General features: G+C 45.6%; 1 protein-coding gene and 2 long non-coding RNA genes across 13 annotated transcripts; 1 reads left to right on the forward strand and 2 right to left on the reverse strand.

Moving 5' to 3' along the window:
• Positions 1 to 101261: 101261 nt before the first annotated feature.
• LOC134980832 (uncharacterized) lies at positions 101262 to 104547 on the reverse strand. Its single transcript, XR_010190475.1, has 2 exons — positions 104232 to 104547; positions 101262 to 101457 (listed from the first exon to the last, which is right to left on the reverse strand). It is a non-coding gene; the product is annotated as an uncharacterized LOC134980832 (long non-coding RNA).
• A 204679-nt stretch (positions 104548 to 309226) lies between these two features.
• LOC134980354 (uncharacterized) lies at positions 309227 to 312618 on the reverse strand. Its single transcript, XR_010190380.1, has 2 exons — positions 311697 to 312618; positions 309227 to 311438 (listed from the first exon to the last, which is right to left on the reverse strand). It is a non-coding gene; the product is annotated as an uncharacterized LOC134980354 (long non-coding RNA).
• A 7989-nt stretch (positions 312619 to 320607) lies between these two features.
• Positions 320608 to 855033, forward strand: BAHD1 (bromo adjacent homology domain containing 1). 11 transcript variants are annotated; one of them, XM_063947814.1, is made up of 9 exons: positions 320608 to 320753; positions 607093 to 607236; positions 615872 to 617479; positions 718496 to 718866; positions 774023 to 774182; positions 807871 to 807947; positions 808044 to 808076; positions 832326 to 832417; positions 853333 to 855033. In XM_063947814.1, exons 3-9 carry the CDS (start codon positions 615979 to 615981, stop codon positions 853520 to 853522), a joined length of 2424 nt encoding a protein of 807 aa, XP_063803884.1. In that variant the 5' UTR covers positions 320608 to 320753; positions 607093 to 607236; positions 615872 to 615978; the 3' UTR covers positions 853523 to 855033. The 11 variants fall into 11 exon arrangements, with proteins under 11 accessions (XP_063803884.1, XP_063803887.1, XP_063803885.1 ...); XM_063947815.1 differs by lacking the exon at positions 320608 to 320753 and adding an exon at positions 395380 to 395401; XM_063947810.1 differs by lacking the exon at positions 320608 to 320753 and adding an exon at positions 505723 to 506027.
• The last annotated feature ends 277467 nt before the right edge of the window (positions 855034 to 1132500 follow it).

A 1132500-nucleotide genomic window follows, 5' to 3' on the forward strand; every position in this document is an offset into this window, starting at 1 on the left:
GCAGTTACAGTTACACAGGATATACTGAGATGCGGAGCAGTTTACAGTTACACAGGAATATACTGATATGTGGAGCAGTTACAGTTACACGGGATATACTGAGATGTGGAGCAGTTACAGTTACACAGGATATACTGATATGTGGAGCAGTAACAGTTACACAGGATATACTGAGATGCGGAGCAGTTACAGTTACACAGGATATACTGAGATGTGGAGCAGTAACAGTTACACGGGATATACTGAGATGCGGAGCAGTTACAGTTACACAGGATATACTGAGATGCGGAGCAGTAACAGTTATACAGGATAAAATACTGAAGTGTCGGAGCAGTGGCAGTTACACAGGATATACTGAGATGTGAAGCAGTAACAGTTACACGGGATATACTGAGATGCGGAGCAGTTACAGTTACACAGGATATACTGAGATGTGGAGCAGTTACAGTTACACAGGATATACTGAGATGCGGAGCAGTTACAGTTTACACAGGATATACTGATATGTGGAGCAGTTACAGTTACACAGGATATACTGAGATGTGGAGCAGTTACAGTTACACAGGATATACTGAGATGCGGAGCAGTAACAGTTATACAGGAAAATACTGAGATGCGGAGCAGTTACAGTTACACAGGATATACTGAGATGTGGAGCAGTTACAGTTACACAGGATATACTGAGATGTCGGAGCAGGTTACAGTTACACAGGGATAATACTGAGATGTGGAGCAGTTACAGTTACACAGGATATACTGAGATGCGGAGCAGTTACAGTTACACAGGATATACTGAGATGCGGAGCAGTTACAGTTACACAGGATATACTGATATGTGGAGCAGTTACAGTTACACAGGGATATACTGAGATGTGGAGCAGTTACAGTTACACAGGATATACTGAGATGTGGAGCAGTTACAGTTACACAGGATATACTGAGATGTGGAGCAGTTACAGTTACACAGGATATACTGAGATGTGGAGCAGTTACAGTTACACAGGATATACTGAGATGTGGAGCAGTTACAGTTACACACGGATATACTGAGATGCGGAGCAGTTACAGTTACACAGGATATACTGAGATGTGGAGCAGTTACAGTTACACAGGATATACTGAGATGCGGAGCAGTTACAGTTACACAGGATTATACTGAGATGTGGAGCAGTTACAGTTACACAGGATATACTGAGATGTGGAGCAGTTACAGTTACACAGGATATACTGAGATGTGGAGCAGTTACAGTTACACAGGGATATACTGAGATGTGGAGCAGTTACAGTTACACAGGATATACTGAGATGTGGAGCAGTTACAGTTACACAGGGATATACTGAGATGTGGAGCAGTTACAGTTACACAGGATATACTGAGATGTGGAGCAGTTACAGTTACACAGGATATACTGAGATGTGGAGCAGTTACAGTTACACAGGATATACTGAGATGTGGAGCAGTTACAGTTACACAGGGATATACTGAGATGTGGAGCAGTTACAGTTACACAGGATATACTGAGATGTGGAGCAGTTACAGTTACACAGGGATATACTGAGATGTGGAGCAGTTACAGTTACACAGGATATACTGAGATGTGGAGCAGTTACAGTTACACAGGATATACTGAGATGTGGAGCAGTTACAGTTACACAGGATATACTGAGATGTGGAGCAGTTACAGTTACACAGGATATACTGAGATGTGGAGCAGTTACAGTTACACAGGATATACTGAGATGTGGAGCAGTTACAGTTACACAGGATATACTGATATGTGGAGCAGTTACAGTTACACAGGATATACTGAGATGTGGAGCAGTTACAGTTACACAGGATATACTGATATGTGGAGCAGTTACAGTTACACAGGATATACTGAGATGTGGAGCAGTTACAGTTACACAGGGATATACTGAGATGTGGAGCAGTTACAGTTACACAGGATATACTGATATGTGGAGCAGTTACAGTTACACAGGATATACTGAGATGTGGAGCAGTTACAGTTACACAGGATATACTGAGATGTGGAGCAGTTACAGTTACACAGGATATACTGAGATGTGGAGCAGTTACAGTTACACGGGATATACTGAGATGTGGAGCAGTTACAGTTACACAGGATATACTGATATGTGAGCAGTTACAGTTACACAGGATATACTGAGATGTGGAGCAGTTACAGTTACACAGGATATACTGAGATGTGGAGCAGTTACAGTTACACAGGATATACTGAGATGTGGAGCAGTTACAGTTACACAGGATATACTGAGATGTGGAGCAGTTACAGTTACACAGGGATATACTGAGATGTGGAGCAGTTACAGTTACACAGGATATACTGAGATGCTGGAGCAGTTACAGTTACACAGGATATACTGAGATGTGGAGCAGTTACAGTTACACAGGATATACTGAGATGTGGAGCAGTTACAGTTACACAGGATATACTGAGATGTGGAGCAGTTACAGTTACACAGGATATACTGAGATGTGGAGCAGTTACAGTTACACAGGATATACTGAGATGTGGAGCAGTTACAGTTACACAGGATATACTGAGATGTGGAGCAGTTACAGTTACACAGGATATACTGAGATGCGGAGCAGTTACAGTTACACAGGATATACTGAGATGTGGAGCAGTTACAGTTACACAGGATATACTGAGATGTGGAGCAGTTACAGTTACACAGGATATACTGAGATGTGGAGCAGTTACAGTTACACAGGATATACTGAGATGTGGAGCAGTTACAGTTACACAGGATATACTGAGATGCTGGAGCAGTTACAGTTACACAGGATATACTGAGATGCTGGAGCAGTTACAGTTACACAGGATATACTGAGATGTCGGAGCAGTTACAGTTACACAGGATATACTGAGATGCGGAGCAGTTACAGTTACACAGGATATACTGAGATGTGGAGCAGTTACAGTTACACAGGATATACTGAGATGTGGAGCAGTTACAGTTACACAGGATATACTGAGATGTGGAGCAGTTACAGTTACACAGGATATACTGAGATGTCGGAGCAGTTACAGTTACACGGGATATACTGAGATGTGGAGCAGTTACAGTTACACAGGATATACTGAGATGCGGAGCAGTTACAGTTACACGGGATATACTGAGATGTGGAGCAGTTACAGTTACACAGGATATACTGAGATGCGGAGCAGTTACAGTTACACAGGGATATACTGAGATGTGGAGCAGTTACAGTTACACAGGATATACTGAGATGTGGAGCAGTTACAGTTACACAGGATATACTGAGATGTGGAGCAGTTACAGTTACACGGGATATACTGAGATGCGGAGCAGTTACAGTTACACAGGGATATACTGAGATGTGGAGCAGTTACAGTTACACAGGGATATACTGAGATGCGGAGCAGTTACAGTTACACAGGATATACTGAGATGCGGAGCAGTTACAGTTACACAGGATATACTGAGATGTGGAGCAGTTACAGTTACACAGGGATATACTGAGATGCGGAGCAGTAACAGTTACACAGGATATACTGAGATGTGGAGCAGTAACAGTTACACAGGATATACTGAGATGTGGAGCAGTTACAGTTACACGGGATATACTGAGATGCGGAGCAGTTACAGTTACACGGGATATACTGAGATGTGGAGCAGTTACAGTTACACAGGATATACTGATATGTGGAGCAGTAACAGTTACACAGGATATACTGAGATGCGGAGCAGTTACAGTTACACAGGATATACTGAGATGTGGAGCAGTTACAGTTACACAGGATATACTGAGATGCGGAGCAGTTACAGTTACACAGGATATACTGAGATGCGGAGCAGTAACAGTTACACAGGATAATACTGAGATGTCGGAGCAGTAGCAGTTACACAGGATATACTGAGATGTGGAGCAGTACAGTTACACGGGATATACTGAGATGCGGAGCAGTTACAGTTACACAGGATATACTGAGATGTGGAGCAGTTACAGTTACACAGGATATACTGAGATGCGGAGCAGTTACAGTTACACAGGATATACTGAGATGTGGAGCAGTTACAGTTACACAGGATATACTGAGATGTGGAGCAGTTAACAGTTACACAGGATATACTGAGATGCGGAGCAGTTACAGTTACACAGGATATACTGAGATGCGGAGCAGTTACAGTTACACAGGATATACTGAGATGTGGAGCAGTACAGTTACACAGGATATACTGAGATGTGGAGCAGTTACAGTTACACGGGATATACTGAGATGTGGAGCAGTTACAGTTACACAGGATATACTGAGATGCGGAGCAGTTACAGTTACACAGGATATACTGAGATGTGGAGCAGTTACAGTTACACAGGATATACTGAGATGTGGAGCAGTTACAGTTACACAGGATATACTGAGATGTGGAGCAGTTACAGTTACACAGGATATACTGAGATGTGGAGCAGTTACAGTTACACAGGATATACTGAGATGTGGAGCAGTTACAGTTACACAGGATATACTGAGATGTGGAGCAGTTACAGTTACACAGGATATACTGAGATGTGGAGCAGTTACAGTTACACGAGGATATACTGAGATGTGGAGCAGTTACAGTTACACAGGATATACTGAGATGTGGAGCAGTTACAGTTACACGGGATATACTGAGATGTGGAGCAGTTACAGTTACACAGGATATACTGAGATGTGGAGCAGTTACAGTTACACAGGATATACTGAGATGTGGAGCAGTTACAGTTACACAGGATATACTGAGATGTGGAGCAGTTACAGTTACACAGGATATACTGAGATGTGGAGCAGTTACAGTTACACAGGATATACTGAGATGTGGAGCAGTTACAGTTACACAGGATATACTGAGATGTGGAGCAGTTACAGTTACACAGGATATACTGAGATGTGGAGCAGTTACAGTTACACAGGATATACTGAGATGTGGAGCAGTTACAGTTACACAGGATATACTGAGATGTGGAGCAGTTACAGTTACACAGGATATACTGAGATGCGGAGCAGTTACAGTTACACAGGATATACTGAGATGTGGAGCAGTTACAGTTACACAGGATATACTGAGATGCTGGAGCAGTTACAGTTACACAGGATATACTGAGATGTGGAGCAGTTACAGTTACACGGGATATACTGAGATGTGGAGCAGTTACAGTTACACAGGATATACTGATATGTGGAGCAGTTACAGTTACACAGGATATACTGAGATGTGGAGCAGTTACAGTTACACAGGATATACTGAGATGCGGAGCAGTTACAGTTACACAGGATATACTGAGATGCGGAGCAGTTACAGTTACACGGATATACTGATATGTGGAGCAGTTACAGTTACACAGGATATACTGAGATGTGGAGCAGTTACAGTTACACAGGATATACTGAGATGTGGAGCAGTTACAGTTACACAGGATATACTGAGATGCGGAGCAGTTACAGTTACACAGGATATACTGAGATGTGGAGCAGTTACCAGTTACACGGGATATACTGAGATGTGGAGCAGTTACAGTTACACAGGATATACTGAGATGTGGAGCAGTTACAGTTACACAGGATATACTGAGATGTGGAGCAGTTACAGTTACACAGGATATACTGAGATGTGGAGCAGTTACAGTTACACAGGATATACTGAGATGTGGAGCAGTTACAGTTACACAGGATATACTGAGATGTGGAGCAGTAACAGTTACACGGGATATACTGAGATGTGGAGCAGTTACAGTTACACAGGATATACTGAGATGTGGAGCAGTTACAGTTACACAGGATATACTGAGATGCGGAGCAGTTACAGTTACACAGGATATACTGAGATGCGGAGCAGTTACAGTTACACAGGGATATACTGAGATGTGGAGCAGTTACAGTTACACGGGATATACTGATATGTGGAGCAGTTACAGTTACACAGGATATACTGATATGTGGAGCAGTTACAGTTACACAGGATATACTGAGATGTGGAGCAGTTACAGTTACACAGGATATACTGAGATGTGGAGCAGTTACAGTTACACGGGATATACTGATATGTGGAGCAGTTCCAGTTACACAGGATATACTGATATGTGACGCAGTTACAGTTACACAGGATATACTGATATGTGACGCAGTTACAGTTACACAGGATATACTGAGATGTGGAGCAGTTACAGTTACATGCGGTATACTGATATGTGACGCAGTTACAGTTACACAGGATATACTGAGATGTGGAGCAGTTACAGTTACACAGGATATACTGAGATGTGGAGCAGTTACAGTTACACAGGATATACTGAGATGTGGAGCAGTTACAGTTACACAGGATATACTGAGATGCGGAGCAGTTACAGTTACACGGGATATACTGAGATGTGGAGCAGTTACAGTTACACAGGATATACTGAGATGTGGAGCAGTTACAGTTACACGGGATATACTGAGATGTGGAGCAGTTACAGTTACACGGGATATACTGATATGTGGAGCAGTTACAGTTACACAGGATATACTGAGATGTGGAGCAGTTACAGTTACACGGGATATACTGAGATGTGGAGCAGTTACAGTTACACAGGATATACTGATATGTGACGCAGTTACAGTTACACAGGATATACTGATATGTGGAGCAGTTACAGTTACACAGGATATACTGAGATGTGGAGCAGTTACAGTTACACAGGATATACTGAGATGTGGAGCAGTTACAGTTACACAGGATATACTGAGATGTGGAGCAGTTACAGTTACACGGGATATACTGAGATGTGGAGCAGTTACAGTTACACAGGATATACTGAGATGTGGAGCAGTTACAGTTACACAGGATATACTGAGATGTGGAGCAGTTACAGTTACACAGGATATACTGAGATGTGGAGCAGTAACAGTTACACGGGATATACTGAGATGTGGAGCAGTTACAGTTACACAGGATATACTGAGATGTGGAGCAGTTACAGTTACACAGGATATACTGAGATGCGGAGCAGTTACAGTTACACAGGATATACTGAGATGTGGAGCAGTTACAGTTACATGCGGTATACTGATATGTGACGCAGTTACAGTTACACAGGATATACTGAGATGCGGAGCAGTTACAGTTACACAGGATATACTGAGATGTGGAGCAGTTACAGTTACACAGGATATACTGAGATGTGGAGCAGTTACAGTTACACAGGATATACTGAGATGCGGAGCAGTTACAGTTACACAGGATATACTGATATGTGACGCAGTTACAGTTACACAGGATATACTGAGATGTGGAGCAGTTACAGTTACACAGGATATACTGAGATGTGGAGCAGTAACAGTTACACAGGATATACTGAGATGTGGAGCAGTTACAGTTACACAGGATATACTGAGATGCGGAGCAGTTACAGTTACACGGGATATACTGAGATGTGGAGCAGTTACAGTTACACAGGATATACTGAGATGTGGAGCAGTTACAGTTACACAGGATATACTGAGATGTGGAGCAGTTACAGTTACACGGGATATACTGAGATGTGGAGCAGTTACAGTTACACAGGATATACTGAGATGTGGAGCAGTTACAGTTACACGGGATATACTGAGATGTGGAGCAGTTACAGTTACACGGGATATACTGATATGTGGAGCAGTTACAGTTACACAGGATATACTGAGATGTGGAGCAGTTACAGTTACACGGGATATACTGAGATGTGGAGCAGTTACAGTTACACAGGATATACTGATATGTGACGCAGTTACAGTTACACAGGATATACTGATATGTGGAGCAGTTACAGTTACACAGGATATACTGAGATGTGGAGCAGTTACAGTTACACAGGATATACTGAGATGTGGAGCAGTTACAGTTACACAGGATATACTGAGATGTGGAGCAGTTACAGTTACACGGGATATACTGAGATGTGGAGCAGTTACAGTTACACAGGATATACTGAGATGTGGAGCAGTTACAGTTACACAGGATATACTGAGATGTGGAGCAGTTACAGTTACACAGGATATACTGAGATGTGGAGCAGTAACAGTTACACGGGATATACTGAGATGTGGAGCAGTTACAGTTACACAGGATATACTGAGATGTGGAGCAGTTACAGTTACACAGGATATACTGAGATGCGGAGCAGTTACAGTTACACAGGATATACTGAGATGTGGAGCAGTTACAGTTACATGCGGTATACTGATATGTGACGCAGTTACAGTTACACAGGATATACTGAGATGCGGAGCAGTTACAGTTACACAGGATATACTGAGATGTGGAGCAGTTACAGTTACACAGGATATACTGAGATGTGGAGCAGTTACAGTTACACAGGATATACTGAGATGTGGAGCAGTTACAGTTACACAGGATATACTGAGATGTGGAGCAGTTACAGTTACACAGGATATACTGAGATGCGGAGCAGTTACAGTTACACAGGATATACTGAGATGTGGAGCAGTTACAGTTACACAGGATATACTGAGATGTGGAGCAGTTACAGTTACACAGGATATACTGAGATGTGGAGCAGTAACAGTTACACAGGATATACTGAGATGTGGAGCAGTTACAGTTACACAGGATATACTGAGATGCGGAGCAGTTACAGTTACACGGGATATACTGAGATGTGGAGCAGTTACAGTTACACAGGATATACTGAGATGTGGAGCAGTTACAGTTACACAGGATATACTGAGATGTGGAGCAGTTACAGTTACACGGGATATACTGAGATGTGGAGCAGTTACAGTTACACAGGATATACTGAGATGTGGAGCAGTAACAGTTACACGGGATATACTGAGATGCGGAGCAGTAACAGTTATACAGGATAAAATACTGAAGTGTCGGAGCAGTGGCAGTTACACAGCATAAACTGAGAAGAGGGGCAGTAGCTGCTACACATGATATGATGAGGTGTAAGCAGCTCCAGCTATACAGGATGTCTCTTGACCAGATGTGGTCAGCAGGGAGAGCCACAAAGTCCAACAAAGCAGGTTAGGTGGACTGGAGCACAACCAAGTGCTCAGCAGAGCACAAAGCTATCAAGGGTTCCTTTTAGGCACCAAGACAGAACTGACAACTGCAGCAGGGAGCACAGTAATTAGCAGCTCCCAGAAGTAGTGACTTGTTTCACTGGCGATTCCCGTGTTGGTTTAGACTGGCTTTACAGGCATAACCGCACACTGATTGGCCCAGGAATACCCTCTGGCTGACCACTGTATACTGGCAGTCACCTGATGGTCTCCAACACAGTGGCACCCTGAAAGGATCCCTGCCTCTCTTTGTTCCCCTCGATGTGATGGTCTATCTGACGTCAGTGAGAGCAATCCTTAACATACAATGTAATGAGTCTGACACCCAGTAGTTAAGATTCACTCTGCTTTATTATATGGTTAACAAAGGTTTATAAAGACAACGTGCATGGGTGTATATAATATGTGCAAGCATATGATTGGATAAATAGAAGTAGCATACGACATTACATGCAGGATAATTAGTAACACACAGAAGTAACAGTTTTGATCTGGTATGTAATTGTCCTTGAAGATAAGACACACACAAGCCTTATATTATATGAACAGACAAGGGCATCTTGTAGAGAGTGCGTACGTGTCTATTCAAACACATAACAATTCATATAGCATGTTTAACCCTTCAATCCCCTCTTAGAATCATGATTGTTATATAACATGATTCTTGAGTGAGGCTCCTTTCTTGTTCCTCCAGTTTTTGAGATATTGGACATAATCGTCGGGTCCCTTACTATCAGAGGAGGTGACAGGACTGGTGGTTATATCATAGTACATCAGGGCCTTATCAATGCCTTTGGAGGTAAGTTTCTTTCCACAGGGAATTACACAATAAACTATAATGCCTACAAGAATTAAAGTTACAAGTATGAATATGCTTATTTGCACAAGAGCCTGTTTCCAATTTTCAACCCACCCAAAATATTGGCTCCATGGGTTATCAATACCTGAATTTTTCTTAAGTTCTATGGATAAGGTTTCTAACTTGTTTATGGCTAAAGTAACCTTACCATTGGGGCCAGTGTTGTCAGGAATATATGTACAACAGCCTCCCACCTTACTAATGTAAACACATGTACCGCCTTTTTCTGCTAGAATCATGTCAAGGGCCATTCTATTTTGGAATGTCATTTGGGAAGTGGCTTCTAGCTGTTCAGCTATACCTTTAAGAGCATCTTTGGTATCATTAACAAATCTTTGTTGATTATAATATATATAATTAATCCAGGCTACGTTTTTATTTACAGTTACTATAGGAAACAATGACTCAAAACCCGCAGCCACCTCATCTCTAGCTTTGAACTCATTTGGAACACCTCTTGGGACCCCTATAGCATCAATGTATACGTGGGGGTCAAAGCTACCTCCTGGGAGTGCTCTTTTCTTTCGATTAGCAGGAGTATTAGAGGGAGGAGTGGGGTCATCGGTGATCATTAGGAGTGGCATTATGACTTTGGCCAGGGCACACTCACCATACCATGGTGTGTCTAATTTAATTCTAAGCTTCATATCCCCACATATGTAATAAATGTCGCCTAATGATCTAGTTTGGTTGACTAAAACAGTTGTTCTTTTATTTGCACAATACCCTGGTGGGAAGGTTTTTAAATTTCTCCCTGTGGTGGTGTTAGATGTATAACAGGTATAGTTTCCAGGATATATGGTTATGGTGCTTCCTGGGTTGGGATTTTTTGACAATATGGGATATTCCCTTTTCCACATTTCGCACTGACTGTCATTTGTTTTGGTGTCATTAAAAAGGCTGAAAAAACAGTTTTCCTGTTCTAGGGGTATATTAAGGGGCACTGTACCTAGGTGTGGCCTAGATTTGCCACAGACATAACAGTTGCTTTTATTGTGTTTGTTAGCACTATACTTTATCCATTCCAACCAAAAATTAATGTCAGAGAAACCAGTTTCAATAGCTAGGGTGTCTTCAAAGGTAGGGTTAGTAATAGCCACCATATCTTTAGAAGTGGCAATATGGGGCTTTAAAGGTTTGTTTTGGGGAGCAATTTTAGGCTGGTATTTTGGGTTTTTGTACATGTCCCACAAATAAAACATTTGCCTTGCACTATAGTACCCTGCTTGCCACCATATACCAAGTACATAAGTCTCATTGTCGCTTCTGCTAGGGTTCACTATGTTTAGTCTAAACCTGTATGAATTTGGGCCTTCATCCATCTTATGAATGGATAGTCTAGAAAGTAGGGGTACTCCATATTTGCTCCATCTATTTTTTGCAAATGATGGGCCATATTTCCAATCTGCTCCTGTATTCCACCCCACAGATTCCCAGTAATCACAGTTGGATCCATGATAGGATATTTCCATCCACCATTCATCAGTGACACAAATGTACATTGTCTCAGACATCCCTGATTTCCTTTTCTGCTGTATGAAATGTTTGTTGTCAGCAAGTTTAGGGAACATGAAATAATCAAGGATGTATGTGGCTACGTGTGTATTGGAGGAATTGTACCACAAGGTGGGGACCCCATCTGTTTGTGTGATGCCGACTTCACATATTGTGAGGTGAATGAGGGCCAGTAGGGCTATCGAGATAGTCCCCAGGATAGAGATAGGGGGCAGGTTCTTCATCGTTTTCTGTTCTTCTGTCTTCGCTAGGTGGGAGGTCAGGGCTGTCTGCCCCGGTTCGTACCTCACTGGAATCACTTGCTTCCCTCTCTAGGTCTGGTCTAGGAACCTTTTTTACTCGGGATGCATGGATCCAGGTAGGACTTTCCTCTGTCAGGACTGCTGTTCGGGTAGCTGCTACGACCTCTGTCTCTGGACCATAGGTGAAGTCTCCTGGGCTCTTGTTCCTGGGGAGCAGCTTCACCACGACTCTGTCTCCGACTTTAAAGGGGTGTGTAGGTTCCTGTGGATTCAAAGGGTTTTTACAAACAACCTCATGTTCAATTTCATTCAGTTTTGTTATCAGGGACCTGACATACTCTTCTCTGATGAGTTCTAGATCTCCTTCCTGTATTACTAGTGGTTTCTTAGCCCAGGGTGTAGGAAAAGGCCTACCCATTAGTATTTCAAATGGGGAGTAACCCAGAGTCTTTTGTGGGGTCATTCTGATCTCTGCTAGGATAATAGGAAGGACCTTCTTCCATTTATGGAAGGTACCCCCTGTGGCCTTCCTAAGCTTGTCTTTGAGGGTCCTATTCATGCGTTCTACGACCCCTGAACTCTGCGGATGGTACGGGATGTGGAACTTCCATTCCACCTGTAGGGTCTTTACCAGAGCCTGTGTAATTTTTGCTGTAAAGGCGGAGCCTTTATCACTATTGATTTGCAATGGGCACCCCCATCTGGGGATGATTTCCTGAGTCAGGATCCTAGCAACTGTCTTTGCATCTTCAGATTTAGTGGGGAATACCTCTGGCCATCGAGAGAACATGTCTACAACGACCAGGGCATACTCCTGCTTACCAGTACCTGGGATATGGGTGAAGTCAATTTGCAAATGTGTAAAGGGTGTGGTGGGGTATTCAAGATGCTGATGTTTTGCCTTATCAGGGTTGTTGGGGTTGTTCCGCAGACAAGTAATGCATCTACTGACATACTGGTCTACTAATGACTTGATGTTAGTGACATAAAAGTCATTGCGTAGGAGCAAAGTGGTTGTTGCCTTGCTGTGGTGACCTATGCCATGGTAGTGGGCAATAAACAGGGGTGCACTGGACTGGGGTATACAGGGTTTCCCCTCTTTGCAGATCAATCCTGTTTTAGGATTTTTCTGCAAAACTGGGTAAATCCAGTCAGCTAGGTCAATGTTGGAAGCAGCTGCTTGCAACTGAGTGATTAGGTACAGGTTGTCAAGGGCTGGTGGAGTCATGATGGTCATAGGGGCATGAGTAATGGGCTGTAGAGCAGCATATTTAGCAGCAGAGTCAGCAAGGGCATTTCCTAGAGAGACTTCGTCCTTCCCCCCCGTGTGTGCCCTGCAGTGGAGAATTGCAATGTCAGAGGGTAGAGTTATGGCATGCAAAAGGTCAGAGATGAGTTGGGCGTGTGATATGCCCTTTCCATCAGCTCCAAGGAACCCACGGCGTTGCCAAATGACCCCATGGTCATGGACGACGCCGTAAGCGTATTTGGAGTCAGTGTAGATGGTGACTGGTTTATTCTGGTATAGGTGACAAGCCCTTGTGAGAGCAATGAGTTCTGCAGCTTGTGCCGACTGGTAAGGAATGGGCTGTGCTTCCAGAACAATGTCAGGGAGGGTGACGATAGCATAGCCTGCTTGGTAAGTGGTATCGTTGGGTCTGTTGCAGGAGCCATCTACAAAAACAACATCTGCCTTAGGGATAGGAACAGGAGACATGTCCAGTCTGGGAGATGTTTCTGACTCAATGGAGGCTGAGCAGTCATGGGGTTCTGGAGGGTGGTCCTCAGGACCTTTGAGCCCCAGTAGAGCGTTGAGAATGGGTGCAGGACCTGAAGAGTTGGTGGCATACTGAATGGTAAGTGAGGGGTTGTTTAAAAGGAGAACCTCATATCCACTGAGGCGCTGAGCTGACATGTGTTGTGTGTGTAACCCTTTTAAAATGGTTAGAACATCATGAGTGGTGTGAAGTACTGTTGTGTGGCCTAGGGTGAGTGTGGTGGCCATTTCAGTTACCATTGCACAGGCTGCAAGTGCCCTGAGGCAAGCAGGCATACCTTGCACTGTGACAGGCATTACTTTGGAAAAAAATGCCACTGGGCGCAACTTTCCTCCATGAAACTGTGTGAGCACCCCCGCCATGGTTTTACAATTGTCCCTTGCAAACAAGTGAAAAGATAGTACATAATTGGGGAGGCCAAGTGCCGGACTTTTCATTAACATACATTTTAAGCTTTCATAAGCGGTTAACATTTCTTGTGACCATTGTACAGTATTAGGTTTGTCTTTCAGTGTGGCTTGTCTCAAAATGTTATCATAGTAGGAACAATCAGATATCCACTGTCTGCAGTAATTTACCATACAAAAAAAAAAACACAGCAGTTCTTTCTGGGTAGTTGGGGTGACCAGGCCCAATACAGACTGAATGCGCTGTGGACTGATTTTCCTTTCCCCCTGAGTGAGCACTAAACCTAAGTAATCCACATGCTTCTTACACCATTGCATTTTTGTTTTGGACACCTTGTGTCCACATTCACAGAGCCAGTTTAACAGTGATATACCATCCTCTCGGCAGGCCTCCTCAGTTTGACTACAGAGCAGCAGATCATCTGCATACTGTAGCAGGACTGAACCATGGTGAGGTTGCCAGGGCCCCAATGTGGCCTGGAGTACAATGCTATACACAACGGGTGCGTCAATATAGCCCTGGGGTAAACGACACCAGGTGAGTTGCTTGCCCTCAAAAGAAAAGGCAAAAAGTAGCTGTGTCTGTGCATCCACAGGTATGCTAAAAAATGCATTCTTTAAATCAATTACAGAAAAGAATGCAGCATCTGCAGGGATAGCTGAAATGAGTGAGTTAATGTCAGGTACAATGGGTGCTATGGGCACAATGAGTTGGTTAATTGCCCTAAGGTCCTGTACAAACCTTACACTGCCATCTGACTTGGCAACTGGGTTGACTGGTGTGCAGTAAGGTGAGATTACATGTCTGAGAATGCCTTGTTGGAGAAACTGTTGTATCATTGGTCTAAGACCTTCAATCTTTTCTTGTGACAAGGGGTATTGTTTTTGATAGACAGGTTGTGTGTCAGGTTTCAGGGTTGCTCTATATGGTGTACAAGGAATGAGGCCAGTGTCATAGGGACCCTCTGACCATAGAGCAGGGTTTACTTTGTCAAAATCAGGTGTAATGTCTGTTGCTTCCCACACCGGTAGGTGTGGGGACTCAACCTCCAGGCCACTGCCAGTGGGTGAAGGGAGAATGGAGATTTCGAGCCTGCTAAGAAGATCCCTTCCCAGAAGATTAATTGGACATTCAGGTATTACAGTGAAATTGTGTTTACCCATATATGTGCCTCCCGTGGTTCTGACACTAAGGGCATCTGTCAGGTAAGCATCTGTGGGTATCCCATTGATTCCCATTGAAGGAGCAGTCTTTTCCAAGTGACCGTCGTACAGGTCAGCACACAAAACACTAGTAGTTGCCCCGCTATCCACCAGGAAAGGGATTGCTCTCTTTCCTATAATCAAGGTTAGTAGCGGTGGGTCCTTCCAGTGTCTGGTGAGTTGGGCAAAGGCTGGGATACCCTCCTCCGGGCCCCGTCAGTGGGAGGGGTCCTGCCAATCAACCCGGAATCGGACATGATCCCGAAAGGGGTTGTTGTGTGATTGTCGGGGATGATCCCGGGAAGGGGCCGGAGCTTGGGGCTGTTGTGAGGGATAAGGGCAATCCCTTGCCCAATGATCGTCCTTTCCACAGTTAAAGCAGGAGGTTTGTTTCCTGCCGGCAGAGTCAGGGGGATGGGGTGGCCTGGCTTGTGGGTTTTGATATCGGGCTGGATTACGGGGTGGGCCAGTGGAGTGCTGCTGGCGTCTATCTCCCCGACCTCTCTGATTTTGGAAACTATGGGTTGGGACATTTTGTGAGGGTTTCTTTACATCGAAGCATCCTGCAGCTTCTTTTTCATATAAATGTTTTTCAAACTCCTTAATGTCGTCAGAGGTCCAAGATGAGACACTCTGTTTGACAGGGACCATGATAGACTGCAACAAGTTATTTACAAAGGTGGAAATAAGTAAATGGTCTGTTTCTACAAGGGTGAGACCTGCATTTTCAGACCAGCATTTTTTAAACCTCTTCCAAAACTCAGTGACAGTTTCAGTAGGTTTTTGCTTGCATGCTACAGCAATGGGAAGGGAGGCACGGGTCTTAAAGATTTCATTCATGTGTTCTCCAATTTCCTTCCACATTTGCTTTACACCTTTCTCGGTATTGAGGGGGTACTCAGTGGCATTGTTTAGGACTGCAGGAGTGTTGATAGAGGGAATCTTTTTCCAATCCCACCCGTTGTAGTGGTCTATAACCCCGTCTACAATTAACCTCATATCCTCTTGAGTATAGCTGCGCCCCGTGCAAGCCTTTTTCAAGTAGGCTATGCAACCATCGGGTGCAACAGTGGGTTTGGGACAGTTCTTAACAATTCTGTCTAAATCCTCTATCTCAATGGGTTTCTTTAACAATTGATCCCCTACTGTCATGAAGGGCAGGTGGGTGGCGACACCGAGGAAACCAGTGCCGGATCGCGTTGTGGAGGGGGTGAGAGGGTTGTCAGTAGCAATAGTTGAGTCAGCGTTGCGGCGGGAGGCGGTTTGTCTGTTAGGAGTCGGGATTGTAGTTTTAAGCTGGGTTATACATAATTGATCATGGCCAGGGTGGTCACCACCCTCAAGAGGAATGTTAGAATCGCCATCTACAATAGCTACGTCAGGGGCACTAGGGGCGGGGGTGGTTACGTCTATGTGGAGGGTACTGTCAGGGGGGGCTATTCCTCCTGAGCCTCCTGAGCCTCCTTCTCCTTCCCCTCCTCCCCCTCCCCTTTGCATCGGCATTCGTGACAAAGCAACTGCAGCTAAAAGATCTGTGTCTTTTAAGGAGGGGTATAGGGGACTGTAGGGCGGAGGAGAAGAGTTTTTCAGAAACTTGTTGCTTCTAAATTCCTCAGCTTTGTGTAGTCGGGAAGTTACAGATTTTATTCTACGCTGTTCCTGCTTGATATTTTTGTCATACCAATGAGGTGCTATCGTGAGCCATTGCTCTCCTCCAGCGCGCATATATGTCATGTCCCATTGTGGGTCATGATCATACCACGGCCAGGCTTCCTTGTCTTCCAGACAAAGCCCTTTGATCATGTCCATATAAAATGGATAATTAATACCATCACGGGGGAATGGGCTGGGGCTGCCAACTTTCTCGGTCCACCCCGCTAAGTTATCTACCCAAGGGTTAACTAAATAATAATCTGTGGTGGAGTTACGGGCAACATACTCCTTACATGTTTCCCCTGGTAAAGGTGGGGGGTAAATGACTGTCTTACTCTGACCCCCTCCCATAGTAAAAAATGCAATTTGCACCAACTTTCTATGCGATTTTACAATAAAAAATGCAATTTACAACAACTTTCTATGCATGCATCAGCTAACCAGTTAATTAGTCATTGACAATATCACAATATTATCTGTATAGTGAGAACATGAAATCTTTTGACGTGTACGATACTTACCATTCGTACAAGATGTCAGAAAAATACAGCGTTTTAAACAGGAAGCAGGAAAAGTGTTTGAGTAAAGATATCTGGCAGACGAAAACTTACCAGCCGTCTGATCAAATATAAGAACTTATCTCACTACAAACATACAAGAATATATAGACGATCAAATCGAGGTATAATCTACGTTATGTATAGACCCCAGGTCTATTTTAAGTATCCCAGATACTCACGTCTCGTTATGTATAGACTCCCAGGTCTATTTTAAGTATCCCAGATACTAACGTCTTTGGAGAATTGCGCTTGGACCCCTGGTCCCTTCTCAGACGTATCTTTAAGTCCCAGACATTAAAGATGTTTGGTCACGTGTTCCCAGAACACTGACACGGATTCAGCTTCAGTGTATGACCGCAATCCCGTATAGCAAAGACAGACAATAAATTCTCTATCTTACCATTCGGGGACGATCACTGAATCGCGGACGGAGCCCCCACTTGAAAGGATCCCTGCCTCTCTTTGTTCCCCTCGATGTGATGGTCTATCTGACGTCAGTGAGAGCAATCCTTAACATACAATGTAATGAGTCTGACACCCAGTAGTTAAGATTCACTCTGCTTTATTATATGGTTAACAAAGGTTTATAAAGACAACGTGCATGGGTGTATATAATATGTGCAAGCATATGATTGGATAAATAGAAGTAGCATACGACATTACATGCAGGATAATTAGTAACACACAGAAGTAACAGTTTTGATCTGGTATGTAATTGTCCTTGAAGATAAGACACACACAAGCCTTATATTATATGAACAGACAAGGGCATCTTGTAGAGAGTGCGTACGTGTCTATTCAAACACATAACAATTCATATAGCATGTTTAACCCTTCACACCCATTATGCAGACACATCAGAATGCCGGTCACATGGAACACACACCAAACTACCCCAACCACAGACCACCATTACATCAGCTAGTGCTGCCCGCTGTTATGGCTGAAACCTCCGCTGTCTCACCCGCCATCCATGAGGACCACATATGCCACACCACCACACACCAGCACCCATATAAGTCCCATAATACTAAATCTAAACACCCGCACAGTCCTCACAAGAGACCCTTTTCTTACTCCATACAGTAATATGTGTGTGTGTGTGTGTGTGTGTGTGTGTGTGTGTGTGTGTGTGTGTGTGTGTGTGTGTACAGAGAAAGCTGTCAGCGCCAAAATGCGGTAACCACTATAAACACTAATAGTTAGACCATAAATAATAATAAGTAATGTCTTCTTATTGACAAAATAGGACATCTGCTGTACCCTAAATAGACTAAGCACTGGTATAGGTGCTTATAAAGAGTATAGGAAATAGTGGTTAAGATACTTCTAAGCGACCAATGGCATCGTACAGAATTCGGAAACTCAGTGTAATTTTATATAAAGGTATTACTTTATGTACGCAAGCAGTCTTAATAGGCAGTTTTTACTCTGAGTTTTTTAGTGAGAGTTTTTTTTTTATATTGCTGTATATTTGTGAATTAAACACTGTAATACCCAGGGATTAACGTGGGGGGGGACGGGGACGAGGTGGAACTGAGTTCCACCACCTCTAATGGTAGGGGGAATGAGTTCCACCTTCTCCATTGCCCTGCACAGTAATTCCAACAGAAAAGCCCACCCCATCATCTGCGTCAATCGATGATACAGGCGGCACTAGTGTTGCTGATGAGCTGCAGCCACATACTCCTTCCTTAGATCCTGGTGCCTCCATGGTCCTCCTCCATGAGTTCCACCACCACCTCACCAGGACCACTTTAAGCCCTGGTAATACCTTTATATAAAAATGCACTGAGTCTTCCGAATTCTGTACGACACCAATGGCACTCAGAGACTTGTAGCGTTTAGTGAAACACAGCAAATAAAGTGCATACAGTGCAAAGTGCACAAAAATATTCCTCTTACCTATGACCAGCATCACCAGCTATCTGCCAGGGACGCGGCACCGCAGACCTCTGCTCTGTGGTGCTGAGAGAGGGGGGGAGACGGTACAAATTATCTGGGCCCAGGTCTGATGGAGGGGCCCAGTGGGGCCACAGGTCCACTTCCCCAAACCTGGCAGCATCAGTTGCTGCTCTTCTCCTCAGCCCAGCACACGCTGCTGTGTGCTAGGCTGCAGTGTGGCCGTGGAAGTGCTTAAAATATAATTTTTTTCAGTATTTTTTTCTAAGGGTGCATGACCACGCCTTCTGTGATTATGGCATGCCCCCTTAAAAGTACCTGGGCCCAGTCAGGCTCTCTACTGCCCTGCCTCTGCTCACCCACTTCCAGTTGCGGCTGTCCGTCAAACTCCCGGTAGTGACATCACTCCGCACAGGCCGGCGGCTCTGTAGACACTGGAAGACATCAACACAAAATGTTTAAACAACTTAAGTGCACCTATTAAAACAGTATAAAAATACATTTTAAAAAAAAACACAATAAGATATACCGTATGTCAATAACACTACACAGTGAACCATCTGTATAAAAAAAAATATATATATATATATATATATATATATATAAAATTACATGTGAAAACATAACAAGTGTTATAAATACCAGCCACTAGGTGTCACCTTAAATTCTTTTAGATGGTAATACCTCATAGACTACATTAATAATAACAATAATAATAATAATTTTATTTACATAGCGCTCTTTCTCCAATAGGACTCAAGGCGCTTAACAGATACATAGCATAATATAGTACAGAAAATAATGAAGTACATTTTCATAAAATACAGAAGCATGAAGATACTAAAAGGGACATTATGGAAATGCTTGAGTAAACAGGAAAGTCTTGAGTCTACTTTTGAAGGATTCTATAGTTGGGGCCTAATGCACTGTGCGGGGAAGTGAGTTCGGAGCCGCATTAATAAAAGCTCGACCCCCAGATGAATTATGGGAGATTCTAGGTACTGCTAAAAGTCCTTCATCTAAAGATCTCAGTAATCGAGTGGGGCAGTATGGGGTCAGAAGCTGTTTCAGGTACCTTGGACCCTGCCCATCTGTAAAAGTCAGATTATTTTCTAATAAATATTTAAAATGCCAGCGTTAATATATGCAGCGGACACCAGGCGCATCTTATTACCATATACGATAAAAGTGCGCTGTACGTCACAAACACTACATCCCTTAAGAGAAAACAAGTACACATTGTATGAATTCCAAAGCTCATTGATGTATAAATTTGTTATTAAAAGGATATGTATACAATATATCACATGTACAGTATATATATGGTTACAAAGTACATTTTCAAGAAAGCAATTGTTACAAAATAATTCATACAGTCAGGGCCAGCATACAATGACCATCTCCCTGTCTCATTCTCACTACGCTCCATCTCCTCCATCTTTGGATCTGCGTCTATACCAGCTAACAGCAACTGAACAGAACAGCATCTCGAACAGCACCCAACAAACAGACACTCGTGTCCGGGATCAGCTATACACTGTATGTTGGGGGATAACATGTCTTCCGCTATTGGTCCAGGGAAGGGAAAATTAAGGTTTTAATTTGTATACAAATGTGACAACATGTCATTAATAGAGTAAAACCTTAATTAATGTCACTTGACTGCATGCTGTGTCAATACACAGACCACCATGCATAGGTTTTACCAAAATACTATTTACAATAAATGTCATGAATAAAATATAGAATATTCCACAAATAATAAAACAGACAGGCCTATAAAAATCTGCTAAGCCCTGCTGGATCATTAAGACCTCTCGGATGTAATGAATCCAATTTACAAATCCATTCAGCCTCTAGCTTCAACAATCTTTTTGTCCGATTTCCTCCCCCTCATAGACAAAGGCACATGGTCAACAATTTTGTACTTCAGGGAACTCATACTGTGTTTAAATTTGGAAAAATGCATGACAGCAGGTTGATCACTGTTGCCAGATTGTATCGCTGCCCTGATGGCTGAATGGTGCTGGGCCATTCGCTCTTTAGATTGACATTGCGTCTTACTGACGTTATGCAATCCGCACGGGCATACCAGCACGTATACTATAAATGAAGACCTGCAAGTGAGGGGCCATCTGATCATATATTTTTTTTTACAGTATAGGGATGAGATATCGTATCACCTGGTAACATATACCCGAGTGGTACACCCCAAACATTTATAGCAGCCATTTTTTCTAGTCAAAAATTGGTAGATGTTTGTTTTTGACAACAAGGTCCCTGATGTTCTTACTTCTTGCATAATTTAAGCGTTTTTTAACTCTAAAAATGGGAGGTGTTGTCTATGAATTTGTTTGTATACTATCGCTATATTATTGATGATCTGTAAATTCTGTGGACAGGAGAGGAAGAGATATTCAGAGCATTGATTGAACATAATGCTTCTTCCAGTCCAGTTAAATTCGCCATGTCCAATAGCAACAATAAAATCTGCTTTCTAGCAAAAGGGGACTTGAAATAAATATTTCACAGGTTTTTCACTAAACACTACAAGTCTATGAGTGCTGCCTGCATTGTTATATATATATATATATATATATATATATATATATATATATATAGATTAAACAAAAGGCTGCGGCACTCAGGGTCTTGAATTCAAAAAGAGTTTGTATTGAAATACAGTTACATAGCGCACCCGCGCCCCACCAACGTTTCGGGGAATTTAACCCCTTTGTCAAGGTGTAGGTGAAAAAAAAGAAGAAAAGAGAGAGAACAACCTTACTCACCTATAAGTAGACAGAAGCCCACCACACACCGTACAGAGCAGCTCCCGCACCTCCGTCGCCGCCGTCGAGTGGTGCAGGAAGATGACGTGCAGTGACGCCCTCGGCGCGTCACTGTTGTTCCGTTGCTCGGCAACCTGCGGTGCTGCCGGCCCGTTGCCTAGCAACACACTCACCACGCCGTCAGCACAGAGGCTCAGGAGCTGTAAGAAAAAGAAACAAACACACTGACCACCACGAAGCATGTGCAGCTGCATGAGATACAGGAATGAAAACATAATTAACCTGGGTGCTGATAAGCCCATATTACTGGGGGGAGAGAGAAGAAGGAAAGCGCCGACAACATATTAAAGGGGACCCAATCCACCATATTGGTCAGGGAACATAGATCACCCAGGGGTGGAGAGAGCCTAGGTATTCCCAAGACCAATCAGACTGGGGGGCCTGCATCAGAACTACACCCGTGTTTAGAGCCAAAAGATGGCTCAATCGAGATGACAATATCGCGTGTTGTACTAATAATAAACTGATGAACATTACAATATATTATCTTGGCCTAGGGCGTGCAGTAAGGACAGCACACCCCTGTGCAGGCTAGCCTCATCCCTTGATGGACTGGCTGCCCCAGTAGGCCATGAGTCGCAATTCCCTCGCCAGAGGGATACGGCCTTCAGATGTCAGACCTCCCCACCCAGGGGACTGGGAGATCTTCTTCCCGTTCAGCCAAAGATGCTCCAGGCAATCCTCTCGTTAAGTCCTGCTGGGGAGATGGTGTTAAGTTTGAAGATCCACGTTGCCTCCTTACGCAATAGCAGGCCGTCTCGGTCCCCTCCCCGTAAGGTCTTGGGAACTTGGTCAATAATGATGTGTTTAAGATCCTTTAGAGAGTGCTTTGCTTCTTGAAAATGTCTCCACGGATTCCAGTCTTCCTTTTAAACACACTACCCCAATGATGTGCTTCAGGCGGGGACGTAACATCAGGGACTGGGTGGTCCATGCAGACATCACAGGGTTGTCCAAAGCTACTGGTACCCAAGGGGGTGGGTCCTTTTTGACAAAGAAGCCGGGTTGCTATAGGTGCCTGGGCTGCACTACGTGTAGCCATATGATCACGGGGCCATTTTTCGTCTTACCATCAACTGGAAGGAAGATCTCCATTCACCATGTCCTGTCCTGTACGTCTGCCTACATCATCTATCTCATCACCTGCCCTTGTGGCCTGAGTTATATAGGGAAGACAATCAGGACTCTACGGGAACGTATGGCGCTACACCGGTCTGCCATCAAGGCAGCACTCCTTGGTACGCCATCTGACCAGCCAGTAGCTCGGCATTTTCAAGAAGCAAAGCACTCTCTAAAGGATCTTAAACACATCATTATTGACCACGTTCCCAAGACCTTACGGGGAGGGGACCGAGACGGCCTGCTATTGCGTAAGGAGGCAACGTGGATCTTCAAACTTAACACCATCTCCCCAGCAGGACTTAACGAGAGGATTGCCTGGAGCATCTTTGGCTGAACGGGAAGAAGATCTCCCAGTCCCCTGGGTGGGGAGGTCTGACATCTGAAGGCCGTATCCCTCTGGCGAGGGAATTGCGACTCATGGCCTACTGGGGCAGCCAGTCCATCAAGTGATGAGGCTAGCCTGCACAGGGGTGTGCTGTCCTTACTGCACGCCCTAGGCCAAGATAATATATTGTAATGTTCATCAGTTTATTATTAGTACAATACGCGATATTGTCATCTCGATTGAGCCATCTTTTGGCTCTAAACACGGGTGCAGTTCTGATGCAGGCCCCCCAGTCTGATTGGTCTTGGGAATACCTAGGCTCTCTCCACCCCTGGGTGATCTATGTTCCCTGACCAATATGGTGGATTGGGTCCCCTTTAATATGTTGTCGGCTCTTTCCTTCTTCTCTCTCCCCCCAGTAATATGGGCTTATCAGCACCCAGGTTAATTATGTTTTCATTCCTGTATCTCATGCAGCTGCACATGCTTGGTGGTGGTCAGTGTGTTTGTTTCTTTTTCTTACAGCTCCTGAGCCTCTGCGCTGACGGCATGGTGAGTGTGTTGCTAGGCAACGGGCCGGCAGCACCGCAGGTTGCCGAGCAACGGAACAACAGTGACGCGCCGAGGGCGTCACTGCACGTCATCTTCCTGCACCACTCGACGGCGGCGACGGAGGCGCGGGAGCTGCTCTGCACGGTGTGTGGCGGGCTTCTGTCTACTTATAGGTGAGTAAGGTTGTTCTCTCTCTTTTCTTCTTTTTTTCACCTACACCTTGACAAAGGGGTTAAATTCCACGAAACGTTGGTGGGGCGCGGGTGCGCTATGTAACTGTATTTCAATACAAACTCTTTTTGAATTCAAGACCCTGAGTGCCGCAGCCTTTTGTTTAATCTATTCAGTATCGACTCTGAGGGCACCGGGGCACACAATCAGCGGAGGGAGTGCCGGGCTTCAAGACACAGCATATATATATATATATATATATACACATACATATACACACATACATTATATATATATATATATATATATATAGCAATACCGGCTCTCTGGGATGGATTGCTGCTCCACTCCTCCATGCACCACCAGTGGTGGTGTCTCTATGCTGCTGTATAATTCCAGTGGTACTGCTGTATATTTCCAGTGGTACTGACATATAATTCCAGTGGTACTGGCGTAAAAATCCAGTCCAGTGATACTGCCATATATGTCCAGTAATAAAGCCGTATATGTCCAGTGATACTGCCGTTTATGTCCAGCGGTACTGCCGTATAAATCAAGTGATACTGCCGTATAATTCCAGTGGTACTGCCGTATAATTCCAGCGGTACAGGCGTATAAATCCAGTCCAGCGATACTGCTGTATATGTCCAGTGATACTGTCGTATGTGTCCAGCGAGGCCATGAGGGCATGTAAAATCCAAAAAGACAAAGTTCTGTAAAAAAGACCCCAAAAAATAAATTGAAATGGTCTGAGGAGAAACATAAACTTGCCAATATGCCATTTATGACACGGAACGGCAAGGAACGGCTAAGGCCCTGGCCTATGTTCATGACTAGTGGTTCAGCTTCACATGACGATGGAAGCCCTCATACTCCCGCTAGAAAAATGAAAAGAGTTGAGCTGGAAAAAGCACAGCAAAGAACTGTGCGTTCTAAGATGGTATCACAAATCCCCAAGGAGAGTTCAAGTGTGTCCCCAACACTGGACGGGAAAAGGTGTCTCCTTCCACCATTTGCATGCCCTTGCAAGTGCTGGAAGGAGCACCCACAGTCCAGTTTCTGATATTCAAATTGAAGATGTCACTGTTGAAGTACACCAGGATGAGAATATGGGTGTTGCTGGCGCTGAGGAGGAAGTTGAGGATGAGGATTCTGATGGTGATGTGGTTTGTTTAAATCAGGCACCGGGGGAGACACCTGTCAAAATACCAAAAAAGCCACCTCTTCGGTGTGGAATTATTTCTCCACAAATCCGGACAATAGGTTGCAAGCCATCTGTTGCCTCTGTCAATCTGTAATAAGTAGGGGTAAGGATGTTAACCACCTAGGGACATCCTCCCTTATACGTCACCTGCTGCGCATTCATCAGAAGTCAGTGTCAAGTTGTCAAACTTTGGGTAAAAGCGTAAGCAGTCCACTGACACCTAAATCCCTTTATCCTCTTGTACCCAAGCTACTGCAAGCCACACCACCAACTCTCTCAACGTCAAGTTCCTCTTCACTCGGGAACGTCAGTAGTCCTGCAGGCCATGTTACTGGCAAGACTGATGAGTCCTCTCCTAACCGGGATTCATCTGGAGGATCCTTGAGTGGTACGCCTACTGCTGCTGTTGCTGCCACTGCTGTTGTTGCTTCTGGGAGTCGATCCACATTCCAGAAGGGAAGTTGGAAGACCACTTGTACTACTTCAACTAAGCAATTCACTGTCCAACAGTCCTTTGTGAGGAAGATGAAATATGACAGCAGTCATCCTGTTGTAAAGCGGATAACTGAGGCCTTGACAGCTATGATGGTGTTAGACATGTGTCCGGTATCCACCATTAGTTCAGTGGGACATAGAGAATTGTTTGATTTACTGTGTCCCTGGTACCAAATCCCATCTAGGTTCCACTTCACTAGGCAGGCGATACCGAGAATGTACAGAGACATCAGAAAAAGTGTCCTCAGTGTCCTAAAAAATGCAGTTGTACACACTGTCCACTTAACCATGGACATGTGGACAAATGGAACAGGGCAGACTAAGGACTATATGACTGAGACATCCCACTGGGTAGATGTATTGCCTCCCGCAGCAACAACAACAGCGGCGGCACCAGTAGCAGCATCTCGCAAATGCCAACTCATTCCTAGGCAGGCTACACTATGTATCACCGCTTTCCGTAAGAGGCACACTGCTGACAACGTCTTAAGGAAACTTAGGGACATCATCGCACAATGGCTTTCCCCAGTTAGACTCACCTGGGGATTTGTGATATCGGACAATGCCACCAATATTGATTGTGCATTACATCTGGGCAAATTCCAGCACCTCCCATATTTTGCACATACAATTAATTTGGTGGTGCAGATTTTCTTGAAAAATGACAGGGGCATGCTGGATATGCTGTTGGTGGCCCGTAAAAATTGCGGGCCACTTTCGACATTCAGCCACCACGTGCCTATACTGTACATTCACCTACGATATAGGCAAAGGAGGGGTAATGCACCTGACTCAAGCACAGTTGAGAATGATTTCCATCTTATGCAAGTTTCTCCAACCCTTCGAACTTGCCACACGTGAAGTCAGTTCAGACCTGGGGTAGCCGACCTGTGCCGACGTGATGGGGTCCTGCATCCCGGACCCATACCTAGTATTAGGGACCCCTAGTGATGGAGACACCTTGTCGAATGGCCTGGGGGCTTAGCCCTATATCTGCAGATATAAACAACTAATATCTCCGTATTATCTGATTATTATGTAGTATTATTTCTCACTCAGTGTGCATTATGGAACACAAATAGTTTTTTCTGAAAGTGCCATCCTGCCTGACACTGCTGTACAACTACAGGGGTACTTCCGTATACAGTGGGGCAAAAAAGTATTTGGACAGCCACCGATTGTGCAAGTTGACCCACTTAAAAAGATGAGAGAGGTCTGTAATTTCCATCATAGGTACACTTCAACTGTGAGAGACAGAATCTGGAAAAAAAAACAGGAAATCACATTGTATGATTTTTAAACAATTTACTTGTATATTCTTGTGGAAAATAAATATTTGAACACCTACCAAGCAGCAAGATTTCTGGCTCTCATAGACCTGTTACTTCTTCTTTAAGAAGTTCTTCTATCCTCCACTCGTTACCTGTATTAATGGCACCTGTTTGAACTGGTTATCTCTATAGAGTGGGAGGTTCTGTTTAATAACAAGAACACTTCGGAAATGTGGAATGTTTTAAAAGGGTTGCTGGATAGCAATATTCATAACTTTATTCCCATGGCTAGTAAACGCAGGAGTATTAAACTCAAACCGATGTGGCTTAACAAGAAAGTTAAGGCAGAAATGGATTAAAAAAGCGGGTTTTCAAAGCATTTAAATCTAATGGAAAGGAGGAGTCTTTCAAGTATTACAAGGAGTGTAATAAGAAATGCAAAAAAGCAATAAGAGCAGCTAAAATGGAAAAGGAAAAGCAAATCGCTATAGAGAGTAAAACCAATCCTAAAAATGTTTAATACATAAACGGTAAAAGGTTAAAAAAGGAGAATATAGGTCCATTAAAAGTTGAATTAGGAGAATTGATAAATGATGACGAAATAAAAGCGGAAATACTGAACAAATTCTTTTCATCAGTATTCACCAGTGAAGAACTGATGGTGGGAGTAGAGCATAACAATTGTGACAGTAATGATTCATGGTTAGATACTTGTTTAAGCAAAGAAGTAGTCTGGGAGAGACTAAGCAAAATTAAGATTAATAAATCACCTGGTCCTGATGGACTTCACCCGAGGGTTCTTATGGAGCTTAGTTCACAACTAGCACGACCCCTATACTTGATTTTCAATAGTTCAATTAGATCAGGCATGGTACCGAGGGATTGGCGTATAGCTGAGGTAGTGCCATTATTTAAATAGGGATCCAAAAATCTTCCGGGAAACTACAGACCAGTTAGTTTAACATCTATAGTGGGGAAAATATTGGAAGGAATTCTAAGGGACGGCATACAGGAGTGTCTACAGTCCGCTAGGATTATTAGTAAGAACCAGCATGGGTTTGTGAGGGACAGGTCATGTCAGACTAACTTAATTAGCTTCTACGAGGAAGTGAGCAATAATCTTGATCAAGGAAAAGCAGTGGATGTGGTCTTCCTAGATTTTGCAAAAGCCTTTGATACAGTTCCTCACAGGAGACTGATGATCAAATTAAAGGAGCTTGGCCTAGGAAAAACTATTTGCACATGGACAAGCAGCTGGTTGGATAGCAGGGTACAGTGAGTAGTGGTCAATGGGAAGTCCTCAACCTGGTCCCCAGCAGTCAGTGGAATACCACAAGGGCCCGTACTCGGACCACTACTGTTCAACATATTTATCAATGACCTAGAAATAGGCCTGGAAAGCACAGTGTCAATCTTTGCAGATGATACTAAACTGTGTAAGGTAATTAATTCAGAATTGGATGTGGAGTCCTTGCAGAATGATCTATCTAAACTTGAACTCTGGGCATCTAAATGGAAAATGAGGTTCAACACAGACAAATGCAAGGTTATGCATTTTGGGACTAAAAACAAACTTGCATCCTACATATTAAATGGGGAACACCTAGGGGAAACAGAGATGGAAAAAGATTTGGGGGTATTCATTGATAATAGGCTTAATAACCGTACACAATGTCAAAACGCAGTTAAGAAGGCAAGTAAGGTGCTAGCGTGCATAAAAAGGGTAATTGAGACAAGGGACTCAGATGTAATCATGCCGCTGTATAAGGCATTAGTACGTCCGCACCTGGAATATTGTGTTCAGTTTTGGGTACCATTGTATAAAAAAGACATCAGTGAACTCGAAAGAGTCCAAAGGCAAGCTACAAAATTGATTAAAGGCCTAAAAGGACTCGACTATAAGGAAAGACTTACTAGGCTGAATATGTATACACTAGAAAAGAGGCACCTAAGAGGAGATATTATTAATATGTAAAGGGACATCACAAAGAGTTATCAGAGGAATTATTTATTAAAAGGACACAGTTTAGGACACGTGTGGCACTCGCTGCGACTGGAGGAAAGTTTCCGAATGCAAAAGAGAAAAGGGTTCTTCACTGTTAGGGCAATCAGGATGTGGAATTCCCTGCCAGGGAAGGTGGTAATGGCGGACTCTGTAGATGGATTTAAAAAAAGAATGGATAAATTTCTGAATGAAAAAGCAATCCAAGGTTATAATACTTAAAATATCAACGTGGTTAATCCGAGAGTAACATGAGTTATAGTAGCTAACTATTCATAAAACATTATTCAGCAAGTATGTAGAATAGCAATTTGCCTCTATTCAACCTCAAATACTATGTATAAAAGACACATGTCCATACCCTCAAACAATCAGACTGCTACCTCTCCACCATGGCTAAGACCAGAGAGCTGTCTAAGGACACCAGGGACAAAATTGTAGAGTTGCACAAGGCTGGGATGAGCTACTTGACAATAGGCAAGCAGCTTGGTGAGATCAACTGTTGGTGCAATTATTAAAAATGGAAGAAATACAAGATCCCTTACAATCTCCCTCGACCTGGGGATCCATGCAAGATCTCACCTCATGGGGTATCAATGATCTTGAGAATGGTGAGGAATCAGCCCAGAACTACATGGGGGGACCTGGTCAATGACCTCAAGAGAGCTGGGACCACAGTCACAAAGGTTACCATGTCGTCATGTATTGTCATGTCATGTCAATGTCGTCATGGATTGAAATCCTGCAGTGCCCGAAAGATCTCCCTGCTTAAGCCAACACATGTACAGGCCTGTCTAAAGTTTGCCAGTGACCATCTGGATGATCCAGTGGAGGATTGGGAGAATGTAATGTGGTCAGATGAGAGCAAAATTTAACTTTCTGGTATAAACCCCTCTCGCCATGTTTGGAGGGAGAAGAATGATGAATGGCATCCCAAGAACACCATACTCACTGTGAAGCATGGGGGTTGAAATATCATGCTTTGGGGCTGCCTTTCTGCAAAGGGGACAGGACGACTGATCCGTATTAAGGAGAGGATGAATGGGGCCATGTATCGTGAGATTTTGGGCAAAAACCTCCTTCCCTCAGTAAGAGCATTGAAGATGGAAGGTGGCTGGGTCTTCCAGCATGACTATGACCCCAAGCATACCACCCGGGCAACTAAGGAGTGGCTCCGTAAGAAGCATTTCAAGGTCCTGGAGTGGGCTAGCCAGTCTCCATACCTCAACCCAATAAAAAATCTGTGGAGGGAGTTGAAAATCCGTGTTGCTCAGCGACAGCCCCAAAACATAACAGATCTAGAGAAGATCTGCATGGAAGAGTGGGCCAAAATACCTACTACAGTGTGTGCAAACCTACAGGAAATGTTTGACCTCTGTAATTGCCAACCGAGGTTGTATTACAAAGTATTGAGTTAAACTTTTTGATTGTCCAAATATTTATTTTTCACAAGACTATACAAATAAATTGTTTAGAAATCATACAATGTGATTTCCTAGGTTTTTTTTTTTCAGATTCTGTCTTTCACAGTTGATGTGTACCTATGATGAAAATTACAGACCTCTCTCATCTTTTTAAATGGGTCAACTTGCACAATCAGTGGCTGTCCAAATACTTTTTTGCCCCACTGTAAGTCCAGGGGTACTGCCATATAAGTCCAGTTCAGTGGTGCTGTCTTTTGCTGCATCAGTCTAGTGGTGATGTCTTTTGCTGCCATAAGTCCAGTGGTGGTGTCCTGTGCTGTATATTACTTACTCCAAATAAAAGGGTTCTATACATTACTTATATTATCCAAATCATTTTTATAGGGTTTGCTCTGTGTGGTGTAGGGGTACGCTCGCCTGTGCTGCATATTATTATAATAGCTCCAAATAAAAGGGTTATTATTTTCCAAATTAATTTTACAGGATTTGCTGTGCGTGTATGTGGTTTAGGGGTACGCTCTCCTGTTCCACCAATATTGTGCGTGTATTACATCTGGGCAAATTCCAGCACGTCTCATGTTGTTTGTGCCGCACACTTGTGTCGCTTATCTTAGTCATACAGCTACCTCATTGCACCTCTTTTTTTTCTTTGCATGATGTGCTGTTTGGGGCCTAGTTTTTTTAATTGCCATCATGTCTGCAACTGCAGTGCCACTCCTAGATGGGCCAGGTGTTTGTGTCGCACACTTGTGTCGCTTAGCTTAGTCATCCAGCCACCTCGGTCCAATCTTTTGGCCTAAAAACAATATTGTGAGGTGTCCAGAATAGACTGGAAATGAGTGGAAATTAATGTTATTGAGGTTAATAATACCATAGGATCAAAATTACCCCCAAATTATGTGATTTTAGCTGTTTTTATGGCGTTTTTTTTTTCCAAACATCATCCAGATCCAAAATAAAAACCAAAACATGAAAGGGTGGTTTTGGTAAAAACAATCTAGATCCAAAACACGAGCTTGGAACCAGAACCAAAACCAAAACACAAAACACGAAAAGTACCCGCCGCACATCTCTATAAAAAATATACATAGTGTAAAACAGTTTAACAATTAAAAACACAGCAACATAAGTAAATGCCCGTACATTTAGAAAGAGAAAAACAGATAACTGAGCTACTGCATACGGCAAGTGTAAACCAATGCGTTTCGTTATGGAGGACTTCTGTCCTGTCCATCTGACTTCCTCAGGGGTAAAGTTGTTTCCACTTGGCACTAGAGATGAGCGCCTGAAATTTTTCGGGTTTTGTGTTTTGGTTTTGGGTTCGGTTCCGCGGCCGTGTTTTGGGTTCGAACGCGTTTTGGCAAAACCTCACCGAATTTTTTTTGTCGGATTCGGGTGTGTTTTGGATTCGGGTGTTTTTTTCAAAAAACACTAAAAAACAGCTTAAATCATAGAATTTGGGGGTCATTTTGATCCCAAAGTATTATTAACCTCAAAAACCATAATTTACACTCATTTTCAGTCTATTCTGAATACCTCACACCTCACAATATTATTTTTAGTCCTAAAATTTGCACCGAGGTCGCTGTGTGAGTAAGATAAGCGACCCTAGTGGCCGACACAAACACCGGGCCCATCTAGGAGTGGCACTGCAGTGTCACGCAGGATGTCCCTTCCAAAAAACCCTCCCCAAACAGCACATGACGCAAAGAAAAAAAGAGGCGCAATGAGGTAGCTGTGTGAGTAAGATTAGCGACCCTAGTGGCCGACACAAACACCGGGCCCATCTAGGAGTGGCACTGCAGTGTCACGCAGGATGGCCCTTCCAAAAAACCCTCCCCAAACAGCACATGACGCAAAGAAAAAAAGAGGCGCAATGAGGTAGCTGTGTGAGTAAGATTAGCGACCCTAGTGGCCGACACAAACACCGGGCCCATCTAGGAGTGGCACTGCAGTGTCACGCAGGATGTCCCTTCCAAAAAACCCTCCCCAAACAGCACATGACGCAAAGAAAAAAAGAGGCGCAATGAGGTAGCTGTGTGAGTAAGATTAGCGACCCTAGTGGCCGACACAAACACCGGGCCCATCTAGGAGTGGCACTGCAGTGTCACGCAGGATGTCCCTTCCAAAAAACCCTCCCCAAACAGCACATGTGTTATGAGCCACGGCTGTGGCTCATTCCTGTTTTGCAGTTTTGTTCTGTATTTCATGTTATACTTCTGTTTATGTTCCCCGTGGGTGTCATGGGGTGCTCGGAGCTCACCCTTAAGGAGGGGATACTGTTATGAACCACAGGTAGTGGTTCATTCCTATTTTATGTTTATTTAGTTGTCTTGCATGCCAGGATTTCCCATTGCTCTGTTTTGGATTACTCTTGTCTGCTGCCGCTGGTGAGTCTGTGCAATTGCAGCTTGTTCCCATGTGTTCAGCCTCATCTGGCTGCTGATTGCATCTTGTCAGCTTAGTCGTGCAGCAGGCCAGCTGCAAGAGATAATTAATTAGGCCTCTCTGATATATGCTGGCTCACTGCAGTTAGCAGATGCTGATGATATTCCTTGGTTTGCAGTCTGCTTTAAGTTTGAGCTGGTTCCTGTCAGCCCCTGTGTGGATTCCTGTGTCAGTCCCTGTGTGGATTCCTGTGTCAGTCCCTGTGTCTGATCCCGTGTCCTACCCTGAGTTCCAGTGGATTCTGCCTGTCCTCCAGTTCTGAAAGTCGGTGTCGGCAGCTTCCTGTTTGCCTATGTCAGTTGCAGAAAGTATCCAGTCCTGCTCAAGCCGGTTGTTCCTGTCCTCAGTGGTCCTGTACTCAGCGATTTGTCATCTTTTCCTGGAGTCTGACTGAGCACCTTTAACATCCTGTGGTGTTCGTGAGTCACGGCGCAGCCGTGTGTTGCGGCTTGTCCGCTTACTGTTTATTATTTAGTATATTTGTGTCCTGGAGCTTTTGCGGAGGATTCCGCTCTCCCTGATCCACTCTGGTATCCAGCGGTGCTGGATAGGAGTAACGGATCAGTGGATCTTTGGTTGTCCTTTTCCCTGGCGGCTAGTCCGCACATACCTTTTTGATTTAGTTAGTTAGCTTGTAACCCTTGGCCTGGTTGCTTAGTCAGAGGGCCCCTTGTTATCACCCTGTCTCGGATTTCCCTTTGTCTCCCATTAAGACCTGAGGGGGCATCGGGGTTGGGCAGACATAATCCGCCCTTCGAACGCGGCTGCCATGGGCTCAAGCAACCATAGTCTCGCAGGGGATTTCTGATAACACGGGCGAGACAACGGAGTTAGGGCGCCAGGGGTTACTAGGCTTTCCTGCTCCCACAACCAGCATATCTTCCCAGTACTCTGACCTCAGCCATACGATCTCCTCTGGTCTGGAGTACGGGAATCATAACATTATCATCAGCCATACCACAAAAAAGAAATAAAACTTTTTTTTTTCTTTTTTGGCCCAGTCCAGTGTCTAGTCTAGAATCCAGTCCTGTCTAGAATTCAGTGTGCAGAATCCAATCCGGTGTCAAGAATCCAGTCCTGTCTAGAATTTGGTGTTTAGAATCCAGTCCGGTGTTTAGAATCCAGTCCGGTGTTTGGAATCCAATCCAGTCCGGTGTTTAGAATCCAATCCAGTCCGGTGTTTAGAATCCAATCCAGTCCGGTGTTTAGAATCCAATCCAGTCCAGTGTTTAGAATCCAGTCCGGTGTTTAGAATCCAGTCCGGTGTTTAAAAAAAAAAAAAAAAAGGTCTTGTTTTGTTTAGCAAAATTTAGTCTTGCCTTGTCTTGCCTTGTCTTGCCTTGCCTTGTCTTGCCTTGCCTTGCCTTGTCTTGCCTTGTCTTGTCTTGTCTAGTTTTAAATCCTCCTATGTCTACTATGCAAGCCCTGCAGGCATCTCTCGCAGCCCTGAACTCTGTATTCAGTGCTTTGAGACCAGAGCGACTAGAAGTTTTGCAGCAATCCCTAAAGCAACTGCAAAACCTTCTGACTAAAATCTTGCTTATTTTGCCAGAAGTCGTTGAGAGTACATCTATCTCTAAAGAGACTCTTGTTCACAGTATGGTGACAAGAGAATCCTCTGGTTTAATTGAAGAGAAAAAGTTTAAAAGTTTTCTGCGGCCCAGGCTCTCAGAAGAGGAGCGTCTGCGTCGCAGAAACTTAAACTTATGCCTATATTGTGGGGGTTTAGGCCATTATCTGCAGACCTGTGAGTTGCGCAAGCCAAAGTGTGGTGACGAGTCTTGCCCTCTGGCCAAGTTGAGTCATGATACAAGACCTACTCCTGTCTCTACTGTGGCAGAGGTACTTGTCACACAACCCACACAAAAAAGCTCTCTGTCCTATAATTGGGGTCCTTGGGCAAGGGAGCCCCATTATAGATTCAGGAATCAAAAGAGAATGTCTCTCTCCTCTCTTGAGGTTCCTGTGGAAGCGGAGTTGCAAGTCCCTGGAGTGGTGCCCGTAGCCCAGGGTCCTGGAGTGGTGCCCGTAGCCCAGGGTCCTGGAGTGGTGCCCGTAGCCCAGGGTCCTGGAGTGGTGCCCGTAGCCCAGGGTCCTGGAGTGGTGCCCGTAGCCCAGGGTCCTGGAGTGGTGCCCGTAGCCCAGGGTCCTGGAGTGGTGCCCGTAGCCCAGGGTCCTGGAGTGGTGCCCGTAGCCCAGGGTCCTGGAGCGGTACCCGATGCCCAGAGTGCTGGAGCGGTACCCGATGCCCAGAGTGCTGGAGCGGTACCCGATGCCCAGAGTGCTGGAGCGGTACCCGATGCCCAGAGTGCTGGAGCGGTACCCGATGCCCAGAGTGCTGGAGCGGTACCCGATGCCCAGAGTGCTGGAGCGGTACCCGATGCCCAAGCTTATAGAGGGACATCAAATATTGTAGCTCAGGTTTCCATACCAGAAGGGGTCTCAGAAGCTGTTACCCCAGGTAGGGACTTGAGGAGCGCAACCTCAGAAAGGGTATCTAAAACCATAGTTCTTGAAGGGAACTCGAGAAGCAAAACCCCAGAAGGGATCTTTGAAGTAATATCCCCAAGTGGGGTCTCGAGAGATGCAGCCCCAAAGAAGGGTCTAGAAGTCGCTTCCCCAGGAAAGAACTTAAGAAGCATAGCATTAGTGGAGGATCTGAACGTTATTGCTTCAGCAAAAGTCCCGGAAGTCATAGTCCCGGGAGAACTTTCGATTATTATCGACTCAGAGAGGGAGGCCGATGGCCCGATCCCAGTCAGGGAGGCCAACGACCCGGTCCCAGTAAAAGAATCCGAGGTGCTGGCCCCAGCGGGGTTCCCGGAGGCCACTGCCCCAGCGGGGTTCCCGGAGGCCACTGCCCCAGCGGGGTTCCCGGAGGCCACTGCCCCAGCGGGGTTCCCGGAGGCCACTGCCCCAGCGGGGTTCCCGGAGGCCACTGCCCCAGCGGGGTTCCCGGAAGTCACTGCCCCGGGTGGGGTTCAGAAAGTCACTGCCCTGGGTGGGGTTCAGAAAGTCACTGCCCCGGGTGGGGTTCAGAAAGTCACTGCCTCGGGTGGGGTTCAGAAAGTCACTGCCCCGGGTGGGGTTCAGAAAGTCTCAGCCCCGGGTGGGGTTCAGAGAGTCTCAGTCTCGAGTAAGGTCAATAGTGACCAGGTCCTAGCAAAGCACTCCAGTCAGTCAGATGAGAAGGAAACAGATCCTGACTCTGATATCTCAACATCCATAATCTTTGATGGGGACTTAGCCCAATTTCTGGCGCTTTACAAACACTATTACATTATTATGTTGTCTAGACCATTTCTGGGCATCACTCCAGAGAACCTTGTGCTCTATCTTATTTATTCTTTTAGAGGAGAGCCTTTTGAGTGGGCGACCAGCCTAATGAAAGCTGAAGATCCCATTCTTCAGGATCCCCCAGCATTCAGTGATGCAATTATTAAAAGATATGGTTCCAAAGAAATTGGTTCAGGTTCCTCTAAGTCACCCGTCTTGTCTGCTGAGAGTCCACAAAATACTGTAAACTCGGCACAGGAGTCTCAGCCCGTTGTTGTGACTGCAGGATGTGCTTTTCTGACTACTTCTTCTAATAATAGTACTTTACCAGAAAGTTCAGCTCCCAAGGGTAAGAGACCTGTCTCTGATTTGAACGCAGCCTTGCTGGGTGGTACCATCAGTTCAGACAATGTTTGGGGAATTACCTTGGTCAGACCTAAAGAGCTTTGTAAAAAGAAGAAGAAGAAAAAGAAATAATTTTTTGACTCTTGCCTTGATAAAAAAAAAAAAAAAAAAAGATTTTTTTTCCCTTGTCTTGTGTCCAGTGGCCACCATCAAGGGGAGGGCACTGTTACAAGCTGTGGTTGCAGCTTGTTTCTGTTTTCGTGTCTGTTAGACCAATGTGTCAGGTTTTTTTTTGTATCCCTTGTTCTGGATAGTCTGAATTTTGGGGTCTTTTGACCCCTCCTCAAGGGGGGGGTACTGTTATGAGCCACGGCTGTGGCTCATTCCTGTTTTGCAGTTTTGTTCTGTATTTCATGTTATACTTCTGTTTATGTTCCCCGTGGGTGTCATGGGGTGCTCGGAGCTCACCCTTAAGGAGGGGATACTGTTATGAACCACAGGTAGTGGTTCATTCCTATTTTATGTTTATTTAGTTGTCTTGCATGCCAGGATTTCCCATTGCTCTGTTTTGGATTACTCTTGTCTGCTGCCGCTGGTGAGTCTGTGCAATTGCAGCTTGTTCCCATGTGTTCAGCCTCATCTGGCTGCTGATTGCATCTTGTCAGCTTAGTCGTGCAGCAGGCCAGCTGCAAGAGATAATTAATTAGGCCTCTCTGATATATGCTGGCTCACTGCAGTTAGCAGATGCTGATGATATTCCTTGGTTTGCAGTCTGCTTTAAGTTTGAGCTGGTTCCTGTCAGCCCCTGTGTGGATTCCTGTGTCAGTCCCTGTGTGGATTCCTGTGTCAGTCCCTGTGTCTGATCCCGTGTCCTACCCTGAGTTCCAGTGGATTCTGCCTGTCCTCCAGTTCTGAAAGTCGGTGTCGGCAGCTTCCTGTTTGCCTATGTCAGTTGCAGAAAGTATCCAGTCCTGCTCAAGCCGGTTGTTCCTGTCCTCAGTGGTCCTGTACTCAGCGATTTGTCATCTTTTCCTGGAGTCTGACTGAGCACCTTTAACATCCTGTGGTGTTCGTGAGTCACGGCGCAGCCGTGTGTTGCGGCTTGTCCGCTTACTGTTTATTATTTAGTATATTTGTGTCCTGGAGCTTTTGCGGAGGATTCCGCTCTCCCTGATCCACTCTGGTATCCAGCGGTGCTGGATAGGAGTAACGGATCAGTGGATCTTTGGTTGTCCTTTTCCCTGGCGGCTAGTCCGCACATACCTTTTTGATTTAGTTAGTTAGCTTGTAACCCTTGGCCTGGTTGCTTAGTCAGAGGGCCCCTTGTTATCACCCTGTCTCGGATTTCCCTTTGTCTCCCATTAAGACCTGAGGGGGCATCGGGGTTGGGCAGACATAATCCGCCCTTCGAACGCGGCTGCCATGGGCTCAAGCAACCATAGTCTCGCAGGGGATTTCTGATAACACGGGCGAGACAACGGAGTTAGGGCGCCAGGGGTTACTAGGCTTTCCTGCTCCCACAACCAGCATATCTTCCCAGTACTCTGACCTCAGCCATACGATCTCCTCTGGTCTGGAGTACGGGAATCATAACAACATGACGCAAAGAAAAAAAGAGGCGCAATGAGGTAGCTGACTGTGTGAGTAAGATTAGCGACCCTAGTGGCCGACACAAACACCGGGCACATCTAGGAGTGGCACTGCAGTGTCACGCAGGATGTCCCTTCCAAAAAACCCTCCCCAATCAGCACATGATGCAAAGAAAAAGAAAAGAAAAAAGAGGTGCAAGATGGAATTGTCCTTGGGCCCTCCCACCCACCCTTATGTTGTATAAACAAAACAGGACATGCACACTTTAACCAACCCATCATTTCAGTGACAGGGTCTGCCACACGACTGTGACTGATATGACGGGTTGGTTTGGACCCCCCCCAAAAAAGAAGCAATTAATCTCTCCTTGCACAAACTGGCTCTACAGAGGCAAGATGTCCACCTCATCATCACCCTCCGATATATCACCGTGTACATCCCCCTCCTCACAGATTATCAATTCGTCCCCACTGGAATCCACCATCTCAGCTCCCTGTGTACTTTGTGGAGGCAATTGCTGCTGGTCAATGTCTCCGCGGAGGAATTGATTATAATTCATTTTAATGAACATCATCTTCTCCACATTTCCTGGATGTAACCTCGTACGCCGATTGCTGACAAGGTGAGCGGCGGCACTAAACACTCTTTCGGAGTACACACTTGTGGGAGGGCAACTTAGGTAGAATAAAGCCAGTTTGTGCAAGGGCCTCCAAATTGCCTCTTTTTCCTGCCAGTATAAGTACGGACTGTGTGACGTGCCTACTTGGATGCGGTCACTCATATAATCCTCCACCATTCTATCAATGTTGAGAGAATCATATGCAGTGACAGTAGACGACATGTCCGTAATCGTTGTCAGGTCCTTCAGTCCGGACCAGATGTCCGCATCAGCAGTCGCTCCAGACTGCCCTGCATCACCGCCAGCGGGTGGGCTCGGAATTCTGAGCCTTTTCCTCGCACCCCCAGTTGCGGGAGAATGTGAAGGAGGAGATGTTGACAGGTCGCGTTCCGCTTGACTTGACAATTTTGTCACCAGCAGGTCTTTCAACCCCAGCAGACTTGTGTCTGCCGGAAAGAGAGATCCAAGGTAGGCTTTAAATCTAGGATCGAGCACGGTGGCCAAAATGTAGTGCTCTGATTTCAACAGATTGACCACCCGTGAATCCTTGTTAAGCGAATTAAGGGCTCCATCCACAAGTCCCACATGCCTAGCGGAATCGCTCCGTGTTAGCTCCTCCTTCAATGTCTCCAGCTTCTTCTGCAAAAGCCTGATGAGGGGAATGACCTGACTCAGGCTGGCAGTGTCTGAACTGACTTCACGTGTGGCAAGTTCAAAGGGCATCAGAACCTTGCACAACGTTGAAATCATTCTCCACTGCGCTTGAGACAGGTGCATTCCACCTACTATATCGTGCTCAATTGTATAGGCTTGAATGGCCTTTTGCTGCTCCTCCAACCTCTGAAGCATATAGAGGGTTGAATTCCACCTCGTTACCACTTCTTGCTTCAGATGATGGCAGGGCAGGTTCAGTAGTTTTTGGTGGTGCTCCAGTCTTCTGTACGTGGTGCCTGTACGCCGAAAGTGTCCCGCAATTCTTCTGGCCACCGACAGCATCTCTTGCACGCCCCTGTCGTTTTTTAAAAAATTCTGCACCACCAAATTCAAGGTATGTGCAAAACATGGGACGTGCTGGAATTTGCCCATATTTAATGCACACACAATATTGCTGGCGTTGTCCGATGCCACAAATCCACAGGAGAGTCCAATTGGGGTAAGCCATTCCGAGATGATCTTCCTCAGTTGCCGTAAGAGGTTTTCAGCTGTGTGCGTATTCTGGAAAGCGGTGATACAAAGCGTAGCCTGCCTAGGAAAGAGTTGGCGTTTGCGAGATGCTGCTACTGGTGCCGCCGCTGCTGTTCTTGCGGCGGGAGTCCATACATCTACCCAGTGGGCTGTCACAGTCATATAGTCCTGACCCTGCCCTGCTCCACTTGTCCACATGTCCGTGGTTAAGTGGACATTGGGTACAACTGCATTTTTTAGGACACTGGTGAGTCTTTTTCTGACGTCCGTGTACATTCTCGGTATCGCCTGCCTAGAGAAGTGGAACCTAGATGGTATTTGGTAACGGGGGCACACTGCCTCAATAAATTGTCTAGTTCCCTGTGAACTAACGGCGGATACCGGACGCACGTCTAACACCAACATAGTTGTCAAGGCCTCAGTTATCCGCTTTGCAGCAGGATGACTGCTGTGATATTTCATCTTCCTCGCAAAGGACTGTTGAACAGTCAATTGCTTACTGGAAGTAGTACAAGTGGGCTTACGACTTCCCCTCTGGGATGACTATCGACTCCCAGCAGCAACAACAGCAGCGCCAGCAGCAGTAGGCGTTACACGCAAGGATGCATCGGAGGAATCCCAGGCAGGAGAGGAATCGTCAGAATTGCCAGTGACATGGCCTGCAGGACTATTGGCATTCCTGGGGAAGGAGGAAATTGACACTGAGGGAGTTGGTGGGGTGGTTTGCGTGAGCTTGGTTACAAGAGGAAGGGATTTACTGGTCAGTGGACTGCTTCCGCTGTCACCCAAAGTTTTTGAACTTGTCACTGACTTATTATGAATGCGCTGCAGGTGACGTATAAGGGAGGATGTTCTGAGGTGGTTAACGTCCTTACCCCTACTTATTACAGCTTGACAAAGGGAACACACGGCTTGACACCTGTTGTCCGCATTTCTGGTGAAATACCTCCACACCGAAGAGCTGATTTTTTTGGTATTTTCACCTGGCATGTCAACGGCCATATTCCTCCCACGGACAACAGGTGTCTCCCCGGGTGCCTGACTTAAACAAACCACCTCACCATCAGAATCCTCCTGGTCAATTTCCTCCCCAGCGCCAGCAACACCCATATCCTCCTCATCCTGGTGTACTTCAACACTGACATCTTCAATCTGACTATCAGGAACTGGACTGCAGGTGCTCCTTCCAGCACTTGCAGGGGGTGTGCAAATGGTGGAAGGCGCATGCTCTTCACGTCCAGTGTTGGGAAGGTCAGGCATCGCAACCGACACAATTGGACTCTCCTATTGGATTTGGGATTTCGAAGAATGCACAGTTCTTTGCTGTGCTGCTTTTGCCAGCTTGAGTCTTTTCATTGTTCTAGCGAGAGGCTGAGTGCTTCCATCCTCATGTGAAGCTGAACCACTAGCCATGAACATAGGCCAGGGCCTCAGCCGTTCCTTGCCACTCCGTGTCGTAAATGGCATATTGGCAAGTTTACGCTTCTCCTCCGACAATTTTATTTTAGGTTTTGGAGTCCTTTTTTTTCTGATATTTGGTGTTTTGGATTTGACATGCTCTGTACTATGACATTGGGCATCGGCCTTGGCAGACGACGTTGCTGGCATTTCATCGTCTCGGCCATGACTAGTGGCAGCAGCTTCAGCACGAGGTGGAAGTGGATCTTGATCTTTCCCTAATTTTGGAACCTCAACATTTTTGTTCTCCATATTTTAATAGGCACAACTAAAAGGCACCTCAGGTAAACAATGGAGATGGATACTAGTATACAATTATGGACTGCCTGCCGAGTGCAGACACAGAGGTAGCCACAGCCGTGAACTACCGTACTGTACTGTGTCTGCTGCTAATATAGACTGGTTGATAAAGAGATGTCTATGTAACTATGTATGTATAAAGAAGAAAGAAAAAAAAACCACGGTTAGGTGGTATACAATTATGGACGGACTGCCTGCCGAGTGCAGACACAGAGGTAGCCACAGCCGTGAACTACCGTACTGTACTGTGTCTGCTGCTAATAATATAGACTGGTTGATAAAGAGATGTCGTAGTAGTATGTATAAAGAAGAAAGAAAAAAAAACCACGGTTAGGTGGTATACAATTATGGACGGACTGCCTGCCGAGTGCAGACACAGAGGTAGCCACAGCCATGAACTACCGTACTGTACTGTGTCTGCTGCTAATATAGACTGGTTGATAAAGACATGTCTATGTAACTATGTATGTATAAAGAAGAAAGAAAAAAAAACCACGGTTAGGTGGTATACAATTATGGACGGACTGCCTGCCGAGTGCAGACACAGAGGTAGCCACAGCCGTGAACTACCGTACTGTATTGTGTCTGCTGCTAATATAGACTGGTTGATAAAGAGATGTCTATGTAACTATGTATGTATAAAGAAGAAAGAAAAAAAAACCACGGTTAGGTGGTATACAATTATGGACGGACTGCCTGCCGAGTGCAGACACAGAGGTAGCCACAGCCGTGAACTACCGTACTGTACTGTGTCTGCTGCTAATATAGACTGGTTGATAAAGAGATGTCTATGTAACTATGTATGTATAAAGAAGAAAGAAAAAAAAACCACGGTTAGGTGGTATACAATTATGGACGGACTGCCTGCCGAGTGCAGACACAGAGGTAGCCACAGCCGTGAACTACCGTACTGTACTGTGTCTGCTGCTAATATAGACTGGTTGATAAAGAGATGTCGTAGTAGTATGTATAAAGAAGAAAAAAAAACCACGGTTAGGTGGTATACAATTATGGACGGACTGCCTGCCGAGTGCAGACACAGAGGTAGCCACAGCCGTGAACTACCGTACTGTGTCTGCTGCGACTGGATGATAAATGATATAAAAAATATATATATATCACTACTGCAGCCGGACAGGTATATATTATATAATATATAATGACGGACCTGCTGGACACTGTCTGTCAGCAGAATGAGTTTTATTTTTATAGAATAAAAAAAAAAACAACACACAAGTGAAGTCACACGACGAGTGTTTAACTTTTTCAGGCAATCACAATATAAGTATACTACTAACTATACTGGTGGTCAGTGTGGTCAGGTCACTGGTCAGTCACACTGGCAGTGACACTCCTGCAGCAAAAGTGTGCACTGTTTAATTTTAATATAATATTATGTACTCCTGGCTCCTGCTATAACCTATAACTGGCACTGCAGTGCTCCCCAGTCTCCCCCACAATTATAAGCTGTGTGAGCTGAGCAGTCAGACAGATATATAATATATATAGATGATGCAGCACACTGGGCTGAGCCTGAGCAGTGCACACAGATATGGTATGTGACTGAGTCACTGTGTGTATCGCTTTTTTCAGGCAGAGAACGGATATATTAAATAAACTGCACTGTCTGGTGGTCACTCACTATATAATATTATGTACTCCTGGCTCCTGCTATAACCTATAACTGGCACTGCAGTGCTCCCCAGTCTCCCCCACAATTATAAGCTGTGTGAGCTGAGCAGTCAGACAGATATATAATATATATAGATGATGCAGCACACTGGGCTGAGCCTGAGCAGTGCACACAGATATGGTATGTGACTGAGTCACTGTGTGTATCGCTTTTTTCAGGCAGAGAACGGATATATTAAATAAACTGCACTGTCTGGTGGTCACTCACTAGTAAACTCTCTGCACTCTCTACACTTCTACAGTACTCCTCCTAGTCCTAAGCTCCAGTAAATCTCTCTCTCTTATAATCTAAATGGAGAGGACGCCAGCCACGTCCTCTCCCTATCAATCTCAATGCACGTGTGAAAATGGCGGCGACGCGCGGCTCCTTATATAGAATCCGAGTCTCGCGATAGAATCCGAGCCTCGCGAGAATCCGACAGCGTCATGATGACGTTCGGGCGCGCTCGGGTTAACCGAGCAAGGCGGGAAGATCCGAGTCGCTCGGATCCGTGTAAAAAAAGCTGAAGTTCGGGCGGGTTCGGATTCCGAGGAACCGAACCCGCTCATCTCTACTTGGCACGGGTCCCTTTTTTTATCTTGCACACACGGGTGTTGTTTGAGTGATACTACACAAGGAGGCGCTTCTATATATATATATATATATATATAGGTTAAAACACAAAAAGCGGCACTCGGAGACTTAAATGGTCAAAAATTGTATTCACTACAACTCCAACGTTTCGGGGATCCTAAGTCCCCTTTGTCAAGGTGAAAAGCAAATGTACAAACAGTGAATATTACCTTATAAAGCAGAAGGATCCCGCCAAGTGTACGGCGCCCGCCCGGCCGAGCGTTTCCTGCTGTGTCTTTCGTCTCGTTGTTGATGACGTCATCCATGTGCGTCCGGTTGCCATGGTGTCCCTGGACGCTCATTGATTATAACGAATAATTCCAGTGATATTGCCTTATAATTTACATGATACTGGAGTCTAATTCTAGATGGGCCAGGTGTTTGTGTAGCTTAGCTTAGCATTCCAGCGACCTTGGTGCACCTCTTTTTTTCTTTGCATCATGTGCTGTTTGGGGACTATTTTTTTTAAGTGCCGTCCTGTCTGACACTGCAGTGCCACTCTTAGTTGGGATAGGTGTTTGTGCCGCCCACTTGGGTCGCTTAGCTTAGTCATCCAGCGACCTCGGTGCAAATTTTAGGACTAAAAATAATATTGTGAGGTGTTCAGAATAGACTGGAAATGAGTGGAAATTATTGTTATTGAGGTTAATAATACTATAGGATCAAAATTACCCCCAAATTCTATGATTTTAGCTGTTTTTGTGTTTTTAAAAAATCACCCGAATCCAAAACACATCCGAATCCAAAACCCGAAAGGGTGGTTTTGCCAAAATGCGTCCGAATCCAAAACACGACCGTGGACCCGAATCCAAAACCAAAACACAAAACATGAAAAACGCCCGCTGCACATCTCTAGTCTCTAGGCCCCTAGGAACCCTTAATTCAGGGGTTCAAAATTACAAATTTTGGTCACTGAAATCTGTAGTTTTCTGAAGGGTAGTGACAAACTGAATGCACCTCCTAGTATTCACTAGCCATATCTATACAAATGGAGCCACACTAATCGTGGCTCCGTCTCCACTGCAATACGCCCACCCAGTCACACCTATCGCAGCGTCAGGGATATGCATGCGTGCGAGACGTGCATGAGCCCCATTCACTGCAATGGGAGCGTCTCTGTGCACTCCGATAGCATAGCAAGGCACCGGACAGCCTAGGCGCGTCGGGAGTGCACGTTTGCGATGGAGCCGCATCAGATGAGCGCGGCTCCATCTGTATGTTAAGCCCCAAAAGAGCTCCATTCAAGCATACGGTGAGTAGATTCCAACTGTAAGGCTGTAACATTTCTGACTGGGCACTTGGCTCCATGTCAATTATTACAGCTCTCTGGGTTTCCAGCTTTAATTTGGCATGGTTAAACACCTGATGCATGAAATTTTACCATTTATTTTCCAAGATTTTTGTTGTATTTTTGAAGGTATTGTTATGTCTCTAGACCCCTAGTTACCTTAGAGTCAGGGGCTGAAAAGTGCACATTTTGTTCATTGGTGTATATGGATTTTTGATGGGTAGGGACAAACTAAATATACAAACTTGTAGTCACAAGCCCCTTTTTAAATTGTGAGCCCCAAATCAGCTCCATATAACCATACCGTGATTCGATCCCAACTTTAAAGCTTTAACATTATTGACTTGGCACTTGGCTCTGAGACAACGGTTAAAACCTTTTGGGTTTCCAGCTTTGATTTGGCATGGTGTCACACTCACTTCCCATCACCATAGAGACATGCACTGACAACACAAAGTAAAAAAAAAAAAACACAGTTCTTGTTATCACAATAATACAAACCACTAATTACAATGCTTACACGCAAAGTGTATAAATATATGGTTTGGAGTGTTAATTTGAATACACGTTTTCTAATTTAAAGCCTCCGAGTGCCGCAGTGTTTTTCCATACTGGTAATACTTCCTTTTGCTTAGGGCACCGGAGCTACCAATTCCAATGAAAGCGGAGTGCCGGTCCAAGCACCAGTATGTATATATATATATATATATATATATATATATATATATATATATATATATATATATATAGTACATTATTGCAAAAGAAAAACACACACAAAGATACCAAGTATCACCTGGCGCCAATTATTTGCTCAGTCTTAAAACTGTCTGCTGCTATTCTATATCGAAGGGACTACTCCCCCCTTCAAACACCAAACAACTCCAGAAAAGATTAAGAAAGCGCTGACAGAATTAGTTAAAAGTAAATCTTTTTTATTTATTGGTAAACTGTTTTTACTCACTAAAAAATATATATATATACTCATAAAATATCTCCCTGTGAACCAAGTACAACAAAAATTAAAAAAGCAATTTTACACAGTATATAATTATTCACTAACTCAATGTATCCTATACCTTCACATATAGCTTTGTTCGTCATATGTAACCAGCATGATATAAAACCACTTTTGATAAATCACAATATCTCCTAATCACACTAATTGCGGCATGAGTATTTCTAACTTAATTAGAACTAGTCCTTCAATATAGATATTCCGTGCTTGGAAACAGTCCTTTCCTGCCAAGTTAATACTTGGTCTATTGGTTAGTTTTATAATTTGCCAAGCAGAAAAGAGGGTTAATTGTTAGTTTGCCGACCAAAGAGGAAATATGCAGATTAGCTTGGAATAGTTCCTGTGCTGGTTTTTTATAGTAAGCAGATATTACTTATGCATGCATATATAGATATTTTATGCAGAGTTTAAAATGTGCAATTGCTTTTAAGCATGGCCATGCTAATTAAAAACAGGTGATTTACCACATCCTCATTGTGGGCACGGATTTTCGTTCTCTCCCGGCTCTGGTGCTATGAACCCTTATTGTAAGCCTTATCCGGAGGTATATCCAGTACCAAACTTTTGAGGTTGTGCGGCCGATCCTGGCAGTGTGGTCCCACCGAGCAATCACTGCCAGGATCGGCCGCACAACCTCAAAAGTTTGGTACTGGATATACCTCCGGATAAGGCTTACAATAAGGGTTCATAGCACCAGAGCCGGGAGAGAACGAAAATCCGTGCCCACAATGAGGATGTGGTAAATCACCTGTTTTTAATTAGCATGGCCATGCTTAAAAGCAATTGCACATTTTAAACTCTGCATAAAATATCTATATGTGCATGCATAAGTAATATCTGCTTACTATAAAAAACCAGCACAGGAACTGTTCCAAGCTAATCTGCATATTTCATCTTTGGTCGGCAAACTAACAATTATCCCTCTTTTCTGCTTGGCAAATTATAAAACTAACCAATAGACCAAGTATTAACTTGGCAGGAAAGGACTGTTTCCAAGCACGGAATATCTATATTGAAGGACTGGTTCTAATTAAGTTAGAAATACTCATGCCGCAATTAGTGTGATTAGGAGATATTGTGATTTATCAAAGGTGGTTTTATATCATGCTGGTTACATATGACGAACAAAGCTATATGTGAAGGTATAGGATACATTGAGTTAGTGAATAATTATATACTGTGTAAAATTGCTTTTTTAATTTTTGGTGTACTTGGTCCACAGGGAGATATTTTATGAGTATATACATATATTTTTTAGTGAGTAAAAATAGTTTACTAATAAATAAAAAAGATTTACTTTTAACTAATTCTGTCAGCGCTTTCTTAATCTTTTTTGTAGTACATTATTGCGCTGAAATGCTTTACTAATGTGACTATAGCAATTATTGTAGAAATACGACATCTGGTGGTGAAAATGAAGAATGCAGGTAATTAATCTTCCTGCAATTAAATGCCTATACTACTCTGGTGTAAATGTTATACCAAACTTCATATTGCTTTATATATTTCCTTTCAAAAATATCTATAAAGTAGCAACTATTTGCTTATTAGTAAATTAACAAAAAATATAACTGATAAAAAAAACATTTTGTCCACATGTATAAAATAAGATGCAACCCCAGTGTCTTGTTCAGACCCTTGAGTGCTAACATGTCTAACAGAAAGATCCAGTTTGATTCCCTTTGGAATAAGATTTTGCCTTGATCACCTCCTCTCATAAGAGGAGGGATGTGGTCAATAATCTTATAATGAATTGATGTTGGTGAGTTTCCAGCCATGGCAAAATGATTTGCCACTGGCTGGTCACTCGATCCTGACTGAATCGATGCAGCATGGATTGATGTTCTGTGCATAGTCATCCTCTCCTTGAACAGGAACTGTGTTTTTCCTACATAATATTTGCTGCAAGGACAAATTAGTACATATATAACATACATATGGAGCCGCACTCATCCATTGCGGCACCATCACAGACGTGCACTCCCGGCGTGACTAGGCGGTCCGTCTAGCCCCACCAGGAGTGCACATAGACACTCTCCCGTTCTAGTGAATGGGGCGCGTCTCCATCACAGGCACACGTGCACCCGGACAGAGACGCTCTCAGCATTAGGCGCGCCTGGGCGGGCGCGCCCAGGCACAGACGGAGCCCCATCTAGCATGGCTCCATCTGTACTTGGTGGTACAAGTGAGGTAGTGGTTTACTTTGCCCACTGTTGGGATGTTTAATGCTATCACCAGTCAACAACATGTACCCACATGTGATACATCATACACACTTAAAACATCCCATCTTAGACGTAACTAAAAAAGCATTTTTTTTCTTTTTGTCAAATGTAGTAATGTCCGTGTGGATGAAGGGGTTTAGTATGAAATACCTATACTCAAACTCCTGACATTTAAAATACTGACAAGGTCAAAATACTGACATTTAAAATGTCGACAGGTCAAAAAGTCAACACAAGATTTTAATATTTTTGGTGTGTACTGTATGTTGACATAGGTCGACATTGACATCGTATAAGTGTACCGAGTGCCATTGCATGGCTCGCGCTTCGGACACGGTGCTTCGCTATGCTCAGCACACTATTATATTCCCACTCCAGGTCGACTGGGATGGTTTAGTATAAACAAGTCAGTTTCAATGAAAAAATCATGAAAAACTCATGTCGACTTTTTGACCTGTTGACATTTCAAATATTGGTATTTTGTAGTGATGTGCACCGGAAATTTTTTGGGTTTTGTGTTTTGGTTTTGTATTCGGTTCCGCAGCAGTGTTTTGGATTCGGACGCGTTTTGGCAAAACCTCCCTAAAACTTTTGAGGTTGTGCGGCCGATCCTGGCAGTGTGGTCCCACCGAGCAATCACTGCCAGGATCGGCCGCACAACCTCAAAAGTTTGGTACTGGATATACCTCCGGATAAGGCTTACAATAAGGGCTCATAGCACCAGAGCCGGGAGAGAACGAAAATCCGTGCCCACAATGAGGATGTGGTAAATCACCTGTTTTTAATTAGCATGGCCATGCTTAAAAGCAATTGCACATTTTAAACTCTGCATAAAATATCTATATGTGCATGCATAACTAATATCTGCTTACTATAAAAAACCAGCACAGGAACTGTTCCAAGCTAATCTGCATATTTCCTCTTTGGTCGGCAAACTAACAATTAACCCTCTTTTCTGCTTGGCAAATTATAAAACTAACCAATAGACCAAGTATTAACTTGGCAGGAAAGGACTGTTTCCAAGCACGTAATATCTATATTGAAGGACTGGTTCTAATTAAGTTAGAAATACTCATGCCGCAATTAGTGTGATTAGGAGATATTGTGATTTATCAAAAGTGGTTTTATATCATGCTGGTTACATATGACGAACAAAGCTATATGTGAAGGTATAGGATACATTGAGTTAGTGAATAATTATATACTGTGTAAAATTGCTTTTTTAATTTTTGGTGTACTTGGTCCACAGGGAGATATTTTATGAGTATATACATATATTTTTTAGTGAGTAAAAATAGTTTACTAATAAATAAAAAAGATTTACTTTTAACTAATTCTGTCAGCGCTTTCTTAATCTTTTTTGTAGTACATTATTGCGCTGAAATGCTTTACTAATGTGACTATAGCAATTATTGTAGAAATACGACATCTGGTGGTGAAAATGAAGAATGCAGGTAATTAATCTTCCTGCAATTAAATGCCTATACTACTCTGGTGTAAATGTTATACCAAACTTCATATTGCTTTATATATTTCCTTTCAAAAATATCTATAAAGTAGCAACTATTTGCTTATTAGTAAATTAACAAAAAATATAACTGATAAAAAAAACATTTTGTCCACATGTATAAAATAAGATGCAACCCCAGTGTCTTGTTCAGACCCTTGAGTGCTAACATGTCTAACAGAAAGATCCAGTTTGATTCCCTTTGGAATAAGATTTTGCCTTGATCACCTCCTCTCATAAGAGGAGGGATGTGGTCAATAATCTTATAATGAATTGATGTTGGTGAGTTTCCAGCCTTGGCAAAATGATTTGCCACTGGCTGGTCACTCGATCCTGACTGAATCGATGCAGCATGGATTGATGTTCTGTGCATAGCCATCCTCTCCTTGAACTGGAACTGTGTTTTTCCTACATAATAAAAGCTGCAAGGACAAATTAGTACATATATAACATACATATGGAGCCGCACTCATCCATTGCGGCACCATCGCAGACGTGCACTCCCGGCGTGACTAGGCGGTCCGTCTAGCCCCACCAGGAGTGCACATAGACACTCTCCCGTTCTAGTGAATGGGGCGCGTCTCCATCACAGGCACACGTGCACCTGGACAGAGACGCTCTCAGCATTAGGCGCGCCTGGGCGGGCGCGCCCAGGCACAGACGGAGCCCCATCTAGCATGGCTCCATCTGTACTTGGTGGTACAAGTGAGGTAGTGGTTTACTTTGCCCACTGTTGGGATGTTTAATGCTATCACCAGTTAACAACATGTACCCACATGTGATACATCATACACACTTAAAACATCCCATCTTAGACGTAACTAAAAAAGCATTTTTTTTCTTTTTGTCAAATGTAGTAATGTCCGTGTGGATGAAGGGGTTTAGTATGAAATACCTATACTCAAACTCCAGACATTTAAAATACTGACAAGGTCAAAATACTGACATTTAAAATGTCGACAGGTCAAAAAGTCAACACAAGATTTTAATATTTTTGGTATGTACTGTATGTTGACATAGGTCGACATTGACATCGTATAAGTGTACCGAGTGCCATTGCATGGCTCGCGCTTCGGACACGGTGCTTCGCTATGCTCAGCACACTATTATATTCCCACTCCAGGTCGACTGGGATGGTTTAGTATAAACAAGTCAGTTTCAATGAAAAAATCATGAAAAACTCATGTCGACTTTTTGACCTGTTGACATTTCAAATATTGGTATTTTGTAGTGATGTGCACCGGAAATTTTTTGGGTTTTGTGTTTTGGTTTTGTATTCGGTTCTGCTGCAGTGTTTTGGATTCGGACGCGTTTTGGCAAAACCTCCCTGAAACTTTTGAGGTTGTGCGGCCGATCCTGGCAGTGTGGTCCCACCGAGCAATCACTGCAAGGATCGGCCGCACAACCTCAAAAGTTTGGTACTGGATATACCTCCGGATAAGGCTTACAATAAGGGCTCATAGCACCAGAGTCGGGAGAGAACGAAAATCCGTGCCCACAATGAGGATGTGGTAAATCACCTGTTTTTAATTAGCATGGCCATGCTTAAAAGCAATTGCACATTTTAAACTCTGCATAAAATATCTATATGTGCATGCATAAGTAATATCTGCTTACTATAAAAAACCAGCACAGGAACTGTTCCAAGCTAATCTGCATATTTCCTCTTTGGTCGGCAAACTAACAATTAACCCTCTTTTCTGCTTGGCAAATTATAAAACTAACCAATAGACCAAGTATTAACTTGGCAGGAAAGGACTGTTTCCAAGCACGTAATATCTATATTGAAGGACTGGTTCTAATTAAGTTAGAAATACTCATGCCGCAACTTGGCAGGAAAGGACTGTTTCCAAGCACGTAATATCTATATTGAAGGACTGGTTCTAATTAAGTTAGAAATACTCATGCCGCAATTAGTGTGATTAGGAGATATTGTGATTTATCAAAAGTGGTTTTATATCATGCTGGTTACATATGACGAACAAAGCTATATGTGAAGGTATAGGATACATTGAGTTAGTGAATAATTATATACTGTGTAAAATTGCTTTTTTAATTTTTGGTGTACTTGGTCCACAGGGAGATATTTTATGAGTATATACATATATTTTTTAGTGAGTAAAAATAGTTTACTAATAAATAAAAAAGATTTACTTTTAACTAATTCTGTCAGCGCTTTCTTAATCTTTTTTGTAGTACATTATTGCGCTGAAATGCTTTACTAATGTGACTATAGCAATTATTGTAGAAATACGACATCTGGTGGTGAAAATGAAGAATGCAGGTAATTAATCTTCCTGCAATTAAATGCCTATACTACTCTGGTGTAAATGTTATACCAAACTTCATATTGCTTTATATATTTCCTTTCAAAAATATCTATAAAGTAGCAACTATTTGCTTATTAGTAAATTAACAAAAAATATAACTGATAAAAAAAACATTTTGTCCACATGTATAAAATAAGATGCAACCCCAGTGTCTTGTTCAGACCCTTGAGTGCTAACATGTCTAACAGAAAGATCCAGTTTGATTCCCTTTGGAATAAGATTTTGCCTTGATCACCTCCTCTCATAAGAGGAGGGATGTGGTCAATAATCTTATAATGAATTGATGTTGGTGAGTTTCCAGCAATGGCAAAATGATTTGCCACTGGCTGGTCACTCGATCCTGACTGAATCGATGCAGCATGGATTGATGTTCTGTGCATAGCCATCCTCTCCTTGAACTGGAACTGTGTTTTTCCTACATAATATTTGCTGCAAGGACAAATTAGTACATATATAACATACATATGGAGCCGCACTCATCCATTGCGGCACCATCGCAGACGTGCACTCCCGGCGTGACTAGGCGGTCCGTCTAGCCCCACCAGGAGTGCACATAGACACACTCCCGTTCTAGTGTATGGGGCGCGTCTCCATCACAGGCACACGTGCACCCGGAGAGAGACGCTCTCAGCATTAGGCGCGCCTGGGCGGGCGCGCCCAGGCACAGACGGAGCCCCATCTAGCATGGCTCCATCTGTACTTGGTGGTACAAGTGAGGTAGTGGTTTACTTTGCCCACTGTTGGGATGTTTAATGCTATCACCAGTCAACAACATGTACCCACATGTGATACATCATACACACTTAAAACATCCCATCTTAGACGTAACTAAAAAAGCATTTTTTTTCTTTTTGTCAAATGTAGTAATGTCCGTGTGGATGAAGGGGTTTAGTATGAAATACCTATACTCAAACTCCTGACATTTAAAATACTGGCAAGGTCAAAATACTGACATTTAAAATGTCGACAGGTCAAAAAGTCAACACAAGATTTTAATATTTTTGGTGTGTACTGTATGTTGACATAGGTCGACATTGACATCGTATAAGTGTACCGAGTGCCATTGCATGGCTCGCGCTTCGGACACGGTGCTTCGCTTTGCTCAGCACTCTATTATATTCCCACTCCAGGTCGACTGGGATGGTTTAGTACAGGCTTGTCCAACCCGCGGCCCGCGGGCCGCATGCGGCCCAAGTCGGCTAGTAATGCGGCCCAGGAGCAGCGCTGCAGCAGAGGGTTTTTTTTTTCCCCCGAGTACGGACGCCACATGTGAGGCTGAGCCGGCCCCAGCAGGCTGTCAGCACATCCTGATTGGATTGCTGCTGCTGGGACCACCACCAGCTCACGCCCTCTCCGCTGTCAGTCACAGTGTAGCCCTCCTCCGCTGCATAGCGGCACACGTGACTGAGCAGCGCGAGAGTAGAGGACCCCAGCGGAGAAGTTGGTTGTACAAGAACACGTGGAGCGGCGGACGGAGACGGAGGCAGCGCTGCAGGAGCGGTAAGTATGTGTCTGTGCGTGTTTTTTTTTACAGCTACAAGGGGCACAGTACAAGGGCGCAGCTACAAGGGGCACAGTACAAGGGCGCAGCTACAAGGGGCACAGTACAAGGGGGCAGCTACAAGGGGCACAGTACAAGGGGGCAGCTACAAGGGGCACAGTACAAGGGGGCAGCTACAAGGGGCACAGTACAAGGGGGCAGCTACAGGGCCACAACTACAAGGGGCACAGTACAAGGGCGCAGCTACAAGGGGCACAGTACAAGGGGGCAGCTACAAGGGGCACAGTACAAGGGGGCAGCTACAAGGGGCACAGTACAAGGGGGCAGCTACAGGGCCACAACTACAAGGGGCACAGTACAAGGGCGCAGCTACAAGGGGCACAGTACAAGGGGGCAGCTACAAGGGGCACAGTACAAGGGGGCAGCTACAAGGTGCACAGTACAAGGGGGCAGCTACAGGGCCACAACTACAAGGGGCACAGTACAAGGGCGCAGCTACAAGGGGCACAGTACAAGGGGGCAGCTACAGGGCCACAACTACAAGGGGCACAGTACAAGGGGCCGCTACAAGGGGCACAGTACAAGGGGGCAGCTACAGGGCCACAACTACAAGGGGCACAGTACAAGGGGCCGCTACAAAGGGCACAGTACAAGGGGGCAGCTACAGGGCCACAACTACAAGGGGCACAGTACAAGGGCGCAGCTACAAGGGGCACAGTACAAGGGGGCAGCTACAGGGCCACAACTACAAGGGGCACAGTACAAGGGGCCGCTACAAGGGGCACAGTACAAGGGGGCAGCTACAGGGCCACAACTACAAGGGGCACAGTACAAGGGGCCGCTACAAGGGGCACAGTACAAGGGGGCAGCTACAGGGCCACAACTACAAGGGGCACAGTACAAGGGGGCAGCTACAAGGGGCACAGTACAAGGGGGCAGCTACAGGGCCACAACTACAAGGGGCACAGTACAAGGGGGCAGCTACAAGGGGCACAGTACAAGGGGGCAGCTACAGGGCCACAACTACAAGGGGCACAGTACAAGGGGGCAGCTACAGGGCCACAACTACAAGGGGCACAACTAGAAGGGGCACAGTACAAGGGGCACAGCTGCAGGGGCACAACTACAAGGGGCACAGTACAAGGGGGCAGCTACAAGGGGCACAGTACAAGGGGTGCAGCTACAGGGGCACAGCTACAAGGGGCACAGCTACAAGGGGCACAGCTACAGGGGCACAGTACAAGGGGCGCAGCTACAGGGGCACAGCTACAAGGGGCGCAGCTACAGGGGCACAGCTACAAGGGGCACAGTACAAGGGGCGCAGCTACAGGGGCACAACTACAAGGGGGCAGCTACAGGGGCACAACTACAAGGGGGCAGCTACAGAGGCACAACTACAAGGGGCACAGTACAAGGGGCGCAGCTACAGAGGCACAACTACAAGGGGCGCAACTACAGGGGCACAGCTACAAGGGGCGCAGCTACAAGGGGCGCAGCTACAGGGGAACAGCTACAAGGGGCGCAGCTACAGGGGAACAGCTACAAGGGGCACAGCTACAGGGGCACAACTACAGGGGCACAGCTAGAAGTAAGTTTAATATGTTAACTACGTTTTCTATGGTTTTTTTGGATGATCAGGTATCGTTACTGTTATTTTATTTTATGTGCGGCCCAAACCAAATTTTCATCTTCTAATGTGGCCCATGGAAGGTGAAAGGTTGGACACCCCTGGTTTAGTATAAACAAGTCAGTTTCAATGAAAAAATCATGAAAAACTCATGTCGACTTTTTGACCTGTTGACATTTCAAATATTGGTATTTTGTAGTGATGTGCACCGGAAATTTTTGGGGTTTTGTGTTTTGGTTTTGTATTCGGTTCCGCAGCAGTGTTTTGGATTCGGACGCGTTTTGGCAAAACCTCCCTGAAACTTTTGAGGTTGTGCGGCCGATCCTGGCAGTGTGGTCCCACCGAGCAATCACTGCCAGGATCGGCCGCACAACCTCAAAAGTTTGGTACTGGATATACCTCCGGATAAGGCTTACAATAAGGGCTCATAGCACCAGAGCCGGGAGAGAACGAAAATCCGTGCCCACAATGAGGATGTGGTAAATCACCTGTTTTTAATTAGCATGGCCATGCTTAAAAGCAATTGCACATTTTAAACTCTGCATAAAATATCTATATGTGCATGCATAAGTAATATCTGCTTACTATAAAAAACCAGCACAGGAACTGTTCCAAGCTAATCTGCATATTTCCTCTTTGGTCGGCAAACTAACAATTAACCCTCTTTTCTGCTTGGCAAATTATAAAACTAACCAATAGACCAAGTATTAACTTGGCAGGAAAGGACTGTTTCCAAGCACGGAATATCTATATTGAAGGACTGGTTCTAATTAAGTTAGAAATACTCATGCCGCAATTAGTGTGATTAGGAGATATTGTGATTTATCAAAAGTGGTTTTATATCATGCTGGTTACATATGACGAACAAAGCTATATGTGAAGGTATAGGATACATTGAGTTAGTGAATAATTATATACTGTGTAAAATTGCTTTTTTAATTTTTGGTGTACTTGGTCCACAGGGAGATATTTTATGAGTATATACATATATTTTTTAGTGAGTAAAAATAGTTTACTAATAAATAAAAAAGATTTACTTTTAACTAATTCTGTCAGCGCTTTCTTAATCTTTTTTGTAGTACATTATTGCGCTGAAATGCTTTACTAATGTGACTATAGCAATTATTGTAGAAATACGACATCTGGTGGTGAAAATGAAGAATGCAGGTAATTAATCTTCCTGCAATTAAATGCCTATACTACTCTGGTGTAAATGTTATACCAAACTTCATATTGCTTTATATATTTCCTTTCAAAAATATCTATAAAGTAGCAACTATTTGCTTATTAGTAAATTAACAAAAAATATAACTGATAAAAAAAACATTTTGTCCACATGTATAAAATAAGATGCAACCCCAGTGTCTTGTTCAGACCCTTGAGTGCTAACATGTCTAACAGAAAGATCCAGTTTGATTCCCTTTGGAATAAGATTTTGCCTTGATCACCTCCTCTCATAAGAGGAGGGATGTGGTCAATAATCTTATAATGAATTGATTAGAGATGAGCGGGTTCGGTTTCTCTGAATCCGAACCCGCCAGAACTTCATGTTTTTTTTCACGGGTCCGAGCGACTCGGATCTTCCCGCCTTGCTCGGTTAACCCGAGCGCGCCCGAACGTCATCATGACGCTGTCGGATTCTCGCGAGGCTCGGATTCTATCGCGAGACTCGGATTCTATATAAGGAGCCGCGCGTCGCCGCCATTTTCACACGTGCATTGAGATTGATAGGGAGAGGACGTGGCTGGCGTCCTCTCCGTTTAGAATAGATTAGAGAGACACTTGATTTACTAATTTTGGGGAGCATTAGGAGTACTCAGTACAGTGCAGAGTTTTGCTGATAGTGACCACCAGTTTTATTTATAATCCGTTCTCTGCCTGAAAAAAGCGATACACAGCACACAGTGACTCAGTCACATACCATATCTGTGTGCACTGCTCAGGCTCAGGCCAGTGTGCTGCATCATCTATTATCTATATATAATATTATATATATCTGTCTGACTGCTCAGCTCACACAGCTTATAATTGTGGGGGAGACTGGGGAGCACTACTGCAGTGCCAGTTATAGGTTATAGCAGGAGCCAGGAGTACATAATATATTATATAGTGAGTGACCACCAGACACACAGTGCAGTTTATTTAATATATCCGTTCTCTGCCTGAAAAAAGCGATACACACAGTGACTCAGTCAGTCACATACCATATCTGTGTGCACTGCTCAGGCTCAGGCCAGTGTGCTGCATCATCTATATATATTATATATCTGTCTGACTGCTCAGCTCACACAGCTTATAATTGTGGGGGAGACTGGGGAGCACTACTGCAGTGCCAGTTATAGGTTATAGCAGGAGCCAGGAGTACATAATATTATATTAAAATTAAACAGTGCACACTTTTGCTGCAGGAGTGCCACTGCCAGTGTGACTAGTGACCAGTGACCTGACCACCAGTATATATAATATTAGTAGTATACTATCTCTTTATCAACCAGTCTATATTAGCAGCAGACACAGTACAGTGCGGTAGTTCACGGCTGTGGCTACCTCTGTGTCGGCACTCGGCAGCCCGTCCATAATTGTATATACCACCTAACCGTGGTTTTTTTTTCTTTCTTTATACATACATACTAGTTACGAGTATACTATCTCTTTATCAACCAGTCTATATTAGCAGCAGACACAGTACAGTGCGGTAGTTCACGGCTGTGGCTACCTCTGTGTCGGCACTCGGCAGCCCGTCCATAATTGTATATACCACCTAACCGTGGTTTTTTTTTCTTTCTTTATACATACATACTAGTTACGAGTATACTATCTCTTTATCAACCAGTCTATATATTAGCAGCAGACACAGTACAGTGCGGTAGTTCACGGCTGTGGCTACCTCTGTGTCGGCACTCGGCAGCCCGTCCATAATTGTATATACCACCTAACCGTGGTTTTTTTTTCTTTCTTTATACATACATACTAGTTACGAGTATACTATCTCTTTATCAACCAGTCTATATATTAGCAGCAGACACAGTACAGTGCGGTAGTTCACGGCTGTGGCTACCTCTGTGTCGGCACTCGGCAGCCCGTCCATAATTGTATATACCACCTAACCGTGGTTTTTTTTTCTTTCTTTATACATACATACTAGTTACGAATATACTATCTCTTTATCAACCAGTCTATATATTAGCAGCAGACACAGTACAGTGCGGTAGTTCACGGCTGTGGCTACCTCTGTGTCGGCACTCGGCAGCCCGTCCATAATTGTATATACCACCTAACCGTGGTTTTTTTTTCTTTCTTTATACATACATACTAGTTACGAGTATACTATCTCTTTATCAACCAGTCTATATATTAGCAGCAGACACAGTACAGTGCGGTAGTTCACGGCTGTGGCTACCTCTGTGTCGGCACTCGGCAGCCCGTCCATAATTGTATATACCACCTAACCGTGGTTTTTTTTTCTTTCTTTATACATACATACTAGTTACGAGTATACTATCTCTTTATCAACCAGTCTATATATTAGCAGCAGACACAGTACAGTGCGGTAGTTCACGGCTGTGGCTACCTCTGTGTCGGCACTCGGCAGCCCGTCCATAATTGTATACTAGTATCCAATCCATCCATCTCCATTGTTTACCTGAGGTGCCTTTTAGTTGTGCCTATTAAAATATGGAGAACAAAAATGTTGAGGTTCCAAAATTAGGGAAAGATCAAGATCCACTTCCACCTCGTGCTGAAGCTGCTGCCACTAGTCATGGCCGAGACGATGAAATGCCAGCAACGTCGTCTGCCAAGGCCGATGCCCAATGTCATAGTACAGAGCATGTCAAATCCAAAACACCAAATATCAGTAAAAAAAGGACTCCAAAACCTAAAATAAAATTGTCGGAGGAGAAGCGTAAACTTGCCAATATGCCATTTACCACATGGAGTGGCAAGGAACGGCTGAGGCCCTGGCCTATGTTCATGGCTAGTGGTTCAGCTTCACATGAGGATGGAAGCACTCAGCCTCTCGCTAGAAAAATGAAAAGACTCAAGCTGGCAAAAGCAGCACAGCAAAGTACTGTGCATTCTTCGAAATCCCAAATCCACAAGGAGAGTCCAATTGTGTCGGTTGCGATGCCTGACCTTCCCAACACTGGACGTGAAGAGCATGCGCCTTCCACCATTTGCACGCCCCCTGCAAGTGCTGGAAGGAGCACCCGCAGTCCAGTTCCTGATAGTCAGATTGAAGATGTCAGTGTTGAAGTACACCAGGATGAGGAGGATATGGGTGTTGCTGGCGCTGGGGAGGAAATTGACCAGGAGGATTCTGATGGTGAGGTGGTTTGTTTAAGTCAGGCACCCGGGGAGACACCTGTTGTCCGTGGGAGGAATATGGCCGTTGACATGCCAGGTGAAAATACCAAAAAAATCAGCTCTTCGGTGTGGAGGTATTTCACCAGAAATGCGGACAACAGGTGTCAAGCCGTGTGTTCCCTTTGTCAAGCTGTAATAAGTAGGGGTAAGGACGTTAACCACCTCGGAACATCCTCCCTTATACGTCACCTGCAGCGCATTCATAATAAGTCAGTGACAAGTTCAAAAACTTTGGGTGACAGCGGAAGCAGTCCACTGACCAGTAAATCCCTTCCTCTTGTAACCAAGCTCACGCAAACCACCCCACCAACTCCCTCAGTGTCAATTTCCTCCTTCCCCAGGAATGCCAATAGTCCTGCAGGCCATGTCACTGGCAATTCTGACAAGTCCTCTCCTGCCTGGGATTCCTCCGATGCATCCTTGCGTGTAACGCCTACTGCTGCTGGCGCTGCTGTTGTTGCCGCTGGGAGTCGATGGTCATCCCAGAGGGGAAGTCGTAAGCCCACTTGTACTACTTCCAGTAAGCAATTGACTGTTCAACAGTCCTTTGCGAGGAAGATGAAATATCACAGCAGTCATCCTACTGCAAAGCGGATAACTGAGTCCTTGACAACTATGTTGGTGTTAGACGTGCGTCCGGTATCCGCCGTTAGTTCACAGGGAACTAGACAATTTATTGAGGCAGTGTGCCCCCGTTACCAAATACCATCTAGGTTCCACTTCTCTAGGCAGGCGATACCGAGAATGTACACGGACGTCAGAAAAAGACTCACCAGTGTCCTAAAAAATGCAGTTGTACCCAATGTCCACTTAACCACGGACATGTGGACAAGTGGAGCAGGGCAGGGTCAGGACTATATGACTGTGACAGCCCACTGGGTAGATGTATGGACTCCCGCCGCAAGAACAGCAGCGGCGGCACCAGTAGCAGCATCTCGCAAACGCCAACTCTTTCCTAGGCAGGCTACGCTTTGTATCACCGCTTTCCAGAATACGCACACAGCTGAAAACCTCTTACGGCAACTGAGGAAGATCATCGCGGAATGGCTTACCCCAATTGGACTCTCCTGTGGATTTGTGGCATCGGACAACGCCAGCAATATTGTGTGTGCATTAAATATGGGCAAATTCCAGCACGTCCCATGTTTTGCACATACCTTGAATTTGGTGGTGCAGAATTTTTTAAAAAACGACAGGGGCGTGCAAGAGATGCTGTCAGTGGCCAGAAGAATTGCGGGACACTTTCGGCGTACAGGCACCACGTACAGAAGACTGGAGCACCACCAAAAACTACTGAACCTGCCCTGCCATCATCTGAAGCAAGAAGTGGTAACGAGGTGGAATTCAACCCTCTATATGCTTCAGAGGTTGGAGGAGCAGCAAAAGGCCATTCAAGCCTATACAATTGAGCACGATATAGTAGGTGGAATGCACCTGTCTCAAGTGCAGTGGAGAATGATTTCAACGTTGTGCAAGGTTCTGATGCCCTTTGAACTTGCCACACGTGAAGTCAGTTCAGACACTGCCAGCCTGAGTCAGGTCATTCCCCTCATCAGGCTTTTGCAGAAGAAGCTGGAGGCATTGAAGAAGGAGCTAAAAGGGAGCGATTCCGCTAGGCATGTGGGACTTGTGGATGCAGCCCTTAATTCGCTTAACAAGGATTCACGGGTGGTCAATCTGTTGAAATCAGAGCACTACATTTTGGCCACCGTGCTCGATCCGAGATTTAAAGCCTACCTTGGATCTCTCTTTCCGGCAGACACAGGTCTGCTGGGGTTGAAAGACCTGCTGGTGACAAAATTGTCAAGTCAAGCGGAACGCGACCTGTCAACATCTCCTCCTTCACATTCTCCCGCAACTGGGGGTGCGAGGAAAAGGCTCAGAATTCCGAGCCCACCCGCTGGCGGTGATGCAGGGCAGTCTGGAGCGACTGCTGATGCTGACATCTGGTCCGGACTGAAGGACCTGACAACGATTACGGACATGTCGTCTACTGTCACTGCATATGATTCTCTCAAAATTGATAGAATGGTGGAGGATTATATGAGTGACCGCATCCAAGTAGGCACGTCACACAGTCCGTACTTATACTGGCAGGAAAAAGAGGCAATTTGGAGGCCCTTGCACAAACTGGCTTTATTCTACCTAAGTTGCCCTCCCACAAGTGTGTACTCCGAAAGAGTGTTTAGTGCCGCCGCTCACCTTGTCAGCAATCGGCGTACGAGGTTACATCCAGAAAATGTGGAGAAGATGATGTTCATTAAAATGAATTATAATCAATTCCTCCGCGGAGACATTGACCAGCAGCAATTGCCTCCACAAAGTACACAGGGAGCTGAGATGGTGGATTCCAGTGGGGACGAATTGATAATCTGTGAGGAGGGGGATGTACACGGTGATATATCGGAGGGTGAAGATGAGGTGGACATCTTGCCTCTGTAGAGCCAGTTTGTGCAAGGAGAGATTAATTGCTTCTTTTTTGGGGGGGGTCCAAACCAACCCGTCATATCAGTCACAGTCGTGTGGCAGACCCTGTCACTGAAATGATGGGTTGGTTAAAGTGTGCATGTCCTGTTTTGTTTATACAACATAAGGGTGGGTGGGAGGGCCCAAGGACAATTCCATCTTGCACCTCTTTTTTCTTTTCTTTTTCTTTGCATCATGTGCTGATTGGGGAGGGTTTTTTGGAAGGGACATCCTGCGTGACACTGCAGTGCCACTCCTAGATGGGCCCGGTGTTTGTGTCGGCCACTAGGGTCGCTAATCTTACTCACACAGTCAGCTACCTCATTGCGCCTCTTTTTTTCTTTGCGTCATGTGCTGTTTGGGGAGGGTTATTTGGAAGGGACATCCTGCGTGACACTGCAGTGCCACTCCTAGATGGGCCCGGTGTTTGTGTCGGCCACTAGGGTCGCTAATCTTACTCACACAGCTACCTCATTGCGCCTCTTTTTTTCTTTGCGTCATGTGCTGTTTGGGGAGGGTTTTTTGGAAGGGACATCCTGCGTGACACTGCAGTGCCACTCCTAGATGGGCCCGGTGTTTGTGTCGGCCACTAGGGTCGCTTATCTTACTCACACAGCGACCTCGGTGCAAATTTTAGGACTAAAAATAATATTGTGAGGTGTGAGGTATTCAGAATAGACTGAAAATGAGTGTAAATTATGGTTTTTGAGGTTAATAATACTTTGGGATCAAAATGACCCCCAAATTCTATGATTTAAGCTGTTTTTTAGTGTTTTTTGAAAAAAACACCCGAATCCAAAACACACCCGAATCCGACAAAAAAAATTCGGTGAGGTTTTGCCAAAACGCGTTCGAACCCAAAACACGGCCGCGGAACCGAACCCAAAACCAAAACACAAAACCCGAAAAATTTCAGGCGCTCATCTCTAGAATTGATGTTGGTGAGTTTCCAGCCATGGCAAAATGATTTGCCACTGGCTGGTCACTCGATCCTGACTGAATCGATGCAGCATGGATTGATGTTCTGTGCATAGCCATCCTCTCCTTGAACTGGAACTGTGTTTTTCCTACATAATATTTGCTGCAAGGACAAATTAGTACATATATAACATACATATGGAGCCGCACTCATCCATTGCGGCACCATCACAGACGTGCACTCCCGGCGTGACTAGGCGGTCCGTCTAGCCCCACCAGGAGTGCACATAGACACTCTCCCGTTCTAGTGAATGGGGCGCGTCTCCATCACAGGCACACGTGCACCCGGACAGAGACGCTCTCAGCATTAGGCGCGCCTGGGCGGGCGCGCCCAGGCACAGACGGAGCCCCATCTAGCATGGCTCCATCTGTACTTGGTGGTACAAGTGAGGTAGTGGTTTACTTTGCCCACTGTTGGGATGTTTAATGCTATCACCAGTTAACAACATGTACCCACATGTGATACATCATACACACTTAAAACATCCCATTTTAGACGTAACTAAAAAAGCATTTTTTTTCTTTTTGTCAAATGTAGTAATGTCCGTGTGGATGAAGGGGTTTAGTATGAAATACCTATACTCAAACTCCTGACATTTAAAATACTGACAAGGTCAAAATACTGACATTTAAAATGTCGACAGGTCAAAAAGTCAACACAAGATTTTAATATTTTTGGTGTGTACTGTATGTTGACATAGGTCGACATTGACATCGTATAAGTGTACCGAGTGCCATTGCATGGCTCGCGCTTCGGACACGGTGCTTCGCTATGCTCAGCACACTATTATATTCCCACTCCAGGTCGACTGGGATGGTTTAGTATAAACAAGTCAGTTTCAATGAAAAAATCATGAAAAACTCATGTCGACTTTTTGACCTGTTGACATTTCAAATATTGGTATTTTGTAGTGATGTGCACCGGAAATTTTTTGGGTTTTGTGTTTTGGTTTTGTATTCGGTTCCGCAGCAGTGTTTTGGATTCGGACGCGTTTTGGCAAAACCTCCCTGAAACTTTTGAGGTTGTGCGGCCGATCCTGGCAGTGTGGTCCCACCGAGCAATCACTGCCAGGATCGGCCGCACAACCTCAAAAGTTTGGTACTGGATATATTTCCGGATAAGGCTTACAATAAGGGCTCATAGCACCAGAGCCGGGAGAGAACGAAAATCCGTGCCCACAATGAGGATGTGGTAAATCACCTGTTTTTAATTAGCGTGGCCATGCTTAAAAGCAATTGCACATTTTAAACTCTGCATAAAATATCTATATGTGCATGCATAAGTAATATCTGCTTACTATAAAAAAACCAGCACAGTAACTGTTCCAAGCTAATCTGCATATTTCCTCTTTGGTCGGCAAACTAACAATTAACCCTCTTTTCTGCTTGGCAAATTATAAAACTAACCAATAGACCAAGTATTAACTTGGCAGGAAAGGACTGTTTCCAAGCACGGAATATCTATATTGAAGGACTGGTTCTAATTAAGTTAGAAATACTCATGCCGCAATTAGTGTGATTAGGAGATATTGTGATTTATCAAAAGTGGTTTTATATCATGCTGGTTACATATGACGAACAAAGCTATATGTGAAGGTATAGGATACATTGAGTTAGTGAATAATTATATACTGTGTAAAATTGCTTTTTTAATTTTTGGTGTACTTGGTCCACAGGGAGATATTTTATGAGTATATACATATATTTTTTAGTGAGTAAAAATAGTTTACTAATAAATAAAAAAGATTTACTTTTAACTAATTCTGTCAGCGCTTTCTTAATCTTTTTTGTAGTACATTATTGCGCTGAAATGCTTTACTAATGTGACTATAGCAATTATTGTAGAAATACGACATCTGGTGGTGAAAATGAAGAATGCAGGTAATTAATCTTCCTGCAAATAAATGCCTATACTACTCTGGTGTAAATGTTATACCAAACTTCATATTGCTTTATATATTTCCTTTCAAAAATATCTATAAAGTAGCAACTATTTGCTTATTAGTAAATTAACAAAAAATATAACTGATAAAAAAAACATTTTGTCCACATGTATAAAATAAGATGCAACCCCAGTATCTTGTTCAGACCCTTGAGTGCTAACATGTCTAACAGAAAGATCCAGTTTGATTCCCTTTGGAATAAGATTTTGCCTTGATCACCTCCTCTCATAAGAGGAGGGATGTGGTCAATAATCTTATAATGAATTGATGTTGGTGAGTTTCCAGCCATGGCAAAATGATTTGCCACTGGCTGGTCACTCGATCCTGACTGAATCGATGCAGCATGGATTGATGTTCTGTGCATAGCCATCCTCTCCTTGAACTGGAACTGTGTTTTTCCTACATAATATTTGCTGCAAGGACAAATTAGTACATATATAACATACATATGGAGCCGCACTCATCCATTGCGGCACCATCACAGACGTGCACTCCCGGCGTGACTAGGCGGTCCGTCTAGCCCCACCAGGAGTGCACATAGACACTCTCCCGTTCTAGTGAATGGGGCGCGTCTCCATCACAGGCACACGTGCACCCGGACAGAGACGCTCTCAGCATTAGGCGCGCCTGGGCGGGCGCGCCCAGGCACAGACTGAGCCCCATCTAGCATGGCTCCATCTGTACTTGGTGGTACAAGTGAGGTAGTGGTTTACTTTGCCCACTGTTGGGATGTTTAATGCTATCACCAGTTAACAACATGTACCCACATGTGATACATCATACACACTTAAAACATCCCATCTTAGACGTAACTAAAAAAGCATTTTTTTTCTTTTTGTCAAATGTAGTAATGTCCGTGTGGATGAAGGGGTTTAGTATGAAATACCTATACTCAAACTCCTGACATTTAAAATACTGACAAGGTCAAAATACTGACATTTAAAATGTCGACAGGTCAAAAAGTCAACACAAGATTTTAATATTTTTGGTGTGTACTGTATGTTGACATAGGTCGACATTGACATCGTATAAGTGTACCGAGTGCCATTGCATGGCTCGCGCTTCGGACACGGTGCTTCGCTATGCTCAGCACACTATTATATTCCCACTCCAGGTCGACTGGGATGGTTTAGTATAAACAAGTCAGTTTCAATGAAAAAATCATGAAAAACCCATGTCGACTTTTTGACCTGTTGACATTTCAAATATTGGTATTTTGTAGTGATGTGCACCGGAAATTTTTGGGGTTTTGTGTTTTGGTTTTGTATTCGGTTCCGCAGCAGTGTTTTGGATTCGTACGCGTTTTGGCAAAACCTCCCTGAAACTTTTGAGGTTGTGCGGCCGATCCTGGCAGTGTGGTCCCACCGAGCAATCACTGCCAGGATCGGCCGCACAACCTCAAAAGTTTGGTACTGGATATACCTCCGGATAAGGCTTACAATAAGGGCTCATAGCACCAGAGCCGGGAGAGAACGAAAATCCGTGCCCACAATGAGGATGTGGTAAATCACCTGTTTTTAATTAGCGTGGCCATGCTTAAAAGCAATTGCACATTTTAAACTCTGCATAAAATATCTATATGTGCATGCATAAGTAATATCTGCTTACTAAAAAAAAACCAGCACAGTAACTGTTCCAAGCTAATCTGCATATTTCCTCTTTGGTCGGCAAACTAACAATTAACCCTCTTTTCTGCTTGGCAAATTATAAAACTAACCAATAGACCAAGTATTAACTTGGCAGGAAAGGACTGTTTCCAAGCACGGAATATCTATATTGAAGGACTGGTTCTAATTAAGTTAGAAATACTCATGCCGCAATTAGTGTGATTAGGAGATATTGTGATTTATCAAAAGTGGTTTTATATCATGCTGGTTACATATGACGAACAAAGCTATATGTGAAGGTATAGGATACATTGAGTTAGTGAATAATTATATACTGTGTAAAATTGCTTTTTTAATTTTTGGTGTACTTGGTCCACAGGGAGATATTTTATGAGTATATACATATATTTTTTAGTGAGTAAAAATAGTTTACTAATAAATAAAAAAGATTTACTTTTAACTAATTCTGTCAGCGCTTTCTTAATCTTTTTTGTAGTACATTATTGCGCTGAAATGCTTTACTAATGTGACTATAGCAATTATTGTAGAAATACGACATCTGGTGGTGAAAATGAAGAATTCAGGTAATTAATCTTCCTGCAATTAAATGCCTATACTACTCTGGTGTAAATGTTATACCAAACTTCATATTGCTTTATATATTTCCTTTCAAAAATATCTATAAAGTAGCAACTATTTGCTTATTAGTAAATTAACAAAAAATATAACTGATAAAAAAAACATTTTGTCCACATGTATAAAATAAGATGCAACCCCAGTGTCTTGTTCAGACGCTTGAGTGCTAACATGTCTAACAGAAAGATCCAGTTTGATTCCCTTTGGAATAAGATTTTGCCTTGATCACCTCCTCTCATAAGAGGAGGGATGTGGTCAATAATCTTATAATGAATTGATGTTGGTGAGTTTCCAGCCATGGCAAAATGATTTGCCACTGGCTGGTCACTCGATCCTGACTGAATCGATGCAGCATGGATTGATGTTCTGTGCATAGCCATCCTCTCCTTGAACTGGAACTGTGTTTTTCCTACATAATATTTGCTGCAAGGACAAATTAGTACATATATAACATACATATGGAGCCGCACTCATCCATTGCGGCACCATCACAGACGTGCACTCCCGGCGTGACTAGGCGGTCCGTCTAGCCCCACCAGGAGTGCACATAGACACTCTCCCGTTCTAGTGAATGGGGCGCGTCTCCATCACAGGCACACGTGCACCCGGACAGAGACGCTCTCAGCATTAGGCGCGCCAGGGCGGGCGCGCCCAGGCACAGACGGAGCCCCATCTAGCATGGCTCCATCTGTACTTGGTGGTACAAGTGAGGTAGTGGTTTACTTTGCCCACTGTTGGGATGTTTAATGCTATCACCAGTTAACAACATGTACCCACATGTGATACATCATACACACTTAAAACATCCCATTTTAGACGTAACTAAAAAAGCATTTTTTTTCTTTTTGTCAAATGTAGTAATGTCCGTGTGGATGAAGGGGTTTAGTATGAAATACCTATACTCAAACTCCTGACATTTAAAATACTGACAAGGTCAAAATACTGTCATTTAAAATGTCGACAGGTCAAAAAGTCAACACAAGATTTTAATATTTTTGGTGTGTACTGTATGTTGACATAGGTCGACATTGACATCGTATAAGTGTACCGAGTGCCATTGCATGGCTCGCGCTTCGGACACGGTGCTTCGCTATGCTCAGCACACTATTATATTCCCACTCCAGGTCGACTGGGATGGTTTAGTATAAACAAGTCAGTTTCAATGAAAAAATCATGAAAAACTCATGTCGACTTTTTGACCTGTTGACATTTCAAATATTGGTATTTTGTAGTGATGTGCACCGGAAATTTTTGGGGTTTTGGTTTTGTATTCGGTTCCGCAGCAGTGTTTTGGATTCGGACGCGTTTTGGCAAAACCTCCCTGAAACTTTTGAGGTTGTGCGGCCGATCCTGGCAGTGTGGTCCCACCGAGCAATCACTGCCAGGATCGGCCGCACAACCTCAAAAGTTTGGTACTGGATATACCTCCGGATAAGGCTTACAATAAGGGCTCATAGCACCAGAGCCGGGAGAGAACGAAAATCCGTGCCCACAATGAGGATGTGGTAAATCACCTGTTTTTAATTAGCGTGGCCATGCTTAAAAGCAATTGCACATTTTAAACTCTGCATAAAATATCTATATGTGCATGCATAAGTAATATCTGCTTACTATAAAAAAAACCAGCACAGTAACTGTTCCAAGCTAATCTGCATATTTCCTCTTTGGTCGGCAAACTAACAATTAACCCTCTTTTCTGCTTGGCAAATTATAAGACTAACCAATAGACCAAGTATTAACTTGGCAGGAAAGGACTGTTTCCAAGCACGGAATATCTATATTGAAGGACTGGTTCTAATTAAGTTAGAAATACTCATGCCGCAATTAGTGTGATTAGGAGATATTGTGATTTATCAAAAGTGGTTTTATATCATGCTGGTTACATATGACGAACAAAGCTATATGTGAAGGTATAGGATACATTGAGTTAGTGAATAATTATATACTGTGTAAAATTGCTTTTTTAATTTTTGGTGTACTTGGTCCACAGGGAGATATTTTATGAGTATATACATATATTTTTTAGTGAGTAAAAATAGTTTACTAATAAATAAAAAAGATTTACTTTTAACTAATTCTGTCAGCGCTTTCTTAATCTTTTTTGTAGTACATTATTGCGCTGAAATGCTTTACTAATGTGACTATAGCAATTATTGTAGAAATACGACATCTGGTGGTGAAAATGAAGAATGCAGGTAATTAATCTTCCTGCAATTAAATGCCTATACTACTCTGGTGTAAATGTTATACCAAACTTCATATTGCTTTATATATTTCCTTTCAAAAATATCTATAAAGTAGCAACTATTTGCTTATTAGTAAATTAACAAAAAATATAACTGATAAAAAAAACATTTTGTCCACATGTATAAAATAAGATGCAACCCCAGTGTCTTGTTCAGACCCTTGAGTGCTAACATGTCTAACAGAAAGATCCAGTTTGATTCCCTTTGGAATAAGATTTTGCCTTGATCACCTCCTCTCATAAGAGGAGGGATGTGGTCAATAATCTTATAATGAATTGATGTTGGTGAGTTTCCAGCCATGGCAAAATGATTTGCCACTGGCTGGTCACTCGATCCTGACTGAATCGATGCAGCATGGATTGATGTTCTGTGCATAGCCATCCTCTCCTTGAACTGGAACTGTGTTTTTCCTACATAATATTTGCTGCAAGGACAAATTAGTACATATATAACATACATATGGAGCCGCACTCATCCATTGCGGCACCATCACAGACGTGCACTCCCGGCGTGACTAGGCGGTCCGTCTAGCCCCACCAGGAGTGCACATAGACACTCTCCCGTTCTAGTGAATGGGGCGCGTCTCCATCACAGGCACACGTGCACCCGGACAGAGACGCTCTCAGCATTAGGCGCGCCTGGGCGGGCGCGCCCAGGCACAGACGGAGCCCCATCTAGCATGGCTCCATCTGTACTTGGTGGTACAAGTGAGGTAGTGGTTTACTTTGCCCACTGTTGGGATGTTTAATGCTATCACCAGTTAACAACATGTACCCACATGTGATACATCATACACACTTAAAACATCCCATTTTAGACGTAACTAAAAAAGCATTTTTTTTCTTTTTGTCAAATGTAGTAATGTCCGTGTGGATGAAGGGGTTTAGTATGAAATACCTATACTCAAACTCCTGACATTTAAAATACTGACAAGGTCAAAATACTGACATTTAAAATGTCGACAGGTCAAAAAGTCAACACAAGATTTTAATATTTTTGGTGTGTACTGTATGTTGACATAGGTCGACATTGACATCGTATAAGTGTACCGAGTGCCATTGCATGGCTCGCGCTTCGGACACGGTGCTTCGCTATGCTCAGCACACTATTATATTCCCACTCCAGGTCGACTGGGATGGTTTAGTATAAACAAGTCAGTTTCAATGAAAAAATCATGAAAAACTCATGTCGACTTTTTGACCTGTTGACATTTCAAATATTGGTATTTTGTAGTGATGTGCACCGGAAATTTTTTGGGTTTTGTGTTTTGGTTTTGTATTCGGTTCCGCAGCAGTGTTTTGGATTTGTACGCGTTTTGGCAAAACCTCCCTGAAACTTTTGAGGTTGTGCGGCCGATCCTGGCAGTGTGGTCCCACCGAGCAATCACTGCCAGGATCGGCCGCACAACCTCAAAAGTTTGGTACTGGATATACCTCCGGATAAGGCTTACAATAAGGGCTCATAGCACCAGAGCCGGGAGAGAACGAAAATCCGTGCCCACAATGAGGATGTGGTAAATCACCTGTTTTTAATTAGCGTGGCCATGCTTAAAAGCAATTGCACATTTTAAACTCTGCATAAAATATCTATATGTGCATGCATAAGTAATATCTGCTTACTATAAAAAAACCAGCACAGTAACTGTTCCAAGCTAATCTGCATATTTCCTCTTTGGTCGGCAAACTAACAATTAACCCTCTTTTCTGCTTGGCAAATTATAAAACTAACCAATAGACCAAGTATTAACTTGGCAGGAAAGGACTGTTTCCAAGCACGGAATATCTATATTGAAGGACTGGTTCTAATTAAGTTAGAAATACTCATGCCGCAATTAGTGTGATTAGGAGATATTGTGATTTATCAAAAGTGGTTTTATATCATGCTGGTTACATATGACGAACAAAGCTATATGTGAAGGTATAGGATACATTGAGTTAGTGAATAATTATATACTGTGTAAAATTGCTTTTTTAATTTTTGGTGTACTTGGTCCACAGGGAGATATTTTATGAGTATATACATATATTTTTTAGTGAGTAAAAATAGTTTACTAATAAATAAAAAAGATTTACTTTTAACTAATTCTGTCAGCGCTTTCTTAATCTTTTTTGTAGTACATTATTGCGCTGAAATGCTTTACTAATGTGACTATAGCAATTATTGTAGAAATACGACATCTGGTGGTGAAAATGAAGAATGCAGGTAATTAATCTTCCTGCAATTAAATGCCTATACTACTCTGGTGTAAATGTTATACCAAACTTCATATTGCTTTATATATTTCCTTTCAAAAATATCTATAAAGTAGCAACTATTTGCTTATTAGTAAATTAACAAAAAATATAACTGATAAAAAAAACATTTTGTCCACATGTATAAAATAAGATGCAACCCCAGTGTCTTGTTCAGACGCTTGAGTGCTAACATGTCTAACAGAAAGATCCAGTTTGATTCCCTTTGGAATAAGATTTTGCCTTGATCACCTCCTCTCATAAGAGGAGGGATGTGGTCAATAATCTTATAATGAATTGATGTTGGTGAGTTTCCAGCCATGGCAAAATGATTTGCCACTGGCTGGTCACTCGATCCTGACTGAATCGATGCAGCATGGATTGATGTTCTGTGCATAGCCATCCTCTCCTTGAACTGGAACTGTGTTTTTCCTACATAATATTTGCTGCAAGGACAAATTAGTACATATATAACATACATATGGAGCCGCACTCATCCATTGCGGCACCATCACAGACGTGCACTCCCGGCGTGACTAGGCGGTCCGTCTAGCCCCACCAGGAGTGCACATAGACACTCTCCCGTTCTAGTGAATGGGGCGCGTCTCCATCACAGGCACACGTGCACCCGGACAGAGACGCTCTCAGCATTAGGCGCGCCAGGGCGGGCGCGCCCAGGCACAGACGGAGCCCCATCTAGCATGGCTCCATCTGTACTTGGTGGTACAAGTGAGGTAGTGGTTTACTTTGCCCACTGTTGGGATGTTTAATGCTATCACCAGTTAACAACATGTACCCACATGTGATACATCATACACACTTAAAACATCCCATTTTAGACGTAACTAAAAAAGCATTTTTTTTCTTTTTGTCAAATGTAGTAATGTCCGTGTGGATGAAGGGGTTTAGTATGAAATACCTATACTCAAACTCCTGACATTTAAAATACTGACAAGGTCAAAATACTGTCATTTAAAATGTCGACAGGTCAAAAAGTCAACACAAGATTTTAATATTTTTGGTGTGTACTGTATGTTGACATAGGTCGACATTGACATCGTATAAGTGTACCGAGTGCCATTGCATGGCTCGCGCTTCGGACACGGTGCTTCGCTATGCTCAGCACACTATTATATTCCCACTCCAGGTCGACTGGGATGGTTTAGTATAAACAAGTCAGTTTCAATGAAAAAAATCATGAAAAACTCATGTCGACTTTTTGACCTGTTGACATTTCAAATATTGGTATTTTGTAGTGATGTGCACCGGAAATTTTTGGGGTTTTGGTTTTGTATTCGGTTCCGCAGCAGTGTTTTGGATTCGGACGCGTTTTGGCAAAACCTCCCTGAAACTTTTGAGGTTGTGCGGCCGATCCTGGCAGTGTGGTCCCACCGAGCAATCACTGCCAGGATCGGCCGCACAACCTCAAAAGTTTGGTACTGGATATACCTCCGGATAAGGCTTACAATAAGGGCTCATAGCACCAGAGCCGGGAGAGAACGAAAATCCGTGCCCACAATGAGGATGTGGTAAATCACCTGTTTTTAATTAGCGTGGCCATGCTTAAAAGCAATTGCACATTTTAAACTCTGCATAAAATATCTATATGTGCATGCATAAGTAATATCTGCTTACTATAAAAAAACCAGCACAGTAACTGTTCCAAGCTAATCTGCATATTTCCTCTTTGGTCGGCAAACTAACAATTAACCCTCTTTTCTGCTTGGCAAATTATAAAACTAACCAATAGACCAAGTATTAACTTGGCAGGAAAGGACTGTTTCCAAGCACGGAATATCTATATTGAAGGACTGGTTCTAATTAAGTTAGAAATACTCATGCCGCAATTAGTGTGATTAGGATATATTGTGATTTATCAAAAGTGGTTTTATATCATGCTGGTTACATATGACGAACAAAGCTATATGTGAAGGTATAGGATACATTGAGTTAGTGAATAATTATATACTGTGTAAAATTGCTTTTTTAATTTTTGGTGTACTTGGTCCACAGGGAGATATTTTATGAGTATATACATATATTTTTTAGTGAGTAAAAATAGTTTACTAATAAATAAAAAAGATTTACTTTTAACTAATTCTGTCAGCGCTTTCTTAATCTTTTTTGTAGTACATTATTGCGCTGAAATGCTTTACTAATGTGACTATAGCAATTATTGTAGAAATACGACATCTGGTGGTGAAAATGAAGAATTCAGGTAATTAATCTTCCTGCAATTAAATGCCTATACTACTCTGGTGTAAATGTTATACCAAACTTCATATTGCTTTATATATTTCCTTTCAAAAATATCTATAAAGTAGCAACTATTTGCTTATTAGTAAATTAACAAAAAATATAACTGATAAAAAAAACATTTTGTCCACATGTATAAAATAAGATGCAACCCCAGTGTCTTGTACAGACCCTTGAGTGCTAACATGTCTAACAGAAAGATCCAGTTTGATTCCCTTTGGAATAAGATTTTGCCTTGATCACCTCCTCTCATAAGAGGAGGGATGTGGTCAATAATCTTATAATGAATTGATGTTGGTGAGTTTCCAGCCATGGCAAAATGATTTGCCACTGGCTGGTCACTCGATCCTGACTGAATCGATGCAGCATGGATTGATGTTCTGTGCATAGCCATCCTCTCCTTGAACTGGAACTGTGTTTTTCCTACATAATATTTGCTGCAAGGACAAATTAGTACATATATAACATACATATGGAGCCGCACTCATCCATTGCGGCACCATCACAGACGTGCACTCCCGGCGTGACTAGGCGGTCCGTCTAGCCCCACCAGGAGTGCACATAGACACTCTCCCGTTCTAGTGAATGGGGCGCGTCTCCATCACAGGCACACGTGCACCCGGACAGAGACGCTCTCAGCATTAGGCGCGCCAGGGCGGGCGCGCCCAGGCACAGACGGAGCCCCATCTAGCATGGCTCCATCTGTACTTGGTGGTACAAGTGAGGTAGTGGTTTACTTTGCCCACTGTTGGGATGTTTAATGCTATCACCAGTTAACAACATGTACCCACATGTGATACATCATACACACTTAAAACATCCCATTTTAGACGTAACTAAAAAAGCATTTTTTTTCTTTTTGTCAAATGTAGTAATGTCCGTGTGGATGAAGGGGTTTAGTATGAAATACCTATACTCAAACTCCTGACATTTAAAATACTGACAAGGTCAAAATACTGTCATTTAAAATGTCGACAGGTCAAAAAGTCAACACAAGATTTTAATATTTTTGGTGTGTACTGTATGTTGACATAGGTCGACATTGACATCGTATAAGTGTACCGAGTGCCATTGCATGGCTCGCGCTTCGGACACGGTGCTTCGCTATGCTCAGCACACTATTATATTCCCACTCCAGGTCGACTGGGATGGTTTAGTATAAACAAGTCAGTTTCAATGAAAAAATCATGAAAAACTCATGTCGACTTTTTGACCTGTTGACATTTCAAATATTGGTATTTTGTAGTGATGTGCACCGGAAATTTTTGGGGTTTTGGTTTTGTATTCGGTTCCGCAGCAGTGTTTTGGATTCGGACGCGTTTTGGCAAAACCTCCCTGAAACTTTTGAGGTTGTGCGGCCGATCCTGGCAGTGTGGTCCCACCGAGCAATCACTGCCAGGATCGGCCGCACAACCTCAAAAGTTTGGTACTGGATATACCTCCGGATAAGGCTTACAATAAGGGCTCATAGCACCAGAGCCGGGAGAGAACGAAAATCCGTGCCCACAATGAGGATGTGGTAAATCACCTGTTTTTAATTAGCGTGGCCATGCTTAAAAGCAATTGCACATTTTAAACTCTGCATAAAATATCTATATGTGCATGCATAAGTAATATCTGCTTACTATAAAAAAAACCAGCACAGTAACTGTTCCAAGCTAATCTGCATATTTCCTCTTTGGTCGGCAAACTAACAATTAACCCTCTTTTCTGCTTGGCAAATTATAAGACTAACCAATAGACCAAGTATTAACTTGGCAGGAAAGGACTGTTTCCAAGCACGGAATATCTATATTGAAGGACTGGTTCTAATTAAGTTAGAAATACTCATGCCGCAATTAGTGTGATTAGGAGATATTGTGATTTATCAAAAGTGGTTTTATATCATGCTGGTTACATATGACGAACAAAGCTATATGTGAAGGTATAGGATACATTGAGTTAGTGAATAATTATATACTGTGTAAAATTGCTTTTTTAATTTTTGGTGTACTTGGTCCACAGGGAGATATTTTATGAGTATATACATATATTTTTTAGTGAGTAAAAATAGTTTACTAATAAATAAAAAAGATTTACTTTTAACTAATTCTGTCAGCGCTTTCTTAATCTTTTTTGTAGTACATTATTGCGCTGAAATGCTTTACTAATGTGACTATAGCAATTATTGTAGAAATACGACATCTGGTGGTGAAAATTAAGAATGCAGGTAATTAATCTTCCTGCAATTAAATGCCTATACTACTCTGGTGTAAATGTTATACCAAACTTCATATTGCTTTATATATTTCCTTTCAAAAATATCTATAAAGTAGCAACTATTTGCTTATTAGTAAATTAACAAAAAATATAACTGATAAAAAAAACATTTTGTCCACATGTATAAAATAAGATGCAACCCCAGTGTCTTGTTCAGACCCTTGAGTGCTAACATGTCTAACAGAAAGATCCAGTTTGATTCCCTTTGGAATAAGATTTTGCCTTGATCACCTCCTCTCATAAGAGGAGGGATGTGGTCAATAATCTTATAATGAATTGATGTTGGTGAGTTTCCAGCCATGGCAAAATGATTTGCCACTGGCTGGTCACTCGATCCTGACTGAATCGATGCAGCATGGATTGATGTTCTGTGCATAGCCATCCTCTCCTTGAACTGGAACTGTGTTTTTCCTACATAATATTTGCTGCAAGGACAAATTAGTACATATATAACATACATATGGAGCCGCACTCATCCATTGCGGCACCATCACAGACGTGCACTCCCGGCGTGACTAGGCGGTCCGTCTAGCCCCACCAGGAGTGCACATAGACACTCTCCCGTTCTAGTGAATGGGGCGCGTCTCCATCACAGGCACACGTGCACCCGGACAGAGACGCTCTCAGCATTAGGCGCGCCTGGGCGGGCGCGCCCAGGCACAGACGGAGCCCCATCTAGCATGGCTCCATCTGTACTTGGTGGTACAAGTGAGGTAGTGGTTTACTTTGCCCACTGTTGGGATGTTTAATGCTATCACCAGTTAACAACATGTACCCACATGTGATACATCATACACACTTAAAACATCCCATTTTAGACGTAACTAAAAAAGCATTTTTTTTCTTTTTGTCAAATGTAGTAATGTCCGTGTGGATGAAGGGGTTTAGTATGAAATACCTATACTCAAACTCCTGACATTTAAAATACTGACAAGGTCAAAATACTGACATTTAAAATGTCGACAGGTCAAAAAGTCAACACAAGATTTTAATATTTTTGGTGTGTACTGTATGTTGACATAGGTCGACATTGACATCGTATAAGTGTACCGAGTGCCATTGCATGGCTCGCGCTTCGGACACGGTGCTTCGCTATGCTCAGCACACTATTATATTCCCACTCCAGGTCGACTGGGATGGTTTAGTATAAACAAGTCAGTTTCAATGAAAAAATCATGAAAAACTCATGTCGACTTTTTGACCTGTTGACATTTCAAATATTGGTATTTTGTAGTGATGTGCACCGGAAATTTTTTGGGTTTTGTGTTTTGGTTTTGTATTCGGTTCCGCAGCAGTGTTTTGGATTTGTACGCGTTTTGGCAAAACCTCCCTGAAACTTTTGAGGTTGTGCGGCCGATCCTGGCAGTGTGGTCCCACCGAGCAATCACTGCCAGGATCGGCCGCACAACCTCAAAAGTTTGGTACTGGATATACCTCCGGATAAGGCTTACAATAAGGGCTCATAGCACCAGAGCCGGGAGAGAACGAAAATCCGTGCCCACAATGAGGATGTGGTAAATCACCTGTTTTTAATTAGCGTGGCCATGCTTAAAAGCAATTGCACATTTTAAACTCTGCATAAAATATCTATATGTGCATGCATAAGTAATATCTGCTTACTATAAAAAAACCAGCACAGTAACTGTTCCAAGCTAATCTGCATATTTCCTCTTTGGTCGGCAAACTAACAATTAACCCTCTTTTCTGCTTGGCAAATTATAAAACTAACCAATAGACCAAGTATTAACTTGGCAGGAAAGGACTGTTTCCAAGCACGGAATATCTATATTGAAGGACTGGTTCTAATTAAGTTAGAAATACTCATGCCGCAATTAGTGTGATTAGGAGATATTGTGATTTATCAAAAGTGGTTTTATATCATGCTGGTTACATATGACGAACAAAGCTATATGTGAAGGTATAGGATACATTGAGTTAGTGAATAATTATATACTGTGTAAAATTGCTTTTTTAATTTTTGGTGTACTTGGTCCACAGGGAGATATTTTATGAGTATATACATATATTTTTTAGTGAGTAAAAATAGTTTACTAATAAATAAAAAAGATTTACTTTTAACTAATTCTGTCAGCGCTTTCTTAATCTTTTTTGTAGTACATTATTGCGCTGAAATGCTTTACTAATGTGACTATAGCAATTATTGTAGAAATACGACATCTGGTGGTGAAAATGAAGAATGCAGGTAATTAATCTTCCTGCAATTAAATGCCTATACTACTCTGGTGTAAATGTTATACCAAACTTCATATTGCTTTATATATTTCCTTTCAAAAATATCTATAAAGTAGCAACTATTTGCTTATTAGTAAATTAACAAAAAATATAACTGATAAAAAAAAACATTTTGTCCACATGTATAAAATAAGATGCAACCCCAGTGTCTTGTTCAGACCCTTGAGTGCTAACATGTCTAACAGAAAGATCCAGTTTGATTCCCTTTGGAATAAGATTTTGCCTTGATCACCTCCTCTCATAAGAGGAGGGATGTGGTCAATAATCTTATAATGAATTGATGTTGGTGAGTTTCCAGCCATGGCAAAATGATTTGCCACTGGCTGGTCACTCGATCCTGACTGAATCGATGCAGCATGGATTGATGTTCTGTGCATAGCCATCCTCTCCTTGAACTGGAACTGTGTTTTTCCTACATAATATTTGCTGCAAGGACAAATTAGTACATATATAACATACATATGGAGCCGCACTCATCCATTGCGGCACCATCACAGACGTGCACTCCCGGCGTGACTAGGCGGTCCGTCTAGCCCCACCAGGAGTGCACATAGACACTCTCCCGTTCTAGTGAATGGGGCGCGTCTCCATCACAGGCACACGTGCACCCGGACAGAGACGCTCTCAGCATTAGGCGCGCCTGGGCGGGCGCGCCCAGGCACAGACGGAGCCCCATCTAGCATGGCTCCATCTGTACTTGGTGGTACAAGTGAGGTAGTGGTTTACTTTGCCCACTGTTGGGATGTTTAATGCTATCACCAGTTAACAACATGTACCCACATGTGATACATCATACACACTTAAAACATCCCATCTTAGACGTAACTAAAAAAGCATTTTTTTTTCTTTTTGTCAAATGTAGTAATGTCCGTGTGGATGAAGGGGTTTAGTATGAAATACCTATACTCAAACTCCTGACATTTAAAATACTGACAAGGTCAAAATACTGACATTTAAAATGTCGACAGGTCAAAAAGTCAACACAAGATTTTAATATTTTTGGTGTGTACTGTATGTTGACATAGGTCGACATTGACATCGTATAAGTGTACCGAGTGCCATTGCATGGCTCGCGCTTCGGACACGGTGCTTCGCTATGCTCAGCACACTATTATATTCCCACTCCAGGTCGACTGGGATGGTTTAGTATAAACAAGTCAGTTTCAATGAAAAAATCATGAAAAACTCATGTCGACTTTTTGACCTGTTGACATTTCAAATATTGGTATTTTGTAGTGATGTGCACCGGAAATTTTTTGGGTTTTGTGTTTTGGTTTTGTATTCGGTTCCGCAGCAGTGTTTTGGATTCGTACGCGTTTTGGCAAAACCTCCCTGAAACTTTTGAGGTTGTGCGGCCGATCCTGGCAGTGTGGTCCCACCGAGCAATCACTGCCAGGATCGGCCGCACAACCTCAAAAGTTTGGTACTGGATATACCTCCGGATAAGGCTTACAATAAGGGCTCATAGCACCAGAGCCGGGAGAGAACGAAAATCCGTGCCCACAATGAGGATGTGGTAAATCACCTGTTTTTAATTAGCGTGGCCATGCTTAAAAGCAATTGCACATTTTAAACTCTGCATAAAATATCTATATGTGCATGCATAAGTAATATCTGCTTACTATAAAAAAACCAGCACAGTAACTGTTCCAAGCTAATCTGCATATTTCCTCTTTGGTCGGCAAACTAACAATTAACCCTCTTTTCTGCTTGGCAAATTATAAAACTAACCAATAGACCAAGTATTAACTTGGCAGGAAAGGACTGTTTCCAAGCACGGAATATCTATATTGAAGGACTGGTTCTAATTAAGTTAGAAATACTCATGCCGCAATTAGTGTGATTAGGAGATATTGTGATTTATCAAAAGTGGTTTTATATCATGCTGGTTACATATGACGAACAAAGCTATATGTGAAGGTATAGGATACATTGAGTTAGTGAATAATTATATACTGTGTAAAATTGCTTTTTTAATTTTTGGTGTACTTGGTCCACAGGGAGATATTTTATGAGTATATACATATATTTTTTAGTGAGTAAAAATAGTTTACTAATAAATAAAAAAGATTTACTTTTAACTAATTCTGTCAGCGCTTTCTTAATCTTTTTTGTAGTACATTATTGCGCTGAAATGCTTTACTAATGTGACTATAGCAATTATTGTAGAAATACGACATCTGGTGGTGAAAATGAAGAATGCAGGTAATTAATCTTCCTGCAATTAAATGCCTATACTACTCTGGTGTAAATGTTATACCAAACTTCATATTGCTTTATATATTTCCTTTCAAAAATATCTATAAAGTAGCAACTATTTGCTTATTAGTAAATTAACAAAAAATATAACTGATAAAAAAAACATTTTGTCCACATGTATAAAATAAGATGCAACCCCAGTGTCTTGTTCAGACCCTTGAGTGCTAACATGTCTAACAGAAAGATCCAGTTTGATTCCCTTTGGAATAAGATTTTGCCTTGATCACCTCCTCTCATAAGAGGAGGGATGTGGTCAATAATCTTATAATGAATTGATGTTGGTGAGTTTCCAGCCATGGCAAAATGATTTGCCACTGGCTGGTCACTCGATCCTGACTGAATCGATGCAGCATGGATTGATGTTCTGCGCATAGCCATCCTCTCCTTGAACTGGAACTGTGTTTTTCCTACATAATATTTGCTGCAAGGACAAATTAGTACATATATAACATACATATGGAGCCGCACTCATCCATTGCGGCACCATCACAGACGTGCACTCCCGGCGTGACTAGGCGGTCCGTCTAGCCCCACCAGGAGTGCACATAGACACTCTCCCGTTCTAGTGAATGGGGCGCGTCTCCATCACAGGCACACGTGCACCCGGACAGAGACGCTCTCAGCATTAAGCGCGCCTGGGCGGGCGCGCCCAGGCACAGACGGAGCCCCATCTAGCATGGCTCCATCTGTACTTGGTGGTACAAGTGAGGTAGTGGTTTACTTTGCCCACTGTTGGGATGTTTAATGCTATCACCAGTTAACAACATGTACCCACATGTGATACATCATACACACTTAAAACATCCCATTTTAGACGTAACTAAAAAAGCATTTTTTTTCTTTTTGTCAAATGTAGTAATGTCCGTGTGGATGAAGGGGTTTAGTATGAAATACCTATACTCAAACTCCTGACATTTAAAATACTGACAAGGTCAAAATACTGACATTTAAAATGTCGACAGGTCAAAAAGTCAACACAAGATTTTAATATTTTTGGTGTGTACTGTATGTTGACATAGGTCGACATTGACATCGTATAAGTGTACCGAGTGCCATTGCATGGCTCGCGCTTCGGACACGGTGCTTCGCTATGCTCAGCACACTATTATATTCCCACTCCAGGTCGACTGGGATGGTTTAGTATAAACAAGTCAGTTTCAATGAAAAAATCATGAAAAACTCATGTCGACTTTTTGACCTGTTGACATTTCAAATATTGGTATTTTGTAGTGATGTGCACCGGAAATTTTTGGGGTTTTGTGTTTTGGTTTTGTATTCGGTTCCGCAGCAGTGTTTTGGATTCGGACGCGTTTTGGCAAAACCTCCCTGAAACTTTTGAGGTTGTGCGGCCGATCCTGGCAGTGTGGTCCCACCGAGCAATCACTGCCAGGATCGGCCGCACAACCTCAAAAGTTTGGTACTGGATATACCTCCGGATAAGGCTTACAATAAGGGCTCATAGCACCAGAGCCGGGAGAGAACGAAAATCCGTGCCCACAGTGAGGATGTGGTAAATCACCTGTTTTTAATTAGCGTGGCCATGCTTAAAAGCAATTGCACATTTTAAACTCTGCATAAAATATCTATATGTGCATGCATAAGTAATATCTGCTTACTATAAAAAAACCAGCACAGTAACTGTTCCAAGCTAATCTGCATATTTCCTCTTTGGTCGGCAAACTAACAATTAACCCTCTTTTCTGCTTGGCAAATTATAAAACTAACCAATAGACCAAGTATTAACTTGGCAGGAAAGGACTGTTTCCAAGCACGGAATATCTATATTGAAGGACTGGTTCTAATTAAGTTAGAAATACTCATGCCGCAATTAGTGTGATTAGGAGATATTGTGATTTATCAAAAGTGGTTTTATATCATGCTGGTTACATATGACGAACAAAGCTATATGTGAAGGTATAGGATACATTGAGTTAGTGAATAATTATATACTGTGTAAAATTGCTTTTTTAATTTTTGGTGTACTTGGTCCACAGGGAGATATTTTATGAGTATATACATATATTTTTTAGTGAGTAAAAATAGTTTACTAATAAATAAAAAAGATTTACTTTTAACTAATTCTGTCAGCGCTTTCTTAATCTTTTTTGTAGTACATTATTGCGCTGAAATGCTTTACTAATGTGACTATAGCAATTATTGTAGAAATACGACATCTGGTGGTGAAAATGAAGAATTCAGGTAATTAATCTTCCTGCAATTAAATGCCTATACTACTCTGGTGTAAATGTTATACCAAACTTCATATTGCTTTATATATTTCCTTTCAAAAATATCTATAAAGTAGCAACTATTTGCTTATTAGTAAATTAACAAAAAATATAACTGATAAAAAAAACATTTTGTCCACATGTATAAAATAAGATGCAACCCCAGTGTCTTGTTCAGACCCTTGAGTGCTAACATGTCTAACAGAAAGATCCAGTTTGATTCCCTTTGGAATAAGATTTTGCCTTGATCACCTCCTCTCATAAGAGGAGGGATGTGGTCAATAATCTTATAATGAATTGATGTTGGTGAGTTTCCAGCCATGGCAAAATGATTTGCCACTGGCTGGTCACTCGATCCTGACTGAATCGATGCAGCATGGATTGATGTTCTGTGCATAGCCATCCTCTCCTTGAACTGGAACTGTGTTTTTCCTACATAATATTTGCTGCAAGGACAAATTAGTACATATATAACATACATATGGAGCCGCACTCATCCATTGCGGCACCATCACAGACGTGCACTCCCGGCGTGACTAGGCGGTCCGTCTAGCCCCACCAGGAGTGCACATAGACACTCTCCCGTTCTAGTGAATGGGGCGCGTCTCCATCACAGGCACACGTGCACCCGGACAGAGACGCTCTCAGCATTAGGCGCGCCTGGGCGGGCGCGCCCAGGCACAGACGGAGCCCCATCTAGCATGGCTCCATCTGTACTTGGTGGTACAAGTGAGGTAGTGGTTTACTTTGCCCACTGTTGGGATGTTTAATGCTATCACCAGTTAACAACATGTACCCACATGTGATACATCATACACACTTAAAACATCCCATTTTAGACGTAACTAAAAAAGCATTTTTTTTCTTTTTGTCAAATGTAGTAATGTCCGTGTGGATGAAGGGGTTTAGTATGAAATACCTATACTCAAACTCCTGACATTTAAAATACTGACAAGGTCAAAATACTGTCATTTAAAATGTCGACAGGTCAAAAAGTCAACACAAGATTTTAATATTTTTGGTGTGTACTGTTTGTTGACATAGGTCGACATTGACATCGTATAAGTGTACCGAGTGCCATTGCATGGCTCGCGCTTCGGACACGGTGCTTCGCTATGCTCAGCACACTATTATATTCCCACTCCAGGTCGACTGGGATGGTTTAGTATAAACAAGTCAGTTTCAATGAAAAAATCATGAAAAACCCATGTCGACTTTTTGACCTGTTGACATTTCAAATATTGGTATTTTGTAGTGATGTGCACCGGAAATTTTTGGGGTTTTGTGTTTTGGTTTTGTATTCGGTTCCGCAGCAGTGTTTTGGATTCGTACGCGTTTTGGCAAAACCTCCCTGAAACTTTTGAGGTTGTGCGGCCGATCCTGGCAGTGTGGTCCCACCGAGCAATCACTGCCAGGATCAGCCGCACAACCTCAAAAGTTTGGTACTGGATATACCTCCGGATAAGGCTTACAATAAGGGCTCATAGCACCAGAGCCGGGAGAGAACGAAAATCCGTGCCCACAATGAGGATGTGGTAAATCACCTGTTTTTAATTAGCGTGGCCATGCTTAAAAGCAATTGCACATTTTAAACTCTGCATAAAATATCTATATGTGCATGCATAAGTAATATCTGCTTACTATAAAAAAAACCAGCACAGTAACTGTTCCAAGCTAATCTGCATATTTCCTCTTTGGTCGGCAAACTAACAATTAACCCTCTTTTCTGCTTGGCAAATTATAAGACTAACCAATAGACCAAGTATTAACTTGGCAGGAAAGGACTGTTTCCAAGCACGGAATATCTATATTGAAGGACTGGTTCTAATTAAGTTAGAAATACTCATGCCGCAATTAGTGTGATTAGGAGATATTGTGATTTATCAAAAGTGGTTTTATATCATGCTGGTTACATATGACGAACAAAGCTATATGTGAAGGTATAGGATACATTGAGTTAGTGAATAATTATATACTGTGTAAAATTGCTTTTTTAATTTTTGGTGTACTTGGTCCACAGGGAGATATTTTATGAGTATATACATATATTTTTTAGTGAGTAAAAATAGTTTACTAATAAATAAAAAAGATTTACTTTTAACTAATTCTGTCAGCGCTTTCTTAATCTTTTTTGTAGTACATTATTGCGCTGAAATGCTTTACTAATGTGACTATAGCAATTATTGTAGAAATACGACATCTGGTGGTGAAAATGAAGAATGCAGGTAATTAATCTTCCTGCAATTAAATGCCTATACTACTCTGGTGTAAATGTTATACCAAACTTCATATTGCTTTATATATTTCCTTTCAAAAATATCTATAAAGTAGCAACTATTTGCTTATTAGTAAATTAACAAAAAATATAACTGATAAAAAAAAACATTTTGTCCACATGTATAAAATAAGATGCAACCCCAGTGTCTTGTTCAGACCCTTGAGTGCTAACATGTCTAACAGAAAGATCCAGTTTGATTCCCTTTGGAATAAGATTTTGCCTTGATCACCTCCTCTCATAAGAGGAGGGATGTGGTCAATAATCTTATAATGAATTGATGTTGGTGAGTTTCCAGCCATGGCAAAATGATTTGCCACTGGCTGGTCACTCGATCCTGACTGAATCGATGCAGCATGGATTGATGTTCTGTGCATAGCCATCCTCTCCTTGAACTGGAACTGTGTTTTTCCTACATAATATTTGCTGCAAGGACAAATTAGTACATATATAACATACATATGGAGCCGCACTCATCCATTGCGGCACCATCACAGACGTGCACTCCCGGCGTGACTAGGCGGTCCGTCTAGCCCCACCAGGAGTGCACATAGACACTCTCCCGTTCTAGTGAATGGGGCGCGTCTCCATCACAGGCACACGTGCACCCGGACAGAGACGCTCTCAGCATTAGGCGCGCCTGGGCGGGCGCGCCCAGGCACAGACGGAGCCCCATCTAGCATGGCTCCATCTGTACTTGGTGGTACAAGTGAGGTAGTGGTTTACTTTGCCCACTGTTGGGATGTTTAATGCTATCACCAGTTAACAACATGTACCCACATGTGATACATCATACACACTTAAAACATCCCATCTTAGACGTAACTAAAAAAGCATTTTTTTTCTTTTTGTCAAATGTAGTAATGTCCGTGTGGATGAAGGGGTTTAGTATGAAATACCTATACTCAAACTCCTGACATTTAAAATACTGACAAGGTCAAAATACTGACATTTAAAATGTCGACAGGTCAAAAAGTCAACACAAGATTTTAATATTTTTGGTGTGTACTGTATGTTGACATAGGTCGACATTGACATCGTATAAGTGTACCGAGTGCCATTGCATGGCTCGCGCTTCGGACACGGTGCTTCGCTATGCTCAGCACACTATTATATTCCCACTCCAGGTCGACTGGGATGGTTTAGTATAAACAAGTCAGTTTCAATGAAAAAATCATGAAAAACTCATGTCGACTTTTTGACCTGTTGACATTTCAAATATTGGTATTTTGTAGTGATGTGCACCGGAAATTTTTGGGGTTTTGTGTTTTGGTTTTGTATTCGGTTCCGCAGCAGTGTTTTGGATTCGGACGCGTTTTGGCAAAACCTCCCTGAAACTTTTGAGGTTGTGCGGCCGATCCTGGCAGTGTGGTCCCACCGAGCAATCACTGCCAGGATCGGCCGCACAACCTCAAAAGTTTGGTACTGGATATACCTCCGGATAAGGCTTACAATAAGGGCTCATAGCACCAGAGCCGGGAGAGAACGAAAATCCGTGCCCACAATGAGGATGTGGTAAATCACCTGTTTTTAATTAGCGTGGCCATGCTTAAAAGCAATTGCACATTTTAAACTCTGCATAAAATATCTATATGTGCATGCATAAGTAATATCTGCTTACTATAAAAAAACCAGCACAGTAACTGTTCCAAGCTAATCTGCATATTTCCTCTTTGGTCGGCAAACTAACAATTAACCCTCTTTTCTGCTTGGCAAATTATAAAACTAACCAATAGACCAAGTATTAACTTGGCAGGAAAGGACTGTTTCCAAGCACGGAATATCTATATTGAAGGACTGGTTCTAATTAAGTTAGAAATACTCATGCCGCAATTAGTGTGATTAGGAGATATTGTGATTTATCAAAAGTGGTTTTATATCATGCTGGTTACATATGACGAACAAAGCTATATGTGAAGGTATAGGATACATTGAGTTAGTGAATAATTATATACTGTGTAAAATTGCTTTTTTAATTTTTGGTGTACTTGGTCCACAGGGAGATATTTTATGAGTATATACATATATTTTTTAGTGAGTAAAAATAGTTTACTAATAAATAAAAAAGATTTACTTTTAACTAATTCTGTCAGCGCTTTCTTAATCTTTTTTGTAGTACATTATTGCGCTGAAATGCTTTACTAATGTGACTATAGCAATTATTGTAGAAATACGACATCTGGTGGTGAAAATGAAGAATGCAGGTAATTAATCTTCCTGCAATTAAATGCCTATACTACTCTGGTGTAAATGTTATACCAAACTTCATATTGCTTTATATATTTCCTTTCAAAAATATCTATAAAGTAGCAACTATTTGCTTATTAGTAAATTAACAAAAAATATAACTGATAAAAAAAACATTTTGTCCACATGTATAAAATAAGATGCAACCCCAGTGTCTTGTACAGACCCTTGAGTGCTAACATGTCTAACAGAAAGATCCAGTTTGATTCCCTTTGGAATAAGATTTTGCCTTGATCACCTCCTCTCATAAGAGGAGGGATGTGGTCAATAATCTTATAATGAATTGATGTTGGTGAGTTTCCAGCCATGGCAAAATGATTTGCCACTGGCTGGTCACTCGATCCTGACTGAATCGATGCAGCATGGATTGATGTTCTGTGCATAGCCATCCTCTCCTTGAACTGGAACTGTGTTTTTCCTACATAATATTTGCTGCAAGGACAAATTAGTACATATATAACATACATATGGAGCCGCACTCATCCATTGCGGCACCATCACAGACGTGCACTCCCGGCGTGACTAGGCGGTCCGTCTAGCCCCACCAGGAGTGCACATAGACACTCTCCCGTTCTAGTGAATGGGGCGCGTCTCCATCACAGGCACACGTGCACCCGGACAGAGACGCTCTCAGCATTAGGCGCGCCTGGGCGGGCGCGCCCAGGCACAGACGGAGCCCCATCTAGCATGGCTCCATCTGTACTTGGTGGTACAAGTGAGGTAGTGGTTTACTTTGCCCACTGTTGGGATGTTTAATGCTATCACCAGTTAACAACATGTACCCACATGTGATACATCATACACACTTAAAACATCCTATTTTAGACGTAACTAAAAAAGCATTTTTTTTCTTTTTGTCAAATGTAGTAATGTCCGTGTGGATGAAGGGGTTTAGTATGAAATACCTATACTCAAACTCCTGACATTTAAAATACTGACAAGGTCAAAATACTGACATTTAAAATGTCGACAGGTCAAAAAGTCAACACAAGATTTTAATATTTTTGGTGTGTACTGTATGTTGACATAGGTCGACATTGACATCGTATAAGTGTACCGAGTGCCATTGCATGGCTCGCGCTTCGGACACGGTGCTTCGCTATGCTCAGCACACTATTATATTCCCACTCCAGGTCGACTGGGATGGTTTAGTATAAACAAGTCAGTTTCAATGAAAAAATCATGAAAAACTCATGTCGACTTTTTGACCTGTTGACATTTCAAATATTGGTATTTTGTAGTGATGTGCACCGGAAATTTTTGGGGTTTTGTGTTTTGGTTTTGTATTCGGTTCCGCAGCAGTGTTTTGGATTCGGACGCGTTTTGGCAAAACCTCCCTGAAACTTTTGAGGTTGTGCGGCCGATCCTGGCAGTGTGGTCCCACCGAGCAATCACTGCCAGGATCGGCCGCACAACCTCAAAAGTTTGGTACTGGATATACCTCCGGATAAGGCTTACAATAAGGGCTCATAGCACCAGAGCCGGGAGAGAACGAAAATCCGTGCCCACAATGAGGATGTGGTAAATCACCTGTTTTTAATTAGCATGGCCATGCTTAAAAGCAATTGCACATTTTAAACTCTGCATAAAATATCTATATGTGCATGCATAAGTAATATCTGCTTACTATAAAAAAACCAGCACAGGAACTGTTCCAAGCTAATCTGCATATTTCCTCTTTGGTCGGCAAACTAACAATTAACCCTCTTTTCTGCTTGGCAAATTATAAAACTAACCAATAGACCAAGTATTAACTTGGCAGGAAAGGACTGTTTCCAAGCACGGAATATCTATATTGAAGGACTGGTTCTAATTAAGTTAGAAATACTCATGCCGCAATTAGTGTGATTAGGAGATATTGTGATTTATCAAAAGTGGTTTTATATCATGCTGGTTACATATGACGAACAAAGCTATATGTGAAGGTATAGGATACATTGAGTTAGTGAATAATTATATACTGTGTAAAATTGCTTTTTTAATTTTTGGTGTACTTGGTCCACAGGGAGATATTTTATGAGTATATACATATATTTTTTAGTGAGTAAAAATAGTTTACTAATAAATAAAAAATATTTACTTTTAACTAATTCTGTCAGCGCTTTCTTAATCTTTTTTGTAGTATATTATTGCGCTGAAATGCTTTACTAATGTGACTATAGCAATTATTGTAGAAATACGACATCTGGTGGTGAAAATGAAGAATGCAGGTAATTAATCTTCCTGCAATTAAATGCCTATACTACTCTGGTGTAAATGTTATACCAAACTTCATATTGCTTTATATATTTCCTTTCAAAAATATCTATAAAGTAGCAACTATTTGCTTATTAGTAAATTAACAAAAAATATAACTGATAAAAAAAACATTTTGTCCACATGTATAAAATAAGATGCAACCCCAGTGTCTTGTTCAGACCCTTGAGTGCTAACATGTCTAACAGAAAGATCCAGTTTGATTCCCTTTGGAATAAGATTTTGCCTTGATCACCTCCTCTCATAAGAGGAGGGATGTGGTCAATAATCTTATAATGAATTGATGTTGGTGAGTTTCCAGCCATGGCAAAATGATTTGCCACTGGCTGGTCACTCGATCCTGACTGAATCGATGCAGCATGGATTGATGTTCTGTGCATAGCCATCCTCTCCTTGAACTGGAACTGTGTTTTTCCTACATAATATTTGCTGCAAGGACAAATTAGTACATATATAACATACATATGGAGCCGCACTCATCCATTGCGGCACCATCACAGACGTGCACTCCCGGCGTGACTAGGCGGTCCGTCTAGCCCCACCAGGAGTGCACATAGACACTCTCCCATTCTAGTGAATGGGGCGCGTCTCCATCACAGGCACACGTGCACCCGGACAGAGACGCTCTCAGCATTAGGCGCGCCTGGGCGGGCGCGCCCAGGCACAGACGGAGCCCCATCTAGCATGGCTCCATCTGTACTTGGTGGTACAAGTGAGGTAGTGGTTTACTTTGCCCACTGTTGGGATGTTTAATGCTATCACCAGTTAACAACATGTACCCACATGTGATACATCATACACACTTAAAACATCCCATTTTAGACGTAACTAAAAAAGCATTTTTTTTCTTTTTGTCAAATGTAGTAATGTCCGTGTGGATGAAGGGGTTTAGTATGAAATACCTATACTCAAACTCCTGACATTTAAAATACTGACAAGGTCAAAATACTGTCATTTAAAATGTCGACAGGTCAAAAAGTCAACACAAGATTTTAATATTTTTGGTGTGTACTGTTTGTTGACATAGGTCGACATTGACATCGTATAAGTGTACCGAGTGCCATTGCATGGCTCGCGCTTCGGACACGGTGCTTCGCTATGCTCAGCACACTATTATATTCCCACTCCAGGTCGACTGGGATGGTTTAGTATAAACAAGTCAGTTTCAATGAAAAAATCATGAAAAACCCATGTCGACTTTTTGACCTGTTGACATTTCAAATATTGGTATTTTGTAGTGATGTGCACCGGAAATTTTTGGGGTTTTGTGTTTTGGTTTTGTATTCGGTTCCGCAGCAGTGTTTTGGATTCGTACGCGTTTTGGCAAAACCTCCCTGAAACTTTTGAGGTTGTGCGGCCGATCCTGGCAGTGTGGTCCCACCGAGCAATCACTGCCAGGATCGGCCGCACAACCTCAAAAGTTTGGTACTGGATATACCTCCGGATAAGGCTTACAATAAGGGCTCATAGCACCAGAGCCGGGAGAGAACGAAAATCCGTGCCCACAATGAGGATGTGGTAAATCACCTGTTTTTAATTAGCGTGGCCATGCTTAAAAGCAATTGCACATTTTAAACTCTGCATAAAATATCTATATGTGCATGCATAAGTAATATCTGCTTACTATAAAAAAAACCAGCACAGTAACTGTTCCAAGCTAATCTGCATATTTCCTCTTTGGTCGGCAAACTAACAATTAACCCTCTTTTCTGCTTGGCAAATTATAAGACTAACCAATAGACCAAGTATTAACTTGGCAGGAAAGGACTGTTTCCAAGCACGGAATATCTATATTGAAGGACTGGTTCTAATTAAGTTAGAAATACTCATGCCGCAATTAGTGTGATTAGGAGATATTGTGATTTATCAAAAGTGGTTTTATATCATGCTGGTTACATATGACGAACAAAGCTATATGTGAAGGTATAGGATACATTGAGTTAGTGAATAATTATATACTGTGTAAAATTGCTTTTTTAATTTTTGGTGTACTTGGTCCACAGGGAGATATTTTATGAGTATATACATATATTTTTTAGTGAGTAAAAATAGTTTACTAATAAATAAAAAAGATTTACTTTTAACTAATTCTGTCAGCGCTTTCTTAATCTTTTTTGTAGTACATTATTGCGCTGAAATGCTTTACTAATGTGACTATAGCAATTATTGTAGAAATACGACATCTGGTGGTGAAAATGAAGAATGCAGGTAATTAATCTTCCTGCAATTAAATGCCTATACTACTCTGGTGTAAATGTTATACCAAACTTCATATTGCTTTATATATTTCCTTTCAAAAATATCTATAAAGTAGCAACTATTTGCTTATTAGTAAATTAACAAAAAATATAACTGATAAAAAAAACATTTTGTCCACATGTATAAAATAAGATGCAACCCCAGTGTCTTGTTCAGACCCTTGAGTGCTAACATGTCTAACAGAAAGATCCAGTTTGATTCCCTTTGGAATAAGATTTTGCCTTGATCACCTCCTCTCATAAGAGGAGGGATGTGGTCAATAATCTTATAATGAATTGATGTTGGTGAGTTTCCAGCCATGGCAAAATGATTTGCCACTGGCTGGTCACTCGATCCTGACTGAATCGATGCAGCATGGATTGATGTTCTGTGCATAGCCATCCTCTCCTTGAACTGGAACTGTGTTTTTCCTACATAATATTTGCTGCAAGGACAAATTAGTACATATATAACATACATATGGAGCCGCACTCATCCATTGCGGCACCATCACAGACGTGCACTCCCGGCGTGACTAGGCGGTCCGTCTAGCCCCACCAGGAGTGCACATAGACACTCTCCCGTTCTAGTGAATGGGGCGCGTCTCCATCACAGGCACACGTGCACCCGGACAGAGACGCTCTCAGCATTAGGCGCGCCTGGGCGGGCGCGCCCAGGCACAGACGGAGCCCCATCTAGCATGGCTCCATCTGTACTTGGTGGTACAAGTGAGGTAGTGGTTTACTTTGCCCACTGTTGGGATGTTTAATGCTATCACCAGTTAACAACATGTACCCACATGTGATACATCATACACACTTAAAACATCCCATCTTAGACGTAACTAAAAAAGCATTTTTTTTCTTTTTGTCAAATGTAGTAATGTCCGTGTGGATGAAGGGGTTTAGTATGAAATACCTATACTCAAACTCCTGACATTTAAAATACTGACAAGGTCAAAATACTGACATTTAAAATGTCGACAGGTCAAAAAGTCAACACAAGATTTTAATATTTTTGGTGTGTACTGTATGTTGACATAGGTCGACATTGACATCGTATAAGTGTACCGAGTGCCATTGCATGGCTCGCGCTTCGGACACGGTGCTTCGCTATGCTCAGCACACTATTATATTCCCACTCCAGGTCGACTGGGATGGTTTAGTATAAACAAGTCAGTTTCAATGAAAAAATCATGAAAAACTCATGTCGACTTTTTGACCTGTTGACATTTCAAATATTGGTATTTTGTAGTGATGTGCACCGGAAATTTTTTGGGTTTTGGTTTTGTATTCGGTTCCGCAGCAGTGTTTTGGATTCGTACGCGTTTTGGCAAAACCTCCCTGAAACTTTTGAGGTTGTGCGGCCGATCCTGGCAGTGTGGTCCCACCGAGCAATCACTGCCAGGATCGGCCGCACAACCTCAAAAGTTTGGTACTGGATATACCTCCGGATAAGGCTTACAATAAGGGCTCATAGCACCAGAGCCGGGAGAGAACGAAAATCCGTGCCCACAATGAGGATGTGGTAAATCACCTGTTTTTAATTAGCGTGGCCATGCTTAAAAGCAATTGCACATTTTAAACTCTGCATAAAATATCTATATGTGCATGCATAAGTAATATCTGCTTACTATAAAAAAACCAGCACAGTAACTGTTCCAAGCTAATCTGCATATTTCCTCTTTGGTCGGCAAACTAACAATTAACCCTCTTTTCTGCTTGGCAAATTATAAAACTAACCAATAGACCAAGTATTAACTTGGCAGGAAAGGACTGTTTCCAAGCACGGAATATCTATATTGAAGGACTGGTTCTAATTAAGTTAGAAATACTCATGCCGCAATTAGTGTGATTAGGAGATATTGTGATTTATCAAAAGTGGTTTTATATCATGCTGGTTACATATGACGAACAAAGCTATATGTGAAGGTATAGGATACATTGAGTTAGTGAATAATTATATACTGTGTAAAATTGCTTTTTTAATTTTTGGTGTACTTGGTCCACAGGGAGATATTTTATGAGTATATACATATATTTTTTAGTGAGTAAAAATAGTTTACTAATAAATAAAAAAGATTTACTTTTAACTAATTCTGTCAGCGCTTTCTTAATCTTTTTTGTAGTACATTATTGCGCTGAAATGCTTTACTAATGTGACTATAGCAATTATTGTAGAAATACGACATCTGGTGGTGAAAATGAAGAATGCAGGTAATTAATCTTCCTGCAATTAAATGCCTATACTACTCTGGTGTAAATGTTATACCAAACTTCATATTGCTTTATATATTTCCTTTCAAAAATATCTATAAAGTAGCAACTATTTGCTTATTAGTAAATTAACAAAAAATATAACTGATAAAAAAAACATTTTGTCCACATGTATAAAATAAGATGCAACCCCAGTGTCTTGTACAGACCCTTGAGTGCTAACATGTCTAACAGAAAGATCCAGTTTGATTCCCTTTGGAATAAGATTTTGCCTTGATCACCTCCTCTCATAAGAGGAGGGATGTGGTCAATAATCTTATAATGAATTGATGTTGGTGAGTTTCCAGCCATGGCAAAATGATTTGCCACTGGCTGGTCACTCGATCCTGACTGAATCGATGCAGCATGGATTGATGTTCTGTGCATAGCCATCCTCTCCTTGAACTGGAACTGTGTTTTTCCTACATAATATTTGCTGCAAGGACAAATTAGTACATATATAACATACATATGGAGCCGCACTCATCCATTGCGGCACCATCACAGACGTGCACTCCCGGCGTGACTAGGCGGTCCGTCTAGCCCCACCAGGAGTGCACATAGACACTCTCCCGTTCTAGTGAATGGGGCGCGTCTCCATCACAGGCACACGTGCACCCGGACAGAGACGCTCTCAGCATTAGGCGCGCCTGGGCGGGCGCGCCCAGGCACAGACGGAGCCCCATCTAGCATGGCTCCATCTGTACTTGGTGGTACAAGTGAGGTAGTGGTTTACTTTGCCCACTGTTGGGATGTTTAATGCTATCACCAGTTAACAACATGTACCCACATGTGATACATCATACACACTTAAAACATCCTATTTTAGACGTAACTAAAAAAGCATTTTTTTTCTTTTTGTCAAATGTAGTAATGTCCGTGTGGATGAAGGGGTTTAGTATGAAATACCTATACTCAAACTCCTGACATTTAAAATACTGACAAGGTCAAAATACTGACATTTAAAATGTCGACAGGTCAAAAAGTCAACACAAGATTTTAATATTTTTGGTGTGTACTGTATGTTGACATAGGTCGACATTGACATCGTATAAGTGTACCGAGTGCCATTGCATGGCTCGCGCTTCGGACACGGTGCTTCGCTATGCTCAGCACACTATTATATTCCCACTCCAGGTCGACTGGGATGGTTTAGTATAAACAAGTCAGTTTCAATGAAAAAATCATGAAAAACTCATGTCGACTTTTTGACCTGTTGACATTTCAAATATTGGTATTTTGTAGTGATGTGCACCGGAAATTTTTGGGGTTTTGTGTTTTGGTTTTGTATTCGGTTCCGCAGCAGTGTTTTGGATTCGGACGCGTTTTGGCAAAACCTCCCTGAAACTTTTGAGGTTGTGCGGCCGATCCTGGCAGTGTGGTCCCACCGAGCAATCACTGCCAGGATCGGCCGCACAACCTCAAAAGTTTGGTACTGGATATACCTCCGGATAAGGCTTACAATAAGGGCTCATAGCACCAGAGCCGGGAGAGAACGAAAATCCGTGCCCACAATGAGGATGTGGTAAATCACCTGTTTTTAATTAGCATGGCCATGCTTAAAAGCAATTGCACATTTTAAACTCTGCATAAAATATCTATATGTGCATGCATAAGTAATATCTGCTTACTATAAAAAAACCAGCACAGGAACTGTTCCAAGCTAATCTGCATATTTCCTCTTTGGTCGGCAAACTAACAATTAACCCTCTTTTCTGCTTGGCAAATTATAAAACTAACCAATAGACCAAGTATTAACTTGGCAGGAAAGGACTGTTTCCAAGCACGGAATATCTATATTGAAGGACTGGTTCTAATTAAGTTAGAAATACTCATGCCGCAATTAGTGTGATTAGGAGATATTGTGATTTATCAAAAGTGGTTTTATATCATGCTGGTTACATATGACGAACAAAGCTATATGTGAAGGTATAGGATACATTGAGTTAGTGAATAATTATATACTGTGTAAAATTGCTTTTTTAATTTTTGGTGTACTTGGTCCACAGGGAGATATTTTATGAGTATATACATATATTTTTTAGTGAGTAAAAATAGTTTACTAATAAATAAAAAATATTTACTTTTAACTAATTCTGTCAGCGCTTTCTTAATCTTTTTTGTAGTATATTATTGCGCTGAAATGCTTTACTAATGTGACTATAGCAATTATTGTAGAAATACGACATCTGGTGGTGAAAATGAAGAATGCAGGTAATTAATCTTCCTGCAATTAAATGCCTATACTACTCTGGTGTAAATGTTATACCAAACTTCATATTGCTTTATATATTTCCTTTCAAAAATATCTATAAAGTAGCAACTATTTGCTTATTAGTAAATTAACAAAAAATATAACTGATAAAAAAAACATTTTGTCCACATGTATAAAATAAGATGCAACCCCAGTGTCTTGTTCAGACCCTTGAGTGCTAACATGTCTAACAGAAAGATCCAGTTTGATTCCCTTTGGAATAAGATTTTGCCTTGATCACCTCCTCTCATAAGAGGAGGGATGTGGTCAATAATCTTATAATGAATTGATGTTGGTGAGTTTCCAGCCATGGCAAAATGATTTGCCACTGGCTGGTCACTCGATCCTGACTGAATCGATGCAGCATGGATTGATGTTCTGTGCATAGCCATCCTCTCCTTGAACTGGAACTGTGTTTTTCCTACATAATATTTGCTGCAAGGACAAATTAGTACATATATAACATACATATGGAGCCGCACTCATCCATTGCGGCACCATCACAGACGTGCACTCCCGGCGTGACTAGGCGGTCCGTCTAGCCCCACCAGGAGTGCACATAGACACTCTCCCGTTCTAGTGAATGGGGCGCGTCTCCATCACAGGCACACGTGCACCCGGACAGAGACGCTCTCAGCATTAGGCGCGCCTGGGCGGGCGCGCCCAGGCACAGACGGAGCCCCATCTAGCATGGCTCCATCTGTACTTGGTGGTACAAGTGAGGTAGTGGTTTACTTTGCCCACTGTTGGGATGTTTAATGCTATCACCAGTTAACAACATGTACCCACATGTGATACATCATACACACTTAAAACATCCCATTTTAGACGTAACTAAAAAAGCATTTTTTTTCTTTTTGTCAAATGTAGTAATGTCCGTGTGGATGAAGGGGTTTAGTATGAAATACCTATACTCAAACTCCTGACATTTAAAATACTGACAAGGTCAAAATACTGACATTTAAAATGTCGACAGGTCAAAAAGTCAACACAAGATTTTAATATTTTTGGTGTGTACTGTATGTTGACATAGGTCGACATTGACATCGTATAAGTGTACCGAGTGCCATTGCATGGCTCGCGCTTCGGACACGGTGCTTCGCTATGCTCAGCACACTATTATATTCCCACTCCAGGTCGACTGGGATGGTTTAGTATAAACAAGTCAGTTTCAATGAAAAAATCATGAAAAACTCATGTCGACTTTTTGACCTGTTGACATTTCAAATATTGGTATTTTGTAGTGATGTGCACCGGAATTTTTTGGGGTTTTGTGTTTTGGTTTTGTATTCGGTTCCGCAGCAGTGTTTTGGTTTCGGACGCGTTTTGGCAAAACCTCCCTGAAACTTTTGAGGTTGTGCGGCCGATCCTGGCAGTGTGGTCCCACCGAGCAATCACTGCCAGGATCGGCCGCACAACCTCAAAAGTTTGGTACTGGATATACCTCCGGATAAGGCTTACAATAAGGGCTCATAGCACCAGAGCCGGGAGAGAACGAAAATCCGTGCCCACAATGAGGATGTGGTAAATCACCTGTTTTTAATTAGCATGGCCATGCTTAAAAGCAATTGCACATTTTAAACTCTGCATAAAATATCTATATGTTGTTGTGGAAAAAAAACATGAACAGTTGTAGCCAAATTCATTTTTATATTGATAATGGCAGAGCAAGATTACAATAAAGTGACAGTCAGCATGCACTTACAAGTAATTACAAGGGAGCTCCATCTGCCTCACGAACATGGCATAGATGGCCCCTAATATTGCATATTACAAAGAATTACTCCACCCAAGCTTGGACCAATCATAGCAGGCCTTGAGGCCCGTTCCTCCTTATCGAACACCATCTGGTCCTGGGTGGGCACATGACACAAATCAGCAAGACTAGGGTGACTTAGCAAGTTCTTGTCACGAACCTACATTCTTTGGCAGAAAAACATCTTACATAATAATGTCTGTTAAGTATTACATGATATTAAAAAGTCAGAATAGATTCTATACATTGCTTAAATTTCCTTAACAATTCTCACCCTTTTGATAATTTTATTATCACACATATATAAAAACATAAACTAAAAGGTAACAATGGCAGTACTACTAATGCTAAGAAGGTAGTGTGACTGTGACTGGGGATGATATAGCCACAGACGCACCTGGGCCTACCCTGACTCTGTTGCCACACCCCGCAGTCAATTGGTACCTGCAGGTCAAAGTCTTGTCCTTTAGCAGCCGCTTTTCCCGGGCGAATTAGGTCCACCCAGTACTCTGATGCCCCCAGGTTTTATTGCATGACAAAGTACCATTTGAGACAGGATGTTTAGCAAGAGGAAGAACTGACTAAGTACTGCCTCGCGGTTGCTATTCTGCTAAGCATTCACACACCTTTATTGAAGCATTCACACACCTATCTATCTAGCTGTAAGAATAATAACAGCAGCCGGAGGTGCACTAGGGCACAGAGACCACTCGGTGAATTCGCTGGAATCGGAATGACTGACTCGTCGAAATCACTTCTCGGGATAAACTCCCTCTGGGGTGGTGTCCAAACTGTCGAAGTACACCTGCGGGACCCTCTTTCAGAGATGATGTCTTCCACCCAACTCTTACAACAACTGAGGGGTCTCTCAGAAGAGATGGGCAGTTGGGCTGGGCCATCAGACGGTCATCTCTGTGGCTGTTATCATTCTTCCTATTAAGCGAGCGAATCCACATTTTTCCTGAAATGAGAAAAACAGCACATTAATCATTTCCAAGCGATCAAAAGAAATACAATCAATCCTATCACTACCACTATGGGTTTTATTAAATCCGATAATAGATTGTTAAACCATACACCAATTGTCCCCATCCAGGAGAAGGGATTCCATCCCTCCTTGGATATGTCTCTAGCTTGTTTCTGTAATTCCTTTACTTTATTCATGTGCTCTTCTATGGGGTCATGTGAGTCCTCAATCCAGGTACAACATTCCTTCCATATAACAGCACACGTTCCTCCCTCCATAGCTAACAAATAAATGAGAGCCATCCTATTTTGTAGGGTCACCTTCCTAATTTGAGCCATTTCTTCATTGATAGCATGGATGGCACTTGTGGTCTCATTAATTATCCCATCCATAATATTTGCATATTTATTTAACTTATTTGCTAATTCAATTCCTCAGCCTGTCCAGGCAGGGAACCACATCCAGGCTTTATCTGCTGCAGTAAATAATTCTCTCTTGTATCTAGTCTCTCTAGGGCTTGTTTCTATCATATTGGTAAAAGAGATGTTCTCACGCTGTCTTATGGCTGGCACAACTCTTCCTATAGTGCAGTTCCCCCATGCTCCCATAGGAAGCCATGAGTATGCCCTATTTCCACAAATATAGTATAGGCCTTGCTTCAGCACCCTAGGGATTATCTTACCATGGTTTCCCAACCAGCTCTGAAACCATACCATATTATTGTGCACTTGGGTCTTACAATCCCAATCATCCTCATCCGTCTGGTTAGGAGAGGCACACCTAGGGGCACAAAGAGCTTTCATATTTGCACACCAACATTGATTGTTACAGTTACCGTTCACCTTGTCACATAACTTTTCATTGTATTCCATGTTAAACACTAAGGCAGCATTTTTACAATTTGTTTCTCCAACATATACCTTAGGTAAGTTGACTAGGTGACCTTTTAGTTCAGCCACGTGGTTAATAAACATAGGCCCTATGCACATAGTGGGCGGAGAGATTATACCAGCAATTTCTAAATATATTCCTAGGTCTGAAAGAGCATTGTGAGCAGTGTGATTTATGTCTATTTCAACATTATAGCTATAATCTGTGAGGTAAAGATCGTTCATTGAGATAGGGATACCAATCAAAGGGATTCCTTTATGGTTAGCAGGAACATAAGAACAGATCCAACAGTCAGTGGCGTTCAGCTCCTTAGCGGTCTGCTGATGTAGAAGCCATATAGAGTTCTTTTGCTGTTCTCCTTTCACCTGCACACACTGATATAAAGCACAAACAAGCAGGCAGAAAAACAAGCGTATCTTAACAGTCCATTCAGTTCTCTTCTCCCCGGGGGCCCCATGCTTTTGGGACCAGTTTGCATCATTGACCTGAAAGTTAATTTTCTTACAGTGAAAAGCGTACTTTCCTCTCCACCTTGACGGAGGTCACTGTGGTCAATAGCACCTGGTATGGGCCATCAAATCGGGGTTCCAGATGTGTCTTGTGGATCTGGTAAAGAAGAAAACACTTTGCCATGCAAATTAGTCAGTGGCTTATGAAGCTGAACAACGTAGTCAGTAAGAGAAGCGTACTGTCCATGCAATTTGAGTGGCAGCCTGCCAAACAGTATCTCAAATGCTGAAAGTCCATGTAATCCCTTTGGGGTATACCTCATTGCAAAAGGATCTACTGGTAAAGCTTGTACCCATGTAAGTTTTGTTTGCTCACAGATCTTAGACATTTTTAATACGCTATTTGCTCTCTCAACCGTTTCATGTAGGCCATACCTGCACACAAATTCAGATATCAATTTCTTTGCTGTTACTGCAGCCGTTACCTTGGCAACAGGCCACGCCTCTATCTACAAGGAGAACATAACCATTCTGTTGTAAAGTATTTCAAACACTGTGCAAACCAAAATTTAGCAATCATATCAATCATTCCCCCTTTGGAAACATATGAAGGGAGATGTGCACTCAATCGACCATCCTCATGTTTCCAAACAATATTTATTTATTTGCAACCTGCCTTCCCCCATATACCAAGTGTTTGGGGACCTGCCTGAATTGACATACTTTCTCTCTTGAGAACACGGGCTGCTCCACTGTCCACCAGATACTCCACTGAGTAAAAAGGCATTTCAGAGAGGGTCAAGTGGACAAAAGCATAACCCCCCTACTCTCCGAGTGTTAGGAAACGAGTACAATGTTACAAATTGAGACCCTGGAACTCTGTGGAATGTGTGACAACTGGGGAGTTCCAGTACTCATGAGTGGAGCTAGAGTCAGTATGAATGGCCGCAGCAAGACCTTTTCTAACCCAAACTCCATTACTCCTCCCAGTGGTCGGATGGTGCCTGAGGTGCTAGTCTTCTGCCCAAGGCAGCCGCGTTTGAATGGACGAATTAGGTTCGCCCAAACTCCGATGTCCTCCCGTCTTACAAGGTTACAAGGCACCACCTGAGACTGCGAGTGAGGGGAAAACTAGCTACAGCTAAGGTGACTATAACATGAGAACTAAACAAACAAGTTATGTGCGGCGCTGCCGCCAGTACAAAAACACAAAACTAAGGCTAGTGGGGAGACCCACAAAATATGACACTGTAGTTACCAGGCTAGTAAACAAAAGTATAACACTCTAAATAAGTACATAAGAAATCCTGGCATGCAAACAGAAATATAACCTAAAATACATGAACCGAATGCAGCTAGTGGGAAGACCCACAAAATATGTCACTGTAGTTACCAGACTAGTAAACAAAAGTATAGCACTCTAAAGTACATAAGAAATCCTGACATGCAAACAGAAATATAACATAAAATATATGAACCGAATGCAAACAGGAATGAACCACTGCTGTGGCTCATAACATCAAGATGACTGGTAACACTGGAAGCCCTACCTGTCAGGCGCTATCCTGCCCCCCTTTTTGGAGCTGGACAATTTCTTGCAATGTGGCCCTGTTTCACACAATTGTAGCACTTCACATTTCTGGACTCCCAATTGTTCCTCCCCCTAAACTTACCCCTCTGGGGGTTGCTGGTGTGTCAACTACCATCACCCTCTGGACCATTTTCTCCTGTACCTCCTGTATATTTCTCTGTCTTGAGCTGGCTAAACTCACTTGTACCAGGCATGAACTGCTCTCTAACAAGTTAGGCTGAGGCTTGAGGCAAGCGATATTCCTCAGCCCTTTCATCTCTCTCACCTTGGGTTATTTTGGGAGTGATGACAAGCTCACCTTCCACTCCACACAAAACCCTTCCTCCCCCTCTTTCTCATCTGACTGTACCTCCCCTCCTTGCTGATTTGCCCCTCCTGTTCTTGTTTCTGATGTAAAAAAAATACTTTGGGCTTTTTGCTGTCTTTTATAAGATTCTACCATCCACCTACTCCAAGCTGCCTATTCATTTGGCTCAGTGAATTTTGTTTTATTTTTTGTAGAGGGTTGCCCAGCGGGATAATTCAAAGGTTCCCTCTTTTGGGATCCCACAATCCATCCCCCTAGTCAGTCTGCCCCACTTAGGTAAATGCCGGCTGACCCATTTGCCATATTTCTTACTCATCTCCTCCTGTGGGGTACGAGGAGTCTCAGGACGTCCATTACTCTGATTTGGTGATCAGCCAAATCCACGTTTGCTGTGACTGTTTCCCATAGCCCGGCTATGGTGGAGGGGACTCTTGCACCCCTCTCTCAGTATTTCACAGCACTATATTCTATGGCTTTTGGCTGTTAGGGGAAGTCCCACACAGCGAATCCCCGCTTTTTGGTCCCTCTAAATTTTCCAACAGAGCCAAATGAAAATCAGCAAGGCGAAGATGCCAAACAATATTTGCCCTCTAATGTCCTCTAGGTTAAACCATGCAAGTAAGGGATTATCTAAGTAAGAAGTATGATTTTTCATGAGACACAGAGAGACGCCAGTCTGCAGCTTCAGGACACGCCCTTCAGTGTAGCGAGAAGCAGACTCAAACCAGTGTACACAGAGCTGTCAGATAGCAGGCCAGGAGGTAATCAGAGATTATATCGCTCCTGTTCTGTGGGGAGAGCCACAATCGGTTGCCCACAGACCGGTATTGACAAGCAAGGGTAGACCAGCAGAGAAACTACTCTTCACCAACACTTATCCTTATATTTGTCCTTCCACTATGCAGACAATGTTAATGACAGTTTACGTGACAGACTGAGAAGATAGGAAACATTCGTGTCTGAGGACGATAGGGTCCTCTTACTTTTTATTCCACTGCCCCCAGCATGTTTGGGGCAGCACAATCATTCAGCCAATGTGCCAGCATCTGCATACACTCACACATGCATATCCAAACAGATATTACAACATAAAACAACTGTTCAGGTTCTTGGGATCTGTACTCACGATAGTGGGACGGAGGGTCTTAGGAGCGGAGGAGGGGAGAGCAGACAGAGACACAAATGTTCTCACCTTTTTTGAATGGCGCCAATCTGGTCTCCAGTCCTCCGTTCCTGTCCTGATTCCGTTCCAATCGTTTTCAGATCCCGGGTTTCGGCACCAAATTGTTGTGGAAAAAAAACATGAACAGTTGTAGCCAAATTCATTTTTATATTGATAATGGCAGAGCAAGATTACAATAAAGTGACAGTCAGCATGCACTTACAAGTAATTACAAGGGAGCTCCATCTGCCTCACGAACATGGCATAGATGGCCCCTAATATTGCATATTACAAAGAATTACTCCACCCAAGCTTGGACCAATCATAGCAGGCCTTGAGGCCCGTTCCTCCTTATCGAACACCATCTGGTCCTGGGTGGGCACATGACACAAATCAGCAAGACTAGGGTGACTTAGCAAGTTCTTGTCACGAACCTACATTCTTTGGCAGAAAAACATCTTACATAATAATGTCTGTTAAGTATTACATGATATTAAAAAGTCAGAATAGATTCTATACATTGCTTAAATTTCCTTAACAATTCGCATGCATAAGTAATATCTGCTTACTATAAAAAACCAGCACAGGAACTGTTCCAAGCTAATCTGCATATTTCCTCTTTGGTCGGCAAACTAACAATTAACCCTCTTTTCTGCTTGGCAAATTATAAAACTAACCAATAGACCAAGTATTAACTTGGCAGGAAAGGACTGTTTCCAAGCACGGAATATCTATATTGAAGGACTGGTTCTAATTAAGTTAGAAATACTCATGCCGCAATTAGTGTGATTAGGAGATATTGTGATTTATCAAAAGTGGTTTTATATCATGCTGGTTACATATGACGAACAAAGCTATATGTGAAGGTATAGGATACATTGAGTTAGTGAATAATTATATACTGTGTAAAATTGCTTTTTTAATTTTTGGTGTACTTGGTCCACAGGGAGATATTTTATGAGTATATACATATATTTTTTAGTGAGTAAAAATAGTTTACTAATAAATAAAAAAGATTTACTTTTAACTAATTCTGTCAGCGCTTTCTTAATCTTTTTTGTAGTACATTATTGCGCTGAAATGCTTTACTAATGTGACTATAGCAATTATTGTAGAAATACGACATCTGGTGGTGAAAATGAAGAATGCAGGTAATTAATCTTCCTGCAATTAAATGCCCATACTACTCTGGTGTAAATGTTATACCAAACTTCATATTGCTTTATATATTTCCTTTCAAAAATATCTATAAAGTAGCAACTATTTGCTTATTAGTAAATTAACAAAAAATATAACTGATAAAAAAAACATTTTGTCCACATGTATAAAATAAGATGCAACCCCAGTGTCTTGTTCAGACGCTTGAGTGCTAACATGTCTAACAGAAAGATCCAGTTTGATTCCCTTTGGAATAAGATTTTGCCTTGATCACCTCCTCTCATAAGAGGAGGGATGTGGTCAATAATCTTATAATGAATTGATGTTGGTGAGTTTCCAGCCATGGCAAAATGATTTGCCACTGGCTGGTCACTCGATCCTGACTGAATCGATGCAGCATGGATTGATGTTCTGTGCATAGCCATCCTCTCCTTGAACTGGAACTGTGTTTTTCCTACATAATATTTGCTGCAAGGACAAATTAGTACATATATAACATACATATGGAGCCGCACTCATCCATTGCGGCACCATCACAGACGTGCACTCCCGGCGTGACTAGGCGGTCCTTCTAGCCCCACCAGGAGTGCACATAGACACTCTCCCGTTCTAGTGAATGGGGCGCGTCTCCATCACAGGCACACGTGCACCCGGACAGAGACGCTCTCAGCATTAGGCGCGCCTGGGCGGGCGCGCCCAGGCACAGACGGAGCCCCATCTAGCATGGCTCCATCTGTACTTGGTGGTACAAGTGAGGTAGTGGTTTACTTTGCCCACTGTTGGGATGTTTAATGCTATCACCAGTTAACAACATGTACCCACATGTGATACATCATACACACTTAAAACATCCCATTTTAGACGTAACTAAAAAAGCATTTTTTTTCTTTTTGTCAAATGTAGTAATGTCCGTGTGGATGAAGGGGTTTAGTATGAAATACCTATACTCAAACTCCTGACATTTAAAATACTGACAAGGTCAAAATACTGACATTTAAAATGTCGACAGGTCAAAAAGTCAACACAAGATTTTAATATTTTTGGTGTGTACTGTATGTTGACATAGGTCGACATTGACATCGTATAAGTGTACCGAGTGCCATTGCATGGCTCGCGCTTCGGACACGGTGCTTCGCTATGCTCAGCACACTATTATATTCCCACTCCAGGTCGACTGGGATGGTTTAGTATAAACAAGTCAGTTTCAATGAAAAAATCATGAAAAACTCATGTCGACTTTTTGACCTGTTGACATTTCAAATATTGGTATTTTGTAGTGATGTGCACCGGAAATTTTTGGGGTTTTGTGTTTTGGTTTTGTATTCGGTTCCGCAGCAGTGTTTTGGTTTCGGACGCGTTTTGGCAAAACCTCCCTGAAACTTTTGAGGTTGTGCGGCCGATCCTGGCAGTGTGGTCCCACCGAGCAATCACTGCCAGGATCGGCCGCACAACCTCAAAAGTTTGGTACTGGATATACCTCCGGATAAGGCTTACAATAAGGGCTCATAGCACCAGAGCCGGGAGAGAACGAAAATCCGTGCCCACAATGAGGATGTGGTAAATCACCTGTTTTTAATTAGCATGGCCATGCTTAAAAGCAATTGCACATTTTAAACTCTGCATAAAATATCTATATGTGCATGCATAAGTAATATCTGCTTACTATAAAAAACCAGCACAGGAACTGTTCCAAGCTAATCTGCATATTTCCTCTTTGGTCGGCAAACTAACAATTAACCCTCTTTTCTGCTTGGCAAATTATAAAACTAACCAATAGACCAAGTATTAACTTGGCAGGAAAGGACTGTTTCCAAGCACGGAATATCTATATTGAAGGACTGGTTCTAATTAAGTTAGAAATACTCATGCCGCAATTAGTGTGATTAGGAGATATTGTGATTTATCAAAAGTGGTTTTATATCATGCTGGTTACATATGACGAACAAAGCTATATGTGAAGGTATAGGATACATTGAGTTAGTGAATAATTATATACTGTGTAAAATTGCTTTTTTAATTTTTGGTGTACTTGGTCCACAGGGAGATATTTTATGAGTATATACATATATTTTTTAGTGAGTAAAAATAGTTTACTAATAAATAAAAAAGATTTACTTTTAACTAATTCTGTCAGTGCTTTCTTAATCTTTTTTGTAGTACATTATTGCGCTGAAATGCTTTACTAATGTGACTATAGCAATTATTGTAGAAATACGACATCTGGTGGTGAAAATGAAGAATGCAGGTAATTAATCTTCCTGCAATTAAATGCCCATACTACTCTGGTGTAAATGTTATACCAAACTTCATATTGCTTTATATATTTCCTTTCAAAAATATCTATAAAGTAGCAACTATTTGCTTATTAGTAAATTAACAAAAAATATAACTGATAAAAAAAACATTTTGTCCACATGTATAAAATAAGATGCAACCCCAGTGTCTTGTTCAGACGCTTGAGTGCTAACATGTCTAACAGAAAGATCCAGTTTGATTCCCTTTGGAATAAGATTTTGCCTTGATCACCTCCTCTCATAAGAGGAGGGATGTGGTCAATAATCTTATAATGAATTGATGTTGGTGAGTTTCCAGCCATGGCAAAATGATTTGCCACTGGCTGGTCACTCGATCCTGACTGAATCGATGCAGCATGGATTGATGTTCTGTGCATAGCCATCCTCTCCTTGAACTGGAACTGTGTTTTTCCTACATAATATTTGCTGCAAGGACAAATTAGTACATATATAACATACATATGGAGCCGCACTCATCCATTGCGGCACCATCACAGACGTGCACTCCCGGCGTGACTAGGCGGTCCTTCTAGCCCCACCAGGAGTGCACATAGACACTCTCCCGTTCTAGTGAATGGGGCGCGTCTCCATCACAGGCACACGTGCACCCGGACAGAGACGCTCTCAGCATTAGGCGCGCCTGGGCGGGCGCGCCCAGGCACAGACGGAGCCCCATCTAGCATGGCTCCATCTGTACTTGGTGGTACAAGTGAGGTAGTGGTTTACTTTGCCCACTGTTGGGATGTTTAATGCTATCACCAGTTAACAACATGTACCCACATGTGATACATCATACACACTTAAAACATCCCATTTTAGACGTAACTAAAAAAGCATTTTTTTTCTTTTTGTCAAATGTAGTAATGTCCGTGTGGATGAAGGGGTTTAGTATGAAATACCTATACTCAAACTCCTGACATTTAAAATACTGACAAGGTCAAAATACTGACATTTAAAATGTCGACAGGTCAAAAAGTCAACACAAGATTTTAATATTTTTGGTGTGTACTGTATGTTGACATAGGTCGACATTGACATCGTATAAGTGTACCGAGTGCCATTGCATGGCTCGCGCTTCGGACACGGTGCTTCGCTATGCTCAGCACACTATTATATTCCCACTCCAGGTCGACTGGGATGGTTTAGTATAAACAAGTCAGTTTCAATGAAAAAATCATGAAAAACTCATGTCGACTTTTTGACCTGTTGACATTTCAAATATTGGTATTTTGTAGTGATGTGCACCGGAAATTTTTGGGGTTTTGTGTTTTGGTTTTGTATTCGGTTCCGCAGCAGTGTTTTGGATTCGGACGCCTTTTGGCAAAACCTCCCTGAAACTTTTGAGTTTGTGCGGCCGATCCTGGCAGTGTGGTCCCACCGAGCAATCACTGCCAGGATCGGCCGCACAACCTCAAAAGTTTGGTACTGGATATACCTCCGGATAAGGCTTACAATAAGGGCTCATAGCACCAGAGCCGGGAGAGAACGAAAATCCGTGCCCACAATGAGGATGTGGTAAATCACCTGTTTTTAATTAGCATGGCCATGCTTAAAAGCAATTGCACATTTTAAACTCTGCATAAAATATCTATATGTGCATGCATAAGTAATATCTGCTTACTATAAAAAACCAGCACAGGAACTGTTCCAAGCTAATCTGCATATTTCCTCTTTGGTCGGCAAACTAACAATTAACCCTCTTTTCTGCTTGGCAAATTATAAAACTAACCAATAGACCAAGTATTAACTTGGCAGGAAAGGACTGTTTCCAAGCACGGAATATCTATATTGAAGGACTGGTTCTAATTAAGTTAGAAATACTCATGCCGCAATTAGTGTGATTAGGAGATATTGTGATTTATCAAAAGTGGTTTTATATCATGCTGGTTACATATGACGAACAAAGCTATATGTGAAGGTATAGGATACATTGAGTTAGTGAATAATTATATACTGTGTAAAATTGCTTTTTTAATTTTTGGTGTACTTGGTCCACAGGGAGATATTTTATGAGTATATACATATATTTTTTAGTGAGTAAAAATAGTTTACTAATAAATAAAAAAGATTTACTTTTAACTAATTCTGTCAGCGCTTTCTTAATCTTTTTTGTAGTACATTATTGCGCTGAAATGCTTTACTAATGTGACTATAGCAATTATTGTAGAAATACGACATCTGGTGGTGAAAATGAAGAATGCAGGTAATTAATCTTCCTGCAATTAAATGCCTATACTACTCTGGTGTAAATGTTATACCAAACTTCATATTGCTTTATATATTTCCTTTCAAAAATATCTATAAAGTAGCAACTATTTGCTTATTAGTAAATTAACAAAAAATATAACTGATAAAAAAAACATTTTGTCCACATGTATAAAATAAGATGCAACCCCAGTGTCTTGTTCAGACCCTTGAGTGCTAACATGTCTAACAGAAAGATCCAGTTTGATTCCCTTTGGAATAAGATTTTGCCTTGATCACCTCCTCTCATAAGAGGAGGGATGTGGTCAATAATCTTATAATGAATTGATGTTGGTGAGTTTCCAGCCATGGCAAAATGATTTGCCACTGGCTGGTCACTCGATCCTGACTGAATCGATGCAGCATGGATTGATGTTCTGTGCATAGCCATCCTCTCCTTGAACTGGAACTGTGTTTTTCCTACATAATATTTGCTGCAAGGACAAATTAGTACATATATTACATACATATGGAGCCGCACTCATCCATTGCGGCACCATCGCAGACGTGCACTCCCGGCGTGACTAGGCGGTCCGTCTAGCCCCACCAGGAGTGCACATAGACACTCTCCCGTTCTAGTGAATGGGGCGCGTCTCCATCACAGGCACACGTGCACCTGGACAGAGACGCTCTCAACATTAGGCGCGCCTGGGCGGGCGCGCCCAGGCACAGACGGAGCCCCATCTAGCATGGCTTCATCTGTACTTGGTGGTACAAGTGAGGTAGTGGTTTACTTTGCCCACTGTTGGGATGTTTAATACTATCACCAGTTAACAACATGTACCCACATGTGATACATCATACACACTTAAAACATCCCATCTTAGACGTAACTAAAAAAGCTTTTTTTTTTCTTTTTGTCAAATGTAGTAATGTCCGTGTGGATGAAGGGGTTAGTATGAAATACCTATACTCAAACTCCTGACATTTAAAATACTGATAAGGTCAAAATACTGACATTTAAAATGTCGACAGGTCAAAAAGTCAACACAAGATTTTAATATTTTTGGTATGTACTGTATGTTGACATAGGTCGACATTGACATCGTATAAGTGTACCGAGTGCCATTGCATGGCTCGCGCTTCGGACACGGTGCTTCGCTATGCTCAGCACACTATTATATTCCCACTCCAGGTCGACTGGGATGGTTTAGTATAAACAAGTCAGTTTCTATGAAAAAATCATGAAAAACTCATGTCGACTTTTTGACCTGTTGACATTTCAAATATTGGTATTTTGTAGTGATGTGCACCGGAAATTTTTTGGGTTTTGTGTTTTGGTTCTGTATTCGGTTCCGCAGCAGTGTTTTGGATTCGGACGCGTTTTGGCAAAACCTCCCTGAAACTTTTGAGGTTGTGCGGCCGATCCTGGCAGTGTGGTCCCACCGAGCAATCACTGCCAGGATCGGCCGCACAACCTCAAAAGTTTGGTACTGGATATACCTCCGGATAAGGCTTACAATAAGGGCTCATAGCACCAGAGCCGGGAGAGAACGAAAATCCGTGCCCACAATGAGGATGTGGTAAATCACCTGTTTTTAATTAGCATGGCCATGCTTAAAAGCAATTGCACATTTTAAACTCTGCATAAAATATCTATATGTGCATGCATAAGTAATATCTGCTTACTATAAAAAAAACCAGCACAGGAACTGTTCCAAGCTAATCTGCATATTTCCTCTTTGGTCGGCAAACTAACAATTAACCCTCTTTTCTGCTTGGCAAATTATAAAACTAACCAATAGACCAAGTATTAACTTGGCAGGAAAGGACTGTTTCCAAGCACGGAATATCTATATTGAAGGACTGGTTCTAATTAAGTTAGAAATACTCATGCCGCAATTAGTGTGATTAGGAGATATTGTGATTTATCAAAAGTGGTTTTATATCATGCTGGTTACATATGACGAACAAAGCTATATGTGAAGGTATAGGATACATTGAGTTAGTGAATAATTATATACTGTGTAAAATTGCTTTTTTAATTTTTGGTGTACTTGGTCCACAGGGAGATATTTTATGAGTATATACATATATTTTTTAGTGAGTAAAAATAGTTTACTAATAAATAAAAAATATTTACTTTTAACTAATTCTGTCAGCGCTTTCTTAATCTTTTTTGTAGTATATTATTGCGCTGAAATGCTTTACTAATGTGACTATAGCAATTATTGTAGAAATACGACATCTGGTGGTGAAAATGAAGAATGCAGGTAATTAATCTTCCTGCAATTAAATGCCTATACTACTCTGGTGTAAATGTTATACCAAACTTCATATTGCTTTATATATTTCCTTTCAAAAATATCTATAAAGTAGCAACTATTTGCTTATTAGTAAATTAACAAAAAATCTAACTGATAAAAAAAACATTTTGTCCACATGTATAAAATAAGATGCAACCCCAGTGTCTTGTTCAGACCCTTGAGTGCTAACATGTCTAACAGAAAGATCCAGTTTGATTCCCTTTGGAATAAGATTTTGCCTTGATCACCTCCTCTCATAAGAGGAGGGATGTGGTCAATAATCTTATAATGAATTGATGTTGGTGAGTTTCCAGCCATGGCAAAATGATTTGCCACTGGCTGGTCACTCGATCCTGACTGAATCGATGCAGCATGGATTGATGTTCTGTGCATAGCCATCCTCTCCTTGAACTGGAACTGTGTTTTTCCTACATAATATTTGCTGCAAGGACAAATTAGTACATATATAACATACATATGGAGCCGCACTCATCCATTGCGGCACCATCACAGACGTGCACTCCCGGCGTGACTAGGCGGTCAGTCTAGCCCCACCAGGAGTGCACATAGACACTCTCCCGTTCTAGTGAATGGGGCGCGTCTCCATCACAGGCACACGTGCACCCGGACAGAGACGCTCTCAGCATTAGGCGCGCCTGGGCGGGCGCGCCCAGGCACAGACGGAGCCCCATCTAGCATGGCTCCATCTGTACTTGGTGGTACAAGTGAGGTAGTGGTTTACTTTGCCCACTGTTGGGATGTTTAATGCTATCACCAGTTAACAACATGTACCCACATGTGATACATCATACACACTTAAAACATCCCATTTTAGACGTAACTAAAAAAGCATTTTTTTTCTTTTTGTCAAATGTAGTAATGTCCGTGTGGATGAAGGGGTTTAGTATGAAATACCTATACTCAAACTCCTGACATTTAAAATACTGACAAGGTCAAAATACTGACATTTAAAATGTCGACAGGTCAAAAAGTCAACACAAGATTTTAATATTTTTGGTGTGTACTGTATGTTGACATAGGTCGACATTGACATCGTATAAGTGTACCGAGTGCCATTGCATGGCTCGCGCTTCGGACACGGTGCTTCGCTATGCTCAGCACACTATTATATTCCCACTCCAGGTCGACTGGGATGGTTTAGTATAAACAAGTCAGTTTCAATGAAAAAATCATGAAAAACTCATGTCGACTTTTTGACCTGTTGACATTTCAAATATTGGTATTTTGTAGTGATGTGCACCGGAATTTTTTGGGGTTTTGTGTTTTGGTTTTGTATTCGGTTCCGCAGCAGTGTTTTGGTTTCGGACGCGTTTTGGCAAAACCTCCCTGAAACTTTTGAGGTTGTGCGGCCGATCCTGGCAGTGTGGTCCCACCGAGCAATCACTGCCAGGATCGGCCGCACAACCTCAAAAGTTTGGTACTGGATATACCTCCGGATAAGGCTTACAATAAGGGCTCATAGCACCAGAGCCGGGAGAGAACGAAAATCCGTGCCCACAATGAGGATGTGGTAAATCACCTGTTTTTAATTAGCATGGCCATGCTTAAAAGCAATTGCACATTTTAAACTCTGCATAAAATATCTATATGTGCATGCATAAGTAATATCTGCTTACTATAAAAAACCAGCACAGGAACTGTTCCAAGCTAATCTGCATATTTCCTCTTTGGTCGGCAAACTAACAATTAACCCTCTTTTCTGCTTGGCAAATTATAAAACTAACCAATAGACCAAGTATTAACTTGGCAGGAAAGGACTGTTTCCAAGCACGGAATATCTATATTGAAGGACTGGTTCTAATTAAGTTAGAAATACTCATGCCGCAATTAGTGTGATTAGGAGATATTGTGATTTATCAAAAGTGGTTTTATATCATGCTGGTTACATATGACGAACAAAGCTATATGTGAAGGTATAGGATACATTGAGTTAGTGAATAATTATATACTGTGTAAAATTGCTTTTTTAATTTTTGGTGTACTTGGTCCACAGGGAGATATTTTATGAGTATATACATATATTTTTTAGTGAGTAAAAATAGTTTACTAATAAATAAAAAAGATTTACTTTTAACTAATTCTGTCAGCGCTTTCTTAATCTTTTTTGTAGTACATTATTGCGCTGAAATGCTTTACTAATGTGACTATAGCAATTATTGTAGAAATACGACATCTGGTGGTGAAAATGAAGAATGCAGGTAATTAATCTTCCTGCAATTAAATGCCCATACTACTCTGGTGTAAATGTTATACCAAACTTCATATTGCTTTATATATTTCCTTTCAAAAATATCTATAAAGTAGCAACTATTTGCTTATTAGTAAATTAACAAAAAATATAACTGATAAAAAAAACATTTTGTCCACATGTATAAAATAAGATGCAACCCCAGTGTCTTGTTCAGACGCTTGAGTGCTAACATGTCTAACAGAAAGATCCAGTTTGATTCCCTTTGGAATAAGATTTTGCCTTGATCACCTCCTCTCATAAGAGGAGGGATGTGGTCAATAATCTTATAATGAATTGATGTTGGTGAGTTTCCAGCCATGGCAAAATGATTTGCCACTGGCTGGTCACTCGATCCTGACTGAATCGATGCAGCATGGATTGATGTTCTGTGCATAGCCATCCTCTCCTTGAACTGGAACTGTGTTTTTCCTACATAATATTTGCTGCAAGGACAAATTAGTACATATATAACATACATATGGAGCCGCACTCATCCATTGCGGCACCATCACAGACGTGCACTCCCGGCGTGACTAGGCGGTCCTTCTAGCCCCACCAGGAGTGCACATAGACACTCTCCCGTTCTAGTGAATGGGGCGCGTCTCCATCACAGGCACACGTGCACCCGGACAGAGACGCTCTCAGCATTAGGCGCGCCTGGGCGGGCGCGCCCAGGCACAGACGGAGCCCCATCTAGCATGGCTCCATCTGTACTTGGTGGTACAAGTGAGGTAGTGGTTTACTTTGCCCACTGTTGGGATGTTTAATGCTATCACCAGTTAACAACATGTACCCACATGTGATACATCATACACACTTAAAACATCCCATTTTAGACGTAACTAAAAAAGCATTTTTTTTCTTTTTGTCAAATGTAGTAATGTCCGTGTGGATGAAGGGGTTTAGTATGAAATACCTATACTCAAACTCCTGACATTTAAAATACTGACAAGGTCAAAATACTGACATTTAAAATGTCGACAGGTCAAAAAGTCAACACAAGATTTTAATATTTTTGGTGTGTACTGTATGTTGACATAGGTCGACATTGACATCGTATAAGTGTACCGAGTGCCATTGCATGGCTCGCGCTTCGGACACGGTGCTTTGCTATGCTCAGCACACTATTATATTCCCACTCCAGGTCGACTGGGATGGTTTAGTATAAACAAGTCAGTTTCAATGAAAAAATCATGAAAAACTCATGTCGACTTTTTGACCTGTTGACATTTCAAATATTGGTATTTTGTAGTGATGTGCACCGGAAATTTTTGGGGTTTTGTGTTTTGGTTTTGTATTCGGTTCCGCAGCAGTGTTTTGGATTCGGACGCCTTTTGGCAAAACCTCCCTGAAACTTTTGAGGTTGTGCGGCCGATCCTGGCAGTGTGGTCCCACCGAGCAATCACTGCCAGGATCGGCCGCACAACCTCAAAAGTTTGGTACTGGATATACCTCCGGATAAGGCTTACAATAAGGGCTCATAGCACCAGAGCCGGGAGAGAACGAAAATCCGTGCCCACAATGAGGATGTGGTAAATCACCTGTTTTTACTTAGCATGGCCATGCTTAAAAGCAATTGCACATTTTAAACTCTGCATAAAATATCTATATGTGCATGCATAAGTAATATCTGCTTACTATAAAAAACCAGCACAGGAACTGTTCCAAGCTAATCTGCATATTTCCTCTTTGGTCGGCAAACTAACAATTAACCCTCTTTTCTGCTTGGCAAATTATAAAACTAACCAATAGACCAAGTATTAACTTGGCAGGAAAGGACTGTTTCCAAGCATGGAATATCTATATTGAAGGACTGGTTCTAATTAAGTTAGAAATACTCATGCCGCAATTAGTGTGATTAGGAGATATTGTGATTTATCAAAAGTGGTTTTATATCATGCTGGTTACATATGACGAACAAAGCTATATGTGAAGGTATAGGATACATTGAGTTAGTGAATAATTATATACTGTGTAAAATTGCTTTTTTAATTTTTGGTGTACTTGGTCCACAGGGAGATATTTTATGAGTATATACATATATTTTTTAGTGAGTAAAAATAGTTTACTAATAAATAAAAAAGATTTACTTTTAACTAATTCTGTCAGCGCTTTCTTAATCTTTTTTGTAGTACATTATTGGGCTGAAATGCTTTACTAATGTGACTATAGCAATTATTGTAGAAATACGACATCTGGTGGTGAAAATGAAGAATGCAGGTAATTAATCTTCCTGCTATTAAATGCCTATACTACTCTGGTGTAAATGTTATACCAAACTTCATATTGCTTAATATATTTCCTTTCAAAAATATCTATAAAGTAGCAACTATTTGCTTATTAGTAAATTAACAAAAAATATAACTGATAAAAAAAACATTTTGTCCACATGTATAAAATAAGATGCAACCCCAGTGTCTTGTTCAGACCCTTGAGTGCTAACATGTCTAACAGAAAGATCCAGTTTGATTCCCTTTGGAATAAGATTTTACCTTGATCACCTCCTCTCATAAGAGGAGGGATGTGGTCAATAATCTTATAATGAATTGATGTTGGTGAGTTTCCAGCCATGGCAAAATGATTTGCCACTGGCTGGTCACTCGATCCTGACTGAATCGATGCAGCATGGATTGATGTTCTGTGCATAGCCATCCTCTCCTTGAACTGGAACTGTGTTTTTCCTATATAATAAAAGCTGCAAGGACAAATTAGTACATATATAACATACATATGGAGCCGCACTCATTCATTGCGGCACCATCGCAGACGTGCACTCCCGGCGTGACTAGGCGGTCCGTCTAGCCCCACCAGGAGTGCACATAGACACTCTCCCGTTCTAGTGAATGGGGCGCGTCTCCATCACAGGCACACGTGCACCTGGACAGAGACGCTCTCAACATTAGGCGCGCCTGGGCGGGCGCGCCCAGGCACAGACGGAGCCCCATCTAGCATGGCTTCATCTGTACTTGGTGGTACAAGTGAGGTAGTGGTTTACTTTGCCCACTGTTGGGATGTTTAATGCTATCACCAGTTAACAACATGTACCCACATGTGATACATCATACACACTTAAAACATCCTATCTTAGACGTAACTAAAAAAAGTAGTTTTTTTCTTTTTGTCAAATGTAGTAATGTCCATGTGGATGAAGGGGTTTAGTATGAAATACCTATACTCAAACTCCTGACATTTAAAATACTGACAAGGTCAAAATACTGACATTTAAAATGTCGACAGGTCAAAAAGTCAACACAAGATTTTAATATTTTTGGTGTGTACTGTATGTTGACATAGGTCGACATTGACATCGTATAAGTGTACCGAGTGCCATTGCATGGCTCGCGCTTCGGACACGGTGCTTCGCTATGCTCAGCACACTATTATATTCCCACTCCAGGTCGACTGGGATGGTTTAGTATAAACAAGTCCGTTTCAATGAAAAAATCATGAAAAACTCATGTCGACTTTTTGACCTGTTGACATTTCAAATATTGGTATTTTGTAGTGATGTGCACCGGAAATTTTTTGTGTTTTGGTTTTGTATTTGGTTCCGCAGCAGTGTTTTGGATTCGGACGCGTTTTGGCAAAACCTCCCTGAAAATTTTTTGTTGGATTCGGGTGTGTTTTGGATTCGGTTGTTTTTTTACAAAAAACCCTCAAAAACAGCTTAAATCATAGAAGTTGGGGGTCATTTTGATCCCATAGTATTATTAACCTCAATAACCATAATTTACACTCATTTCCAGTCTATTCTGAACACCTCACACCTAACAATATTATTTTAGGTCCTAAAATTTGCATCGAGGTCGCTGGATGACTAAGCTAAGCGACCCAACTTGGCGACACAAACACCTGGCCCATCTAGGAGTGGCACTGCAGTGTCAGACAGGATGGCAGATTAAAAAAATAGTCCCCAAACAGCACATGATGCAAAGAAAAAAAGAGGCGCAATGAGGTAGCTGTGTGACTAAGCTAAGAGACCCAACTGGCCGACACAAACACCTGGCCCATCTAGGAGTGGCACTGCAGTGTCAGACAGGATGGCAGATTAAAAAATAGTCCCCATACAGGGGTAAGCTCGCCTGTGCTGCATATTATTATAATAGCTCCAAATAAAAGGGTTATTATTATCCAAATTAATTTTACAGGCTTGGCTGTGCCACCAATATTGTGCGTGTATTACATCTGGGCAAATTCCAGCACGTCCCATGTTGTTTGTGCCGCACACTTGTGTCGCTTATCTTAGTCATACAGCTACCTCATTGCACCTCTTTTTCTTCTTTGCATGATGTGCTGTTTGGGGCCTAGTTTTTTTAATTGCCATCCTGTCTGCAACTGCAGTGCCACTCCTAGATGGGCCAGGTGTTTGTGTCGCACACTTGTGTCGCTTAGCTTAGTCATCCAGTCACCTTGGTGCAATCTTTTGGCCTGAAAACAATATTGTGAGGAGTTCAGAATAGACTGGAAATGAGTGGAAATTAATGTTATTGAGGTTAATAATACCATAGGATCAAAATTACCCCCAAATTATGTGATTTTAGCTGTTTTTATGGGGGGGGTTTTCCAAACATCATCCAGATCCAAAATAAAAACCAAAACATGAAAGGGTGGTTTTGGCAAAAACAATCTAGATCCAAAACACAAGCTTGGAACCAGAACCAAAACAAAAACACAAATCACGAAAAGTACCCGCCGCACATCTCTATAAAAAATATACATAGTGTAAAACAGTTTAACAATTAAAAACACAGCAACATAAGTAAATGCCCGTTTAGAAAGAGAAAAACAGATAACTGAGCTACTGCATACGGCAAGTGTAAACCAATGCGTTTCATCATGGAGGACTTCTGTCCTGTCCATCTGACTTCCTCAGGGGTAAAGTTGTTTCCACTTGGCACGGGTCCCTTTTTTTATCTTGCACACATGGGTGTTGTTTGAGTGATTCTACACAAGGAGGCGCTTATATATATATGTATATATATATATATTTGTATATATATATATATATTTATATAACAATAGAGGGATAGGCGCCCTTGGGTCGTATTAATACCCAGTATTTTCACCGGACTCTATAAAGACTTCCCAACTTTGTCTGTAAGCATATTGATTTAAAAAATCATGGTACCATGTTCCATATAAAAATTTATTAAAACATATAAGCACAATTTATTAGTACAATGGTGATGAAGTATCCTTATTTGATGATTAACACCAATCAATTATACAGAAGTCATGCAGAATTATCTTTACAGACTCCTCTTCCTTATTGAACATGCGGAGAGTGGTATTACAGAAATAAAACAACCCAACGCGTTTCGTCTTATTCCAAGACTTCATCAGGGGTACATCTATGAGTATAAAACATTTCATCAGAACCAATCATTGGAATTACATTAATCACATAAAATTCAAAAAATAAAATAAATATAAAAGAACATGTCCATGATCGTAAACAAGACGGAGCTGAACAGAGCTAATATACATTAGGATCAAATATTACATCCAAAAAACTTATTTGAATTATAAATTCATACTGACAAATTACAGTAAAGAAAAAACACAACAAAGAGAGAAAAAGAAGAAGAAGAAGAAGAAAAGACCATCCGCGCATATCATCATTTATTGCATATGACATACCTCCAAAACTTGGTAAATACTGGTAGTGAGTCAGTGCATGTAAGCGTTCAGGATACTTAAAGCCACCCTATATACCACTAGGGTATATAGATGAATATTAAGTTGGGCCTAATTTGAAAGGATATCAATTTTAGTAACTTTCTTTCTTCAACAACATGATCTATAACATATGACAAAGCTAATAAAAATTTGTATATAGTGCCAATAAGTTAAGGACACATACCTTGTGGATCAAATGTTTGGACCAATAGCTCGAATACTCAGGTATGAAAGAAGTTCAAGTGTGTGCCAGACCGGATGAAATTATTTATATTGACCAATTAAAATAGACCACTTCAAAGAGTCACTTCTCTCATTAACCTCTATACCATTCTATATTAAAGTTCCCAGATGTGGCTGCCCTCAGTGGAGATATCCCTTAACACTGAAGGGCACTCCCGTAGGGCTTGTCCTCTAACATATAAATAACATTCTAAATAGCATTAATCTTTATAGTCCACCCCAAAATTTCTAGGGCTTCACAAATTTGACTTCATTGTGTTAGTGCAAAAACCAATCATAATAATACCTATTGATGTATTACACAATGATTTAATTAACACTTACTTATATGACTGTCTTCTAAATACCTCTGTAGGCTCAATAAGATTCTCCCGAACAGCAGGACCACTATTGATATAGTCAATAATGTCATATATAATTGATACAATATATATATATATATATATATATATATATATGTGAAAAAAGATACAATTGCGCATTGAAACAAGACAGTCTGTAAATTATATATAAGTCCCAATGTATTATTGCTGCAGTCCTCCTCCAGGAGTAAACCTGTACTCCTCAGCACATGTAAAAGAGAAAACAATGGAGGGCGCAATGGTGAGTGTAATAATCAAAAGTGCTTTACTAGTAAAGTATTCGCTCACATACATTGAAAGTAAGAGGTAACCAGCGCAATGTAGACAACTCGTGTAGCCTCCGGATGGCATACACCGATGAGTAACGTTGCTTCAGGAATACCGACAAGCCACTCTGGATATCCAGCCGCACGGACAATACACGGACCTCACACGCCGCTCGTCTAGGCAGTGGATCCACGTCACAGGTCCTGCTGGTCACGCCCAACGCGTTTCGTCACGGGACTTCGTCAGGGGGTGTGGCTAGCACCATTACGGCACACTATTTATAGCTAAGCCGCACAATTAATACAATATACATAATCAATTGCAAATACAATCACATCAGCATAAATAACATTACAAACACATTAACACACATTATAGATACATTATCATAATACAAATTAAAACCTAATACTTTTGATTATTGTAAACATAGTGCTGCTACACACACAATAAAAACTATCTCAATAAACCAGGATGCACTAATTAATAATTAACGCACCTCCTACAAACGGTCAGACACTTTCATTTAGACCGTGAATACTAGGCTGATAAAAGAAGGTTAGATCGCCAATTAGATACGTAGTACTTTTTAATACTTTTTAATAACAGGTTCCAACCTAATTATTTATTATATATTATCTAAATTGATTAAAAAACCATACTTATTAAATTGAGACGCAATAGACTAAAACCCTTATTACTAAAAAAAAATTTAAAATTATTTATTAGTTAAAATTACAAAATTGACCGCAAAAAATAATATATATAAAAAACACACATCATCTGCCATTATTGCTGAAATATCAGTGAACGTAAAACACAAAGGAGCCCATGGCCCGACTGCAGTGTGTTAAAATCACCAACACCAGCAAAAAAGCCCTAATGCAGAAAAGGAGTGATGTCATAATTCTCATTAAGCCCAAAAGGGCTAATAGTATTTAATGTATGTATCCAATACATTTCCCTTTTTCCCAAAAGTTTGGACACATCACCACCTCTGTCATCTAGTTTTACATGCTCTATCGCTTTGAAAGTAAAATTATTTAACGACCCTCCGTTACAATTTAAAAAATGTCTAGGCACACTATGATCTTTAAGTTTATTGACTATACTTCTTGTATGTTCAAGTATTCGAAGCTTTAATTGTCGCTTAGTTTTTCCTATATAGCGTGCTCCACATGAGCATTCTAAAAGGTAAATAACTGAGGTCGTTTGACAATTAATCATACTTTTAATGTCCCAAGATTTTAACTTTTTACTGTCCCAAATTATCTTTCTTTCTTTATCCATATATTGACAAACTTTACAATGGTTACATGGGTAACACCCTCTTATATTGGTTTTTCCCAACCATGTTTCATCTGTTAATTTAGTTAGATTACTAGGCGCCAGTGAGTTCTTAAGGGATTTTGCTCTCCTGAAAACCACCTGTGGACCTGCAGGTAAATGGTCCTTCAGAATTGGATCAAGGGACAATACACCCCAATGATTCTTTAAAATTTTCTTAATTTCATTACTCTTTGTGTTATACTTGGTAATAAAGGGCATAAAAGCTGAGTTTCGTTCCTTATTTTTCTCTTTGTATACTAACAATTGTTGTCTATCAAGACTATCTGCTTTTTCTTTACATTTAGTGACTAATTCTGCTGGGTACTTTTTCTCTAAAAATCTTTTTTCATAAAGTGCAGATTGCTCAATAAACTTATCTTGTTCTGCACAATTTCTCTTTACTCTAAGAAACTGCGAATAAGGGATATTCATAACCCAATTTTTTAGATGACAGCTCTTAAAATGTACATAGTTGTTGCTATCAACTTTCTTGACATATGTATAAGTGTTAATATTCTTACCAGGGCTCCAATCTGTCGAATCAATTACTAGATCTAAAAATTCAATTTTATACTTTTGATAATTAGAGGTGAATTTTAAATTATAACAGTTAATATTCAGGTAAAGCATGAATCTATTAAAATCATCCTCAGTCCCCTTCCATATAATCAAAATATCATCTATATATCTATAAAATCTGTGTATAAATTCTGAAAAAGGATTGTTACGAAAAATTACTTCAGATTCCCATTTGCCCAAATACAGGTTAGCAAAGCTCGGGGCATAAGGGGTCCCCATCGCACAGCCGCATAGCTGATTATAAAAAAGACCTTGGAATTTAAAATAATTATAATTCAAAACATACCGTATACATTCTATTAAAAATGCTCTCTGATCCTCACTTAGGGTTTCATCTTTAGACAGATAAAAATAAATTGCTTCAAGTCCCTCTTTGTGTGGAATGCACGTATACAGTGATTCAATATCTATGGTACACCAACTGTAATCAAAGTCCCACGTCATTGAATCTAAATTTCTTAAAACATGAGTAGAGTCTTTTATAAAAGATTGCAAACCTAACACATAATTCTTAATGTAAACATATTCGGATAATTTTGATGTAGCAGAATCAATCCCGGCAATTATTGGTCGACCAGGGGGTTTTGTCAACCGCTTATGGATCTTTGGCAAATAATAAAAGATAGCCAACCTAGGATAAGGATTGTGTATATAGTTTATTTCCTCTCTACTTAAACACCCCTTTCTAAAACCATCCTCCAATAATGATTTAATTTCATCAACAATTCTCGAAGTGGGATCAGTGGTTAATTTCATATACGTTTTTTTGTCATTTAATAACCTGAATGCTTCCTCTAGATAATCTGTTCTATTTAAGATGACCACACCTCCTCCCTTATCGGCCATTTTTATTATAATGTTGTTATTATCTTCTAATTCAGCAATGGCTTTTCGCTCATCTTTATCCAGGTTATCTCTACCTTTTTTATCGTTCTGACAAAGTGCATCTAAATCTTTCAAAATAAGTTTAGAGAAAGTTTCAATATAACTTCCACGGGATTCGAGCGGATAATAATTGGAACCTTTCTTTAGACCTGTAAAATTTTGGATGTCATCATTATATACCTTTTTCTTATCATTCTTATCATTTTTTTTAAGAAATGCCTTTTCAGTGTTAAGGTTCTAACAAATTTATTTGCATCTATAAATAACTCAAAATTATTGGGTTTCACATTAGGGGCAAATGATAAACCTTTTTGTAGTAGCTTAATTTCTCCCTGTTTTAAATCAATGCCCCTAATGTGAAACCCAATAATTTATAGATGCAAATAAATCTGCACTTTTATGAAAAAAGATTTTTAGAGAAAAAGTACCCAGCAGAATTAGTCACTAAATGTAAAGAAAAAGCAGATAGTCTTGATAGACAACAATTGTTAGTATACAAAGAGAAAAATAAGGAACGAAACTCAGCTTTTATGCCCTTTATTACCAAGTATAACACAAAGAGTAATGAAATTAAGAAAATTTTAAAGAATCATTGGGGTGTATTGTCCCTTGATCCAATTCTGAAGGACCATTTACCTGCAGGTCCACAGGTGGTTTTCAGGAGAGCAAAATCCCTTAAGAACTCACTGGCGCCTAGTAATCTAACTAAATTAACAGATGAAACATGGTTGGGAAAAACCAATATAAGAGGGTGTTACCCATGTAACCATTGTAAAGTTTGTCAATATATGGATAAAGAAAGAAAGATAATTTGGGACAGTAAAAAGTTAAAATCTTGGGACATTAAAAGTATGATTAATTGTCAAACGACCTCAGTTATTTACCTTTTAGAATGCTCATGTGGAGCACGCTATATAGGAAAAACTAAGCGACAATTAAAGCTTCGAATACTTGAACATACAAGAAGTATAGTCAATAAACTTAAAGATCATAGTGTGCCTAGACATTTTTTAAATTGTAACGGAGGGTCGTTAAATAATTTTACTTTCAAAGCGATAGAGCATGTAAAACTAGATGACAGAGGTGGTGATGTGTCCAAACTTTTGGGAAAAAGGGAAATGTATTGGATACATACATTAAATACTATTAGCCCTTTTGGGCTTAATGAGAATTATGACATCACTCCTTTTCTGCATTAGGGCTTTTTTGCTGGTGTTGGTGATTTTAACACACTGCAGTCGGGCCATGGGCTCCTTTGTGTTTTACGTTCACTGATATTTTTAGCAATAATGGCAGATGATGTGTGTTTTTTATATATATTATTTTTTGCGGTCAATTTTGTAATTTTAACTAATAAATAATTTAAAAATTTTTTTTACTAATAATAAGGGTTTTAGTCTATTGCGTCTCAATTTAATAAGTATGTTTTTTTAATCAATTTAGATAATATATAATAAATAATTAGGTTGGAACCTGTTATTAAAAAGTATTAAAAAGTACTACGTATCTAATTGGCGATCTAACCTTCTTTTATCAGCCTAGTATTCACGGTCTAAATGAAAGTGTCTGACCGTTTGTAGGAGGTGCGTTAATTATTAATTAGTGCATCCTGGTTTATTGAGATAGTTTTTATTGTGTGTGTAGCAGCACTATGTTTACAATAATCAAAAGTATTAGGTTTTAATTTGTATTATGATAATGTATCTATAATGTGTGTTAATGTGTTTGTAATGTTATTTATGCTGATGTGATTGTATTTGCAATTGATTATGTATATTGTATTAATTGTGCGGCTTAGCTATAAATAGTGTGCCGTAATGGTGCTAGCCACACCCCCTGACGAAGTCCCGTGACGAAACGCGTTGGGCGTGACCAGCAGGACCTGTGACGTGGATCCACTGCCTAGACGAGCGGCGTGTGAGGTCCGTGTATTGTCCGTGCGGCTGGATATCCAGAGTGGCTTGTCGGTATTCCTGAAGCAACGTTACTCATCGGTGTATGCCATCCGGAGGCTACACGAGTTGTCTACATTGCGCTGGTTACCTCTTACTTTCTGTCAGGAATCGACTCACCAAGCTGACATCTGTCCGCCGCTGCGGACTCCGTCCTGGCTCCCTGCGGTCACCTGTCATCCACGTCCCTGCCATCGGACGCCATTATGGGCCTGAGAGCGCCCCTGTGACGGCGGCGTGTAGCGCGCCGCGTTCCCGCTGGGCCGCGGCATGGGCGCCGCCATGACAGCTTCCAGTACTCAGCATACGGCGGCCAATCCGGTGCTTGGCCGCACCCACTTTTCCTCACTCCACCAATGACTGTTAACCAAGGGGTATATATGTAGCTGCAGGTCCAGTCTGCAGGCATCCTGGACTTTGTGTCACTCCTGAGACTCATGTGAAAGGATCTGGTTCCTGTCTCCTCCGTGTACCTGGCTATTCTCAAGAGACTTTGTACTCCTGGTTACTTCACTCAGCTCCGTGGAACTTCAAGTCCCAGCAATACCTGCATTCATCATTGGGCTTCACACCCATCATTACCTGGTGTGCTTCAGCCTAGCAGTAGAGACTGACTCCAGGTGTGTTCCATCTCTCACCTGTGATACAGCTTGCTCGCTGTCAGTGCTTCACCACCTGCACTGTGGACACAGTCAGACTCCTGCCTCTGCTATCAGGTTTGCCATACTTCAACATCACAGCTAAGTTCCATGATTTAACCTGCACTGGTTTCTATACCAGAATAATTCCTACAAGTTACCTTCTCATCTGTTTATCATCTTTACCGGTTATCATTTCTTCAAGTCATTATCCATTCTGTTCCAATAGACTTTCAGCTATCACGCTGCATAATTGACACTAGCATTTATTATTATTTCTGCTGCCGTATTATTTATCATCTGTATAATAAATACCATTGCGCTCATGCGCAGAAACATCATCCAGCCTCCTCGTTTTCTCCCATCTACCTCCACTGACCCACTAGCGCCCCCTCTGGGGACACAGACAAGACCTGACCTGACAGTAAGTCCAGGATCGATGGACTCGGATGGTGGACGGAGTGTGGGGTCAGAGGCCTTGCAAAACCTGGTCTCCCGTCTAGATGGTCAAGAGGCTGCGCAGCAGCAGATGTTCCAATTCCTGCAAGGGATGTCCTCCCGGATAGATACACTACAGCAATCCCTGCCTAGTGCACACACTTCTTCTGTTCCTGTTACTCCAGCACCTGCCAGTACTGTGAGTTCTCCTATGCCGGCTGCATCAGCTCCAGTGTCACGTCTGCACCTGCCCGTGCCAAGCAAGTATGATGGCAGTCCAAAGTTGTGTCGCGGGTTTCTTAACCAATGTGAAATCCAATTTGAATTGTTGTCACATAATTTCCCCACGTCTAGATCCAAGGTTGCTTACATCATCTCTCTACTTTCCGGATCTGCTTTGAGTTGGGTGTCTCCTCTGTGGGAACGTGCCGACCCTCTGATTAACAACTATGCAGAATTCGTGTCAACCTTCAGACGGATCTTTGACGAGCCTGGTCGTGCAACATCAGCTTCGGCAGACCTGATCCAACTTCGTCAAGGTACCCGAAGCATGGGACAATATGTCATCCAGTTCCAGACGTTGGCTGCAGAGATTCAGTGGAACAACCAAGCTCTGGTAGCAGCTTTCTGGCATGGACTCTCGGATCGGATCAAGGATGAACTGGCGACCCGTGATCTCCCTGAGCAGTTGTCTGATTTAATTTCTTTGTGTATCAAGTTGGACTCTCGCATCCGCGAACGCAATAATGAACGTGCCCGGAGTGAGCCCCGCAGATTAAGGATGATACCTTCCGTACAGCTCCAGTCTCCACCTTCTGATGAGCCTATGCAAATAAATAGGTCCCGCCTAACTCCTGAGGAGCGGTCAAGAAGAATGAGAGAGAGACTATGTCTATATTGTGCGGCTGCAGGCCACCAGATTAACTCCTGCACAGTGCGTTCGGGAAACGCCAGATCCTAACTTGCAAAGGAGGAGTCAAGTTGGGATCTTCTAGTCAAGCTCCTTCTAGTCAAGATCTTATCCTTCCTGTGACTTTAGAGACTTCAGTTGGGCTTCAATCTGTATCTGCTTTAGTGGACTGTGGAGCTGCAGGAAACTTCATCACCCAAGCTGCGGTAAATAAATTTTGTTTGCCTGTATGTGAACTTTCTTCCCCAGTCTATATTACCGCCGTGGATGGTAGCCGAATCCCCAAGGGGAATATCTCTCACCAGACTGTACCAGTGGTTTTGGGAGTTGGGATCTTACACTCTGAATTAATTAAGTTCCTAGTCATTCCTCAAGCCACCCAAGAGATCGTGTTGGGCATGCCCTGGCTCCAGCTACACAACCCACAGTTTGACTGGTCAACGTTACAACTCTCTTCTTGGGGTTCACATTGCCATCAGTCCTGTCTAGCCCAAATCTGTCCTGTAAAGTCTACTGAAGTCAAAACACAGTCAAGTCTTCCTGCGGTTTATCAAGATTTCTCAGATGTCTTCAGTGAAAAAGCCGCAGATGTCCTGCCGCCCCATAGAGAATGGGATTGTCCCATCGATCTCCTTCCCGGCAAGAAGCCACCTAGGGGGCGTACCTATCCACTATCTGTTCCCGAAACGGAAGCGATGAGCGATTACATCAGGGAAAATTTACAGAAGGGATTCATCCGTCCTTCATCATCACCAGCTGGTGCAGGCTTCTTCTTTGTCAAAAAGAAGGATGGAGGACTGCGTCCATGCATTGACTACCGGGGTCTTAATGACATTACCATTAAAAATAGTTACCCATTACCACTCATCACCGAATTATTTGACAGAGTTAAAGGAGCCCGCATCTTCACCAAGTTAGATCTTCGCGGTGCCTACAACCTCATCAGAATCCGGAGTGGTGATGAATGGAAGACAGCTTTTAACACTCGAGATGGTCATTACGAGTACCTGGTAATGCCATTCGGGTTGAGTAATGCCCCAGCAGTGTTCCAGCACTTTGTGAACGAAATCTTTCGTGATGTTCTGTATAAATACCTTGTAGTTTATCTGGATGATATCCTCATCTTCTCCCAAGATCTTCCCTCTCATCGTCTACAAGTCCGTGAAGTTCTCCGACGTCTTCGTGAGAACCGGCTCTACGGTAAACTATCCAAGTGTACCTTTGAAGTTTCCTCTATACCCTTCCTGGGATATATAATTTCCGGATCGGATCTTCAGATGGACCCGACAAAATTGGAAGCCATTGCCAATTGGTCCATTCCAAACTCTCTCAAGTCTATTCAGCGATTCCTGGGATTTGCCAACTACTATAGGAAATTTATTCGGGGATTCTCCACTCTCATCGCTCCTATTACCAACCTAACTCGGAAAGGGGCAAACCATTCCAACTGGCCTGAAGAGGCTTTAGCGGCCTTCCAGAAGATCAAGCTGGCCTTTATGTCTGCTCCAGTTCTGTCCCAGCCAGATGTAGACAGACCGTTCGAGTTAGAGGTGGATGCCTCTACAGTGGGAGTTGGAGCGGTTCTCTCCCAGAAGGGAACTGATGGGAAGATTCACCCCTGTGGATTTTATTCTCGTAAATTCCTCCCTGCAGAAGCTAACTATTCCATTGGAGATCAAGAACTACTGGCGATTAAGCTGGCCCTCGAGGAATGGAGGTATCTCCTGGAAGGGGCCAAACATCCGTTCAACATCTACACGGATCATAAAAATCTGCTGTATTTAAAGGCAGCCCAGTGCCTTAATCCTCGCCAGTCCAGGTGGTCTATGTTTTTCTCACGTTTTAACTTTAAGCTTCATTTCCGTCCAGGTTCGCAGAATGTTAAAGCTGACGCCTTATCCCGGTCTATGGAATCCGAAGAGGAAACGCCTGACTCAGTTCCACATTCCATTCTGAGTCCTGTGGTATTTGCTGCAACTCAAGTCTCCCCAACTCCTCCTCCTGGTAAGACTTTTGTTTCCCCAGAACTCCGTCCCAAGTTGCTGTCTTGGGCCCATCAATCCAAGTTCACTGGTCATCCCGGGGTTCTGAAAACCTTCAAGTTCCTCTCTGAGACATACTGGTGGCCAAAGATGAAAGCTGACATCAAGGATTTCGTGGCATCCTGTCCTAAGTGTGTGCAGCATAAGACTCCTCGTCAGTCTCCAGCAGGTCAGTTACAACCATTGTCTGTTCCTAGTCGCCCCTGGTCGCACCTGTCCATGGACTTTATCTCCGACCTTCCTCCTTCTCAAGGATACAATACCATCTGGGTTGTAGTGGACAGATTTACCAAGATGGCCCATTTTGTTCCTCTCCAGGGTCTCCCTTCTGCCCCAAAACTTGCCCAAATCTTCCTACGGGAGATTTTCCGCTTACATGGTCTACCCTCAGAAATAATATCCGATAGAGGTGTACAGTTTGTAGCGAGGTTTTGGAGGGCTCTCTGTTCTGCAATGCAAGTCAAACTGAAGTTTTCGTCATCTTACCACCCGCAGACGAATGGGCAGACAGAAAGGGTAAACCAAGAACTAGAGACATTTTTAAGGTTGTATGTTTCATCTTCCCAGGATGACTGGTTTGATCTGCTCCCATGGGCCGAGTTTGCCCACAACTTCCGCTACCACACTGCTACTGAGACGACTCCATTCTTTGCAGTGTATGGACAACATCCTCGTGTCCCAGACTTCCAAGAGCTTCCTAACATGGATGTTCCTGCCGCCACTTCTGCTCTGAGTCAGTTTTCTTCCATCTGGAGGAAGATCCACACTTCTCTCAAAAAGGCCTCCAGCCGGTATAAACACTTTGCTGATCGCAAAAGACGTGCAGTTCCTTGCTTAAAACCTGGGGACAAGGTTTGGCTGTCTACCCGGAACCTCCGTCTTAGGGTCCCGTCTATGAAATTTGCACCACGTTTCATTGGCCCCTTTCCTGTCGAAAGAGTCATCAACCCTGTGGCCTACAAACTGAAATTACCACCTTCTCTGCTAATACCTAATGCTTTTCATGTTTCTCTCCTCAGACCTTTAGTCCTAAATCGTTTCCAGAGAGCTCTTCCAGTTGGTCCCAAAATTCGAACTCAGCGGGGCGTGGAATTCGAGATTGGAAAGATTCTGGATTCCCGTTGCCGGTACGGACGACTTCAATATCTTGTCGATTGGTCCGGTTATGGCCCAGAGGAGAGAAGTTGGGTGAATTCGTTGGATGTCCATGCTCCAAGGTTGGTCCGTGTCTTCCACAACACTCATCCTTCCAAGCCACGTGGGTGTTCGGTGCCCACCCTTAAGGGGAGGGGTACTGTCAGGAATCGACTCACCAAGCTGACATCTGTCCGCCGCTGCGGACTCCATCCTGGCTCCCTGCGGTCACCTGTCATCCACGTCCCTGCCATCGGACGCCATTATGGGCCTGAGAGCGCCCCTGTGACGGCGGCGTGTAGCGCGCCGCGTTCCCGCTGGGCCGCGGCATGGGCGCCGCCATGACAGCTTCCAGTACTCAGCATACGGCGGCCAATCCGGTGCTTGGCCGCACCCACTTTTCCTCACTCCACCAATGACTGTTAACCAAGGGGTATATATGTAGCTGCAGGTCCAGTCTGCAGGCATCCTGGACTTTGTGTCACTCCTGAGACTCATGTGAAAGGATCTGGTTCCTGTCTCCTCCGTGTACCTGGCTATTCTCAAGAGACTTTGTACTCCTGGTTACTTCACTCAGCTCCGTGGAACTTCAAGTCCCAGCAATACCTGCATTCATCATTGGGCTTCACACCCATCATTACCTGGTGTGCTTCAGCCTAGCAGTAGAGACTGACTCCAGGTGTGTTCCATCTCTCACTTGTGATACAGCTTGCTCGCTGTCAGTGCTTCACCACCTGCACTGTGGACACAGTCAGACTCCTGCCTCTGCTATCAGGTTTGCCATACTTCAACATCACAGCTAAGTTCCATGATTTAACCTGCACTGGTTTCTATACCAGAATAATTCCTACAAGTTACCTTCTCATCTGTTTATCATCTTTACCGGTTATCATTTCTTCAAGTCATTATCCATTCTGTTCCAATAGACTTTCAGCTATCACGCTGCATAATTGACACTTGCATTTATTATTATTTCTGCTGCCGTATTATTTATCATCTGTATAATAAATACCATTGCGCTCATGCGCTGAAACATCATCCAGCCTCCTCGTTTTCTCCCATCTACCTCCACTGACCCACTAGCGCCCCCTCTGGGGACACAGACAAGACCTGACCTGACACTTTCAATGTATGTGAGCGAATACTTTACTAGTAAAGCACTTTTGATTATTACACTCACCATTGCGCCCTCCATTGTTTTCTCTTTTACATATATATATATATATATATATATATATATATATTAAAAAGCATCTGTCATCAAATATACATGTAAATACATTAAAGTGCAACTCAACAGATTGGTAACCGTATAATGTATTACAAAAAATACAAAAAACACATTACAAAAACCTGAATAGATTTAAGCAATTACTCATAGAAAAATAGTCATAGAATTATATTCATTAAGCCCTTTGGGTGGCACTGTATTTAAATGGGAAATCCAAAAGCTTTCTCGTTTCTTAAGAGCTAACAGTCGATCCCCTCCAGTGGGCAATGGTGGGACCCAGTCAATGAGCATGCACTTCAGATTGGAGACCTGGTGACCACTTGTAAGATAATGTCGGGCCACCCGTTTATCCGTGATACCAGTTTGTAGGGCCGCCCTAATGGTCGTGCAGTGATTTGCCATGCGGTCTCTAAAACACCCAGATGTTAAACTCACATAATATAGCCCACAAGGCCATGTGAGTAAATAAATAACAAAATCCAATTTACATACATTCCGGACACTGGAAACCCTCCAAAACGCCAGCACGCCACGGTTCCAGCCAGGGGGAATCAGAGCCACGGAGGGATTCCAGTGTCCGGACCTGTTAACCCCATCCTGCTGGTAACAACATCTTTGGATTCCAAAGGACCAAGCCGACTGCTGTCCAGCCTTTGTGGGACACTATTTCATGCTGTTTTTATCATTTATGTTGTAAGTGTAACTGTATTAAATGTATTTTCCTTTTAAGAAATCCTGCACTATTTGCTTTTTCTCTCCTCTCCAATCCATATGCTGATGAGGAAAAGCTCTACCATATCCAGTTTCAATTAGCTGGGTCCAGGGGCATAGCTAGAAATTTGTGGGCCCCATAGCAAGATTTTAAAAGGGCCCCCAAAAGCGACAGGGAGTGGGGTGGTGGTTTTGAGGTGATAGTAGTGCCCCTTATTCATGTTATGCCAAACAGTACAGCCCATTCACGTTATGCCACATAGTAGAGGCCCCTTACACCATGTAATGACACGCAGTAGTAGTGCAGATTACACCGTTATGCCACACACAGTAATGCACATTGGCCCACATTATGCCCCATACAGTAATGCCCAATGCGCCACATTATGCCCACACAGTAATTCCCAGACAACCCCAACCTATCCATGTCCAGGGAGTCTGAAGCCGGCGTCCATCCAGGGATTCCCCGTAACACCACTGTAGCTGGGATCCGTCCAGGGTCCCAACTCCTCGTGACAAGCCACTTCAGCATCCCGTTGCAAGCTAGCATTTCATAGAATGCGCAGCTGTGTCATGACATCACATCGCACATTTCTGAAACTTCCCCCACTGAACACAGTGGTGCTGTACGGGTAGTGGGGGGGCTTGTGAGTGGTCAGACAGGTCTTGATTGTGATGAAATGAGGACCTCATGCCATCACATACACCCCCCTGTGCCCACAATCACTGCCAAGCATTACACATGGTACAGGCTCATGCCCAGCACATACACCCCCCCTTCCCACAGTCACTGCCCAGCACATATATCCCCAATGTCCACAGTGAGTTCCTGCCCAGCACATACACCCCCCCATGCCCAGTCCCTATCCAACACATACATCGTCCCTCTTCCCCCCATGCCCAGTTACTGCCCAGCACATATATCGTCCACCTTCCCCCCATGCCCAGTCACTGCCCAGCACATACATCGTCCCCCTTCCCCCAGCACATACATTGTCCACCTTCCCCCCATGCCCAGTCACTGCCCAGCACATACATCGTCCCCATTCCCCAGCACATACATCGTCCCCCTTCCCCCCATGCCCAGTCACTGCCCAGCACATACATCGTCCCCATTCCCCAGCACATACATTGTCCACCTTCCCCCCTTGCCCACAGTCACTGCCCAGCACATACATCGTCCCCATTCCCCAGCACATACATCGTCCCCCTTCCCCCCATGCCCACAGTCACTGCCCAGCACATATATCATCCCCCTTCCCCCAGCACATACATTGTCCACCTTCCCCCCATGCCCAGTCACTGCCCAGCACATACATCGTCCCTATTCCCCAGCACATACATCGTCCCTCTTCCCCCCATGCCCAGTTACTGCCCAGCACATATATCGTCCACCTTCCCCCCATGCCCAGTCACTGCCCAGCACATACATCGTCCCTATTCCCCAGCACATACATCGTCCCTCTTCCCCCCATGCCCAGTTACTGCCCAGCACATATATCGTCCACCTTCCCCCCATGCCCAGTCACTGCCCAGCACATATATCATCCCCCTTCCCCCAGCACATACATTGTCCACCTTCCCCCCATGCCCAGTCACTGCCCAGCACATACATCGTCCCTATTCCCCAGCACATACATCGTCCCCCTTCCCCCCATGCCCACAGTCACTGCCCAGCACATACATTGTCCACCTTCCCCCCATGCCCACAGTCACTGCCCAGCACATACATCGTCCCCCTTCTCCCAGCACATACATCGTCCCTATTCCCCAGCACATACATCGTCCCCCTTCCCCAAGCACATACATCGTCCCTATTCCCCAGCACATACATCGTCCCCCTTCCCCCAGCACATACATTGTCCACCTTCCCCCCATGCCCAGTCACTGCCCAGCACATACATCGTCCCTATTCCCCAGCACATACATCGTCCCCCTTCCCCCAGCACATACATTGTCCACCTTCCCCCCATGCCCACAGTCACTGTACCGCATGTCGTCCTTACAGCAAGGTGCAGCCACCACACACAGCACAGCAGTACGCCGGCAAACAGTCTATACAGCTGCCGGCAGATGAGAAGAGAGCTCCCCGCAGCGCAGTGATGTGAGACAGGCAGGCGGCTGGGCTACCGCTGTGCGCTGTGTGCTCACCCGAAGACCCTCCCACTGGAAGCCTCCAGTCATTCAGTCTGATCGGGGCGGGGTGGGATTTGGGCGGGCCCAGTGGAGGATCTAAACTACACTCTACTCATAGCTCCTCCCACTTAGTTATTCCTCTCACATTTTCAAGATTTAAGAAGAAAAAAAAAAACCACAATATCAAGCAGTCCAGCATTTGATATAGTACCCTGACCATGGCCATGCTGGGATGTTATTAGATTAAGTTTACACAAATGCCAAACCTTGCTTGATGTCCCTTAAGATGGGTACACACCTATAGCTATATCTGCAGATCAATTGATCTGCAGATATATCTATTGGTTCCCATACACTTGTGCGATGCCCCGCAACGCGACATCGCGGGGCATCGCACCGGCATTTGAAATCGCACCTGAACTGCCAAAGTGATTACCATGCGATCATGTGATAGATCGCATGGTAATCACGTGATGGGCACGTCACCGCCGATTGGGAGCGGCCTCCCTCCGCTACCGGCAGGTGCCCATCACGCTTCGCAGTGCGATATATCGCATGTGTTTTTAAAACACATGCGATCGCACTGCGATTCGATACATATTAAGTGCAGCACATACTATCTTGAGATGCGAGATTCGACCGGCGTGCCTGCGCATCACGTCGCAAGGTACCTAAAATGTGCATACAATCCTTCGATTTCTCTCACAGATCCTGTCGAAATTGAAGGTTAGCACCAATTACCCATATCTCCCAACATGACCCTCTCCAGGAGGGAAACAATGCTCTGCTTCTGGACTTTTCCCTTTTGTCAAAGTCAGAAAAATATCTCTATGCACGTTGCCATATTTGCACCGCACACTGGTCCGCGCTGCGCATGCGTACGCTCTCCCGTGAAGGCGCATACCCGCAATAGCGTGCACCCGCGGGCGCACGGTATGCGTATTTACGGTAGAGTTTATGTAGTCGTAGCGTGCGACTCATTCGTTACACATTTTCATAATTAATGTAGTTTATAGATCATGATCCCTTTAATGATTTCTGAAAGTTTAGTTAACATAGAACGTCCCTGAGCGGAGGAATCCCTCTTTGTATGGTACGAAGGGTCTAACAGGAATCATATAGCAGTGTTTGGTACCCATCGGAAGAGTATTTAATCAGCAATATTCCGGTGTTGGTCTGGAGCGTATTAATCGCTCGTGCGAATAGTTATGGACATAAGAAGTTTATGTCCATTTCTAGTATTTACACATACTCAGGTATGCGGCGGGAAACCCAGTTTCCCACCCACCTGAGCTGTTGGAAATCGTCACAGCCCACCTGTATGAATCAACCTATGACCTTTTGTTATGATGCGAAGCCGGATTCCTGTGTCCAATGAACGACAAGATTGTAGGGACCATTGGATTGCATTGTGTGTGGGGCATAAATAGGCAGGCCGACCACATCCAGCTCTCACTCTTCAACGGTTCTCATTGCTGAAAATCGGGTGCTGGATGTCCAGGCGCATGCGATCGTTTCCCCTTGTGCGTAAGTTTTCTCTCCGTAATCATTGTCTTACTGTGAGCCAATTTCTCTCATCTCTCTCCACTTCTCTCTCTCTCCCTCTTTCTCGTTTCTCTCACATCTCCCCTAGACTAGTATTGAATTGTATTAGATAGTATTGTATTTTGGTTAGGAAGTCTCTGTTATATTGTAGTGTATCATTTGTACTGTTATCCCCTTTTACAAGTATATTAGATATAATACAGTTAATAGGCTTTGGACCCTAAACCAGTATCTGTGTATTTTCTATAGTGTTAAGTGTTCACTTGAGCGTCGGTGACGCTCAAGCAGCTTTGTAGTTAGTCAGGTTACACAAGGTTGCACTTACACCCTGTATTCACATTAAGTTATTCTGTGTATTTCATTGGTATAAGGTTTAAACATTAAGGTATAGCGTTGTGAGCGTCTGCGCCGCTGGTGACCTCCTCGTGGTCTCGAGCGTATGCTACGCCATAGCGAATCATTACTCTAGTCATAACCAATAACGTGTCCTGTGATCACTGGGCCGTGAGCGAACGTGACGCTTGAGCGTCTCGCCTACGGCGGAGCGATCGTTACGCAAATAGCGTACCCTTACGGTACTTCTTAAGCAAACAGCGTACAGTGTTCTTAGACTTCATAAAGGGTTGTTTATACGACAAAGGAATTTAGCATTGTCAATTGGGGACTTGTCCTATCCTTCTCATATCTGCACTAGGTAGATCAGCAGACATTATCCCCCCAGCAAAGGGTGGGAGGTTGTCTCGCAGTGCTGACGGGATAAGCGTCTGCTTCGCTTAGATAAAGAGTGCTGAAGGAATCCGGGAACCGGAAGTAAGAACAAAACGCTTGTGTCTTTTAAAACTGTTTTATTTCTCTTCTGTCTTGCGTATACACGCACGCATACATATATATCTGCATTTCTTTTTCAAATTTCGTATATCACTATTCCTGTTTGCCAATTTTTATAGTTGATAGAAAGTGCTAAAAGAGATTTGCTGTTATTTCATAGTAGAGGTAATAGTTAAAGTATAGACCAACACACGGCTTGTCTGGGAGATAAGGCAGTCAGTGTGGTGTGCGGTAGATGATCAGGGATCATCCACATTGATAAAAATAGAAATTGTGTTACGGTGGATCTTTGTTTTGCGTACACGTGTCCCTAACAAAAGACTTGCGTACGCAATCCAAAGGCAGACGCACGCAGCGTACATTACGCAACGTAGCGTCTGGTTACGCCCACGTAGCTCGTCACGAAAAGTTGAATTAGCGCAAAGCGATAATTAGCGCAAAGGCGATAGGTAACGCACAGCGGTAAATAACGCAAATCTATTTTTGGAAAAATCTGAAATTTAGTTTAACAGATCCTGCTCCTAATTGGTAACACAGTTGGACTGAAGACAATTTCTGCGCAGAAATAGATATAGAAACAAAAGTGTACATGTGTTGAGTGAGTGTGTTTTTATCACATAAGTTTATATAACTTAGAGGTTGAACCAAAAGGAAAGTCGGGTACTCGTCAAGGGACATACGTGTAAGTGACATATACGGTGGCTAGGGAGGCATCCCTGGTTAAATAATATTTGAGCATTAGAGTATAGCGGACCATAAGGTAACAAGACCAGGAGGTCATAAGGTAACAAGACCAGGAGGTCATAAGGTAACAAGACCAGGAGGTCATAAGGTAACAAGACCAGGAGGTCATAAGGTAACAAGACCAGGAGGTCATAAGGTAACAAGACCAGGAGGTCATAAGGTAACAAGACCAGGAGGTCACAAGGTACTAAAAGGTCCGCTATAAAGGTACAAGAGGCACAACGCCTGGGGTGTTGGTGCAGAACCCATATAGGCCATAAGCTCTTGCTGAAGGAATCGCGGCCGGAAACATCGATTCCATTAATCTCTCAGTACATAACAGGTAGTGCTTATGTACTGAACGATTGGACCGCACGTAATTGTGTGCAGTAGTTAGTAATCTGACCTAATACCATTAGAGTAAAGTGGTCACAAACGCTATTTGTACATTCTGACGTGATTTGTGTAATTTTTTATTTTTAAAGGGAAGTTCGCTGGTCACTCAGGAACTATCTAACAACCCCAACTTTACTGGAAAGAGTAAGTGTCCTTCGGGTAACCCTCACATGTTCCAGTAAAATAAAGGTTCACAGGGGCCCTGGGTTGGGTACAGCAGCTCTGGTTACAGTGATTGCAGTACTGGCCAACGTGGGCGAGAAGTAAGTGGGGTACTTGGTAAACCGCCACCGCCGGCCTGCCCAGGACATCTTGGTTTGTTTGGAAGGGTTCGCTGAAAACCTTGAGATAAAGATCCAAGGAGGAATAAGCAACACCTGCAGATTATGGGGGCCATTTGTTCAGGTAGGGGGCGATCAACCTCGGTTCGGGTTGATTCAGAGAACCGACCAGTCGGGTCGGCAAGATACATCATGTGTGAAAAATACGGAAGTCACACAGAGGTTTTATGTGATGAATGGGAGAGAATGACTGTACAAGACAGGGACAAATTCCCAAGAATAGGTAGCTTCAGTCCAGAAGTGTTACAAAATTTAAGGAGGAGGATATGTCTCATAAAATCAACAAAAAGACGAATTCAGCATCATGATTATTTACAGTTATGGCACCAGGAAGGTGAGATACAGAGAGGTTTGGCTCTGGCGGCGGGATCTGGGGCAGTAAGGAAACTGATAGCCACAGCTCCTCCTCCACCATATATATCAGGAGAGAAGTTGATTGCGGAGAGAAACGCACTGGGTTGTAAAACACAAACACTTAGTAACCCTGTAAATGTAAATGATGTTAACCAAGTAACTCATGCAATTATTAACCCGTGCAAGTTGTACCCTGTTTTGAACCCTCCTCAGGAGTGTGATCAAGAAGACGATTCGGCAACAATTTCAGCTCTCTCTCTTGCGGCCACCATAGCAGAGACCACAGTAGGCACAGCAACACCCACGAGATTAGCGAAAGCCCCTAGCGGAGGGATAGGTGAGGTCGTGTCAACGGGTAAGTACGGCACCATGCACTACACTGAAACAATTGTACCACAACAAGCAGTAGAATCTACACAGGAAGAGGCTGTTAGAATTGCTCCTGTAAGGGTAATAGCAGTTCCCAATGGAAAAACAGATGTGTCTGGAGCCACTCCCATAAGGAACATTGCCATGTACACTCCATTTTCTAGAATGGAATTAAGAACAATAGTGTCCGAATTTCCTGACCCCAGGAAGGACTTAGTTGCTAGCCAAAAATACATCAGGGATCTAGGTAACACTGTAGAACCCAACAACAAGGATTGGCAGATACTGCTAAGAGCTTGTTTACCTTCCAATGTTGACGCAACTCAATTTTTAGCTGACTGTGCATTGGATAAAGATGTACCGCTTACAGACGTGTACAACAAGGATAATGTAAAAAGGATAAATTTACAGCTAAAGGAGTATTTCCCAGCCGTTGTTAAATGGAACAAGATATTCTCCATTAAGCAAAAGGAGTCCGAAACGGCAACAGAATATTTTCACCGGGCACTAGTAGAAATGGCAAAGTACACTGGTATAGAAGACATTAAGACCAACCCAAACCACCGAGAAGTAGCAGTATCCGTACTGATGGATGGTTTAAAGGAAACATTAAAGACTAGGGTCCAGACCACGCAGCCATGTTGGCGAGGTCTGTCGGTGTCCACATTGAGAGAGGCTGCTATTGATCACGACAGAAACATCACTAGGCACAGGGAGTCGCAAAGTGATAAGTTGATGTCAGTAAGTATACAGGCGCTGACCACAAGGCAGCCTGCGTATGTACCACCGAATCCTGTGGGTAAGGCAAGTGTAATAACATGTTTTTCTTGTAACAGACAGGGACACTATGCACGAGACTGTAGAACAAAGAGTGTACAAAGATCTTTTCAACCCCCTAGACAACGACATGACACACGACATTGGGAGCAGGGTCCACAGAGGCGGAGTTTTGAGCCACATACAGGGGAAACAAAAAGATATCCCCCGAACAGAGACTGGCATGCCTCTGGTAGTTCCCAACTAACTCCCTCACAAGTAGTTGCTGCCAGCGGGATTCAGGGAGGTCAGCATACCCAATAGGGGTGTGGCCATACCTGTAATCTGCAGCCAGTTAAATTGATTGCCAGTCTTGGAAGTGAACCAGAGATTGCAATCAATGTAGCTGGTAAAACTTTAAACTTTCTTGTAGACACAGGGGCGGCCAAGTCAGTGATAAATTCGACAGTGGGCATGAGAACCACTGGTAGGACAGTTCCAGCCATGGGAGTAACAGGAGTAGTCCAGCACTACCCTGTTAGCAAACCAGCCGAGATTACAATAGGGCCTTTGCATACCAAGCATTCCTTTTTGCTGGCTGCATCTGCACCAACCAATCTCCTGGGTAGAGACCTACTATGTAAAATGGGGTGCGTCATTTATTGTACTCCTGAAGGTGTATTCTTGGACATTCCTGAGAATCACGCTCAGGAAGTGCGAGACATGTTAGACTCCCCATCAAAATTAATGTCACATACCATTATGACAAATAGGAATCCATCCCAAGTAGAAGAGATGACATCGCAGATACCAGAGTCACTTTGGACAAAAGATGGACAGGACACTGGATTAATGGCAAACGTAGCTCCAGTAGTTGTACAAGTAAAAGATGGTAGGATAGCTCCAAAAATCCCACAGTATCCTCTGAAGCCAGAGGTGGAGTTAGGAGTTTTCCCAGTAATAGAGCGCTTGCTACAACAGGGCATTCTAGTAAGAACGTCCAGCACAGCAAATAGTCCCATCTTCCTGTTAAAAAGAGTGGGGGGAGGGGTTACAGGCTAGTGCAGGATTTAAGGGGGATTAACAAAATAGTGGAGAGTCAGTTCCCCGTAGTGCCTAATCCAGCTGTCATCCTAATGCAAATTCCTCCCACTGCCAAATTTTTCACTGTTATTGACCTCTGCTCCGCATTCTTTTCGGTACCTCTGCACCCTGACAGCCAATATCTATTTGCATTCACATACAGAGGAGTCCAATACACGTGGACTCGGTTACCCCAAGGTTTCATAGATAGTCCAAGTATATTTTCTCAGGCTTTGCATGATTGTTTACAGTCTATCCAACCGGAGAGTGGATCAGTGTTGATACAGTACGTGGATGATCTACTACTGTGTTCTGATTCATTGGAGGCATCCCTGAAGGATACGAAACAGCTCCTGTTTCATCTTTCAGACACAGGACACAAGGTTTCCAAAGACAAGTTGCAATTATGCCAAACTAAGGTAAAATATTTGGGACACTGTCTAACACAAGGACTGAGACACCTGACCGCTGATAGAATCCAAGCCATTAGAGACATGACACTGCCACAAACCCAGCAACAGATCAGGACGTTTTTAGGAATGTGTGGGTATTGCCGTAATTGGATCCCAGGGTTTTCCATATTGGCGCTACCTCTGCAGGAAATGGTCTCTTCAAACAAACCTGATCGGATTTCGCATACAGACGAATCCGAAACAGCATTTGAGAGACTCAAACAGTGCCTAACGCAGGCACCAGCACTAGGTATGCCAGACTATGGGAAACCCTTTGAACTATACGGAACAGAAAGTGCTGGGTGCGCAGCAGGTGTACTAACCCAAAAACACGGTGACGCCAGCAGGCCAGTCGCATACTACAGCGCTCAGCTAGACACAGTAGCGCGATCCCTCCCCACATGCTTGCGTAGCGTTGCGGCGATAGCATTGCTAGTGACAAAAAGCGAAGATGTCGTGCTAGGCCACAACCTCACAATCCATACACCGCATGCGGTATCTGCCTTATTGAATTCTGCCCAAACCAGACACGTCTCATCTGCAAGGTTTACAAGATGGGAATTGGCATTAATGGCCCCAGTAAACATCACCATAAGGAGATGCAGTGCATTAAACCCTGCAACATTTCTCCCAGGTGTGCCTGGTCAGACACAAAGGGTGGAAGGTGAGAGTGATGGGGAAGGAGGATTTAATGCAAAGGAAGATACCCATGATTGTATGGAATATTTGACCCAAAATTTTACCGCAAGGCCTGACATCAGTGACAATCCACTGGAAGATGCAGAACTCACGTTCTACACTGACGGTAGTTGTCATAGACAGTCAGACTCGGGAGACCTGTGTACTGGATACGCAGTCGTAGATGACCAAGACACCATAGAAGCGGAACCGCTAGGCCCACCTCACTCAGCCCAGGTTGCTGAACTGGTCGCCCTAACCAGAGCATGTGAATTGGCTAAGGGTAAGTCAGCCAATATCTACACCGATTCTAGATACGCCTTCGGGGTAGTACATGATTTCGGAGCCCTATGGCGCCACAGAAATTTCATGACGGCAGCTGGTACACCGATAGCGCATGCAGCTTATATAAAAAGGCTTCTAACAGCGATACAGGAACCCGACAGAGTGGCTGTTATCAAATGTAAAGCACATACATATAGCCAAGACCCAGTATCCCTTGGTAACAGCCGAGCAGACGAAGCCGCAAAGCTTGCAGCTGCTACCCCCATACAGACAGACACCACACAACTGATGGTATTCAATACCATCAACACACAAAAGTTGTGTGAGATGCAGAATTTGTGTTCCATACAGGAAAGAGCAGTCTGGAAGGCAAAGGGATATGGCCAGGAGTCCTCAGGGCTCTGGACGGATGGACATGGTAAACCAGTGGCCCCCAGGGCATATCTTCCATGTCTGGCTGAAGCAGCTCACGGGCTGACTCATCTAGGCAGGGAGGGGATGTGCAAATTGGTAAGAGCATACTGGTGCGCCCCAGGATTCTCCTCTCATGCGAGTAAAAAAGCAATGTCATGCCTTACCTGTCTGAGAAAGAATATTGGAAAGGCAATACCTACAGAACCATCCCACATCCCACCTGCCGGCGGCCCTTTCCAGGTAATACAAATTGACTTCATTCAATTACCCCCATGTCAAAATTTGAAATATGTACTTGTCTGTATAGATGTTTTCTCGAATTGGGTCGAAGCTTTTCCAGCAGCTACAAATACCGCTATGTTTACAGCTAAGAAAATTGTGCAGGAATTTGTATGTAGATATGGTATCCCTAGAATCATTGAAAGTGATAGGGGTACCCATTTTACAGGTGATGTCTTTCAAGGAATGTGTAAGTTGATGGGAATTGATAGCAAGCTGCACACTCCGTACCGTCCACAGGCGAGTGCGAAGGTCGAAAGAGTGAACAGCACTATTAAAAATAAATTGAGTAAAGTAATGGCAGAGACAGGATTGACGTGGCCAGAAGCTTTACCCATTGTTTTGTATAGCATCAGAACCACTCCCAGGTCCCCTCTTAATCTGTCTCCTTTTGAAATCTTGTTTGGTCGACAACCGCATGTCATGATTAACCCTCAGGATGATTTGAAATGTAACAATGAAGTAACTGTAAAATACTTAATTAACATGAGTAAGCAGTTGAGGAGTCAAAATGATAATCTGAAGTTGGTGATTCCTGATTTACCAGATAGTAATTGTCATGACATTGAACCTGGGGATTATGTAATGATACGAAATTTTCTACGCTCAGGTTGTCTTATTGATAGATGGGAAGGACCATACCAGGTCTTATTGACTAGCACCACAGCATTGAAGGTTGCTGAGAGAGAGACTTGGGTCCATTCATCCCACTGCAAGAAGGTTGCTGACCCAGAGAAGTCCCGTGATAAGGAACAGACGGTAGAGGTTGTATCACTGGAGTGTCTGTTCCAGGAGGACTGAGGCGGCACCTGAGCCTTGAAGACCGAAAGCAGTTGTCGACTCCCTTCTCCCTTTTATTGTTTTTCTCCACTTCCCATCCCCTCTCCCTTGAAATTTCTTTTTCCCCCTCCTCATTCTTCTCCATTTCCTCCTCAAAGATGGACTTGCCCCAAGAGACTGTGATCCGGATTTTGATGTTAACCATGATGTTGACCAGAGCAGTCTGTTCCGGCGAGAGTACCATAGAGGTCGAGAGAGGATCTGGAATGGGTTCCGATTATGATGATGAAGGCGTAGTTTTCCAAGATCAACCAAACCAACAAGCAAAGGCGAGTATCAGAAAACGATCCGATAGAAGAAATTGTGATGGATTGTTAGCTGAAGAAAACTGTATCTGTAGGCTCTGTGATAATTTGGTTGAAGATGGATGCATAAAGAAATGCCAATCCAGTTTTAATATCCATATGGACCGGCATCCATTGAGTGACTATCACTCCTTAGTGGGTAACGTATTAAACCAAACAGATTGTTGGGTATGCTCTCAAGTACCTCAGGGTCACAGCAAATCAGGGCTAGTACCATTTCCTTTAACGTTAGGGGAGGTACTTGAGCTAAGTGGTGGGAGACCGGTGGACCGGAGGTTTAACATCTCCAGCCCTCCTAGTTTGAAGCTCCACCAATACCATGTGGATAGGTCCCTCTTATGTTTTAATATCTCCAATCCCCGTAAGCCGGGAAATTGGGAAGTGTCATGGAGCAACCTTACCATGACCTTTTCACACAGAGCAGATAGAATGCCTACAGATACAGAGCTTGTACGCCACATAGCCAGTAGAGGAAAATCTTTCCGGTATCGATATACCTTAGGAAATAGGATTACTAGAGTTGGAGAGGTATCACCAGGATACTGTGCACATATCGTACAAACTGATACGTGCATTAAGCAGATGGAAGAATTAGGGTCAGGAGATTTCACCTGGAAGGTTTGTAACATGATCATGTCCTTCTCCGTCCCTTATGTTCTCCCCGATGATGCATATTTCATATGCGGGAGAAAGGCGTACAAGTGGCTTGCCCCAAACTCTGAAGGATTGTGTTATATTGGAAAAGTATTGCCTGAAGTGATGACTGTTACACATGACAAAATGAAGGACATACACCGTGGTGCCCAAGCTCCTTATACTCACACTCATTATGAGCACCGAGTTAAAAGACAACTGTCAGAAAGGTTAGAGCATCCGGCCTCTGATCTTATCCATGAATCCACCGGGATTCAGGTTCTGGTAGCGTTAGATTTCACTCGCACCGCTCGAGGAGTGATGAATTATAGATACATTTCCGCACTCGCCAATTTGTTAGATAATATCACTGAAATGTATGATGACACGTTTAGATACACTGGAAGAGAACTTCAAGCCTACAAAACAGAACTAGTTCAGCATAGGATGGTTCTTAATTATCTTACAGCAGTAACAGGCGGATATTGTGTTACATTGGCAACACAGTACGGCATAAAGTGTTGCACGTATATCACAAATAGCACCGAGGATCCGGTAGAGGTCATAGACCAAAAGATGGACGATATTCTGCAATTAAAGTGGGAATTTCGTCGAAAACACAATCTCACCCTTGCTGCTGTAGGTAATGAGCTGACTGGTTGGGTGTCATGGTTGAACCCGCGAAATTGGTTCTCCGGTTTAGGAGACTGGGCTCAAGGAGTCATAATGGATGTTGGAAAGTTTCTACTATGTATCTTGGGTGTCGTTATATCGATTGGATTGATATTTAGATGCGGGCAGGCTTTGATGAGGTGCAAACAAAGTACAAAAGTGATGAGCTTGAGGAGTGAGGAAACCATAATTAACCTGGATCTGATTTATGACCCAATGATAGAAACCAGGATGTGATGAAAATGCGATTATACGGTCCGTTTCTTTCACCTGTTTTTCTGCTTTTCTCCAAGATACAACGACCCCCTTGGACGAGGAAGTTGACGAGACGCCATACAGACAACAGACAAGCACCAAAGATGAAGTTTTGACAACCTATGATATGGACACTTGATGAACTTTGCCATGGATCCCCAGTTTCCCTAGTATTTTTAAACTCACGCTAGCCCAACATTTTTTGTAAATCTGATGGCACTGACAAAGCTTGTTGCTCATGCCTAAGGAGCAAAACAGCGCAAAGAAGACGACTCTCAACAGATACCGAACACAACTTCAACAACAGATGTACATTTCCCTGACATAGAATATCACTGCATTTTTCGTAAGTGTTCTTTATCTTCATCTCTACAACCCTCAGGTAACGACACACATAGACGATAGGGAATACAGGCACAGATATCAGCAACCACATACCTCCCCCATTCATGTATCATCAACTAAAATGTGCATCCCCATTTTGTTACAACCACAGCCGAAATGAGCTCGGTAGAGTTTGACAGCCCATCCACAGACCTGTACCACAGGATAAGAAGGAATTCAAATGTATACTTCGCAATACCTCGAAGCTTGATTTACCACACGTACGGCACGATGATACATGACCCTCCAAACATGGACTCATACACACATGCTTCTGCTTTCTCACTAGGTCATACCCTCTTCACACCTACTCCACTCTTCTCCCCTACCCAACCATGGAAATGAATTAACCTCTGACATATATTTTTCTCCTTTTGAAATGTTTTAGAAGGTGGCAGTTATTATTGACTGCCAAAGGGTGGACTGTCAAAGTCAGAAAAATATCTCTATGCACGTTGCCATATTTGCACCGCACACTGGTCCGCGCTGCGCATGCGTACGCTCTCCCGTGAAGGCGCATACCCGCAATAGCGTGCACCCGCGGGCGCACGGTATGCGTATTTACGGTAGAGTTTATGTAGTCGTAGCGTGCGACTCATTCGTTACACATTTTCATAATTAATGTAGTTTATAGATCATGATCCCTTTAATGATTTCTGAAAGTTTAGTTAACATAGAACGTCCCTGAGCGGAGGAATCCCTCTTTGTATGGTACGAAGGGTCTAACAGGAATCATATAGCAGTGTTTGGTACCCATCGGAAGAGTATTTAATCAGCAATATTCCGGTGTTGGTCTGGAGCGTATTAATCGCTCGTGCGAATAGTTATGGACATAAGAAGTTTATGTCCATTTCTAGTATTTACACATACTCAGGTATGCGGCGGGAAACCCAGTTTCCCACCCACCTGAGCTGTTGGAAATCGTCACAGCCCACCTGTATGAATCAACCTATGACCTTTTGTTATGATGCGAAGCCGGATTCCTGTGTCCAATGAACGACAAGATTGTAGGGACCATTGGATTGCATTGTGTGTGGGGCATAAATAGGCAGGCCGACCACATCCAGCTCTCACTCTTCAACGGTTCTCATTGCTGAAAATCGGGTGCTGGATGTCCAGGCGCATGCGATCGTTTCCCCTTGTGCGTAAGTTTTCTCTCCGTAATCATTGTCTTACTGTGAGCCAATTTCTCTCATCTCTCTCCACTTCTCTCTCTCTCCCTCTTTCTCGTTTCTCTCACATCTCCCCTAGACTAGTATTGAATTGTATTAGATAGTATTGTATTTTGGTTAGGAAGTCTCTGTTATATTGTAGTGTATCATTTGTACTGTTATCCCCTTTTACAAGTATATTAGATATAATACAGTTAATAGGCTTTGGACCCTAAACCAGTATCTGTGTATTTTCTATAGTGTTAAGTGTTCACTTGAGCGTCGGTGACGCTCAAGCAGCTTTGTAGTTAGTCAGGTTACACAAGGTTGCACTTACACCCTGTATTCACATTAAGTTATTCTGTGTATTTCATTGGTATAAGGTTTAAACATTAAGGTATAGCGTTGTGAGCGTCTGCGCCGCTGGTGACCTCCTCGTGGTCTCGAGCGTATGCTACGCCATAGCGAATCATTACTCTAGTCATAACCAATAACGTGTCCTGTGATCACTGGGCCGTGAGCGAACGTGACGCTTGAGCGTCTCGCCTACGGCGGAGCGATCGTTACGCAAATAGCGTACCCTTACGGTACTTCTTAAGCAAACAGCGTACAGTGTTCTTAGACTTCATAAAGGGTTGTTTATACGACAAAGGAATTTAGCATTGTCACTTTCTCTATAATTGCCGGCACCTCTTTTGAACAGGTTAATGGATAAGAAAGGTGTTTCAGCACAGGTGATGGAAATCATAAATTAAAAGGGAAGTCCAGGAGCAGAGCCTTCTCTACCTCCTGGAGAGGGTGATGTTGGGAGGTATGGATTATCTCACAAGTGTATGGGCACCATAAAGCTGGATCGGGCAGTGTGCTGTGCATACAATACCATTTCTTTCAAAGATACTGAACAGAACTTTGGTAACATAAAATCTAATTTCATGATTTATACTCATGCTTGTTCCCAGACAGACTGTCTTGTAAGACATGTATACAGATGGGGGTTATGCATGCATACCTGGATATTTATGCAGAGTTGAAAACAAGGCAAACAAATGTCACACAGAGCTAAGACTTAAATCATTGTGAAAACCCTCTCTCCTTCCCAAAGCTAACACCTTTTTAAGGCAATTACAAAGCTCTTTGGGATCCGGGCGCACTCCGCTGCTGTGAAAATGGCGCCTGCCCCTGAATGAGTCTCTCATGTTGGTGTCCTCGAATACCTACAGCACATGACTGTGTTTGTGATCGTGCAGAGGCATGATGATAGAGAGGAGGAGCCTGGAGTGGAAAAGGCCAGGGAATGGGAGCTGTGCGCGGAGAAGACAGTGAGTTGCACACTGCCCCGGCCCGGCCCCCAACGCCTTGCAAGTTCAGACTGTCAGTGGGCTGCCTGTGGCTGCCGCAGATCATGATCACCGTGTTGACACACACTGCCCCGGTGTCAGGTCCGGGTGTTTTTGTGAATCCGTTAACCCGGGACCAACCACAGGTGTAGGTGCTGGGGTATGAAGAAAGCAGGGAGGACGAAGAAAGTTCAGTTTCATATATTTATTAAAAATAACAATTCAGTAAAGAGTTAAATGACAAGTTGTTAATCATCATATTATACTGAAGTATTGCAGGAATGGCAGAAATAATATGCAGAATGAATCTCAAAGACAAATAAAAGAAATGTTCATGGAACTGTATATGAAACAAGCTGATGAATAAATGTTGAATTGTCCAAATATAAACAAGCTTTGATGCTGAACGGCAGAATGTGTTTAACTGGGTAATGCAGACATGAAGAATAACTGTAAGGATTTGCAATGAAGTTTTGAGAGTTAACTGAGAGGCTGCGAAGAATTATCCTTGTTATGGTAACATAGAAAATAAAAGTACTTAATTGGGTTACTTGCGGGTTCCGGAGATCACTGTGAAAACTGTAGCAGATGACAAGGTGATGAACGGGTTAAATGCAGAGTAGAACAAACGAACAGCTGAGGGTAGTGGAATCCTCCAAACTTTGTATGGTTGAAGACAGGCAGACAAGGTAACCTCATGCAGGACTCTAGGAATCCAACTATTTCCAGTAGGTGTGCAATTAACTGATAGCACAGCGGAGAGCCGGTGGATCTTTAGCAGTGATTGCTTCTTCCCACATCCCCACTCTGGCAAGAGTATAAAAATGAAATACCATTTACATTGTAAATTGGATTTTGTCATTTATTTACTCACATGCCCTTGTGGGCTATATTATGTGGGTTTAACATCTAGGTGTTTTAGAGACCGCATGGCGAATCACTGCACGACCATTAGGGCGGCCCTACAAACTGGTATCACGGATAAACCGGTGGCCCGACATTATCTTACAAGTGGTCACCAGGGGATATATTTACTAAGCTCCCGATTTTGACCGAGTTGGTGTTTTTCTTCAAAGTGTCATCTCTTGAATTTACTAAACTCAAATCTCGGTAGTGATGAGGGCATTCGTATTTTTTTTGAAGGCAAAGAACAAAAATACGAATGAATACACCATCGGTCAAACTCGGCTGTTATTTCATACAACACGGTAATTTACCAATAATTCGTATTTGTATTTTTCACCGTGAAAGGTCCATTACGTTCGTGTTACAGATCGAATCGTAAAAAAATACGTGGAAAAAATAGACCTGCTTTTGAAAAGCGTGTTTACATGTGTTGCACACTCATCAAAAAGTACACATATAATTGTGATGCTTTAAAAGGTCAATAAAAACATAATTAACATCTCACCCTCAGAAATGGTAGAAATAACGAGTATTAACAAATTTAAATTTATTCAAAATAAAATTTGTTTATTAAAGTGTGAACTCAGTTGTGTACATTGCAAACTTAGACAGTTTTAACCCACTTACACATCTGCATTCTGCAGAGGCTGCCTTTATTTTTTACGTGTAGCCTTGGAGGCTTCAGAGGCAGAGCCAGGTGCATTAGCTCTTGCTCTGCTTGACCTCCTTATTGGTGAGGTCACTGTGGTATTTATTGGGGTAGTTGTTCCTGAGCTAGTGCTCGCTTGTTGGGAGTGTAAAATAGTTATGTTGTGGCTTAGGTTACTGAGTGTAGCATTTAATTGATTATTGGTGGCCGTGTTATTCTCTATAATTCTACCAAGGCTTTCAGTCAGGCTATTGCTCCTTTCAAGGAGATGCAGGTAGCTTTGGGGTTGCCTCATTTGTTGATCCAGAATTCGCTGTAAAGTGGTCATCATGGTGCTATTTTCTACCCGCATTTGCTCCAGACAAGTCGCACCACGACTGATTTCCAAATGTTCTCTGCTGAGATTTCGACTTATGCGTGGCATGTAATGTGGCAGACTTGCCAGCAGCTGATTTTGTCTTTGGAGAGACTCTGAATTGAGCCTCTGGTGGTTTGCCCAGCTTGCCCAAAATGTCTGCTCTTCAGTTTTAGCCAGTGGTGTACTTGCGCTCATTATTGGTTGTGGACTTGTTTGTTGTGGAGGCGAGTCCACAGGTACAGTGCTAGGTGGCGTTGTCTGTAATGGGCGGAGATCCAGAACAAACGTGGCATCAGTTTGCAGTGTCTGCTGGTCCGTGGGCATGCTGGCATCTGTGTGTGGTATAATGGAAAAACATTGCAGTAATATGCAACATGTATTTTATACTTGGATCATATAACATTGCATTTATTAAGGTGCTTGATAAATATTAACACACATATGCTTCTAACATAAGGCACAACAAATATATTTCTTCACGCAACACCGTATTTTTGTTTAGGTTCGTTGTTTAAACTAAAATAAAAACATTAGTCAATCAGGAATAGGAAATAATTCAATCATGTAAAAACCCTGTTGAAGTAAGATGAGGCAGAACACACAATATGTGGTAAAAATAGAGATATGTACAGCGCTAATAACAAACTGGATATGGGAAATTAATAATCACAATTTATTGTAAAAAATTGTTGCAACAACTAAATTCATTATAAAAAAGACATTACTTTGTCAGTAAAAGAATCAGAAAAAATCTATAGGGCAGGCACAGCAATTTTTGTTTTGATAATTTACCACACGAGGAAGCCGAATAAGTACACTGGTACGAGTCCTTGGAATAGTAGCCACAGTCCTAGGGTGCAGTTTTCAGTGCTTAGCAGATGAGGTCCAAATGCAAAGGCAGATCTTTATGATGTTTGATCCGGACTGAGTTGAGTCCTGTTAGATTGCTGGATCTTTCTGCGCCTTATGGACATCCGCTATTTCTCCCAATTTGCTGGTGGACTTCTAGGCTGGTTTCCAAGTATCGAAAATGATTCCAGTGGCATACGGCTCCTCAGAACCAACGCGTTTCGCTGTATTCACAGCTTTTTCAAGGTATATGTGCCTTCTGTGTGGATGCCCTTTTTAAAGGCTGTGCTAATTGCCCATTGATGACAGCTGAGATCGATTTTAGATATCTCAATAAATCACAAAACAAAACCATATCCAGTTTTTATTACTTCTACTTAATGGAGACAAATGTATATTCAGAAAGATATTGAGTATAATTGATATAAATGAAGATATATTATAAAATACAGGAACACTTCCTGTTTACATGTGTGCGGGTCACATGACCGCATATCTGCACATTGGTTAAAACACACCACATGACCCGGCCACGTGACCCGATCACATGGCTTATTCCGGTTATTGGTTTAGACACACCATGTGACCCGGTCACGTGACCCGATCACGTGACTTGCTCCGGTCACGTGATCGGCATTGCGTCCGAACATCCGGCGGCTCCTTGTAGTTTGTATGCCGCTCGTCAGTCATCTTCAGGTCACATGATCGATCCGACCATGTGACCGGCATTAGGGACCGGAAGTGCGTCATTCCCTTACTCTGATGCATAAAGAGGGTCATGTGATAGGGTACAGAAATAGCTAGGTTGCCCTTAGTTGGCGATTTGCATTTACAAGATGTAAGCCCTTTGTCATGCTTTATAATTACTCCTTATTACCAGTATAAATTCTTTAAATGAATAGTTGTGAATATGTACATGGAGAATAGAGACATTATGATCAAAATATTAAAAACAGTCCAGAGAAACTCAATAATTCAATTCAATGCCATATATATATATTAGTACCATTTAGGATGAATTCTTTTTTTTCCCCTTTTTTTCCTCAATTAATTTTGATTACAGACTACGGTCAAATAAAGATATTATTTCAAATGTATATCCAAAATTTACTAGATTGTTTATCTTGGAAAAATTAGCATTAAAAAAAAAAAAAAATTATAATAATAAACGTGCATATAGAGTGAAACTCTTTCCTTCTGCTACCTTTACTGACATCTTGTGGTGGATTTCCATAATGCTTTTTGTATAGGGAGGTATTTAGTCATTTTTACATAAACCGTCAGAGATGTGATCTAGGGGGATGGTTTATTCTAGGTATATAGAGAATATATATATACACTGTACAGACAGATCTCTTATGTATATATATATATTATTTTCTTATTATGTTATTTTAATGTCTTAATATATTTTTGCTAGTGGAATAATCCATCTACCTGTGTATATATACCAAATGGTTTGTTATGACACCATCGAAAAAAATATATATACATATGTATATATGTGGAAGGTTCTTTTTTCTCTTCATTGATTATTGGCATCTTATAATGAAATTATATGTTGATCTAATTACAGGACTGCCTAGTCAGTTCTATATTAGTCATCAGGGATATGGATGGGTGAATCATTTGGACCATATATGAGAGAGCAATCTATTTTGCTAAAATTATAATACTGCATTTAATTCTAATGCTTCATTAAGACCGCTAGGGTGTAATGAATTAAGCTGGAAGGTCCAAAAGATCTCTTGACGACACAGTTTGATAAATCTGTCTCCCCCTCTAGTCGTTTGCGGAATATGTTCTAGTCCAATTAGCCGCAGGGAACTCGGATCTTTATTGTGATGGTAAAAAAAAATGCCTTGATACACTGTGTTTTGTGAAGCCAATAATGATGTTTCTACGATGTTCCATAAATCTAGATTTTAGTGCCCTTGTTGTTCTGCCGACATATTTGAGACTACATCCACACTCAAGCAAGTAAACAACCCAAGTTGTATTACAGTTGATAAAGCTGGAAATATTTATATATTTCTCCTCTGATATTAAGTTTATAATTTTAGTTTTATTTCGTACATAAGAACAGGTAGTACATCTATTGGCCCCACATTTGTAGAAGCCTTTTGGTTTTGTGGTTAACCATGATGTTTCACCCTTTTTGTCAATTTCTCTTTTTTGGGTTCTTATTTGGCTTGGAGCCAATATTGTTTTTAAAGATTTATTCTTCTTAAAAATAAATTCTGGTTTTCTAGGAAGTATGTTACTTAGAATAGGGTCGTTTTGTAACATGTGATAATTTTGTTTCACTATATTCCTAATTTGGTTAGATTTATTATTGTATTTAGATATGAAAGCCAATTCTTTTTTCTCAGAGGGGATTTTATGTTTTGGCTGTAAAAGTGTGTCTCTATCAATTTTTTCTACTTCTGTAATTGTTCTATCTAGTAGATGTTGTGGGTAGTCTCTGTCGGAGAATGATTCTAACAGACCTTTAGCCTGTATGTTAAATGATTGGGTGGAGGAACAGTTCCTTTTTATACGCAAAAGTTGACCCTTTGGAATATTATTCTTCCACGATTGGTGATGTGCACTCCTGTAGTTTAAATATGAATTATGACCCACTTCTTTTATGTAATTAGAAGTGTGAATACAATTGTCAATTATTTCTAGTGTGATATCCAAAAAATTAATTTTAGAAGGACTAAAGTGAGATGTGAATTTTAAATTATATGTGTTATTGTTAAGAGATGTGACTAGTTCCGAAAAGGTGTCAAGATCCCCATCCCAAATAAAGAATAAATCATCAATGTATCTTCCGTATAGGACGAGACGCCCGCCGAGTCCGCCCCCCCAGATGAGGTTCTCCTCCAATTCCCCCATATATAGGTTGGCGTAACTCGGCGCGAATCTCGTCCCCATAGCGGTTCCCATAGTCTGGCGGTAAAACGTGTCCAAAAAAAGAAAATAATTGTGAGAGAGTATGAAATTAATAGAGTCGACAATAAACCTTCGGTGTCTCTCGGAAAGGTCGGCATCTTCTGCTAAGGTTCGATTTATCACCTGAATACCTTGTTTATGAGGAATATTTGTATACAAACTGGATACGTCCAGAGTGGCAAATGCATAGGACGATTTCCATGTGATATTTTGAATTAATCCTAAGAAGTGCATGGTATCTTTTATATGTGACCTTAACCGAGAGACACGTGGTTGAAGGTAACTGTCGACATATGCTGAAAGAGAGGATGTGAGGGAATTAACTCCTGAAATAATAGGGCGGCCAGGGGGTGATGTCGGAGTGCTTCTGTGACGTAATCCTCTCTGTTCTGTATGATACAGAACAGAGAGGATTACGTCACAGAAGCACTCCGACAGTTGGAGGACGTGAACTTCTATGAAGTTCTGACTGACGATCCCACCCACCGATACCATAAGGATTTATATGCACTTCTGTCAGCCGCACTTTCTGATAGTGTGATATCCAAAGAAGAACACAAATTTCTGTTTCCCCCTCATCCCACTATTCCCATCTATTATCATTTGCCCAAAATACACAAATCCATCACATCACCCCCTGGCCGCCCTATTATTTCAGGAGTTAATTCCCTCACATCCTCTTTCAGCATATGTCGACAGTTACCTTCAACCACGTGTCTCTCGGTTAAGGTCACATATAAAAGATACCATGCACTTCTTAGGATTAATTCAAAATATCACATGGAAATCGTCCTATGCATTTGCCACTCTGGACGTATCCAGTTTGTATACAAATATTCCTCATAAACAAGGTATTCAGGTGATAAATCGAACCTTAGCAGAAGATGCCGACCTTTCCGAGAGACACCGAAGGTTTATTGTCGACTCTATTAATTTCATACTCTCTCACAATTATTTTCTTTTTTTGGACACGTTTTACCGCCAGACTATGGGAACCGCTATGGGGACGAGATTCGCGCCGAGTTACGCCAACCTATATATGGGGGAATTGGAGGAGAACCTCATCTGGGGGGGCGGACTCGGCGGGCGTCTCGTCCTATACGGAAGATACATTGATGATTTATTCTTTATTTGGGATGGGGATCTTGACACCTTTTCGGAACTAGTCACATCTCTTAACAATAACACATATAATTTAAAATTCACATCTCACTTTAGTCCTTCTAAAATTAATTTTTTGGATATCACACTAGAAATAATTGACAATTGTATTCACACTTCTAATTACATAAAAGAAGTGGGTCATAATTCATATTTAAACTACAGGAGTGCACATCACCAATCGTGGAAGAATAATATTCCAAAGGGTCAACTTTTGCGTATAAAAAGGAACTGTTCCTCCACCCAATCATTTAACATACAGGCTAAAGGTCTGTTAGAATCATTCTCCGACAGAGACTACCCACAACATCTACTAGATAGAACAATTACAGAAGTAGAAAAAATTGATAGAGACACACTTTTACAGCCAAAACATAAAATCCCCTCTGAGAAAAAAGAATTGGCTTTCATATCTAAATACAATAATAAATCTAACCAAATTAGGAATATAGTGAAACAAAATTATCACATGTTACAAAACGACCCTATTCTAAGTAACATACTTCCTAGAAAACCAGAATTTATTTTTAAGAAGAATAAATCTTTAAAAACAATATTGGCTCCAAGCCAAATAAGAACCCAAAAAAGAGAAATTGACAAAAAGGGTGAAACATCATGGTTAACCACAAAACCAAAAGGCTTCTACAAATGTGGGGCCAATAGATGTACTACCTGTTCTTATGTACGAAATAAAACTAAAATTATAAACTTAATATCAGAGGAGAAATATATAAATATTTCCAGCTTTATCAACTGTAATACAACTTGGGTTGTTTACTTGCTTGAGTGTGGATGTAGTCTCAAATATGTCGGCAGAACAACAAGGGCACTAAAATCTAGATTTATGGAACATCGTAGAAACATCATTATTGGCTTCACAAAACACAGTGTATCAAGGCATTTTTTTTACCATCACAATAAAGATCCGAGTTCCCTGCGGCTAATTGGACTAGAACATATTCCGCAAACGACTAGAGGGGGAGACAGATTTATCAAACTGTGTCGTCAAGAGATCTTTTGGACCTTCCAGCTTAATTCATTACACCCTAGCGGTCTTAATGAAGCATTAGAATTAAATGCAGTATTATAATTTTAGCAAAATAGATTGCTCTCTCATATATGGTCCAAATGATTCACCCATCCATATCCCTGATGACTAATATAGAACTGACTAGGCAGTCCTGTAATTAGATCAACATATAATTTCATTATAAGATGCCAATAATCAATGAAGAGAAAAAAGAACCTTCCACATATATACATATGTATATATATTTTTTTCGATGGTGTCATAACAAACCATTTGGTATATATACACAGGTAGATGGATTATTCCACTAGCAAAATATATTAAGACATTAAAATAACATAATAAGAAAATAATATATATATACATAAGAGATCTGTCTGTACAGTGTATATATATATTCTCTATATACCTAGAATAAACCATCCCCCTAGATCACATCTCTGACGGTTTATGTAAAAATGACTAAATACCTCCCTATACAAAAAGCATTATGGAAATCCACCACAAGATGTCAGTAAAGGTAGCAGAAGGAAAGAGTTTCACTCTATATGCACGTTTATTATTATAATTTTTTTTTTTTTTATGCTAATTTTTCCAAGATAAACAATCTAGTAAATTTTGGATATACATTTGAAATAATATCTTTATTTGACCGTAGTCTGTAATCAAAATTAATTGAGGAAAAAAAGGGGAAAAAAAAAAAAAAAAAAAGAATTCATCCTAAATGGTACTAATATATATATATGGCATTGAATTGAATTATTGAGTTTCTCTGGACTGTTTTTAATATTTTGATCATAATGTCTCTATTCTCCATGTACATATTCACAACTATTCATTTAAAGAATTTATACTGGTAATAAGGAGTAATTATAAAGCATGACAAAGGGCTTACATCTTGTAAATGCAAATCGCCAACTAAGGGCAACCTAGCTATTTCTGTACCCTATCACATGACCCTCTTTATGCATCAGAGTAAGGGAATGACGCACTTCCGGTCCCTAATGCCGGTCACATGGTCGGATCGATCATGTGACCTGAAGATGACTGACGAGCGGCATACAAACTACAAGGAGCCGCCGGATGTTCGGACGCAATGCCGATCACGTGACCGGAGCAAGTCACGTGATCGGGTCACGTGACCGGGTCACATGGTGTGTCTAAACCAATAACCGGAATAAGCCATGTGATCGGGTCACGTGGCCGGGTCATGTGGTGTGTTTTAACCAATGTGCAGATATGCGGTCATGTGACCCGCACACATGTAAACAGGAAGTGTTCCTGTATTTTATAATATATCTTCATTTATATCAATTATACTCAATATCTTTCTGAATATACATTTGTCTCCATTAAGTAGAAGTAATAAAAACTGGATATGGTTTTGTTTTGTGATTTATTGAGATATCTAAAATCGATCTCAGCTGTCATCAATGGGCAATTAGCACAGCCTTTAAAAAGGGCATCCACACAGAAGGCACATATACCTTGAAAAAGCTGTGAATACAGCGAAACGCGTTGGTTCTGAGGAGCCGTATGCCACTGGAATCATTTTCGATACTTGGAAACCAGCCTAGAAGTCCACCAGCAAATTGGGAGAAATAGCGGATGTCCATAAGGCGCAGAAAGATCCAGCAATCTAACAGGACTCAACTCAGTCCGGATCAAACATCATAAAGATCTGCCTTTGCATTTGGACCTCATCTGCTAAGCACTGAAAACTGCACCCTAGGACTGTGGCTACTATTCCAAGGACTCGTACCAGTGTACTTATTCGGCTTCCTCGTGTGGTAAATTATCAAAACAAAAATTGCTGTGCCTGCCCTATAGATTTTTTCTGATTCTTTTACTGACAAAGTAATGTCTTTTTTATAATGAATTTAGTTGTTGCAACAATTTTTTACAATAAATTGTGATTATTAATTTCCCATATCCAGTTTGTTATTAGCGCTGTACATATCTCTATTTTTACCACTTATTCAGGGACTAACTATCCCTTTAAACAGCAGCTGTAAAGGACAAGCATATCCTCTTAACAGCGCCGGACAAATTACCTTGGTAATTTATTCTTTACATAGAACACACAATATGAAGGGAATATTAGTCCAACAGAGTTATGGTTGCTTTGTTTTTGTACAGGTCGCATGAGCAGGGACTTCTTTCCTCATGTTCCATTTTTTTAAATTATTTACACTATCTTATACTCCATACTCCCTTTGATGGGACCCAACACCGGCTTCTGTATACTTGTCCTATTTTTTCCAGTAGTATAACTGTGTTTTTATTTATTTCATATTTTATTATGTACTATGTAATGGATTTTGCAGAACCCTTGTGCCGCCATATAAATCAAGGATGATAATAATAATAATAATAATAATAAGATTAACCCCCAATAATCAAGGATTCTCATGTGATGAAGCTTGGCCAGCAGATTATGGTGTGTACAGTAAGCATTATATTACTGTATACCTCAAGTGTATACACATATAGTTTGTTTGCTTTAGTGAGGAGGTGTTTAGCCCTTTACATTAATGATTTTGTTTTTTGCTAAACTAATTATACTGACATTGCATTAGTGTGTGTGTGTGTGTGTGTGTGTGTGTGTGTGTGTGTGTGTGTGTTTACTTGTCATAATTGTCTGAAGTACACTGTGTTTGTAAGTGGCGAGATGTGTTTTTTTAAGTACTCATCAGCCAGATGAGGGGATCCCGCTTCCCGTGTTGGGGAAGGTGCTAGTAAATCTGATGGTGTCCTTGAGGACACAGTAGAGATGCGTCTGTGAGGGGGAGATGCAGATGTTGGCCTTGGGAGATCTGGGCGTGGTATTTTCTTCGCCACGTGTTTGTGGCTGGATGTTGGTTGTCCTGTGCGCTTTTGCGACCTATGGTGTGGGCTGGATGGGCCTATGGAAAAATGTCATACATTAGTGTATTTTCCTAAATAGATTTTTTAGAAAAAACCCAATAAAGGATAGTTTACCTGTAGCAGCAGCATCCTCCTGTGCAACGTTTGGCCTGCTACTACGGTCTGCTCTTCTTTGTGACACGGAATAAAAATTAGCATTATGGTGTTAATGTTAGGAAAAATACTGACAACATGATAATTAACATTAGCCATGTACCCATTTGTAAATGGCAAACAATAGCTGTGTTTTGACAATTGATAATAACAATAGCCCTGCATATATTGTTGGCAGCAAGGACTGATATAATATCAGAATCAGAATCAGAATCAGCTTTACTGGCCAGGTATACTTGCGTATACTAGGAATTTGTCTCCGGTTTGCTATACAACAGCCAAGTAGGTAACAGGTAAGCAGGTGTGTGTGTGTGTGGGGGGGGGGGGGGGGCAAGTAAAGTTACACAGATAGGTATACCGTAGGAACACAAGTTAGTTACATGTACGTCTAGTCAATCAATGTTCAGGAGTTCAGCAGGCGGACCGCTTGGGGAAATAAACTTTTGAGGCTTCTGGTGGATCTGGCGGGGACAGCCCTGTAATGCCTGCCTGAAGGAAGCAAGTTAAACATGCTGTGGCCGGGGTGTAGCTGGTCTGTTACTATCTTCATTGCCCGCTTTTTAGCTCTGGACAAGTACAGGTCCTGGACTGAGGGAAGGTCAGCCCCGATGATCTTCTCTGCGGTTCTGACCACCTTTTGGAGCCTGCATCTGTCCCTCGCGCTGGCGGAGCTGTACCATACGAGTATCGAGGAGCACAGTACCGACTCCACAATCGCGGAGTAGAAGAGGAGCAGAAGCTTCTGTGGGATGTTGAACTTCCTTAGTTGCCTGAGGAAGAACAACCTCTGCTGCGCTTTCCCAACAGTGGTGTCAGCGTTGGACCCCCATTTAGGGTCCCGGGAGATTGTGGTCCCTAGAAACTTGAAGGAGTCCACTAGCGATACCACACTGTCAGCAATCGTTAGCGGAGGTGCACTAGATGACTGCTTCCTGAAGTCCACTATCATCTCGACAGTTTTGAGGGGGTTGAGCTCAAGGTTGTTGTGGATGCACCACTGGGCCAGCCGGTCTACTTCCCGTCTATAGGCCGATTCGTCCCCATCCTTGATGAGGCCGATGACGGGGGTGTCATCGTCGAATTTGATGATTCTTACTGATTGCGCCACTGAGGTACAGTCATTTGTGTACAGGGAGAAGAGCAGGGGTGAGAGGACATAGCCCTGAGGGGCCCCTGTACTAATGGACCACGCTTGAGAGGTGAATTCCCCCGCTTTCACCACCTGTGTCCTATCTGTCAGGAAGTCTATTATCCAGGAACAGGTAGCTTCTGGGACCCCTAGGCGAAGTAATTTGGGGTGGAGGATGCTGGGGACGATTGTATTGAAGGCCGAGCTGAAATCGACAAACAGGACCCTCGCGTAGGTACCGGGAATGTCTAGGTGCTGTAGAATGTAGTGCAGGCCCAGGTTGACTGCATCCTCGACACACCGATTCGAGCGATAGGCGAACTGCACGGGGTCCAGTTGGGGGCCAGTTACAGTTTTCAGGTGATTCAAAACCATACGCTCAAACGTTTTCATGACCACAGACGTCAATGCTATCGGCCTGTAGTCGTTCAGGTTCGTGATAGTGGGTTTCTTGGGGACCGGGACTATAGTAGACCTTTTGAGGCAGGAAGTGACTTTCTGTAGCTCCAGCGATTTATTGAAGATCTTGGTGAATATGGGGCGAGCTGACCCGCACATGCTCTTAGGGCAGATGGTGACACTCAGTCAGGACCCGGAGCTTTCCTGGTTTTGGCCCTTTTGAACAATGCCTCCACCTCTTCTTGGGTGACTTGCAGTGCCTGGGGTTGGCCGTCGGTGTTCGGTGCGTCGTAGAGGTGAATGTTTGGGTTGCAGGGGACTTCTTTTGCGAACCTGCAATAAAAGTGGTTCAGTTCATCTGCAAGGTCTTGGTGCATGGCGGTGGACTTTGATGTTTTCCTATAGTTGGTTATGGATTGCATTCCTTTCCATACAGATACAGGGTCATTGGTGGAGAGATCGTTTGTCAGCTTGTCCGAGAACCGCTTTTTTGCTAGCCTGATTCCTTTAGTCAGAGAGTTCCTAGTACGGTTGTATAGTGCTCTGTCACCGCTGCTATAGGCCTCCTCTTTGGCTCGACGAAGTTGCCTGAGCTGGGCATTGAACCAGAGCTTGTTGTTGTTGTAAATGCGGTAAGTCTTGGTAGGTACACACATGTTCTCACAGTAGCTGATGTAGGATGTGACTGTGTCTGTCAAGTCATTCAGGTCGGTTGCCGAGGCTTCAAAGACCCCCCATTCCGTGCAGTCAAAGCAGGCCTGGAGCTTCATCTTGGCCTCATTGGTCCATTTCTTAACAGTCTTAACGACAGGCTTAACTGTTCTCAGCTTCTGTGTATATAAGTAGGGAGTAGGTGGACGAGGCAGTGGTCAGATAGGCCGAGTGCAGCACGCGGGATAGACCGGAAGGCAGACTTGAGGGCAGTGTAGCAGTGATCAAGGGTGCGCCCTTCTCTAGTGGGACACGTGACTTGTTGTTTGTACTTAGGTAGCTCCTTGCTCAGGTTAGTTCTGTTGAAGTCACCCAGTACTATAAGCAGAGAGTCTGGGTGTTTTTGTTCTATGTCGGATATACATATGGCCAGGTGGTGCAGGGCTTCGTTCGCGCAGGCGAGGGGGGGGATGTACACTCCCACAAGGACAATTGAGGCAAATTCCCGGGGGGAATAGAAGGGGTTGCAGTTGATACTCAGCATCTCCAGGTGAGGGCTGCATGATTTGCCTATGATCGTGACATTGGTGCACCATCCGTCGTTGATGTAGAAGCAGATGCCACCACCCTTCGTTTTTCCTGAGAGAACCTTGGAGCGTTCGGCCCTGAAGAGACTGAAGCCCGGCAGAGACATCGGGTTGTCCGCAATATGGTCGTCCAGCCACGTCTCCGTAAAGCAGAGGACGGATGACCCTGTAATGCCTGACCCTGCGCTGCCCAGAAGGAGGGACAATTCGTCGCACTTGTTTGCCAGTGAGCGCACATTCGAAAGCAGGATCGCGGGAAGTGCAGACCGGTGCCCTCGCCGCCGCTACCTCACTAGGGCGCCTGCGCGACAGCCTCTCCTCTGAGTCCAGGTCCTTCTACTAGGGCCGACATGAGGACCTCCGTCATTCTCTTTCCGGGGCCGGTGATCCATCCGCCAGTCGCCACCTGGGCTGCGGGGGGGCGCGGCCGCTCAGTCATCCACTTCGGTGTCCACAACGTCTGCATCCTTGCCACACAGGGCAGCAAGGGCAGCGAGGGCTGCAAGGGCCGCTGATCCGCCCGCCGACGGGCCCGAACGTGTGGTAAGCACCTCGGGAGCGCTCCAACTTAGGAGGGCTTCCCTGCTGTATTTGGTCACCGGTGGGGTAGACAAGGGCAAGGGAAAACAAGGGGAAACAGGTATTTTGGCTGAGCTGCGTAGCTCCGAGGCAGCCATCTGCGGCGCCATCTTAGACTGTAATCGCTATAATCGTTGTTGCTGTAACCTATTGCTGCTCCTTAATACAATGGGTATATCTGAAACAAGTGATACTGTAAATAAAATAACTGCTTTTTCTGTTGCTGATTTAGTCAAAACTAAAAGCAGCCTTGTGGTGAGGTGTTAGAATCCAATTCCTGTTGTGTAGGTGTGAAAGATCTCAGTGTGAGAGGCCTTTGAAGTAAATTTCTTGTGGGGGTAGTGATAACATGTGTCCTTTGGAATGGCTCTTGCAAATTGAAGTGAGCAGTGACCCTTCAGTGATTCAGAGCCTGAATATGCTGTATATTAGTTGATTAATGCAAGAAGTCCGTTATTTTTTGCTCAAAGAACAGAGGTGAATGATGTCTAAGTGAGGGGCTGGATGGAGCCAAATATAGGTTGTAGTTCACAGTACCTTGTCTGGGATGTCCAATGCAGAGCACAGTAGATTCCAAACTGAAGGACTTCTAAATGGAGAGTTGCAGAGGTTTCAATCTAGTGTGTATCTCAGCGCAGGAATGCAATCCGTTGGTTTTGATCAGATGTCCGCGTAGAGTAGAACAAGTTAAAGGTAAGTACTTGGATATTTACGATGATTTATAGGTCAGTTGTGGTGAATTTCAGATGTTTTATGGAGATGATCAGGAGCATGCAAAAGGTGATGCAGCCATCTTGGTGTTACATATACATCAAAACTACAACCACATGGCCACATCTGCTAACTTTTCTATAACAAACCTATGCTTACAACATAGATGTCTGCCACAAACAAGGAATGTGCAGTAAGACATTACATTACAAATTCTATAATCAAATACCACATATGCTTACAAATTATACAAACAGTAGAAAGTTCAAAAATAAGCTTCAAACAAAAAACCATCATGCTTTTAAAATACCAATACATGGGGCAATGGGAGAGGATGCACTTCCTATGAGCTCCTGCCAACTGGCCTCTATAAATTTTAAATAATACCTCTTTCGGTGCCCTGGTGTCCCCTGCACTCACCCCACTGCCTCTGCTCACATTGCTCGTTGCCTAGGTGTCACCCTTGACTCTGAACTGTCCTTTGTTCCACACATTCAATCTGTCTCTAAATCATGTTACATGCACCTTAAAAACATATCCAAAATACGCCCTTATCTTACACAAGACACTGCAAAAACTCTAATCCATGCACTCATCATCTCCCGCATTGATTATTGTAATAGTCTCCTTACTGGTCTTCCCAAACATAGGCTATCACCACTTCAATCCATTTTAAATGCAGCTGCGAGGCTAATCTTCCTCGCCAGACGTTCTTCATCTGCTGATCCGCTCTGTCAGTCCCTCCATTGGTTACCGGTATTCTACCGTGTCAAATATAAAATACTTTTACTTACATACAAGGCTATTAACCAAACTGCACCATCATACATCTCCTCACTCATCTCAAAATATCTCCCTACCAGACCTCTCCGCTCTGCACAAGATCTGCGTCTCTCATCCACATGCATTACCTGTTCCCACTCAAAATTACAGGACTTTACCCGGGCTTCACCCACTCTGTGGAATGCACTCCCACGCACAATAAGACTCTCCTCTAGTCTCCAAACCTTTAAACGTTCTCTGAAAACTCATCTCTTCAGACAAGCCTACCAAATTTCAGACCCACACACATAACCTTCACAGCTTCCCTATCAAGTTACATCCCCTCTGTACTAGTGATGAGCGGATTCGGTTTTACTCGGTTTTACTCGGTTTTACTCGGTTCTCAAAACGGCATCTTATTGGCTCACGGATGTCACGTGTTTTGGATAGCCAATAAGATGCCGTTTTGAGAACCGAGTAAAACCGAGTAAAACCGAACCTCGCTCATCACTACTCTGTACAGTCCACATAAACTCACATTTTGTCTTCCAACATTGCTGGGTGATCATATCATATAAGAACCTAGCAACCTGGGGAACCATTATGTGACAGGTAGCATCTATCCTTGTGTATCAATGCCTATTTCCCTATAGATTGTAAGCTTGCGAGCAGGGCCTTCCTACCTCTGTCTGTCTGTCTGTCTGTCTGTCTTTGCCCAGTTTTGTTCTATAATTGTTGTTCTAATTGTAAAGCGCAACGGAATATGCTGCGCTATATAAGAAACTGCTAATAAATAAATAAATAAATTGGCCCGGCCCGGGGAAGCGAGCTGCGGAGTCGGAGGGCGGCCTTGGCTGCCTTTGCGGATTGCGGCCTTCCCCCTCCTGTGAAGCCGGGGCCTCGATTTCGGCACGTCGCGGGGCTGGGCTCCGGAGCTGTCCGCGGGAGCCGGGATTCTCACCTCCCCCCTTCCGGACCGCTGGTAACAGCCTATGGTGGCCTCATCCCCTCTGCGGGTCCCCCCGGTGGAGCTGTGCGGCTGATGAAACGGGCCTGCGGCCCCCTGCTACCTCCGGCCGCCGCGGCCTACCACGCGCCCTGCAGCCGGGACCTCGAGTTTGGGGACACCCCGGCCGTGAGCTCTGGGATCGGAGCGCGGCCGCGACGGGGTCCCCAGGACCCCGGATCTTCCCCCTTTGTGTGGCTGGACGCCCCATAACACCTCCAAGGAGCCTTTGTGTCACAGGCAGCCCCACAGGGGATAAAAGAGGGGAGAGAAGCAGCTCTGTAGGTGCTGCGGCGGCCATCTTGGAATCCTGGGGCACAAGCTGGAGAAGGTATGCAGCCCTAGAAGTCTCTACAGCACAGCAAAAAAAAAAGGCTGCATTACCTTCAGTGCCCAGCCCTCCTGGAATACTGTGAGTACCTGCAGCTGCCACAGCAGCCATTCCCTATTTGCACCCCTGCTCCATAGAGGCCCACGACAAGAGCCCAGAGTCACCATTTTACTTTCTGGCACTCAGCCAGGGTAAAGATAAGCCGCACTATACCACACACTCCTCACCCCTGCAGGAGTACAGATTCTGTTTACACTACCGCCCGCACTGGCGACGGCTATGAAAGTGCTTTAATACCAACCATGTGTGCCCGGGCCACTGAATAAGGGGTTGGGCTGCGGTCTGCCCCAACGGCGGAGTTGGCGCCTGGAAGAGTCACGGCCTCAGCGTTATGACACTCGGATCCACACATCCCAGACTCATTCTCAAGATGTTTCTCAAGATGATTTAACGCAAAATAATAAAATACTACATGTGCCGTAGCTAAATGGTTGGACTCCATATATAACATTCTGGCACCTACCCCCGGGTCCGCGGTTGGAGTATCGGACCTGCCCGGACTTTCCGCTCATTATACGGACTCCGGCCTGTGTCCCCCCCCCCCCCCCCCCATCAATAATTTTTCTTTCTTTTTTCTTTTTCACCCCCACCCTTACCCTCCCTTTTTTTGATATATGCCACTATGTCCAAAAACAAAAAAGCAACGCAAGCCCCAACTAACTTCTTTGGCTCAAAGTCTAAGGGCCCGCAGAACCCCAACATGGCCGCAAGCTCCCCCCCCTCTCCGTGTTCGTCGGAAGCGGGTATCGACCCCCAGATACAGGCGGTCATGTCGAGCCTATTGGAGGGAGTGCAGTCTGCGTTCAAGCAGGAACTCTCGAACGCTATAGCTGAATTTAAATCGGATCTTACAGCTCTCGGTAACCGAACGGACGCATTGGAAACAAAGACGGACGATCTCTGCCGCTCCCAACACCGCCTTGACAGAGAGCTCGCTACATTGCACGAGGAAATGGAGACCCTCAAAGAGCGACAAGAGGACCAAGAAAATCGCTCGCGTAGAAATAATCTACGGATACGCGGCGTTCCAGAATCGGTCCTCGGCCCATCGCTACCATCATTCTTGAGAGAATTCTTCACAGATTTAGTACCAGACCTTACGGCCGAAGAGTGCCTTTGCGATAGGGCACATAGAGCACTCCGGGCAAAACCATCTCCCGCCCAACCGCCCAGGGATGTTATTGTCCGTTTCCATTATTTCCGTTCGAAGGAGAAAATTTTGTCCTCCGTTCGAGATTCATCGGAGATCCTGTTTAAAGGCATGCAGCTACAGATCTTTCAGGACCTGGCACCCTCCACAATCCAAAAACGGCGAGACCTCCAGCCTGTCACCCGGGTCCTGCGACATCACCAGATCAGATACAGATGGGGATTCCCCTTCCAATTACACGTCTCGGTCAATAACTCTATTCACTCGGTCAAGACCTTAACCCAAGGACAGGAATTGCTGGCAAAGCTAGATCTCCTCCCGACATCAGCTGTAGTTGACATGGCGGCCTCATCATCTAAACCGCCACACACCCAGTCCCCTCTTCCTGACTGGACACGGGTGACCCGACAGCGCAATGTGGACAAGGATCCTCCCTGACCTGGGGAAACCCCCCAATGTGGATAGTGCACGAAATGTTGGTGCAGCGCCTCCACGCCTCGAAACGAATGAGAGCAGCGGAAGATTCGACATCAGCTCATATACCAGTGTCGTAACTATCCTCTGCTAATGCTGTTATAACTAAGTTATAATTGTTTGCACCCCTGTGGTATTCCCCCTCTCCTTCCCCTCCCCCCCACCTTTTTTTTTTTTTTCCTTCTCTCTTGCCAAATCCCCCCCCCCCCCCCTCCTTTCCCCTCCCCCTTCCCATTCTTGTTTTTATGTTTGAATTTTTGTTGTCTGGACACAGTTCTCATTGTCCTATATTATATTATGTTTGCTATAGATGAAAAATGGTCATAGCCATTCTCAGCCCTTGTGGCCCGGGTGCCTCACACCCTCTCACATGGTAGCTCAGTTACCCCCCTATAATCCCTTACTGTTGTTTACAATGTTACTTATACAATGCTTTTTCCTAGCGGCCCCTGAATGGGACCCACAACCTCAGGGATGTTTCCCCGTTTGGGGTATTTCTTCTTCTTCTCTATGTTCTTCCTTTTCTCTCTTTTCTTGTGGCCTCTGCTTGACCTTCCCGCTCCTTCTCTTGCTTGGCCCAGTGGGGTGGCCTTCGCCTGGCACAAATTGTACTTTGCTGGACTATACTTGGCAACATGCCATACTCCCCTGCGTAAATAGCCATGTCCCTTAAAATATTCTCGGTCAATGTAAATGGCCTGAACTCCCCTAGGAAGCGTACCGTGTTCCTGAGTGCCTGCAGACGTGAGAAAGTTGACATAGCATTCCTGCAGGAAACACACCTCACCGGTCCCCACACCCGGCTTAAGGGCAAATGGTTCTCCCAGTCCTATTTCGCCTCGGCAGACTGTAAAAAATGGGGTGTGGCCATTTTAGTTCATCGTAACGTCCCGTTTATCCACTCTAGGACAGTGACAGACCCAGATGGACGGTTTCTTATGGTAATGGGTACCCTCCGCTCTATGGCTCTCACTCTGGTCTCCACCTACGCCCCCAACCAAGTCCAATCTTTGTTTTTTGATTTTCTCTCTAAACGCCTAACACGAGAAGCACAGGGAAGCATCATCATGGGTGGTGATTTTAATACCATAATCGACCCCTTGCTAGATAGATCCGGTCCTCCGCCTCACGTTTCCATGACGACCCTTCCTCGGGCCTCCCGCACACTTACCGCCATCATGAAACTCCACGGCCTCTGTGACACTTGGCGTTCCCAACAGCCCCACACCAAAGATTTTACGCACTTCTCAGCTCCACATCAACACTACTCCAGGATCGACATGATCCACATTTCCTCTGCCCTTGTGCCACTGATCTCGAATACGGGCATCACACCACTGACTTGGACGGACCACGCTGGGGTCTACCTCCTTATAGATATTTACCGCGCGCCTCATAGGAAATATAAATGGCGTCTTGACGACTCGCTTCTACAACACCCCTCTGCACTAGAGGAAACTAGACTAGCGATCACACACTACTTCACCGAAAATATGTCTCCCGACATCCCACTTAATATCCTTTGGGAAGCCCACAAAGCCACGATTCGCGGCGCCTTATTAGCAAAATCGTCGGCAATTAAGAAAAAAGCCGCGCAAGAGATAGCCTCCCTCGAATCAGAAATAGCCACCTTACTATCCAAACATAAAGCATCCCCCGAACCTTCTTTGTTCACTCAGATAGACTCCCTCCGGGGACAACTCAACACCCTTCTTTCCAACCGCGCGGCACTAATTCTTCGGAAACTGCAACAACGCTTTTATGACAAAATGGATAAAATAGATACCCTACTAGCCAACAAATTACGTCGCAAGCAGGCGCTGGGTGCAATAGATAAATTGTACTCGTCACAAAGGGGAACCTATACATATGACCCTGAATTGATGGCCGAAGATTTCCTCCTGTTTTATAGCTCCCTCTATAACCTACCTGACCCGCCCCTGCTGTCTCCTGACGGATCTGGGGGAGTACGCTCATATTTGTCTGATACCCCCCTCCCAACCCTAGCTGACACTCAGTTAGAAGCCCTTAATAGTCGAATCTCGGAGGAGGAGACAATAGCCGCCATACGATCCATGCGCTCGTCGGCCGCTCCAGGCCCGGACGGTTTCACAGCCCAATATTATAAACTTTTCGCAAAGGAACTGGCCCCACACCTAGCCTCCCTATTTAACGGTATCCTCGAGGGAACCTCCTTCCTGCCGGAGACGACCCGGGCCGACATAGTGGTAATCCCAAAGCCTGACAAAGACCCGACTAGTTGTTTAAACTACAGACCAATCTCACTACTGAATGTCGACCTGAAGATATATGCGAAAATACTAGCTAACCGTCTGGGTCCCTTGATGCCCGGCCTGGTCCACCCGGACCAGGTCGGCTTCATCCCTGGACGCCAGGCTTCTGACAACACTAGAAGATCCATAGATCTAATATACTCAATTCAAAAACGGAAACCTCCCTCTCTCATTTTGGCTCTCGATGCGGAGAAGGCCTTTGACCGCATATCGTGGTCTTTTGCCTTTGCAGTCCTTGACAAAATGGGATTCTCCGGAAACTTTCTAGAGGGGATCAAAGCACTCTACCGCTCCCCGTCGGCCCAGGTTATGGTTAACGGTGTCTCCTCCCCCAGTTTCGGGATCACCAATGGTACCAGGCAGGGATGCCCCCTCTCCCCTTTAATCTTTGCACTAGTCATGGAGCCCCTAGCAGCAAGGATCCGTAATAACAGTGCTATCCATGGAATATCCACAGGCTTATCTGAACACAAGATAGCGTTATATGCCGACGACGTCCTGATCTCCCTCACTGACCCAGCCCAATCTCTCCCCGCTCTTTTATCTGAGATCAGTTCATACTCACAGCTCTCTGGCTATAAAATAAATGTTGACAAAACAGAGGTCCTCAACTTTTATATCCCGGCAGCTCTCAAACAAGACCTTCAAACTATCCTCCCCTGTAACTGGCACACCAAGAAAATCAAATACCTCGGTGTGTACTTGACCCACCATCACCACCAACTTTTCCAAGCAAATTATCCCCGCTTATTACAGACAATTAAGGAGGATCTGGTGGAATGGTCCAGTTATTTTATATCATGGATAGGCAGAATTAACTCCGTCAAGATGAGCGTGCTCCCCCGACTTCTGTACTTATTTCAGACCCTCCCGATTTACGTCCCTACCTACGTCTTCAAGACCCTACAACGCCAATCCTCCCTTTTTATTTGGAATCATAAACGTCCCCGAGTCAGACTTAAACTGCTTCAACGCCCCTCCAGAGGCGGAGGCCTGGGTATCCCGGACTTTAAGAAATACTTCTATGCCGCGCAACTCGCTCAATGTGCACAATGGTGCAACGAGGGCGGGACACGGAAGGTCTGGGTGGGGATAGAGGCAGAGGAGACGGGCCTAGCTACACTATCCTCTCTACTGTGGCTTCACCGGAACCAGCGCCCGCGTGCGGCCCTATTGCACCCCGTAGTAAGTCGCTCCCTAGCGACATGGGACCTGACAAATAGACGGTTCAGTTTGGCCCCATACCCGTCCCCGCTAATTCCGTTATTTCACAACCCAGCCTTCCCGCCAGGTATGAGTAGAGCCTCGCATACATCTTGGCGCTCGAGTGGTATACTATATGTTAACGATATCACCTCCAAAGCTACTTTTCCACAATTCGCAGATATCCGTGAAGGAACAGTAATCCCCTCTTCGGACTTCTTTCGCTATCTGCAAATTAGACATTTCCACTCCACCATTACAACTACCCTTCTCCACAGACATTTATCCCCCTTCGAATACATTAGCTGGAAACGCACCAATACTAAAGGCCTCATATCAGATATTTACACCCTCCTGGACGACCTCCCCACAACATCCCGGGCCCCTCACGAGTCGGCATGGGAAAAGGAACTGGGATTTACTATAGACAATGAGGACTGGGTAGAATAATGGGACAACGCGGCTTCCAGCTCCATCTGTGTGAGAATTAAAGAAAATATCTATAAATTACTCTACCGATGGTACTATGTCCCTTCCCGTCTACACACTATGTTCCCCGACACTCCGGATGGATGCTGGAGGGGTTGTACGGACACTGGTTCGTTCTTACACATATGGTGGGCCTGCCCCAAAATTTTCAAAATCTGGGGTGAACTCATTACTCTGCTTTCGCGCTTATTTGACACCTCTATCCCCCCGGACCCCCAATACTTTTTGCTCCCTATGACTCTTCCTACTCTCAATAGACAACAAAACAAACTATTCCAACATGTAGTTTCGGCAATGACATGTCAAATAGCCACGGACTGGAGGAGCCCGACCCCCTCACCAATGCCGGTAATAATTCCCCGGATTTGGTATGTCCACAAAATGGAATATATGACCGCAGTCATTCGTAACACTTCGAAGCAATTTGATAAAGTGTGGTCCCCGTGGCTAAACCTACAACAGGCCCCCTCCCCATTTGTAACCTGACACGGTATGCCACGGTCCTATCCACCTCTTGCCCCCGAAGGCTACCCCACCACCCCCTCTCTACTCCCCCTCCTCCTTTCTCCGACCGGAGGTGCCCAGCCTCCTATGCTTTCCTGTCCCCTTCTACTCGCTCTCGGAGTATTCTCTTCCTCTCATTTCCTCTGCTGACTCTCTATGACGGAAAGTTACTCCGTTGCCGAGAGTTTCCCACCTCTTATGCCTTAACTTTAATCTCTAAACATGGGAAAACACAAAAAACAAAAAAAGGATCCATTCTGATGTTGTAACAATTTACTGTAACTACATTTGTTCTTTAAGCACCCAAAATGTCCGGGTGTTATGTTATGTTATCATTGTACTTATTTCGTGATCCATCCAATAAAATGTGTTTAAAAAAAAAAAAAATACCAATACATGATAAGCACATTCAACATCAATGCATAATGAAAATGCTTACAACTAGGAACACAACATTTTACACTTTTACACACATCAATACTTAAACAATTTGTACCAGACAACGTTAGCCAAAATTAATCGGTGTAATCCTAAAACTATGAAACTAGGAACATACAAATACACATAATGACACTATGGTCTGATCCCCATGTGTCACACATTTTTAACATAATGTAAATAATTAAAATCATGCAGACTAAAACAAATTCAAAAATAAACATTACACCACAAAATATCATATATAAGTAATTTTACATATACCTCACAGACAAAAACATTAAAACAACACATCATGAAAACAACACATATGCAAAACACTATAAACAGTTTTGTACACATTAGAACACATTTTTATAAAAAATTAAAATAAAAAATTAAACAAAACAATACTCACCATCCTGCCTGGGGCGATCAGAATCGGCCACATAAGTGGCCCCAACAACTTCTGTGGAATTATGCGCCACACGGGCTCCTCCCACTCAGCATATGTGGCAATGAAAGGATGGCCACCCCCAGTTTGTCGGGCTGACTTTGCCTCCTTGGCCATCTTTGCCTTTACATGCCTCTTTATGTCATAAAATCTCTTTCTACAAGTGTCCTCAGTCCGCCTCACCACACCTCGCAGTTCACTGCCGAAAGTACTTTACCCCACAACACAGACTTTCTGCGAGATGACAACTTTGAGGCCTGAGGGCCAAACAGGTGTTGATGATTCCGCATTAACTCATTCACCAATGCCACATTTTCTGCGTGACTAAATTTTACATTTCTGCCGGTCTTCGTAGTGGTGCGTGGCTGCGGAGCTGCATCATCCTCACTCTCACTGGAGGCCGCAGCAGCAACCTCACCCTCCTCCTCCACCTCACTAACCACCTCCCTCTCACTCACCTCCTCCCTCTCACTCACCTCCTCCACCTCACTCACCTGCTCCACCTCACTCACCTCCTCCCTCTCACTCACCTCCTCCCTCTCACTCACTTCCTCCAACTCACTCACCTCTGACTGGGACATAATATACATGAACAACAATTAACACAGATAAATAAAAAACACACAACACACTCCTCCTCTACCACTACACACCACACAACAAACACACACACACACACACACACACACACACACACACACACACACACACACACACACAATAACAAGAGACTTTAAATAAAAAAAAACACCAAAAATTAGACAGACTTTTTTTAAAATACAGTACAATACTCACAAGACTATTCACACACACAATACAGCACTCACCAATCAATTTCTCACTCCAAAAACGCAATCCAACTCTCCACAAAATAACACCACTTCCTCTCACCTCTCCTCTAGCTAAACCCATGGGGTCTGGCCGGTTTGGGGCGGTTTTATACTAATCAGCAGACACTCCTCCAACACAAACAGAACCAAGCACGTTTGAGTGTCAAAAACGGAAGCCGGGAGAAAACGCTGTCGTGAAATACATTAAAACACTGCCACGATGGACAAATACGAATCCGTGACCAAAACCTATATATTACGGCCGCAAACCTAAAACACGACCGTAAAATTAGGCAAATAATACTAAACACATCGACATCTGAAAATACAACATAAGCCAACTCGGCAGCTTAGTAAATTATATGTACTTTATTCAAAAAGTTGCAAAAAAAACACGAACGATGTAATTCGAGTTTAATCTCCCTTCAAATCGCTACAAATACAAACATTAGTAAATATACCCCCAGGTCTCCAATCTGAAGTGCAGCCTCATTGACTGGGTCCCCCCATTGCCCACTGGAGGGGATCGACTGTTAGCTCTTAAGAAACGAGAAAGCTTTTGGATTTCCCATTTAAATACAGTGTCACCCAAAGGGCTTAATGAATATAATAATATGACTATTTTTCTCTGAGTAATTGCTTAAATCTATTCAGGTTTTTGTAATGTGTTTTTGTGTACGTCTTTTTTGTATTTTTTGTAATACATTATATGGTTACCAATCCGTTGAGTTGCACTTTAATGTATTTACATATATATTTGATGACAGATGCTTTATATATATATCTTTTGCATCAATTATATATAAAGATGAGCGGGTTCAGTTCCTCGGGATCCGAACCCCCCCGAACTTCACCTATTTTACACGGTTCCGAGGCAGCCTCGGATCTTCCCACCTTGCTCGGTTAACCAGAACGCGCCCAAACATCATCATCCCACTGTCGGATTCTCACGAGATTCGTATTCTATATAAGGAGCCGCGTGTCGCCGCCATTTTCACTCGTGCTTTGGAGATTGAACGGAGAGGAAGTGGCTGCGTTCTCTCCCTGAAAAGCTCGGTAATCTGTGCTCAGTGTGCTGAAAATATCTGTGCTCAGTGTGCTGCAAATATCTACGTTCTCTGCCTGAAAATGCTCCATATCTGTGCTCAGTGTGCTGCAAATCTCTGTGCTCAGTGTGCTTCATTGTGGGGACTGGGGACCATCAGTATATAATAATATATACTTTTCTATAGCTTCTATACTGCTTGTCAGGACACATGGTCACAGTTACACTGCTCTGTACTGATAATATATATACAATAATATAAATACTTTTCTATAGCTTCTATACTGCTTGTCAGGACACATGGTCACAGTTACGCCGCTCTGTACTGATATATACAATAATATATACTTTTCTATAGCTTCTATACTGCTTGTCAGGACACATGGTCACACATACACCGCTCTGTACTGATATATACAATAATATATATACTTTTCTATAGCTTCAATACTGCTTGTCGGGACACATGTGTCACAGTTACACCGCTCTGTACTGATATATATATACAGTAATATATATACTTTTCTATAGCTTCTATACTGCTTGTCAGGACACATGGGTCACGCCTTGTTAAAGCAATTGCGAAACGTGCACGTCGGCGTTTCTGTACGGCGCTGACAAGCCCGTTCGTACTGACCACAATTGCAAAAAACATGCTCTAAAAATTTATAAGATAGTGTGGATAGATGAGAAATTGAAGAGATAGTAATGTTATGTAGGCAATGTTAAGTAGGGACCATGGAAATGTCAGATTAGCGTAGTCAATATATTAAGGACCTAGAGAACACTGAGTGTCCGATATGGGGACCAGCTGGTTAATTACCATAACAGATGACAATTAAGCCTATATGAGTACCAGTATTTTCAGGGACCAGAATTGATTAGGCAATAGCGAACCATTAGGAATCTTTAGAGCAGAGCACTGGTGTGAGGCATAAATTAATCTTATTTGGCCCATTGAATAATACCAAAAAGCACGGTTAAGATTCAATTATTGCTTGTGCAGGCTAGAATACCTTGCACAGCTGGCCGCTTTGCCTCAATTTAGGATCTCCGTGATATGTGCTAGACCCTTTCATTATAGCCTTTACCCATTAATACCAGCGGGGCACGGCTCCTTTGATACGGATAATATTATATCGATACTATCCACTAGCACACACATGGTGTGGGACACGTTGATTCCCAAATAATGGTACACACAGACCAGCAGTAATATTACAAGAATCGGTTGGGAGTGTGTAACCCGCTATAATAAAGATACGTTTATCTGGTAAAAATAACCATATAGGGCGTTTCTTTGGTATAAATTGAACGGGATCTTAGTTAAATCCTTTTATATCTATTGTAGTCCCAGTTACCAAGTTCCAGGCTGGCAGTACCGCTAGTTATAGAGCCTGCAGTCTGAATATATGGTGCCATCAAACAATTGGTACAAGTACAAGTGGCTACTAATAAATTTCAAGCATATGTGTTATGCATTGTTAGATATAGAGCCCGTAGTATGAATTCATACATTCAGGATCCCACCAATTAATTGATAGCACAAGTGTCCTCTAATAAACCTGAAGCATATATATTAAACGATAAGACAGGTCCACTGCTCATGATTTGAATGTTCTTTCATTTATACACGGTGTAGTAATCACTGTATATAGGACCAGAATTGGGGATATTCTTTCCAAATCCCATATTTCAATAATTGTTGTTGGGATATAGTCTCCCACCATATCTAGTGGCGGGCAATATCTAGCCTGTATGATTGTGGATCACATCCTGTATATAATAAATCCTACGATATTAACGGGGAATCAGGATGTGGCATAATTGTGGTAATTACCTATAATTAAATATCTACATTCACAATTATCCACTAGATTTGTGGAAAGGTGAAAAATGGACCATCCTGCATAATTGACGGGACCTATCTTTATACATAACAGTCGAAGTCCTAGATACTCAGGGATCGATAGTAATGCCGATTGTGACAATCAGTTGTGCTCCTATTATATATGTCTGATAACAGGAGGGTGTAACAGGGTCCACTGACAGCAGTAAGGGGTCCAGATAACCACATTGTAGGGAGCTTATAATATTTAATCCTACATACAGTTACCGTGTATTATTCACGATCCACAAAACTAAGATGCAATTAATTGAGCAGATAAATCAGGCATTGTGAATCAGTTTTTATTTATTTGCACCAGTGAATTCATTCACGGAATTTACACGAATTTGTACATATTTTTTCACATTTATGTTTCTCAATTGCAATATTTTAAAATGGTATTAATAAAAGTTATCTTTTAATAAAACTAGCTATTCACAGTAAATGTAAATTATTTTTTTTCTCTCTCCTTAAGTGCGCCAACAAAGAGACAATCTTTCTCTGTCCTGTGTTGCTCTGTAATCTATTGTCTATGGTAGCACCCCCTATGATGAATGGTGATACAATTTCCTTATAATCATAAAATTTGGGGAAACTTTCATACAAACTAAAAATTTTAAAAATTTTCTAGTGCAGAGGACATCCCTATCCCCCATTTCCCTTATGTACACTTCTATACTGCTTGTCAGGACACATGGGTCACAGTTACACCGCTCTGTACTGATATATACAATAATATATATACTTTTCTTATTTTCTTTAGCTTCTATACTGCTTTTCAGGACACATGTGTCACAGTTACACTGCTCTGTACTGATATATACAATAATATATATACTTTTCTGTAGCTTCTATACTGCTTGTCAGGACACATGGGTCACAGTTACACCGCTCTGTACTGATATATACAATAATATATATACTTTTCTTATTTTCTATAGCTTCTATACTGCTTGTCAGGACACATGTGTCACAGTTACACTGCTCTGTACTGATATATACAATAATATATATACTTTTCTATAGCTTCTATACTGCTTGTCAGGACACATGGGTCACAGTTACACCACTCTGTACTGATATATACAATAATATATATACTTTTCTTATTTTCTATAGCTTCTATACTGCTTGTCAGGACACATGGGTCACAGTTACACTGCTCTGTACTGATATATACAATAATATATATACTTTTTTATAGCTTCTATACTGCTTGTCAGGACACATGGGTCACAGTTACACCGCTCTGTACTGATATATACAATAATATATATACTTTTCTATAGCTTCTAGTATTACAGTGCAGCATTTTGGTGACCAACAGTATACATATATAGTACAGTACAGTAGGCCATTGCTATTGATATATTACTGGCATATAATTCCACACATTTCAAAATGGAGAACAGAAATGTGGAGGGTAAAATAGGCAAAGATCAAGATCCACTTCCACCTCATGCTGAAGCTGCTGCCACTAGTCATGGCCGAGACGATGAAATGCCATCAACGTCGTCTGCCAAGGCCGATGCCCAATGTCTTAGTAGAGAGCATGTAAAATCCAAAAAACAAAAGTTCAGTAAAATGACCCAAAAATCTAAATTAAAAGCGTCTGAGGAGAAGCGTAAACTTGGCAATATGCCATTTACAACACAGAGTGGCAAGGAACGGCTGAGGCCCTGGCCTGTGTTCATGGCTAGTGGTTCAGCTTCACATGAGGATGGAAGCACTCATCCTCCCGCTAGAAAAATGAACAGACTTAAGCTGGCAAAAGCACAGCAAAGAACTGTGCGTTCTTCTAAATCCCCAAGGAGAGTCCAATTGTGTCGGTTGCGATGCCTGACCTTCCCAACACTGGTCGGGAAGAGGTTGCGCCTTCCACCATTTGCACGCCCCCTGCTAGTGCTGGAAGGAGCACCCACAGTCCAGTTCCTGATAGTCAAATTGAAGATGTCACTGTTGAAGTACACCAGGATGAGGATATGGGTGTTGCTGGTGCTGAGGAGGAAATTGACAAGGAGGATTCTGATGGTGAGGTGGTTTGTTTAAGTCAGGCACCCGGGGAGACACCTGTTGTCCGTGGGACGAATATGGCCATTGACATGCCTGGTCAAATTACAAAAAAAAATCACCTCTTCGGTGTGGAATTATTTTAACAGAAATACGGACAACAGGTGTCAAGCCGTGTGTTGCCTTTGTCAAGCTGTAATAAGTAGGGGTAAGGACATTAACCACCTAGGAACATCCTCCCTTATACATCATCTGGAGCGCATTCATCAGAAGTCATTGATAAGTTCAAAAACTTTGGGTGACAGCGGAAGCAGTCCACTGACAACTAAATCCCTTCCTCTTGTAACCAAGCTCCTGCAAACCACACCACCAACTCCCTTAGTGTCAATTTCCTCCTTAGACAGGAAAGCCAATAGTCCTGCAGGCCATGTCACTGGCAAGTCTGAAGACTCCTCTCCTGCCTGGGATTCCTCCGATGCATCCTTGAGTGTAACGCCTACTGCTGCTGGCGCTGCTCTTGTTGCTGCTGGGAGTCGATCGTCATCCCAGAGGGGAAGTCGGAAGACCACTTGTACTACTTCCAGTAAGCAATTGACTGTCCAACAGTCCTTTGTGAGGAAGATGAAATATCACAGCAGTCATCCTGCTGCAAAGCGGATAACTCAGGTCTTGGCAGCTGCGGTGGTGTTAAACGTGTGTCCGGTATCCACCGTTAATTCGCAGGGAATTAGAGAATTGCTTGAGGTACTGTGTCCCTGGTACCAAATACCATCTAGGTTCCATTTCTCTAGGCAGGCGATACCGAGAATGTACACAGACGTCAGAAAAAGAGTCACCAGTGTCCTAAAAAATGCAGTTGTAGCAAATGTCCACTTAACAACGGACATGTGGACAGGTGGAGCAGAGCAGACTCAGGACTAATGACTGTGACAGCCCACTGGGTAGATGTATTGCCTCCCGCAGCAAGAACAGCAGCGGCGGCACCAGTAGCAGCATCTCGCAAACGCCAACTCGTTCCTAGGCAGGCTACGCTTTGTATCACCGCTTTTCAGAAGAGGCACACAGCTGACAACCTCTTACGGAAACTGAGGAACATCATCGCAGAATGGCTTACCCCAATTGGACTCTCCTGGGGATTTGTGACCTCGGACAATGCCACCAATATTGTGAGTGCATTACATGTGGGCAAATTCCAGCACGTCCCATGTTTTGCACATACATTGAATTTGGTGGTGCAGAATTTTTTTTTTTTTAAATGACAGGGGCGTGCAAGAGATGCTGTCGGTGGCCCGAAGAATTGCGGGCCACTTTTGGCATTCAGCCACCGCGTGCCGAAGACTGGAGCACCAGCAAACACTCCTGAACCTGCCCCGCCATCAGCTGAAGCAAGAGGTGGTAACAGGGTGGAATTCAACCCTCTATATGCTTCAGAGGATGGAGGAGCAGCAAAAGGCCATTCAAGCCTATACAGCTACCTACAATAAAGGCAAAGGAGGGGGAATGCACCTGACTCAAGCGCAGTGGAGAATGATTTCAACGTTGTGCAAGGTTCTGCAACCCATTGAACTTGCCACACGTGAAGTCAGTTCAGACACTGCCAGCCTGAGTTAGGTCATTCCCCTCATCAGGCTTTTGCAGAAGAAGCTGGAGAGATTGAAGGAGGAGCTAAAATGGAGCGATTCCGCTAGGCATGTGGGACTTGTGGATGGAGCCCTTGGTGAGACACTTGTCAAGTCAAGCGGAACGTGACCCGCCAACAGCTCCTCCTTCACATTCTCCCGCAACTGTGGCTGCGAGGAAAAGGCTAAGAATTCCGAGCCCACCCGCTGGTAGTGATGCAGGGCAGTCTGGAGCGAGTGCTGACATCTGGTCCGGACTGAAGGACCTGCCAACGATTACTGATATGTCGTCTACTATCACTGCATATGATTCTGTCACCATTGAAAAAATGGTGGAGGATTATATGAGTGACCGCATCCAAGTAGGCACGTCAGACAGTCCGTACGTATACTGGCAGGAAAAAGAGGCAATTTGGAGGCCCTTGCACAAACTGGCTTTATTTTACCTAAGTTGCCCCCCTCCAGTGTGTACTCTGAAAGAGTGTTTAGTGCAGCCGGTCACCTTGTCAGCAATCGGCGTACGAGATTACTTCCAGAAAATCTGGAGAAGATGATGTTCATCAAAATGAATTATAATCAATTCCTCCGTGGAGACATTCACCAGCAATTGCCTCCAGAAAGTACACAGGGACCTGAGATGGTGGATTCCAGTGGGGACGAATTAATAATCTGTGAGGAGGGGGATGTACACAGTGAAAGGGGTGAGGAATCGGACGATGAGGAGGAGGTGGACATCTTGCCTCTGTAGAGCCAGTTTGTGCAAGGATTGCTTCTTTTTTGGTGGGGGCCCAAACCAACCAGTCATTTCAGCCACAGTCATGTGGCAGACCCTGTCACTGAAATGATGGGTTTGTTAAAGTGTGCATGTCCTGTTTAATTGTTTATACAACATAAGGGTGGGTGGGAGGGCCCAAGGACAATTCCATCTTGCACCTCTTTTTTTTTTATTTATCTCTGCATCATGTGATGTTTGGGGCTAATTTTTTTGAAGTGCCATCCTGTCTAACACTGCAGTGCCACTCCTGGATGGGCCAGGTGTTTGTGCCGGCCACTTGGGTCGCTTAGCTTAGTCATCCAGCGACCTCGGTGTCAATTTTAGGGCTAAAAATAATATTGAGGTGTGAGTTGTTCAGAATATGCTGGAAATGAGTGGAAATTATGGTTATTGAGGTTAATAATACTATGGGATCAAAATTACCTCCAAATTCTATGATTTAAGCTGTTTTAGAGGGGTTTTTGAAAAAAAAAAAACACCCGAATCTGAAACACATCCGAATCCGACAAAAAAATTTCAGGGAGGTTTTGCCAAAACGCATCCGAATCCAAAACACGGCCGCCGAACCGAATCCAAAACCAAAACACAAAACCCGAAAAATGTCCGGTGCACATCTCTATTATATATGACATTATTGACTATGTCGACAGTGGTCCTGCTGTTCACACAGATAAGATGTACACCTATTATAATCAGTTGTGTTGTAAGATCTAAAAGTATATGTATCATTTGTTTTTAAATTCTGCTCTGTCATCATTTCTTAGACAGAGGTCATGTTCAGTTCTCTCAGGTCTCTAGCCCTATGACAGCATTGCCCGTTTCTACATTCACTCTTGTTTTCTTTTTGAGCGCTGAACCCATGCCCGCATTGGTTTTTTGTGTAGAGCCTCCAGGCAGCATCACAGGGATTTATTACCCCCATTGGAGATATGTCTAACCAGTTGTTACACTGATTAAGTATGTATTTCACCATATTGTAGCATTGTCTATGTTAAGCATCAGCGCTGGGTTGCCTGGTTACCCTTGTGAAAGAGGTGTGTTTGCATCACATGGCACGTCATGTGTCCGCATTTGCTGTCCAGTCGTCTTGTTTTGAGTGGCGCCTAGAACGCAAGCCACGTCTCACTTCCTGTTGTTGGAACGCATGCCGCTTCCGGTCGCAGAAGCAAGCTGCGTTTATTTGTATGAGTTCTACAGCTTTTACCCTTCTCCACCTATTGTGGAAACTCTTACGGTGTGAATACTTTTAGTCAGGCTAGTTCTGATAAGCACTATAAACGGGTAGGCTTCCTTGTGAGTGATGGTCAATTTTTCATGTAGCACCCTGCACTTCCTGTCTCAGGGTATATAAGGCTGAGTTGGGTGGCTGACTGTAGTGTGGCTCCATTATGATCTAGAGGTTGATATGCTCTAGTACTGTAAGTATATTTTTGTTTTGACAAGTGCCATTTTTTTTACTGTTATCATTATGTTTGACTTTATTCAAGCTATTCATATTGTGATTACAGCTTGATTTATTAACTCGTTGATCTGCTGTGGTACACTAGCCGATATACTGTTGCTAGGCATTGAGCCACGATGAGGTCACTTCCACCGAAAGAGGGTAAACCAGGAAGCCCTCTCCTTACTGTGAGGCGCACGGTGAACCGCGCCGCATCACTTCCGCCGGATGTAGTTGTGCGGGAAAGGCGGTAGTCACACCATACAGTGCTGAAACGCACTGTGAGCCGCAAATTACGTCATTTCCTCTTATGACGAACGGCAGCGGAACGTCACTTCTGGTCCGGGTTATAGAGAAACACCAGCCAGCAGCTAAACAGTCTTATGGTCATTTCCGGATTGATCCTGGAACGCACGGCCATCTTTTATATGCCACTATAAGCAGCATTATACTTTAAGAAATGAAAAACACAGCCAATTTGTAAAAATTGAAACAATGATAAATAAATAAATTAATAAAAATGGATAATTGTATCCTAGTGTGTATTAATGGTGATATAAATCACAAAGTAATTGACAAAATAAGTGGTGACATCTGATGTATAAATAGTGAATTACATATGCACGTATAAGCATAAAGTGATACATGCACATAAATATGAAAAACATAGGGTGCACATAGAGTGAATGTGAGATGACTAAAAAGAGTCCCAACAGAATAAGGGGATCATATATGGTTCATAAAAAAGGGGCAATTTCCAAGCCTTCATTAAAACCAAAAGGTGCAAGTGTCTGTAATTCGAATATCCAAAACATTTCTCTCTTAGACAGTTTATTCAGAATATCTCCACCTCTCTCTCCCAGTTGGACGATTTCAATTCCTTTAAAAAACAGTTCTTCAGGATTTGACATATGGACATCATGGAAATGCCTGTAAATTGCGTGTGTGGTGATTTTATTTCTGATGTTTCTCACATGTTCCTGAATACGTAATTTAAGTATTCTTTTTGTTTTTCCAATATACTTTAAACCGCATGGGCATTCCAGAAGATAGATCACCATTGTGGAGTTACAGTTTATAAAATGTTTAATTGTGTATTCCCGGGAGTTGTCGCTGTTAGTGAATTTTTTCCGATTCCGATGGACCAGTTTACAAACGTTACAGTTTCCACATTTATAACAACCCTGGCATTTTTTAGTCTGATTGGTCGTGATGGGTTTCAATAAACTTGGTGCCAGGATCTCTTTCAAATTTTGTGTTTTCCTAAAAACCATTTGTGGTCGAGGAGGCAGTATATCTTTTAAAACCGGGTCCATCATTAAAATGTTCCAATGCTAATTCAGAGACTGGCGAATGGTCTTTTCATGACAGCTGTAGGTTGTAATAAAAGAGGCCAAGAATTTTTTCTCCATTCGATTAATGTCCACCCGATTCTTAGGTTCTGGATTGATATGGATTTTTTCTAATGCTGTTTCTATAATGTCCTCTGGATACTCCCTTTCTTTAAATCTATCTGCATAGATTTTGAGTTGTTTGTCCTGGTCTTCTCTGGAACTGCAATTTCTCTGAATTTGGTGGAATTGGGAGTAAGGTATATTTGTTTTCCAATTTTGTTGATGACAACTTTTGAAATGAAGGTAACTGTTAGTGTCCACTTTTTTAATATGGTTACAGGTAGTACTCTTTAGATCCTTTGACGAAAGTGTTAAATCCAGAAATTCCATCGATACCTGATCATGCTTCTCGGTGAATTTAAGGTTGAACTGGTTAAGTAAGATGTTGTTGAAAAATTCTAGAAAAGAAGACTCTGTGCCATCCCAGATAATGAGGATGTCATCGATGTACCTTTTGTACATTATCAGTTGACTGGAGAATGGATTATTTGAGTGAATATGTTCCTCTTCCCAACTCCCCTTTTCTCTCTCTCTCTCTCTCTCTCTCTCTTTCTCTCTCTCTCTCTCTCTCTCTCTCTATATATATATATACACACACACATACTGTATATACTGTATACAGTATAAAGTGCACACTCTGTATAATGATTTACGTCATTGTTATATCACTTATCAAGGGATTATTAACAGTGAATAAGTGTGCATTTATGGTTTATACTGCTTTCAGTATTTTAACTTGTTGCGCCAAAGGTCCATCCCATTTTCCGTTGCATCCTTCTGACGCTGGTGACCGATATGTCCAGGTCATACTTGGAATGGAGAATTCGTTTTATTTGCAAAGCAGTACGCTCATCAGCCTCACGAGTTAGTTCCTCCACAATTTGTTGCACTCTCCTACAGTACAATACAGTATGAAACATATGAATTAATGAACAGCACAAACACAGTTAGATGAAGTGTTATTTTTTTATTTCCAAAAAATTGTCTATTGTATACAGTAAGTCATTTAAACATTACAGTACTGTACAGTATGTACCATGTGCATTTTGTAGGAAATACAAATCTGGGCATTGTTCTCTCGAAAGCATGATAGCGCACCATTTCTAAAGTGACTATAATGCCACTTTCCTTGAGCCATGCATTGATCTCTTTGATGGTTTTATTTTCTTTTTTCATGTTGGCGATTATCTTGCGCATAGTTTTGTTGATCGTTACTGGCATGTTGTCCAACTGTAATTCCTGTATGGAGAAAAAACATTTGTGAATACTGTAGTCTAAAATTTACACATCTGAAAATTTGCAAGAGTTTTATGATAAAAGTTAATACTGTACTGTACATGTTTACTATATAGTATCTGATGTTCAAATTTTAGTACTGTATACTGTACTGTACAGTACTGAAAATACAACATCAGTGTTATGGACTGCAATTATTTTCCTGTATAAAACAGATACAGTAAATAACCCTCCTTGGAAGTGCATGGGCCCTGTGAGACTTACAGTAGTGTACAGCATAAGGGTCGACTGACATGATGTACAAGCATTACATATAGTACATGTCACTACTGTATGTAAATTTTTCAATTATTGCCTACCAACAATGCTGCTTACTGTATATTAAATACTGTAGGCCTAGAAATGTGCATCTCAATATGGTAGTTAAAAAACACAGGGGCCTATGGGGATAAGCGAGTTCTATGCACATTAAAAATGGCCACCGACCGTGAACCCCCACCATGTGGCAACGCTCGGATATGGAGTGAGATGGCATAAGTTTTACAGGCCACAGGGCAATACTGAAGGAGCATCACAATCCCCTAGCCAAAATACACAGGGGCGATAGGGATAAGCGAGGTATATGCACATTACGTTACACCGGACTCGATCACATAGCAAACTGACAAAATGTCCGCCGACCGTGAATCCCCACCACGTGGCAGCGCTCGAATATGGAGCGCACAGTGGCATAGGTTTTACAGGCCACAGGGCAATGCTGAAGGAGCGTCACAATCCCCTAGCCACAGGGGCGATAGGGATAAGCGAGGTCTATGCACATTACGTTACACCAGACTCGATCGTATAGCAAACTGACAAAATGGCTGCCGACCATGAATCCCCACCATGTAGCAGCACTCGAATATGGAGCGCGCAACGGCATAGGTTTTACAGGCCATGGGACAATGCTAAAGGAGCGTCACAATCCCCTAGCCAAAATACACAGGGACATTACAGTAAGGATATTCATGTAAATATATAAATAATTTAAACAGTAAATGAAAGAATTACCGATCAAATACTGTATGAAGAAACTGTGTAAATGAGCTGGAACACGTGAGGCTAGCAGAAGTTTTCAACTGCAGAAGCAGAGAGCAAATTATCAGTAGATTTCTCAAAGGTCGGAGACGATCCACACAGCAAGTCTGATTACGAGGAAACAGCTTTGCAGAGTGGTTACCGGGCTGTCACTGAGACGCTCTTTTATTCAGATTCAAACAAAGGGAATTCTTCCTGCTCAAAGAATTCTTTGTGATTGGTGTAGGGATGAATGCACCTATACAGGAATCAGAGCATGAATGGAGGGTTAGGGGGTAGTGGAGGAGGGTTTGGATACTGTACCTCAACCTGATGGGATTTCTGCAATCAGGATGCCGCTGTCGGTCACTTAACTGCTGGAATCCTGACCACTGGTCACGCGAACCCAAGCCATTGGTACACAATTGGAAAACTCACCTCTTCAGACAAGCCTACTGTATCATATTCCAGACCCACCCACATAGCCTTCAATGCTTCCCTATCCAATTACATCCTCTCTGTACAGAACACATAACCTCACCTATTTCCCTATAGATTGTAAGCTTGCGAGCAGGGCCTTCCTACCTCTACTGTATGTCTGTCTGTTTTTACCAAGTTTTGTTCTATGACTGTTATTCTAATTGTAAAGCGCAACGGAATACTGTATGCTGCACTATATACAGTAAGAAACTGTTAATAAATCAATAAATAAGAAATGTACAATACAGTACAGTAGAGTACTGTACAGTAGATTACAATTCTTACCAGGCTGGCCTGAAGGCTCCCCCATCTCCTCCTCCTCCTCTGCCTCCGTATCAATAATGAGGCGATCTGTGTGTAAAAGATAACAAGTATTGTAAAATAAAAAAAATACAGTAATACTGTAGGAAACTAGTGTGTCTGTAACAAAAATAATGATTACCACTTCCGGAGCTCTGCTGGTCAGGTGGGGTAGGCTCCTGGGTGGGTGGGGCACGTGCTGCTGTGGAAAAATAACACTGTAACATAAGCTACTGTACAGTACAATGAAATACAGTACAGTAAATAATGGATAAAAATAAATAATAAAATATCATAAGATACAGTATGCCAGCGCTCAGTATGGCGTCCCGAATGCAAGAATACCAAATCAAAAAATCACCACAGGGGGTTGTTAAGTATATTCCCCCCCTAACCAAAAACCTACCCTCAAGCAGCCTAAACCTCCCACTTGGTGCTTAACCCTAAGTCCCCCCTGGTGTTGCCTAAACCTAACCACCCATGGCCGCAGCATAACCCTCACCCTACTCGCTCCCTCAGTATCGCTCAGTATCCGGATGATGGCACCCCGAATGCAAAAATTCCAAATGCGAAAATCCCAACAATGGTTCATTAAGTACTGTATAGTACTGTACCCAGTTGTGAAAGAACAGTAGGGTGGTATGGAGTACCATTAAGAAATGTGGTGGTAGTACACAGTACCATCAGCCCTCCACTGGTGCATAATTTATAAGGGGCATTTTTGAGTGTGGTACATAAAATGGTGTCAGTGGCATAACTGTGTGTGGCATAATATGTACTGTAATAGGCATTATGGCATGTGGTATAATACTGTGAGAATACTGATTATTTTACAGGACAAAAAGCAATACCTTATTTCACAAAAGTTCAAGCCGCTGCGGCCGTTCTATTTAATCTTTAACACCTGTACTGTTTACACACCTTACGTACACAAGATTGTACCGTGTGCGCACTCTGCGTACCTACGCCGAATGGGCGTAGTAAGTATACAATTTGCATACACAGGCCTACACGCTGTTAGCACAATGCAGCAGCCCGAGTAGCTGTAATTACACTTTAAACCTTAGCAGGAAAAGGGACACGACACCAATTGTATTTAAAAATATTTTGGGGTCCAACCCACCAACGGTTATTTACTAGCAGGGGGTTACAACAATAATACAATACAATACAATAAGAGAAAAGGGCTACAGTCAATGGTACATACATTTGTTCGCCTGCGCTACCCGGTCCGGTCCTCAGTTAATCAAGGTAGATGACCTTCAGAGAATGTGTCTGACCGGGCATGCAGCTGGCTTTTTATACATTTGTCCAAAACCTAATACAATGAAATCTGTAATCTCTTCACCTATAGGTCACTGGGATTGACATTTACAGTACAGGAGAGGTCATAGGTCGGTTTGAATAGGTGGGCGAAGTCTGGTCCAAGTGCATTTGCAGTTGGTCTCCACTAAGTTCCCGCTGAATATCAGGAGTACAGTAAATACAGTATGATATTAATATCCTGTCCTTGTGCATAGCTATGCGCAGGAGCGTGCTATCTTCTGCAAACTGCTACCGGAATGTTGACCTTAAAATACCTTACAGCTGGATACCAAACACCACCTCCTAACCTAATTCTGTCCCCTCATATCTTGTAAAGGTGAATCCCTTTGTTATTATACCCTTTAAGCAAGTGTAGTTTATGTTGAGGTGCGGTGCACTGCTGCCGGACACTGGCGCCGGCACTAACAGACAGTCACCAAGTCTGACAGTACCACTTGGTTCTACCCCCTGGCCATGGATGGCACTGCCAGATGGTGCCCCCTACTTGCCTGGCGCCCCTGGCGAGTGCCATCCTGGCCAATAGGTAGATACACCCCTGTCCACAGGTATCCACAGGGATCCCACCCTGACACACCTGATTTGAGTATCTTTATACTCACTAAACTCTTCCCTTTTGCATGGAAGAGTGTGCATGTGGGTTTTTCGTCTGAATAGGGTTCTACATAATGCTCCTGCCTATATGCTTTGGAAACAACTGATTTGACTGAGTCAGTGGGCGGGATTATATGGACGAGCCCAGTGCATTCTGGGAGGCCTGAAAGCTTGTGATCATTTGGTGCCAATCCACTGTCGCTCCATCATATCCCAATGTTACCCTGTGGATACCTGTGGACTTAGGAGAAATACCATTATCAACGGTAAGTTCTTACCATAACATATATATTTCACATTTTACAAAATCTCTGTCGATTAAGTTAGTCAGGGGCCACTGCTGCTAGAAAAAAAAAGAAAAGGCTTTAGCCTTATAGAGGCCCAATCGTATCTTCAGTAGGTTTTGTCAAAGGGTAATGTTGCACTTCTCTCATTCCTCCCATTTGCCGAATTAGTGTTTACCAGTGATCTTATCCAGGCGGAGAATGTTCTAGTACTGCAAAAGAAAAAAAATCAACAAGCTTTTAGGTCATGAGAAGTATTCATTCAATCCTTCTCATCCCGTATTAAGGGTCTGTACATGGTCCAACAAACATTTCCGAGCTCATCTTGACTAGAGGCATTACTAGAAATGAATACTTCTTATATGGTAATTAAAAAGAAATACCCGGGGGTTACCCTATCTCTGTCCGCTTTCCTACTGGCAAATGCTAATGTGTGGACAGGATTATTCTCCATTTATGACGTTACTTACTTGATTTTTTTATTTTATTTTTGGGTTTTACTATATATGTACTCAAATGACTCCATACTTACCAGTTCCACTGGTCTCAGTCACCTCCCCTGCAGGCTACTGCTCCTCTTTTACCGGTTGGCTACTCCTCTGAGTGCATGAGAAATGGCTGAAACCAGTCAGGTCGCCTTCTCCTCTTAAATAAAACTTTGACATTCATTAGTACATATATAGGTTACATTCATATTTTTCAGATTTTTATTATTTTCTATAGTTTGTATGCTGGCTGTAACTGCTTCCACATCTACATATGGCTGTGTACTTGCTTTCTCTTTTTTTTTCTACTTATTTATTGTTGCTACAAGTTCAAATAGTTCTTATATTTCCGTTCTTGTCTTATATGACTTTGGTTAGACATACTACCTGCAATACCTCAGGATCAAAACTCACCAACTCTAGGAAATGATGCCTTATCATCCACTGTCATTCGCACCCATTCGTCACCAAAAAGCCTTTCCGTGTGGACCACACTTTCCACACATTATCTCCTCCGCATGTTTTCACACCGTACTTGCCTCAATAAACTAAGCGGGCCCTCTTGGCCTCCGCTGTCCAGCCTGAACCCTGGCTGCCGAACGCCTCTCACTTGTGCACTTGGCTCCCATCGTGGGCCTTTTTAACACGATCCCCAAGTGAACAATATGAGCAGATGGGGAAAGTCCTAAGAGTTCTCTCACTAACTCCTTCTCCGCTGATCTACCACGACTCACTCCAATAGTGACCACTGCGTACCCAGTGAGGATCCCTAACAGGCCCCTCTTCACTGTAAGTATTGACGTATTAACAGCAATAAATCAACACGCCACCTTTCTCAGTGGAGGTTAAACAGCCTGATCTTTGTGGTTTCTTTCCACAGGAATTCCGCCTGGGAAACGTCACCAAACCATCCTATGGACTTCCACCCGGAATATTTCCTGAGAGAGAGTCAGCGAAAATTCTGTCTACTTTACACAAATCATGTCTGCGTATGCTCCACACAGCGCGTATGATGAGGCAATTTGTGCAAAAAAACGCAAATGGTATCACGTTGCACCGCGTATTGCACACACAGACGTGCGATCCAATCGCACAGCCTATAGATACTTGTTATCTATATGCCCTACGATCATGCACTCCACAGCCAGAGCATAATACCAAAAAAACCCTTAACTTCAAATACTTCACAATCTATACTCTATCACGCTCCTCCGCAAGTTTCCTCACTACTTGCGTATTTCTTTTATAATGTAAGGTTACTAGCCTTCACGCCACTGAGCCTCTGCTAACTCAATGTCTCCACGGGATTCCCGACTTCCGGGGTTCAATACATCCACACCTACTTTCAGCTCACACTAATACACAATGTTTTTCTGTACAGAAAAATATCACTCCCTTTGACTGATAACTTGTTCCAGAGGTAGTACAGTTTAAACAAAATATTATAATAAACTGCTTTTAAAATCGGATAGTTATTTGCTATTGTTATAACTACAAATGCTTTTCCCCACCTTTTAAAAAAATTTCTATTGTGTGGTTAAACTTGCGCTCACTACTTCATGCAACTTTGCGTAAGCATGCAACCGTGTGCATCCCTGTGCCACGTGCGTGTTCCTGTACGCTTACCTCATGTACCGTACCACGTGTACACCGTGCGTTCGCAGCTTAATATACCACACTTATCACGATCAAATGTGAGCAAAAATGCTATTGTCCACTTGCATAAAATACAATTGTTCCTCACACTCGGCGGAAGTTACCCTCAAAGGTAATCTTCCTTCAAGTGTTTACCTAAATGTTTAGGCCGGAACTGTGTTTCGTGTTTTTTTAATTACTCCCTTAACACACTATCTCAAATATATAGCAAATAAACGTATCCAACTTTATGCAAATCTATAACGACTATTGACTATAATTTAAATGCTATGATACAGATTGGATAGCTATCTTGCAGAACATACACTGATATAAATACCCATATTATATAATAATATAATATATAAACACCATTTACTGCACTCCTATGAGACTCTTCACCCCTTCATATGTATTCGTAAACACACTGAATGAATGTAGTTTCTCTCAGAGACTAAAGTGGTTAAACAAGTTAATTAACATTTCAATGGCTATCCTACCCTAGCAAACTGAGAGTTAACAAGTCCTGGAAAGAGAAAAAAAAACTTTTTTTTTAAATTTTATTTTTTATCTGTGTGTAATTTCTTACATCAAGTATTCATTTCACTATTAACTCTCACTAGGCCCAATTGAAACTATTTGTAATTGACTATGGCATGGGTTAAATAAATTCATTGGTAGCTTATAAATGGTGTTGGATTTGTACATATATGTTGTTTCTTTGTGACAAAGGAAACTGATTGTTTTAACCAGACTGAAAGTCAGCTATTTAGCTAAGTTGGATAAAGTGACCTTCCTAAAATGGCCACTGCTCCTCCCCCTCATTCCCATCCATGTGCTTGAACAAGATGGTGGACAGGCCATGTGGCTAGCCCAAAATGAAGGACACCATGTGGCCAGCTCCTTTGTCACAAAGAAATCACCAACTATACAAGCACCAGAAGTTACTTTAGGCCTGGGTTTAAAAGTTTGCGAATTGGCCTCAGCATGCTAACACAGCTATATTATACCTATGCACCAACTTTTTAAATGCTCTTTTAAATTTACTTAACAGATAGACAATCTAATCTGAATCAAACACAATATGACTTATTTGAACTTTGTTTTGCAACAATAAAAATACGCTGTAGCATTTTAAATATTGTGAGAAACACATTGTCCCTTGAATTTCATATCAGCGCCTTACTGATAACACAAAAAACAAAACAGCAAGTGATTCAGCAGCATCAAGATGCGTCCATCATTAGCTGGTAGACCACAGCCGCGCTTTCACAGTGCAATCATTAAGAACGTGATATCGCGGACGCGCCCCCATCTGAGAAAGTCAGATCTATTTCTAACAATTATCTAAAATGCCAGCATTAATATAAGTTGCAGACGCAAGGCACATCTTATTACCATATACGATAAAAGTGCACTGTACGTTGCAAATACTACATCCCTTAAGAAAAAACAAGTACACGCACACATTTCTGCGTTCCAAAGCTCATTGATGTATATATTTGATATTAAAAGGATATGTATACAATATATCACATGTACAGTATATATATATTTACATGGTTACAATTTACACAGGAAGCAGTTATTATAAACTAATTCATTACAGCCAGCAATACATCACCATATTTGCTCAATGCACCCTCCACTCCTTATCTCTCTCTCTCTCTCTCTCTCTCTCTCTCTCTCTCTCTCTCTCTCAGCAAAAACACAGCCACTGGACAGACAGCACCTCGATCAGCACCCATCAAAACAACAGGAAGTTCTTGTGTGTGGGATCAGCTATACACTGTGTATGTTGGGGGAGTATAGGTCTTCTGTTATTGGTCCAGGGGAGGGAACTTTCTCATTCATAATGAGTCATTGATCAGTTCATATGGCCACACATGCTATCTTTTGTTCTCAGTTGAATTGTGGCTTCATATTCATACATTCAATCATAACTACTCATTGCAATGTGCTACAACCTAATCACTGGCATCAAATGAATCCACTCATTAATCTGATTAATTTGACACCAAGCACGACATGTCCATCTTGCTCCGCTCCAACAATACACATACATGACGTTACACTCCATTAAATAATTTAAAACCGTATAATGTCTGGTGCTTGACATGCTTAATTTATGTGCTGTATGAAATATGTGTTGAATATATCTTTGTGGTATGTCTGTGTAAATGCATATGCTACCATATATTGCTGTGCACGCTGTGCGTATACGCAAGCATAGTGACTCAGCAGTGTGGAGTTTGGATGTTCTCTCTATGTAATATTTTTGACTTCGACAATATGAATGCAGATTTAAGACACGCACAGGTACTCTTCTGTGCACTACTTTTGCAACATCCTCACCACAGCGAATGGTTGCTGTCCATCCCAGTCGCAGGATTCTATCAGAGCCTCATAGTCTCGACTCATGAGACCAATTCTTGTTTTACACCACATCACATGTTCAGAATTTGGCTTCAACAGGACAGGTTGACAGTCAGTAATTTTAGCACTCCCAATCTCTCCCCGACTATTAGCAAATCTCCTCTGACCTCATCTCCTGTCAAAGAGCCTCTACTAGCTCGTCGGGACAATTTTTCAAGATATTCATGCCCAATATGACTGGAGGTAAGTGTGCGTTGGGAGCGCTAGTGACTATATATCCCTGTCTGGTTAATGCAGCTTTCCTGATCTTCACATCGGCTTCCCAGTAGCCCTGATAGGCGATGGGCTGTCCATTGCTGGCTAACAAGTGGAGCCAGGTATTTGGTGGGGACACGGTGGCAGTTTCATCCCAGTGCTGAAAAAACTCAGTGAGCCGGATGGCAGATACTTATGAGCCGGTATCTAAAGGAGCTGGTACCTCAACCCCATGGATCCATATTTTTAGATGGGGGCACTCATCAACATACTAGGGGCAACCAATCTCGCGACAGCGGACCTGTTAATAGGTTTCCTCCTGAGGGTCAGTCCCTTGCCTCGGGGTTTCTTCACTTGAATGGACGCCCGGACAATTCCTTTCGATGTGTCCACTCTGATGACATCCTCTACAGATTGGTCTGCCCTGTGAGTAGAATTGGTCAGTGGACTGTTAGCCCGATAGTCTGACTACGTCCCAGTTAGGATGACTTCTCTGTACTATTGTCACCATTTTCTGTGCGGTCTCTGCCTTGTTCCCTACCAAGCTCCTCCAACCTCTGGCTAATTCAGGAAAAGTTTAGTGTCACTTCCAAAAGCTTACAGTTGAGGACATCAATAGGATCCAGTCCGGAGGAGCTTGCACCTGCTGAAGAACTGCTCCTGTTTGTGCTAGATTGTCAGGTTGTTTTGGATGGAGTGGTTTCGTGGTAACTGTCATCTTCATACTTCCCGGAGGGTATGTTACCCTCTGCATCATCACTCTGATTTAGCCCTAGGATTTGGCTGACTGTTTCCTTAAACTCAGAGAAGGAACTATCCGGCTGCTGGCATTTCTACATCCACAATTGAGAATGGATTGCTTTCCCTTGTGCCCCTTCTTCTATGAACAGGTCAATTAATGTTTCATCGGCCTGTCCAATTTCACGCATGTCTAATGTTTGCACAGCTTTCATGGCCGCCTACAGACCCAGCATGAATTCCCATAGTGATTCGTTAGGTCACTGTTTTCTTGCATAAAGTTGTCTTTTTAACTTTTTAAGCCACTGTTTTGGAATCAAAAATGCTCACCATTTTCTTAAATATGCTTTTATGTTTTCTGTGGAGGTCATTCCGAGTTGTTCGCTCGTTGCCGATTTCCGCAACGGAGCGATTAAGGCAAAAATGCACATGCGTATGGTACGCAGCGCACATGCGCTAAGTAATTTAGCACAAAACTTAGTAGATTTACTCAAGACTGAACAAAGATTTTTCATCGTTGAAGTGATCGGAGTGTGATTGACAGGAAGTGGGTATTTCTGGGCGGAAACTGACCGTTTTCTGGGAGTGTGCGGAAAAACGCAGGCGTGCCAGGATAAAACGCAGGAGTGGCTGGAGAAACGGGGGAGTGGCTGGCCGAACGCAGGGCGTGTTTGTGACGTCAAACCAGGAACGAAACGGGCTGAGCTGATCGCAGTGTAGGAGTAAGTCTCGAGCTACTCAGAAACTGCTAAGAAATATGTATTCGCAATTCTGCTAATCTTTCGTTCGCTATTCTGCTATGCTAAGATACACTCCCAGAGGGCGGCGGCCTAGCGTGTGCAATGCTGCTAAAATCAGCTAGCGAGCGAACAACTCGGAATGAGGGCCTTTGTCTTTATCTTCCCATGCTTTGAATTCCCGCAGTGCAGGGCCCTTCAGCTGTCCCATAAAGATCTCCACTTTCTGTTCCTTGCTGAGTGGGTACAAGCAAAACATTGAGTTGAATTCTTTAAAAGTACTTGTGCTAGGGATGTCATGTTCCCAGGATATGTTGTCAGCCATGGGGCCCTGAAGTAGTATGGCATGGTGATAGGTGCCGTCGTCATGATCGGGTGTCTCTGTCTGTGTGATGCAGGCAGTAATCTCCTGCCTGATGTTCAAGCAATCTCCGGCCTGACAGGTGTCTGGGGATCCAACATCTTGTTCTAATCCTGTTCACGGACACCAAGTGTAATATGGTGGTATAATGGTTAAGATACACTCCCAGAGGTGCTATGCTAAGATACACTCCGAGAGGGCGGCGGCCTAGCGTGTGCAATGCTGCTAAAATCAGCTAGCGAGCGAATAACTCGGAATGAGGGCCTTTGTCTTTATCTTCCCATGCTTTGACTTCGCGCAGTGCAGGGCCCTTCAGCTGTATCATAAAGATCTCCACTTTCTGTTCCTTGCTGAGTGGGTACAAGCAAAACATTGAGTTGAATTCTTTAAAAGTACTTGTGCTAGGGATGTCATGTTCCCAGGATATGTCGTCAGCCATGGGGCCCTGAAGTAGTATGGCATGGTGATAGGTGCCATCGTCATGATCGGGTGTCTCTGTCTGTGTGATGCAGGCAGTAATCTCCTGCCTGATGTTCAAGCAATCTCTGGCCTGACAGGTGTCTGGGGATCCAACATCTTGTTCTAATCCTGTTCACGGACGCCAAGTGTAATATGGTGGTATAATGGTTAAGGTGCATTGCTACCTTAGATACAGGAAGTGGTCAAGGAGTCATTTACTGTCAGAGGTCACTCCGGGCATCACCTGTATAACTGATGGGCAGAAGGACAAAGGACACCTCAGGGAGGCAAAACTCCAAACACGAAATACACAATATTCACCACTCGTGTGAACGGTGATTAAGAATTTATTTAAAGAAAGTTCTCTTCAGTTATCGCGGCAGCGCTGGCATGGCAACATTATACAAAATATCCATTTGTTAAAAGTATGGCGTCTCCTGCCCTCCGCGGCCTCTGCCGCCATTACTACCGATTCTCACATATAAAGTACAAACAGACTTTCCCTCCAGTTTGAAACATGGGCGCAGCCATGTTTGTTTTTCATCACATATTGTTTTCAGCCTATCCGCTGCAGTCTGGACTCTGCCTTAATTATCCAGCCAATCCTTGCTCACCAGCTGGTACAAATATCCTTCTCCAGGGCTTGATAATCATCAGTGCTTTGGTTGTCAATCCTTGCATACATGTGTCTCCTGTTTGGTGAATTTACAGCTTTACTTTCCAGGTATTCCAGCTCCTGTGATTCAGCTTCACCAAGAGACCAGCACCTATTACCACCCTGCGGTGCAGCCTGACTCCTGCAGTGTTCCAGCTCTGCTTCTTGGCTATCTACTGCGATCCTGACATCGGCTTCCGGCTTTGGGCCTACTCTACTCCCAGCTTCCAGCGGTGTTCTGGTATCGTTGCCACTTCCAATATCTACTGCATTGCTCTCTATCTTTAATGGTACAGTTGTCACTGGCTTCCAGCTTTCAGCGTTAAATCACTTCCAGCAGTGTTTGGTGTTACCATCTGTCTTCAGCGGTGCTTCACGTCATCTCCAGCGGTATTCCTATATCGCTCTGCACTACTGCATCGCTCACTAGCTTCAATGGTACAGTTGTCACTGGCTTCCAGCATTCCATTGCTTACAACTTCCAGCAGTGCTTGGTGTTACCATCTTCCTTCAGCGGTGCTTCACGTCATCTTCAGCGGTATTCCTATATCGCCCTGCATATCCTCCCACGCAACATCGGATCACAGTATCTATCGATGCTCACCATCGAACTGTCACTCCAGCGGTGAGTTCAGCACATCGTTCTTCATACCGGTTCCGTCCGGTAATCTCTGGCAATTCTAATTACGTTTCTTCAACCTCAGTGTATCAGTGCCTATCCCAGTCTCCTGTCAACCACCTACTGGGCAGTACTTGCTTGTTCCTCATTACAGCAGTTAGCTGTGGCATGGACTTTTCAACTCCAGAATTTGGCAAGGACTTTTTGTCATCTTGTTCTGCATAGCCACAGTCTCAAATACCTTCTGCATTTTTCAGGAACTGTACTGCATTACTCTGCACTTCATTGTTGAAGATATCACATTGCCAAGTTACATACTGTGTATTCAATAAACTGACTTTTATATTTTACTACATTGTTGTGGTCACGCCTTTGGGTTGATGGTGTTCAACATCCTGTATGTCTAAGAACCTAAGCCTACCTCCTTGGTTCACCTTCACACCAGCCCCTACAACTGAGGCTTCCCTAGGTCAGTTTCAGTCCTCAGTTGTGACAGTAAGCACTGACCTAATGGATCCGACTGAAGACCAGGCCCAAGCGACTACTCCGATGCAACAACTTGCAGCCCGCCTTGAACAACCGGAGGCTGCACAGGGTCAAGTGATTCGCTGTCTCCAGGACCTCTCCTCCCGGCTGGATGGGATTCAAGTAACCCTCCTTGTTCAGGGGCATCCAGTGTTTCGACTACAGTACCTTCGGTGGTAACCCCACCCACCATTCCTGTTTCTGCTCCTCGTCTCCATTTGCCGACACCAGCCAAGTTCGATGGTTCCCCTAAAGCCTGTTGGGACTTTTTAAATCAGTGTGAAATACACTTTGGGTTACAGCCTGGTAACTTCCCAGCCGACCACACTAAGGTTGCCTATATCATCTCCCTCCTCAGTGGCCCTGCATTGGATTGAGCCTCACCTCTATGGGTGAGGTCTGATGCTCTGCTTTCATCATATGCAAATTTCGTGGCAACCTTCAGGCGCGTCTTCGACGAGCCAGGTCGTGCTTCCACTGATCTTCTCCGTCTACGTCAGGGGACATGGACAGTCGGGCAATATTTAGCACAATTCCAGATTGTAGCATCTGAACTCTCCTGGCATGACAATGCTCTCTATGCAGCATTCTGGCACGGGTTGTCTGACCGAATTATGGATGAGCTTGCTACTAGAGACTTACCTCCTAAAATTGATGAGCTCATATCCCTCTGCACCAAAGTTGATCTCGGATTCCGTGAAAGGGTGACTGAGCGAAGAAGGTCCACGCTTCCTAAAACCTCTAGTGTTTTACCTTCTCGTCAGTTATCTCCCCCCAAAGATGAGCCTATGCAGGTCAACCGCTCTCGTCTGTTCCTGCTGAGCGTAGAAGACACCTATCAGAACACCTTTGTTTATATTGTGCTGCTTCCTCCCATGTCATCAACGCTTGCCTGAAGCATCAGGGAAACTCCAAATCCTAGCCAGTCAAAGAGAGGGTTGGCTAGGAGTAATAAGTCACTCTCTATCATTGTGTGATTGTACACTTCCAGTTTCTCTTCAGGTATCTCAATGCTTCAGGAACCTCATCGCTTTGTTGGATTCTGGAGCAGCTGGAAACTTCGTGCCTGCGGAATTCGTTAAGCGGTGGTCCCTACCCACCGAGAGACTTTCGTCTTCCATATGCCTGACTGCGGTGGATGCTAGCAGGATTTCCGATGCAGTCATTAATCTCAGGACTCTGTCTATCCGTCTGAAGGTAGGAGCTCTTCACACTGAATTGATATCATTCCTGATCATTCCTAAAGCAACGCATCCTGTGGTTCTAGGCCTTCCATGGCTTCGTCTTCACAATCCACAAATTATTTGAACAACTATGGACATCCTGGCATGGAGTCCTTCCTGTTTAGAGACTTGTCTTCAAAAGGTACTTCCAGCCCGCATTTCTTCTTCCAAGTCTACAGACGTTCCACTTCCACAGTACCGAGACTTCACTGATGTATTTAGTAAGTCCTCTGCAGATATTCTTCCTCCTCATAGGGAGTGGGATTGTCCCATTGATCTTATTCTAGGGAAGCCTCCACCGCAAGGACGTACCTATCCATTGTCGCTTCCAGAGACCCACTCTATGGAGGAGTATATAAAAAAAAAACCTGGCCAAAGGTTTAATTCGACCTTCCTCCTCACCAGCTGGCGCAAGCTTCTTCTTTGTAAAAAAGAAAGATGGTCAGGGTCTGCAACCCTGTATCGACTATCGTGGGCTCAACGACATCACAGTGAAAAAACGGTATCCTCTGCCTCTTATCACCGAGCTATTTGATCGTGTCAGTGGAGCCACCATCTTTTCCAAGTTGGATCTGAGGGGTGCGTATAATCTCATCTGTATCCGGAAGGATGAAGAGTGGAAGACCACGTTTAACACCCGTGATGGACATTAAGAGTACCTTGTCATGCCTTTCGGACTTAGTAACGCGCCAGCAGTATTCCAGCATTTTGTGAACGAAATTTTTCATGATATCCTCTACCGACATGTTGTGGTCTACCTCGATGATATTCTCATCTTTGCTAATGACTTAAATGAACATCATCATTGGGTCAAGGAAGTTCTGTCCCGTCTCCGTGCCAACCGTCTCTATTGTAAATTGGAAAAATGCGTCTTTGAGGTCAAGTTGATTCTGTTTCTGGGGTACATCGTCTCCTTTTCTGGATTAGAGATGGATCCTGAGAAACTCCAGGGTATTCGTGATTGGCCCATACCCACAACACTCAAGGGTGTTCAGAGATTCCTGGGGTTCGCCAATTATTACAGGAGGTTCATTCGGGGCTTCTCTACCATTGTGGCACCTATCACTGCTCTTACAAGGAAAGGTGCTAATCCCTCCAAGTGGTCGGAAGAAGCCACTCAAGCTTTTTATTTACTTAAACAGAATTTTGTCTCTGCTCTAGTTCTAAAGCAGCCTGATACCAGCTCACCCTTCACCCTGGAGGTGGATGCCCTTTTCAGTTGGAGTCGGCGCAGTGCTGTCTCAAAGAGCCGAGGATGGCCACCTACATCCATGTGGCTTCTTCTCACAAAAGTTCTCTCCTGCTGAGTGCAATTATGCCATTGGCGATCAAGAACTTTTAGCTATTAAGCTCGCTCTTGAAGAATGGAGATATCTACTGGAGGGAGCTTCTCATACCATCACTATCCTGACAGATCACAAGAACCTTCTGTACTTAAAAGCCGCCCAATGCCTCAACCCTCGACAAGCCAGATGGGCACTCTTCTTCTCCAGGTTTGACTTTAAACTTTCATTTTGTCCAGGGCCACAGAATCATAAGGCTGATGCTCTTTCCCGCTCCTGGGAGCAAGAAAATGAGTCTGAATCTACTGGTAAATATCACATTCTCGATCCAGTGGCATTCTCCGCCATGAGAGTGGACTCTATGCCTCCGCCAGGGAAAAGCTTAGTGAAACCGGCCCTTAGGAGGAAGCTCCTGCAATAGGCACATTCTCTCACTTTGCCGGACATGCGGGTATTCAAAAAACCTTTGAATTTATTTCCAGATCATACTGGTGGCCGACCCTGAAGAAAGACACTACACAATTTATTTCATCCTGTCCCAGGTGTGCCCAGCACAAGGTACCTTGCCAGTCGCCCACTGGACAACTGGTACCCTTGTCTGTTCCTCATCGCCCATGGACCCATTTATCTATGGACTTTATTTCAGATCTTCCTGTGCGTAATAAATATAACACCATCTGGGTGGTAGTTGACCGGTTCACCAAGATGGCTCACTTCGCTCCTCTCACCGGTCTTCCATCAGCTTCCAAGCTGGCTCAAGTTTTCATTCAAGAAATCTTAAGATTACATGGTCTACCAGAAGAAATTATCTCTGATAGAGGGGTCCAGTTCGTAGCCACATTCTGGCGAAGTGTGTGTTCAGCACTCCAAGTCAAGCTAAAGTTTTCTACAGCTTATCACCCCCAAACAAATGGGCAAACCGAAAGGGTGAATCAGGACTTGGAGGCCTTCCTCCAAATTTATATATCCTCTTCTCAAGACGACTGGGTTCATCTTCTTTCATGGGCCGAATTTTGTCACAACAATCAGTACCATTCTTCATCCTCTTCTATGCCATTCTTTACCAACTACGGTTTCCATCCAAAGGTTCCAGAGTTTCAACCGCTTCCAGCAACAGCAGTACCTGCAGCTGATGTCACTCTTCGTCAGTTTTCTAAAAACTGAAAGAATATCCGGCAGCTCTCTTAAAAGCTTTCTCAAGGTACAAGAAGTTTGCAGACAAGAAGTGTAGGGCAATTTCAGCCCTCAAACTAGGTGACCGTATGTGGCTGTCTACTAAAAATCTGAGATTGAGAGTTCCAAGTATGAAGTTTGCTCCTCGGTATATCGGTCCTTTTCAGACTGAACAAGTCGTCAATCCAGTCACTTATAGACTCAAGTTGCCTCCATTTCTGAAGATCCCTAGGACATTTCACATTTCTCTGCTCAAGCCAGTGGTCCTGAATTGTTTCCATTCTGCACTCCCCATAGTACCCAAGGTTCAAACTCAATGAGGTGTTGAGTATGAGGTCACCAAGATTTTGGACTCACGCTTCCGGTACGGTCATCTTCAGCACCTGATTGATTGGAAGGGCTATGGCCCCGAGCAACGATCCTGGACAAATGCATCGGATGTCCATGCTCACAAGTTGGTCCAGGCTTTCCACGCCAGATTTCCTCATAAGCCTAAGAAGTGTCCTGGGGCCACTCCTAAAGATGGGCGGTGCTGTCACGATCCGGGTTATTAGCCCCCATTATTTACCTGCTAAGTGCCTTCTGAGACTGGCCCGGCGTTCCCGGCCTGGATTCTACCTGTGCTGTTTGCGGGCAGTGTGCTGCATGTCTGCGTCTCAGGGTCCTCTTCAGTTATCGCGGCAGCGCTGGCATGGCAACATTATACAAAATATCCATTTGTTCAAAGTACGGTGTCTCCTGCCCTCCGCGGCCTCCACCGCCATTACTACCGATTCCCACATATAAAGTACAAACAGACTTTCCCTCCAGTTTCAAACATGGGAGCAGCCATATTTGTTTTCCATCACATGTTTTCAGCCTATCCGCTGCAGTCTGGACTCTGCCTTAATTATCCAGCCAATCCTTGCTCACCAGCTGGTACAAATATCCTGCTCCAGGGCTGGATAATCGTCCGTGCTTTGGTTGTTAATACTTGCATACATGTCTCTCCTGTTTGGTGAATTTACCGCTTGACTTTCCAGGTATTCCAGCTCCTGTGATTCAGCTTCTCCAAGAGACCAGCACCTATTACCACCCTGCGGTGCAGCCTGACTCCTGCAGTGTTCCAGCTCTGCTTCTTGGCTATCTACTGCGATCCTGACATCGGCTTCCAGCTTTGGGCTTACTCTGCTCCCAGCTTCCAGCGGTGTTCTGGTATCATTGCCACTACCAATATCTACTGCATCACTCTCTAGCTTCAATGGTACAGTTGTCACTGGCTTTCAGCTTCCAGCGTTAAATCGCTTCCAGCAGTGTTTGGTGTTACCATCTGTTTTCAGCGGTGCTTCACGTCATCTCCAGCGGTATTCATATATCGCTCTGCACTACTGCATCGCTCACTAGCTTCAATGGTACAGTTGTCACCGGGTTCCAGCTTCCAGCGTTCCATTGCTTCCAGCTTCCAGCAGTGCTTGGTGTTACCATCTGCCTTCAGCGGTGCTTCACATCATCTTCAGCGGTATTCCTATATCGCTGTCACGATCCAGGTAATTCCTTATCAGTATTTACCTTCCAAATGCCTCCTGAGACTGTCCCAGTGTTCCAAGCCTGGATTCCATCTGCACTGTTTGCATGCAGCACGCTGCATCTCATTGTCTCAAAACTCTTCACTGTGATTCTGGCAGCTTCATGGTTAAAGCTCACATGCAAGTTACAAACAATCTTTCCCTCCAAAAGCAAACATGGGCGCAGCCATGTTTGCTTTCATCACATGTTGCTTTTCAGCCTATCAGCTGCACTCTGGTTTCTCCCTAATTACCCAGCAGCTGCACTCTAGACTCTGCTTAATCAGCCAGCCAATCCCTGTTTCCCAGCTGGTATAAATATTTTGTTCCTGAGCTGGAAAGATTGTCAGTGCTTCAATTGTCTTCAGTGATTCCAGTGTGCAGTTCTCCCATGGACTTTCTCTGCAGTACAGCCTGACTCTGCAGTGTCTCAACATTGCACCCTGTGACTGGCAGTTACCCGAGACCGGCTTCCAGCTTCTAGCTTCCAGCGGTGCTCTGCCCTGCCAGTAACCATCGGTGTTCCGCCATCGATCCCCAGTAACCATCGGTGTTCCGCCATCGATCCCAAGTCACCATTGGTATTCCGCCATCGATCCCAAGTCACCATCGGTGCTCTGTCATCGATCTCTAGCATCACCAGTGTTTCTGCATCTGATCTTCCATTACACTGGTATCTGACACCATTTCACAGCTCACCACCTGTGTCGGTTCTATCCGGCATTTCCCGGCAGTTCAGTCATCAGCTTCTGTTTCCCATCAGCTACCCAGTGCATCGGTGTTGGTAAGGAAATATCATCTCCAAGTCCTTCAAGACTGTGCTTAATTAAACCACACCTAGAGACTGTCTATATGCACTCCTGGGAACTGTGACTTATATGCTGTTCTTAATATTGCTATATGGTTATGAGATGAGTTTCAATAAAACCTTTGAACTTTCCTTTGTTGTCGTGGTCACGCCTTCGGGCATCTGTGGTAAAGGTTCCCTGCATGTCTAAGAACTCTGTACTGCTTCCCAGGTTCACATATACCTCTGCCCCTACAATTGAGGCTTCCCCTGGTCAGTACCAGCCCTCAGTTGTGACAATCGCCCTGCATATCCTTTCACACAACATCGGACCACAGTATCTATCAATGCTCACCATCGAACTATCGCTCCAGCGGTGAGTTCAGCACATCGTTCTTCATACCGGTTCCGTCCGGTAATCTCTGGCAATTCTAATTACGTTTCTTCAACCTCAGTGTATCAGTGCCTATCCCAGTCTCCTGTCAACCACCTAGTGGGCAGTACTTGCTTGTTCCTCGTTACAGCAGTTAGCTGTGACACTGACTTTTCAACTCCAGAATTTGGCAAGGACTTTTTGTCATCTTGTTCTGCATAGCCACAGTCTCAAATACCTTCTGCATTTTCAGGAACTGTACTGCATTACTCTGCACTTCATTGTTGAAGATATCACATTGCCAAGTTACATACTGTGTATTCAGTAAACTGACTTTTATATGTTATTCCGTTGTTGTGGTCACACCTTCGGGTTGATGGTGTTCAACATCCTGGATGTCTAAGAACCTAATCCTACCTCCTCGGTTCACCTTCACACCAGCCCCTACAACTGAGGCTTCCCTAGGTCAGCCTCAGTCCTCAGTTGTGACGGAAAGGACTTATCACTGGTGAAAAATAACTTTGGTTAAAGTCAACAAAATATATTATATACCAGTAAGGATCACAGATGGTACTACAGTTACTTGCAACAATCTCATAAAATATTTCATCACAATGAATAATTATCAAATAAAGGTACGGTAAGCAAAGAAACCTTCCTTTTCTATTAAATAGTGATAATTGGACTATCCACCAGGTGGCGCTATGTTTACAAAGTTCAGTCTCTGCTACCATATGAGCATAAAATAACACAGTCAGCACCCTAATAAGAGTTCCTGCACTGCAACCAAGGAGCAGGAGTAGCTGAGATAATTAGAACTTGCTGGTTTGCTGACTGAGTAAAAGGCAAAATGGTATTAAATGATTTGAGCAGACAGTAAACTATGATCTGTTCAGTGTAGCGTAGTAACATCCAACAGAGGGAGTTGTTGAGTAAGCTTGTACTGTGCACAGTGTTAACATCCAATAGAGGGCACTGTACAATAAACTGGTTTGTATTCAGTATGGTCATACAATAGAGGGCACTGTGGAGTATACAGTTCAACGCACAATATGAGGGTGCTGTTTGATGTACTCTCTTTTAACGTGCAGCAATAGCCTACAATCACACAACATCAGTAATAATAGGCTGACTCCATGGGGAAAGGCCACATGAAGAAAGGTACAAGGTTTCAGTATGCAACTGTAGCTGTCCTGATTTGGCACTGCTGGCAGGCTAACAGATTATGACCAAACAAATATAATAAAGCGCTGTCCAGATCAGTTATAATTAAAGACATATAACATTTAATCAATCACACAATCAGGGCCGTTTCTAGACAATTTGGCTCCCAGTGCGAGATTTCAAAATGCGCCCGACAAGGGTGTGTGGCCTGATTAAAATGGGTGTGGTCTCATTAAAGTGGGCGTGACCTTGTCTGATATCATCACGCCCACCACAGGGGGAAAAGAATAAAAATAAAAAAAGTTCCCATTTTACACATTACAGCAGGCAAGTGTCCCCATTTTACACAGCGCGGCAGGCAGGTGTCCCCATTTTACACAGCACGGCAGGCAGGTGTCCCCATTTTACAAAGTGCGGCAGGCAGGTATCCCCATTTGATTTTACACAGTGCGGCAGGCAGGTATCCCCATTTTACACAGTACGGTAGGCAGATATCCCCATTTTACACAGTACGCAGGCAGGTGCCCCCATTTTACAAAGTGCGGCAGGCAGGTATCCCCATTTTACACAGTGTGGCAGGCAGGTATCCCCATTTTACACAGTGTGGCAGGCAGGTGTCAAGTGGGGGGGGGAGGAAGGAGGAGAGAGAGAAAGATAGAGATAATACTTACATCTTCCCGCTCTTCGGGTCCCGCCGCCTCACGTCCCTCGTGCCGGCCTCCTCCTCCTTCCAGGCTAATTTCCTCTCCTCCCTCTCCCCGAGTGCTCCTGCTTGGGGGGCGGGGCTTCGCGGAATGACGCGTTTGCGTCGTGACGTCACGACGCAAACGCGTCATTCCGCGAAACTCCGCCCCCCGAGCAGGAGCGCTCGGGAAGAGGGAGGAGAGGAGATTGCGGACACACAAAGTGCCGTGGCAGGCGCCACGTGCGGTTGCACGGCTCGCCCGCCGCTAGAAACGGCACTGCACACAATACATAACCACATGGCCGGTGTATTAATAAATATGACAATGATAGTTTAAAACCACATTATTATCTTTATCTCTCAGTTGAACGCTATAAAATCCCAATCACTTGAGCTTAAAAAAGGCTTAGAATAATCAATACAATTTTTAATAGCCAAGCAGAAATGGTTAGTAACTGTAGTTTGCGCCTAGTTCCAATTAAATTCAAATGGCCAGATGAAATCGTTAATGGCGTGTTTAGCATCTGATTCCAGTTATGACAATGAACTACAAGCAAGAACTGGTTAGTAAAGCATTGATAACTGTTCCGTTAGCAGCTTCCTCAGAAAGATGAATGATGAATGCACGGTCACTAATTAATTTTATTTAAATAGTGATTAATTAGTGACTGTGCATTCATCATTCATCTTTCTGAGGAAGCTGCCGAGTTCACTAAAGATGGAGAAACTCGTAAGAGAGGAGTGTGACCCACGGCTGGGGATCTCCGTTTTACCATCACTCCCTGCTTGAGCGTGAGGACTGTGCGGCATTACCTTCTGCACTGAGGTTGAGACGTCTCCTCAGATGCGGGAATCAAAGGTCTGAAGACACGCTGGAGTGAGATTTTCAATGAACGTGGCCACGCGGGACTGATAAGTATACTTTGAAACATTCTCTATGAATGGGAATTAGTTATTAATTATACATCGAATAGCTCCGCTTGCTACATATTGATACAACTGGAAACAGTCACTGAGCTTGTGATTTATCTCTTCTGCTTGCTAACGGAACAGTTATCAATGCTTTACTAACCAGTTCTTGCTTGTAGTTCATTGTCATAACTGGAATCAGACGCTAAACACGCCATTAACGATTTCATCTGGCCATTTGATTTCAATTGGAAGTAGGCGCAAACTACAGTTACTAACCATTTCTGCTTGGCTATTAAAAATTATATTGATTATTCTAAGCCTTTTTTAAGCTCAAGTGATTGGGATTTTATAGCGTTCAACTGAGAGATAAAGATAATTATGTGGTTTTAAACTATCATTGTCATATTTATTAATACACCGGACTTGTGGTTATGTATTGTGTGATTGATTAAATGTTATATGTCTTTAATTATAACTGATCTGGACAGCGCTTTATTATATTTGTTTGGTTGTATTATCTCTTTGTGAAGTTGCAGTGACTTCTGGGTAGAGCTGCAGTGTATGATCAGTGTCAGGAATCTGCATTCTCCGTCGCATCACTACTGTGGAACTACAGGTTCCAGCAGTTCAGTTCTGTTCCAGTTTTCAGTTTACTGCAGCCTGGAGTACACAGTGCTTCAGCTAACCCACAGCTGATCTGAACACCTAATCCAGCAGGGTGTGTCCTCACAGATGCAACATTCAATCATCACAGACCAAGGGGTATAAACTCCAGTTCCTGGCTCAGTCTCATCGCCTTGGACAACACGTCACATCCTGTGAACAGGCGGCTCCTGTATGGATGGTGATATTATACAACTTTCCTGCCTGAACGACCGGCTTGCCTGGTCTGGGGCAGGGGCCTTTTGGGGTCTTCCCCTTGCGGGGAGCCCCTGGCTTTGAGTGGTGATCGCACACCGGTGCACACTTCTGCATTAGTACCTTGGGTACATCTTCCCTGATTGGAAATGTCTGGCGTAAAGAATACTATTCGTTTGGAGTTGGAAAAGGATTCATCGCAGAATGATCTGAAATTTGTCTTCCATGAGATACTGGAGAAGCTAGGGAAAGTGACTCTGAGTGACCTTTATTGTATTCAAGACTTCCCTAAACAAGGTATTTATGACGTGACATTTCATTCAAATGGCTTCTGCCTCAATGTGTATGAGGTTTTGAGGGGCAAGGAACATGAGCCTGCAATGAGGTTGGTGAGAATGAAACCTCTTTTTGCCCTTGAAGAAATTTCAATTACTGTTCATGTTTATAACCCATACACAGAGGTGAGCTTGTTAAAAGCCTTCCTACTGCAATCCTGTTCTAATGTGCGGGGTGGAGTAAAACAAAAAAATGCCCTGGGAATTTTCAATGGCAAAATACGGTTCTGGGTGAGACTAAAACCTGACCCAGATAATGTGGGTGGTACTAAGCATCCCCCTGCTAGTTTCTGCATTGGTGGTAATAGGGGATTCTTGTACTATTTTGGACAGCCAAGCTTCTGCAGACTGTGCTTTATGTATGGACACACTAAGGAGGAATGTTCCACAGGCAAAGTTTGTAGGAATTGCAAGCAAAAAGATCATGAGGCTGGCAATTGCCCAATGGCAAAAAGCTGTGATATCTGTGGAGAGGTAGGACACAGTGTCCGAAACTGTCCTGCTGCTAAAGTCAGTATGCGAAGGCAAATGTTTAAAGAGCTTGATGCTGAGATGAGAGCAAAAAACTTTGCAGATCGTGGGGTTAATATACAACAGTCTGTGCCTGGTGGGAATTCCACTAGTGAAGAGCAGGCTAAGTCTGGACCCAGTGCTGATAACGAGGAACAGCTTGTTCGGTCTGATGAGCCTGCATGTGTGGCTGCAGATGAGGGACAGCAAGAGGAGTTTGCTGATGTAATGGAGGATGTGGTGGAAGCATCAAGTGACTGTGTGGAGAGTCCAGCTCTTAGTCTGGTAATAGATGACTGTCAGAGTCCTGTACCATCGGTGGACTCTACTAGAGTGGAGGAGTTCAGCAGTGGGCCTGAGGGGTCTGGCTCAGTAGCTAGGAAAGCTGAACAACAGGTGCGCAGAGCTAAGAAGCCACGGATGGAGAATACAACAGGACATAATACTGAAGGTATAGAAGATGTGTCCTCTGCTGAGGAGGATGGCGATAGATCACAAGAGGCATCGGCTTATTTTTTAGATGGGGGAAATGTTATCCCAAATGTAAAGAAGTGTGCCTCTTACAAGGGGCCGCAAGGTATAGGGTGAGGAGGACTGCAAAGCTGTTGAGGAAGAACTGCTTTAGATCTCAGCTAAAGAGATGGTGGTCAAAAATAGCTATTTTTTGTGCTGTACCTTGGGCTGCTTAATTAGTTCCCTGATGTTTTTTAGGGTGAACTTCTGTTTACGTGCTGTGATGCTAACAGTGCATAGTGGATGTCTAATGTTTTTGTTTTACAAAGTTTATTATTATTTTTTTTGTTGTCTGTTTGTTTTATTTTGTTTCAAATGTTTAATTTAAAAATATTCTCGCTGAATGTGAGATTAATCACAAGTAAAGCCAGAAGATCGGCAGTATTAGAATATGTGGCAGCAAGAAATGCTGATATTATTTGTTTGCAGGAATGTGGATTGTCTCATATACCGGAAAAAGAGGAATGGGGCTATGGGGAGGCTATATGGTCTGGTTCTAGCTGTAACAGGAATGCAGGGGTGGGTATTTTGTTTAAAAATAAAGAAATTAATATAGAAAGTTATTTGGTGATAGAAGAGGGGAGAGCTATCTCTGTAAGTGCTAAATATAGAGGCTGGAGATTTAAGGTGTTTTGTGTTTATGCTCCAGCAGAGAAGAAAGAGAGGAAATGTTTTTTTGAAAAATTAAAGTTTTTTTTGTCTGGAAGAATTCCTACATTGCTTGTAGGTGATATGAATTGTATTCTAGAGAAGGAAGGTAGGAGTGGGAGAGGGGAGGTAGTTGTTGATATTACTGGGAAAATCCTGAAGGATATTATTCTGGATTTTGGTTTTGTTGATATTGCAGAGACAAGTATGGGTAAGCCTGTCCCAAATACCTTTTTTGCGGACAGAGGAGGGGTAATGTCTCGTATAGACTATTTACTATGTTCTAAAGATGTGATGATTGTACAGGAGAAAGTGCCTTTTACAGATCATGTTTCTTTATGTTGCAATGTTTGTTGTGTGTCTAGTACAATATATGGGAAAGGATTGTGGAGACTAAATGTTAAGCTTTTAGAAGATGAGGTGTTATTCAAAGATTTCTGTAAGAAATATAGTTTCTGGCAAAGTAGGAAAAATGAGTTTGTCAATATATTGGAATGGTGGGACTGGGTTAAGGAAAGGGTTAAGAAGTTCTATCAGAGAGCAGGATATAGAAAAGCTGTGAGAGAGAGGAATAAGTATCAGCTGTGGAATAGCAGGCTTAGTTTTCTTTATAAATTAAGAGAGGAAGGTGTGGATGTGAATGATGATATTATTAAAGCAAGATCTGAGGTTAGTAAATGTTTGAATAATAGAGGTAAAGAAATTATTTTTAGGTCTAGGGTGGAGGTATTAGAGGAAAATGAAAGATGTACAAGGTTTTTTTTCAAAAAAAGCTTGAAAAATAAGCATGTGATAAAGTATGTGTTAGATAAAGATGGAGAGGAAGTGAGTGGTGAAAGAATGATGGATGTGATTACAGAATTTTATGAAAAGTTGTATGATAGGAAGGAAGTAGATAGTGATATGGAAGAAGAAGTATTGTGTGGTTTGTCTGAGAGAGTGTATGAGGGAAATTTGCCGGTTTTGATGGATAAGGTAACAGGTGATGAAGTGAAAAGAGCTGTGGATAGTGCTAAAAGGAATAAAACTCCAGGTATGGATGGGTTGCCGATTGAGTTTTATAGTTGTTTTTGGGATGTCATAGGGAAGGATGTGTGTGATTTGTGTGCTTTTATGTTTGGAAATGCAAGATTATGTGATAGTATGAAAGAAGGTATTGTGGTGTTAGTGCATAAAAAAGGTGATAGGGGCTTGTTAGAAAATTGGAGACCTATTACGCTTTTAAATTCAGATTATAAAATTCTGGCAAAAATATTGGCAAATAGGATGCGGGATGTGGTGGATCAGGTGGTGGGTGATGATCAAGTGTGTGGTGTGCCTGGTAGAAGGATAACAGATAATTTGATTTTGCTGAGAGATGTGTTGGGTGACTGCAGAGAAAGGAAGAGAGTATGTATGTTATTAGCTTTAGATTTTGAAAAAGCGTATGACCGCGTGTCTCACAATTTTATGTTTAAAGTATTGGTACGTATGGGGTTCCCAGTGGAATTTGTAAGATGTGTGAGAGGGTTATATGATTCTGTTGTGAGTAAGTTTTTGGTGAATGGGAATATAAGTAAGAATGTAGTGATTAGGTCAGGAGTACGACAAGGATGTCCATTGTCAGCTATTTTGTTTATTTGTGTTATTGAACCATTATTGCAGATGATTAGGAGAGATAAAGTTGTAGGGGGGGTGTTGGTGCCAGGTAGTGGAGGTAGGATGGTGAAAGTATTGGGGTATATGGATGATGTTGCGGTTGTGAGTAAGAGTGTTGCAGAATTGAGAAGAGTTAAATTACTGGTTAGTTTCTTTTGCAGTGCTTCTGCATTTAAAGTTAATTGGTGTAAAACAAAATTGAAGTGCTTTGGGGATGAAAGTTGCAGTGTGGAAGGGATTATGAGCGTGAGTGAAGGGATTAAAATATTAGGTGTGGTGTTTGAGGATGATTTGAAAGGGAGAGTGAGTTGGGAAGAATGTAGTAAGAGGGTACAGAAGAAGGTGGATTTTTGGAAGATGAGACAGATGACAGTGTTTGGGAAAGTGTTGGTGATTAAAAGTGTGGTGTTACCTATTTTATTGTTTCTGGCATGTGTTTTTCCTCCGTCTGTGCTGGAGATCAAGAAAATAAACAGAGTTCTTTTCATGTTTGTTTGGGGTGGGAAGATGGAACGTTTGAAACGTGAAGTGTTGATAAAGGCAAGAGAGAAGGGTGGGTTGGATTTCCCTGATATTGAAATCTTTTTGTATGTTAATTATATTCGTGTTATAGTAGAGTTAATGGGGAAGGGGAGTAAAACTGCCTGTATGGTGAGATATATGGCTGGGTGGACTTGGTATGGTTTAGGGTGGATCAAAAGGGACCTGAAGGTACCTGTGGCGTTTAGCAGTCCGTGGTGGTACAATGTAATTGAAGTTTTCATTAAAAAGAAAGATCTTTTGAATATTTCTTTAAGTGGGTTTAAAGACAGAAAGAAGGTTATGAAAGTTATAAAAGACAGAGAGATAGTTTGTAATATCAATTATATGCGCTCAAGTGAAGCTGTGATTATATGGAAGAGGCTATGTTCGTATGGCATGTCAAATACACAAAAGGAGATTGTATGGTTGTGTATGCATGAGGGGTTGCCAGTGAGAGTGTTTATGAAAAAAAGAGACTTGGTAGCTTCAGATGTCTGTCCGAGAGACAATTGTTATAATACTGAAACAGTGATGCATGTAATGTGGAATTGTGGTTTTGCAAATGATGTATGGAAGTGTTTGGGTGGCTTGTGTAGAGAGATTACTGGTGTTAGGTACATTGGATGGAAGGTGGCATTATTTGGTATGGGAGCATGTGATAGAGGAAAAGAGAGACTTTTGTGGTTGATCATGAGCTGTGTGATGGAAGTTTTGTGGAATGCAAGGAATCTGTGTGTGTTTAGGAGTGAGTGCTGGTCTGTGAATGAGTGTGTTAGAATGGTATTGGGTAAGTTATATGTCTATTATCTGAGAGATAGGAAAGGAAGAAAAGAGCTTGATGCTGAGGGAGTTTGGAAAGTTAAGAAATGGAGGCATGTGGTTAGATATGTTAACGAAGATTGATAGCCTAATATTGTGGGTATGTTAAGTTGTATATTGTTTTTTGATTATGAACAGGTGTTTTTTTTAATAATAATAATAATAATAATTGTTGTTTTTTAAAAAAATTCATGCTGATGATTTGTTTACTGTCTAAATCTGTATTGTAGATGACTATGTTTACTAACCTAAATGGTTTAATAAAAAAAAAAAAAAAGTCTCCTGTTTGCAGTCATCTGTCTGCAGAGATACCCCTGTGTATTGGACCTGTGGAACTACAGGTCCCAGCATTTCCAGTTCCGTTCCAGTTTCCAGTTCCAGTCTTCAATCCTTTGTTTCCAGCAGTCTTCTATTTCTGGCATCTCCAAGTCATCTCCCTGTTCCAGTGTTCCTGTGGAACTACAAACTCCAGCCACAGCCAGCCACAATCCACCAGCAGTAAGAGACTCTCCTTAGGTGTTTTATCATTATCTACCTGTGCACTCATTATCAGTTACCATCTGTGCATCTCAGCAGTTAACATCTATTTGCTTAGAGACTGTCTCCTGCTTAAGCCCGTTAGGCTATCTGGACTTGTGCTTCATAGAGACTGTACATTTATCAGAGTTCTGTTTTTCCAAAGTTATTTCATCCTGAGTTATACTGAGACTGTGTGCTTTTTACAATTACCGGAGTTCTGTTTGTTTCAATCATAGTTACCAGTGACTTTTGAATATTTATTTCCTGTTATTTCTGGTTTTGCATTCCACTGCAATTGCATTCCACTGCACCTGTTATTCAATTGCTTTGTGATCCCTGTGACATAATAAATATCAGCGCCTATGCGCAGGACTATTCTTCGGTCTCCTCGTGTATTATGTCACACCAACACTGACCCACTAGCGCCCCCGCCGGGGACAGACAAAATCAGAATCCTGACAGTTTGTCCAAGGCCCATGGACACGGACGGTGGTCAGAGTGTGGGGTCAGGGTCACTCCAAAGTTTGGTGTCTACAGCCCAAGGAGGGGCGTCTGTGTCTACAGCCCAAGGAGGGGTATCCAATGTTCAAGCTCTAGTAGGGGCATATGAGTCTTCTCAAAAAGGAGTTTCTGATCTGTCAACCCCAGGAGGGGTGCTGGAGAAAACAACCCTGAGAGAGGTGTCTGATTCGTCAACCCCAGGAGGGGTCACCGAAATTTCAGCCCCAAGGGAAGTATCCAGAGCCAAGTTCCCAGATGGAAATTTTTGTGCTACAGATGCAGTTATGAACTTCTGTTTGCCGTCTTCAGAGAGCACCACCCTGTTGGCATCCAGCATGGACCAGATCCAGGATGGTCTAACTGAACACTCGGATACCACTCATTCCGGTTATAACCGGATTCTGACTCCATCAGTTCCAGCTGATTCAACTGTCTCCGGACCCAATCCGGTTCCATCCGTCAGTCCGGATCAGCCTCCTTCGGTTCCAGCCGATTCCGGTAAGGCTCCTCCGGTTCCAGCCGGTTCAAGCTCTTCCGGACCCAATCCGGTTCCATCCGTCTGTCCGGATCAGCCTCCTTCGGTTCCAGCCGATTCCAGCATCCTCGGATCAAATCCGGTCCTATCCGTCAATCCGAGGACTCCACCGGTTCAAGCTTTTCTGGACCCAATCCGGTTCCATCCGTCTGTCCAAAGTCGCCGTCGGTTCCTACCGATTCCAGTTCCTCCGAACCCGGTGTGGTTCTCTCCAGTGTGTCAAGTAAGGAACTCCTGTCAGTTTTGGAGATGATGTCCTCTCTCCACCCTAGAGTATTTCAAGTTGATTCTACTCCTGCTTCTGAAAGCTTATTCCAGTCCTCTACTCTCAAGTGTCCTACATTGTCTTCTGAGACTTCAATTGACATTCAGCCTTCCAAGTTCCAGCGTGGGTGTTCGGTGCCCACCCATAAAAGGGGGGGTACTGTCAGGAATCTGCATTCTCCGTCGCATCACTACTGTGGAACTACAGGTTCCAGCAGTTCAGTTCTGTTCCAGTTTTCAGTTTACTGCAGCCTGGAGTACACAGTGCTTCAGCTAACCCACAGCTGATCTGAACACCTAATCCAGCAGGGTGTGTCCTCACAGATGCAACATCCAATCATCACAGACCAAGGGGTATAAACTCCAGTTCCTGGCTCAGTCTCATCGCCTTGGACAACACGTCACATTCTGTGAACAGGCGTCTCCTGTTTGCAGAGATACCCCTGTGTATTGGACCTGTGGAACTACAGGTCCCAGCAGTTCCAGTTCCGTTCCAGTTTCCAGTTCCAGTCTTCAATCCTTTGTTTCCAGCAGTCTTCTATTTCTGGCATCTCCAAGTCATCTCCCTGTTCCAGTGTTCCTGTGGAACTACAAACTCCAGCCACAGCCAGCCACAATCCACCAGCAGTAAGAGACTCTCCTCAGGTGTTTTATCATTATCTACCTGTGCACTCATTATCAGTTACCATCTGTGCATCTCAGCAGTTAACATCTATTTGCTTAGAGACTGTCTCCTGCTTAAGCCCGTTAGGCTATCTGGACTTGTGCTTCATAGAGACTGTACATTTATCAGAGTTCTGTTTTTCCAAAGTTATTTCATCCTGAGTTATACTGAGACTGTGTGCTTTTAACAATTACCGGAGTTCTGTTTGTTTCAATCATAGTTACCAGTGACTTTTGAATATTTATTTCCTGTTATTTCTGGTTTTGCATTCCACTGCAATTGCATTCCACTGCACCTGTTATTCAATTGCTTTGTGATCCCTGTGACATAATAAATATCAGCGCCTATGCGCAGGACTATTCTTTGGTCTCCTTGTGTATTATGTCACACCAACACTGACCCACTAGCGCCCCCGCCGGGGACAGACAAAATCAGAATCCTGACAATCAGTAGTAATTGAATATTGCAGGACCTTAATTGTAAGCGCCCGAGTAATTTCCTTGGTTGTTGTTTTATAACAGATTATGAAGCTGGCAGAGCTCCTGGCCAACTGTTAATATATTATGAAGCCCAATGTCTGCTTCTTAGAGAGGGGATAAACAAATTCTGTCTGTACCTAGGGAAACTAGCTCGGGCAGTCTCCTAAGCTGGCACTGCCTTAGTTGGGCACTGTTTAATGGGGCTGGCTGAGGTAATCTAACAGGGATGTCTTTGCTGGGGAACCCTACTGGCCATGACCGGGCAGGGGTCAGTGTTGTCGGCTGACAGGGGTTTGAGTGGGTCTGTGTACCTGTTTCAGCTGCCAGCTCCTGCCAGTCACCTCTGCATTTGCAGCCCCTGATGCAGACTCCTCTCATGACTCCAATCTCTCTCTGCTTCTTTGTAGCTCTGCCGGCCATATCAGAATGCCACCAGGTTTTCCCGCTCTTCAAGGGAACTGCTGACTGCCTTGGGTCTTAGTGCTATATAAGTTTTGGTATCTTGGTGGGGCTTTTGCCTAGCGACCAAGTAAGGGGTTAACCCTTTCAGTGCCTGGCCAATAAAGGCTCCATAGGCAGCATTGGTTGAAGTTTGGAGGAAGCTGGGGGTGTGTACAAGAGTGTCTGCATATGTGTGGGGGTATCTGATGGTGTACTTGATTGTCTGCATATGTTTGGGGGTAGCCGGGGGAGGGTGTGCATGAGTGTCTGCATATGTGTAGGGGGAACTGAGGGTGTACATGAGTGTCTGCATATGTGTGGGGGTATCTGATGGTGTACTTGATTGTCTGCATATGTTTGGGGGTAGCCGGGGGAGGGTGTGCATGAGTCTGCATATGTGTAGGGGGAACTGAGGGTGTACATGAGTGTCTGCATATGTGTGGGGGTAGCTGGGAGTGTGTGCATGAGTTCTGCATATGTTTGGGGTTATCTGTGGTGTACATGACCGTCTGCGAATGTGTAGGGGTAGCTGGGGGGTTTACACGAGTGTCTGCATATGTGTGGGGGTATCTGAGGGTGTACATGATGCATTTCATCTTGGAAGAACACGTTGGGTGTTACAGTGTGGGTTGCTGATAATCAGATAAGCTGTCTTTACTCTGAATACATGTACGGCCTCTGCTTATGTGTTAGCGCTGAGAGGCATGTGACCCGGTCGCTGCTTACGAGCCGGGATGCCGCTCCTCCTGCTGATCCCCTGCGATGCCTACCAGCAGGCTAGTGAGCCGCCAGATCCCTAGCTGGGGTATCTGAGGGGGTACATGAGTTTCTGCATATGTGTGGGGGTAGCTGGGGTGTGTGCAAGAGTGTCTGCACATGTGTGGGAGTAGCTGGGGGGTGTACATGAGTGTCTGCACATGTGTGGGAGTAGCTGGGGGGTATACTTGAGTGTCTGCATATGTGTTGGGGAATCTGGGGGTGTACATGAGTGTCTGCATATGTGTGGTGGTAGCTGGGTGGTGTACATGAATGTCTGCGTATGTGTGGGGGTAGCTGGGGGATGTACATGAATGTCTATGCATGTGTGGGGGTATTTGGTGGAGTGCAAGAGTGTCTGTGTATGTCTGGGTAAATATGGGGGTACACATGATTGTCTGCATATCTGTAGGGGTATCTGGGGGTGTACAAGAGTGTCTGTGTATGTGTGGGGAAATCTAGGGGGTGTACATGAGTGTCTGCGCATGTGTGGGAGTATCTAGCAGGGACGTGCAGTGAGGTAAATTACTCAAGAGGCACTGGCTAGCACCAGAGCCAGATTTACACAAAATATATGAGCCAAAGGGTACATGTGGGCATTATACACAGGTGCAGTGTATAAACTCCTGGAAATTTGGTGAGTTTTGATCATAGATGTACAGAAAAGATAGGTGCCTACTCCTGCCATAGCCTTTTTAATCCAGAGTTTGTGCTATAAAAATGATTAGAATAATACAAAGAAGATATTTCTAACAAATTCTTTGTATTTTTCATATACTTTATATAGTCAAACCTCTAGCACAAACGTTAGTATGACAGGAAAGGATCTGCTTCACCTGCCTCACCCCACTGCACGTCACTTGTATCTGGGGCTGTCCATGACTGACTGCATATGTGTAGGGGTATCTGTGTCCAAGAAGCTTCTCATAAGTGCATTCTCCTCACAGTGGGAGTTAGACTGCAGGGACGTGCAGTCCTCCATCCCTTACCATTGGAGCCATACCCTGCTGTCATACCGCAACCACATATATCAAACCGATAAGTACCGCTAACATACTGTGTTACACTGTCTTCTATAAGGGGCCAAATGCCTACCATTACAAGATATCTAAGTTACTTCTGTGTATCTAAATAAACATGCATGCTGTTAACTCTTTAAGTGTTTGGACTAATGTAACTACATTAGGCACCGCAATACTCTGCCAACAGGTTATGGGCTCAGACCCACATGATTGAAGCTTAACCCCTACATGTTTGAGTACAGAATAAAAGAACACACAGATAAACTTAAAGTGACATTTTATAGATGCACTGAGATGTATAACACAGGGCACAGTATGAACTTTGCTCAGCTGAAAGGTTCAGAAAACTACACTACATGGAAGTTTGCCATGGAGATGCAGCTTAAGAGGGAAAAGTTGTGGAAGGCACAATAGACCCAGGCGCAGGTCCAAACCCAGATGATGTAGACAGAGCCATCAGGACAATAGGTTTAGCTGTGGAGCAGCAGGTCTACTCTATAATCAGTGGGAAAGTGTCAACTAAGGACATGTGGACAGCCCTGCAAAGTGCGTATGAAGAAAGAGGTCTGATGAGAAGGATAAGTTTGAGGCGCATTCTATATGGAATGAAATTGACTGCCTGCAAGGACATGAACGATTACACTGATAAAATATTGTCAATAGCTCAGCAGTTGGAATGTGTGGGGGCACAGGTGGATAAGGAGGAAGTGGCAACTGCGATGTTACAAAATCTGATGCCAGAATTAGATTTTTTGGTGGTTGTTTTAGAGTCAAATGAGATTATAAGGGCCAAGCTACTACAGTCCCAAGAAAGTATTCCTGTCAAGACCATAGCTGAGGGTTCTGCCTTGATCACAAAGAGCACAAAGTCTAACAAGCACAAGTTCAAGTGTTTTGTATGTCACAAGATAGGACATAAAGCTTCAGAATGTAGGATGAGAAATTCCAGTGGTGCGCAGAAACAGCATGACAAGCCAAACAAGTCAGCACTAAATGTAGCAGAAAGTCACAGAAAGGATTGCTGGTACATGGACTCGGGAGCCACTAGGCATTTCAGTTTCAACAAGCATTGGTTCAATTCTTTAACACCATGTGTACCCACTACAGTAACAGGGATTGGAAATAAAGTCCTTACTGCATCACAAGCTGGGACAATCACATTGTATTTAAGAATTGGAGGAGAAACAGTTGTTACAGATATCCAAGATGTACAGATGGGTCCATGTTTATCTTGACCTTTTAATAGGATTAACTGAGACTGGGCAGTCGGACCTAATCCCCTGCTGTAATGACTTAATCCCCTGCTGTATTGTTCTCTGTATTGTATTGTATTGTAGCTGAGAACAATAGATGAAGGGTTTATGTTAATAAACCATGTTGTGCCTATGTGCAGCAAACTAGCCAAGATAACCGTGGACCCATCTGTATTGTTCGTGCCAGATTTGGGAAGTAATCTCATTGCTATCAGTGTCTTAGAGAAGAAGGGTTACAAGGTACAATTTGAGAAGGGCAAGTGTATGGTGGAAAATAAAAGAGGGACTGTTTTTGCTTCAGCAACCCGGTGCAACCAACTATATGTCCTGGACACTGAGGAGTGTACTGCAATGATGGCTACTAATGTAAACCAATCAATGGAGCTGTGGCACAAATGCTTGGGTCATCTAGTATATGATAATGTCCAGAAACTGCTAGATGGAATGGTAACAGGGATCACCATGAGCATTTCTGAAAGACCCATGTGTGAGAGCTGCAAGCAAAAGGCAAGCAAAATTGCAACCCATTTCCAAAGTCAGTTGGTAGAGCAGAGACACCGCTAACTCTAGTGCACACCAATGTATGTGGTCCAATGGAGGTGGAATCAATCAGTGGCTACAGATATTTCATGACTCTCATTGATGACACCACAAGAATGACACATGTATACTTCATTATAGAAAAGAGTGAAGTCATTAGCAAAATTGTGATGGAGACTCAGACGGGTCTGAAACTAAAGATCCTGGGATCAGACAACGGTGGAGAGTATGATAACAAAGTCTTAGCTGCATTCCTTAGAAATTATGGCATAAAGCATCAGCTAACAATTGCCTACACACCGGGACAGAATGGTGTGAGTGAGCAGGCAAACAGCACAATTGTTGAAAAAGCACGGACTATGCTAAGTGACGCTGGCCTGGAAAATACATTTTGGGCAGAAGCAGTATCTACTGCAGTATACCCTAAAGAATCATTAACCTACCGTAGCTGTTACAGGTAAAATGCCACTGGAGGTGTGGCCCAGGAAAAAGCAAAGCTTTTGCACATATACCAAAGGAGAAAAGAAGAAAGTTAGATCCAAAATCCATAGAATGTATAATGCTTGGATACTACGAAGAAAGCAGAGGGTACAGACTTTGGGATGTTACAAACAAACATCTTCTTAAATCCAGTGATGTGATATTCTATGAGACAGCACCACTGACTGGGGCAGTGGAGCAAGAAGAGAATGTACTACTAGATATACAGGCAGCAAAAAGTGTGTCTGAAACAGAAAGTGCCAAAGTAGACAACCAATCAGGGTCCATGAGGAGCAACAAAGGTGTTCCAGCCAAGAAATACAGTGAGGAGTATGGAGATATAGCTTTCTATGAACCTCAAAACATACAAGAAGAAGCAAAGTCAAGCAGTGATTGGACAGAGTGGAAATCAGCAATTGATACAGACCTGGTAGCAATGAATGATAACAGTACATGGACTATAGTTGATAGGCCAGGAAACCGTAAAGCGATCAAGAACAAATGGGTCTTCTGCAAGAAGTTGAATGCCGACGGGACACTAGCTCGTTACAAAGTCTGCCTTGTTGCAAAGGGATATACCCAGAAGTCCGGAATCAATTACGGACAGATTTATTCACCTGTTGCAAGGTACAGCAACCTATCGCTACACTACATGATCTACTGTTATACCAGCTAGACTTTGATTCTGCATTCCTAAATGGAGAGCTAGTTGAGGAAATTTATATGGAACCACCTGAACACTATGATGTAAATATATTCCAAACATGAAAAGTTTGTCTCTTAAAGAAGTCACTATACGGCCTCAAGCAAAGTGGTCGTTGTTGGTATGTGAAGTGGAAAGCAGTGTTACTAGAAATTAACTTTGCTAGGTCAGAGACTGATCACTGCCTATACCATAAGACTATAGAAGAAAAATAGTTCATCATAGCTGTGTATGTGGATGATTTCCTTCTGGCAGGTCAAGAAAATCACATCACTGACGTGAATCACCAGCTAAAACAAAGAATAAAGTTAAAAGATCGAGGCCCTGCAAATCACTTATTAGGCATGAAAATTGTGCAAAACATAAAAGAAGGGACTGTCACAATTGACAAACAAACATACATTGAGGCAATACTTTCCAAATATGGAATGGCAGATGCAAAACCAGTAAGCACTCCCATTGACAAAACTGTAAAGATGGTCAAGGCCATGTCACCAAGCAGCCAGGGGGAGATAGAGGAGATGCAAGAAATCCCTTATCAAAATGCCATTCGTAGCTTTATGTATGCAAGTATTGGGACACGTCCTGACTTCACACATGCAGTGAGTCGGGCAAGCCAGTTTGCAAATAATCCTGGGAGACAACACTGGATTGCAGTAAAGAGAATCTTAAGGTACCTCAAAAGTTACAAGTTCACTAAAGTTGAGATTTACAAAATCAAAAGACACCAGCTTGAAAGTATTCCATGATGCCGACTGGGGGTCAGATGAGGATGACCGATGTTCCTACACTGAATACCTGTTTGCATTAGCAGACACAACCATCAGCTGGGCGAGTAGTAAACAACCCACAGTTGCTCTTTCCACTACAGAAGCGGAGTACATGGCACTCACAGAAACTTCAAAGGAAGCACGATGGCTAAGAGACTTTATGTGAGTTAGGTCTTCTTTATCACAGTGAGATCATCAACATATGTAGGGTGTGATAACAAGGGAGCAATAGATCTTTCTTGGAGCACAAAGCATCATGGACGGTCTAAGCACATTGCTATAAGACATCACTTCATCCGTGAATTAGTGGAAAATAAGTCCATCAGTGTGGAATATGTTGCAAGTGAAGTATATGTTGCCGACATGTTGACAAAAGGACTGGGTAACAGGGAGTTAGACCTTACAAAAATATGGGTAGGGCTGAGATTGGGAATTTCACTCAGTGCATGTCAAGCAAGATGTACGTGCACCTGGAGCAACCGTCCCAGTGTGAGTACATCTGCACGAGGTGTGTGCGAATGGTTGCCCTGGAAACCCAGGTAACTGATCTAGAGCAAACCATTACGTGACTAAGGGATATTCACAATCTCGAGCGAAGTTTAGATAGAACGGTGGAGGAGTTGAGGGAGGGGTCACTGGTAGATGAGGATGACCAGGCAGTTAGCTGGGTCACAGTTAGAAGGAAGAAAAAGAGGGGGAGGCTCGACATCTCTGAACTGTCAAACCCCGAATAAATTCACACGACTGGACGAGGAATCGGAGGATGATAGTGAGGAAATGACGGTGCCGGAGAAGACTGTTCCATCTAGCAACCAGAGGAGTGGTCCCCCTGGCGCAGTTAAGATAAAAGTTAGTAAGGTACCTAGTCAGATTGTGGTGGTAGGGGATTCCATTATTAGGAAGACAGATAGGGCAATCTGCTACCGGAACCGTGATTGCCATACGGTCTGTTGTCTCCCGGGTGCTCGGGTGCAGCACATCGCGGACCGGGTAGATAGATTGTTGGGAGGGGCTGGGAATGATCCAGCGGTCTTGGTGTACGTTGGCACCAATGACAAAGTTAGTGGAAGGTGGGATGTCCTTAAGAAAGACTATAGGGCAGGCCTGGCCAACCTGTGGCTCTCCAGCTGTTGTAAAACTACAAGTCCCATCATGCCTTGCCACAGTTTTGCTATTAGGGAATGCTAAAACTGTGGCAGGGCATGCTGGGATGTGTAGTTTCACTACATCTGGAGAGCCACAGGTTGGCCAGGCCTGCTATAGGGAATTAGGCAAGAAACTTAAGGCAAGGACATCTTAGGTAATATTCTTCGAATTATTACCCGTGCCACGCGCTAGCCCAGGGAGACAGAGGGAGATTAGGGAGGAAAATGTGTGGCTTAAGGATTGGTGCAGGAAAGAAGGGTTGGTGTTCCTAGAACACTGGGCGGACTTCTCAGTCAGGCACCATCTTTTTTGTCGTGATGGATTGCACCTGAACGAGGAGGGGACAGCGGTGCTGGGGGGAAGGATGGTTAGAAGGTTGGAGGAGATTTTAAACTAGGTACCTGGGGGGGAGGGTTTAGCAAGAAATTATGGGTCATTCAGTAAGAATACAAAAAAAGAGAAAGAGGATGCGCTTGGGGAAAGAGTACTCCTTAATACGGGTTCACTACGGGTGGCCGGCGGTCGGGCTCCCGGCGACCAGCATCCCGGCGCCGGGAGCCCGACCGCCGGCTTACCGACAGCTTGGCGAGCGCAAATGAGCCCCTTGCGGGCTCGCTGCGCTCGCCACGCTACGGGCACGGTGGTGCGCTACGCGCGCCACACTATTTTATTCTCCCTCTATGGGGGTCGTGGACCCCCATGAGGGAAAATAAGTGTCGGTAAGCCGGCGGTCGGGCTCCCGGCGCCGGTATACTGAGCGCCGGGAGCCCGACCGCCGGCAAACAGAAGACCACCCCTTAATACAAGTTTATAGTTTGTTTTAAAAAAAACAGCAATTTATTATAAAATCACAATGACAAACATAACATACAACATGAATTCATGAGGTTTAAAAGGAAAAAGGATAATATTACCCTGTGCACTGGGTCAGGACATATACATTTATATGCTTGAGAATCCATTCCAATTAATGCCCTTTGGTGTAGTAAAGTCCAATAGCAAGAGTCTCTTATATAGATGAGAGTCCAATACGCATTTTTCGTATACCGTTAGAGGAATGATTGATAAAACAAGTCACACATGGTTGGTGGGTACCTCATGCAGCACGGTGTTTCAAATGATGCCTCTCTGAGACTCCTCTGTTTGGCTGGCAGGTATCAAGGGCTGGTTCGGATCCAAAATGAAGCAAGTCCTGGTCCAGTGGGTAAAACCTGACGCCTTTCGCTGTGTATAGCTTGCAGCTTTTTCAAAACTATAAACTTGTTTTAAGGAGTACTCTTTCCTCAAGCGCAGCCTCTTTCTCTTTTTTGTATATGTGCTAGAAGTGGGAGTGACTTCCCTCCAACCTTGGCTGCTTAACAAGGCACCTCATCTCTAGCACCCGAATATTTCTGGATAAATTCCTTTTTGCATTCAGTAAGAATAGCAGAGGTGGCGTTAGTGAACAAAATGGGGGAGGAGTAGGGGGGAGGAATAGAGCAGACGGCAAGGGTAGTAATATGGGAAGTAAAAAGGGTTTTAGAATAGCAGTATCCAATGATGATAACGGGTCATCTGTACAGCATAAGAATTATGATAAGGGGAAATACATAGCTCAACTGTATGTATATAAATGCTAGAAACCTTACAGGTAAAAAGGGGGAACTAGAAATCCTCGCAGAAAGCAGGGAATATGATGTTATAGGCATTACTGAAACATGGTGGGACGAATCTCACGATTGGACAGTCAATCTAGAGGGTTACACGCTGTACAATAGAGATAGACTAAATAAACAGGGTGGAGGGGTATGTCTTTACGTAAAGCCATTTCTAAAACCTGATATACGGGATGTCGAAGTCGAAAATATTATAGGCACACTCATCACGTACAAACACCACACAGATGGCCTCCGTGCGGGTGCTTGTTCTGCCGTGCGTGCGCATACTCGCAAGCTACGTATAATCGCTCACGCGGTCTTGTGTGTTAGCGCGTGGTATGAGTAATTACGGCAGCATATGCATTCGCATGGAAAACCCACAAAGACATATCTCATATTTAATTCACGTAGCACATAATTTACACATAGTCTGCACGCACCACACCAGCGAGTTTCATTTGTTTAAAAGGTATAACAACAGAGGGATTCGACTTTACAGGATATGAGGGGACAGAATTAGGTTAGGAGGTGGTGTTTGGTATCCAGCTGTACAGTATTTTAAGAGCAATATTCCGGTAGCAGTTTGCAGAAGATAGCATGCTCCTGCACATATCTATGCGCAGGAACAAAATATTAATATTACACTGTATTTACTGTACTCTGATATTCGTCAGGAACCCAGTGGATAACATCTGCAAGTGCACATCGACCAGGCATCACCCACCTATTCAAACCGACCTATGACCCCTCCTGTACTGTAAATGGCCAGCCCTTTGACCTATGGGTGAAGAGATTACAGATTCCATTGTTTCATGATGTAGACTAATGTATAAAAGCCACGCTGCCTGGCCAGTCAAACACATTCTCTGAAGGTCATCTTTCCAGATAGACTGAGGACCGGAACTGGGTGGCGCTGGCGAACAAACGTATGTATCCATTGATTGTAGCCTCTTCTCTTATTGTGATTGTATTATTGTTGTTGTAACCCCCTTTTTAGTAAATAACTGTTGGTGGGTCAGATCCCAACATTTTTAATACAATTGGTGTTGTGTTCCTTTCCTGCTAGGGGTTATAAAGTGTATTCCGCCTCACGTGTAGCTACTCTAAGGTATTGCTTTTTCTTCCTGAAAGTTAACCAGCTTTAACAATTGGGGGCTCTGTCCGGTTCTTCTCACACTCTCAGACTTACAGGTCATACCAGACTTTGATCTATCAGCAAAGGGTGTGACGCATGTTAAATAACCTTGCATTGTACTAAAACCAGTCTATGCTGTTAGATCACGTCTGTTCTGTCTAGTCTAGAGAGGTGCTGATGTAACCCGAAGGACACAGGAAAAAAAGCGGTTTAAAATCTGTGTTTAAATGTTTGGCGCGAAAAGCGTACACAAAGCGTACAGATTTGCATACTCTCTCACATATTGTTGCCATAGGTTAACAGTCATTTTAGATCTGTGTGAAATTGGATACATTTGTTTGCTCTATATATATATATATATATATATATATATATATATATATATATATTTATTTGAAAGTGTATTAAGGGTGTAATTGTAAAACACAAACGCAGTTCTGGCCTAATCGTTCAGGTTTATACAGAACAAGTGTGGGTTGTGTTAGTGAGCGATAGTAGTTTTATTGCTCACATTTATCGAAAGTGTGGTTTATTAAATTGCAAACGCACGTTTGTACATGTGTTACGGAACGTGAGGACAGCATACAGAAGCATGCACGTGGCGCAGGGTCGAACACATGGCATAGAGGCACGCACGGTCACGTGTTTACGCAAGGTTGTGTAGAGTTGCGGGCGCAAGGTATAGCCACACGATAGTTCAATTTAAGGCGGGATAGTATACATTTAATACTGTAGCACATAACTATCCAATTTCAAAAGCAGATTACCATGATATTTTGTTTAACGTGTACTACCTCTTGGGTAAAGTAGCCAATCAAAGGGAGTGACATTTTTCTGTACAGAAAAACGCTGTGTATTTGTGCGAGTTGAAAGTAGGAGTGAACGGTTGTTGAACCCCGGTAGTCGGGATCCCGTGGTGACACTAAGTAAGCAGAGGCTTAGTGGCGTAAGGCGGCTGACTTACTTTAATAAATAGAGAAATACGCAAATCCTGAGGAAGATTTGCAGAGGAGCATGATATAGAATTGTGCATTGTGAAGTTTAGAATTGTGAATTGAAGTAAAGGTTTTGTGTTACGTTCCGGCTGAGGACCGCAGCTTGTGGATTCGACTCCAGTGGTCGTAGGGCGGATAGGTAACAAGTACCTATATGCTGTGCGATTGGACCGCGCGGTTGTGTGTGCGATACGTGGAGCAACTTGATACCCTTTTGCGAGCTTTTGCATAAACCGCTGTATCATTAGCACCGTGCAGAGCATATGATTTGTGTATAGCAAAAAGGGAAGTTTTCGCTGTTCTCTCTCAGGAAAATCTTCAACGTTAGATTTTCACTGGAAAAGGTGATTGGTCCTAAAACTTCCAGTGAATAGGAAATAGGAAACCAGGTAGGGTCCTCACTGGGTATGCGGTGTTCATTATTGGAGTGAGTCGTGGTACATCAGCGGAGAAGGAGTGAGTGGAAAGCGCTCGGAGGACTTTCACCGTTATCTCAATTGTGCAGTTGGGGATTGCGTTCAAAGGCAGGGGGTCAGCTCGGTTTATAATGTGTGAGAAGTATGGTCCACACACGGAGGCTTTTTGCAATGAATGGGTGCGTATGACTGCTGAAGATAGGGCATCATTCCCTAGGGTGGGTAGCTTTGAATCAGAGGTATTACAGAGCATTAGGATTAGAATATGTCTGATCAAATCTAGAAAACAGAGGATCAGATATACCGACTGTTTAAATCTGTGGCAGCAAGAGGGGGAGGTGCAAAGGGAACTGGCTCGCACAGCAAGTTCCAAACCTAGTGGGAAAGCTATTGCGAGCGCACCACCACCACCATATGTCGATGGGGAGAAATTGGCTACAGCCAATGGTACATTGGTAAAGGATAGCAAAATGATCAATCAATTTGTTAACCCTAGCCCTTGCCAGTTGTATCCCGTTTTGAATTTTTCCCAAGGTTGTGAGGAGGATGACGAGCCCAGCACGAAATCGGCACTCTCTTTAGCAGCTACCATACAGGATACCCAGATGGGCAAGGCCCAACCACCAAGAGTAGTAGCAATGCCCCCTAGCGGAGGGGTGAGTGAGGTTATGTCCACCGGTAAGTACGGTATTATACATTATGCAGAGACAATAGCTCCCCGTATTATAGAATCAAACAAAAATGATGTGGTTGAGTTAAATCCAGTCAGGGTGATAGCAGTGCCCAACGGGAGAACTGATAGTCAGGGAGTAACTCCCATCAGGAACATTGCAATGCATTGTCCTTGGTCCCGATCAGAACTGAGATCAATTATGTCAGAAAAGATCTAGTCGAATGCCAGAAATTCATTAAAGAATTGGGCAATGCCCATGAGCCCACAAATAAGGATTGGCGAAAAGTGCTACGAGCGAGTTTACCCTCAAACATTGACATCACAAAATTCATAACTGATTGTAAATTAGATGTAGAAGTGCCTCTCACTGATGAGCACAACCAGGAGAATGTAAAGCAAATCAGCCTGCAGTTAGGAGTGTATTTCCCTACTGTTGTTAAGTGGAACAAAATCTTCTCCATAAGTCAGAAGGACAGTGAAATGGCATCCGATTATTTCCATAGAGCACTGCAGGAAATGGCTAGATACACTGGGATAGAGGATATTAAGGAGAATGCCAACCACAGGGAGGTAGCTGTCTCTGTGTTAATGGATGGATTAAAGGAGGCACTGAGAACGAGGGTGCAAACCTCTCTGCCAAATTGGAGAGGTATCTCGGTGGCTGCGCTAAGAGAGTCCACTATCGAGCATGATCGTAACATCAGTAAACACAGGGAGTCGCAAGGGGATAAACTGATGACGGTAAGTATACAGGCTCTTACAGGAAAGCCTCATCAACCTAAACCCCAGACCCCTGATGGTAAGCCACGGTCAACAACATGTTTTCTTTGCAAGAGGGAAGGGCATTACGCAAGGGATTGTAGAAGTAGTGGGTCACATAACGTATTATAGACCCCCTAGACCTGAATACGAACCACACTACAATACACATAGTTGGGACCAGGGACCACATAGAAGGGATTATGAGCCGAATAGAGGGGAAACAAGGAGGTACCCACCCAGGAGGGACTGGCAGGCCCCGAAAACTCACAGTTATCCCCCACACATATGGTAGCTGCCAATGCTCGGCGGGAGGGTCCCACTACACAATAGAGGTTAGGCCACACCTGTAGTCTGCAGCCAGTGAAATTGATTGCTGGCCTTGGTAGTGAACCTGAGGTCATGGCTGATGTAGCTGGAGTATCATTACCTTTTCTTGTAGATACAGGGGCGGCCAGATCGGTGTTGAACTCCACCACAGGTGTAACGACCACAGGGAAAATGATTTCGGCAATGGGAGTAACAGGAAAGGTGCAACAATATCCTTTGAGAAGACCTGCAGAGATTACGATAGGGCCCTTGCAAACCAAACATTCTTTCCTGCTGGCTGCATCAGCTCCGACTAATCTACTTGGCAGAGACCTATTGTGTAAAATGCGGTGTGTCATATACTGTACCCCTGAGGGTATATTCTTAGATATACCTGAGAACCATGCACAGGAGGTGCAAGATATATTAGACACCCATCAAAGGCTAATGTTGCACTCTACTGTTATAGACACGTGTCCATCAAAGGTAGAGGAAATGATCTCGCAAATACCGGGTTCTCTTTGGACCAAAGATGGACAGGACACTGGATTGATGGTGAATGTAGCCCCAGTAGCAGTATAAGTAAAAGATGGCAGGATAGCTCCAAAAATTCCTCAGTATCCTCTGAAGCCAGAGGTAGAATTAGGAGTGTACCCCATCATAGAACGGCTGCTACAGCAGGGCATCCTGGTCAGGACGTCCAGCACAGCCAATAGTCCCATCTTCCCTGTGAAAAAGAGTGGGGGGAAGGGTAACAGGCTAGTGCAGGATCTAAGGGGGATAAACAAGATAGGAGAGTCAATTCCCCGTAGAGCTCAAATTTCTTCACTGTCATTGGTCTCTGCTCTGCTTTATTTTCTGTCCCTCTCCACCCTGACAGCCAATACCTCTTTGCCTTCACCTACAGGGGAGTACAGTACACCTGGACTCATCTCCCCCAAGGTTTCATTGACAGCCCAAGTATTTTCTCCCAGGTGTTACATGACTGTTTGCAATCTTTTCAACCTGAGAGTGGGTCAGTGCTAATACAGTATGTTAATGACCTGTTGTTGTGCTCTGACTCATTCGAGTCGTCCTTGGCAGACACTAAACAGCTTCTGTTTCATCTCTCCCAGACAGGACACAAGGTTTCAAAGGATAAGTTGCAGTTGTGTCAAACTAAGGTTAAATACTTGGGGCATTGCTTGACGCAGGAACTTCGGCACCTGACCACTGACCGAATACAGGCCATCCGCGACATGACTCTGCCACAAACTCAGCAACAGATCCGCACTTTTCTTGGAATGTGTGGGTACTGTCGGAACTGGATTCCAGGGTTCTCTATACTGGCACTAACGCTGCAAGAAATGGTCTCCACAAATAAACCAGAATGGGTCTCTCACACAGATGAGTCAAAACTGGCATTTGAGAGACTAAAACAGTGCTTGTCGCAAGCACCAGCATTGGGTATGCCAGATTATGAGAAGCCCTTTGAATTATACGGTACTGAAAGCGCTGGTTGTGTGGCAGGAGTCTTAACACAGAAACATGGTGATGCCAGCAGACCAATAGCCTATTACAGTGCACAGCTGGACACCGTAGCACGGTCTCTCCCCACTTGCTTGTGAAGTGTTGCAGCCATAGCTCTCCTGGTAAGTAAAAGCGAGGACGTAGTGTTAGGACACGACTTGACCATCCATACACCTCATGCAGTATCAGCCTTGCTAAACTCAGCCCAAACCAGACATGTCTCATCCGCTCGGTTTGCAAGGTGGGAACTATCACTGATGGCCCCTGTAAACATCACCATTAAGAGGTGCAGCTCACTAAATCCTGCAACTTACTTGCCAAGTGTGCCTTGTCATGCACAAAGGGTGGAGTATGAGAACGATGGTGAAGGAGGATTTAGTGCAGACACTGATACGCATGATTGTATGGAATACCTGAACCAAACTTTCACTGCGAGACCTGACATCAGTGACAACCCACTGGAAGGAGTAGACTTTACCTTCTACACTGACGGTAGTTGCCACAGACAGACGGAATCGGGAGACCTGTGCACCAGATACGCAGTTGTAGATGACAAAGGTATTATAGAAGCTGAACCCCTTGGCCCACCACACTCAGCACAAGTCACTGAGCTGGTAGCACTGACCAGAGCATGTGAGTTGGCAAAGGGTAAGTCAGCTAATATATATACACGGATTCTAGGTACGCCTTCGGAGTGGTGCATGATTTTGGGGCCCTGTAACGCCTCAGAAATTTCATGACGGCAGCTGGCACACCTGTAGCGCATGCGTCTTACATCAAAAGGCTTTTTACAGCAATACAGGAACTGGACAGAGTGGCTGTTATCAAGTGTAAAGCACACACTTACAACCAAGACCCAATTTCACTTGGTAACAGCTGGGCAGACGAAGCTGCAAAATCAGCAGCAAGTACCACCATACAAACTAATATCACATCACTGACGATATTTAACACAGTTAACATGCAACAGTTAATTAAAATGCTAAATTTGTGTTCCCTACAGGAAAAGGCAGTCTGGAAGGCGAAGGGATATGGTCAGCAGTCCTCAGGACTTTGGATAGATGGACACGGTAAGCCAGTGGCCCCAGGGCATATCTCCCAAGCCTAGCTGAGGTAGCACACGGTCTGACACATGTAGGTAGGGAAGGTATGTGCAAACTGGTAAGAGCCTACTGGAGTGCACCAGGATTCTCTTCTCATACAGGTAAGAAATCAATGACATATCTTACTTGCTTATGGAAGAATATTGGTGAGGCAATACCAACAGAGCCATCCCATATCCCTCCTACAGACAGACCTTTTCAGGTAATACAAATCGACTTCCTACAGTTACCTGTAAGAATTTAAAATATGTGTTAGTATGTACTGATGTGTTTTCAAACTGGGTATTCCCCGTTGCCACAAATACTGCTGTGTTCACTGCAAAGAAAATTGTGCAGGAATCTGTGTGCAGATATGGTATCCCTAGAATGATTGAAAGTGATAGGGGTACCCATTTTACAGGTGTAGTCTTTCAGGTCATGTGCAAACTGATGGGTATTAATAGCAAGCTGCATACTCCGTACCGGCCACAGGCAAGTGCGAAGGTGGAGAGATTGAACAGCACTATTAAGAATAAGCTGAGCAAAGTGATGGCTGAAACTGGATTGTTGTGGCCAGAGGCCTTACCATTAGTGTTGTACAGCATCAGAACCACTCCCAGGTCACCGCTCAACTTATCACCCTTCGAAGTTTTTTTTGGTCGACAACCTCAAGTAATGATAGACCCCCAGGATGATTTGAAGTGCAATAACAAAATAACTGTGCAATATTTGGTTAGGATGAGCCAGCAATTGAGAAATCAGCAAAGGAATCTAAAAATGGCGATTCCTGACCTACCAAGCAGCAATTGTCATGACATTGAGCCTGGGGATTATGTGATGATTCAAAATTTTTATGCTCAGGTTGCCTCGTAGACAGGTGGGAAGGACCGTATCAAGTTTTGTTGACCAGCACAACAGCACTAAAGGTTGCCGAGAGAGAGGCTTGGGTCCACTCGTCCCACTGCAAGAAGGTTGCTGACCCGGAGAAAACTCGTGACAAAGAGCAAGGTGAAGAGAACCTCGTATCACTAAAGAATTTGTCCCGGGAAAGCTGAGAGGCCGGACTGTTGAACGGCACCTGAGCACGTAGAACAACAAAATCAAAGACGGTTGTCGTACCATTTTTCTTTTTTCACCCCCTCCCCACTGCATTTTTCTTTTTATTTCCCTTCTTATTTTTCCTTTTTTGCTCCTTAACGAAATGAATCTACCTCAAGAGACTGTGTTTCGGGTTTTTCTGGTGACTCTGTTTTTGATCAGGACAATCTGTTTTTGTGAGGGTCCCAGAGACGTTGAGCAAGGATCTGGAATGGGTTCTGATGGCGAGTACGGATTTGTAGGATCTCAGGAGTAGCATATCACTCTAGTAAAGGCTGGTATCAGTAAGCGATCTGGCAGTCACGGAGCTCGGAGGCTCTGTGAAGGGCTATTGTCTGACGAATATTGTGTATGTAGAAATTGCGAAAAAATAGTAGAAGATGGGTGCATCCAGAGATGCCAGTCAAACAGTAATATTGACATTGGCCGACATCTTTTGAGTGATTACCACTCATTAGTGGGTACGGTCTTAAACCAAACGGAATGCTGGGTGTGCTCACAGGTACCTCAAGGACAGAGTAAGTCGGGATTAGTGCCATACCCTTTAACGATAGATGAGGTACTCGAATTACGGGGTGGGAGACCAGGGGACAAGAAATTCAATATATCTAGGCCCCCCAGCTTGAAGCTCCACCAGTACCACGTAGATAGGTTACTGTTATGTTTTAATGTGTCCAATTTCCGAAAACCAGGAAATTGGAAAGTGACATGGAATAACCAGACAATGACCTTTTCGCACAGAGCTGATAGAATACCTATTGACTCTAAACTTGTACGCAAGATAGCCACAAGTGGGAAGTACTTTCGGTATAGGTATACACGTGGGATTAAAACCATGTGGGCTCGAAAAGTGTTGCAGGGGTATTGTGCCCACATCATCCAGCCCGATACTTGTACTGAGCAAATGAGAGAACTAGGGATTGGTTTCTTTATAAGGATGATATGTTGTTGTTGTTGCATTTTGTCCCCTATGTTCTCCCAGATGATGCATATTTCATATGTGGGAAGAAAGCGTACAAGTGGCTTACTCCGAGCTCTGAAGGGTTATGTTATATCGGGAGAGTACTACCAGAGGTCATGACCATAACCCACGACAAAATGAAAGACATTCACCGCAACACTCAGACTCCTTATACTCATACCCACTATGAACACATCATCAAGAGACACCTCATAGATAGGGCAGAGCACGCAGCCTCTGATTTGATCCATGAATCCACCGGGATTCAAGTTCTTCTCACATTAGACATCACCCGTACTGCCAGAGGAACTATAAATTATAGGTATATCCACGCGCTAGCGAACTTGATAGACAATATCACTGAGATGTATGATGACACCTTCAGGTATACGGGCAGGGAGTTACAAGCCTACAAGAAGGAGCTGATCCAGCACAGTATGGTCCTTAATTATGTTACGGCTGTGACAGGTGGGTACTGTGTTACCCTGGCAACTCAATATGGTGTGAAGTGCTGTACGTATATTACGAATAGCACTGACGACACCACGGAGATCATCGATCAAAAGATGGACGAGATCTTGGAGTTAAAGTGGGAGTTCAGGAGGAAACACAACCTAACCTTGAAGGCTGTGGGTATTGAATTGACCGGCTGGGCCTCATGGTTGAACTCACTCAAATGGTTTCTGGATTAGGAGAGTGGGCACAGAATGTAATTGCGAGTAGGAATTTTTCTTCTTTGTATCCTGGGTGTCGTCATAATTATTGGTTTGATATTCAGGTGTGTTCGAATTCTGACGCGGCGCAAACACAGCACAATTTTGATGAGTCTAAGGAGCGAGGGCGTTGTTACAGCAGCGGATTAGATTTATGACCCATCTGTAGAAACAGTGTTATGATAAGGATTGCAAATGAATTTCATGGCCTGTTTCTTTCACCATTTCTCTCTGTTTCTCCCTCTACCCATAAACATCCAACCGGAAAAGACGTCAACCATACCCAAATTTATGTGAATGTATATTTTCATGTGTCTTACCTTCATCTCTGCAACCCTCAGTTATTGGCACACATAGTCGATAAACGTTATCTACATATCGTAGCACACACATACGTTTCCCCTCCATGTATCATCAGATAAATGTGCTCCCCATTTGTTGGTATAAGAAGCCGGAAAGGTGAGTGCTACTGGCCTTGCCTAGAAAGAGCTTGGTAGTGTTTGTTTGCCCATTTACAGACCCTTAATATGGGATGAGAAGGAGTTAATGTATACTTCTCAATACCTCGAAGCTTACTTAGAACATGTACGGCACGATGATACATGCCCCTCAGACAATAATTCATACATACATGCTTTTTTCCTATCCCACTAGGGTATACATTTCCCACCTACAACTCTCCCCCAGTCATCCGAACTTTGTACATAATGTATAGATAATATTTTCAGTTTATTAGTTATGTGTGGCAGTTATTATTGACTGCTAAAGGGTGGACTGTCGAAGTCGAAAATATTATAGGCACACTCATCACGTACAAACACCACACAGATGGCCTCCGTGCGGGTGCTTGTTCTGCCGTGCGTGCGCATACTCGCAAGCTTTGTATAATTGCTCACGCGGCCTTCCGTGTTAGCGCGTGGTATGAGTAATTACGGCAGCATATGCATTCGCATGGAAAAGCCACAAAGACATATCTCATATTTAATTCACGTAGCACATAATTTACACATAGTCTGCATGCACCACACCAGCGAGTTTCATTTGTTTAAAAGGTATAACAACAGAGGGATTCGACTTTACAGGATATGAGGGGACAGAATTAGGTTAGGAGGTGGTGTTTGGTATCCAGCTGTACAGTATTTTAATAGCAATATTCCGGTAGCAGTTTGCAGAAGACAGCATGCTTCTGCGCATATCTATGCGCAGGAACAGAATATTAATATTACACTGTATTTACTGTACTCTGATATTCATCGGGAACCCAGTGGATAACATCTGCAAGTGCACATGGACCAGGCATCGCCCACCTATTCAAACTGACCTATGACCACTCCTGTACTGTAAATGGCCAGCCCTTTGACCTATGGGTGAAGAGATTACAGATTCCATTGTTTCATGATTTGGACTAATGTATAAAAGCCACGCTGCCTGGCCGGTCAAACACATTCTCTGAAGGTCATCTTTCCAGATAGACTGAGGACCGGAACCGGGTGGCGCTGGCGAACAAACGTATGTATCCATTGATTGTAGCCTCTTCTCTTATTGTGATTGTATTATTGTTGTAACCCCCTTTTTAGTAAATAACTGTTGGTGGGTCGGATCACAACATTTTTAATACAATTGGTGTCGTGTTCCTTTCCTGCTAGGGGTTATAAAGTGTATTCCGCCTCACGTGTAGCTACTCTGTGCTTACAGCGTGAAGGCATGTGCACGCAATGTGTACGCATCTGTAAGGGGTTTTTACACACACACGCTTAGTGGTCGCAGCGGCCTGTACAGATATACGTTTAAGGTATTGCTTTTTCTTCCTGAAAGTTAACCAGCTTTAACAGAAAAGATATTCAAGAAAGGACTGTAAATACTATTGAGACGTTATGGGTAGAAATTGCATGCGGGGGTAAAGGAATAAAGAAGTTATTATTGGGTTTATGCTACAGGCCGCCTGGTATTAATGTGTCTGACGAGAAATTGTTACTGAACCAAATTGAAAGAGCAGCAGGAGTAGGAGACATAGTAGTGATGGGAGACTTTAACTATCCCGAGAAAAACTGGAAAATCAATTCATGTGATACTGCTATGGGCAATATGTTTTTAAACACGCTAAAGGATAATTACTTAGTTCAATTAATCGAGGAACCAACTACGTACAATGCAATCTTAGGCCTGGTATTAACTAACAATGGGGAATTGGTATCAAATATTGAAGTAGGAGAGCCCATAGGTAACAGCAACCACAATATGGTCACATTCAATATCAGTTTTCATAAGCAGTCCTAATAGGACTCTAAACTTTAGCAAAGCCAACTTTGACATGATGAAGGAAGCGTTAAGGGACATTGAATAGGAAATTCTGTTTCAATGAAAAAATACTACAGATAAATGGGATGTATTAAAATCACTGCTAATTAATAATACTCGTAAATTTATTCTCACCAGCAGCAAAAAAAGGAATAAAAATCCCAAACCAATGTGGTTTAACAAAAATATAAAGAAATTAATGGGCAAAAAAAGCTGAGCATTTAAAAAATACAAATCTGAGGGGGATGCGGAGTCATTTCAACAGTATAAGGACTGTAACAAAATATGCAAAAAAGGAATAAGAGCGGCTAAAGTAAAAAAGGAAAGGAAAGCAAAGCGAATCCCAAATTTTTTTTAAGTCAACAGCAAGAGACTAAAGAAGGAGAGTTTAGGCCCTTTAAAGGACAAGAGGGGAGTCTTAATCAAAAATGATAATGACATAGCAAACAAACTAAACAAGTTTTTTTCAACGGTATTTACCAGAGAGGACCAAATGCTGGGTCTAACACAAAATCTCAACAAAGATAATGTCCAACTGCTAAATGCTTATTTATGTGAGGAGGTAGTCTGTGACCGTATAAAAAAGTTAAAGATTAATAAGTCACCTGGTCCTGATGGAATTCACCCGAGGGTTCTTATGGAGCTGAACTAGCAAGACCTCCATTTTTGATCTTCATGGATTTGGTTAAATCGGGTACGGTTCCCTAAGACTGGCGTATAGCGGAGGTAGTGCCGATATTTAAAAAGGGGAGCAAAGCTGAACCAGGTAATTATAGACCAGTTAGTCTTACATCTATAGTGGGGAAAGTATTGGAAGGTATTCTAAGGGACAGTATTCAAAAGTTCCTTGAAGCAAATAAGGTCATTAAAAGGAACCAACATGGATTTGTGAAGGACAGATCATGTCAGACCAACTTACTTGGCTTTTATGAAACAGTAAGTGCGAACCTGGATCAGGGTAAGGAGGTGGATATAATTTTTTTAGACTTTGCCAAAGCTTTCGACACTGTACCACACATGCGTCTTATCTACAAGCTACAAGAAATAGGGCTAGGGAGCACAATATGCACTTTGGTCAGTAATTGGTTAGATAAAAGGGAGCAGTGCATTGTGGTCAATGGATAATTTTCAAATTGGACTAAAGTACTAAGTGGTGTGCCACAAGGGTCTGTACTTGGACCACTTTTGTTCAACATTTTCATCAACGACCTTACAGTAGGTCTAGAGAGCATGGTATAAATTTTCGCAGACGATACCACATTGTGTAAGGTTATAGATACGGAGGGGGATGCTGAGTCTCTTCAGAATGACTTAACTAAACTGGAAGCATGGGCAGCAAAATGGAGAATGAGATTCAACACAGACAAGTGTAAGGTAATGCACTGTGGAGGTAAGACCAAAAATAACACCTACATACTAAATGGGGTAATATTAGGGGATTCTGTACTTGAAAAAGACTTAGGGGTGCACATAGATAACAAGTTAAGCAGCAGTACCCAAAGAAGGAGTGCAGCAAAGAAGGCTAATAAGATATTAGCATGCATAAAACAGGGAATTGATGCAAGGGAGAGAGTATTATACTCCCAATATATAAATTACTAGTGAGGCCTCATCTTGAATACTGTTTGCAATTTTGGGCACCATATTACAAAAAGGATATTCTGTAGCTAGAAAAGGTGGTGTCCAAACTAATCAAGGGCATGGAGACGCTGGAATACGAGGAAAGGCTTGCAAGGTAGGCATGTTTACATTGGAAAAGAGGAGACTAAGGGGTAAATTTACTAAGATGGGAGTTCTATTTAAGATGGGATGTTGCCCATAGCAACCAATCAGAATCTACTTCTCATTTATCTAGCACCTTCTAGAAGATAATACATGGAATCTGATTGGTTGATATGGGCAACATCCCTTCTTAAATAGCACTCCCATCTTAGTAAATTTACCCCTAAGAGGGGCCATGATCAACATCTACAAATATATAAGGGGTCAATACACAGAGCTTGGGAGGGACCTGTTTTCTATAAGATCAGCACAGAGAACACGTGGTCACTCACTTAGGTTAGAGGAGAGGAGTTTCCGCACATTGAGGCGAAAAGGTTTTTTCACAGTAAGGACAATACGTGTTTGGAATTCCCTGCCTGAGAGAGTAGTAACTGTGGACTCAGTCAACACCTTTAAGAATGGGGACAAAGATATATTTAGCCAAGCGCTCATTCACTCCAAATCTACGTGCTGCCAGCAAATTAAGGCTACTCAACCTTAGAAATCAGAAAAAGAGAAAATAAAAATATTTTGCAGCGCACATAGATTCGGCAAAAATGTTTTTATTAAGACTTTATATATAATTATTTATCAATGCTTGCCAAATTCAAATATATTCTAAAAGTTCAAAACAACCACCGGCCGGTATAATTAAATCTCTATTGTTATATTTAAAAAGGACAAAAATAAAACAGAACACTTTGCACAGCCTATATCGATTTTTCCATTAATATACTGAATTCTATTCAGTGTGGACACTTTGTGTCACCCTTGACTAAAATAATGTCTAAAAATCGATACAGAGGTGCACAGAGACTCAAATATAAATTAATATCACTATGTTACAATAAATGTATCATTGTTGCATTCTGAAAGATAACAGAAAGAAAAAGAATGGCATTTCTTTTGAAGTCTCTAATAGCAGTTCAGCTGTATGGCTTCACACTCTGTTTAGGACACAAGAACTTTTTCAGTCCATTCATAACATTGGAAGTCCATTCAGTGTTTAAGATTTATTAAACCATACAAACACTTGGGAATCTTCAGCTGATTAGTGTTCCTGATATCCGTGAGTAATTAATTCGCACTCTTCCGTTTATTAGGTCCACAGGGCTCCTCCCGGCTGCTGGTAACCTTTAAAGCGCAGTCATCTCTGGAGGATGCAGTCCAAATGGAATAATAGCGGCTTAGTGGTGAGTGTATCCACTGGCGGTGGTAGAAATGAATATAGTGAGTGGTTTACGCGTTTCTCCGCCTCCCTCCGGGCTCAGCGGCTTCATCAGAAAGATGATGATGATGATGATGAAGCCGCTGAGCCCGGAGGGAGGCGGAGAAACGCGTAAACCACTCACTATATTCATTTCTACCACCGCCAGTGGATACACTCACCACTAAGCCGCTATTATTCCATTTGGACTGCATCCTCCAGAGATGACTGCGCTTTAAAGGTTACCAGCACCAGCAGCCGGGAGGAGCCCTGTGGACCTAATAAACGGAAGAGTGCGAATTAATTACTCACGGATATCAGGAACACTAATCAGCTGAAGATTCCCAAGTGTTTGTATGGTTTAATAAATCTTAAACACTGAATGGACTTCCAATGTTATGAATGGACTGAAAAAGTTCTTGTGTCCTAAACAGAGTGTGAAGCCATACAGCTGAACTGCTATTAGAGACTTCAAAAGAAATGCCATTCTTTTTCTTTCTGTTATCTTTCAGAATGCAACAATGATACATTTATTGTAACATAGTGATATCAATTTATATTTGAGTCTCTGTGCACCTCTGTATCGATTTTTAGACATTATTTTAGTCAAGGGTGACACAAAGTGTCCACACTGAATAGAATTCAGTATATTAATGGAAAAATCGATATAGGCTGTGCAAAGTGTTCTGTTTTATTTTTGTCCTTTTTAAATATAACAATAGAGATTTAATTATACCGGCCGGTGGTTGTTTTGAACTTTTAGAATATATTTGAATTTGGCAAGCATTGATAAATAATTATATATAAAGTCTTAATAAAAACATTTTTGCCGAATCTATGTGCGCTGCAAAATATTTTTATTTTCTCTTTTTAAGAATGGGTTAGATAAATTCCTATTGGATAAAGATATTCAGGGTTATGGTGCATAGACACTCATTATAGTTTATATAACTAGTCCTAACATAAAAATAACTAGTCCTATAATAAGACTGCATAGGAGACCACAAATAGGTTGAACTCGATGGACAATTATCTTTTTTCAACCTTAGTTACTATGTTACTATGTCATCACACCTTTTAAATGCATTCTTGAAGGAATATGGACTGGAATATGTTTAATGTTGATTTATTCTTACTGTTTTAGCTTCATAACTATGGTTTCAGTTACAGGTTTGACTTTATTGAAAAAGTTTTTGATAAAATGTCATGTTCTTTTATATGTGACCGGAGACTGTTTTGAGCGAGGGGGAGTGTTGGATAATAGTACGCTCTGTACCTGTCTCCTTGTGTATAGGGTTTAATACTCGCAGCCCCTAGTGTTCATCCCTCTAGTGCCAGTGTCTTAGGGAGGCGGAGCCTGACAAGGAGCTACTCCATCTTACCAGTTCAGTTCAGTGTGTGTGAAGAGACTGGAGACTGAACGCTCTGTTCCATGTGTGCTGTATGTACCGCTCTGTATGTACACTTGTGTGTAGCTAAATAAACCTGCATGCTGTTAACTCTTTAAGTGTGTGGACTCACATAACTACATCAGTCACCGCAGTGGCGTCACAAGGGGGGTGCGGGGGGTGCGGCCCGCTCCCGGGTGTCACCCGCCAAGGGGTGACACCAAAATGCCGGCTCCTGCAGAGTGACAGAAGCCGAGTGCTGCACTGTTATATTATGTGCAGCACTCGGCTCCTGTCACTGTGTAGGAGCCAGCACTGCAGGGACAGCACCTCCCGGGAGTCAGCCCTCACCTCCCACACCCCCCAGTGGAAAAAAAAAAACGGGTGTCGGGACGCAAAGCCCCGCCTCTCCACAAAGCCCCGCCCCCTTTGTGTGCCTGCAATGGTCTAAAAACGGGTTCCGCCCGCGAAGCTCCGCCCCTCTATGCAAGCCACGCCCATTCCCGTGAAACCCTACCCCCTTTATCCTCGCTGCCGCACCGGGTGTCACAGAGGTGAGTGACACCTCTGAGGCACCGCAATACTCTGCCAACAATAATGCCTATTGACACCTTCAATAAGTACATAATTCTCTGCAATATTAAATCAAATGGACCTCATAACCTGTACTTTAGACCTTTTGTACTGAACAGGATCCTTTTCCACAGAAGATTCTTGTTCAACATTACTTTCCTACAAATAAAAGTGTTTAGAAAAATACTGTAAACAGAATGAGTGCACCTGGATATGTGTGAGGGTATCTGGCGGGGGGGTGTACATGAGTGTCTGCGTATGTATTTCAATGGTGTGCTGCCCTGGGGTGGTCGGGCCTGAGCCGACTTTGTGGGGTCCAAGCCCTGGACCTATGCTTAGTTAGGGACCTCCAGTAATAGAGCAGCCGTGAAGTGGCCTGGAGGCTTATCATATCTTTTGCAAAACATATGTAACGAAGAGCTCTAAATTTCCTATTATTACATAGTATATAGTTCTTCTTACTAACAGCCAGCAGAGTGCGTGGGAAAAATCCCTTTTGTATTTCTTGTCTAGAGTAACCCCCTCCTGCAGCACCTGGGGATTGTTACCAGCTTGATTAGAGCAGTTTTCCACTATTTATTGCAGTTCAGAGAGGCATAGATGGAGCCAGCATTAGGAGGGCATGCTGGGTCCTGTGGTGCCATTTGGAGGATACAGGTGTGCCTCCAGGTAAACTAGCTCTCAATCTGTATATGTTCTGTATGTGCCATTATCATGTGGCCATACATTAAGCAATTGTATGACCCATAGTGGATGTTATAATTATTATGCTGTGTATGGGTTTGGGGAGTGGTACCCCCCAGGTCTGGTGGGGCTGGGCCACCTTGGGGTAGCATGCCATATTATTTATTTAGCACTTATGTAACACTCCTATTTTTTCACTAATATTACTCTTTTGAGTATTTTATTAACACCCTTATTTTTGTAGCACTTTCTAACCCATAGCCTCTGCTTCTTTCTTAACACATATTAACACTTTAGTATTTCAATGGTGTGCTGCCCTGGGGTGGTCGGGCCTGAGCCGACTTTGTGGGGTCCAAGCCCTGGACCTATGCTTAGTTAGGGACCTCCAGTAATAGAGCAGCCGTGAAGTGGCCTGGAGGCTTATCATATCTTTTGCAAAACATATGTAACGAAGAGCTCTAAATTTCCTATTATTACATAGTATATAGTTCTTCTTACTAACAGCCAGCAGAGTGCGTGGGAAAAATCCCTTTTGTATTTAGTGTCTGCGTATGTGCAAGGGTATATGAGTGTCTGCATATGTGTGGGGGTAGCTGGGGGTGTACATGAGTGTCTGCGTATGTACAGGGGTATCTGAGGGTGTACATGAGTGTCTGTGTATGAGTGGGGGTAGCTGTGGGGTGTACATGAATGTCTGCATATGTGTGGGGGTATTTGAGGGTGTACATGAGTGACTGCGTTAGAGATGTGCGGTGGGCACTTTTTGTGTTTTGGCTTTAGTTCTGGTTCCATGCTTGTGTTTTGGATCTGGATTGGTTTGGCAAAACCACCCTTTCGTGTTTTGGTTTTGGATCTGGATGATTTAAAAAAAAACACATAAAAACAGCTAAAATCACAGAATTTGGGGGTAATTTAGATCCTACGGTATTATTAACCTCAATAACATTTATTTCCACTCATTTCCAGTCTATTCTGAACACCTCACAATATTGATTTTAGGCCAAAAGTGTTAGGCGCCGGGGTCCGCTTGTCTGCGCGGCCCGGCGCCTAGCAACTAGAGACGCCGTGCGCGTACAGCCGCCGGCTCCCTAGCAATGCTAGACGCCGGGCGCGCTGAGCCGCACAGACCCTAGCAACGGGGACGCCACTGGCGGACCGCGTTCCCCGTTGCTAGGCTTTAGGAAATTAAGATATTCACCTGCTCTCTGGCCGTGCAGCAAGGCAGCTGCACGGCATTTATTCTAATCAGCCTTTAGCAGCTGATTGGAGGACTCCTTGTTAAATATACTCCAAGGGCTTCTCACAGACGCCGGTAATAGCTTCCTGCATGCTGCCTTTGTTTGCTGAGAGTCTGTTTCCAGTCCTGCTGTATCCGGTCATTCCAGTCCTCAGAAGTCCGGTATTCGGGAGTTGTCATCTCATTCCAAGAGGTCGTTTGGTTCCCTGGAGTCCTGACTGATCACCGTTTTATATCCAGTGGTGTTCGTGAGTTACGGCTCTGCCGTGTGTTGCGGCTCAGCCGCTTTACCTGTTATATTTTGTGTTTGGAGCATTTGCGGAGGGTTCCGCTTCCACAAGTCCTCTCTGGTACTCGGCGGTGCCGGGTAGGAGAATTGGTCAAGTGGATATTTTGGTTGTCCTTTTCCCTGGCGGTTTCTCCGCACATATTATAGTTTTGAGTTTGCTTAGCCCCTGGCCTGGTTGTTTAGTTAGAGGGCCTCTTGTTATCACCCTGTCTCGGGTTTCCCTTTGTCTCTCATTAAGACAGGGGGCATCGAAGTTGTGCAGACATAATCCGCCCTTCAAACGCGGCTGCCAAGAGCTCAAGAAACCATAGTCTCGCAGGGGATTTCTGACAACACGGGTGAGACAACAGAGTTAGGGCGCCAGGGGCTATTTTCCTGTCCTGCTCCCTTCCCCAGCATTCCGTTCCAGTGCTCCGGTCCTTGCCATAAGATCTCCTCTGACCAGAGTGCTGGAATCATAACATTATTACCGGCCATACCAAAACTTAAAATTAAACGGGGTTTAATTTTTTTCTCATTCAGTTTTGTGAGAGTTTATTGGCCTCATGAATCCAACAGGTTTAGGGCCAAATCCTGGTCAGCTCTTAGTCAGCCAGATTCAAGAACTTACTCAGATGGTTCAGGATCTTTCTCTTTGGGTGAAGTCGCAGGAAGATCTTTTGCGAGCTTCCCCAAGGGTAGTCCCTGAACCAAAGATGCATTTGCCTGACCGTTTTTCTGGTGATAGAAAAGAGTTTTTTAATTTTAAAGAATCCTGTAAGCTTTATTTTCGTTTAAGACCGGCTTCCTCGGGTACTGAATCTCAGCGGGTCGGGATTATTATTTCTTTGCTCCTGGGGGATCCTCAGACCTGGGCATTTGGTTTAAGAGCAGAGGATCCGGCATTGTTGTCAGTTGACGCTTTTTTTGAGTCTTTAGGGCTCTTGTATGATGACCCTGATAGAGAGGCGTCCGCTGAAAGTCAGTTGCGCGCTCTCAGACAGGGTAGAAATCCCGCGGAGGTTTATTGTACGGAGTTTCGCCGTTGGTCGAACGACTGTGGCTGGAATGACCCAGCCCTGCGCAGTCAGTTTCGCCTCGGCTTATCAGAGTCTATAAAAGACAGTCTCCTTCAGTACCCCGCTCCTGAGACTCTCGATAAACTCATGGAGCTTTCTGTTAAGATTGATCGTCGTCTCAGAGAGCGGAGGGCTGAAAAAGGAGCACCTGTAAGGTCAAGTCCGTGTGTATATTCCATTCCTGAAGACGTAGAGGAGCCCATGCAGATGGGTCTCTCCCGGCTGTCTCCTCAAGAAAGAGCCAGAAGGCAAAATTCTGGTCTTTGTCTGTACTGTGGGGGTAAGGGACATTTTGCTCGTAATTGTCCGAACAAGTCGGGAAATGCTTTGACCAGGTGAATTGTGAGGGGGTTCACCTAGGTCTGCAGCTTATCTCCTCGAATAACTCCCTTTTAGTCCCAGTTAAAGTTTCCTTTGGCAGCCTCAGTTCTTCGGTGTCGGCTTTTGTTGACAGTGGAGCTGCAGGAAACTTTATGGATTTAACTTGGGCTAAGGCCTTAGGCATTCCTCAGTTACCTTTGGGTAGGTGTGTCACCATGCATGGCTTAGATGGGAGTCCGCTGTCTAATGGGATTATTTCTCTCCATACACCCCCTGTACTACTTACAGTAGGAGCTCTACATTCCGAGAAAATCGAGTTCTTTCTTACACATTGCCCAGCAGTTCCAGTTGTTCTGGGTCACCCTTGGCTGGCCTTTCATAATCCCACCATTGATTGGCGGTCGGGGGAGATTTCACAATGGGGTACTTTTTGTGGTAAGGAATGTATCACGTTTCCAGTCAGAGTAGCAGCTATCATTCCAGAACTCATTCCGGTGGAATACCAGGAGTTTGCTGATGTTTTCTCCAAAGGCAATGCGGACATTCTGCCTCCCCATCGGCCTTATGATTGTGCTATTGAGTTAATTCCTGGTGCCGCATTGCCAAAGGGAAGATTATATGCATTATCCGGGCCAGAAACTGCGGCTATGAATGATTATGTAAAGGAGAGCCTTGAGAAAGGATTTATTAGACCATCAAAATCTCCTTTAAGTGCAGGCTTCTTCTTTGTGGAGAAAAAGGATGGCTCGCTTAGACCTCCTTGCATTGATTTTAGAGCCCTGAATAAGATTTCAGTTAAAAACACCTATCCTTTGCCGTTGATTTCTGTACTCTTTGATCAGTTACGTTCTGCTGTGATTTTTTCTAAAATTGACCTTAGAGGAGCGTACAACCTCATCCGAATTAAATCTGAAGATGAGTGGAAAACGGCCTTCAGTACTCAGTCGGGTCACTACGAATACCTGGTGATGCCGTTCGGCCTGTCCAATGCTCCGGCAGTTTTTCAAGACCTCATTAACGATGTGCTCCGTGGCTTCCTAGGGAAATTCGTGGTCGTTTACTTAGACGACATCCTGATTTTTTCTGAATCAATGGAACAACATGTTACCCAGGTGCGTCTGGTTCTTCAAAAGTTACGCGAGAATCATTTATATGCCAAGCTGGAGAAGTGTGAGTTTCATGTCACGGAAGTATCTTTTTTAGGGTACATAATTTCCCCTCAGGGATTTTCCATGGAACCAAAGAAACTCCAGGCCATCCTTAGTTGGGCGCAACCCACCAATTTAAAAGCAATTCAGCGCTTTTTAGGGTTTGCGAATTATTATAGGAGGTTCATTCATTCTTTTTCTGACCTGGTTGCTCCCATTGTAGCTCTGACAAAGAAAGGAGCGGATCCTACCAACTGGTCGCGTGAAGCTGAGTTGTCCTTCCGGGCCTTGAAACAAGCCTTTGTCGGCAAATTCAGTGAGCTCTCAGGGACCTGGGAGCTAAAAACCAAATAAAACCTCCCCAACCTCCCAAATCAGACCCTGGGACATTTGACTGTCGAGCTGAGGCAGGGAGAAAGAGGGGAAGTAGAGCTGCGGAATCGGGGAGCCGGTTTTCTGGCTCCCGCGGATTGCGGCCTACTCCCTGTCACGAAGCCGGGACCTCAAGTTCGGATTGCACCCATCGGCTGGGCGGCTGCATCGCCGAGGCGTCTGGAGGACCCGCTCGACCACTACCCCCTTGGTGAATCCCCGGCAACCTACCAGTGCCACTCGCCGGGGGACGAGGAGAGGGGAGTCCCGGATCGGAGCTGCCTGACGAGCTCCGCTACGCGAGCGGCGGCCATCTTGAGTGACGGGAGCAGGAGAAGCGACCCGGCGGCAGAGAGGAGGAGACGGCTGACGGCCCCCCGGGTGAGTGCGAACCCCAGACCCGGCTCGGACGAGCAGACGGCGGGCCTCTCCTCCCTCCCAGTGAGCTCTACCCGGCGTCCGCCTAGCGCCGCTGCGGGCGCCTTCTCCCCCTCCGACATCAGGCTGACTGGGGCTGACTGGGGCTGGCTGGGGCACAGTGAGAGGCAACAACTGCTGCAGGTGCGCTCCAAGCAGGCACCTGGCCTGCATACACCGCTTGCCCAGGCCCTGGAGTGAGTGCTGCCCTGGGTGGGCTCTCCCCACCCCCCCCCTGCGAACACCCTTGCACCTCACTTTCCAGGGTGACCTCCCACGGCCGTGGGTAGCTGGCCAGAGGAGCCTGAGGAGCGGCTTGACCTCCTATAATCATCAGCCCTCACGGGGGCTGCAATATAAAGGCCTAACACACCAAGGCGGAAAAGGGGTATATGAAAAGGGAGCGACTCCTGTCCCTACCGCGACCGCTTCATACATAGCTCGGTTTGATTCTTTCCTGACGAGGGGAGTACACCCCCTGACCCTGCTCCTGAGACAGCCAGGAATACATTGATCGAAGTGAGGGCAACTAGCGCAATGGCCCTGTCTGCACCGCTCTTACCGATGTAAACCAAGAGATTTCTCTCACCTCTGCCACTATCCACGTGATGTCTTATTAGCTTCTGGAGAAGTGGAGCCTCCCGGTTTCTCCATCCTCAGTGTTTGGATACATTAAGCTATCTTTATCTGGGCTTTACCATGCCCACTAGGCGCAGCAAAACGTCAAAACCGGCACAGCAGCTTTCTTTTTTCAAATCATCCCCGAAAATGCCGGGCCCTAAAGCCACCGGGCCCTCTACAGCAGGAGCAGTTCCCCAGACCCCTCCGTCATTGGAGGTGCGTCCGTCAGCCACGTCCTTAGATAAGGTTGGAGACGGGGAGGCCCTTACGGTGGGCACTATGAAGTTGCTTTTGACTCACTTTAAAGAGGAAGTTGCAGCTGAGTTCCGCACCACCTTAACGGCGTGCCAACAATCTATAGATGATCTGGGTGGTCGTACGGACCACTTGGAAACTAAAATGGAAGAGGTCGTGGGGTCCCACAACAACCTACTGGACTCTCATGATGCATTGGAGGCAGAGGTGAAGCTTCTACGGGACAAGGTCACAGATCTGGAAGATAGATCGCGTCGCAGCAATCTTAAGCTACGCGGAGTCCCCGAATCGGTGTCACACAGTAGTTTGCATGACTACACGATGACCATCTTTAAGGCCCTGAAGCCTCAGTTCACATCTACAGACCTCATTATAGACCGAATACACCGGTTACCGAAGGCCAGAGCGGCCCCAGGAGATGCACCGAGAGACGTCCTCATGAAGATGCACTACTTCCATGTTAAAGAGGCCTTATTGAAAGCATCTAGACCGACGTCTGACACATCTTCTGCCCTACAAGGACTTCAACTCTTTGGGGATCTATCTGCGGCCACTCTATCTAAGCGGCGATCATTTCACCAGATCACTACGGCCCTCAGAAAGGCTGACATCCCATACAGATGGGGTTTCCCCACCAAGCTGCTGATTCACCGGGATGGCTCCACTATCTCTGTCTCCACTGCAGATGAAGGAGAAAAGCTGCTTAAATCCTGGAACATCACGGAACCTGCGGAGGGCTCCTCCCCCCGACGTCTTCAGCAGGACTGGACGCCGGTGAAATGAGGATGCTGGCTCTGAGACAGATACTTTACCGTCATAGTAATAATGTTACGACCCCAGTGACTCTTCAGATAGAGACTTTATCCCATGCATAAGGGGCCACGGTCTGTCGAGATAGGGGGCGCTAGACATAACGAAAGTAATGTGCATGTTTTGAAGCATTTCAATGATTCCCTGCTAGGCCAAATTAGTTGCTCTTTTTTCTCTATGGAGAACTGTGCCTGGCGCGCCCCTGGATATGACTGTCTATATTATACTGTCCTGTGGGTTTTGTTCTTAAAGCGGGATAAACTACACGAGCCGCTGGCTCAGTTCTCATGTTGGTAGTAATAGTTCTGGGTTTTACTTGTTTCTTTTTATGTTGGAGCACTTGTGTTCCGCTGTATTTGCTCTTCAGGTTCCGTATGTACAGAAGTGCATACATCTGTTATTATGTTATTAAGATGTCCTTATATTCTTGGATTTAAAGTGAATAAATATGGCAGTGGGTGGGAGTTATGCCGCTAACCCCTCCCTTAGCCTACACAGTCGCCTTGGTATGGCGACTGGACGTGATCTCACGAGAGATCAATTTAGTTTAGTTTTGTCCTATATTTTATGTTTGTCTCCCCACATGTATTCCTATATGTTTCCCCCTCCCTATCAGATATACCGGTCTCAACACAGATATTGGACATCAGAGGTATCAGTTTCTCCTATAATTGAAAATGGTGAAGATAGTCTCCATTAATGCCAAGGGGCTTAACTCTCCTCAAAAACGTAGAGTAGCTTTGAACTATTTTTATAAGCTAAGAGCACAAGTAGTAGCTGTTCAGGAAACCCATTTTCAGAGTCAAAATCCTCCCCTCTTCACTAATTCACGCTACCCCCTTTGCTACACTGCAAATGGACCCACCAAGAAAGCCGGCGTTGCCCTTCTCATAGCACAACACTGCCCGTTTGTCCTGTCCTCTAAATATGAAGACCCTGACGGGAGATATTTAATTTTAGTAGGACAACTAGACAATGTGGAGACCACTCTGGTCTCTTGCTACGCCCCAAATACCAAACAAATAAAATTCCTTAGAACCTTCTGTAAAACTCTCCAAGAGCATACGAAAGGAGCCTTGTTGATCCTTGGGGATTTCAACATGGTGCTAGACCCCAATACAGATCGCTCTCGCCCAACCCGACCATTACGTAGCAGTCCAGCCCAAGACCCTTCAGGCAGATTTGGCCAATTGTTAGCTGAATATTCACTGTATGATGCATGGAGAGCCAAACACCCTGCAGAACGTGATTACACCTTTTTTTCCCACGTTCACAGTTCATACTCTAGAATAGACTTGGCGTTAGTTGATAAGTGGACACTAGCTGCCATAAATAAGGTGGATATATTACCCATGTCTTGGTCAGACCACTCACCACTAGTTGTGAACTGGGAAGCCGACAAGAGAGTGGTCCCCCATGGCCCCTGGAGATTGGGCCCGCACCTTCTATCCCGCCCTGAGGCCCGCCAGGCCATTCAGCAATCTTTAGACCTATATTTAGCTACTAACTGCCCCAAGGACACAAACGTTTTCAACCATTGGTGTGCTCTGAAAGCAGTGGTCAGAGGCTCTGCAATCCAAATAGCAGCTAGACTTAAACGGGAGTATAAAAGTAGACAGGCCTCGGCCGAGCGGGAGGCTGCGCGCCTGGAAACTGCACACAAAAGTGACCCCTTTAATAAAGCCCTCTTTAAGGAACTCCTTGCTGTCCGCGACAAAGTGAACGTATTTGCTCTAGCAGAGGTTCATCGCAACCTGCAGCAACTCAACCAACAATATTATAGGCTGGGCAACAGAGCGGGACGCTTGCTGGCGCGTAAACTAAGGGGACGTAGAGCTAAAGAACGCATACATGCCGTATATACCGCATCTGGTGTTAAAGTAACTGACCCAGGAGAGATAGCAAATGCGTTTGCCGAATACTATGCACAGTTGTACAACCTTAAAGAGGATCCCAATACCCCCCAGCCTTCCATGGTAGATATTGCTGGCTTCTTGGAGAGGTTGTCCCTCCCCACCATTGACCCTCAAACCCTTGAGTCCCTTAGTTTGCCCTGGTCACATGAGGAAGTTGTGGCAGCTATTGAATCTTGCCCAGTAAACAAGGCCCCGGGCCCAGACGGATACCCCGCCAACTTTTATAAAACTTTTAAATCTACTCTTGCCCCTCTTTTAGTGTCAGTTTTCAACGAAGCCTCAGACTCCACATGCTTCCCGAAAGAGATGCTGGAGGCCCGTATAATTACCATCCCTAAGGCGGGCAAATCTCCTGCTGTTGTCCAGAACTACCGCCCGATAGCACTCTTAAACACGGATCTTAAATTGTTCGCTAAGCTAGTTGCAAATAGGATATCCCCACTCCTACCCAATCTAATTAACCCTGACCAGGTAGGTTTTGTTCTTGGACGGCAAGCATCCGATAACACACGGAGGGTTATCAATTTGATTGAACGCTGCCAAGCCCGGGATGAGCCCCTTTTGCTTCTCTCTCTAGACGCAGAAAAGGCTTTTGATAGGCTGCACTGGGACTATCTACGGGCTACCCTGGACTGCTTTGGATTTGCAGGCAGGATACTCGACTCCATATTGGCCTTGTACTCCTCCCCATCGGCCTCGGTGTTCACCAATGGTTGCAAGTCATATACATTCAATATCACAAATGGGACACGTCAGGGTTGCCCCCTTTCACCCCTAATTTTTGTGCTGGCTATTGAGCCCCTGGCGGAGAGGATCAGGACACTAGACCCCATTGTTGGCCCTGTGGTGGAAGGGACGCACCATAAAATATGTCTTTTTGCTGACGATATCTTAGTATGCCTTAGCGACCCTGAATCGTCATTACCGCATTTGCACTCCCTCTTGGACTCCTATGCAGCGATCTCCTATTATAAGCTAAATACCACTAAGACTGAGGCCCTTCCTCTGAACATGTCGGATGTCGCTCTTAGGCGTCTAAGGTTGACCTACAGATACGCATGGCAACTCAGGTCACTTAAATATTTGGGTGTGCAAATCTCCAGAGGGCAAGATTTAATGGGATGTAACTATGACCCCCTTTTTAGAACATTCGAACTATTCATTAAAGACTGGATGATGCAGGAGGTTTCATGGGTCGGACGAATAGCGGCGGCAAAGATGGTGCTCTTACCCAAACTGATGTACCTTTTCCGTACCATCCCTAGGACCTTCCCTAAAGATATTTGCAATAGATTTAACCGTTTACTTTCAAACTATGTGTGGGGGGGCTCAAAACCGAGGATAGCAAAATCAACCCTAGTTGCGCGGAAGTGTGACGGGGGAGTGGCCTACCCAGATCTAGAGAGATACCATAATGCCTGTTTACTCGCTCAGGCCAGAGATTGGTTCACTCAAGACGCCCCAAAACCATGGGTGTTACTGGAACGAAGCGCTGTCTCCCCCCTCGCACTATCTGACTTGCTATGGCTGCCTACGGCTTCTATCCCTCTAGAAGGGCTGGGAAACTCGGCAGTTCAGGCAACATTGTTAGCATGGAAAATCGTAACTAAATCCCTCCCCTCTGGAGCCCTTCCCTCCCCCCAATTATCTCTCCACACCATAGCCACAATGATCCCAGACCTTCACCTACACCATTGGGGTGATAGAGGCCTAACCACCTTGAAGGATGTCCTGCAGGATGGTGTATTAGTCCCATTTTCCCTACTGCAGGAACAATTCCAGGTACCTAAGCAAGATTTCCACAGATATCTGCAATTGAGGCATTGGCTCCAAAGTTTTTCTCCCAACCGAGTCCCCCATACTGGCCCCTCTAAACTGCTGATGTCACTCCTAATGCCTGTCAGGAATAGAGGCGGTATCTCCAGATGGTACCAATATCTTGTGACCGAGGCCCGGCGTGGGCTATTCCCCTCACAGACCAAATGGGAAAAAGACCTCCCTGCGGTCTTCACCGAGGATATTTGGAAAACTATCTTTCAATCCTGCTTTAAAATCTCTAAATGTACTAACCACTGTGAAATGTATTACAAACTGGTTCATAGGGTGTACTTTACGCCGGAACGTTTGCACAAGATTTGGCCTGAGGTCTCTGCCAGTTGCTGGAGGAACTGTGGTATGGTAGGGGATATTCTACACATTTTCTGGCTATGCCCAACAATTCGGTCTCTGTGGAGAGATGTGTTTCTTTTCATGTCGCTTGTCCTGGGAGTTCCCCTTGCACCTGACCCCCTAATAGCACTATTCCATTACTACAGCGGTGAGATGTCTAACAACGACAGGTATCTTTTAGGTCACATACTCATAGCAACTAAGGCCGCCATTGCCTCCAAATGGAAGTCGGCAGTCGTTCCCACGCTATTAATGATAGAACAAAAAGTTCATCAACATTATGTGTTTGAAACGTCAGAGGGCGGATTTCCCCCCGGGACTCCCAGGACGAGTAGGAAATGGGATAAGTGGTTCCTATATAGAGAAAAATCGGGCCAAAGTAGTTTACCCGGTACCGTGACTGCCCCACCCGACCCTTCTGAGCTTAATTCCCCAAATCAAGATGGCTCCTAACTTAACTTAACTCAATTTATTACGGGTTTCAGACCTCCCCACTTTCATTAGGTTTACACTCTGATTTTATTGCTATTCACTGATGTCCCTGATACCTAACCTTCCTTTCCCTTGTCTTAATTAGTTATGTTATGTGATGTACTTGTCTTTTCCCCTATTTCTGTTTTATTTTGTCACTTACATGTTCAATTGTACGTAAAATTTGTACAAAATTTCAATAAAAATCTAATATTAAAAAAAAAGAAACAAGCCTTTGTCTCGGCTCCAGTCCTCAGACATCCTAATCCGGAATTGCCCTTTGTGGTGGAGGTTGATGCCTCGGAGGTTGGAGTGGGGGCTATCCTTTCTCAAAAGGATCCGGAGTCTCTGGAGTTACATCCTTGTGCCTTTATGTCCAGGAAATTCTCCTCCGCTGAATCCAACTATGACGTTGGTAATCGGGAGTTACTGGCGGTAAAGTGGGCTTTCGAGGAGTGGAGGCATTGGCTGGAGGGAGCAAAACATACTATTTCGGTATTGACTGACCATAAGAACCTGCAATACATTGAATCGGCTAAGCGGCTTAATGCCCGGCAGGCACGTTGGGCATTATTTTTTACGCGTTTCAAATTTATAATCACTTTCAGGCCTGGTTCCAAGAATACTAAGGCTGATGCCCTGTCACGTAGCTTTCTTCCGGTTCACAATAACAATCCTGTTACCCCCATACTTCCATCTTCGGTCATCTGGGCGGGCCTCACACAAGATTTATTTACCCAGTTAAAACAGCTTCAACACCAAGCTCCTAGAATTACTCCTGCTGGTCGTCTTTACGTCCCTGAGTTTTTGAGAGCTACTGGTTTAACGGAATTCCATGATAACAAAGTTTCAGGGCATCCAGGAGTCTCTAAGACATTGGAGTTAGTCTCTCGCTCAGTATGGTGGCCTGGTCTTTCTAAAGACGTCAAGGAATTTGTTTATTCATGTCAGGTTTGTGCACAGCATAAGGTTCCCCGTTCCTTGCCCATCGGGCAACTTATGCCCTTAAATGTTCCTCTCAGGCCGTGGTCTCATATTTCCATGGATTTTGTGGTTGACCTTCCCCTTTCAGCCGGATTCCGAGTCATATGGGTGGTAGTGGACCGTTTTAGTAAAATGGCTCATTTTATTGCTCTTCCCCGATTGCCTTCTGCCCAAGGGTTGGCAGTTTTGTTTCTCCGCCATGTATTCAGGCTTCATGGGTTGCCTACTGATATTGTTTCTGATCGGGGTCCACAATTCATCGCACAATTCTGGAAATGTTTTTGTGCCTCTTTGAAGATGAAATTGTCGTTAACATCCGGTTACCACCCACAATCCAACGGGCAAACCGAACGAGTTAACCAATCATTGAAACAATATTTGCGCTTGTATTCAGCCAAACTCCAGAATGATTGGTCCGAGTTTCTTCCGTTGGCTGAATTTGCTTACAATAATTCTTGTCATTCCTCCACTAAAGAGTCTCCATTCTTTTCAGTTTTTGGTTTTCACCCCAGAGCTAATTCTTTTTTTCATCATTCCTCAGTCTCCTCGCTAACCTTAACCTCCCATCTCAGAGCCATTTGGAAAAAGGTGCACCTTGCTCTCAGAAAAGCGGCCTTTCGAGAGAAGAAATTTTCTGACAGGCTCCGACGTCCTTGCACTTTTAAGGTGGGAGATAGGGTGTGGTTGTCGACTCGCAACATCAGGCTTCGACAATCCTCGGCTAGACTGGGACCCAAATTTATTGGGCCATTTCTTATTATTAAAAGAGTCAACCCAGTTGCCTTTCGGTTACGTTTACCAAGATCTCTCAGGATTGGAAATACGTTTCATTGTTCCCTGTTGAAACAATACGTTTCTTCCAGTAGATTTCCTCGGAAGATCTCTCAGGGTAGATCTCCAGTGGATGTACAGGGACAACAGGAGTTCTTGGTAGAGAAGGTTCTCGATTCCAAATTGTCCTGGGGTCGGCTGTATTTTCTAGTTCACTGGAAAGGCTATGGTCCGGAGGAAAGGTCTTGGGTCCTGGATAAGGATCTCCATGCCCCGAGGCTCAAGAGGGCATTTTTTCGGGAATTTCCTCAGAAACCTGGCTTTAGGGGTTCCTTGACCCCTCCTCAAGGGGGGGGGTACTGTTAGGCGCCGGGGTCCGCTTGTCTGCACGGCCCGGCGCCTAGCAACTAGAGACGCTGTGCGCGTACAGCCGCCGGCTCCGTAGCAACGCTAGACGCCGGGCGCGCTGAGCCGCACGGACCCTAGCAACGGGGACGCCACTTGCGGACCGCGTTCCCCGTTGCTAGGCTTTAGGAAATTAAGATATTCACCTGCTCTCTGGCCGTGCAGCAAGGCAGCTGCACGGCATTTATTCTAATCAGCCTTTAGCAGCTGATTGGAGGACTCCTTGTTAAATACACTCCCAGGGCTTCTCACAGACGCCGGCAATAGCTTCCTGCATGCTGCCTTTGTTTGCTGAGAGTCTGTTTCCAGTCCTGTTGTATCCGGTCATTCCAGTCCTCAGAAGTCCGGTATTCGGGAGTTGTCATCTCATCCCAAGAGGTCGTTTGGTTCCCTGGAGTCCTGACTGATCACCGTTTTATATCCAGTGGTGTTCGTGAGTTACGGCTCTGCCGTGTGTGTTGCGGCTCAGCCGCTTTACCTTTTATATTTTGTGTTTGGAGCATTTGCGGAGGGTTCCGCTTCCACAAGTCCTCTCTGGTACTCGGCGGTGCCGGGTAGGAGAATTGATCAAGTGGATATTTTGGTTGTCCTTTTCCCTGGCGGTTTCTCCGCACATATTATAGTTTTGAGTTTGCTTAGCCCCTGGCCTGGTTGTTTAGTTAGAGGGCCTCTTGTTATCACCCTGTCTCGGGTTTCCCTTTGTCTCTCATTAAGACCGGGGGGCATCGAAGTTGTGCAGACATAATCCGCCCTTCAAACGCGGCTGCAAGGGCTCAAGAAACCATAGTCTCGCAGGGGATTTCTGACAACACGGGTGAGACAACAGAGTTAGGGCGCCAGGGGCTATTTTCCTATCCTGCTCCCTTCCCCAGCATTCCGTTCCAGTGCTCCGGTCCTTGCCATAAGATCTCCTCTGACCAGAGTGCTGGAATCATAACAAAAAGGTTGCACCGAGGTGGCTGGATGATTAAGCTAAGCGACACAAGTATGCGGCACAAACAACTGGCCCATCTAGGAGTGGCATTGCAGTGGCAGACAGCATGGCAGATTTAAAAAATAGGCCCCAAACAGCACATGATGCAAAGAAGAAAAAGAGGTGCAATTAGGTAGCTGGATTGCTAAGCTAAGCGACACAAGTGTGCGGCACAAACACCTGGCCCATCTAGGAGTGGCACTGCAGTGTCAGACAGGAGGTCAGATATAATAAAAAAAAAGGCCCCAAACAGCACAACATGCACAGATGAAAAAGAGGTGCAATGAGGTAGCTGTATGACTACGCTAAGCGACACAAACAATTGGCCCATCTAGGAGTGGCATTGCAGTGTCAGACAGGATGGCACTTAAAAAAAATAGTAACCAAACAGCACACCATGCCAATAAGTAAAAGAGGGCAATGAGGTAGCTGTATGACTAAGCTAAGCGACACAAGTGTGCGGCACAAACACCTGGCCCATCTAGGGTTGGCACTGCAGTCCCACTGCACTAATGGTGGATACCGGACGCACGTTTAACACCAGCATAGTTGTTATGGCCTCAGTAATCCGCTTTACAACAGGGTGTATATATATATATATATATACACTGCTCAAAAAAATAAAAGGAACACTTAAACAACACAATGTAACTCCAAGTCAATCACACTTCTGTGAAATCAAACTGTCCACTTAGGAAGCAACACTGATTGACAATCAATTTCACATGCTGTTGTGCAAATGGAATAGACAACAGGTGGAAATTATAAGCAATTAGCAAGACACCCCCAATAAAGGGGTTGTTCTGCAGGTGGTGACCACAGACCACTTCTCAGCTCCTATGCTTTCTGGCTGATGTTTTGGTCACTTTTGAAAGCTGGCGGTGCTTTCACTCTAGTGGTAGCATGAGACGGAGTCTACAACCCACACAAGTGGCTCAGGTAATGCAGCTCATCCAGGATGGCACATCAATGCGAGCTGTGGCAAGAAGGTTTGCTGTGTCTGTCAGCGTAGTGTCCAGAGCATGGAGGCGCTACCAGGAGACAGGCCAGTACATCAGGTGACGTGGAGGAGGCCGTAGGAGGGCAACAACCCAGCAGCAGGACCACTACCTCCGCCTTTGTGCAAGGAGGAACAGGAGGAGCACACCAGAGCCCTGCAAAATGACCTCCACACACCAGAGCCCTGCAAAATGTGCATGTGTCTACTCAAACGATCAGCAACAGACTCCATGAGGGTGGTATGAGGGCCCAACGTCCACAGGTGGGGGTTGTGCTTACAGCCCAACACCGTGCAGGACGTTTGGCATTTGCCAGAGAATACCAAGATTGGCAAATTCGCCACTGGCACCCTGTGCTCTTTACAGATGAAAGCAGGTTCTCACTGAGCACATGTGACAGACGTGACAGAGTCTGGAGACGCCAAGGAGAACGTTCTGCTGCCTGCAACATCCTCCAGCATGACATATGAGATCATCAGACCCCTTATGAGACCATATGCTGGTGCGGTTGGCCCTGGGTTCCTCCTAATGCAAGACAATGCTAGACCTCATGTGGCTGGAGTGTGTCAGCAGTTCCTGCAAGATAAAGGCATTGATGCTATGGACTGGCCTGCCCGTTCCCCAGACCTGAATCCAATTGAGCACATCGGGGACATCATGTCTCGCTCCATCCACCAACGCCACATTGCACCACAGACTGTCCAGGAGCTTTAGTCCAGGTCTGGGAGGAGATCCCTCAGGAGACTATCTGCCACCTCATCAGGAGCATGACCAGGCGTTGTAGGGAGGTCATGCAGGCATGTGGAGGCCACACACACTACTGAGCCTCATTTTGACTTGTTTTAAGGACATTACATCAAAGTTGGATCAGCCTGTAGTGTGTTTTTCCACTTTAATTTTGAGTGTGACTCCAAATCCAGACCTCCATGGGTTAATAAATTTGATTTCCATTGATCATTTTTGTGTGATTTTGTTGTCTGCACATTCAACTATGTAAAGAACAAAGTATTTAATAAGAATATTTCATTCATTCAGATCTAGGATGTGTTATTTTAGTGTTCCCTTTATTTTTTTGAGCAGTGTATATACGGCAGTATCACTGGATTTATATGGCAGTACCACTGAACGTATACGGCAGGATCACTGGACTGGACTTATACGCCAGTACCACTGGAATTATACGGCAGTACCGCTGGACATATACGGCAGTATCGCTGGACATATACGGCAGTATCACTGGACATATACGGCAGTATCACTGGACTGGACTTATATGCCAGTACCACTGGAATTATATGGCAGGATCACTGGATTTATACAGCAGTACCGTTGGACATATACGGCAGTATCACTGAACATATATGGCAGTATCACTGGACTGGATTTATATGCCAGTACCACTGGAATTATATGGCAGGATCACTGGAATTATACAACAGGATCACTGGATTTATACGGCAGTACCGCTGGACATATACGGCAGTATCAATGTACATATATACGGCAGTATCACTGGACATATACGGCAGTCTCACTGGACTGGACTTATACGCCAGTATCACTGGAATTATATGGCAGGATCACTGGACTTATACGTCAGTACCACTGGAATTATACGGCATGATCACTGGAATTATACGGCAGGATCACTGGATTTATATGGTAGTACCGCTGGACATGTACGGCAGTATCAATGGACATATACGGCAGTATCACTGGACATATACGGCAATATTACTGGACATATACAGCAGCACAGGGACACCACCACTGGACTGATGCAGGACAAAACAGCACCACTGCAATGGACTGGACTTGTGCAGCAGCACCGGACATATGGCAGCAGAGGACACCATCAATTTGACTGGACTAATGCAGCACAACACACCACCACTGGACTGATGCAGCACAACACAGCACCACTGGACTGGACTTATACAGCAGCACTGGACATATGGCAGCAGAGGACATCTGTGACTGGACTGATGCAGCACAACACACCACCACTGGACTGATGCAGCACAACACAGCACCACTGGACTGAACTTATACAGCAGCACTGGACATATGGCAGCAGAGGACACCACCAATGTGACTGGACTGATGCAGCACAAGACACCACCACTGAACTGATGCAGCACAACACAGCGCCACTGAACTGGACTTATACAGCAGCACTGGACATATGGCAGCAGAGGACACAACCACTGTGACTGGACAGATGCAACACAAGACACTACCACTGAGAACAGAGACATGCCCTCTCTCTACACTCTCCAATGCCGGAGTGAAAATGGCGGTAACACGCGGCTCCTTATATGGGATCCAAACCCCGCGAGAATCTGACAGCGGGATGATGTCGTTTTGCCTTGTTCTGGTTTCCGAGTCAGGCGGGAAAACCCAAGCCTGACTCGGATCCAGGCTCATGACGTGAAGTCCGGGGGGTTCGGTTCTCTGAGAACCGAACCCGCTCATCTCTAGTAAAAACCCCAATTACACTGCACAGTTCACACCATCAAGAGTAAAGGGATATTAATTACATAAAGTTAACCCATTGCTTCCCAGCAGCTTCACCTGCACGCTAATCTCTAAAAGTTTTTTACAGTGGTGGAAGCCTCACTGAAGCGCTCCCGTTAAATAAAATAATTCCTTTATGAAAAATTGCATAATCAATGAGTGTGCATAATATAACAAAAGCTGCCCTGTATTGTAAGCTGCAGTGAACACTTAGTTTATAAAATTTTGTGATACCTACCCCGGTGGGTGCCTTTTTGATCTAAACCTCAGTCACTGAAGTTAAGCTATTTTTCTCCTCTTTTGCATCCTTTTAGTCCTGCATATTTTATTTCCTATGTACTTTTTATGATTTTCATTTTTATGTACGTTATATATATATATATATATATATATATATATATATATATATATATATAATGTTGCTTTTGTGTATGTCATTTTATTACATTTGGTTTTACTCTACCACTCCGTTTTTTTAGTGCTATGTTTTGTAATAAATTTATATGTATTTTTATCTACAACTGCCTAATCCTGTAGTTGGTTGACACCAGTGGTCGCTTTTTAGTACCTCATTCTCTGTTTCCAAACCCTAATCCTAGGCATTCACACCAGTGCTTAAATATACCTGAGGTAATAAGCTGACGCCCTGATAGACTGTCCACTAGGCTGTTTTTTAGTTATTATATTACATGGTTCCGGTACTAGTGTTGCTTTGTAGATACTGTATCTGTGGCGCTGATAGATTCTCTGGTACACACATATATATATATATATATATATATATATATATATATATATATATATATATATATATATATAATGAGGAGACCCCCCAAAGAACCCTGATCTCAACAACATCAAGTCTGTCTGGGATAACATGAAGATACAGAAGGATTTGAGCAAGGCTACATCCACAGAAGAATGGTGGTTAGTTCTCCAAGATGTTTGGAACACCCTCTCTGCCAAGTTCCTTCAAAAACTATACCAGTGTACCTAGAAGAATTGATGCTTTTATGAAGGCTAATAGTGGTCACACCAAATATTGATTTGATTTGGAGTTCTCTTCTGTTCACTATCTTTGCATTTTGTTAACTGATAAAAATAAACTATTAACACTTCTATTTTTTAAAGCTTTCTTACTCTGTAACATTTTTCCACACCTGCCTGAAACTTGTGCACAGTACTATCTATCTATCTATCTATCTATCTATCTATCTATCTATCTATCTATCTATCTATCTATCTATCTATCTACTGTATATACACTACTCAAAAAAATAAAGGGAACACTCAAATAACACATCCTAGATCTGAATGAATGAAATATTCTTATTAAATACTTTGTTCTTTACATAGTTGAATGTGCTAACAACAAAATCACACAAAAATTATCAATGGAAATCAAATTTATTAACCCATGGAGGTCTGGATTTGGAGTCACACTCAAAATTAAAGTGGAAAAACACACTACAGGCTGATCCAACTTTGATGTAATGTCCTTCAAAACAAGTCAAAATGAGGCTCAGTAGTGTGTGTGGCCTCCACGTGCTTGTATGACCTCCCTACAACACCTGGACATGCTCCTGATGAGGTGGCGGATTCAGGTCTTCATTCAACTCAATTCAGTTCAGTGGATTCAGGTCTGGGGAACGGGCGGGCCAGTCCATAGCATCAATGCCTTCGTCTTGCAGGAACTGCTGACACACTCCAATCACTGGGTTGTTGCCCTCCTACGGCCTCCTCAACGTCTCCTGATGTACTGGCCTGTCTCCTGGTAGCGCCTCCATGCTCTGGACACTACGCTGACAGACACAGCATACCTTCTTGCCACAGCTCGCATTGATGTGCCATCCTGGATGAGCTGCACTACCTGAGCCACTTGTGTGGGTTGTAGACTCCGTCTCATGCTACCACTAGAGTGAAAGCACCGCCAGCTTCCAAAAGTGACCAAAACATCAGCCAGAAAGCATAGGAGCTGAGAAGTGGTCTGTGGTCACCACCTGCAGAACAACTCCTTTATTGGGGGTGTCTTGCTAATTGCCTATAATTTCCACCTGTTGTCTATTCCATTTGCACAACAGCATGTGAAATTGATTGTCAATCAGTGTTGCTTCCTAAGTGGACAGTTTGATTTCACAGAAGTGTGATTGACTTGGAGTTACATTGTGTTGTTTAAGTGTTCCCTTTATTTTTTTGAGCAGTGTAGATAGATACAGATATATAGACACAAGTGTGGTTCATTTAGAAAGGTAACAAAACCTCTCGCGTGTGTAATGTTCTCTATTTCAAACTCATTTCCTGCCAGGCTAGAGCAGGTAGACCATTTCTTCCCCTCATGACTCTTAAACTGCAGATCATACCAGTCACATTCTCCCAAAATCAGTTGTATGATGGTGTGGCTGGCGGAAACATGGTCAAACACTGACTGTATCTGCATACGAAAAGCTATGTTACATTGTTTTCTAAGAAAACTCTGTAGCGTACCATTTCATATGCAGATACATCCACAGTCACACATAGAATAAAGGCATGCTGGATATCATTTTAATCAGCATAAGCTGCTTGTGGGTCCTGTTCGCAAAGCACTGTAAAAAAGATGCATTTCGCATTTTAATGGAAAAAGTTGCACGAAAAGACACTCGGCGGTACCAAGTTACATCACTGTATGGTGTGACTAGGAGGGCTGTTTACCATACCACGAGGCTAGATATATGTGGACACATCTATATATAAATATAAATATATATATATATATATATAAATATATATAGTTGATGCTGAACGGGGATACCTTATCAGGGAACTTGAGAAAGCCAAGTCCAAGGCCCTAAAAATCCCCAGAGAATGTGCTTTATGCCCCAAACCTAGATCACAGGGGTTGGATAAAAAACTTCCATGGGTTAACAAGTACACTGTGGCAACCGACAGAAGAGTACAAAGGGCCAAAGCTTTATGGCCACTGATACAAACAGATACGGCCTTGTCTTCTTTAGCCCAGACTTCCCTCCTGCCCAGTTACACCAGAGGCAGTAACATTGGGGACTATGTAGTCAAACGGGATGTCACACAATTGACTAACATCAATGAGACACATTTTCTAAGAGCCAAGAAAGGTTGTTTCAGATGCTTAGGAGGCGCCACGTGTAATAAGCTCATTACCGGTGCCACGTTTAATCACCCACTGAGAGGTAAAAAACAAAGCATTAAATATCGACTGACATGCACCACTACACATGTGGTGCATTTACTCACATGTCCATGTGGGGTGGTCTTCTGTTTGCCGGCGGTCGGGCTCCCGGCGCTCAGTATACCGGCGCCGGGAGCCCGACAGCCGGCATACCGACAATTATTTTCCCTCGTGGGGGTCCACGACCCCCATAGAGGGAGAATAAAATAGTGTGGCGCGCGTAGCGCGCCACCGTGCCCGTAGCGTGGCGAGCGCAGCGAGCCCGCAAGGGGCTCATTTGCGCTCGCCAAGCTGTCGGTAAGCCGGCGGTCGGGCTCCCGGCGCCGGGATGCTGGTCGCCGGGAGCCCGACCGCCGGCCAGCCGTAGTGAACCCGTCCATGTGGTCTGGCCTATGTAGGCAAGACCATACGCCAATTTCGAGAATGTATGGCACTACACTGTAGTGCCATAAAAAAAGACTTCGAAAAGGGCTCGAGCGATCAACCGTTTCGCTCGACATTGCCTTTCAGCGAAACACGGGGTGGCCAGCATCAGGGCCATACTCATTGACCACGTACCTAGCACATTAAGGGGTGGCAACAGGGAAAAAGCCCTATTACAACATGAATCCCGGTGGATTTATAAACTGGGGACTCTATCGCCTAGGGGCTTAAATGAAAATCTAGGCCTCCAGTGCTTCTTATAGTGCTTTTGTTTGGATCCTTCAGGCCTTGGTTAGTCAGACATATTTATACATTTATATATTGACTTGATTATGTCAACTGCTTTCTAGGGCTTTATAATATTAAAAGCCTTATTAACAGAATTTTTATCATCAGTCAGATATGAGCAGGAATGTTGCTGATACAGGTTGAGTCTCCCTTATCCAAAATGCTTGGGACCAGAGGTATTTTGGATATGGGATTTTTCCGTATTTTGGAATAATTGCATACCATAATGAGATATCATGGTGATGGGACCTAAATCTAAGCACAGAATGCATTTATGATACATATACACCTTATACACAAAGCCTGAAGGTAATTTTAGCCAATATTTTTTATAACTTTGTGCATTACACAAAGTGTGTCTACATTCACACAATTCATTTATGTTTCATATACACCTTATACACACAGCCTGAGGGTCATTTAATACAATATTTTTAATAACTTTGTGTATTAAACAAAGTTTGTGTACATTGAGCCATCAAAAAACAAAGGTTTGACTATCTCGCTCTCACTCAAAAAAGTCCGTATTTCGGAATATTCCGTATTTCGGAATATTTGGATATGGGATACTCAACCTGTATATCATTCTCTAGCATCATTTAGTTTTACATGTATGTTGATTTGTCACATAATGTCTTATTTTTATGTGTTTTCACTTTATTTGTTGTAGTGTTAGGTGGTTGCCAGGGCGACTGCACTGTGACGCGGCGCCGGATGACGTCAGGGGCCTGGGGCACGTGAACGCAGCTGAGTTCCCGGATCTCCAATGGGACTGTGTAGCGGGCGTCACCAGAGGTAACCATGGTGACGGACCCGCGACGTAGAATCCTGTAAGGTCACAGGCGTGCGACGTGGAAGTGCTGCAGGACGCCAGGACGGACATTTGGCGCCGTGGAGCAGGTGAGTAGCCTGGAGCAATTATGTCTCGTCTGTGTCAGTGTACAAATGTTGTTTCAGTGGATCAGTTTGGGTTGTTAGGCCCTGAGGACGGGGTTGTATCCCCGAAACATGTCAGTAATAAACTGACCAGTCTTTTCTTCTGCTAATGAGTCTGCATGAGTGCCGCCTTATTTCTTCACACCATATAGAGGAATCCTGTTATTTCTAAGGGAGGGCACCGCAGCACATAACTGCCTATTGACAGTGAGTGCCGGGACTTTTGCATTAACTATTTTCTGGGAGTCACAGACGGATGGATCATCCAATCCCGTAAAGTCTCTCTATGCCAAGGCACCCTCATACCATCTACAAGTGACCCAGGACCGGGACATTATTCTTGCAGTAATCACAACTGCCTGATTTTAGTACGGGTGCTTGAGCATACTTCAACGGCACGCCGCACATTTGACTGGCTGAGTGGTTATTCATAGACTCTGATGATGTCTGACACCAATGTGCTTATGGAGGCAGCACTGGACCTCATACAGAAAGATTCCAGTGAACGACTGAGCTTCTCTGTGTCAGCGTCCGGGGGTCTTACCGGAACACTGGGGCCGCGGGGCTGGCTTCATGGGCGACTGTGCAGCGGCGCTGGAGGGCTGCGGTGCTGGGTCCGGGGTAGAGGCAGCGGTAATGGCGTAAGGGGGTCCGCTGCAGCGGCTTCCTCTCGCTAAACCGTTGCCTATGAGACCAGGGGCAGTGAGCAGCATGTTCTTAGAAAAGGTCTGAATTACAGGGCGCCGCCATGTTGGAGACCAAGTTTCTGGCATAATTCTTGTTCCTGGTTTTTCCAGCCAATCCAGGGAGACTTCTTCCTATAAAAGGGGGCTGGTTTAGGACAGGGACGCCAGTGCTTCAAGTTACAACTCTGTTGTAGGTGCTTTAGCCTCTGCTCCTAGGATTCCTGCTGCATTCTGGTACTTCTAACCCTGCTTAGCCAGTTCTCAGTTGCTGCTGCAGTCCTGCCGTCCCTAGCCTGCTGCTGCCCGTGGAGACGCTCCTGGAAAACCCGGTCCAGTAAGACCCTTTGTGCACGGACGACCCCGGGTCTTCTGCCTTGTCCTCCAAGCCACAGTCCACAGATTCTTGCTTCCAGTCAAGTCCTTGAACCACCGTTCACAGTCCTCAGCTCGTTATCTCCAGCTTCATCTTTCAAGCCACAGTCTACAGTTCTCAGTCTCCAGCCACGTCCTAAAACCACCGTCCACAGTTCTCAGCTCCTTATCCACAGTCTCATCTTATAAATCACAGTCCACGGTTCTTGTCTTCAGCCACGTTTTTACCATCACTCACAGTTCCGCAGTTCTTTGTCTACAACTACGTTCTTAAGTCACCGTTCATCAACTACAGTTCTCTACCTCAGCCCCGTCTTCAAGAACTACAACTCACAGACTCTGAGCCCTGCCTACGTCCCTCTTACCCTTTGCTCCATAAGAAGGAACTATATCCAACCCCCTCGTCTTGTTCATCCCCTGTCTAATCCCTCCTTGGGCGATTCTCAACTGCCGGATCCTCAAACCTTGCTAGACGTGACAGTAAGCACTGGCCAAATGGATTCGACGGGTGATCAGGCCTCAGGAGGTGATTCAACCGCAGATATCTGGTCTCGCTTGAGCAAGCAGGAGGCCACCCAGTCTCAAAATGTGCAGTTCATGCAGAGTATGTCCGAACGTCTTGATTCTCTCTGTGTTGCAATGATGGCTCCTCAAGTATCTAGGGCTGCTCCCACATAAGCACACCCGGCTCCGCTTCCCCCTGTACCAGTACCACTTCAACGGGTTGCATTTGCCATCTCCCAGTAAGTTTGATGGAAATCCTAAGCAATGCCGCGGTTTTCTCAACCAGTGCGAAATCCAGTTCGAATTACAGTCGGCTAACTTCCCATCAGCACGAACCAAGGTAGCCTATATCATTTCTTTACTTACTGGGTAAGCGTTGGAATGGGCATCACCGTTGTGGGAGAGGTCGGATCCCATCCTGTTTAACTACTCGGAGTTTGTAGCCGCCTTTCGAAGAATCTTCGACGAACCGGGCAGGACTTCTGCCGCCTCATTGGAGATTTTGTGCCTGCGTCAGGGCACACGTACGGTTAGTCAGTACGTGATCCAGTTTCGTACTCTCTCCTCAGAACTGAACTGGAATGAGGAGGCTCTCATCGCAGCTTTCTGGAGCGGTCTCTCCGAAAAGATCAAAGATGACCTCGCGACTCAGGACGTACCTGATAAGTTGGATAGGTTAATTTCCCTATGCAATAAATTAGACCTGAGATACAGAGAATGCTGTATGGAGAGATCACGGTCAGATCGTCCCAGGCCTCGAGTCGTTCTTCCACCAACACCATCAACACCAACTACCAAAGAACCCCTGCAGATCAATCATTCCTGTCTCTCCAACGAAGAACGTCAGAGACGGCGACAAGGGAACTTATGCCTGTACTGTGGTGCATCTGATCATTTTGTTAAATCTTGTAGCCAACGTCCGGGAAACGCCCGCTCCTAGCTTGTGCCGGAGAGGTCAAGCTAGGAGAATTCTCAGAATTACTTGCCAAGAAAGAGTCCGTCTTGTTAACTCACCTGGAGCTCCCTTCTTCCTCCCTTCTCATCCCTGCACTACTCGACTCCGGAGCCGCCAAAAGTTTTATTACATCAGCTCTGGTCAAACGATCTGGGATACAAACGGTCCGCTTGGAGCGTACCATCTCAATTACTGCTGTGGATGGAAGTCATATCCCTGAGGGAATTATCACTCTTCGTACAATTCCTCTTAAGATGAAGGTTGGAGCTCTTCATTCGGAAAACATCTCTTTCATAGTAATTCCTAAAGCCTCTCACGAACTGATCCTAGGATTTCCATGGTTAATAAAACACAATCCCCACATAGATTGGCAAACCATGGATGTTCTTTCCTGGGGACGGAACTGCTTCCAAAACTGTTTGCCCGCTGTAAGACCTCTCTGTTCTTCTAGTCCTTCCAGCCTTCCTGCAGAATACCAGGCCTTCCAAGATGTTTTTAGTAAGCATGGGGCGGACACCTTGCCTCCGCATCGCTCTTGATCTGGTACCCGGCAAGACTCCTCCCCGAGGTCGAATCTACCCGCTCTCACTCCCTGAGACTCAGGCCATGTCGGAGTATATCCGGGAGAACTTGGATAAAGGGTTCATCAGGTCTTCCACCTCTCCGGCTGGGGCGGGGTTTTTCTTTGTCAAAAAGAAGGATGTGGGGTCTGCGGCCGTGTATTGACTATAGAGGTCTCAATGACTTTACAGTTAAGAACAGATATCCGTTACCTCTAATTCCAGAACTGTTCAACCGTGTTAAAGGAGCTACTTTATTTACTAAGCTGGACTTACGGGAGGCCTACAATCTTATACGTATTCGCCCAGGTGACGAATGGAAGACGGCATTTAATACCCGCGACGGCCATTACGAATACCTGTTAATGCCTTTTGGCCTATGTAACGCCCCAGCCGTCTTTCAAGAATTTGTTAATGAAATCTTCAGAGACCTCCTCTATGACTGCTTGGTGGTTTATTTGGATGACATCCTCATTTTTCTAGGGATCTGAAGACCCATCGAGAACAAGTCAAAGAAGTTCTAACTCATTTACGGAGGAATCAATTATTCTGTAAGCTTGAGAAGTGCACCTTCGAAGTACCCACGATTCAATTCCTCGGTTACATCCTCTCAGGGCAGAAGTTGCAGATGGACCCCGCTAAAGTCCAGGCGATTCAGGATTGGTCGCTTCCAGCTTCCCTTAAGGGAGTTCAACGTTTCCTGGGGTTCGCTAACTTCTACCGAAGATTCATTCAGAATTATTCCTCTGTCATAGTCCCCATAACAGCATTAACTAGGAAAGGAGCCGATCCAGCCAAATGGTCTCCAGAGGCTTTAGAAGCCTTTTCGTCCTTAAAGAAGGCCGTCATGACCGCTCCTGTTCTTCGACAACCTGATCTCAGCCGCCCGTTCTTGGTGGAAGTCGATGCCTCCACGGTAGGAGAAGGAGCAGTTTTATCCCAGCTCTTTGAGGACAAGAAAGTCCATCCTTGTGCGTTCTTCTCGCAAAGACTCTCCCCCGCTGAGCAGAATTACGCTATTGGGGAGCAAGAATTACTAGCAATTAAGTTAGCCTTTGAGGAGTGGAGTTATTTGTTGGAGGGAGCTCAGCATCCAATCTTGGTAACCACGGACCACAAGAACCTCCTAAATCTACAGTCAGCTCGATGTCTGAACCCACGCCAAGCAAGATGGGCACTATTCTTTACCGGTTTCAACTTTAAACTTAGTTACCGTCCAGGTTCCCTCAACAAAAAGGCAGATGCATTACTCGTTCCTTAAGTTCTGAAGAACCCTCTGACCGTTCAAAAGAACAATTCATCTTGGACTCCACCTCTTTCTCAGCAACCAATACCTCTACAATTCCTCCTCAAGGAAAAATCTTTGTTGCTCCAAATCTTCGCAAGAGACTGCTCACTCCTCCTCCTTCATGGGCCATGCGGGTGGTCATAAAACGCTCAAATTCATTCAGCGCTCCTACCGGTGGCCTCATCTCAGGACTGACGTTCAGGAATTCGTGGCTGCCTGTCCAAAGTGTGCTCAGCCTAAAAGTCCCAAAGGTCCTCCAGCCGGGTTACTTCATCCGTTACCTGTGCCACAAAGACCATGGACACATATTTCTGTGGACTTTATTACTGATTTGCCTGCGTCTGGCAGACGGAACACCGTATGGGTCATAGTTGACCGATTTTCTAAAATGGCACACTTTGTTCCACTGGCCAGTCTTCCATCAGCATCCCAGCTGGCAAAATTATTCATAGCAGAGATTTTCTGACTCCATGGTCTACCGCAGGAAATCGTGTCTGATAGAGGTACCCAGTTTGTGGCCAAGTTTTCGAGATCCCTATGTTCTGCTCTTGGCATGAAATTGAATTTCTCCTCAGGATATCATCCCCAAATGGATGGTCAAACAGAGAGAGTGAACCAGGACCTGGAGACATTTCTGCGTTTATTCATGTCCTCCTCTCAGGACGACTGGCTGGACTTCCTCCCATTCGCAGAATTTGCCCATAACAATCTTTATCACTCTGCCACAAAATCGTCTCCATTCTTCATTAACTATGGTTATCATCCGAAAGTTCCTGACTTCCAACTTCTGCCTACACTCGAGGTTCCTGCCGCAGAGTCAACACTTTGACAATTTACTGAAACCTGGAGACAAATTCACAAGGCCTTGCTCAAGACATCCAAGAAGTACAAGACCTACGCAGATCAGAAGCGAAAAGCTGTACCAAGTCTTAAAGTGGGAGATCGGGTTTGGGTTTCCACACGTAACCTAAGATTGAAGGTTCCTACTAAGAAGTTTGCTCCCAGGTTTATTGGGCCCTACCCAATCGAAAAAGTTTTGAATCCTGTGGCTTACAAGGTGAAGTTGCCTCCTCATTTAAGAAACCCTAATGCTTTTCATATTTCTCTCTTAAAACAGTTGGTACTCAATCGATTCACAGCTGCTCTGCCTAAATCACCCAAGATCCAATCAACACAAGGAGACGAATTTGAGATTCACAAGATCCTCGACTCCCGCAGACGATATGGTCGCCTCCAGTACCTTGTTGATTGAAAGGGATATGGACCTGAGGAAAGGTCCTGGGTAGAGGCAGAAGACGTCCATGCCCCAAGACTTCTTCGGACATTTCATGCCAAATTTCCAGCTAAACCATATAGGTGTCCAGAGTCCACCCGCAAAGGGGGGCAGGTACTGTCAGCATCCGGGGTCTTACCAGAACACTGTGGCTGCGGGGCTGGCTTCACGGACGGCTGGGCAGCGGCGGTGGAGGGGTGCAGCGCTGGGTCCGGGGTAGAGGCAGCAGTAATGGCGGTGAGGGGGTCCGCTTGTGGTGGTGGGACGCCGCTGCAGCGTCTCCCTCTCGCTAAACTGTTGCCTATGAGACATGGGGCAGTGAGTAGCATGTTCTTAGAAAAGGTCTGCATTACTGGGTGCCGCCATGTTGGAGACCAAGTTTCTGGCATAATTCTTGTTCCTGGTTTTTCCAGCCAATCCAGGGAGACTTCTTCCTATAAAAGGGGGCTGGTTTAGGACAGGGACGCCAGTGCTTCAAGTTACAACCCTTTTGTAGGTGCTTTAGCCTGTGCTCCCAGGATTCCTGCTGTATTCTGGTACTTCTAACCCTGCTTAGCCAGTTCTCAGTTGCTGCTGCAGTCCTGCCGTCCCTAGCCTGCTGCTGCCCGTGGAGACGCTCCTGGAAAACCCGGTCCAGTAAGACCCTTTGTGCACGGATGACCCCGGGTCTCCTGCCTCGTCCTCCAAGCCATAGTCCGCAGATTCGTGCTTCCAGTCAAGTCCTCGAACCACCATTCACAGTCCTCAGCTCGTTATCTCCAGCTTCATCTTTCAAGCCACAGTCTACTGTTCTCAGTCTCCAGCCACGTCCTAAAACCACTGTCCACAGTTCTCAGCTCCTTATCCACAGTCTCATCTTATAAATCACAGTCCACGGTTCTTGTCTTCAGCCACGTTTTTACCATCACTCACAGTTCTGCAGTTCTTTGTCTACAACTACGTTCTTCAGTCACCATTCACCAACTACAGTTCTCTACCTCAGCCCCGTCTTCAAGAACTAAGACTCACAGACTCTGAGCCCTGCCTACGTCCCTCTTACCCTTTGATCCATGAGAGGGAACTATATCCAACCCCCTCGTCTTGTTCATCCCCTGTCTAATCCCTCCTTGGGCGATTCTCGACTGCCGGATCCTCAAACCTTGCTAGACGTGACACTCTGATGTGGCGGCTAATGCAATTTTAGTGTAGAGGCACTTGGATGATGAACCTATTAAAAACACTAATGAGGAGCTATACAAGAGATGGCTGAGGATGAAACAGAGGGAGTGTGATTTTCTATACCACGGTATTTCCCTATCTGACTATTATCGAAACAACTTGATCCCACGTGGTTTCAGGATTCGCAACTCACCGACTGTAGGCCGTTTCAACACAGCGTTTTGTTGTCAGTGGGTTGCGATTCTTAATAAGTGTTCCATGGACCTTATTCTGTTGGTAGTCGAGGAGTCTACTAGAGAGCTTAACTTAATTAGGGAACTACTTCAGGCCTTTGAAGGAGAATACAAACCAGCTCTCTTACTGGATACGTAAACAGATTGGGTTGCCAAGTTGCGCACCCAGGTTGAACAGTATCGCCAAGACCTAGTACGCTTCAAAAAAGACAAATTCACAACAGGGCAAAGAGATTACCAACAGAGACAGGTATATCCCTGGTTGGGGGGAACTTGGACACCCCAGGAACATAAGTACCCCAACCGACGGCAACAAACACGGAGATGGAGGGAACAAGAAGCTGGCACCAGTACATCTGCCAGTGACACAGAGGGGGCATCTGGAATGACGTCACAGTCTGAGGGCTCATTCCCTTTAGGCCCAGGCTTGCAGGGGGTTCAAACCCGCTCCAACCGCACCCTCCAGCCAGGAAGAGGGAGAGGATGCGGAGGGCGGGGCAGAACCAAAGGATCATCCATACAAAAACCACTGCAAGTTTAAAGGAATTAGTATTCAATTTATCTTCCACCCCCCTCACCGATCAGGAATACAGTATACTGGCCAAAGGACTGTCCTTTGTTCCCACCGTCCTACTGGATCCATTAGAATGGAAGGTGGAAGTACACAGACTGGGACGGGCTTTGAGACGACAGGAACATTTTAACAACATGGTGGTAGAACCCTCAACATCAGAAATCCAGGCCCAGTTAAAGAGTACCGCCGCCCCCCCCCCCATTCTGTTTTCAACCCTCCCAGCCTAAATCCGTCAATTGGAACTTTCTTACAGATGCTGGAATCTGAGGACACAAATTCGTCCAATGACTTTGTTCATTTGAATTTGTCTAGGTCTGAACTATCTGTGTTACAGGACCTGTCATGGAGAACGGACATTATTATCCACCAGGCAGATAAGGGTGGGTCCATTGTGATTCAGGATCTGACTGATTATCTTAGAGAGTGTGAGCGCCAACTAAGCAACACTAAAGTCTATAAACGACTCACGATGGACCCAACCAGAGAATATAAAAGAGAGCTGGATGAGTTACTGAATACGGCCAAACTGCAGGGCTTTATTTCTTCAGAAGTAGTCAAAGCTCCACCCTAAGGCCCCCCTTTTTTACACCGTGCCAAAGGTTCACAAGACACTAGTGGACCCCCTGGCAGGCCCATAGTGTCTGCCAGGGGTTCCTTGTATCATCCTGTTTCAGTATACTTAGATGCTTTCCTTAAGCCTGTTATACAGTCTCTCCCTTCCTATCTCAAGGACACTAATTCCCTGTTACTGCAGCTGCAGGCCCTTGACAGTTTACCTGAGGGGCTGCAGCTTTGCAGTTCAGACGTTACTAGCCTGTATACATGTATACCACATGTAGTGGGTCTAGAATCAGTCAGAACACTAATTCAGGACAATGAGTTTTACACAGGCCCTGAAATGTCACTCCTGGATAGGGTGTTTAGAAGAAACTATTTTGTCTTCAATGGCAAATTCCTGCTGCAACTGGCGGGGTGTGCGATGGGGTCAGCAGTGCGCCAACGCCAACGCCTTTATGCAACAGGTTGAACGAAATATGTTCTACCTTGACTCTACTGTTATGTCTCAGGTGGTGTATTTTAGAAGATATATTGATGACTTGATTGTGTTATGGAGTGGTCCCAGGGAGAATTTAATAGCCCCGTGGAAAACCAACAATAGTACTAAGCATCCAGTTCAATTTACGTATGACATCAATGATTCTGTGATATATTACCTAGATGTAGCCATCACAATTAAGGACGGCAAACTAACCACCTCATTGTTTACTGAGATGACAGATAGAAACACTCTTCTGGACCATCGCAGCTTTCACCCTATCTCATTACGCAGGGGCCTACCCTACTCACAATTTATGAGGGTACAACGTATTACTTCTGACCCCGGCGAGACCAGGGTGGCAATGGACAACATGTTAGTCAAGTTCGCTGAACGGGGATACCCTATCAGGGAACTTGAGAAAGCCAAGTCCAAGGCCCTAAAAATCCCCAGAGAACGTGCTTTATGCCCCAAACCTGGATCACAGGGGTTGGATAAAAAACTTCCATGGGTTAACAAGTACACTGTGGCAACCGACAGAAGAGTACAAAGGGCCAAAGCTTTATGGCCACTGATACAAACAGATACGGCCTTGTCTTCTTTAGCCCAGACTTCCCTCCTGCCCAGTTACACCAGAGGCAGGAACATTGGGGACTATGTAATCAAACAGGATGTCACACAATTGACTAACATCAATGAGACACATTTTCTAAGAGCCAAGAAAGGTTGCTTCACGTGTAATAAGCTCATTACCGGTGCCACGTTTAATCACCCACTGAGAGGTAAAAAACAAAGCATTAAATATCGACTGACATGCACCACTACACATGTGGTGTATTTACTCACATGTCCATGTGGTCTGGCCTATGTAGGCAAGACCATACGCCAATTTCGAGAATGTATGGCACTACACCGTAGTGCCATAAAAAAAGACTTCGAAAAGGGCTCGAGCGATCAACCGTTCGCTCGACATTGCCTGTCAGCGAAACACGGGGTGGCCAGCATCAGGGCAATACTCATTGACCACGTACCTAGCACATTAAGGGGTGGCAACAGGGAAAAAGCCCTATTACAACATGAATCCCGGTGGATTTATAAACTGGGGACTCTATCGCCTAGGGGCTTAAATGAAAATCTAGGCCTCCAGTGCTTCTTATTGTTAGGGTCTCCTGCCCTGTGCTGCCACGTCGTCATGGCAACCGGGAGACAAGTGCTAGCGGAGTACCCTGAGCGCAGCTGATACTCCGGTTCGGGTCTTTTGCTGTGCAGTGGTTATAGGCTCTGTGCACGGCAGGGGATCCGGTGCTGGTTTTTGTGCTCACAGTCTGTGAGGTCTGAGTGGGGCGTGGACAGCACCTGCTTTATAAGGCCTCTTCTCAGGGTAAGCAGATGCTGCTGAATCTTTGTTGGTTAGTCCGTTCCTGAAAGTTAACCAGTACTGTGTAGCTTTGTATTTGTTTGTTGCTTACTGCAAATAGGCCTGGGGATTTGGTATTACACTCTGCCAATCCAGACCTAGCAGTAAGACTGGAGTCAGTCGTTTAGCTTGCTGGGGTTCTGTTACTACTCTGTGAACTTAGCAAGTTTGCGGCTGTATTCTAAGACTTGCCTGTCTAATCCTGTCTCACTGTGCTAGGTGTCAGGGGTCAGTTTAGTGGCAGTAAGCTGAACCTGTGCACTGCAAGTGAGAATTAGGATTGTGGAGACTCTCCTTGTGTCTATCATTCCACCTCTGACCAAGGAGTTTACTGCCACACCCGTTGGTAACCCTTTAGGGTTTTGCTGTTGCCCTTAGCAACAGCATTTCGGGTTCTCTACGTATTAAAACACAACATCTTGCTTTTCCCATCTGAGCAGTTCTAATACAAGGGAGATACCCAGTTCCTTAGCCTCTGGGCTTCTCTGTTCACCTTGTGTGTATTTTGTTACCCTATCACCTTCTGTGTACGTTATGTCATATTCCCCAGTCTGTCTGTGAGTCCATTTGTTTTGCATAACAGTTCTGACACCAGTACTTTCCTGCAGGCACTGGTGTGCATAACATATTCAGCAGCCTAATACTCCTGTTGAAATTTTGTGGGAATATGGAGCATACCCCTCAAAATACGTTGCAACAGGTGGTCGATCAGGTGCAGGTCCTGACTCGACAATTTAATGATTTGTCCATTAAAATGCACACCTCCCAGGCTGCTGGCGGAGCTCCCGCAGCAGCAGCACCTGCAGGGGTTAAGGAGCCGAAAGTAAATCTCCCGGATCGTTTTTCAGGAGATCGCTCGCAGTTCTTTTGTTTCAAGGAGAGCTGCAAGCTATACTTCCGGCTTAGGCCTCAGTCTTCTGGGTCGGAGATTCAGCGGGTGGGCATAGTGATTTCCTTGCTACAAGGAGACCCACAGGTCTGGGCATATGGGTTGCAGCCTGACTGTCCGTCGCTTAAAAGTGTTGATGCTTTTTTTACGGCACTGGGCATGTTGTATGATGACCCTGACAAGACGGCCTCAGCCGAGGCTCAGATTTCGATCCTTAAGCAAGGGCGAAGGCCAGTTGAGGTTTACTGTACGGAGTTTCGGAGGTTGGCCCATGATACCCAGTGGAATGACCCAGCCCTGAGACACCAGTACCGAAGAGGTCTTTCTAACCAGATAAAGGACCAACTGGTACAATATCCCTTGCCTGATAGCTTGGATCAGCTCATGCAGTTATCCATCCGGGTGGATAGACGGCTGAGAGAGCGTAGGCTTTTAAGGGAGACTGAGATTTCCTTCCTTCCCAAGGGAACCTCAGACTCTGAGGAATTTTCCGAGGAGCCTATGCAGATTGGGGCTACCCGCCTCTCCTCGCGTGAGAAGACGCGGAGGAGACAGCAGGGGTTGTGTTTGTACTGTGGGAATAAAGGTCATGTGGTAGTATCATGCCCAGAAAAGCCGGAAAACTTCAGGGCCTGAGGGTGATGGGAAATATCCTGTCAGGCCAGAAGTCAGAATTTCCCAAGAAGACTTTTATCATTCCGGTGACCTTGAAGATCCTCGGTCAAACTGTCAAGACTGAGGCCTTTGTGGACAGTGGGGCCGACGGGGTTTTAATGGACCGCCAATTCGCCCTGAAACACTCTGTTCCCTTAGTACCCTTGGCATCGGAAATTGAGATTTGTGGGTTAAACGGAGAACCATTATCCCAAGGTAAAATTACCTCTTGCACTAGCCAGATTTCTTTGTTTATTGGAGCCACACACTCTGAAAAATTGTCCTTTTATGTGACTGTCTGTACTTTTGCCCCATTGGTGTTGGGGTTACCCTGGTTAAGGGCCCACAATCCTCAATTTGACTGGGTCTCTGGGGAGATTCTTAGTTGGGGTACTGATTGTTTCAGGAGTTGCTTGAGCCTTCCAGTCAGGCTCTCGCAGCTAAGTTTGCCAGGATTGCCAGGGTGTTATGCAGATTTTGCGGACGTGTTCTCCAAAAAAGTTGCAGAGGTACTACCTCCCCATCGCCCCTATGACTGTGCCATTGATTTGTTGCCAAATGCTAAGCTTCCCAAGAGCAGGTTGTACTCCCTGTCACGTCCTGAGACTCAGGCTATGGCAGAGTACATTCAGGAGAACTTGGCTAAGGGATTTATCAGACCTTCACAGTCTCCAGTTGGGTCGGGGTTCTTCTTCGTGGGTAAAAAGGACGGTTCGTTGCGACCCTGCATCGACTTCAGGGAATTGAACCGTATCACGATTAAAAACTCATACCCACTGCCTCTCATTTCGGTCTTGTTTGACCAGCTTCGTACTGCCACCATTTTTTCTAAGATTGACCTACGCGGTGCGTACAATCTAATCCGAATAAGAGAGGGGGATGAATGGAAGACTGCCTTTAATACCCACTCAGGGCATTATGAATATTTGGTGATGCCTTTTGGGCTCTGTAATGCCCCGGCAGTCTTCCAGGATTTCATGAATGATGTGCTCAGGGAATATTTGGATAGATTCTTAGTTGTATACTTAGATGACATCCTAATCTTCTCCCATTCCCTGGAGGAACATCGGAAGCATGTACGCTTAGTCCTCCAGAAACTCAGAGACCACCGGCTTGGGGCGAAGCTGGAGAAGTGCGAATTTGAAGTTCAGCAAATCGCATTTCTAGGATATATTATCTCCCCAGAAGGTTTCCAAATGGAGGGTTCCAAGGTACAGGCAGTCCTGGATTGGGTGCAGCCCACTAGTTTGAAGGCGCTTCAGCGTTTCCTGGGCTTTGCGAATTTTTATAGACGATTTATCGCTGGATTTTCGTCTATAGTGGCGCCCTTGGTGGCACTCACTAAGAAAGGGGCGGATGTTGCTCACTGGTCTTGTGAGGCTAAAGCGGCTTTTGCCCGTCTCAAAAGGGCATTTGTTTCGGCCAAGGTGCTGCGACACCCAGATCCAGAGCGTCCTTTTGTGGTGGAGGTGGATGCCTCTGAGATGGGTATTGGGGCAGTGCTTTCTCAGATGGGAGTGTCTGATAATCGCCTTCATCCCTGTGCTTACTTTTCCCGTAAATTTTCGCCTGCCGAGATGAATTATGACGTGGGTAACCGGGAATTGTTGGCTATTAAGGATGCACTCGAGGAGTGGAGACACTGGCTTGAGGGGGCTAAGTTTGTGGTCTCAATTCTCACTGACCATAAGAATCTGGCATATTTAGAGTCAGCAAAGCGTCTCAATGCCAGGCAGGCACGATGGGCTTTGTTTTTTGCTCGCTTTAATTTTTTGATAACATATCGCCCTGGGTCAAAAAACATCAAGGCTGATGCGCTCTCGCGGAGTTTTGCTCCAATCCAGGAGACCACCGAGGAGCCGTTGCCCATTGTTTCCCCATCATGTATTAAAGTGGGCATTACCCAGGACCTCTTATCATTAGTCCTTAGAGCACAGGAGCAGGCTCCTCCAGACCTTCCGGTAGGTCTTTTGTTTGTGCCTCCTAGGTTAAGACAGCGAGTGTTCCTGGAATTCCATGCCAAGAAGTCGGCAGGTCACCCGGGTATTGCCAGAACTCGGGAGTTGCTATCTAGGGCGGTGTGGTGGCCCTCGGTGGCTAAGGATGTGGATCAGTGGGTTCGTGCATGTGACATCTGTGCCCGAAATAAGACTCCTAGAGGGGTTCCTGTTGGCCCATTACATCCACTCTCTATCCCATCTAAGCCATGGACCCACATTTCAATGGATTTTGTGGTGGACTTGCCCAAATCCTCGGGGATGACAGCCATCTGGGTTGTCGTTGACAGGTTTTCGAAGATGGCGCACTTCGTTCCACTGGTTGGGCTGCCATCGGCCAGACGCCTGTCTGAATTATTTATGCTGCATGTTGTGCGTCTCCACGGGTTGCCACTTGATGTGGTCTCTGACCGCGGATCCCAGTTTGTGGCCAAATTCTGGAGGGCATTTTGTTCCGATCTCCAGATTTCTGTCAGCTTGTCGTCAGGCTACCATCCGCAGTCTAATGGGCAGACTGAAAGGGTGAACCAGTCCTTGGAGCAGTTCCTCAGGTGTTATGTCTCCAAGTGTCAGACTGACTGGGTTGCTCATCTGTCCATGGCGGAGTTTGCCTATAACAACGCGGCTCACTCTGCTACAGGGATCTCTCCCTTCCTTTGTGTGTATGGGCATCATCCTAAGGCCAATTCTTTTGACCCCCTGGACTCCACGCCTGGTGGTTCCTCTGTGGTTTCGGTCCTTAGAGGTATTTGGCGGAAAGTGAAGAAAGCCCTTGTGTCTGTGTCATTAGTGACCAAAAGGGTTTTTGATAAGCGGAAAAGACCCTGCAGCTTCAAATTAGGAGACTTCGTCTGGTTGTCTACCAAGAATTTGAAGTTGAGACAGCCATCTCATAAGTTAGGCCCCCGGTTCATCGGCCCTTATAAGATCACCAGGGTTATCAATCCGGTGGCATTTCAGTTAGATCTGCCCCGTTCTTTGGGTATCAATAAAACATTTCATTGTTCCCTTTTAAAACGGGCGATTAGTAATCCTTCTTCCAGTGGAAGACCTTCCCCTCTTCTGATACGTGGCCAGAGGGAGTTTGTTGTTGAAAGGATTCTTGACTCCAAGGTGGTTCGGGGTCGGCTGTCATTTTTGGTGCACTGGAAGGGGTATGGCCCGGAGGAGCGGTCGTGGGTGCGCAGTTCTGATCTTCATGCCCCCAGACTGATACGCTCTTTCTTCTCGCAGTTCCCCGATAAACCCGGTGGTAGGGGTTCTTTGACCCCTCGTCAGAGGGGGGGTACTGTTAGGGTCTCCTGCCCTGTGCTGCCACGTCGTCATGGCAACCGGGAGACAAGTGCTAGCGGAGTAACCTGAGCGCAGCTGATACTCCGGTTCGGGTCTTTTGCTGTGCAGTGGTTATAGGCTCTGTGCACGGCAGGGGATCCGGTGCTGGTTTTTGTGCTCACAGTCTGTGAGGTCTGAGTGGGGCGTGGACAGCACCTGCTTTATAAGGCCTCTTCTCAGGGTAAGCAGATGCTGCTGAATCTTTGTTGGTTAGTCAGTTCCTGAAAGTTAACCAGTACTGTGTAGCTTTGTATTTGTTTGTTGCTTACTGCAAATAGGCCTGGGGATTTGGTATTACACTCTGCCAATCCAGACCTAGCAGTAAGACTGGAGTCAGTCGTTTAGCTTGCTGGGGTTCTGTTACTGCTCTGTGAACTTAGCAAGTTTGCGGCTGTATTCTAAGACTTGCCTGTCTAATCCTGTCTCACTGTGCTAGGTGTCAGGGGTCAGTTTAGTGGCAGTAAGCTGAACCTGTGCACTGCAAGTGAGAATTAGGATTGTGGAGACTCTCCTTGTGTCTATCATTCCATCTCTGACCAAGGAGTTTACTGCCACACCCGTTGGTAACCCTTTAGGGTTTTGCTGTTGCCCTTAGCAACAGCATTTCGGGTTCTCTACGTATTAAAACACAACATCTTGCTTTTCCCATCTGAGCAGTTCTAATACAAGGGAGATACCCAGTTCCTTAGCCTCTGGGCTTCTCTGTTCACCTTGTGTGTATTTTGTTACCCTATCACCTTCTGTGTACGTTATGTCATATTCCCCAGTCTGTCTGTGAGTCCATTTGTTTTGCATAACAGTTCTGACACCAGTACTTTCCTGCAGGCACTGGTGTGCATAACACTTATAGTGCTTTTGTTTGGATCCTTCAGGCCTTGGTTAGTCAGACATATTTATACATTTATATATTGACTTGATTATGTCAACTGCTTTCTAGGGCTTTATAATATTAATAGCCTTATTAACAGAATTTTTATCATCAGTCAGATATGAGCAGGAATGTTGCTGATATATCATTCTCTAGCATCATTTAGTTTTACAAGTATGTTGATTTGTCACATGTCTTATTTTTATGTGTTTTCACTTTATTTGTTGTAGTGTTAGGTGGTTGCCAGGGCGACTGCACTGTGACGCGGCGCCGGATGACGTCAGGGGCCTGGGGCACGTGAATGCAGCCGAGTTCCCGGATCTCCAATGGCACTGTGGAGCGGGCGTAACCATGGTGACGGACCCGCGACGTAGAATCCTGTGAGGTCACGGGTGTGCGACGCGGAAGTGCTGCAGGACGCCAGGACAGACATTTGGCGCCGTGGAGCAGGTGAGTAGCCTGGAGCAATTTTGTCTCGTCTGTGTCAGTGTATAAATGTTGTTCCAGTGGATCAGTTTGGGTTGTTAGGCCCTGAGGACGGGGTTGTATCCCCGAAACATGTCGGTAATAAACTGACTAGTCTTTTCTTATGCTAATGAGCCTGCATGAGTGCCGCTTTATTTCTTCACACTACATATATAGTAACAGTGGCAAATGCAGGAGTTCTAGACAAGGGTTTCCAACTGCTTGATTTAAGAGTGCATGTGTCCAGTCCATGAAGAGGGCATAATTAGCACTGAAGCAGCTTTAACATGCATCAAAGTGCAATGTACTGTATGTCATAATTCCCACATATACAGGGCCAGCGATCACAGTAAGCCATTAGATGTAGCAGTATGTACACCCTGCCTGAGCTGAATGCTGTATATCAGATGTAGTCACCAATCCAGAGCATTAGAGCAAGGCTGGAGGAGCGGCAGAAAAACCTAGAAACTGCTCTGGACACATAACTACACATTACAGTATTAATAATTAACCCTATAGATGGTCTATAGCAGAGCATCCCTAACACTGCATGTTTAACACCCCCTCCCCTCCGCATTTTCCTATGTTATGTATATATAATCTGTGAGGGCATTGAATGGAAGTGCCGGTTCTGCTGATATACAGTATATATATATTACAGGTAGAGGGATCCCAAAAATGCCCAATGTATACGTTAAACCCGCAGGTTGCTACAGCTGCCATAGTTGTACTACATGTAGATTTATGGTAGCCTGTAAATCCTTTCAGCATCCGCATGTCCAAAAGAAGTATGACATCCGACATGTGCTCACGTGTACCTCATCATTTGTGGTATACGTGATCACATGCCCCTGTGGGCTGTACTATGTCGGTCAGACCTCTTGTAAATTTCGGGAGCGTATGGCCTTGCACAGGTCGGCCATCCATCTGTCGGCTGAGGGCAAAGCTTTGGATCAGCCAGTGGCCCGTCATTTTAGGATGATGGGTCACACTTTATCCGATTTAAAATATTTTATGATCGATCATGTGTCAGAGTCTCCCCGAGGTGGAGATCGGATCAAAGCTTTATACCTGATGGAATCCACATGGATCATCCGTCTGGGGACGATGGTCCCTGATGGATTAAATGACAAGATCAACTGGAATAGTTTAAGATGATATGACATCAGATTCTCTTGGGTAGGCGTAGCAGAAGTTGCTGAGTATGTATTAATGGTCATGAATCAAGTGCCTAGCCAGTCAGTCTGGGGGTGTTGTGGCTGTGGTTTATACATTGTTGCCCTAGGGAAAGTATCTGTAGGGAATGTTAAGTGATGATTGCCCTATCTCTATGTGCTGGCTAGCATATGTTTTAATTTTAATTTTAAGTATTCATGCACTGTTTGTTTTCCGCCAGTTCTGCCCACAGATGGCGCCGTTTGATGACACTGAGGCCGAGCTTGCTGTACTGGAACGCAAGCTGGCGGTCGCTTAGCACCGCTTCCTGCGCTACCCGGAAGTGAGGCTCCGGTGGTGAATCAACGGCTGCAGCTGTGGACGCGGACGCCGGCGGGAGGTGATGTCCGGTAACAGGTATATAAATGTTATGTGTGTGTTTGTCTTGTGAGTATTGGTGTATCCTGACGAAGGGGCTGAGGCCTTGAAACATGTAGATGTAAGCACCGTGATTAAAGGTTTTTCTGAACGAGTCCCTGGAGTGCCGTGCCTGTTGTGGGGATATGTGGATGTTTCTTGCACTGGACACCGGGACCAGCTATCTGTAAGCAAGGAGTGCCGGCTGAATTGGAATGCTATATATATATATATATATATATATATATATATATATATTTGTAAAAGATTAACCCGGCACTCCTATAAGGGGTCTGCGTGCCCCGGTGCCATCAGTGAAAACTGGATACTGGAAAAAATGCTGCGGCACTCAGGGTCTTGTAAAGTAATCAAATATGTATTGGCATCACAAAATAAAACACCAACGTTTCGGGGTGTCTAGCCCCGTTGTCAAGATGTGAGAGTGAAAATGAAAAAGAAACTACTTACCCTTGTAGAGACAGAACCCGCCAAACCGGAGAGGAAGCCGCCTACGGTCCCGTCGTGCGCGCTGCGTGTCGCTAAATGATGACGCGTACACGCGTCATGGGGCGCATCTGTGTTGTCACGTTGCCAAGCAACGGACTAGGCACGGAAGTCCTGGAGCAGTGCGGCTGTAAGACCCGAGAAGCAGAGTGTAAACACCACATAGTGAACTGTGCGCATGCATACTATACTAACGGGACAAACTGCTGTGACCACTGCAGGGCAGATAGGGACTGTATGAGCCAGAGAATGCCCCGTGGAAATTACTGTACACATTATAGGGAATAAGGGGCCATTCAGCACATAATGGAACAGCCTGCTGTACAATAAAGCCACTGTATCACCATAGAGGAAGAGAGCGAGGAAGTAAAGCAAGGGTGAGTAGAGGTGAAAAGTACAGGCACCTAATAAAGTACAAATACAGTAATTACATTAATGCAATGATTTGGTCTGGGACACCAGGTGGGTGTTCCAAATGCCACGGCCGCCAAAGGGACCTGCACTCAATCTGTTACAAATACTGCATAGAAGCCTGTTGGCCACATATGCTGCAATGTGCCAGAGAGCGGGGTCCCGATTGCATATCGGAAATGGTATTATTTGAAATAGGTGAACACGATAGATTCCTCCATTAGGAACTACCCGAAGATGCTCCATGTTATCCTCTCGTTAAGACCAGTCGGGTGTATGCTGTTGAGTTTGAATATCCAGGACGCCTCCTTGCGTAGGAGCAGGCCCTCCCGGTCTCCTCCACGTAGGGATCTAGGTACATGGTCTATGATGATATGTTTGAGGTCAGAGAGCCGATGTCGGAATTCCTGGAAATGCCTGGCTACTGGCTGGTCGGAGGGGTTACCAGAGATGGCCGCTTTGATTGCCGAGCGGTGCAGGGCCATACGCTCCCGTAGCGTTCGAATAGTTTTTCCCACGTAGCATAAGCCACAGGGACAAACGATGACGTAGATGATGTATGAGGACGTGCAGGTTAGTGTGTAGCGGATATTAATCTTCTTGCTGGTTAAAGGTACATTAAATGCGGCTCCCGTGATCATATGGCTGCACGTAGTGCAACCAAGACAACGGTAGCAACCAGGTTTTTTTCTTAAGAAAGAATCAGACTGCGTTTGAAGAGGTGTCCTAGCAATATTGGTTATATCTGCATGGACAACCATATCCTTGATGTTACGTCCCCTCCTGTAGCACATCATCGGGGTCTTTTGCTTAAAGGGGAGGTGGACATCCGAAGACACAATGGGCCAAAGGGCCCTGTTAGCCCTGCTGAGTACCGGGCTGGAGGTATCGAAGGTCGTGTTCCAAATAATTCTGTTATCGGTGGATCTTGCTTTTGTCTGCATTAGATCACTGCGTGACATCTGGAGCACCTCGTGCTTGATGGTTTTTAAAGTGGTGCAGTCGTATCCTCTAGCTGTGAACTTGGACACCATCTTGTCTAATTCGCTCTCTAGGCATTCCGACTGACTATTGATCCTGGCAACCCTAATCATCTGGGACTTGGGAAGTCCGAGTTTCAATGAGCGTGGATGATGACTATTAGCCCGTAAAAGGGTATTTCTGTCAGTGGGTTTACTGTACACTCCTGTTTGCAGTTTTCCATTGCAGATGGTAACTTGAACATCCAGATAGTGGATAGTTGTAGAGGACCATTGGAAGGTGATCTTAATTGGAGAGGGCCTGGAATTGATGGACTCCAATAGTGCTTGTAGAGTTGACACTTCTCCGGTCCAGATTATGAACAGATCGTCAATATATCTTGTGAAAAGGGCTATATGCCTAGCCGTATTGCGATCTTGGAAGAACATCTGTGTCTCCTCTTGAAGCATATAAATATTGGCGTAGGAAGGAGCTACATTACTTCCCATCGCACATCCGGTTCTCTGCTGATAGAACCGGCCGTCGAATAGGAAGTAATTTCTTGTTAAAGTTAGCTCCAGTAGAGTTAAGAAGAGGTCCAGATCCACATCCGACATCTTTTCTTTGGTCAGGAAAGCCTTCATTGCCTCCAGACCACCCATATGCGGGATGCTGGTGTAGAGACTACATATATCAACCGTGCATAAGATCGCTCCTTCCGGTACCGTGCCAAATCCATCCAACAGCTTCAAAAAGGAGGTAGTGTCTTTCAAGCAAGTGCGCTGTTTTAACACTAAGGGTTGTAATATACAGTCCAAAAACTGGGAAACTGGTTGGTATAGTGACTGGCAAGCTGAAATAATCGGGCGTCCGGGAGGTGTTTGTGGATTCTTGTGTATTTTAGGCACGGTGAACAGTATGGGAACCAGTGGGAATTTCTGCGTGAGTGCCTTGTGTAGTTTATCAGAAATTAGATCTTGTGACAGAGCTGTGGTCAGAATAGCATCAAGTTCCTGTTTGTATGCTGAAGTGGGGTCATTATCCAGAAGACTGTACGTGTTGGTATCTGCCAGTTGGGATAGAGTCTCCGATCGGTAGTATTCCATGTCCAAAACCACTACCCCGCCCCCTTTATCGGCGGGGCGGATAACGATGTCAGTGTAAGTTCCTAAATTCTTGAGAGCTGTCCACTCTTTTTTGGAAAGGTTACGGTGGATTTGTGGTTTGGCTTTGGTATATTTGCTTGCAGCTTCGTCGACCAGACGGATATAGGATTTGATGGATGGGTTGGTGGACGGAGGATCGAAGGAGGACTGACTGCGTTTGTTCAGAAAAGGTTGAAAAACAGGGTTGGGTATAGAAGCTTGTGTCGGATGGAGAGCAAAATATTCCTGTCTCCGTAATCTCCTTGTAAATTGGTAGAGATCAATTTTCCAGTCAAGTTCTTTATGCTGGTTAGTGGGGACAAACGAGAGACCGTAATTCAGCACATCGACTTCAACAGGGGTAAGGGTACGTTTAGAAAGGTTGAAAATTAAGTTTTGTTTTTTGCAGCTCGTTCTATTGAGTCTCGTGTTCTGCCCACCCCGACGGGTGGGCGCCCTTTGGTTTTGGAACCTGTTGTGACTGCTTGACCTAAAGGGGCAGCCTGTGCTCCCTGCGACCCGTCGGAGTCTGCTACAGCGAACTCGCTGTCGCTGTTTGACGATGCTGTTGGTTTGGATACATTCTCCCTACGGCGACGCCATCCCTGTCTAGGTCTAGGACGAGATATTTGGGAATTGTCGGTGCCATTCCCCATCAGCCACCTGTAGACTCTGTTGTTTTCATAGTCATCTTGGACCGCGCTCAACTTATTCTTCTTGAATTTGACAAGGTCTCTACGATAGTTGTCACATTGAGAACGTAATTTCAGGAGCCAGTCATGTGATTCGTCTTGCTGCAGGGTAGATAAGTGGTCCACTTCAAAGGCGGTGATTTTTTCTTTGACCACCCTGAGTTCCCTACCGGCCTCCTCTATCACCAACAGCATAAGGTCCAGGCTGCATTTGTTGGTGATACCGATCCACTTTTTACAGAAGTCAGGGTTATATCTCCCAATAGTGGGTGAGTTTCTAACCCTAAAACCCCTGGGGATCATACATTCTCTGTGGTAATCGGACAGAGAGATGCCGTGCAGCAGGAAGTCTATCTCTCTCCGTTTTAATTTAAATAGTTGTTGGTACAGTTCATCAGGACCCTGCTGTTGGTCAGTAGGAGAGAGTTGTTCCTTGAAACGTAGCCGGTCGGCGTCCTCGTCCGTGAAGCTATAGACGTCTCCTTTCTTAATATCCAGGTGTTTAAATCCGCGAACATACTCCATGGTGTGTTTTAAGGTGCTGTTAGTTTATGCAGGGCTGCATATACAAAGCCTGCAGCAAGCAGTGTCCAGTAAAGTGCAAAAAAGCGTGTTGTAAAGTGCCTATTGCAATATAAAAGTGCCTTGTGCCATAAAATAAAGTGCTTCCAGTGCACCAGCCCGTGAAGATACTGGTAGGGAAGGGCTCCTCCGCAACTGCGTGAGGCAGCTACTCTGTCATCCTGCTGCAGGGAAGATGATGATGATTGAAAAAAAGCTGGGGTGCCTTGGTTCCGGCAGTGAGCCAAACTAATGGCTCCTGCTTCTCGGGTCTTACAGCCGCACTGCTCCAGGACTTCCGTGCCTAGTCCGTTGCTTGGCAACGTGACAACACAGATGCGCCCCATGACGCGTGTACGCGTCATCATTCAGCGACACGCAGCGCGCACGACGGGACCGTAGGCGGCTTCCTCTCCGGTTTGGCGGGTTCTGTCTCTACAAGGGTAAGTAGTTTCTTTTTCATTTTCACTCTCACATCTTGACAACGGGGCTAGACACCCCGAAACGTTGGTGTTTTATTTTGTGATGCCAATACATATTTGATTACTTTACAAGACCCTGAGTGCCGCAGCATTTTTTCCAGTATATATATATATATATATATATCAGCAGAACCAGCACTCACAGATTCATCAGTATATTCAGCGTGGTGCGGCTCTTGGGACTCCATAAAAAACTTACAACACCAATGTGCATGAACATTGATGCACATTGGTGTCATAAGTTTCTTTATGGAGTCCCGAGTGCAGCGCCCATGCTGAATATAATACCTATTGACTTGTCTTCAATAGAGAATTTTATAATAACTTATCATCAAGCAATAACTTAAGTATTAGACCCATTAGGGTATTAGCACTAAGCATTATGGACGGTGAATTACTGTAGTCAGGGCCATTTCTTGGGGCGGGCGAGCTGTGCAATCGCACGGGGCGCCCGCCGCGGCACTGACTGTGGCTCCCTGGCTTCCCCCTCTTCCCTCTCCCCGAGTACCCAGCTAGGGGGGGCGGAGTTTCACGGAATGGCGCGGTTGCGTCATGATGTCACAACGTAATCGCGTCATCCCGCGAAACTCTGCCCCCCCCAGAGCGGAGTACTGAGGAGGAGGGGGAGCCAAGCTAAGAAGAAGGAGAGGCGGCCGGCGCGAGGAGCGACTGGTGAGGCGGGCCGAAGAGCGGGAATCACCTCTGTAAGTATTCTCTTTCTTTCTCTCTCTCTCTCAAATGGGGACACTTGTCTGCCATAATGTGTAAAAAGGGGGACACTTTCCTGCCATAATGTGTAAAAAGGGGACACTTGCCTGCCATAATGTGTAAAAAGGGGGACACTTGCCTGCCGTAATGTGTAAAAAGGGGACACTTGCCTGCTGTAATGTGTAAAAAGGGGACTATTGCCTGCCATAATGTGTAAAAAGGGGGACACTTGCCTGCCATAATGTGTAAAAAGAGGGACACTTGCCTGCCGTAATGTGTAAAAAGCGGTCACTTGCCTGCCGTAATGTATAAAATGGGGACTCTTGCTGCCGTAATGTGTAAAATGGGAACTCTTGCCTGCCGTAATGTATAAAATGGGGACTCTTGCCTGCCGTGATGTATAAAATGGGGACTCTTGCCTGCCGTGATGTGTAAAATGGGGACTCTTGCCTGCCTTGATGTGTAAAATGGGGACTCTTGCCTGCCGTGATGTGTAAAATAGGGACTCTTGCCTGCCGTGATGTGTAAAATGGGGACTCTTGCCTGCCGTGATGTGTAAAATGGGGACTCTTGCCTGCCGTAATGTATAAAATGGTGACTCTGCCTGCCGTAATGTGGGGATTTAATGTATCAAGGGCATTGCGGTGTGTGGCATAATATGGTGCAGGGGGCATTACTGTGTGTGGCTTAATATGGTAGAATTTTTTTTTTCCTATGGTGGGCGTGATCTGTTGGTGCAAGGTCAAATACTGGGGTGTGAGGTAGTCTTTTCAGACGAGGCCACAACCATTACAATGAGGCCACGCCCCCTTGTCGGGAGCGCGCACAAGTTTTTTCTTTTTATCCGAGGAAGGGGGCATTTTTTTTTGTATGTCATGAGGGGGGGGCCACATTTTTAAATCTTGCACAGGGAGCCATATTGGCTAGAAACAGCCCTAACTGTAGTGCACAATAAGTGCATTAATGTGGAATATGTGGCAAGTGAGGACAATGCTGCCGACATGTTAACAAAGGGACTGTCATCACACCTACTAAATGTGTTCTTGAAAGAATGTGGACTAGAATACATTTGATGTTGATTTGTTCTTACTGTTTTTTGCCTCATAACCATGTTTTCGGTTACAGGTATAACTTTATTGAATAGTTTTGATAAAATGTCATGTTCTTTTACAGGTATATGCGACCGGAGACAGTCCTTAGCGAGGGGGGAAGGGGGGGGGGGGGTTGTTGGAGTATAGTGCACTCGGTACCTTGTCTCCTGTGTATACATTACACTGGGTGCGCATCATGAAGTGTCAAGTGTTTACCCTCTAGTGCTGGAGCATCAGCGAGGCGGAGACAGATGACACAGTTCCTCCTGCAGTGGAGTGAGAGAGACAGGTCCTCCTGCAGTGGAGAGAGACAGTTCCTCCTGTAGCGTGTGTCGCACTGCCTGAGCGGGACGGAAAGTAGTGGGTGGTGTGTGTGTTCCTTTCAACGGGAGACAGTCTGCACGGATGTGCAGCCTTCCATCTCATGCTGTCAGAGTCACTACCTTACCACAGCCGCATGCGTAAAGCGATAAGTACCGTGCTTTCACTGTATCAGCCTGTCATACAGTATATATACAGTATATGTGAGGATAATGCTGCTCCTCACCTCTGTAGTGCCGCCGGCCGCCATTGGGGGGCACCAGATGGAGCTCCATTCTTGACACAAACACACCCTATTTACACTGCACCCCCCACCATGTACTGGTTCTATATACACTGCACCCCCATCTTCTTCCATATTCTGCACCCCCACTATATTCTGCCCCTGTATAAACACTTCACCCCCATACCCCTCCATATAGTTCCCCCTATATACAGGGCATCTCCCTCCTCCATACTCTGCACCCCCTCTTCCATATACTATGCCGCATCCCCAGATTACTTGCCATCCTGGGACTCGGCAACAAGTAGCAGCAGTTACCGGGAAAATTATGCAGAAACCACCAGCAGTCCTGCAGTGCTCAGAGCGGAGGCATGGTGACACGTGTGGACACTTACTGGTGGGGGGAGAAGGCGAATCGGTCCAGCAGGAAGGGGTGAGACCCTGTGTGGGGTGAGCAATGTAGTGACCGGGAGGAGAAAGGGTCAGTGCTGGGGCTGCAGACGATGCAGATGAGGATGCAGATAGAATCGGGTGCTTTATACAGTATGTACTGCGCCCATGCTCATCCCTCCCATGCCCCGCACAAGCCATGTCCAGACCCCTCAGGCCAGCTTCTGGTGGCTACTGGTGTCCTCTACCCCCAGACTGGCTGGAGCTGTGCGGGGACTTGTAAGCTTACATGTGCCAGTACTGGTGTATATTGGGGGTCATTCTGACCCAATCGCACGCTGCAGTTTATCGCAGCGGTGAGATCAGGTCAGAACTGCGCATGTGCCGGCGCCACAGTGCGCTGGCGCATGCCAGACGGCGGAAGGCCGTCGCTGCAGTACGATCTCCTCTGCCTGATTGACAGGCAGAGGCGGTCGCTGGCGGGGGTCGAAACGGCGGCGTATGGCCGCCGTTTCAGGGGCGTGGTCCGGCCACCGCAGGCGTGGCCGGACCGTGCGGGAGGGGGGCATGCCGCAGTGGCTGCGTGACGTCACACTCAGCCGCTGCAGGCCGGGGAGCGACGAGTAGCTCCCGGCCAGCACGCTAAAGCTGCGCTGGCCGGGAGCTACTCCTAAAGTGCAAAAGCATCGCCGCTGTGCGATGCTTTTGCACTTCTGCGGGGCGGGATAGCCCTGTGCTGGGTGTCCCCCCGCATGTCTATTGTCATGATCGTAGCCCTGCAAAATTTTGCAGGGCTATGATCAACTCGGAATGACCCCCATTGTGCAGCATCACAATGGCCTGCCAATTAGAGATATACAGTGTGACGTGCGGTGAGGTTAATTGCTGAGGAGGCACTGGCTAGTACCAGATCCAGATTTACAACCAATCTATGAGTTCTAGGTTAGTGTCATTATACAAAGGTGCAGCAGTATATACTGCTGGAAATATGGTGAGTTTTGATCAGAGATGTGTGTAAAAGATAGGAAGGAGAGGTACTGGCTCACCTGTCATAGACTTTTTACTCCAGGGGGGTCATTCCGAGTTGTTCGCTCGCAAGCTGCTTTTAGCAGCATTGCACACGCTAAGCCGCCGCCTACTGGGAGTGAATCTTAGCTTCTCAAAATTGCAAACGAAAGATTAGCAGAATTGCGAATAGACACTTCTTAGCAGTTTCTGAGTAGCTCCAAACTTACTCGGCATCTGCGATCAGTTCAGTGCTTGTCGTTCCTGGTTTGATGTCACAAACACATCCAGCGTTCGCCCAGACACTCCTCCGTTTCTCCAGCCACTCCCGCGTTTTTCCCAGAAACGGTAGCGTTTTTTCGCACACACCCATAAAACGGCCAGTTTCCGCCCAGAAACACCCACTTCCTGTCAATCACATTACGATCACCAGAACGAAGAAAAAACCTCGTAATGCCGTAAGTAAAATTCCTAACTGCATAGCAAATTTACTTGGCGCAGTCGCACTGCCGACATTGCACATGCGCATTAGCGACTATTCGCTCCGTTGCGACAAAAAAAATACGAGCGAACAACTCGGAATGACCCCCCAGAGTTTTTACTGAAAAAAATAATTAGAATAATACAAAGAATATATTTGTATTTTTTATATCATTTATATAGTCAGAACTCTGGCGCATACTGGAGTATGGCAGGAAAGGCTCTGCCTCACCTCACCGCACATCACTGATCTATATTTATATATATATATATATATATATATAAAGCTAATGAAACACACACACACGCTCAGCATGACAGAGTCCCGACTCCCAGCAGCAGAACTTCCAGAAGCCTAGCAGCTTCTGTGTGAGTTGCAACCCCCAATATCCCATCCTGGTGTCCATCTAGTTGTCATATAATTAATTTTACCAAGCAATAACTTCTTAACAAATAATCTCCCAAATATTTGAATAGTACTTCTTTGAATCACCTATTATAACTCTACAAATCGTGTTTATCAGTAGCAATACTGTATGGTGTTCATTTTCCCATTATAATCTAAATCACCCTGGACAAGGTAAGATGTGTTAAATTAATACATTACAAAAGTCTCATGAGAGTTGTTGTCACTAGCATGTCACTAACATGTCACCAACATGTCATAGCATGTCATCAGCATGTCACTGGCATGCATGGTTTTCTCACATTGAACATTTTTGCCCACGTTGAACACTCAGTCATGATTTCTAGTTTAACCTTGTGTTGTCCATGCCCCGTGTGCAGTGTAGTGCACAAACTAACATGGGTGGGAAGTGGCTTTGTGTCGGGTGCTCCTGCCTGCTGTAAAAATAACACAACATTCCGAAATGAAACTCCCTCCTTGGTATGTAGACCCAATGACCAAATACACTCATGTGTAACCAGGGCCGGTGCCAGGGTGTTCGGCGCCCTCCTGCAAACTATAAATTTGCGCCCTCCCTCCCCTACTTTACAAAGGGACAGCGTCGCAAATAGGAGTGTGGTCTCAGGAAAGATTATATATATATATATATATATATATATATACAGATAGATAGATGAAGAACGCACTCAGAGGCTGCTAAACAGTGTAAAAGTGGATTTAATTAAGTCAACATTTCAGAGATGTACTCCCCTTCCTAGGGACAGCAATCCACATCCCCGAAACGTTGACTTAATTAAATCCACTTTTACACCATTCACCAGCCTCCGAGTGCTGCCTTCTGTATTCTATTATAGAGACACAGGCCTACTAAGGAGGGCACAGGAGCAAGTAAGCCCTAAGGGGACATCATAGAGTGCCGGATTCATTGTAAAATGAATAAATACTGGTGCCTTCACATGAAAGTTAGGGAGATACAGTATTAGTGGTGCGGCACTCATGGCTAAAATACTGTAAGTTGCACAATACTGCGGAAAGTTGTCAGTATTACATTGGATTTAAATGAAATAAATATACGCTTACCGCACACTAGGTAGGGAGGGTTTCTGCAAGTGCGGAGAAGACACACAACGCTCCTGCAGCTTGCTTCTTGTGCTTGGACAGGTTGCATCCTTCCACTGTAGGCTGGCCTTGGCAATGGGGACAGGAGATTTTCAGCGCGGGCGCAGCATACTATCTTGCTGTGAGGATCTTGCTGTGTGTAGCGCAATGACGCCGCCATTGCGGTGTCATGAAAAGCTATCCTGGATAGCATTCCATGACACCGCAATGGCAGGGTCATTGCGCTACACACAGCAAGTGACGGGAGTTGCTGGGGAGGGGGGTCGGCGAGCAGGGGGTGTCGTGTGGCGGCAGATGGATGGCTGGTGCGGTATGCATTATAAATAAGTTAGCCGTAGCTGGCTCATTTTGTGCCCCTCCATACCTGGGGGCCCCTCTGTACCTCTAGCCTGGGAGGGGTGTACCCTTTGTAAACCCCTGTCGCTGGTCCTGGACAGAACACCGGGGTGGTGACAATGACTGGGACAGGACACAGTAGGGGTACCAATGGTTGGGACAGAACGTGGGGGGGGGGGGCATAGTGACAGAATACAGGGGTGGTGACAAGGATTGGGACAGAACACGGGGGAGGTGACAATGGTTGGGACAGAACACGGGTGGGATGACAATGGCTGACACAGAACACAGGGGTGGTGACAATGGTTGGGACAGAAAACGGGTGGGTGACAATGGCTGACAGAATACAGAGAGGAGGGGGGGTGACATCAAGACTAGAACAGAATACAGAGGTTAGGGGGGATTACAAAGTACAAAGTCACTGTTGTGTCCCTGACAGCCGGCGATCTGCTCCCCCATCCCCCCCCCCCCTTATTACCTATGAGACCTGGTGACTGTCAACTAATGAGAGACTTCCAGGTATCTGCAATAATGCAAGATCCCGGAGTCTCTGTGTATATGATGTTAACCCGGCCACTGCGGCGCTGCCTCCACATTCTCTCCCCCTGCTCAGTGACAACTGTCAAAGTCAGAAAAATATCCCCATACACGTTGCCATATTTGCACCGCACACTGGTCCGTGCTGCGCATGCGTACGCTCTCCCGTGAAGGCGCATACCCGCAATAGCGTGCACTCGCAGGCGCGGTATGCGTATTTACGGTAGAGTTTATGTAGCCGTAGCGTGCGACTCATTCGTTACATATTTTCACAATTAATGTAGTTTATAGATCATGATCCCTTTAATGATTTCTGAAAGTTTAGTTAACATAGAATGTCCCTGAGCTGAGGAATCCCTCTTTGCATCGTACGAAGGGTCTAACAGGAATCATACAGCAGTGTTTGGTACCCATCGGAAGAGTATTTAATTAGCAATATTCCGGTGTTGGTTTGGAGCGTATTAATCGCTCGTGCGAATAGTTATGGACATAAGAAGTTTATGTCCATTTCTACTATTTACTCATACTCAGGTATGCGGCGGGAAACTTAGTTCCCCACCCACCTGAGCTGTTGGAAATCGTCACAGCCCACCTGTATGAATCACCCTATGACCTTTTGTTATGATGCAGGGCCGAATTCCTTCGGCCAATGGACAATGGGATTGTAGGACCATGAGATTGCATTGTGTGTGGGGCATAAATAGGCAGGCCGACCATATCCAACTCTCACTCTCTCATCAACGGTTATCTGCTGATAGCCGGGAGCTGGATATCGAGGCGCAGGCGATCATACCCTTTGTGCGTAAGTTTCTCTCCGTAATCATTGTCTTTCTGTGAGCCAATTTCTCTCATCTCTCCCCGTCTCTCTCTCTCTCCTCTTTTCTCTTATATCTCTCATAGTATTATAGTATTGTATTGTATTGCATTTAGGTCAGTGTAGTATTGTCTTTTTGTATTTATTGTTTAGTTCTGTGGTTAGGAAGTCTCTGTTATATTGTAGTGTATCATTTGTACCGTTATCCCCTTTTACAAGTATATTAGATATAATACAGTTAATAGGCTTTGGAACCTAAACCAGTATCTGTGTATTTTCTATAGTGTTAAGTGTTCACTTGAGCGTCGGTGACGCTCAAGCAGCTTTGTAGTTAGTCAGGTTACACAAGGTTGCACTTACACCCTGTATTCACATTAAGGTATTCCGTGTATTTCATTGGTATAAGGTTTAGACATAAAGGTATAGCATTGTGAGCGTCTGCGCCGCTGGTGATCTCCTCGTGGTCTCGAGCGTCCGCTACGCCATAGCGAATCATTACTCTAGTCATAGCCAATAACGTGTCCTGTGATCACTGGGCCGTGAGCGAACGTGACGCTTGAGCGTCTCGCCTACGGCTGAGCGATCGTTACGCAACTAGCGTACCATTACGGTACTTCTTAAGTAAACAGCGTACAGTGTTCTTAGACTTCATAAAGGGTTGTCTTTACGACAAGGAAATTTAGCATTGTCAATTGGGGACTCGTCCTATCCTTCTCATATCTGCACTAGGTAGATCAGCAGACATTATCCCTCCAGCAAAGGGTGGGAGGTTGTCTCGCTGTGCTGACGGGATAAGCGTCTGCTTCGCTTAGATAAAGAGTGCTGAGGGAATCCGGGAACCGGAAGTAAGAACAAAACGCTTGTGTCTTTTAAAACTGTTTTATTTCTCTTCTGTCTTGCGTATACACGCACGCATACATTTATCTGCATTTCTTTTTCAATTTCGTATATCACTATTCCTGTTTGCCAATTTTTATAGTTGATAGAAAGTGCTAAAAAGAGATTTGCTGTTATTTCATAGTAAAGGTAATAGTTAAAGTATAGAACAACACACGATTTGTCTAGGAGACAAGGCAGTCAGTGTGGATTGCGGTAGATGATCAGGGATCATTTACATTGATAAAAGTATATATTGTGTTACGGTGGATCTTTGCATTGCGTACACGTGTCGCTAACAAAGACTAGCGTACGCAATCCAAAAGGCAGACGCACGCAGCGTTCATTACGCAACGTAGCGTCCAGTTACGCCCACGTAGCTCAAGTCACGAAAAGTTGAATTAGCGCAAAGCGATAATTAGCGCAAAGCGATAAGTAACGCACAGCGGTAGATAACGCGAAGCGGTAAATAACGCAAATCTATTTTTGGAAAAATCTGAAATTTAGTTTAACAGATCCTGCTCCTAATTGGTAACACTGTTGGACTGAAGACAATTTCTGCGCAGAAATAGATATAGAAACAAAGTGTACATGTGTTGAGTGAGTGTGTTTTTTTTTTTTATACATAAGTTTATACAACTTTAAGGTGGAACCAAAAGGAAAGTCGGGTACTCGTCAAGGGACATACGTGTAAGTGACATATACGGTGGCTAGGGAGGCATCCCTGGTTAAATAATATTTGAGCATTAGAGTATAGCGGACCATAAGGTCAAGACCAGGAGGTCACAAGGTACTAAAAGGTCCGCTATAAAAAAGTCCAGTGGCACAACGCCTGGGGTGTTGGTGCAGAACCCATATAGGCCATAAGCTCTTGCTGAAGGAATCGCGGCCGGAAACATCGATTCCATTGATCTTTCAGTACATGACAAGTAGTGCTTATGTACTGAACGATTGGACCGCACGTAATTGTGTGCAGTAGTTAGTAATCTGACCTAATACCATTAGAGTAAAGTGGTCACAAACGCTATTTGTACATTCTGACGTGATTTGTGTAATTTTTTTATTTTTAAAGGGAAGTTCGCTGGTCACTCAGGAACTATCTAACAACCCCACCTTTACTGGAAAGAGTAAGTGTCCTGCGGGTAACCCTCATATGTTCCAGTAAACTGAAGGTTCCATAGGGGCCCTGTATCGAGTACGCCAGCACCACGTCGGTGTGATCAGGTCGTATTGGTCGAGGTGGGCGAGTGAGTGGGGTACTCGGTAAACCGCCACCGCCGGCCTACTGTGGAGTAATTTGGTTGTCTGAAAAGGCTTGCTGAAAACCTTGATACAGAGATCCAAGGAGGACTAAGCAACACCTGCAGACTATGGGGGCCAGTTGCTCAGGTAGGGGGCGATCAACCCTGGTTCAGGTTGATTCTGTGAACCGACCAGTTGGGTCGGCACGATATGTAATGTGTGAAAAATATGGAAGTCACACCGAATCTTTATGTGATGAATGGGAGAGAATGACTGTACAAGACAGGGACAAATTCCCAAGAATAGGTAGCTTTAGTCCAGACGTGTTACAAAATTTAAGGAGGAGGATATGTCTCGTAAAATCAGCAAAGAGACGAATTCAGCATCATGATTATTTACAGTTATGGCACCAGGAAGGTGAGATACAGAGAGGTTTGGCTCTGGCGGCAGGATCTGGGGCAGTCAGGAAGCTGATAGCCACAGCTCCTCCTCCACCATACATTGCAGGAGAGAAGTTGATTGCGGAGAGAAACGCACTGGGTTGTAAAACACAAACTCTTAGTAACCCTGTAAATGTTAATGATGTTAACCAAATAACTCATGCAAGTATTAACCCGTGCAAGATGTACCCTGTTTTGAACCTTCCTCAGGAGTGTGATCAAGAAGACGATTCAGCAACAATTTCAGCTCTCTCTCTTGCAGCCACCATAGCAGAGACCACAGTAGGCACCGCGACACCCACGAGATTAGTGAAAGCCCCTAGCGGAGGGATAGGTGAGGTCGTGTCAACGGGTAAGTACGGCACCATGCACTACACTGAAACAATTGTACCACAACAAGCAGTAGAATCTACACAGGAAGAGGCTGTTAGAATTGCTCCTGTAAGGGTAATAGCAGTTCCCAATGGAAAAACAGATGTGTCTGGAGCCACTCCCATAAGGAACATTGCCATGTACACTCCATTTTCCAGAATGGAATTAAGAACAATAGTGTCCGAATTTCCTGACCCCAGGAAAGACTTAGTTGCTAGCCAAAAATACATCAGGGATCTAGGTAACACTGTAGAACCCAACAACAAGGATTGGCAGATACTGCTAAGAGCTTGTTTACCTTCCAATGTCGATGCAACTCAATTTTTAGTTGACTGCGCCTTGGATAAAGATGTACCGCTTACAGACGTGTACAACAAGGATAATGTAAAAAGGATAAATTTACAGCTAAAGGAGTATTTCCCAGCCGTTGTTAAATGGAATAAAATATTTTCCATTAAGCAAAAGGAGTCCGAAACGGCAACAGAATATTTTCACCGGGCACTATTAGAAATGGCAAAGTACACTGGTATAGAAGACATTAAGACCAACCCAAACCATCGAGAAGTAGCAGTATCTGTACTGATGGATGGTTTGAAAGAAACATTAAAAGCTAGGGTACAGACCACGCAGCCATGTTGGCGAGGTCTGTCAGTGTCCACATTGAGAGAGGCTGCTATTGATCACGACAGAAACATCACTAGGCACAGGGAATCGCAAAGTGATAAGTTGATGTCCGTAAGTATACAGGCGCTGACCACAAGGCAGCCTGCGTATGTACCACCGAATCCTGTGGGTAAGGCAAGTGTAATAACATGTTTTTCTTGTAACAGACCGGGACACTATGCACGAGAATGTAGAACAAAGAGTGTACAAAGATCTTTTCAACCCCCTAGACAACGACACGACACACGACATTGGGAGCAGGGTCCACAGAGGCGGAGTTTTGAGCCACATACAGGGGAAACAAAAAGATATCCCCCGAACAGAGATTGGCATGCCTCTGGTAGTTCCCAGCTAACCCCCGCACAAGTAGTCGCTGCCAGCAGGATTCAGGGAGGTCAGCATACCCAATAGGGGTGTGGCCATACCTGTAATCTGCACCCAGTTAAGTTGATTGCTAGTCTTGGAAGCGAACCAGAGATTGCAATCAATGTAGCTGGTAAAACTTTAAACTTTCTTGTAGACACAGGGGCGGCCAAGTCAGTGATAAATTCGACAGTGGGCATGAGAACCACTGGTAGGACAGTTCCAGCCATGGGAGTAACAGGAGTAGTCCAGCACTACCCTGTTAGCAAACCAGCCGAGATTACAATAGGGCCTTTGCATACCAAGCATTCCTTTTTGCTGGCTGCATCGGCACCAACTAATCTCCTGGGAAGAGACTTACTATGTAAAATGGGTTGCGTCATTTATTGTACTCCTGAAGGTGTATTCTTGGACATCCCTGAGAATCACGCTCAGGAAGTACGAGACATGTTAGACTCCCCATCAAAATTAATGTCACATTCCATTATGACAAATAGGAACCCATCCCAAGTAGAAGAGATGACATCTCAGATACCAGAGTCACTTTGGACAAAAGATGGACAGGACACTGGATTAATGGCAAACGTAGCTCCAGTAGTTGTACAAGTAAAAGATGGTAGGATAGCTCCAAAAATCCCACAGTATCCTCTGAAGCCAGAGGTGGAGTTAGGAGTTTTCCCAGTAATAGAGCGCTTGCTACAACAGGGCATTCTAGTAAGAACGTCCAGCACAGCAAATAGTCCCATCTTCCCTGTTAAAAAGAGTGGGGGGAGGGGTTACAGGCTAGTGCAGGATCTAAGGGGGATTAACAAAATAGTTGAGAGTCAGTTCCCCGTAGTGCCTAATCCAGCTGTCATCCTAATGCAAATTCCTCCCACTGCCAAATTTTTCACTGTTATTGACCTCTGCTCCGCATTCTTTTCGGTACCTCTGCACCCTGACAGCCAATATTTGTTTGCATTCACATACAGAGGAGTCCAATACACGTGGACTCGGTTACCCCAAGGTTTCATAGATAGTCCAAGTATATTTTCTCAAGCTTTGCATGATTGTTTACAGTCTTTCCAACCGGAGAGTGGATCAGTGTTGATACAGTACGTGGATGATCTACTACTGTGTTCTGATTCATTGGAGGCATCCCTGAAGGATACGAAACAGCTCCTGTTTCATCTTTCAGACACCGGACACAAGGTGTCCAAAGACAAGTTACAATTATGCCAAACTAAGGTAAAATATTTGGGACACTGTCTAACACAAGGACTGAGACACCTGACCGCTGATAGAATCCAAGCCATTAGAGACATGACACTGCCACAAACCCAGCAACAGATCAGGACGTTTCTAGGAATGTGTGGGTATTGCCGTAATTGGATCCCAGGGTTTTCCATATTGGCGCTACCTTTGCAGGAAATGGTCTCCTCAAACAAACCTGATCGGATTTCGCATACAGACGAATCCGAAACAGCATTTGAGAGACTCAAACAGTGTCTAACGCAGGCACCAGCACTAGGTATGCCAGACTATGGGAAACCCTTTGAACTATACGGAACAGAAAGTGCTGGGTGCGCAGCAGGTGTACTAACACAAAAACACGGTGACGCCAGCAGACCAATTGCATACTACAGCGCCCAGCTAGACACGGTAGCGCGATCCCTCCCCACATGCTTGCGTAGCGTTGCGGCGATAGCATTGCTAGTGACAAAAAGCGAAGATGTCGTGCTAGGCCACAACCTCACAATCCATACACCGCATGCGGTATCTGCCATATTGAATTCTGCCCAAACCAGACACGTCTCATCAGCAAGGTTTACGAGATGGGAATTGGCATTAATGGCCCCAGTAAACATCACCATAAGGAGATGCAGCGCATTAAACCCTGCAACATTTCTCCCAGGTGTGCCTGGTCAGGCACAAAGGGTGGGAGGTGAGAGTGATGGGGAAGGAGGATTTAATGCAAAGGAAGATACACATGATTGTATGGAATATTTGACCCAAAATTTTACCGCAAGGCCTGACATCAGTGACAATCCACTGGAAGATGCAGAACTCACGTTCTACACGGACGGTAGTTGTCATAGACAGTCAGACTCGGGAGACTTGTGTACTGGATACGCAGTCGTAGATGACCAAGACACCATAGAAGCGGAACCGCTAGGCCCACCTCACTCAGCCCAGGTTGCTGAACTGGTCGCCCTAACCAGAGCATGTGAATTGGCTAAGGGTAAGTCTGCCAATATCTACACCGATTCCAGATACGCGTTCGGGGTAGTACATGATTTCGGAGCCCTATGGCGGCTCAGAAATTTCATGACGGCAGCTGGCACACCGATAGCGCATGCAGCTCATATAAAAAGGCTTCTAACAGCGATACAGGAACCCGACAGAGTGGCTGTTATCAAATGTAAAGCACATACATATAGCCAAGACCCAGTATCCCTTGGTAACAGCCGAGCAGACGAGGCCGCAAAGCTTGCAGCTGCTACCCCCATACGGACAGACACCACACAACTGATGGTATTTAATACCATCAACACACAGAAGTTGTGTGAGATGCAGAATTTGTGTTCCACACAGGAAAGAGCAGTCTGGAAGGCAAAGGGATATGGCCAGGAGTCCTCAGGGCTCTGGACGGATGGACATGGTAAACCAGTGGCCCCCAGGGCATACCTTCCATGTCTGGCTGAAGCAGCTCACGGGCTGACTCATCTAGGCAAGGAGGGGATGTGCAAATTGGTAAGAGCATACTGGTGCGCCCCAGGATTCTCCTCTCATGCGAGTAAAAGAGCAATGTCATGCCTTACCTGTCTGAGAAAGAATATTGGAAAAGCAATACCTACAGAACCATCCCATATCCCACCTGCCGGCGGCCCTTTCCAGGTAATACAAATTGACTTCATTCAATTACCCCCATGTCGAAATTTGAAATATGTACTTGTCTGTATAGATGTTTTCTCAAATTGGGTCGAAGCTTTTCCAGCAGCTACAAATACCGCTATGTTTACAGCTAAGAAAATTGTGCAGGAATTTGTATGTAGATATGGTATCCCTAGAATCATTGAAAGTGATAGGGGTACCCATTTTACAGGTGATGTCTTTCAAGGAATGTGTAAGTTGATGGGAATTGATAGTAAGCTGCACACTCCGTACCGTCCACAGGCGAGTGCGAAGGTCGAAAGAGTGAACAGCACTATTAAAAATAAATTGAGTAAAGTAATGACAGAGACAGGATTGACGTGGCCAGAAGCTTTACCCATTGTTTTGTATAGCATCAGAACCACTCCCAGGTCCCCTCTTAATCTGTCTCCTTTTGAAATCTTGTTTGGTCGACAACCGCATGTCATGATTAACCCTCAGGAGGATTTGAAATGTAACAATGAAGTAACTGTAAAGTACTTGATTAACATGAGTAAGCAGTTGAGGAGTCAAAATGATAATCTGAAGTTGGTGATTCCTGATTTACCAGGTAGTAATTGTCATGACATTGAACCTGGGGATTATGTAATGATACGAAATTTTCTACGCTCAGGTTGTCTTATTGATAGATGGGAAGGACCATACCAGGTCTTATTGACTAGCACCACAGCATTGAAGGTTGCTGAGAGAGAGACTTGGGTCCATTCATCCCACTGCAAAAAGGTTGCTGATCCAGAGAAGTCCCGTGATAAGGAACAGACGGTAGAGGTTGTATCACTGGAGTGTCTGTTCCAGGAGGACTGAGGCGGCACCTGAGCCTTGAAGACCGAAAGCAGTTGTCGACTCCCTTCTCCCTTTTATTGTTTTTCTCCACTTCCCAGCCCCTCTCCCTTAAAATTTCTTTTTCCCCCTTCTCATTCTTCTCTATTTCCTCCTCAAAGATGGACTTGCCCCAAGAGACTGTGATCCGGATTTTGATGTTAACCATGATGTTGACCAGAGCAGTCTGTTCCGGCGAGAGTACCATAGAGGTCGAGAGAGGATCTGGAATGGGTTCCGATTATGATGATGGAGGCGTAGTTTTCCAAGATCCACCAAACCAACAAGCAAAGGCGAGTATCAGAAAACGATCCGATAGAAGAAATTGTGATGGATTGTTAGCTGAAGAAAATTGTATCTGTAGGCTCTGTGATAATCTGGTTGAAGATGGATGCATAAAGAAATGCCAATCTAGTTTTAATATCCATATGGACCGGCATCCATTGAGTGACTATCACTCCTTAGTGGGTAACGTGTTAAACCAAACAGATTGTTGGGTATGCTCCCAAGTACCTCAGGGTCACAGCAAATCAGGGCTAGTACCATTTCCTTTAACGTTAGGGGAGGTACTTGAGCTAAGTGGTGGGAGACCGGTGGACCGGAGGTTTAACATCTCCAGCCCTCCTAGTTTGAAGCTCCACCAATACCATGTGGATAGGTCCCTCATATGTTTTAACATCTCCAATCCCAGAAAACCGGGAAATTGGGAAGTGTCATGGAGCAACCTTACCATGACCTTTTCACACAGAGCAGATAGAATGCCTACAGATACAGAGCTCGTACGCCATATAGCCAGTAGAGGAAAATCTTTTCGGTATCGATATACCTTAGGAAATAGGATTACTAAAGTTGGAGAGGTATCACCAGGATACTGTGCACATATCGTACAAACTGATACGTGCATTAAGCAGATGGAAGAATTAGGGTCAGGAGATTTCACCTGGAAGGTTTGTAACATGGTAATGTCCTTCTCCGTCCCTTATGTTCTCCCCGATGATGCATATTTCATATGCGGGAGAAAGGCGTACAAGTGGCTTGCCCCAAACTCTGAAGGATTGTGTTATATTGGAAAAGTATTGCCTGAAGTGATGACTGTTACACATGACAAAATGAAGGACATACACCGTGGTGCCCAAGCTCCTTATACTCACACTCATTACGAGCACCGAGTTAAACGACAACTGTCAGAAAGGTTAGAGCATCCGGCCTCTGATCTTATCCATGAATCCACCGGGATTCAGGTTCTGGTAGCGTTAGATTTCACTCGCACCGCTCGAGGTGTGATGAATTATAGATACATTTCCGCACTCGCCAATTTGTTAGATAATATCACTGAAATGTATGATGACACGTTTAGATACACTGGAAGAGAACTTCAAGCTTACAAAACAGAACTAGTTCAGCATAGGATGGTTCTTAATTATCTTACAGCAGTAACAGGCGGATATTGTGTTACATTGGCAACACAGTACGGCATAAAGTGTTGCACGTATATCACAAATAGCACCGAGGATCCGGTAGAGGTCATAGACCAAAAGATGGACGATATTCTCCAATTGAAGTGGGAATTTCGTCGAAAACACAATCTCACCCTTGCTGCTGTAGGTAATGAGCTGACTAGTTGGGTGTCATGGTTGAACCCGCGAAATTGGTTCTCCGGTTTAGGAGACTGGGCTCAAGGAGTCATAATGGATGTTGGAAAGTTTCTACTATGTATCTTGGGTGTCGTTATATCGTTTGGATTGATATTTAGATGCGGGCAGGCTTTAATGAGGTGCAAACAAAGTACAAAAGTGATGAGCTTGAGGAGTGAGGAAACCGTAATTAACCTGGATTTGATTTATGACCCAATGATAGAAACCAGGATGTGATGAAAATGCGATTATACGGTCCGTTTCTTTCACCTGGTTTTCTGCTTTTCTCCAAGATACAAAGACCCCCTTGGACGAGGAAGCTGACGAGACGAGATGTATACAGACAACGGATTGACCAAAGAAGAAGATTTGACAACTTTAAATATGGACACTTGATGAACTTTGCCATGGATCCCCAGTTTCCCTAGTACTTTTAAACTCACGCTAGCCCAACATTTTTTGTAAATCTGATGGCTCAGACAAAGCTATTTGCTCATGCCCAAGGAGCAATACAGCGCAAAGAAGACGACTCTCAACAGATACCGAACACAACTTCAACAACAGATGTACATTTCCCTGACATAGAATATCATTGCATTTTTCGTAAGTGTTCTTTATCTTCATCTCTACAACCCTCAGGTAATGACACACATAGACGATAGGGAATACAGGCACAGATATCAGCAACCACATACCTCCCCCATTCATGTATCATCAACTAAAATGTGCTCCCCATTTTGTTCAAAATCCGAAAAGAGCTCGGTAAAGTTTGACAGCCCATCCACAGACCTGTACCACAGGATAAGAAGGAATTCAAATGTATACTTCGCAATACCTCGAAGCTTGATTTACAACACGTACGGCACGATGATACATGACCCTCCAAACATGGACTCATACACACATGCTTCTGCTATCACACTAGGTCATACCCTCTTCACACCTACTCCTCTCTCCTCCCTCACCCAACCATGGAAATGAATTAACCCCTGACATATATTTGTCTCCTTTTGAAATGTTTTAGAAGGTGGCAGTTATTATTGACTGCCAAAGGGTGGACTGTCAAAGTCAGAAAAATATCCCCATACACGTTGCCATATTTGCACCGCACACTGGTCCGTGCTGCGCATGCGTACGCTCTCCCGTGAAGGCGCATACCCGCAATAGCGTGCACTCGCAGGCGCGGTATGCGTATTTACGGTAGAGTTTATGTAGTCGTAGCGTGCGACTCATTCGTTACATATTTTCACAATTAATGTAGTTTATAGATCATGATCCCTTTAATGATTTCTGAAAGTTTAGTTAACATAGAATGTCCCTGAGCTGAGGAATCCCTCTTTGCATCGTACGAAGGGTCTAACAGGAATCATACAGCAGTGTTTGGTACCCATCGGAAGAGTATTTAATTAGCAATATTCCGGTGTTGGTTTGGAGCGTATTAATCGCTCGTGCGAATAGTTATGGACATAAGAAGTTTATGTCCATTTCTACTATTTACTCATACTCAGGTATGCGGCGGGAAACTTAGTTCCCCACCCACCTGAGCTGTTGGAAATCGTCACAGCCCACCTGTATGAATCACCCTATGACCTTTTGTTATGATGCAGGGCCGAATTCCTTCGGCCAATGGACAATGGGATTGTAGGACCATGAGATTGCATTGTGTGTGGGGCATAAATAGGCAGGCCGACCATATCCAACTCTCACTCTCTCATCAACGGTTATCTGCTGATAGCCGGGAGCTGGATATCGAGGCGCAGGCGATCATACCCTTTGTGCGTAAGTTTCTCTCCGTAATCATTGTCTTTCTGTGAGCCAATTTCTCTCATCTCTCCCCGTCTCTCTCTCTCTCCTCTTTTCTCTTATATCTCTCATAGTATTATAGTATTGTATTGTATTGCATTTAGGTCAGTGTAGTATTGTCTTTTTGTATTTATTGTTTAGTTCTGTGGTTAGGAAGTCTCTGTTATATTGTAGTGTATCATTTGTACCGTTATCCCCTTTTACAAGTATATTCGATATAATACAGTTAATAGGCTTTGGAACCTAAACCAGTATCTGTGTATTTTCTATAGTGTTAAGTGTTCACTTGAGCGTCGGTGACGCTCAAGCAGCTTTGTAGTTAGTCAGGTTACACAAGGTTGCACTTACACCCTGTATTCACATTAAGGTATTCCGTGTATTTCATTGGTATAAGGTTTAGACATAAAGGTATAGCATTGTGAGCGTCTGCGCCGCTGGTGATCTCCTCGTGGTCTCGAGCGTCCGCTACGCCATAGCGAATCATTACTCTAGTCATAGCCAATAACGTGTCCTGTGATCACTGGGCCGTGAGCGAACGTGACGCTTGAGCGTCTCGCCTACGGCTGAGCGATCGTTACGCAACTAGCGTACCATTACGGTACTTCTTAAGTAAACAGCGTACAGTGTTCTTAGACTTCATAAAGGGTTGTCTTTACGACAAGGAAATTTAGCATTGTCACAACTTACAGCCGCGGCCCGCGACCACCAGCTGGTGATGCCGAGTTTCTGGCTCCAGCGCTGCCCGCCGTCTCAGCCCACGTCTGTGCGGTGACACCCGCCGCTGTGAGGAGTCTGGGGTCATTCTGTTTCTGGTGGCCGCACGGGAGAAGTGAGCGGCCGCAGCAGCAGCAGCAATGTAACGCGCTGCAGAGCGCGACGGCCCGGGGCAGAGCTTTAACTGCTTTTAAGTAGAGGTGGTTGCTATAGTCCGGTGGTCCTCTATCTGTACAGCTGCCGGCACCGCTGCCTGACATACGGTGTTGCAGACGCAGCTGTCGGCAGCAGAAGGGGGGACTGGGATGCAGAGCAGGCAGAGCGCCTCTCCAGCCAGGCGCCTACCTGCTTTGCATCCCTTTGCTGAGCGGGATGCGCCGGGCCTGTGTGTAACCCTCACAGAGGCAGAACTCTGGGAGGCAACGGAGTCATCTGCCGCCGGGCTCCTGCTCTGAAGGGGGGCACCTCTCCTCCCATTCTGTGACACCATTGAATTAAGTTAATTGATAGCTGCCAATATCTCTTCAGTGGCCGACTTCCTCACTGGTCCCTGCACTTTACAAATCACACCCTCTTTATTATACTGAATATACAAATTTTACAAGGGTCACACCCAGGATTAGAAACCACAACCTATTACACTGGAAGCAGACACCTTACTGATGAAGCTGTTTGCTCCTGTATAGGAAATATGAAAATTTTAACTATATGAAGATACTTCTCTGACAAGTACACGTAATTTCATATAGTTAGAATTCTCAAGCTTCCTCTACAGGAGCAAATAACTCCATCAGTAAGGTGTCTGCTGTTAGTGTAACAGGTCATGGATTCTAATCCTGGGTATGACTACTAAGAAATGTTTTATTTAAAATAAAAGACAATTAAATGTATAAATACAGTATATGATTTTTTTTTCAGAACATTCCACACACACACACACACACACACACACACACACACACACACACACACACACACACGCACGCGCACACGCACACGCACACATACATACATATATTTATCTTAATATAGGAAATAGGGGGGGGGGGCACCAATATTTATCTTGCCTCCGGGCGACTGTGACGAACTTACGCCACTGAACCCTCATGATTACAAGCTGACATTAGCAAATATTGACTAAGTGGCTCAGACCTGCCTACACACCATACATACATTGTGTACAGTGTGGGTTGAGATTACTTACTGCACTGATGATGATGCTTTACAAAGTGGTTTGCATATAGTGGTTACTCTGAATGTATTATAATTATAAATTGTACCAAATTTCCTAAACTCTATCGTAATGCTGAGTATACTGTATGTTTATTGGCTAACCCTCAGTGAGGCCAATGACATGGAAGCCTCACATGATGGAGGTGACCAACATATTTTTATACTACAGAATGTTCTCTACAGCAGTGTTCCACTTTCGGTCACCGGTGATTTTGTTGGCAAGATACTTGGTTTATGTGTAAAGAGAGAACAATGTCAATGTATAATCTACCTACCTCACTAATTACACGTTCTTTGAATTCATTATATCTCCTACTTACCTAGAATGGGGTGCGGTCAATTTACCTACAATCAAAATCCCGACGGTCAAAATCCCGACAACCATTGACTGACTGTCAAAATCCCGACATACATTTAAAATACAGACAGGGTCAAAATACCGCCATTTAAAATGTTGACAGGTCAAAAAGTCGACATCGGTTTTTCATGATTATTTCATTGAAACCGACTTGTTCATACTTTACCATCCCAGTGGACCTGGATATATAATAGTGTGCAGAGCACAGTGTGGAACCGTGCCCGAAGCATGGCGAGTGCAGCGAGTCATGCATGGGGACGCAGAACACTCAAACAGTATTCATGTCGATCTATGTCGACATACACACATTTTTAAACTTGTGTCGACTTTTTGACCTCTTGACATTTGAAATGTCGGTATTTTGACCTTGTCGTTATTTTAAATGTTGGTATTTTGACCTTGTCGGTATTTTAAATGTTGGTATTTTGACCTTGTCGGTATTTTAAATGTCGGTATTTTGACCTTGTCGGTATTTTAAATGTTGGTATTTTGACCTTGTCGGGATTTTTACCGTCGGTCAATTGTTTTCGGGATTTTGATAGTCGGATTTTGATTGTAGGTATTTCATACTAAACCCCCTAGAATATTTTTTTCCGAAATTAAAACTTCTCAGTAACTAATACCCCTTTCACATCGCAAAAATAACCCGGTATATTGCCGAGTTTGAGCCGTGTCAACCCGGTTTGAGGTGCAGTGTGAAAGCGCCATTATGAATTTACCGTGTCAAACAACCCGGTATTTCAACCCGTGTAAAAAGAAGGATCCTACACGGTTCAGAAACGGTTCATTTGGCAGTGTGAAGCCTCAGACCCGCTATATTCAACCCGGTAATCTTAAAAAGGAGATGATAGGTTGTCTCCCTGCATGATGTCACCTGTCTGAACCCGGAAATAAACAGGCATCACGCTTTAAACAGTGTGTTTTTATTTATACTTCTACATTCAGTGCTACATTGCTACAGTGCTTGGAAAATATGGCAAACTGGAGTGAGGATGAGGTTAGGGAGCTGTTACGGATAAGAGGGGAGTCGGAAATCACCCACCAAATGACAGGGACTGTTAAGGATGCAATCACATACAAAAACATAACGAAGATGCTTGCAGCCTCTGGATTCCACCGTACCTCCCAGCAGGTAATCAATAAGCTAAAGGCCCTTAAAAGGAATTTCCATAAGGTCCACGATCACAACAGAAACAGAAGTGGTGCTGCCCGTATGGAGTGGCAATATTATGAGCAGTGTGCCACCATATTTGGCCACACAGCACTTGCAACACCGGTTAGCTTATCCTCCAGCATAGCAGCAGCAGAAACAAGACAGGCCTGTGCTGCTTCCACCAGCGTACAGGACCCAGACACCCGAGCACAGGACCCAGACACCCGATCACCACCACCACCATCTCCACTACTAGTACTGGATGATACGCAACCGATGGCAACCACTATGCCTGACCCAGTTGTACAGGAGCCCAGCAGAACTGAAACCACTGATGCGCCAGAAGACACAGCGGCTGGGCCAAGTCAAATGGCCCTAATTGCACAAACGCAGCCTTTGCGTGGAAACAGTAAGTACAACAATCCTAAAAGCATAATAACTAACATTAACAATTAACGTAAACTAAACACAAACTAACAACTCTAAACATTAACGTCAATAAATCTGTGAAAAAAATGCATACAATTTAAAATGATAAATGTTGCAGAGTATATGCAGTGTGTAGGTGGAAGGAGGCCACAAAACACGTTTGCAAACACTGCTATTTTATATAAGCTCTTTGCAAATTCCAATAACATATTATTTGATTTGTGTCTGCAGTATATACTGTTCCGCCAAGGAGGCGCCGGCCAAATAAAACGGAGCAAGCTGCAAGAATTATGACCACTGTCCTGGTGGAAAAATTACAGCAGATGGACGCTGCTATGGCTGATCGAGAAGATGCACGTCTCGAGCGATTTCTGCAGGCAGAGCAAGACATGAACAATACATTTATGACGCAGCTGATCTCTATGCAGGAAACCTATAATAGGGATGCAAGAGAACGTCAGAGAGAAATGCAGGAATTTCAAATGTCCATATTTGACCGAATGTTCCAATGCATTGAAGGGCTGCACACAGTGCCACCAAACTACCCTCAACCATATACCCAATATTACCCTGCACCCCCCTACTATAATCATACCACACCTCAACCAACGCCACACCATACCCATCCTCGCCATAACCAACCCCAACAAACCCCACCTCCACTAACTCCAACTCACTATACCCATCCTCGACATACACAACCTCAACACACCCAATCACCTTCTGATGAAACGGAGACAACTACAGAGTCTCCTGTTTATCGTAATTTAACTTAAATAGTTATTGTTTTTAAAAAAAGGTTTGTTTTAAAATCATAGGAGTGTTTTTACTGCACTATTACTGGTTTGACTTGTTACTGTAACGATTGCACTACTTTATTTTCCAAAGTTTTATACAAATTAAAATTCTACGGTCTCTGACCTTTTGTTAATCTTTGGACTTGTCCTATTTTTACTTACAAACAAACAAAATGCTTGATACATCCATTTCAAATTGGATATTGATGTTGTACATTTGTATCGACACAGTAGCAGAATGTCAACTAAACAGGTTTTTTTTTTGTATCAACAACAATTAACAGAATATACAAACTGAAAAAAATTAACGGAGTAATGAGGGAAGGTTGGCCATTATAGCAGACCTCATCTGTTCTGCACTTCCAGAATGGTCGCCCAAATAGGCCTCACAATCAAGTGCAGGGTACGCAGCAGAGGCCTGCACTGTCCACTCTGGTAGGAATTCCTCCCTCTGAAACTCACATAGGTTATGCAGAATACAACATGCTGCAACAATGTTAGGCATGATATTAATGTCTACATCATTGCGCTTCATAAGACAGCGCCAACGTCCTTTTAATCGTCCAAAGGCATTTTCGACCACCATTCTTGCCGAGCTCAGGGTGTGCGTATATGTAATTTGATTGGGGCTCAGCTGGACATGTTGGGTGAACCCCTTCATGAGCCATCGTCGTAACGGGTAGGCTGCATCACCAATTATGTGTACCGGGATCTCCACTCCGTCCACAAATTTGGATTTCTAGTAGGAATATAGATGTAAAAAAATGTACGTTAGCAATAAGAAATTGGAATACAAATATGAGCAGACTCCTCCATGATGGGCAGTCTGGCGGGCACATAGGAAGCATGTTTGAAGGTAACGCCAATTGGTCCCAATGTAAATTAAATTGCAGTCATCTATTACCTGCTTGATTCATGAACATTTTGTCATTTTAACACATCTTTTCTTGGTCATGTTTTCAAAAGTATTAAAATTTTTAAACAAATAATTAATCACCTCTCTTGGAAAAAGGTAGCCCCCTTGCTTGTCCTCTGCTACCCGGTACAGATCAGAGTTTGCAAGAACTCGAGCGTCATGTGACCGCCCCGGCCAACCGATGAATACGTCAGTGAAACTATATAAAAATATATAAAAATATATATTAAGTTGTAAATTAATTATAAACAATTAGCATTAAGAAAACACAATGATAAGAACATTACCAATACTTATGATCCACCACAGCTTGCAAAACAATGGAATGCCATCCCTTTCTGTTGTAGTAGTCGGCATGATTATCATGAGGTGCGATTATAGGGATGTGGGTACCATCAATTGCACCTGCACACTGCGGATATCCAGACTCCACAAATCCCACAATTGTTTCATCCAAACGCTGGCCTTGCGGAAGAGATATAAATCTGTGGTATAGGTTGTCCACCAATGCTTTGGTCACTTCATGTACAATGGTGCAAACGGTAGATATACCCACACCAAACAGGCAAGCAATTGTGCGATATTCACCTGGAGTGGCATACCACCACAATGCTATAGCTAGCCTCCTGCTTGGCTCTATTGGTGACCTGAAGTTTGTGGTCTGTCTAGAGAGTGCTGGGGACATTAAATCCAAAAGATAGTGGAATGTGTGACGTGACATCCTGAAGTGACACTTCCACTGAACATCCTGAAAGTTCAGTACACTTTGCATAAAAACTTGCCCATGCTGCCGTTCTCTAGACCACAATTTTCGTTGAGTACTGAGGTTAAGGTTGAGTATGGTGGTCACAGAAGCAGATATAAACGATCTCCTCCTGCGCAGGTATTGCCGACGACGAATGGTGGTGTCTCTCAAATACTGCAGCCTCCTCCTCCTCATAACATAGCTGCTGAACAAGCTACAGAATGTGAGAAGCTCAAATATCCTCTCACAGGCTGAATCCAAGAGTAGTACAGCTGAGACTATCACAAAGTCTATAGAGACATGTGCTGTGTCGGCCATGATTGCTGCACTACTGAGCACTCCCCAGCCCCTCCTTGTAATACCTTTGCAACCTCATCAATAGGAGACAGAAAAGTCCATTTATAATGACATCACAAATGTTTTCAAAGGGCGAACCGGGTTCAGTGTGAAAGGCACCAACCCGGGAATAACCCGGTAATAACACGGCTCCAAACTGCGATGTGAAAGGGGTATAGCGTGTTCAGACCCGGGTCGCAAGCGTGTTCAAAAGCCGGTTCTTTACCGGGTTAGCGATGTGAAAGCGGTTTTACTTTGGTGTTTGTAAAACTTCATTGCACTAATGTTATCAAAGCATATCTCATGAGAACACATCATTCCAAAAATGGACCATTATTAGGGATTGTGTGAAAGCCAAAACGGTCCGGACTCCTGTGACGCTGTGAGGTCTCTGTGCCTGTCCCCATGTATGTGACAGCTGGCACTCAGCAAATGGTGCAGGGACCAGTGCACAGAAAGATCCACAGTGGCCGAGGTTGCTGCAGGTAGCAGGGGCGTAGCCAGAACTTTGTGGGCCCCATAGCAACATTTTGAAGGGGTCCTATCCCAATGCTTCTAGAGAGAAACTTCTCTGCAGCAGTTATTAATTTTATGCCCTATAATAGTGCCCTAGTTTATTTTCTGAACCATAGCAGAGCCTTATTTAATGTTATGCCCCATAGTAGTGCCCTAGTTTCTTTAATGAATCGCAGTAGCGCTTAAGTTCACCCTATGTCACAATTCAAAGCTGCCAGTACACATTATGCTGCACAGTACCCCCAATTCACATTATGCTATATAGTGCTCCCCATTCATATTGTGCCCCGGTTCATATTAAATAACATTAAAATGCCCTCCAGTTCATTTTATACCACACTACAATGAGCAGGTCCATGGGCATACCTAGATATATTGCAGGCCCCAAGGCAACAGTTTGCAATGACTGCAAACCACCCAATGGTGAAAAATGTATATAACACATGTAACTTTGACAAGGAAGGTGGGACCCTCTCAGCTCTGGGCCCCATAGCAGCTGCACTGCCTGCACCTATGGTAGCTACGCCCCTGGCAGGTAGCTAATTTGATCCACTGTTCCGGAGTCCGGACCGTTCCGCTTTCACCTAATCCCCTTTACAACTGGTTCCAGTTATCTCCAGTTTACTCTGAGTGGCTTCTGGTTACAGTGTTACTGTATCTCCAGAAATACTGTTCTACTGTTCAGCCGTCTTGTCTTCTTATAGCCTCAATTGCATTCCATCTTTCGTAGTATGTACATACTGGCTTTCGTTGCATACCTTATTGACGTCACATCTCCCAGATAATTTCTTAGGGATATTATTATACTGTAACACTAATCACTTTTGGTTTATTTACAATAATATAATTTAAAAAAAATATACATTTATTTTTCTGTGACTCCCTCATGGTACTGTCATACTACTTATAGATTTCACTTGGGTGTTGTTACCTTTTCTATACCCCTCTATAGTATAGCCCAGTGGTTCCCAAACGTGGTCCTCATGGAACCCAACAGTCCAGGTTTAAGGGATATCGCTGCTTGTGCACAGATGGTATAATCAAATAAGTTAAAGAGGTACTAAAATACTGTATGTCACCTGTATCTAAAATCTGAACTGCCTTTATGACAGCATTTGTGAACCACTTGCATAGCCCCTGAGTTACTGTATATAGGGGCCATTTATCAAACAATGGGGCAGATGTATTAACCTGGAGAAGGCATACGGAAGTGATAAACCAGTGATATGTGCAAGGTTATAAAGGCACCAGCCAATCAGCTCCATTATGTAAATGAACAGTTAGGATCTGATTGGCTGGTGCCTTTTTCACCTTGCACATATCACTGGTTTATCACTTCCTTATGCCTTCTCCAGGTTAATACATCTGCTCCAATATTTGCTGCTATATACCTGTAAAAAACAGTTTTCAGGAGTTAGCTGCAAATATTAAGTATATCCCAAATGTATAAAGGAGGGACCACAGCATATCTCTGATACCTGCTGCGTTACGTCCATTGCCACCTGCAGCCGCATTCTTAATAGGGTTTTATAAGGGATGCGATGCTGCCGGATTAATCAATATCCGGAATGTGAAGCATTCCTGATATTGGTCCCTGCAGCCGGTAGCCCGTTGTAGCCTATGTGCTACAGATCAGGGCTGCAGTTCTGCCAGGGTTCTCCAGGAACCCTCCACCGGAAAAGGTCACTGTGCATGGCGGTCACACCGGAACCACGCTCAGCACATTGCAGGGACAGGCTGTCCCTACCTGTGCCAGGTGATACATTCACCCGATATGATCACATTCTGTAATGCGATCCTGGGTGCCAATAAGGACCCCATGGTCTCACCTTCTTATCTAGGCACTCTTATACCCCTTTTCCACTGTAGCACGGGTCGTAGCCTGATATGGCTGCGACCCATGCTACAGCCCACTTTCCCACAGCGCTCACCAACCCGGCATATTGCAGGGTTGGTGACGCTGCTAGTGACGCGGCAGGGGCGGCGCTGGGAGATCACATGATCTTTCAGCGCCGCCCTCCCATACACTGTGAACGGGAGCCGTGTCGCCTCGACACGGCTCCCGTTCACACTACACAGCTTACCGGGTTGAACACGTGTTCAACCCGGCAAGCTACCCTGGTAGGATTCACGGATCACTTGATCCGGGAATTTGCAGGGGGACCCTTTTCCACTAGGGAAAAACACGGGTAAATGCGCGCCCCCGCGCATTTTCCCGTGTTTTAAAAGCTAGTGGAAAAATAGGATTTTAATACCTACCAGTAAATACTTTTCTCTTAGTCCGTAGAGGATGCTGGGGATACTTCAAGAACCATGGGGTATAGATGGGATCCGCAGGAGACATGGGCACTTTAAAGGCCCCCATCCACTAGTCAGATTTGGGCAGTTTTCTTCAGATTTCAATGCATCTGACCGTCATATCTGAAGAAAAGTGTCACATCGGATGGCTCTTCAGATCCAATGCTCACTCCCGTGTCAGATATGTCTGAACTACAGATCTCTGAGGCTGCCCCAACTATTTATCTGAATCTGAAGAAAACAGGTGCACATCGGATTGTTTCTTTTACTTCAGATGTATCTGATCAGATTCATCTGAAGCGTCACTTGACTGGCATCTCCCTGACCACTCCCACCCACCAAGAGGGGGAACAGCGGCAGCAGCAGCATCAGATCAATCGCATGTAGCATGTGTGCATCAGATCTATCTGATGCGATCTGGCACATGATATATTGCATCAGATATATCTGAAGTGAATGTAATGAAAATTAAAGCCAGGGTCTGATCCGATTCCCGGGACGCTCCCGGTAGAGTTCAAGAGAAATCTGATGCGATCTGCAGTTCAGACAAGTCTGAGTAGTGGATGGCCACCTTAAGACTTTGAATGGGTGTGAACTGGCTCCTCCCTCTACGCCCCTCCTCCAGACTCCAGTTTAAGGAACTGTGCCCAGGGAGACGGACATTTCGAGGAAAGAATTTATTGTTAAATCACTGTGAGCATCTTACCAGCTCACACCTCAAGCATGCCACAGAACGTGGCATTCCATAGAACACCAGCCAACGGCATGAAGAATATGCAGCAATATGCTGACAGAAACCGTAACACAACCTGTGTGTAATCACAACCAATAACTGCAGATACAGTACGCACTAGGACGGGCGCCCAGCATCCTCTACGGACTAAGAGAAAAGGATTTACTGGTAGGTATTAAAATCCTATTTTCTCATACGTCCTAGAGGATGCTGGGGACGCTTCAAGAACCATGGGGTTTATACCAAAGCTCTAGAATGGGCGGAAGAGTGCGGATGACTCTGCAGTACTGATTGACCCAACAAGAGGTCCTCATCAGCCAGGGTATCAAACTTGAAAAACTTCGCAAAAGTGTTTGAACCTGACCAAGCAGCTGCTCGGCAAAGCTGTAAAGCCAAGAACCCTCGGCAGCCGCCCAGGATGCGCCCACCTTTCTGGTAGAATGGGCCTTCACCGATTTCGGTAATGGCAATCCAGCTGTAGAATGAGCATGCTTAATCGCATTACAGATCCAGCGTGCAATAGTCTGCTTGGAAGCAGGAGCCCCAATCTTGTTGGGAGCATACAGGATAAACAGATCCTCCGTTTTCCTAATCTGAGCCGTTCTGGCGACATAAATTATCAAAGCTCTGACCACATCAAGAGATTTCTATTTCACCAAGGCGTCAGTAGCCACAGGTACCACAATAGGTTGGTTCATGTGAAACAATGAAACCACTTTTGGCAGAAATTGCTGACGGATTCACAACTCCGCTCTATCTTCATGGAAGATTAAATAGGGGCTCTTGTGAGACAAAGCCGCTAAATCAGACACCCGCCTTGCGGATGCCAAGGCCAACAGCATGACCACTTTCCAAGTGAGGAATTTCAACTCAACCTTATGTAAATGTTCAAACCAATGAGATTGCAGGAAGTGCAACACCACGTTAAGATCCCATGGTGCCACAAGGGGCACAAAGGGAGGTTGGATGTGTAACATCCTTTTACGAAAGTTTGAACTTCTGGAAAGGAGGCCAATTGTTTTTGGAAGAAAACCGATAAGGCTGAAATCTGAACCTTAACCGAGCCCAACTTAAGACCCGCATCCACACCATCTTGTTAGAAAAAATGGAGAAAACGACCCAACTGGAATTCTTCCGTAGGAGCCTTCTTGGCTTCACACCAAGACACATACTTTCTCCAAATACGGTGGTAATGTTTCGACGTTACTCCTTTTCTGGCCTGAAGAAGAGTAGGGATGACTTCACTGGGAATACCCCTTCGGGCTAGGATCCGGCGTTCAACCTCCAAGCCGTCAAACGAAGCCGCGGTAAGTCTTGGTACACGCACGGCCCCAGCTATAACAGATCCCCTCGTAGAGGAAGAGGCCAGGGATCTCTTATGAGTGATTCCTGAAGATCCGGATACCAGGCCCTCCTTGACCAGTCTGGAACAATGAGGATCACCTGAACCTTTGTTCTTCTCATGATCTTTAGCATTTTTGGAAGGAGTGGAAGCGAAGGGAACACATAGACCGACCGAAAAACCCCCACGGTGTCACTAGGGCGTCCACCGGTTTTTGTTTGTAGAAAACCGTTATAAACGGCCCTTAACTCTAGACCGTTAATGTGGTGACAAGTATCCTAACTTGACCCTCTTCCTTGGAAGTTTTCCTCCTGTGTGACAGCTCCCCTGCCTCGGAGGCATGCATCCGTGGTCACTTCATTACACTGGCTATAAGGGATAGACCCCAGTACATTCTGTCAGGGAAACACAGAAGGAGTTTACCAGCTCATTTCCACAGCGCTCATTATATATTGTGCTTTTTATTTTTAACTTATATTGCACCAATCAACTGTGCCCCCCCCCCCTCGTTTTTCACTGTGATCTGTACAGCAGTGCAGGGGAAGGACCAGCGTCTCTGCGAGGAGAAAATGGCGCTGAAATGAGCTGTGAGGGGTAAGCCCCGCCCCCTTAATGGCGCGCTTCAGCCCCGCTATTACTTTAATATATTTATACTGGCGGGGGTTAGATATAGTACCTAGGCACTTACATAAGCGTTTGCCAGTCTCTATTGAGGATTTATATGCTGCCCAGGGGCGCCCCCCCCCCTGCACCCTACAGTGCCTGTGTGTGTGGGAGCATGGCGCACAGCGCGGCCGCTGTGCGGTACCTCAAAGCCGTCACTGAAGTCTTCTGATCTTCTTCTACTCACCTGTCTTCTGACTTCTGGCTCTGCAAGGGGGGTGACGGCGGGCTCTGGGAACGAGCATCTAGGCGTAACTAGCGATCAGACCCTATGGAGCTAATGGTGTCCAGTAGCCAAAGAAGCAGAGCCTTGAAACTCACAGAAGTAGGTCCTGCTTCTCTCCCCCAAGTCCCACGATGCAGGGAGACTGTTGCCAGCAGTTCTCCCTGAAAATAATAAACCTAACAAAAAGTTTTTTCAGAGAAACTCAGTAGAGCTTCTCAGAGTGCATCCAGTCTCACTGGACACAGAATCTAACTGGAGTCTGGAGGAGGAGCATAGACGGAGGAGCCAGTTCCCACCCATTCAAAGTCTTAAAGTGCCCATGTCTCCTGCGAATCCCGTCTATACCCCATGGTTCTTGAAGCGTCCCCAGCATCCTCTAGGACGTATGAGAAAGGGGTATTACAAACCGTCACCATGCGACCCTTATACAATCTCCGTGCAACCTTCTTATATACATTCACTTTGTGACCCTCTTACACACTATCTCTTTGTGAGCCTCTTACACACTGTGTGAATCTCTTATTCAGTTACTGTGTGAGTCTATTGTACACTGTCTCTGTGTGAGCCTCTTATACACAGTACTGTGTGATCCTCTTTCTGACTCTCTTATTCACAGCCTCTTACAAACTGTGTGTCCCTCTTATGCACAGCCACTGTGTGACCCTCTTATGCACAGTCACTGTGTGACCCTCTTAAGCACAGTCACTGTGTGATCCTCTTATGCACAGCATAGTTGCCTACCCTCCCTCATTCTGCAGGAGACTCCCTGAAATAGCAGCAATCTCCCTCACTCCCTCAATCTCCCTGATTGCACCTTACCCAAAATTACAGTATGTAGCTATTACATTCTTAGGGAAAAGAAGAAATCATAGATACATACATAAAAATGGGATCATCAGTGCCATTTCCCTGCATTGGTTATACGGCACAATGATCCCCACTTACAGTATATGGAACCTCTTGTAAAACACAATACACAAACAAATCCTTCAAAATATCAGTGTCTTTTCTTCAACAAGTAGATATATTACTAACTTTGGGCCTCATTTACATTTGGATGTAAGTCATTTTTATGACACTCCTCTCAGACGTAGCAGTACACGACCGTGCTTATAGGTGTTACTTTCACAATCTCCCTGAAATGCTTTATCAAAGGTAGACAAGTATGATGCACAGTCACTGTGTGACTAGGGAAGCCAATCCCGGGCCATTTTTTCAATCCCGGGTATCGGGATTGAAAAATGGTCAATCCCGGGATTCCCGGGATTGGCTTTAAACTGTGTCCGGCCGTCGCCCCGCCCCTCCCCACCCGCCCTGCAGACATAAAAAACCCTACAAACCTGCACAGCGAGTTAGCGGGTGAGGAGGATCCGGCGGTTGAGTGCTTGGGAGCCGGCGGGTGAGTGCTGGGGAGCCGGGAGGAGGTGGCGGGTGAATGCAGGGGGAGCTGGGACGAGGCGGCAGGTGAAGTCCGCCGTACTTTCCGGCTCTGCGGCTGCTGACAGCGCAGCGTGACCTCACAGGCACAGGTCACGCTGCGCAGGAGGAGACAGGAGGAGGGAGCCGGGCAGCGTCTGAGAGTCCTGAGGATGCTCAACGCTGATCCCTCAATCCCCGGGTTTGGAGCTTCCAATCCCGGAATTGAATCCCGGCCATTTTTGGGCCTAAATCCCGGGATCCCGCCGATCCCGGGATTGGCCTCCCTATGTGTGACCCTCTTACACACTGTGTGACCCTCTTATGCACAGTCACTGTGTGACCTTCTAACACACTGTGTGATCCTCTTATGCACAGTCACTGTGTTACCCTCTAATGCACAATCACTGCGTGACCCTCTTATGCACAGTCACTGTGTGACCCTCTAACACACTGTGTGATCCTTATGCACAGTCACTGTGTGACCCTCTAACACACTGTGTGATCCTCTTATGCACAGTCACTGTGTTACCCTCTAATGCACAATCACTATGTGACCCTCTCAAATACAGTCTTTGTGCTATGCTATACAAATTGTGTCACTTGTAGCTGTGCATACTCAGTTCCCATCTTTGAGCAGGCTGTCTCTTACACTCCTCTCTGTCTCTCCTCTCCCCCTCCCATCTGGATGCTGACTTTCACTCCTCCCCCCTACAGATGGCTGCTGCTCTCCTCCTACCCTCCTCTCTCCGTGTGTTTTCTTTTAATGCAAATTGATACTTGGGAAAATCCAGGATCCCCGGAAAGATGGCGCTGCCAGGCTGCCCCCGGGATGTGCCCCACTGTCTCAGCCTATATGCCAGGTAAGAGCCGGAGACCCAATATTTGCTGTATTAATGTGTGTAGACTTCCACCTCTATACCCCCCTCCCCATTCCATGCATGCATGCAACAACCTTGGCACCACCATGGCAGATATGTGATGGTGGTAATAACGAGTGGTCACCCCGTGGCGCATGTGCCCTGTAGTGGTATGCGATGCTGCCAGGGCTTGCAGTGCGCTAATTAGCCATGTTCCTGGGGACTAGTGTGTGCTGAAGGGTGCTTTGCTGTCTCTGCATGGCCAGAGAACCTCCCACATGATGGATGGGACACCCTTGGGTGCCACACACCTGTTACCACGCGATGTGTGCATGTGATCTGCATGGTGGCACAGTGCTGTGGAATTGCGTCCTTGCAGGATGTCACCTGCACGCTGCTGCAGTCGAGGGTATAGGAAGGATGTGTGGCGCACGGGAGAGGGCACAGGAGATCCGCCTGGCACTGTGTGCAGGCTCTGGGTTGCCAGGTAGAAGATATTGTTGGTCAGCCCAGCTATATGATGTGGTGTCACTACTTTGTCGATGCAAACAAATGGAGCTTGTGACTACATTGCTTTTAGGGAAGTCAGTCTCTGAGTTGCTCCAGTTCTGCTGCTTTTATAGGGAGGTTGTCTGCTGCACACAGTATGTCAGAACAGGTCAAGCATAGTCTTGTTGTATATAAAGGATTGGGCCTGAGGCTGCTGATAAGAGACCTATAGAATGTCCCATAATTCGGATATGCACTCTTTGGCCTGTGTTTCTGTATTAGAGCAGGCCACAGAAACCTTATCTAGGGCACGTGAACTAAATTCACACCCCACACACCTCCCCATGTCACCTGCCCTCCTCTGTTTACCATCACTGCATTGCAACGAAAGGGTTAACACGACTCCTCCACTTATCTGTTTATAAACCAGCAGCTGGTGTGACATCACATGTAATGAAGGTGTGACGGGCTGCTTTGACGTCACGTTTTGGAGTAACCTCTAAAGTGCTGGATGGCTCAGAACACCTTGTGGGGATTTTCAGCACTGATAAAGACTGACATACAGTATGTTCTGTAGTAGTGAGCAAACAACTTCCATGTCAAACCCACAGGACATTTGTGGACATGACAGGGATAATTAGTTATTAGCTGTGATGTTCCAGATACTGATGTAGGTAAACACACTGGCTGACTGAGGTGGTTGGAATGTATGGATTTATGAGACAATTACAAAACTTTTGAGACCACACAAAATAAGCTCCAACCTTTCATTTTGCTAGACGCAACTGTGGCTTTGTAACAATACCGTTTGGAAGATGAATTGACACCAGATTATTCTGAAAACGTCTTTGCTTTGTTATGATTTGGATATAGAGTATTGATATTAGCCTAATATTGTATGCTTTGAAAGTTGCATTGCTGGACTAAAGTTGTCCAGAAACGTTTACTTATACAAAGCCTATGGATCAAAATGCAAAATAGCAGCTGCCATTAAAGTTGGTTGCTAAAGTATGACCCTATGGGGTAAATTCAATTACCTTCGAAGGGTGCAAAGTGCTGTTGCAATGGGGTTTAAACGGTGGCAACGGCACCCGATCTCACACCCTTTGCGGCCGCGAATCGGACCCAATATGCACAAAACTGCTTGGATCTCTATGGGGTGGCAAGCAGTTTTGTGTGAATTTGGCCCACAGTAAAGTGCAGCCGCTGCCGTGCTGATTCGCATCTGCGATATCGCAGCCAATTGGATTGACCCCTATTTGTGTGATTGACTAATTATTATTCAGAGATTAAAGGCATGATTTAGCCTTGTATAAGATTGCCCTTTTAAATAAAAATCAGAGTTCAGCTGGCATCCCGCACGGCCGACAAAGTCGGACTTCATTACATCCTGGCCTAATTGTGTTTTGTATAAGCTCCTATTTGTTAACAATAACATTCTTAAGAAGACCATAGAAATGAAAATAAAGTACATTATTAGTAGAGTGAATCATTAGTTCAAAAGCTGATTCATAATTTGTGACCTGGCAGATAAATGATATTTGAGTGATAAAATATATTTTTATTTAAAAAGTCTCTTTGTAGTTTCATGTAACCTTAGAAATTGTGTGTATTTTGAGTTTAATCCTGTGTTTAAACATAAACGGCCAAATGTAATTGAGTGAGAGTTTCAAAAAGTGAGAGATTTGGTAAGGTTTTGCAGTTTTTTTTTAAAGTTTCAATCATTTACACAGCAAGATCAACCTAATTTTGCAGTGTAAATGATTGCCACTTTAAGAAAAACTGCAAAACTTTACCAAACCTTTCACTTTCTGAAACTCTCACTCTATTACATTTGGCCCCTAGTCTGTTTATAAATGTATTTTATATCATGTGTTTTTAATCTGCATTTTATATCATGTGTTATTTAATCTGCATATTTAAAGAACTTTGAGTATTGTCAGAAAATTGCTATAAAGATTATTATTATTATTATTATTATTATTATTATTATTATTATTATAATACAGGTTGAGTATCCCATATCCAAATATTCCGAAATACGGAATATTCCGAAATACGGAATCTTTTGAGTGAGAGTGAGATAGTGAAACCTTTGTTTTCTGATGGCTCAATGTACACAAACTTTGTTTTATACACAAAGTTATTAAAAATATTGTATTAAATGACCTTCAGGCTGTGTGTATAAGGTATATATGAAACATAACTGAATTTTGTGAATATACACACACTTTGTTTAACGCACAAAGTTATTAAAAATATTGGCTAAAATGACCTTCAGGCTGTGTGTATTAGGTGTATATGAAACATAAAGGCATTCTGTGCTTAGACTTAGGTCCAATCACCATGATATATCATTATGGTATGCAATTATTCCAAAATACGGAAAAATCCGATATCCAAAATACTTCTGGTCCCAAGCATTTTGGATAAGGGAGACTCAACCTGTAATATTAAATAGTGATGAATTTATGGAAAAGTGTATCTTAACAACACAAACACATTTGTGAATTCCATCACAAAATGCCTAAATCTGCAATAAAAAATTAACTGATCAATTCCCTGATTAAAGCGCCAAATCTTATAGGAAGTCCCGTTCAACTGGTTTCCTGAAACCCTAGAGCTGTGATGAGCAGCAGGCTGTCCTAGCCTTCTTGCTGCCCCCTTTTGTTGTATTTATTATATCTTGTATTGTGTGTTTAAATAGACTGTTGATGTGTTATGATACATAAATGTCACTTTCACTGATTAAATGTATGTATTTAAGTTTCTGCTGTGATCAAATGTAATGTGCGGCTCTTTTTATAGATTAGCTAGTTGCCCAGTGCATCAGGTTGTGACTATTACTGGTCTAGAGTTATCTCTCTCTATTGTTGGTGTGACTAATGGCAATGGTAGCTAGATAGTTGTTTGTTTTTTTTAATCTTTTTTTGTTATGTGTTTTACAGGAAAGATGCCTATGGTGCATATAGAGGTGACATCTATGTTTATAAAATAAGCTGGTTGGGATGAAATGAAAGGGAAAATAATTTATGATTTCTTCTTCCATAATGTTCTATTTTGCTATTTATTTGTATATTTTATACACCTAACTGACACCTATATACACAATAGACATCGTACCTATACTATATGCTAGCGGTTGGAATTTCCATTGTGCCTATAATGCTTTAATTAGATTTGCATATTGTGTAGGAAAGCACAGAGAGTAAGCATTTTTAAGTCATTTTTGCAGATTGTATTTTGTGGTTATAGATACCTATTTCTTTAGGCAACATCAATTTGAGAGCAACAAATGTGTAGAGACCGACAATTTAGGAGCCTTTTTATTAACACTATTTTGTGGGAAATCTCTCAAAAACAATGCCTGATCTCCACAAAATCTAAGTATCCCTTAAATTGGGTACACACTGGAGCGACAGGCATTTGTTCCGACATTGGAGCAATTGCCCTTGAGCCCAGTTTCTGTGTACACACTGGAACGAAAATTATGAAGGACAGAGTGATCATGTTCTGTTCTTAATAGGCATAAACAAGGTTGCTAACGATATCAGTAGGTTTGATGTGCAGGATATTTTTTGTTACGAAAACGGCAAATTGGCCTTACATTGCTCAAGTGTGTACCCAGCTTTAGTTGTATCTGAGATAAAGTACAAATATGAGTAACAGTCATATAGTAACTATAGCAAAATAAAGTTTAATGGGTATGACAGAGCAAGTAACATTTATTATTATTACCAGTTATTTATATAGCGCACACATATTCCGCAGCGCTTTAAAGAGAATATTTGTCCATTCACATCAGTCCCTGCCCCAGTGGAGCTTACAATCTATATTCCCTATCACATGTACACACAGACACATTCACACTAGGGTTAATTTTTGTTGGAAGCCAATTAACCTACCAGTATATTTTTGGATTGTGGGAGGAAATCGGAGTACCCGGAGGAAACCCACGCAAATATGGGGAGAATATACAAACTCCACACAGTTAGGGCCATGGTGGGAATCGAACCAATGACCTCAGTGCTGTGAGGCAGTAATGCTAACTATTACACCATCCGTACTGCGCCCAGTAACATAGAACCGTTCAGGAAAATAAGCATAAGTTGTAAAGAGTTTGCTGCCTTTGCGCCTAATTATGTGAAAATGGAGTTTCATAACCAAACTTAGAAACAGTCACATGTATGCAGTACATTAATTCCAAAGATAAGCATGTTAAAAAGGGGGACTGCCCGCATACAATACTTCAAGATTACACCAAGCCGTTTAGTGAGCTGTGGACCGTAGTGTTTCTTTGACTTGGGGAGGTAAAGAATGGACATATGGGTCGATAATCAATTGTTATATCTCGCCCGACCTCCCATCTAAAGTGACAGGAATTGCGGGGTGATATTCAATTGATCTTTTTTATCACGCCTATAGAGAGCTGCTTTATACGGCTAAACCAGATAAACCCGACCAAAGTGCTGGGCGCGATTGCGAAAAGTGCTGATTGGGCACCCCAATGGGTAACTGTGCGCATGAAATGAATGCGCCGTCAGCCATTGCGCCCGAACTGAGCTATAATTGAATAGCTCCGTTTGGGTGCCATCTAGTGGCTGCCAGCAGAAAAAGAATTGAATTCTGCCAATGGAAGCCAAGTGAATAAAAAATTATCTGCCCCCTTATCCTTATTGATAGATATTTCTAGCCAGTACATATGGAATAGGCGTGACACTCTGGGTTGTAAAAGAGCCAAGGTTAATGCGTCGGATGAAACCTACTGAGATAAAATTGTCTTTTTTGCTGCTGCAATTTTTGCCAATAATTGGCGAGTACCATCAGGAAGTTGGGGCAAAGTTGATGAAAAATGAGGTCCCACATGGCTCACTCAGGAGTCAGATCAAAAACTATTCCCAGGGAAGAGCGTATATAATTATGAATTAGCAACCCAGAGCGTATATAATTATGAATTAGCAACCAACAATTTTGCACCTGACCACACATACAGAGCATCAAATCTGCCTCTGGCTGGTTACATTTAAAATAATTTGAGTCTAGAGGATAAATGTACTAAGGTGGGAGGGTTCAGTATGTATTCCCGATGGCTTGGATACCGATGGTCTGAAAACTGACATCGGCATCCCGGCCATTAAAATCCAGACAACCCTGAAGTTAACTCCCTAAACTTCCCCTGTCCTTTACCCTAAGCCTAACCCTCCCTTGTAGGTACCTAACCTTAACCCACCCTGGGGGGTTCCTAACCCTCCCCGATGGTGCCTAACCCTAACCCTCCGTTCCCCGCTGCCTAAACCTAACCCTCTTCCCATGGTGCCTATCCCTAACCTCCCCTTTTTAGTGCCTAAACCTAACCCTCCCTCCCCGGTACCTAACCCTCCCTCCCCGGTACCTAACCCTAACCTTCCCATTCCTACACCCTAACCCCCCTGCTAATGCCTAAACCTAACCCATCCCCCCGCATGTGCCCCCCCGTATGTCAGGATGCGAGCGCTTCCCACTGAGAGGATGATGGGGACTCTACGCGTCCGTATTTTGACACCGGGAATCCCACCTCTTTCCGTATTTTGATGTCGGTAATATGGCCACCAGGCAGGATTCCAGCGTCGGTTTTGTGGCCGCCAGGATCCCGCCCGGCGGCATTTTAGCTTCGTCCCAGGTGGAATTTTTTTTTAGAACTGGTGATGTTGTCCTTAGCAACCAATCAGATTCTATATATTATCTTCTAGAAGCAGGCAGACAAATGTTAAGTAGAATCTGATTGGTTGCTATGAGCAACATTACCAGTTCTAAAAACTCCCACCTTATTAATTTAACCATAGAAGTAAAATAAGCATAGAGTAATAAGATGTTGATATTAATTGTTTAGTTTAATTTAACAAATGATTCTGAGAATGACAGGCATAGATATAGCAGGAATTGTGGAGTGAAATTTAGCAAGTCCAATCGTCTCCATATCGAGACATAATACACGTCTTATGCGAGTGTATATGATAGATGTGGAAAACGTCATAGAAGAGCAGTGACACAGCACATCATCCAACCTACAACCCTTCCCTGGTTTAGGAAGTTGTGGCAACAAGGCGGTAATAGCTACGGATTTGAAAATAAATTAAGGAATCTGACACTGTGGGTATTTTTCCTTTTAACAATCATAAGAATATGGTGGAGGAGTCCAGTAGTTGATAAATGTATTTGAGCCCATGTAAATACGACTTTGTAAAGACACAAGATAGAAAACCAACAGTAAATCCAGGATTGTAACCAAATCTACAGGTGATCGGAACATTGTCTTTTTCTTCCCTTATTTTTATTTCTTGAAATTGTGATTACTGATGTGACTACTTACACTATTATATATTTGTAACCATTGTTTTTCTGTAACTATAAGCTTTGAAGTTTTTACTTGAATTAAAAATATTAATTTTAGTTCTGGATTCTGTGTTTTCACACCAAAGCCCCAAGAGGCTCATGTTACTATACCTAATTTTTTACGCATTAATAATTGTGTGTGCGGGTGAGAGCAGGAGTTCACCCTGGGCTTGACTCAAAAGGTGATTCTGCTGGTGGCAATTACCTTTGTTGATTTACCACACGTGCTGAGGTAATCAGTAAGGTGTCATGAGCAGCGGTTCTCAGCTTGGCGTATCGGGAATCGTGACAGATGCGTAGGTGCTGCATGTCAAATTTCAGGGCAACAAAATAAAAAAATATTAATTGGGAACAACTAAAGTTAAATAAGACAGCGTTTTTTCTGCTGCGGGGTACACTGTGATTCCACAGGGAATACATCGGGGTATAGAGTTGGATCTTGATCCGAGGCACCAACAGGCAAAAGCTTTGACTGTTCCCAGGATGCACTGCACCACCTCCTCTATAACCCCGCCTCTGGACACTGGAGCTCAGTTTGTAAGTTGGTGCCTGCAGAGCAGGTCACTAACAGATGGGGCTGCTCTAGGCAGCCCTGAAAAGAGCTTTTTAAGTAGACTTCAAGAGCCGCAGCACTGTTTCTCATACGTCCTAGAGGATGCTGGGGATGCTTCAAGAACCATGGGGTATAGACGGGATCTGCAGGAGACATGGGCACTTTAAGACTTTAAAAGGGGTGTGAACTGGCTCCTCCCTCTATGCCCCTCCTCCAGACTCCAGTTAGATTCTGTGCCCAGTGAGACTGGATGCACACTGAGGAGCTCTCCAGAGTTTCTCAGAAAAAATACTTTTTGTTAGGGTTATTATTTTCAGGGAGACCTGCTGGCAACAGGCTCCCTGCATCGTGGGACTGAGGGGAGAGAAGCAGACCTACTTCTGTGAGTTTCAGGGCTCTGCTTCTTAGGCTACTGGACACCATTAGCTCCAGAGGGTCTGATCGCTAGGTACGTCTAGAGGCTCGTTCCCGGAGCCGCGCTGTCAACCCCCTTGCAGAGCCAGAAGTCAGAAGCCGGGTGAGTAGAAGAAGATCAGAAGACTTCAGTGACGGCTTTTGAGGTACCGCGCAGCGGCCGCGCTGCACGCCATGCTCCCACATACAAAACGGCACTGCAGGGGGGGCGCCCTGGGCAGCATAAAAACCTCAATAGCAACTGGCACAAGAGTATACAGTGCCTGGGCACTAAATACAGACACCCGCCAGTATAAATATATAAAAATAAGCGGGACTGAAGCGCGCCATTAAGGGGGCAAGGCTTAACCCTCACAGCTCTGACCAGCGCCATTTTCTCTTCACAGCTGCAGAGACGCTGAGCCTGGCCTCCCCCACTACTGTACAAGTAACAGGGTGCAAAATGAAGGGGGCACAAGTGATTTGGTGCTATTTTTTGAATTTAAAAGCGCTAACAGGTCTGGGCAGTATATTACACGCTTCAGAACCGGGATAGGCGCTGGGTTATGAGCTGGCAGAACTCCCTCTGTGTTTCTCTAACAGGCTTTGCTGTGGGTCTATCCCCTATAGCCCCAGTGTGGTTGTGGGTGTCGGTATGCGTGTGTCGACATGTCTGAGGCTGAGTGCTCTTCCCAGGAGGAGACTGGAGTGGGGACAGAAAAGGCTGTGGGAGTGACCGTGTCGGCATAGCCGACGGCTGATTGGGTAAATATGTTGAGTGTTTTGAATGAAAATGTGGCTCGGTTGACTAAGAGATTAGATAAATCTGAGTCTAAGAACCAGACATGGAGAAAATCCATGGAGGATGCATTGTCGCAAGCTCAGACCCCTTCGGGGTCACGTAAACGTGCATTTACCCAGATAGCAGATACAGATACCGACACGGACTCTGATTCCAGTGTCGACTATAGTGATGCCAGATTGAATCCTAAACTGGCTAAAAGCATTCAGTACATTATTGTGGCGATAAAATACGTATTACATATCACGGAGGACCCTGCTGTTCCTGATACAAGGGTCTGTATTTTTAAAGGAAAGAAACCTGAGGTAACGTTTCCTCCCTCTCATGAACTGAACGCTCTTTTTGAAAAGGCTTGGGAAAATCCTGACAAGAAGGTACAGGTTCCCAAAAGAATTCCGGTGGCATATCCGTTCCCCTCTGGGGACAGGGAAAAGTGGGAGTCAACCCCCACGGTGGACAAAGCTCTATCGCGTCTGTCCAAAAAGATAGCGCTTCCGTCTCCTGACACGGCAGCCCTGCGGATCGTAAGCAGGAAAATACACTAAAATCCATTTATGTCACTACAGGTTCGCTGCTCAGGCCTGCCGTTGCTTCAGCATGGGTGAGTAGCGCTATTGAAAAGTGGGCAGATAACTTGTCATCTGAGATAGATACCCTGGACAGGGATAGCGTGCTTTTGACTCTGGGTCAGTTCAGAGACGCTGCAGCATATTTAAAAGAAGCTGCAAGGGATATTGGCCTTTTGGGATCAAGGGCCAATGCCATGGCAGTCTCGGCTAGGAGGGCATTGTGGATTCATCAATGGAATGCTGATGCTGACTCTAAGAAGACTATGGAGTCTCTACCGTTTAACGGTAGTGTCTTGTTTGGTGACGGCCTCACTGACCTGGTATCTACAGCTACCGCGGGTAAGTCATCATTTCTCTATCGTCCTAGTGGATGCTGGGGTTCCTGAAAGGACCATGGGGAATAGCGGCTCCGCAGGAGACAGGGCACAAAAAGTAAAGCTTTTCCAGATCAGGTGGTGTGCACTGGCTCCTCCCCCTATGACCCTCCTCCAGACTCCAGTTAGATTTTTGTGCCCGGCCGAGAAGGGTGCAATCTAGGTGGCTCTCCTAAAGAGCTGCTTAGAAAAAGTTTAGCTAGGTTTTTTATTTTACAGTGATTCCTGCTGGCAACAGGATCACTGCAGCGAGGGACTGAGGGGAGAAGGAGTCAACTCACCTGCGTGCAGGATGGATTGGCTTCTTGGCTACTGGACATCAAGCTCCAGAGGGACGATCACAGGTACAGCCTGGATGGTCACCGGAGCCGCGCCGCCGGCCCCCTTGCAGATGCTGAAAACAGAAGAGGTCCAGAATCGGCGGCTGAAGACTCCTGCAGTCTTCTAAAGGTAGCGCACAGCACTGCAGCTGTGCGCCATTTTCCTCTCAGCACACTTCACACGCAGTCACTGAGGGTGCAGGGCGCTGGGGGGGGGCGCCCTGGGAGGCAAATGTAACCTATATAAAGGCTAAAAATACCTCACATATAGCCCCCAGAGGCTATATGGAGATATTTAACCCCTGCCTGATTTCTCTAAATAGCGGGAGACGAGCCCGCCAGAAAAGGGGCGGGGCCTATCTCCTCAGCACACGGCGCCATTTCCTCTCACAGCTCCGCTGGTCAGGACGGCTCCCAAGTCTCTCCCCTGCACTGCACTACAGAAACAGGGTAAAACAGAGAGGGGGGGCAAATTTATGGCGATATTTTGATATAACAAAGCAGCTATAAGGGAGCACTTATTATAAGGCTATCCCTGATATATATATATAGCGCTTTTGGTGTGTGCTGGCAAACTCTCCCTCTGTCTCCCCAAAGGGCTAGTGGGTCCTGTCTTCGTTAGGAGCATTCCCTGTGTGTCGGTACGTGTGTGTCGACATGTATGAGGACGATATTGGCGTGGAGGCGGAGCAATTGCCAAATATGAGGATGTCACCCCCTAGGGAGTCGACACCAGAATGGATGCCTTTATTTATGGAACTACGGGATAGTGTCAACACGCTAAAGCAGTCGTTTGACGACATGAGACGGCCGGACAATCAATTAGTGCCTGTCCAGGCGACTCAAACACCGTCAGGGGCTGTGAAACGCCCTTTGCCTCAGTCGGTCGACACAGACCCAGACACAGGCACTGACTCCAGTGGTGACGGTGACGAATCAACCGTATTTTCCAGTAGGGCCACACGTTATATGATTTTGGCAATGAAGGAGGCGTTACATTTAGCTGATACTACAGGTACCACTAAACAGGGTATTATGTGGGGTGTGAAAAAACTACCTATAGTTTTTCCTGAATCAGAAGAATTAAATGACGTGTGTAATGAAGCGTGGGTTGCCCCTGATAAAAAGCTGATAATTTCAAAGAAATTATTGGCATTATACCCTTTCCCGCCAGAGGTTAGGGAGCGCTGGGAAACACCTCCTAGGGTGGACAAGGCGCTAACACGCTTATCTAAACAAGTGGCGTTACCCTCTCCTGAGACGGCCGCACTTAAAGATCCATCAGATAGGAGGATGGAAAATATCCAAAAAAGTATATACACACATGCAGGTGTTATACTACGACCAGCTATAGCGACTGCCTGGATGTGCAGTGCTGGGGTAGTTTGGTCAGAGTCCCTGATTGAAAATATTGATACCCTGGACAGGGACAATATTTTACTGTCGTTAGAACAAATAAAGGATGCATTTCTTTATATGCGTGATGCACAGAGGGATATCTGCACACTGGCATCACGGGTAAGTGCTATGTCCATTTCGGCCAGAAGAGCTTTATGGACGCGACAGTGGACAGGCGATGCGGATTCAAAACGGCATATGGAAGTTTTGCAGTATAAAGGGGAGGAGTTATTTGGAGTCGGTCTATCAGATTTGGTGGCCACGGCTACAGCCGGGAAATCCACCTTTCTACCTCAAGTCACTCCCCAACAGAAAAAGGCACCGACCTTTCAACCGCAGCCCTTTCGTTCCTTTAAAAATAAGAGAGCAAAGGGCTATTCATATCTGCCACGAGGCAGAGGTCGAGGGAAGAGACAGCAACAGGCAGCTCCTTCCCAGGAACAGAAGCCCTCCCCGGCTTCTACAAAAGCCTCAGCATGACGCTGGGGCTTCTCAAGCGGACTCGGGGACGGTGGGGGGTCGTCTCAAAAATTACAGCGCGCAGTGGGCTCACTCGCAGGTAGATCCCTGGATCCTGCAGATAATATCTCAAGGGTACAGGTTGGAATTAGAGACAGATCCACCTCGCCGTTTCCTGAAGTCTGCTTTACCAACGTCCCCCTCCGAAAGGGAGACGGTTTTGGAAGCCATTCACAAGCTGTACTCTCAGCAGGTGATAGTCAAGGTACCTCTTCTACAACAAGGGAAGGGGTATTATTCCACTCTTTTTGTGGTACCGAAGCCGGATGGCTCGGTAAGGCCTATTCTAAATCTGAAGTCCTTGAACCTGTACATAAAGAAGTTCAAGTTCAAGATGGAGTCACTCAGAGCAGTGATAGCGAACCTGGAAGAGGGGGACTTTATGGTATCCTTGGACATCAAGGATGCGTATCTCCACGTTCCAATTTACCCCTCACACCAGGGGTACCTCAGGTTCGTTGTACAAAACTGTCACTATCAGTTTCAGACGCTGCCGTTCGGATTGTCCACGGCACCTCGGGTCTTTACAAAGGTAATGGCCGAGATGATGATTCTTCTTCGAAGAAAAGGCATATTAATTATCCCATACTTGGACGATCTCCTAATAAGGGCAAGGTCCAGAGAACAGCTAGAGATGGGATTAGCACTGTCTCAAGAAGTGCTAAAACAGCACGGGTGGATTCTGAATATTCCAAAATCCCAGTTAATGCCGACAACTCGTCTGCTGTTCCTAGGGATGATTCTGGACACGGTTCAGAAAAAGGTTTTTCTCCCGGAGGAAAAAGCCAAGGAGTTATCCGAGCTTGTCAGGAACCTCCTAAAACCAGGAAAGGTGTCTGTACATCAATGCACAAGAGTCCTGGGAAAAATGGTGGCTTCTTACGAAGCAATTCCATTCGGCAGATTCCACGCAAGAATTTTCCAAAGGGATCTGTTGGACAAATGGTCAGGGTCGCATCTTCAGATGCACCTACGGATAACCCTGTCTCCAAGGACAAGGGTGTCTCTTCTGTGGTGGTTGCAGAGTCCTCATCTATTGGAGGGCCGCAGATTCGGCATACAGGATTGGATCCTGGTGACCACGGACGCCAGCCTGAGAGGCTGGGGAGCAGTCACACAAGGAAGAAACTTCCAGGGAGTATGGACGAGCCTGGAAACGTCTCTTCACATAAACATTCTGGAACTAAGAGCAATATACAATGCTCTAAGCCAGGCAGAACCTCTGCTTCAAGGAAAACCGGTGTTGATCCAGTCGGACAACATCACGGCAGTCGCCCATGTGAACAGACAGGGCGGCACAAGAAGCAGGAGTGCAATGGCAGAAGCTGCAAGGATTCTTCGCTGCGCAGAGAATCATGTGATAGCACTGTCAGCAGTGTTCATCCCGGGAGTGGACAACTGGGAAGCAGACTTCCTCAGCAGACACGATCTTCACCCGGGAGAGTGGGGACTTCATCCAGAAGTCTTCCACATGCTGGTAACCGTTGGGAAAGACCAATGGTGGACATGATGGCGTCTCGCCTCAACAAAAAACTGGACAGGTATTGCGCCAGGTCAAGAGATCCGCAGGCAATAGCTGTGGACGCGCTGGTAACGCCTTGGGTGTACCAGTCGGTGTATGTGTTTCCTCCTCTGCCTCTCATACCAAAAGTATTGAGAATTATACGGCAAAGAGGCGTAAGAACGATACTAGTGGTTCCGGATTGGCCAAGAAGGACTTGGTACCCGGAACTTCAAGAGATGATCACGGAAGATCCGTGGCCTCTACCTCTAAGGAGGGACTTGCTTCAGCAGGGTCCCTGTCTGTTTCAAGACTTACCGCGGCTGCGTTTGACGGCATGGCGGTTGAACGCCGGATCCTAAAGGAAAAAGGCATGCCGGAAGAAGTCATTCCTACTTTGATTAAAGCAAGGAAGGAAGTAACCGTGCAACATTATCACCGAATTTGGCGAAAATATGTTGCGTGGTGCGAAGATCGGAGTGCTCCGACGGAGGAATTTCAACTGGGTCGATTCCTACATTTCCTGCAATCAGGATTGTCTATGGGTCTCAAATTGGGATCTATTAAGGTTCAAATTTCGGCCCTGTCGATTTTCTTTCAAAAAGAATTGGCTTCAGTCCCTGAAGTCCAGACCTTTGTTAAGGGAGTGCTGCATATACAGCCTCCTGTGGTGCCTCCAGTGGCACCGTGGGATCTCAATGTGGTTTTGGACTTTCTAAAATCTCATTGGTTTGAACCACTAAAAAAGGTGGATTTGAAATATCTCACATGGAAAGTGACCATGCTTCTAGCCCTGGCTTCGGCCAGGAGAGTGTCAGAACTGGCAGCTTTATCTTACAAAAGCCCATATCTGATTTTCCATTCGGACAGGGCAGAACTGCGGACTCGTCCGCATTTTCTCCCTAAGGTGGTGTCAGCATTTCATCTGAACCAGCCTATTGTAGTGCCTGCGCCTACAAGTGACTTGGAGGACTCCAAGTTACTGGACGTTGTCAGAGCATTAAAAATATATATTGCAAGGACAGCTGGAGTCAGAAAATCTGACTCGTTGTTTATATTGTATGCACCCAACAAGATGGGTGCTCCTGCGTCTAAGCAGACGATTGCTCGTTGGATCTGTAGCACAATCCAACTTGCACATTCTGTGGCAGGCCTGCCACAGCCTAAATCTGTAAAGGCCCACTCCACAAGGAAGGTGGGCTCATCTTGGGCGGCTGCCCGAGGGGTCTCGGCATTACAACTCTGCCGAGCAGCTACGTGGTCAGGGGAGAACACGTTTGTAAAATTTTACAAATTTGATACTCTGGCTAAGGAGGACCTGGAGTTCTCTCATTCGGTGCTGCAGAGTCATCCGCACTCTCCCGCCCGTTTGGGAGCTTTGGTATAATCCCCATGGTCCTTTCAGGAACCCCAGCATCCACTAGGACGATAGAGAAAATAAGATTTTACTTACCGATAAATCTATTTCTCGGAGTCCGTAGTGGATGCTGGGCGCCCATCCCAAGTGCGGATTATCTGCAATAATTGTACATAGTTATTGTTAACTAATTCGGGTTATTGTTGAAGGAAGCCATCTTTCAGAGGCTCCGCTGTTATCATACTGTTAACTGGGTTTAGATCACAAGTTGTACGGTGTGGCTGGTATGAGTCTTACCCGGGATTCAAAATCCTCCCTTATTGTGTACGCTCGTCCGGGCACAGTACCTAACTGGAGTCTGGAGGAGGGTCATAGGGGGAGGAGCCAGTGCACACCACCTGATCTGGAAAAGCTTTACTTTTTGTGCCCTGTCTCCTGCGGAGCCGCTATTCCCCATGGTCCTTTCAGGAACCCCAGCATCCACTACGGACTCCGAGAAATAGATTTATCGGTAAGTAAAATCTTATTTTTTACCTTATGTTCCTGTACAACAAAAGAAAACGCCCCACTATCAGATGCAGTTCTGTCGGCCCAATAAATTAAAAAAAGGACGAGGGTCCTCCTTCCTTGCTGCGAGAGGAAGGGGAAAAAGGTCACAGGCTGTGGCAAGTTCCCAAGAACAGAAGTCCTCTCCGGCTTCTACCAAATCCACCGCATGACGCTGGGGCTCCTCTGCGGAAGTGCGCACCGGTGGGGGCACGTCTCAAATTCTTCAGTCAGGTCTGGGTTCACTCGGCCCTGGATCCTTGGCTATTAGAAATAGTAACCCAAGGGTACAAATTAGAGTTTCAAGACGTGCCCCCTCACCGATTTTTCAAATCGGCCTTGCCAGCTTCTCTTCCAGAAAAGGAGGTAGTATGCGCTGCAATACTAAAGCTGTGTCAAAATCAAGTCATTGTCACGGTACCCCCGTCACAACAGGGGGAAGGCTTTTATTCGAGCCTGTTCATGGTCCCGAAGCCGGATGGCTCAGTCAGACCGATTCTGAACCTAAAATCCCTCAATTTCTATCTAAAAAAATTCAATTTCAAGATGGAATCTCTCTGAGCAGTGATCTCCAGTCTGGAGGAGGGGGATTTTATGGTGTCGGTCGACATAAAGGATGCCTACTTACACGTCCCCGTATATCCTCCACATCAGGCTTACCTGAGGTTTGCTGTTCAGGATTGTCATTACCAATTTCAGACGTTGCCATTTGGTCTGTCCACGGCTCCGAGGATTTTCACCAAGGTTATGGCGGAAATTATGGTTCTCAGGCGCAAGCAGGGTATCACAATTATCCCGTACTTGGACGATCTCCTCATAAAGGCGAGATCCAAGGAGCACTTGCTGAAAAACGTTGCGCTCTCACTGACGATTCTGCAACAACATGGTTGGCTCCTAAACTTGCCAAAATCACAGTTGGTTCCGACAACACGGCTGTCGTTCCTGGGTATGATTCTGGATACAGAATTACAGAGAGTTTCTCTTACGTCCTAGAGGATGCTGGGGACTCCGTAAGGACCATGGGGAATAGACGGGCTCCACAGGAGACATGGGCACTAAAAAGAACTTTAGGTATGGGTGTGTACTGGCTCCTCCCTCTATGCCCCTCCTCCAGACCTCAGTTTAATACTGTGCCCAGAGGAGACTGGGTGCACTACAGGGAGCTCTCCTGAGCTTCCTGAAAAGAAAGTATTTTGTTAGGTTTTTTATTTTCAGGGAGACCTGCTGGCAACAGGCTCCCTGCATCATGGGACTGAGGAAAGAGAAGCAGACCTACTTAAATGCTAGGTTCTGCTTCTTAGGCTACTGGACACCATTAGCTCCAGAGGGAGTCAGAACGCAGGTCTTCCCTAGCGGTTCGTCCCGGAGCCGCGCCGCCGTCCTCCTCGCAGAGCCGGAAGATATAAGCCGGGTGAGTATAGGAAGGCAGAAGACTTCACAGGCGGCAGAAGACTTCAGAGCTTCGGAGAGGTAACGCTGCGCGCCATTGCTCCCACAACACACACACACAGCGCACACTGTGGGGTGCAGCGTGCGGGGTGGGCGCCCTGGGCTGCAATGTAGACCTCAGCACTGGCTTTTAGGAATATAATTACTCAGTTTGATATTATTTCAGAGACCCCGCCAGTTTAAAGAAAGAGCGGGATCGAAGCCCGCCACTGAGGGGGCGGGGTTTCTCCCTCAGCACTCACCAGTGCCATTTTCTCCTCAAGCACACGCTGAGAAGCTGGCTCCCCGGACTCTCCCCTGCTGATCACCGGTGACAGAGGGTTTTAAAGAAGGGGGGGGGGGGGGGACGACATAATTGGGCGCAGTGAATAGCGCTGTATCTGGGTAATATTTTTCTTTTTCCCAAGATAATTGGCGCTGGGTGTGTGCTGGCATACTCTCTCTCTGTCGCTCCAAAGGGCCTTGTGGGGGAACTGTCTCCAGATAGAGCTTTCCCTGAGTGTGTGGTGTGTCAGTACGTGCGTGTCAGCATGTCTGAAGCGGAAGGCTCTCTTAGGGAGGAGGTGGAGCGCATGAGTGTGGGGTCGCTGTCGGCAACGCCGACACATGACTGGATGGATATGTGGAATATTTTAAACGCAAATGTGAATTTATTGCACAAACGTTTGGACAAAGCAGAGTCCAGGGACAACACAGAGGGTCATACCCTGCCTTTCCCTATGTCACAGGGACCGTCTGGGTCTCAAAAGCGTCCGCTTTCTCAGTTAGTTGACACAGATACCGACACGGAGTCTGACTCTAGTGTAGATTATGATGATTAAGTCGAGAAGGTTATTTGAAGGATTGCCGCGCCCTCGAGAGTCGCAGTGGTGATATCTACAGGGAGTCACTCAACTCCCTAGAACATGAATGCACAAAAAAATTGAGAGATCACGTCTGCGCTCGTCAGGATAAACTACTAAGGGGGATGAAGTTAGGTATGTACAGTGTCTAAGAGAAAATTTAAGAAAATTAATAAAGTATGGGTTACGTGGTGTTGTTACAATATGTAGAACCGTTTTCTTCCTGTCTGTGTCTTAATTTCTAGTTCTCGGAGAACTAGAAATTAAGACACAGACAGGAAGAAAACGGTTCTACATATTGTAACAACACCACGTAACCCATACTTTATTAATTTTCTCTTAGACACTGTACATACCTAACTTCATCCCCCTTAGTAGTTTATCCTGACGAGCGCAGACGTGATCTCTCAATTTTTTTGTAGATTATGATGATGCGAGGTTGCAGCCAAAATTGGATAGGAGTATTCATTATATGATTATTGCTATAAAGGATGTGCTGCATATTCTAGATGACCCCGCGGTGCCTAATCCTAAAATCCACATGTTTAAAGAAAAGAAGTCTGAGGTTACTTTTCCACCTTCTTTTGAATTAAATGAGTTATTTGAAAGTGCTTGGGAAACTCCAGATAAGAAGGTGCAGATTCCCAAAAGGATTCTTATGGCGTATCCTTTCCCTATCAAGGACAGGATACGGTGGGAATCCTCCCCAAGGGTGGACAAGGCGTTGACGCGCCTTTCCAAAAAGGTGGCGCTGCCGTCTCAGGACACAGCGGCCCTCAGGGATCCTGCTGACCGCAAGCAGGAAACTACCTTGAAGTCAATTTACATACTGGGGTCCAGAGCAAACGCTATGGCGATATCTGCCAGGCGGGCGATGTGGACCCGACAGTGGCCGGGTGATGCCGACTCAAAGCGGCATATGGAGGTTTTGCCGTACAAGGGTGAGGAGTTGTTTGGGGAAGGTCTCGCGGACCTAGTTTCCACAGCTACTGCTGGTAAATCAAATTTTTACCTTGTGTTTCCTCACAGTCTAAGAAAGCGCCACATTATCAGATGCAGTCCTTTCGGCCGCATAAATCCAAGAGAGCTCGGGGATCTTCCTTTCTTGCCAGAGGTAAGGGCAAGGGGAAAAAGCTGCCGGCTACAGCCAGTTCCCAGGAACAGAAGTCCTCCCCGGCTTCTACTAAATCCACCGCATGACGCTGGGGCTCCGCTGGGGGAGTCCACTCCAGTGGGGGCACGTCTTTGTCTTTTCAGCCAAGTCTGGGTTCACTCTCAGGTGGATCCCTGGGCAATAGACATTGTTTCCCAGGGGTACAAGCTAGAATTCGAAGAGGTGCCTCCTCGCCGGTTTCTCAAATTGGCACTGCCGACTTCTTCCCCAGAGAGTGAGGTAGTTTTAGCAGCAATTCAAAAATTGTGTCTCCAACAAGTGGTGGTCAAGGTTCCCCTGCTGCAGCAACCCTGTTTGTGGTCCCGAAACTGGACGGTTCGGTCAGACCCATTCTAAATTTAAAATCCTTAAACCTATACTTAAGGAGGTTCAAGTTCAAGATGGAGTCGCTCAGGACGGTCATTGCAAGTCTGGAAGGGGGAGATTATATGGTGTCTCTAGACATAAAGGATGCATACCTTCATGTACCCATTTATCAACCTCATCAGGCGTTCCTGAGATTTGTGGTGGAGGATTGTCAATACCAATTTCAGACGTTGCCGTTTGGGCTGTCCACGGCTCCGAGAATTTTTACCAAATTAATGGCGGAGATGATGGTGCTCCTGCGCAAGCAGGGGGTCACAATTATCCCATACTTGGACGATCTCCTGATAAAAGCGAGATCGAGAGAACAGTTGCTGGTCAAAGTATCACTCTCCTTGAGGGTGTTACGACAACACGGTTGGATTCTAAACCTGCCAAAGTCACAGTTAGTTCCAACAGCCAGATTGCCTTTCTTAGGCATGATTCTGGACACGGAACAAAAGAGGGTCTTTCTCCCGACGGAAAAGGCCCAGGAACTGCGGGACTTGGTCAGGGATCTATTGAAGCCAGACAGGGTGTCGGTACATCACTGCACGCGAGTGCTGGGGGAAATGGTGGCATCCTACGAGGCCATTCCATTCGGCAGATTCCATGCCAGAACCTTTCAGTGGGACCTTCTGGACAAGTGGTCCGGGTCACATCTACAGATTCATCAGATGATCCGCCTGTGCCCCAGGGCCAGGGTATCTCTCCTGTGGTGGCTGCAGAGTGCTCACCTTCTAGAGGGTCGCAGGTACGGAATCCAGTACTGGGTTCTGGTGACCACGGACGCGAGTCTCCGAGGATGGGGAGCAGTCACACAGGGAAGAAACTTCCAAGGTCTGTAGTCAAGCCAGGAGGCTTGTCTGCACATCAACATTCTGGAATTAAGGGCCATATACAACGGCCTTCGTCAGGCGCAGACCTTACTTCAGGGTCTACCGGTTCTGATTCAGTCAGACAACATCACAGCAGTGGCTCATGTAAACCGCCAAGGCGGCACAAGGAGCAGAGTGGCGAAGGCAGAAGCCTCAAAGATTCTTCGATGGGCGGAGAGTCATGTAAGCGCTCTGACAGCAGTCTTCATTCCGGTAGTAAACAACTGGGAAGCAGACTTCCTCAGCAGACACGATCTGCATCCAGGAGAGTGGGGACTTCATCAGGAAGTCTTCGTAGAGATTGCAAGTCAGTGGGGTCTGCCTCAAATAGACATGATGGCTTCACGCCTCAACAAGAAACTTCTGAGATATTGCGCCAGGTCAAGAGACCCTCAGGCGATTGCAGTGGACGCACTGGTGACACCGTGGGTGTTTCAGTCGGTCTATGTGTTCCCTCCTCTTCCTCTCATTTCAAAGATACTGAGAATCATAAGACGAAGACGGGTTCAGGCGATACTCATCGTTCCAGATTGGCCTTGAAGGGCCTGGTATCCGGATCTACAGGAAATGCTCTCAGAAGATCCGTGGCCTCTTCCTCTCAGGGAAGACCTGTTACAACAAGGGCCCTGTCTGTTCCAGGACTTACCGCGACTGCGTTTGACGGCATGGCGGTTGAACGCAGGAGCCTAGCGGAGAAGGGCATTCCGGAGGAGGTTATTCCTACTCTGATAAAGGCTAGGAAGGAGGTGACATCGAAACATTATCACCGTATCTGGAGGAAGTATGTGTCTTGGTGCGAAGCTAAGACTGCTCCTCCGGAAGAGTTCCATCTGGGCCGTTTTCTTCACTTCCTGCAAACAGGAGTGAATTTGGGCCTAAAGTTAGGCTCCATTAAGGTTCAGATTTCGGCCTTATCCATTTTCTTTCAAAAGGAATTGGCTTCTCTTCCAGAAGTCCAGACTTTCGTGAAAGGGGTGCTGCATATCCAGCCTCCTTTTGTGCCTCCAGTGGCACCATGGGACCTTAACGTGGTGTTACGGTTCCTTAAGTCTCACTGGTTTGAGTGTCAGAGTTGGCGGCTTTGTCTCACAAAAGCCCTTATCTGATTTTCCATGTGGATAGAGCCGAGTTGCGGACTCGTCCCCAATTTTTGCCTAAGGTGGTTTCTTCTTTTCATATGAACCCACCTATTGTGGTGCCTGTGGCTACAAGGGACGTGGAGGATTCCAAGTCCCTTGATGTGGTCAGGGCATTGAAAATGTATGTGGCCAGAACGGCTCTGTCACGCCGCCGCCCCGTCCGCCTTACTTACCTCTACCCGCCATGAAGCTCGCCCCAAGGTTCATCGGTCCATACCCTGTGCTACAAATCCTGAATCCTGTGGTCTGCAAGTTGGGATTACCTTCTCATCTACGCATACCAAATGCCTTTCATGTTACTCTCCTTCGTCCTCTCATCCTTAATCGTTTTCATTCTAAGCCCTCAAGCCCCACTTCGGTAGAAACTGAAACTGAGACAGATTTCGAGATCAAAACTATTCTGAACTCTCATTATCTTCATAAGAACCTGCAATATCTGGTAGAATGGAAAGGTTATGGTCCTGAGGAGAAAAGTTGGATAGGAGCTTCTGAGGTCTCAGCTCCTCGACTAATCCGGATCTTCCATGCCAATCACCCTACGAAACCTGGGAAGTGTCCAGGGGCCACCCCTAGAGGAGGGGGTACTGTCATGCCGCCGCCCCGTCCACCTTACTTACCTCTCCGGGCGCGCTGGTCCTCTCTGCGACCGTCCTCGCTGGCGGCTCCCAGCTTCCGTCGCTCGGCCCGGCGTCTGGGCGGGTGACGTCATCAGGCACTTCCCACTAACCAGATGGTGGTGGGAAGTATAAATTCAGGCGTCAGGCACTGCATCAGTGCCTGAGTATCATCTATTCTGCCTACAGAAGTTGTGATCTCCAGTGCTCCCGCATTCCTGTGGTTTCCATCCCTCCTAGAAGGACTCCAAGCACCTCAGTGCCTCCAAGCACCTCTGCGCCTCCAAGCGCCTCCGCGCCTCCAAGCACCTCAGTGCCTCCAAGCGTCTCAGCGCCTCCAAGCACCTCAGTGTCTCCAAGCGCCTCAGCGCCTCAGTGCCTCCAAGCGCCTCAGTGCCTCCAAGCACCTCAGTGCCTCCAAGCGTCTCAGCGCCTCCAAGCACCTCAGTGTCTCCAAGCGCCTCAGCGCCTCCAAGCACCTCAGTGCCTCCAAGCGCCTCAGCGCCTCCAAGCACCTCAGTGTCTCCAAGCGCCTCAGCGCCTCCAAGCGCCTCAGCGCCTCCAAGCGCCTCAGTGCCTCCAAGCGCCTCAGTGCCTCCAAGCACTTCAGCGCCTCCCTGCTCCTCAGTGCCTCCAAGCACTTCAGCGCCTACAAGCACTTCAGTGTCTCCAAGCCCCCAGTGCACTTTAGCACAGTTTGTGCCTCCAGCACCTGGTATTCTTCACTGATTCATCAGCACCTTTCAAGTTCTGTCTTTCAGGAGACCTTCAGCGTCCACGCACCTCAGTGTCTCCAAGCGCCTCAGCGCCTCCAAGCGCCTCAGCGCCTCCAAGCGCCTCAGTGCCTCCAAGCGCCTCAGTGCCTCCAAGCACTTCAGCGCCTCCCTGCTCCTCAGTGCCTCCAAGCACTTCAGCGCCTACAAGCACTTCAGTGTCTCCAAGCCCCCAGTGCACTTTAGCACAGTTTGTGCCTCCAGCACCTGGTATTCTTCACTGATTCATCAGCACCTTTCAAGTTCTGTCTTTCAGGAGACCTTCAGCGTCCACGCGTGCCTCCTGACTGCCGACCTGATCCTGCATGAGGAAAACTTACATTTGGCCATCTCTGCTGCGGTCCAGTTGCGGTTCCTCTTCCCGGTCACCAGAAGAAACCCCGTGTCCACAACACTCCCAAACCAGGTCAGTGATAGGCTCTGGTTAGGAAAACAGAGGCTCTGTTTATCCTGTATGCAGCCAACAAGGTTGGTGCTCCTGCGTCTAAACATTATTGCTCGCTGGATCTGTAACACGATTCAGCAGGCTCATTCTACGGCTGGATTGGCGTTACCGAATTCGGTGAAGGCCCATTCCACTAGGAAGGTGGGCTCTTCTTGGGCGGCTGCCCGGGGCGTATCGGCATTACAACTTTGCCGAGCCGCGACTTGGTCGGGTTCAAACACTTTTGCAGAATTCTACAAGTTTGATACCCTGGCCGATGAGGACCTAATGTTTGCTCATTCGTTGCTGCAGAGTCATCCGCACTCTCCCGCCCATTTTGGAGCTTTGGTATAATCCCCATGGTCCTTACGGAGTCCCCAGCATCCTCTAGGACGTAAGAGAAAATAAGATTTTAAACCTACCGGTAAATCTTTTTCTGGTAGTCCATAGAGGATGCTGGGCGCCTGTCCCTGTGCGGACAACATCCTGCAGGACTTGTATATAGTTGTTGCTTACATAAGGGTTATGGCCCTCATTCCGAGTTGTTCGCTCGTTGCCGATTTTCTCTATGTTGCGATTAGTCGCTTACTGCGCATGCGCAATGTTCGCAGAGCGCATGCGCTTAGTTATTTTACTCAACAATTAGGTATTTTACTCACGGCATTACGAGGATTTTTCTTTGTTCTGGTGATCGGAGTGTGATTGACAGGAAGTGGGTGTTTCTGGGCGGAAACTGGACGTTTTATGGGTGTGTGTGAAAAAACGCTGCCATTTCTGGGAAAAACGCGGGAGTGGCTGGAGAAACGGGGGAGTGTCTGGGCGAACGCTGGGTGTGTTTGTGACGTCAAACCAGGAACGAAACTGACTGAACTGATCGCAGTGGCAGAGTAAGTGTCGAGCTACTCAGAAACTGCTAAGAAATTTCTATTCGCAATTTTGAGAATCTTTCGTTCGCAATTCTGCTAAGCTAAGATTCACTCCCAGTAGGCGGCGGCTTAGCGTGTGCAATGCTGCTAAAAGCAGCTAGTGAGCGAACAACTCGGAATGAGGGCCCATGTTTCAGTTGGATCAGTTTTGGACTGATACTGGTTTTGTTTCATACTGTTGACTGGTTCGTATATCCTATGTTATACGGTGTGAATGGTGTGGCCGTTATGAATCTTAATGCAAATCTGTACACCTGGCGCTGTCACCTACAAAGTGAGGGCAGCTAATCTTAGGGGACTTGATCCCGAGTTTCCCCAAAGGATAAAATAGCTAACCAAACAATAAGACAGCGCTTCTCACTTTGTAAAAACAATTTTTACTTCATATATATATATTTTTATATTTTTATCACAATAAAGCACCGGCCAGTGCTAAAATACTAAAACATACAAAATAATGTTAAAAATTGTGTTTTGTCACATACAAATACTATATTTTTTTCCACATGAATAAAGTGCACTGTGTAGATGTTATAATCCCTATATGGCTTTAGTTAAAAAAGACACATAGGGATATAGTATACAAATAAACTTTGAATTAATAGCACATAGCAAGCTTATATAAGCCGATCTTCATTAGCTAGTAAGTCCCACATGTGAAGTGTAAGATGTTAATTCAGCAAGCAGCATGAAATTTTTTTAAACCAGTCCACATGCAGGTAAATTACGATGTTAATCAAGCAGATGTCACTGATTAGAGTCCATCCATATTAGTACTTTATAACGTTGTTAGTATAATCAATAAATAGCAGATAAAGCTGAATTCTGCTGATATAAAAGCATATATGTGGGAGGCAGTAATTAAACACTGCAGTCCAAAGTCCACCTAAGGTACATTAGCTGTGTACCTCGGATTGATACCTCTCCTTAATTGATGAAGGGCTTTGCAGCCTGATTCATGGAGACCGGTGGACAGATGAAGACCAGCGCAGTGTTCCCTTTTCGGAAAAAGCCTCTCTCCAATGTAGCAATAACGGCCAAAGGAGCTGTGATAGCAGAATGCAGTGATTCAGACGGCCAAAGAGTCATCAAACGCGTTTCTCCGCCTACCCTCCGGCTGCAGCGGCTTCCTCAGTGTGTAAATTGAGAATAAAAATATCTATATAACTCACACACAGTAGTGTAAAGATCAAAGCACACTATGTGTGATGTGGATGATTTCCTCTAAATTTATCTTAGCTCTTAATTTATCTTAGCTCCAAATTTATTCTGGTTCTAAAAGTGTCATATATAGATTTACTAATTAGAAGGTGGATTTTAGTATATTAAGTTTAATGGTATAAAGGTACATATTGCATGAAATGTTCAAATATATGTTCAAATATATGGTGTCTAGAGCAGCTATAATACTGATCTAAAGATGGATATTATGTAACCAAGAGTTGTGCACAAAGTAGAAAACAATGTGTCCGTTTAAACGAAAAGCCGTGAAAACGAGGCTTGGAACGCGAGCGCACTGCGCATGCGTGAACCGGCAATTCGGTATATAAGGTTCTATCAATGGAGGAAAATTATCTTCCTAAAAAATTGAGAATAAAAATATCTATATAACTCACACACAGTAGTGTAAAGATCAAAGCACACTATGTGTGATGTGGAAGATTTCCTCTAAATTTATCTTATCTCTTAATCTATCTTAGCTCCAAATTTATTCTGGTTCCAGACATGCAGGTCAGTTGTGTCATATATAGATTTACTGATTAGAAGGTGGTTTTTAGTATATTAAGTATAATGGTATAAAGGTACATATTGCACGAAATGTTCAAATATATGGTGTCTAGAGCAGCTGTAATACTGATTTAAAGATGGATATTATGTAACCAAGAGTTGTGCACAAAGTGGAAAACAATGTGTCCGTTTAAACGAAAAGCCGTGAAAACGAGGCTTGGAACGCGAGCGCACTGCGCATGCGTGAACCGGCAATCCGGTATATAAGGTTCTATCAATGGAGGAAAGTTATCTTACACACTGAGGAAGCCGCTGAAGCCGGAGGGTAGGCGGAGAAACGCGTTTGATGACTCTTTGGCCGTCTGAATCACTGCATTCTGCTATCACAGCTCCTTTGGCCGTTATTGCTACATTGGAGAGAGGCTTTTTCCGAAAAGGGAACACTGCGCTGGTCTTCATCTGTCCACCGGTCTCCATGAATCAGGCTGCAAAGCCCTTCATCAATTAAGGAGAGGTATCAATCCGAGGTACACAGCTAATGTACCTTAGGTGGACTTTGGACTGCAGTGTTTAATTACTGCCTCCCACATATATGCTTTTATATCAGCAGAATTCAGCTTTATCTGCTATTTATTGATTATACTAACAACGTTATAAAGTACTAATATGGATGGACTCTAATCAGTGACATCTGCTTGATTAACATCGTAATTTACCTGCATGTGGACTGGTTTAAAAAAATTTCATGCTGCTTGCTGAATTAACATCTTACACTTCACATGTGGGACTTACTAGCTAATGAAGATCGGCTTATATAAGCTTGCTATGTGCTATTAATTCAAAGTTTATTTGTATACTATATCCCTATGTGTCTTTTTTAACTAAAGCCATATAGGGATTATAACATCTACACAGTGCACTTTATTCATGTGGAAAAAAATATAGTATTTGTATGTGACAAAACACAATTTTTAACATTATTTTGTATGTTTTAGTATTTTAGCACTGGCCGGTGCTTTATTGTGATAAAAATATAAAAATATATATATATGAAGTAAAAATTGTTTTTACAAAGTGAGAAGCGCTGTCTTATTGTTTGGTTCGTTATGAATCTTGCCCTTGGATTTACAAAATCTTTTCCTCGTACTGTCCGTCTCCCCTGGGCACTGTTTCTCTAACTGAGGTCTGGAGGAGGGGCATAGAGGGAGGAGCCAGTGCACACCCATACCTAAAGTTCTTTTTAGTGCCCATGTCTCCTGTGGAGCCCGTCTATTCCCCATGGTCCTTACGGAGTCCCCAGCATCCTCTACGGACTACGAGAAAAAGATTTACCGCTAGGTTTAAAATCTTATTTCTCTAACGTCCTAGTGGATGCTGGGGACTCCGTAAGGACCATGGGGATAGACGGGCTCCGCAGGAGACATGGGCACTTTAAGAAAGAATTTAGGTTTTGGTGTGCACTGGCTCCTTCCTCTTTGCCCCTCCTCCAGACCTCAGTTTGATACCGTGCCCAGACGAGCTGGGTGCTTTTCAGTGAGCTCTCCTGAGTTTGCTGAAAGTATTTTGTTAGGTTTTTTATTTTCAGGGAGCTCTGCTGGCAACAGACTCCCTGCATCGTGGGACTGAGGGGAGAGAAGCAGCCCTACTCTCTGAAGCTAGGTCCTGCTTCTTAGGCTACTGGACACCATTAGCTCCAGAGGGATCGTACGCATGATCTCACCCTCGCCGTCCGATCCCAGAGCCGCGCCGCCGTCCCGCTCGCAGAGCCGGAAGACAGAAGCCGGGTGAGTATGAGAAGCAAAGAAGACTTCACAGGGGGCAGAAGACTCCGTTCTTCACTGAGGTATCGCACAGCACTGCAGCTGTGCGCCATTGCTCCCACACACCTCACATACTCCGGTCACTGTAAGGGTGCAGGGCGCAGGTGGGCGCCCTGGGCAGCATTTGGGACCTCTTTTGGCAAAAGTTAAACATATATACAGTTGGGCACTGTATATATGTATGAGCCCACGCCAAAAATTGCATTTTTAAGCGGGACAGAAGCCCGCCGCCGAGGGGGCGGAGCTACTTCCTCAGCACTCACCAGCGCCATTTTTTCTCCACAGCTCCGCTGAGAGGAAGCTCCCCAGGCTCTCCCCTGCAGATACACGGTAGAAGAGGGTAAAAAGAGAAGGGGGGCACATAATTAGGCGCAAAAAACAATATATAAACAGCAGCTACTGGGTTAACATTAAGTTACTGTGTTATTCCTGGGTTGATAGCGCTGGGGTGTGTGCTGGCATACTCTCTCTCTGTCTCTCCTAAGGGCCTTGTGGAGGAACTGTCTTCAAAAAGGGCATTCCCTGTGTGTGTGGTGTGTCTGTACGCTTGTGTCGACATGTCTGATGAGGAAGGCTATGTGGAAGCAGAGCAGGAGCAAGTGAATGTGGTGTCTCCGCCGACGGCGCCGACACCTGATTGGATGGATATGTGGAAGGTTTTAAATGATAATGTTAATTCCTTGCATAAAAGGTTAGAAAAAGCTGAAGCCTCAGGACAGTCAGGGTCCCAACCCGTGCCAGATCCTATGTCGCAGAGGCCGTCAGGGTCTCAGAAGCGCCCACTATCCCAAATTGTTGACACAGATACCGACATGGATTCTGACTCCAGTGTCGATTACGATGATGCAAAGTTACAGCCAAAATTGGCTAAATCCATCCGTTATATAATTATAGCAATTAAGGATGTGTTGCACATCACAGAGGAAATCCCAGTCCCTGACAAGAGGGTACATATGTATGGGGAAAAGAAGCCGGAGGTAACCTTTCCCCCCTCACACGAGCTAAATGAGTTATGTGAAAAGGCTTGGGAATCTCCAGATGAAAAACTGCAGATTTCCAAATGGATTCTTATGGCGTATCCTTTCCCGCCAACGGACAGGTTATGCTGGGAATCCTCCCCTAAGGTGGACAAAGCTTTAACACGCTTATCCAAGAAGGTAGCCCTGCCGTCACAGGATACTGCTACCCTCAAAGATGATGCGATCGCAAACAGGAGGTTACCCTGAAGTCCATTTATACACATTCAGGTACCTTACTGAGGCCGGCGATCGCGTCGGCCTGGGTGTGTAGTGCTGTAGCAGCATGGACGGATACCGTGTCTGAGGAAATTGATACCTTAGACAAGGATACTATATTGTTGACCTTGGGGCATATTAAAGACGCTGTCCTATATATGAGAGATGCTCAAAGAGACATTAGTCTATTGGGTTCTAGAATAAATGCTATGTCAATTTCTGCCAGAAGGGTCCTGTGGACTCGGCAATGGACAGGTGATGCCGACTCAAAAAGGCATATGGAGGTTTTACCTTACAAGGGTGAGGAATTGTTTGGGGAGGGTCTCTCGGACCTGGTCTCCACAGCTACTGCTGGAAAGTCAAATTTTTTGCCATATGTTTCCTCACAGCCTAAGAGAGCACCGTATTATCAAATGCAGTCCTTTCGATCACAGAAAAACAAGAAAGTCCGAGGTGCGTCCTTTCTTGCCAGGGGCAGGGGCAGAGGAAAGAAGCTGCACAACACAGCTAGTTCCCCGGAACAGAAGTCCTCCCCGGCCTCTACAAAATCCACCGCATGACGCTGGGGCTCCACAAGCGGAGCTAGGCCCGGTGGGGGCACGTCTTCGAAATTTCAGCCACAAGTGGGTTCACTCCCAGTTGGATCCCTGGGCAATAGAGATTGTGTCTCAGGGATACAAGCTGGAATTCGAGGAGATGCCCCTCACCGATACTTCAAATCGGCCCTGCCAGCTTCCCCCCACGAGAGGGCAATAGTGTTAACTGCAATTAACAAATTTTATCTTCAACAGGTGGTGGTCAAGGTTCCCCTCCTTCAACAAGGAAGGGGTTATTATTCGACCATTTTTGTAGTCCCGAAACCGGACGGTTCGGTCAGACCCATATTGAATTTAAAATCCCTGAACATATACCTGAAAAGGTTCAAGTTCAAGATGGAATCGCTGAGAGCGGTCATCGCAAGCCTGGAAGGGGGGGATTTTATGGTGTCTCTGGACATAAAGGATGCATACCTTCATGTCCCCATTTATCCACCTCATCAGGCGTACCTCAGATTTGTGGTACAGGATTGTCATTACCAATTTCAGACGTTGCCGTTTGGTCTCTCCACGGCACCGAGAATATTTACCAAGGTAATGGCGGAAATGATGGTACTTCTGCGGAAGCAAGGATTCACAATTATCCCATACTTGGACGATCTCCTCATAAAAGCGAGATCAAGAGAGCAGTTGCTGATCAGCGTAGCACTTTCTCTGGAAGTGTTACGGCAACACGGCTGGATTCTAAATATTTGCAAAGTCGCAGTTGGTTCCTACGACTCGTCTGCCTTTCCTGGGCATGATTCTAGACACAGACCAGAAAAGGGTTTATCTCCCGATGGAGAAAGCTCAGGAACTCATGACACTGGTCAGGAACCTACTAAAACCAAAACGGGTGTCAGTGCATCACTGCACTCGTGTCCTGGGAAAGATGGTGGTATCATACGAGGCCATTCCCTTCGGCAGGCTCCATGCGAGGACTTTTCAATGGGACTTAGTGGACAAGTGGTCCGGATCACATCTTCATATGCATCGGTTAATCACCCTATCCCCCAGGGCCAGGGTGTCACTCCTGTGGTGGCTACAGAGCGCTCACCTTCTCGAGGGCCGCAGATTCGGCATTCAGGACTGGGTCCTGGTGACCACGGACGCAAGCCTCCGAGGTTGGGGGGCAGTCACACAGGGAAGAAATTTCCAAGGTCTGTGGTCAAGTGAAGATACTTGCCTTCACATCAACATCCTGGAACTAAGGGCCATATACAACGCCCTACGTCAAGCGGAGACCCTGCTTTGCGACCAACCGGTTCTGATTCAGTCAGACAACATCACCGCAGTGGCTCATGTAAACCGCCAAGGCGGCACAAGGAGCAGAGTGGCAATGGCGGAAGCCACCAGAATTCTTCGCTGGGCGGAGAATCACGTAAGCGCACTGTCAGCAGTGTTCATCCCGGGAGTGGACAACTGGGAAGCAGACTTCCTCAGCAGACACGGCCTCCACTCGGGAGAGTGGGGACTTCATCAGGAAGTCTTCGCACAGATTACAAGTCGGTGGGAACTGCCACAGATGGACATGATGGCATCCCGCCTCAACAAAAAGCTACAGAGGTATTGCGCCAGGTCAAGAGACCCTCAGGCAATAGCTGTAGACGCCCTGGTGACACCGTGGGTGTTCCAGTCGGTCTATGTATTTCCTCCTCTTCCTCTCATACCCAAGGTGCTGAGGATAATAAGAAAAAGAGGAGTGAGAACAATACTCATTGTTCCAGATTGGCCACGAAGGACTTGGTATCCAGATCTGCAAGAAATGCTCACAGAAGACCCGTGGCCTCTTCCTCTAAGACAGGACTTGTTGCAACAGGGGCCCTGTCTGTTCCAAGACTTACAGCGGCTGCGTTTTACGGCATGGCGGTTGAACGCCGGATCCTAGCAGAGAAAGGCATTGCGGATGAGGTCATTCCTACGCTGATAAAGGCTAGGAAGGGCGTGACAGCTCAACATTATCACCGTATATGGCGAAAATATGTTGCTTGGTGTGAGGCCAGGAATGCTCCTACGGAGGAATTCCAGCTGGGCCGTTTCCTTCACTTCCTACAGTCCGGAGTGAGTTTGGGCCTAAAATTGGGTTCCATTAAGGTCCAGATTTCGGCCCTATCCATTTTCTTTCAAAAAGAGTTGGCTTCTCTACCTGAAGTTCAGACGTTTGTAAAGGGAGTGCTGCATATTCAGCCTCCTTTTGTGCCTCCAGTGGCACCTTGGGATCTTAACGTGGTGTTGAGTTTCCTGAAATCCCACTGGTTTGAATCACTCAAAACGGTGGAGTTGAAATATCTCACGTGGAAGGTGGTCATGTTATTAGCTTTGGCTTCGGCTAGGCGTGTGTCAGAGTTGGCGGCTTTGTCACATAAAAGCCCCTATCTGGTTTTCCATGCGGATAGAGCAGAATTGCGGACCCGTCCACAATTTCTGCCGAAAGTGGTTTCATCCTTTCATATAAACCAACCTATTGTGGTGCCTGTGGCTACTACTGACTTGGAGGATTCCGAGTTACTTGATGTGGTCAGGGCTTTGAAGGTTTATGTAGCCAGAACGGCTAGGGTCAGGAAAACAGAGTCTTTGTTTATCCTGTATGCTTCCAACAAGCTTGGTGCTCCTGCTTCAAAGCAAACTATTGCTCGCTGGATCTGTAACACGATTCAGCAGGCTCATTCTGCGGCTGGATTGCCGCTGCCAAAATCAGTTAAGGCCCATTCCACTAAGAAGGTGGGCTCTTCTTGGGCGGTTGCCCGAGGGGTCTCGGCATTACAGCTTTGCCGAACGGCTACTTGGTCAGGTTCAAACACTTTTGCAAAGTTCTACAAGTTTGATACCCTGGCTGAGGAGGACCTTGTGTTTTCTCAATCGGTGCTGCAGAGTCATCCGCACTCTCCCGCCCGTTTGGGAGCTTTGGAATAATCCCCATGGTCCTTACGGAGTCCCCAGCATCCACTAGGACGTTAGAGAAAATAAGATTTTACTTACCGGTAAATCTATTTCTCGTAGTCCGTAGTGGATGCTGGGCACCCGTCCCAAGTGCGGACTTCTTCTGCAATACTTGTATATAGTTATTGCTTCAATAAGGGTTAAGTTATGGTTGCATCAGGGTTTGACCTGATGCTCTGTTATTTGTCATACTGTTAACTGGTTGTTATCACATGTTATACGGTGTGATTGGTGTGGCTGGTATGCATTACCAAAATCTTTTCCTTGTACTGTCAGCTCTTCTGGGCACAGTTTCTCTAACTGAGGTCTAGAGGAGGGCCATAGAGGGAGGAGCCAGTGCACACCAGAACCTAAATTCTTTCTTAAAGTGCCCATATCTCCTGCGGAGCCCGTCTATCCCCATGGTCCTTACGGAGTCCCCAGCATTCACTACGGACTACGAGAAATAGATTTACCGGTAAGTAAAATCTTATTTTTTTCTTCCAGAGGAAAAAGCTCTGGAAATACAGAACATGGTGAAACAGATTCTGAAACCGGCAAGAGTGTCGATTCTTCAATGCACTCGGTTGCTGGGGAAGATGGTGGCGGCCTACGAGACCATTCAGTTTGGCAGGTTCCATGCCAGAGTGTTTCATTGGGACCTGTTGGACAAGTGGTCCGGGTCTCACCTGCACATGCACCGGAAAATAATCCTATCTTCCAGGATCAGAATCTCCCTTCTGTGGTGGCTGCACGGTTCTCACCTCCTGGAGGGACGCAGGTTCGGGATTCAGGATTGGATCCTGGTGAATACAGATGCAAGTCTCCGAGGCTGGGGAGCAGTCACACAGGGGAGAAATTTTCAGGGAAAATGGTCAAGCCAGGAAGCTTGTCTGCACATAAACATTCTAGAATTAAGGGCCATTTACAACGGCATTCTGCAAGCGGAACATCTTCTTCGCGGTCTGCCTGTCTTGATGCAGTCAGACAACATAACAGCAGTGGCGTACATAAACCGCCAGGGCGGAACAAAGAGCAGAGCGGCGATGGTGGAGGCTACGAAAGTTCTTCGCTGGGCAGAGAGACATGCAAACGCTCTGTCAGCAGTCTTTATTCCAGGAGTGGACAACTGGGAAGCAGACTTCCTCAGCAGACACGATCTCCATCCAGGAGAGTGGGGTCTTCATCAAGAGGTCTTTGCAGAAGTGACAAGTCGTTGGGGAATTCCTCAAATAGACATGATGGCGTCTCACCTCAACAAGAAACTTCCGAGATATTGTTCCAGGTCGAGGGACCCTCAAGCAATAGCGGTGGACGCCCTAGTGACACCATGGGTGTTTCCGTCGGTCTATGTGTTCCCTCCACTTCCACTCATTCCAAAGGTGATAAAGATTATAAGAACAATGGTTCAGGCAATACTCATTGTTCCAGACTGGCCAAAGAGGGCCTGGTATCCAGATCTTCAGGAGTTGCTCATAGAAGATCCCTGGCCTCTTCAACTGCGGGAAGACCTGTTACAACAAGGACCGTGCGTGTATCAAGACTTACCGCGGCTGCGTTTTGACGGCATGGCGGTTGAACGCCAAATCCTAGTCAGAAAGGGTATTCCCAGTGATGTCATTCCCACGCTTCTGCAGGCTAGAAAAGAAGTAACGGCAAAGCATTACCACCGTATTTGGAGGAAATATGTGTCTTGGTTTGAATCCAAGAAGGCTCCTATGGAGGATTTTCACCTGGGGCGTATATGCTCCATTTCCTACAAGCAGGTGTGGATGCGGGCCTAAAGTCAGGCTCTATAAAAGTACAGATTTTGGCCTTATCGATCTTTTTTCAAAAAGAATTGGCCTCCCTTCCGGAAGTGCAGACCTTCGTAAAAGGCGTGTGTGACAGGACGGTACCGTACGAAAGCACTCGCCGCTTTCGCGTCCCGTTGGCTGCGCACAGAATGGAAGGTCAAGCCGCACGAGGCCTGACCACATAGGGGATTCCCGCTTACCGTCAGTAACCGCCTGTTACTGACTCCACCCACTGCGCTGTGGGCGGGTTCTCGCTGCCACCACCAAACTCCTAACCTGCCGTGGCGTTTGGAACCACGGTTCTGCTCTGTATGTGCCGACGCACTGCCTTACCACAGTTGTGTGGTGCTGACGAATCCCCACTAGCCACTTGCTAGGCCTCTACCGGTAGCTGGTGGAAGGCGGAGCTTGGATACGCTAGGTACTTCCCTGGACAGCCGGAGGACGGGGCTAGGTTTGGCCTAACCCTGTTGGTCACAAGATGAATCAGTCTTCTTGAGGCAAAGATGTTTATTGCTCAATAACCTTTAAAAAGGCTCCTCCCTATTGCTAGGGGTAACAGCATACAATCAGATGTTTTCAGCAGAATAAGATGGAATAATACCATTCCTATGGGCCAACTGCCCTCCTTTTATCCCTCTCCAAGACCCCTTACCACAGGGGGTAAGCCCGCCCTGTGGTGCACAACCAATCAATGTTTACCCATGAGCTGTGCATGCCCTGGTCTCATGCACAGCTAACATTGTCCCCTATGGACAGGGGGAGTGGTCGGTCTCCTTTGACTCTCCCACCTTGGAGAATCAGGATACTCCCCGGTGCCGTTCAGTCTGGCTGGGGGAAAGTTTTCCCTCCTAAACTGACTTCCAGAAACCTGCCCGGGACCCAGCCCACTGGCTGCAGCCTGGATTTGGGCTCCAGAGCTGGGCAGCCTGGCTCCCCGGTCCAGGTCTCTTGGCCACTACGGGTGATCTCCATGGAGCTCCAAGAAACCACTCAGCTTGTTTCATAGCTTCTCTCTCTCCCTGTGCCCCTTGGAAGTGTGAGGCTGGATGGGAAAGCATTCCGTTTTTGGGGAAAAGGTCTGGGAGAATCCATCAGCCTGCACAGCCATGGATTCCCCCCTCCTGTGACACACAACCAAGTAAGTGCAATTTACCTTTAAATACATTACATTTAAATCACACTGTACATGTTATACATTTAAATACACTCTGAGCCTGCACAGGCTCCACATACCTAGGCACTGCAGTGCCTTACAACACACTGTACTTTCTATTATTTCACACAATGTCGGGTTTGTGGAATACTGTGTCCTAGTCCTGCAGCCTGGCTGCTAGGACCCTGTCTGTGCTGGCTCCCCTAGCCCTGCAGCCTGGCTGCTAGGGCTCTCCCAGTGCTGGAGGTATGGGGCTGGCTTCCCCCACCCTCCAGCCTGCCTGCCACTGGGGTCCAGGGAGCTGGCTCTCCCTGTCCCCCCAGTGTGGCACTACCTTTGTGGCCTCGCCGCATGCAGCGGCGCACCCCCCTGTACTGAAGCCCGGCGGCCCGGGACACTTGTCCCGGCCGCCGTGACTCTGGCTCTGTTGTAGCGCTGAGGCGCTGGGAGCGTAGCTCCCGGACCCCAGCGCTCATCAGCCTAATTCACCCACGCCGCTAGGGAGCCGGCTAGCCCGGTCCCCCATGAGCGGCGCTGACTTGTAGCCTCACCGCAGCGTCCGGCGGGGAACCGGGGCTGTGGCGCACCCCCCTCGCTGCCCAGCAGCCCGGGACGTCCGTCCCGGCTGCTGCGGCTGGCCACCCGTGCTGGGCTGAGGCGCCGGGAGCAGAGCTCCCGGCCCCCAGCGGCGGCTCTCCCTTCTCCCCGGCGCACACACTCCAGTGCGCCCGGGGTTGCACTGACCGCTGCCAAAAGCGGAGCTCCCGGACTCCGGCGGTCAGCGGCTGTCCTCTCCCCCGGCGCGCACACTCTGCTGAGCGCGCCGGGGGCTGTCCTCACTGCCGTGGTCTCCGGAGGGGTCCGGGACCACGGCACATTTGAAAATAATTTTTTTTAACATTAATAAAACACGGCGCCTAGCGCCCACAATATGTTTTTAAATCTGGCGCCAAGCGCCCATTGTCTTTTGAAATGGCGTCGGGCACTAGGGGTTAACTCCTTCAGTGCTGCGGCGGCCATTTCCCTCGTGGCTGGGGCTCTCCGGCCACAGCGTGCTACACATCCAGCCTCCCTTTGTGCCCCCAGTGCCACCTTGGGACCTTAATGTGGTGTTGCAGTTCTTGCACTCGCATTGGTTTGAACCTTTGCGCAAGGTTGAGTTAAAATTCCTTACTTGGAAAGTGGTCATGTTGTTGGCCTTGGCGTCTGCAAGGCGGGTATCTGAATTGGTGGTTTTGTCTCACAAAAGCCCCTATTTAATCTTCCATGCTGATAGAGCGGAGTTGAGAACTCGTCAGCAATTTCTGCCAAAAGTGGTTTCATCATTTCACGTAAACCAGCCTATTGTGGTGCCAGTGGCTACTGACGCCTTGGCGGAATTGAAGTCTCTCGATGTGGTCAGAGCTTTGAAAATCTATGTCGCCAGAACGGCTCAGATTAGTAAAACAGAGGCTCTGTTTGTCCTGTGGGCTCCCAACAAGATTGGGGCTCCTGCTTCCAAGCAGACTATTGCGCACTGGATTTGTAATACGATTCAGCAGGCTCATTCTACGGCAGGATTGCCGTTACCGAAATCGGTGAAAGCCCATTCTACCAGAAAGGTGGGCTCATCCTGGGCGGCTGCCCGAGGGGTCTCGGCATTACAGCTTTGCCGAGCTGCGACTTGGTCGGGGTCAAACACCTTTGTGAAGTTTTACAAGTTTGATACCCTGGCTGAGGAGGACCTCTTGTTTTGTCATTCGGTGCTGCAGAGTCATCCGCACTCTCCCGCCCGTTCTAGAGCTTTGGTATAAACCCCATGGTTTTTGAAGCATCCTCTAGGACGTATGAGAAAATAGGATTTTAATACCTACCGGTAAATCCTTTTCTCTTAGTCCGTAGAGGATGCTGGGCGCCCGTCCCAGTGCGGGCTATATTTGCAGTTTGGTTATGGTTACACTCATGTTGAGTTAAGTTCAGTCAGTCTGTGGCTGATGTTGGTCATGCCATTGCATGCGTTGTTGTTGAATGCCATGTTGTACGGCGTGTTTGAGGTGTGAGCTGGTATGTATCTCACCTTAGTTTTAAAAATTCAATAAATCCTTTTCCTTGAAATGTCCGTCTCCCTGGGCACAGTTCCTATAACTGGAGTCTGGAGGAGGGGCATAGAGGGAGGAGCCAGTTCACACCCCTTTTAAAGTCTTAAAGTGCCCATGTCTCCTGCGGATCCAGTCTATACCCCATGGTTCTTGAAGCATCCCCAGCATCCTCTACGGACTAAGAGATAAGGATTTACCGGTAGGTATTAAAATCCCATTTTATGTAATTCTGACATTCTGTGCTGTGGCTCCATCACCTCCCCACCAGCACTGCATACTCCTGCGGCCGGGTTCCTGGGTACTTGCAGCGGAGGCGCACTGGTCTTCAGTCACACCACCGCTGACGCTCTCCTGGATCGCGTGGCTGCATATCAGGGAGGAGGTAAGATGGTCTCCCAGGTGGGACCCGCCGGTTAATCGCGGTCCCAGGAGACGGACTGCACTGCTGGCGTGAACACTGTACTGCACAGGGACCCCACTACATCCACCAGGTCAGGGCGCACAGGTCGGATTTACTAAAATCCATTTCACATAGGCTCCACAGTACCCGGTGGTGAGGACCAGCATAGGGGATAAGGTGCTGACCTGTAGCCCCTCCCCCAGCTCCGGGCGCCATCTACTGCTGGTGTCCCTGCCCTGGAGCTGCATTTCACTCTCCCTCACTCCCTGACAGAGATTTTGGCGCCATCTTTAGACAAGTAGCTGGGTTGATCTCCCGGACTGCAGGGCACTGTCTCCTCTGTAAAGCCGCCTGCCTCATCAACGCTGTGCATTTACAGACACTTAAGTATTCTACATGTCATTTTAGATAGTGTTAGTTAAGAACAAGTGTACTGCTACCTGAATATTTAGTACAAGTATTCTGTGATATACATCCAGTATCTACTGTGCATTGTTATATCTATATACATACATATCTATATGTAGTTTTACTAGTCCAGTGCAGTTTTATTGTTTATCTGTAATAACTTCTGCATTGTACCTGTGACTGAGCGTGCCTGTAGCTGCTGTGTGGATTTATTTCTCGTTTATCACACTTCTTGCTATCACTATATTTTGTACCCTGGGGGTGGGGGAGGGGTGGGGGCTAGGTGCATCAGGGTCTCATATATATATATATATATATATATATATAGTGCTACACAGTATATACAGTTTTGTATTTTTTACCGTGTATTTCAGTCACCTCATACCACTTTAATCCTCTGTTTGTGCCCTGTATTTACTGTCACATAAATCAGGGGGTTATTTGCAGGTATTGTGTTTGTCTCGCTATATTGTACTGTTACGCTCTAAGGCTACATTCCCTATAATGTCTGCCGCACAGGGCGGGAAATCCGCGGACGCTTCTGCATCTTGCAGTGCTGACACCAAGGATTTACCTGAGGGTGAAGTTTTAGCTGATGGTTCAGGCACTGGGTGTCATACATCTCCCAGTCAGCCTGCAGCACCTGTGGCCAATCAGGAACCACCTTGGGCAGCGTTCTCAAGTATGCTGAATACGCTGGTGATACGTCTTAAGCCCCCTGTGGGACCTCCTGTGCCATTGCAGCCACATATTGTCCCTGTTGTTAATCCGTCCTGGGCGGACACTCTGTCTACTCAGTTACAACAATTAAATCAATCTTTGGTTAGACAAAAGTCTACCCCACGCCACTCTGGGGTCAAGGGGTCATCTAAGCGGGCCATTTCTTCCTCACAATCCACTAATATTTTAGATAATTCTTCTGATGAGGATGGGGAATTTACTGATTCATCAGACACTGATACAGTCGCTTCTGATGAGGAATCTACAACCCAGGTTGATGTTCCTGACCTAGTGGAGGCTATTAAGCTGATTCTCCAAATTGATGAGGAGATCGATCCCACTACTGCGTCCAAGAAACCTGATAAGTTCAAACGTCAGAAGGTTACTAAAGTAGTCTTACCACATTCTGACCATTTAATTGACATACGTCAGGAATCCTGGTCATCTCCAGGAAAGACATTTTCCCTGTCTAAAAAGATGCTAGCTCGTTATCCTAACCCTGCGGAGTTGAGTAACAGGTGGGAAATTCCACCTCCGATGGACTCTTATGTCGCCCGTCTTGTTGTGTCATCTACTCTGCCTGTCACCACTGTCTGTCACCTCACTGATGGAACCGACGGATAAGCATGTGGAGGGATGCCTGAAGTCTATTTACTCTCTTACCGGTGCTGTACATAGACCCACTATAGCAGCCTCTTGGGCCGGGAAAGGAATTAAAGCTTGGCTTCAGGCAATTGAGGATGAGCTGCCTCAGGATATTTCTGACACTGCCAGACAATATCTGTCTCATATTACCACAGCCTCCCACTATATTCAGGAGGCGGCCTCTGATGCAGGTGTAATGGCAGCCAAGGCGTCTACTATGTCTATACTGGCTCACCGAATTCTGTGGTTGAGATCCGGGAAGGTGGCCCTAGACTCCAAAGAGACCTCGGAGGTGCTCCCTTTTAAGGGAGACGTCCTTTTTGGGGAGGATCTGAATAAGATTGTGACTGACTTGGCAACTGCTAAGACTGCGTTTCTCCCAAATACTAATCCTTCTGCACAGAAGGCAAAGAGTACCACTTTTCATTCCTTTCGACCTCCAGGGAAGGATAAGGTTCAGGCGTACTCGAGACAGGCTCGTACTTCCAAATCCACTAAGCCCAAACCTAAACAATCCTGGGCCACCTGTCAGCCTGCTTCCAAACAAGACAAGCCTGCTACATGATGGGGCGGGCCTCCCCCTGGGGGAACCCAGAGTGTGAGGCCGACTACTGCAGTTCGCCCAGGCCTGGTTAAAGACCACTTCGGATGCCTGGGTGTGGGAAGTTGGCATTCACGGGTACGCAATCCCTTTCAAGAGACGTCTCCCTCACCAGTTCTGCTCGATGGTTATCCCTTTGGATCTGTTGAAAGTGCAAGTTCTACACTTGGTTGTGCAATCCCTCCTTGACACAGAAGTGTCGGTACCTCTGTCCCAGAGAGGCAGGGGATACTATTCAACCCTGTCTCTAGTTCCGAAGCCAAATGGGTCCTTCCTGCCTATACTCAACCTCAAAGCATTGAACAAATTTATGAGAGTGTCCAAATTCCGTATGGAAACTCTGCACTCTATTGTACTGGCCATGGAACCCGACGACTATATGGTATCCCTGGACATACAGGATGCTTACCTACATATATCTATTGCCGTCTCGCATCAACAATATCTGCAGTTTACTATTGGAAACCTCCATTATCTGTTCCAGGCTCTGGCATTTGGACTGGCTATGGCCCCTCAGATCTTCACCAAGCTTATGGCCATGATGACGGACCTTCTCCGCCATCAGGGAATCAAGATCCTGCCGTATCTGTAGGACTTGTTGATCCTGGCGAACTCCCAAGATGTTCTCCTCAGTCATCTGGGACTGACGGTCCAATTGCTACAGGCCCACGGGTGGCTCATCAACTGAAAAAGTACTCGCTGGTCCCTGCTCGGAGCATGGCGCACCTGGGGGCACCGCTGGACACACACAGCCAGAGATTGTTCCTGTCTCCAGAGAAAGTCCTGAAGCTTCAGTACAGGGTCAGATACTTCCTCTCTCACCCAAGAGTGTCGATATACTCGGCGATGCAAGTACTAGGCCTCATGGTGTCGGCTTTTCGACATGGTAGAGTACGCTCAATTTCATTCCCGCCCTTTGCAGAGGTTAATCCTTTCCAAGTGGGACGGCCTGCCCCATCGGATCAGGTCTCAAATGATCTCCTTAACTCCGGAGGTTCGTCTGTCATTGAGCTGGTGGCTACAGGACCAACAGTTGAGCAGGGGCCGTCCCTTCTGGATCTCCAACTGGGTCCTCCTGACAACGGACGCCAGTCTGCGGGGTTGGGGCGCGGGGTTGGAGCAACACTCTCTCCAGGGTAGGTGGACCAAAGAGGAATCTCTCCTCCCAATAAACATTCTGGAATTGCGGGCAGTGTTCAATTCATTGACGCTTGCCCTGCCTCAGGTACAGAACAGGCCTGTTCAAGTACAATCAGACAACGCCACCATGGCGTACATAAATCATCAAGGCGGCACTCAAAGCCGCATGGCAATGCTGGAAGTATCAAAAATCCTTTGTTGGGCGGAGCGCCATCTGCCAGCAATATCGGCAGTGTTTATTCCCGGAGTCCTCAACTGGGAAGCGGATATTCTAAGTCATCAGGACGTTCACGCTGGAGAGTGGAGTCTTCATCCGGAAGTCTTTCAACTCCTAGTTGACAAGTGGGGCCTACCAGATGTAGACCTGATGGCATCTCGACACACTCAGGAGGTTCCGGTCTTCGGATCAAGGACAAGGGATCTTCAAGCAACATTCGTGGTTGCACTGGCAATTCCATGGAACTTTCGGCTGCCATACGTGTTCCCTCCAGTGTCACTCCTGCTCAGGGTTCTAAGGAAGTTCAAGCAAGAAAGTGGAATACTACTTCTAGTCGCTCCAGCGTGGCCCAGACAGCATTAGTTCACAGACCTGCAAGGTCTATCGATAAGAGCGTCCTCTTGCACTTACTCAATGCCCAGACCTCCTCTTTCAGGGCCCTTGTGTTTATCCGGACCTGGCCAGACTGGCTTTGTCGGCGTAGCTCTTGAAGCTTCACTCCTGAGGGACAATGGATACTCCGAGGCAGTTATTCAAACTATGTTGAAGGCCTTCAAACCGGCTTCTGCACTGATTTATTACAGGGTCTGGAACTCTTACTTCACATGGTGTGCTGCTAAGAATTATGATGCCTATTCGTTCAGAACTTCCAGGCTTTTGGCTTTTCTGCAACAAGGCCTAGATTTAGGTTCATATATCTGCCTTGTCGGTGTGGTTTCAGTAAAAAATTGCATCTATTCTTGATGTTCATACTTCCGTGGTGGGTGCATGGGATCTGTCTGTTGTCTTAAATGCCCTACAAGAGTTTCCATTTGAACCTCTTGCGTCTGTGGACTTTAAATGCCTAACGCTTAAGGTCGTGTTTCTGCTGGCTATTGCCTCTGCTAGAAGGGTGTCGGACTTAGGCGCTTTGTCCTGTCGTCCACTCTTTGATTTTTCACCGTGAACGGGCAGTTCTCCGAACTCGTCCTGGTTATTTGCCTAAGGTGGTGTCATCTTTTCACCTTAACCCGGAGACCGTGGTTACAGCTTTTATCTCTTCTGGTTTGTCCTCCAAAGAGCGGTCTTTGGATGTGGTACGGGCTCTCTGTTTTTACGTGGAGAGGACTGCCTCTCTCAGAAGGTCCGATGCCCTTTTTGTACTTTTTGGTTTTTACAAACGTGGCTGGCCTGGGAACAAGCAAACCTTGGCCAGATGGATTAGAACGGTTATTGCACAAGCGTATGCACAGGCTGGTCTTACAGGTCCTACTGCTATCAAAGCCCATTCTACTCGGTCTGTTGGACCTTCTTGGGCGGCCCACCGAGGTACGTCCGCTGAACAATTGTGCAAGGTGGCTATGTGGTCCTCAGTGAACACGTTCATTAGGTTTTATGCCTTTGATACTTCCGCCTCCCAGAATGCTTCCTTTGGACGCCGGGTTCTTGTGCCTGCTACGGTGCATCCCCTCCCATGAGGAACTGCTTTAGGACATCCCTGATATTTTCCCTGTGGAACACAGTGTACTCCGCTGCAGTACATGTGTACCTCTTCCTGCGAGGTACACTGGGTTCCACAGGGCGTCCACCCTGACGCACTTAGCTTCTATGGGTTTTTTATGGCATTAGCCGCTGGTCCTTTCTCCTGTCATGAGAATGTGGTTCTATGTGACTAACATCTGCCTTCTCTTTACCTGCTACTGCATTGAACTGGTTAACAAAACTGAGCTCCAGTGTCCGGAGGCGGTGTTATAGAGGAGGCCATGCAATGCATCCTGGGACCAGTCATAACCTTAGCCTGTTGGTGCCTCTGGATAAAAATCCAATTCTACACCCTGATGTACTCCCTGTGGAATCCAGTGTACCTCGCAGAAAGAGAGTTAACTATGGTAAGTCTACCATAAATCTCCTTTTAAATCACAGTAATACCATGTCAGCATGCTGTATTCAACATTCCGATGTCCACGTTGTCAGTGTCGATATTGACTTGATACCAATCCTGGTGGACCTATTTCAAAGACACAGGTGTGGTGTTGATGCTACTGCACTCTGAACCTTACATTTACGATCTTCCCACCAGGGGTCGGGTGACCGGCAGTCGGGATCCCAGCAGTCAGCATACCGACGTCGGGATCTCGGCTGCCAGGATGCCGGCAGGAGGGTAAGTGCAACGAAGCCCCTTGCGGGCTCGCTGTGCTTGCCACGCTGCGCTCGCCACGCTGCACTCGCCACACTGCGCTCACCACAGGTTTTATTCCCACTCTATGGGTGTCGTGGACACCCACGAGTGATAATAGCCCTTGTCCCCCTGCCAGCATCCTGGTTTCCGGGATCCCGGTGTTGGTATGCTGATCGCCGGGATCCCAACCGCCGGTCACCTGACTACATCCCCTCCACCAGCTATGGCCGTGTTATTATCAGTGTCAGAAACTTACTCATGACTTTAACCCTCCTTATAATCTCCCTATATTGTTAAGGAGCGAAGAAGCAGCAGTGATGGAGTTTTGATCTTTGGGAGTGCTCCTGATATGAGAACCCCTTGGGGGCTGACAATGGTTTAAGTTTGTGAGAATTTAAGTAGTATCATAGTATCTAACCAGAAATAGCATGTTGACCTTAATCCTAGAACTTCCTTACAAATTTTGACTTTACTTTAAAATAGTTTTTTTTTAAACAACCAACAACATTACTAATGTGTCTACAATGCTCTTTACATCCTATGGTAATGTTTAACTAACAAATCTGGGCGAATTAGTCTTGGAGAAGTATTTATATCAATATTAATGAAAGTCACTTACTACCCTTTAATTATACTTACAATGTTCATTCACAAGGAAGCTACAGTTGTAATAAGAATATGTCAGTTGTGGTATTGTAAGGACGACTATTTGACAGTTGAGTCTCATCTTGACATGGCTCAAAGGATGGCAGATTGGGAAGGAAACCAGCTGGAGAAGTTTTTGGAAGCAGCCCTAATGGAGTCAGGGTCTGTTGAGGGGGTGTTGCCTCTCAAGGGGGGACATAGTAACATAGTTAATGAGGTTGAAATGAGGCAAATGCCCATCTGGTTCAAACTGTATTCTGTATTATGCCAAGTTCATTGTAATGTTCCTGCTGAAGTAAAGTTTTATGTCTAGTTATCAACTATAACCCATGTTCCTCCCAGATTATCAATGTCAATATTTTAAATGCTATAACCTTGGATATCCTTTTCAGTCAGAAATGTATCCAATCCGTTTTTAATTGCATTTACAGAGTCCGCCATTACCACCTTCTCTGGCAGGGAATTCCAAATCCTTATTGCCCTAACAGTGAAGAACCCCTTCCTACGTTGCATACAGAATTTTCTCTCCTCTAGCCTCAGCGAGTGCCCTCATGTCCTATACAGCGTTCTTTTAATAAACAATTCCTCTGATAACTCTTTGTAGTGTCCCTTTACATATTTGAAGATATTAATAATGTCTCCTCTAAGACGCCTCTTTTCCAGTGTATACATATTCAATCTAGTAAGCCTTTTCTCGTAATCCAATCCCTCTAGCCCTTTAATCAATTTAGTAGCTCGCCTTTGAAACCTTTCTAATTCACAGATATCTTTTTTATAATGTGGTACCCAAAATTGAACACAATATTCCAGGTTCGGACGTACCATTGATTTGTACAGCGGCAGGATTACACTCTCATCCCTTGTCTCAATTCCCCGTTTTATGCACGATAGCACCTTACTTGCCTTTTTTGCTGCATTTTGACTTTGCATACTGTTATTAAGCCTATTATCTATGAGCACCCCCAAATCTTTTTTTACAATACTGTTACCCCTAGAGTTTCCCCATTTAATTGTTATGTTCTTTGTGCTCTGAATGAATGATATGGAGTGGTAAGTCCCGAGCACAAGAACGTGACGCTGAAATGATGACTTGGTATAAACAATAACCCCTAGCAACCTAACTCCGTTGTTTCACCCGCGTGGTCCGTCTATGCCTGCGAGACTATGTGTTCTTGGGCCCATGGCAGCCGCGTTTGAAGGGCGGATTAGGTCTGCCCAACTCCGATGCCCCCCGGTCTTAGTATGGGACAAGGCGTAAACGGAGATGGGATGATAACAAGGGGACCTCTAACTAAACACAAAAACTGAGCTAGGGGCAACTTCAGAACAACAAACTAATAGTATGTGCGGCACGGCCACCAAAGGGAAAGAAAACCAAGGTATGCTATCCAAACCCTACACGGCACCGCCGTATACCAGGAAGGACAGCTATGGCGGAACACCTCCACAAAAACACCAAAAGGAACGAGAATAAATGGAATTCCACGGCCCAGGCCGCAAGGCGCGGCTGAAGAGTGCTACTCACAACACTGGGGACAACCGTAAGCGAACCGGAATCTTCGGATCTCTAATGCAGGAGATGACCGGCAGGAAGGCACGGAGAAGTACAACGATCGGCTTTCGACAACAGGAGTCAGGACCACCGGAACAAGATGACTGGACTACAGAACACAGGACAAGGAATCTTCTCCAGAGCAGGAACAGCTCACAGGAAGCTATCACCGGCGTCTGAGTAGTGCACTGAGACAGAATATAACAAGGAGCCCTCCAATAGCTGCAGAGAACCTAATTAGTGATGTCATGCAGCTGCCTTGCTGCACGACTCAGAGCTGTACTTGATTCACAAGGCAACGGGGAACGCGGTCCGCCTGTGGCGTCCCCGTTGCCTTGGACTCGGCGGCTCGGCGCGCACGGCATCCCAGCGTTGCCGGGACCCGGCGGCTGAGCGCACTCTGCGTCCTGGCGTTGCTAGGCGCCAGGCGGCTCAGCGCGCACGGCGCCGTGCGAGAGAACAGGGAGGCGCGGCAGCCGTGACTGTTACTCAGAGAGTCGCCGCGCCTAACATTAATATGTAGGATGAAAGTTTGTTTTTAGTCCCGAAATGCATAACTTTGCATTTTTCTATATTGAACCTCATTCTCCATTTAGACGCCCAGATTTCAAGTTCAGATAAGTCATTCTGTAGAGCCTCCACATCTATTTCCGAATTAATTACCCTACACAGTTTAGTATCATCTGAAAATATTGACACTGTGCTTTCCAGGCCTATTTCTAGGTCATTGATAAATATGTTGAACAGTAGTGGCCCGAGTATGGACCCTTGAGGTATACCGCGGACTACTGGTGCCCAGCTGGAGAACATACCATTGACCACTACTCGCTGTACACTGTTATCCAGCCAGTTACTTATCCATGTGCAAATAGTTTCTCCTAGGCCAAGCTCCTTTAATTTGATGATCAGTCTCCTGTGAGGCACTGTATCGAAGGCTTTTGCAAAATCTAAATAGACCACATCCACCGCTTTTCCCTGGTTAAGATTGTCGCTCACTTCCTCATAGAAGCTAATTAAGTTAGATTGACATGATCTGTCCCTCACAAACCCATGCTGGTTCTTGCTAATAATCTTAGCGGTCTGCAGATACTCATGTATGCCATTCCTTAAAATTCCTTCCAATATTTTCCCCACTATAGATGTCAAACTAACCGGTCTGTAGTTACCTGGATGATTTTTAGATCCCTTTTTAAATAATGGCACTACCTCAGCTATACGCCATTCCTTCGTTACCATGCCTGATCTAATTGAACTATTGAAAATCAAGTATAGGGGTCTTGCTAGTTGTGACCTAAAATGTTGTGGAAAAAAGAAATGGGAGCGCTGAATGAGTCTAATATATAAATTTATTAATAAAATGGTGTTTTAATAAACACATTATTAAAAATAAAATACATGAAATAGCCTAATAAAACATTGAAGCAGTATAATGGTGAAATAATCACATAAGTGTATATAAATGAATAAGTAAATAAGACTGCAATATATCTCCTGAACCAATGTATGTAAAGAAAGTCTTATAGACCTTGATTAAAAGCTGCACTGATGCTTCATAGAATTCAGCCGTGCGTCCACGAACTGAAATAAGTGTAGGTGGGAGACTGATAAGAGGTACTTCTGTTGGAAATCACTGTTGAAATGTACGGTCTCTCCTCTCCTTATGCACATACAAGCCTCATTGGCGGACAGTGTCCCAATGTTGGAAATGCGGACACCGGCGCTGTATTAATGTGTAATGAGTAGATGGTAATGGTATAAAGGAATCAAATTCTCTTGTAGTGTATCACCTGATGGAGGAGCCTCTCCGTTGAGATCGCTGTACTGAGCCGGGTATGCAATGGGAGTACAGCTGGTCACGCCGCTGGTGAACTATCCGTTTGATTGCGGCTATATTTCTCCCCTGTAAGCGCTGTGCCAATCTGGATGTGCAACGGCACAGTGTAGAGGGAGGGCAGGTTATCTAGCCGCTGGAAAAATATCCGTTTGATTGCGGCTAAGCTCCACTCAGTGTATACAACTCAAAAGGTGTCAGGAGAATATGGCAGTCAGGTGGAATCCTTCAATGGAGTACCTTAACGCGTTTCTCGGCCTGCAGCACTGTCCGTTTCATCAGAAGGAAATGAATAAACAAATGGTGGCTAGCCCGGGTATATCTACCCCATTAATTAAAAAATCATGATCAGCTGTGCAATTAAATTAGTTCCAAACACAGGTCTCCTGTTAAAACTAAACAGGTATATTGTATAACTAAAATGTATATGCAAAAGAAGAATTATATAAATATAAACATGTATGTCTAAATATAAATCTACTGCAAAATACACAAATTATGGTATTCTAAAACATATCGATAATTAGTCATCTATTGGTTCCAATTTTTTTTAGATATTTTCAATGAGCTCAATGAAATCCTTATCTTTTATTATTATTTATTTTAGAAAGACAAAAAATTTTGAAGAGATCAGAAACTCTCCTCTAACATCTCAAAATAATTATATTATAGATTGCATTATGAATTTCGTTATAAGCTATTTAGAGGATAGTCGATTTTGCATACATATTAGAAGGAATAATAATAATAAAAATATATATGATGTTCTTAAAGTGACATGGTAATTCAAATGTACAAAAACATTCTTTGAAGAAATACTTCTTTAAATAGAAGAGAGCAGGAAAATTTATGCCGTGTGCCAGTGTGTCACCCAAGACCTCCAGAAATAAATGAACTGGAGGTAGTCGGGTGAGACAGTAGCACACGGCACAAATCAATAAAGTACCGAGAATGGATAATACTTGAATCTTCTTATTGATAAGCCTATCATATGTAAAAAAAAACACATCTGATAGCATACCCCATCTGTCAAAATAGTCATACATTATTTAATTCTACTGTATCATTAAGACCTTCGGGGCATAATGTACTAAGTTTGAAAATCCAAAAAGCCTCACGTTTACATAGGAGGATGTACATATATCCTCCTCTTTTGGTAGAATTGATTTTCTCAATCGCCATAATGGTCACATCTTCTATTGCTCCCTGTGTACATCTATAAATGTGTTGGGACAAACTATGAGACAGTACACCTTTGAGAATATTTCTCCTATGTTCTAAAAAGTGGGTATTGACAGTTCTAATAGTCCTACCCACATACTGTAATCCGCACCTACATTGGACCACATAGATTACATATTGTGATTGGCAGTTTAAAAAATCTAGTATTTCTAATGTTTCTTGAGTATTATGGGAAACTAACTTACTACTATTTTTTACCACATGTTTCCAAGTCATACATTTGTCTCTACCACATTTAAAAAAACCTTTAGGCTTAGGGGGCAGCCAATTTAGCTTATTTTGAACAGGTTCAACCGTATTTGGTATAGCATATGGAGTAAACATGCTAGGAGCAAGTTTCTGTTTGAGTGACATTGCTTTTCTAAAAGTGACATTACCATGTTCAGGGAGTACTGAGTTCAAATATTTATCACTACGCAAAAGGGACCAATTCTTAGATATTATGTTTTTAATCTCCTTGGAAGAAGAATTATATTGAGTAATGAAAGCAGGGGGACGTTCAACTTTGGTCTTTGGATAAGAATTATTTTTCTTAAATAAGATGGAACTTCTTGAAACAGTAGAAATTTCTCTCAAGGCTCCATCTAACAATGAGGGAGGATAGCCTTGTTTGACAAAGGACGTATATAAAGCTTTACTTTGTGACTGAAAATCGGATTCAGTGGAGCAGTTCCTCCTAAGTCGGAGGAACTGTCCTTTCGGAATGTTATCCTTCCAGGGTCGAAAGTGACTGCTGTCATAATGCAGATAATTGTGACAATCAACGGTTTTAGTGTATGTGGTGGAATTTATTTTACCATTATTGATAGTGAGTAAAATATCTAAAAAATTTATCTGACTGGTGCTAAAAGAATGTGTAAATTTCAAACCAAAAGTGTTTCCAGTACCAATTGACTGTCCCCATCCCAAATAATAAAAATATCATCAATATAATGGCCATAGAGGACCAGGTACCCCCCGCAAGCGCCACCCCAAATGTGCCTCTCTTCAAAGAGGCCCATATAGAGGTTCGCGTAGCTGGGGGCAAACCTGGTCCCCATGGCCGTCCCACACACCTGAAGAAAAAATTGTGAATTGAAAGTGAAATAGTTGTGTTCCAGAATGAATCTGATTGAGAGGAGTAAAAAATCTCTTAGATCAGAATCAATTTCGTGATCTCTATGAAGAAAGTGATTGATGGCCATTAAGCCAAATTCATGTGGAATATTACTGTAAAGTGACTCTACATCGCAAGTGAGAAAAATGTAAGAATCTTTCCAAGTAATAGATTCTATAAGTCTAAGGAAATGTGCAGAGTCCTGTATATATGAAGGGAGGGCTGTCACATATTTTTGTAAGTGTGCATCAACATAGGCAGAAAGATTGGTGGTTAGTGAACCTATGCCCGATATAATGGGCCTCCCTGGTGGAGACTTCAGACACTTGTGCACTTTAGGCAGGTGGTAATAAATTGGAATGATGGGATAATCGACTTTCAAAAATCTATAAACATCATCTGATAATGTGCCTTGATTCAAGGCCAAATTTAATAATGAAATAAATGTATCTTTAAAAGAAAAAGTAGGATTGGATACCAATTTATTATAAAAGAGAGGATTGTTCAATTGGCGAGAGGCTTCAGCTAAATAATCCGCAGTGTTTTGTAAAACCAGGCCTCCGCCTTTATCAGCCTGCTTGATAGTAATACTCTTATCTTTAAGGAGTTCTTTCAAGGCTTTTCTTTCAGCCTTGGTCAAATTATCTCTAAATCCCACCTTTTCTGCTTTAGTGCACAAGTCTCTGAAGTCATTGAGAATGGTCGTGTAAAAACTTTCCAAAAAAGGTCCTCTATGTTGAAGAGGATAAAAATCTGAGGGTTTTTTGAAAATCTTTTTGGGAGGACCTGTAATGTCAAATAATCTCACTGTAGTATCTTCATTTTCATTTTCCTCATAGAGGCTCTCTAACATATCTAATGCTAGTGTATCATTCTTGTCAAGTACTATTGGTAAAGCATTAATGTCTTGCTTGTGTAAGGATTTAATGCAAAAATAATAATCTTAGCGGTCTGCAGATACTCATGTATGCCATTCCTTAAAATTCCTTCCAATATTTTCCCCACTATAGATGTCAAACTAACCGGTCTGTAGTTACCTGGATGATTTTTAGATCCCTTTTTAAATAATGGCACTACCTCAGCTATACGCCATTCCTTCGTTACCATGCCTGATCTAATTGAACTATTGAAAATCAAGTATAGGGGTCTTGCTAGTTGTGACCTAAGCTCCATAAGAACCCTCGGGTAAGTCCATCTGGGCCAGGTGATTTATTAATCTTAATTTTGCTTAGTCTCTCCCGGACTACTTCTTCACTTAAACAAGTATCTAGCCACGAATCATTGCGGTCACTATTGTTATGCACTACTCCCACCGTCAGTTCTTCTCTGGTGAACACTGATGAAAAAAATTTGTTCAGTATTTCCGCTTTTATTTCATCGTCATTTATCAATACTCCAAATTCATCTTTTATTGGACCTACGTTCACCTTTTTTAACCTTTTACTGTTTATGTATTTAAAAAACTTTCTAGGATTGGTTTTGCTCTCCGTAGCGATTTGCTTTTCGTTTTCAATATTAGCTGCTCTTATTGCTTTTTTGCATCTTTTATTGCATTCCTTGTAGTACTGGAATGACCCCTCCTTTCCATTACATTTAAATGCTTTGAAAGCATGCTTCTTTTTATCCATTTCTTCCTTGACCTTCTTATTAAGCCACATCGGTTTGAGTTAGGTACTCCTGCGTTTACTGCCCATGGGAATGAATTTGTGAATATTGCTATCTAGTAACTCTTTTAAAGCATCCCACATTTCCTAGTGTTCTTGCCATGAAACAAAACTTCCCAGTTAATGCTGTTTAGTGCATTTCTCAGCATACTGAAGTTAGCCTTCCTAAAGTTAAATGTTTTGGTTGATCCCTTGTAGTGATGTTTCTTGAAACTGATGTCGAATGTGATCATATAGTGATCACTATTACCCAAGGTCTCCCCAACTTTAGTGCTTGATATAATGTCCACATTATTAGTAATTACTAAAACCAGAGTAGTTTTACCTCTAGTTGGGTCCTCGACTAATTGAGACAAGTAGTGATCCTTTAACGTATTTAAAAACCTGTTGCCCCTAGCTGTAGCACATTAATCGTTAAATCCTTTTCTTCTAGTCCGTAGAGGATGCTGGGGTCCACTTCATGACCATGGGGTATAGACGGTTCCGCAGGAGCCATGGGCACTCTTAAGACTTTTCAATGGGTGTGAACTGGCTCCTCCCGCTATGCCCTTCCTCCAGACCTCAGTTATAGGAACTGTGCCCAGGGAGACGGACATTTAGAGGAAAGGATTTACTTTAATACTAGTGGTGAGATACATACCAGCTCACACCTCAACCATGCCGCACAACATGGCATTCAACATCACACACGCCAACAGGCATGAACCAATTACAGCAACATGCTGAAACTAATATAACACAACATGTGTAATGCAAATGAACAAAACTGCAGGTAAAGTACGCACTGGGACGGGCGCCCAGCATCCTCTACGGACTAGGAGAAAAGGATTTACCGGTAGGTATCAAAATCCTATTTTCTCATACGTCATAGAGGATGCTGGGGTCCACTTCATGACCATGGGGTTTATACCAAAGCTCCAGTACGGGCGGGAGAATGCGGATGACCCTGCAGCACCGATTGACCGAACTTCAGGTCTTCATCGGCCAAGGTGTCAAACTTGTAGAATTTAGCAAATGTGTTTGACCCCGACCAAGTAGTCGCTCAGCAAAGTTGTAATGCCGAGACGCCCCGGGCAGCCGCCCAGGATGATCCCACCTTCCTAGTAGAATGGGCCTTCACCAACGTAGGTAACGGCAATCCAGCCGTAGAATGTGCATGCTGAATCGTACCTCTGATCCAGCGCGCAATAGTCTGATTGGAAGCAGGACCCCCAATCCTGTTGGGAGCATACAGGACAAACAGAGCCTCTGTTTTCCGTATCCTAGCTGTTCTAGTGACATAAATCTTCAAAGCTCTAACCACATCTAGAGACTTTGACTCAGTGAACGTGTCAGTAACTACTGGCACCACAATAGGTTGGTTAATGTGGAAAGATGAAACCACCTTTGGAAGAAAATGTTGGCGAGTTCTCAACTCTGCCCTATTTTCATGGAAGATCAGGTAAGGGCTCTTGTGAGACAAGGCCCCCAATTCAGACACCGCCTTGTGGATGCCAATGCCAAAAGCATCACCACTTTCCAAATGAGAAACTTCAACTCTATCTCTTGTAGAGGCTCAAACCAATTCGATTGAAGGAACTGTAACACCACATTAAGGTCCCATGGTGCCACTGGAGGCACAAATGGAGGCTGGATGTGCAGAACCCCTTTCACGAAGGTCTGAACCTCTGGAAGAGCGGCCAATTGTTTTTGGAAGAAAATTGACACGGCGAAATCTGGACCTTGATTGATCCCAATCGAAGGCTCGCCTCCACACCAGCCTGCAGAAAATGGAGAAAACGTCCCAACTGAAACTCTTCCGTAGGAGCCTTTTTGGATTCAGACCAAGACACAAATTTTCTCCAAATACGGTGGTAATGTTTCGACGTTACTCCTTTCCTGGCCTGAATAAGTGTGGGAATTACTTCCTTTGGAATACCCTTTCGGGCTAGGATCCGGCGCTCAACAGCCATGCCGTCAAACGTAGCCGCGGTAAGTCTTGATACACGCACGGCCCCTGCTGCAGCAGGTCCTCGCGAAGAGGAAGAGGCAGAGGAACTTTTATGAGCAACTCCTGAAGATCTGGGTACCAAGCCCTTCTTGTCCAGTCTGGGGCAATGAAGATTGCTTGACTCCTTGTTCTTCTTATGACCCCGAGAACTTTTGGGATCAGCGGAAGTGGAGGGAAGACATACACTGACCGTAATACCCACTGGGTCACTAGCGCATCCACTGCTATTGCTTGAGGGTCTCTCGACCTGGAACAATATTTCTGAAGCTTCTTGTTGAGACAAGATGCCATCATGTCTACTTGAGGAACTCCCCAAAGACTTGTCACCTCTGCGAAGACTTCTTGGTGGAGGCCCCACTCTCCTGAATGGAGATCGTGTCTGCTGAGGAAGTCTGCTTCCCAGTTATCTACTCCCGGAATGAAAATTGCCGACAGAGCCTTTACATTTCTTTCTGCCCAGAGGAGGATCTTCGTCACCTCTGCCATTGCTGCTCTGCTTTTCGTTCCACCCTGCCTGTTTATGTACGCGACTGCTGTTACATTGTCCGACTGGATCTGTACGGGATGATCTTGAAGAAGATGTACCGCTTGTTGAAGGCCGTTGTAAATGGCTCTCAATTCCAGCACTTTTATGTGAAGGCAGGCTTCCTGACTTGACCATTTTCCTTGGAAGCTTCCCCCCTGAGTGACAGCTCCCCAGCCTCGGAGATTTGCATCCGTGGTTACCAGGACCTGAATCCCGAACCTGCGTCCCTCTAGCAGGTGAGAACTGCGTAGCCACCACAGGAGCGAAATCCTGGCTTTTGACGACAGGACTATCATCCGGTGCATGTGTAGGTGGGATCCCGACCACTTGTCCAACAGGTCCCACTGGAATACTCTGGCATGGAACCTGCCAAACTGTATGGCCTCGTAGGCCGCCACCATTTTCCCCAACAACCGAATGCACCGATGGATCGACACACTTGATGGTTTCAATATCTGTTTTACCATTTTCTGGATTTCCAGAGCCTTTTCCACCGGAAGAAATACTCTCTGAACTTCTGTGTCCAGAATCATCCCAAGAAAAGACAATCTTGTCGTCGGTTCCAACTGTGACTTTGGAAAATTTATGATCCAACCGTGTTGTTGGAGTATGGACAGGGAGAGTGTGATGTTCTGTAGCAACTGCTCCCTGGATCTCGCCTTTATCAGGAGATCGTCCAGATAAGGAATTATATTGACTCCTTTTTGACGAAGGAGGACCGTCATCTCCGCCATCACCTTGGTGAATACCCTCGGCGCCGTGGAGAGACCAAAAGGTAACGTCTGGAATTGGTAATGGCAATCCTGAACCGCGAATCTCAAATAAGCCTGGTGAGGAGGATAAATGGGAACATGCAGGTAAGCATCCTTTATGTCTACAGACACCATGTAGTCCCCCTCCTCCAGACTGGAAATCACTGCCCTCAGTGATTCTATTTTGAACTTGAATCGTTTCAAGTAAAGATTCAGATTTTTTAGATTTAGGATCGGTCTGACCGAGCGGTCCGGCTTCGGAACTACAAAAAGGCTTGAATAAAACCCCTCCCATTGTTGTGACAAAAGGTACCAGGACTATGACCTGATTCTGACATAATTTTTGAATTGCCGCTGTTACTGCCTCTCGTTCTGGAAGAGAAACTGGCAAGGTCGATTTGAAAAATCGGCATGGGGGAACATCTTGAAACTCCAGCTTGTACCCCTGGGATACTATCTGCAAAACCCAGGGGTCCAGGCCAGACTGAAGCCAACCTTGGCTGAACAGTTTCAGACGTGCCCCCACCCGAGCGGCCTCCCGCAAGGGAGCCCCAGCGTCATGCTGTAGATTTGCCAGAAGTAGAGGTTGACTTCTGCTCCTGGGATCCTGAAGCCGCTGTGGGCTTCTTTCCCCTTCCGCTTTCCCTACCTGCAAAGAAGGGGGAACCTTTTGCCTTCTTGTATTTATTGGGCCGAAAGGACTGCATTTGAGAGTGATATGTCTTTTTTGCCGGTGCAGGAGCATAAGGCAAAAAAGTTGACTTACCTGCTGTAGCCGCCGAGACTAACGCATCCAGTCCATCACCAAATAAGGCCTCACCTTTATATGGGAGAGCTTCCATATTCCGTTTGGAATCTGCATCCGCGTTCTACTGGCGAATCCACAACGCCCGCCGAGCCGAAACTACCATGGTAGCGGCTTGTGAGCTCAAGAGTCCAATATTTTTCATCGCCTCTAGCATGTATGTGGCAGCATCTTTGATATTCCCTAATTTAAGGAGTATCTCATCTTTATCAATAGTGTCAATTTCCGATGACAGGCTTTCTGACCATTTTTCAATAGCGCGACTCACCCACTTGCAAGCAATTGTGGGCCTGAGCAGCGTACCATTGGCAACATAAATGGATTTCAATGTAGTCTCTATTTAGCGGTCTGCTGGCTCCTTTAGTGAAGCCGTGCCAGGTGCAGGGAGAATTACCTTCTTTGTCAACCTGAACAGAGCACTGTCTAACACAGGGGGTGACTCCCATTTTTTTCTGTCCTCTACGGGGAAAGGATAAGGTATCTGAATCCTCTTGGGAGTACAAAATTTATTTTCGGGATTTACCCACACCCCTTCAAAGAGAGCATTCAGCTCGTGGGAAGGAGGGAAAGTGACCTTAGATTTCTTTTCTTTATAGAAATAGGCCTTCTCCCGAGGTACAGGAGTGGCTTCATGACTTCCAGAACTTCCCTTATAGCCACAATCATATATTGTATACTTTTTGCCAATGTATGATCTATTTCCCTGGAGTCACTATCGTCGACACAGGAATCAGTGTCCGTGTCGGTATCTTATGTGACCCAGAGGGGTCGCCTGCGGATGGAAGAATAGAACCCTGAAAAATCACATCTTCCACAGATTTTCTCCAGCATTCTGCATGAGAGTCAGACTTACGGTATCTAATCTCCTATTGATATGATGCATACTATCACGTATTTCTTTCACCCATGCAGGCTCTTGGTGTGTCGGCAGCGCCACCACATTACAACTCTGTGTCCCTAAAATGGTTTCCTCCGGGGAAGAACTCCCTGCCTCAGACATGTCACACTCGTGTACAACACCCACACAGACACACTGGGACTTATAGGGGACAGACCCACAGTAAAATCTGTCAGAGGGACACAGTTTAGGAGCAGCCAGTTCACAGCCCCAGCGCCAGTATCTAATGCCTGTGAACACAAAATGCCCACTGACATGCAGCGCTGTTTTACACAGTAAACACACTTGTAAAGCACCAAATTCGCTTGTGCCCCCCCATGTTTTGCACCCCGATACTTGTAGTCAGAAGTGGAGGAGGACCAACGGTGTCTCTGCAGCCTGAGGAGAGAGAGAAAATGGCGCTGAGCAGTGTGCTGGCTGCCTGAGGAAGAAGCTCCGCCCCCTCAATGGCGCATTTTTACCTCAGAGAGATAACATAATATTTATTCTGGCGGGTTTATATAGGTATTTTGGTGCCCAGGGCGCCCGCGCCATGCAACCTGCAGTGCCTGTGTGGGCAGCAATGGTGTGCTGCGCTCCCGCCAGCCGAGCGGTACCTCAGCCGTCACTTTACTTGATTGAAGATCTATATTCTTACACTCACCTGTCTTCTGACTTCTGGCTCTGTGAGGGGGGTGACGGTGCGCTGTGGAAGTGAGCATCTAGACACGGCTAGCGTTCAGTACCCTTCAAGAGCTAATGGTGTCCTGTCAGCCACAAGCAGAACCATGAAACTCTTCAGGAAGTTGGTTCCTACTTCTGCCCCCTCAGTCCCACGAAGCAGGGAGACTATTGCCAGCAGTTCTCCCTGAAAATAAAAAATCTAACATAAGTCTTTTCAGAGAAACTCAGTAGAGCTCCCCTGGAGTGCATCCAGTCTGCCTGGGCACAATTCTAAAACTGAGGTCTGGAGGAGGGGCATACAGGGAGGAGCCAGTTCACACCCATTGAAAAGTCTTAAGAGTGCCCATGGCTCCTGCAGAACCGTCTATACCCCATGGTCATGAAGTGGACCCCAGCATCCTCTAGGACGTATGAGAAATCAGGATAATTAAAATCCCCAATCACTAGGATGTCTCCCAATCCCGCAGCCTTTTCAATTTGCTGCAAGAGTTGTTCCTCATGTATGCTAATATCCGGCTGTTTGTAGCACTTACCTATGACTAGTTTTTTTGCATCAATATCCCCACTTGAGATTTCAACCTATAGTGACTCCACATTATCTCCAGTCCCCTCGTAAATAACCTCCTTTAAGTATGGTTTAAGAGATGGTTTAACATAAAGACATACATCTCCTCCTCTTTTGTTAGCCCTGTCCTTCCTGAAAAGAGAATACCCCTCCAAGTTTGCAACCCAATCGTGAGAGTCGTCCCACCATGTTTCCGTAATACCTATAATATCATACTGAACCTTTGATGCTAACAATTCCAATTCCCTCATTTTACCTGCTAGGCTTCTTGCGTTCACAAGCATACATTTTAGTTTAGTGTTTCCCATGTCCGTTTGTTTTTTAAGGGTATCCTATCATTGTTTACAAGTGCCTCCCTAGAGTTACTTTTACTGCCAGTTCTTTTCCTTACTCCCTCTCCTCTCCCACCATACTTACTATTCCTTTTGATCCACTCATTTAGTCCTTTTAAACTCTCTGCCCCGACATAAGTATTTTCCCTTATGTTACTTACATCATTTTCCCTTATGCTACTTACATCAATTTCAATATGCTGTAATGATGAACCACAATTGTTGTTAGTTAATGTTTTGGCAATACCTTTGTTAATACCCTTTTTAGTACCCATGTAAGTACCCTTACCGGCTGCTCTTTCCCTCCCCCCTTCTCCACCCCCATTTAGTTCTCTACCACCATCCTTACTATTCTCACTGCATGACCCATAGTTTCTAGGTAAACCCTCCCCCCAGGCACCTAGTTGAAAAGCTCCTCCAACCTTCCAACCATCCTTCCCTCCCAGCACCGCAGCCCCCTCCTCATTCAGGTGCAATCCATCGCGACAAATAAGATGGCGCCTGACTGAGAAGTCTGCCCAGTGTTCCAGGAACATAAAGGCCTCCTTCCTACACCGGTCTCTAAGCCACACTTTTACCTCCCTCATCTCCCTCTGCCTCCCTGGGCTAGCGCGTGGCACAGGTAGTATTTCTGAGAATATTACTTTAGATGTCATTGCCTTTAGTTTCTGGCCTAAATCCCTATAATCTTTCTTAAGGACATCCCACTTACCACTAACTTTGTCGTTGGTGCCAACGCGCACCAAGTCCGCCGGGTCCTTCCCAGCCCCTACTAACAATCTTTCTATCCGGTCCGCAATGTGCCGCACCCGGGAGACAACAGACCATATGGCGATCATGATCCCAGTAGCAGATTACCCTATTTGTCTTCCTGATGATAGAATCCCCTACCACCACAATCTGTCTGGGTACCTCTCTCTCTTTCATCCCAGCTGTGCCAGAGGGACCACTCCTCTGGTTGCTAGAGGGAACAGTCTCCTCCGGCTCAGTCATTTCCTCGCCATCATCCACTGAATCTTCGTCCAATCGGGCGAATTTGTTCGGGTTTGATAGTTCAGAGATGTCGTGCCTCCCCCTCTTTTTCTTCCTTCTAACAGTGACCCAGCTAGCTAACTGATTATCCTCGTCTACCGGTGTGTTCCCCCTGCAACTCTTCCACCGGTCTATCTAAACTTCGCTCGAGATTGTGAATATCTCTCAGTCGCGTAACGGTTTGCTCTAGATCAGTTACCTGGGCTTCCAGGGCAACCGTTCGCACACATCTCGCGCAGATGTATTCACAATGGGACGGCTGCTCCAGGTGTGCATACATCTTGCACGACATGCACTGAGTGAGACTCTCAAACTCGGCCCCTCCCATTTGCTTGACAACTCAACTCCCTATTACCTTTCGAAGAACAATGCAGAATAATACCAAAAATGCAAGCAATGCAATGCAAACAATGCAATATGATATTGACTATGACCTAGCTGTGGAGAGAATCAATATTAATAACACAGCAGAAATAGCCAATTAAATCACATACACGATGAAGTAGGTAATCAATACTTATCTGAGTGGGCCCTCCCCTGCGACACCGCTACTCCTCCTTGCAGTAGTTCCGCACCTTCTTCTCACTTGCTGCCGTGCTTCGTTCTCAGTTCACAGTCCCTTCACACGCAGGCGGTGTCTGCAAAAGCAGCAGCACACTCTCACTCAGCAGGAGCAGCCTCACACACTTATACCCCTTTCACACTCCCATCGCCGGATCCCACCCGCGAATTGGAAACGGGTCCTTCCCGGGTGGGATCCGGCATTGGCAGCTGCTGCAGGCTTCCCCGACCCGGCAATATGACGGGCGGATTGCCATAGCACCTGGGGGGCGGAGCCGGGGCCGGGGGCGAAGGTGAAGGCGCCGCTGGGAGATGAGATCATCTCCTCGCCGCCTCTCCCTGCTGTAGTAAACGGGTCCCGGGACGCATCGACCCGGGAGCCCGTTTACGCAGCCACTGACTCGGTATTCAACCCGGGTATAACACTGCTTTATTCCCAGATTGAATTGCCGGGTCAGGCGACCCGCGATTTCGGCTATGCCCCTTTCACACCGCATGCCGAGCCGGCAATATGCCGGGTCGATACCGGGTTATTTGTGCGGTGTGAAAGGGGTATAACTCTCCCCCAGCAGCCCTCACACACTGGGTGGAATTCAAATGTTTGAAAAGTCGGTTGGGTGTCTGTCCCAACTGACTTTTCAAACATTTGAATCTCACCCACTGAGTCTGCAGCAGCACAGTCTCCTCACACACCTACTCTGCAGCAGCATACTCTCCAACTGTACCTTTTTAATAGGTACAGTACCTTTTTTTCATGGTCTGTACCTATTTTTGGCTCTCCAAACTTCCATTGAAAGTATAGGAAAAGGGGCGTGACCACGCCCCCTTTACACGTGACCACGCCCCTTTTTCTAATTTGTACCGATTTTTGTGTGTAAAATGTTGGAGGGTATGCAGCAGCACCGTCTCCTCACACACTTTATTCCACACATGCGTTCTTAATCACACTTACTCACTCCACTAGCTGCGGCAGCAGCAGCAGCCCGACACTCACCCACACTCACTCCTACACACACATTATAATCCAAAACCTTATGACCACTTCCATATGATGTAAATGTTGTTGATTATCTAGTTGATGTGTTGAATGTAGAAGATATGAACAGGAGTAAAGACTTGAGTCAATTTGATAAGGACCAAATTGTTATGGTTAGACAATTGGGACAGAGTATTTCTGAAATGGTAATGCTAGTGGGGTGCTCAAGGTCAGCAATGTTGAGTACTTACAGACAGTGGTCTGAGGAGGAAAAAATAATGAACCACTGACATTGATGTGAGAGGTAATCCCATCTGGCATGCAGCAACAGAGCTACTGTGGCAAAAATCACACAAAATGTTAATGATGTTGATTGAAGCAATATGTCCCAACACACAAAGCACCAAAACCTTCTGCTGTACAATACTTCTCTCCACACGTCTACGAAGGCAGGCAGGATGTAGTCAGTGGTGCCAAGAGAGGGGGGGGGGGGGGGGGGGGGGGAGAGGGTACAAATTACCCGGGCCCAGTGAGGGTCCAGTAGGGGCCCAGGTCCCCTCCCCCTTACCTGGCAGCAGCAGCTGCAGCTTTTCTCCTCAGCCCAGTACACGCTGCTGAGTACTGGGCTGCAGTGTGGCCATGGAGGTGCTTAAAATACTATTTTCTCATACGTCCTAGAGGATGCTGGGGTCCACTTCATGACCATGGGGTATAGACTGTTCCGCAGGAGCCATGGGCACTCTTAAGACTTTTCAATGGGTGTGAACTGGCTCCTCCCTCTATGCCCCTCCTCCAGACCTCAGTTTTAGAAATGTGCCCAGGCAGACTGGATGCACTCTGAGGAGCTCTACTGAGTTTCTCTGAAAAGACTTATGTTAGGTTTTTTATTTTCAGGGAGAACTGCTGGCAACAGTCTCCCTGCTTCGTGGGACTGAGGGGGCAGAAGAAGGAACCAACTTCCTGAAGAGTTTCATGGCTCTGCTTCTGGCTGACAGGACACCATTAGCTCCTCAAGGGAACTGAACGCTAGCCGTGTCTAGATGCTCACTCCCACAGCACGCCGTCACCCCCCTCACAGAGCCAGAAGTCAGAAGACAGGTGAGTGTATGAAGACAGATCTTCAATCAAGCAAAGTGACGGCTGGGGCACCGCACGGCTGGCGGGAGCGCAGCGCGCCATTGCTGCCCACACATACACAGGCACTGTAGGGTGCGGGGGTGGGGGGCGCCCTGGCTAGCAAATAACCTTGTAAACTGGATAAAAGGGTGTATAAGATGCCAAGGCACAGCCCTACCCCCCGCCAGTATAAATATTATGTGAAAAATCTCTGAGGAGAAATGCGTTATTGTGGGGGCGGAGCCTCCTCTTCAGGCAGCCAGCACACTGTTCAGCGCCATTTTCTCTCATTCACAGACTGCAGAGAAGAAGCTGATCCTCCTCCACTTCTGAACAAGTATCAGGGTGAAAAAAGGGGGGGCCTGGGTGCTAATACATATTGTGCACAATATAATAGCGCTTAAAAGTTTCTGTGTACGGAGTACGCGACACAGGGATTTTGTCTCTGTGTACAAAGTACGCGGCACAGGGATTTTTTCTTTGGCGGTGGGTTGTGAACTGGCTGCTCCTAAACGGTGTTCCTCTGACAGATTTTACTGTGGGTCTGTCCCTTATAAGTCCCAGTGTGTCTGTGAGTGTGTGTTGTACACGTGTGTAAGACGTGTCTGAGGCAGGGAGTTCCTCCCCGGAGGAAGGCATTTTAGGGACACAGAGTTGTAATGTGGTGGCGCTGCCGGCACACCAAGAGCCTGCATGGGTGAAAGAAATACGTGATAGTATGCATCATATCAATAGGAGATTAGATAAGTCTGAATCTCATGCTGAGTGCTGGAGAAAATCTGTGGAGGATGTGATTTTTCAGGGCTCTGTTCTTTCATCCGCAGGCGACCCCTCTGGGTCACATAAGAGACTATTTGCGAATATTGTGAATACTGATACCGACACGGACACTGATTCTTGTGTCGATGATAGTGACGCCAGAGAAATAGATCATGAATTGGCAAAAAATATACAATATATGATTGTAGCTATAAGGGAAGTTCTGGAAGTCACGGAAGCCACTCCTGTACCTCAGAAGAAGGTTTATTTCTATAAAGAAAAGAAATCCAAGGTCACTTTCCCTCCTTCCCACGAGCTTAATACTCTCTTTGAAGGGATGTGGGTGAATCCCGAAAATAAATTTCGTATTCCCAAGAGAATTCAAATAGCTTATCCTTTCCCGGTGGAGGACAGGAAAAAAATGGGAGTCACCCCCTGTGTTAGACATTGCTCTGTCCAGGTTGACAAAGAAGGTAATTCTCCCTGCACCTGGCACGGCTTCACTAAAGGAGCCAGCAGACCGCAAAATGGAGACTACATTAAAATCCATTTATGTTGCCAATGGTACGCTGCTCAGGCCCTCAATTGCTTGCGCGTGGGTGAGTCGCGCTATTAAAAAATTGTCAGAAAGCGTGTCATCAGAAATTGACACGATTGATAAAGATGAGATACTCCGTAAGTTAGGGAATATCAAAGACGCTGCCGCATACATGCTAGAAGCGATGAAAGATATTGGACTCTTGAGTTCACAAGCCGCTACCATGGCAGTATCGGCTCGGCAGGCGTTGTGGATTCGCCAGTGGAACGCGGATGCAGATTCCAAAAGAAATATGGAAACTCTGCCATATAAAGGTGAGGCCTTATTTGGCGATGGACTGGATGCGTTAGTCTCGGCGGCTACCGCAGGTAAGTCGACATTTTTGCCCTCTGCGCCTGCACCGACAAAAAAGACATATCACCCGCACATGCAGTCCGTTTGGCCCAATAAATACAAAAAAGCGAGAGGTTCCCCCTTCTTAGCAGGTAGGGGAAAGGGAAGGGGAAAGAAATCCACAGCGGCTTCAGGTTCCCAGGAGCAGAAGTCTACCCCTACTTCTGCCAAATCTTCAGCATGACGCTGGGGCTCCTTTGCGGGAGGCCACTCGGGTGGGGGCACGTCTCAAACTGTTCAGCCAAGTTTGGAGTCCTGGTACCTTTGTCACAACAAGGGGAGGGGTTTTATTCAAGCCTTTTTGTGGTTCCGAAGCCGGACTGCTCGGTCAGACCGATCCTAAACCTAAAAAATCTGAATCTCTACTTGAAACGATTCAAGTTCAAAATAGAATCACTGAGGGCAGTGATTTCCAGTCTGGAGGAGGGGGACTACATGGTGTCTGTAGACATAAAGGATGCTTACCTGCATGTTCCCATTTATCCTCCTCACCAGGCTTATTTGAGATTCGCAGTTCAGGATTGCCATTACCAATTCCAGACGTTACCTTTCGGTCTCTCCACGGCGCCGAGGGTATTCACCAAGGTGATGGCGGAGATGATGGTTCTCCTGCGTCAAAAAGGAGTCAATATAATTCCTTATCTAGACGATCTCCTGATAAAGGCGAGATCCAGGGAGCAGTTGTTACAAAACATCACACTCTCCCTGTCAATACTCCAGCAACACGGTTGGATCAGAAATTATCCAAAGTCACAGTTGGAACAGACGACAAGATGGTCTTTTCTCGGGATGATTCTGGACACAGTAGTTCAGAGAGTATTTCTTCCGGTGGAAAAGGCTCTGGAAATCCAGAAAATGGTAAAACAGATATTGAAACCATCAAGTGTGTCGATCCATCAGTGCATTCGATTGTTGGGGAGGATGGTGGCGGCCTACGAGGCCATTCCGTTTGGCAGGTTTCATGCCCGGGTTTTTCAGTGGGATTTGCTGAACAAATGGTCCGGGTCTCACCTGTACATTCACCGGAAAATAAGTCTATCTTCCAGGACCAGAATTTCTTTCCTGTGGTGGCTGCAAGGTTCTCACCTTCTAGTGCAGTGATGGGGAACCTTCGGCCCTCCAGCTGTTGCTGAACTACGCATACCAGCATGCCTTGCTACAGTTTTGCTATTTGGCCATGCTAAAACTGTTGCAGGGCATGCTGGGATGTGTAGTTCAACAACAGCTGGAGGGCCGAAGGTTCCCCATCTCTGTTCTAGAGGGACGCCGCTTCGGAATCCAGGATTGGGTCCTACTGACAACAGATGCAAGTCTCCGAGGCTGAGGTGCAGTCACACAAGGAAGAAGTTTCCAGGGAAAATGGTCAAGCCAGGAATCTTGTCTCCACATAAATGTTCTCGAGTTAAGAGCCATTTACAACGGCCTCCTGCAAGCAACAACCTTCTGCAAGGCCTACCTGTCCTGACCCAGTCGGACAACATAACAGCGGTGGCGTACGTAAACCGCCAGGGCGGAACAAAGAGCAGGGCGTCAATGGCGAAGGCCACAAGAGTTCTCCGCTGGGTGGAACAGCACGTGAGCGCTCTGTCAGCAGTCTTCCTTCCGGGTGTCGACAACTGGGAAGCAGATTTCCTCAGCAGACACGATCTCCATCCAGGAGAGTGGGCCCTTCATCAAGAGGTATTTGCAGAAGTGACAAGGCGTTGGGGAATTCCTCAAATAGACATGATGGCGTCTCGCCTCAACAAGAAGTTTCCGAGGTATTGTTCCAGGTCAAGGGACCCCCAAGCCAGTGCAGTGGATGCCCTGGGTTTTTCAGTCGGTGTACGTGTTCCCTCCGCTTCCTCTCATTCCAAGAGTGTTGAGGATTATAAGACGAGCAAGGGTTCAGGTAATACTCGTCGTTCCAGATTGGCCACGGAGGGCCTGGTATCTGGATCTTCAGGAATTACTTGTAGAAGATCCTTGGGCGCTTCCTCTAAGAGAGGACCTGTTACTGCAGGGGCCATGCGTGTTTCCGGACTTACCGCGACTGCGTTTGACGGGGTGGAGGTTGTACGCCAAATCCTAGCTCGGAAAGGTATTCCCGGGGAGGTCATCTCCACTCTCCTTAAGGCTAGAAAGGATGTCACGGCAAAACATTATCACCGTATTTGGAGAAAATATGTGTCGTGGTGTGAAACCAAAGCAGCTCCTGCGGAGGAGTTTCACTTGGGTCGTTTCCTCCATTTTTTGCAGGCAGGCGTGGATGCAGGCCTGAAATTGGGCTCCATCAAAGTGCAGATTTCGGTTTTATCTATTTTCTTTCAAAGAGAATTGGCCGCCCTTCCTGAGGTTCAGACGTTCGTGAAGGGAGTGCTGCATATCCATCCTACGTTTGTGCCACCCGTGGCCCCGTGGGATCTTGAAGTATTGTTACAGTTTCTTATGTCTCACTGGTTTGAACCTTTGCGAAAGGTTGAGTTAAAGTTTCTCACTTGGAAAGTGGTCATGCTTTTGGCCTTGGCGTCTGCCAGACGAGTGTCAGAATTGGCGGCTTTGTCTCACAAGAGCCCATATTTGATTTTTCATGTGGATAGAGCGGAATTGATGACTCGTCAACAATTTCTGCCGAAGGTGGTTTCATCGTTTCACATAAATCAGCCTATTGTTACCTGTAGCTACGGAGGCTGTCGCAGTTCCAAAGTCTCTTGATGTTGTAAGAGCTTTAAAAATTTATGTCGCCAGAACGGCTCTTGTTAGGAAAACGGAAACACTGTTTGTCCTGTATGCTTCCAACAAGATTGGAAATCCTGCTTCCAAGCAGACTATTGCACGCTGGATTTGTAATACGATTCAGCATGCTCACTCTTCAGCTGGGTTGCCATTGACGAAATCAGTAAAAGGCCCATTCTACCAGGAAGGTGGGCTCGTCCTGGGCGGCTGCCCGAGGGGTCTCAGCACTTCAACTTTGCCGAGCAGCTACGTGGTCGGGTTCAAACACTTTTGCTAAGTTCTATAAGTTTGATATCCTGGCTGAGGAGGACCTCATGTTTGCTCAATCGGTGCTGCAGAGTCGTCCGCACTCTCCCGCCCGGTCTGGAGCTTTGGTATAGACCCCATGGTCCTTTTGGAGTCCCCGGCATCCTCTAGGATGTAAGAGAAAATAGGATTTTAATACCTACCCGTAAATCCTTTTCTCCTAGTCCGTAGAGTATGCTGGGCGCCCATCCCAGTGCGTACTGTTACTTGCAGTTGTATTGTTGTTGTCAGTTACACGATGGTTGTGTATCGGTTATGTTTAGCTTGTTGCTGTTTTTCGTTCATACTGTTATCCGGTATTCCTGCTAATCCAGTTGTACGGTGTGTTTGTGGTGTGAGCTGGTATGTGTCTCACCCTTAGTTTAACAAAAATCCTTTTCCTCGAAATGTCCGTCTACCCTGGGCACAGTTCCTATAACTGAGGTCTGGATGAGGGGCATAGAGGGAGGAGCCAGTTCACACCCAGTCAAAGACTTTTAGTGTGCCAATGTCTCCTGCGGATCCCGTCTATACCCTATGGTCCTTTTGGAGTCCCCAGCATCCTCTACGGACTAGGAGAAAAGGATTTACCGGTAGGTATTAAAATACTATTTTTCTCATACGTCCTAGAGGATGCTGGGGTCACTTCAAGAACCATGGGGTTTATACCAAAGCTCTAGAACGGGCGGGAGAGTGCGGATGACTCTGCAGCACCGATTGACCAACTTAAGGTCTTCATCGGCCAAGGTGTCAAACTTGTAGAACTTTGCAAAATGTGTTTGACCCCAATCAAATAACTGCACGGCAAGTTGCTATGCCGAGACCCCCCCAGGACAGCCGTTATCGGTAACGGCAAACCAGCCGTGGAATGAGCGTGCTGAATGGTGTTCCGGAACCAGCATGCCGTGATCTGCTTGGAAGCAGGACACCCAACCTTTGTTGGGAGCATACAGGACAAACAGAGCCTCTGTTTTCCAAATATGGGCCGTTCTGGCGACATAAATCTTCAACGCTCTAACCACATCCAGAGATTTTGACTGAGTGAAGGCGTCAGCCACAGGCACCACAATAGGTTGGTCGATGTGGACAGAGGAAACCACCTTTGGTAGAACTTGCTGACGTGTCCACAATTCATCTCTATCTTCCAGGAAGATCAACTAAGGGCTCTTGAGAGGCAAGACCGCTAACTCAGACATCTGCTGTGCAGATACCAAGGCCAATAGGCTGACCACTTTCCAAGTGAGGAATTTCAACTCCACCTTCTGTAAAGGTTCAAACCAATGTGATTGAAGGAACTGCAACACCACATGACGATCCCAGGGTGCCACCGAAGGCACAAATGAAAGTTGGACGTGCAACACGTCTTTCACGCAAACTGAACTTCTAGAAGGGAAGCTAATAGTTTCCGAAAGAAAATTTCCAATACTGAAAACTGGACCATAATGGAGTCCAACTGCAGTCTGCATTTCCCCCAGCCTGTAGGAAACGGAGAAAACGCCTTACTGAAACACTTCCGTTGAAACTGTCTTGGATTTACACTAAGACATATATTTTCTCCAAAAACGGTGGTAATGTCTAGACGTTACAAGAGAGGGGATGACTTCCTTGGGAATACCCTTTTGGGGTAGTATTCGGCGCTGAACAGTCATGCCGTCAAATGTAGCCACGGCAAGTCTAGGTACACGCCCGGTACCTACTGTAAACGCTGGTTTACGTACAGGACTAAAGCAACACTTTAAAAAGACATTTCATACACTTTAAATGAAGCCGCTGCGGCCGCTATACTTAATCCACAACCTACGTACAGTGTACGGACTTTGCGTACAAACGCCGCGCTGACAGTACACTCCCCAAGATACACCGTGAACCCTTAACAGCGATAGTAATACACTTTAAACCTTAGCAGGGAAAGGAAAACACGACACCAGATTGTATTTAAACTGCTGGGTTCCGACACCACAACATATTACTGAAAGGGGGTTACAATCACAAAGCAATACAATACAAAAGAATAATGGCTACAGTCAATTGTACATACTTTTGGTTTCGCCTGCGCTTCCCGGTCCGGTCCTTAGTCATCAAGGGTGATGACCTTCAGAGTCTGTGATAGTGACCTGGCATGCAGCTGGCTCTTTATACAGTAGATCAAAACATAATACAATAGACACTGTGTGCTCTTCTTCCATTGGTTCGGGGGTGGGACATATCCTGTGCTCCGGGGATCATTGGTCAGCTCAAGAAGTGGGCGATGGCTAAGACTTGAGATGTGATTTCTGTTGTTTGCATCTGAGTTCCCGCCCCATGACCAGTTAAACCCATCACATTAATCATACATAAATCTGGTATTAATAACTTAATGTGATAATATATAATAATATTCTTATTCCCACCAGATTAATGTTTACGTGACTCTGAACAATATGATCCCACACATGATATGATTATCTATTTCCATCCTCAAGAGATATATATATATATATATATATATATATACACACATATACACACACACACACACACACACACACACACACACACACACACATACATACATACACACATACATACATACACACATACATACATACATACACCAGATCCGGCACTCATATCCTCCCACAAAGAAACTTGCCAGGTGCCCTCCGTGACGACCGTGTTGCAGCGGCCCACAATAGAATCTCACCACTCGGCGGCACTCCGCACGAATGAATAAAGACTACAAAGTCATCTTGGATTATATCGACGTTTCAGTGCTCGGCGGCACTTTTATCAAGATTATCAGACAGCATACGTACACGTACACACACACACACACACACACACACACACACACACACACACACACACACACTCCTGCTATTTCAATTTGTTAGGAATATTACAATTTGTTAGGAATATATATATATATATATATATATATATATATACATACACACACACACACACACACACACACTCCTGCTATTTCAATTTGTTAGGAATATTACAATTTGTTAGGAATATATATATATATATATATATATATATACACACACACACACACACACACACACACCACACATCTCCAAGAGTTTAGACTATGAATGTTAATATCTCAGATTTCTAAATGTCTGGTTTGTATTTTTGTTAGCTGTTGCTAATTGAGTTTCTCTCAGCCTAGGTTCCTGGGTATTGTCTCTTTGTTTTGTCTTCAGGTGAGACAATGACAATCCAGTACTTATTGCTTTCAATAGAAACTCGGCTACCCTAGTAAACAAAGGTGTTTGCCTTCTTCATAGAATTTCAAAGCTTAGTGTAAATAAGGCCATTGTATTTTAGTCTCTGGGAGTTTAATTTATGTGTGACCGATCTTCATGCTATTTAGAAGAGGAAGCAGACAGTGTGGGAATATATAGATTAGATTTATGATATGTCTTTGTGGCTTTTCCATGCGAGTACAAATTCCACTGTAATTACTCATACCATGCTCTAATGCGCAGGACCGCGGGAGCGACCATACGCAATTTGCGAATATGTGCACGCACAGCCGAATACGTACGCACACGGAGGCCATCTATGTGGTGTTTGTACGGAATGTGTGTGTTATAATATTTTCTGACTTCGACACTACCTTAGTAGGTCCTTGCGAAGAGGAAAAAAGGCCCAGGATCGTTTAATAAGTAACTCCTGAATATCTGAGCACCAAGCCCTCCTTGGCCAGTCTGGGGCAGTGAAAATTGCCCAAAACCTTGTTCTTCCTATTATCCCGAGAACCTTTGGGATCAGTGGAAGTGGAAGGAATACACTGACCGGAATAGTCACTGGGTTACCAGAGCATCTACTGCTACTGCCCGAGGGTCTCTTGACCTGGAACAATTTTTTCTAAAGTTTCTCGTCGAGACGAGAAGTCATCCTGTCCACTGGAGGAACTCCCCAAAGACTTGTCACCTCTGCGAAGACCTCTTGGTGGAGGTCCCACTCTCCCGAACGGAGATCGTGTCTGCTGAGAAACCATGCTTCCCAGTTGTCCACCGGAATGAAAATTGCCGACAGAGCCTTTACAGATTTTTCTGCCCAGAGGAGGATCTTCATCACCTCTGCCATTTCCGCTCTGCTTTTTTCTGTTACCTTATCCAACTGGATGTGCACGGGGTGATCTTGAAGAAGATGTGCCGCCTGCTGAAGGCCGTCGTAAATGGCTCTCAATTTCAGCATATTCATGTGAAGGCAGGCTTCCCGACTTTAGCATTTTTCTTGGAAGCATTTCCCTTGAATGACAGCTCCCCAGCCTCGGAGACTTGCATCCGTGGATACCAGAACCCAGTCCTGACCCCGAACCTACGTCCCTCTAGTAAGTGCGAGGTGTGGAGCCACCACAGGAGCAAAACCCTGGCTTTTGACAACATGGATTATCTTCCCGTGTATGTGTAGGTGGGAACCAGACCCCTCGTCCCACAGGACCCACTAGAACACCTTGGCAAGGAACCTGCCAACTGAACGGCCTTGTAGGCCGCAACCATCTTTTCTAATGTATTGATGGATTGACACTCCAGCTGGTCTTGGAATTCGTATGACCAGACTCTGGATCTCCAGATCTTGTTCCACTGGAAGAAAAAAACTCTGTAGTATTATTCCCATAACCGACAACCGCGTCGGTGGGCCATTAGTGATTCTGGTAAGTTCAGGAGCCAACCTTGTTGTTGAAGAACTGTCAGGGAGAGTGCAACCTTTTGCACCAACTGGTTTCTTGATCTCGCCGTTATCAGGAGATCGTCCCCGTACGGGATAAATGTGGCTCCGTACTAGAGAAGGAGAACCATCATTACTGCCATCACCCTGGTGAAACTGGTAATGCCCATCCTGAAATAGCAAACCTCAGGTAAACTAATGCTGAGGAAAATGTAATTAGATCTCCTTTATTCTTCTTTAGATTGGATTTGAATTTCTTTAAATAGAAATTAAAGTATGTCAGATTTTGGATTGGTCTGACCTAGCCGTCTGGCTACGGGAGCACGAAGAGGCTTGAATAACAGTCTTCTCCCTATTGTGACAGGGGACACCAGGACCATGACCTGATCCTGACAGAACTCTTGTGTTGCATCGCATACTCCCTCCCCGTCCGGAGGAGAATCGGTAATAATGAAGAATTGGTGAGGGAAAACGCCTGAAAACTCCAGTATGCACCCTTGGGACACTATTCGTAAACCCCACAGGACCAAGTCCGTTCCAGAACCGACTGAAAAGTTTTGGACGTGACCTCATCGGTGTGGGATCCCGCAAGAGAGTCCCAGCGTCATGCGGTGGATCTGGCAGAAACAGAGGACGATTTCTGCCCCTGTGACCTTGAAGAGGCTGCTGACCTCTTCCCTTTTCTCCTTCCTCTACCTGCAAAGAAAGAAGGGGGAATCCATATCTATCGGGCTGACATGACTGCATCTGACAATTATGCGTCATCATCCGTTGTGAGGGAACATAGGCCCCGAAGGTAGACCTACCCACGGCATCTGCCGAGATCAAATTAACTAGATCGTCGCCGAACCGGGCTTCACCTTCATCTGGAAGAGACTCCATATCTTCTCGGAGTCAACCTCAGCATTCCATTGGTGAATACTCAACTCCCTCCTAGCTGAAACCATGTAATCGGCCTGCGAACCCAAGAGTCCTCTATCCCTTGCAGTCACATGAAAGCATGCTGCAGCGCCCTTGATAGGACGCAACGCAAGGAGTATACCATCTCTCCCCAGGGTATCTATAAAGGATGACCAGGCAACCGACCATTTTTGAATACTACTACTTCCCATGCGCATGTAATGGCCAGGTCTAGCTGACGTACGCGTGGACATATAACTAGAACATAACGAAAGCTTCCTATATATGATCCGCTGGCTTCGTGACAGGCCCCCATGAAGAACAGGGGGTGACACCCACTTTATTCTATCCGCGGCGGGAAAAGAATAAACAATCTGAATCCTCTTGAGGATTTGAAATTATCTTGTCAGGGCTGACCCAGACCTTCTCGAACAGAGCGTTCAGCACATGAGAATGAAGAATGTTACTTCAGCAGTATTATAAATATATATATATATATATATATATACACATACACACATATAAATACATATACACACATAGACCCCTTTGTTCGGAACAGGGTCCACAGTGACGTTAATACGTCCTTATTATGTACTAATCATGTACTAAATGCTCTTTTTTGGGGGGGGGATCTCATCAGGAAGCATTATGGTCAACACAGGAATTAGCATCCGTGTCGGTATAAGGGAGTAGTAACTGGGCAAAATATCCTGTTTTCAACTCCGAGGGGTCTAAGGGAAACATAGGTATGACCAAGACATCCATAGATATTCCTGCGTCTCTTACACCGAATTATTCAAATATATATATATATATACACACATACATACATACACACACATATATATATATATATATATATATATATATATATACATAGTTCTTTTTGATACTCGCGTCTGTGTCCCCAATATAGTTTTCACTTGTCCATCCACTTACATGTTGACTCACATGTATCAGAAGTCGGCCGTGCCGACCGGGTCATTCTCACGGCCGTTTGTGAAAAGCACACCGCCTCAGACATGCCGACACAGGTGTACCCAACATTTCAGAGAGACACAGACAGAGTTTGTCAGCTCATAACACAGCGCTTAATTAACAGTTCTGAACATTAAAGAATGCCCCCAAACCTTTATATGCCCCCAAACCCCCCTGTTTAAACCCTGATACATTCAGCAGTGTGAGGAAGGACCAGTGTACAGCAAAAGAAAATGGCGCTGGCTGTGTGAGCTGTTAGGGCTAAGCCCTGCCTCCGCAATGCCGCACTTCAGTCCTGCTATTTTAGGTAAAATTTTTATACTGGCGGGGGTTAGGACAGTGCCCCAGCACCTATGTCCCCTCTTGCCAGTGTTATAATTGAGGTGTATATGCTTCCCAGGGCGGCTTCCCCCCCCCCCCTGCACCCTGGAGTGCCTCTGTGTGTGGGAGCATGACGCGCAGCGTGCGATCGTAGTGCGGTACCTCAGAAGCAATCACTGAAATCTTCTTTTCTTCTTCTACTCACCTGTCTTCTGACTTCTGGCTCTGCAAGGGGGGTGACGGCGGGCTCTGGGAGTGAGACCCTAGGCGTACCTAGTGTTCCAAACCCTCAGGAGCTAATGGTGTCCTATAGCCAAGAAGCAGAGCCTTTAAACTCCCTAGAAGTAGGTCTGACTTCTCTCCCCTAAGTCCCACGATGCAGGGAGACCGTTGCCAGCAGCCTCTCTGAAAATAAAAAACCTAACAAAGTCTTTTCCGAGAAACTCAGTAGAGCTCCTCAGTTGTGCATCCAGTCTGCCTGGGCACAGATTCTAAACTGGAGTCTGGAGGAGGGGCATAGAGGGAGGAGCCAGGTCACACCATTTAAAAGTCTTAAAGTGCCAATGTCTCATGCGGATCCTGTCTATACCCCATGGTTCTTGAAGTGACCCCAGCATCCTCTAGGACGTATGAGAAAACATTAAAAAAATTTAATGTCGACCTTTTGACCTGTCGACCTAGACTATGTCAACCTAAAGACCCTGTCCACCTAGAGACCATGTCGACCAATAGTGGTCGACTTAGACACTGTCGACCTAGTTACTATCTACCTTCAATACCACACCCAGGGTTTGGGTAGAGAGCAGGGGAGGGTTAGGGTAGTGATGGGATTCTAATGGTCGGGATGAGCAAGCGGTATTCTGACCACTGGCATCCCGTCTATCGGGAAATTATACTGAACCCGTACAGGTAGCTAGAGGATGGGTCAGATGCAACACACACTTGTGAATACTGGAAACTGAATCGGCAGCTGATTGCACTAATGCACTTGTGAATGCAGAACAGAGTCAATAGCTGAGTGCACTTTGTAATGCAAATTACAGACGCAGGATGCATTTGCTAACCACAGGTATCAAGAGCTTAATATACTTGGAACCACAGATAACAAGAATTGAATACACAGGTAACAGGTGCAGAATCAACTTTGTAACCCAAGGTAACAAAAGCATAAACCACTTGGTAACCACAGGCAACAGAAGCAAAATCCACTTTGTAACCACAAGTAACAGGAACAGAATCAGGAGCAATGCAATGCAAGTGACTGAAACAGGTGCAGCTGATTAGAGCACTGCTTGGAGATCTGTAGCTAGAACAAACACAGAGTGCTGCTTAACAATGAAGGAAACTTGTAACAGAACAAGAGCAGGATCTTGTGGCCATGCTGAAGACTTAAGTTGATACAGATGCAGGCTTCTGGAAGCAGGGAAAGGATTGGAGAATGGAACAATGCAGGGATGCAAGGACACCAGCAGCAAAGATCTGATCATGAATCCAGGTTTGAGCATGTGACTATAATTACTTGTACCAGGTTGCAGGAGCCAGTCATGTGATTGTATCCAAGATTGCAGCACCCATGTTCCAGAAGTGAGGAGAATGAACAGGAGAGAATACCAAGCACACATGCTGCATACATCCCAACATGACCCTTTCCAGGAGGGACAAAATGCTTTGTTCCTGGACTACCTTCTTAATTTAGGATTGCCCTCACCTGTGTTAAAACACCTCTGGTATCAATTAACCTGTTCAACACAGGTGACAGCAATCTTAACTTAATATGGAAGTCCATGAGCAGAGTACAGTATTTTGTCCCTCCTGGAATGGGTTATGTTTGGAGGTATGATGCTGGTTGTCAAGAATAATCCTCAGAGACACCTTCTGTGGCCAGGAAGGGCATAAATGACCATAATGTGACACTACTGGTTCAGGTAATGAGGACTTAAACCCTCATGTGTGACACTGAATAGTTCAAAATAGATCATTTTAATATATGGTTTTGGTCTTGGTTCCTGTTTGAAGTATGAATACATCTTTTGATGAAATGGCTTTTTTTGTTTACCCCCTATTGTGTTAGGAGCCAGAGAGGCATCACCTCTTCTATATACATATTTATACCCCTTTTACATCCAGCTTTTGACCCAGGTTATTGCTGGGTTTACCCAGCTTGGTGTAAAACGGTTAACCCAGGTCCAGTGACCGAGTAGCTTGAAGGGTTGGTCCTGGTAAGGACCTGGATTAGGTGGCAGTGTGATGAGGTAACTCGGGTCATCCAGCCCAAATCCCGCTCACTGCCACATTCCCAGCGCTCAAAGATTATGTCATCTCCAAGCGCCGGCAGAGGAAAGCCCTGGCAATATCCTGGCTCCAGCCAGCACTGTGAAAGGGATTCAAGCCACAGTGACACAGCTTCAAACCCTTGTTTAATGACCTGGGCTGGACGCAGGATTTCGGTAGAAAAGGGATATAAGACATAGGGCTGTAACACACACTCCGGTTTTTCCCGGATGGCAAAAAGCCGGACAAACTTTGTCCGGCTTTTTGCCATCCGGGAGAAACCGGCAGTGTCTGTCACACAGGATGGCTTTGAGCCGTGTGTGTTGCTGTGCGCATGCGCAGCATCAGACACGGCTTCAGAAAAAACCGTTGTGTGTGAAAGCTCCCCTTCACACACATGGTTTATTGGCTCCAAAGACGGCCCGGCGGCCGCCCGGCCGCCGGACCTTCCAGTGGTGAAACCCGGCAGCCGGGCCGGGGCCGTGCAGTGTGAAGGGACCCTAGCCCTCACACTGTTAACTACAATGCCGGCACGGGAAAAAGCCGTCCGGCTTTTTCCCGGCCGGCAAAAGCCGGGTAGTGTGTTTCAGCACATAGGCTGTTTGTCTCCTCTACCTGGAGCACCTGTTCTGTACACATTGCTTTATCCTGCTCACAGAATATGATAATGAATTAAACTACACCAGAACTCCCTATAGGCTACCTGAGTTTTTTTTTCAAACTCTTATTGGTCCATGTAGGCCAAATTTTAACAGTACATGAAAAGAACATAACACTTAACAAAAGGGAATTAAGATTACCTGTCCTTAATGACCTTACATGTACGAAAAACAGTTTATGTATACAGTTATCATAAACCTCCTAATGCTAATGTGTGGACCTTCATTCTAAAAGTAAACATTCTATACCCTTAATACCAAGAAATAATGACACGGAGACTTGAATTTGGCAGAAAAATTGTTAGCTATTTATTGTACCCTAACCACTAGGAAAAACCTGTAAAGTAAATATTAAGTTAACATGTCGTATCAACCGAAATATGGTGGCAGAAAAAAGAACGGCTACAACCCATTGAAGATAACCTCAGAAACATTAAAACTCAAACAATCCTAATCTACCACAAAAACCATACATAGGTAATAGGTGCCCGACTCAGACCTCCACGCTGACTACCCACCCTGATGGGTGATGACGCTGCCCCCTGTTGGGTGATCTAGCGGCCTTAAAAGTCAATGGAGGTGAGTGCACCTAAACCACACCAATACTGTAAAAACTGTGACTAACAAATCAAACTAGAACCTGTCGTTCTTTTCCACCAACACATAGCCAACGAGAAACCACAACTAACAACCCAAAGCCAAGACACTCCGCGCCAAACAATCTACAAATTGGGGTCGGAGGGCGGGAAGGCAAACTAAAAGAGACCCCTAGATGACCTATACATCCCTATATATGCTGATCCCTCCCCTATCTACCATTGGCTGTAACTTTTCATAACAATTTGTTCCACACCCATCACAGGAGGTTTAACTCTCTCCATTCCTATGCCTGTCATTTCGTTCTCCTTTGAGCAATAGTTCAATAATTATTAATGGAAGATATTTTACTCTCTACAACAGTGATGGCTAACCTTGACACTCCAGCTGTTGTTGAACTACACATCCCAGCATGCCCTGCATCAGTTTTAGCATGGCCAAATAGCAAAACGGTAGCAGGGCATGCTGGGATGTGTAGTTCAACAACAGCTGGAGTGTCAAGGTTAGCCATCACTGCTCTACAATGACCCTGACATTCACAGTGCACAAAATGAGCATTATTATATACAGTATGTTTATATCAGTCTGTATATTGTTAGCTGGGTGTAGTGTGTTCTTATTATCGAACCATTATCTACTCTGCTATTGAGTGAGGAAGAGGTGTTATATGTCATATTGCATTGTATGTCTTGTAGTGTTTTATGCAAATTCATATCAAGGTCACTGTTCACTGTATTTTTATGTAGGTACTAGTACATACCTCCCAACTATCCAGATTTTCGCGGGACAGTCCCGGTTTGTGGGGACTGTCCCACCCGCGGGCCGCAGTGTCCAGCGGTGGGGGGGGGGGGAGGGGGCAGTTGGGAGTCTCTGTCTCTTGCTGCCCTGCTTAGCAGAGAAGCGGTGAATAGATGCTGTGCACATGCGCACAGCGTCTATTCACTGGAGTCAGAGGGAGATAAACACTCTCTGTTAAACACTCTCTGTTAGAGAAACACAAGGGATTTGCCAGTCCACACCCAGCGCCCTTATATAATGTGCAGCACACACCAATTGATATAACTATAGTGTGTGTGTGTGTATGTATGTATGTGTGTGTGTGTGTGTATATATATATATATATATATATATATATATATATATATATATATATAATATCTTTAAATGCTCCTTCCCTTGTATAACCGCTGGTACTTGTAGTAGCCGTGGCAGAGAAGAGCAGCGTGGATCCTCACAGCGGCGTCTGCAGGAGAAAATGGTGCGCTGGTGAGTGAACTGGATGCCTGAGGAGAAGCTCCGCTCCCTAGCAATGGCGCGTTTCCCTCAGAACAGGGGAATCTTTATACTGGCCCCCGGGGTCCCCACAGGTGGGGAATACACTTATTTAGCCAGGGAGAGAAAAGGTTTCATGCCGCTCAGAGCACCCCCCCCCCCCCTGCGCGCTCTGCACCCGCTGAGAGACATGGCGCGCAGCGTCCCGCTGCGCTGTTACCTTACAAGCCGCCACGATGACCGGAGGACCTTCTCTGCTGGACTCCGGCAAAATAATCACCCGTCTTCTTTCTTCTGGCTCTGTTAGGGGGTGGATGCAGTGCTGCGGGAGTGAACGCGAGCCATGTTTGAGCTGTGTTCAGTATCCTCAGGAGCTAATGGTGTCCTGTCAGCGGAAATAGAACCATTAAACTAATTGAGAAGTTGGTTCTATCTCCCCCCCCCCCCCCCCTAAGTCCCACGAAGCAGGGAAGCTGTTGCCAGCAGCTTCTCTGTAAAACAAAAAACCTAACAAAGTCTTTACTAGCAAAGCTCTGTAGAGCCCCACTACAGTGCGTCCAGTCTCCTGGGCACATTTTCTAAACTGAGGTCTGGAGGAGGGGCATAGAGGGAGGAGCCAGTTCACACTGGTTAAAAAGTCTTAAAGTGCCGAAGGCTCCTGCGGAACCGTCTATACCCCATGGTACTAAAATGGACCCCAGCATCCTCTAGGACGTAAGAGAAACTTGATTTATGTTTTTGGACCAAAGTTTGCAGCAGCTCATCTTCCAAGGACAAAATCCTTTGCTCCGCTTCATCGAGACAAGTGGAAAGTTATATTACTTGTGTAAGCTGCATCCACTGAGGTTTTATGTTCGGTGAGGCCCGATAGCGTCTAGCATCTAGGAGTGGTGAGATGAGATCTGAAATTTCACGTCTCATTAGTATTTCACTGTAGAGCTATAAATAATTGGGATATTTATTAGACGCTATAAGACTCCCCTCTAGGGGTCACTATAGTTTCTAAAAATGAAAAGTGGTGATGTTGCCCATAGCAACCAATCAGATTCTGCCTGTCATTTCTCTATTGCATCCTAGAAATTGATACACAGAATCTGATTGGTTTCTATAAGCACATCACCACTTTTAATTTTTAGAAGCTTTAGTAAATTTACCCCCTAGTCTCCAAACCTTCAAGCGTTCTCTGAAAACTCACCTCTTAAGACAAGCTTATCAAATTCTGGACCTACCCACATAACCTTCATTGCCTCCCTATCTAGTAATTACATCCCCTCTGTACAGTCCACACATAACCTCACATATTTTGTCTTCACTTTCACATCCTCCTGACCCCTGGCCAACATTGCTGAGTGACCATATCCTAAAACCTATTTACAATCTGGCAGGACCATCATGCAATAGGTAGCACCTATCCTTCTGTATCAATGCCTATTTCCCTATAGAGTGTAAGCTTGCGAGCAGGGCCTTTCTACCTCTATGTCTATCTGTTATTACCCAGTTTTGTTCTATTACTGTTGTTCCAATTGTAAAGCGCAACAAAATATGCCTCCCTATATAATAAATAAATAATGTTAATACATAATAATAAATAAGCTCTGTTAATACTGATTCGCCGTGCATATCATAGGACCTTGCATTTGGTATTTGTAGTAGATGGTGATCTCCCTTTTATAATATTCTCTATTTTGCTAAATAGAACATTGCGATTAGGACATGTTCAACAACCAAACACAGAAGATCCACATCTCTTACATTCTTTTTCAATATGCTGTGACTGTATTAAAAGATTGGTCCTAAGCCAGCAATACAACTCCTCATTGGACAAATGGGAATTCCTTGATTGGCAGTGAGTTGATAACACAATTTGGAGCCATCAACCCCTGAAGAAGACATTTCAGGCATCCAATCTATGTAACCATAAAGGTGGAGAAATAACGACACTTTGAACGCACTTAAGAGAGTTAATGAACTGTGCAAGAAAAATCAACAGTTAGTAACAAGCTTCATTAGCACTCTGTGTTCTGGGACTGCATGCCTCTTTACTATACCTAATGTGCTCCTGTTTATGAGTGCAGTCCCTTTAATATGTCCTTGAGGAGTACATGTATCCAGTTTGGAGAATTTTAGATGTCATTGCCTTAGGGCCATCCATGAAAGCTGGACCATTATCCCACAGTTTTCTTAACTGAAACTTATTGGTGACTAATGTAAGTGACTAGTGTAATTGCTGCTCTCTATACAATGAATAGGTTTGCCTAATTCAACATATGATTCAAATGGTAACAATAATTCAACATACATTGCTATAATCCTCTATTGCATACTGTATGTATATTGTTTACTCTATCGGAAAGTAGATTTTCAGGAAACGCAATGAAAACTTTCAGGGGCTGCTTAATTTTCTCATATGGGACACATCTATGATTACAGGGCTGCTAAATGAAAAAAAAATCGGGTTTAAAATCCAAATTCAAAATAAAATATTTTAAACATTTATGAGCTTGTGTAAAAGTATACGTATGATAATATGGCATTAACAAGATCCCCAGTTTTGTAATAAAAAGGGGCTGGCCACAAGATTTTGAGGCATGGTCTGGGAAGAGCAGGGCTGGATTAAGGGAGGGGCGACAGGGGCGTCCGTTCCGGGGCCCCCACACTTTAGGGGCCCTCACACACTGGTGTGTGAAGCAAAATAGTCCCCTCCGTCAGTCAGCTGTTTATTCACAGCAGTGGCTGAGGAGCTACTCTGTGTTGTGTCAGTTTCACACAAGAGTGTTGTAAAATCCCATGAGACACTGACTTTGACCCAGATGCACCTGTTGCTGGTTGGTGCTGTCCTTCACATGCTGCAAAGTCCAGGGAAGATGCTGCATCCAGTGTGTGTGTATGTGTGTGTCCAGTGCGTGTGCATTTCCAGTGTGTGATTGTGCGCGCGCGTACAATGTGTGTATTTGTGGTATATGGGGGGGGCAGGGGTGTGCTCAGGATTTTCAATCACTCTTACTAGTTGCCCCCCCCTACTTCATTGCCCCTGGGTCCACACCAGCCTTAATCCAGCCCTGGGGAAGAGCAAAGCATAGCCTAAATGTCCCAGCGTGAAATTGATACAGTTCGGTTTATGGAATTTCCCCCACTACCTTTTTGGAGAGACTTTTCTAAAATGTGCTTTCCTGTGCCAACACATTATTGCCTAGTTTATTTTGATATTGTATTCAAGTATGACCACGTTTTAAATTGTTTGATTTAAGTCTCCTACAGCCAGTAAGTGCATGATGAAAAACTAACTAACTAAAGAGTTACTGGTGTATTCTCTTAAATCCTACTGATACTGTAAAGGTGCATACACACGATGCGATGTGTGCTTACGATTTTGACTGGGATCGGTATGAAATACCTACAATCAAAATCCCGACGGTCGAAATCCCGACAGCAAATGACCGATGGTTAAAATCCCGACAAGGTCAAAATCCCGACATGGATAAAATACCGACATTTAAAATACTGACAAGGTCAAAATACCGACATGTAAATTGTCGTCAGGTCAAAATGCCGACATGAGTTTTTCATTGGGTTTTTGTGTGTGTATGTCAACATAGGTCGACATGGACACCATATAAGTGTACCGCGTCCCCTCGCATGGCTCGGGCACGGTGTCTCGCTGCGCACGGCACACTATTATATTCCCCCTCCAGGTCCACTGGGATGGTAAAGTATGAACAAGACAGTTTCAATGAAAAAATCATGAAAACCTCCTGCTGGCATTTTGACCTGTCGACATTTCCCATATCGGTATTTTGACCTTGTCGGTATTTTAAATATCGGTATTTTGTCCATGTCGGGATTTTGACCATCGGTCAATTGCTGTCGGTATTTTGACCGTTGGGATTTTGATTGTCGGTAAATTGACTGCATCCCTTTTGACTATATAGTCAAAATCGTAAGAAAAGTTAGGACATATCGCACCATGGGCCTAATTCAGACTTGATCGTAGCCGTGCAAAATTTAACACGGCTACGATTAGTTACTCTGACATGCGGCGGGATGCCCAGCACAGGGCTAGTCCGCCCCGCATGTCTGGCTCTGCATTGCACAACGGCGATTCTTTTGTACTTGACGAGTAGCTGAGTAGCTCCCTACCAGTGCACCTCTTGCGCGCTGCAGGGTACTGATCACTGTCCGGGTCGCAGCGGCTGCATGTGATGTCACACAGCCGCCACTGCACGCACCCCGCACGGTCCGGGCACGCCTGCCAGACCGCGCCCCTAAAATGGCGCCCAGCGACCACCTCTGCCTATCAATCAGGCAGAGGCGATCGCAGTACTGAGATGGCCGTCGGCTGTCTGGCATGCGCTGGCACACTGCGGCACCGACACATGCGCAGTTCAGACCTGATCGGCTGCTGTGCGAGAATGCACAGCAGCGATCAGGTCTGAGTTAGGCCCCGTGTGTACACAGCTTGCGATACCGATGCATGCTCCCACGGGGTCGGTATCGCAAGAAAAAAAAGACTCTGCAGGCTTGGCAATTTTGACTATTTTGATTATATTGTGTACAATGCAGTTTCTAGTATAGGCAAAATTGTATATAGCTAAAATTGTACATAGCCAAAATTGCACCATGTGTATAGTTAATATCGGTGGCTCTGGGCTTCGGGGATTTCAAGGGATATTGCAAAGTCAAAATCAGCCTTTAGCCAGAAAAACACCGTGTCAGTTGGTGACATTAAAAACAAATTGTACCTTTCTCTTACGTCCTAGAGGATGCTGGGGTCCACATTAGTACCATGGGGTATAGACGGGTCCACTAGGAGCCATTGGCACTTTAAGAGTTTGAGAGTGTGGGCTGGCTCCTCCCTCTATGCTCCTCCTACCAGACTCAGTTTAGAAAATGTGTTCGGAGGAGCCGGTCACAGCTAAGGGAGCTCCATAGGAGTTTCTTTAGTTTTAGTTTTTTGAATAGAGTTTAGGCACAGGGAGGCTGCTGGCAACAGCCGGCTGTTGCCTGCAGCCTCCCTGTGCCTAAACTCTGCTTGCAACAGCCTCCCTGCTGGCAACAGCCTCCCTGCTTCGTGGGACTAAGGGGGTGAGTAGTGTCCGCCCTAAGGGGTCTGAGCCACTATCTCCACTGACAGTACACTGAGCTCCTGAAGGGATCGATCATTCCCCGCCCGCAGCATGCCTCCAACCCCCTTACAGAGCCAGAAGACGTCGGTGGCGAGTTAGTCACCGGCCCCCTGACAAGCGGAGAGCCGGTGTGAAGATGGTGGCAACAGGGTAGGGAGTGCAGTACTAACTGCGCTCCAGGGCTCAGCGGTACATGGTGCGGTGCTGTGAGGGGCACCCTGAGCCAGCGCCTACACCCTAAACTGGTCACACAGCCTGTCGGGGACCCCAGATCACCGCCAGCAATATACCTCAGGCCAGTATAAATTCAAATAAGAGCGGGAGCCAGCACTGGAAAAGGGGGCAGAGCTTCTCCTCAGAGCGGACCCAGCAGCATTCAGCGCCATCTTTCCTGCATGCAGAGCCGATGACAGGGGAGAGCTGTCCCTTCACTTCAACTCCAGCTATCTGTACGGTACCATGGGGTTGTAGAAGGGGGGGAGGCGGTGTAATAGACTGTGTAACCTATTAAGGTACACAGTTGGCACTGGTAAAGGGTGTCCTTTATCTCTGGAAGCGCTGTGTGTGGATTGGCTCCAAACTCTGTGTCTCTCTTGGCATGCTTAGGGGGGAAAACTCTGTCTGCATTTCCCTGTGTGTGTGTGTGTGTGTGTGGGTGCTTGTTAGCTCACAAAAAGAACCATGTCTATGGACTCTGTCATATGCTGCAGAGGATATGTCCTCTCAGGATGATCACATTCCATGTAATGAGGATTGCACTGTTTTAGCACAGATTCCTATAAGAGAACCGGAGTGGTTATCCTCTATTAAAAGTATGATTTCGCAGATTTCTACTAGGGTAGCCCAAAATGAAACTGCAACTTAGGTTTTGCAGAACTCTATGGCTGTTTGGTACGGGTCGGCACCTTCAGGGCTCCCTGGCACTCACTCTCAAAAACGTGCTCTTGCCCAGATTATGCAAGACTACACGGATACCGACTTTGACACGGTAGACGGTGATGGGGACGTGCTGCGGGGGGCGGCATCTCTTGCAAAAGAGGTGCAGTTGATGATTGAAGTCATTAGAGATGTGTTGAATATTGCTGACACAATACCTGAACATGTTGAGGAGGCTTACTTCACGGATAATAAGAAAGCCACGCTAACCTTTCATGCATCAAAAGAGTTAAATACTTTATTTGAAAAATCCTGGGAAAACCCAGAGAAAAAATTCCATATCCCAAGAAAGGTTCTGGTTGCATTCCCTTTCCCTGAGGAGGATAGAAAGAAATTGGAAAACCCACCCATAGTTGACGCATCTGTGTCCAGACTGTCAAAAAATGTGGTTTTACCTGTTCCGGGATCTGCCGCGTTGAAAGAACCGGCTGATGCAAAATTGACATTACGCTCAAATCCATATACACGGCTTCGGGGGCGATATTACGGCCTACTATTGCCTGTGCATGGATTTCTAAGGCTATAGTAAAGTGGTCTGGCACGTTACTTGAGTAATTGGATACAATGGATAAAAGTGACGTTGAATTGTTCTTACGTAACATACAGGATTCTGCGGGATTTACGGTGGAATCCATGAAAAACCTGGGTTCGATGGCTGCAGGGATATCTTCCATGTCGGTCTCGGCTCGTAGAGGACTCTGGCTGTGCCAATGGTCTGCTGACACGGAATCCAGTAGAGGTGTGGAGAACCTACCCTACACAGGTCAGGCTCTATTTGGGGAAGCACTAGATGCGTGGATTTCCACAGCAACTGCAGGTAAGTCACCTTTTCTTCCTTCTACTGCGCCTGCTACGAAGAAACCCTTTTCTTCACCTACGTCACAGTCCTTTCGGACTCCTAAATCAAGAAAGAGCAAATCGCATAACACCTTCTTTAGAGGAGGGCGGGCAAAATCCATAAAACCTGCTACTGCAGGCTCCTAGGACCAGAAGCCTGCTTCTGGTGCATCAAAATCCTCAGCATGACGGTGGACCCCAGAGGAGGGACTGTTGGGGGGCGAGGCTTAGAAGGTTCAGTCACGTTTGGGTGGCGTCGGGCCTTGACCCCTGGGTGCAAGATATTGTGTATCAGGGGTACAGGCTGGAATTTCAAGAGCTTCCGCCTCACCGTTTCTTCAAATCAGGCTTACCAGCTTTGCTGGCAGACAGGGCTATCCTACTGGAAGCCATCCAAAAATTGGAAAGGTCACAGGTCATTGTCCCAGTTCCACCTCATATGCACAACAAGGGTTACTATTCGAACCTTTTCGTGGTTCGAAGCCGGATGGTTCGGTCGTGCCAATTTGAAATTTGAAATCATTAAACCCCTATCTGAGGGTGTCCAGATTCAAAATGGAATCTCTGAAAGTGCTGATCTCAGGTCTGGAGGAGGGGGAGTTTCTGGTATCCCTGGATATCAATGATGCGTACCTCCACATTCCGATTTGGCCGCAACATCAGGATTATCTCCAATTCGCACTGTTGGACTGTCATTATCAGTTCCAGGCACTGCCATTCGGCCTCTCCACGGCACCGAGGGTGTTCACCAAGGTGATGGCAGAGATGATGGTTCTTCGCAAGCAGGGAGTGAACATAATTCCATACCTGGATGATCTGCTCATAAAGGCAGTGTCCAGAGAGAAGTTGTTGCAGTCCATTGCTCTCACGACTCGACTGCTCAGGGATCACGGTTGGATCCTGATCCTTCCAAAGTCACATTTGGAACCAACAAGGAGATTGTCCTTCCTGGGGATGATCCTAGACACTGAAGTGCAGAGGGTATTCCTCCCAGTGGAGAAAGCGTTGGTGATACAATCAATGGTCCGGGATGTCTTGAAGCCTGACCGGGTATCAGTTCATCAGTGCATTTGCCTTCTGGGAAAGATGGTTGCCTCCTTCGAGGCTCTACCGTACGGAAGATTCCATGCGCGACCTTTCCAGCTGGATCTCCTAGACAAATGGTCAGGATCTCATCTGCACATGCACCTGAGGATACGTCTCTCACAAAGGGCAAGGATTTTGCTCCTCTGGTGGCAGCAAATGCCTCACCTTCTAGAGAGCCGCAGGTTCGGAGTTCAGGTCTGGATCCTTCTAACCACGGATGCAAGTCTCAGAGGTTGGGGAGCGGTCACCCAAGAGGAATCCTTCCAAGGAAGCCGTTCTTCCAATAAACATTCTGGAACTTAGAGCCGTGTACAACGGTCTTCTCAAGGTGGCACATCTTCTACAAGATCGGGCCATTCATGTTCAGTCGGACAATGTAACGATAGTGGCATACATAAACCAACAGGGAGGAACAAAGAGCAGAGCTGCAATGTCAGAGGTGACAAGAATCCTCCTCTGGGCAGAAAGGCACGCATTGGCGCTGTCGGCGATCTTCCATGAGTCGACAACTGGAAAGAGGACTTCCTCAGCAGACATGATCTCCATCCAGGAAAATGGGGCCTCCATCCGGAGGTGTTCACAGACGTGACCAGTCGTTGGGGCGTGCCTCAAATAGACATGATGGCCTCACGTCTCAACAAAAAACTTCGGAGGTACTGTTCCAGGTCGAAAGACCCACAAGCAGTGGCGGTGGATGCCCTGGTAACTCCGTGGGTGTTCAAGTCAGTGTATGTGTTCCCTCCAATTCCACTCATTCCAAGAATTCTAAAGATCATAAAGAGAACAAAGGTTCAGGCAATTCTCATTGCTCCGGACTTGCCAAGGCGAGCTTGGTATGCGGATCTTCTGGACTTACTACTGGAAGATCCGAGGCCTCTTCCTCTTCGCGAGGACCTTCTGCAACGGGGGCCGTTCGCTTATCAAGACTTACCACGGCTACATTTGACGTCTTGGAGGTTGAACGCCAGATATTAGCTCGGAAGGGCATTCCGAACAAAGTCATTCCTACCCTCATACAGGCTAGTAAAGGAGTAATGTCTAAACATTACCATCGCATTTGGAAAAAGTATGTATCTTGGTGTGAATCCAAGAAGTTTCCTATGGTGGAGTTTCAGTTGGGACGGTTCCTCCTCTTCCTGCAAGCAGGTGTGGATATGGGCCTGAGGTTGGGATCCGTAAAGGTCCAAATTTCGGCCCTATCCATTTTCGTCCAGAAACAATTGTCTGCCTTCCCTGAGGTTCAGACTTTCTTGAAAGGGGTTCTGAACATACATCCTTCCTTTGTGCCGCCTACGGCACCCTGGGATCTTAACGTGGTGTTACAGTTCCTCCAATCGGATTGGTTTGAGTCTCTACAGGAGGTTGAGGTCAAGTTTCTCTCATGGAAGGCTGTCACTTTGTTGGCCTTAGCTTCTGCTAGACGTGTCTCGGAGTTGGGGGATTTGTCTTGCAAAAGTCCCTACATGATCTTCCATGAAGATAGAGCTGAGCTCCGGACACGTCAGCAGTTCCTTCCAAAGGTTGTGTCGGCTTTTCATATCAACCAACCTATTGTGGTGCCAGTTGCTACTGACTCCTCAATTACTTCAAAGTCCTTGGATGTTGTAAGGGCTCTGAAAATCTATGTGAAGAGGACAGCTCGTCACAGAAAATCTGACTTTCTCTTTGTCCCGTATGATCCCAAGAAAATTGGGTGTCCTGCTTCTCGCTGGATCAGGTTCACTATCCAACATGCGTATTCTACAGCAGGATTTCCGTGTCCAACGTCTGTTAAGGCCCACTCTACTCGTAAGGTGGGTTCTTCCTGGGCAGCTGCCCGGGTTGTCTTGGCTTTACAGCTTTGTCAAGCGGCTACTTGGTTTAGGGTCGAACACGTTTTCTATGTTCTACAAGTTCGATACTTTGACCAATCTTTAGGTCCTCAGAGGCCAATCAGTTCCGCACTCTCCCTCCCGTTCTGGGAGCTTTGGTACATCCCCATGGCACTAATATGGACCCCAGCATCCTCTAGGATGTAAGAGAAAATAGGATTTTAATTACCTACCGGTAAATCCTTTTCTCGTAGTCCGTAGAGGATGCTGGGTGCCCGCCCAGCGCTTCGTTACCCTTCAGTGGTTATCTGGTTCAGTACGACTTTGTTCTTAGTTAAGTACTGCCTTGTTACTTGGTTAAGTACTGTTTTTCAGCCTTTGCTGAGTTCAAGCTAGTTAGCTTGGTTTGCCTTGTATGTGTGAGCTGGTGTGAATCTCGCCACTATCTGTGTTATATCCTTCTCTCGAAGTATGTCTGTCTCCTCGGGCACAGTTTCTAAACAGTGTCTTGTAGGAGGGACATAGAGGGAGGAGCCAGCGCACACTCTTAAAGTGCCAATGGCTCCTAGTGGACCCATCTATACCCCATGGTACTAATGTGGACCCCAGCATCCTCTACGGACTACGAGAAAGGGATTTACCGGTATGTAATTAAAATCCTATTTTTATAGTTACCCTACCAACGAGAAGAATGTTAAGTGGGAAATTTAATTAGTTGCCAGGAGGAACACTACAGCACTCTACGACAGCGGTGATCTCATTTAAAAGTGCTTGCTGCTCCATAGGCTTACTGAGTTCCACATTTGGCCAGCCATGCAAAGGGGCCGGATCGGGCTTAGTGTTACTGCTAGGATGCGTGAAAAGCAGGGTGCTAGGGTCCAGGCATATTATTGCGCCCCAAAAGAGGGAGAGATCAAGGAAGAGGCATGGCCTATTGGGGGCGGTGTGCCCCCCTCTGCATCGCTATTGGAGGTAGTGCGGCCCCATCGACGTAGCTACTGGGGGCGTGCAAAGCCATCGGCGACGGAGGCCGGCTAGCAACTTTTAGATTGGGGAACAAATGCACAGTGTTAGTGACACTGTGTCAGCTGCTGTGGCTGTATCAGAACACGCCGGCTCCCGGCCATTGCTAGGCAGCGGGGCCGGTCTGCAGTTCAGTCACGGCAGTTACTAAGCAGCCGGGACGCCTGGCAATCAGGCTCCGGGGGGCTGGGCTGCCTGGGTTCTCCCATGATTGGACGGCAGGGCCTTTTTATGGGAGCTAGGTCAGTACAGCCCTGCCGGTGATAGCTTCTTATGAGCCAGTTTGCCTGCCTCTGATTAGTCTCTAGCTCCAGCCTGTGACTCCTTGTGTCCTGTTCCCTGCATCCAGCCAGAGGGATTATTTACAGCTTGCCTCCTGGTTTGCTTTCAGTGGAATTAACCTGGTTCCAGAGCTCCTCAAAACTTTGGTTGCATCTGCATACCCCTCTCGTGGCACCGTGAGTTCAGTGGCTCTGCTGCATTTAGCGACAGAAGTCGTTTTTCCTGTTTCTTTTTCAGTTGTGCCATTTTCGCTGTGTTTTTCGCACAGCCTTTGTTCTTTGTGACGGTGTTGCATTTTGCGGCTAGGCCGCGATTCTTTAGTTGTATACCTTGAGTTGCGACAGTGTCGCATTCTGTGGTTCAGCTGCGTGCCTTGGTTCTTGTGTTTGGGTTTGGGCGGCAGCGCCGCACATAATCTGTTTATTGTTTTCTCAGTATTTTTCCCGCTAGTAGTCTCGCTAGTCTTATTTACTTTCCTCTTTTTCACCCTCAGTCTCGGTTGGTGCCTTATCTTGTAAGACCTGGGGGCATCGGAGTCTGGGCGGACCTAATTCGCCCATTCAAACGCGTCTGCTAAAGGAGAAGACTAGCCTTGCAGGCAACAACCGACCACTGGGGGGAATAACAGAGTCAGTGGCTAGAGTAGATATAGATGTGATCACTCTTTTCCAGCCACAGCTCCACACGGTAGAACTGGAACTCCCCATTTGCCACCCAGTCCCCAGAGTTCCAGATACTCAGTTAATATCACACTGGCTTTTCTACCTGTGCACAGCAGCAGAAAAATATGCATGAACCAAGAGTACACAAGTACAAGAGATGAATCTCTGCTTATGGCTGAAGGGGCATAACTTGTCTGTAAAGGGCAGTATCACATAGTTAAAATGTAGTGAGGGTGTGTTGATATAACTGTGGGCCATAGAGTTGGTCTTTAGCATAAATATGCCTATTTCCAGGTGTATCTTCTGCTACAAGTGTAAGTTAATGGGCATTGGTCATGAACATATGGCTAAGTGGTGCGCACACCATAAAATGTGTAAAACTCTGCATATGAGCAAATATACACAATTTTTTCATACAAATTATGGCCAGAGGGAGGAACTTTCCCCCTATTACAAACACAACTATCTAAAATCAACATACAAATGTGAGCACTGATATTGGTCACAATCCAAGATATATCACAAGTATAGTTAATGCAAGTAGCACAGCAAGTAAAGACTATACTATACTATACGGTATACGTAAAAGCAAATTAGAATATTACATTTAATTAAAACATATATTTATTTAAACCTTAAAACAAACTTGAGGCCATTGCGGCCAGTGAAAAGCGCCTCTCAGACAAAAATAGAAAAAGTACAGTGTGATCTCTCCCTGTTGCGGCAAGATGTGCAACGTATCCGTGAGCGTGTTCGGGAGGTTGAAACCCGTGTCTCTTCATTGGAGGACGCCAGCAGTCCCCTGTCTCAGCAGGTTTCCTCTATCCAAACTAAGCTACTTGACATGGAGGGACGTCTGCGTAGGAACAATGTCAGGTTTGTTGGCCTACCTGAAAAGGAGGAGGGTGCACACCCTGAAGATTTTCTGGAAACCTGGCTCAAAGAACTGTACAGCGCAGCCTCCTTCACTCCTCAATTTGCGGTGGAACGTGCTCCCCCTCCAACCATTACCCCCGCGCACGTTTATCGACAAATTCTTGCGCTACAGAGATAGAGATGCAGTCCTTCGGTTGGGGCGCACCCAGGGCCCACTCACCAGGAATGGTGTGAAGATACCTGTTTTTCCTGACTTTGCCGCTGATGTCCAAAAGAATCGGGTTCAGTTCATGCCCATAAAGAGACGCCTTTGAGAACTTAACCTTTCGTACTTCATGTTGTTTCCCTCTAAACTTAGGGTTGTGGCCGACTTGGAATCTTAAGTTCTTCAACTCTCTTCGAGAGGCAGTTGCCTGGCTTGATCGCTATGCAACGGGTGGCTGACAACTGTCCCCGGACTGAATGTTTTATATTGCTTTATTGATATTCTGTTCTGGATTTCTACGACTTGTTCTGGGGAGCCCCCATGCTTTGCTGGTATCTGTGTCCTTGTTTTATTGTTATTTTTTGCTGTACGCTGAATTTGCTGCTTATAGTGGTAACTTAGCGTATATTTTGGGAACTTGGTTAGTTTAGGGAATAAAGAATGCCACTGTTCGGGAAGGTATACGGGGTGGGAGGTAGTTGGGGTTTGGGTTTTTTTTTTTGTATTTTTTGTTGCTGCTGTTTTTTATGCTGACTTTCTGACCACTCGATGTATGATTATGTGTTCTGAACTGTACTGAAATATCTGTGCATGTCTTTCGATGTTTCTCTCTCTATCTTTCAGCTACGGTTATCTTTTGTATGTATTTTGCCCTCTGTGATTTATGTCTGAGTTGAAACTTCTTGCGTGGAATGTCCGTGGTCTTAATGACCAGAGTGAAGCGCTCCTTGGTTCTTAAAATGCTTAGGAAATATGACCCGGACATTGCATACCTTAGTGAGACTCATTTGGTAGGTAACAGACTATTGTCGCTTTGTAGACCGTGGGTTGGGTGGGCATATCATGCATCGCTATCTTCCTTTTCTAGGGGAGTGTCTGTTTTGGTTAAAAAATCGGTACAATTTGAGTTGGTATCTTTGCAGACGGATCCCCATGGTAGATTTGTATTTATTAACTGCAAACTGTACTCGCAACCAACTCTTCTCTTGGCTGTCTATGTCCCTCCCCCTTTTTCCGAAGACGTGTTACAGAAGGCTGCCACTTTTGTGACCTCTTTTCCCTGTACTCCTGTCCTCTGCTTGGGCGATTTTAATAACATTCTAGACTTTTTCCCTAGATAAATGGAGGCCGTCCCCCACCCCTGTGGTTAACAATGGCCCTCAGAATTCGCTGGATATATTGACAGTTTAGGCTGGGTAGACACATGAAGAAACCGTAACCCGCTATTGCAACAGTTCTCCTGCTTCTATAAAGCGAATGGCTCTTTTTCCAGGATCGACCTGGCCTTAGTTTCCCCTTCCCTTCTTCCTAGGATTACTGATGTCCATTATGAGGCTAGGGGAGTCTCTGATCATTCACCTTTATTGTTATCCCTCAGTGTTGAATGCCAAAGGGGTCACTCCTACTGGAAACTACATCCATCCTGGTTGGCTCAGATGGGGATGGATACTGATTTAGTGGAGATGTGGGAGGGCTATTTTGCCAATAATGTTGATTCTGCCCATGTAGCTTTTGTATGGGACTCATTTAAGGCCTTCATGCGAGGTACGTTTATTAGAAGTAGTGCAGCCATTAAATCTTCCAGGCGGCGTACTGAGAAAGATTTGGAGTCTAATTTTCGAGACCTAGAGAAAAAGTATGTAGAGATAAGTCACCCACTACCAAGACCCGCTGGCTATTGGCTCAGTCGGCTTGGTTAGCCCACTTGGCAGATAGAAACTCCCGTACTCTTATGTCCAGATCTAATTCTATCTACATGCAGGCCGACAGGTCTGATAGTTTGATATCCCGTCTAGTTCATTATGAGCCTGCTGGTGCCACTGTTACTACAACACCTGACATTGCACAAGTTTTTTTTATCTTTCTATAAAGAGGTGAATCGATCTAGGCTGTTGTGTTCTGACATTGAATTGAGTCATTATCTGGCAACAATTCCTCTTCCTAAGTTTTCCGCTGAAGCGCGTGCCCTTCTAGACACCTCTATTGCTGTTGAGGAGGTTTCTGCAGCCATTGGAGCCTTTCCTAATGGTAAGGCCCAGGCAGTGACGATCTTACCATTGACCTCTACAAACAATATATAGATGTCTTTGCCCCAAGACTTCATGCTGTATATTTAAAGTTGTTTGCTACTAATAGGCTTCCTGCTTCTATGGCTGAGGCCATTATTATTGTGCTCCCGAAACCTGGGAGGGACCCCAATTACCCAGACTCCTACAGGCCTACTTCCCTCATTCCCACTGACGCCAAGATCCTGGCAAAGGTTTTAGCCGTCAAGTTTAACACTGTTATATCTACTATAGTACATCCAGACCAATCTGGCTTTATGCCCGGCATGCCTACTTCCATTAATTTAAGACGAATGTATACCCTACTTCAGTCCCCACATGTATACCCCTCTGATTCGGTCCTGGTATCCTTAGACGTGGCCAAGGCCTTTGATAGTGTGGAGTAGCCGTATGTTTGGGAGGTCATGTGGGTCATGGGTTTTGGCCCCAATTACGTTCAATGGACCCAACTGTTATATCAGCAGCCTAGTGCCAGGATCTCGGTGAATGGTTTTGTATCACTTCTTTTTACACTTCACTTTCCCCTACATTATTTGCGCTGGCTATTGAGCCACTTGTCTGTATTCTTCGGTCTCATCCGGATATACAGGGCTTAAGCATTGGTGCCAGATCTGACAAGGTTGGCCTTTGTGCTGACAACCTCCTTTTTGTTTTTGCATGACTACGCGCTGTCTATGCTTCTGGTCTTGAAAATTATTGATGGTTTTGGTAAGTACTCGGGTCTCTGCATAAACTGGTCCAAGTCTTAAATTATGCCTGTGGTGGATCCTCCTCCCACTGTTCCAAAAGTTTTGTTACCTTTGTGCGGGACTAGTCAATTTAAGTACTTAGGTATTCAGGTTACGAATGACCCCTCCGAGTTTGTTTCCTTGAATTTAGAACCACTGATGTGACACGTTATTCATAAGTCCAAAATTTGGTGTAAACTCACTTTGACAGTAACCAGCAGGGTCAATCTGGTTAAAATGATACTATTACCTAAAATTCTGTACATCCTTTTACAGTCTCCAGTGTATATATTTCCCTCTTTTTTCAGGAAGCTGAATAGTGTACTCTCCTCTTTAGTCTGGGCTAATTCGAGACCTAGGATTCAATTAAATACCCTTACTAGAACCAGACTGGACGGGGGATTGGCACTCCCCAATTTTCAGTTGTATTACTACGCTGCTCAAATCTCGCATATGAGGTCATGGTTTCAGGAGGTTGATAGCTCCTCTGTACATTGTGCGTTTATTCACTGCTATTACCCTAACTTCACTCCTCCGCAGGTTCTATTAAGTGGGAAGGTGTCTACCTACTCTCCCCCTATTGTCTTCCAATCTGTAAAAATTTGGCGGGCACTTAGAAAATTGGCTGGGTTTGAGGACTTGGATCCGGATACCCCCCTTTCGCATTCACATTGGCTACCGGAATTAGGTTCTTTTTTTTTTTTTTTTAAACATTAAATTTTTATTAAAGGGTTTACACACAAAAATGGGGAACAGAAAAAAGAGAGGTAGGGGGAACACGGGAAGTCCAGAATGTTTACCATATACAGATTATAAACAGTTCACAGTCGGATGAATATACAATTGGCTACATTAGGCTTTCAAATACATGAGGAGGAGAAAGCATTGAGAAAAAACAAGGACTAGAATATATTAAACTTACAAAATACCTGCTAGTACAACCTTCTTGTAGAGGTCAATCTAGGATGGGTGGAGCACAGACACATCAATTAGAGAGATATAAACTGTCAGTCTACCCTCTCTACTCCTATAGTCGGACCATCCTATCCATTTCAGGTGGATAGAGTTAGCCGAGGAAGAGTATTTAGCCTCTGCTGTTTCGAAAATGAAATGTTTGTGGATTTTATTTTGAATAAACGCTAGGGTAGGAATATTCTCAGACTTCCACAATTGTGCTATAGCGGCTTTAGTGGCTATCAAGATATGTCCCAAGACGTAGCGATCACCTACAGAGAGGTGGTCAACGTATAAATGGAATAGCGCCAGAGCTGGGTCCATGGGGATGTTGAGCCCTAACACTATGCTAGCCATGTGTAAAACTTCTCTCCAAAGTGGTTGTATATGAGTGCATGCCCAGAAGATGTGATAAATATCCCCCGTAGATCCGCATTTTCTCCAACATAATTTGGATTGTGAAGGCCAGATCCTGTGTTTTGCAGGGGTAAAGTAGGCCCTCTGTATAAGCTTGTAGAACATTTCAGAGTGGTTAACACATTTGGAGACTTTAAAACAAGATCTAAAAGTACTGTCCCAATCTGCATCAACTAAGGACCTATTCAAATCTCTTTCCCATAAAGTCTGAGCTTTTAATTTTGTCTGTGGGCCATTAGTCAATTGAAATTGGTACCACCACGTAATCCCATATTTATGTGAAGGCGATTCCAATCGGCTTATAATATAAGCCGGAAGAGAAGGTTTGTGGAGATGTGAGGGAGTAAATGCGTGTAACCAACTTCTCACCTGCAGGTATTTGAAGAAGTCTTGAGTCTGAATCCCAAATCTCTCTTGCAGTTGAGAAAAGGACATCAAGACGTCACCTACAAATAAATCGCCCACAGTGGAGAGCCCCCTACGAATCCACTCCTCTAGGGAGACATTAGGAATCGTTGACATAAGAGCAGATAACGACAGGCAGGGGGCAGGTAAATTAATCTCTTCTGAAGAGAGCACTAGTTTATGCCATGAATCTAGAGTCGTTTTAATAGACTTGCAGGATCCGGCCCTACTCCGAGCAGCAGGCGGTGGTAACCAAAACAGGTCAGGAAGAGAAACAGCGTCTAAGCGTGAAGCTTCCAGGATAACCCAAGGTTTCGGATTCGAGGTGACTGCACTAGATTGACTCATCAGGCATGCAGCATGGTTTTTTCTATATCTGGGAAAGCTACCCCTCCAGATAATTTGGGCAAAATGAGAGTTTTTTTTGCAATTTTTGGTCTAGAGCCTCCCCACACATATCTGATCAGGACCTGGTTAAATTTATTATAAAAGAGTTTGGGAAGGGGCCTAGGTATGGCGCGGAACAGGTACATTAATTTCGGCAATAGGACCATTTTGGCAGCAGCAATCCTACCCAACCAAGACACCTCTTGTAGCATCCACTCCCCAGTCAGCTCTGTAAACGCTTTTAATAACGGGGCGTAATTACACTCAATCAAATTATCTTCTCTGGTTAAATTAATTCCTAGATATCTCAAAGAGTAGGACTTCCAGACATATTTGTACGAATCCTTCAACCTAGAGACCACGGTCGGAGTTATATTGAGTGGGAGGGCTTCAGTCTTATTTGTATTTAATTTATAAAAGGAAACATTCGAATAACTTTGTAGGACGTCATGAAGAACTGGCAAGGAAGCCTCGGGGTCAGAAAGACATAGCAGAATATCATCCGCAAACAAGCTAAGTTTGTGGGAAATGCCTCCTATGACCGGGCCTCTAATCGAGTCTCGGGATCTAATGCAGGTAGCCAAGGGTTCTATCGCCAATGCAAAAATAAGAGGAGATAGCGGACAACCCTGCCGCGTGTTATTAGAAATATTGAAGGGTGAAGAAAGGCATCCGTTAACAAAGACCCGCGCACTGGGTGTGGAGTAGAGAGCCAGGATAGAGTCTAAGATCCTTCCCGAGAAGCCAAATTTGTCCAGTGTTAATCTCATAAAGTCCCAGTTCAATCTATCGAACGCCTTTTCGGCGTCCAGAGACAAAACTAGGAGGGGCTCTCCTCTACAAGCAGAGTGCTCAATAACATTAATCACCCTACGCGTATTATCCGGGGCTTGTCTGTTTAAAACGAAGCCCACTTGATCAGGGTTGATAAGGGATGGGAGAAGGGGACTGATACGGTTAGCAATTAATTTGGCATAGATTTTTAGATCCGTGTTTAATAAAGCAATTGGTCTAAAATTTTGGACTGAGGTAGGGCTTTTTCCCGGTTTGGGAATGGTGATGATTTGAGCTTCCAGCATCTCTTTGGGGAAGTGGCCAGACTCTGAGGCTTCATTAAACACTGTCAAGAGGACCGGGGCCAAGTTCTCCTTAAAGGATTTATAAAAACCAGAAGGGTAACCATCTGGTCCCGGGGCCTTATCTGCTGGAAGGGAGTCAATAGCCTTTTCGACTTCGGCTAAAGTCCAAGGCTCACTGAGTGAGCTACATGACTCCAACGACAGCGAGGGGAGAGGAAAGCCACTCAGAAAATTCTGAACATCTATGCCTGTAGGTTGGAAAGTAGAAGAATCCCCCCTTAAGTTGTATAATTTAGAGTAATAAGATGCAAAGACATTTGCAATTTCGTCGGGATCGTAGACTCTCTTACCCCTATCTGAATGGACAATATGGATTTTTTCTTTCGCTCTCTTCCCGCTCAGCCTCCTCGCCAGTAATCTACCAGCTCTGTTGCCATAAACATAAAATTTTTGGTTCAGTCTATGTTGGACCTCCGCTAGATAGAAGACATTAACCGCCTCCCTTGCTTCTTTCAATGACTTGAGGAGGGCTTTATCGTGCGGATGCGCCTTGTGGGCGCTCTCCAGGGAAGCGACTGTGAGCTCAGCTTGTTCAAATTTCTTACGATATGCCCTTTTAAGCTTGGCCGCAGTTTGAATCGCCGTCTCTCGTGTTACTGCTTTGAGGGCGCACCAGAATGTGAAGATAGATGTCTCCTGGGGAGAGTTCTCAGAGAGGTAATGATCCAAGGTGGATTGGATCGCCTGCGTGGTCTCAGGCTGAAGAAGACTGAGTTTACCTAAGCGCCAGGGGGCCGGGGTAACCCTTCTACTATTTATGTCCCATTCGATGTATAGTGGGGAGTGATCCGACCAGGACATGGGAAGAATGGAGATTTTACGGATGGACTGTAGAGTCCACTTGTCTGCTAATGCTAAATCTATTCTAGAATAGGATTCGTGCACCAAGGAGAAAAATGTGTAATCTCTGTCCATTGGATGTTTAACGCGCCAGAGGTCTAGGAGATCATATTCCGCCAGAAGCTGGCTAAAGCCCTTTGCATTCCTATGGAGCTGACTGGAGAGCGAGGGCCGCTTGCTAGAGTTATCAACTAAGGGGTCCAGAGTCAAGTTAAAGTCCCCCATTAGGAGTAAAGCGCCTTTAGCCAATTGTTGCACCTTAGCGCAAAGTTTCCTGCAAAAAGCTAGTTGCTTGTTGTTGGGAGCGTAGCAAGAGACTAATGTCACCTCTTTATTTTCAAGAGTGCCAACCAATATTAGAATTCTCCCCTCAGGGTCGCAGTATTGCGAAGTGAGGGAAAAATTGCAGTGTTGAGATATCAAGATTGCCACCCCCGCCTTCTTTGCTGGCCCGTTGGCTAGATAGCAATGGGGAAATCTCCCGTTAGTAAACCTTGGGGGGGCTGATTTAATAAAGTGAGTCTCTTGGACGGCTATGATTTGAGCTTTAAGTTTATGGAAATAATTAAGTGCTAATCTCCTCTTGTGTGGGGAATTAAGACCCTTTGCATTTATAGAAACAATGTTAACCATATTGTAAATCTGTCGGGGATTGCATAATTATCGACAACCAACTGGCGAGTGAAAAGTGTATGTAACGTTTCCGGACAAATAGAGAGGGAAAGGGAAAGAATGGACAATAGAAATGAAGGTTAACAGAAAGAAGAAACAGAACAATAACCCCTCTCGGGGGCACATGTGGACGCCTAACCATGGCGACTCAGAGTTAAACTGTGGGGGGTAGTGGTCAATCTGCCCGCACCTGAACCAAAATTATACAAAGTGTAGTTCCTCGGCCCTCCATCTCCGCTCCCCCAACAGCCCCCGGGACCCAAGGAAACTCGGATAGAGTTCCCAGCCGACAGATAAATGCGGGAGGCAGTCGGGGCAGCAGAGACAGGCAGCAAACAGTAAGGCGGCAGAGGGAAGGCATCACCGAAAATCATGCTAATAACACACAGCTATCACATAAACACCCTCATTAAGCAATTGCCAAGGAACTAGTGCAGAGTAGAAAATATGACATTACAAACTAATCAGAAGACATGGAATCTATACAAGTGTAGTAAATCAAACAATACTCATAGTTCTGCAACCGAAGAGGCCCAGTCCCGCTGAAGGCCCCGCTCGGGTGAGGTGTGTGTAGAAGAACTTGCAGAGTTCCATGATGCTAGGATCTTTTTACCCTCCTCGACATTCGTTATAACAACAATAGAACCTTCTCGAGAAATAAGCAACTTGGTGGGATATCCCCATCTGTACAGAATGTTCTCTTTTACGTAGCACTGATGTGATGGGGTAAAGAGAGCGCCGTTTCGCCAAAGTAGCAGGGGACAGGTCACCGAATATCTGAAGTGAGCCCAAAGCCTCCGATGCAGTATCCGAGGGTCTAGCAGCTTTCAAGATTGCCTCCTTCACGTGGAAATAGTGTAGCCTCATGAGGACATCGCGGGGGACACCGTCAGGAGCGTTCCTGGCTTTAGGAAGCCTATGGATACGGTCAAGTAGAAAGTCCACTGAGCGGAACGAAGGAAGGAGTTTGCTGAAGAGGGCAACTACAAAGTCTTTTAAGGCGCTATTAGCGACAGCTTCCGGCACACCGCGTAGCTTAATGTTGTTGCGTCTCGCTCTGTCCTCCAATATCCGAGAGATTGTCCCTGAGCGCCGTAACCTCATTTTGGAGCAGATCATGAGAAGATATCAGGTCGTTGTGTGACGTCACCATCTCATCCATTTTCGTTTCTAGGTGATCGGTACGGCCACCTATCTCGTCAATAGAACTCTGACATTCCTTCATAGTAGCTCTGAATTCTGCCGCGACTTCATCCTTAAATTGTGTTAGGAGATGTTTCATAGCACCTACCGTAAGCGAGTCACCATCATTGATGGGGCTGGGGTGTGCTGTGGCAGGGGCGGGCATATCTCTAGATGGCGAGGGCACCAGGACAGCAGGTTTAAGGGCACCACTTCGTGCTTCCTTTGCTTTAGCGGCCTGACGAGTAGGTTTAAAGAACGCAACCTGGGAGACAGTTTTAGCGGCCTTATATTTCTTGGAAGGCATGGCTGCGTTGAATGATAAAAGTAGAGGAACGGGAGGCACAGGGCTTCTGAGGTATCAATCGAGGAGGGATCCACGCAAAAATCAAGTTGTCATATCATGCCATCGGAGCCTTCGGGTGTAGGCAGAGTTATCTCAGAGTGATCACTTCATGATATCTTAGTTATTCAACCATGATGGCATCACGGCCGAACGGCTCAGAGGGTGCCGGGATATCTGCAGTCCTATGTTTCTGCAGTGAAATATGTATTTTATATCCAGCACACTGTATGAGAGATGCATGCTATTACATCCAGAGGCCACTAGATGGGGTAATTGCTGTAGAAAATATTAGTGCCAGGTATAAAGCTATTTCTCCCCACACAGGAGTGTACACAGATCCCTCAACAGGGGCCCCAGGGCAAGAGCAGGAGGAGAACTGTGCTAGAGGGCCACCAATCCTGGTGTAGCCCTAATCCAGAGACCACAGCATGTACACAGGCACACTGATACCTCGTTTTCTGCTCCTCCAGTGTAATCAAAGATGGCGAGGGCTATTATAATTTGAGGAGTGATAATTCCCGGTGTCTTCAAGTATAGATATAGGGGTGCATCCCATCTCTACGGGAGGGTTCCAATCAGAGGAGGAATGTGTCGGTAAGGCCGGGGTTCAGGTCTGTCAGATTGGCCCCTACGGCTGTGCGATTATGGGCTTCCTCCCTCAACCCTCGTGTCAAGTGTAACTTAGCTGCAGGCCGCAGGAGGTTGCGCTGACCTCTTTAGTTGCCCAGCGAGATACCCACAGCCGTGGGTGGACTCGCAATGGGGCAGGAGTATTATTGATCCTCCGAGTGCAAGGGTAAGCTGGGAGGGGGGAGGAGGGGGATCTTCGTCCTCCGCCCGTGCAGCTCTTACCTCAGTGCGCAGGAAAACACTGCTGATCAGTCCCAGGCATACGGGGGGCACCCGCAGCGAGAGCCGTTAATCCTCCGGCAGGCAGGGGGAGAGCCGCAGACTGGACGGAGGTCCGCCCGCTGAAGCGCAAGATGGGCGCCCAGGAAGAACACCCTGGTAGGAGATGGTGGGGTCGTCTCGTTGGTGCCGGGTCAGCCAGCTGCGCCCACCCGGGGCCGCCGGACGTCTCCTCCGCACTGCCGCTGATTCTCCCCTCGTCCTCTGCACCTAAAATGGCCGCCGCCCAGGCTCCTGAGCTCGCCGCCCGGTCACACTCCGATCCCGGAGGACTCCCACCGAACAGTAAGGAGCCCTGGGCAGATTATAATGGTGTCTCAGCTGGGGTAGAGTCCAGACGGGCACTGCAGGCGTCTCGGGAGGGAAGGCCACACGGCCGGGGGTATGCGCAGCAATTGAGGCCCCGGCTTCTGGGCAGGGAATAGGCCGCAATCCGCGGGAGCCAGGAAACCGGCTCCCCGACTCCGCAGCACTAGTTCCCCACCTGCACTCCTAGGTTAGAAAGATGGCTAGAGCCCCTAGAGCAAATAGTAAACGTGAGTGGGCTATTTTAATGCTCCTAAATTCCCAGATCCCTGGGAGCTCCTGTGCAGTGCAGCTTATCCAGTCAGCCACCAGGCCACGCCCCCCGGAATTAGGTTCTTTTGAAGGGAGGGTGACGTGGGCCCCTGAGGGTGTGGTGTCCCTGTCCCAGGTGTACTGTAATGGGGTATTGAAATCATTCCAACAGCTTAAAGAGGAATTTGCCTTGCCCAATTCCTATTTTTATGGATACCTCCAGCTTAGGCATGCACTGCACTCACAGTTTGGAGACTCCCTGCCCTTGATAAGTGTGTTTCCTACTAAAACCTTTATTCCCGGTCTTGGATGTACTAAGACTGTCTCCCTGGCTTATTCCTACCTCCTTGCTCAGCTTCACATTGATCCTCTCTCCCATCTCCGCGCGAGCTTAGAGACTGATCTTGGTTGGTTGGACGAGGAAGAGTGGGATCTCGCAAGGGAATACCCACGTACGGCTACGAGATCTCTTAGATTTCAGCAGATCCAGTTTTACATACTTCACCGTACCTATATGACCCCTGTGAGACTAAGCAGGATTGGGGATGGTCATTCCGCAATGTGCCCTAAATGCGGTATTCCTCTAATATTAATAACTCCGAAACTATGTGTTCTTGGAGTGGATGCTTCTAGTTCTCTCTCCAAATGGGAGGGTCTGTATGTTCGTAATATGTGTGCATTAGCGAAAGGGTGTATTGCTAGGGGGTGATTGGCGCAAAATGGTCCCACATTATCCGCTTTTAGAGCACTTGTCAAAGACACCGTTTTTAAGGAATGCAATGTTTATATGCAAAATAATACCAGCTCTTGGTTTGAGAGAATTTGGTCTTTTTGGCTTCAATCTACTTACTCAGCTAGCACTTGGGGATACCACACAGGTCAAGTAAATTGTTGAGATAAACTAAGATATAATACCAAAATTGAATAATTGGAAGGAAGTATAATTCCTATTCAATGATATCTATGTGGTGCACACTGAGTCAGTATTGTATTATGCAAAACAAAAAAAAGAAAAGAAGACTCTTTTGTGGGTGCACTCTTGAAGGCTTGTCATAAAAGACCCAAATATTAAAGAATAAGTTACAAGGTTTGTATTAAAATTAATTACATTTCTCGAACGTCCTAGAGGATGCTGGGACTCAGTAAGTACCATGGGGAATAGACGGGCTCCGCAGGAGACATGGGCACTTTAAGAAAGACTTTAGACTCTGGGTGTGCACTGGCTCCTCCCTCTATGCCCCTCCTCCAGACCTCAGTTTTGGGTGCACTGCATGGAGCTCTCCTGAGTTTACTGCTAAGAAAGCATTTTGTTAGGTTTTTTTCTTATTTTCAGGGAGCTCTGCTGGCAACAGACTCCCTGCATCGAGGGACTGAGGAGAGAGGAGCAGACCTACTTAAATGATAGGCTCTGCTTCTCGGCTACTGGACACCATTAGCTCCAGAAGGAGTGGAACACAGGTTCGTCCTGGGCGTTCATCCCAGAGCCGCGCCGCCGTTCTCCTCACAGAGCCGGAAGAAATGAAGAAAGAAGACTACTGAGGCGGCAGAAGCCCTCGGGTGCTTCACTGAAGTAACGCACAGCAGTGCAGCTGTGCGTCATTGCTCCCATACACCTCACACACTCCGGTCACTGTAAGGGTGCAGGGCGCAGGGGGGGCGCCCTGGGCAGCAATAGAATACCTCTCCTATGGCAAATGACTATATACATGTACAGGTGGGCACTGTACATGTATATAAAAGAGTCCCCGCCATATTTTATGAAGTTTGAGCGGGACAGAAGCCCGCCGCCGAGGGGGCGGGGCTTCTCCCTGCGCACTCACCAGCGCCATTTTCTCTCCACAGCACCGCTGAGCGGAAGCTCCCCGGACTCTCCCCTGCTTGACACGGTGAAAGAGGGTTTTAAAGTAGAGGGGGGGCACATAATTGGCGATTATACATCACAGCAGCGCTACTGGGTAAACATTCTGTGTTTTGCTCCGGGGTCATATAGCGCTGGGGTGTGTGCTGGCATACTCTCTCTCGGTCTCTCCAAAGTGCCTAAAGGGGAACCTGTCTTCAGAAAAGAGTTTCCCTGTGTGTGTGGAGTGTGTCGGTACGCGTGTGTCGACATGTTTGACGATGAAGGCTCGCCTAAGGAGGAGGGGGAGTGCATGATTGTCAGGTCGCCGTCGGCAACTCCGACACCGGACTGGATGGTTATGTGGAATGTCTTGAATGCTAATGTAAATTTATTGCATAAGAGATTAGACAAGACTGAGGCTAGGGATCAGTCAGGTAGTCAGACTATGCCTGTCCCAGTGGCACCGGGACCTTCTGGGTCTCAGAAACGCACATTATCCCAGATCACTGACACAGATACCGACACGGATTCAGATTCCAGTGTCGACTATGAGGATGCAAAATTACAGCCAAAAGTGGCAAAAGGTATTTGTTACATGATCATTGCTATTAAAGAGGTTTTGCATATTACTGAGGAACCCCCTGTCCCTGACACGAGGGTACACATGTATAAAGAGAAAAAGCCTGAGATCTCCTTTCCGTCCTCATTTGAGCTAAGCGAATTGTGCGAAAAGGCTTGGGAATCTCCAGACAGGAGACTACAAGTTCCCAAAAGGATACTTATGGCGTATCCCTTCCCACAAAAGGACAGGATGCGATGGGAATCTTCGCCTAAAGTAGACAAGGCGTTGACACGCTTATCCAAGAAGGTGGCACTGCCTTCCTAGGATACTGCTACCCTCAAGGATCCTGCGGATCGTAAGCAGGAAGTTAACATGAAGTACATTTACACACATTCTGAAACTATTGTTAGGCCGGCTATGGCATCGGCCTGGGTTTGTAGTGCTGTCGCAGCATGGACAGATTCCTTGTCTACGGAGATTGAGACCCTAGATAAGGATACCATTCTAATGACCCTAGAGCATATCAAGGATGCTGCGTTATATATGAGGGATGCTCAAAGAGACATTTGTTTACTAAGCTCCAGAATAAATGCTATGTCTATTTCTGCTAGGCGACTCTTGTGGACCCGACAGTGGACGGGGGATGCCGACTCAAAGCGGCATATGGAGTTGTTGCCTTATAAGGGGGAGGAGTTGTTTGGAGAAGGCCTCTTGGACCTTGTCTCTACTGCTACGGCTGGTAAATCGAATTTTTTACCTTATGTTCCCCCACAACATACTAAGAAGGCACCTCATTACCAAATGCAGTCCTTTCGTTCAAATAAAAGCAAAAAGGTCGGGGATCGTCCTTTCTTGCCAGAGGTAAAGGCAAGGGAAAAAAGCTGCACACAGCTAGTTCCCAGGAGCAGAAGTCCCCCCCCACGTCTGCAAAATCCACCGCATGACGCTGGGACTTCCCTGGGGGGGCCAGATCAAGTGGGGGCACGTCTTCGATTTTTCAGCCACGTCTGGGTTCGCTCACAGGTGGATCCCTGGGCAATAGAGATTGTTTCTCAGGGATACAGGCTGGAATTCGAAGAGATGCCTCCTCGCCGGTTTTTCAAATCGGCTCTGCCAGCTTCTCCGTCAGAAAGGGAGTTAGTGTTAACTGCAATTCAAAAATTGTACCTGCAACAGGTGATAGTCAAGGTTCCTCTTCTCCAGCAAGGAAAGGGGTATTACTCAATCCTGTTTGTGGTTCCGAAACCGGACGGTTCGGTCAGACACATTTTGAATCTGAAATCCCTGAACCTGTACTTGAAAAAGTTCAAGTTCAAGATGGAATCGCTCAGAGCGGTCATCGCTAGCCTGGAGGGGGGGGGGATTGGATGGTTTCCCTGGACATAAAGGATGCTTACTTTCATGTTCCGATTTTTCTTCCTCACCAGGCGTTCCTGAGATTTGCGGTACAGGACTGTCATTGCTATTTTCAGACGTTGCCGTTTGGGCTTTCCACGGCCCCGAGAATTTTCACCAAGGTAATGGCGGAAATGATGGTGCTCCTGCGCAAGCAGGGTGTCACAATTATCCCATACTTGGATGATCTCCTCATAAAGGCGAGATCTCGAGAGAAAATCACCATTTGAGTCCATGAGCGCTCATGAAAGAAAAGGAAAAAAGAACATACATAGTGTATACCATTTTCTCATTTAGCTTTTCACTATTAGGAAAATATCAAATCTCCCGTACCAGAATGATTGGTCTACCTTAAATTGGTAGACAGACACACTTTTTGTAAAGCTGAGGTTTGGCCCATCAGAATTTCTCCTTATCAGGTCTCCTCATCAGCATGGTGCACCCGGAAAGAGAAATCAAACTCCAATAGTGCAACACCATTTTATTAAAACATTAATACACATAAACTTTGACGATATAGATGGTCTCTCACCAATAGAAATGGTCCACCATACGGCAGACAAAACAGCAAGGTTAAAGATGATGTACACAGGCGTCCCTGGAACCCGCAGTTCAGATCCAATGGTGAAGTCACAAATATTCTCCAAGGACAATCCTCCTGCCAACGCGTTTTGACACGTCCTGTGTCTTTCTCAAGGCCTTGAGAAAGACACAGGACGTGTCGAAACGCGTTGGCAGGAGGATTGTCCTTGGAGAATATTTGTGACTTCACCATTGGATCTGAACTGCGGGTTCCAGGGACGCCTGTGTACATCATCTTTAACCTTGCTGTTTTGTCTGCCGTATGGTGGACCATTTCTATTGGTGAGAGACCATCTATATCGTCAAAGTTTATGTGTATTAATGTTTTAATAAAATGGTGTTGCACTATTGGAGTTTGATTTCTCTTTCCGGGTGCACCATGCTGATGAGACCTGATAAGGAGAAATTCTGATGGGCCAAACCTCAGCTTTACAAAAAGTGTGTCTGTCTACCAATTTAAGGTAGACCAATCATTCTGGTACGGGAGATTTGATATTTTCCTAATAGTGAAAAGCTAAATGAGAAAATGGTATACACTATGTATGTTCTTTTTTCCTTTTCTTTCATGAGCGCTCATGGACTCAAATGGTGATTTTCTTGTGACTGTATCTAATTTGAAGTGACAGGCGACACTTCCTTTCCATTTTTGAGACCAGAGGGCAGCCTTTTTGGCGCACGGTATTTTATTCAATATTCTTGTTCTGAGATCTCGAGAGAAGTTACTGGACAGCGTGTCACTGTCAGTGAGGACGTTGCAACAGCACGGCTGGATTCTCAATATTCCGAAGTCCCAGCTGGTTCCTTTAACGCGTCTGACCTTTTTGGGCCTGATTCTGGACACAGAACAGAAAAAGGTTTTTCTTCCGATGGAAAAGGCTCAGGAGCTCATAGCTCTGGTCAGGAACCTATTAAAGCCAAAAAATGTTTCAGTGCTTCACTGCACCCGTGTCCTGGGGAAGATGGTGGCATCGTACGAGGCCATCCCCTTCGGCAGGTTCCATGCGAGGACTTTTCAATGGGACCTACTGGACAAATGGTCCGGGTCTCATTTACAAATGCATCAAAGGATCACCCTGTCTCCCAGAGCCAGGATATCTCTCCTGTGGTGGCTGCACAGTGCTCACCTCCTGGAAGGCCGCAGGTTCGGCATTCAGTACTGGATCCTGGTGACCAGGGACGCGAGCCTCCGAGGTTGGGGAGCAGTCACACAGGGAAGAAATTTCCAAGGACTTTGGTCAAGTCAAGAGACTTGTCTTCACATCAACATCCTGGAACTAAGGGCCATCTTACTTCGCAATCGACCAGTTCTGATCCAGTCAGACAACATCACCGCAGTAGCTCATGTAAACCGCCAAGGCGGCACAAGGAGCAGAGTGGCAATGGCGGAAGCCACCAGAATTCTTCGCTGGGCGGAGAATCATGTAAGCGCTCTGTCAGCAGTGTTCATTCCGGGAGTGGACAACTGGGAAGCAGACTTCCTCAGCAGACACGATCTGCATCCGGGAGAGTGGGGACTTCATCAGGAAGTCTTCGCGCACATTGCAAGTCGGTGGGGACTACCCCAAATAGACATGATGGCATCCTGTCTCAACTAAAAGCTACAAAGGTATTGCCCCAGGTCAAGAGACCCTCAGGCGGTAGCTGTGGATGCCCTAGTGACACTGTGGGTGTTCCAGTCGGTATATGTGTTTCCTCCTCTTCCTCTCATACCCAAGGTGTTGAGGATAATAAGAAAAAGAGGCGTGAGAACAATTCTCATTGTTCCAGATTGGCCACGAAGGACCTGGTATCCGGATCTGCAAGAAATGCTCACAGAAGATCTGTGGCCTCTTCCTCTAAGGCAGAACCTGTTACAACAAGGTCCCTGTCTGTTCCAAGACTTACCGCGGCTGCGTTTGACGGCATGGCGGTTGAACGCTGGATCCTAGCGGAAAAAGGTATTCCGGATGAGGTCATTCCTACGCTAATAAAGGCTAGGAAGGACGTGTCGTCTTAACATTATCACCGAATATGGCGAAAATATATTTCTTGGTGTGAGGCCAGGAATGCTCCTACGGAAGAATTCCATCTAGGCCGTTTTCTTCACTTCCTACAAACTGGAGTGAATTTGGGCCTAAAATTAGGCTCCATTAAAGTTCAGATTTCGGCCTTATCCATTTTCTTTCAAAAGGAATTGGCCTCGTTACCTGAAGTACAGACTTTTGTGAAGGGAGTACTGCATATTCAGCCTCCTTTTGTACCTCCGGTGGCGCCTTGGGACCTTAACGTGGTGTTAAGTTTCCTTAAGTCACATTGGTTTGAACCACTTAAAACAGTGGAGTTGAAATTTCTTTCTTGGAAGGTGGTCATGTTGTTAGCCTTGACTTCGGCTAGGCGAGTTTCGGAATTGGCGGCTTTATCGCATAAAAGCCCCTATCTGGTTTTCCATATGGATAGAGCGGAGTTGCGGACCCGTCCTCAATTCCTACCTAAGGTGGTCTCATTCTCTCATATGAACCTACCTATTGTCGTGCCAGTGGCTACACGTGACTTGGAGGATTCCGAGTTTCTTGATGTGGTCAGGGCTTTGAAAATTTACGTGGCCAGAACGGCTAGGATCAGAAAAACAGAAGCACTGTTTGCCCTGTATGCAGCCAACAAGGTTGGCGGACCTGCTTCAAAGCAGACTATTGCTCGCTGGATCTGTAACACGATTCAGCAGGCGCATTCTACGGCAGGATTGCCGTTACCGAAATCGGTTAAGGCACATTCCACTAGGAAGGTGGGCTCGTCTTGGGCGGCTACCCGAGGGGTCTCGGCACTACAGCTGTACCGAGCTGCTACTTGGTCGGGGTCAAACACTTTTGCAAAATTCTATAAATTTGATACTCTGGCTGAGGAGGACCTCCTGTTTGCTCAATCGGTGCTGCAGAGTCATCCGCACTCTCCCGCCCGTTTGGAAGCTTTGGTATAATCCCCATGGTCCTTACGGAGTCCCAGCATCCTCTAGGACGTTAGAAAAAATAAGATTTTACACTTACCGGTAAATCTATTTCTCGTAGTCCGTAGAGGATGCTGGGCGCCCGTCCCAAGTGCGGACTTTTTCTGCAAGACTTGTATATAGTTATTGCTTACATAAGGGTTATATTATAGTTCATCGGTTTGGACCGAGACTATGTTGTTTGTTCATACTGTTAACTGGGTAGTTTATCACAAGTTATACGGTGTGATTTGTGTGGCTGGTATGAATCTTGCCCTTGGATTAACAAAAATCTTTTCCTCGTACTGTCCATCTCCTCTGGGCACAGTTTCTCTAACTGAGGTCTGGAGAAGGGGCATAGAGGGAGGAGCCAGTGCACACCCAGAGTCTAAAGTCTTTCTTAAACTGCCCATGTCTCCTGAGGAGCCCGTCTATTCCCCATGGTCCTTACCAGCATCCTCTACGAACTACGAGAAATAGATTTACCGGTAAGTGTAAAATCTTATTTTTATTCTTTTGCTAAAAGATGATAAATAGTTAGGTGTATTCACAACAATTACATACATAACGTAAACAAAAAATATACAATGTCCAAACAAGATCTTGACACGAGTAATCTCCTTACTTTCAAGAATAATTCCAAATCAGGGGAACCATACATCAGGATATTTAATAATAAACGCCCAACTGCGAATGGACTCACGGGTATGCTTCCACAAAAGAAGGGGTATATCCGATAATGTACGTATAAATTGACACTGATATTCTAGGCTGCCTGCATGCGACAAAGCACCTAATCAAAATATGGTTTACAAAAATATGACAGAGCTTGCCACCACAAATACAAGTGTAGATAAATAGAATAGAACAAAGCAGAAAAAGTGTGAATCTGCTGTCAGTGTTAGGCACTGAGCATGGCAAATTCTACTACACTGGGTCTTCCTAAGGGGTCTCCCACCGAAGTACTGACATAGCCCAACACTGAATAGCTACCAAGATCAAACGGAAAAAGATAAGTGAGCATTTAGTGGCAAAGAACATAAAAGATAGGAATTTAGATGGATCTGCTGCCAGTGTTAGACATGGGTAATCTACCCATGAATCACTGGTGAGAGTCCAGAAATAGAAAAAAGTGAATGATACAGTGAATAAGAAGGTGAGCCTTTTGAGAAATCTAGAGGAAAAAATAGCTGCCTCAATATATCTCTATATAGTCTATATACAAAAGAATCCCGCTGGTAATAATCCCAAGGTGCTTGTTGTAAAATACACTGCTCAAAAAAATAAAGGGAACACATAAACAACACAATGTAACTCCAAGTCAATCACACTTCTGTGAAATCAAACTGTCCACTTAGGAAGCAACACTGATTGACAATCAATTTCACATGCTGTTGTGCAAATGGAATAGACAACAGGTGGAAATTATAGGGAATTAGCAAGACACCCCCAATAAAGGAGTTGTTCTGCAGGTGGTGACCACAGACCACTTCTCAGCTCCTATGCTTTCTGGCTGATTTTTTGGTCACTTTTAAAAGCTGGCGGTGCTTTCACTCTAGTGGTAACATGAGACGGAGTCTACAACCCACACAAGTGGCTCAGGTAGTGCAGCTCATCCAGGGTGGCACATCAATGCGAGCTGTGGCAAGAAGGTTTGCTGTGTCTGTCAGTGTAGTGTCCAGAGCATGGAGGCGCTACCAGGAGACAGGCTAGTACATCAGGAGACGTGGAGGAGGCCGTAGGAGGGCAACAACCCAGCATCAGGACCGCTACCTCCGCCTTTGTGCAAAGAGGAACAGGAGGAGCACTGCCAGAGCCCTGTAAAATGACCTCCAGCAAGCCACAAATGTGCATGTGTCTACTCAAACAATCAGAAACAGACTCCATGAGGGTGGTATGAGGGCCCGACGTCCACAGGTGGGGGTTGTGCTTACAGCCCAACACCATGCAGGACGTTTGGCATTTGCCAGAGAACACCAAGATTTGCAAATTCGCCACTGGCGCCCTGTGCTCTTCACAGATGAAAGGTTCTCACTGAGCACTTTTGACAGATGTGACAGAGTCTGGAGACGCCAAGGAGAACGTTCTGATGCCTGCAACATCCTCCAGCATGACCGGTTTGGCAGTGGGTCAGTAATGGTATGGGGTGGCAATTCTTTGGGGGGCCGCACAGCCCTCCATGTGCTCGCCAGAGGTAGCCTGACTGCCATTAGGTACCGAGATGAGATCCTCTGACCCCTTGTGAGACCATATGCTGGTGTGGTTGGCCCTGGGTTCCTCCTAATGCAAGACAATGCTAGACCTCATGTGGCTGGAGTGTGTCAGCAGTTCCTGCAAGACGAAGGCATTGATGCTATGGACTGGCCCACCCCTTCCCCAGACCTGAATCCAATTGAGCACATCTGGGACATCATGTCTTTCTCCATCCACCAACGTTGCACCACAGACTGTCCAGGAGTTGGCGGATGCTTTAGTCCAGGTCTGGAAGGAGATCCCTCAGGAGACCATCCGCCACCGCATCAGGAGCATGCCCAGGCGTTGTAGGGAGGTCATACAGGCACGTGGAGGCCACACACACTACTGAGCCTCATTTTGACTTGTTTTAAGGACATTGCATCAAAGTTGGATCAGCCTGTAGTGTGTTTTTCTACTTTAATTTTGAGTGTGACTCCAAATCCAGACCTCCGTGGGTTAATAAATTTGATTTCCATTAATAATTTTGGTGTGATTTTGTTGTCAGCACATTCAACTATGTAAAGAACAAAGTATTTAATAATACATTCAGATCTAGGATGTATTATTTTAGTGTTCCCTTTATTTTTTTGAGCAGTGTATATCGATACAGAATACAAAAACAAGAAGAAAAACTGGTAAGTTTGCCTAGGTTCAGAAGATGTTGTAAACTGCAGTATGACACAATGTAATGAATCCATTATAATTTGTAACCAAACAGAAAACGTGCAAATAGTAACATTGTACCTTCCGGTATACAATATCTCATGCAACTCTATAAAGTAGAAATAATAAAGTGATAGGTGCAACCTATTGCAAAATTGAAAATTAAAAATAATCACTGGTAAGTAGGGAGGCCAATCCCGGGATTGGCAGGATCCCGGGATTTGGGCCCAAAAATGCCGGGATTTGAATCCCGGGATTGGAGCCTCCAATCCCGGGATTCACGGGATTAGAGTGCACATGCGCAGTTTTGCCGGACAGCGCTGGGCACTATAGCACAGCACTGCCCGGCTGTCAGTGAGGTAGTTCCACACACACACACACTGACCGCGCTGGCGGCATTTCAAATGTAGTGCCTGCCGCCAGCCAATCAGAGCTGGCAGACCGGTAGCCAATCAGGGAAGCGGCAGCGGAGATGGTGAGGCAGACAGGGGTGTAGCGGTGGTCCGGAGGTGCAGAGGTAAGAGCAGGCGGAGAAGCTGATTACCCGTGGTCCCAGCGTGGACAGCGGAGCTACCAGAAGACGCGTTTCTCCCGTATACCGGGCTTGATCACTTCCTGTCCTCATAACTCACTTCCTGAAACTTTTAAGGCCTGTCTGTGTCTGCTTTAAGCCAATCATTGTGTAGGTGTGTCCCATTAGATGTTGCTGCCGAGCGGTTGGAATCATTGAAGTTGTGATTAAGGATCTCAACAATTATTGGTCTTGTAGTTCTCCAGATAGAACAGCAATCTTTGCGCTGGATATTATTAGTAGTAAATCGTAGGTACTCGGCGTGTAATGGGACCATATACGAAAATATACAAAAGAAACAGAACATTGCAGATAAGTACATTGGTTTAAAAACATTAAAGCAAAAGAAAAAGAAAATAATAATTAGACAGCACAAATAACAATCTAATCAATCCAAAAATTACTAATGAATTGCCAATATGTCAGAAATAAATAATATAAATAATATCATAAACTTGTACTTTTGTACTCAATCATTGTTATGCATCTATTTTGTTAGTTTGTATATAAAGCTAGATTTTATATATTTAATAATCTAGTAAACAGTACCGAGGACATGTATACATAATGTGGTAGCAATCTATTAAGGAGATACACCAGGATCAGATGAAAAAGCATATATGGTTTATTCGCATCCAGGCCCAGATGGGTGTCAGCAGAGCATACAGGCACAGTGAGACAATTTGAGTTACAGAGATCACAGTTTATATAGTATACAATACACATTACACCATAAATGGCTTACATGACAGAGAACACAATCCGTCTTTATTACTGTCATCCAAATGCGATACTTATTCATAAAAAGAGCCCCGGGCAGTTACTTAGGGGCCACGAGTTAGTAATAGAGCACTATCCACCACTCTCAGCCCCAAAATGTCGGTACGAGGTCCTTTTAGCAAGTCATGCTTAGAAAGCATAATTAGTAAGAAGCAGGTGCAGACAAAACATGAACACTTTTATACATGGTTCAGAATATATGATTCCTGCACCCAGAATTACATATTTGTTGAGGTTGAAAAAAGACAATTGTCCATCGAGTTCAACCTATATTATAAATTTATTTTTTATTTTTGTTAAACGTTGTGTCCCTGGATAATTTTTTCCGTTAAGAATGCATCTATTCCATTTTTAAACTTATTGATTGAGTCCACCATTACTACCTTCTCTGGCAGAGAATTCCAAATCCTTACTGCTGTTACTGTGAAGAATCCTTTTCTCTGTTGAGTATGGAATTTTTTTTCTTCCAACCTTAGGGGATGTCCTCGTGTCCTATGGGGTGTAGTATGGTATGCCGGCGGCCGTGCTCCCGGTGACCAGCATACCGGCGCCGGGAGCCCGACCGCCGGCATACCGACAGTGGTGAGCACAAATGAGCCCCTCGCGGGCACGGTGGAGCGTTACGCACGCCGCGCTATTTTATTCTCCCTCGAGGGAGAAAAAGTGTCGGTATGTCGGCTGTCGGGATTCCGGCGCCGGTATACTGTGCGCCGGGATCCCGACAGTCGGCATACTGAAGACCACCCGTCCTATGTAGTGTTTTTTTTGGTAAACAAATCGTTTGATAAATCCTTGTATTGTCCCTTAATGTATTTATAAATATTAATAATGTCCCCTCTTAGTCGCCTCTTTTACAGTGTGAACATATCTAACCTTTTAAGTCTTTCCTCATAATCTAGTGCCTCTAACCCCTTAACCAGTTTGGTGGCTCGCCTCTGAACCCTTTCGAGTTCCAAGATATCTTTTTTTATAGTGCGGTGCCCAAAATTGTACACAATATTCCAGGTGTGGCCGCACCAATTATTTATACAGAGGCAGGATTACTCTCATCCCTTGTCTCCATACCCGGTTTTATGCATGCTAACACCTTATTAGCCTTTGTTGCTGCATTTTGACATTGCGTACTGCTACCAAGTTTATTATCGATGAGCACTCACAAATTTTTTTTTCAACTACCGTTATCCCTACATTTTCCCCATTTAGTTTATAGGCTGCCTGATTGTTCTTAGTCCCAAAGTGCATAACTTTACATTTGTCTATATTGAACCTCATTCTCCACTTATCCGCCCAGACCTCCAGTCTAGATAAGTCATTCTGTAGAGACTCAGCATCTTTGTCTGAATTAATTATTCTACATAGTTTAGTATCATCTGCGAAAATTGACACTGTGCTTTCCAGTCTCTCTCCTAGGTCATTGATGAATATGTTAAACAGCAATGGCCCGAGTACTGAACCCTGCGGTATTCCACTGAGTACTGAAGCCCATTTAGAGTACATCCCATTAATCCCCACTCGCTGTTCCCTATTAAATAGCCAATTATTCACCCAAGTACAAATAGTGTTTTCTACCCCAATCTCTTAGTTTGAGAATTAGTCTCCTGTATGGAACTTTGTCAAAGGCCTTAGCGAACTCCAAAAAGATCACATCCACTGCTTGACCCTGATCAATATTATCGCTCACTTTCTCGTAGAAGCTTATTAGTTAGTTTGACATGACCTGTCCTTCACAAATCCATGCTGATTCCTAGTAACAACCTTGGAGGTATCCAAATACTCTAGTATGATATCCCTTAATATACCTTCTAGTATTTTCCCCACTATAGATGTCAAACTTACTGGTCTGTCGTTCCCGGGGAGCATTTTACTACCCTTTTTAAATATTAGGACTACCTCTGCTATACACCAGTCCTTTGGTATCATTCCTGATCTAATTGACTCGCTCAAAATCAGATATAGAGGTTTCGATATCTCTACGTTGAGTAGAAATATGGACTCCCTGTGGTGGAGTCCATCCGGCTCAGGAGATTTATTTATCTTACTTTTACTTAGTCTCTCCCGGACTACTCCCTCGTTTAACCAAGTACCAAGCAACGGGTTGTTATTATAGTTTGTTATGCTCTACTCTCGTCAACCTGTCCTCTTTCGTGAATACTGATGAAAAGAAATGATTAAATATATCCGCTTTTTCCTTATCATTAATCAAGACATCCAACTCGCCCTTTAAAGGCCCAATATTCTCCCTTTTAACCTTTTACCGTTTATAGACGCAAATAACTTTTTGGGGTTTGTTTTACTCTCCTTTGCAATTTGTTTTTCATTTTCTCTTTTAGCTGCTCTGATTGCTTTTTTGCATTTTTTGTTACATTCCTTGTAGAACTGGAATGATTCCACCGTTCCGTCATACCTAGATGCTTTGAAAGCATGCCTTTTTTTATCCATTTGTTTCTTGACCTTCTTATTAAGCCACATCGGTTTGAATTTCCTACTTCTGTTTTTGTTGACTTTGGGAATATATAAATTAGTGTACGTATTGAGCGCAGTTGTAAAAACTTCCCACATTTCAGCAGTATTCTTACCATGAAATACAATTTCCCAATTGATGTCTTTCATTGCTTGTTTCAGCATTATGAAATTAGCTTTCCTAAAGTTAAAAGTCTTAGTTAAACCCTTATATTGTTGTTTTTGGAAGCTGTTATTATTTCCACTTTATTAGTTAGTACTAGGTCCAGTATAGCCCTTTACCTAGTTGGTTACTCAATTACCTGGACAAGTAATGATCTTTTAGCATGTTTAAGAACCTGTTTCCCCTAGCTGTCGGTGATCGCGCTGAGCCGAAAAAAAAGTGGGTCCCAGGTACCCCTCACTTTTAAACACTGGGGTCCTAACTGTCCTTTTCTGGGTCCCATCGAATGAAGGTTATTCTTAATTTTATTAATGATTCAAATATAAAAACACAGACTTGATTTGGACACTACAAAAGTGTTGCAAGGGGGAGAGGGGGGTGACGACGCTGCTGGGCTGTGTAGCATACAGGACACTCTGCACCAGAGCTGTAACTAGACATTTTGGTGCCCTTGTGGCAGAAAGTGAATTGGTTCTCCCCCTCCCACATTCCAAAGCATGGATAGTGCGCGCCTACGGCGCGCACCAAAAATTTAGGGGTCTGGCTTTGTGGGGAAGGGGTTTGGCCACATAATAGTGCCAATTCACATTACACCACACAGTAGTGCCCATTGCACCAGGTAGAACCTCCTATACACACTGCGCCAGGCAGAGCACATTATACACATTGCACCAGGTAGAGCACATTATTCACATTGCACCAAGCAGAACCACCTATACACATTGTGCCAGGCAGAGCACGTTATGCACATTGTGCCAGGCAGAGCACATTATACACTTTGCGCCATTCAGAGCACATTATACACATTGCACAAGGTAGAACCAGCTATACACACTGAGCCAGGCAGAGCACATTATACACATTGCGCCAGGCAGAGCACGTTATACACAATGCGCCAGGTAGAGCATGTTATACACATTGCGCCAAGCAGAGCACGTTATACACATTGCGCCAAGCAGAGCATGTTATACACATTGTGCCAAGCAGAGCACGTTATACACATTGCGCCAGGCAGAGCACGTTATACACATTGCGCCAGGCAGAGCACGCTATATACATTGCGCCAGGCAGAGCAAGATATACACACTGAGCCAGGCAGAGCACGTTATACACTTTGGATGTGGAGAAGCTGCGGGCAGCGCGATTGGACGGCGAGAAGCTACCGGTGGTGATTTGATGGCGAGAGAGGCACTGAAATAGTATTATTAGCAGAGACGCACTGGTCACTTAGAGACCTCTCTGCTTGTAGTGCGTAAAAACGCGCTATAGCGCATATTTTGCTATCACTGGGTGTAGTGGGAAGAGAGTGAGGTGGTTGTATTGGGAAGAGAGATAAGGGGTATAAGGGGAAGAGAGATAGGGGGTGTGTAGGGGGAAGAGAGACTGAGTGAGAGGGGGGAGACGGACAGAGAGCAGGGTGACAGAGAGGAAGAGACAGACGGACAGAGAGAGGGGACAGACAGACAGGGAATGAGATGGACAGAGAGAGAGGTAACGAGACGGACAGAGAGGGAGAGAGGGAACGAGACGGACAGAGAGAGAAAGGGAACAAGACGGACAGAGAGAGAGAGGGAACGAGATGGAGAGAGAGAGGGAACGAGATGGACAGAGAGAGAGAGGGAACGAGATGGACAGAGAGAGAGAGAGGGAACGAGATGGACAGAGAGAGAGAGAGGGAACGAGATGGACAGAGAGAGAGGGAACGAGATGGACAGAGAGAGAGAGAGAGGGAACGAGATGGACAGAGAGAGAGAGAGGGAACGAGACGGACAGAGAGAGAGGGAACGAGACGGACAGAGAGAGGGGGGGAACGAGACGGACAGAGAGAGAGAGGGAATGAGACGGACAGAGAGAGAGAGAGGGGGGGACAAGACGGACAGAGAGAGAGGGAACGAGATGGAGAGAGAGAGAGAGAGGGAACGAGACGGACAGAGAGAGAGAGGGAACGAGACGGACAGAGAGAGAGAGGGAACGAGACGGACAGAGAGAGAGAGAGAGAGAGAGGGAACGAGACGGACAGAGAGAGAGAGAGGGAACGAGACGGACAGAGAGAGAGAGGGAACGAGACGGACAGAGAGAGAGAGAGGGAACGAGACGGGCAGAGAGAGAGAGAGGGAACGAGACGGGCAGAGAGAGAGAGAACGAGACGGACAGAGAGAGAGGGAACGAGACGGACAGAGAGAGAGAGGGGGGGGAATGAGACGGACAGAGAGAGAAGGGGAGTAACGAGATAGAGAGAGAGAGAGAGCGGGAACGAGACGGACAGAGAGAGAGAGGGAACGAGACGGACAGAGAGAGAGAGGGAACGAGACGGACAGAGAGAGAGAGGGAACGAGACGGACAGAGAGAGAGAGGGAACGAGACGGACAGAGAGAGAGAATGAGATGGACAGAGAGAGAGAGAGTGACGGAGAACGAGACGGACAGAGAGAGAGAGAGGGGGGGGGAACGAGACAGAGAGAGAGAGGGAACGAGACAGAGAGAGAGGGAACGAGAAGGAATGAGGCGGACAGAGAGAGGGAACGAGACAGAGAGAGGGGGAACGAGGTGGACAGAGAGAGAGATAGAGAGAGGGGGAACGAGGCGGACAGAGAGAGAGAGAGAGAGGGGGAATGAAGCGGACAGAGAGAGAGAGAGAGAGAGGGGGAACGAGGACAGAGACAGAGAGAGAGAGGAGAGACAGAGAGAGAGGGGGAACGAGACTGACAGAGAGAGAGGGGGAACGAGACGGACAGAGAGAGAGGGGGAACGAGACGGACAGAGAGAGGGAGGGGGGACGAGACGGACAGAGAGAGGGAGGGGGGACGAGACGGACAGAGAGAGAGGGAACGAGACGGACAGAGAGAGAGAGGGAACGAGACGGACAGAGAGAGAGAGGGAGAAAGAGGGAACGAGACGGACAGAGAGAGAGAGGGAACGAGACGGACAGAGAGAGAGAGAGAGAGGGGGAACGAGACGGACAGAGAGAGAGAGAGAGAGGGGGAACGAGACGGACAGAGAGAGAGAGAGAGAGAGGGAACGAGACGGACAGAGAGAGAGAGGGAACGAGACAGACAGAGAGAGGGAACGAGACGGACAGAGAGAGAGAGAGGGAACGAGACGGACAGAGAGAGAGAGAGGGAACGAGACGGACAGAGAGAGAGAGAGGGAATGAGACGGACAGAGAGAGAGAGAGGGAACGAGATGAACAGAGAGAGGGAACGAGACAGACAGAGAGAGGGAACGAGATGGACAGAGAGAGCGGGAACGAGATGGACAGAGAGAGAGAGAACGAGATGGAGAGAGAGAGAAAGAGACAGAGAGAGAGAGGGAATGAGACGGACAGAGAGAGGGAGAGGGAACAAGATGGACAGAGAGAGAGGGAACGAGACGGAGAGAGAGAGAGGAGACGGAGAAAGAGGGGTTGATGGATAGAGGTGGAGACGAGGAAAGAGAGGGGGGGAGACAGAGAGAGGGGATAGATGGAGGCAGAGAAAAGGGAGTCAACGAGAGAGGGGCTTGTAGTACTGTAGCATTGCTTGGCTGCTACTGTGCATGGACATGGCTGCCAGTGCCTTTGCACATTCCTCTGAAGGACTTTTGGCGCCGGGGACGATCAGTACAGGAGTGTAATAGAAGTAGGCAAGGGCTGAGAGAGCGGCCCCAGTCCTCTCCTTCCAGCCCGGTGTCTGTGTCAGCAGCAATAGAGGGGGAGTTTAGAATAGTAAAATAGGTAAGGTACAGCAGCATTTGAGTCTGGGGGGGAGGAGAAGGAGAGCGGTCCCTTTACTGCCCGGGAGACAGGACCCGAGTGACTGGCTGTGCAGTGGCCGTCTTAATACACGGGCTCTGGGGGCACTGGCGGTGGGTGGGTGAACAGGCACATCGCTGGTGGCGGCATTTAATGAGTCCCTGAGACTCATTGTAATGCCGTCCCTGAACCAGCCCCCACCGCGGGAACAGACAGCCCCCCTCTCCCCATGCCACTTGTAACAGCTCAAATCAAAAGCTCTACCGTGAGATCACGGAGCACCCGACCCCCCTCTCCCCAGCCACGGACCACTGGCAGCACTCAGCAGCCAAACCCCCTCCCCAGCCGCGGGTTACCCACTGTCACAGAGGATCGCTGCCACGGAGCTGCGCTGTCATGTCCGGACTGGCAAAGCTCCACCTCCTGTTTTTAAAGCCTGCTGCCACGCCAATCAATCTGCCAGGGTAGGGATTGGCTGCAGCGGAGCGCGTCCCAGAGGACTCACGCATGTTGGAAAAGTGAGTCCCTGAACATCAATATCGGGTAAAAAACGCACTATAGCGCGTTTTTGCGAACACTGGCTGTATTTACTGTTTCTGTGTTCCAGTTTATGTCCCGGTAATTAAAGTCCCCAACAATAATGACGTCCCCCATGCCTGCAGCTTTTTCGATTTGCTGTAAGAGTTGTAATTCGTCAGCCACACTAATATCTAGCGGTTTATAGCATGTCCCTATTAAAAGTTTTTTTGTATCTTTACCCCCACTCGAAATCTCAACCCATAATGCCTCTATGTTATCTCCAGTCCCCTTGTAAATGACCTCCTTTAAATATGGTTTTAAGATTGGTTTAACATAGAGATAAACACCACCTCCCTTTTTATTAGTCCTATCTCTCCTGAAGAGTGTGTACCCCTCAATGTTTGCCGCCCAGTTGTGAGAATCGTCCCACCATGTCTCTGTAATGCCTATTATGTCATATTGGTCATTAAGTGCAATTGTCTCTAATTCCCCCATTTTACTTGTTTGGCTTCTCGCATTTGCAATCATACACTTGAGTTTAGTAATTCCCTGATCCGCAAGTTTTGTTGTACATAACGTTTCCTTAGGAACCTGGGTTTACCTTAAATTACCATTGCTGACTATTTCTCTTACGCCCTAGAGGATGCTGGGGACTCCAAAAGGACCATGGGGTATAGACGGATCCGCAGGAACCTGGGCACACTATAAAGACTTAAACTGGGTGTGAACTGGCTCCTCCCTCTATGCCCCTCCTCCAGACCTCAGTTAGACTTTGTGCCCAGGAGTGATGGGACACACACTAGGGGAGCTCTCCTGAGTTTCTCTAAAAAGACTTTGTTAGGTTTTTTTATTTTCAGGAAGACCTGCTGGCAACAGGCTCCCTGCATCGTGGGACTGAGGGGAGAGAAGCAGGACCTACTTCTTCTTAGTTCAAAGGCTCTGCGTCTCGGCTACTGGACACCATTAGCTCCAGAGGGTTCGATCACTTGGTGCGCCTAGCTGCTCGTTCCCGGAGCCACGCCGTCAACCCCCTCACAGAAGCCAGAAGAAAGAAGCCGGGTGAGTATTGGAAGAAAAGAAGACTTCAGTGACGGCAGAAGACTTCAGTAACGGAGGTAACATGCAGTGGTCAGGCTGCCCTCCATGCTCCCACACACCAACGCACTCAGAGGGTGCAGGGCGCTGGGGGGGAGCGCCCTGGGCGGCATGTTGCTGAGGTTGATATCACTGGGGGGGGCCATATTTAGGTGCCTGGGCACCGGGTATGGTCACCCCGCCAGTGTGCTGCAGAACGGGGGGAGTAGCAGCGGTAGCGCTGCCCTCCCTGCTCCTATTTACTGGCGCCTGTTGCAGGGCGCTGGGGGGGGAGCGCCCTGGGCGGCATATTTCTAAGTGCTTCGCTGGTGGGGGGACATACTTAGGGGCTCGACCGCCGGGTATGTTCGCCCCGCCAGTGTCCCGCAAGACGGAGGGAGTAGTAGCGGTAGCGCTGCCCTCCCTGCTCCCGTTTACCGGCGCCTATTGCAGGGTGCAGGGCGCTGGGGGGAGCGCCCTGGGGGCATATTTGGGAGTGCTTAGCTGGCGGGGGGCATACTTAGAGGCTCGGACGCCGGGTATGTTCCCCCGCCAGTGTACCGCAGCGCGCGCGGCGCGCCCCTGCTCCCACACACCAACTGCTTCTGAGGGCGCAGGGGGGGCGCCCTGGGCAGCGTTTGCTATATGGCTCACTTGAGGCAATATATACATCACCCCAAGCTTAATATAGACATATTAGTTTGAGCGGGCTTTAGCGCGCCGATTAGGGGCGGAGCTTAGCCCTCACAACAGAGTCAGTGCCATTTTCTGCAGCTCCCCGCCAAAGCCTTGCTTTATAGTATGGAGGAGGGGGGGCACAGTGGTTTTTAGTGCTATATGGCAGATATATAGCACTCTGTTTATAATGGACGCATAATCCTTGTTGTGTTATGATTTTCAGTGTTTTCCTATATATTACCCACTATCGGTTAGTCGACCTGTATGTCGACATGTGTGAGGGCTTGGTTACAAGCTGCTGTGGGGACAGTAAGTATTAGCAGGTTGGTGTTTGTGTGCTTATAAAAGTAGACACGCCATGGGAGACACAGTTGTTGGTGGGTGCCCTGTCGGCATCAACGGTATTACTGGGTAAAAAGACTGACAGGCTGTTATGGCCGGGTACCTGTATATGTAATTATAGATATAGATAGTGGGAGTGTTATTGAATTTATATACGCTTCCTTCAGACCCCTCGGGGTTCCAAGGTTGTTATTTTTTACCCGCTTACTATTCCCTGCTGTCGACATCTACTAAGTTTCTGTCGGCCATAACGTTCCTGGTAGATCCACATCTGGGGCATGTCAGCACATTCGGAACACATTACTGTCACTGGGGACCTAACGGGTCTGGACAATCCAATTCTGTATATGTATATATATATATGTATTATATATGCATCGTTAGGATATGTGTGTCATATGGTGTATTACATTATGTATATCCATGAATGCTGATATAATAGTATTTCTTCTCATGTGCTGGTCGCTCTGTTGATTAGGCTCCAGTTCGGCTGTGACGAGTTTGTATTTGAGTCTCTCAAGGAGTCCGAAGGATTATTCTCTTCCTGACGCGGAGAGATCATTGGGGCAGTCAACTCCTGGTCGACGCGGAGCCTGGTCGTTAAGGATCATACACGGGAAGCTAAGTGATATTTTATTTCTATACCTAGTTCCACTGCATGTACAGGGGGGAGTGTTATGTTCGGAAAGACATCCGATAAAATTAATTTACAGAGAGTGGGTAAGGTTGCCTCTGTTGTTTATACTCTCTAACATTGCAGCTGGTTGCCGAGTGAAGGCGGGATGTGTAACCGGGAAGGTGCTGAGGTTACCTCAGAGAGATACTAGAGGGTCGGTATAAAGCGGTTTGAGATACCTCAGTTCAGTCAAGCTCGTGGAATACCACCGGTGAGTCTAACTTCGTGAGTTAGTCTCGTTCGCCACGGTTGGGGACGCATTCCTTTTGTAGGATGCAGTCGTTTAATCGTTCGATACCGTTACTTTTTTCTTTTTCTGTGCAGACCGTTGAAGCTGAAAAGGTAAGAATTCTGCAGCCTTGTTTGGTTCGCAGAAGCGGGTCTTGTTTGCTGTTTCTAGCGCATCCGCCACAGGTCACTGAGTCTATCTGGCTAGATCCCACTCCGGTGGGGCCTCGTCGACTAAGTTTCGGTTAGTCCAGGAATTGTTTAAGACCTGTGAGTTGATTATAGAATCCATGTCAGCGTCCGGAGTCTTACCGGTACGCTGAGGCCGCAGGGCTGGCTTCCTTGGCGTTGTGCGGGCAACGGCGGAGGTGGGCTGCTGCGCTGGATCCGTGGGCAGCAGTAGCGGAGGTGAGGGGGTCCGCTCGTGGTGGCGGGACGCCGCTACAGCGGGTCGCTCTTGAAGAACCGTTGCTTGGAGACCAGGGGCAGTGAGCAATGTGGCTTTGCAAAAGGTCTGCATTACTGGGCGCCGCCATGTTGGAGACCAAGTTTTAAGCATAGTTCCTGTTTCCTGTTTCTTCCAGCCAATCCAGGGGAAGCTCTCCCTATAAAAGGGGGCTGGTTTAGGACAGGGATGCCAGTGCTTCAAGTTACAACCCTGTTGTAGGTGCTTTAGCCTGTTCTCCCAGGATTCCTGCTGTATCTTGGTTCCTCCTGATCCTGCTTAGTCGGTTCTCTGTTGCTGCTGCAGCCCTGCCGTTTCTTGCCTGCTACTGCCTGTGGAAGCACTCCTGGAAAACCCGGTCCACTAAGACTCTTTGGGCACAGTCGGACCCGGGTCTTCTGCCTCGTCTTTCAAGCCACACTCCACAGATCTCATTCACCAGCCACGCCTTTGTACCACTGACCACAGCCTGCAGATTATTATCTTCAAGCCTCGTTTACCACAGTCCACAGTCCTTGTCTCCAGCCACGTTTTCAACTACCATCCACAGTTCCACAGTTCATCATCTACAGTCTCGTTTTTCAAATCACAGTCCGCAGTTCTTCACCTCCAGCCACGTCTTTAACCATTGTGCTTCAGCCTCAGTTCCCTACCTCAGCCCTGTACATAATAAATACTTTCCATTGACTCTCAAACCCCGCCTACGTTCTTCATTGCTCCGTGTCCCATGCGAAGGAACTATATCCAGCCCCCTCATCTGGTTCATTCATAGCCTGCTACCTCCTCGGGCAAATCTCAGCTGCCGGATCCTCAAACCCTGCCAGACGTGACAATCAATAGGGGGACATTCTGAGTTACAAATGTTCCCGTCAATATTATTCTAATAGATCTTACCGATTTCCCTCTGGTCGGGGAGGTAGTAAGCGACGCCTTATCAGAGTTGCGTCCGGTTCAGGACTTTATCCTGCCATCCCCGTTAAAAAAAAAAAAGTTCTGCTTACGAAGGGGAACTATAGGATGGAATCTTTCACGCCAAGGAGTTCCAGCTTGTAAAGGCAGGAAAAAGGGGTTAAATCCGTTTTTTCTCAAAGTTCAGACTACCTGGGTTGATATCCAGGATTATCTTTACCATTTCACCAGAGTGTTGGCGGTATGATGGTTTTCCTTCTATAGTAAGAGCCATTGTCATTCTGCTCTGAGACATTCGCCTGATTGAGGCGAGGTCAAGTAACAAAGGGTGCAAACAGTTGTTTCTCCCTGACTGTTCTTCAACACAGGGAATGACTGTTGTTCACGGCGACGCAGTGTCTACAAGTGGGTGAGTAGATACTGACTGGTTAAGGTTCTGCGGGTTTTCCTGTGGAAGGAGGTCTGAGGATCTGGAGTTGGATCAGTTTGATTGTGACAATGAAAAAGAATGTGTCTGGCGATTGTGACAATCCATCATTAGATTCTGTTTATGAAGCAGGTGGGTGCGGCCTACGGGGCCTTGTGGTTAACCAGGTCGTATGCCAGAGTGCTTTTCGAGGGTCCAGTTGGTATTGGGGTCCGGGTCTCACCGACACTTGCACCGGAATTTAGTCCTACTGCCCGGGGCTTCGCTCATGTGGTGTCTACTCGGTTCTCACCTTCTAGAGGGAGCTGTCCTGACATGGGACGTATTTCCAGATGAAACGGTCAGGCTGGGAAGTTTGTCTGCGATAAACTTTTTTGATTTCAGTAAACGCTTTATTAGCAGGCGTCGTTCTGGAGTTAAACGACGGAGAAATAACTTTCCCCTGCAGGCGCAAGCTCCATCCGGGAAAAGTACACCCGTCATCGAGAAGTTTCACGGATGTGACAAGTCTTGGAGGACTGCCTCAATTGGATATGTTCATGCCTTCATCGACGGGAGGCCTCCTCGGGGATGTTGTTCCTGGTCATGGGACACGCATGCTATGGCAGGCGATGCCCTCGTGATGCCTTGGGTGTTTTCAGTCAGTCTTGGCATCCTCTACGTTTTCGCTCTGTCGGAGGGTGCTGCACGTAAGAAGAACAAAGGTTCGGGCGATCCTCTTTGCTTCGGTCTAGCCAAGGAGGGCTTGGTTTCCAGTTTCGGGGTTTGCTCATAGTAGTTCTGTGGCCTCCTCCTCTACCGGTGGAACTGTTACAGCAAATTTCGGCCGTGCATCAAGACTTGCCGAGGCTACGTTTGATGGGGTGGTGGTTTATTGCCATGTTCTAACCGACGGGGTTTACCCAGTGAGGTCATTTCCGCCCTTCTTCGGGCTAGAAAGGAAGTAAAGGCAACGGTTTACCATTGTAGTTGGCTTATATATGTGTCTTGGTATGCATCCTAGAAAACTCCTATGGAAGTTTTTCAGCTGGGTTGTTTTGCTCCACTCTTTGCAAGCAGGGGTGGATACGGGCCTAGGGTTAGGCTCTTTTTCAGGGCAGTTTGGCCTTATAGATATTCTTTAGCCACCTCTCTGCAAGTTCAGGCTTTCGGGACAGGTGTACTGCACATCCACCTTTCATTTGTGCACCATTGACACAGTGTACTCTGGACTTGGTGTTGCGTTTCTAGGGTATCACACTGATTGGAACCTTTATAAAAGGTTGCGTTAAAGTTTCTCTCTTGGAGAGTGGCCATGTTTTTGTTTTTGTTTGGACGACCGCAAGGCGGTTGTCGGAAGTAGCGACTTTGTCTTACACAAGCCCTTTTTGATCTTCCAAGTGGATAGAATTGAGAACTCGGATAGTAATTCTGTCGAAAAGGGTTTTTCGGGATTTATCAAAAGCCTGCCTGGGTTGATGCCTGTGGTAACTTCGGTATTGGCTGATTCAATGTCTCTCGATGTAGTCAGGGCTTTGAAGATTTATATCGCCAATTGAGCTCAGATTGGGGAAACGGAGGCTCTGTTTGTCCGGTATGCTCCCAGCGTGTTTGGGGCGCCTGAGTCTCTACAGGCTGTTACACGCTGAATCTGTGATACGTTTCGCTGTGCTAGTTCTATGGCGGGATTACAGTTGCCGAAGTCGGGGGAGACGCATTTTAATAGGAAGATGGGCTCTTCTTGGGCGGTTGCCTGCGGTGTCTCGGCGGGTTAACTTTGCCGAGCAGTTGCTGGGTTGGGTTTCAAACGCCTTGGATAAGCTCTACAAGTTTGATACCCTGGATGATGGGGACCTCATGTTTGCTCAATCGGTGCTGCAGAGTCGTACGCACTCTCCTGCCCGTTCTGGAGCTTTGGTATTGACCCCATGGTCCTTTTGGAGTCCCCAGCATCCTCTAGGACGTAAGAGAAAATAGGATTTTGGTACCTACCGGTAAATCCTTTTCTCCTAGTCCGTAGAGGATGCTGGGCGCCCGTCCCAGTGCGTACTGTGTCTGCAGTTATTGATTTGGTGGCACTTTGTGGTGTTTCTTCTCTGTCAGGTTATTGCTGACGGTGTTCATGCCATGGCATGTGGTTTCGTATTATTGGTTGGGTTGACACACGTTGTGTTACCTGTTCTTTCAGCATAGTGCTGTCAGTTTTTCATACCGTGGGCTGGTATTCTGTTGAAGGCCATGTCTGGCGGTATGTTTGTGGTGTGAGCTGGTAGAACACTCACTGTGGATAAATTATACATTCTTTCCTCGAAATGTCCATCTCTAACTGAGGTCTGGAGGAGGGGCATAGAGGGAGGAGCCAGTTCACACCCAGTTTAAGTCTTTATAGTGTGCCCAGGTTCCTGCGGATCCATCTATACCCCACGGTCCTTTTGGAGTCCCCAGCATCCTCTACGGACTAGGAGAAAAGGATTTACCGGTAGGTACCAAAATCCTATTTTTTTTTTTCTCCTTTTCCCCTCTCCACCCCCATAATACGTTATCCATCCCACTATTCTTCGCTCTCTAGTTGACATGGCTAATAACTATGGGGGTAATTCCAAGTTGATCGCAGCAGGAAATTTTTTAGCAGTTGGGCAAAACCATGTGCACTGCAGGGGGGGGGGGCAGATATAACATGTGCAGAGAGAGATAGATTTGGGTGTGGTGAGTTCAATCTGCAATCTAAATTGCAGTGTAAAAATAAAGCAGCCAGTATTTACCCTGCACAGAAACAAAATAACCCACCCAAATCTAACTCTCTCTGCAAATGTTATATCTGCCCCCCCTGCAGTGCACATGGTTTTCCCAACTGCTAAAAAAATTTCCTGCTGCGATCAATTTGGAATTACCCCCTATATACATGTGAAAACAATTCTTTTGAAGTAAGGTAATATGATCACAGCGAGAGATCTATCTTCATGATATATAATATATGCAGCACAAATAGGTATGTAAGTATATGGTACTTCTTAACTGGGGGAAGGATAAAAAAATAAAAATGTTTGTGCATCACTATATAGTGACCGTAAAGATAGGAAAAAGAGAGAAAGAGAAAGAAGAAAAGAGAAAAAAAGAAAACTTTTTAATTATACAGGTTGAGTTGAGTCTCCCTTATCCAAAATGCTTGGGACCAGAAGTATTTTGGATATCGGATTTTTCCGTATTTTGGAATAATTGCATACCATAATGAGATATCATAGTGATGGGACCTAAATCTAAGCACAGAATGCATTTATGTTTCATATACACCTTTTACACACAGCCTGAAGGTAATTTTAGCCATTATTTTTAATAAATTTGTGTAATAAACAAAGTGTGTGTACATTCACACAATTCATTTATGTTTCATATACACCTTATACACACAGCCTGAAGGTCATTTAATAAAATATTTTTAATAACTCTGTGTATTAAACAAAGTTTGTGTACATTGAGCCGTCAGAAAACAAAGTTTCACTATCTCACTCTCATTCAAAAAATTCCGTATTTCGGAATATTCCGTATTTCGGAATATATGGATATGGGATACTCAACCTGTATATGGAAAGAGATAAAGGGGATCAATATTGCATCAATAATGTCAGCGTCCGGGGTCTTACCGCTACGCTGGGGCCGCGGGGCTGGCTTTGCAGGCGGCTTGTGGGCAGTGGCGGAGGAGGACTGCCGCGCCGGGTCCGTGTGCAGCGGTAGCGGCGGTGAGGGGTCCACTCGTGGCGGCGGGACACCGCTGCAGTGGGTTTCTCCTTGCCAGGGCGGTTGCTAGGAGACCAGGGGCAGTGCACTGTGTGGCCTTACAGGGAGGTCTTCATTACTGAGCGCCGCCATGTTGGAGACCAAAGTTTGAGGCATAGTTTCGGCTTCCTGTCCCTTCCAGCCAATCCAGGGAGAGTTCTCCTTATAAAAGGGGGCTGGTTTATAACAGGGAGGCCAGTGCTTCAAGTTACAGCCCTGTTGTAGTTGCTTTAGCCCTGTGCTCCCAGGATTCTTGCCGTATACTGGTTACTCCTAACCCTGCTTAGCCGGTTCTCAGTTGCTGCTGCAGCCCTGCCGTTCCTAACCCACTGCTGCCTGTGGAAGCGCTCCTGGAAACCCTGGTCCAGTAAGACCCTTTGGGCACGGACGGCCCCGGGCTGTCTGCCTTGTCTTTCAAGCCACAGTCCGCAGATCTTTGTCTCCAGCCACGTCTTTAATCACCATTCACAGTTCCGCAGTTCATTATCTACAGCCTCGTCTTTCAAGTCACAGTCCACAGTTCCTTGTCTCCAGCCACGTCTTTAACCACCATTCACAGCTCCGCAGTTCATTATCTACAGCCTTGTCTTTCAAGCCACAACCCACAGTTCTTTGTCTACAACTACGTCTTTAAGTCATCGTTCATAAGCCACAGTTCTCTACCTCAGCCTCATTCTCAAGAACTACAACTCACTGACTCTTAGCTCCACCTGCCTTCTTCATTGTCCCTTGTCCCATGAGAAGGAACTATATCCAACCCCCTCGCCTTATTCATCTGCAGACAACAACTTCCTTGGGCAAGTCTCAGCTGCCGGATCCTTAAACCTTGCTAGGCGTGACAGTAAGCACTGGCCATATGGTTTCGACAGATGATCAGGCCTCAGGAGGTGATTCAACTGCAGATTTCTGGTCTCGCTTGAGTAAGCAGGAGGCCACACAATCTCAAATTGTGCAGTTCAAGCAGAATATGTCCGAACGTCTCGATTCTCTCTGTGTTGCCATGACGGCCCTGCAAGTATCTATGGCTGCTCCCACATTAGCACCCCTGGTCCCGCTTCCTCCTGTACCAGTACCACTTCCACGGTTACATTTGCCATCACCCAGTAAATTCGATGGGAACCCAAAACATTGCCGCGGGTTTCCGCGAAATCCAGTTCGAACTACAGTCGGCCAACTTCCCATCAGCACGCACCAAGGTAGCCTATATAATTTCTTTGCTTACAGGGCAAGCGTTGGAATGGGCTTCACCTTTGTGGGAGAAGACGGATCCCATCCTGTCCAACTATTCAGAGTTCGTGGCCAACTTTCAAAGAATCTTTTACGAACCGGGCAGAACTTCTACCGCCTCATTGGAGATCCTGCGCCTGCGTCAGGGCACAGGATCAGTACGTGATCCAGTTTCGTACACTCTCCTCAAAACTGAACTGGAATGAGGAGACTCTCATTGCAGCTTTCTGGAGTGGTCTCTCCGAAAAGATCAAAGATGACCTCGCAACTCAGGACGTACCTGATAAGTTGGATAAGTTAATTTCCCTATGTAATAAGTTAGACCTGAGGTACAGAGAATGCTGTATGGAGAGATCGCGGTCCGATCGTCATAAGCCTCGAGTCGTTCTCCCGCCAAGACCATCATCACCAACTGCCGAAGAACCCATGCAGATCAATCGTTCCCGTCTCTCCAACGAAGAACATCAGAGACTGCGACAAGGGAACCTATGCCTGTATTGTGGCGCATCTGTTCATTTTGTCAAATCCCGCAGTCAACGTCTGGGAAACGCCCGCTCCTAGCCTGTGCCGGAGAGGTCAAGCTAGGAGAATTCTCAGAATTACTTGCCAAGAAAGAGTCTGTCTTGTTAACTCACCTGGAGCTCCCTTCTTTCTCTCTTCTCATCCCTGCACTACTCGACTCCGGAGCCGCCGAAAGCTTCATTACATCTGCTCTGGTTAAACGATCTGGAATACAAACGGTCCGTTTGGATCGTGCCATTTCAATTACTGCGGTGGATGGAAGTCATATTCCTGAGGGAATCATTACTGTTCCTCTCAAGATGAAGGTCGGAGCTCTTCATTCGGAAAATATCTCTTTCCTTGTAATTCCTAAAGCCTCTCACGAACTGATCCTAGGATTTCCATGGTTAATAAAACACAATCACCAAATAGACTGGCAAACCATGGATGTTCTTTCTTGGGGACGAGACTGCTTCCTGAACTGTTTGCCCTCAGTAAGACCCCTCTGTTCTTCCAGCCCTTCCAGCCTTCCTGTGGAATGCCAGGCCTTTCAAGATGTTTTACAGTAAGTATGGGGCAGACACCTTGCCTCCGCATCGCACCTGGGATTGTCCCATTGATCTGGTACCAGGCAAGACTCCTCCCTGAGGTCGAACCTACCCTCTCTCACTCCTTGAGACACAGGCCATGTCAGAGTATATCCGGGAGAACATTAGGTCTTCCACCTCTCCAGCCGGGGCGGGGTTTTTCTTTGCCATAAAGAAGGATGGGGGTCTGCGGCCCTGTATTGACTATAGAGGTCTCAATGACATAACAATTAAGAACAGATATCCGTTGCCTCTAATTCCAGAACTGTTCGACCGTGTTAAAGGAGCTACTGTTTTTTCCAAATTGGACTTACAGGGGGCCTACAATCTTATACGTATTTGCCCAGGGGACGAATGGAAGATGGCATTTAATACCCGCGACAGGCATTACGAATACCTGGTAATGCCTTTCGGCCAGTGTAACGCCCCAGCTGTCTTTCAAGAATTCGTTAACAAACTTTTCAGAGACCTCCTCTATGACTGCTTGGTAGTGTATTTGGATGACATCCTCATCTTTTCTAGGGATCTGAGGACCCATCGAGAACAAGTCAAGGAGGTCCTAACTCGTTTACAGAGGAATCAATTATTCTGTAAATTAGAGAAGTGCATCTTCGAAGTACCTACGATTCCATTCCTCGGTTACATCCTCTCGGGACAGAAGTTACAGATGGACCCCGCTAAAGTCCAGGATTGGTCGCTTCCAGCTACCCTTAAAAGGGTCCAACGTTTTCTAGGATTCGCTAACTTCTACCGAAGATTCATTCAGAATTATTCTTCTGTCATAACCCCCATTACCGCACTAACTAGGAAAGGAGCAGATCCTGCCAAGTGGTGTCCGGAGGCTTTAGAAGCCTTTTCATCCTTAAAGGAAGCCTTCATGACCACTCCTGTCCTTCGACAACCCGATCTCAGCCGTCCGTTCCTGGTGGAGGTTGATGCCTCCACTGTAGGAGTAGGAGCAGTACTGGTTCAGCTCTTCGAGGACAAAAAGGTCCATCCCTGTGCGTTCTTCTCGCCAAGATTTTCTCCCGCTGAAAAGAATTATGCTATAGGGGAACAAGAATTACTAGCAATTAAGTTAGCCTTTGTGGAGTGGAGGTATTTGTTGGAGGGAGCTCAGCATCCAATCCCGGTAACCACGGATCACAAGAACCTCCTATATCTACAGTCAGCTCGATGTCTGAACCCACGCCAAGCAAGATGGGCACTCTTCTTTACCCGTTTTAACTGTAAACTTAGTTATCGACCAGGTTCCCTCAACAAAAAGGCAGATGCATTATCCCGTTCCCTAAGTTCTGAAGAACCCTCTGATCATTCAAAAGAACAATTTATCTTGGAGTCCACCTCCTTCTCAGCAACTAATACTTCACTTCCTCCTCCTGGAAAAATATTCGTTGCACCAAATCTACGCAAGAAACTTCTTACATGGGCTCACTCCTCCTTCATGGGCCATGCGGGTGGTCATAAAATATTCAAATTCATTCAGCGCTCCTACTGGTAGCCTCATCTCAGGACTGACATTCAGGAATTTGTGGCTGCTTGTCCAAAGTGTGCTCAACATAAAAGTCCCAAAGGTCCTCCAGCCGAGTTACTCCATCCTTTACCTGTGCCGCAAAGACCATGGACGCATATTTCTGTGGACTTTATTACTGATTTACCTGCGTCTGGCGGACGAAATACCGTGTGGGTCATTGTTGACCGGTTCTCTAAAATGGCACACTTTGTTCCCCTGGCTGGTCTTCCATCAGCATCCCAGTTGGCAAAATTGTTCATAGTAGAGATCTTCCGACTCCATGGTCTACCGCAGGAAATCGTATCTGATAGAGGTCCTCAGTTTGTGGCCAAGTTTTGGAGATCCCTATGTTCTGCTCTCGGCGTGAAATTGAATTTCTCCTCTGGATATCATCCCCAAACTGATGGACAAACAGAGAAAGTGAACCAGGACCTGGAGACATTTCTACGTTTATTCATGTCCTCCTCCCAGGACGACTGGCTGGACTTTCTCCCATTTGCAGAATTTGCGCATAACAATCTCTATCATTCTGCTACAAAGTCTTCTCCATTTTTCATAATTATGGTTATCATCCGAAGGTTCCAGACTTCCAACGTCTACCTACGCTCGAGGTTCCTGCCGCAGAATCAGCACTTTGACAATTTACCAAAATTTGGAGACCAGTTCACAAGGCCTTGCTTAAGACATCTAAACGGTATAAGACCTATGCGGATCTGAAGCGAAAAGCTGTACCAAGCCTTAAGGTGGGAGATCGGGTTTGGGTTTCCACACGTAACCTAAGGTTGAAGGTACCTACTAAGAAGTTTGCTCCCAGATTTATTGGGCCCTACCCAATCGAGAAAGTATTAAATCCTGTGGCTCACAAGGTGAAGTTGCCCCCGCATTTGAGAATCCCTAATGCATTTCATATTTCTCTTTTGAAACCGCTGGTACTTAACCAATTCAGAGCTGCTCTGCCTAAACCTCCCAAGATCCAATCAGCACAAGGAGATGAATTTGAGATTCGCAAGATCCTCGACTCTCGCAGACGCTATGGTCGCCTACAGTACCTTGTTGATTGGAAAGGATATGGACCTGAGGAAAGGTCTTGGATAGGAGCAGAAGATGTCCATGCTCCAAGACTTCTTCGGGCATTTCATGCCAAGTTTCCAGCTAAGCCATATAGGTGTCCGGAGTCCACCCGCAAAGGGGGGGGGGGGTACTGTCAGCGTCTGGGGTCTTACCGGTACGCTGGGGCCGCGGGCTGGCTTTGCAGGCGGCTTGTGGGCAGCGGCGGACGAGGGCTGCAGCGCCGGGTCCGTGGGCAGCGGTAGCGGCGGTGAGGGGGTCCGCTCGTGGCGGCGGGACGCCACTGCAGCGGGTCTCTCCTTGCCAGGGCGGTTGCTAGGAGACCAGGGGCAGTTTACTGTGTGGCCTTACAGGGAGGTCTGCATTACTGAGCGCCGCCATGTTGGAGACCAAAGTTTGATGCATAGTTCTGGCTTCCTGTCCCTTCCAGCCAATCCAGGGAGAGTTCTCCTTATAAAAGGGGGCTGGTTTATGACAGGGAGCCAAGTGCTTCAAGTTACAGCCCTGTTGTAGGTGCTTTAGCCCTGTGCTCCCAGGATTCTTGCCGTATTCTGGTTACTCCTAACCCTGCTTAGCCGGTTCTCAGTTGCTGCTGCAGCCCTGCCGTTCCTAACCCACTGCTGCCTGTGGAAGCGCTCCTGGAAACCCCGGTCCAGTAAGACCCTTTGGGCACGGACGGCCCCAGGCTGTCTGCCTCGTCTTTCAAGCCACAGTCCATAGATCTTTGTCTCCAGCCACGTCTCTGAACCACCGTCCACAGTCCGCAGTTCATTATCTACAGCCTCGTCTTTCAAGTCACAGTCCACAGTTCTTTGTCTTCAGCCACGTCTTTAACCACCATTCACAGCTCCGCAGTTCATTATCTACAGCCTTGTCTTTCAAGCCACAACCCACAGTTCTTTGTCTACAACTACGTCTTTAAGTCATCGTTCACAAGCCACAGTTCTCTACCTCAGGCTCATTCTCAAGAACTACAACTCACTGACTCTTAGCTCCACCTGCCTTCTTCATTGCCCCTTGTCCCATGAGAAGGAACTATATCCAACCCCCTCGCCTTATTCATCTGCAGACAACAACTTCCTTGGGCAAATCTCAGCTGCCGGATCCTCAAGCCTTGCTAGGCGTGACAAATAATAGATAAGTAACAGCTGATGCTAGTTTTAAAGGACTATACAGCACAAGTGACAACTAGAGTACCACCTGTGGAATATCTATCATTTCTAACCAAATTAACAAACAGTACACCTCCATCTACTTTTTTTTCCCTTCTTTTTCTTTGAGAGTAACAGGGAGTTAGACCTTACAAACAATATGGAAGGGGCTGTGATTGGGGACCTCACTCAGTGCATGTCGTGCAAGATGTATGCACACCTGGAGCTACCGGCCCAGTGTGATTACATCTGCACGAGGTATGTTCGAATGGTTGCCCTGGAAGCCCAGGTAACTGATCTAGAGCAAACCGTTACGCGACTGAGGGAGATTCACAATCTCGAGCGAAGTTTAGACAGAACGGTGGAGGAGTTGCGGGAGGGGTCACTGGTAGAAGAGGATGATGATCAGGTAGCCAGCTGGGTCACAGTTAGAAGAAAGAAAAAGAGGGGGAGGCTCGACATCTCCTAACTATCAAACCCGAACAAATTTGCCCGACTGGACGAGGAATCGGAGGGATGATAGTGAAGAAATGACTGTGCTGGAGGAGACTGCTCCCTCTAGCATCCAGAGGAGCGGTCCCTCTGGCGCAGTTGGGATAAAAGATAGTGAGGTACCAAGTAAAAAAAAAAAAAAAAAGAAGAAGAGAGAGCGCAAGCAGACTACATGTACATTTGAACAAATTTATTCATAAAATAAGTTAAATCACAATCAGTTAAAAAGTGACATTAGTTAGAACTAATAATATATTCAATTCAACAAAGAATCCACACTCGGCATATGATATATAATAGTCCCACAGTACTAGTGCACTAGTAAATGATGCAATATTCGGTATACGTTCTTTGTTAGAACCAATGATCCATCAGTCTGGTGTGATTAATGGTGGCTGATAATTTGATATGCAAATTTTTAAAAAAATATGTAGCACTTTAGAAACAGTTCCAAAATGAATGTTTTCCTTTATTCTATATAGTAGTGATATTCTTGCTATTGGATAAACCGGTTTGGTAAAGATATCATACTGGAATTAGGTGAAGTAAAGTGCATGAGCTTCGTCTGTCACTCTCTCACTGTGACTAGTATCCGGAGCTGAATTGCTTACCGCTTCCACAGATGTCCCAGCGGTACTGACCATGAACCGGGCGCCGCTCTTTCTAGCGGCTCGACCTCCCGTTCTCCTGCCGGACCAGTATGGCAGGATATCTCTTTCACTGCCGCCTCCAAAACGGATCGCTGGTGCTCCAGATGATTTGAGCACTGTAGAATGAATCAAATGAAAGCCACGGTCCCCGTATAGCAAGCGGGACCAATGCAGGTGGCTACGGAGCTGGTCAATCAATTCTGGCAGAGATTGAGGGTATAGAATAAATAAACTCGTAGGACTGACGAGTGCCTGGATCCTTTGAGCCCTGACGCGTTTCTCGACCGACAACACTGGTCGTTTCCTCAGAGGGTTGAAGTAGGTACCAAGTCAGATGGTGGTGGTAGGGGATTCTATCATCAGGAAGGCAGATAAGGCAATCTGCTACCGGGACCGTGATTGCCGTACAGTCTGTTGTCTCCCGGGTGCTTGGGTATGGCACATCGCGGACCGGGTAGATAGATTGTTGGGAGGGGCTGGGAAAACCCGGCGTTCTTGGTGCACGTTGGCACCAATGACAAAGTTAGCGGAAGGTGGGATGTCCTTAAGAAAGACTATAGGGACTTAGGAAAGAAACTTAAGGCAAGGACATCTAAGGTAATATTCTCCGAAATATTACCCGTGCCACGCGCTAGTCCAGGGAGGCAGAGGGAGATTAGGGAGGTAAATGTGTGGCTTAGGGATTGGTGCAGGAAAGAGGGGTTTGTGTTCCTGGAAAACTGGGCGGACTTCTCAGTCAGGCGCCATCTCTTTTGTCGTGACGCATTGCACCTGACTGAGGAGGGGGCAGCGGTGCTGGGGGGAAGGATGGTTAGAGGGTTGGAGAAGATTTTAAACTAGGAGCCTGGCGGGAGGGTTTAGCTAGAAATTACGGGTCATGCAGTGAGAAAAGTGGGGATGGCGGTAGTAAACGAAATGGGGGAGAAGTTGGGGGGAGGGTAAGAGCAGGCGGTAAGGTTACTAAAATGGGTACTTAAAGAGATTTTACCAAAGCATTAACCAATGACCATTACAGGTTATCATTGCTACATAAGGTGAAAGATGTCCCTAACGCAAGGGAAAATACTTATCTTAGTTGTATGTATGTAAACGCTAGAAGCATTACTGGTAATAAGGGCGAACTAGAAATACTTGCAGCAAGCAAACAGTATGATATTATAGGCATTACTGAAATTTGGTGGGACGAATCTCCTGATTGGACAGTCAATCTAGAGGGCTATACACTGTTTAGGAGAGACAGACTAAATAAAAAGGGTGGAGGGGTGTGTCTTTACGTAAAGCCGTTTTTAAAACCTGATATACGGGAAGCTATTCAGGAGGGGACTGTAGACACTGTCAAGACATTATGGGTAGAAATTGCATGCGGGGAAAAAGGAATAAAAAAGTTAGTATTGGGTGTATACTATAGGCCGCCTGGTATCAGCGTATCTGATGAGGAATTGTTACTAAAGCAAATTGAAAGAGCAGCAGGAGTAGGAGACATAGTAGTGATGGGAGATTTTAACTATCCAGAGATAAACTGGAAAAATGATTCAGGTGATACTGCTAGGTGCAATATGTTTTTAAACACACTTAATGATAACTACTTAGTTCAACTAACTGAGGAACCAACTAGGTACAATGCAATCTTAGACCTGGTATTAACAAACAATGGGGATTTGGTATCAGGTATTATAGTAGGGGAACCCATAGGAAACAGCAACCACAATATGGTCACATTCAATATCAGTTTTCATAAACAGCCCTATACTTTCTCAACTAGGACTCTAAACTATAGCAAAGCGAATTTTGAAAAGATGAGGGTATTTTTCAGGGATATTGAATGGGAAGGTTTGTTTTTAGGAAAAAATACTACGGAGAAATGGGAGGTACTAAAATTCCTGCTAGCTAAAAATACTCTCAAATTTATTCCTACGAGCAGCAAAAAAATGAATAAAAATCATAAACCGATGTGGCTTAATAAAAAGATAAAGGAATTTATGGGCAAGAAAAGGCGAGCATTTAAAAAATACAAATCTGACGGGGAAGCAGAGTCATTTCAGCACTATAAGGAATGTAACAAAATATGCAAAAAGGAAATAAGAGCGACTAAAGTAGAAACTGAAAAACTAGTAGCAAAGGAAAGCAAAGCGAATCCCAAAAAATTATTTAAATACATTAATAGCAAGAGATTAAAGTAGGAGAGTATAGGCCCTTTAAAAGACAAGTTGGGAGTCTTAAGCAAAAATGATAATGACATAGCGGACACACTAAATACGTTTTTTTCAACAGTATTTACTAGAGAGGACCCAATTCAGGGACTAACACAATCTCAATAATGAGAATATCCCACTGATAGGTACTTATTTAAGCGAGGAAGTAGTCTGTGACCGATTAAAACATTTAAAGATTAATAAGTCACCAGGTCCCGATGGTATTCACCCAAGGGTTCTAATGGAGCTTCACTCTGAAATTGCAAAACAGCTATTTTTGATCTTTAAGGATTCAGTAATATCAGGTATGGTTCCCAAAGACTGGCGTATAGCGGAAGTAGTGTCTATATTCAAAAAGGGAAGTAAAGCTGAACCAGGTAATTATAGACCAGTTAGTCTTACATCTATAGTGGGGAAAGTATTGGAAGGTATTCTAAGAGATAGTATTCAGAAGTTCCTTGAAGTCAATAAGGTAATTAAAAGGAATCAACATGGGTTTATGAAGGACAGATCCTGTCAAACCAACTTACTTGGCTTTTAAGAAACAGTAAGCGCAAACCTAGATCAGGGTAAAGTGGTGGATGTAATCTTTTTAGATTTTGCCAAAGCATTCGACACTGTACCACACATGAGACTTATCTACAAGCTACAAGAAACAGGGCTAGGAAGCACAATATGCACTTGGGTCAAAAACTGGTTAGATAATAGGGAGCAGCGCGTTGTGGTTAATGGATCTTTTTCAAATTGGACTGAAGTGCTAAGTGGTGTGCCACAAGGCTCAGTATTAGGACCGCTATTGTTCAATATTTTCATTAATGACCTAACAGAAGGTCTAGAGAGCATGGTGTCAATTTTTGCAGATGATACCAAATTGTGTAAAGTTATAAATGCGGAGGGGGATGCTGAGTCGCTTCAGAACGACTTAGTTACATTAGAAGCTTGGGCAGCGAAATGGAGAATGTGCTTCAATACAGACAAGTGTAAGGTAATGCACTGTGGTAACAAAAACAAAAATAACACCTACCTACTAAATGGGGTAAAATTAGGGGATTCTGTACTGGAAAAGGACTTAGGTGTCCTCATAGATAGCAAACTAAGCAGTAGTACCCAAAGTAGGACTGCAGCAAAGAAGGCTAATAAGATATTAGCATGCATAAAATGGGGAATTGATGCTAGGGACGAGAGTTCTATACTCCTGTTATATAAATCACTTGTGAGGCCACACCTTGAATACTGTGTAGAATTCTGGGCACCTTACTACAAAAATGATATCCTGGAGCTAGAAAAGGTTCAGAAGCGGGCGACCAAACTAATTAAGGGTATGGAGACGCTGGAATACGAGGAAATGCTTGCAAGACTAGGCATGTTTACACTGGAAAAGAGGAGATTAAGAGGCGACATGATCAACATTTACAAATATATAAGGGAACAATATACAGATCTTGCGCAGGACCTGTTTTTGGTTAGATCAACACAGAGAACTCATGGACACTCGCTCAGGTTAGAGGAGAGGAGATTCCGCACAATACGGCGTAAAGTCTTTTTTACGGTAAGAACGATACGTGTTTGAAATTCCCTGCCTGAGGGAGTTGTAATGGCTGACTTAGTCAACACCTTTAAGAATAGGTTAGATAAATTCCTAATGGATAATGATATCCAGGGTTACGGGGCATAGTCACGCACTATGGTTATTCTAAAAAAGAGGGGTAAAATGTAACGGCAGTCATCAACTTCAGTCAAAATTTTATACAAAATAATCATGCATAGGAGACCACAAATAAATTGAACCCGATGGACAATTGTCTTTTTTCAACCTTAGATACTATGTTACTATGTAATATACATATCTACCTCTATTCGTGTACACTTCCTCATATACATGATCATCGGGGGTGAAATGTGAAAAATAGGGGGAAGATAGGCCAGATGACATTGGCCGTGCAGCTATTATACTGCAAAAGTTGTGGGAAGTGCAGTGGACGATAGAAATAAGTGTGATCGTTGAACGTGTGAGTGAAGAATGTGAAACCCAAGTAATAATAGAATAAGTGATCAATATACAGAAAAATATAAGCTGAAAGTGTCCATAATTGTAATCACGTCTGGTGATAGATATATATATATATAGATATATATATATATTTATTTATGTGGTGCAAGATCAAAAAGTGCAGTGCGGCAGAGAGGTAATGGGATAATGTGCAAAAAAGTGAGGTGATAAAATATGAAAAGCCAAAAAACAAACACAAAATAACGTGTAAAAAAAGGTGGCAAATTGGAAGGGAGTGGGAAAGGTGACTAAGACATAAAAAGATAAAACAGTGAGGGCGGTCGATTAGAAAACATGTAAGGATGATATAATGGTACACCTAGTGTGCTTAATCAAAAGTCATGATCAGGATTACTTCATTGAAAGTCAAGAGCGTGAAATATATATATCTGTGTATTTGAGAAGATTATGTGCTTAAAGTATATATATTATACTGAATGCCCACTCCTATGCCCTTGCGCATGTCTGTGTATATCCTGACATGTGGACTATTGGTAGGGGGGACTAAAGAAAGGGGAAATCTCATGGACAATCAAGGAATAAATTAGTCTAGAAACACACAATAATTGATATATTGATTGAGGCCGGATGGCTTCAAAGCCCCTAACCTAAATGTCCACTCACTTTCTTTCTTGATGAGTTCTCTACTGAGGTCACCCCCCTGATACCTAAATGGACTCTCTCTAGTCTAAAGGCTCACATCTCACTTGGTGAGTCTGATGTTTGGTATGATAGTGTCTAGCAACTGATATTATATTTTTTGCTTTGGATAGATCCGATGTAGCATTTCTGATTGATCACATATGCTTGAGGATTCTGGTTTTAAATTTTCTTGTGGTCATTCCCAAATATCGCAGGTTACAACTGCAAGTTAGGCAGCAGACCAGTCCTTGGGTGTCACAATTGAAGAAATGTTTAATAGCAATCTCTCATCCCAGCCTATCCTCCACTTTATTGGTTTTTAGGATCTGGAGACAGGCCTTACACTGGCCACAGGGAAACAATCCCATTATGCTCTTGGGTATATTTGGTTCACGTGTGAAATGACTTCTTACCAGCAAGTCCTTCATATTCCTAGATCTCTGCCAACTCATCTGGAGTTTAGAATCTAATAATGATGATGAATCTGCATCCAAGCAGAGAATTTGTATATGTTTTTGAATTCGGTCCCTTAATGTTCGCCATTCAGGGCAAAAGATGCCTACAAAGCGAATCTTGGTATCATCATCCTAAAATATTAGGGATTCCCTTTTAGTTTGTAGGACTGAATGCTGTGCCCATTTTAAGGAACGTTTGCTGTAACCACGCGCTAATAATCGTGCTGTTAACTCTCGACTCTCTTGTTTAAAGGTTTTGTCCTCCGTACAATTCCGCCTAAGTCTCAAAAATTCCCCTCTGGGGATGTTCTCAATAGTGGGTGGAAAATGGGAACTTGTCTGCTAGAGAATACTATTAGTGGCTGTGTCTTTGCGGAAGAGTTCTGTAGCTAGTATTCCATTTTCTGTCCTATAGATACTTAGGTCCAAAAAGGATACTCTCTCTTTGCTGATAGTGTGTGTCAGATAGATGTTGAGGTTATTGCTATTCAATATATTGATGAAGTCAAGCAGAAGTTTTTCTCCGCCATCCCAAATTATGAAGATATCGTCAATATATCTTAACCAGCTCATGACAAGTTGTGTATAATCTTGATTTTTTTCATTAAACACCGTTACTTGTTCCCACCAGCCACAAAATATATATGGGTGTAAGTGGGGGCACAGGCTGCCCCCATAGCAGTTCCCCTGGCTTGTAGGAAGAACTGGTCGCCGAAGGTAATGGAGTTTTTGTTTAATACAAATCTTAGGACTTCACATAGGAAGTTGTTGAACTCACTACTCTCTTCCATATCCAAAAAAATCTGGTGTCTTCTACTCCTTTTTGATGGTCTATACTGGTGTAGAGAGCCTCTACATCCAGTGTTGCTAATAACTAATCCTCCTCTAGACTGATGTAATTTTGAGCAGAAGGTCCGATGTATCTTTCAAATATGAGGGTAACGCGAGTACATGGTCTCTAAGATGTAAGTCAAGAAATTTGCTCAGTAATTCCAGCAGTCCCCCATTTCCAGAGACAATAGGTCTACCAGGTGGCTTTCTAATGTCCTTGTGAGTTTTTGGTAACCGATAGAAAGTGGGGACTCTTGGATTAGAGACTGTAGGGTATCTGGATTCTTTTTGGGTGATGACGCCCGTTGCTAAAGCCTCCTCTACCATCCACGTATACTCTTTGTGAAATCTTGTTGTAGGGTTAAGTGGAAGTTTCCGATAGCATGTAGTATTCAAGACCTGTCTCTGGGCTTCTTCCACATACATTTCAGTAGGCCATAGTACGATATTACCCCCTTTATCAGAAGGTTTGATGACAGCGTGGTTCCATGATCTGATCTCTTTTAATGCTTGTCTTTCTCTAAATTTGAGGTTCTTGGTGTTAGGTTCCTGGTGCTCAGAACAAGGGAGATGTTATGAAGAGAGTCCAGAGCACCAGGACGTAATGCTGGGAAAGGGAAACGGAATGGGAATAGCCCCTGGCACCCTACCTCCGTTGTTTTACCCGTGCTGTCAATTCACTCTTGCGAGACTATGGTTTCTTGGGCCCATGGCAGCCGCGTTTGAAGGGCGGATTAAGTCTGCCCAACTCCGATGCCCCTTCAGGTCTTAAGGAGAGACAAAGAGTGAACTGAGACAGGGTAATAACAAGGGGCCCTCTAACTGAAACAACCAAAGCCAGGGGCTACTAACTAGGCTAAAACTAAATGTATGTGCGGCCCGCCGCCAAAGGAAAAGAACAACAAAGGAAATGCTGACCACACGCCGACACAATACTTTTGTGTACCGGCGGTGACAGCATAAGCAGAACCCTCTGCAAAACACCAGTGACAGATACAACCAAGGAATACAGCAGCCTAGGCCGACGGACGCGGCAAAGCCGCTACTCACGGAACCGGTACAAATACTGGCAAACGGACAGGAACCCCCAATGCTGCCGACACAGACTCTCAGAACTGGAGGACAGGCAGAATCCCAAACGACAGGCCGGTGGACACCAAGAAGCCAGAAACTCGACCAGGCATAGGCAAAGCCACAGGACTTTCGGACAGGAACGCTTCACGGCAGGACACGGGATCAGACACAGGAATCGACACAGGGACTGACACAGGAATCGACACAGGAAGCAGCTAGACTGACACTGCTAGACAGGAGCTCAGGAACTGGCAGGAACAAGCTCAGAACTCAAGCACTCTGGAAGACTGGATACCTAGAAATATCACCAGCGTCTGTGAATTGCACTCAGCCAGCATATAACAGAGAGGCCTAATTAATTATGTCATGCAGCTGCCCTGTTGCGTGACTCCAAACTGACAAGATGCAATTAGCAGCCAGGTGAGGCTGAACACATGGGAACAAGCTGCAATTACACAGACTCACCACCGGCAGCAAACAAGAGTATTCTTAAACAGAGCAACGGGAAATCCTGGCCTGCAAGACAACTTATAAACATAAAATAGGAATGAACCACTACCTGTGGTTCATAACAGTAGCCTCTCCTTAAGGGTGAGATCCGAGCACCCCATGACACCCACGGGGAACATAAACAGAAGTATAACATAAAATACATAACCAAAATGCAAAATGGAAATGAGCCACAGCCGTGGCTCATAACATTACCCCCCCCCCCCCCCCCCTTGAGGAGGGGCAAAGGACCCCAAAATTCAGACTATCCAAGACAAGGGATACAAAAAAAAAACCTGACACACTGGTCTAACAGACAAGAAAACAGAAACAAGCTGTAACAACAGCTTGTAACAGTGCCCTCCCCTTGACGGTGGCCACTGGACACAATACAAGGAAAAAAAAAATCTTTTTTTTTTTTTTTTTAACAAGGCAAGAGTCAAAAATTATTTCTTTTTCTTCTTCTTTTTACAAAGCTCTTTAGGTCTGACCAAGGTAATTCCCCAAACATTGTCTGAACTGATGGTACCACCCAGCAAGGCTGCGTTCAAATCAGAGATAGGTCTCTTACCCTTGGGAGCTGAACTTTCAGGCAAAGTACTACTATTAGAAGAAGACAGAAAAGCACATCCTGCAGTCAAAACAACAGGCTGAGACTCTTGTACCGAGTCTACAGTGTACGGTGAACTCTCAGCAGATAAGATGAGTGACCTAGAGGAACCTGAACCAATTTCTTTGGAACCATATATTTTAATAACTGCATCACTGAATGCTGGGGGATCCTGAAGAATGGGATCTTCAGCTTTCATTAGGCTGGTCCCCCACTCAAAAGGCTCTCCTCTAAAAGAATAAATCAGATAGAGCACAAGATTCTCTGACGTGATGCCCAGAAATGGTCTAGACAACATAATGAGGTAATAGTGTTTGTAAAGCGCCAGAAATTGGACTAAGTCCCCATCAAAGATTATAGATGTTGAGATATCAACAGAGTCCGGATCTGCTTCATTCCCATCTGACTGACTAGAGTGCTTTGCTAGGACCTGGTCACTATTGACCTTACTCGAGGCTGAGACTTTCTGCACCCCACCCGGGGCCGTGACTTTCTGAACCCCACCCGGGGCCGTGACTTTCTGAACCCCACCCGGGGCAGTGACTTTCTGAACCCCACCCGGGGCAGTGGCCTCCGGGAACCCCGCTGGGGCAGTGGCCTCCGGGAACCCCGCTGGGGCAGTGGCCTCCGGGAACCCCGCTGGGGCAGTGGCCTCCGGGAACCCCGCTGGGACAGTGGCCTCCGGGAACCCCGCTGGGGTCAGCACCTCGGATTCTTTTACTGGGACCGAGCCGTCGGCCTCCCCCACTGGGACCGAGCCATCGGCCTCCCTCACTGGGGACGAGCCATCGGCTTCCCTCACTGGGGACGAGCCATCGGCCTCCCTCTCTGAGTCGATAATTATCGAAACTTCTCCCGGGACTATGACTTCCGGGACTTTTGCTGAAGCTATAACCTTCAGAACCTCCACAAATGCTATGCCTCTTAAGTTCTTTCCTGGGGAAGCGACCTCTAGACCCTTCTTTGAGGCTGCGTCTCTCGAGACACCACTTGGGGATATTACTTCAAAGATCCCTTCTGGGGTTTTGCTTCTCGAGTTCCCTTCTAGAACTATGGTTTTAGATACCCTTTCTGGGGTTGCGCTTTTCAAGTCCCTACCTGGGGTAACAGCTTCTGAGACCCCTTCTGGTATGGAAACCTAAGCTATAATATTTGATGTCCCGCTATAAGCTAGAGCATCTGGTACCGCTCCAGCACTCTGGGCATTGGGTACCGCTCCAGCACTCTGGGCATCGGGTACCGATCCAGCACTCTGGGCATGGGGTACCGATCCAGCACTCTGGGCATGGGGTACCGCTCCAGCACTCTGGGCATGGGGTACCGCTCCAGGACCCTGGGCAACGGGCACCGCTCCAGGACCCTGGGCAACTGGCACCGCTCCAGGACCCTGGGCAACGGGCACCGCTCCAGGACCCTGCGCAACGGGCACCGCTCCAGGACCCTGGGCAACGGGCACCGCTCCAGGACCCTGGGCATCGGGCACCACTCCAGGGGTGTGCAACTCTGCTTGGACAGGAAAATCAAGAGAGGAGAGAAACATTCTCTTTTGATTCCTGAATCTATAATGGGGCTCCCTTGCCCAAGGACCCCAATTATAGGACAGAGAGCTTTTTAGTGTGGGTTGTGTGACAAGTACCTCTGCCACAGTAGAGACAGGAGTAGGTCTTGTATCCTGACTCAACTTGGCCAGAGGGCAAGACTTGTCACCACACTTTGGCTTGCGCAACTCACAGGTCTGCAGATAGTGACCTAAACCCCCACAATATAAGCATAAGTTTAAGTTTCTGCGACGCAGACGCTCCTCTTCTGAGAGCCTGGGCCGCAGAAAACTTTTAAACCTTTTCTCTTCAATTAAACCAGAGGATTCTCTTGTCACCATACTGTGAACAAGAGTCTCTTTAGAGATAGATGTACTCTCAACGACTTCTGGCAAGATGAGCAAGATTTTAGTCAGAAGGTTTTGCAGTTGCTTTAAGGATTGCTGCAAAACTTCTAGTCGCTCAGGTTTCAAAGCACTGAAAGCAGAGTTCAGGGCTGAGAGAGATGCCTGCAGGGCTTGCATAGTAGACATAGGAGGATTTAAAACTAGACAAGACAAGACAAGGCAAGACTGAATTTTTAAACTAGACAAAACAAGACTGGATTTTTTTTTTTTTTTTACCAGACTGGATTTTTAAACACCGGACTGGATTTTTAAACACCGGACTAGATTCTAAACACCAGACTGGATTCTAAACACCGGACTGGATTCTAAACACTGGACTGGATTCTAAACACCGGACTGGATTCTGCACACTGAATTCTAGACAGGACTGGATTCTAGACTAGACACTGGACTGGGCCAAAAAAGAAAAAAGTTTTATTTCTTTTTTGTGGTATGGCTGGTGATAATGTTAGGTTCCTGGTGCTCAGAACAAGGGAGATGTTATGAAGAGAGTCCAGAGCACCAGGACGTAATGCTGGAAATGGGAAACGGAATGGGAATAGCCCCTGGCACCCTACCTCCGTTGTTTTACCCGTGCTGTCAATTCACTCTTGCGAGACTATGGTTTCTTGGGCCCATGGCAGCCGCGTTTGAAGGGCGGATTAAGTCTGCCCAACTCCGATGCCCCCTCAGGTCTTAAGGAGAGACAAAGAGTGAACTGAGACAGGGTAATAACAAGGGGCCCTCTAACTGAAACAACCAAAGCCAGGGGCTACTAACTAGGCTAAAACTAAATGTATGTGTGGCCCGCCGCCAAAGGAAAAGAACAACAAAGGAAATGCTGACCACACGCCGACACAATACTTTTGTGTACCGGCGGTGACAGCATAAGCAGAACCCTCTGCAAAACACCAGTGACAGATACAACCAAGGAATACAGCGGCCTAGGCCGACGGACGCGGCAAAGACGCTACTCACGGAACCGGTACAAATACTGGCAAACAGACAGGAACCCCCAATGCTGCCGACACAGACTCTCAGAACTGGAGGACAGGCAGAATCCCAAACGACAAGCCGGTGGACACCAAGAAGCCAGAAACTCGACCAGGCATAGGCAAAGCCACAGGACTTCTGGACAGGAACGCTTCACGGCAGGACACGGGATCAGACACAGGAATCGACACAGGGACTGACACAGGAATCGACACAGGAAGCAGCTAGACTGACACTGCTAGACAGGAGCTCAGGAACTGGCAGGAACAAGCTCAGAACTCAAGCACTCTGGAAGACTGGATACCTAGAAATATCACCAGCGTCTGTGAATTGCACTCAGCCAGCATATAACAGAGAGGCCTAATTAATTATGTCATGCAGCTGCCCTGTTGCGTGACTCCAAACTGACAAGATGCAATTAGCAGCCAGGTGAGGCTGAACACATGGGAACAAGCTGCAATTACACAGACTCACCACCGGCAGCAAACAAGAGTATTCTTAAACAGAGCAACGGGAAATCCTGGCCTGCAAGACAACTTATAAACATAAAATAGGAATGAACCACTACCTGTGGTTCATAACAGTATCCTCTCCTTAAGGGTGAGATCCGAGCACCCCATGACACCCACGGGGAACATAAACAGAAGTATAACATAAAATACATAACCAAAATGCAAAATGGAAATGAGCCACAGCCGTGGCTCATAACACTTGGATAGACATCTCTTATTGAGTTTGGCCTGGATCTCCTCAAACTCCCTTGATACCATGTCCAAGAAAATCTTGATGTCAGGACTGTTAGTCTCTGAAGGGAAGAAGGTTGATTTGCTATTGCAAGATGTTCTTTTCTTGATTTGTGGAGTCATGTTTGAGGGTGACTGCATGTGAAGCTCTTCTAATATCTGTATTGCTGATAATTCTTCAGACCAAGAAGGGGACGGTGAGGCAAATACAGGGAACTCTTCAGCAGATGTTGTTGCCAATATTGGGTCAGCATTCTGAGTTAATGATGTATCTGCCATATGGCTAGTAGGCAATTTGGCAAATATTTTTTTCAACAACAGCTTTCCGCCGAAGAAACCAGATATTTCTCTGTTACCTATGTGATGATATGATCAGTTCAGAATGTGTATTTTTGGTCCTACTGTTCCTACTTTATATAATAATGTTATTTGGGTTTAAGTCAGCGAGTCGGGATCTTCGGATCACTTTAGGTTAATTACACGTTTAAAATTTAAATAATTATATTGATGGCAGTATAATAATACACGTACTCTTTACTTTTCTTGAATTGATTCTTTTATTACATCACAGATCGATTGTTTCTTTGACTTGTTTTATATTTACCGATTATTCTGATATCCGACTGTATGTATACTGTTCTTCCTTTTATGTGATATTTCTTATATTATGAGTGTATGTGCTACTCTTTCTTCAATAAAAAAAAATGACTATTAAAAAAAAAACTTAAAACAATCTGTTATATGTACACCAACATTTTTAGAAAAATAATGACCACTTTATATTGGTAGAAGAAATTATAAATCATTACCAATGGTTTTCTTACATTCCCTCCAAATCCTTGACAACTTTGCTTCCTGACTCCCTTTCTTCTGACATTCCCTCCATTATCTTAAGGGATTTCAACATCCCAGTCGATGTCGCTACTAAATCCCCAGCCTCTAACTTCCTTAACCTCACATTTTCGCTTGGTCTCTCCCATGTGAATGGGAGCTCACTGGATCAGGTCTACGATGTGTGAATGATCGTGTGTTTCTAGTGCGCAATGAGAATACTGCCGTGGGATATCTAATGTATATGGTAGTGTTTCCCACACTCTCTAGTAGTGATAAAAAAGAAAGATGTATAAAATGTCCCAATAGGCGCTGATGCTTAATAAAACATTCTTATACAAATGGACTTTTCTACTGTTAATTTCAAACACTGTCTATTAAGAACACATTAAAATCATTAACATGAAATTAGTGGTAAAGATACGTCCCTTCACGCAAGATGTGTCTTAGCATGCAGTGGTGGTCTTTAGTGGGTCCCTCAGCATCATCTTCCTTGTTTTACAAAGCTCCAGGATAGGGACGTCCTATATGCAAAGTTCTCCTTGTGTGTATCGTTTTTAACACATTTATTATAGGCCTCTTATTGTAAGCCACAACAAGAATCACCATAAACATAAAATCACAATGCTCAAAAAATTGACAATAAAACAAAAATAAAAGCACACTAGCAGAGTGGGAATATCCAGATTAATAGTAGATGTGAAATTACCAGAAATTCTGAGAGCTGTGTCCAACTCTCAGATAGATGTATCAAAGACTCCAGAATTGACTTCCCGGGATTGGTGATCTTTCTGGATACCAGCAATTTCAGATTTCCTGTCAATCTGGACGCTCCCCATGCTCCTTCCAACGTGTTTTAACCTTTCCTTAGGTTTTTATCAAGGTAAGTGTGCCTGGGTGCAGTGCCTTCCCCTTATTTAAACTTCCCTTAGCCAATGATATTAGATATTTCACTAATAGGATGGGCAGCAGCTGATAAAACATTGCTCCTTCCTATGTTGTTACTACGGTTGCCTTGGCAAACATTTTCCTATTGGCCCCGTAATCATGTGACCTCATTGTCACGTGATATATATTCAGATTCTGAACTGCTGATCATAATAACAGTTGTATATATATATATATATATAGGTACAGTATTCAGAGAGCGCACAACAGTACTGTTATATCAAAATCAAACCAGCGTGACCCGAAGGACAGTAGTTTTAATAAAACAATGAATTAAAATTCTAATATGAGCGTCTCTCATATATAAGACTGCGTCTTTAATGTGACCTAAGGTCAATAAAATGGTATCCTTATCCAGGGTATCAATGTCAGCTGACAAAGTATCCGTCCAAGCCGCAACAGCGCTACAAACCCAAGCCGACGCTATTGCCGGTCTGAGCAAGGCCCCCGTATGTGTATAAATAGATTTTAAGGTCGTTTCCTGTCTGCGATCAGCAGGATCCTTGAGGCTGCCGTGTCTTGCAATAATCATATAATGAATACTTTTGGCCACCCTTGGGTGTAACCTCGCTTCATCGTAGTCGACACTGGATTCAGAATCCGTGTCGGTATCATTGTCTGCTACTTGGGACAGGGGACGTTTCTGAGACCCTGAAGGGCCCTGTGACACAGCCAAAGCCATGGATTGACTCCCTGTTCTATCCCTGGACTCTGCTTTGTCCAACCTCTGATGTAATAAAGACACATTTGCATTTAAAACATTCAGCATATCCAACCAATCAGGTGTCGGCATTGCCGACGGAGACACCACAATCATCTGCTCCACCTCCTCCTTAGATGAGCCTTCCGCTTCAGACATGCCGACATACGCGTACCGACACCCCCACACACTCAGGGATATATCTATATGGAGACAGTTCCCCAATAAGGCCCTTTGGAGAGACAGAGAGAGAGTATGCCAGCACACACCCAGCGCCAACTGACACTGGAAACAAAATTCCCAGACAAAACAGCGCTTTTATATAAATATACACTCACTGCGCCAATAAAAAGTGCCCCCCCCCCTCTTTTTTGCCCTCTGTCACCATGTTTAGCAGGGGAGAGTCCAGGGAGCCAGCTTCTCTGCAGTGTGCTGTGGAGAAAATGGCGCTGGTTAGTGCTGGAGGATCAAGCCCCGCCCACTCAGCGGCGGGCTTCGGTCCCGCTCAAATTTTCTATACTGGCGGGGGATTATATAATATACTGTCTCCGCAGCCTATATATATATATATATATATATATATATATATATATATATATATATATATATATAATATATTAGCCAGTCCCTAGAGGTTCATTATTGCTGCCCAGGGCGCCCCCCCCTGTGCCCTGCACCCTTCAGTGCCCGCTGTTTGTGTTGTGTGTGGGAGCAATGGCGCGCAGCGGTAACGCTGCGCGTTACCTCAGAGAAGATCTGAAGTCTTCTGCCGCCTTTGAAGTCTTCTTTCTTCTTATACTCACCCGGCTTTTATCTTCCGGCTCTGTGAGGAGGACGGCAGCACGGCTCCGGGACGAACGGCGAGGGTGAGACCTGCGTTCCGACCCTCTGGAGCTAATGGTGTCCAGTAGCCTAAGAAGCAGAGCCTATCATTTAAGTAGGTCTGCTTCTCTCTCCTAAGTCCCACGATGCAGGGAGCCTGTTGCCAGCAGTGCCCTCTGAAAATAAAAAACCTAACAAAATTATTTTTCAGAGAAACTCAGGAGAGCTCCCATGTAGTGCACCCAGTTTCCTCTGGGCACAGGATCTAACTGAGGTCTGGAGGAGGAGCATAGAGGGAGGAGCCAGTGCACACCCATCTAAAGTTCTGTATAGTTTCCTGCGGAGCCCATCTATACCCCATGGTCCTTACGGAGTCCCCGGCATCCTCTAGGACGTAAGAGAAATATATATATATATATATATATATATATATATATTTATTATAAAAGAAAGGGATGGGGGTAGCGACCAAAACTCAGTAGAGCTCCTCAGTTGTGCATCCAGTCTCCCTGGGCACAATTCTAAACTGGAGTCTGGAGGAGGGGCATAGAGGGAGGAGCCAGTTCACACCCATTCAAAGTCTTAAAGTGCCCATGTCTCCTGCGGATCCCGTCTATACCCCATGGTCCATGATGTGACCCCAGCATCCTCTAGGACGTATGAGAAAATAGATTTTTTTTTTTTTATCCTACCTGTGCTCCCTGCCCTGGTGGATATAGTAGGGTCCCTGTGCAGTATAGTGTCCACGCCAGCGGCGCAAGCCATCTCCTGGGACCGCGATTTACCGGTGGGTCTCACCTGGGGGACCCTCTTACCTCGTCCCTAATTTGCAGCCACGCGATCCTGGAGAGCGTCAGCGGTGGTGTCTGTGGACCGGTGCGCCTCAGCTGCAAGTACCCGGGAACAGGCCGTGGGAGTATGCAGCGCTGCTGGGGAGGTGATGGAGCCGCAGCACAGCATGTCATAATGACATAGAAAGTGCTGCGGCCCAAGAAGTCTTCTAAAAAGCTCTTGTCAGGGCTGCCTAGCGCAGTACCCATTAGGTGACCTCCTATGCAGGCACCAACTTACAAACTGAGCTCCAGTGTCCGGAAGCGGGGTTATAGAGGAGGCCATGCAATGCATCCTGGGAACAGTCAAAGCTTCAGCCTGTTGGTGCCTCTGGATCAAGATCCAACGCTACACCCCGATGTATTCCCTGTGGAACAGTGTACCCCGCTGCAGAAAGGAAGATTCTCAACATCTTTTTTGGATTCAGCATCTGCTGACCATTGTCGCAGTCGCAGAGTTCTGCGAGCCAAGACCGCCATAGCTGTGGTACAGCCATTGATGAGACATAATTCTGTAACGGCCTTACTCATATAATTTGCAGCATCTTGGATATGCTGCAGTAGTGTAATGATTTCCTCCTGAGGCAGGGAGTCAAACCCCCTTATTATATTATCAGACCATTTTACCATGGCCCTTGAAATCCAGCCACAAGCTATAGTGGGTCGTTGAGCTACGCCCACTGCAGTATAAATTGATTTGAGTGTAGTCTCAATTTTGCGGTTAGCTGGATCTTTGAGAGAGAGAGCCCCAGGCATAGGCAGCACAATTTTACGTGACAGCCTGGACACTGAAGTATCCATGGACGGTGGATTTTCCCACACTTTTCTATCCTCAGCAGGAAAATAATTCAGTAACTGTTTAGGAGTAATACATTTTTTTGAATCGTGATACAGATCCAGTGAGCAATAGTCTGTTTAGAAGCAGGCGCGCCAATCTTGTTGGCTGCATACAGGACAAACAGAGCCTCTGTTTTCCTAACCCTAACCGTCCTGGCTACATAAATTTTTAAGGCCCTGACCACATCTAGGGACTTTGAGTCCTCCAAGTCACCCGTAGCCACAGGCACCACAATAGGTTGGTTCATATGAAAAGAAGAGACCACCTTAGGCAGAAATTGAGGAAGAGTCCTCAACTCTGCTCTATCCACATGAAAAATCAAGTAGGGGCTCTTGTGAGACAAGGCCGCCAACTCTGACACCCGCCGTGCAGATGCCAAGGCTAATAACATAACCACCTTCCAGGTGAGAAATTTTAATTCCACTGTTTGAAGAGGTTCAAACCAGTGTGATTTAAGGAACTGTAACACCACGTTAAGGTCCCATGGTGCCACTGGTGGCACAAAAGGAGGCTGGATGTGCAGCACTCCCTTTATGAAAGTTTGGACTTCTGGGAGAGAAGCCAATTCCTTTTGAAAAAATATAGATAGGGCCGAAATTTGTACCTTAATGGAGCCTAATTTTAGGCCCATATCCACTCCCGTCTGTAGGAAGTGGAGAAAACGGCCCAGATGGAAATCTTCCGTAGGAGCATTCTTGGTTTCACACCAAGATACATACTTCCTCCAGATACGGTGATAATGCTTCACCGTTACTTCCTTCCTAGCCTTTATCAGAGTAGGGATAACTTCCTCCGGAATACCCCTCTCTGCTAGTATTCGGTGTTCAACCGCCATGCCGTCAAACGCAACCACGGTAAGTCTTGGAACATGCAAGGCACCCGCTGTAACAGGTCTTCCCTGAGAGGAAGAGGCCACGGATCTTCTGTGAGCATTTCCTGAAAATCCGAATACCAGGCCCTTCGAGGCCAATCTGGAACCACGAGTATTGCTTGTACTCTGTTTCGTCTTATGATTCTCAACACTTTTGAGATGAGAGGTAGAGGAGGGAACACATAGACCGACTTAAACACCCATGGTGTCACTAGGGCGTCCACCGCTACTGCCTGAGGGTCCCTTGACCTGGCACAATACCTCCGAAGCTTTTTGTTGAGGCGTGACGCCATCATGTCTATTTGAGGAAGTCCCCAAAGACTTGTTATCTCTGCAAAGACCTCTTGATGAAATCCCCACTCTCCTGGATGGATATCGTGTCTGGTGAGGAAGTCCGCTTCCCAGTTGTCCACTCCCGGTATGAAGACTGCTGACAGAACACTTACGTGATTTTCTGCCCAGCGCAGAATTCTGGTGGCTTCCGCCATTGCCACTCTGCTCCTTGTCCCGCCTTGGCGGTTTACATGAGCCACTGCTGTGACGTCTGATTGAATCAGAACCGGTAGGTCGCGAAGAAGATACTCCGCTTGTCGTAGGCCGTTGTATATGGCCCTCAATTCCAGTATGTTGATGTGTAGACAAGCCTCCTGGCTTGACCATATCCCCTGAAAATTTCTTCCTTTTGTGACTGCTTCCCATCCTCGGAGGCTCGTGTCCGTGGTCACCAGAACCCAGTCTTGATGCCGAACCTGCGACCATCTAGAAGGTGAGCACTCTGCAGCCATCACAGGAGAGACACCCTGGCGCTGGGGGACAGGCTTATCTTTTGATGAAGGTGCAGATGGGACCCCGACCATTTGTCGAGAAGGTCCCACTGAAACGTCCTCACATGGAACCTGCCGAAGGGGATGGCCTCGTAGGCTGCCACCACTTTTCCCAGAACTCGAGTGCAATGATGAACAGACACACTTTTTGGTTTTAGCAGGTCCCTGACCATGTTCTGGATGTCCTGGGCTTTTTCTATTGGTAGAAAAACACTCTTCTGTTCCGTGTCCAGAATCATGCCTAGGAATGATAGTCGAGTCGTTGGAAGCAACTGAGACTTTGGCAGATTGAGAATCCAACCGTGTTGATGTAACACTCTCGGGGAGAGTGACACGCTTTTCAGCAATTGATCCCTTGATCTCGCCTTTATCAAGAGATCGTCCAAGTATGGGATAATTGTGACACCCTGCTTGCGCAGGAGCACCATCATTTCCGCCATTACCTTGGTGAAAATGCTCGGGCCGTGGAAAGCCCAAACGGCAACGTCTGAAACTGGTAATGACAGTCCTGTACCGCGAAACGCAGGTATTCTTGATGAAGAGCAAATATGGGGACATGAAGGTAGGCATCCTTCACGTCCAGCGACACCATAAAATCCCCTGCTTCCAGACTGGATATCACAGTCCGGAGTGATTCCATCTTGAATTTGTACTTTTTCAAGTATAGGTTGAGGGATTTTAGATTCAAAATTGGTCTGACCGAACCATCCGGCTTCGGGACCACAAACAGTGTTGAATAGTACCCTTTTCCCTGTTGGCCTAGGAGAACTTTGACAATCACTTGCTGTTGACACAGCTTTTGAATTGCATCTAATACCACTCCCCTCTCCGGGGAAGAGGTTGGCAAGGCCGACTTGAGAAATCGGCGAGGGGGCACCTCTTCGAACTCCAGTTTGTAACCTTGGGATACAATTTCCAAAGCCCAAGGATCCACGCTGATAGGACCCAGACCTGGCTGAAGAGTCGAAGACGTTCCCCCACCGGTGCGGACTCCCTCCGTGGAGCCCCAGCGTCATGCGGTGGATTTAGCAGAAGCCGGGGAGGACTTCTGCTCCTGGGAACTAGCTGAAGCAGGTGTTCTCTTACCTCTACCCTTACCTCTGGCGAGGAAAGAGGAGCCCCGACCTCTTCTGGACTTATGCGACCGAAAGGACTGCATCTGATATTGTGGGGTTTTCTTTTGCTGTGGGGGAACAAAAGGCAAAAATTTAGATTTAGCCGCGGTAGCTGTGGAAACCAGGTCCGCGAGACCATCCCCAAACAAAACTTCACCCTTGTAAGGTAAAACCTCCATATGCTTTTTTGAGTCTGCATCACCCGACCATTGGCGGGTCCACAGAGCTTGTTTTGCCGAAACTGCAATGGCATTGGCTCTGGAACCAAGCAGCCCCACGTCTCTTTGAGCGTCTCTCATATACAAGACTGCGTCCTTAATGTGACCTAAAGTCAAGACAATGGTATCCTTGTCCAGGGTATCCATGTCAGCCAACAAGATATCTGTCCATGCTGCAAAAGCGCTACAGACCCATGCCGATGCTATTGCCGGTCTGAGTAAAGCCCCCGTATGTGCATAAATAGACTTTAAGGTAGTCTCGTGTCTACGATCCGCAGGATCCTTAAGGGCCGCGGTGTCTGGAGACAGTAGCGCCACCTTCTTGGACAGACGCGTTAATGCCTTTTCCACCCTGGGCGAGGATTCCCAACGTACCCTGTCCTTTGCTGGGATAGGATACGCCATAAGGATCCTCTTGGGAATCTGCAGTTTTTTGTCTGGAGTTTCCCAAGCTTTTTCAAATAATTTGTTCAGTTCATGAGATGGAGGAAACGTTACTTCAGGTTTCTTCCCCTTAAACATGTGTACCCTCGTGTCAGGAACAGAGGGGTCATCTGTGATATGCAAAACATCTTTTATTGCCATAATCATATAATGAATACTTTTGGTCACCTTAGGGTGCAACCTTGCCTCATCATAGTCGACACTGGAGTCAGAATCCGTGTCGGAATCAGTGTCTACTATTTGTGATAAGGGACGCTTTTGAGACCCTGACGGGCCCTGTGACCCAGTCAAATCCGCAGATTGACTCCCTGCTGTTTCCTTGGACTCGGCTTTGTCCATTCTCTTATGTAATAAGGTCACATTAGCATTTAAAAAATTCCACATATCATACCAATCATGAGTCGGCGTTGCCGACGGAGACACCACAATCATCTGCTCCACCTCCTCCTTGGATGAGCCTTCCGCTTCAGACATGTCGACACACGCGTACCGACACCTGTACACACACACAAGGATATATCTATAAGGGGACAGTTCCCCAACAAGGCCCTTTGGAGAGACAGAGAGAGAGAGTGCCAGCACACACCCAGCGCCAACTGACACTGGAAACAATTCCCAGATATAGCGCTTTTATATATATATGTCAATCGTGTAATACACTCACTGCGCCAAAATGTGCCCCCCCCCCCCGCCCCCCCTCTTTTTCAGCCCTGTATCACCGTTCTGCAGGGGAGAGTCCGGGGAGCAGCTTCTCTTCAGTACACTGTGGAGAAAATGGCGCTGGTTAGTGCTGTGCGACCAAGCTCCGCTCCCTCTAGTGGCGGGCTTCGGTCCTGCTCAAATTCACAATTAATGGCGGGGGATGAACATATCCACTGACTCTGCAGCCCATATGTGTAATAACATGCCAAAACAGAAGTATAAATTGCTGCCCAGGGCGCCCCCCCCTGCGCCCTGCACCCATCAGTGCCTGTCCGTGTGTGTAACGTGTGGGAGCAATGGCGCGCAGCGGTACCTCAGGGAAGATCTGAAGTCTTCTGCCGCCTTAGAAGTCTTCTTTCTTCTTATACTCACCCGTCTTCTATCTTCTGGCTCTGCGAGGAGGACGGCGGCGCGGCTCTGAGACGAACGGCAGGGGGAGACCTGCGTTCCGATCCCTCTGGAGCTAATGGTGTCCAGTAGCCTAAGAAGCAGAGCATATCATTTAAGTAGGTCTGCTTCTCTCCCCTCAGTCCCACGATGCAAGGAGCCTGTTGCCAGCAGTGCTCCCTGAAAATAAAAAACCTAACAAAATTCTTTTATCAGAGAAACTCAGTAGAGCTCCCCTGTAGTGCACCCATTCTCCTCTGGGCACAGAATCTAACGGAGGTCTGGAGGAGGGGCATAGAGGGAGGAGCCAGTGCACACCCATACTAAAAGTTCTTTAGAGTGCCCATATCTCCTGCGGAGCCCGTCTATACCCCATGGTCCTTATGGAGTCCCCAGCATCCTCTAGGACGTAAGAGAAAATAAGAATTTACTTACCGATAATTCTATTTCTCGTAGTCCGTAGTGGATGCTGGGACTTCCGTAAGGACCATGGGGAATGGCGGCTCCGCGGGAGACTGGGCACAAAAGTAAAAGCTTTAGACTAGCTGGTGTGCACTGGCTCCTCCCCCTATGACCCTCCTCCAAGCCTCAGTTAGGATACTGTGCCCGGACGAGCGTACATAATAAGGAAGGATTTTGAATCCCGGGTAAGACTCATACCAGCCACACCAATCACACCGTACAACCTGTGATCTGAACCCAGTTAACAGTATGATAAACGTAGGAGCCTCTGAAAAGATGGCTCACAACAATAAACAACCCGATTTTTTTGTAACAATAACTATATACAAGTATTGCAGACAATCCGCACTTGGGATGGGCGCCCAGCATCCACTACGGACTACGAGAAATAGAATTATCGGTAAGTAAATTCTTATTTTCTCTGACGTCCTAGTGGATGCTGGGACTTCCGTAAGGACCATGGGGATTATACCAAAGCTCCCAAACGGGCGGGAGAGTGCGGATGACTCTGCAGCACCGAATGAGAGAACTCCAGGTCCTCCTCAGCCAGGGTATCGAATTTGTAAAATTTAGCAAACGTGTTTGCCCCTGACCAAGTAGCTGCTCGGCAAAGTTGTAAAGCCGAGACCCCTCGGGCAGCCGCCCAAGATATATTTTCAGGGCCCTGACTACGTCCAGCAACTTGGAGTCCTCCAAGTCCCTAGTCGCCGCAGGTACCACAATAGGCTGGTTCATGTGAAACGCTGAAACCACCTTAGGGAGAAATTGAGGGCGAGTCCTCAGTTCTGCCCTGTCTGAATGAAAAATTAGGTAAGGGCTTTTATATGATAAAGCCGCCAATTCAGAGACACGCCTGGCTGAAGCCAGGGCTAACAGCATGACCACTTTCCATGTGAGATATTTCAATTCCACAGTGGTGAGTGGTTCAAACCAATGTGATTTTAGGAGACTCAACACTACATTGAGATCCCAAGGTGCCACTGGAGGCACAAAAGGAGGCTGTATATGCAGTACCCCTTTGACAAACGTCTGAAATTCAGGCACTGAAGCCAGTTCTTTTTGGAAAAAGATTGACAGGGCCGAAATTTGAACCTTAATGGACCCTAATTTTAGGCCCATAGATAGTCCTGTTTGCAGGAAATGCAGGAAACGACCCAGTTGAAATTCCTCTGTAGGGGCCTTCTTGGCCTCACACCACGCAACATATTTCCGCCAAATGCGGTGATAATGTTCTGCGGTTACATCCTTTCTGGCCTTGACCAGGGTAGGGATGACTTCATCTAGAATGCCTTTTTCCTTCAGGATCCGGCGTTCAACCTCCATGCCGTCAAACGCAGCCGCGGTAAGTCTTGAAACAGACAAGGTCCCTGCTGGAGCAGGTCCTTTCTGAGAGGTAGAGGCCACGGGTCCTCCGTGAGCATCTCTTGCAGTTCCGGGTACCAAGTTCTTCTTGGCCAATCCGGAGCCACGAGTATAGTTCTTACTCCTCTCCTTCTTATGATTCTCAGTACTTTGGGTATGAGAGGCAGAGGAGGGAACACATACACCGACTGGTACACCCACGGTGTTACCAGAGCGTCCACCACTATTGCCTGAGGGTCCCTTGACCTGGCGCAATATCTGTCCAGTTTTTTGTTGAGACGGGACGCCATCATGTCCACCTTTGGTTTTTCCCAACGGTTTACAATCACTTGGAAGACTTCTGGGTGAAGTCCCCACTCCCCCGGGTGGAGGTCGTGTCTGCTGAGGAAGTCTGCTTCCCAGTTGTCCACTCCCGGAATGAACACTGCTGACAGTGCTACCACATGATTTTCCGCCCAGCGGAGAATCCTTGCAGCTTCTGCCATTGCCCTCCTGCTTCTTGTGCCGCCCTGTCTGTTGACGTGGGCGACTGCCGTGATGTTGTCCGATTGGATCAATACCGACTGACCCTGAAGCAGAGGCCTTGCTTGACTTAGGGCATTGTAAATGGCCCTTAGTTCCAGGATATTTATGTGAAGAGACGTTTCCATGCTTGACCACAAGCCCTGGAAATTTCTTCCCTGTGTGACTGCTCCCCAGCCTCTCAGACTGGCATCCGTGGTCACCAGCATCCAATCCTGAATGCCGACTCTGCGGCCCTCTAGAAGATGAGCACTCTGTAACCACCACAGGAGAGACACCCTTGTCCTCGGAGATAGGGTTATCCGCTGATGCATCTGAAGATGCGATCCGGACCATTTGTCCAGCAGATCCCACTGAAAAGTTCTTGCATGGAATCTTCCGAATGGAATTGCTTCGTAAGAAGCCACCATTTTTCCCAGGACTCTCGTGCATTGATGCACTGACACTTGGCCTGGTTTTAGGAGGTACCTGACTAGCTCGGATAACTCCCTGGCCTTCTCCTCCGGGAGAAACACCTTTTTCTGGACTGTGTCCAGAATCATCCCCAGGAACAGTAGACGTGTTGTTGGAATCAGCTGTGATTTTTGGATATTTAGAATCCACCCGTGCTGACGTAGCACTACCTGAGACAGTGCTACTCCGAACTCTAACTGTTCCCTGGATCTTGCCCTTATCAGGAGATTGTCCAAGTAAGGGATAATTAAGACGCCTTCTCTTCGAAGAAGAATCATCATTTCGGCCATTACCTTGGTAAAGACCCGGGGTGCCGTGGACAATCCAAACGGCAGCGTCTGAAACTGATAATGACAGTTTTGAACCACAAACCTGAGGTACCCCTGGTGAGAAGGGAAGATTGGGACATGGAGATAAGCATCTTTGATGTCCAGAGATACCATATAGTCCCCTTCTTCCAGGTTCGCTATCACTGCTCTGAGTGATTCCATCTTGAATTTGAACCTTTTTATGTAAGTGTTCAAGGATTTCAGATTTAAAATTGGTCTCACCGAGCCGTCCGGCTTCGGTACCACAACAGCGTGGAATAATACCCCTTTCCCTGTTGTAGGAGGGGTACCTTGATTATCACCTGCTGGGAATACAGCTTGTGAATAGCTTCCAATACTGCCTCCCTGTCGGAGGGAGACGTTGGAAGAGCAGACTTCAGGAATCGGCGAGGGGGAGACGTCTCGAATTCCAATTTGTACCCCTGTGATACTACCTGCAGGATCCAGGGGTCCACTTGCGAGTGAGCCCACTGCGCGTTGAAATTTTTGAGACGGGCCCCCACCGTGCCTGAGTCTGCTTGTAAAGCCCCAGCGTCATGCTGAAGACTTGGCAGAAGCGGGGGAGGGCTTCTGCTCCTGGGAAGAGGCTGCCTGGTGCAGTCTTTTTCCTCTTCCTCTGCCCCGGGGCAGAAATGAGTGGCCTTTTGCTCGCTTGTTCTTATAGGAACGAAAGGACAGTTTGAAAAGACGGTGTCTTTTTCTGCTGAGAGGTGACCTGGGGTAAAAAGGTGGACTTTCCAGCCGTTGCCGTGGCCACCAGGTCTGATAGACCGACCCCAAATAACTCCTCCCCTTTATACGGCAATACTTCCATATGTCGTTTGGAATCTGCATCACCTGACCACTGTCGCGTCCATAACGCCCTTCTGGCAGAAATGGACATCGCACTCACTCTTGATGCCAGGGTGCAAATATCCCTCTGTGCATCACGCATATATAGTAATGCATCCTTTAAATGCTCTATAGTTAATAAAATACTGTCCCTATCCAGGGTATCAATATTTTCAGTCAGGGAATCCGACCAAGCCACTCCAGCGCTGCACATCCAGGCTGAGGCGATTGCTGGTCGCAGTATAACACCAGTATGTGTGTATATACCTTTTAGGATATTTTCCAGCCTTCTATCAGCTGGTTCCTTAAGGGCGGCCGTATCAGGAGACGGTAACGCCACTTGTTTTGATAAGCGTGTGAGCGCCTTATCTACCCTAGGGGGTGTTTCCCAACGTGCCCTAACCTCTGGCGGGAAAGGGTATAGTGCCAATAATTTGTTAGAAATCAGCAGTTTTTTATCGGGGGAAACCCACGCTTTATCACACACCTCATTTAATTCCTCTGATTCAGGAAAAACTACTGGTAGTTTTTTCACACCCCACATAATACCCTTTTTTGTGGTACTTGTAGTGTCAGAAATGTTTAATGCCTCCTTCATTGCCGTGATCATGTAACGTGTGGCCCTACTGGACATTACGTTTGTCTCCTCACCGTCGACACTGGATTCAGTATCCGTGTCTGGGTCTGTGTCGACCATCTGAGGTAACGGGCGTTTTAGCGCCCCTGACGGTGTCTGAGACGCCTGAACAGGCACTAACTGATTTGCCGGCTGTCTCATGTCGTCAACAGTTTTTTGCAAAGTGCTGACATTGTCACGTAATTCTTTAAATACGACCATCCAGTCAGGTGTCGACTCCCTAGGGGGTGACATCACTAACACAGGCAATTGCTCTGCTTCAACATCATTTTCCTCCTCATACATGTCGACACAATCGTACCGACACCCAGCACACACACAGGGAATGCTCTGATAGAGGACAGGACCCCACTAGCCCTTTGGGGAGACAGAGGAGAGTTTGCCAGCACACACCAGAGCGCTATATATATATGCAGGGATAACCTTATATAAGTGTTACTCCCTGTTATAGCTGCTGTATTATATATTAGCTGCCAATAGTGCCCCCCCTCTCTTGTTTTACCCTGATTCTTGTAGCAGGACTGCAGGGGAGAGTCAGGGAGCCGTCCTTCCAGCGGAGCTGTGAGGGAAAATGGCGCTTGTGTGCTGAGGAGATAGGCTCCGCCCCCTTCTCGGCTGCCTTTTCTCCCGCTTTTTTCAGGAAAACTGGCAGGGGTTAAATGCATCCATATAGCCTAGGAGCTATATGTGATGCATTTCTTTAGCCATATAAGGTTTTTATAGTGTTTTATTGCGTCTCAGGGCGCTCCCCCCCAGCGCCCTGCACCCTCAGTGACCGGAGTGTGAAGTGTGCTGAGAGCAATGGCGCACAGCTGCAGTGCTGTGCACTACCTTATTTGAAGACAGGAACGTCTTCTGCCGCCGCTTTCTCCGGACCTCTTCGCTCTTCTGGCTCTGTAAGGGGGCCGGCGGCGCGGCTCCGGGACCCATCCAGGCTGAACCTGTGATCGTCCCTCTGGAGCTAATGTCCAGTAGCCAAGAAGCCCAATCCACTCTGCACGCAGGTGAGTTCGCTTCTTCTCCCCTTAGTCCCACGATGCAGTGAGCCTGTTGCCAGCAGTACTCACTGAAAATAAAAAACCTATTTAAACTTTTACTTCTAAGCAGCTCAGGAGAGCCACCTAGCATGCACCCTTCTCGTTCGGGCACAAAAATCTAACTGAGGCTTGGAGGAGGGTCATAGGGGGAGGAGCTAGTGCACACCAGCTAGTCTAAAGCTTTTACTTTTGTGCCCAGTCTCCTGCGGAGCCGCTATTCCCCATGGTCCTTACGGAAGTCCCAGCATCCACTAGGACGTCAGAGAAAACACAGTGCAGTGACAATACAGTTAGTGAAACAGCACAATAACCTCAGACTGCCCTGAATGGTGTGACACAGATAGGATTGGGACCAGCACACAATACCTGAGTCAGAGCAGCGCTCCACTGGGTATGTGTGTATATATATATATATATATATATATAAAATAAGATTTTACTTACCGGTAAATCTATTTCTCGTAGTCCGTAGTGGATGCTGGGGACTCCGTAAGGACCATGGGGAATAGACGGGCTCCGCAGGAGATAGGGCACTTTAAGAAAGCTTTGGATTCTGGGTGTGCACTGGCTCCTCCCTCTATGTCCCTCCTCTAGACCTCAGTTAGAGAAACTGTGCCCAGAGGATTTGAACAGTACGAGGAAAGGATTTTTGTAATCAAAGGGCGAGATTCATACCAGCCACACCAATCACACCGTATAACTTGTGATAAACTACCCAGTTAACAGTATGAACAATTAACATAGCCTCGGTTCAAGACCGACCAACTATAATATAACCCTTTTTGAAGCAATAACTATATACAAGTCTTGCAGAAGAAGTCCGCACTTGGGACGGGCGCCCAGCATCCACTACGGACTACGAGAAATAGATTTACCGGTAAGTAAAATCTTATTTTCTCTAACGTCCTAGTGGATGCTGGGGACTCCGTAAGGACCATGGGGATTATACCAAAGCTCCCAAACGGGCGGGAGAGTGCGGATGACTCTGCAGCACCGATTGAGCAAACACAAGGTCCTCCTCAGCCAGGGTATCAAACTTATAGAACTTCGCAAAAGTGTTGGATCCTGACCAAGTAGCCGCTCGGCAAAGCTGTAATGCCGAGACCCCTCGGGCAGCCGCCCAAGAAGAGCCCACCTTCCTAGTGGAATGGGCCTTAACCTATTTAGGTAATGGCAATCCTGCCATAGAATGCGCCTGCTGAATCGTGTTACAGATCCAGCGAGCAATAGTCTGCTTTGAAGCAGGAGCGCCAACCTTGTTGGCCGCATACAGAACAAACAGAGCTTCCGTCTTCCGGATCCTAGCTGTACTGGTCACATAAATCTTCAAAGCCCTGACCACATCCAGGGACTCAGAATCCTCCAAGTCCCGTGTAGCCACAGGCACGACAATAGGTTGGTTCATATGAAAAGATGAGACCACCTTGGGCAGAAATTGAGGCCGAGTCCTCAACTCTGCCCTATCCACGTGAAAAATCAGGTATGGGCTTTTATATGATAAAGCCGCTAATTCTGAAACACGCCTTGCAGAAGCTAAGGCCAACAACATGACCACTTTCCAAGTGAGGTATTTCAACTCCACTGTTTTGAGTGGTTCAAACCAAGGTGACTTGAGGAAACTTAATACCACATTAAGATCCCAAGGCGCCACCGGAGGCACAAAGGGAGGCTGAATATGCAGCACGCCCTTCACAAAAGTCTGTACTTCAGGAAGAGAAGCCAATTCTCTTTGAAAGAAAATGGATAAGGCCGAAATTTGGACCTTTATGGACCCTAATTTTAGGCCCAAATTCACTCCCGTTTGAAGGAAGTGAAGCAAACGGCCCAAATGGAACTCCTCCGTAGGAGCAGCTCTGGCCTCACACCAAGAAACATATTTCCGCCATATACGGTGATAATGTTTCGATGTCACATCCTTCCTAGCCTTGATCAGGGTAGGAATGACCTCCTCCGGAATCCCTTTTTCCGCTAGGATCCGGCGTTCAACCGCCATGCCGTCAAACGTAGCCGCGGTAAGTCTTGGAACAGACAGGGCCCCTGCTGCAGCAGGTCCTGCCTTAGAGGAAGAGGCCACGGATCTTCTGTGGGCAACTCTTGCAGATCCGGATACCAAGTCCTCCTTGGCCAATCTGGAACAATGAGAATTGCTCTGACCCTTCTTAGTCTTATTAATCTCAACACCTTGGGTATGAGAGGCAGAGGAGGAAACACATAGACCGATCTGAACACCCATGGTGTCACCAGAGCGTCTACCGCTACCGCCTGAGGGTCTCTTGACCTGGCGCAATACCTCTTTAGCTTATTGTTGAGACGGGACGCCATCATGTCTATTTGAGGCAGTTCCCACCGATCCACGATCTGTGTGAAGACTTCTTGATGAAGTCCCCACTCTCCCGGATGCAGGTCGTGCCTGCTGAGGAAGTCCGCCTCCCAGTTGTCCACCCCTGGGATGAACACTGCTGATAGCGCGCTTATATGGCATTCCGCCCAGCGCAGAATCCTGGACGCCTCTGCCATGGCCACTCTGCTCCTTGTGCCGCCCTGGCGGTTTACATGAGCCACTGCCGTGACATTGTCCGACTGAATCAGAACCGGTTTGTTCTGAAGCCATTCCTCCGCCTGGCGTAGGGCATGGTAAATGGCCCTTAACTCCAGGACATTGATATGGAGACAAGTCTCTAGGCTTGACCAGAGACCTTGGAAATTTCTTCCCAGTGCGACAGCTCCCCAACATCGGAGGCTCGCGTCCGTGGTCACCAGGATCCAGTCCTGAATGCCGAACCTGCGACCCTCTAGGAGGTTAGCACTGTGCAGCCACCACAGGAGAGATACCCTGGCCCTGGGAGACAGGGTGATCCGTTTCTGCAAATGTAGATGGGACCCGGACCATTTGTCCAATAGGTCCCATTGGAAGGTCCTCGCATGGAACATGCCGAAGGGGATGGCCTCGTATGAAGCCACCATCTTCCCCAGAACTTTTGTACAATGATGCACAGAAACCTTTTTTGGCTTTAAAAGGTTCCTGACCAGGGCTATGAGCTCCTGAGCCTTCTCCACCGGAAGAAAAACTCTTTTTTGGTCTGTGTCTAGAATCAGGCCCAAAAAGGTCAGACGCGTTGCAGTCACCAGCTGGGATTTCGGTAAATTGAGAATCCAACCGTGCCTCTGCAACGTCTTCACGGACAGAGACACGCTGTCCAGCAACTTCTCCCGAGATCTCGCCTTTATAAGGAGATCGTCCAAGTACGGGATAATTGTGACCCCCCTGCTTGCGCAAAAGCACCATCATTTCCGCCATTACCTTGGTGAAAATTCTCGGGGCCGTGGAAAGACCAAACGGCAACGTCTGAAATTGGTAGTGACAATCCTGTACTGCAAATCTCAGAAACGCCTGGTGAGGGGGGAAAATCGGAACATGAAGGTACGCATCCTTTATGTCCAGGGACACCATCCAATCCCCTCCCTCCAGGCTGGCGATGACCATTCTGAGCGATTCCATCTTGAACTTGAACCTCTTCAAGTACAGGTTTAGGGATTTTAGATTTAGAATGGGTCTGACCGAACCGTCCGGTTTCGGTACCACAAACAGGGATGAATAATAACCCTCTCCTTGCTGGAGATGAGGAACCTTGATTATCACCTGTTGAATGTACAATTTGTGAATTGCCGCTAACACTAGCTCCCTCTCTGACGGGGAAGCAGGCAGAGCCGATTTGAAAAACCGGTGAGGGGGCATGTCTTCGAATTCCAGTCTGTATCCCTGGGAAACAATCTCTATTGCCCAGGGATCCACCTGTGATTGAACCCAGACGTGGCTGAAAAGACGAAGACGTGCCCCCACTTGATCTGACTCCCCCCGGAAAGCCCCAGCGTCATGCTGTGGACTTTGCGGAAGCAGGGGAGGACTTCTGCTCCTGGGAACTAGCTGAGTGCAGCCATTTTCCCTTACCTTTACCTCTGGCAACGAAGGACGATCCTCGTACCTTCTTGTTTTTATTGGAACGAAAGGACTGCATTTGATAATGCGGTACCTTCCTAGAATGCTGCGGGGGAACATAAGGTAAAAAATTAGATTTACCGGCCGTAGCAGTAGAGATTAGATCCGAGAGGCCTTCTCCAAACAATTCCTCCCCCTTGTACGGCAATGACTCCATATGCTGCTTCGAGTCGGCGTCTCCCGTCCACTGTCGGGTCCACAAGAGCCGCCTAGCAGAAATAGACATAGCGTTTATTCTAGAGCTTAGTAAACAAATGTCTCTCTGAGCATCCCTCATATACAAGGCAGCATCTCTAATATGCTCCATGGTCATTTGGATGGTATCCCTATCTAAGGTGTCAATCTCCGTAGATAAGGAGTCTGCCCATGCCACGAGAGCACTACAAACCCAGGCCGACGCCATGGCCGGCCTAACTATAGTTCCTGAATGTGTGTAAATGTGCTTCAGGGTGATTTCCTGCTTGCGATCAGCAGGATCCTTGAGGGAAGCTGTATCCGGAGAAGGCAGTGCCACCTTCTTGGATAAGCGTGTCAGCGCCTTGTCTACTTTAGGCGCAGATTCCCATCGTATCCGATCCTCCTGTGGAAAGGGATACGCTATGAGAATCCTTTTGGGAACCTGTAGTCTCCGATCTGGAGAATCCCAAGCCTTTTCGCATAATTCGCTTAGCTCAAATGAGGACAGAAACGTGACCTCAGGCCTTTTCCCTTTATACATGTGAACCCTCGTGTCAGGGACAGGGGGTTCTTCCGTGATATGCAAAACCTCCTTTATGGCAATAATCATGTACCTAATACCTTTTGCCACCTTCGGCTGTAATTTTGCATACTCATAGTCGACACTAGAGTCAGTATCTGTGTCGGTATCTGTGTCAGCGACCTGGGATATGGGGCCCCTAGCTTCAGCCTTGTCTAATCTTTTATGCAGAAGATTTACATTTGCATTCAAGACATTTAGCATATCCACCCAGTCCGGTGTCGGCGTTGCCGACGGTGACCTAACATTCAAGCACTCCCCCTCCACATTTAGCGAGCCTTCCTCCTCAAACATGTCGACACACCCGTACCGACACACTGCCCACACCCAGGGAAACTTTTTCTGAAGACAGTATCCCCTGAAAGGCCCTTTGGAGAGACAGAGAGAGAGTATGCCAGCACACACCCCAGCGCAACAACCTGGAGACCAACACAGAATGTTTTTCCCCAGCAGCGCTGTATTATATTGTATCCGCCAATTATGTGCCCCCCCCCCCCTCTCTTTTTAAACCCCCTTCACCGTGTGTAAGCAGGGGAGAGTCCGGGGAGCTTCCTCTCAGCGTTCTATGGAGAGAGAAATGGCGTTGGCGAGTGCTGAGGGAGAAGCCCCGCCCCCTCGGCGGCGGGCTTCTATCCCGCTCAAAATTGTGAACAAATGGCGCGGGCTCAATTATATACATGTACAGTGCCCAGCTGTACATGTATATACCTATTTGCCATCCAAGAGGTGTTACTATTGCTGCCCAGGGCGCCCCCCCCTGCGCCCTGCACCCATACAGTGACCGGAGTGTGTGAGGTGATGTGGAGCAATGACGCACAGCTGCAGTGCTGTGCGTTACCTCTGTGAAGCTGAAGGCTTCTGCCGCCTGAGACGTCTTCTTGCTCCTGCTCTTCTGGCTCTGTGAGGAGAACGGCGGCGCGGCTCCGGGGGTGGACGCCCAGGACGAACCTGTGTTCACCCCCTCTGAAGCTAATGGTGTTCAGTAGCCGAGGCAGCAGATCCTATCAGTTAAGTAGGTCTGCCCCTCTCTCCTCAGTCCCTCGATGCAGGGAGCCTGTTGTCAGCAGTGCTCCCTGTAAAAAAGTAAAAATCCAAAACAAAAATGCTTTCTGTAGCAAAGAACTCAAGAGAGCTCCCTGCAGTGCGCCCTTCATCCTCTGGGCACAGGATTTAACTGAGGTCTAGAGGAGGGACATAGAGGGAGGAGCCAGTGCACACCCAGAATCCAAAGCTTTCTTAAAGTGCCCTATCTCCTGCGGAGCCAGTCTATTCCCCATGGTCCTTACGGAGTCCCCAGCATCCACTAGGACGTTAGAGAAATATATATATATATATATATATATATATAAAAATAATGTTAACACTACAGCAGTGTCACCGCTGTGTATATGCTCCCCCCTCACTATAAAACCCCTTGGTACCAGTACAATTGGTGATTCAGTGGGTTCTCTGGAGGAGCAGTCTCAGCATGCAGCCTGGCAGTCAGCAGCAGCAGGAGATGGCGCCTTTCAGCGTCTGGTCCCGCTCTCCAGGAAGCCCCGCCCCCTCAATGGCAAGCAGCCCCTTACTGATTATACTGGCTATAATTAGGATTTTTACATGTAAAAGGGAGATTAATATCCCTTTTACTTCAGCGCCAGTCTGGGCGCAGCTCGCCGTGCCCTAATGCCGCCATTGTCACAGGGGACCCGCTAACCGGGACCCCGGTGTAATAACTCACCACACCGCGTCTACTTCGGCATCTGTAAAGGGTGGCGGCATGCTGCCGGCGTGTTCTCACACCCTGGGGGTATTTGAAACAGCACCTCAGGAGCTTAGTGTCCAGTCAGCGGGAATACGAACCATTAACTCTATAGGAAGTTGGTTCAGTCTCTCCCCTAACTCCCATGACGCAGGCAGACTGGTTGCCAACAGTGCTGTCTGAAAATAACAAACTAAATAAAACATTGAAGAAACTTTCTGGAGCTCCAATGGAATACACCCGACTCCTTGGGCACATTTTTCTAAACTGAGTCTACAAGAGGGGCATAGAGGGGAGGAGCCAACATACACTATTGATTTCTTTAAAAGCCAGGCTACAATGGGGCCAATCTATACCCCATGTTACTAATGTCATCCCAGTATCCACTAGGATGTTAGGGAAAATAAATTAAATGCTAGTTGTGAGTAGCTTGCATGTTATCGGTGAGTAGCCCGCATGTTAGTGGTATTACTTGCTAGTGGTATGATATTCTAGGAGTGAGTAGCCCACATGCTGGTGGCTTTACATGCTAGTGGTGAGTAGTCCGCATGTTAGTGGCATTACATGCTAGTGGTGAGTAGTCCACATTTTAGTGGCATTACATGCTGATGGTGAGTAGTCCGCATGTTAGTGGCATTACATGCTGGTGGTGAGTAGTCCGCATGTTAGTGGTATTACATGCTAGTGGTGAATAGCCCACGTTAGTAGTATTACATGCTAGTGGTGAGTAGCCTGCATGAAATACCGCTTTCAGATCGCAAATGACGGATCCCACCCGGTAAGAGAAACGTGTCCTTACCGGGTGGGATCCGGCATTTGCGCTACTTTGGTTGCCTTCCAACCCGGCAATATACCGGGCCGGTTGCCATAGCAGCGGCAGGGCGCAGCAGCAGCTGGGGCGGGGTGGAGGCGGCGCTGGGAGATAAGCTCATCTCCTGCGTTGCCTCTCCCTATGCTGTGAATGGGAGCCGTGTCGCATCAAAACGGCTCCCATTCACACTGCGCCTGACCAGGTATTCAACCCGGTAATAACCCTTCTTTTTTACCGGGTTGAATTACCGGGTCAGGCGACCCGCTAATTAAGCGAAAGTGCTTTCACATCGCACACTGACCCGTTTCGACACAGCAATATGCCGTGTCGATACCGGGTTATTTGTGCAATGTGAAAGGGGTATTAGTGATATCACATGCTAATAGTGAATAGCCCATATTAGTGGTATTAGTGTACATGCTAGTGATGAGTAGCCTGCACATGCTGCATGTTAGTGGTATTACAGGCTAGTGGTGTGTAACCCATGTTAGTGGTATTACAGGCTAGTGTTGAGTAGCTGGCATGTTACCGCTTTCACACTGCTGGCAATATCCCGGGTTATTTAAATGTGCAGCATCCCGGGATATTGTGCAGTGTGAAAGCACCCAGTTGAAAATAGGATTTTAAATACCTACCAGTAGATCCTTTTCTCGAAGTCCATAGGGGATATTGGGGACAGAATTAGTATGATGGGGTATAGACAGGTCCAAAGGATCCAGTGCACTTTAAATTTCTTCAACTGGGTGTGCTGGCTCCTCCCCTCTATGCCCCCCTCCCGCAGGCAGTTATAGGTAAAACAGTGCCCGAAGGAGAAACAACATACTTGAGAGAAGGAAATATGATAACAAGAAGTGTGGTGAGATTTACACACCAGCACACCATAACGTAACCTGGCCAGCAATAGAAAAACAGCAACAGCTGAACAGGAAACACATAACAGATAACCTATAGAAGTCACCGCACAGTGTCGTGCGCCCAATGGGGGTAATTCCAAGTTGATCGCAGCAGGAAATTTGTTAGCAGTTGGGCAAAACCATGTGCACTGCAGGGGAGGCAGATATAACATGTGCAGAGAGAGTTAGATTTGGGTGGGTTATTTTGTTTCTGTGCAGGGTAAATACTGGCTGCTTTATTTTTACACTGCAATTTAGATAACTCTCTCTGCAAATGTTATATCTGCCACACCTGCAGTGCAAATGGTTTTGCCCAACTGCTAACAAACTTGATGCTGCGGATCAACTCGGAATTACCCCAATATCCCTTATGGACTACGAGAAAAGGATTTACCGGTAGGTATTTAAAATCCTATTTTCTATAGCATCCATAAGGGATATTGGGGACAGAATAAGTACGATGGGGATGTCCTAAAGCTTCCAGTATGGGCGGGAACGTGCAGAGACTGCTGTAGCACCACCTGCCCAAACTGGGTATACTCTTTGGCCAGGGTATCAAATATGTAAAATTTCACAAAGGTGTTCTTCCCCGACCAAGTAGCCGCTCGGCATAGTTGCAAAGCAGCCGCCCAGGAAGAGCCCACTGACCTTGTAGAGTGGGCCTTCAGAGATTGAGGAACAGGTAAGGCTGCCGACACATAGACCTGTTGGATAGTAAGCCTAATCCAATGATAGTAATTTGATGGTCTTCCGATGGTGGCTTGTTTTTTCTAAATACCAATAGCTATGCATCCCCTTGCTGCTGTGTCTGTATCAGGGAAACTTCCTAAGTTCATTGGAGGCTGTCTGACACTCTCTCTGCTTCAGACATGAGCCTGCTCAGTCAGTCCCCGAACCCCCTCCCCTCTCTAGGCTGCTGCTTGGCAACAGGGCCCACTGCTAGCTCTGATTGGCTCTCACTGACTCAGAGAGCCAATCAGAGCACAGACCTCACCCTGCAGCAGCAGCAGTCACTCACACAGCAAAAGCCACAGACACACGGAGCTCAGGAGGATTCAGAGGAGGAGACAGAGTGACGTCACTGAACTTTATATCACTCCAGCTATACACCACCACTGATCAGGGGGCATCATTTAGGAGGGCTATGGACAAAGTCCTTGCTTGAGTATGTTTTGGACTGTGGGAAGAACCAAAAGAAAACACACAAAAAATGGAAAGAACATACAAACTCCACACCATAGTCGCAGAATTGGTCCCATGTGAGACAGCAAAGCAAACCGTGCACTGAGCCAGTTGCCATCTACATTATTGTGAAAGGGTACTGAGTCTGAACCTTATGTACCAAGCTCCAAAAAGGGAAGCTTTTTGGAGCTTGGTCCCAAATGTTACCAACATCTGTCTCTGATGGTGTTAGTCGCTTTATGCCTATAGAGGAATTTTCAGAGGTGAAGGCTATTATGATTTCTCTCCTGTAGTCTTTGTCCAGCACTGAGGAGATGCACATGGCGCAGTGTCAGTCACTGCACAGGAGTCTTGCTCAGTGCTGCAAGTATGGCGGTACGGCGTACTGGTAAGAAATTCCCAGCCGGTACGCCGTACCGCTGGGCCGTCCACCATAGTGCATCCCGCTGGCTTCGTTCTGTGTGAGGGGAGGAGAGCGCAGCGCCTCTCCTGCCCCTCAATTCTCTTTGATGCCCAGTCTCACTCTCCATCGGCGGCGGGGTCAATCTGAATAAGGCACCGGTTTGCTAGTCAATCAGAGCTCGCGGACAGGCAGCCAGATTGGCTAACGAACCGGCGCCTCATTTCAGATTGATGCCGCCGCTGGAGAGTGAGACTGGGCATCAAAGAGAATTGAGGGACAGGAGAGGTGGTGCGTTCTGCTTTCCTCACCTAGAAGAAACAGAGCCAGCGGTAAGGGGGGGGGGGGGGGGGCAATGAGTGCACAGTGGGGCAATGTATATCTGGCACTGTGGGGGCATTGTATATCTGGCACAGGGGGGCATTGTAATTTGTATATTTGGCACTGTGGGGGCAATGTATATCTGGCACAGGGGGGCAATGTATATCTGGCACTGTGGGGGCATTGTATATCTGGCACTGTGGGGGCAATGTATATCTGGCACTGTGGGGGCATTGTATATCTGGCACTGTGGGGGCATTGTAGTGAAGATCTGACACAGTGGGGGCATTGTATATCTGGCACAGTGGGGGCAATGTATATCTGGCACAGGGGGGCATTGTATATCTGGCACTGTGGGGGCATTGTATATCGGGCACTGTGGGGGCAATGTTACTTCATCATTGGGCATTGTGTATATTATACAGGTTGAGTATCCCATATCCATATATTCCGAAATACGGAATATTCCGAAATACGGACTTTTTTGAGTGAGATAGTGAAACCTTTGTTTTTCTCTATCGTCCTAGTGGATGCTGGGGTTCCTGAAAGGACCATGGGGAATAGCGGCTCCGCAGGAGACAGGGCACAAAAAGTAAAGCTTTTCCAGATCAGGTGGTGTGCACTGGCTCCTCCCCCTATGACCCTCCTCCAGACTCCAGTTAGATTTTTGTGCCCGGCCGAGAAGGGTGCAATCTAGGTGGCTCTCCTAAAGAGCTGCTTAGAAAAAGTTTAGCTTAGGTTTTTTATTTTACAGTGAGTCCTGCTGGCAACAGGATCACTGCAACGAGGGACTGAGGGGAGAAGAAGTGAACTCACCTGCGTGCAGGATGGATTGGCTTCTTGGCTACTGGACATCAGCTCCAGAGGGACGATCACAGGTACAGCCTGGATGGTCACCGGAGCCGCGCCGCCGGCCCCCTTGCAGATGCTGAAGTCAGAAGAGGTCCAGAATCGGCGGCTGAAGACTCCTGCAGTCTTCTAAAGGTAGCGCACAGCACTGCAGCTGTGCGCCATTTTCCTCTCAGCACACTTCACACGCAGTCACTGAGGGTGCAGGGCGCTGGGGGGGGGGCGCCCTGGGAGGCAAATGTAACCTATATAAAGGCTAAAAATACCTCACATATAGCCCCCAGAGGCTATATGGAGATATTTAACCCCTGCCTGGATTCACTAAATAGCGGGAGACGAGCCCGCCGGAAAAGGGGCGGGGCCTATCTCCTCAGCACACGGCGCCATTTCCTCTCACAGCTCCGCTGGTCAGGACGGCTCCCAGGTCTCTCCCCTGCACTGCACTACAGAAACAGGGTAAAACAGAGAGGGGGGGCAAATTTATGGCGATATTTTGATATATATAAAGCAGCTATAAGGGAGCACTTATTATAAGGCTATCCCTGTTATATATAGCGCTTTTGGTGTGTGCTGGCAAACTCTCCCTCTGTCTCCCCAAAGGGCTAGTGGGTCCTGTCTTCGTTAGGAGCATTCCCTGTGTGTCTGCTGTGTGTCGGTACGTGTGTGTCGACATGTATGAGGACGATATTGGTGTGGAGGCGGAGCAATTGCCAAATATGAGGATGTCACCCCCTAGGGAGTCGACACCAGAATGGATGCCTTTATTTATGGAACTACGGGATAGTGTCAACACGCTAAAGCAGTCGTTTGACGACATGAGACGGCCGGACAATCAATTAGTGCCTGTCCAGGCGACTCAAACACCGTCAGGGGCTGTGAAACGCCCTTTGCCTCAGTCGGTCGACACAGACCCAGACACAGGCACTGACTCCAGTGGTGACGGTGACGAATCAACCGTATTTTCCAGTAGGGCCACACGTTATATGATTTTGGCAATGAAGGAGGCGTTACATTTAGCTGATACTACAGGTACCACTAAACAGGGTATTATGTGGGGTGTGAAAAAACTACCTATAGTTTTTCCTGAATCAGAAGAATTAAATGACGTGTGTAATGAAGCGTGGGTTGCCCCTGATAAAAAGCTGATAATTTCAAAGAAATTATTGGCATTATACCCTTTCCCGCCAGAGGTTAGGGAGCGCTGGGAAACACCTCCTAGGGTGGACAAGGCGCTAACACGCTTATCTAAACAAGTGGCGTTACCCTCTCCTGAGACGGCCGCACTTAAAGATCCATCAGATAGGAGGATGGAAAATATCCAAAAAAGTATATACACACATGCAGGTGTTATACTACGACCAGCTATAGCGACTGCCTGGATGTGCAGTGCTGGGGTAGTTTGGTCAGAGTCCCTGATTGAAAATATTGATACCCTGGACAGGGACAATATTTTACTGTCGTTAGAACAAATAAAGGATGCATTTCTTTATATGCGTGATGCACAGAGGGATATCTGCACACTGGCATCACGGGTAAGTGCTATGTCCATTTCGGCCAGAAGAGCTTTATGGACGCGACAGTGGTCAGGCGATGCGGATTCAAAACGACATATGGAAGTTTTGCCGTATAAAGGGGAGGAGTTATTTGGAGTCGGTCTATCAGATTTGGTGGCCACGGCTACAGCCGGGAAATCCACCTTTCTACCTCAAGTCACTCCCCAACAGAAAAAGGCACCGACTTTTCAACCGCAGCCCTTTCGTTCCTTTAAAAATAAGAGAGCAAAGGGCTATTCATATCTGCCACGAGGCAGAGGTCGAGGGAAGAGACAGCAACAGGCAGCTCCTTCCCAGGAACAGAAGCCTTCCCCGGCTTCTACAAAAGCCTCAGCATGACGCTGGGGCTTCTCAAGCGGACTCGGGGACGGTGGGTGGTCGTCTCAAAAATTACAGCGCGCAGTGGGCTCACTCGCAGGTAGATCCCTGGATCCTGCAGATAATATCTCAGGGGTACAGGTTGGAATTAGAGACAGATCCACCTCGCCGTTTCCTGAAGTCTGCTTTACCAACGTCCCCCTCCGAAAGGGAGACGGTTTTGGAAGCCATTCACAAGCTGTACTCTCAGCAGGTGATAGTCAAGGTACCTCTTCTACAACAAGGGAAGGGGTATTATTCCACTCTTTTTGTGGTACCGAAGCCGGATGGTTCGGTAAGGCCTATTCTAAATCTGAAGTCCTTGAACCTGTACATAAAGAAGTTCAAGTTCAAGATGGAGTCACTCAGAGCAGTGATAGCGAACCTGGAAGAGGGGGACTTTATGGTATCCTTGGACATCAAGGATGCGTATCTCCACGTTCCAATTTACCCCTCACACCAGGGGTACCTCAGGTTCGTTGTACAAAACTGTCACTATCAGTTTCAGACGCTGACGTTCGGATTGTCCACGGCACCTCGGGTCTTTACAAAGGTAATGGCCGAGATGATGATTCTTCTTCGAAGAAAAGGCATATTAATTATCCCATACTTGGACGATCTCCTAATAAGGGCAAGGTCCAGAGAACAGCTAGAGATGGGATTAGCACTGTCGCAAGAAGTGCTAAAACAGCACGGGTGGATTCTGAATATTCCAAAATCCCAGTTAATGCCGACAACTCGTCTGCTGTTCCTAGGGATGATTCTGGACACGGTTCAGAAAAAGGTTTTTCTCCCGGAGGAAAAAGCCAAGGAGTTATCCGAGCTTGTCAGGAACCTCCTAAAACCAGGAAAGGTGTCTGTACATCAATGCACAAGAGTCCTGGGAAAAATGGTGGCTTCTTACGAAGCAATTCCATTCGGCAGATTCCACGCAAGAATTTTCCAAAGGGATCTGTTGGACAAATGGTCAGGGTCGCATCTTCAGATGCACCTGCGGATAACCCTGTCTCCAAGGACAAGGGTGTCTCTTCTGTGGTGGTTGCAGAGTGCTCATCTATTGGAGGGCCGCAGATTCGGCATACAGGATTGGATCCTGGTGACCACGGACGCCAGCCTGAGAGGCTGGGGAGCAGTCACACAAGGAAGAAACTTCCAGGGAGTATGGACGAGCCTGGAAACGTCTCTTCACATAAACATTCTGGAACTAAGAGCAATATACAATGCTCTAAGCCAGGCAGAACCTCTGCTTCAGGGAAAACCGGTGTTGATCCAGTCGGACAACATCACGGCAGTCGCCCATGTGAACAGACAGGGCGGCACAAGAAGCAGGAGTGCAATGGCAGAAGCTGCAAGGATTCTTCGCTGGGCAGAGAATCATGTGATAGCACTGTCAGCAGTGTTCATCCCGGGAGTGGACAACTGGGAAGCAGACTTCCTCAGCAGACACGATCTTCACCCGGGAGAGTGGGGACTTCATCCAGAAGTCTTCCACTTGCTGGTAACCCGTTGGGAAAGACCAATGGTGGACATGATGGCGTCTCGCCTCAACAAAAAACTGGACAGGTATTGCGCCAGGTCAAGAGATCCGCAGGCAATAGCTGTGGACGCGCTGGTAACGCCTTGGGTGTACCAGTCGGTGTATGTGTTTCCTCCTCTGCCTCTCATACCAAAAGTATTGAGAATTATACGGCAAAGAGGCGTAAGGACGATACTAGTGGTTCCGGATTGGCCAAGAAGGACTTGGTACCCGGAACTTCAAGAGATGATCACGGAAGATCCGTGGCCTCTACCTCTAAGGAGGGACTTGCTTCAGCAGGGTCCCTGTCTGTTTCAAGACTTACCGCGGCTGCGTTTGACGGCATGGCGGTTGAACGCCGGATCCTACAGGAAAAAGGCATGCCGGAAGAAGTCATTCCTACTTTGATTAAAGCAAGGAAGGAAGTAACCGTGCAACATTATCACCGAATTTGGCGAAAATATGTTGCGTGGTGCGAAGATCGGAGTGCTCCGACGGAGGAATTTCAACTGGGTCGATTCCTACATTTCCTGCAATCAGGATTGTCTATGGGTCTCAAATTGGGATCTATTAAGGTTCAAATTTCGGCCCTGTCGATTTTCTTTCAAAAAGAATTGGCTTCAGTCCCTGAAGTCCAGACCTTTGTTAAGGGAGTGCTACATATACAGCCTCCTGTGGTGCCTCCAGTGGCACCGTGGGATCTCAATGTGGTTTTGGACTTTCTAAAATCTCATTGGTTTGAACCACTAAAGAAGGTGGATTTGAAATATCTCACATGGAAAGTGACCATGCTTCTAGCCCTGGCTTCGGCCAGGAGAGTGTCAGAACTGGCAGCTTTATCTTACAAAAGCCCATATCTGATTTTCCATTCGGACAGGGCAGAACTGCGGACTCGTCCGCATTTTCTCCCTAAGGTGGTGTCAGCATTTCATCTGAACCAGCCTATTGTAGTGCCTGCGGCTACAAGTGACTTGGAGGACTCCAAGTTACTGGACGTTGTCAGAGCATTAAAAATATATATTGCAAGGACAGCTGGAGTCAGAAAATCTGACTCGTTGTTTATATTGTATGCACCCAACAAGATGGGTGCTCCTGCGTCTAAGCAGACGATTGCTCGTTGGATCTGTAGCACAATCCAACTTGCACATTCTGTGGCAGGCCTGCCACAGCCTAAATCTGTAAAGGCCCACTCCACAAGGAAGGTGGGCTCATCTTGGGCGGCTGCCCGAGGGGTCTCGGCATTACAACTTTGCCGAGCAGCTACGTGGTCAGGGGAGAACACGTTTGTAAAATTTTACAAATTTGATACTCTGGCTAAGGAGGACCTGGAGTTCTCTCATTCGGTGCTGCAGAGTCATCCGCACTCTCCCGCCCGTTTGGGAGCTTTGGTATAATCCCCATGGTCCTTTCAGGAACCCCAGCATCCACTAGGACGATAGAGAAAATAAGATTTTACTTACCGATAAATCTATTTCTCGGAGTCCGTAGTGGATGCTGGGCGCCCATCCCAAGTGCGGATTATCTGCAATAATTGTACATAGTTATTGTTAACTAATTCGGGTTATTGTTGAAGGAAGCCATCTTTCAGAGGCTCCGCTGTTATCATACTGTTAACTGGGTTTAGATCACAAGTTGTACGGTGTGATTGGTGTGGCTGGTATGAGTCTTACCCGGGATTCAAAATCCTCCCTTATTGTGTACGCTCGTCCGGGCACAGTACCTAACTGGAGTCTGGAGGAGGGTCATAGGGGGAGGAGCCAGTGCACACCACCTGATCTGGAAAAGCTTTACTTTTTGTGCCCTGTCTCCTGCGGAGCCGCTATTCCCCATGGTCCTTTCAGGAACCCCAGCATCCACTACGGACTCCGAGAAATAGATTTATCGGTAAGTAAAATCTTATTTTTGATGGCTCAATGTACACAAACTTTGTTTAATACACAAAGTTATTAAAAATACTGTATTAAATGACCTTCAGGCTGTGTATATAAGGTGTATATGAAACATAAATGAATTGTGTGAATGTAGACACACTTTGTTTAATGCACAAAGTTATAAAAAATATTGGCTAAAATTACCTTCAGGCTGTGTGTATAAGGTATATATGTAACATAAATGCATTCTGTGCTTAGATTTAGGTCCCATCACCATGATATCTCATTATGGTATGCAATTATTCCAAAATACGGAAAAGTCCGATATCCAAAATACCTCTGGTCCCAAGCATTTTGGATAAGGGATACTCAACCTGTATATGTATATTATACACACATTGTCCAGTGATAAAGTAATAGAGTCTGGCCCTGCCCCCGATCCCAGTTCCCACCTTGCCAACAGAAATGCAGGCTTTTGCGCATGCGCTAGTCATATAAATAGTTTCACCATCGAATACCTTTGATGCGATGGTTAGTAACCATTGCATCTAAAGTTTCAGTGGCGGAAGCATTGCCATCATATGATGGTTTGCTTTCGATGTCCATCCCTACGATAGGGCCCCCAATTCTGAGACGCATCTAGCAGAAACCAGGGCCAATAACATCACTGTCTTCCATGTGAGGTACTTGTCTTCTACCGTCATCAGAGACTCAAACAAGGAGGACTGTAGAAATTTCAACACTACATCCAAATTCCAGGGTGCCATAGGCGGCACAAAGGGAGGTTGTATGTGGAGTACCCCATGTAAGAAGGTCTGAACTTCTGGCAACACAGCCAATTTCTTCTGAAAGAAAATTGAGAGAGCTGAAATCTGGACCTTAAAGGAACCCAGACGTAAGCCTTTATCCACACCAGCCTGCAGGAAATGTCCCAAGTGAAACTCCGCAGGCGGATATGTGCGCTCCGCTCACCAGGAGACATATCTCCTCCAGATTAGACGATAGTGTTTTGACATCAAAGGTTTTCTGGCTTGCACCATAGTGGCAATGACCTTTTTGGAAAGCCCTTTGTGAGCTAGGATGTTCCGCTCAACTTCCACGCCGTCAAACGAAGCTGCCGTAAGTCCGGATAGATGAACGGTCCTTGCTGAAGAAGATCCTTTCTTAGCAGCAGAGGCCAAGGGTCTTCTACGTACATGTCCAGAAGATTTACGTACCACTCCCTTTGGGGCCAGTCCGGCGCAATCGGGACTGCTTGTACTCGGAGACGTCTGATCCGCCGGAGCACCCTTGGGATCAACGGAATCAGAGGAAATAGGTAGACCAGCCGGTAAGACCAAGGCGACGTCAGTGCGTTCACCACACTCGCCTGAGGGTCTCTGGTACGCGAACAGTAGCAGCGAAGCTTCTTCTTGAGACAAGATGCCACCATGTCGATCTGCGGGTATCCCCACCTGTCGACAATCTGTTGAAACACCTGAGGATGCACTCCTGGAATGAAAATTGCGGACAGCGCTCTTGCATTTCTTTCCACCCAAAGAAGTATTTTTGACCCTTCTCGCTTGCAGGCCCTGCTTTTTGTCCCACCCTGTCGGTTGATGTATGCTACAGCCGTGGCGTTGTCCAACTGAACCTGGATCGTCTGATCCCTGAGTAGAGGGGAGGCCTGAAGCAGAGCATTGTAGATAGCCCAAAGTTCCAGAATGTTGATCGGAAGAAGGGCCTTTTGGGCAGACCACCTGCCCTAGAACTGCACCCCCTGGGTGACAGCTCCCCATCCTCTCAGGCTCGTATCCATCGTGAGGATCCAATCCTGAATCCCGAAACGTCGACCTTCCAGCAGGTTGGAAGACTGTAACAACCACAGGAGTGAAATCCTGGCCTGAGGTGACAGCTGAATTATTCGGTACATCTGAAGATGTGAACCGGACCACTTGTTCAGGATGTCCAATTGGAAGGGTCTGGCATGGAACCTGCCGAAATGTATCGCCTCGTACGAGGCCACAATTTTTCCCAACAATTTTATGCAAAGATGAATTGAAACTCGAGAAGGTCGGAGAACCATGCCAACCATCTCTTGAAGTGTTCTCACCTTGTCCTCCGGGAGGAACACTCTCTGAGCTACAGTATCCAGGATCATACCCAGAAATAGGAGCCTTTGAGATGGTTCCAGTTGAGACTTCTGTAAATTGAAGATCCACCCATGGTGAGACAGAAGTTGGATAGTGCGATTTATGTGCAGTAGAAGCACCCTGGAACTTGCTTTTATCAGGAGATCGTCCAAGTAATGGACAATGTTGACCCCCTGGACTCTGAGCTGGAACATAATTTCCGCCATCACCTTCTGGAACACCTTCGGAGCTGTAGACAGGCTGAAGGGCAACGCCTGAAACTGGTAGTGATCATTCAGTAGGGCAAACCGTAGATAGGCCTGATAAGGAGGCCAAATCGGGATATGTAGGTAGGCATCCTTGATATCCAGGGACACGAGGAATTCCTGTTGTTCCAGGCTCGCGATCACTGCTCTCAAAGATTCCAAATTTGAAAACCTTCAGGTAAGGATTCAAGGAAATCAGATTCAAAATGGGTCTCACAGACTCGTCTGGTTTTGGCTCCACAAACAGACTGGAGTAGTAACCTTGTCCTTGCTGTAGCAGGGGCACTGGAACTATGACCTGGGACTGGACCAACTTTTCGATGGCCAGTAGTAGTGTAACACGCATATTTTCCAAAACTGCCAAGCCTGATTTGAAAAATCATTGGGGAGGAGCACCGTCGAACTCCAGCTTGTAACCCTGAGCGCTAAGGTCCCTTTCCCAGGCATCTTGACAGGAACCGTCCCAGATGTGGCTATAGTGACGTAACCAAGCTCTCACCACGAGATCCCCTCGGGGTGGGTGGGCACCGTCATGCTGAAGTCTTTGTGGAAGCTGAACTGGTGCTCTGTTCCTGAGAGCCGGCAACGGTTGATTTCTTAGGCTTACCTCTGGAGCCTCTAGCTGCATTGGAGGCACCCCTGGCCCTAGATCGAAATCTGGAGGACCGAAAGGACTGAGTAGATGGTCCCAGGTAGGTATGCCTAGCTGGCGGAGCCCCTGAAGGAAGAAACATGGATTTCCCAGCAGTAGCCTTTGAGATCCATGCGTCCAATTCCCCTCTGAACAGCTATTCACCTGAGAAGGGAAGAGATTCCACATTACGTTTGGAATCAGCATCTGCAATCCATTGACGCAACCATATGGCTCTGCATGCAGACACAGCCATAGCAGTGGTTCTAGCATTTATATTGCCAATCTCCTCAAGGGAGTCAGACGACTCTTGCTGTGTCCTGAATGTGTTTTAGGAAAGTTACAGTAGTAACTAAGGTCATATCACCCAAAAGACCCTCCTGAATCTGAGTAGCCGATGTATGAATAGCATGTGTCATCCAGCAACCAGCAATGACCGGCCTTTGAGCTACACCTGCAGCAGTGTAGATAGATTTCAGTGTGGTCTCTAATTTCCTATCCCCCGGGTCCTTTACAGTAAAAGAGCCGGGGCATGGAGCACCACCTTTTTAGAAAGGCGAGAGACTGAGACGTCTACAGCTGGAGATTCTTCACAGAATTTCCTGCCTTCAGGGGCAAATGGGAAGGTATTTAAAAACAGTTTGGATACCTGATATTTTTTATTTGGATTTTTCCAGACTAATTTAAATAAATCATCCAATTCTTTGGAATCAGGAAAAGTGACTGCCAGTTTGTCTTGTGGGCGGAAATACGACTGCTGATTAGTAGTGTCCTCCAGGGGGAGCTATAACACATCTCGTATAGCCAATATGAGGGGTTCTGTACCCTGTGTAGGGGTGGAATCCCCACTAATAGGGTCCCCATCATCCCCATCCACCTGTACATCATCAGGATTTGATAAGATTGCAGGTAAAGCACATTTTTGTGCACCTGTAGTAGACAGCGGGGGATGGGAAGCACCAACCTTGGCAGTTAGGCTAGATCCTGCTTGTTGCAGTTGTGTTTTATTGGCATTGGCGGTGAGCTGAGATGACATATCCAACATCATAGTTTTTGTAGCCCCCAGCCAGGAAGGCTCTGGACTCTCCCCCGTGTTATTATCAGAATTCTGTGATGACTGACTATACTGCTCACAGGATATGGAGTCCAATAAAATAGGGAAGAATCTGGCATTACACACATTGCATGACTTCTATTTCACCATAATGAAATACAGAAACAATACACATACAACACAGACTGAATACAAAACAAGCCTGCCCTATTGCATGTGAGAGAAGACACAGAAGAGGACACCAGCGCACTCAACGCTGTACAGCCCCTGTGAGACTGTCAGCGTTTTATGTAGTACTATAAAACAGTGATACTGCAGTAGAGACAATTCCCCAGGAATGTAAACTGTGCACTAACAGCGGCTCTCCCCCTCTGTCTACACCCGGTACCAGATTTCCTGTGACCGTTTTGAGGAGCTGTATGAGGCTGCTGCTTAGGCAGAGGAAGGCACCAAAATGCCGCTGAGGTGTAGCTCCGCCCCCCCTTCCCCCTAATGCGCCGGAGCTACTAACAAGATTTTTATACTGGCTATGTCTCTACAGGCTGTGTGGCCTCACATAAATGTTTGGTACAACACACCTCCCGCCATTCTCACGCAGGGGCACCCGCACGCCTCACCCTAGCGGGGCCCCCCGGTGTTTACTCACCACGACGATCACCTTCGGGCTCTGGTAGGGGTGTGCAGCAAGCTTCGGCAGCTAGGGCGCAGTGCCCCGCTGAACAAACAGCCCCTCAGGACTGTGGTCCTGCAGCAGAGAAGCAGCTCTGCACCTCATGAGGCCGGTGACCGCCTCCCCCTCTAACTCCCATGGCGCAGGTATGCTGTTGCCCAAACAGCATACCGAAACAAGCAAAAGTTTAAAGGAAACTGAAGAAAAACTCTGGAGTTGCAGAGTGTGCATCCTCTCCTGAGGGCACTTTTTTCTAAACTGCCTGTGGGAGGAGGCATAGAGGGGAGGAGCCAGCACACCCAGTTGAAGAAATTTAAAGTGCACTGGCTCCTTTGGACCCGTCTATACCCCATCGTACTAATTCTGTCCCCAATATCCCTTATGGATGCTAGAGAAATATCCTTGGGTGTAGCGACCGGCACGGGTAGCAGTCCATCGTGAACGAGTAAGCCGGGTTCATGCGATCCAGGAAACCGTTCACAGAAGTGGAACAGATGGCGCTTGGAGATGATCTCATCCAGGTAGCACCCAGGTAGGACCCGTGTTCAAATCCCTGGGTGCGACCCAGCAATGCGGTGTGAAAGGGGTATTAGTGGTATTACATGCTAGTGGGGAGTAGCCCACATGCTAGTGATGACGAGTAGCCTGCACGATTGCATGTTAGTGGCATTATATGATAGTGATAGTATTATATGATATAATATTATATGATATATGATAGTATCTTGCATGTAACATCGGATTATACGTCCCACAGAGCACACGTAGCCGGTTGTAAAGTGGTCACTAGCCACGCGCAGGAGAGTGGAGTACATGATGCGACCACGACGTGATGGTAGATAAGAAGGGACTTTCGCGAGTGTGACGGGAGGGACCGGCAGCGTGCGGGACACTGTGATCACAGCCCGCTGGTGGCTGACGCGGGTAACTGACAGCTCTGTAGGCGCACGGAGGATAGGACACTATGTGACAGGGGTGGGGGTTAACGGGATGATGATACAGCAGGCAGCACATATCCATCTCCTGGGTGTGTGTGTGTGAGTGAGCCTGTGAGGAAGAGCCCCGGCCTCTCATTGGAATGCCGTCACACTCCGTTCCTCTGCCCAATTGGTCCCTTCGCGGTGGTCACTCAGCCATTGGCTATCAGCTCCGTCCCTTATTTTCTCATTGGTCATCGTCCCTACTCCCCTCCCGGCCGCTTCCCATTGGTCGATGTGGTTGGGAGAGCGCCCGCAAACGATTGGTCTGACCATTTTCCGAGCGTAGCCATTGGTCGCGGGGGGCGTAGCAGGAAGACACCACAGTCATTGCGAGCTGCGGCGTAGCGGATCCCGGAGACCTATAAACCCTCCTTCCCCCCGCTGTCACCCGCAGGAGCCTCCCACTAGCACCTCGCTTCATCGCCTCGACAACCGCCCCCTTAGAGCGGCGCCGCCGTGCGGTGGGGTTCCTGCGTGACAGGTGAGCGCGTGACAGTGGCGTGGGCGGGAGTGTGGTGACAGCACGAGGGACCTGCGACACCCGGGGACAGGAGGAGGTGAGGAGGCATGAAGGTGGGGTCACGGGTTAAACGTTGGGGTAGGGGATAGCCGAAGCTGAGCGGTGGTGTGTGCATCAGAGGGAGAGATGGGTGACTGTGACAGGTGTCACCATAGGAGGGACTGCTAGCAGCTGGCTGGGCAACACGCACCTTCACCTACAGCTGTGCTATATACATCATACGGAGGGATGGGGCAATGGCATCCTTATGCTGAATAGTTCCCCAAACACTGATTTCTTTGAAAAATATACACATATATGCTACCATGCATATCACTAGGAACCAATTTTTTAAATGATTGTGGTTGCTTACATTACTCTCTCATATAGGCCATGCATATACATGATTAGTGCCAGCACGAGTATTGGTTTTGCTCCTGTGCCCACAGGACTGGCTACTGTGCACCCATACAGATTGCAAACATCCTCCGACTGCACTATGCTAATAGGTAGCTGGAGTAATGTACATGGAGGCAGATGTATTAAGCTTTGAGCAGGGATAAAGCAGTGATAAGTGTAAGGTGATAATGCACCAGCCAGTCAGCTTATAACTGTCATTTTTCAAACCCGTAATCATTGTCTGGTGCGTTATCACATTACACTTATCACTGGTTTATCACTTCTCCAGGCTTAATAAATCTGCCCCATGGTGCTGAATTTCAGTTGTATCTTTATTGTGATAACTTCTTTAAATCTAGTTGCTCAAAGAACTACTGTATATGACACGCTCACCTGGCATATATTTGACATGTAAATACTCTTTAATAATGTAGTTTATCATTAAGATATAAAGTGGAAACATAAGGCTAAATAAAGGTAGATAAGGGATGATTTATGGCTGGGCTCGGCTTCTTAATGGGTCAGCATCATCACTGCACACAGGTGCAGCCCCAGCGCTTGCAGATGAGATCATCTCCAAGCGCCGGCTCTTCCTATGCTGTAAACGGGTCCTGGGTCGGATCGACCCATGTTACCTGTTTACACTGAGCCATATGGGTCCTACACACTGATAGATCCGCCGCCGAGCTGCCCGACGGCGGATACGGGTGACCGGGGGGGGGTCATTTACAGGTTTTGCAGATGGTCTTTTATTTATAGTTGTGTCCTGGTGGATTGCTGGTGCCTTCTGACATTTTTGTTGTACAGTATGTAGCATTTATTGGGGTCGATTCTATCCGGCAACTTAAGAATAGCGCCGGGAATTAGCTCCCGACGCTATTCAATTCAGCTCCAGTTAAGTCGGCGATGTCCCGTTCTCGCCGACTTAACAGGTAGTTTTTGTCGGGAGAACGGGCATTCTCCGACTTAACTACCCGCGGCGATACTGATTCCCGACAGAATCAGCCTCGCGCCGGCCGCGAGGCAGCACTTTTGTCGGGTTTCTTTTCTCATCCCCCGGGGATGAGAGAAGAATTCCCGACAATTGCGGGTCACTAGCAGCTGAATTGAATAGCGTCGGGAGCTAATTCCCGGCGCTATTCTTAAGTTGCCGAATAGAATCGACCCCATTGTGTTAGACCTTTTGGGCTTGATCTACTACAATCTAAGCTGTTGATCAGTGTCTTTGACGGATGGATTGAAAGCGGCAACAAATAAATGCGAAACCATGATTTAAAATAGAAATGCTAAACATGGCTGGTTTATCATTTACTTCTGTTGTCACTTTAAATTAGTGGTTCTTATCTTCCGTCAAATTTTATGTTTCTATGTCAAATTCTAAATCCGTCCTTTGAAAAACGGATGTATAGTAAACCTAACCCTTTATCTTATAGTTTTCATAATAGTTGATCGCTCTACAACCGTGTTTTATGTTGTGTAGCATTTTGGATACGTTAGCGTGCATAACTTGTTTGCTGCATATACTGTGTATTCATATACACGTGTAGTGCATGATTATATTACCCCTAACTATTCTGTAACTTTGAAAGTTGGTTTGCCCCTGTTGTGATATCGGTGACCATTATGATTGGTGGTATCCTTCCTATGGGGGCTACACACTCGGCGATCCGCCGACGAGCTGCCCGACTGCATATACGGGCGACGGCCTGCATGTATAAGCGACCCCGCACCAACGATTAACAAGCGCGGGGCCGCGCATCGTTAATCGTTGGTGCCTACAGTGCGCACGATATGAATGAGTTCTCGTTTAATAATGAACAAGAACGTTTATATCGTGCAGTGAGATCTGTAAGTGTGTAGGGCCCATTATACCTCTCATAATAGAATACATATCTTTTCTGGGTCTTGCTTTGTGTTCATAAAATGTTTTTTGTTTTACTGATTTGACTTTTTATTTACATGACTTCTAAAGTTTAACTACATTTTGTGGTGTACAGTATGTGAAAAATACGTATAATAGGATTATTCGGAATAATGGCAGTAATACTGTAATATTGCCATATATTTGGCCAAGTATGTATGCTGTAATGGTTAGCATTACTGCCTCACAGCACTGAGGTCATGGGTTCAGTTCCCACCATGGCCCTTACTGTGTGGAGTTTGTATATTCTCCCGTACTTGCGTGGGTTCCTCCAGGTACTCCGGTTTCCTCCCACAATCCAAAAATACACTGGTAGGTTAATTGGATCCCAACAAAATTAACTCTAGTGTGTGTGCACATGTGATAAAGAATATATATTGTAAGCTCTGATGTGAATGGCCAAATTTTCTCTGTAATGCGCTGCTGAATATGTGTGTGCTATAAAAATTACTGGTAATAATAAATAATGCTGTAAGTTGTGTCTCCTGTTGGCAATTACAGGCTCCCCCTTTTTCAGCTATGTGTGCTTTTTGCCCTCACGTTTTTCTGCATTTGATATTGTCATGTTTGAAACCGAACATACGTTTTTATGGTACTACATAAACGTATACATTATTCAGTAGTTTTACATTCTAACAATTCCCTGGGTAGGGTGTGACATATGCAGAGCCATGTATAAAGAAAAGGTTTATTGGTCAGGTCAGTTTTCACCTACTTTGTTCTTCCCAAGTTTGAAAGAAATATAGGTCATGTTAATGATCAAAACAAAGATTTAGTTGATGCTTATATTTTCTAGGCATGCATGTAATTTGCTGCATACTGTCCCAGCACTTACCACTTTGATCGATTTCTATAGTTAAATCTATTTTCTCTGACGTCCTAGTGGATGCTGGGAACTCCGTAAGGACCATGGGGAATAGCGGGCTCCGAAGGAGGCTGGGCACTCTAGAAAGATTTATGACTACCTGGTGTGCACTGGCTCCTCCCACTATGACCCTCCTCCAAGCCTCAGTTAGATTTTGTGCCCGGCCGAGGTTGGATGCACACTAGGGGCTCTCCTGAGCCCTTAGAAAGAAAGTATAGATTTAGGTTTTTTATTTTCAGTGAGACCTGCTGGCAACAGGCTCACTGCAGCGAGGGACTAAGGGGAGAAGAAGCGAACTCGCCTGCTTGCAGCCGGATTGGGCTTCTTAGGCTACTGGACACCATTAGCTCCAGAGGGATCGACCGCAGGCCCAGTCCTTGGTGTTCGGTCCCGGAGCCGCGCCGCCGTCCCCCTTACAGAACCAGAAGCAAGAAGAGGTCCGGAAAAACGGCGGCAGAAGACATCAGTCTTCACCAAGGTAGCGCACAGCACTGCAGCTGTGCGCCATTGCTCCTCATACACACTTCATACTCCGGTCACTGAGGGTGCAGGGCGCTGGGGGGGGGCGCCCTGAGAAGCAATAATAACATCTTGGCTGGCAAAAATTCCACAATATATAGTCCCAGAGGCTATATATGTGGAAAATACCCCTGCCAGAATATGGAAAAAAGCGGGAGAATTGTCAGCGGAAAAGGGGCGGAGCTATCTCACAGCACACTGGCGCCATTTCTCCTTCACAGATCCGCTGGAAGGAAGCTCCCTGGCTCTCCCCTGCAGTCTACACTACAGAACAGGGTAAAAACAGAGAGGGGGGGCACTAAATTTAGGCGCAGTATATAATATATAGAAAAAGCAGCTATAGGGGACATAACTCAGTTAGTCCCTGCATTATATAGCGCTCTGGTGTGTGCTGGCATACTCTCACTCTGTCCCCCCAAAGGGCTTTTGTGGGTCCTGTCCTCATTCGGAGCATTCCTTGTGTGTGTGCGGTGTGTCGGTACGGCTGTGTCGACATGTTTGATGAGGATAATGATGTGGAGGCGGAGCAGATGCCTTTAGAAGGGATGTCACCCCCTGCGGGGCAGACACCTGAGTGGATGAGCTTATGGAAAGTAATGAGTGCACGTATAGACTCCTTACACAAGAAAATTGACGACATGCCAAATGTGGGACAGCCGACTTCTCAGCTCGTGCCTGCCCAGGTGTCGCATGGGTCGTCAGGGGCTCTAAAACGCCCGCTACCGCAAGCAGACCCAGATGTCGACACTGATACTGACACCAGTGTCGACGACGATGAGTCTAACCTGATGCCCACTAAGGCCATTCACTGCATGATTGAGGCAATGAAAGAGGTGTTACACATTTCTGATATAACTACAGGTACCACTAAAAAGGGTATTATGTTTGGAGAGAAAAAACTACCCGTAGTTTCTCTATCGTCCTAGTGGATGCTGGGGTTCCTGAAAGGACCATGGGGAATAGCGGCTCCGCAGGAGACAGGGCACAAAAAGTAAAGCTTTAGGATCAGGTGGTGTGCACTGGCTCCTCCCCCTATGACCCTCCTCCAAGCCTCAGTTAGATTTTTGTGCCCGGCCGAGAAGGGTGCAATCTAGGTGGCTCTCCTAAAGAGCTGCTTAGAAAAGTTTAGCTTAGGTTTTTTATTTTACAGTGAGTCCTGCTGGCAACAGGATCACTGCAACGAGGGACTTAGGGGAGAAGAAGTGAACTCACCTGCGTGCAGGATGGATTGGCTTCTTGGCTACTGGACATTAGCTCCAGAGGGACGATCACAGGTACAGCCTGGATGGTCACCGGAGCCTCGCCGCCGGCCCCCTTGCAGATGCTGAAACGAGAAGAGGTCCAGAATCGGCGGCAGAAGACTCCTCAGTCTTCTTAAGGTAGCGCACAGCACTGCAGCTGTGCGCCATTTTCCTCTCAGCACACTTCACACGGCAGTCACTGAGGGTGCAGGGCGCTGGGAGGGGGGCGCCCTGGGAGGCAAATGAAAACCTTTTTTGGCTAAAAATACCTCACATATAGCCTCCGGGGGCTATATGGAGATATTTAACCCCTGCCAGAATCCGTTAAGAGCGGGAGACGAGGCCGCCGAAAAAGGGGCGGGGCCTATCTCCTCAGCACACAGCGCCATTTTCCCTCACAGAAAGGATGGAGGGAAGGCTCCCAGGCTCTCCCCTGCACTGCACTACAGAAACAGGGTTAAAACAGAGAGGGGGGGCACTAATTTGGCGTTAGAAATATATAATAAAGATGCTATAAGGGAAAACACTTATATAAGGTTGTCCCTATATAATTATAGCGTTTTTGGTGTGTGCTGGCAAACTCTCCCTCTGTCTCTCCAAAGGGCTAGTAGGTCCTGTCCTCTATCAGAGCATTCCCTGTGTGTGTGCTGTGTGTCGGTACGTGTGTGTCGACATGTATGAGGACGATGTTGGTGAGGAGGCGGAGCAATTGCCTGTAATGGTGATGTCACTCTCTAGGGAGTCGACACCGGAATGGATGGCTTATTTAGGGAATTACGTGATAATGTCAACACGCGCCAAGGTCGGTTGACGACATGAGACGGCCGACAAACAATTAGTACCGGTCCAGACGTCTCAAAAACACCGTCAGGGGTTTTAAAACGCCCGTTTACTTTAGTCGGTCGACACAGACACAGACAGGGACACTGAATCCAGTGTCGACGGTGAATAAACAAACGTATTCCTTATTAGGGCCACACGTTAAGGGCAAAGAAGGAGGTGTTACATATTTCTGATACTACAAGTACCACAAAAGAGGGTATTATGTGGGATGTGAAAAAACTACCGTAGTTTTTCCTGAATCAGATAAATTAAATGAAGTGTGTGATGATGCGTGGGTTCCCCCCGATAGAAAATATGGGCGGTATACCCTTTCCCGCCAGAAGTTAGGGCGCGTTGGGAAACACCCCTTAGGGTGGATAAGGCGCTCACACGCTTATCAGAACAAGTGGCGGTACCGTCTATAGATAGGGCCGTCCTCAAGGAGCCAGCTGACAGGAGGCTGGAAAAATATCATAAAAAGTATATACACACATACTGGTGTTATACTGCGACCAGCGATCGCCTCAGCCTGGATGTGCAGAGCTGGGGTGGCTTGGTCGGATTCCCTGACTAAAAATATTGATACCCTTGACAGGGACAGTATTTTATTGACTATAGAGCATTTAAAGGATGTATTTCTATATATGCGAGATGCACAGAGGGATATTTGCACTCTGGCATCAAGAGTAAGTGCGATGTCCATATCTGCCAGAAGATGTTTATGGACACGACAGTCGTCAGGTGATGCAGATTCCAAACGGCACAAAGGTGTATTGCCGTATAAAGGAAGAGGAGTTATTTGGGGTCGGTCCATCGGACCTGGTGGCCACGGCAACTGCTGGAAAATCCACCGTTTTTACCCTAAGTCACATCTCTGCAGAAAAAGACACCGTCTTTTCAGCTTCAGTCCTTTCGTCCCTATAAGAGTCATATCTGCCCAGGGATAGAGGAAAGGGAAGAAGACTGCAGCAGGCAGCCCATTCCCAGGAACAGAAGCGTTCCACCGCTTCTGACAAGCTCTCAGCATGACGCTGAGACCGTACAGGACCCCTGGATCCTACAAGTAGTATCCCAGGGGTACAGTTTGGAATGTCGAGACGTTTCCCCTGCGCAGGCTCCTGAAGTCTGCTTTACCAAGGTCTCCCTCCGACAAGGAGGCAGTATGGGAAAAAATTCACGAGCTGTATTCCCAGCAGGTGATAATTAAATTACCCCTCCTACAACAAGAAAAGGGGGTATTATTCCACACTATATTGTGGTACTGAAGCCAGAAGGCTAGGTGAGACCTATTCTAAATCTTAAAAAATTTGAACACTTACAAAGGTTCAAATCAAGATGGAGTCACTCAGAGCAGTGATAACGAGCCGGGAAGAAGGGGACTATCTGGTGTCCCGAGACATCAGGGATGCTTACCTCCATGTCCCAAATTTGCCCTTATCACTAAGGGTACCTCAGGTTCGTGGTACAGAACTGTCACTATCAGTTTCAGACGCTGCCGTTTGGATTGTCTACGGCACCCCGGGTCTTTACCAAGGTAATAGCCGAAATGATGGTTCTTCTTCGAAGAAAAGGCGTCTTAATTATCCCTTACTTGGACGATCTCCTGATAAGGGCAAAGTCCAGGGAACAGTTGGAGGTCGGAGTAGCACTATCTCGGATACTGTTACAACAGCTGGGGTGGATTCTAAATATTCCAAAATCGCAGCTGATCCCGACAACAAGTCTCCTGTGCTTAGGGATGATTCTGGACACAGTCCAGAAAAAGGTGTTTCTCCCGGAAGAGAAAGCCAGGGAGTTATCCGAGCTAGTCAGGAACCTCCTAAAATCAGTGCATCATTGCACAAGGGCCATGGTAAAAAAATGGTGACTTCCTTCGAAGCAATTCCAGTCGGCAGATTTCATGCAAGAACTTTTCAGTGGGATCTGCTGGACAAATGGTCCGGATCGCATCTTCAGATGCATCAGCGGATAACCCTATATCCAAGGACAAGGGTGTCTCTCCTGTGGTGGTTACAGAGTGCTCATCTTCTAGAGGGCCGCAGATTCGGCATTCAGTTTTGGATGTTGGTGACCACGGAGGCCAGCCCGAGAGGCTGGGGAGCAGTCACACAAGGAAAAAATTTCCAGGGAGTGTGATCAAGTCTGGAGATTTTTCTCCACATAAATATAGCTAAGGGTAAATTTATAATGCTCTAAGCTTAGCAAGACCTCTGCTTCAAGGTCAGCCGGTATTGATCCAGTGGGATAAAACATCACGGCAGTCGCCCACGTAAATAGACAGGGCGGCACAAGAAGCAGGAGGGCAGTGGCAAAAACTGCAAGGACTTTTCGCTGGGCGGAAAATCATGTGATAGCACTGTCAGCAGTGTTTCATTCCGGGAATGGAAACTGGGAAGCAGACTTCCTCAGTAGGCACGACCTCCACCCGGCAGAGTGGGAACTTCATGGGGAAGTTTTCCACATAATTGTAAACCGTTGGGAATTACCAAAGGTGGACATGAGGGCGTCCCGTCTGAACAAAAAAACGGGACAGGTATTGCGCCAGGTTAAGAGACCCTCAGGCAATAGCTGTGGACGTTCTGGTAACACCGTGGGTGTACCAGTCGGTGTATGTGTTCCATCCTCTGCTTTTCATACCTAAGGTACTGAGAATTATAAGACGTAGAGGAGTAAGAACTATACTCATGGCTCCGGATTGGCCAAGAAGGACTTGGTACCCGGAACTTCAAGAGATGCTCACAGAGGACTTATGGCCTCTGCCGCTAAGAAGGGACTTGTTTCAGCAAGTACCATGTCTGTTCCAAGACTTAACGCAGCTGCGTTTGACGGCATGGCGGTGGAACGCCGGATCCTAAGGGAAAAGGCATTCAGGAAGAGGTCATTCCTACCCTGGTCAAAGCCAGAAAGGAGGTGACCGCACAACATTATCACCACATGTGGCGAAAATATGTTGCGTGGTGTGAGGCCAGGAAGGCCCCACGAAGAAATTTCAACTCTGTCGATTCCTGCATTTCTTGCAAACAGGAGTGTCTATGGGCCTCAAATTGGGGTCCATTAAGGTTCAAATTTCGGCCCTGTCGATTTTTCTTCCAGAAAGAATTGGCTTCAGTTCCTGAAGTCCAGAAGTTTGTCAAGGGAGTATTGCATATACAACCCCCTTTTGTGCCTCCAGTGGCACTGTGGGATCTCAACGTAGTTCTGGGATTCCTCAAAACACATTGGTTTAAAACCAGTCAAATCTGTGGATTTGAAGCATCTCACATGAAAAGTGAACATGCTCTTGGCCCTGGCCTGGACCAGGCGAGTGTCAAATTGGTGGTTTTTTTCTCAAAAAAGCCCATATCTGTTTGTCCATTCGGACAGGGCAGAGCTGCGGACTCGTCCCCAGTTCTCTCCCTAAGGTGGTGTCAGTGTTTCACCTGAACCAGCTTATTGTGGTGTCTTGCGCCTACTAGGGACTTGGAGGACTCCAAGTTGCTAGATGTGGTCAGGGCCCTGAAAATATAGGTTCCAGGACGGCTGGAGTCAGGAAAACTGACTTGCTGTTATCCTGTATGCACCCAACAAACTGGGTGCTGTTGCTTTTAAGCAGACTTTTGCTAGTTGGATGTGTAATACAATTCAGCTTGCACATTCTGTGGCAGGCCTGCCACAGCCAAAATATGTAAATGCCATTCCACAAGGAAGGTGGGCTCATCTTGGGCGGCTGCCCGAGGGGTCTCGGCTTTACAACTTTGCCGAGCGGCTATTTAGTCAGGGGCAAACACGTTTGTAAAATCCTACAAATTTGATACCCTGGCTAAGGAGGACCTGGAGTTCTCTCATTCGGTGCTGCAGAGTCATCCGCACTCTCCCGCCCGTTTGGGAGCTTTGGTATAATCCCCATGGTCCTTTCAGGAACCCCAGCATCCACTAGGACGATAGAGAAAATAAGAATTTACTTACCGATAATTCTATTTCTCGGAGTCCGTAGTGGATGCTGGGCGCCCATCCCAAGTGCGGATTATCTGCATTACTTGTACATAGTTACAAAAATCGGGTTATTATTGTTGTGAGCCATCTTTTCAGAGGCTCCGCTGTTATCATACTGTTAACTGGGTTCAGATCACAGGTTGTACAGTGTGATTGGTGTGGCTGGTATGAGTCTTACCCGGGATTCATAAATCCTTCCTTATTGTGTACGCTCGTCCGGGCACAGTACCTAACTGAGGCTTGGAGGAGGGTCATAGGGGGAGGAGCCAGTGCACACCACCTGATCCTAAAGCTTTACTTTTTGTGCCCTGTCTCCTGCGGAGCCGCTATTCCCCATGGTCCTTTCAGGAACCCCAGCATCCACTACGGACTCTGAGAAATAGAATTATCGGTAAGTAAATTCTTATTTTTTCCCCCATCAGATGAATAAAATGAAGTGTGTGAAGAAGCGTGGGCTTTCCCTGATAAAAAATTGGTAATTCCTAAGAAGGTACTAATGGCGTTCCCTTTCCCGCCAGAGGATAGGTCACGTTGGGAAACACCCCCCAGGGTGGATAAAGCGCTCACACGTTTGTCTAAAAAGGTGGCACTACCGTCTCCGGATACGGCCGCCCTCAAGGAACCTGCTGATAGAAAGCAGGAGGCGATCCTGAAGTCTGTATATACACACTCAGGCATTATACTTAGGCCAGCTATTGCGTCTGCTTGGATGTGCAGTGCTGCCGCTGCGTGGTCATATAAACTGTCAGAAAATATTGACACATTAGACAGAGACACGATCCTGTTAACCATAGACCATATAAAAGACTCAGTCTTATATATGAGAGATGCACAGAGGGAAATCTGCCGACTGGCATCTAAAGTAAGTGCATTGTCCATTTCTGCTAGGAGAGGCTTATGGACTCGCCAGTGGACAGGAGATGCAGATTCTAAAAAGCACATGGAAGTGTTGCCATATAAGGGTGAGGAGTTATTCGGGGATGGTCTCTCGGACCTAGTTTCCACAGCAACGTCTGGGAAGTCAGCATTTTTACCCCATGTCCCCTCACAGCCTAAGAAGGCGCCGTTTTATCAGGTTCAGTCCTTTCGGACCCAGAAAAACAGGCGTGGAAAAGGCGGGTCCTTTCTGTCCAGAGGCAGAGGTAGGGGAAAAAGGCTGCAACAAACAGCAGGTTCCCAGGAGCAAAAGTCCTCCCCCGCTTCTTCTTCCAAGTCCGCCGCATGACGGTGGGGCTCCACAGGCGGAGCCAGGTACGGTGGGGGGTCGCCTCAAGAATTTCAGCGATCAGTGGGCTCGCTCACAGGTGGATCCCTGGATCCTGCAAATAGTATCTCAGGGGTACAAACTGGAATTCGAGGCGTCCCCACCCCACCGGTTCCTAAAATCTGCCTTGCCGATTGCTCCCTCAGACAGGGAGGCGGTGCTAGCGGCAATTCACAAGCTGTATTCCCAGCAGGTGATAATCAAGGTACCCCTACTTCAACAAGGCCGGGGTTATTATTCCACACTATTTGTGGTACCGAAACCGGACGGTTCGGTGAGACCCATTTTAAATTTAAAATCCTTGAACACGTACATAAAAAAATTCAAGTTCAAGATGGAATCGCTCAGGGCGGTTATTGCAAGCCTGGACGAGGGGGATTACATGGTATCCCTGGACATCAAGGATGCTTACTTGCATGTCCCCATTTACCATCCTCACCAGGAGTACCTCAGATTTGTGGTACAGGATTGCCATTACCAATTCCAGACGCTGCCGTTTGGCCTGTCCACGGCACCGAGGGGATTTACCAAGGTTATGGCGGAAATGATGATACTCCTTCGAAAAAAGGGAGTTTTAATTATCCCGTACTTGGACGATCTCCTAATAAAAGCGAGGTCCAAGGAACAGTTGTTGGTGGGAGTAGCACTATCTCAGGAGGTGCTGCACCAGCACGGCTGGATTCTGAATATCCCAAAGTCACAGCTGGTTCCGACGACACGGCTACTGTTCCTGGGTATGATTCTGGATACAGTCCAGAAGAAAGTGTTTCTCCCGGAGGAGAAAGCCAGGGAGTTGTCATCTCTAGTCAGAGACCTCCTGAAACCAAAACAGGTATCAGTGCATCGCTGCACACGGGTCCTGGGAAAGATGGTGGCTTCTTACGAAGCAATTCCCTTCGGCAGGTTCCATGCCAGAATCTTTCAGTGGGACCTGTTGGACCAGTGGTCCGGATCGCATCTTCAGATGCATCGCTTAATAACCCTGTCTCCAAGAACCAGGGTGTCTCTACTGTGGTGGCTGCAGAGTGCCCATCTTCAAGAGGGCCGCAGGTTCGGCATACAGGACTGGGTCCTGGTGACCACGGATGCCAGCCTTCGAGGCTGGGGGGCAGTCATACAGGGAAGAAACTTTCAAGGACTATGGTCGAGTCAGGAGACTTCCCTTCACATAAATATTCTGGAACTGAGGGCCATCTACAATGCCCTAAGTCAAGCAAGATCCCTGCTCCTACACCAGCCGGTGCTGATCCAGTCAGACAACATCACGGCAGTCGCTCATGTAAATTGACAGGGCGGCACAAGAAGCAGGATGGCGATGGCAGAAGCCACAAGAATTCTCCGATGGGCGGAGAATCATGTACTAGCACTGTCAGCAGTGTTCATTCCGGGAGTGGACAACTGGGAAGCAGACTTCCTCAGCAGACACGACCTCCACCCGGGAGAGTGGGGACTTCACCCAGAAGTCTTCCAGATGCTGGTAAACCGTTGGGAAAAACCACAGGTGGACATGATGGCGTCCCGTCTCAACAAAAAGTTAAAAAGATATTGCGCCAGGTCAAGGGACCCTCAGGCGATAGCTGTGGACGCTCTAGTGACACCGTGGGTGTACCAGTCGGTTTATGTGTTCCCTCCTCTGCCTCTCATTCCAAAGGTATTGAGAATAATAAGAAAGCGAGGAGTAAACACGATTCTCGTGGTTCCGGATTGGCCAAGACGAGCGTGGTACCCGGAACTTCAAGAGATGCTCTCAGAGGACCCGTGGCCTCTACCGCTCAGACAGGACCTGTTACAGCAGGGGCCCTGTCTGTTCCAAGACTTACCGCGGCTGCGTTTGACGGCATGGCGGTTGAACACCGGATCCTAAAGGAAAAGGGTATTCCGGAAGAAGTAATTCCTACGCTTATTAAGGCCAGGAAAGATGTTACGGCAACGCATTATCACCGCATATGGCGGAAATATGTTGCATGGTGCGAGGCCAATAAGGCCCCAACAGAGGAATTTCAACTAGGTCGATTTCTGCATTTCCTGCAAGCAGGAGTGGATATGGGCCTAAAACTAGGCTCCATTAAAGTACAGATCTCGGCTCTGTCGATTTTCTTTCAAAAAGAACTAGCTTCAGTACCTGAAGTTCAGACATTTGTGAAAGGAGTGCTGCATATTCAGCCCCCATTTGTGCCTCCTGTGGCACCTTGGGATCTCAGCGTGATGTTGAGTTTCTTAAAATCATATTAGTTTGAGCCACTAAAAACCGTGGATCTGAAATATCTCACGTGGAAAGTGGTCATGTTATTAGCCTTGGCTTCAGCCAGGCGAGTGTCAGAATTGGCGGCTTTATCATGTAAAAGCCCTTATCTGATTTTCCATATGGATAGGGCAGAGTTGAGGACTCGTCCCCAATTTCTCCCTAAGGTGGTGTCAGCGTTTCACCTGAACCAGCCTATTGTGGTGCCGGCGGCTACTAGTGAATTGGAGGACTCCAAGTTGCTAGACGTTGTCAGGGCCCTGAAAATATATGTTTCCAGGACGGCTGGAGTCAGAAAATCTGACTCGCTGTTTATCCTGTATGCACCCAACAAGCTGGGTGCTCCTGCTTCTAAGCAGTCTATTGCTCGCTGGATTTGTAGTACAATTCAGCTTGCACATTCTGTGGCAGGCATACCACAGCCAAAATCTGTAAATGCCCATTCCACAAGGAAGGTGGGCTCATCTTGGGCGGCTGCCTGAGGGGTCTCGGCTTTACAACTTTGCCGAGCAGCTACTTGGTCAGGGGCAAACACGTTTGCAAAATTCTACAAATTTGATACCCTGGCTGAGGAGGACCTGGAGTTCTCTCATTCGGTGCTACAGAGTCATCCGCACTCTCCCGCCCGTTTGGGAGCTTTGGTATAATCCCTATGGTCCTTACGAAGTTCCCAGCATCCACTAGGACGTCAGAGAAAATAAGAATTTACTCACCGGTAATTCTATTTCTCGTAGTCCGTAGTGGATGCTGGGCGCCCATCCCAAGTGCGGATTGTCTGCAATACTTGTAAATAGTTATTGTTAACTAAAGGGTTATTGTTGAGCCATCTGTTGAGAGGCTAAGTTGTTTTTCATACTGTCAAACTGGATATAGTATCTCGAGTTGTACGGTGTGATTGGTGTGGCTGGTAAGAGTCTTACCCGGGATTCTAAATCCTTCCTTATTATGTCAGCTCGTCCGGGCACAGTGTCCTAACTGAGGCTTGGAGGAGGGTCATAGTGGGAGGAGCCAGTGCACACCAGGTAGTCATAAATCTTTCTAGAGTGCCCAGCCTCCTTCGGAGCCCGCTATTCCCCATGGTCCTTACGGAGTTCCCAGCATCCACTACGGACTACGAGAAATAGAATTACCGGTGAGTAAATTCTTATTATCAGTTTGCAAACCATTTTAATATAGTGTAATGCTGGGTTAAAATATACAAATTAAAGCTGGGCATACACTACACAATTATCTGGCAGATAATCTGTGGTTGGAATGAAAACCTGGTAATGGATGAGAGCAACTGACAATCAACCATTTGCTACCAAGCACTGGAAAATGGATAAAACCTGTCCATGATTTATCCAATTTGTATAAACGACAGGTTTTTTTTGTCCATTTTCCAGTGCTTGGTAGCACTGTTGTTAAAAGACATATGCATTACATGGTGTAGAGCCACAAACCACAATGCAGACTAGTAAAATAAAAACAAACTTACATGGGATTCAAACCTATGTGAGGTTTACATTGATAGTGCATGATCAACACTCTACCAACTGTGCTAACTAGACTGCACATAAATGCCATAACATTTATCAGAGATTTTAGTAAATAAACTACAATATCCAAGGTACTAAACATAATATATTCTATGGGGTGTCATAAGCAAGTCATTAGAATACTTTACTGCTAAAGTTATAAGACATATGCATTCAATATATGGTACTGAACCCGTACTTACGGGTGTTCAAACTCAAGATGGAGTCTCTGAGAGCAGTGATCTTAGGTCTGGAGGAAGGGGAGTTCCTGGTGTTTCTGGGCGTAAAGGATGCATACCTTCATGTTCCAATCTGTCCGCCTTACCAGGCTTATCTACGGTTAGTGTTACAGTACTGTTACTGCCAGTTCCAGGCCCTGCCATTTGGCCTCTCCACGACACCCAGGGTGTTCACCAAGGTAATGGCAGAAATTATGTTTCTGCTGCGGGGTACACAGGGCTCCACAAGGATGGACAATGGGGTGTAGAGTAGGATCTTGATCCGAGGCACCAACAGGCTCAAAGCTTTGACTGTTCCCAGAAAGCACAGCGCCGTCTCCTCTATAACCCCGCCTCCCTGCACAGGAGCTCAGTTTTGTAGTTGGTGCTGCAGTAAGCAGGCACTTAACAGAGGGGCTGCTCCAGGCAGCCCTAAGAAGAGCTTTTTTATGAAGAAAAAGTGAAGACTTCAAGGGCAGCAGCGGTGGTAAATGTCAGAAGACATTCACTGCTGCAGCTCCAGCTCTCCCCAGTGGCGCTGTACACTTCCGAGCCCTGGTTGCCGGGTAACTACAGCAGGAGGCTGCGGTTTTCTTCACGTCAGGCATACACGACGGGGGCTCTCCGGGATCGCGTGGCCGCGATTCGGGAGGTGGTGAGTGGGTCCTTGGTCTTTACCGCGATCCGGCGCTGTCAGTGGGAGGCGGGTCGCGCGCGCTGGCGGTGGACACTGGCTGTACAGGCGATCCCACTAGATCACCAGGGCATGGGCACAGGTCAGGTTTTCTCTCTAAACCAGTTTAATAAAGCCCACAGTACCCGGTGGTTTTGCCAGCAGGGGGATAAGGCTTAGACCTGAAGCCCCTCCCCTAGCCCCAGGGCGCCATTTCCCGCTAATGTTCCCGCCCTGGAGCTGCATATCTGTCTCTCCCTCACTCCCTGTCGGTGTCTGGGCGCCATTATCCCTCAGCTTCACTGTTCCTGGGACTGCTTGGGCAAATCCTCCTGTGTAAAGCCGCCTGGTTGTCAGCGCTGTGCCTTTACATGACACTTAAGTATTCTACCTGCCTTTTTAGACAGTGATAGTTAAGGAAGAGTGCATTTAGTTAGGGTTTTCTAGTACAGTTACCCTGTGATATACATCCTGTTCTTACTGTGTAGTGTTATATCTAGTTACTATATAGATATATATATATATATATATATATATATATATATATATATATATATATATATAATATAAGCTAGTCCAGTGCAGTATTATTGTTAGTAATAACCTCTGCATTGTACAAACTGTGACAATCTGTGTGTGCATTTGATAGCTGAGTGGTGTCCATTTCGTGTCTTTCACTCAACTTGCTATCCCTATATTCTAATAACCTGAGGGGGCTTGGTCCGTCAGGTTTTATATTTATATAGGATTTTCACAAAGATATACTTTATTATGTATTTTTCTCTGTGATTTAGTCACCATATCTCTCCTTTATCTCTGCTAGTGCTGACTACACTGTGCAGGGGTTTGGGTAAGAGGTATTGTGCTGCTGCCAATTGTACTGTGTTACCTGATACTGCAAGTTATATCATGTCTGCTTCTGAGGGTATCGGTTCTGGGGCTGAACACACTGCCGGTGTTGCTGAAGCCACAGATCCCTATGAGGGGAATATAGCAGCTGTGGGCTCTGGTTCTGGCCCCCCCCAGTGGGACTGTGGCAACGGAGGCACATAATGACCCACCGTGGGCCGCTTTTTCCACGCTTCTACATACGCTAGTTCATAAACTAACACCCCCTATGGGACCCCCAATGCCGGTACAACCGTATGTGGTCCCTCGAGCTAACCCGCCGTAGGCGGACGATTTATCTGCTCAATTAAAGAAGTTGAACCAGTCCCTGACTACTAAAAAGTCTGACCATCGCTCGCCTAAGTCCAAGGGGTTCTCTAAGCGAGCGCTTGTCTCCTCACAATCCACTGCTGTCACTGACATCTCGTCTGATGAAGATGGCACTTACACTGACCCCACAGGTTCTGACTCAGATACGGCTGATGGGGAGGGTAGTTCACATGTGGATGTTCCTGATCTTTTGGAGGCTATTAAATTAATTCTACAGATTACGGATGATCCCGAGCCATCCGTCCCTCCTATGAAACCTGATAGGTTCAAGCGTCAGAAGGTGGTTAAACAAGTTTTGCCTCACTCTGACCACTTAGTGGATATACGTCAGGAACCCTGGGAAAACCCGGGTATGAAGTTTGTGCCTCAAAAGAAGATACTGGCTCGCTATCCCCTCGCTCCAGAGCTGTCTAAGAATTGGGAAACGCCTCCTCCAGTGGACTCACATGTGGCTAGGATGGTGGTTTCCTCAGCTCTGCCGGTCACTACTGTTGCGTCTCTAAAAGAGCCTACAGATAAACGTGTGGAGGGTTTTCTGAAAGCAATTTACACCATCACGGGTGCTGCACAAAGGCCCACTATTGCAGCTACATGGGCTGCAGAGGCTATTGAAGCATTGTTCTTGGAGTTAGAAGCTGAAATCTCCTCTGACCATGCTAGACAATGCTTGTCATATATTGTCACAGCTTCTCGCTATATTAAAGAGGCGGCTTCTGATGCCGGTATCCTAGCAGCCAAGGCCTCTACTATGTCAGTCCTGGCTTGCCAGATATTGTGGCTGAGATCCTGGTCTGTGGATCTGAATTCTAGAAAAACCCTGGAGGTACTCCCTTTCAAGGGAGATATTCTGTTTGGGGAGGACTTAAATAAGATACTGGCTGATTTGGCTACTGCCAAAACTGCCTGTCTGCCAAGTACCGCTCCTTCTGTGTCGAAGGCTAAAAGTACTTCCCTTCGTCCCTTTCGTCCTTCAGGTAAAGCAAAAGGTCAGGTGTACCACAAACAGGCCCGCACTTCCAAACCTGGTAAGCCGAAGCCCAAAAGAGCCTGGGTGGCCCGTCAGCCAGCTTCCAAGGCCGATAAGCCTGCCGCATGACGGGGCAGGCATCCCCCTGGGGGATCCCAGGGTGGGGGGCCGGCTTCTAGGGTATACCCAGGAATGGTTGAAGACCACTTCAGATGCCTGGGTATGGGAAGTCGTCACTCGAGGTTACGCCATAGCCTTAAAAAACCGACCCCCTCATCGATTTTGCCAGACAGACGTCCCGTCGGACCAGACAAAGGCAAACACTCTGCATTCGGTTGTACAGGCCCTCCTGGATACAGGAGTGGTAGTACAGGTGCCTCTTGCGCAGAGGGGCCGGGGGTACTATTCTCCGCTGTTTCTAGTCCCGAAACCGAATGGGTCCTCCCGGCCCATTCTCAACCTCAAGGCATTGAACAGGTTTGTGAAGGTTTCCAAGTTCCGTATGGAAACCCTTCGCTCTATAGTTCTGGCCTTGGAACCTGGGGACTACATGGTCTCCCTGGACATACAGGATGCTTACCTGCATATTCCTATAGCTGCGTCACATCAGCAATACCTGAGGTTTGCTATTGGCAACCTCCTTTACCAGTTTCGGGCGTTATCTTTTGGTTTAACAACTGCTCCGCGAGTCTTTACCAAAGTAATGGCGGTGCTGACGGTGGTACTCCGCCGTCAAGGGGTCAGGATACTGCCGTATCTGGACGACTTGTTAATCCTGGCAAATTCCCCAGAACTTCTCCTTCGTCATCTGGATATGACGGTCCGGTTTCTACAAGCCCATGGGTGGCTCATCAACTGGAAGAAATCCTCCCTGATCCCTGCTCAGAGCATGGTGCATCTGGGAGCGCTATTGGACACTCACAACCAGAGGTTGTTCTTGTGCCAGGAGAAGCTCCTGAAGCTTCAGGACAGGATTTGTTGCTTCCTTTCTAGTCCGCAAGTGTCGATACATTCGGCGATGCAGGTGCTGGGCCTCATGGTATCAGCATTCGACATGGGAGTATGCTCAATTCCATTCTCGCCCCCTCCAGAGGCTGATTCTAGCCAAGTGGGACGGCCTGCCTCACCGGATCAGGTCTCAAATGATCTCATTGACTCCGGAGGTCCATCTGTCGCTGCTCTGGTGGCTCTAGGACCAACAATTGTGCAGGGGCCGTCCCTTCTTGATATCCAACTGGGTCCTGTTGATGACAGATGCCAGTCTAAGAGGTTGGGGCGCGGTGCTGGAGCAACACTCCCTTCAGGGTCGGTGGACCAAGGAGGAATCTCTCCTCTCAATCAACATTCTGGAATTGCGGGCGGTCTTCAATGCATTGAACCTGGCCCAGCATTTAATTCAGAACCGTCCTGTTCAAGTACAGTCGGACAACGCCACCACAGTGGCTTACATAAATCATCAAGATGGCACTCAAAGCCGTTTGGCAATGAAGAAAGTCTCACGGATTCTACGTTGGGCGGAACGCCATCTACCGGCCATATCGGCAATATTCATTCCGGGAGTCCTGAATTGGGAAGCGGACTTTCTCAGTCGGCAGGACGTGCATGCTGGCGAGTGGTGCCTCCATCCAGAAGTGTTTCAACTCCTAGTGGAAAAGTGGGGTCTTCCAGACGTAGATCTGATGGCGTCTCGACACAATCACAAGGTTCCGGTCTTCGGAGCAAGGACATGGGATCCTCAAGCAGCAATCATGGATGCACTGGCGGTGCCATGGAGGTTTCAGCTGCCGTACGTGTTCCCTCCGGTGTCACTCCTGCCCAGGGTAATTCGGAAGTTCAAGCAAGAAAAAGGAATTCTGCTTCTCATAGCTCCAGCGTGGCCCAGACGGCACTGGTTCTCAGACCTGCAGGGCCTATCGTCAGAGCGTCCAATTCTACTTCCACAATGCCCAGACCTTTTCGTTCAGGGCCCCTGTGTCTACCAGGACCTAGCCCTGCTGTCTTTGACGGCATGGCTCTTGAAGCTTCCGTCTTGAGGGCTAAGGGTTTTTCTGAAGAGGTCATTAAAACTATGTTACGGGCCCGGAAACCGGCTTCTGCTCGGATTTACCATAGGGTCTGGCATTCCTACTTTGTTTGGTGCGCCTCTAACAATTATGACGCTTCCGAGCTTAGTACAGCCAAACTTTTGGCTTTTCTGCAGCAGGGCCTAGATTTAGGCCTGCGTCTGGCCTCCCTAAAGGTTCATATTTCTGCCTTGTCGGTGTGGTTTCAGAGAAAAATTGCGACCTTACCTGATGTTCTTACTTTCACTCAGGGTGTGTTGCGTATACAGCCTCCCTATGTCCCCCCTGTGGCTCCTTGGGACTTGTCGGTGGTTTTGGAGGCGTTGCAGGAGCCTCCGTTTGAACCCCTTGGTTCAGCTGACCTTAAGTGGCTTTCCCTTAAGGTGGTGTTCTTGCTGGCTACTGCCTCTGCTAGAAGAGTGTCGGATTTGGGTGCCTTGTCTTGTAGTTCCCCATATCTGATATTTCTCTATCGTCCTAAGTGGATGCTGGGGTTCCTGAAAGGACCATGGGGGGATAGCGGCTCCGCAGGAGACAGGGCACAAAAAAGTAAAGCTTTTACCAGATCAGGTGGTGTGCACTGGCTCCTCCCCCTATGACCCTCCTCCAGACTCCAGTTAGATTTTTGTGCCCGGCCGAGAAGGGTGCAATCTAGGTGGCTCTCCTAAAGAGCTGCTTAGAGAAAGTTTAGCTAGGTTTTTTATGTTACAGTGATTCCTGCTGGCAACAGGATCACTGCAGCGAGGGACTGAGGGGAGAAGGAGTCAACTCACCTGCGTGCAGGATGGATTGGCTTCTTGGCTACTGGACATCAAGCTCCAGAGGGACGATCACAGGTACAGCCTGGATGGTCACCGGAGCCGCGCCGCCGGCCCCCTTGCAGATGCTGAAGACAGAAGAGGTCCAGAATCGGCGGCTGAAGACTCCTGCAGTCTTCTAAAGGTAGCGCACAGCACTGCAGCTGTGCGCCATTTTCCTCTCAGCACACTTCACACAACAGTCACTGAGGGTGCAGAGCGCTGGGGGGGGCGCTCTGAGAGGCAAATAAAAACCTTATTAGAGGCAAAAAATACCTCACATATAGCCCACAGAGGCTATATGGAGATATTTAACCCCTGCCTAACTTCAAAAATAGCGGGAGACGAGCCCGCCGAAAAAGGGGCGGGGCCTATCTCCTCAGCACACAGCGCCATTTTCTCTCACAGAAAAGCTGGAGAGAAGGCTCCCAGGCTCTCCCCTGCACTGCACTACAGAAACAGGGTTAAAACAGAGAGGGGGGGCACTGATTTTGGCGATATTATATATATATAAAAGATGCTATAAGGGAGAAACACTTATATAAGGTTGTCCCTATATAATTATAGCGTTTTTGGTGTGTGCTGGCAGACTCTCCCTCTGTCTCCCCAAAGGGCTAGTGGGTCCTGTCCTCTGTCAGAGCATTCCCGGTGTGTGTGCTGTGTGTCGGTACGTGTGTGTCGACATGTATGAGGACGATGTTGGTGAGGAGGCGGAGAAATTGCCTGTAATGGTGATGTCACTCTCTAGGGAGTCGACACCGGAATGGATGGCTTATTTAGAGAATTACGTGAGAATGTCAACACGCTGCAAGGTCGGTTGACGACATGAGACGGCCGACAATCTATTAGGACCGGTCCAGGCGTCTCAGAAACACCGTCAGGGGTTTTAAAAAACGCCCATTTACCTCAGTCGGTCGACACAGACACAGACACGGACACTGAATACAGTGTCGACGGTGAATAAACAAACGTATTTCTCATTAGGGCCACACGTTAAGGGCAATGAAGGAGGTGTTACGTGTTTCTGATACTACAAGTACCACAAGAAAGGGTATTATGTGGGAGTGAAAAAACTACCTGTAGTTTTTCCTGAATCAGATAAAATAAAATGAAGTGTGTGATGATGCGTAGGGTTACCCCGATAGCAAATATTGGCGTTATACCCTTTCCCGCCAGAAATTAGGGTACGTTGGGAAACACCCCTTAGGGTGATAAGGCGCTCACACGCTTATCAAGTGGCGTTACCGTCTCCAGATACGGCCGCCCTCAAGGAGCCAGCTGATAGGAAGCTGGAAAAATATCCTAAAAAGTATATACACACATACGGTGGTTATACTGCGACCAGCGATCGCCATCAGCCTGGAGATGCAGTGCTGGGTTGGCTTGGTCGGATTCCCTGACTGAAAATATTTTATTCATGTAGAGCATTTAATAGGATGCATTCTATATATATGTATGTGAGATGCACAGAGGGATATTTGCTCTCTGGCATCAAGATAAGTGCGTTGTCCATATCTCCCAGAAGATGTCAGGGACACGACAGTGGTCAGGTGATACAGATCCCATACGGCAGATGGAAGTATTGCTGTATAAAGGGAAGGAGTTATTTGGGGGTCGGTCCATCGGACCTGGGGACCACAGCAACAGCTGGGAAATCCAACCTTTTTTACCCCAAGTTACATCTCAGCTAAAAAAGACACCGTCTTTTCAGCCTCAATCTTTCCTTTCCCATGAGGGCATGCAGGCAAAAGGCCAGTCATATCTGCCCAGACATAGAGGTAAGGGAAGTAGACTGCAGCAGGCAGCCCTTTCCCAGGAAAAGAAGCCCTCCACCGCGTCTGCCAAGTCCTCAGCATGACGCTGGGGCCGTGCAAGCGGACTCAAGGTGGGGGGGTAGTCTCAAGAGTCTCAGGGCGCAGTGGGATCACTCGCAAGTTGACCCCTAGATCGTACGAGTATTATCCCAGGGGTAAAGATTGGAGAGTCGAGACATCTTCTCCTCGCAGGTTCCTGAAGTCTGCTTTACCAACGGCTCCCTCCGACAGGGAGGCAGCATTGGAAACAATTCACAAGCTGTATATCCAGCAGGTGATAATCACAGTACCCCTCCTACGACAAGGAAAAGGGTATTATTTTTCCACACTATATTGTGGTACTGAAGCCAGACGGCTTGGTGACACATAGTCTAAATCTAAAATGTTTTGAACACTTACATAAAAGGTTCAAATCGAGATAAAGTCACTCAGAGCAGTGATAGCGAACCGGAAAAAAGGGGACTATATGGTGTCCCTGGACATCAAGGATTACCTCCATGTCCAAATTTTGTCCTTCTCATCAAGGGTACCTCTGGTTCGTGGTACAGAACTGTCAATATCAGTTTCAGACGATGCCGTTTGAATTATCCACGGCACCCCGGGCCTTTTTACCAAGGTAATGGCCGAAAAGATGTTTCTTCAAAGAAAAAAGGCATCTAAATTATCCCTTACTTGCACGACCTAAAAAGGGCAAGTTCCAGAGAACAGTTGGAGGTCGGAAGAGCACTATCTAAAGTAGTTCTTCGACGGCACGACTGGATTCTAAATATTCCAAGAATCGCAGCTGTTTTCCGACGATACGTCTGCTGTTCCTAGGGATGATTCTGGACACGGTTCAGAAAAAGGTTTTTCTTCCCGAGGAAAAAGCCAAGGAGTTATCCGACCTGTCAGGAACCTCCTAAAACCAGGAAAGGTGTCTGTACATCAATGCACAAGAGTCCTGGGAAAAATGGTGGCTTTTTACGAAGCAATTCCATTCGGCAGATTCCATGCAAGAATTTTCCAAAGGGATCTGTTGGACAAATGGTCAGGGTCGCATCCTCAGATGCACCTGCGAATAACCCTGTCGCCAAGGACAAGGGTATATCTTCTGTGGTGGTTGCAAAAGGCTCATCTATTGGAGGGCCGCAGATTCGGCATACAGGATTTGATCCTGGTGACCACGGACGCCAGCCTGAGAGGTTGGGGAGCAGTCACACAAGGAAGAAACTTCCAGGGGGTATGGACGAACCTGGAAAAGTCTCTTCACATAAACATTCTGGTACTAAGAGCAATCTAAAATGCTCTAAGCCAGGCGGAACCACTCCTGCAAGGAAAACCGGTGTTGATTCAGTCGGACAACATCACGGCGGTCGCCCATGTAAACAGACAGGGCGGCACAAGAAGCAGGAGTGCAATGGCAGAAGCTGCCAAGATTCTTCGCTGGGCGGAGAATCACGTAATAGCACTGTCAGCAGTGTTCTTCCCGGGCGTGGACAACTGGGAAGCAGACTTCCTCAGCAGACACGATATTCACCCGGGAGAGGGGGGTCTTCATCCAGAAGTCTTCCACATGCTAATAAACTGTTGGGAAAGACCAATGGTAGACATGATGGCGTCTCGCCTCAACAAGAAACTGGACAAGTATTGCGCCAGGTCAAGAGATCCACAGGCAATAGCTGTGGACGCACTGGTAACACCTTGGGTGTACAAATCAGTATATGTGTTTCCTCCTCTGCCTCTCATACCAACGGTATTGAAGATTATACGGTGAAGAGGAGTAAGAACAATACTAGTGGCTCCGGATTGGCCAAGAAGGACTTGGTACCCGGAACTTCAAGAGTTGGTCACGGACGACCCGTGCCCTCTACTTCTGAGAAGGGACCTGCTACAACAGGGTCCCTGTCTCTTTCAAGACTTACCGCGGCTGCGTTTGACGGCATGGCGGTTGAACGCCAGATCCTAAAAGGGAAAGGCATTCCAGAAGAAGTCATTCCTACCTTGATTAAGGCAAGGAAGGAAGTCACCGCGAAACATTATCACCGCATTTGGCGAAAATATGTCGCGTGGTGCGAGGATCGGAGTGTTCAGACGGAGGAATTTCAACTGGGTCGTTTCCTACATTTCCTACAATCAGGATTGTCTATGGGTCTCAAATTGAGATCTATTAAGGTTCAAATTTCGGCCCTGTCAATATTCTTCCAAAAAGAATTGGCCTCAGTTCCTGAGGTACAGATTTTTGTTAAAGGAGTACTGCATATACAGCCTCCTGTGGTGCCTCCGGTGGCACCGTGGGATCTAAATGTAGTTTTAGATTTCCTCAAATCCCATTGGTTTGAACCATTGAATAAGGTGGATTTTAAATATCTCACATGGAAAGTGAATATGTTACTGGCCCTGGCTTCCGCCAGGAAAGTATCTGAATTGGCGGCTTTATCTTATAAAAGCCCTTATCTAATCTTCCATTCGGATAGGGCAGAACTGAGGACTCGTCCGCATTTTCTCCCTAAGGTGGTATCAGCGTTTCACCTGAACCAACCTATTGTGGTGCCTGCGGCCACTGGCGACTTGGAGGACTCCAAGTTGTTGGACGTTGTCAGAGCCTTAAAAATATACATTTCAAGGACGGCTGAAGTCAGAAAATCTGACTCGCTGTTGATACTATATGCACCCAACAAGTTGGGTGCCCCTGCTTCTAAGCAGACGATTGCTCGTTGGATTTGTAACACAATTCAACTTGCTCATTCTGTGGCAGGCCTGCCACAGCCTAAATCTGTTAAGGCCCATTCCACAAGGAAGGTGGGCTCATCTTGGGCGGCTGCCCGAGGGGTCTCGGCATTACAATTCTGCCGAGCAGCTACGTGGTCGGGGGAAAACACGTTTGTAAAATTCTACAAATTTGATACCCTGGCAAAAGAGGACTTGGAATTCTCTCATTCGGTGCTGCAGAGTCATCCGCACTCTCCCGCCCGTTTGGGAGCTTTGGTATAATCCCCATGGTCCTTTCAGGAACCCCAGCATCCACTTAGGACGATAGAGAAAATAAGAATTTACTTACCGATAATTCTATTTCTCGGAGTCCGTAGTGGATGCTGGGCGCCCATCCCAAGTGCGGATTATCTGCAATACTGTACATAGTTATTGTTAACAAATTCGGGTTATATTGTTAAGGAGCCATCTTTAAGAGGCTCTTTCTGTTATCATACTGTTAACTGGGTTTAGATCACAAGTTGTACGGTGTGATTGGTGTGGCTGGTATGAGTCTTACCCGGGATTCAAATTGCCTCCCTTATTGTGTACGCTCGTCCGGGCACAGTACCTAACTGGAGTCTGGAGGAGGGTCATAGGGGGAGGAGCCAGTGCACACCACCTGATCTGGTAAAAGCTTTACTTTTTTGTGCCCTGTCTCCTGCGGAGCCGCTATCCCCCCATGGTCCTTTCAGGAACCCCAGCATCCACTACGGACTCCGAGAAATAGAATTATCGGTAAGTAAATTCTTATTTTCTCTAACGTCCTAGTGGATGCTGGGGACTCCGTCAGGACCATGGGGAATAGCGGGCTCCGCAGGAGACAGGGCACATCTAAAAAAGCTTTTAGGTCACATGGTGCGTACTGGCTCCTCCCCCTATGACCCTCCTCCAAGCCTCAGTTAGGTTTTTGTGCCCGTCCGAGAGGGTGCAATCTAGGTGGCTCTCTTAAAGAGCTAGTTAGAAAAGTTTTTTTTAGGTTTCTAATCAGTGTCTCCTGCTGGCGACAGGAGCACTGCAACGAGGGACTTAGGGGAGAGACTTGCAACTCACCTGCCTGCAGGAGGATTGAAGTCTTAGGCTACTGGACACTGAGCTCCAGAGGGAGTCGGAACACAGGTCAGCCTGGGGTTCGTCCCGGAGCCGCGCCGCCGATCCCCCTTACAGACGCTGAAGAACGGCAGAACGGAGGTCCGGAAACAGGCGGCAGAAGACTTCAGTCTTCATAGAGGTAGCGCACAGCACTGCAGCTGTGCGCCATTGTTGCTACACGGCTCACGGATCTCGGTCACGGAGGGTGCAGGGCGCTGCTGGGGGCGCCCTGGGCAGCAATATAGAGTACCTTAGAGGCAAATAAATACATCACATATAGCCATTAAGGCTATATGTATGTATTTAACCCAGGCCAGTTTATTAGAAAAACCGGGAGAAAAGCCCGCCGGAAAAGGGGCGGAGCTTATTCTCCTCAGCACTCGGCGCCATTTTCCTGCACGGCTCCGCTGGTGAGGAAGGCTCCCACGACTCTCCCCTGCACTGCACTACAGAAACAGAGTAACAAAGAGAGGGGGGGCATAAATTGGCGATATAAATATATATTGAGAGCGCATATATAAAAACAACACCTTCTAGGGTTGTTATATACTGTATAGCGCTTTTGGTGTGTGCTGGCAAACTCTCCCTCTGTCTCCCCAAAGGGCTAGGAGGGTCCTGTCTTCAATAGAGCATTCACTGTGTGGCTGCTGTGTGTGTCGGTACGTGTGTGTCGACATGTATGAGGACGAAGTTGGTGTGGAGGCAGAGCAATTGCCGATGATGGTAATGTCACCCCCTAGGGAGTCGACACCGGAATGGATGGCTTTGGTTATGGAATTACGTGATAATGTCAGCACATTACAAAAGTCAGTTGACGAAATGAGACGCCCGGCAAACCAGTTAGTACCGGTTCAGGCATCTCAGACACCGTCAGGGGCTGTAAAACGTCCCTTACCTCAGTCAGTCGACACGGGTACCGACACAGATGAATCTAGTGTCGACGGTGAGGAAGTAAACGTATTTTCCAATAGGGCCACACGTTATATGATCACGGCAATGAAGGAGGCTTTGCAGCTGTAAGGATCCTTGAAAAAGCCCCATTTGCGGGGAGAAACGCGTTGGATGAGTGCTTACAGGTGGTTCCTGCACGACTTGGTTTATTGAGGTTGGATTTGTGGTCATATCATCTTGCTGATTAGCGCTGTTTTCGGCCGGCGGCCTTATCGGCATTTTCACTGTCTGCCTTGAACCATTTCTGTGTAAAGGTCCACTGTTTGTATTTTATGTTATTAAAGTGTTTTTAAAGTATTTCACTCCTGGTGATATTCTTGGAGCCTGATATAAAGAAACCGCTACGTGAGGATTCGCACTCCATTTTGAGTGAGTAATGGTACGCACTGCACTATATGCCTTACTTATAATCATTGGGTGGATTTAAAGATACCTTTATGTGTGAAGAACAGTCTTAATAACTGTGAGTGGGGTACGCCATCCATCTTCTTTGAAAGTTGATTTCTGGGTTGCATTGTGTGCATTCAGCATTTAAAGACGTACTACACCATGATGCATATTTTTATTTTTGTTCACATATGTTGTTGATACATCGCATGGAGCGGAAGATCTGATCGCCCCTAGATAACTACAGGAGGAATTACCTTGGGATTGGACTCCTAATATATATATGGACTATAAGTATTTTTTCAGTTATTTTTTATGAAACCACACTGAGCGTTATTATTTGAGTTTTTTTTTCGTTTACTGTTGTTACATACGAGGGTTAGGTGGCCCTCATTTGCTCAATAAGCTGCACAAGTGTATTTGCGCCTTGGGTGTTGATTAATTTTGCTTTCTAGGTATGGATGTGGGCCTACGTTTGGGCTCCATAAAAGTCCAGATTTCGGCCTTATTCATTTTCTTCCAGAAACAATTGGCTTCCCTTCCTGAGGTTCAGATGTTCTTGAAGGGTGTTCTACACATCCAGCTGCCCTTTGTGCCTCCCACGGCACCTGGGGATCTTAACGTAGTGTTGCGTATTCTGCAATCGGACTGGTTTGAACTTTTACAGGAGGTTGACGTTAAGTTTCTTACGTGGAAGACTATTAAACTCTTGGCCTTGGCCCCTGCAAGGCGTGTGTCAGAACTGGGGGCGTTGTCTCACAAAAGCCCCTATTTGATTTTTCATGAAGATAGAGCTGATCTCAGAACGCGTCAGCAATTTCTTCCAAAGGTGGTGTCTGCGTTTCATATCAACCAACATATTGTGGTTCCGGTGTTTGACACCTCTGCTACCTCTAAATCTCTGGATGTGGTGAGGGCTTTGGGGATCTACGTGAAGAGGACGTCTCGTCACAGAAAATCTGACTCGCTGCTTGTTCTCTATGATCCCAAGAAAATTGGGTGTCCTGCTTCAAAGCAGTCTGTTGCTCGTTCAGGCTTACTACCCAGGCTTATTCATCGGCAGGATTGCCGGTTCCTAAAAATCAGGCCCACTCTACTAGGTCGGTGTGTTCTTCCTGGGCGGCTGCCCGTGGTGTCTCTGCTTTACAGCTCTGCCGGGCAGCTACTTTGTCAGGTTCGAACACGTTTGCTAAGTTTTACAAGTTCGATGCTTTGGCCTCTGAGGAGCTTCAGTTTGGTCAATCTGTTCTACAGGAACCTCAGCACTCTCCCACCCGGTTTGGGAGCTTTGGTACATCCCCATGGTACTAAATGGACCCCAGTGTCCTCTAGGACGTAAGAGAAAATAGGATTTTAATTACCTACTGGTAAATAATTTTCTCGTAGCCTGTAGAGGATACTGGGCACCCACCCGGTGCTTCGTTTCTGCACTGGTACTTTGTTAAGTTTTGTTGGTTCAGCCGTTGCTGTTCCTCTTCAAGTTGGGTTAGCTTAGCTTTCCTCTTCTTTGTGTGTGCTGATTCGAACCTCACCACTGTTCAGTTAAATCCTTCTCTCGAAGTATGTCCGTCTCCTCGGGCACAGTTTCTAGACTGAGTCTGGTAGGAGGGGCACAGAGGGAGGAGCCAGACTATTAATGTCTTAAAGTGCCAATGGCTCCTGGTGGACCTGTCTATACCCCATGGTACTAATGTGGACCCCAGTTTCCTCTACGGACTACGAGAAAAGTATTTATTGGTAGGTAATTAAAATCCTATTTTCTCATACGTCCTGAAGGATGCTGGGAATGACATCAAGACCATGGGGTATAGACGGGATCTGCAGGAGACATGGGCACTCTAAAGACTTTTTTCATTGGGTGTGAATTGGCTCCTCCCTCTATGCCCCTCCTCCAGACCTCAGTTTTAGAAATGTGGAGAGGTCGACTGGATGCACTCTGAGGAGATCTACTAAGTTTCTCTGAAAAGAGTTGTGTTAGGTTTTTATTTTCAGGGAGATCTGCTGGCATCAGACTCCCTGCTTCGTGGGACTGAGGGGGCAGAAGCAGAACCAACTTCCCCAGAGTTTCATGGCTCTGTTTCTGGCTGACAGGACACCATTAGCTCCTGAAGGGAACTGAACGCTAGCAGTGTCTAGATGCTCACTCCCACAGCACGCAGTCACCCCCCTCAGAGCCAGGAGTCAGAAGACAGGCGAGTATGAGAAGAATGATCTTCAATCAAGTAAGTGACGGCTGAGGTGCGGTGCGGCTGGCGGGAGCGCAGCGCGTCATTGCTGCCCACACACACAGGCGGTGGGGGGCGGGTGCCCTGGGCAGCAAGAAAAATACCTCAAACTGGCTAAAAGGGGGCATAAGATGCCGCTGGCACAGCCCTACCCCCGCCAGTATAAATATTGTCATGGATACTGAGGGGCGGAGCTTCTTCCTCAGGCAGCCAGCACACTATTCAGCACCATTTTCTCTCTTTACTCAGGCTGCAGAGAACACGCTGGTCCTCTTCTCCACTTCTGACAAGTACAGGGTGCTATAAAGGGGGGGCACAAAGCGATTGTGGTGCATTTGATAGTGTATATTACTATTTAAAAGCGCTTTTGGCTGTGGACATACTGTGTTCACAGGCAATACTGGCGCTGGGTTTGTGAACTGGCTGCTCCTATCCTGTGTCCCTCTGACAGATTTTACTGTGGGTCTGTCCCCAAAATAAGTCCCAGTGTGTCTGTGAGTGTGGTGTACATGAGTGAGGCATGTCTGAGGCAGGGAGTTCCTCCCCGGAGAAAGCCATTTTAGGGACACAGAGTTGTAATGTGGTGGCGCTACCGGCACACCAAGAGCCTGCATGGGTGAAAGAGCTACGTGACAGTATGCATCTGATTAACCGTAGATTAGATAAGTCTGAATCTAAAGGGGGGTACTCACGGAGCGATATTCTAAGCAATCTGACTAGACCCCTTATAGCGATAGCGATGCGCAGCCCCGCGCATCGTTATCGCTGCTGCTAGATTGGCCTGCCGTGCAGGCCAATCTAGCGGGTCGCTCACTTTACCCGCTGGGTGAAGTGAGCGCCCCCCCCCCCCCCCCCTGTCTCCCCCCGCACGCTCAGCACAGATCGCGCTGTGCTGAGCGGCGGGAGAGAAGTGTGCTGAGCAGTTCGCTTAGCACACATCTCTCCTCGCTTCGGCCCGTCTATATGGGCCTTAAGGCTGCATGCTGGAGAAAATCTGTGAAAGATGTGAATTTTCAGGATGCTGTTATTCCTTATGCAGGCAGCCCCTCTGGGTCACATAAGAGACCATTTGCAAATGTTATAAACAGTTATACCGACACGGATTCTGTAGTGAATCCAGAGAGATAGATCATAAATTGGCAAAAAGTATACAATATATGATTGTGGCTACTGTGGCTAAGGGATGTGTTGGAGGTTACAGAAAGCACTCCTGTACCTCAGGAGAAAGCTTATTTATGTAAGGAAAAGAAATCCAAAGTCACGTTCCCTCCTTCACACGAAGTAAATGCTCTGTTTTGAAGGGATGTGGGTGAATACTGATAGAACATTTCGTATTCCCAAAAGGATTCACATAGCTTATCCTTTCCCGGTTGAAGACAAGAAAAAATGGGAGTCACCCCCTGTGTTAGACAGTGCACTTTCCAGGTTGACAAAGAAGGTAATTCTCCCTGCTCCTGGCACGGCTTCTCTTAAAGAGCCGGCAGACCGAAAAATGGAAACGACATTGAAATCCATTTATGTTACCAATGGTACACTGCTCAGGCCCACTATTGCCTGCGCATGGTTGAGTCGCGCTATTGAAAAATGGTCAGAAAGCGTGTCATCAGAAATTGACACGATTGATAAAGATGTCATACTTCTTAAGTTAGGGAATATCAAGGACGCTGCCGCCTACATGCTGGAAGCAATGAAGGATATTGGACTCTTGAGTTCACAAGCCGCTACCATAGCAGTTGCGGCTAGGCGGGTGTTATGGATTCGACAGTGGAACGCGGATGCAGATTCCAAAAGAAACATGGAGGCTCTCCCATATAAAGGTGAGGCCTTTTTTGGCGATGGCCTGGATGCGTTAGTCTCGACGGCTACCGCAGGTAAATACACATTTTTGCCCTCTGCGCCTGCATCGGCAAAAAAGACCTATCACCCGCAAATGCAGTCCTTTCGGCCCAATAAATAGAAAAAGGCTAGAGGTTCCCCTTTCTTTTCAGGTAGGGGAAGCGGAAAGAAGCCCACACTGGCTCCAGGTTCCCAAGAGCAGAAGTCTACCCCTAATTCTGCCAAATCCCCAGCATGAGGCTGGAACTCCCTTGCGGGAGGCCGCTCGGGTGGGGGCACGTCTCAAGCTCTTCAGCCAGGATTGGATTCTGTCTGGCCTGGTTTCCTGGGTGTTGCAAATAGTATCCCAGGGATACAAACTAGAGTTTCAAGACGTTCCCCCATGCTGATTTTTCAAATCGACCTTGCCAGCTTCTCCGCCAGAGAGAAAAGCAGAAACAGCGGCAATCCAAAAATTATGTTAAGACCAGGTTATAGTCCTGGTACCGTTGTCACAAAAAGGGCGGGGTTTTTATTCAAGCCTCTTTGTTGTTCCGAAGCCGGACAGCTCGGTCAGACCGATCCTAAATCTAAAAGATCTGAATTTCTTCCTGAAAAGGTTCAAGTTCAAGATGGAATCACTTCAGGCAGTGATTGCCAGTCTGGAGGAGGGGGACTACTTAGTGTCGGTGGACATAAAGGATGCTTACCTGCATGTTCCCATTTATCCTCCTCACCAGGCTCATCAGAGATTCGCGATTCAGGATTGCCATTACCAATTCCAGACGTTACCTTTTGGTCTCTCCACGGCGCCGAGGGTGTTCACCAAGGTGATGGCGGAGATGATGGTCCTCCTTCGTCAGAAAGGAGTCAATATAATCCCTTATCTGGACGACCTCCTGATAAAGTCGAGATCCAGGGAGCGGTTATTACAAAACATATCCCTCTCCCTGTCAATACTCCAACAACATGGGTGGATCATAAATTACCTAAAGTCACAGTTGGAACCGACGACAAGGTTGTCTTTCCTCGGGATAATTCTGGACACAGAAGTTCAGAGAATATTTCTTCCACGGAAAAAGGCTTTGGAAATCCAGAAAATGGTAAAACAGATATTGAAACCATCAAGTGTGTCGATCCATCAGTGCATTCGGTTGTTGGGGAAGATTGTGGCGACCTACGAGGCCATACTGTTTGCTAGGTTCCATGCCAGAGTATTCCAGTGGGACCTGTTGGACAAGTGGTCGGGGTCACACCTACACATGCACAGAAAGATAATCCTGTCGTCAGAAACCAGGATTTCGCACCTGTGGTGGTTGCACAGCTCTCACCTGCTAGAGGGACGCAGGTTCGGGATTCAGGACTGGGTCCTAGTAATCACGGATGCAAGTCTCCGAGGCTGGGGAGCAGTCTCTCTTGGAGAAAACTTCCAGGGACGTTGGTCACAACAGGAAGCCTGCCGTCACATTAACGTTCTGGAGTTAAGAGCCATTTACAACGGCCTTCAACAAGCGGTACACCTTCTTCAAGACCGTCCCGTGCAGATCCAGGTGGACAATATAACAGCAGTCGCATACATAAAAAGGCAGGGCGGAACGAAATGCAGAATGGCAATGGCAGAGGCGACAAAAATCCTCCGCAGGGCAGAAAAACATCTACAAGCTCTGTCGGCAATATTCATTCCGGGAGTAGACAACTGGGAAGCAGACTTCCTCAGCAGACACGATCTCCATCCAGGAGAGTGGGGCCTCCACCAAGAAGTCTTCGCAGAGGTGACAAGTCTTTGGGGAGTTCCTCAAATAGACATGATGGCATCTCGTCTCAACAAGAAGCTTCAGCGATACTGTTCCAGGTCGAGAGACCCACTGCTACTGCTTGAGGATGCACTGGTGACCCAGTGGGTGTTTCCGTCAGTGTATGTTTCTCTGACGTCCTAGTGGATGCTGGGGACTCCGTAAGGACCATGGGGAATAGACGGCTCCGCAGGAGACTGGGCACATCTAAAAGATTTAGGACTATCTGGTGTGCACTGGCTCCTCCCCCTATGACCCTCCTCCAAGCCTCAGTTAGATTTCTGTGCCCGGCTGAGCTGGATGCACACTGGGGGCTCTCCTGAGCTCCTAGAAGAAAGTATAGTTTAGGTTTTTTATTTTCAGTGAGACCTGCTGGCAACAGGCTCACTGCAACGAGGGACTAAGGGGAGAAGAAGCGAACCTACCTAAGTGGTGGTAGCTTGGGCTTCTTAGGCTACTGGACACCATTAGCTCCAGAGGGATCGAACACAGGACCCGACCTCGTCGTCCGTTCCCGGAGCCGCGCCGCCGTCCCCCTTACAGAGCCAGAAACAAGAAGGTGGTCCGGAAAATCGGCGGCTGAAGACTTCTATCTTCTCCAAGGTAGCGCACAGCACTGCAGCTGTGCGCCATTGCTCCTCATGCACACCACACACTGCGGTCACTGATGGGTGCAGGGCGCTGGGGGGGGGCGCCCTGAGCAGCAATAGTAACACCTTGGCTGGCAAAACTAACACCATATATAGCCCCAGAGGCTATATAGGTGTATATTAACCCCTGCCAGAAACGATAAAATAGCGTGAGAAAGCCCGCCGAAAAAGGGGTGGAGCCAACTCCCTCAGCACACTGGCTCCATTATTCCCTCACAGCTTCGCTGGAAGGAAGCTCCCTGGCTCTCCCCTGCAGTCCTGCACTACAGAAAGGGGTAAAAAAGAGAGGGGGGGCACAATTTAGGCGCAGTATATATATATATATATATATATATATATATATATATATATATATATATATATATTATTATAGGCAGCTATAGGGGAAAACACTCTGTATAGTGATATCCCTGTGTTATATAGCGCCCTGGTGTGTGCTGGCATACTCTCCCTCTGTCTCCCCAAAGGGCTTTGTGGGGTCCTGTCCTCTGTAAGAGCATTCCCTGTGTGTCTGCTGTGTGTCGGTACTGCTGTGTCGACATGTATGATGAGGATAATGATGTGGAGGCGGAGCAAATGCCTGTGAATGTGATGTCACCCCCTGCGGGGTCGACACCAGTGTGGATGGACTTATGGAAGGAATTACGTGACAGTGTCCGCTCCTTACATAAAAGGTTTGACGACATAGGACAGCCGGCTACTCAGCTTGTGCCTGTCCAAGCGTCTCAAATGTCATCAGGGGCTATAAAACGCCCGCTACCTCAGATGACAGATACAGATGTCGACACGGATACCGACTCCAGTGTCGACGATGATGAGACGAGTGTACCCTCCAATAGATCCACCCGTTATATGATTGAGGCTATGAAAAATGTATTACACATTTCTGATGATACCCCAGGTACCACAAAAAAGGGTATTATGTTTGGTGAGAAAAAACTACCAGTAGTTTTTCCTGCATCTGACGAATTAAATGAGGTGTGTGAGGAAGCGTGGACTTCCCCAGATAAGAAATTGATAATTTCTAAACGGTTAATGGCTGCGTACCCTTTCCCGCCAGAGGATAGGTCACGCTGGGAAACACCCCCTAGGGTAGATAAAGCGCTGACACGCTTATCAAAGAAGGTGGCACTACCGTCTCCGGATACGGCCGCCCTAAAAGAACCTGCTGATAGAAAGCAGGAAAGTACCCTAAAAGCTATATACACACACACTGGCATTATATTGAGACCCGCTATTGCATCAGCTTGGATGTGCAGTGCTGCTGCTGCGTGGTCAGACTCCCTGTCGGAAAACATTGATACCATGGATAGGGACAATATTTTGCTAACGATTGACCATATAAAAGACGCGGTCTTATACATGCGTGATGCACAGAGGGATATTTGCCGGCTGGCATCAAAAATAAGCGTTATGTCCATTGCCGCCAGACGGGGGTTATGGACTAGGCAATGGTCAGGTGATGCCGACTCCAAGCGGCACATGGAAGTTTTACCCTATAAAGGGGTGGAACTTTTTGGGGAAGGTCTTTCAGACCTCGTTTCCACAGCTACTGCTGGGAAATCGACTTTTTTGCCACAGGCTACCCCACAGCAAAAGAAAGCACCGTATTATCAGGTACAGTCCTTTCGGCCCCAGAAAAATAAGCGGGCTAGAGGCTCATCCTTTCTGCCGAGGGGCAGAGGAAGCGGGAAAAAGCTGCAGCACACAGCTAGTTCCCAGGAGCAGAAGTCCTCCCCTGCGTCCGGTAAGTCCACAGCATGACGCTGGGGCTGTTCAGGCGGAATCGGGAACGGTGGGGGCACGTCTCAGGTTTTTCAGTACACAGTGGGCTCTCTCACAGGTGGATCCCTGGGTCCTTCAAGTGGTATCTCAGGGGTACAGGCTGGAATTCGAGACGTGTCCCCCCCCCCCCCCCCCCCCCTGCCGTTTCCTAAAAAATCTGCCTTGCCGGCAACTCCCCCTGCCAGGGAGGCAGTGTTGGTGGCTATTCAAAAACTGTATTCACAGAAAGTGATTGTCAAGGTACCCCTCCTTCAGCAAGGAAAGGGTTACTACTCCACAATGTTTGTGGTACCGAAACCGGACGGTTCGGTGAGACCCATCTTAAATTTAAAAGCTTTGAACACTTATATCAAAAGGTTCAAGTTCAAGATGGAATCGCTCAGGGCGGTTATTGCGAGCCTGGAGGAGGGGGATTACATGGTATTCCTGGACATCAAGGATGCGTACCTGCATGTCCCCATTTACCCTCCTCACCAGGAGTACCTCAGATTTGTGGTACAGGACTGTCACTATCAGTTCCAGACGCTGCCGTTTGGGTTATCCACGGCACCGAGGGTCTTTACCAAGGTAATGGCCGAAATGATGATACTCCTTCGCAAGAAGGGAGTTTTAATTATCCCGTACTTGGACGATCTCCTGATTAAAGGCGAGGTCCAAAGAACAGTTGATAGTGGGGTTGGCACTTTCTCAGGAAGTGCTACAACAGCACGGCTGGATTCTAAACATTCCAAAGTCACAGCTGGTCCCGACGACAAGTCTTCTGTTCCTGGGACTGATTCTGGACACAGACCAGAAAAAAGTGTTTCTTCCACTGGAAAAAGCCGAGGAATTGTCATCTCTGGTCAGAAACATCCTAAAACCAGGAAAAGTGTCGGTACATCAATGCACACGAGTCCTGGGAAAAATGGTAGCTTCGTACAAAGCAATTCCATTCGAAAGGTTCCACGCAAGGACGTTCCAGTGGGACCTGTTGGACAAATGGTCCGGGTCCCATCTCCAGATGCAACAGCGGATAACCCTATCGGCCAGAACCAGGGTGTCGCTGCTGTGGTGGCTGCAGAGGGCTCATCTACTAGAGGGCCGCAGATTCGGAATACAGGACTGGGTCCTGGTGACCACGGATGCCAGCCTTCGGGGCTGGGGGGCAGTCACAAAGGGAAGAAATTTCCAAGGACTGTGGTCAGATCAGGAGATTTCTCTTCACATAAATATCCTGGAGCTAAGGGCCATTTACAATGCCCTAAGCCAGGCAAGACCCCTGCTTCAAAACCAGCCGGTACTGATCCAGTCAGACAACATCACGGCGGTCGCCCATGTAAACAGACAGGGCGCCACGAGAAGCAGGACGGCAATGGCAGAAGCCACAAGGATTCTCAGATGGGCAGAGAATCATGTGTTAGCACTGACGGCAGTGTTCATTCCGGGAGTGGACAACTGGGAAGCAGACTTCCTCAGCAGGCACGACCTCCACCCGGGAGAATGGGGACTTCATCCAGAAGTCTTCCAAATGCTGGTCAACCGGTGGGAAACACCACAGGTAGACATGATGGCGTCCCACCTCAACAAGAAGTTGACAAGATATTGCGCCCGGTCAAGAGACCCTCAGGCGATAGCGGTGGACGCTCTAGTGACACCATGGGTGTATCAGTTGGTTTATGTGTTTCCTCCTCTACCTCTCATACCCAAGGTACTGAGAATAATAAGAAGGCGAGGAGTGAAAACCATACTCGTGGTTCCGGATTGGCCAAGAAGAGCTTGGTACCCGGAACTTCAAGAGATGCTTACAGAGGACCCTTGGCCTCTGCCGCTCAGACAAGACCTGCTGCAGCAGGGACCCTGTCTGTTCCAAGACTTACCGCGGCTGCGTTTGACGGCATGGCGGTTGAACACCGGATCCTGAAGGAAAAGGGTATTCCGGAGGAAGTCATCCCTACCCTGATCAAAGCCACTGTTGGCCCTGGCGTCGGCCAGGAGGGTTTCAGAATTGGCGGCTTTGTCTTGTAAAAGCCCTTATCTGATTTTCCATATGGATAGGGCAGAATTGAGGACTCGTCCTCAGTTTCTCCCAAAGGTGGTCTCAGCTTTTCACTTGAACCAACCTATTGTGGTGCCTGCGGCTACTGGGGACTTGGAGGATTCCAAGTTGCTGGACGTAGTCAGGGCCCTTAAAATTTATATTTCCAGGACGGCTGGAGTCAGGAAGACTGACTCGCTGTTTATCCTGTATGCACCCACCAAGCTGGGTGCTCCTGCTTCTAAGCAGTCTATTGCGCGCTGGATTTGTAGCACTATTCAGCTGGCGCATTCTGCGGTGGGCTTACCGCAGCCTAAATCTGTAAAAGCCCATTCCACACGGAAGGTGGGATCATCTTGGGCGGCTGCCCGAGGGGTCTCGGCTTTACAACTTTGCCGAGCAGCTACTTGGTCAGGGGCAAACACGTTTGCAAAATTCTACAAATTTGATACCCTGGCTGAGGAGGACCTGGAATTCTCTCATTCGGTGCTGCAGAGTCATCCGCACTCTCCCGCCCGTTTGGGAGCTTTGGTATAATCCCCATGGTCCTTACGGAGTCCCCAGCATCCACTAGGACGTCAGAGAAAATAAGAATTTACTCACCGGTAATTCTATTTCTCGTAGTCCGTAGTGGATGCTGGGCGCCCATCCCAAGGGCGGATTGTCTGCGATACCTGTACATAGTTATTGTTACAAAAATCGGGTTTTGTTGTGAGCCATCTCTTCAGAGGCTCCATTTGTTATCATACTGTTAACCGGGGTTCCTATCACGTGTTATACGGTGTGATTGGTGTGGCTGGTATGAGTCTTACCCGAGATTCAAAAATCCTTCCTTATTGTGTCAGCTCTTCCGGGCACAGTTTCCTAACTGAGGCTTGGAGGAGGGTCATAGGGGGAGGAGCCAGTGCACACCAGATAGTCCTAAATCTTTCTTTAGATGTGCCCAGTCTCCTGCGGAGCCGTCTATTCCCCATGGTCCTTACGGAGTCCCCAGCATCCACTACGGACTACGAGAAATAGAATTACCGGTGAGTAAATTCTTATTTTTCCCTCCACTTCCGCTGATCTCAAAAGTACTCAGGATCATAAGAAAGTCAAGGGTTCGAGCAATCTTCATTGCCCCAGACTGGCAAAGAAGGGCTTGGTACCCATCTCTTCAGCAGTTACTCATAGGAGATCCTCTGCCTCTTCCTCCTTTGGAGGACTTGCTGCAGCAGGGGCCCTGTGTGTACCAAGACTTACCGTGGCTACGTTTGATGGCACGGCTGTTGAGCGCCGTATCCTAGCCAGGAAGGGTATTCCTAATGAGGTCATACCCCACCCTTATTCAGGCCAGAAAGGGACTAACGTCAAAACATTACCGTATTTGGAGAAAATGTGTCTTGGTGTGAATCCAAGAAAGCTCCTACGGAAGAGTTTCACTTAGGACGTTTTCTCCATTTTTTTTTTTTTTTTTTTTTTTGCAGGATGGTGTGGAGACGGGCCTACTATTGGGATCAATCAAGGTCCAGATTTCGGCCTTGTTAGTGTTCTTCCAAAAACAATTGGCCTCTCTTCCAGAGGTTCAGACCTTCGTGAAAGGGGTTCTGCACATCCAGCCACCATTCGTGCCTCCAGTGGCACCATGGGACCTTAACGTGGTATTGCAGTTCCTTCAATCGGATTGGTTTGAGCCTCTACAAAAGATAGAGTTGAAGTTTCTCACTTGGAAAGTGGTGATGCTTTTGGCATTGGCATCCGCAAGGTGTGTGTCGGAATTGGGGGCCTTGTCTCACAAGAGCCCTAACCTGATTTTCCATGAAGATAGGGCAGAGTTGCGAACTCGCCAACATTTTCTTCCAAAGGTGGTTTCTGCTTTTCACATAAACCAACCTATTGTGGTGCCAGTAGTTACTGACACATTCACTAATTCAAAGTCTCTAGATGTGGTTAGAGCTTTGAAAAGCTATGTTGCTAGAACAGCTCGTATACGGAAAACAGAGTCTCTGTTTGTCCTGTATGATCACAACAAGATTGGCTGTCCTGCTTCCAAGCAGACTATTGCACGTTGGATTAGAAATACGATTCCGCAAGCTCATACTACGGCTGGATTGCTGTACCGACGTCAGTAAAGGCCCACTCCACTAGGAAGGTGGACTTACCCTGGGCGGCTGCCTGGGGAGTCTCTGCATTAAAACTTTGCCGAGAAGCTACTTGGTCAGGGTCAAACACATTTGCCAAGTTCTACAAGTTTGACACCTTGACCGATGAGGACCTAAAGTTTGGTCAATCGGTGCTGCAGGGTCATCCGCACTCTCCCGCCCGTACTGGAGCTTTGGTATAGACCCCATGGTCTTGATGTCGTCCCCAGCATCCTCTAGGACTTATAAGAAAATAGGATTTTGATAACCTACCGGTAAATCCTTTTCTCCTAGTCCGTAGAGCAGTGATTTTCAACCTTTTTCAAGTTGCGGCACACCAGCCAAGATCTTAAAATTGCCAAGGCACACCACCAGTAACATTCCCCCCCACAAAAAAACCCCACACATTGGCCCACACGGGGATAAAACACACACATTGGTCCCCGCAGTAATTTAACACATTGCCCCCCCCCAGTAGTGCCACACATTTGCCCCCACAGTAATACCACACATTAGCTCCCACTGTAATAATACAGATTTAAAGTAATTCCACACACCTACCCCCATATTAATTATGCACACCTGCCCCCATAGTAATTATACACGCCTGCCCCATAGTAATTATACACACCCGCCCCATAGTACTTATACACACCTGCCCCCATAATAATGACACACACCTGCCCCCCAGTAATGCCACACACCTGCCCTCCATAGTAATTATACATGCCTGCCCCATAGTAATTATACACACCCGCCCCATAGTACTTATACACACCTGCCCCCATAATAATGACACACACCTGCCCCCCCCAGTAATGCCACACACCACACACCTGCCCTCCATAGTAATGCTACACACCTGCCCCCCCCATAATTCCACACATTGCCTGCCTGCCTCCACCCACTGTAATTACACAGATTAATAATATATATATTTTGATATACAGATACACAGTACCTGTACAAAGGGAACCTTAAATATTTCCCTCTCAGTGGGGAGAAGTGAAAGCAGGCAGCACGGAGCGAGGAGCAGCAGTGGGCGGGCAGACATGAATGTGACGGCCTGGGTAGCATAGCGCTGCACCTCCGTGAAAACAGGCCTGCTCTCACGGAAGTGTAGCGCTGTGCTACCCGTGCACTGGGTTAGTAAGGGCGGCAGAAGTCATCTGGCGGCAGCGGCGGGTCTCTAGCGGCGCGGAGGGCACCTCTGGCGGCAGCGGCGGGTCTCTAGCGGGGCGGAGGGTCCCTGGTGGGTCGGGCGATGGCGGCACACCTGGCAATCCCTCGCGGCACACTAGTGTGCCGCGGCACACCTGTTGAAAAACACTGCCGTAGAGGATGCTGGGCGCCCGTCCCAGTGCGTACTTTACCTGCAGTTTAGTTATTACAGTTACACAAGTTGTGTTATCTTGGTTTCCGCATGTTGCTGCAATTAGTTCATGCCTGTGGCGTGTGTTATGTTGAATGCCATGTGTGCAGCATGGTTGAGGGTGTGGGTTAGTAGATATCTCACCACTAGTTAAGTAATTCCTTTCCTCAAAATGTCGGTCTCCCTGGGCACAGTTCCTACAACTGAGGTCTGGAGGAGGGGCATAGAGGGAGGAGCCAGTTCACACCCAATGAAAAGTCTTTAGAGTGCCCATGTCTCCTGTGGATCCCGTCTATACCCCATGGTCTTGATGTCGTCCCCAGCATCCTCTACGGACTAGGAGAAAAGGATTTACCGGTAGGTTATCAAAATCCTATTTTAAGAAGCAAAACCAGTGCTGGTGGCTTCCAATCATAAACTATGTGGACAAACAGAATTGAATTGTCTCTCAACACATAATTGAACATAGTGATGACCTATAAGCATAATATACTTGGATTCCCCCCCCCCCCTAAATATATCAATAAGAATCTTTTGGCCTATGGGATGTGTGAAAAATATTTAAATACTCTAGGACGCCGTGATTAAAAAAAAAGTTTGGGACCTTGCTCTTGGATAATAATTATCTGCTCTGCCCCCTATACAGACATTTAATGTAATGTTTATGCATGTACTGCGATTTATTTATTTTTTTAACATGCATTTGAGCACATGCAACCTACTCTGAATCGGGTAATGTGACTTTTTTTCCGAATGCATTTTGTGAATGTTTGTGCCAACTTTGAATAAGGCCTTGAAATTATAATCTGCCATTTGTGAGTTTTTCAGAGTCCGAGCTCCAGCAAGCCACTTAAATCCTGTCCTAATTTTCTGCACTTAGAAGCCTAAGGAGTTTGACAGTTATTATGAAATTGCTTGCATCCAGAAAGATGTCGGGCTACTGCACTAGGAAATGAGGCGCAACAACCAATACCCTAGTTGTCTGTCCTAGTACACCTCATAGTCTCTGACTATTTTCAGCAGAAATATATTTGCCAATGGTTGTGTCTTTGCTGTGTTCTGTGTTTATCCATATTACCTAAACCTTAACCACTTGCTTGGCATGGTCGAATCGGATGCCACCACACCAGGCTGGGCTTTCCCTGACATGGTCGCATCTAATCCTGCGGTCCCTCTGCTTCCTGGTTCCCTAACCTCCAGTGCATGCTGTACTGCCAATCACTGCTGATCGGTCAGCCCGGCAGCGCATCCCCAGCCTGCAGCTGCATATACTAGCAACCGCTGAGGAAATGTAAAAATAAGCATACCTCGCCCTCCCTAAGGAGCTCTGGAGGCTGCAGAATGGATCACGTGTTGGGAAAACAAAGTTGCAATGGTTGCTATGTTCTGACAATCAGTATTTGTAGCAATGTGTAATTTTTTTTTTTTTTTTTCATTTTGCTGTTGAAAAAAATCATAAAAAAATAATAATAGGATTTTAATACCTACCGGTAAATCCTTTTCTCTTAGTCCGTAGAGGATGCTGGTGTCGCATCAAGAACCATGGGGTATAGATGGGATCCGCAGGAGGCATGGGCATACTATAAGACTTTGGGTGTGAACTGTCTCCTCCCTCTATGCCCCTCCTCCAGACTCCAGTTATAGGAACTGTGCCCAGGGAGACGGACATTTCGAGGAAAAGGATTTATTGTTAAACCACGGTGAGCATCTTACCAGCTCACACCTCAAACATGCCGCAGAACATGGCATTCAATAGAACACAAGCCAACGGCATGAAGAATTTTCAGCGCTATGCTGACAAAAACTGAAACACAACCTGTGTGTAACCACAACCAATAACTGCAGACACAGTACGTACTGGGACGGGCACCCAGCATCCTTTACGGACTAAGCGAAAAGGATTTACCGGTAGGTATTAAAATCCTAATTTCTCATACGTCCTAGAGGATGCTGGGGTCACATCAAGAACCATGGGGTTATACCAAAGCTCTAGAACGGGTGGGAGAGTGCAGGCGACTCTGCAGCACCGAATGACCCAACAGGAGGTCCTCATCAGCCAAGGTATCAGACTTGTAAAACTTGGCAAAAGTGTTTGCAACTTTGCCGAGCAGCTAGTTAGCAATGCCGAGACTCCCCGGGCAGCCTCCCAGGACGAGCCCACCTTTCTAGTAGAATGGGCCTTTCCCTAACTCTGTAACTGCAATCCTGCCGTATAAAGAGCATGCTGAATCTTAACCACAGAACCACCGCGCAATGGTCTGCATGGAAGCCGCACAACCAATCTTGTTGGGAGCATACAGGACCAACAGAGCCTCTGTTTTCCTAATCTGAGCCGTTCTGGCGACATAAATTTTCAAAGTTCTGACCACAGCCAGAGACTTTGACTCAACGAAGGTGTCAGTGGCCACAGGCACCACAATAGATTGGTTCATGTGGAAAGATGAACCACCTCGGCAGAAATTGTTAACGTGTCCTCAATTCTGCTCTATCTTCATGAAAGATCAAATAAGGGCTCTTGTGAGACCAGGCCACCAACTCAGACACCCGCCTTGCGGATGCCAAGTTCAACAGGAAAACCACTTTCCAAGTGAGGAACTTAAACTCCACCTGTAAAGGTACAAACCAATGTGATTTGAAGGAACTGCAACACCACATTAAGATCCCATGGTGCCACTGGAGGCACAAAGGAGGTTGGATGTGCAAGACGCCTTTCACGCAAGTCTTAACTCCTGGAAGGGAGGAAAGAAAACCTATAAGGCTGAAATCTGAACCTTAATTGAGCCCAATTTTAGGCCCACATCCACACCTGCTTGTAGAAAATGGAGAAAACGTCCTAGCAGAAACTCTTCCGTAGGAGTCTACTTGGATTCACACCAAGAAATATACTTTCTCCAAATACGGTGGTAAAGTTTTAGATGTTACCCCCTTTTTTATTTTACAAGTGTGGGAATGACTACACTGGGAATACCCTTACGGCTAGGATTTGGCGTTCAACCGCCATGCCGTTAAGCGTAGCCGCGGTCAGTCTTGATACACGCACGGCCCCTGCCGCAACAGGTCCTCGCGCAAATGAAGAGGCCAGGGATCTCCTATGAACAATTCCTGAAGATCCGGATACCAAGCCCTCCTTGGCCAGTCTGGACAATGGGGATTGCCCGAACCTTTGTTCTTATTATCTTTAGAACTTTTGGAATGAAAGGAAGCGGAGGAAATACATACACCGACTGAAACGCCCACGGTGTCACCAGTGCACCCACTGTTATTTTTCAGGTCGAGGGACCCTCAAGCAATATCTCTGAAGCTTCTTGTTGAGACGAGATGCCATCATTTCAACTTGAGGAACTCCTCACTGATTTGTGAAGACATCTTGGCAGAGGCCCCACTCTCCCAGATGGAGATTGTGTCTGCTGAGGAAGTATGCTTCCCAGCTGTCCACTCCTTGCTGACAGAGCGCTTGTATGTTTTTTCGCCCAGCGGAAAATCTTTGTGGCGTCTGCCAATTGCCATTCTGCTTTACGTTCCGTCCTGATGGTTTATATATGCTACTGCTGTTACAGTGTCCGACTGGATCAGTACGGGTAGACCTTGAAGAAGATGTTCCGCTTGTAGAAAACCGTTGTAAATGACCCTTAACTCCAGAACGTTTATGTGGAGACAAGTGTTCTGACTTGACCATCTTTATTGGAAGTATTCCCCCTGTATGTCTGCTCCCCAACCTCGGAGGGTTGCATCAGTGGTCTCTAGGATCCAGTCCTGGATCCCGAGCCTTCGCCCCTCTAGGAGGCGCGAACTGTGCAGCCACCACAGGAGTGAGAATCTGGTCTTGGAAGACAGGATTATCCTCTGGTGTATGTGGGACCCAGACCACTTGTCCAACAGGTCCCATTGGAACACTCTGGCATAAAACCTGTCAAACTGAATGGCTTTGCAGGCCGCAACCATCTTTTCCAGCAACCGAATGCATTGATGAATTGACACTCTTGCTGGTTTCAGAATTTGTTTGACCAGACTCTGGATCTTCCAGAGCTTTTTCCACTGGAAGAAAAAACTCCCTGTAGTATCTTGTATTATTCCCAAAACAGACAACCGCGTCATTGGGACCATCAGTGATTCTGGCAAATTCAGGAGCCAACTCTGTTGTTGAAGAACTGTCAGGGAGAGTGCAACGTTTTGCACCAACTGGTTTCTTGATCTTGCCGTTATCAGGAGACCGTCCCAGTACGGGATAAATGTGACTCCGTAACCATCATTACTGCCATCACCCTGGTGAAATTGGTAATGACCATCCTGAACAGCAAACCTCGGGTAAATCTAATGCTGAGGAAAATGTAATTAGACCTCCTTTATCCTTTTTCCAGATTGGATATCACCGCCCTGAGAGATTCGATCTTGGATTTGAATTTCTTTAAGTAGATATTGAGGGATGTTAGCTTTAGAATTGGTCTGACCGAGCCGTCTGGCTTCGGGAGCACGAAGAGGCTTGAATAACCGCCTTCTCCCTATTGTGAAAGTGTATACCAGGACAATAGCCTGATCCTGACACAACTCTTGTGTTGCATCGCATACTACCTCCCCGTCCGGAGGAGAATCTGTAATATGACACCCAGGGGGGCGCCCTGGGTGGCATAAAAAATCCTCATACAAGCTTGCAAAGTGGATAAGATGTGCCAAGGCACAAAATCCTGACCCCCGCCAGCGTTTTTATATTCTAAAATAGCGGGCTGAAGCGTGCCATTGAGGGGGCGGGGCTTAGCCCTCACAGCTCTGCACCATTTTCTCTTCACAAGAAAGCTGTAGAGACGCTGGTCCTTGCCTCCACACTGCTGTACCAAGTATCAGGGTGCAAAACAGGGCGGGGGGGGGGCACAGTAAATTTGGCTTATATAAGTTATAAAAGCACCAGAAACACTTCTGGGCTTTATATTAAGGTTTCATTACTGGGTTTGAGCGCTGGTTTGGGAGCTGGCAAACTCCCTCTGTGTTTTCTCTGACAGGCTTTACTGTGGGTCTGTCCCCTATCTGCCCAGTGTGTCAGTGGCTCTTATTAATAAGAGAGTGCATAAATCTGAATCTCAGAACCAGGCATGGAAGAAATCTGTGGAGGATGTGTTATCACAGGTTCAGACCCCTTCGGGGTCACATAAACGTTCATTTGATCAGTTGGCAGACACAGATACCGACACGGACACTGACTCCAGTGTCGACTATAGTGATGCCAGATTAGACCCAAAATTGGCAAAGAACATTCAGTACATGATTGTGGCAATAAAATATGTGTTACATATCACTGAGGACCCTGCTGTTCCTGATACTAGGGTCTGTATGTTTAAGGGAAAGAAACCTGAGGTAACATTTCCGCCCTCTCATGAACTGAATACCTTTTTTTTTTATTTATTTTTTTAAATGTGGGAAAATCCTGACAAAGTTTCTGATTCCCAAAAGGATTCAGGTGGCGTATCTGTTCCCCTCTGGGGATAGAGATAAGTGGGAATCATCCCCCATTGTGGACAAGGCCCTATCACGGTTATCTAAAAAGGTGGCTTTACCGTCTCCTGACACGGCAGCCCTTAAGGATCCTGTGGATCGTAGACAGGAGACTACGTTAAAATCCATTTACGTAGCCACAGATACCCTGCTCAGGCCAACTATTGCATCGGCATGGGTGAGTACTGCTATTGAAAGATGGGCAGATAACTTGTCATCTGATCTAGATACCCTAGATAGGGATAGCATCCTGTTAATTCTGGGTTACATCAGGGATGCTGCGGCCTGCCTAAAGGAGGCGGCAAGGGATATTGGCATTTTGGGACATTGTGGATTCATCAATGGAATGCTGATGCTGACTCTAAGAAAGCTATGGACTTACTCCCGTATAAAGGTGGTGTCTTGTTTGGGGACGGTCTCACTGAATTGGTATCTACGGCTACCGCGGGTAAGTCGTCTTTTTTGCCTTATGTTCCTCCACAACAAAAGAGGCCATTTTCAGATGCAGTCCTTTCGGCCAAATAAATACAAAAAAGGCAGAGGTTATTCCTTCCTCGCTAATAGGGGAAGAGGAAAAGGTAAAAGATCTCCAGCCGTCGCAGCTTCCCAGGAGCAGAAGTCCTCCCCGGCTTCTGCCAAATGCACCGCATGACGCTGGGGCTCCACTGAAGGAGTCCGCACCGGTGGGGGCACGTCTAAAGCTCTTCAGTCAATTCTGGGCTCGTTCGGCCCTGGACCCATGGGTTTTAGAAAGTGTCCCAGGGGTACAAACTGGAGTTTCAAGACGTTCCCCCTCACCGATTTTTCAAATCGGCCTTACCAGCTTCTCTTCCAGACAGGCAGGTTGTATGCGATGCAATCGGGTCATTATCAGGGTTCCCCCGTCTAATCAGGGAGAAGGCTTTTATTCCAGCCTGTTTGTGGTGCCGAAGCCGGACGGTTCGGTCAGACCAATTCTGAACCTAAAGTCCCTCAATCTTTACCTAAGAAAATTCAAAATGGAATCTCTCCGAGCAGTGATCTCCAGTCTGGAGGAAGGGGATTTCATGGTGTCGGTCGACATGGATGCCTACTTACACATCCCCATATATCCTCCGCATCAGGCTTACCTAAGGTTTGCTATTCAGGATTGTCATTACCAATTTCAGACGTTGCCGTTTGGGTCTGTCCACGGCTCGGATGATTTTCACCAAGGTAATGGCGGAAATGATGATTCACCTTCGCAGGCAAGGAGTCACAATTATCCCTTACTTGGACAATCTCCTGATAAAGGCGAGATCCAAGGACAAACTGGTCCAGGACATTACGCTATCCCTGACCGTTTTACAACAACATGGTTGGATCCTAAACTTGCCAAAGTCACAGTTGAATCCGACAAGACGGCTGTCGTTCTTGGGAATGCTTCTGGACACAGAATTACAGAGTGTTTTTTCCAGAAGGCAAAAGCTCTGGAAATCCAGAGTTTGGTCAAACAGATTCTGAAGCCGGCGAGAGTGTCGATCCATCAATGCACTCGTTTGCTGGGAAAGATGGTGGCGGCCTACGAGGCCATTCAGTTTGGCAGGTTACATGCCAGAGTGTTTCAGTGGGACCTGTTGGACAAGTGGTACGGATTCCATCTACACATGCACCGGAAAATAATCCTGTCCTCCAGGACCAGAATCTCACTCCTGTTGTGGCTGCACAGCTCTCGCCTCCTAGAGGGACGCAGGTTCTGGATCCAGGACTGGATCCTAGTAACCACGAATGCGAGTCTCCGAGGCTGGGGAGCAGTCACACAGGGAGAAAACTTCCAGGGAAGATGGACAAGCTAGGAAGTTTGTCTACACATAAACGTGCTAGAGTTAAGAGCCATTTACAACGGTCTTCTTCAAGCGGAACGTCTCCTTCAAAGCCTGCCCGTACTAATCCAGTCGGACAATATAACAGCAGTAGCGCACATAAACCGCCAGGGTGGAACAAAGAGCATAGCGGCAATGGCAGAGCCACAAAAGTTCTCCGCTGGGCGGAAAGACATACAAGCGCTCTGTCAGCAATCTTCATTCCAGGTGTGGACAACTGGGAAGCATACTTCCTCAGCAGACACGCTCTCCATCCAGGAGAGTGGGGTCTTCATCAAGAGGTCTTCGCAGAAGTGACAAGTCTTTGGGGAATTCCTCAAATAGAAATGATGGTGTCTCACCTCAAAAAGAAACTTCAGAGATATTGTTCTAGGTTGAGGGACCCTCAAGCATTAGCTGTGGACGCGCTGGTGACTCCATGGGTGTTTCAGTCGGTGTATGTGTTCCCTCCGCTTCCACTCATACCAAGGGTACTAAAGATCATAAGAAGAACAAGGTTTCAGGCGATCCTCATTGTTCCGGACTGGCCGAGGAGGGCTTGGTATCCAGATCTTCTGGAATTACTCATAGGAGATCCCTGGCCGCTTCCTCTACGAGAGGATCTGTTACAGCAGGGGCCGTGCGTATATCACGACTTACCGCGGCTACGTTTGACGGCTTGGCGGTTGAGCGCTGGATCTTAGCCCGAAAGGGTATTCCCAGTGAAGTCATTCCCACACTTCTTCAGGCTAGGAAAGATGTAACGTCAAAACATTATCACCGTATTTGGAGAAAATATGTGTGTCTGTGTGAATCCAAGAGGGCTCCTACGGAAGAATTTCAGCTGGGGTGTTTTCTCCATTTTCTGCAAGCAGGTGTGGATGCAGGCCTAAAGTTAGGCTCCATAAAAGTACAAATTTCGGCCTTATCAATTTTCTTTCAAAAATAATTTGCCTCCCTTCCAGAAGTTCAGACTTTCGTGAAGGGCGTTTTGCACATGCAACCTCCCTTTGTGCCCCCAGTGGCACCATGGGATCTTAACGTGGTGTTGCAGTTCCTTCAATCTCATTGGTTTGAACCTTTACAGAAGGTAGAGTTAAAATTTCTCACTTGGAAAGTGGTCATGTTATTGGCCTTAGCATCCGCAAGGCGGGTGTCTGAGTTGGCGGCTTTGTCTCACAAGAGTCCGTATTTAATCTTCCATGAAGATAGAGCAGAGTTGAGAACTCGTCAACAATTTCTGCCGAAGGTGGTTTCATCGTTCCACATGAACCAGCCTATTGTGGTGCCAGTGGCTACTGACGTTTTTACTGAATCAAAATCTCTCAATGTGGTCAGGGCTTTAAAGATATTTATGTCACCAGAACGGCTACACTTAGGAAAACTGAAGCTTTGTTTGTCCTGTATGCTTCCACAAGATTGGAAATCCTGCTTCTAAACAGACTATTGTGCGCTGGATGTGTTTTACGATTCAGCATGCTCATTCTACGGCTGGATTGCTGTCACCGAAATCAGTGAAGGCCCATTCTACCAGAAAGGTGTGCTCGTCCTGGACGGCTGCCCGAGGGGTATCGGCTTTACAACTCTGCCGAGCAGCTACGTGGTCTGGTTCAAACACCTTTTGCGAAATTTTATAAGTTTGATACCCTGGCTGAGGAGGACCTCATGTTTGGTCAATCAGTGCTGCAGAGTCATCCGCACTCTCACGCCTTTTCTAGAGCTTTGGTATAAACGCCATGGTTCTTGAAGTGTCCCCAGCATCCTCTAGGACGTATGTGAAAATGGGATTTTAATACCTACCGGTAAATCCTTTTCTCTTAGTCCGTAGAGGATGCTGGGCGCCCGTCCCAGTGCGGACTCTCTGCAGTTCTTACTTACTAAGTTTTGGTTCTATTACACACAGGTTGTGCTTCTGTTGAAGTCAGCCTGTTGCTGACATTGTTCATGCCGTTGACTTGATTTCTGTTAAATGCCATGTTGTACAGTGTGTTTGTGGTGTGAGCTGGTATGTATCCCACCTTAGTTTAACAATAAATCCTTTCCTCGAAATGTCCGTCTCCCTGGGCACAGTTCCTATAACTGGAGTCTGGGGGAGGGACATAGAGGGAGGAGCCAGTTCACACCCATTCAAAGTCTTAAAGTTCCCATGTCTCCTGCGGATCCAGTCTATACCCCATGGTTCTTGAAGTGTCCCCAGCATCCTTTACGAACTAAGAGAAAAGGATTTACCGGTAGGTATTAAAATCCTTTTTATTTAATAATTTTATTACAATTAATTGTCCTAGAGTTGGCCTAGAGTTGTTTTACACAATTTTTAAGGAACGCTAAGGAAACTGTTTTTATGGTGCTTTTATTGGAGTACCACCATTGGAAGAGCCAGTAATTATCTACTAGATAGATTTGGCTGTTCATTAGAGACTTGTAAATAAGGGAATAGCAACAGTGCCACCTTAACACTATTATATTGTACTAAAGCTGATATGTTGACAAGGACAGTTACCTATTTTTGCCGTAAATTACAATGATGTTAGATGCCACTGAGGAGCTCCATGTGGCCTTATGCTGTTATATAAATCAGGGGTAGACAACCTGTAGCAATCAAGCTGGAACTACACATCACAGCATGCCCTAACTGCAAAACTGACAAGCATGCTAGGAGGTTGGTTCCACAGCAGCTCAACTGCCACAGTCGTACGACAGGTCATGATACAGATACAGATCATGGAGCTCCTCTGTGACTTCATACCTATAAGAATGAACAGAAAGGGGTGCATTATTCCTTAATTAGGAATTCCATTTCTCCATTTTAACAGTTAAAACTCGAAAAGCCTGAAATCTGATTCCTCTGTGACGATTCTGTGTGGCATAACTGCGTTCAGTTTTTGCTGATCACATAGTGGGGAAAATGTATTAACCTGAGAAGGCATAAGTAAGTGATTAAACCAGTGATAAGTGCAAGGTGATTGGCTGGTGTGTTAATCGGCTCCAATATGTAAATTAACAGTTAGGAGCTGATTTGCTGGTGTGTGTATCACCTTGCACTTATCACTGGTTTATCACTTCCTATGCTATTTCCAGGCTTAATACATCTGCCCCACTGTGCAGAAAGCAGCATGGTGAGTTTCCAAAGCTAAAATAACATCTAGCATTGTGAAGAAATTGGATGTTTAGGAAAAAATAAAGGAAAAAAAATTGCACAGAAAGTAGAAATGTAGAATGAATGATTTGACCACCTTGCACCTACTGTAAAGCCCCCCCAACCACCATACATTTACAATAAATTGTGGCATTTCTCAGTTCTGGAAACCGTATTGTCCTAAATCAATGTGTGGGCTTCCCCTATTGGCAATCCTGATCTAAAAGTGATCGGGATCGCCAAATCAGATTTTTAAATGTTTTTTAAATATCATGATTTATCTGTTTGTTTTGAAGGTGTATGCCAAAGTTCCGCCGACACTGTGGGCAAGTGTTGCTGATCATGTAGGGTAGGGGAAGGATGTAGCAGCGCTAGTAGGGGCGTCGACTGCGAGCGGGTGCCTGTGTGCTTGCCTTATAGCAGCAGTAATAGTGCAGGCGTCACTTCCGGCGCCATAGTGTGGATCGCAGTGGTGGTCCCGGAATTCAGGAGTGAAATGTTCCTGATTGGCTGAGTTACCCATTTAAAAAATGTTGCCACAAGCCACCATTGGCTTGCTCACCACAACATCGCCCCCCCCCCTTGGGCTGGCTAATATTAGCCAGCGTGAGGCAGGGGGCACGCAGTCCGACAGAGAGAACTCCTGAAGAGTGAAGATGCCGGAGGAATCCCTGGGAGGGCTGCAGCCATGCAAGAGATTAAAGGCAATCTGCCCCCCATGTGAAGGTGCAGTGAAATAAATTTATTATAACATCAGTTCTGTCTTTAATTTAATATTTTCTTTTACATGAGGACTACAGGTACCAGCGGTCGCTTAATGCCACACATGCTGGTACTTGTTCTTAAAGTACTAGACTTTGGGGCAGACTTGCTGGGATCTGTAGTCCCACTTCAAAGGACAATATCATTGTTTACACATTCACAAGCTATCAACCCTGCACCCAGCGGTATGGGGGGGGATAGCACCAGACCTCAGCCCAAAAAGCCACAGCCACTGCTTCATAGCAGTTTGTATGCAGATTCAGAGCTTCACTCGCACACAGATATTCAAATGTTGCATATCGACACAGTCTCTTGTTGCATCCTAGCTGCATCGGGTTGCATCCAAGACGCATTGTAAGCTTGCGAGCAGGGCCTTCCTACCTCTGTCTGTCTGTTTTTGCCCAGTTTTGTTCTATAACTGTTATTCTAATTGTAAAGCACAACAGAATATGCTGCGCTATATAAGAAACTGCTAATAAATAATGAACAAATAATAATTTGCAAAAAAAAAGGCACCCAATGCTAGAGTCACAGGACCTGTGTGCCAGCGGGGCTGTTTGTCCTCCTTCATCTTTGCTGCAGTTGCACCAATCTGTACATTTTGAGCTTTCAAACTCGTTTAACCACATAACTGACAATCCCCCCCCCCCCCCCCCCCAAAAAAAAAAAAAAAAAACCCACTCAGAAATTGTCGGGTTATTTTATGAGTTAAAAACATGAATTTAACCCTATGCAAAAATCCTTTTCTCGTAGTCTGTAGAGGATGCTGGTGTCCACATTAGTACCATGGGGTATAGACTGGTCCCTTGGGAGCCATGGGCACCTTAAGAGTTTAATAGTGTGGACTAGCTCCTCCCTTTATGCCCCTCCTACCAGACTCGGTATAGAAATTGTGCCCGAGGAGACGGACAACTTTGAGAGAAGTAATTTACACAGATAATGGTGAGATTCACACCAGCTCACACATACAAGGCAAACCAAGCTAACCAGCTTGAATACTCTGCAACGGCTGAACAACATTACTTAACCAAGTAACACAGTACTAAACCAAGAACAAAGCAGTACTGAAGTGCCCACAGCAGGATAACGAAGCTCTAGGCGGGCGCACAGCATCCTCTACGAACTACGAAAAAAGGATTTACCGTTCAGGTAATTAAAATCCTATTTTCTGCTACGGGGTACACTGAGCTCCACAGGGAATGACATTGGGGGGTGTAGAGTAGGATCTTGATCCGAGGCACCAACAGGCTCAAAGCTTTGACTGTTCCCAGAATGCCTAGCGCCGCCTCCTCTATAACCCCGTGCACAGGAGCTCAGTTTTGCAGTGCCATGCAGTAAGCAGGTGCTTAATAGCAGCCCCGAGAGAAGCTTTTAAAGAATATTGAAGACTTCAAGGGCTGCAGCAGAGACACGGACTGTGTTAGATGTCAGTCAGACATCTGCTGCTGCTCCATCACCTCCCCCAGCGGCGCTGTACACTCCCGCGCCCTGGTAGCCAGATACCAACAACGGAGGCTCCGGTTTTCTTCCAAGTTAGTCACACACACAACCGCTGCTCTCCCGGATCGCGTGGCCGCACTCGGGGAGGAGGTAAGGGGTCCCCTCGACGGGACCCGCTGTAAATCGTGATCCCGGGAGGTGGGCTGCACGCGCTGGTGTTTACACTGTGGTAGTACAGGGACCCCACTAGACCACCAGGACAAGGGCACATGTTATATCTGCCTCCCCTGCAGTGCACATGGTTTTGCCCAACTGTTAACAAAGTTCCTGCTGCGATCAACTCAGAATTACCCCCATTGTACTGTGTTGCCTTGCATTGAGCTTTTGATTACAGTATGTCCGCTACAAAGGGCAACGGAGCTGGGTATGATCCCACATTGCGTGGTGTTGACGCTGCAGACACATATGAGGATAACCTAGCAGCTGAGGCTTCATGGTTCCTTGCCCCACAGTGGGACTCTAGCAACGGGGGTGCAAAATGAACCAACTTGGGCTACCTTCTCCACGCTATTGAATACGCTGGTAACTAGACTAACGCCCCCTATGGGACCTCCTGTGCCGGTACAACCGCTTATGGTCCCCGCGGTTAACCCGCCATGGGCAGATCAACTGTCCAATCAGTTGCAGCAATTGAACCAATCACTGACTGACTGCTCAAAAGTATAACCCTCGCCCGCCTAAGACCAAGGGGCCGTCTAAGCGAGCAATTCCTCACAATCCACCAACGTCCCAGACACCTCGTCTGATGAGAATGGCATTTATATGGACCCCACAGATTCTGATCCTGATGCTTCTGATGGGGAAGTTGTTTCGCAGGTGGATGTTCCTGACTTGTTAGAGGCTATCAGGCTCATTCTTCAGGTTGATGATGAACTGGTGCCTGACACTGCCCCTAAGAAACCGGACAGGTTTAAACGTCAGAAGGTGGTTAAACAAGTTTTACCTCACTCTAAACATTTAGTTGACATACGTCAGGAGTCCTGGGAAAATCCAGGAAAGAAGTTCACGCCTCACAAGAAGATGCTGGCTCGCTACACCCTTGCTGCGCAGCTTCGTAAAAATTGGGAAACACCCCCGCATTTGGATTCGCAAGTGGCGCAGCTGGTAGTATCCTCAGCTTTGCCTGTAACTACCGTCACGTCCTTGAGAGAGTCGACGGACAAGCGTGTGGAGGGTTGTTTGTAGGCAATCTACACCCTATATGGTGTGGTGCATAGGCCCACTATTGCATCGACATGGGCTGCAGAAGCTGTGGAAGCGTGGGCTCAGGAGCTGGAGGCGGAGTTGCCTTCCAGTGCACGTGATCATGCTAGACAATGCCTGTCGTATATTGTTACAGCGTCTCATTACATTAAAGAGGGGGCTTCTGATGCCGGTATTCTGGCAGCCAAGACTTCTACTACGTCCATTTTGGGTTGCCGAATTCTCTGGTTACGGTCCTGGTCTGTGGGCATGGACTCTAAGAAAACCCTGGAGGTACTCCCCTTCAAAGGAGACAATCTTTTTGGAGAAGCCCTCAACAAGATAGTGGCTGACTTAGCGTCTGCTAAAACAGCATGTCTTCCTAGTACTGCTCCTTCGGTGCTGAAAGCTAAGAGTACTTCCTTTCACTCCTTTCGTCCTTCAGGGGAAGCAAAAGATCAGGCGTGCCCAAAACAGGTTCGCACTTCCAAACCCAATAAGCCCAAACCCAAACAGGCCTGGGCTACCCGTCAGCCTGCTTCCAAAACTGACAAGCCTGCTGCATGACGGGGCGGGCCTCCCTCTGGGGGATCTCAGAGTGGGGGGATGACTTCTAGGGTTTACCCAGGAATGATTGAAAACCACTTCCGATGCCTGGGTATGGGAAGTCGTCACTCGAGGTTACGCCGTATCCTTCAAGACTGGTCCCCCCTCATCGATTTTGCCTGACAGACGTCCCTTCGGATCAGGTGAAGGCAAAGACTCTTCATTCGGTGGTACAGTCCCTCCTAGACACAGGAGTGGTAGTACAGGTGCTTCTGGCTCAGAGAGGCAAGGGGTACTATTCACCGCTGTTCTTAGTCCCGTAACCAAATGGGTCTTCCCGGACCATTCTCAACCTCAGGTTCTTGAACAAATTTGTGAAGATCTCCAAGTTTCGTATGGAAACTCTTTGCTGTATTGTTCTGGGCTTGGAGCCTGGGGACTATATGGTCTCACTGGACATACAGGATGCTTACCTGCATATTCCTATTGCAGTGTCGCTTTAGCAGTACCCGTGGTTTGCGGTTGGCAACCTCCGTTACCAATTTCGGGCGTTACCTTTTGGTTTGAACACGGCTCCGCGAGTCTTAACCAAGGTCATGGCGGTAATTACAGCTGTACTCCGCCGTCAAGGGGTCTGGATCCTACCGTACTTGGACGACTTGTTGATCTTGGCAAATTCCCCAGAGATTCTCCTACGCCATCTGGATCTGACTATCCAGTTTCTGCAAGCCCATAGGTGGCTCATCAACTGGAAGAAATCCTCCCTGGTCCCTGCTCAGAGCATGGTGCACCTGGGGGCGTTGTTGGACACTCACAACCAGTGGTTGTTCTTGTCTCAGGAGAAAGTCCTGAAACTTCAGGACAGGATTCGATGCTTCCTATCTCGTCCGCAAGTGTCGATACATTCGGCAATGCAAGTGCTAGGTCTCATGGTGTCGGCTTTCGACATGGAGTATGCTCCATTCCATTCCTGCCCTCTCCAGTGGCTGATTCTTGCCAAGTGGGACGGCCTGCCTCACCGGATCAGGTCTCAAATGATCTCCTTGACTCCGGAGGTCCGTCTGTCACTGAGCTGGTGGCTTCAGTACCAAGGATTGAGCAGGGGTCGTCCCTTCTGGATCTCCAACTGGGTCCTTCTGATGACGGATGCCAGTCTGAGGGGTTGGGGCACGGTGTTGGAGCAACACTCCCTTCTGGGTCTGTGGACCAAGGATTAGTCTCTCCTCCCGATAAACATTCTGGAATTGCGGGCGGTGTTCAACTCATTGAACTTGGCCCAGCATTTAATACAGAACAGACCTGTTCAAGTACAGTCGGACAACGCCACCACGGTGGCTTACATCAATCATCAAGGCGGCACTTGAAGCTGCATGGCAATGAGGGAAGTATCACGGATTCTTCAGTGGACGGAACGCCATCTGCCAGGCATATTGGCAGTGTTCATTCCGGGAGTCCTAAACTGGGAAGTGGACTTTCTCAGTCGTCGGAACGTGCACGCCGGAGGGTTGAACCTCCATCCAGAAGCGTTTCAGCTCCTCGTGGACAAGTGGGGCCTTCCAGATGTGGACCTGATGGCATCTCGACACAATCACAAGGTTCCGGTCTTCGGAGCAAGGACAAGGGATCCTCAAGCAGCAGCATTCGTGGATGCACTGGCAATTCCATGGAACTTTTTGGCTGCCGTACGTGTTCCCCTCCCGATGTCGTTCCTGCCCAGAGTAATAAGGAAGTTCAAGCAAGAAGGAGGAATCCTACTTCTGATCGCTCCAGCGTGGCCCAGACGGCATTGGTTCTCAGACCTTCAGGGTCTCTCGATAGAGCGTCCCCTTCTACTTCCGCAGCGCCCAGATCTCCTCGTTCAGGGCCCCTGTGAGTATCAGGATTTAGCCACATTGGCTTTGACGGCGTGGCTCTTGAAGCTTCCGTCTTAAGGGCCAAAGGATTTTCTGAGGCGGTCATTCAAACCATGTTGAAGGGCCGGAAACCGGCTTCTGCTCGGATTTATCATAGGGTCTGGAATTCTTACTTTGCTTGGTGTGCATCTAACAATCATGACGCTTACAAGTTTAGTACGGCCAAACTTTTGGCCTTTCTACAAAAAGGCCTGGACTTGGGACTTCGTCTGGCCTCCATCAAGGTTCATATTTCTGCCTTGTCGGTTTGGTTTCAGAGAAAAATTGCGACCTTACCCGATGTGCATACATTCACTCGGGGTGTGTTGTGGATTCAACCTCCTTATGTACCGCCGGTGGCTCCTTGGGACTTGTCTGTGGTTCTGGAGGCGTTGCAAGGCCTCTTGAATCTGCAGGCCTTAAATGGCTTTCTCTTAAGGTATCGTTTCTGCTGGCTATTGCCTCTGCTAGACTGTTGTCAGATTTGGGTGCCTTGTCTTGTAGGTCACCATATCTGGTTTTTCACCATGATCGGGCGGTTCTTAGAACACGTCCCGGGTATTTACCTAAGGTGGTGTCTTCTTTTCACCTTAATCAGGAGATTGTGGTTCCGGCCTTTGCCTCTCCTGATTTTGTCTTCCAAAGAACGGTCTTTGGATGTGGTATCGGCTCTCTGTATCTACGTGAAGAGAACTGCCTCCATCAGGAAGTCAGATTCTCTTTGTTCTGTTTGGTTTTCACAAATGTGGCTGGCCTGCTCACAAGCAGACCCTGTCCAGATGGATTAGAATGGTGATTGCACATGCTTTTGTACAGCTCCTGCTACCATCAAGGCCCATTCTACTCGGTCGTTTGGACCTTCTTCGGCGGCCCGCCGTGGTGCGACCCCTGAACAATTGTGCAAGGCGGCTACGTGGTCCTCAGTGAACACGTTCATGAGGTTCTATGCCTTTGATACTTCTGCCTCCCAGGATGCTTCCTTTGGACGCCGGGTTCTTGTGCCCGCTACAGTGTGTCCCCTCCCATAAGGAACTGCTTTAGGACATCCCTAATGTCATTCCCTGTGGAGCCCAGTGTACCCCGCAGCAGAAAATTAGATTTATGGTAAGAACTTAAAATTTTTAAATCTCTTTCTGCGATATACACTGGGCTCCACGGGGTGCCCACCCTGACGCACTTAGCTTCTTTGGGTTGGTATGGCATTAGCCGCTGACACTTTCTCCTGTCGCGAGAGTGTGGTGTTTGTGGCTACTAACAGTTGTCGTCTTTTTTACCTGCTTCTGCATTGAACTGGTTAACAAAAACTGAGCTCCTGCGCACGGAGAGGGGCTATAGAGGAGACGACGCTAGGCATTCTGGGAACAGTCCAAAGCTTTGAGCCTGTTGGTGCCTCGGATCAAGATCCTACACCCCAATGTCATTCCCTGGGGAGCCTAGTGTACCTCGCAGAAAGATTTAACAACGGTAAGTTCTTATCATAAATCTGTTTTCTCTTACGTCCTAGAGGATGCTGGGGTCCACATTAGTACCATGGGTATGTACCAAAGCTCCCAGAACGGGAGGGAGAGCGAAGGCTCTTGCAGAACTGATTGGCCTCTGAAGAAATAAAGTTTGGTCAAAGTATCGAACGTTATAGAACTTGGCAAATGTGTTCGACCCTGACTAAAGCCGAGACACCCCGGGCACCCGCCCATGAAGAACCCACCGTACGAGTAGAGTGGGCCTTAATCGATTTTCGACACCGCAGTCCTACTGTAGAATACGCATGCTGGATAGTGAACCTGATCCAGCGAGAAATCGTCTGCTTAGAAGCAGGAGACCCAAGTTTCTTGGTATTATATAAGACAGAGTCCGACTTTCTGTGACGAGCAGTTCTACCCACATAGATCTTCAGAGCCCTTGCAACATCCAAGGACTTTGATGGGATTGAGGAGTCAGTAGCCACTTGCATCACAATAGGTTGGTTGAAATAAAAAGCCGACAACCTTTGGAAGGAACTTTGGGCGCGCCCGGAGCTCAGCTCTATCCGCAAGGAACATCAGGTAGGGGCTTTTACAAGACAAAGCCCCCAATTCCGACACGCCTAGCAGAAGCTAAGGTCAACAACGTGACAGCCTTCCACGTGAGAAACTTGACCTCAACCTCCTGTAAAGGCTCGAACCAATCCGATTACAGGGACTGTAACACCACGTTAAGATCCCAGGGTGCCGTAGGCGGCACAAAGGGAGGCTGGATGTGCAGGACCTCTTTCAAGATTTCAAGAAAATCTGAACCTCAGGGAGGGCAGCCAATTGTTTCTGGAAGAAAATGGATAAGGCCGAAATCTGGACCTTCAGGGATCCCAAACACAGGTCCATATACCCACCTGCTTGCAGGAAGAGGAGAAACTGTCCAAGTTGAAACTCCATCATAGGAATCTTCTTAGATTAACACCAAGACACATACTTTTTCTAAATGCAGTGGTAATATTTAGACGTTACCCCTTTCCGAGCCTGTATCAGGGTAGGAATAACAGAGTTCGGAATGCCTTTCCGAGCTCAGATCTGGCGTTCAACCTCCATGCCTCCACGGCCCCTGTTGCAGAAGGTCCTCTCGAAGAGGAAGAGGCCTTGGATCTTCCAGTATTAATCTTCCAGAAGATCCGCTTACCAAGTCCTTCTTGGCCATTCTGGAGCAATGAGGATTGCCTGAACTCTTGTTCTCTTTATGAGCTTTCGAACCTTTGGAATGAGCGTAAGTGGAGGAAACACGTACACTGACTTTAACACGGAGTTACCAAAGCATCCACTGCCACTGCTTGTGGGTCTCTCGACCTGGAACAGTACCTCCGAAGCTTCATGTTGAGACGGGAGGCCATCATGTCTATGTGAGGTACGCCCCAAAGACTTGTCACCTCGGTGAACACCTCCGGATGGAAGCCCCATTCTTCTGGATAGAGATCGTGCCTGCTGAGGAAGTCCGCTTCCCAGTTGTCCACTCCCAGAATGAAGATTGCTGACAGCGCCACCGCGTGCTTTTGTACCCAGAGGAGGATTCTTGTCACCTCTGCCATTGCAGCTCTGTCTGTTTATGTAGGCTACCGTCGTTACATTGTCCGACTGAACCTGAATAACCTGATCTGTCAGAAGATGTGCCGCTTGTAGTAGACCGTTGTACACGGCTCTTGGTTCCAGAATGTTTATTGGAAGAATGGATTCCAGACTTGACCACCTTCCCTGGAAGTTTTCCCCTTGAGCGACTGCTCCCCAACCTCTGAGACTTGCATCTGTGGTTAGGAGGATCCAATTCTGATTCCCGAACCTGCGGCCCTCTAGAAGGTGAGGCAGTTGCAGCCACCAAAGGAGTGAGATCCTTGCTTTCGGCGACAGACGAATCCGTTGGTGCATGTGTAGGTGAGAATCTGACCACTAGTCTAGGAGATCGAGTTGGAATGACCGGGCATGAACTCTTCAGTACTGTAGAGCCTCGTAGGAAGGCCAGAAGGCAAATGCACTGATGGACCGATACCCGAGCAGGCTTCAAGACACCCCGGACCATCGATTTTGTATCACCAACACTTGGTCTACAGGTTATCCACAGGATAACTTTGGGATATGCCAGAGCGACGGCGGAAATGGCACCAAGCGGTCACGAGCTTTCTGGCCTCCCAGGATGCATCGGGGCTTCACCACATAATCCCACCCACTGACTCAGTCAAATCAGTTTTTTGTTTGGTGCGGCAGGAGCCGGACCATGGTCACAGAGCTGCTGTTAATAAAGTAGCCTGAAGCTTTTATGTTATTTTTCATAGTCTTACTATGTTTTTGAGTGACTTTTCTTTAAAAGCGTCTTAAACGCATATTAGAAAGAGTCGCTCCAACAACTCCCAACCGGGTCGCAACAACGCTTACCTTCGCCGTACAGTGCTGTCTCGACGGGGGCGTCTGTGTCGGATGTTCTAGCAGGTCCAGCAGACGTAACCAGGCTGTGGTCGGAGCATGGGGGGAAGGTAAGTCTATGGATTTCCTCTTACTAGGGAGGTCCGGACACGGCTACACTGCTTTTGGTGGATACTACAGTGTGTTGATGCGCCAAACACTCTCTGGTGCGACAGCGCTACGCTCTAGGGATCATAGGCGCCAGGACTAGATTGAGGCCGCGATCCTTAAAGTTTAAGTCAACGGGGGGAATTGGACGCTCTCCTGGCCGCCCCTCCCCCAAGTTCATGACCAGTTTCCGCGCGTCTCCCGTCCATGAACTGGATGACCTCACTTCCGTCTCAGACGCTACCACGAGGGTACTGTCGCACCTTAGATGCCGCGGTTGTGTACACTAGAGATTGCCGGACCGAGTCGCAGACCTTAGCGTCTGCATACACATGGCATTTCACTGAGCGTCCGTGTCTTGCATCAGTTATCAGAACGGCAGTGTACACCAGTAGCGTCTGAATCCACTCAGCGTCTTGCGAGCGTATTTGTTTGGATATGGAAGTGTGGGGAGTCTCCCTGTATCCCGCTCTATGGAGGAAGGGTATACAGTACTAAAAATTCTCTCTACTTGTTAGTATGAATTGTTAATTTTAGTACATATTGCATATGAGACCTGTATATTACTGTTTCTGCATGTTATGTTGAAAAAGAACCAGTTGAAACAGAAGTACAATTTTCCTACTTGCTTGTAAGTTGTTATGGGGGTTGTATTCTCATATGACAATGTTTAATGCCTTTAACATGTGACTGACTGCTAGTATGTGTGCTGACTTTTTTTTATGTCGTCGGTCCTGTTCTGAACCTCAATTCAGGTGCACGGTTGTGGTCAGATTGATCTCACTTCTATATATCCATATAGGTGATTTTCAGTCACAAATTGTGTAGTCATTAACAGAATTTCTCTGACGTCCTAAGTGGATGCTGGGACTCCGTAAGGACCATGGGGAATAGCGGCTCCGCAGGAGACTGGGCACAACTAAAAGAAAGCTTTAGACTACTGGTGTGCACTGGCTCCTCCCACTATGACCCTCCTCCAGACTTCAGTTAGAATCTTGTGCCCGGCTGAGCTGGATGCACACTAGGGGCTCTCCTGAGCTCCTAGAAAAAAAGTATATTTTAGGTTTTTTATTTTACAGTGAGATCTGCTGGCAACAGACTCACTGCAACGAGGGACTAAGGGGAGAAGAAGCGAACCTACCTAACTGGTGGTAGCTTGGGCTTCTTAGGCTACTGGACACCATTAGCTCCAGAGGGATCGACCACAGGACCCAACCTCGCTGTTCGGTCCCGGAGCCGCACCCCCTTACAGAGCCAGAAGCAAGAAGTGTTCCTGAAAATCGGCGGCAGAAGACTTCTGTCTTCAACAAGGTAGCGCACAGCACTGCAGCTGTGCGCCATTGCTCCTCATGCACACCTCACACTCCGGTCACTGATGGGTGCAGGGCGCTGGGGGTGGGGGCGCCCTAAGGGCAATATAATACACCTTGGCTGGCAATCTACACCATATATAGTCAGGAAGGCTATATAGGTGTAAAAATACCCCTGCCAGAATTCCAGAAAAAGCGGGAGAAGTCCGCCGGAAAAGGGGCGGGGCCATCTCCCTCAGCACACTGGCGCCATTTTTCCCTCACAGCTCCGCTGGAAGGATGCTCCCTGGCTCTCCCCTGCAGTGTCAAGCTACATAAGGGTAAAAAAGAGAGGGGGGGCACTAAATTTAGGCGCAGTATATAGATTATAAGCAGCTATAAGGGAAAAACATTCATTTATAGTGGGATTCCTGTGTTATATAGCGCTCTGGTGTGTGCTGGCATACTCCTCTCTCTGTCTCCCCAAAGGGCTTTGTGGGGTCCTGTCCTCTGTCAGAGCATTCCCTGTGTGTATGCGGTGTGTCGGTACGGCTGTGTCGACATGTTTGATGAGGAGGCTTATGTGGAGGTGGAGCAGATGCTGATAAATGTGATGTCACCCCCTGCGGGGTCGACGCCTGAGTGGATGGTGCTGTGGAAGGAATTACGCGACAGTGTCGACTCCTTGCATAAAAGGTTTGACGGCATACCAAATGTGGGACAGCCGGCTTCTCAGCCTGTGCCTGCCCAGGCGTCTCAAAAGCCATCAGGGGCTCTAAAACGCCCGCTACCTCAGATGGCAGACACAGATGTCGACACGGATACTGACTCCAGTGTCGACGACGATGAGACTAATGTAACTTCCAATAGGGCCACACGTTACATGATTGAGGCAATGAAAAATGTGTTACACATTTCTGATGTTACCCCGGGTACCACAAAAAAGGGTATTCTGTTTGGAGAGAAAAAACTACCAGTGGTTTTTCCTCCATCTGAGGAATTAAATGAAGTGTGTGAAGAAGCGTGGGCTTCCCCTGATAAGAAACTGGTAATTTCTAAGAGGTTACTGATGGCGTACCCTTTCCCGCCAGAGGATAGGTCACGTTGGGAAACATCCCCTAGGGTGGATAAAGCGCTCACACGCTTGTCAAAGAAGGTGGCACTACCGTCTCCGGATACGGCCGCCCTGAAGGAATCTGCTGATAGAAAGCAGGAGGCTATCCTGAAGTCTATATATACACACACAGGTGTTATACTGAGACCTGCTATTGCTTCAGCATGGATGTGCAGTGCTGCAGCTGCGTGGTCAGATTCCCTGTCGGAAAATATTGATACCCTAGACAGGGACACTATATTGCTAACTGTAGAGCATATTAAATACGCACTCTTCTACATGAGGGATGCACAGAGGGATATTTGCCGGCTGGCATCTAAAATAAGTGCAATGTCCATTTCTGCCAGGAGAGGGTTATGGACTCGGCAGTGGACAGGAGATGCAGATTCTAAAAGGCACATGGAAGTTTTGCCTTATAAGGGTGAGGAGTTGTTCGGGGATGGTCTCTCGGAACTCGTTTCCACAGCAACGGCTGGGAAGTCTACATTTTTACCCCATGTTCCCTCACAGCCAAAGAAAGCACCGTATTATCAGGTACAGTCCTTTCGGCCCAATAAGGGCAAGCGGGTTAGGGGCGCGTCCTTTCTGCCCAGAGGCAGAGGGAAAAAGCTGCAGCATACAGCCAGTTCCCAGGAGCAAACGTCCTCCCCCGCTTCCTCTAAGTCCACAGCATGACGCTGGGGCTCCACAGGCGGAGCCAGGTACGGTGGGGGCCCGTCTCAAAAATTTCAGCAATCAGTGGGCTCGCTCACGGGTGGATCCCTGGATCTTTCAAGTAGTATCTCAGGGGTACAAGCTGGAATTTGAGACGTCCCCCCCCCCCCCCCCCCCCGCCGTTTCCTAAAATCTGCCTTACCAACAACTCCCTCAGACAGGAAGGCTGTGTTACGGGCAATTCACAAGCTGTATTCACAACAGGTGATAGTAAAGGTGCCCCTACTTCAACAAGGACGGGGTTACTATTCCACAATGTTTGTGGTACCGAAACCGGACGGTTCGGTGAGACCCATTTTAAATTTGAAATCCTTGAACACATATATAAAGAAATTCAAGTTCAAGATGGAATCGCTCATGGCGGTTATTGCAAGCCTGGACGAGGGGGATTACATGGTATCACTGGACATCTAGGATGCTTACCTGCATGTCCCCATTTACCATCCTCACCAGGAGTACCTCAGATTTGTATTACAGGATTGTCATTACCAATTCCAGACGTTGCCGTTCGGTCTATCCACGGCTCCGAGGGTCTTTACCAAGGTAATGGCCGAAATGATGATACTCCTTCGAAAGAAGGGAGTTTTAATTATCCCGTACTTGGACGATCTCCTGATAAAGGCGAGGTCCAGGGAGCAGTTGTTGGTCGGGTAGCACTATCTCGAGAGGTGCTACAACAGCACGGCTGGATTCTAAATATTCCAAAGTCACAGCTGATCCCTACGACACGTCTACTGTTCCAGGGGATGGTTCTGGACACAGAACAGAAAAAAGTGTTTCTCCCGGAGGAGAAGGCCAAGGAGCTGTCATCTCTAGTCAGAGGCCTCCTAAAACCAAAACAGGTGTCTGTGCATCACTGCACGCGGATCCTGGGAAAGATGGTAGCTTCCTACGAAGCAATTCCATTCGGCAGGTTCCATGCAGGAACCTTTCATTGGGACCTGTTGGTCAAGTGGTCCGGATCGCATCTTCAGATGCATCGGCTGATAACCCTGTCTCCAAGGACCAGGGTGTCTCTGCTGTGGTGGCTGCAGAGTGCTCATCTTCAAGAGGGCCGCAGATTCGGCATACAGGACTGGGTCCTGGTGACCACGGATGCCAGCCTTCGAGGCTGGGGGGCAGTCACACAGGGAAGAAACTTCCAAGGACTATGGTCAAGTCAGGAGACTTCCCTGAACATAAATATTCTGGAACTGAGGGCCATTTACAATGCCCTAAGTCAGGCAAAACCCCTGCTTCAAAACCAGCCGGTACTGATCCAGTCAGACAACATCACGGCGGTCGCCCATGTAAACCGACAGGGCGGCACGAGAAGCAGGACGGCGATGGCAGAAGCCACAAGGATTCTCCGATGGGCGGAAAATCACGTGTTAGCACTGTCAGCAGTGTTCATACCGGGAGTGGACAACTGGGAAGCAGACTTCCTCAGCAGGCACGACCTCCACCCGGGAGAGTGGGGACTTCATCCAGAAGTCTTCCAACTGATTGTAAACCGTTGGGAAAAGCCACAGGTGGACATGTTGGCGTCCCGCCTAAACAAAAAGCTAGAAAAGTATTGCGCCAGGTCAAGAGACCCGCAGGCGATAGCTGTGGACGCTCTAGTGACACCGTGGGTGTACCGGTCGGTTTATGTGTTCCCTCCTCTTCCTCTCATACCAAAGGTACTGAGGATAATAAGGAGAAGAGGAGTAAGAACTATACTCATTGTTCCGGATTGGCCAAGAAGAGCTTGGTACCCGGAACTTCAAGAAATGATCTCAGAGGAACCATGGCCTCTGCCGCTCAGACAGGACCTGCTGCAGCAGGGGCCCTGTCTGTTCCAAGACTTACCGCGGCTGCGTTTGACGGCATGGCGGTTGAACACCGGATCCTGAAGGAAAAGGGCATTCCGGAGGAAGTCATTCCTACGCTGATTAAAGCTAGGAAAGAAGTAACTGCAAACCATTATCACCGCATATGGCGAAAATATGTTGCGTGGTGTGAGGCCAGGAAGGCCCCAACGGAAGAATTTCAGCTGGGCCGTTCCCTGCACTTTCTACAGTCAGGGGTGACTATGGGCCTAAAATTGGGTTCCATTAAGGTCTAGATTTCGGCTCTTTCGATTTTCTTCCAGAGAGAACTGGCTTCACTACCTGAAGTTCAAACTTTTGTTAAGGGAGTGCTGCTTATTCAGCCCCCTTTTGTGCCTCCAGTGGCACCTTGGGATCTCAACGTGGTGTTGGATTTCCTAAAGTCACATTGGTTTGAGCCACTTAAAACCGTGGAATTGAAATATCTCACGTGGAAAGTGGTCATGTTGTTGGCCTTGGCTTCGGCCAGGCGTGTATCAGAATTGGCGGCTTTGTCATGTAAAAGCCCTTATCTGATTTTCCATATGGATAGGGCAGAATTGAGGACTCGTCCCCAATTTCTCCCTAAGGTGGTGTCAGCCTTTCATCTGAACCAACCTATCGTGGTGCCTGCGGCTACTAAAGACTTGGAGGCTTCCAAGTCGTTGGATGTAGTCAGGGCCCTGAAAATTTATGTTTCCAGGACCGCTGGAGTCAGAAAGACTGACTCGCTATTTATCCTGTATGCGCCCAACAAGTTGGGTGCACCTGCTTCAAAGCAGACTATTGCTTGCTGGATCTGTAGTACGATTCAGCTTGCACATTCTGCGGCTGGACTGCCGCATCCTAAATCAGTGAAAGCCCATTCCACGAGGAAGGTGGGCTCTTCTTGGGCGGCTGCCCGAGGGGTCTCGGCTTTACAACTTTGCAGAGCAGCTACTTGGTCGGGGTCAAACACATTTGCTAAATTCTACAAGTTTGACACCCTGGCTGAGGAGGACCTAGAGTTTGCCCATTCGGTGCTGCAGAGTCATCCGCGCTCTCCCGCCCGTTTGGGAGCTTTGGTATAATCCCCATGGTCCTTACGGAGTCCCAGCATCCACTTAGGACGTCAGAGAAAATTTACTCACCGGTAATTCTATTTCTCGTAGTCCGTAGTGGATGCTGGGCGCCCATCCCAAGTGCGGATTGTCTGCAATACTTGTATATAGTTATTGTTTAACTAAAGGGTTATTGTTGAGCCATCTGTTGAGAGGCTCAGTTGTTATCATACTGTTAACTGGGTATTGTATCACGAGTTATACGGTGTGATTGGTGTGGCTGGTATGAGTCTTACCCGGGATTCAAAATCCTTCCTTATTGTGTCAGCTCTTCCGGGCACAGTATACTAACTGAAGTCTGGAGGAGGGTCATAGTGGGAGGAGCCAGTGCACACCAGTAGTCTAAAGCTTTCTTTTAGTTGTGCCCAGTCTCCTGCGGAGCCGCTATTCCCCATGGTCCTTACGGAGTCCCAGCATCCACTACGGACTAAGAGAAATAGAATTACCGGTGAGTAAATTCTTATTATTACCATGTCGGTGAGCGGCAAAAGTGACGAGAATTTATCAGGCACTCCTACATCGCTAACGTGTTTATCTTGTAAAACAGGGTTAATTGGTATAGGCCAGTTGGTCACTTATGAGGGGTTGTGTGCGAACTGTTTTGTTTTTCAGCAAAGTAAAAAACAGGATTTGGCTCAACAACCAGCAGAGCCACCATGGAGTATGTTCGCAAAGATTTTGTCTTCAATAGTGGACAGGTTAACTCCGGCAACACCACCCCAGGGGATAGGTTACACTATTAACCCATACATGCAGCCCCCTTCCTACGGCTTGGTTCCAGCAGCCTCTACAAGTAACCAAGGGACAGGTAAGACTAAGACAGATGCGTCTATGTGGCAGACTACACAAGATGATGCAACAGATGATGATACAGTATATTCAAATACTCAGTATGATGATCAGTCGCAGAGTTTTAGTTCAGAGGATGTAGATGAACTTATTGATCCTATGAAGGCTGTTCTCTCTTTGGAAGATTCAGCCAAAACGGTGTCGAGATCTAAAGCACCTGTGTTTAAACGAACAAAGACAGTTAAAACTGAATTCCCAGCGTCAGATGAGCTAACTGAAATGATGGATGAATCCTGGGCGACGCCCAGTAAAAAGTATAAGATTCCGAAAAAATGGGATTCTTATTATCCATTTCCAGCTGCGGATTGTTCGAAAAGAGAAGTTCCTCCGAAAGTAGATGCACATGTACTGCGACTTGTGCATAAATCTGCTTTACCACTGTCATCTACCTCATTAAATGATGTCACAGACAGAAGGGTAGATGGCTTCTTGAAAAATATATTTTCTCTAGTAGGAGCAGTGGTAAGACCAGCTATGGCTTCGGCCTGGATAGCAAAGGCAATGGGCGAATGGATAGAGGAACTAGAGAATGGCCTCTCTCCTCCTAATAGGGAGCAAGAGTATCATTTGAGCCGTTTGAGACAATCTGCCCAATATTTGGAAGAAGCAGCAATTGATATGGGTACAATTGCTCCTAAAGCTTCAGCCTTGACAGTAGCCGCTCGTATAGCAGTTTGGCTACGTACCTGGAAAGCAGATGCGGAATCCAAGAAAGAATTGGAAGCATTGCCTTTCATTGGTAATATATTGTTTGGAAAACAATTGTCTGATATTCTAGAATCGGAAGCTGAATCAAAGAAGGTCAGATTTCCGGCTAGTTCTAACCCTAAGAAGTTTCGGCCATTTCGATGGCAAGGCAAAGCGAAAGCTAAAGAGGAGTCCAATAGATCGGCCAGGGGTAGGAAGCAATGGGCTAGTAGAAAGCCAGCTTCTAAGCCTGAACCGAAACCATCAGCCTGAAGAGACGTACCTCCGCCTGGAGGATTCCAGGGTTGGGGGCTGACTCCTTCATTTTGCACACATTTGGCAACAGTCGACAACAGATGCTTGGGTGCAGAAGGTGGTATCTCAGGGGTATGGGTTCCTATTCAGGAGGCAGCCTCCTCAAAGAAATTGTTTTCACCAGCCTGTCTCGTATAGAGTCGAAGACCAATGCCCTGCAAGAAGCAGTCCAAAAATTGCTGCAGTCCCAGTACCTCCATCACAAAGGGGACAGGGGTTTTACGCCAATCTATTTCTGATCCAGAAGCCAAATGGGTAATTCCGACCAATTCTCAATCTGAAAATGTTAAACAAATACATTTGGATTCCAAGGTTCCACATGGAGACATTACGCTCCATATTGTTGGCTATGGAACCGGGAGATTACATGGTATCTCTGAATTTACAGGATGCTTACCTACATGTGCCTATAGCACGGTCTCAGTGTTGCCTCAGGTTTGCCATCCTCCAGTAACATTTTCAGTTCCAAGCTTTGCCCTTCGGGCTAGCAACAGCACCCAGGGTGTGTACCAAAATGATGGTGGTTATGGCAGCTTATCTCCGCAAACAGGGGATAAGGATATGCCCATAACTCGATGACCTGTTAATCCTAGCACATTCGCAGGAGTTACTTTTGAGCCATCTTCAACAGACAGTAGTTTGTTTACAGAGACACGGGTGGCTCATAAACTGGGAAAAGTCGTCTCTGAATCCATCACAGCGGATGGTTCATTTGGGGGCCATATTGGATTCAGGTCTACAGAAAGTTTTCTTACCAGAGAAAAAGATAGTCAAGGTGCAGGTCATGACTCAGGAAGCGTTGCACACTCAGACAATGTCAGTCTATGCAGCAATGCGACTGTTGGGTCTGATGGTATCAACCTTCGACATGGTGGAATATGCGCAATTCCACTCCAGACCTATACAGCACCTTATTTTGACCAAATAGAATGGAAATCATCAGACGATAAAAAAGCAGATGATAAAGTTTCCAGTAAACGTAAAAAGGTCTCTAGCGTGGTGGCTACAGACAGACCATTTAAACAAGGGGAGACCCTTTTGGATAAAAGAATGGCAAGTCCTGACAACAGATGCCAGTCTGCAAGGCTGGGGTGCGGTGTTCGAAAACCTTTGGTTCCAGGGAAATTGGACCGTAAGGGAAAGTTGCCTTCCAATAAACCTGTTGGAAATAAGGGCCATTTATATGGCTCTAGTTCAGGCAAAGGACAGTCTGCAAGGAAGACCGGTCCAGAATCGCTCAGACAATGCGACAGAAGTAGTGTACCTCAATCATCAGGGAGGAACTCGCAGCAAGAGACTGATGGAGGAAGTAACTCCCATTCTAAGATAGGCAGAACTCCATCTCCCAGCATTGTCAGCAGTGTTTGTCCCAGGTGTACTGAACTGGGAAGCGGATTTTCTCAGTCGACACACCATTCAGGAAACCGAATGGGCATTACACCCAGAAGTGTTTCAGACAATAGTGAACAGAAGGGGTCTACCGGAGATAGATCTCATGGCGTCTCGTCTAAACAACAAAGTTCCGAGGTATGGATGGATCAAGAACAAAGCATCCCGGGAGGGTCCTTGTAGACGCACTGTCAGTGATTTGGAAATTTCATCTAGCATATCTGTTCCCTCCAATATCTCTGTTACCCATAGTAGTGAGAAAAATAAAGCAAGCAAAGGGAGCCATAATTCTAATAGCTCCAGCTTGGCCAAGAAGGCATTGGTACACAGATCTACTGAAAATGTCCGTGGAAGCACCAATACTGCTCCCTCAACGTCCAGATCTACTAATGGAGGGTCTTTGTTGTCACAGCCATCTGGATCGTCTGTCTTTGACGGCGTGGCTGTTGAAACCTCTATCTTAGAAGCTAGAGGATTTTCAAAACAAGTAATCCAAACTATGCTTAGAGCAAGAAAGCCTTCTTCAGCTCGGGTTTATCATCGAATATGGCAAGCCTATATTCATTGGTGTACTGAAAAAAGTTTGAATCCAAGATCTTTTTAAAGTATCCAGGATTTTGGATTTCCTTCAAGCAGGATTGGATAAGGGTTTGAAAGTAGCTTCGTTGAGAGTTCAAGTATCGGCGTTAACTGTATGGTTTCAGCTTAAGATTGCTGATTTACAGGATGTACGTACTTTCTTTCAGGGAGTTGTACACATACAACCTCCATTTGTTCCTCCTGCAGCTCCCTGGGATTTGAATCTAGTTCTTAAATTCCTTCAGGGACCTCCGTTCGAACCACCTAAGAGAGCAGATCTTAAATGGTTAATGGTTAAAGTACTCTTTCTATTGGCAATGGCCTCAGCTAGAAGAGTATCGGATTTAGGAGCGCTGTCGTGTAAGTCTCCTTTCCTAAGTTTTTTTTTCTCCAGATAACCAGATCTAGTTCTGAGAACTGCCTTATCTTCCGAAGGTGGTTTCAAAGTTTCACCTTTAATGAAGAGATTTTAGTCCCAGCTTTTCAGGTATCGGGACTTTCTGCGGGAAAGCATCGCTGGACGTAGTCCGAGCATTAAGAATCTACATAGATCGTACTAGTGCCATCAGAAAAACAGATTCTCTGTTCATCCTCTACGGATTTCATAGAAGAGGAAGGCCTGCTAGTAAACAGACACTGGCAAGATGGCTCCGAATGGTAATATCGGAAGCTTATTCTCGGCTAATGTCTCTGCTCACTCTACACGTAAGGTAGGTCCTTCTTGGGCAGCACAACAGAGTGCTTCAGCAGAACAGATTTGTAAGGCAGCCACATGGTCTTCCATAAACACCTTCATCAGACATTATGCCTTGGATACTTTTGCCTCTCATGACGCAGAGTTCGGGCGAAAGATCCTCCTGTGTAATCAGGAGCGTCCCCACCACTAAAACTGGCTTTGGGAATCCCAATGTTATCCTGTGGATAACCTGTGGACCCAGCCAGAGAAATAGACGTTATGATAAGAACTTACCGTTGATAACGTAATTTCTCTTATGTCCACAGGTATCCACGGGGGTCCCACCCTGACGCACCTGATTTGAGGATCTTGAAAATCACTAAACCTCTTCCCTCTTGTATGGAAGGGTGTGCATGTGTGTTCTTATCCCCTAAATAGGTTTCTACCTGATGCTCCTGCCTAATCGCTGTGGAAAGAACTGATTTGACTGAGTCAGTGGGCGGGATTATATGGTGAAGCCCTGATGCATCCTGGGAGGCCAGAAAGCTCGTGACCGTTTGGTGCCATTTCCGCTGTCGCTCCGGCATATCCCAATGTTATCCTGTGGATACCTGTGGACATAAGAGAAATTACTTTATCAACGGTAAGTTCTTACCATAACGTCTATTTCTCCACCGGTAAAAATACCCTCTGCACCTGTGTTTCGAGGATCATCCCTAGGAAACACAATCTCCTTGTCGCCTCCAAATGTGACTTTGGAAGATTCAGGATCCATCCGTGATCCCTGAGCAGTCATGTCATGAGAGCAATGCTCTGTAACAACTTTTTCCTGGATGACGCTTTTATCAGCAGATCGTCCAGATATTGAATTATATTCACTCCCTGCCTGCTGAGGAGAACCATCATCTCTGCCATTACCTTGGTGAAAACACTGTGCCGTGGAGAGACCGAATGGCAGTGCCTGGAACTGATAGTGACAGTCCAACAGCGCAAATCTGAGATAAGCCTGGCGTGGCAGCCAAATTGGAATGTGAAGGTACGCATCCTCGATATCCAGAGATTACAGAAACTCCCTCCTCCAGACCTGAGATTGCCGCTCCTACAGATTCCATTTTGAATTTGAATTCCTTCAGATAAGGGTTTAACGAATTCAGGTTCAAAATCGGTCTGACCGAACCATCCGGTTTCGGAACCACAAATAGGTTTAAATAGTAACCCTTGTTTTCCAGATGAGGTGGAACTGAAACAATGACATCCGACCTTTACAATTTTTGAATGGCTTCCTGTAGGATAGCCCTTTCCGCCAGTAAAGCCAGCAAGCCTGTCTTGAAGAATCTGAGGTGGGAGCTCTTGAAACACCAGCCTGTACCCCCGGTACACAATATCCTGTACCCAGGGATCCAGGGTGGATGACACCCAGACGTGACTGAAACGTCTGAGTCTCGATCCCACCTGCTCGTTCTCCACCGTTATGCTGAGGATTTGGAGGAAACGGATGCAGGCTTCTGTTCCTGGGAACCTGCGGGTGCAGGTTTTTTGGATTTTGCCTGACCACCTCTGAAGAAAGTGGTAGGCGGCTTGGATTTCTTAGCTTTTGCGGCCCGAAAGGACTGCATTGAGGATGTAGAAAAGTGTTTGTTTCTCCGGCGTCTGAACGGCTGAGGATAGAAAGGTTGACTTACCAGCGGTTGCTGTGGAGATCCATGAATCCAATGCTTCCCCAAAGAGAGCCTGACCTGTGAAGGGTAGGTTCTCCACATTTCTCCTGCATTCTGCGTCTGCAGACCATTGGCGCAGCCAGAGTCCCCTGCGTGCTGCGACAGCCATGGAAGATGTCCTTGCATTCAGATGACCCAGGTCCTTCATGGCCTCCACCGTGAAACCCGCAAAATCCTGAATGTTACGTAAAAACAATTCAATGTCTCTTCGATCCATAGAATCTAAGTCCTCTAGTAATGTGCCTGACCACTTTACTATGGCTTTAGAAAGCCATGCACAGGCAATAGTGGGCCTTAACGCCACACCTGAAGCAGTGTATATAGATTTGAGCATAGTTTCAATCTTGCGGTCAGCCGGTTCTTTCAATGCGGTAGACCCAGGGACAGTTAAAGCCACCTTTTTAGACTGTCTAGATACAGAAGCGTCTACTATAGGTGGGTTTTCACACTATTTCCTACCATCCTCAGGGAAAGGGAAAGCAACAACAACCCTCTTTGGGATCTAGAATTTTTTTCTCTGGGTTTTCCCAGGATTTTTCAAATAATTAATTTAATTCTTTAGACGCAGGGAAGGTCAGGAAGGCTTACTTATTGTCTGTAAAGTAAGCCTCCTCTACCTGCTCTGGTGTCTTGTCAGTAATGTGTAATAAATACATCCCTAATGGCCTCTATCATGAGCAGCACCCTTCTTGCCAGGGATGCCTCACCCCCCCTGCATATCCGCATCACCGTCTGCCGTGTCGGAGTCGGTGTCCGTGTCGACCTGGATTTCTTTGGAATTTCAAGGGGAATTTGAAGTAATGGGAATAGAACCAGGCAAAACCTCCACAGATTGTTTTAAAACCTGTGATTCAGGCTCATAATGTGCAATTTTAGTAGAAATCTGGGAAATCATTCCCTTAATAGAAGCCACCCACTGGGGTTCGGATTCCGAAGGCTGAGACATAATATTACATTCCTGAGTACATGGAATGTATTCCTCTGGTGAAGATATTTACTCAGCAGCACAAGATACAGAGTCCCTGGACATAGTAATGTGAGATTGTGTGTATGTATGTATGTGTATGTATGTGTGTGTATATACACACACACACACACACACACACACACACACACACACACACACACTACCGCAAGTACCTTCAGAGAGAGACAGAGTTAATTGAGCCAGCACACACAGCGCCCCAGAAGACAGTTATAAAATAATTGTCTGGTGCTGACTGCACCCTTAATAGACTACACAGTTGTAATGCACTCCCCCCCCCTTCTATAATACCCTGGTACTGCACAGGATGACTGCAGTTATGTGGAGGGTCAGCGTTTCTGTGTGATTTCTGCAGGAAGAAAATGGAGTTGGAGAGCTGCTGTTTCCGCTCTGAGGAGAAGCTCCGCCCCCCAAAATGGCACATCTTCCCACACTTTACATTTTTTTTTTTTATACTGACCTGAGGAGTTATAACTAACAGTTGTTAGGAGACCCTGATAGGATTAGTGACCAGTGTAAGAGTTTGCGCTGCCTCAGGGCGCCCCTCACAGTGCCGTACCGTAGTACCGCTGAGCCTCCGGAGCGCAGTTTCAGTACTACGCTCTCACCCTGTTGCCGCCATTCACACTGGCTCCCCGCTTGTCGGGTCACCGGTGACCTACTCACCACTGCGATCTTCTGGCTCAGTTAGGGGGCGGCGGCATGCTGCGGGAGTGAGCGGTCACCTCGGGGGTTAATGATCATCACCCTCAGGAGCTTAATGTCCTGTCAATGGAGATAGTGGCCATTAACCTCAGAGGGTTGGACACTATTGCCAGCAGCCTCCCTGTGCCTAATATCTCTAAAAAAAAATACAAAAACTAGAATAAGTCCCATGGAGCTCCCCTAGCTGTGACCGGCTCCACTGGGCACAGTTTCTAGACTGAGTCTGGTAGGAGGGGCATAGAGGGAGGAGGTTGGGTAAGAGAGATAAGGCTACAGATGTACAGTAAATGGGAGAGGGTTTTGTAAGTGAGGGGCAGATGTATTTAGCCTGGAGATGTGATAAGTGGAAGATAACGCACCAGCCAATCGGCTCTTAACTTTCATTTTTTAAACCCGTAATGATTGACTGGTGTGTTTTCACCTTCAACTTATTCTTTATAACTACTTTAGCACTTCTCCACGCTAAAAACATCTGCCCCCGTGTGAGAAACTTTAATTGGGTTCTGAATTAGAAGGGGAGCCAGTGTAGGCCTTTTAGGGGAGGGGAGGTAGATGTAATGCTGGACAGCAGCATTGAGGGGGCGTGGTCGGACCGCGCCCCGAAAACTGCAACCAAATGCCACCGTGCCGCCCCCTCCCACCCAGCGACCACCTCTGCCTGTCATTTAGGCAGAGGCGATCGTTGGGTAACGACGGCCTTGGGCCGTCTGGCATGCATCGGTGCAATCCAGCGCCGGCGCAGTTCCGACCTGAACCCTGAGCTGCGAACAACTGCAGCGTGCGAAGGCCGTCGTTACCGAACTATCGCCTCTGCCTAATTGACAGGCAGAGGTGGTCGCTGGGTGGGAGGGAGCGGCACGGTGGCATTTGGTTGCCGTTTTCGGGGCGCGGTCCGACCACGCCTGCGACCCGGGGCAGTGGCGAGTAACTCCCGGCTAGCCACAGGAGCTGCGCTGGCCGGGAGTTACTCTTTAAGTACAAAAGCATTGCCGCTGTGCAATGCTTTTGTACTTGTGCTGGGGCTTACAGACATGCGGGGCGGACTAGCACTGTGCTAGGCGTCCCCCCGCATGTCTGGGAAGATGATCGTAGCTGTGCTAAATTTAGCACAGCTACGATCAACTCGGAATGACCACCTGAGGACAGATTGAAGTGCATGAAGGTGGTAGTCAGAGAGGTTGGATATAAGGAGATTAGTTGTCCACTGTATTAAAATGAGTTTTAATATACATTACAGTAGGTAAAAAAAATGCTTTATAACAAAATAGCTGTATAGGACAGGAATTTCTGATGTGGGTTTCTTAAATGATGTTGAGACAGCAGATGTTAAATGGGATGGCTTAGAAAATCAAATAATTATGGGCTTGGTTTCGGTTAATGGAGAATAATAGGTCACAGAACTTGTCTAACTGGGTTTAGACTCAGAGACTGACTCAGGGTCAGCTCTGTAAGTTTTATTATTAATTTGTTTATTGTACTTCTAAGGTGATCTGTTCACCCTTTAAACTTTGGATGCATGCATCCACCCACCCCAGGTTCTTAGGGTGTGTACACACGGTGAGATCCTTGCTATGTCCTATTTTTACTTGCGATCTCCCTTGAACTCCCCGGAGGCCAGATAGAACAGATTTTGACTAATTTTTCTTGAGATCTGTACTATGTGTGCTTACGATTTTGGCTTATGTGAGATTTTGGCTTATGTGAGATGTCATTGACATGTGAGAAGAACTAGATAGTACACCGATCTAGCAAGGATTGACTTGCCTGCACAGTCTATCTTTTCTTGCGATGCCGACCTGGCGGGACCGCGCATCGGGATCGCAAGGTGACTTTCACCTTGCGATCTGCACTAACTTTTCTTACGATTTTGACTATATAGTCAAAATCTTAAGAAAAAATCTCACCGTGTGTACACACCTTTAGACTTTATTTGTATTTGTATTAGCTGCCTCCAGTATGGACTTAATGGGCAGTTGCTCAAGGGCCCCATGTGGAGCTGTGTCCAGGCAGCTGTTTTAGGACTATAAGCTAGCCGTCTGGGTGATATGCTGCTTTACTCTATATCAGTCCTGATAGTCTCAGCCCGCAGGTAAGGCGGCATTAGCCTGCACTTTATTCGGTAAAGTTGCCTGCACTGTCATCTTGAGATTCAGGTATCAAACAGAATCAGCAGCCATGCACACAATCAGAGAGGGGAGCATCAGCCATGCAACAGTCTGGAGGGGAGTTGACATGCATAAAATCGACATAGGAAAAAGGTCAGCACAAGCAAAAGGTTAACATGGAAAAGACAAACAACTTTTTTATAGACTCTCTTTTTTTTTGGGGGGGGGGTTGTCAATTTGTAGGTTTCAGCACATGAAAACCTTTGCTCGCCTTGCTACAGGCAAGGCTACCATTCCCACTCGTGGATGGTAAAGTATGACAAAATACATTTTCTGCTGTGGGGTACACTGATTAATGACTATTTACTAATTAATGTTAATCCACAAGGATTAACATCGGGGTGTAGAGTAGGATCTTGATCCGAGGCACCAACAGGCTCAAAGCTTTGACCGTCTTCCCAAGATGCATAGCGCCGCCTTCTATATCACCCTGCCTCCGTGCACAGGAGCTCAGTTTTGTAGTTGGTGCCATGCAGTAAGCAGGCACTTAACAAGGGGGCTGGTCCAGCATCCCTGAGAGAAGTTTTTAAAGAATATTGAAGACTTCAAGGGCTGGAGCAGAGACACTGACTGTTAGATGTCAGTCAGACATCTGCTGCAGCTCTATCACCTGCCCCAGCGGCGCTGTACACTCCTGCGCCCTGGTTACCAGGTACCTACAGCGGAGGCTCCGGTTTTCTTCCATGTTATTAAGACACACGACTGCTGCTCTCCCGGATCGCGTGGCCGCACTCGGGAAAGTGGTAAAGGGTCCACTCGACGGAACCTGATGTAAATCGTGATCCCGCGTGCCCGGTGGGAGGCGGGCCCAGCATGCTGGCATGGACACTGGTAGTACAGGGACCCCACTAGACCACCAGGGTATGGGCACAGGTCGGTTTTCTCTCATAAAACCGTTTTATTAAGCCCACAGTACCCGGTGGTGAAGTCCAGCAGGGGGATAAGGCTTTGACCTGAAGCCCCTCCCCCATCCCCAGGGCGCCATTTAGAGTAAATGTTCCTGCCCTGGAGCTGCATATCTCTCTCTCCCTCACTCCCTGTCAGCATTTGGGTGCCATTATAGCAAGCAGAGCTGATCCTGGGACTGTGGGCAAATCCTCCTCTGTAAAGCCACCTGTCTGTCAGCACTGCATTTTACAGGACACTTAAGTATTCTACATGTCTGCTGACAGTGTTAGTTAAGAAAAGTGCATTTAGTCAGGGTTATTTAGTACAAGTACCCTGTGATATACATCCAGTCTTTACTGTGCATTGTTATATCTATTGAGTGACTAGCAATACATAGTACTACTCTGTATTGCTAGTCCAGTGCAGTTTTATTGCATGTCATAATTTCTGCATTGTACAAACTGTGACTCTCTGTCTGTACATACAACTGCTGTGTGACCTCCATTTCATGTATCTCACTCAGATTGCTATCCCTATATTCTATAACCTGAGGGGGCTAAGTGTGTCAGGTTTATCATAATATAGGCAGTTCACAGGATATACTCAGTGTGTATTTTTCTCTGTGATTTGTAGTCGCCATATACCTCTTAAATTCCCTGTTTGTGCTGACACACTACACAGGTGGTTCTTGTCAGGTATTGTGCTGCTGATATTGTACTGTGTTGCCTTGCATTGAGCTTTTGATTATGTCAGCTACAAAGGGCAACGGAGCTGGGGCTCATCCCACATTGCGTGGTGTTGACGCTGCAGACACATATGAGGATAACATAGCAGCTGAGGCTTCAGGTTTTGGGGGCTCCTTACCCCCCAGTGGGACGTAAGCAACGGGGGTGCAAAATGACCCACCTTGGGTTACCTTCTCCACGCTATTGAATACGCTGGTAACTAGACTAACGCCCCCTATGGGACCTCCTGTGCCGATACAACCGCTTATGGTCTCCGCGGTTAACCCGCCATGGGCAGATCAACTGTCCAATCAGTTGCAGCAATTGAACCAATCCCGGACTGCTCAAAAGTCTAACCCTCGCCCGCCTAAGACCAAGGGCTCGTCTAAGCGGGCAATTACTTCCATTACTTCCTCACAATCCACCAACATCCCAGACACCTCATCTGATGAGGATGGCGTTTATACGGACCCTACAGATTCTGATCCTGATGCTTCTGATGGGGAAGTTGTTTCGCAGGTGGATGTTCCTGACTTGTTAGAGGCTATCAGGCTCATTCTTCAGGTTGATGATGAACCGGTGCCTGACACTGCCCCTAAGAAACCGAACAGGTTTAAACGTCAGAAGGTGGTTAAACAAGTTTTCTCTATCGTCCTAGTGGATGCTGGGGTTCCTGAAAGGACCATGGGGAATAGCGGCTCCGCAGGAGACAGGGCACAAAAGTAAAGCTTTCCGATCAGGTGGTGTGCACTGGCTCCTCCCCCTATGACCCTCCTCCAAGCCAGTTAGATTTTTGTGCCCGGCCGAGAAGGGTGCAATCTAGGTGGCTCTCCTAAAGAGCTGCTTAGAGAAAGTTTAGCTTAGGTTTTTTATTTTACAGTGAGTCCTGCTGGCAACAGGATCACTGCAACGAGGGACTTAGGGGAGAAGAAGTGAACTCACCTGCGTGCAGGATGGATTGGCTTCTTGGCTACTGGACATCAGCTCCAGAGGGACGATCACAGGTACAGCCTGGATGGTCACCGGAGCCTCGCCGCCGGCCCCCTTGCAGATGCTGAAACATGAAGAGGTCCAGAATCGGCGGCAGAAGACTCCTCAGTCTTCTAAAGGTAGCGCACAGCACTGCAGCTGTGCGCCATTTTCCTCTCAGCACACTTCACACGGCAGTCACTGAGGGTGCAGGGCGCTGGGAGGGGAGCGCCCTGGGAGGCAAATGAAAACCTATTTGGCTAAAAAATACCTCACATATAGCCTCCGGGGCTATATGGAGATATTTAACCCCTGCCAGAATACACTAAAGAGCGGGAGACGAGCCCGCCGGAAAAGGGGCGGGGCCTATCTCCTCAGCACACAGCGCCATTTTCCTTACACAGCTCCGCTGGTCAGGACGGCTCCCAGGTCTCTCCCCTGCACTGCACTACAGAAACAGGGTAAAACAAGAGAGGGGGGGCAAAATAGTGGCAAAAATTATATTATAAAAGCAGCTATACAGGGAGCACTTATTATAAGGCTATCCCTGTCATATATAGCGCTTTTGGTGTGTGCTGGCAAACTCTCCCTCTGTCTCCCCAAAGGGCTAGTGGGGTCCTGTCTTCGTTAAGAGCATTCCCTGTGTGTCTGCTGTGTGTCGGTACGTGTGTGTCGACATGTATGAGGACGATATTGGTGTGGAGGCGGAGCAATTGCCAAATATGGGGATGTCACCTCCTAGGGGGTCGACACCAGAATGGATGCCTTTATTTATGGAATTACGGGATAGTGTCAACACGCTAAAGCAGTCGTTTGTCGACATGAGACGGCCGGACAATCAGTTAGTGCCTGTCCAGGCGCCTCAAACACCGTCAGGGGCTGTAAAACGCCCTTTGCCTCAGTCGGTCGACACAGACCCAGACACAGGCACTGATTCCAGTGGCGACGGTGACGAATCAACCGTATTTTCCAGTAGGGCCACACGTTATATGATTTTGGCAATGAAGGAGGCGTTACATTTAGCTGATACTACTGGTACCACTAAACGGTATTATGTGGGGTGTGAAAAAACTACCTATAGTTTTTCCTGAATCAGAAGAACTAAATGATGTATGTGATGAAGCGTGGGTTGCCCCCGATAAAAAGATGCTAATTTCAAAGAAGTTATTAGCTTTATACCCTTTCCCGTCAGAGGTTAGGGCGCGCTGGGAAACACCTCCTAGGGTGGATAAGGCGCTCACACGCTTATCTAAACAAGTGGCGTTACCCTCTCCTGAGACGGCCGCACTTAAAGATCCAACAGATAGGAGGATGGAAAATATCCAAAAAAGTATATACACACATACAGGTGTTATACTACGACCAGCTATAGCGTCAGCCTGGATGTGCAGTGCTGGAGTAGTTTGGTCAGAGTCCCTGATTGAAAATATTGATACCCTGGATAGGGACAATGTTTTACTGTCTTTAGAGCAAATAAAGGATGCATTTCTTTATATGCGTGATGCACAGAGGGATATCTGCACACTGGCATCACGGGTAAGTGCTATGTCCATTTCGGCCAGAAGAAGTTTATGGACGCGACAGTGGTCAGGCGATGCGGACTCAAAACGGCATATGGAAGTTTTGCCGTATAAAGGGGAGGAGTTATTTGGAGTCGGTCTGTCAGATTTGGTGGCCACGGCTACAGCCGGGAAATCCACCTTTTTACCTCGAGCTACTCCCCAACAGAAAAAGACACCGACTTTTCAACCGCAGTCCTTTCGTTCCTTTAAAAACAAGAGAGCAAAGGGATATTCATATCTGCCACGAGGCAGAGGAAGGGGGAAGAGACACCAACAGGCAGCTCCTTCCCAGGAACAGAAGCCCTCCCCCGCTTCTACAAAAGCCTCAGCATGACGCTGGGGCTTCTCAAGCGGACTCGGGGGCGGTGGGCGGTCGTCTCAAGCATTTCAGCGCGCAGTGGGCTCACTCGCAGGTAGATCCCTGGATCCTGCAGATAATATCTCAGGGGTACAGGTTGGAACTAGAGACAGATCCGCCTCGCCGTTTCCTGAAGTCTGCTTTACCAACGTCCCCCTCCGAAAGGGAGACGGTTTTGGAAGCCATTCACAAGCTGTACTCTCAGCAGGTGATAGTCAAGGTACCTCTTCTACAACAGGGAAAGGGGTATTATTCCACTCTATTTGTGGTACCGAAGCCGGACGGCTCGGTAAGACCTATTCTAAATCTGAAGTCCTTGAACCTGTACATAAAGAAGTTCAAGTTCAAAATGGAGTCACTCAGAGCAGTGATAGCGAACCTGGAAGAAGGGGACTTTATGGTGTCCTTGGACATCAAGGATGCGTACCTCCACGTTCCAATTTACCCCTCACACCAGGGGTACCTCAGGTTCGTTGTACAAAACTGTCACTATCAGTTTCAGACGCTGCCGTTCGGATTGTCCACGGCACCTCGGGTCTTTACAAAGGTAATGGCCGAGATGATGATTCTTCTTCGAAGAAAAGGCGTATTAATTATCCCATACTTGGACGATCTCCTAATAAGGGCAAGGTCCAGAGAACAGCTAGAGAGGGGATTAGCACTGTCTCAAGAAGTGCTAAAACAACACGGCTGGATTCTGAATATTCCAAAATCCCAGTTAATGCCGACAACTCGTCTGCTGTTCCTAGGGATGATTCTGGACACGGTTCAGAAAAAGGTTTTTCTCCCGGAGGAAAAAGCCAAGGAGTTGTCCGAGCTTGTCAGGAACCTCCTAAAACCAGGAAAGGTGTCTGTACATCAATGCACAAGAGTCCTGGGAAAAATGGTGGCTTCTTACGAAGCAATTCCATTCGGCAGATTCCATGCACGAATTTTCCAGAGGGATCTGTTAGACAAATGGTCAGGGTCGCATCTTCAGATGCACCAGCGGATAACCCTGTCTCCAAGGACAAGGGTATCTCTTCTGTGGTGGTTGCAGAGTGCTCATCTATTGGAGGGCCGCAGATTCGGCATACAGGATTGGATCCTGGTGACCACGGACGCCAGCCTGAGAGGTTGGGGAGCAGTCACACAAGGAAGAAACTTCCAGGGAGTGTGGACGAGCCTGGAAACGTCTCTTCACATAAACATTCTGGAACTAAGAGCAATCTACAATGCTCTAAGCCAGGCAGAACCTCTGCTTCAAGGAAAACCGGTGTTGATCCAGTCGGACAACATCACGGCAGTCGCCCATGTGAACAGACAGGGCGGCACAAGAAGCAGGAGTGCAATGGCAGAAGCTGCAAGGATTCTTCGCTGGGCAGAGAATCATGTGATAGCACTGTCAGCAGTGCTCATCCCGGGAGTGGACAACTGGGAAGCAGACTTCCTCAGCAGACACGACCTTCACCCGGGAGAGTGGGGACTTCATCCGGAAGTCTTCCACATGCTGGTAACCCGTTGGGAAAGACCAATGGTGGACATGATGGCGTCTCGCCTCAACAAAAAACTGGACAGGTATTGCGCCAGGTCAAGAGATCCGCAGGCAATAGCTGTGGACGCGCTGGTAACGCCTTGGGTGTACCAGTCGGTGTATGTGTTTCCTCCTCTGCCTCTCATACCAAAAGTATTGAGAATTATACGGCAAAGAGGCGTAAGAACGATACTAGTGGTTCCGGATTGGCCAAGAAGGACTTGGTACCCGGAACTTCAAGAGATGATCACGGAAGATCCGTGGCCTCTACCTCTAAGGAGGGACTTGCTTCAGCAGGGTCCCTGTCTGTTTCAAGACTTACCGCGGCTGCGTTTGACGGCATGGCGGTTGAACGCCGGATCCTAAAGGAAAAAGGCATGCCGGAAGAAGTAATTCCTACTTTGATTAAAGCAAGGAAGGAAGTAACCGTGCAACACTATCACCGCATTTGGCGAAGATATGTTGCGTGGTGCGAGGATCGGAGTGCTCCGACGGAGGAATTTCAACTGGGTCGATTCCTACATTTCCTGCAATCAGGATTGTCTATGGGTCTCAAATTGGGATCTATTAAGGTTCAAACTTCGGCCCTGTCGATTTTCTTTCAAAAAGAATTGGCTTCAGTTCCTGAAGTCCAGACTTTTGTTAAGGGAGTGCTGCATATACAGCCTCCTGTGGTGCCTCCAGTGGCACCGTGGGATCTCAATGTGGTTTTGGAATTTCTAAAATCTCATTGGTTTGAACCACTAAAAAAGGTGGATTTAAACTATCTCACATGGAAAGTGACCATGTTACTAGCCCTGGCTTCGGCCAGGAGAGTGTCAGAACTGGCAGCTTTATCTTACAAAAGCCCATATCTGATTTTCCATTCGGACAGGGCAGAACTGCGGACTCGTCCGCATTTTCTCCCTAAGGTGGTGTCAGCATTTCATCTGAACCAGCCTATTGTAGTGCCTGCGGCTACAAGTGACTTGGAGGACTCCAAGTTACTGGACGTTGTCAGAGCATTAAAAATATATATTGCAAGGACAGCTGGAGTCAGAAAATCTGACTCGTTGTTTATATTGTATGCACCCAACAAGATGGGTGCTCCTGCGTCTAAGCAGACGATTGCTCGTTGGATCTGTAGCACAATCCAACTTGCACATTCTGTGGCAGGCCTGCCACAGCCTAAATCTGTAAAGGCCCACTCCACAAGGAAGGTGGGCTCATCTTGGGCGGCTGCCCGAGGGGTCTCGGCATTACAACTTTGCCGAGCAGCTACCTGGTCAGGGGAGAACACGTTTGTAAAATTTTACAAATTTGATACTCTGGCTAAGGAGGACCTGGAGTTCTCTCATTCGGTGCTGCAGAGTCATCCGCACTCTCCCGCCCGTTTGGGAGCTTTGGTATAATCCCCATGGTCCTTTCAGGAACCCCAGCATCCACTAGGACGATAGAGAAAATAAGAATTTACTTACCGATAATTCTATTTCTCGGAGTCCGTAGTGGATGCTGGGCGCCCATCCCAAGTGCGGATTATCTGCAATAATTGTACATAGTTATTGTTAACTAATTCGGGTTATTGTTAAGAAGCCATCTTTCAGAGGCTCCTCTGTTATCATACTGTTAACTGGTTTTGATCACAAGTTGTACGGTGTGATTGGTGTGGCTGGTATGAGTCTTACCCGGGATTCAAAATTCCTCCCTTATTGTGTACGCTCGTCCGGGCACAGTACCTAACTGGCTTGGAGGAGGGTCATAGGGGGAGGAGCCAGTGCACACCACCTGATCGGAAAGCTTTACTTTTGTGCCCTGTCTCCTGCGGAGCCGCTATTCCCCATGGTCCTTTCAGGAACCCCAGCATCCACTACGGACTCCGAGAAATAGAATTATCGGTAAGTAAATTCTTATTTTACCTCACTCTAAACATTTAGTTGATATACGTCAGGAGTCCTGGGAAAATCCAGTAAAGTTCACGCCTCACAAGAAGATGCTGGCTCGCTACCCCCTTGCTGCGGAGCTTAGTAAAAATTGGGAAACACCCCCGCCAGTGGATTCGCAAGCGGCGCGGCTGGTAGTATCCTCAGCTCTGCCTGTAACTACCGTCACGTCCTTGAGAGAGCTGACGGATAAGCGTGTGGAGGGTTGTTTGTAGGCAATCTACACCCTATACGGTGTGGTGCATAGGCCCACTATTGCAGCGACATGGGCTGCAGAAGCTGTGGAAGCGTGTGCTCAGGAGCTGGAGGCGGAGTTGCCTTCCAATGCTCTTGATCATGCTAGACAATGCCTGTCGTATATTGTTAGTGTATCATTACATTAAAGAGGCGGCTTCTGATGCTGGTATTCTGGCGGAAAAGACTTCTACGTCCATTTTGGGTTGCCAAATTCTCTGGTTACGGTCCTGGTCTGTGGACATGGACTCTTAAGAAAACCCTGGAGGTACCTTCAAAGGAAACATTATTTTCAGAGAAGACCTCAACAAGATACAAAACAGGTTCGCACTATCAAACCCAATAAGCCCAATCCCAAACAGGCCTGGGCTGCCCGTCAGCCTACTTCCCAAACTGACAAGCCTGCTGCATGACGGGGCGGGCCTCCCTCTGGGGATCGACTTGTAGGGTTTACCCAGGAATGGTTGAAGACCACTTCCGATGCCTGGGTATGGGATGTCGTCACTCGAGGTTACGCCGTATCCTTCAAGACTCGTCCCCCTCATCGATTTTGCCTGACAGACGTCCCTTCGGATCAGGTGAAGGCAAAGACTCTTCATTCGGTGGTACAGTCCCTCCTAGACACAGGAGTGGTAGTACAGGTGCCTCTGGCTCAGAGAGGCAAGGGGTACTATTCACCGCTGTTCTTAGTCCTGTAACCAAATGGGTCTTCCCGGCCCATTCTCATCCTCAGGTCCTTTGAACAAATTTGTGAAGGTCTCCAAGTTTCGTATGGAAACTCTTTGCTCTATTGTTTTGGCCTTGAGCCTGGGGACTATATGGTCTCACTGGACATACAGGATGCTTACCTGCATATTCCTTTTGCAGTGTCGCATCAGCAGTACCCGAGGTTTGCGGTTGGCAACCTCCATTACCAATTTCGGGCGTTACCTTTTGGTTTGACCACGGCTCCGCGAGTCTTAACCAAGGTCATGGCGGTAATGACAGCTGTACTCCGCCGTCAAGGTGTCAGGATCCTACCGTACTTGGATGACTTATTGATCCTGGCAAATTCCCCAGAGATTCTCCTACGCCATCTGGATCTGACTATCCAGTTTCTGCAAGCCCATAGGTGGCTCATCAACTGGAAGAAATCCTCCCTGGTCCCTGCTCAGAGCATGGTGCACCTGGGGGCGTTGTTGGACACTCACAACCAGTGGTTGTTCTTGTCTCAGGAGAAAGTCCTGAAACTTCAGGACAGGATTCGATGCTTCCTATCTCGTCCGCAAGTGTCGATACATTCGGCAATGCAAGTGCTAGGTCTCATGGTGTCGGCTTTCGACATGGAGTATGCTCCATTCCATTCCTGCCCTCTCCAGTGGCTGATTCTTGCAAAGTGGGACGGCCTGCCTCACCGGATCAGGTCTCAAATGATCTCCTTGACCCTGGAGGTCCGTTTGTCACTGAGCTGGTGGCTTCAGTACCAAGGATTGAGCAGGGGTCGTCCCTTCTGGATCTCCAACTGGGTCCTTCTGATGACGGATGCCAGTCTGAGGGGTTGGGGCGCGGTGTTGGAGCAACACTCCCTTCTGGGTCTGTGGACCAAGGATTAGTCTCTCCTCCCGATAAACATTCTGGAATTGCGGGCGGTGTTCAACTCATTGAACTTGGCCCAGCATTTAATACAGAACAGACCTGTTCAAGTACAGTCTGACAACGCCACTACGGTGGCTTACATCAATCATCAAGGCGGCACTTGAAGCTGCATGGCAATGAGGGAAGTATCACGGATTCTTCAGTGGACGGAACGCTATCTGCCAGCCATATTGGCAGTGTTCATTCCGGGAGTCCTAAACTGGGAAGTGGACTTTCTCAGTCGTCGGAACGTGCACGCCGGAGAGTGGAGCCTCCATCCAGAAGTGTTTCAACTCCTCGTGGACAAGTGGTGCCTTCCAGATGTGGACCTGATGGCATCGCGACACAATCACAAGGTTCCGGTCTTCGGAGCAAAGACGAGGGATCCTCAAGCAGCAGCATTCGTGGACGCACTGGCAATTCCATGGCACTTTCGGCTGCCATACATGTTCCCTCCAGTGTCACTCCTGCCCAGAGTAATAAGGAAGTTCAAGCAAGAAGGAGAAATCCTACTTCTGATCGCTCCAGCGTGGCCCAGACAGCATTGGTTCTCAGACCTTCAGGGTCTCTCGGTAGTGTTTAGCCAGATTGGCTTTGAAGGCGTGGCTCTTGAAGTTTCCGTCTTAAGGGCCAAAGGATTTTCAGAGGCGGTCATTCATACCATGTTGAAGGCCCGGAAACCGGCTTCTGCTCGGATTTATCATAGGGTCTGGAATTCTTACTTTGCTTGGTGTGCATCTAACAATCATGATGCTTACAAGTTTAGTACGGCCAAACTTTTGGCCTTTCTACAACAAGGCCTGGACTTGGGACTTCGTCTGGCCTCCATCAAGGTTCATATTTTTGCCTTGTCGGTTTGGTTTCAGAGAAAAATTGCGACCTTACCTGATGTGCATACGTTCACTCAGGGTGTGTTGCGGATTCAACCTCCTTATGTCCCGCCGGTGGCTCATTGGGACTTGTCGGTGGTTCTGGAGGCGTTGCAAGGTTCTCCGTTTGAGCCTCTTGCATCTGCAGGCCTTAAGTGGCTTTCTCTTAAGGTATTGTTCATGCTGGCTATTGCCTCTGCTAGACTGGTGTTGGATATGGGTGCCTTGACTTGTAGGTCACCATATCTGTTTTTTCACCGTGATCGGGCGGTTCTTAGAACATGTTTTGGGTATTTACCTAAGGTGGTGTCTTCTTTCCACCTTAATCAGGAGATTTGTGGTTCTGGCATTTTGCGCCTCCTGATTTTGTCTTCCAAAGAACGGTCTTTGGATGTGGTACGGGCTCTCTGTATCTACGTGAAGAGAACTGCCTCCATCAGGAAGTCTGATTCTCTTTGTTCTGTTTGGTTTTCACAAATGTGGCTGGCATGCTCACAAGCAGACTCTGGCCGGATGGATTAGAATGGTGAATGCACATGCTTATGTCCAGGCTGGTCGCCCAGCTCCTGCTACTGTTGAGGCCCATTCTACTCGATCTGTTGGACCTTCTTGGGTGACCCGCCGTGGTGCGACCCTTGAACAATTGTGCAAGGCAGCTACGTGGTCCTCGGTGAACACGTTCATGAGGTTCTATGCCTTCGATACTTCCGCCTCCCAGGATGCTTCCTTTGGACGTCTGGATCTTGTGCCCGCTACAGTGCGTCCCCTCCCATAAGGAACTACTTTAGGACATTCCCGATGTTAATCCTTGTGGAGCCCAGTGTATCTTGTAGCAGAAAACGAAATTTACGGTAAGAACTTACCGTTGTTAAATCTTTCTGCGAGGTACACTGGGCTCCACAATGCGCCCACCCTGACGCACTTGGCTTCTTTGTGTTGGTATGGCATTAGCCGCTGACACACTCTCCTGTGGTGAGTGTGTAATGTATGTGGCTACTAACGATTGTCGTCTTTTACCTGCTACTGCATTGAGCTGCTTAACAAAACTGAGCTCCTGTGCACGGAGACAGGGTGATATAGAAGGCGGCGCTATGCATCTTGGGAAGAAGGTCAAAGCTTTGAGCCTGTTGGTGCCTCGGATCAAGATCCTACTCTACACCCCGATGTTAATCCTTGTGGAGCCCAGTGTACCTCGCAGAGATTTAACAATGGTAAATTCTTACCATAAATCTCGTTTTCTTTAAAAAAAAATACAAAAATCAACAACTTTGTGTCGACCATATGTTGTGTTGACCATTTCAACCTGTCAACCTATGGACCCGACCTGGCAGTAGCCTGTTTTGGGACCACAGGAGAGGTAAGTTGTTGTTGTTATTATTATTCCAGTGAATGAGAGGGTAGGGGCCTGGCATGTTGTCGGGATGCCGTCAGTCAGATTTTGACACGCTGCTACAATGCCAACGCTGGAACCCTGGCAGTGGACAAAATCCTGACATCCCGACCGAAAGTATGCAGGGTTTTCACTGTTAGCAAGCGGGGGGGGGGGGGTTAGGTTTAGTCACCCCTGGATTGAGGTAATGATTAGGCTGGTGGGAAGGGAGGGTTAGGGTTAGGCTGCATGAAAGGTATGGTTAGATCTAGGCACCCCCGGATAGGACAAGACTGCGGGGGGGGCTGCTGAAACTGAGGGTTAGGTGGGTATTTGGGGAGGGTAAGTATACTTTTCTACCCCCTGTCGGGATTCTGTCCATCGGGATCCTGCGGTCAGTCTTCTGACCACTGGCATCCCGACTGCCGGTAAATCCTATCGCAAACAGGGGCCCCAGTGCATTGCTTTGCCCCGGGCCTTCAATACTGTTAAGACTGTCCTGTATTGGACAGCCCAAAAAAAGAAAATAGAAACTATAAAAAAAACAATGGCACAGACGGTCATTGTTGCTTTCATTTAACCCCTTGGGCGCCATGGATTCCTGTGTCAAAAGTATTTAACTTTAAATGTCAAGATTGGCACCTCCAACCCCCCTGCACATTTGGTCAGGCGACAATTGGAAGAGGTTTACATGTCAGAGAAATATATTTGTTACCTTTTACCTTTAATATGATGTATTAACAAGGAGACACCATGAGATACATTACACACATAGGGTATGGAAACACCCTTGAGTTGGAAATATTTAATCCAGGGTCTACACATATGCTATTGGATTGGGGGAGAATTTTTTAGGGTACAGTATGTCACCCGTATGGTGGCCATCTTGGATGCCACTCTATCTTTTTAATTGGGAAGATAGTTATGTGTCATATCAAATAGATGCAGACTTTCATCTATAGCTTGCGAGCAGGGCCTTCCTACTTCTTCGACTGTTTGTTATTATCCAGTTTTGCTTTATCGTTCTTTCCAACTGTAAAGTTAAACAGAATTTGCTACGCTACATGTGAAGATGATGATGATGATAATAATAAGAGAACAATTGTATTCTTTGTTAACATATCTTTATTCATTCTCGAATATTAACTGAGTTTTCTTTTGTTGGTAATGACGATAAGAACAATGGGGGTAATTCAGAGTTGATCGCACCAGCAAATTTGTTAGCAGTTGGGCAAAACCATGTGCACTGCAGGTGTGGCAGATATAACATTTGCAGAGAGAGTCTTAGTGTGTATACAGGGTGAGATATTTTCTTACGACTTTGACTATATAGTCAAAATCGTAAGAAAAGTTAGTGCAGATCTCAAGGTGAAAGTGACCTTGCGATTCCCGATTTGATGCCGATGCGTAATCTGCATCGCAAGCCTAGATAGACTGTGCAGACAAGTCAATTTTGACTATCTCTATAGAAGAGATAGTCAAATTGACACTTAGCCAAAATCGCACAGTCAGTATCGCAAGCACACTCATTATGTGCTTGCGATGCCGACCTAGCCCCTGTCGCATAGTGAGAATCGGGCATAGCCCGAATCTCCCCATGAGTATGGCCCTATAGATTTGGGTGGTTTTTTTTGTTGTTGTTTCTGTGCAGGGTGAATACTGGCTGCTTTTATTTCTCTATCGTCCTAGTGGATGCTGGGGTTCCTGAAAGGACCATGGGGAATAGCGGCTCCGCAGGAGACAGGGCACAAAAATAAAGCTTTCCGATCAGGTGGTGTGCACTGGCTCCTCCCCCTATGACCCTCCTCCAAGCCAGTTAGATTTTTGTGCCCGGCCGAGAAGGGTGCAATCTAGGTGGCTCTCCTAAAGAGCTGCTTAGAGAAAGTTTAGCTTAGGTTTTTTATTTTACAGTGAGTCCTGCTGGCAACAGGATCACTGCAACGAGGGACTTAGGGGAGAAGAAGTGAACTCACCTGCGTGCAGGATGGATTGGCTTCTTGGCTACTGGACATCAGCTCCAGAGGGACGATCACAGGTACAGCCTGGATGGTCACCGGAGCCTCGCCGCCGGCCCCCTTGCAGATGCTGAAACATGAAGAGGTCCAGAATCGGCGGCAGAAGACTCCTCAGTCTTCTAAAGGTAGCGCACAGCACTGCAGCTGTGCGCCATTTTCCTCTCAGCACACTTCACACGGCAGTCACTGAGGGTGCAGGGCGCTGGGAGGGGAGCGCCCTGGGAGGCAAATGAAAACCTATTTGGCTAAAAAATACCTCACATATAGCCTCCGGGGCTATATGGAGATATTTAACCCCTGCCAGAATACACTAAAGAGCGGGAGACGAGCCCGTCGGAAAAGGGGCGGGGCCTATCTCCTCAGCACACAGCGCCATTTTCCTTACACAGCTCCGCTGGTCAGGACGGCTCCCAGGTCTCTCCCCTGCACTGCACTACAGAAACAGGGTAAAACAAGAGAGGGGGGGCAAAATAGTGGCAAAAATTATATTATAAAAGCAGCTATACAGGGAGCACTTATTATAAGGCTATCCCTGTCATATATAGCGCTTTTGGTGTGTGCTGGCAAACTCTCCCTCTGTCTCCCCAAAGGGCTAGTGGGGTCCTGTCTTCGTTAAGAGCATTCCCTGTGTGTCTGCTGTGTGTCGGTACGTGTGTGTCGACATGTATGAGGACGATATTGGTGTGGAGGCGGAGCAATTGCCAAATATGGGGATGTCACCTCCTAGGGGGTCGACACCAGAATGGATGCCTTTATTTATGGAATTACGGGATAGTGTCAACACGCTAAAGCAGTCGTTTGTCGACATGAGACGGCCGGACAATCAGTTAGTGCCTGTCCAGGCGCCTCAAACACCGTCAGGGGCTGTAAAACGCCCTTTGCCTCAGTCGGTCGACACAGACCCAGACACAGGCACTGATTCCAGTGGCGACGGTGACGAATCAACCGTATTTTCCAGTAGGGCCACACGTTATATGATTTTGGCAATGAAGGAGGCGTTACATTTAGCTGATACTACTGGTACCACTAAACAGGGTATTATGTGGGGTGTGAAAAAACTACCTATAGTTTTTCCTGAATCAGAAGAACTAAATGATGTATGTGATGAAGCGTGGGTTGCCCCCGATAAAAAGATGCTAATTTCAAAGAAGTTATTAGCTTTATACCCTTTCCCGTCAGAGGTTAGGGCGCGCTGGGAAACACCTCCTAGGGTGGATAAGGCGCTCACACGCTTATCTAAACAAGTGGCGTTACCCTCTCCTGAGACGGCCGCACTTAAAGATCCAACAGATAGGAGGATGGAAAATATCCAAAAAAGTATATACACACATACAGGTGTTATACTACGACCAGCTATAGCGTCAGCCTGGATGTGCAGTGCTGGAGTAGTTTGGTCAGAGTCCCTGATTGAAAATATTGATACCCTGGATAGGGACAATGTTTTACTGTCTTTAGAGCAAATAAAGGATGCATTTCTTTATATGCGTGATGCACAGAGGGATATCTGCACACTGGCATCACGGGTAAGTGCTATGTCCATTTCGGCCAGAAGAAGTTTATGGACGCGACAGTGGTCAGGCGATGCGGACTCAAAACGGCATATGGAAGTTTTGCCGTATAAAGGGGAGGAGTTATTTGGAGTCGGTCTATCAGATTTGGTGGCCACGGCTACAGCCGGGAAATCCACCTTTTTACCTCAAGCTACTCCCCAACAGAAAAAGACACCGACTTTTCAACCGCAGTCCTTTCGTTCCTTTAAAAACAAGAGAGCAAAGGGATATTCATATCTGCCACGAGGCAGAGGAAGGGGGAAGAGACACCAACAGGCAGCTCCTTCCCAGGAACAGAAGCCCTCCCCCGCTTCTACAAAAGCCTCAGCATGACGCTGGGGCTTCTCAAGCGGACTCGGGGGCGGTGGGCGGTCGTCTCAAGCATTTCAGCGCGCAGTGGGCTCACTCGCAGGTAGATCCCTGGATCCTGCAGATAATATCTCAGGGGTACAGGTTGGAACTAGAGACAGATCCGCCTCGCCGTTTCCTGAAGTCTGCTTTACCAACGTCCCCCTCCGAAAGGGAGACGGTTTTGGAAGCCATTCACAAGCTGTACTCTCAGCAGGTGATAGTCAAGGTACCTCTTCTACAACAGGGAAAGGGGTATTATTCCACTCTAATTGTGGTACCGAAGCCGGACGGCTCGGTAAGACCTATTCTAAATCTGAAGTCCTTGAACCTGTACATAAAGAAGTTCAAGTTCAAAATGGAGTCACTCAGAGCAGTGATAGCGAACCTGGAAGAAGGGGACTTTATGGTGTCCTTGGACATCAAGGATGCGTACCTCCACGTTCCAATTTACCCCTCACACCAGGGGTACCTCAGGTTCGTTGTACAAAACTGTCACTATCAGTTTCAGACGCTGCCGTTCGGATTGTCCACGGCACCTCGGGTCTTTACAAAGGTAATGGCCGAGATGATGATTCTTCTTCGAAGAAAAGGCGTATTAATTATCCCATACTTGGACGATCTCCTAATAAGGGCAAGGTCCAGAGAACAGCTAGAGAGGGGATTAGCACTGTCTCAAGAAGTGCTAAAACAGCACGGCTGGATTCTGAATATTCCAAAATCCCAGTTAATGCCGACAACTCGTCTGCTGTTCCTAGGGATGATTCTGGACACTGTTCAGAAAAAGGTTTTTCTCCCGGAGGAAAAAGCCAAGGAGTTGTCCGAGCTTGTCAGGAACCTCCTAAAACCAGGAAAGGTGTCTGTACATCAATGCACAAGAGTCCTGGGAAAAATGGTGGCTTCTTACGAAGCAATTCCATTCGGCAGATTCCATGCACGAATTTTCCAGAGGGATCTGTTAGACAAATGGTCAGGGTCGCATCTTCAGATGCACCAGCGGATAACCCTGTCTCCAAGGACAAGGGTATCTCTTCTGTGGTGGTTGCAGAGTGCTCATCTATTGGAGGGCCGCAGATTCGGCATACAGGATTGGATCCTGGTGACCACGGACGCCAGCCTGAGAGGCTGGGGAGCAGTCACACAAGGAAGAAACTTCCAGGGAGTGTGGACGAGCCTGGAAACGTCTCTTCACATAAACATTCTGGAACTAAGAGCAATCTACAATGCTCTAAGCCAGGCAGAACCTCTGCTTCAAGGAAAACCGGTGTTGATCCAGTCGGACAACATCACGGCAGTCGCCCATGTGAACAGACAGGGCGGCACAAGAAGCAGGAGTGCAATGGCAGAAGCTGCAAGGATTCTTCGCTGGGCAGAGAATCATGTGATAGCACTGTCAGCAGTGTTCATCCCGGGAGTGGACAACTGGGAAGCAGACTTCCTCAGCAGACACGACCTTCACCCGGGAGAGTGGGGACTTCATCCGGAAGTCTTCCACATGCTGGTAACCCGTTGGGAAAGACCAATGGTGGACATGATGGCGTCTCGCCTCAACAAAAAACTGGACAGGTATTGCGCCAGGTCAAGAGATCCGCAGGCAATAGCTGTGGACGCGCTGGTAACGCCTTGGGTGTACCAGTCGGTGTATGTGTTTCCTCCTCTGCCTCTCATACCAAAAGTATTGAGAATTATACGGCAAAGAGGCGTAAGAACGATACTAGTGGTTCCGGATTGGCCAAGAAGGACTTGGTACCCGGAACTTCAAGAGATGATCACGGAAGATCCGTGGCCTCTACCTCTAAGGAGGGACTTGCTTCAGCAGGGTCCCTGTCTGTTTCATGACTTACCGCGGCTGCGTTTGACGGCATGGCGGTTGAACGCCGGATCCTAAAGGAAAAAGGCATGCCGGAAGAAGTCATTCCTACTTTGATTAAAGCAAGGAAGGAAGTAACCGTGCAACACTATCACCGCATTTGGCGAAGATATGTTGCGTGGTGCGAGGATCGGAGTGCTCCGACGGAGGAATTTCAACTGGGTCGATTCCTACATTTCCTGCAATCAGGATTGTCTATGGGTCTCAAATTGGGATCTATTAAGGTTCAAATTTCGGCCCTGTCGATTTTCTTTCAAAAAGAATTGGCTTCAGTTCCTGAAGTCCAGACTTTTGTTAAGGGAGTGCTGCATATACAGCCTCCTGTGGTGCCTCCAGTGGCACCGTGGGATCTCAATGTGGTTTTGGAATTTCTAAAATCTCATTGGTTTGAACCACTAAAAAAGGTGGATTTAAAATATCTCACATGGAAAGTGACCATGTTACTAGCCCTGGCTTCGGCCAGGAGAGTGTCAGAACTGGCAGCTTTATCTTACAAAAGCCCATATCTGATTTTCCATTCGGACAGGGCAGAACTGCGGACTCGTCCGCATTTTCTCCCTAAGGTGGTGTCAGCATTTCATCTGAACCAGCCTATTGTAGTGCCTGCGGCTACAAGTGACTTGGAGGACTCCAAGTTACTGGACGTTGTCAGAGCATTAAAAATATATATTGCAAGGACAGCTGGAGTCAGAAAATCTGACTCGTTGTTTATATTGTATGCACCCAACAAGATGGGTGCTCCTGCGTCTAAGCAGACGATTGCTCGTTGGATCTGTAGCACAATCCAACTTGCACATTCTGTGGCAGGCCTGCCACAGCCTAAATCTGTAAAGGCCCACTCCACAAGGAAGGTGGGCTCATCTTGGGCGGCTGCCCGAGGGGTCTCGGCATTACAACTTTGCCGAGCAGCTACGTGGTCAGGGGAGAACACGTTTGTAAAATTTTACAAATTTGATACTCTGGCTAAGGAGGACCTGGAGTTCTCTCATTCGGTGCTGCAGAGTCATCCGCACTCTCCCGCCCGTTTGGGAGCTTTGGTATAATCCCCATGGTCCTTTCAGGAACCCCAGCATCCACTAGGACGATAGAGAAAATAAGAATTTACTTACCGATAATTCTATTTCTCGGAGTCCGTAGTGGATGCTGGGCGCCCATCCCAAGTGCGGATTATCTGCAATAATTGTACATAGTTATTGTTAACTAATTCGGGTTATTGTTAAGAAGCCATCTTTCAGAGGCTCCTCTGTTATCATACTGTTAACTGGTTTTGATCACAAGTTGTACGGTGTGATTGGTGTGGCTGGTATGAGTCTTACCCGGGATTCAAAATTCCTCCCTTATTGTGTACGCTCGTCCGGGCACAGTACCTAACTGGCTTGGAGGAGGGTCATAGGGGGAGGAGCCAGTGCACACCACCTGATCGGAAAGCTTTACTTTTGTGCCCTGTCTCCTGCGGAGCCGCTATTCCCCATGGTCCTTTCAGGAACCCCAGCATCCACTACGGACTCCGAGAAATAGAATTATCGGTAAGTAAATTATTATTTTTTACACTGCAATTTAGATAACAGTTTGAACACACCCCACCCAAATCTAACTCTCTCTGCACATGTTCTATCTGCTCCCACTGCAGTGCACATGGGCCCTCATTCCGAGTTGTTCGCTCGCAAGGCGAATGTAGCAGAGTTACACACGCTAAGCCGCCGCCTACTGGGAGTGAATCTTAGCTTCTTAAAATTGCGACCGACGTACGCGCAATATTGCGATTACAAACGAGTTAGCAGTTTCAGAGTAGCTCCAGACTTACTCTGCCTGTGCGATCATTTCAGTGCTTGTCGTTCCTGGTTGACGTCACAAACACACCCAGCGTTCGCCCAGGCACTCCCACCGTTTCCCCGGCCACTCCTGCGTTTTTTCCGGAAACGGTAGCGTTTTCAGCCACACGCCCCTGAAACGCCGTGTATCCGCCCAGTAACACCCATTTCCTGTCAATCACATTACGATCGCCGGAGCGAAGAAAAAGCCGTGAGTAAAATTACTTTCTTCATAGTAAAGTTACTTGGCGCAGTCGCAGTGCGAACATTGCGCATGCGTACTAGGCGGATTTTCACTGCGATGCGATGAAAAATACCGAGCGAACAACTCGGAATGAGGGCCATGGTTTTGCCCAACTGCTAACAAATTTGCTGCTGTGATTAACTCTGAATTAGGCCCAGTGTCACTAACCCAAACAGAACATGTCGAGATTGTCTTGATATCTGGAGAATGAAGCACATGTTCTATTGCAAATTACTTAAACCGTTTCCACACTTATGGACCACCCTGCACATCAACATTCTCTAATTATTTACCTGATTACTAGACCTAAACCCATATTGGTGTGTGAAAAATTCCAAATATGATGTTGTACATTACTGTTAATTCTAAGTCTAAATAGATGTCAATACTGCACCAATTTATTTTACTTTTTCCCTCCAACCTTTTGAATGGTTTCTCGTGTTTTATTTTTTTTTTATTTTTTTTAATGTTTGTTCAGGGGCTGTAGGCTACAGGTACTTACTCTAATAAACCAGCAAGTTAAAACCTCTGCTGTGGTTTGTTACTAGTCTATCCCTATCAGAGGTGGCCAAACTCTGTAGTCGGGGACCGCTAACATGTCATGGTTTTTCAAATCATCTGACTGGTACACAGGTCACTCATTACTAACTGGCACATTTTAGTAGCTATACTGGTAAGCTTGAAAACATGAACTATTTGGAATCCACCCCCACCCACCTTAGAATGTAAGTTCTTGCGAGCTGGGCTCTATTCCCTCATTTGCCTTTACTTCTCTTACTTAAACCATCTTCTACTCTATACACCCTTCAACGGCACCAAATCCCTTGGTTTTCTGCCACTCTAATACCTATTTTAGTATCGTCTGCTGATGCTGCTATGTTTATATACCCTGTCCTATATTGTCTTGAACGATAAGTCACTGTTTTTTCTTATTTTTCTTATTTGTTTATGTACTCTGTAACTGGGTGCTGCAGATTCGTTGTGGTGCCCTATAAATAAAGGATAATAATAATCTTTAAGGACCGAGTTTTGGGGTGTGGTATTGAAAGTCGACAGTAACTAGGTCGACCACTATTGGTCGACAGTAACTAGGTCGACAGGGTGTCTAGGTCGACATGTTCTAGGTCGACAGGTCAAAAGGTCGACATGAGTTTTTAATGTTATTTTGGTGTCGTTTTCTTCGTAGAGTGACCGGGAACCCCAATTAGTGCACCGCGTCCCCTCGCATGGCTCGCTTCGCTCGCCATGCTTCGGGCATGGTGCCTTCGCTTCGCTCGGCACAGATTACAGTTCCAATCGTAGTCCACGTGGATCGTTGAGTATGAAAAGGTTCAAAAAAAGAAAAAAATTGTGAAAAACTCATGTCGACCTTTTGACCTGTCGACCTAGAACATGTCGACCTAAAGGCCCTGTCGACCTAGTTACTGTCGACCAATAGTGGTCGACCTAGACATTGTCGACCTAGTTACTGTCGACTTTCAGTCCGGATCCCCGAGTTTTGCCACCGTTGCATTACTAGGTATCTGTTGGCTTAGAACTAATCAGCGCTGTGAGCAGTTAGGATAAGTTACTAGCACAACTCTGCTATCATACAGTAGATTAATTCTCTTAGTTTCTATAAGCAGCCTGATACCCTGATAGCAGACTTGCTTGTGTGACGCAGCGAGAGTCTGGTTGCCCTACTGGATGTAACGGCAGCAATAGTCAGGAACACCATTCATAGATGATATTTCGATCTTCTGGAGGGGACCGCAATATGTATTACAAGAAATTCTGGATACACATAATGTGTGGTCCTGTCAAATTGGTGTACAAAATGGATCTTAATACCATAGATTTCCTTGATGTCAGGATCTCTATTACAAATTCATGTATCAACACTGCAGTCTTTTCAAAACCGACGGACAGGAATACATTTCTTCATAATTCAAGCTGTCACCCTAGAGCAGGGGTTCTCAAACTCGGTCCTCAGGACCCCACACAGTGCATGTTTTGCAGGTAACCCAGCAAGTGCACAGGTGTATTAATTACTCACTGACACATTTTAAAAGGTCCACAGGTGGAGCTAAGTATTTCACTTGTGATTCTGTGAGGAGACCTGCAAAACATGCACTGTGTGGGGTCCTGAGGACCGAGTTTGAGAACCTGTGCCCTAGAGGGTTAAAACAAGGTATACCATATTCACAAATGATCAGAATACGGAGGATCAACTCAGATACAGCAGTGGCAGCAACCCAAATGGATGATCTTATCAGTCGGTTCATACTGCGAGGATATGATCCAAAATCACTCCTTATTACCAAGCCTAAAGTACTATCAATGGACAGAGGCTCATTACTACAGAAGAAAATTAAAAATGAATCGAGACCTAAACTACCATGGAAAAGTGTCTTCAATATTGCCTCACAGGAAATTAACAAAACCACCAAAAAACATTGGCATCTTATCCAAACAGACCATAAACTTAACCTACAGGAAACTGACATTATGCCCTGCTACCAGCGATCCAGAAATCTCAGGGACATGCTGGCCAAAACAGATATCTACACCAAAACAAAATCTGTGACTATAAACCTCTTATCAACACGTAAATTAGGGTGCTTCCGGTGCACGTGTACGACATGTCAACATCTAATTCCAGGAGACACCTTCTGTCACCCACATTTGGGTTACAAAATACGCATTCAACATCATCTAACATGTGAATCAACCCATGTGATTTATCAGATTATATGTCCATGTAGTCTCAGCTACATCGGTAAAACCATAAGAAAATTCAAGTAAAGAATGACAGCACACAGATAGGCCATCAGGATGGCCCTGAATAAAGCCACCAGCGGACAACCAGTGGCACGCCACTTTGCAACCCTCAAGCACTCCTTGGCGTGCTTACGATATCGCATATACCAGCTAGGATCAGAGGTGGAGATAGACATAAGGCCCTTTTTGAGGTGTGAATCACGATGGATAAAGAAACTGGATGTAATCACACCGCGTGGACTTAATGATGCATTACCATTAGCATGTTTTTATTAACAACATCCATCATGTCCCTAATTATCCCCCAGTTATGCATTGTGGGTCAGGTTCCAATGTCCTATAGGTGTACAGCAATCATTTCAGGAGCCTAGACACCGTATGACTTTATAGCTGAGGTGCCACTGCAATTTGTTTATTTCTCTATTTATAGTCCATATAATACTGTGCATATTGTTGAAACATCTCTAATAGTGGACACTGCTTCACCCATCCCTGAGCATGGGTGAGATCTTATCTATTTTATGTTATTGCGATCTCCGTTCTACCTATAAGCTAATATATTATTGCATCGCCTAGGTCCTCCTATATATGTCAACACACTGTTTATCTACATTCAGGAACGCTACACCGGGTTACTATGGTGACGGGCTTTCACTGACGTGCACCGCGCAATACGCGATGGCGTCATCATTTTGCGCCGCATCAGCCGGACGGGTCCCGCCGAACGGGCACCACACAATCACATTGGTGGGGGATATAAGGTAAGCACCTTTTTACTTTTTGTATACTTCCTGATGACAATTTTCTGAGTAAAATTGAAACGTTGAAGGAGCCCTGCTAGTGGTGGTTTTCTTCCTGCAAACCTGAGTGCCGCACATCATTTTCATTGTGTATGTGTGTGTGTGTATATATATATATATATATATATATATATATATATATATATATATATATATATATATATATATATATATATATATATATATATATATATATATATATATATATATATATATATAATTATAGTATGCATCTCAGCACGTTCGGGGGCACTCACAGGTAATAAAATACGGAAGTCAATGTTGCTTCTACGTTTTGATTTTGCTTGAAAATCATCCTCAGGAATGCAGATATATAAAAAAAATTTACCTTATATACATCATCTAACTTCACCAGTGCACCGCGTGTCAAGCCACGCTGTCTTCTGGTTTCCGCTGACGTCATTCGCAGCAGCCGCTGCTATGACTACCAGCCCGGTAAGCAGGAAGTGACCCCCATCACCAAGACAACCACTACAAACCGTTACAAGATCACATGACCTGTCAGAAAAAAACATATTTTAGAGAAAATCTATCAAGCATCATGTCCAATAACAAATCATCCCAACAATGGAATACATTTTCAATATTTGTATAACAACAACATTCACAAAAAAATCTGTTAAAGGATAAATATTAATTCACACCATGCGGCTGAACTGTATTTAGTCAAAAAATCCATATAAACTCTCTTTGTAATAGGAGTTTATCACGGTCTCGTATGTATGTATATGTATATATAAAATATAGTGTGTGTGTATATAATTAAGCTTTTAGCATCCGAAAAGCTTTTATATGTGGGGTAATGTTCTTTCAGCCATTGTTCTAATGCGTGTAATCCTCTTCAGTGGAGAGAGATTCACTGGACTCTGAAATAAGTTCACAACTCACCGTTCGTATAGATGATGTTTACAGTGATACAGTATGTGTGTATAGTATGTGTAAGATATTATTTTCTTTATATATTTTTTCCCCTCCTTTTCCACTTTTTACATTTAGATATATTTACTTGTTAAACATGTTACTATTGTATATTAGCTGATCCTGATCATTAGCAGCACAGTCCATTTGTTTTGTTCGCATATTAGCCATTTAAAAGTATTGTCCTGTGGGAATACAGTAGTTGGGCACAATGTGATAGACATAGTGACATAGGGCCATGGTTTTGTGACTGGAGACAGGTTGGGATAACAGGCTCAGCAGGGTGTGTTCAGAATACCCTGTTATTCTCTGATAATACCTCGTTCACACTGCCATGAAAAATCCGGGTTATTGCACGTGAATGCGCAGTAATCCGAGTTTATGGGCAGTGTGAACGGGGGTCCTGACAAATTCCCGGGTCGCCTGACCCGGTATTTCAACCCGGGAATAAAGAAGGGTTATTTCCGGGTGAATACCGGGTCAGGCGCAGTTTGATGGCAATGTGAACGGGGTTAAGTGTTCCCAGGTCGATGCGATCCGGGACCCTTCCAAACTATTGGAGCAGGCGGTGCTTGTAGATCATCTGATCTCCAAGCGCCGCTCCCGCATGTGACCCGGTGACGTCATTGACACGGCAATATGCCGCGTCGGGGCCGCCAGTCTGAACGGGGTCTCAAGCGGGTTGCACCTGGGAAGGTCTCGTGCACGAGTCCCGGGTGCAACCCGCCAATTGTCAGTGTGAACACTGTATGAATCATGCTAACTTTCAAGGGAATTCACACTACAGAAAAGAGTAGGAGATAGGACTGGTGGAATCACAGAACTGCAACATTGCTAGCTGCTAATTTCAGCACCAAAGCTAGCAGCTATGTCAGCCCACGTACGGCATCACACAGCATTGTCAGATTAGTCCCTTCTGCCACTACCAGACGTGCCATGCAGACAGGAGACCAACCTCAGTGTAGCAAAGCTTTGCTAGTGTTTAGCATTATTACTTAAATTCCTAATGTGCAATGTGCAACACTTAATTAAAATGCCATTATTGTCTTGCATTTTTCCTACAGTAGTAATTTATACTGGTTATGTGTTGCTTTAAAAAGGTGATTCCCCCCCCTTTCTGGTTATCACTGCATTGGAATCATCAGAGAAACATCTTACACCACTCTATATCTAGTGTTTCTTTTGTGCCATATAAATGTTGAACCATAAGTATTTTTGTCTTTTAGTGGCATAGAGGTTGCCTTTAACATGTAGATCATGTTAAGTTGTATTATTTTGCCTTGCAGTACATTTTGGTTTTATATCCTCGACTTTGTTCTTTATGGAACACAAAATGCTCTAACTTTAATGCAAAAATGTATACAAACAAACTGGGTGGTCTTCACTTTGCCGGCGGCCGTGCTCCCGACGACCAGCATACCGGTGCCAGAATCCCGACCGCCGGCATACCGACAGTTCTTCTCCCTCTTGGGGGTCCACGACCCACCTGGAGGGAGAACAGATATCGTAGCGCGCCACCGTGCCCGCAGCGAGTCCACAAGGGGCTCATTTGCACTCGCCCAGCTGTCTTTATGCCGGTGGTTGGGATTCTGGCGCCGGTTTGCTGGTCGTCGGGAGTCCGCCCACCGGCATAGCATACTTATACCCAAACTGGATGGTTTTCTACACCCAGCAAACTAATATACTTAATTGACATGTTGTGTATGTAAAGTTCACCATTCTGAACTGCAAAATAAACAATATGAACTTAAGGTGCATACACACGGTATGATGTAACCTTACGATTTTGACTAAAAAGTTATTGCAAATCTGTGTGTAAACAGCTTGCGATACCGATGCGAGGTTCCGCGGGATCGGTATTGCAAGAAAAATAGAGGCAATTTTTACTATCAAGTACAAAGTATAGTATAGTCAAAATCTCACAGCCAATATCTCTCCGTGTGTATACTATAGACAATATCGGTGCTTCTGGGCTCTGGGGTAGTTCAATGGAAATCACATAGTCAAAATCTAGCATAGACAATATCTCACCTTGTGTGTGCACCTGTATACACAATGGGTTACCAATATTTCTCTATCGTCCTAGTGGATGCTGGGGTTCCTGAAAGGACCATGGGGAATAGCGGCTCCGCAGGAGACAGGGCACAAAAAGTAAAGCTTTAGGATCAGGTGGTGTGCACTGGCTCCTCCCCCTATGACCCTCCTCCAAGCCAGTTAGATTTTGTGCCCGGCCGAGAAGGGTGCAATCTAGGTGGCTCTCCTAAAGAGCTGCTTAGGAAAGTTTAGCTTAGGTTTTTTATTTTACAGTGAGTCCTGCTGGCAACAGGATCACTGCAACGAGGGACTTAGGGGAGAAGAAGTGAACTCACCTGCGTGCAGGATGGATTGGCTTCTTGGCTACTGGACATCAGCTCCAGAGGGACGATCACAGGTACAGCCTGGATGGTCACCGGAGCCTTGCCGCCGGCCCCCTTGCAGATGCTGAAGTAAGAAGAGGTCCAGAATCGGCGGCAGAAGACTCCTCAGTCTTCTAAAGGTAGCGCACAGCACTGCAGCTGTGCGCCATTTTCCTCTCAGCACACTTCACACGGCAGTCACTGAGGGTGCAGGGCGCTGGGAGGGGGGCGCCCTGGGAGGCAAAATGAATACCTATTTGGCTAAAAATACCTCACATATAGCCTCCGGAGGCTATATGGAGATATTTAACCCCTGCCAGAATCCGTTAAGAGCGGGAGACGAGGCCGCCGAAAAAGGGGCGGGGCCTATCTCCTCAGCACACAGCGCCATTTTCCCTCACAGAAAGGCTGGAGGGAAGGCTCCCAGGCTCTCCCCTGCACTGCACTACAGAAACAGGGTTAAAGCAGAGAGGGGGGGCACTAATTTGGCGATATGCTTATATATATATATTAAGATGCTATAAGGGAAAACACTTATATAAGGTTGTCCCTATATAATTATAGCGTTTTTGGTGTGTGCTGGCAAACTCTCCCTCTGTCTCTCCAAAGGGCTAGTGGGTCCTGTCCTCTATCAGAGCATTCCCTGTGTGTGTGCTGTGTGTCGGTACGTGTGTGTCGACAGGTAGGAGGACGATGTTGGTGAGGAGGCGGAGCAATTGCCTGTAATGGTGATGTCACTCTCTAGGGAGTCGACACCGGAATGGATGGCTTATTTAGGAAATTACGTGATAATGTCAACACGCTGCAAGGTCGGTTGACGACATGAGACGGCCGACAAACAATTAGTACGGTCCAGACGTCTCAAAAACACCGTCAAGGGTTTTAAAACGCCCGTTTACTTTAGTCGGTCGACACAGACAGGGACACTGAATCCAGTGTCGACGGTGAATAAACAAACGTATTCCTTATTAGGGCCACACGTTAAAGGCAATGAAGGAGGTGTTACGTATTTCTGATACTACAAGTACCACAAAAGAGGGTATTATGTGGGATGTGAAAAAACTACCATAGTTTTTCCTGAATCAGATAAATTAAATAAAGTGTGTGATGATGCGTGGGTTCCCCCCGATAGAAAATTATGGGCGGTATACCCTTTCCCGCCAGAAGTTAGGGCGCGTTGGGAAACACCCCTTAAGGTGGATAAGGCGCTCACACGCTTATCAAAACAAGTGGCGGTACCGTCTATAGATAGGGCCGTCCTCAAGGACCAGCTGACAAGGCTGGAAAATATAATAAAAAGTATATACACACATACTGGTGTTATACTGCGGCCAGCGATCGCCTCAGCCTGGATGTGCAGAGCTAGGGTGGCTTGGTCGGATTCCCTGACTAAAAATATTGATACCCTTGACAGGGACAGTATTTTATTGACTATAGAGCATTTCTATATATGCGAGATGCACAGAGGGATATTTGCACTCTGGCATCATGAATAAACGCGATGTCCATAACTGCCAGAAGATGTTATGGACACGACAGTGGTCAGGTGATGCAGATTCCAAACGGCACAGTATGGCCGTATAAAGGAAGAGGACTTGTTTGGGGTCGGTCCATCGGACCTGGTGGTCACGGCAACTGCTGGAAAATCCACCGTTTTTTACCCTAAGTCACATCTCTGCAGAAAAAGACACCGTCTTTTCAGCCTCAGTCCTCTCGTCCCTATAAGATCATATCTGCCCAGGGATAGAGGAAAGGGAAGAAGACTGCAACAGGCAGCCTATTCCCAGGAACAGAAGCGTTCCACCGCGTCTGACAAGTTCTCAGCAGGGCGCTGAGACCGTACAGGACCCCTGGATCCTACAAGTAGTATCCCGGGGGTACAGATGGGAATGTCGAGACGTTTCCCCTTCACAGGCTCCTGAAGTCTGCTTTACCAAGTCTCCCTCCGACAAGGAGGTAGTATGGGAAAAAATTCACAAGCTGTGTTCCCAGCAGGTGACAATTAAATTACCCCTCCTACTACAGAAAAGGGGTATTATTCCACACTATATTGTGGTACTGAAGCCAGAAGGCTAGGTGAGACTTATTCTAAAAAATTTTTTTTTGAACACTTACAAAGGTTCAAATTAAGATGAAGTCACTCAGAGCAGTGATAACGAACCAGGAAGAAGGGGACTATATAGTGTCCCGGGACATCAGGGATGCTTACCTCTATGTCCCAAATTTGCCCTTCTCACTAAGGGTACCTCAGGTTCGTGGTGCAGAACTGTCACTATCAGTTTCAGACGCTGCCGTTTGGATTGTCCACGGCACCCCGGGGTCTTTACCAAGGTAATGGCCGAATTGATGATTCTTCTTCGAAGAAAAGGCGTCTTAATTATCCCTTACTTGGACGATCTCCTGATAGGGGCATAGTCCAGGGAACAGTTGGAGGTCGGAGTAGCACTATCTCGGATACTGCTACAATCAGCACGGGTGGATTCTAAATATTCCAAAATCGCAGCTGATCCCGACGACACGTCTGCTGTGCCTAGGGATGATTCTGGACACAGTCCAGAAAAAGGTGTTTCTCCCGGAAGAGAAAGCCAGGGAGTTATCCGAGCAAGTCAGGAACCTCCTAAAAACAGTGCATCATTGCACAAGGGTCCTGGTAAAAATGGTGGCTTCCTACGAAGCAATTCCATTCGGCAGATTTCACGTAAGAACTTTTCAGTGGGATCTGCTGGACAAATGGTCCGGATCGCATCTTCAGATGCATCAGCGGATAACCCAATATCCAAGGACAAGGGTGTCTCTCCTGTGGTGGTTATAGAGTGCTCATCTTCTAGAGGGCCGCAGATTCGGCATTCAGGATTGGATGCTGGTAACCTCGGAGCCCAGCCTGAGAGGCTGGGGAGCAGTCACACAAGGGAAAAATTTCCAGGGAGTGTGATCAAGTATGGAGACTTTTCTCCACATAAATATACTGGAGCTAAGGGTAAATTTATAATGCTCTAAGCTTAGCAAGACCTCTGCTTCAAGGTCAGCCGGTATTGATCCAGTGGGAAAAACATCACGGCAGTCGCCCACGTAAACAGACAGGGCGACACAAGAAGCAGGAGGGCAATGGCAGAAACTGCAAGGACTTTTCGCTGGGCGGAAAATCATGTGATAACACTGTCAGCAGTTTTTCATCCCGGTAATGGAAACTGGGAAGCAGACTTCCTCAGCACGACCTCCACCCGGGAGAGTGGAAACTTCATTGAGAAGTTTTTTCCACATGATTGTAAACCGTTGGGAAATACCAAAGGTGGACATGATGGCGTCCCGTCTGAACAAAAAACGGGACAGGTATTGCGCCAGGTCAAGGGACCCTCAGGCAATAGATGTGGACGTTCTGGTAACACCGTGGGTGTACCAGTCGGTGTATGTGTTCCCTCCTCTGCTTCTCATACCTAAGGTGCTGAGAATTATAAGACGTAGAGGAGTAAGAACTATACTCATGGCTCCGGATTGGCCAAGAAGGACTTGGTACCCGGAACTTCAAGAGATGCTTACAGAGGTCTTATGGCCTCTGCCGCTAAGAAGGGACTTGCTTCAGCAAGTACCATGTCTGTTCCAAGACTTACCGCAGCTGCGTTTGTCGGCATGGCGATGGAAAGCCGGATCCTAAGGGAAAAAAGGCATTCCGGAAGAGGTCATTCCTACCCTGGTCAAAGCCAGAAAGGAGGTGACCGCACAACATTATCACCACGTGTGGCGAAAATTTGTTGCGTGGTGTGAGGCCAGGAAGGCCCCACAAAGAAATTTCAACTCGGTCGTTTCCTGCATTTCCTGCAAACAGGAGTGTCTATGGGCCTCAAATTGGGGTCCATTAAGGTTCAAATTCGGCCCTGTAAATTTTCTTCCAGAAAGAATTGGCTTCAGTTCCTGAAGTCCAGAAGTTTGTCAAGGGAGTATTGCATATACAAACCCCTTTTTTGTGCCTCCAGTGGCACTGTGGGATCTCAACGTAGTTCTGGGATTTCTCAAATCACATTGGTTTAAAACCAGTCAAATATGTGGATTTGCAGCATCTCACATAAAAAGTGACCATGCTCTTGGCCCTGGCCTGGACCAGGCGAGTGTCAAATTGGTGGTTTTTTCTCAAAAAAGCCCATATCTGTTTGTCCATTCGGACAGGGCAGAGCTGCGGACTCGTCCCCAGTTCTCTCCCTAAGGTGGTGTCAGTGTTTCACCTGAACCAGCTTATTGTGGTGCCTTGCACCTACTAGGGACTTGGAGGACTCCAAGTTGCTAGAAGTTGTCAGGGCCCTGAAAATATATTCCAGGACAGCTGGAGTCAGAAAATCTGACTCGCTGTTTATACTGTATGCACCCAACAAGTTGGGTGCGCCTGCTTCTAAGCAGTCGATTGCTCGTTGGATTTGTAACACAATTCAACTTGCACATTCTGAGGCAGGCCTGCCACAGTCTAAATCGGTTAAGGCCCATTCCGCAAGGACGGTGGGCTCATCTTGGGCGGCTGCCCGAGAGGTCTCGGCATTACAACTCTGCCGAGCAGCTACGTGGTCAGGGGAGAACACGTTTGTAAAATTCTACAAATTTGATATCCTGGCAAAAGAGGACCTGGAGTTCTCTCATTCGGTGCTGCAGAGTCATCCGCACTCTCCCGCCCGTTTGGGAGCTTTGGTATAATCCCCATGGTCCTTTCAGGAACCCCAGCATCCACTAGGACGATAGAGAAAATAAGAATTTACTTACCGATAATTCTATTTCTCGGAGTCCGTAGTGGATGCTGGGCGCCCATCCCAAGTGCGGATTATCTGCAATACTTGTACATAGTTACAAAAATCGGGTTATTATTGTTGTGAGCCATCTTTTCAGAGGCTCCGCTGTTATCATACTGTTAACTGGGTTTAGATCACAAGTTGTACGGTGTGATTGGTGTGGCTGGTATGAGTCTTACCCGGGATTCAAAATTCCTCCCTTATTGTGTACGCTCGTCCGGGCACAGTACCTAACTGGCTTGGAGGAGGGTCATAGGGGGAGGAGCCAGTGCACACCACCTGATCCTAAAGCTTTACTTTTTGTGCCCTGTCTCCTGCGGAGCCGCTATTCCCCATGGTCCTTTCAGGAACCCCAGCATCCACTACGGACTCCGAGAAATAGAATTATCGGTAAGTAAATTCTTATTTTTTGAGACTTTTTTTTTTTTTTTTTGTGTGTGTATTCGCTGTTTACAGCTCACTTTACTTATCTATATTTACTTATCTCCATAGGTACACAACATAATCACCATGTCTGAAGAGGAGCATTTCCTTTACTGCTGAAGAAAAAAATTGCTGTGTTCCTGTAGACCAAAGTGTGACACACGACAAGCTTTAAGATGGAAAGTACCCAGGCAGGTTACATAGGGCAGAGTCTTTTCAAGAAATTAACTTTCCATGGACGGGTTAAAAATGGAGGAAAAATAAATCAGGATATACGAAAATCATACCATTTGCATGGAAAACGGTCACCAAAAATGAACGAGAAGACCTGTGCTGTTGTTCTCACTAGGCTGGAAGATGTGACTGGGTCCTGTATTGTAGAGAGTCAGGGTGGGACATCACCCAGCATTTCTTGCTGGGTGGATGAATTTGGAACTCTAAAAGTTCATACTGGGCTTCCCTCAAAACCACGAAGTTTGAGTTCAAAAGGAAAGCTTTTCCCAGGGGTTTCTACTGGGGCAGGTTGTATAATGGATTTTCCAGAACCCCGAAAACGTAGGCTAGCTTCTCTCAATGCTGAAGCAGTGAATAACTTACTTTTTGAGAGGGCTGATGGTTTTTCTTCCAGGAAAGTTAATAAGGATCTAAACAAAGCTGATGAAAACTGCAAATCTATTGTCGATTGGACTTCATTAAAAAAGCCAGGTCATCAACCTGTCGGCAAGAAGAATAAGCAGAGTCGCATATCCCACATTAGGTCAACTTCTGATAATGGGTTTGATGATGACCTAAAGAGAGAGATTAGTGAAGGGTCTTATTCTCCGGCTCCAAAGAGATTGGCAAGTTTGAATGCTGTAGCTTTTTTAAAGCTTACTAATGAAAAAGGCCATCCTTTGAAACAAAGGAGCAAGTCAAGTGGAGACGGTGGTCGTTCTTTAAACACTTGCTTAAAGTCTAAACTGAAGTCAACAAGATCTCCTAAAAAGAACTGTATTAAGTCTAAAAAAGATTTATTGCATCATAAGTCTGAGGACTACCATGGTTGGCAAGGGGGATCTGAAGTTGGATTACTAAAACAGGAGCGTCAAGAGTCCACAAAGTCCTTGGATAAAATGGATTGCGTTCGCGTGGAACAGTCTTCCAAGCACTGTAGTGGCTCAGAACCTTTGTACCACAGACTGCCTTTGTTATTGGGAGGACAGGCTTCTATGAAGCCAGAGTATGGAAGACCAGGGGAAAAGTCTCCCACTCCTAAACAAGACTTCCAGCAGCCTTCATTTCCAGTGCAGCAGCTTCATCGTTTGCCAGTTCCGGGCAGCCACAAGGATTGCATCTGTCTCTATGGCTCCTCAGACATAGCTTCTTTGGACGGAACCTACATTTCTTATGGCCAAAGCAGATTACCATATAATGGGTATTCAAATTTCTCCATGTATCCAAAAGATGAAGTGTTTTCACAGCCAGTGCACTGCGAAGAACTCTTGGTATCACAGAGCTCTTTACACCACAGTGCAATGTTTGAGCATCTTCCCTGGTGCAATTCTCGTTATTCCCATGGAGAAGACACTAGGACCAACACAGATGGTCTTTATGGTGTAATAAGGCTGCCACTTAGCAGAGTTGGCAACACTCACACGGGATCTAGTAACTATCCATATAAAAAGCCTTTAACAGCAGGTATGTAGAACTCATCATATTATTACTCCGTTTTTTCTTATTTAATATTTCATATTCTACTAAATTCTATACTAATTCAATGTTCATAGAGCCTGTTATTTAACAGGTAATTAAATGCTAAAGTGGTATCATTGGTTGAACAAGAGACTGAACCAGATGTTCTCGGTAAACAGACAGGGAATATGTTTTCTAGCACATTTTTACCACCTCTAAAGAATTATTATTATTATTATTATTATTTTTTTGTTAAAATCAAAACCATACTTTTCAATGGAGTCCTTCCTTTACAAGCATTCTCCGTACATATGCACAGGTCAAAAGTTGACATTGCTGACCTGTAAACCATTAAATTAATGGTATACAGGTCGAGACCCGTTATCCGGAATATTCAGAAAAACTGAATATCCCGGAGCGTCACTACTACTGTGACCAATGTCTGGCGGTGGGGGAGTGGCTTTGCAGCTAGTCCCTCGCCACATAGTGCATGCCAACCCCCGCTGACCTCACCGCTGACCGCCGGACCCGCGTTGCCCCTCCCAGACCCCCGCATTGACAGCCGGACCACCCGTGACGACTGCTGTACCCCTCTCAGGACCGGGTATTCCATTATCTGGAAAAATCCCATATCCGGAATGCTCCTGGTCCCGAGCATTCCGGATATGGGATACTCGACCTGTAGTAGGTGCCAACTGCCCAGTGTAACTTGTCTAAATAAAATATATAATATTTTATTTATTTTTTTTATAGAAAAAAACAACAAAAAATAGTTACATTTTTTAGGAATAGACACTTGCAAACTACAGACACCTATATTAAGTGACAATAGGGCTATTTTACAATTCAACATTGTCTTAGGTGCAAAATTTGCATTAAATCACACTAAATAATTAGCAGCTTTGATCTATCTTGTGCAAGTTAGACAATGTAACCAGGTGTCAAATATGTTTGTGGTGTCCAGTGCAATGTTAATAAATGGCCTTATTTTGTTTACAAAGCATGCCCTTTGAGGACAGTTGCTCTAATAGTTCCCTTTACAATGGGCTATAATGGTCTAAGCAGATTCAATGAGAGTGCATTTTCCGGTTTTTAGATTTTGTTTTGTTTATTCAAAGCACTTTTCTTAATTCCTATTTATGTTAAACTACAAAAAAACTATATAGTAGCTTATTTTGCTTATAACTTTTTATACTCATTCCAGCTTTGACATTGATTGTCTCGTAGGTTTTTTTTCAAAGATAATGTTTTGAACAGAAAGATCGTTTTAATAAATGTCTTTGAATAACAAAGTTGGCTGGCTTCGACCAATTTGGTGGCCTAGGCAAGATTTTATTTTAAATTGCAGCCAATACCACTACTGTACCAAGAATTATATTCATGCAATCATACAGAAACTGCTATATAGCTTTATCGTTTACAGAGAATAGCTATTCCTGCACCCAGTTTGCAAGATTATGCCACAAATTGATAACCCCTGTTGACATCATTAAAGGTCAAACTAGGGAAAGTGGCCCAACACAGCTTGCTTGACCATTTACATTTTTTCCCCAGTTATAACCTCTATATGCCCTTAGTTCAAAACCACAAATATTTTTATTGTATTCGCTTCCTTATAGAAATGGTGACAATCTTTAAGTCATGGTGGGCAGTGATTTTCATGTTTGTAGGCATTTACTCAAATGCAAATGTCTCAGAGGTGGGAACCATTGTACTGACGAAGTTTCGGAGGAGGCTCAATCAGAACAACATTTTTGTGAAATTATGACTTTTTAGTGTGCTGCTATTTAGCTTCTAAAGAAACTTGCAAGTTTCAGTTTTGGATGCCCAAAGCAGAAAGTTTAGATGGTTAAACCCGGTCTGTTTGGATGCGACATGCACGATGTGTATGGGCGACCAAGCACAATTGTATAGTGACAATTGTTTGGGCGTCTAAACAGTCCCATTTAGACAGGATTTTTAGATGCCCAAAACAATTGTGTATAGTAGAGCTTCGTAGCTGATTGCTAGTGCCTTGCACACTATCACTGCAGTATGCCTGTCCCCTATCATAGGGAAAACGGTTTGACATGTTTAACCCTGTGCAGTAGGGTGCAAGGAATTAAGGGGGCAATTCAGTTGTTTGTGCAAAACAATTGAGTAGCTCCTGGGCTCTTTAAATCGAAGCTACAATACACACAAACAATTAAATCGTCCCCTTTTCTCTTACGTCCTAGAGGATGCTGGGGACTCCGTAAGGACCATGGGGTATAGACGGGCTCCAGGAGACATGGGCACTCTAAAGACTTTAGATGGGGGTGCACTGGTTCCTCCCTCTATGCCCCTCCTCCAGACCTCAGTTAGATCCTGTGCCCAGAGGTGACTGGGTGCATTACAGGGGAGCTCTACTGAGTTTCTCTGAAAATACTTTTGTTAGGTTTTTTATTTTCAGGGAGCACTGCTGGCAACAGGCTCTCTGCATCGTGGGACTGAGGGGAGAGAAGCAGACCTACTTAACTGATAGGCTCTGCTTCTTAGGCTACTGGACACCATTGGCTCCAGAGGGTCGGAACACAGGTGTCGTCCTCGCTGTTCGTCCCGGAGCCGCGCCGCCGTCCTCCACACAGAGCCGGAAGATAGAAGCCGGGTGAGTATAAGAAGAAAGAAGACTTCACAGGCGGCAGAAGACTTCAGATCTTCTCTGAGGTACCGCGCAGCAGTAATGCTGTGCGCCATTGCTCCCGCACTCACACACACACATAAGGCACTGTAAGGGTGCAGAGCGCAGGGGGGGCGCCCTGGGCAGCAATAATAACCTCAAGGGACACTGGCTAGCATGTTAGATACTGCGGAGGCAGTATATTAGAAAACCCCCGCCAGTATAAAGAATTTGAGCGGGACCGAAGCCCTGCGTTGAGGGGGCGGAGCTTGATCCTCCAGCACTAATCAGCGCCATTTTCTCCACAGCACACTGCAGAGAAGCTGCTCCCCGGACTCTCCCCTGCTGAGCAAGTACAGAGGGCAAAAACGAGGGGGGGGGGGGGGGGGCACATTTAATTGGCGCAGTAAGTGTATTATTTATCCATAAAAGCGCTGTACAGACTGGGATTTTGTTCCAGTGTCCAGTGGTGCTGGGTGTGTGCTGGCATACTGTCTCTCCAAAGGGCCTTATTGGGGGGCTGTCCCCATATTTGTATATCCCAGTGTGTGTGGGGGTGTCAGTACGTGTGTCGGTATGTCTGAAGCGGAAGGCTCGTCTAGGGAGGAGGCAGAGCAGATGATTGTGGTGTCTCCGTCGGCACTGCCGACACCTGATTGGTTGGATATGTGGAATGTTTTAAATGCAAATATGACTTTATTACATAAAAGATTGGACAAAACAGAGTCCAGGGAAATAGCAGGGAGTCAATCCATGGCTTTGACTGTGGCACAAGGCCCTTCGGGGTCTCATAAACGTCCCCTTTCCCAGGTAGCAGACACTGATACCGACACGGATTCTGACTCCAGTGTCGACTATGATGATGCGAGGTTACACCCACGGGTGGCCAAGAGTATCCATTATATGAATTTTGCAATAAAGGATGTTTTACATATCACAGAAGACCCCTCTGTCCCTGACACGAGGGTCTGCATGTTTAAGGAAAACCATGAGATGGGGGAAAACCCCCATCTCATTAGCTGAACGCCTTATTTGAAAAAGCTTGGGAAACTCAAGACAAGAAACTGCAGATTCCCAAGAGAATTATTATGGCGTATCCTTTCCCCTCACAGGACAGGTTACGGTGGGAATCCTCGCCCACGGTGGACAAGGCTTTGACGCGCTTGTCCAAAAAGGTGGCGCTACCTTCTCCGGACACGGCAGCCCTCAAGGATCCTGCGGATCGCAGACAGGAAACTACCTTAAAATCGATCTATACACATACGGGTGCCTTGCTCAGACCGGCAGTAGCGTCGGCATGGGTGGGTAGCGCAATTGCAGCATGTGCAGATAACTTGTCATCTGACATTGACACCCTAGATAAGGATAGCATTTTATTGACCTTGGGTCACTTTAAAGACGCAGCGTTGTATATGAGAGAGGCTGCGATAGACATTGGGCTGTTGGGTTCAAGAGCCAATGCCATGGCAATTTCTGCTAGACGGTCCCTGTGGACCCGCCAATGGACGGGTGATGCAGATTCAAAGAGACATATGGAAACTTTACCTTACAAGGGTGAGGTTTTATTTGGGGAGGGCCTCGCGGACCTGGTTTCCACAGCTACCGCGGGTAAGTTTTTTCTTTTTTTCCTTATGTTTCCCCACAGCAAAAGAAAACACCTCAATATCAGATGCAGTCCTTTCGGTCGCATAAGTCCAGAAGGGGTCGGGGCTCTTCCTTCCTCGCCAGAGGTAAGGGTAGAGGGAAAAGAACGCCTGCTACGGCTAGTTCCCAGGAACAAAAGTCCTTCCCGGCTTCTACAAAATCCACCGCATGACGCTGGGGCCCCACTGAGGGAGTCCGCGCCGGTGGGGGCACGTCTTCGACTCTTCAACCAGGTCTGGATTCAGTCGGATTTGGATCCTTGGGCGATCGAAATTGTATCCCAAGGATACAAACTGGAATTCGAAGAAGTGCCTCCTCGCCGATTTTTCAAATCTGCTTTGCCAGCTTCTCCCCCAGAGAGGGAAATAGTTTCAGCTGCCATACAAAAGCTGTGTCAACAGCAAGTAATTATCAATGTTCTCCTAATGCAACAGGGGAAAGGGTACTATTCAACCCTATTTGTGTTCCCGACGCCGGATGGCTCGGTCAGACCCATTCTGAACCTGTATTTGAAAAAGTTCAAATTCAAGATGGAATCTCTCCAGGCAGTGATCTCCAGCCTGGAAGGGGGGGATTTTATGGTATCACTAGACATAAAGGATGCATACCTTCATGTCCCCATTTATCCCCCTCATCAGGCGTACCTGAGATTCGCTGTACAGGACTGTCATTACCAGTTTCAGACGTTGCCGTTTGGGCTTTCCACGGCCCCGAGGATTTTCACCAAGGTAATGGCGGAAATGATGGTGCTCTTGCGCAGGCAAGGAGTCAATTATCCCATACTTGGACGATCTCCTGATAAAAGCGAGATCGAGAGATCAGTTGCTGAAAAGCGTGTCGCTCTCCCTGAGAGTGCTGCAGCAACACGGCTGGATCCTAAATCTACCAAAGTCGCAGTTAATTCCAACGACTCTGCTATCATTTTTAGGCATGATTCTGGACACGGAAAAAGAGGGTTTTTCTCCCAACGGAAAAAGCCCAGGAACTCCAGAACATGGTCAGAGACCTTCTAAAACCAAAAAGAGTGTCAGTTCATCAATGCACTCGAGTACTGGGAAAAATGGTGGCGGCCTACGAGGCCATCCCCTTCGGCAGGTTCCATGCGAGGACGTTTCAGTGGGACCTTCTGGACAAGTGGTCGGGATCCCATCTACAAATACATCAGAAAATAAGCCTGTCCCCCAGGGCCAGGGTGTCTCTCCTGTGGTGGCTTCAGAGTGCTCACCTTCTAGAGGGTCGCAGGTTCAGCATTCAAGACTGGGTTCTAGTGACCACGGACGCGAGCCTCCGAGGATGGGGAGCAGTCACACAAGGAAGAAATTTTCAGGGACTATGGTCAAGACAGGAGGCTTGTCTACACGACAACGTGCTGGAATTAAGGGCCATATTCAACGGCCTACGACAAGCGGAGAATCCTCTTCGCGACCTACCGGTTCTGATTCAATCAGACAACGTCACAGCCGTGGCTCATGTAAACCGCCAGGGCGGGACAAGGAGCAGAGTGGCAATGGCGGAAGCCACCAGGATTCTTCGCTGGGCGGAAAATCACGTAAGCGCTCTGTCAGCAGTCTTCATTCCAGGAGTGGACAACTGGGAAGCAGACTTCCTCAGCAGACACAATCTCTATCTGGGAGAGTGGGGTCTTCATCAAGAAGTTTTTGCAGAGATAACAAGTCGTTGGGGACTTCCTCAAATAGACATGATGGCATCACGCCTCAACAAGAAGCTTCGGATGTATTGTTCCAGGTCAAGGGACCCTCAGGCAGTAGCGGTGGACGCCCTGGTGACACCATGGGTGTTTCAGACGGTCTATGTGTTCCCTCCTTTGCCGCTCATCTCAAAAATATTGAGAATCATAAGACGAAAAAGAGTACAGACAATACTCATTGTTCCGGATTGGCCTCGAAGGGCCTGGTATTCAGATCTTCAGGAAATGCTCACAGAAGATCCGTGGCCTCTTCCTCCCAGGGAGGACCTGTTGCAGCAGGGGCCCTGCGTGTTCCAAGACTTACCGCGGTTACGTTTGACGGCATGGCGGTTGAACACCAAATCCTAGCTAGGAAAGGTATTCCGGGGGAAGTCATCCCTACTCTGATAAAAGCTAGGAAGGAGGTGATGGCAAAACATTATCACCGTATCTGGAGGAAATATGTATCTTGGTGTGAAGCCAAGAATGCTCCTACGGAAGTTTTTCACCTGGGCCGTTTTCTCCACTTTCTACAGACAGGAGTGGATATGGGCCTAAAGTTAGGCTCCATTAAGGTGCAGATTTCGGCCCTATCAATATTCTTTCAGAAGGAATTGGCTTCTCTCCCAGAAGTCCAGACTTTTGTAAAGGGAGTGCTGCACATCCAGCCTCCTTTTGTGCCCCCAGTGGCATCATGGGACCTTAACGTGGTTTTACAGTTTCTTAAATCACACTGGTTTGAACCTCTTCAAATGGTTGAATTAAAATTTCTCACTTGGAAAGTGGTCATGTTGCTGGCCTTGGCATCTGCAAGGCGGGTGTCCGAATTGGCGGCTTTGTCTCACAAGAGCCCCTATCTGATTTTCCATGTGGATCGAGCAGAGTTGAGAACTCGTCCTCAATTTCTACCTAAGGTGGTTTCGTCGTTTCATATGAACCAACCTATTGTGGTGCCTGTGGCTACGAGTGACTTGGAGGATTCCAAGTCCCTTGATGTAGTCAGGGCTTTAAAAAATGTATGTAGCCCGGACGGTTCGAGTTCGGAAAACAGAGGCACTGTTTGTCCTGTATGCGGCCAACAAAGTTGGCGCTCCTGCTTCTAAGCAGACTATTGCTCGCTGGATCTGTAACACGAATCAGCAGCCTCATTCTACAGCTGGATTGCCGTTGCCTAATTCGGTAAAGGCCCATTCCACTAGGAAGGTGGGCTCTTCTTGGGCGGCTGCCCGAGGCGTCTCGGCTTTACAGCTTTGCCGAGCAGCTACTTGGTCGGGTTCAAAAACTTTTGCAAAATTCTATAAGTTTGATACCCTGGCTGAGGAGGACCTTATGTTTGCTCAATTGGTGCTGCAGAGTCATCTGCACTCTCCCGCCCGGTCTGGAGCTTTGGTATAATCCCCATGGTCCTTACGGAGTCCCCAGCATCCTCTAGGACGTAAGAGAAAATAAGATTTTAAACCTACCGGTAAATCTTTTTCTCCTAGTCCGTAGAAAATGCTGGGCGCCCGTCCCAGTGCGGACTAATTTCTGCAAGGCTTGTATATAGTTGTTGCTTACATAAGGGTTATGTTACAGTTTAGATCAGTCTTTGACTGATGCTGTTTTGTTCATACTGTTAACTGGTTTCGTATATTCCATGTTGTACGGTGTGGATGGTGTGGGCTGGTATGTATCTTGCCCTTAGATTAACAAAAATCCTTTTGTCGTACTGTCCGTCTCCTCTGGGCACAGTTCTTTAACTGAGGTCTGGAGGAGGGGCATAGAGGGAGGAGCCAGTGCACACCCATCTAAAGGCTTTAGAGTGCCCATGTCTCCTGCAGAGCCCATCTATACCCCATGGTCCTTACGGAGTCCCCAGCATCCTCTACGGACTAGGAGAAAAAGATTTACCGGTAGGTTTAAAATCTTATTTTTCAGAATGCTGCTCTTCTTTTTTTTTTTTTGTAATTTTTCTCTTACGTCCTAGAGGATGCTGGGGTCCACATTAGTACAATGGGGTATAGACAGGTCCACTAGGAGCCATTTTCACTTCATGAGTTTGAGAGTGTGGGCTGGCTCATCCCTCTATGCCCCTCCTACCAGACTCAGTTTAGAAAATGTGCCCGGAGGAGCTGGTCACAGCTAGGGGAGCTCTACAGAGCTTCTCTGGAAAAAGTTTATTTTTAGAGTTTTTTTTATTTTACAGGGAGGCTGCTGACAACAGCCTTCCTGCTTCGTGGGACTAAAAGGGGGAGTAGTGTCCGCCCTGCGGGGTCTGAGCCACTATCTCCGGTGACAGGACACTGAGCTCTTGAGGGGATTGAACGTTCCCTGCCACAGGGGATTGCTCACCCCAGCAGCATGCAGCCACCCCCTTGAGCTCCTGAGGGGATCGAACGTTCCCCCCCACAGGGTATCGCTCACCCCAGCAGCATGTCACCACCCCCTTACAGAGCCAGAAGATCAGTGGCGAGTCAGTCACTGGCTGCCGGTGTGAAGATGGCGGCAACAGGGTATGGAGCGTAGTACTGACTGCGCTCCAGGGCTCAGCGGTACATAGTGCAGCGCTGTGAGGGGCGCCCTGAGCCAGCTCCTACACTGACCTCTAAGCCTGTCGGGGTCCCAGGATCGCTGCCAGCCTGATCTCTCAGGCCAGTATAATCTCCAGAAGAGCGGGGAGACCGCTCAATTAAGGGGGATGATCTTCTCCTCGGAGCGGACCTAGCAGCGTTAAGCACTATTCTCCTGCCTGCAGAAACGCTGTCAGTGAAGAGCAGTCCCTCCATATCAACTCCAGCTATCTCTTACGCTACAAGGGGGTTGTAGAAGGGGGGGAGCTGTGTTCAGGCTGTGTAACCTATTAAGGTAAACAGTCGGCGCTGGCTGGGATCTCCCTATACCTTGAAAGCGCTGTGTGTGTTGGCTCCAATCTCTGTGTCTCACTTGCCATTCTTGGGGGTGAAACTCTGTCTAGCCTCCCCTGTGTGTGTGTGTGTGTGTGTGTGGAGTGTTTGGGGTCTCCATTTAGCTATGTCCAGGGACTCTGTGTCATATGCAGCAGAGTGTATGTCCTCTGAGGATGATATCATTCCATGCAATCAGGATTGCACTGTTTTAGCGCAGATATCGGCAAGGGAGCCTGAATGGTTATCCTCTATTAAATCTATGATTTCTCAGATTTCTACTAGAGTTGCACAGAATGAATCTGCAACTCAGGTTTTACAGAACTCTTTTGAAGTTTGGTCTGGTTCTGTTACCTCAGGACCCCCTTCTGTAGGTTCCCACAAACGTGCTCTTGCTCAGATTATGCAAGATGACACGGATACCGATTCTGATACGGCAGACGGTGATAGAGATGTGCTCAGGGAGGGCGCATCTCTTGCTAAAGGGGTGCAGTTGATGATAGAGGCTATTAGGGATGTGTTGAATATTGCTGATACGACACCTGAGCAGGTTGAGGAGGCTTACTTCGCTGACAATAAGAAAGCCTCGCTAACCTTCCCTGCATCCAAAGAATTAAATGCTATTTTTGAAAAAGCATGGGAAAACCTGGAGAAAAAATTCCAGATCCCTAGAAGGGTTCTGGTTGCTTTCCCCTTCCCTGAGGAGGATCGGAAAGGAAAACCCACCCATAGTGGACGCGTCTGTATCCAGACTCTCTCAAAAGGTGGTTTTACCTGTTCCATGATTAAAGGAGCCATCTGATCCCAAAATTGATACTACGCTCAAATCCATATACACTGCTTCAGGGGCGATACTATGTCCTACTATTGCCTGTGCAAGGATTTCCAAAGCTATAGTAAAGTGGTCGGGCACATTACTTGAGGGTTTGGATACAATGGATAAAAGTGACATTGAATTGTTTTTACGTAAAATTCAGGATTCTGCAGGATTTATAGTAGAATCCTTGAAAGACCTGGGTTCAATGGCTGCAGGAATATCTTCCATGTCTGTCTCAGCTCGTCGAGGACTGTGGCTGCGCCAGTGGTCTGCTGATGTGGAGACCCTACCCTACCAGGTCAGGCTCTCTTTGGGGAAGCGTTGGATGCGTGGATCTCCACGGCTACAGCGGGCAAGTCACCTTTTCTTCCCTCAGCTGCACCTGCTACGATGAAACCTTTTTCTTCAGCTGCATCACGGTCCTTTCGTGTTGCTAAAACAAGAAAGGCCAAACCGTCCAACACCTTCTTTAGAGGAGGTTGACCAAAATCCAAGAAACCTGCTGCCGCGGGTTCCCAGGAACAGAAACCTGCTTCAGGTACGCCAAAGTCCTCAGCATGACGGTGGACCGCTCAGCCTGGAGGTAGTGCCGGAGGGGACGAGACTTCGACATTTCAGTCACGTCTGGGTGTCGTTCGGCCTGGATCCCTGGGTACAAGATATCGTGTCCCAGGAGTACCGGTTGGAATTTCAAGATCTCCCTCCTCACTGGTTCTTCAAATCAGGCTTGCCAGCTTTGCCGGCAGACAGGGCTCTCCTACAGGGAGCCATGCAGAAGTTGGTGGAGGCACAGATTATTGTATCAGTTCCTCCCCAGATGCAAAACAAGGGTTACTATTCGATCCTTTTCGTGGTACCGAAACCGGATGGTTCGGTCAGGCCCATTCTGAACTCAAAATCACTAAACCCCTTTCTGAGGGAGTTCAAGTACAAAATGGAGTCTCTAAGGGCGGTGATATCAGGTCTGGAGGAGGGGGAATTCCTGGTATCCCTGTATATCAAGGATGCTTACCTCCACATTCCGATTTGGCTGCTGCATCAAGCTTATCTCCGATTCACAATGTTGGACTGTCATTTTCAATTTCAGGCCCTGCCATTCGGCCTCTCCACAGCACCGAGGGTATTCACCAAGGTGATGGCGAAAATGATGTGTCTCCTCCGCAGACAGGGGGTGAACATCATTCCATATCTGAACGATCTGCTGATAAAGGCATCGTCCAAAGAGAAGCCCTTACAGTCCATTGTTCTCATGACCCATCTACTCGGGGAACACGGTTGGATCCTGAATCTTCCAAATTCGCATTTGGAATTAACCAGGAGGTTGCACTTTCTGGGAATGATCCTCAACACGGAAGTTCAGAGGGTGTTTCTTTCAGAGGGAAACGCTTTGGTGATACAAACAATGGTCTGTGATGTCCTGAAGCCAGCCCGGGTGTCGGTTCATCAGTGCATTTGCCTTCTGGGGAAGATGGTGGCCTCTTACGAGGCTCAGCAGTACGAGAGGTTTCATGCTCGGTCCTTCCAACTGGATCTCCTGGACAGGTGGTCGTGATCCCATCTACACATGCACCAGAGTATACGTCTATCGCCAAAGGCTAGGATTTCACTCATCTGGTGGCTGCAATTACCTCACCTTCTGGAGGGCCGCAGGTTCGGGATTCAGGACTGGATCCTTCTAACCACGGATGCAAGTCTCCGGGGCTGGGGCGCAGTCACTCAAGGAAAAACCTTCCAAGGAAGGTGGTCAAGTCTGGAAGCCGGCCTACCGATTTTAAACATTCTGGAACTAAGATCCGTCTACAACGGTCTTCTCCAAGCGGCCCATCTTCTGAGATATCAGGCCATTCAAGTGCAGTCGGACAATGTAACGACAGTGGCTTACATAAACCGACAGGGCGGAACGAAGAGCAGAGCTGCAATGTCAGAGGAAACAAACATCCTCTGGGCAGAAAAACACGCGTTGGCGCTGTCTGCAATCTTCATTCCGGGAGTAGACAACTGGGAAGCGGACTTCTTCAGCAGACACAATCTCCATCCGGGGGGTGTGTGGTCTCCATCTGGATGTGTTCAAGGAGGTAACAGATCTTTGGGGCATACCCCCAAATCGACGTGATGGCCTCTCGGCTCAACAAGAAGCTTCGGCGGTATTGTTCCAGGTCGATGAACCCGCAAGCAATGGCGGTGGACACCCTAGTGACTCCGTGGGTGTTCCTGTCTGTGTACGTGTTTCCTCCACTTCCACTCATTCCAAGAGTTCTCAAACTCATAAGGGGAACAAGAGTTAAGGCAATCCTCCTTCTGGATCTACTGCTAGAAGAGCCGAGGCCTCTTCCTTTTCGGGAAGACCTGCTGCAGCAGGGGTCGTTCGCCTATCAAGACTTACCATGGCTACGTTTGACTGCATGGAGGTTGAACGCCAGATACTAGCTCGGAAGGACATTCTGAATAAGGTTATTCCTACCCTGATACAAGCTAGGAAAGGAGTAACGTTTTAACATTACCATCGTTTTTGGAAAAAAATATGTATCTTGGTGTGAGTCCAAGGCGTTTCCTATGGTGGAGTTTCAACTTGGACGGTTTCTCCTCTTCCTGCAAGCAGGTGTGGATATGGGCCTGAGGTTAGGATCCGTTAAAGTCCAGATTTCGTCCCTATATATTTTCTTCCAGTAACAGTTGGCTACGGCGCCCTGGGATATTAATGTTGTGTTGCAGTTCCTCCAGTCAGACATGTTTGAGCCTCTACAGGAGGTTGAGGTCAAGTTTCTCACGTGGAAGGCTGTCACTTTGTTGGCCTTAGCTTCTGCTAGACGTGTGTCGGAGTTGGGGGCTTTGTCATGTAAAGCCCATACCTGATCTTCCATGAAGATAGAGCGGAGCTCCGGACACGTTAGCAGTTTCTTCTGAAGGTTGTGTCTTCATTTCGTATCAACCAACCTATTGTGGTGCCGGTTGCGACTGGCTCCTCCATTTCATCAAAATCCTTAGATGTGGTAAGGGCTCTTTAAATCTATGTGAGGAGGACTGCTCGTCACAGTATATCGGACTCTGTTTGTCCTGTATGATCCCAAGAAACTTGGGTGTCCTGCTTCTAAGCAGACAATTTCTCTCTGGATCAGTTTCACTATCCAGCATGCATATTCTACAGCAGGCTTGCCGTGTCCTACGTCTGTTAAGGCCCACTCTACTCGTAAGGTGGGTTCTTCCTGGGCGGCTGCCCGGGGTGTCTCGGCTTTACAACTCTGCCGAGCGGCTACTTGGTCGGGGTCGATCACGTTTGCAAAATTCTACAAGTACCATACTTTGGCCTCTGAACACCTTAAGTTTGGTCAATCAGTTCTGCAGGAGCCTCCGCGCTCTCCCTCCCGTTCTGGGAGCTTTGGTAAATCCCCATGGTACTAATGTGGACCCCAGCATCCTCTAGGACGTAAGAAAAAAATAGGATTTTAATTACCTATTGGTAAATCGTTTTCTCGTAGTCCGTAGTGGATGCTGGGCGCCCGCCCAGCGCTTCATGATCCTGCAGTGGTTTTTAGTTCAGTACTGCTTAGTTCTAGGTTGAGTACTGTTTTGTTACTTGGTAAGTAATTTTGTTCAGCCGTTGCTGATGTTTCAAGCTAGTTGGCTTGGTTTGACGTGTGTGTGTGTGTGTGTGTGTGTGTGTGTGTGTGTGTGTGTGTGTGTGTGTGTGTGTGTGAGAGAGAGCTGGTGTGAATCTCGCCACTATCTGTGTAAAATCCTTCTCTCAAAGATGTCCGTCTCCTCGGGCACAATTTCTATACTGAGTCTGGTAGGAGGGGCATAGAGGGAGGAGCCAACCCACACTCTCAAACTCTTAAAGTGCCAATGGCTCCTAGTGGACCCGTCTATACCCCATGGTACTGATGTGGACCTCTACGGACTACGAGAAAAGGATTTACCGGTAGGTAATTAAAATCCTATTTCTCTGACGTCCTAAGTGGATGCTGGGACTCCGTAAGGACCATGGGGAATAGCGGCTCCGCAGGAGACTGGGCACAACTAAAGAAAGCTTTAGGACTACCTGGTGTGCACTGGCTCCTCCCACTATGACCCTCCTCCAGACCTCAGTTAGAATCTTGTGCCCGGCTGAGCTGGATGCACACTAGGGGCTCTCCTGAGCTCCTAGAAAGAAAGTATATTTAGGTTTTTTATTTTACAGTGAGATCTGCTGGCAACAGACTCACTGCAGCGAGGGACTAAGGGGAGAAGAAGCGAACCTACCTAACAGGTGGTAGTTTGGGCTTCTTAGGCTACTGGACACCATTAGCTCCAGAGGGATCGACCGCAGGACCCGACCTTGGTGTTCGTTCCCGGAGCCCCGCCGCCGGCCCCCTTACAGAGCCAGAAGCAAGAAGTGTTCCGGAAAATCGGCAGAAGACTTCTGTCTTCAACAAGGTAGCGCATAGCACTGCAGCTGTGCGCCATTGCTCCTCATGCACACCTCACACTTCGGTCACTGATGGGTGCAGGGCGCTGGGGGGGGGCGCCCTGAGGGCAATATAAGACACCTTGGCTGGCAAATAATCACAATATATAGTCCCAGGGCTATATATGTGATAAATTACCCCTGCCAGAATCCATAAAAAAGCGGGAGAAAAGTCAGCCGAAAAAGGGGCGGGGCTATCTCCCTCAGCACACTGGCGCCATTTTTTCTTCACAGTGCAGCTGGAAGGCAGCTCCCCAGGCTCTCCCCTGTAGTTTTCAGGCTCAAAGAGTTAAAAAGAGAGGGGGGGGCCACTAAATTTAGGCGCAATATATGTATACAAGCAGCTATTGGGGGAAAAATCACTCGGTTATAGTGTTAATCCCTGCATTATATAGCGCTCTGGTGTGTGCTGGCATACTCTCTCTCTCTGTCTCCCCAAAGGACTTTGTGGGGTCCTGTCCTTAGTCAGAGCATTCCCTGTGTGTGTGCGGTGTGTCTGTACGGCTGTGTCGACATGTTGGATGAGGAAGGTTACGTGGAGGCGGAGCAGAGGCCGATAAATGGGATGTCGCCCCCTGTGGGGCCGACACCAGAGTGGATGGATAGGTGGAAGGTATTAACCGACAATGTCAACTCCTTACATAAAAGGCTGGATGACGTAACAGCTGTGGGACAGCCGGCTTCTCAGCCCGCGCCTGCCCAGGCGTCTCAAAGGCCATCAGGGGCTCAAAAAACGCCCGTTACCTCAGATGGCAGACACAGATGTCGACACGGAGTCTGACTCCAGTGTCGACGAGGTTGAGATATATACACAATCCACTAGGAACATCCGTTACATGATCTCTGCAATGAAAAATGTGTTACACATTTCTGACATGAACCCAAGTACCACATAAAAGGGGTTTTATTTTTGGGGAGAAAAAGCAGCCAATGTTTTGTTCCCCCAGCAGATGAATGAATGAAGTGTGTAAAGAAGCGTGGGTTCCCCCGATAAGAAACTGGTAATTTCTAAAAAGTTACTGATGGCGTACCCTTTCCCGCCAGAGGATAGGTCACGTTGGGAGATATCCCCTAGGGTGGATAAGGCGCTCACACGTTTGTCAAAAAAGGTGGCACTGCCGTCTTAGGATACGGCCACCTTGAAGGAGCCTGCTGATAAAAAGCAGGAGGCTATCCTGAAGTCTGTATATACACACTCAGGTTATATACCGAGACCTGCAATTGCCTCAGCATAAATAGTGCTGCTGCAGCGTGGTCTGATACCCTGTCAGTTAATATTAATACCCTAGACAGGGATAATATTTTGCTAACATAGAGCATATTAAAGACGTCGTCTTATATATGAAGGATGCACAGAGGGATATTTGCCGGCTGGCATCCAGAATTAATGCAATGTCCATTCTGCCAGGAGGGTATTAGAAACCCGGCAGTGGACAGGTGATGCTGCCTTTAAAAGGCACATGGAGATTCTGCCTTATAAGGGTGAGGAATTGTTTGGGGAGGGTCTCTGGGACCTCGTATCCACAGCAACAGCTGGGAAGAAAATTTTTTACCTCATGTTTCCTCACAGCCTAAGAAAGCACCGTATTTTCAGGTACAGTCCTTTCGGCTTCAGAAAAGCAAGCGGCTCAAAGGCGCTTCCTTTCTGCACAGAGGCAAGGGAAGAAGGAAAAAGCTGTACCAGACAGCCAGTTCCCAGGATCAAAAATCTTCCCCCGCTTCCTCTGAGTCCACCGCATGACGCTGGGGCTCCACAGGCGGAGACAGGTGCGGTGGGAGCGCGTCTCGGGAACTTCAGGGACCAGTGGGCTTGCCCACAGGTGGATCCCTAGGTTCTGCAAGTAGTATCACAGGGATACAGGCTGGAGTTCGAGGCGACTCCCCCTCGCCGTTACCTCACATCAGCCTTGCCTGCTGCCCTCGGAGAAAGGGAGGTAGTACTGGCGGCAATTCACAAGCTGTACTTCCAGCAGGTGAAATCAAGGTACCCCTCCTTCAACAAGGCCGGGGTTACTATTCCAAAATGTTGTGGTACCGAAACCAGACGGTTCGGTGAGACCCATTCTAAAATTGAAATCCTTGAACACTTATATACGAAGGTTCAAGTTCAAAATGGAATCGCTCAGGGCGATTATTGCAAGCCTGGAGAATATCATGGTATCACTGGACATCAAGGATGCTTACCTGCATGTCCCTATTTACCCTCTTCACCAGGAGTACCTCAAAATTGTGGTACAGGATTGTCATTACCAATTCCAGACGTTGCCGTTGGTCTGTCCCCGGCACCGAGGGTATTTACCAAGGTAATGGCCGAAATAATTATCCCGTACTTGGACGATCTCCTTATAAAGGCGAGGTCCAGGGAGCAGTTGTCGTCAGAGTAGCACTATCTCGGGAAGTGCTACAACAGCACGGCTGGATTCTGAATATTCCAAAGTCGCAGCTGGTTCCTACGACGCGTCTACTGTTTCTGGGTATGGTTCTGGACACAGAACAGGATAAAAAGGGTTTCTCCCGGAGGAGAAGTCCAAGGAGTTGTCGTCTCTAGACAGAGACCTCCTAATACAAATACAGGTGTCGGTGCATCAATGCACGCGAGCCCTGGGAAAGATGGTAGCTTCTTACGAAGAAATTCCATTCGCCAGGTCCCATGCAAGTTTCTTCCAGTGGGATCTGTGGGACAAGTGGTCTGGGTCGCATCTTCAGATGCATCGGCGGATAATCCTGTCTCCAAGGGCCAGGGTGTCGCTGTTGTGGTGGTTGCAGAGTGCTCATCTTCTAGAGGGCCGCAGATTTGGCATACAGGACTGGGTCCTGGTGACCACGGATGCCAGCCTTCGAGGCTGGGGGGCAGTCACACAGGGAAGAAACTTCCAAGGCTATGGAAAAGTCAGGAGACTTCCCTACACATAAATATTCTGGAACTAAGGGCCATTTACAATGCCCTAAGTCAGGCTAGACCCCTGCTTCAACACCGGCCGGTGCTGATCCAGTCAGACAACATCACGGCGGTCGCTCATGTAAACTGACAGGGCGGCACAAGAAGCAGGATGGCGATGGCAGAAGCCACAAGGATTCTCCGATGGGCGGAAAATCATGTGTTAGCACTGTCAGCAGTGTTCATTCCCGGAGTGGACAACTGAGAAGCAGACTTTCTCAGAAGACACGACCTCCACCCGGGAGAGTGGGGACTTCATCCAGAAGTCTTCCAAATGATTGTACACCGTTGGGAAAGGCCACAGGTGGACATAATGGCGTCCCGCCTCAACAAACAGCTACAAAGATATTGCGCCAGGTCAAGGGACCCTCAGGCGATAGCTGTGGACGCTCTGGTAACACTGTGGGTGTACCAGTCTGTGTATGTGTTCCCTTCTCTGCCTCTCATACCCAGGGTAATGAGAATAATAAGAAGGAGAGGAGTAAAAACTATACTCATTGTTCCGGGTTGGCCAAGAAGAGCTTGGTACCCAGAACTCCAAGAAATGATCTCAGAGGACCCATGGCCTCTGCCGCTCAGACAGGACCTGCTGCAGCAGGGGGCCTGTCTGTTCAAAGACGTACCGCTGCTGCGTTTGACGGCCTGGCGGTTGAACACCGGATCCTGAAGGAAAAGGGCATTCCGGAGGAAGTTATCCCTACGCTATTTAAAGCTAGGACAGAAGTGAACGCAAACCATTATCACCGCATATGGCGGAAATATGTTGCGTGCTGTGAGGCCAGGAAGGCCCCAAAGGAGAAATTTCAGCTAGGTCGATTTCTGCACTTCCTACAGTCAGAGGTGACTATGGGCCTAAAATTGGGTTCCATTAAGGTCCAGATTTCGGCTCTATCGATTTTCTTCCAAAATAGAACTGGCTTCACTGCCTGAAGTTCAGACTTTTGTTAAGGGAGTGCTGCATAGTCAGCCCCCGTTTGTGCCTCAAGTGGCACCGTGGGATCTCAACGTGGTGTTGGATTTCCTGAAGTCGCATTGGGTTGGGCCACTTAAATCCGTGGAGCTACAATGCCTCACGTGGAAAGTGGTCATGCTGTGGGCCTTGGCGTCGGCCAGGCGTGTATCAGAATTGGCGGCTTTGTCAAACAAAAGCCCTTATCTGTGTTTTATATGGATAAGGCGGAATTGAGGACTCGTTCCCAATTCCTTCCTAAGGTGGTATCAGTTTTTCATGTGAACCAACCAGTTGTGCCTGCGGCTACTTGGGACTTGGAGGATTCCATGTTACTGGACGTAGTCAGGGCCCTGAAAAGTATATGTTTCCAGGACGGCTGGAGTCAGGAAAACTGACTCGCTATTTAACCTGTATGCACCCTACAAGCTGGGTGCTCCTGCTTCTAAGCAGACTATTGCTCGCTGGATCTGTAGCACGATTCAACTTGCACATGCTGCGGCTGGACTGCCGCACCCTAAATCTGTAAAAGCCCATTCCACGAGGAAAGTGGGCTCTTCTTGGGCGGCTGCCCGAGGGGTCTCGGCTTTACAACTTGGCCGAGCTGTTACTTGGTTGGGTTCAAACATTTTTGCAAGAGTCTACAAGTTTGATACCCTGGCTGAGGAGGTCCTAGAGGTTGCTCATTCGGTGCTGCAGAGTCATCCGCACTCTCCCGCCCGTTTGGGAGCTTTGGTATAATCCCCATGGTTCTTACGGAGTCCCAGCATCCACTTAGGACGTCAGAGAAAATAAGATTTTACTCACCGGTAAATCTATTTCTCGTAGTCCGTAGTGGATGCTGGGCGCCCTTCCCAAGTGCGGATTGTCTGCAATACTTGTTTATAGTTATTGCTTAACTAAAGGGTTATTGTTGAGCCATCTGTTGAGAGGCTCAGTTATATTTCATTCTGTTAACTGGGTATAGTATCACGAGTTATACGGTGTGATTGGTGTGGCTGGTATGAGTCTTACCCGGGATTCAAAATCCTTCCTTATTGTGTCAGCTCTTCCGGGCACAGTATCCTAACTGAGGTCTGGAGGAGGGTCATAGTGGGAGGAGCCAGTGCACACCAGGTAGTCCTAAAGCTTTCTTTAGTTGTGCCCAGTCTCCTGCGGAGCCGCTATTCCCCATGGTCCTTACGGAGTCCCAGCATCCACTACGGACTACGAGAAATAGATTTACCGGTGAGTAAAATCTTATTTTTTTCTTTTTACTTATTTTAAACCAAAATATATCTATCTAGTTGGCAACAAAAGAAAATATTTTGACTTTAGCCAAAAAATAAATGTCACATATCTTTTGTTCAGGTTGAGACCCCTTTTAAGTAATTATAAAGTAAAATAAGGTAATCCATTTGTGAACCAAAAAAATGTACCGTATAAACTCGAGTATAAGTTGACCCGAATATATGCCGAGGCACCTAATTTTACCACAAAAACCTGGGAAAACGTATTGACTCGAGTATAAGCCTAGGGTGGGAAATGCAGCTCTAGCCGTACACAGCCCTCACACTGCCAGATATGCCCTCATAGTGCCAGATATGCCCCCACAGTGCCAGATATGCCCTCATGCTGCCAGATATGCCCCACAGTGCCAGATATGCCCCACAGTGCCAGATATGCCCTCATACTGCCAGATACCAGATATGCCCCACAGTGCCTGATGTGCCAGATATGCCCCACAGTGCCAGATATGCCCTCATGCTGCCAGATATGCCCCACAGTGCCAGATATGCCCTCATGCTGCCAAATATGCCCCACAGTGCCAGATATGCCCCCTCATAGTTCCAGATATGCCCCCTCATAGTACCACATGTCGTTCCCCCCCCCAAGTGCCAATTATGCTCCCCCAGTGGCTGTAACTTACCCTCCGTCGCTCCCGCGCTGTATTCTGAAGGAGGGACACGGAGCGCACAGCGCGCGCCTCTCCTGTGTCCCTCCTGCATCTCTGGCGGCCGCGGCGGGTCTATTAAAGGAAGTGCCGGTTCGTGAGCCAATCAGAGCTCACGAATGGGTACTTCCTTTAATAGACCCGCCAGAGATGCAGGAGGGACACAGGAGAGGCGCGCGCTGTGCGCTCCGTGTCCCTCCTTCACACTGCTCTCCCTGTCACACTGCTCTCCCTGCACTGACTTGAGTATAAGCCGAGGGTGCATTTTCAGCACAAAAAAAAGTGCTGAAAAAGTCGGCTTATACTCTAGTATATATGGTAGTTCTAACTTTCCTGAGAACAATGATTTATCCAACAGCTGTATAACCTTTTTAGTCGTAAGATAATTTCATTTGCATGCACTTCTACAAACAAGAAAAATAGCTGTCAAAAATGGCTATCATTTTTAAAAGGAAGGAAGTAAAGAAAAGTGAGTTCTTGAAATATATATCATATAGAAGTAATAACTGTAAAAAAATAAATAAATGGTCATATAACCAGAAATTTCAAAATTGTACTACTTGAGATGGATTGATCCTTATGCCACACAGTGATGCTGCCAAATTGACATGATTTTGCCACACATGAATGTGCCACAAGTTCATGCACCTTCTCTCCTCACTGAGGTGGCCATGCTGATGGATGATGTCACGTTGTCTACTGATGGCTCCTCCATCTGTCATCTCCCTGGTGCTGGTGTAGTATTGAGATGCACCGAGAAGCTGCCAGCAGGTGTGATGTCTCTCAGCTGCAGTAATAATTCTGGAAAAAAACACTGAGGTCTAGCACCACTGCAGAGTGGTCACATCTACTGGTGGATTCTCCTGTCCATGTGAGCTAGACAACACAAGGGCGGACTGCTGTGCCTGCTGGCCACTCCCCAGGAGCAGTGATGCCATAGGCATTTGCCTATATGGCCTATGCCCAGGGCCAACGCTATTAAATATACTTGGTCAAAAAGAAATGGGTAAATGTTTCTCTAACGTCCTAGTGGATACTGGGGTCCACATTTGTACCATGGGGGTATAGACTGGTCCACTAGGAGCCATGGGCACTTTAAGAAATTGATAGTGTATGCCTGCTCCTCCCTCTATGCTCCTCCTACCAGACTCAGTTTAGAAAATGTGCCCGGAGGAGCCGGTCACGAAGAGTTTTATGCATTCATTTTCCTTTTTATTGTTTTCAGGCAGGTCTGGCTAGCAGCAGACTGTCTGCTTCGTGGGTAATAACAAGGGAAGGGGGGGGGGGGGAGCAATATTTGGTATACTAAACCCTATTTCTCTTACGTCCTAGAGGAAGCTGGGGTCCATATTAGTACCATGGGGTATAGACTGGTCTACCAGGAGCCATTGGCAGTTTAATAGTGTGGACTGGCTCCTCCCTCTATGCCCCTCCTACCAGACTCGGTTTAGAAAATGTGCCTGGAGGAGCCGATCACAGCTAGGGGAGCTCTACTGAGTGCTCTTGGTAAAGGTTTTATTTCTTTCTTTCAGGATTTTTTGTTTCACAGGGAGGCTGTTGGCGACAGCCTCCCTGCAGCGTGGGACTGGGGGGGGGGGGGGGGGGGGAGTAGTGTCCGCCCCGCGGGGTCCTGAGCCACTGCTCCTGCTGACTGGACGATAACTCCGGGGAGTCCGATCGCGCCCTGCCACAGGGGAACGCTCACCCAGCAGCCAGCCGCCACCCCCCCCCCCCCAGATGCTGAACATGGCGAGTTAGTCACTATCCCCCCTTGCAAGCGAGAAGACCGTGTGAAGAGGGCGAAAATTAGGGCGGGAGCGCGGCCTTGACCGCGACGCTGGGGGGAGCGTCCTGGGCCTGCTCCAGACTCCACACTGGTCATCTCCTGACGGGGTCTGCGGATCCGGGTCAGCCACTGTTCCTCCAGGCCAGTATAATCTCTACAGAGTGGGAAGCTGGCGCCATTGAAGGGGGCGGAACTTCTCCTCAGAGCGGACCCAGCAGCGTTCGGCGCCATTTTTCCTGCCTGCTCCCACTGCCAAGTGGATCCAGGTCCCTCCAGAGCAATCTCCAGCTATCTGTACGGTACCAAGGGGGTTGTAGAAGGGGCGTGGAAGCTGTATACAGACCTGTGTCACCTATTAAGGGACACAGGCCCTCATTCCGAGTTGTTAGCTCGCTAGCTGCTTTTCTCTGACGTCCTAGTGGATGCTGGGACTTCCGTAAGGACCATGGGGAATAGCGGCTCCGCAGGAGACTGGGCACAAAAGTAAAAGCTTTAGACTAGCTGGTGTGCACTGGCTCCTCCCCCTATGACCCTCCTCCAAGCCTCAGTTAGATTTTTGTGCCCGAACGATAAGGGTGCAGGCTAGGTGGCTCTCCTGAGCTGCTTAGAAGTAAAAGTTTAAATAGGTTTTTTTATTTTCAGTGAGACCTGCTGGCAACAGGCTCACTGCATCGTGGGACTAAGGGGAGAAGAAGCGAACTCACCTGCGTGCAGAGTGGATTGGGCTTCTTGGCTACTGGACATTAGCTCCAGAGGGACGATCACAGGTTCAGCCTGGATGGGTTCCGGAGCCGCGCCGCCGGCCCCCTTACAGAGCCAGAAGAGTGAAGAGGTCCGGAGAAAGCGGCGGCAGAAGACGTTCCTGTCTTCAAATAAGGTAGCGCACAGCACTGCAGCTGTGCGCCATTGCTCTCAGCACACTTCACACTCCGGTCACTGAGGGTGCAGGGCGCTGGGGGGGGAGCGCCCTGAGACGCAATAAAACACTATAAAAACCTTATATGGCTAAAGAAATGCATCACATATAGCTCCTGGGCTATATGGATGCATTTAACCCCTGCCAGTTTTCCTGAAAAAAGCGGGAGAAAAGGCCGCCGTGAAGGGGGCGGAGCCTTTCTCCTCAGCACACAAGCGCCATTTTCTTTCACAGCTTCGCTGGAAGGACGGCTCCCTGACTCTCCCCTGCAGTCCTGCTACAAGAATCAGGGTAAAACGAGAGGGGGGGGCACTATTGGCAGCAAATATAAAACAGCAGCTATAAAGGGAGAAACACTTATATAAGGTTATCCCTGTATATATATAGCGCTCTGGTGTGTGCTGGCAAACTCTCCCTCTGTCTCCCCAAAGGGCTCGTGGGGTCCTGTCCTCTATCAGAGCATTCCCTGTGTGTGTGCTGTGTGTCGGTACGTTTGTGTCGACATGTATGAGGAGAAAAATGATGTGGAGACGGAGCAGAGTGTCTGTAACAGTGATGTCACCCCCTAGGGGGTCGACACCTGAGTGGATGTACTGTTGAAAATTACGTGACAGTGTCAGCTCTGTATAACAAAAACAGTGGTTGACATGAGACAGCCGGCTACTCAGCTTGTGCCTGTCCAGACGTCTCATAGGCCGTCAGGGGCTCTAAAGCGCCCGTTACCTCAGATGGCAGATACAGACGCCGACACGGATACTGACTCCTGTGTCGACGGTGAAGAGACAACCGTGATTTCCAGTAGGGCCACACGTTTCATGATTGAGACAATGGAAAATGTTTTATACATTTCTGATAATACGAGTACCACCAAAAAGGGGTATTATGTTCGGTGAGGGAAAAACTACCTGTAGTTTTCCTGAATCTGAGAAATAAAATGAGGTGTGTGATGATGCGTGGGTTTCCCCCCGATAACAATTGATAATTTCTTAAAAAGTATTGGCTGTATACCCTTTCCCGCCAGAGGTTAGGGTGCGTTGGGAAACACCCCCTAGGGGGGATAAGGCGCTCACACGCTTGTAAGAACAAGGGCTCTACCCTCTCATGAGATGGCCGCCCTTAAGGATCCTGCTGATAGAAAGCAGGAGGGTATCCAAAAATGTATTCACACACATACTGGTGTTATACTGCGACCAGCAATCGCCTCAGCCTGGAGGTGCAGTGCTGGGTTGGCATGGTCGGATTCCCTGACTGGAAATATTGATATCCTAGATAAGGATAGTATATTATTGCTATAGAGCAGGCATGTCCAAACTGCGGCCCTCCAGCTGTTGTGAAACTACATATCCCAGCATGCCCTGACACAGTTTTGCTGTCAGAGAATGCTAAAGCTGTGTCAGGGCATGCTGGGATGTGTAGTTTCACAACAGCTGGAGGGCCGCAGTTTGGACATGCCTGCTATAGAGCATTTAAAAGATGCATTTCTATATATGCATGATGCACAGCGGAATATTTGCCGACTGGCATCAAGTATAAGTGCGTTGTCCAATTCTACCAGTAAAATGGTCAGGTGATGCGGATTCCAAACGGCATTTGGAAGTATTGCCTTTGAAAGGGGACATTTGGGGTCGGTCTTTTAGACCTGGTGGCCACGGCAACAACTGGGAAATCCACGTTTGTACCCCGGGTCGCCTCTCAAAATAAGACGCCGTATTATCAGGCGCAGTCCTTTGTTGGCAAGCGGACAAAAGGTTCCTCTTTTCCGCTCGTGACAGAGGGAGAGGAAAAAGGCTGAAGAGATTAGCCAGTTCCCAGGAACAGAAACCCTTTCCCGCCTCTGCCAAGCCCTCAGTATGACGCTAGGGCCTTACAAGCTCAGGCACGGTGGGGGCCCGTTCTCAATGAATTTCAGTGCGCAGTGGGCTCACTCGCAAGTAGACCCCTGGATCCTTCAGGTAATATCTCAGGGGTACATATTGGAATTCGAGACGTCTCCCCCTCGCCGTTTTCAAAAGTCGGCATTACCGACGTCTCCCTCTGACAGGGAGGCAGTTTTGGAAGCCATTCACAAGCTGTATTCCCAGCAGGTGATAATCAAGGTACCCCTCCTGCAACAGGGAACGGGGTATTATTCCACACTATTGTGGTACCGAAGCCAGACGGCTAGGTGAGACCGATTCTAAATCTAAAATCAAAAATCTTTGAACACTTACATACAGAGGTTCAAAATCAAGATTGAGTCACTCAGAGCAGTGATTGCGAACCTGGAAGAAGGGGACTACATGATGTCTCGGGACATCAAGGATGCTTACCTTCATGTCAAAATTTACCCTTCTCACCAAGGGTACCTCAGGTTATGGTACAGAACTGTCACTATCAGTTCAGACGCTGCCGTAGGGATGGTCCACGGCACCCCGGGTCTTTACCAAGGTAATGGCCGAAATGATATCCCTTCGAAGGAAGGGAATTTTAGTTATCCCTTACTTGGACGATTCCCTGATAAGGGTAAGATCCAGGGAACAGTTGGAAGTCGGTGTAGCACTATCTCAGGTAGTGTTGCGGCAGCACGATTGGATTCTCAATATTCCAAAATCGCAGCTGGTTCCGACGACTTGTCTTCTGTTTCCTAGGGATGATCCTGGACACAGTCCAGAAAAAAAGGTGTTTCTCCCGGAAGAGAAAGCCAGGGAGTTATCCGAGCTAGTCAGGAACCTCCTAAAACCGAACCAAGTCTCAGTGCATCAATGCACAAGGGTTCTGGGTAAAAATGGTGGCTTCCTACGAAGCAATCCCATTCGTTGGATTCCACGCAAGAACTTTCCAGTGGAACCTACTGGACAAATGGTCCGGGTCGCATTTTCAGATGCATCAGCGGATAACCCTGTCACCAAGGACAAGGGTATCCATCCTGTGGTGGTTGCAGAGTGCTCATCTTCTAGAGGGCCGCAGATTCGGCATTCAGGACTGGGTCCTGGTGACCACGGATGCCAGCCTGCGAGGCTGGGGAGCAGTCACACAGGGAAGGAATATCCAGGGCTTAGGGTCAAGCCTGGATACATCACTTCACATAAATATCCTGAAGCTAAGGGCCATTTACAATGCTCTAAGCTTAGCAAGACCTCTGCTTCAAGGTCAGCCGGTGTTGATCCAGTCGGACAACATCATGGCAGTCACCCACGTAAACAGACAGGGTGGCACAAGAAGCAGGAGGGCAATGGCAGAAGCTGCAGGGATTCTTCGCTGGGCGGAAAATCATGTGATAGCACTGTCAACAGTATTCATTCCGGGAGTGGACAACTGGGAAGCAGACTTCCTCAGCACGACCTCCACCCGGGAGAGTGGGGACTTCACCCAGAAGTCGTCCACATGATTAAAAAACTTGACAGGTATTGCGCCAGGTCAAGAGACCCTCAGGCAATAGTTGTAGACGCTCTGGTAACACCGTGGGTGTACCAGTCAGTGTATGTGTTCCCTCCTCTGCCTCTCATACCCAAGGTACTGAGATTGATAAGATGGAGAGGAGAAAGCACTATATTCGTGGCTCCGGATTGGCCAAGAAGGACTTGGTAACCGGAACTTCAAGAGATGCTCACGGAGGATCCGTGGCCTCTACCTCTAAGAAGGGACCTGCTCCAGCAAGGACCCTGTCTGTTCCAAGATTTACCGTGGCTGCGTTTGACGGCATGCCGGTTGAACACCGGATCCTGAAGAAAAAAAAGGCATTCCGGATGAAGTCATCCATATCCTGATCTAAAGCCAGGAAGGATGTAACCGCAAAAACATTATCACCGCAATTGGCGAAAATATGTTGCGTGGTGCGAGGCCAGTAAGGCCTGACGGAGGAAATTCAACTGGGTCGATTCCTACATTTCCTGCAAGCAGGATTGTCTATGAGCCTAAAATTAGGATCCATTAAGGTTCAAATTTCGGCCCTGTCGATCTTCTTCCAGAAGGAACTGGCTTCAGTTCCTGAAGTCCAGACTTTTGTAAAGGGGGTACTGCATATACAGCCTCCCTTTGTGCCTCCAGTAACACCCTAGGATCTCAATGTGGTTTTGGGATTCCTAAAATCACATTGGTTCGAACCACTTGCCACAGTGGATTTAAAATATCTCACATGGAAAGTGGAAATGCTGTTAGCCCTGGCTTCAGCCAGGCGCGTATCAGAATTGGCGGCTTTATCCTATAAAAGCCCTTACCTGATATTTCATTCGGATAGGGCGGAATTGAGGACTCGTCCTCAATTTCTCCCTAAGGTGGTTTCAGCGTTTCACATGAACCAACCTATTGTGGTACCTGCAGCTACTAGGGACTTGGAGGACTCCAAGTTGCTGGGCGTAGTCAGGGCCCTGAAAATATATGTTTCCAGGACGGCTGAAGTCAGAAAATCTGACTCGCTGTTTATACTGTATGCACCCAACAAGCTGGGTGCTCCTGCTTCTAAGCAGACGATTGCTCGTTGGATTTGTAATACAATTCAGCTTGCACATTCTGTGGCAGGCCTGCCACAGCCAAAATCTGTTAAAGCCCATTCCACAAGGAAGGTGGGCTCATCTTGGGCGGCTGCCCGAGGGGTCTCGGCTTTACAACTTTGCCGAGCAGCTACTTGGTCAGGGGCAAACACGTTTGCTAAATTCTACAAATTTGATACCCTGGCTGAGGAGGACCTGGAGTTCTCTCATTCGGTGCTGCAGAGTCATCCGCACTCTCCCGCCGTTTGGGAGCTTTGGTATAATCCCCATGGTCCTTACGGAAGTCCCAGCATCCACTAGGACGTCAGAGAAAATAAGAATTTACTTACCGATAATTCTATTTCTCGTAGTCCGTAGTGGATGCTGGGCGCCCATCCCAAGTGCGGATTGTCTGCAATACTTGTATATAGTTATTGTTACAAAAAAATCGGGTTGTTTATTGTTGTGAGCCATCTTTTCAGAGGCTCCTACGTTTATCATACTGTTAACTGGGTTCAGATCACAGGTTGTACGGTGTGATTGGTGTGGCTGGTATGAGTCTTACCCGGGATTCAAAATCCTTCCTTATTATGTACGCTCGTCCGGGCACAGTATCCTAACTGAGGCTTGGAGGAGGGTCATAGGGGGAGGAGCCAGTGCACACCAGCTAGTCTAAAGCTTTTACTTTTGTGCCCAGTCTCCTGCGGAGCCGCTATTCCCCATGGTCCTTACGGAAGCCCCAGCATCCACTACGGACTACGAGAAATAGAATTATCGGTAAGTAAATTCTTATTTTAGCAGCAGTGCAAACGCTAGGTCGCTGCCCTCTGGGAGTGTATCTTAGCTTAGCAGAATTGCTAACGAAAGGTTAGCAGTTCTGCTATTAAATATTTCCCTGCAGTTTCTGAGTAGCTCCAGACCTACTCCTAGATTGCGATCACTGCAGACTGTTTGGTTCCTGGTTTGACGTCACAAACACGCCCTGCGTTCGGCCAGCCACTCCTGCGTTTTTCGGCTGGCACACCTGCCTTTTTTTAGCACACTCCCGGAAAACGCTAATTTCTCTGACGTCCTAGTGGATGCTGGGAACTCCGTAAGGACCATGGGGAATAGCGGCTCCGCAGGAGACTGGGCACAAAAGTAAAAGCTTTATGACTAGCTGGTGTGCACTGGCTCCTCCCCCTATGACCCTCCTCCAAGCCTCAGTTAGATTTTTGTGCCCGGCCGAGAAGGGTGCATGCTAGGTAGCTCTCCAGAGCTGCTTAGAGTAAAAGTTTTAAATAGGTTTTTTTATTTTCAGTGAGACCTGCTGGCAACAGGCTCACTGCATCGTGGGACTAAGGGGAGAAGAAGCGAACTCATCTGAATGCAGAGTGGATTGGGCTTCTTGGCTACTGGACATTAGCTCCAGAGGGACGATCACAGGTTCAGCCTGGATGGGTCCTGGAGCCGCGCCGCCGGCCCCCTTACAGAGCCAGAAGAGCGAAGAGGTCCGGAAAAATCGGCGGCAGAAGACGTTCCTGTCTTCAATAAGGTAGCGCACAGCACTGCAGCTGTGCGCCATTGCTCTCGGCACACTTCACACTCCTGTCACTGAGGGTGCAGGGCGCTGGGGGGGAGCGCCCTGAGACGCAATAAAACATGTTTTAAACCTTATATGGCTAAAGAAATGCCTCACATATAGCTCCTGGGCTATATGGATGCATTTAACCCCTGCCAGTTTTCCTAAAAAAAGCGGGAGAAAAGGCAGCCGAGAAGGGGGCGGAGCCTATCTCCTCAGCACACAAGCGCCATTTTCCCTCACAGCTCCGCTGGAAGGACGGCTCCCTGACTCTCCCCTGCAGTCCTGCTACAGAATCAGGGTAAAACAAGAGAGGGGGGGCACTAATTGGCAGAAAATACATATACAGCAGCTATAGAAGGGAGAAACACTTATATAAGGTTATCCCTGCATATATATAGCGCTCTGGTGTGTGCTGGCAAACTCTCCCTCTGTCTCCCCAAAGGGCTCGTGGGGTCCTGTCCTCTATCAGAGCATTCCCTGTGTGTGTGCTGTGTGTCGGTACGATTGTGTCGACATGTATGAGGAGGAAAATGATGTGGAGGCGGAGCAATTGCCTGTAATAGTGATGTCACCCCCTAGGGAGTCGACACCTGACTGGATGGTCGTATGGAAGGAATTACGTGACAGTGTCAGCACTTTGCAAAAAACTGTTGACGACATGAGACAGCCGGCAAATCAGTTAGTGCCTGTCCAGGCGTCTCAAACACCGTCAGGGGCTCTAAAGCGCCCGTTACCTCAGATGGTCGACACAGACCCAGACACGGATACTGACTCCAGTGTCGACGGTGACGAGACAAACGTAATGTCCAGTAGGGCCACACGTTACATGATCACGGCAATGAAGGAGGCTTTGAACATTTCTGATACTACAAGTACCACAAAAAAGGGTATTATGTGGGGTGTGAAAAAACTACCCATAGATTTTCCTGAATCAGATGAATTAAATGAGGTGTGTGACAAAGCGTGGGTTTCCCCCGATAAAAAACTGCTGATTTCTAATAAATTATTGGCATTATACCCTTTCCCGCCAGAGGTTAGGGCGCATTGGGAAACACCCCCTAGGGTAGATAAGGCGCTCACACGCTTATTAAAACAAGTGGCGTTACCGTCTCCTGATACGGCCGCCCTCAAGGAACCAGCTGATAGAAAGCTGGAAAATATCCTAAAAGGTATATACACACATACTGGTGTTATACTACGACCAGCAATCGCCTCAGCCTGGATGTGCAGCGCTGGAGTGGCTTGGTCGGATTCCCTGACTGAAAATATTGATACCCTGGATAGGGACAGTATATTATTGACTATAGAGCATTTAAAGGATGCATTACTATATATGCGAGATGCACAGAGGGATATTTGCACCCTGGCATCAAGAGTAAGTGCGTTGTCCATTTCTGCCAGAAGAAGTTTATGGACACGACAGTGGTCAGGTGATGCGGATTCAAAACGGCATATGGAAGTTTTGCCGTATAAAGGGGAGGAGTTTTTTTGGGTCGGTCTATCGGACCTGGTGGCCACGGCGACGGCTGGGAAATCCACCTTTTTACCCCAGGTCACCTCTCAGCAGAAAAAGACACCGTCTTTTCAAACTCAGTCCTTTCGTCCCCATAAGGGCAAGCGGGCAAAAGGCCACTCATTTCTGCCCCGGGGCAGAGGAAGGGGAAAAAGACTGCAGCAAGCAGCCTCTTCCCAGGATCAGAAGCCCTCCCCCGCTTCTGCCAAGTCTTCAGCATGATGCTGGGGCTTTACAAGCGGACTCAGGCACGGTGGGGGCCCGTCTCAAAAATTTCAACGCGCAGTGGGCTCACTCGCACGTGGACCCCTGGATCCTGCAGGTAGTATCACAGGGGTACAAATTGGAATTCGAGACGTCTCCCCCTCGCCGGTTCCTGAAGTCTGCTCTACCAACGTCTCCCTCCGACAGGGAGGCAGTATTGGAAGCTATTCACAAGCTGTATTCCCAGCAGGTGATAATCAAGGTACCCCTCCTACAGCAGGGAAAGGGGTATTATTCCACGCTGTTTGTGGTACCGAAGCCGGACGGCTCGGTGAGACCGATTTTAAATCTGAAATCATTGAACACTTACATAAAAAGGTTTAAATTCAAGATGGAATCACTCAGAGCAGTGATAGCGAACCTGGAAGAAGGGGACTATATGGTGTCTCTGGACATCAAAGATGCTTATCTCCATGTCCCAATCTACCCTTCTCACCAAGGGTACCTCAGGTTTGTGGTACAGAACTGTCATTATCAGTTTCAGACGCTGACGTTTGGATTGTCCACGGCACCACGGGTCTTTACCAAGGTAATGGCCGAAATGATTATTCTTCTTCGAAGAAAAGGCGTCTTAATTATCCCTTACTTGGACGATCTCCTGATAAGGGCAAGGTCCAGGGAACAGTTAGAGGTCGGAGTAGCACTATCTCAGGTAGTGCTACGTCAGCACGGGTGGATTCTAAATATTCCAAAATCGCAGCTGATTCCAACAACACGTCTACTGTTCCTAGGGATGATTCTGGACACAGTCCAGAAAAAGGTGTTTCTCCCGGAGGAGAAGGCCAGGGAGTTATCCGAGCTATTCAGGAACCTCCTGAAACCAGGACAAGTGTCAGTGCATCAATGCACAAGGGTCCTGGGAAAGATGGTGGCTTCTTACGAAGCGATTCCATTCGGAAGATTCCATGCAAAAACGTTTCAGTGGGATCTGCTGGACAAATGGTCCGGATCGCATCTTCAGATGCATCAGCGGATAACCCTATCTCCAAGGACAAGGGTGTCTCTCCTGTGGTGGTTGCAGAGTGCTCATCTTCTAGAGGGCCGCTGATTCGGCATTCAGGACTGGATTCTGGTGACCACGGATGCCAGCCTGAGAGGCTGGGGAGCAGTCACACAGGGAAGAAATTTCCAGGGCTTGTGGTCAAGCATGGAAACGTCTCTTCACATAAATATCCTGGAACTAAGGGCAATTTACAATGCCCTAAGTCAAGCAAGGCCTCTGCTTCAGGGTCAGTCGGTTTTGATCCAATCGGACAACATCACGGCAGTCGCCCACGTAAACAGACAGGGCGGCACAAGAAGCAGGAGGGCAATGGCAGAAGCTGCAAGAATTCTTCGCTGGGCGGAAAATCATGTGACAGCACTGTCAGCGGTGTTCATTCCGGGAGTGGACAACTGGGAAGCAGACTTCCTCAGCAGACACGACCTCCACCCGGGGGAGTGGGGACTTCACCCAGAAGTCTTCCACGTGATTGTAAACCGTTGGGAAAAACCAAAGGTGGACATGATGGCGTCTCGTCTCAACAAGAAACTAGACAGATATTGCGCCAGGTCAAGGGACCCTCAGGCAATAGCGGTGGACGCTCTGGTAACACCGTAGGTGTACCAGTCAGTGTATGTGTTCCCTCCTCTGCCTCTCATACCCAAAGTACTGAGAATCATAAGAAGGAGAGGAGTAAGAACTATACTCGTGGCTCCGGATTGGCCAAGAAGGACTTGGTACCCGGAACTTCAAGAGATGCTCACGGAGGACCCGTGGCCTCTACCTCTCAGAAAGGACCTGCTCCAGCAGGGACCTTGTCTGTTCCAAGACTTACCGCGGCTGCGTTTGACGGCATGGAGGTTGAACGCCGGATCCTGAAGGAAAAAGGCATTCCAGATGAAGTCATCCCTACCCTGGTCAAGGCCAGAAAGGATGTAACCGCAAAACATTATCACCGCATTTGGCGGAAATATGTTGCGTGGTGTGAGGCCAAGAAGGCCCCTACAGAGGAATTTCAACTGGGTCGTTTCCTGCATTTCCTGCAAACAGGACTATCTATGGGCCTAAAATTAGGGTCCATTAAGGTTCAAATTTCGGCCCTGTCAATCTTCTTCCAAAAAGAACTGGCTTCAGTGCCTGAAGTTCAGACGTTTGTCAAAGGGGTACTGCATATACAGCCTCCTTTTGTGCCTCCAGTGGCACCTTGGGATCTCAATGTAGTGTTGAGTCTCCTAAAATCACATTGGTTTGAACCACTCACCACTGTGGAATTGAAATATCTCACATGGAAAGTGGTCATGCTGTTAGCCCTGGCTTCAGCCAGGCGTGTCTCAGAATTGGCGGCTTTATCATATAAAAGCCCTTACCTAATTTTTCATTCAGACAGGGCAGAACTGAGGACTCGCCCTCAATTTCTCCCTAAGGTGGTTTCAGCGTTTCACATGAACCAGCCTATTGTGGTACCTGCGGCTACTAGGGACTTGGAGGACTCCAAGTTGCTGGACGTAGTCAGGGCCCTGAAAATATATGTTTCCAGGACGGCTGGAGTCAGAAAATCTGACTCGCTGTTTATCCTGTATGCACCCAACAAGCTGGGAGCTCCTGCTTCTAAGCAAACGATTGCTCGTTGGATTTGTAGTACAATTCAGCTTGCACATTCTGTGGCAGGCCTGCCACAGCCAAAATCTGTAAAAGCCCATTCCACAAGGAAAGTGGGCTCATCTTGGGCGGCTGCCCGAGGGGTCTCGGCTTTACAACTTTGCCGAGCAGCTACTTGGTTAGGGGCAAACACGTTTGCTAAATTTTACAAATTCGATACCCTGGCTGAGGAGGACCTGGAGTTCTCTCATTCGGTGCTGCAGAGTCATCCGCACTCTCCCGCCCGTTTGGGAGCTTTGGTATAATCCCCATGGTCCTTACGGAGTTCCCAGCATCCTCTAGGACGTCAGAGAAAATAAGAATTTACTTACCGATAATTCTATTTCTCATAGTCCGTAGTGGATGCTGGGCGCCCATCCCAAGTGCGGATTGTCTGCAATACTTGTATATAGTTATTGTTACAAAAAAATCGGGTTGTTTATTGTTGTGAGCCATCTTTTCAGAGGCTCCTACGTTTGTCATACTGTTAACTGGGTTCAGATCACAAGTTGTACGGTCTGATTGGTGTGGCTGGTATGAGTCTTACCCGGGATTCAAGATCCTTCCTTATTATGTACGCTCGTCCGGGCACAGTATCCTAACTGAGGCTTGGAGGAGGGTCATAGGGGGAGGAGCCAGTGCACACCAGCTAGTCATAAAGCTTTTACTTTTGTGCCCAGTCTCCTGCGAAGCCGCTATTCCCCATGGTCCTTACGGAGTTCCCAGCATCCACTACGGACTATGAGAAATAGAATTATCGGTAAGTAAATTCTTATTTTTCCGCCCAGAAACACCCACTTCCTGTCAATCACTCACCGATCAGCACAGCGACTGAAAAGCGTCGCTCGGCCCTGTGTAAAATTTCATAGTTTTGTGTGAAAGTACTTAGCGCGTGCACCCTGCAGCCCATACGCATGCACAGAACTGGCGGATTTTAGCCTGATCGCAATTCTGCTAAAAACGGCAGCGAGCGAACAACTCTGAATGACCCCCACAGTCGGCGCTGGTTAGGGACTCCCTATACCTTTTAATAGCGCTGTGTGTGGTTGGCTCCAATCTCTGTGTCTCTCTGCCATTCTTTGGGGGGAAACTCTGTGTTTGTGGGGTGGGGGGGGGTGTAACATGTCTAGGGACAATGTATCATATGCTGCAGAGGATATATCCTCACAAGAGGACTCCATTCCATGTAATCAGGATTGCACAGTTTTAGCGCAGATCCCTGCTAGAGAGCTAGAATGGTTAGTTTCTCTGAGGGGGACTATTTCCCAGATTTCTTATAGAGTTGCTAGGACTGAGCACGCCACTCAGGTTCTCCAGTCCTCTATGGTTGTTTGGTCTGATACTGCCTCCTCTGGGTCCCCTGCGATTCATTCTCAGAAACATGCACTTGCAATGTTGCAGGATGACACGGACACCGACTCTGACACTGCAGATGGTGACGGGGATGTGTGGAGGGGAACGGCATCACTTGCCAAGGGGGTACAGGTGATGATTGCGGCTGTTAGAAATGTTTTGCACATTTCGGACACCGCTCCGGAACAGGTGGAGGGGGCCTTCTTTACAGAAAACAAGAAGCCACCCTCACCTTCCCGGCATCCAAAGAATTAAATGCTATCTTTGAAAAGGCCTGGGAAACTCCAGAAAAGAAATTTCAGATCCCTAAGAGGGTTTTGGTTGCTTTTCCCTTCTCAGTGGAAGATAGGAAAAAATAAGAGTCCCCGCCGTTGGTCGATGCCTCTATATCTAGGCTGTCCAAACAGGTGGTGCTGCCGGTACCAGGATCTACCGCGTTGAAAGACCCGGTGGATCTCAAGGTGGATGCTACGTTAAAATCCATGTACACGGCTTCTGGGGCTATATTAAGGCCTACTATAGCCTGTGCTTGGATTGCAAAAGCTGTTGCCAGGTGGTCTATCACTATGCAGGAAGAATCTGCTACGCTGGATAAAGATGACGTTGATATGTTTTTACGCCATATTCAGGATTCTGCAGGGTTCCTAGTGGATTCCATGAAGGACCTGGGCTCCATGGCTGCGGGGATCTCCTCCATGTCCGTCTCGGCTCGCAGGGGTTGCTGGCTGCGCCAATGGTCTGCGGAATCCAAGAAGAGCGTGGAGGGCCTACCCTGCACGGGTCATGCTCTCTTTGGGGAGGCGCTGGATGCGTGGATTGCCACGGCTACCGCGGATAAGTCTACTTTCTCTAACGTCCTAGTGGATGCTGGGGACTCCATAAGGACCATGGGGATAGACGGGCTCCGCAGGAGACATGGGCACTTTAAGAAAGAATGTAGGTTCTGGTGTGCACTGGCTCCTCCCTCTATGCCCCTCCTCCAGACCTCAGTTTGATACTGTGCCCAGACGAGCTGGGTGCTTTTCAGTGAGCTCTCCTGAGTTCGCTGAGAGAGAGTATTTGTTTTTTTATTTTCAGGGAGCTCTGCTGGCAACAGACTCCCTGCATCGTGGGACAAAGGGGAGAGAAGCAGCCCTACTCTCTGAAGCTAGGTCCTGCTTCTTAGGCTACTGGACACCATTAGCTCCAGATGGATCGTACGCAGGATCTTGCCGTCCGATCCCAGAGCCGCGCCGTCGTCCCCCTCGCAGAGCCGGAAGACAGAAGCCGGGTGAGTATGAGAAGCAAGAAGACTTCAAATCGGCGGCAGAAGACTCCGTTCTTCACTGAGGTAACGCACAGCACTGCAGCTGTGCGCCATTGCTCCCACACACCTCACATACTCCGGTTACTGTAAGGGTGCTGGGCGCAGGGGGGGGCGCCCTGGGCAGCATTTGAATCCTCTTTTTGGCAAAAGTAAACATATATACAGTTGGGCACTGTATATATATGTATGAGCCCCCGCCAAGAAAATGCATATTTAAGCAGGACAGAAGCCTGCCGTCGAGGGGGCGGGGCTTCTTCCTCAGCACTCACCAGAGCCATTTTTTCTCCACCGCTCCGCTGAGAGGAAGCTCCCCAGGCTCTTCCCTGCAGATTCACGGTAGAAGAGGGTAAAAAGAGAGGGGGGGCACATAAATTAGGCGCAAAAACACAATTTCTCTAACGTCCTAAGTGGATGCTGGGGACTCCGTCAGGACCATGGGGAATAGCGGCTCCGCAGGAGACAGGGCACAAAAATAAAGCTTTAGGATTAGGTGGTGTGTACTGGCTCCTCCCCCTATGACCCTCCTCCAAGCCTCAGTTAGGTTTTTGTGCCCGTCCGAGCAGGGTGCAATCTAGGTGGCTCTCCTAAAGAGCTGCTTAGAAAAAGTTTTTAAGGTTTTTTTATTTTCAGTGAGTCCTGCTGGCAACAGGCTCACTGCATCGAGGGACTTAGGGGAGAGAATTTCAACTCACCTGCGTGCAGGATGGATTGGATTCTTAGGCTACTGGACACCATTAGCTCCAGAGGGAGTCGGAACACAGGTCTCACCCTGGGGTTCGTCCCGGAGCCGCGCCGCCGACCCCCCTTACAGATGCTGAAGATTGAAGGTCCGGAAACAGGCGGCAGAAGGCTCTTCAGTCTTCATGAAGGTAGCGCACAGCACTGCAGCTGTGCGCCATTGTTGTCACACACTTCACACCAAGCGGTCACGGAGGGTGCAGGGCGCTGCTGGGGGCGCCCTGGGCAGCAATATTTAATACCTTTATGGCAAAAGAATACATCACATATAGCCATTGAGGCTATATGTATGTATTTAACCCATGCCAGATATCTAAAACTCCGGGAGAAAAGCCCGCCGAAATAGGGGGCGGGGCTTATTCTCCTCAGCACACAGCGCCATTTTCCTGCTCAGCTCCGCTGTGAGGAAGGCTCCCAGGACTCTCCCCTGCACTGCACTACAGAAACAGGGTAAAACAGAGAGGGGGGGCATTTTTTGGCGATATTTTGATATATTTAAGCTGCTATAAGGAACAACACTTATATAAGGTTGTTCCCATATATATTATAGCGCTTGGGTGTGTGCTGGCAAACTCTCCCTCTGTCTCCCCAAAGGGCTAGTGGGGTCCTGTCTTCGATTAGAGCATTCCCTGTGTGTCTGCTGTGTGTCGGTACGTGTGTGTCGACATGTATGAGGACGATGTTGGTGTGGAGGCAGAGCAATTGCCGATAATGGTGATGTCACCCCCCAGGGAGTCGACACCGGAATGGATGGCTTTGTTTATGGAATTACGTGATAATGTCAGCACATTACAAAAATCAGTTGACGACATGAGATGGCCGGCAAACCAGTTAGTACCTGCCCAGGCGTCTCAGACACCGTCAGGGGCTGTAAAGCGCCCTTTACCTCAGTCGGTCGACACAGACCCAGACACAGACACTGAATCTAGTGTCGACGGTGATGAAACAAACGTATTTTCAAGTAGGGCCACACGTTATATGATCATGGCAATGAAGGAGGCTTTGCATATCTCTGATACTGCAAGTACCACAAAAAGGGGTATTATGTGGGGGGTGAAAAAACTACCTGTAGTTTTTCCTGAATCAGAGGAATTAAATGATGTATGTGATGAAGCGTGGGTTAACCCAGATAGAAAAGTGCTAATTTCAAAAAAGTTATTAGCATTATACCCTTTCCCGCCAGAGGTTAGGGCGCGCTGGGAAACACCCCCTAGGGTGGATAAGGCGCTCACACGCTTATCAAAACAAGTGGCGTTACCGTCTCCTGATACGGCCGCCCTCAGGGATCCAGCTGATAGGAGACTGGAAACTACCCTAAAAAGTATATACACACATACTGGTGTTATACTGCGACCAGCCATCGCCTCAGCCTGGATGTGCAGTGCTGGGGTCGTCTGGTTGGATTCCCTGACTGAAAATATTGATACCCTGGATAGGGACAGTATTTTATTGACTATAGAGCAATTAAAGGATGCTTTCCTTTATATGCGAGATGCTCAGAGAGATATTTGCACTCTGGCATCGAGAGTAAATGCGATGTCCATATCTGCCAGAAGGAGTTTATGGACGCGACAGTGGTCAGGTGATGCGGTTTCCAAACGACATATGGAAGTATTGCCGTATAAAGGGGAGGAATTATTTGGCGTCGGTCTATCGGATCTGGTGGCCACGGCAACTGCCGGAAAATCCACCTTTTTACCTCAGACCCCCTCCCAACAGAAAAAGACACCGTCTTTTCAGCCGCAGTCCTTTCGGTCCTATAAGAACAAGCGGACAAAAGGACAGTCATATCTGCCTCGGGGCAGAGGAAGGGGTAAGAGAGGGCAGCAAGCAGCCCCTGCCCAGGAACAGAAGCCCTCCCAGGGTTCTGCAAAGCCCTCAGCATGACGCTGGGGCCTTACAAGCGGACTCGGGAGCGGTGGGGGGTCGACTCAAGAATTTCAGCGCACAGTGGGCTTGCTCACAGGTGGACCCCTGGATTCTGCAGGTAGTATCTCAGGGTTACAGGTTGGAATTCGAGAAGTCTCCCCCTCGCCGGTTCCTAAAGTCTGCTTTGCCAACGTCTCCCTCAGACAGGGCGACGGTATTGGAAGCCATTCACAAGCTGTTTTCTCAGCAGGTGATAGTCAAGGTACCCCTCCTACAACAGGAAAAGGGGTATTACTCCACGCTATTTGTGGTACCGAAGCCGGACGGCTCGGTAAGACCTATTCTAAATCTGAAATCTTTGAACCTGTACATACAAAAATTCAAGTTCAAGATGGAGTCACTCAGAGCAGTGATAGCGAATCTGGAAGAAGGGGACTTTATGGTGTCCCTGGACATAAAGGATGCTTACCTGCATGTCCCAATTTGCCCTTCACATCAAGGGTACCTCAGGTTCGTGGTGCAAAACTGTCATTATCAGTTTCAGACGCTGCCGTTTGGATTGTCCACGGCACCTCGGGTCTTTACCAAGGTAATGGCCGAAATGATGATTCTTCTGCGAAGAAGAGGCGTATTAATTATCCCTTACTTGGACGATCTCCTGATAAGGGCAAGGTCCAGAGAACAGCTGGAGGACGGAGTAGCACTAACCCAACTAGTGCTGCAACAACACGGGTGGATTCTGAATTTTCCAAAATCTCAGTAGACCCCGACGACACGTCTGCTGTTCCTGGGAATGATTCTGGACACGGTTCAGAAAAAGGTGTTTCTTCCGGAGGAGAAAGCCAGGGAGTTATCCGAACTTGTCAGGAACCTCCTAAAACCAGGGAAAGTGTCTGTGCATCAATGCACAAGAGTCCTGGGAAAGATGGTGGCTTCTTACGAAGCGATTCCATTCGGCAGATTCCACGCACGAACTTTTCAGTGGGATCTGCTGGACAAATGGTCCGGATCACATCTGCAGACGCATCAGCGGATAACCTTATCGCCACGGACAAGGGTGTCTCTTCTGTGGTGGTTGCAGAGTGCTCATCTGTTAGAGGGCCGCAGATTCGGCATACAGGACTGGGTCCTGGTGACCACGGATGCCAGTCTGAGAGGCTGGGGAGCGGTCACACAGGGAAGAAACTTCCAGGGAGTATGGTCAAGCCTGGAGATGTCTCTTCACATAAATATACTGGAGCTAAGAGCGATTTACAATGCTCTAAGTCTGGCAAAACCCCTGCTTCAGGGTCAGCCGGTGTTGATCCAGTCGGACAACATCACGGCAGTCGCCCACGTAAACAGACAGGGCGGCACAAGAAGCAGGACAGCAATGGCAGAAGCTGCAAGGATTCTTCGCTGGGCGGAAGATCATGTGATAGCACTGTCAGCAGTATTCATTCCGGGAGTGGACAACTGGGAAGCAGACTTCCTCAGCAGACACGATCTACACCCGGGACAGTGGGGACTTCATCCAGAAGTCTTCCACATGATTGTGAACCGTTGGGAAAAACCAATGGTGGATATGATGGCGTCCCGCCTCAACAAAAAACTGGACAGGTATTGCGCCAGGTCAAGAGACCCTCAGGCAATAGCTGTGGGCGCTCTGGTAACACCGTGGGTGTTCCAGTCAGTGTATGTGTTCCCTCCTCTGCCTCTCATACCAAAAGTACTGAGAATTATACGGCAAAAGGGAGTAAGAACGATACTAGTGGCTCCGGATTGGCCAAGAAGAACTTGGTACCCGGAACTTCAAGAGATGCTCACGGAGGATCCGTGGCCTCTACCTCTAAGACGGGACCTGCTTCAGCAGGGACCGTGTCTATTCCAAGACTTACCGCGGCTGCGTTTGACGGCATGGCGGTTGAACGCCGAATTCTAAGGGAAAAAGGCATTCCGGAAGAGGTCATTCCTACACTGGTAAAAGCCAGGAAGGAGGTGACTGCACAACATTATCACCGCATTTGGAGAAAATATGTTGCGTGGTGTGAGGCCAGGAAGGCCCGCACGGAGGAATTTCAACTGGGTCGATTCCTACATTTCCTGCAAACAGGATTGTCTATGGGCCTCAAATTGGGGTCCATTAAGGTTCAAATTTCGGCCCTGTCGATTTTCTTCCAGAAAGAATTGGCTTCAGTTTCTGAAGTCCAGACTTTTGTAAAAGGAGTACTACATATACAGCCCCCGGTTGTGCCCCCAGTGGCACCGTGGGATCTTAATGTAGTCTTGGATTTTCTCAAATTCCATTGGTTTGAGCCGCTCAAATCGGTGGAGTTGAAGTATCTTACATGGAAAGTAACCATGCTACTGGCCCTGGCTTCAGCCAGGAGAGTATCAGAATTGGCGGCTTTATCATATAAGAGCCCATATCTGATTTTCCATACGGACAGGGCAGAACTGCGGACGCGTCCTCATTTTCTGCCTAAGGTGGTGTCAGCGTTTCACCTGAACCAGCCTATTGTGGTGCCTGCGGCTACTAACGATTTGGAGGATTCCAAGTTGTTGGACGTGGTCCGGGCATTGAAAATATATATTTCAAGAACGGCGGGAGTCAGAAAGTCTGACTCACTGTTTATATTGTATGCACCCAACAAGATGGGTGCTCCTGCTTCTAAGCAGACGATTGCTCGTTGGATTTGTAGCACAATTCAACTTGCACATTCTGTGGCAGGCTTGCCACAACCTAAATCTGTCAAAGCCCATTCCACAAGGAAAGTGGGCTCATCCTGGGCGGCTGCCCGGGGGGTCTCGGCATTACAACTCTGCCGAGCTGCTACTTGGTCAGGGGCAAACACGTTTGCAAAATTCTACAAATTTGATACCCTGGCTGAGGAGGACCTTGAGTTCTCTCATTCGGTGCTGCAGAGTCATCCGCACTCTCCCGCCCGTTTGGGAGCTTTGGTATAATCCCCATGGTCCTGACGGAGTCCCCAGCATCCACTTAGGATGTTAGAGAAAATAAGAATTTACTTACCGATAATTCTATTTCTCGTAGTCCGTAGTGGATGCTGGGCGCCCATCCCAAGTGCGGATTGTCTGCAATACTTGTACATAGTTATTGTTACAAACAAATTCGGGTTGTTATTGTTGTGAGCCGTCTATTCAGAGGCTCCTACGTTTGTCATACTGTTAACTGGGTTCAGATCACAAGTTATACGGTGTGATTGGTGTGGCTGGTATGAGTCTTACCCGGGATTCAATATCCTTCCTTATTGTGTACGCTCGTCCGGGCACAGTATCCTAACTGAGGCTTGGAGGAGGGTCATAGGGGGAGGAGCCAGTACACACCACCTAATCCTAAAGCTTTATTTTTGTGCCCTGTCTCCTGCGGAGCCGCTATTCCCCATGGTCCTGACGGAGTCCCCAGCATCCACTACGGACTACGAGAAATAGAATTATCGGTAAGTAAATTCTTATTATAAACAGCAGCTACTGGGTTAACATTAAGTTACTGTGTTATTACTGGGTTATAGCGCTGGGGTGTGTGCTGGCATACTCTGTCTCTCCAAAGGGCCTTGTGGGGGAACTGTCTTCAAAAAGGGCATTCCCTGTGTGTGTGGTGTGTCGGTACGCTTGTGTCGACATGTCTGATGAGGAAGGCTATGTGGAAGCAGAGCAGGAGCAAATGAATTTGGTGTCTCAGCCGACGGCGCCGACACCTGATTGGATGGATATGTGGAAGGTTTTAAATGATAATGTTAATTCCTTGCATAAGAGGTTAGATAAAGCTGAAGCCTTAGGACAGTCAGGGTCCCAACCCGTCGCAGAGGCCGTCAGGGTCTCAGAAGCGCCCACTATCCCAAATTGTTGACACAGATACCGACATGGATTCTGACTCCAGTGTCGATGATGATGATGCAAAGTTACAGCCAAAGTTGGCTAAATCACTCCGATATATGATTATAGCAATTAAGGATGTTTTGCACATCACAGAGGAAACCCTGTCCCTGACACAAGGGTTTATATGTATAAGGGAAAGAAACCTGAGGTAACTTTTCCCCCTTCACACGAACTGAATGAGTTATGTGAAAAAGCTTGGGAATCTCCAGATAAAAAAATGCAGATTTCCAAACGGATTCTTATGGCGTATCCTTTCCCGCCAACGGACAGGTTACGATGGGAATCCTCCCCTAGGGTGGACAAAGCTTTAACACGCTTATCCAAACAGGTAGCCCTGCCGTCTCAGGATACGGCTACCCTCAAGGATGCTGCTGATCGCAAACAGAAGGGTACCCTGAAGTCCATTTATACACATTCAGGTACCTTGCTCAGACCGGCAATCGCTTCGGCCTGGGTCTGTAGTGCAGTAGCGGCATGGACTGATACCTTATCAGAGGAGTTGGATACCCTAGATAGGGATACTGTATTATTGACCCTGGGGCATATTAAAGACGCTGTCCTTTATATGAGAGATGCTCAAAGAGACATTAGTCTACTGGGTTCTAGAATAAATGCTATGTCAATTTCTGCCAGAAGGGTGCTGTGGACTCGGCAATGGACAGGTGATGCCGACTCAAAAAGGCATATGGAGGTTTCACCTTACAAGGGTGAGGAATTGTTTGGGGAGGGTCTCTCGGACCTGGTCTCCACAGCTACTGCTGGAAAGTCAAATTTTTTGCCATAAGTTTCCTCACAGCCTAAGAGAGCACCGTATTCTCAAATGCAGTCCTTTCGTTCACAAAGAAACAAGAAAGTCCGAGGTGCGTCCTTTCTTGGCAGGGGCAGAGGAAAGAAGCTGCACAACACAGCTAGTTCCCAGGAACAGAAGTCCTCCCCGGCCTCTACAAAATCCACCGCATGACGCTGGGGCTCCACATGCGGAGCTAGGCCCGGTGGGTGCACGTCTTCGAAATTTCAGCCACAAGTGGGTTCACTCCCAGTTGGATCCCTGGGCAATAGATATTGTGTCTCAGGGATACAAGCTGGAATTCGAGGAGATGCCCCCTCACCAATACCTCAAATCGGCCCTGCCAGCTTCCCCCCACGAGAGGGAAATAGTGTTAACTGCAATTCACAATTTGTATCTTCAACAGGTGGTGGTCAAGGTTCCCCTCCTTCAGCAGGGAAGGGGTTATTATTCGACCATGTTTGTAGTCCCGAAACCGGACGGTTCGGTCAGACCCATATTGAATTTAAAATCCCTGAACATATACCTGAAAAGGTTCAAGTTCAAGATGGAATCGCTGAGAGCGGTCATCGCAAGCCTGGAAGGGGGGGATTTTATGGTGTCTCTGGACATAAAGGATGCATACCTTCATGTCCCCATTTATCCACCTCATCAGGCGTACCTCAGATTTGTGGTACAGGATTGTCATTACCAATTTCAGACGTTGACGTTTGGTCTCTCCACGGCACCGAGAATATTTACCAAGGTAATGGCGGAAATGATGGTACTCCTGCGGAAGCAAGGAGTCAAAATTATCCCATACTTGGACGATCTCCTCATAAAAGCGAGATCAAGAGAGCAGTTGCTGATCAGCGTAGCACTTTCTCTGGAAGTGTTACGGCAACACGGCTGGATTCTAAATATTCCAAAGTCGCAGTTGGTTCCTACGACTCATCTGCCTTTCCTTGGGATGATTCTAGACACAGACCAGAAAAGGGTTTATCTCCCGATGGAGAAAGCTCAGGAACTCATGACACTGGTCATGAACCTATTAAAACCAAAACAGGTGTCAGTGCATCACTGCACTCGTGTCCTGGGAAAGATGGTGGCATCATACGAGGCCATACCCTTCGGCAGGTTCCGTGCGAGGACCTTTCAATGGGACTTACTGGACAAGTGGTCCGGGTCACATCTTCAGATGCATCGGTTAATCACCCTATCCCCCAGGGCTAGGGTGTCACTCCTGTGGTGGCTGCAGAGCACTCACCTTCTCGAGGGCCACAGATTCGGCATTCAGGACTGGGTCCTGGTGACCACGGACGCAAGCCTCTGAGGTTGGGGTGCAGTCACACAGGGAAGAAATTTCCAAGGTCTGTGGTCAAGTGAAGAGACTTGCCTTCACATCAACATCCTGGAACTAGGGGCCATATACAACGCCCTACGTCAAGCGGAGACCCTGCTTCGCGATCACCCGGTTCTGATTCAGTCAGACAACATCACCGCAGTGGCTCATGTAAACCGCCAAGGCGGCACAAGGAGCAGAGTGGCGATGGCGGAAGCCACCAGAATTCTTCGCTGGGCGGAGAATCACGTAAGCGCACTGTCAGCAGTGTTCATCCCGGGAGTGGACAACTGGGAAGCAGACTTCCTCAGCAGACACGACCTCCACCCGGGAGAGTGGGGACTTCATCAGGAAGTCTTCGCGCAGATTACAAGTCGGTGGGAACTGCCACAGGTGGACATGATGGCATCCCGCCTCAACAAAAAGCTACAGAGGTATTGCGACCCTCAGGCGATAGCTGTAGACGCCCTGGTGACACCGTGGGTGTTCCAGTCTATCTATGTATTTCCTCCTCTTCCTCTCATACCCAAGGTGCTGAGGATAATAAGAAAAAGAGGAGTGAGAACAATACTCATTGTTCCAGATTGGCCACGAAGGACTTGGTATGCAGATCTGCAGGAAATGCTCACAGAGGACCCGTGGCCTTTTCCTCTAAGACAGGACTTGTTGCAACAGGGGCCCTGTCTGTTCCAAGACTTATTGCGGCTGCTTTTGATGGCATGGCGGTTGAACGCTGGATCCTAGCAGAGAAAGGCATTCCGGATGAGGTCATTCCTACGCTGATAAAGGCTGGGAAGGACGTGACCGCTCAACATTATCACCGTATATGGCGAAAATATGTTGCTTGGTGTGAGGCCAGGAATGCTCCTACGGAGGAGTTCCAGCTGGGCCGTTTCTTTCACTTCCTACAGTCCGGAGTGAATTTGGGCCTAAAATTGGGTTCCATTAAGGTCCAGATTTCGGCCCTATCCATTTTCTTTCAAAAGGAGTTGGCTTCTCTACCTGAAGTTCAGACGTTTGTAAAGGGAGTGCTGCATATTCAGCCCCCTTTTGTGCCTCCAGTGGCACCTTGGGATCTTAACGTGGTGTTGAGTTTCCTGATATCCCACTGGTTTGAACCACTCAAAATGGTGGAGTTTAAATATCTCACGTGGAAGGTGGTCATGCTATTAGCCTGGGCTTCGGCTAGGCGTGTGTCAGAGTTGGCGGCTTTGTCACATAAAAGCCCCTATCTGGTTTTCCATGCGGATAGAGCAGAATTGCGGACCCGTACACAATTTCTGCCGAAAGTGGTTTCATCTTTTCATATAAACCAACCTATTGTGGTGCCTGTGGCTACTACTGACATGGAGGATTCCGAGTTACTTGATGTGGTCAGGGCTTTGAAGGTTTATGTAGCCAGAACGGCTAGGGTCAGGAAAACAGAGTCTTTGTTTATCCTGTATGCTTCCAACAAGCTTGGTGCTCCTGCTTCAAAGCAAACTATTGCTCGCTGGATCTGTAACACGATTCAGCAGGCTCATTCTGCGGCTGGATTGCCGCTCCCGAAATCAGTTAAGGCCCATTCCACTAGGAAGGTGGGTTCTTCTTGGGCGGCTGCCCGTGGGGTTTCGGCATTACAGCTTTGCCGAGCGGCTACTTGGTCAGGTTCAAACACTTTTGCAAAGTTCTACAAGTTTAATACCCTGGCTGAGGAGGACCTTGTGTTTGCTCAATCGGTGCTGCAGAGTCATCCGCACTATCCCGCCCGTTTGGGAGCTTTGGTATAATCCCTATGGTCCTTACGGAGTCCCCAGCATCCACTAGGACATTAGAGAAAATAAGATTTTACTTACCAGTAAATCTATTTCTCGTAGTCCGTAGTGGATGCTGGTCGCCCGTCCCAAGTGCGGACTTCTTCTGCAATACTTGTATATAGTTATTGCCTCAATAAGGGTTAAGTTATGGTTGCATCAGGGTTTGACCGGATGCTCTGTTATTTGTCATACTGTTAACTGGTTGTTATCACTTGTTATACGGTGTGATTGGTGTGGCTGGTATGAATCTTGCCCTGGATTACCAAAATCCTTTCCTTGTACGGTCAGCTCTTCTGGGCACAGTTTCTCTAACTGAGGTCTGGAGGAGGGGCATAGAGGGAGGAGCCAGTGCACACCAGAACCTAAATTCTTTCTTAAAGTGCCCATGTCTCCTGCAGAGCCCGTCTATCCCCATGGTCCTTACGGAGTCCCCAGCATCCACTACGGACTACGAGAAATAGATTTACCGGTAAGTAAAATCTTATTTTTCTTCCCTCAGCTGCACCGGCTACGAAGAAGCCTTTTACACCAGCCGCGTCACAGTACTTTCGGCCCACGAGGCAAAGAAAAAACAAGCCTTTGAACACCTTCTTCAGCGGTGGTCGTGCAAAAGGAAAGAAACCTGCACCCGCAGGTTCCCAGAAGCCCGCTTCTGATGCCACTAAGGCCTCCGCATGACGGTGGACGGCTGGGCCTGGAGGACGGTCATGTGGGGGCGAGACTCCGACAGTCCAGCCACGTCTGGGTGTCGTCTGGTCTGGACCCCTGGGTCCTGGATATAGTGTCCAGGGGGTACAGACTGGAGTTTCAAGATCCCCCGCCTCACCGTTTCTTCAAGTCAGGCTTACCAGTTCTGCTGGCGGACAAAGCCATTCTTCTGGAGGCCATCAGAAAATTGGTGTCGGAAGTCGTCGTTCCGGTTCCGCCTTAGCAGTGGAACAAGGGTAATTATTCAAACCTTTTCGTGGTACCGAAAAACGGATGGTTCGGAACGGCCTATTATGAACTTAGGGGTATATGCAATTGCGGTCGAATTCCCGAAATTGTCGAATTTCGGGAATTTTTCTCCAAAAAAAAAAAAAAATCGACAATGCCATTCAGTACTTTCCGACAAAAAAACGGACTTTCAAAATTCGACTTTTTGAAATTCGACTTTTGACAAATTCGACTTTTTTGCAATGATACACATGCTGCAATTCGACCAAAGTCTATTCAATTCAAGTTTGGAAATTCGACAACAGTGCTTTTAGACAGTAAATTCGTCATTTTCAATCCGCCACACTTTGGAGGGTCAAACCAATAAAAAAAATTTAAAACGTGTTTTTTGGTGGTTTTTTTTTTTGGTAATAGCATATCTATTTATATTAGAAGGGATTAGGTACTTGGTTTGTCTTTTTTGGAGGCACAAGTATTATATATATATTTAAAAAAAAAATTATTTTTTTTTATAGCTGGAACGGTAAAATCAAGGAAAAAAATGGCGTGGGGTCCCCCCTCCAAAGCATAACCAGCCTCGGGCTCTTCGAGCTGGTCCTGGTTCTAAAAATGCGGGGAAAAATTTGACAGGGGATCCCCCGTATTTTTAAAACCAGCACCGGGCTCTGCGCCTGATGCTGGTGCAAAAAATATGAGGGACAAAAAGAGTAGGGGTCCCCCGTATTTTATACACCAGCATCGGGCTCCACTAGCTGGACAGATAATGCCACAGCCGGGGGTCACTTTTATGCAGCGCCCTGCGGCCGTGGCATTAAATATCCAACTAGTCACCCCTGGCCGGGGTACCCTGGGGGAGTGGGGACCCCTTCAATCAAGGGGTCCCCCCCCCAGCCACCCAAGGGCCAGGGATGAAGCCCGAGGCTGTCCCCCCCCCCCCCCCCCCCCATCCAAGGGCTGCGGATGGGAGGCTGATAGCCTTGAGAAAAATGTCTGAATATTGTTTTTTACAGTAGTACTACAAGTCCCAGCAAGCCTCCCCCCGCAAGCTGGTACTTGGAGAACCACAAGTACCAGCATGCGGGAGAAAAACGGGCCCGCTGGTACCTGTAGTACTACTGAAAAAAAAATACCCAAATAAAAACAGGACACACACATCTTGACAAGTACAACTTTATTACATACTGCCGACACACACATACTTACCTATGTTGACACGCCGACTGCCACAGTCTCCGACGATCCGAGGGTACCTGTTAAAAAATTATACTCACCTTCCAGCGTCCAGAGATAAATCCACGTCCAGAGTATAATCCAGGTACTTGGCAAAATAACAAAACGCAAAAACCCGTGCCAGCGGACTGAAAGGGGTCCCATGTTGACACATGAGACCCCTTTCCCCGAATGCAGAGACCTCTACGTGACAGCTGTCACTGAAAGGTCTCTTCAGCCAATCAGCGAGTGCAACGTCCTTGCACTCTGCTGATTGGCTCTGAGCTCAGACAGCGCATCGCAAAGCCTCTCCATTATATTCAATGGTGGGAACCTTGCGGTTAGCGGTGGGGTCACCCGCCGGTCAGCGGCTGACCGCGAGTAACCCCCCCGCTGACGGCAAAGTTCCCACCATTGAATATAATGAAGAGGCTTTGCGATGCGCTGTCACAGCACAGACAGCGCACAGCCAATCAGGTGAGCGCCACGTAGTAGCGCTTCCTGATTGGCTGAAGGGACCTCAGTGACAGGAGTCACGTGGGGTCCCGGCACATTCGGGGAAAGGGGTCTCGTGTCAATATGGGACCCCTTTCAGTCCGCAGGATCGGATCATTGCGTTTTTTTTTTGGGCCAAGTACCTGGATTATTTTCTGGACGTGGATGTATCTCTGGACGCTGGAAGGTGAGTATAATTATCTTTTATTTTCAGGTATCCGTGGATTCTACTTGGAGAAGAGGACCGACTGCTTCGTGTCAACATAGGTAAGTATGTGTGTGTCGGCAGTATGTAATAAAGTTGTACTTGTCACGGTGTGTGTGTCCTGTTTTTAGTTGGGTATTTTTTTTCCAGTAGTACTACAGGTACCAGCGGGCCCGTTTTTCTCCCGCATGCTGGTACTTGTGGTTCTCCAAGTACCAGCTTGCGGGGGAGGCTTGCTGGGTCTTGTAGTACTACTGGAAAAAAACAATAGTCAGACATTTTTCTCAAGGCTATCAGCCTCCCATCCGCAGCCCTTGGATGGGGGGGACAGCCTCGGGCTTCACCCCTGGCCCTTGGGTGGCTGGGGGGGGGACCCTTTGATTGAAGGGGTCCCCACTCCCCCAGGGTACCCCGGCCAGGGGTGACTAGTTGGATATTTAATGCCACGGCCGCAGGGCACTGTATAAAAGTGACCCCCGGCTGTGGCATTATCTGTCCAGCTAGTGGAGCCCGATGCTGGTGTATAAAATACGGGGGACCCCTACTCGTTTTGTCCCCCGTATTTTTTGACTCCAGCATCAGGCGCAGAGCCCGGTGCTGGTTTTAAAAATACGGGGGATCCGCTGTCAATTTTGACCCCGGATTTTTAAAACCAGGACCAGCTCGAAGAGCCCGAGGCTGGTTATGCTTTGGAGGGGGGACCCTACGCCATTTTTTTCCGGGTTTTTCCCGTTTTTTTAATTCGCGGCAAAATCCGGCAAATCGTCCGTTTTTCGCCCACGGGACTGTCGAATCCGTTTTTCATTGAATATGGTGAATTCCGGCAGCCACCTGCCGGAATTCACCTGTCGAATTAAAAAACGGCGATAATTTGCTGCGATTCGCCGTGAATTGCATATACCCCTAAGTCTTTGAACCCTTATCTCAGGGAGTTCAAATTCAAGATGGAATCTCTGAGAGCTGTCATCTCAGGGCTAACGGAGGGGGAGTTCCTGGTGTCTCTGGACATCAATGATGCTTACTTCCACATCCCCATTTGGTCACCGCATCAGGCATACCTCAGGTTTGCGCTGTTGGATGACCACTATCGGTTCCAGGCGCTGTCGTTTGGCCTCTCCACAGCACCAAGGATTTTCACCAAGGTAATGGCGGAGATGATGGTACTTCTCCGCAAGCAGGGGGTGAACATAATTCCTTATCTGGACGATCTCCTGATCAAGGCATCGCCCAGGGAGAGGTTACTGCGATCGCGCTCACGACACAGCTGCTCAGGAAGCACGGTTGGATCCTGAACCTTCCAAAGTCTCATCTGGAGCCGACACGGAGGCTGTCTTTCCTGGGAATGATCCTCGACACGGAGGTGCAGAGGGTGTTTCTCCCGGTAGAGAAGGCATTGGTGATTCAAACAATGGTCCGGGAGGTCTTAAGGCTTACCCGGGTGTCGGTTCATCAATGCATCCGCCTTCTGAGGAAGATGGTTGACGCCTACGAGGCTCTGCAGTACAGCAGGTTTCACGCTCGTCCATTTCAACTGGACCTCTTGGACCAGTGGTCGGGCTCTCACCTACACATGCACAAGAGGATACGCCTGTCTCCGAAAGCAAGGATTTCACTCTTCTGGTGGCTACAACTTCCACACCTTCTGGAAGGCCGAAGGTTCGGAATTCAGAACTGGATCCTCTTAACCACAGATGAAAGTCTAAGAGGTTGAGGAGCTGTCGCTCTGGGGGAAACCTTTCAAGGAAAGTGGTCGTTTCAAGAATCCCTTCTCCCGATAAACATCCTGGAGCTAAGGGCCGTTTACAACGCCCTCCTGCAAGCAGCACATCTGCTACAAGATCGGCTGTTCAGGTACAGTCTGACAACGTGACCACTGTGGCCTACATAAACCGACAGGGCGGAACGAAGAGCAGGGCTGCAACGTCAGAGGTGTCAAAAATCTTTCTCTGGGCAGAAAGGCATGCTGTAGCGATGTCGGCTATCTTCATTCCGGGAGTAGACAACTGGGAAGCAGACTTCCTCAGCAGACACGATCTCCATCCAGGGGAGTGGGGCCTCCATCCGGAGGTGTTCGAGGAAGTAACCGCTTGGTGGAGGGTTCCTTACATAGACATGATGGCCTCCCGCCTCAACAAGAAGCTGGGGAGGTAGTGTTCCAGGTCGAGAGACCCTCAGGCAGTGGCGGTGGACGCACTGGTAGCACCGTGGGTGTTCCCGTCAGTGTATGTGTTCCCTCCACTTCCTCTGATCCCAAGGGTTCTTCAGCTGGTAAGAAGAACAAGGGTTCTGGCAATCCTCATTGCTCCGGACTGGCCACGAAGGGCTTGGTATGCGGATCTGCTGGATCTTCTTCTGGAAGATTCAAGGCCCTTGCCTCTTCGGGAGGATCTGCTGCTGTAGGGGCCGTTCGCCTATCAAGACTTACCACGGCTACATTTGACAGCTTGGCTGTTGAATGCCAGATCTTAGCTCGGAAAGGTATCCCGAGCAAGGTTATTCCTACCCTGATTCAGGCTGGGAAGGGGGTAATGTCTAAACATTACCACCGTATTTGGAAAAAATATGTTTCCTGGTGTGAATCCAGAAAATTTCCTGTGGTGGATTTTCAACTGGGACGTTTTCTCCTTCTCCTGCAAGCAGGAGTAGATATGGGCTTGAGATTGGGCTCCATCAAGGTCCAAATCTCTGCCTTGTCCATCTTCTTTCAAAAGCAATTGGCTGTCCTTCCTGAGGTTCAGACCTTTTTGAAAGGGATTCTACACATCCAACCTCCCTTTTGTGGGATCTAGATGTGATGTTGCAGTTCCTACAATCAGCTTGGTTTGAGCCTCTAATGGAGGCTGACATCAAGTTTCTCACGTGGAAGGCGGTCACTTTGTTGGCTTTGGCTGCTGGTCGACACTTGTCGGAATTGGTTGCTTTATCTTGTAAAAGCCCTTATCTGATCTTTCATGAAGACAGGGCGGAACTTACAACCTTAGGCAGGAACTGCGGACGAGTCCTATTGGCTTTTCATATCAACCAGCCTATTGTGGTGCCACTGGCTACTGACTCCTCAATTGCTTCAAAGGCTTTGGATGTTGTCAGGGCTTTGAAGATCTATGTGCAGAGGACAGCTCGTCGTAGGAAAACTGGCTCTCTCTGTTTGTCCTCTATGATCCCAAGAAAATTGGGTGTCCTGCTTCGAAGCAGTCGATTTCACGCTGGTTCAGGTTCACTATCCAGCATGTCTATTCTACGGCAGGATTGCCGTGTCCGAAATCGGTTAAGGCCCACTCTACTCGTAAAGTGGGTTCTTGCTGGGCGGCTGCCCGGGGTGTCTCGGCACTACAGCTTTGCCAAACTGCTACTTGGTCTGGTTCCAACACGTTTGCCCGGTTTTACAAGTTCGACACTTTGTCCTCTGATGACCTCAAGTTTGGTCAAGCGGTCTTGCAGGAGCCTCCACGCTCTCCCTCCCATTCTGGGAGCTTTGGTACATCCCCATGGTACTAATATGGATCCCAGCATCCTCTATGACGTAAGAGAAAATAGGATTTTAATTACCTGAAACGGCAAATCCTTTTCTCGTAGTCCGTAGAGGATGCTGGGCGCCCGCCCAGCGCTTCGTTTTCCTGCTTTGGTTTTATAGTTAAGTTCTACCTGGTTCCTAGGTAAGTTCTGCATTGTTTACTGTTTCAGTACTGTTTCAGCTGTTGCTGAGTTTTTCCGGCTTGTTAGCCGGGTTTGTCTGTTGTGTGAGCTGGTATGAATCTCGCCACTATCTGTGTAATTCCTTCCCTCGAAGTATGTCGTCTCCTCGGGCACAGTTTCTAAACTGAGTCTGGTAGGAGGGGCATAGAGGGAGGAGCCAGCCCACACTATTAAACTCTTAAAGTGCCAATGGCTCCTGGTGGACCCGTCTATAACCCATGGTACTAATATGGACCCCAGCATCCTCTAGGGCAGGGCTGGCCAAACCGGTCCTCGATATCTACCAACAGTTCATGTTTTCCAGGCCTCCTGGAGATCTGTAGAATTGTCAGTTAGGAATGAATGCAGCACATCTTAATTAGTAATGACTACACCTGTGCACCAGCTAGGTGGTCTGGAAAATGTGTACTGTTGGTAGATCTCGAGGACTGGTTTGGCCAGCCCTGCTCTAGGGACTACGGGAAAAGGATTTACCGTTTCAGGTAATTAAAATCCTATTTTAGGTATTTAGTTTGCGACCCAGCAAAACTTGTACTTTAGGTATAGGGGCGCTGTGTGGCTGGTTCCATTACACTCTGCGTCTCCCTAGAGGGCTCTGTGTGGGTTAACTGTGTTTTACCCTATTTTCCTGTGTGTGTGTGTGTGTGTATTCTTTCACATTTACTATGTCAAAGGAGTGTGTATCATGCACAGCAGAGGTTTTTTTTTTTTCAATCTAGGGGATCACTGCCGTGTACTCAGGATAGTACACATTCTTAGGCTACTGGATCTGAACAAGTATGGTTAGATTCATTAAAAGGGATGATTTCAAATATTTTGAATTAATTATCCCAAAATGAGAAGGAGACGCAATACTTAAGGCAATCTGTTGATGACCTGATGAATAGAGATTCAGTGGTCATTCCAACGTCTCAGACCCCTACCATTTGTCCACAGAAGTATACTCTGGCCCAAATCCTGCAGGCTGATACTGATAATGATGTATCAGACCCGGAGGAGGGTGAGGTGGACTCAAGAGGGGGGGGATGCAGCTTTGTCACAAGGTATACAGGCCCTGATAGAAGCTATTAGAGATGTCCTGCACATCCCTGATAAGGTATCAGAGGACGAGGAGGAATCTTTTTTTAATGTGAAAAGGAAATCCTTAGCATCTAAAGAATTACATTTCCTATTTGAAGCAACTTGGGTAAATTCTGACAAGAACTTTCAGTTCCCAAAACAGTAACTCACATCCTTCTCGTTTCCTCATGATGACAGGAAAAAATGGGAAAACCCACTGATAGTTGACGCATTGGTTTCTAGGCTGTCACGTAATATAGTTTTACCTGTCCCTGGGGCAGCTTCCTTGAAGGATGCTGCAGACTGCAAGATTGAGACCACTCTCAAATCTCTGTACACAGCTGCGGGGTTGGCCCAGAGACCCACTATAGCTTGTGCATAGTGGGTCATCTATAGTGGGTCTCTGGGCCAACCCCGCAGGTCAGGTAATCTAATTGACGGGTTAGAGTCCTTATCCAGGGGGGAGATAATTTTACTCCTACAGCATTTACAGGATTCTGCTAACTTTATGGTGGAGGCCATAAAGGAAATTTGTTTACTCAATGCACGCACCAATGCCATGGCAGTGTCAGCATGCAGGGGATTGTGGCTACGCCAGTGGACTGCGGATTCCAGGAAGGGCGTGGAAAGCCTACCTTTGACAGGTGAAGCCCTTTTTGGAGATGACCTGGATACATGGATAACCAAGGCTACGGCGGGTAAGTCTACATACCTTCCTTCCGCAGCTCCCCCGGCTAGAAAATCCTACACTGCTTCAACTCTGCAGTCCTTTTGGACAGCAAAGTTTAAAAACAAAACCAAAGGTTCTTCTACGGCCTTCAAAGGCAATCAAGGTAAACTCAGAAAAACAGCAGTAAGCCTTCAGGCATGACGGTGGACCGCACTGCCTGGAAGACAGGTGGGAGCCCATTTGAGAGTCTTCAGTCACATATGGGCAACATCATGCCAGGATCCCTGGGTCAAAGATCTTATAGCCCAGGGCTACAGACTGGAGTTTCAGGAACTCCCACCTCACAGATTCTTCAAATCATACTTACCAGCTTCTCAAGAAGCAAGTATGACTTTACAGGAAACAATTCATAAACTTCAGCTGCACAACCATTCCAACCTGTTTGCAGTTCCGAAACTGGACGGTTCGGTAAGGGCCATTTTAAATTTTAAATCGTTGAACCCATACTTACGGGTGTTCAAGTTCAAGATGAAGTCTCTGAGAGTGGTGATCTCCGGTCTGGAGGAGGGGGAATTCTTGGTGTCTCTGGATATCAAGGATGCGTATCTTCATCATCCGATTTGGCAGCCTCATCAGGCTTATCTAAGGTTTGCATTACAGGACTGTCGCTACCAGTTCCAGAGAGATGATTTTTCTCCTCCGCAAACAGGGAGTGAACATTATAACGTACCTGGACGATCTTCTGCTAAAAGCACCATCCTGTGAGAGGTTGTTAGTCAACATTGCCCTCTCAACCCGACTACGCCAGGATCACAGGTGGATTTTGAACCTACCAAAATCTCATCTGGTACCAACACGGAGGCTTCCGTTCCTGGGGATGATATTAGATACGGAGGCGCAGAAGGTATTCCTTCTGTTGGAAAAAGCATTGGAGATCCAGTCGATGGTGCGGGATGTTCTAAGACAAACACGGACATCTGTGCATCTATGCATTCGCCTTCTGGGAAAGATTGTAGCCGCTTACGAGGTGCTGCAGTTCCGAAGGTTTCACACAAGGCCCTTCCAGCTGGATCTGTTGGATAAATGGTCGCATCTTCACATACACCAGAGGATATGTCTGTTGCCAAAAGCCAGGATTTCCCTTCTGTGGTGGCTTCAGACTTCTCACCTGACCGAGGGTCGAAGGTTCGGGATTCAAAATTGGATTCTGCTAACCACAGACGCAAGCCTCAGAGGTTGGGGAGCAGTCACCCAGGGGGAACAGTTCCAAGGAAAATGTTTAAGTCAGGTAGCCATTCTTCCAATCAACATTCTGAAACTAAGGGCCATATAAAATGCCCTTCTACAGGCATTGCATCTTCTTCAAGATCAAACCATTCAGGTTCAGTCAGACAATGTGACGGTAGTAACGTACATAAACCGACAAGGCGGAACGAAGAGCAGGGCAGCAATGTCAGAGGTAACAAGGATTCTCCTCTGGGCAGAAAGACACGCTGTGGCTGTGGCGATCTTCATTCCGGGAGTAGACAACTGGGAAGCAGACTTCCTCAGCAGACACGACCTCCACCCAGTAGAGTGGGGCCTTCACCCGGAGGTGTTTGGGCGCTTGACATGTCGGTGGGGAATGCCACAAATAGACATGAAAGCCTCTCGTCTCAACAAGAAGCTCACACGGTATTATTCCAGGTCAAGGGACTTGCAAGCAGTGGCGGTGGACGCTCTGGTGACTCCATGGGTCTACCAGATGGTGTACGTGTTTCCACCGCTCCTATTGATCCCAAAGATTCTCAAAAGACTAAAAAGGGAAAAAGGTTCAAGCAATTCGCACTGCTCCTGGCTGGCCAAGAAGGGCCTGGTATGCGGATCTACTCGAGATGCTCCTAGAGGACCCGTGGCCTCTACCTTTTCGTGAGGACCTTCTCCAACAAGGGCCGTTCGTCTATCAAGACTTGCTACGTTTGATGACATAGAGGTTGAGGGTCATATTCTAGCCTGGAAAGGGATTCCAGATAAGGTTATTCCAACCCTGATCCAAGCCAGAAAGGGGGTAATGTCTAAACATTACCACCATATTTGGAAAAAATACGTCTCTAGGTGTGAGTACACGAAATTTCCTGCGGTGGAGTTTTCAACTGGGACGTTTTCTCCTTTTTTTTTTAAGTCAGGTGTGGATGTGTGCCTACGTTTGGGCTCCATAAAAGTCCAGATTTCGGCCTCATCCATTTTCTTCCAGAAACAATTGGCTTCTCTCCCTGAGGTTCAGACATTTTTGAAGGGGGTTCTGCACATCCAACCGCCCTTTGTGCCTCCTACGGCACCTTGGGATCTCAACGTGGTGTTGTAGTTCCTGCAATCGGAATGGTTTGAGCCTTTACAGGACGTTGACGTCAAGTTTCTTATGTGGAAGGCCGTCACGCTGTTGGCCTTGGCTTCTGCGAGGCGTGTGTTGGAGCTGGGGGCGTTGTCTCACAAAAGCCGCTATTTGATATTTCATGAAGATAGGGCTGAACTCAAAAGTCGTCAGCAATTTCTTCCAAAGGTGGTGTCTGCGTTTCATATCAACCAACCTATTGTGGTTCTGGTGGTTACCGACACCTCTGCTTTGAAGATTTATGTGAAGCGGACAGCTCTTCACAGAAAATCTGACTCTCTGTTTGTTCTGTATGATCCCAATCATATTGGGTGTCCTGCTTCAAAGCAGACATTTGCACGCTGGATCAGGCTTACTATCCAGCATGCTTATTCCACGGCAGGTTTGCCGTGTCCAGAATCTGTACAGGCCCACTCTACTAGATCGGTGGGTTCTTCTTGGGCGGCTGCCCGGGGTGTCTCGGCTTTACAGCTCTGCTGAGCAGCTACTTGGTCAGGTTCGAACACGTTTGCTAAGTTCTACAAGTTCGATACTTTGGCATCTGAGGACCTAAAGTTTGGTCAATCAGTTCTGCAGGAACCTCAGCACTCTCCCACCCGGTTTGGGAGCTTTGGTACATCCCCATAGTACTAATGTGGACCCCAGTATCCTGTAGGACGTAAGAGAAAATAGGATTTTAATTACCTAACAGTAAATCCTTTTCTCGTAGTCCGTAGAGCAGACTTTTTCAACCTTTTACAACTCGCGGCACACTGAACAAGATTTAAATATTGTCAAGGCACACTCAAATATAATGGTGATACATGGTGCAGTTGTGTGTCCTAGGATGTCATGTCGCAGCTTCTCCATAGGTAACGCCTGAGCCACATCTGAGAAAGCCAGAAGAGCCCAACACTGCCCGAGCCCGAAATTAGAACTGGCTCTGCAACCACTAAACCCACCAGTATTGATCGTTCCAAAGCCTTAGTAGTGGCAAAACACTGACGGGCCTGGCTCTGTTACTATGGCGGCACACCTGGAGACTGCTCAGGGCACACTAGTGTTCCACGGCACAGTGGTTGAAAAACACTGCCGTAGAGGATACTGGGCGCCCGCCCAGTGCTTAGTTTCTTCCTGCACTGTTACTTGGTTAAGTATTGTTGGTTCAGCGGTTGCTGTTCCTGGTTTAAAGTTTGGTTAGCTTGGCTTTCTGCAGCGGGGTGCACTGGTATTTCACAGGGAATAAGATCGGGGTGTAGAGTTGGATCTTGATCCGAGGCACCAACAGGCTAAAAGCTTTGACTGCTCCCAGGATGCACTGCACCGCCTCTATATAACCCCTCCTCCGTGCACAGGAGCACAGTTTTAAAGTTGGTGTCTGCAGTGCAGGTCACTAACAGGTGGGGGCTGCCTTAGGCAGCCCTGAAGAAATTTGAAGAAATGCTTTTACTATTTTGCTAAGCGACAGCACTTCTATGTCTGGGAGACATGCCGTGCTGCTGCTCCATCACCTCCCCCTTCACGGCGCTGTATACTCCTGCGGCCTGGTTCCCGGGTTCTTACAGCGGAGACGCATCGGTAATTTGGCACACCGCCGCTGCTCATCTCCTGGATCGGGTTGCTGCTGGACTTGGGGAGGAGGTAAGAGGGTCCCCTGGGGGGACCCGCTGGATAAAATCGTGATTCGCGCGCGGCCCATGGGAATCGTACCGCGCGGCTGGCGTGGACACTGTACTGCTCATGGACCCCACTATATCCACCAGGGAGATTTGGGAGCACAGGCATTTATTTTAGGCCCCTTACAGTACTGATGGTGAAGTCCAGCATTGTGGGGATTGAGCGCTGTCTGTTGCCCTTCCCCCCAGCTTCGGGCGCCATCTCCTGCAGATGCTACCGCCCTGGAGCTGCTTTCACTTTCCCCTCGCTCCCCGCTGAGACCTGGCGCCATTTTAGCTGAAGGGCTTCTCTCTCTATGGGATTGCTGGGTGGTGTTGTCTCCTCTGTATAGTCGCCTGTTCCAGCGCCCGTGCTTATACAGGACACTTGAGTATTCTACCTGTCAACTGACTGTGTTAGTTAAGAAATAAGTGTACGTCTGACAGAATAGGTGGTACAATTATTCTGTGATATACATCCAGTACTGCTGTGCATTGTTATCTCTCTGCATATACATATCTGCTATTATATGTAAATTGCCACAGTATTATTGTTGTGTACATTACTCCTGCATTGTGTTTGCGACTGAGTGTGCCATATAGCTGCTGTGTGTGCTCTCCTTGTTAAGTGTATCACACCCTTGCTATCACTATATTCTGAACCCTGTGAGGATAAATGTGTCAGGGTCCACATTTATTTGTCTATCTAAATAAATATATATATATATATATATATAATAACATTTCTCATACGTCCTACAGCATGCTGGGGTCACAAAAAGAACCATGGGGTTTAGACGGGATCCACAGAAGACATGGGCACTTTAAGACTTTCAAAGGGGTGTGAACTGGCTCCTCCCTCTATGCCCCTCCTCCAGACTCCAGTTTAGAATCTGTGCCCAGGCAGACTGAATGCACACTGAGGAGCTCTACTGAGTTTCTCTGAAAAGACTTTGTTAGGTTTTTTATTTTCAGGGAGCACTGCTGACAACAGTCTCCCTGCTTCGTGGGACTTAGGGGAGAGAAGTCAGACCTACTTCTGTGAGTTTAAAGGCTCTGCTTCTCTGGCTACAGGACACCATTAGCTCCTGAGGGTCTGATCGCTAGGTACGCCTAGATGCTCGTTCCCAGAGCCCGCCGTCACCCCCCTTGCAAAGCCAGAAGTCAGAAGACAGGTGAGTAGAAGATCAGAAGACTTCAGTGACTGCTTTGAGGTACCGCACAGCGGCCGCCCTGCGCGCCATGCTCCCACACTCAGAGGCACTACAGGGTGCAGGGCGTGGCGCCCTGGGCAGCATTTTAACCTCAAAATAACTGACTGGCAAGAGCGGACATAGTGCCAGGGCACTGTCCGGATCCCCGCCAGTATAAAAAAAGTATTTAAAAAAGCGGGTCTGAAGCGCGCCATTACGGGGGTGGGGCTTAGCCCTCACAGCACACATCCCGGCGCCATTTTCTCTACACAGGCTTCAGAGACGCTGGTCCTTCCTCACACTGCTGTACAAGTAACAGGGTGCAAAACGGGGGTGGGGGTGGCGACAGTGATTTTGGTGCATTGTATGTAAATTATAAAAGCGCTGCAGGTCTGGGACATTTTCTGTAGTGTTCAGACCGGGTTTGGGCGCTGGGGTGTGAGCTGGCAATATCTCCCTCTGTGTCTCTGACAGGCTTTACTGTGGATCTGTCCCCTATAGGCTCAGTGTATCTGCGTGTGGTGGGTGCACGTGTGTCTGCATGTCTGTGGCGGAGTGCTCTTCCCAGGTGGAGACTGTTAGGGACACAAACGGCTGTGGAAGTGACCCTGTCGGCACCGCCGGCACCTGATTGGGTGAATGTTTTGAGTGCTTTGAATGCAAATGTGGCTCTGATAAATAAAAGATTTGGATAAATCTGAGTCTCAGAACCAGGCTTGGAAGAAATCCGTAGAGGATGTGTTGTTTCAAGTACAGACCCCCTCGGGGTCACAAAAACGTTCATTTGCCCATCTGACAGACACGGATACCGACACGGACACTGACTCAAGTGTTGACTGTAGTGATGCCAGATTAGATCCAAAACTGGCAAAGAGCGTTCAGTACATGATTGTGGCTATAAAAGATGTATTACATATCACTGAGGACCCTACTGTTCCTGATACTAGGGTCTGTATGTTTAAAGGAGAGAAACCTGTGGTAACATTTCCTCCCTCTCATTAACTGAACACGCTTTGTGAAAGGATTTGGGAAAGTCCTGACAAAAAGTTTCAGATTCCCAAAAGGATTGTAATGGCGTATCCGTTTCCCTCTGGGGATAGGGAAAAATGGGAGTCACCCCCCATTGTGGACAAAGCTCTGTCACGGCTGTCCAAAAAGGTAGCTCTCCCGTCCCCTGACACGGCAGCCCTAAAGGATCCTGCGGATCGTAGGCAGGAAAATACATTGAAATCCATTTATGTCACCACGGGTACGCTACTCAGACTAGCCATTGCATCTGCGTGGGGGAGTAGTGCTATCGAAAAATGGGCAGATAACTTGTCATCTGACATGGATACCCTAGATAGGGATAGCATTCTTTTGACACTAGGTCATATCAGGGACGCTGCAGTCTACCTAAAGGAAGCTGCGAGAGATATTGGCCTCTTGGGATCACGAGCCAATGCCATGGCAGTCTCCACTAGGAGAGCATTGTGGATTCATCAATGGAATGCTGATGCTGACTCTAAGAAAGCTATGGAGTCTCTACCGTATAAGGGTGGTGTGTTTGATGACGGCCTCGCTGATTTGGTATCTACGGCTACCGCAGGTAAGTCATCATTTTTACCTTATGTGCCTGCACCACAAAAGAAAGCACACCCTCTATCGGATGCAGTCCTTTCGGCCCAATAAATACAGAAGGGGCCGAGGGTCTTCCTTCCTGGCTACGAGAGGAAAGGGAAAAGGGAAACTTATCACCGGCCGTGGCCGGTTCCCAGGAGCAGGATTCCTCCCCGGCTTCTGCCAAGTCCACCGCATGACGCTGGGACTCCTCTGCGGGAGTCCGCACTGGTGGGGGCACGTCTCGGGCTCTTCAGTCAGTTCTGGGCTCGTTCGGCCCTGGACCCATGGGTTTTAGAAATAGTGTCCCAAGGGTACAAACTGGAGTTTCAAGACGTCCCCCCTCACCGATTTTTCAAATCAGCCTTACCAGCTTCTCTTCCAGACAGGGAGGTGGTATGCGCCATAATACAAAAATTGTGTCACAATCAAGTCATTGTCAGGGTTCCCCCCGTCGCAACAGGGAGAATGCTTTTATTCGAGCCTGTTCGTGGTCCCGAAGCCAAACGGCTCAGTCAGACCAAGCCTGAACCTCAAATTCCTCAATTTCTACCTAAAAAATTCAAATTCAAGATGGAATCTCTCCGGGCAGTGATCTCCAGTCTGGAGGAGGAGGATTTTATGGTGTTGGTAGACATAAAGGATGCCTACTTACATGTTCCCATTTATCCCCCACATCAGGCTTCAGACGTTGCCGTTTGGTCTGTCCACGGCTCCGAGGGTTTTCACCAAAGTAATGGCCGAAATGATGGTTCTCCTACGCAAACAAGGAGTCACGATTATCCCGTACTTGGACGATCTCCTGATAAAGGCGAGATCCAGGGACCAATTTATGCAGAACATTACGCTCTCCCTGACAATTCTGCAGCAACATGGCTGGCTCCTAAATTTGCCAAAATCACAGTTGGTTCCGACGAGACGGCTGTCGTTTTTGGGAATGATTCTGGACACAGAATTACAGAGTCTTTCTTCCAGAGGAAAAGGCTCTGGAAATTCAGAACCTGGTCAAACAATTGCTGAGACCAGCAAGAGTATCGATTCATCAATGCACTAAGTTGCCGGGAAAGATGGTGGCGGCCTACGAGGCCATTCAGTTTGGCAGATTCCATGCCAGAGTGTTTTAGTGGGACCTGTTGGACAAGTGGCCCGGGTCCCATCTGCACATGCACCGAAGCATAACACTGTCTTCCAAGACCAGAATCTCACTCCTGTGGTGGCTGCACAGCTCTCACCTCCTAGAGGGACGCAGGTTCGGGATCCAGGACTGGATCTTAGTGACCACGGATGTGAGTCTCCGAGGCTGGGGAGCAGTCACCCAGGGGGAAAGCTTCCAGGGAAGATGGTCAAGCCAGGAAATGTGTCTACACATATGTTCTGGAGTTAAGGGCCATTCACAACGGCCTTCTGCAAGAGGAACATTTTCGTTGCAATCGACCCGTCTTAGGGGGTAATTCCAAGTTGATCGCAGCAGGATTTTTGATAGCAATTGGGCAAAACCATGTGCACTACAGGGGAGGCAGATATGTGCAGAAAGAGTGGGTGGGTTATTTTATTTCTGTGCAGGGTAAATACTGGCTGCTTTATTTTTACACTGCAATTTAGATTGCAGATTGAACACATCCCACCCAAATCTAACTCTCTCTGCACGTTATATCTGCCTCCCCTGCAGTGCACATGGTTTTGCCCAATTGCTATCAAAAATCCTGCTGCGATCAACTTGGAATTACCCCCTTGATTCAGTCGGAGAACATAACCGCAGTAGCCTACATAAACTGCCAGGGCAGAACGAAGAGCAGAGCAGCAATGGCAGAGGCCACAAAGGTGCTCCGTTGGGCGGAAAAGCATACAAGCTCTCTGTCAGCGATCTTCATTCCAGGAGGGGACAACTGGGAAGCAGACTTCCTCAGCAGACACGATCTCCATCCAGGAGAGTGGGGTCTTCATCAAGAGGTCTTTGTAGAAGTGACAAGTCTTTGGGGGAATTCCTCAACTAGACATGATGGCGTCTCGCCTCAACAAGAAACTTCAGAGATATTGTTCCAGGTCAAAAGACCCTCAAGCAATAGCAGTGGATGCCCTAGTGACACCGTGGGTGTTTCAATCGGTGTACGTGTTTCCTCCGCTTCCACTCATTCCAAAAGTGATAAAGATCATAAGAAAAACAAAGGTTTGAGCAATCCTCATTGTTCCAGACTGGCCAAGAAGGGCTTGGTATCCGGATCCTCTGGAATTACTCGTAGGAGATCCCTGGCCTCTTCCTCTGAGGGAGGATCTGTTACAGCAGGGGCCGTGTGTGTTCCAAGACTTACCGCGACTTCGTTTGACGGCTTGGAGGTTGAACGCCGGATCCTAGCCCGGAAGGGTATTCCCGAGGAAGTTATCCCCACTCTTATTCAGGCTAGGAAGGGAATAACGTCTAAACATTACCACCGTATTTGGAGAAAATACATGTCTTGGTGTGAATCCAGGAAGGCTCCTATGGAAGAATTTCAGTTAGGACGTTTTCTCCATTTTCTACAAGCCGGTGTGGATGCGGGCCTAAAGTTGGGCTCAATTAAAGTTCAAATTTCAGCCTTATCGGTTTTCTTCCAAAAACAATTGGCCTCCCTTCCAGCAGTTCAGACCTTCGTGAAAGGCGTGTTGCACATCCAACCTCCCTTTGTGCCCCCTGTGGCACCATGGGATCTTAACAGGGTGTTGCAATTCCTTCAATCTCATTGGTTTGAACCTTTGCAGAAGGTAGAGTTAAAATTTCTTACTTGGAAAGTGGTCGTGCTGTTGGCCTTGGCATCCGCAAGGCGGGTGTCTGAATTGGCGGCCTTGTCTCACAAGACTCCTTATTTGATCTTCCATTAAGATAGAGCAGAATTGAGGACTCGTCAGCAGTTTCTGCCGAAAGTGGTTTCGTCGTTCCACTTGAACCAACCTATTGTGGTGCCAGTGGCTACTGACGCCTTGCAGGAATCGAAGTTTCTCGATGTAGTAAGAGCTTTGAAAATTTATGTCGCCAGAACGGCTCGGTTTAGGAAAACAGAGGCTCTGTGTGTCCTGTATGCTCACAAAAAAATTGGGGCTCCTGCTTCCAAGCAGACTATTGCGCGCTTGATCTGTCATACGATTCAGCAGGCTTATTCTTCGGCTGGATTGCCGTTACCGAAATCGGTGAAGGCCCATTCTACCAGAAAGGTGGGCTCGTCCTGGGCGACTGCCCATTACAACTTTGCCGAGCAGCTACTTGGTCGGGTTCAAACACCTTTTTTCTTTATCTAGCATATTTTTGTTTTTTGTAATTTATTCTGGAAATAGTGTCCATTGGTCCTTTAATCTAATTTACTCAGATAAAATGTATGTTCCATCTATTTTCTTCTGTTTACAGGTGAATGTGCCAAGATGTTCAATGCTCTTCAAATGCTGTGGGGTAAATGTAGTAACCTGCAAGCAGCAGGCATCATCGTGTTCCATGCGAGTCTGCCCAATGTTTTAATGTAGCAACCAACCTGGTTTTGTCTATCGGGCAGACTCGGACGGAACCTGTGGATGCCTTCAGTTTGCAGGCTATTACTGTAAATTTACCCCTCCATGTACTGTGGGCTAATGAAAATCTGTGTTAAAACTCTTTGGGCGGTATCCTGTTAGCAGTGGTACTTTTCCGCTGCTAATAGGATCTCCGGGGGTTATCCTATTAGCCCCATTGCCAGCACTTATTGGGGATTATGCTTTGGGTACCATATCTCGGATCCCATATGTTCTAACACGATCCCGGTCTGTTTTCGGATGACGAAAACAGGGTCTAATTGGATACCGTGATAATGACCATTGATCAAAAATCTTCATATCCTGCCATTTTGAAAATGGATCGCCTCTAATTGGATACAGTCCTTCATATGTTTGTTTAATTCCCCCTCCCCCAACACCAGGGTGATCAAACAAGGTCTTTTAAACTGGGTTGCTTTTGCTTGGAATTTGCCTAGTGTTGGTAGAAGGGTGTTTTGAATGTGGATATTTTTCTTTGGCAAATTTAAGAGCTTTTAATGTTACTGCTGCAGTTAAACAACTACCACAGTAACGTGGGTCCATTAAGTAAGAGAGAAAATGTACAGGTCCCAATGCTTGATTTATAGCTGTCAAAAATTTTTAATTTAATGCATGGTTTGTAGAAATCTAATTCCTTCAAATTATCCTCTTATTCTTTCCACTCATGTACAGCATTAGAAATGGTGCAGCTGTCTTTTTGAACCGTGAGAAGGGCTATTGAGAAGGGCTCTAGGCGGCTAAATAGTTGTTCTGCTTTTCTCTTCAGCCCAATATTGATAACTTTGTTAACTTTGTCTGTTGAAACATAGAATTTGACGGCAGATAAGAACCACTTGGCCCATCTAGTCTGCCCCTTTTTTATCCTTTAGGTAATCTCAGCCCTTTTTGAACCTTAATTCTTTGTAAGGATATTCATATGCCTATCCCAAGCATTTTTAAATAGCTCTACAGTCTTAGCCTCTACCACCTCTGATGGGAGGCTATTCCACTTGTCCACTACCCTTTCTGTGAAGTAAGTTTTCCTTAAATTTCCCCTGAACCTGCCTCCCTCCAGTTTCAGTGTATATCCTCGAGTTCTAATACACCTCTTCCTTTGAAAAATGTTTCCCTCCTGAACTTTGTTAAAACCCTTGGTATATTTGAAAGTTTCTATCATGTACCCCCTTTCCCTTCTCTCCTCCAAACTATACATGTTAAGATATTTTGCCTTTCCGGATAAGTTTTGTGATGTAGGCCATTCACCATTTTAGTTGCCCTTCTTTGTACACTCTCTAATGTATTTATATCCTTCTGGAGATATGGTCTCCAGAACTGGACACAGTATTCCAGATGGGGCCGTACCAATGACCTATAGAGTGGCATTATTACTTCTTTTTTCCTGCTACTGATTCCTCTGGCTATGCAACCAAGCATCTGACTTGCCTTTCTCATTGCTTTGTTGCATTGCTTTCCTGCCTTTAAGTCACTTGAAATAGCGACTCCTAAATCCCTTTCCTCCTCTGTAGTTTCCATTATAGTACCCTTGATACTATATTTAGCCTTTGGGTTTTTGAGACCCAAGTGCATGATTTTGCATTTTTTAGCATTAAACTGTAGTTTCCACGTTCTTGACCATTTCTCAAGCCTAGCTAGGTCATCAATCATTTGTTTTACCCCTCCCGTTGTGTCTACCCTGTTGCAAATTTTTGTATCATCTGCAAAAAGGCATACTTTCCCTTTAATACCATTTGCAATGTCAGCAACAAAGATATTAAAGAGAACTGGTCCAAGTACAGATCCCTGGGGTACTCCACTGGTAACATTTCCTTCCAAAGATTGCACACTATTTACTACAACTGTCTATTTCCTATCCTGCAACCAGGTTCTTATCTATTTTACTGTTTTGTAATTCACCCCCACGCTTTCAAGTTTATTTTAGCAGTCTGCGATGTGGGACAGTGTCAAATGCCTTGCTAAAGTCTAGATATGATACATCTACAGCTCCCCCTTGATGTATTATTTTCATCACAGAGTCAAAAAAGTCAATAAGATTTGTTTGGCATGATCTCCCACCAGTAAATCCATGCCGTTTTGGATCCTGTAAGTTGTTTGATTTAAGATATTCCACTGCTCTTTCTTTTCATAGTTTTTGCATTACTTTCCCTACTAGTGGTGTAAGGCTTACTAGTCTGTAGTTACTTGCTTCTTCCTTGCTTCCACTTTTGTACAGTGGAACTACATTTGCTCTTTTCCAGTCCTCTGGAATGGCACCTGTATTTAGTGACTGGTTAAATAATTCTGTTAATGGTGCCACCAGCACATCTTTTAGCTCTTTGAGTATCCTTGGGTGTATCCCATCTGGCCCCATTGATTTTTCCACTTTCAGTTTTGAAAGTTCTGTTAGGACCTTCTCTTCTGTAAATGTAGTTTCATCTATCTTATTTTTATGAATGTCCTTGCAGCTTAACTGTGGACCCTTCCCTTCTCCTTCTGTAGTAAATACGGAGCAAAAATAATGATTTAGGTGATCTGCTATTGCCTTGTCTCCCTCCACCAAATTCTCATTCTTAAGTCTTATTATTCCTCCATTTGATTTTTTCCTTTCATTTATATACTTAAAAAAGTTTTGCCCCTTTTATCTACTGACTGCCATTTTCTCCTCCGCTTCTGCCTTTGCACGTCTGATCACTTTCTTAGCATCCTGCCATCTGCAGTGATCGCGCTGATCCCAAAAAATAGTGGGTCCCACGGACCCCTTACGTTTAAAAACTGGGGTCCTACCGGTCTTTTTCTGGGTCCCATCGGAATGAAGGTTCTTAATCTTGTTTGGACACTACAAAAGCGTTGCAAGGTGGGGGGATGGGGTGACAGTGCTGCTGGGCTGTGTAGCATGCAGGACACTCTGCACCAGAGCTATAACTAGACATTTTGGTGCCCTAGGCATAAAGTGAATTGGTGTTCCTCCTGCTAGATCGCAAAGCACAGGCAGTGCGTGCCGAAGGCGCGTCGCTAAATTTAAGGGGTGTGGCATCATGGGGAAGGGGCGTGAACACATAATAGTGCCAATTCACATTACACCACATAGTAGTGCCGCTTATACACATTGCACCAGGTAGAACCGCCTATGCACACTGCGCCAGGTAGAGCACGTTATACATATTGCACTAGGTAGAGCACGTAATACACTTTGCTCCAGGTACAGCTCGCTATACACTTTGCTCCAGGTAGAGCACGTTATACACATTGCGCCAGGTAGAACACGTTATACACATTGCGCCAGGTAGAACACGTTCTATACATTGCACCAGGTAGAGCACATTATATACATTGCACCAGGTAGAGCACATTATATACATTGCACCAGGTAGAGCACATATAAACATTGCACCAGGTAAAGCACATATAAACATTGCACAAGGTAGAGCACGTTATACACAATGCGCCCGGTAGAGCACGTTATATACATTGTGCCAGGTAGAGCACGTTATATACATTGCACCAGGTAGAACACTTAGACACATTGTACCAGGTAAAGCACATACATACATACATACATACATACATACACACACACACACACACACACACACACACACACACACACACACACACACACACACACACACACACCCATGCATGTTGCATATACATAGACACACATATATAGATACACACTTTGAGCACAACTGTTAAACAGTTTATTAAGAAGTCACAGAAATGCAAGAACACCTTGAAAGTGTGCACAGGGTGACAGTGAATTACCGCAACACTGACACATGCACAAGGAGCGTCAGGGGTCCTGCATGCAGAGGGTTAATTATACACAGTTATGCAGAAAAGGAAAAGTAAGACATTGGGATAGAGGATATTTACGGAGCAATGCAAATAGGGATGATGCCCTTGTTTGTTTTATATACTGTTTAAAATGCAAATGATCAACTATAAAAACCTTCTGCGGTGTATTCTCTTATCTCACAAGAAAATAACAAACCTACTTCTGTCACAGGGTGACGGTGTAAAACATACCGGAGACCCACTCAGCAAAGTCAGCCTAGCACCCAGCTGCCAGGAATCGCAGTATTGGGGGGCAGGATAGAATCAGTATGGGCAGTATTGAGGGCAGGATAGAATCACAGGGAACACACCACACGTGCAGAAATCGGCGACATCCGTGATCTAGTGGGTAAAGCTGGGCTTAGTGACTGAACACCTCAAAGCAAGAGCGGCAGCGCGGCCACCACCTCAGACTGCACCGCGGGAAGCCCAAGTCACTAAGCCCAGCTTTACCCACTAGATCACGGAGGACGCCGATTTCTGCACATCACCAGTACCCCCCAGAGTCGCTGTGGTTACCCCCCGTCTTAACCCATCCACTACCCACACTAGCCTTCACTCACCGACACCGAGTCACCTGCCGCAAGCAGCCAGGTGCCAAAGAGGTGGGAAAACTGGCTCCACCTCCTCTTTATATCATTCAACCCGGGGCCAGCGTCAGTCAATTATACAAATCCCCCTTAGGGATTAGTTAATGAGGAGCGCGTCCCCGGAGACCCTCCCACTTTATAAACTGGAGTCCTATGTCGTAAAAAACACGCCATAGCTCGTTTTTGTGATCACTGCGTCTGTCAAGATACACCTCTTTGTCGTTATTATTTTGAGTCTGTTTGTATTTTCTAAAAGCTATCTTTTTTACTTTCACACTAGTTGATACTACTTTTGTGAGCCACACTGGGTTCTTTTTTTCCTGGTGCTTTTCCTAACCCTTTTGATACAAAGGTCTGTTGCTTAGTACTGCCCTTTTCAGGTTTTCCCACCTCTCCTGCACTCCTTCCAAGCCCCTCCAGCCTGCCAATGAATCACTTAAACATCTCCCCATTTTGCAAAGTCAGCATTCCTAAAATCCAACACCTTTTGTTTTTGTGTGACAGGAGTTGAATCCTGTCTTTATACTAAACCATACTGCTTGATGATCACTGGATCCCAGGTGCTCACCCACATATGTGTCTGATATCCTGTCACCATCTGTGAGAATTAAATCTAATATTGAGTCTTTGCGAGTGGGCTCCCTCACCAATTGCTTGAGAGATGCTCCCTGTAAGGAATTTAGAACTTTGCCACTTGTAGCTGAACTAGCAAAATACCCCTCCCAATTAACATAAGGTAAATTAAAGTCTACAATATTTATGACTTCTCCCTTTAAAGCCATTTTAGTGATGTCCAACAATAGGTTCCTGTCCAAATCCTGCCCCGGGCCTGGTGGTCTATAGATCACCCCAATGCGAATAATATCCTTCTCCCCGGTTTCTATGGTGACCCAAAGGGCCTCAGTTTTGTCTTCAATATTTTGTATTAAAGTAGCATTTATGCTTTTTTTCCACATACATTGCTACCCCTCCTCTGATTCTTCCCATTCTATCCTTCCTAAATAAATTGTATCCTGGTATAGCAATGTCCCAGTCATGATTCTCATTGCACCATGACTCTGTAATTGCCACAATATCCAGGTTATCCCTGGTCATTATTGCAATTAGCTCTGGAATTTTGTCTCCTAAGCTCCCAGCATTTGCACACATAGCTTTAAGAATTTGGCCTGTGAATCTGTTACTAGTAGCCATGTCATGAAAGTACAAAATAAATGACGACAAGTTTTAAAGTTGAAATTACTTGTTTGGTGATGTTGCTCAGTGTTTGTTATTTGTTTTCTTTTACTAATTAGTAATCATACTCTGTCCTTTACACCACGACTACACCTCACTAAATATAAAGATATAATTCACCTGACCACAATGGCCAAATGTTCAAAGGAGGTAAACACCAGTCAGCATGCAATAATAAACTGTTTCACAGAGCAACTTCCCCACACATGCAATGACTGAGGCCGGAGAGACTAACCAGCCACACGTGTAATGGCGGCCGCAGCACTGAAGGGGTTAACCCCTAGTGCCCGGCGCCATTAGGAAGAAAATGGGCGCTTGGCGCCACTTTTAAACTGCACTGGCGCTAGTCGCCATCTTTAAATGTATTGTGGGTGCTAGGCACCAGGTCTTTAAAATATGTTTAATAATGTGTCATATGTTATATCGCTGCGCAGTTGGAGAATGATGGAGTGTATGGACAGGGCACTTATGAGGAAAGTACAAGGTATTTTGTTTCTAAAAAGGCCTTGAAAATAGTTTGAGAGACACTTTTTGCATAGGAAGTCGTATGGTAATTGTCCTAGCTCCAGACTTGCTATGTACAAGTAAGTGTCAATTAGCCGTCCTCTTGGTGGCCAAACATCTTTGACATGCAAACGAAGGTGGAAGGAAGACTGTTTGTTGTGTTGCAGCCTTTCCTGTTGTAATCCCAAACACTGGGATTGCATGGAGATGTGAATGAGACAGAAACATTTGTATTTTGAATCTATGTGATAAATTTATCAATGGTGAAGTGTAAACTCCCAGGTGGTAGGAATTGGAGTTTAAATTATACAAAAACTTTGTGTGTGCCAGGAAGGAGGAAATTGTTTTATTTATTTGTATTTTGTAAGATTTCCTGATTGTATTGAAATAACTCAGGGGGGACACGACGCCCTGTGGTACTGTGTGGAAAATTGACATAAAAAGGAGGCCTGCGTGCCTCCAGAGTTTATTATACCAACTACTTTCTGCTGTGAACATCTTGCTGTATGCTGTTTCCCCTAGCAATAGGGAAGAGTTCTCTTTAGAACTATTTGTTGGCATTAATACATCATCTACCTCAAGAAGATTGCGTCATCTTGTGACCTGCAGGCCTATGCAAAACAGCCCCATTCTCCGGCTGACCCGGGAGTACCCCAACGTCTCCAAGTTCCACCTTCCGCCAGCTACCGGTAGAGGACTAGTGGAGATTCGTCAATACCACACAGGTGTGGTAAGGCAGTGTGTCGGCACATACAGAGCAGAACCATGGTTCCAAACGCCACGGCAGGTTAGGAGTTTGGTGGTGGCAGCATAAACCTGCCCACAGCGCAGTGGGTGGAGTCAGTAACAGGCGGTTACTGACGGTAAGCGGGAATCCCCTATGTGGTCAGGTCCCGTGTGACCTAACCTTCCATTCTGTGTACTGGGGACGAGACTGTCCGGTCACAGAAATTGGTGGCAACAGTGGGATAATCACAGGCGGCTTTTTGGTCACCCGATTGGAGAAGCCTAGTTTCTCAGGAGAGGAGTAACTGCAGCGGCGGAGAACGCATAAGATGGTGGACTTCAGCGGAATGTCCACGGATGATCTAGAGATCGTGTGTTGGCAGAAGGGTGTGCAGAACCCTTTCAACGCGTCATGAGGGCGGCACTCATGAGCTTGGAGGAGTCCCGCCGGGCGGAGGTGGAAAGCACTGACGGCGTCCGCATCGGAGAGTACGGCCCAACAGTGGACCTTCGTAAGGAACCGGTGAGACCCCCAAGCCCCGCCCGCAGCACGGATACCCTAGCAGATCGGCTAGCGGAATTGGGGGAAAGGGCAACGGAGTAAGAATGCATGCTTGTCATTCGGATGTGGCATGCGGAGCGGGCATCACAAGCCGTGATACCCCAGGAGCCGTTGACCACTGCTGTACACAGATCGGGACGTATTCAGTTTGCCAAGTTTGCAGATCGTAATGGGGATATTGATGGCTATTTACAAGTTTTTGAGAGGACTTGCAGACTACATGAATTACCCAAGTCGGAGTGGGTGAGATACCTTGTGCCCACTCTGCATGGAGAGGCCTTGAAGGCCTATCGAGGAGTGGCCACGGAGGACTGTGGGGATTACGACGAAGTCGCGAAGGCCCCCCTCCAGCGTTACTTCATCACTCCAGAGTCTTACAGGAAGAAGTTCAGAGACTTGCTCAAGAATCCTAGCAGCACCCATGAGCAGTTCGCCATCCAGCTGCGGCAGTACGTGGTGAAGTGGGTGAAGGATTCGGAAGCCACTACATGGGACGCACTGATCGACCTGGTCTGCAGGGAGCAGTTCTACCGCAGGTGCGCCCCAGAAGTGAAGGAGTGGGTGCTAGACGGGGAGCCACCCAGCTTAAAGATGGCTGCCCAGTTAGCCGACAAGTATGTGGCAATTCGGCCACACGGGCAGAAGCGCCCAGCCAGCAGCCAGCTCCAAAAGACTGTACCAAAAGGGGGACACCCCTCTTCAGCTCATCACCCCCAAAGACAAGCATCTTCCAACCCGGGTGCTCTTGGCCAGCAACCGCACCGCAGCGTCCCTGCAACTGATCAGAGATCATCGGTGCCACGACTGGAGAAGAAGTGCTACGGCTGTGGGAAAATCAGACATCTGAGGATGAACTGTCCTTCATCCCAAGCAGACTTGTGTCCCAAATCCGAGTGCTGGAGCCCGGCTCGCTTGTTTGACGAGTGGAGATGAGCCTACAGATACTGTTCCCCCTCCCGTCAGTCAGATGGAGTGTGGTGAGAGACAGGTGCACTCTGCGGAGAGAGTCACCTGCATGGCCAAACAGCCCCTACACAATATGTGGAGGCACCTGCAGCCGGTCCACGTGGGACCCCTGCAGGGGGATGTCCTGAGAGACTCTGGGGCCTCAATCACTGTGGTGAGCCCCCACCTTATAGATCCTGCTGCAGTATTGCAGGGTCGCACTGCCAAGGTCACCCAGCCAGATGGAACGGAGAAAGAGGTTCCCATGGCAAGAGTCTACCTGGACTGGGGAGCTGGACCAGAGTTGCGGGAAGTTGCCGTCATGGATGGTCTCCCAACTGATGTGGTCCTAGGAAATTATCTGGGTGGTGGGTTCGTCACCACGTTTGCTGGCGCCATTCCCCGGAGTCAAGTTCCACAACCACTGTTGACATCAGCTACTCCAGCCCAGCCCAGAGGAAAAAAATACAGTTGCTAGACAACTGCCAACACCGCCAACCACAGCATCAACCAGCCCAGAGGAAAAGATTACAGCGGCTAGAGCGGCACATCGCCCCGGCATGCCTTTTGCCTTTGGTATGCCTATGTCCCCTAGCAACGCAGATGATGTTGGTTCCAGCTCGTTTGATCCTGTGGGGGTGCCCAATGATGCTCCTGACCCAAGTGGTTTGCCAACTCCGGCGATGAGTATGAGAAACAACACTGACTTTTCCATGACTGACCCCTACCAGACTGACCCTAGTAGTCCCCACCTAGATGCCCCTGTAGAGTGTCCCAATTTAGGAGAGATTGATGGCCACAGGCAGGAGTTTAGGGAGGCTCAACTCTCTGACCCATCCCCGAAAGGCATGAGGCGCCACTCTGGCAGCGGCCTTGACATGGTTGGGGCAGGAAGTTTGAACTGGCGGGAAGGGCTAAGGTACAGGGTAGACAGGAAAGTGGGAGGGGGAAGGACCAGATAGGGAACGTGTCCAACTGGTCTCCCCAGGGAACTTTCCTGCGCAACCGGTGTCTATTGCCAGCGAAACCCCTTTGGACAGTAACCCTGAGATAGACCGTACCCTGAAGTGCCTGACACAGAGCTTACACTGGTCTGGATTGTCTGATGACGCCCAGACCAACTGTAAGGCTGGTGCCATGCGTTGGCAGATGGGGCACTCCAGCGGTTGTGTTGTCTCTGGGCCTCTGCCCATAGGAGAACCTTTACAGCAAGTTGCTGTGGACATAGCAGGTCCCCTGCCTGTGCGCAGTAGATCGGGGAAGACGCGCAGCCTCCCTGTAGTGGATGCCACACAGGATACAGAGGCTGGTGGTCTGGCCGCCATCACTGTGGCACAGGTAGCGGATTAGTAGGAAAGAGTGGGCCTAGGTGACAGGGTAGGTTTCCCGAGTCATAGGTCGACAGAGGAGGATTGGAGGACAGGTCTGACAGTTAGGGCAGACAGTTGCCAGATAGGAATGACGGAGGTGCAGTGCCTGGGGCACCATGCGGTAGGAGACAGGGGTAGACCCAAACCAGAGGGGGTGGAGGCAACCAGAGGCTGTCCCCGACCCACATCACCCAGACCGGTATTGACCTTAGAACCTGTAAGGCCCTACGGACACGTCATTGGCTTTAGTCCTGTAGTGAACCCCCTTACAGAGATGGCTAGGAAGGGCATTCCCAAGTCAGTGGACTTTGCACCCGCTTGCGAGTTGGCATTCCAGTCATTGAAGGAGGCTCTGGTACCCGCTCCAGTGCTGATGGAGCACATTCTTGACCAGGACTGTGTTTTACGAACTACTGCGCCACTGCACAGACTGGGAGCAGCACTGAGCCAGAAAGAGCCATATGGGCAGGAGCACCCTGTGGCCTGTTTGAGCAGAATACTGCTACGGTGGGAGGTGGGGTATGCCGCAATTGGGTCACCTTGGGTGGCACTTGTGTGTACACTGGACCAGTTTTTACTCTGCTTGTGTAACTGGACCCCTACAGTGATTACTTTCCACCCACCTGTTAGGTGGCTGCAACCTACCTTGGGGAAATTTGACAGACTTTTGTGGTGGAGCTTTGAACTTGGACTTCAGGTGGACTATTTGAACATTGTGCACCCACGAAGAGAGGCCCACTACACTATGGATGAACTGTCTAGGCCGGAGCCTACACCCCCTAGGTAGCGTCCCCTTCAACACAAGGGACTGCGGGACCAAGAGCCATATCGTTGGGACATTACTCGCTGGTTTTCCCGCTTGAAATGGGGGGGGGGGGGGAAGGAGTGTGGCCGGAGAGACTAACCAGCCACACGTGTAATGGCGGCCGCAGCACTGAAGGGGTTAACCCCTAGTGCCTGGCGCCATTAGGAAGACAATGGGCGCTTGGCGCCACTTTTAAACTGTGCACTGGCACTAGTCGCCATCTTTAAATGTATTGTGGGTGCTATGCACCAGGTATTTAAAATATGTTTAATAATGTGTCATATGTTATATCGCTGCGCAGTTGGAGAATGATGGACTGCATGGACAGGGCACTAATGAGGAAAGTACAAGGTATTTTGGGGGTAATTCCAAGTTGATCGCAGCAGGATATTTGTTAGCAGTTGGGCAAAACCATGTGCACTGCAGGGGGGCAGATATTACATGTGCAGAGAGAGTTAGATTTGGGTGGGTTATTTTGTTTCTATGCAGAGTAAATACTGGCTGCTTTATTTTTACACTGCAATTTAGATTGCAGATTGAACTCACCCCACCCAAATCTTAACTCTCTCTGCACATGTTATATCTTCCTCCCCTGCAGTGCACATGGTTTTGGCCAACTGCTAAAAAATTTCCTGCTGCGATCAACTTGGAATTACCCCCTTTGTTTCTAAAAAGGCCTTGAAAATAGTTTGTGAGACACTTTTTGCATAGGAAGTCGTATGGTAATTGTCCTAGCTCCAGACTTGCTATGTACAAGTAAGTGTCAATTAGCCGGCCTCTTGGTGGCCAAACATCTTTGACATGCAAACGAAGGTGGAAGGAAGACTGTTTGTTGTGTTGCAGCCTTTCCTGTTGTAATCCCAAACACTGGGATTGCATGGAGATGTGAATGAGACAGAAACATTTGTATTTTGAATCTATGTGATAAATTTATCAATGGTGAAGTGTAAACTCCCAGGTGGTAGGAATTGGAGTTTAAATTATACAAAAACGTTGTGTGTACCAGGAAGGAGGAAATTGTTTTATTTATTTGTATTTTGTAAGATTTCCTGATTGGATGGAAATAACTCAGGGGGGACATGACCCCCTGTGGTACTGTGTGGAAAATTGACATAAAAAGGAGGCCTGCGTGCCTCCAGAGTGTGATATACCAACTACTTTCTGCTGTGAACATCTTGCTGTATGCGGTTTCCCCTAGCAATAGGGAATAGTTCTCTTTAGAACTGTTTGTTGGCATTAAAACATCATCTGCCTCAAGAAGATTGCGTCATCTTGTGACCTGCAGGCCTATGCAAAACATAGCCCCGTTCTCCGGCTGTCCCGGGAGTACCCCAACGTCTCCAAGTTCCGCCTTCTGCCAGCTACCGTTAGAGGACAAGTGGGGATTCGTCAATACCACACAGGTGTGGTAAGGCAGTGTGTCTGCACATACAGAGCAGAACCGTGGTTCCAAACGCCACAGCAGGTTAGGCGTTTGGTAGCATAAACCCGCCCACAGCGCAGTGGGTGGAGTCAGTAACAGGCGGTTACTGACGGTAAGCGGGAATCCCCTAATGTGGTCAGGTCCCGTGTGACCTAATCTTCCATTCTGTGTACTGGGGACGAGACCGTCCGATCACAATGACAATTACAAGAAAATCATTACATCAAAAAACATACATGAGTTTGTATAAGAGAGAACTGTAGTGAGCAGATTGGGGATGCCTTTTCATAGGTTATAAAAACAAATAATATGCATAAGATGAATTACATACTATTGAGACATTAAGGCAGTCCATTTGTGGTAGTGTTGGTTGGTGTGTTGCTGTTTCCCTTCTGTTTTCCTTCAGTTTAACGCAGGTATAACGCTAATTTTATAATAACACTTTTATGTCAGCACTTCTATGGAAGCACTCCCAGCCGACGGCTACCAGCCTAAGACTAGACATTAAATAGGAACAATTGCCATGTGACTGCAATGATTGCAAACTTCTCCCAATACAATCTCACTTCAATAAATTAGCTTAGACAAACAGGCATTACGGGGGTAATTCCAAGTTGATCGCAGCAGGACATTTTTTAGCAGTTGGGCAAAACCATGTGCACTGCAGGGGAGGCAGATTTAACATGTGCAGAGAGAGTTTGATTTGGGTGTGGTGTTCAATCTGCAAACTATTTTGCAGTGTAAAAATAAAGCAGCCAGTATTTACCCTGCACAGAAACAAAATAACCCACCCAAATCTAACTCTCTCTGCACATGTTATATCTGCCCCCCCTGCAGTGCACATGGTTTTGCCCATCTGCTAAAAAATTTCCTGCTACGATCAATTTTAGAATTACCCCCTACATACCAATAAGGCAGCCAACTAAGGGGGTAATTCCAAGTTGATCGCAGCAGGAAATTTTTTAGCAGTTGGGCAATACCATGGGGGTAATTCCAAGTTGATCGCAGCAGGAATTTTTTTTAGCAGTTGGGCAAAACCATGTGCACTGCAGGGGAGGCAGATATAACATGTGCAGAAAGAGTTATGGGCCCTACACACTGGCCGATCCGCCGCCGAGCTGCCCGACGGCGGATACGGCCGACGAGCGACCCGGCGGTGGGGGGGCAGTGACGTGGGAGTGAAGTTTCTTCACTCCCCCCGTCACGCGGCTACATTGAAGTGCAGGCAAATATGGACGAGAACGGCCATATTGGCCTGCATGCACAGCCGACGGGGGACCCCCGATGAACGAGCGCGGGGCCGCGCGTCGTTCATCGCTGGAGTCTCCACACTGAAAGATATGAACGAGCTCTCGTTCCAGTGTGTAGGGCCTTTTAGATTTGGGTTTGGTGTGTTCAATCTGCAATCTAATTTGCAGTGTAAAAACAAAGCAGCCAGTATTTACCCTGCACAGAAACAAAATAACCCACCCAAATCTAACTCTCTGCAAATGTTATATCCCCCCCCCCCCCCCTGCAGTGCACATGGTTTTGCCCAATTGCTAACAAACTTGCTGCTGCGATCAATTCAGAATTACCCCCCATGTGCACTGCAGGGAGGGCAGATATAACATTTGCAGAGAGAGTTAGATTTGGGTGTGGTGAGTTCAATCTGCAATCTAAATTGCAGTGTAGAAATAAAGCAGCCAGTATTTACCCTGCACAGAAACAAATTGACCCACCCAAATCTAACTCTCTCTGCAAATGTTATATCTGCCCCCCCCCCCCCTGCAGTGCACATGGTTTTGCCCAACTGCTAAAAAATTTCCTGCTGCGTTGAATTTGGAATTACCCCCAAAATCTTTACAAAGGGGAAAAAAAACTCTTTCAGTGTACCTAAACTATGCAATCATGGTATTCATTTGAGATAATCAGCAGATGCAATACAACTTGCTGGTATGTGTAGTTCCACGAATCTAGTTCTGCCTCTTCGTATCACAGGAGTCATAATTAAATTAGGTCAGCAAGCAATAGCCAAATATACAGACCTTTTATTAGTAGTGCAGCTAATCAAAGGTCAAAGGACTATGGTCCATATTGCACAGTATGCCTATGCCAATTACCAGTAAAAGATTGGTAAAAACCTGGATGTAGACTCTAAAGGGCCCTACTCACTGGCCGACCCGTCGCCGAGCTGCCCGACGGCGAATACGGCCGACGAGCGACCCGGCGGCGGGGGGGCAGTGACGGGGGGAGTGAAGTTTCTTCACTCCCCCCGTCACGCGGCTGCATTGAAGTGCAGGCAAATATGGACGAGATCGTCCATATTGGCCTGCATGCACAGCCGACGGGAGACCAGCGATGAACGAGCGCGGGGACGCGCATCGTTCATCGCTGGAGCCTCCACACTGAAAGATATGAACGAGTTCTCGTTCATTTATGAACGAGATCGTTCATATCTTTCCAAAAATCGGCCAGTGTGTAGGGCCTATAACTCTACATCAATGGTAATAAAATTGAATTCTTGAAATACGACTGTCAAAAATTACAATAAACACCGTAATTTCACACCCAGTCCAACACACACACACACACACACACACACACACACACACACACACACAAAATCTCCACTAAGTTGTAAACATTTTAATGTGTTTGAGTAGGGGACAATATCTTAAACTCTGTTGCGATTAGTGTCAACTTATTCAATCAGTTGTGTGCTGGCATCTTCAAACCAGATTACCTGCACCCATTGTCGTCTTTCAATCTTCCTCAGACTGATCAAAGTCAAACGGCAGGATGTAATAGAGTCCGAGATTTCCGGAGGTGCGATGCCGGACGATCTGACTTTTTATTAAAGGGGTAATCGTTTACAAGGCATGGTTTTGCCTTATAATTTTTTGCCCCTTTAAAAAAAAAAAACTGGTGTTACAGCTTGAGGCTGCCCCACTTTTTCACCCCATTAAAATAACGGGTCTTATTGAATTCCCCCTAAATAATTATATAAATTATATAGACTACCATTTTAGACCAATGAAACGTAATAACAGAGAAAAGGGCAAGAATTACTGTATGTGCTTGTGACCTAGAATCCGAGACTGGCAGCTTAGCTTTATTTATCTGTCAATCAAACTGATTCTTGTCTTCTTGTGATGTGATTACAGCAGCCAGTTATAGTAGAATTTATGCTTGTGTGACTTTCTCTTTCATCCACTAGGGGACACTGGAGATCTTACGCTGGGGTATAGAGGCCTAGTTGCTTGGAGTTTCACAATACTAATTTCTCTTTCATTCCACTAGGGAACACTAGAGCTTACGCTGGGTATTGAGCGGTTAGCTAGTGGGAACTGGCATATCTGAAATTGTGTAAGGCTCCTCCCCCTCTACTAACCACCTTTCCCCAGTTTTGAAAATGTGCCAGAGAGAGCTGGCCACAATGGAGCTTCCTCCAGTAGTTTCTTAGGTATTTTTTATTTTATTTTACATGAGATTGAAGAATCACCAGGAGGTGTTACTGGGGTTACCAGGGCTCTCTAAAGCCACTGCGATAACCACATTGCGGCTTGCGGCACCTGCTTCACAAAGGCGTAAAAGGCGGCTAACAAGTGAATCCACCTAAACAGTGAGTTCCCCTTCACCTCTCAGCGATAGTGTGTACCGCTGAGCAGCGACGGGTCCCGGCGAACTATGATGGCGGTTACCGCCAGGGGGGCAGGCGCTATATGCGTCGGGTCCCGTCGGTCATTACTGTTATCCCTGTCACAGGAATGGGCTATGGTTGGCTCTGCGCGGCGGGGAGTGGAGGCGCAGAGCAGCATGAGATGCACTGCAGTGAGTACATGAACACTGCTCTGTTTACAGGTGCCTCCATTCCCCTGCTTTGATAATATCTTCAGCTACATACACAGTAACTGTCTGCGCTGCAGGGGCCTTTATATGGTGAAGGTGAATCCATTTCCATTGCTGCAGAGGGGAAGCATGAAAAAGGGTGCGGAGCCTCACTGTGGCGCTCTTCTTTTTTTTTTTTTTTCCCCACCTGTCTCAGCAGAGACAGGGGAATTAACTGTATGTTAACAATAGCAGTTCGTTTATATCTGTAGCTCTCCTCCACACAGTTCCACAATATTACAGCTTACACTGCACGGCTGTGCAACACATACAGCGAAGAACTATAAGAGACTCGTACTGCTTCTGCAGCTTCGGTTACTTTCATGTCTCCTACCAATAGAGTTACCCCATCAAGGTCATGAGTACGCGGGTGTGTTTGGTTTGTTGGTGGAGACAGGAGAATTAAGGGTGGGATTGTGTTACTCCTTCTCTACTCCCTTATTATCTGGTCTTTCTCCGCTATTTTAAATATATATTACTTTACTGAAGTGACTGCTTTTACCTGTGTGGGTGCATTTAAACATGACTGGCAGGTCAGACACAGAAGCTTATCAGAAGCTATTTTCATGTTTACAGTGCAAAGCAAAGTTTATTTTGACTGATTCTCCCAGTTCCACGTTTTGTGAACAATGTAACACAGAGGTGGCGCAGATAAGGCTGACGCTACTGATACTCCAGGCTGGGCATCTGCACTGGCTGGATCTGTTGCAGCTTTCTCAACAGAGTTGGCTAAATCCTGTAAAATGGAGCTAACCTGGGCCAAGAATTTAACAAACATGATGGAGGGTCTTGTGACGGCTATAGGCTCGTCTAACAGACCCACCCAGGAACCTTCTCCGTCTTCTTCCCAAAGACCGAAACGACCTCTCCCGGCTGTTCTTCAGTCTGATGAATCTGACAATGAACAATTACAGGAAGAAGTGGAGGAGGGTGAATGGGAAGAACTTCCGGTAGAGCCGATCCAGGATACTGATGACAGTGGTCAGGGAGTAGAAGGTCTGATCCTGGCGGTTAAACGGGTTCTTAATTTTCCTGAGGAACCTGTACCTGAAGCCAAGTAAGTGAAAACTCCTCCACCTGTAGATGCTTCGGTGTCTCGTTTATCAAAGAAGCCTACGTTTCCGGTACCAGGGGCCATGTCTCTCAAGGATGCTTCGGACCGTAGAATTAAGTCCACTTTAAAGTCCATATACACAGCGGCAGTAGCCCAGCTTAGTCCTACCCTGGTAAGCGCATGGGTCAACTCTGCCATTGTCAAATGGGCAGAAGAAATGAGTAGTGGCTTGGAGTCCGTGGTATCTAGAACGTAGCTTAAGATCACCACGGAGCACATACGTGAATTGGCCAATTACTTGGCGTCTGCCGCTAAGAACACAAGTCTTATTTGTTCCAGAATTTCTGCGTTGACCGTTTCAGCTCACAGAGCTATCTGGCTAAGATCTTAGCATTCGGATACTGAATCCAAGAAGGCGGCTGAAGCCATTCCTTTTACAGGTGAGACTTTATTTGGACCGGAATAAGACAAATGGATTGCTCAAGGCACGGGAGGGAAATCCACGTGTTTGCTGTCTGCACCTCCACCGGCCAGATGACCCTATACAGGTCCTTCCTTTCAATCCTTTCATTCTCAACAGTCCTTTCGTGGCAGAGGTAGAGTAGCTTTCTCTCAGACAAGAGGAAGCAGAGGTCGCGCTCAGAGAGCAGTGCGTCGTCCAGAAGCCAAGACAACTGAGAAACAGGTGGCATGACGGTCTTCCAACCCACCTGAGAGCTCTACAGGTGTGTGCTTGACTCATGGCATTTCATCAGGTTTGGGAACAAACCTCTTCAGATCCTTGTATTCACCGTTTGATCGTCCGGTTACAAAATAGATTTTGAAACTTCTCCCCCACATCGGTTCTTCACAACCAGTCTTCCTCAGTCATTCTTTTGCAAGAACCTATTCGAAATCTGCTGGTATCACAGGTGTTGGTGCCAGTCCCATTGAATCAAAGGAGTCTGGGTTTCTACTCAAATCTTTTTTGAGTTCAATCCGACCATGAAACAGCGGTGGCATATATCAACAGGCAGGGCGGAACTCGCAGTCGCTTGGCAATGCGAGAGGTCTCTCCGATACTACAGTGGTCAGAGAGCAATCAGGTGATCCTGTCTGCGGTATTTATCCTAGGAGTGGAAAATTGGGAGGCAGACTACCTCAATCGCCAAGATATTCACCCGGGGGAGTGGGCACTTCACCAAGAGGTGTTCCAGGCCCTAATTCACAAATGGGGTTGTCCGCAGATCGATCTCATGGCGTCAAGATTAAATCACAAGTTTCCAAAATGCATGTCAAGAACAAGGGATCCAGCAGCAGAGGCGGTGGATGCTCTCACAACTCCCTGGAATTACGTTCTGGTATATCTATTTCTGCCCATTCCACTTCTGCCTCGGGTCTTAAAGAGAATAAAATGAGAGTCGGCCGCGGTGAGTCTCATAGCACCAAACTGGCCTTGATGAAGTTGGTTCTCGGATCTTAAGCTTCTTCTAGCAGACGAACCTTTGACTCTACCTGTTCGACCAGATCTTCTACAACAAGGGGGGGTCATTCCAAGTTGATTGCTCGCTAGCAACTTTTTGCAGCGCTGCGATCCGATAGTCGCCGCCTATGGGAGAGTGTATTTTAGCTTTGCAAGTGTGCGAACGTTTGTGCAGCCGAGCGGTACAAAAAAGTTTTGTGTAGTTTCTGAGTAGGTCTGAACTTACTGAGCCACTGCGATCACTTCAGCCTGTCCGGTCCCGGAATTGACGTCAGACACCCGTCCTGCAAACGCTTGGACATGCCTGCGTTTTTTTCCAAACACTACATGAAAACGGTCAGTTGAAACCCACAAACACCCTCTTCCTGTCAATCTCCTTGCGATCGGCTGTGCAAATGGATTCTTCGTTAAATCTATTGGCCAGCACCGATCCGCTTTGTACCCGTATGACGTGCCTGCGCATTGCGGTGCATGCGCAGTTTTGCAGAGATTTGACCTGATCGCAGCGCTTCAAAAAGTTGCGAGCGATCAACTCAGAGTGCCCCCATGATCCGTTTCTACACCCCAATTTGACATAACTGCGTTTGATGGGTGGCTGTTGAGACTGCTATCCTAAAAGATGAAGGGATTCCTGATTCAGTCATCCCTACTATGTTGAGAGCTAGGAAACCAGTGACATCGGCCCACTTTTGCCATATCTGGCGTTCCTATGTGGCTTGGTGTCAGGGTCGTCAATTTCCTTCCAAGTCTTTTCGTCTCTCCAGATTACTACTGTTTCTGCAAGAGGGTTTGAACGCAGGTTTGCGGGTAGGGCCTCTAAAAGTTAAAATTTCTGCGCTATCTATCTTTTTCCAAAGACGGTTGGTCATGCTACCGGTAATACAGACTTTTCTTCAGGGTGCGCTTCGACTTCAGCCTCCCTTTATTCCAGCTACGGCTCCATGGGACTTAAATTTGATGTTGTCTTTTTTTCAATCTCCTACATTTGAACCGTTGGAGGATTCCAAGTTTAGACTTCTTACGTGGAAAACAGTCCTTTTGTTGGCTCTAGCCTTAGCTCGTCGTTTCTGATTTAGGGGCTCTTTCGTGTAAACCGCCATATCTGATCATCCATGACGACGGAGCGAAACTTCGCATTCAACCGTCTTTCCTTCCAAAGGTGGTATCTGCGGTTCATATAAATCAACCGATTGTTGTTCCAGCCTTTCGGGATCCCTCCGGAAGTTAATCTACTCTGGATGTAGTAAGTGCTTTACATATCTATGTCGACAGGATGGCTTCGGTGAGAAAATCGGACACGTTTGTCTTGTATGATGCTGCCTGACGAGGATATCCGGCCTCCAAGCTGACTCTGGCTCATTGGATTCGTCTAACCATTCGACAAGCTTATGTCAGTAAGCAGCTGCAACCTCCAGCTTCTCTTGGAGCGCTTTCCACTAGGTCGTTTAGTACATCCTGGGCAGCACGCCGAGGTGCTTCCACATCACAACTTTGCCGGGCAGACACTTGGTCGTTGGCAAGCACTTTTATTAAGTTCTATCTGTCAGGAATCTGCACTTGCTTCATGTCTCTGGAGGTCACATCTTCAGCCTGCCAGCACGTTCCATGATTGCCTGCAATGTGCAGACAATCTCTCCAGTGTGTACCTCACTTGCCATACAGCATGTACCCCGATGTATTCCCACCATCTCCAGGGTATGGGCGCCGCCATGACACCTGCAGTCAGCTGACTTGGTGCTATCCACTCCTGAGCACTGGATCGCTCACATGACTTGTTTCTCCAATCCCTGCTGACCATGGGGTATATAGCCAGAGTTCCTGCTCCGTATCATTGCCTTGAACAATGCGTCACATCCTGTGAACAAGCGTCTCCTGGCTCCAGTCTCCTGTCTCCAGTGATTCCCCTGTGTCAGTGCTCCGTGGAACTACAGGCACCAGCCATCCAGTGCAGTTGCAGGGAACTACAGGCACCAGCCATCCAGTTCAGTTGCAGCTCCATCTGCATTCTGCTCCAGTATTCACTAGCAGTCTCCTGAGACTCTCCTGTGTCAGTGCTCCGTGGAACTACAGACCCCAGCCATCCAGTTCAGTTGCAGCCCCATCTGCATTCTGTTCCAGCTTTCATTTGCAGTCTACTGTGTCAGTGCTCCGTGGAACTACAGGTACCAGCCTTCCAGTTTGTCTAAAGCTTCAGTTACACTCTGCTCCTACAATCACTTGCAGTAAGAGACTCTCTCCAGGTGCTCCATATCATACTCACCTGTTTGTTATTACTCTGCATCAGCACTGTGCTATTCAACCTGCACTAAAGCATCCAGGTTAAAGTTCAGCTGTGTCCCGCAATAACCTAACCTGGTTCTGTTGTTGTATGCAAGCATTGCCTATTGACTGTGTACCTCTGTCTTAAGTTCCTATTGGTTTCCAGGCTGATCAGCTGTGTTACCAATTGCCTGTACAAATCCTGTTTCAAGTTACCATCGGTTTCCAGTCCAATCATCGATATTGTCAAGTATCTGTGTAAGCTCCGTTTCAAGTCATCACTGGCTTCCAGGCCGACCATCGTTTATTCCAAGGCTGATAGTCATCTGTTCCTGTTCACCATCGGCTCCTAGGCCGACCATCGATAGTTCCTGTTCACCATCGGTTCCCAAGCCGATAGTCATCTGTTCCTGTTCGTCGTTTCCCAGGCTGATACTCATCTGTTCCTGTTCATCATCAGTTCCCAGGCCGATCGTCATTTGTTCCAAGTCTCTCTTGGTTCCAAGACCAATCATCGGTACCCAGACTGAAATATCTCTATCAGCTTCCGTGCTGAATCATACGTTTACATTTACATTGCTCCAGTTACTTATATTTCCTGTGTGTACTCAATAAATACCATTTACACACATGCGCTGGAACTTACTTCAGCCTCCTCGTTTCCTCCATCGCACAGCCACTGACCCACTAGTGACCCCTCCGGGAACAGATACTGACACAGACCTGACACTATTGTTTTGATACATTCGCGGCTTTGGCCTCCAGTTTCTGTAAGTTGGTCCTGCAGGTACCTCCAGAGCTCTCCTGCCCAGGGAGGAAACTTTGGGACGAACCCAGCGTAAGCTCCAGTGTCCCCTAGTAGAATGAAAGAGAAAATAGTATTTTGGTACCTACCGGTAAATCTGTTTTTCTGATTCTACAGGGGACACTGGACGCCCACCTCCACTCCGGTTACCTGGAGGCGTCTCTGGGCTGCGGCTTGGATTGCTCCGCTTCTTTTCTCTTATTACCGGCGGCGGTTCCCGGCAGATGTAGCCACGGGTGGGCACTACAGCGGAGACCGGGAACCTCAAGCAGGGTCTCCATGGCTAGATGAATGGCGGTCATTAGCCCTCCATTACAGATTCGGTAGGCGGGGGCGGAGCCTCACAGTGGTGCCATAATTCCTCTCACTCCTCTAGCTGCTGTGTAAATCAGATGCAGCCTTATATAATGCAATACAAATTGCTGTTCACAGTTTATTTCTCTGACGTCCTAGTGGATGCTGGGAACTCCGTAAGGACCATGGGGAATAGCGGGCTCCGAAGGAGACTGGGCACTCTAAGAGAATTAGGACTACCTGGTGTGCACTGGCTCCTCCCTCTATGCCCCTCCTCCAGACCTCAGTTAGAATCTGTGCCCGGCTCGAGCTGGTTGCACACTAGGGGCTCTCCTGAGCTTCTAGTAAAGAAAGTATTTATTAGGTTTTTTATTTTCAGTGAGATCTGCTGGCAACAGACTCACTGCAACGAGGGACTTAGGGGAGAGAAGCGAACCTACCTGCTTGCAGCTAGCTTGGGCTTCTAGGCTACCTGACACCATTAGCTCCAGAGGGATCGAACACAGGCCCAGCCTCGGTCGTCCGGTCCCGGAGCCGCGCCGCCGTCCCCCTTGCAGAGCCAGAAGCATGAAGATCTTCACGGAAATCGGCGGCTGAAGACTCCGGTCTTCATTAAGGTAGCGCACAGCACTGCAGCTGTGCGTCATTGCTCCCTGTGCACACCACATACTCCGGTCACTGATGGGTGCAGGGCGCTGGGGGGGGGGCGCCCTGGGCAGCAATTAGAGTACCTTAAAGTGGCTAATAACAACATAATATAGCCTAAGAAGCTGTATATGTGTAAAATACCCCTGCCACATTATTATTATTATTATTATAAAAGCGGGAGAAGTCAGCCGAAAAAGGGGAGGGGCTATCTCCCTCAGCACACTGGCGCCATTTCCTCTCACAGCTCCGCTGGAAGGACGCTCCCCAGGCTCTCCCCTGCAGTTTCCAGGCTCAATAGGGTAAAAAAAGAGAGGGGGGGCACTAAATTTAGGCACAAATACTATATATATATATATATATATATATATATATATATAGCAGGCTATAGGGTAAATCACTTGTGTAGTGTAACTCCCTGCATTATATAGCGCTGTGGTGTGTGCTGGCATACTCTCTCTCTGTCTCCCCAAAGGACTTTGTGGGGTCCTGTCCTCAGTCAGAGCATTCCCTGTCTATGTGCGGTGTGTCGGTACGGCTGTGTCGACATGTTTGATGAGGAGGCTTATGTGGAGGCGGAGCAGGTGCCGATAAATGTGATGTCACCCCCTGCGGGGTCGACACCTGAGTGGATGGATATGTGGAAGGAATTACGCGACAGTGTCAACTCCTTACATAAAAGGTTTGACGACATAGCAGATGTGGGACAGCCGGCTTCTCAGCCCGTGCCTGCCCAGGCGTCTCAAAAGCCATCAGGGGCTCAAAAACGCCCGCTACCTCAGATGGCTGACACAGATGTCGACACGGATACTGACTCCAGTGTCGACGACGATGAGACTAGTGTACATTCCAACAGAGCCACCCGTTACATGATTACGGCAATGAAAAATGTGTTGCACATTTCTGACATTAACCCAGGTACCACAAAAAAGGGTATTATGTTTGGGGAGAAAAAGCAACCAATGGTTTTTCCCCCATCTGATGAGTTGAATGAAGTGTGTGAAGAAGCGTGGGCTTCCCCCGATAAGAAATTAGTGATTTCTAAAAAGTTGCTAATGGCGTACCCTTTCCCGCCAGAGGACAGGATACGTTGGGAGACATCCCCTAGGGTGGATAAAGCGCTCACACGCTTGTCAAAGAAGGTGGCACTACCGTCTCAGGATACGGCCGCCTTAAAGGAGCCTGCGGATAGAAAGCAGGAGGCTATCCTGAAGTCTGTATATACACACTCTGGTATTATACTGAGACCGGCTATTGCTTCAGCATGGATGTGCAGTGCTGCTGCTGCGTGGTCAGATTCCCTGTCTGATAACATTGATACCCTCGACAGGGACACTATATTGCTAACCATAGAGCATATTAAAGACGCAGTCTTATACATGAGAGATGCACAGAGGGATATTTGCCGGCTGGCATCTAGAATTAATGCAATGTCCATTTCTGCCAGGAGAGGATTGTGGACTCTGCAGTGGACAGGTGATGCAGATTCTAAAAGGCACATGGAGGTTTTGCCTTACAAAGGTGAGGAATTGTTTGGGGACGGTCTCTCGGACCTAGTTTCCACAGCAACAGCTGGGAAGTCGACATTTTTACCCCATGTTCCCTCACAGCCAAAGAAAGCACCGTATTATCAGGTACAGTCCTTTCGGCCCCAGAAAGGCAAGCGGGTTAAAGGCGCGTCCTTTCTGCCCAGAGGCAGAGGTAGAGGGAAAAAGCTGCACCATACAGCCACTTCCCAAGAACAAAAGTCCTCTCCCGCTTCCTCTAAGTCCACCGCATGATGCTGGGGCTCCACAGGCGGAGCCAGTTGCGGTGGGGGCCCGTCTCCAGAACTACAGCGACCAGTGGGCTCGCTCACGGGTGGATCCCTGGATTCTACAAGTGGTATCTCAGCGGTACAAGCTGGAATTCGAGACGTCTCCCCCTCGCCGTTTCCTCAAATCAGCCTTGCCAACAGCTCCCCCAGACAGGGAGGCAGTGCTGGAGGCGATTCACAAGCTGTATTCTCAGCAAGTGATAATCAAGGTACCCCTCCTTCAACAAGGACGGGATTACTATTCCACAATGTTTGTGGTACCGAAACCGGACGGTTCGGTGAGACCCATTTTAAATTTGAAATCCTTGAACACTTATATAAGAAGGTTCAAGTTCAAAATGGAATCGCTCAGGGCGATTATTGCAAGCCTGGACGAAGGGGATTACATGGTATCACTGGACATCAAGGATGCTTACCTGCATGTCCCTGTCACAACTGAGGGCCTGAGCTGACGGGAGGCAGCCTCAGTTGTAGGGGCTGAGATGTAACGGAACCTGGGAGGTTGTATCAGACCCCTAGACATGTAAGTAACATGTAGAATAACTGCCCGAAGGCGTGACCACGACAACCAGGATAAAAGTCAATGATGTTTATTATGACATACTCCGTAACACAGCAGCAAATAAGAAAACCTAAAACTCAGCAGGGAAATAACACAGTTCCTGGGTACTACAGGGTGGCAAGGACCACAGGGCTCTGGTAGTATGAGATATAGTTCTTATAATCTTCTAGGTGGAAAGTCCTTACCAGGCCCGACTGTAGCAATGGAAATAGCCCAGGATCGTACCAGCTGGTGTTCCAGGAAAAGCTGGGCTGCTGTGGGTAAAACGGCTGCTGTGGATACTGGCTGAAACCAGACTGATGTTGGCACGGAGTGGATACTGGCTGGAACCAGTTAAATAATAAATGTAGCTTGAGAGCGATGAAATATGAAGTGATGTTTGGAGCTTGAGAGCGGTGAAATAATAATGCCGGTGATAAATGATAATCTGCAGAAAAGGGTACCGGCACTTTAAGAAGAGCTGACCTCTGTTGGAAGCTGGATGCTGAAAGCAGGTGGATCTGTAGCTGGAAGCAGATGAATCCAAATGGATAGGAGAGTCAGGCTACACCGCAGGTGGAAATGCTGGTGCGGGTCTCTTTAGTGGAAGTGTGGAGATAGGAGCTGGAACCTGGAAAACAACCACAGGAGAGAGACAAACTGGAACTAGGTTTGACAACCAAAGCACTGACGCCTTCCTTGCTCAGGCACAGAATACTTATACCTGCAGCAAGGAAGGGATTGGCTAGGCAATTATGCAGATTAACATTGCAAACAACAGATTGGTGGAAATGAACAGATGACAGAATCCAAGATGGCTGCGCCCATGCAGACACTTGGAGGGAAGTTTGGTTTGTAATCCATGTGGAAATTAAAACAGTAATGGCGGCGCCGGCCACAGGAGACGCCAGACTGATAAGTGCACATTTAACCACGCGGGCACAGCGGAGGCCGCGGCTGACGTAATCACCACTCTGACATTCTGCATGTAGAAACTCAGGAACAGCGGCGGAGGCCGCGGGAGACGCCATTCCGGATGTAACAGGCGTTGCGGTGACCGCGTCTCAGAGTGACAGGAGAGGAGGCAGGAATTTGGACATCAGTATAACAGATGGGATCCGGTCCTGGAACGCTGAGCCAGCCTTAGGAGGCATCTGAAGGGTAAGTAATGGCGTCCAGATACCCGGATCGTGACAGCACACCCCCCCCCCCCCCCCCCTTTAGGAGTGGCCCCAGGACACTTCTTTGGCTTTTGAGGAAACTTGGAATGGAATCTCCGGACCAAGGCAGGAGCATGGACATCAGAAGCATTGGTCCATGAGCGTTCCTCAGGGCCGTAACCCTTCCAGTCAATAAGATACTGTAGTTGACCGTAACGGTGACGTGAGTCCAGGATCTTGGCCACTTCATACTCAACGCCTCGTTGAGTTTGGACTTTCGGAGTTGGAGGAAGTGAGGAATGAAACCGATTCAGGATCAGCGGTTTCAACAGGGAAACATGGAATGTCCTGGGTATTTTTAAGAAGGGAGGTAACTGAAGTCTGTAAGCAACAGGATTGATGACTTGCTCAATTTTGAAAGGACCAATGTAGCGAGGTGCAAACTTCATACTGGGAACTCTTAACCTCAAATTCTTCGTGGATAACCACACCCGATCACCCAACTTGAGAGCAGGAACCGCTCTACGCTTCTTGTCCGCAAACTTCTTATACCTGAACGATGCCTTGAGCAGAGCTGCTCGTACACTCTTCCAGTTGTTTGCAAACTGATGCAAGGTGATATCCACTGCTGGAACAGAAGTTGCTGGGAGCGGTTGGAATTCAGGGACTTTAGGGTGGAATCCAAAGTTGGTGAAGAATGGTGTTGAAGAAGATGAGGAATGATACTGATTGTTATGACAGAACTCGGCCCAGGGAAGTAATTGAACCCAGTCATCTTGAGAGGAAGACACATAGATGCGGAGGAAGGCCTCCAAGTCCTGATTCACCCTCTCAGTTTGACCATTGGTCTGAGGATGGTAGGCTGTGGAAAACTTTAGTTTGACTTGGAGGACTTGACATAAACTTCGCCAGAATTTGGCTGTGAATTGAACTCCTCGATCTGAGATAATTTCTTCAGGCAGACCGTGAAGTCGGAAGATCTCTTGTATGAACACTTGAGCCAACTTGGAAACTGACGGAAGACCGGTGAGAGGAATGAAGTGTGCCATCTTGGTGAACCGGTCAACTACCACCCAGATGGTATTGAACTTGTTGCACATGGGTAAGTCTGAAATGAAATCCATCGACAGATGGGTCCATGGTCGACGGGGAACGGATAGTGGAACCAGTTGCCCCGCAGGCGACTGGCGGGATACTTTATGTTGGGCACACTTTTGGCAAGATGCAATAAACTCAGTGACGTCCTTTTTCAGAGTTGGCCACCAATAGGACCTAGAGATAAACTCCAGGGTTTTTTGGATACCTGTATGTCCGGCAAAACGGGAAGCATGGGCCCAATGCATGAGCTTCTTCCTTAGCACCGGCTTCACAAAACTTTTCCCTAGTGGGGGCGTAGAGTCCATCCCTACCGTGGAGAATGCCAACGGATTAATAATAGGATGCTTGTCTGAAGACTCCGACTCATTTTCTTGCTCCCATGAGCAGGTGGATCTGTAGCTGGAAGCAGATGAATCCAAATGGATAGGAGAGTCAGGCTACACCGCAGGTGGAAATGCTGGTGCGGGTCTCTTTAGTGGAAGTGTGGAGATAGGAGCTGGAACCTGGAAAACAACCACAGGAGAGAGACAAACTGGAACTAGGTTTGACAACCAAAGCACTGACGCCTTCCTTGCTCAGGCACAGAATACTTATACCTGCAGCAAGGAAGGGATTGGCTAGGCAATTATGCAGATTAACATTGCAAACAACAGATTGGTGGAAATGAACAGATGACAGAATCCAAGATGGCTGCGCCCATGCAGACACTTGGAGGGAAGTTTGGTTTGTAATCCATGTGGAAATTAAAACAGTAATGGTGGCGCCGGCCACAGGAGACAGGAGACGCCTGACTGATAAGTGCACATTTAACCACGCGGGCACAGCGGAGGCCGCGGCTGACGTAATCACCACTCTGACATTCTGCATGTAGAAACTCAGGAACAGCGGCGGAGGCCGCGGGAGACGCCATTCCGGATGTAACAGGCGTTGCGGTGACCGCGTCTCAGAGTGACAGGAGAGGAGGCAGGAATGTGGACATCCGTATAACAGATGGGATCCGGTCCTGGAACGCTGAGCCAGCCTTAGGAGGCATCTGAAGGGTAAGTAATGGCGTCCAGATACCCGGATCGTGACAGTCCCTGTTTACCCTCCTCACCAGGAGTACCTCAGATTTGTGGTACAGGACTGTCATTACCAATTCCAGACGTTGCCGTTTGGTCTGTCCACGGCACTGAGGGTATTTACCAAGGTAATGGCCGAAATGATAATACTCCTTCGGAAAAAGGGAGTTTTAATTATCCCGTACTTGGACGATCTCCTTATAAAGGCGAGGTCCAGGGAGCAGTTGTTGGTCGGCGTAGCACTATCTCGGGAAGTGCTACAACAGCACGGCTGGATTCTGAATATTCCAAAGTCGCAGCTGGTTCCTACAACGCGTCTACTGTTCCTGGGGATGGTTCTGGACACAGACCAGAAAAAAGTTTCTCCCGGAGGAGAAAGCCAAGGAGTTGTCATCTCTAGTCAGAGACCTCCTGAAACCAAAACAGGTGTCGGTGCATCACTGCACGCGAGTCCTGGGAAAGATGGTAGCTTCCTACGAAGCAATTCCATTTGGCAGGTTCCATGCAAGGATCTTTCAGTGGGATCTGTTGGACAAGTGGTCCGGATCGCATCTTCAGATGCATCGGCTGATGACCCTGTCTCCAAGGACCAGGGTGTCTCTGCTGTGGTGGCTGCAGAGTGCTCATCTTCTAAAGGGCCGCAGATTTGGCATACAGGACTGGGTCCTGGTGACCACGGATGCCAGCCTTCGAGGCTGGGGGGCAGTCACACAGGGAAGAAACTTCCAAGGACTATGGTCAAGCCAGGAGACTTCCCTACACATAAATATTCTGGAACTAAGGGCCATTTACAATGCCCTAAGTCAGGCAAGACCCCTGCTTCAACACCAGCCGGTGCTGATCCAGTCAGACAACATCACGGCGGTAGCCCATGTAAACTGACAGGGCGGCACAAGAAGCAGGTTGGCGATGGCAGAAGCCACAAGGATTCTCCGATGGGCGGAAAATCACGTGATAGCACTGTCAGCAGTGTTCATTCCGGGAGTGGACAACTGGGAAGCAGACTTCCTCAGCAGACACGACCTCCACCCGGGAGAGTGGGGACTTCATCCAGAAGTCTTCAAAATGATTGTAAACCGTTGGGAAAGGCCACAGGTGGACATGATGGCGTCCCGCCTCATCAAAAAACTATAAAGATATTGCGCCAGGTCAAGGGACCCTCAGGCGATAGCTGTGGACGCTCTAGTGACACCGTGGGTGTACCAGTCGGTTTATGTGTTCCCTCCTCTGCCTCTCATACCCAAGGTACTGAGAATAATAAGAAGGAGAGGAGTAAGAACTATACTCGTGGTTCCGGATTGGCCAAGAAGAGCTTGGTACCCAGAACTTCAAGAAATGATCTCAGAGGACCCATGGCCTCTGCCGCTCAGACAGGACCTGCTGCAGCAGGGGCCCTGTCTGTTCCAAGACTTACCGCGGCTGCGTTTGACGGCATGGCGGTTGAACACCGGATCCTAAAAGAAAAGGGCATTCCGGAGGAAGTCATTCCTACACTGATTAAAGCTAGGAAGGATGTGACCGCAAAACATTATCACCGCATATGGCGGAAATATGTTGCTTGGTGTGAGGCCAGGAAGGCCCCAACGGAGGAATTTCAGCTAGGTCGATTTCTGCACTTCCTACAGTCAGGGGTGACTATGGGCCTAAAATTGGTTTCCATTAAGGTCCAGATTTCGGCTCTGTCGATTTTCTTCCAAAAAGAACTGGCTTCACTGCCTGAAGTTCAGACTTTTGTAAAGGGAGTGCTGCATATTCAGCCCCCTATTGTGCCCCCAGTGGCACCTTGGGATCTCAACGTGTTGTTGGATTTCCTAAAGTCGCATTGGTTTGAGCCACTTAAAACCGTGGAGATAAAGTACCTCACGTGGAAGGTGGTCATGCTGTTGGCCTTGGCGTCGGCCAGGTGTGTATCAGAATTGGCGGCTTTGTCATGTAAAAGCCCTTGTCTGATTTTTCGTATGGATAGGGCGGAATTGAGGACTCGTTCCCAATTCCTTCCTAAGGTGGTATCAGCTTTTCATGTGAACCAACCTATTGTGGTACCTGCGGCTACTCGGGACTTGGAGGATTCCAAGTTGCTGGACGTAGTCGGGGCCCTGAAAATATGTTTCCAGGACGGCTAGAGTCAGAAAAACTGACTCGCTATTTATCCTGTATGCACCCAACAAGCTGGGTGCTCCTGCTTCAAAGCAGACTATTGCTCGCTGGATCTGTAGCATGATTCAACTTGCACATTCGGCGGCTGGACTGCCTCATCCTAAATCTGTAAAAGCCCATTCCACGAGGAAGGTGGGCTCTTCTTGGGCGGCTGCCCGAGGGGTCTCGGCTTTACAACTTTGCCGAGCTGCTACTTGGTCGGGTTCAAACACGTTTGCAAAATTCTACAAGTTTGATACCCTGGCTGCGGAGGACCTTGAGTTTGCTCATTCGGTGCTGCAGAGTCATCCGCACTCTCCCGCCCGTTTGGGAGCTTTGGTATAATCCCCATGGTCCTTACGGAGTTCCCAGCATCCACTAGGACGTCAGAGAAAATAAGAATTTACTCACCGGTAATTCTATTTCTCGTAGTCCGTAGTGGATGCTGGGCGCCCATCCCAAGTGCGGATTGTCTGCAATACTTGTATATAGTTATTGCCTAACTAAAGGGTTATTGTTTGGAGCCATCTATTCGAGAGGCTCAGTTGTTGTTCATACTGTTAACTGGGTATAGTATCACGAGTTGTACGGTGTGATTGGTGTGGCTGGTATGAGTCTTACCCGGGATTCCAAATCCTTTCCTTATTGTGTCAGCTCTTCCGGGCACAGTTTCCCTAACTGAGGTCTGGAGGAGGGGCATAGAGGGAGGAGCCAGTGCACACCAGGTAGTCCTAATTCTTTCTTAGAGTTCCCAGTCTCCTTCGGAGCCCGCTATTCCCCATGGTCCTTACGGAGTTCCCAGCATCCACTACGGACTACGAGAAATAGAATTACCGGTGAGTAAATTCTTATTTATTCCCTGTACCTCTCCTTCCTACAGGCTGAGCACAGGTGAACAAGTTTCTACAGAGACCTACACTTCTGCCATGCTGAGGCAGTGAAAATGTAATTCTTCTACCAAACCAGCAAATAAAACTCCACATCCCAGCCTCTCGAAACAAGGTCGTGAGTACGCTGGGGTATTAAGCTGGTTGGTGGAGACAGGGAATTAAGGGGTGAGTGGTGTGATCCCCGACTCTGCTTCCATATCATTTTCTGGTCTCTTTTGTGAACACCTTTATCTGTGTATGTGTGTACTGTTTTTACGTGTGTGTGTCCTAGAGCATGACAGCAGGTCAAACACAAAAGCTTCTCAGAAGCTCTTTTCTTGTACTCTGTGCAACACTGAGTTTACGCTCTCAAATCCACAGGGTAATTTTACTTTGTGTGATTCATGTTCCATTGCAATCTCAGAGGACGCTTCTAACACTCCTGCCTGGGCATCAATCCTGGCTGGATCTGTGGCTGCGTTATCGGCAAACTGGCTGAGTCCCGTAAGACATCACCGGCCTGGGCAAAGGGCTTAATTAAGTCCATGGAGGGTCTTGTAACTGCTGTGAGGTCTTCTAGCAGGGTTTCTCCTACTTCTTCCCTTAGGCAGAATCGTCCGCTTCCACCAATCCTTCAGTCGGATGAATCAGATGATGAGCAACTTCATCTCGAGGACGTGGAGTAAGGTGAATGGGAGGAACCTGTCCAGGAATCTGATTCCGGTGCGCAAGGAGTGAACCATTGTCTGGCAGTGAAGAAGTTCCTTAACTTTCCTGAGGATCCTGCTCTCGCACCAGAAACCAAGAAAACTGACAAACCATGGCATGACAGTCTTCCAACCCACCTAGGGGATCCACAGTTGGGTGCTCGTCTTCTGACTTTCCATCAGGTTTGGCAACACGTCATCAGACCCTTGGATTCGCCATTTGATATAGTCAGGGTACAAAATAGGTTCTTCAGTTTTCCCACCAGAACGGTTCTTTTCAAGAGGTCTACTTCAGTCTTCAGAAAGGTCTGCAGTTCTGCAAGAAGCCATACAAGCCCTTCTCGCATCACATGTGTAGGTACCAGTCCCAGTAAACCAGAGGGGTCGGGGGTTCTATTCCAACATTTTTGTGGTTCCCAAACCAGACTGCTCCGTCAGTCTGATTCTCAACCTAAAATCCTTGAATGAGTATCAGACAATTTATTGTTTCAAGATGGAGTCCATTCAGTCGGTGATCACGAACTGAGAACCGGCCGAGTACCTGACTTCCATGGATATAAAGGATGCATATCTATACATCCCAATTTGGGAACCGCATCAGACTTACCTGCGGTTTACCATTTTACAGGAACACTATCCGTTTCGGGCTCTGCCGTTCGGATTGTCCTCTGCTCCCTGAGTCTTCACCAACGTTATGGTCAGTGATAATCGCCCATCTACGTCATTGGAGGTCACCATTGTTCCTTACCTGGACAACTTGTTAATCAAGGCACCAACGAAAACTACTCTCCTAGAACATGTATTTTTAACTTACCAGACTGAAATTCGTCATGGGTGGATCGTCAATTTCGACAAGTCTCACCTAATACCAACTCAGCGTCTTCGGTTTCTAGGATTGATTCTCGACAGAAGACAGCAGAGAGTGTTTCTACCCCTGGACAAGGCGAAGGACATCTGTCAAATGGTCCAAAGGGTTCTAAACCCAAAATGGGTGTCGTTACACCTCTGTAATCGTCTCTTTGGAAAGATGGTGGTAGCCTTCGAGGCACTACAATTGGGCCGTTTCCACTCCAGGCCCTTTCAACTGGACCTTCTGTCTCACTCGTTGGGCTCTCACCTATAACTACATCGCAGGGTCCACTTATCTCGGACAAGGATGTCGCTTCTCTGGTGGCTCCAACTACCCAACCTGGTAGCAGGACGTCTGTTTGAAATTTGGAATTGGACTATTCTAACGACAAATGCGAGTCTCCGGGGGTTGGGGTGCCATTGTCCTGGATTATCACTTTCAAGAAAGGTGGTCGACCCAGGAAAGTCGGTTACCAATAAATGTTCTAGAACTCAGGGCAATTAACAACGTTCTTCGGTCAAGACCTGTTTGGGTACAATTGGACAATGCTACAGCTGTTGCGTACATCAACAGACAGGGCGGAACCCGCAACCACCTGTCGATGAGGGAGGCCTCTCTGATTATGCAATGGTCAGAGGCAAATCGGGTGACTATGTCCACCGTCTTCATTCCAGGGGTGGACACCTGGGAGGCGGACTACCTCAGTTGCCAGGACATTCACCCGGGAGAGTGGGCTCTACACCCGGAGGTGTTGTGGATGTCCTCAAATTGATCTTATGGCATCATGGTTGAATCATCAACTACCAAGGTACAGTACGTGTCCAGAACAAGAGATCCAGCGGCAGAAGCAGTGGATGCGCTCACGGCTCCCTGAAATTTCGATCTGTTGTACATTTTTCCACCCATTACGCTTCTCTCTCTCTCTCGAATTCTCGAGTGCATAAAACGCGAGTCGCTCAGAGTCATTCTGATATCGCCAGACTGGCCTTGAAGGAGCTGGTTCTCTGATCTTCAACTGCTTCTGGCAGACGAACCATGGACTCTGCCGCTTCAGCAAGATCTCCTGCAGCAAGGTCCGTTTCTACACCAAAATCTAGCACAGCTACATTTGACGGGTGGCTATTGAGACCGCTATCCTAAGAAGTAGGGGTATTCCAGACTCTGTAATCCCTACCATGCTTCGGGCAAGAAAACCAGTTACAGCGGCATATTATCACCGCATTTGTTGTCGTTTGTTCCTGGTGTTGGGGTCGAGACCTTCCTCCTTCAGATTGGATTAGACTCGGGCCTCCAATTGGGGTCCTTTTAAAGGTACGGATTTCTGCCCCTCAAATTTTTTTCCAACGATGTCTGGCTCTCTTACCTGAAGTGCAATCATTCCTTCAGGGAGCGCTCAGACTTCAACCTCCTTTTGTTCCGCCTACGGCACCATGGGGTTTAAACTTGCTGCTATCCTTCCTTCAATCCTCTACATTTGAACCATTGGAGGAGGTCGAAATTAGGTTTTTATCCTGGAAGACTGTTCTTTTGCTAGCTCTGGCATCTGCTCGCCAAGCGTCTGAATTGGGTGCGCTGTTCTGCAAGCCACCATATCTTGTATTCCACGATGACATGACTGAACTGTGGACGCAGGCTACTTTCCTTCCGAAGGTGGCGTCCCCCTTTCATATTAATCAACCGATTGTAGTTCCGGCTTTTCGGGAGGATTCTCAGCAACCCACTACACTGCATTTGGTCCAGGCCTTGCGCATTTATGTCGCTAGGACTGCCCCCTTATGGATATCGGACTCATTTGTTTTGTATGACACTGCTCGAAGGGGATGGCCAACTGCCAAGCAGACTCTGACTCAATGGATTAGTGTGACTATCCGTCAGGCATATGTCAGCAAGGCTTTGCAGCCTCCGTCCTCCATTGGGGCGCATTCCACCAGGTCGATGGGGAAGTCCTGGGCGGTGCGTCGCGGGGCTTCAACTATGCAACTCTGCCGTCTGGCAACTTGGTCCTCGTCAAATACGTTTATTCTATCGATTTGACATGTTTGCATCTTCGGCCTCTCGTTTTGGCCACTTAGTTTTGCAGGTTCCTCAGAGCCCTCCCGCCTAGGGGGGAAACTTTGGGACGTCCCCAGCGTACGCTCTCCATTGTCCCCTAGTGGATGAAAGAGAAAACAGGATTTTGGTACCTACCGGTAAATCCTTTTCTCGGATTCCAAAGGGAACATTTGAAGCCCTCCACGGCTCTTTTTCACCTGCTTCTTGTGGATAGTTTTTGGGGTTTGACCTATTTATTTATTTATTTATTTTTTTCTGTTCTGTTCGTGTGTTCTCCTCCTATTTCAACTCTCCTCTGCTCCATCTCCTCTTGGACTACAATTTTCTAACTGGGGGATGTTGGGTAGTTGACGGGGGAGGAGCATCACACTTTTCTAAATTAGTATTTTTCAGCGCCCAGCAACTAAGCCTCTATACCCCAGCGTAAGCTCTCCAGTATCCCCTGTGTAATCAGAGAAAATAATTTACCGGTATGTACCAAAATCCTGTTTTGCATTAGGACCACACATGTTTGTTATGTTTTCTGGTAACCTTTTATAAATAGCAGCTATGTAGCACGTGTGTTTTCTGGGTTTTTTTTCCCCAACTTTGTTCTATCATATGAAAGATACAGTACCACAGGATGATGATGACGTTGTTGTTGTTGTTGTTGTTGTTGTTAACAAATCATTTAGTTCATTTATTTATGTGCTGCATTTTTTTTTTTTGGGGGGGGGGGGCGGTTAGATCCATCTAAACATAATCAAGTGAATTTTGAGACATCTCGTATTACTTTTTTTATAGCTCTCAACTGTGACATGCCAGATACGGTAGCTTTAACTTTCGAAACAATAGACCTTTGTAAGGAGACTTTCTTTATAACTCTGATTATCTGACTACTGTTTAGAAACTACGGAAACATTTAACCCTTAGTGGCATATTCAAGTAGGCGTTGGGTTTACTGCGTAGGGCGAAGCTCTGGGTTTCATGGCCAGAGCTATTCAGTTATCCTGCATTTTTCCTGTGTGGTAAACCAGAGTGTAATGCGCACTAACCCATAGATTCTGCCGCGGCTTATTGGATATACCCCTTATTATTCATGAAGCTACTATATTAATCATGGTTTCTACCATTAGGCAGTAGTATCATACACTATATTATAACACTGTGTAAGAGCAGAATTCTTTCTCTTGAAGCCTCTCAACTGCATAATACCTAAATAACTTATGATAACGCATTCTTCTAATATTATTTTATTTAAAGAAGCACAAGACAGATACAGAGAAATTTGTTCCGTCATAACTTACATTACTTTTGATCAGTGTAGTTAGTTTGAGGACAAAATATTCAATTACTAAAGGTTGCAGGACATGGAGTGTCATGTGTTCGGTTACATGTATTACAGCACACACTTTTATATCTATATTTTGGTGAATTAGAGGCGCTTGTCTTTTCTTTATTGTGAATTAATCCTCTCTGTTCAGTGTATATAAATGTTGATACTAACTCGGCAGAGCATGTTACAGTACATAATACATTCATTGCTGAACTTGCTGATTTATTGTTATTTGTCTGCTACTTTTACGTTACCTACATCAAGTATAAGTGGCATAATTAGGTGTGCCAACAAAATTATTTTTTTCAACAGTTTTGTCACTGCATAATTAAATTGTATTTTTATTTTTTCGTTTCCTGCTCTTTAGAAGGATACAAATCACTAGACCAGCTCAGCATAACAATCCCCTCAGCAGGTCACCCCGTGTCTCCTGCTCACCCGCTCTCAGGATGCCCAGTTCCCAGTGTTCCACCTGCTGCCGAGCCTGTCCCCTACCTACAGACACCCAACTCGGAACCTCGGACAATGGCCATGCTGAAAACTGCACGCGAATGCCCACAGAGCTCCAAACCCCCAAGTGGCTCCAAATCGGGTGTTCGGAACACGTTGGGGTGTGTCCATGCAGCTGACAGCAAAACAAGCAAAAGCCACCCCAAGCAGCAGAGGATCAGCAGAAGAAGAGCTACAAATGGCTGGATGCCTTTGGGAACAGCTTGTGAGAAAGCAGTTTATGTGGTGGTATGTGTTTTCATCCCTCTCTTACCCCTTATCCCGTATATACAGTACATTGTGAATAGAGTTAACCAATTATGGGGTATATTCAATTAAAGTCGGATCCATTCTGACATGTATTTGTCGGAATGGATCCGACAACCCATATTCAAATCTCATCTTTATTCTACTGTTTCAAGTCGAATTGAGATGGGACGCAGAGGAGGAGAAGGGGGGCGTGCCGCGGGGAACAGCCGGCGGGCATACAGGGGAGATCAGCGCTACAGTAGCGCTGCAGCAGGATGTCACCCAGCCACCCAACCTCACTGCAGTGTCCACCCGGCTCCAGCAAGCGTGCTGGAGCCGGGTGGAAGCAGCCGTGAGGTCGGGCGGCAGGGTGACATCCTGCTGCAGCGCTACTGTAGCGCTGATCTCCCCTGTGTGCCTGCCGGCTGTCTCCCTGCGGCTCTCCCCCCTCTCCTCCTCTGGGTCCGCATCTCAAAGGGGGCCAAAACCTGTCGGTTTTGGCCCCGTTTTCGACACAAGCATGTGGATCGGTAGCTATTCCGCCGATCCACGTGCTTTTCGACAAGTTGAATTTATCGACTTGTCGAAAAATGTAGGGATATATTGAATAGGTCGAATCAGGATTCGACCATAAAAAGTCGAAAACTGCCGTCTTTTCGACAGATGGCAGTTTTCAACTTCAATTGAATATACCCCTATAAATCTAAATTTCAAACTTCTGTATTTGAGGGGGAAAAAGTTTCACACAAACATAGATAAACATGCAACAGTATTTGGAACGTAAGAGAATTAGGGGCAGATGTATTAACCTGGAGAAGACATAAGTAAGTGATAAACCAGTGATATGAGCAAGGTGATAAAGGCACCAGCCAATCGGATCCTAACTGCTAATTTACATATAGGAGCTGATTGGCTGATGCCTTTATCACCTTGCACATATCACTGGTTTATCACTTCCTTATGCCTTCTCCAGGTTAATACATCTGCCCCTTAGTGTGGGATAGGGATTTTAAAGGTTAAGATAAAATCTCTGGGGAGATGAATGAAGCAGTGAAAAGAGGTTGGAAAAGTGTGCCAGTGGAGAAGTTGTCCAACCAGTCATCTTTGAAGTAACAATTATCAAGTGCATTCTATAAAATTATAAGTAGCAACTTCTACACTGGCACAATTCTCCACTGTTTTCACTGCTTCATACATTTACCCAGCTGTTGTATGTAATCTGTTCTAGATATCCTCAGCGATAACTAAGAACAATAGCTTGCAGTTGGCAAGTGCACATACAGTCATATGTAGTCAGATCCTGTTAATCAGGGTCTGATTCAGTGGTGGACTCACTGCTGATGTCAGATGCAGGGGAGAGTGTATTTGGAACTGGGCATGCATCCTGATTGTGTCTGGACAGAATTGTAGTTGTGATTTCAGATGCACAGAGAAGTGTATGGAATGTAGTAGGGCGCTGACGGGGAGGTGTCTTTTCACACGCACGGAGGTGGTCCGTCTTATGGACATGTTATAAGAGTATTGCGGGCGTGTCTGTAAAAGTTGGTAGAAAAGGGGGTAAGAACTGGCGCTAATGATAATATCACACAGTGGTATAAAAAAATACAATCATTACTTATAATAAGAATAACTGAAAAAGAAGATATAAAATATAGCATTCCAATTCAGCCGGCACCCCTTGCTTAGAAACAGCTGGTCCCGGTGCCCAGTGCAAACAATCCATATACCTCCACAACAGGCACGGCACTCCAGGGACTCGTTTTAAACAGCTTTTCTCTAACGTCCTAGTGGATGCTGGGGACTCCGTCAGGACCATGGGGATTAGCGGCTCCGCAGGAGACAGGGCACAAAAATAAAGCTTTAGGATCAGGTGGTGTGCACTGGCTCCTCCCCCTATGACCCTCCTCCAAGCCTCAGTTAGGTTTTTGTGCCCGTCCAAGCAGGGTGCAATCTAGGTGGCTCTCCTAAAGAGCTGCTTAGAAAAAGTTTTTTAGGTTTTTTATTTTCAGTGAGTCCTGCTGGCAACAGGCTCACTGCATCGAGGGACTTAGGGGAGAGAAGTGAACTCACCTGCGTGCAGGATGGATTGGCTTCTTAGGCTACTGGACACCATTAGCTCCAGAGGGAGTCGGAACACAGGTCTCACCCTGGGGTTCGTCCCGGAGCCGCGCCGCCGACCCCCCTTACAGATGCCGAAGATGGAAGAGGTCCAGAAGCAGGCAGCAGAAGACTTTTCAGTCTTCCTGAGGTAGCGCACAGCACTGCAGCTGTGCGCCATTGTTGTCAGCACACTTCACACAGCGGTCACGGAGGGTGCAGGGCGTTGGGGGGGCGCCCTGGGCAGCAATGTATTATACCTTTTTATGGCTAAAAATACATCACATATAGCCCTTTGAGGCTATATGGATGTATTTAACCCCTGCCAGATCTCACAGATTCCGGAGAAGAGCCCGCCGAAATAGGGGGCGGGGCTTATTCTCCTCAGCACACAGCGCCATTTTCCTGCTCAGCTCCGCTGTGAGGAAGGCTCCCAGGACTCTCCCCTGCACTGCACTACAGAAACAGGGTAAAACAGAGAGGGGGGGCACTTTTTTGGCGATATAAATATATTTAAGTTGCTATAAGGATACAACACTTATATAGGGTTGTTCCCATATATATTATAGCGCTTGGGTGTGTGCTGGCAAACTCTCCCTCTGTCTCCCCAAAGGGCTAGTGGGGTCCTGTCTTCAATAGAGCATTCCCGGTGTGTCTGCTGTGTGTCGGTACGTGTGTGTCGACATGTATGAGGACGATATTGGTGTGGAGGCGGAGCAATTGCCGGTAATGGTGATGTCACCCCCTAGGGAGTCGACACCGGAATGGATGGCTTTGTTTATGGAATTACGTGATAATGTCAGCACATTACAAAAATCAGTTGACGACATGAGACGGCCGTCAAACCAGTTGGTACCTGCCCAGGCGTCTCAGACACCGTCAGGGGCTGTAAAACGCCCTTTACCTCAGTCGGTCGATACAGACCCAGACACGGACACTGAATCTAGTGTCGACGGTGAAGAAACAAACGTATTTTCCAGTAGGGCCACACGTTATATGATCACGGCAATGAAGGAGACTTTGCATATCTCTGATACTACAAGTACCACAAAAAGGGGTATTATGTGGGGGGTGAAAAAACTACCTGTAGTTTTTCCTGAATCAGAGGAATTGAATGATGTATGTGATGAAGCGTGGGTTAACCCAGATAGAAAAGGGCTAATTTCAAAAAAGTTATTAGCATTATACCCTTTCCCGCCAGAGGTTAGGGCGCGCTGGGAAACACCCCCTAGGGTGGATAAGGCGCTCACACGCTTATCAAAACAAGTGGCGTTACCGTCCCCTGATACGGCCGCCCTCAAGGATCCAGCTGATAGGAGGCTGGAAACTACCCTAAAAAGTATATACACACATACTGGTGTTATACTGCGACCAGCCATCGCCTCAGCCTGGATGTGCAGTGCTGGGGTGGTCTGGTCGGATTCCCTGACTGAAAATATTGATACCCTGGATAGGGACAGTATTTTACAGACTTTAGAGCAATTAAAGGATGCTTTTCTTTATATGCGAGATGCTCAGAGGGATATTTGCACTCTGGCATCGAGAGTAAGTGCGATGTCCATATCTGCCAGAAGAAGTTTATGGACACGACAGTGGTCAGGTGATGCGGATTCCAAACGGCATATGGAAGTATTGCCGTATAAAGGGGAGGAATTATTTGGCGTCGGTCTATCGGATCTGGTGGCCACGGCAACGGCCGGGAAATCCACCTTTTTACCTCAGACCCCCTCCCAACAGAAAAAGACACCGTCTTTTCAGCCGCAGTCCTTTCGGTCCTATAAGAACAAGCGGGCAAAAGGACAGTCATATCTGCCCCGAGGCAGAGGAAAGGGTAAGAGAGGGCAGCAAGCAGCTCCTTCCCAGGAACAGGAGCCCTCCGCGGGTTCTGCAAAGCCCTCAGCATGACGCTGGGGCTTTACAAGCGGACTCAGAAACGGTGGGGGGTCGACTCAAGAATTTCAGCGCGCAGTGGGCTTGCTCACAGGTGGACCCCTGGATCCTGCAGATAATATCTCAGGGTTACAGGTTGGAATTCGAGAAGTCTCCCCCTCGCCGGTTCCTAAAGTCTGCTCTGCCAACGTCTCCCTCAGACAGGGCGACGGTATTGGAAGCCATTCACAAGCTGTATTCTCAGCAGGTGATAGTCAAGGTACCCCTCCTACAACAGGGAAAGGGGTATTATTCCACACTATTTGTGGTACCGAAGCCGGACGGCTCGGTAAGACCTATTCTAAATCTGAAATCTTTGAACCTGTACATACAAAAATTCAAGTTCAAGATGGAGTCACTCAGAGCAGTGATAGCGAATCTGGAAGAAGGGGACTTTATGGTGTCCCTGGACATCAAGGATGCTTACCTGCATGTCCCAATTTGCCCTTCACATCAAGGGTACCTCAGGTTCGTGGTGCAAAACTGTCATTATCAGTTTCAGACACTGCCGTTTGGATTGTCCACGGCACCTCGGGTCTTTACCAAGGTAATGGCCGAAATGATGTTTCTTCTACGAAGAAAAGGCGTATTAATTATCCCTTACTTGGACGATCTCCTGATAAGGGCAAGGTCCAGAGAACAGCTGGAGGACGGAGTAGCACTAACCCAAGTAGTGCTGCAACAACACGGGTGGATTCTGAATTTCCCAAAATCTCAGTTGACCCCGACAACACGTCTCCTGTTCCTGGGAATGATTCTGGACACGGTTCAGAAAAAGGTGTTTCTTCCGGAGGAGAAAGCCAGGGAGTTATCCGAACTTGTCAGGAACCTCCTAAAACCAGGAAAAGTGTCTGTGCATCAATGCACAAGAGTCCTGGGAAAGATGGTGGCTTCTTACGAAGCAATCCCATTCGGCAGATTCCACGCACGAACTTCAGTGGGATCTGCTGGACAAATGGTCCGGATCGCATCTGCAGATGCATCAGCGGATAACCTTATCGCCACGGACAAGGGTGTCTCTTCTGTGGTGGTTACAGAGTGCTCATCTGTTAGAAGGACGCAGATTCGGCATACAGGACTGGGTCCTGGTGACCACGGATGCCAGTCTGAGAGGCTGGGGAGCGGTCACACAGGGAAGAAACTTCCAGGGAGTATGGTCAAGCCTGGAGATGTCTCTTCACATAAATATACTGGAGCTAAGAGCGATTTACAATGCTCTAAGCCTGGCAAAACCCCTGCTTCAGGGTCGGCCGGTGTTGATCCAGTCGGACAACATCACGGCAGTCGCCCACGTAAACAGACAGGGCGGCACAAGAAGCAGGAGAGCAATGGCAGAAGCTGCAAGGATTCTTCGCTGTGCGGAAGATCATGTGATAGCACTGTCAGCAGTGTTCATTCCGGGAGTGGACAACTGGGAAGCAGACTTCCTCAGCAGACACGATCTACACCCGGGAGAGTGGGGACTTCATCCAGAAGTCTTCCACATGATTGTGAACCGTTGGGAAAAACCAAAGGTGGATATGATGGCGTCTCGCCTCAACAAAAAACTGGACAGGTATTGCGCCAGGTCAAGAGACCCTCAGGCAATAGCTGTGGACGCTCTGGTAACACCGTGGGTGTTCCAGTCAGTGTATGTGTTTCCTCCTCTGCCTCTCATACCCAAAGTACTGAGAATTATACGGCGAAGGGGAGTAAGAACGATACTCGTGGCTCCGGATTGGCCAAGAAGAACTTGGTACCCGGAACTTCAGGAGATGCTCACGGAGGATCCGTGGCCTCTACCTCTAAGACGGGACCTGATTCAGCAGGGACCGTGTCTATTCCAAGACTTACCGCGGCTGCGTTTGACGGCGTGGCGGTTGAACGCCGAATTCTAAGGGGAAAAGGCATTCCGGAAGAGGTCATCCCTACACTGGTTAAAGCCAGGAAGGAGGTGACTGCACAACATTATCACCGCATTTGGAGAAAATATGTTGCGTGGTGCGAGGCCAGGAAGGCCCCCACGGAGGAATTTCAATTGGGTCGATTCCTACATTTCCTGCAAACAGGATTGTCTATGGGCCTCAAGTTGGGGTCCATTAAGGTTCAAATTTCGGCCTTGTCGATTTTCTTCCAGAAAGAATTGGCTTCAGTTCCTGAAGTCCAGACTTTTGTAAAAGGAGTACTACATATACAGCCCCCGATTGTGCCCCCAGTGGCTCCGTGGGACCTTAATGTAGTTTTGGATTTTCTCAAATCCCATTGGTTTGAGCCACTCAACTCGGCGGATTTGAAATATCTTACATGGAAAGTAACCATGCTACTGGCCCTGGCTTCAGCCAGGAGAGTGTCAGAATTGGCGGCTTTATCGTATAAAAGCCCATATCTGATTTTCCATTCGGACAGGGCAGAACTGAGGACGCGTCCTCATTTTCTGCCTAAGGTGGTGTCAGCGTTTCACCTGAACCAGCCTATTGTGGTGCCTGCGGCTACTAGCGATTTGGAGGATTCCAAGTTGCTGGACGTTGTCAGGGCATTGAAAATATATATTTCAAGGACGGCTGGAGTCAGAAAATCTGACTCGCTGTTTATACTGTATGCACCCAACAAGCTGGGTGCTCCTGCTTCTAAGCAGACGATTGCTCGTTGGATTTGTAGCACAATTCAACTTGCACATTCTGTGGCAGGCCTGCCACAGCCTAAATCTGTCAAGGCCCATTCCACAAGGAAGGTGGGCTCATCCTGGGCGGCTGCCCGAGGGGTCTCGGCATTACAACTCTGCCGAGCAGCTACGTGGTCGGGGGAGAACACGTTTGTAAAATTTTACAAATTTGATACCCTGGCTAAAGAGGACCTGGAGTTCTCTCATTCGGTGCTGCAGAGTCATCCGCACTCTCCCGCCCGTTTGGGAGCTTTGGTATAATCCCCATGGTCCTGACGGAGTCCCCAGCATCCACTAGGACGTTAGAGAAAATAAGATTTTACTTACCGATAAATCTATTTCTCGTAGTCCGTAGTGGATGCTGGGCGCCCATCCCAAGTGCGGATTGTCTGCAAATACTTGTACATAGTTATTGTTACAAAAAAATCGGGTTGTTCTTGTTGTGAGCCGTCTGTTCAGAGGCTCCTACGTTGTCATACTGTTAACTGGGTTCAGATCACAAGTTGTACGGTGTGATTGGTGTGGCTGGTATGAGTCTTACCCGGGATTCAAAATCCTTCCTTATTGTGTACGCTCGTCCGGGCACAGTATCCTAACTGAGGCTTGGAGGAGGGTCATAGTGGGAGGAGCCAGTGCACACCACCTGATCCTAAAGCTTTATTTTTGTGCCCTGTCTCCTGCGGAGCCGCTAATCCCCATGGTCCTGACGGAGTCCCCAGCATCCACTACGGACTACGAGAAATAGATTTATCGGTAAGTAAAATCTTATTTTAATAGCGGTGTTCACATCAACATGTTCCAAGGCCTCAGCCCCTTCGTCAGTACACACCAATACTCACAAGACAAACAGACATAAAACATTTATATACCTGTTACCGAGAATCTCCTCCCGCCAACGTCCGCGTCCACAGCTGCAGCCATTGATTCACCGCCGGTACCTCACTTCCGGGTGGCGCAGGTGGAAGTTGCTAAGCAACCTCCAGCGCATCAGGACCGGCGCCTGTATCATCAGACTGCACCGTCAGTGGTCGGGACTGGGGGGAGAAAACGCAACAAACAATACATATATAAATCCTACATAAACAGCACATTAGAATTTGTTCTATAGCAGCTTCATTCTTACTAAATACATACTTAATAAGCAAGCAGTGTGTTAGCCACATCACCATATCCCCAGATTAACCCGACATCGCGGACCCCTTATTATTCAATAATCACTAGTGACCACGATCTAAAGCGCCCTGAATACAATGTGTCCTGTTACATTAAACTATTCCAATTGATTTTATCATTTAATCTGGGGCCATAGTGCCCAAACGGATAATCCATCTAGACTCCATCAGACATAAAGCTTTGATCCGATCACCCCCACGGGGGGAATCCACCACATGATCGATCATAAAATACTTTAGATCAGATAAAGTGTGACCCATTGTTCTAAAATGGCGGGCCACCGGCTGATCTAAAGCTTAACCCTCAGATGACAGATGGATTGCCGACCTATGCAAGGCCATTCGCTCCCGGAATTTCCGAGAGGTCTGATCGACATAATACAAACCACAAGGACATGTGATCACATATACCACAAATGATGAGGTACACGTGAGCACATGTCGAATTTCATATTTCTTTTGGACATGAGGATGCTGAAAGGTTTTACAAGCTACCATAAATCTACACGTGGTACAACTATAGCAGCTATAGCAACCTGCGGGTTTAACCTATACATTGGGCATCTACCAGTAATATCCGTAATCATAAGTCTATCTTTCAGGTTACGACCTCTCTTGAACGCTGCTAAAGGATGTATATTCTTAAAGCATAATAAATCTTTATCAGAAGCCACAATTGGCCATAATGCCTTTGTTGCACGTTTAATCACGGGACTAGCCGTAGTGAAACTACTAGCCCATGGTAAAACCCTCTCTGGCATTCTGATACGTGATTGCAGTAATTGAGATCGTGCCATACTTAACACTTGATGTTTATTCTCATATAGCATCTTGGGGTCATATCCCCGAGCTATGAATTTAACTATCAACGTGTCGATGGTCGCGGCAGCTTTCAGTGGATCACTGGTGATTCTAGCCACCCTCATCTGCGAGCGAGGCAAACCCTGCTTCAGTGATATTGGGTGATGGCTAGAAGCTAACAGGAAAGTATTCCTATCTACATCTTTCTGAAACACCTCTGTCGCAATCCTACCATCATGAATATTAACTTGTACGTCCAAAAAATGTGCTTGGACCTCACTGCACACAAAAGTAAACTTAATAGCGGACATACTTCCATTAATCTCCTCAATCACTGTCGTGAACAATTCTAAACTTCCTGTCCACAGTAGGAAAATATCATCAATATATATCAGGTGTATAATTTAATACACCCAGATACCAATGGATGATTGAGAAACCATTTATCCTCCTGTTCGAACATATATACGTTGGCGTACGATGGGGCCACAGGGGACCCCATTGCACACCCCCGTCGTTGCAAGTAATATTGACCGTCATACAGGAAGTAATTCCTATAGATGGTCAATTCCAGCAACTTCAAAAAGAGATCATGGTTAAACAGCGTTGGATCCAGAAATTGTTGTAAAAAGTTCCTCATTGCCACTAATCCACCCTCATGGGGGATTGATGTATATAAAATACATACATACAGGCAGAACATCAATGTTCCTTTAGGAACTTCAACAATATCATTCAACAACTTCAGGAATTCAGTCGTATCCTTTAAAAAAGTATCCTTCTTGCCCAGTAGAGGTTGCAGGAGATGATCTAGTAGCTGGGCAGCAGGGTGGTATAAGGAACCTCGGGCCGATATAATAGGACGGCCCGGTGGAAATTTGCTGTCCTTGTGGAGCTTAGGCAAAGTGTATAGCACTGGGACCTTCGGATGATCCACTACTAGCGCCTTGAAGATTTTTGAAGTAATATGTTGTTGTTGAGTAGCTGATCTCAAAAGATCACACAACTATTTTTGAAATTTGCTAGTTGGGTTCCCCGGTAACTGGCTATACACTCCCTCCTCCTGCAATTGACGTTTAATTTCCTGGCGATAATCATTGATGTCTTGCTCCACGATGGCCCCGCCCTTATCCGCGGGCCTAATGATTATGTCCTCATAGGAACCGAGCTGTTTCAGAGCCAGAGATTCCTCTCTAGATAAATTCTTTAAGATTTTACCAGGTGCCATCATGAATTTCGTGACAGATTCGTGCAATAGACGATCAAAGGTTTTTAAAGATGGATTGACAGGAACTGGGTCAAATTTCGATTTTGTTTTACCTATCAGAAAGGTTTCTAAGGATGACCTTTCGGTCACCCTATTTTGTGATTGAAAATGTTCTATTAGATGTAGATTTCTTGAAAATTTGTGATGGTCCAACCTCCATGTAAACTCGTCATGCATGTTTGTAGGTACAAACGAGAGACCTTTCTGAAGTACCTGTATTTCCACTGGCTTCAGATCCCTTTTAGAAAGATTGAAGATTAAGCTATCTTTTTGCGGGAGGGATTTCTTCTGATTTCTCGTGTTTCTTTGATTTTGCCCGCCCCTGCAGGTGATCTTTCTCCACCTCTTTGGGTGGCTCCTCCTTTGTCTAAAGGGACCATCTCCGACGTGGAAGCATCATCAGACTCAGACACTGCAAATTCACTGTCACTGTTATTCTGAGGCACCGAATTACGGTTCTAATTTTGTGGGCGTCGTGGTTGCCATGGTCTACGACGTCTATCTATAGCGCTATTGCGTATTCCAGATGCACCCCCTGATAGCCATCTATAGACCCTATTCTCTTAGTCCGCATCTACAGTATTTTTTTTTTTAAATTTAATCAAATTTCTCTTGGACATAATCATTAGGCCCGCGGATAAGGGCGGGGCCATCGTGGTGCAAGACATCAATGATTATCGCCAGGAAATTAAACGTCAATTGCAGGAGGAGGGAGTGTATAGCCAGTTACCGGGGAGCCCAACTAGCAAATTTCAAAAAGAGCTGTGTGATCTTTTGAGATCAGCTACTCAACAACAACATATTACTTCAAAAATCTTCAAGGCGCTAGTAGTGGATCATCCGAAGGTCCCGGTGCTATACACTTTGCCTAAGCTCCACAAGGACAGCAAATTTCCACCGGGCCATCCTATTATATTGGCCCGAGGTTCCTTATACCACCCTGCTGCCCAGCTACTTGATCATCTCCTGCAATCTCTACTGGGCAAGAAGGATACTTTTTAAAAGGATACGACCGAATTCCTGAAGTTGTTAAATGATATTGTTGAAGTTCCTAAGGGAACATTGATGTGCCGTCTGGATGTATGTAGTTTATATACATCAATCCCCCATGAGGGTGGATTAGTGGCAATGATGAACTTTTTACAACAATTTCTGGATCCAACGCTGTTTAACCATGATCTCTTTTTGAAGTTGCTGGAATTTACTCTCTATAGGAATTATTTCCTGTATGACGGTCAATATTACTTGCAACGACGGGGGTGTGCGATGGGGTCCCCTGTGGCCCCATCGTACGCCAACGTATATATGTTCGAACAGGAGGATAAATGGTTTCTCAATCATCCATTGGTATCTGGGTGTATTAAATTATACACCTGATATATATTGATGATATTTTCCTACTATGGACAGGAGGTTTAGAATTGTTCACGACAGTGATTGAGGAGATTAATGGAAGTATGTCCGCTATTAAGTTTACTTTTGTTTGCAGTGAGGTCCAAGCACATTTTTTGGACGTACAAGTTAAAATTCATGATGGTAGGATTGCGACAGAGGTGTTTCAGAAAGATGTAGATAGGAATACTTTCCTGTTAGCTTCTAGCCATCACCCAATATCACTGAAGCAGGGTTTGCCTTACTCGTAGATGATGAGGGTGGCTAGAATCACCAGTGATCCACTGAAAGCTGCCGCGACCATCGACACGTTGATAGTTAAATTCATAGCTCGGGGATATGACCTCAAGATGCTATATGAGAATAAACATCAAGTGTTAAGTATGCCACGATCTCAATTACTGCAATCACGTATCAGAATGCCAGAGAGGGTTTTACCATGGGCTAGTAGTTTCACTACGGCTAGTCCCGTGATTAAACGTGCAACAAAGGCATTATGGCCAATTGTGGCTTCTGATAAATATTTATTATGCTTAAAGGATATACATCCTTTAGCAGTGTTCAAGAGAGGTCGTAACCTGAAAGATAGACTTATGATTACGGATATTACTGGTAGAGGTATCCCAAAAATGCCCAATGTATATGTTAAACCCGCAGGTTGCTATAGCTGCTATAGTTGTACCACGTGTAGATTTATGGTAGCTTGTAAAACCTTTCAGCATCCTCATGTCCAAAAGAAATATGAAATTCGACATGTGCTCACGTGTACCTCATCATTTGTGGTATATGTGATCACATGTCCTTGTGGTTTGTATTATGTCGATCAGACCTCTCGGAAATTCCGGGAGCGAATGGCCTTGCATAGGTCGGCAGTCCATCTGAGGGTAAAGCTTTAGATCAGCCGGTGGCCCGCCATTTTAGAACGATGGGTCACACTTTATCTGATCTAAAGTATTTTATGATCGATCATGTGGTGGATTCCCCCCGTGGGGGTGATCGGATCAAAGCTTTATGTCTGATGGAGTCTAGATGGATTATCCGTTTGGGCACTATGGCCCCAGATTAAATGATCAAATCAATTGGAATAGTTTAATGTAACAGGACATATTGTATTCAGGGCGCTTTAGATCGTGGTCACTAGTGATTAGATTATTGGATAATAAGGGGTCCGCGATGTCGGGTTAATCTGGGGATATGGTGATGTGGCTAACACGCTGCTTGCTTATTAATTATGTATTTAGTAAGAATGAAGCTGCTATAGAACAAATTCTAATGTGCTGTTTATGTATGATTTATATATGTATTGTTTGTTGTGTTTTCTCCCCCAGTCCCGACCACTGACGGCGCTGTCTGATGATACAGGCGCCGGTCCTGCTGCGCTGCAACGCAAACTGGAGGTTGCTTAGCAACTTCCGCCTGCGCCACCCGGAAGTGAGGTACTGGCGGTGAATCAACGGCTGCAGCTGTGGACGCGGACGTTGGCGGGAGGAGATTCTCGGTAACAGGTATATAAATGTTTTATGTCTGTTTGTCTTGTGAGTATTGGTGTGTCCTGACGAAGGGGCTGAGGCCTTGGAACATGGTGATGTGAACACTGCTACTAAAAGCTGTTTAAAACGAGTCCCTGGAGTGCCGTGCCTGTTGTGGAGATAAATGTACGTGATATATGTGTGTGTGTATATATATATATATATATGTGTGTGTATGTATGTATGTATGTATATATATATACCCCCACACACACACATCTATCTCCACAACAGGCACGGCACTCCAGGGACTCGTTTTAAACAGCTTTTAATAGCGGTGTTCACATCAACATGTTTCAAGGCCTCAGCCCCTTCGTCAGGATATATATATATATATATTGTAACACTGTAGGGGTGCAAGGCGCCTTTTCCTGGGGAATATGGCAGCACGCAGCAGCTGAGGAACAACACAAGTCCAGTTTCTGGTACAACTGACCCCGGCCAGTTTTATTGAAACAGAAAATAAAACAAACCCCAAAATAAAAATACCTTGCCTGTCCGGCACTAACTAAACATAAGATATTTCTAACTGTCACTAAACAAAACACAGAGTTCTTTAGTACATACTGTATAGCTTACTTGCATCAGAAAGCGTGTCTCTCACACACAGATCCTGCAGCCTTCCCAGGCAGTCTGCCCTACTAATCAGGCTAGCAGCCCTATAACACACTTACACAGCTGAAACCCTGATTAGCCCTCTGTGAGGCCAAAGACCCGAACTGGGCCCAATGTCTAGAACTCTCCTTATCTCTCTCTTAGAGCCTATACCCAGCTTTTACAGCAAACTGAAAAGGTTCTGACAAAACCAAAAGCATTTTTCCTAGAAGTTAACACTTTTTAAAACATGTAAGACAAGAACCTGGGACAAACATACCTGCCCTCAAACACTATCCCAGTGTTCTTGTCACATATCCCCCTCCCCTGTTTCGACCTAGGGGCCGGAACACTTGTAGCCCCCAAACAGAAGATGCGAGACAATGCATCTGCGTTGGCCAATTGTGTTCCCGGTCTATGTTCAACAGTAAACTTAAAATCCTGCAACGCTAGAAACCATCTAGTTACCCGAGCATTCTTGCCTCTATTTACATACATCCATTTTAAAGGGGCATGATCCGTCACTAATCTGAATTGTCTACCCAAGAGGTAATATCTCAAGGTATCTAGTGCCCACTTAATGGCCAAAGCCTCCTTTTCCACAATGGCATACCTTTTTTCATGCTCATTGAGTTTCCTACTCAAATAAATGATAGGGTGTTCGTCCCCATCTCTGGTTTGGGACAGCACAGCACCTATCCCTACCTCTGAGGCATCTGTCTGTACCACAAATTCTTTTGAAAAATCTGGTGTTATCAACACCGGTTGTGAACACAAAGCCACTTTTAACGCTTGGAACGCCTTTTCTGCATCAGGGTTCCATTTCACCACATTTGACTGCTTCCCTTTGGTAAGGTCTGACAACGGCACCGCTGTGGTCGCAAAATTGGGAATAAACCGTCTATAGTACCCAGTAATTCCCAAAAAAGCCCTTACCTGTTTTTTATTCACTGGACGAGGCCAGTTTTGAATAGCATCAACTTTATTCAATTGGGGCCTAATCAGGCCTCTGCCTATGGTGAAGCCCAAGTATTTGACCTCCTCCATTGCGAGGCAGCACTTCTTTGGGTTAGCAGTTAACCCTGCCTCTCTGATTGAGTCCAGTACTGCTTGTACTTTAACCAAATGGGACCCCCAGTCTTTACTGTGAATTACCACATCATCCAAATAGGCAGCTGCATATTTTCTATGGGGCCTCAAAATTTTATCCATCGCCCGTTGAAAGGTTGCTGGAGCCCCATGCAACCCAAAGGGTAACATCTTATACTGGTACAGCCCCTCCGGAACCGAAAAGGCTGTTTTTTCTTTGGCGCTATCAGATAAAGGTATTTGCCAGTAACCTTTGGTCAGGTCCAATGTGGTGAGAAACCTGGCTGTTCCCAGCCTTTCTACAAGCTCATCCACACAGGGCATGGGGTATGCGTCAAACTTGGACACCTCATTTAACTTACGAAAGTCATTACAGAAGCGTATGCTACCGTCGGGCTTCGGGATGAGCACTATGGGACTGGACCACTCACTGTTAGACTCCTCTATGACTCCAAGTTCTAACATGGTTTTAACTTCTTTAGAAATAGCTTCTCGCTGAGCTTCAGGAATCCTATATGGCTTTAAATGAACCCTGACCCCTGGTTCTGTGACAATGTCATGTTTTATTATGGTCGTTCGGCCAGGCAGCTCTGAAAATACCTCCCTATTTTGGATGAGAAATTCTTTAACCTGATTGTTCTGATCAGCTGATAATGTCTCTGACACCTTCACTGCGGGAAGCAACCGGGGTGAAGACACCGAAGGGCAAGGCTCCGCTGACAGAGACAACCTATCTTTCCAGGGTTTGATTAAGTTAACATGGTAGATTTGTTCGGGTTTTCTCTTTCCCGGCTGGTATACTTTGTAATTAACCTCATTCACTTTTTCCCTAATCTCAAATGGACCCTGCCATTTAGCTAGGAATTTGCTTTCCACAGTGGGTACCAAAACAAGAACTCTATCTCCAGGAGCAAATTCCCGTATCTTGGCACTCCGGTTATAGACCCTCTGTTGAGCACTTTGGGCCTGTTCCATGTGCTCTCTGACAACAGGTACCACGGCTGCAATCCTATCCTGCATTTGTGTTACATGCTCAATAACGCTTCTATAAGGAGTGGGCTGTCCTTCCCACGTCTCTTTGGCAATATCCAACAGCCCTCTGGGGTGTCTACCATACAACAAATCAAATGGAGAAAACCCCGTAGAGGACTGAGGAACTTCTCTGATGGCCATTAACAAGTAGGGCAACAAACAATCCCAGTTTTTCCCATCTCTCTCAACAACCTTTTTTAACATACTTTTTAATGTTTTATTAAACCTTTCCACCAACCCGTCAGTTTGGGGATGGTAGATGGACGTCCTGAGGTGAGTGACCTTAAATAACTTGCACAATTCTTTCATGATCCTTGACATAAATGGAGTACCTTGGTCAGTCAAAATTTCTTTTGGTATTCCCACTCTACTAAATACCTGCACCAGCTCCCTAGCTATCGCCTTGGTTGTGATAGTGCGTAAAGGGACAGCCTCAGGATATCGAGTGGCATAGTCCATAATTACCAGGATATACTGATGGCCCCGAGCAGACTTTAACAAGGGCCCCACGAGATCCATGGCTATTCTGTCAAACGGGACCTCTATAATAGGCATGGGAACTAGTGGGCTCCTGAAATGGGGTCTAGGGGCATGATACTGGCATTCAGGACAGGAAGAACAATATTCAGACACTTCTTTATAAACCCCTGGCCAAAAGAACCTTTGTAAAACTCTTTCAGTGGTTTTTTCTGCCCCTAAATGTCCTGCGGTAACGTGACTATGAGCTAAATCTAGTACCGTTCTCCGATAAGGCTGGGGAACTACCAACTGTTCCACCACATCCTCACCCCTTTTGACAATGTGGTACAAGAGCTCATTACAGATGGCCATGTGGGGATACGTAACCCTGTCACCTGGTACCACAGGTTCCCCATTAACAATCTTAACATTCTCTCTAGCCTTTATTAAGGTAGGATCCTTTAACTGTTCAGACGCAAACAGATCCTTCTTTACCTTCAGGTCAGGCACGCTTTCAGTTCTAACTACTATGTCTCTGTTCCCAGCAAGAGGGTCCTCACTGGACTCCCCATCTGTCACTTCCCCAGCCAAACTAGCAAAAGGCAAAGGGCCAGAAAGTTCCGAAGACCCACGTACATCCATAAAATCACCGGTATTATCAACTGGCTTTTTACTTCTCACATCTGTAGATAACCGTGATTCCCACAGTTTCCAAAAATGAGGAAAATCCCTCCCTATTATGGCCTCATGCACCAAGGTAGGGACCAGTCCCACTTTAACTATTGCTGACCCACAACAAGTTTCTATATTCACCTCAGCAGTGGCATAATGTTGGGTATCCCCATGTATGCAAGTTACCCCAATAGGTATTTGCTGGACCTTTAAGGGGTTCACTAACCCAGCTTTCACGAGGGTAACTAAACTTCCTGAATCTAGCAAGGCCTCTACCCGGTTACCCTCTAAGAACACATCACACATTTGTTTTTCCAGCTCAGGTGAAGGTACCACAGTACAGGCTAACCTAGCAAAGAAAGACATTCTGCGACATTCAAAGGCAGCATCACATTGCATGGGTTCTTGCGTGACTGGGCAATTGGCAATAACATGACCTGGCATACCACACCTAAAACATTTAATCACACGATTATCAACCCGTTTGGGCAGCATAGACCGTTCTAGCCCCATTGGCCTGTTTCCAGGGCCAGTGTTTACAGTCTCTCCAGCCTTGCGTTCTCTTAACCGCCCAGCAACGTTTTCCCACGGAACAGTCTTACCAGTCTTTACTGAAGGGCGCTGTCGAGGATCTATGGGTTGCGGGGTGGTCATCAGTAGTTCCTCTGCTGCCAAATACCTCTCTACCATGTCCACTAATTGGTCAGCAGTACCCGGGTTTCCATGGCTCACCCACTTGCGCAGGACCATGGGCAAAGATCTCAAGTAGCGGTCCAGGACGACTCTTTCCACCATCTGGGGACCAGTTAATGTCTCTGGCTGTAGCCATTTTTTTGTTAGCTGAATAAGGTCGTGCATCTGGGAGCGCGGAGGCTTCTCCATGGCGTACAGCCAACGGTGCACCCGTTGTGCTCGTACTGACAGCGTGACTCCCAGGCGGGTCAGGATCTCAGTCTTTAGTTTATCATAGTCCCGAGCCTCAGCAGGGCTTAAATCAAAGTAAGCTTTTTGGGGCTCACCTGACAGGAAAGGTGCCAGCAGACTGGCCCACTGTGCTTTCGGCCAGTTCTCACGCTCGGCAGTCCTTTCAAACGTGGTCAGATAGGCCTCCACATCATCAGCCTCTGTCATTTTCTGCAGGAAGTGACTGGCCCGTATAGAACTAGAGCTGGTTGGAGCACTGACGGCCACATCTCCAACCCGAGCTGCAAGTCTCTGCACCACTTCTGCTAAGGCCTCTCTATCCTGACGCTGTTGCCTGTAAAGTTCATCAACAACTGCCTGCTGTTGTCTCTTATTTTCCTCCATTGCCACCTGCTGCTGTCTGTTGGCCTCCTGCTGTAGTCTCCAATTTTCCTCCATTGCCACCTGCTGTTGTCTCCTATTTTCCTCCATTGCCACCTGCTGCTGTCGGTTGGCCTCCTGCTGAGCCGCTGTAGCTTGCAGCAAGGCTTTAAGCAGATCCTCCATGTCGACAGATTTTTCAGGCGGCTTTGTAGCTGCTTTCACCCAGGACATATATCAAACCCTCAGGGGTGAGTCTCAGTAACTTCACACTGGGCTGTATCTGCATAAACCACCGTTTTCTGCAGGCCTCACAAAGCTGCTGCTTTCACTTATGCGCAGAACGGTGTGCTCGCATTCTCCACCAAGTTGTAACACTGTAGGGGTGCAAGGCGCCTTTTCCTGGGGAATATGGCAGCACGCAGCAGCTGAGGAACAACACAAGTCCAGTTTCTGGTACAACTGACCCCGGCCAGTTTTATTGAAACAGAAAATAAAACAAACCCCAAAATAAAAATACCTTGCCTGTCCGGCACTAACTAAACATAAGATATTCCTAACTGTCACTAAACAAAACACAGAGTTCTTTAGTACATACTGTATAGCTTACTTGCATCAGAAAGCGTGTCTCTCACACACAGATCCTGCAGCCTTCCCAGGCAGTCTGCCCTACTAATCAGGCTAGCAGCCCTATAACACACTTGCACAGCTGAAACCCTGATTAGCCCTCTGTGAGGCCAAAGACCCGAACTGGGCCCAATGTCTAGAACTCTCCTTATCTCTCTCTTAGAGCCTATACCCAGCTTTTACAGCAAACTGAAAAGGTTCTGACAAAACCAAAAGCATTTTTCCTAGAAGTTAACACTTTTTAAAACATGTAAGACAAGAACCTGGGACAAACATACCTGCCCTCAAACACTATCCCAGTGTTCTTGTCACAATATATATATATTTGTTTTAGTATGGGACCCTAAAACGTGCGATTTTTGGGTAATGGATACTCGACCTGTATAACAATAAAACACAGAGACTGCTAGAGATATTTGACTGAAACAGAGATTAAGCAGTGGTATGGGATAGAAGCATAAAAATCAACTAGGTAATTATTGTAGCTTGGTGTGAAGAGCTTAACATTATCTCTGAAGTATAGAATAAAGCACATTCTCATGTAATGTAGAAATGCTGGATATTCCGTTTGGTTTAATAAGCTCAGAAGCAAGTCGAGTGTAATTAGCTGAGAAGCAAAAGCTGTCTAGTACCTATACCCTTATTTCATAAAACATAACGTCGGTTTAATGTAATTGCTGCTAAATGGGGGGATTTGGAAATTCCACCGTAATGACCCAAAATCTGTGTCCTTGTAGGTGGGGATAGTGCATGCAGAAGTTTCTGTCACGCTTCGAGCTGTAATGTGATCTTTATCAAGGCTTGGGCATGCAGCCATGGGTCCTTCCTATTTATGAGGTCTGGGTGGGGTGGTTTGAAATTATTCATCTAAATATGGTACTTCTGGACTGCAGGTCCGCTGAGTTCCGGTCCTTAGGGAACCTAGTGAGAGTAGTTAATTGTGGGTATGGCACTTCTGGTCCATGGGCATCACCACCTATGAGCCAACACTAGAGACCAAAGTGCGATGAAGGTAATTGTTCTTTTTGGCATCTAGCACTAGAGGCTTAATAGTAGAAGGCAAAAAAGGGTCTCCGTTTCCCATGTTTCTTAGCAGTGAATAATGCAGACTTCTCCAGTGATAGTTTCAGTGGACAGAAAAACAAATAAAAACAATAAATTAATTGGGGGGCATATAAATAACAGGCAATCTTATATCAACAATAAAAAAGGAATTCCTTTTTGCTTGATTTGAACACTTGTATGCAAAAAGATGGTGGATGAGAAAAAATAAATAAATGGAAAAGTTTCTATAAAAAAACATGTAAGTTCAAAGTCTTTTTTATTTAATATTTTAATGTTGAATATCCATTTCATCTCGCATTTGGCGAGTGATATTTCAGTTTCTCTATATTTCCAGGTAGATTTAATGTTCGGAATGCCATAGAATTTTTTTTTCTAAGTGCCATAGTGGTCAGACAAAGAGTTGGTATCAAGGCTTTTTTTAATGTTTCTTAAATATTCTGACATTCTCGCTTTGACTGACCTTGTAGTCTGACCCACATAAAAGAGTTTAAGAAACATTGGGCTACTGACCACCTTATGAATTATTATTATTATTATTATTATTATTATTATTATTTTTTTTTTTTCATCAATAATTTTTATTAAGGTTTAATTCTTGGTTCATCACACAGGGTTTATGTATGACATTGAGCAGACGAAAGGTTGGTACCTCCACTGTGTGAAGTGCCAGCAAATGATCCCAAGACCATACTTCACGTTTGACTGTTGTCATCATATGGGTTTATTTTCTAAGTGGCAGCTTCCTGGCATGTTTTACTACTTGCCTGGTGTGGATGCAATCAGATGCAGCTATGCCAGGCTGGGCTTTCCCTGATATGGTTACATCTGATGCGACCAGTCAGACAGCACACTGGGCAGCTGCTGGAGGATAAGCTACTAGCAGCTGTGAAAGGGACCGCCCTTCCATGCAGCTGATCACTGCTCATTGTGCAGGCTGGCAGCACAACCTACCCTGCAGAGATTAGCCGCTGTTGGGGGAATGTATAATAACATCCCTCACCTTCCCTGTATACAGACACCAGCTGCCAAAAGGAGCAGACCCTGACAAAATTTAAAGTTTTGATGTTCCTATCATCAGTGGACCGATATATTGCCCGGCAATGTTTATAGAAAATTCTGGGTTTTTTTGGTCAGGGTCCACAGGTTATCCACAGGATAACAATGGGGATATGATAAAGCGACAGCGGATTTTCACCAATCGGTCAAAGCTTTTCTGGCCTCCCAGCATGCAACGGGTCCGTCCATATATCCCCGCCTCCTTGCTCAGGCAAATCAGTTTTTTGTTTAATTCTGCAGGAGCCGGACCATGGTCAGAGGGCTGCTGGTTCTTAGCAGCCCTAAGCTTTCTTATTTTATTTTTATAGTCTTACTATTTTTTTGACTGATCTTTCTAAACAGCGTCTTATATGTACCTTAGAAAGAGTCGCGGCGACAACGCTTACCCACGAGTACAGTGCTGTTTCAGCAGGCGTCTGTCGGATATACTAGCAGGTCCAGCAGACGTTACCAGGCTGTGGCCGGGTCACTGGGAAGAAGGTAAGGCATCGATTCCGCTTAGAAGGGGAATACGGACACATCCGCAATGTTTTGGGAAGGAGACCACCGAACAGTCGCTGACGCGGCTGCCACCTCGGGTGCACCAGTGCTAGGCCTTAGGGCTCAGAGGCTCCAGGATTAGTATGAAGACGTGGATCCTAGTGTTGATGTCGGCAGTGGGGAGTCAGACGCTCTCCTGGTTCATGACCAGTTTCTTCCGAGTCTCCCGCCATGAACGGTTTCCCGCTTCCGTCTCAGACGCTGTATACTTAGGGGACCCAGTCGCAGCATAGGCGGCTGTGTGACTGGTGTGTCCGTGTTCACTGAGCATCTGTGTTCCCTATACGTTCATGGAGTGGCAGTGTACGTTAGTAACATCTGTATCCACTCAGCGTTTGCTAACGTATTGATCGGTCCTGGAAGCGAGGTGAGTCTCCCTGTATCCCACTCTACTGAGTACGGGTTATACAGCACTAAAGTCTATCTACCTTTTGAGTACGAATAGTTAGATAAGTGCCTATTGCATATGAGTCTGTTTACATTTACTGTTTCTTTTGCATTTGCGTCTGAATACGTTAGATCTGTTTAAACATGATGCTGTAATATGTTCTCCTACATACTTAAAATGTAGTTGTAGTTGATGATGTGCTCATATTGCTTAATATACTAATGTATAACATGTGACCGACTGCTAGTGTGATTGCTGACTTTACTATATTTCTGTCAGTTTGTTTATTCCGATCCTCAATGCCGGTGCATGGGTAGGGTCGGATTGTATATCACTTTAAGAAATTTAAAGTGATTACACTGTGGAAGTGTTGATTATTTATCATGTCTAAGAGTGGCAAAGGTGAGGTAGGTACACTCACAGCAACATCAACACTCATCATGTTAGTCTTGCAAAAATGTGTTGCGTACGTGAAAAGCTGATTCAGAATCTAAGAAGGTTTTGGAATCGTTACCTTTTTCTGGAGATATTGTTTTTGGTAAAGAATTATATTCTGGAGTCAGAAGTAAACTCCAAGATTGTCAAGTTTCCTTCCACTCACAATTTCAATCCTAAAGTTCCGGCTTTTCGGCCCTTTCGCTCTCAAGATAAAGCTAAAGGAAAAAGTGATGGCAAACAGGCCCAATACAACATGTCTGGTAAGACTAAAAAGCATTGGGCTACCAGAGGACCGGTTGGGAAGACAGATAATAAACCATCAGCCTGATGGTGCGGGCCTCCAGGGTGGGGTCCGACTTCTTCAGTTTGCACAGATCTGACATCAGTCTACAACAGATGCCTGGGTGCAGGAAGTGGTATCTCTAGGTTATGCTTTTGCCTTCAAAAAGCACCCTCCTCAAAGGTTTTTTTGTACCAGCTCGTCTTGAGTAGAGATGAAGGCCAGGGCTTTGTTAGAGGCAGTTCAGAAATTACTTCACTCAGGAGTAGTCATTCCAGTTCCTCCTGCACAACGGGGACAGGGTTTTTACTCCAACCTGTTTTTAGTTCAGAAGCCAAATGGGTCTTTTCGGCCCATTCTCAATCTCAAAGTACTGAACAAATACATTTGAGTACCTCGGTTTCACATGGAGACGTTACATTCCATCATTTTGGCCATGGAACCAGGGGATTATATGGTATCCCTGGATATACAGGATGCTTACCTACATGTTCCTTTAGCACTGTCCCATCAGTGCTATCTCAGGTTCGCTATCCTCCCAACAGCATTTTCAGTTCCAGGCCCTACCTTTTGGGTTAGCCACAGCTCCCAGAGTATTTACCAAGATTATGGTGGTAATGGCCGCTTATCTCCGCCAGCAGGGGATAAGAATTTTTCCATACCTCGACGATCTTTTAATCCTGGCACAAACGCAGGATTTGCTCTTATGTCATCTGCAACAGACAATAACATGTCTGCAGAGCCACGGGTTGCTCATAAACTGGACAAAATCGTCCCTGGTTCCGTCACAACGGATGGCTCACTTGGGGGCTTTACTGGATTCAGGTCTTCAGAGAGTAAGTTTACCTCTGAACAAGATATCCAAGCTCCAGTCAAGGATTCCGGACTTGTTACACAGTCAAAAGGTATCCATTCACGCAGCAATGCGCGGGATGGGTTTGATTGTGTCAACATTCAACATGGTGGAGTATGTACAATTTCACTCGAGGCCTTTGCAGCGTCTGATTCTTGCCAAATGGAATGGTTTGCATCAGACGATAAAAACACAGACCATGTCTCTTACGATAGAAGTAAGAAGGTCATTAGCCTGGTGGCTACAGACATCCCATCTGGACAAGGGGAGACCCCTTTGGATATCAGATTGGGAAATTCTGACGATAGACTCCAATCTCCAGGGATGGGGAGTAGTGTCAGGAAGGTTGTGTTTTCAGGGGCAATGGACCAGGGAAGAAAGTTGCCTGCCAATAAACATATTGGAACTTCGGGCCATATACACTGATTTAGGTAAAGGACATTCTTCGGGGAAATCCAGTCCAAAACCTCTCGGACAATGCGACGGCAGTAGCGTACCTCAACCATCAGGGAGGAAGTCGCAACCGAAAAGTGGTGAAGGAGGTAAGTCACATACTAAAGTGGGCAGAGCTTCATCATCCAGCCTTGTCCGTAGTGTGCGGACTTTCTTAGTCGACACGCCATTCAAGCAAGCGAATGTTATCTACACCCGGAGGTCTTCCAGACTCTAGTAGACAAGTGGGGATTGCCAGAGATAGATCTCATGGCGTCCCGTCTGAACAACAATGTTCTTGCATACGGGTCAAGAACAAAGGATCCCAGAGCTAACTTTGTCGATGCACTGTCGGTGAGATGGGACTTTCATCTGGCTTATGTGTTTCCTCCAATCACCCAGGATGGTGAGAAAGATAAAGCAAGGGAAATGTGTCGTGATACTAATAGCTCCGGCTTGGCCCAGAAGACATTAATACACAGATCTGCAGAGGATGTCGATGGATGTTCCACTTCTGCTCCTTCAACGTCCAGATCTACTGATGCAGAGTCCTTGTTATCACAGACATCTGGATTGACTGTCTTTGACGGCGTGGCTCTTGAAACCTCTATCCTGAAGTTAAAAGGATTCTCACAGGTAATTCAAACTATGTTCAGAGCAAGGAAACCTTCCTCAGCTCGCATTTATCACCGAATATGGCAAACTTTATTCATTGGTGCAGTGAACGTAAAATGGACCCTAAGGCTTTCAGAGTTTTCCAGGGTCTCCGCATTCCTTCAGGCAGGAATGGATAAAGGTTTGAAGTTGGCTTCCTTGAGAGTGCAAGTGTCGGCATTGACTGTATGGTCCAAAAGAAAATTGCCAATTTACAGGATGTGCGTACTTTTTTTCCAGGGAATGCTGTGCGTTCAACCTCCTTTTGTTCCTCCTTGGGACAGTGCCTTGGGACTTAAGTCTAGTCCTGAAAGCCTTTCAAGGTGCCCCATTTGAACCACTTAATAAAGTGGATCTTAAATGGTTGACAGCTAAAGTTCTCTTTCTACTGGCTATGGCGTCAGCTAGAAGAGTATCCGATTTAAGGGCATTATCATGTCATTCCGCATTTCTGTTTGTTTGTTTTATCCAGATAAAGCAGTTCTCAGAACTAGATCTGGGTATCTTCCAAAGGTGGTGTCTAAATTCCACCTTAATGAAGAAATTGTAGTCCCGACTTTCCAGGTACCGGGCCTTTCTGCGGGAGATGCATCGCTGGACTGGTCTGAGCATTAAGGATCTACGTGGCTCGTTCCAGTGCCATCAGAAAGACAGATTCTCTCTCTCTCTCTCTCTCTCTCTCTCTCTCTCTACGGATTTCACAAGAGAGGATCGCCTGCTGATAAGCAGACACTGGCAAAATGTCTTCGGATGATGATTTCAGAAGCATATTCTCAGGCTGATTTCCCTTTTCCGGCTAATGTCTCTGCTCACTCTATTCGTAAGGTAGGTCCATCATGGGCAGCACAACGTGGTGCTTCAGCAGAACTGATATGTAAGGCAGCCACATGGTCTTCCATTAACACATTCATTAGACATTATGCCTCTCATGACGCTGAATTCGGGCAAATTATTCTCCTGTCCAATCAGGAGCGTCCCCACCACTAAATTGCTTTGGGAAATCCCATTGTTATCCTGTGGATATCCTGTGGACCCTGCCAGAGAAATATACGTTATGGTAAGAATTTACCGTTGATAATGGTATTTCTCCTAGATCCACAGGGATCCCAACCTGACGCACCTGAGGATCCTTTTACTCACTAACCTCTTCCTTCTTGCACGGAAGGGTGTGCATGTGTGTTTTTATCGCCTTGAGCTTTGGAAGGCGGGGCTATATGGACGGGCCCATTGTATCCTGGGAGGCCGGAAAAGCTTTGACCAATTGGTGCAAATCCGCTGTCTCTTCATTATATCCCCATTGTTATCCTGTGGACTTAGGAGAAATACTGTTATCAACGGTAAGTTCACAACTTAACGTATATTTTGATGTTCCTATCATAAGTGGACCGATAAATTGCCCGGCAATGTTTATAGAAAATTCTGGGGGGGGGGGGTTAATTTTATTTAATAAAAACATCATGTTGGATGTGTTTTACATAAATGATCTTAACCTAATTTAATGATTAAAAAAATGACCATTTCTGAGCGGTTTTTGGAAGAAAACATTGCTCCATTAAGTTAAGCCCTAAATCTAAAGGGGCAGCTCATTTATCACCAAAACACTGCATGCTTTGCTCTTAAAATCATTACGCTTTTGAATTTCAAGCTAAAACACCCGGCAGCAGTCGATTGTGAAAGCCGCCACATAAAAATAAGGAGATTTATGGTAAGAACGTACCTTTGTTAAATCTTTCTGTGAGGTACACTGGATTCCACAAGGAATAACATAAGGGTGTAGAGCAGGATCTTGATCCGAGGCACCAACAGGCTAAAAGCTTTGACTGTTCCCAAGATGCTCAGCTCCGCCTCCTCTATAACCCCGCCTCCATGCACAGGAGCTCAGTTTTGTTAACCAGTCCAATACAGTAGCAGGTAAAAGAGACGACAACATTTAGTAACCACAGACACCACATTCTCACGACAGGAGAAGATATCAGCGGCTAATGCCATACCAACCCAAAGAAGCTAGGTGCGTAAGGGTGGGCGCCCTGTGGAATCCAGTGTATCTCGCAGAAAGAGATTTAACAAAGGTAAGTTCTTACCATAAATCTCCTTTTCTGCAGCGGGGTACACTGGTATTCCACAGGGAATAACATCGGGGATGTCCTAAAGCAGTTCCTTATGAGAGGGGACGCACTGTAGCGGGCACAAGAACCCGGCGTCCAAAGGAAGCATCCTGGGAGGTGGATGTATCGAAGGCATAGAACCTTATGAACGTGTTCACTGAAGACCACATAGCCACCTTGCACAATTGTTCAAGGGTAGCACCACGGTGGGCCACCCAAGAAGGTCCAATGATCCGAGTAGAATGGGCTTTGATGGTAGCAGGAGCTGGAAGGCCAGCCCGTACATAAGCATGTGCAATCACCATTCTAAGGCCAAGGTCTGCTTGTTAGCAGGCCAGCCACGTTTGTGAAAACTAAACCGTACAAAGAGAGACTCAGACTTCCTAACAGAGGCTGTCCTCTTCACATAGTTACGGAGAGCCCATACCACATCAAAAGACCGCTCTTTGGAGGATAAATCCGGAGAGACAAAGGCTGGAACCACAATCTCCTGGTTAAGGTGGAAATAAGACACCACCTTATGTAGATAACCAGAGCGCGTCCGAAGAACCGCCCGGTCACGGTGAAAAATCAGATAGGGGACCTACAAAACAAGGCACCCAAATCTGATACCCGTCTAGCAGAGGCAATAGCCAGCAGAAACAAGATCTTGAGGGAAAGCCACTTAAGGTCCGCAGATTCAAGAGGTTCAAACGGAGACTCTTGCAAAGCCTCCAGAACCACCGACAAATCCCAAGTAGCCACAGGTGGGACATAGGGAGGTTGAATCTGTAAAACACCCTGAGTGAATGTATGAACATCAGGCAGAGTCGCAATTTTTCTCTGAAACCATACAGACAAGGCAAAAATATGAACCTTGAGGGAGGCCAGCCGAAGGCCCAAGTCCAAGCCCTGTTGTAGGAAGGCCAAATGTTTGGCCGTACTAAACTTGTAAACGTCATGATTGTTAGATGCGCAGCAAGCAAAGTAAGAATTCCAGACCCTATGGTAAATTAGAGCAGAAGCCGACTTACGGGCCTTCAACATGATTCGAATGACCGCCTCAGAAAATCCTTTGGCACTCAGTACGAAAGCTTCAAGAGCCACGCCAACAAAGCCAGTCGGGCCAAATCCTGGTAAACACAAGGGCCCTGAACGAGGAGTTCTGGTCGTTGCGGAAGCAGAAGAGGACGCTCTAGCGAGAGACCCTGCAGGTCGGAGAACCAATGCCGTCTGGGCTACGCTGGAGCTATTAGAAGAAGGATTCCTCCTCCTTCTTGCTTGAACTTCCTCACTACTCTGGGCAGGAGTGACACCGGAGGGAACACGTACGGCAGCCGAAAATTCAATGGAATTGCCAGTGCGTCCATGAATGCCGCTTGAGGATGCCTTGTTCTTGCTCCGAAGACCGGAACCTTGTGGTTGTGTCGAGACGCCATCAGGTCTACATCTGGTAGGCCCCACTTGTCCACTAGGAGTTGAAATACTTCTGGATGAAGGCTCCACTCTCTGGGGTGTACGTCCTGACGACTGAGGAAGTTCGGCTCCCAGTTGAAGACCCCCGGAATGAACACTGCTGATATGTCCGACAGATGGTGTTCCGCCCATTGAAGAATCTTTGACACTTCCATCATTGCTATGCGGTTTTGAGTGCCGCCTAGATTTATATATGCCTCCGTGGTGGCGTCTGACTGTACTTGAACAGGCCTGTTCAGTACCAGATGCTGGGCCAGTTTCAGAGCATTGAACACTGCCCGCAATTCTAGAATGTTTATCGGGAGGAGAGACTCCTCCCTGGTCCACCGACCCTGAAGAGAGTGTTCCTCTAACACCGCACCCCAACCCCTCAGACTGGCATCCGTCGTCAGAAGCACCCAGTTGGAGATCCAGAAGGGACGACCCCTGCTCAATCGGTGGTCCTGCAGCCACCAGGTCAGTGACAGACGGACCTCCGGAGACGAGGAGATCATTTGAGACTTGATCTGGTGAGGCAGGCCGTCCCACTTTGCAAGAATCAGTTTCTGCAGAGGGCGGGAATGAAATTGAGCGTACTCCACCATGTCGAAAGCCGATACCATGAGCTCTAGTACTTGCATCGCCGAGTGTATCGACACACGCGGACGAGAGGAAGCAACGTATCTTGTCCTGAAGCTTCAGGACTTTCTCCTGTGACAAAAACAACCTCTGGTTGTGTGTGTCCAACAACGCTTCCAGGTGCACCATGCTCTGGGCAGGGACCATTGATGATTTCTTCCAGTTGATGAGACACCCGTGGGCTTAAGAAACTGGACCGTCAGATCCAAATGACGGATGAGAACTTCTGGGGAATTGGCCAGGATCAACAGGTCGTCCAGATACGGCAGAATTCTGATGCCTCGATGGCGGAGTGAAGCCGTCATAACTGCCATGACCTTGGTGAAAATTTACAGACCTGTAGTCAGACCAGACGGTAAGGCCCGGAATTGGTAATGGAGATTGCCTATAGCAAACCGCAGGTATTGCTGATGTGACATGGCAATAGGGATATGCAGGTAAGCATCCTGTATATCCAGGGATACCATATAGTCTCCTGGTTCCAAAGCCAGGACAATAGAGCGAAGGGTCTCCATACGAAACTTGGAGACCCTCACAAACTTGTTCAAAGATTTGAGGTTGAGAATGGGCCGGGGAGGAACCATTCGGTTTGGGGACTAGGAACAGTGTTGCATAGTACCCCCTGCCCTTCTGAGCCAGAGGCACTGGCACTACCACTCCGGTGTCCGGGAGGGATTGTACCACTAAACGGAGAGTTGTTACCCTCACCTGATCCGAAGTGATGTCCGTCAAGCAACAGTGAGTCTGTGGGGTCAGTATCCGGAACATGTGTGGATTGAGAGGAAGTAACAGCCCGCTTAGAGGACTTCTTAAGTTTAGTCTTAGGCGGGACATGGTCAGGAATATGTTTATCCAAAGAGTTATTCAAGTGCTGTAACTGAGTGGACAGAGTATCTATCCATGGCGGATTAACCGCAGGGACCATATAAGGCTGATAAGGCACAGAAGGTTCCATAGGGGGTGCAAGTCTAGTTACCAGTGTAGTCAGTAAATTAGAAAAGGCAGGCCCTGATGTGCCCCCGTTGTTACAAACTGACTGGGGGGTATAGAACCCCAAAACCTGTACCCTCCGCAGCCATGTTATCCTCAAATGCATCTGGGACATCATAACTGCGCACGGTGGAATCAGTCCCAGACCCATCGCCCCCTGTAGTTGACATAATATGTAAGCGTAAACCACGGACGACACAGTACAATGTCAGGAGATAGAATACCGAACACAAACCCCCTGTGCAGTGACTGCACAAACAGAGGATTTCTGAGGTAAAATGTGACTGAAAAATACAAAATACGTATATCCTGTGAAATACCTATATTATCTAATAACCCTGACGCACGGAGCCCCCTCAGGTTACAGAATATAGGGATAGCAGTAGGAGTGAGATATATGGAGTAGAAATTACCCAGCAGCTATATGCAGACACACGCGGTCACATGTACAGTGCAGGAATTATGACAAACAATAAAACTGCACTGGACTAGCAATACTATTACGGAGTAAAGCTATGTATATAAACAGATACTGTATATCAATGCACAGTAAAAACTGGATGAATATCACAGGGTACTTGTACTAAATAACCCTGAAGTATGCACTTGTTCTTAACTAACACTGTCTAAACAACACGCAGAATACCTAAGTGTCCTGTAAATGCACAGCACTGATGATGCAGGCGGCTTTACAGAGGAGGCATCACCCAGCAGTCCCAGAATCAGCCCAAACGCCGACAGGGAGTGAGAGAGATGCAGCTCCAGGGCGGGAACATTTACTCTAAATGGGGGCTGGGGGAAGGGCTACAGGCCAGAGCCTTATCCCCTTGCTGGACTTCACCACCGGGTGCTGCTGGCCTTAATAAAATGGATTATAGCCTAATCCGACCTGTGCCCTTGCCCTGGTGGTCTAGTGGGGTCCCTATATGGCCACAGTGTCCACGCCAGTGCGCGCGGCCCACCTCCTAATGGCCGCGGCGGATCGTGATTTCCAGCGGGTCCCGCCTGGGAGACCCTCTTTCCTCCTCCCTGAGTGCGGCCACGCGATCACGGAGAACTTTTTTAGTGTGTGTGCCCCGGGCTAAGAACCGGAGCCTCCGCTGTAAGTACCCGGCAACCAGGGACGCGGGAGTATACAGCACCGCTGGGGGAGATGATGGCGCTCAGCAGGAGATATCAGAATGATATCTAGCACTAGAGTGCCTCTGCTGCAGCCCTTGAAGTTTTCTATCTTCTTTAAAATAGCTCTTCTTAGGGCTGCTGGAGCAGCCCTGCCTGTTAGCTGCCTGCACTGCAGGCACCAACTTACAAACTGAGCTCCTGTGCACAGATGCAGGGTTATAGAGGAGGCGGAGCTGAGCATCTTGGGAACAGTCAAAGCTTTTAGCCTGTTGGTTCCTCGGATGAAGATCCTACTCTACACCAAAATGTTATTCCCTGTGGAATACCACTGTACCCCGCTGCAGAAATACTCCTGTGATGCCAACTGTCAAACATGGTGGAGAAAGCTTGAAATCGGGGGTTCTTTGCTTTCCAAGTCAGTGACTTTAACAGAGTGACTGGCAACCTGATCCAAAAAAGGCTACAACAGCTTTTTGCAGTGCCATGCAATACCTTCTGGTCTGTACCTAGATGGTCAAGGGTTCATCTACCAGCAAGATAATGACCCAAAAATTATCTCCAAGCTATGCAAGAACTACTTGTGAGGAAAACAACAAGACTGTAGCATTCAAATCAACTGAACAGAAGGGTGAAAGTATAGCAACTTACAATAAAAGTGCGACACATTTGTGGAATCTTCTGCTTCAGTGTGGGGAGGAACGATGCAGGTTGAGGTTCCAATGTCCAAAATGCTTGGGTATTTTGGATATTGTATTTTTCTGTATCTTGGAATTTTGGCATACCATAATGAGATTTCCTGAGGATGAATCCCTGTCTAAAGGTACTGAAGGTACATTTATACAGGTTGAGTATCCCATATCCATATATTCCGAAATACAGAATATTCCGAAATACAGACTTTTTTGAGTGAGATAGTGAAATCTTTGTTTTCTGATGGCTCACTGTACACAAACTTTGTTTAATACACAAAGTTATTAATAATATGGTATTAAATGACCTTCAGGCTGTGTATACAAGGTGTATATGAAACATAAATGAATTGTGTGTATGTACACACACTTTGTTTAATGCACAAAGTTATAAAAAATATTGGCAAAAATTACCTTCAGGCTGTGTGTATAAGGTGTATATGTAACATAAATGCATTCTGTGCTTAGATTTAGGTCCCATCACCATGAAATCTCATTATGGTATGCAATTATTCCAAAATACGGAAAAATCCGATATCCAAAATACCTCTGGTCCCAAGCATTTTGGATAAGGGATACTCAACCTGTACAATATTTTTAATAATTTTGTGCATTAAACCTTATATTGTTTCCAAAAAACGCTCTGAAAGTGTCCGTTTTTTATTTTTTTTATTTAATTAGGTTAAGGGGTATATTCAATTAAAGTCTGATCCATTCCGACATGTATTTGTCGGAATGGATCCGACAACCCCTATTCAATCTCATCTTAATTCGACTTTTTCAAGTCGAATTGAGATGGGACGCAGCGGAGGAAAAGGGGGGCGAGCCGCGGGGAGACTAGCGGGGGACAGCCAGCGGACATGCAGGGGAGATCAGCACTACAGTAGCACTGCAGCAGGATGTCACCCAGCCGCCCGACCTCACGGCAGTGTCCACCATGCTCCAGTAAGCGTGCTGGAGCCGGGTGGAAGCTGCAGTGAGGTCGGGCGGCTGAGTGACATCCTGCTGCAGCGCTACTGTAGCGCTGATCTCCCCTGTATGCCCGCCGGCTGTCCCCCCGTCTCCCTGCGGCTCTCTTCCTCTGGGTCCACATCTCAGTCCGACATCTTTTGATGTCGGACTGACATGGTCGAAAAGGTCGTTTTCGACACAAGCACATGGATAGGCAGCTATTTCGCCGATCCACGTGCTTTTCGACAAGTCAAATTCATCGAATTGTCGTAAAATTTAAGGATATATTGAATAGGTCGAATCATGATTCGACCTTAAAAAGTCGAAAGCTGCCGTCTTTTCGACAGACTGCAGTTTTCGACTTCAATTGAATATACCCCAAAGAATATCCATTTATATCTTAACAATTATTATTTTTTTTACTTTTCTTTTCTTTTACATTGGTTAAACATTGCTGTCCAAAATATTGGCGCATCGAATAGAACATCACAACCCTGCATCTTCCCAACAGCTGCTTCTCTCCTCAGCCAAGGGGTGTGTGCATTGTAGGGGGACTGCTATTATACTGTAGTTCCCCAGCAGCTGCTAATGTCTGCAGCTGCGGGTTGGGGGCTTACAACCGAGTTGCCCAATCAGCAGTGATCAGCAGCGCAGCAGACAATTGGTGAGAAAACCAGGAAGAATAGGGCCAGGGAGGTCTCTATGAGAGCAGCAGCTGCTGTATGAAATCTCTTCCAGCAGCCGCACAATGGGCTTTCTGACTGGTCGCATCAGAAGCGACCATATCAGGGAAAGCAAAGCCTGGGGTGGTGGCAGCTGATGCCACCACACCAGGTAAGTGGTTAAACAAAGTTGCATCATAAATCAAAGGTGTCACGATCTCCGTCTCACTGAAATATTCTGTATTTCAGAATTTTGGATATGGAAGACTCAACCTGTATTTGATCTCCATTGCAGAAAGAATGTCACAAGTGTGTTTAGTGCTTAAACCTGCAAGATGTGGCTACTTTTAATGAGTAACTTTTTTTTATAATGTTGTTTAAAAAAATTCTAGGATTTCTGTTTTTTTCATCTCCAATCTTTATTAGTTGTATGCTTTATTTTCGGAGTAAACTGCCTAAATTTCAATTAACTTTAAAAATGGGGGTGTTTTAAAACTTTTGCTACTGTAGACCGATCTGGCCAGTATGCTTGAAGGAGGTGACGACATACAGTACACACAAACATAGTTTATAGTCATAACTGCCCAACTGAAAACTGCTCCTGAATTTAATTGGGGATACTGGTTATTAATAATATAATTAATATTGTTGTTAATTTCTATGGCACCACAAGGTTTCTGCAGCATCTAACAAAATACATATTAATGAGCCAAACAGGAAAACAGTTACTTACGGTACAAGCTATAGTAGGACAAGTACATGATATATAAACATTGCTGCATCAGGGGACAAGGCACTGAAATAATTCTTATGGTAGCAGAAACTAAAGGTTAGGTGCCGGTGTATGAATATTTGTGCCATCAATAGATAATGAAATTGTGAGAATTGAGTTTGTGCCTGAGGGTGGGAAGATGATCAATTCAGTCTTAGACATGTTAAGTTTAAGATACAGCTAGGACATCCAAGATGATATAGCAGAGAGACAGGGATACTAGTGAGGAGAGCAGGGGAGAGGTCTGCATGGAGATGGTGTTGTAAGTCAATCTGTAGAGAGAGAAAAGGACAGAACCTTGGGGACAACTACTGTTTGTGGAAGTGGGGAGGGGAGATGGAGTCATGAGAGGAGACAGAGAAGGAGGGCTAGGATGTCAACCAGGAGAGGGCAGTATCAGAGGGGTAAGATGTCAGCCAGGAGAGTGCAGTATCGCACAGACCAATGAAGTGAAGGATTTGCAGAAGTAGAGGGTGTCGCACAGTGTCAAAAGCAACAGAGAGGTCAAGGAGAATAGGCAGAGAGTAGTGTCCCTTGGAATTATCAGCATGGAGGTCATTGCAGACTTTTGTGCTGGCATTTTCAATGGAGTGAAGAGGTCGAAAGCCTGACTGAAATAGGTCAAGCAGGGAGTGGGAGTAAAGAAAGGCAGTTTGGTGGTGTAGACAATACGCTCAAGGAGTTTGGAGGCAAAAGGGAGGAGAGAGATGGGTTGATAGTTGGAGTGAGTGTTAGGATCAAGGGTAGGTTTTTTTAAGAATAAGATAGACATGGGCATGATTGAAGGCAGAGGGAATGGTGCCTGATGAGAGGGATAGCTTGAGAAGGTGGTCAAGATGAGAGGCAGGAGGAGAGAGGTGGGAAGGGAGGGATAGGGTCTAGTGGAGGGGGGTGGACCGGATGAGGGCCATTACTTCATCTCCAGATACAGAGGGAAAACAAGTCAGAATTTGTAAGATGGATTGGGAGGGGTGGTCAGGGAAAAGAAGGTGCGAGTTGTTGAGGGTTTGTTGGGATGTGATGTCTTGATGTATGGAGTCAATTTTGGATGTGAAGTAGGTGGCAAAGTTAATGGCAGAGCGTGAAGAAGGAAGTCGAGGTGGCGGGGGCAGAGGAGGGAGTTGACAGTGGCAGAGAGACATGGGGGTTTGAAGACTGGAAGGAGATTAAATTCTTGAAGTATGACTGTTAAGAAATGGAAACGGCAGCACTGTAGGTTGAGAACATAAATATGAAATGTATGGTATCTGCTAGAGTGCGCGATTTCATCCACTGCTGCTCGGCAATACCTGAACATTTTTTCTCCTTCATCCACTAGGGGACACTGGAGGCTTAAGACCGTGGGGTATAGATGGTGGTAGATGGGCACTTTTAAGAATTTAAAGATGGGAGTGGCTCCTCCCCCTCTGCCCCCCTTCCTCCTCCCCCCCCCCCCCCTCCAGACCAGTTTTTGAAATGTGCCCGAGGGAGCCAGACATCTCTCTTGGCTGCTCCAGAGTTTTTAATGAGAGTCTCTTCTGAGGACAGACAGGCAGCTTACTGTCCCTGCCTGTCTGCACCGAGGGAGCTACCGGTGGGACCCTGTCACTGCTTTATAAGCTGTAGCCAGGGTCCCAGGCTACAGGGATCTCTGTCCTTGGGGGAATTGCTACTGCAGTTATACAAGGCTGTCTTTAGAGTTCCTGAGCCATGTGCCGAACACCGGTCAGCATGGCAGTGTATGTGAGTATAACCCCAGCGCTCTGACTAGCAGAGCGCTGGGTAAGTTAGGCACAATGTGTAGATGTTTTGCATTTAGCCTCCTGCAGTGTACTGCGAAAGGTACATGAGGATCTCCGGCACATCGGACATCCAGGCGCTAAAGCGCGATGGGGTGGGTCAGATACCGCTGTCCCCGGGCAAGTTTAAATTTGGGCGTGATGGGGCAGGAGCTTAGCTCGGTGCGGGGGGCTGCCGGTTTTCACAGCGCGGCCAGGCAGACTTTCTGTCAGCGGGTCTCTCTCTCACTCTGGTGGCGTCTCTCCACGTGCAACGGGCAGACACAGAGGCCAGATACAGCGCGGTCTGGAGGCGTGCGTGCGGGTGGCAGAGATTAGAGGAGTTTTGGGGCACAGACACCTTAACCTAATCTAAAGGAGGTGTATATTGTGTGCCTGCACAGTTCTCACACACACACACACACACACACACACACACACACACACACACACATATATATTTATATTACAGGGCTAATTAGGTGAATGTGACCTTATCATCATCATCATCATCATCATCCTCCTCCTCCTGCCTTCTTTCTAGACAATTCCTTTCTCTTTCATTATCTTTTCTCATGTCCTAGAGGATGCTGGGGTCCACATTAGTACCATGGGGTATAAACGGGTCCCTTGGAAGCCATGGGCGCTTTAAGAGTTTGATAGTGTGGGCTGGCTCCTCCCTCTATGCCCCTCCTATAAGACTCAGTTTAGAAAATGTGCCCGGTGGAGCCGGTCACAGCTAGGGAAGCTCCATAGGAGTTTTTCTAGTTTTCTTATTTTTGTTAGAGTTCGGCACAGGGAGGCTGCTGGCAACAGCCTCCCTGGTTCGTTGGACTTAGGGGGGGAAATAGTGTCCAACCCTCTGAGGTTGATGGCCACTATCTCCGCTGACAGGACACTAAGCTTCTGAGGGTGATGATCGTTAGCCCCCGCGGCGACCACTAACTCCCGCAGCATGCCTCCACCCCCTAACAGAGCCAAAAGATCGTGGTGGTGAATAGGACACCGGCGACCTGACATGCGGGGAGCTGGTGTGAATGGCGGCAACAGGGTGGGAACGCAGTACTGAAGCTGCGCTCCGGAGGCTCAGCGGTGCGGCGCTGTGAGGGGCGCCCTGGGCCAGCGCAATACCCTTACACTGGTCACTGCATCTATCAGGGTCACTGCACTGATGCTAGAAATGATACCTCAGGCCAGTATAAAAAATGTAAAGTGCGAGAAGACGCACCATTTTTGGGGGGCAGAGCTTCTTCTCAGAGCGGATCCAGCAGCTCACCAGCGCCATTTTCTCCCTGCAGATCAGCACACAGAGATGCTGACCGGGAGCGCTGACCCTCCACATAACTCCAGTCATCCAATGCGGTACCAGGGGTTTATAGAAAGGAGGGGGGAGAGTGTATTTATAATTGTGTAGTCTATTAAGGGTGCACAGTCAGCGCCAGGCAGTTATTTCATAACTGCCTACTGGGGCGCTGTGTGTGCTGGCTCCATTAACTCTGTGTTTCTCTGAAGGTACTTGGGGGAAACTGTCTGACATTTTCCCGTGCGTGCGTGTATGCAAATTTCTCACATAACAATGTCCACGGACTCTGTGTCTTGTGCGACAGAATATGTATCTTAGGTTAATGGCCACTATATCTCCAGCTATCCTGTGTGGTATTTGGAGGTTATAGCAGGGGAGAGGGGGAAATTGTTATTCACAATTTTAACTGTATAGTCTATTAAGGTTGCACAGTCAGCGCCAGGCTTTTATGATATAATTGCCTACTGGAGAGCTGTATGGGTGCTGGCTCCATTCTCCATTCCTGTCTCTCTCTGAAGGTACTTGGGGGAACCGTTGTCTGGCTTTTTCCTGTGTTTGTGTGTGTGTATGCAAATCTCACATTACTATGTCCACGTGCTCTGTATCTTGTGCTGCAGAGTATGTATCTTCACCAGAGGAATCCATTCCATGTACTCAGGAATGTAATATTACGTCTCAGCCTTCCGAATCCGAACCCCAGTGGGTGGCTTCTATTAAGGGCATGATATCCCAGAATTCTACTAGGATAGCACATAATGAGACTGGAATACCGCTTTTAAAGAAATCTGTGGAGGTTTTGTCTGGTTCTGTCCCCACTACCTCAAAATCCCCTAGTATATACCCAAAGAAACGTGCACTTGCCCAGATTATGCTGGTCGACACGGATACCGACTCTGACACGGCAGACGGTGATGTGGATATGCGGGGGGGGGGGGGGGTGAGGCTTCCCTTGCAAAGGGTGTGCAGCTCATGATTGAGGCCATTAGGGATGTGTTACACATTACGATCACACCACCATGAGCAGGTTGAGGAGGCTTCACAGACAATAAGAAAACCTTGCTTACCTTCCCTGCGTCTAAAGAATTAAATGTATTATTTATTAAAACCCAGAGAAATAATTTCGGATCCAAAAAAGGGTTCTGGTTCCTTTTCCCTTCCCTGAAGAGGATAGGAAAAAATGGGAAAACCAACTTATGGTTTCGTGAAGCTTAGTTTTCCAAAACTGTTTCATGTCTCCTGCGGATCCCGTCTGTGAATGCTGATTATTTGACAGGACAGAAAGCTATACCTTAATACACTTATTTTCGAGCCGCTGCGGCCCCTGTATGTAATCCTTACCCTATGTACTTTTTACACAGCGTACGCAGGCCCGTACCGTGTATGCACTTTGCGTACACACGCCGCGATGGACGTACAAAGTACACGCAGTGCATACACACACACACCGACACGTTGAGAGCACAATGCAGCTACACGTGTGATAGAAATACACCTTAAACCTTAGCAGGAAATGGGAGACAACACCAAATTGTATTTCAAAATTATGTTGGGGTCCAACCCACCAATGGTTATTTACTAGCAGGGGATTACAACAATAATACAATAAGAGAAAAAGGCTACAGTCAATGGTACATACGTTTGTTCGCCTGCGCTTCCCAGTCCGGTCCTCAGTCATCAAGGTAGATGACCTTCAGAGATTGTGTGTGACCGGGCCTGCAGCTGGCTTTTTATACATTTGTCCAAAATTTAACACAATGGAAACTGTAATCTCTTTGTCTATTGGTCACTGGGATGGTCATTTACAGTACAGGAGAGGTCATAGGTCGGTTTGAATAGGTGGGCGATGTCTGGTCCAGGTGCACTTGCAGTTGGTCTCCACTGGGTTCCCGCCGAATATCAGGAGTAGAGTAAATACAGTTGATATTGATATTCTGCTCCTGCGCATAACTATTTGCAGGAGCATGCGATCTTCCGCAAACCAACACCGGAATATTGCTCTTAAAATACCGTACAGCTGGATACCAAGCACCACCTCCTAACCTAATTCTGTCCCCTCATATCCTGTGAAGGTAAATCCCTTTGTTATTATACCCTTTAAGAAAGTGTAACTCGCTGGTCTGGTGCATACTGACTGTGTAAATCGTGCACTATATGTATTAAATATGTAATGTGTTTTTATGGCTTTTCCATGCGATCACAAATACTACCATAATTACACATACCACGCGCTAATACGCAGGACCACGTGAGCGGTCATACGCAAATTGCGAATATGTGCACGCACGGCAGAACAAGTACACGCGCGGAGGCCATCTGTGTGTAGTTTGTACGTCATGTGTGTACTGAAATATTTTCGACTTCGACAGTCCACCCTTTGGCAGTCATCAATAACTGCCACACTTTACTACTAAACAGAAAATATTATCTACACAATATATACAAGTTTGGATGATCGGGGGAGAGTTGTAGGTGGGAAATGTATAGCCTAGTCGGATAGTAAAAAGCATGTATGTATGAATCAATGTCTGAGGGGCATGTATCATCGTGCCTTGTATGTTCTAAATAAGCTTCGAGGTATTGCGAAGTATACATTAAATCCTTCTCATCCCGTATTTAGGGTCTGTAAATGGGCAAACAAACACTACCGAGCTCTTTTCGGCTCCTTATTCCAACAAATGGGGAGCACATTTAGTTGATGATACATGGAGGGGGAACATATGTGAGTGCTAGTATATGTGGATAACACCTGTCGACTATGTGTGCCATTAACTGGAGGTTGCAGAGATGAAGATAAGACACATATATAAAAATACATTCACATAAACATTGGGTAGGGCTGACGTCTTTTCCGGTTGGATGTTTCTGGGTAAAGGGGGAAACAGAGAAAAATGGTGAAAGAAACAGGCCATGAAATTAATTTGCAATCCTTATCATAACACTGTCTCTATGGATGGATCATAAATCAAATCTGCTGCTGTAACAACGCCCTCGCTCCTTAGACTCCTCAAATTTGTGCTGTGCTTGCGCCGCGTCAGAATTCGAACACACCTAAATATCAAACCAATAATTATGACGACACCTAGGATACACAGGAGAAACTTTCCTACACTTGCAATTACATTCTGCACCCACTCTCCTAATCCAGAAAACCATTGGAGTGGGTTTAACCATGAGACCCAGCTGGTCAATTCATTACCCACAGCCGTCAAGGTAAGATTGTGTCTCCTCTGGAACTCCCACTTCAACTTCAAGATCTCGTCCATCCTTTCATCGATGATCTCTGTGGGGTCGTCATTGCTGTTCGTAATGTACGTACAGCACTTCACACCATATCGAGTTGCCAAAGTGACACAGTACCCACCTGTCACAGCCGTGACATAATTCAGGACCATCCTGTGCTGGACAACTCTGTCTTGTAGGCTTGTAACTCCCTGCCCGTATACCTAAAGATGTTATCATACATCTCAGTGATATTATCTATCAAGTTCGCAAGCGCATGGATGTACTTAAAATGTATAGTTCCTCTGGCAGTACGGGTGATATCTAATGCGAGAAGGAACTGAGTCCCGGTGGATTCATGGATCAAATCAGAGGCTGCGTGGTCTGCCCTATCTATGAGGTGTCTTTTGATGATGTGTTCATAGTGGGTATGAGTATAGGGAGTCTGAGCGTTGCGGTGAATGTCTTTCATTTTATCGTGCTCTAAGGTCATGACCTCTGGTAGTACCCTTCCAATGTAACACAATCCCTCGGAGTGAGCCATTTGTACGCTTTCCTCCCACAAATTAAATAGGCATCATCTGGGAGAACATAGGGGACAAAATGTAACAACACCATATTGCACATTTTCCAGGTAAAGAAACCAATCCCTAGTTCTCTCATCTGCTCAGTACAAGTATCAGGCTGGATGATGTGGGCACAATGCCCTTGTGATACCTTTACAACCCACATGGTCTTGCTCCCACGTGTATACCTATACCGAAAATACCTCCCACTATTGGCTATCTTGCGTACATGTTCAGAGTCAATAGGAATCCTATCAGCTCTGTGTGAAAAGGTCATTGTCTTGTTATTCCAGGTTACTTCCCAATTTCTGGGTTTTCGGAAATTGGAGACATTAAAGCATATTAGTGATCTATCTCTACATGATACTGGTGGAGCTTCAAGCTAGGGGGCCTAGATATATTGAATTTCTTGTCCACCGGTCTCCCACCCCGTAATTTGAGTACCTCATCTAACGTTAAAGGATATGGCACTAATCCCGACTTACTCTGTCCTTGAGGTACTTGGGAGCACACCCAACATTCTGTTTGGTTTAAGACCTTACCCACTATTGAGTGGTAATCACTCAATGGTTGTCGGTCCATATCGATATTACTGTTGGACTGACATCTCTGGATGCACCCATCTTCGACTATGTTCTCACAGTTTCTACAAATACAATATTCGTCAGACAATAACACCTCACATTGTCTCCGAGCTCCGTGACTACCAGAGCGCTTACTGATACCAGCCTTTACTCGAGTGATGTGCTGCACCTGAGATCCCACAAATTCGTACTCGCCATCAGAACCCATTCCAGATCCTTGCTCGACCTCTCTGGGACCCTCACCAAAACAGATTGTCCTAATCAAAAACAAAATTACCAGCAGAACCCGAAACGCAGTCTCTTGTGATAGATCCATTTCGTTAGGGGAAAGAAGGAAAATAAGGAGGAGAAAAGAAAGGAAAATGCAGTGGGGGGTGAAAAAAGAAAATGGTGTGACAACCGTCCTTGATCTTGTTGCTCTCCGTGCTCAGGTGCCGTTCAACAGTCCTACCTCTCAGCTTTCCCGGAATAGACTCTCTAGTGATATGAGGTTCTCTTCACCTTGCTCTTTGTCACGAGTTTTCTCCGGGTCAGCGACCTTCTTGCAGTGGGACGAGTGGACCCAAGTCTCTTTCGGCGACCTTTGATGCCGTTGTGCTGGTTAACAAGACTTGGTACGGTCCTTCCCACCTGTCTATGAGGCAACCTGAGCGGAGAAAATATTGTATCATCGCATAATCCCCAGGCTCAATGTCATGACAATTACTGTTCGGTAGGTCAGGAATCACCAGCTTTAGATTTCTTTGTTGATTTCTCAGCTGCTGGCTCATCCTAACCAAATATTTCACAGTTTTTCATTGTTGCATTTTAAATCATCCTGGGGGTCTTTCATTACATGCGGTTGTCGACCAAAAATAATTTCAAAAGGTGATAAGTTAAACCATGACCTGTGAGTGGTTCTGATGCTGTACAACACTAGTGGCAAAGCTTCTGGCCACAACAATCCAGTTTCAGCCATCACTTTGCTCAGCTTGTTCTTAATACGGCTGTTACCAAGTTAGATTGGGTCTTGGTTGTAAGTGTGTGCTTTACACTTGATAGCAGCCACTCTGGTTCTTGTATTGCTGTCAGGAGCCTTTTGATGTGGGACGCATGCGCTACAGGTGTGCCAGCTGCCGTCATGACATTTCTGAGGCGCCACAGGGCCCCAAAATCATGCACCACTCCAAAGGCGTACCTAGAGTCTGTGTGTATATATTAGCTGACTTACCTTTGGCCAACTCACATGCTCTGGTCAGAGCTACCAACTCAGCGACTTGTGCCGAGTGTGGTGGGCCAAGGGCTTCAGTTTCTATGATACCTTCGTCATCTACAACTGCATATTCGGTGCACAAGTTTCCCGATTCCGTCTGTCTGTGGCAACTACCGTTAGTGTAGAAGGTAAAGTCTACTCCTTCCAGTGGGTTGTCACTGATGTCAGGTCTCGCAGTGAAAGTTTGGTTCAGGTATTCCATACACTCATGAGTATCAGTATCTGCACTAAATCCTCCTTCACCATTGTTCTCATCCTCCACCCTTTGTGCATGACCAGGTGCACTTGGCAAGTAAGTTGCAGGATTTAGTGAGCTGCGTCTCTTAATGGTGATGTTTGTGACAACACAGCCGGCGCGTTGTGTCACACACTGGTAAAAGACACGCAACTACTTCCCTAGCCCTGGTCTGACCCATGGACTAACACTGATTGTTGATTTGTATTTGGCTATGTACTAGGCAATATTGTATTATACTGTATGATGTTATTGTTACAAGGGTACAGTTATGTTTTCGATGTGTATATATATCTGTCAGTCTCACTGACCAATTGTGTAGGACAGCTACTTGGTCAGGCCGGCATACCTTCCTGAAGTTTTACCGGTTTGATACTTTTGCTAATTCGGCCTCTCAATTTGGCCGTGTGGTGTTGCAGGGTTCTCAGTGCTCTGCCGTCCAACAAGGGAGCTCTGGGATGTCCCCACAGTCTTAAGCCTCCAGTGTCCCCTAGAGAATGAAGGAGAAACTGGATTTTGGTACGTACCTGTAAATCCCTTTCTCTGATTCCACAGGGGACACTGAATGCCCACCCAGCGCTTGTTTTCCTGCCAAGCTGTATTCTTTTTCATGTTTACGTGTGACTGTATATATGTGTGTGTGTGTGTGTGTGTGTGTGTGTGTATATATATATATATATGTGTGTGTGTGTGTATGTATATGTGTATATATATATATATATATATATTTATTGTGACAAGAACACTGGGATAGTGTTTGAGGGCAGGTATGTTTGTCCCAGGTTCTTATCTTACATGTATTAGGAAAATGAAAACTTCTAGGAATATGTTTTGTTTTGTTAGAACCTTTTCAGTTTGTTGGAAAAGCTAGGTAAGGGCCCTGAAAGAGAGATGGGGCAAGTTCCAGACTTTGGGCCCAGTTCGGGTCTTTGGCCTCACAGAAGGCTAATCAGGCTTTCAGCTGTGTAAGAGTGATATAGAGCTGCTGGCTTGATTAGGGTGTGCAGACTGCCTGGGAAGGCTGCAGGATCTCTGTGAGAGAAACACGCTTCCTGATACAAGTGAGCTATACAGTGTTTACTGGAGAACTCTGTGTTTTTTTGTTTAGTGATAGTTAGGAACATCTTGTGTTTAGTTAGTGCCGGACAGGCAAGGTATTTTCTTTTGCTGTTTGTTTTATTTTCTGTATAATAAAACTGGCTGGGGCCAGTTGTACCGGAAACTGGACTTGTGTGGTTCCTCAGCTGCTGCAGGCTGCCATTTATCCCAGGAAGCGGCACCTTGTACCCTTACAGTGTTACAACTTGGTGGAGAAAGCGAGCACCCCGTTCTGCGCATAAGTGAAAGCAGCAGCTTTGTGAGGCCGGCAGAAAACGGTGGTTTATGCAGATACAGCCCAGTGTGAAGTTACTGAGACTCGCCCTGAGGATTTGATATATGTCCTGGGTGAAAGCAGCTACAAAGCCGCCTGAAAAGTCTGTCGACATGGAGGAACTGCTCAAAGCCTTGCTGCAAGCTACAGCGGCTCAGCAGGAGGCCAACAGACAGCAGCAGGTGGCAATGGAGGAAAATTGGAGACTACAGCGAGAGGCCTTAACAGAAGTGATGCAGAGCCTTGCAGCCCGGATTGGAGATATGGCCGTCAGTGCTCTGACCAGCTCTAGTTCTTTACGGGCCAGTCACTTCCTGCAGAAAACGACAGAGGCTGATGATGTGGAGGCCTACCTGACCACGTTTGAAAGGACTGCCGAGCGTGAGAACTGTCCGAAAGCACAGTGGGCCAGTCTGCTGGCACCTTTTCTGTCAGGTGAGCCCCAAAAAGCGTACTTTGATTTAAGCCCTGCTGAGGCTCGGGACTATGATAAACTAAAGACTGAGATCCTGACCCGCCTGGGAGTCACGCTGTCAGTACGAGCACAACGGGTGCACCGTTGGGTGTACGCCATGGAAAAGCCTCCTCGCTCCCAGATGCACGACCTTATTCAGCTAACAAAGAAAATGGTTATAGCCAGAGACATTAACTGGTCCCCAGATGGTTGAAAGAGTCGTCATGGACCGCTACCTTGAGATCTTTGCCCATGGTCCTGCGCAAGTGGGTGAGCCATGGGAACCCGGGTACTGCTGACCAATTAGTGGACATGGTAGAGAGGTATTTGGCAGCAGAGGAACTACTGATGACCACCCAGCAACCCATAGATCCTCGACAGCACCCTTCAGTAAAGACTGGTAAGACTGTTCCGTGGGAAAACGTTGCTGGGCGGTTAAAAGAACGCAAGGCTGGAGAGACTGTAAATACTGGCCCTGGAGACAGGCCAATGGGGCTAGAACGGTCTATACTGCCCAAACGGGTTGATAATCGTGTGAATAAATGTTTTAGGTGTGGTATGCCAGGTCATGTTATTGCCAGTTGCCCAGTCACGCAAGGACCCATGCAATGTGATGCTGCCTTTGAATGTCGCAGAATGTCTTTCTTTGCTAGGTTAGCCTGTACTGTGGTACCTTCACCTGAGCTGGAAAAACAAATGTGTGATGTGTTCTTAGAGGGTAACCGGGTAGAGGCCTTGCTAGATTCAGGAAGTTTAGTTACCCTCGTGAAAGCTGGGTTAGTGAACCCCTTAAAGGTCCAGCAAATACCTATTGGGGTAACTTGCATACATGGGGATACCCAACATTATGTCACTGCTGAAGTGAATATAGAAACTTGTTGTGGGTCAGCAATTGTTAAAGTAGGACTGGTCCCCACCTTGGTGCATGAGGCCATAATAGGGAGGGATTTTCCTCATTTTTGGAAACTGTGGGAATCACGGTTATCAACAGATGTGAGAAGTAAAGAGCCAGTTGATAATACTGGTGATTTTATGGATGTACGTGTGTCTTCGGAACTTTCTGACCCTTTGCCTTTTGCTAGTTTGGCTGGGGAAGTGACAGATGGGGAGTCCAGTGAGGACCCTCTTGCTGGGAACAGAGACATAGTAGTTAGAACTGAAAGCGTGCCTGACCTGGAGGTAAAGAAGGATCTGTTTGCGTCTGAACAGTTAAAGGATCCTACCTTAATAAAGGCTAGAGAGAATGTTAAGGTTGTTAATGGGGAACCTGTGGTACCAGGTGACAGGGTTACGTATCCCCACATGGCCATCTGTAATGAGCTCTTGTACCACATTGTCAAAAGGGGTGAGGATGTGGTGGAACAGCTGGTAGTTCCCCAGCCTTATCGGAGAACGGTACTAGATTTAGCTCATAGTCACGTTACCGCAGGACATTTAGGGGCAGAAAAAACCACTGAAAAAGTTTTACAAAGGTTCTTTTGGCCAGGGATTTATAAAGAAGTGTCTGAATATTGTTCTTCCTGTCCTGAATGCCAGTATCATGCCCCTAGACCCCATTTCAGGAGCCCACTAGTTTCCATGCCTATTATAGAGGTCCCGTTTGACAGAATAGCCATGGATCTCGTGGGGCCCTTGTTAAAGTCTGCTCGGGGCCATCAGTATATCCTGGTAATTATGGACTATGCCACTCGATATCCTGAGGCTGTCCCTTTACACACTATCACAACCAAGGCGATAGCTAGGGAGCTGGTGCAGGTTTTTAGTAGAGTGGGAATACCAAAAGAAATTTTGACTGACCAAGGTACTCCATTTATGTCAAGGATCATGAAAGAATTGTGCAAATTATTTAAGGTCACTCACCTCAGGACGTCCATCTACCATCCCCAAACTGACGGGTTGGTGGAAAGGTTTAATAAAACATTAAAAAGTATGTTTAAAAAGGTTGTTGAGAGAGATGGGAAAAACTGGGATTGTTTGTTGCCCTACTTGTTAATGGCCATCAGAGAAGTTCCTCAGTTCTCTACGGGGTTTTCTCCGTTTGATTTGTTGTATGGTAGACACCCCAGAGGGCTGTTGGACATTGCCAAAGAGACGTGGGAAGGACAGCCCACTCCTTATAGAAGCGTTATTGAACATGTAACACAAATGCAGGATAGGATTGCAGCCGTGGTACCTGTTGTCAGAGAGCACATGGAACAGACCCAAAGTGCTCAACAGGGGGTCTATAACCGGAGTGCCAAGATACGGGAAATTGCTCCTGGAGATAGAGTTCTTGTTTTGGTACCCACTGTGGAAAGCAAATTCCTAGCTAAATGGCAGGGTCCATTTGAGATTAGGGGAAAAGTGAATAAGGTTAATTACAAAGTATACCAGCCGGGAAAGAGAAAACCCGAACAAATCTACCATGTTAACTTAATCAAACCCTGGAAAGATAGGTTGTCTCTGTCAGCGGAGCCTTGCCCTTCGGTGTCTTCACCTCGGTTGTTTCCCGCAGTGAAGTGTCAGAGACATTATCAGCTGATCAGAACAATCAGGTTAAAGAATTTCTCATCCAAAATAGGGAGATATTTTCAGAGCTGCCTGGCCGAACGACCATAATAAAACATGACATTGTCACAGAACCAGGGGTCAGGGTTCATTTAAATCCATATAGGATTCCTGAAGCTCAGCGAGAAGCTGTTTCTAAAGAAGTTAAAACCATGTTAGAACTTGGAGTCCTAGAGGAGTCTAACAGTGAGTGGTCCAGTCCCATAGTGCTCATTCCGAAGCCCGACGGTAGCATACGCTTCTGTAATGACTTTCGTAAGTTAAATGAGGTGTCCAAGTTTGACGCATACCCCATGCCCCGTGTTGATGAGCTTATAGAAAGGCTGGGAACAGCCAGGTTTCTCACCACGTTGGACCTGACCAAAGGTTACTGGCAAATACCTTTATCTGATAGCGCAAAAGAAAAAACAGCTTTTCGGTTCCGGAGGGGCTGTACCAGTATAAGATGTTACCCTTTGGGTTGCATGGGGCTCCAGCAACCTTTCAACGGGCGATGGATAAAATTTTGAGGCCCCATAGAAAATATGCAGCTGCCTATTTGGATGATGTGGTAACTCACAGTACAGACTGGGGGTCCGATTTGGTTAATGTACAAGCAGTACTGGACTCAATCAGAGAGGCAGGGTTAACTGCTAAACCAAAGAAGTGCTGCCTCGCAATGGAGGAGGTCAAATACTTGGGCTTCACCATAGGCAGAGGTCTGATTAGGCCCCAATTTAATAAAATTGATGCTATTCAAAACTGGCCTCGTCCAGTGAATAAAAAACAGGTAAGGGCTTTTTTGAGAATAACTGGGTACTATAGACGGTTTATTCCCAATTTTGCGACCAGAGCGGTGCCGTTGTCAGACCTTACCAAAGGGAAGCAGTCAAATATGGTGAAATGGAACCCTGATGCAGAAAAAGCGTTCCAAGCGTTAAGTGGCTTTGTGTTCACAACCGGTGTTGATAACACCAGATTTTTCAAAACAATTTGTGGTACAGACAGATGCTTCAGAGGTAGGGATAGGCGCTGTGCTGTCCCAAACCAGAGATGGTGACGAACACCCTATCATTTATTTGAGTAGGAAACTCAATGAGCATGAAAAAAGGTATGCCATTGTGGAAAAGGAGGCTTTGGCCATTAAGTGGGCACTAGATACCTTGAGATATTACCTCTTGGGTAGACAATTCAGACTAGTGACGGATCATGCCCCTTTAAAATGGATGTATGTAAATAGAGGCAAGAATGCTCGTGTAACTAGATGGTTTCTAGCGTTGCAGGATTTTAAGACTACTGTCGAACATAGACCGGGTACACTATTGGCCAACGCAGATGCATTGTCCCGCATCTTCTGTTTGGGGGCTACAAGTGTTCCGGCCCCTAGGTTGAAACAGGGGAGGGGGATATGTGACAAGAACACTGGGATAGTGTTTGAGGGCAGGTATGTTTGTCCCAGGTTCTTGTCTTACATGTATTAGGAAAATGAAAACTGCTAGGAATATGTTTTGTTTTGTTAGGACCTTTTCAGTTTGTTGGAAAAGCTGGGTAAGGGCCCTGAGAGAGAGATGGGGCAAGTTCCAGACATTGGGCCCAGTTCGGGTCTTTGGCCTCACAGAAGGCTAATCAGGCTTTCAGCTGTGTAAGAGTGATATAGAGCTGCTGGCCTGATTAGGGTGTGCAGACTGCCTGGGAAGGCTGCAGGATCTCTGTGAGAGAAACACTCTTCCTGATACAAGTGAGCTATACAGTGTTTACTGGAGAACTCTGTGTTTTTTTGTTTAGTGATAGTTAGGAACATCTTGTGTTTAGTTAGTGCCGGACAGGCAAGGTATTTTCTTTTGCTGTTTGTTTTATTTTCTGTATAATAAAACTGTCTGGGGCCAGTTGTACCGGAAACTGGACTTGTGTGGTTCCTCAGCTGCTGCAGGCTGCCATTTATCCCAGGAAACGGCACCTTGTACCCTTACAGTGTTACAACTTTTTTTTATATATCATATATTTATATATATATCTATATATACACATATATATATATATATATATATATATATATATATACACACATATATATGTTATGTATTCTTGGATTTTGTGTTTAATATCTTTCACGTTTCTGTTGCTTTTATTTCACCTCCTCCTCTGTAGTTGGGTCTTTCTTCGCTCTTCGGGCTCAGTTTCTCTTAACTGATCTGTAGGGGGGGGCATATAGGTGGAAAAGCCAGTCACATCTTTAAATTCTTAAAGTGCTTCCTCTATCTATACCCCACGGTCTTAAGCCTCTAGTGTCCCCTGTGGAATCGGAGAAAGGGATTTACCGGTAAGTACCAAAAACCAGTTTTCAGATATCTGATGAATTTGGAATGTCAGGGCTGAGGTGTTGATCTGCGAGGGTGAATAGTGGTTGCTGGAGCCAGCCGTAAAGGAGGCATTATATAGGGAAGTAGCTTGTTCAGATTAGAAGAGAGAAGCAAGTCAAGCAGGGAGGATAAGGAAACTGTATTGATGGCGTCAATCTTACGCTTCGTTATGGTAGCCTTAGGAGGTAGAGAAGCAGAGAGGGATAAGTTTAGAGAGCAGTTGATAGAGAGGTGGAATAGTGAGTTGGAAAAATCAAAAATATCACTTTGGTGAGTGAAGATTCGATCAAGTGAGTTCCCACTCACATGGTAGGGTGAGGATGTCCGCTGGGAGAGATCAAGCAATTATATGAGGTTAAGGAGTTTAGAAACAAAGGATTCTAAAAGTCATCATTTGGGATGTTGAAATCACCTAAGATAATGGAGGGAATGTCTGAAGAGAGGAAGTGTGTGAGCTAGAAGCAAAATGGTCAAGTAATTTTTTGGGAATGCCAGGTGGACAATAAATGGCAGCTACTTGAAGGTGAACTGGTAGGAAGAGGCAAATAGCATGGACCTCAAATGTAGAGCATGTAAGGGAAGATTCTGATGGTATGAGTTGGTAGGAGTAACTGGAAGATAGAAGGTCCCCAACACCACCACCACCACCACCACGTTGGCTTCCAGGTGTGTGTGTGTGTGTGTGTGTGTGTGTGTGTGTGTGTGTGTGTGTGTGTGTGTGTGTGTGTGTGTAAGAATGTGAGGCCCTCAGTGGAGAGAACAGTGTGAGAACTGGTGTCAGAGGGGGAAATCCAGGTTTCTGTAATAACTAGGAGATTCATGGAATTGGAGATGAAAAGGTCATGGGTAGGGACCAGTTTGTTGCCTACATAAATGGCATTCCAGAGGGCACAGGAGAGAGTTTGTGGGATAGGTATGAATGAGATTTTCAGGGTTGCTGTAGCGAGAGAGGAGAGAGTTTGTGGGAAAGGTCTGAATAAAATTATCAGGGTTGCTATAGCATTGAGCTGAGATTACCTTCAAGGACAAGGATGATGGGAGAGTAGTCGGGGTGTGGGTGCCTGAGATAGGAACGGAAATTCCAGTAAGTGGGTAGGGAGGGAGATCAGTATGATGTGGATAGAGGTAAAGTGAGAGGTCTGAGGAAGCAGGGCTGTGGTGGGTTAGTAGGACCATGGTGGGGCAGAGGCGAATGAAAGTGAGGTAAAAGGAAGGGGAAGAGGAGGAGGTGTATATGACTAGAGAGGAAGGATAGAGGTGGGAAAAGGGGGCAACATACAGGATTAGGTAGACACTGAGTGATGGGAGGAGTTGAAGAAAACTAGGACATGGGACCTCATTTGGAGATGGACGCAGATCGTTGCATCCGGTGCAAGACCTGAGTCCATCTTCTCACATGCTGAAGGTCGCTCAGCATGTGTGACGCAACCTCGCGATACGTCTGCAATTTAATTGTTGATGCATCGATTTGTGGTTGACCCCTGGCTGCGGTGCAGGCGGTCCAGCTGCAATTTTTTTTCAAAGTGGCTGCATGTGACGTCACGCTGCTGTCACGCCCCCGTTTGGCCCACCATGCCCGCAAAATGCCACCCCAACGCCCGCCAATGTCGATCACCTTTCGGCCGCATCTCTCCGGGATGTGGCCACAAGGAGAAGGGTCGCGCACGCACAATGAGGCTGGTGCACATGCACAGACCAGATGGACTTGGCCGGTGCATACAGATGTCTGGCTGCGTCCATCTCTGAACCGCCCCCCATAGTGTTGATGAGGTGAATGGGGGGGGGGGGGGGGAGAAAATTGGAAACATGAGTGTAGGTTGTATGAGAGAAACAGCAGTAGATTTGCAGAAATACAGGTGAAAGTACAGTGTTGGTAACAGTGTATGCTTAGTGGCAGTATATGTAGTTTGTAATGAAATTATAGTGTAGATATGGTTGCAGAAAATATGCAGAAATATGGGTGCAGAAATTAATTTTTTAAGGTTAACTGTGTGGGTCATTCCAGCCCGTTCGCATGTAGCAGTTTTTCGCTGCGGTGCGAATGGGTCGGTACTGCGGCTGCGCGGCACCCGAATTGCGCACGCGCGTCGTTGCCCAGTGATGACAGTCACCGGGCAACAACGCCAGGACCGAAGAAAGCGATTGCAGGCCCGATCGCAAGAAGATTGACAGCGGGAAGGAGGATCGGGCGTCTACTCACCGTTTACTGGGTGTGGTAAGACGAAAGCAGGCGTTTGGAGGGTGGATGTCTGACGTCACAGTCGAGACCTTCATCGCTGGATCCGTCGCACTGGGTAAGCAGATGCAGGGCTGGTCTTGTCCTGCACAAAACTTTTTTAGCAAAGCAGGGCTGCACAAGCGATATTTATCAGATTTTTTTTCGGTTTATCCTATTAGGATCTCCTGAAAACACACAGGTTCGGTGAAACCTGTGTGTTTTTGCCGGCCGCATACCCGTTTTCACATGAAAACAGGACTCCTTTTGGGGATTTGGCTTCGCCTTCCAAAGGCAGGTAAAATAAAATCCCTGATAAGCCATGGACCCCTCCAGCTTATTAGGGCTAATTGGATAGCCCCTGGCGAGACAATTACCCTCTGTAATTTACCGCTGGTATTTTGATAATAAGCAGTCCGGTGCTGTGCTCGGCTGCCGTAGTTTGCCAGATTCACAAGCTGTGTATTCGCACTTGGCGACCCTAGCCGCGTATTTGGACATCAGCTTCCCGTAGTTCATCGGCATATCGGTGGGCAGTTTCCCTTGTTCCCAAAACACTTTTTACAGGGAGCAGATGTAAAATAGTCACAGAAAGTCAGATTAGTGGGTCCTTATGCGTCTCTCCATCCCAATATACACTGATTGTTTCCTCAGAGTGCTTTGGGAACAAGTGGAAGTGCTCACCGACGTGCCGATGAACTACATGCTGATGTCCAAATACGCAGCTGGAGACTCTGGTAAGAACCGCCAAGTGCGAATCCACCGCTTATGAAGCTGGCAAACTATGGAGGTCGAGCATAGTGCTGGACTGCTTACCATCAAAATACCAGCACTCTCCTTCCGCCATCCATCCCCAAAAGCCGCCTTACAGCTCCAATAATAATCAAGAGACCGGGTTGAGCATGGCGCACGCAGTTCAGACAGTTAGAGCTCTACCCTGTCTGCAGCACAGACTAGCAATTCCCATTTAAAAATTAAATGGACATGCACCTATTAAATGGAGTCTTAAAATCAATCGTTTGGAGGCAATCTTGCCCGGCACTATACAAGCACTTTGAGTCAAAGCTTGTGATTAACAGGGAACTGATAACAATTATTATTGATTGATACTTAATCAGAAAGATCAAAAAGTGAATGAATTTTAGGGTTTGTGTTTAATAAAATGGTCATTTTTTAATGAAGTGTAAATTTGTAGCATTGACTATTTACTTACGCACTCCCTATAGTGAGTTTTCTCTCTAGAGAAAATATACATTAAACAATATAGCTGGTCATAAGGGGAATAGTTCAGATTGATGACATTTTCTTTCATTATTAAATCAATAAAAGCATGAAAGAAATGTGAACAATCACCGTAACCTGAATTCTAGCACCACTTATATCGGTCACTAGACTGCGTAAATATAAGCGCCAAGTAATTGATTTAGTTAGGTTATTTAATAATGTCCTTTTCATGCTGATAAAAAGAAAAGGAAGATTAATACCACTGTTAGATTTTTAGAGCAGTCCCATCCAGGATTGTATTGAGAAAACATGCAACTTCCAATATCAAATGTCCATGACGACTATTACACTGCTCTGCAGAAATCATCTTGGGGATTCCTGTAGTAAAGTTTTAATAATATCTTGCCTTTCTGCAGCTAAATGCCTCTCTGCCATTTTATCTTGGATGTCATCTTGCCACCTCCAAACGTAATATTTCCAAAACCGAATTAATTATATTTCCAGCAATCAGTAGTAGTTACCAACCTGTTATCTCTATTACTGTTGAGAACTCGATAAATCAATCCTACCCTCCAAGCTTGCTGCTTAGGTGTGATCCTTGACTCCAAATTGTCCTTTGTTCCCCACAATCAATCTGTCTCAAAATCATGTAATATGCATCTAAAAAACATATCCACAATACGACCATATCTTACACAGGTTCACTATAATATACCGGTGGCTGGAATGCTGGCCGTCAGTATACCGACAATGGCATCCCAGCCGTCAGTATGCCGGCAGCATGGCGAGCGTAAGGAGTCCCCTTGTGCCGGCATCCTAACTGCATCCTTCTTACAGAAGAACCAGCAAAAACTCTAATCTACGCTCTCATTATCTCACGCATTGATTATTGCAATTGTCTCCTTATTGGTCTTACCAAAGACAGACTCTCACCACTACAACCCATTCTGAATGCAGCTGAAAGGCTAATCTTCCTCAATAGTTATTTATTGTCTGCAGATCCACTCAGTCCCTCCATTGGTTACGTTAATTCTACCCTATTCAGAATAAATACTTTTACTCACACACAAGGTTACGAATCAAACTACACCAAAATACATCTCTTCACTTATCTCAAAATATCTCCCAACCCGACCTCCTTCGTTTTTCTTAAGATCTACATCTCTCATTCACATTAATTGTTCACTCTCATTCATGATTACAGGTCTTTCTTTGGCTGCACCCACTCTGGAATTCCCTCCCACCCACAATAAGACTCTACTTTAGTCTCCAAACCTTCAAGCGTTCCCTGAAAACTCACCTCATCAGGCAAGCTTGACAAATTCAAGAACCACCCAGATAACCTTCATAAACTTTCCTATACAGTTACATCCCCAGTCCACACATATCCTAACATATTTTCTCTTCACTTTGACATCCTCCTGACCACAGGCCAACATTGGTGTGTGACCATATCATACAGCCCACCAGTAACCTTTGCAATCTGTTGGGACTATTATGCAATAAATAAGACCTATACTTGTGTATCAATGCCTATTTCCCTATAGATTGTAAGTTTGCGAGCAAGACCTTCCTGCCTCCGACTGTCTGTTATTACCCAGTTTTGTTCTATCACTATTGTTTCCAATTGTAAAGCGCAATGGTATTTGCTGCACTATATAATGTTAATAATAATAAATATTGTGATAATACACAGTCGAGTCACATTATTATGACCACCAGCTTATAGCCAGAGTAACCGCTTCGGAGCCTCATACGAAGAAGGGTTCGCTGAACTATCGTTTTAGACACGTCTGGTAGCCCCCAGGTTAATTTTAATGATGAGCTGCTCCACTGTAGCATGTCGGTTAGCCCTCACTCACCTTCGTAGCTGACGTTTACATCTCACATTAATGGCACATGGTGCTCCGCAGTATTCACGTCTGTTATTCGCAATTGTATGATTTGTACAGTCAAGATGCACCTTCCACCACAGTAACCCCCGAACAGTTCACAAACCAACACTGTTTCAGAAATATTGCCACCCTTGGCCCGAAAGCCGATAATCATCTCTTTTTAGCAACACTGATTAATCGCCTCTTTTACGCATGACCACAATGAGTGATATGTGTGCAGATGGCCTATCGCACACCTTATATACCCACCAAGCCAGTGCACGACACGTGAAAGCTAATGTACTAGATTTAATGCAGTCTCCAAACTTTGATTCTGCTGGCACAATCAAGCATCTGACTATATAGACACACAATTCTGAGCCCATGCTATGGCTTAAATGTTCCTAGCCCCATGTATGTACAGGTTTGTTTTATGTCTGGGAACTTTCTCATAGAAGTCTGTTTTATCACATACCATTTGATATTTTTAGAGGTGTAACTTACATAAATGGGACTTCTATACACGTTTTACTTTATACCTGCTTCTGCCTTCTTCCCAGAATGAGCCTGAGCCTGCTCTCAGAAGGAGTTATCAAGCTGTGGAGAGGAATGGAGAGATTATCAGAGTCAGAGACACTGTCCTTTTAAAATCCGGTCCCAGGAAAAAATCCATGCCATATGTGGCCAAGATATCTGCCCTCTGGGAAGAACCCAAAACCGGTACCAGAAAACTTTTAATTGTGTTTTATTATTGGCTGATTTTATTGGGTTTCATCACTTGCAGTCCATGTTAATAAAGCATGCTTTAGTTCCTGGTTTTCTGATCATTCATGTTGTTTCTCGCTGCATACTTGCCACTAGAGATGAGCAGGTTTGAAGAGCCATTCCATGAAATATTAGCCCCATTCCACAGTTATTGCAAAATTTTGAACTTGTCGCCAACCGAATTTTGCTTTAAGTGTTTCCAGTCATTCTCCAACAACACGACGTAGCTTAATGCCTTCATTGTTGTCATCTCCGCTCTATTCATAGACTAAATTGTGCAACATTTGTATTTACAAATACATTGCAGAAAAGCATTACATGGAATGGTTGAAGCAAATGATTCTGTCACTGGATAGTTTCACCTCTGCAAAACAGCCTGTTCTTTTACAGAGCTTGTATTGCACGAAATGTGCCTGCAGTTTCACTTATTTTTATTAGCTATGTTTTACTGAATGTGTAAGGCTATAAATGTGTATTTTTTGCGTGAGACACAAACATTCACTACTTGATATAGGGTGAATCGTCAAGTGAATGACACTCCTGTTTAAGAGGATGGTGATTGAAGCAGATGCAACTTAAATTACATTTTGTGATACGTAGCATCATCATTAATATATCTACTTTTAGAAGAAATTGTGGTTTTAAAGACTGTAGTAATAGTTAGAATTTTACAACCAATGAAAAAAAAGAGAAGAGGTGCAGAAATTACCAGTGATTGATCCCACAAAGCCAGTAAATGAACACACAAGACCAGTGAATTAATACTGTACTGTAGCTTACGTTAATAAAATAAAGGCAACACAGCAGCTTACATAGATGGTATGTTATATCAAAGCATGAGTTACTACAAGTAGAATAATAATAATAATTGAAGAAAGTGATCATTTGATGTTTAAATGCTATTAAGCATCTTATTGCCTATTTCTAACCATTTCTGGAATACTGTATAATTCAATTACTTTTTCCTTCACCATGTTATTGTTGTACCATATCCTGTCCTTTTTCTAGGGCCATTATCAGGAAGTCCCGTTTGATATGGTCATGGTGCTTACTATAGTTACTTCAACATGGTTGTGGATTTTATCTTTCACTATTCCTGGATAAAACTTTCCTTCATATTCTACAATAACGTAGCCATAAATATATTACGTTTTTACAAAGTGTTTGCCTCAATTTATATTATCTTCATTAGAGTTCTCGCTTAAATTTTCAATTGGAAATTCAATTGTTTTGAGAGCAGCAATAAGTAATGGGAGCCTGACATCAATTCAGTTGTTTTGGGTACCCATTCATTATCGCACTTGTCACCCCAAAAGCACCGGGTATGGCTGCATATAGTGGATAAACCCATCTGAAGTCCTGTTAGAGCACCCAAACCTTGGACATTAGCCCATTGCTGCTTATCCTGGCTTGTGAAGCTACAAGCAGATATGTGGGTACCCAGGGTATTAGCGTCCAATCCGATCATCAATTTCATTACTCCGTCGGACACCAATTGCGAACTGCTTACCCCCTCAGTGTCACCTTTTGACTCGGGTAGTGAAATTTCACCAGTCCATTGATGATTGAAGTTCAGTTGTGTTATGTTTCTTAGAGGTCTTCACTTGGATTTTTGAGCTTGCCTTTGACACAGTTTTGCCCTCTTTCTCTAACGTCCTAGAGGATGCTGGGGACTCCGTAAGGACCATGGGGATAGACGGGCTCCGCAGGAGACATGGGCACTTTAAGAAAGAATTTAGTTCCTGGTGTGCACTGGCTCCTCCCTCTATGCCCCTCCTCCAGTTTGATACTGTGCCCAGACGAGCTGGGTGCTTTTCAGTGAGCTCTCCTGAGTTTACTGATAGAAAGTATTTTGTTAGGTTTTTTATTTTCAAGGAGCTCTGCTGGCAACAGACTCCCTGCTTCGAGGGACTGAGGGGAGAGAAGCAGCCCTACTCTCTGAAGCTAGGTCCTGCTTCTTAGGCTACTGGACACCATTAGCTCCAGAGAGATTGGTACGCAGGATCTCACCCTCGCGTCCGTCCCAGAGCCTCGCCGCCGTCCCCCTCGCAGAGCCGGAAGAAAGAAGCCGGGTGAGTATGAGAAGAAAAGAAGACTTCACAGGCGGCAGAAGACTTCATGATCTTCACTAGAGGTAACGCACAGCACTGCAGCTGTGCGCCATTGCTCCACACACCTCACATACTCCGGTCACTGTAAGGGTGCAGGGCGCAGGGGGGGGGGGGGGGCGCCGCGCCCTGGGCAGCATTTGGGACCTCATATTGGCAAAAAGATAACATATATACAGCTGGGCACTGTATATATGTATGAGCCCCCGCCAAAATTACAGTTTAAGCGGGACAGAAGCCTGCCGCCGAGGGGGCGGGGCTTCTCCCTCAGCACTCACCAGCGCCATTTTTTCTCCACAGCACCGCTGAGAGGAAGCTCTCCGGGCTCTCCCCTGCTGATACACGGTAGAAGAGGGTTGAAAAGAGGGGGGGCACATAATTAGGCGCAAAAACTAGAACATACAGCAGCTACCTGGTTATCATTAAGTTACTGTGTTATTCCTGGGATATTATAGCGCTGGGGTGTGTGCTGGCATACTCTCTCTCTGTCTCTCCAAAGGGCCTGGTGGGGGAACTGTCTTCAGAAAAGACATTCCCTGTGTGTGTGTGGTGTGTCGGTACGCTTGTGTCGACATGTCTGATGAGGAAGGCTATGTGGGAGAGGAGCGGGAGCAAATGAATGTGGTGTCTCCGCCGACGGCGCCGACACCTGATTGGATGATATGTGGAAGGTTTTAAATGATGATGTTAATTCCTTACATAAAAGATTGGACAAGGCTGATGCATTGGGCAGTCAGGGTCTCAACCCATGCCTGACCCTATGTCGCAGGGACCGTCAGGGTCTCCTAAGCGCCCACTATCCCATATTGTTGACACAGATACCGACACGGATTCTGACTCCAGTGTCGATTACGAGGATGCAAAGTTATAGCCAAAATTGGCTAAATCCCTTCGATATATGATTATAGCAATAAAGGATGTTTTGCACATCACAGAGGAAACCCCTGTCCCTGACACAAGGGTTTATATGTATAAGGGAAAGAAGCCTGAGGTAACTTTTCCCCCCTTACACGAACTGAATAAGTTATGTGAAAAAGCTTGGGAATCTCCAGATAAAAAACTGCAGATTTCCAAGCGGATTCTTATGGCGTATCCTTTCCCGCCAACGGATAGGTTACAATGGGAATCCTCCCCTAGGGTGGACAAAGCTTTAACACGCTTATCCAAAAAGGTAGCCCTGCCGTCCCAGGATACGGCTACCCTCAAAGATGCTGCTGATCGCAAACAGGAGGTTACCCTGAAGTCCATTTATACACATTCGGGTACCTTACTAAGACCGGCAATTGTGTCGGCCTGGGTGTGTAGTGCTGTAACGGCATGGACGGATACCTTATCTGAGGAATTGGATACCCTAGATAAGGATACTGTATTATTGACCCTGGGGCATATAAAAGACTCTGTCCTATATATGAGAGATGCTCAAAGAGACATTAGTTTACTGGGTTCTAGAATAAACGCTATGTCGATTTATGCCAGAAGGGTCCTGTGGACTCGGCAATGGACAGGTGATGCCGACTCAAAAAGGCATATGGAGGTTTTACCTTACAGGGGTGAGGAATTGTTCGGGGAAGGTCTCTCGGACCTGGTCTCCACAGCTACAGCTGGAAAGTCAAATTTCTCTAACGTCCTAAGTGGATGCTGGGGACTCCGTCAGGACCATGGGGTTTAGCGGCTCCGCAGGAGACAGGGCACAATAATAAAAGTTTTAGGATCAGGTGGTGTGCACTGGCTCCTCCCCCTATGACCCTCCTCCAAGCCTCAGTTAGATTTTTGTGCCCGGCCGAGAAGGGTGCAATCTAGGTGGCTCTCCTGAGCTGCTTAGAATAAAAGTTTAAGTTAGGTTTTTTATTTTCAGTGAGTCCTGCTGGCAACAGGCTCACTGCTACGAGGGACTTAGGGGAGAGAAGAAAACTCACCTGCGTGCAGGATGGATTTGCTTCTTAGGCTACTGGACACCATTAGCTCCAGAGGGAGTCGGAACACAGGTCTCACCCTGGGGTTCGTCCCGGAGCCGTGCCGCCGACCCCCCTTGCAGATGCCGAAGTTGAAGAGGTCCAGAAACAGGCGGCAGAAGACTTTCAGTCTTCATAAGGTAGCGCACAGCACTGCAGCTGTGCGCCATTGTTGTCAGCACACTTCATACCAGCGGTCACTGAGGGTGCAGGGCGCTGGGGGGGGCGCCCTGGGCAGCAATGTATTATACCTTTTTTATGGCTAAAATACATCACATATAGCCCTTGAGGCTATATGGATGTATTTAACCCCTGCCAGATCTCACAAACTCCGGGAGAAGAGCCCGCCGTTTTAGGGGGCGGGGCCTATTCTCCTCAGCACACGGCGCCATTTTCCTGCTCAGCTCTGCTGTGAGGAAGGCTCCCAGGCTCTCCCCTGCACTGCACTACAGAAACAGGGTTAAAACAGAAAGGGGGGGCACTTATTTGGCGATATGATTACATATGTGAAAATGCTATAAGGGAAAACACTTGTATAAGGGGTTGTCCCTGTATAATTATAGCGTTTTTGGTGTGTGCTGGCAAACTCTCCCTCTGTCTCCCCAAAGGGCTAGTGGGGTCCTGTCCTCTATCAGAGCATTCCCTGTGTGTGTGCTGTGTGTCGGTACGTGTGTGTCGACATGTAGGAGGACGATGTTGGTGAGGAGGCGGAGCAAATTGCCTGTATTGGTGATGTCACTCTCTAGGGAGTCGACACCAGAATGGATGGCTTATTTAGGAATTACGTGATAATGTCAACACGATGCAAGGTCGGTTGACGACATGAGACGGCCGGCAAATAAATTAGTACCTGTCCAGGCGTCTCAGACACCGTCAGGGGCTTGTAAAAACGCCCATTTACCTCAGTTGGTCGACACAGACACGGACACTGACTTCAGTGTCGACGGTGAAGAAACAAACGTATTTTCCTTTAGGGCCACACGTTACATGTTAAGGGCAATGAAGGAGGTGTTATATATTTCTGATACTACAAGTACCACAAATAAGGGTATTATGTAGGGTGGGAATAATCTACTTGTAGTTTTTCCTGAATCAGATAAATTAAAGTGTGTGATGATACGTGGGTTTCCTCCGATAGAAAATTATTGGAGGTATACCCTTTCCCGCCAGAAGTGAGGGCGAGTTGGGAAACACACCTTAGGGTGGATAAGGCGCTCACACGCTTATAAAAACAAGTGGCGTTACCGTCTCCAGATACGGCCGCCCTCAAGGAGCCAGCTGATAGGAAGCTGAAAAATATCCTAAAAAGTATATACACACATACTGGTGTTATACTACGACCAGCAATCGCCTCAGCCTGGATGTGCAGCGCTGGGGGGGCTTGGTCGGATTTCCTGACTGAAAATATTGATACCCTTGATAGGATATTTTATTGACTATAGAGCATTTTAAGGATGCATTTCTATATATGCGAGATGCGCAGAGGGATATTTGCATTCTGGCATCAAGAGTAGATGTGATGTCCATATCTGCCAGACGATGTTTATAGACACGACAGTGGTCAGGTGATGCAGATTCCAGACGGCACATGGAAGTATTGCCGTATAAAGGGGCGGTCCATCGGACCTGGTGGCCATGGCAACAGCTGGAAAATCCACTTTTGTTACCCCAAGTCACATCTCAGCAGAAAAGGACACAGTCTTTTCAGTCTCAGTCCTTTCGTACCCATAAAGGCAGGCGGGCAAAAGGCCAGTCATATCTGCCCAGGGTTAGAGGAAAGGGAAGAAGACTGCAGCAGGCAGCCCATTCCCAGGAACAGAAGTCCTCCACAGCTTCTGCCAAGTCCGCAGCATGACGCTGGGGCCATACAAGCGTACTCAGGTGCGGTGGGGGGTCATCTCAAGAGTTTCAGCACGCAGTGGGCTCACTCGCAAGTGGACTCCTGGATCCTACACGTAGTATCCCAGGTGTACATTGGAAATTCGAGACGTCTTCCCCTCACAAGTTCCTGAAGTCTGCTTTACCAACGTCTCCCTCCGACAGGGAGGCAGTATTGGGAAAAAATTCACAGGCTGTATTCCCAGCAGGTGATAATCAAAGTACCCCTCCTACAACAAGGGAAGGGGTATTATTCCACACTATATTGTTGTACTGAAGCCAAACGGCTCGGTGAGATCTAAAAGATTTGAACAATTACATACAAGGGTTCAAATCAAGATGGAGTCACTCAGAGCAGTGATAGCGAACCAGGACGATATGGTGTCACTGGATATCAGGGACGCTTACCTACATGTCCAAATTTTGCCCTTCTCACCAAGGGTATCTCAGGTTCGTGGTACAGAACTGTCACTATCAGTTCAGACGCTGCCGTTTGGATTGTCCACGGCACCCCGGGTCTTTACCATGGTAATGGCCGAAATGATGATTCTTCCTAAAAGAAATATGGACGCTTTCCTGATAAGGGCAAGGTCCAGAGAACAGTTGGCGGTCGGAGTAGCACTATCTCAAGTAGTTCTACGACAGCACGAGTGGATTCTAAATATTCCAAAATCGCAGCTTTTTCCGACGACACGTCTAATGTTCCTAGGAATGATTCTGGACACAGTCCAGAAAAGGATGTTTTCTACCGGAGAAGAAGGCCAGGGAGTTATCCGAGCTAGTCAGGAACCTCCTAAAACCAGGAAAAGTATCAGTGCATCATTGCACAAGGGTCCTGTGAAAAATGGTGGTTTCTTACAAAGCGATCCCATTCGGTAGATTTCACGCAAGAACCTTTCAGTGGAATCTGCTGGGAAAATGGTCCGGATCGCATCTTCAGATGCATCAGCGGATAACCCTGTCTCCAAGGACAAGGGTGTTTTCTTCTGCGGTGGCTGCAGAGTGCTCATCTATGAAAGGGCCGCAGATTCGACATTCAGGACTGGGTCCTGGTGACCACGGATGCCAGCCTGAGTGGCTGGGGAGCAGTCACACAAGGAAAAAAAAATTCCAGGGAGTGTGATCAAGTCTGGAGACTTCTCTCCACATAAATATACTGGAGCTAAGGGCAATTTACAAGGCTCTAAGCTTAGCAAGACCTCTGCTTCAAGGTCAGCCGGTATTGATCCACTGGGACAACATCACTGCAGTCGCCCACGTAAACAGACAGGGCGGCACATGAAGCAGGAGGGAAATGGCAGAAACTGCAAGGATTCTTCGCTGGGCGAAAAATCATGTGATAACACTCTCAGCAGTGTTAATTCCGGGAGTGGAAAACTGTGAAGCAGACTTCCTCAGCAGGCATAACCTCCACCCGGGAGAGTGGGGACTTCAGCGGGAAGTCTTCCACATGATTGTAAACCGTTGGGAAAAACCAAAGGTGGACATGATGGCGTCCCGCCTGAACAAAAAACTAGACAGATATTGCGCCAGGTCAAGGGACCCTCAGGCAATAGCGGTGGACGCTCTGGTAACACTGTGGGTGTACCAGTCAGGGTATGTGTTCCCTCCTATGCATCTCATACCAAAAGTACTGAGAATCATAAGAAGGAGATGAGTAAGAACGATACTCGTGGTTCCGGATGGGTCAAGAAGGACTTGGTACCCGGAACTTCAAGAGATGCTCACGGAAGAACCGTGGCCTCTACCTTTAAGAGAGGACCTGCTCCAGCAGGGGCCTTGTCTGTTCCAAGACTTACCGCGGCTGCGTTTGACGGCATGGCAGTTGAACGCCGGATCCTGAAAAGGCATTCCAGATGAAGTCATCCCTACCCTGGTCGAAGCCAGGAAGGATGTAACCGCAAAACATTTTCACCGCATTTGGCGAAAATATGTTGCGTGGTGTGAGGCCAAGAAGGTCCCTACAGAGGAATTCCAACTGGGTCGTTTCCTACATTTCCTGAAAACAGGACTGTCTATGGGCCTAAAATTAGGGTCCATTAAGGTTCAAATTTCGACCCTGTCGAATTTCTTCCAGAAAGAACTGGCTTCAGTGCCCGAAGTTCAGACGTTTGTAAAAGGGGTACTGCATATACAGCCTCCTTTTGTGCCCCCAGTGGCACCTTGGGATCTCAATGTTGTTTTGAGTTTCCTAAAGTCACATTGGTTTGATCCACTCACCACTGTGGAATTAAAATATTTCACATGGAAGGTGAAGATTCTATTAGCCCTGGCTTCAGCCAGGCGTGTGTCAGAATGGGCGGCTTTATCATATAAAAGCCCTTACTTAATTTTTCATTCTGACAGGGCAGAATTGAGGACTCGTCCTCAATTTCTCCTTAAGGTGTTTTCTGTTTTTCACATGAACCAACCTATTGTGGTACCTGCGGCTACTAGGGACTTGGAGGACTCCAAGTTACTTGACGTTGTCAGGGCCCTGAAAATATATGTTTCCAGGACGACTGGAGTCAGAAAATCTGACTCGCTGTTTAGCCTGTATGCACCCAACAAGATGGGTGTTCCTGCTTCTAAGCAGACGATTGCTCGCTGGATTTGTAGTACAATTCAGCTTGCACATTCTGTGGCAGGCTTGCCACAGCCAAAATCAGTAAAAGACCATTCCACAAGGAAGTGGGCTCATCTTGGGCGGCTGCCCGAGGGGTCTCGGCTTTACAACTTTGCCGAGCTGCTACTTGGTCAGGGGCACACCCTGACTGAGGAGGACCTGGAGTTCTCTCATTCGGTGCTGCAGAGTCATCCGCACTCTCCCGCCCGTTTGGGAGCTTTGGTATAATCCCCATGGTCCTGACGGAGTCCCCAGCATCCACTTAGGACGTTAGAGAAAATAAGAATTTACTTACCGATAATTCTATTTCTCGTAGTCCGTAGTGGATGCTGGGCGCCCATCCCAAGTGCGGATTGTCTGCAATACTTGTACATAGTTATTGTTACAATAATCGGGTTATTCTTGTTGTGAGCCATCTTTTCAGAGGCTCCTTCGTTGTTATCATACTGTTAACTGGGTTCAGATCACAGGTTGTACGGTGTGATTGGTGTGGCTGGTATGAGTCTTACCCGGGATTCAATATTCTTCCTTATTATGCACGCTCGTCCGGGCACAGTATCCTAACTGAGGCTTGGAGGAGGGTCATAGGGGGAGGAGCCAGTGCACACCACCTGATCCTAAAGCTTTTATTATTGTGCCCTGTCTCCTGCGGAGCCGCTAAACCCCATGGTCCTGACGGAGTCCCCAGCATCCACTACGGACTACGAGAAATAGAATTATCGGTAAGTAAATTCTTATTTTTTTTGCCTTATGTTTCCTCACAGCCTTAGAGAGCACCGCATTATCAAATGCAGTCCTTTCGTTCACAAAGAAACAAGAAAGTCCGAGGTGCGTCCTTTCTTGCCAGAGGTAGGGGCAGAGGAAAGAAGCTGCACAACGCAGCTAGTTCCCAGGAACAGAAGTCCTCACCGGCCTCTACAAAATCCACCGCATGACGCTGGGGCTCCACTGGCGGAGCCGGGCCCTGTGGGGGCACGTCTTCGGAATTTCAGCCACATATGGGTTCACTCCCAGGTGGATCCTTGGGCAATAGAAATTGTGTCTCAGGGTTACAAGCTGGAATTCAAAGAGGTGCCTCCTCGCCGGTATTTCAAATCGGCCCTACCATTTTCCCCCCAAGAGAGGGAAATAGTGTTAAACACAATACAAAAATTGTATCTTCAGCAGGTGGTGGTCAAGGTTCCCCTCCTTCAACAGGGAAAGGGTTATTATTCGACCAGGTTTGTAGTTCCGAAACCAGACGGTTCGGTCAGACCCATATTGAATTTAAAATCTCTGAACCTATACTTGAAAAGGTTCAAGTTCAAGATGGAATCGCTAAGAGAGGTCATCGCAAGCCTGGATGGGGGGGATTTTATGGGGTCACTGGACATTAAGGATGCGTACCTTCATGTCCCCATTTATCCACCTCATCTGGCGTACCTAAGATTTGTGGTACAGGATTGTCATTACCAATTTCAGACGTTGCCGTTTGGTCTCTCAACGGCCCGAGGATTTTCACCAAGGTAATGGCAGAAATGATGGTGCTCCTTCGGAAGCAAGGTGTCACAATTATCCCGTACTTGGACGATCTCCTCATAAAAGCGAGATCAAGAGAGCAGTTGCTGAACAGCATATCTCTGTCACTGAAAGTGTTACAGCAACACGGCTGGATTCTCAATATTCCAAAGTCACTGTCACGATCCGGGTATCTGGACGCCATTTCTTACCCATCAGATGCCTCCTAAGGCTGGCTCAGCGCTCCAGGACCGGATCCCATCTGTTATCCTGATGTGTACATTCCTGTATCCTCTCCTGTCACTCTGGGACGCTGTCACAGTAAACGCCATATTACACCTGGCATGGCGTCTCCCGCGGCCTCCGCCGCCGTCCCTGAACTTCTGCATGCAGAGTGTCTGAGTGGCGATTACGTCAGCCGCGGCCTCCGCTGTGTCCGCGTGGTTGGATGTGCATCTGTCAGCCTGGCGCCTCCTGTCTCCGGTGGCCGGCGCCGCCATTACTGTTTTCATTACCACATGGATTACAAACCAAACTTCCCTCCAAGTGTCTGCATGGGCGCAGCCATCTTGGATTCTGTCAGCTGATCATTTCCACCAATCTGTTCTCAGTATTGATAATCTGCATAATTGCCTAGCCAATCCCTTCCTTGCTGCAGGTATAAATACACTGTGCCTGAGCAAGGAAGGCGTCAGTGCTTTGGTTGTCAAACCTAGTTCCTGTTTGTCTCTCTCCTGTGATTGTCTTCCAGGTTCCAGCTCCTGTCTCAAGACTTCCACCATAGAGACCCGCACCAGCATTCCACCTGCGGTGTAGCCTGACTCTCCAATCCATTGTGGATTCATCTGTTTCCAGCTACAACATTACCTGCTTCCAGCTCCGCTTCCAGCAGAGTACAGCTTCCCTTAAAGGGCCGGTGTCCTTTCTACACTTTACCACTCTCCACCGGTATTATTATTTCTCCGCTCTCAAGTTCTAAATTTCAGTTCATATTTCATCGCTCCCAAGTTCATTTATTATTTAACTGGTTCCAGCCAGTATCCACTCCGTGCTAACAACAGTCTGGTTCCAGCCAGTATCCACAGCAGCTGTTTTATCTTCAGCAACCCAGCTTTTCCTGGAACACCAGCTGGCACAATCCTGGGTTATCTCCATTGCTACAGTCGGGCCTGGTAAGGACTTTCCATCTAGAAGATCATAAGAACTATCTCACACTACCAGTGCCCTGTGGCTCCTGCCATCCTGTAGTACCCAGGAACTGTATTTATTCTTTGCTGACTTTTACGTTTTCTTTTACTGCTGCTGTGTTGCGGAGTTGTCATAATAAACATCATTGACTTTTATCCAAGTTGTCGTGGTCACGCCTTCGGGCAGTTATTATTCATGTTACTTACATGTCCAGGGGTCTGATACAACCTCCCAGGTTCCGGTACATCTCAGCCCCTACAACTGAGGCTGCCTCCCGTCAGCTCAGGCCCTCAGTTGTGACAGTAAGCACTGACCTAATGAATCCAGCCGGAGACCAGGATCAAGCGGCCAGGCCGATGCAAGAACTGGCAGCCCGACTAGAACATCAGGAGGCTGCACAGGGCCACATCATCCGCTGTCTCCAGGATCTCTCTACTCGGCTGGATGGGATTCAGACAACTCTCCGTGGATCAGGCGCGTCTGGTGCGTCAACCACAGTGACTCCAGCTATAACCCCACCCACCTTACCCATTTCTGCTCCACGTCTTCATCTTCCAACGCCAGCAAAATTTGACGGATCTCCAAGATTCTGCAGGGGATTTCTCAACCAGTGTGAGATTCAGTTTGAGCTACAACCTGGCAATTTTCCCAGTGACCGTACAAAAATTGCCTACATTATTTCTCTTCTCAGTGGCTCAGCCCTTGATTGGGCATCACCGTTATGGGAGAGGTCCGACACCCTGCTATCTTCCTACACTGCCTTCGTGTCAACATTCAGGCGCATCTTCGACGAGCCAGGCCGGGTAACCTCAGCTTCATCCGAGATTCTCCGTTTACGCCAGGGGTCACGTACTGTAGGACAATATCTGATACAGTTCCAGATCCTGGCATCCGAACTGGCATGGAACGACGAGGCCCTGTATGCTGCATTCTGGCATGGCTTATCTGAGCGTATTAAAGATGAGTTAGCTACCAGAGACTTACCTTCTAAGTTAGATGAGCTAATCTCACTCTGCACGAAAGTTGATTTACGTTTCAGAGAGAGAGCAACTGAGCGTGGAAGATCATCTGCTCCAAAATCTTCTGCTCCTCCTCCTCGTCAACTGTCACCATCTAAAGATGAGCCCATGCAACTTGGCCGTTCCCGTTTAACTCCTGCTGAGCGCCGAAGACGTCTCTCCGAGTTTCTCTGTCTCTATTGTGCAGCTCCGTCTCACACCATTAATGCCTGTCCCAAACGTCCGGGAAACTCCAAAGCCTAGCTCGCCAAGGAGAGGGCCGGCTAGGAGTAATGATCTCCTCTCCATCTCCTCAAGATTGTAATCTCCCAGTCTCGCTTCAAGTTGCTCAACGTTATCGGAACGTCATTGCCCTCCTTGATTCCGGAGCAGCTGGGAACTTTATTACCGAAGCCTATGTTAAACGGTGGTCCCTACCCACCGAGAGACTTCCTTCGTCCATTTCTTTAACTGCCGTGGATGGCAGCAAAATTTTTGATGCAGTTATTTCTTTAAGGACTCTACCAGTTCGTCTGAGAGTGGGAGTTCTTCATTCCGAACTTATTTCTTTTTTAGTGATTCCAAGAGCCACACATCCTGTGGTCCTGGGCCTTCCATGGCTCCGTCTTCACAATCCTACAATTGATTGGACGACTACGCAAATCCTGGCATGGGGTTCCTCCTGTGCTGAGACATGTTTGTTTAAAGTATTGCCTGTCTGTTCTTCCTCCCCCAGGTCGTCTGATGTTCCACCTCCTCCATATCAAGATTTCACGGATGTGTTCAGTAAAGCTTCTGCTGATATCCTTCCTCCTCATAGAGAATGGGACTGTCCGATTGATCTCGTTCCAGGGAAGGTTCCACCTCGAGGCCGAACTTATCCGTTGTCTCTGCCTGAGACGCATTCTATGGAGGAATATATTAAAGAGAACCTAGCAAAGGGGTTCATTCGACCTTCTTCTTCTCCAGCCGGCGCAGGCTTCTTTTTTGTAAAAAAGAAAGATGGTGGTCTGCGGCCGTGCATCGACTACAGAGGTTTGAACGACATTACCATCAAGAACCGTTATCCTTTACCCCTGATTACTGAGCTCTTTGACAGAGTTAGCGGAGCTACCATCTTTACAAAGCTGGACTTGCGAGGTGCATACAATCTCATCCGGATCCGTGAGGGTGACGAGTGGAAGACCGCCTTTAACACCCGTGACGGACATAATGAGTACCTCGTCATGCCCTTCGGATTGAGCAATGCTCCAGCTGTCTTCCAGCATTTTGTCAATGAGATCTTCAGAGACATTCTATACCGTCATGTCGTGGTCTATCTAGACGATATCCTCATTTTTGCCAACGATTTAGAGGAACATCGTTTTTGGGTTAAAGAGGTTCTGTCCCGTCTCCGTGTCAATCATCTCTATTGCAAATTAGAGAAATGCGTCTTTGAAGTCAAGTCCATTCCGTTTCTAGGGTACATTGTGTCCGGTTCCGGACTAGAGATGGATCCTGAGAAACTACAAGCAATCCAAAATTGGCCGGTACCCTTAACCCTCAAAGGGGTCCAGAGGTTTTTAGGGTTCGCCAACTATTACCGAAAGTTTATACGAGACTTTTCCACCATTGTGGCGCCTATTACTGCTTTCACTAAGAAGGGTGCTAACCCGTCCAAGTGGTCTGAAGAAGCCATGCAAGCATTTCATCTTTTAAAACAAAGGTTCATCTCTGCGCCTGTTCTGAAACAGCCTGACATCGACTCTCCTTTCATCTTAGAGGTGGATGCCTCCTCCGTTGGAGTAGGAGCGGTGTTATCTCAGAGGGCTAAAGATGGCCATTTACACCCTTGCAGTTTCTTCTCCCGGAAGTTCTCCCCAGCTGAGCGCAACTATGCCATTGGCGACCAGGAGTTGCTAGCCATCAAGCTCGCTCTAGAAGAGTGGAGGTATCTCTTGGAGGGAGCTTCTCATTCAATCTCCATACTTACAGACCACAAGAACCTTTTATACCTGAAGGGCGCACAATGTCTCAACCCTCGTCAGGCCAGATGGGCACTTTTCTTTTCCAGGTTCGACTTTAAACTCCAGTTCTGTCCGGGCTCTCAGAATCGCAAGGCCGATGCCCTTTCCCGCTCATGGGAGCAAGAAAATGAGTCAGAGTCTTCAGACAAGCATCCTATTATAAATCCGTTGGCATTCTCCTCGGTAGGGATGGACTCTACGCCCCCATCAGGGAAAAGTTTTGTGAAGCCGATGCTAAGGAAGAAGCTCATGCATTGGGCCCATGCTTCCCGTTTTGCCGGACATACAGGTATCCAAAAAACCCTGGAGTTTATCTCTAGGTCCTATTGGTGGCCAACTCTGAAAAAGGACGTCTTGGAGTTTATTGCATCTTGCCCAAAGTGTGCCCAACATAAAGTATCCCGCCAGTTGCCTGCGGGGCAACTGGTTCCACTATCCGTTCCCCGTCGACCATGGACCCACTTGTCGATGGATTTCATTACAGACTTACCCATGTGCAACAAGTTCAATACCATCTGGGTGGTAGTTGACCGGTTCACCAAGATGGCACACTTCATTCCTCTCACCGGTCTTCCGTCAGCTTCCAAGTTGGCTCAAGTATTCATACAAGAGATCTTCCGACTCCACGGTCTTCCTGAAGAAATTATCTCAGATCGAGGAGTTCAATTCACAGCCAAATTCTGGCGAAGTTTATGTCAAGTCCTCCAAGTCAAGCTAAAGTTTTCCACGGCTTACCATCCTCAGACCAATGGTCAAACCGAGAGGGTGAATCAGGACTTGGAGGCCTTCCTCCGCATCTATGTGTCCTCCTCTCAAGATGACTGGGTTCAATTACTTCCCTGGGCCGAGTTCTGTCATAACAACCAGTATCATTCTTCATCTGCTTCAACACCATTCTTCACTAACTTTGGATTCCACCCTAAAGTCCCTGAGTTCCAACCGCTTCCAGCAACTTCTGTTCCCGCAGTGGATATCACCTTGCATCAGTTTGCCAATATCTGGAAGAGAGTACGATCAGCTCTGCTCAAGGCATCGTTTAGGTACAAGAAGTTTGCGGATAAGAAGCGTCGAGCAGTTCCTGCTCTCAAGGTGGGTGATCGGGTATGGTTATCCACGAAGAATTTGAGGTTAAGAGTTCCCAGTATGAAGTTTGCACCTCGCTATATCGGTCCTTTCAAGATTGAACAAGTCATCAATCCTGTTGCTTACAGACTCCAGTTGCCTCCCTTCTTAAAAATACCCAGGACATTCCATGTTTCCCTGTTGAAACCGCTGATCTTGAATCGGTTTCATTCCTCACTTCCTCCAACTCCGAAAGTCCAAACTCAACGAGGCGTTGAGTATGAAGTGGCCAAGATCCTGGACTCACGTCACCGTTACGGTCAACTACAATATCTTATTGACTGGAAGGGTTATGGTCCTGAGGAACGTTCGTGGACCAATGCTTCTGATGTCCATGCTCCTGCCTTTGTCCGGAGATTCCATTCCAAGTTTCCTCAAAAGCCAAAGAAGTGTCCTGGGGCCACTCCTAAAGGGGGGGGGGGTGCTGTCACGATCCGGGTATCTGGACGCCATTTCTTACCCATCAGATGCCTCCTAAGGCTGGCTCAGCGCTCCAGGACCGGATCCCATCTGTTATCCTGATGTGTACATTCCTGTATCCTCTCCTGTCACTCTGGGACGCTGTCACAGTAAACGCCATATTACACCTGGCATGGCGTCTCCCGCGGCCTCCGCCGCCGTCCCTGAACTTCTGCATGCAGAGTGTCTGAGTGGCGATTACGTCAGCCGCGGCCTCCGCTGTGTCCGCGTGGTTGGATGTGCATCTGTCAGCCTGGCGCCTCCTGTCTCCGGTGGCCGGCGCCGCCATTACTGTTTTCATTACCACATGGATTACAAACCAAACTTCCCTCCAAGTGTCTGCATGGGCGCAGCCATCTTGGATTCTGTCAGCTGATCATTTCCACCAATCTGTTCTCAGTATTGATAATCTGCATAATTGCCTAGCCAATCCCTTCCTTGCTGCAGGTATAAATACACTGTGCCTGAGCAAGGAAGGCGTCAGTGCTTTGGTTGTCAAACCTAGTTCCTGTTTGTCTCTCTCCTGTGATTGTCTTCCAGGTTCCAGCTCCTGTCTCAAGACTTCCACCATAGAGACCCGCACCAGCATTCCACCTGCGGTGTAGCCTGACTCTCCAATCCATTGTGGATTCATCTGTTTCCAGCTACAACATTACCTGCTTCCAGCTCAGCTTCCAGCAGAGTACAGCTTCCCTTAAAGGGCCGGTGTCCTTTCTACACTTTACCACTCTCCACCGGTATTATTATTTCTCCGCTCTCAAGTTCTACATTTCAGTTCATATTTCATCGCTCCCAAGTTCATTTATTATTTAACTGGTTCCAGCCAGTATCCACTCCGTGCTAACAACAGTCTGGTTCCAGCCAGTATCCACAGCAGCTGTTTTATCTTCAGCAACCCAGCTTTTCCTGGAACACCAGCTGGCACAATCCTGGGTTATCTCCATTGCTACAGTCGGGCCTGGTAAGGACTTTCCATCTAGAAGATCATAAGAACTATCTCACACTACCAGTGCCCTGTGGCTCCTGCCATCCTGTAGTACCCAGGAACTGTATTTATTCTTTGCTGACTTTTACGTTTTCTTTTACTGCTGCTGTGTTGCGGAGTTGTCATAATAAACATCATTGACTTTTATCCAAGTTGTCGTGGTCACGCCTTCGGGCAGTTATTATTCATGTTACTTACATGTCCAGGGGTCTGATACAACCTCCCAGGTTCCGGTACATCTCAGCCCCTACAACTGAGGCTGCCTCCCGTCAGCTCAGGCCCTCAGTTGTGACAGTCACAGTTGGTTCCTACGACTCGTCTGCCCTTCTTGGGCATGATTCTGGACACGGACCAGAAGAGGGTTTATCTCCCACTAGAGAAGGCCCAGGAACTCATGACTCTGGTCAAGAACCTATTGTAACCGAAACATGTGTCAGTGCATCATTGCACTCGAGTCCTGGGAAAGATGGTGGCGTCATACGAGGCCATTCCCTTCGGCAGGTTCCATGCCAGGACTTTCCAATGGGACCTACTGGACAAGTTGTCCGGGTCACATCTTCAGATGCATCGGTTGATCACCCTATCCCCCAGGGCCAGGGTGTCACTACTGTGGTGGCTGCAGAGTGCTCACCTTCTCGAGGGCCGCAGATTCGGCATTCAGGACTGGATCCTGGTGACCACGGACGCAAGCCTCCGAGGTTGGGGAGCAGTCACACAGGGAAGAAATTTCCAGAGTCTTTGGTCAAGTCAAGAGACTTGTCTTCACATCAACATCCTGGAGCTAAGGGCCATATACAACGCCCTACGTCACTCCTACTTCTGCCACTAGTTACCTGCTATTGTGTTTTTGTTTTGTTTTTTTTGTTTTTTTCTTTCCTCTTCATTGCTCGCTTCCACCCCACCATGTATTTTCCTGTAATGTTTACCTCCACTGATTGCACACCTTTCCATTGTGCCCTACATGCAGGGTACATCATACTACTACATAAGCATCAGTTTTCCCATATATGAACTTGGCCCTTGTATGGCTCACCTTCCACAGTGTAACCTCCAAAGTGCGCCCAACATGGCTGCCCCATATGGTACACTTGTGGATGGGATGAAAAATACATGGACCTTGTGGTTTTGTTGGAACCCTACTCTAAACTGTAGGACTCTGAAATCACCCCCATTTTGTGTCATCTCTTCTAGGGGTAGACTATTCCACCCTGGGTAATCCTACGCGGAGCGCCTAAGATGGCTGCTGCACTTGGTACCTGTGAGGGTGGAATACACAACCCTTGGAAGTTATTACCCAAAATACCTGCACCAATCCTGCGTTATGCTTTCTGTGGGCTTAAGGTTTTTCTTTTATGTCTGTGTTGCTTATCTATTGTTGTATTACTCAAATCACCTGTATCATGTGTATTGTTTTTGATGTCTGTAAAGCGCCTTGAGTCCTGTTGGAGAAAGAGCGCTATATAAATAAAATTATTATTATTATTATTATTATTATTATTACTTCGCGACCGACCAGTTCTGATCCAGTCAGACAACATCACCGCAGTGGCTCATGTAAACCGCCAAGGCGGCACAAGGAGCAGAGTGGCAATGGCGGAAGCCACCAGAATTCTTCGCTGAGCGGAGAACCATGTAAGCGCACTGTCAGCAGTGTTCATTCCGGGAGTGGACAACTGGGAAGCAGACTTCCTCAGCAGATACGACCTACACCCAGGAGAGTGGGGACTTCATCCAGAAGTCTTCGCACAGATTGCGAGTCGGTGGGAACTGCCACAGATAGACATGATGGCGTCCCGCCTCAACAAAAAGCTACAGAGGTATTGCGCCAGGTCAAGAGACCCTCAGGCAGTAGCGGTAGACGCCCTAGTGACACCGTGGGTGTTCCGGTCAGTCTATGTATTTCCTCCTCTTCCTCTCATACCAAAGGTGTTGAGGATAGTAAGAAGAAGAAAAGGAGTGAGAACTATCCTCATTGTTCCAGATTTGCCAAGACGGACCTGGTATCCAGATCTGCAGAACTGATCACAGAAGATCCGTGGCCTCTTCCTCTAAGACAGGACCTGTTGCAACAGGGACCCTGTCTGTTCCACGACTTACCGCGGCTGCGTTTGACGGCATGGCGGTTGAACGCCAGATCCTAGCCGAAAAAGTCATTCCGGTTGAGGTTATCCCTACGCTGATAAAGGCTAGGAAGGAAGTAACAGCAAAACATTATCACCGTATATGGCGAAAATATGTTTCTTGGTGTGAGACCAAGAATGCTCCTACGGAAGAATTCCATCTGGGTCGTTTCCTTCACTTCCTACAAACTGGAGTGAATTTGGGCCTTAAATTAGGTACCATTAAGGTCCAGATTTCGGCCCTATCCATTTTCTTTCAAAAAGAATTGGCTTCTCTCCCAGAAGTTCAGACTTTTGTAAAGGGAGTGCTGCATATTCAGCCTCCTTTTGTGCCTCCGGTGGCACCTTGGGATCTTAACGTGGTGTTAAGTTTCTTAAAGTCACACTGGTTTGAACCACTTAAAACGGTGGAGTTGAAATATCTCACGTGGAAGGTGGTCATGTTATTAGCCTTGGCTTCGGCTAGGCGAGTGTCTGAATTAGCGGCTTTGTCACATAAAAGCCCCTATTTGGTTTTCCATATGGATAGAGCAGAATTGCGGACCCGTTCGCAATTTCTGCCAAAAGTGGTTTCATCTTTTCATATGAACCAACCTATTGTGGTGCCTGTGGCTACACGTGACTTGGAGGATTCCGAGTTACTTGATGTGGTCAGGGCTTTGAAAATTTACGTAGCCAGAACGGCTAGAGTCAGGATAACTGAAGCGCTGTTTGTCCTGTATGCATCCAACAAGATTGGTGCCCCTGCTTCAAAGCAAACTATTGCTCGCTGGATTTGTAACACGATTCAGCAAGCGCATTCTACGGCTGGTTTGCCATTACCAAAATCGGTCAAGGCCCATTCCACTAGGAAGGTGGGCTCTTCTTGGGCGGCTGCCCGGGGGGTCTCGGCACTACAGCTGTGTCGAGCTGCTACTTGGTCTGGTTCAAACACTTTTGCAAAATTCTACAAGTTTGATACCCTGGCTGAGGAGGACCTCATGTTTGCTCAATTGGTGTTGCAGAGTCATCCGCACTCTCCCGCCCATTTGGGAGCTTTGGTATAATCCCCATGGTCCTTACGGAGTCCCCAACATCCTCTAGGACGTTAGAGAAAATAAGATTTTACTTACCGGTAAATCTATTTCTCGTAGTCCGTAGAGGATGCTGGGCGCCCGTCCCAAGTGCGGACTTCTTCTGCAATACTTGTATATAGTTATTGCTTCAATAAGGGTTATGTTATAGTTGCATCGGTCTTGAACTGATGATATTTTGTTTTCATACTGTTAACTGGGTAGTTATCACAAGTTATACGGTGTGATTGGTGTGGCTGGTATGAATCTTGCCCTTGGATTAACAAAATCCTTTCCTCGTACTGTCCATCTCCTCTGGGCACAGTTTCTCTAACTGAGGTTTGGAGGAGGGGCCTAGAGGGAGGAGCCAGTGCACACCAGGAACTAAATTCCTTCTTAAAGTGCCCATGTCTCCTGCGGAGCCCGTCTATCCCCATGGTCCTTACGGAGTCCCCAGCATCCTCTACGGACTACGAGAAATAGATTTACCGGTAAGTAAAATCTTTTTTTATTTCTCTAACGTCCTAGTGGATGCTGGGAACTCCGTAAGGACCATGGGGAATAGCGGGCTCCGAAGGAGGCTGGGCACTCTAGAAAGATCTTAGACTACCTGGTGTGCACTGGCTCCTCCCACTATGACCCTCCTCCAAGCCTCAGTTAGATTTCGTGCCCGGCCGAGGTTGGATGCACACTAGGGGCTCTCCTGAGCTCTTAGAAAGTTATAGTCTTAGAATTTGTTATTTTCAGTGAGACCTGCTGGCAACAGGCTCACTGCAGCGAGGGACTAAGGGGAGAAGAAGCGAACTCGCCTGCTTGCAGCCGGATTGGGCTTCTTAGGCTACTGGACACCATTAGCTCCAGAGGGATCGACCGCAGGCCCAGCCTTGATGTTCGGTCCCGGAGCCGCGCCGCCGTCCCCCTTACAGAGCCAGAAGCAAAAAGATGGTCCGGAAAATCGGCGGCATGAAGACATCCTGTCTTCACCAAGGTAGCGCACAGCACTGCAGCTGTGCGCCATTGCTCCTCATACACACTTCACACTCCGGTCACTGAGGGTGCAGGGCGCTGGGGGGGGGCACCCTGAGGCAGCAATAAAAACACCTTGGCTGGCTAAAATACCTCAATATATAGCCCCTGGGGCTATATATGAGGTAAATACCCCTGCCAGAATCCCATAAAAAGCGGGAGAATAGGCCGCGAAAAAGGGGCGGAGCCTATCTCCTCAGCACACTGGCGCCATTTTTCCCCTCACAGCTCGGCTGGAAGGAAGCTCCCTGGCTCTTCCCTGCAATTCTACAGTACAGTAAGAGGGAAAAGAGAGGGGGGGCATTAAAATTGGCACTGTATACAGTATATTATATAAAAAGCAGCTATTAGGGACATAACTCAGTTAGTCCCTGTATATATATATATAGCGCTCTGGTGTGTGCTGGCATACTCTTACTCTGTCCCCCCAAAGGGCTTTTGTGGGTCCTGTCCTCTATTTGAGCATTCCCTGTGTGTGTGGAGTGTGTCGGTACGGCTGTGTCGACATGTTTGAGGAGGATAATGATGTGGAGGGGGAGCAGATGCCTTTAGCAGGGATGTCACCCCCTGGGGGTCAGACACCTGAGTGGATGGTATTATGGCAGGAAATGAGTGCACGTATAGACTCCTTACATTAAAAAATTTGACGACATGCCGACTGTGGGACAGCTGAGTCTTCAGCTCGTGCCTGTCCAGGTGTTTCAAAAGTCATCAGGGGCTCTGAAACGCCCGTTATCTCAGGTGGCACAAGTAGATGTCGACACGGATACTGACACCAGTGTCGACGACGATGAGTCAAATTTAATGCCCGTTAAGGCCATTCACTGCATGATTGAGGCAATGAAAGAGGTGTTAAATATTTCTGATTTACATCCAGGTACCACAAAAAAGGGTATTATGTTTGGGGAGAATAAACTACCTGTAGTTTTTCCCCCGTCAGATGAATTAAATGAAGTGTGTGAAGAAGCGTGGGCTTCCCCTGATAAGAAATTGGTAATTCCTAAGAAGCTACTAATGGCGTTCCCTTTCCCGCCAGAGGATAGGTTACGTTGGGAAACACCCCCGAGGGTGGATAAAGCGCTCACACGTTTGTCTAAAAAGGTGGCACTACCGTCCCAGGATACGGCCGCCCTTAAGGAACCTGCTGATAGAAAGCAGGAGGCGATCCTGAAGTCTGTATATACACACTCAGGCATTATACTCAGACCAGCTATTGCGTCAGCATGGATGTGCAGTGCTGCCGCTGCGTGGTCAGATAAACTGTCAGAAAATATTGACACGTTAGACAGAGACACGATCCTGCTAACAATTGACCATATAAAAGACTCAGTCTTATACATGAGAGATGCACAGAGGGAAATCTGCCGGCTGGCATCTAAAATAAGTGCATTATCTATCTCTGCTAGGAGATGCTTATGGACTCGCCAGTGGACTGGAGATGCAGATTCCAAAAGGCACATGGAAGTCTTGCCTTATAAGGGGGAGGAATTATTTGGGGATGGTCTCTCCGACCTAGTTTCCACAGCAACGTCTGGGAAGTCAGCATTTTTACCCCATGTCCCCTCACAGCCTAAGAAGGCGCCATTTTATCAGGTTCAGTCCTTTCGGTCCCAGAAAAACAAGCGGGGAAAAGGAGGGTCTTTTCTGTCAAGAGGCAGAGGCAGGGGAAAAAGGCTGCAGCAAACAGCAGGTTCCCAGGAACAAAAGTCCTCCCCCGCTTCCTCTTCCAAGTCCGCCGCATGACGGTGGGGCTTCACAGGCGGAGCCAGGTACGGTGGGGGCCCGCCTCAGGAATTTCAGCGATCAGTGGGCCCGCTCACAGGTGGATCCCTGGATCCTTCAAATAGTATCTCAGGGATACAAGCTGGAATTCGAGGCGACTCCACCCCGCCGTTTCCTAAAATCCGCCTTGCCGATTGCTCCCTCAGACAGGGAGGCGGTGCTAGCAGCGATTCACAAGCTGTATTCCCAGCAGGTGATAATCAAGGTACCCCTACTTCAACAAGGCCGGGGTTACTATTCCACACTATTTGTGGTGCCGAAACCGGACGGTTCGGTGAGACCCATTTTAAATTTGAAATCCTTGAACACATACATAAAAAAATTCAAGTTCAAGATGGAATCGCTCAGGGCGGTTATTGCAAGCCTGGACGAGGGGGATTACATGGTATCCCTGGACATCAAGGATGCTTACCTGCATGTCCCCATTTACAATTCTCACCAGGAGTACCTCAGATTTGTGGTACAGGACTGCCAATACCAATTCCAGACGCTGCCGTTTGGACTCTCCACGGCACCGAGGGTATTTACCAAGGTTATGGCGGAAATGATGATACTCCTTCGAAAAAAGGGAGTTTTAATTATCCCATACTTGGACGATCTCCTAATAAAGGCACGATCCAAGGAACAGTTGTTAGTGGGAGTAGCACTATCTCAGGAAGTGCTGAGCCAGCACGGCTGGATTCTGAATATCCCAAAGTCACAGCTGGTCCCCACGACACGTCTAATGTTCCTGGGAATGATTCTGGACACGGCCCAGAAAAAAGTTTCTCCCGGAGGAGAAAGCCAGGGAGTTGTCTTCTCTAGTCAGAGACCTCCTAAAACCAAAACAGGTATCGGTGCATCACTGCACGCGGGTCCTGGGAAAGATGGTAGCTTCTTACGAAGCAATTCCATTCGGCAGGTTCCATGCCAGGATTTTTCAGTGGGACCTGTTGGACAAGTGGTCCGGATCGCATCTTCAGATGCATCGTTTAATAACCCTGTCTCCACGAACCAGGGTGTCTCTTCTGTGGTGGCTGCACAGTGCTCATCTTCTGGAGGGCCGCAGATTCGGCATACAGGACTGGGTCCTGGTGACCACGGATGCCAGCCTACGAGGCTGGGGGGCAGTCACAAAGGGAAGAAATTTCCAAGGACTATGGTCAAGTCAGGAGACTGCCCTTCACATAAATATTCTGGAACTAAGGGCCATTTACAATGCCCTAAGTCAAGCAAAATCCCTGCTCCTACACCAGCCGGTGCTGATCCAGTCAGACAACATCACGGCAGTCACCCATGTGAATCGACAGGGCGGCACAAGAAGCAGGACGGCGATGGCAGAAGCCACAAAAATTCTCCGATGGGCGGAGAATCATGTACTAGCACTGTCAGCAGTGTTCATCCCGGGAGTGGACAACTGGGAAGCAGACTTTCTCAGCAGGCACGACCTCCACCCGGGAGAGTGGGGACTTCATCCAGAAGTCTTCCAAATGATTGTAAATCAATGGGGTCGTCCACAGGTGGACATGATGGCGTCCCGCCTAAACAAAAAACTAGAGAAGTATTGCGCCAGGTCAAGAGACCCTCAGGCGATAGCTGTGGACGCTCTAGTGACACCGTGGGTGTACCGGTCAGTTTGTGTTCCCTCCTCTACCTCTCATACCAAAGGTATTGAGAATAATAAGAAAGCGAGGAGTAAACACAATTCTCGTGGTTCCGGATTGGCCGAGAAGAGCGTGGTACCCGGAACTTCAAGAGATGATCTCAGAGGACCCGTGGTCTCTGCCGCTCAGACAGGACCTGCTGCAGCAGGGCCCCTGTCTGTTCCAAGACTTACCGCGGCTGCGTTTGACGGCATGGCGGTTGAACGCCGGATCCTGAAGGAAAAGGGCATTCCGGAGGAAGTCATTCCTACGCTTATTAAAGCCAGGAAAGATGTTACGGCAAAGCATTATCACCGCATATGGCGGAAATATGTTGCATGGTGCGAGGCCAAAAAGGCCCCAACAGAGGAATTTCAACTAGGTCGATTTCTGCATTTCCTGCAAGCAGGAGTGAATATGGGCCTAAAACTGGGCTCCATTAAGGTACAGATCTCGGCTCTGTCGATTTTCTTTCAAAAAGAACTAGCTTCAGTACTGTTATGCACACCAGTGCCAGCAGGAAAGTACTGGTGTCAGAACTGTTATGCACTCCAGTGTCTGCAGGAATGTACTGGTGTTTGAACTGTTATGCAAAACAGATGGACTCACAGACAAACTGGGGGATATGACATAACGTACACAGAAGGTGATAGGGTAACAAAATACACACAAAGTGAACAGAGAAGCCCAGAGGCTAAGGAACTGGGTATCTCCCTTGTATTAGAACTGCTAAGATGGAAAAAGCAAGATGTTGTGTTTTAATACGTAGAGTACCCGAAATGCTGTTGCTAAGGGCAACAGCAAAACCCTAAAGGGTTACCAACGGGTGTGGCAGTAAACTCCTTGGTCAGAGATGGAATGATAGACACAAGGAGAATCTCCACAATCCTAATTCTCACTTGCAGTGCACAGGTTTTAGCTTACTGCCACTAAACTGACCCCTGACACCTAGCACAGTGAGACAGGATTAGACAGGCAAGTCTTAGAATACAGCCGCCAACTTGCTAAGTTCACAGAGTAGTAACAGAACCCCAGCAAGCTAAACGACTGACTCCAGTCTTACTGCTAGGTCTGGATTGGCAGAGTGTAATACCAAATTCCCAGGCCTATTTGCAGTAAGCAACAAACAAATACAAAGCTACACAGTACTGGCTAATGTTCATGAACTGACTAACCAACAAAGATTCAGCAGCATCTGCTTACCCTGAAAAGAGGCCTTATAAAGCAGGTGCTGTCCACGCCCCACTCAGACCTCACAGACTGTGAGCACAAAAACCAGCACCGGATCCCCTGCCGTGCACAGAGCCTATAACCACTGCACAGCAAAAGACCCGAACCGGAGTATCGGCTGCGCTCAGGTTACTCCACTAGCACTTGTCTCCCGGTTGCCATGACGACGTGGCAGCACAGGGCAGGAGACCCTAACAGTACCCCCCCTCTGACGAGGGGTCAAAGAACCCCTACCACCGGGTTTATCGGGGAACTGCGAGAAGAAAGAGCGTATCAGTCTGGGGGCATGAAGATCACAACTGCGCACCCACGACCGCTCCTCCGGGCCATACCCCTTCCAGTGCACCAAAAATGACAGCCGACCCCGAACCACCTTGGAGTCAAGAATCCTTTCAACAACAAACTCCCTCTGGCCACGTATCAGAAGAGGGGAAGGTCTTCCACTGGTAGAAGGATTACTAATCGCCCGTTTTAAAAGGGAACAATGAAATGTTTTATTGATACCCAAAGAACGGGGCAGATCTAACTGAAATGCCACCGGATTGATAACCCTGGTGATCTTATAAGGGCCGATGAACCGGGGCCCTAACTTATGAGATGGCTGTCTCAACTTCAAATTCTTGGTAGACAACCAGACGAAGTCTCCTAATTTGAAGCTGCAGGGTCTTTTCCGCTTATCAAAAACCCTTTTGGTCACTAATGACACAGACACAAGGGCTTTCTTCACTTTCCGCCAAATACCTCTAAGGACCGAAACCACAGAGGAACCACCAGGCGTGGAGTCCAGGGGGTCAAAAGAATTGGCCTTAGGATGATGCCCATACACACAAAGGAAGGGAGAGATCCCTGTAGCAGAGTGAGCCGCGTTGTTATAGGCAAACTCCGCCATGGACAGATGAGCAACCCAGTCAGTCTGACACTTGGAGACATAACACCTGAGGAACTGCTCCAAGGACTGGTTCACCCTTTCAGTCTGCCCATTAGACTGCGGATGGTAGCCTGACGACAAGCTGACAGAAATCTGGAGATCGGAACAAAATGCCCTCCAGAATTTGGCCACAAACTGGGATCCGCGGTCAGAGACCACATCAAGTGGCAACCCGTGGAGACGCACAACATGCAGCATAAATAATTCAGACAGGCGTCTGGCTGATGGCAGCCCAACCAGTGGAACGAAGTGCGCCATCTTCGAAAACCTGTCAACGACAACCCAGATGGCTGTCATCCCCGAGGATTTGGGCAAGTCCACCACAAAATCCATTGAAATGTGGGTCCATGGCTTAGATGGGATAGAGAGTGGATGTAATGGGCCAACAGGAACCCCTCTAGGAGTCTTATTTCGGGCACAGATGTCACATGCCCGAACCCACTGATCCACATCCTTAGCCACCGAGGGCCACCACACCGCCCTAGATAGCAACTCCCGAGTTCTGGCAATACCCGGGTGACCTGCCGACTTCTTGGCATGGAATTCCAGGAACACTCGCTGTCTTAACCTAGGAGGCACAAACAAAAGACCTACCGGAAGGTCTGGAGGAGCCTGCTCCTGTGCTCTAAGGACTAATGATAAGAGGTCCTGGGTAATGCCCACTTTAATACATGGTGGGGAAACAATGGGCAACGGCTCCTCGGTGGTCTCCTGGATTGGAGCAAAACTCTGCGAGAGCGCATCAGCCTTGATGTTTTTTGACCCAGGGCGATATGTTATCAAAAAATTAAAGCGAGCAAAAAACAAAGCCCATCGTGCCTGCCTTACATTGAGACGCTTCGCTGACTCTAAATATGCCAGATTCTTATGGTCAGTGAGAATTGAGACCACAAACTTAGCCCCCTCAAGCCAGTGTCTCCACTCCTCGAGTGCATCCTTAATAGCCAACAATTCCCGGTTACCCACGTCATAATTCATCTCGGCAGGCGAAAATTTACGGGAAAAGTAAGCACAGGGATGAAGGCGATTATCAGACACTCCCATCTGAGAAAGCACTGCCCCAATACCCATCTCAGAGGCATCCACCTCCACCACAAAAGGACGCTCTGGATCTGGGTGTCGCAGCACCTTGGCCGAAACAAATGCCCTTTTGAGACGGGCAAAAGCCGCTTTAGCCTCACAAGACCAGTGAGCAACATCCGCCCCTTTCTTAGTGAGTGCCACCAAGGGCGCCACTATAGACGAAAATCCAGCGATAAATCGTCTATAAAAATTCGCAAAGCCCAGGAAACGCTGAAGCGCCTTCAAACTAGTGGGCTGCACCCAATCCAGGACTGCCTGTACCTTGGAACCCTCCATTTGGAAACCTTCTGGGGAGATAATATATCCTTGAAATGCGATTTGCTGAACTTCAAATTCGCACTTCTCCAGCTTCGCCCCAAGCCGGTGGTCTCTGAGTTTCTGGAGGACTAAGCGTACATGCTTCCGATGTTCCTCCAGGGAATGGGAGAAGATTAGGATGTCATCTAAGTATACAACTAAGAATCTATCCAAATATTCCCTGAGCACATCATTCATGAAATCCTGGAAGACTGCCGGGGCATTACAGAGCCCAAAAGGCATCACCAAATATTCATAATGCCCTGAGTGGGTATTAAAGGCAGTCTTCCATTCATCCCCCTCTCTTATTCGGATTAGATTGTACGCACCGCGTAGGTCAATCTTAGAAAAAATGGTGGCAGTACGAAGCTGGTCAAACAAGACCGAAATGAGAGGCAGTGGGTATGAGTTTTTAATCGTGATACGGTTCAATTCCCTGAAGTCGATGCAGGGTCGCAACGAACCGTCCTTTTTACCCACGAAGAAGAACCCCGACCCAACTGGAGACTGTGAAGGTCTGATAAATCCCTTAGCCAAGTTCTCCTGAATGTACTCTGCCATAGCCTGAGTCTCAGGACGTGACAGGGAGTACAACCTGCTCTTGGGAAGCTTAGCATTCGGCAACAAATCAATGGCACAGTCATAGGGGCGATGGGGAGGTAGTACCTCTGCAACTTTTTTGGAGAACACGTCCGCAAAATCTGCATAACACCCTGGCAATCCTGGCAAACTTAGCTGCGAGAGCCTGACTGGAAGGCTCAAGCAACTCCTGAAACAATCCGTACCCCAACTAAGAATCTCCCCAGAGACCCAGTCAAATTGACGATTGTGGGCCCTTAACCAGGGTAACACCAATGGGGCAAAAGTACAGACAGTCACATAAAAGGACAATTTTTCAGAGTGTGTGGCTCCAATAAACAAAGAAATCTGGCTAGTGCAAGAGGTAATTTTACCTTGGGATAATGGTTCCCCGTTTAACCCACAAATCTCAATTTCCGATGCCAAGGGTACTAAGGGAACAGAGTGTTTCAGGGCGAATTGGCGGTCCATAAAAACCCCGTCGGCCCCACTGTCCACAAAGGCCTCAGTCTTGACAGTTTGACCGAGGATCTTCAAGGTCACCGGAATGATAAAAGTCTTCTTGGGAAATTCTGACTTCTGGCCTGACAGGATATTTCCCATCACCCTCAGGCCCTGAAGTTTTCCGGCTTTTCTGGGCATGATACTACCACATGACCTTTATTCCCACAGTACAAACACAACCCCTGCTGTCTCCTCCGCGTCTTCTCACGCGAGGAGAGGCGGGTAGCCCCAATCTGCATAGGCTCCTCAGAAAATTCCTCAGAGTCTGAGGTTCCCTTGGGAAGGAAGGAAATCTCAGTCTCCCTTTCAAGCCTACGCTCTCTCAGCCGTCTATCCACCCGGATGGATAACTGCATGAGCTGATCCAAGCTATCAGGCAAGGGATATTGTACCAGTTGGTCCTTTATCTGGTTAGAAAGACCTCTTCGGTACTGGTGTCTCAGGGCTGGGTCATTCCACTGGGTATCATGGGCCAACCTCCGAAACTCCGTACAGTAAACCTCAACTGGCCTTCGCCCTTGCTTAAGGATCGAAATCTGAGCCTCGGCTGAGGCCGTCTTGTCAGGGTCATCATACAACATGCCCAGTGCCGTAAAAAAAAGCATCAACACTTTTAAGCGACGGACAGTCAGGCTGCAACCCATATGCCCAGACCTGTGGGTCTCCTTGTAGCAAGGAAATCACTATGCCCACCCGCTGAATCTCCGACCCAGAAGACTGAGGCCTAAGCCGGAAGTATAGCTTGCAGCTCTCCTTGAAACAAAAGAACTGCGAGCGATCTCCAGAAAAACGATCCGGGAGATTTACTTTCGGCTCCTTAACCCCTGCAGGTGCTGCTGCTGCGGGAGCTCCGCCAGCAGCCTGGGAGGTGTGCATTTTAATGGACAAATCATTAAATTGTCGAGTCAGGACCTGCACCTGATCGACCACCTGTTGCAACATATTTTGAGGGGTATGCTCCATATTCCCACAAAATTTCAACAGGAGTATTAGGCTGCTGAATATGTTATGCACACCAGTGCCAGCAGGAAAGTACTGGTGTCAGAACTGTTATGCACTCCAGTGTCTGCAGGAATGTACTGGTGTTTGAACTGTTATGCAAAACAGATGGACTCACAGACAAACTGGGGGATATGACATAACGTACACAGAAGGTGATAGGGTAACAAAATACACACAAAGTGAACAGAGAAGCCCAGAGGCTAAGGAACTGGGTATCTCCCTTGTATTAGAACTGCTAAGATGGAAAAAGCAAGATGTTGTGTTTTAATACGTAGAGTACCCGAAATGCTGTTGCTAAGGGCAACAGCAAAACCCTAAAGGGTTACCAACGGGTGTGGCAGTAAACTCCTTGGTCAGAGATGGAATGATAGACACAAGGAGAATCTCCACAATCCTAATTCTCACTTGCAGTGCACAGGTTTTAGCTTACTGCCACTAAACTGACCCCTGACACCTAGCACAGTGAGACAGGATTAGACAGGCAAGTCTTAGAATACAGCCGCCAACTTGCTAAGTTCACAGAGTAGTAACAGAACCCCAGCAAGCTAAACGACTGACTCCAGTCTTACTGCTAGGTCTGGATTGGCAGAGTGTAATACCAAATTCCCAGGCCTATTTGCAGTAAGCAACAAACAAATACAAAGCTACACAGTACTGGCTAATGTTCATGAACTGACTAACCAACAAAGATTCAGCAGCATCTGCTTACCCTGAAAAGAGGCCTTATAAAGCAGGTGCTGTCCACGCCCCACTCAGACCTCACAGACTGTGAGCACAAAAACCAGCACCGGATCCCCTGCCGTGCACAGAGCCTGTAACCACTGCACAGCAAAAGACCCGAACCAGAGTATCAGCTGCGCTCAGGTTACTCCACTAGCACTTGTCTCCCGGTTGCCATGACGACGTGGCAGCACAGGGCAGGAGACCCTAACAAGTACCTGAAGTTCAGACATTTGTGAAAGGAGTGCTGCATATTCAGCCCCCATTTGTGCCTCCTGTGGCACCTTGGGATCTCAACGTGATGTTGAGTTTCTTAAAATCACATTGGTTTGAGCCACTAAAAACCGTGGATCTGAAATATCTCACGTGGAAAGTGGTCATGTTATTGGCCTTGGCTTCAGCCAGGCGAGTGTCAGAGTTGGCGGCTTTATCATGTAAAAGCCCTTATCTGATTTTCCATATGGATAGGGCAGAATTGAGGACTCGTCCCCAGTTTCTCCCTAAGGTGGTGTCAGCGTTTCACCTGAACCAGCCTATTGTGGTGCCTGCGGCTACTAAGGATTTGGAGGACTCCAAGTTGCTAGACGTTGTCAGGGCCCTGAAAATATATGTTTCCAGGACGGCTGGAGTCAGAAAATCTGACTCGCTGTTTATCCTGTATGCACCCAACAAGCTGGGTGCTCCTGCTTCTAAGCAGACTATTGCTCGTTGGATTTGTAGTACAATTCAGCTTGCACATACTGTGGCAGGCCTGCCACAGCCAAAATCTGTCAATGCCCATTCCACAAGGAAGGTGGGCTCATCTTGGGCGGCTGCCCGAGGGGTCTCGGCTTTACAACTTTGCCGAGCAGCTACTTGGTCAGGGGCAAACACGTTTGCAAAATTCTACAAATTTGATACCCTGGCTGAGGAGGACCTGGAGTTCTCTCATTCGGTGCTGCAGAGTCATCCGCACTCTCCCGCCCGTTTGGGAGCTTTGGTATAATCCCCATGGTCCTTACGGAGTTCCCAGCATCCACTAGGACGTTAGAGAAAATAAGAATTTACTCACCGGTAATTCTATTTCTCGTAGTCCGTAGTGGATGCTGGGCGCCCATCCCAAGTGCGGTTTATCTGCAATACTTGTACATAGTTATTGTTAACTAAATCGGGTTATTGTTGAGCCATCTGTTGAGAGGCTCTATTGTTTCATACTGTTAACTGTGTTTCATATCACGAGTTGTACGGTGTGATTGGTGTGGCTGGTATGAGTCTTACCCGGGATTCAAAATCCTTCCTTATTGTGTACGCTCGTCCGGGCACAGTACCTAACTGAGGCTTGGAGGAGGGTCATAGTGGGAGGAGCCAGTGCACACCAGGTAGTCTAAGATCTTTCTAGAGTGCCCAGCCTCCTTCGGAGCCCGCTATTCCCCATGGTCCTTACGGAGTTCCCAGCATCCACTACGGACTACGAGAAATAGAATTACCGGTGAGTAAATTCTTATTTTTTTGCCCTAGTTCCCGCTTTTTAGCTGCCCCAATATGGCTGCTTCTTTGCTTGTTCTTGGTTTGTTTGTTTGTTTGTTTTTGGAGGGGGGGTGTTGTATTTGTTTTTTATGTTTTTTTGTTTTTTTGTGCTTTAAAATCAAAATAAGATTTCCATTTTGGTGATGTAATAGTAATGATGTGTACCCCTAATCTATCATTTTCAGCCATCGTTCATCAAATAATTGTATCTGATATGCTGCACATCAGATAGTAGAATGTGATCTAGGATGTGGTGCACATTGTGTAGTATGTACGTATATGATGATTGCACGACTCCTTGGGTCAGGCAGCCGGCCGATAGTGTCACAGGTGATCAGATGCTGCAGCCTAGGACGCAGCTTGGACCACTTATGCAAGCAGGAGACGTCTACTTATATCAGATGCCTGGTGTTGCATTAACATATTAGTGCTATTCTTCATGCTCCATTTGAGCAGCAGCGATAGCACCTCCGTCCACATCTGAATCAGGTCCATTATTTACAGGAGCAAAGATTAATGGGAAACACTCCTCTGACACGATATAGCAGGCCATCGATTGCCTAGTGTGTCCGCTCTATATCATGCGTTGTGGGATTTAGTGACATTGGAATGATTACCATATCATTTGTTACATCGTACAGCTTTAGAGTGCCACTTATTATAGCAGAGACTGCTTCTTCACTGTATCAAAACTGCTTGTAGACTTTGGCCAACTATAAGCCCCCGAAATCCATCTGTTTATAAAAAAGGAATAGGTCTATTACATTTTAAAACATCTGGGAAAATACAACAGTAAATGAACAGATATCAACCAGTCATTGAACACAATTTAAAAATGGTGTTCAATTACTGGCTACATTCAATATTATATAGATTTATTTATTTTTATATTCCAATTAGTATAAATTAACCATGATATTTCGGAACAACCAGCAATTATCTGTAAAAAAACAAAAATGAATATCCCACTCTTACTTTATCTAAGACAGTCCATAGTTTTTCACCTCAGAGTATCAAATTATAACCCTTTTAAAGCCTTTACCTGAATGTATTGAGGTATAAACACTGTTAATTGTTATTTTATAAAGTTTTAGTACAAATTAGGCAGTACATTAACTTATTATTTTGCGGGAAAAGCAGTTCAGACTTATTCAAACCTGAAACAGAAATCCATTTGCAACCAAATCATGGGAGTTCAGGATCAAATCAGAATTAAACATAAGAAGACTTCAAATCATAAAATTAGACGCTTTTTAAGATAATCTGAGAAAATAATAAAATCTTGCTTTAATATTTTAAACCTGAAAGACTTCATTCACTCCTAGTGTTCATTCACTGGCTGATTCACCCTACACTGTTTTTGATATTGAAGCATTACTTTCTTTTTCTGCCAGGTGAGCTGATGATGAGTCTCTTCTGGTACTACCGGCCAGAGCACACTCAGGGAGGACGTAATCCCAGTATGCACCAGGTAAGTGACACATCTTCCGTTAGCTAATTTTTTACACTATAGCTACACCTAGCTGCTAATATATGTATTGCTACCATTTCTTTCTCGTTTAAACAGGTTTTTCAGTTTATATGGTCAGTTCAATTGCAGGTAATGCCCACGATGTACTGTTGTGATAGTGTTGGAAACCCAGCAGTGGCAATCCAAATGACTCCAGTTTCCCCTGAAATGACAAATGTTTATTTGCAGGCCCATATTGGTCTCTACAGTAATATGCAGTAAGTGCGCACTAGATCAGCCAGCATCACCAGCAGTTAAAATTATATTTAATATTGCATTAACCCTTTACAGTCCTATACTTTTTTGTGGAACTGTCCCTAGGCAGACTCTTCTCCAACCAGCGTTTAGATTTTATGAACCACTCTTGTGTTTTGAAATACCGCCATCCTTCATTCATGCTAAGCAGAGCACATGGTGAAGGCTACAGGGAAGTAATCTCCACCAGAGTACTTTAATAGAACAGAAAAGGGTTAAAGAGGAAAATCTTTATTAAAGACATTTTTTAAGGCAACACTGGTCTAACAGGTTGTACATCAAATATCTATATTTTATGAAAAAATGTAACCTATAAACCAAGTTTAGAAAATTTTAAAGCAGCGTGATCTGAAATACCAGTTGTGTTTTGATGGAAGATTGTTTGACTAATTACCTTATGTTTAAAATGTTTTCTCTTACGTCCTAGGGGATAATGGGAATCCATTTAGTACCATGGGTATAGACGCATCCACTAGGAGCCATGGGCACTTTAAGAAATTTATAGTGTGTGCTGGCTGCTCCCTCTATGCCCCTCCTACCATACTCCGTTTAGAAAATGTGCCCGGAGGAGCCGGTCACGTCTCTGGAAGCCCCTGAAGAGTTTTCTGCATTTATTTTCTGAATTTGTTATTTTCAGGCAGGACTGGATGTCACTAACCTGCCTGCTTCGTGGGACCTAGGGGGGGACGACAGGGTTAATGGTCCCGTTCCCCACTGACAGGACACTAGCTCCTGAGGGAACTATTCGCAAGCCCCACAACGGCAACCGTACATTCCCGCAGCACGCCGCCACCCCTAACATCCAGAAGAAAGAGTGGTGAGTACTAAGCCGGCGTCCCGGTTAGCAGGTCGCCGGCCATTATGGCGGCATGATGGTACGGAGACGCACAGCTTCTACATGGGTCTCCAGACACAGTACACAGTGCAGACGCACAGCTTCTGAGGGCGCGAGCTGAATCTCGGTACACTATATGTGTACACAGTACCCACATTGGCATTACAGACTTAAAAGGGGGCTGACTCCATTTTAGGCATAAAATTACCTCACCTAGTATAAAAAAGAGCTGGAAGACCGCGCGCCATTGAAGGGGCGGGGCTTCACTATGAGCGGATCCAGCAGCTCACCAGCACCATTTTCCCTCTGCAGCGGACACAGACGCTGACTGACAGGGACACACAGCTCCTCCGGAGAGACTCCAGATTACGTCAGCGGTACCAGGGGGTCATAGCAGGGGGAATGCGATTATTAGTGTACGGAGTCCCTAATCTAGGTACTTAGTCTGCGACCCGGCTAAGCTTGACATTAGCGGTAAGGGTGCCGTGTGCTGGTTCCATACTATCTCTATGTCTCCCTGGAAGGGCTCTTTGTGGGTTAATTGTGCATTTAACCTTTTCCTGTGTGTGTGCTGTCGCAGGGAATAGAGTCTCTTATAGAAGTTATCAGAGAAGTTCTTCATATCCCTGATAAGGTGACAGAGGAGAGTGAGGAATCTTATTTTAATATAAAAAACAAATCCTCAGCCACTTTTACCGTGTCAAAGGAACTAAATACCCTGTTTGAAGAACCGTGGGTTAATCCAGATAAGAAATGTAAAATCCCTAAATGGTTGTTATCATCTTTTCCTTTTCCTCCTGAGGTTAGGAAAAAATGTGAAAATCCACCGATAGTGGATGCATCAGTATCCAGGCTGTCACAAAAAAATTGTATTGCCTGACCCAGGTGCAGCCTCCCTGAAAGACACAGCTGATCGTAGAATGGAAACCACACTCAAATCCTTGTATACAGCTGCTGGGGTGGCCCAGAGACCCACTATAGCATGTGGGTGGATTACTAAAGCCATTGCCAAATGGTCGGGTAACCTAATTGAGGGGTTAGATACCTTGCCTCAAGGGGAGATTATTTTACTCCTGCAACATATACAGGATTCTGCAAATTTTATGGTGGAAGCTATAAAAGAAATAGGCTTGCTTAATGCACGCACCACTGCTACGGCAGTGTCAGCACACAGGGGCTTATGGCTACGCCAGTGGACTGCTGACGCGGACTCCTGGAAGGGCGTGGAAGGCCTACCCTTCACAGGAGAGGCCTTATTTGGAGATGAACTAGACAAATGGATCTCCAAAGCTACTGTGGGTAAGTCCACATATCTTCCTTCTGCAGCTTCCCCAGCCAGAAATGCTTACTCAGGTTCCAATTTACAGTCCTTTCAGACTGCCAAGTTTAGGGGCAAAACCAGAGGTTCTTCTAAAGCCACCAGAGGCGCTAGAGGTAAACCACACAAACTAGCAACTGCTGGTTCTCAGGAACAGAGCTCAATTCTGCTTCCTCAAAGCCTTCAGCATGATGGTGGACGACTGGCGGGTGGGAGCCCGACTAAAATTCCTAGTTCATGCCAGGATCCCTGGGTCATAGATCTGATTTCCCAGGGCTACAGACTGGAGTTCCAGGATCTCCCACCTCATTCAAAATGGAGTCTCTGAGAGCGGTGATCTCAGGTCTGGAGGAGGGGGAATTCCTACTGTCTCTGGATATTAAGAATGTGTACCTTCACATTCCATTCTGGTTGCCTCATCAGGCTTATCTACTGTTTGCATTGCAGGACTGTCAGTTCCAGGCCCTGCCATTTGGTCTCTCCACGACACCGAGAGTGTACACCAAATTGATGGCAGAGATGTTTCTACTCCGCAAACAGGGAGTGAACATAATTCCGTACCTGGATGATCTTCTGATAAAGGCACCGTCCAGGGAGCGGTTGTTGGACAGCATTGGCCTCTCTACAAGATTGCTCCTGGATCAGGGGTGTATTCTGAACGTACCAAAATCTCACCTGGAACCTAAGCAGAGGCTTCCTTTCCTGGGAATGATACTGGACACAGAGTCTCAGAAAGTGTTCCTTCCCTTGGAGAAGGCTATGGTAATACAGTCGATTTGGTTTGGGCTGTCCTGAAGCCATCTCGGATCTGTGCAGTCGCCTTCTGGGGAAAATTATGGCCTCTTACCGAGGCACTTCAGTATGGAAGGTTTCATGCGAGGCCCTTCCAGTTAGATCTATTGGACAAATGGTCCGGCTCGCATCTTGACATGCACCAGACGATCCGTCTGTCGCCAAGAGCCAGGAATCTCCCTTCTGTGGTGGCTACAGACTTCTCACCTCATCGAGGGTCAGAGGTTCGGGATTCAGAATTGGATTCTGCTAACCACAGACGCAAGCCTCAGAGGTTGGGGAGCAGTCACCCAGGGGGTGCAGTTTCAAGGAAGATGGTTTAAGTCGGGAAGTCTTTCTTCCAATAAACATCCTGGAACTCTGCTGTCTACAACGACCTTCTGCAGGCCTCATCCCTACTTCGGAATCCGGCCATTCCGGTAGTAGACAACTGGGAAGCAGACTCGGCAGACACAACCTACACCCGGGGGAGTGGGGCCTTCACCCGGAGGTGTTCCAGTGGTTGACACGTCAGTGGGGATATCCACAGATCGACATGATGGCCTCTCGACTCAACAAGAAGCTCAAGCTGTATTGGGCCAGGTCGAGAGACCCACAAGCAGTGGCGGTAGACGCTCTGACAACTCCGTGGGTCTTCCAGCTGGTGTACGTGTTTCCTCCACTTCCTCTGATCCAAAGACTTCTAAAGAGAATAAAAAGGGAAAAGGTTCAAGCAATACTCATTGCTCCGGACTGGCCGCGAAGGGCCTGGTACGCAGATCTTCTCGAGATGCTGATCAAAGATCCGTGGCCTCTACCTCTTCGCAAGGATCTTATGCAACAGGGCCCATACGTCTGTCAAGACTTACGGCGGCTACGTTTAACAGCATGGCAGTTAAACATACACAATAATGTGGGCGCTCCAAAAAGATATATTTGCAACCGCTGCTGGTTTTGTAAATACAAATTTTATTTATGTTATTCCCGGGTAATTACTATATAACCTAGATCTTATATATATCACAGTATAAAAACAATCATCAAATTAATAAAACATTTAAAAGACTAATGTCCAAGCGCTCAGAACTTGCTAACAATCCTGAAGATAACTGGTGGTTAGTGTGGTTAATATGCATATGCCGGCTGTTAGTGATCGTTAGTACTTATAACACAGTTTTGAGCTCAATAACGAATTAGTAGAAGCAGTTCATTGCTTTATAAAGCCTGTTATACTTCACCAAGTCCGGACTGGTCATATATGGATCCAGTGATATGTAGCATATACTGCAAACAGTTGCTGTCCACGTCTGTATTATATCCGTGGATGGATCTGGCTCACTCTTGTTGGCTAACGGACAGGCCACTCAGCGGTGGTTCCCCAAGGCTGGGGGCTTCTGCTTAGTTGGTAGTGGCCTGCACCTTCCTGTGCCACTTATTTGCCGAGAGGAGCGGTAAGGGCAGCAAGCCCTGAGCTGCAGGAGACGCTGTTTGGCCGCGATCAGCGGCTTCCGGGTTCGGAGCTTCCTGCTTCCGGTAGCGTTCCACCTGCGTTCCACAGTCAAAATTCAGTCACCTGACGCGTTTCTCCGCCTCTCAAAGGGGCAGTTTCATCAGAGGTATAAACAGCAGTTAAACAGCTGATTCTAGCTAAGAGAGGAATTCCTGACAAGGTCATCCCGACTTTGATCCAAGGTAGGAAGGGGGCAACGTCTAAACATTACCACCGTATATGGAAGTAGTATGTCTTTTGGTGTGAAAGCAGACAATATTCTGCGGTGGAATTTCATCTGGGACGTTTCATTTTTTTCTGCAGTCGGGAGTGGATGTGGGCCTACGTCTAGGCTCCATTAAAGTCTAGATATCGACCTTGTCTATTTTCTTTCATAAACAATTGGCTTCTTTCCCTGAGGTCCAGACGTTCCTGAAAGGTGTTTTGCACATCCAACCTCCCTTTGTGCCTCCCACTGCACCTTGGCAACCCAATTTGGTTCTGCACTGCCTCCAATCGAACTAGTATGAGCCGATACAGGAGGTGGACGTAAAGTACCTTACGTGGAAGACCGTCACACTGCTGGCCTTGGCTTCAACAAGACGTGTGTCGGAGCTGGGGGCATTGTCTTACAAGTACCCCTACTTAATTTTCCATGAGGACAGAGCTGAACTCCGGACTCATCAGCAATTTCTTCCTAAGGTGGTCTCCGCATTTCACATCAACCAACCTATTGCGGTTCCGGTTGTTACGGACACCTCTGCTACTTCAAAGCCTTTGGATGTTGTGAGGGCTTTGAAGGTGTATGTAAAGAGGACAGCTCGTCACAGGAAATCAGGCTTGCTGTTCGTTCTTTATGATCCCAATAAAATTTGGGTGTCCTGCTTCAAAGCAGTCAATTGCACGCTGGATCAGGCTCACTATCCAGCTTGCCGGTTCCAAAATCTGTACAGGCCCACTCTACTAGGTCGGTGGGTTCTTCTTGGGCCCGGGGGGCGGGGTCTCGGCTTTACAGCTCTGCCGAGCAGCTACTTGGTCAGGTTTGAACACGTTTGCAAAGTTTTACAAGTTCGATGCTTTGGCCTCTAAGGACCTTCAGTTTGATCAATCAGTTCTGCAAGAACCGTCGCACTCTCCCACACGGTTTGGGAGCTTTGGTACTTCCCCATGATACTAAATGGATTCCCAGTATCCCCTGGGACGTAAGAGAAAATAGGATTTTAATTACCTACCAGTTAATTCTTTTGTCGTAGTCCGTAGGGGATACTGGGCGCCCGCCTGTGCTTCGTTCTTCCTGCTCTGTTACTTGGTTCAGTAATGTTGTTTGGTTCAGCTGTTGCTGTTCCTGGTTTCAAGTTTGGTTAGCATGGCTTTCCTATTGTTTTGTGTGTGCTGGTTCGTAATCTCACAACTTTCCTTATCTATCCTCCTCTCAATGTATGTCCGTCTCCTCGGGCACAGTTACCTAGACTGAATCTGGTAGGAGGGGCATAGAGGGAGGAACTAGTGCACACTATCAACGTGCCCAAGGCTCCTAGTGGACCCGTCTATACCCCATGGCACTAAATGGATTCCCAGTATCCCCTACGGACTACGAGGAAAGGATTTACTGGTAGGTAATAACAATCCTATTTTCTGTTTTAACCCTGAAAATTGCACCCTATTGCACTTGTGATTTTTAGCTAAAAATCACTAGTTTCACATGTGCAATTTGATGCGATTTTTAGAACGCCTGAAAAATTGCATCCTACTACATCTAGCCCCAGGTGTCTGTTCATTCCGCTAGGGCGGTTGCGACCTCCTGGGCAGCACAACAAGGTGCTTTGGCAGAATAGGTCTGTTGTGCAGCCTCCCGGTGATCCGTCCACAAGCTTGCTTGTTTTCATGTCTTCGCCTCCACTTTGGGTGTACAGTTCTCTAGTTAGACAGTCTGAGGGTTCCCTTCCCTGGGGGCGGCTGTTGAATGTCCCATGGTCCAGTGTCCCACCAGCCTTGCTGCAGAGAAAATACATTTTTAATCACTTACCGTTTTAATCCTTTTTTTCAGGCTGTGGGACACTGTTCCTTCCCTTATGCTCAGCCGTGCAAGGATTTGGTTCTTGACAGTCTTTTCCCTACTGGCTCGTTTATAGGGGGTCATTCCGAGTTGATCGCTTGCAGCCGTTGTTCGCAGTGCAGCGATCAGGCTAAAAAGCGGCACTTCTGCGTATGGGACGCAATGCGCACGCGTGACGTACTTTCACAACAAACGATGCAGTTTCACACAAGGTCTAGCAACGCTTTTCAGTCGCACTGCTGGCTGCTGAGTGATTGACAGGAAAGGTGCTTTTCTGGGAGGTAACTGACCGTTTTCAGGGAGTGTGCTGAAAAACGCAGACGTGTCAGATACAAACGCAGGCGTGCCTGGGAATACGCGGGCGTGGCTGGCCGAACGCAGGGCGTGTTTGTGACGGCAACAGGAACTAAATAGTCTGAAGTGATCGCAAGCTAGGAGTAGGTCTGGAGCTACTCAGGAACTGCTCGAAAATATTTTGGTGCCGTTCTGCGATCCTCTGGTTCGCACTTCTGCTAAACTGAGATACACTCCCAAAGGGTGGCGGCTTAGCGTTTGCACGGCTGCTAAAAGCAGCTAGCGAGCGAACAACTTGGAATGAGGGCCATTGTTCTGACCGTTTCACTGCTATTTGTTTCTGGCCTTTTTTTTTTGTTATATAAGAAGTACTGGAATTCTGGGTTTGTGGAACGGGGGGGCTTACTTTTAAAGCTACAGTTTAAGTGCCAGTCCCAGCCGGAACCTGCAATCCCAATTCAATGGTAAGTGACCAAAAATCCTGTTATTGTATGAAAGCCCATTAAAATTGCCTGACTCTATAGCTCAGTTACAGCTGCAAATGCAATTGTAAAAAATGTTAATAGGAAAGTTATTGTTAAAAAATTGTAGCTATAAAGGCATATAAAACCAGTGTACATATTAGCCTACAAGTCTGAAGTTATCTTCGCACCAAAAGCATCAATTAATATACCAACTTTCATTAAAATCTGAAATGGTCCATTTGAACCCCTGTGTTGATTTGGTGTGGAATAACCCACCAAGCAAGGTCTCTTCAAATTCTTGAAAACAACAATACTTTCATACCTAGCTGGATGTATTATAGCATTTTTAAATTAAGTAGAATGGTTAAATATTGTACGGATGTGTCCTCGTACATCTTTACTGCTATGCACCAAACAGCTCCTCTTGGCACATTAGTTCCCTTAGACTCTGCTAGCGGTGGGCAACTTTTTTGCCGAAAAAATGCATTAGACGCAACGTGATGCGACTAGGATGCACCAGCAGACTGTGCTGATTAATTTGCTAAGCAACAATTGTATATCTGTTCCTGACCGAGTCTCTGAATCTGCATACAAACTGCTGCAATGCAGCGGCCATGGCTTTGTTCCATACCAAGTTTTGTAGTGCTTCATATGTATACACAGTCAGATATACACACAGATATAAAAGTGTTGCATATCAAATTAATCAGTACAGCATCCTAGGCACATCGCTTTACGCCCAAGATGCATTTTTGTCAAACCAGTGTTCATCTCACTCGCAACAGGCATCTACTGCTGCTTGGTGTATTGAGGCTAGATGTATGAGGACATATATGTATCTAGGGGAAAAAAAATCCAAACTATTTAATATAGTTGTCCTAAAGTTTTAAATGGGTTGTACCACTTTCTTTTCCAAAATTTATTTATTTTTTTAAAAGCTATTGATATGGGATGTGGTTAATTTACCTACAATCAAAATACAGATGGTAAAAATTCCGACAACTATTGACTGACAGTCAAAATACGGACATTTAAAATACAGACAAGGTCAAAATACTGACATTTAAAATGTCGACTGGTCAAAAAGTCGACATGGTTTTTTCATGGAAGCAGACTTGTTCATACTTTACCATTCCAATGGACCTGGAGGGGGAATATAATAGTATGCCGAGCGCAGCGAGGCACCGTGTCCGAAGCATGGCAAGTGCAGCGGTACACTTATACGGTGTCGCTGTCGATATACAAACCACAAATAAATGAAGAATGTGTGTCGACTTTTTGACTTGTCGGGATTTTGACCATCTGTCAATTGTTGTAGGGATTTTGATTGTAGGTATTTCATACTAAACGCGTTTATATACTGTTGCTCAAACGTTTCTCAGTGCTATTACAGACAATATTTAGCCATTCACATCTGTTCCTGCCAGTAGAGCTAACAATTTATATTCCCTACCACATGTACACACGCACATATACTATGATATTTTTTTTTTTGTCAGAATCCAGTTACCCTACCAGAGCAAATCCAGGCAAGCATGGGGAAAGCATAAAATCTCCACACAGTAGGGGTCTTGGTGGGAAGTGAATGCAAGACCTCAGTGCTGTGTGGAAGTAAAACGATTCATTGCACCAACCATGCTGCCCACTATTATGTTTACTATAAATCAAATATTTTGTAATAAAATCAGTATTGTAACTTGTTGTCCAGGGATTTACTGTTTAACTTGTGGAATCTACTCTGAAGCCCCTTTAGAAATGTTGCCATAGTTAATTTTACGTGTTTTTTCCCCTCTATATGTGAAATAGACAAAGCTGTCAGTCATCTACTTTGAAGAAGTTAACCACTTAACCGACGATTTTTCCCCACAAAACCGCTCAGATATTGTCAGGATTACTCGGATTTACTTCAATCTCCTTATTGGATCTCGCATGTCACAAGTTTTGATTAGCCAATAAGAAAAATCCGGAAAATCAGATTTTGCGATAATTCTGGCGTTAAGAACCGAGTAAAACCGAACCCACTCATCTCTATTTTATAAACGTTTTTAGAATTTATTCTTATTAAAATATATTTTCTGCTGCGGGGTACACTGGGCTTCACAAGGATTCACATTGGGGTGTAGAGTAGGATCTTGATACGAGGCACCAACAGGCTCAAAGCTTTCGTCTGTTCACAAGAGGCACAGCGCCGCCTCCTCTATAACCCCGCCTCCATGCACAGGGAGCTCAGTTTGTAAGTTGGTGCCATGCAGTATGCAGGCACTTAACAGGGGGCTGCCTTAGGCAGCGCTTCAGAGCTTCATTTTAGAAGAAACAGAAGAATTCTTGTACAGAAACTACAGGGCTGCTGCATGAAAAGTCTCATAGACTTCCCTGTGTGCAGCTCAGTCACCCCCAGCGGCGCTGTATACTCCCGCGCCCTGGTTGCCGGGTCACTGCAGCGGAGGCGCCGACTTCTTCTAAACGTGAATCACACACATGCTGCCGTCTCCTGGATCGCGGGGCCGCAGACAAGGGGGAGGTAAGGGGCTCCTGTGCCCGCTATTTACCGCAATCCAGCGCGCGCTGGTGTGGACACTGAATACTGGGCAGCCGCTCCACTAGCCACCAGGGTCGACTCATGGGCACATGTCAGGGGGAAATTTTATATAAACCTCCACTTTTACACTGCCCGCAAGCACCCGTTGGGGATGCCAGCATGGGGAGCAGGTCAGATCTGAGGCCCCAGCCCCAGGGCGCCATTTCAGCAATGTTCCCGCCCTGGAGCTGCTTCTCTCTCCCTCACTCCCGGTCAGCAGCCATTACAGACGGAGCCTTGCTGTTCCTGGGACTGCTAGGGCAAATCCTCCTCTGTGGAACCGCCTGATTGCCAGTGCTGTGCTTCCTACAAGACACTTAAGTATTCTACCTGTCACTGGGACAGTGTTAGTTAAGAAATAGTGCATACATTCTGGGTTGTGTGGTACAAACACCCTGTGATATACATCCATTGATTACTGTGCATTGTTATATCTATTGTTATCACATATAGCCATACTGAGTATTACTTTGTATTGCTAGTCCAGTGCAGTTTATGGTACATAATTTCTGCATGGTACGCTTGTGACTATATACGTGTGCGTGCATGTAGCTGCTGCGTGGTTGCCTTATTGCTGGGTATTTCACTCAGTGGGCTATTCCTATATTGCTATACCTGAGGGGTCCAAGTGTTTCAGGTTTTTCTTTATGTTTAATATAGGATCGTATCACAAGATATACTGACAGAGTATTTTTACTTGTGATTTACAGTCAGCTACATTTTCCACATTATTAAACACGCTTGTGACTAAATTGACGCCCCCTGTGGGACCACCTGTGCCACTGCAGCAGTTTATGGTCCCTGCTGTAAACTCGCCATGGGCGGATCAGCTTTCCACTCGGTTACAGCATTTGAACCGATAAGTGTCACTCTCACCCGCCTAAGACTAAGTCGTCTTCTAAGCGGGCCATTACCTCCTCCCAATCCACTGGTATTCCAGACACGTCCTCTGACGAGTACGGTGCATAGACTGACCCCACAGACACTGATACAGATGTTTCTGATGGGGAAGGGAAGTCATTGGTGGATGTCCCAGATATGATTGAGGCAATCAGACTCATTCTTCAGGTGGCTGATGAGCCTGAGACTGTCTCCAAGAAACCGGATAGGTTTAAACGTAAGAAGGTGGTTAAACAAGTTTTACCCCATTCTGATCACCTGGTTGATATACGTCAGGAATCCTGGCAAAATCCTGGGACAAAATTTACATAGAATAAGAGACTGTTGGATCGCTATCCTCTCTCTGCGGAGGTATGTAAAAATTGGGAAACCCCTCCGCCTGTAGATTCTCATGTGGCGCGTATGGTTGTTTCCTCTGCTCTGCCTGTAACTACCGTCACCTCTCTGAAGGAATGGACGGATCGACGTGTGGAGGGCTGTTTAAAAGCGATTTATACCCTAACGGGGGCTGTGCATAGGCCAACAATTGCAGCAACTTGGGCTGCTGAAGCTGTTGAGGCGTGGGCTCAGGAACTTAAGGCGGAACTTCCTTCTAATGCATCTGAGCATGCTCGACAATGTCTCTCATATATTGCCATGGCTTCTCTGTACCTTGAGGAGGCGGCCTCCGATGCCGGGGTGCTTGCGGCCAAGGCTCCTACTACGTCCGTCTTGGCCAGACGTATCCTCTGGTTGAGATCCTGGTCGGATACGGATTCCAAGAAAACCCTGGAGGTGCTTCCTTTCAAGGGAGACATTCTCTATGGAGAAGACCTCAATAAGATTGTGGCTGATCTGGCTACTGCTAAAACAGCTTGCCTACCTAGTACGGCTCCTTCAACACAGATGGCTAAAAGTACTTTCCTTCAGCTCTTTCGTCTTCCAGGAAAAGCTAGAGGTCAGACGTACTCAAAACAAGCTCATGCTTCCAGACCTGCCAACCGAAGCGTGCCTGGGCCGCTTGTCAGCCATCTTCCAAAACGGAAAGCCTGCCGCATGACTGGGCGGGCCTCCCTCTGGGGGATCCCAAGGTGGGGGACCGACTTCTGGGTTTTGCCCAGGAATGGTTGAAGACCACTTCAGATTCCTGGGCGAGGGAAGTCGTCGCTCGAGGTTACGCCATACCCTTCAAGACTCGTCCCCCGCAGCGGTTTTGCCTGACGGATGTGCCTCTGGATCCGGCAAAAGCAAACACGTTGCAGTAAGTGGTGCATTACCTCCTGACCACAGGAGTGGTAGTACAGGTGCCTCTGGCTCAGAGAGGCAAGAGGCACGCTGTTTCTAGTCCCGAAACCGAACGGGTCCTCACGGCACATTCTCAATCTGAAGTCCTTGAACAGTCTCCAAGTTTCGTATGGAAACTCTGCGCTCTATTGTTCTGGCCATGGAGCCTGGGGACTATAAGGTCTACCTGGACATACAGGATGCCTATTCCTATTGCGGTATCTCATCAACATTAACTGCGGTTTGCAGTGGGCAACCTTCATTACCAATTTCGGGCGTTACCCTTTGGTTTGACAACGGCTCCCCGAGTTTTCACCAAAGTAATGGCGGTTATGACGGCTACACTCCACCGTCAAGGGCCAGGATCCTACCGTACTTGGACGATTTGTTGATCCTGGCAAATTCCCCAGAACTTCTCCTGTGTCGTCTCAATCTGACGGTCCAGTCCATGACAGCCCACGGGTGGCTGATCAACTGGAAGAAATCCTCCCTGGTTCCTGCTAGGAACATGTTACACCTGGGAGCGTTATTGGACACTCACAACCAACGGTTGTCCCTGTCTCAGGAGAAGGTTCTGAAGCTTCAGGACAGGATTCGTTGTTTCCTATCTCGTCCGCAAGTGTCGATACATTCGGCAATGCAAGTGCTGGGTCTCATGGTTTCGGCTTTCGACATTGTGGAGTATGCTCAGTTCCACTCTCGCCCTCTGCAGAAGTTGATTCTGACCAAGTGGGACGGCCTGCCTCACTGGATAAGATCTCACATGATCTCATTGTCTCCGGAGGTCCGCCTGTCACTGAGCTGGTGGCTGCAGGACCAACAACTGAGCAGGGGCCATCCCTTCTGGATATCAGACTGGGTCCTTCTGACAACAGATGCCAGTCTGAGAGGTTGGGGCGCGGTGTTAGAACAACACTCTCTTCAGGGTCAGTGGACCAAGGAGGAGTCTCTACTCCCGATAAACATTCTGGAACTGCGGGCACTGTTCAATGCGTTGACAATGGCCCAGCATCTCATACAGAACAGACCTGTTCAAGTACAATCGGACAACGCCACCATGGTGACATACTTCAATCATCAAGGCGGCACTTGAAGCCGCATGGCAATGAGGGAAGTATCATGGATCCTTCAGTGGGCAGAACGCCATCTGCCGGCCATATCCGCAGTGTTCATTCCGGGCGTCCTGAACTGGGAAGCGGACTATCTCAGTCATCAGGATGTACACGCAGGAGAGTGGAGCCTCCATCTGGAGGTGTTTCAACTTCTCGTGGACACGTGGGGCCTTCCAGATGTGGATCTGATGGCGTCTCGAAACAATCACAAGGTTCCGGTCTTCGGAGCAAGGACAAGGGATCCTCAAGCTGCGTTCGTGGACGCTCTGGCAAGTCCATGGAACTTTCAGCTACCGTATTTGTTCCCTCCAGTGTCACTCCTGCCCAGAGTAATACGGAAGTTCAAGCAAGAAGGAGGAAACCTGCTTCTGGTCGCTCCAGCGTGGCCCAGACGGCACTGGCTCTCCGATCTACTGGGTCTCTCGTGGGATTGTCCCCTTCTACTTCCACAACGACCAGACCTCCTCATTCAGGGCTCTTGTGTTTACCAGGATCTGGCTTTGACGGCATAGCCCTTGAGGCTTCCGTCCTGAGGGCCAAGGATTTTTCTGAGGCGGTCGTTCAAACCATGTTGAAGGCCCGTAAGCCGGCTTCTTCTCGGATCTACCATAGGGTCTGGAATGCTTACTTTACTTGGTGTGCGTCTCACATTCATGACGTTTTCAAGTTTAGTACGGCCAAATTATTGGCCTTTCTGCAACAGGGCCTAGACTTAGGCTTGCGTCTAGCCTCCCTCAAGGTTCACATCTCTGCCTTGTCGGTTTGGTTTCAGAGAAAGATTGCCACCCTACCTGATGTCCATACATTCTGTCTGGGTGTGTTGAGGATTCAGCCTCCTTATGTGCCACCTGTGGCCCCTTGGGACTTGTCGTGGTTTTGGAGGCCTTGCAAGTGTCTCCGTTTGAGCCTCTTGCCTTTGCTGACCTTAAGTGGCTTTCCCTTAAGGTCCTATTCTTGCTGGCGATTGCTTCAGCTAGAAGTGTCTCAGACTTGGGTGCCTTAATACTTTAAGTCTCCCTATTTGATTTTTCACCGTGACCGGGCGGTTCTTAGAACTCGGACACAGGTTATTTACCTCAGGTGGTGTCTTCTTTCCACCTTAACCAGGAGATTGTGGTTCCGGCCTTTAATTCTCCAGAGTTGTCTCCCAAAGAACGGTCTTTGGATGTGGTACGGGCTCTCCGTATCTATAGTATGTGAAGAGAACTTCCTCCATTAGGAAATCTGATTCTCTTTTTATGTTTGGTTTTCACAAACGTGGCTGGCCTGCTTCCAAGCAGACTCTGTCAGATGGATTAGAATGGTCTTTGCACATGCTTATGTACAGGCTGGTCGTCCAGCTCCTGTTACCATTAAGGCCCATTCTACTCGGTCGGTTGGACCTTCTTGGGCGGACCACGTTTATAAGGTTCTATGCCTTCGATACCGCTGCTTCCTTTGGATGCTGGGTTCTTGTGCCTGCTACAGTGTGTCCCCTCCCGTAAGGAACTGCTTTGGGACATCCCCGATGTGGAGCCCAGTGTACCCCGCAGCAGAAAACGACATTTATAGTAAGAACTTACCATTGTTAAATCTTTCTGCGAGGTACACTTGGCTCCACAAGGCGCCTACCCTGTTGCACTTAGCTTCTTTGGGTTGGTATTGGTATGGCCACTTACACCCTCTCCTGTGGTGAGTGTGTGGTGCACTTGGCTACGAGTGGTTGTCGTCTCTGGTACCTGCTACTGCATTGGACTGGTTAACGAAACTGAGCTCCCTGTGCATGGAGGCGGGGTTATAGAGGAGGCGGCGCTGTGCATCTTGGGAACAGTCAAACGCTTTGAGCCTGTTGGTGCCTCGGATCAAGATCCTACTCTACACCCCGATGTGAATCCTTTTGGAGTCCAGTGTACCTCGAAGAAAGAGATTTAACAACGGTAAGTTCTTACCATAAATCTAATTTTCTGCTGTGGTGTACACTGGGCTCCACAGGGATTGACATTGGGTGTAGAGTAGGATCTTGATCAGAGGCACAAACAGGCTCAAAGCTTTGACCTTCTTCTCAGAATGCATAGCACAGCCTCCTCTATAACCCCGCCTCCGTGCACAGGAGCTCAGTACAACAGGGTGGCTGCTCCAGGAGCCCTGAGAAGAAGCTTTTAGATGAAAAATGAAGACTTCAAGGGCTGCAGCAGAGGCACTGTCTGTGTTGGATGTCAGTCAGACATCACCTGCCCCAGTGGCGCTGTATACTCCCGCGCCCTGGTTGCCGGGTACTTACAGCGGAGGCTCCGGTTTTCTTCCAGTTAATCACACACGACCGCTGTTCTCCTGGATCGCGTGGCCGCACTCAGGGAGGAGGTAAGTGGGTCCCCCCGGCGGGACCCGCTGTATATCACAATCCCGCTTGGCTGTTGGGAGGCGGGCCGCGCGCTGGCATGGCCACTGTGGCAGTACAGGGACCCCACTAGACCACCAGGGCAAGGGCACAGGTCGGTTTTCTCTCATAAAACGTTTATATAAGCCCACAGTATCCGGTGGTGAAGTCCAGCAGAGGGATAAGACTTTGACCTGTAGCCCCTCCCCCCGCCCCAGGGTGCCATTTACAGTAAATGTTCCCACCCTGGAGCTGCATATCTCTTTCTCCCTCACTCCCTGTCAGCGTTTGGGCGCCATTAGGACAAGCTGAGCTGATCCTGGGTCTGTTTCCTCCTCTGTAAAGCCGCCTGCATGTCAGCGCTGTGCATTTTACAGGACACTTAAGTATTCTACATGTCTGCTGACAATGTTAGTTAAGAGAGTGCATTTAGTCAGGGTTATATAGTACAAGTACCCTGTGATATACATTCAGTCTTTACTGTGCATTGTTATTTTGATTGAGTGTATAGCTATACTTAGTATTACTCTGTACTGCTAGTCCAGTGCAGTTTTAGTCTTAATTTCTGCATTGTACAATGTGACTATGTGTGTGTGCATATAGCTGCTGTGTGACCTCCATTTCGTGTATCTCACTCAGATTGCTATCCCAATATTCTATAACCTGAGGGGGCTAAGCGTGTCAGGTTTATCATTTAATATAGGTATTTCACAGGATATACTCAGTGTGTATTTTTCTCTGTGATTTTTCGTCACCATATACCTCTTGAATTCCCTGTTTGTGCTGATACACTGCACAGGGGGTTCTTGTCAGGTATTGTGCTGCTGATATTGTACTATGTTGCCTTGCATTGAGCTTTCGGATACCTCAGCTACAAAGGGCAATAATGCTGGGGCTGATCCCACATTGCGTGGTGGTGACGCTGCAGACACATTTGAGGAAAACATAGCAGCTGAGGGTTCATGTTCTGGGGGATCTTTACCCCCCAGTGGGATTGTAGCAACGGGGGTTCAAAATGACCCACCTTTGGCTACCTTCTCCACGTTATTGAATACGCTAGTAACTAGACGAACGCCCCCTATAGGACCTCCTATGCCGGTACAACCGCTTATGGGCCCTCATTCCGAGTTGTTCGCTCGCAAGCTGCTTTTAGCAGCATTGCACACGCTAAGTCGCCGCCTACTGGGAGTGAATCTTAGCTTATCAAAATTGCGAACGAAAGGTTCTCAAAATTGCGAATAGAAATTTCTTTGCAGTTTCTGAGTAGCTCGAGACTTACTCTTCCAGTGCGATCAGTTCAGTGCTTGTCGTTCCTGGTTTGACGTCACAAACACTCCCAGCGTTCGGCCAGACACTCCCCCGTTTCTTCAGACACTCCCGCGTTTTTCCCAGAAACGGCAGCGTTTTTTCACACACACCCATAAAACGGCCAGTTTCCGCCCAGAAACACCCACTTCCTGTCAATCACATTGCGAACACCAGAACGAAGAAAAAACCTTGTAATGCCGTGAGTAAAATACCTAACTGCATAGCAAATTTACTTGGCGCAGTCGCACTGCGGACGTTGCGCATGCGCATTAGCGACTAATCGCTCCGTTGCGAAAAAAAATAACGAGCTAACAACTCGGAATGACCCCCACGGTCCCCGCGGTTAACTCTCCTTGGGCAGATCAACTGTCCGCTCAGTTCTAGTCCCGAAACCGAATGGGTCCTCCCGGCCCATTCTCAACCTCAAGTCCTTGAACAAATTTGTGAGGGTCTCCAAATTTCGTATGGAAACTCTTCAGTCTATTGTTCTGGCATAGGTACCTGGGGATTATATGGTCTCCCTGGACATACAGGATGCTTACCTGCATATTCCCATTCAGTGTCACATCAGCAATACCTGAGGTTTGCGGTTGGCAACCTCCATTACCAATTTCGGGCTTTACCTTATGGTTTAACCACGGCTCTGCAAGTTATCACCAAGGTCATGGCGATATTGATGGCTGTACTCCGCCGTCAAGGGGTCAGGATCCTACCGTAGCTTGACGACTTGTTGATCCTGGCAAATTCCCCAGTAATTCTCCTACGCCATCTGGATCTGACTATCCAGTTTCTGCAAGCCCACGGGTGGCTCATCAACTGGAAGAAATCTTCCCTGGTCCCTGCTCAGAGCATGGCGCACCTGGGGGCGTTGTTGGACACTCACAAACAGCGGTTCTTGTCTCAGGAGAAAGTCCTGAAGCTTTAGGACAGGATTCGATGCTCCCTATCTCGTCCGCAAGTGTCGATACATTCGGCAATGCAAGTGCTAGGTCTCATGGTGTCGGCTTTCGACATGGTGGAGTATGCTCAATTCCATTCCTGTCCTCTGCAGAAGCTAATTCTTGCCAAGTTGGACGGCCTGCCTCACCGGATCAGGTCTCAAATGATCTCCTTGTCTCCAAAGGTCCGTCTGTCACTGAGCTGGTGGCTTCAGGACCAATGATTGAGCAGGGGTCGTCCCTTCTGGATCTCCAACTGGGTCCTTCTGACGACAGATGCCAGTCTGAGAGGTTGGGGCGCAGTGTTGGAGCAACACTCCCTTCAGGGTTGGCAGACAACGCCACCACGGCATACATCAATCATCAAGGCGGCATTCAAAGCCGCATGGCAATGAAGGAGGTATCACAGATTTTTCAGTGGGCGGAACGCTATCTGCCAGCCATATCAGCAGTGTTCATTCCGGGGGTCCTAAACTGGGAAGCAGACTTTCTCAGTCGTCAGGACGTACACGCCAGAGAGTGGAGCCTACATCCAGAAGTGTTTCAACTCCTCGTGGACAGGTGGGGCCTTCCAGATGTGGACCTGATGGCGTCTCGACACAATCACTATGTTCCGGTCTTCGGCGCAAGGACATGGGATCCTCAAGCAGCGTTCGTGGACGCATTGGCAATTCCATGGAACTTTCACCTGCCATACGTACTTCCTCCGGTGTCACTTCTGCCCAGAGTAATAAGGAAGTTCAAGCAAGAAGGAGGACTCCTACATCTGATCGTTTTCCCGTGGCCCAGACGGCATTGGTTCTCAAACCATCAGGGTCTCTCGATAGAGCATCCTCTTCTACTTCCACAGCGCCTAGATCTCCTCGTTCAGGGCCCCTGTGTATATCGGGATTTAGCCCAGTTGGCTTTGACGGCATGGCTCTTGAAGCTTCCGTCTTGAGAGCCAGAGGATTTTATGAGGCGGTCATTCAAACCATGTTGAGGGCCCGGAAACCGGCTTCTGCTCGGATTTACCATAGGGTCTGGAATTCTTACTTTGCTTGGTGCTCATCTAACAATCATGACGCTTACAAGTTTAGTACGGCCAAACTTTTGACCTTTCTACAACAGGGCCTGGACTTGGGCCTTCGTCTGACCTCCATCAAGGTTCATATTTCTGCCTTGTCGGTTTGGTTCCAGAGAAAAATTGCGACTTTACCTGATGTATATACGTTCACTCGGGGTGTGTTGCGGATTCAACCTCCCTATATCCCGCCTGTGGCCCCTTGGGACTTGTCGGTTGTTTTGGAGGCGTTGCAAGGGTTTCCGTTTGAGCTTCTTGAATCTGCAGACCTTAAGTGGCTTTCTCTTAAGGTATGGTTTCTGCTGGCTCTTGCCTCTGCTAGAAGGGTGTCAGATTTGGGTGCCTTGTCTTGTAGGTCACCATTATGGTGGCCGATCCTGGGTTTTAGGGCCAAAAATGGCCGGGATTGAGGGATCAGCGCTGAGCGTCCACAGGACGCTCAGATGCGGCTCGGCTTCCTTGTTCCGGCTCCCCAGCGCAGCGTGAGAGGTCACGCTGCGCCGTCAGTCGCTGCAGGGAGCCGCCAGCAGCGATCAGATGATGTTTCCCACCCGCCCGCCTAGTCACCATGGGGGTCATTCCGAGTTGATTGTAGCTGTGCTAAACTTAGCACAGCTACAATCATGTTCCCTGACATGCGGGGGGTCGCCCAGCACAGGGCTAGTCCACCCCGCATGTCAGTGCCAGCCCCCCCACACAAATACAAACGCACAGCAGCGATGCCTTTGTATTTGAGGAGGTACTCCCGGCCAGCGCAGCTCCTGCGGCTGGCCGGGAGTTAATTGTCGCTGGCAGCAGCGGCTGCGTGAGGTGTCATGTAGCCGCTGCGGCCCACCCCCCCAACAGTCCGGCCACGCCTGCGTTGGCCAGACCGCTCCCCCTAAATGGCAGCCCCCTCCCGCCCAGCGACGAAAGCTGCCATGCGCCGGCGCACTGCGGCACCGGCGCATGCGCAGTTCCGACCTGATCGCTGCGCTGCGACAAACTGCATCGAGCGATCGGGTCGGAATGACCCCCTTTGTTCTGTTTGGTTTTCACAAACGTGGCTGGTCCGCTCACAAGCAGACTCTGGCCAGATGGATTAGAATGGTGATTGCACATGCTTATGTACAGGCTAGCTTTCCAGCTCCTGCTACCATCAAGGCCCATTCTACTCGGTCTGTTGGACCTTCTTGGGCGGCCCGCCGTGGTGCAACCCTTGAACAATTGTACAAGCGGCTACATGGTCCTCAGTGAACACGTTCATAAGGTTCTATGCCTTCGATACTTCCGCCTCCCAGGATGCTTCCTTTGGACGCCGGGTTCTTGTGCCCGCTATAGTGCGTCCCCTCCCATAAGGAACTGCTTTAGGACATCCCCAGTGTCATTCCCTGTGGAGCCCAGTGTATCCCGCAGCAGAAAACAAGATTTATGGTAAGAACTTACCGTTGTTAACTCTCTTTCTGCGAGGTACACTAGGCTCCTCAGGGCGCCCACCCTGACGCACTTAGCTTCTTTGGGTTGGTAAGGCATAAGCCGCTGACACCTTCTCCTGTTGTGAGTAGTGTATGTGGCTACTAACAGTTGTCTCTCTTGCCTGCTACTGCATTGGACTGGTTAACAAACACTGAGCTCCTGTGCACGGAGGCAGGGTTATAGAGGAGGCGGCAGCGCTATGCATTCTGGGAAGAAGGTCAAAGCTTTGAGCCTGTTGGTGCCTCGGATCAAGATCCTACTCTACACCCAATGTCATTCCCTGTGGAACCCAGTGTACCTCGCAGAAAGAGATTTAACAACGGTAAATTCTTACCATAAATCTCATTATAAAAAATATCCAGGGGGTGCACCCCCCACCCCCGCTTCCGTAGTCCCTAATTATAAGATAAACTCCTAATCCCCATTGGCAATAGATCCGCTCCACTGGTCTCACATTCGAATAATAGTACCCCTGTAGTATTAAAAAGAGAAACATGCTTTAGACCCCCCCCCCCCCCCCCCAGTATCCTGCATGGTATTTTTTCATTACAACTTTACCCCACCCGCCCCCATGTGCGTATACACCCTCCCCCTCTTCCCCATATAGAGCAGAGTGTGAGCAGGAGGACTAATGATTAGTCCCCCCCAGCTGCGGCTGATCTCAGTACACACTAAAATGTGAAGGAAGAGAAACGCCTCCCCGCACTGTCTCTGTGGAGCATACGCTCCAGAATGCTGGCCGCACTGCATTCTGGGGTGCGATGTCTGCATCATGACTGCATCACTGCCGGGTCCGGGGAAAACTGAAGGACAGAGCATAATGGTGGTTGCAGTCGCCGGGGGACAGATGGGCGCATATGATGCAAACAAGCCAGGTAACGGACTCCTGGCTTTGGTCACATAACATGCGACCATGCCATGCAAGTGGTTTAAACTTTCAGGACAGTAGACTACATGCATCAGTTAAACTAGCAGTAGTGGTGCCAGCTCCTGATTTCTTATACTTCACAGCATGTGCAGAGCTGCTAATGTAGGTAAGACGTATATCTGGCATAAATGGGGGGAATTGAAATGTTTGAAAAGTCAGTTGGGTGTCTGCTTTTTCCCATCTGATAGACAGGAAAAAACAGACACCCAACCGACTTTTCAAACATTTCAGTTCCTCCCAATGAACGCTAATCAGGGCTTGACAGAATTTTCTAAAATCTAGGAGCCAGAACGAAAGTGTAGGAGACAGACCTTTGGTACTGAAAGGTTGTTTGGTTGTGAATGACATTTCAGCCATGGTCAGTAGAGACGCATGCTATTGTAGTATGGATGTCTAAGATTAAATATTTGATGACCTTGTGATAGCTTGTCAGTGCCTGCCTTGACAACATGATTAAGGAACAATGGGGCAGATGTATTAAGCCTGGAGAAGGGATAAAAAAGTGATAAGTGCAAGGTGATAAAGCACCAGCCAGTCGGCTCCTACCTGTCATTTTTCAAATCCTTAATGATTGGCTGATGCATTATCACCTTGCGCTTATCACTGGTTTATCACTTCTTTATCCCTTCTCCAGGTTAATACATCTGCCCCAATCTTACACAAACCTCAAATTATGCATACAAACGTTTAAACTGATTTTTCCACAGAACAATGTATTGCAAAAAGACCATAATAGATCCATCCCATCTATCCTGATTAACTAGGAACAGTCCCAATTTGAGGTCCCCGTTCCACCAACCCATCTGCAAACATGTCTGTCCCGCAGTGGAGCAGTCATAAGGTATAGCCCACTCACTACTGCTCTTATAGCAGTCTGGCACACGGATCATTGAATAGATGTTTTTAGGAGATGAGGCTAAAGTCAGGTACACACTAAAATGATATCTGCCCGATATGTCATTTCAGCTGAAACGTAACGACATATTGGGCATATCGTTCTGCCCGATATGCAGCTGCCCACACCCAACCAGGCGATGTTGCGTGCGACGCGGTGTCTTCTAATGAAGAATGGAACAGTGATCCTTCTGTCCTATATTAGACCATACTGATGTGTACCCAGGATCACGGAGTGTGTACCCTGCTTAATGGGCAGCAGCGCTGTGGGCTCATGACCGCATTCCCATTTTGATAATCACTCTCCCTGTCACAATTTATGGATCTACTAGGCCTATAACTAAATAATGAGTAGGTAAACCACTCCTGCTCAGTATACTGTACGCGAACAATGCATATGGGTAAAGGTACATTAATAAGTGTGATCCCAACTGTAAGTTGGCAAATTACTTATAAATAAATTACAATTCAGTTGTGTTTAGTTTGATAGCACTTCACACTTACAATTGTAAGTTCTTACAGAAAAAGCTCTCTAGCTTGGATAGTAGCACGTTAAGCAGTCTAGATAGTGGTTAACTGGCCAAAATCCTAATAATTATTGCTGCACATATGTACGGCCCTCAATGCTCTTCTTCCATGCTATACACCATTGAAAAGGCTAGCGTGGACTATTGAGTTGCTGGGGAGGAACAGAGGGCTGTTAGCATATTCATCACACTTGTAATTATTATTATTATTATCATTATCATTATTACTCTTTATTTATATGGAGCCACAAGGGTTCTGCAGCGCCTAACAAAGTACATAAACATATGAGCACAACAAGAAAACAGCGACTTACATTACAACCTTTAGGCTGAACCAAGCGCTGTTTGTAATGTGCCTTGATGCTGGATTGTGTGAATGCCAGCCGCACTGCATTCTGCGTTTTGTTTTGTTTTTGTGATTTTTTTTTTCTATACTATTAATTTTTTATTAGTTTTCTTTGCTCTCTTTGTATGCTTTTATTGAGTTCTTATTATTGAATTCAATTATATTTGTAATTTTATTTAATATTTTCATGTTTATTTTTATTTGCATTTTCATTTATTTATTTTAACTTTTATTCTCGTTATTATTTAACACACAATCCAGCATCAAGGCACATTACACTCAGCGTTTGGTTTAGCCTAAAGGCTGCAACTTGCTTATGACCACTTAACTTCACTACCAAGCTGCTCTCACACCTAACTAGCGCAGCAAACAATGGGGCAGATGTATTAAGCCTGGAGAAGTGATAAAGCAGTCAAAAGTAAAAGGTGATAACGCACCAGCCAATCAGCTCCAATATGTAAATTGACAGTTAGGAGATGATTGGCTGGTGCGTTATCACCTTGCACTTTATCACTGCTTTATCACTTCTCCAGGCTTAATACATCTGCCCCTATATCTTTTTTTGACTTACAGTTAGGAAAATGCAAGACAAGTACATAGTATATAAACATTTTTGCATCAGTGGACATGACACTGAAATAAGCATCAAGATATCAGAAACCGAGGGTTAGGTGCCATTGTATGGAGTAGAAGATAATCTAAGTAAGAGAAGGAAAAGCACAAGCAGAGAGCGCCCTGCTTACATTCTAAATGGGAGGTAATCTATCCCTCCTTTGTATAACCTGGGGCAGGATGATGCAGCAAGGGAATTCCTACAAGAGGCTGTGCTTCACAAAAGAGGACTTGAACGTGACACAGATGACCGGTCATTTGTAAAGTTCTCTTCCAAGGAAAATGGCAAAATCATTGCTGTATGTTACACATCCTCCACAATGAAACACAAAGCTTTCTAGATGTTATAATAACTTATTTTTTCTCACATTTTATGTCTGTATTCTTTCCTCTGTAAATCTCTGTATTATGCCTGTAGAGATAATAGAAGCTGCATACATATATACGATAGTTGCGGTATACATGCTTGCATTATATACATTGCTTTAGGCACAGATTCCCTTTATATATCCCAGTGCAGTTCTATATTCTTTTTTTTTTCTTCCTTTTAACCAAAACAGAATCTTTGTTTTCCCAGAATGAGATCTTTGCCTCCCGTCATCAAGATGAGAACAGTATTGCCTGCATTGAGGAAAAGTGCTATGTCCTGACATTTGCAGAGTACTGCAGGTAGGTGGCACTCTATAAACAGTAATATCTTCCATTTAAACCCACTGCTGGTAACTGCTATTTTTATCTGTATTAAACTAATTCTTCAAATAAGAGGTTATAAAAAAAAAAATGGGTCTTCATCCACCGTTTGTTGTTGACCTACTTGCATGCCCCTTAAATGTTTCTCAGACCCCTTACATGTCTCTTAAATGATCCTTATACAAAACATGATCTCAGAGTGGTCCTTATGCATTTTATGTAGCAGCAGAACCCCTATTTCTCATACGTCCTAGAGGATGCTGGGGTCCACTTCAGTATCATGAGGTATAGACGGTTCCGCAGGAGCCATGGGCACTTTAAGACTTTTTCAGAGTGTGAACTGGCTCCTCCCTCTATGCCCCTCCTCCAGACCTCAGTTTAGAAAATGTGCCCAGGCAGACTGGTCGCACTCTAGTGGAGCTCTACTGAGTTTCACTAAAAAAGACTTTGTTAGGTTTTTTTATTTTCAGGGAGGCTGCTGGCAACAGTCTCCCTGCTTCGTGGGACTTAGGGGGAAGAAGTAGGAACCAACTTCCTGAATAGTTTCATGGCTCTGCTTCTTGCTGACAGGACACCATTAGCTCCTGAAGGGTACTGAACACTAGCTGCGGCTATACGCTCACTCCCACAGCACGCCGTCACCCCCCTAACAGAGACAGAAGTCAGAAGACAGGTGAGTGTGCAGAAGAGAGGATCTTCAGCCATCGTGACGGCTAAAAGGTACCGTGCAGCGGGCGGGAACGCTGCGCGACCATGCTACCCATTACACAGGCACAGCAGGGCGTGGGTGGGGGGGTGCGGGGGCGGGGTGCCCTGGGCAGCATGAAACCTACTCAAAACTGGCTAAAAGGGGACATAAGATGCTGAGGCACAGTCCTAGCCCCCGCCAGTATAAACAATAGTGTGGAAAATTCTGAGGAGAAATGCGCCATTACGGGGGCGGGGCTTCCTCCTCAGTCAGCCAGCACACTGCTCAGCGCCAATTTCTCCAAGGCAGGCTGCAGGGGAAGAAACGCTGGTCCTCCTCCACTTCTGAAACAAGTATCAGGGTGACAAAAAGGGGGGGGGGGGGGGGGCAGAGTGTATTGGTGCTCAATTCATAACAATTTGGCAGTGTAATAAGCGCTAAATGTCTCTGTAGACATTTTACATGCACAGGGATTTTAGTCACTGGCTCTGAGTTGTGAACTGGCAAGCCCTTCTGTGTCCTTCTGACAGATTTTACTGTGGGTCTGTCCCCTATAAGCCCCGGAGTGTCTGTGGTGTGTTTGTAAACGTGTGTGGCATGTCTGAGGCAGGGAGCTCTTCCCCTGAGGGAGCCATTTTAGGGACACAGAGTTGTAATGTGGTGGCGCTGCCGGCACACCATGATCCTGAATGGGTGAAAGAATTATGTGATAGTGTGAATCATATAAGTAAGAGATTGGATAAGTCTGAGTCTCATGCAGAAACCTGGAGAAAATCCGTGGAAGATGTGATTTTTAGTGGTTCTGTTTTTTCATCCACAGGGGATCCCTCTTGGTCACATAAAAGGTAATTTGCACAAATAGTACATACTGATACCGACACGGACTCTGATTCCTATGTCGACACTAGTGATTCCAGGGAAATAGATCCAAAATTGGCAAAAAAACATTCAATACATGATTGTAGCTATAAAGGAGGTATTAGAAGTTACGGAGCCCCCTCCTTTACCTCAGGAGAAGGCTTACTTTTGTAAAGAAAAGAAACTTAAGGCAACTTTTCCTCCGTCTCATGAACTGAACAGTTTATTTGAGGGAATCTTAGCAAACCCTGAAAAGAAATTTCAGATTCCTAAAAGAATTCAGGTAGTGTACCCTTTCCCTGCAGAGGACAGGAAAAGGTGGGAGTCACCCGCTGTTTTAGACAGTGCCCTGTCACGGTTAACAAAAAAGGTGATTCTCCCTTCGCCTGGGACGGCTTCACTAAAAGAGGCGGCTGACCGCAAGTTAGAGAATACGTTGAAATCTATTCATGTGGCCAATGGGACATTACGAAGACCTACCATTGCCTGTGCGTGGGTGAGTAATGCTATTGAAAAGTGGTCAGAGAACTTGTCATCGGAAATTGACACATTAGATAGAGACGAGATACTCCTAACTTTAGGTCATATCAAAGACGCTGCTGCGTATATGCTAGAAGCCATGAAGGATATTGGTCTTTTGGGATCAGAAGCCGCTACAATGGCAATCTCAGCACGGAGGGCGTTGTGGATTCGCCAATGGAATGCTGACGCATATTCCAAAAGGAATATGGAGGCTCTCCCGTACAAAGGTGAGGCCTTGTTTGGAGATGGGCTGGATGCTTAGTTTCTGCGGCTACCGAAGGTAAGTCAACATTCTTGCCTTATGCTCCTGCACCGGCGAAAAAGACACATCACTCTCAGATGCAGTCCTTTCGGCCCAATAGATACAAAAAGGGTAAAGGTTCCCCTTTCTTTACGGGTAGAGGAAGGGGAAAAGGAGAAAAGCCCACAGTGTCTCCGGGATCACAGGAGCACAAATCAACCTCTGCTTCTGCCAAACCTGCAGCATGACGCTGGGGCTCCTTTGCGAGAGTCCGCTCAGGTGGGGGCACGTCTGAAACTTTTCATTCACTTCTGGGTTCAATCTGGCCTAGACCCGTGGTTCGTACAAATAGTGTTCCAAGGGTACAAACTGGAGTTTCAAGACATTCCTTCATGCCGATTTTTCAAATCGGCCTTACTAGCTTCTGTCCCGGACAGGGAAGTGGTAGCAGCAGCAATACAAAAATTGTGTCAGGATCAAGTCATTGTCCTGGTTCCCTTGTTACAACAAGGAGAAGGGTTTGATTCAAGCATATTTGTAGTTCCGAAGCTGGGCGGCTCGGTCAGACCAATTCTAAACCTGAAAAATCTGAATCTCTACCTACAAAGGTTCAAGTTCAAGATGGAATCTCTGAGGGCAGTGATTTCCAGTCTGGAGGAGGGGGAATTCATGGTGTCAGTGGACATAAAAGATGCCTACTTACATGTTCCCATTTATCCTCCGCATCAAGCTTATCTGAGATTTGCAATACAGGATTGCCATTACCAGTTTCAGGCGTTGCCGTTCGGACTCTCCCCGGCACCAAGAGTATTCACCAAGGTGATGGCGGAGATGATGGTCCTCCTTCGACAGCAAGGAGTCAATATAATTGATCTCCTGATAAAAGCGAGGTCCAGGGAAAAGTTGGTGCAGAACGTTGCACTCACCCTGACAACACTCCAACATCACGGTTGGATCATAAATTTTCCAAAGTCACAATTGAAACCGACAACAAGATTGTCCTTCCTCGGGATGATACTGAACACAGAACTACAGAGGGTATTTCTTCCAGTAGAGAAGGCTCTGTAAATCCAGAGAATGGTCAAACAAATTCTGAAACCAACAAATGTCAATTCATCAGTGTATTCGGTTGTTGGGAAAGCTGGTAGCGGCCTACGAGGCCATACAGTTTGGCCGATTCCATGCCAGAGTATTCTATTGGACAAGTGGTCCGGATCCCATCTACACATGCATCAAAGGATAATCCTGTCATCCAAAGCCAGAATTTCGCTCCTGTGGTGTCTACACAGTTCTCACCTCCTAGAGGGACGCAGGTTTGGGATTCAAGACTGGATCCTGTGACCCCGGATGCAAGTCTCCGAGGCTGGGGAGCAGTCACACAGGGGGAGAGCTTCCAAGGAAGATAGTCAAGTCAAGAAACTTGTCTTCACATAAACGTTCTGGAGTTGAGAGCCATTTATAACGGCCTTCTACAAGCGGTACATCTTCTTCAAGATCAACCCGTACAGATCCAGTCGGACAGTGTAACAGCAGTCACGTACATAAATCGTCAGGGCGGAACGAAAAGCAGAGCAGCAATGGCAGAGGTGATAAAGATCCTCCGCTGGGCAGAAAGACATGCAAGAGCTCTGTCGGCAATTTTCATTCCAGGAGTGGACAACTGGGAAGCAGACTTCCTCAGCAGACACGATCTCCATCCAGGAGAATGAGGCCTCCACTAAGAAGTCTTCGTAGAGGTGACAGGTCTTTGGGGAGTTCCTCAAGTAGACATGATGGCATCTCGTCTCAACAAGAAGCTTCAGAGATATTGTTCTAGGTTGAGAGACCCTCAAGCAATAGCAGTGGATGCACTAGTGACCCAGTGGGTGTTCAGGTCTGTATATGTCTTCCCTCCACTTCCACTGATACCAAAAGTTCTCAAAATCATAAGGAGAACAGGAGTTCGAGCGATCCTCATTGCCCCAGACTGGCCAAGGAGTTCTTGGTATCCATATCTTCAAGAGTTGATAATAGAAGATCCTCGGCCTCTTCCTCTTTGCGAGGACCTGCTACAGCAGGGGCCGTGCGTGTATCAAGACTTACCGCGGCTACGTTTGACGGCATGCCTTTTGAGCGCCGGATACTAGCCCGAAAGGGTATTCCCAGAGAAGCCATTCCCACTCTTATTCAGGCCAGGAAAGGAGTAACGTCTGAACATTACCACCGTATTTGGAGAAAATATGTGTCTTGGTGTGAAACCAAGAAGGCTTCAACGGAGGAATTTCAGTTAGGACGTTTTCTCCATTTTCTCCAGGCGGGTGTGGATGCGGACCTACGATTGGGTTCAATCAATGTCCAGATTTCGGCTTTGTCCATTTTCTTTCAGAAACAATTGGCCTCCCTTCCAGAAGTTCAGACATTCGTGAAAGGGGTGCTACACATCCAACCTCCATTTGTGCCTCCTGTGGCACCATGGGATCTTAACGTGGTGTTGCGATTCCTTCAATCGGATTGGTTTGAAGATAGAGTTGAAATTTTTCTCTTGGAAAGTGGTCATGCTGTTGGCCTTGGCATCTGCAAGAAGGGGGTCTGAGTTAGGGGCCTTGTCTCACAAGAGCCCTTACTTGGTTTTCCATGAAGATAGGGCTGAGTTACGAACTCGTCAACAATTTCTTCCAAAGGTGGTTTCTTCTTTCCATATAAACCAACCTATTGTAGTGCCAGTGGCTACTGACCCTTTTGCTGCTTCAAAGTTTCTGGATGTGGTCAGGGCTTTGAGAATCTATGTCGCAAGAATGGCTCGGATAAGGAAAACAGGCGCTGTTTGTTCTGTATGCTCCCACCTCTACGGACTAGGAGAAAAGGATTTACCGGTAGGTATTAAAATCCTGTTTTCTCTTACGTCCTAGAGGATGCTGGGGTTCACATTAGTACCATGGGGTATAAACTGGTCCTTTGGGAGCCATGGGCACTTTAAGAGTTTAATAGTGTGGGCTGACTCCTCCCTCTATGCCCTGTTAGGGTATGTTAACCTATTCAGGTCTGGTCTATAAACTCTCTTCAGTAATCAGTCAGAATTCTGTTCCTTTAGCAACCGGTTGGAGGTCAATGAATGATAAGATGACACAAGTTCATGTGTAACCTATGCAAATCATAAATGACCTGCTAGGGGCCGTCATAGCTTTATTATTTATAGCTTAAAGACAAAGGATTCATGTTTGCCAATACATTTAGCCAATCAGAATACACCATGTATGTCTTGAAATACATCGATTGTCATACAATGTTCCAAGTGGCAACTAGAACAGCCTTGAAAATTGTTATTGTTTCGTTTATCAGTCTTTCGGACATAAACTCAAAAGATTTCTTTCAACATTCTTCTCAATTAGCCTTGGATATATCTGGTGTTGCTTTGTCCGCCTTGGATACATTTAATGTTGCATTTGTCTTTGTACAAGTCATGCTTTAGGACAAGATATTCAGCAAATATAGTATTCTGACCAACTCTGCAATATTTTTCTTAAGGACACATGAACCCATTTTGTGATTAACAGTAAATATCTTAATAAATGCTAAAAAGCGTGAATCAATATATATTTGCTATACTGCGGAAGCTCCTACACTATCAGCCCCTCCTACCAGACTCAGTTTAGAAAATGTGCCCTGGAGGAGCCAGTCACAGCTAGGGGAGCTCCATAGGAGTTTTTCTAGTTTTATTATGTTAAATAGAGTTAGGCACAGGGAGGCTGTTGGCAACAGCCTCCCTGCTTCGTGGGACTTAGGGGGGGGAGTAGTATCCAACCCTCTGAGGTAATGGCCATTATCTCCACTGACAGGACACTGAGCTCCTGAGGGTGATGATCGCTAGTCCCCGAGGCGACCGCTCACTCTCACAGCATGCCACCACCCCCTAACAGAGCCAGAAGACGTCAGTGGTGAGTAGATTACCGCTGACCCGGCAAGCGGGGAGCGGGTGTGAGTGCAGCGTTAAGGCTGCTCTCCAGAGGGCTCAGCTGTACTACGGTGCAGCGCTGTGAGGGGCGCCCTGGGCCAGCGCAACACCCTTAAAACTGGTCACTGGGCTATCAGGAAATGTGTTCTACTGCCAGCTGTGTAACTTACCTCAATCCAGTATAATCATAAAGTTTGGGAAGACGTGCCATGACAGGGGGCAGAGCTACTCCTCAGAGCGGATCCAGCAGCACACCAGCGCCATTTTCTCCCTGCAGATCAGCACACAGAGACGCTGACAGGGAGCGCTGACCCTCCACATATCTCCAGCTATCCTGTGTGGTAGCGGGGGGGGGGAGGGGAGTTGTTATTCACAATTTAAACTGTATAGTCTATTAAGGTTGCACAGTTAGCGCCAGGCTTTTATGATATAATTGCCTACTGGGGCGCTGTTTGGGTGCTGGCTCCATTAACTCTGTGTCTCTCTGCAGGTACTTGGGGTGAAACTGTGTCTGACATTTTCCTGTGTGTGTGTGTGTGTGTGTGTGTGTGTGTACACATTTTCTCACATTACCATGTCCAGGGACTCTGGGGGTCATTCCGAGTTGTTCGCTCGCTAGCTGATTTTAGCAGCATTGCACACGCTAGGCCGCCGCCCTCTGGGAGTGTATCTTAGCTTAGCAGAATTGCGAACGAAAGATTAGCAGAATTGCGAATAGAAAATTCTTAGCAGTTTCTGAGTAGCTCAAGACTTAACAGGTCATTCCGAGTTGCTCGCTCGTTGCCGATTTTCGTTATACTGCGAATAGTGGCTAACTGCGCATGGTACGCAGAGCGCATGCACTTAGTTATTTTACTATAAACTTAGCTGTTTTGCTGTAGCGTCTGCGGCGCTTTTCAGTTGCACTGGTGTTCCGTAAATGATTGACAGGAAAGGGGCGTTTCTGGGCAGCAACTCAGCGATTTCCCGTCGTTTGCTAAAAAACGCAGGCGTGTCAGGGAAAAACGCGGGAGTGTCTGGAGAAACGGGGGAGTGGCTGGCCGAACGTAGGGCGTGTGTGTGATGTCAAACCAGGAACGAAATGGGCTGAGCTGATCGCAGTGTAGGAGTAAGTCTCGAGCTACTCAGAAACTGCTAAGAATTTTCTATTCGCAATTCTGCTAATCGTTCGTTCGCAATTCTGCTATGCTAAGATTCACTCCCAGAGGGTGGCGGCCTAGCGTGTGCAATGCTGATAAAATCAGCTAGCGAGCGAACAACTCGGAATGACCCCCTTACTCCTACACTGCGATCAGCTCAGCCCATTTCGTTCCTGGTTTGACATCACACACACGCCCTACGTTCGGCGCCAATGGTCTGCAGACGCGGAATCCAAGAGAAGTGTGGAGAACATCCCCTTCACAGGTCAGGCTCTCTTTGTGGAAGCTTTGGATGCATGGATCTACACGGCAACAGCGAGTAAGTCAACCTTTCTTCCCTCAGCCACTCAGACACTGAAGAAATCTTTTTCTGCATCTACAATGCAGTCCTTTCGGACCGCAAAGGTTAAGAAGTCCAAAGTCCCTACCACTTTCTTCAGAGGTGGTCTGGGAAAATCCAGAAAACCTGCACCTGCAGGTTCCCAGGAACAGAAGCCTGGCACTGTTTCCTCAAAATCCTCAGCATGACAGGGGGACCTCTCAGCCTGGAGAGCGGTCAGGTGGGAGCAAGACTGACTTTTCAGCCACGTCTGGGTATCATCCAGCCTGGATCCCTGGGTACAGAATATTGTGTCCCAGGGCTACAGACTGGAATTTCAAGAGCTCCCACCTCACAGATTCTTAAAATCAGGCTTACCAGCTTTGCTGACAGAAAGGGCTATCCTACTGGAAGCCATTCAAAAATTTGAAAGGGCAAATGTAATTGTTCCGGTTCCACCTCATCTGGAAAGCAAGAGTTACTATTCAAACCTATTTGTGGTACTGAACCGGATGGTTCGGTCAGACCAATTTTGAACCTGAAGTCGTTAAACCCTTTTTTTAAGGGAATTCAAGTTCAAAATGGAGTCTCTCAGAGCAGTGATCTCAAGTCTGGAGGATGGGGGAATTCCTGGTATACCTGGATATCAAGGTTGCGTACCTTCACATTCCAATCCGGCCGCCACACCAGGCTTATCTACGATTTGCACTGCTGGACTGTCATTATCAGTTACAGGCACTGCCATTCAACCTCTTCACAGCACCGAGGGTGTTCACCACGGTGATGGCAGAGATGATGGTGCTACTCCGCAGATGGGGAGTGAACATAATTCCATATCTGGACAATCTACTGATAAAGGCGTCGTCCAGGGAGAGGTTGTTTCAGTCCATTGCTCTCATGACTCGGCTGCTCAGGGATCATGGATGGATCCTGAATCTTCCAAAGTCACATTTGGAGCCGACAAAGAGATTGTCTTTCCTGGGGATGATCCTCAACACGGAAGTGCTGAGGGTGTTTCTACCGGGGGAGAAGGCGTTGGTGATACAAACAATGGTCCGGGATTTCTTGAAGCCTGCCCGGGTATTGATTCATCCGTGCATTCGCCTTCTGGGAAAGATGGTTGCCTCCTACGAGGCTCTGCAGTACGGAAGATTTAATGCGCGGTCCTTCCAACTGGATCTCCTGGACAAGTGGTCGGGATCTCGCATTCACCAGAGAATACGGCTGTCACCGAAAGCCAGGATTTCGCTATGGTGGCTACAAAGTGGCACATCTTCTACAAGATCAAGCCATTCAGATTCAGTCGGACAGTGTAATGACGGTGGTATACATAAACTGACATGGCGGAACGAAGAGCAGGGCTGCAATGTCGGAGGTAACAAGGATCCTCTTTTGGGCAAAAAAGCATGCAGTGGCGCTGTCAGCAATCTTTATTTCGGGAGTGGACAACTGGGAAGCGGACTTCCTCAGCAGACACGATCTCCATCCGGGAGAGTGGGGCCTCCATCCGGAGGTGTTCAAGGAAGTAACAAATCTTTGGAGTGTACCCCAAATAGACATGATGGCCTCCCGCCTCGACAAGAAGCTTCTGACGTACTGTTCCAGGTCGCGGGACCTACAGGCAGTGGCGGTGGACGCTCTGGTAACTCCATGGGTATTCCAAGTCAGTGTACGTGTTCCCTCCGCTTCCACTCGTCCCAAGAATTCTAAAACTCATAAAGAAAGCAAGAGTTCAGGCAATCCTCATTACTCTGGACTGGCCAAGAAGAGCGTGGTACGTGGACCTTCTGGAGTTACTGCTGGAAGACCCAAGGCCTCTTTCTCTTCGAGAGGACCTTCTTCAACAGGGGCCGTTCGCTTATCAAGATTTACCACAGCTACGTTTGACGGCATGGAGTTGGAACACCAGATCTTAGCTCGGAAGGGCATTCCGAACAAAGTTATTCCTACCCTGATACAGGCTAGGAAAGGAGTAACGTCAAAACATTACCATCAGATTTGGAAAAAGTACGTGTCTTGGTGTGAATCCAAGAAGTTTCCTACGTTGGAGTTTCAGCTGGGACGGTTTCTCCTCTTCCTGCAAGCAGGGGTGGATGTGGGCCTGCGCCTGGGCTCCATAAAAGTCCAGATTTCGGCCTTGTCCATCTTATTCCAGAAACAATTGGCTGCCCTCCCTGAGGTTCAGACTTTCTTGAAAGGGGTTCTGCACATCCAACCTCCCTTTCTGCCTCCTATGGCACCTTGGGATCTTAACATGGTGCTGCAGTTCCTGCAATCGGATTGGTTCGAGCCTTTGCAGGAGGTGGAAGTCAAGTTTCTCACTCGGAAGGCTGTCACACTGTTGGCATTGACATCTGCTAGACTTGTTTCAGAATTGGGGGCTTTGTCCAGTAAAAGCCCTTACTTAAATTTCCATGAGGATAGAGCTGAGCTCAGGACGCGTCAGCAGTTTCTTCCAAAGGTTGTTTCGGGTTTTTTATATTAACCAACCTATTGTGGTGCCAGTGGCTACTGACTCAATTCCTTCAAAGTCCTTGTAGGTTGTGAGGGCTTTGAATATATATGTGAAGAGGACTGCGCGTCACAGGAAGTCGGACGCTCTGTTTGTCCTTTATGATCCCCACAAGGTTGGATGTCCTGCTTCTAAGCAGACGATTTCTCGCTGGATCAGGTTTACTATTCAGCATGCTTATTCTACGGCAGGCTTGCCGTGTCCAAAATCTGTTAAGGCCCACTCTACTCGTACGGTGGGTTCTTCCTGGGCGGCTTCCTGGGGTGTCTCGGCTTTACATCTTTGCAGAGCGGCTACTTGGTCAGGGTCGAACATGTTTGCTAAGTTCTACATGTTCGATACTTTGGCCTCTGAGGACCTAAAGTTTGGTCAATCAGTTCCGCAGGAGCCTCCGCGCTCTCCCTCCTGTACTGGGAGCTTTAGTACATCCCCATGGTACTAATGTGGACCGCAGCATCCTCTAGGACGTAAGAGGAAATAGGATTTTAATTACCTATAGGTAAATCCTTTACTTGTAGGCCGTAGAGGATGCTGGGCGCTTCGTTTTCCTGCAGTAGGTACTTAGTTCAGTACTGCTTTGTTACTTGGTTAAGTACTGTTGTTCAGCTGTTGCCGAACTTGTTCAGACAGGTTAGTCTGGTTTGCCTTTTTATGTGTGAGCAGGTGTGAATCTCACCACTACCTGTGTATTTCCTTCTTTCGAAGTTTGTCCGTCTCCTCGGGCACAGTTTCTAGACTAAGTCTGGTATGAGGGGCATAGAGGGAGGAGCCAGCCCACACTATTAAACTCTTAAAGTGCCCATGGCTCCCAAGGGACCCGTCAAAACCCCATGGTACTAATGTACCCAGCATCCTCTACGGACTACGAGAAAAGGATTTACCGGTAGTTAATTAAAATCCTGTTATCAGGTGTGGGGAACCTTTGGCCCTCGAACTGGTATGTTGGTATGTGTAGTTGTTGAACTGCACATACCAGCATGCTTTGCTACAGTTTTACTATTTGGCCATGCTAAAACTGTTGCAGGGCATGCTGGGATGTGTAGTTCAACAGCTGGAGGGCCGAAGGTTCCCCATCGCTGCCCTATACTGTCTCAGACCTCCAAACAGATGCAGGGCTTAGATCATTCAAGAACCAAGGACTTTTAAAATATCTAAGAGCAAGATATGTTAAAGCAATTGAATTATTGCCTGCTGACTAACTATATAGCACTTACAGTATGTGCCACAGTGTAAAGCACTGTGAGCAGCAATGCGTCCCCAGACTGCAAAAGAACTATATAATTTACTTAGATTATAGGTGCGGAGCTGACATTTCCCAAGTCACTTATAGCAGAAGCTTCCTTGATTCCGATGAGCAGGAGGTAGGAAGCATCTAAATGGGAACCCCAATAGGCAGTGACTGGCAGTTAGCATGACCTGATTGTTTTAAATCACTCATAGTTATATTAGACTAGAAGATATACTATAAAGCGAACACTGATAGTTATTTAACTTTGAAATAAATATATAAAAAGAAAAAAGCAATGAAATACACTTGCAAAATGAAAGCAGTGATGCTTACAAGTGACATAAAAAATTAATAGTTCGAAACAGTGTTGCTGACGTACAGTGGCACAATGGCGCAATCTCAAGACCAAGTTAAGTAATATAACATAATAGTACAGATATGAAACGTGTACTAAACAAAAATAGAATAAAAAAGAGCAAATATGCATGTGTGGGACATCCAAATAAAAAAACAGGGTTTGTAAATCAAGAAACGGAAATTGGGTCATCTTGAAGAAGTAGCCTAGTTTCAAACCACATTGTAAATGGGAAGCATTTGCAAATTTGAACTTTGATAGATGGTGAAATGATATCAATAAAACGTTCTGCAGCGGGCTACACTGTATTCCACAGGGAATAACATCGGGGTGTAGAGTAGGATCTTGATCCGAGGCACCAACAGGCTAAAGCTTTGACTGTCCCAGGATGCCTTGCACCGCCTCATCTATAACCCCGCCTCCGTGCACAGGAGCTCAGTTTCTAAGTTGGTGCCCTGCAGGCAGGTCACTAACAGGGAGGGCTGCTCCAGCAGCCCTGAAAAGAGCTTTTATGAAGAAAAATAGAAGACTTCAAGGGACATCTTATACTGCAGCTCCATCACCTCCCCCAGCGGTGCTGTATACTCCAGCGCACTGGTTGCGGGTACTTACAGCGGAGAGCTCTGGTCTACTTTAGGGCACACACACTCGCCGCTGCTCTCCAGGATCGCGTTGCTGCACCAAGGGACGAGTTAAGAGGGTCCCCCAGATGGGACCCGCTGCAAATCGCGATCCGCAGGAGATGGACCGCGCGCACTAGCATGGACACTTTGTTCGTACAGGGACCCACTAGACCACCATGGCAGGGGCACTGGTCGGTTTATATAAAAAACGTTTTTATTATGGCCCACAGTACCTGGTGGTGAAGTCCAGCAAGGGGATAAGGCTCTGGCCTGTAGCCCCTCCCCCAGCCCCAGGAGCCATTTACTGCAAATGTTCCCGCCCTGGAGCTGCTCCTCTCTGCCTCCCTCACTACCTGTCAGCGTTTGGGCGCCATTTCTCTCATGCTGCGCTGATCTTGGGACTGCTGGGCTCTGTCTCCTTTATAAAGCCGCCTGCATCCAGCACTGTGCAGTTACAGGACACTTAACTAACGCTAATATAACTAGAGAGATGTAACTTGCGCCACGTAGCCGCTATGTACTAAACTCTTTAGGACCACCACTCCTAAATACACACATATCACAAACAAATAGAGTAGTCCACAAGCGCTACTGTCTGTAAATTCGTAAAGATTTCACACGAACTCCCTCCGTGTTCAATAGGTAATTTCCTTCCTAGGGTTCGCACCTCTAGACTAACCTCCTCTCAGTAGGGAATACTCATATAAAGGTTTCTTTTCACACCATCCTCAATTTGTTCATTGCCAGAGGACACTCTCTCCCTTAGTGGGGGTGCTCATCTTAACACAGATCCCTATATGCCTTGAAAGGTTTCTTTTCTTTGTTCTTAATCTCCACATAGCATATTATATTATCATCATTGGTACCAGTTTCTTTTAAAGCCCCGGGCAAGATTCACACCAGCTCACACAAACGAGGCAAAGCAAGCTACCTAGCTTGAAAACTCTGCAAAAGCTGAATAACAACGCAGTACTTACAGTAACTAAGAACAAAGCAGTAGTGAACCAAGTAACCACTGCAGGATAACTAAGCGCTCGGCAGGCGCCCAGCATCCTCTACGGACTACGAGAAAAGGATTTACCGGTAGGTAATTCAAATCCTATTTTCTCTTACATCCTAGAGGATGCTGGGGTCCACATTAGTACCATGGGGATGTACAAAAGCACCCAGAATGGGAGGGAGAGCGCGGAGGCTCCTGCAGAACTGATTGACGAAACTTTAGGTCCTCAGAGGCCAAAGTATCGAACTTGTAGAACTTAGCATTGTGTTCGACCCTGACCAAGTAGCGGCTTGGCAAAGTTGTAAAGCCAACACCCACCCCCCCTGGGCAGCCGCCGAGTAAGTACCCACCGTACGAGTAGAGTGGGCCTTAACAGATTTTGGACACTCTAGTTTTGCCGCAGAATATGCATGCTGAATAGTGAACCTGATCCAGCGAGAAATCGTCTGCTTAGAAGCAAAACACCCAAATTTCTTGGGATCATAAAGGACAAACAGAGAGTCCGATTTCCGGTGACGAGCAGTCCTCTTCACATAGATCTTCAAAGCCCTCACAACATCCAATGACTTTGTTGTAATCGAAGAGTCTGTAGCTACTGGCACCACAATAGGATGGTTGATATAAAAAGCCGACACAACCTTTGGAAGGAACTGCTGACGCGTCCTGAGCTCAGCTCTATCTTCATGGAAGATTAAGTATGGGCTTTTACAGGACAAAGCCCCCAATTCCGACACACGTCGAGCAGAAGCTAAGGCCAACAATGTGACAGCCTTCCACGTGAGAAACTTGACCTCAGCCTCCTATAAAGGCTCAAACCAATCTGATTGCAAGAAATGCAACACCTGGTTAAGATCCCAGGGTGCCATCGGTGCCACAAAGGGAGGCTGGATGTGCAGAACCCCTTTCAAAAAGGTCTGAACCTCAGGGAGGGCAGCCAATTGTTTCTGTAAGAAAATGGATAAAGCTGAAATCTGGATCTTTATGGATCCCAAACGCAGGCCCATATCCACACCTGCTTGTAGGAAGAGGAGAAACCGTCCCAGTTGAAACTCCACCGTAGGAAACTTCTTGGACTCACACCAAGACACATACTTTTTCCAAATGCGATGATAATGTTGAGACGTTACTCCTTTCCTAGCCTGTGTCAGGCTCTTTGAGTTTTAGAATTCTTGGAATGAGAGAAAGTGGAGAGAACACATACACTGACTGGAACACCCACGGTGTTACCAGGGCATCCGCCGCCACTGCTTTTGGATCTCTTGACCTGGAACAGTACCTCCGAAGTTTCTTGTTGAGTCGTGAAGCCATCATGTCTATTTGAGTTACGCCCCAAAGACTTGTCACCTCTGTGAACACCTCTGGATGGAGGCCTTATTCTCCTGGATGGAGATCGTGCCTGCTGAGGAAGTCTGCTTCCCAGTTGTCCACTCCTGGAAGGAAGATTGCTGACAGTGCCACTGCGTGCTTTTCTGCCCAGAGGAGGATTCTTGTTACCGCTGACATAGCAGCTCTGCTCTTCGTGCCTCCCTGTCGGTTTATGTAGGCCACCATTGTAACATTGTTCGACTGTACTTGAATGGCCTGATTTTGCAGAAGATGTGCCGCTTGGAGAAGACCGTTTTATACGGCTCTCAGTTCCAGAATGTTTATTGGAAGAATGGATTCCAGACTTGACCACCTTCCTTGGAAGGTTTCCCCTTGAGTGACTGCGCCCAAACCCCTGAGACATGCATCCATGGTTAGAAGGATCCAGTTCTGAACCCTGAACCTGCGGCCTCCAGAAGGTGAGGCATTTGCAGCCACCAGAGGAGTGAAATCTGCTAACCATTGGCGTAGCCAGAGTCCTCTGCGTGCCGAGACAGCCATATAAGATATCCTTGCATTCAGAGTACCCGGAGTCCTTCATGGACTCTACCATGAAACCCGCAGAATCCCTGTATGTTACATAAAAACAGTTCAATGTCACTTCTATCTATCGTATCTAAGTCCTCTAGTAATGTGCCTGACCACTTTACTATGGCTTTAGAAATCCATGCACAGGCAATAGTGGGCCTTTAACGCCACTCCTGAAGCAGTGTATATGGTTTTGAGAGTAGTGTCAATCTTACAATCAGCCAGTTCTTTTGACGCGGTAGATCCAGGGACAGGTAAAACCACCTTTTTAGACAGTCTGGAGACAGATGCGTCAACTATGGGTGGGTTTTCCCATTTTTTCCTATCCTCCTCAGGGAAGGGAAAAGCAACCAGAACCCTTTTTGGTATCTGAAATTTTTTCTCCGGGGTTTCCCAGGACTTTTCAAATAATGCATTTAATTCTTTAGACGCAGGGAAGGTTAGCGAGGTTTTCTTATTGTCTGAGAAGTAAGCCTCCTCAACCTGCTCATGGTGGTGTGACAGTAATGTGTAACACATCCCTAATGGCCTCAATCCTGAGCTGCACACCCTTTGCAAGGGATGCCACCCCCCTCAGCACATCCCCATCACCGTCTGCCGTGTCAGAGTCTGTATCCGTGTCGGCTTACATAATCTGGGTAAGTGCACGTTTCTTTGGGTATATGCTAGGGGATTTAGAAGTAAAGGGAACAGAACCTGACCAAACTTCCATAGACTTCCTTAAAACCTGAGTTTCCGTATGGGCTACCCAAGTAGAAATCTGAGATAACATTCCCTTAATGGAAGCCAGCCATTGTGGTTCAGATTCAGAAGTCTGAGACATGATATTATATTCCTGGGTACATGGAACGGATTCCTGGAGAAGATACCTCCTCTGCAGCATAAGACACAGAGTCCCTGGACATGGTTATATGAGAATTTGCATATTCACACACACACGCACACAGGAAAATGTCAGACACAGTTTCCCCCAAGTACCTTCAGAGAGAGACAGAGTTTGGAGTTTGGAGCCAGCACATACAGCGCCCCAGAGACAGTTATATAAGAACTGCCTGGCGCAGACTGTGTACCCTTAATAGACTACACAGCGAATTTACAAATGTCGCTGGTGAGCTGCTGGGTCCGATCTGAGGAGAAGCTCCGCCCCCATACATGGCGCGTCTTCCCGCACTATTTGAAATTTTATACTGGCCTGAGGTATTATGCTAGGAGCGTTTACCGGAGTCCCTGATAGCCTGAGTGACCAGTGTAAGGGTATTTGCACTGACCCAGGGCGCCCTTCATAGCGCCGCACCTGCTGTACCGCTGAGCCTTCCGGAGCGCAGTATCAGTACTGCGCTCCCACCCTGTTGCCGCCATTCACTCTGACTCTGTTAGGGGGTGGCGGCATGCTGTGGGAGTGAGCGGTCGCCTCGGGCGGCTAACGATCATCACCCTCAGGGGCTCAGTGTCCTGTCAGCGGAGATAGTGGCCATTAACCTCTCAGGGTTGGATACTACTCCCCCCTAAGTTCCACGAAGCAGGGAGGCTGTTGCCAGCAGTCTCCCTGTGCCTAAATTACTCTTAGAAAAAAAATAAAACCAAAGAAGCTCTAGGAGCTCCCTTAGCTGTGACCGGCTTCTCCGGGCACATTTTCTAAACTGGGTCTGGTAGGAGGGGCATAGAGGGAGGAGCCAGCCCACACTATTAAACTTTTAAAGTGCCAGTGGCTCCTTGTGGACCCGTCTATACCCCATGGTACTAATGTGGACCCCAGCATCCTCTAGGATCTAAGAGAAATATATTTTGAAGGCATATTCCTTTCAGTAACAAAACAAAGGCTACTGGGGCAGATGTATGAAGCCTGGACAAGATATAAAGCAGAGATAAGTGCAAGGTGATAACGCACCAGCCAGTCAGCTCCTACTGTAACTGTCATTTTTCATATCCGTAATGATCGGCTGGTGCGTTATCACCTTGCGCTTATCACTGCTTTATCACTTCTTTATCTCCTCTCCAGGTTAATACATCTGTCCTATTGTTTTTTGGCCTGATTTAAGTTCACCACTTGGGAAGCACAGCTGAACCAGCACTGTAAATAGAATCTAAATGACCCTACAAAGAAAGTGCAAACCATACACAACAGCATTTAAGTAAAATAGTGAATGTAGGAAAAAAGGGGGGTTTGCTTCAGTACAGGACTGTTAATACTCAGTGGAGCAGGTATGCAAGATAAGACTCTGAGGCATATTCAGTTAAGTGCAGGATATTGCCCACCAAAAAAAATCCACAGACCTTGCGTCTGTTTTTGAATTACCGTGGGTATGCTTGCTTCTCATACCGGTAGTATTTAATTAAAAAGATGTGGTTGCAATTTTTTGGGAGGAGAAAATCCCGCTGGAGGGCACATATATATATTTTTTTAAATTCAGCATACAGCTGTCCGCAAGCTACAGATGCTGTGGTGGGAAGGGGGGTGGAGGGTTAGTGATAGCGTAGTGCAGTGTGCACTGGGACGGAGCTCTGCCTAAAACATCACTGTATGGCAAAAATCAAACCCACTCCAGAACGTCTCAATTGCTTGCATACGTAGGGACAAATAAACGCAATTGGTACAATAACATTAGCATGTAGAATTGAATAATATAAAGAATAAACTAAAAATAAAATGTACAATGTGTCCACTTACGTCTAGCCTCCCTGCACGTTAAACAGCCCTTCTAGTCACACCATGCTGTGGCGTGACTTTGTAGCGCCAATCGTCTTTTCATGCAACTTTTTCCATGAAAGTGCATCATATTTGCAAAGCGACACAAATAGGACACACAAGCAGCTTTTGCTGATCAAAATGATATGTGGCTTCCTATATTCTGTGTGTGACTGGGCTGTAGCTGCATACAAAATGCTACATTACAGTCTTTTCCTAGAGAAAAACTGTAGCGTAGCATTTCGTATGTGGATAAAGAAAAATGGATTTCAGCTGTCTGTAAAGCCTAAACTGCTAAATCCTGGTGCTGGGCAACCAGTGGCTGTAGATTTATATTTAGTATAATGTAGCTGTGTATAATGATCGGTCAGTAGATCATCACCATATGCTGCTGCTAATATCAATTTCACTAGCCACCTGGCAGTACATAGTAATTATTAAAAAGCGTGAAAGAAAAAACTACGCTGCAATGGTGAAAAAGATATACTGTATTAAGTAATGGTGCTTGATGGCCCAATTAGATACGGGCGTTTTCTGACTCTCTCTCTCTCTCTCTCTCTCTCTCTCTCTCTCTCTCTATATATATATATATATATATATATATATATATACATATAAACATTTATTGTAGAAACACACACAATATAAAATCTCTAATATCAATAACAAATTCCCGATAATGCTGCCAGTAATGGATAAAAAGTTAGTAACAAATTTACAAATGCACAGACCTATATAACTACAAAGTATTGTAATGGATGTATGGTTTATACACTCCTACTAAACACTGCTCATCAGAAGATAACCAGTCAGAGCTCCATAGATATTCTCCATAGAACTACAGTATGACTATGCTGGATCAATTGTAATAAGAACTCATTTGAGTAGTATAAAATCACAGCAATTCATAAGATTAGTTTGTATGGTTCTCCACTAGAATATTCTCCAGTGTGCAGACTCTGATGCCGATCTGTGCTCAAATTAAAGGTATAGTACCTGCATACACGGCTGCTTCGGGCCGGGTCTCACTGTGCCCGATCTTACAGCATTTCAACCACGGAAGTGGAAGAGCTGCCGTGAACAGCCGATAACAGCTGGTGTGAATGGCAAGCCCGCTTGTAAGTTCTGTGTGTAGCGAGGACCTCCTCTAACAGCCACACACCCTCCACTGATGCTTGTCCACAGGGAGGGGGGAGGAGCCAGTCCGATGTAAGTTTGAGTGAAAAACTTCCTGAATAGGAGCTAAACAAGTCAATAGAGGCCTTTTTGTACTACTGCTGCCTCCATCTCACTGCTCACCAGCCTTGATCTCCTGTTTGCTCAGTTGCAGCATCACTCAAAACTTATAGCGGCAGAGCGGCCACACACAGGACTTACAAGCGGACTTGGTATTCACACCAGTTGATACAGCCATGGTAGCACACAGAATATAGACATGCTGCATATAATTTTAATTAGCATAGTCTGCTTGTGCGTCTTATTCGCATAGCGATGCGAATACAACACATTTTCTGCAAAAAAGATAACCGTCGCTAACATTCATATAAAGGTTTCTTTGGTAAATCACCTCAAATTATGTATAATAAACTAGTCCTGTTCTCAGCTCTCTATAGGTAATACACTCTCCTAGTATTTATCTGCTTGTTCACAAAAAGGTATCTTTTATCCAGAACCATTAATGTAGGTTGTAATTACTGGATCTATGGCGAGCATTCTTTTTCTTTAATAACCTGCACACTAGTGAAAAATAGTTCCAAAAAATCAGTTTATATCCCCCAAAAAAACCTATTAAAAACAGTCCACAAGAATAAAAACAAATCCACAAAAAAATAATCAAAAATCCCCCCAGACATTCAGTTATGTTCCATAAGTACATCTGGGGCTGTGAGCTGGGTGGAGACCATTTGTGTATTAGGACACCCCAGGTTTGGACCCACTGTTACTAATTATTTTTTTTTACATCTGCCAAATTACTTAGTTCAGCCCTGGATTGTGAATGGTGGGTATGAATTTTTTTTTTTTTTTGTAGCTAAAGGTGGAACAAACACAATGTCCGGGGAATGTTTGATTTTATTTGTGTGGATTTGTTTTTATTGTTGTGGACTGTTTTTAATATTTTTGGGGCTGATATAAGATGATTTTTGTGTGGGCACTTCACAGTTTTTGTTTTTTTTAATCCAATTATTAAAAGTCATTATCAAAAAATGATTTAAGTAATTCCTGCTCAGTATGAAAATGAATATTTAGAAATAGTGCATGATTCAGGAAAATCTTGTCCACTATGATTTCATATTGAGCTGAATCCTAACCAGGAAATTGGTGTATTTGTAATTGATATAATTCATTCAGCAACATATGATTATGTTATAGGTTATTTTTTCATATATTTTTGTCAGTATAGTTTTCTTATTTTCTGTAATTGTTCAGGGATGCATATTGTATGGGTATGTTATTGTTGTTTTTGTTTTTTACATATTTTCATTTATTAACTTGGGTGTACAGAACAGGGGAATACATCTATGTAATAATTCTCTAAGGTCTGTTCTATCTCCAACATGACTGTGCAGTGGGAGCCGGAGGATGTGATGGGACAGGGTTATGGGGTGGGACAGAGCAGCAGAATACTAATGAGGTGGCACTGCCGTGCTATATATATATCTATATATCTATCTATATATATCCATATATATATATATATATATATTAATTAAATGGAAGTTTAGTATATCATTCAGCAAAATGATAGACCAGATGCATGTGTTTTCCTTACATCAACTTTTCAATAAAGTGTAGTCTTTGTTGTTTTTCTTTTTAAATGAGTTTTCAATGCATACAGTTTAAGTAAATTATGTATCTTTAAAGAGAAACTATATTGCTCTGACTGTGCAATTCCTTTTAGATTTTGTGCCTTGGTAAAGCGTCGAAAGGAGGGCTGTTCAAACAGGAAGGCCTTGATTGTCCCTCCCTCTGAAGAGTATTGCACCCCAGTACATCGCAGGGTTGCAGACAGCACCGACCCAGCGCTAGTATTCCTGTGCCGACATGTGTATGATTTCAGACATGGTCGTATCCTGAAGAACCCTCAGTAGTTGCAGCTTCCGAAGGACACATTGACATGCATAAGCGGCATCAGAGTACAAGGCCTCTATGGCCCAAGACTGTTTCAGATATCGTCCCAACAGCATCCCCAAGCACAGAGGGGAGTTGGGAACTTCTTGTAGTAGCCTCTTGGCTCTGGATTCAGGAAAAGACACTGGTAACAGTACTCAGCAGATAAAAGCACAGCACTTCGTTAGAGATGAGCAGTAATTTAAAATAAAAATGCGAAAAAATTTATATAACATAAATATATATATATATATATATCAAAGTATGTGTGTGTATATATATATATATATATATATATATATGTATATATATATATATGTATATATATGTGTGTGTGTGTGTGTGTATATGTATATGTATATATATATATATATATATATATATATATATATATATATATATATATATATATCTCTATCTAAATTGGGGAAACATAAGCCAGTACATCAGGTCAGGAGTCATGTTTGCAAGGAAGTGTAGGAATGTGCGATGTGTGTTAGTGCATGATTGGCCCAAGCTTGGTCCAAATGCCTTAATGTGTCACACAGGTCCCTGTTACACCCCAGGCAGAAGTGTCATTACTTCTGATAGGTTAGACAGGTTTTGTATTCATTTTCTGTTTTTGCCTTTCTCATTTGTGTTGAGAATGACCTGTTGCAGTCTGAGCATTCCCTCTTTTATTAACTTAATTTATGTAATTCCCCAACAATTAAATTATCAATTTGTTAGCAATTTATCTCATCCCATTTATGTCAACCCCTGAGTAGATATCAACTCTTGTCAATTTTCATCTTAAATCTTTTTGCATTCAACCAAATAATTTTTCAGTATTCTCTATGATTAAAAAACAAAAAAAGTTATCTTAGCTGTCAGACTGGCTTGTTTTTCAGGCCTTTCTCTTAGTGGAAAGAAAAGTTAATTGGTTACTGAATAGTGTGTAGAGACGAGCCGCTTTTTTATTACGCAGCAGTTGTCCCCATTTCTCTGTGTAAGGTGGAAAGTAGTAGAACAAGGTAAATGTAATACATGTAACCAGTACTGGCTTGCTGTGTGATGATACTAAATTTTTTCCAGATACTGTCTTATTCAAGTTCACTAACTGACCAATCACATTACTCTTGTTCCAAGAAACTGCTACCTGATTGTTCGATATATTTGCCATTTGCCTTATGTGTATACAATCTAGATATACTTTTGTTTATCAGAAGAACCAGCTATTCAATTTTAATATTAAAACAAATTAACAAAAAAAAACCCACAAAAAACCAAAGGACATTTATACCTGAACACATTAAATTAAATCTGAATAACTGGTAGATAAACTCTGTAGCTTGCACTAATTCAAAGATTGAATTATCACACTGTTTTCGTACTCTTGCTGTAATCACAGATTTTAAATTTGAATTCTGCATTTTCAGTTTTAATTCCCAATTTTAAACATGAGAACTAGGGTTGCAGGGACACAAATATTTGAATAAAATGTTGAATAATATTTAATGTTATAAGAATTCTATGTAGTCAGAGAGAATTTGGATATTATTTTTTTTAATGATACCAAAGAAGTGATTGATCCAGATGCTAGAGGTTCTATGTACAGAGCATTGCTCTCTTTTCCTGTGATTATTAGATTAAATGATATTGTCAAAATTGGAAAAATTATGCGATAAATCTAAACTGACCAACTACAATACTAGAATATCAGTGTTTTCTAGATAAAGGCACTCTTGCAAGTCTGGCACCATGAGGCATACTGTAGTATTTTGTTTTTGTAGCTGTAACAATTCTTAACCTTGGCAAGATATTTAGGGGTATATGGAAGATTAGAGTAATTGAATTAAAAAATCCTGACACTGTTGTGACCCTAGATTACTCTTAGAAAAATCTACTATAGATAACTTGGAATCCAGTGTAAAAGTTATTAGGCAAGTGAGATTATGCCTTTTTTTATTTAATTACTGAAGCCCATGGTGATAATTACCCTTCAAATTTATTTTAGGAGATTAATGATCATATAGGTAGGACATATTGGCAAAGTGACCTTTGTAGGATAATACCATTTAGATGGCTAATTCCACTATGTTCTAATAAAATATTAGTTTTTGGTGGAACTAAATGATATGAATAAAGTTCAAAGTTTTACTTGCATTTAATTTTCAGACCAGGATATCCTTCCTCATACTCGTTCAGTCCCTGTTCAATTTTAATGTTTATATAGTGTTTATTTAATAACAAGTTAAATAAGGCACAATCAAACAAGAGAGCCGATCTGTTGGTATTGCTAACTAGTACCAGATTGCCAGCTTTGCTACCTGATCCGCTATGTGGTGATAAGTAAAACTATATTTTTATCAGGTCACCTAATTTCAGTCCATTTTTTTTTTTTTTTATGTTAAGATTAGCCTCTAAATGAAACATGGATTGAACACTTTATTGAATGTCAAGCAAACAATACTAATGTACACCCGGACCTATGTCTACTTTTTTAAAGTGTAAAACATGGCAAGTCCATACAGCTTTGAAAGGTTAAGATGAGTTGTGTGTTCTGTGCCAAAATGTATACTCTGCTCTTGATCTTCTTCTTCGGTAAATATATGCCAGGATCTTTCAATCACTCATTTATGAGTAGCAAGAATTACCACAATCTACTCAGAATCTGCAAGTTATTTCAAAATAAGCCTATGTTGTTGTCAAAGATAATAATGGCAAAAAAATATATATTTATTTAAAAATACTAGTAGCAGTTGTGTCTCAACAGTACTTTTAACATTGTGTGTGATTTCATTCTTGTTTGTTCCAAATATTTTTCATGAACTTTCTAAAATCAGTTTAAATTTTGGTTGTATTTTTGTTACCAAAATAACTTAAAGTGCATTCACTTATAATTTTCAAGGGGTTTTAGGGAAAGGTGAAGTTTTTTAAAAGGTAATTTATTCTTTATTTAGAGCAGGAACACCTGACTCCCTAACTGACATTTTGTTGTTTTGCTCTTAACCATTCAAGAAAGAACATTATGATATATTTTCACATGTAATGTACCAGAGTTTAAAACGCAGCTTTAAGTGATGTAATATGTTGACGGTTTTTACATTTATTTTATGTTACAATGACTAGTTTGAACAATTTAGCACCTAAGCAATTTGTGAGGTTTGTCTAAATGATTACTCAGTTTGTTTCTCCTCTAGTGTTTAAAATTTTATACTAGCAATTGCCTAGATTCCTTAATTATAGAAAGTTTTTTTAATATATATATTCCATTAAAAATATTGACTATTTTGAATTTGCAAACATGCACACTTCTGCACATTTTTGTATTTTAAGTTATAATTTTTTCCTTTTTTTTTTTTTTTTTTTTTTTCAAAGCCTTCAAGAAATTATAATGACATGTGTGTAGTACTGAGACGTTTGAAGTTACAATGAAAGTATTTCTAAAAATTGTAGACATTTGTTCTTTTAATTCTTATATTATGGTACATGAAATTGCAGCACACACCTTACATATTAAATTAAATGTCCACAGGGGTGTAGTACGTTATGCCAACACTTGGGATCCCAGCATCCAGCATACCAGCGCCGGGATCCCGACCGCTGGCATGCAGGCAGCAGGGTGAGCGCAAAAGAGCCCCTTGCGGGCACGGTGGTTGCGCTATGCGCGCCACGCTATTTATTGTCCCTCCAGGGGTTGCGTGGACACCCAAAGAGGGAGAATAGTTGGCGGCATTCCGGCGCCGGTATACTGAGCGCCGGGATCCGAACAGCCGGCATATTGAATGCCTCCCGTCCACAAAAGTCCATTTCATTATGGTAATCCACCTTCCAGAGTTTCATAAGATAAGTAAACTCTCCAATAGGTACTTCTTCAGCTACAGATGGCAGGAGGATGTTTGTTTAAATTTATGTCTTCCAGTATGAAGGAGCGTCTTGCGTTTTGAATCATTATCAAATAGAGAAAACAGGGTCAAATACAGTTCTGCCACTTGGTACATGATATATTAACACTACATGAGGATGTCAAATGAGGTACAGGACGGTATTCAGTTAACTGCTGTAATTTACCACAGCTAATAGATCGACCCTGAGCTATCCAGTTAACACTGATAAGTGACACTTATCGGGGATTATGTTTTGAGTTCTTCTGGCACTCAAAGCATAATCCGCGATAACCAGCAGGTGGAGACCCATTTTTGTGCGGTAATGCATGGGTCCGGGAACTTATCCTGGAACCAATGTGTTATCACCCAAAAATGGGTCATTTACTGCACAATAAAAATGGGCTATAATTGGACAGCCTAATATGCTATCTCACTATTTTAGCCCGTTTTTGCCGTGCTGTTAATTACCACGTGCATTTGGATACTGCTACAGTCTCTTATTAAAATAGTCATGCAGTCAAAAAGAATCTACTAGGAAATCTCAGTCCCTTTTTTTTTGGGGGGGGGGGGGGGGTTAATTGTGGTCATTTAAAAATAGCAGTAAAATAAACAATTATACATTTTTCAAGCAACAAAGAAAAATAGAGCTGCATTTGAAAAAAAAACCTGAATATGTATGCTGGAAGAAGTAAATTAAGGCAGATTATGTGAAGTGATACACATTGGATGGAGATTCGTGAAGAGATGTATCAAACATAAAGTGAAGCTATCCATAGACACCAATCAGTTTTTATCTATCATTTTATAGAATGTACTAGTTGCAAGATACTATAGGTAGAAGCTGGGGTAGCAGTTGATTTACCGACTGATACAATACCGACTAATAATCCCGGCAGCCATTGACCAACAGTCAAAATGCCAACATGTCAAAATGCTGACATACATTTTTATGGAATTTTTGCCCAAAAACAGACTTTACCATCCCAGTGGACCTGGAGGGGTAATATAATAGTGTGTCGAGCACAGTGAGTCGTTGTGCCCAAAGCATGGTGAGCGCAGTGAGCCATGCGAGGGGACGCAGAACACTTAGACCGTATCTATGTCGATATGGACACAAAACCCCCCAGAAAAACATGTCGGTGTTTTGACATGATGGCATTTCAAATGTCTGTATTCTGTCTGCATTTGGAACATGTCGGCATAATGAATGTCTGTATTTTGACCGTCAGTCAATGGCTGTCGGGATTATGACCTTTGGTATTGTGTCTTTCGGTAAATCATACTGATCCCAGAAGCTGATTGCAATGTACAACTTCTCCACTTGTCCTCTTTAGAAGGTTTGATAAATTCCCAATTAGCCTGCAGACTAGAACTATACACCTGACACAGGATTTCCATGTATCATTAAAGTCAGATGCTTTAAACTCTGATTGCTGTGTATACATAAGTTTTTGTTCTGAGCAGATTATAGATGAATTCCTTATATTTTGGTGTATTAATATAACAAACGCAATTGCATTACATAGAAGTCTTTCAATTGGAACTTTCTCTGGCTGGGTCCACAGGATTATCCACCGGATAACATTGGGATATGGTTGAGCGACAGCGGAAATGGCACCAACACGGTCACAAGCTTTCTGGCCTCCCAGGATGCATCGGGGCTTTACCATATAGTCCCGCTCACTGACTCAGTCAAATCTGTTTTTTGCTTGGTGCGGCAGGAAGCCGCATGGTCACAGGGCTGCTGTGAATAAAGCAGCCTGAAGCTTTTATTATGTTATTTTTATAGACTTACTATGTTTTTTTGAGCAACTTTTCTTAAAAGCGTCTTCAACGCATACTGGAAAGAGTCGCTCCAACAACTCCCCACCGGGTCGCAACAACGCTTACCTTCGCGGTACAGTGCTGTCTCGACGGGCGTCTGTGTCGGATGTTCTAGCAGGTCCAGCAGACGTAACCAGGCTGTGGCCGGAGCATGGGGGGAAGGTAAGTCTATGGATTTCCTCTTACTAGAGGGGTCCGGAAACAGCTACACTGTATTGATGGAGACTACAAACAGTGTGTTGATGCGCCGAACATCTCTGGTGCGACAGCGTTACGCTCTAGGGATCATAGGCGCCAGGACTAGGTAGAGGCCGCGATCCTTAGAGTTTAAGTCAACAGGGGGATTCAGACGCTCTCCTGGCCGCCCCTTCGAGTTCATGACCAGTTTCCGCGTGTCTCCCGTCCATGAACTGAATGACCTCACTTCCGTCTCAGGGTACTCGGTCGCAGCTTAGACGCTGCGGTTGTGTACACTAGAGATCCCGCCTAGATGGAGTCGCAGGCCTTAGCGTCTGCATACACGTGGAAGTCGCTGAAGCATCCGTGTCCGTCAGTGATCAACTGTGTCCATTATCAGGAGCGGTAGTGTACATCAGTAGCGTCTGAATCCACTCAGCGTCTTACGAGCACATTTGCTTGGATATTGAAATGCGGTGAGTCTCCCTATATCCCGCTCTACGGAGGAAGGGTATACAGTACTAAAAATTCTCTCTACTTGTTAGTATGAATTGTTAATTTTTAGTACATATTGCATATGAGATCTGTATATTACTGTGTTTTCTGCATGTTATGTTGAAAAAGAACCAGTTGAAACAGAAGTACAATTTTCCTACTTGTAAGTTGTTATGGGGGTTGTATTCTCATATGACAATGTCTAATGCCTTAACATGTGACTGACTGCTAGTATGTGTGCTGACTTTTCTATGTTGTCAGTCCTGTTCTGACCCTCAATTCAGGTGCACGGCTGTGGTCAGATTGATCTCACTTCTATATACTCCTATATAGGTGATTTTCAGGCACAATTTGTTTAGTCATTAACTGACTATTACCATGTCTGTGAGCGGCAAAAGTGACGAGAATTTATCAAGCACTCCTACATCCCTAACATGCTTATCTTGTAAGACAGGGTTAATTGGTATGGACCAATTGGTCACTTATGAGGGGTTGTGTGCAAACTGTTTTGCTTTTCGGCAAAGTAGAAAACAGGAGTTGGTTCAACCACCAACACAGCCACCATGGAATATGTTCGCAAAGACTTTATCTTCAATAGCGGACAGGTTTAACTCCGGTAGCACCACCTCAAGGGTTAGGTTACACTATTAACCCATACATGCAGCTCCCTTCCTACGGCTTTGTTCCAGTAGCCTCTACAAGTAACCAAGGGACAGGTAAGACTAAGACAGATGCGTCTATGTGGCAGACTACACAAGATGATATAACAGATGATGATACAGTATATTCAAATACTCCGTATGATGATCAGTCGCAGAGTTTTAGTTCAGAGAATGTAGCTGAACTTATTGACGCTGTGAAGGCTGTTCTCTCCTTGGAAGAGCCAGCCAAGACAGTGTTAAAATCTAAAGCACCTGTGTTTAAACGAACAAAATCAGTTAAAACTGAATTCCCAGCGTCAGATGAGCTGACGGAAATGATGGATGAGTCTTGGGCGACGCCCAGTAAGAAATATAAGATTCCGAAAAGATGGAATTCTTATCCATTTCCAGCTGCGGATTGTTCGAAAAGAGAAGTTCCTCCAAAAGTAGATGCACATGTACTGCGACTTGTGCATAAATCTGCTTTACGACTGTCATCTACCTCACTAAATGATGTCACAGACAGAAGGGTAGATAGCTTTTTGAAAAATTTATTTTCTCTAGTAGGAGCAGTGTTAAGACCTGCTATGGCTTCGGCCTGGGTAGCAAAGGCAATGGGCGAATGGATAGAGGAACTAGAGAATGACATCTCTTCTAATAGGGAGCAAGAGTATCATTTAAGCCGTTTAAGACAATCTGCCCAATACTTGGAGGAAGCAGCAATTGATATGGGTACAGTTGCTTCTAAAGCTTCAGCCTTGACAGTAGCCGCTCGCAGAGCAGTTTGGCTACGTACCTGGAAAGCAGATGCGGAATCCAAGAAAGAATTGGAAGCATTGCCTTTCATTGGTAATATATTGTTTGGGAAACCATTATCTGATATCCTAGAATCAGAGGCTGAATCAAAGGTGGTCAGATTTCCGGCTACTTATAACCCTAAGTCTAAGGGTTCAAAGTTTTGCTCATTCGTTGGCAAAGCGAAAGCTAAAGAGAAGTCTAAGCAACCCCAGTTCAAAACCAGGGATAGGAAGCAGTGGGCTAGCAAAAAGCCAGCTTCCAGGCCTGAACAGAAACCATCGGCCTGAAGAGACGGGCCTCCGCCTGGAGGATTCCAGGGTTGGGGGCCAACTCCTTCATTTTGCACACATATGGCAACAGTCAACAACAGATGCTTGGGTGCAGAAGGTGGTATCTCAGGGGTATGGGTTCCCATTCAGGAGGCAGCATCCTCAAAGATTTTTTTGCACCAGCCCATCTCGTATAGAGTCGAAGACCAATGCCCTGCAAGAAGCAGTCCAAAAATTACTGCAGTCAGGTGTGATTGTCCCAGTACCGCCATCAAAGAGGGGACAGGGGTTTTACTCCAATTTATTTCTGATCCAGAAGCCAAATAGGTCATTTCGACCAATTCTCAATCTGAAAATGTTGAACAAATACATTTGGATCCCAAGGTTCCACATGGAGACGTTACGCTCCATAATGTTGGCTATGGAACCGGGAGATTACATGGTATCTCTGGATGTACGGGATGCTTACCTACATGTGCCTATAGCACTGTCTCATCAGTGTTACCTCAGGTTTGCCATCCTCCAGGAACATTTTCAGTTCCAAGCTTTGCCCTTCGGGCTAGCAACAGCACCCAGGGTGTTTACCAAAATTATGGTGGTTATGGCAGCTTGTCTGCGCAAACAGGGGATAAGAATATTCCCATACCTCAATAACCTGTTAATCCTAGCACATGCGCAGGATTTACTTTTGAGCCATCTTCAACAGACAATAGTTTGTTTACAGAGACACAGGTGGCTCATAAATTTGGGAAAAAGTCGTCTCTGAATCCATCACAGCGGATGGTTCATTTGGTGGGCATATTGGATTCAACTGCAGAAAGTTCTCTTACCAGAGAAATAGATAGTCAAGGTGCAGGTCATGGCTCAGGAAGCGTTGCACGCCCAGACAATGTCAGTCTATGCAGCAATGCGACTGTTGGGTCTGATGGTATCAACCTTCGACATGGTGGAATCTGCGCAGTTCCACTCCAGACCATTGCAGCACCTTATTCTGACCAAATAGAACGGAAATCATCAGACAATAAAAAAGCAGATGATAAAGTTTCCAGTAAACGTAAAAAGGTCTCTAGCGTGGTGGCTACAGACAGACCATTTAAACAAAGGGAGACCCTTTTGGATAAAAGAATAGCAAGTCCTGACAACAGATGCCAGCCTGCAAGGCTGGGGTGCGGTACTCGGAAGCCTTTGGTTCCAGGGAAAATGGACCGCAAGGGAAAGTCGCCTGCCAATAAATCTGTTGGAAATAAGGGCCTTTTACATGGCTCTAGTTCAGGCAAAGGACAGTCTGCAAGGAAGACCGGTCCAGATTCGCTCAGACAATGCGACAGCAGTAGCGTACCTCAATCTTCAAAGAGGAACTCACAGCAAAAGATTGATGGAGGAAGTAACTCCCATTCTAAGATGGGCAGAACTCCATCTTCCAGCATTGTCAGCAGTGTTTGTCCCAGGTGTTCTGAACTGGGAAGCGGATATTCTCAGTCGACACACCATTCAGGAAACCGAATGGGCATTACACCCAGAAGTGTTTCAGACACTAGTGAACAGATGGGGTCTACCAGAGAGAGATCTTATGGCGTCTCGTCTAAACAACAAAGTTCTGAGGTACAGATCGAGAACAAAGGATCCCGGAGCGGTCCTTGTAGACGCACTGTCAGTAGAATGGAAATTTCATCTGGCATATCTGTTCCCTCCAATATCTCTGTTACCCAGAGTAGTTAGAAAAATAAAGCAAGCAAAGGCAGCCATAATTCTAATAGCTCCAGCTTGGCCAAGAAGGCATTGGTACACAGATCTACTGAGAATGTCTGTGGAAGCACCGATACTGCTCCCTCAACGTCCAGATCTGCTAATGCAGGGTCCTTGTTGCCACAGTCATCTGGATCGTCTGTCTTTGACGGCGTGGCTATTGAAACCTCTTTCTTAGCAGCTAGAGGATTCTCAAAACAAGTAATCCAAACTATGCTTAGAGCAAGAAAGCCTTCTTCAGCTTGTGTGTATCAGAGAATATGGCAAGCCTATATTCATTGCTGTACTGAAAAAAGTTTGAATCCAAGATCTATTAAAATATCCAGGATTTTGGATCTCCTTCAAGCAAGATTGGATAAAGGTTTGAAAGTTGCTTCCTTTAGAGTTCAAGTATCAGCATTAACTGTATGGTTTCAGCGAAAGATTGCTGATTTACAGGATGTACGTACTTTCTTTCAGGGAGTGGTACATATTCAACCTCCATTTGTTCCTCCTGCTGCTCCCTGGGATTTGAATTTAGTTCTTAAATTCCTCCAGGGTCCTCCGTTTGAACCGCTTAAGAGAGCAGATCTTAAATGGTTAACGGCTAAAGTACTTTCTCTAACGTCCTAAGTGGATGCTGGGGACTCCGTAAGGATCATGGGGAATAGCGGCTCCGCAGGAGACTGGGCACATCTAAAGAAAGCTTTAGGACTAACTGGTGTGCACTGGCTCCTCCCCCTATGACCTTCCTCCAAGCCTCAGTTAGATTTCTGTGCCCGACGAGAAGGGTGCACACTAGGGGCTCTCCTGAGCTTCTTAGTGAAAGTTTTAGTTTAGGTTTGTTATTTTCAGTGAGACCTGCTGGCAACAGGCTCACTGCATCGAGGGACTAAGGGGAGAAGAAGCGAACTCACCTGCGTGCAGAGTGGATTGGGCTTCTTGGCTACTGGACATTAGCTCCAGAGGGACGATCACAGGCCCAGCCTGGATGGGTCCCGGAGCCGCGCCGCCGGCCCCCTTACAGAGCCAGAAGAGCGAAGAGGTCCGGAAAAATCGGCGGCAGAAGACGTTCCTGTCTTCAATAAGGTAGCGCACAGCACTGCAGCTGTGCGCCATTGCTCTCAGCACACTTCATACTCCGGTCACTGAGGGTGCAGGGCGCTGGGGGGGGCGCCCTGAGACGCAATAAAACATGATAAAAATACCTTACATGGCAAAAAAATACATCACATATAGCTCCTGGGCTATATGGATGCATTTAACCCCTGCCAGAATATACAGAAAAACGGGAGATAGGCTCCGCCCCCTTTTCGGCGGCCTTATCTCCTCAGCACACTGGCGCCATTTTCCCTCACAGCTCAGTTGGAGGGAAGCTCCCTGGCTCTTCCCTGCAGTCACTACACTACAGAAAGGGTTAAAAAAAAGAGAGGGGGGCACTAATTAGGCGCAGTATTAAAACATACAGCAGCTATAAGGGGAAAAACACTTATATAAGGTTATCCCTGTATATATATATATATATAGCGCTCGGGTGTGTGCTGGCATACTCTCCCTCTGTCTCCCCAAAGGGCTAGTGGGGTCCTGTCCTCTATCAGAGCATTCCCTGTGTGTGTGCTGTGTGTCGGTACGTTTGTGTCGACATGTATGAGGAGAAAAATGATGTGGAGACGGAGCAGAGTGTCTGTAACAGTGATGTCACCACCTAGGGGGTCGACACCTGAGTGGATGTACTGTTGAAAATTACGTGACAGTGTCAGCTCTGTATAAAAAAACAGTGGTTGACATGAGACAGCCGGCTACTCGGCTTGTGCCTGTCCAGACGTCTCATAGGCCGTCAGGGGCTCTAAAGCGCCCGTTACCTCAGATGGCAGATACAGACGCCGACACGGATACTGACTCCTGTGTCGACGGTGAAGAGACAACCGTGATTTACAGTAGGGCCACACGTTACATGATTGAGACAATGGAAAATGTTTTATACATTTCTGATAATACGAGTACCACCAAAAAGGGGTATTATGTTCGGTGAGGGAAAAACTACCTGTAGTTTTCCTGAATCTGAGAAATAAAATGAGGTGTGTGATGATGCGTGGGTTTCCCCCCGATAACAATTGATAATTTCTTAAAAAGTATTGGAGTATACCCTTTCCCGCCAGAGGTTAGGGTGCGTTGGGAAACACCCCCTAGGGGGGATAAGGCGCTCACACGCTTGTAAGAACAAGGGCTTTACCCTCTCATGAGATGGCCGCCCTTAAGGATCCTGCTGATAGAAAGCAGGAGGGTATCCAAAAATGTATTCACACACATACTGGTGTTATACTGCGACCAGCAATCGCCTCAGCCTGGAGGTGCAGTGCTGGGTTGGCATGGTCGGATTCCCTGACTGGAAATATTGATATCCTAGATAAGGATAGTATATTATTGCCTATAGAGCATTTAAAAGATGCATTTCTATATATGCATGATGCACAGCGGAATATTGCCGACTGGCATCAAGTATAAGTGCGTTGTCCAATTCTACCAGTAAAATGGTCAGGTGATGCGGATTCCAAACGGCATTTGGAAGTATTGCCTTTGAGAAGGGACATTTGGGGTCGGTCTTTTAGACCTGGTGGCCACGGCAACAACTGGGAAATCCACGTTTGTACCCCAGGTCGCCTCTCAAAATAAGACGCCGTATTATCAGGCGCAGTCCTTTGTTGGCAAGCGGACAAAAGGTTCCTCTTTTCTGCTCGTGACAGAGGGAGAGGAAAAAGGCTGAAGAGATTAGCCAGTTCCCAGGAACAGAAACCCTTTCCCGCCTCTGCCAAGCCCTCAGTATGACGCTAGGGCCTTACAAGCTCAGGCACGGTGGGGGCCCGTTCTCAATGAATTTCAGTGCGCAGTGGGCTCACTCGCAAGTAGACCCCTGGATCCTTCAGGTAATATCTCAAGGGTACATATTGGAATTCGAGACGTCTCCCCCTCGCCGTTTCCAAAAGTCGGCTTTACCGACGTCTCCCTCTGACAGGGAGGCAGTTTTGGAAGCCATTCACAAGCTGTATTCCCAGCAGGTGATAATCAAGGTACCCCTCCTGCAACAGGGAACGGGGTATTATTCCACACTATTGTGGTACCGAAGCCAGACGGCTCGGTGAGACCGATTCTAAATCTAAAATCTTTGAACACTTACATACAGAGGTTCAAATTCAAGATTGAGTCACTCAGAGCAGTGATTGCGAACCTGGAAGAAGGGGACTACATGATGTCTCGGGACATCAAGGATGCTTACCTTCATGTCAAAATTTACCCTTCTCACCAAGGGTACCTCAGGTTATGGTACAGAACTGTCACTATCAGTTCAGACGCTGCCGTAGGGATGGTCCACGGCACCCCGGGTCTTTACCAAGGTAATGGCCGAAATTATATCCCTTCGAAGGAAGGGAATTTTAGTTATCCCTTACTTGGACGATTCCCTAATAAGGGTAAGATCCAGGGAACAGTTGGAAGTCGGTGTAGCACTATCTCAGGTAGTGTTGCGGCAGCACGATTGGATTCTCAATATTCCAAAATCGCAGCTGGTTCCGACGACTTGTCTTCTGTTTCCTAGGGATGTTCCTGGACACAGTCCAGAAAAAAGGTGTTTCTCCCGGAAGAGAAAGCCAGGGAGTTATCCGAGCTAGTCAGGAACCTCCTAAAACCGAACCAAGTCTCAGTGCATCAATGCACAAGGGTTCTGGGTAAAAATGGTTGCTTCCTACGAAGCAATCCCATTCGTTAGATTCCACGCAAGAACTTTCCAGTGGAACCTACTGGACAAATGGTCCGGGTCGCATTTTCAGATGCATCAGCGGATAACCCTGTCACCAAGGACAAGGGTATCCATCCTGTGGTGGTTGCAGAGTGCTCATCTTCTAGAGGGCCGCAGATTCGGCATTCAGGACTGGGTCCTGGTGGCCGCGGATGCCAGCCTGCGAGGCTGGGGAGCAGTCACACAGGGAAGGAATTTCCAGGGCTTATGGTCAAGCCTGGAGACATCACTTCACATAAATATCCTGAAGCTAAGGGCCATTTACAATGCTCTAAGCTTAGCAAGACCTCTGCTTCAAGGTCAGCCGGTGTTGATCCAGTCGGACAACATCATGGCAGTCACCCACGTAAACAGACAGGGTGGCACAAGAAGCAGGAGGGCAATGGCAGAAGCTGCAGGGATTCTTCGCTGGGCGGAAAATCATGTGATAGCACTGTCAACAGTATTCATTCCGGGAGTGGACAACTGGGAAGCAGACTTCCTCAGCACGACCTCCACCCGGGAGAGTGGGGACTTCACCCAGAAGTCGTCCACATGATTAAAAAACTTGACAGGTATTGCGCCAGGTCAAGAGACCCTCAGGCAATAGTTGTAGACGCTCTGGTAACACCGTGGGTGTACCAGTCAGTGTATGTGTTCCCTCCTCTGCCTCTCATACCCAAGGTACTGAGATTGATAAGATGGAGAGGAGAAAGCACTATATTCGTGGCTCCGGATTGGCCAAGAAGGACTTGGTAACCGGAACTTCAAGAGATGCTCACGGAGGATCCGTGGCCTCTACCTCTAAGAAGGGACCTGCTCCAGCAAGGACCCTGTCTGTTCCAAGACTTACCGCGGCTGCGTTTGACGGCATGCCGGTTGAACACCGGATCCTGAAGGAAAAAAGGCATTCCGGATGAAGTCATCCATATCCTGATCTAAAGCCAGGAAGGATGTAACCGCAAAAACATTATCACCGCAATTGGCGAAAATATGTTGCGTAGTGCGAGGCCAGTAAGGCCCGACGGAGGAAATTCAACTGGGTCGATTCCTACATTTCCTGCAAACAGGAGTGTCTATGGGCCTGAAATTGGGGTCCATTAAGGTTCAGATTTCGGCCCTGTCAATTTTCTTCCAAAAAAGAACTAGCTTCAGTCCCTGAAGTTTAGACGTTTGTAAAAGGGGTACTGCATATACAGCCTCCTTTTGTGCCTCCAGTGGCAATTTGGGATCTCAATGTAGTTTGGGTTCCAAAAGTCACATTGGTTTGAACCACTTAAATCTGTGGAGTTAAAATATCTCACATGGAAAGTGGTCATGCTGTTGGCCCTGGCCTGGGCCAGGCGCGTGTCAGAATTGGCGGCTTTATCCTGTAAAAGCCCTTATCTGATTTTCCATTCGGACAGGGCGGAATTGAGGACTCGTCCTCAGTTTCTCCCTATGGTGGTTCCAGCGTTTTCACCTGAACCAACCTATTGTGGTGCCTGCGGCTACTAGGGACTTGGAGGAATCCAAGTTGCTGGATGTTGTCAGGGCCCTGAAAATATTTCCAGGACGGCTGGAGTCAGGAAATCTGACTCGCTGTTTATCCTGTATGCACCCAACAAGCTGGGTGCTCCTGCTTCTAAGCAGACTATTGCTCGTTGGATTTGTAGTACAATTCAGCTTGCACATTCTGTGGCAGGCCTGCCACAGCTAAAATCTGTAAAAGCCCGTTCCACAAGGAAAGTGGGCTCATCTTGGGCGGCTGCCCGAGGGGTCTCGGCTTTACAACTTTGCCGAGCAGCTACTTGGTCAGGGGCAAACACGTTTGCTAAATTCTACAAATTTGATACCCTGGCTGAGGAGGACCTGGAGTTCTCTCATTCGGTGCTGCAGAGTCATCCGCACTCTCCCGCCCGTTTGGGAGCTTTGGTATAATCCCCATGGTCCTTACGGAGTCCCCAGCATCCACTTAGGACGTTAGAGAAAATAAGAATTTACTTACCGATAATTCTATTTCTCATAGTCCGTAGTGGATGCTGGGCGCCCATCCCAAGTGCGGATTGTCTGCAATACTTGTATATAGTTATTGTTACAAAAATCGGGTTATTATTGTTGGGAGCTATCTTTTCAGAGGCTCCTCTGTTATCATACTGTTAACTGGGTTCAGATCACAAGTTATACGGTGTGATTGGTGTGGCTGGTATGAGTCTTACCCGGGATTCAAAATCCTTCCTTATTGTGTACGCTCGTCCGGGCACAGTATCCTAACTGAGGCTTGGAGGAGGGTCATAGGGGGAGGAGCCAGTGCACACCAGTTAGTCCTAAAGCTTTCTTTAGATGTGCCCAGTCTCCTGCGGAGCCGCTATTCCCCATGGTCCTTACGGAGTCTCCAGCATCCACTACGGACTATGAGAAATAGAATTATCGGTAAGTAAATTCTTATTTTTTCTACTGCAATGGCGTCAGCCAGAAGAGTGTCAGATTTAGGAGCGTTATCGTGTAAGTCTCCTTTCCTAAGTTTTTGTTCCAGACAGAGCAGTTCTCAGAACGAGATCTGGTTATCTTCTGAAGGTGGTTTCAAAGTTTCACCTGAATGAAGAGATTGTAGTCCCAGCTTTTCAGGTATCGGGACTATCTGCGGGAAAAGCGCCGCTGGACGTAGTCCGAGCTTTAAGAATCTACATAGATCGTACTACTGCCATCAGGAAAACAGATTCTCTCTTCATCCTCTACGGATTTCATAGAAGAGGATGGCCTGCTAGTAAACGGACGCTGGCGAGATGGCTCCGAATGGTAATATCAGAAGCTTATTCTCATGCAGATCTCCCTACTCCGGCTAATGTCTCTGCTCACTCTACACGTAAGGTAGGTCCTTCATGGGCAGCACAACAGGGTGCTTCAGCAGAACAGATATGTAAGGCAGCCACATGGTCTTCCATAAACACATTCATTAGACATTATGCCTTGGATACTTTTGCCTCTCATGACGCAGACTGCGGGTGAAAGGTCCTCCTGTGTAATCAGGAGCGTCCCCACCACTAAAATTGGCTTTGGGAATCCCAATGTTATCCTGTGGATAATCCTGTGGACCCAGCCAGAGAAATAGACGTTATGGTAAAAACTTACCGTTGATAACGTGATTTCTCATGTCCACAGGGGTCCCACCTGATTTGAGGATCTTGACAATCACTAAACCTCTTCCCTCTTGTATGGAAGGGTGTGCATGTGTGTTCTTATCGCCTAAATAGGTTTCTACCTGATGCTCCTGCCTAAATCGCTGTGGAAAGAACGGATTTGACTGAGTCAGTGGGCGGGACTATATGGTGAAGCCCCGATGCATCCTGGGAGGCCAGAAAGCTTGTGACCGTGTTGGTGCAATTTCCGCTGTCGCTCAACCATATCCCAATGTTATAATGTGGATACCTATGGACATAAGAAAAATCACGTTATCAACGGTAAGTTCTTACCATAACGTCTATTTTGTAAGATTACTTTGAATGATAGTTTCAACATTTTTATTACAGCTAATACTGCTAAAGTGTACACTTCAGAATATTTCAAGGCATACTTAAGTTATTTTTTCTGCTGCGGGGTACACTGGGCTCCACAAGGAAAGACATGGGGGGGGGGTGTAGAGTAGGATCTTGATCCGAGGCGCCAACAGGCTGAAAAGCTTTGACTGTTCCCAGAATGCATAGCGCCACCTCCTCTATAACCCCGCCTCCCTGCACAGGAGCTCAGTTTTGTAGTTGGTGACGAAGATAGCAGGCACATAACAGAGGGGCTGCTCTGGGCAGCCCTAAGAAGAGCTTTTTCAGAAGAAAAGTGAAGACTTCAAGGGCTGCAGCAGTGTGTACATGTCTTGTGACATTCACTGCTGCAGCTCCATCTCTCCCCAGCGGCGCTGTACACTCCCGAGCCCTGGTTGCCGGGTAACTACAGCAGGAGGCTCCGGTTTTCTTCTATGGCCAGGCACACACGACGGGGGCTTTCCTGGATCGTGTGGCCGCGCTTCGGGAGGTGGCGAGTGGGTCCCGCTTGCGGGACCCGTACTTTATTGCGATCCGGCGCGGTCAGTGGGAGGCGGGCCGTGTGCGCTGGCGGTGGACACTGTGGCAGTACAGGCGATCCCACTAGATCACCATGGCATGGGTGCAGGTCAGGTTTTCCCTTAAAACTGTTTTATTAGTAGCCCGCAGTACCCGGTGGTTTTGCCAGCAGGGGGATAAGGCTTAGACCTGGAGCCCCAGGGCGCCATTTCCAGCAAATGTTTCCGCCTTGGAGCTGCATATCTGTCTCTCCCTCACTCCCTGTCGGTGTTTGGGCGCCATTTCTCTCAGCTACTCTGTTCCTGGGACTGCTTGGGCAAATCCTCCTGTGTAAAGCCGCCTGGTTGTCAGCGCTGTGACTTTGCATGACACTTAAGTATTCTACCTGTCATTTAGACAGTGTTAGTTAAGAAAGGAGTGCATTTAGTCAGGGTTTTCTAGTACAATTACCCTGTGATATACATCCAGTTCTTACTGTGCAGTGTTATATCTATTGATTACATAGCTATATAAGCTGGTCCAGTGCAGTATTATTGTTAGTAATAACCTCTGCATTGTACAACTGTGACTATATGTGTGTGCATTAGCTTGCTGAGTGGTTTCCATTTCATGTCTCTCACTCAAATTGCTATCCCTATATTCTATAACCTGAGGGGGCTTGGTGCGTCAGGTTTTAAAATTATATAGTATTTTCACAAGATATACTCTGATACGTATTTTTCTCTGTGATTTTAGTCACCATATCTTTCCTTTATCTCTGCTTGTGCTGACTACACTGCGCAGGGGTTTGGGTAAGAGGTATTGTGCTGCTGCCAATTGTACTGTGTTACCTGATACTGCAAGTTATATCATGTCTGCTTCTGAGGGTAACGGTTCTGGGGCTGAACACACTCCCGGTGTTGCTGAAGCCACAGATCCCTATGAGGAGAATATAGCAGCTGTAGGCTCTGGTTATGGGGGCTCCTTGCCCCCCAGTGGGTCTGTGGCAATGGAGGTACATAATGACCCACTGTGGGCTGCTTTTTCCACGCTTCTACATACGCTAGTTAATAAATGAATACCCGCTATGGGACCCCCTATGCCGGTGCAACCGTATGTGGTCCCTGCAGCTATCCCGCCGTGGGCGGACAATTTATCTGCTCAATTGAAGAAGTTGAACCAGTCCCTGACTACTAAAAAGTCTGACCCTCGCTCGCCTAAGCCCAAGGGGTCCTCTAAGTGAGCTCTTATCTCCTCACAATCCACTGCTGTCACTGACACCTCGTCTGATGAAGACGGCACTTACACTGACCCCACAGATTCTGACACAGATACTGCTGATGGGGAGGATGGTTCACATGTGGATGTTCCTGATCTTTTGAATGCTATTAAGTTAATTTTACAGATTACGGATGATCTTGAGCCATCCGTCCCTCCTAAGAAACCAGATAGGTTCAAGTGTCAGAAGGTGGTTAAACAAGTTTTACCTCACTTTGACCACCTAGTGGATATACGTCAGGAACCCTGGGGAAACCCGGGTAAGAAGTTTGTGCCTCAAAAGAAAATGCTGGCTCGCTATCCCCTCGCGCCAGATCTGTCTAAAAATTAGGAAACGCCTACTCCAGTGGACTCACATGTGGCTAGGATGGTGGTTTCCTCAGCTCTACCTGTCACTACCGTCACGTCTCTAAAAGAGCCTACGGATAAACGTGTGGAGGGTTGTTTGAAAGCGATTTACACCCTCACGGGTGCTGCATAAAGTCCCACTATTGCAGCAACATGGGCTGCAGAGGCTATTGAAGCATGGGCCTTGGAGTTAGTAGCTGAAATCTCTTCTGACCATGCTAGACAATGCTTGTCATATATTGTCACAGCTTCTCACTATATTAAAGAGGCGGCTTCTGATGCCGGTATCCTAGCAGCCAAGGCCTCTACTACATCAGTCCTGGCTTGCCGGATATTGTGGCTGAGATCCTGGTCTGTGGATCTGGACTCTAGAAAAATCCTGGAGGTACTCCCTTTCAAGGGAGATATTCTGTTTGGGGAGGACTTAAATAAGATAGTGGCTGACTTGGCTACTGCCAACACTGCCTGTGTGCCAAGTACCGCTCCTTCTGTGTCGAAGGCTAAAGGTACTTCCTTTCGCCCCTTTCGTCCTTCAGGTAAAGCAAAAGGTCAGACGTACAACAAGCAGGCCCGCATTTCCAAACCTGGTTAGCCGAAGCCCAAAAGAGCCTGGGCGGCCCGTCAGCCAGCTTCCAAGACCGATGAGCCTGCCGCATGATAGGGTGGGCCTCCCCCTGGGGGATCCCAGGGTGGGGGGCCGGCTTCTAGGGCATACCCAGGAATGGTTGAAGACCACTTCAGATGCCTGGGTACGGGAAGTCGTCACTCGAGGTTACGCCATAGTCTTCAAAAACCGAACCCTCATCGATTTTGCCGGACAGATGTCCCGTTGGACCAGACAAAGGCTAATACTTTAGATTCGGGGGTATAGACCCTCCTGGATACAGGAGTCGTAGTACAGGTGCCTCTTGCGCAGAGGGGCCAGGGTTACTATTCTACGCTGTTTCTAGTCCCGAAACAGAATGAGTCCTCCCGGCCCATTCTCAACCTCAAGGCATTGAACAGGTTTGTGAAGGTTTCCAAGTTCCGTATGGAAACCCTTGGCTCTATAGTTCTGGCCTTGGAACCTGGGGACTACATGGTCTCCCTGGACATACAGGATGCTTACCTGCATATTCCTATAGCAGCGTCACATCAGCAATACCTGAGGTTTGCGATTGGCAACCTCCATTACCAGTTTTGGGCGTTACCTTTTGGTTTAACTACAGCTCTGCAAGTCTTCACCAAAGTTATGGTGGTGATGACGGTGGTACTCCGCCGTCAAGGGGTCAGGATACTGCCGTATCTGGACGACTTGTTAATCCTAGCAAATTCCCCAGAACTTCTCCTACGTCATCTGGATATGACTGCCCGGTTTCTACAAGCCCACGGATGGCTCATCAACTGGAAGAAATCCTCCCTGGTCCCTGCTCAGAGCATGGTGCACCTGGGAGCGCTATTGAACACTCACAACCAGAGGTGGTTCTTGTCTCAGGAGAAAGTCCTGAAGCTTCAGGACAGGATTCGTTGCTTCCTTTCTCGTCCACAAGTGTCGATACATTCGGCGATGCAGGTGCTGGGCCTCATGGTGTCAGCATTCGACATGGTGGAGTATGCTCAATTCCATTCTCGCCCCCTCCAGAAGCTGATTCTAGCCAAGTGGGATGGCCTGCCTCACCGGATCAGGTCTCAAAAGAGCTCATTGACTCTGGAGGTCCATCTGTCGCTGCACTGGTGGCTCCAGGACCAACGATTGTGCAGGGGCCGTCCCTTCTTGATATCCGACTGGATCCTGTTGATGACAGATGCCAGTCTAAGAGGTTGGGGCGCGGTGCTGGAGCAACACTCCATTCAGGGTCGGTGGACCAAGGAGGAATCTCTCCTCTCGATCAACATTCTGGAATTGCGGGCGGTCTTCAATGCGTTGAACCTGGCCCAGCATTTAATTCAGAATCGTCCTGTTCAAGTACAGTCGGACAATGCACCACAGTGGCTTACATAAATCATCAAGGCGGCACTCGAAGCCGTTTGGCAATGAAGAAAGTCTCACGGATTCTACATTAGGCGGAACGCCATCTACCGGCTATATCGGCAATATTCATTCCGGGAGTCCTGAATTGGGAAGCGGACTTTCTCAGTCGTCAGGACGTACATGCCAGCGAGTGGGGCCTCCATCCAGAAGTGTTTCAACTCCTAGTGGAAAAGTGGGGCCTTCCAGACGTAGATCTGATGGCGTCTCGACACAATCACAAGGTTCCGGTCTTCGGAGCAAGGACAAGGGATCCTCAAGCAGCGTTCGTGGATGTGCTGGCGGTGCCGTGGAGGTTTCGGCTGCCGTACGTGTTCCCTCCGGTGTCACTCCTGCCCAGGATAATTCGGAAGTTCATGCAAGAAAAAGGAATTCTGCTCCTCATAGTTCCAGCGTGGCCCAGACGGCACTGGTTCTCAGACCTGCAGGGCCTATCGTCAGAGCGTCTAATTCTACTTCCACAACGCCCAGACCTCCTCGTTCAGGGCCCCTGTGTCTACCAGGACCTAGCCCTGCTGTCTTTGACGGCGTGGCTCTTGAAGCTTCCGTCTTAAGGGCTAAAGGGTTTTCTGAAGCGGTCATTCAAACTACGTTGTGGGCCCGGAAACCGGCTTCTGCTCGGATTTACCATAGGGTCTTGCATTCTTACTTTGGTGCGCATCTAACAATTATGACGCTTCCGAGTTTAGTATAGCCAAGTTGTTGGCTTTTCTTCAGCAGGGCCTGGACTTAGGCCTGCGTCTGGCCTCCCTCAAGGTTCAAATATCTGCCTTGTTGGTGTGGTTTCAGAGAAAAATTGCGACCTTACCTGATGTGCATGCCTTTACTCGGTGCGTTGCGTATCCAACCTCCCTATGTCCCGCTTGTGGCTCCTTGGGACTTGTCGGTGGGTTTTGGAGGCGTTACAAGAGTCTCCGTTTGAACCTCTTGGTTCAGCTGATCTTAAGTGGCTTTCCCTTAAGGTGGTGTTTCTGCTGGCTATTACTTCAGCTAGAAGAGTGTCGGATTTGGGTGCCTTGTCTTGTAGTTCCCCATATCTGATATTTCACCGTGACCGGGCGGTTCTTAGGACCCATCCCGGATATTTACCTAAGGTGGTTTCTTCGTTCCACCTTAACCAGGAGATTGTGGTTCCAGCACTTGTTTCTCCTGATCTGTCTCCCAATGAGCGGTCTTTGGATGTGGTACGGGCTCTCCGTATCTATGTGAAGAGAACTTCTATTAGAAAATCTGATTCTCTCTTTGTGCTGTTTGGATTTCACAAACGGGGCTGGCCTGCTCACAAGCAAACTTTGGCCAGATGAATTAGAATGGTGATTGCACATGCTTATGTGAGGGCTGGTCTATCAGCTCCTGCTCACATTACGGCCCATTCTACTCGGTCTGTTGGACCTTCTTGGGCGGCCCGCTGTGGTGTGACTCTTGCACAATTGTGCAAGGCGGCTACGTGGTCCTCAGTGAACACGTTCATAAGGTTCTATGCCTTCGATACTGCCGCTTCCCAGGATGCTTCCTTTGGACGCCGGGTTCTTGTGCCCGCTACAGTGCATCCCCTCCCATAAGGAACTGCTTTAGGACATCCCCTATGTCTTTCCTTGTGGAGCCCAGTGTACCCCGCAGCAGAAAATGAGTTTTATGGTAAGAATTTACCTTTGTTAAAACTCTTTCTGCGAGGTACACTGGGCTCCACAAGGCGCCTACCCTGATGCACTTAGCTTATTTGGGTTGGTATGGCATTAGCCGCTGACACTTCTCCTGTCGTGAGAGTGTGGTGTATGTGGCTTCTAACCGTTGTCGTCTCTTTTCCTGCTACTGCATTGGGCTGGTTAACTAAAAACTGAGCTCCTGTGCAGGGAGGCGGGGTTATAGAGGAGGTGGCGCTATGCATTCTGGGAACAGTCAAAGCTTTTCAGCCTGTTGGTGCCTCGGATCAAGATCCTACTCTACACCCCCTCCCTATGTCTTTCCTTGTGGAGCCCAGTGTACCTCGCAGAAAGAGTTTTAACAAAGGTAAGTTCTTACCATAAAACTCATTATTTTATATATCCATGAATACACACAAACAATATGATTTAAGGTGTGTACACACGGTGAGATAAATCTGTAAGATTTTGACTAAGGAAAGTTATGGTGCCCATACACTTGTGCGATGCCCTGCGACGCGACATCGCGGGGCATCGCACCGGCAGTTCAGGTGCAATGAAATCGCACCTGAACTTCCAAAGTGATTACCATGTGATAATCGCATGGTAATCACGTAATGGGCACGTCACCGCCGAGTGGGCCGCTCCCGGCGGGTGCCCATTGCACATCGCAGTGCGATATATAGCACGTGTTTTTAAAAACACATGCGATCGCACTGCGATTCGATAAATATTAAGTGCAGCACATACTGTCTTGAGATGTGAGATTCGACCGGCGTGCCCGCGCATCGCATCGAAAGTTACCTAAAATGTGGATACAATCCTTCGATTTCTCTCAAAGATGCTGTCGAAATCGAAGGTTAGCACCGATTATCTCATAGGTGTATGGGCCCCATTAGTGCACATCTCAAGGTGTTAGGCAGCTTGCGATACTGATTCGATCCCGATGTGCACCCCTGCGGGGCCGTTATTGAAAGGCCAGATAGACTGTGCAGGCAAGTCAATCTTGACTATCTAGTATACTATCTAGTACAAAGTATAGTAAAAATTGGCACTTAGCACAGATTTTGTACTTGAGATTTTGTCTATCTGGACTCTGGGGGAGTTCAAGGGAAATCGCATAGCCAAAATCTGGCATAGCAAGGATCTAACCGTGTGTACTCGCCTTTAAAAATGTTGGTTTATTTATTGATTTGTATCAACTATCCCTGAGTTTGAGACACTTTTTTTGTTTTCATTCTCAAACATTCAGCAACCCAGTACGTAACATTTCCACATTTAAATTTAATTATATCTTGTCATGTCCAGATGAAAAAATATAGTAATAATCATTTTCAATCGCAGATGAGACCATGTAGTAAGTGCCATCGGACCATGTTGCAAACAAATTAATTTGTACTGTAGATTGTACAAATATATATATTACTCACCTTGACAAAGGGGCATGCTAGCCCTGAAAAGTTGGGATATCATACAGTGATTTTACAATATATTATGCTGATTTGAAAGACTCCGATTGCCGCTGTGTTATTTCCAGCCCTTTCTTTTATTTATATATATATATATATATATATATACACAAATACAAAGATGGTACCAAATTGCGCTCAGGATATATAAGCAGCACCTCTAGAAGAATCCCTCGTCAGCAAGGATTCAAAAATAATGCATACACAACAAATCTGAGGGCGCTAATGACTGATTAATCTATTACAAACAATCACAATGATTTAAAAATGTATTCATAAAACAATGCTATCTCCATTTCATAATGTCAATAACATTATCACCACACAGGATGGATATTCAATCAGACATGTATAGATTCCAATATACACCAATTAGGTTTGATCAGATGCAGAACCCAGTTCCAATATGCACCAAAAGAGGTTTGATCAGATGTAGAACCCGGGTTCTACATCTGATCAAACCTTATCACCACAGGATATCCATCCTGTGGTGATAATGTTATTGACATTATGAAATGGAGATGGCATTCTGTTTTATGAATACATTTTTAAATCCTTGTGATTGTTTGTAATAGATTAATCAGTCATTAGCGCCCTCAGATTTGTTGTGTTTGTGTGTATATATATATATATATATATATATATATATATATATACGTAGGGAAATGGTGGCACTCGCGGGACTTAACTCCAGTAAATAATGGACACAGCGGTCACAAATCGAATATCAACGTTTCGTTAATTTAATAACGTCATCAGGATGATGACTTTATTAAATTAACGAAACGTTGATATTCGATTTGTGACCGCTGTGTCCATTATTTACTGGAGTTAAGTCCTGCGGGTGCCACCATTTCCCTACGTGTATCTGGTTGTGAGACCTGTCTTGGGAGGCACCGGGGCAGAGTACAGTGAGAGGAACGAGTGCCAGCTGCTATCCTGATTATATATATATATATATATATATATATATATATATATATATATATATATAAATTTCACCTGGAAAGTATTCACAGCGCTTCACTTTTCCCACATTTTGTTAAGTTGCAGCCTTATCTCAAAATGGAATAAAAAAAAAATGTCCTCAAAATTCTACACACAGTACCCCATAATGACGTGAAAAAAGTGTTGTTTTTTTATTTTTGCAAATGTATACAAAATAAAAAATGAAGAAATCACATGTACATAAGTATTCACAGCCTTTGCCATGAAGCTCAAATGTGAGCTCAGGTGCATCCTGTTTCCACTGATCATCCTTCAGATGTTCCTACATCTTAATTGGAGTCCACCTGTGGTAAATTCAGTTGATTGGACATGATTTGGAAAGGCACACATCTATCTATATAAGGTCCTGCACTTGACAGTGAATGTCTGAGCACAAACCAAGCATGAAGTCAAAGGAATTACTTGTAGACCTCCGAGACATGATTGTCTCGAGGCACAAATCTTGCGTAGTGTACAGAAAAATATCTGCTGCTTTGAAAGTCCCAATGAGCACAGTGGCCTCCATCATCCATAAATTGAAGTTCTCAACCACCAGGACTCTTCCTAGAGCTGGCTGGCCGTCTAAACTGAGCTATCAGAGAAGGAGGGCCATAGTCAGGGAGGTGACCAAGAACCCGCTGCTCACTTTGTTAGAGCTACATCATTCCTCTGTGGAGAGAGGAGAACCTTCCAGAAGGACAACCATCTCTGCACCAATCAGGCATGTATGGTAGAGTGTCCAGACGGAAGCCACTCCATAGTAAAAAGCACATGGCAGCCCACCTACAGTTTGCCAAAATGCACCTGAAGGACTCTCAGACCATGAGAAACAAATTTCTCTGGTCTCATGAGACAAAAATGTAACTCTCTTTAGCGAGAATGCCAGGCATCATGTTTGGAGGAAACCAGGCACTGCTCATCACCAGGCCGAGACCATGCCTACAGTGAAGAATGGTGGTGACTGTATCATGCTGTGGGGATGTTTTTCAGTGGCAGGAACTGGGAGACTAGTCAGGATAGAGGGAAAGATGAATGCAGCAGTATACAGTGACAACAGAAAAAAGAAGACTGCGCTAAATAGTAAGTTTGTATAGTACAATATGAGAGCAAATAAATATCTAATAAAACAATTTATTACACAATTAATAACACTATGTAAAAAACATTCATGTCACATTAAATAAAAAATTGCAAATTCATGCAGTAAATTGATAAATTGTTACCATCCATGTGCGTCTGCAGCAAAGGATTTACGCTGGAATAGTCCATTCCTATTAGCACCCCTGTAGCAAATGATAAAGTCTAATGCAATAGTTACCCAGCTTGGGTGGGAGTCCAGTGGAGGAGTACTGTGATTTTGACCGTTAGAGGTTGATTTGCTTCAAGTGTCCCTTAGTGATGGGCTCCTCATGCAGTACGGTCTGAAGCCTCCTAATCCAAACTGTTACTTGGCTCCTCTTAAGATGCGATGGATAGTGATGTCCAGGGGTTGGTTCAGGTCCTTTCTCCAGCGTACTTGTAGCTTGGTAACACAGGCACCTGACCGGTTTCACTGCACTCCAAATGGCAGCTTTATCAAAGGTGTAGATTGCTTGTAACACTGGCCTTTATATACCCTTCCCAATAAAGTGTCTAATTAGCACCTGGTGACATGATTAGCAATTCTACTACAATATCATTATAGACATCTAAAAGCAATTAAGAGAATATAGGAGACAGATCCATTTAGATAGTATAAATATAATGTATATGTACAATCTACTTTTTATAGTATAGTACCTCTTAATTTGTTTTATTCTGTATTATAGATAGACACTAATGCTTACTGGACAGTTTCAGCCAATCGTAACAACTGTTATATTCCCGTTGTTATGGAAGCAAGACCTAGGAGTTCTCTTATGGGTGAGGTCCGGGTCAGCTGGTTAAGTTGATCTCTGCCCCTTGATCACCTGATCAGGACACACATATCCTCATGTTAAAAAAAACTTATTTTGGTGTATTAACTTTGTGAGAGTTATGTGACCGGAGAGATAGTCAGGTGATCGGTTACTCAGCAATGTATGCTGCCGATTTGATAATACTAGCCTGTGAAATGAGTTCCGGATGGATCATGTGGCCGGGAGTGTGGTCATGTGACCGGAGTCCTGATCAGGTGATCAAGGGGCAGAGATCAACTTAACCAGCGACCTGAACCTCACCCATAAGAGAAGTCCTGGGTCTTGTTTCCATAACAACGGGGACATAACAGTTGTTACGATTGGCTGAAACTGTCCAGTAAGCATTAGTGTCTATCTATAATACAGAATAAAACAAATTAAGAGGTACTATACTGTAATAAAAAGTGGATTGTACTTATATATATTTATACTATCTAAATGGGTCTGTCTCCTATATTCTTTTAATTGCTTTTAGATATCTATAATGATATTGTAGTAGAATTGCTAATCATGTCACCAGGTGCTAATTAGACACTTTATTGGGAAGGGTATATAAAGCCCAGTGTTACAAGCAATTACACCTTTTGATAAAGCTGCCATTTGGAGTGCAGCGAAATCGGTCAGGTGCCTGTGTTACCAAGCTACAAGTACACTGGAGAAAGGACCCGAACCAACGCCTGGACATCACTATCCATCGCATCTTAAGAGGAGCCCAGTAACAGTTTGGATTAGGAGGCTTCAGACCGTACTGCATGAGGAGCCTATCACTAAGGGACACTTGAAGCAAATCAACCTCTAACGGTCAAAATCACAGTACTCCTCCACTGGACTCCCACCCAAGCTGGGTAACTATTGCATTAGACTTTATCATTTGGTACAGGGGTGCTAATAGGAACGTACTATTCCAGCGTAAATCCTTTGCTGCAGACGCACATGGATGGTAACAATTTATTAATTTACTGCATGAATTTGCAATTTTTAATTTAATGTGACATGAATGTTTTTTACAAAGTGTTATTAATTGTGTAATTTGTTTTATTAGAGATATTTATTTGCTCTCATATTGTACTATACAAACTTACTATTTAGTGCAGTCTTCTTTTTTCTATTGGTTCTAAATTGTGCGAGTGACTTCCCCTGTGTTTAAGACCGCTGCCTAGCAAAGCACCTTACATCTATAGCGCCCGAATATACCTAGGTATACTTCTCTACAAGTGTACAGAGACATCCTGGATGAAAACCTGCTCCAGAGCGTTCTTGACCTGAGACTGGGGCGATGGTTCATCTTTCAGCAGGATAACGACCCTAAGCACACAGCCAAGATATCAAAGGAGTGGCTTCAGGACAACTCTGTGAATGCCCTTGAGTGGCCCAGCCAGAGCCCAGACTTGAATCCAAATGAACAACTCTGATAGATCTGAAAATGGCTGTGCACCGACGCTTCCCATCCAACCTGATGGAGCTTGAGAGGAGCTGCAAAGAGGAATGGGCGAAACTGCCTAGATACTGTAGGTTGCCAAGCTTGTGACATCATATTCAAAAAGGCTTGAGGCTGGAATTGCTGCCAAAGGTACATCAATAAAGTATTGAGCAAAGGCTATGAATACTTAATGTACATGTGATTTCTTAGTTTATTTGTAATAAATTTGCTTTTTTCACATTGTCATTACGGGGTATTGTGTGTACAATTTTGAGGAAAAAAATTATTTATTCCATTCTGAAATAAGGCTGTAATATAACAAAATACATACATACATACACATACATACATACATACATACATACATACATACATACAGTGGGGATTGAAAGTTTGGGCACCCCAGGCAAAAATTTATTTTAATGTGCAAAAAGAAGCCAAGGAAAGATGTAAAAATCTCCAAAAGGCATCAAATTACAGATTAGACATTCTTATACCATGTCAAAAAAAAGTTTGATTTTATTTCCATCATTTACACTTTCAAAAGAACAGAAAACAAAAAATGGCGCCTGCAAAAGTGTGGGCACCCTGCAGAGTTAATACCTTGTACTGCCCCCTTTGGCAAGTATCACAGCTTGTAAACGCTTTTTGTAGCCAGCCAAGAGTCTTTCAATTCTTGTTTGAGGTTTCTTCGCCCATTCTTCCTTACAAAAGTCTTCCAGTTCTTTGAGATTCCTGGGCTGTCTGTGATGCACTGCTCTTTTAAGGTCTATCCATAGATTTTCAATTATGTTGAGGTCAGGAGTTTGTGAAGGCCATGGCAAAACCTTCAGTTTACGCCTCTTGATGTAATCCACCGTGGATTTTGAGGTGTGTTTTAGGATCATTATCCATTTGTAGAAGCCAGCCTCTCTTTAACTTCAGCTTTTTCACAGATGGCATCAAGTTATAGCGTCCAAAATTTGCAGGAATCTTATTGAATCCATTTTTCCTTCTACTCGTGAAATGTTCCCTGTGCCACTGGCTGCAATACAACCCCAAAGCATGATTGATCCACCCCCATGCTTAACAGTTGGACAGAGGTTCTTTTCATTAAATTCTGTGCCCTTCTCCAAACGTACCTTTGCTCATTCCGGCCAAAAAGTTCTATTTTAACCTCATCGGTCCACAGAACTTTATTCCAAAATGCATCAGGCTTGTCTCTATGTTCATTTGCAAACTTCAAACGCTGATTTTTGTCTTGAGGCTGTAGAAGAGGTTTTCTTCTGATGACTCTTCCATGAAGACCATATTTGTACAAGTATCTCTTTATAGTGGAATAGTGTACCACAACTCCAGTGTCTGCCAGATCTTCCCGGAGGGATCGTGCAGTCAAACGTGGATTTTGACTTGCTTTTCTCACAATCCTGCGAGCTGTTCGATCTGATATTTTTCTTGGTCTTCCAGATCTTGCTTTAACTTCCACTGTTCCTGATGACTGCCGTTTCTTAATTACATTCCGAACAGAGGATATGGGCATCTGATAACGCTTTGCTATCTTCTTATAGCCTTCTCCTGCTTTGTGAGCGTCAACCAGTCTCCGTTTCAGTGTTCTACACAACTGCTTAGAGGAACCCATGGTGCTGATTGTTGGAGCAAGGTCAGATGAGTCTGGGCTTTTAAAACCTTTGCGATTGACATCACCCGATCTTTCCAGACGATGATTGAGAACAATGCATGACACTGCCAGGTCTCAGCTGTCCAAAGGGGGCAGTACAAGGTATTAACTCTGCAGGGTGCCCAAACTTTTGCAGACGCCATTTTTGGTTTTCTGTTCTATTGATAGTGTAAATGATGGAAATAAAATCAAACTTTTTTTTGACATGCTATAAGAATGTCTAATCTGTAATTTGATGCCTTTTGGAGATTTTTCCATCTTTGCTTGGCTTCTTTTTGCACATTAAAATGAATTTTTGCCTGGGGTGCCCAAACTTTCGATCCCCACTGTACATACATACATACATACATACATACATACATACATACTTACCATACTATCCCTTTCAACCGGGACACTCATGGATTACAGATAATGTGGCTGAAATGCTGCAAAGTCAGAATGCTTTTAAAAATAGAAGTGCTAATTTTTAAGTTTTGATAGTTTAAATAAACTATCAATTAACAAAATGCAAAGTGAATGAACAGGAGAGAAATCTAAAACTGACCGCCATTTTCCTTCAAAGCAGCATCGGTTCTTCTAGGTACACTTGCAAATAGTTTTTGAAGGAACATGGCAGGGACGTTGTTCCAGACATCTTAGAGAACTAACCACAGATCTGTGGATGTAGGCTTGCTCAAATCTTTCTCTCTTTTCTTGTAATTCCAGACAGACTGCTCTGTGGGGGCCATATCACTTCCAGGATTCCTTGTCCTTCTTTACACTGAAGATAGTTCTTAATGACGTTGGCTGTATGTTTACCCTGCTGCACAATACATTTGGAGCCAATCAGGCGCCTACCTGATGGTATTGCATGATGGATAAGTACCTGCTTGTATTTCTCAGCATTGAAGCACAAAGAAATGGTCAGCCTTGAGGGCCGTTAACGCAGTTGTCGGCCAAGGAAACTTAGGCATTAGATGAAAGACATGCTTACTTCCCTTCAAAATCGAAAGATGTCCAGCAGTGCTATCAGCTCAGAACTGGCAGAAACCAATGGGACCCAGTTACACTTATCTACTGTTCGGAGAAGTCTGGCCAGAAGTGGTTTTCATGGAAAAATTGCGGCCAAAAAGCCGTGTAAACAAAATCAAGTGACTCAACTATGCACGAAAACATAGGAACTGGGCTGCAGAAAAATGACAGCAGGTGCTCTAGACTGATGAGTCAAAATTTGAAATATTTGGCTATAACAGAAGGCAGTTTGTGAAAGGCTGGAGAGTGGAACAATGAATGTTTGCAGGCAACAGTAAACATGATGGAGGTTCCTTGCACGTTTTGGGGCTGCATTTCGGCAAATGGAGTGGGGGATTTTGTCAGTATTAATGGTGTCCTCAGTGCTGAGAAATACAGACCGGTACTTTTCCATCATGCATTATCATAAGGGAGGCATGTGATTGGCTCCAAATTTATTCTGCAGCATGACAACAACCCCAAACATACAGCAAATGTCATTAAGAACTATTTCAACATAAAGACGAACAAGGCCCCCAGAGAGCCGTGATCTCTACATCATCAAGTTTGTCTGGGATTACATGAAGAGACAGAAGGATTTGAACAAGCTTACATCCACAGAAGCTCTGTGCTTAGTTCTCCAAGATGTTTGGAAAAACCTCCCTGCCGAGTTCCTTCAAAAACTGTGCAAGTGTACTTAGAATAATTGATGCTGTTTTGAAAGCAAAGGGTGGTTACACCAAATACTGATTTTGATTTTAGATTTCTTTAAAGAATACATACTTCACAGCATTTTTCCACACCTGTCGGTGTGCTGGACGTGATGATGTCACTTACGGGCGCCACTGCCTAAGGTTGCGGTCCCGCCCCAGGCCGCATCGTCCATTCACTGCCTGTTGCACATGTTATAAGGTAAGCAACTGCATTGTTTTATTTATGTCCTGATAAAAATGTTAAAAAAAAAGCCTTGAAACGTTGACTTCATAACGGCCATCCAGAGTATGCTTGGAGTGCCGCACCAAGAGATATAGTATGTGTGTACATACTGTATATATTAGACATGCACGGGTTTGGTTTTACCCGGATATCAAATGACATCTGATTGGCTCTAGACTGTCATGTTTTTTTTGGATAGCCAATAAGAAAAAACGTCCGTTAATTTTGGTGCTTAGAACCAAGTATGAACCCACACATCTTTTATATATCTAATTTTAAAGGGGGGGGAGGTTTAACAAGGATCACATACACCGATGTGAAATTTCCAAATGACAGGGTTATTTCTGCCCACCAGGAATAAAGCAGTGGTCCGTGTGCAGTGTTTAAGGCCCTACCCGGGTTGTTTAACCAGGGACTCCATAGAAAGCCGTGGATTGGTTGCTCCTGTGTCTCCTTTTGTTATCTCATATTTTTGAGCCACAGAAAGTCCATTTAAAATGACACCCATAGTGTTTACAGGGCTGACCCGGGTTGAGTGTGAAAGTGGCCAACCCGGGAATAACCCAGGTCGAAAGTACAATGTGAAGTGGTCGGACCCAGGTTTGCGATGTGAAAGCGGTTTCATTTATATTATATCTAAAACAAACTTGTAAGCAATGTAATGAAATTGTATTACATTTTTAAACTATACAAATAATTTAAACCTATGTGACATTCTGCAGAGAACACAAAACATCTTGAAAAACATTGGGAGTTTTTTTAGTATAAGATGCTTAACTCATAAAATGTTTGGCTTCATCTTGGCTTGACCAAAATAGTATATAATTTCCCAAAAATGTGCCTCTATTCCGCCTTCTATTAAACAAAGGTCAAACCTAGTAATCCATTTTTTTTTTTAATACATATACACTAGTTGGGTGTTTAAACCAAGACATTTATGGAACTCCTTTTCACCCTTCACAAATTGCAGGTGAAAACGCAGGGTTTCAAAATGATTACTTTTTGAACAAAGCTTGAAAAAACAAACAATTGCTGCAATAATAAAAAATAGTACGGTGTATATAAATGTAACTTATTTTAAATGAAAATAAAAAAATAGGCATAAACACGCAAGAACATATATTTAAAACCTATCCAACACTTTTTCTTTTCTTTTTTTTAAATTTGAACACTGGTAAAAAAAAAAAAAAAAAAATTTCAACATTTTGACTACAGAGCAGCTGTCTGACATCCATAGGGGAGGTGAGTGCTGCTTTTTTACATTTCCACAGCTGGTGGTAATCACTGCAGCTGTCTCCGATCAGCAGTGATCAGCTGCACGACAAGCACTAAGGGAGGGAACCAGTAAGCAGAGGGACCAGTATTCTCTTCCAGCAGCCTCAAAGTGGGCATTTCTGACTGCTTGTATCAGATGTGGCTATGACGGGTAAAGCCCCACTTGCTGTGGTTGCATCTGATGCGACCATGCCAGGCAAGTGCTTAAATAAAAATAATATTGACCATCTTACCAAGTTAATATAACTTGTAAATGAGTACAACGCTACAAAATTAATATAAATGTCACCTAATATCCAGCTAACTAAGTAGAAAAAATACAATTTATATTACCCAGCCAATAAAGCAGAAGAGGACAAGTAACTTACTTAATTTGAGCCAAAACATGACAAAGCTATACACTAGAACCAAAAGATAAGAAATAATAACATCAATGGGCATTTTATTGAAGTCAAAGCGCTTTAATACTTTTGCAAAAATTAAGTTTTAGGGGTATAGTAAATAGCATACTGCAAGTTGTGGTCACCTGCATGTTTTCTGTGATATGGCCGCTAGATTTTAATTAGAATCTACTATCGAAAGTACAGTGTCCATAAACATGAACTTTTAAAATGAATTGATGAAGAATATTCATGCACCTTCCTCCTTTCCTTGTAAAGTGCTATTGTCTGGGAACCAACCAAATGGAGCAAAACGTCAAGCTTTTAAAGTTAGGTTTTGGGACTACTTATATGTGGACATATCTTGATTTACACTCATCCAATTATAAGCAATTTGTGAATGTCATCATGAGTTTCATAATATTTCTGTGTATTGTATTTATTCAGAAAGGGATAAAATGAATGACCAGCTAATAATGACATCCTCTATACATGCACGGTCTTTGCATTTGCCCTAATGTACATTTTCACTGCAGAATACTGTATATCCTTACTAGTACTTTATAAGCCAGTGTCACTGCTATTTCTATTCTTAGGCTCTTCTAGCAGTCTTGTCATTTAGAATGTTATACTTTTAAGTATTTGCTTACTTATTTTTTTTTCCGCTTTACCCTAAAACTATTAGACATCATTTTAAAACTGAAAATGCAGTTGATAGTTTTAAACATGTTGGGGAAAATCCTTAATACATGGCAAATCTATCTTAGTTGATGATTTTTTAAAATGCACTTTTTTTTTGGTCTCCCAGATCTGTATTTCAATGTTTACAGATGGAATGCAAAACATTCCCAATAATCTTCTGTGAAAAAATATATAATATAATCAATTCTTTAAAATAAAATTACAATAAATTTCAGCAATTGTATTGATTTAGAAATTGTATTTCTGTGTTTTGCCTCTGGTTTGTGAGGTCGTACATTTGTCAAGGACTTTCCCAGCATGGCCAACAGGTAAGATCTCTGCAACAGTACTTTAGGCAAATATTCTCATTAAGGGTTCTGTGATTGTAATGTAATCTTTGCATTGCTTCCCTATGGGTACAGTGAGTATCTCGACTTCGCAATGCCGATGCTAGGCTTTGATAAGACGCTTGTATATCTATGTGCGAATCTCATTATCTGTACACAAAGTGCTACAATGTAGCAGCTATAACTTTTTCCAGTACAAGTACTGTTCTGATATGTATAGAGGCCTTAATTCAGCTTGGATCGCTATATTCCAAAAATGCAAACCGGCCATATATCGGAATGCTGCACATGCGATGTGAACACACTGGGTATGCGTGAAAATCATGTGATTGCAGCCTCAGCGAAATGTGATTGACAGGAAGTGACTGTGCGTGGGTGTTAACATGGCATTTGTGGGTAGTGGTTGTAAAAATGCAGGCCTGTCATCGCCGTTTTCATGGTGTGTATCTTATCTGTCATCAGCTGCGATTGTTTGCGTTTAAAAACACTGCATCGGCATTCAGAGTAGGCATTGGTTAGCCGTAACTGTTGATGGTACTTTCTGCGTATGTATCGCACCTCTGCAACTGCATCGCATCGATAGGCATCTTTTAACAGTTGCAATTGCATCGATAGGCATCTTTTAACATTTTTGGATGGCACTTCAAATGCGATTTTTCACAGTAGCAGTTCTGAGGCAAAAGCATTTTAAGTCTCCATAACGATCCATGCTGAAGCTCCCCCATAGTGTGGCACACACAATATATTGTACAAGTGTCATATATCAAATTAATCAGCACAGTCTCCCACACTACATTTCCACTAAGATGCATTATCAGCAAAAAAATATGTCCGGCGTTAGCATAGTTGCACAGGACCTGTTGGCTCACTCACACCAGGCATCTTGCGCCGCATGTATGTAATCATCATCCAACTTTGCTAGTGGTCCTTTTCACACTCAGTGACAGTAATTTGGTCATGTGTATGGCCAAAACTGGTGTCTTGAAGAAGTATGGGCACCTTATACACACAAATCCCTTTTCTCTGACGTCCTAGTGGATGCTGGGAACTCCGTAAGGACCATGGGGAATAGCGGGCTCCGAAGGAGGCTGGGCACTCTAGAAAGATCTTAGACTACCTGGTGTGCACTGGCTCCTCCCACTATGACCCTCCTCCAAGCCTCAGTTAGATTTCGTGCCCGGCCGAGGTTGGATGCACACTAGGGGCTCTCCTGAGCTCTTAGAAAGTAATAGTCTTAGATTTTTTTATTTTCAGTGAGACCTGCTGGCAACAGGCTCACTGCAGCGAGGGACTAAGGGGAGAAGAAGCGAACTCGCCTGCTTGCAGCCGGATTGGGCTTCTTAGGCTACTGGACACCATTAGCTCCAGAGGGATCGACCGCAGGCCCAGCCTTGATGTTCGGTCCCGGAGCCGCGCCGCCGTCCCCCTTACAGAGCCAGAAGCAAGAAGATGGTCCGGAAAATCGGCGGCATGAAGACTCTGTCTTCACCAAGGTAGCGCACAGCACTGCAGCTGTGCGCCATTGCTCCTCTCACACACTTCACACTCCGGTCACTGAGGGTGCAGGGCGCTGGGGGGGGGCGCCCTGAGGCAGCAATAAAAACACCTTGGCTGGCTAAAATACCTCAATATATAGCCCCAGGGGCTATATATGAGGTAAATACCCCTGCCAGAATTCCATAAAAAGCGGGAGAATAGGCCGCGAAAAAGGGGCGGAGCCTATCTCCTCAGCACACTGGCGCCATTTTTCCCTCACAGCTTCGCTGGAAGGAAGCTCCCTGGCTCTTCCCTGCAATCTACAGTACCAGTAAGAGGGAAAAGAGAGGGGGGGGGGCATTAAATTTGGCAGTATATATATATATATATATATATATATATATATATATTTTATTGAAAAGCAGCTATTAGGGACATAACTCAGTTAGTCCCTGTATATATATATATAGCGCTCTGGTGTGTGCTGGCATACTCTTACTCTGTCCCCCCAAAGGGCTTTTTGTGGGTCCTGTCCTCTGTTTGAGCATTCCCTGTGTGTGTGGAGTGTGTTGGTACGGCTGTGTCGACATGTTTGAGGAGGATAATGATGTGGAGGGGGAGCAGATGCCTTTAGCAGGGATGTCACCCCCTGGGGGGCAGACACCTGAGTGGATGGTATTATGGCAGGAAATGAGTGCACGTATAGACTCCTTACATAAAAAATTTGACGACATGCCGACTGTGGGACAGCCGAGTCTTCAGCTCGTGCCTGTCCAGGTGTCTCAAAAGTCATTAGGGGCTCTGAAATGCCCGCTATCTCAGATCGCACAAGTAGATGTCGACACAGATACTGACACCAGTGTCGACGACGATGAGTCAAATTTAATGCCCGTTAAGGCCATTCACTGTATGATTGAGGCAATGAAAGAGGTGTTAAATATTTCTGATTTACATCCAGGTACCACAAAAAAGGGTATTATGTTTGGGAAGAAAAAACTACCTGTAGTTTTTCCCCCGTCAGATGAATTAAATGAAGTGTGTGAAGAAGCGTGGGCTTCCCCTGATAAGAAATTGGTAATTCCTAAGAAGATACTAATGGCGTTCCCTTTCCCGCCAGAGGATAGGTTACGTTGGGAAACACCCCCTAGGGTGGATAAAGCGCTCACACGTTTGTCTAAAAAGGTGGCACTACCGTCCCAGGATACGGACGCCCTTAAGGAACCTGCTGATAGAAAGCAGGAGGCGATTCTGAAGTCTGTATATACACACTCAGGCATTATACTTAGACCAGCTATTGCGTCAGCATGGATGTGCAGTGCTGCCGCTGCGTGGCTAGATAAACTGTCAGAAAATATTGACACATTAGACAGAGACACGATTCTGCTAACAATTGACCATATCAAAGACTCAGTCTTATACATGAGAGATGCACAGAGGGAAATCTGCCGGCTGGCATCTAAAGTAAGTGCATTATCCATCTCTGCTAGGAGATGCTTATGGACTCGCCAGTGGACTGGAGATGCAGATTCCAAAAGGCACATGGAAGTTTTGCCATATAAAGGGGAGGAATTATTTGGGGATGGTCTCTCCGACCTAGTTTCCACAGCAACGTCTGGGAAGTCAGCATTTTTACCCCATGTCCCCTCACAGCCTAAGAAGGCGCCATTTTATCAGGTTCAGTCCTTTCGGACCCAGAAAAACAAGCGGGGAAAAGGAGGGTCTTTTCTGTCTAGAGGCAGAGGTAGGGGAAAAAGGCTGCAGCAAACAGCAGGTTCCCAGGAACAAAAGTCCTCCCCCGTTTCCTCTTCCAAGTCCGCCGCATGACGGTGGGGCTCCACAGGCGGAGCCAGGTACGGTGGGGGCCCGCCTCATGAATTTCAGCGATCAGTGGGCTCGCTCACAGGTGGATCCCTGGATCCTTCAAATAGTATCTCAGGGATACAAGCTGGAATTCGAGGCGGCTCCACCCCACCGGTTCCTAAAATCTGCCTTGCCGATTGCTCCCCCAGACAGGGAGGCGGTGCTAGCAGCGATTCACAAGCTGTATTCCCAGCAGGTGATAATCAGGGTACCCCTACTTCAACAAGGCCGGGGTTACTATTCCACACTATTTGTGGTGCCGAAACCGGACGGTTCGGTGAGACCCATTTTAAATTTGAAATCCTTGAACACATACATAAAAAAATTCAGGATTGCCATTACCAATTCCAGACGCTGCCGTTTGGACTCTCCACGGCACCGAGGGTATTTACCAAGGTTATGGCGGAAATGATGATACTCCTTCGAAAAAAGGGAGTTTTAATTATCCCATACTTGGACGATCTCCTAATAAAGGCACGATCCAAGGAACAGTTGTTAGTGGGAGTAGCACTATCTCAGGAAGTGCTGCGCCAGCACGGCTGGATTCTGAATATCCCAAAGTCACAGCTGGTCCCCACGACACGTCTAATGTTCCTGGGAATGATTCTGGACACAGTCCAGAAAAAAGTGTTTCTTCCGGAGGAGAAAGCCAGGGAGTTGTCTTCTCTAGTCAGAGACCTCCTAAAACCAAAACAGGTATCGGTGCATCACTGCACGCGGGTCCTGGGAAAGATGGTAGCTTCTTACGAAGCAATTCCATTCGGCAGGTTCCATGCCAGAATTTTTCAGTGGGACCTGTTGGACAAGTGGTCCGGATCGCATCTTCAGATGCATCGCTTGATAACCCTGTCCCCAAGAACCAGGGTGTCTCTTCTGTGGTGGCTGCAGAGTGCTCATCTTCTGGAGGGCCGCAGATTCGGCATACAGGACTGGGTCCTAGTGACCACGGATGCCAGCCTACGAGGCTGGGGGGCAGTCACAAAGGGAAGAAACTTCCAAGGACTATGGTCAAGTCAGGAGACTGCCCTTCACATAAATATTCTGGAACTAAGGGCCATTTACAATGCCCTAAGTCAAGCAAAATCCCTGCTCCTACACCAGCCGGTGCTGATCCAGTCAGACAACATCACGGCAGTCGCCCATGTGAATCGACCGGGCGGCACAAGAAGCAGGATGGCAATGGCAGAAGCCACAAGAATTCTCCGATGGGCGGAGAATCATGTACTAGCACTGTCAGCAGTGTTCATCCCGGGAGTGGACAACTGGGAAGCAGACTTTTTCTCAGCAGGCACGACCTCCACCCGGGAGAGTGGGGACTTCATCCAGAAGTCTTCCAAATGATTGTAAATCAATGGGGTCGTCCACAGGTGGACATGATGGCGTCCCGCCTAAACAAAAAACTAGAGAGGTATTGCGCCAGGTCAAGAGACCCTCAGGCGATAGCTGTGGACGCTCTAGTGACACGTGGGTGTACCGGTCAGTTTATGTGTTCCCTCCTCTACCTCTCATACCAAAGGTATTGAGAATAATAAGAAAGCGAGGAGTAAACACAATTCTCGTGGTTCCGGATTGGCCAAGAAGAGCGTGGTACCCGGAACTTCAAGAGATGATCTCAGAGGACCCGTGGTCTCTGCCGCTCAGACAAGACCTGCTACAGCAGGGGCCCTGTCTGTTCCAAGACTTATCGCGGCTGCGTTTGACGGCATGGCGGTTGAACGCCGGATCCTGAAGGAAAAGGGCATTCCGGAGGAAGTCATTCCTACGCTTATTAAAGCCAGGAAAGAGGTCACAGCAACTCATTATCACCGCATATGGCGGAAGTATGTTGCATGGTGTGAGGCCGAAAAGGCCCCAACGGAGGAATTTCAACTAGGTCGATTTCTGCATTTCCTGCAAGCAGGAGTAATATGGGCCTAAAACTGAGCTCCATTAAGGTACAGATCTCGACTCTGTCGATTTTCTTTCAAAAAGAACTAGCTTCAGTACCTGAAGTTCAGACATTTGTTAAAGGAGTGCTGCATATTCAGCCCCCGTTTGTGCCCCCTGTGGCACCTTGGGATCTCAACGTGGTGTTGAGTTTCTTAAAATCACATTGGTTTGAACCACTAAAAACCGTGGATCTGAAATATCTCACGTGGAAGGTGGTTATGTTATTGGCCTTGGCTTCTGCCAGGCGAGTATCAGAATTGGCGGCTTTATCCTGTAAAAGCCCTTATCTGATTTTCCATATGGATAGGGCAGAATTGAGGACTCGTCCCCAGTTTCTCCCAAAGGTGGTGTCAGCGTTTCACCTGAACCAGCCTATTGTGGTGCCTGCGGCTACTAGGGACTTGGAGGACTCCAAGTTGCTAGACGTTGTCAGGGCACTGAAAATATATGTTTCCAGAACGGCTTGAGTCAGAAAATCTGACTCGCTGTTTATCCTATATGCACCCAACAAGCTGGGTGCTCCTGCTTCTAAGCAGACTACTGCTCGTTGGATTTGTAATACAATTCAGCTTGCACATTCTGTGGCAGGCCTTCCACAGCCAAAATCTGTAAATGCCCATTCCACAAGGAAGGTGGGCTCATCTTGGGCGGCTGCCCGAGGGGTCTCGGCTTTACAACTTTGCCGAGCTGCTACTTGGTCAGGGGCAAACACATTTGCAAAATTCTATAAATTTGATACCCTGGCTGAGGAGGACCTGGAGTTCTCTCATTCGGTGTTGCAGAGTCATCCGCACTCTCCCGCCCGTTTGGGAGCTTTGGTATAATCCCCATGGTCCTTACGGAGTTCCCAGCATCCACTAGGACGTCAGAGAAAATAAGAATTTACTCACCGGTAATTCTATTTCTCGTAGTCCGTAGTGGATGCTGGGCGCCCATCCCAAGTGCGGTTTATCTGCAATACTTGTACATAGTTACTGTTAACTAAATCGGGTTATTGTTGAGCCATCTGTTGAGAGGCTCTGTTGTTTCATACTGTTAACTGGGTTTCATATCACGAGTTATACGGTGTGATTGGTGTGGCTGGTACGAGTCTTACCCGGGATTCAAAATCCTTCCTTATTGTGTACGCTCGTCCGGGCACAGTATCCTAACTGAGGCTTGGAGGAGGGTCATAGTGGGAGGAGCCAGTGCACACCAGGTAGTCTAAGATCTTTCTAGAGTGCCCAGCCTCCTTCGGAGCCCGCTATTCCCCATGGTCCTTACGGAGTTCCCAGCATCCACTACGGACTACGAGAAATAGAATTACCAATGAGTAAATTCTTATTTATTATGCTCCAAAAATTCCCTCCCCCAGTATCATTTACACCACCGAGTTTTCCACAATGACCCTTCAAGAGATACGTTTTTGATGGTTAATGTTAAAGTTATTTTTATGACCGTTTGTTCAAAGCTTCATTTGTTTGGCTGGCTCAGGAAACTTTAAATATAATAGTTTTGAACCCCAAAAGTGAGAGATGTTGTAAAAACATACCCAGAAATAAGAATCTTTCAGTTGGGTACTGAAAAGTAAATGAAAGAGTACATAGTGTATAACTGATATATGGTACAGTCTTTTTTGGATTTTCACCTATTCCATGTAGTGTGTAAGCTTTGGACAATTCTACACCATTGAGATGCCAAAAGATATCCCGCACCAGTTTTATAGGTAGGTACTCAGATGGCTATTTATTTGCTCTGAGGTGCTAACCCTCTGCTGACAAGGAGAATCATCGACACAAAGAAGAGCTCAATCGTGGTTGCACTGGGACAACAATAAAAAGTTCAATCTTTATTGGTATACATTAAAAAGTTTTGCATTATGTGAAATAAGGTGAAATTTACAAAACAAAAAATAATAAAGGATGAAATTATAATTAAAAGGTATAATAGTGTCTTCCTCCTGCATCTTCACCTGGGGGGCTGCGCCCTTTAAGCTTTTTTGCATTGCTGCTGACGCAGCAAGCCCTGATTGACTCATGGTGACCATTTTGATTTTCAAATAAGTTGCTGAGACACCATTTTGGAAATTGGAAACTGCAGAATGGCTCGCAGGGACTGAATCCTCTCGGTTCAAGACATGCTGCCATGCCAGCCATCTCTGCTGGGTCCCGCCGCCGCTAAAGCCTGCCACGTCGCCATGTCCCCGCTGCAAATGCCTTCTACCCACAGCAGATCCAGCACCGGATCCGCTGTCCAATCACATTTGACTGACTGACTGGAGCGTGCTTTCATTTGGGCTGAAGGCACGTTCCTGTCATGAGGCAGATGTATAGATGCCGCCTTCCTCTATTTTTTCAATGGGCTGTTACAGCTCGTGGTTTAGCCGTGCCCCCCTCCCCCCCCCCCTCCCCCCCCCCCCCCCCCCCTTCGGCAACTTTTCAATTGTCAGTGGGAGGAAGAGCTGTCACTTTTTTTATTGACAGGTTCACATAAACAATAAACAGGACAAATCATTGGACGCAGCCAGCACAATATAAGCCAAAAGGCACAAAACAGGGCGACAGAACATGTTCAGAAACAGGAAGCGACATATAAAGATACAGTCATGACATAATCCACCAGCACAACAAAAATCAAAAAAGAAAATTAAACATAGTGTACATATCAAAAAGGAATCCCATTGCTAAATACTTCCAAGTTTAAGAGTTAAGGGAAAAACACTTTCTTAAGTTCTCTTTCAACACCGGGGGTTAATACTCTAACATATGGTAGCCAGACATTTAAAAAAATTCAGATGAGTTCCGGTGGGCGGACCTTGCTGATGGACACATTTTAACAGAGCTCTCTACTCCCTACTGTGACTGGTGATATATAATACCTTCTTGCACTGAGTGAGGAGTCCCAATTTCACCTGGGGACCTGTGAGGGATAACGGTGGGTAAGAGGACAGCGATCCCGGCTCCCCACCCTCCTTAAAACACCGGAACCGAGGTGTTTGTAGAACGCCACCTCTCCCACGGCCGCCATCTTGGGCCTTCTTCCCACTGCTACTATGCTGCACTCAGTGATCATCAAGGTGTACTGTCTCCCCCGCACCCTCCTACCAACACTACTCCGCTACCTCAGACAGCTGCCCCCCCCCTGCACCAAATACTGTTAGCTTACCGCAGTGTGTGGTTACCGGCTGGAGCCCTCCGCATGGCAGGCGCACTCAGTCTCTGCTCCCTCCCATGGGAACTGGGAGCCCTGCTGCCGGGACCATTGCCACCCACTGTTCTCTGCTGTCGTCCGTGGCTGCCAGCTGGAGCGCCCCTCACAATGGACGTGGCTTCCTGACACCTCTGCATCCCCCTGCAAGTGCTGAGTGCTCTGCCACTGGGACCGCCGCTTCCAGCTGCTCTCACCTGCATCAGCGTCACCAGCCACTGTCTCCAGCATACACTCACTGGAGCCCTTCTCAGTCCTCACAGCACACTGGGAATCCTGGTGTCTGAAAGCCCTTGATTTATAGCATTGACTGTCTCCACTCCTGCCTGCTGTACCCTGCCCTTTGCCCTATAATACTGCAGCATCCCATACCTCCTGAGCCTTTAACTGAAGGGAATTTGTTTTTCTATGCCCTGTGCCCTTCTCAGGTCTTCAACTGCTCTGTGGATTCACTAGTTCAGGCATTCTACTGTTGCTCCCCAAAGTCTCGTAGCCCTCTGTTGCTCAATGCCGCGCTAGATTACCTGTGCTCCTTAACATTTGTGAATGGATAAATTTATGGCTAAATCACAGAGAGGGGGCAAAGGTGCCCCTGGCCACGAGGGCCACATCATCAACAACAGTGAGTCCACCTGCTTCCCCGGCTGGGGAAGATGTCCTCCTGGGTGTATCTGATCCTACTGTCTATAGTGCGGCCTCGGTGGCCAAGACTCAGGAGATATCCGATTTGTTGTCACCTTTATTGGATAAAAAGTTGGCAGGCATAAAAGATGCTATTGAAGCCTCCCTTACGCAACTGAAGGAACATAATGCTCACTTTGATGAGGCGGAGCAATGTATCTCTAACGCGGAGGATGATTTAGTCACTGCCAAAGCCACTATCTCTTCCCAAGCAGCCTCGCTGAAAGCTGTCCTTGACAAACTGGACGACTTCGAAAACCGCAGCCATCGTATAATTTGAGGCTCATTGGCTTGCCTTAATCAATCAACGTGATTTGCTGGACTTGGTGTCCATCTGGTTCCCAAAAGAGCTGGACTGCTTACCGGAATCTGGCTCCATGTTAGTGGAACGCGCTCACCGCATTGGTCCCGATCACCTCTCGGATCGTCTTAGGCCCCACCCGGTTATCTTTAAATTACTCCACTACACTGACAAGATACGTTTATTGGATGCTTTCCGGAAATCATAAGCTCTGCATTACCAAAGCGACAAACTTCTACTTTTCCAGGATTTCTCATACCAAGTGGCGATGAGATGCAGGGAATTCTCCCCTGTCTGCAAAGCGTTATTCGAAGTGGGAGTGCGTTTTGCCTTGCTTTATCCCGCCAAATTGAGAGTGCAGCACAATGGCAAGCAGTACTACTTTGACTCCGTTCCCACAGCGAAGTCATTCGCGGATTCCTTATTGGATTCGCACTCCGTCTCGCAGGATGATGCGGATTGACTTTAACGTTCACCTGCAAGTATTCAGCTCTCTTCGTGCTATGATGTATATGTTATTAATACTGGTACTGTTTTGCTTCTTTGATATTGACATGTCTGTTTATTTTGTTCAGTGTGGAGTTTTCGTTGTACTCATGTTTCTCAGTACTGATTGTTTCCTATATTTTTTATTTTTTCCTATGCCACTGGGCATACTACGCCCCATTTTCTGCATCATCTCCCTTTTATTCGATTCCTACAGGTTACAAGTATGCATGATTGGCCCTGTGGGCCTTTTGTTTGGGTTAAAAAAAAAAATTGGATTGGACTGCATTATGTACTTATAGCTTACACATATACTTATGAAGAAATTTTGTAGCGCTCAGGAACCTCAGAATGTTATTATGGGTGCCTTATGAATGAGATGGAGTACGTATAAAATGTTAACCTTTTTATTTTTATTTATTACCACAATGGTGTATGTAAACCAATTCAAAGTGAAAAACAAAATATCAGAAAATGATTAAATAGATCTCACTGACAAACCAGCGCATGCAAGGCACATTGTAGTGTGTGCAGACTATCTCTTGTAGTTCAGCGGTAAATAAAGTGGCCAGCATATGTTTGGGATGCCTTTTTAGAATGGTGTATGTAAACCAATTCAAAGTGAAAAACAAAACAAAATATCAGAAAATGATTAAAAAGATGTCAGTCTGCACACACTACAATGTGCCTTGCATGCGCTGGTTTGTCACTATCTCTTGTAGTGCAGTGGTAAATAAAGTGGCCAGCAGATGTTTGGGATGCCTTTTGAGAAAATAAGATTATCGGTGCAAAAAACGTATTGAGCAATAGGTCTATGATTGAGATAACAGAATATAATCTCAATTGGTTGTCTTCAGCAATGATTTCCCCATGGGGAGTGGGTGGTTTTGGAATCCTTTATGCTCTAACTTGAAATAAATCAATTCTGTTAAGCTGTAAACCAGCGGTGTACATAAATTTTCAGTCAGTGCAATTGAGGCAGACGGCAGCATCCCGCTGTCTTTATGTGAGTACTAGTAGATGCCGGCTTGTCGGTGATCGCGGTGTTGCCCCTGGGTTGTGGAAATAGGCGTGTGTGGGGAGGGTGAGGAGGAAAAAAGGGAGCCCCAGACCGATTTGTTTACCCTGTGTTCGTCAGCCGAGGGCTTAGACATTGTCGGGTGCAAGCTTGGTCTACGGCAGAGGTCCACTGATGTAGGCTTGTTTGGAGCCGTCACCTGCGTCGGGAACAGAGGCTCAAGGTGTACCTTTTACTCCCCCCTCCACCACTGGCCGCTCTGTCTCCCACCGGCTTACCTTGTCCTCTCCGTCCGTCTCCTTCAGTCGCAGCTACTTCTGGGTGCAGGGCGTCACGTTGATAGCGTTCGGTCCATACCAGTACTTGCTTCACTAGCACTAGTTGTAAAGGGTTTGGAGGGACCACAACCTATCTAGAGATAGTGACAAACCAGTGCATGCAAGGCACATTGTAGTGTGTGCAGACTGACATCTTTTTAATAATTTTCTGATATTTTGTTTTGTTTTTCACTTTGAATTGGTTTACATACACCATTGTTGTAAAAAATAAAAAAGTTAAAATTTTATACGTACTCCATCTCATTCATAAGGCACCCATAGAACATTCTGTGGTTCCTGAGCGCTACAATAAATGTATTTATAGGTTGGGTATTCCTATTTTTGCAGCAGCTCGCCGAATCACTTATCACCCAGTGCGCTGGTACACCCCACTCTTTTAGAATTACACATATACTTGTTACTAATTTTTTTCAGGGAACACACATAATGTTTCCTAATTGTGCCCCTGCTAGCTGGGACGAGGGGACCCATTGCTTCTAAACTACTCATTTTATACGACATGTTTCCAAAATCTGGTATAGTTTAACATGGCTCTTCCACATTTCACACCATCCTCCAGAAGGGACCATATCAAGTTTTTGACATGGAATGTGAATGTAGAAAGGTTTTACAGCATTTAAGTAGATTTAAACCTGATGTAGCGGTGCTACAGGAAACACACTGGAGAGTAGGGGACCCTAACATGTTGCGGGACACTTGGTTTACTGACTATATTTCTCTGCTTCTTACCACTCTGAACGTAGATGTATTACTCCTTATTGATCGATCTCTTCATTATACAGTGCCTGATAAGTTATGCGAGACTGAGGGTAGATTTTTGTTTATGAAATTATGTCTCGAAGGGGAAATATACACAATTGCAACTGTTTATGCTCCCACTGGCCCCACTAATGAATTTTATACCGATCTCTATGTTAGATTACAGGACTGGGTGGAGGGACATGTTATATTGGGAGGGGATTTTAATACCACACTTAACCCCCTGCTTGATAAATCTGGTGTGTCTACTCGCACCACCCCATTGTCTGGCCTTTCTCTGCTTCTTTCCTCATTGGAATTATCTGATTCCTGGCGGTTTCAACACTCTGTAGACAGGGAATACACATTCTATTCCCATCCTCATCACATCTCCACTAGAATAGATCATTGGCTCATTCCCACTACCCTTCTTTCTAGGGTTTGCCAGTCTAAAATAGAAAATATTGCTATATCCGATCATACCCCGACCTGGGGGTAAATTTACTAAGATAGGAGTTCTATTTAAGATGGGATGTTGCCCATAGCAACCAATCAGATTCCAGGTATTATCTTCTAGAAGGTGTTAGATAAATGAGAAGTAGAATCTGATTGGTTGCTATGGGCAACATCCCATCTTAAATAGAACTCCCATCTTAGTAAATTTACCCCCTGGTTCATGTTATCTCTTTCTTCCACTAGAACACTCTACTTTAATTGGAGGTTCCTGTCCTACCTTGCAGATTCTCCTGATTTTAAATTATCCTTAGAACACCATTTTCTGAATTATGATACTGATAATGCACAGCATGTAGAAGATATTAATTTATTTTGGGCCACTTCGAAACCAGTACTTCGTGGACATGTTATAGCATATGTCGCAGCTAAATGCAAAAAATTGAACCAGCGGTTACAGGACCTCAGCTTAGCTGTCTCTACCTCCATCTCTGCTATGCTTCATAATAACACCCCAGACACTCAACGAAGTTACACAGGCACCAAGGCTATGTATGACGCGTTATGCACTGGAAAGGCTCAATATTCTCTTGTCTATCAAAAGAATAATTATTTCCGATGGGGCAACAAAGCCGGAAAACTGTTGGCCTCGGTAGTTCGAAGTCAACGCCCCTCTACGACTATCTGTAAAATTGACTCTGATCGTGGCCTGCTGACTTCTCCGTCTATGATAGCTGCATCATTTTTAGAATATTATACTACTTTATACACTGCTGCCCCTGATAATCCATCTTTAGGTATGGAATTTATACGGTAAGTCAATGCCCCACTACTAACTGATAAAGAAAGTGAGACCTTAATCGACCCCGTTTCCGCATTAGAATTGCACTCTGCCATAGGCAGACTTGCCAACGGAAAAGCCCCGGGCCCAGATGGCCTAGGAGCTGAATACTATAAACTGCTGTCCCCGCATTTATTACCACATATGTTATCTTTGTTTAACTCCATACTGTCTGGCAACGACCCCCCACCTGACTTTAATCAGGCACGGATCATCGTGCTGTCTAAACCAGGCAAAGACCCCACACTAGTTCTGTCGTATTGACCTATCTCCTTATTGAACCACGAACTCAAATTATTAACCACCATTATAGCGCAACGTCTGCAGGCTCTACTTCCAAAATTGCTGCATCCCTCCCAGACAGGATTTGTAAAGGGCAAGTCCTCAGCCCATAACATTCGACAAGTGGTGGCTGCTTTAACTCATTCCTTATCCAATCCATCGGGTAAAACCTTGCTAGTTAGTTGTCACAAACGCTGACAGCGTCTGATAGAGTATCTTGGACACATTTGCTTATAATATTTCCTTTGTATAATTTTGGCACTGGATTTATTTCCTTTTTTCGTAGACTGTATGATTCCCCTAAAGCTTTCCTTACTATTAATGGTTTCAATACGGCTAGTTTTTCACTTTTCCATGGTACTCGGCAGGGCTGTCCTCTTTCCCCTCTCCTTTTTAATTTAGCCCTGGATCCCTTGATCCGCCGCTTTTACTTATATACTCCATGGCGAGGTGTTGTGTTGGGCTCTAACACTTTAAAAGTCCCTGCATATGCCGATGACTTACTATTGTATTTCTCCAATCCCCTGGAGGCGTTCCCAGGTTTTTTTGAGTCTTTTAGATGACTTTAAGAGCATCTCGGGATTTCTAATAAATAAATCAAAGAGCTTTAGCTTTACATACTGGGGCTTCCGAAGATTGGTTGTCTAGTTTCCCTTTTGTTTGTGCTGCCTCCTCCTTACAATATCTTGGCCTTAATATCCCAGTGAACCCAGCAGACTTATATAGGCTTAACTTCCCTAGGGTGATAGCACGCATATTGATAGATTTTCAATCTTGGCGTCATTTACCATTATCATATATTGGCAGGTGCCACCTCATTAAGATGATTTCCTGCCCACATCTGTTGTATCTCCTCCACATGTTTCCCTTTTATTGAAGGATTCAGATTTGAAGATACTGAACCGGGCAATTAGCATTTTTATTTGGGCCGGGGAAAAAAACAGGTTTTCTTTCTTCAAACTGTGTCAACCTATCACTTCTGGGGGTATAAATTTGCCCTGTATTTGGAGTTACTCGCTGGCAGCGAACTACAGGTATGCGATGGATTGGATTGGAGCCACAAATAACTATGCAATCCCTGAGTTGGAACAGACCTTTTGTCCTAATGTAGCTCTTAATAGCCTATTACACACGAAACCCTCTAACTTCCCCTCTGATATATCTGACAATTTACTGCTGACTACTACCTGCAAGGCCTGGCGACTTTCTTGCTCCCATTTGGGCATTTCATCACATAACACCATCTTTCTTCCACTTCCTCATGTCACCAATAGGGGCTCTTCTACACATGCCTCATGGCAAAGGGGTGGACTCCGACTAGTTCATCACACTCTAAACGCAGATGGGTCAAAAATTCTGTCCTTTTCCCAATTAGTGGAAAAGTATTCTTCATTGTATATTCCCATTTTCATATTTTCAAATGCGAAGTTACATTTCTAGTGTGATGTCCCACTCTGCTACTACTAATGTCCACAATGATATAGATTCCTTGGTTAGGACTTCAGGTGATAGGGTTTACTCCACATCACTATTGTATTTCCACATCAAACGAAGGCTTGATTTGGACACACTACAAATGGGTATGGCCAAATGGACCACAGATTTACCTATTGTCTCCCTTACCTCACTTCTTACTGCGTTTGCTCGCCTTAATAAGACATTAGTATCCTCGTCATATGTGGAAATGCAATATAAACTCCTACACAGAGCATACTACACCCCAAAATTACAGATAATGATAGGTGCCTCTTCAGATTCACGATGCTTTAAATGCACCGCTCCTGATGCTGACCTGCATGTGGAGCTGTCCTGAAGTTCACAAATTTTGGTTCATAGTGTGTCAGTATTTAAAGGATGTTTATGGTATTCTTCTAACCCGCACTCCGGAATGGGCTCTGTGGGACATATACAATACCCCGGTACAGACTAGACCACATTTGGGACAACAAATACTATTGGCTAAACTTGTGGCAGCTGCAAGAAAAACCATCAAACCACAAAGAAAATGAAGTGCCTGTGTCTGTATTTGACCAATTAATAAAAATTAAGTAACCACCAGAACTCGCGTTCGCTTCACTCAAGGGGCTGTATACACCCCTAAATTGGACAATAGTTAAGCATAAAGAAAAGAGGAGCGCTCATGTGTTCATGATAGAAACCTAATAAATCTATTCAGAGCCGGTAAATGAATTAAAAAGGTCTTTTATTCAATAAAAATCATACCAATAATATTTATCAAAAACAATTTATCAATTGTACCCAATATAGTGGGATAGTATCTTGCTGGCCAGCAGTTTCAAAAGATAACTAGTACTAATAAAACTTCCCTCAATAAAGAATCAGTGCACTGAAAGAACTATACTGTTAAAATAACATGTAGTAACTTTGTATCAGTCAATGATGGTAACTGTTCCCTGAATATGGGATCAATGCACTAGGAGAGCTGTGCTGTGCAGTGTGCAATAACTTTTGTATCAGTCAAGGTGGTAACTGTTACACGCTGAAGTAATAAAGGTATAGCGGTTGTTATCAGCATGTACAAAATGTCCGATTACCTCCCTAGTGGAAATCACGGTGTGGTCCTACCCCCGGTAACCGAGCATCCTCGGATATTTGTAGTGTCCACGGGGGGTGCCTCTCGTATCACCGGCTGTAAGTTGCTCCACAGAAGGGGGATATATAATGACGGACTTGCGGAGCTGGCGCCTGTTTGTTTTGATAAATATTATTGGTATGATTTTTGTTGAATAAAAGACCTTTTTAATTCATTTACCGTCTCTGAATAGATTTATTAGGTTTCTATCATGAACACATGAGTGCTACTCTTTTCTTTATGCAAGAAAAACCATACTGTCCCATTGGATCTCCTCTAATACACTGTCATTATCTCTACTACTACCTCGAGTTTCCTACTTATTTCACATGCACTGGGTAAAAATGTCTCTTGATAAGGAACACAAAGCAGAAAAATTCTTTAGTGTATGGTTGCCCCATGTCAAATCCTTATCCCCTACACTTCGTGATACCCTACGGTCTGCAGTGTCTCTGACCTCATGGTATAATCTCGAAGTACTCACAGTTGGTCACCCTCCTTTTTAGTACCGTCATCTACTTATACACTCTTTTTTTACCCTTTTACTGGTTACCCGATTGACGGAAATGTATTTACTACTGAGGTATCCTTTTGCTATGTAAATCCGGTGTTCTCAATAATTTTCCCTTATTCAATTGTCATAATGTGACTTCTCTACTTGTTTTATTGTTTGTATCCTTTTTGTTTGGACTCTGTGTTTCTTTGTGCAGTTCTCCAATAAAATATGTTTGGAAAAAAAAAAATTTGGTTGCCTTTTCATTGTGGGTTGAAGTCTCCGTCCAATCAATTAAGAAAAGGTAGGAAATTCTAGGGTTAACCAATGACAGAGATAATGGATCCGATGAGATCTACTGGGAGAGAATAGCCTTTTTGGTTGCCACAGCCAGTTTAATCAATAGTTTATGGCTGCCAAAGGGTAGAGTACTCACTACATCTCGATGGTAAATGCCCTAGAATAGCCAAGATTTAGAAATCGTAAATTATATGCATAAAGTATGATTTGTATAATCTTGGAGAGACATCCACAAACTATGTACTATCGGGCAATCCCATAAACAATGGACAATATCCGTGTCAGGAGACCCACATTTAAAGTAGTTAGCAGTAGGGGAATCTCCTATGATAAACTTGAGTTAAGGAGTGAGATAAGACCTATATAAAAGTTTTTGGTGCATCTCTATGTACTATGCCAATACTAGATATTTATTCAATTGGAGATTAGCTTGTAATTGTCTCCATAGTAAAGTCAGGGAAATCTTTCTGCCACTTTAATAGGCTCACATTTCCAGAAGAAATCTTGAGTTGTGAGTGCCATTGTGCATAAATTTCAGAAGTGGTAAAGGGGTTCCCCAATCTAACCCGTAACATGTTATCTAAAGTGCATACTCTTATCAGTATCTGGAAGACTACCACCTTCTGAATGTAGCTAACAGCCTGCAGATATACGAATAATGCTATAGGGTAAAGAGAGAAACTTCTCCTTAAGGACTAAATGAGTGTATGGAGAATAAGAGTCGGGGCAAAAACTGGGTCACACAATGAAGCCCACCCAAGTACCATGTTTTAAAAATGGTGGCTGACTTACTAGGTGGAAATTCTGGATTTTTCCAAAAAGGAACAAAAATAGTTTTAGGTAGTTTTAAATTATGACGGACCATTCTCCAGGCCATACAAGTGGAATTTAATAAACCATTGGATTTTACCATTTCCGGTAATTATTGTGGAGTCGTATGTAACAGCAACACTAGATTCCAGTGTGGTACAAAGTCCTGTTCTACGTGTCTTTCAGTAAATGCATCAGTTCCATTGATCCAATCTACCGCAATTTTGTAATTAGCCGCTATGGCATATGTTGTAAGACATGATAAATTCACTCCATCCAACTCTCTCCTTTGCTGCATCTTATACAAGGATATGCGGGGGCATTTACCAGCCCAAATAAACTTAGTCAATTCTTTATTCAATTTAGAGACATCTTTTTTAGGTGGGAAAATAGGTAAAATCTGTATAATGTACAAAAATCTAGGGAAACAGATATTCTAAAGACGACACAGACCATAGTAAGACAATGGTAGGTGAGACCATTTTGCAAATTCCAAGAAGGTCCTGGAGAACAGGGGGTCAAAGTTTAACCTATACAATTGAGAGAGGTGAGGATGAATTTGGATTCCTAAATAAGTAATACCATCATAAGGGGCCCCATTTAAAAGGAAACTGGGAATTCCAGACCAATTTCACTTCTGGAAAGAAAGCTAAGGCCTCTGTTTTACTATGGTTTATCTTAAATCCCGCTATTGTCTCAAAGGTGTCAAATATTGAAAGCAAGGCTGGGCTCGCTGTTTTAGGATTAGCAATATATAATAAATCATCAGCGAATGCCGAGAATTTTACTTCTGTGTGTGCCATTTGGACACCTTTCCAACTAGATTCCTGTAGAAAACATCTAAGAAGGGGGTCTAAGGCTTTATTAAACAATAATAGGCAAAGCGGACATCCCTGTCTGGTGCCTCTAGATCAGGGGTTCTCAAACTCGGTCCTCAGGACCCCACACAGTGCATGTTTTGCAGGTAACCTAGCAAGTGCACAGGTGTATTAATTACTCACAGACACATTTTAAAAGGTCCACAGGTGGAGCTAATTATTTCACTTGTGATTCTGTGAGGAGACCTGCAAAACATGCACTGTGTGGTGTCCTGAGGACCGAGTTTGAGAACCTGTGCTCTAGATAAACCAAACGAACGTGTGTTATACAGATGGAGCCACGCTAATCGTAGCTCCATCTGTGCCTTATCAGCGGATCATAGGGCACGCGGCCCATTCACTAGAATGGGAGCGTCTCGGTATGCTCCTGGCGTGACTAGGCGGACGGAACGCCTAGTCACGCCGGGAACGCTCGTATGCGACGGAGCCATCTTAGGTGAGCGTGGCTTCATTTGTAGTTGTTGATAGTTAAGAAGGCAGAAGGTGAGTGGTATATAGTATTAAAGACATTAATAAAATCAGGCCCAAAACCCTGCAATTGGAATAATCTTAAGTAAATGCGCCCAGGAGACTATCAAATGACTTATCGCCATCACAACTAATCACTATGGTGTTTCTTCCATTTGTCTGATGGGTTCTCATCATAACCGATAGTACTGTTCTAACTTTATGCTCTGAATGGCGATTTTTTAAGGAAGCCAATTTATGCTGGATGTAATAAGGAAAGTAAAACTACTTGGAGGTAGGTCACTAAAAGTTTAGCAAAGATCTTTTTATCCTGGTTGAGGAGAGAAACAGGCCTGTATGAGGAGACTGAATGGATCCATATCGGGTTTTGGCAACACTATGACTCTCGTTGAGGTAAAATCTGAGGGCCCATATTACCCAAAAGTAAGGAATTATACAAATGTAAAAGATGTGGAGTCAGTTGCGGAGACTACATTTTCTAGTAGGAGGCTGTGAACCTATCAGGGTCATGGGTTTTAGCAGAAGGCAGAGATTTAATTATCCTATTAAGTTCCAATTCAGTGACTGCGGGAGGTCAGGAAGTCCCTATCTGTCTGAGATTAACCTCGGAAGGCCCATTTGTTGCAAGAAAGCTATGCCTTCAGATGGGGAATCTACAAGAGCCTGATAGAGGGATTCGAAATATGACAAAAAAGGCATCTGCAATCTTATTGGGATCAGTGGTAAGGACATTGTCACCACCATTAATTGAAGAAGTATGCCTGTGGCCTAGAGAAGATTTAACCAAATTAGCTATTAATTTGCCAGGACGATTATCTCAGCAAAATAATTTATTTTTCCTAAATTGAAGAGCTTATTGGGCCCTTTCAGTCTCAATAGTATCATATGCCGCTTTGGCATCCTTATACAATGACCTATTTATCTCTGTTGGGTCTGATCATTTTGGAATATGCTGCAGATACTTCACTAGCCATCTGAAGCAGTCTCCGATGCAATTTTTTCCTTTTGGAGGCTGCATAGGCTATCACGTGGCCTCTCAAAACTGGCTTAGACACCTGCCAAAATAAATTAATATCCTCAGTGTGGCCCTCATTCTCATTTGCATATTTATGAAAGGACTGGGATAAATATTTCTGAAAATCCTCAGATGTAGCTAGATAATCAGGAAAGTGCCAGTTAAAGGAAGGGAGTCTGGGGACTTGCAGTTTTATCTGCAATTTAATAGGGGCATGTTCAGACACCAAAATATCAGCAATAGGAGCATGGGTCACGCTCTGAAGTAGTGTATCTAAAGTCAACCAATAATCCAGTCTAGAAAAGAACTGCACAGCCCCTTTCCTGAAATGGAAAAATCAAAGGAGCACAAACACCCCTAAATTATCCAATTAACCATAAACAATCTGAATGTTGACAATCAAAATATGTAATAACATAAGACAAGAGCTAAATACTTATCATCCATTAAACATCAATCAGCGTCATCCATCGTGGACCTTGGCAAAGTTGAGGTTATGGACCGAAGAAAGTTCTGCGCAGCTTTAGGAGATTCAACGTAGAAGGTGTTCCGTCATGGATCACCCTTATCTTGGCTGGATACAAAAGGGCAAAGCGAATATTTTTCGTAAACAGTTCCTTGCACAATGGTGAGAATTCCCGCCATTTGGTAGAAACTTCAAAGGAGAAATCCTGGAACAGCAAAATCTGAGAGTTCTCATAGCAAATAGAAGAAGACTTTCTGTAGGCTTCCAACAATTTCACCTTGGCAAGATAATTTAACAACTTGAAGACAACTGGCCTCGGGCGTTGACGAGTGTTCTGACGGTCAGGCCTGACCCGACCCCAACGGAGATGGGAACAGCAGATGAAATGCCAAAAAGTTCCGGAAGCCAGGTGGAGACCAACGACAGAAGCTCCTTGGGATTCACACTTTCCGGCAAACCAATAAGCCTCAAATTATTTCTTCTATTCTGATTTTAAAGGTCCTCTACCTTGTTGTGCAGGGAAACAAGAGCAGCCTCTTTAGAATGAAGTAAAGTTTTGGCTTCATGCAAGTCATCCTCCAATGCAGAAATCCTATCTTCCGCCTCTACCAATCTCTTGGTATGTTGCAACAACTGTGAGGTCACGTTATGGATAGCTTCAGTCAATGGAGCCAATTTAGCATCCAGTAACGGAGAGAGGATGTCAGATATTTATTTGGCTCTCTGTATTGATTCGAATTTAACTGTGTCAAATAAGATCCTGCGATTCAGTGATTACTGGTGAGGCAGGAGAAGGTGTTGCTTCAGACATTGAGGAATTAGCTTTAGATTTGCTGTTTTGTTACAAGCTGCTAGTGGTGCATCTTTGTTACTACACTCCAGTAGCTACATTCCTGCATGTATCCCTGTGTTCGGCCTCAGCTGCTGTATAATTAGTAGTTTGCCTCTGTGTGTCTAGTTGTCCAGCTGCATTGTATCTCCTCATCAGGAGGCTTGGTTTTTCTGGCTGTTCTGATTGGGAGTGTCTCCCTTTATATTTACTTTCCGTTCACTCCAAAATCGCTGGTTATAGTTCCTGCTACGTGTGAGAACCTGTCAGCTCAGTGTGTTCCTGAAATCTTTTACCTAGTCTTGGTCATGTTCCTGTTCAGATCCAATCCACCTAGAAATCAGGTTTTGTGTTGACCTTCCACACGATTATTACCTTTTGCTCTTTTATTGTTTACCATCTTGTGCATTGTTGCATTTATATACATTTATACTCAGTTGCTTATTCCACCCTGTGCATTGTTGCACTCACATGAACTATGTTTATAAATATCAGTTTCAGAATTGGGCAGACAGTCTAGGTTGCATCCGGTGAGCATCTCTTTGCACTGTATGTTACTTTTGCCCAGCCTCCAACAGCTGCCTTGTCCATCCATAAGACCTCGGGGCATCTGAGTACAGGGTGGACCTAATTCACCCTGGAAAGGCGGCTGCTAAAAGTGAAGCCTAGCATAGCAGGAGGCTAAGGGACTGCTGGGCAAGCGTAATTGTATGAGCACCACCTGGTAGCCCTCGAAACAGAGTAGTCATTTGCCACATATCATTCCATTGTAGAAAGCAAGCAAACGGCAACTGACTGTAGTATGGATAATGGAACTGTAAGAATCAGAGACAGAAAACTGTGAGGTGTAGATAACAGGACCAGCAGTGGTGCACAGTTGACTGTTCAATGGGCAGGTACGTATACTGTATATTATCGCTGGTGGCTGAAGACATCGTTGACGGTGTAAACACTGGAAACAGGAATTTAAGGTCAGTTCAGGAGTGGGAGGCATAATGATAATGTATTGGCGTCTGCAGAAGAGAATCAGTAAGTATTGCTTTGGATAGCATTACAGCTCCTAAATCCAAGAAAATGGGGTGAGGGGGAAGCCAATAAGTGTGGTGAAAGGCACTGTAGCAGGTAACACAGACATAATGGGGATCCCAGTGTTCACCAGCCAATTGTTAATTATTGTGGATAGTGCTGCAGGCTGTGACCAGAAAAACACTAAAGGAGTAAGCTGTAAGCAGGTTCTGGGAGAGAATCAGGCAGGGTAATGCAGATAGAGTTAACAGTAAGTCCGCCCTCCAACCACTTAACTGACAATTGCAGGGGAGCGAGGTTTTGTGATAGCGGCAGGCAGCAGGTACCTGCAATAGTGAGGTCAGGATCCCCCACAGTCAAAAAGCCGCCAAGCAGAGCAGGGAAGTGAGTTGACCGCGTGCGGCAAGATGGTGGCTGATGACAGCGCTCTGTCCTCACAGAGCTGAATTCCGTTGTGTGCAGCAGAGCCGGTCCTTGCCAGTACTCTTGCACTGCAGCAGCGGGTGAGGGCTTGGAAACCCGGTAAGAGAAGCCGCTGTCCGAGAGCTCAATTAAAACCCGTCCCCTTCAGGAGGCACGCCCACCAGAACTTCAGCAATTTTTTTTGTAAAATACAGAGATATCTGCACACAATCTGCTATAAATATTTTCTTTGTATTATTTTAATTATTTGACAGGTGAGGCTCTGACACCACTCAGAACCTGCACCTTTCTGATACTGGTGTATAGACCGGTGATGATTGGAACCTGCCATTTTAATTTATTTATAAATGTTGGCTCCTCCTACCCCTATACCCCTAGCAGGAGTCCTTTTTGCCTGTGGGAGCCCTTTTTATTTTATTTTTTTAGTTAAGTCATTTTTATCATTTTATATAACAAACATAAACAAAAGCCAACACAACCAACAAACCCCCTCCCCCACACACACACACACACACACACACACACACACACACACACACACACACACAATGAGATACTATAAACGTAAACACTTCAGTACTGCATCCAGGCATTAGACCAATACAGTATACATTGATTTTCAGGTACATAGTTTTGCAAGAATAGTCCATTACTTAATACAAATGCACTATACTATTTACTGATAAGTACACAAGTGTACCACATGGAGAAAAAAGCATATCTGATATGGACATGGAATTCTTATACTGTAGATCCTTTGTAGATTACAGAGAATTTAGAGGATAAAGGAAACAATAATAAATATGTCTTTTATATAATTGTGAAATATAAATAAAAAAAATTGTAGCAACTAATGTGACTTGTGTCATTTTTTTTACATTTACAACTTTAATTCATAGTGATAAAAATACCTAAGTGTATTTTGTGTATACTTAAGTGTCTGTACGCAACATATATTTATCTTATATAGGGTGTGCAGATATATAATATATAAGGAAAAATGAGCAGACATACTGTACCTATATAAGATTTATAAGAATATATTCTATTTAATTGTGAAAATGTGCACTACAATATACAAAAATGAGTACGTCTTATATAGGGTTTAGAATTGTGTGGTGACATGAATATGATTTTTTCTTTTTTTTTTTATCCTATGTACCTTGTATATACAATTTTATATATTTCTTCACATAGTACCCAATCGTGCACAACAGCCAATACTTTCTCATTCTAACCCACATTATTTGCAAGCCTTAGTTATAGATGCTTCAGCCAACAACTGTTTAGTAGAGATGAGCGAGGTTCGGTTTTACTCGGTTTTACTCGGTTCTCAAAACGGCATCTTATTGGCTATCCAAAACACGTGACATCCGTGAGCCAATAAGATGCCGTTTTGAGAACCGAGTAAAACCGAGTAAAACCGAGTAAAACCGAACCCGCTCATCACTACTGTTTAGTCTATCTGATAACAATACGCCAGTTTATCTGGGATTAGCACTGCACACAAAAATAATAATTTAAAAAATATAATACTGCTGCACCGCCCTTCACCACTAACTACATATTGGCACTTTTACAACCATTAGATATACCTTAATCCAGTTTATAGTATTGCTCATATACTCAGACTCATTCGATTGCTGACTTTATTGCATATCTGGATTTAATCGTAGAATCCCATATACAATGGAATTTATGTTCCGCCTCTCTCTAACTCTATACGCATAGTGCACAAGTTAAACTGTTAGCCTGACCAGGGACAACCATGAAGAAAGAACATTAATTCAGGAGCCATCCATAGTCCAACTATAGAAACTGACAAGTCACAAATGCAGACATATTTAGTGTCGTTCATATTTGTTAGCACTACTTCCCTTCATTGCACCTAAACAGCAAACCTGAGGAGTAAGCAATTCCCTGGAAATTTCCGTCTCACTTAGAACAGATTTAATTTGATCCCATAAATGATTGATCTTACTACAATCCCATAAGAGGTGCCAGAATGTACTGCCTTATAATTTAGGGCGTAATTCAGACCTGATTGCTAGGCTGTGTTTTTTGCATCCCTGCGATCATGTAGTCGCCGCCTACAGGGGGAGGGTGTTACCTTTGTGCAGGTGTGCGATCGCTTTTGTTGGAGGCCTGCACAAACATCAGTTTGTGCAGTCTCTGCCTCCGCCAGGACTTACTCAGCCACTGCGTTGATCGGGCCCGGAGCTGATGTCAGACACCCTCCCTGAAAACTTTTGGTCCCTCCTGCATTTTTCCGGACACTCCTCTAAACCGGTCAGTTGCCACCCACAAATGGCTCCTTCCTGTCAATCACCTTGCGATCGCCGGTGTGATCATTTTTTGTCGCACCGTCGCTAGGCACCGATGCGCGGTGTATGCGCAGTTCAGATCTGATCGCACGCTGTGCGAAAACGCACGGCAGCAATCAGGTCTGAATTACCCCCTTCTGGGGCATATATCTGAGGAGCGACCCCCAAATTTGACTAAGCGTGTTGATGTATACTATGTGTGATGTAACAAACAATTGAATTTGCTGAAATCTAATCGAGATGGCGGGCAATCCAGGGGATTTTAGGGCAGATGCCCATGTCTCATCATCAAATGAACCCATATCACTTTCCCATTGAAGTCTAAGCTTAGGAAGACCCTTAGTATGGGATGAGGACATTATAAGCGAGTAAGAGAAAGATAAAGGTTTATGGGGGTCCTAGGGCTAATAAGAACGTTTTTAATGTTGAACCAACTAGGACTGGTGGGGGTCTAAAAAATACAAAAATTGGGTGGATAAAGCATGCCTGAGCTTAAGATATCTAAATAAAAAATAAGTGGACAGTAGTTGATACTCCATACCAAGGGGGTAATTCCGAGTTGATCATAGATGTGCTAAATTTAGCACATCTATGATCATTTACTCTGACATGCGGGGCGATGCCCAGCACAGGACTAGTCAGCCCAGCATGTCAGGCCCTGCCCTCTGTCCCCCGCACAGGTACAAAAGCATCACATGGCGATACTTTTGTACCTGACAAGTAGCTCCCTGTCAGCACAGCTCCTGCGCGCTGGTAGGGTGCTAACTGATGCATCCCAGGTCTCAGCGGCTGTGTGTGATGTCACGCAGCCACCACGGCCCACCCACCCAATGGTCCGGACATGCCTCCATTGTCTGGACCACGCCCCTCCAACAGTGTTCTAACGCTGTTGGCATGCCCCCTCCCACCCCATGACCGCCTCTGCCTGTCAATCAGGCAGAGGTGATTGCACCAGTATGATGCTTTTGCATCTCACTGGCTACCCATGCGCAGTGTGCCCGCCGCATAATAATTCAGACTGCGATCGCTGTCTGAAGTTGGGCAAAAAGAACAAGAGTAAAACCATTGTAGAGTTGCTCAATAGTAAATATATTCTTAGGTATCCAAACCAGATCTGGCTGCAGTCCTCTTAACTCGCGTAAAATCTTAAGCCTACATAGGGAGGTGTCTGGGTCTATCCGTAAGGGCACTAGCATGGAGGACTCCTGTTTACTTGAATAGCTTGCTGTAAAAGTGGAGCACTAGTTTTAATAATATTGGGCCTAATTCAGACCTGATTGCTAGGATACGATTTTTGCATACATAGTCGCCACCTACAGGCGGAAGGGATAGTCCATGTGCAGGGGTGCAATCACTTTTGCAGAGAGCTGCACAAACAAAAGCTTGTGCTGTCTCTGCACAGCTCAGGACTTACTCTTCCACTGCGATGATCCAGTACGGTGCTGACATCAGGAACCCTCCCATCAAACACCTGGACACGCCTGCATTTTCCTGGACACTCCCTGGAAACAGTCAGTTGACTCCTACAAACGGCCTCCTCCTGTCATTCTTCTTGCAATCGTCGATGCGATCGCTTTTGTCATCCTTCCCGTTGCAGCCCACCGTTCCCTGGAGCTAGCGGGGCCTCGCGCCTGCGCATTGCGGCGCAGGTACAGTTCTGACCAGATCGCTGCTGTGGGAAAATTCCCAGCAGCGATCGGGTCTGAATGACCTCCATTATCCCCTAGTAAGGCCTGCAGTGGAGTCAAGCCAGTGTAAGATTGAGAGATGAGACAAGAGTGTAAGGTAACAAAACAAAGGAACCTCTCCTCACTCGAAGGAGTGGGTGTACCTCGCGCTTGACAGGGCCGGTTCTCCTAAGCAGCTGTGCAAATTGGACAGTCACTCCAAATAAAAAAAAAACACACTTGTACTAAAAGTACCAAAACAGCGCTGAAAAATAAATAAATCTGTGCAGACAGGTGGAAAGGATCAATCAAAATTCAATGAACAAAGATATATATTGAATTCTCCAGCATTCCCCAATTTTTATTCCTGCCTTTCTATTTTGAAAACTAGCTAGCATTCTTTCCTCCTTGATATGGGTGAGCTAACGTCTTCATTTAAGATATGATACTCTGACTAGATCTTAATCTGATGGAGGTCTTGCACTTCCACATATTCAGAATTACTATTATGCTGTTCAAATGGTTCATATACAGTGATGGCTTCAAGATTCATCAGTGGATACCTTACACTCTTCACACTTGTACTAAAAGTACCAAAACAGCACTGAAAAATTAAAATAAATCTGTGCAGACAGGTGGAAAGGATCAATCAAAATTTAATGAACAAAGATATATATTGAATATCTATTTGGCCAGTTTAAAATAATTTGTGCACATAGAGAGCATGATCAGAACAATTTAAAACATGACTGGCTAAAAAGCCAATGGGATCTAATGCGGGGCATAGATAATTTACTTGTCCAGTGGTTGGTGGACCTCAATTTTCCTAAGCCACAGAATATTGTAAGTCTCTCCACAAATAGTTACCAATTCTGGAGGTACCAATGCAGAATTCCCTGGTGGTGTCTCAGCAGATGGAAGTTTCAGCACACCAATTTGGGGAAAATTAAGTCCTCCATATAGCAATGGGATGGTAGTAGGAAAGCGTTCCAGGCTTGCTAAGAGGTCCACCGTCCAAATGTCCTGGATGATAATGTCCCAAGATCCAACATGAAGGTCTTTACACGTTTCGCTATCTTCCAGGGGCAGCTTTATCAAGGTAAATGCTCTCTTTAACAGTCGACCCTTATATAGGGCATAAAATGATTAATCCACATCACCTGTCTGCAGTCACAATCACATATAAATTAATTCAAAATGTAATTTAAAAACCTTATACTAATAGAGGAGGCAAACCTATTTTAAATCCATATTTTTATTGTTAAAAACGAGTGTTAAAAGTATTTTTAAACGTATAATATCATGCAGTTAAAAGTTCTGAATGATTCAGGGGGATAAACATATATAAATCCAGTGGACTTCTCTGTCTTCACTTCCTACTAGGTTCTATGTATGCTCTAGTGGCTACAGACAGTGCGGTCACGTGGGATGAGTGTCATACATCCCATGACACACACTGACCAATAAGGGCATTCATAACCATTATGATCATATGGCCTGTGACTAGCCAATCGCGGCCTATGAACTCACACACCGAATGACCCGCAATCTCGTGACCTGATCACGCGCCCCGGATCCATGACTTTTGATCAACGGCCACGTGACCCGGTCACGCGTCCCTGAGTCATTCAGTCCATTGGCTCGCAATCGGCCACATTCATTGGACATGCAGCTCTGTAAGGGATCCTTCCTATTGGACAAAAGGTCTCCTATATAAATAACATTCCGCAGCTCTAGTGGTCATCAACGTTACTATGGTTACCGTTACATTTCGAGCAATTACACAGTGAATATATATAAACAATATACCAAAATATATGGAAATAGTTTCTTTAATCAAAACGAATACTGTTTCAATTATCTAGCATTCAATTAAGCATCTTTTGATTAGATGTTCAATACGATAAACATAAAGCTATATTTTACATGCAGTTTCTATTTACTAACATAGATCTATCACAGTCCCATAATTTACACATTCTTTTCAAACTTTATATTATCATGCTTATCCAAAGGGATGAATGACATTAAGGACGTGAGTCACACATTGCTCTTCTGTCAGCAGCATCAATATTATTTATCTATACAATATAATTATATTTATAATTCATAATCATTTTAAGAAATAGTTTCTAAACACAATAATAGCACAATAATATACACAACACTGGATGCCCAGAGATTATCAGATTACTGCATTTAGTTCCATTCCTTCATTCAATTCATATGGGTGAAGTGTATTCATTTTAAAAATCCAGTGTATCTCCTGTCTCTGCAATCTGTTGAACCTATCTCCTCCCCTTTGTGTTGCTTTAATGTGTTCTAAACACGTTAATTTTAAAGAATCTGGATTACTTTGAGGACAATCGAAAAAGTGTCTAGAGACACTGTGGTCAATTTTCTTGTTGAGGATATTTCTTCTATGCTCTAAAAATCTTAATTTAACTTTACGAGTAGTTCTTCCTATGTAGCACAGATTGCATTGACACTGCAATAGATATATTACCCAACTGGTTTCACAATTCATAAATTCCTTCAATATAAAATTAGTTCCATCCAGTAGACATTTTACACTTTTAGTTCGATTTAGTACATGGTTACATGTCAGGCATCTTGATTTATTACATTTATAAAAACCCTGTGATCTTGATGGTAGCCACATTGAATTGCTAGTGGTATTCAATATAGGAGCCTCTTTCAAAAGACTCGGAGCTAAAGTATCTTTCAAAGATTTATTTTTCTTAAATACCACTCTCGGGTCATTAGGGATAATATCTCTAAGAATCGGGTCCTGCTTTAATATTGGGTAGTTATGTTGAATCATTTTCCTGATCTCATTAGATTTATTAATAAATTTAGAGATGAATAAAATGTCTCTCAACTCTCTATCCATAGGTTCCTTAACTATTGTTTTATTCATCACCAAATCTTTCCTGTTCATCTTTTCTACATCCCTCAATGCAGCCTCTAGCAAATCCTCAGGATAGTTACGCATTTTAAAAGATTCTACCATTTCGGATGCTTGTTTCAAAAACACTATGTTCTGAACAATTACAAGAAAGGGACGATAGAGGACTGCTGCGCCTCAGAGAGCTGCAGTGGGGAAATCCACGGGTGATCACTCAATCACCCTAGAACATTGATGCACAAGAAATGAGGAATCCCTTCTGCGCTCATCCAACAACAATATACAGTGATGGAGTAATTCAAATAAGTTCTCAATCAATCAGTCTATAACAAAGTTCTGGTCTCTGCTTCAGTTCTTTTCCATAACGGAGGTGCTAGGTACAGGAAGACTCGATGCGTACCATACTCACATAGAGCCGTGATATGTCCCTCGTATAAAGGTATCTTTGGTTTCTTTGTTCTTTTTTCTCCCACTTCTCCGAGGTAAAAAGTTCTTATCCTCGCGGTTGGAGAAAGGAAAAAATGGGACAGAGGAACAACTGATAGTGTAGTAAGTTCGTGAAGGCAGGAGATCACTGGATAAAAGTACGTGAAGGAGTGTATTAAACATGGCCCTAAGGGTTAGTAATCCGGAATTTTCATCCTTTCTACAGGTGATGGTACAGGAGTGGAGGTGCTCAGAATGGATGGTGATTTAACGCGTACCGTACTCACGTTAAGTCAGGGTTGGTCTTGCATATAAAGGTATCTTTGATCCTTCGTTACCCCTCCTTCTTCTTTCTTCCTCTTGTCCCAGAGATAGCGCTGGATCGGTGTTTTATTCTCAGCGGTGAGGGAAAAAAGACAAGGGAACGACTGATAGTGTAGTACGTACGTAACAACACGTAACCATATAACTGTTTGAGTGAGGAGTGACCTTTATGTTATACTGATAACTTGGTGCGTACCATACTCGCATCCATACGAGGAAGGAAAAAGTGCATAAAGGTATCTTTCCCTTGGACTGGTATTTTTATAAATCTAGTGGTGTCACTTAGAGTCACTCACACTTAAATGAGACAGATGATACATGAGAAATGGGCGTACCCAACTCACACTTAATAGTGTTGAGACCTGTATATAAAGGTATCTTTGGAGTGGTCCTAGAAGTCCCGGGTCCCCAATTCCACTCCTCTCGTGGGTGGCGGTATACGTGTGGGGAGGAAAACCAAGTGTCAATAATTCAGAAATGAAGTATTAACACACAAAATAATTTATTGAACGCAAAAAAAATGAAAAAACTGGCAAAGGATCCATGGTCAAGACTGGGGAAGTTTTGCAAAGATGAGTGCAAGATGTAAAAAAGTCCAGATTATCCTCACCTTAGCTAATACCGTCCTGATTGATCACTAGTGGTCCTGGCCCTCACACCAACGCGTTTCGACAGAAAAGTATTTTTCAAGGTGTGTAGTGAGGGCACTAGTACAAATATTTATACCCCCCAACGGGAAGTCATATGATGGGGGTGGGGTTACATCATTGTGCAATTACATACATAAAAACAGATTCTAATATCCTATACACAGCATGTAGAAATAAATTATTTGCTAGTAAGCATTAATATAATAATATGAAATAATCTACCATATTTAAAACATATTTAAAACGTTTTAAAATGGTTAAGAACGTTGAATGAGTCACTTCCTGTCCAGTGGAACGCATAAAGTGCCGGAAGTGACGCGCGTGCATTCCACCTCGGATTAAAATAATTCAATAAACCGTGTATAACCATGGCTACGGATAAATACATTGCCCAGGCCAGCTACCTTAAAAGAACAATGTGCCCAGTATGTCTTTTACTGTGGATGTGAGTGGGAGCGCACGCAAGTACCGAAATAACATGCATGCGCTCCAAGGAAGTGACGTGCATGCATCAGTCGTGCTGTGGACCGCATATGTACGGAAATGACGTGGATGCGCTCCACAGGCCGCGGAATCTCGATCTTTCCTGTTCGTGGAACGCAGGCAATGGCTGTGCATTCCAAGGTGAACAGAGGCGGGTGAAAAGTGTGGAATGTATACTAAATAATCCGCAATCGAAAGGGGGACAGTCAATGTGTAATGAAAGAACGATATATAATTAGCAGAATAAAAATAAATGAATAAAATAGAGAGGCAAGGTGATATAAGCGGATCTGACAAAAAAAGGATGTTTAAAAACAAATAACATGGATGGAGATCTAATCCACCGATTATAAGCACAGGTGCCCCTAATATTAAGTATATTACGTAAACAGAGTAAAAAACATAAAATGGTTGAGGGCATTATTTGACGCGCTGGAACGACCAAAGCAATTAATAGACTAAAAAGCAATGATTAGTGGACTAAAAAATAACAGAATGTTTTTCTGCACGCAAAAAAGGGGTAGGATGGTATAGTACATGGCACGGAAATGAAAAAAGTCTTTTTATAGACTGATAGACTTTATTATAGACTGATTGATTGAGAACTTATTTTAATTACTCCATCACTGTATATTGTTGTTGGATGAGCGCAGAAGGGATTCCTCATTTCTTGTTCTGAACAATTACGTCTTAGACGCTGTAATTGTCCCCTTGGAATATTTTCCAAGGGGCATAATGAGCACTAGTGTAATTCAAGTAGGCATTATTCCTACTTCTTTGACAAAGTCAGAGGTTTGTATTTCCCCATTAACAATCTTCAATGTAATATCTAAATAACTTATAGTGGATCGGTGAAAATTACAAGGGAACTGCAAATTAAATACATTTTTATTGAGATAAGATACAAATTGAATGGCTGAATTGTGATCTCCGTCCCATTATAAAAAAGGTCATCAATGAAGCGGCCATAGAGGACCAGGTTGGTCCTCTACCTGACCCATGACCCATTTCCTGTCACCCCGATTTATTATCATCTTCCAAAAATCCATAAATCTCTAAATTCTCCACCAGGCCGTCCCATTATATCGGGTATCCAGTCACTTACATCTAATTTATCTTTTTTTGTAGACAGTTTCCTTCAACCAAGAGTATCTAAATTAAGATCACACATTCGTGACACTACTCATTTTTTACAATTAATTCAGAATATAGTATGGAAACCGACATATGCGTTCCTAACACTCGACGTTCAAAGTTTATATATACGAACATTCCCCATTCAAAGGGGTTGAAAGCCATTGATTATCAATTTAGAGCGGATGGCGATCTAACTGATATACAAATTAAATTTCTTTTGGATTCTATTGCATTTATATTGAACCACAAATATTTTCTTTTTTTAAAGACATATTATTTACAGACTATGGGGACGGCCATGGGGACCAGGTTCGCACAGAGCTACGCCAACCTCTACATGGGTCAGGTAGAGGACCAACTGGTGTGGGGGGGCCCGTTCGGCACGAACCTGGTCCTCTATGGCCGCTTCATTGATGATCTTTTTTTATATGGGACAGAAATCACAATTCAGCCATTCAATTTGTATCTTATCTCAATAAAAATGTATTTAATTTGCAGTTCACTTCTAATTTTCATCGATCCACCATAAGTTGTTTAGATATTACATTTAAGATTGTTAATGGGGAAGTACAAACCTCTAACTTTTGTCAAAAGTCGAAAAATATTGCAGAACACACAGCACGTATAAACTGCACACACATGCCCACTGCGCATGCACTTGTTCTGCAGTGCATGCACATGTACGCACTTTGCATATGGTCGCTCCCGCGGTCCTGCGCATCGGCACGTGGTATGGGTATTTACGGCAGAGTTTGTGTACGCATGGAGGGCCACCAGAACAAATTACATATTTAATCCAAATAGTGCACAATGTACACATAGCCTCCCTGCACCACATCAGAAAATTATAGCTGTTTAAATGGTAACAGAACAAAGGGATTTACCTTTACAGGATAGGAGGGGACAGAACAAGGTTACAAGGTGGTGTTTGGTATCCAGATGTAGGGTATTTTAAGGGAAACATTCCGGTGTTGGTTTGAGGAAGATCGCATGTTCCTGTGGATAGTTATGTGCAGGAGTAGAATATAGATATAAACTGTATTTACTGTACATTATGTATGCGGCGGGAATCCAGACGAGACCACCCACAAGAGTAGTGAAAATAGACATTGCCCACCTATTCAAACAGACCTATGACCTCTCCTGTACTGTAAATGATCATCCCTGTGTCCAATGGACAAAGAGATTACAGTATCCATTGTGTTATGTTTTGGACGAAGTGAATAAAGAGAGGCTGCAGCAGGCTTAGTCAGACAGAAGGCTCACAACGCTATCTATCAATGGCGGAGGACCGGACCGGGTAGCGCAAGCGAATCCACTCATGTATGTACATTGACTGTAGCCATTTAATCTGTTGTATTGCAGTGCATAAATTGTATTGTTAACCCCCTTTCAGAAATATTACTCTGTAGTGTTGGAACCCAGTGATCAACTACAATTCGGTGTTGTGTCCTCTTTTCCCTGCTAAGGTTTAAAGTGTATTTCATTATTGTATTGCTTAGCTGTATAAGGTTTAAAAACGTATCAATTGGGTGTGTACGCGCTGCGGGTACTTTGTACCGTCAGCGCTGCATAAGGTTTAAAAGTGTAATAGCATCACACTGCATTGCTGCATAAGGTTTAAAGTGTAATATCATGGCATTGCATTGCTGCATAAGGTTTAAAGTGTAATATCATTGCATTGCATTACTGCAAAGGTTTAAAGTGTATCTCTGGGTGTGTGCGCGCTTTGTGTACTTTGTACCCCCAGCGCGGCGTTTGTACGCTAAGTCCGTACAATGTACGGGACTCTGTACGCAAATAGCGTAAAAGGTACGTAGGGTGCACATTAAGTCTAGCGGCCGCAGCGGCTCCATGGTAAAAGTGTGTTTAAAGGTATAGCTTTATGTTTTAATATAAAATCGACATTATCACTTTGTCAAAGAAGTAGGGAAGAATGCCTACTTGAATTACACTAGTGCTCATTATGCCCCTTGGAAAAGAAATATTCCAAGGGGACAATTACAGCGTCTAAGACGTAATTGTTCAGAACATACAGTGTTTTTGAAACAAGCATCTGAAATGGTAGAATCTTTTAAAATGCGTAACTATCCTGAGGATTTGCTAGAGGCTGCATTGAGGGATGTAGAAAAGATGAACAGGAAAGATTTGGTGATGAATAAAACAATAGTTAAGGAACCTATGGATAGAGAGTTGAGAGACATTTTATTCATTTCTAAATTTAATAATAAATCTAATGAGATCAGGAAAATTATTCAACATAACTACCCAATATTAAAGCAGGACCCGATTCTTATAGATATTATCCCTAATGACCCGAGAGTGGTATTTAAGAAAAATAAATCTTTGAAAGATACTTTAGCTTAGAGTCTTTTGAAAGAGGCTCCTATATTGAATACCACTAGCAATTCAATGTGGCTACCATCAAGATCACAGGGTTTTTATAAATGTAATAAATCAAGATGCCTGACATGTAACTATGTACTAAATCGAACTAAAAGTGTAAAATGTCTACTGGATGGAACTAATTTTATATTGAAGGAATTTATGAATTGTGAAACCAGTTGGGTAATATATCTATTGCAGTGTCAATGCAATCTGTGCTACATAGGAAGAACTACTCGTAAAGTTAAATTAAGATTTTTAGAGCATAGAAGAAATATCCTCAACAAGAAAATTGACCAAAGTGTCTCTAGACACTTTTTCGATTGTCATCAAAGTAATCCAGATTCTTTAAAATGAACCTGTTTAGAACACATTAAAGCAACACAAAGGGGAGGAGATAGGTTCAACAGATTGCAGAGACAGAAGATACACTGGATTTTTTAAATGAATACACTTCACCCATATGGATTGAATGAAGGAATGGAACTAAATGCAGTAATGTGATAATCTCTGGGCATCCAGTGTTGTGTATATTGTGGTGCTATTATTGTGTTTAGAAACTGCTATTTCTTAAAATTATTATGAATTATAAATATAATTATATTGTATAGATAAATAATATTTATGCTGCTGACAGAAGAGCAATGTGTGACTCATGTCCTTAATGTCATTCATCCCTTTGGATAAACATGATAAAATAAAGTTTGAAAAGAATGTGTAAATTATGGGACTGTGATAGATCTATGTTAGTAAATAGAAACTGCATGTAGAATATAGCTTTATGTTTATCGTATTGAACATCTAATCAGGATGCTAAATTGAATGCTAGATAATTGAAACAGTATTCGTTTTGATTAAAGAAACTGCCTATATTTTGGTATATTGTTTATATATATTCACTGTGTAATTGCTTGAAATGTAACGGTAACCATAGTAACGTTGACGACCACTAGAGCAACGAAATGTTATTTATATAGGAGACCTATTGTCCAATTGGAAGGATCCCTTACAGAGCCGCACGTCCAATGAATGTGGGCGATTGCGAGCCAATGGACTGAATGACTCTGGGACGCGTGACCGGGTCACGTGACTGTGGGTCATACGTCATGGCTCCGGGGTGCGTGATCAGGTCACGTGATCGCGGATCATTCGGTGTGTGAGTTCACAGGCCGCGATTGGCTAGTCACAGGCCATATGATCATAATGGTTATGAATGCCCTTATTGGTCAGTGCGTGTCACGAGATGTATGACACTCATCCCACGTGACCGCACTGTCTGTAGCCACTAGAGCATACATAGAACCTAGTAGGAAGTGAAGACCGAGAAGTCCACTGGATTTATATATGTTTATCCCCCTGAATCATTCAGAACTTTTAACTGCATGATATTATACGTTTAAAAATACTTTTATTAACACTCGTTTTTAACAATAAAAATATGGATTTAAAATAGGTTTGCCTCCTCTATTAGTATAAGGTTTTTAAATTACATTTTGAATTAATTTATATGTGATTGTGACTGCAGACAGGTGATGTGGATTAATCATTTTATGCCCTATATAATGGGTGACTGTTACAGAGAGCATTTACCTTGATAAAGCTGCCCCTGGAAGACAGCGAAACGTGTAAGGACCTTCATGTTGGATCTTGGGACATTATCATCCAGGACATTTGGACGATGGACCTCTTAGCAAGCCTGGGACGCTTTCCTACTACCATCCCATTGCTATATGGAGGACTTAATTTTCCCCAAATTGGTGTGCTGAAACTTCCATCTGCTGAGACACCACCAGGGAATTCTGCATTGGTACCTCCAGAATTGGTAACTGTTTGTGGAGAGACTTACAATATTCTGTGGCTTAGGAAAATTGAGGTCCACCAACCACCGGACAAGTAAATTATCTATGCCCTGCATTAGATCCCATTGGCTTTTTAGCCAGTCATGTTTTAAATTGTTCTGATCATGCTCTCTATGTGCACAAATTCTTTTAAACTGGCCAAATAGATATTCAAAATATATCTTTGTTCATTAAATTTTGATTGATCCTTTCCACCTGTCTGCACAGATTTATTTTCATTTTTCAGTGCTGTTTTGGTACTTTTAGTACAAGTGTGAAGAGTGTAAGGTATCCACTGATGAATCTTGAAGCCATCACTGTATATGAACCATTTGAACAGCATAATAGTAATTCTGAGTATGTGGAAGTGCAAGACCTCCATCAGATTAAGATCTAGTCAGAGTATCATATCTTAAATGAGGACGCTAGCTTACCCATATCAAGGAGGAAAGAATGCTAGCTAGTTTGCGAGAAAAAAAAGGCAGGAATAAAAATTGGGGAATGCTGGAGAATATACAATAGTTTAGGCTGTAGAACCATTTTATTCAGGTTTACTTTCCCTGTAACTGTAAGAGGAAGACGACACCTTGACTCTTTTTCTTTTAGATCACAGGTTCTCAAACTCGGTCCTCAAGGCCGCACACGATTCATGTTTTGCAGGTCACCTGTAGTTTTTTAAAATGTGACAGTTGATGATACACAGGTGCAACTGCTGGGTGACATAGAAGTAGTATAGTGAACCACCTTTCATCAAACTTTTGACAGGTGACACGCCCCCTATAAAGCTCCGCCCCCTTTTAATTGTGTTTAATCTAAAACTGATATCAAATGATATAAAACTGATATCAAATGATTATTGATTGGCTATTAAGAACAGAATCCGACCCTTAGACAAGCCGCATTTATATTAAATGGCCAGCTAATAGCGATGTAATCTATACATCTTTGTTAAATGACATATATACAATTATGTGAACCAAAATGTAGTGTTTTTAGGTATTAAATATTATTGATGGGGAGTGCATTAGGAAATTAACATTGTGTGAACCAGATGCGAATGTTTTAGAAGGCAGCTCAGAGGATGGGGGATGATCTATCTGCACAAATGGTCAGAGACTGACTACGTAATCCATCTGCCACTCATTATGATGGATGTAGAATCACTGGCCATATGGACAACTATTTGCTATGTAACCAATATTTGGGGACTGTAATGCATACAACCAATGTAGGGTTTTTAGGTATTAAATATTATTGATTGGAAGTGCATTAGGAAACTAACATAGCCAGATGCGAATGTTTTAGAATATGGCCGGCTATTTGATATCTTTGTGAAAAGTAGTGTATACCACTTATGTGGTCAAACAGATGGACAGACAATTAGCCCTTATGCAAGCATTGCGGTTTGTGTTGTAATAGTGACATCTAGCGGTCAATGTGTGAAACAACAGGTATAGTTTATAGATATTTGTATATTATCTTCTGATTCAAATTTAAAGGGGTAGGGCATTTTTTATATTTTATAATCATGTCTGGGCATGTAGTTGTATGATTTACACATTAGAAAACTATATATTTGTATTATACAGCATTGTGGTGTTATCTAATATAAGCTACGGTTTGAGCAGTTAACGGCCTCAATGTGCATTGTATAGTTACAAATATTTTTTCAGATCAACATTTAAATTCTATATAGTGTATGTGAAATTTACATTTATTGAACTATATTTTGTTATCAATTGTAGTCACATATCATGTTTGAAGTTAAATGATAGGAAAAAATTAAACGATTTTGATTTTATCAAATAAAACTTTATAGTACACACAAGACAAAAAATATGTTTATGTGAAGAAATTAACTTTATTTTAAGAGTAAAAAATGGAAACGCCCACCATCAGATGTAATTTCTGGGTGGTACATTGTGTCATCACTAAAATGGCTATATAAGAACAGGTCAGAAAGCTATGGACAACTGCTCTAAAGGCTACTTGGAAATCTGACTTTTGGTTACTGAACTGCTCGCTGCGTAAATGGTAATTATGACTTTTACTATATAAATGTTTTTTATGCACTGTCAATACTTTGTGATTTTGATTTATGCATGACCATATGGTTGGTATTGTGGTCATTTATGTTTTAAAAGATGCTGTGATAATTTATAGCACAGCAGTGGTAATTATTAATATGTTGCTGATATTGTATCTGTTTGAATGTGTGTGTTTCTGCATCCTGTATTTTTATTATGCCATTGTTTCTGTTGGACCGCTATATTATTGTGTGAATTGTGTTCATGTCCCTAACACATGCTGATGTGAATTATTGCTTATGAGAGAGAATATGTTTTGTGTTTTTATACTGATTGAGTGTCAATGTGTTAATTTAGCATGTCTTAAACTACATAGCATTTTGTTTCTGTAATATTTTGGGGTTGACCGATATTATGTTGTAATACTGTGTAGGCATATAGAATTTAAAATTATATATATATATATATTTTTAGAAGCTGCTTCTGTTTGAATGTTATAGGCACCTATTTGTGACTGTTATAGGGCGCTATTTGAATGTTACTAATAGTCGTCAGTTAGCAAGTTTGAATGTTATAGGCAGTGGCACCTATTTGTGAATGTTATAGGGCGCTATTTGAATGTTACTAATAGTCGTCAGTTAGCAAGCTCTTTATATTATTGCAAACAAGTTAAAATGTGAGAGAACATGTTTTGTGTTTTTATACTGGTTGAGTGTCTAGTTGTTAATTTAGCAAGTCTTAAAATACACAGCAGTGTGTTTCTGTAATATTTTGGGGTTCTCCGATATTATGTTGTAATACTGTGTAGGCCTATAGGATTTAAAATTACATATATATATTTTTAGAAGCTGCTTCTGTTTGAATGTTATAGGCATCTATTTGTGTATGTTATAGGGCGCTATTGAATGTTACTAATAGTACAGCGTTGTTTATAAACTCTTATTTTGCATGATCATTGTAATTTATCATAATAAAAAATACACTGTGTTTTATATTTTTCAGAAATTACTAATAAAATTTATACCAAGCCATCAACTGTCAAACATAATGCAGGTGTGTAGTTAAGTACTGTACAGTTAATTCAGTTAATTTAATGATTAAATAATTGGTTATTAAGCATTGTATGAAACCCTACTGTAAATGTATTTTATGCAACTTTTATATAATGTCGCAACTCGCTGTAAAGTGATGCTACACACGTTCTCATAAAGCAAAAAACAAACACATAGTATATTAATATTTCAAACAAATATACCATATTTTTGTATTTTAATTGTTTAATATAAGTAAATTATATATATTATTTAAAGGTATTTCAATGTATAATACGTTAACCGTTGAAAGTTTGAAAAGTATACGACCATTAATCCGATCGCATTATACCTTTTTTAGAGACCTACAAACCTGGATGTCTCCGATGACAATAGCAACGTTGATATTTCTGATTCTGTACCTAGCTACCAACCTCTAAACTGTAAGTTTGACAGCGACAAATTTGTTATTTATTTTTAAAGTTTAAAATGTTTGTACATTACTCACTAGATTTTAATTTATTGTAAGCTTGCGAGCAGTGCCTGCCTTCCTCTATGACTGTTTGTAATTAAACAGTTTTGTTACATCATTGTTATTTCCAATTCTAAAAGCGCAACAGTATTTGCTACGCTATATAAGAATGTGTTAATAAATAAAAAATAAATAAATTTATTATAAAATTTAAATTTAAATTTATTATAAAATGTAATTTTTCCTGTAATTATATATATATGCAGGTTCTGTAAATAATGAGGACTACGGCTATATGGGTACATCCGACCCGACTGGTTCAGAATATGTTTTTGGGTGTGACATTGATACATTCCGGAATCATTATCCAACAGACCGTGTAGAGCCAGAATCAGAGAACAGCCGGGTGCCAACATACAGTGGGGATACAGGATCAGAGAACAGCTGTGCGTAATTATTGCTGATGAAAAAATGCAGATGAAAAAAAATATTTTATCTTTGTAAAAGGTACTTATACTCATACTCTATTGTAGATAACCCGACTATACCGGCGGACCAATCAGACAACCAGTGCCTCGTAAATGATGTACCAACTTCGCCACTGCAAACGCATGATCCTGAAATGGAACAAACACATTTTATACAATGTATGTTTACCGAACAAAGCTATAGATGTAATAGTCTCAAACAATGTTTTTTACACACCGTCAACGTAAACATAACTATATATCTAACTTTTTATTTTTGTTTATTTTTTTATTACAGCATTTAGGCCTTCTAATGTAGCGACTTGTTACGAGCCGTCTATAACAGTGGCCGATGTGTCTGCTGAGGAGGCAAACACTGTCAGAACCGCAGTACAACAACCTGTCAACAATGATGAAAATCAACAAGTCACAACGCCCTTGAACTATCATCTAGATTTTTCTAACCCAATGTTTATGAATCAGCTGTATTGTAAAATCAAACCAAACAAACGTATGAGAGGTATGTCACGCACAACACAATGGGACACTGGTCTAGCATCTAACCAGGCTGCAGAATGTTTAAAAAGAAAACTATGCTATTCAGACTTTACTGAGCCAAAACGACACAAGTTGACGCCGTTGCAGGATATTTCAAACCTATGCAATGACGCCAACAACCGTGGGTCTGCAGAATGTCTAAAAAGAAAGCGATCCTATACAGCATGTGTAGAACCTAAAAAATGTAGGTTACAAAATTATTCTAACAAATGTAATGACATCAATAATGGTGAAATGCCTGGTACACAACGTGTAGAAACTAAGAGGGGGTCCAGACTCTCAAAAAGTGCTGTAGGCGATATAATCACAAACAACTGTGCAAGCGGTAATGAAGACAGAGAGATTATCACGATCCCAGATACACAGGTTCATGAACATACAGTCGATTCTAGTGTTAAAATTACAGAGCCGGCAAGAGCTAAGAAATCGTGGCGCCTATCAAGAAGGCGTGTTAACAAAGAGTGTGCACAGTTGGTGCAACCAGACATAATTATAATACCGGACACACAGGCTAGCCCGATAATTATTACTGATACACAACAATTTATGCATAGTGATGATCCTGTAACCAGGGGTGATCAAGGCATAAATGCACAAGAATTTTATACAGAGTGTATAGAGATACAAGCCACACACGACAACCAAGGCGATTCAGCAGCTCAGAACAACACGGTCAATGTGCAGACAGCGGTTCATGATTCTGTAACAACTGAAGTGGTCGATGCAGAAGCATCAGGCCTTGTTATGCCGGATGCTGTTGCGACAACATCATTAGACATAGCAGGGGGGCAAAAAAACACAGTTGACAAAACCACAATGATAGAACATAATCACAAAGCGATAGAAATACAACATTATGCGTTGATAGGTAAGCTTTGGGAGGATATCAGCTGCATGGAACAGGTTGCAAATGATATGTCAACACGATTGAAGAAGTTAATGCGCAGCGGCGATAGAGATCTGCGTATGCTTAAAAGATTTATTAAAGAATACGCTGTGGCATCGATGAAATACAGCGATCAGTCAGATGGAACATGGGCATTCATAAGGGAAAATATATTTGCAAAAAAAAAATGACTAGATATGATTGGACGTGGATTGAAATGTGATGAAATTAAGTTATGCAGGCAGAAAATAAAAGCTAATGTAATGAGAAGTTCTGTTGTAATGGGCGTTTTGTCACGCTGTAGGAAATTAAAAGTGAAACGTGCGATAAAGCAGTTATTAAAATTGCGTAAACATAGGGTTACTGGTCGGGTGTTGGGTACACCTGTTAGTGACCATGTTGACAGCGTAGCACATTCATCAGCGCCGGCGATAGAACCCAATCATGCACCATCAGCAGTTGTTGAACAACCGGGATCACCTATAGTACCCAGGCCACCAACACCTGTTAATAACAATGCGGCACACCCTGTTTTTTTAGAATCTATTGATAGATTTGAAAGACATAACCCCAATTTCAGGGCATCTGAATACCATGTGCAATCAATACATGAGGCTATACAGGCAATGCTCGATGATTATATGCATGAAATGGATCCTAACGACCGCATACAGCTAAGGTTGGAGGGTGGTGGACTACATAACCCCATCTATTCACACCGTAAACCGCATGGATCATTAGACGCCATCGGTTTTTTGAATCAGATAACAAACATGTTGCAAAGTAATGCTGAGGTTTTATTTAATACAGAGTTGAAATTTGTGATCTCTGTTTTCAAGAATCGTGCAGGTGGTGCGCTGACGGGGCGGAGCCTACGGTGGAATCCTCATAGCCTAATAATTGAGAAGCGTCGGCGCCTATTATTTGATTTTAATAACACCGGTAACAATCTGTGTCTGGCTGCTAGTCTCTGCAAACTCCTGGACAAAGATAATGCAACGGACCACATGATCCATGAGAGGGCTCTAGAGCTTCATAAAGCTTTGAAGCTACCTCTTGATAAAGCGCTCGGCTTTAGCGACATTGCTTTTTTCGAAAAACACTTAAGCGCGAAAATTAAAATACTTTATCACAACAATAATTCTTGGCATTACTTTTGCACAGACAGCCAGTACGATGAAATTCTTTTCATATTATGGCATATTGACCATTTCTACGGTATATTAGATATTAAGGCATTTGTAGGAGCCCGTTTTTTCTGTACATATTTCCACACAGCGTATCACCACAGAAATAATCACACTTGCCTTTTCTTTTGTAAAGCATGCCTCAGACAGGAATGTGTTGATACAGGAGATGCTGCTCTAAGGTGCTCCATATGTAGAGTGTTTTGTAGGTCAACTGTATGTTTAGAGGCGCACAAGTCTCTAGCATTGTCTCACAAGATACAGTGTCTAAACAAAATCTATTGTGATAAATGTGGCAAGTTTCCCCCCCCCTAACACAAATGTGACGGAATGATTTGCCCCATTTGCAAGACAGTGGTTGCAGGTTTTGCGGGTCATTTGTGTTACATACAAAACATAAAACCCGCGAAACCCACTAAGAATTACATTTTTTATGATTTTGAGTGCAGCCAAGAAAACAATATTCTCGTGCCAAATTACTGTTACGCTCTAACACTAGTGGATGATGAATCCTGGGAGTTTAAGGGTGTTGTTTGTATTGAGGATTTTGTAAAAACATTCATGAGAGCAAAATTTGAGGGGTACACATTCATAGCCCATAATGCCGGTCGTTATGATGCGTACTTTGTTATGCGACAGCTGATTAAGGAGAAATTTAAGATCGATGTGCTGGCTCAGGTGGTAAACTGTTGTGTGTAACAGTAACAGATTTAAAGATAAGATTTATCGACGCTTTAAATTTTTTGCCCATGCGACTCAGTCGATTACCAAAAGCGATGGCTTTTGAGGGTTCCAAAGGTCATTTTACACATTTTTTTTAACACTGCCGCTAACCAAAATTACATAGGTTCTATGCCCTCAATAGAGTATTTTGGTGTACAATACATGTTAACTGAAGATCAAGCAGAGTTTACAGAATGGTATAAAAGTGCCAAACAAGCCCCATTCAACTTTCAGGATGAACTTGCGCGCTACTGTAAGGAGGATGTCAAAATTTTACAAAAAGCATGTAGCTCTTTCAGAGACGCTGTTATATCTATGACGGAACAAGAATATGTAATAACGAAGAAGAATGGTGATGTCGTTGTTAAGAGGCACATTGACCCCTTTCAACTGACGACCTTGGCGGCGGTCTGCATGGCGATGTACCGGAGCAGGTTTTTACCAGAAAATACCTTGGCGCTTTTACCGGGGGATAACTATCACAAAACTCAGAAGCGATATTCAACACCGGCCATACAATGGTTGATGTACATAGAACACCAAGAAGGAATAGAAATAAGACACGCTTTACAAGGGGGTGAAAAGAAAGTTGGTAACTATCACCTTGATGGTTACGCCGTGATTAACGGCGTAGCAACGGCGTTTGAATTCCAAGGTTGTTTTTACCATGACTGTGGCGCATGTTACAACGGCGATGATAAAAACAAACTGACTAAAACGACCTATGGTCAACTGCGACACAAGACGCTAGTGAGAATGAACTTTCTTAAACTATGCGGTTTAACGTACGTGTCATTTGGGAATGCGAATGGAAAAAAATGGCAGAGTCTGATGCGAGTCTACAATCTTTTCTGAAGGGTAAAGAATTACCCGAACCATTGGACCCCCGAGCAGCGCTTTACAGTGGTCGTACAAACGCCATAAAGCTGTATCACAAAGCACAGCCGGATGAACAGATTCACTACTATGATTTTACCAGTCTGTACCCTTTTGTCAACAAAACCAAAATGTACCCAATAAAACACCCACGTATAATCTATCAAAATTTTGGGGATGTTACAAAGTATTTTGGTATTGCCAAAGTAAAAGTGTATCCACCACGGGGTCTTTTCTTTCCTGTTCTACCTGTTAAAATGCGTGGAAAACTGATGTTTCCTTTATGTCGCACATGTGCTGAGTCTGGACAGACGGAGCTTTGTGTCCATAGTGATGAATGCAGGGCAATCACGGGCACGTGGTGCACTCCCGAGTTAAAACTGGCTGTAGACAAGGGTTACAAAGTGTGTAAAATCTATGAGGTGTGGCAATTTGATGAACGATCTGACGATTTGTTTTCAGGTTACATTAAAATGTATCTTACTTATCCGTAAGATAAGACAAGAGGCTTCTGGTTATCCCGATTGGTGTACAGACTCTGAAAAACGCCAGGCGTATATAGATGCCTATCAAAAAAATGAAGGTGTGTCTTTACGACCCGATCACATAGAAATCAACCCCGCAAAAAGACAAATTTCAAAATTGTTTTTAAACTCCTTATGGGGAAAGTTTGGTCAACGTAATAACATGCCCAACACTTGTCTAGTGTCTGACCCCGACAAGCTTTTTGAATACGCGTTTTTACCGCACTATGAGGTGTCTGCTTTAGACTTTATAGATGATAGTACCGCGATGCTTAATTGGAGATATGCAAAAGATCATTACTCCAAAGCTTCCAATACAAATATATTTATAGCTGCGATTACAACCGCGCATGCTAGGATTGAATTGTACAAACTATTGGATAGATTACAAGAACGTTGTCTTTACCACGATACAGATTCTGTGATTTTTGTCAGCCGGCCCGGTGATTGGAATCCACCATTGGGTGATTATCTAGGTGAGCTGACTAGCGAGCTGCCAGCGGGTGCCCATATAACAGAGTTTGTCTCATCAGGCCCCAAATCATATGGATATCGTCTAAACAATGGAAAGACTAGTTTAAAAGTTAAAGGTATAACGCTCAATGTTGATAATGCGCAACACATTAACTTTGAAAGTCTGAAAGACCTGGTCTTAGATTATCCGTTAAACACCGAAGGCGATGATCAAAAAAAAATAGTGCTCCGTCAACCTGGTATAGTCCGATTTAAAAAGTACTGGCAGATTGAAATGCGCACGCTGCAGAAAACGCAAAAGTGTGTTTACACTAAACGGAGACTTACAGATAACTTCACAACAGTCCCGTTTGGGTATTAGGATGGATGTCCGGTTACAACACCCCTTCTCATGTATTTTAGCAGGCCTCTCCAATTCGGGTAAAAGTTATTTTGTGAAAATGTTGCTGGAAAATGCACCTACGCACATATCACATGTGCCTGATAATATTGTTTGGTTTTATGGCTGTTGGCAACCTATGTATGATCAGCTTCTGCGTGATTACCCAAGCATGCGTTTTATAGAGGGTCTACCTGAGACTTTTAACGATGACCAACTTTTTCCCCTTGGTAGGATTAATTTAGCGGTTGTTGATGATCTGATGGAGTCGGCTAGTAATAATTCTGAGATTGAGAAAGCATTCACAAAGTATGTACACCACAGAAACCTCAGTATCATGTACCTAGTGCAAAATGTCTTTTGCCAAGGTAAAAAGAGCAGGACGATACATCTAAACACAAAATATATGGTCCTTTTCAAAAACCCACGGGATAAATTGCAGGTGACGACGCTGGCTAGACAAATGTACCCCACTAATAGTCGTTTCTTTCTGGATGCATTCCAAAATGCGACATCCACACCGTATGGCTATTTACTGGTTGATTTAAGAACCAATACGCTTGACGAATACCGTTTACGAAGCGGTTTATTTCCACCGGCTGAACCGGTTGCTTATGTCATTAAAAAGAGAAGCTCTAAAAAGCTATAAACGCACAACTTTTAGTCATTTGTCATAGTCCTATCAGCCGTGAACATGTCAGCCAGGATAAGCCGTAATTGGTCGCTTTTAAAGACGCTAATAAAGGCGACACCGACCCAAAGAAGTGCTATTTTATCCAACGCTTCAAACGATTTGGTGACTGCCATTTGTGAGATAGCCCTCAACATACTTAAAGGAAAAATACCATTGTCACAAAGACAGTTGAAGTACCTTAAAAAGAAGCTGGATCTTATAAAATCTCTTTGTAATAAGAAATGCACCATTGGTAAAAAGAAACGTTTGGTGAAACAATCCGGGGGATTTATTGGGTCGTTGCTTGGTTTTGCTATTCCATTAATAACAGGACTTCTGACTAACCGCTGATGGAATACGCTGAGAAAATGTATTTGGTGCCCCAGCGACAGATAGAGCGTTTACAAAACAAACCCAACTCCGATGATATACGTAAAACAGCCACACAAGGTCTAGATGTAGAGATCGTAAACATACTACAGAATAACAATTTATCAGAATATGAAAAGGCAAAACGTTACACCGCCGATTTGCAGAGGTATCTGGTCCTGAGTAAACAGACTGATGGTGAAATGTCAACTTTAACTCTTTTATCACCTGGTACAAATGTCTTTGATGAAACAATTAATCCAGCACAGCCGGATGCTGCCGATGATGTTTATCATGAAATACTGAGCGGTGTTAATGCGAGGTATAAAAAAAACGGTGAAATACTATTGAATAAAATGTCACGCTCTAAGCACATCACAAACTGGAATGCTAAAGGCGAGTTTCTGTATAAAGGCACAGCTGTACAGGGTTCCAACATGCTGGATTTAATAAGAAGCATCACACAAAACCATAGCGTGACGAGTCGTAAGATGCCGACTGGCTGGCCTGAATTTATGCGTGCTTTGTCTGAATTAAATGTGCCATCCACATTTGTTAGTAATGCATCAACTAGAGTGTACCTAGACCGTTTAAAAGCAGAGGCGAACGATGACTCTGATGTTGCTGTATCATCGCCCGCGCCACCGCAAAACCTTAAGAAAAGACGTATAAATGTTTTAAGTTCACCCGGCCTAACAACGCCGCACGGCTACTTACTACCTAGGAAAAGAGCCGTAGATCTGTTTCAGGAATCACCGTGGTTGACATTCTAATGTATAACTAATGTTTGTTTGTTTATTTATTTATTTTTGTAAATTTGTGTGCTTATTTTGTACCACAATGTATGTTTTGTATTTTTACTAAATGATGTCAAGAAATCACCATATTTGTAGTTTTTACGCGTAAAACTGTAATAAATGACATATTATAATAATGCATCGGCAATAGATCTGTAAATAAACTTTATGATCTAATAAAATATATTCATGATTTAGAAAGACCCCGTTTTTTCTTTATTCTAATCAGTTGTCTTTGAAAGAAAACTTACAAACATACAACAGCATAAAGATTAAAAACATTGATGTTTATTTTCAAATAATCATAGTTATGACGCATTGTACATAAAATGCATCAAACACACTGGTTATTACAACAAGTTACACAATTCTGAATATATTTATCTGTATAATGACTCAAACAATGGCTTCTTGGCATACGTCTTACAAAGTTTGAAACTAAACGGTCATTACGTTTTGTATCATTACTAAACTGTGTCAAGAAATCATCATATTTGTAGTTTTTACACATAAAAAATATAAAGTACATACAGTATTGACCGCATACATCGCTTGAAAAATCTTGTAACCGACGGTTTTGGTGACAAATACTTTTTGAATTATAATGTAAAAACTTTATGATATTCTTTTGGAAAATGTCACTGTCCGGCGAGAGACCGTAGGAATCAAAGAAATAACAAATGCCATCTTCATTAAAATAAACAGCCAACCAGTGTTCGCCAGGCTGACCACTGCTATGTGTGTTGATTACAAATGCGCAGGGGTAATGCATCAGTTTATCGGCAGGCAACAGATCACACGGATACGTTCCTTTAAAAATATGCCTTGTGCTTTGCGCAGCATACAGAATACAGTTTATCTGTAATGTGTTCATTTTTCAGCAGCGTAGTGTTAGTTTATTTCATTTATAGATAATCGTACAGCACATCGCGCCTTTGATTAATCTCGATGATGTTATCAAATAGCGCATATATTATCACATTGACTGTCCTGTCCAACGCTTCTGCAAAGCGATATTCAGCACGTAGATTGCCCGTTCTTATCAGGGAGAGATGTTCTCCACATTCCTGCTCCGGCGATAGGTCAAAAGCAAATAGTGAGTAACCTCTGAGGTACTCTTCGCGGTCAATCAGTATACCATTGTCAGATTTCTGCTTATTTGTGATCTGTATGAGTGACATATACTCTCTTACAGCATTAACGTGTTCAAAGTCTGGTTGAAATGGTTTTGCAGGGTGCGGTGTTCCATCCAGATAAAGGGATGCAAAACTTACATTTTTATGTTCAAAGCAAAGGGGATTCCGGTTATGGATTCCTGAAATGCTTCGTTATCCACAAAGCCGACTATGACTGTTTTCGGCACTTGACCTAAAAATAGATTTTCTAGATTAAATACTCTACTGCCTGCTGGCACGCTGTAGATTTTCATCCCAACATGGTCAATCGCGTATTTCGCGTTGCCGTTTAGCAGGGCCTGCGCGTGCCCAATCCGCACGGCCGGTGAGACTTGCACTCTTTTTACGAACAGGGACGCCGCTGTGATCTGTATTTTAAAGGCATGACATTAAGCAGAATGCATCTTTGTTTCTGGATAGTTTAATCTTCAGGTCAACGGCATTTAAAATTAGTTTATGTTGATGAAAAAGGTCGCAGTGAAGTGGTCCTAGCAATTCAACCGTGCGACTCTGCTCTGTCGCACCTGCTCGTTTTTTGAATCCCGTATTCGGTCCGTCCAGCACTGTGTTGTTAAATTCTCCAGCCGAATCTTTGTAAAATAATCCTGTTGTGTGCTTTGTTGACAAAGCGTCTGAGCTGTAATTCAATATAGTCTCAATGTACGTGCGGTATGCGTAAAGATTGTTGGATTGTGATATGAGCCTGTCACCCAAAGTTACATCCACTTGGTTGAATAAAGTCGCTATGGGGTAATTAATAAGTGCGACCCGTGCACCTTGCGGTATCGGTGTGTTATCGGTTCGTACGATCTTGCACGTCACGTACAGCAGCGTGTTGTTCAGATCGTAGTAGTGTTCGCCGCTGGCCGCTATATAAAATTCAAGCGGCGCTGTGTCGGATAATGCCGCTAAAGGTTAAACTTCGACATATAGACTTTTCTCTATGCTTGTTTGTGTCTGGGGCACGTTAAAAAGATCCAGCTCTGTTTTTGCACATTCAACGGACTCGTGGTGTATGAAAGACATGTTCAAAAATATCACCAACGGAGCGCTTCAGCTTTCTCTTCTTCTTTGAGCTGCGTCGTCTCTGGTTTTTATTTAAAAAGGGTATGTCCCAAGGCGGAAGTGCTATCATACGCTTCCGTTTTCTTTTAGACACGCCTTTTCTTGTATATATTAGTCCTGAACCATCTTGTTTTGCTTGGTTCGCATCGTGTATCTTATTCATCACGGCCGTTGTGGCTTATCCGATAACGTCTTTCGCTATATTACGTGCCGCGGTCTTCATATGCGGTTTAGCTAACTCTAAACCTCTCCGGAAAAGAGGAACAGCTTTTCTGAAAAGACTTCGAAAAATACCGCCTAAACCGCATCCGTACATGAACGCGCTGCCGTGAAACCCTGGTAATCCATTACCGGCCTGCGTTTTATAATATTGCGCGTAGAGATCCGGATTGCCATAATTTTTAACAGCGACCATTCTGTTTAGTTAATAAATTTCGTGTTTGCGACGTCTAAAGTGTAGTTTCACGATCACTTTACCAAACTTAAATGAGATGTTCTTGTTCTGGTCGTTCTTTATCTCTATGGCTACAGTGTCAAAATGCGCTTTGCACAATGGTACGTAATCGGGTTTCTCATATCGTATTGTGACCACCTCATTGTTATATCCCTTAATTTCAACTGTGCGTAGTAGCGGTACGTAGCTATCACCGACCCGCTGGTGTTCGATAATGTCAGTATACACATACAGCGTATACTGGCCGCCTTTGATGTCGGCGCATGGTTTAGAAATCTTAGTTTTAGGTTGTAATCCAAGGATCGTCGTCAGTTTATCACCAGCTGTAAGATGATACAGCCGCTTACTATCGCATGTTACTACGCGTTCAAGCGGATCGTACACTAGTCTTAAGCCCCCATCCAGTTTATGTCGCCCTATTTCCGCGTTGATTACGTCCAGTAGCGAGTCGATTGTTTTATAAAATCCGGGTTTAACGCACACGGCTGCAAATTCCACAACTGGATTGGAAAACATAACATCCTGTGTTATTTGTAACTTACAATCTTGTATATCCAAGGTATTCCACGTGTGTGGATATTGTATTTCTGTAAGAGCGACTTCCCACTCACCGCTTAAGTGTATCGACTTTGCAAGCTTTGTTGTATAGTTTGAAATCTTATTTTGCGGAAAAGTATCCGCTGAGGCATTGCTGGGTAATGTTATGTAAAACGATTTGTCATCCATCGCTCGTCTTGTTTAGCATGCTGCACGTTTTATATATCTTTTATCTCTGATGCGTCAACCCAACTGTTAAATTTTGCGGGGTACCCGTGCCACTTGACTAACGCGTATTTTCGACCGGTGACCGTCTTATGTTTTTAAATCTTTTCCACTTTGTATATTCTATTATAGTTTTTTGGTACGCTTTGTAACTCATCGTGGTAAAAACTGCCGGTAATTTCTTCGCCGTAGAGATCCGTCAACTTATAAAGCGGCTTAACACCTTTAGTGTTCACATTCTGTATGACAAATATTTCCTCAGAAAAATTCTGTTCATACCCTTTCTGAAATATATCCTTATATTTGGATATGCGTACATGTTCACCGATGTAAAAACGTGGTGTAATTTTCTTAGTTCTAAAGTAATCGCCGTACGTCGTCTTGAAAATTCTCAAAGCGTTAGAGGGCCCCACAGCACACGGTGCACACTTAATCGTTCTATGATATGTGGTGTTATAGCTGTTTATGAAATCTTGTAAGACATCTATATATCTGTACGTGTTCCACGCTGTGAAATAACGCCACATCCTTGTTTTTAAAGTCCTATTGAAGCGTTCTATAATGGCCGCTTTCACTTCATTATTGGTTGTGAAATGATGTATGCCGTATTTTTCTAACACTTTTTTAAAGATTTTGTTTACAAACTCTTTACCATTATCGGTTTGCAACTTCTTTGGTACGCAACCCTGTTGGAATATTTTTTCAAAAGCATTAGCGACGGTTGTCGCATTCTTGGATGCTAGACCAGCCGCCCATGCTTTCTTACTGAATATATCGATGATGGTTAATATATATTTAAAACCATCATTGTACTTTGCAATGTCTATGAGCGAGACCAGATCACATTGCCATTGTTGATTTATATCCGATACGCAAATCATGTTCCTTTTATAGGTTTTTCATGCCTGCTTATGTAATGTGTAAGCGTCTTGTACTTGAAACCATTTTTTAATTTCCACTCTTTTGAACTTGCCTTTATTCGCCTTATAATATTTATCGACACCGCAATAACTGCCCGGCTTTAATACCGTATAATACGCCTTTTTCATAAGCTTTTTTTGGTTAGCCATTTAATATAAATGCGGCTTGTCTAAGGGTCAGATTCTGTTCTTAATAGCCAATCAATAATCATTTGATATCAGTTTTATATCATTTGATATCAGTTTTATATTAAACACAATTAAAAGGGGGGCGGAGCTTTAAAGGGGGCGTGTCACCTGTCAAAAGTTTGATGAAAGGTGGTTCACTATACTACTCATAGAGAACGTGAACCGTGTGGGGTCCTGTGGACAGAGTTTGAGAACCAGTTTTAGATATACACAAAAAAAAGGTCTATGTGGGGGTGGGGGGTGTCCTGACTGCCAAGCTGTGAGGATGCAGCTTAGAGCAGGGCTGGCCAAACCGGTCTTCGAGATCTACCAACAGGTCATGTTTTCCAGGCCTCCTGGAGATCTGTAGAATTGTCAGTTAGGAATGAATGCAGCACATCTTAATTACTAATGACTACACCTGTGTACTAGCTAGGTGCAGTAGATTAAGGAAAAGGGGAAATGGAAATCCTCTGCACTAGACTCTTACTAGATATGTGATAATTCAAATAAATGGTAAGGTTACTCCAATTTAAATATTATAGACTAATTCACAATGCTATTTTGGGGGTGCTGCCATAGACAAAAAAGTTGAGGAGAAACATTGGAGAGGAAAGGATTGTCTCTTTGTTGGCGCACTTATAAGAGAGAGGTAAGTATTTTAAAATTTAACTTTTATTATCATATAGTTAAAATTCCTGATGGTGTGAAAAATTACAAGACGATAATTACAAAAAATACATTGAATAAAATAGAAATCAAATACACTTGTGTGTCTTTATTTATTTTGCCTATATATGTGTGTAGAGATTGAAATCACTTTTAAGTAAATAGTTGGAATTATACCTTTATTCACTAAAATATCCCATGAATAGTCTGACAATATCTGTTCAAATTGCCAGCGGATATATATCAATATCTAGTGATCGGTAAACCCTAAAGATTGCCTGATCATACCATGTGAAATATATTAGAATACAGTGAGCCTTGTAATGCCCCACATTTTATCAGAGCTATCATAGCTTATGGTTGAGGCATACAGGAAATCATTGATCATGTGGTTATAGTATTCACTAATTCACATGATGTAAGTATTGCTAATCCCACAAATGGTACGGTGTAATATTGCTGTACTTATATCATGTAGCTTAGTTAGAATGGAGTATTCTTCATATATTAAGCTAATAATAACTATTCCCTCTGTCCGCTCATTATATTGAATATCTCTGATCAAATATTAAATTGCTGCCATTGGGACGCCACTTATGATTATAAATATCCTCTATCATATGATGTGGCTCCAATCATCTATTGGCTCTCCTCCAAAGCAACCGTTCTGTTAATAATCCAGAGATTGCAACAGTTGCAATAGTTTCAGATTCTTCATTTAGCAGACACGGGTTAAACACTGTATCATTTTGCACCACTTGCAACTAAGGTTACAGATTTTCCATTGCTCAGACACAGGTTGTACACTGTATCCTGTTATTACATAAATTGTTACAGGCAAGTATCAGGGTGAATCCATATGAATATACTGGTGTAGTACTACAGGGTGTGCGCACTTATATTGTGTACAGGCTTCACCAATTAGTATCAAGATGAGTCTGTATGTTGCAATAATTCTGTTCAACTGAACATGTTCAAATTGGTATATCAGAGATTCATCTCCCTCTTTGATTTAATATAGGAGTTCTACTGTTAAACAGATATGTATTGATTCAGCGAACACTTATCATGTCTGTGACCCCGTCTCTCAAACGTGCTTCATGTAGTGCACTGAGTATTATAGATCTCTATTAGTTAAAGAGTTAAGCCCATGTGCTGACATATACACATTTAACAGATGTTTGAGTGAGCTGGCATAATAGCGTCACTCTGAGACGCCACAAGATAAGTCTATGTGATATACTGATATGATGCTGCAGCATGTATTCATGTAACCTCATCCACAATGGTTTAGATTAAGTATTATGCACGCATATCCATAAATCTTATAGGTGTGCCATATCAGTATTGCCATATAATAAATGGCCCGGCATGCTAGTGCTGCTTTAAACTGCCATAAACTGAGTTTATGTATTATATTGATGCACTGCTGCTGAATATACTTGCATTTGCTTTCCTTAAAATACAGCTCTAGCGTTTAGACTCATATTGAATAAGTATAGATTGTTCACTGTATCTATATATAATGTACAGGCTATCCAAATTATACCTAGATGAATGTCACTGGCATATTCATATGATTCAGATGATTCAGCCAAGCAAGGGAGTATCTTAGTTAAACGGATAGTGCCATATGTAATTTGCTTCAGCACGTATTGATCCCGTTTCACAACCCTAGCTTTCAGTCACACTCCTTGTAGTACACTCAGTATTAAGAATCTCTTATATTAAATAGATTGTTACACACACATATTAGCAGTGACGAAGGCCCTGACGAAGCTTGTGTGAAACGTGCACGTGGGCGTTTCAGAGCGGCGGTAGCACGCCAGCTCATTCACCATGTGTCTATACTAATATCCACTGCTAATATGTGTGTGTAACAATCTATTTAATATAAGAGATTCTTAATACTAAGTGTACTACAAGGAGTGTGACTAAAAGCTAGGGTTGTGAAACGGGATCAATACGTGCTGAAGCAAATTACATATGGCACTATCCGTTTAACTAAGATACTCCCTTGCTTGGCTGAATCATATGAATATGCCAGTGAGATTCATCTAGGTATAATTTGGATAGCCTGTACATTATATATAGATACAGTGAACAATCTATACTTATTCAATATGAGTCTAAACGCTAGAGCTGTATTTTAAGGAAAGCAAATGCAAGTATATTCAGCAGCAGTGCCGTAACTAGGCATTTTAGCGCTGTGTGCAAGAAACGACATTGCCCCCCCTATGCAAGACAAAAAAAATATAGTGGTGTGGCTTCATGGGGAAGTCGCGCGGCCACAAAATAATAGCAATTCACACTACGGTGCACAGTAGTCTTCATTATTCAAATTACGCTGCACAGTAGCGCCACTACACCAGTACACCAGGTAGAGCCCTTTGTACACATTACGGCAGACAGCGTCCCCCTTTTTACATATTATGGCAGACAGCGTCCCCTTTTTTACACATTACGGCAGACAACGTGCCTTTTTACACATTACGGCAGACAGTCCCCCTTTTTACACATTACAGCAGGCAGCGTCCCTTTTTACACATACGGCAGACAGCGTCCCCCTTTTTACACATTACGGCAGACAGCATCCCCTTTTTACACATTACAGCAGACAGCGTCCCCTTTTTACACATTACGGTAGCCAGCGTCCCCCTTTTTACACGTTACGGCAGCCAGCGTCCCCCTTTTTACACATTACGGCAGCCAGCGTCCCCCTTTTTACACGTTACGGCAGACAGCGTCCCCCTTTTTACACATTGTGGAAGACAGAAGAGAGAGAGAGAGACCCTAAATCCTGTCCTGCTGCGGGAAATAGAATAGAAATACAGAATACAGCACATTATGAGGCAGGTACAGAGGAGAAGAGACACAATAACCAGCTGTTACCACACATCACATACAGAAGTCTTCAGATGTTGTGAGGAAGGGAACCCGTGGATGCATGCTGGGATTTGTCGTTCTCCAGCTGCCAGTCTCAGCCTAGTAACAAGTGGCAAAGCTACTGTAGCAGTGAGTGGAAGCATGCACAGAGTCCGCACCATGTTATGCTGAGCACCAGAGTACCACACTACTCACCCCGCACAGCAGCCCCCGCCCGGCCGGGTCTACAGTCCCGCAGCCTCTGCCGCTCAGCAGACACCGATGCTCAGGGCGCCAAAAACTGTCCGTGAGCGACTAAGAAGAAATTTCAGACAGAATTCCCAAGCCACGCCCTCTGTCCCCACTTCTAACCAATCACCACTCAGCACAGGAGAGACGTGAGCGGTACTGTGGTGTGGGCCGGCGGGTGCATGCAGAGATTTTCCGCCTCACAGCACATTGCGCTGTGTGCAATGCCCCTCTGGCCCACACCTAGTTACGGCTCTGTTCAGCAGCATTGCATCAATATAATACATAAACTCAGTTTATGGCAGTTTAAAGCGGCACTAGCATGCCGGGCCATTTATTATATGGCAATACTGATATGGCACACCTATAAGATTTATGGATATGCGTGCATAATACTTAATCTAAACCATTGTGGATGAGGTTACATGAATACATGCTGCAGCATCATATCAGTATATCACATAGACTTATCTTGTGGCGTCTCAGAGTGATGCTATTATGCCAGCTCACTCAAACATGTGTTAAATGTGTATATGTCAGCACATGGGCTTAACTCTTTAACTAAAAGAGATCTATAATACTCAGTGCACTACATGAAGCACGTTTGAGAGACGGGGTCACAGACATGATAAGTGTACGCTGAATCAATACATATCTGTTTAACAGTAGGACTCCTATATTAAATCAAAGAGGGAGATGAATCTCTGATATACCAATTTGAACATGTTCAGTTGAACAGAATTATTGCAACATACAGGCTCATCTTGATACTAATTGGTGAAGCCTGTACACAATATAAGTGCGCACACCCTGTAGTACTACACCAGTATATTCATATGGATTCACCCTGATACTTGCCTGTAACAATTTATGTAATAACAGGATACAGTGTACAACCTGTGTCTGAGCAATGGAAAATCTGTAACTATAGTTGCAAGTGGTGCAAAATGATACAGTGTTTAACCCGTGTCTGCTAAATGAAGAATCTGAAACTATTGCAACTGTTGCAATCTCTGGATTATTAACAGAACGGTTGCTTTGGAGGAGAGCCAATAGATGATTGGAGCCACATCATATGATAGAGGATATTTATAATCATAAGTGGCGTCCCAATGGCAGCAATTTAATATTTGATCAGAGATATTCAATATAATGAGCGGACAGAGGGAATAGTTATTATTAGCTTAATATATGAAGAATACTCCATTCTAACTAAGCTACATGATATAAGTACAGCAATATTACACCGTACCATTTGTGGGATTAGCAATACTTACATCATGTGAATTAGTGAATACTATAACCACATGATCAATGATTTCCTGTATGCCTCAACCATAAGCTATGATAGCTCTGATAAAATGTGGGGCATTACAAGGCTCACTGTATTCTAATATATTTCACATGGTATGATCAGGCAATCTTTAGGGTTTACCGATCACTAGATATTGATATATATCCGCTGGCAATTTGTACAGATATTGTCAGATTATTCATGGGATATTTTAGTGAATAAAGGTACTAGCTAGGTGGTCTGGAAAATGTGAACTGTTGGTAGATCTCGAGGACTGGTTTGGCCAGCCCTGGCTTAGAGGATCTCTGAGTGGAGTCTACAAATTCCCCCTTAAGTACCCCTCTCACCATGTGGAGTTGGTGCCCCTGTCCCTCCTAAGTTGTTTGGGAGGACTTTACAATCTCTGGGTGCAGCTGCGGCGCCGGGGGACATGGATTTCATGCCCCTGCAGATTGTAGCCTACCGCCACTGTAGACACCGTGGTCCCAGGTGCCAACACTGCTCCGGTCGTGTTCTGGACCCAGGCTTGGAGAGCTATCTCCGGACATCCCGTCTGATGGTGCACATGCTGCCAGCCCTCCCGTATACCGCACTCTGCTGCCTCTGTGAATAAGCCAGAAAGCCTCTGACCACTGGCGCAAACCAGCATTACAGACACAGCTGTGTACTTCATTAAGGTGAGCCTCCTGTGCTGCGCTGCTATGCTTAACAGTGGAGCAGAATAACATTACACAGGGACTTCCTGCTCACTGATCCTCACTGGTACCCTGCATTGAACCTCTGCAGCGGGAGGGGGAGAGTCTGGTCATCCAAGTGAACTGCGTGGCCATTTTAACTACATCACACAGCCCTGCTGCTGAATATTTCCTTGAATCTATGCCCTAGCCATCAGAGGTGCTGAGGGGTCAGGTCACTTCTATCCCTGGATCTCCTCTTATCCCCCTGCTGAGGTGAAAGCCCCACTTGAGCACCCTGGCTGTTTTTCTCCATATAGCCACCCAGTTGTTCTGCAGGCCTGTATTGTGCTTCTAGGGACCCCTCTCCCCACACTTGCTTATTGGGCGGAAGCCCTTTCCACTCCCCTTCACAGTGGTTTGACACTCTCTGTGACACTGCTGCCTCGGCTGCTTTGCTATCCAGGATTACTACTCCACTGTCCACATCATGCCCATGCCCTTCTTTAGAGGATCATTTACCCCCCCCCCTCTAGTGGGTGTCTCAATACCGGCAATATCATAACTGTCTTCAGCACTATGGCCGCCCTAATGCACGCCTGACTCCAAAGAGTGTGGTATCCCCTGGATGGTTTTATTTCTCGCCCTCCCAACTCCATACCTTTTTGAACATCTTGCTTCCCCTGATGGATCATATCTCATAGTTTAATATTTGACACTTGTTTGGTCCACAAGCAGAGATATTCGGCCAAGACTCCTAAACAAGAGGGTGCTGATATCTCTCAGCATTTTACTAGGGGCACCAAAAACACCCAACATCGGGGTCTCCCCTCTTCTCCTCACGATGCTAAGGATAAGTCTGCCATACCATCGTCTGCTTTGTCCACTAAAGATGATATCTTAGCTCTCTGCTAACTTATTATGGACTTTGAGGAATCTTTGGAGTCCAAATTAGATAAAGCAGTGTCTTCCATTAAGACGGACATTTCCTCTCTCGCATCGAGAGCCTCCAAAATGGAAAACCACCAGGACAATTTCCAGAAAGCTCTAAATTATTCGGGTCATGACCTGGATCAGATCATCTCAGAATGGTCTGAACTTCGTACTAAAAATGAAGATCTTGAGAATTGCGAGCATAGATCCAACCTACGCATCTGCGACATTCCTGAATCCATCAGCCCGGATAACATCGAGCCCTACCTTCACACCCTTTTCTCCTTTCTGATACAGTTTCCTATAGAAAGGACTCATCGCGCCCTCTGTCCTAAACCTCTGGATGGTGAACCTCCCTGCGATGTGGTCCTACGCTTTCTCAAGTTTAAGGCTAAAGAAAGGGTCCTAAACTCTACTCGTGGAAAACCTCATGTTCTTTTTAATTCAACTAAACTCCAGTTTTTCTAAGATTTGGCCCCTCTAACCATAGCTAAAAGGAGGGAACCCTGTGATCTAACCAAGGCCCTACGAGATAGAAACATCCGTTAGTGCTGGGGTTTCCCCTTCAAAAAAAACAACTTTTAATTTAATTTATTTTATTTTTTTCTCTTCTTCTCTCTCTCTCTCTCTCTCTCTCTCTCTCTCTCTCTCTCCCTCCCTCAGCCAGGGGACACCATCCCATCTCTTGACTTCTGTATACTTGTGCCCATTTTGTTTAGCGTAATATTCCTCCTCCTGTTAAGTTGTAACTCTGCTTCTTATTACCCCCCTCCATTTGATATTTGGCTCAATCGTATATCCACCACCCCAACTCTATTTTTTTTCCTTGTGGTGACTCGGACCTTTGTTCCCTCGTCGATCCAGATCACTAAGTCCTAATTATCAAGTACCTGCCCCCTTTTGTATTGAGTAACCTATCTTTTTTTCCCCTTAATTTCTGCTCAATTCAGGTTGAGGGCTCTGTCCCTTTGCCCCCTTTTTTTAAAATCTCTATATTGAGCGAGTCGATCCTTTTTAGTCTGTTCCCCTTTTCTGTCTCCCCTCTATACTCCTCCTTTTCTTAGCATCATGCCTTTTATCATTGCCTCTATGAATGTCAGCGGCCTTAACACGCCCCAAAAACGCTCTCACCTGTTCCGTACGATCCATACTTTACGTGCAGAAATAGTCCTGCTTCAGGAAACTGTGAATGCTGATTATTCTACAGGACAGAAAGCTATTTCTTAATACACTTAAATTCGAGCCGCTGCGGCCACTGTATGTAATCCTTACCCTATGTACTTTTTACACAGTTAGCGTACAAAGGCCCGTACCCTGTATGCACTTTGCATACTCACGCCGCGACGGACGTACAAAGTACACGCAGTGCATACACACACACAGAGACACGCTGAGAGTACAATGCAGCTACACGTGTGATAGTAATATACCATAAACCTTAGCAAGAAATGGGACACGACACCAAATTGTATTTCTCTGACGTCCTAGTGGATGCTGGGTACTCTGTAAGGACCATGGGGAATAGACGGGCTCCGCAGGAGACTGGGCACTCTTAAAAGAAAGATTAGGTACTATATCTGGTGTGCACTGGCTCCTCCCTCTATGCCCCTCCTCCAGACCTCAGTTAGAATCTGTGCCCGGCCAGAGCTGGATGCACCTAGTGGGCTCTCCTGAGCTTACTAGAAAAGAAAGTATTTGTTAGCTTTTTATTTTCAGTGAGATCTGCTGGCAACAGACTCACTGCTACGAGGGACTGAGGGGAGAGAAGCAAACCTACCTGCTTGCAGCTAGCTTGTGCTTCTAAGGCTACTGGACACCATTAGCTCCAGAGGGATCGAACACAGGGCCCGACCTCGATCATCCGTTCCCAGAGCCGCGCCGCCGTCCCCCTTGCAGAGCCAGAAGACGGAAGAACCAGGAGAAAATCGGCGGCTGAAGACTCCGGTCTTCAATAAGGTAGCGCACAGCACTGCAGCTGTGTGCCATTGCTCCCACAGCACACCACACGCTCCGGTCACTGGTGGGTGCAGGGCGCTGGGGGGGGGGCGCCCTGGGCTGCAATATGTATACCTTTTTGGCAAATGTGCACATAATACAGTTATAAACTGTATATGTGCCTAATCCCCCGCCATTAATATTATTAAAAAAGCGGGAGAAGCCCGCCGCGGAGGGGGCGGGGCTATCTCCCTCAGCACACCGGTGCCATTTTCTCTTCACAGCTCCGCTGGAAGGACGCTCCCCAGGCTCTCCCCTGCAGTATACACTACGAGAAGGGTAAAAAAGAGAGGGGGGGCACATAAATTTAGGCGCAAAAGGTGATATAAGCAGCTATTGGGGGAAAATTCACTTTGTGTTAGTGTAAATCCCTCTGTTATATAGCGCTCTGGTGTGTGCTGGCATACTCTCTCTCTGTCTCCCCAAAGGACTTTGTGGGGTCCTGTCCTCAGTCAGAGCATTCCCTGTGTGTGTGTGTGCGGTGTGTCGGTACGGCTGTGTCGACATGTTTGATGAGGACGCTTACGTGGAGGCGGAGCAGGAGCCGATAAGTGTGATGTCGCCCCCTGCGGGGCCGACACCAGAGTGGATGGATATGTGGAAGGTCTTAACCGACCGTGTCAACTCCTTGCATAAAAGGTTCGATGACGTAACAGCTTTGTGACAGCCGGCATCTCAGCCTGCACCTGCCCAGGCGTCTCAGAGGCCATCAGGGGCTCAAAAATGCCCGCTACCTCAGATGGCAGACACAGATGTCGACACGGAGTCTGACTCCAGTGTAGACGAGGATGAGACAAATGTACAGTCCACAAGGGCCATCCGATGCATGATTACTGCAATGAAAAATGTGTTGCACATTTCTGACATTAACCCGGTTACCACTAAAAAGGGAATTATGTTTGGGGAGAAAAAGCAGCCAGTGACTTTTCCCCAATCTGATGAGTTAAATGAATTGTGTGAAGAAGCGTGGTGTTCCCCAGATAAAAAATTAGTGATTTCTAAGAGGTTACTAATGGCGTACCCTTTCCCGCCAATGGACAGGTTGCGTTGGGAAACATCCCCTAGGGTGGACAAGGTGCTCACACGCTTATCAAAAAAGGTGGCACTGCCGTCTCAGGATACGGCCGCCTTAAAAGAGCCTGCAGATAGAAAGCAGGAGGCTATCCTGAAGTCTGTGTATACACACTCAGGTACTATACTGAGACCTGCAATTGCTTCAGCATGGATGTGTAGTGCTGCAGCTGCTTGGTCTGATACCCTGTCAGATAACATTGATTCCCTTGACAGGGATACTATTTTGCTAACCATAGAGCATATTAAAGACGTAGTCTTATATATGAGGGATGCACAGAGGGATATTTGCCGGCTGGCATCTAGAATTAATGCAATGTCCATTTCTGCCAGGAGAGTATTATGGACTCGGCAGTGGACAGGTGATGCTGATTCTAAAAGGCACATGGAGGTTTTGCCTTATAAAGGTGAGGAATTGTTTGGGGATGGTCTCTCGGACCTCGTATCCACAGCAACAGCTGGGAAGTCGACTTTTTTACCTCAGGTTCCCTCACAGCCTAAGAAAGCACCGTATTATCAAGTACAGTCCTTTCGGCCTCAGAAAGGCAAGCGGGTCAGAGGCGCGTCCTTTCTGCCCAGAGGCAGGGGTAGAGGGAAAAAGCTGCACCAGACAGCCAGTTCCCAAGAACAAAAATCCTCCCCTGCTTCCACTAAGTCCACCGCATGACGCTGGGGCTCCACAGGTGGAGCCAGGTGCGGTGGGGGCGCGTCTCCGGAACTTCAGCGACCAGTGGGTTAGCTCACAGATGGATCTCTGGGTTCTACAAGTGGTATCTCAGGGATACAAGCTGGAGTTCGAGGCGTCTCCCCCTCGCCGTTACCTCAAATCAGCCTTGCCAGCTGCTCCCAAGGAAAGGGAGGTAGTACTGGCGGCAATTCACAAGCTGTACCTTCAGCAGGTGATAATCAAAGTTCCCCTCCTTCAACAGGGACGGGGTTACTATTCCACAATGTTTGTGGTACCGAAACCAGACGGTTCGGTGAGACCCATTCTAAATTTGAAATCCTTGAACACTTATATAAGGAAGTTCAAGTTCAAAATGGAATCGCTCAGGGCGGTTATTGCAAGCCTGGAAGAGGGGGATTTTATGGTGTCACTGGACATCAAGGATGCTTACCTACATGTCCCCATTTACCCACCTCACCAGGAGTACCTCAGGTTTGTGGCACAGGACTGTCATTACCAATTCCAGACGTTGCCGTTTGGTCTGCCCACGGCACCGAGGGTATTTACCAAGGTAATGGCCGAAATGATGATACTCCTTCGACAGAAGGGAGTTATAATTATCCCGTACTTGGACGATCTCCTTATAAAGGCAAGGTCCAAGGATCAGTTGTTAGTCGGAGTAGCACTATCTCGGGAAGTGCTACAACAGCACGGTTGGATTCTGAATATCCCAAAGTCGCAGCTGATTCCTACGACGCGTCTGCTGTTCTTGGGCATGATTCTGGACACAGAACAGAAGAAGGTGTTTCTCCCGGAGGAGAAGGCCCTGGAATTGTCATCTCTGGTCAGAGACCTCCTGAAACCAAAACAGGTGTCGGTGCATCACTGCACGGGAGTCCTGTGAAAGATGGTAGCTTCTTACGAAGCAATTCCCTTCGGCAGGTTCCATGCAAGGATCTTTCAGTGGGATCTGTTAGACAAATGGTCCGGATCGCATCTTCAGATGCATCGGTTGATCACCCTGTCCCCGAGGGCCAGGGTGTCTCTGCTGTGGTGGCTGCAGAGTGCTCATCTTCTCGAGGGCCGCAGATTCGGCATTCAGGACTGGGTCCTGGTGACCACGGATGCAAGCCTCCGAGGTTGGGGGGCAGTCACTCAGGGAAGAAACTTCCAAGGACAGTGGTCGAGTCAGGAGACTTCCCTACACATAAATATTCTGGAACTAAGGGCCATTTACAATGCCCTAAGTCAAGCAGAACCCCTGCTTCAAGACCAACCGGTGCTGATTCAGTCAGACAACATCACGGCGGTCGCCCATGTAAACCGACAGGGCGGCACAAGAAGCAGGATGGCGATGGCAGAAGCCACAAGGATTCTCCGATGGGTGGAGAATCACGTGCTAGCACTGTCAGCGGTGTTCATTCCGGGAGTGGACAACTGGGAAGCAGACTTCCTCAGCAGGCACGACCTCCACCCGGGAGAGTGGGGACTTCATCCAGAAGTCTTCACGCAGATTGTAAACCGTTGGGAACGGCCACAGGTGGACATGATGGCATCCCGCCTCAACAAAAAGCAAAAAAAAAATATTGCGCCAGGTCAAGAGACCCTCAGGCGATAGCTGTGGACGCACTAGTGACACCGTGGGTGTACCAGTCGGTTTCTGTGTTCCCTCCTCTTCCTCTCATACCCAAGGTACTGAGGATAGTAAGAAAGAGAGGAGTAAGAACTATACTCATCGTTCCGGATGGCCAAGAAGAACTTGGTACCCAGAACTACAAGAAATTATCTCAGAGGAACCATGGCCTCTGCCTCTCAGACAGGACCTGTTACAGCAGGGGCCCTGTCTGTTCCAAGACTTACCGCGGCTGCGTTTGACGGCATGGTGGTTGAACGCCGGATCCTAACGGAAAAGGGCATTCCAGGTGAAGTGATTCCTACGCTGATAAAGGCTAGGAAAGACGTGACAGCACAACATTATCACCGTATATGGCGAAAATATGTTGCTTGGTGTGAGGCCAGGAAGGCCCCAACAGAGGAATTTCAGCTGGGTCGATTTCTGCACTTCCTACAGTCAGGAGTGACTATGGGCCTAAAATTGGGATCCATTAAAGTCCAGATTTCGGCCCTGTCTATTTTCTTTCAAAAAGAACTGGCTTCACTGCCTGAAGTTCAGACGTTTGTTAAGGGAGTGCTGCATATTCAGCCCCCTTTTGTGCCTCCAGTGGCACCTTGGGATCTCAACGTAGTGTTGGATTTCCTAAAATCACATTGGTTTGAGCCACTTCAGACCGTGGAGTTGAAGTATCTCACATGGAAGGTAGTCATGCTGTTGGCCTTGGCCTCAGCTAGGCGTGTCTCAGAATTAAACAACCAATACTGAATCTAGCGCTCTGTCACTCCAATCAATATGCTGCCAGTAACATAGGGCTACTCACCCCTATTAGATTAAAAATCAAACAAACAACAAAGAAACTAGTGTTACAGCGCATATGGATTAGAATTATAAGGGTTTTTTATTAAAACATATATATATATATATATATATATATATATAAAATATGCAATTTATACCACCGGCCGGTCAATATACCATTACAATAATTAATTCACATATGAACTGGATGTAACATACATTATAACAAGTTACTCTATATCCACTTAAAATTCTTAACAACACCTGTTGTAATGATTAAAATATAATTTATCCGATGTTTACTGAGGCTAAATAGCACACACAGTTCTTTTCTGTGAGACTATATAACAGTCACTTTAGTGAAGAGAAATTAAATAGGATTATTCCTCACATTAATTATGGGTTTTTACGCTGTCCCATTTGTATAGCCACAGCCTGTTAATAATGTGAGCCAATGTTTCCTCTAAAAGCGTGTCTGGCCAGACATTTATGCAATACGGTCTCACCACTCCTATTTATGGATTATTTCACCAAGAATATCCTCCCCGGCTGCTGGTGCTTTCAACCTTTATCGTGCAGTCATCTCTGGGGGATCATAAGTAAAGGTGAAGAGTTCCTGGAGCGTTAGTGTTGGTTATCGAGACCTCCGGATAGTGGTATGAACAGCAATTAGACGAGTAATTGACGCGTTTCCCCGCCTCCCTCCGGGCTCAGCGGCTTCATCAGAAGGAATGTAGTGTCTCCCTTCTCTTCATTTAAGCTGAATGCTTAATTGTCAGGCCGCCCGTCATGCTGACCGTGGAGTTGACGTATCTCACGTGAAAGGTAGTCATGGTGTTGGCCTTGGCCTCAGCTAGGCGTGTGTCAGAATTGGCGGCATTGTCCTGTAAAAGCCCATATCTGATTTTCCATATGGACAGGGCAGAATTGAGGACTCGTCCCCAATTTCTACCAAAGGTGGTATCAGCGTTTCATTTGAACCAACCTATTGTGGTGCCTGCGGCTACTCGGGACTTGGAGGATTCCAAGTTGCTGGACATAGTCCGGGCCCTGAAAATCTATGTTTCCAGGACGGCTAGAGTCAGAAAAACTGACTCGCTGTTTATCCTGCATGCACCCAACAAGCTGGGTGCTCCTGCTTCAAAGCAGACTATTGCTCACTGGATCTGTAGCACGATTCAACTTGCACATTCTGCGGCTGGACTGCCGCATCCTAAATCAGTAAAAGCCCATTCCACAAGGTAGGTGGGCTCTTCTTGGGCGGCTGCCCGAGGGGTCTCGGCTTTACAACTTTGCTGAGCTGCTACTTGGTCGGGATCAAACACTTTTGCAAAATTCTACAAGTTTGATACCCTGGCTGAGGAGGACCTTGAGTTTGCTCATTCGGTGCTGCAGAGTCATCCGCACTCTCCCGCCCGTTTGGGAGCTTTGGTATAAACCCCATGGTCCTTACGGAGTACCCAGCATCCACTAGGACGTCAGAGAAAATAAGAATTTACTCACCGGTAATTCTATTTCTCGTAGTCCGTAGTGGATGCTGGGAGCCCGTCCCAAGTGCGGACTTTCTGCAATACATGTATATAGTTATTGCTTAACTATAGGGTTATTGTTATGAGCCATCTGTTGAATAAGGCTCAGTTGTTGTTCATACTGTTAACTGGGTATAGTTATCACAAGTTGTACGGTGTGATTGGTGTGGCTGGTATGAGTCTTACCCGGGATTCCAAATCCTTTCCTTATTGTGTCAGCTCTTCCGGGCACAGTTTCCCTAACTGAGGTCTGGAGGAGGGGCATAGAGGGAGGAGCCAGTGCACACCAGATATAGTACCTAATCTTTTTTTTAAGAGTGCCCAGTTTCCTGCGGAGCCCGTCTTTTCCCCATAGTCCTTACGGAGTACCCAGAATCCACTACGGACTACGAGAAATAGAATTACCGGTGAGTAAATTCTTATTTTCAAAACTGTGTTGGGGTCCAACCCACCAACGGTTATCTTTACTAGCAGGGGGTTACAAGCATAATACAATACAAGAGAAAAAGGCTACAGTCAATGGTACATACGTTTGTTCGCCTGCGCTTCCCGGTCCGGTCCTCAATCATCAAGGTAGATGACCTTCAGAGATTGTGTGTGACAGGGCCTGCAGCTGGCTTTTTATATATTTGTCCTAAACCTAACACAATGGCAACTGTAATCTCTTTGTCTATTGGTCACTGGGATGGTCATTTACAGTACAGGAGAGGTCATAGGTCTGTTTGAATAGGTGGGCGATGTCTGGTCCAGGTGCACTTGCAGATGTTCTCCACTGGGTTCCCGCCGAATATCAGGAGTACAGTAAATACAGTTGATATTAATTTTCTGCTCCTGCGCATAACTTTGCAGGAGTGTGCGATCTTCTGCAAACTAACACCGGAATATTGCTCTTAAAATACCCTACAGCTGGATACCAAACACCACCTCTTAACCTAATTCTGTCCCCTCCTATCCTGTAAAGGTGAATCCCTTTGTTATCATACCCTTTAAGCAAGTGTAACTCGCTTGTGTGGTGCATGTAGACTATGTGCACATTGTGCACTATGTGGATTATATATAAAATGTGTCTTTATGGCTTTTCCATGCGATTACAAATGCTACCGTAATTACTCATACCATGCGCTAATACGCAGTACTGCGGGAGCGATCATACGCAAATTGTGAATATGTGCACGCACGGCAGAACAAGTATGCGCATGGAGGCCATCTGTGTGTAGTTTGTACGTGATGTGTGTACTGCAATATGTTTGACTTCGACAGTCCACCCTTTGGCAGTCATCAATAACTGCCATACTTGACTACTAAACAGAAAATATTATCTACACAATATATACAAGTTTGGATGTTTGGGAGAGAGTTGTAGGTGGGAAATGTATAACTTAGTGGGATAGTAAAAGCATGTATGTATGAATCAATGTCTGAGAGGCATGTATCATTGTGCCATATATGTTCTAAATAAGCTTCAAGGTATTGCAAAGTATACATTAAATCCTTCTCTTCCCTTATTAAGGGTCTGTAAATAAGCAAACAAACACTACCAAGCTCTTTTCGGCTTCTTATTCCAACAAATGGGGGGAGCACATCTAGTTGATGATACATGGGGGTAAATTTACTAAGATGTGAGTTCTATTTAAGATGGGATGTTGTCCATAGCAACCAATCAGATTCCAGGTATTATCTTCTAGAAGGTGCTAGATAAATGAGTAGTAGAATCTGATTGGTTTCTATGAGTAACATCCCATCTTAAATAGAACTCCCATCTTAGTAAATTTACCCCATGGAGGGGGAACATATGTGAGTGCTAGTATATGTGGATAACACCTATGTGTGCCATTAACTGGAAGTTACAGAGATGAAGATAAGACACATATATAAAAATACATTCATATAAACATTGGGTAGGGCTGATGTCTTTTCCGGTTAGATGTTTCTGGGTAAAGGAGGAAACAGAAAAATGGTGAAAGAAACAGGCCATGGAATTCATTTGCAATCCTTATCATAATGCTCTCTCTATGGATGGATCATAAATCAAATCTGCTGCTGTAACAACGCCTTCGCTCCTTAGACTCATCAAATTTGTGCTGTGCTTGCGCCGCGTCAGAATTTGAACACATAAATATCAAACCAATAATTATGACGACACCCAGGATACAAAGGAGAAACTCTCCTACACTTGCAATTACATTCTGCACCCACTCTCCTAATCCAGAAAACCATTTGAGTGGGTTTAACCATGAGACCCAGCTGGTCAATTCATTACCCACAGCCGTCAAGGTAAGATTGTGTCTCCTCCGTAACTCCCACTTCAACTGCAAGATCTTGTCCATCCTTTGATCGATGATCTCCATGGGGTCATCAGTGCTGTTCGTAATGTACGTACAGCACTTCACACCATATTAAGTTGCCAAAGTGACACAGTACCCACCCGTCACAGCTGTGACATAATTCTGGACCATCCTGTGCTGGACCAACTCCGTCTTGTGTGCTTATAACTCCCTGCCCGTATACCTAAAGGTGTCATCATACATCTCAGTGATATCTATCAAGTTCGCAAGCGCATGGATGTAGTTAAAATTTATAATTCCTCTGGCAGTATGGGTGATGTCTAATGCGAGAAGAATTTGAATCCCGGTGGACTCATGGATCAAATCAGAGGCTGCGTGCTCTGCCCTATCTATGATGTGTCTCTTGATGATGTGTTCATAGTGGGTATGAGTATAAGGAGTCTGAGTGTTGCGGTGAATGTCTTTCATTTTATCGTGCTCTAAGGTCATGACCTCTGGTAGTACCCTTCCAATATAACACAATCCCTCAGAGCTCGGCGTGAGCCACTTGTACGCTTTCCTCCCACATATGAAATAGGCATAATCTGGGAGAACATAGGGGACAAAATATAACAACACCATATTGCAAATTTTCCAGGTAAAGAAACCAATCCCTAGTTCTCTCATATGCTCAGTACAAGTATCAGGCTGGATGATGTGGGCACAATACCCTTGTGATACCTTTCCAACCCACATGGTCTTGCTCCCACATGTATACCTATACCGAAAATACCTCCCACTGTTGGCTATCTTGCGTACAAGTTCAGAGTCAATAGGTATTCTATCAGCTCTGTGTGAGAAGGTCATTGTCTCGTTATTCCAGGTTACTTCCCAATTTCCGGGTTTTCGGAAATTGGAAACACTAAAGCATATTAGTGATCTGTCTACATGATACTGGTGGAGCTTCAAACTAGGGGGCCTAGATATATTGAATTTCTTGTCCATCGGTCTCCCACCCCGTAATTCGAGTACCTCATCTAACGTTAAAGGATATGGCACTGATCCCGACTTACTCTGTCCTTGAGGTACTTGGGAGCACACCCAACATTCTGTCTGGTTTAAGACCTTAACCACTAATGAGTGGTAATCACTCAACGGATGTCAGTCCATATCGATATTAATGTTGGACTGACATCTCTGGATGCACCCATCTTCGACTATGTTCTCGCAATATCTACAAATACAATATTCATCAGACAATAACCCCTCACATTGCCTCCGAGCTCCATGACTACCAGAGCGTTTACTGATACCAGCCTTTACTCGAGTGATGTGCTGCTCCTGAGATCCTACAAATTTGTACTCGCCATCAGAACCCATTGCAGATCCTTGCTCGACCTCTCTGGGACCCTCACCAAAACAAATTGTCCTGAGCAAATACAGTGTTACTAGCAGAACCCGCAACGCAGTCTCTTGTGATAGATCCATTTCATTAGGGGAAAGAAGGAAAATAAGGAGGAGAAAAGAAAGGAAAATGCAGGGGGGGGGGGGTGAAAAAATAAAATGGTGCGACAACCGTCCTTGATCTTGTTGCTCTCCACGCTCAGGTGCCGTTCATTGCCGTTCAACAGTCCTGCCTCTCAGCTTTCCCGGAATAGACTCTCTATTGATATGAGGTTCTCTTCACCTTGCTCTTTGTCACGAGTTTTCTCCGGGTCAGCGACCTTTTTGCAGTGGGACAAGTAGACCCAAGTCTCTCTTTCGGCGACCTTTAATGCTGTTGTGGTGGTTAACAAGACTTGGTACGGTCCTTCACACCTCTCTATGAGGCAACCTGAGCGTAGAAAATTTCGTATCATCACATAATCCCCAGGCTCAATGTCATGACAATTACTATTCGGTAGGTCAGGAATCACCAGCTTTATATTTGTTGATTTCTCAGCTGCTGGCTCATCCTAACCAAATATTTCACAGTTATTTCATTATTGCATTTCAAATCATCCTGGGGGTCTATCATTACATGAGGTTGTCGACCAAAAAGAATTTCAAAGGGTGATAAGTTAAGCAGTGACCTGGGAGTGGTTCTGATGCTGTACAACACTAGTGGCAAAGCTTCTGGCCACAGCAATCCAGTTTCAGCCATTACCTTGCTCAGCTTGTTCTTAATAGTGCTGTTCATTCTCTCCACCTTTGCACTCGCCTGTGGCCGGTACGGAGTATGTAGCTTGCTATTAATTCCCATCAGTTTGCACATGACCTGAAAGACTTCACCTGTAAAATGGGTACCCCTATCACTTTCAATCATTCTAGGGATGCCATATCTGCACACAAATTCCTGAACAATTTTCTTTGCAGTGAACGTGGCAGTATTTGTGGCAGCAGGGAACGCTTCTACCCAGTTGGAAAACACATCAGTACATACTGACACATATTTCAAATTCCTACAGGGTGGTAACTGTATGAAGTAGATTTGTATTACCCTGAAAAGGTCCATCTGTAGGAGGGATATGGGATGGCTCAGTTCGTATTGCCTTACCAATATTCTTCCTCAAGCAACTAAGACCTGTCACTGCTTTCTTACCTGCATGAGAAGAGAATCCTGGTGCACTCCAGTAGGCTCTTACCAGCTTACACATACCCTCCTTGCCCTAGGTGAGTCAGACCATATGCCACCTCAGCTAGGTCTGGAAGATATGCTCTGGGGGCCACTGGCTTACCTTGTCCATCTTTCCAGAGTCCTGGGGACTCCAAACCATACCCCTTCGACTTCCAGACCTCCTTTTCCTGTAGGGAACACAATTTTTTTCATTCTAATTTACTGTCGTGTGTTATCAGTTGTGTGAAGTAAACCATCTCTGGATGAGAGAAGAGAGGGGAATAATAATAAAAAAAGAAAAATGTCAGGTTTGGTATTCACCAACAGGCGGTCACACCATCATGCATATCGGTGTCTGTACACAATCTCCCTTCACCAGTATTCTCATTCTCCACCCTTTGTGCATGACCAGGCACACTGCAGTAATACTGGTGTCCTTGTGCTGGTGAGATATACTGGATTTGGGCAGAACTCTGAAGGACTGAGTAGGCATATGGCGTTTGAACTGTAATCGGGTCCATGTATTGTACCCTCCTGTCGGTGAACGTAAGATGAAGAGGAAACTTGTGAAGAAAGAAAAATCACATAGAAGTTAGTGACAGATAAGTTTGTAGAGATAAAGAGAATTTGACAACTGGATTGGGCACTATGGGGAATGACTTCTCTACTTGGTCTACTCCCCTTAAAACTTGTGCATGCTGTGTCACTACTGGGACTATCCCAGCCATCAATCCAGTATCCTGTCCATCCTAAGTTCATAGGGAACCCGGTATCTGTGAGATAATTTCCTCTACCTGTGATGGACATGAATCTAGAACAGTGAAATGTAACATTAGTCTTCGTGGGTGTCTAACCTACTTTGTACTTCCTGAGCGGGAGCACATTATATGTATATCATATCTAACAAAGCTCCTGTTAAGTTTAATCAGGGGCCATTTCTGCTAGAGAAAGAAGCAAAAGTTTAGAGGCCCCATTTTAACCCCAGCAAGTTTTGTCAAAAGGTAATGTTGCATATATTCCGTTCTTCCCATTAGCCAAATCTGTGTTTTCTATATGGCTCGTAATTCCTTACTATATGTACCTTGGTCCCGTCTATGTGTTTAATAATGTGGCTTGTGTTTTCTGTCTAAGTGGTCTATATTGACTATGTGTCCTTTTATTCCTACAGTGCCTTGCAAAATGTCCTTCCTTTTTACAATAGAAACATACTATTACACGTGACTTATCATCAGGGGTCTGGAGTTTTGGCTGATGTGGTTTTGCTGTATGAGCCTGTATACTTACCATCCTCACCCTCTCCTCCTGTTGTTCTCTACATATAGTGATATTCTTGTAATGGTCCATAATGCGCTCTATGAGACTATCTACTGTGACCTCTCACCAATTAGGCAAAGATGTTTGCACCCTGTCCCTTACTGTCTTATTGAGCCCGTCCATTAGCACAGAGACAGCCACCTCCCTGTAATTCTCATCGTTCCCTATATCCGATACCCCAGTGTATCTAGCCATTATTTGCAAAGCCCTATGGAAATATTCAGATGTCATTTCATTTTCTCTCTGTTTTATGGAGAAAATTTTGCTCCACTTATCAGCAGTGGGGAAATACAATCCTAGTTGTATGTTAATTAATTCCGTGTTCTCCTGATTGTGTTCGTCAGTTATAGGACTATCCGACTCTAATTTACAATCCGTTATAAATTTGTGGGTGTCAATATTAGGGGGTAGGCACGCTTTCAAAAGTATCTGCCAATCTTTGTTTGGAGGTTCATGGGCATTACCCAGAGCCTTTATATACTTCTGACATCTGGCTAAATGCATCTGGGGATCGGGGAATTCTGAAATGATTGACCGCAGCTCTGATCTGGTCCATGGGCAATACATTGCATTATTCCTGGTGAGGGTTACTCCCTGATTATCGGTTCTCCTATTAGGAGTTACTATTTCCAAGACAAGATGTAACCCAACCATTCCATTCTTGATCTGCTCACTGTGAGGTGTTAATGTCTCTGTGTAATGAACAGTCTCACACTTACTGATGTTTGTGATCTCACCAGTCCTTTCAGTGGGGGATACTGTTACTGCTCTTACTGGTTGGACAGGGCCCACCTGAATTTCCTGTAAGGCGACTGCCTGGATAAGGGCTGAGAGTGGGATGGATGCATAATTTTCCTCTGACCTATGACCTTGGAGAGAGTTCAAAACAGGATACAACTTGCAAAGGTTAAGGTTAACACATTGATTCTGCATTTTTCTATCATTTGCAGATATACCATTGATTGTAGCCATTTTCTCCCCTTCGACCTGTGTCGGTAATGGTGTGTTTGTGCCCATACTCCTGCTATGCTTGGAATTTGGGGTGAGAGCCAATTCCCTCTGCACATTCCCCTCTTGCTGCTACAAGTTTAAACAATCGTTATGTCTGATCCTTTGTTTCCTAGATTTTATCAGACAAATTCTAATTTTTACGTTCTGCAGTACCTCTTGCTCAAAGCTGCCCATCCTAGGGAATGATACCCTATCTTCCGCAGTCATACGTACCCATTCAGAACAAAAAGTCTCCGCGTGTGGACCATATTTCCCACACATAATAAACCTCGCTGACCCCTTGGTCCGCGGCTCTTCAACCTGAACCCTGGCTACCATACGCCCACCGCTTGTGCAATTGGATCCCATCGTGGACCTTTTGCCTGTAAACGCAATCCCCAAATGCACAACACAAATAGACGATGAAAGACACCTAACGCTTTCACTCGCTCCTTCTCCGCTGATGTACCACGACTCACTCCAATAGTGACCACCGCGTACCCAGTGAGGCCCTAACTGGCTTCTATTCACTGTAAGTTTTAGGAGTAACTTACCTTTTCCAGTGAATATCTACCGTTGAAGATTTTCCTGAGAGAGACCAGCGAAAACTTCCCTTTATGCAATACACAAATCACGCTTGCGTATGCTCTACACGGCGCTAATGATACCGCGGTTTTATGCAAAAAGTTCGCTCAAGGGTATGCAAAAAGTTCGCACAAGGGTATCAAGTTGCGTCACGTATCGCACCTACAAACGCGCGGTCCAATCGCACAGCGTATAGGTACTTGTTACCTATCCGTTCTACGACCACTGGAGTCGAATATACAAGCTGCGATCCTCAGCCGGAGCGTAACAAAAAACCTTTAATTTCAATACTACACAATGCACAATTCCCTATTACGCTCCTCTGCAAATCTCCTCACGATTTGCGTACTTTACTATCTATACTAACGTGATTCAGCCGCCTAACGGCCAAGCCTCCATTTACTTGGTGTACCAACGACGGGATCCTGAATTCCGGGGTTCAAATCCACTCACTCCGCTTTCAGCTCACACAAATACACAGTGTTTTTCTGTACAGAAAATTTCCACTCTTTCTGATCGGCAGCTTTACCCTAGAGGCAGTACAGTTTAGACAAAAGTCTTACACTAATCTGCTTTTGAAATCGGATAGTAATGTGCTATTTGTATTTAAGGTACACTATCCCACCTTAATTGAACAACTATCATGTGATTTGTACTTAGCGTCCGCAATCCTACGCAACCTTGTGTAAACACGTGACCGTGCATGCCTTTTATGCCGCGTGCGCGCTCCTGTACTTTGTCCGGGCCATGTGTACAAACTGTGCGTCTGCAATAAAATAAATCACACAATCTCTATAAATGTGAGCAATACAAACTATAATCGTTCACAAACACAACCCACACTTGTTATGTGTAACCCTTTACAACCAGGCCAGAACTGCGTTTTGTGTTTTTATTATAATTATTCCCTTAACACACTAATTCAAATTTATCTATATAGCAACAAATGTATCCGATTTCACACAGATCTAAACTGATCTAAAAATCTATACCTTGTGGCAACAATATGTGAGAGGGTATGCAAAGTATCGGTACACTTTGTGTAAGCTTTTGGTGCCCAAAAAATGACAGATTTTTAAATAGCTTTTTTCATGTTTACCTCAGGATTCTATCAGCGCCTCTGCAGACTAGACAGAGCAGACGCAATCTAACAGCACAAAAATAGGGTTTTAAAACATCCAGCAACCAGAAAAAGGTTTAACGTAAAGATGTATTTCCACCCTTTGCTGATAGATTAAAGTCTGCTATGATCTGCTAGCCCTTGAGTGTGCGAAAAACCGGATGAGCCCCCAATTGTGAATGCTGATTATTCTACAGGACAGAAAGCTATTTCTTAATACACTTACAGCGGCCGCAGCGGCTCGAATTTATGTAATCCTTACCCTACGTACTTTTTACACAGTTAGCGTACAAAGGCCCATACCCTGTACGCACTTTGTGTACTCACGCCGCGATGGACGTACAAAGTACACGCAGTGCATACAGACACACAGAGACACGCTGAGAGCACAATGCAGCTACACGTGTGATAGTAATATACCATAAACCTTAGCAGGAAATGGGACACGACACCAAATTGTATTTCAAAACTATGTTGGGGTCCAACCCACCAACGGTTATCTTTACTAGCAGGGGGTTACAAGCATAATACAATACAATAAGAGAAAAAGGCTACAGTCAATAGTACATACGTTTGTTCGCCTGCGCTTCCCGGTCCGGTCCTCAATCATCAAGGTAGATGATCTTCAGAGATTGTGTGTGACCGGGCCTGCAGCTGGCTTTTTATACATTTGTCCTAAACCTAACACAATGGCAACTGTAATCTCTTTGTCTATTGGTCACTGGGATGGTCATTTACAGTACAGGAGAGGTCATAGGTCTGTTTGAATAGGTGGGCGATGTCTGGTCCAGGTGCACTTGCAGATGTTCTCCACTGGGTTCCCGCCGAATATCAGGAGTACAGTAAATACAGTTGATATTAATTTTCTGCTCCTGCGCATAACTATTCGTAGGAGCGTGCAATCTTCTGCAAACTAACACCGGAATATTGCTCTTAAAATACCCTACAGCTGGATACCAAACACCACCTCTTAACCTAATTCTGTCCCCTCCTATCCTGTAAAGGTGAATCCCTTTGTTATCATACCCTTTAAGCAAGTGTAACTCGCTGGTGTGGTGCATGTAGACTATGTGTACATTGTGCACTATGTGGATTAAATATGAACTGTGTCGTTATGGCTTTTCCATGCGATTACAAATGCTACCGTAATTACTCATACCACGCGCTAATACGCAGGACAGCGGGAGCGATCATACGCAAATTGCGAATATGTGCACGCACGGCAGAACAAGTATGCACACGGAGGCCATCTGTGTGTAGTTTGTACGTGATGTGTGTACTGCAATATTTTCGACTTCGACAAAACACACTTTAAGAACCCTGGCCACCCCACTCTGTCTTCCAAACGCTTTTCTACTGTGTTGTACTCCTCAAGCAAATCTTAGCATAATGGAGTCGCTATCTTGATAAGTAACAATCCACCCTGCATTTAAAGCTCAGTTTATGTTGACGCAGATGGGAGGTACAGTAAATAATTTTGATTAGTAGGCTTGGGCACCTAGAAGTGACTATAGCTTATCTCTATGCTCCCAACACGGGACAGCAACATTTTTTTAAGTCCTTTTTCACAGCTCTCCAAAAAATAGAGCAGGATATGTATTTTTGGTAGGGGACTTCAACGCAGTTTTAGTTCCTTTCTTAGATAAATCCGTTCCCTAAAAAAATTCCCGTTTCTGTTCTATATCCCACAATTTCTCTAAACTTATTAAAGAAGTGTCTCTCTTAAGCCATCCTCTAAGCACTATACTTTTTTTACCCTCTCCATCAGTCTTATTCAAGACTTGACTCACTGTTCTGCGGCCCCCTAGCTTCTAACCATATTCTGTCTTCATTGATTATTCCTAATGTTTGATTGGATCACTCCTCCATCACATCCACATTTGATCTCCTAGATGTCCCAAATTCCCACCCTTCTTGGCGCTTGAATGAAACCCTTCTCAAAATTTAATTCTTCAAGTCCACGATTGGTGAATTACTCATAGAATACGTTTCTCTTAACAATCCTGACTCAGGCTGTTGCCCACTAGTCTGGGAAGCTCATATAAACTGTCCTCAGAGGTCATGTAATTAGCTTTGCGTCTCACCGCAATAGGGAACATAAAACATTACTAAGGATTCTCACTGATCAGGTTCACACCCTAGACTCTCTACATAAGCGTAGCCCCACGGATTCGAACTATACACAGCTTGTGGCAACTAGGGCAGCTCTCAATGTGTTATCGAAAAAATAGATAAATCTCTACGTTGGCTTTATCAGCGATTTTATGAGAAAAGTAACAAGGCTGATACCTTTCTTGCAAACAGATTAAAAGCATGCAAAGCCCTTTCTTCTATAGTCTCGATTAAGGATAATAAAGGTAATATACACTATAAACCCTCAGACATCAACTCTATCTTTAAGGAATATTACACTCGCTTATATAACGCCCCAGACACTAAACCCCTCCTATCTGACCCACACACACACATCTCTGACTTCCTAACCTCATGGTCCCTGACACGGTTAGATTCTCCCTCATCCACTGCATTGTGTAAGCCTATATCTAATGAGGAGGTATCTCCCGCCCTTAAACTACAAAAACCCTCAAAGGCCCCTGGGGCTGGATGGCCTACCCTTTGCTTACTATAAAACGTATCAGTGTTCTCTTGTCCCTCATTTGACGACTACTTTTAATAAAGTCCTTAAAGGGGAATTCTTCCATAATAAAACTCCTAAAACACAAATTACTGTTATACCCAAACCTGGTAAAGATTGACAACAGATCTAATTAATGCCCTATTTCCCTCCTGAACACTGACCTGAAACTCTTGCAAAAATGCTTGCCCTACGCCTGAACACCCTTCTCCCATATCTCATACATACCGATCAAGTCAGATTTGTCCCCTCTCGCCAAGCTCTGGATAATACCAGACGTACCGTTAACCTGATCCACAATGCTAATTCCGTTAAACTCCCTTCTCTTCTGTTGGCCTTAGATGCAGAGAAAGCCTTTAATAGGGTCTCCTAAGCTTTCCTCGATCAAACCCTCCATAGCTTTGGTTTTCAAAGTGAATATCACAAAGCCATTTCAGCACTCTACTACAACCCCCTCACATCCGTCCTAGCAAGTGGAATTATTTCAGACTCCTTTGCCATAACAAATGGCAAACGACAAGGATGCCCTCTGTCACCCCTTATATTCGCTCTAATAATAAAACCTCTTGCTTGTTGTATCCATCTTAACCCGGATATTACGGGATTTTCTATTAAAAATTCACAGTACAAACTTTCCCTTTTTGCGGATGACGTCCTCCTTACTCTCACTAACCGGTTAATTTCCTTGCCCAACCTTTTCAAAAAATGAGTTCTCTACGGGGACATCTCTGGATATAAGGTTAATAACGACAAATCAGAAGTTCTCCCCTTGCACATCCCACGCAACACACTGAATCTTCTTAAATCCAATTTTCCCATTGCATGACGCCATACCTCCAATCACAAACTTAGGTGTACACATTACCAAATCTTACCATTCTCTTTACGACGCAAATTTTCCTCCCTTATTTAAGGAGATATCTCAAAATATTTTAGGCTAGAAAAATGCTTAATTTCCTGGATAGGTAGTATTAATGCTATTAAGATTAATGTTCTTTCCAAGATTCTATATCTTTTCCAGATTCTCCCTGTCCCAGTTCCTCTCCGGATTTTAACATCGCTCCATACCCAATATGGTAAATTAATTTAGAATAATAAGATTACGTAGGGAAATTCTCTCTGAAAGGATTTAACTATATTCGTTTTCAAAGATGTGTTTAGTTTATGAATATCTGTGTGGGATTGCCTCTATACCAATTTGGATTAAGTATATATAATCTTATAGTGCCTGGATGGATAACTTAATTATTACACAAGCACCTGACAATTGTCAGTTAATTAAGGGGGTTTAAATAGATCCAGTTTGGATACAGAGAACTACTTCTGATTAAGCTAGATGACCGAGCCTAAGGAAACACGTTAAGTACGAGGAACTGCTGCTGTTCATTCCCACTTGCATCTATGGCTCTAGATATGGACTACTAAAGAACTCCCCTGACCTCAAAACTGCTTATTGGGACAATACTGCATACAGCACTATTTGGAAAACCTGGTGGACTGCACACTGACAGCTTGCTTGCTGAGGATTTAAAGTGCATTTGGATTTAATTATCACCACAGGTAATACCAGCTGAACTATTTGGTACCCTATTGGGAGTACATGCTATTTGTCCGGTATCCATTTGTGAACTTATATTTTGGGCTGTTTTGCTTCTCAGTAATATAAATACATGTTATGTATCTTTTAAAGAAACAGTGACCTAGTAGGATCAATTTTTTATGAACAATTTATGTTGTTATATATTAAATAAATTGTTAGGTTTTTATCTATCCATCTATTTTTTATTATTGGAGACTCGGCACAGCACCAGTTACTTTGTATCTACATATTTATTATTATTGGGACTGACAATCCCATTACTGGCAGCTTTGACAGCGCATCTGGGCTACCCATCTAACTAAATTCTCCAGAAGAGCTCTACATGTCAGGGTTTCGGCCTCTCCTCGCTGTTGAGATATTATGCCTCGGCACTCAGTCAGTTGGTTACCTGGCATTCACCGCGACACCGGAGGAGATGAGTTGATTTGGAGAGTGACCTCGCTCAGGTCGATTCTATTTCTTACCTTCCATGGCTCCCTCGCCTCCACAGACCTAAAACCATTCAGTCAGTGCCAACAATCTCCCTAATGCTATCGTTTTGAGACTCACTAAATTCTAAACTTCCACTTCACACACACCCCTCTCCCATTTGGAACAACTCCTCCTTTACCCCGGGCCAATCCTCTCATTTTGCTTCCAACTGGTCTAGGGCAGGCATAAACTGCTTTCATCATTTACTTCATAATAATATCCCATACTCCTTCGCACATCTTCAAACTTAACACTCTCTCCCCCGACTTGTTATCTCTATCAGGATCTTAAAATCCCAAACTTTGTATTGTCCTCTACTAGGGCAGCACCTCTTCCTAATATCCCAACTCCAATGGAACGCCTTTGTATATGCCACTCCACGGACCAAGGCATTATCTCTATCTTGCATCAGTCTATTTTGTCTCCAGTTTCATCCCCTCGCACAACACACAAACTCACATGGGAAACTGACCTGGGGACTTCTCTTGATGACGAATTGATGATGAATTTCTGAATGTTCTATTAGCGTCTCCATCAAGGAGAACTCCTACAAAATCTACACGCATTGGTATTTAGTTCCTGAATGTTTACACCAAATATATCCAAATACTTCAAACCTCTGTTGGTGCCAATGTGGCCAAGTAGGCTCGTATCTTCATATTTGGTGGAGCTGCCCCAAGATCGCTTCTTTTTGTCAATGGTCCGAATCCTTATTTGGTCACTTATTCCAAATTGCCACACCCTTCCTCCTGAGACGCTTCTTTTGTGTGCCCAAGTCTGTCAGCTATCCAAGCCTGAAAACAAACTGGTTAGACATATAGCAGCTAAACTCCAAATTGCTACATCGTGGAAAAAACCCACCCCTCCCACCCATCTTGTACTTGTGAACCATGTCTGGTTTGTAGCAGAGACGGAATACCTTTCTTCCCTGATGCACAACGCAGTGGACAAATTTCACAATGTTTGGACACCTTGGTATGCTAAATTTCAAGTAGCTCTTCCAGGTCTCTTCTAATTCACCATTTCCTCTTTCTCATCTTTCTTTTCTCACGTATTCTTGTATGTTTTTCATAAGACAGATCCATGCAAATGATTTTATAGTCTATGTACTTCAACATGTACATTTTTGCTTTCATTCATGTTCTAGATTGTCAGTTTCCTTCTATTCTTACTGTGCATTGATCGTGTCAATTATCTGTTTGTCATTGTTTCTATCTTTTCAATCAAATTTGTGATTGAAAAAAAAAGGTCTATATTGAGAGAAATAAATTCTGATGAAACATTGGGTATCATAATCCCCAGGTATTTGAATTAATCTACCCAATGCAAAGGAAGGAAAATGAGCAGCGTAGAGTGACATCTACCTGTAAGAGGCATAACATGTGATTTATCCCAATTAATTTCCAGAATATTCAACAAACTCTTCACTAACATGTAAAGCTGCTGGGAGGATAGTATAATAATTAGCCAAAGATAAAAGTAAATCATCCGCATAAAGTGCAACTCTATCTTCTCGGCCAGACAATTGAAGGCCTATACTATCAGAGTGTGTCTTTAATATACATGCCAGAGGTTCTATGGCTAAGGCAAATAATGTTGGTGACAGAGGACAGCCTTGACATATCCTTGGTATAAAGAAAAACATGGCAAAAAAGAACCGTTGACTGAGGACCGATGCTGAGACACTGTGACCATGCTGTAAGGACGGTAGTGAGGAGTGTAGACCAGAACTGGAAGCCAAAGGAAGTCTCCGCTCAGGGAGACTGAAAGCATGCATAGCTTGAGGTTCGGAATATGAAGCTGTGATTATGTGCTGCCATATCCGTGTCTGAACATAGCACATAACCTGGAGAGGCAGGCAGGTGTGGGGCCCATAGGTGCGGCATCGAAAACAGGCACAGGTGCGGAGGAATGGCCCATAGGAGCTGGCATAGGAATAGGCATCGGTGATCACACGGGGAGGGTCACCAAGCTCATTGTGGGTGTCACCCTTTGTGGAGGTCACCCAGTGCTGTGTGAGATCAGGACACACAAGTATCATCATTACGTTATACTTTGTTATTTACTGAAGTTTACAAGCTGAGGGTAATCTAATCTGTATATTTGTCTTTTTTCTCTCTACTTAAATTGGTTTGTAGTGCTCTGAGTGTATAGTAGTATGTCTTTAGTCAGGTCTCTGTACCCAAGGGGGATATATATTCTTTTACTTACATATAATATAAAGAGAAATCCACTGTAGATTAATAGGGCTTAAGCAGATCCAATTAAAATCTCACCCAGTGCATATCTCGTCAGATGTATGCACACTTGGAGCAAGTGTTCCAGGGTGAGTACCTCTGCAGAAGATGTGAGCAAATGGTTTCCTTGGAAGCCAGGTAACTGATCTAAGTCAGACCATTACAACACTGAGGGAGATTGCCAATCTTGAACAAAGTTTGCAGCTCACCAAGGATGCATTAGAGAAGCAGTGTGAAGCAGTAATAGAGCAGGATTAACAGGTAGGCAGTTGGGTTACAGTTAGGAGAAGGAGGAAGAGGCAGGCCAGCTCTGAACTGAGCAATCCCAGCAGGTTCGGACGATTTTACAAAGATACTGGAGATGGCAGTGCAGAATTGGTGGAGCTGGGGGAGACCATTTCCTCTAGCAACCAGAGGCGTGGTCCCTCCGGCATAGAGGGGAACGCTGTTACTGAGTCACCTAGCCAGATTGTCGTGGTAGGGGATTCAATCATTATAAAGGCAGATAGGGCAATCTGCTACTGGGACCAAGATCGTCGAAGAGTGTGTTGTCTTCCAGGTGTTCATGTACGACATATCGCGGATTGGGTAGACAGATTGTTAGGAGGGTTTGGCAATGACCTGGCGGTCTTGGTGCATGTTGGCACCAACGACCAAGTTAAAGGGAGTTGGGATGTCCTTAAAAATGATTTCACTGATCTAGGTCTGCAAAGACGATCGTCGTACAGTGTGTTGTTTTCCAGGTGGAAAAAGGGTGGGGCCTGGATTGCACATCCTATTACTAAAGATATCAAGAGGCGCTATCATGCTGAGGCTTCTAATACTATGCTGGAGGAAGAGAGATGCAGATGCACACTCTTAGCACTAAGAACACTGATAATAAAAATAATTTAAACTTTCACAATTAACATGGAGTATAATTGAAGTTATTAGCACACATTTGTTTTCCAGGTGTCAGGTACGACATATCGCGGATCCAGTAGACAGATTGCTGGGAGGGGTTGGGAATGACCCGGCGGTCTTGGTGCATGTTGGCACCAACGACCAAGTTAGAGGTAGGTGAGATGTCCTTAAAAAAGATTTAAGTGATCTAGGTCGGCAAAGACATCTAAGGTAACAGTTTCTGAAATATTACCTGTGCCACACGCTAGCCCAGGGAGACAGAGGGAGATTAGGGAGATTAATGTGTGGCTAAGAGATTGGAGTAAGAAGGAGGGATTTGATTTCTTGGAACATTGGGGGTCATTCCGAGTTGATTGCTCGCTGTCTGTTTTTAGCTCTAAGCCGCCGCCCTCTGGGAGTGTATCTTAGCTTAGCAGAAGTGCGAACGAAAGGATCGCAGAGCGGCTACAAAAAAATATTATGCAGTTTCTGAGTAGCTTCAGACCTACTCAGTGCTTTCGATCACTTCAGGCCATTCAGTTCCGGATTTGACATCACAAACACGCCCTCAGTTCGGCCAGCCATGCCTGCGTTTTTCCTGGCACACCTGCATTTTTTCGAACACTCCCTGAAAATGGTTAGTTGACACCCAGAAACGCCCACTTCATGTCAATCACTCTGCGGCCAGCAGTGCGACTGAAAAGCTTCGCTAGACCTTGTGTTAAACTACATCGGCCATCGTGAACGTACGTCGCGCGTGCGCATTGCGCCGCATACGCATGCGCACAAGTGCCGTGTTTTTGCATCATCGCTGTGCAGCGAACATTTTCAGCTAGCGATCAACTTGGAATGACCCCCAATGGGCAGACTTCTCGGTCAGGAGCAATCTTTATTTTCATGATGGATTGCACTTACATGAGAAGGGGGCAGCAATGCTTGGGGGAAGGATTGTCAGAAAGTTGGAGGAGATTTTAAACTAGGCGTCAGGAGGGAGGAAATAGCAAGTAATTATGGGAGCATCAGTGAGAGTAGCAAGGAGGGATGTATTAAGAAAATTGGGGGTGGAGAGGGGGGAGGGGAAAACAGACATTAAAAATAAACAAAGGAAAACACAAATAAGCAAAGAAAGTCTATCAATGCATAAAAATACAGATATTAGAGTAAATAACCTAAAGTGTGCTTGCAAATGCAAGAAGCCTATCTGGAAAAATGGGGACATTAGAAGTAATAGCAATGAGCGAGCAAAATTACATCATAGGTATTACTGACACATGGGATGATTCTCATGACTGGGCAGTAAATTTGGAGGGCTATACTGTATTCAGGAAAGACAGGGCAAATAAAAGGGTAGGAGGATGTTAAGCCCATCTTTAAACAATACTAAGAAAATTATTTATGAGGGTATCGGTGATAACATTTTTGTCATTATGGGTGAAAATATTACTTGGAGGTAAATGTTCAAAGAAGCTACTAATAGGGACATGCTATAATCCGCCAGATATTAGTGTGGCTGTGGAAGCACTACTCCTACAGCAAATTGTAAAGGCTGCAGCAATGGGGGAAGTGTTAATTATGGGGGACTTTCATGTGTCCAATTTATGACAGGATAATTATTCAGGGGATACAGCTAGTGGTATTAGGTTTTTAAGCATACTTAAAGATCACTACTTGTCCCAAGTGATTGAGGACCCAACTAGAAATAAGACTATACTTGACCTCGTAATAACAAATAATGTAGAGGTAATACCAAATATTAATGTAAGTGAGCCCATGGCAAAGAGCGATCATAATATAGTCACATTCAAAATAAGTTTCCAAAAGCAGCAATATAAGGGTTCAACAAAAACTTTTCATTTTAGAAAAGCCAATTTTACTATGCTTAGGCACTGTCTAAAGGATTGGGACCAAGTTTTTAAAGGCAGGAGCACTGCTGAAATGTGGGATACCTTTAAAATGCTGCTGGACAAATTTACGCATATGTTCATTCCCATTGGCAACAAAGGCAAGAGTACCAAGTTTAAAGTGAAGTGGCTAAATAAGAAGGTAAGGGTAGAATTGAATAAAAAAAGGCTAGCATTCAAAGCATTTAAATCTGATGGGAATGTGGAGGTTTTCCACTGCTATAAGGAAAGCAACAAGAAATGCAAAAAGGAAATCAGATCTGCTAAAATAGAAAACAAAAACAAATTGCTAAAGAAAGCAAAACAAATCCCAAAAAGTTTCATAAGAATATCAATGGAAAAAAGTTAAAAAGGACACCATACAGTAGGACCCCTAAAAAGCGAGTTAGGTGAGTTGTTTAATGATGACAATGAAATAGTAGTGAAACTGAGCGAAATCTTGTCAGTATTTACTAGAGAAGAAAAAATGGTGGGAATAATATATACAGTAAAAACAGTAATGATAATGTCCAGATGCATAATACTTGTTTAAGTGAGAATGGAGTCCAGGAGAGACTATGAAAAATTAAGATTAATAAATCTCTGGGGCCTAATGGACTACACCCAAGGGTTCTAATGGAGTTAAGCTCAGAAATAGCAAGGCCCTTATACTTAATCTTCAAAGATTCTATTACAACATGCACAGTTCCTAGGGACTGACGAATATCAGATGTTGTGCCATTATTTAAAAGGTGAAATAAGTCAAATCCTGGAAATTACAGATTGGTAAGCCTGACATCTATAGTGGGAAAAATATTGGAAGGTATACTAATGGATAGCATTCAGGAGTACTTGAGGTGCTACAAGACCATTAGTAGGAACCAGCATCGGTTTGTGAGGGATAGGTCATGTCAAACTAACTTAATTAGCTTCTTTGAAGAAGTCAGTGTGAACTTAGACCTGGGAAATGCTGTGGATGTGGTCTTTTTAGATTTTGCAAAAGCCTTCGACACAGTGCCTTACTGTCACAACTGAGGGCTGGTGCTGACCAGGGAAAGCCTCAGTTGTAGGGGCTGAGGTGTATGTGAACCTTTAGCACCGATGCCCGAAGGCGTGACCAAGACAACTTTGTAAAAGTTTAAAATGTTTTATTGAACACAGTTCATTTTGCACATTGACAGTTCACGGAAGACAGTGGTACTCAGTATTATGGAGTTGTAGCACAACAGGAGAAAACACAATTCCTTAAGTATAGGTATAGTAGGATGCTGTTGGGAGTAGTGTAACTCAGTAAAGTCTTGGAAGACCTGGAAATGGAATAGTCCAGAGAACCAACAGCCATCCGCTGTATAGATGGTATGAGTAGGAACCAGCAGATAACACACTGGAAGCTGGAGATGCTGGTGGAATGCTGAATGAGGTGAGTACTTGTGAACTGCCAGGGATGCCGGGTGGAACCGGCCCAGGTGGTGAGGGTGCTACGGAACTCACGGATGAAGTGAGGTTTAGCTGATAGGAGCACCAATGGTGAACTGTGAGATGATGTTGGAACACCAATGAAGCTAGCGATCAATGACAGAACACCAATGGTGACTAGAGATCGATGGCGGAACACCGATGGTGACTGGAGATTGATGGCGGAACACTGATGGTGACTGGAGATCAATGGCGGAACACTGATGGTTACTGGCAGGGCAGGTCACCGCTGGATGCTGGAAGCCGGTGTCGGGTAACTGCCGGTCACAGGATGCAATGCTGGGACACTGCAGAGTCAGGCTGCACCACAAGATGGTAGCAGGTGCGGGTCTCTAGTGGAGCTGAACTCAGGAGCTGGAATACCTGGAACAATAGCAGGACACCGAAGCAGCCTTAGTGCAGGATATTTATACCAGCTGGGAAGCATGTGTTGGCTGGGCAATTAAGCAGAGTCTAGAGGGCAGCTACTGGATAATTAGGCAGAGACCAGAGTGCAGCTGATAGGCTGAAAAGTAACATGTGATGTAAACATACATGGCTGCACCCATGTTTGAATTTGGAGGGAAAGACTGTTTGTAAATTGCATGTGAGTTTTAACCATGATGCTGCCAGAATCACAATGAAGAGACTTGAGGCAATGGGATGTAGCGTGCTGCACGCAGACAGTGCAGATGGAATCCAGGCTTGGAACGCTGGGACAGTCTCAGGAGGCATTTGGAAGGTAAATACAGTTGAGATATTACCCGTATCGTGACACTTACATGAGGATGATTTAGAAATTAAGAGAGCTTGGTCTAGGTAGCAGCATTTGTACTTTGGTCAAAAATTTGTTGGAAAATAGTGAACAGCGAGTGGTGGTCAATGGAACATTTTCGAGCTGGGCTAAAGTATTAAGTTGTGTACCTCAGGAGTCTGTACTAGGGCCACTTCTGTTTAACATATTTATAAATGACATAGGAGAAGGTCTTGAGAGTAAAGTGTCCATTTTTGCAGATGACACTAAACTGTGTAAGATAACTACTGTAGTTCATATCAGGATGTTCACTCTCTTCAGAACAACGTAATTAAACTGGATGTTTGGGCAGCTAAGTGGAGTATGAGGTTTAATACTGAGAAATGTGAAGTTATGCATTTTGGGACCAACAACAAACATGCTATCTATAAATTAGATGGAGTAAATCTAGGGAAATTAGAAATGGGGAAGGATTTGGGTGTGCTCATTGACTGTAGATTTAGCTGTAGTGCCCAATGTCAGGGTGTAGCAGCAAAGGCAAATAAAGTATTAGCATGTATAAAATGGGGAATAGAGACAAGGGGTGATAGTGCAATCCTGCCACTATAAATCATTGGTACATCAAGAATAGTTCTGGGATCCACACTATAAAAAATACATGATAGAACTTGGCAAGGTTCAGAGAATTACTACAAAATTGATTAAAGGCTTAGAGTCAGTGGATTATGAGGAAAGGCTATGTAGTTTAGATATGTTTACACTGGAAAAAAAGGCGTCTCAGAGGTGACATGATTAATATTTACAAATACATTAAGGGTCAGTACATGGAACTGTCAGTCGATTTGCTTATCGTGAGATCTGTACACAGGACATGCGGTCACCCCCTAAGGTTAGAGGAGAGGAAGACAATGATGCAGATGTATATAGCAGGACATCTTTTTATTTTATCAGGTAGAAGCAATGTGTCTGCAATCACGCTTATGAAGATCAAGCCATGCCCTTGATGTATCAAATAATTTTGATTCCCCATCTACTACTTTGTGCAGTTTGGATGGGAAAAGCATGGCATATTGGCAATTAAGGTCTCAAAAGTGTCTCTTAATGTGTAATATTTGGCTCTGTCTTTTTGAGCTTCTACTGCAAAGTCCGAAAATACAGATATATTAATTCCATTGATTTTCGGTGCACCTTTAACTCGTGCTAAGCGCAGAATATTGTGTCTGTCCCGGTAATGTAGAATTTTGGCTATTAGTGTACGAGGCGGTGCACCAGGAGAAAGATCTTGTGGGAATTCTATGGACGTGCTCTACCACAAACTGAGAAGTAAAGGCATCCCTACTATACAGTATGTAGATCTCATCCAGCATTCCAAATATTCTTCAGGTGAAGATCCCTCTTCCTTTTCTGGAAGTACCACAAACCAGACATGCTCTGCCAACCCTCCATATCCGAAATTTTGTTTTGCATGCAAGTCATCTGTGCTGATATACAGTATTGGCAACTTCCATTTTCATGAGGATATAAGAGTCCTTCATATTTGGTATATGGGTCTCCACCTTTCTCGCACCTTCTGTACATCGTGGCGCAGCAAATATAAATCATATTGGACCTTTTAATTTTTATCTCCTAATTTTGACTCCCAGGCTATTACTGCATCAAGGAGCTGTTGTAACGTTACTTCAGATGGAGATGGAGGACCTGATATAGTAGACTGAGATGTATCTAAAGAAACGCCTCCACCAGACACCATGAGGATGTCTTAGAGGACCTGGTATATTTCTCAAGTTTAGCTGCTGCCGCTGTATTCCCAGTCTTCCCCATTTTAGAAATTATATATCAATCAACAGGTGCCAGAAAGGTGATATTAGTAAGCAGATTTAATTTAAGCAGCTAAGTAGCTTACTGTTGTTGCTCTCACATATTCAAAGCACTATTCTAGATTTTATTTATGCTTTAGCTAGTAAACACAGATGCTCTGAGCAAAATAATTAGCCAGGTTCCACAATCACTTAAATATCTCTTTCAGAACTGTCCCCTACGGTAATGTATGTATTGAAGTGTAAACTGTCCCAAGATTCAGCTCACCTATCCAGGGGACTATTGGAATATCTTCCAATATGGGAAAAAGGGAACAGCACTGATCACTATCAGGGAACCACAGCAACAAGCATCCACAGGTTCTATTCACCACCTTTGTCCAATCTCAGTGGTTTACATGGCTTACCTATCCAGGGGACACTGTACCAGAGTGCAGACCTCTCTCCCTGCCTGTCTCTCCAAGACAGCACATCAGCCGGAGAAGGAGTCTGTCAGAGCGGCCAGCAAAGGAGGCACCTCACAACAGGTAAGGCAATGATCCACCAACTCGGGGAGGGCAGCGTAGGGACACCGGACCCTCTCTCCACACTCCATCCTCCAATGCATTGCAATGGCCACGTGGGAGATCAAAAGGAGATGCTGGAAGCACGGGATGCAAATGTGCAAGAGGCACGGCCTCAGCCAGCAGCGTAACCCCATGAGTGGATCCCCAGCAGACCACAAGAACAGGCACACTGGCTCAGTAAGCCTGTGATCCCTTTCTTTCAAGGTCCCCACTCAGTGCCCAGGGATTTTGTTTCATCGGTCTGGCCCAGCTAAGTCAGAGCATGAGCAGCAGGATTTGATGTCAGTAGCTGTGCTTTAGAGAGCTGACAGTTTTCTAGCTGCCTAGTCCATTGCCGCCATGGAAAGTTTGATAACGTGTGGGGGCAAATGACAACTGACCATTTGCTCCCAAACACTGGAAAACAGCCAAAAAGGGATGTGCAGACAAGTTACGGTGAATTACCATTTTGCCCATTTTCTGGCTTTTGGGAGCAAATGTTTGATTGTCGTTTGCTCACATACATTACCAAATTTTTGCTCTAACCAGAAAGATTGGACAGATAACTTTACAGTGTACGTTGAATTTACGACTTCACAGGCAGTCTGCATGCATCATAGGAGTCGGGTGGAGCTATGCTCCATGTCTCTGCTCTCTGTAGGGGGGAAGGGGGGGGGTAGAACCATGGGGTGGTGCTATACCATCAATGGCAAAAGTATTCAATCTTGACCATAAACTATCAATAATTTGATAATCGCTACTTCTTACATGGTGATTAACTGTGCAGCAAACTGGATGTTGTCTGCACCACACAGCCCATGGTCACAACTTAGCAGCGCCATTACGCTGACAGATCAGTGGCCATTGCAGGGCTCTGCTGGAAGCTGGCTGCAATGGGCTCACCATATTCCCAGGCTGTCTGTTAGCCCAGAGGGTGGTAAAACCCCTCTCCATTCTGCAATGCTCCTTAAATAATTATAGTGTGCTTCTGCAGAGTCATATGTTGCTGTGTATTACCATATTGGTAGCCTCTCTCATGTAGTCTGGAGCTACAACTGTTATCCTGTTATTGTCTGTTTTACGTCTATAACCGTTATTGGTGGTCTGTATATTAATGTCCTTCCCCTGTCTAGTCTAGCCTGGGTAGAGGCATACTTGCCTACTTTTGAAAAAGTATTTCAGGGAGATGTGAAAGTAACACCTATCAGCGCTGATGGGTGCTTCTACATTGGAGTGGGGGATCATAAAAATGACTTGCATCCAAATGTACTGTATGTGCCCCAAAGTTAGTAAGATCTACTTGTAGAAGAAAAGAAAAGACACTGATATTTTTCAGGATTTGTTTGTGTATTGTGTTTTACAAGAGGTTCCATATACTGTAAGTAGCCACGAGAAACTTTATTTAAAATGCATGTAGTAATAGAGGTCAGAAAAGAAGACTCTTTTTTTAGGGGCACTCTTTATTTATAATTTATTAAAAATATTAAATGTTATTGATATGCATTAAAAAGGGGATTTAGGTGTCCTGTTTTGAGTTCACGGACAATACAAACATTTAACAATATTTAGACAGAGAAAATGGAATCACAATCAGTCATTTCAAGTAGCCAAAGGGCTGTGTTTAAGAAATAATAATTGGTCCAAAGATTAGTGAATATACAGCAGTACAGATAAGTGTGCTATGTTTAGTAAGGCACATACAGTAAGTAGCACATGTGGATGTATATTCATAGACAAAATATATACAAATGTCAGCCAATGTAAATGGTGATTTCCAATTTTTGGGGAATAAATTCGTTCTGTTAATCACGTATTGCATATGGCTATATTTTTGAACATACTGTAGCACATACTTACCTACATTGTAAGTCTCCTCTCCGGGAGAAGCCCGGAGAGGACACGCTGCAGGTGTCTTCGGGGGCGGGGCCGTAATGTGACATCACTAAGCCCTGCCCACCGCATCGGGAAATGCTGCGATTTGCGGGTCCGCGGGAAGGGGGCGGGGCTAAAACGACGCGATTTGCGTCATTTTAACCCCTTCTCCACCCGACGGACCCGCGAATGCGGGAGGTTATCTCTCCATCCTGCTCGCATCACTAGGGTGCGAGCAGGATGCGGGAGACCTGCCCACTCTTCCGGGAGTGCAGGGGGCTACCCCAAAAAACGGGAGCCTCCCGCAGCTTCCGGGAGAGTAGGTAAGTATGCTGTAGCATCAAAGTAGTGCTAGTAATTGTAGGTGAAAATGTAGACTTAGGACAATAGTAAATCACTATAAATACATATAAATACATATAGGCAAAAATAAGAAACAATCTTCAGGTATCACATGTATTATCTGTGTATGCCTTAACACTGTTAATTAAGTATTTACAATTTGTACAAATGTTGTGGAGCATACGGCAAATTAAATAATCACTGGGTATGTTTTAGGATTAATGTTGATATATTTATGTGTGGAGGAGGCAAAGACTCATATGGACCACCCCCGCTTCTACTGTCCTCCAGTATGTCCTGAAGGACAGTGAACGCTAGGATGAGAGTGTGGGAAGATGGGCCAGAGGTGGGAGAGTATAGAACAGGGGAAGGATTTACTGCTGTGGGGCGGCCAGCACCGACACCCCTGTTGGAAAGTAACCAGCGCAGGGGAGTCAAATGGGTACCACACAGTGAGAGTGGGAATTTTACGGCATGAACTGACTGAGAAATAAAGTGTGGGTACAGAGCCGGCCTTAACCAATATGATGCCCTAGGCAAGATTTTGGCTGGTGCCCCCTAGCACCGCCTCTAGTTCTGCAAGACATGCCTGGCGTGAGTCAGCAGGCAGCTCTGCTAACATTGGGGCGCCTTTTGTTTATGAAAATGCGTCTTATTTGCATTACTATTAGGCTAGGATGCACAAGCAGCTTCTGCTGATTAAAATGATATGCAGCATGCCTATATTCTTTGTGCGAGTGTGACTGTATCTGCATACGAAATGCTACATAACAATGATTACCAGGAATACACTGCAACGTAGCATTTCGTATGCATATACAGCCGCAGTCACACACAGAATATAGGCATGCCGCATATCATTTTAATCAGCAGAAGCTGCTGGTGCCCCTAAGCATACCAAATGCCCTAGGCATTTGCCTAGTTTGCCTATGCCTAGGGCCGGCTCTGTGTGGGTAGAATACTGCCCATGTTATATCCCTGCAGACACCTGGGGTTTGCACAGGGATAAGGGACACACACACACACACACACACACACACACACACACACACACACACACACACACACACACACACAATAGCAGGGTCCCCCTCCCCCATGTGTACAAGCAGTATAGGTGATGTCAGATTTATGTGGAGCAGTCTTCCACAATACACATGTGATATCATAGGGAACCATCCAGTAATAACCTTACATAGTCAGTGAAAATGTCACAGGTCCAGGAATTGCAGTTACTGGGCTTCTGCTGTCTAAGGTCTCACTAGTCAGGGTCATTCAAGCATGTCGGAGGGAGTTCAGGGGACAGTGTGCTGTGTGCATTCTATTTGATAAATGTAAACAGCAGTGTATACAAGTACTCATTGAATACATTTAGAAAGTAACAGATAATTTGCAGACTGTCCCTCCCAGGATGAGATACTGCAGGGACATGCTTGGATGCCCCTAGACATGCTTGGATGCCCTAGGCAAATGCCTAGCCTGCCTATAGTTAAGGCCGGCTCTGATGTTGTGTTGCATCGGTTTTTTTAGATATTTCTCACTTTTATACACATGTATATGATCTATATAATATATAATGTGGTCACACCTTGTCACTAAGAAGTTGGCATTTGGTTATGATTCATCACATACTAAATGAGCTTTGTTTTTCACGATATCATTTTATAGAGTGGCAACTAGAGATGAGCGAGTTCGGTTCCTCGGAATCCGAACCCGCCCGAACTTCAGCTTTTTTTACACGGATCCGAGCGACTCGGATCTTCCCGCCTTGCTCGGTTAACCCGAGCGCGCCCGAACGTCATCATGACGCTGTCGGATTCTCGCGAGGCTCGGATTCTATCGCGAGACTCGGATTCTATATAAGGAGCCGCGCGTCGCCGCCATTTTCACACGTGCATTGAGATTGATAGGGAGAGGACGTGGCTGGCGTCCTCTCCATTTAGATTATAAGAGAGAGAGATTTACTGGAGCTTAGGACTAGGAGGAGTACTGTAGAAGTGTAGAGAGTGCAGAGAGTTTACTAGTGAGTGACCACCAGACAGTGCAGTTTATTTAATATATCCGTTCTCTGCCTGAAAAAAGCGATACACACAGTGACTCAGTCACATACCATATCTGTGTGCACTGCTCAGGCTCAGCCCAGTGTGCTGCATCATCTATATATATTATATATCTGTCTGACTGCTCAGCTCACACAGCTTATAATTGTGGGGGAGACTGGGGAGCACTGCAGTGCCAGTTATAGGTTATAGCAGGAGCCAGGAGTACATAATATTATATAGTGAGTGACCACCAGACAGTGCAGTTTATTTAATATATCCGTTCTCTGCCTGAAAAAAGCGATACACACAGTGACTCAGTCACATACCATATCTGTGTGCACTGCTCAGGCTCAGCCCAGTGTGCTGCATCATCTATATATATTATATATCTGTCTGACTGCTCAGCTCACACAGCTTATAATTGTGGGGGAGACTGGGGAGCACTGCAGTGCCAGTTATAGGTTATAGCAGGAGCCAGGAGTACATAATATTATATTAAAATTAAACAGTGCACACTTTTGCTGCAGGAGTGCCACTGCCAGTGTGACTGACCAGTGACCTGACCACACTGACCACCAGTATAGTTAGTAGTATACTTATATTGTGATTGCCTGAAAAAGTTAAACACTCGTCGTGTGACTTCACTTGTGTGTTGTTGTTTTTTTTATTCTATAAAAATAAAACTCATTCTGCTGACAGACAGTGTCCAGCAGGTCCGTCATTATATAATATATAATATATACCTGTCCGGCTGCAGTAGTGATATATATATATTTTTTATATCATTTATCATCCAGTCGCAGCAGACACAGTACGGTAGTTCACGGCTGTGGCTACCTCTGTGTCTGCACTCGGCAGGCAGTCCGTCCATAATTGTATACCACCTAACCGTGGTTTTTTTTTCTTCTTTATACATACATACTACTACGACATCTCTTTATCAACCAGTCTATATTAGCAGCAGACACAGTACAGTACGGTAGTTCACGGCTGTGGCTACCTCTGTGTCTGCACTCGGCAGGCAGTCCGTCCATAATTGTATACCACCTAACCGTGGTTTTTTTTTCTTTCTTCTTTATACATACATAGTTACATAGACATCTCTTTATCAACCAGTCTATATTAGCAGCAGACACAGTACAGTACGGTAGTTCACGGCTGTGGCTACCTCTGTGTCTGCACTCGGCAGGCAGTCCGTCCATAATTGTATACCACCTAACCGTGGTTTTTTTTTCTTTCTTCTTTATACATACATAGTTACATAGACATCTCTTTATCAACCAGTCTATATTAGCAGCAGACACAGTACAGTACGGTAGTTCACGGCTGTGGCTACCTCTGTGTCTGCACTCGGCAGGCAGTCCGTCCATAATTGTATACCACCTAACCGTGGTTTTTTTTTCTTTCTTCTTTATACATACATAGTTACATAGACATCTCTTTATCAACCAGTCTATATTAGCAGCAGACACAGTACAGTACGGTAGTTCACGGCTGTGGCTACCTCTGTGTCTGCACTCGGCAGGCAGTCCGTCCATAATTGTATACCACCTAACCGTGGTTTTTTTTTCTTTCTTCTTTATACATACATAGTTACATAGACATCTCTTTATCAACCAGTCTATATTAGCAGCAGACACAGTACAGTACGGTAGTTCACGGCTGTGGCTACCTCTGTGTCTGCACTCGGCAGGCAGTCCGTCCATAATTGTATACCACCTAACCGTGGTTTTTTTTTCTTTCTTCTTTATACATACATACTACTACGACATCTCTTTATCAACCAGTCTATATTATTAGCAGCAGACACAGTACAGTACGGTAGTTCACGGCTGTGGCTACCTCTGTGTCTGCACTCGGCAGGCAGTCCGTCCATAATTGTATACCACCTAACCGTGGTTTTTTTTTCTTTCTTCTTTATACATACATAGTTACATAGACATCTCTTTATCAACCAGTTTATATTAGCAGCAGACACAGTACAGTACGGTAGTTCACGGCTGTGGCTACCTCTGTGTCTGCACTCGGCAGGCAGTCCATAATTGTATACTAGTATCCATCTCCATTGTTTACCTGAGGTGCCTTTTAGTTGTGCCTATTAAAATATGGAGAACAAAAATGTTGAGGTTCCAAAATTAGGGAAAGATCAAGATCCACTTCCACCTCGTGCTGAAGCTGCTGCCACTAGTCATGGCCGAGACGATGAAATGCCAGCAACGTCGTCTGCCAAGGCCGATGCCCAATGTCATAGTACAGAGCATGTCAAATCCAAAACACCAAATATCAGAAAAAAAAGGACTCCAAAACCTAAAATAAAATTGTCGGAGGAGAAGCGTAAACTTGCCAATATGCCATTTACGACACGGAGTGGCAAGGAACGGCTGAGGCCCTGGCCTATGTTCATGGCTAGTGGTTCAGCTTCACATGAGGATGGAAGCACTCAGCCTCTCGCTAGAAAAATGAAAAGACTCAAGCTGGCAAAAGCAGCACAGCAAAGAACTGTGCATTCTTCGAAATCCCAAATCCACAAGGAGAGTCCAATTGTGTCGGTTGCGATGCCTGACCTTCCCAACACTGGACGTGAAGAGCATGCGCCTTCCACCATTTGCACGCCCCCTGCAAGTGCTGGAAGGAGCACCCGCAGTCCAGTTCCTGATAGTCAGATTGAAGATGTCAGTGTTGAAGTACACCAGGATGAGGAGGATATGGGTGTTGCTGGCGCTGGGGAGGAAATTGACCAGGAGGATTCTGATGGTGAGGTGGTTTGTTTAAGACAGGCACCCGGGGAGACACCTGTTGTCCGTGGGAGGAATATGGCCGTTGACATGCCAGGTGAAAATACCAAAAAAATCAGCTCTTCGGTGTGGAGGTATTTCACCAGAAATGCGGACAACAGGTGTCAAGCCGTGTGTTCCCTTTGTCAAGCTGTAATAAGTAGGGGTAAGGACGTTAACCACCTCGGAACATCCTCCCTTATACGTCACCTGCAGCGCATTCATAATAAGTCAGTGACAAGTTCAAAAACTTTGGGTGACAGCGGAAGCAGTCCACTGACCAGTAAATCCCTTCCTCTTGTAACCAAGCTCACGCAAACCACCCCACCAACTCCCTCAGTGTCAATTTCCTCCTTCCCCAGGAATGCCAATAGTCCTGCAGGCCATGTCACTGGCAATTCTGACGATTCCTCTCCTGCCTGGGATTCCTCCGATGCATCCTTGCGTGTAACGCCTACTGCTGCTGGCGCTGCTGTTGTTGCTGCTGGGAGTCGATGGTCATCCCAGAGGGGAAGTCGTAAGCCCACTTGTACTACTTCCAGTAAGCAATTGACTGTTCAACAGTCCTTTGCGAGGAAGATGAAATATCACAGCAGTCATCCTGCTGCAAAGCGGATAACTGAGGCCTTGACAACTATGTTGGTGTTAGACGTGCGTCCGGTATCCGCCGTTAGTTCACAGGGAACTAGACAATTTATTGAGGCAGTGTGCCCCCGTTACCAAATACCATCTAGGTTCCACTTCTCTAGGCAGGCGATACCGAGAATGTACACGGACGTCAGAAAAAGACTCACCAGTGTCCTAAAAAATGCAGTTGTACCCAATGTCCACTTAACCACGGACATGTGGACAAGTGGAGCAGGGCAGGGTCAGAACTATATGACTGTGACAGCCCACTGGGTAGATGTATGGACTCCCGCCGCAAGAACAGCAGCGGCGGCACCAGTAGCAGCATCTCGCAAACGCCAACTCTTTCCTAGGCAGGCTACGCTTTGTATCACCGGTTTCCAGAATACGCACACAGCTGAAAACCTCTTACGGCAACTGAGGAAGATCATCGCGGAATGGCTTACCCCAATTCGACTCTCCTGTGGATTTGTGGCATCGGACAACGCCAGCAATATTGTGTGTGCATTAAATATGGGCAAATTCCAGCACGTCCCATGTTTTGCACATACCTTGAATTTGGTGGTGCAGAATTTTTTAAAAAACGACAGGGGCGTGCAAGAGATGCTGTCGGTGGCCAGAAGAATTGCGGGACACTTTCGGCGTACAGGCACCACGTACAGAAGACTGGAGCACCACCAAAAACTACTGAACCTGCCCTGCCATCATCTGAAGCAAGAAGTGGTAACGAGGTGGAATTCAACCCTCTATATGCTTCAGAGGTTGGAGGAGCAGCAAAAGGCCATTCAAGCCTATACAATTGAGCACGATATAGTAGGTGGAATGCACCTGTCTCAAGCGCAGTGGAGAATGATTTCAACGTTGTGCAAGGTTCTGATGCCCTTTGAACTTGCCACACGTGAAGTCAGTTCAGACACTGCCAGCCTGAGTCAGGTCATTCCCCTCATCAGGCTTTTGCAGAAGAAGCTGGAGACATTGAAGGAGGAGCTAACACGGAGCGATTCCGCTAGGCATGTGGGACTTGTGGATGGAGCCCTTAATTCGCTTAACAAGGATTCACGGGTGGTCAATCTGTTGAAATCAGAGCACTACATTTTGGCCACCGTGCTCGATCCTAGATTTAAAGCCTACCTTGGATCTCTCTTTCCGGCAGACACAAGTCTGCTGGGGTTGAAAGACCTGCTGGTGACAAAATTGTCAAGTCAAGCGGAACGCGACCTGTCAACATCTCCTCCTTCACATTCTCCCGCAACTGGGGGTGCGAGGAAAAGGCTCAGAATTCCGAGCCCACCCGCTGGCGGTGATGCAGGGCAGTCTGGAGCGACTGCTGATGCTGACATCTGGTCCGGACTGAAGGACCTGACAACGATTACGGACATGTCGTCTACTGTCACTGCATATGATTCTCTCAGCATTGATAGAATGGTGGAGGATTATATGAGTGACCGCATCCAAGTAGGCACGTCACACAGTCCGTACTTATACTGGCAGGAAAAAGAGGCAATTTGGAGGCCCTTGCACAAACTGGCTTTATTCTACCTAAGTTGCCCTCCCACAAGTGTGTACTCCGAAAGAGTGTTTAGTGCCGCCGCTCACCTTGTCAGCAATCGGCGTACGAGGTTACATCCAGAAAATGTGGAGAAGATGATGTTCATTAAAATGAATTATAATCAATTCCTCCGCGGAGACATTGACCAGCAGCAATTGCCTCCACAAAGTACACAGGGAGCTGAGATGGTGGATTCCAGTGGGGACGAATTGATAATCTGTGAGGAGGTGGATGTACACGGTGATATATCGGAGGGTGATGATGAGGTGGACATCTTGCCTCTGTAGAGCCAGTTTGTGCAAGGAGAGATTAATTGCTTCTTTTTTTGGGGGGGTCCAAACCAACCCGTCATATCAGTCACAGTCGTGTGACAGACCCTGTCACTGAAATGATGGGTTGGTTAAAGTGTGCATGTCCTGTTTTGTTTATACAACATAAGGGTGGGTGGGAGGGCCCAAGGACAATTCCATCTTGCACCTCTTTTTTCTTTTCTTTTTCTTTGCATCATGTGCTGATTGGGGAGGGTTTTTTGGAAGGGACATTCTGCGTGACACTGCAGTGCCACTCCTAAATGGGCCCGGTGTTTGTGTCGGCCACTAGGGTCGCTAATCTTACTCACACAGTCAGCTACCTCATTGCGCCTCTTTTTTTCTTTGCGTCATGTGCTGTTTGGGGAGGGTTTTTTGGAAGGGACATCCTGCGTGACACTGCAGTGCCACTCCTAGATGGGCCCGGTGTTTGTGTCGGCCACTAGGGTCGCTAATCTTACTCACACAGCTACCTCATTGCGCCTCTTTTTTTCTTTGCGTCATGTGCTGTTTGGGGAGGGTTTTTTGGAAGGGACATCCTGCGTGACACTGCAGTGCCACTCCTAGATGGGCCCGGTGCTTGTGTCGGCCACTAGGGTCGCTAATCTTACTCACACAGCTACCTCATTGCGCCTCTTTTTTTCTTTGCGTCATGTGCTGTTTGGGGAGGGTTTTTTGGAAGGGCCATCCTGCGTGACACTGCAGTGCCACTCCTAGATGGGCCCGGTGTTTGTGTCGGCCACTAGGGTCGCTAATCTTACTCACACAGCTACCTCATTGCGCCTCTTTTTTTCTTTGCGTCATGTGCTGTTTGGGGAGGGTTTTTTGGAAGGGACATCCTGCGTGACACTGCAGTGCCACTCCTAGATGGGCCCGGTGTTTGTGTCGGCCACTAGGGTCGCTTATCTTACTCACACAGCGACCTCGGTGCAAATTTTAGGACTAAAAATAATATTGTGAGGTGTGAGGTATTCAGAATAGACTGAAAATGAGTGTAAATTATGGTTTTTGAGGTTAATAATACTTTGGGATCAAAATGACCCCCAAATTCTATGATTTAAGCTGTTTTTTAGTGTTTTTTGAAAAAAACACCCGAATCCAAAACACACCCGAATCCGACAAAAAAAATTCGGTGAGGTTTTGCCAAAACGCGTTCGAACCCAAAACACGGCCGCGGAACCGAACCCAAAACCAAAACACAAAACCCGAAAAATTTCAGGCGCTCATCTCTAGTGGCAACATGGATTTTAGCTATTTTAATCAGTCACTAGATGGCGCTAGACAGCCTTCGATTTAACACTAGCACTTTGTTGTGTATTGTTTTGTTTCTTAATGCACGTTTTTTATGTTCACTATCAATTCAGGGTTGTATTATATTGTGCACTCTGCTTAGTAATTTATGTGAAGTTTTGCATGTATTTTCAGGTCACACAGTGATGCAGGATTCTGTGCTGCATCACTATGGTAACCTGAGCAGCGCTGGTGTTGTGACCCGGCGGGCGTCCTTCCGGTGTGACGTCATGCCCGGGACCCAGAGTGAGCCGCGGATGCCGGGGACACACGCTGGGAGGCTGCAATAGGATCTGGAGACCTGTGAGTATTTGTATTTAAACACTTTGTATTGCACTGTTTGATTTGTGTGTGTGTGATGAGCGTGTGTCCTGATGACGGGGGGAAGGGGGGTGGCGGTGGCGGGGGGGGGGGAGTACCTCGAAACGTTGAATTAAACCACCACGTTTTTTCACTACTTATCAAGTCCGAGAGTGCCTTTATTCTGTGGAGTGTATTGAAGAGGCTTGGCTGGCCCTTGGAGTGCACCCTGGCGAGTTATATGTATGTTTCCCATGGAGTGCCGGTTTCTGGAATTTGATATATATATATATATATATATATATATTAGAGATGAGCGGGTTCGGTTCGTCGAGATCCGAACCCCCCCCCCCCCCCCCCAAACGTCACCTATTTTACACGGTTTCCGAGGCAGCCTCGGATCTTCCGGACTTGCTTGGTTAACCCGAACGTGGCCGAATGTCATCATACCGCTGTCGGATTCTCGCGAGATTCGTATTCTATATAAAGAGCCGCGCGTCGCCGCCATTTTCACTCGTGCATTGGAGATTGAACGGAGAGGACGTGGCTACGTTCTCTGCCTGAAAAGCTCAATATCTGTGCTCAGTGTGCTGCAAATATCTGTGCTCAGTGTGCTGCAAATATCTACGTTCTCTGCCTGAAAAGCTCCATATCTGTGCTCAGTGTGCTGCAAATATCTGTGCTCACTGTGCTGCATATTGGTGACCAACAGTATATAGTTGTACAGTACAGTAGGTCATTGCTGTATCTTGCAGCTCCGTGTCACTGCAAGTATCCTTTCCATATCTGTGCTGCATTTTTGTGAGCAGTATATATAGTAGTACAGTGCAGCATTTTGGTGATAAACAGTATATAGTTGTACAGTACAGTAGGCCATTGCTGTATCTTGCAGCTCTGTGTCACTGCAAGTATCCATTCCATATCTGTGCTGCATTTTTGTGAGCAGTATATATAGTAGTACAGTGCAGCATTTTGGTGACCAACAGTATATAGTTGTACAGTACAGTAGGCCATTGCTGTATCTTGCAGCTTTGTGTCACTTCAAGTATCCATATCTGTGCTGCATTGTTGTGAGCAGTATATAGTAGTACAGTGCAGCATTGTGGGGACCAGTATACTACAGTACAATAGTCCAGTGCTGTTCTCGCTGCTCAGTGTCAGTTCTCTGTAGTATCATCAGTGCTCAGTAAAATCAGTGCTCAGTATAATCAGTGATTGATCAGTATAATCAGTTCTCAGTATAATCAGTGCGCTGTTAGACGTGCGCCCATTTTCCGCCATTAGTGCATTGGGATTTAGACAATTGATGAAGTTATTGTGTCCCCGGTACAAAATCCCATCTAGATTCCACTTCACTAGGCAGGCGATAGCAAGATTTTACCAATTAAGATCAGTGATTTATAATTAATTATTAATTACAGTGATCTTGCCAAATGATTCCAGTGATTTTGTCAGTTTCTTCCAGTGATTTGGACCAATAATACCATTGATTAGAACAAATAATTCCTGTGATATAGAGGTGTTTGTGTCGCTTACCTTAGCCATCCAGCGACCACAGTGCACCTCTTTTTCTCTTTTCTTTGCATCATGTGCTGTTTGGGGACTATTTTTTTAAATGCCATCCTGTCTGACACTTCCGTATATGTCCAGTGGTACTGCCATTTGATATAATTCCGGACATTACTGCCATATAATTCCAGTGATTTTGTCATTTTCTTCCAGTGATTTGGACCAATAATACCATTGATTAGAACGAATAATTCCAGTGATTTTGTCATTTTCTTCCAGTGATTTGAACCAATAATACCATTGATTAGAACGAATAATTCCAGTGATTTTGTCATTTTCTTCCAGTGATTTGGACCAATAATACCATTGATTAGAACTAGTGATGTGCACCGGACATTTTTCGGGTTTTGTGTTTTGGTTTTGGATTCGGTTCCGCGGCCGTGTTTTGGATTCGGACGCGTTTTGGCAAAACCTCACCGAAAAATTTTTGTCGGATTCGGGTGTGTTTTGGATTCGGGTGTTTTTTACAAAAAACCCTAAAAAACAGCTTAAATCATAGAATTTGGGGGTCATTTTGATCCCATAGTTTTATTAACCTCAATAACCATAATTTCCACTCATTTCCAGTCTGTTCTGAACACCTCACACCTCACAATATTATTTTTAGTCCTAAAATTTGCACCAAGGTCGCTGGATGGCTAAGCTAAGCGACACAAGTGGCCGACACAAACACCTGGCCCATCTAGGAGTGGCACTGCAGTGTCAGGCAGGATAACACTTCAAAAAAATAGTCCCCAAACAGCACATGATGCAAAGAAAAAAAGAGGCGCACCAAGGTCGCTGTGTGACTAACATAAGCAACACAAGTGGCCGACACAAACACCTGGCCCATCTAGGAGTGGCACTGCAGTGTCAGGCAGGATGGCACTTCAAAAAAATTGTCCCCAAACAGCACATGATGCAAAGAAAAAAAGAGGCGCACCAAGGTCGCTGTGTGACTAAGCTAAGCGACACAAGTGGCCGACACAAACACCTGGCCCATCTAGGAGTGGCACTGCAGTGTCAGGCAGGATGACACTTCAAAAAAATTGTCCCCAAACAGCACATGATGCAAAGAAAAATTAAAGAAAAAAGAGGTGCAAGATGGAATTGTCCTTGGGCCCTCCCACCCACCCTTATGTTGTATAAACAGGACATGCACACTTTAACAAACCCATCATTTCAGCGACAGGGTCTGCCACACGACTGTGACTGAAATGACTGGTTGATTTGGGCCCCCACCAAAAAAAGAAGCAATCAATCTCTCCTTGCACAAACTGGCTCTACAGAGGCAAGATGTCCACCTCATCATCATCCTCTGATTCCTCACCCCTTTCACTGTGTACATTCCCCTCCTCACAGATTATTAATTCGTCCCCACTGGAATCCACCATCTCAGGTCCCTGTGTACTTTGTGGAGGCAATTGCTGCTGGTGAATGTCTCCACGGAGGAATTGATTATAATTAATTTTGATGAACATCATCTTCTCCACATTTTCTGGAAGTAACCTCGTACGCCGATTGCTGACAAGGTGAGCGGCTGCACTAAACACTCTTTCGGAGTACACACTGGAGGGAGGGCAACTTAGGTAGAATAAAGCCAGTTTGTGTAAGGGCCTCCAAATTGCCTCTTTTTCCTGCCAGTATACGTACGGACTGTCTGACGTGCCTACTTGGATGCGGTCACTCATATAATCCTCCACCATTCTTTCAATGGTGAGAGAATCATATGAAGTGACAGTAGACGACATGTCAGTAATCGTTGGCAGGTCCTTCAGTCCGGACCAGATGTCAGCACTCGCTCCAGACTGCCCTGCATCACCGCCAGCGGGTGGGCTCGGAATTCTTAGCCTTTTCCTCGAATGTGAAGGAGGAGATGTTGACGGGTCACGTTCCGCTTGACTTGACAATTTTCTCACCAGCAGGTCTTTGAACCTCTGCAGACTTGTGTCTGCCAGAAAGAGAGATACAACGTAGGTTTTAAATCTAGGATCGAGCACAGTGGCCAAAATGTAGTGCTCTGATTTCAACAGATTGACCACCCGTGAATCCTGGTTAAGCGAATTAAGGGCTCCATCCACAAGTCCCACATGCCTAGCGGAATCGCTCTGTTTTAGCTCCTCCTTCAATGTCTCCAGCTTCTTCTGCAAAAGCCTGATGAGGGGAATGACCTGACTCAGGCTGGCAGTGTCTGAACTGACTTCAAGTGGCAAGTTCAAAGGGTTGCAGAACCTTGCACAACGTTGAAATCATTCTCCACTGCGCTTGAGTCAGGTGCATTCCCCCTCCTTTGCCTATATCGTGGGCAGATGTATAGGCTTGAATGGCCTTTTGCTGCTCCTCCATCCTCTGAAGCATATAGAGGGTTGAATTCCACCTCGTTACCACCTCTTGCTTCAGATGATGGCAGGGCAGGTTCAGGAATGTTTGGTGGTGCTCCAGTCTTCTGTACGTGGTGGCTGAATGCCGAAAGTGGCCCGCAATTCTTCGGGCCACCGACAGCATCTCTTGCACGCCCCTGCCGTTTTTTAAATAATTCTGCACCACCAAATTCAATGTATGTGCAAAACATGGGACGTGCTGGAATTTGCCCAGATGTAATGCACGCGGGGATTTGTCCGATGTCACAAATCCCCAGGAGAGTCCAATTGGGGTAAGCCATTCTGCGATGATCTTCCTCAGTTTCCGTAAGAGGTTGTCAGCTGTGTGCCTCTTCTGGAAAGCGGTGATACAAAGCGTAGCCTGCCTAGGAACGAGTTGGCGTTTGCGAGATGCTGCTACTGGTTCCGCCGCTGCTGTTCTTGCTGCGGGAGGCAATACATCTACCCAGTGGGCTGTCACAGTCATATAGTCCTGAGTCTGCCCTGCTCCACTTGTCCACATGTCCGTGGTTAAGTGGACATTGGGTACAACTGCATTTTTTAGGACACTGGTGAGTCTTTTTCTGAGGTCTGTGTACATTTTCGGTATCGCCTGCCTAGAGAAATGGAACCTAGATGGTATTTGGTACCGGGGACACAGTACCTCAATCAAGTCTCTAGTTGCCTCTGAATTAACGGTGGATACCGGAACCACGTTTCTCACCGCCCAGGCTGCCAAGGCCTGAGTTATCTGCTTTGCAGCAGGATGACTGCTGTGATATTTCATCTTCCTCGCAAAGGACTGTTGGAAAGTCAATTGCTTACTGGAAGTAGCACAAGTGGTCTTCCGACTTCCCCTCTGGGATGACGATCGACTCCCAGCAGCTACAACAGCAGTGCCAGCAGCAGTAGGCGTTACACTCAAGGATGCATCGGAGGAATCCCAGGCAGGAGAGGACTCGTCAGACTTGCCAGTGACATGGCCTGCAGGACTATTGGCTTTCCTGGGTAAGGAGGAAATTGACACTGAGGGAGTTGGTGGTGTGGTTTTCAGGAGCTTGGTTACAAGAGGAAGGGATTTAGTGGTCAGTGGACTGCTTCCGCTGTCACCCAAAGTTTTTGAACTTGTCACTGACTTATGATGAATGCGCTGCAGGTGACGTATAAGGGAGGATGTTCCGAGGTGGTTAACGTCCTTACCCCTACTTATTACAGCTTGACAAAGGCAACACACGGCTTGACACCTGTTGTCCGCATTTGTGTTGAAATAATTCCACACCGAAGAGCTGTTTTTTTTTGTATTTTGACCAGGCATGTCAATGGCCATATTCGTCCCACGGACAACAGGTGTCTCCCCGGGTGCCTGACTTAAACAAACCACCTCACCATCAGAATCCTCCTTGTCAATTTCCTCCCCAGCGCCAGCAACACCCATATCCTCATCCTGGTGTACTTCAACAGTGACATCTTCAATTTGACTATCAGGAACTGGACTGCGGGTGCACCTTCCAGCACTTGCAGGGGGCGTGCAAATGGTGGAAGGCGCAAGCTCTTCCCGTCCAGTGTTGGGAAGGTCAGGCATCGCAACCGACACAATTGGACTCTCCTTGGGTATTTGTGATTTAGAAGAACGCACAGTTCTTTGCTGTGCTTTTGCCAGCTTAAGTCTTTTCATTTTTCTAGCGAGAGGATGAGTGCCTCCATCCTCATGTGAAGCTGAACAACTAGCCATGAACATAGGCCAGGGCCTCAGCCGTTCCTTGCCACTCCGTGTCGTAAATGGCATATTGGCAAGTTTACGCTTCTCCTCAGACGCTTTTAATTTTGATTTTTGGGTAATTTTACTGAACTTTTGTTTTTTGGATTTTACATGCTCTCTACTATGACATTGGGCATCGGCCTTGGCAGACGACGTTGATGGCATTTCATCGTCTCGGCCATGACTAGTGGCAGCAGCTTCAGCACGAGGTGGAAGTGGATCTTGATCTTTCCCTATTTTAACCTCCACATTTTTGTTCTCCATTTTTTAATATGTGGAATTATATGCCAGTAACTATCAATAGCAATGGCCTACTACTATATATACTGCGCACAACTGAAATGCACCACAGGTATGGATGGATAGTATACTTGACGACACAGAGGTAGGTACAGCAGTGGCCTTCCGTACCGTACTGCTATATATACTGGTGGTCACTGTCAGCAATCTGCAAAACTAAAATGCACCACAGGTATAGAATGTAGATGGATAGTATACTTAATGACGACACAGAGGTAGGTACAGCAGTGGCCTTCCGTACCGTACTGCTATATATAGTATACTGGTGGTCACTGTGTCAGCAAACTGCAAAACTAAAATGCACCACAGGTATAGAATGTAGATGGATAGTATACTTAATGACGACACAGAGGTAGGTACAGCAGTGGCCTTCCGTACCGTACTGCTATATATAGTATACTGGTGGTCACTGTATCAGCAAACTGCAAAACTAAAATGCACCACAGGTATAGAATGTAGATGGATAGTATACTTAATGACGACACAGAGGTAGGTACAGCAGTGGCCTACTGTACCGTAATGCTATATATTATATACTGGTGGTCACTGGTCAGCAAAACTCTGCACTGTACCCAGTCCCCACAATAAAGCAGCACACTGAGCACAGATATGGAGTGTTTTTCAGGCAGACAATGTATACTGGTGGTCACTGTCAGCAAAACTCTGCACTGTACTCCTGCTATATAATACAGCTGCTCCCCAGTCCCCACAATTAAGCAGTGTGAGCACAGATATATGCAGCACACTGAGCACAGATATGGAGCGTTTTTTTCAGGCAGAGAACGGAAACTGGTGGTCACTGATCAGCAAAACTCTGCACTGTACTCCTCCTATATTATACAGCTGCTCCCCAGCCCTCCCCACAATTAAGCAATAGTGCACAATCAAGTTCAACAATAACGGAGAGGACGCCAGCCACGTCCTCTCCCTAACATTTCCAATTCACGAGTGAAAATGGCGGCGACGCGCGGCTGCTTATATAGAATCCGAATCTTGCGAGAATCCGACAGCGGGATGATGACGTTCGGGCGCGCTCGGGTTAACCGAGCCATACGGGAGAATCCGAGTATGGCTCGGACCCGTGTAAAAAGGGTGAAGTTCGGGGGGGTTCGGTTTCCGAGAAACCGAACCCGCTTATCACTAATTAGAACGAATAATTCCTGTGATTTTGTCATTTTCTTCCAGTGATTTGGACCAATAATACCATTGATTAGAACATATAATTCCTGTGATATTGAGGTGTTTGTGCCGCTTAGCTTAGCCGTCCAGCGACCACAGTGCACCTCTTTTTCTCTTTTCTTTGCATCATGTGCTGTTTGGGGCCAATTTTTTTAAGTGCCATCCTGTCTGACACTGCAGTGCCACTCCTAGATGGGCCAGGTGTTTGTGCCGCCCTCTTGGGTCGCTTAGCTTAGTCATCCAGCGACCTCGATGCAAATTTTAGGACTAAAAATAGTATTGTGAGGTGTGAGGTGTTCAGAATAGACTGATGATTTAAGCTGTTTCTGAGGGGTTTTTGAAAAAAAATACCTAAATTCAAAACACACCCGAATCCGACAAAAAAATTTAAGGGAGGTTTTGCCAAAACACGTCCGAATCCAAAACACGGCCGCGGAACCGTATCCAAAACCAAAACACAAAACCCGAATAATTTCCGGTGCACATCTCTAATATATATATATATTATATTAGAATGTCAATTAAATAGACTAAATGTATACATACAGTAGCAAACAGTCGTGTCTTCCAGTTGTTCCTGAGCTGCGGGCGCCTGCAGGCAGCGGAGCAGACAGTGCTGCTGCAGCTTGCCATGCTGCGTTGCAGCTAGCCTGGTTGTCTCCTTCTGCAGCAGCGTTCAGAGTATAAGATACTCGAGCCGGCGTGGGTACAGTCAGTGCTGGCGGCTTCATTAATTATTACAGCGCCAGGTGACGGGGTTGCTGGGGAAGAAGGGGACGCGAGCAGAGAGGAGGTCACTGAGGGTGTGGGATTTTACCCTGGACGGTGTGTGCGGCGGGAGGTCCTGTGCAGCACCATACATCAGCAGCACAGGACCAGACCTAGAGACAGGGTAACCGAACAGGAAAGAAATGGACGGTGCGGCAAGTTATTTTTTTTTAACTTAATGGGTGGGTGGGCGGAGCGGGCTACGTAATAAGTATTAAAAGCTGCTCCGGCACCCGTTTTTGTGCCCCTCTGCCTGGGGCCCCTCTGAACCGCGGGCATAGGCAAACTAGGCAATTACCTAGGGCTTTTGATATGCCTAGGGGCATCAGCAGCTACTGCTGATTAAAATGATATGCGGCATGCCTATATTCTGTATGTAGCATTTCATATGCAGATACAGCCACAGTCTCACACAGTATATAGGCATGCTGCATATCTGTTTAATCAGCAGAAGCTGCTTGTGCATCCTAGCCACATAGCAATGCAAATAAGATGCATTTTCATTAAAAAAAGGTGCCAGACGTTAGCATTGATGCAAGATTTGTGAGAACACATCTGTATCCAAGCAGAGGCAGAGGTCACAGTGTTAGTGGCAGTGTGAGTGCTGTGTGCATGTGAGTGGGTTGGTTGTGCAGTAGTGTTCAGAATATGTGTAAGGAGCTTTATGTGTGTCATGTAAAAATGCATTAATAATGTGCAACATATGTGTAAAGGGCCACTATGTGTGTCATTATGTGTATAAGGGCATTAATAATGTGCGACATATGTGTGACAGGGTACTACTGTATGTGTGTCATTATGTGTATAGGGGCACTAATAATGTGCAGCAAATGTGTAGGGGGCACTATGTGTGTCATGTGTATAAGGGCATTAATAATGTGCGCCATATGTGTAAGGGACATTATGTGTAAAAGGGCAAAAATAAAGGTTGTCATAATGTGTAAGGTGCATTATGTTTATAAGGACATTAATGTGTCTCATATGTGTAAGGGACATTACTGTGTGGAATTGTGTATAAATGCATTACTAATGTGTGGCATTATGTGTATAAGGTGCTCTACTATGTGGTGTTGCATATAGAAAGGGCACTACTGTGTCGTCTAATGTGAATAAGGAGCAATTCAGTGTGATGTAATGTGAATAAGGGGCTCTACTGTGAGAAGTAATGTTTATAAGGTAAAGTGATACTACTGTGGGATGTAATATGAATTATGGACACTATCGCAAGATTAAATTTGAATAAAGTTGCAGTACTGTGTGGCATAATTGGAATTGGGGCTACTATTGTGTGGCCATGCCCCTTCCCAGCAAGAAGATGCCCCTTTTTGGGCTGTGCGTCAAATGTGCGAACTGTTCCTATTTAAAATATAGGGGGTACAAGGACTGCTATGGGTGAGGGGTGATGGTGCTGGGAAAGAGGTGCAAGGTCAGAGGCAGAACCAGCGGTGGTGCTAGGGGGCACCAGCCAAAATCTTGCCTAGGGCATCATATTGGTTAGGGCTGGTTCTGACCGTGGGGCCCGGTATAGTTGTCCCCTTTGACCCCCCCTGTCGCTGGGCCTGAGAATCGGATATATACTGTTGTAACCCCTCTCTCACCACCCAGGGGTACTTAATACATATGTGCCTCCACCCAAGCTATATTCTATTTGGCTTGCTTGGGTAAGCCTGATAGGTAGGCAATCTGTGTCCTATGTATAGGCATGTGAGATTACAATTGTACTAGTTTAAACAATAACATGACATTTACACCTGAAATTGTTGCTGTATAAGAATACCTGTATTCTTTATCTGCTTTCACAAAGAATATTACACTAGAATGTTAGGCAACAGACAAGTACATAGGTTTTAATGTAAGCACATAGGTATAATAACATTGCCAACATTAACATTTATCTAATAGTTGCACCGTATGTAGTTGTAGAACACATAGATATGCCCTATTAAATACAAATAACAAAACAAAACAAAAATCATAACTATAAACCCGGGTTCAAATTTGTCTCACTGTGTACTGCAGTAACGTCGGTGCACTTACGTTGGGGCCCTTTAAGGAAGATCTTAAGTTTCGTTAACGGTGAGAAAGTATTTCACTAGTTCCACTGTGAAGGATTAGTCAGCACTATATGTGCTGTACTGTATGTTGTCGCTTCTCCTTGTAAGCCTAAACTGAGTTTGAAGTTATATTTCTCTGTTTAACAAACTCTTTAGTCGAATGTAGAAATGTTTTTGATTCACGCAGAAAATTACAATTCACGTACTCAATATAGCTGCGTTTAATCCCCTTCAGGAAAGAGTTCAGTCCTTTTATATTTAATTCACTCCTCCGTAAAACTTAACTGTAACCATCAAATAAAAATTTCCTTTCCAGTTTTTAACTTTGCTTTATATATTAGTAGCTACATTTGTTTAAAATCCAGAAAGGCAGCATATGTCTCTTCATCTGCCTCCATTAGATCTTAGTTACGAGCCTCTCATTTACTATATGGAGTCACACATGCAGCCACTCTACGGTCCTGCCACTCTTCTACTAACTTGTGTGTAGTTCTGTTAGCTACTCTTCCCTCTGCAACTGTTATGGAGTTGGCGCAATAGGTAGCAATGTCACAGATGGTTCTGCTTATTATGTGAGCTGAGTAATGTAGCTACCTCTACAATGTTTATGAACCTCCGTAGATGAGATCAGTTATATTTTATGCAGCTATACTGTACTTTATCTTCTTGGATTAACTGTCGCTTAGCTGCTATAATAGCTACAAAGTATTAGTCTAAGACAGTGGTTCTCAAACTCGGTCCTCAGGACCCCACACGGTTCACGTTTTCCATGTCACACGGCAGCTGCACTGTGTATCACCAACTGTCACATTTCAACAATGTACAGGTGACCTGCAAAACATGAACCGTGTGGGGTCCTGAGGACCGAGTTTGAGAACCTGTGGTCTAAGATATTTACTCCTTTGAAGTTACAAGTGCATGCAATATTAGCTGCAGTGCAGGGGCTGTCACTTTGCCTTGGTGTAGCTGGGGTGAGTATAGTATTACACTTACAAATGCCTCACTGCTGCTCAGTCTCCGCCTCCTGCCGACACTCCCCCAACTTCTCCCTTACACTTACAGCCACACAGAATGGAGCCTCTGCTGCTTCTGTGTTGTGACTGTCAGAGTCTGTGTCTGTAGTAGGTAGAGCTGCCATAACTCGGGGTACAGGAAGGAACCCTCTCCGCCTCCCTGTCACAGACGCGCCCTTCTAATACTGCTGGTTGATTTGACTAGCACTGATGCCGGGTTCTGTGAACAGTGCTGAGCCTCAATGCCGTTGACGCCACCTTTACTGCCAGGAAGCTCTGCTCTGGCTTCACACACTAAGCCCCCTCCGGCCGCCGCAATGTATACCACTCAGCTCTAATGTGGGCGACGACCGGAGCAGCAATGAGGTGTGTGCTCTCACCAGAGGATCTGCAGTCTCTTTGTCAGCTACACTGACAGCACCTATCCACCCCTCTCTAGTAGTCACATGACCCACTCTGAGGTGATGCCCCGCCCACTGGCAATCACCCCACTAGGTGATTGACAGTTAGGAGCACAAGGACATTAACTGTTTAGATGAACTGTGAAACCATAAAATAAGCTTTAATTATATTTACCACTACATTTACATCAATGTACATACAATTACATATATGTGAACTATATTATTTACCTCAGAAAATGCATATACAAACATTAGTTAACTTCAATATGCTTATACTTAATTTTTATTAAAATATTTGAACTACCTCAGTATAAGTGTTGTATAAACCCTTAATCAGGGTTACATTTCTCCCCCTGGTGCATTGTCACCGTTTTCCATATATAGGGGCCAATGCACCATCTACCTTACTCACTATGCTAAAATAGTTTATATTCATTCACATCCATTAGCAAGCCACCTCATCTCAATCATTTTGACTGTTGGCCAACTAGGGAGAGATGGAACTACATAGCCTTCATGCCTCCCTGGGATAGTGTTCTCTGATCGTGCTGGTTTCCCTTGTTCTTCTACACCTGACCTATTGACTTCATTTAGTACTGGACTTTGGATGGAAAATTTAAGATATTTGGCTAGGGTAAAGGGATCATGTACTTCACTACGATTGTCACTGAGACTATGTTCTTCCTCTGATGAAGCTTCTAAAGTTATCAAGTCTTTAGCATCTGAATTTGCTGTTTCTTGATCCTGGGACTGATTTACTCTACCTTTGAATTTCGAGAAACGTTGGTAATGTAAGGTTGCAGAAGGATGACATGGAGCTGGATCTCTCCCTTGCCTTTGTTCTGAATATGCACTTCCTTCATCAACTGCTTTATCTCGTGACTGGTAACAATAACTGCATGATCCTTTTCGCTTTGGAGCAAATCGACTCCCTTTCACTGGCACTCCACCTATGCCAGTCACATTTGCTGCATGTACACCCTTTTCCCCTTCCAACACTTCAAATTCTACTTTCTCTCCATCTCCTACACTGTACAACAGTTTTAGGGGGTTATTCTTCGTGTTAGGGTCTCCTGCCCTGTGCTGCCACGTCGTCATGGCAACCGGGAGACAAGTGCTAGTGGAGTAACCTGAGCGCAGCTGATACTCCGGTTCGGGTCTTTTGCTGTGCAGTGGTTATAGGCTCTGTGCACGGCAGGGGATCCGGTGCTGGTTTTTGTGCTCACAGTCTGTGAGGTCTGAGTGGGGCGTGGACAGCACCTGCTTTATAAGGCCTCTTTTCAGGGTAAGCAGATGCTGCTGAATCTTTGTTGGTTAGTCAGTTCATGAAAGTTAGCCAGTACTGTGTAGCTTTGTATTTGTTTGTTGCTTACTGCAAATAGGCCTGGGGATTTGGTATTACACTCTGCCAATCCAGACCTAGCAGTAAGACTGGAGTCAGTCGTTTAGCTTGCTGGGGTTCTGTTACCACTCTGTGAACTTAGCAAGTTTGCGGCTGTATTCTAAGACTTGCCTGTCTAATCCTGTCTCACTGTGCTAGGTGTCAGGGGTCAGTTTAGTGGCAGTAAGCTAAAACCTGTGCACTGCAAGTGAGAAATAGGATTGTGGAGACTCTCCTTGTGTCTATCATTCCATCTCTGACCAAGGAGTTTACTGCCACACCCGTTGGTAACCCTTTAGGGTTTTGCTGTTGCCCTTAGCAACAGCATTTCGGGTTCTCTATGTATTAAAACACAACATCTTGCTTTTTCCATCTGTGCAGTTCTAATACAAAGGAGATACCCAGTTCCTTAGCCTCTGGGCTTCTCTGTTCACTTTGTGTGTATTTTGTTACCCTATTACCTTCTGTGTACGTTATGTCATATTCCCCAGTTTGTCTGTGAGTCCATTTGTTTTGCATAACAGTTCAAACACCAGTACATTCCTGCAGACACTGGAGTGCATAACAGTTCTGACACCAGTACTTTCCTGCAGGCACTGGTGTGCATAACATATTCAGCAGCCTAATACTCCTGTTGAAATTTTGTGGGAATATGGAGCATACCCCTCAAAATACGTTGCAACAGGTGGTCGATCAGGTGCAGGTCCTGACTCGACAATTTAATGATTTGTCCATTAAAATGCACACCTCCCAGGCTGCTGGTGGAGCTCCCGCAGCAGCAGCACCTGCAGGGGTTAAGGAGCCGAAAGTAAATCTCCCGGATCGTTTTTCTGGAGATCGCTCGCAGTTCTTTTGTTTCAAGGAGAGCTGCAAGCTATACTTCCGGCTTAGGCCTCAGTCTTCTGGGTCGGAGATTCAGCGGGTGGGCATAGTGATTTCCTTGCTACAAGGAGACCCACAGGTCTGGGCATATGGGTTGCAGCCTGACTGTCCGTCGCTTAAAAGTGTTGATGCTTTTTTTACGGCACTGGGCATGTTGTATGATGACCCTGACAAGACGGCCTCAGCCGAGGCTCAGATTTCGATCCTTAAGCAAGGGCGAAGGCCAGTTGAGGTTTACTGTACGGAGTTTCGGAGGTTGGCCCATGATACCCAGTGGAATGACCCAGCCCTGAGACACCAGTACCGAAGAGGTCTTTCTAACCAGATAAAGGACCAACTGGTACAATATCCCTTGCCTGATAGCTTGGATCAGCTCATGCAGTTATCCATCCGGGTGGATAGACGGCTGAGAGAGCGTAGGCTTGAAAGGGAGACTGAGATTTCCTTCCTTCCCAAGGGAACCTCAGACTCTGAGGAATTTTCTGAGGAGCCTATGCAGATTGGGGCTACCCGCCTCTCCTCGCGTGAGAAGACGCGGAGGAGACAGCAGGGGTTGTGTTTGTACTGTGGGAATAAAGGTCATGTGGTAGTATCATGCCCAGAAAAGCCGGAAAACTTCAGGGCCTGAGGGTGATGGGAAATATCCTGTCAGGCCAGAAGTCAGAATTTCCCAAGAAGACTTTTATCATTCCGGTGACCTTGAAGATCCTCGGTCAAACTGTCAAGACTGAGGCCTTTGTGGACAGTGGGGCCGACGGGGTTTTTATGGACCGCCAATTCGCCCTGAAACACTCTGTTCCCTTAGTACCCTTGGCATCGGAAATTGAGATTTGTGGGTTAAACGGGGAACCATTATCCCAAGGTAAAATTACCTCTTGCACTAGCCAGATTTCTTTGTTTATTGGAGCCACACACTCTGAAAAATTGTCCTTTTATGTGACTGTCTGTACTTTTGCCCCATTGGTGTTGGGGTTACCCTGGTTAAGGGCCCACAATCCTCAATTTGACTGGGTCTCTAGGGAGATTCTTAGTTGGGGTACTGATTGTTTCAGGAGTTGCTTGAGCCTTCCAGTCAGGCTCTCGCAGCTAAGTTTGCCAGGATTGCCAGGGTGTTATGCAGATTTTGCGGACGTGTTCTCCAAAAAAGTTGCAGAGGTACTACCTCCCCATCGCCCCTATGACTGTGCCATTGATTTGTTGCCAAATGCTAAGCTTCCCAAGAGCAGGTTGTACTCCCTGTCACGTCCTGAAACTCAGGCTATGGCAGAGTACATTCAGGAGAACTTGGCTAAGGGATTTATCAGACCTTCACAGTCTCCAGTTGGGTCGGGGTTCTTCTTCGTGGGTAAAAAGGACGGTTCGTTGCGACCCTGCATCGACTTCAGGGAATTGAACCGTATCACGATTAAAAACTCATACCCACTGCCTCTCATTTCGGTCTTGTTTGACCAGCTTCGTACTGCCACCATTTTTTCTAAGATTGACCTACGCGGTGCGTACAATCTAATCCGAATAAGAGAGGGGGATGAATGGAAGACTGCCTTTAATACCCACTCAGGGCATTATGAATATTTGGTGATGCCTTTTGGACTCTGTAATGCCCCGGCAGTCTTCCAGGATTTCATGAATGATGTGCTCAGGGAATATTTGGATAGATTCTTAGTTGTATACTTAGATGACATCCTAATCTTCTCCCATTCCCTGGAGGAACATCGGAAGCATGTACGCTTAGTCCTCCAGAAACTCAGAGACCACCGGCTTGGGGCGAAGCTGGAGAAGTGCGAATTTGAAGTTCAGCAAATCGCATTTCTAGGATATATTATCTCCCCAGAAGGTTTCCAAATGGAGGGTTCCAAGGTACAGGCAGTCCTGGATTGGGTGCAGCCCACTAGTTTGAAGGCGCTTCAGCGTTTCCTGGGCTTTGCGAATTTTTATAGACGATTTATCGCTGGATTTTCGTCTATAGTGGCGCCCTTGGTGGCACTCACTAAGAAAGGGGCGGATGTTGCTCACTGGTCTTGTGAGGCTAAAGCGGCTTTTGCCCGTCTCAAAAGGGCATTTGTTTCGGCCAAGGTGCTGCAACACCCAGATCCAGAGCGTCCTTTTGTGGTGGAGGTGGATGCCTCTGAGATGGGTATTGGGGCAGTGCTTTCTCAGATGGGAGTGTCTGATAATCGCCTTCATCCCTGTGCTTACTTTTCCCGTAAATTTTCGCCTGCCGAGATGAATTATGACGTGGGTAACCGGGAATTGTTGGCTATTAAGGATGCACTCGAGGAGTGGAGACACTGGCTTGAGGGGGCTAAGTTTGTGGTCTCAATTCTCACTGACCATAAGAATCTGGCATATTTAGAGTCAGCGAAGCGTCTCAATGCCAGGCAGGCACGATGGGCTTTGTTTTTTGCTCGCTTTAATTTTTTGATAACATATCGCCCTGGGTCAAAAAACATCAAGGCTGATGCGCTCTCGCGGAGTTTTGCTCCAATCCAGGAGACCACCGAGGAGCCGTTGCCCATTGTTTCCCCATCATGTATTAAAGTGGGCATTACCCAGGACCTCTTATCATTAGTCCTTAGAGCACAGGAGCAGGCTCCTCCAGACCTTCCGGTAGGTCTTTTGTTTGTGCCTCCTAGGTTAAGACAGCGAGTGTTCCTGGAATTCCATGCCAAGAAGTCGGCAGGTCACCCGGGTATTGCCAGAACTCGGGAGTTGCTATCTAGGGCGGTGTGGTGGCCCTCGGTGGCTAAGGATGTGGATCAGTGGGTTCGGGCATGTGACATCTGTGCCCGAAATAAGACTCCTAGAGGGGTTCCTGTTGGCCCATTACATCCACTCTCTATCCCATCTAAGCCATGGACCCACATTTCAATGGATTTTGTGGTGGACTTGCCCAAATCCTCGGGGATGACAGCCATCTGGGTTGTCGTTGACAGGTTTTTGAAGATGGCGCACTTCGTTCCACTGGTTGGGCTGCCATCAGCCAGACGCCTGTCTGAATTATTTATGCTGCATGTTGTGCGTCTCCACGGGTTGCCACTTGATGTGGTCTCTGACCGCGGATCCCAGTTTGTGGCCAAATTCTGGAGGGCATTTTGTTCCGATCTCCAGATTTCTGTCAGCTTGTCGTCAGGCTACCATCCGCAGTCTAATGGGCAGACTGAAAGGGTGAACCAGTCCTTGGAGCAGTTCCTCAGGTGTTATGTCTCCAAGTGTCAGACTGACTGGGTTGCTCATCTGTCCATGGCGGAGTTTGCCTATAACAACGCGGCTCACTCTGCTACAGGGATCTCTCCCTTCCTTTGTGTGTATGGGCATCATCCTAAGGCCAATTCTTTTGACCCCCTGGACTCCACGCCTGGTGGTTCCTCTGTGGTTTCGGTCCTTAGAGGTATTTGGCGGAAAGTGAAGAAAGCCCTTGTGTCTGTGTCATTAGTGACCAAAAGGGTTTTTGATAAGCGGAAAAGACCCTGCAGCTTCAAATTAGGAGACTTCGTCTGGTTGTCTACCAAGAATTTGAAGTTGAGACAGCCTTCTCATAAGTTAGGGCCCCGGTTCATCGGCCCTTATAAGATCACCAGGGTTATCAATCCGGTGGCATTTCAGTTAGATCTGCCCCGTTCTTTGGGTATCAATAAAACATTTCATTGTTCCCTTTTAAAACGGGCGATTAGTAATCCTTCTTCCAGTGGAAGACCTTCCCCTCTTCTGATACGTGGCCAGAGGGAGTTTGTTGTTGAAAGGATTCTTGACTCCAAGGTGGTTCGGGGTCGGCTGTCATTTTTGGTGCACTGGAAGGGGTATGGCCCGGAGGAGCGGTCGTGGGTGCGCAGTTGTGATCTTCATGCCCCCAGACTGATACGCTCTTTCTTCTCGCAGTTCCCCGATAAACCCGGTGGTAGGGGTTCTTTGACCCCTCGTCAGGGGGGGGGTACTGTTAGGGTCTCCTGCCCTGTGCTGCCACGTCGTCATGGCAACCGGGAGACAAGTGCTAGTGGAGTAACCTGAGCGCAGCTGATACTCCGGTTCGGGTCTTTTGCTGTGCAGTGGTTATAGGCTCTGTGCACCGCAGGGGATCCGGTGCTGGTTTTTGTGCTCACAGTCTGTGAGGTCTGAGTGGGGCGTGGACAGCACCTGCTTTATAAGGCCTCTTTTCAGGGTAAGCAGATGCTGCTGAATCTTTGTTGGTTAGTCAGTTCATGAAAGTTAGCCAGTACTGTGTAGCTTTGTATTTGTTTGTTGCTTACTGCAAATAGGCCTGGGGATTTGGTATTACACTCTGCCAATCCAGACCTAGCAGTAAGACTGGAGTCAGTCGTTTAGCTTGCTGGGGTTCTGTTACCACTCTGTGAACTTAGCAAGTTTGCGGCTGTATTCTAAGACTTGCCTGTCTAATCCTGTCTCACTGTGCTAGGTGTCAGGGGTCAGTTTAGTGGCAGTAAGCTAAAACCTGTGCACTGCAAGTGAGAAATAGGATTGTGGAGACTCTCCTTGTGTCTATCATTCCATCTCTGACCAAGGAGTTTACTGCCACACCCGTTGGTAACCCTTTAGGGTTTTGCTGTTGCCCTTAGCAACAGCATTTCGGGTTCTCTATGTATTAAAACACAACATCTTGCTTTTTCCATCTGTGCAGTTCTAATACAAAGGAGATACCCAGTTCCTTAGCCTCTGGGCTTCTCTGTTCACTTTGTGTGTATTTTGTTACCCTATTACCTTCTGTGTACGTTATGTCATATTCCCCAGTTTGTCTGTGAGTCCATTTGTTTTGCATAACAGTTCAAACACCAGTACATTCCTGCAGACACTGGAGTGCATAACAGTTCTGACACCAGTACTTTCCTGCAGGCACTGGTGTGCATAACACTTCGTTATGGATGTCCAATGTACAAATATGTCTTCTCCGGTGTCATGCCTTTTAATGAAGCCATAGCCTTTCTTCACATGGAACCATATTACTGTGCCAGTCATTTTAAGAGACATATACTGTGTCCCTTTACTATCAACTTTATTCATAGAAGATTGTCTCAGCAATATACCATCCACTACCTCAGTCTGTAATGCTATGTCCTTAGTATCCGGTCGCATAGAAACTTCATAGATACAGTCTTCAGGACAGTTGTTTAGTATGTTGGCATCCTTGAGTATTTTATTCTCAGATTCTAGCTGAGACAGTCTTTCTTTCATTTCATTCAGACGAATACGATCCTCCTTTTCAGTTTCTTTACCCACTTCCAATAATTCAGACAGCTCAGTTATTTTTGATTCCAGAGAATGAATATTGTCTTCCTGCTGCTGGTACATTATCAACTTTTGTTGCTCCTGATCTACTCTGGTTTGTCTTTCATCAGATGCCATGGTTTCCATCTCTCTCTGTATAAACCAAAGTTCTCTTTCAAGCTCTTTATTCCTTTCATCAATTTTGGTGTTAAACATTTGTTCTTCTTTTAGCTTCCATCGGGTTTCATCTAGAACCTCCAACAACTGATAAATATGTTTAGACCTGTCCAGTGCTATATGTCTTATCACCTCTATCGGGGTCTGTACATCCACTGGACTTTCTCTCCTTGTTTGTTCCGCAATGGAAGTTGGAAACAGGGAAAGCAGGTCCTTCTGTTGATCTTTTGGAAGAGCTAATACGAATTGTCCATGTTTCTTAAAATCCTCAGCTATTTGCTTTAGCACGGTTTCTAATTTCTGTAAACCTATATCTATTTTCACTTCCCCTGAAACTCTCTCTTTCAGTGGTACAACATTCTTATCTCCTATCATTCCATAATCCATATTAGTGACCAAAGTCTGAGCAAGGTTGTCACTAATACCTCCCTCAGTATCCTTCAGGTTAGGATCCAGTCTGACTTTCTTGTCCTTGGATTTTTTCTTTCTCTTCTCCAACTCTACAGGGACATCTAATATTTTTTCATCTTTCACACCTAGGTTATTTCCAATAGTTCCAGCAAACTTGCATGTCACCTCTTCCTTTAAGTCTGGCCGCTGATGGTACTCTAGTTTGTCCATACTTATACATTCTCTATGGGCTCCAACTCTCCCGACTGATACAGCAATGGCTTTTTGTCCAACCTTCTCTCTGTTCCTTTGCTTCTTTCCCATATTTGTATTTTATTTTTAGAGATGTGAGGGACTTTGTCAATACCAACTAATGGCAGCTGACACCTGTGGTGTAACAGGGCCTGGGTGTAATTTCTATCTCAAGCGGTGCCTCCAAATGTAACCCCTCTCTCACCACCCAGGGGTACTTAATACATATGTGCCTCCACCCAAGCTATATTCTATTTGGCTTGCTTGGGTAAGCCTGATAGGTAGGCAATCTGTGTCCTATGTATAGGCATGTGAGATTACAATTGTACTAGTTTAAACAATAACATGACATTTACACCTGAAATTGTTGCTGTATAAGAATACCTGTATTCTTTATCTGCTTTCACAAAGAATATTACACTAGAATGTTAGGCAACAGACAAGTACATAGGTTTTAATGTAAGCACATAGGTATAATAACATTGCCAACATTAACATTTATCTAATAGTTGCACCGTATGTAGTTGTAGAACACATAGATATGCCCTATTAAATACAAATAACAAAACAAAACAAAAATCATAACTATAAACCCGGGTTCAAATTTGTCTCACTGTGTACTGCAGTAACGTCGGTGCACTTACGTTGGGGCCCTTTAAGGAAGATCTTAAGTTTCGTTAACGGTGAGAAAGTATTTCACTAGTTCCACTGTGAAGGATTAGTCAGCACTATATGTGCTGTACTGTATGTTGTCGCTTCTCCTTGTAAGCCTAAACTGAGTTTGAAGTTATATTTCTCTGTTTAACAAACTCTTTAGTCGAATGTAGAAATGTTTTTGATTCACGCAGAAAATTACAATTCACGTACTCAATATAGCTGCGTTTAATCCCCTTCAGGAAAGAGTTCAGTCCTTTTATATTTAATTCACTCCTCCGTAAAACTTAACTGTAACCATCAAATAAAAATTTCCTTTCCAGTTTTTAACTTTGCTTTATATATTAGTAGCTACATTTGTTTAAAATCCAGAAAGGCAGCATATGTCTCTTCATCTGCCTCCATTAGATCTTAGTTACGAGCCTCTCATTTACTATATGGAGTCACACATGCAGCCACTCTACGGTCCTGCCACTCTTCTACTAACTTGTGTGTAGTTCTGTTAGCTACTCTTCCCTCTGCAACTGTTATGGAGTTGGCGCAATAGGTAGCAATGTCACAGATGGTTCTGCTTATTATGTGAGCTGAGTAATGTAGCTACCTCTACAATGTTTATGAACCTCCGTAGATGAGATCAGTTATATTTTATGCAGCTATACTGTACTTTATCTTCTTGGATTAACTGTCACTTAGCTGCTATAATAGCTACAAAGTATTAGTCTAAGATATTTACTCCTTTGAAGTTACAAGTGCATGCAATATTAGCTGCAGTGCAGGGGCTGTCACTTTGCCTTGGTGTAGCTGGGGTGAGTATAGTATTACACTTACAAATGCCTCACTGCTGCTCAGTCTCCGCCTCCTGCCGACACTCCCCCAACTTCTCCCTTACACTTACAGCCACACAGAATGGAGCCTCTGCTGCTTCTGTGTTGTGACTGTCAGAGTCTGTGTCTGTAGTAGGTAGAGCTGCCATAACTCGGGGTACAGGAAGGAACCCTCTCCGCCTCCCTGTCACAGACGCGCCCTTCTAATACTGCTGGTTGATTTGACTAGCACTGATGCCGGGTTCTGTGAACAGTGCTGAGCCTCAATGCCGTTGACGCCACCTTTACTGCCAGGAAGCTCTGCTCTGGCTTCACACACTAAGCCCCCTCCGGCCGCCGCAATGTATACCACTCAGCTCTAATGTGGGCGACGACCGGAGCAGCAATGAGGTGTGTGCTCTCACCAGAGGATCTGCAGTCTCTTTGTCAGCTACACTGACAGCACCTATCCACCCCTCTCTAGTAGTCACATGACCCACTCTGAGGTGATGCCCCGCCCACTGGCAATCACCCCACTAGGTGATTGACAGTTAGGAGCACAAGGACATTAACTGTTTAGATGAACTGTGAAACCATAAAATAAGCTTTAATTATATTTACCACTACATTTACATCAATGTACATACAATTACATATATGTGAACTATATTATTTACCTCAGAAAATGCATATACAAACATTAGTTAACTTCAATATGCTTATACTTAATTTTTATTAAAATATTTGAACTACCTCAGTATAAGTGTTGTATAAACCCTTAATCAGGGTTACATTTCTCCCCCTGGTGCATTGTCACCGTTTTCCATATATAGGGGCCAATGCACCATCTACCTTACTCACTATGCTAAAATAGTTTATATTCATTCACATCCATTAGCAAGCCACCTCATCTCAATCATTTTGACTGTTGGCCAACTAGGGAGAGATGGAACTACATAGCCTTCATGCCTCCCTGGGATAGTGTTCTCTGATCGTGCTGGTTTCCCTTGTTCTTCTACACCTGACCTATTGACTTCATTTAGTACTGGACTTTGGATGGAAAATTTAAGATATTTGGCTAGGGTAAAGGGATCATGTACTTCACTACGATTGTCACTGAGACTATGTTCTTCCTCTGATGAAGCTTCTAAAGTTATCAAGTCTTTAGCATCTGAATTTGCTGTTTCTTGATCCTGGGACTGATTTACTCTACCTTTGAATTTCGAGAAACGTTGGTAATGTAAGGTTGCAGAAGGATGACATGGAGCTGGATCTCTCCCTTGCCTTTGTTCTGAATATGCACTTCCTTCATCAACTGCTTTATCTCGTGACTGGTAACAATAACTGCATGATCCTTTTCGCTTTGGAGCAAATCGACTCCCTTTCACTGGCACTCCACCTATGCCAGTCACATTTGCTGCATGTACACCCTTTTCCCCTTCCAACACTTCAAATTCTACTTTCTCTCCATCTCCTACACTGTACAACAGTTTTAGGGGGTTATTCTTCGTTATGGATGTCCAATGTACAAATATGTCTTCTCCGGTGTCATGCCTTTTAATGAAGCCATAGCCTTTCTTCACATGGAACCATATTACTGTGCCAGTCATTTTAAGAGACATATACTGTGTCCCTTTACTATCAACTTTATTCATAGAAGATTGTCTCAGCAATATACCATCCACTACCTCAGTCTGTAATGCTATGTCCTTAGTATCCGCTCGCATAGAAACTTCATAGATACAGTCTTCAGGACAGTTGTTTAGTATGTTGGCATCCTTGAGTATTTTATTCTCAGATTCTAGCTGAGACAGTCTTTCTTTCATTTCATTCAGACGAATACGATCCTCCTTTTCAGTTTCTTTACCCACTTCCAATAATTCAGACAGCTCAGTTATTTTTGATTCCAGAGAATGAATATTGTCTTCCTGCTGCTGGTACATTATCAACTTTTGTTGCTCCTGATCTACTCTGGTTTGTCTTTCATCAGATGCCATGGTTTCCATCTCTCTCTGTATAAACCAAAGTTCTCTTTCAAGCTCTTTATTCCTTTCATCAATTTTGGTGTTAAACATTTGTTCTTCTTTTAGCTTCCATCGGGTTTCATCTAGAACCTCCAACAACTGATAAATATGTTTAGACCTGTCCAGTGCTATATGTCTTATCACCTCTATCGGGGTCTGTACATCCACTGGACTTTCTCTCCTTGTTTGTTCCGCAATGGAAGTTGGAAACAGGGAAAGCAGGTCCTTCTGTTGATCTTTTGGAAGAGCTAATACGAATTGTCCATGTTTCTTAAAATCCTCAGCTATTTGCTTTAGCACGGTTTCTAATTTCTGTAAACCTATATCTATTTTCACTTCCCCTGAAACTCTCTCTTTCAGTGGTACAACATTCTTATCTCCTATCATTCCATAATCCATATTAGTGACCAAAGTCTGAGCAAGGTTGTCACTAATACCTCCCTCAGTATCCTTCAGGTTAGGATCCAGTCTGACTTTCTTGTCCTTGGATTTTTTCTTTCTCTTCTCCAACTCTACAGGGACATCTAATATTTTTTCATCTTTCACACCTAGGTTATTTCCAATAGTTCCAGCAAACTTGCATGTCACCTCTTCCTTTAAGTCTGGCCGCTGATGGTACTCTAGTTTGTCCATACTTATACATTCTCTATGGGCTCCAACTCTCCCGACTGATACAGCAATGGCTTTTTGTCCAACCTTCTCTCTGTTCCTTTGCTTCTTTCCCATATTTGTGTTTTATTTTTAGAGATGTGAGGGACTTTGTCAATAACAACTAATGGCAGCTGACACCTGTGGTGTAACAGGGCCTGGGTGTAATTTCTATCTCAAGCGGTGCCTCCAAATGTAACCCCTCTCTCACCACCCAGGGGTACTTAATACATATGTGCCTCCACCCAAGCTATATTCTATTTGGCTTGCTTGGGTAAGCCTGATAGGTAGGCAATCTGTGTCCTATGTATAGGCATGTGAGATTACAATTGTACTAGTTTAAACAATAACATGACATTTACACCTGAAATTGTTGCTGTATAAGAATACCTGTATTCTTTATCTGCTTTCACAAAGAATATTACACTAGAATGTTAGGCAACAGACAAGTACATAGGTTTTAATGTAAGCACATAGGTATAATAACATTGCCAACATTAACATTTATCTAATAGTTGCACCGTATGTAGTTGTAGAACACATAGATATGCCCTATTAAATACAAATAACAAAACAAAACAAAAATCATAACTATAAACCCGGGTTCAAATTTGTCTCACTGTGTACTGCAGTAACGTCGGTGCACTTACGTTGGGGCCCTTTAAGGAAGATCTTAAGTTTCGTTAACGGTGAGAAAGTATTTCACTAGTTCCACTGTGAAGGATTAGTCAGCACTATATGTGCTGTACTGTATGTTGTCGCTTCTCCTTGTAAGCCTAAACTGAGTTTGAAGTTATATTTCTCTGTTTAACAAACTCTTTAGTCGAATGTAGAAATGTTTTTGATTCACGCAGAAAATTACAATTCACGTACTCAATATAGCTGCGTTTAATCCCCTTCAGGAAAGAGTTCAGTCCTTTTATATTTAATTCACTCCTCCGTAAAACTTAACTGTAACCATCAAATAAAAATTTCCTTTCCAGTTTTTAACTTTGCTTTATATATTAGTAGCTACATTTGTTTAAAATCCAGAAAGGCAGCATATGTCTCTTCATCTGCCTCCATTAGATCTTAGTTACGAGCCTCTCATTTACTATATGGAGTCACACATGCAGCCACTCTACGGTCCTGCCACTCTTCTACTAACTTGTGTGTAGTTCTGTTAGCTACTCTTCCCTCTGCAACTGTTATGGAGTTGGCGCAATAGGTAGCAATGTCACAGATGGTTCTGCTTATTATGTGAGCTGAGTAATGTAGCTACCTCTACAATGTTTATGAACCTCCGTAGATGAGATCAGTTATATTTTATGCAGCTATACTGTACTTTATCTTCTTGGATTAACTGTCGCTTAGCTGCTATAATAGCTACAAAGTATTAGTCTAAGACAGTGGTTCTCAAACTCGGTCCTCAGGACCCCACACGGTTCACGTTTTCCATGTCACACGGCAGCTGCACTGTGTATCACCAACTGTCACATTTCAACAATGTACAGGTGACCTGCAAAACATGAACCGTGTGGGGTCCTGAGGACCGAGTTTGAGAACCTGTGGTCTAAGATATTTACTCCTTTGAAGTTACAAGTGCATGCAATATTAGCTGCAGTGCAGGGGCTGTCACTTTGCCTTGGTGTAGCTGGGGTGAGTATAGTATTACACTTACAAATGCCTCACTGCTGCTCAGTCTCCGCCTCCTGCCGACACTCCCCCAACTTCTCCCTTACACTTACAGCCACACAGAATGGAGCCTCTGCTGCTTCTGTGTTGTGACTGTCAGAGTCTGTGTCTGTAGTAGGTAGAGCTGCCATAACTCGGGGTACAGGAAGGAACCCTCTCCGCCTCCCTGTCACAGACGCGCCCTTCTAATACTGCTGGTTGATTTGACTAGCACTGATGCCGGGTTCTGTGAACAGTGCTGAGCCTCAATGCCGTTGACGCCACCTTTACTGCCAGGAAGCTCTGCTCTGGCTTCACACACTAAGCCCCCTCCGGCCGCCGCAATGTATACCACTCAGCTCTAATGTGGGCGACGACCGGAGCAGCAATGAGGTGTGTGCTCTCACCAGAGGATCTGCAGTCTCTTTGTCAGCTACACTGACAGCACCTATCCACCCCTCTCTAGTAGTCACATGACCCACTCTGAGGTGATGCCCCGCCCACTGGCAATCACCCCACTAGGTGATTGACAGTTAGGAGCACAAGGACATTAACTGTTTAGATGAACTGTGAAACCATAAAATAAGCTTTAATTATATTTACCACTACATTTACATCAATGTACATACAATTACATATATGTGAACTATATTATTTACCTCAGAAAATGCATATACAAACATTAGTTAACTTCAATATGCTTATACTTAATTTTTATTAAAATATTTGAACTACCTCAGTATAAGTGTTGTATAAACCCTTAATCAGGGTTACATTTCTCCCCCTGGTGCATTGTCACCGTTTTCCATATATAGGGGCCAATGCACCATCTACCTTACTCACTATGCTAAAATAGTTTATATTCATTCACATCCATTAGCAAGCCACCTCATCTCAATCATTTTGACTGTTGGCCAACTAGGGAGAGATGGAACTACATAGCCTTCATGCCTCCCTGGGATAGTGTTCTCTGATCGTGCTGGTTTCCCTTGTTCTTCTACACCTGACCTATTGACTTCATTTAGTACTGGACTTTGGATGGAAAATTTAAGATATTTGGCTAGGGTAAAGGGATCATGTACTTCACTACGATTGTCACTGAGACTATGTTCTTCCTCTGATGAAGCTTCTAAAGTTATCAAGTCTTTAGCATCTGAATTTGCTGTTTCTTGATCCTGGGACTGATTTACTCTACCTTTGAATTTCGAGAAACGTTGGTAATGTAAGGTTGCAGAAGGATGACATGGAGCTGGATCTCTCCCTTGCCTTTGTTCTGAATATGCACTTCCTTCATCAACTGCTTTATCTCGTGACTGGTAACAATAACTGCATGATCCTTTTCGCTTTGGAGCAAATCGACTCCCTTTCACTGGCACTCCACCTATGCCAGTCACATTTGCTGCATGTACACCCTTTTCCCCTTCCAACACTTCAAATTCTACTTTCTCTCCATCTCCTACACTGTACAACAGTTTTAGGGGGTTATTCTTCGTTATGGATGTCCAATGTACAAATATGTCTTCTCCGGTGTCATGCCTTTTAATGAAGCCATAGCCTTTCTTCACATGGAACCATATTACTGTGCCAGTCATTTTAAGAGACATATACTGTGTCCCTTTACTATCAACTTTATTCATAGAAGATTGTCTCAGCAATATACCATCCACTACCTCAGTCTGTAATGCTATGTCCTTAGTATCCGGTCGCATAGAAACTTCATAGATACAGTCTTCAGGACAGTTGTTTAGTATGTTGGCATCCTTGAGTATTTTATTCTCAGATTCTAGCTGAGACAGTCTTTCTTTCATTTCATTCAGACGAATACGATCCTCCTTTTCAGTTTCTTTACCCACTTCCAATAATTCAGACAGCTCAGTTATTTTTGATTCCAGAGAATGAATATTGTCTTCCTGCTGCTGGTACATTATCAACTTTTGTTGCTCCTGATCTACTCTGGTTTGTCTTTCATCAGATGCCATGGTTTCCATCTCTCTCTGTATAAACCAAAGTTCTCTTTCAAGCTCTTTATTCCTTTCATCAATTTTGGTGTTAAACATTTGTTCTTCTTTTAGCTTCCATCGGGTTTCATCTAGAACCTCCAACAACTGATAAATATGTTTAGACCTGTCCAGTGCTATATGTCTTATCACCTCTATCGGGGTCTGTACATCCACTGGACTTTCTCTCCTTGTTTGTTCCGCAATGGAAGTTGGAAACAGGGAAAGCAGGTCCTTCTGTTGATCTTTTGGAAGAGCTAATACGAATTGTCCATGTTTCTTAAAATCCTCAGCTATTTGCTTTAGCACGGTTTCTAATTTCTGTAAACCTATATCTATTTTCACTTCCCCTGAAACTCTCTCTTTCAGTGGTACAACATTCTTATCTCCTATCATTCCATAATCCATATTAGTGACCAAAGTCTGAGCAAGGTTGTCACTAATACCTCCCTCAGTATCCTTCAGGTTAGGATCCAGTCTGACTTTCTTGTCCTTGGATTTTTTCTTTCTCTTCTCCAACTCTACAGGGACATCTAATATTTTTTCATCTTTCACACCTAGGTTATTTCCAATAGTTCCAGCAAACTTGCATGTCACCTCTTCCTTTAAGTCTGGCCGCTGATGGTACTCTAGTTTGTCCATACTTATACATTCTCTATGGGCTCCAACTCTCCCGACTGATACAGCAATGGCTTTTTGTCCAACCTTCTCTCTGTTCCTTTGCTTCTTTCCCATATTTGTGTTTTATTTTTAGAGATGTGAGGGACTTTGTCAATAACAACTAATGGCAGCTGACACCTGTGGTGTAACAGGGCCTGGGTGTAATTTCTATCTCAAGCGGTGCCTCCAAATGTAACCCCTCTCTCACCACCCAGGGGTACTTAATACATATGTGCCTCCACCCAAGCTATATTCTATTTGGCTTGCTTGGGTAAGCCTGATAGGTAGGCAATCTGTGTCCTATGTATAGGCATGTGAGATTACAATTGTACTAGTTTAAACAATAACATGACATTTACACCTGAAATTGTTGCTGTATAAGAATACCTGTATTCTTTATCTGCTTTCACAAAGAATATTACACTAGAATGTTAGGCAACAGACAAGTACATAGGTTTTAATGTAAGCACATAGGTATAATAACATTGCCAACATTAACATTTATCTAATAGTTGCACCGTATGTAGTTGTAGAACACATAGATATGCCCTATTAAATACAAATAACAAAACAAAACAAAAATCATAACTATAAACCCGGGTTCAAATTTGTCTCACTGTGTACTGCAGTAACGTCGGTGCACTTACGTTGGGGCCCTTTAAGGAAGATCTTAAGTTTCGTTAACGGTGAGAAAGTATTTCACTAGTTCCACTGTGAAGGATTAGTCAGCACTATATGTGCTGTACTGTATGTTGTCGCTTCTCCTTGTAAGCCTAAACTGAGTTTGAAGTTATATTTCTCTGTTTAACAAACTCTTTAGTCGAATGTAGAAATGTTTTTGATTCACGCAGAAAATTACAATTCACGTACTCAATATAGCTGCGTTTAATCCCCTTCAGGAAAGAGTTCAGTCCTTTTATATTTAATTCACTCCTCCGTAAAACTTAACTGTAACCATCAAATAAAAATTTCCTTTCCAGTTTTTAACTTTGCTTTATATATTAGTAGCTACATTTGTTTAAAATCCAGAAAGGCAGCATATGTCTCTTCATCTGCCTCCATTAGATCTTAGTTACGAGCCTCTCATTTACTATATGGAGTCACACATGCAGCCACTCTACGGTCCTGCCACTCTTCTACTAACTTGTGTGTAGTTCTGTTAGCTACTCTTCCCTCTGCAACTGTTATGGAGTTGGCGCAATAGGTAGCAATGTCACAGATGGTTCTGCTTATTATGTGAGCTGAGTAATGTAGCTACCTCTACAATGTTTATGAACCTCCGTAGATGAGATCAGTTATATTTTATGCAGCTATACTGTACTTTATCTTCTTGGATTAACTGTCGCTTAGCTGCTATAATAGCTACAAAGTATTAGTCTAAGACAGTGGTTCTCAAACTCGGTCCTCAGGACCCCACACGGTTCACGTTTTCCATGTCACACGGCAGCTGCACTGTGTATCACCAACTGTCACATTTCAACAATGTACAGGTGACCTGCAAAACATGAACCGTGTGGGGTCCTGAGGACCGAGTTTGAGAACCTGTGGTCTAAGATATTTACTCCTTTGAAGTTACAAGTGCATGCAATATTAGCTGCAGTGCAGGGGCTGTCACTTTGCCTTGGTGTAGCTGGGGTGAGTATAGTATTACACTTACAAATGCCTCACTGCTGCTCAGTCTCCGCCTCCTGCCGACACTCCCCCAACTTCTCCCTTACACTTACAGCCACACAGAATGGAGCCTCTGCTGCTTCTGTGTTGTGACTGTCAGAGTCTGTGTCTGTAGTAGGTAGAGCTGCCATAACTCGGGGTACAGGAAGGAACCCTCTCCGCCTCCCTGTCACAGACGCGCCCTTCTAATACTGCTGGTTGATTTGACTAGCACTGATGCCGGGTTCTGTGAACAGTGCTGAGCCTCAATGCCGTTGACGCCACCTTTACTGCCAGGAAGCTCTGCTCTGGCTTCACACACTAAGCCCCCTCCGGCCGCCGCAATGTATACCACTCAGCTCTAATGTGGGCGACGACCGGAGCAGCAATGAGGTGTGTGCTCTCACCAGAGGATCTGCAGTCTCTTTGTCAGCTACACTGACAGCACCTATCCACCCCTCTCTAGTAGTCACATGACCCACTCTGAGGTGATGCCCCGCCCACTGGCAATCACCCCACTAGGTGATTGACAGTTAGGAGCACAAGGACATTAACTGTTTAGATGAACTGTGAAACCATAAAATAAGCTTTAATTATATTTACCACTACATTTACATCAATGTACATACAATTACATATATGTGAACTATATTATTTACCTCAGAAAATGCATATACAAACATTAGTTAACTTCAATATGCTTATACTTAATTTTTATTAAAATATTTGAACTACCTCAGTATAAGTGTTGTATAAACCCTTAATCAGGGTTACATTTCTCCCCCTGGTGCATTGTCACCGTTTTCCATATATAGGGGCCAATGCACCATCTACCTTACTCACTATGCTAAAATAGTTTATATTCATTCACATCCATTAGCAAGCCACCTCATCTCAATCATTTTGACTGTTGGCCAACTAGGGAGAGATGGAACTACATAGCCTTCATGCCTCCCTGGGATAGTGTTCTCTGATCGTGCTGGTTTCCCTTGTTCTTCTACACCTGACCTATTGACTTCATTTAGTACTGGACTTTGGATGGAAAATTTAAGATATTTGGCTAGGGTAAAGGGATCATGTACTTCACTACGATTGTCACTGAGACTATGTTCTTCCTCTGATGAAGCTTCTAAAGTTATCAAGTCTTTAGCATCTGAATTTGCTGTTTCTTGATCCTGGGACTGATTTACTCTACCTTTGAATTTCGAGAAACGTTGGTAATGTAAGGTTGCAGAAGGATGACATGGAGCTGGATCTCTCCCTTGCCTTTGTTCTGAATATGCACTTCCTTCATCAACTGCTTTATCTCGTGACTGGTAACAATAACTGCATGATCCTTTTCGCTTTGGAGCAAATCGACTCCCTTTCACTGGCACTCCACCTATGCCAGTCACATTTGCTGCATGTACACCCTTTTCCCCTTCCAACACTTCAAATTCTACTTTCTCTCCATCTCCTACACTGTACAACAGTTTTAGGGGGTTATTCTTCGTTATGGATGTCCAATGTACAAATATGTCTTCTCCGGTGTCATGCCTTTTAATGAAGCCATAGCCTTTCTTCACATGGAACCATATTACTGTGCCAGTCATTTTAAGAGACATATACTGTGTCCCTTTACTATCAACTTTATTCATAGAAGATTGTCTCAGCAATATACCATCCACTACCTCAGTCTGTAATGCTATGTCCTTAGTATCCGGTCGCATAGAAACTTCATAGATACAGTCTTCAGGACAGTTGTTTAGTATGTTGGCATCCTTGAGTATTTTATTCTCAGATTCTAGCTGAGACAGTCTTTCTTTCATTTCATTCAGACGAATACGATCCTCCTTTTCAGTTTCTTTACCCACTTCCAATAATTCAGACAGCTCAGTTATTTTTGATTCCAGAGAATGAATATTGTCTTCCTGCTGCTGGTACATTATCAACTTTTGTTGCTCCTGATCTACTCTGGTTTGTCTTTCATCAGATGCCATGGTTTCCATCTCTCTCTGTATAAACCAAAGTTCTCTTTCAAGCTCTTTATTCCTTTCATCAATTTTGGTGTTAAACATTTGTTCTTCTTTTAGCTTCCATCGGGTTTCATCTAGAACCTCCAACAACTGATAAATATGTTTAGACCTGTCCAGTGCTATATGTCTTATCACCTCTATCGGGGTCTGTACATCCACTGGACTTTCTCTCCTTGTTTGTTCCGCAATGGAAGTTGGAAACAGGGAAAGCAGGTCCTTCTGTTGATCTTTTGGAAGAGCTAATACGAATTGTCCATGTTTCTTAAAATCCTCAGCTATTTGCTTTAGCACGGTTTCTAATTTCTGTAAACCTATATCTATTTTCACTTCCCCTGAAACTCTCTCTTTCAGTGGTACAACATTCTTATCTCCTATCATTCCATAATCCATATTAGTGACCAAAGTCTGAGCAAGGTTGTCACTAATACCTCCCTCAGTATCCTTCAGGTTAGGATCCAGTCTGACTTTCTTGTCCTTGGATTTTTTCTTTCTCTTCTCCAACTCTACAGGGACATCTAATATTTTTTCATCTTTCACACCTAGGTTATTTCCAATAGTTCCAGCAAACTTGCATGTCACCTCTTCCTTTAAGTCTGGCCGCTGATGGTACTCTAGTTTGTCCATACTTATACATTCTCTATGGGCTCCAACTCTCCCGACTGATACAGCAATGGCTTTTTGTCCAACCTTCTCTCTGTTCCTTTGCTTCTTTCCCATATTTGTGTTTTATTTTTAGAGATGTGAGGGACTTTGTCAATAACAACTAATGGCAGCTGACACCTGTGGTGTAACAGGGCCTGGGTGTAATTTCTATCTCAAGCGGTGCCTCCAAATGTAACCCCTCTCTCACCACCCAGGGGTACTTAATACATATGTGCCTCCACCCAAGCTATATTCTATTTGGCTTGCTTGGGTAAGCCTGATAGGTAGGCAATCTGTGTCCTATGTATAGGCATGTGAGATTACAATTGTACTAGTTTAAACAATAACATGACATTTACACCTGAAATTGTTGCTGTATAAGAATACCTGTATTCTTTATCTGCTTTCACAAAGAATATTACACTAGAATGTTAGGCAACAGACAAGTACATAGGTTTTAATGTAAGCACATAGGTATAATAACATTGCCAACATTAACATTTATCTAATAGTTGCACCGTATGTAGTTGTAGAACACATAGATATGCCCTATTAAATACAAATAACAAAACAAAACAAAAATCATAACTATAAACCCGGGTTCAAATTTGTCTCACTGTGTACTGCAGTAACGTCGGTGCACTTACGTTGGGGCCCTTTAAGGAAGATCTTAAGTTTCGTTAACGGTGAGAAAGTATTTCACTAGTTCCACTGTGAAGGATTAGTCAGCACTATATGTGCTGTACTGTATGTTGTCGCTTCTCCTTGTAAGCCTAAACTGAGTTTGAAGTTATATTTCTCTGTTTAACAAACTCTTTAGTCGAATGTAGAAATGTTTTTGATTCACGCAGAAAATTACAATTCACGTACTCAATATAGCTGCGTTTAATCCCCTTCAGGAAAGAGTTCAGTCCTTTTATATTTAATTCACTCCTCCGTAAAACTTAACTGTAACCATCAAATAAAAATTTCCTTTCCAGTTTTTAACTTTGCTTTATATATTAGTAGCTACATTTGTTTAAAATCCAGAAAGGCAGCATATGTCTCTTCATCTGCCTCCATTAGATCTTAGTTACGAGCCTCTCATTTACTATATGGAGTCACACATGCAGCCACTCTACGGTCCTGCCACTCTTCTACTAACTTGTGTGTAGTTCTGTTAGCTACTCTTCCCTCTGCAACTGTTATGGAGTTGGCGCAATAGGTAGCAATGTCACAGATGGTTCTGCTTATTATGTGAGCTGAGTAATGTAGCTACCTCTACAATGTTTATGAACCTCCGTAGATGAGATCAGTTATATTTTATGCAGCTATACTGTACTTTATCTTCTTGGATTAACTGTCGCTTAGCTGCTATAATAGCTACAAAGTATTAGTCTAAGACAGTGGTTCTCAAACTCGGTCCTCAGGACCCCACACGGTTCACGTTTTCCATGTCACACGGCAGCTGCACTGTGTATCACCAACTGTCACATTTCAACAATGTACAGGTGACCTGCAAAACATGAACCGTGTGGGGTCCTGAGGACCGAGTTTGAGAACCTGTGGTCTAAGATATTTACTCCTTTGAAGTTACAAGTGCATGCAATATTAGCTGCAGTGCAGGGGCTGTCACTTTGCCTTGGTGTAGCTGGGGTGAGTATAGTATTACACTTACAAATGCCTCACTGCTGCTCAGTCTCCGCCTCCTGCCGACACTCCCCCAACTTCTCCCTTACACTTACAGCCACACAGAATGGAGCCTCTGCTGCTTCTGTGTTGTGACTGTCAGAGTCTGTGTCTGTAGTAGGTAGAGCTGCCATAACTCGGGGTACAGGAAGGAACCCTCTCCGCCTCCCTGTCACAGACGCGCCCTTCTAATACTGCTGGTTGATTTGACTAGCACTGATGCCGGGTTCTGTGAACAGTGCTGAGCCTCAATGCCGTTGACGCCACCTTTACTGCCAGGAAGCTCTGCTCTGGCTTCACACACTAAGCCCCCTCCGGCCGCCGCAATGTATACCACTCAGCTCTAATGTGGGCGACGACCGGAGCAGCAATGAGGTGTGTGCTCTCACCAGAGGATCTGCAGTCTCTTTGTCAGCTACACTGACAGCACCTATCCACCCCTCTCTAGTAGTCACATGACCCACTCTGAGGTGATGCCCCGCCCACTGGCAATCACCCCACTAGGTGATTGACAGTTAGGAGCACAAGGACATTAACTGTTTAGATGAACTGTGAAACCATAAAATAAGCTTTAATTATATTTACCACTACATTTACATCAATGTACATACAATTACATATATGTGAACTATATTATTTACCTCAGAAAATGCATATACAAACATTAGTTAACTTCAATATGCTTATACTTAATTTTTATTAAAATATTTGAACTACCTCAGTATAAGTGTTGTATAAACCCTTAATCAGGGTTACATTTCTCCCCCTGGTGCATTGTCACCGTTTTCCATATATAGGGGCCAATGCACCATCTACCTTACTCACTATGCTAAAATAGTTTATATTCATTCACATCCATTAGCAAGCCACCTCATCTCAATCATTTTGACTGTTGGCCAACTAGGGAGAGATGGAACTACATAGCCTTCATGCCTCCCTGGGATAGTGTTCTCTGATCGTGCTGGTTTCCCTTGTTCTTCTACACCTGACCTATTGACTTCATTTAGTACTGGACTTTGGATGGAAAATTTAAGATATTTGGCTAGGGTAAAGGGATCATGTACTTCACTACGATTGTCACTGAGACTATGTTCTTCCTCTGATGAAGCTTCTAAAGTTATCAAGTCTTTAGCATCTGAATTTGCTGTTTCTTGATCCTGGGACTGATTTACTCTACCTTTGAATTTCGAGAAACGTTGGTAATGTAAGGTTGCAGAAGGATGACATGGAGCTGGATCTCTCCCTTGCCTTTGTTCTGAATATGCACTTCCTTCATCAACTGCTTTATCTCGTGACTGGTAACAATAACTGCATGATCCTTTTCGCTTTGGAGCAAATCGACTCCCTTTCACTGGCACTCCACCTATGCCAGTCACATTTGCTGCATGTACACCCTTTTCCCCTTCCAACACTTCAAATTCTACTTTCTCTCCATCTCCTACACTGTACAACAGTTTTAGGGGGTTATTCTTCGTTATGGATGTCCAATGTACAAATATGTCTTCTCCGGTGTCATGCCTTTTAATGAAGCCATAGCCTTTCTTCACATGGAACCATATTACTGTGCCAGTCATTTTAAGAGACATATACTGTGTCCCTTTACTATCAACTTTATTCATAGAAGATTGTCTCAGCAATATACCATCCACTACCTCAGTCTGTAATGCTATGTCCTTAGTATCCGGTCGCATAGAAACTTCATAGATACAGTCTTCAGGACAGTTGTTTAGTATGTTGGCATCCTTGAGTATTTTATTCTCAGATTCTAGCTGAGACAGTCTTTCTTTCATTTCATTCAGACGAATACGATCCTCCTTTTCAGTTTCTTTACCCACTTCCAATAATTCAGACAGCTCAGTTATTTTTGATTCCAGAGAATGAATATTGTCTTCCTGCTGCTGGTACATTATCAACTTTTGTTGCTCCTGATCTACTCTGGTTTGTCTTTCATCAGATGCCATGGTTTCCATCTCTCTCTGTATAAACCAAAGTTCTCTTTCAAGCTCTTTATTCCTTTCATCAATTTTGGTGTTAAACATTTGTTCTTCTTTTAGCTTCCATCGGGTTTCATCTAGAACCTCCAACAACTGATAAATATGTTTAGACCTGTCCAGTGCTATATGTCTTATCACCTCTATCGGGGTCTGTACATCCACTGGACTTTCTCTCCTTGTTTGTTCCGCAATGGAAGTTGGAAACAGGGAAAGCAGGTCCTTCTGTTGATCTTTTGGAAGAGCTAATACGAATTGTCCATGTTTCTTAAAATCCTCAGCTATTTGCTTTAGCACGGTTTCTAATTTCTGTAAACCTATATCTATTTTCACTTCCCCTGAAACTCTCTCTTTCAGTGGTACAACATTCTTATCTCCTATCATTCCATAATCCATATTAGTGACCAAAGTCTGAGCAAGGTTGTCACTAATACCTCCCTCAGTATCCTTCAGGTTAGGATCCAGTCTGACTTTCTTGTCCTTGGATTTTTTCTTTCTCTTCTCCAACTCTACAGGGACATCTAATATTTTTTCATCTTTCACACCTAGGTTATTTCCAATAGTTCCAGCAAACTTGCATGTCACCTCTTCCTTTAAGTCTGGCCGCTGATGGTACTCTAGTTTGTCCATACTTATACATTCTCTATGGGCTCCAACTCTCCCGACTGATACAGCAATGGCTTTTTGTCCAACCTTCTCTCTGTTCCTTTGCTTCTTTCCCATATTTGTGTTTTATTTTTAGAGATGTGAGGGACTTTGTCAATAACAACTAATGGCAGCTGACACCTGTGGTGTAACAGGGCCTGGGTGTAATTTCTATCTCAAGCGGTGCCTCCAAATGTAACCCCTCTCTCACCACCCAGGGGTACTTAATACATATGTGCCTCCACCCAAGCTATATTCTATTTGGCTTGCTTGGGTAAGCCTGATAGGTAGGCAATCTGTGTCCTATGTATAGGCATGTGAGATTACAATTGTACTAGTTTAAACAATAACATGACATTTACACCTGAAATTGTTGCTGTATAAGAATACCTGTATTCTTTATCTGCTTTCACAAAGAATATTACACTAGAATGTTAGGCAACAGACAAGTACATAGGTTTTAATGTAAGCACATAGGTATAATAACATTGCCAACATTAACATTTATCTAATAGTTGCACCGTATGTAGTTGTAGAACACATAGATATGCCCTATTAAATACAAATAACAAAACAAAACAAAAATCATAACTATAAACCCGGGTTCAAATTTGTCTCACTGTGTACTGCAGTAACGTCGGTGCACTTACGTTGGGGCCCTTTAAGGAAGATCTTAAGTTTCGTTAACGGTGAGAAAGTATTTCACTAGTTCCACTGTGAAGGATTAGTCAGCACTATATGTGCTGTACTGTATGTTGTCGCTTCTCCTTGTAAGCCTAAACTGAGTTTGAAGTTATATTTCTCTGTTTAACAAACTCTTTAGTCGAATGTAGAAATGTTTTTGATTCACGCAGAAAATTACAATTCACGTACTCAATATAGCTGCGTTTAATCCCCTTCAGGAAAGAGTTCAGTCCTTTTATATTTAATTCACTCCTCCGTAAAACTTAACTGTAACCATCAAATAAAAATTTCCTTTCCAGTTTTTAACTTTGCTTTATATATTAGTAGCTACATTTGTTTAAAATCCAGAAAGGCAGCATATGTCTCTTCATCTGCCTCCATTAGATCTTAGTTACGAGCCTCTCATTTACTATATGGAGTCACACATGCAGCCACTCTACGGTCCTGCCACTCTTCTACTAACTTGTGTGTAGTTCTGTTAGCTACTCTTCCCTCTGCAACTGTTATGGAGTTGGCGCAATAGGTAGCAATGTCACAGATGGTTCTGCTTATTATGTGAGCTGAGTAATGTAGCTACCTCTACAATGTTTATGAACCTCCGTAGATGAGATCAGTTATATTTTATGCAGCTATACTGTACTTTATCTTCTTGGATTAACTGTCGCTTAGCTGCTATAATAGCTACAAAGTATTAGTCTAAGATATTTACTCCTTTGAAGTTACAAGTGCATGCAATATTAGCTGCAGTGCAGGGGCTGTCACTTTGCCTTGGTGTAGCTGGGGTGAGTATAGTATTACACTTACAAATGCCTCACTGCTGCTCAGTCTCCGCCTCCTGCCGACACTCCCCCAACTTCTCCCTTACACTTACAGCCACACAGAATGGAGCCTCTGCTGCTTCTGTGTTGTGACTGTCAGAGTCTGTGTCTGTAGTAGGTAGAGCTGCCATAACTCGGGGTACAGGAAGGAACCCTCTCCGCCTCCCTGTCACAGACGCGCCCTTCTAATACTGCTGGTTGATTTGACTAGCACTGATGCCGGGTTCTGTGAACAGTGCTGAGCCTCAATGCCGTTGACGCCACCTTTACTGCCAGGAAGCTCTGCTCTGGCTTCACACACTAAGCCCCCTCCGGCCGCCGCAATGTATACCACTCAGCTCTAATGTGGGCGACGACCGGAGCAGCAATGAGGTGTGTGCTCTCACCAGAGGATCTGCAGTCTCTTTGTCAGCTACACTGACAGCACCTATCCACCCCTCTCTAGTAGTCACATGACCCACTCTGAGGTGATGCCCCGCCCACTGGCAATCACCCCACTAGGTGATTGACAGTTAGGAGCACAAGGACATTAACTGTTTAGATGAACTGTGAAACCATAAAATAAGCTTTAATTATATTTACCACTACATTTACATCAATGTACATACAATTACATATATGTGAACTATATTATTTACCTCAGAAAATGCATATACAAACATTAGTTAACTTCAATATGCTTATACTTAATTTTTATTAAAATATTTGAACTACCTCAGTATAAGTGTTGTATAAACCCTTAATCAGGGTTACACTGTCAATAAAGATAACCCCTAGTCGCAGAGAATTCACACAGTTTAAATAATATGTGTTTGTAAACAGTAAGCTCTGGTATCTCACAAGTGTGTTACCAAGACACACCCTGAAACAGCCATCATCTGCATATAAGACTGAACATAATGCAAAAAAATAATAATATTATTTTTAAGAAATAAATGTATGATACTCATCCAGTTGCCGATGTTCCTGGAGTCAGGTCCTGTGCGTAAAGTCCTAGACCCCCCCCCCCCCCCCCCCCCAAAAAAAAAGGGACATGTGTTTCACCTACTGAGGCTTGTTCACCCATTATTTCTTAAACACAGCCCTTTGGCTAATTGAAATGACTGATTGTGATTCAATTTTCTCTGTCTATTTATTGTTAAATGTTTGTATTGTCTGTGAACTCAAAACAGGACACCTACAGTAAATCCCCTTTTTTAATGCATATCAATAAAATGTATTATTTGTAATAAATTATAAATAAAGAGTTCCCCTAAAAAAGAGTTTTCTTTTCTGTCCTCTATTACCACTGTAATATTCAGACTCTTGGGAGCACCACCAACTGAGAAATTATCGCATAGGATTCATACCTGAAATAGGTCGACATGAGTTTTTTATGTTTTTTTGGTGTCATTTTCTTCGTAGAGTGACCGGGAACCCCAATCAATGCACCGTGTCCCCTTGCATGCTCGTCACAGGTTACCGTTCCCAATTGTAGTCCACGTGGATCATAAAGTATGAAAGAGTTCAAAAAAATGAAAAAAAAAGTGAAAAACTCATGTCAACCTTTTTCCATGTAGACCTTGATCATGTTGGCCTTTTGTCCATGTCGACTTAAGGTGTGTCGACCAACTGGTGTCGACTTAAGGTGTGTCGACCTGGAGTCCAGATACCGGAATCAACACCATTCTCTTTAAAAAGCATGTAGCTATAGGGATCATTAAGGTAAATTTATTATAGCGGCAAGCCTCATTACCGAGGCGAAGCAGGATGGGACATCAAAAAGATTAAAGAACATCTTGTATGCTGCAGTGGGGGAGCAAAAGCCCCCCTATGGTGATGTCCTCCTGAGCACACAGCGCGTCAGCTTAGTCCTGACACACACTGTCTCCTTCCTGGCCGGCTCCACTGCGCATGCGCGGGATCTTGCTTCTCGCGCGAGATCCCCAGTGCAGTCTGGAGCTGGCTCTTACCACAGCCAGGGACAGCTCTGTCCCTGCTGTGGTCTATGGGCATCGCCACCTGCAGCTGTCACAATCAACAGCTGCAGGTGTCGGAACGATCAACAATGCTGACCGTTCATACATTGCTCTCGCATATCGGCCTTCTATCTTTTAGATAGCGCTGAAAAGGACAGGGGCACATAGCGCCCCTGTCACTTTGCTTACCCTGCAGCCATCATACATGGGGGAGAAGCAGTAAAGTGCACATAATGCGCGCTGATACCGCTTCTCCCCCATATAGCATTTTCATACATTTACCCCATTGTGCCTTATAACCAATGCAGGGAAATGACTCTGATGAGCCCATTTGAATGTATATATCTCCAATTTCTAATTTTCCACAAGAATTTAACAGCCCCATAATGTGGATAAGGTGTAATCAGTGAGATTGCTGGTCTATTCAGGGAGTCAGGGAGATTGCTGCTATTTCAGGGAGTCTCCTGCAGAATGAGGGAGGGTAGGCAACTATGGGTAGAGGCCAGTTGGTGAAACCCTTTCCATACACAACAAAGGTCTCATTTATTCTGTTGTTTGCATAACTATCTGTGTCCAGCAGGTAAACTGATTGCTGGGAGCTACTGTTCAGTGGGTTAGCTTTTGGTTCCAAAGAGAAATTTACCCAAAGGTAATTTCACTCCTGGCGCTAGGTGAGGAGGTTCACCACAGCTGCTATTATACACAAAGGGGTTGGTCAGACCCCAAACAGCAATTAAAACACCAAAAAAGAAAGTATTAGCGCTTGTAGGTCACAAATGAGAAGATAGGTCACAATAAATCACAATTTAATAAAACATGTTAAAAACTGCGTGCTAGGCACATATAAATGAAAAAACAATAATACATAAAGTGAGTAGTGCTCCTCCCGATTGTGAGGTTTTTATGGAAGAAAAGTTCAGAAAAAACCTGTTCCGATAATTAGTCCCTTGGACTCTGAGAGCCCATGCAAATCACAACTGTGAATAATAGTTACCACCAGCGTCTTATAAGGTTTTTAAGTGGTACTGCGTCCACATGTGGCTTTTCCTCGATTGGTGATGAAATGGAGCTTCCACGGTGTGAAAGGAACTCTCTTGATAAAAAGTCCAAATGCTGTTACTTGGTTGGGACTTGGTCCAGGTGAAGGTCTTCCAGTAAGCAGGGAGAGGGCACAAAGCAGCAGGACTCACCAACGCGTTTCGTTGCGTTTGAGCAAGGTGCCCCCTCATCTCTGACTGATGCACAGCATTTAATACTTACCTCTCCGGTGTCCCCTGGCGGTGCCATCCTTCTCCACGGCAGCGGCAATAGAGTCTGAGACTAGACTCTTTTGCGCATGCGCAAACCTCCGGGAACACGGCGTGGTGGCCATTTTCCCGAAGATTTTGAAACTGCGCATGCGTGAAACTCCTGAGAAATAGCCGCCGTGCCATCTTTCTGGGGTTTTCAGCAGGCGCAATAGAGTTTGTTCCCCCTAGTGTTCAAACTCTATTGCACTGCCGAAAAGGGATGGCTTCGACGGGGGACTTCAGAGAGGTAAGTATTAAGCAAATGGGTGCAGTGTGTGCAGGGTGGACCCCCCTGGACCTGGGGGCCCGTGTGCCTCGCACACTGCACCCATTATACAAACGCCAATGTAATGGTCTATTCTTTGTGGTTATAGGCACGGGGATAACAGGCATTTTCTTTCACTAGTCTATTAATCAGACTAGCGCGTACACTGTACATATTTCACTATGGCTACATCTAACTCTGCCTCAGCACCCTACCAACTGGGGTGGTAGGTTTTTTCCAGTACCTATCCTGGCTTATGAGGGTTAAATTATACAGAAATTGAGACCAAACCTGGTGTCCAATATATCAGATACTCAGTGTACTGTTTAGAGTATGCAGAATATCCTCATTGACCCGACGGGCTTTGAGGAATATAGTGAACGTCCCACTAAACTGCCTCTACCATGGATATTTATCCATGGTGCGTTTTAGTAACTCTTTACAACAGGTTTTCACCTCAGTGAAACATAACTTAGAAAAGATGCAAACATTCACACTTAAAATGTAGGCGTATGGATGCAGGTCACAGACAACCAGTTCTCTATGAGACTGCAGTACGGACTTCGCCTAAAGGTTCCAGTTATGCCCCTTTCTTGATTCAACACGATTTTATATTTGTTATCTCAGTTTGTCTTGTTAACCTTTAAACTGTTGTGTAGTATAGGGTCACCTTTGACCTAATTACTGCATGACTGCTTATGTGTTATTGTTTAGAAGTTTTGCAGACCTGAACAGTTTTAATTCACTGTTTTAATTCCACCCTCCCCCTTTTTTTTTTTTAACCCTCTCCCTTCCCACCCCTACAGGTAATAGTACACTGTATCTTTTCCCTACGTTTAGGGAATCTTGCTGTGCTGTTGGAATTTCCCAACAGATTGGGGACCAGAGTTATCTGGTCGCACCGGTTTCGAAACCCACCACCCCCATGCACCCTTTGTTTGTAGAGATTGCATTTTGTCCATTACTGATACAGCGGCCCCTGATCGGGGCCCACCTTTTTAGGGTTTACGCCCTTATATGCACCCTCTGTCTCTTTTTATTTTCATCCTATGCTGTAGACTTAACCTCTCTCTTTCCCCCCTTCTTCTCGACCTTTCTATTCTTGGGTTGGACTCTTGCTATTTTTTTTCTTCTTCTCAACGCATTCAGTGTTTTCAGGAATCTAGAGCTTACCCCTTCTTTGCTACTCAGTCATGGCTCTGAAATTATTATCAATTAATGTTAATGGGCTAAAATCACACAAAAACGCACCATGGCTCTCAGCACATGTAAGAGAGAGAAGGTAGATATTGTTTTTTTTTCAAGAAACCCATCTCACGGGTCTGCACACCCAACTAAAAGGCAAGCAGTACTCTCAGACCTTTTTTGCCTCGGCTAATTGTAAAAAAAAGGGGGGTCGCGATTTTAATTCACCGCAACATTCCTTTTCTTCACTCTAAAACAATAACGGATCCGGAAGGGCGTTATATTGTGGTAATTGGTTCCCTACGTTCCGAAACCTTCACCCTCGCCTCCATATACGCCCCTAATCAAGATCAGTTCCAATTTTTCCAAGTTTTATTTAAGCGTCTTCAAAAGGTTGCACAAGGTCACATAATTCTAGGTGGGGATTTCAACGCTGTTATTGATCATTCATTGGATAAATCTGGCCCTCCAGGTGCTAAGAAGGACATTACCGCTTCTAAGGCTTCTCTCACCCTCTCCTCGTCTCTTAAACAATTGAACTTATGTGACTCCTGGCGGTTATGTCACTCCTCGGCTCGAGGCTACACACATTATTCAGCCCCTCATCAGCAATACTCACGCATTGACATGCTCCACATTTCTCAATCCACTGCCTCTTTAATTGCGGATGCTGGTATATCCCCTTTTACGTGGACCGATCATGCAGGTGTGTATATTTTATTAGACCTCCTTCAGGGTCCTCCACTAACTCGTAAATGGCGTCTAGATGACACATTATTGCTACACCCTTTGACCTTAACTGACCTCAAAATGTCCCTGAAACACTATTTTGACGAAAATGACACCCCCAGACGTCACACCTGGAATTGTATGGGAGGCTCATAAAGCCACCCTCCGAGGCCACATAATGGTTAAGACCTCTATCATGCAGAAAAAAGCAGCACGTGAAATATCATCTTTGGAAAATCAAATAGCTACTTTACTGGCCCAACATAAACTATCTCCTACTGCACCGCTCCTATCCCAGATCGACAATCTCAAAGGTCAATTGAACGCTTTAATTTCTCAATGGGCAGTGAACATCTTGCAGAAACTGAGACAGAGATTTTACGATAAATCGGATAAAGTTGACTCCCTGCTAGCTAATAAACTGAGATGCAAACAAGCTTCAACCACTATTGATAAACTCTTTACCAAAAAATTCAATGGCCCGTATGATTCCACAGAAATGGTGGATGAATTTAGAGACTTTTACAAGTTACTGTATAACCTGCCGACATCCTCCTCCCCTTCAATTGATTTAGAGAATATACGGACATATTTATTGGACACTCCTCTACCTACCATTCCTGATACACAACTAACATCCCTAAATGCAGACGTATCACCGGAGGAAGTCACGGTTGCCATCAAGTACATGCGGTCATCTGCTGCCCCAGGACCTGATGGCTTCACGGCCCAATATTACAAAACCTTTGTACATGAACTCACCCCCCCACCTTACCCATCTATTCAATAGTGTATTAAATAGGTCCTCCTTTGCACCGGCCTCCCTGCAAGCAAACATTGTGGTGATCCCGAAACCTGACAAGGACCCCACGAAATGTGTCAATTATAGGCCAATTTCATTGCTTAACGTAGACCTCAAAATCTATGCAAAGATTTTGGCAAAACGTTTAGATTCCTATCTAACTCACCTAATTCACCCAGACCAAGTGGGTTTCATCCCAGGTCATCAAGCATTTGACAACACCAGAAGGGCTATAGATATAATTCACTCTATACACAGGCAGAAACTACCCTCTTTGATCCTTGCACTAGACGCCGAGAAGGCATTTGACCGCATTTCCTGGCCTTTTGCCTTCCAGGTCCTTAACAGAATGGGCTTTTCCAGTAAATTCTCCCAAAGCATCCAAGCCCTATACCAACACCCTACAGCCACAGTATCTGTTAACGTCTCACTTCTTCTCCTTTTCAGATTACCAATGGTACTAGACAAGGATGCCCACTCTCCCCCCTAATCTTCGCCTTAGTCATGGAACCTCTAGCTGCCAGAATACGTAATAATTCTGACATTATGGGTGTACGTGTTGGTCCGACTGAACATAAAATTGCCCTATACGTGGATGATGTTCTCTTATCTCTGGGAAACCCCACCAAATCTTTACATCCCCTTTTATCTGAAATTGGCCTTTACTCCCAACTTTCAGGCTATAAAATCAATACTGAAAAATCTGAAGTATTAGACTTTTATTTTTTCTTTAATCTGTTTTTATTAAAGCTGTAGATATAACAGTAGTACAACATTTTCAAACAATTGAATCCAAAATAAACAAAAGAAGACATATCTGGTCGTACCGTCTTATTAACTTTGTTTTAAACATAATAGCACAGATAGAAAAGTTGACTGTTCTTCCATCAAAATATATATAAAGGAATACAGACATTATAAAGCATTAATTATGAGAAATGTAGGAAAAGAAAAAGAGAGTAGAAACAGAAAGAAAGTGAGAAATATGAAAAGGAAGAGAATATAAAAGAAGTCAGTTGAGATGAAGTTTTTTGTCTAGAGATTTATACGGGGATGATTAAATTACCATATAGGACCTGTATATCGGAGACTCCATGAAATCAAACCACGGAAACCAGGTAACGGTAAAGTCAGTGGTTCTTCCCATCGAGAAGGATATAAGGTCTTCCATGTCTAAAAAGTATGTAATCTTGTTAAACCATTGTTTGATCGAGGGTGGGGAGGTGGATCTCCAAAGAGTCGGTATCACGGCCCTTGCAGCGTTGCTAAGGTGTCTCAGAAGTGAGCATTTATATGAATGTGCACTTGCTGAAGTAAGATTAAGGAGCCAAAACTCAGGCCCCTCGGGTATCACATCTCCCACTATCAACTCGGAGCATCTAAAAACGTCCTTCCAGAAAGGAATTATAAGAGGGCAGTCCCACCAGATGTGTAAAAAGCTCCCTGGTGCCCCCTTACACCTCCAGCAGAGATTCGAAAGGGTAGGAAACATTTTATTAAGGACACAGGGAGTCCTGTACCATCTATATATAAGCTTATATACCGTTTCCTTCGTCGACAAACATAGAGAGCTTGCCTGAGCATTACGAAATATAGTGTCCCAATTGGCCTGAGAGTTTATCCCTCGCATTTCCCTTTCCCAAGAAGTCATGAAGGCAGGGGGTTGGGAAAACAGGTCCTCCACAATAAGCGCATAAATTTGAGAGATGGTATGTGTAGGGGAACGGGTGGAAACGCATAGTTTTTCGAAATTAGTGAGATCTCTGGTTATGTCAGAAAGACTTTTGGAGGATGCCAGAAAATGATGAACCTGAAGGAACTTCCAAAAATCGACGCTTGATATTTTCCAGAGGGACTGAACATCTGAGAATGAGCGCACTCTACCCGAACTCACCAGCTGACCGACCCTAAAAAGCCCCGCCTCAGCCCAAGAAGCAAATGCCAGGTTGTGGAGTCCGGGACCAAATTCGGGGTTATGAAGAAAAGAAGTCAAGGGGGACCATTTAGAGGAGATGTGTGTCTTTAACCTGAGCTTGTGCCATACTTTAAGCGTGGGGGTGACCGTTGGGTGAGCGGTTTTCGGGAGGGAGGGCAGCCATGGAACTATTTCTATGTAATGTGGGAGACAGCCTTCTTCCAAAAGCACCCATTGTTTACAGTCTTTGGCCCTTGTCCATTCCAAAACTCTATTTAATTGTACAGCATGGTAGTAGCTGGGAATATGAGGGAGTTGTTGTCCCCCTTGATGTCCCCTCCGGAATAGAATGTCATGTTTAAATCTGGGAACTTTACCTCCCCAAACAAACGTGCGAATGAGGTTCTGAACGTCCCTGAACCACAGAGGAGGGATGTATATAGGGAGGGTTTGAAGAAAGAATAGAATCCTGGGGAGAGCGTTCATTTTAACCACGTTAATCCTCCCAAACCAGGATAAACGCAATTTCTTCCATTTCTGGAAGTCTAAACGGAGTGTTTTCAACAAGGGGCCGAAATTTAAGGGAAATATTTTAGATAAATCGTTAGATAGCATTACCCCCAAGTATTTAACTCTGTGTTCGTGCCAAGTAAAAGGGAAAGAGCCCTTCAGACCGGTCAGCACGCCAGGGGAAGTGGTTAGGTTCATTGCTATGGATTTGGAATAATTTATCTTAAAATTAGAAAGGGCTCCGAACCTATCAAATTCTAGCATCAAATTTGGGAGAGAAGTCACCGGGTTTGAAATTAGGGCAAGCAAATCATCAGCATACAAAGCTAATTTGTATTCGCGTCCTCTTACTAATAACCCAGAGATATTTCGGTTGGCCCTAATGTTTCTCGCTAAAGCTTCCATGCATAAGACAAAAAGTAAAGGGGATAGCGGGCATCCCTGTCGCGTGCCATTGGAAATGGTAAAGGGGTCCGATAAGGAGCCATTAATCTTAATTTTAGCAAATGGCGTAGAGTAAAGGGATAAAATTCTATGGAGACAAGCGTTGCCAAGTCCCAGGTGCCTCAGGATGCCGGACATAAAGTCCCAATCCACCCTATCAAACGCTTTTTCAGCATCAGTTGACAATATAATTGAGGGGGATGTGGCCTGGTTGGCATAATAGATCATATTAAGCACTTTAGAGGTATTATCCCTGGCTTCTCGACCCAAGACAAACCCCGCCTGGTCTCCATGAATTAAATCTGGTAGCAGCAATTTAAGGCGATTTGCAATCAGCTTTGCGAAGAGTTTTATATCTAAATTTAGTAGTGAGATCGGCCGGTAACTGGAGCAGAGGCTGGGGTCTTTACCCTCTTTGGGTAAAACAGTGATATGTGCCTCTAGGGATTGTGAAGCGAACTGTGATTTTTCCGACACGGTGTTAAAAGCTCTTGTGAGAATAGGGGTTAATTTCTCCTTAAAGGCCTTATAGTAAGCAATAGTGTACCCGTCGGGGCCCGGACTTTTGCCATTCGGGGAGGATTCGATGACTTTTAAAACCTCCTCAGGAGAGAAGGGTGCGTCTAAACCTTCTGCATCTTCTTTTGACAAAGTAGGGTAATCTATGCTGTTTAAATAATCTGCTATAGCTGTTTGGTGTGAAATCTTGTCTATCCTCCCAGATGGCCCAGAAAGATTGTACAGGGCGGAGTAGTAAGCCTGGAAGGCTTTAGCTATGTGGGGAGTCTCGTGGAGGGGTTTCCCCCGACCATCCTTAATGCAATGAATGAAAGTAATAGCACGTTGTTCACGAAGAGCCCTGGCTAACAATTTCCCCGGTTTATTGCCCCATTGATAATATCTGCTTCGACATTTCCGGTAGGAGAACTTGACTCTATCGGAAAGCAGTCTGTTCAAATCTGCCCTAGCTGTCTCGAGATCTGCATAATGTTGAGGAGTGTGGGACTTCTTATGTAAGAGTTCTAAGGATTTTATTTTAGATAATAGATCCTCTCTGAGCTGTTCTCTCTGCTTTTTGCGTCGAGAGCCTATCTGAATGCAAACCCCACGCAGGACACACTTATGTGCCTCCCACACCGAAAGTTTAGATATATCGTCTAGGTCATTGTCGCCAATATAGGAGTCTATAGCCGCTCCTATTTGAGAGCGACATATCTCATCTTGTAAAAGTGTGTCGTTGAAACGCCATGACCATTGACGCCGTGGACTTGAAGGAAGGCGTATCGTGAGATTAACAGGGGCATGATCAGACCATACAATCTGTCCTATAGAGGTGTCGGAAATTAGGTGTAAGTGTCGGTGGCTTAGAAACAAGTAGTCAATCCTAGAATATGTCTGATGGGGATGGGAAAAGAAAGAGTAGTCTACCTCTGAAGGGTGTGTCAGCCTCCACGTGTCGATCAGCTGGTGGTCAAGCAAAGCGCGTCTCATCCTCCTATACTCCTTCTCTGGTTTATGAGATACCTTTTTAGATGAGTCATGGAGAGGGTCGAGAGTCCAGTTCAGGTCGCCTCCCATCACCACCACTCCCTCCAAAAGAGGCTCGGCGAGTTCCAGAACCGAAGTCAAGAAGGAAGGCTGCTTAATATTGGGAGTATATACAGTCAAAAAGGAAAAACGTTGATTATGGATATCGCACTTTACCAACAACCCCCTGCCCTCCACTAGTCTATGAGAAGTGACATTTTGAACAGGCAAGTGACGAGCAAACAGAATAGCTACACCTAGTGTCTTACCAGAGGGGTTATTAGTCATGAAGACATGGGGATAATAATGACATTTAAGTGATGGTACATGACCAATCTTAAAGTGAGTTTCCTGGATAAAGGCAACGTCCACTTTCTCATCTCTGAGCCATTTGAGAAGTTTGGACCTTTTCTCAGGGATATTTAGGCCCTTAACATTGAGGGAAGTAACATGTAGATCACCGTGACTCATTATAGCCTAAACCTGAACAGATTTATATCAATCATCTCAACCATAGTAGAGGGAGAAGAAGAAAAAAGGGCAGCAAGAGAAGAAAAGAAGAAAGTCCAAATATAATCAAGAATAATAAAAAAGAATGTAGTATGGAAAACCACAGCACAAAGTGCTATAATATCAAACCTAGCCAATCGTAGTGGTAGAAAAAAGGTTGCTGCAATATGGACAGGAGCGGGGTCCTGCCAGCTCCTAGCCCGAAGAGATAGGGGGTGCAGCATATAGGGGGTCCTACAGGGGGCCACCGAAGGCGACCGCCCACGAGTCTAGGAATCTATACAGTACTCAAAAATTTACTAAGGAATGAAGAAAGCATGAGCATCGTTAGCAAAAATGCAGTCTAGACATAATCGAAACGCAAGCTAACTAAAACATAACAATCATTTAGATCCCCGGCAATATGACAAAGTGCGGGCCATCGCCATACAGTAGCCCCCCACGTGGCTTCAAGGCGGCATCAGTCGAGCAGACACATCGTCCAGGGAGTGTCTAGGGGTCTTCTCATAGTTGCAGGGGAATCTGCGGTCAGGTTTAGAAATTCACTGTAAGTAATAGGTATAGTATATGTGTCGGTAGGGGTTAGGAATGTCAGTGACGTATGTAGATTATGGATAGCGACAGGAGCTGATCGTCACCGTGCGATATCAGGGCTTAGTCCCGCCGGTTCGTAAATGTCGTTGTGGTAGTTCTGCGGGACGGCTATGACCTAGTCCCAACTTCCCTCTTTGTTGTTGCCTCCTATTAATGCACTGGCGATGCTGGCAGAGGTAAGAGCCTTTGGCTTAATAGGGTTAATGGGGGGTAGCAAAAGCCTTTGGCTTAATAGAGTAAATGGGAGGGGAGCAAATGGTTAACTGCCTCAGTGGCTTGTCTAAGCCTCTATGGTGAAGATCGGGGTCAGCGGTGGTGCAGTGTAGGGGGCAATCTCCTTACCAGCTGCTGGTGGGTCGTCAGTGGTGTCCACGTTCGAACTCTAGGCCCTGCAGCGGTTGATGACTCGGTCCTGCAGTGCTGTGGTGACCGGCTGTGCAGGGATCCCCTCCGCGGCTGACAGGTGAGGGAGAAACCAGCGAGTCCCGGCCGGCGTCAGCGTCCGGCTTATATCTCCACACAGCCTGCCTCTCGAGTCCCCGGGCTACAGCTGCGGCTGGTGATGCGCTGCTGCGGCGGGCTGCTCTGCTGCGTCTGTTCACAGCGGACGGGTCCCGGGCCACTGCTCTCCTCCTCACAGCGCGGCTTCCGGTCTGACTCGGCCGCGGCTCCTCCGCTGCGTGTGGCGGCAGTCAGCAGCAGTCACCTCTTCCCGGCAGCTCTCAGTCTCCTCCCGGGTCACCAGATGTCTCCTCCGGGTCTCCTCTGTCCTGCCTCCCGTACTGCTGTCTCCAAGATGGCCGCCACTCCTGTCCCGTCGTGCGCTTCACGGCTGTTATCTGAGCCTGGGCTTCCCTTCGTCGACCAGCGGGAACCTCCGGTGAGTCCTCCGATGCACCCTTACAAGGGGTGAGATGGTAGCTGGTCCTTCAATCTGTCCGGGCAGGCCGAACTCTCAGTTCGGGTGTAGTGTGGAAATTTAGGCCCCGGCTTCTGGGTGTTGAGTAGGCCGCAATCCGCGGGAGCCAGAAAACCGGCTCCCCGATTCCGCAGCTCGTACTCGCCCCCTGTAGTAGCCTTCTAAATAAAGGATCCAGTAAATTTGGATCAAATAGGATAAGATGCTGCTGTGGTATTCTGCTTTAATTCTCAGATCCCTGAGAGCTCTCTAAGAACGCAGCCTGCTCATACAGCCTCCAAGCCACGCCCCCGTATTAGACTTTTATATTCCAGGATTGACCAAACTAACCCTAGAGGCCTCTTTTCCATTTACTTGGCATAAGATGAATATACTCCCCAGACTTCTTTACCTTTTTCAGACTCTGCCGATTTTTATACCGTCCTATGTATTTACATTTTTGAGATTTCAGTCCTCTCACTTCATATGGGCAAATAGACATCCCAGAATTCGCCTACAACTGCTTCAGCGCCCCACTCATGGTGGAGGACTAGGTATTCCAGATTTCAGAAAATATATCGCTGCACAGTTGGCACAATGTGTGCAATGGTGCGGTGCTGAAACAGGGAAGGTCTGGGTCGATATTGAGGCTGCTGAGCTGGGACTCTCTTCCATTTCCTCTCTTTTATGGATCTCAAGACCTAACCGTCCTAAAGGTGTGGTTTCTCATCCCATTGTATCTCGTTCTTTATCAATCTGGGATTATGCAAATAGAAAACACAGTTTGGCTCCCTTTCCTGTTATTCCACTCCTCCATAATCCGGCCTTTCCTCCGGGAATGCACAATACAGCATTTCTTCCACGGAAATACAGAGGCATTCTGTTCCTTAATGATATTTCTAAAAATAAAAATTTCCCCCAATTCTCTCAAATTCAGGATAATAACCGCATACCTACTAAACATTTTTTGCAGTATTTACAAATTAGACACTTTCACTCTACAACGAAACATACACTTACTAGCAGGCCACTATCTGCTTTTGAAGCATTGTGCCTCAGACGCTCTTCCACTAGAGGACTGATTTATTTTATTTACACACTGCTCTCTGATGGCTCCACACCCCCACAACCTCCCTACGAAAAAGCCTGGGAAACAGATCTTAACACTACTCTCACTGAGGATGAGTGGTCAGAGATCTGGGACAATGCGGCCTCTAGCTCTATATGCGTCAAAATAAAAGAGAACATTTATAAGTTATTATATCGGTGGTACTATGTCCCCTCCAGACTTAGTAAAATCTATCCTGATACCTCCGATAGGTGTTGGAGAGGGTGTAACTTAGAGGGCTTATTTACGCATATATGGTGGTCTTGCCCCAAGATAGCTAACTTATGGAATGAAGTCATCAACTTCATAGCAATCTTATTACATATCCCCATTCCAAATGACCCTAAATATTTTCTTTTACCACTAGATATTCCAACGTTATCCAAACATCAAAATAAATTGATACGCCATGTGATCTCTGTGGTCACCTGCCAAATTGCAATGGACTGGAAGCAATTAACTGCTCCTTCTCGGCACACTATAATGTCCCGCATTTGGTACGTGTACCGTATGGAATATATGACGAGCATCCTCAATAACTCTTCAAAAAAATGAATTGTCATTTGGTCTCCGTGGATCTCCCTTCAACGAATCAGCTCTCCTTTTGCTATTTGATATTTATCCCCTTTGGCTGTATTTTTATATACTGGATCATATGATCCTTTATTCCTTTTTGTCAAGGGTCCAGCCCTCCTCCCTCATTCCTTCTTCCTTACCCTCTGTTATTCTTCCATCCTCTAACCCTCTTTTTTCTTACTCTCTGCTTTTTTTTACGTTTATCTCTTCCTTCAATAATTACACCATCCAGACGTTTGTCTTTTCTTTTTTCTTTATTTCTTTAAAAACTGATAAAATGGATCACATACAGAAATTTGATAGTACAATATTTCCCAGGTCTTTATATGTGTTTTTATTGTACTGGATTGTGAATGTTGTAACTTGTATTATTGATGTATTGTGATCTTCCAATAAGCAAATCTTATAAAAAAAAAATGTAGGCGTATGGTAGCTATTTAAAGAGATTTTCTCAAATTACAGTACTCTTCTGGCATAAGGGTTTGGTTGTCCTTTTCTATTCCCGGTATTTTTACCATTCTGTCATAAGCTGTACAGTATATGGCATGTCTCTTAGTCTCTCGTCCTCCTTAGTAGGCAGGGCCGAATTAAGGCAGGGATGTCCGTCCCCGGGCCACCACACCCTGCCTTTTGATTTGTAGGAGTCTTCATTCAGTGGCTTAGCTGTTCTAAATGTATTCATCCATAAAGATAAAAATATTCTCAGCAAGACAGCAGCGTGGTGTCTTAGCTTTATTTTTACACTGCAATTCAGATTTCAGTTTGAACACAATCCACACAAATCTAAATCTCTCTGCACTTTATATCTGCCAGACCTGCAGTGCAACATGGTTTTGCCCTGTTGCTTGTTTTTTTACTTATTTACAAACATGAATTAGGCCCATTGTTTCCCCCAGTGTCCATTATGCCTAGGCATGGCCATTGACCACCGATGATTCCTAATAATTGATGGTTTATGGCCAATGTCAAATGCTTTTGCCATTGATGGGAGAGAACCAGATGGATTCCCTCCATCAATGGAACAGCATAAATTAATATTAATTTATTTATTTTGCAAGGTGCCAGGATATGGTGCATAGCTCCGCCCTTGCCACCCATGAAGCCCTGTCCCTGGGCTGTGATTGGCCCATGGGTCATTCACTGAAATAAAAGGGCTGACTATCAATGAGTGAAACCATCGGTGATCTCCCATAGCATAGTTGGTGACCATTGATGGCCACTCACAGTTTCAAATGGCAAACACACCGATGGCCATCCTTAATTATGCTACACTGTGTTCCCAGTAAATAATATGCTACACTAGTTTACATTATGTCACATACCGCCCCTAGTTAACATTATAGATGATATATATCCATGGCATGCAGTATTGTCCTGTATGCAGTGGCGTAACTACCATAGGTGCAGGGGATATGGATGCTACGGGGTCCAGGATGCCTGCAGGGCTCGTCGTTCTCTGCACTGTGCTTTTCTGGTGTAGCAAGGGCCAGTGTACTTGTGCGGTCACTGGCCCTGCTACTGGCATGCGCGTCCCTCCTCACCTGGGACGCCCCGGCGCCAGCCCATGGGGCCGGAGGTAGCGCGGGCTTCGGGCGGTGCTGGGGACCGGACCTGGTCCGGTCTCCACCTGCCCAGCTGAATGCAGAGTTCGGCAGCGGGCGTGGGGACGGCGGTGCATATCCACCGCGGCTCCACGCGGGTGATGGCGGCGGGCCTGCATCCTCCGGGACGCAGACCCCGCCAATCGCCGCCCGGCATTTTGAATTTGGCGCCAGCCGCGAGCCAATCACGGCTCGTGAACTGGCAGCCAATCAGGAGTGGCGGCGGCGAGCCAATCCCGGCTCGCCGCGTCATAGCCCCGCCCCCCGGCACTGGCTTGTATTAGCCAGCGCCGGGCGCGGGAGTTCAGTTCGGCGGCAGAGAGGGAGCGGAGAAGAGCTCCTGAAGAGTGAAGGAAGAAGACGGCGCCGGAAGTCCCGGAGGGCGGCGGTGGTTGCAAAAGAGCTGAGACACGCCGCCGCCCGCCGGGTGAAGTACAAGGAGCCGACCCCCGTCGGTGAAGACCTCGGAAGCCCTGGGCCAGCGGTGTGCAACGCAAAAGAGCTTGCACCGGCCACCGCTGCCCAGGTGAAGTTTCCACGAAGCCCGGAGGTGGTGGGAGCCATCCCGCCTCCGGCGAAGACAACGCGGTGGGCGTGGCCGGACCAGGCTTGGTCCAGCCGGGGCCCTTTGGACGGGTAAGTGCAGAAGCCCCCCCCTCCCTTAGACCACCAGGGATCGGGCATTAGGCCCGTGGGCATAGTCAGGCCCTTCCGGCCTGTGGGCATAAAGTCGGGCCCTCCCGGCCCGTGGGCATTTCTGGACGGGCCCTCCTGGCCCGTGGCACAGTTGAACGGGCATTAGGCCCGAGGGGGTAGTCAGGCCACCGGCCTGTGGCACCGGTAGGCGGGCACTAGGCCCGTGGGGCAAAACAGGCACTAGGCCTGAGCAACAGAGGGTGCAAGGCCCCATTACCCTCCACATAGGCAGCCATTGGTAGGGGGCCTCCAGGGCAAGGAAGCCCAACACAATTGTGTGTATCTACAGTCGGCGATAGGCCGCAGGTTGCTGAAGTCGGCACTAGGCCGCAGCTTGCTGAAGTCGGCACTAGGCCGCAGGTTGCTGAAGTCGGCACTAGGCCGCAGGTTGCTGAAGTCGGCGATAGGCCGCAGGTTGCTGAAGTCGGCACTAGGCCGCAGGTTGCTGAAGTCGGCACTAGGCCGCAGGTTGCTGAAGTCGGCGATAGGCCGCAGGTTGCTGAAGTCGGCACTAGGCCGCAGGTTGCTGAAGTCGGCGCTACGCCGCAGGTTCGCGTAAGTTGGCGCTACGCCGCATGTGTGATGAGTTCTCAGTTTTCCCCACAGCCAGGCCCCCATGAAAGGTAGGCTGTCGGAAGTACGCGTTGGTGAGTACCACAAAGTTGAAACAGTATTACGGTGTTGTGCTATAACCTTTGTATAAGTGTCTCTCCGTCATAAAGCGTAAGCAGCGCCACGTCCCGTGGGCTGTGTTGTGTGTTCTCTTACAGGAGCAAAGAAGAAGGGCCAGTCGTCTGGCGGAAGCAGAGTATATAGCTGGTGAGCATAAAGGTGTTTCGTGTGTGTTCGTGGTATATGTTGCCCCTCCCCCACTTCCCCTTTGGGCGTTTTCGTTCAGGGTCGCCCCTGGTGCTCCGCACCACTACGGGGGCACCCAGTCTGAGGCCACAAGTGCCAATGATGACCCTTCACTGAGCCCAGTGTAAGCCACCCCAGTATAGTGTGCCCCCCCCATTCGTTTCAGGTGACCCAGGAAGTTCTTCTCCGTGTCTGAACGTGTGCCAGTATCGTCTGAGCTACCTCGACGGACTGAAGGTGGAGGACGGGGGGCGTGAGGTACGTAGGCCTGGTAAGTGAGCGATCCGAATTTTTGTTCTCCAGGGCCCCACCCCCGTGCCTCTTACATTTGGCGTAGCCGGCAGGATCTGCGGATGACAGACACGATGTGGAGAACGCCACCAGAACAGATCCACCCCTTGGCATGTGAGGATAGAAGTAACTGGCCCGTCCTCGCGTCCACTGACCTACTACGGGCAGTGCAGCAAGCCGTAAAGCGTAACCGAGAGGAGCGCCGCCAGAAGAAGCGTCAGCAAGCCACCACCGACCCCTACCAGATGGGCCAGCAGACGGAAGAGTACCCCCGGCCACCCGCTGCTAGAGTGGATGTCGAGACGCAGCCGTTGGTCGCAGGAATCCATAGCGGCGGGCATTACTTCGCAACCAAGCCCCCGAGATCAACGATCCCCGTGGAACATAGGGATTGGCCCTGAGAGTGCCGCGACCACGCCGTCCATTCGGAGGGGCCACACTGGACCCAGCAGAGCTTGGACGAGCCCTGGTGCGCGCTCTGTGGAGAAGTGGACCATGAATCGCCAGATTGCCCACACGCCTCAGCCCGGGCGATTAGGAATTGGCGACAAGGGCAAGCCGAGAGGAAGGGAGCGTCGGACAGGCGCCAGGAGGAGCGTCGGATGCAGGAGGTCAACTGGTCTGCCTGTGACGACTATGACGGCGACCACAAGGGCTGCACCTGGGACGACGACCGGAGCGAAGGGGAGGTAGAGAGATGTACGGGCTGCGGCGATCCCGACCACGAACGGCCTGAGTGCCCCTGGCCTAGGGATGACCTATCCTCCAGCTGGACCGACCTGGAGAACCCCGACGACGATGGGTGGGAGACTATGGCATCTGATGAGGAGTCCAGTGTCTCCGACCAAATTATGGATATCCTTGAAGAATCCAACGACGACGAGTGGGAGACCATGTCATCAGATGAGGAACCCAGCGTTGCTGACCAACCTGCAGACAACCCGGATGACGACAACGGATGGGAGGATATGCCATCCGATGGGGAACCCAGTGTCCTAGAGAGCCGGAACCAGCTCCAGGAGGCCACCACCATCACCATGGAGGGTCTACCACCCACGGTGGTCCCCGAGGGGATAACACCCCCAGGCCAAAGGGGGAATGTGAGTTTTCCCTCCACAGATGCAAGCGTGGATACACCGGATGGGGCACCTGAACAGGGGCCAATCGCAGGCCCCGACGCCGTAACCAGGGTGATGGCCAGCTTTGTGGGGACCACAAAGGAAAAAGCATGGAGGAATGTAGCAAGGGCCAGTGTACTTGTGCGGTCACTGGCCCTGCTACTGGCATGCGCGTCCCTCCTCACCTGGGACGCCCCGGCGCCAGCCCATGGGGCCGGAGGTAGCGCGGGCTTCGGGCGGTGCGGGGACCGGACCTGGTCCGGTCTCCACCTGCCCAGCTGAATGCAGAGTTCGGCAGCGGGCGTGGGGACGGCGGTGCATATCCACCGCCGCTCCACGCGGGTGATGGCGGCGGGCCTGCATCCTCCGGGACGCAGACCCCGCCAATCGCCGCCCGGCATTTTGAATTTGGCGCCAGCCGCGAGCCAATCACGGCTCGTGAACTGGCAGCCAATCAGGAGTGGCGGCGGCGAGCCAATCCCGGCTCGCCGCGTCATAGCCCCGCCCCCCGGCACTGGCTTGTATTAGCCAGCGCCGGGCGCGGAATTTCAGTTCGGCGGCAGAGAGTGAGCGGAGAAGAGCTCCTGAAGAGTGAAGGAAGAAGACGGCGCCGGAAGTCCCGGAGGGCGGCGGTGGTTGCAAAAGAGCTGAGACACGCCGCCGCCCGCCGGGTGAAGTACAAGGAGCCGACCCCCGTCGGTGAAGACCTCGGAAGCCCTGGGCCAGCGGTGTGCAACGCAAAAGAGCTTGCACCGGCCACCGCTGCCCAGGTGAAGTTTCCACGAAGCCCGGAGGTGGTGGGAGCCATCCCGCCTCCGGCGAAGACAACGCGGTGGGCGTGGCCGGACCAGGCTTGGTCCAGCCGGGGCCCTTTGGACGGGTAAGTGCAGAAGCCCCCCCCCCCTCCCTTAGACCACCAGGGATCGGGCATTAGGCCCGTGGGCATAGTCAGGCCCTTCCGGCCTGTGGGCATAAAGTCGGGCCCTCCCGGCCCGTGGGCATTTCTGGACGGGCCCTCCTGGCCCGTGGCACAGTTGAACGGGCATTAGGCCCGAGGGGGTAGTCAGGCCACCGGCCTGTGGCACCGGTAGGCGGGCACTAGGCCCGTGGGGCAAAACAGGCACTAGGCCTGAGCAACAGAGGGTGCAAGGCCCCATTACCCTCCACATAGGCAGCCATTGGTAGGGGGCCTCCAGGGCAAGGAAGCCCAACACAATTGTGTGTATCTACAGTCGGCGATAGGCCGCAGGTTGCTGAAGTCGGCACTAGGCCGCAGGTTGCTGAAGTCGGCACTAGGCCGCAGGTTGCTGAAGTCGGCACTAGGCCGCAGGTTGCTGAAGTCGGCGATAGGCCGCAGGTTGCTGAAGTCGGCACTAGGCCGCAGGTTGCTGAAGTCGGCACTAGGCCGCAGGTTGCTGAAGTCGGCGCTACGCCGCAGGTTCGCGTAAGTTGGCGCTACACCGCATGTGTGATGAGTTCTCAGTTTTCCCCACAGCCAGGCCCCCATGAAAGGTAGGCTGTCGGAAGTACGCGTTGGTGAGTACCACAAAGTTGAAACAGTATTACGGTGTTGTGCTATAACCTTTGTATTAGTGTCTCTCCGTCATAAAGCGTAAGCAGCGCCACGTCCCGTGGGCTGTGTTGTGTGTTCTCTTACAGGAGCAAAGAAGAAGGGCCAGTCGTCTGGCGGAAGCAGAGTATATAGCTGGTGAGCATAAAGGTGTTTCGTGTGTGTTCGTGGTATATGTTGCCCCTCCCCCACTTCCCCTTTGGGCGTTTTCGTTCAGGGTCGCCCCTGGTGCTCCGCACCACTACGGGGGCACCCAGTCTGAGGCCACAAGTGCCAATGATGATTCTTCACTGAGCCCAGTGTAGGCCACCCCAGTATAGTGTGCCCCCCCCATTCGTTTCAGGTGACCCAGGAAGTTCTTCTCCGTGTCTGAACGTGTGCCAGTATCGTCTGAGCTACCTCGACGGACTGAAGGTGGAGGACGGGGGGCGTGAGGTACGTAGGCCTGGTAAGTGAGCGATCCGAATTTTTGTTCTCCAGGGCCCCACCCCCGTGCCTCTTACACTGGTGTCAGTCAGAGAGCCTTTCCCTTACACTATGTCAAGGGAAAGGCCACATTTACCATTTCTGAGATCCAGCAGCACAGGGAGAGTGGCGGATTTGACAGGAAGTTGTTCATAATCCATACCTTCCAACTGTGCCAATTTTCACGGAAAAGTAACGTGTTGTTGTTTTTTTTACTGTCCCGCTGTCCCACCCACTTTGGACGTCCTTGATGCTGGGTGGTATGATAATCTGAGTTATGCCAGTGGATTGAACTGGATGGGGCAGCTAAAAACAGTTTTAATTTGTATGTTTTTTTTTTATCACGTGTTTAACTGTAGCTGTCTCTAGCAATTAGTGGCTGACATGAAACTGATATACTCATGCCTGGAGAGCATTTGTCACCATAGTAGCAGAGCTGCACTTCCTGGTTCCTGCTTCTCACCTCCATCCAGATCAGTCAGCCCCCATGATGTGTGCACTGCAGTGTGCATTTAAGCCTGTAGCCAGCTTCCATCTTCTCCCTGATACAAGTGAGCTCCATGGGGTGACTGATTATGTGTGGGCGCTGGACACTGATCTGCAGAAATCACCTGCAGTAACATGACACAACACTCTGTATATCAACTACTTGAACGTCTGACCAGCTCTCTGAATACCTGGAAACAGCAGTGCAGCATCTCTGTGTCAACTTAGTGCCACAGCATCATGTGTGGCAGCACGGCATCTCAATAACACGGCATAAGTACAGGTATGCAGCTCATCGCTTATTGACTGATTCATTAAAATGACCTAGTCATTGGTTATTAAGTGAGGAACATCTGTAAATAAATATTTGTAGAACTGAAGCCTGAGTGTCCACCCTGCCTGATACCACCCTCCACTGTCAGGTCCTGTTCCTGCTCTGAACCCCATCACCTCAAAACAACCCCCTGCTCCCCGTCGCTCTTGCAGAGTACAGGGGGGTTCTTTAAAAATCTTCCTCTAGGGCCTGCAAAGGTCTAGTTACGCCCCTACCTCTGTGTGTGTGTGTGTGTGTGTGTGTGTGTGTGTGTGTGTGTGTGTGTCTGTGTCTGTGTGTGTGATATGCTGCTAACTGTTTTGTAGTAACTTCCACTTGCTGGCTGTCTTGCTGCTATTATTTTATTTTGATATACGGTAACTAGTGACCCTGTGTGCCCCCACCACATATAACTAATATATCTATTGACCCATTGTGTTCCCACCACATATAGCTAATGACCCAGTGTGCCCACCATATAAATAGTGACCCAGTGTGCCCCCACCACATATAACTAATGACCGTATGTACCCCCCATATAACTAATGACCCTGTGTGCCCCCAATATAACTAGTGACCCTATGTGCCCCCACCACATATAACTAATGACCCTGTGCGCCCCCACCACATATAACTATGTGACCCTATGGTATCTGAAGGGCCAATAAGGGGGACATCAGTAGCGTTGTAATTACTGTATATGTATATATTGGTAATGAGTAAGGAAGGGTACGGTGGTAGAGCCATAAGATACATATGCCTCAAAATGACCGTGGTTCAATACTTATGGAGGTGGTGCCAGGATGGTGTACCCATGCTATGATGGAAAATCAGTGGCGCTATTGACTGGGGGTGAAGGGGTGGCTTGGCTACTAGAGACTGTTAGGAGCATGCACGGGGCTGTAACGATGAAATGAGCCTTGCTCTCTCCCTGCTGTGCCCCGAGGACAGAGCTGTCAGTATAAAAGGAGGAGGGTCAGCGCTGAGAGGGGTCTGATGTGAGATCTGCCGAAGGGGCTGTTTCTCTCTACACTCCGTGCTGCACCATAACAGCTGTGCTGTAAACCTAGCGGCGCCTGAGGGAGAGGAATCAGTTTACCTGGCATGGTCTACAACAGAGCAGAACGGCGCAACACTTCAAGGAGGCGGAGAGCAGGAGACGCGGCTACTGAAAGTGGCGGCGACAGATCTGTGGTGACGGGCTGGAGGAGGGCGCAGCCAGGAGACAGGGCGGAGACAGAGCAGTGGTGATGAACTGGGGGAGTAACCAAAGGAGTGGCCATCCGGAAGCTGCGCTGATCAGTACAAGGAAGGCACACTCCTGACAGCTGATGGCAACGCTGACCGAGGCCACCATTCCCCCCCCCCCCCCCCACAGGAGAAGAGAATCCAGACTCCAGTCGCCCACAAACAGTCAGCACTGCGGTAGTCAGCCCCAGCCTCCTAGCTGATTAGAGCGGGGGAGCGCTGGCTGTTGAGGGAGAGGAAAGGATTGAAGGTCCTCCAATCGGTGAGCAGGGGCCATGGCTACACTCGAATTCGATTGGCCATTGGCGGGAGCCATGGCTGAAGACAACTAAGGTCTGTCAGAAATACACTGCACAGCTTCAACACATATAGAGACACCGCTCACTTGCCCATGGGCTAATTAGATGACCCAGCCAATGTGCTACGTTATTTCCAGAACACACATGTAATAGCCCAGGATCAGAGCCGGCCCTAACCAATATGATGCCCTAGGCAAGATTTTGGCTGGTGCCCCCTAGCACCACCGCTGGTTCCACCTCTGACCTTGCACCTCTTTCCCAGCACCATCACCCCTCACCCATAGCAGTCCTTATTTTGGTGTTTGTACCCCAAACAGTTCGCACACTTGGCGCACAGCCCAAAAAGGGGTATGTTTTTGCTGGCAAGGGGCATGGTCACACAATAGTAACCCCAATTCCAATTACGCCACACAGTACTGCAACTTTATTCACATTTGATCATGCAATAGTATCCATAATTCATAGTACATCCCACAGTAGTATCACTTTACCTTATAAACGTTACTCCTCATAGTAGAGCCCCTTATTCACATTACATCACACTGAATTGCTCCTTATTCACATTATACCACACCCTATTGCTCTTTAGTCACATTAGATGACACAGTAGTGCCCTTTCTATACGCAACACCACACAGTAGAGTACCTTATACATAATGCCACACATTAGTAATGCATTTATACACATAATTCCACACAGTAATGCCCCTTACACATATGAGACACATTATTAATGTCCTTATACACATACTGCGCCTTACACATTATGACAACCTTTATTAATGCCCTTTTACACATAATGTCCCTTACACATATGCCGCACATTATTAATGCCCTTATACACATAATGACACACATAGTGCCCCCTACACATTTGCTGCACATTTTTAGTGCCCCTATACACGAAACACATACAGTAGTACCCTGTTAAACATATGCCGCACATTATTAATGCCCTTATACACATAACGACACACACAGTGCCCCTTACACATATGTTGCCCATTATTAATGCATTTTTACATGACACACACAATGCTCCTTACACATATTCCGAACACTACTGCACAACCAACCCACTCACATGCACACAGCACTCACACTGCCACTAACACTGTGACCTCTGTCTCTGTTTGGATACAGATCTGTCCTCATAAATCTTGCCTCAAAGCAAACGTCAGGCACCTTTTTTTTATGAAAATGCATCTTATTTGCATTGTTATGTGGCTAGGATGCACAAACAGCTTTTGCTGATTAAAATTATATGCAGCATGCCTATATGCTGTGTGAGACTGTGGCTGTATCTGCATATGAAATGCTACACACAGAATATAGGCATGCCGCATATCATTTTAATCAGCAGAAGCTGCTGATGCCCCTAGGCATATCAAATGCCCTAGGCAATTACCTAGTTTGCCTATGCCTATGGCCGGCTCTGCCCAGGATAGACTATTGCTGAGGACTTATAACTGATAACATTACAGAGGTACGTTAGTGGCTTCCTTTATACTCACCACTACTTACCAGTAGGAGAGTTATTAGAGTCCAGCATATGTGAGGGAACGTGGCGCCTAAAAAGGAAAGGAGTATCAAGGCTCACTACTAGTTATAATATTCCCTAAGCACCTACAGGCAGGAACATTGGTGAGCACGCAGTATATAGACAACGAGACTATTATAATTAATACTACAGTCAAGAGAACCTATACTTGGGATAGCAGTGACATCTAGTGGGAGCTAGTGGAACTCTAGTTTAGTACTTTGTCTATTACCTTGAAATACAGTCAGAGAAGAAAGATACAATTACCCTGCCGGGAAGGAAACATATAACCCTATGGATACAGTTATATAGTAACAAGAGAGCGGCCATTCATTCAGGACCGAGTTGCTACAGTACTTGCCCTTGCCCTAAAGAGACCTGCTACTGAAAGGGAGTATATATATATATATATATATATATTTATTCAAGGGACTACATTGGTCAATTCAGGAGAGGAAACCATAGCTATATATATATATGTTCTAGTGATAAATCAGTTGCGCCTTCAGTGTTTGTGAATAAACCGTTGTAAATCCTTAAGTGGTAATAAGAATATGCGTACCAGACATATGTAGAGTATTCGCTTTGTTAAAAAAGTCTTTGCATCTGGATGTTCTTTATTCGTACTGACTCTCCATTCCCATCCGTCCAAGCGTTGGTGTGGAGTTTGTACGTATATGCAGAAAACAGTGTGTCAATGTACTGCTCTTAGAGAAGTGACTTAGTGCTATTTTTGTGCAAAATTAGCAATAAAGTGAGTATGTGCAAAGAAAAGTGCTGTGAGTGCTTATTAAAAAGCATATGAATAAAAATGAGTTTTATTACTGGCAGTGTGCTGATTCCCTTTTTCCTTAGGTAATGTGCTTATATACCATTTCTTAGGGGTGCATCACCATATAGCTCAGTGTTTAAATGAAAGGTATATATTTATATGAGGCACTTACATCTAGGGTTGCAGTAGATTAAAAGGATGCTGCCATCATTCCGTCATCAGACCTATATACCTTTAAAAAAGTCCCATATGGGAAGGAAAGGCCTCTGATAGTGCAGTATTATTTAAAAAGCATTTAATAATACATAAAACGACAAAAAGACATACAGATGGACTCGTACAGTTTAAAAGTGCATTTAGGCTTATCTGTTATTTCCTTAGATAGGAGCGGAGTGCCGGTATGTGCCCAACGCGTTTCGTCCCTTAGATCATCTCTGGGACTTCCTCAGGGGTCAATAGTGGTCTGCTCTGCATCCCCACACCTTATATTTACTAAGAATTAGGTCACAATGTCCGAAATGGATCGCGCTCATCAATCGCGCGCGTAGCGCTACTGCGCATGCGCGAGATTTCAGATCTCGCGTGGCTTTTGATGTCAGGTTCCAGAACTACAAGTGGGAACTACAATTTGTCAGTGCGCATGCGCGCCCGCTTCTGCTGCGCATGCGTGCCCGAGACGCCGCCGTGGTGCTCTGATACTGCGTCTCTGAATTCTGGGAGGCGGAAAGTAAAATCGTCAGTGTGCAGCTGCGCACATCTGTCTGTTGTAGTCCTGCTCATATATGTTGTATCGTAGCTCTTATCAAGGTTGTAAATAAAGGAATAAGTATAGGAATAAATACAGGTGTTGGGTGCAGATCACATCACCAGATATTGTACTTAGGAGGGATATGTCATATTTCATTTGTTCATACATATTCAAAGAAGTAAGATGTATAACAGAACATAGTGATTGTTTTGCTTAATCACGGGGTTTCTCGAATCATATGATTGCAATTATCATATGATTACCTTGTTGTTGCCACGGTAATGCACCAAAACTCCAACATTAGAGTCCATTAGATTGATGAGCGCGATCCATTTCGGACATTGTGACCTAATTCTTAGTAAATATAAGGTGTGGGGATGCAGAGCAGACCACTATTGACCCCTGAGGAAGTCCCAGAGATGATCTAAGGGACGAAACGCGTTGGGCACATACCGGCACTCCGCTCCTATCTAAGGAAATAACAGATAAGCCTAAATGCACTTTTAAACTGTACGAGTCCATCTGTATGTCTTTTTGTCGTTTTATGTATTATTAAATGCTTTTTAAATAATACTGCACTATCAGAGGCCTTTCCTTCCCATATGGGACTTTTTTAAAGGTATATAGGTCTGATGACGGAATGATGGCAGCATCCTTTTAATCTACTGCAACCCTAGATGTAAGTGCCTCATATAAATATATACCTTTCATTTAAACACTGAGCTATATGGTGATGCACCCCTAAGAAATGGTATATAAGCACATTACCTAAGGAAAAAGGGAATCAGCACACTGCCAGTAATAAAACTCATTTTTATTCATATGCTTTTTAATAAGCACTCACAACACTTTTCTTTGCACATACTCACTTTATTGCTAATTTTGCACAAAAATAGCACTAAGTCACTTCTCTAAGAGCAGTACATTGACACACTGTTTTCTGCATATACGTACAAACTCCACACCAACGCTTGGACGGATGGGAATGGAGAGTCAGTACGAATAAAGAACATCCAGATGCAAAGACTTTTTTAACAAAGCGAATACTCTACATATGTCTGGTACGCATATTCTTATTACCACTTAAGGATTTACAACGGTTTATTCACAAACACTGAAGGCGCAACTGATTTATCACTAGAACAAATTTGAAAACTAAGTTCCTTTGGGAATTGGACATTTTGAAATCTGGTTGCGACACTATTTATTTTGGAGTGTTTTTTAAATAATGTGTCTTGCACTAATAATTGTGTAATTTATGATCTCCCATCTCAGGGATATCTGGTTATATAGTATTCAGGTTGTAGCGCTGTTTTGCACCTTTTGTACACTATATATATATATATATATATGCATATATAGATATACACAGAGACTTTCTTTCAGTAACCGTGGACTAAATGTCAAAGGGAAGGGAAATGTGGAGGATTATTAAGGTAAAGGGCATAATGTTCACTTAATGTCATTTGATTAAATGTATGCTAATGATTTAATGTTATTTGGTACATTGTTCATCTACTGCCAGGTCGCAGCCTGAAGCTGCCAGTTATATGTATATTAGACTGTTATGTAGTGGATATATAGATTATAGTAAATGGTTATAGTATAACGCAACAGTCATGGTGTGTATTACTTACCTGTTTAATTGGCGACGAGTGAAGGAATCCAGAAGAGGTAATCCCAATCCCAGGCCTGAAAGGCAAATATAACATATTGGTACAGGGTTGTCCCAAGCTTCCCCTTTTTCTATAGTTAAAACATAGACCAAAAGCTTGGGTGGAGGCACTCCAGTAGTTAGCAAGTAACCGGGACCTTTATTGTCACAATTAGGGTTACAACTAATGACCCTGTGTGCCCCTACCACATATAACTAATGACCCTGTGTGCCCCCATATAGCTAGTGACCCTATGTGCCCCCACCACATATAACTAATGACCCTATGTGCCCCCCATATAACTAGTGACCCTGTGTGCCTTCCCCATATAACTAATGACACTGTGTGCCCCCCATATAACTAATGACACTGTGTGCCCCAACCACATATAACTAATGACCCTGTGTGCCCCTGCCACATATAACTAATGACCCTGTGTGCCCCCATATAACTAATGACCCTGTGTGCCTTCCCCCATATAACTAATGACACTGCATGCCCCCCATATAACTAATGACCCTGTGTGCCCCCACCACATATAATTAATGATCCTGTGTGCCCCCCATATATCTAATGCCCTTTTGCCCCCACTACATATAACTAATGACCCTGTGTGCCCCACCACATATAACTAATGATTCTGTGTACTCCCACCACATACAGTATAACTAATGACCCTATGTACCGCCCATATAACTAGTGACCCTGTGTGCCCCCACCACATTTAACTAATGACCCTGTGTGCCCCCACCACATATAAATAATGATCCTGTGTGCCCCCACCACATATAAATAATGACCCTGTGTGCCCCCCATATAACTAGTGACCCTGTATGCCCCATATAACTAATGACCATGTGTGCCCCTACCACATATAACTAATGACCCTGTGTGCCCCCACCACATATAACTAATGACCCTGTGTGCCCCCCATATAACTAATGACCCTTTTGCCCCCACTACATATAATTAATGACCCTGTGTGCCCCCAATATAACTAGTGACAGCACCCCCACCCCATATAACTAGTGTCCCTGTGTGCCCCCACCACATATAACTAATGACCCTGTGTGCCCCCACCACATATAATTAATGACCCTGTGTGCCCCCACCACATATAATTAATAATCCCGTGTGCTTCCATATAACTAGTGACCCTGTGTGCCCCATATAACTAATGACCCTATGTGCCCCTACCACATTTAACTAGTGACCCTGTGTGCCCTCCCTGTATATCTATTGATCCTGTGTTCCCTCCCTATATAATTAGTGACCCTGTGTGCCACCCCATATAACTAGTGATCCTGTGTGCTCTCCCCATATAACCAGGGCCGGATTAAGCCTTAGGGGGGACCAGGGCACTTAAGAGAGGGGGGCCCGGGGGAAGGGGGGGGTATTGGATTGTGCATACCTCCCAACATGACCCATTCCAGGAGGTACAAAATTCTCTCTACCTGGACTTCCTTCTTAATATTATGATTAGTGCATACTTGCCTTTCTCTCCCGGAATGGCCGGGAGGCTCCCGAAATAGGGTGACCCCCCAGGCCCCCCAGAAAAACAGGCAAGTCCCCTGATTTCCGTGCTCCCTCCTGCCTGGAACGCCCACTTAGTGAGTAAAGTGGGCGGTCTGGGCAGTCAATGACGCGATTCTAGTTGAATAGCATCATCATAGCCACACCCCACGCAGTATAATGGCGGTAATGGCGGTAATAGCAAAACATATACCAAAAGCTTGGGTGGAGGCACTCCAATAGTTAGCAAGTAACCGGGACCTTTATTGTCACAATTAGGGTTACAACTAATGACCCTGTGTGCCCGCACCACATATAACTAATGACCCTGTGTGCCCCCATCACATATAACTAATGCCACTATGTGCCCCCATATAGCTAGTGACCCTATGTGCCCCCACCACATATAACTAATGACCCTATGTGCCTCCCATATAACTAGTGACCCTGTGTGCCTTCCCCATATAACTAATGACACTGCGTGCCCCACATATAACTAATGACACTATGTGCCCCCACCACATATAACTAATGACCCTGTGTGCCCCCGCCACATATAACTAATGACCCTGTGTGCCCCCATATAACTAATGACCCTGTGTGCCTTCCCCCATATAACTAATGACACTGCGTGCCCCCCATATAACTAATGACCCAGTGTGCCCCCACCACATATAACTAATGATCCTGTGTGCCCCCCATATATCTAATGCCCTTTTCCCCCCACTACATATACAGTAACTAATGACCCTGTGTGCCCCACCACGTATAACTAATGACTCTGTGTACTCCCACCACATACAGTATAACTAATGACCCTATGTGCTGCCCATATAACTAGTTACCCTATGTGCCCCACCACATTTAACTAATGACCCTGTGTGCCCCCACCACATTTAACTAATGACCCTGTGTACCCTCACCACATATAAATAATGATCCTGTGTGCCCCCACCACATATAAATAATGACCCTGTGTGCCCCCATATAACTAGTGACCCTGTATGCCCCATATAACTAATGACCATGTGTGCCCCTACCACATATAACTAATGACCCTGTGTGCCCCCACCACATATAACTAATGACCCTGTGTGCCCCCAATATAACTAGTGACAGCACCCCCGCCCTATATAACTAGTATCCCTGTGTGCCCCCACCACATATAACTAATGACCCTGTGTGCCCCCACCACATATAATTAATGACCCTGTGAGCCCCCACCACATATAATTAATGATCCTGTGTGCCTCCATATAACTAGTGACCCTGTGTGCCCCATATAACTAATGAACCTATGTGCCCCAACCATATATAACTAGTGACCCTGTGTGCCTTCCCCGTATATCTATTGATCCTGTGTTCCCTCCCTATATAATTAGTGACCCTGTGTGCCACCCCATATAACTAGTGATCCTGTGTGCTCTCCCCATATAACCAGGGCCGGATTAAGCCTTAGGGGGGCCCAGGGCACTTAAGAGATGGGGGCCCGGGGGAAGGGGAAAGGGGGGTTATTGGATTGTGCATACCTCCCAACATGACCCATTCCAGGAGGGACAAAATGCTTTCTACCTGGACTTCCTTCTTAATATTATGATTGGTGCATACTTGCCTACTCTCCCGGAATGGCCGGGAGGCTCCCGAAAATAGGGTGACCCCCCCAGAAAAACAGGCAAGTCCCCTGATTTCTGTGCTCCCCCCTACCCGGGACCGCCCACTTAGTGAGTAAAGTGGGCGGTCTGGGCAGTCGATGACTCTATTCTAGTTGAATAGCATCATCATAGCCACCCCCCCCCCGCAGTATAATGGCGGTAATAGCGGCATTATACAGCGGCGGCGTGGCTTAAATGATGCGAAACGTCAGCCACGCCCCTGCTCCACCTTCACCTCACCCCGTTCTGCCTCTGCTCTGCCCCCTCTGCTGGTCACTACCCTTCCTCGCCCCCTACTGTTCCGACCTGTCTGCTCTCTCCCGGATAGAGCAGCCAAAATGTCGGTAAGTATGGATTGGTGTCACCTGTGTTGAACTATTTAACTGATAAGAAACGTGTTTCAACACATGTGATTGCAATCATAAATTAAGAGGAAAGTCCAGGTAGAGAGCATTGTGTCCCCACTATGTTGGGTGGAATGGGTTGTGTATATTAAATTTAAACCAATGGTGTATATATTAGATTTAAACTAATAGTTTAATAATGCCTGAGTACTGTTTATAGTTCCACCTAATTGAGAGACAACTAGGTTTTCTTGTTGTGAAACAAAGACAACTTAAACAAACTTAAAATACACATGGAAAATTAAAATCTATAATTTACCTTGTCACACGCAAGAATAGCAGCAGCCACTGTATTGCACACACACTCAGACAGGACTCAGGAGCACTACTTGGTTCTGCTGCCACAAATCAAACAGAGCTAGTGATGTCTGTGTGCTCCAGCTGTGGGACCCCCTGACAGAGGGAGGCCCGGGGTACAGTATCCCCTGCGGCCCCCCCTTAATCTGGCTATGCATATAACTAATGACCCTGTGTGCCACCCCATATAACTAGTGATCCTGTGTGCCCTCTGCATATAACTAGTGATCCTGTGTGCCCTCTGCATATAACTAGTGACCCTGTGTGCCCTCCACACAGTGTTGGACTGGGGTATGAAGGGCCCACCGGGGGAATGCAGTGATAGGGGCCCATACTTAAGGGTGTGGCCAGCCTACAAAGGGTGTGTGGCCAGCATCTACAGAGGCTTGAAATACACAACAGTCTAGTGCAGTGTAATGCAACATATCTACCATGTCTAATACAAGTGCACAGTCTGGAACCTAATCCCTAGAGGAAGGAGTGGGCACTCAGGCAGTGGGGCCTACCGGTGGTTTCCCTGGTACCCCTGTGGGCCAGTCCGACCCTGCCTCCACATATAGCTAGTGACCCTGTGTGCTCTCCCCATATAACTAGTGATCCTGTGTGCCCTCCCCATATAATTAGTAATCCTGTGTGATCCCCTATATAACTAATGACCCTGTGTGCCACCCCATATAACTAGTGATCCTGTGTGCCCTCTGCATATTACTAGTGATCCTGTGTGCCCTCTGCATATAACTAGTGACCCTGTGTGCCCTCCACATATAGCTAGTGACCCTGTGTGCTCTCCCCATATAACTAGTGATCCTGTGTGCCCTCCCCATATAATTAGTAATCCTGTGTGATCCCCTATATAACTAATGACCCTGTGTGCCACCCCATATATCTAGTGATCCTGTGTGCCCTCTGCATATAACTAGTGATCCTGTGTGCCCTCTGCATATAACTAGTGACCCTGTGTGCCCTCCACATATAACTAGTGATCCTGTGTGCCCTCCCCATATAACTAGTGATCCTGTGTGCCTTCCCCATATAATTAGTAATCCTGTGTGATCCCCTATATAACTAATGACCCTGTGTGCCACCCCATATAACTAGTGACCATGTGTGCCCTTTCTTATATCATATGTTTCCCCTTCCACATAATTAATGACCTGGTATATCTCCCCCATATACTGTATACCATATTTGCTGTCTAACAGGTTGTTCTGCTTCTACCTTTGTGTTTTCCTGTCACAATCAGGCAGCACCTGTTGCTTCCACCCTCAGTCTCTGTTCCCTTCTGAATGTGTGTCTGTGACATGCAGAGCAGTGGACACTCACCTACAGCAGCATGACGCCTCTGTCTCACCAGGATGATTCTTCTGAGGCAACTCATGTCCAGCGCCACCACTGCTGCCTCCCACTGGCCAGAGCACTCCTGCCAGATTAAGGGGTAAATGTACTAAGGTCCGTGTTTGTCTGATTTGGCAAACATGGTAGTGTTTGGGCATTTTATTAATCACACAAATTTACTAAACGATAAACATGGGAGTGTTAGTCCAAATAGAAGTTCAAAACTCGGGTGGACATGGACATATGATCAAATACGCCAACGCTCAAACTTAAGTGTAATTTCCATAGACAACACTGAAACATGGGAATTTACCTAGAATCATTTCTGCAAACACACCTGTGAATTGTGCAAACCAAAATGCACTTTTCAAATAGACGTCCCCCTCAGCAGCGTGTTTAGAGAAGCATAAAGAAATGGAGGTTTGCCACCATTAAAGTATATGGGGGAAGTTTGACAGTGCAGCTGCTCACAGCCAATCAGCGGACTGCTCCTATGTAGGTGCCTGCTGATCAGCTGCCAGCTCTTCTAATGAGAGGACTCACGTTGGTCCTGGTCATTCCCATAGAGGAAGTCTATGTGTTAACTCATACACTTCCTTGTGTCTAGCTTGCTTCAGGTGTTCTGTTTCATTTTATTTTTTAAACCCTTGGATGTCTACTTGGATCGATGTAAATTAGGAGTAGGTGAGTATGGAATTATTTTTTACAGTTTTTGTGGATGCTACTGGAGAAGAGGACCAAATGGCTGTAGGGAGTGTATGTATGTATGTATGTATGTATGTATGTATGTATGTGTGAGTATGCAAGGGTGCTCGTTACAGTTATACTATCATGGTGTGTGTCTTATGTTTTTAAAATATATATTTTAGAGGAGGACTATAGGTACCAGCGGACCCTTAATGCCCCGCATGCTGCTACAACTGTAAGAGTCAAATTAATTTCTAATAAATATTTAAAATGCCAGCGCTAATACATGCTGCGGACGCAAGGCGCATCTTATTACCATATATGATAAAAGTGCGCTGTACATCGCAAACACTACATCCCTTAAGAGAAAACAAGTAAACGCACACATTTATGAGTTCCAAAGCTCATTGATGTATATATTTGATATTAAAAGGATATGTGTACAATATATCGCATGTACAGTATATATATGGTATAAATTAACAATTACATAGGAAGCAAGAATCAATACAGTTACAATCAGCATACAATTACCCCATTTGCTCAATGCACACTCCGCTCCATATCTTTCTCTCTCTCTCTCTCTATGCTCACAGTAGCAGCAAGACAACAAAACAGAACTTCTTGTCTCTGGGATCAGCTATACACTGTGTATGTTGGGGTAGTACATGTCTTCTGTTATTGGTCCAGGGGAGGGAAATTTCTCATTCATGATGAATCATTGGTCAGTTCATATGTAAGCCTTGAAGATGACATCATAGGGGCTGGCCTCTGGTTTCCTGTCCATCTGATTTCCTTGTAACAAAAGGACATTCCAATAAGAGTGACTTCAAATCACAGGTATCAAATTAACATACTCATTCCTCCGATCATTTTGACCCCAAGCATGACATGTCCATCTTGCTCCGCTCCATTAATACATATACATGGTGTTATACTTCATTATATAATTTAAAACCTTTTAATGTCTGGTGCTTGACATGTTTAATTTATGTGTGGTATGAAATATGTGTTGAATATATCCTTGTGGCTTGTCTGTGTGAATGAGTATGCTAATATATATTGCTGTGCTCGCTGCGCGTATTCGCAAGCATAGTGACTCAATGTGTGGAGTTTGTATGTTTTCTGTATGTAATATTTTTGACTTCGACAGTCCACCCTTTGGCAGTAAACAATAACTGCCATAAATTATTAACAGAAGAAAAATATTTCAAACACATAATCGTGACCTAGACACACACATGTATTCATTTCGCAAATCAGACATTGACCATATTTGGGGAAGACAGGGAGGAGGACGAGACATCCTCTATATGCACTCAGCGGTCACGGAAAAACTGGTTGGGTGTGGGACGACATTCAACCTATAGAGTATGCTGGGACAGTGCTATGGCCTATGATGTCTGATTTGAACGAACGTTTCACATATATATGTACCTACGTCTTTGTACACTAATGTTCGGATTCAATAGAGGTTTTGCTGGGTAGAGGGAGAAAACACAAACAAATCGTGAAAGAGACATATAAAGTTTTCATGGTATCTATTCTTATCACTCTCTGAACATTGTTTCCATTTCTGGAACGTATGCTAGGTCTGTTTCATCACTGAACAAGGGTTATTAGTAGTGTCCTTCCTAGATAACATAAACCTTAGGAGTTCGAGGAGAGCCATTCATAAACCTTTCTTCCACATATATTAATGAGCTCTTTATCTGCTATGTGTGAATAGCCAATGTCTGATTGTTCCTGATTACCTCCCAATTTCCTGATTTCCTGAAATTGGTGAGATTTGAACATACCAGGGATTTATCTATGGTACTGGTGGATCTTAAGACTAGGGGGTCTAGTTATATTATATTCCTTGTCCACCGCCCCCCCCCCACCCTCTGTGTAATTCAAGTACCTCAGCTAACTCTAAAGAATATGGCACTAATCCTGCATTATTTGGTCTTAGATATACCTGTGAGCACATCCAACATTCCGTTTGGTTTAATACCTTACCCACTAGGGAGTAGTAATCACTCAATGGATGTCTGTCAAATGCTGCCTTATTGCTAGACTGACATCTCTGGATGCACTCATCTTCAATTATGGGGTCACAATAACTACAAAATACAGTATTCCTCAAACAATAGCCTATCACGTTACCTCCGAACTTCATAACTACTAGACCTTTGATTTTTCTCTTGCTTTAACAAAGTGATAGACTGATCCTGGGATCCTATAAAGACATCACTCTTTACTCCAGAACCAGTTCCAGTCCCACACTCGACTCCTCATGAAAACCTCCTAAAAATTGAATGTCCTGAAAAAATGTTTGTCAGCTGGAAAAAAGATAGAACAAAGCAAATCTTGTCCATAGCAAATTAATTACAATGACTGGTCTTTCTGTAATCCTTTAGTACGCTCAGGTAGTGTTCAACAGTGCCGCCTCTCAGTCTTCATGGAACAGACTCTCTGGTGATACTTCTGCGATCTCACTCCATTTACGAGTTCCTTCCGGACTACCGACTTTCCTGTGATGGGAATCGTGGACTCTCTCTCGGCTACTTTCACTGGGATCGTGCGGTCAACAAAACTTGGTACGGTCCTTCCCACCTGTCTATTAGGCAACCTAAGCGTAAGAACGATCACACAGTCTCTTGGTTCACAATCAAGACAGTTAGTATTTGGCATACCAGGAATCAACAGTTTCAAGTTCTTTTGTCAAGTTCTCAAATGCTGGCTCATCTTGATAAGGTACTGTACTGTCACCTCATTGGTGTATTTCTGATCATTGTGCGGATCAATCATGACATGAGGTTATCTTCCAAAAACAAAACAAAAACCGAAACAAAAATTTCGAAGAGGGTGATTCGTTAAGTGGAGATCTGGGAGTGGTTCCGATGCTACATAACACTAGTGGCAGTGTCTATGACCACAACAGTCCAGTTTCAAGCTATCACTGCTCCTACTCCTAAGGATACCATATCTACACACAAATTTCTGCACAATTTTCTTTGCGGTAAACACAGCAGTATCCGTGGTGGCAGGAAATGCCTCTACCCAGTTTGAGAAAACATCAGTGCACACTAATACATTTTTCAAATTACAGGGTGTTAACTGTACGAAGTCGATTTGTATTACCTGAAAAGGTCCGTCTGCAGGAGGAGTATGGGATGGCTCTGTTGGTACTCCCTTACCAATATTCTTTGCAAGTAAGACAGGTCATTGCTTTCCTGCTTGCCTGAGAAGAGAACTCTTGTGCACGCCAGTAAGCTCTTACCAATTTGTACATACCTTCCTTAACATAGGTGAGTCAGACCATGTGCCGCCTCAGCTAGGCCTGGGAGATACATCCTGGGGGCCACTGGCTTACCTTGTCCATCTCTCCAGAGTCATGAGGACTCCTGACCATACCCCTTCACCTTCCAGACCTCCTTTTCCTGTAGGGAATACAAATTTGTATCTTAATTTAACTGTTGTGTGTTTGCAATGTAGAGTACCATGAGCATCACTCAAAAAAACAAAAAACAAAAAAAACATCTCTAGGGGAGAAAAAGAAGAAGAAAATATCAGGTCTGCGTTCACCAGTGAACTGTCACTTATGTCTGGTCTCGTAATAAAGGTCTGATTCGGATATTCCATACCATCATGCCTATCAGTGTCTATACAAAATTTCCCTTCACCAGTATTCTCATCCTTCCTTCACCCTTTGTGCATGACAAGGCACACTGCAGTAATATACTGGTGCCATCATGCTGATGAGACATACCGGGTTCGGCCAGAACTTTGACGGACCAATACGGCATGTGGTGTAGGAACTGTCAAATCATGTACCAGTACTACATCCCAGGTATTTGACCCTTGTCCTACACAACTGTAGTTTATCCCTTGAGACCTGGTGTCCTGTTTGGAAGAGACAAAACAGAAACTGCTTTGTATCTGCCAGGGACGACTCAAATAAATCAGCGCACAACAAAAAGTCATCAACATATTGTATCAGCTCCGACCCACTCTCAGGCTGAAAGGACTGTAAACAGTCATGCAGGGCTTGGGAGACAACACTCAGGCTGTCACTCGAAATCTTGGGAGAATTGGGTCCATGTATTGTACCACCCTGTGTGAACACAAAGATGAAGAGGAAAACTGTGAAGAAAACAGAATAGAGGATGGTGACAGATAAGTTTGTAGAAGTGGAGAGGATTTTATTAAAATGACAACTGGATTGGGCACTACGGGGAATTGATTACCTACTTGGTCTACCCCCCCCCCCCTTAAAGCTTGTGCTTGCTGTGTCACTACTGGGACTACCTCAGCCATCAATCCAGTGTCCTGTCCATCCTAACTTCATAGGGAACCCAGTATCTGTGAGATAATTTCCTTTACCTGTAATGGACATGAATCTAGAACAGTGGAATGCAACATTAGTCTTTGAGGGTATCTAACATACCTTATACTTCCTGAGCGGGAGTACAATATATGTATTTCATATTTTACAAAATCTCTGTCGATTAAGTTAGTCAGGGGTCACTGCTGCTAGGAAAAAAAAAGGAAAGGGTTTAGCATCATAGAGGCCCAATCGTAACTTCAGCAGGTTTTGTCAAAGGGTAATGTTGCACTACTCTCGTTCCTCCCATTTGCCGAATTACAGTTTACCAGTGGTCTTATCCAGATGGAGAATTTTTCTAGTACTGCAAAAGAAAAAAAATTAACAAGCTTCTAGGTCATGCGAAGTATTCATTCAATCCTTCTCATCCCGTATTAAGGGTCTGTACATGGTCCAACAAACATTTCCAAACTCATCTAGACTAGGGGCATTACTAGAAATGAATACTTCTTATATGGTAACTAAAAGAAATACCCGGGGGTTACCCTATCTCTGTCCGCTTCCTACTGGGAAATACTAATGTGCGGACAGGATAGTCTCCATTTATGACGTTACTTTCTTGATTTTTTTATTTTATTTTGGGGTTTTACTATATATGTACTTGAATGACTCCATACTTACCAGTTCCACTGGTCTCAGCCACTTTCCCTGCAGGCTACTGCTCCTCTTTTACCGGTTGGATACTCCTCTGAGTGCATGAGAAATGGCTGAAACCAGTCAGGTCGCCTTCTCCTCCTAAATAAAACTTTGACATTCATTAGTACATAAATAGGTTACATTCATATTTTTCATATTTTTATTTTTATTATTTTCTATAGTTTGTATGCTGGCTGTAACTGCTTCCACATCTACATATGGCAGTGTACTTGCTTTCTCTTCTTTCTACTTATTTATTGTTGCTACAAGTTCAAACAGTTATTTTATTTCCGTTCTTGTCTTATATGACTTTGGTTAGACATACTACCTGCAATACCTCAGGATCAAAACCCACCAACTCTAGGAAATGATCTCCTATCATCCGCTGTCATTCTCATCCATTCATCACAGAAAGCCTCTGCGTGTGGACCATACTTCCCACACATTATCACCTGAGCGGACCCACTTGGTCTCTGCTCGTCAGCCTGAACCCTGGCCGCTTCTCGCTTCTCGCTTGTGCACTTGGCTCCCATCGTGGGCTTTCTTTTACATGAGCACCAAGTGAACAATGCGAGCAAACGGTGAAAAGTCCTCAGAGCGCTTTTCACCTGCTTTTTCTCCGCTGGCAGTACCATGACTCACTCCAATAGTGACTCCCGCGTAACCAGTGAGGTTTCCTACCAGACCCCTCAGCACTGGAATTATTGAAGTACCAACAAAATCAATACCGCACCTCTTCCAGTGGAGGTTAAAAGTCTGTTGGAATGTTTCCTGAGAGAGAGTCAGCAAAAAATTCCTTTTCGGTATCTATCCGCTGTAATTTTTATTGGGTGAAAACCAACTTATCGATCATCCTTTCCAGTGAATGTCCACCAGGGAGATTTAATCCCTTTCCTTACACAAATCACGTCTGTGTAGGCTCTACACAGTGCGTATGATAACACAATTGCGCGAAATAACGCAAATGGTATCACGTTGCACAGCATCTACACACACAGAAGCACGGTCCAATCGCACAGCTTATAGATACTTATTATCTATACGTCCTACGATCACAGGAGTCGAATTCCACTAGCAGCGCTCCACAGTTACATCAAAAACTTTAACTTACTTCAATACTTCACAATCTATCACGCTCCTGTGCATGTTTTTAAATCACACACTACATGCCTCAATACTTGCTCAATACGCAAGGTTGCGACCCTTACACGCCGCCGAGCCTCTGCCAACTCAGCGTCTCCACGGGATTCCCGGTTTCCGGGGTTCAATACATCCACACCTACTTTCAACTCGCGCTAACACACAAGATTTTCTGTACAGAAAAATATCGCTCCCTTTGATTGATAGCTTGCCCCAAAGGTAGTACACTTTAAACAAAATATTATAGTAATCTGCTTTTAAAATCGGATAGTGACTTGCTATTGTATGACTATGTCTTCTATCCCACCTTTAAATTTATTTCTATTGTGTGGTTAAACTTGCGCCCCCTACTTCACGCAACTTTGCGTAAGCACGCAACCGTGTGCGTCCCTGCGCCACATGCGCATTCCTGTACGCTTACCTCACGTACCGTACCACGTGTATACCGTGCGTGCGCAGCTTAATATACCACACTTATCATGATCAATGTAAGCAATAATTCTACTGCTCACTACACAGAACACTTTTATTCCTTACACCCGCTGGAAGTCTCCCACACAGGTAATCCTCCTTCGAGCGCTACCTAAAAATTATTATTATTTTTTTTTTAGGCCAGAACAGAGTCCGGTATGTGTTTTACAATTTACCCAATTAAACAAATACACAAAATGTATAACAAATAAACGTATCCGATTCTAAGCAGATCTATAATGACTATTGACTATAATTTAAATGCTATGATTCAGATTGGATAGCTATCTTGCAGAACATATGCTGATATAAATACCCATATAATCATAATATAATATATATACTATATATACACCATTTACTGCACTTCTATGTAACTCCTTCACCCATTCAGTGCTCCTAATTTCCATATCAAAGATGTTTTGCCTGCCTGTACTAGTGGTTGAACAAGTTAACTAACATTTCAATGCCTATCTTTTAGCAAACAGAGTTAACTTAATCCTGGAGGAAAAAGAAAAAAAAACTCTCTTTTTTTTTTTTTTTAAATATCTGTGTGTAATTCTTACATCAAGTATTCATTTCACTATTAACTCTCACTAGGCCCGATTGAAACTATTTGTAATTGACTATGGCATGGGTTAAATAAATTAATTGGTAGCTTATAAATGGTGTTGGATTTGTACATATATTTTGTTTCTTTGTGACAAAGGAAACTGATTGTTTTAACCAGACTGAAAGTCAGCTGTTAGCTAAGTTGGATAAAGTGACCTTCCTTAAATGGCCACTGCTCCTCCCCCTTGTCCCCAGCCATGTGCTTGGGCAAAATGGTGGAAAGGCCATGTAGCTAGCTCTTTTGTCACAAAGAAATCACAATTTATACAAGCACCAGAAGTCTGTTACTTTTAGGCCTGGGTTTTTAAAGTATGCGAATAGGCCTGAGCATGCTAACACAGCTATATCATACCTATGCACCAACTTTTAAATGCTCTTTAAATTTACTTAACAGATAAACAATACAATCTGAATCAAACACAATATGACTTATTTTAACTTTGTTTTGCAACAATAAAAATACGCTGTAGCATTTTAAATACTGTGCACATATATTGTCCCTTGAATTTCATATCAGCGCCTTACTGATAACACAAAAGAACAAATGGCATGTTGTTCAGCAGCATATCGCGATGCGTCCATCGTTAGCTGGTAGACCACAGCCGCATCTGTACAGTGCATCATTAAGTACGTGATATCGCGGACGTGCCCCCAACTGTAAGATTCAAATTAATTTCTAATAAATATTTAAAATGCCAGCGCTAATACATGCTGCGGACACAAGGCGCATCTTATTACCATATACGATAAAAATGCGCTTTACGTCGCAAACACTACATCCCTTAAGAGAAAACAAGTACACGCACACATTTATGAGTTCCAATGCTCATTGATGTATATATTTGATATTAAAAGGATATGTATACAATATATCACATGTACAGTATATATATGGTATAAATTAACAATTACATAGGTAGCAAGAATCAATACAGTTACAATCAGCATACAATTACCCCATTTGCTCAATGCACACTCCGCTCCATATCTCTCTCTCTCTCTCTCTCTCTCTCTCTCTATATATGCTCACAGTAGCAGCAAGACAACAAAACAACTTTTTGTCTCTGGGATCAGCTATACACTGTGTATGTTGGGGGAGTACATGTCTTCTGTTATTGGTCCAGGGGAGGGAACTTTCTCATTCATGATGAGTCATTGGTCAGTTCATATGCAAGCCTTGAAGATGACATCATAGGGGCTGGCCTCTGGTTTCCTGTCCATCTGCTTTCCTTGGAATGTCCTTTTGTTCCAATAAGAGTGACTTCATATTCCTACATTTAATCATAACTACTCATTGCAATGTGCTACAATCGAATCACAGGTATCAAATTAACATACTCATTCCTCCGATGATTTTGACCCCAAGCATGACATGTCCATCTTGCTCCGCTCCATTAATACATATACATGGTGTTATACTCCATTATATAATTTAAAACCTTATAATGTCTGGTGCTTGACATGTTTAATTTATGTGTGGTATGAAATATGTGTTGAATATATCCTTGTGGCTTGTCTGTGTGAATGTGTATGCTACCATATATTGATGCGCTCGCTGCGCGTATTCGCAAGCATAGCGACTTATAATGTGTGGAGTTTGTATGTTTTCTGTATTTAATATTTTTGACTTCGACATTGTGGTTCTCCAAGTATCAGCATGCGGGTGAGGCTTACTGGGAGCTGTAGAGCCTCCTGTAAAAGTCAATGTTTTTTTTACCAAACTCAAACTAATGGACTATCAACTTGACATCCACAGCCCAGGGGTGCCAGGGTTAGCCCCAGGCTTTAGCCCTGTCTTTTGGTGTCTGAAGGGGAGGACCCCTTTATTGGGAGGGTCTTCACTCCTCCAGGAAATACCTGGTCAGGGCTGACAAGTTAGGGGGCAGAGTTAATACTAATACCATGAGGACCAATATAAGCATGTCCCCTGGCTGCTGCATTACCTCCCTGGCTAGTGGAGCCCAGTGTTGGTTTAATAAATATGGGGAGCTGCTACATATTTTTCCCCATGTATTTTTTAAACCAGGACTGGTCCAAAAGTCCAGTGCTGTTTCTTAACATACAGGGGAACTATACACAATTTTTCCCCTGTATATTTTTAACCAGGACCAGCTCAAAGAGCTTGGGGCTGGTTATGCTTGTGGCAGGGGGACCCCACGCTGTTTTTTTTCTATTTTTATAACCATTTACAGACATTTACACATACCTTTGTATGAGAGGCACAACAGTCACGCTGTGGAAAAGCCTCTGCTGAGTATCATTCCTGTAGTTTTACTCTGTCAAAACAGTACTGCTTTCTGTAGGTTTATCAAGGCTGCTACTCCTTTCACTATGCGCAGATCATGTGCAAGCAAATTCTCCACCATGACGAAAATAGGGTTAGGGGAGTATGAACCATCTCCTGGGGTAGATGGTAGTGCACAGCAGCCAAGAGATTCAAGGTGTCTGGTGTAATTGGCCTCAACCAGTTTTATTAAGCAGAAAAATAAAATAAAACTTCCAAATAAACACTGGTGCTTTCTCTGCACAGATGTGGAAACCTGTACAGTTAAAGGACCAGACCCTCCCTTTTGGTAAAACAGTGCTGATACATGTCTTGGGTAAAAACAGCTACAAAGTTGCTGGAAAAAACCTGATAACATGGAAGACATAAATAAGGCTTTGCTACAGCAGCACAGCAGGAAGCCACCAGGGTCCATCACTTGAATGTTGTAGAGATATGGAGGCAACAGCAGCAAGACCATGAGATCTTAAAAGAGGTAGTGTAGCATTTCGTGGCACAGTTTGGAAAGGCTTCCTCTAATGTACCAACCAGCTCCATATGAGCTAGTCACTTTCTTCAAAAATGACTATAGCTAATGACGTGGATGTGTATGTGAGCACTTTTGAGAGAACATCCAAGTGTGGGAACTGGCCTAAAGAACAGTGGGCCAGTCTGTTGGCACAATTTCTTTCAGGAGAGCCTCAAATACCTTACTTTGACTTAAGCCGTGCAGATGCTCTGGACCATGAGAAGCTAAAAACTGAAATCCTGACTCGCCTGTGAGTTACATTGTTAGTTTGAGCACAAGGAGTGCACCGCTTGGTGTACTGCATGGACAAGCCTTCCTGCTCAAATAAGCACAACCTCATCCACTTGGCCAAGAAATGGTTACAGAGACATTAAGAGACATTGCCAGGACCTGAGATTGTTGAGACAGTTGTCTTGGACCATTATTTTAGGCCTCTGCCTATTTTTTTGCACAAGTGGGTGAGCCATGGGGACTCTAAGACAGTTGACCAGTTAGTAGAGATTGTGAAGATATATGTATCTGTAGAGGAACTACTGACTACACTTCAGAAGCCCATAGATCCACGATACACATCAGTAAAATCTGGTAAGACTGTTCTGTATAAAAAGGGTGCTTGGAGGTTAAGAGAACTTAAAAATGAAGAGACTATGGGCCTAAATCAGCATGGATTGTAGATGTGTGAAAAATCGCACATCTACGACCCATTACACTGACATGCAGGAGGACGCCCAGCACAGGGCAAGTCCAACCTGCATGCCGGGTCCTGCCTCTTCTCCCCCCACAAACATGCGAGTGCACCACACAACGGCGATGCTCTCACATGTTTAGGGTTGCCCTCTGCCTACGCAGCCTAGCTGCCATCTTTTGGGTCACAGCGGAAGGGCGTAAAGTCATGCAGCCGTCATGGCCTGCCCTGCAAGCTTTCCGGACATGCCTGAATTTTCTGGACCGTCCACCCCCAACGCTGCCACGATGCCCCTAAAATGCCACTGCAACTCCCCCTCCCAACCTGTGAACACCTCTGCCTGTAAATCTGGCAGAGGTGTTCACACATGTGAGATGCTGTCGCATCTCACTGTGTGCGCACACTGCACAGGGTATCAGCATGCGAACGATGCCGCAGCAGCATTCCTTGCTGAATCAGGCCCTATATGCAGTCAGCTTAAAGACTAGCAGGTAGGCAAGAAAGGTCTCAGCCACACAAAAGACTTGGCAATTATGTGCTAAGTGTCAGGTGCCTGATTTAGCTTCAGTTGCAAAATCGCAAAAGGGGCGATTATCGGCAGACTGCGCTTACCCTGCAAACGCATTGCACATGTCCAAAGGCTAAATTGCGATTGCAATTTAGTGGAATGCGATCACAATTTAATTGACAGGAAGTAACCATTCATGGGTTTTAACATGGCTTTTGTGAGGAGTGGTTGGAAAAACGCAGTTGGATCATGGCCATTAGTGGGGAATGTATCTTATGTCAATTGCAATTGATTGCGACTAAAAACAGGGTGCTGATGCGACTACATTCTCATTATTCTGAGTAGCCCTGAATGCACTGCAATTGTTGATGGTACTCAGCCAATCAGGAGTCTTAGCTGCTGGTCTGCGAACTCTGATTGGCTCACGGGCTGACGCCTAATTAGAGAGAATCAATGCCGCCGGAGAGTGGAGACTGAGGAGCAGGAGAGGTGCACGCTGTACTCTCCTCCCCTCACAAGCAGCAGACTGAGCAGAGCAGCAGCGCGGCGGTGGGCAGCACCTGGGGGGGGGGGGGTGCAGTGTGGGGACATGTGTTTCTGGCACTGGGGGCATATCTGGCACTGGGGGGATGTGTATCTGGCACTGGGGGCATATCTGGCACTGGGGAGACGTGTAGCTGGCAGTGGGGGCATAACTGACACCGGGGAGATGTGTAGCTGACAGTGGGGGCATATTTGGCACTGGGGGCATATCTGGCACTGGGGGACATGTGTATCTGGCACTGTGGGAATATCTGGCATGGGGGACATGTGTATCTGGCACTGGGGGCATATCTGGCACTGGGGGGACATGTATCTTACACTGGGGGCATATCTGGCACTGGGGAGATGTGTATCTGGCAGTGGGGGCATATCTGGCACTGTGGGACATATACTGTATTTATCTGGCACTGTGGGGGCATATATGTATCTGGCACTGTGGGGACATATATGTATCTGGCACTGTGGGGGCATATATGTATGTGGCACTGCGGAGGCACCCATTTTTTTGTGTTTTTATAAGTATGTGGCACTGTACAGGGGCTTTATTTGTATGTTGCACTGTATAACATGGCTAAAAATGGGGTTATGACACAAGGTCATACTCCTACAAACGTCAAATAGAAAGGTGTGCGCATAATAATGGGGTGTGATTTTGCGACAACTTTGCCATGCCCTTATTTTTGCCCTTGACTACAGATCTTTTCTGGCTCTTTGTCAAAAACTGGTTGGCCACCCCTGCACTACACAACTCTGCGGAAGCCGCAGCCACACTGACAAATTTATAATAAAGTATCTTTGGGATAATTTACGCCAGGCCTAATTTTTTTTAATGAATAAATATTTTTGAAACAAAAAAAACTCCATTTAAGATGGCGCCATTACTTATGGGCCAGTGCTCTGGACTTGCCCCCCCAAGCTAAAAGTTGCCAGCCAGCCCCTGGTCCCTTCCATGGTATGTGATGCTATAGTAGAGAGAGATTTTTCTCATTTTTGGAAATTATGGGAATCCTGTATGTTCACAAGTGTGAACAGTAGAGAACCAGTTGCCAGTACTGGAGGTATGCTGGCCATGGGTATGTCCTTTGAACTCTTGGAACCATGAACATTTGCTACTATGGTTGGGGAAGTAGCAAATGATGAGGATCAATATGATTCACCTCCCCCATGTAAAGGAGAAATAGTAGGCAGATCTGATAGTATGCCTAACTTTGAGGTAAGAAAGGAACTGTTTGGATGAAAACAGTAAAAAAAAAACAACCTCACCTTAATAAAATCCAGGGAAAATGTGAGTTATTAATGGGGAGTCAGTAGAACCTGGTGACAGGATTGCATACCCATGCTTGGCCATCTCCAAAGGGGTGAGGATGTGGTAGAACAGCTAGTAGTTCCCCAGTCGTATAGAACTTTATGAAATCTAGCTCATGTACACAGTACATTAAAAAAACACTGAGAGGATTTTGCAGAGGTTCTTTTGACCCAGGGTATATAAAGAAGTGAATATTGTTCTTCCTGTCCCGTGTGCCAGTACCATGCTCTTAGACCCCATTTCAAGAGCCTCCTAGTGCCCATGCTTATCATTTGACAGTATAGTCAGGGATTTTGTTGGGCCCTTGTTAAAGTCTGCACAGTACAGTATTACAATATACAGTACTGTACAAAAATTTTAGGCAGGTATGGAAAAAATGCTGCAAAGTAAGAATGCTTTCAAAAATAGAAGTGTTAATAGTTTATTTTTCTCAATTAACAAAATGCAAAGTGAATGAACAGAAGAGAGATCTAAATCAAATCAATATTTAGTATGAATTTATGGTTTAGTGTGGGAATTTGGCAGGGAGGGTGTTCCAAACATCTTGGAGAACTAACCACAGATCTTCTATGGATGTAGGCTTGCTCAAATCCTTCAGTCTCTTCATGTAATCCTAGACTGACTTGATAATGTTAAGATCAGGGCTCTGTGGGGGCCATATTATTACTTCCAGGACTCCTTGTTCTTCTTTATGCTGAAGATACTGTAGTTATTGATTAAAAATAAACTATTAACACTTCTATTTTTGAAAGCATTCTCTGTGCCCTGACACTTATAAAATAAAATAAAAAACAATTCGGTAGGACTGAACCAACGATGGGGGGAAACCATCTGGTTCTCCCTCATCGATGGTAAAAGTATTCAACATCGGTCATAGGCCATCAATTATTTTGAATCATCGATGGCCGATGGCCATCCCCTAGCTAACTCCTGGCAATGAGCATTCCCCATGGCAACGAGCATGGATCCCAGAGCATAAAACCCCTGGCAAAAAGCATGGCAACGCACATGAAACCCCTGGCAACGCGCAGGTAAAAAAAATGAAAACCCTGCCCTTGGAGGTGTGCCCAAATTCCAAAAACCAGCCACTGAAAGGGTTAAATGAGAGGGCAAAAAACAGCATTCTCTGATCCAGAAGGGTTGTTTCAATATAGGATGTTGCCGTTTGGGTTGCATAGGGCCCTGGCAACCTTCCAACGTGCAATGGATTATTTTGAAGCCCTACAGACACTATGCAACAGCCTACCTGGATGATGTAGTAATCCACTGTCCAGACTGGGAGAGCAGTGTTGAACTCAATCAGAAAGGCAGGGCTAAGAAAGGCAGCCATCCCACAGAAATGCTGCTTGCTGTAGCGATGGAAGAAGATAAATACTAGGGGTTCATAGGCCCCAACTGAACAAAATTGAGGCTATACAAAACTGTAAATAAAAAAACAAGTGAGAGCCTTTTTAGGGATCACAGGGTATTACAGATGAGCACATTAGACACTTTGAGATACAGTATTACCTTATATAACTGGTGATGGATCATGCTCCATTAAAATGGATGTGTGTAAATAAACCAGAGTAACAAGATGGTTTTTAGCATTGCAACACTTCACATTTACTGTGAAACACAGATGCATTGTCTTGCTTCTTGTGTTTAGGGGCTACAAATGTTGCACCCCCTAGGTCGAAACAGAGGGTGTGTGTGACAAGAACACTGGAATGGTGTTTGAAGGCAGGTATATTTTCCCAAGGTTTCTAACCTATGTTTTTTAAAACCCAGGGAATATGTTGTGTTTGTTCTGCTGAGAGCTTTTTGGCTTTTGGTAAAAGCCAGTTAAGGGGCCCTGGGGTTTGGATGGAGAGAAAGAGTGGTTTCCATCCATTAAGGCCAATTTGGGTGTTAGGCCTTGAAGCCTCTGAACAGTCTAATTAGTCATTTCAGATACATGAGGGTGTTAAAAGGCTGCAAGCCTGAATATTAGTTCTCTCACACTGTCTGGGGGAAAAGGAGACTGTTGGAGAAACCTACTAATGGACACAAGTGAGCTATACTTGGTGAGATATTAATGGTTTTGTAGTGTTAGTCAGGAGTGACTTATGTTTAGTTAGTGCTAGATGGCCAGGTGTTTATTTTGATGTTTTATTTTATTTTTCTACTTAATAAAACTAGTTGAGGCCAGCTGCCCTAGAAACCTTGGAATTGTGTGATCTCTCAGCTGCTTTGCACTACCATCTAGAGTAGGCCAGGAGATGGTTCATGTTCGCCTAAACCTGTTACATTATGTAAAAGGATTTTATTAATATTTGGATAATTACAATAAGTCTGATGTTGGTTCCAGTACAATGTATCAGTGGCACATAAGTGGTTAAATGGTGAACAATTAAACAATCGCCAAATGTTGGTGAATCAATGCACCCCACCTCTGCCTCCTGCCCTGAGCAACCCAACCTCTGCCTCCTGCCATAGCACCCCAATTTGCCTCCTGCTCCAGTACCTCACCTCTGCCTCCTGCACCACACCTGTTAATCGTGCCTCCAGCAACTTACCCCTGCTTGTTGCCCTTAGCACCTACCCTCTGCCTTCTGCCCCCAGCACCTCACCTCTGCCACCTTCTCCCAGCACCTCCCCTCTGCCTCATTCCTACCAGCACCCCACCTCTGCCTCCTGTCCCCAGCACCTTACCTCTGCCTCCTGCACCTCACCTCTTCCTCCTGCCCCCAGCACCTCACCTCTGCCTCCTGCACCTCACCTCTTCCTCCTGTCATTGGCATATCTACACCTTGGTCAGAATTAGCACTTGCCAAGGGCAGGGCCATAACTACTCAGTGCAGTGGGGATGTCTGGGACAGTGACCACCACAGAGATAGAATGTGGTATAGCAGAGAGGTGACCCAACTCACATGGGTGAGGAGTAGTGGCGGTCATCTGCAGGGGACATGTTGTCACTCTACCTCTGTGCTCATCCTAAGCAAGCCTCCAATGGTTTGTATCCTCCAACATTGCATGCAGATGCTGGCATCGGGGAATGGCGACATTGCAGCAGCACTCCCATCTCCTGCTTGGTTGTGGCCCAGCCATGGTGTGTGACGTGCAGGTCAGGTATTGATGTGTGCATACTCCCATCTGCTGTACGGGATCAGTACGTAATCCCGCTGGACGGGATCCCGGCAGTCGAAATACCGACGCCGGAATCCCGACCACACAATCCCGACAGGGGTGGCGAGCGTAACGCAGCCCCTTGCGGGCTCGTTTCGCTCACCATGCTGCAGGCACGGTGCCTCACTACGCTCGGCACACTATTATATTCTCCCTCTATGGGTGTCGTGGACACCCACGGAGGGAGAATATGTTGGGAATGTGGCGGTCGGGATTCCGGCGTCGGTATTTCGACCGCCGGGATCCCGTCCAGCGGGATGTTGACCGCATCCCTGCTGTACATGGTAGCGCACTACACTGACAGATGGGGGAGGGGGTGCGGGGGTGCACAGTACTTGCGGGAAATCACTGCAGGAGGCACACCTCACCCAATCTGTCTACAATTTGTAAACCCAGACATTTTCATTATGTTAGACATACTGTAAGCTGATGTTAATGTAGAATTGTGCATATCCAGTGTACCTGTCCCACATCTTCCCCATAGTCTTCAGAAGTCAGGCACTTCTTAGGTTGTTTTCAAATTAATGAGTACTAGTTATATCTGACTGGTTGATCCTTTAGCAAGTGGTGTGTCTGTCACATTGAGTTCAGTGTTTGTGTTGGGCAATGAGCTGTGCAAACAAATCAGGCACTACTGATGTGTGACTAAATATGTAAGGGGTGCTACTACTGTGTAGCGTAACATGTAAGGAGCTCTACTAATGTGTGACTAAGTGTGTAAGGGGTGCTACTACTGTGTAGCGTAACATGTAAGGAGCTCTACTGATGTGTGACTAAATATGTAAGGGGTGCTACTACTGTGTAGCGTAACATGTAAGGAGCTCTACTAATGTGTGACTAAATATGTAAGGGGTGCTACTACTGTATAGCGTAACATGTAAGGAGCTCTACTAATGTGTGACTAAGTGTGTAAGGGGTGCTACTACTGTGTAGCGTAACATGTAAGGAGCTCTACTGATGTGTGACTAAATATGTAAGGGGTGCTACTACTGTGTAGCGTAACATGTAAGGAGCTCTACTAATGTGTGACTAAATATGTAAGGGGTGCTACTACTGTATAGCGTAACATGTAAGGAGCTCTACTAATGTGTGACTAAATATGTAAGGGGTGCTACTACTGTGTAGCGTAACATGTAAGGAGCTCTACTAATGTGTGACTAAATATGTAAGGGGTGCTACTACTGTGTAGCGTAACATGTAAGGAGCTCTACTAATGTGTGACTAAATATGTAAGGGGTGCTACTACTGTGTAGCGTAACATGTAAGGAGCTCTACTAATGTGTGACTAAGTGTGTAAGGGGTGCTACTACTGTGTAGCGTAACATGTAAGGAGCTCTACTAATGTGTGACTAAGTGTGTAAGGGGCGCTACTACTGTGTGGCGTAACATGTTAGAGGTGCTATTACTGTGTAGCATAATGTGTATAAAGGACACCCCTGTGGTGTAATGTGAATAAGGGGCACTACTGTGTGATGTAAGTTGAATTGGGGATACTATTGTGTGGTCACGCTCCTTCCATCACAAGATAACACCCCTTTTTTGCCACATGCGCCTTCCCTATTTCAAATATGTGGTACGGGTGGGGCAATTCCATGCATTGCCAAGGGCACACGGACCCCTAGATACACTCCTGTCCCTTGCTGCCCACCTGCTCTGAATAAAATAAAGGACAGAAGTACAGGTCAGCTGACAATGAGGAAAGAGTCCCCTCATGTTATGTCACATCTGCCTATCAGCCTCCCTATCTATAACATGTCTCACTTCATATCTCTCTCTCTCTCATTTTTTTTCTTAATTTTCTTCTTTTGTGTATTTCTTATTTAACATCTGTAATGGCTAGTGAAAAGTAATGATTGGTAGCCATTCAGAAAAGCTTACCTTTCTTCCAATGAGATTCTGGTCAGCCTTGGGGAGAATGCATTACTGCAACGGGTAACTGTATTTAGCACTGTGCAAGCGTGGGCAGGACATGGTGGGGGTGGGGACAGACGAGCCCGTCATATGAGAGTAGGGACACTGGCCGGTCAGCAGTGAGGGTCACTTCACTAATATATGTGCTGCCGCAGGACAGAGCATGTGTGGGGCAGAGTGAGCCTGTCATGGAATGGGTAGTGGCAGCAGGCTAGATAGGGTACAGGCTAGACCATATGCCGGGTCACCTATATAAACTCAGGGAACCTCTCATGTCAGTGTGTTCCGGTCACATGGGGAGTAGGGGACATGCAGTATTTATTTTCCTTCCTGGGCACCTTATCACTGCTCTTCTCACCTCTTGATGCTCATAACACAGATGCATATAAGGGAGAGGTGGCTTTTAGGATTGGATGCCACTCATGGGCCAATGCTTTGTGCATGCCCCCCAGGCTAAAACTTTCCAGCCAGCCCCTGGACATGGTCAGGGGTGGAACCAGGACAAAATGACAGGGGGGGGGGGCACCATGACAGGGGAAAAAGTGTGGGTATTATTTTGTCCGCATAAAAAGCAAGAACGCCCCTGGGAAAGTGGGCCTGGACTTGCAACACGGGTATAACCTCACAACAAAGGGTGTGGTCTCAAACGGAATGCAAGTGGGTAAGCCAGGGAATGGGTGACAAGGGGAGGAAGTGGGTGATGCCACGGGGAATCAGTGGGTGATTTAGAGGATGATGGTGAGAGGCAGTGGGTGACAGGGAAAGATAGTGGGAAATGGAGAAGCAGTAACATAGTATCTAAGGTTGAAAAAAGACAATTGTCCATCAAGTTCAACCTATTTGTGGTCTCCTATGCACGATTATTTTGTATACAATTTTGACTGAAGTTGATGACTGCCGTTACATTTTACCCCTCTTTTTTATAATAACCACAGTGCGTGACTATGCCCCGTAACCCTGGATATCCTTATCCATTAGGAATTTATCTAAACCATTCTTAAAGGTGTTGACTGAGTCGGCCATTACAACTCCCTCAGGCAGGGAATTCCAAACACGTATCGTCCTTACCGTAAAAAAGCCTTTACGCCGTATTGTGCGGAATCTCCTCTCCTCTAACCTGAGCGAGTGTCCACGAGTTCTCTGTGTTGATCTAACCAAAAACAGGTCCTGCGCAAGATATGTATATTGTCCCCTTATATATTTGTAAATGTTGATCATGTCCCCTCTTAATCTCCTCTTTTCCAGTGTAAACATGCCTAGTCTTGCAAGCCTCTCCTCGTATTCCAGCGTCTCCATACCCTTAATTAGTTTGGTCACACGCTTCTGAAACTTTTCTAGCTCCAGGATATCCTTTTTGTAGTAAGGTGCCCAGAATTGTACACAGTATTCAAGGTGTGGCCTCACTAGTGATTTATATAACAGGAGTATAACACTCTCATCCCTAGCATCAATTCCCTGTTTTACGCATGCTAATATCTTATTAGCCTTCTTTGCTGCAGTCCTACTTTGGGTACTACTGCTTAGTTTGCTATCTATGAGGACACCTAAGTCCTTTTCCAGTACAGAATCCCCTAATTATACCCCATTTAGTAGGTAGGTGTTATTTTTGTTCTTGTTACCACAGTGCATTACCTTACACTTGTCTGTATTGAAGCGCATTCTCCATTTCGCTGCCCAAGCTTCTAATTTAACTAAGTCGTTCTGAAGCGACTCAGCATCCCCCTCCGCATTTATAACTTTACACAATTTGGTATCATCTGCAAAAATTAACACCATGCTCTCTAGACCTTCTGTTAGGTCGTCAATGAAAATATTGAACAATAGCGATCCTAATACTGAGCCTTGCGGCACACCACTTAGCACTTCAGTCCAATTTGAAAAAGATTCATTAACCACAACGCGCTGCTCCCTATTATCTAACCAGTTTTTGACCCAAGTGCATATTGTGCTTCATAGCCCTGTTTCTTGTAGCTTGTAGATAAGTCTCATGTGTGGTACAGTGTCGAATGCTTTGGCAAAATCTAAAAAGATTACATCCACCTCTTTACCCTGATCTAGGTTTGCTCTTACTGTTTCATAAAAGCCAAGTAAGTTGGTTTGACAGGATCTGTCCTTCATAAACACATGTTGATTCCTTTTAATTACTTTATTGACTTCAAGGAACTTCTGAATACTATCTCTTAGACTACCTTCCAATACTTTCCCCACTATAGATGTAAGACTAACTGGTCTATAATTACCTGGTTCAGCTTTACTTCCCTCTTTAAATATAGGCACTACTTACGCTATATGCCAGTCTTTGGGAACCATACCTGATATTACTGAATCCTTAAAGATCAAAATTAGCGGTTTTGCAAGTTCAGAGTGAAGCTCCATTAGAACCCTTGGATGAATACCATCGGGACCTGGTGATTTATTAATCTTTAAATGTTTTAATTGGTCAGACTACTTCCTCGCTTAAATAAGTACCTATCAGTGGGATATTCTCATTATTGAGATTATGTGTTAGTCCCTGAATTGGGTTCTCTCTAGTAAATACTGTTGAAAAAAACTCATTTAGTGTGTCCGCTATGTCATTATCATTTTTGCTTAAGACTCCCAACTTGTCTTTTAAAGGGCCTATACTCTCCTTCTTTAATCTCTTGCTATTAATGTATTTAAAGAATTTTTTGGGATTCGCTTTGCTTTCCTTTGCTACTAGTTTTTCAGTTTCTACTTTAGCCGCTCTTATTTCCTTTTTGCATATTTTGTTACATTCCTTATAGTGCTGAAATGACTCTGCTTCCCCGTCAGATTTGTATTTTTTAAATGCTCGCCTTTTCTTGCCCATAAGTTCCTTAATCTTTTTGTTAAGCCACATCGGTTTATGATTTTTATTCCTTTTTTTGCTGCTCGTAGGAATAAATTTGAGAGTATTCTTAGCTAGCAGGAATTTTAGTACCTCCCATTTCTCTGTAGTATTTTTTCCTAAAAACAAACCTTCCCATTCAATATCCCTGAAAAATACCCTCATCTTTTCAAAATTCGCTTTGCTAAAGTTTAGTCCTAGTTGAGCCAGTATAGGGCCATTTATGAAAACTGATATTGAATGTGACCATATTGTGGTTGCTGTTTCCTATGGGTTCCCCTACTATAATACCTAATACCAAATCCCCATTGTTTGTTAATACCAGGTCTAAGTTTGCATTGTACCTAGTTGGTTCCTCAATTAGTTGAACTAAGTAGTTATCATTAAGTGTGTTTAAAAACATATTGCCCCTAGCAGTATCACATGAATCGTTTTTCCAGTTTATCTCTGGATAGTTAAAATCTCCCATCACTACTATGTCTCCTACTCTTGCTGCTCTTTCAATTTGCTTTAGTAACAATTCCTCATCAGATACATTAATATCAGGCGGCCTATAGCATACACCCAATACTAACTTTTTTATTCCTTTTTCCCCACATGCAATTTCTACCCATAATGTCTCGACAGTGTCTACAGTCCCCTCCTGAATATCTTCGCGTATATCAGGTTTTAAAAACGGCTTTACGTAAAGACACACCCCTCCACCCTTTTCTATTTATTCTGTCTGTCCTAAACAGTGTATAGCCCTCTAGATTGACTGTCCAATCATGAGATTCGTCTCACCAAGTTTCAGTAATGCCTATAATATCATACTGTTTGCTTGCTGCAAGTATTTCTAGTTCGCCCTCTTTACCAGTAATGCTTCTAGCGTTTACATACATACAACTAAGATAAGTATTTTCCCTTGCGTTAGGGACATCTTTCACCTTATGTAGCAATGATGACCTGTAATCGTCATTGGTTAGTGTTTTGGTAAAATCTCTTTTAGTACCCATGTTAGTAACCTTACTGCCTGCTCTTACCCTCCCCCCAACTTCTCCCCCATTTCGTTTACTACCGCCATCCCCACTATTCTCACTGTATGACTCGTAGTTTCTAGCTAAACCCTCCCCCCAGGCTCCTAGTTTAAAATCTTCTCCAACCTTCTAACCATCCTTCCCCCCAGCACCGCTGCCCCCTCCTCAGTCAGGTGCAATCCATCACGACAAAAGAGATGGCGCCTAACTGAGAAGTCCACCCAGTGTTCCAGGAACACAAACCCCTCTTTCCTGCACCAATCCCTAAGCCACACATTTACCTCCCTAATCTCCCTCTGCCTCCCTGGACTAGCGCATGGCACGGGTAATATTTCAGAGAATATTACCTTAGATGTCCTTGCCTTAAGTTTCTTTCCTAAGTCCCTATAGTCTTTCTTAAGGACATCCCACCTTCCGCTAACTTTGTCATTGGTACCAACGTGCACCAAGACCGCCGGGTCTTTCCCAGCCCCTCCCAACAATCTATCTACCCGGTCTGCGATGTGCCGTACCCGAGCACCCGGTAGACAACAGACTGTACGGCGATCACGGTCCCGGTAGCAGATTGCCCTATCTGCCTTCCTGATGATAGAATCCCATACCACCACCATCTGACTAGGTACCTCACTATCTTTTATCTGAACTGCGCCAGAGGGACCGCTCCTCTGGATGCTAGAGGGAGCAGTCTCCTCCGGCACGTCAATTCTTCACTATCATCCTCCGATTCCTCGTCCAGTTGGGCAAATTTGTTTGGGTTTGATAGTTCTGAGATGTCGAGCCTCCCCCTCTTTTTCTTCCTTCTAACTGTGACCCAACTGGCTACCTGATCAGTAGGTGAGGGAAAGCGGCAGTGAGTGGCAGGAAAGGGGGATGAGGAAAGGGAGTAGGTGACAGAGAGAGGCAGAGGGTGATAGAGGCAGTGGGTGAGGGTAGGGAGAGGCAGTGAGTGACAGGGAGATGGTGGGTGACTGAGCAGGTAGTGGGTGACAGAGAGAGGCAGATATAACATGGAAGCAGTGGGTAACAGGGAGACAGTGGATGACAGGCAGATAGTGGGTGACTGGGGAAGAAGCAGGTGATGTGGGTGGCAGAGAGAGGCAGGGGTGAAAGGGAAAAGAAGAGAGTAAAACGGAGGCAGAAGGTGACATGAAGGCTGTGGGTGACAGTGAGTGATGGTATTGGGTGACAGAGAATGACAGAGTGTGACAGGGAGATAGTGGGTGACAGGGGGAGGCAGTGGGTGACAGGCAGGTAGGGGATGACTGGGGAGGCAGCGGGTGACGTTGGTGGCAGAGGTGATACAGATGGGTCCATGTTTATCTTGACCTTTAATAGGATTAACTGAGACTGGGCAGTCAGACTTAATCCCCTGCTGTAATGACTTAATCCCCTGCTGTATTGTTCTCTGTATTGTATTGCATCTGAGAACCATAGATGAAGGGTTTATGTTAATAAACCATGTTGTGCCTAGGCACAGCAAACTAGCCAAGATAACCGTGGACCTATCTGTAGTGAAAGGAAGAGGGTGACAGGGAGATAGTGGGTGACTGGGGAGGCAGTGGGTGACATGGAGGGAGTGGATGACATGGAGATAGTGGGTGACAAAGAGAGAAAGCAAGAGAGACTGAGGGATACAGGGAGATAGTGGGTGACAGAGAAACCGAGGCTGACAGGGTGATAGTGGGTGACAGAGAGAGACTGACAGAGAGAGAGATACGGATGGTGACAAGGAAATAGTGGGTGACAGAGAGAGACTGAGGGTGACAGGGAGTAAGTGGGTGACAGAGAGAAACTGAGGGTGACAGAGAGAGACTGAGGGTGACAGGGAGTAAGTGGGTGACAGATACTGAGGGTGACAGGGAGTCAGTGGGTGACAGAGAGAGACTGAGGGTGACAGGGAGTAAGTGGGTGACAGAGACTGAGGGTGACAGGGCGTAAGTGGGTGACGGAGACTGAGGGTGACAGGGAGTAAGTGGGTGACAGAGACTGAGGGTGAGAGGAAGATCGTGGGTGACAGAAAGAGATTGAGGGTGAGAGGGAGATTGTGGGTGACAGAGAGAGACTGAGGATGAGAGGGAGATAGTGGGTGACTGTGGAGTGGATGACAGAGGTGGCAGCAGCAGCAGTCTCCTTCCACCTCTGTCCTGACCATTCTACTGTCTCTTAAGTTCAACCCCGACTTCCGGTTCCGGCATGGGAGAGTGAGCAGCTTCTCCCCGCGGATCCGTTCTCCACGCTGACTCACATCTCATTAATCCTGTCAGCCTCACGCAAACACTGCTCAAGGTCCCCTCGCCGCCCGGACAAGGCGATGGATAAGTTTGTAGCTGTGCAGACTCCGGCTAAGCAGTCCCCTGCCCTGCAACAGCAGCGCCAGGAGAAGCGCCAAGGTGACCACAATATGGCGCAGGGCTCCAACAACGCCCAGGGGACGCCAGCGGCAAAGGAGCCGATCTCAGATCCTGAAGGTGATCTTAATAGAGATCATACCTGCAAAGGAATTTCCTCTCTATCCTATGATGACTTAGTCACAGCAATACAAACTACTATGACGCCATCACTTCAGAAAGCTGTCACAGATATCACCACACAGCTCAGTCATCTTTCTGAACGTGTGACAGTGGCAGAGACGCATATAGGAGACAATATGGATAATATACATATTTTACAAAAGTCAGTGCATTCGTTAGAGTTTGATAACAAGCACTTGTCTGAGAAGCTGGACAATATAGGACAAGGAGAAATAACTTAAGGATCACTGGGTTACCAGAGAACATAAAGGGACAGCAATTAGAGCATTTTGTATATAACACACTTCCCAAGTTGCTCCATATTGAATCAGCCTGCACAGACATGGTGATAGAAAGAGTCCACAGAATTGGTGAACTGAAACAGCAAACACCACAACAACCAAGAGTGGTAATATTTAAAACTTTGAATTTTTTGCATAAACAAGCCTTATGGTCTGCATCTAGGAAAATTAACCCTCTTCAGTGGGAAGGCTATTCTCTACGTATATTTCAGGACTTTTCAGTTGAGCTTTCAAGAGCTAGGCGTTTTTTCTCATCAGTGTGCACTAAATTGGTCCAAGCAAATCGCAAATTCTATATGATGTTTACTGCACGGCTTAGAATTTTTTACAGATTCCGGATTTAATGACTTCACTACCGCAGCGGATGCTATAGCCTATATGAAAGAGGAAAATTAAGGAAATGGATCTGGAGACATTACAGACTCTCACTTAGGATGTTCATACTTTTCCACTACCTTAGGGGTGTGATATATAAGTGATGTGGTTACTGTTTTACTTAACGCATTTTTTGTTTGCCCTTTTTATAACCTCAGACTACCTTTACATATAACTTGTTTACTTGTTACTGTTGGTTGGTATACTAAGTTACTATTATAGGGCGCTCCTACTAACAAAGTCAGAGTTGACTTTTATACCATAATTCACGGTATTTAAAACGTTATTTTTATGAATATCTATAGATAGATAGTTGCGAATATTGATAAATGTTATTGGTGTTTTACGTTATAGTGAGTCGGGGTGGGGTTTTGGAACGTTGCCGTTCTATTCTAGCTAATGTGGGTTTTGACGTTCTGCCTGATATTTGCTGTCCTGGTGATGCAAGTACTGGGTTGTTCCTGGAAGTCCTTGTTTAAACATGACATTTCTGCTCATTATGTTTTTGATTTATTGTCCTTGTCTTTTCCCTCCCTCATGTTTTTCCCTTCACCTTCCCGTTTTCTATGTTTGGCAGTCTGCATTTATCTATCAAAAACCATGTTTTACCAATGTCTATTAAAATAGGCTCATTAAAAATTAGGGGTATTCACACTCCGGTTAAGCATGTTATTAACGTATCTTAGTAAACAAAATGTTGACATCATCTGTCTACAAGAGACACACAATGCAAAATGAGGTAAAAAAGTTACAAATGATGAATTGGTGTCTTTTAGGCTCTGCCTCTTTAAATACCAAATCTTGTGGAGTGGCTTCTATTTATGTAGATTCACAAGGTAGATGCATGATTGTGGGTATAACCATAGCAGGTCGTATTTTTACTATATGTAATGTATATGAACCTACTCTGTATAAGAAGTATTTTTTTTATTGAACTGGTGGCGAAAATTACATTCATGTGACCCATCCACACTAATAATATGTGTAGACCTTAACTTGATAACCTCTCAGTTTATGGATAGATCCCCTTCGCCAAAAAAAATAACACCTTTACCGAAAATAGGTATACCTTTCCTGATAAAATCCTTTAATCTAGTAGACACTTGGCGAGCTCTTAATCCTACTGCAAAGAAGTTTACTTGCTTATCTTTAACACATAATACTTGGTCTAGAATAGATTATATATTAATTCCAGAGCCCTTTTTTCCCAAAGCTGTTTCAGCCTCCATTGATCCCCCAGTTTTATCCGATCATGGATTAAGAAGTATTGTTTTAGACTTTGGAAGATCTGGCGATGTTAAACCCTCGTGGAAATTTCCTTTTCATTTATCTCAGTAGGCAGCTTTACGTGATAAACTCCTGTCGGTGTGGAATAATTACAGCACCTCAAATGCTGCCATTGCTATTTCTAACCCTCCCATTTTTTGGCAGGCTGTGAAGGCAGTAATTCGAGGAGAATTGATATAGTTTATGTCACAAGCCAAGAAACAACAAAAGCGTAACTACCTTGAATTACAAAACCAGTTATCGGACGCCTTTCAACTCTTTAAAATATGCCCCTCGACTGAAAATAAAATGAACTATCAAAATGCTATATTGCTTTATAACGAATTTCTTCAACTAAATGGAGATAAATATCTGTTTAACGTCCATTCCAAATTTTATAAATTCGGAAACAAAACTGGAAAGCTTCTTACTAAATTACTGCATGGTTCTAGGCAACAAATGACTGTACATCGGTGGTCATTCCGAGTTGTTCGCTCGTTGCGATTTGTTGAAAAATGCGCATGCGCAAGGCACGCAGGGCGCATGCGCTTAGTTATTTAACTAAAAACTTAGCAGTTTTGCTGTGGATCCTGCAGCGCTTTTCAGTCGCTCTGCTGATTGGTGAGTAATTGACATGAAAGGGGCGTTTCTGGGTGGTAACTGAGCGTTTTCCGGGAGTGTGCTAAAAAACGCAGGCAGGTCAGGGAAAAACGCCGGAGTGTCTGGAGAAACGGGGGAGTGGCTGGCCGAATGCAGGGCGTGTTTGTGACCTCAAACCAGGAACTAAATGGACTGAGCTGATCGCAATCTGTGAGTAGGTCTGGAGCTACTCAGAAACTGCAAAGAATTATTTATTAGCAGTTCTGCTAATCTTTCGTTCGCAATTCTGCTAAGATACACTCCCAGAGGGCGGCGGCCTAGCGTGTGCAATGCTGCTAAAAGCAGCTAGCGAGCGAACAACTCGGAATGAGGGCCATCCTCTTTTAAAACCGGATGGATTAATGACCGACACTGATGCCCAAATTGTAGATATTATGGAAGATTTTTATTAAAATCTTTACTCCCCTCCGATGGTAGACCCGAATGAATCATTTCAAAATTCTATTTCTACTTTGTCTTCTCCTTCCCTCTCCCCCTCTTCTTACTGGGACTCGTTTCCTCTGCCTCAATTACCTGAATTAATAGCTCAAAGTTTAATCAAACCCATTACTCCTGCAGAGGTGTCCTGGGCTATAGGGAAATTTAAATTATCCAAAGCACCAGGCCCAGATGGATTCTCTAATGAGTTTTATAAATGAATGGCCCTACCAATCGAAAAACCACTAACGGAGTATTTTAACTTTATTATAAATATGCCACTTTATTTTTCAGATGCTATAATTAAAGTATTACCAAACCTGGACGGAATCCTGCATTACCAGGTTCATATAGGCCAATCTCTCTTCTAAATATTGATTATAAAATATTTACGAAAATATTGGCAGAGAGATTGAAGCCTATTCTACCCTTATTAATTCATAAAGACCAGACGGGATTTATTTCTGGAAGGCTTTCTGTAGTTAATGTACGGAGAGTATTAGCAGCTATACAACACGTTAATTCTTCTTCTTCCCCTTCTAACTCTTCCTCTAACATGGCGCTCACAGTAGACGCAGAAAAAGCCTTTGATTTAGTATTATGGCCCCACTTTTTTAAAACTTTAGAAAACTTTGGCTTTCCATCCCATTTTGTACATATACTCCATACTTTATATTCATCCCCCAAATCGCAAATAGCTTGTAATGGTCTTCTTTCTTCCCCTTTTACTTTAGGCAGAGGCACGCGTCAAGGTTGCCCTTTATCACCTCTCCTTTTCGCGATTGCTATAGAGCCTCTTGCTGTAGCAGTACGTAATTCTCCTATTATCCAAGGGATAACCATTAATTCTGAAGAGTTAAAAATTGCTTCATTTGCAGATGATACCCTTATATTCCTCTCTAATCCAACTCATTCGTTGCCAGCTCTCAGAGCCGGCCTTATGCATAGGCAAACTATGCAAATGCCTAGGGCATTTGGTATGCTTTGGGCACCAGCAGCTTCTGCTGATTAAAATGATATGCAGCATGCCTATATTCGGTGTGTGACTGCGGCTGTATCTGCATACGAAATGCTACGTTGCAGTGTATTCCTGGAAATCACTGTAATGTAGCATTTTGTATGCAGATACAGCCACAGTCGCACACAGAATATAGGCATGCCGCATATCATTTTAATCAACAGAAGCTACTTGTGCATACTAGCCACATAGTAATGCAAATATTATGATGCATTTTCATAAACAAAAGGCACCCGACGTTAGCAGAGCTGCCAGCTGACTCATGGCAGGCATCTCCTGCAGAACTAGCGGCGGTGCTAGGGGCGCCAGACAAAATCTTGCCTAGGGCATCATATTGGTTAGGGCCGGCTCTGCCAGCTCTATTAAGGCTCATTGACTCATTTGGGAAAATATCAGGGTATAAAGTCAATTTATCAAAATCTGAAATATTGCTACTGTACATGGGAATGCTGACCCAGATTTTCTAGAAAATCTTTATATAACACTTGCCATAGCACCTAACTATTTTACATATCTAACCTATGGGCCATATGCAATTGCGGTCGAATTGCCGCAAATGTCGAAAAACGGGGCATTTTCGACAAAAAAAAAACTGATTCGACAATGCAATACAGTAGTTTTCGACAAAAAAACGGCCGTTTCAGATTCGACTTTTTGGAATTCAACATTTGTCAAATTCAACATGTCTGCAATGGTAAAAATGCGGCTTTTCGACAAAAGTATATTCAATTGAAGAATGTCGATTCGACAACAGTGCTTTTCGACAGTTATTTCGTCAATTTCAGTCCGCCTCATTTTGCTGGCGTGATCTAATAATTTTTTTTAAAAACATGTTTTTTTGTGTTTTTTTTTTATTGCTAATAGCATATCTATTTATATTAGAAGGGATTATCTACTTGGTTTGTCTATTTAGGAGCCACAAGTATTATTTAATATATTTTTTAAAAGAATATATCTTTTTTTTACTGACTAAAATAATATGGAGAGATCAGAGCATGTTTTTCAGTGGGAAGGGGTGGGAATGGGTTAAAAATCCTGAAAAAAATGCATAGGGTCCCCCCTCCTAAGCATGACCAGCCTCAGGCTCTTTGAGCCGATCCTGGTTGTAAAAATACGGGGGAAAATATGACAGGGGATCCCCCGTATTTTAACAACCAGCACCGGGCTCTGCGTCCAGTCCTGGTGCAAAAAATTAGGGGGACAAAAGACGTAGGGGTCCCCCGTATTTTTCACACCAGCACCGGGCTCCACTAGCTAGAGAGATAATGCCACAGCCGGGGGACACTTTTATACCGGTCCCTGCGGCCGTTGCATTAAAACCCCAACTAGTCACCCCTGGCCGGGGTACGCGCACAGCCACGACGTGGCGCTCCCTGATTGGCTGAAGGGACCCTCTTTGACAGCAGTCACGGGGGGTCCCGGCAGTCGGGGAAAGGGGTCCCATGTGTAAACATGGGGCCCCTTTCAGTGCGTGGATCGGGTTTTGCGTTTTATTATTTTGCCAAGTACGTGGATTACAAACTAAGAAGAGGACAGATCTACACAGGATTTTTGTGAGTATAATTTATTTTACAGGTAACCCGTGGATTATACTGGTGAAGAGGACCGACACTTTGTGTCAACATAGGTAAGTATGTGTGTGTCGGTGTGCATGTATGTAATAAAGTTATACTATCACGGTGTGTGTGTGTACTGTTTTTACTTGGTTTTTTTTGGTAGAACTACAGGTACCAGCGGGCCCATTTTTCCCTCGCATGCTGGTACTTGTGGTTCTCCAAGTACCAGCTTGCGGGGGAGGCTTGCTGGGACTTGTAGTTCTGCTACAAAAAACAATATTCTTTTTTCTGACACTTGGCTATCAGCCTCCCATCCGTCGCCCTTGGATGGGGGGGACAGCCTCGGGCTTCACCCCTAGCCCTTGGTTGGCTGGAGGGGGGACCCCTTGATTTAAGGGGTCCCCATTCCTCCAGGGTACCCCGGCCAGGGTTGACTAGTTGGGGATTTAATGCCACGGCCGCAGGGACCGGTATAAAAGTGTCCCCCGGCTGTGGCATTATCTCTCTAGCTAGTGGAGCCCGGTGCTGGTGTGAAAAATACGGGGGGCCCTACATCTTTTGTCCCCCGTATTTTTTGCACCAGGACCGGAGGCAGAGCCCGGTGCTGGTTGTTAAAATACGGGGAATCCCCTGTCATCCCCCCCCCCCCATATTTTTACAACCAGGGCCGGCTCAAAGAGCCCGCGGCTGGTTATGCTTAGGAGGGGGGTCCCCAGCATTTTTTTTCAGGGTTTTTTAAACAATTTTGTGCCGTCCATGAAGTCGAATCCAGGACGCACACTATCGTCAATTGGTCCGTTTTTCGACAGCGGGACTGTCGAATCCGTTTTTTATTGAATATGTTGAATTCGGGTCCCGGCGGGAGGGTGTCTGACTGTTGAATTGTGTCGAATTAAAAAACGGTCGAATTCCAGACGGAATTCGACCGCAATTGCATATACCCCTATATCTACATATGTTCTAATTTATCTCAACTTTATGCATTGAATTTTTCACAGGTTATAACAAAAATGGCTACTAAATTAGAGGGGTGTGGTTCATCAAATCTACGGTATCTAGGTCGACAATGTTTAGGTCGACCACTATAGGTCGACAGTCACTAGGTCGACATGGATGGAAGGTCGACAGGGTTTCTAGGTCGACATGTGCTAGGTCGACAGGTCTAAAGGTCGACATGAGGATTTTTTTTTGTGTCGTTTTCTTCGTAGAGTGACCGGGATCCCAAATTAGTGCACCGCGTCCCCTCGCATGGCTCGCTTCGCTCGCCATGCTTCGGATTACCGTTCCAATCGTAGTCCACGTGGATCGTTAAGTATGAAAAAATTAAAAATAAGAAAACAAATGTGAAAAACTCATGTCAACCTTTAGACCTGTCGACCTAGCACATGTCGACCTAGAAACCCTGTCGACCTTCCATCCATGTCAACCTAGTGACTGTCGACCTATAGTGGTCGACCTAAACATTGTCGACCTAGATACTATCGATCTTCAGACCGGATCCCAAATTAGAGGCATGGAGGGATCTTTCTGTTTCATTATTAGGAAGACTTGCAATTATTCAATCAATTATCTTCCCAAAAATCCTATATTTTATGCAGATGCTACCTATTGCTCTGCAGAAATCAGATGTAGCTAAACTAGATTCTCTATTCTCAAAATGTATTTGGCAAAATAAAAGACCAAGGATTGCTAGAGCTAAATTGAAAACTCCTAAATCATTAGGAGGATTAGGATGTCCGGATTTGATGACTTACTCATCGTCATTATTTTTCAGATATATAAGTGATTGGATATTAAATAAAGCTGTATATACTGATTCTGAATTGGACCAAGCCATTTTCCACCCATTTGCTCCTGGGGCTTTGCTTTAGACTAACCCAGTGTCGGACTGGGGCATGAAGAGCCCACCAGGGAATGCAGTGGTAGGGGCCCATGTTTAGGGGTGTGGTCAGTCTCCAGAGGGGGTGTGGCCAACCGTTAAATTGGATTGCCTAACCAGTAGTGAGTGCATGGGCTGAGCCACTTGACAAACATATAAATACTTCTAGTGCTTGCATGATAATGTACCAGATAAATATTGGCAGTGCACTGTAGAGAATACATTATAGTCCTGTGTAGTAGAAGGTAACCTATGTATAATGTATAATTCATGTGACAGGCTGGAACCTGATCAATAGAGGAGAAGGGCCCCCAGGCCGTGGGGGCCCACCGGTGGTTTCCCCTGTACCCCTGTGGGCCAGTCCGACCCTGGACTAACCTATCTAATATCCCAGCAAAGATAAAGACACATATATTTTTCAACGATACATATTCCTCATGGATCCATATCAATAAAAGTTGTAATAGAAACCCTCATTTATCTCAATATATACCGCTTTGGGGTAATCTCTCCTTTATACCATCAATCAGTGCTGTAACTAGACATTTTAGCGCTGTGTGCAAGAAACAGCATCGGCGCCCCCACCCCCACCCCCACAGGGCCATTGCGCACATCAGCGCGTGCCAAAACTATAGGAGCATGGCCACAGAGCTCCCTTTCACACATTATGGCAGCTAAGCCCCCCTTTTTTACACATTAGGCAGGCAGAGTCCCCCTTTTTATACATTATGGCAGCAGAGAGTCCCCTTTTTTACACATTACGGCAGCAGAGAGTCCCCTTTTTTACACATTACGGCAGTAGAGAGTCCCCTTTTTTACACATTACGACAGCAGAGAGTCCCCTATTTTACACATTAGGGCAGCAGAGAGTCCCCTTTTTTTACACATTAGGGCAGCAGAGAGTCCCCTTTTTTACGCATTAGGGCAGCAGAGAGTCCCCTTTTTCACACATTAGGGCAGCAGAGAGTCCCATTTTTTTACACATTATGGCAGCAGAGGCCTCCCTTTTACACATTGAGCATGCAGGGTCCCCTTTTTACACATTAGGCAGCAGATTACTCTTTTTACACATTAAGCAGGCAGAGTCTCATTTTACACATTAGGAAGCAGAGTCCCCCTTTTTACATGAGAGAGAGAGTGAAAGTGTGTGTGTGTGTGTGTGTGTGTGTGTGTGTGTGTGTGTGTGTGTGTGTGTGTGAGTGACAGTGTTTGTGTGTGTAAGTATTATACTTAACTGTGACCAGCTGTCAGAGTGGCAGGCCTCTCTTCTTCTCCTTCCTGGCCGAGTCCTCCTCCTCCTCCCCCAGCTCTCAGCTCCTCGCAGTGCAGTCTCTCCCGAGTTGCAGGGGGTGGCGATCCGGCATCCAGAGACGAACATTTATGTCCCGGGACTCGGGAACCAGAGCTGCTCCTCCTCCATCCTCTCTCCCCCGCGGCCACTCCCCCGGCGTGATGCAGTTAGGGAGCAGAAAGGGTAGCAGAGTGAGTGGGTGTAGGGAGCAGTGAGTGAGGGGAGCAGAGAGTTGGTGTAGGAAGCAGTGAGTGTGAGGAGCAGAGAGAGTGGGTGTAGGGAGCAGTGAGGGAGGGGAGCAGAGAGTGGGTGTAGGAAGCAGTGAGTGTGAGGAGCAGAGAGAGTGGGTGTAGGGAGCAGAGAGGGTGGGTGTAGGGAGCAGAGAGGGTGGGTGTAGGGAGCAGAGAGTGGGTGTAGGAAGCAGTGAGTGAGGAGCAGAGAGAGTGGGTGTAGGGAGCAGTGAGTGAGGGGAGCAGAGAGTGGGTGTAGGAAGCAGTGAGTGTGAGGAGCAGAGAGAGTGGGTGTAGGGAGAAGAGAGGGTGAGTATAGGGAGCAGAAAGGGTGGGTGTGGGGAGCAGAGAGGGTGGGTGTAGAGAGTGGGTGTAGGGAGCAGAGAGTGAGGGGAACAGAGCAAGTGGGTGTAGGAAGCAGAGAGTGGGTGTAGGGAGCAGTGAGGGTGAGTGTAGGGAGCAGTGAGTGAGGGGAACAGAGCAAGTGGGTGTAGGGAGCAGAGAGCGGGTGTATGGAGCAGAGAGGGTGAGTGTAGGGATCAGTGAGTGAGGGGAATAGAGCAAGTGGATGTAGGGAGCAGAGAGCGGGTGTAGGGAGCAGAGTGGGTGTAGGGAGCAGTGAGGGTGAGTGTAGGGATCAGTGAGTGATGGGAACAGAGCAAGTGTGTGTAGGGAGTAGTGATGTGCACCGGAAATTTTTCGAGTTTTGTGTTTTGGTTTTGGGTTCGGTTCCGCGGCCGTGTTTTGGATTCGGACGCGTTTTGGCAAAACCTCACCGAAATTTTTTTGTCGGATTCGGGTGTGTTTTGGATTCGGGTGTTTTTTTCAAAAAACCCTAAAAAACAGCTTAAATCATAGAATTTGGGGGTCATTTTGATCCCATAGTATAATTAACCTCAATAACCATAATTTCCACTCATTTCCAGTCTATTCTGAACACCTCACACCTCACAATATTATTTTTAGTCCTAAAATTTGCACCGAGGTCGCTGGATGGCTAAGCTAAGCGACACAAGTGGCCGACACAAACACCTGGTCCATCTAGGAGTGGCACTGCAGTGTCAGGCAGGATGGCACTTCAAAAAAATTGTCCCCAAACAGCACATGATGCAAAGAAAAAAAGAGGCGCAATGAGGTAGCTGTGTGACTAAGCTAAGCGACACAAGTGGCCGACACAAACACCTGGCCCATCTAGGAGTGGCACTGCAGTGTCAGACAGGATGGCACTTGAAAAAAATACTCCCCAAACAGCACATGATGCAAGGAAAAAAAGAGGCGCAATGAGGTAGCTGTGTGACTAAGCTAAGCGACCCTAGTGGCCGACACAAACACCTGGCCCATCTAGGAGTGGCACTGCAGTGTCACGCAGGATGGCCCTTCAAAAAAATACTCCCCAAACAGCACATGACGCAAAGAAAAAAAGAGGCGCAATGAGGTAGCTGTGTGACTAAGATAAGCGACCCAAGTGGCCGACACAAACACCTGGCCCATCTAGGAGTGGCACTGCAGTGTCAGACAGGATGGCACTTCAAAAAAATTGTCCCCAAACAGCACATGATGCAAAGAAAAATGAAAGAAAAAAGAGGTGCAAGATGGAATTGTCCTTGGGCCCTCCCACCCACCCTTATGTTGTATAAACAGGACATGCACACTTTAACGAACCCATCATTTCAGCGACAGGGTCTGCCACACGACTGTGACTGAAATGACTGGTTGGTTTGGGCCCCCACCAAAAAAGAAGCAATCAATCTCTCCTTGCACAAACTGGCTCTACAGAGGCAAGATGTCCACCTCATCATCATCGTCCGATTCATCACCCCTTTCACTGTGTACATCCCCCTCCTCACAGATTATTAATTCATCCCCACTGAAATCCACCATCTCAGGTCCCCGTGCACTTTCTGGAGGCAATTGCTGCTGGTGAATGTCTCCACGGAGGAATTGATTATAATTCATTTTAATGAACATCATCTTCTCCACATTTTCTGGAAGTAACCTCGTACGCCAATTGCTGACAAGGTGAGCGGCGGCACTAAACACTCTTTCGGAGTACACACTGGAGGGAGGGCAACTTAGGTAGAATAAAGCCAGTTTCTGCAAGGGCCTCCAAATTGCCTCTTTTTCCTGCCAGTATACGTACGGACTGTCTGACGTGCCTACTTGGATGCGGTCACTCATATAATCCTCCACCATTCTTTCAATGGTGAGAGAATCATATGCAGTGACAGTAGACGACATGTCAGTAATCGTTGGCAGGTACTTCAGTCTGGACCAGATGTCAGCACTCGCTCCAGACTGCCCTGCATCACCGCCAGCGGGTGGGCTCGGAATTCTTAGCCTTTTCCTCACACCCCCCAGTTGCGGGAGAATGTGAAGGAGGAGCTGTTGACTGGTCACGTTCCGCTTGACTTGACAATTTTCTCACCAGCAGGTCTTTGAACCCCTGCAGACTTGTGTCTGCCGGTAATAGAGATACAACGTAGGTTTTAAATCTAGGATCGAGCACGGTGGCCAAAATGTAGTGCTCTGATTTCAACAGATTGACCACCCGTGAATCCTGGTTAAGCGAATGAAGGGCTCCATCCACAAGTCCCACATGCCTAGCGGAATCGCTCTGTTTTAGCTCCTCCTTCAATGTCTCCAGCTTCTTCTGCAAAAGCCTGATGAGGGGAATGACCTGACTCAGGCTGGCAGTGTCTGAACTGACTTCACGTGTGGCAAGTTCAAAGGGTTGCAGAACCTTGCACAACGTTGAAATCATTCTCCACTGCGCTTGAGACAGGTGCATTCCACCTCCTTTGCCTATATCGTGGGCAGATGTATAGGCTTGAATGGCCTTTTGCTGCTCCTCCATCCTCTGAAGCATATAGAGGGTTGAATTCCACCTCGTTACCACCTCCTGCTTCAGATGATGGCAGGGCAGGTTCAGGTGTGTTTGGTGGTGCTCCAGTCTTCTGTACGCGGTGCCTGAATGCCGAAAGTGGCCCGCAATTCTTCGGGCCACCGACAGCATCTCTTGCACGCCCCTGTCGTTCTAAAAAATTATTCTGCACCACCAAATTCAAGGTATGTGCAAAACATGGGACGTGCTGGAATTTGCCCAGATGTAATGCAAGCACAATATTGCTGGCGTTGTCCGATGTCACAAATCCCCAGGAGAGTCCAATTGGGGTAAGCCATTCTGCGATGATCTTCCTCAGTTGCCGTAAGAGGTTTTCAGCTGTGTGCGTATTCTGGAAAGCGGTGATACAAAGCGTAGCCTGCCTAGGACCGAGTTGGCGTTTGCGAGATGCTGCTACTGGTGCCGCCGCTGCTGTTCTTGCAGCGGGAGGCAATACATCTACCCAGTGGGCTGTCACAGTCATATAGTCCTGAGTCTGCCCTGCTCCACTTGTCCACATGTCCGTGGTTAAGTGGACATTGGGTACAACTGCATTTTTTAGGACACTGGTGACTCTTTTTCTGAGGTCTGTGTACATTTTCGGTATCGCCTGCCTAGAGAAATGGAACCTAGATGGTATTTGGTACCGGGGACACAGTACCTCAATCAAGTCTATAGTTGGCTCTGAAGTAACGATGGATACCGGAACCACGTTTCTCACCGCCCAGGCTGCCAAGGCCTGAGTTATCTGCTTTGCAGCAGGATGACTGCTGTGATATTTCATCTTCCTCGCAAAGGACTGTTGGACAGTCAATTGCTTACTGGAAGTAGTACAAGTGGTCTTCCGACTTCCCCTCTGGGATGCCGATCGACTCCCAGCAGCAACAACAGCAGCGCCAGCAGCAGTAGGCGTTACACTCAAGGATGCATCGGAGGAATCCCAGGCAGGAGAGGACTCATCAGACTTGCCAGTGACATGGCCTGCAGGACTATTGGCTTTCCTGGGTAAGGAGGAAATTGACACTGAGGGAGTTGGTGGTGTGGTTTGCGGGAGCTTGGTTACAAGAGGAAGGGATTTAGTGGTCAGTGGACTGCTTCCGCTGTCGCCCAAAGTTTTTGAACTTGTCACTGACTTATGATGAATGCGCTGCAGGTGACGTATAAGTGAGGATGTTCCGAGGTGGTTAACGTCCTTACCCCTACTTATTACAGCTTGACAAAGGCAACACACGGCTTGACACCTGTTGTCCGCATTTGTGTTGAAATAATTCCACACCGAAGAGCTGTTTTTTTTTGTATTTTGACCAGGCATGTCAATGGCCATATTCGTCCCACGGACAACAGGTGTCTCCCCGGGTGCCTGACTTAAACAAACCACCTCACCATCAGAATCCTCCTTGTCAATTTCCTCTCCAGCGCCAGCAACACCCATATCCTCATCCTGGTGTACTTCAACAGTGACATCTTCAATTTGACTATCAGGAACTGGACTGCGGGTGCTCCTTCCAGCACTTGCAGGGGGCGTGCAAATGGTGGAAGGCACAAGCTCTTCCCGTCCAGTGTCGGGAAGGTCAGGCATCGCAACCGACACAATTGGACTCTCCTTGGGGATTTGTGATTTTGAAGAACGCACAGTTCTTTGCTGTGCTTTTGCCAGCTTAAGTCTTTTCTTTTTTCTAGCGAGAGGATGAGTGCTTCCATCTTCATGTGAAGCTGAACCACTAGCCATGAACATAGGCCAGGGCCTCAGCCGTTCCTTGCCACTCCGTGTCGTAAATGGCATATTGGCAAGTTTACGCTTCTCCTCAGACGCTTTTAATTTTGATTTTTGGGTCATTTTACTGATCTTTTGTGTTTTGGATTTTACATGCTCTGTACTATGACATTGGGCATCGGCCTTGGCAGACGACGTTGATGGTATTTCATCGTCTCGGCCATGACTAGTGGCAGCAGCTTCAGCACGAGGTGGAAGTGGATCTTGATCTTTCCCTATTTTTTTAACCTCCACATTTTTGTTCTCCATATTTTAATGCGCACAACTAAAAGGCACCACAGGTATACAATGTAGATGGATGGATAGTATACTTTATGGATGACGAGTGACGACACAGAGGTATGTACAGCAGTGGCCTACCGTACTGCTATATACAGTATAATGGACCTGGTGGACACTGTCAGCAGACTGCGTTTATAGTATTAAAAAAAAGACACCACAGGTATACAATGTAGATGGATGGATAGTATACTTATGGACGACGAGTGACGACACAGAGGTAGGTACAGCAGTGGCCTACCGTACTGCTATATACAGTATAATGGACCTGGTGGACACTGTCAGCAGACTGCGTTTATAGTATAAAGAAAAAAAGACACCACAGGTATACAATGTAGATGGATGGATAGTTTACTTATGGACGACGAGTGACGACACAGAGGTAGGTACAGCAGTGGCCTACCGTACTGCTATATACAGTATAATGGACCTGGTGGACACTGTCAGCAGACTGCGTTTATAGTATAAAAAAAAAAGACACCACAGGTATACAATGTAGATGGATGGATAGTATACTTATGGACGACGAGTGACGACACAGAGGTAGGTACAGCAGTGGCCTACCGTACTGCTATATACAGTATAATGGACCTGGTGGACACTGTCAGCAGACTGCGTTTATAGTATAAAGAAAAAAAGACACCACAGGTATACAATGTAGATGGATGGATAGTATACTTATGGACGACGAGTGATACAGAGGTAGGTACAGCAGTGGCCTACCGTACTGCTATATACAGTATAATGGACCTGGTGGACACTGTCAGCAGACTGCGTTTATAGTATAAAGAAAAAAAGACACCACAGGTATACAATGTAGATGGATGGATAGTATACTTATGGTCGACGAGTGACGACACATAGGTAGGTACAGCAGTGGCCTACCGTACTGCTATATACAGTATAATGGACCTGGTGGACACTGTCAGCAGACTGCGTTTATAGTATAAAAAAAAAGACACCACAGGTATACAATGTAGATGGATGGATAGTATACTTATGGATGACGAGTGACGACACAGAGGTAGGTACAGCAGTGGCCTACCGTACTGCTATATACAGTATAATGGACCTGGTGGACACTGTCAGCAGACTGCGTTTATAGTATAAAAAAAAAAGACACCACAGGTATACAATGTAGATGGATGGATAGTATACTTATGGATGACGAGTGACGACACAGAGGTAGGTACAGCAGTGGCCTACCGTACTGCTATATACAGTATAATGGACCTGGTGGACACTGTCAGCAGACTGCGTTTATAGTATAAAAAAAAAGACCACAGGTATACAATGTAGATGGATGGATAGTATACTTATGGACGACGAGTGACGACACAGAGGTAGGTACAGCAGTGGCCTACCGTACTGCTATATACAGTATAATGGACCTGGTGGACACTGTCAGCAGACTGCGTTTATAGTATAAAAAAAAAGACACCACAGGTATACAATGTAGATGGATGGATAGTATACTTATGGACGACGAGTGACGACACAGAGGTAGGTACAGCAGTGGCCTACCGTACTGCTATATACAGTATAATGGACCTGGTGGACACTGTCAGCAGACTGCGTTTATAGTATAAAAAAAAAGACACCACAGGTATACAATGTAGATGGATGGATAGTATACTTATGGACGACGAGTGACGACACAGAGGTAGGTACAGCAGTGGCCTACCGTACTGCTATATACAGTATAATGGACCTGGTGGACACTGTCAGCAGACCGTTTATAGTATAAAAAAAAAGACACCACAGGTATACAATGTAGATGGATGGATAGTATACTTATGGACGACGAGTGACTACACAGAGGTAGGTACAGCAGTGGCCTACCGTACTGCTATATACAGTATAATGGACCTGGTGGACACTGTCAGCAGACTGCGTTTAGAGTATATAAAAAAAAGACACCACAGGAGTGTTTTTCAGGCAGACAAACGTATACTGGTGGTCACTGTCAGCAAAACTGTGCACTGTACTCCTGCTATAGCTGCTCCCCAGTCCCCACAATTAAGCAGTGTGAGCACTCAGCACAGATATATCATGCAGCACACTGAGCACAGATATGGTATGGAGCGTTTTTTTCAGGCAGAGAACGGATAAAAAACTGGTGGTCACTATTAGCAAAACTCTGCACTGTACTCCTCCTAACAGCTGCTCCCCAATCCTCCCCACAATAAGCTAAGCAATCAGATCAACTGTGTAGTATATAACTATATAAACGGAGAGGACGCCAGCCACGTCCTCTCCCTATCAATCTCAATGCACGTGTGAAAATGGCGGCGACGCGCGGCTGCTTATATAGAATCCGAATCTCGCGAGAATCCGACAGCGGGATGATGACGTTCGGGCGCGCTCGGGTTAACCGAGCCATACGGGAGAATCCGAGTATGGCTCGGACCCGTCTAAAAAGGGTGAAGTTCGGGGGGGTTCGGTTTCTCGGAAACCGACCCCGCTCATCACTAATTCTGATACCACTTTTTTACCCAAAAAATCCTTTTTGTATTGGTGTACAATAGGCTTTCACTGTTGTGTGAATTTACTATTCACTAGTGTTTGTTTTTGGCTTATTCATAGGATTGGGTGGAAAATTGAAGTGGACGGCATAGTTCGTGTTGTGCATACCAAGGTGAGTAGAGCCATGTTTCAATGTATATATTCAAGAAACTTTGGACCACCTGCCCTTGTGGAACCACACAGCCCAGCAATGGGTCATGCTGGGCTGTGTGGTTCCACAAGTGCAGGCGTGTCAAAGTGCTGACCACTGACACCACTATTCCACTTTGGACCGCCTGCCTTTGTGGAACCACACAGCCCAGCAATGGGTCATGCTGGGCTGTGTGGTTCCACGAGTGCAGGCGTGTCAAAGTGCTGACCAATGACACCACTATTCCACTTTAGACCGCCTGCCCTTGTGGAACCACACAGCCCAGCAATGGGTCATGCTGGGCTGTGTGGTTCCACACGTGCAGGTGTGTCAAAGTGCTGACCAATGACACCGCTATTCCACTTTGGACCGCCTGCCCTTGTGGAACCACACAGCCCAGCAATGGGTCATGCTGGGCTGTGTGGTTCCACAAGTGCAGGTGTGTCAAAGTGCTGACCAATGACACCGCTATTCCACTTTGGACCGCCTGCCCTTGTGTAACCACACAGCCCAGCAATTGGTCATGCTGGGCTGTGTGGTTCCACAAGTGCAGGCGTGTCAAAGTGCTGACCAATGACACCACTATTCCACTTTGGACCGCCTGCCCTTGTGGAACCACACAGCCCAGCAATGGGTCATGCTGGGCTGTGTGGTTCCACAAATGTTCTTGGGAAAGGAATGAACATGACATTAGTGTCTTTACTTAATATGCTTTTTTTTCCCCACACATATCTACACCACAAAAGAATGTAAAGAAGAACAAACTATTTTTTTGTTTTATTACATTTCATTTTTTATTTCAAAAATAAAATACAATTTTTCTTCAGTACATTTTTAAAATGAGAAGTTTTCTGTGGTTTTTATTTAAATTATTAGTAAATACAATGTTAAATATGAGATGCAGTGGAATTGTGTTAGGTCGCCCATGGTACAGTAGGGGAACTGTCGTGTCCCTTTTCATCCATGAGGATTCAAGCCACTTGGGAAGAATACTCCGCAAGACCTGTGGAAGAGAATAGTATGAGGTTCCAGCTATTGGTAATAGTGTCACCCTGGCATGGAAAAGACAAGGTACAAGCAACACGACACAAGCAGGTTACAGTGGCCCCAAATGCAACCCTCCGGCACTTGCGTAACTACACATCCAAACATTCCCTGACACACAGTGTAAGCATTGCTGTGTCAGGGCATGATTGGATGTGCAGTTTTGCAAATGCCGGAGGGCTGCACTTTGGACATGCACGGGGGACTTGGACAGGAGGGAGTTTTGGGCAATACATCTCACCTGAGGGGGGTTGTCTGCTACATGGCGGAGGTTCAGGTCCACATCACAAGTAGGTCGCCCATGGTACATCAGGAGAAATGTCGTGTCTCTTCACATCCACGCCACTTGGGAAGGATACTCCGCAAGACCTGTGGAAGAGAATAGTATGAGGTTCCAGCTATTGGTAATAGTGTCACCCTGGCATGGAAAAGACAAGGTACAAGCAACACGACACAAGCAGGTTACAGTGGCCCCAAATGCAACCCTCCGGCACTTGCGTAGCTACACATCCAAACATTCCCTGACACACAGTGTAAGCATTGCTGTGTCAAGGGCATGATTGGATGTGCAGTTTTGCAAATGCCGGAGGGCTGCACTTTGGACATGCAGGGGTGACTTGGACAGGAGGGAGTTTTGGTCAATACATCTCACCTGAGGGGGGTTGTCTGCTACATGGCGGAGGTTCAGGTCCACATCACAAGTAGGTCGCCCATGGTACATCAGGAGAAATGTCGTGTCTCTTCACATCCACACCACTTGGGAAGGATACTCCGCAAGACCTGTGGAAGAGAATAGTATGAGGTTCCAGCTATTGGTAATAGTGTCACCCTGGCATGGAAAAGACAAGGTACAAGCAACACGACACAAGCAGGTTACAGTGGCCCCAAATGCAACCCTCCGGCACTTGCGTAGCTACACATCCAAACATTCCCTGACACACAGTGTAAGCATTGCTGTGTCAGGGCATGATTGGATGTGCAGTTTTGCAAATGCCGGAGGGCTGCACTTTGGACATGCAGGGTGACTTGGACAGGAGGGAGTTTTGGGCAATACATCTCACCTGAGGGGGGTTGTCTGCTACATGGCGGAGGTTCAGGTCCACATCACAAGTAGGTCGCCCATGGTAGAGTTGGATAAACGGGTCCAATATTTGCGGCAACCCAACAACAGGAGAAAACAGGGGGTAACAGGTCGTCAACAGGACGAAACTTTGAAAACAGGCCTGGGAAGGTGCGTCAACAGGACGTAAAACTCTGAAATACATAAATAAAGATGTTTTTTTAGAAAATTACAATCTCAGTTTACACGATAATACAAATGTTACAAGTATACTCACAGGCAGTGGAAAAAAAGCTTTGGATCAATGTCCGTCGGGAATCATCTCCTTCGTCCATACCCACCGGTAGAGCAGAAGAACGGTTCCCGCGTCGGAAAGCACTGCGACGAAGAGTCACCGGCAAACGGTTTGCGACACATATGTTGTGTAAAATACAACATGCATTTACCATGCCGCAAACCTTTCCCGGTGAATACAAAAGAGCACCGCCGGAAGTGTCTAAACATCGAAACCGGCTTTTAAGGACGCAGAAGGCACGTTCAATTATTTGCCTCGATTCTTTGTGTGACTCTTACGTTTTTCTGCTCTACCAACAGGATTAGACAATGGGGTCAAGAGCCACGATTTGTTGGGATAACCCGCATCGCCTATAGAAAAGAAAAAAAATGGTGGGTAATATAAAAAAAAAAAAACAATTAAAATAAATACCTAACAGCCAGCCACCCAGCATGTTTCCTGTTTCGAACTTCTCAAACAGCAATGACTGACTTAGGATGAAGGAGTCGTGAGACGATCCAGGAAATCCCACAAAAATATTCAAAAATTTCATGTTGACATCACAGACCGCCTGTACATTCATGGAATGGAAATGTTTTCGGTTTCGAAAACATTCTTCCGAATTCCGTGGCGGTCTAATCTGCACGTGGGTACCGTCAATCGCGCCCAGAACATTGGGAAATTTGTATTTGGTAAAAAAGCCTAATTTGATCTCACGACATTCGCTGTCCGTCTCTGGAAATGTGATGAACTGGATCATCAATTTGAGGAAAGCCCTAATGACCTGGGTTATACAGCGCGACAGTGTCGACTGTGAAAAACCGCATGTTTGAGACAGTGTAGGCTGGAATGTGCCTGACGCCCAAAAATGTAACGTAGCCAGCAGTTTCTGGAAACCGCTGACTGCGCGATTGGTCCGTGCCCGAGGTTCCAGGTCGGCCTCCAACAGAGCGTACAGCGAATATATGTCGCGAGTCGATAAGCGATAATTTTGTATCACCTCGAACTCGCTGAGATCCTCCAGTTCACGCCTAGTGCGATACTGGCGTGGACGTGGAAATGAAACCCGCAATACTGGCTCACCCAATGCAGACATTTGCTGACCTTGATCCTGATGTCCACCAACCCTTTCTTCCTCCATGCTTGCAGCCAGCATGTACATCACAATCTGGCCAGAAAAAGGCTCCATTATTGTAGTCAGTACAAAAATAGGATATAAATGAGTTAAAACACAGGGATTGTCCTAAAAAAAACGATTCCACAGCAGAGCTGACTGTAATGGCTCCTTCTCCCTAGAAGTCTCACAAAACCGGGAGTGAGGAGATAGGAGGGGCTTTGCAGAAGTGTATCCTGGGTAAAACTGTGGAATCATGGGTACATTTCCCTCAGCAGAGTGAAGAAAAAAATATTCTTTTAAAAAATCAATTAAATAATACTTGTGAGTCAAAAAAAGACAAACCAAGTAGATAATCCCTTCAAATATAAATAGATATGCTATTAGCAATCCAAAAAGCAAAAAAAAAATCATTTTTAAAAATTTTTTTATTAGATCCCGCCAGCAAAGTGAGGCGGACTGAAAATGACGAATTTGCTGTCGAAAAGCACTGTTGTCAAATCGTCATTCTTCAATTGAATATACTTTTGTCGAAAAGCTGCATTTTGACCATTGCAGACATGTCAAATTTTGAAAATGTCGATTTGCAAAAAGTCGAGTCTGAAACAGAAGATATTTTGTCGAAAAGTACTGTATTGCATTGGCGAATTTTTTTTTTTGGCGAAAATGTCCCGTTTTTCGACATTTCCGGGAATTCGACCGCAATTGCATATACCCCTATAAGTCTGAGCCATGGCACACTTTTTAAATATAATGTTTACATAAAATATAACTTTTTATGATCCTAGTTAAAAATATACAAACACACAGAGTCACTAAAGGCCCATACACATTAGACGATGTCGCTCTGTGAGCGACATCGTCTAATGTTTCCCCCTCCCGGCTGGCCGGTCGGCGGCCGCCTGTACACACTGAGCGATATGACCGCTCATATCGCTCAGTGACGTCACGCCCCCGCCAGCCCTGCATGAAGGTCGTGGACGACAGTCCACATCCTTCATTCATGCCCTACCGACAGCGACGATCGTTGCCGACCCGCGGGGCCGCGCATCGGTCATCGCTGGCGGCATACACACTTGACGATAAAATGAGCGACGTCGCTCAAGGAGGGGGAAAATGAGCGACGTTGCTCATTTTATCGTTAAGTGTGTATGGACCTTAAGCGATAAATTCACAATATAAAGACAGTGAAATAAAATTGGACTGTCAAGGCAAACCAATGTTACTGTGTTTTACATGTTGTGGAAAGACAATAAATGTGTTTAGTCTGTCAAAGCAAACCAATATTGTTTGCCCATATATTACAATAGCAAAAATAATAAATTCAAAATGTGGAGACAGTAACTAAAATTAGACTGTAAAAAAAAAACAATGTTGCTGTTTATTACATGCTATGAAAAGACAGTAAATGTACTTGGTCTGTCATGGCAAACCAATGTTGCCTTACCCTTATGATACAATAGCGAAAATAATATTCGGCAATTAATGTTAAACAATAAATACTGAAATAATCAAAACATCAAAAATAAAAAATAATAAGAATTTACTTACCGATAATTCTATTTCTCATAGTCCGTAGTGGATGCTGGGACTCCGTCAGGACCATGGGGAATAGCGGGCTCCGCAGGAGACAGGGCACATCTAAATAAAGCTTTTAGGATCACATGGTGCGTACTGGCTCCTCCCCCTATGACCCTCCTCCAAGCCTCAGTTAGGTACTGTGCCCGGACGAGCGTACACAATAAGGAAGGATCTTGAATCCCGGGTAAGACTCATACCAGCCACACCAATCACACCGTACAACTTGTGATCTGAATCCAGTTAACAGTATGATAACAAAAAACGAAGTAGCCTCTGAAAAGATGGCTCACAACAATAGTAATAACCCGATCTTTGTAACAATAACTATGTACAAGTATTGCAGACAATCCGCACTTGGGATGGGCGCCCAGCATCCACTACGGACTATGAGAAATAGAATTATCGGTAAGTAAATTCTTATTTTCTCTAACGTCCTAGTGGATGCTGGGACTCCGTCAGGACCATGGGGATTATACCAAAGCTCCCAAACGGGCGGGAGAGTGCGGATGACTCTGCAGCACCGAATGAGAGAACTCCAGGTCCTCCTTAGCCAGAGTATCAAATTTGTAAAATTTTACAAACGTGTTCTCCCCTGACCACGTAGCTGCTCGGCAAAGTTGTAATGCCGAGACCCCTCGGGCAGCCGCCCAAGATGAGCCCACTTTCCTTGTGGAGTGGGCCTTTACAGATTTAGGCTGTGGCAGGCCTGCCACAGAATGTGCAAGTTGGATTGTGCTACAGATCCAACGTGCAATCGTCTGTTTAGACGCAGGAGCACCCATCTTGTTGGGTGCATACAATATAAACAACGAGTCAGATTTTCTGACTCCAGCTGTCCTTGAAATATATATTTTTAATGCTCTGACAACGTCCAGTAACTTGGAGTCCTCCAAGTCGCTAGTAGCCGCAGGCACCACAATAGGCTGGTTCAAGTGAAAAGCCGAAACCACCTTAGGGAGAAAATGAGGACGTGTCCGCAGTTCTGCCCTGTCCGAATGGAAAATCAGATATGGGCTTTTGTATGATAAAGCCGCCAACTCTGAAACTCTCCTGGCTGAAGCCAGGGCCAATAGCATGGTTACCTTCCATGTAAGGTATTTTAAATCTACCGATTTTAGAGGCTCAAACCAATGAGATTTGAGAAAATTCAAAACTACGTTCAAATCCCACGGTGCCACTGGAGGCACTATTGGGGGTTGTATATGTAGTACACCTTTGACAAAAGTTTGTACTTCAGGCACTGATGCCAATTCCTTCTGGAAGAAGATTGATAAGGCCGAAATTTGAACTTTAATGGACCCCAATTTTAGGCCCATAGACAATCCTGCTTGCAGGAAATGTAAGAATCGACCCAATTGAAATTCTTCCGTTGGAGCCTTCTTGGCCTCACACCACGCAACATATTTTCGCCAAATGCGGTGATAATGTTGTACAGTCACTTCCTTTCTAGCCTTAATCAAGGTAGGAATAACTTCCTCTGGAATGCCCTTTTCTTTTAGAATCCGGCGTTCAACCGCCATGCCGTCAAACGCAGACGCGGTAAGTCTTGGAACATACAAGGTCCCTGCTGAAGCAGATCCCTTCTTAGAGGTAGAGGCCATGGATCCTCCGTGAGCATCTCTTGAAGTTCCGGATACCAAGTTCTTCTTGGCCAGTCCGGAGCCACCAGTATTGTTCTTACTCCTCTTTTCCGTATAATTCTCAGTACCTTTGGTATGAGAGGCAGAGGAGGGAACACATACACTGACTGGTACACCCACGGTGTTACCAGAGCGTCCACAGCTATTGCCTGAGGGTCTCTTGACCTGGCGCAATATCTGTCCAATTTTTTGTTGAGGCGAGACGCCATCATGTCCACCTTTGGTCTTTCCCAACGGTTCACAATCATGTGGAAGACTTCTGGATGAAGTCCCCACTCTCCCGGGTGAAGGTCGTGTCTGCTGAGGAAGTCTGCTTCCCAGTTGTCCACTCCCGGGATGAACACTGCTGACAGTGCTATGACATGATTCTCCGCCCAGCGCAGAATCCTTGCAGCTTCTGTCATTGCTCTTCTGCTTCTCGTGCCGCCTTGTCGGTTTACGTGGGCGACTGCCGTGATGTTGTCCGACTGGATCAACACCGGCTGACCCTGAAGCAGCGATTTTGCCAGGCTTAGAGCATTGTAGATCGCTCTTAGCTCCAGTATATTTATGTGAAGGGACGTCTCCAGGTTTGACCACACGCCCTGGAAGTTTCTTCCCTGTGTGACTGCTCCCCAGCCTCGTAGGCTGGCATCCGTAGTCACCAGGACCCAGTCCTGTATGCCGAATCTGCGGCCCTCTAACAGATGGGCACTCTGCAACCACCACAGGAGAGACAACCTTGTTCTTGGTGACAGTGTTATCCGCTGATGCATGTGCAGATGCGATCCGGACCATTTGTCCAGCAGATCCCACTGAAATGTCCGTGCATGGAATCTGCCGAATGGAATCGCTTCGTAAGAAGCCACCATCTTTCCCAGGACTCTTGTGCATTGATGTACTGACACAGTTCCTGGTTTTAGGAGGTTCCTGACAAGTTCGGATAACTCCCTTGCTTTCTCCTCCGGGAGAAACACCTTTTTCTGAACCGTGTCCAGAATCATTCCCAGGAACAGCAGACGAGTTGTCGGGGTCAATTGAGATTTTGGAAGATTCAGAATCCACCCGTGTTGCTGAAGCACTACCTGGGTTAGTGCTACACCGACTTCCAGCTGTTCTCTGGACTTTGCCCTTATCAGGAGATCGTCCAAGTAAGGGATAATTAATACGCCTTTTCTTCGTAGAAGAACCATCATTTCGGTCATTACCTTGGTAAAGACCCGAGGGGCCGTGGACAAACCAAACGGCAGCGTTTGAAACTGATAATGACAGTCTTGTATCACGAACCTGAGATACCCTTGGTGTGAGGGGTAAATTGGGACATGCAGATAAGCATCTTTTATGTCCAGGGACACCATGAAGTCCCCTTCTTCCAGATTCGCTATCACTGCTCTGAGTGACTCCATCTTGAACTTGAATTTCTGTATGTACAGGTTCAAGGATTTCAGGTTTAGAATAGGTCTTACCGAACCGTCCGGCTTCGGTACCACAAATAGTGTGGAATAATACCCCTTTCCCTGTTGTAGGAGGGGTACCTTGACTATCACCTGCTGAGAATACAGCTTGTGAATGGCTTCCAAAACCGACGTCCTTTCTGAGGGAGACGTTGGTAAAGCAGACTTTAGGAACCGGCGAGGGGGAGACCTTTCGAACTCCAACATGTAACCCTGAGATATTATCTGCAGGATCCACGGGTCCACTTGTGAGCGAGCCCACTGATTGCTGAAAATCTTGAGTCGACCCCCCACCGCTCCTGAGTCCGCTTGTAAAGCCCCAGCGTCATGCTGATGGCTTTGTAGAACCCGGGGCGGGCTTCTGGTCCTGGGCAGGGGCTGCTTGCTGCCCTCTCTTACCCTTTCCTCTGCCTCGCGGCAGATAAGACTGTCCTTTTGGTCGCTTGTTTTTATAGGAGCGAAAGGACTGCGGCTGAAAAGACGGTGTCTTTTTCTGTTGGGAGGGGGTCTGAGGTAAAAAAGTGGATTTGCCGGCAGTTGCCGTGGCCACCAGGTCCGAAAGACCGACCCCAAATAATTCCTCTCCTTTATATGGCAATACTTCCATATGCCTTTTGGAATCCGCATCACCTGACCACTGTCGCGTCCATAAACTTCTTCTGGCAGATATGGACATCGTTCTTACTCTTGATGCTAGAGTACAAATATCCCTCTGAGCATCTCGCATATAAAGAAAAGCATCCTTTAATTGCTCTAGAGTCAATAAAATACTGTCCCTATCCAGGGTATCAATATTTTCAGTCAGAGAATCCAACCACACTACCCCAGCACTGCACATCCAGGCTGAGGCTACTGCCGGTCGCAGTATAACACCAGTATGTGTGTATATACTCTTCAGTGTAGTTTCCAGCCTCCTATCTGCTGGATCCTTGAGGGCGGCCGTATCAGGAGACGGCAACGCCACTTGCTTTGATAAACGTGTGAGCGCCTTATCCACCCTAGGGGGTGTTTCCCAGCGCGCCCTAACCTCTGGTGGGAAAGGGTATAATGCCAATAACTTCTTGGAAATTAGCAGTTTTCTATCTGGGTTAACCCACGCTTCGTCACACACGTCATTCAATTCCTCTGATTCTGGAAAAGCTACAGGTAGTTTTTTCACCCCCCACATAATACCCCTTTTTGAGGTACCAGCAGTATCAGAGATCTGCAAAGCCTCCTTCATTGCCGTGATCATATAACGTGTGGCCCTATTGGAAAATACGTTTGTTTCTTCACCGTCGACACTAGATTCATCTGTGTCGGTACCCGTGTCGACTGACTGAGGTAAGGGACGTTTTACAGCCCCTGACGGTGTCTGAGACGCCTGAGCCGGTACTAACTGGTTTTCCGGCCGTCTCATTTCGTCAACTGACTTTTGTAATGTGCTAACATTATCACGTAATTCCATAACTAAAGCCATCCATTCCGGTGTCGACTCCCTAGGGGGTGACATCACCATTACCGGCAATTGCTCTGCCTCCACACCAACATCGTCCTCATACATGTCGACACACACGTACCGACACACAGCAGCCACACAGGGAATGCTCTAATCGAAGACAGGACCCTCTTAGCCCTTTGGGGAGACAGAGGGAGAGTTTGCCAGCACACACCAAAAACGCTATAAATGTATATAAACAACCCTAGAAGGTGTTGTTTTTGATATAAGCGCTTTTAATATATCAATATCGCCAAATTATGCCCCCCTTCTCTTTGTTACCCTGTTTCTGTAGTGCAGTGCAGGGGAGAGTCCTGGGAGCCTTCCTCACCAGCGGAGCTGAGCAGGAAAATGGCGCTGAGTGCTGAGGAGAATAAGCTCCGCCCCTTTTTCGGCGGGCTTTTCTCCCGGGTTTTAAGAAAACTGGCCTGGGTTAAATACATACATATAGCCTTAATGGCTATATGTGATGTATTTATTTTGCCACTAAAGGTATTTAATATTGCTGCCCAGGGCGCCCCCAGCAGCGCCCTGCACCCTCCGTGACTGAATCAGTGAGACGTGTAGCAACAATGGCGCACAGCTGCAGTGCTGTGCGCTACCTTCATGAAGACTGAGGAGTCTTCTGCCGCCTGCTTTCCGGACCTCCGTCTTCAGCGTCTGTAAGGGGGATCGGCGGCGCGGCTCCGGGACGAACCCCAGGAGGACCTGTGTTCCGACTCCCTCTGGAGCTAAGTGTCCAGTAGCCTAAGACTCCAATCCATCCTGCACGCAGGTGAGTTGGAAATCTCTCCCCTAAGTCCCTCGATGCAGTGATCCTGTTGCCAGCAGGATTCACTGAGATTTAAACCTAAAAAAAACTTTTTCTAAGCAGCTCTTTAGGAGAGCCACCTAGATTGCACCCTTCTCGGACGGGCACAAAAACCTAACTGAGGCTTGGAGGAGGGTCATAGGGGGAGGAGCCAGTACGCACCATGTGATCCTAAAAGCTTTATTTAGATGTGCCCTGTCTCCTGCGGAGCCCGCTATTCCCCATGGTCCTGACGGAGTCCCAGCATCCACTAGGACGTTAGAGAAAAATCAATTAATCAAAATAGTCTCCCAGAGGTATATTACCTCATTATAGTACTTGGGAGACTAAGGCTTCTCTGTATCTAATCCTCAACCAGCAGGTTTAAACCACACTTATCTGTGTGGAGTTTGTATATGTCCTCAAAACAGGAGTGTTTGAAAAGGAAGGAAACTAACTGTGCAGGTGATATTAACATGTGATAATTTACAGGAAGCACTTTTCAGGCGATTCCACAAGCCAGAAATGGGTCAAAATATCAATGGCATTTGCTATTCCTCACAGGTCATGGCCACAGAGTATTGGGGCATACCGTCTGAAAAGGCATTCTGAATCACACGCATGTGAATACATTTTCAATAGTGCGTATCTATTCTCAAGACGGTTTGTTCACAAGAAAAAGGTGATCCCAGCCTCTTTGTAAGCAGATCAGTTCATACATAGAGAAACATGTCCTTTCAGAGACATGATTGTACCACCAAGAATATATGATTTACCAAATCACATCACACATATGATATCACATCCCTTCAGACACATGATCAGAACATCAAAATTATGTGTCTTATAAATATCATTGAGGAAAACGGCAGGTCATACCTAAGCCATATATTGCTGAAGATGTCTCTCCTGTATGAACAGCCATGCACAGAGAGCTCTGTAACTCTCTAGTTCTTTTTTGCATATATTTAGCTATAGTACCCTCATTGAAGGTGCATTTACCTGAGGGCACAATACACACTTTTATAAACAACTCCCACAGATAGCAATTTTATTGTGATTGTACCCCTTTATCACAGTATTAAATGGCCATAGCCATGCTTTTGATTTCTAGTTTTCTGAGGTTTAGCTATATTGCCCTCGTTGAGAATGCATTTCCCTATGAGCACCATGCAGAATTATATGAACAGTTCACACAGATGGTAATATTCTTGTAAAATAACCTCTCTGCCATGCTAATCTATCTCCACAGAGTAAAATAACCAGGTTGTTAAAACATGTGGTCATACCTCAAGTTCTAACATTAAAGGCTCCCTAAAAATTAGGCAGAACACATTTCCCACAATTGATGTGAAAACACTCAGGTCAAGGTAAATTATTTTACCGGGGCGTTTTTAAAGGAGCTGATCTTCTGCTGTCCAATATCTGCTTGTGCATCGAATATTAGGATGAGAGAGAGCCACTGCCTTTGCCCAGGTATGGAAGGAGAAAAGTAGAGGTTCCCACTTCTGCTTTCTTAATACTGCTGCTCAGAGCTCTCTGTTGCTTGAAAGCATTGCAGAGTAGCCCGGCTGCTGGGATGACAGAGTGGAAAACCTATATGAAAGGAAAATATAAGAGACAAGGCTGTACAAGGTAATGGTAAATAACATGCAATACATAGCCCTATGTGCTGTGAGTAATGTTACCAGCCTATGTAGAGGCTGGCGCACAGGGGAACTGCTGATATCTGGAGTGCACACTGTTTCAATCTGATGGTATACTTAGACTGCATGAGGCTGCCCTGGTGCTGCTACCGTTGGTACATCTGGTGGTGAGGAGTGCACAGAGAAGCCGCCGGCGTCCGAGATCCCAATGGCCGGAAGTAGGACCCAGTCGGACCGGAAGACATACGTTTCGCTACTGAAGCTTAGTCACTTGGTCGCCTAAAGACCCTCCTCCAGTCTATGAGATTATATTCAGTCCAGTGGATATTTTGGGTGGAATTTTAGTATCAGAATGAGGACAAAGTAATATCCTAGAGATAATTTCTAGTGGTCATAAATGTTTCAATAGTTTTTTCGTTACTATGTATACCTAATTATGATACTTAGTGGTAAGTAAAACGTGTGAATAAAAATAAATATAAAGCTAACAATAAGAATGAAATAAAAATAAATATAAAAAATTATTGATAGAAGTAAAATAAATATAAAGATACGTATGAAAAATTCATATGCAGAATTAATTGATATGCACGTACTTTGACTCATGAATGTGCTAACCAATACGTGCCTCTAGTTCACCTGTGCTGCATATAGGCCCTCATTCCGAGTTGATCGGTCGCAAGGCGAATTTAGCAGAGTTACACACGCTAAGCCGCCGCCTACTGGGAGTGAATCTTAGCTTCTTAAAATTGCGACCGATGTATTCGCAATATTGCGATTACTAACTACTTAGCAGTTTCAGAGTAGCTCCAGACTTACTCTGCCTGTGCGATCAGTTCAGTGCTTGTCGTTCCTGGTTGACGTCACAAACACACCCAGCGTTCGCCCAGGCACTCCCACCGTTTCCCCGGCCACTCCTGCGTTTTTTCCGGAAACGGTAGCGTTTTCAGCCACACGCCCCTGAAACGCCGTGTTTCCGCCCAGTAACACCCATTTCCTGTCAATCACATTACGATCGCCGGAGCGAAGAAAAAGCCGTGAGTAAAAATACTTTCTTCATAGTAAAGTTACTTGGCGCAGTCGCAGTGCGAACATTGCGCATGCGTACTAAGCGGATTTTCACTGCGATGCGATGAAAAATACCGAGCGAACAACTCGGAATGAGGGCCATAGTGCAATATCCGTGCATTAAAATATTATTTAATGTAAGGTTGTTTCATATATTACTGATATATATACGTATATATATATATATATATATATATATATATATATGTTGCAACAAGAGGACTGGCACTCCAAAGCAGTTCCCAAAGAGACAAATGTACCCAGGTGCCGATGTGTAAAAAATTGTATCCAAAACTTGGGGACACAGAACTCACAGGACTTTACAACAAGCAGCAAGCTGGCTCAGAAGAAAGCTGACTATGCAGCATAGTTTGTCAACGTTTCATTTAATTACTAAATTTCATCAGGACAAGATAACATGAATGAGAGCAGTGCTTACCTTAAATAGACCATACACAAACCATCACCAGCGCAGTGTGCGCGTCCTGGACGGGGGCTGATGACGTCAGCACCGTTTCTATGGTAACCTGCCAGACACCAGCACAGCACTACAGATAATAAAACAACACCAGTAAAACAGTGCACTAATAACAAAAATAGTAGAAAGTATCATAAAGGCACAAGCATAACCCATGAGACAGCTGGTTAATTCCTGAATGAACTAGTATTGATTGTTCCAATAAAAATATATGTTGCTATAATAAATTACAAGAGAACTCTGACAGGACAAGACATGCCTAATTCTAATTTTAACCCCAGAGTGTGGGTGAGTGAATGTTGGGCCGCATTCCACGGAACGACATGTAGTGCAGCCCAAACATTTGTAACAGCCCGGCTGCCGTGCCAGGAATGTTCTGGGTGTTGTTATGTCCATATTAGAGATGTCATTCTTAACGAGGATGTGGCGAAGAATACGGTTGCGTCTGTAGCTGGGCATTAATTTACAGTCTTTAAGGGATTTCAAGTCAGGGTCTGCCGTTATAATAGGCCACAGTTTCTTGCCATTTTGCATGATCTTCTGACTAAGAGGATGGAACTCCTGGACAAAAGGGACCTTCTTGTCCTGTTTGTTGCAGACAGGTTTGAGGCCCAGAGTGTCCTTGCGTGGAATGGTAAACACCTGTTATTTGATGTCTTTCAAATGGGTGATTTCCTACCCTCGAGTGACAAATTGTTGTATCATTAGATCAATTCGCCGTTCTGCTTTAGCTAGCGTGTCACAAGTGCGAATAGCCCGGAGAAATTGTGATTTGGGGTGTAGTTTCGATCTACTTTTACTTGTCATAGAGGAATCTAACCGAGAATTAACCAAGATCAAGTACAACATCAATGATTTTGAAAAAAATTTGGATGATGCCTTTAGAAATGATCCTGATACTAAATGGATAACTAAATTGCAAGAACAAATTGATAAGTACCGACAGGAGCTGCTTAAATTTAAGCGGGAAAAACTCACTGTTGTCCAGAGAAATTATCAACAAGGGACAGTGTATCCCTGCGTCAACAACCCAGGAGTTTCTTCTAAACCGCAAAGATCGTCCAGATGGTGGCAACGACGTGAATTCACTACTAATGATTCCTCTGGCACACAATCTTCACAAAGTGACCAGGACAGTGAACAGGCTAAAGTCCTTTAGGGGTTCGCACCCGCGCTCAACGCGGGGCCCCACCAGCAACAAAAAAAAAACAGTCAAGGGGGCCATTGGAAGAGGATCTACAAGCAAGAAGCGCGCAGTAAAGAAACGGACATAGTCTTTAATTTATCCAAAAGAACACTATCTAAAGACGAAATCAGTGTTCTTAATACGGGACTTTCTTTTATACCATCCGCCAAGTTTGACAAATTCTCCTGGATGCTTGACTTACACAAATTCTCAAGACAAATTCGATTGAAAGAGTTTTATGACAAACAGCCGGTCCAGCTTCCGGCATCTCAACTACAAAGATTTAGACCTAAATCAACCTTTGACCCGTCCTCTTCAAATAACTCTCTCAAAGTTTTTACGAGGACTCTCAATGAATGCATCATGGATGAAGCCAATAATTTTGTTCCCCCTAGAAACAATCTCACTATGGCGGAGAGAAAAGCCTTGAAGAATCTACAAGGTTACAAGGACATCGTCACTCGCCCCGCCGAAAAGGGCGGGGGTGTAATTGTCTTAGACCTTGAATATTACCGGGAGGAAATTCAACTACAGCTGAATGATAGAGAAGTATACAGAAAGTTGGGGTCAGATCCCACAGGCATGTTCAAAAGAGAACTTGATGCTATTTTAGTGGAAGCGGCTGAAAATGGGCTAATTACTGATACCGTCCGCCAGGCTTTGACCACAAATTCTCCTAAGACTCCTGTCTTATATTCTATTCCGAAATTACATAAGAACTCCATCCTCCCCCCTGGACAACCCAACATTAGTGCAAGAGGCTCCATTTATTACATAATATCACTTGGACAGTTTCCTCCAGGAATTGATTCAAGATCAACCAACTTTTCTCAAGGACTGTTCTACCTTCCTCAGAAGATTATCTTCTTTACCAACACTACCTGAAGGTTGTCACTTTTGTACATTGGACCTGGTGTTGTTGTACACCAACATCCCGCACGAAAGGGGAGTACAGGCGGTTCGCAGATTTCTTACTGGTAACCTGGCATACCGTGGTCCTGATATCAATCTCTTTTGTGAATTATTACATCTGTCTCTAAGTGGTATGTCCAACTAAGAGGCTGTGCCATGAGATCTTGCGTGGGACCATCCCTAGCTAACATTTTTATGGTTGATATTGATAAAGATCTCTTTCTATTAAATCCCATGATGCAATCCAATATTATGTACCTCACCCAGTACATAGATGACCTTTTTATCATCTGGTCTGGTACCTGTGAAGAGTTCCAATCAGCGATGGACCACATTTACATTCTGGATGACAATATACACTTCACGTATACCATCAGTGACAAACAGGTGCACTACCTTGACGTGGAAGTTTCCCTTCAAGATGGGAAGTTAGCCACCGATCTCTTCAAAAAACCCACAGACTGAAACACTATTCTGAGGGCAGATAGTCAACACCCAAGCTTTGTTTCTCATAGCCTCCCCAAATCACAATTCCTCTAGGCTATTTGCACTTGTGACATGCTAGCTAAAACAGAACGGCGAATTGATCTAATGATACAACAATTTGTCACTCGAGGGTAGGAAATCACACATTTGAAAGACATCAAACAACAGGTGTTGACCATTCTACGTAAGGACACTCATAGCCTCAAACCTGTCTGCAACAAACAGGACAAGAAAGTCCCTTTTGTCCAGGAGTTCCATCCTCTTAGTCAGAAGATCATGCAAAATGGCAAGAAACTGTGGCCTATTATAACGGCAGACCCTGACTTGAAATCCCTTAAAGACTGTAAATTAATGCCCAGCTACAAACGCAACCGCAATCTTCGCGACATCCTCGTTAAGAATGACATCTCTAATATGGACATAACAACACCCAGAACATTCCTGGCACGGCAGCCGGGCTGTTACAAATGTTTGGGCTGTACTACATGTCGTTCCATGGAATGCGGCTCAACATTCACTCACCCACACTATGGGGTCAAAATTAGAATTAGGCATGTCTTGTCCTGTCAGAGTTCTTTTGTAATTTATTACATTAAGTGCCCCTGCGGTTTATTTTATTTAGGGAAAACTATCCGTCAATTTAGATTGAGGATGGCATTACACCGCCAATCAATCCGCTCTGCCCTTGAGGGTACCCCACAGGAACAACCGGTTGCCTGTCACTTTCGGAATGCGAAGCACACATTGGCTAGCTTAGGACACAAGGTCATCGACCATGTCCCCGTGAATATACGTGGAGGTGATCGGGGTGCTCTCCTACTATGCAGGGAGGCCCGTTGGATTTTTGAGCTCCGCAAGCTTACGCCGTATGGGCTCAATGAATCCAACAATTTGGGATGCTTTCTATCATTTAATTGTATCCTAGCTGAATTAATTGCATCCCTCCTTTCTAGATTCATTACATTAATCCTATCCTTTAACTACCACATAATATTTACACATATTTACATAAATATAGCAACATATATTTTTATTGGAACAATCATTACTAGTTCATTCAGGAATTAACCAGCTGTCTCATGGGTTATTCTTGTGCCTTTATGATACTTTCTACTATTTTTGTTATTAGTGCACTGCTTTACTCGTGTTGTTTTATTATCTGTAGTGCTGTGCTGGTGTCCGGGGACGTCATCAGCCCCCATCCGGGACACGCACACGGCGCTGGTGATGGTTTGTGTATGGTCTATTTAATTATAAATGAAATTAGATGTACCCTCTAATTACTAACGTGTGTGAATTGATTAATTATGGTGTGTGAAACATGATTTATTGGTTATTATAAATAAATAAAATTGGATTCGCTATACCCTCTAATTACTAACATGTGTAAATGAATTGATTATAGTGTGTGAAACATGATTTATTGGTTATTAAATAAACATGTTATTAATATAGGATTCATTTGTTCCCATTTTAATAGTACCGTGAACATAAAATTCTATTGAAATGTGAGTGCTGGTGTCTACAGTGAATAGGGTGATGTGATGCTGGTGTTTGATAGAAGAAACATTGGTGACTGTGTACCATTTGGTTGATGAAATGTGTACCAAATAATGAATTATAATTTAAGTGACACTTGCTCATATACACATCTAGAGCAAGTGCCAGAAATGTGTTGATACCAATATGGAGTGTACAAAACAATAAAAATGTGAAAAAGTGAAACTAAACTTTGTGAGTGCAGTTGAAACTTAAAAAGAAACAGTGAAAAACCTCCCCAAAAAAAGAAGATGACTCCTACCGAGGTAATGAGTATCCTCTAGACTAAATTAAATACATATTTGTGGATGGATGCACTGTACTACAGGAAAACACTATAGTTGATGTGCTCATTCATTCCATGAGGGGCCAGAGAGTTGAGTTTAAATGTCCACTGACTCTCTCTCTCTGAAGAAGTATCCTAGTTACATCCTCTCCTCTGATACCTAATTTCACCTTTTCTAGGCCAAAGATCCTGAACTTTTCATATGATCCCTTATGATGTCTCAAAAAGTGTTGCGCCACCGTCGTGATTTGTTTCATCTTCTGGATGTCCATTCTAACATTTTTGATGGACCCGATATGTTCTAATGCTCTTGTTTTCAGCATTTGGGTCAATACATGGATATATGGATCAATGTGGAAATGGGCATGCATGTATGTATGAATATGTGTACATGTCTATATATATATATATATATATATATATATATATACACAGTATACAGTATATATATATATATATGCGTATATATATATATATCAGTTGTACTGTATATGAAACAACCTTACATTAAATAACATTTTAATGCACGGTTATTGCAGCACAGGTGAACTAGAGGCACGTATTGGTTAGCACATTCATGAGTCAAAGTACGCGCATATCAATTAATCAATTAATTAATTCTGCATATGAATTTTTCATACTTATATTTATATTTATTTTACTTCTATCATTAATTTTTTATATTTATTTTTATTTAATTCTTATTGTTAGCTTTATATTTATTTTATTCACACGTTTTAATTACCACTAAGTATCTTAATTATGTACACATAGTAACGAAAATAACTACTGAAGCATTTATGACCACTAGAAATTATTAAATGAAATATTGGGGGTCATTCCGAGTTGTTCGCTCGTTATTTTTTTCTCGCAACGGAGCGATTAGTCGCTAATGCGCATGCGCAATGTCCGCAGTGCGACTGCGCCAAGTAAATTTGCTATGCAGTTAGGTATTTTACTCACGGCATTACGAGGTTTTTTCGTCGTTCTGGTGATCGTAATGTGATTGACAGGAAGTGGGTGTTTCTGGGCGGAAACTGGCCGTTTTATGGGAGTGTGTGAAAAAACGCTACCGTTTCTGGGAAAAACGCGGGAGTGGCTGGAGAAACGGAGGAGTGTCTGGGCGAACGCTGGGTGTGTTTGTGACGTCAAACCAGGAACGACAAGCACTGAACTGATCGCACTGGCAGAGTAAGTCTCGAGCTACTCAGAAACTGCACAGAGAAGTCTTTTCGCAATATTGTGAATCTTTCGTTCGCAATTTTGAAAAGCTAAGATTCACTCCCAGTAGGCGGCGGCTTAGCGTGTGCAAAGCTGCTAAAAGCAGCTTGCGAGCGAACAACTCGGAATGACCCCCATTACTTTGTCCTCATTCTGATACTAAAATCCCACCCAAAATGGCCACCAGAATGACTGACTATAATCTCATAGACTGAAGGAGGGTCACTAGGGACCAAGTGACCAAGCTTCAGTAGCGAAACGTACGTTTTCCAGTCCGACTGGGTCCGACTTCTGGTCATCGGGATCTCGGACATCGGCGGCTTCTCTGTGCACTCCTCACCACAAGATGTACCTACGGTAGCAGCACCAGGGCAGCCTCATGCAGTCTAAGTATACCATCAGATTGAAACAGTGTGCACTCCAGATATCAGCAGTTCCCCTGTGCGCCAGCCTCTACATAGGCTGGTAACATTACTCACAGCACATAGGGCTATGCATTGCATGTTATTTACCATTACCTCGTACAGCCTTGTCTCTTATATTTTCCTTTCATATAGGTTTTCCACTCTGTCATCCCAGCAGCCGGGCTACTCTGCAATGCTTTCAAGCAACAGAGAGCTCTGAGCAGCAGTATTGGGAAAGCAGAAGTGGGAACCTCTACTTTTCTCCTACCATACCGAGGCAAAGGCAGTGACTCTCTCTCATCATAATATTCGATGCACAAGCAGATATTGGACAGCAGAAGATCAGCTCCTTAAAAACGCCCCGGTAAAATAATTTACCTTGACCTGAGTGTTTTCACATCAATTGGGGGAAATGTGTTCTGCCAAATTTTTAGGGAGCCTTTAATGTTAGAACTTGAGGTATGACCACATGCTTTAACAACATGGTTATTTTACTCTGTGGAGATATATTAGCATGGCAAGAGAGGTTATTTTACAAGAATATTACCATCTGTGTGAACTGTTCATATAGGTCTACATGGTGCTCATAGGGAAATGCATTCTCAACGAGGGCAATATAGCTAAACCTCAGAAAACTAGAAATCAAAAGCATGGCTATGGCCATTTAATACTGTGATAAAGGGGTACAATCACAATAAAATTGCTATCTGTGGGAGTTGTTTATAAAAGTGTGTATTGTGCCCTCAGGTAAATGCACCTTCAATGAGGGTACTATAGCTAAATATATGCAAAAAAAGAACTAGAGAGTTACAGAGCTCTCTGTGCATGGTTGTTCATATAGGAGAGACATCTTCAGCAATATATGGCTTAGGTATGACCTGCCGTTTTCCTCAATGATATTTATAAGACACATAATTTTGATGTTCTGATCATGTGTCTGAAGGGATGTGATATCATATGTGTGATGTGATTTGGTAAATCATATATTCTTGGTGGTTCAATCATGTCTCTGAAAGGACATGTTTCTATATGTATGAACTGATCTGCTTACAAAGAGGCTGGGATCACCTTTTTCTTGTGAACAAACTGTCTTGAGAATAGATACGCACTATTGAAAATGTATTCACATGCGTGTGATTCAGAATGCCTTTTCAGACGGTATGCCCCAATACTCTGTGGCCATGACCTGTGAGGAATAGCAAATGCCATTGATATTTTGACCCATTTCTGGCTTGTGGAATCGCCTGAAAAGTGCTTCCTGTAGGTTATCACATGTTAATATCACCTGCTCAGTTAGTTTCCTTCCTTTTCAAACACTCCTGTTTTGAGGACATATACAAACTCCACACAGATAAGTGTGGTTTAAATCTGGTGGTTGAGGATTAGATACAGAGAAGCCTTAGTCTCCCAAGTACTATTATGAGGTAATATACCTCTGGGAGACTATTTTGATTAATTGATTTTTTTTATTTTTGATGTTTTGATTATTTCAGTATTTATTGTTTATCATTTAGTGGCGAATATTAATTTCGCTATTGTATCATAAGGGTAAGGCAACATTGGTTTGCCTTGACAGACCAAGTACATTTATTATCTTTTCATAGCATTTAATAAACAGCAACATTGTTTTTTTTTTTACAGTCTAATTTTAGTTACTGTCTCCACATTTTGAATTTATTATTTTTGCTATAGTAATATATGGGCAAACAATATTGGTTTGCTTTGACAGACTAAACACATTTATTGTCTTTCCATAACATGTAAAACACAGTAACATTGGTTTGCCTTGACAGTCCAATTTTATTTCACTGTCTTTATATTGTGAATATATCGCTTAGTGGCTCTGTGTGTTTGTTTATTTTTAACTAGGATCATTAAAAGTTATATTTTATGTAAATATTATATTTAAAAAGTGTGCCCCGGATCAGACTTATAGTCCCTTTCTGGCTTTACTTCTATGTAAAGTCAACCATTTTCATAGTGCTACAGTTACAGTGCGGCTATAGAGAATGATATAGTGCTACAGTTACAGTGCGGCTATAGAGAATGATATAGTGCTACAGTTACAGTGCGGCTATAGAGAATGATATAGTGCTACAGTTACAGTGCGGCTATAGAGACTGGTATAGTGCTACAGTTACAGTGCGGCTATAGAGACTGGTATAGTGCTACAGTTACAGTGCGGCTATAGAGAATGATATAGTGCTACAGTTACAGTGCGCCTATAGAGACTGGTATAGTGTACAGTTACAATGCGGCTATAGAGACTGGTATAGTGCTACAGTTACAGTACGGCTATAGAGACTGGTATAGTGCTACAGATACAGTGCATCTATAGAGACTGGTATAGTGCTACAGATACAGTGCATCTATAGAGACTGGTATAGTGCTACAGATACAGTGCATCTATAGAGACTGGTATAGTGCTACAGATACAGTGCATCTATAGAGACTGGTATAGTGCTACAGTTACAGTGCATCTATAGAGACTGGTATAGTGCTACAGTTACAGTGCGGCTATAGAGACTGGTATAGTGCTACAGTTACAGTGCATCTATAGAGACTGGTATAGTGCTACAGATACAGTGCATCTATAGAGACTGATATAGTGCTACAGTTACAGTGCGGCTATAGAGACTGGTATAGTGCTACAGTTACAGTGCGGCTATAGAGACTGGTATAGTGCTACAGTTACAGTGCATCTATAGAGACTGGTATAGTGCTACAGATACAGTGCATCTATAGAGACTGGTATAGTGCTACAGATACAGTGCGGCTATAGAGACTGGTATAGTGCTACAGATACAGTGCGGCTATAGAGACTGGTATAGTGCTACAGATACAGTGCATCTATAGAGACTGGTATAGTGCTACAGTTACAGTGCATCTATAGAGACTGGTATAGTGCTACAGTTACAGTGCATCTATAGAGACTGGTATAGTGCTACAGATACAGTGCATCTATAGAGACTGGTATAGTGCTACAGTTACAGTGCATCTATAGAGACTGGTATAGTGCTACAGTTACAGTGCGGCTATAGAGACTGGTATAGTGCTACAGTTACAGTGCGGCTATAGAGACTGGTATAGTGCTACAGTTACAGTGCGGCTATAGAGACTGGTATAGTGCTACAGTTACAGTGCGGCTATAGAGACTGGTATAGTGCTACAGTTACAGTGCGGCTATAGAGACTGGTATAGTGCTACAGTTACAGTGCGGCTATAGAGACTGGTATAGTGCTACAGTTACAGTGCGGCTATAGAGACTGGTATAGTGCTACAGATACAGTGCATCTATAGAGACTGGTATAGTGCTACAGATACAGTGCGGCTATAGAGACTGGTATAGTGCTACAGATACAGTGCATCTATAGAGACTGGTATAGTGCTACATTTACAGTGCATCTATAGAGACTGGTATAGTGCTACAGATACAGTGCATCTATAGAGACTGGTATAGTGCTACAGTTACAGTGCGGCTATAGAGACTGGTATAGTGCTACAGTTACAGTGCTGCTATAGAGACTGGTATAGTGCTACAGTTACAGTGCGGCTATAGAGACTGGTATAGTGCTACAGATACAGTGCATCTATAGAGACTGGTATAGTGCTACAGTTACAGTGCGGCTATAGAGACTGATATAGTGCTACAGTTACAGTGCGGCTTTAGAGACTGTTATAGTGCTACAATTACAGTGCGGCTATAGAGACTGGTATAGTGCTACAGTTACAGTGCGGCTATAGAGACTGATATAGTGCTACAATTACAGTGCGGCTATAGAGACTGGTATAGTGCTACAATTACAGTGCGGCTATAGAGACTGGTATAGTGCTACAGTTACAGTGCGGCTATAGAGACTGATATAGTGCTACAATTACAGTGCGGCTATAGAGACTGGTATAGTGCTACAATTACAGTGCGGCTATAGAGACTGGTATAGTGATACAGATACAGTGCGGCTAGAGAGACTGGTATAGTGCTACAGTTACAGTGTGGCCATAGAGACTGGTATAGTGATACAGATACAGTGCGGCTAGAGAGACTGGTATAGTGCTACAGTTACAGTGCGGCTATAGAGACTGGTATAGTGCTACAGTTACAGTGCGGCTATACAGACTGGTATAGTGCTACAGTTACAGTGCGGCTATACAGACTGGTATAGTGCTACATTTACAGTGCGGCTGTAGAGACTGTATAGTGCTACAATTACAGTGCGGCTATAGAGACTAGTATAGTGCTACAGTTACAGTGCGGCTATAGAGACTGGTATAGTGCTACAGATACAGTGCGGCTATAGAGACTGGTACAGTATCACAGTTACAGTGCGCCTATAGAAACTGGTATAGTGCTACAGTTACAGTGTGGTTACAGAGACTGGTATAGTGCTACAGTTACAGTGCGGCTAGAGAGACTGGTATAGTATCACAGTTACAGTGCGCCTATAGAAACTGGTATAGTGCTACAGTTACAGCATGACTATAGAGACTGGTATAGTGCAACAGTTATAGTGCGGCTATAGAGACTGGTATAGTGCTACAGTTACAGAATGTCTATATAGTGTGGACATAGAGACTGGTATAGTGCTACAGTTACAGAATGTCTATATCAGGGGTGTCAAACTCAAATTCATCGGGGGCCGCATCAGCAGTTTGGTCCCCATCAAAGGGCCGGTTGTATCTGTAGGTCTATCCAAAATTTACCGCTCCACCTGCCTTATATGTGCCCAGCCATCTGCCCCCTTTTAAAGTGCCCAGCCATGTGCCCCCTTTTATAGTGCCCAGCCATGTGCCCCCTTTTATAGTGCACAGGTCCCCATTTTACACATTGCGGCAGGCACAGGTCCCCATTTTACACATAGCGGCAGGTACAGGTCCCCATTTTACACATTGTGGCAGGCACAGGTCCCCATTTTACACATTGTGGCAGGCACAGGTCCCCATTTTACACATAGCGGCAGGTACAGGTCCCCATTTTACACATTGTGGCAGGCACAGGTCCCCATTTTACACATTGTGGCAGGCACAGGTCCCCATTTTACACATAGCGGCAGGTACAGGTCCCCATTTTACACATTGTGGCAGGCACAGGTCCCCATTTTACACATTGTGGCAGGCACAGGTCCCCATTTTACACATAGCGGCAGGTACAGGTCCCCATTTTACACATTGTGGCAGGCACAGGTCCCCATTTTACACATTGTGGCAGGCACAGGTCCCCATTTTACACATTGCGGCAGGCACAGGTCCCCATTTTACACATTGCGGCAGGCACAGGTCCCCATTTTACACATAGCGGCAGGTACAGGTCCCCATTTTACACATAGCGGCAGGTACAGGTCCCCATTTTACACATTGTGGCAGGTGGTGGAAGGAGGGAGAGAGAGAGAAAGAGAGGAAGGGAGAGGGGCTGACTTACATTTGAAGCGGTTCTCGCCGCTCTTCAGCCGCCTCTCCCTCCTCGTCTGCGCGGCTCCCTTCTCCCTCCTCCGACAGGGTTTCGTTGAATGACGCGTTTGCGCCGTGACGTCACGACGCAATCGCGTCATTCCGCGAAACCCCGCCCCCCCCAGCTGGGCACTCGGGAGAAGGGGGTTTCATGGCGGCGGCACCGCGGGCCATCAGACGAGGTCTGGCGGGCCGGATTTGGCCCGCGGGCCTTGTCTTTGACACCCCTGGTCTATATAGTGTGGACATAGAGACTAGTATAGTGCTACAGTTACAGTGCGGCTAGAGAGACTGGTATAGTATCACAGTTACAGCATGCCTATAGAAACTGGTATAGTGCTACAGTTACAGCATGCCTATAGAGACTGGTATAGTGGTACAGTTACAGCTCAGCTATAGAGACTGGTATAGTGCTACAGTTACAGAATGTCTATATAGTGTGGACATAGAGACTAGTATAGTGCTACAGTTACAGTGCGGCTAGAGAGACTGGTATAGTGCTACAGTTACAGTGCGGCTATAGAGACTGGTATAGTGCTACAGTTACAGCATGACTATAGAGACTGGTATAGTGCAACAGTTATAGGCCCTCATTCCGAGTTGTTCGCTCGCAAGCTGCTTTTAGTAGCATTGCACACGGTAAGCCGCCGCCTACTGGGAGTGTATCTTAGCTTAGCAAAATTGCGAACGCAAAGATTCTCAAAATTGCGAATAGAAATTTCTTAGCAGTTTCTGAGTAACTCGACACTTACTCTGCCACTGCGATCAGTTCAGTCAGTTTCGTTCCTGGTTTGACGTCACAAACACTCTCAGCGTTCGCCCAGACACTCCCCCGTTTCTTCAGACACTCCCACGTTTTTCCCAGAAACGGCAGCGTTTTTTCACACACACCCATAAAACGGCCAGTTTCCGCCCAGAAACACCCACTTCCTGTCAATCACATTCCGATCACCAGAACGAAGAAAAAACCTCGTAATGCCGTGAGTAAAATACCTAACTGCATAGCAAATTTACTTGGCGCAGTGCAAACATTGCGCATGCGCAATTAGCGGAAAATCGCTGCGATGCGAAGAAAATTACCGAGCGAACAACTCGGAATGACCACCCTAGTGCGGCTATAGAGACTGGTATAGTGCTACAGATACAGTGCGGCTATAGAGAATGATATAGTGCTACAGTTACAGTGCGCCTATAGAGACTGGTATAGTGTACAGTTACAGTGCGGCTAGAGAGACTGGTATAGTGTACAGTTACAATGCGGCTATAGAGACTGGTATAGTGCTACAGTTACAGTGCATCTATAGAGACTGGTATAGTGCTACAGATACAGTGCATCTATAGAGACTGGTATAGTGCTACAGTTACAGTGCATCTATAGAGACTGGTATAGTGCTACAGTTACAGTGCATCTATAGAGACTGGTATAGTGCTACAGATACAGTGCATCTATAGAGACTGGTATAGTGCTACAGATACAGTGCATCTATAGAGACTGGTATAGTGCTACAGTTACAATGCGGCTATAGAGACTGGTATAGTGCTACAGATACAGTGCTGCTATAGAGACTGGTATAGTGCTACAGTTACAGTGCATCTATAGAGACTGATATAGTGCTACAGTTACAGTGCGGCTATAGAGACTGGTATAGTGCTACAGTTACAGTGCATCTATAGAGACTGGTATAGTGCTACAGATACAGTGCATCTATAGAGACTGGTATAGTGCTACAGTTACAGTGCATCTATAGAGACTGATATAGTGCTACAGTTACAGTGCGGCTAGAGAGACTGGTATAGTGCTACAGTTACAGTGCATCTATAGAGACTGATATAGTGCTACAGTTACAGTGCGGCTAGAGAGACTGGTATAGTGCTACAGATACAGTGCATCTATAGAGACTGGTATAGTGCTACAGATACAGTGCATCTATAGAGACTGGTATAGTGCTACAGTTACAGTGCGGCTATAGAGACTGGTATAGTGCTACAGATACAGTGCATCTATAGAGACTGATATAGTGCTACAGTTACAATGCGGCTATAGAGACTGGTATAGTGCTACAGATACAGTGCTGCTATAGAGACTGGTATAGTGCTACAGTTACAGTGCATCTATAGAGACTGATATAGTGCTACAGTTACAGTGCGGCTAGAGAGACTGGTATAGAGCTACAGTTACAGTGCTGCTATAGAGACTGGTATAGTGCTACAGTTACAGTGCGGCTATAGAGACTGGTATAGTGCTACAGTTACAGTGCGCCTATAGAGACTGGTATAGTGCTACAGATACAGTGCGGCTATAGAGACTGGTATAGTGCTACAGTTACAGTGCTGCTATAGAGACTGGTATAGTGCTACAGTTACAGTGCGGCTATAGAGACTGGTATAGTGCTACAGTTACAGTGCGCCTATAGAGACTGGTATAGTGCTACAGATACAGTGCGGCTATAGAGACTGGTATAGTGCTACAGATACAGTGCATCTATAGAGACTGGTATAGTGCTACAGATACAGTGCATCTATAGAGACTGGTATAGTGCTACAGTTACAGTGTGCCTATAGAGACTGGTATAGTGCTACAGATACAGTGCGGCTATAGAGACTGGTATAGTGCTACAGATACAGTGCATCTATAGAGACTGGTATAGTGCTACAGTTACAGTGCGGCTATAGAGACTGGTATAGTGCTACATTTACAGTGCATCTATAGAGACTGGTATAGTGCTACAGATACAGTGCATCTATAGAGACTGGTATAGTGCTACAGTTACAGTGCGCCTATAGAGACTGGTATAGTGCTACAGATACAGTGCGGCTATAGAGACTGGTATAGTGCTACAGATACAGTGCATCTATAGAGACTGGTATAGTGCTACATTTACAGTGCATCTATAGAGACTGGTATAGTGCTACAGATACAGTGCATCTATAGAGACTGGTATAGTGCTACAGATACAGTGCATCTATAGAGACTGGTATAGTGCTACAGTTACAGTGCATCTATAGAGACTGGTATAGTGCTACAGTTACAGTGCTGCTATAGAGACTGGTATAGTGCTACAGTTACAGTGCATCTATAGAGACTGATATAGTGCTACAGTTACAGTGCATCTATAGAGACTGGTATAGTGCTACAGTTACAGTGCAGCTATAGCGTACGGCCATAGAGACTGATATAGTGCTACAGTTACAGTGCGGCTATAGAGACTGGTATAGTGCTACAGTTACAGTGCGGCTATAGAGACTGGTATAGTGATACAGATACAGTGCGGCTAGAGAGACTGGTATAGTGCTACAATTACAGTGCGGCTATAGAGACTGGTATAGTGCTACAATTACAGTGCGGCTATAGAGACTGGTATAGTGCTGCAGTTACAATGCGGCTATAGAGACTGGTATAGTGCTGCAGTTACAATGCGGCTAGAGAGACTGGTATAGTGCTACAGTTACAGTGCGGCTATAGAGACTGGTATAGTGCTACAGTTACAGTGCGGCTATAGAGACTGGTATAGTGATACAGTTACAGTGCGGCTATAGAGACTGGTATAGTGCTACAGATACAGTGCGGCTATAGAGACTGATATAGTGCTACAGTTACAGTGCGGCTATAGAGAATGATATAGTGCTACAGTTACAGTGCGGCTAGAGAGACTGGTATAGTGCTACAGTTACAGTGTGGCCATAGAGACTGGTATAATGCTACATTTACAGTGCGGCTATAGAGACTGGTATAGTGCTGCAGTTACAATGCGGCTATAGAGACTGGTATAGTGCTGCAGTTACAATGCGGCTATAGAGACTGGTATAGTGCTGCAGTTACAATGCGCCTATAGAGACTAGTATAGTGCTACAGTTACAGTGCGGCTATACAGACTGGTATAGTGCTACATTTACAGTGCGGCTATAGAGACTGGTATAGTGCTACATTTACAGTGCGGCTGTAGAGACTGTATAGTGCTACAATTACAGTGCGGCTATAGAGACTGGTATAGTGCTACAGATACAGTGCGGCTATAGAGACTGGTATAGTGCTACAGTTACAGTGCGGCTATAGAGACTGGTATAGTGCTACAGTTACAGTGCGGCTATAGAGACTGGTATAGTGCTACAGATACAGTGCGGCTATAGAGACTGG

Source organism: Pseudophryne corroboree, chromosome 12, assembly GCF_028390025.1.
Source record: "Pseudophryne corroboree isolate aPseCor3 chromosome 12, aPseCor3.hap2, whole genome shotgun sequence".
NCBI lineage: Eukaryota > Metazoa > Chordata > Amphibia > Anura > Myobatrachidae > Pseudophryne > Pseudophryne corroboree.

Coding starts and splice junctions, on each gene's coding strand:
- BAHD1 (XM_063947814.1), top strand. CDS start 615,979: ATGGAAAGTACCCAGGCAGGTTACATAGGGCAGAGTCTTTTCAAGAAA. Junction 617,480..718,495: donor TAAAAAGCCTTTAACAGCAG/GTATGTAGAACT, acceptor CCTGCTCTTTAG/AAGGATACAAATCACTAGAC. Junction 718,867..774,022: donor AGAAAGCAGTTTATGTGGTG/GTATGTGTTTTC, acceptor CCTTCTTCCCAG/AATGAGCCTGAGCCTGCTCT.